The sequence below is a fragment of the Ambystoma mexicanum genome, chromosome 7p (assembly GCF_040938575.1).
Source record: "Ambystoma mexicanum isolate Mex_15411 chromosome 7p, UKY_AmexF1_1, whole genome shotgun sequence".
Taxonomy (NCBI): Eukaryota; Metazoa; Chordata; class Amphibia; order Caudata; family Ambystomatidae; genus Ambystoma; species Ambystoma mexicanum.
Window position 1 is genome coordinate 501,628,147 of NC_090939.1, and position 1,109,276 is coordinate 502,737,422.

The 1,109,276-nt window shown below is 47.2% G+C and overlaps 1 protein-coding gene across 1 annotated transcript; it reads left to right on the forward strand.

Annotated features, from left to right (window-relative positions):
* Positions 1-139,281: 139,281 nt before the first annotated feature.
* C7PHXorf38 (chromosome 7p CXorf38 homolog) lies at positions 139,282-946,365 on the forward strand. The gene is made up of 7 exons (XM_069636539.1): positions 139,282-139,743; positions 322,226-322,360; positions 436,187-436,309; positions 476,036-476,185; positions 603,717-603,881; positions 746,368-746,539; positions 940,716-946,365. The coding sequence occupies exons 1-7, from the start codon at positions 139,537-139,539 to the stop codon at positions 940,745-940,747; spliced, it is 984 nt and encodes a 327-aa protein (XP_069492640.1). The 5' UTR covers positions 139,282-139,536; the 3' UTR covers positions 940,748-946,365.
* Positions 946,366-1,109,276: the final 162,911 nt, after the last annotated feature.

Here is a 1,109,276-nt window from a genome sequence, read left to right on the forward strand (position 1 = left end):
GGTTATGGAGCGGTACGCGGTGCTGTCTGGTATAGCAGTGAACCCCAAAAAATTGTATATTTTCCCCCATGGTAGATATGTGGGGGTACCGAGAGACAAACTGACGGTTTTACAAATAAAATGGGAAACTGAGTCTTTCAGATACTTGGGGATATATGTACACCACGATGTTGAAGCTGAACACAAACACAACACAGTGAGAGCGGTGGCTAAGATTGAAAATAGCATGGGGTTCTGGTCTAAGCTCCCTTTGACTATGATGGGGAGGGGAGCGCTATTAAAGATGGTGGTACTGCCCAGGTTATTACCTTACTTTGTGAACATACCATAGATGATGCCCAAGCGATTTTTTTGCTAAACTCCACAGTATATGTAGGGAGTTCATTTGGCACAACTCCAGAAATAGAATAGCTCTATGGAAACTACAGAACCCGTATGAACAGGGAGGCATCAGGTTGCCCAATTTTGAAAATATACTATTTGGCCGGCCAATTACAATATGTGGCAAGATGGTTATCAGAGGACCCTACATCAGAGACCAGACTGTTGAAGTCTGGGTGTGCTCCGTTCTTTTTGAATGAATGGATATGGCTGCCAACATCAAAGCGGGATGCAAGGACAAGAATGTTAGAGTTGGGTCAGAAAATGTGTTGGAGAGCCTGCCAGGTCATGAAGAACCCCTGCCTGTGTTCCCCACAGATGCCACTGGTCGCACTGAATGGGGTTGACAAGCAGATGAGGAAGGGGATTAGAAGGCATTGGGAAATGATAGGCATAGCAACTTTGGGTGATGTGTGGCAAGACAGGAAGGCGGTGGAGTTGGGTACACTGATGGAAGACACTGGCTTACACTGGGGACAACACATCACGTACACTAGGCTGGTACGGTTGATAAAGGATACGTGGTCGGAAGAGGTGTTGACCCGACAGGTGGATATGGCCACAGAAACATTCAATGATGTGTCCGATGGAGGTCATGAGGTCTCCCGCACCTGATGTCGAGGGTGGGAAAAGGTGATCCAGTTGAGGCGAGATTGGGAGGAGATTGGGAGGAGTTAGCAGGGGAATTCAATGGGTTGTGGCTAAGGGTACAGGGGTACCACAAAGTATCAAGTAACGTGAGGCTGCAGCAGATTATTTGTCAACCATAGAGCATACATGACTCCTCAGAAGATAGCTAAATTTAAAAATGCGGGAACACAAACATGTCCCAAATGTGGGGAGGTGGACGCAGGACCGATACATATGTTCTGGGCATGACCTGAAATAAGGAGATTTTGGGGGGGGTGGGGTGGAGTAGCCCACCGGATGGCAGAGAAAGGGATAAGGCTGGACGTGGAATCACTGTGGGTGGGTATGTTAGGAGGGTTCCGCAGGCCGCGTAAATTGAAACACGTGAGTAAACTGAAGGACCTGGCTTATGTATTAGCTAAGCGCAGGATGGCGATGAGTTGGAAAGCGAGTAGAAGACCAGGAATAGAAGTCTGGTTGCATGATCTTCGTAAATGGGCAGACGCTGAAACTGCGGTGTGGAGTGAAGCAGTAAACAGAGGTGGGGAGGAGGAAGCGGACACGTTGATAGCCTGGAGGCAAATAATAGCTACACTGTCTGGGCCGGACCAGGCAAATCATGAGTATTTGGAGGTAGTGGGGGAGGGACACCTTTGGAGGGAATGGAGGGAGGTGGTGACGTGAGGTAGGCTTGGTAGGGGTGGATGTGGGGTGGGGGGCGTTGGGAACAACAAGAAACTGTACAGGAAAATTAAAAGGCACAATTGTTGATATATTGTAAGTTTCAATTGTTATTAAAACGATACAATCGATTGAAAGAAGACGAGGCTAAGAGAAAGAGTAGACAAAGGCAAGAGCAGCTGTATCAAGATGAACAGCTGAAAAAACAGGAGCAGAGGAAACGTAACAGGTAGAGAGCAATCGAAGAACGAGATAGAATACAAAAGAGGGAAGAAAAACAGAAATTAAGAGATAGAATTCAAAGGCGCAGAGATGAAGAAGTGTGTAGAGCAAACGAGAGAAGAGAGATGAAGGCCGGAAGAGGACAGGGTTAGAGAAGAATTGAGAAAATGAAGAGAAGTCAATGAAGAAATGGAACGAAAGAGAAGGCAAAGGCACATGACCTTGATTGCATAGAAAAGGAATTAATGGAGCCTAATTCAGTAGTAGCACGGGAGGATTTAGATGAATTCTTCCTGACACATGAGCCATTGCCAGGACAGTTTAGGCTAGACCTAGAGGATGACTGACATAGGAGCTATAGGAGAAGAAAATGATAGGGGAAATCATGAAATGAGGGCCAAAGGTGAATTAAAAAATTAGGGGAAAAATGATCAATTTGAAAGTACACAGACTTCAGGCAAAGAGGGGGGTTTATTTAACCTCAAGCACAAAGCCTTGTCTTTTGATGGGCTGAATCTGAATAGAGACGAGAAAGAGGGAAGCCACAGCATTTGGGGACAGGATATGTCAGACGAAGATAGAGAAGCCTTCCTTGGGGAAGAGGGAGTTAGTGCATGTGGGCCAGGGAAGTGTTCTCCGACGGATAGAGAAGTGAGATGGTCGGATCTAGACCTACCCAAACTGAGTATGCCAGAGCCATTGGCGCGGCTAGATTGACCTCAAGGGCGATCCCATAGCATGAGGGGGGACTTGCCACCTTATGTGAGCATGTTAAGGTCATTACCTGGAAGAAGACGGTGTGTAACCATTGTCCCTGCTATGGACAGGCAGACGATGGGGAATGAATGCGATTTTGGGATCTCACAGTTCCCATTGTTAGAGAAAGGAGGGGTCAGACCACAGTATATTCCATGGCCCCAGATGGACAAGGATAATTTAAGGGGTAAACTCCCGAGTCTGACGTGGGGTGCCGGAAAATGGATCTATGAGTTAGAAAAAAATGACAGGAGGTAACACGCGAGCTACAGGGGACATTAAGGGTCTTCTAGAAACTATACTTGGGGAGAGAGCTAATGATATTTGGTCAAGAGCAGGATATGCAGGAGTCACTGCTCAAAGCAATGCATGATGGAGCACAGTTTAATAATTGCAGAGCGGCAGTCTGGAAAGCACTTCGAGTGCAGTAGCCAGACATGTCTGATATGGCAGCTATAATGGCACGAAAGATGTAGGAAGGGGAAGATACGTTGATTTACATTAAACATTTCCAAAAGCAGCAGTCTTTGGAAACGCGTGAGCCGTGGGGTAAAATCTATACCGGTATTCTATCCTATACTATGTCAAGGGTTACCGGATAAGGTACAGAGACTGCTCAAGAAACTGGTGGGTATGGAGGCAAAGCCATGGCCAGAAATACAGCTGACCATAGCGCATCATTGCTGATTGTTGAAAGAGAAAAACCAAAAGAAAGAAGAGGGTAGGAAGCTTGAAGAGGCTAAGTTGGTAGAGAAAAAGCTATCGAAGTATGCTATAGAAGGGGCAATGTTGACTAGCAGAGAAGGGCCAGAATCGCAGCAAGCAACAGGTATGCCACAGGTGAATAACAAACGGCAGTTTGATCAAGGAGGGAATGGATTTAGGTCTCGAGGAAGGGGAAACTTCCACGAAGAGGAGGCTTTCAGAATAATCAGGGAAATTTCCAGAATAACCAGGGTGGGTTTCAGCCTATGCAGAATGATAATCAGGGCATGCAGGGAAGGCAAATTCAGAGACTTCCTCCTGTATGTTGGACATATGGAATGACAGGACACATCGCAAGAACATGCTTAAGTCAAGGGTATGTGCAGAATGGGTAATTCTCGAGGGGGGGCACTTTCTTGCCTGCCTATAGCTCGCCGAATAGAGATGGATTTGCTCAAGATCAGTGTATCAGACACAAGCACCGAGAACGCAACTGGCTTTGCAAGCATCATTGAATCTGCCACAACGGCAGTCACAGCATGCGCCCATGCAAATACAGCAGACCATGAGCATGACAGTTATTGACTCCTAGGGTTGGGGGGTGTCATTTTTGAGGGTGGGAATCATTTCACGGGCACAGGAATAAGTATGTACCCGCAATAGGACAGCTCACAGGGAGACTTGATGTGTTCATTACTATCCTTAACGCCTAATCCTCAAGAGGAACCAGGGGTTGACGTCACGATAGGAGGCAAATCCTTTTCTTTTTTAATAGACACAGGTGCGACTCACTCATGTATACGGGAGGGAACATTTTTAATGTCGGGTAATGCCATGAATGCTCAAGTTTTCACAGGAGCTACAAGTAGAGTTCCTTTTACTGAGAAGTTACCAGTCTCTATAGGAGAATGCAATATGTCTGTTCCATTGTTTGATTCAAAGCAGGCGTCTGTTTATATACTGGGTCGAGATTTAATGACGAAATTGAATGACGATTTCTTTCCCTGATGAAGGCTTAGGGTGTTCTATACCAGGGATACATTGTTTAAATGTGAGCAAATTTATCATGGCATTCACAGAGCAAATAGCCACACGAGGAGTACAGTTGAAACCAGAAGTCTTTCATTATGGGGTGCGCATTCTGTTCACATGGCTGCCTGGTTTAGTAGATAAGACCATGAGAATATCCTATGAGTTTCTCTTTATACCAGAGATTCCTATGGACGGAGAGGGGGGACGATTTTTTCCCTTAGAACTGCAAGCAGCAGTAGTGCAAGGAGTTTTGGCTATGCTTATAGGCTTTGATGACAATGGCAGATCATGGAGCACAGTAATTGCTATTGGGGAAGGTTACAGATTGACTGACGTCACGGATGAGGACCTGTTCAAGGATGACCCAACTGATAACGAGGAAGTATTTGAAATGAGCATTACCTATTGGGTTAAAGCAGAAAGACTAGAGTTTCCACAAAAAATTATGATAGTGCAGCATCGTCCTGCATTTTTTGATGAAGATATGGCAAAAGTGCCAGTTTCTATATGGACGACAGGCCCCTAGGACGTAGGCCTATTGAAGGGGGTTGGAGAAGTTGAGATTAAATTGAAGCCAACAGTAATTTTACCTAGAGTATGACAGTATCTCATGTCTGAAGAGGCATATGAGGGTATTTTTAAGACAATATCCGCCATGATGGATCAAGGCATTTTAGTGACGTCAGAGTCACTGTGCAATAGACAGTGTATCCTGTGAAAAAATCGAAGGGGGGTTTGTGGCGTTTAATCCAGGACATGCGCCCGATTAACCAGATTGTAGAAGCCGAGTTTCCTCTAGTTCCTAATCCAGCGACGATGTTATGTAGTATCCCTGTTGAGACGCAATATTTCACTGTGATTGACTTGGAAAATGCATTTTTCTCAATCCCATTGCATAAAGAGTCCCAAGATCTCACGTCATTTATGTTCTGTCAGAATAACTTAAAAAGCACGAGATTACCCCAGGGGTACTGAGTCTCCATCGATTTTCAATAGAGTCCTGCAGATAGACTTAAGCAATATTCATTTGGTAAGTGTTGTGCTACAATACGTAGATGACATTATGGTCTGCAGCATGTGTAGACGTGATTCAGTTCAGCTGATAATTATTTCAGCTGAGAAAGGATATAAAGTGGACACCGAGAAATTGCAATATTGCCAGAAAGAAGTATCATACATAGGCTTTTTAATTTCGCATGAAGGGAAGAAAGTCACACCTGAAAGGGCTGAGGCAATTTTGAAAACTGAAAAACTGCACATGATAAAGCACAAGCAGCAATTTCTGGGACTGTGCAATTATGTGAGGGCATGGGTTTTTGATTATAGTTCATACACAAGGCCATTGTTGCAAGCCCTGAAAAAGGCGCAACAGAATCAAGAAAAGATTGTATTGACTGAGGAGATGGAGGAAGGGTTTGATGAATTGAAAAAGGCAATTTGCATGGCTCCAGTTCTAGGGATTCCCAATTATTCTGGGGAATTCTTCTTGTTCTCGCACACAATTGGAACAGTAATGACGGCAGTACTCGCACAGAGAACTACGTTGGGGTACACGTCTGTTGCATATTACAGTGGGATTCTAGACTCAGTAATGTGGGGTCACTTCCCCTGCGAACAAACTTTGCCAGCTGCCGCGTTCGCTATTGAAAAGTCTGCCAGCATAGTAATGGGGTGTTCCATGATGATGTTTGTCGAGCATGCATTATTTGCGGTTCTATAGAAAGCTAAAGGTACACTGACATCTCAGAGAGCTTTTGCTTATGAGGTGGTGATATCTAATCCAGTGATCAAAATAGTCAGATGTAAAACAGTGAGCCCTGCCACGTTTATAGCTGAACCAATGGCAGTAGACGAGTATGCACACGATTGCTCAAACTATGAGGAATTCTATGATGAGATTCCGAGGGTAAAAGATAATGCTTTGGCAGCTGGGGAAGATTCTCTTATTGATGGTTCTTCAAAAATCAATCAAACTGATGGACAGAGATATTCAGGTCCCGCTGTGGTAAGGCACATGGCTAATGGGGAATTTGAAGTCATGACCAGTGCACGACTACCGTCTCACTTTTCAGCACAGGCTGCAGAATTAGTGCTGCTGATTGTCGCGCTCGAGAATCATGCAGACCAGGAAGTAATTGTTTACAGTGACTCTGCCTACGTGAAGTCGACGGTACACGCAGGGCTAGCACGTTGGAAAAGGAGGGGCAACCTCAGAGCGGATGGCACCCCAGTGCAGCATGCCACTTTATTGGACAGGCTTATTAAGGCACTACAACTCCCAGTAACCATTGCGATCATTAAGTGTGCAGCGCACACTAAGAGAGCAGACTTTATCTCACGTGGAAACCAAGCAGCAGACGAGGAAGCGAAAAGTATTGCATATTCAGTAGACGAAATGAGCTTTGATACACCTGATGTCAATGAAAGAATGGGGGTGATGATGATTGTAAATGAAAGCTTTAATAATCTGTCAAAGACCCAATTAATGGAAGTTCAGGGTGAAGCACCACAGGATGAGGAAAATCTGTGGACGCACAGGGGGCGTTCTTTATCCCCTTCTGGAGCTTTGTGGTAACAGGAAAGCACTGGTAAGCCGGTGATGCCTGTAGCCTTATTAAGGGTGGCATTGGAACAGCTACACTACCCTGCGCATGTCACTAGGGAAAGCGTTGCTGCAACGATTGCGGAGGAATGGTTTGGACCAAATTTATTAGAACACGTTCCATGTTATGTAGTAAATTGCATTGTATGTCAAAAGTTTATTGCTGGGCACACGCTGCGAAAAGTCAGAGGTGTTATGCCCCAATCTAATGGTCCATTTCAGCATTTAAATATCGATTATGTTGACATGCTGCAGGTCTGTAATGGCTACAGATATATGATAGTGGTTGTGTGCCCTTTCTCAAGGTGGGTCGAAGTTGGCCTGTGCACACATCCAGATGCCAGTTGCACTGTGAAATGTTTTGTTCGAGAAGTATTTCCCAGCTGGGGAATTTGTGATGTATTAAGATAAGACAATGGCCCACATTTTGTGAATGAAGTGTTCGAGCAAATTAGCTTGTTGCTCAGTATAAAGCATACGTTTTCCTCAGCTTATCACCTGCAAGCGAATGGGCTCTGTGAGAGGCTCAATGGCTTGCTTAAAGAAAGGATAGCCAAGCTTAAATTAATGTTGAAAAAAGAATGGCTGCATTGCCTGCCTCTTGCATTATATGCGCAGAGGAATCAACCAGGCTCTGACCACCATCTTACGCCCCAAGAACTAGTAACTGGGAGGCGAATGAGAACGCTTCTCACTCCTCCATCGAGGACTAGATGTGATGCCCAGACAACAGCAGAATTGTTAGGATTTGAGTTACATGCAGACTTAACATGTATGACTACAAGTGTCTCTGTCATTTCAGATGAACTCAAGGGGACGGGGTGCAGGTCTCAGAACACAGATGAAGACCATACAGCAACCAGGTCACAAGAACCTTTATTGCCTAAACTGTTTCCCAGTGATCAAGTATGATCAAGAATTTTGTCCGCAAAGGCATCAGCCAAGGTTTAATGGTCCTTTTGTTGTAGAGGACGTCACTCCATCAGCAGTGAAGGTGCAAAGGAGACACGCTTGAATATTCCTGGGAGACGTGAAAATCTACAACGGCGAGACCAACGCACCCCCACCCCAGTCGGAAGCAAGCAACGCAGGACAAATTCATCATGTGCAGATGACAAGGAAGGAGGACCCCGAGACTGTTCAGTAAATGGATAAAGATTTCATTGGACTGTGGTTCATTCGAGACACTCTTTGTAGCGACTAAACAGAGTAAAAAAGAATATATGCATTAGAGACTTTTGGAATGAAACGAAGAATGCCAAAATTGAACTTCTGTATCAGCAATTGGAAGAGGGAGCAATATCCTGATTCCTTTTACACCAAGTTTCTCTTTGGAGGTGCCCATGGTGGTGCCTAATGGTTCATCGGATCATTTTTGCTGTTTTCCTCCTCATTCTTTGTGCTTATCCTGCACTGGTTGGGAGAACTGTTGATGTACACTTGTTCCGGCAAGATTAAAAAAAATTGTCCAATCATGAGGAGACTGCTCACAGCTGTAATCGAGCACATCTTCCAACTTCCTGAGTACTGTATGGAAAATACAAATGCCCCTATCTGAAGATAACGCTCATATACTAGTTGGAATGGTCTTTTATTTCTTGATTGAAGAACACCTGCATCTTGTTGGAAGACAAAATGATGTTCATTCATTTCTGAGAGATCCAAGGAATCAAGTTGCAATCATTCAATTGCTACGTGACATCATAGAGCAAGTCCGTCTATTCTCTGAGGCAATGCAGTGAGTTTCCTGATGGTGTTGACAGACGAAGACATTCAAAACCTGTTAGCTTTGGTCTTTTATTACCTATTGGAAGTTCATCCACATCTGGTTTGGCGAACAGACTCTTGTGTATTCATCGGGAACCCTGGTGATTGTCCTGCAATCAGCCAGCAGCTTGTGGAACTTGTGGCGCATATCCAGCAACTTCCTGAATAATTTATGAGACTGCCCGAATAAAATTTGTTTTTTCCTTCCTTAAAAAAAGATAGAAAAGGGGCAACATAGACAGCAACAATAATGTGGCAAACAAGGAGAGACCACTGCGATGTGCAAGAGGCTATTGCAGCATCCGTTGGACCTATTGGGATAGCGTATATACCTGCATTATGTTAATTATCATACTACTTTCTCTCACAGTACTAACTGTCTGTTATGTATATCCAAACAAGGCAGTAGTTCCTGTGTATCTTTCTATGCAGCTCGAGGGTACAGAAGTGGCAAGTGTAAGACCACTGAGACCTTATGTAATTGTCCCTACTCGAGTGGTACATGAGAAAGTGTCTAGTGCTGTAACAAACACATCTGAACGTCCCTATGGAGGGAGACCAGGTTTACAAGTATTTCAGGATATTTGGTTACCTTCATATTATACCAAAAGAAATACACATTTTCTGACTGATCCTACACCAGTAGCAAATGTAATGACACCAGTTCCACTGACAAAAGTTCCTATGATTCCCCCAGTGAGAAGTAATTATGCTGACATACTTCATGAGATGAATATAGCAGCTCATGAGGCAAGAAGGAGATTTAAGAGAGGTATAAGAGAAGATGATCATGACTTGAAAGATTATCTAGACAGTACAGCACATTTGGGAAACATGTGGTATCAGCACATGAAAGAGGTAGGCAAACTATCATCAGAGGAGGAATGCCATGTATGTGCACCTTTGCCTTTACAGTATGGGGAAAGCTAAGATATTCATAGCTATTGAAATAGATGTTCAGACAGCACATTGCCTATCTAACATTGCACAAGAGGTCAATTCATGGGTCAAAGAGTCTATCTAGCATGGACAACAGCATGGACAGATCCAGACGAAGATGATTATGTGCAAGACACAAAGACAAGAGCAAGAGCCCACACCAAAAATCATGTGATAAGATACAAACAGCCTGGAGTTAAAGGGGCTGGAATCAGATGGGAAGTAAGCAGAAGACTTGAGATTCCTGGGAAATCTGCAGATGATATTTGAAGATGGAAGAACAGAGGCCAAATGCAGATTTGGGGATCAGTACTTACTCCAGATGGCTGGCAAGGAGGAGTGGTTATTTGCAGAGCATGGGTAGTTATTGGATTCTACAAACCGACTATTGACATTGTACAAAATGGATGCAAGCCTTTATGGCCAAAACTTGCTAAACTACTGACTTAGATTGAAGATGAGGGAGGACCCCTGCAGATAGTGCCTCTCGAAAAAATACAAAACTGTGTTTTTAGGAATAATGGCATGAGAAAACTTGGAGAAAATCAGAATTGTGGTTGAATCTTTGATGTGCCAGGAATGAGCATTGGAACAGCAGTAATAATGGATCACTACTTGGCCTGTGGATCCAGGGCTTAAATGAAGCTGCCCAAATATTGGGGAGGACTATGTTCCATAGTAAACGTCCATGTTCCAGCGTTGGTGATTCCTAAAAGTGACCTGGACATTGGCAAATTTCCCAAAGCAGATGCTCACCTGAGAAAGAAGAGATCTGTTGAGCTCCTGAATTGAAGGAAGAGCGAGAACAACTACTCAGCCAAATCAAGAGAAGCCTTTAATACCAACCCTTATGAACATAGGTTGTTTAGTAAGATTTCATCGATATTCACGATAATCTTCATGCCCAGGATCCAGACAGATGCAAACACTAAGTGGTTGCAAATAACGAGGTGGGAATTGTTGCAGACGATCAACACTACCATAAAGGGATTCAGTGATATCAAGGAAGAGCTGAGAGCCATAAGACCGATGACTCTTCAGAATAGATATGTCCTGGACATGATCACTGCTATGGATGGAGGTTTTTGTGCCAAAATCGCAGAATCATGTTGCACATTCATACCATCTCACGACGTAAATGGTACCTTGACAGAGGCTATAAAAATGCTGACGAAGTTACACGCCCAGATGATAGATGAGGTGGAAGAGATTGCTGATGATAATTGGTTTGGATCACTCTTTTCATGGGTTCCACAATGGATGGCAGATATATTCAAGTTCCTCAGAGCCCTGATAGTGATGCTATTGCTTGGATTCTGTGTGATCAGGATAATAATCTCACATGTTACCCTGCTTAATTGCATATGGGCCTATGGAAGAGAATTCCTGATTTTATACGCATGTATTCACAAAATATGCACCTAACCTGGGTTCTTTCATGTTCTTGGGCAGGGATCTTAATGTCACACTTTCACTGGCACTCCAGAGGCAATCTTTAGCCAATCCGAACCCTGCTGTATCACGGGAAACTAAGACATTCTTAATACACATGGAGGATCTCTGATTGATAGATGTATGGAGGGTACTCCACCTGCTATGGAGCGACTTTACTTTCTACTCCCATCATCATAAAAGTTATTCCAGTTTAGAGTATTGGCTCCTGGTAGAGGTATGCTCTCTATGGTGGGTCACTGTGAAATCCTCCCTATCACGATCTTGGACCAGGCTCCAGTAGTTTTGCAGGTTAATTTCCCAGCTGCTCCTCAGCAGGCTCCTCCCTGGAGATTAAACCTAGCAACATTGCAATACCCAGACATTTAGTGGAGCGCTCAGATTTGTTCTGGGAGGAGAACTTGGGAGGTGACCTTCATTCATTCAAGGCTTTTTTCTGGGGGCTCTGTATCTCGCGGTCGGCGTATAAACTAAAGCAGTGAAAGGCTCAAGAACAACAGTTGCTAGAGGCGCTGCAGCCGGCAGAACAGGCACATAAACAGTCCAAGGAGTTGTCTCATTTTCTAAAGATGAAAAAGCCTGTGTCGATATTAAGGCTGTAACTACTATTAGAGTGCAAAAATACTTTTCCAAATGGGCACAATCCTATTATGAGAAAGGGAACAGTCTTCTTCGCCCTATGGCTTTCTCTTTCAAGGATCGCCAGCGCGCTCACCTTTAACGAATTAGAAATAAGACTGTGAAATGTTGATTGATATCACTGATACAAATGATCTTTTCACCAAATTATTTTCTGAAGCTATATGCCCCTCTGCCCCTATCGCTGATGATCTGATTTATACTTTCCTACAAGAAATTCAAACACTGAAGGCCATGGGTGCCTAGCTGGTGCCATTGAATGTTCCGTTATTAAGGCTGCAGTGGCTGCTGCTATTGCAGGACTCGTGGCTGGGAAGGCGATTGGGCCAGATCATCTCCCTGTTGATCTATACATAAATGCTCGCTGAGAAACTCGCTCCTGGACTGACTTAGGAATTTAATGAAGCACGGGAGGCGGGATACAGTCTGATCTTGATGCTTAATCCCAATATAGTGTTTTTCCCCAAGGTGAGCAGGGATCCCTCAGACTGTAATGCATATCAACCTATTACTCTCATTAATTCAGATGCAAAGATACTAGCTAAGTGTCTGGCGAGACGCTTGAATCGGGTGTTACACCATTTGTTCCATCAGGGCCAGAATGGCTTTATACTCAGCAGACATTGTAACGATAATATGAGACGCCTGTTGAACGTCATCACTGGTCAGGCTGACAGGGGCAACATGGTGTTATCCCTTGATGCCGAAAAAAGCATTCGATAAGGTTCACTGGGACTGCATGTTCTCTATTCTGCAGAAATTCAACATTGAGGGATACTTTACTAATAAGTTCACACTACTATACTCCAAGCCAAAGTCACTGGTGGTAACTAATGGCTACATGTTTGCTCCGTTCTTGTTGTGCATGGGTTTGCGTCAAGAGTGCCTGCTGTCACCATTGTTATATGCTCTGGCCATTAAGCTGCTAGGTGTCCAGATCAGAATGGATGCTGACCTGGGCAGAATCGTAAGGACCGGGGTGCAACACTGTATTTCTTGTTCTGCAGATGATGTTCTGCTTCACATCAGTGACTGGTCTACTAACCTCCCACATATCTGTAATATATTTCAGGAATTTGCCTTACTTGCAGGCTCATCATGATAAGTTAAAGATATTGCCTCTGAGGACTGGCACTCCATGGGATGCGGTGGTGGTTCCCCGTTTAAATTGCACTTGCAGCCGATTAAGTATCTTGGAGTGTGTGAGTGCACAGATCAATAATCTTGTTCAGAATAATTATCCCTCCCAATACTGACCAAAATTAAAACTGATCTCCTCAGATGGAACACTTTACCGTTGTATGTTACGGGAAGGATCAATGTGCCAAAATTGATATGTTTGGCGTAGATGATTCCTATAACTATGCCTGCGAATATGATTCAGGATTTAGATAAGCAGATTTGGAGGTTATTTGGAGGTATAAAAAACGCTTGGCTAAATAAAGTGAGGCGCCGGTAATGGGATGTGGACACAGAGAAGTCATATTTGTGGTTACAGACTTTTATTAAATTATAGGGGGACCAAAAATGCCTCACTGTCCCTACTTCTAAGAGGCGTTTTCCTACCTCAACCAAAACTAAGGGTCTGTCCAATGTCAAGATGTCCAAAGCAAAACTGTCCTGTGTCCGAAATCCTAACCTTGCCCTCATATTCTAAAGTAACTCTAATGTGCAAAGGGGTAATGTCTTTCGTCTTGAAAGGTGCACAAATGTTCAAGTTCAAACGAAATATAAATGCACTCCAACACAAACGTTCCCAATGGATATGGTTCACAGTTCCAGGTGATGCCTCCCTTCCTCAGGCTGCTGTTCAAGATTTCTCAAGACTCCAAAAGACACAAACCTTCCTTGGAGGTTTCTTGGTTAGTAACAAAAGACTTTGTATTCCAGAACAGTTTTAGATATAAGTTCCAAATGTACCAGATACCTGGTGTACTCCACTGCCAGGTTCTTTTCCACTTCAATTTCACTTCATTCACTGTCTTGGGTTTACCTGGCTTATTCCTCTGCCAGGACTTCTTTGGGTGGTCTATTTTCTATGATTGCAAACTTTAGCTTTGGCCTGGAATACTCTCCTGCCAGGGCTTTTAACGGTCTTCACTTTAAACACATTTGCAGACTTGGGTTTGCCAGGTAAACTCTCCTGCCAGGGCTTTCAATGTGGCACACTTTAGACACACTTGTAATTTTGCAAATGTTTACACAGTGAATGGCTCTCTTTCTCTCCCCTTAACCGCTCTCAGGTGTTGCTCCCATTGTGTACGGGTCACATACTCGCTACTGTTATGGTTTTACAAAAGTTCACAAGGTGAGGGGATTTCTTCTCCTCCCTTGACCTCTCTCGGGCTTTGCCTCCCTTGGGTGCAGGACCTAGACTCGCAAATATGGTTCTGCAAATGTTCACCAGGTAAGGGGTTTCCTTGACCTCTGTCATGCTTTACCTCTCAAAATGATTCTCTTTCATTCGATTCACACACTTAAGCATTTTTCGGTATTGTTACCAAAGCGCCCGCTGTCCCTCTCCCTCTCTCTCTCCCTCCAGGACTCACTGGCTTTCTGCAGCGCTCTTTGGTTCCCTCGCGGTAAACGGGTGCGGCGTCTCGGTGCTCCGCCTCCAGTTTGCGGGTCCAACATCCTCACTCACTGGCTTCCACGTCCTTCACAGTTCCCGCCTGGTTGTTAAGCCTCTCTGCATGTTCCTGTGGCTGAGGCGCTGTTCTCTGTTTCCCACAGCCACTGACTAGAATGGGCTTCAGGAGCAGTCCCAGCATGGCACACCAGTTGCTGCAGCCTTCCTCCTTCTACCTTGAGCTGGCTGGCTCCACGGACTCCTCCACAGTGGCTCAGCAGTCCCTCGATCAACCTCGAGCAGATGTGGCTTCACAGGTAGTTCTCACTGTGTTCATTCAGGTTTCGGCTTTTAAATCTCCCGGCACCTGTCAAGCGCCCCTAACTACTAGAGCGTGTTCTGTAGTTCTCAGCATCAAGTATTTGCATTGCTCCCTTCAGTGATCAAACAAGATGCAGGGCTTGCACTCGCCTCCTGGGCTGCTTATTTCTTGGTGGCACATGCGTGCTGGATCAAGAGATGGCTTAATCCGGATGGTGCATCCAGTTGGCGGTCTACGGAATTGGCTATCATGCAGCCCTTTATGCCCCAAGAAACTATTGCCCTCTGTAAGGAAAGCATGGTATCAAACAGTAGGACCGACACATGTGATTGCAGTCAAGGATGTTTATTGAACTTCAATTGGGTCTGAAAAACACCATTCTAAAGATGGGAACAAGCTACGACCAACAAACAATAATAACGCAGTCCTAGTGGTGTCGGTCAAAATAAAAGGGCCTATACTAATAAACCTATTGCCAATCCTTACTTGTAAATACAAATAGTGTGGGAAACAATGTTATGCAAAACAAAAGTGTTCAAGAAATGATATGTCAGGATATTCAAGCCGTTGGCTTCCCTTCCCCATGTTTTCAGCACGGGACAAGGATGCACACTCGACCTTAGCACAGTCTCTGGCTTCTCTGGCACGAGGGTGCAGTTCAAACCTTCAACATCATGGTCTTCCATGCCAAAGTCTCTTTGCCATTCAAAGTCTGGTTTCCAAAGGGCCTAATGCAATATGACAAACAAATGTCCTTTCTGCTTAGGGTTTCACACATACAAATTCTCGGGTGATTTTCTGTTCACCCTGGATTCCCTCAGTCGGGCTCAGGCCCACTTCCACTCAAAACCTTCTTGGGTGATTTCCGCTTCACCCAGATCTCCCTTCATCGGGCTGAGACCTACTTTAACACAAAGCTTTCAATTTATCTCCCTCTGCTGGGCTCGGACCAACTTTATTAACATTACCACAAATGTTCTTTACTAAATAAACATCGAAGACCTTTGATTGTGCACAGGGTTTTGCTTGACCTGTCACAGAACCACTTCGATTCACAAAGCTCTACTTTCACTTTTCAGCTGGATACCTTACAGAGGCCTTCGATTGAGCACCCACATGGTGCCGGACCACACTGTCAAAGGTATCGTATCTTTGTTTCAAAGTTCAATCACTCATCAGCAGTTCAACTTTACTTGCGTGTTTTATAACACGCATTTCAAACAATGTTCTTTCCAACTTTCCTGATACAATATTGCCTCTTCCACCCTTGGTTTCAACACAGACCAGTCTTGTATGGGTCTCTCAAACACACCGGCTGTTTTGATTTCACTGACGCTGCTTTGTTCTTGGAGCCAAAGACAGTACCACGGCAGATAATTCTCCCTGCCTTGATTCTTGACACGGGATGCCTGGGGTATCTCCGACACACAATGCAGGATTCTTCAGCCTGTTTTCCTGGTCTTATGCTTTCCAATCTCGAGGGCTCATGAAAGCAACGGTGCCTTGTCGAAAAGGTCAAGGGAACTTCCTTCCTTGCAATCCCCTTCTGGCTCGCTGCCTTTCTCCTCTTGTTTAACTGCCATATTGGAACTGCTGTTTCCTTGTGTGCTTTGCCTCGCTAAGAGTGTGCTCTCGTGCTCAGCCTTTTAACGGTGTGTGGAGGTTTAATGGAAGTCAGGTGTGGGTGATGGTGAGTAACTGATTGACCTTGACTGAGCATTGTATTTGGACATGTCAGGAGCACGGCTCAGGTGTTAGTCTGTTGTCTGTGTTTAAAAGGGGACAGGGGTTGCAGTTCCTAAATATCCCACTTGGTAGAATGGGGAAAAGGTGTTATAAATAAGGGGATACCACATCTCACCGTTGAGTGTCCCACTCCCCGAAGACCCCTCATCCAGGTAATCCTCCCGCACTGGTCGACCTCCAGAACTGAATCCCAAAGCGATGCCCGTGTCTTGGCCATGTGGATGACAGATCCCCGGGGACTAGTGGGTGAGACACCTTCTGGTTTCTCACACCTTCCTCGAGTTTGACTTCCGAATCATATAAAGGAGCATCCTATCGAGGTGCCGACATTAACCCATTGGTACTGTGGCAAGATGGTGTAAGAAAGCTGACAAGGTGTTATCATTTTGCCTATAGACTTTAATTCAAAATAAACCAAAGAACCTGTGTCTCCCTATTCCTAGAGAGGTTTTCCCTACCTCAACACAGAATAACTTGGGTACTCGTCAGGATGTAAGTCAAAAAACAAAATACTGTCCTCTGTCCAAACCAACTACTCTATCCCTACCACTAAGAAATAAACCACAAAGGATTCAATGAGCTTCTTATCAAAGTCACTAGGAGAATGGCTCTCTTCTCCTGGTGAAACAATCCAGTCTTAGGCTGACTTAACAGCAATCTCTTGCAATAGGGTCTAAGTGATTTATCAAATACACTTAGACCAGGAGGATGACTCCCTTCTCCTGGTCCATCTGGAAGAGTTATGGAGACTATTCCTTGATAGTCCTTTAAAAGTCTCTTTATTTTCTCCCAAGGAATTTCAAATAGCAGAGTCAAGGCTTTATCCATTCTTCTCCTTATTGCTGGCCCTTTATCAGGACTTTTTATATCTTGAATATCGGGGATAGTATTCCCAGACAGTTCTCTGAACCTTTTGGTATCTTTCACATGTGTTGGTTTTACCACTGTAATGAGGGAGTTCACTCCACAGACACTATTGAGATTCCTTTTTTTTTTCGTATCACCACTGTGACGAGGGAGATTACTCACAAGGAAACTTGACTTGTGGCTTTCTGGATATCACTACGGTGATGAGGGAGATTGCTTCAAAGGAATGCTTGACTCTTTTATTCTCTGGATATCTCTACTGTGATGAGAGAAACCACTACAGAGGAATGCTTGACTCTTGATTCCCTAGGTATCACTAGCGTGACGAGGGAGATTACTCCAGAGGAATGCTTGACTCTTCTTTAGATGTCACTACTCTCACGAGGGAGATCACTCCTGAGGAACACTTTACTCTTGATTCTCTGGATGTCACTACAAATGATTCACTCTTGATTCTCTGGATGTCACTACTGTGATGAGGGAGTTCACTCCCGAGGAAAGCTGTACTCTTGAATCTCTGAAAGTTCTTTGGCTCCCTGGACCCCACTCTGCTTTCCTGCAACTCCTGTTATCTGTATCTTCACTGGGGAGCACTAACGGTTCTTCCCGGTGTCTCAGGTTGCTGTTGGTTCTGCACCCATTCAGTGCATATTCCTGCTTTCCTCCTCTTTGATCTAGGCGACTCCACAGAGTTGAAGCTGCAGCGGATTTAGCGGATTTTTTGGACCACATGGTCCACCTCAGAGAGGCCACACCACCACTGGATTTGTCCTGCTTCTGCATTGAGTCTGGTTTATCCAGGCTCTCGTGGTTCCTTTCAGTTTCTCCTTCCGAGACAGACTGTCTCTCGATGCTTGGGCAGCACAAGTTTGAAATTCCCTATGAGGCCCTCCTGCTTTTTACCACCATTAGGAGGACTATTGGATAGCGGCCTCACCTCCCACGCATCATGGGGAAGGGCTCCCCTCTGGGGAGAAGTGACAACCCATAAATCGTTACAGTACCGAATCCTTAACCTTAAAGGGGCTGACGTGAATACCTCCCGCCGTGGCTTAGTCTTCGAGCTCTGCTGAGAACTCATTGAAGTAGACGACTGCAATTTAGCCATGAGGACGAATGGCATAATGTATGCATTATGGATCTTTTTGATGGTCCTACACCCATATCATTTGTGAAGGCCAGGGCAGTTCTGAGCCCGGCGCCAACTGCATTGCTGGTGTAGCAGGTGCTGATTTCCTTGATTAAGTCTTGGATCGCTGAGGCCACACATACTCAAGAACCTTCAGCTTGTCAATCGGAATTGGTCCAGGATCCTTCTATCTTTTCCAAAATTAGGTCCTTTTGTCTCTTATGCATCCCAAATAATCTAGGAAGGGATCAGCATTAGCAGCCAAGTGGGCAAAGGATCTGGGGATCCGATTAGATAGTGCAGATGTATATTCATTTTTTTTTCATTGATTTAATGAAGTGTCATGTAACCTTGATAACAGGGAAATTCAATTTAAGATCATACAGCACCTCTATTATACACCAGTGAAGCTATTTGCAATGAAGCTACTAAAGGTCCCATGGCGCGGGAGGGGTTGTGGGCAGCACAGGACGTTGGGTTGGGACACTTATTTTGGTCTTGCCCTAAGATTCAGCCGTTTTGGAGGATGGTAGTCACCAGGCTTACAAAAGTATAAAAAAACAGCTGAAGACACATCTTCCTCAATTTATAGAGGTTACTTCTCTCAGCAACAAAAGTAGTCTTAGATGTGGGACAAATGAAAGATACCTATTTAATAATGTAAATTGTTGGGGACTGAGTTGTTTTCTAGCTATGTTCACTACAATGTTTTCAGTGAAAGTTATTTCTGATGGATCAGTCGCTTCTCCAAGCAACGAGTTGGTGGTAGATCTCTCTCTTTGGCTGGGGCCTCCATCTGGAACAGCCTCCCTGCCTCACTGAAACTTGAGGAGAACCACCTGCGGTTCCGGAAGCACCTCAAAACCTTTCTCTTTGCTTCTGCTTTTTCTCATCCTCTTCCCCTGCTGAACCCCTGGCTGATAGTGCACTGGTTACCTGGCCACCCTCTGATCTCGGGCCCAGGTCCCCTCCACCGCCAGTCGCACACCAGCACTGCCTTCCTGGCAACCCCTGCATTCGAGACTGTCGCTGTATCCCTACAGTCCCTCTACCAGCACGTGACACTGGATGTCTGAACTTACCAATGCACTAGCCACCAGCTGGCCGTACTTACTTTGTTATTAGTCTATTATCCCATGTACTGCACTCTCCCCTGCACTTTCCCCCTTCTCCCTTCCCATGCACTTGTGCAATCTGATTGACACCTGGCCAAGTAGGATTGCTGTCTGTCTTCCCTCTGTTCCCCCTCCCTTGCCGCGTTGCGCCCCAAAACACTTGCGTATAGGCACGTTATAAATGCCATATCATATCATATCATCATATCATGGGGCTAAGAGAGCTTTTGGCCTCTTTGAGTTTTCTCTTTGGATATAATGAATGTGCGTTCGAAGAGGTTGATGGGGCAATAGATGTAGAAGAAGTGGATAATTGTGTATCTGTTGTGATTGAAGTATTTGACTGAAGTTTTGTAGGTGCAGGGTTCTCCAATGGCGCACTGCCATCTGAGCTACTGTCACTACTGGAGACACTTACGTTATGTGGCTTGTTCTGTCTATTGGGATTCCTCTGGTCTCAACTCCCAGATTTCTGAGTGTAGTATTCTTTCCAGTTGTATACTATATCTTTCATGTAATCTAAAGTGTTCCTACAACATTTTCTAATCTTTCTCTGTCAATGTTTTTCTGATATGAAGCCAATTTATGATTGATATCATCTAAGATATCCTGTAACTCAGTAGCTGATTTGAATTGATTCAACTGAGTTTTTAGTTCTGTTATCTCAGTCTATCGAGCACAACGATTTAGATAATTCCTCTATGGTGAAAATGATCATATTTAATGAACACTTGTTAAGGATCTGACCCCATATTTTAACAAACTCTATCCATTCCTTACAAATTGTTGGACGTAGATATATTTTTAGCCCACAGAGCATTCTCTGAGCTTTATAATATTCTACCAAAGTGGAAGCATGTAGTTTCTGAGAGATCACTCTTCTGATTAATCTCTCTAATTTTGAGATCAACGTCTTCATTAGTATCAGATGTGCGTTCTACTTGTCCAATTAAAGATATTATCCTCCAAGCCTCCTCCGCTGAGACGGCTAATGTAGTGGCATGCTTATCAGTCATTTCATTAATCCTAGAAAAGGACATAATCAAAGGTGGGGTGCTCTGGACAAAAATGTGTCACACTGACAACAGGGAGAAGAAAAGTAGCAATAGGAAGAATCTGTGCACACCCAAAGTAGATAAGCAAGTAAATGTGATAAAGGTAAGAACAACTTGAGTGCAGGGGAGGTAACACAACCTTTACACAAGGATGAAAAATAGGCAATTAAAGAATGGTATCCAAAGTTTGGATACCCATGTCCCCTGCACGCCTTAATGCTGTAGACAGCCAAAATTAGTCTTGACGTATTTTAGAGTTCACACATAAGTTCAAACAATATACAGAAGAAGACGAATTCCAGGTAAAATTCAAGAAACTAATTTCCGGAGGCAATTCAATTGTGGATAAAACGTCTTTTACAATGAAATAACAGCTCACTGCGTCAGACCCCTTTATCAGGAGCAAACTGTCAATACAATATAACATGTTAATTATATAAAAATAGAAATGTGTATTAGCATCAAACTCAAAGTATATAGAATGTAAACGTTTGGATCAATAGAATGTACACATTGGTATAAAAAGTAGTGATATCTAAAAAATCAAAGGATGAATATAAACCTCAAGGAATAATTGAGAATAAATACATCCAAAGATGCTTAAAGAGAAGATACAAAAAGGGCCCACCACTAGGTGTATGTGATAAGAACCTAAAAATACATAGAAAGTGAATAGAAAGTACCCAGCGAATAAAAATAATACCTTGCTCAAACAACCAATGAAGATAAACCAATTGTCACTGAAAAGATAAGATGAAAGGAAACTGATCGGAAATCCTGTTTAAGCTACTCTTACACACAGAGCAAACTTAAGAGTGTCTCAGACCACCACCAAACAGTGCCAAAGCAGAGAAATACCTGGTGGCAATTACAAAGAGCACGTGTAACGTGGTAACAGACACCCAACAGGCTAAAAAAGGAGTAAAGCCCAAGTCTATATTCAAAGCAACCAACTCGACCGAAGAAAAGAGGTTCCCACCTGAAAAAGTAACCATCTGTTTTGAGGAAGCAGATCGAATGGAGAAACACCAAGTCTGTCTTGTAAGGAAGGCATGGTATCAACAGTAAGTGAGACACAAGTGACCACGGTTCAAGGGGGTTTATTGAATTTCAAAAAGGGTTTGAAAAAATGCCTATCCAATCCTAAATCTACAGATTGGAGTAAGCTATAACCATAACATAATAATCACTTAGTCTTCGTAGTGTCTTGTCAAAATAAAAGGGCCTATACTAATAAAACCTTTTGCCAATCCCTACCTCTAAATACAAATAGTGTGGGAAATAATGTTACAGAAAAGAAAAAAGTGTTCACAAAATGATATGTCAGGATGTTCAGGCCGTTGGCCTCCCTTTCCCATGCTTTCAGCACAGGACAAGGCGGTACGCTTGAGCTTAGCAGTCTCTGGCTTCTCTAGCACGAGGATACAGTTCAGGACATAAGCATCAGGGCCTTCCGTGTCCAAGTCTCTTCTCCCTTCAAAGTCTATTCGTTCAGAGGGCCTGATGCGACAAACAAACAAGAAGTTCTTTTCCTTTTTCAGATTACAAGTAGTCAAATTCTTAGGCGATTCGCTTTTCACCTCGGATCTCCCTCAGCCGGACTCAGATCCTTTCACCTCAATATTTGTACATTATTTATGCATCTTAATTCCTCATAGGATATTCTTTTTTGGGTGACTCATGGTTCACCCCGGGTGCCCCTCGGTCGGGCTCAGATCTCAGATCGCCCTCAATCGGGCTCAGAGCTCGGATCCCACTCAGTCGGGCTCAGATTCCTTTAAACACAATGTTCATAACTTTACACAAACTTGCTTTAACCAAAAGCTTTACAGGCTGATCTCCCTCCATCGGGCTCGGACCAACTTTCTATATGCTTTCATTAACTACCGAAGACTTTCGAATGTGCACAGGGCTTTTGCTTGACCTGCTGCAGGACCACTTCCATTTCACAATTCTTCATCACTCTTCACATTTGCCACTTTTCAGCTGGACACCTAACAGAGGCTTTCGAATGAGCAGCCACGTGGTGCCAGACCACTCTGTTTATGGTATCGTATCTTGGCTTCATAGTTCAATCATTCATCCGCTTATTAATTGTGTATGTGTCGCTTGCCACATATGCTTCATACACTGTTCTCTTGTGTTCTCTTTTCATTATACAATGTTGCCGCTTGCAACCTAGGCTTCAACACATACCAGTCTGGTATCAGTCTCCCTAACTCACCGGCTGTGCTGACTTCACTGGCGCTGCTTTGTTGTAGGAGCCAAGGGCAGTACCACAGCGGCACACGATTCTCCCTGCCTTGACTATCGACGCGGGAGAGCCCTGGGTACCTCCAACACATAATGCAGCATTCTTCAGCTTCAATTCCTGGTTTTACGTTTCCTATTCTCGATGGTTCCTGAAAGTAACGGCCTTTCGTTGAAAGGGTCAAGGACACTACCCTCCTTGCTATCCTCTTCAGTTTTGTCGTTTTTCACCTTGTAATAAACTGCCATCTTGGAACCGCTGCTTCCTCGTGTGCTTTGCCTTGCTCAGAGTGTGCTTTCGTGCTTCGCCTTTTATCCGTATGGGGAAGTGTGATGGAAGTCGGTTGTGTGTTATGGTCAGGGATTGCCTGACCGCTGTATTGGTACATGTCAGGTATACGGTTCAGGTGTTAGTCCGTTTTCTCTCACAGTGAGTTGTCCGTGAGAAAGTGTTTGTGTTGGGAAAGGGGGTAAGGGGGTTGAGTTCCTAAGTATCCTACCTGGTAGGATGGGGTAAAAGTGTTACAGGGAAGGTGATATTGCGGCTCGCCATCCGGTGTCCCACTTCCACTCCCAGAGGACCCCCTCACCCAGGTGATGCTCCCGCACTGGTCCACCCCCAGGAACTGGATCCAAAAGCGATGGCCGTGTCTTGGCCACCTGGATGAAAGATACCTGGGTATTAGTAGGTGAGACACTTTCAGGTCTCTCACAGTCTCCAACAAATAAGTATCCAAGATTTCTGCTATCTGACGTGATGACGTGATCACGGATCAAAACATTATGGTAAAGTGTTACAGATAGGGATAAGAGAAGGCAATGCCAGAACAGCAAAAGAAGCACTGTGAACTATTTAGAGGGTAACAATGTATTTATTTTTATTTTATATATTTCATTTATATAGCGCTCAGAGGTATCACGGCGCTTGTACATGTCTGTGCAACACAGTCAAAAGCAGTAGAAAACAGTATACATCAAAGAGGTAAAAGTCAGTTGGGCATATTTGTTAAAAAAGGCAGGGTTTTAGGAGGTTTTTTTTAACACCAGGAGTGAATGTTTGTTTCTGATGTGATCTGGTAGAGTGTTCCAGAGAGTGGGAGCGGTCATGCAGAAGCTGGCGCCCCTGCTCGCTTACATTGAAATTTGGGGGTGAGTACTGAGCAGCTTGATGAAGAACTGAGACATTGATTCACTGGTTTTGCAACAATGTGAGGGGTGAGGTAAGAGGGGGCGTTCAGGTGGAGACATCAGTGGACAAGGACAATGTTTTAAAGTCACTTTGTGCTTTTATTGGAAGCAGTGAAATTCCCTTCTTGCTTCTGAGATGTGGTCGGTGAGTTTAAGATCTAGGGCTGCCCTAAGTGCCTTATTTTGTAGGAATTGAAGTATCCCCAGGTTGTTGGAAAAGAGGCCGGTGAACAGTACATTGCACCAATGAATATTTTAGTAAACCTAATAATAAAATGAGGAAAAGGGATCCACATGGCCCAACCAAATGAAGTAGTGACTATTAAAAGAGGTGGATATTCATGAAAAACTGATTTGTGTTTGTATTTGTATTTTGTTTATTTGTAACGCGCACCGTCAGGCCCAAGGGCATCCGGGCGCAACTTAGGTTAATATACATACAGGTAGTCTACATACATGGTTATATACAAGATATACATACAAGTTTATTATATACAAGTGAATGTGCAAACATGATTATATACAACTAACAGTAGGAGTTAGCAGATAGGCCTAGAGGCAGAGGTGCCTAGTTCTGATCAAAAAGCCAAAGTTTGGTTTTTAGCTTGAAAGTGTTCAGGGTGTTTTCAGATCTGATGGTGACAGGGAGGGTATTCCACAGCTTGGAGGCAAGGACAGGGAAGCTCGAACCCCCCGCTTTTTGCAGTTTGAACCTAGGGATAGAGAGGCTATGGAGCTGAGCAGTTCTTTGCAGTCGGGTGGAGGAGTGGACGGAGAGCCTGTTGCAAAGGTAGGGGGGGCCTTGTTGGCTAGGCATTTGTGCGTGAGGGCAAGTGTTTTCAGTGCTATTCTTTGTTTGACAGGTAGCCAGTGTAGGTTGGATCTAGTTTCGGAGATGTGGTGGTTTCTGGGAATGTTTAAGGCTGCCCTAATGGCATTGTTCTGGGTGACTTGGAGTTTATTTAGATTCCCTTGGCTGGCCCCTAGATATAGAGCGCTACAATAGTCAATCTTAAACATAATGAGCGTTCTAGCTAAGGTGACACTGTTCGGGGTGGTCAGGAATGGTCTGCAAGCTGCAATGAGTTTGCACGTGTATGCCGACGCTGATCTAACAGCATTAGTTTGTCGGGTCAAGGAGAGGGTGGCGTCCAAGTAAAAACCTAATGTTTTAGTGTCTTTGGAGACTTTAATAGTATTACCATCTATGATGAATGCCTGGTAGGAAGGATCTAGCTTACCAAGACGTTGCGGTGAACCCAGGATGACAAGCTCCGTCTTGTCGTCATTGAGACATAATTCATGTTGGGCCATCCAGGCCTGGATGACCAAATAAACGTCATTCAGGGCCTTAGTGTCATCTAGGTAGTCGCCTGTGATGGGAATGAGTATCTGAGTGTCGTCAGCATAGTTAGTATATGAGACACCCAGATAATCAAGCATATCAAAGAGCGGCTTAGTGAAAACATTATAAAGTGTCGGTGACACACAAGATCCTTGTGGAACGCCACAGTGAATAGGAGCAGGGTCAGCGGCTGCAGATGGTGAGTAGACCCTCATGGATCTGTTGCTCAGGAAGGATTTTATCCACGCTGAGGCGGAGTCTGAGAAATGGGCAGCAGAGTGGAGGTGCCGGCATAGGATTTGGTGATTGACCAAATCAAAGGCTGCAGAGAGGTCTAGGAGAAGAAGCATAGCTAGTTTTCCATTATCTTTCAAGATCTCAATTTGGTTTTTTAAATCTATCAAGGCCGTTTCTGTACCATGTCTAGGGCGGAATCCGGAATGCCGTGAGCCAAGGAGATTATTAGATTCCAAGTGGTCTTGGATCTGCAGGTATGCTGCGCGATCCAGAATCTTAAGCAGGAATGGGACTGTGGTTATGGGTCTAAAATTAGTGGGTATGCTAGGGTCTAGAGTTGATTTTTTGAGCAGTGGGATCACCCAAGCGTCTTTGAGGTTGTCAGGGACTGTCCCAGTTTTAAAAGAGGAGTTGATGAAGGCCGTGATGAATGGGGCCAGGTCGTGGGCCGAGTCCTTGACGATAGCAGCAGGGCACGGGTCACCTTGGCAGTTTGAGGGTTTGATTCTCGTGATGATTTCTTCTACCTCAGCGATAGTGAGAGAGGAGAAGGCAAACGGTTTGATATTAGGGGAATCAAGGGGAGGGCACTTGCGTAGGTGGGTGGACGGTTGTCCATCTTCAAACTGTCTTGTTTGTCTTTGATTTTAGATTGCAGAGTGAAGGGCAGACTGAATATTGGCACACCATTTGCTGTCTTTAACGCATGTGTCAGGTGGGGGGGCTGGGGATTCAAGTTCTTTTAAAGTTTTAAAGAGTTCTTTGGTGTTTGAGTCGGCTTGGAGGATACGGTTGTTAAAGGAGTCCTTTTTGGCTGTGATAATGGCATCTTTTTAGATGATGGAGGCGAGGATGAAACCGTCTTTATGCGCGTCAGAAGGGTGACTTTTCCAGCGATTTTCAGCACAGCGTTTAGCTTTACGGAGCACTCTTAACTGTGGTGTAAACCAGGAGTTGAGATGTGCACGTGGTTTGTATTTTCTAAGTTTAATAGGGGCGATGGAATTGATGGCAGAGAGCATAGTGTGATTATAGGTGTCTGCCAGGGACGTGGGGTCAGTGCAAGAGTAAGTGGCGGCATTGAGCGAAGGGAGTAACAGTGGGAGTAGTTTCTCCTTCGTTATGTCTCTTTTATTTCTGGTGGGGAGGGCCGGAGCAAATAAGGTTGGGACGCGCGGGGCTGCTTCAATGTTGAAGGTAATGAGTTGGTGGTCAGACCATAGACAGGGGGTGTTGGAGAGGACATTAATGTTACAATTGGAACTGGCTAACCAGTCAAGAGTTCTCCCTTTGGAGTGGGTAGGTTCTTGGATGTGCAGGGAGAAGCCTAGGTCAGTCAGTACTTTCTCAAGATCGGATGCAGAAGAGTCTTTGGGGTCCCCAAGTCCTAGATTGAGGTCACCTATGATTATAATTTGCGATTTAGTTTTGGTTTTGTCAAAGAGTAGGGTGGACATATCACCCACAAAGGAGGGTGCCGGGCCAGGGGGTCTGTAGATAAGGTGAAGGGTGGTGGTTTGGTTGGGCGTGAGTGGAAGTTTGACTGAAAGTAGTTCGGCTGATTCTAGTTCAGAATTAGTTGACACTCTTAGACCAAGAGAATTTTTGGGAATGAAGGTCACACCACCACCTCTGGTGTGGGCTGTGGTACGATCGCATCTCGTGATGCCGTAGTCTGGCGGTAAGGCCAGGGCTAAGGCAGGTCCAGAGGCGGCATGTAGCCAGGTTTCCGATATGGCAATAAAGTCAAGTTTGTGGGTTGTGATGAGGTCAGCGATGTCTAGGGCGTGAGCAGGAAGGGATCTGGCATTAATGAGGGCGCCCTTGATTTGTGGTGGTTTGGCAGCTGTTGTGTTAGGTTTCGCCGTGCTGGGATGTGAAGGTGAGAGGGGTGGTGTGTGAATAGATTGCTTAGAGATGTACCCATGGGTGGGAGCTAGGCGGAATCTAGAACCAAGTCTCTTATTTCTAATCAGGAGGGAGCAAGGTTGGTTCGGAGTTGGTTTCTTTGAGAAGTGTTCTAGCCAGAGGGCAGGGTTGTTAAGGTATTGATTGGTTCTGTTGCTACTATAGCACTGTGCAAGGGGGTTATCCTCAGGGTAAGCCATGGTGGGGTCCGGGCTAGGGGGCAGCTGGTAGTAGGGGCAGGGATATGTAACGGATGTGTCAGGTAAGGAGAGGAAGGATGGCGAGGGGGCATGTAGTAGGTGTGAGAGTGATATCCCAAGAAGTGGCAGAACAATAAGGGCAGCAGGTACAATCATGCAAAAATAAAGGATAAGGAAAGTCCGGGAAGCATGGTGGTGAGGTTAGACATCAAGGATTGAACAGTGTGTGCTGACCAAAGGCAGATGCGCCAGTGCCTGTGACACAGTATCAAGATTGGTGGAGGTAATGTGCTGGGATGCAGAGTTGATAAGGCAAGCACTGAATTAATATAGGTCAGTTAATGGGTTATTGCCATGGAATGGTGCTGAGCTAAGCAAGCAGATTCATGAATACATCGTTAAAGAAGGCAAGCAACAAAGTCTATACCAGTAAACAAATATACATTTGAAGTGACACTTTGGCTGAGGAGCAAGGCTAAAATGCGACGGGTTAAATCCTAATGCAGGGCTTGTGCACTGTTCTATAATACGTTAAAGGTGCACAATACAGTATTAAAGCAAGGCCACAGACATTCTCAGAGGTACCTAATATAGAGTATTTGCGCTTAGGTAGTGGATACCAGTACAGGTGCACAACGGCACTTTCGAGCTAAGCCTAAGTTATACAGTAAAGACGCAGTTAGATGCAGTTGATAGTTTTGCAACTGATATACATATTTAATTGTACACGAAATCCTGCAATATGTAAAATTAAGAAGGCATAAATAAAAGAATCTGAAGTACAAACAATACATTAACACACATAGCAAAGCATGTTATTACACACATGGTTCAACTTCATCCTGACTAGAAAATATCACATTAAGGTGTAAAAGAACTGATAAAAAATTAGAGTACTAGAAATACAAATTAATTAAACAAAATACCCAATGTTTAATATAAGATGACCAAAAATAAATGTGCATATAACCTACAGTATAATTCTGACACAGTATAAACACACCTTGTGATATTGAAAGATAAGATATACAGGTAAAATCATGTATCTAAGAGGGTAAACCCACTGGCCAAGGTGTGTAAATCCCAAGACCTGATATGATAAAGCACTGTGTTCAGTCTAACCGAGAGATGTAATATTAATACAATTTGTAAAGAGTCAAATCACTGGAGAAAAATCTGACACAAAGCAGTGTAAACTTAAGTCCTCATTCATTCCTTTTGGATAGACAGTGTCTAGATGATTGATCCAACGCATCTCTCTTTGAGTAATCATATTGTGGTGCCTGTCAATAGCTAGCTTGCATTGAGGTACTATATATACATACATATATATATATATATATATATATATATATATATATATATATATATATATATATATTCAAGGAAAAAACTTAAGTTGCAAGGATGTTAAGGTGAGAACTTAACGCAACAAAACCCCTGAAATTCAGCTAAAGCCAACTTAACTTCACACCTGCTGTTACACAGCCTATGACCACAATGATGACATCACAGATCACATCACTGATGACATGTTGTAGGCGAACACTGATAACATCACAAATTGCATCACTGGTGACAACACTAATTGCATTGTATATAACAGATTACATCAATAATAGCATTAGACATTGCATGATTCATAAATTAGCTTATAAAACAATTTAGGCCATGGACCTCGCCATGACGAAGGCTGTGGTCACTGGCCATCACCAAACATCATAGCTAGTGGTCAGTTAGTGTTGCAAAATACCAATGTGCATGGTTAAAAGCCATGCCTAGTAGCCTGTTATAGTTGTAAAATATACAAAGTTGAAAGCTGTAGTCAATGTCCATAGCTAAAGGCCATAAATATGTTAGAATATATAGTCTGCACCGCCACAGGCTGTGGCCATTGGCTAGTATTGTGTTGAAGACTATGGCTAGTGGCTGGTTAGTGTATATAATATACAGTGGGCATCACTGAAGGCTATAGATAAGGTTAGTGTTGAATAATACACAGTGGTGATGTCCGAAGTCCATCGCCTATAGCATGTTAATATTTTAAAATATACTGTGGACATGGCCAGAAGATGTACAAACTGCTCATGGTCAAAGGCAATGGTATGTTGGCTTTTTTATATATTAGAATATATAGTGGGCACAGCCAAAGATTGTGGCTATAGGCCAGTATTGTGCTAGAGCCCATGGCAAGTGGCTGATTAGTGTACATAAAATACAGTAGACACTTGAAAGCCGCAGCCACTGGTGAAAGCCAAAGTCTGTTTGGTGGCCTGTAGTGTTTTAAAAATAGAAAGAGCACACGGGTGAAGCCTGTGGCCAGTGACATGACTGAAGGCCATGTTTAGTGGCCGTTACGTGTTAACATATATTTGGCCATGCACACTGACTATGGCTGAAGCCCATCCTTAATGCCGGTAACTGTTGTAGTGTAGTTAGTGACCCTCACATGGGCATGTTTACAACTGACCTCAACCCCCAACTGTCAATTAGATTTGTGTGGTATAAATCCCTATTGTAAACATAGGTTGAAATGGGCAAAATATGACTGCGATTTTCCAACAGAATGTGGTTGCACAAAATCTGTATCTTGTCCGATCAATTATCCAGCCTAACTCATTGCCAGAAAGGGTTTTGCAGATGTTTACGGACCTGATGGGGTCCTTGACTAATATTCACCAGTTAATTGTAGACCCAAGTGTTATGGGAAGGTAGGTTGGTTTGATGAGTCCTGCAGGAGCACAAAAACAAAACTATTGAAGATATTTTTAAAAAAGACATTTGACACCAAAGGGTGATGTCACGAGGGCAAGGGATGTCTATAAAACAGCTGTAAAAACCAGGAAAGAGCTGTTAGATAACAAGACCTGGGAGGCTCTTTTAATTGCGGTTAGTACCAAAACCACAAAATGTTTTGGGCAATTTGTGGCAAAGGGCTCGGTATATAGGAGTACACAGGCAGATAGGGAGGTTTTGGTGGAGGCCAAGGTGTGGTTGGACCACTTTTTGTCCTTGTATCAGGGAGAAGAGATGTAAGGTGAACGTGGTGGTTTGGGACCGCAAAGGTGTTTATCGCTAGGAGAGGTTAAAGATGCTATTTGCAAACAGACATAAAATAGGGCTCAGGGGCCAGATACTGTTCTGGGTGCCCTTTATAAGGGTGAGGTTGATTTATGGGCACCTGTGTTGACTATCTGCTTTAACTCGTTTCTCTGAACATGGATGTTTCCTCAATCTTGGAAAAGGGCAACTATGTGCCCCGTTTTCAAGAAAGGTGATAATAGGAGCCCTCTGGTATATAGACCAATTTCTTTACTTGACCATTCATTTAAGACTTTTGGTTGTCATACTGAAGTATGTTGAGGAATGAATATCTAATGATGTTATTCTTGCAGATATTCAATATGGCTTTAGGCCAGGTTTGGGGACGCAAGAACAGGCACCTAACCTGTACTTGGCGGGCGTACACTCCATATTTATTAAGGGGGTACCGATTTTCTTGGCATTCATGGAATAAAGCACTGCTTTTGATAAACTTAACAGAGGTAAATTATGGCAGGTGCTTGAGTCCATGAATTGTCCAGTTGACCGGTTAAGAATTTTGTCAAGGCTACATCAGGATAGTAGTGCATGTGTGCGCTTTTGTGAACAGGGGCAATGCACCAAATATTTTAAGGTAATATCAAGTGTCCATCAAATGTGTGTATTGGCCCCATTCTTGTTTACACTATATATCAATGGTCTATGTAAAGCATTGGTTAAGTCTGGTGCTGACTGCCTGCGGATTGGCAATAAACCATTTCCGCTTCTGGCATATGCGGATGGAGTGGTTATCCTTGCTTGTACACCTAATGCTCTCCAGAAACTTATCAAGGTCTATACTGACTTTATGTCAAACTTAGACCTGAAAGTAAACACAAGTAAATCTGCAGTGGTGGTAGCTAGAGCAGGGAGAGCTAACAAAGTGAAGACGCGTAATATCTTCGGCAATGGTTCTGTGATTCTGCATGTTAGAGAATTTGATTATTTGGGCATTCGATTTTCAGAGAACTGGAATGGAATTGCACATAAACACAAGCAACATATTAAAATGAGACAAGCATTAGGGGGTGTAACAAGTTTCTTGGGGATGTGCTAGGGGCAGCAGATTAGAATTATATTGGAAGTGTATCATGCTCAGACCAAAGTGGCAACCAATTAAGGTGCTTCATTGTGGGGGTTTGAAAAAGTACCTTTCCTAGAGTCTGCAGAGAATGGTTTTTAAAGAAACTGTTGGAGCTGCCTGGCTCGTACCCAAATTATGCAGTTCATGTGGAGCTTGGGGTGCCCATATTGGGGATGACTGGTATGGGTGGGGCACCACTGATGCACTGGTTGAGTATCTGGTCGAACCCGAGAGCTTCAGTGACCCAGTTGTTGATTAATAATCTATTGCGTTGTACCCTCTGGAGGAGGATACAGTGGATGAAATGTATATATGATTGTTTGAATCAATTTGGTTTTGCTGACCTCCAGTGCCCCACAAACGTGTTGTCTATAGAGGAGAAGCGGTTGTATAAAAAGGGTGTATTAAATGCCATTAAGGCTGAGCAGTAATCAAATGGGTGGTTGCTGGACTCTAATAGAAACATGCCATTCTATCAGAAAGTGATGTCCTACAGCCTTATTTGACATTTAATAATAATCCAACTGATCAATGGATTATGACAAGAGTCCGTTTTAACCTACTGCTTTTACAAGATACCACAAGGAATTGGCAGGGGTATGCTAAGAATTCGACCTGTCCATGCTGTGAAACTCTAGTAGAGGATCTTTTACATTTTGTTCTATTTTCTCCCGGTTACATTGAGATTAGTAAACTGACAATTTTTCCATTGTTAAAACTAGCACAAATTACCCATTGTCACCCGGCCCTCATTTTTTTTACTTCAGGCGGAATCGGTTTTTGCCATCTGGTGTTTTTTACACCTGAGTAGGGCTTGGTATTTGAGGAATTGTATTATTGATAGAATGGTGTAGTACGTTTTAATTTTTTGAAGATGAGAATTTTAATTTTTGTATGTGTTTTAACCTAAATAGTGAACACATTATTGTAAGATTTTAATATGATTTTATGTGTACTTGCTTTTATGGTGTATTTTACCAAAATAAAGCTGATTTGATGACGATGATGGTAATTTGTGATGTCATCAGTGATGTGATCTGTGATGTCATCATTGTGGTCATAGGCTGCGCAACATGGGGCGCAAAGTTATGGTGGCTTTAGCTGAATTTCAGGGGTTTTGTTGCATTAAGTTGTCACCTTAACGCCCATCCAACTGAAGTTTCTTCCTTGAATTTCAAGGGTTTTGTTATTCCAGACATAATTGACATTAATAATGCAGACGATTGGGCTAATGAAAACAATGTATCATGTGTAGAAAGTAAAATAAGAAGAAATTGTGCAACCACATTCCCCCCAAATAAACCTGTTCTTGATAAACTTGGTTTGCATATTTACTTAACTTTTGAAAGTGTTTACATTTATATGTACTGTTGATTAATAGAAAGTTATTAAAGTGTTACTATAACTGTGTACAAAGACTATACTCAATATACAAGACTACTGCCAATTTATATATATATATATATAAATATGTTTTTTAAAATAGAAAAAGATTTTATAGCCGCGGCTACCAAGGATGCATGAGCGGCTAAATGCGACAATGACACGGGGGGGAGTTACCCACAGCTTCCACAGGGGATAACCGCAGCTATAATAAAATACATAAGAATATGTATTTTATTTTAACACACACTGTATTGAAAGGATCCATTAAAGGTCTTTGATCCATATATATAATATGTGTTCTATTGTCTATTTTTATAACTAAAAAGTTGGTCATGAAAAGGACCGTTTTGGGGGATAATGAAAAAAGAGGTAGGACCTGAGAAGGGAAAAACACTAGAATTCATACATATAACAAAAGGTAAAAAAACGAACATTTTTTTTGTTGCATTTTATAATTTGTACATTTGTTTGTGTTTTTTTTCCCCTAAAGAATGGGGTAAAAAAACAATTGACGCTTAAAAATATACCTAGCGCTGGCCGTATGTTCCGAAAGAGCCATACCCCAATTTTCTCGGGTGCCCCCTCCCACCTCGATCAAGCTGTTAGAGGTTTTGCACATGGAAATAAAGTTAGAAAGATTGGATGCTGGCAGGATGGACTGAGGTTGGGTGTTAGTAGAAAATAGCTGGTAATCGAATTGGAAGTTGTGACGCATATGATAAATACTGCTGTGCGGATCTTGTGCCATGTGCTTTGACCTAATGTTTCACATGAGCCTTCATATATGATTCATCCACTTCATCCCAATGAACAGTGGATGTTAATTTAATGTGGATGTCCCCAAACCTTGCAATGGCTTGCGCGAAGGTCCCCTCCGCAAAACGTTATCACAGAAATTGCACATTACCTCCTCGATCTCTTTTTTGCTGTGTTGGTCGTTTATGCAGAAATATTGCCAGCTATCATCTATGTTTTTTTGTGTACATTGCTTCTTCCGTGTCGGGAAAGCTGAGGCCACCAACAGCACCTCATCATCACTGCTGGTCGTAGTCATTTTGAAATGCAAGACCCTGGAGGAAAAATAAAAACTGTAAAAATACACAACACAAAAAGGACTCTGCCACTTAATATCATAACACTTAAAAAAAAAAAATAACAAACTAAAAAACACAAGAAAAAAGTATAGGAAGAGGAAAGGTAAAAAAGGAATTAAATAAATCAAGGTACTGCCTTTAAAAGTTCCTCAAGGCTTACAAAGAAGTTCACCCACCAAGAGACAAAAAGCAAAGACAGAAAAGAAGGAAAAGAGGTGCCTGGGAGAGGCTAGAACTGTGGTTAAACGCTATAGCCAACCAGAGTGTGTTTCCGTATGCGCGGGCACGTCCAAGCGCAATGACGTGTTCCTGCCTAAAATATTGACCAATCGCTTGAGTGAACATGGAGATGCGCCTGCACTCGGCCGTAGCTGTGTTGAAGGGGAGGCCCAATCACTGTGAAAGCTACATTCAAGTGGCTACGCAGCTTTGTGCCTGTTTTTCTACCACCAATCAGATTAAAGGCTGCACTCCCCCAATTAGCTGCATCAAAAAACAGCACAATCACACATTTTGATGTATTGACCCGGCTACGTCCATGTCGTGTGACGAGATCTGCGCTTATGAAATCACATAATAGGATATCGAGCTTCCTCAACTCAGCTACATATCTTCGCGCTTGATGCACCGTCCAATTATAATGCGCACAGCGGTTATGCATCCGCACATGACCTCTAACCGCATCGACAAACGCACTCATCACGTGCTGTGGTTTGTTCACGCGGTTAAGTCTATGCCGAGTGACAAAATCCATGTGTCTAAAATGGACCAATAGGACATCGAGCTTCATTGATTCATCTTCTCGCCTCGTGCAGCAGCCAATCAGAACGCACGCTGCAGTTACACACCTGTACATGACTCTTATCTGCGTTGATGAATCGACCAATCATACGGTGTGATGTATTGACACACCCAACGCTGTATGCCGAAATCCGCTGTGCGAAAGTGACCAATCATAGCGCGCGGCAATGCGCAGCCACGAATAATCAACCCACCAAGATTTTTTTTTTATATTGATCATTGCAACTAGTGCTTGTAAGTGAAAGGTTTCTCAAGTAACTGCAAGAACTTTTGACACTTTAATCTTTTCATTGTTCCTCCTTTTTATCCACTTTTAACCTAACCCTCTTTTCCCTTGTCTTGTCATATGTACTGTTTGTCTATTTTTTGTTTTACTTTTTTTAAAAAAACATTTTCATTTTTGTGGCATTGACTTTTAAGTGTCATTTTTGTTATTTTACATTTTCCTTCCCAGTTGGACATTTCTATATGTCTAACCATGGCAACAGCAGTAGCAGCGATGACGATATCACCTGCGTCCCCGATCCATCACTACCCAGGAAGAAAGCCACTGGAATAAAAACCCCTACAGACAGTTTGGGATATTTCAAGGTCAAACAACACTGCTCTAAAAACGAGGCAGAGGATGTACAGTGCATATTGTGCATGAAGACTCTAAGGCGTGGACCATCAAATCTGCCGTCGCAAAGCCTTGGAACATCTGTGATGATCAATCATCTGGTGAGAGTGCATTGGGATGATGTGGGCGACACATAGTAAATTGTACGAACACCACAAAACTAAAATGCATGGGGCTCATGCTTTACGTGCATGGAAATCGGCACCACGTCCAGCACCTGATTCCACCAGTGCAATGCCACAGACACTGAGTGAACCCTTGACTTCGGCAGCACTGTCATCTCCAGATGTTCCAATTTTACCGACACCCAATGTCTAAGTTATGAGAGTCTTGTGTGATCTATGCCACAAATGGGTAGCCGTGGGAGGTCCACAACTATGGACTGGGACGAATTAATAGCTCCACACCAGATTGTCATCTGTATTGTGGGGCTTGCATTGCCTTATGCAATGTAAGCCATGGAATGTTAGTTGGTGATGGAACCCTGGGTTCCTTTAAGGTTCCACACAGGACAGTTGGATCATTCAGGATGGGAGATATGATTGGAAGGTTGCCTCTACCTATGCTCTCCCCATGCCTCTAGCATGTTACCCTGAAATCATAATAAAGCTTACGTACCTTGTGTACCTGCTGGCTCCTGTGTTCTCCCTGCGTCCTGTCTACCATTCCTGGGTCCAGACACTACATCATTCTTAGTTTTTTTAAAGCAGCGCCCCCCCGACGTTTTCAGATTTCTGTTTAAAACAATTTAAAAAAAAGAAAACACCCCAACAAATATGTTATGTTACTTTTTATTTTAATTCCCTTTATGTATTCTATCCTTATGTGTTTTCCTTCCCTGTTCCACCCCCTCTTCCTTCTCCCAAATTAAAGTTACACAGGCTGCATAAATATATTACAATATCTATTTATGCAGTTTGAGTGTCTAACCCCGCCCCCCCAATTGTTCTTGGAAACGCAGTTACAATACTACCGGGTGCACCGGTATCCACGGATAGAATCCTCCTAGTAGTTGCTCGCCTTAGCCGCGTGTACACATACCTGCATCTCATTGGCTGGTGTTATAGCCGCAGATATATATATATTCATATTAAAAGAATTGAATATACAAATCTTTGTGTATATGTATGTGGATAGTACATATATATTATAAAAATGTCTTACCTCATACATTATGTATATTGTCATCTATTTTTAAAAATAGTAATTCCGAAATAGAATGGAATGTATTTTAAAATAAAATAAAAAGAATATTGATGTTTTATCCATAATGGTACTAGGTGGATACTAAAGTATTCCTAGTACACAGCCCATAAAGGTTGTGTTCTTTAATCATGCTAAACAGAAAAAAATCTTTCACATCTATAAAATATTTTATATATATATATATTCAATGTAAAACTTAAAGGGACGTTATGGCAAAGTTGCACTAATAGAAACCTATGAAATTCAGTAAAAAACATTGTTAAAAGGACGTTATGGTTCCAAGTAAAATCGAAAACCCACTGAAATTCGCCAGTTATGGTAAGCTAAGCAACCATAACTCGCACCACCACCATGCACTGCTAAGACTAACACCCAGGACATCAAAGATGACATCACAAATATTGATGACATCACTGATGACATCACATGTGCATTTACTTTTCATACAAGGGGTTGTGAAGGTAATGTTGGCAAAAAAGTATCAAGGATTATCGGGAGATGTGTAATAAACTACATACTTCATCACGCAATGTAGCGTTCTAAAGAACATTCCATTGCAGTGTTCTTTCTAGTACAGGAACCTACTCATACAGAAATGTAGGTATTGGCTGCAGCATACACCACAGAGGTGCTATATTTGTAATTTTCCAAAGTTATATAATAAAACGGTGAATGCTTCTGTATCAGACTTTTCCGTACTGTGAAACATGTACTAAGTAGCTAATAATGTATCACACTACATATTTCTACTAATACACACAAAACATAAATAGACTACAATGCATACAATTATGGGGCTTATATATGGAGAGTAAAGTAAGCGAACAAGAGGCAGTACCATTAGCAACTGTGTATAATATACATGATTGTATTCACGCACCAAAATGATAGCTGTGTTTCAGGCCTGCTTTTACCCCTATATATGTACATCATAAGATGCGATTCAATTCTAAAGAAAGTAGTGTAAGAACATGTGAGAATACCAATATCTATAAATGTAATACCTTTAGAAAGTTAAGTTTCTGACTGTTAGTAAATAAACCCACCTTGCCTAGATATGGCAGAGAACAAAAAAGAAGGGGCTAGACATGTGATGTCATCAATGATATTTGTGATGTCATCTTTGATGTCCTGGGTGTTAGTCTTAGCAGTGCACGGTGGTGGCGCGAGTTATGGTTGCTTAGCTTACCATAACTGGCGAATTTCAGGGGTTTTTCGATTTTACTTGTAACCATAATGTCCTTTTAATAATGTTTTTTTACTGAATTTCATAGGTTTCTGTTAGTGCAACTTTACCATAACGTCCCTTTAACAAAGTATTTTTATTGAATTTCATAGGTTTTTATTAGTGCAACTTAACCATAACGTCCCTTTAACAACGTTTTTTCAGTTAATTTCATGGGTATTTACCAGTGCTTGCTATTTTCCTACAACTTAATAATATCATACTTACCAAATATAACAATATTTGGGTTCAATTTACAAAGTGTCACCTTAAAACTCTGCCATTTTCCACCTTCTAGAATCATTTTTAACACGTCTATACACTTTTTGCAACTATTTCAACTAGTTTTGCATCGTAAATATATCTACGAACATCTGACTTCATTGGGACCTTCCGGACAGTGCCACATGACCATACGCTGGCGCGCGGCATGATGACGTGTCGGAGAACCCGTCCGCACTTCACGATAAGATCCGTCTTTCGCAGACAGTTTGGAACTGCATTTTCTACTGATCTAGGAACTTTCAACTTCAAAATTTCCCTTGCACACCTCCTACACCTTTTCGTACTCATTATCCATTACCAATCTAGTACACAGTACATATTTGGAAGAATTTTATCAAAACTGCTATTTATCTTAAAAATGGCATCCGTTATTGCATCCCTCATCCTCAAGATCCACCACCAGCTGGAGGACCTTCATAACAAAAAAAGCACACTACTTTCAAAGACAATGAAGAGGACCAAGAAGATGAGGTAGAGGAAGTGCCTACTTCTAGCACCAAGATCGACTCATGGGTGTACCAGTTCCTTGTTAGGGTTGGGAGTGTTCCAAAGGCTAAAGCTACCAAAGTGAAATTCACTGAGACGAAGACTACCTGGACAGTACTCCTACGGGACCACCTCCATGCGCCGCCACACCAAATCCAATGACCGCAATGCTCTCAGAAAGGTTATTCCTTTCTCAGCAAGTAGTAAGCGGTCTTCATCCACCTCATCTTATTCAACAAATATTGTAACCACACAGCCTGATGTCTGCGGGCATTTGTGCGTTATAAATAAATAAATAAATAAATAAGGGCGGCTACGGACCATTATCATCCATTGCAGCCCCTGAAATGGGGGATAAAGGCCATTAGCACCCCTGGTTCCCAAAACGGGAACCCAGGGTGCTAAAACATAGATTTTTCTTCCTATAGCAGGACGCCTGCAGCGTCCCGCTTTAAGAAGGAAGGATTATTCTTCCTACAGTGGGATGCCGGAAGGAAAATCCTTTTCCAAGACAGCCAACATGGAAAGAGAAGGCGGGGCTCCATACACAGCCCCTCTTCCCTTGCCATGGCAGCCCGCAAAACCCTATGAACATATTACCACAAGCATTTTTTTTCCCTTTCAAACCTATCCTACCTTCAAATATCTTTACCACATAGCCGGTCCCAGGTAGACATAGCCACTTTAACACCATTTTATGTTCATAGCGCTCATGACCAGTAGCCAGATTGTCCGTGTCATAACCTTATGCCATGACCCAGACAATCTGGCTACTGCCCACCGCCACAGGAAATACCTCAGTTGCCAAAGATATATGACTATTTTTGTACCTACATTATTACACTTGTAAAAAAATAAAACACGGGCACATTTACAAAACCATGCTTTAATGTCCTTGCCAATGCTCCTCACAAGTTTGCTTGAAATCCGCCCATGTTTTTTTTTTTAAAAGTGTTAAAATGTATGTACATACAATAGTCGAATAACTTAACCCACACTCGACAAAATCCATTCAGTCTTTACACAAACATTGAGGGTTTGGTCTATAATCTTTCTCAAAACTTTTGTCCACATTCATCAAATAGCAACAAAGTTATAAGCCATCAAAAAATGTTGAGACCCCCCCTCTAATTTCGCCCCCTCTTGAGAAAATTCCACCAAACTTTAGAAAACCATTTACATCTAGATCCAGAATCGTTTTTCCAAATGTTGTGCAGATTTTTCAAATGACACCACATTTATGTGCCTTTACAATAATTTGGGACCCCCCCTCTAATTTTGCCCCCTCTTGACAGAATCCCATAAAAATTTGCAAAACCATTCAGGATTAGTTCTAGAATAGAATTGCAAAATGACATGCAGTTTCATTGAGTGGCGCAAAAGTTATAAGCCATCCAAAAACCGCTTTTCCCCAACTCTGTAATGCAGAAATAGGTAGAGATGTCCTAGGACATCTGAAGTGTCCGCGAACACCACAGGACTGTCCCAGGACATCCAGAATGTTCATGGACCTTTGGGGGGTGAAACAACCCGTTTTTTGGCTTTTTATGGCCATATTCAATCGAATCCTCACCCCCCCACCTCCCCAGAGATTGTTTGTCGAGTTTGACAAGTGAAATGCTGCTTTTTAAAAAAAAGTTTTCACCGTGCTGTTCGCGAACCCCAAAAAAGTCTGCCAATCCAAGATGGTGAACGTTTCAAGAAAACAGACGCATTTCACGTTTTGTCACCATCCAATCAGCGGACGCGTCCCGGTGTCCGCGGACCACGCAAAAGTCAGTGAATTTTTCTGGCCAATCGGGGCCAGTCTGCGGACAGCACAGCCAATCAGACGCCAGTCCGCGGACCGAACAGGGAAGTGAGTCCGCGGACCGGACATAGATATCACAAATTTCTTTGCCTTACGTTTTGGTCATTTAAAAAAAAAACTACTGGACGGATTTACACCAAATAAAAAAAAAAACCATGCTTTTGGGCAGTTACACTTCAGGCTTCCTTGCGGAATACGACTCCTTTACAAGCTCCTCTGTGGACCAGATACAGGTTGCCATGGCGCCTGTACAAACTACGACGGAGTCCATGTCAGCTGACACGTCCTGGACGTGGAAGACTTATGGCAAGACACGCCCCCTTACGACTTTAAAACCACCGTCTTCAAAGGGGCTCGTTGCTGCTAATTAGCGTTACAAGCTACAGCGGTTACGTCCGTTTACTTCTTCGTGTCTTCCCCGCACAAATTCCTAATCTGCTTACCTGGTTTTCTGACCCATGCCTGGCTTCTGGATTGGCTTGCCTCCTCCTTTATTCCTGTCGTGCTCGCCTGGCTTTTGACCCGGAACGTTATTGGATCCTGCTTCCTGTCGTCTCTTGCGGTACTTCATTCCAGCTAGCTGCTACTAGACGCAGAAGCACTTTGCCTTCCTCGCAGGTGACTTGCTATCAACCATCCAGAACTTCTTTACGCCTTACCTGGATGCGTGTGCGCTCAGGTACATACTTATAATTGGCAATTCCATCCCTACTGTTTATTTTCTCCACGGCCTTGTTTGGATCTTCACCTTTTGTTGGATTCTGGGACATTGAGTGACTATATTGTGAACTTATCTTCAAGTGCATATAAACGCTTTGCTGATACTGCACCAACCCGGCACTAGTGCGACCCTCGTGCCGTTCGGGGCTATTTCCCTATACTAACATTCCTGTTTGTTATTTTCTCCTTTCGTTGTCTTCTGTTTCATGGACTACTTTCCATCCTCAAAATATCCATATTTCAGGTTAGTTGTTATTGGTTCGATACTTTAGGAAGTCTTTTTAGAATTATTCCCACTCATTGTGATTATTCATATTTTTGTAGATTCATCCCGGGGAAGCACCACTCCAATACTTACCTAGGTATATTCCTGTTAATACTGCTGTTCTGATTACTTGATTTATTTTCAACACTGTCTAATATCTTTGTTTTCCTTTTGCAGCGGTGTGTGTTCTCCCCGCTCTTTTATTCAATTGACACCTCTGTCTGTCCCAATCGAAACAGCAGAGAGGTACATTGTAGAAAAGAGCCCCTCTTTGAGGAAGCCTGAGTCTTGTACTCAGGGGAGCTGGGATGGAAGGCTGAATATCGATTCTTGTACAACCATCATCTCCAAGGTCACTCATCCTCATCTTGGGCCTATTTCGGAGTGGTGAGTAACAGAGACCAAGCTGCCGCTCCTGCCACAAATTTGGTGAAAATCCGTCCAGCGGTTTGGGCTGTAGGCGTGAGCAAAGTTTTTTCCCATTATGTCTATGGGAAAAAAAGACATTTTGGGACCCCCCCCTATAACTTTGCCCCCCCTGGACCAAACCTCACCAAACTTTGCAAAAAAAATTCAGAGTGGGCCATATACTTTTTATGCAAAGGATGATTGGTGAGGATTCGTCCAGGGGGAGCGAAGTTATAAGCCACCCAAAAAGTGCTCTTCCTATGGAAACAGCAATTTAACCATAACTACACAGCCACTAGCGTGGCTGTGTAATATATATATACAAATTATATACTATCTCATTTTATACAAGTATCTCTATATGACAGGTTTAATAAAACTGTTAATTGTATAAATGAACATTATGTCAAAACAAATCTGTAAAGAATAACAGTTTCAAAGAGAAACAGTAGCTAGAGTGTACTATAGATAAAATAAATGCTGTATGATTATCTCAACTACAATAAGCATTTAGTTAACTACAAAATTGGTTTTGCATCAGCAAATTCTAAATAGAATTGCCCCCAATGTCAATAGTTTGTGCACCTATAAAGTCATTTTACCATAATGAAGCTGCGTTTCAATTATGTACAAAAATGATTAAATATTAAATTACACATTTGCAGATTCATTTATGAAACCTTAACCAGGAAACTAAGATATATAACCTTAATATGTCTGCAGTTTTACAAATAAATGTATGAAGACATGCCAACATTGTAACATTATTTTAAGTATAAATCCTTTAAAAGTCTAGTCATACCAATATTTCAAACAATAGGTCGACAATAAAATAGTTTGCAAGTAAATATATTAACACTTAGCACAAGCTACACTAAGAACCTAACAAATGTAATTTCCACACTTCTTGTGAAATCTGTCTGCATCCTTTGTTTGGCCACATACACACATAAGAAGTTAATAATGACATCTCAAAATCTACACATCTTTGAAATGTTTTTAAAAATTGGAATTGTTTATTTGCACAGATAGTTGTGTGGAATACTATTTTTATTGAAAGCAAAATTCATTTTAAAATATAATTATTTGTACTTTGGCATTTGAATACTTCTTTTCAAATTGGTGTGCATCCTTTTTTTGGCCACCTAGACGCTTAAGAAGCTAATGACAATTTTGTATAAACTACTATAAAAATACATCCACAGTGTAATGACACAACACAGTGCACATCTTTCCATTTTATTATTGAATTGGAATACTGTTTGAAAACGATGTGTGCATCCTTATTCTAGCCACCTACATGCACAACAAATAAGACACAATGGGTCTCATAACAACTTTGCCGGTCCGGAATGAACGGTGCTCGTAGCACCGTACCGGCAGTGTTTACCGGTCCAGTACATCCAGAGCCGCGATGGCAGAAACACTGTCACAGCAAAGTGATCCCCACGGTTCTACCGCACCCGGTAGCACCGTGGCCACAAACAGCGGGATGAATCAGTAGACGTCCCTGATTTACCGGCACGCCGGTATACCGGGTACATTACGAGGAAACATGGAAACACCGCCATAAAAATGGCGTTAGCACCATGACCACCTAGCCTGTATTACCGCCACGGCTGACCAGACATTAAACAGTGCCAGTTGAGGACCGACATGCCCCAGGTGGTCAAAATCAGCCCAGCTGCACACCATAGGTCACTGGGAAGCTATAAATGGACCACACCCAACTCCCCTCCCAACACAACCATGCTGGTAAACCGGTACCAGGTGGTCAAAATTAGCCCAGCTGCACACCATAGACCACTGGGAAGCTACAAATGGACCACACCCACACCCAACCCACCACCCAACTGCATAGGTGCGCTAGATTGCACCCATGTGGAGTTGACTGCCAGAATTGCCATAGAGACGGTGTTTAGAAATCGGAAACAATTCCACTCCCTGAACATGCAGATGGTCTGTCATGCAGAACAACTCATTACCCATTGCTGTGCACGTTTCCTGGGATCGACACACGACTCTATGGTTTTGTGGAACTCCACATTGCCACGGTACAGGGCATGTGTCCGGTTGTTCCACAGGGCATGCAGCCCGCCCACATCGTTGTGTGAGCAGACTGCCGTTGCGGTCTCATTCTCTCCAGTAAGAGGAAGTGACGTTGGGTTAGGGAGGGGGCTACGGGGAGTTGGCAGTTCCTGCCTTGTATCAATAAAGACAAGTTGTGTGTGATCCTGGTTCCCGCGTATTACGTTCTGCCTACTCGGTTCGAGGGTCCTGAGTAAAAACCTCACAATTGGCAACGAAAGGGTACGTGATACCTGCCCGTGCCAGCAGGAGGCCCTCAGTCAAGCGGTTGAAGCGTGTCGGTGCACCTCTGCTCCCGAGGCTGGGGAGGCACGCAGAGGACCGCAGCCGAGCGGCATGGCGCATCGGCGCTCCTCTCAAATACGTGGACTCGCGTACGCAGGGGGACACACTCAGCACCACGAGCATGGCGGAGGAAGGCCGCCCTCGCGTGGGTGTGCTCGGGTAACACGGGGCCAGAGAGCTACGTCCACAACACGGAGCGTGCCCGCCAGGCCCGCAAGTCATCACCCCCCCCCCCTTGCTCCCTCTTCAACCCGCAGGCGGCGGGAGGCCCCGTGGGAGTCGGGAACCTGGGGGCAATCCTGTGTTCGGTGAAGGGGCGTATTACAGCCCATCAACACAACACAGGGCCTGCGCGGCCTCTACAAGCACACGCTCTGGGTTGGCAACCCAGCAACAGCGTAAGACGCCGGAGACACACCAGGCCTCAACCGGAACACACCAGACACGGTGGACATGTCGACCACAATGAGCCCAGCAGCGTCCTCATCCGGCGGATCTGGAGCCATGACAGATGATCCTCAACAGGCGCATGGATCAGGTACCGCTTCCCAAAATCTGCCCATACCAGGCCCATTCGATGTCAGAGACACGTCCAATCTAGGACCCAGATGGGTCATATGGCTCAGGGATTTTAAGTTCTACACTGGCGCAATCAGATTAACCGATGACGAAATGCTGAAAAACACCCTATTCATGACAGTGGGTTCTGCTGTCAGAGACATAGCAGGTGAATTGATGAACGTAGACACTGTCACCTATGGAGAACTTCATGGGAAACTATCAGAATATTTCACACCTCATACAAACACTGACTATGAGCGCCATGTGATCCATACCACGAGACAAGAAAAAGGGGAGTCGCTAGATAATTTTGTGATGCGCTTACGCATCAAGTTGAAATACTGCGAGTTCCACAAATACTCCAATGAAGAGGCACTAAGACCCCAAGTCATAGCTGGCTGCATCTCACAACCGTTTAGAAAGCAACTACTCCAGAAGCAAAGGTCCCTCGAGGAAATCCTCGCCCTCGCCAGAATGGAAGCAACAGTCGAGTCGCAGCTAGACAGCCTGGGCAAGGTCACCATTCAGCCCCCGACACCCAACCTGGACACTATCAACAAGCTATATGCTGCTCCCTCACAAAGCGGGAAACACTCAGACGCCACGTGCTACCAATGCGGGTACGAATATCCACACGTGGGCGACTGCCCGGCAGTCGGACAAAAATGCGCTGCCTGCGGCGGAATGGACCATTACAGAGCGGTCTGCAAAAATGCACCCTGACCTGGGCCCAGCAGACCGAGACAACAGGAGAGGAGGAGAAGCTCGCGACACAGCCCACCCGCTGGGAGAGGAGACGAAGAGCAGATGGGACCCTGGAGAGACGACAGAACACGAAGGAGCTCAAATGCCAGGGATGACCAGAAGCCCAATGACGGCTCCAGGCGATCTCAAAGGAGACAATTTATCCGATACATTGAAATGCGTTCCCCATCAGGCAGTGAATCCCAGTCATCTGAGGATGACCAACGGAAAAAAGGGTACGTGTGGGCACTCAATAAGGCCATGGCCACCCAACACAGTCCAATCCTCACACTGCACGTCAACAACACACCCCTGGAATTCCTCATCGATACAGGGGCAACAGTTAACATAATAAGCAAGCAGGCGTACAACTCACTCTCCAACCCTCCGAAAATCAGAAAGGCAACAGTGGACATATATCCGTACGGAGCCACAACCCCATTACCCTGCAAAGGGACCATGACTGCTTGGTGCGTACACAAATCACATGCGGCAAAAATTCCCCTGCATATTCTCAAGACAGAAGCCAACAGCAGGTGTATCCTGAGCTTTAAGACCGCTGTTGAGATGGGTCTGGTGCACATACTGTACCAGCTCATGGCCCACAAATACTTCGCCAGACCAGACTCAATAGAACAAACCTTTCCAAGTCTATTCAAAGGGCTGGGAAAACTCAAACACAGAAAGGTACAGCTGCACATAAACCCGGACATACCGCCCGTCGCTCAGCACTATCGAGGGATACCTGTCAACATACAACACCAAGTCGAAGAAGAACTAGACAAACTCATCAAACTCAACGTCATAGAACCAGTGTCAGTACCCACCCCATGCGTATCCCCTATTGTCCCCGTCCCCAAAAAGTCACCCGACGGGTCAATACGTCTGTGCATAGACAGGAGAGCCAACGCTGCAATCGAGAGGGAGAGACATCAGGCGCCCAGGATCACGACATGATCCACCTTCTCCATGGGGCGCAAGTCTTCTCCAAATTAGACCTCACGAAAGGTTACCACCAAATTGAGATCGCACCCGAATCTAGATACATCACGCCATTCGTCACCCACTTAGGCCTATTCCAATATAAAAGGCTCAGCTTCGGGATAGCCTCCACAGCCGAAATTTTTCAGGAGGAGATACACCACATCATCAGACATGTGCCGAACTGCCAGAATTATTCCGACGATGTCCTGGTATTTGGTAAGACTAAGGAAGAACACAACACGGCTCTTCACAGAGTGTGCAAAGCATTGCAAGCGGCCGGATTAAACCTGACAAGTCCAAATGTGAATTTGGGAAAGGATCGTTGCGGTTCTTCGGCCACATCTTCTCCAGCAATGGGAGGCGGCCAGACCCGGATAAAGTAGCAGTGCTCAACTATGCCACACCCCCGACAACTACGACGGAGCTTCGATCTTTCCTAGGGCTGGCCAGCTACTGTTCTAGGTACCTAAAAGACTACGCGACAATCAGCAACCCTCTACGCCTACTGACGAGAAAAGACCAACCCTACACGTGGTCCACAGACTGTCAGAAGGCATTTGAGGCGATACGAGACGCCATCGCAAAGGCGGAGGACATGGCCTACTTCGATGCCAAAAGAGACACCGAAGTAATCGTTGACGCCAGCCCTGTCGGCCTAGGCGCCATACTCACGCAAGTTGATCCGCATGAACCCACATATGCCAGCAGGAGCCTAACACCCACAGAACAAGCTGTCCAATTCCTTCCCTTTCTCCTACTCACCAGAATGGTAATCCTCCAATTCGTCTGTATTGAGACGCCGACGTGCGCAGAAATCTCTCCTTGTGGATGAAGCAACTTGCCTACCACGAGAGGAAGCCACAGTGAATGCTTGAAACAAGCAGTCCTGGGACTCCTCTCCCGTAGTAGGCGACAAGGGAAAAAGCCTTCTTGGGACAAAAAACCCTTGTGAGGCAGGAGGTCGAGCAGAAGTCTTCCCAGGGAAGGTACGAGAGTCCAGCAGTCGAAGAAGTGAAGGTGGACGGCCGCTGCGGGCTGTGGAGGCGGAGCAGAGCCGAAGGCGACGGAGACCAGGAAGCGCTCTCACTAAAAGGGAGAAGCGTGAGGGAAGCTCAAGCAAGAGAACTCGAGCGCGGCAGCAGAACCCAGGAGAAAGGGAGAGAGGCTCAAGCTGAGGAGCAGGGGCGAGCCACCAGATATGAAAGAGAAAACCAACCAGGAAGGGAAAGAGAAAGAGAGGGGGGATTAGCGGAAGAAAAGAGGTATCGCAAGGAGCGATAAGGCGAAGAGACAGAGCAGCAAGCCGCAAGACAGAAAACTAGCGTCTCACCCAAAAGGCTGAAGCGGAAGCTACGGGGGTTGCAACGCATTGATAGCTGGGAGAGGGAGACTTATGTACTTACCAGTGACCGCCATGTTGAAGGAAAACTAGACCGTGACTGCACGCAAGGAAACGCAACGTGCTGGAACTACGCTCGGCGCCGGAGCCTCCATCGCGGAAGTAACCGCCAATCGGCTCGGCAGCGCATGACAGTATGCCCCCCTCCAAAACGAAATCCCCCAGGTTTACCTGGAAAACACCGATGGAAACTTCGCAGCAATCGGGGGGCATGTATGTGGGAGACCGGCTCCCAGGAGTCCTCCGACTCCGGGTAACCCTTCCACGAGACTAAGTATTCCAATCGACCTTTGTAGAACCGGGAGTCACGGATAGCCGCAACTTCGTACTCCTTGGCACCCCCAGAACCCTGAATATGAAGATGAGGAAGGAATCTTTGGTGAGGATCTTGAGTGAAGGGCTTGAGAAGAGAGGAGTGAAAAACAGGGTGAATGCGATTGAGAGGAGGAGGCAATTTCAATTTGAAAGAGACAGGATTGATTTTAGATAGAATGGAAAAAGGTCCTAGAAAGCGAGGAGAAAGTTTGGAAGGGTGAACCCATCGGGGTAGGAACTTGGTAGAGCGCCACACCCTATCCCCCGGTTTCCAATCGGGACAACCCTGCCGGTGTATGTCAGCCCGTTCCTTGTTTCGGATTCTGCTCCTTTGTAGACTGAGTTTAGCTGTTTTATGCGCCTCCCCAATGGATTGAAGCACCGATTCTGCAGTGGGAGAATTGGTGGGAACCGGAATCAGGGGAAAAATGGATCGAGGATGCACTCCGTACGTGCAAAAAAAAGGAGTGAGACCTAGTGCGGAATGGGTGGAATTGTTGTACATAAATTCCGCTGTGGGTAATAAAGATACCCAGTTATCCTGCTGTTGGTTGATATAGCATCTCAGATATTGCTTTAGGGTGGCATTCAGTCGTTCCGTCTGGCCGTTCGACTGAGGGTGAAAAGCAGAAGAAAGTGCCCTTTCAATGCCGACCCTAGAACACAAAGCCTTCCAGAAGTTTGAGACGTACTGACTACCTCTGTCGGAAATGATCTTATCTGGTAGGCCATGCAGTCTAAAGACATCTCGTGTAAAGGTCTCTGCCATTTGAGTGGCGGTAGGTAATCCAGGCAGCGGGGAAAAATGCGCCAATTTAGTGAAGGTGTCTATCGTCACCATGATGCAAGTACAGGAATCAGACTCTGGTAGGTCCACAATGAAATCGGTCAATATGAGACCCCATGGGCGTGTTGGCATCTCTGGTTGGGTAAGCAAACCTAAGGGCCTTCCAGAGGGATATTTGGCTCTGGCACATGTCGGACAAGCCTTGACGTAGTCCTTAATCTCTCCTTTTAAATTCGGCCAAAAAAAACCTTCTTGCGATGAGTTCAGTTGTGTTAAGCACTCCTCTATGACCCGCAGTCAGTGAATCATGGCACCACCGAATGATCTTCTTGCGCCAAGGACCTTCTGGAATGTACAGTCGGTTACCAAAAAACACTAAACCTTCCCTCTCGGTGTATGCCTTTCCTTGTGGTCCCAGAGACGTTGACCTTTCCGAAGCTAAAGCGGTCTTAATTTCCTGAAAGAAAACATTGATAAATCCCAGGATCTTATTCCTTTTGAACATGGTCTCCCGAGGATTAGGGGCACCCTCCCCCGGAATCTCCTTCCTAGACAAGGCGTCCGCCACCTTATTAGAGGTGCCAGGTACATAAGTGATATGGAGTCGTATTGGGCAAAGAAATAAGCCCATCTGGCCTGCCTAGAATTCACGCACTCCATGTTTTGTAATGCTTTGAGATTCTTATGGTCAGTCCTGAGGATAAAGGGATGACGTGCTCCCATCAGTAGATGTCGCCACTCCTCACAAGCCAGTTTCATTGCGAGTAGTTCCTTTTCTAGAACCGAATAATTGAGTTGACTGGGGGACAATGTTTTAGAGAGATAGGCGACTTGATGTTCCACAGCATTGTAGGTTTGCAAAAGTACTGCCCCTATAGCCATGGCAGATGCATCTGTTTCAACGATGAACTGTCGGTTTTGATCTGGATGACGAAGAACCAGAGCGGAACAGAACAATTTCTTCAGATCCCTAAAAGCCTGTTCAGCTTCTGGTGACCACAAGAAAGGCCCTGACTCTTTCCTCAAGAGACTAGTGATGGGAAGAACTACCTCAGAGAAGTTTGGTATGAACCTTCTGTAAAAGTTTGAGAGACCAAGAAACCTTTGTACCTCCTTCACATTACCAGGGGAGGACCAACCCAGTATGGCCTCGACCTTGCCTGCATCCATGGAAATACCGTCCCCAGAGAGAACGTATCCGAGATAGTGCACTGAGGAGGCTGCAAACACGCACTTCTCTGGTTTGACCAGATGTTTGTATTGTTGAAGACGCTCTAGTACTTGAGTCACATGAAGGATATGGGAATCCAGATCCGATGAGTAAACCAAAATGTCATCCAGGTAGACGACGACCGTGACCAGAAGTAGATCGGAGAATAATCGGTCCATGAACCGCTGAAATATAGCTGGGGCATTCACCAATCCGAATGGCATCACCTTGTATTCGTATAGACCGAACGGGGTGCGAAATGCCATCTTCCATTCATCACCCTTGGCAATGCGAAGCAAATGGTATGCATTACGTAGGTCCAGTTTGGTGAAAATGCGAGCCCCTTGAACAGCCTCTATGATCTCAGAAATGAGGGGCATGGGATAACGGTCTCTTATGGTAACCTTATTAAGTCCTCTGTAATCGATGCAAGGACGCAAATCGGGGGAGTCCTTCTTTTTTATGAAAAATAAAGAAGCTCCTGCCGGAGGGTTGAATAAGACCGTTTTGCAGATTAGGATCCAAATATCCCTTTAATACTTGTCTCTCAGATTGGGTTAAGGAGAACATCCGGCTAAAATGGACCAAAGCATTTGGTTCTAGTTCCAAAGAGCAATCTTCCGGCCTATGTGGAGGCAGTTTGGCCAGTATTGTTTCCTTGAAGACCTCCTGGTAGGGTAAACAAAAACGTGGCAAAGCGTGGATTCCCACATGACCACTTGTTAATATCGTCGCAGTCTGGTGATTGTTCTGAAATGACCTTGAGAAGCAATGCTGTCTACAAAATAGAGACAAAAAACTCAACTGGTTGCTGGTCCAGTCTACCTGAGGATTGTGCTTGCGAAGCCAAGTTATTCCTAGAATGATCGGAAAATGGGCTGCTCGGATGATATCGAACTTGAGCACCTCTGTATGTTGGAAAATGGTGACTCCTAGTTCCTCCGTGGTATGTGTTATCAGGCCCGAAGAGAGGGGAGAACCGTCCACCCCTTCTACCTTTTGATCCTCTTTACGGGCTACTCTATGAAGGCCCACCTTCTCAGCCCATAGAGAGTCCACAAAGTTTCCGGCAGCCCCACAGTCCAGGAGGGCTAGGGCATCTATGGATCTCCCCTGGGATTCGATACATACCGGAATCACCATTAACCTGGAATCCTCCAAAGTGCTGGGAGTTGAAATAGAGAGAGGTACGTAGGGACGTAGGAAATTGCAAGGTGATCCTCGGAACCAAGTCCCTACTGGCGCCGAGGAGTTTCGTTTCCCTGTGATCTGGTTGGAACCACCGGGCATTCCTGAAGTAGGTGCTGCTCTGACCCGCAATAGGCACACAGTCCCTTCTCCTTTCTCCGTCTTCGCTCCGCAAATGAAAGAGGGCCTCTGGTAGCCCCAATCTGCATTGGTTCTTCGAAGGAGTGGGAGGAAGAGTAAGAAGGGGACGTAGACGGAGTGGAGGCAGGAGAACCCGTTGCGAGGCGATGCTTGTGGCATTTGGCTCAGCGTTCCTGAAGGCGGTACTCAATCTGTAATGTGGAAGATAGCAGATCAGAAAAGGTTGGTGGTCGGGAGGACCTGGCTAGCTCGTCCTTGATCTCTTCTCGAAAGCCCCTTCTGAATATGGCGTACTGAGCTTGTTCCGGCCAACCCGCTTCTGCGGCCAGAGCCTTGATTCGAGATATGTATGTAAGAACATCTCAGGCCTCTTGTCGTACATCCAACAAGTCCTCGCTGGCAGTGAATGTTAGTTCCGGTCGCTCAAATGTCTGTTTCAGTAAACCCTGGAACCTGGTAAAGTCGTGTAGTATGGGGTTGGCACTGGTAACCAACGGTGTGGCCCAAGCAAGGGCATTGCCCGTCATGTTTGAGATCAAAAACCCTACTTTGGATTGATCGGTAGCGAAGGCACGAGGCCTAAAGGTGAAGTACACCACACACGCCTCCAAAAATTCTTTTATCTTCTTTGGTGAACCATCAAACCTCCCTGAGGGGAGCGACATTGGGGGTAGTTCGGCAGGCGGAATATCTCGGGTAGTGGCAAGCTGTCGTAGGACTATGTTTTCAGTCTTGACAGTCTGCAACTCTTGTGATAAGCCCTGAACCGCCTTCCAGAGTTCCTGGATCTGTTCCTCTGCCGACATCTTGGTTTCTAGGCGTTGCAATCTGTCCAATTCCTTCCCTTTCTCCTCCTCACCTGAATGGTAATCCTCCAATTCGTCTGTATTGAGACGCCGACATGCGCAGAAATCTCTCCTTGTGGATGAAGCAACTTGCCTACCACGAGAGGAAGCCACAGTGAATGCTTGAAACGTCGAAGAAGTGAAGGTGGACGGCCCCTGCGGGCTGTGGAGGCGGAGCAGAGCCGAAGGCGACGGAGACCAGGAAGCGCTCTCACTAAAAGGGAGAAGCGTGAGGGAAGCTCAAGCAAGAAAACTCGAGCGGCAGCAGGGCCCAGGAGAAAGGGAGAGAGGCTCAAGCCGAGGAGCAGGGGCGAGCCACCGGAAATGAAAGAGAAAACCAACCAAGAACCAGGAAGGGAAAGAGAAAGAGAGGGGGGATTAGCGGAAGAAAAGAGGTATCGCAAGGAGCGATAAGGTGAAGAGACAGAGCGGCAAGCCGCAAGACAGAAAACTAGCGTCTCACCCAAAAGGCTGAAGCGGAAGCTACGGGGGTTGCAACGCATTGATAGCTGGGAGAGGGAGACTTATGTACTTCCCAGTGACCGCCATGTTGAAGGAAAACTAGACCGTGACTGCACGCAAGGAAACGCAACGTGCTGGAACTACGGTCGGCGCCGGAGCCTCCATCGCGGAAGTAACAGCCAATCGGCTCGGCAGCGCATGACACAAGCGTACTCCCAGGCCGAAAAGGAGAGCCTGGCGGTGGAGTGGGCATGCGAGAACTTCCACCTGTTTCTATACGGCAAGGAGTTCACTATCATAACGGATCACCAGGCTTTGCTTACAATCTACGGAGACCCCAAATCAAGGATGCCGCCAAGGATAGCCCGATGGGGTCTACGTCTGCAGGACCACAAATTCACCACTAAGCACCGCCCGGGAAAAGAAGACAACCCGGCTGACTATCTGTCTCGCCACCCGACTGGCCCTGCCAACCCTCAACCATCCATCGCCAATGAATACCTCAACTATGTTGTCCACCACTTGCAGCCCCTGCCCGTGGGGTGGGCAGACATAATCACACAGTCAGAGCAGGACTCGGCATTGCGAATCATACGTCACTGCATGCAGGAAGACAGAAGAGCGTACATGCTTCAACAAGCGAGACAGGAACCGGAGGAGATTCAAGAAGACAACAAACTCATAGACCAGGTCAGAGACGAACTCTCCATAGTCGACGATCATGTAATACTAAAAGGGTGCAAGGTACTCCTCCCGAAGTCATTACGCACCAGAATGATCCAAGTAGCCCATGAAAGCCAACGGGGAGTGGTCGCCACCAAGAGACTACTACGGCAAAAGGTGTGGTTCCCCAGACTGGACGCGATGGTAGAAGAAATGATAGGCCAATGCACGACGTGCGCGCAAGTAGCACCGCCGCGACACCCAAACCCACTTCACATGTCAACATTACCGGGACATGTGTGGGAGGAACTTGCGGCGGATTTCTTTGGACCCCTAAGAGATGGCACATACGTGCTAGTGCTGATAGACGAGCACTCAAGATTTCCAGAGGCACAAATCGTCGACAGCACCGCAGCCTCCAGCGTCATCCCGGCAATGGACCGCATGCTGTCCACATACGGAATACCCAGGGTCATAAAGTACGACAATGAGCACCATTCATGAGCAAGGACTTCGAAAACTTTGCGAAATACATGGGGTTTCACCATCGGAAAATTACACCGCGATGGCCCCAGGCAAACGGCATGGTCGAGAGATTCATGGCCAACATCAAAAGAACCCTACAAATAGCAGCCATACTTAACAAGCCTTTTGAGCAAGCACTCTATCATTTCCTTAGGGACTATCGACACACGCCCCATAGCACGACGGGCATCTGCCCAGCTGACCTGATGTTCCGAAGACCGATTCAGACGCGGCTGCCGGAAAACACGCACTCGACCGAGGCCACGCCACTCGAACAGGAGGCCAGAGATAAAAATGTCACAGCGAAGGCCAGAATGAAGGAAGTCACGGACCATAAAAGGAAAGCACAGGAGTCCGACATTGAGCCTGAAGACCAAGTGTGGTTGAGACAACCCAAACAAAGAAAGGAGGACGCCACATTCACACAAGAACCACTGACTGTCACACATAGAAAAGGGACAATGATCACGGCCCAGAGAAACGACCAATCCTCTGTCACTCAGAATGTATCGTACTTCAAGCCTCGGAGGAGCCACATGGAGTACGTACAGGATGGAACCGGATACATTGACGATGATCACGATCGGGACACCCCCTACCTGGGAGAGTGTGAGGCCTCGGAAAGCGAGGACAATATGATGTCACGGGGACAAGCTGAAAGGACACCCTGCAACAACGGTCGACCCCAGAGAAGCCGTCTGAAACCTCACAGACTCATAGAGGAGATGGAGTGAGGAGAGTCAAGTGTCTTGACTGTTAAAAAGGAGGTAGATGTCAGGTCGTTCCACAGGGCATGCAGCCCGCCCATATCGTTGTGTGGGCAGACCGCCGTTGCGGTCTCATTCTCTCCAGTAAGAGGAAGTGAGGTTGGGTTAGGGGGGGGCTACGGGGAGTTGGCAGTTCCTGCCTTGTATCAATAAAGACAAGTTGTGTGTGATCCTGGCTCCTGCGTATTACGTTCCGCCTACTCGGTTCGAGGGTCCCGAGTAAAAACCTCACAGCATGTTACCACGGAGAGAGCAACTGGCTGTTGGGTGAGTAGAATGACCAATGCAGGACGTCTGTGTAGTGGGGGGGGGGCAAATAGACACACACCAGAGTGCTCATGGCTGTTGGGTGAATAGAATGGCCAATGCAGGACCTCTGTGTAGTGGGGATGGGGGGGGGGGGCAAATAGACACACACCAGAATGCTCATGGCTGTTGCGTGAGTAGAATGGCCAATGCAGGACGTCTGTGTAGTGGGGGGCAAATAGACACACAACAGAATGCTCATGGCTGTTGGGTGAGTAGAATGACCAATGCAGGACCTCTGTGTAGTGGGGGGGGCAAATAGACAAACACCAGAGTGTTCATGGCTGTTGGGTGAGTAGAATGACCAATAAAGAACCTCTGTCTAGTGGGGGGTGGGCAAATAGACACGCACCAGAGTACACCCAGCTTACCGCTGCAATTGACAAATGACAGTTTGCCATGCCGTGGGAATCCATATACTGGCTAATGGTAACACCCCCGAACCACGGAGTGGCAGACCATGCAATGGTGACATGTTTATGAGAATATCGGCACTGGCGAGAAAATACCAGTTTCTCCAATGTGCACAATGCCTATTTTGCACACTCCGCGCAGCTGTGTCAATACTCCTGTGCGCTGTGGGTGCATGAGGCTGATTTTGACAGCACCTTACAAGACATGAGGCACCTAGTATGTACACAAAGTGCAGTGTGCACATTTTAAGAAATAAGACATGTAGTTGCCTAGAAGGTATCATTAATGCAGACAATGAGCATGCCAAGCAGTCTCAGTAGGAAAGAGTGTGTCAAGTGTGTAATAATGAAGAGTGCATCTAAGACAATTTAGCAGGTTATCAGTAATCTGTGCCATGTGCTATGTTCTGTGCCAACACTATACTTGAGAGTGTGCACATGCCATCATTGACAGCACTTAATTCCCACCATAAACATCAGATCACCTTTCTGTCACTCCCATGTAGGTGAAGCCGGAGACCCCCTCACGCCATGGCTCATGACACCCATCAGACGACCACAGAACAGATATGAAGAGGCCTACAACCGGGCACACATATAGAAACGGAGCATCATAGAGTGGACTTTTGGACTGCTGAAGGCCAGGTTCCGATACCTCAGCAGATCCGGCGGGGCATTGATGTATAGCCCTGTGAAGGTGGGCAAAATTGGGCTGGCATGTGCCATGCTGCACAATATGTGTATGCGTCTGAACATTGCACTGCCCCCGGACATGGACCCAGCAGATGAGGATGGAGAGGATAACGATGATGATGGGATGGGTGTGCAACCAGGGTGGGGTGCCATGGACGGACAACGTGCACGGGAAGCATTGATTCACAATTTCTTTTGAACATTCATCACAAGCATATCAACCATGTGCCACAACAATACACACCCAAACGTACCCACCCATCTCCCAGGCCCCAACTCCATATCCCAACTATGCAACCCCCCTCCACCTCATCAATTGTCAATGGAACAGCACTACTTCTTTCCACATTTGGGAGCATGTATGTCCCTCTGAGATGCCCCAGACAGCCGTGTGGACCTCCTCCTGGGGCTGCCTGCCTGTGAACTGGTTGGTGTGGTACTCGTGGAGGGCATTGTGGGGTTATGCGGTGGCAGGCGTGCCATGATGGCCTATGGGGCCAGCGCCATTGTTTCCGCTATGATAGACTGTACACTGTTTCTCTCACGGTCCCTACGTGACATTTGCATGTTGGAAATGGCACAACGCCCAATGGCACGTGCAACCCGGCGCCCAGTGGCCTGGTTGCTCTCACGTTGCAGCCTATACTCCTTCAGATACTGCTGGACAAGTCCGGCTAGCATGTCCTGCCGTTCCTCAATCTGTTGTAGACGGCTGCCGATCTGCAAAGATGGTGATGGGGATCGCATGGGACTCCGGGGGCCCATGGGACTGAATATGCCCAGTTGGTCCGGGGTGTTGGGGTTCTCCTCACTGTCCATTCTGAAGGCTTGAACAGGCTGTTCCTCTGGACTCCTGTCCATGCTCTAGGACTCGGCCTGGCGGGTGGTGGTGTTGCACGTCCCTCTGGGATTGCAGTGGCAGCAGGGTTGTGGGCCTGGGGTGCCTGCTGTGTCCCAGGGGCAGCAGGGGTGTGGGCCTGGGGTGCCTGCTGTGTCCCAGGGGGTGCAGGGGTGTGGGCCTGGGGTGCCTGCTGTGTCCCAAAGGCAGCAGGGAGCAGGGTTGTGGGCCTGGGGTGCCTGCTGTGTCCCAGGGGCAGCAGGGGTGTTGGTCTCCTGGGCGTGGTGTACCTGGGCCTGCATAACTTCACAGGTGGCCACAGTGCCTCCAGCGGAGGATGACTGATGTTGCATTGGCCGACATGCATGTCCCGTCTCCCTCGATGTCCCTTGTTGTCCCCTTCGGTCTCAGATGATGTTCCTGTAGGTGATTGAAAGGCATGCTGTTAGTGCACTGACAGGATGTGTATTGTACAAATACATGCAACACAGTCATCGACTAACATCACATTGTGGTTACAAGCCTTGATGTGTGAGGCATTGTCATGTGTGTGTGTATGGGTCATACTTGGGTGCAGGCCATCTGACTGGCTTGGGGGGGCCATGGGAGTACTGGGTGTGCTTGGGGTGCAGGTTTAGCTTGATTCACCTTGTTTGCATTTTTGGTACTTACCAGCCTCACCAGGTGTCCCAGCTCCTGCCTCCGCTGCACAGACTCCCTCGAGGTGCAGAACACTGCTACACTTTTCCTCCCATGGGAGCAGCTTTAGTGGTGAGTGTGGTCCACCACCTGTTGCAGTGCACTGACGTCTGTGGGCTGACAGAAGATTGCGCACCCTTATGCAGAGGTCATCCTATCTCTTATGGCAGTCCTTGACGCTACGGGCTGTGACCCCCCCACAGCTGGCACCTTCTGGGCAGCCTCAGACCATATGACCTTGCGCCTCAGCTGCGTGCTGCGCCTCTGGACATCTGAAAATAACTCCCCTGCATTTTCCACTATGTGGTCAACAAGCAGGGTGAGTTCTGCTTCACTGAAGCTGGGCTTCCGCATGCGGTGTTGTAGGATTCTTGATGCTATGTTCCTCTGTATGTTTGCCCGCTCACAGTTGCTGGATGCCTCTGGTACCCGAGGATTGCAGTGGATTGTGATTTTTGTAATGGCTGCCGCCGCTCTCTTTCCGTTTCCGGCAATCACGGTATTGCCGGTTCCTGTGTTTCAGGCTCCGCGTTCGCGGTGCCGCTATGTCCGTCATGCACGTGGCGGAGGCGGATGCACAACCAGGTTTTGTGGCGGTACATCTGTCTCCAACAGCGTTTCCGTGATGGTGGTGGCACTGGTTCCGTGCATTGGTGATGCGCGTGGCCGCCAAGCCGTAAGCCTACCTTGCTTCTGCCACCACGCAGTGGCAGAAACGGTACGACCATCATCACGGTAGCACCGGATATTTACCGCTGGACCCGTAATGAGGGCCAATATATCTAAATCCTTCTCTAAAACTCTTATTAGTAGTTAGATGTCATTTATTTTAGAAACATTGTGCTTTATTTATTTTTTATCTACATCCTACTGTTTACTTTTTTCATATGTATACAGTCATGACCTTCTACACTCCCTAGCACTCAAAATAATGTACATAGAACCACTTATGTAGCCTTGCACATTTAGGGAACATTTGTACGTATTAAAATATACACTGTTTTACACAATAAAACAGAAGTAGAAGATTGCAGAATGCTGTTTTCGCTTCTAATTTATGTAATGTTCAGAATATTATCTCTACATTTATTTCATACTAATTTTAAAATGCATTCTATTAACAATCTATATTCTACTTTACATAAAACATGTATTAGCTTATTCTTCATTTCAAACTTTTATTTTGCATGTTTCTATTCACAAAGAATATAAAACATATATTTTAAAACTTTGGTTCTAACAACATTAAGCATTTTTTAAATCCTTTGGCAATCTAACTTGATGTGTGACTATAGAGTAATTACAGACAAGCCAATCTACTTCTGTACGCACCCATGTTGTGAAATGTCCACAGTGAATGGATGCCCCCTCATGAAAAATAATTGAACATGTATTAAAAGTTTTCTTACTATTAGACACTTGACTATTTACAAAATTCATTATTGACGTGTTAATTTTTCTACCATCTATACTGTATCTTTGAAACATAATGAACACATACTTATTAAAAACTAGATTTTGCAGTGTAGATTGTAAATTACAACCGCAGTCACTGCATTGCATATCATGGAAAGCTTTAGTGAGAAGATCAGAAAAATGCACACTTCTCTGATAAGGGATAGGAATATATAAAAAGAAGTCTTTCTGAAATATCCTGAGTAGTGTAATCTTTCTTACATTGTGGACACATGATTCCATTGTAACTAATTCCTGCATATCTATCTACACTAACAGTTTTATGGAGTAATAAATCGAAGACAGTCATTAAACATTCTTGACTATGTTCCTGTGTATTTTGAGAAAATTGTTGATTTCCACTTGCAACAGCTACTACATTTCAGATTGACATAGCCAAATGTGTACTGTGTGGTTTTTTCATCTACAGATATTTTAAGAAATGAAAGTTCCACACACAGCTGTTTGGTTGCTGTGGAAGCTGTTTCTTCTTGCATCAATGGTGTCATTTGAAACAATATACACAAAGCTGCATTAGAATAGCATTCAACTCTTGTTTCATTACTAAATCTACAATGGGAGTATGTCATAGTTGAATGACTTTGCAACTCTGGTAGATTGTCTTGTTTTTTAGTCTTAAGAGAAATAATGTTACTTGAATGTAGTTTCGCCCATTCCTTATGCTTCCTGGCTAACTGCTTGGCAGGTACAGGTACAAGGTTCAGGTGAGGTGTATACAGTACAGGTAACCTATTTTATTCTTCAATGCAAGGAATGTCAGCTGCCACTTTTTTTTTTTATCAAAGTTTGTTAAAAATAAACCTTCAATATTTTTCATACGTGACAGTGCTACATATGACATTCCTTCTTTAAACACTGTATGACCAATATCAATACATGCTGCTTCTAAAGTAAACTCCTGTGATTTATAAATAGTAATTGCATATGCAGATCTTTTCACAAAGGTATCCTTAAAAAGCATAAAACATGCAGAGGTCAGAAAAATCAAATAACTTCCTTCTACACGATCAAACTTAACTTCAACATGTTCAATATTTGTACTGTGAGGAAAGGTGTGAAATGCAATCACTCTTCCCATCTCTCCTTTGACTAGACCAATTTCTACATTCAAGCTCCTCTTTAACATTACCCATGCATTGATGGTACAGTTTTAAAACTGCTTTTAGCCCTGCTGTTTTATAAATTGAATCCTCTAGTTGAACTAATCAAGCTTTTGCTCTTTTATCCAACTCCAATGGCATAACATGACCATCTAAAACATCACACAATTTTATCTCCATAATGTGTTGCTTCTTTGACAGCAGCATTGTAGAGTTGAACTTGTTACACGTTGCAAGTTTACACATCAACGCAACACAAGAAATCTTTCTTTCCTGAAGAGTCAACATGACATCAGACAAAGTGCAATCTGCATGAAACCTCTTAGAAATCAGTCTTTCCTTTAAGAATGCTTTCACATTCTTCTCAAGAACAGCAATATAAATTGTGTTAAGCATTTCTGCATACTCTAAGTCAGCAGATTGCCTCATATTAATGGTAAGTTCCTGGAATTCAAAACAATACCAAAGTTTAAAATTACCAATACTCCCCATAGTTCTTTGACTATACTTAGATTGCAGCATCTTGAAAACTGGGTGACCTATCATAGGGGTTAATTGGGCCAAGTCTCCAAAAACAAGTAAAGGTTTACCTCCAAACAAAACGTCGTTGTCAGTTTTCAAAACCTCTTGCTTTCGCAAGTGAATGAAAGCTAGCATCAAGTTAGACGCCATGCTTACTTCATCTACAATCAAGGTATTCCATTTTCTTAGAACATTTCCTACTTCTTGTGCTGCACTTGATGCAATTCTGATACTCTAGTTTGTTGTCATGCTCCACTGGTAGCATTAACAGTTGATGTAAAGTAACACCTCCTCCATTGAATGCTGCTAAACCTGTTTGAGCACTTATAATACATGACAAAGAGCAATCCATTACATTTTGGATCATAGCTCTAATTGCATGAATTAAAAAAGATGTACCTGTTCTTGCTTGTCCACTAACAACCATCAATAAAGGTTTGTATTGGACACAAGAACATTCATGCTTGTCATGCAGTAAACCATGTAAGAACCTATCTTTGATTTTATAATCTTCTTGTTGCTCTATATTAAGTTTACTAACTATTTCATCATACTTGGCATCTGAAACTTTAGTTTGTTGCACGGCACTTTCTACTTCTTCCATGGCAAGCTGAACATCAGTTTGAATAATTGGCTCACCAAGCACATTTTGACTTCCTGGTGCAGAATCTTGACTGCCCTCAGGAGTCTCTTTTGACAATTCAGCTGACAAACGTTCTTCTTGGCATAGTTCTTTCTCCAGTAACTCCAAGTACTGCTCAAAATGTGGATATGTAATTAGGCTGTTCTTTGCAAAAAATGATTCGTCAAAAAATTCAATACATCAAAGCAAATCACTCCCTGCACGCCATGGGAAGAACAACTGCAAAAGACAAAAATGAAACCATTCATTTTTCCCTGCAATTTGCCAAGACAGTTTCATGTGGTTGATGAGACTTGCCTTCTCATGTCTCACTAGACGACCAGTACATCCATGTACTTTAAACCATCCTCTGTCACTACGTCAATGTTTCAATATGAATATCGTTCTGTTACTTCATATAAGCAAAGATTCTCCACCTCTGCAGATCGATTTCGATAATATGTATCAATCAAGTTGGTTTTCAGAATCTCTGTACTGTCAGGTACTGTTTCAGCTAATTGCTGAATTTCACTCAAAGGCTTCAGTACCCGATTTCTAGTACTAGCTCGGCCAAGACTTATCCAAAATACATTAATGCTACATCCATTCAGAGGCAAACTAGTTAGCTGATCTGCAGCGTTGTAGCTACCACACTTTCTATGTGAGAGCATTTTCAGACCAAAGCTTAGAAGTTTCTGAGTAAGACTTTTATCTGCTGATAAGTCTGCCCATAATTCAGCTGCACTGCTCTTTTCAGCTTTTGTCATGTATGCTGTAACATAACGAGCAACAGCTGTTATACCATCAGCAATATATCGTACGTCAGTATTTGCATTCCAAAGCTGAGCAATGACAGGGTTGTAATCATTAATGAATTGGCATTCCTTATCTCTTTTTAAATTGTAGGTATTTATCGGTGACTCACCAGTAACATGGTGTCTAAAAGATTACATCAAACTATTCACTCAACCAACTGGTGTCACGGGCCTTGGAAAGCCAAATCTGCACTGAGTGTAGTACTTGTCTTTACTTTTGTATTGTCTCTGACAGTACTTAACAAATTAGTGCTTTTGAAATCTTTCCACCTTGTTCCGTAAATCAGCATTCAGATGCTGAGCAGGAATGGAACAAGTAACATATTTTTCTTTAAACTCCATCACACAACCATCACTTTCTTTACCAAACTGAGAAGCATCTTTAATCCACAACAGTTTATGCATATGTGGAGCCCCACGTGCCTGGTACTCTTTTCTGCAAAAGAAATGTTCCACAGTTTCTAGTGGACAATTTTCTTTATTACATATAAAGTGTAACAGGGCTAAAAATCTGTGAAGAAAGAACCGCAATACACTTACAGGGTCAATGGAGCATAATTCTCCTGGTGTCATGTGTTCTGTGTCCTCTTTCTGTGGATTACTTTCACAAATCCAATCTGCAAGATCATTCCAAACATACTCGGCGCAACTTAGTCACAAACCAAGTTGGAGGGCCTAGGTTTCTGAACATGCAACTAACCTCTGAGTGTCTCCTACACCAATATTCCCATGTTCCTCTCATTGTGGCAAGAATATTGGTAGGTTTACCTTCTAAAACTTCATTTTTTTCTTTCACCTGTTACAGCATCTCACATGCAGAAAGATTTTGAAATCTAGTTCTGGTCTGAAGTGCCTGAGCAACAGCATAACATAATGTTGAAAATTCACTTTCATACAATAAGTGAAACATATATTCATCATTGGTGCGGAATAGGAAATCTTCAGAATACATTCTTGTACAACAATATTCTGAAGAAGAAATTGGAACCTTCTGATCATCCAATCTGCCTCCTGTTCCAGTAGGAAAGAGTATAGGGAAACAACACGCTTCTAACTTCTTTTCCCAGACACTTATTGGTGCACCTTTGGTTGCTTTCATTTGATACAATTCCAAACTGTCACCCATGATTCACAAGAGTGTAGAGGATGAATAGTATAATGTTCATACAAATGATTCCCTTCTGCAACAGATAGACATTGGAACTGACCTTCACTGCGTTTGTTTGTTGACTCAACATCAAGCATGCACATGTCTGGTACATTCAGACTGCCTTTGTATAAATCATTGTGCTCCAATAGAAACACCAATGTATTTTTTCACCTATCCAATATCTTTAAGCTGTGCCAAATGTTCTTATCTGTTGTGGCAACACCATTTACTAAAAACAAACAAAGAATCTGCAATGTCACGCTTCACTCCTAGAGTGTTGACGTTTCTTCCAAATTGAGAGGTAAATACACAACTGTGCCTCTCACACCTTGCACTAATGAATTTGTAGACAGATTTGACATCTTTGTTTGCAATCTAACAATTTGGAAAGGATGAACAGTTTGCAATGCAATCACTTCAAATATGTTACATTTTTGAAGCACAACCGGTATATCAGACAATACGATGTCTTTCAAGAGAAATACTTGTTTGATTATAAAACCCAGCAAAGTGTTTACAAACGTAAAGTGCCTCACTTGTGTCAAATCGTTCTTCTACAAACATATACAGATACATTTCTTTCCAAACATCTTCTAGACTGTTTCATTTTCTCCTCAATGTATATTAGTTGAACTTGAGACTTATAAAAAGTGTGTTGACAAGATACGTGAACAATCTCAGGTCTTTCAGAAGAAGACAAGTGAAACATTGCGATACTTATTTTTACTGTTGAAAAATCAGGTCAATTGAAAGCATAGGACGATCATATCCACTTCCTGTAAGTGTTTCATCTACGTAAACATAGGGCCTCCTTACGAATGTGGCAGTAAGGCAACAACGGCACTGGTAGTGCTACTGGCGCCGTTGTTATCGTACCGCCACATTACGAGTTCTGCTCGCGGGTGCCGCTCTGCATGCCTAGTCAGAGCAGGCGTGCAGTGCTGCACACGCGAGTAGAACTCGTGATTGCACCGGCACCGTTATAAACGGTGCCGGTGCTACCATGCTCCCCACCCCCATTCTGCACTATGGGGCGGAATGGGGATCGGGAGCCCACCCACACCGGCACCCACAAATGGGCAATTACTGGCGCATTCATCTCGTAATGGGCCAGTAATGGCCCATTCGCGGGTGCCAGTGCCGGTAGCGAGTTTGGCGGTAGCCGTGCCCTTAATAAGGCCACGGCTACCACCAAACTCGTAATGACGCCCATAATCTCTTAAATGCATGATATGTATCATTTGCACTGTAGAAACTAAACCCTCTACAATTCCAGTCAGAAGTGTTTTATTTAAAAATGCAAGAGACATACTTGGTGTTTTACACTCATACTGCCTCATCACAAGTTTGGTATTTAAGGGTCCACCAAATCACAGGCTTGGTGGATTTACCCCCAGCTCTGAGCCGGGAGCAAACCTGCCACGATTTTGCTGATTTTCTGCGCTATTACCGCTGGCGGTAATACCGCCAAACATTCCCCATTGGGCCCAATGGGGAACGGGAAATTCCCAAATGGGCCCAATGGGGAATAGGGACTTACCGTTCAGCCAAACCTGTGATCCGGCGCCAATAGCGCCGGGGGGTTTGGCAGTAGGGCTAGTAGCCCTGGCGGTAAGACCACCAGGGCTAGCACCCAACTCGTGATGAGGCCCATAGAGTTTAATTAGAAGGTATTTCATTTTAGTATGATGTGCAGCCAACATCTGTATATGATGAAACTGACCGTTACATCTACTTTTATCAAGACAAGCTAGAGAGATACCCAGAAGTCCTGTTTTTTCACAACCTTCAAAGTCATCTATTCTCTGTAGCATCCTGGTCTGCCTTTGGACATCATTATTTTTGTGCAAAACTTGCAAAAATCTCTACACTCTACAAGAAAACATATCAATATTGCAGAAAAGAATGTATGTCCATACCTCATGTTGCTTTATAGGTTTTATTCTAGACTGAAGTAAAATTTCAATTTCTGTATTATCAGTCCGACATTAGGATTTCTTCTTTTTTTTTAAATCATGCCATTTTCGACTTCATAGCTACGCCCACACTCATCAATAGCAAGGGGCACATTCTTTCTTTGAATGTAACTCTCTTCATTAAAAAAATCTTTCTGTATGAGAAGTGTGTTTCGACTCTCCGCCAAACACGTCAAAAAAGTTGTCATGTGTAAGTACATGCACTGTTTCTATATTTCTATGGAATGGTGTAGTCACCTTAAGTAATTTCTTAAGTTTATTCAATAGGAAAATCAACATTTTTCTTTTAATCTGAAAAGCTTTTTTTTAAATTTTGTTTTTATTAAAGTTTTTAGGTGACATCATTACACATATCAGAAACATAACTTGGGGTATGATATTAACATAAACTTTTCATTCACATCCCTAGCCCCAACAACACCTCCTTGTACACACTACCTTTCCCCCCTCTTCCTTCCCTCCCCCACTCCCCCTTGAACACTGTCTTCTCTCCCATGTACCACCAGCATATGGTCTTTCAGTCGTGGTATGTGGACAGTTTGTGCCTCTGCTATTAGTGAATGGCTAGGCCCGTCGCGTGGGGGCCCTGTCTGGTATACAAATTAAACCTACTTGGGTGCCCCATCTCAAGTGAGGGTGGGCACTCTCCTGGTATAATCATCAGGATAGTGACGTCCGGGACACTTACACAATATACAAAGCATTCTTCTACTGGTTAGCCAAATATTTAGCCCTAATTTCGCCCCACAGCTGTTCACACAGAGCTGCTTTCCCATGGAGTGCTGCAGTTATCCTTTCCATTATGCATATGTTTGTGGCGACATTAATCTATTCTTTCTTTCCAGGTACCTTGGCCCCTTTCCATTGCATCACCAGGCAAGCACGAGCCGCCAGCAAGAGGAGTGTAGCCACCCCCGTGATCCTCCTGAGTTCTCCCTTAGATTCCTCCATCCCAAATAGTATTAAGAAAGGTCAGTTCATACGTTGGATCCCATCCAGTTCCCTGATCCACCCAGGACTTCTTCCCAAAACACCCTAATTCGGGGGTAACCCTACCACATATGCCAATAATCGGCCCTCTCACCACACATACGCCAGCACATGGGACTAGTTGACTGGAGCATTTTCGATAGTCTAAGAGGTCATATTGCCTGCCATCTGTGTAAAAGCTTAATGGCATGCAATTCATACTGACTTGCAATCGAAGTCTGTGATGCCCCTTTACATATTCTCCCCCAAAGGTCAGGATCAATATCTATTCCGAAGTCCCGCTCCCATTTTAGCCTGAGGTTTTCAGTTGACCCTTTACGTGCATCCACCAAAGCTCTATATATGGCAGAGATTAGGCCCTTCGAATCTCTGAGTTTGTCTAAGAGCTCTTCGAAAGGGGTGAGGTCTCTCTGAATCTTTTACCTCCATTTCTCTCTCTCGTGAAGATCCCCTTAAGCTGAAGGAAGGAAAAGACCGGTAAGGGGCCTATGCCCAATGCCCCCTTCAGGTCCATAATTGTAATAAAGGTACCCGCCCTCCAGAGTTGGCCCACCCTCTCCAGACCTGCTTCAAACCAGGATTGAAACCTTTCATGGTTAGGGCTGGCCTTGCAAACCCCAGGTGCCAAGATATGACTCAAGGGGGACGGTCATGAGGTGATCCCACGCATGTCAATCAATTCCCGCCAAATCAAAAACATAGAGGCAGTACACCATTACATGAATGGGAAGAACAACCCAGTTCAACGGATGAAGTACCTTACAAAGAATTTAAAAAGAAAAGCAAATGTATGCCACCAACAAGCACACCCGCAGTGGAAATCTTTGAGAAGCAAGCCTTAAGAGATTTAGAAAAAATAAACTTTAAAAGTACTAAGCACAAGAATCTCAAACCTCATGAATTAGCATTACTGAAAGATCTGTACAGTGATGAATCCATAACAATAAGACCGGCAGACAAAGGTGGTGTGTTGGTAATACTTAACTCTGAGGATTACGACAAAGAATGCAAGAGACAACTTGTGGACACAAGTACATATAAGATGCTGGACAACGATCCGACGATGAGGATTAAAAACCAATTTAGAGGCAATTTTGGATGAAGCAGAAGAGAATGGATGGATCAATCATCACACACAGCATTTCTAATTAGTAAGAATCCTTGAATACCTCATCTCTACATGTTACCAAAGGTACACATAGATATCAGTAACCCACCAGGGAGGCCTATTGTGGCTGGAATAAAATGTATCCTACAACAAATTGGAAAATATATTGATTACTTTTTACAACCTATAATCCAGAAGAAGTCCACTTATATCAAGGACATGACTCACTTTTTACAGCTTTTAGGTTCAACACCACATTCACCATCGCATATCTTATTTACAGTTGATGTCAAGAACCTATACACATCAATCCCACATGATCTAGGGATCGAAGCAATAGAATGAATGGCTTCTGTTTAACACAGGAGACATGGAAGCAAACAAAGAATTCATCATTATTCTACTTCGTTTCATATCAGCAAACCCATACTTCAAATACAAACAGCAATTCTTCATGCAGATCGAAGGGACCTCTAAGGGGGCCACTATGGCACCTGCATATGACAATACATTTATGTATAAATTCGAGATGGACTACATACTAAATAATCAAACATGGAAACCATATTTGGCAATATGGATACGTTACATCGACAATGTTTTTGGGATTTAGACAGGAACGGAAGAACAAATTGTTGAATTCTTTATATACTTGAACACAATCGATATAAGAATCCAATTCACCCATGAACATTCCAACAAGAGCATTAATTTTCTTGATGTGAACATACAATCCATGGAAGATCATTACAAAACCAACGTTTACTCTAAAATAACAGATCGCAACAATTTGCTTCATAGATGAGTTTTCATCAGCCCAGCCTGATAAAAAAAACCTGCCATACAGCCAGATGCTAAGAGTCAAATGTATCATCAGTGACCCAATAGACTACAACATTGAACTTCAAAAGATGAGTGACAAGTTCACAAAAAGAGGGTACAAACAAGAGGAAATTACTGCAGCAAAGCACAAAGTAGAACAGAAAAACAGAGAGGAGTTATTAACAGCACCGAGGAAATCAAAAACAGAACCCCCACTTGTGTTTGTAACAAAATTTTCTACACAAAGCAATCGCAATAAATCCATAATCAAAAAACATTGCCAGGTGCTGTCTTGCGACCATAGAACTAAACATCTATTCAAAGAACATCCAACATTTGCATATCAACGTAGCAGAAATTTCAGAGACTGTCTGGTTCAGACACACCCGGCCATGAAATAATTGGATGTCAAACGCAATGGGACATTCCCGTGCTTAAAGTGCAGCAACTACAGTTATGTACTAAAGGGAAACACAATTAATCACCCCCATACTGGCAAAAAAATAACGTTGAAATCTTTTGCTACATGCAACACACCTAATTTCATTTACGCAATTAAGTGTCCATGTGGACAATACTACATTGGACAGTCACAAAGAAAAGCTAAACTACGCTGGAACGAACACCGATCTTGCATACGAAATAGCAATACAAATTCGGCTGTAGCAAGACACTGGCTAAGAGACACAATTTGGCACGAATCCGCTTTCTCATACTTGAAGTTGATCGTTAACATACATGCCAACATTCTGTGACCAAAAATCTGTAGGAATCTTAAAGTTTCAAAAATAGGCGAGGTGGTAATGATAGGAATTGGGCGCGTCAGCAGCCCATTGTCATTGAATGAGCCCGCCGCCGCGGGTGCACTCAATGACAATGAGGCGCCTGCCACGCCTTCTGCCATCACGCCAGCTCGGGGGAGCCCTTGAAAGACTCGCCGGAGTTGACGTGATAGGGGGCTAATGGCGCCTTTTGTGAAAGGCACTCGTGGCGGAGGGGCGCCCTTAGCCCACCGCCGTGGGCGCCTTTTACATCAAAGGCCTGCATGCTGCACCTTCTCCCGCTACGCCAGCTCGGGGAAGTCCTTGAAAGACTCCCCCGAGCTGGCGTGGTGGGGGGCTAATGGCGCCTTTGGCCAAAGGCACCTGTGGTGGAGGGGCGCTTTTAGCCCACCGCCGTGGGTGCCTTTGACATTAAAAGCCTGCATGCTGAGCCTTCTCCCGCTACGCCAGCTCGGGGAAGTCCTTGAAAGACTCCCCCGAGTTGGCGTGGTGGGGGGCTAATGGCGCCTTTTGCCAAAGGCACCCGCGGCGGAGGGGCGCTTTAGCCCACCGCCGTGGGTGCCTTTGACATTAACAGCCTGCATGCCACACCAGCTCGGGGAAGTCCTTGAAAGACTCCCCCGAGCTGGCGTGGTGGGGGGCTAATGGCGCCTTTTGCCAAAGGCACCCACGGCAGAGGGGCGCTTTAGCCCACCGCCGTGGGTGCCTTTGACATTAAAAGCCTGCATGCCGCGCATTCTCCCGGTACGCCAGCTCGGGGGAGCCCTTGAAAGACTCCCCCGAGCTGGCGTGGAAAAAAAAAAGTACAAAAAATGCTTTTTTTTTCTTTTTTTTTACAAAAAAAATCGGTATTTGGTGTCAAAAAATCGGTAGGCGGTAGGACTGCTTAAAAAGCGGTATCCTACCTCCTAAATCGGTAGGGTTGGCAAGTATGCGTTAAAATGAGCCACATGAGAACATACAGAACAAACTTGACAGAAGAGAATGTTTTTGGATCAAACATTTGGCAAGTCTTGCCCCCAGAGTATTGAATGAAGAGATAAATTGGGCATGTTACCTGTAGCATAATTGAAACAGACAATACAGACATTACGTTTTGCAGACATCATTTGTACCATGATTGAATAATGTTTTCATGAGATTGGTTTTTCATTTTTATCTATATATTTTTAGTTTTTATTTATTTTTCCAGATTTCTATGTACACTTCATGATGTGTAACGTATATTGTACCGTCCATGAGAGCAATACTGTTCAGTGTTCTTTCTTGTGCAATCAAGTTCAGAATAATACAAGTCATTAACATTGCTTTACTCGTTACAATCGTGATTGCACGCCCATACTTTACAATTGGTAAGATACTTAGGTTCACACAGAGATAGATTACCTCCTTAACAACGTTTTACTATTCAGTGGGATCGTGGTCACAATTGTGATTGCACACCCACACTGTATCCCGGGAGGATAGCTCAGCGGCAGCGTGCGCGTTTTGGAAGCAAGACGACACGAAGCAACAACAGGTTCAATCCCCGGGTCCGCGTGAGAAACCTCTGGGTGTTTAAGCGCATTATAAATTCGTAACTACGAAAAAAAAAACACAATTACGCAACTAAGAAAAACAAACAATTCCTGTAACAGCGCCTTGATGCCTGCGGGCTGTGTGAGCGCTTTATAAATGTTAAATAAATACATTTATAATCGGAAAGGGACTCAGGTTCATACCTCTTGAGTACCGTTCAACTATCCAGTGTGACCGTATCACATAAGTGATACACAGTATCACATTAAATCACCTAATGATAATGGACGCATTTTTGATTTTTGATCTACACATCCCTGATCGTAATGAAATCGAAAGTAACCCGAGTCTCCCGTTCCCTGTTTCCAAGGGGACACGGGACGCGAGGCACCGGAACGTCAGCACGTTTGCTGCCGCTCCATGACGCCTCACAGGGTTACCATGGGAACCATTTATAACACTGAACCTCGCATCAGCGTAGCGCGCGTTTAGACGAGAGGCACTGTTCTTGCTATGGACAACAGTGCGCATCGGTAAGAGAAACCCCTATTTTTATGTCACCCATAATAGTTCCTAATCTTTTTCAATGCTAAGTCTAATAGTGCTTCAAACATTTAATTCCTTTCAGTACAGTAACTCGAGGGAGATTCCTCACTGAAGTAAAGGGAACCTAAGGTAAATATGGGGAAATCGTAGCGTTCTAATCCATGATAACTCATAAAGTAACAGAGTATTTACATTAGACTTGCTTTTGCAAATCCTCTATCACTGACCGCACCTTTACCTTTTTCTTTTCAACTTACCTTTGACATTTTAATGGGACACGCAGCAAGGAAACACACTAAAAGAAGGTACATTGTGTTAATGAATGTATTACATACACAATACAGGTTAATATGTGCATTGGCTTTAACTACTTTAAGTTAATTGGAGTTTTTTCTTGTTTTTTAAAACCTCATGAACTTGATTTCACGTTTGCATTTGGTACGTATTTACTTACCTCAAATAACTGTTTTATATGCACATTCACTATCTCTTGCCCAATCGTTGTCCAATGCACTGTGTGAAATGTATTATACACTTGTTACGTTTGTTTGTATACAATTTGAATACTTAGGTGTAGTGAACGCCCTGAAGATGGAGTTTACCTCCGAAATGCATCAGCATTAAAGAACCACTAATCCTACATTTGCTTCTCTAAACAACAATAAACCTTTTTGTTTTTTTTGAATAACTTCGTAAAGACTGGGACCTTCTAATCCACAATTTAACGAAAGCTGAATTTCATTTAAGTAATTGCTCAAGCCCTTTAGACGCATTATACCAAAATAGTTAAACTCATGCAACAACAGTACAGCTCGTTACAGGCTAATTTGTGAGCGCCAGACTTAGCTGGATAGTAATATCCAACTTTTTCTTGTGTATACTGTGAAGTTATTGGATCCAGGTGTCATAGGACCCACAATCAGTCTGGCGGCTCCAACAATTTGACCACTACCCCAACACAAGGAATTAAGAGAAAATACAAGGTGGTGCCCACCTTCTCTTGTTTATTCAGTACACCATTAAATTCCACTTCTGCCACCACGGTCACTTCCTCCCAACCTCATCCCATCTTGTCTACACCGGATCTACAGACTGCCAAGAACATGTGCTCCTCCCATCTCCAGCAATGCCACTTGGATGAGCAAGAGGCCTTCCCAGGATCTTTTCTTTCTGATGCCAATGCATCTGCCGGAAGTCTCCATCCAATTCATCCCAATTTTGTGTAACACATTTTCTTTTGAATTAAATCACAACATTCATTTTGCTGATTTTTGTGAAAATGTTTAAGCATCCTTTCCCTCAATTTGTGTACCTGACAAAGCAAACTATGCCATCTGACAATAGTATAAATATAACTGACACACATTTTGTTAAAACAGCATTAAAGTAAAAGGTAAAACAATAAATGCAAAATAAACTACGAGGTAATCTAAGGCAGCCCAAAATAGTGCCAATATATACCATCTGATACCAGTGGTAATTTAGATGAGACATAATACCCCAAATAAACTTTTAAATATTTAAATCTTTACTGGTACTTACTTTCACAACAGCCACACACTCTGCATATTGTACTGTGGGAGTTCTGCAATAAAAATGAGAATACTGCACAAAAGGGTGGATTTTATTCTTTCCAAAACGAAAATCACAAAAAGAGGATTATATTGAAATAAAACTACTCAAATGGATTACACATTTTCACTACAACCTATCACATACACATAGAACATTAACAACAACCAATAACAAAGAATCAAACTCACAGAAATGTTTTTCATCCCTGCCCAACAACTCTTCAACCCGTGGCTATCCAACGCAGCTATAAATCTTACCTTGAAGCCACGGCTACATATACATTTTTTTGGCAAACTTAAAATCAAACTTAGCCAACCTTCAGAACTTCAAATGAAACAAGGGAACACCTAAGCACATTAAATAACAAACACAAATTAGACACTGTAATGTATCATCCACATAACAATATGATTATTGCATGGAAAATGTATGGCAATATTGTACGTAGCCACTGGTATCACACGTCGGCAAACACACGACGTACCATTTGCCAGCATATACCCGTGGCTGAATGGAGGGGAATTTATGCCTGTGGTTGGCAACGCTGCACTGTAAACGGGTGTAGGGTAAACACGCCAGTCGTTGCTGTAGCTAGGCGCAATCCCAAATACACCAATCACACCCCTTTTTGCTAGCTGCGGTTATAAGATTTTTTTTTTCTTTTTATTCTGAGTACGGAATACGAATGACAAAACAGACAGTAGTGATACAATGATAATTAACAGGTCAATACAATGAATGTCAGCTCATGGAGTTATGTAAGGTAGATTGATGATGAAGAGATCATAGTATACATGTCAGTACACCAAATGAGGATACATTTAATGGGTACAATTACATTAGACATACTAAGACGGGTGAAAATACACAACCTACAATACATTGGATAAGTCAGCTAAAACTAGAGAAGGGTGGCTGAAGCGGCTACCTATTAAATAAAAAAAAATGATAAGTTGTGTAGTATATATGTAAATAAACAGTACTCCTTTTACTTCGTTATATTTTACTTCTAAGAATTTTCATTTTAGTAACCACACTTATTTTTTTTTGTATTGAGTTTTTCTTTTTTGTTTTCATTTTTTTTCTCTACAGTATCCCATGTAAAAAAGTCTGGTAACACGCATCCAAAAAATAAAACTACGAGGTAATCTAAGGCGGCCCAAAATAGTGCCAATATATACCATCTGATACCAGTGGTAATTTAGATGAGACATAATACCCCAAATAAACTTTTAAATATTTAAATCTTTACTGGTACTTACTTTCACAACAGCCACACACTCTGCATATTGTACTGTGGGAGTTCTGCAATGAAAATGAGAATACTGCACAAAAGGGTGGATTTTATTCTTTCCAAAACGAAAATCACAAAAAGAGGATTATATTGAAATAAAACTACTCAAATGGATTACACATTTTCACTACAACCTATCACATACACATAGAACATTAACAACAACCAATAACAAAGAATCAAACTCACAGAAATGTTTTTCATCCCTGCCCAACAACTCTTCAACCCGTGGCTATCCAACGCAGCTATAAATCTTACCTTGAAGCCACGGCTACATATACATTTTTTTTGCAAACTTAAAGTCTTGCCCCCAGAGTATTGAATGAAGAGATAAATTGGGCATGTTACCTGTAGCATAATTGAAACAGACAATACAGACATTACGTTTTGCAGACATCATTTGTACCATGATTGAATAATGTTTTCATGAGATTGGTTTTTCATTTTTATCTATATATTTTTAGTTTTTATTTATTTTTCCAGATTTCTATGTACACTTCATGATGTGTAACGTATATTGTACCGTCCATGAGAGCAATACTGTTCAGTGTTCTTTCTTGTGCAATCAAGTTCAGAATAATACAAGTCATTAACATTGCTTTACTCGTTACAATCGTGATTGCACGCCCATACTTTACAATTGGTAAGATACTTAGGTTCACACAGAGATAGATTACCTCCTTAACAACGTTTTACTATTCAGTGGGATCGTGGTCACAATTGTGATTGCACACCCACACTGTATCCCGGGAGGATAGCTCAGCGGCAGCGTGCGCGTTTTGGAAGCAAGACGACACGAAGCAACAACAGGTTCAATCCCCGGGTCCGCGTGAGAAACCTCTGGGTGTTTAAGCGCATTATAAATTCGTAACTACGAAAAAAAAAACACAATTACGCAACTAAGAAAAACAAACAATTCCTGTAACAGCGCCTTGATGCCTGCGGGCTGTGTGAGCGCTTTATAAATGTTAAATAAATACATTTATAATCGGAAAGGGACTCAGGTTCATACCTCTTGAGTACCGTTCAACTATCCAGTGTGACCGTATCACATAAGTGATACACAGTATCACATTAAATCACCTAATGATAATGGACGCATTTTTGATTTTTGATCTACACATCCCTGATCGTAATGAAATCGAAAGTAACCCGAGTCTCCCGTTCCCTGTTTCCAAGGGGACACGGGACGCGAGGCACCGGAACGTCAGCACGTTTGCTGCCGCTCCATGACGCCTCACAGGGTTACCATGGGAACCATTTATAACACTGAACCTCGCATCAGCGTAGCGCGCGTTTAGACGAGAGGCACTGTTCTTGCTATGGACAACAGTGCGCATCGGTAAGAGAAACCCCTATTTTTATGTCACCGATAATAGTTCCTAATCTTTTTCAATGCTAAGTCTAATAGTGCTTCAAACATTTAATTCCTTTCAGTACAGTAACTCGAGGGAGATTCCTCACTGAAGTAAAGGGAACCTAAGGTAAATATGGGGAAATCGTAGCGTTCTAATCCATGATAACTCATAAAGTAACAGAGTATTTACATTAGACTTGCTTTTGCAAATCCTCTATCACTGACCGCACCTTTACCTTTTTCTTTTCAACTTACCTTTGACATTTTAATGGGACACGCAGCAAGGAAACACACTAAAAGAAGGTACATTGTGTTAATGAATGTATTACATACACAATACAGGTTAATATGTGCATTGGCTTTAACTACTTTAAGTTAATTGGAGTTTTTTCTTGTTTTTTAAAACCTCATGAACTTGATTTCACGTTTGCATTTGGTACGTATTTACTTACCTCAAATAACTGTTTTATATGCACATTCACTATCTCTTGCCCAATCGTTGTCCAATGCACTGTGTGAAATGTATTATACACTTGTTACGTTTGTTTGTATACAATTTGAATACTTAGGTGTAGTGAACGCCCTGAAGATGGAGTTTACCTCCGAAATGCATCAGCATTAAAGAACCACTAATCCTACATTTGCTTCTCTAAACAACAATAAACCTTTTTGTTTTTTTGAATAACTTCGTAAAGACTGGGACCTACTAATCCACAATTTAACGAAAGCTGAATTTCATTTAAGTAATTGCTCAAGCCCTTTAGACGCATTATACCAAAATAGTTAAACTCATGCAACAACAGTACAGCTCGCTACAGGCTAATTTGTGAGCGCCAGACTTAGCTGGATAGTAATATCCAACTTTTTCTTGTGTATACTGTGAAGTTATTGGATCCAGGTGTCATAGGACCCACAATCAGTCTGGCGGCTCCAACAATTTGACCACTACCCCAACACAAGGAATTAAGAGAAAATACAAGGTGGTGCCCACCTTCTCTTGTTTATTCAGTACACCATTAAATTCCACTTCTGCCACCACGGTCACTTCCTCCCAACCTCATCCCATCTTGTCTACACCGGATCTACAGACTGCCAAGAACATGTGCTCCTCCCATCTCCAGCAATGCCACTTGGATGAGCAAGAGGCCTTCCCAGGATCTTTTCTTTCTGATGCCAATGCATCTGCCGGAAGTCTCCATCCAATTCATCCCAATTTTGTGTAACACATTTTCTTTTGAATTAAATCACAACATTCATTTTGCTGATTTTTGTGAAAATGTTTAAGCATCCTTTCCCTCAATTTGTGTACCTGACAAAGCAAACTATGCCATCTGACAATAGTATAAATATAACTGACACACATTTTGTTAAAACAGCATTAAAGTAAAAGGTAAAACAATAAATGCAAAATAAACTACGAGGTAATCTAAGGCGGCCCAAAATAGTGCCAATATATACCATCTGATACCAGTGGTAATTTAGATGAGACATAATACCCCAAATAAACTTTTAAATATTTAAATCTTTACTGGTACTTACTTTCACAACAGCCACACACTCTGCATATTGTACTGTGGGAGTTCTGCAATGAAAATGAGAATACTGCACAAAAGGGTGGATTTTATTCTTTCCAAAACGAAAATCACAAAAAGAGGATTATATTGAAATAAAACTACTCAAATGGATTACACATTTTCACTACAACCTATCACATACACATAGAACATTAACAACAACCAATAACAAAGAATCAAACTCACAGAAATGTTTTTCATCCCTGCCCAACAACTCTTCAACCCGTGGCTATCCAACGCAGCTATAAATCTTACCTTGAAGCCACGGCTACATATACATTTTTTTTGCAAACTTAAAATCAAACTTAGCCAACCTTCAGAACTTCAAATGAAACAAGGGAACACCTAAGCACATTAAATAACAAACACAAATTAGACACTGTAATGTATCATCCACATAACAATATGATTATTGCACGGAAAATGTATGGCAATATTGTACGTAGCCACTGGTATCACACGTCGGCAAACACACGACGTACCATTTGCCAGCATATACCCGTGGCTGAATGGAGGGGAATTTATGCCTGTGGTTGGCAACGCTGCACTGTAAACGGGTGTAGGGTAAACACGCCAGTCGTTGCTGTAGCTAGGCGCAATCCCAAATACACCAATCACACCCCTTTTTGCTAGCTGCGGTTATAAGATTTTTTTTTCTTTTTATTCTGAGTACGGAATACGAATGACAAAACAGACAGTAGTGATACAATGATAATTAACAGGTCAATACAATGAATGTCAGCTCATGGAGTTATGTAAGGTAGATTGATGATGAAGAGATCATAGTATACATGTCAGTACACCAAATGAGGATACATTTAATGGGTACAATTACATTAGACATACTAAGACGGGTGAAAATACACAACCTACAATACATTGGATAAGTCAGCTAAAACTAGAGGAGGGTGGCTGAAGCGGCTACCTATTAAATAAAAAAAAATGATAAGTTGTGTAGTATATATGTAAATAAACAGTACTCCTTTTACTTCGTTATATTTTACTTCTAAGAATTTTCATTTTAGTAACCACACTTATTTTTTTTTGTATTGAGTTTTTCTTTTTTGTTTTCTTTTTTTTTCTCTACAGTATCCCATGTAAAAAAGTCTGGTAACACGCATCCAAAATAAATAAGACTCCCAAATACCTACTGGGTCACTGACCATGGCCAGTGAATTTTCACCCTCAACGTCACTATACCTATAAAAATAACTTTTAAAAAGAAACAAACACCCCAAAATCTACAGCCACGGGCAGGGAACTACTGGTACCGGTGGCTATTTGTGGTCCTTTATAGCCTGGAATATAGCCACGAATATCAAAGTCTGGAAAAAAATGATTTCCTGCCCCCTCCAAGCCCTCACCAAGTGCCCCCATCATCTGTGCCAGCTCCCCCCACTCCCCATATGGCCTCCTCACCTCCCCTGCCATCTGTTTCCCCCACAACAGACTTGGCCCAAATCCGTCCAGCGGTTTGGCTGTGTGCTTTGCCAAAAATGTACCTTGTTTGTCTATGGGAAAATGAATGGGAAGTAGGCTGCAACATTGGAATTCTTCTTAATAACTTTTTTTATTTTTGAACAGATCTTTAGGAAACGTTGCAAGTCTGTGGGAGGTATGGGGGGGGCCCGCAAGTCCATAATCACTTTTGAAATTTCGATCAAATCCATTACTCGAATCAAAAGTTAATAACAACCAAAGTTTAAGGGGTTCCTATGGGAGTCCGACTCACCTTAACTATAGGGTGGCCAACCCTGCTGCCCTATAATATATAGAGAGATATCTTAATTTCCAAGTTAGTTAATGGAACTCCAATAGTACACATACTTCATGAGCTTTTTGTTGGATTCCACATTTTCTTATATTCATTTGCTGTATAGAATATATGAATTAAAAGGATTTTCCTCTCACATCCTTTCTTAGATTAGTTTTGGTGCACACGTTCATCAGTCTCTAACTTTACAGATTTGTTGGTAGTGTTACCTGTCATTAGTGCCATTTGGTTTTTGCTATTTCTTCAACAACTAACCTTTTAAACATAAATATATTTCTCTGTCTCTTTTTATTGAATACCCACTATAAAATGATTTTGTTTTACATCATCTATCTAGTAGAACAACAAATGGATCACTTCATTGCATGTCCACTCACAACTACTTATATAATGAATGAGCTTATTTTACCTCAAGTTCATTATAACGTTTGATGCATAAATTCCCATGTTTTTTACGTTTACTGACTAATTTCGATAAAATACCAGAATATCAGCAATATAATGTAACATTACTTTGTATGATATTATTCTCCAAACATCTGCAGAAAATGAGAAGTAGGGACAATTCACTCTGTCCAAAATATAAAAGGGGTACATGAACCTTTCCTCCTGTGATCTGGGCTTGCCCCAGTTTCCAAGTTTATTAGAGGAACATTTGGGCTGAGACCAAGACGGTTATGGGCTGGGAGCCTGCTTTCCTTCCTAAATTGCGCTTGCTACAGCTACGGGTGAATTTCACTTGCCTTTGCTGCGGCTACAGGGGAATCTCACTTGTCTAAGATATACAAGATATTCATTTTGGCAGAAGTGCCTGCAATACAAGAGTGGCAGACAGGTCTTGACAGATGTATGGCATTGGAAAGAAAAATAGACATAAAAACAAGGGAGCTGTCCCCAAGCACAGAGGAAGATATGTGGAGAATGCCAGGCCTTGGTAGAAGGACTAGTAGTGAGAACAGTCAGTAGGTCCAGATCGATGCGAAGTGACCAAATGGTTCAAGGTCAGTTGTTGATGTTCTTTGAGGTTGATACATAATGTTGTCAGGTGGGTGGAGGAGGTGTGAATGAGTTAGGGGGAGCTTCTGCAGCAGATGTGGTTGTTTTTATTTGTTCATGAAAATCAAAATATAAATGGTTACATAAAAAAGAGCTGCAATAATCCCATACTTGGGGGTCCAGATCCCCACCCATCCAGTAAAAGTGTACCAAACAAACTTTCCCCCCCTCTTCGAAGAAATGGAAAAGGATCTCAACCGCTGGCAGTCGCAAGAGATCTCCCTTTTGGGCCTCATTATAGCATGCAAAATGAACCTCCTCCTACGGTTTCCGTTATAGAGGACCATACATGGATGGACATCTGGTCGAGAACGCGCACAGCCTCCCCCTGCATCACTAATCGGGAATGCGCCCACAAACTGCTTCTGTGTTGGTACTCCCCCCCCCCCGCCTTCATCACTTCCAGCAGGCATTGGACCCACACTGCTGGTGCCTCTGCGGCCTCCCAGGATCCTATCTCCACATGTGGTGGACATGCCCTAAGGTAAGGGAGTTCTGGTCCCAATGCCTCACCGCAATAAAGGATATTACCCAAGTGACAATACTGTTGGAATCGAAATAATATTATGCCTCCTATTGCATTATTTGAATGTGTGTTGGCCTACGCCAAGTTGTCTAAAATATTGTGTAAATAGATTCTGCGGCAAGGTCTTGACCTTAACGAAAACTGTGTAAATCGCCATCTTGGATTTAGCCGCCATTTTAGGTTCTCTTGTAATGTGGAAGTCACCCTGAACATCAAAATGGAGGCCGAATGACATTCCGAGTGAGATTCTGGCCGTTGTGACCTCCGCACACATGAATAAATAATATGCCTGCAGGCCACTTGTTGGGGTCGCAAACTGAGACCTTGTCCTATCCCTGACCTATGTGTAATTGAACAACTTTATCAGCGGAACTGATCAAAATGCATACATTATGGGATTGACCTGGCAAGGAACCCTAGGCCTGGTCCTAAGAATGGTTAACCCGCGAGGGGGTTGGCCAGAGCCGGATAAAGAGTATAAAAGCACGAATATCCCAATGTACGGTCTCTCTCACTAACGCAGTGAACTCTCGTTGAAGTTCGTTATGTTAGTCTGAGAGCCGAATAGCTATCCGTTTGTCAATTGACTTTTTGGTAACTGTTGTAGCTTTTAAATAAAGCACTTTGTATGTTCTTTGTAACCTGTGTTGGTGTGTTTCCTTTGGGCTTCCTGGCCTCATATCAATTTCCTTGTTTTCACAATACCGCTGGCCCCTGGGCACGTCCTCCTGGGGATCCCGATCCCAGACTCATACCCAAGAACGGGAAGGAAGGCAGCACTGATAACCCAACTCCTGCTGGCAGCCAAAATCACTCTGGCACACACCTGGAAGTAAGCGGAAGGCCCCCTGATGACCCTCTGGTGGGTTAAAATTTGGGACATACTAATTGCCGAAAAAAGTCACGGCAGCCAAAGTGGGCCTTCTCCATCGTTTCATGAACATTTGGGCACCACTGTTAGACTATGACCAGAACTATCCGGCCCTACCCGGCCGTGACCTATAAGCCACGCTTAATCGTGAGAGCCCTCCACTTAACCAGCGAACATCCACCGCCTGGCCCGGCCCAGTGAGTTTGGGAGACAAGACCCATCGGGGGATAATGAGGGAGGGACAATGAGGGAGGGACCAGGGAAATGTCAATTCACATGCATTTCGAGGGGTTGCAAGCAAATGTTAATGTATCTGTTCGCCTGTGCGCTGACTTATAAATAAACACATTTTAAAAAAATGACATTACTTTGGGTGGGTCGATGACGGCAGTGACTTATGGGGAGTGGGGAAAATGTTCCCAGGACACTTGATTTACTCTTTCCTAGCTTCGCAGCCCAATTAGCCCAGTTAGTTCAGATTTATCACCATCTGGCCACCTTAAATAGGTCAAATAAGCACGCATTTTACTTTTGTTTACATCCTTCGTTAACACTTCTTCTTATTAAGGCAGAAGTTTTAAAAATATCAGCCATTACACCTCACTTGAAAAAACTTCCCTTGACCCAGACACTTTTCTAGCTATGACTCCATTACTAACGCTCCGTCGTTTTTTGGGCAAGATGCTTGAAAAGATTGCTACTCTCCAAATATAGCACCATCTTGAACCATTTAATCTTCTTGGCGATACCCAATCTGAAACAGCACTGAGACTGTGTTACTCAATATTTGTGAGAACCTCTTGTGGAAGAAATATGTTCATCAATATACCATTCTGATTATGTTTGATCTATCAGCTGCATTTGACACCCTGAACCATCAAAATATTTTACATAGTTTGATCTCTGTGGCTAGGGTGTCAAATAATGCACTCAATTGGTTATATTCAGTCCTCTCTAATATGGTCTCTTAATTTACATTTAATAATGTGTTATTAGTACAAACCCCAATTCACCTCTGTGTATCCCATGGTTGGTCGCTTTCCCTGACTCTGTTTAATGTTTATGTAACCCCTCCATGACCGCCTACTTGCTTTAGATCTCAGCTTTCCACGTTATGCTGATAATGCCCAGGTCTATTTTAATCTCTTCTTGGATATCACTAAAGATATTATTAAAACGTTTTGTTTTATCATTGTAAGTAGAGTGCTAGCACAAAGTCACTCCAGGCACCTCACACAATGATGACAAGAATTAATTGCTGACATTTCAGGAGTGGTTATATTTGCGCTTAAACCACAAAGTAAATATATAGTACAATTAGATCAAAGTGAAGGGGTTAGTAAGCAAAATGAGTACACAAAATAGTGTGTTTAATTGCACATTTAAGAATTTCTGTTTTCTGAAACAACGAGCTTAGATGGCACATATTAAGACTGATTGTCCATGTAAAGCGCGTAATCCCAGCCAACACGTGTTCTGAGCAAACACTCTTCGTCAGGGCTGGAGGTATCTATCATAAGCTATATTACAGTTAATGGCATATCATGGCAAAATAACGCTAACATATCATGACCACAGTTTTCAAAAATATTAAATACATGTTAACAAATTGGAAACAAATTAGGAACAAAAACAAACTTGTCAAACTTTGTTTGGACTCAAATTGCTTGAGCCTAAATACCTACAAAACTGAACTGCACTTCATTGGCACTAATTCCAACCTATAGAAAAGGTTGGAAATCCATGGTGTACTATTGCTAACACATAGGACCATTTTCTAAACAAAATTAAAACCACAGGGGTCTTCTTTGACCCCCTAAATCAATGTGACACCACAGGTTAACTCTGTTGTCAGTTCTACTACATACCATCTATGCCTTCTTAGGGCAATATTTATTTTCCTATCACAGGTGCACCTAAGACACATTGCTGGAGTTTTGGTGAGTCATACATTGGATTATTGCTATTCTATTTTTTTCTGGCTGTCTCAAAAAGCTCATCAATAATTTCCAAACTTTACAAGACCAAGCAGCATGCATCATCTATAATGCTCCTCTGTTCACTCATACTTCCCTATTGTTCAGGAACTCCTTTGGTTACCTGTCTAAGCCCGACTACTATTCAATTGCACTCTTCTTGTTCACAGCTGTTTTCAGAAAGAAAACCGACAGAAATGGCTTACTTTTAGCATCCGGTTTTCACCAGAAAAAGACCATAGAGATTATACCACTGAGCCAATTGCTGAGATATAGGATAATTGTTTCAGAAGAGGATGAATTTGACAAAAAAGCTAACAAACTTGCAAAAAAATTCTCTTGAGAGGATATGACCCAATCAAGATACAGGCAGACACTGCAAAAGTGAAAGGTACAACGAGATTGGATGTATTAAAAGCCAGCATTAAAACAAAAGCTGACGAGTTAGTATATGTTACTACTTACTCACAACAAAGCCCACGGATTAAGAAGATAATTAAGAAGAATTGGGAGACCCTGTCTTTGGACCCCAAGTTAAAAAATATTTTTCCGACTCCACCTCTCTTTGCTTATAACAAAAGCAAATCAGTACGAGATCACTTGATTAAATCAAACTTTGGGTTTACTAAAGTTCAATCAACTACATTCAAGGGTACAGTTCCCTGCAACAACTGTAAATGTTGCCATAACATCATCAAAGGGAACTTCATATACCACCCACATAAAGGTAATAAGATCTCATTACGACACACCTCAACATGTGATATGAAGAATGTTATTTACGGTATTAAATGTCCATGTGGGCTTTACTACGTAGGTCTGATGGGGAGAAAAGCTAAACAGAGATGGGTGGAACACAAATGTAATGTACGGACAGGTTCTGTTAAGTCTCCTGTCGCACAACACTTTAAAGACTTGAAGCACACGGTATCTCAATTACAGTTTGTGATCCTAGAACATGTCACCCTACCGAGACAAGGTGGGAATCTCCCAAGATTATTACAACAAAGAGAGACTTTTTGGATTGAGCAGTTGGACTCCATGTACCCTAGAGGAATGAATCTCGAATGGGATTTATACTGTTACCTGTGATCAACAGAAAATGGTGAACGTTAATGGCATATGTTGAGATTGCATGTTTTATGAATAATGATCGAAATATGTGGCTCCTGAATGATCTTCATAGAACACAAAATAATTGGGAATGATAATTACTATGATGTTTTGCAATATAGATGATATCTCTCTAATCATCTCGAAATTGTACAACTATAATTGTGATTATGAACTTGTTGTACCTCTATGATGACCTCTAATTCAAGTTATGGAACTTGAGACTGCTAATTTGCTATGTATTGCCTAAACTATATGTATGCGGTATATGGGATTCTCCTGAACAGCATGAACTAGTGGTGTTTAAAATCACTACTCCGCAAATAGGAGTTATCTTGAATGGACTTGACTAGCGTAATTAGTAATAATAGCCATTCTGAATACTATTCCCCCTTTTTAAACCGGTTTTTCATTTGCGATGCATATTGACCTACTAATAATTACTGTATTAGATTGGGCAAGTAACCTCTTTGCTGATAATAAATAAATAATAATGGGCCTTTAATAATATACCTTTCAACTAATGCAGTACCACTTGAATTATATTGAGGTAGCCATTCCTTATTCAAAGATGGCTGCCTAACAAAATCAATACATCGTTGAGGTTAAACGCCATCGCTATAACAACATTGAACTCATGAAGTAGCAATTTTTTATTCCAAGATGGCAGTACCTAATATACACTATTGGATTAGTGTTTAGGTTACTAATTCAACTGACCGGGTCGCACCGCAACGTTTGAGCTAGCAGGAAGATCAAAATTGGACCGGCGTTTATTGGGACAAAACCGTACACATAGAAGTAAGCAAATTTGTAATCTTTCCTTTGTTAGTGCAAAAGGGTAATACAGAAATGACTTAGCTACGCAAATCAGTGACAGACACTTCTGGTCTTATTTAATATTTTTAGAAATCGCGCCAACTACTAATATTTTGAATCTGAACAGCCCTGTTACCCTTTATCTGGTCCGCAATTTAAACTTTACGCTATCCAGGTAAGCGACTAACAACATAAATCGTTTAGATAATGAAATATTGACAAGCATTTGACCTTCAACTGGTCGCTTGGGTAAATTCGAGCATGTGTTTGCATTTAATTTACAGGTAATAAATTAAACGAATTTGAATCTAACGTCTGAGGACGTACTGCATAGACCATTTACGAGTCTCTTATTGGAAGAAGATGACGCACTATAAGGTACTAATAGTTACTATACTTAGGAGATACAAATGTAGCATTACAATTGATTAGAGAGTGACCATTACACATTTATCATTGCAGTGAACGCATATAAAGAGAGGCCATCAAGTTGAGGTTCAACACGTTATTCCTATCAAACAGGACTCGCATTTTTGGTGAGTCGAATTCATTAATCATATGCACAGTATTATCTAATTTCCCAGTCCTCACTTTGATCTGTTTACTGAGCGGGACACAGCGCTAATTTAGCGTTTTGTCCCGCCTCAGATCAATTATGAGGTGCTTTTGGGGAATAAAGTAAGATCAAGCTAAATATGCCTTAGATACTTTGTACAGGATGGTTATACCGCCTTACTTCCTAATTGGGCCACTCTGATTTTTAGGAGTTGAGTTATACGTTGGCAGTGATTAATCAAGACTTTCTATTGGTTGAATTTAGCTTACAGGTTAGTGAATAGAACTTTTTTTCATTTAGTCAGTTATGTTAAATCTACACATATCTATTTAATTCGCGAAAATCAACCAGTATTAATTGAAAATTAAAATGTACCTATTTCTGTTGAATTTTCAGAGTGAATATCTACGATATCAATACCTGTTACGTTCACCTGACTCCCACGGAGGCGCAGGCCTGGTTCGCGCTGCTGTGACCTCTTCTAAGGTGATGCGCAGCGTTCGGAAGACGGACTGGACCGGGCCCCCAAATCTGGCTTGTCTGGCTCGCAGAAGTATCCTTCTGTAGGCGAAAATAGGGGATTAACTGTCTGCGGGGTAATGCAATCGGCCTCCCACTTTCCCCTCTCACCCTCCTCGAAACCCTTCTGTGATTTCTCGTAGCGTCTCACCTTAGGGTCTGGAAGGACGAGCTCTCCATCCTGCTTCTGATGCAGGGGCGCGTTGGTATCCAGTTACTTCACTGGATTTTCGGATTGGTGAGAACCAAACTTGCTTGGCTTCCAGGTAAGTTTTTTGATAAGAGGTTCCCCTTGTGTCCATGCATTAATGTACTAATGCTAGTGTCTTTTTCCCCACAGAGGCCGGGGTACGGAATGCCGGGGAACAGGCACCGACCCGAGATGAGAGGTGAAATCCTCGTAGAAATCAGGTAAGTCTTTAATGAGCGTTTTTTGGTAATGTCTTTTCATTCGCTCATTAACGCTGATGTCTCTTTTTCCCCTTAGGGGCCGGGGTCCGGAAATGCCAGGATGCGGCGCGGACCCGAAATGAAGAGGGAATGAATCAACAGGTAAGTCTTAACATGGAGATTTAGCTTTCCTTATTCCCTTTTCTCTCTCACCTTTTGTTCTGGTCTTTTTCTCCCTAGGCGCTGGGGCGTGACTGCGAATCCGGATGATCGCTGCTGAACATGGAGGCGCCCTGTAAAGGTGAGTGGAAAGCGGCGCTGCAGCGATCGACGCGATGAGCTTTTAAATACAAGTCTTCCTTATCAGGATTGTCGGCGAGATGTCTCCGGGATGCGGATTTAGCAGGTAAGGACTTTTCCTTCTTCTGTTCTCTTCTTCTCTTCCTTTGCAGGTGATCCAGGATGCTGGCAGGCGTGGCAGAAGTCAGGATGCAGGAGCAGACACGGTGAGCATCCAGCTGCTAGATGCAGAACAACGCGAAGCACATGTGGCTGTTCGGGTGGGGTTTAAATAGCCTTGGAAGAAGTTCCAGGTATGTATCCTTCCTCCAATCAGGTATGTATCCTTCCCCGACCACGCCCGGATGGTAATTAGTCCCACAGGTAAAGTAGTTCCTTTCAGGCCTCAAGGAGGCCGGGATCCTGCAGCATGGTCTGCATCAGGTAAGTGCACCCAAGCACTCCCATAATGAGCCTGGCGCCTATGGCGCCAGGACTGATGTCTTTTATGAGCCTGGCGCCATAGGCACCAGGACACTGTCCAAAGGGCCCCTATATGGGGTTGCTGGGTCCTTCCTTGGGGACTGGATGTCCGCTTTCGGGGACGCAGGGCTTGAACCGGCTCCCCAGGAGCGGGCATCATGACAGCACTCCCCCCCCCCAAGGCCCCTCCCAAGGTTGTTCCCTCCGGGGGTTTTGGTTTGTCTGGGAAGAGTCGGTGGAATTTCCTGACTAATCGAGGTGCATGCACATGGTCGCTGGGTTCCCACGACCTCTCCTGAGGTACGTACCCCTTCCAATCAATTAGGTAGAACAGTTTTGACCTAAACATTTATGAGTCTAAAATGTTCTTCACTTCGAATTCGGGCTCCCCATCTATTAGAATAGGTTCTGGAGGTTTGAATATTCGGGTTCCGGGTACCACTGGTTTCAGAAGTGACACATGAAAAACAGGGTGAATTCGCATACTAGCTGGTAAATCAAGTTTAACAGCCACTGGGTTAATTATTGCCGTAATAGAATAAGGTCCCAGATATTTTGGGTTAAAAGTTCGAGGCCCTTTGAGTGTTAAATGTCTGGTAGCTAGCCACACTTGATCCCCAATCTGATACAAAGGTGCTTCACTCCGATGTAGATCAGCATTCTCCTTGTATTTTCTCTTGGCTTGTTGTAAATGCGTAGTTGCCTCTTTGAAGGCTGGGGTAATTGTAGAATGCAGATGTTCTACTGCAGGCATTCCGAGGTTCTGAGGTGAGTCAAGGTTTGAGGTTCGAGGGTGATGCCCAAACAAAGTATAAAAAGGACTGTGGCCAGTTCCAGAGTGTACCGAATTATTATATGCGTATTCGGCTATCCAAAGAATGTCTTTCCAGTTGCTTTCAGATTGCTGTAACATACACCGTAAGTACTGCTCAAGGGTCTGATTTGTCCTCTCGGTCTGACCATCGGTCTGAGGGTGGTGACTGGTCGATAATCTTACGTCGATCTGCGCCATTTGACAACATTTGCGCCAGAAGTGGGAAATGAATTAGCTTCCCCGGTCAGAGGTTAGTATAGATGGGAATCCATGTAGCCGAACAATATTTTCGAGGAATTCTTTGGCTAGGACAGAAGCTGAAGGTAAACCTTTCAAAGGAATAAAGTGGACCATTTTGGAAAACAAATCCACAATTACCAGAATAGTATTGTACCCCGAACAAGGAGGCAGGTCCGTAATAAAATCCATTGATAGGGTGTGCTAGGGTGCTGGTGGTATATCTAGAGGTTGAAGGAGACCGGCTCGTCTTTTCTTTTGACTTTTATTTTGGGCGCAAACACCACAGGACATCACAAAAGATTTAACATCTTTTCGCCAAGAGGGCCACCAAAATTGTCGTTTCACCCTTTCCTCGGCTTTGGCAATACCGGGGTGTCCCTCTATTAATGTATCATGATAACCGGAAATAACTAGTTCGTGTAATTCCTTATGTGGCAGGAATAAGCGTCCTTGGAAATAAGGTAAACCATTATCTATGGTAAAGTCTGATCCCTTTTGTATCCATTCCTGTAAGGTTGTAGGGTCCAGGAGTTGTTTCACTCTGGCTTGAATGTCTTCAAGCGTCTGTAACGAAGTCATGCCTAGAATCCTCTGTTCAGGAATTATTGGTACTGGTTCTGAGTTTGTATCAGATTCTCCCATTCCAATTCGGGATAAGGCGTCTGCTTTGCCATTCTTGCAGCCAGGTCGATAGGTAATCACGAAATCAAATTCAGCGAAAAACAAAGCCCATCGGAGCTGCCGTGATGACTGAGCCTTGGCGGTTTTCAAATACTGTAAATTCCGGTGATCAGTGATCACTGTGATGGTATGTCGAGCGCCAAGCAGATAATGCTGCCAGGCTTTAAAAGCGGACTTAATGGCTAACAGTTCTTTGTCCGTGATTGCATAATTAACCTCGGGTGCCCAGAATTTTCTGGACCAAAATGCTACGGGATGCAGTTGGTTGGTTTCGGGATCTCTTTGGGACAGGACAGCTCCCATGGCTAGGCTGGATGCGTCAGTCTCGACGACATAAGGGAGATCTGGACGCGGGTGTTTCAATATAGTTGCGGAGGTAAACTTAGCTTTTAAATCCTGAAAGGCCTGCTCGGCTTCTTCAGACCATTCAAAACGTTTATTTTTCCTCAAGAGTGCAGTAATGGGTTGTACCACGCGTGAAAATTCCAGGATAAACCTGCGATAGAAATTGGCAAAGCCGAGCATGCTTTGAACCTCTTTTACAGAGCTAGGTGATGGCCATTTGAGGATGGCATCCACTTTTCTTGAGTCCATTCGGACTCCTTTGGGTGTCAGGATGAAACCTAGAAACTCGACTTTTGTGGTATGGAAAACACATTTCTCCAATTTAGCAAATAGTTTGTGTTGGCGCAGTTTTTCAAGTACTGCCCTGACATGTTTTCTGTGATCAGATTCCAAAGAGGAGTACACCAGAATGTCATCAATATATACGACAACACAAACATCGATGAGTTCCCGAAGGACATCATTCATGAAGTATTGGAAGGCAGCCGGCGCGTTACACAATCCGAAAGGCATCACCTGGTACTCGAATAATCCGTATTTAGTACGGAAGGCAGTTTTCCATTCGTCGCCTTCTTTAACTTGTACCAGATGATAAGCCCCCCGGAGATCTAACTTGGTGTATATGCAAGCGTCCTTCACCTGGTCAAGGAGTTCAGGGATCAGAGGCAGAGGATAACGGTTTTTAACCGTTATCTGGTTCAATGCGCGGTAATCGATACAAGTTCTAAGGTCGCCTTCTTTTTTGGGCACGAAGAACAAAGCCGAGGATGCCGGGGACTTTGACGGGCGAATAAAACCATTAGCTAGGTATTGATCCAAATATTGTCTCAAATGCAGATTCTCAGGTTCGGTAAGGGCATAAATCCTGCTACAAGGGGGTTGTGCACTGGGCACCAGATCGATTTGGCAATCGTACGATCTGTGAGGAGGTAACGTGTTGGCCTGTTCCTTTTGGAAGACGTCCTGAAAGTCTTGGTATTCCGGAGGTAGTTGCATGGAGGCAGAGGTTACAGATGCTAGATTAATCTTCAGGTTTTCTGGGTAGCAGGTTTGTGTACAATCCGGGAAGGTTATTCTCTTAGCTCGCCAATCAATTCGAGGATTATGTGTCTCTAACCAAGGGATTCCAAGAATAACCTGAAACTGTGGAGCCTTGATTACATCAAACACAACACCCTCCCGATGGCCGTCGGGACCAATAAGAGTCATCTCAGTAGTGGAATGTGTTACCGGTCCAGAGGCAATTTCAGTTCCATCGACTGTGGTGATGACATCTTTGCTGGTTTTAGGACGGAGAGGGAGGTTAATCCTAGAGACCAATTCACGATCCACATAGTTTCCAATAGCCCCACTATCGATGTATGCCTTTATTGCATGCAACCGCTTAGGCTGTTCTGGATCTACGAGAACCATTGGCACAATGAAATGCGAGGTCTGAGAGTTAGTTTTCAAGCTCGGCAAGCGGACCCCTACACTTGTCGGGTGGAGTCGTTTCCCGAAACAGAGTCTTCATGGTTTTTATCAGCGGCTCCTACCGCCTTTCTGGGCGGTTTTGCCGGGCAATCTCGTAGAAAGTGTCCAGAATTCCCACAATAAAGACATAATTTTAACTCCGCCTCCTTTCATGTTCCTTTTGAGTTAAGGGTCCTTTAACCCCTCCAATTTGCATAGGCTCAGAGACATCAACTCCCTTGGGATTAGCACGGGTCTTGACCAACACCCGGGTCTCAAACCTGGACCGATCTGCTTTTCTGTTTTGAAGTCTGTGATCCAATTGGACCACTAAGTCTATATACTCTGTGCATTCTTGGGGCGGATTTACAACTTGGGCCAAGACATCTTTAAGTTCTCCGCGAAGGCCTCGATAAAACAACGTGACTCTTTTATCCTCTGGCCATCCCGTTTCCACAATTAGTCTATTAAAGGTTGCAATATAGGATAGGAGGTCCTGATTGCCCTGTCGCAGGGATAGAAGTTCGTCATCCAGAGCCTGCCCCTGAGAGTGTCGAGCAAATAACCTTTCCATGCTTGCTTGAAACCTTTGAAAATCACATAGAATCGGGTCATCTTGAGTAACCAGTGGAACTGACCAATCGGCAGCGCAGCCGCTGAGATATGACAATACAAAGGCTACCTTGGTCTGATCATTAGGGAAGGCCCCAGGTCTGCATAGGAAGTGCAAACGACACTGATTCATGAATACGGCGAATCGTTTGGGGTCCCCAGCAAAGCGTTCGGGTGGGGCCAGCGGCATGTTTCCAGGTAGATTAATCTGCACAGGGTTACTGGAAACCACAGGAGCAGGGTTCCCTCTGGAACCGGGTAGAGGAGTTTGGAGTTTGCCCAGCTTGACCTTGCAAAAGCTGTCTGGCCAGGTCATCAGTTCTTTCCTTTGATATTATTAATTCACTCCTGAGGGCATTAGTCTCTTGACGAGCGGCATGTACTTCGGCCCGTAATTCCCCCAGTAATTGGGCCAACTTATCAGTCTCAGAACTTTCCATAGCGCCTGGGTGGGAGTTTGTAGGAAGGCTTTGCATTCTGTTACGCTCACCTGACTCCCACGGAGGTGCTGGCCTGGTTCGCGCTGCTGTGACCTCTTCTAAGGTGATGCGCAGGGTTCGGAAGACGGACTGGACCGGGCCCCCAAATCTGGCTTGTCTGGCTCGCAGAAGTATCCTTCTGTAGGTGAAAATAGGGGATTAACTGTCTGCGGGGTAATGCAATCGGCCTCCCACTTTCCCCTCTCACCCTCCTCGAAACCCTTCTGTGATTTCTCGTAGCGTCTCACCTTAGGGTCTGGAAGGACGAGCTCTCCATCCTGCTTCTGATGCAGGGTCGCGTTGGTATCCAGTTACTTCACTGGATTTTCGGATTGGTGAGAACCAAACTTGCTTTGCTTCCAGGTAAGTTTTTTGATAAGAGGTTCCCCTTGTGTCCATGCATTAATGTACTAATGCTAATGTCTTTTTCCCCATAGGGGCCGGGGTACGGAATGCCGGGGAACAGGCCCCGACCCGAGATGAGAGGTGAAATCCTTGTAGAAATCAGGTAAGTCTTTAATGAGCGTTTTTTGGTAATGTCTTTTCATTCGCTCATTAACGCTGATGTGTCTTTTTCCCCTTAAGGGCCGGGGTCCAGTTACTTCACTGGATTTTCGGATTGGTGAGAACCAAACTTGCTTTGCTTCCAGGTAAGTTTTTTGATAAGAGGTTCCCCTTGTGTCCATGCATTAATGTAGTAATGCTAGTGTCTTTTTCCCCATAGGGGCCGGGGTACGGAATGCCGGGGAACAGGCCCCGACCCGAGATGAGAGGTGAAATTCTTGTAGAAATCAGGTAAGTCTTTAATGAGCGTTTTTTGGTAATGTCTTTTCATTCGCTCATTAACGCTGATGTCTCTTTTTCCCCTTAAGGGCCGGGGTCCGGAAATGCCAGGATGCGGCGCGGACCCGAAATGAAGAGGGAATGAATCAACAGGTAAGTCTTAACATGGAGATTTAGCTTTCCTTATTCCCTTCTCTCTCTCACCTTTTGTTCTGGTCTTTTTCTCCCTAGGCGCTGGGGCGTGACTGCGAATCCGGATGATCGCTGCTGAACATGGAGGCGCCCTGTAAAGGTGAGTGGAAAGCGGCGCTGCAGCGATCGACGCGATGAGCTTTTAAATACAAGTCTTCCTTATCAGGATTGTCGGCGAGATGTCTCCGGGATGCGGATTTAGCAGGTAAGGACTTTTCCTTCTTCTGTTCTCTTCTTCTCTCTGCAGGTGATCCAGGATGCTGGCAGGCGTGGCAGAAGTCAGGATGCAGGAGCAGACACGGTGAGCGTCCAGCTGCTAGATGCTGAACAACGCGAAGCACGTGTGGCTGTTCGGGTGGGGTTTAAATAGCCTTGGAAGAAGTTCTAGGTATGTATCCTTCCTCCAATCAGATATGTATCCTTCCCCGACCACGCCCGGATGGTAAATTAGTCCCACAGGTAAAGTAGTTCCTTTCAGGCCTCAAGGAGGCCGGGATCCTGCAGCATGGTCTGCATCAGGTAAGTGCACCCAAGCACTCCCATAATGAGCCTGGCGCCTAAGGCGCCAGGACTGATGTCTTTTATGAGCCTGGCGCCATAGGCGCCAGGACACTGTCCAAAGGGCCCCTATATGGGGTTGCTGGGTCCTTCCTTGGGGACTGGATGTCCGCTTTCGGGGACGCAGGGCTTGAACCGGCTCCCCGGGAGCGGGCATCATGACATACCTGAAGAAGGGCCTTACGCCCGAAACGCGTAGTATTAGACTGGAGGAGTATCCCTAAAATTCATACATACAGTGACTCCCTGTTCTGATATTGTGATAACTCCTTTAAGGAAAATCAGGAACTCATTTTTCTTGTTTAGTTATTATGATAAAATCAGAAGTAATGGACTTGTCTATTTAATGTATGCACAATATATTGTATAGATTACCCTTTGGCTCTTTATATAATTATTTCATTGAAATTGTGAATTATTTGTTTTATGCAACAATTTTCTCAATAGTGGAGTTTTAATTTTGGAAATTCATTTTGCAAATATATTTTGTTGAGACAAATGTGACTCTTTCTCTAATCTTATTTTTCTATAAAAAAAAAATGTGTGTACAACTTTGGGTTGTAGTGGCAGTGCCCCTGTTTGTATCTCAAGGTTTTTTAAGGTATCATCATGTTTTGCATATACTTTCGATCTGATAGCACAGATCTAATAGGGAGCACCCTGAACTCTCAGTTAATTAGTCAATCGCTCTAATTCTTTGTAGTACCATACGTGTGCACCTTTACAACCAATCCATCCCTGTGATACATAACCATAAATGGCTAACCACAAAACAGGTGAGTGGTACTTAGCTCTGACCAATGGTAAAAGTCTCGGCCCAAACCCCATTGCCTCAATAGGGCAAAAAAATAAAACACTCCACCCGATCAAATGCTTTTTCCGTGTCTAATGTTACTACCTCCGCAGATAGTCCTGATTTGTTTACCTTCTCGTTCAGTTGGCACACTGGCCTTGTGTGTTGAATGTTTGCCTTCCCTTAACAAAGCCTGACTGATTTGGGTGGATGAGTTTAGGAATTAGTTTTTCCAATCTCGTTGCTAATATTTTATTAAACAATTTTACATCTATGTTAATAAGAGGTATGGGTCGATATAACCCACATTGTGTTCTATCTTTGTTATGCTTGGGAAATAACACTACCTTTGCCTCCTCCACGGACTGAGTAATACATCCCGAAATAGTAAAGGAATTTAAAAGAGAAGTCATCACTGGGGTTAATAAATCATTACACGTTTTATAAAACAGTGCTGGAAAACCATCCGGTCCTGGGGCCTTATTCATTGGTAAAGACATGATGACTGCTCGTACTTCCTCTGGAGTAATTTCCCCTTCCAACCCCTCCCTTTACCCTGGGTCCATTTTATTTTACTGGCAATGCTTCAAATATGCCACTTGAGATTCTTCATCTGGGGAATCGGTAGTATATAGTGCAGAGTAGTCCTCTGTACATTCCTGTATTATATCTTCCCACGAAGAGCTAAAGGTTCTCGGTCCTGCCGAGGATGGCCCTTGCTTCCTCCTCCTTCCGCACCTGTCGCGCCAACATACAATCCGCTTTATTTGCCTTAATATGATACAGCTGTTTTGGAATAGTAAGGACTTCTCAGCCTGCATAGTCTGTAGCAGATCTAGTTGTCCATTAATATGCCTATATTCCCTCCTTAGAGTCACCCCCTATCTGTTTCCATTCTACTCATCGCCCCCTTCAGTTGCGATTCTAGCTCTCCTTGCATTGAGGTGAGTTGCTTCTCTCGTAGAACCTTTCTTACAATAAACTCACCCCTCATTGTTGCCTTATCGGCTTCCCACACCGTCTGTTCCTGCATTCCTGGAGTGCTTTTCATTTAGAAAGAAACTCCCTGATTTTACCCTGTAGCTCATTGCTTGTGGCAGGGCCCCCTTGGAAATGTCCAGCGCCAAAGCCCGGACCCTCCATGTTCCTGCTGTATATCTATTGATATGGGAGCGTGATCTGATGGATTCATGGGCGACCGGTAAATTTGTTGTACTTGCCCCAATAAATTAGCTGAAACACTTGTGTATAGGTCCGTTATAAATGCCATATCATATCATATATATATAATCGATCTCAGATTGACCGATGGACATGAGAATAGAACGTGTACTCTTTTAGTTCCCCTCTGAGTTTCTTTCCAGGAATCTACAATTGCTAATTGGGTCATACATGTTTGCAGTTTTTGCGTGGGGCCCCTGTTGGTTGAGTTTATTGTTGCGCTCATGTCCACCAACAGATCCCATGCTACATTGAAATCCTCCGTTATTATGATTTGTCCCACCGCAAATGTTTCAAGTTTCAAGTTTGGCCAACACCACCCACAGGAATCCATCTTGCCCTGTATTAGGTGCATATAGGGTGGCTATCGTGTACGTAAACTCCCCTACTGTATACAAGCAAAGAGAGATCTGCCACCCATGTCCACCTCTATCATACTTATTTGCAGGCCTACCAATCCCTTAAAAGCTATAAGGACCCATCCCGTCTTCCCCTATTGTTGGATTGCGCTATATGGGGGTACCCATTGATCCTAATTTGTAGCTATCACTCTTACGTATGTGGGTCTCTTGCAGAGTCACAATGTCCGGTTTTCCCCGCCTTAAGACATCTTCTACCTTACGTCTTTTAACCAGGGAGTTTAAACCCCTAATATTCAGTATCAACAGTTGGGACCCTCGTTTACCCCCATGGACCTTTTGGCGTGTTCATTCTTTCAATAGCCGCTGCCCCCATCCCATCCCAACTCCCTCTCCCTCTCCCTCCCTTCCTTCCCTCCAAACACTCTAGTCGGACTCAAACCTTTCCCCCCCCCACCCATGTAACAAGCCATGGGGGTTGAGTCTCACTAAACACCCGGAGATAACTTTTGTGGGTCTATTAGGACCCATACCCTCCCCTAATTCCAAGCACCAGGATCACCTCCACCCTTCCTTGGCACCACCCTTTCACCGTTCTACCACCCTGTGATTAATTACTCTACCATTGCCTAGGCTATTCCAGGTCATGCCACCGCCCTCAGGACCCATAATATACATATTTGCCCTCACGGACGAGTGGGTTTGTCCGTTGTTTGCCAGGACCACTCAGGGCCCTCTTCTTCAACGGTAGCTTGCATACCTTACTCCATTCCCATTATTTAATCTTTACTGTCGCAGCCTCGAGTCTTGTTGCACACCCCCCATCTTCCTCCATTTTCATGATCCTCAATCCTTCTTCGCAGGAGGTAAAGCAGTGCTGGCGTCCCTCCCAAGAAAACAACAATCCGAATGGGAATGCCCATCTGTGTAGTACTTGAGCCTGCGACAGAGCCTTGACCACCAGCCCCATCATTCTCTGCTTCACCAATGGGGATTGTGCTAGGTCTTGATATAATTGTATTTCAACGCCATTCACTTTGATGGGACTTGCCTGTAGAATCACCTCCTTTTGTCCATATCATTGGAGAGCCTTTACAACATTGTGAGGTCAGGCACCTGGTTCTGCTCTTTTAGGGCTTACCAGGTGAATACGATCCAGGGGCACCTCTTCCCCCACCTCCAGTTCTAGCAGTTCGTCAAAAACCTGTTGCATCGTGTCTTTTAAGTCTCGGTTCGCCACTCCTTCGGGCAGCCCTTTTACCCTAATGTTAGTTCTCCTTGAGCGATTTTCAAGATCCTCGTTCTGAATCTCTAGATGTTTTGTAGCCATTGCAAGTTGATCAGTTAATGCATCTATCTTGCGTGTGCCCTCAGCCAGCTCTAGAATGGCATTTTCCATGTTATCAAGCCTCTCCTAATTCAATAATGTCCCTTTTCCCTCTTGCAAGGATTGAGCTAGCTCTGTTCTAATCAGACTCAACTGTGACTTAAGAGTCTCTGTTATCTGCTCGCTGAACTCTTTAAACCATTGCTGAAACACTTCATTGGATACAGCTTGCCCAGTTGTCCAAATTGGAGACCCTCCCAAGCCCTCCTGCTCGTGGGGTGGGGGTCTGTTCTTCAATTAGCGCCGTTTCCCCTTCTTTACACCAGAACTTCTGTAGCACCCCATCTTGCTGTTTCTTTGTTAATTTGGGAGTAGAGGCCCCTTCCTTGGGTTCTTTAGGCTTGTTCCTAGACATCTGTAAAAGTGGTAGGAGGATATTCTTCTTGTCCCAATTGCTTTCTAGTCCACTGAGGTGCGCCTTATTCCTGTAAATCGACACTCCTGGGAGCTTCCAGTAGGCTGAGGCTACCGCCCCTCACTCGCTCGATTAGGGCCCACCAATAATCCTCCACATGCACCACAGTCGAGCCTTATCCAGAGATCCCCTTCCCTTTCCCTGCTGACAGGGGTGCGTCTCCCCATGGTCCCACTCCACCTTTGCCTTCGGCTTCAGCTTCTTTCAGAATTGCCACCTATTGTTGGGATTGCTGCCATTGACCGTGGGCTCCTGCACTCTTTCTCCCCCTCCGCACCCACCTTAGAATGAATCCGGCTTGCGTCATGCTCCAGTCAGCTCCGGACTTCACTGTTACCAAAGACCTTCAATCCCTAGGTTGCCTCCTCCTTCACTGGCCTCTGCCCAACGTGTCACCGCAGAAAGACAGGCATGGGTGTGCCGACGAGTTCACCCTCTGCTGGAAATAAGGTGCAATGAATTGGGACCAGCACAGCAGTAAAAATCGGAACTCTGCTGATACCTGTGGTGGGGGCGAACAGTCAGCCACTACATAGCCTTCCCGGGACTGGCTTCCAAAATGGTGATCAGCCGCTCTGCTGCAGGGATTTGCTGCTTATCCCTCAATAACCAGGGGACCCTGCTCAACAAATAATTCTCAGTCCTGGAAAATTCCTTGGGCCACACCACGGGTTAATCATCACCCGGGGGAGGGGGGTTGCTCACCAATATCTTTATTGCTCAGGTGGCGCCAGGTGGGAGCCGCCTTCTCACGGTTTTCGCATCCCGGCAGCCATCTTGGAATCGTTTAACTGTTATTGACATACCTATTCCATGTTTTACCACTCTTATACTTACTATCTTCACTTTTGCTCACTAGCGCTGTAATAAGCAAGGGTCCTTTGTGCTACAGAAAAATAATTAACATAACATAATAGGCACTTGAGAAACTTTGTAGGCTGAGAAAACAGAAATGATACCTTTCCTCTCCCCTGTGGACATCCTAAGTAATGCAGTTTCTTCAGGAAGGCTTTTCTAGAGGTATGAACATGTCAACCTTAAGGGCTCAATGGGGCCTTTTGAGGTCTATTGAAGGGCTTCTCTCAAGGGAAGCTATTGGTAACTCCACTCCTTAAGATTTTCTTTCATCTAGGCGTAATGCTCCTTCAGGTGTTCCCCCTTAGGATCTTCCCTTGATTCTGTTGGGAAGGAGACAGGGTGTTCCCACCCCCTAGGCGATACCGAATAAGGCAAAGACGTTAGAAGACACATTTGTGGAGCAGGGGGGAGGAGGGTACACACAAAGGGGGCAAACGATCACTATAATGCATGTATTAGGAGCTATATAAGAAACGCAAATGCAAATGCTGTCTTAGACAAATGGCAGCCATCCTAGAATGTATGCCCAAGCACTGCGAATAGTATTAGGTGCTTGGATATCAGGTCCCTTGCATGAGCACTAACACAACCCCCACCCGGTCAGGTCCCACACAGCCCATGAACTCTTCCATTGTTCCAAAGAATTACAGGCCCTCGCAAACAGGTAAGAATGCACCCTACAAGGTCATGAGGATGGAGCAGCGCGCATCTTAGCAGTACCATCCTGTGAGACAGATAGCAAGGCCCTCTGCCCCAGTGATCCCGGCATAAGAAATGCAGCTTTGTAATGCTTTCATCCCAAGACCCCCGCATGCCACAGCATCACCCAAAGCCAGACCACCAACCATAAAAGGGTTACCCCCCTCGATCAATCACTAAGATTAGAAGGCAAGGTTATCGTGCCTTCAGAAATGGGATTTGTGCAGTGAGGTGCAAAGTAACAACTAAGTTATAGCCCAAATAACTAAGGTGGAGGACCTTAGGAGTTGATGAGCTGCTTGTGAACGAGTGAAGCGTGTGAGTTAGTGTGACCTCAGCTCTTCTACAGTCCATCGATATGTCTGCCAGGTGTTTGCAGCAATGATAAGTTAACATTGCATAACAGAGTAGCCAATTAATTGTTAGACCAACTTCACCATGGATGTCGAGCCCAGCAGCACCCACGTGGACGTTGATGGACAGATGAAGATGGACCAATGCCTGGCATCCCATATGGAGCAGACCCTATATGTGTAGTGCCAATCCAATTGGGAATGTGGAATTGTACTATATAGTATGAGGTCCTGAGTGACGCTGTATGTAGTTATAAGATACTGCACGTGCTCCTAGAGCTCAGAGCATTCTCGTGCAGCAGAGTTCTTTGCTGTTGTTTTTTCTGTTCTGTGGAAATAAACAATTGTTACCCTTGCATGCGCATCTTTGGCCTTCTTCCCTAAGGGGTTGTATTTTTTCTGGTGTAAGCGTACAGGGGCGTGCCTTCATTTGGTGACCCCGATGTGATCCCAGTAGCTCCGTGCATGCAGAGGCTTCCAGGTCGCTTCTCCTGAGGGTCTGCGCCCACCTACACCAACCAGTACCCAAAATGCGTAATATTCAGTGGCTTATAGGAGCCGTCTTTGTAGAATTCCTATCTGCTCCTTGGAGCAGCGTGTGGCCACGGAGAGAGTGCGAGCAGGTGTTGGAACACTGTGACGGAGGAGTTCGGATGAACATGCGTGTGTGAGTATACTCTTGCAAGTGCTAACAAGTGGGGAAAGGGTGTACGGGAAAGTGTGGGAGGTTGTGTGCACGTGGAGTACAAGTCATTGGTGAGGTGTGGTTGTGGTTTGTGTTGTTTTTATTATTATTGATTTTTTTAAAGAACATATTATGGAAAGGAAAACTGACTGTTAGGGAGCCTCCGCGAGTGAGTGGAAAAGGTGTTACCACTTACATTGTCTAACGGAGGGAAAAGGAAAATACATAGGAGCCCTGCATAATTAGTGGGCTCAGGAACAGTAGTGGTTGTTGTTTTAGCTTGTTATTTGCATTTATTGTGTTTGTATTGTGTGGGGTGGAGACCCAAGGAGGGGCGACCTGTAAAAAGTAGTGTGTGTTGAGTTGTTGAGGCAAGAGTGGGTGTGTTTGAAGGTGAGGGGAAGGAAAGTAATATGGGCTGATGGGGAAGAAGTAACGACAATTTGATTTGTTTTTTTTGTGCCTTTTGCAGCATGCGCGGCGTGTGATTAAGGGGTGAATGGGTGCGTTATAGCACATACCGTGCAGCAATGTGGAAACACCTTTACAGTACAGGTACAAAGCCCTGCCCTTGTACTGGGAGAAGATTGAGAATTATCACAAACAATGTGTAACAGAGACATGTGAAGGGATGCCTAACTCCTGGCCAGAGCAGTGCACACACAATATGGGGTTTCTGGCGCATATGACCACGTTCCTAGCTTTGAAATATATGGGTAAACAACTGCTGAAGATAAAAGAAATTCCAGACTTATGGAAAATTATCGAGGACGTAGAAGAGACCAATGAGGGAGGGGCACAGCACGCAGAAGCAGAGGTGACCCGAACTGTAACCAAGGGGATATACCCGTTAGCAGCGCTCCTGGCGACAGGATATAGCAACCTGAAACACAGCAAGGAAACACACTAAAAGAAGGTACATTGTGTTAATGAATGTATTACATACACAATACAGGTTAATATGTGCATTGGCTTTAACTACTTTAAGTTAATTGGAGTTTTTTCTTGTTTTTTAAAACCTCATGAACTTGATTTCACGTTTGCATTTGGTACGTATTTACTTACCTCAAATAACTGTTTTATATGCACATTCACTATCTCTTGCCCAATCATTGTCCAATGCACTGTGTGAAATGTATTATACACTTGTTACGTTTGTTTGTATACAATTTGAATACTTAGGTGTAGTGAACGCCCTGAAGATGGAGTTTACCTCCGAAATGCATCAGCATTAAAGAACCACTAATCCTACATTTGCTTCTCTAAACAACAATAAACCTTTTTGTTTTTTTGAATAACTTCGTAAAGACTGGGACCTTCTAATCCACAATTTAACGAAAGCTGAATTTCATTTAAGTAATTGCTCAAGCCCTTTAGACGCATTATACCAAAATAGTTAAACTCATGCAACAACAGTACAGCTCGTTACAGGCTAATTTGTGAGCGCCAGACTTAGCTGGATAGTAATATCCAACTTTTTCTTGTGTATACTGTGAAGTTATTGGATCCAGGTGTCATAGGACCCACAATCAGTCTGGCGGCTCCAACAATTTGATCACTACCCCAACACAAGGAATTAAGAGAAAATACAAGGTGGTGCCCACCTTCTCTTGTTTATTCAGTACACCATTAAATTCCACTTCTGCCACCACGGTCACTTCCTCCCAACCTCATCCCATCTTGTCTACACCGGATCTACAGACTGCCAAGAACATGTGCTCCTCCCATCTCCAGCAATGCCACTTGGATGAGCAAGAGGCCTTCCCAGGATCTTTTCTTTCTGATGCCAATGCATCTGCCGGAAGTCTCCATCCAATTCATCCCAATTTTGTGTAACACATTTTCTTTTGAATTAAATCACAACATTCATTTTGCTGATTTTTGTGAAAATGTTTAAGCATCCTTTCCCTCAATTTGTGTACCTGACAAAGCAAACTATGCCATCTGACAATAGTATAAATATAACTGACACACATTTTGTTAAAACAGCATTAAAGTAAAAGGTAAAACAATAAATGCAAAATAAACTACGAGGTAATCTAAGGCGGCCCAAAATAGTGCCAATATATACCATCTGATACCAGTGGTAATTTAGATGAGACATAATACCCCAAATAAACTTTTAAATATTTAAATCTTTACTGGTACTTACTTTCACAACAGCCACACACTCTGCATATTGTACTGTGGGAGTTCTGCAATGAAAATGAGAATACTGCACAAAAGGGTGGATTTTATTCTTTCCAAAACGAAAATCACAAAAAGAGGATTATATTGAAATAAAACTACTCAAATGGATTACACATTTTCACTACAACCTATCACATACACATAGAACATTAACAACAACCAATAACAAAGAATCAAACTCACAGAAATGTTTTTCATCCCTGCCCAACAACTCTTCAACCCGTGGCTATCCAACGCAGCTATAAATCTTACCTTGAAGCCACGGCTACATATACATTTTTTTTGCAAACTTAAAATCAAACTTAGCCAACCTTCAGAACTTCAAATGAAACAAGGGAACACCTAAGCACATTAAATAACAAACACAAATTAGACACTGTAATGTATCATCCACATAACAATATGATTATTGCACGGAAAATGTATGGCAATATTGTACGTAGCCACTGGTATCACACGTCGGCAAACACACGACGTACCATTTGCCAGCATATACCCGTGGCTGAATGGAGGGGAATTTATGCCTGTGGTTGGCAACGCTGCACTGTAAACGGGTGTAGGGTAAACACGCCAGTCGTTGCTGTAGCTAGGCGCAATCCCAAATACACCAATCACACCCCTTTTTGCTAGCTGCGGTTATAAGATTTTTTTTTTCTTTTTATTCTGAGTACGGAATACGAATGACAAAACAGACAGTAGTGATACAATGATAATTAACAGGTCAATACAATGAATGTCAGCTCATGGAGTTATGTAAGGTAGATTGATGATGAAGAGATCATAGTATACATGTCAGTACACCAAATGAGGATACATTTAATGGGTACAATTACATTAGACATACTAAGACGGGTGAAAATACACAACCTACAATACATTGGATAAGTCAGCTAAAACTAGAGGAGGGTGGCTGAAGCGGCTACCTATTAAATAAAAAAAAATGATAAGTTGTGTAGTATATATGTAAATAAACAGTACTCCTTTTACTTCGTTATATTTTACTTCTAAGAATTTTCATTTTAGTAACCACACTTATTTTTTTTTGTATTGAGTTTTTCTTTTTTGTTTTCTTTTTTTTTCTCTACAGTATCCCATGTAAAAAAGTCTGGTAACACGCATCCAAAATAAATAAGACTCCCAAATACCTACTGGGTCACTGACCATGGCCAGTGAATTTTCACCCCCAACGTCACTATACCTATAAAAATAACTTTTAAAAAGAAACAAACACCCCAAAATCTACAGCCACGGGCAGGGAACTACTGGTACCGGTGGCTATTTGTGGTCCTTTATAGCCTGGAATATAGCCACGAATATCAAAGTCTGGAAAAAATGATTTCCTGCCCCCTCCAAGCCCTCACCAAGTGCCCCCATCATCTGTGCCAGCTCCCCCCACTCCCCATATGGCCTCCTCACCTCCCCTGCCATCTGTTTCCCCCACAACAGACTTGGCCCAAATCCGTCCAGCGGTTTGGCTGTGTGCTTTGCCAAAAATGTACCTTGTTTGTCTATGGGAAAATGAATGGGAAGTAGGCTGCAACATTGGAATTCTTCTTAATAACTTTTTTTATTTTTGAACAGATCTTTAGGAAACGTTGCAAGTCTGTGGGAGGTATGGGGGGGGGGCCCGCAAGTCCATAATCACTTTTGAAAGTTCGATCAAATCCATTACTCGAATCAAAAGTTAATAACAACCAAAGTTTAAGGGGTTCCTATGGGAGTCCGACTCACCTTAACTATAGGGTGGCCAACCCTGCTGCCCTATAATATATAGAGAGATATCTTAATTTCCAAGTTAGTTAATGGAACTCCAATAGTACACATACTTCATGAGCTTTTTGTTGGATTCCACATTTTCTTATATTCATTTGCTGTATAGAATATATGAATTAAAAGGATTTTCCTCTCACATCCTTTCTTAGATTAGTTTTGGTGCACACGTTCATCAGTCTCTAACTTTACAGATTTGTTGGTAGTGTTACCTGTCATTAGTGCCATTTGGTTTTTGCTATTTCTTCAACAACTAACCTTTTAAACATAAATATATTTCTCGGTCTCTTTTTATTGAATACCCACTATAAAATGATTTTGTTTTACATCATCTATCTAGTAGAACAACAAATGGATCACTTCATTGCATGTCCACTCACAACTACTTATATAATGAATGAGCTTATTTTACCTCAAGTTCATTATAACGTTTGATGCATAAATTCCCATGTTTTTTACGTTTACTGACTAATTTCGATAAAATACCAGAATATCAGCAATATAATGTAACATTACTTTGTATGATATTATTCTCCAAACATCTGCAGAAAATGAGAAGTAGGGACAATTCACTCTGTCCAAAATATAAAAGGGGTACATGAACCTTTCCTCCTGTGATCTGGGCTTGCCCCAGTTTCCAAGTTTATTAGAGGAACATTTGGGCTGAGACCAAGACGGTTATGGGCTGGGAGCCTGCTTTCCTTCCTAAATTGCGCTTGCTACAGCTACGGGTGAATTTCACTTGCCTTTGCTGCGGCTACAGGGGAATCTCACTTGTCTAAGATATACAAGATATTCATTTTGGCAGAAGTGCCTGCAATACAAGAGTGGCAGACAGGTCTTGACAGATGTATGGCATTGGAAAGAAAAATAGACATAAAAACAAGGGAGCTGTCCCCAAGCACAGAGGAAGATATGTGGAGAATGCCAGGCCTTGGTAGAAGGACTAGTAGTGAGAACAGTCAGTAGGTCCAGATCGATGCGAAGTGACCAAATGGTTCAAGGTCAGTTGTTGATGTTCTTTGAGGTTGATACATAATGTTGTCAGGTGGGTGGAGGAGGTGTGAATGAGTTAGGGGGAGCTTCTGCAGCAGATGTGGTTGTTTTTATTTGTTCATGAAAATCAAAATATAAATGGTTACATAAAAAAGAGCTGCAATAATCCCATACTTGGGGGTCCAGATCCCCACCCATCCAGCAAAAGTGTACCAAACAAACTTTCCCCCCCTCTTCGAAGAAATGGAAAAGGATCTCAACCGCTGGCAGTCGCAAGAGATCTCCCTTTTGGGCCTCATTATAGCATGCAAAATGAACCTCCTCCTACGGTTTCCGTTATAGAGGACCATACATGGATGGACATCTGGTCGAGAATGCGCACAGCCTCCCCCTGCATCACTAATCGGGAATGCGCCCACAAACTGCTTCTGTGTTGGTACTTCCCCCCCCCCCGCCTTCATCACTTCCAGCAGGCATTGGACCCACACTGCTGGTGCCTCTGCGGCCTCCCAGGATCCTATCTCCACATGTGGTGGACATGCCCTAAGGTAAGGGAGTTCTGGTCCCAATGCCTCACCGCAATAAAGGATATTACCCAAGTGACAATACTGTTGGAATCGAAATAATATTATGCCTCCTATTGCATTATTTGAATGTGTGTTGGCCTACGCCAAGTTGTCTAAAATATTGTGTAAATAGATTCTGCGGCAAGGTCTTGACCTTAACGAAAACTGTGTAAATCGCCATCTTGGATTTAGCCGCCATTTTAGGTTCTCTTGTAATGTGGAAGTCACCCTGAACATCAAAATGGAGGCCGAATGACATTCCGAGTGAGATTCTGGCCGTTGTGACCTCCGCACACATGAATAAATAATATGCCTGCAGGCCACTTGTTGGGGTCGCAAACTGAGACCTTGTCCTATCCCTGACCTATGTGTAATTGAACAACTTTATCAGCGGAACTGATCAAAATGCATACATTATGGGATTGACCTGGCAAGGAACCCTAGGCCTGGTCCTAAGAATGGTTAACCCGCGAGGGGGTTGGCCAGAGCCGGATAAAGAGTATAAAAGCACGAATATCCCAATGTACGGTCTCTCTCACTAACGCAGTGAACTCTCGTTGAAGTTCGTTATGTTAGTCTGAGAGCCGAATAGCTATCCGTTTGTCAATTGACTTTTTGGTAACTGTTGTAGCTTTTAAATAAAGCACTTTGTATGTTCTTTGTAACCTGTGTTGGTGTGTTTCCTTTGGGCTTCCTGGCCTCATATCAATTTCCTTGTTTTCACAATACCGCTGGCCCCTGGGCACGTCCTCCTGGGGATCCCGATCCCAGACTTATACCCAAGAACGGGAAGGAAGGCAGCACTGATAACCCAACTCCTGCTGGCAGCCAAAATCACTCTGGCACACACCTGGAAGTAAGCGGAAGGCCCCCTGATGACCCTCTGGTGGGTTAAAATTTGGGACATACTAATTGCCGAAAAGAGTCACGGCAGCCAAAGTGGGCCTTCTCCATCGTTTCATGAACATTTGGGCACCACTGTTAGACTATGACCAGAACTATCCGGCCCTACCCGGCCGTGACCTATAAGCCACGCTTAATCGTGAGAGCCCTCCACTTAACCAGCGAACATCCACCGCCTGGCCCGGCCCAGTGAGTTTGGGAGACAAGACCCATCGGGGGATAATGAGGGAGGGACAATGAGGGAGGGACCAGGGAAATGTCAATTCACATGCATTTCGAGGGGTTGCAAGCAAATGTTAATGTATCTGTTCGCCTGTGCGCTGACTTATAAATAAACACATTTTAAAAAAATGACATTACTTTGGGTGGGTCGATGACGGCAGTGACTTATGGGGAGTGGGGAAAATGTTCCCAGGACACTTGATTTACTCTTTCCTAGCTTCGCAGCCCAATTAGCCCAGTTAGTTCAGATTTATCACCATCTGGCCACCTTAAATAGGTCAAATAAGCACGCATTTTACTTTTGTTTACATCCTTCGTTAACACTTCTTCTTATTAAGGCAGAAGTTTTAAAAATATCAGCCATTACACCTCACTTGAAAAAACTTCCCTTGACCCAGACACTTTTCTAGCTATGACTCCATTACTAACGCTCCGTCGTTTTTTGGGCAAGATGCTTGAAAAGATTGCTACTCTCCAAATATAGCACCATCTTGAACCATTTAATCTTCTTGGCGATACCCAATCTGAAACAGCACTGAGACTGTGTTACTCAATATTTGTGAGAACCTCTTGTGGAAGAAAGATGTTCATCAAGATACCATTCTGATTATGTTTGATCTATCAGCTGCATTTGACACCCTGAACCATCAAAATATTTTACATAGTTTGATCTCTGTGGCTAGGGTGTCAAATAATGCACTCAATTGGTTATATTCAGTCCTCTCTAATATGGTCTCTTAATTTACATTTAATAATGTGTTATTAGTACAAACCCCAATTCACCTCTGTGTATCCCATGGTTGGTCGCTTTCCCTGACTCTGTTTAATGTTTATGTAACCCCTCCATGACCGCCTACTTGCTTTAGATCTCAGCTTTCCACGTTATGCTGATAATGCCCAGGTCTATTTTAATCTCTTCTTGGATATCACTAAAGATATTATTAAAACGTTTTGTTTTATCATTGTAAGTAGAGTGCTAGCACAAAGTCACTCCAGGCACCTCACACAATGATGACAAGAATTAATTGCTGACATTTCAGGAGTGGTTATATATGCGCTTAAACCACAAAGTAAATATATAGTACAATTAGATCAAAGTGAAGGGGTTAGTAAGCAAAATGAGTACACAAAATAGTGTGTTTAATTGCACATTTAAGAATTTCTGTTTTCTGAAACAACGAGCTTAGATGGCACATATTAAGACTGATTGTCCATGTAAAGCGCGTAATCCCAGCCAACACGTGTTCTGAGCAAACACTCTTCGTCAGGGCTGGAGGTATCTATCATAAGCTATATTACAGTTAATGGCATATCATGGCAAAATAACGCTAACATATCATGACCACAGTTTTCAAAAATATTAAATACATGTTAACAAATTGGAAACAAATTAGGAACAAAAACAAACTTGTCAAACTTTGTTTGGACTCAAATTGCTTGAGCCTAAATACCTACAAAACTGAACTGCACTTCATTGGCACTAATTCCAACCTATAGAAAAGGTTGGAAATCCATGGTGTACTATTGCTAACACATAGGACCATTTTCTAAACAAAATTAAAACCACAGGGGTCTTCTTTGACCCCCTAAATCAATGTGACACCACAGGTTAACTCTGTTGTCAGTTCTACTACATACCATCTATGCCTTCTTAGGGCAATATTTATTTTCCTATCACAGGTGCACCTAAGACACATTGCTGGAGTTTTGGTGAGTCATACATTGGATTATTGCTATTCTATTTTTTTCTGGCTGTCTCAAAAAGCTCATCAATAATTTCCAATCTTTACAAAACCAAGCAGCATGCATCATCTATAATGCTCCTCTGTTCACTCATACTTCCCTATTGTTCAGGAACTCCTTTGGTTACCTGTCTAAGCCCGACTACTATTCAATTGCACTCTTCTTGTTCACAGCTGTTTTCAGAAAGAAAACCGACAGAAATGGCTTACTTTTAGCATCCGGTTTTCACCAGAAAAAGACCATAGAGATTATACCACTGAGCCAATTGCTGAGATATAGGATAATTGTTTCAGAAGAGGATGAATTTGACAAAAAAGCTAACAAACTTGCAAAAAAAATTCTCTTGAGAGGATATGACCCAATCAAGATACAGGCAGACACTGCAAAAGTGAAAGGTACAACGAGATTGGATGTATTAAAAGCCAGCATTAAAACAAAAGCTGACGAGTTAGTATATGTTACTACTTACTCACAACAAAGCCCACGGATTAAGAAGATAATTAAGAAGAATTGGGAGACCCTGTCTTTGGACCCCAAGTTAAAAAATATTTTTCCGACTCCACCTCTCTTTGCTTATAACAAAAGCAAATCAGTACGAGATCACTTGATTAAATCAAACTTTGGGTTTACTAAAGTTCAATCAACTACATTCAAGGGTACAGTTCCCTGCAACAACTGTAAATGTTGCCATAACATCATCAAAGGGAACTTCATATACCACCCACATAAAGGTAATAAGATCTCATTACGACACACCTCAACATGTGATATGAAGAATGTTATTTACGGTATTAAATGTCCATGTGGGCTTTACTAGGTAGGTCTGATGGGGAGAAAAGCTAAACAGAGATGGGTGGAACACAAATGTAATGTACGGACAGGTTCTGTTAAGTCTCCTGTCGCACAACACTTTAAAGACTTGAAGCACACGGTATCTCAATTACAGTTTGTGATCCTAGAACATGTCACCCTACCGAGACAAGGTGGGAATCTCCCAAGATTATTACAACAAAGAGAGACTTTTTGGATTGAGCAGTTGGACTCCATGTACCCTAGAGGAATGAATCTCGAATGGGATTTATACTGTTACCTGTGATCAACAGAAAATGGTGAACGTTAATGGCATATGTTGAGATTGCATGTTTTATGAATAATGATCGAAATATGTGGCTCCTGAATGATCTTCATAGAACACAAAATAATTGGGAATGATAATTACTATGATGTTTTGCAATATAGATGATATCTCTCTAATCATCTCGAAATTGTACAACTATAATTGTGATTATGAACTTGTTGTACCTCTATGATGACCTCTAATTCAAGTTATGGAACTTGAGACTGCTAATTTGCTATGTATTGCCTAAACTATATGTATGCGGTATATGGGATTCTCCTGAACAGCATGAACTAGTGGTGTTTAAAATCACTACTCCGCAAATAGGAGTTATCTTGAATGGACTTGACTAGCGTAATTAGTAATAATAGCCATTCTGAATACTATTCCCCCTTTTTAAACCGGTTTTTCATTTGCGATGCATATTGACCTACTAATAATTACTGTATTAGATTGGGCAAGTAACCTCTTTGCTGATAATAAATAAATAATAATGGGCCTTTAATAATATACCTTTCAACTAATGCAGTACCACTTGAATTATATTGAGGTAGCCATTCCTTATTCAAAGATGGCTGCCTAACAAAATCAATACATCGTTGAGGTTAAACGCCATCGCTATAACAACATTGAACTCATGAAGTAGCAATTTTTTATTCCAAGATGGCAGTACCTAATATACACTATTGGATTAGTGTTTAGGTTACTAATTCAACTGACCGGGTCGCACCGCAACGTTTGAGCTAGCAGGAAGATCAAAATTGGACCGGCGTTTATTGGGACAAAACCGTACACATAGAAGTAAGCAAATTTGTAATCTTTCCTTTGTTAGTGCAAAAGGGTAATACAGAAATGACTTAGCTACGCAATTCAGTGACAGACACTTCTGGTCTTATTTAATATTTTTAGAAATCGCGCCAACTACTAATATTTTGAAATTGAACAGCCCTGTTACCCTTTATCTGGTCCGCAATTTAAACTTTACGCTATCCAGGTAAGCGGCTAACAACATAAATCGTTTAGATAATGAAATATTGACAAGCATTTGACCTTCAACTGGTCGCTTGGGTAAATTCGAGCATGTGTTTGCATTTAATTTACAGGTAATAAATTAAACGAATTTGAATCTAACGTCTGAGGACGTACTGCATAGACCATTTACGAGTCTCTTATTGGAAGAAGATGACGCACTATAAGGTACTAATAGTTACTATACTTAGGAGATACAAATGTAGCATTACAATTGATTAGAGAGTGACCATTACACATTTATCATTGCAGTGAACGCATATAAAGAGAGGCCATCAAGTTGAGGTTCAACACGTTATTCCTATCAAACAGGACTCGCATTTTTGGTGAGTCGAATTCATTAATCATATGCACAGTATTATCTAATTTCCCAGTCCTCACTTTGATCTGTTTACTGAGCGGGACACAGCGCTAATTTAGCGTTTTGTCCCGCCTCAGATCAATTATGAGGTGCTTTTGGGGAATAAAGTAAGATCAAACTAAATATGCCTTAGATACTTTGTACAGGATGGTTATACCGCCTTACTTCCTAATTGGGCCACTCTGATTTTTAGGAGTTGAGTTATACGTTGGCAGTGATTAATCAAGACTTTCTATTGGTTGAATTTAGCTTACAGGTTAGTGAATAGAACTTTTTTTCATTTAGTCAGTTATGTTAAATCTACACATATCTATTTAATTCGCGAAAATCAACCAGTATTAATTGAAAATGAAAATGTACCTATTTCTGTTGAATTTTCAGAGTGAATATCTACGATATCAATACCTGTTACGTTCACCTGACTCCCACGGAGGCGCAGGCCTGGTTCGCGCTGCTGTGACCTCTTCTAAGGTGATGCGCAGCGTTCGGAAGACGGACTGGACCGGGCCCCCAAATCTGGCTTGTCTGGCTCGCAGAAGTATCCTTCTGTAGGCGAAAATAGGGGATTAACTGTCTGCGGGGTAATGCAATCGGCCTCCCACTTTCCCCTCTCACCCTCCTCGAAACCCTTCTGTGATTTCTCGTAGCGTCTCACCTTAGGGTCTGGAAGGACGAGCTCTCCATCCTGCTTCTGATGCAGGGGCGCGTTGGTATCCAGTTACTTCACTGGATTTTCGGATTGGTGAGAACCAAACTTGCTTGGCTTCCAGGTAAGTTTTTTGATAAGAGGTTCCCCTTGTGTCCATGCATTAATGTACTAATGCTAGTGTCTTTTTCCCCACAGAGGCCGGGGTACGGAATGCCGGGGAACAGGCACCGACCCGAGATGAGAGGTGAAATCCTTGTAGAAATCAGGTAAGTCTTTAATGAGCGTTTTTTGGTAATGTCTTTTCATTCGCTCATTAACGCTGATGTCTCTTTTTCCCCTTAGGGGCCGGGGTCCGGAAATGCCAGGATGCGGCGCGGACCCGAAATGAAGAGGGAATGAATCAACAGGTAAGTCTTAACATGGAGATTTAGCTTTCCTTATTCCCTTTTCTCTCTCACCTTTTGTTCTGGTCTTTTTCTCCCTAGGCGCTGGGGCGTGACTGCGAATCCGGATGATCGCTGCTGAACATGGAGGCGCCCTGTAAAGGTGAGTGGAATGCGGCGCTGCAGCGATCGACGCGATGAGCTTTTAAATACAAGTCTTCCTTTTCAGGATTGTCGGCGAGATGTCTCCGGGATGCGGATTTAGCAGGTAAGGACTTTTCCTTCTTCTGTTCTCTTCTTCTCTTCCTTTGCAGGTGATCCAGGATGCTGGCAGGCGTGGCAGAAGTCAGGATGCAGGAGCAGACACGGTGAGCATCCAGCTGCTAGATGCAGAACAACGCGAAGCACATGTGGCTGTTCGGGTGGGGTTTAAATAGCCTTGGAAGAAGTTCCAGGTATGTATCCTTCCTCCAATCAGGTATGTATCCTTCCCCGACCACGCCCGGATGGTAAATTAGTCCCACAGGTAAAGTAGTTCCTTTCAGGCCTCAAGGAGGCCGGGATCCTGCAGCATGGTCTGCATCAGGTAAGTGCACCCAAGCACTCCCATAATGAGCCTGGCGCCTATGGCGCCAGGACTGATGTCTTTTATGAGCCTGGCGCCATAGGCGCCAGGACACTGTCCAAAGGGCCCCTATATGGGGTTGCTGGGTCCTTCCTTGGGGACTGGATGTCCGCTTTCGGGGACGCAGGGCTTGAACCGGCTCCCCAGGAGCGGGCATCATGACAGCACTCCCCCCCCCAAGGCCCCTCCCAAGGTTGTTCCCTCCGGGGGTTTTGGTTTGTCTGGGAAGAGTCGGTGGAATTTCCTGACTAATCGAGGTGCATGCACATGGTCGCTGGGTTCCCACGACCTCTCCTGAGGTACGTACCCCTTCCAATCAATTAGGTAGAACAGTTTTGACCTAAACATTTATGAGTCTAAAATGTTCTTCACTTCGAATTCGGGCTCCCCATCTATTAGAATAGGTTCTGGAGGTTTGAATATTCGGGTTCCGGGTACCACTGGTTTCAGAAGTGACACATGAAAAACAGGGTGAATTCGCATACTAGCTGGTAAATCAAGTTTAACAGCCACTGGGTTCATTATTGCCGTAATAGAATAAGGTCCCAGATATTTTGGGTTAAAAGTTCGAGGCCCTTTGAGTGTTAAATGTCTGGTAGCTAGCCACACTTGATCCCCAATCTGATACAAAGGTGCTTCACTCCGATGTAGATCAGCATTCTCCTTGTATTTTCTCTTGGCTTGTTGTAAATGCGTAGTTGCCTCTTTGAAGGCTGGGGTAATTGTAGAATGCAGATGTTCTACTGCAGGCATTCCGAGGTTCTGAGGTGAGTCAAGGTTTGAGGTTCGAGGGTGATGCCCAAACAAAGTATAAAAAGGACTGTGGCCAGTTCCAGAGTGTACCGAATTATTATATGCGTATTCGGCTATCCAAAGAATGTCTTTCCAGTTGCTTTCAGATTGCTGTAACATACACCGTAAGTACTGCTCAAGGGTCTGATTTGTCCTCTCGGTCTGACCATCGGTCTGAGGGTGGTGACTGGTCGATAATCTTACGTCGATCTGCGCCATTTGACAACATTTGCGCCAGAAGTGGGAAATGAATTAGCTTCCCCGGTCAGAGGTTAGTATAGATGGGAATCCATGTAGCCGAACAATATTTTCGAGGAATTCTTTGGCTAGGACAGAAGCTGAAGGTAAACCTTTCAAAGGAATAAAGTGGACCATTTTGGAAAACAAATCCACAATTACCAGAATAGTATTGTACCCCGAACAAGGAGGCAGGTCCGTAATAAAATCCATTGATAGGGTGTGCTAGGGTGCTGGTGGTATATCTAGAGGTTGAAGGAGACCGGCTCGTCTTTTCTTTTGACTTTTATTTTGGGCGCAAACACCACAGGACATCACAAAAGATTTAACATCTTTTCGCCAAGAGGGCCACCAAAATTGTCGTTTCACCCTTTCCTCGGTTTTGGCAATACCGGGCTGTCCCTCTATTAATGTATCATGATAACCGGAAATAACTAGTTCGTGTAATTCCTTATGTGGCAGGAATAAGCGTCCTTGGAAATAAGGTAAACCATTATCTATGGTAAAGTCTGATCCCTTTTGTATCCATTCCTGTAAGGTTGTAGGGTCCAGGAGTTGTTTCACTCTGGCTTGAATGTCTTCAAGCGTCTGTAACGAAGTCATGCCTAGAATCCTCTGTTCAGGAATTATTGGTACTGGTTCTGAGTTTGTATCAGATTCTCCCATTCCAATTCGGGATAAGGCGTCTGCTTTGCCATTCTTGCAGCCAGGTCGATAGGTAATCACGAAATCAAATTCAGCGAAAAACAAAGCCCATCGGAGCTGCCATGATGACTGAGCCTTGGCGGTTTTCAAATACTGTAAATTCCGGTGATCAGTGATCACTGTGATGGTATGTCGAGCGCCAAGCAGATAATGCTGCCAGGCTTTAAAAGCGGACTTAATGGCTAACAGTTCTTTGTCCGTGATTGCATAATTAACCTCGGGTGCCGAGAATTTTCTGGACCAAAATGCTACGGGATGCAGTTGGTTGGTTTCGGGATCTCTTTGGGACAGGACAGCTCCCATGGCTAGGCTGGATGCGTCAGTCTCGACGACATAAGGGAGATCTGGACGCGGGTGTTTCAATAAAGTTGCGGAGGTAAACTTAGCTTTTAAATCCTGAAAGGCCTGCTCGGCTTCTTCAGACCATTCAAAACGTTTATTTTTCCTCAAGAGTGCAGTAATGGGTTGTACCACGCGTGAAAATTCCAGGATAAACCTGCGATAGAAATTGGCAAAGCCGAGCATGCTTTGAACCTCTTTTACAGAGCTAGGTGATGGCCATTTGAGGATGGCATCCACTTTTCTTGAGTCCATTCGGACTCCTTTGGGTGTCAGGATGAAACCTAGAAACTCGACTTTTGTGGTATGGAAAACACATTTCTCCAATTTAGCAAATAGTTTGTGTTGGCGCAGTTTTTCAAGTACTGCCCTGACATGTTTTCTGTGATCAGATTCCAAAGAGGAGTACACCAGAATGTCATCAATATATACGACAACACAAACATCGATGAGTTCCCGAAGGACATCATTCATGAAGTATTGGAAGGCAGCCGGCGCGTTACACAATCCGAAAGGCATCACCTGGTACTCGAATAATCCGTATTTAGTACGGAAGGCAGTTTTCCATTCGTCGCCTTCTTTAACTTGTACCAGATGATAAGCCCCCCGGAGATCTAACTTGGTGTATATGCAAGCGTCCTTCACCTGGTCAAGGAGTTCAGGGATCAGAGGCAGAGGATAACGGTTTTTAACCGTTATCTGGTTCAATGCGCGGTAATCGATACAAGTTCTAAGGTCGCCTTCTTTTTTGGGCACGAAGAACAAAGCCGAGGATGCCGGGGACTTTGACGGGCGAATAAAACCATTAGCTAGGTATTGATCCAAATATTGTCTCAAATGCAGATTCTCAGGTTCGGTAAGGGCATAAATCCTGCTACAAGGGGGTTGTGCACCGGGCACCAGATCGATTTGGCAATCGTACGATCTGTGAGGAGGTAACGTGTTGGCCTGTTCCTTTTGGAAGACGTCCTGAAAGTCTTGGTATTCCGGAGGTAGTTGCATGGAGGCAGAGGTTACAGATGCTAGATTAATCTTCAGGTTTTCTGGGTAGCAGGTTTGTGTACAATCCGGGAAGGTTATTCTCTTAGCTCGCCAATCAATTCGAGGATTATGTGTCTCTAACCAAGGGATTCCAAGAATAACCTGAAACTGTGGAGCCTTGATTACATCAAACACAACACCCTCCCGATGGCCGTCGGGACCAATAAGAGTCATCTCAGTAGTGGAATGTGTTACCGGTCCAGAGGCAATTTCAGTTCCATCGACTGTGGTGATGACATCTTTGCTGGTTTTAGGACGGAGAGGGAGGTTAATCCTAGAGACCAATTCACGATCCACATAGTTTCCAATAGCCCCACTATCGATGTATGCCTTTATTGCATGCAACCGCTTAGGCTGTTCTGGATCTACGAGAACCATTGGCACAATGAAATGCGAGGTCTGAGAGTTAGTTTTCAAGCTCGGCAAGCGGACCCCTACACTTGTCGGGTGGAGTCGTTTCCCGAAACAGAGTCTTCATGGTTTTTATCAGCGGCTCCTACCGCCTTTCTGGGCGGTTTTGCCGGGCAATCTCGTAGAAAGTGTCCAGAATTCCCACAATAAAGACATAATTTTAACTCCGCCTCCTTTCATGTTCCTTTTGAGTTAAGGGTCCTTTAACCCCTCCAATTTGCATAGGCTCAGAGACATCAACTCCCTTGGGATTAGCACGGGTCTTGACCAACACCCGGGTCTCAAACCTGGACCGATCTGCTTTTCTGTTTTGAAGTCTGTGATCCAATTGGACCACTAAGTCTATATACTCTGTGCATTCTTGGGGCGGATTTACAACTTGGGCCAAGACATCTTTAAGTTCTCCGCGAAGGCCTCGATAAAACAACGTGACTCTTTTATCCTCTGGCCATCCCGTTTCCACAATTAGTCTATTAAAGGTTGCAATATAGGATAGGAGGTCCTGATTGCCCTGTCGCAGGGATAGAAGTTCGTCATCCAGAGCCTGCCCCTGAGAGTGTCGAGCAAATAACCTTTCCATGCTTGCTTGAAACCTTTGAAAATCACATAGAATCGGGTCATCTTGAGTAACCAGTGGAACTGACCAATCGGCAGCGCAGCCGCTGAGATATGACAATACAAAGGCTACCTTGGTCTGATCATTAGGGAAGGCCCCAGGTCTGCATAGGAAGTGCAAACGACACTGATTCATGAATACGGCGAATCGTTTGGGGTCCCCAGCAAAGCGTTCGGGTGGGGCCAGCGGCATGTTTCCAGGTAGATTAATCTGCACAGGGTTACTGGAAACCACAGGAGCAGGGTTCCCTCTGGAACCGGGTAGAGGAGTTTGCCCAGCTTGACCTTGCAAAAGCTGTCTGGCCAGGTCATCAGTTCTTTCCTTTGATATTATTAATTCACTCCTGAGGGCATTAGTCTCTTGACGAGCGGCATGTACTTCGGCCCGTAATTCCCCCAGTAATTGGGCCAACTTATCAGTCTCAGAACTTTCCATAGCGCCTGGGTGGGAGTTTGTAGGAAGGCTTTGCATTCTGTTACGCTCACCTGACTCCCACGGAGGTGCTGGCCTGGTTCGCGCTGCTGTGACCTCTTCTAAGGTGATGCGCAGGGTTCGGAAGACGGACTGGACCGGGCCCCCAAATCTGGCTTGTCTGGCTCGCAGAAGTATCCTTCTGTAGGTGAAAATAGGGGATTAACTGTCTGCGGGGTAATGCAATCGGCCTCCCACTTTCCCCTCTCACCCTCCTCGAAACCCTTCTGTGATTTCTCGTAGCGTCTCACCTTAGGGTCTGGAAGGACGAGCTCTCCATCCTGCTTCTGATGCAGGGTCGCGTTGGTATCCAGTTACTTCACTGGATTTTCGGATTGGTGAGAACCAAACTTGCTTTGCTTCCAGGTAAATTTTTTGATAAGAGGTTCCCCTTGTGTCCATGCATTAATGTACTAATGCTAATGTCTTTTTCCCCATAGGGGCCGGGGTACGGAATGCCGGGGAACAGGCCCCGACCCGAGATGAGAGGTGAAATCCTTGTAGAAATCAGGTAAGTCTTTAATGAGCGTTTTTTGGTAATGTCTTTTCATTCGCTCATTAACGCTGGGTCCAGTTACTTCACTGGATTTTCGGATTGGTGAGAACCAAACTTGCTTTGCTTCCAGGTAAGTTTTTTGATAAGAGGTTCCCCTTGTGTCCATGCATTAATGTAGTAATGCTAGTGTCTTTTTCCCCATAGGGGCCGGGGTACGGAATGCCGGGGAACAGGCCCCGACCCGAGATGAGAGGTGAAATCCTTGTAGAAATCAGGTAAGTCTTTAATGAGCGTTTTTTGGTAATGTCTTTTCATTCGCTCATTAACGCTGATGTCTCTTTTTCCCCTTAAGGGCCGGGGTCCGGAAATGCCAGGATGCGGCGCGGACCCGAAATGAAGAGGGAATGAATCAACAGGTAAGTCTTAACATGGAGATTTAGCTTTCCTTATTCCCTTCTCTCTCTCACCTTTTGTTCTGGTCTTTTTCTCCCTAGGCGCTGGGGCGTGACTGCGAATCCGGATGATCGCTGCTGAACATGGAGGCGCCCTGTAAAGGTGAGTGGAAAGCGGCGCTGCAGCGATCGACGCGATGAGCTTTTAAATACAAGTCTTCCTTATCAGGATTGTCGGCGAGATGTCTCCGGGATGCGGATTTAGCAGGTAAGGACTTTTCCTTCTTCTGTTCTCTTCTTCTCTCTGCAGGTGATCCAGGATGCTGGCAGGCGTGGCAGAAGTCAGGATGCAGGAGCAGACACGGTGAGCGTCCAGCTGCTAGATGCTGAACAACGCGAAGCACGTGTGGCTGTTCGGGTGGGGTTTAAATAGCCTTGGAAGAAGTTCTAGGTATGTATCCTTCCTCCAATCAGGTATGTATCCTTCCCCGACCACGCCCGGATGGTAAATTAGTCCCACAGGTAAAGTAGTTCCTTTCAGGCCTCAAGGAGGCCGGGATCCTGCAGCATGGTCTGCATCAGGTAAGTGCACCCAAGCACTCCCATAATGAGCCTGGCGCCTAAGGCGCCAGGACTGATGTCTTTTATGAGCCTGGCGCCATAGGCGCCAGGACACTGTCCAAAGGGCCCCTATATGGGGTTGCTGGGTCCTTCCTTGGGGACTGGATGTCCGCTTTCGGGGACGCAGGGCTTGAACCGGCTCCCCGGGAGCGGGCATCATGACATACCTGAAGAAGGGCCTTACGCCCGAAACGTGTAGTATTAGACTGGAGGAGTATCCCTAAAATTCATACATACAGTGACTCCCTGTTCTGATATTGTGATAACTCCTTTAAGGAAAATCAGGAACTCATTTTTCTTGTTTAGTTATTATGATAAAATCAGAAGTAATGAACTTGTCTATTTAATGTATGCACAATATATTGTATAGATTACCCTTTGGCTCTTTATATAATTATTTCATTGAAATTGTGAATTATTTGTTTTATGCAACAATTTTCTCAATAGTGGAGTTTTAATTTTGGAAATTCATTTTGCAAATATATTTTGTTGAGACAAATGTGACTCTTTCTCTAATCTTATTTTTCTATAAAAAAAAAAATGTGTGTACAACTTTGGGTTGTAGTGGCAGTGCCCCTGTTTGTATCTCAAGGTTTTTTAAGGTATCATCATGTTTTGCATATACTTTCGATCTGATAGCACAGATCTAATAGGGAGCACCCTGAACTCTCAGTTAATTAGTCAATCGCTCTAATTCTTTGTAGTACCATACGTGTGCACCTTTACAACCAATCCATCCCTGTGATACATAACCATAAATGGCTAACCACAAAACAGGTGAGTGGTACTTAGCTCTGACCAATGGTAAAAGTCTCGGCCCAAACCCCATTGCCTCAATAGGGCAAAAAAATAAAACACTCCACCCGATCAAATGCTTTTTCCGTGTCTAATGTTACTACCTCCGCAGATAGTCCTGATTTGTTTACCTTCTCGTTCAGTTGGCACACTGGCCTTGTGTGTTGAATGTTTGCCTTCCCTTAACAAAGCCTGACTGATTTGGGTGGATGAGTTTAGGAATTAGTTTTTCCAATCTCGTTGCTAATATTTTATTAAACAATTTTACATCTATGTTAATAAGAGGTATGGGTCGATATAACCCACATTGTGTTCTATCTTTGTTATGCTTGGGAAATAACACTACCTTTGCCTCCTCCACGGACTGAGTAATACATCCCGAAATAGTAAAGGAATTTAAAAGAGAAGTCATCACTGGGGTTAATAAATCATTACACGTTTTATAAAACAGTGCTGGAAAACCATCCGGTCCTGGGGCCTTATTCATTGGTAAAGACATGATGACTGCTCGTACTTCCTCTGGAGTAATTTCCCCTTCCAACCCCTCCCTTTACCCTGGGTCCATTTTATTTTACTGGCAATGCTTCAAATATGCCACTTGAGATTCTTCATCTGGGGAATCGGTAGTATATAGTGCAGAGTAGTCCTCTGTACATTCCTGTATTATATCTTCCCATGAAGAGCTAAAGGTTCTCGGTCCTGCCGAGGATGGCCCTTGCTTCCTCCTCCTTCCGCACCTGTCGCGCCAACATACAATCCGCTTTATTTGCCTTAATATGATACAGCTGTTTTGGAATAGTAAGGACTTCTCAGCCTGCATAGTCTGTAGCAGATCTAGTTGTCCATTAATATGCCTATATTCCCTCCTTAGAGTCACCCCCTATCTGTTTCCATTCTACTCATCGCCCCCTTCAGTTGCGATTCTAGCTCTCCTTGCATTGAGGTGAGTTGCTTCTCTCGTAGAACCTTTCTTACAATAAACTCACCCCTCATTGTTGCCTTATCGGCTTCCCACACCGTCTGTTCCTGCATTCCTGGAGTGCTTTTCATTTAGAAAGAAACTCCCTGATTTTACCCTGTAGCTCATTGCTTGTGGCAGGGCCCCCTTGGAAATGTCCAGCGCCAAAGCCCGGACCCTCCATGTTCCTGCTGTATCTCTATTGATATGGGAGCGTGATCTGATGGATTCATGGGCGACAGGTAAATTTGTTGTACTTGCCCCAATAAATTAGCTGAAACACTTGTGTATAGGTCCGTTATAAATGCCATATCATATCATATATATATAATCGATCTCAGATTGACCGATGGACATGAGAATAGAACGTGTACTCTTTTAGTTCCCCTCTGAGTTTCTTTCCAGGAATCTACAATTGCTAATTGGGTCATACATGTTTGCAGTTTTTGCGTGGGGCCCCTGTTGGTTGAGTTTATTGTTGCGCTCATGTCCACCAACAGATCCCATGCTACATTGAAATCCTCCGTTATTATGATTTGTCCCACCGCAAATGTTTCAAGTTTCAAGTTTGGCCAACACCACCCACAGGAATCCATCTTGCCCTGTATTAGGTGCATATAGGGTGGCTATCGTGTACCGTAAACTCCCCCACTGTATACAAGCAAAGAGAGATCTGCCACCCATGTCCACCTCTATCATACTTATTTGCAGGCCTACCAATCCCTTAAAAGCTATAAGGACCCATCCCGTCTTCCCCTATTGTTGGATTGCGCTATATGGGGGTACCCATTGATCCTAATTTGTAGCTATCACTCTTACGTATGTGGGTCTCTTGCAGAGTCACAATGTCCGGTTTTCCCCGCCTTAAGACATCTTCTACCTTACGTCTTTTAACCAGGGAGTTTAAACCCCTAATATTCAGTATCAACAGTTGGGACCCTCGTTTACCCCCATGGACCTTTTGGCGTGTTCATTCTTTCAATAGCCGCTGCCCCCATCCCATCCCAACTCCCTCTCCCTCTCCCTCCCTTCCTTCCCTCCAAACACTCTAGTCGGACTCAAACCTTTCCCCCCCCACCCATGTAACAAGCCATGGGGGTTGAGTCTCACTAAACACCCGGAGATAACTTTTGTGGGTCTATTAGGACCCATACCCTCCCCTAATTCCAAGCACCAGGATCACCTCCACCCTTCCTTGGCACCACCCTTTCACCGTTCTACCACCCTGTGATTAATTACTCTACCATTGCCTAGGCTATTCCAGGTCATGCCACCGCCCTCAGGACCCATAATATACATATTTGCCCTCATGGACGAGTGGGTTTGTCCGTTGTTTGCCAGGACCACTCAGGGCCCTCTTCTTCAACGGTAGCTTGCATACCTTACTCCATTCCCATTATTTAATCTTTACTGTCGCAGCCTCGAGTCTTGTTGCACACCCCCCATCTTCCTCCATTTTCATGATCCTCAATCCTTCTTCGCAGGAGGTAAAGCAGTGCTGGCGTCCCTCCCAAGAAAACAACAATCCGAATGGGAATGCCCATCTGTGTAGTACTTGAGCCTGCGACAGAGCCTTGACCACCAGCCCCATCATTCTCTGCTTCACCAATGGGGATTGTGCTAGGTCTTGATATAATTGTATTTCAACGCCATTCACTTTGATGGGACTTGCCTGTAGAATCACCTCCTTTTGTCCATATCATTGGAGAGCCTTTACAACATTGTGAGGTCAGGCACCTGGTTCTGCTCTTTTAGGGCTTACCAGGTGAATACGATCCAGGGGCACCTCTTCCCCCACCTCCAGTTCTAGCAGTTCGTCAAAAACCTGTTGCATCGTGTCTTTTAAGTCTCGGTTCGCCACTCCTTCGGGCAGCCCTTTTACCCTAATGTTAGTTCTCCTCGAGCGATTTTCAAGATCCTCGTTCTGAATCTCTAGATGTTTTGTAGCCATTGCAAGTTGATCAGTTAATGCATCTATCTTGCGTGTGCCCTCAGCCAGCTCTAGAATGGCATTTTCCATGTTATCAAGCCTCTCCTAATTCAATAATGTCCCTTTTCCCTCTTGCAAGGATTGAGCTAGCTCTGTTCTAATCAGACTCAACTGTGACTTAAGAGTCTCTGTCATCTGCTCGCTGAACTCTTTAAACCATTGCTGAAACACTTCATTGGATACAGCTTGCCCAGTTGTCCAAATTGGAGACCCTCCCAAGCCCTCCTGCTCGTGGGGTGGGGGTCTGTTCTTCAATTAGCGCTGTTTCCCCTTCTTTACACCAGAACTTCTGTAGCACCCCATCTTGCTGTTTCTTTGTTAATTTGGGAGTAGAGGCCCCTTCCTTGGGTTCTTTAGGCTTGTTCCTAGACATCTGTAAAAGTGGTAGGAGGATATTCTTCTTGTCCCAATTGCTTTCTAGTCCACTGAGGTGCGCCTTATTCCTGTAAATCGACACTCCTGGGAGCTTCCAGTAGGCTGAGGCTACCGCCCCTCACTCGCTCAATTAGGGCCCACCAATAATCCTCCACATGCACCACAGTCGAGCCTTATCCAGAGATCCCCTTCCCTTTCCCTGCTGACAGGGGTGCGTCTCCCCATGGTCCCACTCCACCTTTGCCTTCGGCTTCAGCTTCTTTCAGAATTGCCACCTATTGTTGGGATTGCTGCCATTGACCGTGGGCTCCTGCACTCTTTCTCCCCCTCCGCACCCACCTTAGAATGAATCCGGCTTGCGTCATGCTCCAGTCAGCTCCGGACTTCACTGTTACCAAAGACCTTCAATCCCTAGGTTGCCTCCTCCTTCACTGGCCTCTGCCCAACGTGTCACCGCAGAAAGACAGGCATGGGTGTGCCGACGAGTTCACCCTCTGCTGGAAATAAGGTGCAATGAATTGGGACCAGCACAGCAGTAAAAATCGGAACTCTGCTGATACCTGTGGTGGGGGCGAACAGTCAGCCACTACATAGCCTTCCCGGGACTGGCTTCCAAAATGGTGATCAGCCGCTCTGCTGCAGGGATTTGCTGCTTATCCCTCAATAACCAGGGGACCCTGCTCAACAAATAATTCTCAGTCCTGGAAAATTCCTTGGGCCACACCACGGGTTAATCATCACCCGGGGGAGGGGGGTTGCTCACCAATATCTTTATTGCTCAGGTGGCGCCAGGTGGGAGCCGCCTTCTCACGGTTTTCGCATCCCGGCAGCCATCTTGGAATCGTTTAACTGTTATTGACATACCTATTCCATGTTTTACCACTCTTATACTTACTATCTTCACTTTTGCTCACTAGCGCTGTAATAAGCAAGGGTCCTTTGTGCTACAGAAAAATAATTAACATAACATAATAGGCACTTGAGAAACTTTGTAGGCTGAGAAAACAGAAATGATACCTTTCCTCTCCCCTGTGGACATCCTAAGTAATGCAGTTTCTTCAGGAAGGCTTTTCTAGAGGTATGAACATGTCAACCTTAAGGGCTCAATGGGGCCTTTTGAGGTCTATTGAAGGGCTTCTCTCAAGGGAAGCTATTGGTAACTCCACTCCTTAAGATTTTCTTTCATCTAGGCGTAATGCTCCTTCAGGTGTTCCCCCTTAGGATCTTCCCTTGATTCTGTTGGGAAGGAGACAGGGTGTTCCCACCCCCTAGGCGATACCGAATAAGGCAAAGACGTTAGAAGACACATTTGTGGAGCAGGGGGGAGGAGGGTACACACAAAGGGGGCAAACGATCACTATAATGCATGTATTAGGAGCTATATAAGAAACGCAAATGCAAATGCTGTCTTAGACAAATGGCAGCCATCCTAGAATGTATGCCCAAGCACTGCGAATAGTATTAGGTGCTTGGATATCAGGTCCCTTGCATGAGCACTAACACAACCCCCACCCGGTCAGGTCCCACACAGCCCAGGAACTCTTCCATTGTTCCAAAGAATTACAGGCCCTCGCAAACAGGTAAGAATGCACCCTACAAGGTCATGAGGATGGAGCAGCGCGCATCTTAGCAGTACCATCCTGTGAGACAGATAGCAAGGCCCTCTGCCCCAGTGATCCCGGCATAAGAAATGCAGCTTTGTAATGCTTTCATCCCAAGACCCCCGCATGCCACAGCATCACCCAAAGCCAGACCACCAACCATAAAAGGGTTACCCCCCTCGATCAATCACTAAGATTAGAAGGCAAGGTTATCGTGCCTTCAGAAATGGGATTTGTGCAGTGAGGTGCAAAGTAACAACTAAGTTATAGCCCAAATAACTAAGGTGGAGGACCTTAGGAGTTAATGAGCTGCTTGTGAACGAGTGAAGCGTGTGAGTTAGTGTGACCTCAGCTCTTCTACAGTCCATCGATATGTCTGCCAGGTGTTTGCAGCAATGATAAGTTAACATTGCATAACAGAGTAGCCAATTAATTGTTAGACCAACTTCACCATGGATGTCGAGCCCAGCAGCACCCACGTGGACGTTGATGGACAGATGAAGATGGACCAATGCCTGGCATCCCATATGGAGCAGACCCTATATGTGTAGTGCCAATCCAATTGGGAATGTGGAATTGTACTATATAGTATGAGGTCCTGAGTGACGCTGTATGTAGTTATAAGATACTGCACGTGCTCCTAGAGCTCAGAGCATTCTCGTGCAGCAGAGTTCTTTGCTGTTGTTTTTTCTGTTCTGTGGAAATAAACAATTGTTACCCTTGCATGCGCATCTTTGGCCTTCTTCCCTAAGGGGTTGTATTTTTTCTGGTGTAAGCGTACAGGGGCGTGCCTTCATTTGGTGACCCCGATGTGATCCCAGTAGCTCCGTGCATGCAGAGGCTTCCAGGTCGCTTCTCCTGAGGGTCTGCGCCCACCTACACCAACCAGTACCCAAAATGCGTAATATTCAGTGGCTTATAGGAGCCGTCTCTGTAGAATTCCTATCTGCTCCTTGGAGCAGCGTGTGGCCACGGAGAGAGTGCGAGCAGGTGTTGGAACACTGTGACGGAGGAGTTCGGATGAACATGCGTGTGTGAGTATACTCTTGCAAGTGCTAACAAGTGGGGAAAGGGTGTACGGGAAAGTGTGGGAGGTTGTGTGCACGTGGAGTACAAGTCATTGGTGAGGTGTGGTTGTGGTTTGTGTTGTTTTTATTATTATTGATTTTTTTAAAGAACATATTATGGAAAGGAAAACTGACTGTTAGGGAGCCTCCGCGAGTGAGTGGAAAAGGTGTTACCACTTACATTGTCTAACGGAGGGAAAAGGAAAATACATAGGAGCCCTGCATAATTAGTGGGCTCAGGAACAGTAGTGGTTGTTGTTTTAGCTTGTTATTTGCATTTATTGTGTTTGTATTGTGTGGGGTGGAGACCCAAGGAGGGGCGACCTGTAAAAAGTAGTGTGTGTTGAGTTGTTGAGGCAAGAGTGGGTGTGTTTGAAGGTGAGGGGAAGGAAAGTAATATGGGCTGATGGGGAAGAAGTAACGACAATTTGATTTGTTTTTTTGTGCCTTTTGCAGCATGCGCGGCGTGTGATTAAGGGGTGAATGGGTGCGTTATAGCACATACCGTGCAGCAATGTGGAAACACCTTTACAGTACAGGTACAAAGCCCTGCCCTTGTACTGGGAGAAGATTGAGAATTATCACAAACAATGTGTAACAGAGACATGTGAGGGGATGCCTAACTCCTGGCCAGAGCAGTGCACACACAATATGGGGTTTCTGGCGCATATGACCACGTTCCTAGCTTTGAAATATATGGGTAAACAACTGCTGAAGATAAAAGAAATTCCAGACTTATGGAAAATTATCGAGGACGTAGAAGAGACCAATGAGGGAGGGGCACAGCACGCAGAAGCAGAGGTGACCCGAACTGTAACCAAGGGGATATACCCGTTAGCAGCGCTCCTGGCGACAGGATATAGCAACCTGACATATGTATCTACGTATGCCACTGTCCTGCCACCCTCATACACCCATAGTAATAGCCCCACCCCAGCACAGTGCAGGACAGAAGAACCTAGAGGAGGCGCTACAATCAGCATGGGCATAGTTAGAGTGATGGAGGGTAGTGTAGAGTGAAACGAAGGAGAAGGGGTTAGACGAATGGAGAGCAGAGACTTTTTGTTCAGAGTGGACAGTACGGATCCCAAAAAGGATGTACTTACAGAAAAGAAAAAAGATAGGTGTGCAGCCACCGCTGGGTACAGAACTATAATGTATGGACAAGGGCTAAGTAGGGGGATGGAGGAGGAGAGGTGGAGCACCGTGGATGAATTTGAAGATGACAGAGAGGAGGAAGCATAGCGAGCCCCCAAGATAACACCTCAGGTAGAAAGTTTGTCGGATGAGAGAATATGGAGGCATGGCCGGATTGCGGTAGCAAGGAAAAAGGGAAGTGTCAAAAGAAAGGAAAGGTGTAGGTGTACCATATACATAAAGGTGTGGGTAGAGTGCAGTATGTGCCGTGGGCACGGATGGACAAACACAATTTGATAAAAGCACTCCCGCGGTTGACAGCTGGAGCAGAGAAATGGATATACGCGTTTGAGAAACAGGCAGCAGACGTGCCACTTGCAGTAGGCGACGTGAAAAGTTTGTTAGGATCGATAGTGGGAGAGCAAGCGGGTGATGTGTGGATTAAAGCAGGGTACCCAACGGTGAGGTTACATGACGATGCGCACAATGGCACACCTTTCAACAATATCGGGGCAGAGGCGTGGGGCTCGCTTCGCCGCACCTACCCAGATACACCTGATTTGCAGTCCATAATGCAAAACACTATGGACGAGGACGAAAACCTCACGCAGTACGTTAAGATTCAGGAGATGTGGAGAGCGGAGACAGGGGATCATTGGGAAGGATCAATTCCTCTTTTCTATTTCATCATCAAGTGGGGCTTACTGAAGGAAGTGCAGAAGGCCCTAGACAAAATTATAGACATTTAGGCGAAAGGATGGGCGGAAATACATACAATAATTATACACCACTGTAAGTGAATAAAGAAACACGCAAGGGAAGCGGCCCAGCAGTTGCAGGCAAATGAGATGAAACTAGTGCAGAAAAAGTTGGCTATGGTAGCTGTAGAGGGAGCAATATGATAATGATATGATATGGCATTTAAAGCATGCCTATACACAAGTGTTTCAAGGCGCGACGAGGCAAGGGAGGGGGACAGAGGGAGGACAGAGACAGCGATCTTACAAGGCCAAGTGACATTGAGGTCGCAACAGTGCAGGTGACAGGGGTGAAGAAAAGTGCAAGGGGAGGATAGGGGAGGGGAGAAGTGCTGCACATGGGATCAAACAATAACAAGAAGTGCAGCCAATGGGTGGCAGGTGCAAGGGTATGTGCACACAGCAGGAGTCCAAAGTGCAGGTAGGGGAGCTGTAGGGTTACAGATACAGACCAAAGTGCTAGGGTTGCCGGGAGGCAGTGCAGGTGTGCAGCTGGGTGGGCAGGGACTTAGGCCCGAGATCAGAGGGTAGCCAGGTGACAAGTGCAGTTTCAGACAGTAAATCAGCAAAGGAGAGGAAGAGAGAAGGCAGAAGCAAAGAGGATGGTATTGAGGTGCTCCAGAACCGTGGATGGTTCTCCTCAAGCTTCAGAGAGGCAGGGAGGCTGTTCCAGGGGGAGGCCCCAGCCAAAGAAAGTGATGTACCACCAACTCGTTGCTTGGAGAAGTGACTGACCCTGAGGGAGTTGGAGGTGGAAGAACGAAGAGCTCGAGTAGGAAGGTATATTCGAAGAGAGAGTTGGAGGTATTTAGGCCCCAGGCCCCAGTAGGCCTTGTGGGCAATGCAGAGGATCTTGAACTTAATCCTCGCAGCCACTGGGAGCCAATGCAGAGATTTCAGTGCTGGAGAGATACAATCCCTGGGCTTGAGACCAAGGACAAGTCTCACAGTCCTGTTCTGGATGAGTTGCAGAGGGCAGAGAGTAGAGGCAGGCAGATTTAGAAAGAGGCTGTTGCAGTAGTACAGCCTAGAGAGAACCAGAACTCTGGAGACAGTGAGCTTCCAGGGAAAGGAAGAATACCTCTGCTGAGGTGCAGTTGGTAGTTTGACTTCTTAGATACATCAGAGATGTGAGGAGAAAAGGTGAGTGTGGAGCTGAAGATGATCCCGAGGTTCCCAGACTCACAGGTGGGAGCAAGAAGAGGGCCCAAGGGAGGCCGGACAGAGTGTGACAGGAAAGGAGGGTGCAGGTCTGCCATTGAGGCAAATCTCCCTTTTACTGGCATTAAGGCAGAGATCGTTGGCGGGACACACCACTCCTGGATAGCAGACACAGTCCGAGATGAGAGAAGGAGGAGAGGTGGCAAAGGGGAGCCTGAAAACGGGCTGAGTGTCATCTGCATAGCACTGAAAGTTGGAGCAGAGAGCAGCAATACGGTGGGCAAGAGGTACCAGATATTGGTTAAACAGCCAGGGAGAGAGGTTAGACCCCTGGGGAACACCACAGGTAGAGAGTGAGATAGAGGAAAGGAAGGACCCAAGTTGGACCTGGGCGCGTCGAACAGAGAGGAAAGAGGTCAGTCAGGCCAGGGCCTGATAGGTGATACCCCAGGTTATCACAGAGAAGATTGAGCAGGATGGCATGGATATCCACATTGGCACAAACAGAGGTAACGGGAGGCCCGCAAGGTTCCGCGGAGGTCCGGATGGCAACGATGTGGCCAAAAGGTGGACAAGGGCAGTGGGGAGGAGGACAGCAGTACCCCACCCAGGAGTGGCAACAAGGAGGTCATCATTATGGGATGGCTGGGTGTAGAGGAGATCGAGGGAGCTTTGGAAGAAAGGGGCCAAGAGGACCTGGCATGGGTCCCTCCCATTTGTAATTGTGGAAAGTCGGAACACTTTTCAAGGGAGTGCAGAATTAGACAAGTGGGCGGATATAGCATGCATGGTCCCAATTAAAAGATTCACTGCCTTACATAGGAGTTAAAATACTAGACAAAGAGAAATCAAAAAGGAATGCTGAAGAATATAGATGAACCCTGGGTGAACCTATTTGGGAATACGTTGCTGTAGAAGTAACGAAAGGGGGGAATGTTGGGAAGGCGACATGGTCTTCCCACCCCCCCTAAGCGATACCGAATAAGGCACAGATGTTAGAAGACACATTTGGGGAGCAGGGGGAGGAGAGTACACGCAAAGGGGGGGTGAACAATCACTGTAATGCATCTATTAGGAGCTATAGAAGAAACGCAAATGCGAACGCCATCTTAGACAAATGGCATCCCAAGCACTGCAAATAGTATTAGGTGCTTGGATATCAGGTCCCTTGCATGAGCGCCAACAACACCCCCACCCCGGTCAGGTCCCACACAGCCCATGAACTCATTCATTGTTACAAAGAATTACAGGCCCTCGCATGCACCCTGCAAGGTCATGAGGAGGGAGCAGCGCGCATCTTGTCATTACCATCCTGTGAGACAGATAGCAAGGCTCCCTTCCACCAGTGATCCCGGCATGAGAAATACAGCTTTGCAATGCTTTCATCCCAAGACCCCCGCATACCAGAGCATCACCCAAACCCAGACCACCAACCATAAAATGTTTACACCTCTCAATCGATAGCGAACATCAGAAGGCAAGGCTATCTCTCCTTCAGAAATGGGTCAGGTGATTTGTGCAGTGCGGTGCAGAGTAGCAACTACATTATAGCCCAAAACTAAGGTGGGGGACCTTGGGAGTTGCTGAGCTGCTTAGGAACAAGTGAAGCGTGTGACCTCAGCTCTTCTACAGCCCATCAATATGTCTGGCAGGTGTTTGCAACAATGAAGAGGTAAATTGCAGAAAAGAGTAGCCAATTAATTGTTAGACCAACCTCACCATGAATGACAAACTCAGCAGCTCCCCACGTGGACAGAGATGGACAGATGAAGATGGACCAATGGCCTGGCATCCCATAAGGAGCCGACCCTATATGTGTAGTGCCCATCCAATTGGGATGGTGGAATTGTACTATATAGTATGAGGTCCTGAGTGACACTGTATGCAGTTATAAGATACTGCACGTGCTCCTAGAGCTCAGAGCATTCCCGTGCAGCAGAGTTCTTCGCTGGTGTTTTTCTGTTCTGTGGAAATAAACAATTGTTACCCTTGCATGTGCATCTTTGGCCTTCTTCCCTAGCATGTTGTATTTTTTCTGGTGTGAGCATACAAGGGCGTGCCTCCATTTCCCAAGGTTCTACAATCTCCTCTTTTTGAAGAGCCCATGACTCTTGGCTTTTCAAGACAGTTTCACTAGGGGATATTGCCTTGGACAGGAGATTACAGGAGATAACAGGAGATAGGGGTCTTTTTGGTTAATTAGCCTTTGCTAACAGTATTACCCGAAGCTATAGTGCTAAAATGTGACCCTCTTTTCTTCCTAAGGTTATCTCAAAGTTTCATTGCTCACAGGATATAGTCCTACTGGTCTTATTACCGAAACCAACCTAACCTGAAGAGGAAATGCAGCATCATTGGTACGTCAGGAGGGTGGACGGAGAAAAGTAGAGTGAAAGTCAAACAATCTTTTTATGACTTTGGAGTTGCAGAGGCAGGTAAAAAAGCCTAGCTGGTCTCCATCAGTAAATGTATCTGCTCCACAGTCATATTGGCTAACAAGCATAGCTGGACTGGGAACCAAAAGTGAATCTGGAAATGTTTTTCTATAGTGGCCCCATATTAACATATACTAGAAGCTTTGCAATACATTCTTCACTTCATCCCACTCAAAAGAGGCCCACGTTGCAGAGGCCCACTGTGAAATCTCCAGAGTTCCCTGTTGGTCAGTTCACCACTGCTAACTAGGTGGAGGATGTTCCTGCCAGTATCCAGGGTTGGTCAACAAGGGGAGTAGAAACTTCATGGACAGATGCTCAAGGACTGCCCTTATATAGTTAGGGCAGATACATGGGCACACACTAATACTTTAGTGAAGCACTGCAATCTCAGTGTGGAGGTTCATGCTTCATCTGTGTCATGTCGCAACCTCCACATCGGTATGTGAGAGGTGGGGCTAGGGAGGGGGCATGTGAAGGGAAGGGACGTTGTTGAGGCTGGAAACCTGAATTGCTGATCAAAAGTAGTTGGGACCAAACATACTTGTGTGGGCCTCCGCTATTTCCCTTAAGTGTGCTGCGCATTTAAAGAGGTCCCTGCTGGGGGCTGCCACCTAACATTGGCGATGAAGAGATCTGGTTGCGGCAGGTGTGTGGAGTGTCACACACCTTTCTCGCTCTGCTGCAGGCATGGCCTGCAGCACTGATGGTGCCTGACTGGAGGGACAAGGTGGGCGCATTTCCGGGCCACGGGGGTGCATTGACCCTCCCCATGTGGCCACGTGAGCAGCGGTGCACATGAATATAATTCTGCCCGAGTGTAGGGTTTTCCCGCATTGGTGTCCCTACCCCTCCCTGGAGGCACATGAGTATGCGAGCGACGGGACAGGCCGGGAAGTCCTAAAGAATAAAAAGAAAAAAGAAATCTCACACTCTCCACGGTGCCGCCAGGCCCCACGTGGCAAGAGGCTCCCAACACACATCCAGCAGCAGCAGCTCCCACAACCACAGGATTCTGAGGTGAGGAGGGGACACAGAGGGCTCTCCTACTCCACACGGGTGGCCAGTAACTCTGCCAACATGTCTTCAGACGATATCCTGGCCATAGTATTGGCCCACCCTTCTGAAGTATTCCAGAACATTCAAGTTGACACATCCTCATGGCAGCTACCCCCAGGATTCGACCTCACCGAAACACGTAATCTTGGACCACGGTTGGTCCAATGGATGAAAGACTTTAAAGTATATGTGGGGGCGATGAGCCAAAAGCAACTTTTCAAGAGCTTCAGGAAGCCCTTGACACATATTTTGCTCTATACACCAATGTAGATGTCATGGCCATGGGCCCCAGAACACGAAAACCACACCATCTAGTGACAGGGGCGATGGGTCACTTGACTCACTTATGTCCCTTTGGGACTCATAAACACAGGGGTCCTCGCTGGACTCAGTCCTTGAGCGGCACCAGGCACATATAGAGATGTGAGCAGGAACACTTTATTTCAGTGCAGGAGTGCTTTTATTTTACTTCAGTGCACACTTTATTTCAGTGCAGGAGTGCTTTTATTTTACTTCAGTGCTGGAGTACTTTTATTTTACAAGAACTTTCCAGGTGCTGAAAGCCTTTATTCCAGAGAACATCCCCATGTGCTGACTCATTGGGCGTCGCTCACTAGGCCTGGTCTTCAGGTGCTGACTCATCGGGTGTGGCAGGCTGTGGCAGCAGGCAGGCCAGAGCTACTGGGCGTGGCAGGGAACAAGACTATATAAACCCACCGACCTCTCCAGCAAACGCTTCACGTTACTTTGCACCTCCGTGCAACATGACACTCACCGCCGCCTGGACCAGCTACTTACCTCGTGATCCTGCAACAACAGGATCCTTACCTGGACCCTGGCTTGCATCTCACAGCAATGCTCCATCTTCTTGGCAGATCCTGAATCGACGCCGCAGCACCTGCACTCTCTGTCTCACGAAGCCGAAGTCCTGAAATGAGAAAAGAAGACAAGACAAGGTTCGAACTCCCGAAAACACCCAACCCAGGGTCGCGCCGCATTTAAAACCCAATGCGCACCCTAAGGCACCATTAAAGGCTACTTACCAGCTGTCGGACCATCTCAGCCCCGCTCCTCCGTACCAGCTTCTACCGCAGCTACCGCCGGCATCGCTACACCACCTGCAAGGGGAGAGAGCAGAGAAAAGAGACATTGCATACAAAGGACAGAGAACAAACTTTACAAATAGAATTACAACAGTCAGAAGACAAGCGGGCAAGTGGAAACAAGGCAAACACTTACCTACAAGGGAAGTGGACTAGTCGCAGCTGGCCTGGACTTCCACGACAAGGGACCAGTGAAGGAACTCGGTTCCCTTCAACAAGCGCCCCTGCTAGAAGCAGCAGGACGGAGAGCTCATCATAATCCTTCAGCAGGAACCTCACTGCTCATCACCGCAGTTCCCCACACAGAGACAGAGGGAGGAACAGACAAGAGGAGTTTCATCCCTGGGAGGGCTGCGACCATGCTCCAACGCCTCTGCAGAGACCAGGTGAGCGTAACAGTAAACTATGAAAGACACCTCTTTCACACCACCATACAGGAGAGGAGTGAGACCCTAGATAATTACGTCATGAGACTTTGCATAGGCATCAAACGCTGCGCCTCCCACCTCTATTCGAATGAGGAGGCACTCCACTCCCAGGTAATTGTCGGATGCGAGGTGTCCCCGGAATTCAAAAAGAAACTACTCCAGAAACAAAGGTCCCTTGATGAGATTCTGGCCATGGCATGCACCGACTCAGCGGTATCCCACCAGGCGGTTCACCTGGGTAGGGTGAAGATATCCTTGAATCCCAGCAACCAAGAGACAGCTGACACCAACACCGCCTGACAAAAGCAATTATACCAAAAAGTCATGCTTCAGATGCGGTTATGAGTTCCCACACAAAGGCGTGTGCGCCGCCCTAGGGCAGAAATTTGCGGCTTGTGGTTATGATGACTACTTCAGGGCTGTCTGCAGAAATGCCCCTGCATCAGCCAATCATGACTGCTCCCTGAGGGGCAGCAGGTGACAGCCTAACTAACGTCCAGATGGGAGGCCCAGCCGTGAGTATAGGCGATACTGCCAAGTAGAAGGGGAAGCGGGCAGGCAACCGTCAAGGCGTTCTCACAGGTCTCAAGACAGGAAAGTTACATACAGGCCATGACGAAGTGTACTATACGCACAGGTGCACTCTCCATCAGGCAGTGAGTCGTCATCTTCCCAAGACAATCAAAGGAAAAGAGGCTACATATGGGTGCTGGGAAAAGAGACTGCGAAAGAACACAGCCCCACGCTGACCCTCCAGGTACATAACACACCAACAGAGTTCTTAATTGACACAGGAGCAACGGCCAACGTCATGAGCGAAGAGGTATTCGGCCAACTCCTGCGGCCACCAAAACTGAAACATTGCTAGTGGACATATTCCCTTATGACTCCAACAAGCCCCTACCATGCAAAGGGACTTTGGATGGTCTGCGCTCACATGTAATACATGGCGTATCCAGCTACATGTACTCTCCACCAAAGCCAACAGTGGATGCATCCTGGGCTTCAGGATGGCCATAGACATGCGACTTGTCCATATACTGTACGGCATGATGGCCCACAAATATCTGGTCCCAGACGGGGACGTCACAAAGACTTTTCCAAACCTCTTCAAAGACCTGGGCAAACTGATAAACTGTAAGGTACCACTGCCTATTGACCCGGAGGTCAAGCCCATGGCCTGACACTATAGGGGCATTCCAATTCTTATACAGAAGCAGGTGAAGGAGGAAATTAGACGCCTGATTGACCTCAACATCATTGAGCCAACAGTGGGGCCCACCCCATCAGCGGAAGGAGCCATCCGCATATGCATGGACATGCAACGCCCAAACATGGCCATACAGCGTGAACGTCATTAGTCCCCGAGAATAACGGACATGATCCACCTCCTCAATGGAGCAACTGTATTCTCAAAACTAGACCTTAACAAGGGTTACCACCAGCTGGATCTAGCCCAGGAATCTAGGTACATTACCACCTTTGTGACTCACATGGGGCTCTACTGCTACAGACGACTACATTTCGGCATCTCCTCAGTGGCCGAAATCTTCCAGGAGGAAATCCATCAAGTAATTAAACACGTCCCAAACTCCAAACTGCTTGAATTACTGTGACAATATCCTGGTATTTGTAAAAGCCTTGCAGGAACATTATGACACATTATATAAGGTATGTGCAGCACTGGAAGCAGCCCATGTAACCTTTAACAAGGACGAATGTGAATTTTGCCAAATGACCCTTAAATTCTTTGACCACATATTCTCAGACCAAGGGATGCGCCCTGGTGCCAACATGGTCACAACACCACAAGAAGCCCCGTGCCCGGTGAATGCATCAGACCTCAGGTCATTCTTGGGCCTAGCCAGTTATTGTTCACGCTACCTGGAGAATTTTGCAAAGATAAGCGCTCTGTTACGAGAACAAAAAAAAGACAATCAAGACTTTGTCTAGACGCCTCAATGTGAAGCCAGTTTCAAGGAGTTCTGAGCATGAATTGCACCAGATATGGCCTATTTCAGTTCAACCAAAGACACTGAAGTGACAGTAGATGCCAGCCCAGTGGGATTCAGTGAAATACTAGCATAATATGATCCCCGGTACCTGCACATCAAGAAGGTTGTCTCCTACGCCAGCTGCAGCCTGACGGCCACACAGCACAAATACTCGCAAGCCGAAAAGGAGAGCGTGGCGGTGGTCTGAACCTGAAAACATTTCCACCTGATCCTCTTCAGAAAGGCCTTCTCAATAATAACAGACCACCAAGCGCTTCTCACTATCTACGGAAATCCCCAAGCCCGAATGCATAGTACAATAAAGGGTAGGTGACTAAACGTCTGTCATGATGCCTACGCCCGGGGAACCAGACCAGATCCAGCAACCCCGGAAGCAGGCATCACGTTATTTTGAGCAAGCCCAAAAACCCCTGCTAGCGGCTGTTTGGATGCGGTCCTGGCACCATAGACGCCAGGCTCATAAAGTAGAACTTACCTGATGCAGACCATGCTGCAAAACTTACCTGGTGCAAACCATGCTGCAGAGCTCCAAGCCAAATGAGGCTTGGAAGGGACTATTTTACCTAGGGACTATTTTTTACTTGGGTGGGGCTGGGGAGGAATACTTACCTGGGACTACTTTGGAGGCTATTTAAACCACGCCCGAAGAGCAGCACACGCTTCGCGTTATTCTGCATCCAGCAGTGTAACGCTCACCGTGTCTGCAAGCCTGCATCCAGTCTTTTGCCACGCCCGCCTCGCGTCTGCAGCTCCTAGAAAAAGGGAGGAACAGAAGGAGAAAAGATTAGAATAAGAGCAAACCTTTGACCCTTACCTGAATTCCGGATCCACCTTGCCTTCGAGCTAGAAGAAAGAAGCATTTTACGCACGCCGCCTCGCCTGCTGCAGCGCCGCGCTGAACTCACCGGCCTTCACAGCATCCTCACGATCCACTGCATCCTTCTGCATGTTCCCGCCGCATTCTGGCACCTAAGGGGACACAAGAACAGCCAAGGTGAGCCAAGGAAATAAACAGAGGCAATAGTAACCATCCCCATAGACTTACCTGATTACCGCCGGGGGTACTATTCCTCTTCACGGGTCGGCGCAGTCTCCATTGCATCCTCGCCGTACCCCGGCCCCTATGGGGAAAAAAAGGACAACAAGGTGAGACAACGGGACAAATAAGGGGAACTCTTCTCACCGCAATAGACTTACCTAATTTTACCGCCGGAGGCATAATTTCCCGAACTTCATATTTTCTCTCCTCACCTGAATAAGGAAACAAGCAACAGGTTACATTCTGGCCTTATTTTATTGAACTGTGTAGGATAAGCCTAATCCTTACCTGAACTTCGTCAGCTACCACGAGGAACCCTTCGCTAGGGTCAAGCTGCAAACTGCAAGGAATCGGACAAGAGTGACAGTCAGACATATGAACTCTTACGAACTACATACTTTTCGGAGTCAATATGGTTCTGGAACTCACCAATTCCTTCGAGCCAGTGAAGCAACTGGTTATCAACGCGCCCCTGCGCTCAATGCAGGATGGAGAGCTCATCTTTTCAAACCATCAGGTGAGACTATAAGAGGGGACTTCAAAGGTGATCTGTGGGGAGAACAGCGGGGTGGGAGGATTTACGCTCAATTCCCTTTCTCCATTTGCAGAAGACTATTCCTACGGGCCGAGCTAACGAAGCTAGGTGGGCCAGTCCAGTCCGTCATCTCGGCCCTACGCGTCACATTGGTGGAGACCGCAGCTGTCCAGTTCAGATCGACGCCTCTGTGGGAGCCAGGTGAGCGTAACAGCTTCACAGGAGATACAATAGAATGTGAAGACATCGAAAAATATCATAAATACATCAGAGGGAGGGCATGCCATATCCAGAATATATGAAGTATTGATCGAGTGCAACTCCAGGGCTGAATTGAAGTGCAGGGGAGGATGGGATAAAGAATTGGGGAGATCATTTGAAGACAAAGAGTGGCATAATATAGTCATATACCATTAAAAAAAGTCTCTAAAAATGCTACACTACAGCTACTCCAACTTTACGTTACACAGAGAGCATATCTGACGCCAGCGGCGATAGCAAAGTTTAAAGGAGCAGGTAAGCAGGCTTGTCCCAAATATAAGGAAGAAAACGTTGGCATGATACACATGTTTTAGGAATGTTATAGCATACAGGAATTTTGGAGGCAAGAAGCAAATAGAGTGGCCCCTGAAGGCATTAATTAAAGACCTGATATATGTGCTGGCCAAATGCAGCATAGCTATGCAGTGGAAAGCCACCAATGGCCCAAGCATCAACAGATGGTGGGAAGTGTGACAGAGTCACGTGTGTGCGCGCGTGCGTGACGGCAACGTTCGCCATCGCACATGCGCGGTTAATAAAGGGCAGCCCGTGCGGATCACAGACAGGGCGGTGGGAGGAGTTGTGAGTTTATGTGGGCTATGTGTTGATTGGTGGGTTGGTGCACATCATCCTATTGGACGGGGAAGTGTCTGCGTGGGTCCGCCCACGCATTCAGTAATTAAGAAGAAGAAGAAGCCTCCGGTAAAGCAGACTTGTGTCCATGTGCTTATTAATGTGGGCCTGTTCACGAGGGGACCCAGGGCCATATTAACCCTTTAACAGGAAGACGTGAGGAAATGGTCAACAGCAGAAACAGGGGTGTTGGAGAAGAGACTGGGGGAGCAAAAACAGGAACTCGGAACAGACATAATGCAGTGGATTGCCCTAACAGTAACATTGTTTAACCAGGGTACCATAGAGAATGCCCAAACCACACAGGATGAAGCCGAGCCGAATGTGTCGCAAAATGTGAAATAAATGTGGGAAGATTATACTTAGTTGTGGATGGGGGGGTGGAAGTCAAAAGGTTAAGTTTCATTTTGCATTTGCGAAGTATGTGATCATGTATGCCGAAATATTGCAACTGTTATATGTTTTAAAAAATTAATAAAGACATTCTTTTTAAAATTGATCGAAACGGCAAAATCTGAAGAGCTATTGGTGGCCTTTTTACTTTGTAGCCTTGTAGTGTCATTATCTGGGTTGGGCGTGTTTTCGCTTTACTTTTTTATAGATTGGGGTTTGTAGTTTGTGACCAGCAGCGTACAGCCCCGGAGGCAGGAACAGCCCCGCTGTTTGGCTCGCTAGCAGCAGTTTCGTTTTGTGACTGCAGCTCGTCATTGTGCAGGTGTTGGGCTTGTGCTCGCAGACAGCATTGGGTTCCTTCAGCCAGCCATTGTTAGGTTTGTGTGTTATGAAGTGCGAGATTTGTCAGCAGGAAGTGAACAGCAGTTAGGCTGTACTCTGTGTATTCAAAGAAGAAGCCAGCCTTACCTGGCGTCGCTGGTCATGGTGCTGTCCGAGTTGGCGCTGCGCCTGAACAACGCCGATTACAAAAATTGGGTGAAAGCAGGGCACTGCCTGCTGCTGCTCAAGAGCTCCCTCGAGAGTTTCTTGGGCTCGCAGATGAAACTTTTCCACCAGTGTCTCCTCTCGGAGAGCCCAGGCCTGGGGAGGCGGCGCTGCACGGGGCAGTGCCGGGCTCAGGGCAGGCAGGTGAGTCAGTGGCAGCAGCCCACATAAAAAAGAGCAAACAATGCAACACAATACTGCTTTAATTGCCTAAGCTCAAAAGTATAGTTTCTATCGCATACTTGCTAAATTCCATGTTGTACTGATTACATATTCTGTCTTCCTCAGGCTTCCAAATTAGTCCGTCTGCTTGTGTCAGATATCTAGTCTGTGATCGCTCATATTGGTCAGTTTGATAATTTTCTTTTTTTAGGAGGTATTCTGCAACATTGTATGTATGTATGTATCCTCTCTTCAGTACGCTACAACATTTCATTCCAAGTAATTAGCCGATCTTTCCAGTGGAGTATATATAGTGTTCATTAGACGGGGTTTGTAGAAGTTCGTTTTCTGGGTTTTTGCCTGTTGTGTTTTGTCGAGCAATTGGTTTATTTGTTACACAAATTAATATGCTCGAGCTTCTCTTTCTTTGAGATGTATCCAAAACTATATCGATTGACTCTATGTCTGCTAGCGAGGAGTGTCTCCTCAATTATGCTCTGCATGCAGTGTTGGTTGTTTTTCTGTGGATTGAAAGCATCTTTTGCCAGAATAGTAGGTTCATATTTTCTTTTGGTGTCTTTTCCAACTTGACACAGTCTTCCATATGAATGAACCTACTCATGGACTCAAAATGTGTTAGCCATAGTTTTATGGGTGAGCTGAAGGAGATACTGTGTCTGTAATACTTTTTAATGTAGTGCTTTCATGGCTTGTGAGACATGTCATGAGGCACTAAAGACGATTACATGGTACGTACATGCCATTGTATGTTTGTGTGTTTCTTATTGATATATTGTTTACTGCTGTTTCTAGTTTTTTGTGTGGAAGATCATTACTTTCGTTTTTGCTTTGTTAATTTTTATGGGCATTTGGTTGTACATAATATTAAATAAGGTGTAAGGATGATTCGCTCACCACATCCCGTTGGAGCAGAAATGCATCTTGCCCACTCGCCGACCTTTGCTTAATGTAAAACCGGACTTGCAGTCCCACCAAACGCTATATGGCCGCCTGATGTTGCCACGCCCATTTTTAGAGGCGACTTGTAATGTCAGATCGGTTTGGTTTATTGTATGGTAATATTTGTTTTTATTTACTTGTTATATTTATTCCAAAACAAGTCTTGGATTGTGTATTGAAGTTGTATAGAATATAAAAGTAAAATGATTATCTTTGCCATTATGTATTTATCCCCTAGCAAGCTAGCATTGATTGACAGTGAGCCCATTCTCCCACTCAGTAATGATCCCAGTTCACTTTGCCTCTCACCTCCCCTCTAATCACGTGGGCTATGTAGGTGGGGAGGAGCTGTTACGGGCATAGACATGCAGGAGATATTCCATCCTCTTCCTTCTATGGAAAACAAGGATATTAGTACATAACATAGTCTTTGAGATTATCTATGATTTTTGTTGAACGTGTATTTGTCATTTTCATCATACCACGCATTACATAAACATCACCGTCAAGTACTAGATAAGTACTGTTTGCTGTGTTTGCCCTAACCTTCTACTGAATTACTGCAGAGAAGTTCCTTTCAAAATTCGAGGCTGTTCGAACGCTCGCCGTCCTGTAACTCTGTGGATTGCCTGACTTTACAGGAACAAGGTATTTCCGGTCAGGAAGCTCCGCCTCATGGCTTGGTTAACGCCTCTTCCTGGGTCTTCATAAACACACCTACCCGCGCACCGTCAAGTACTAGATAAGTACTGTTTGCTGTGTTTTCCCCAACCTTCTACTGAATTACTGCGGAGAAGTTCCTTTCAAAATTCGAGGCTGTTCGAACGCTCGCCGCCCGGAGAACGTCTCGAGCTGTAACACCGTGATTGCCTGACTTTACAGGAACAAGGTGCGGGTTAATAACTCTTCGCACAATTACTGGGTGCGCACTAGACCCGGAACCAGGGGTGGACTTCACGTTGTGTGTGCCCATTATTGTCTTAGTGTGTCAATTACGCTGCCATTGTGCCAAATTACTTGTTGACAGCTGTGACATTGTGACACTTGTATTGTGTTGTTACGTGATTAATATCACGCTGGAAACTTAAACACACTTTTTTGTGTTTTGTTTAAGGTATTTCCGGTCAGGAAGCTCCGCCTTGTGGCTTGGCTAACGCCTCTTACTGGGTCTTCATAAACACCCCTACCAGCGCACCGCGCATGCGCACCGTCAAATACTAGATAAGAACTGTTTGCTGTTCGCGCTAGGTGGTGGTTCCGTTCTTGACCCATGGGGATTTAGCGTTTGCTTATTCAATAATTTTGAATGCATATACTTTGTGTACCCATTTAAGCGGATGAAATAAGCTTGTGATAATTGAACTCACTAATAGCAGTGCTACAAGGAACGGCTCGAGTGGCGGGCAAAGGAGACTTGGGGCATTATCTTGCTGAGACTTTGTTTTCTATAAGGTGTGTTATTTAGCAAAAATAGTGATTTAACAAGCATTTATTCTAACAGCAGGACTTATTGATTTATAGCTAGGAAAACACATGAGCTAATCTTATGTGACTTTATTGCTGAATACTTAAAACCTAAAACTTTTGCATCTTGGATAAAATAACATGTCCTCCCGGCTACGCAGTGGTCTTAAGGAGACAATAATCATTCCAAAAAAACGAAACATTGACCTAACAATGGCCAAACTAGACTCAATGTATGGACCCTCTAAGGGTATGGCCAATGATCAGGTAAATACACTGAACTTGACTCAAGTTATGCATGATAAGCCCACTATAACCTCTAACACGAGGAGAAGCTTTCTAAGTGTGCCAGATCCCGAGATTAACCACGACTTAGGTAGCTTTGAAGACATCAATACAGGCCCACCCTCTGATATCTCGATCTTAGCACCTGCAGTACTAATGGAGCCAGAAAAACGTATGATCCTCTCTGATGGCCCATCAACGCCAGTCACAGTACGTCCAATTGGTAAACATAAAGTACACATTCATCGTGATGTTCCACGTATACCAGTACTAGAAACTGACGCACCCTATGTTGACCCAGAAACCTCACCTAACAAACAGGTGACAGTTGACTCATATAATGAAGAGTCGGCCCAAATTAAAGAGGGGGGTAATATGCTCATCTCCTGAATCTCAACATTTCACTCTACCTAGATCTCTGAATGTTGAGACCAATTTGAACTTTCAACAAAAGCCAACCTTCGAGGTTGAGGATCTCCAAATCTTTGAACCATCATATCCCGTAATGTCCAGGATTTTGAATCTCCTTGACAAAGGGCATGATTATACCCATTATGAGCTCCGTGATATAAAAACAGCACTTCTTGATATTTCCTCAAAACTTAATAAACTGGAGGGTTACATATTTGCTGATAACTACAAAAAACAAAAAGGTTGTCACTCTCCAAATATTCCTCTTATGATCATTGTGACAACCGCATCACAAACGGAGAGCGAACCAACCGAGACTCGGGACATTCCAAAAAAGAATGTGAGTAGTCCAATTTATGGATTTCCCTCGACTTGCGCTCAGACTCTCAATGCATCAAGAAACGTAGAATGTATCCAAATCTATACGCATGCACAGTTATGCCAAATGGTAGCTGATCATGAAGAAAAAATAGATTAGATACTTTTCTTTAACCAGCCAAATGATTTGGAATCTTCAATGAAAGATTCGAACAAAGAGCTTGCTGTAACTCCTGACAGTCCATCTGAATTAATTGAAATAATAAACAGAGTACGAAGGCAGGCGCAAACTTGGACCCCCCACAACTAAAGGAGTCCTCTGATCATGGAGGCCAAAAACAATTAATTTCACGCAAACAAAAAAGATTGCACGTATGTGCAATCAATAGATTGAATTTACGTAATGCGAAATCACTGGAAACACAAGAAAAAAATCAAAACCAAAAAAAAAAAACCAAAAACAACAAACTAATGCTGAGCAAAAAGCTAATGGCAAATTGCTACTAACTGAGACAAAAACCAAAATCTCCCCTGCCCAGCTAAACATCGATTTGGGGATTAATGTGGAGGAGCTTTCACTTGAAAGTCAACTAGCTTTACAGCTACAATCAAACTTGGCCGCTGCTAATGAAAAAAGCAGATGTCGGCGATAGAAAAATCAGTTATGGATAAACAAAAAGAATTTTCAGCTTCATTATCCTCTTCACAACAATCTCTGCTCTCAGCATTCTAGAAACCAATTCCTAATAAAAAAAACTACTGAACAAGCAAATCTAGATCAGAAAGTTCCATTGGAGCACGCGAGTCGGGTAGTGAAATTCCAGGAGGAACCTTGTTCAACTCAATTTAGTCGCAGAGTCAGAATGTAAAATTAACACGCTGGACTCTGCTGACCAACGACATGAGCCATTACAAAAATTAGTTTGAGTGTATCCTGAAAACAATTAGATTTTAAAGAGCATGGAGGTTCTTGCTCTTTCCTCAAATGACATGAAACCTCTATCTCAAGGAAATGTGCCTGTTCAAAAATTTGAGGATGAACCCATGATCAAAGAATCCCACATAACGGTGGAAACTATGGATCAATCTATGCATGATCTACCCACATCAAGTATTCTGGTTTGGATTAGTGCAACGGAAATAAATGGAGATCAAGATCTAAATAGATCATTCATGTTGCAGACCTTTAAAAAGATTCCAGCCTTAAGAACTCTGGTATCTAGTGATATTATTTGGATTACGCTTCCATCTATAAGAAATCATAGGATGGTATTTGAACTGCAATCCCCAATAATTGTGGAACTAATATGGAATCATAGAAGAAAGCTAAAAACGTTAGGATTATCTATTACCCAAATCCAAACGATTGAAGAAGCAAAAATCTTCAACGAAACTGCTCTGCCCATTGTATTGAAGACAAATAACCAATTAACACCACCTAATAGTTTCCATTCTTCGGAGGCTGCAGTTCTGACTCAATTGGTTGCAATTTCTGCTGTCTCCAAAGATTGGACTTGGTTATCAGTCTTATTGGGGTCTCAAAAGGACTCAATAAAAAATGAACACTCATAGTAGCAAAGAGCTCCTACGAGTAATGTCATGAAACTCATGCGGAGCAAAAAAATCTAAAAATGTGTGCAGCTATTTATGCCCCTCACGAAATTGTAGACATAGTGTTATGTCAAGAAACAATGGCTGTTAAGCAATTAGAAATTACCGGATTTGTTGCGTATTCCACTCTTGCTACGCGATCTTCAAAAGGCAGACCATCGGGTGGAATCACCATTTTAGTAAACACTGTGCTAGCTTCCACTCTGGTACTGACATGGTCAACGTATTCCTTTATGGCAATTTTAATTGACTTAGGAATATGTAAAACAAACTATGTATTAATAGTTTCATTGTATTACAATCTTCTAGTTACCGCAATATCTAAATTGTTTAATGAGCTTGATATTCTGTTTGACAAGGTCTTTTGTAAATGGCCTAATGTAAAAGTAATCTTGGGGGATGACTTTAATTCTAATTGTCTTCAAGTTCCCCTTACTGAATTGAAAACATTGCTCCAAAATCAATCATTGATGAATAGAAAAAGAGGTATACTCTTTCAGCTCTTCTTCGAGCGTTGGAATATGGTTTTACTTCCCTTTCTCTCAAAAGAGAATCCATATACATGGTCTCGCAATAACAGAAAATCATGCATTGGCTATATTGCAGTATCAGTGGAATTCTCCTCAAGTTGTACGGGAGTAGATACTGCTATGATTCAATTAAGTGATCATTGTATTCTATACTCAGAAATTCAGCTAATTATCACAACCTTGGTACACGATCCACTTAGTACATTTATCTTGGCAGATCGTCCAGGTGCATCATTAAGATGGAATGTGAAAACGTGCAGTAAGCTAAATTCAATTATTAAAATGCTAGCGCTGAACTGCATGAATTGTAGTGGCATAACCACTAAAGGGGCGATAAAAGCACTACAAAATGCAACCATCATTACAACAGCACTTATTTACTTGGTCTTGCTTAAATCAAAAGAACAACCACAGGCTGCTGTTGTTGATTCACTTGCCATGAGAATTAAAATTCTGAAAAAACAAAAAAATGACAATAATAATAATAATAATAATTTGGCATTTATATAGCACTACGAACCCTCAGGTATCTGAGCGCTGCTTACGGTGTGTGGTGCTCATTTATCGACCTCGGAAGGATGAAAGGCTGAGTTTGGCCCTGCCGGGATTCGAACCTGCATTAGCAAGCTCTGCACAGATGTCAAAGCGAGCACTCCACTCGCTGTGCCACTTGACCGGCAATATTGTGCACTTATCCAAAATGAGATTACCTAATTTATGAATACCAAATTATTTATGAATACCAAATTATAAAAAGGAAAGTAATTAACAAATACTACAATAAAATACTACAATAATACAAAAAACGATAGAATTTATCTTCATCACTCTACAAATCAAAAAATGATCGCATCACTGTGTGCTAATGACAGGCAATCTACTTGGGCACTCTTAAGGGGTAATGAAGATTCAAGAAAGGTTGATCTTCTAACATCAGTGCAGAAACATAGACCCAATTCTTAAAGGATAAATTTGCATTACATGAAAGATTTGTGGAAGTATCAGCTAAAGTGAATCATTATTCAGTAAATGAATTTAAGTGTTGGTCTCTAGAGGATATTACATGGGCCTTTGGAAAGCTAAACAAATCAGGAGCACCCGGCCCGGATTGTATTCCTCCGTGTGTAATTAAAGAAAATGCAATTATGGGCCCCGATGCTGAAACTTCAATTTGATGAAATCATTCAATCGCCTTGTATTCCACCTTCATGGTAGCAATCTGTCATAGTTCCCATACATAAGAAAGGTGCCAGAACAAATCCTGGTAATTTTCGTCCCATTGCATTGATTGATGCGAGTGCAAAGACCTTTGCTGTTTTACTACTACAGCAACTAAAAGAGATTGTAAAGCGTCTTGACATTCTTTCACTATTCCAGATTGGCTTTCGGGCCAGAATGGGAACTTCGTTGAATGCAACTGTTTTAGCACACTTAATTGCTCAAACGAAAATCCCAACTACGGGTGCCCTATATATGGCATCCGTTGACTTATCCGCAGCATTTGATTGCGTGATTAGGAACTTACTTTGGGAAAAACTTGATGCAAAGGGGATACCGCATTGCCTAATTGAGATCTTGGCTAAATTACTCCAAGGCACTTCATAGTTGGTGCGTATCAACAAATCTGGCTCAACAACAAAGCCTATTCCAACTGAGGTGGGGGTTAAACCTGAGTTCAACTTGGCGGCTACCCGGTTTAATCTCTACCTTGCTGATATCGAGCAAATTTGGAAAACAGAGATCACCTATCGTGCAAGATTGGGACATTTGCGGATTCAATGGATTGCATTTGCGGATGATGTGCTAATCTTTGATCGTACACCATATGGCTTACAAAAAAAGCTTGCAATATTTGCCGAATACTTGTATAAACATAATTTAACATGTAATGTAGAGAAATCAAGTATCTTCATATTAAAAAACATGAAAAAGAGAATCTCTACAATGAAATGGTCCATAAACTCTATTCCAATGCCTATTAACCTGAACATGAGATACTTGGGATATGATGTGATAGCCAATTTTTTCTTGAAGGAGACTATTAAACCTAGACACAAAAAAAAGCTTTTTTGATGACACAGATGCGTATCGTATTCATGAAATATTGCAAATTTTCAATAGTACCACTCTTGCAATTTTATATGTTGAAAGTAGAAGCCGTTTTATTGTATGGGCTTGATTTATGTTTGTGTAACATTGACACGATCCTTGCCAAATCCAAGGTCAATTATGGAAATCTACACTGAGATTACTGAACTCCCTACCAAATTGTATATTGCGACAGGAGCTATGTATCTCAGCACTATCAGCGAGATTACATTAGCGACAGCTAACGAACTATGGAAAAATGTTGTTCCCACCGCACCAATCCGCTCTACTGGGAATTCTTAATTATGATTAAGAATCAAGCGCCTGACTGCGCATGCGCGCGTGACGCATGCAGACCTAATCATCTCTGCTCCTGGCGGCCGCTACAATTATCCTGCAATAACTTCCCTCATTGTGTAATAATCCCACCCCAGCTGCAGTCTGCGGGCTTTGGATGTAGCGGAGAAGCAGTGCCCGCAACCCTGAGGAAAAACGGAGCAGGAGACACGAGATTCTGCCCGAATCCTGCAGACGGACGAGCCGCGGTCGTTGAGGCACAGCCGCAGCGCCCACCCCCCTCCACAACACGGCGAACATGGGGAATCCTCTTCGAGAAGGCGTGCCGGCATACAGGGCCAACCCGCCTCCAAGACCCAGCGGCGCCCTACAGACACCACCGGAGACCCACTGCGGTCTCCTTCATTGGCCCGGCACTGGAGAGCCTACGGTGGGCGTGACGCAAAGCAGCCGCAATTGGAGCCATTCATTACGGCACCTCTCCTGGCCTCGTCGGCGCTGTGGACGGGCGGAGTTCTGTAACTCAGAGGCCCGCCTGCATATCTGCCCGCGGATCGGGCCCACACTGTCTGCCCTCTTCCCCCCCCCCCCCATCAGCGAGACGGCAGCGCCCGGGGTCGAGCTGCAGCAGGACAAGGAGGACCGTGTGCTGCGCTCCCCGCGGATTGAAAATACGCTGCCGACAGACTCATTTATAATAAGGTACGTGTGCAGGCAGCGTGGGGGTTTAACCCTGTCTCCCCCTCAAGGCCCCCCGATACAGCTCAAACCTGCTGCGTAGACCACGCAACCAACGGACCATAAGGGACAGAGAAAGTGACTGGCCAGCAGCATACCAGTGCATGAAACACCGGCACCCCCAATGAGACCTAGGCGCAGTGGCCCTGAGTGCGAGTGAGGGAGTGAGAGACACTTATCTGCGCATCTGTTTGGACCACCCCCCCGTGCACGGGGGACCCTTGGAATTTCTCCCCCCCACACACCTGCTGAGCAGCGACTGCAATCCAGGGGGAAACGTGCCAGAACAACCCTCGTGGGGACCTGCTACGAGCTCTTCCCAGCGCAGGATTTGCCTTCCACTCCACTCATGCCCAATGGCCCAGGAAAAGAGACCAATACCCACAGAGGCCACGCTCTTCTGTTCTTGGCGCAGCCCTCGCACGGACACACGACGGGCCCCTGCGTTGCTTCTACACGCCCGCCTGGCTCACGCTAGCCCTTTCCCAAACTCTACATTCATCCCTTGGTTGACAACGTGAAGCACCCGGACCCCCATCATACGGGGCTGATCAACCACAGCATGGGAAAAGAAAAGTCTAAGCGGCAAACTCTACAAAGCAAAATGGACCTCTACACTTTGGGGACTCCTCCCGCCGCGAAACTCAGCCCCCAGAAGAAGGGGCCAGCGACGAGCCCCATGACCCCCACCAGTCTCCTTGACGGACCTCATGAGAGCGATTGGGAACATCATTGGAACTCAAAATAGGTGGCCTATCCACTGAGGTGTCCCTTATACGCCAGGACCACCGCAACCTGTCGGCCAGGGTTGGTGAGGCGGAACAAAGAGTTTCGGACACAGAAGACGCTGTGCACCGACTGGAGCAACAACTCACTGTGATTACCCAAAAAGTTGCTCAACTGGAATACCGTGCTGAGGACAGTGAGGGGAGAGCACGGTACAATAACCTCAGGATCCTCGGGATACCGGAGAAGGAGGAAGGCCCCAGCGCTGAACTTTTCCTTGAAGATTGGCTTGCTCATGTCTTTGCCCCCAAAAAATTGTCCAAATTCTTCTCCATAGAAAGAGCACACAGAGTCCCCACCGGCCAACCTACCCCGGGCGCCCTGCCTAGAACGATAATCGCACGCCTGCTGAATTACTGCGACCAAGATGCGATCCTACAAATGGCAAGGGCCTCTGGCCCGATCACATATAACGGCTACAGGGTCGGGTTCTACCCCGATTACACCAAGGAAGTCCAAAAGGCCCGCCAATCATTTGACTCGGTCAAGAGGAAACTCCAGTCGCTCTCTATCAAATATGCCTTAATCTTCCCGGCATCGCTCAAAGTCCACTATGAGGGCACCACTCATCTATTCTACAATCCCAAAGATGCATGGGACTGGCTTGAAACCCAAGTTCTCACGGATTTCAGAGTGAGGCGCACACCACCGGACCGCCCATATAGAGGCCCTGGTCCGGGCGGCCCTCGTCCCCTCGATCTCCGACCAATGCAGACGACGACAAGACAGGGACCCCCACACAATATGGGGACTAATCTGCAACATAATTACATGGGAGCGCTCACCTAGTGGCAGCCGCTCCTAATGCGGCGCAGGCGCTATCACAGTCCGGGTTATCCCGAGGAAGTTTACCGAGTTATAAGTTTAATGTTGGGGGCGGGGGGGGAAGTACAGGATGGGGGGAGTTTTGGGAATCTAAGGAAACAGAATCATGGGACAGGAAAGCTCGAAGCTGACAAATGCTGGCAAGGAAATCAAGCAATGTCTATGGCCAGGACCGTTGACGCAATTATCATCCAGTCAGCAGGCACACCACTACGAGGCGACCCCCGGACGCCTCCCCTGAAAGGAAATCGCTACACGCCTCTGGAAAACGCACAACTGCCACTGATCCTTCCAGATGCCCCAACAAGAGACTCACGCAGATAGAAGGAACTCCAACAAGGTAACCATACTGTCCTGGAATGTTAACGGCCTCGACTCCAGCATAAAGCGAAGATTGGTGCTCCAGTACCTTACCCGGCACTCGCCAGACATTGCCCTCCTAAATGAAACATACTTGATAGGCACGAGCACCAACTTTTTCAAAAGATCCAACTACTCGCATACCTACTATGCCGGATTCATGAAAGGTGCCAGGGGCACCATGATACTCGTCCACAAGTGAGTCCCCCTGCAGGTTAGGAAGGTCAAAGCTGACCTCTGTGGCTGCTATGTACTGATACTTGCTGACATCTGGGGCGAGAAATGGGGCCTGGCAGCAATCTATGCCCCTCCCCCCCACGCTTACGAAAGAACTGCTCTCTGAATTACGGAGTTTGCTCCTGGAAGAAGATGCCGATATATGGGTGATTGGTGGGGACTTCAAGGAAGTGATGGACACCGCAGTCGATAGATCTCATAGGAGATCTGGAAGCCGCCCCGCCTCCACACCACTCGCCATGTTCGCCGAAGCCCTGGGGCTGACGTACACATGGCGCTCACTTCATAACGACAAGGCTGGTTTTTCCTTTTTTTCGGGCGTCCACAAATTGCTCTCCAGGATTGATTATGCCTTTATCCCCCGCAGCATAAATCAGACTTCTCGATGCTGAATTCCTCGCAAGGGGAATCTCGGACCACTCTCTGCTCCTTCTAACTATGAAGAATTCCTGCCGACATCCAGATCGTAACTGCCGCCTGAACACATACCAACTACGTCTTCCTGAAATTGTGGGGGAGCTGGAAAAAAAGACAACAGAATATTTCGAACTCAACGAAGGCTCAGTGGACTACCCAATCTCGATCTGGGAGGCGTACAAGACTGTCCTCCGGGGGGAGCTATCTCGGCAGTTTCCGCCCACCAACAACAAGTCCAAAAGATCAGAGAAGTAGAAGCACAAGTCTTGGAGTGTGAACGGCAAATCCTAGAACACAGCAACCAAGAGGCAAAAGAGGCGCTGTGCACAGCACAAGACACCCTTAGCAACCTGTCTCTAGATAATGCATGAACAGCCCATTAACTAGTCCGGAGCCAAATTTATGAACGGGGTGACAAAGCAAATAAGACCCTGGCCTGGTTAGAGAGACGCGAACAAAGCAGGGGACACGTATGGGCCATTAAATCTCCGGATGAAACACTGCTGACAGATGACTCTGACATTGTTGAAGCATTCGCCGCCTACTACAAAAATCTCTATACCCCACCCACTGGGAGCTTGCCAGTTGAACCCTCACGCTACCTTGACCGGATTGAGATCCCAAAACTCTCACAGCGCCAATCGGATCGCCTGAACACTGAAATCACTGACACCGAGGTGCAAGAGGCGCTTGCACAGCTCCAACCCGGGAAAACTCTGGGTCCCAATGGGTTCCCAACAGAAACATGGAAATACCTCGGTGGCACACTATCTACCCACATGCACCGCATGTTCCTACGTAGCAAAGAACTAGGAGCACTCCCCCCAGACCTCAGGAAGGCATGCATAGTAGTCATACACAAGCCTGGGAAACCCCCGGAGGAATGTGCCTCCTATGGTCCCATATCCCTGATCAACGGCGAAGCCAAGGTCCTCGCCAGAACACTTGCCAACAGACTACTGCAGGTGATAGAGACCCTCGTCCACCCAGACCAATGTGGATTCATGCCCAATAAATCCACTCGCATGAACTTACGCAGAGCCCAATTGGCGCTGAGTAGAGCCAAAGAAATACCAGCCCCACTAGCCCTCCTGGCGGTGGACTTTGAAAAGGCATTCGACTCTGTGGGGTGGGGTGCTCTGTGGGCGATCATGGCTAGGATGAACCTGGGGCAAACATTTATATCATGGGTTAAACTTCTCTTGCATCCCCGGAGGCCACGGTGAGGGTGAACGGCAGGTCCTCTAAATCATTTCCCTTGGGTTGAGGTACGAGGCAGGGATGCCCGCTGTCCGCACTTCTCTTCCTCCTAGCCATTGAACCACTTGCAATTGAGCTTAGAGCTAATACCAACTGGACCGGTTTCGGTTGGCCGGGAGGGGGAGAGGACTGCCTATCGCTCTATGCGGATGACCTCCTCATATACCTCAGTAACCCGAGCACTTCATGCCCGGCTGTCTCCCTTATTCTTAGGGAATATCAGAGCTTTGCAGGCCTAAATGTCAATGAAGCCAAAACCATTTTCTTCCCGATTCAGGGTGGCGAGTCTGCGATCCCAGAGACCTGCCCATACCATGTCTCTTTTAAGGAATTTAAATACTTGGGTATACGGCTTGACCCGACACTCAAAGGGTTCCTCCAACTTAACCTACATCCAGTAATTGAGCGGTTCAACAGAGGCACCCCTCACTGACAATCACTCCCCCTATCGCTAATGGGTAGAGCCGCGCTATTCAAGATGATGACCCTCCCCAGACTGTTGAATGTTCTCCAGAATGCCCCATTCCTTATCCTCCGAGAAACCTTCGCACTCATTGACAAAAACCTGCACACGCTGCTATGGGGTAGGAAACAATCCAGGATCGCCCTTGACACACTCCAGAGATCGGTATGGGAGGGAGGCATCGGTTAACCCTGCATACGCACCTATTACCTTGCGACACAGATAGGGGTAGTAAACAACTGGATACACGCAGACCCCACACTACCACATTGAACTGGAGATCATGCCCCCGCTAACCCCGCTGCAGATCCTGTACGCCACCCACAACCAGCTCCCGACGCTGCCCAAAATGACCCACCATATTCGTCGTGCCTGGCGGGATGCACACAAACTAATCGGCTGGAAAGGAAAACCAACACTATCACAACCCATATGGCACAACGCGCTCCTCCTGGAAATAGTGAAAATGGGCTCTTTTGGTCACTGGCGCGCAAAAGGGATACAAACACTATTGCATGTGATACAAGGGGGTTGCCTCCTGGGTTTTGAGACCATGCAAGAGCAATTCGACCGGACACCCATGGACCGGTTTCGACATGCGCAGCTGGCCCACGCCATCTACACCCAATTCCCTGACACGACAAACATACCCCCTGCTCTCCCATTGAGACCAATATCTTCCTGCAACTCATCTCCTCTAAGGTCACCTCCACTCTCTATCAGGCCCTTAACTCCTTCAGGGCTACACAGCTAGACGGGCTCAAAGCAAAGTGGGAGAGAAATGTAGGTCAACTGGAACCTGAAGACTGGGTTGATGCATTAATGTCCCCCAGAGAAATTGGTATAGAATCTAAACTAATACAATTGAGAATCCTTCACCGCTCATACCACTCACGTACTGCAATGGCCAGATGGGGGGGGGACTAGAAGACGGGACATGTGTTGGATGCAAAACTGAGCCTGCCACCTTCTACCATATGATATGGGACTGTCGGGTGTTACAGGCCTTCTGGGAGAACTGTATTAACACGATCTCTGCTGCCCTAGCGATGGTACTCTTTGGTACCCAAAATGGTACTCTTTGGCATCTGGGGTCAAGTAGACCTGTCAAAATATGAAAAAATGTTTCTGGCGATTGCATTGGGGGCAGGCAAAAGACTTATTGCGGCTAAATGTGGTTGGGGGCAGGCAATAGACTTATTGCGGCTGAATGGGGCTCTGTCGAACCACTGTGCCTGAACCGCTGGAGTAACGAGCAGGACTGGTGCGCAGCTTCAGAGCGCCGGATCTATAACGTACGGGGCTGCCCCCGCAAATTCGAAAAAATATGGGGTAAATGGCTTGATGCTCACTGAAATCCGCTGGTGGGAGTATATCAGTATCACTGTTAGCATTAGTTACCTGCCTTGTCTCATAACTGTCTTACGGTCATGGGCCCTGTGGGGCCCTTCTAGCTGTTAATGCCATGCTGCCTTCATCTTATGTATGCCAAAGAATCAAGCGCCTACTTCGTTGGTCACTTTTTCTACTCTCATGATCAATAAACTTGATGAATGTGGCTTAAATCCAATAGATCTTGAATATCGTTCGGTTTTTGTGAAGAAACGATTATATGTGCATGATTGGCTAATAACACTGAATGATATGCATTCAAAAAAATTGTACTCGGAAGCAGCCAAATTCGCCACGCTTGGAATACCTCGTAGAGCCTATTTGGTAAAATTCCCGGCTAATATGTATCGCAATTTATACTTGAGATTTAAGCTCAACCAACTACATACCTTTTGAAAAAACTATTACTTGGAACAAGCAAACTCCAATGAACCAGATCCCCTGGTGTAGATTTTGCGAGGGAAATATCTGTGTGGAAAATTTAAAACATCTAACCATCTATTGGGCTCACTTTGAAGCTCTGAGATATTATCTCATTGGTCCAAATGCCTTGGGTATGACTCAAGAAGCCAGGCAATGGTGCTGGAAGAAATTTATGTGGGGATATTCATTTAAAACAATTCTTACACTGTGCATATTTCTTGAGAGACTGGTCATGGAATTAGCTAAGAAGAATGTAAATATTATTCTATAATAATGAATTATTCACTTAACAAACATAGCAGCGAAAAAATGAATCTTGTCTTTCAAAAATATTTTAATTTGTATATGGAATTCAAATTATGCACTTTACTGTTTTTTATGCGATATTAATGTATTGCTAATGATTAGGAAAAAAAATCTTTTATGATGTAAAAAGTTTGTTAATCAAACTAATAAACAACTTTAAATTAAAAAAAAAATAAACATCACTTGGTCTTGTTACAACTTGGCCTGTGCAGAACATCATGATATCAATACAATTAATCAGATGTGGGGGACTCGTCCCCACATATACAAGCCCCCAGTAGACTTGTTCCTGGAACCGGCTTTTATAACTTGCATCCCTTTCCCATGTACAGCCCCTGCCCAATCCTCATGAATAGTCACGGCTTCCCTCCCCCGAACCCTTCATCACGGTCTTCTGGGAATCTAAGGTGGATGGAAATCCAATCGTGCTTCCAATCCGTCCCAGACCTCCCCTCCATCCCCTAGTGGACCCTTCAGTGAGGCAACATCCATTTGTGCCCGCACCCACTTGCACATTGCCCTACTCCACTCAGCCACCTTGAGTCCAGGTTTTGCCTTCCAGACCATGGCAATCCCCATTTCTGCAAGTATAAGCCCCAGCGCTACCACTCTTGAAATAGCCCTACCTGGTCTCCCCTTCCCAGAATACACTGCTTCACCGTGAGCTGGATCCGAACATTGACTATGTCAAACATCTCTTCACAGACCCCTTCAGCCGATCACGTCCCCGTCGTTCCTTGACATCTCCAACAAGATGGAGCCACACCTCGTGCCATATTGGCTAACCTAACTGGAATGACATAAGCCTGCCTCACAATCTTGTACTGTATCCATTGGAAGCATGCATTCTTTGAGACCTGCTTCGCAAGCATTAGAGCCCTGCTCCATTTCTCATCCGAGAGTTGTTCCTCTATATCCCTCTCCCACTTAATCCTCCAGCTTGTCGCCTTGACATCTAATTCTGCCCTATCCGCTGTAGATAGCTCAGATGAATTCCTGCCAGTCTCACCAACATCACAATCCTCTCATGAGTATGGGGTCTGTCTGGGAACTCTTCCCATGCCGCTCTCACCCATGCCATAAGAGTTGCAAATTCCAAAAAATTAAGCTGAACCCTCTGGTGGGCCGCCTTGAATTCCAGGAAGGTCATGGCCTTATCCTCCTTTTATAGATGTCCCTGATCAATCCCCCATGTTCCATTCGCTCAATAGTACACCCCCTTCCACTGAAGCACATGTCCCAATCTGCTGCATGTCAGGGGAATATCTACCGTAAACTGACATTTCTGTCCAGGTATCTTGGTAGCTGTCTGCCATGCCCGAACAATAGTACCAATCGGTGTCACTAGCTGCCTTAAATCCCTGTGTCTCCTCCCCCCCCCCCCAAGGTGTTTCATCAGCCTGAAAGGTGCAGACTCAGCCATAATCTAATCTGTGAGCCAATCTTCATGCAGCAGCCTTCCGTTAAAAAAAAAAACGGGGAATGCGGGGGTGTCTCCCGCATTGCTGAGCTCACTATACTTTATAGTATAGTAAGCAGGGGTTGCCGGGGACACCCCACATCCTTCCGTTAAAAAAAAAAAAGAAACAAAAAAGGACCCTGTGGCGCTGGTTCCCGATCACGGAATTGAAAGGGAACTGGCGCCACAGGAACTCGGGGGTGTGTTGTGGGTGGGGTGGGGTGTGTGTGTGGGTGCGAGTATGTATGTCTGTTCTTATGAGAAGGGTGCAAACCTTTGGTAGTTCGCACCTTTCTCATGCAAATGTTCCGGCCACGGCAAATTCAGCTGCGGTCGGATCACTTAGAACCTTTTATTTCATCAGTACAAAAATATATGTGCGATATTTATTTTACGAGATGTGTAATATAAAGTTCTGTTTACACATAAAAGAAGGAAAGTGATTGCTATTCTGCGCGAGTCTTATGTGAATGAATGTTGGAGACTTTGGGTATGAGCCTGATTATTTGTAATATGTTTAGTTTTATGCAAAGGATATGCATTAGTATCCCAATAAATATCGCACATATATTTTTGTACTGATGAAATAAAATGTATATGTAATGTACTGAGTTAGTCGGACTTGTCATCATTTATTCACTGGTCCACCCCCTTATCTCGTTTGCTTATTTGCCTGAGGGACCAGGAATTATAGTGCAGGCATCCCCTTTTGTATAAAATTTGGAGAACAAATCCATCCACTATGTGCTGCAGCACTGATGCCCAGTAATAAGATCTGAGGACCGGCGCCCCAATTCTCCACTTATCAGCTGGCAACTGCAAAGTACTCAGCGCTATCCTCGGGACCCCTCCTTTCCACACTGATCTAGACATTACATGTAGAGCCTGAAAGCAGGCTGTCAGTACAACCATAGGCATCACTTGAAACATGCAGCCGTTTTGGCAGCACAATCATCTTGTGCTACACGCCCCACCAGAGAAATGGGACATTTAACCCAGAAGTCAGCTAACTTGTTAAAGGCCACCATCACTGTATCAACATTCTGTTGGTACATCCAGTCGATGCTTATCATTATACCCAAATATCAGAATCCTCCTTTGGGGATCTCCATCCCAAACTGCGTCAACTCACTGCCCACGTCAGTAGGTAACGTATGAAGACCGGACTTGGATTTATTAATGTCCAACTCGGTCCTAAAGTATTCACCGGGTCTGGTACATAAGCACGTAGTCGGCATATAGGGAGATACAATGTCTCACCCCACCGACTGTAGCCCCACAGTTTCATACCTCTTCCGAACAATCCTTGTCAATGGCTCGATAATCGGTGCGAAGTTCACAAGAGACAACAGACAACTCTGACAAGTGCCTGACCGCACCGGCCATGGACAAGACATCACCCCGTTGACCTGTACTCTTGAAGTGGATTCCCCATATGGGAGTCTTACCCATTCCGTAAATTGGACACACTGCCCCATCTTACTCCTCACCATCCACTGAAAGTCCCAGGCAACCGTGTCAAATGCTTTATATCCAGACTTGCCACCTTCTCCGACGTCGGCCTGTACTTATCCAGGATCAGGAACAGCTGTATCAAATTGTGCGATGTAGACCTTCCTGGTATGAAACTTGTTTAGTCCGGATGTACCAGCCCCTGCATAACCGGTGTCAGGTGACCCTTGCACATGATTTCTTTTTTTTTAAAACCCTTTTTATTTGCGTTTTTCTTAGTAATAAACAGAAAGAACAATAGGTTCAACATTTCCCTCGCCCCTTTATTCTTATTCTTAGTTCAACCAACAAGACCTCCTCCGACTTCTCCTCTACCTCTTAATAATCGGCACTTCATGTCTTCCTTCCCACCAGGAATCCCCCTTAACTTGTCATATGTTCCCTTTCCCATCCCCTACGCTCCGCTCCATACCATTCCCTCAGTTATCGTCTCATGGCAGTTTCAGGTCATTGGACTTTGATAGGTCATTTAACAGTTGACCCCAATATACTGTTACTTCCTCCCCCTCTACTTCAGCTCCTTGTAGTGTCACCAGTTCAGCCATCCCCCATCTGCGGGCGTCTGCCTGCCATATTGTAATTGCCGGACCCTGTGGGTGTTTCCATGTAATAGCCACTCAGCGTTTGGCTATTATCAGTAGGAACCGTATCGGCTTATTCCATACTCTGTGTCTCTTTCCTTCCGGCAGGAATCCCCTAATGCATATTCTCAGGTTACATTCCAATGTTGTCCCCAACAACTCATTCACCCAATCAATTACTTTGCTTCAGTATGCTGCTATGATTCCACAGTCCCATATCATGTGCCAGAACCCCGCTGGGCCTCTGCCGCATCTAGGGCATTCATCCGTCAGCCCATCATTCATCACCCGTAATCTGGTTAGGTGGTATATGTTCTGTGCATAATGTTAAATTGGACCAGTTGAAATCGGGTGTTTGGCAACACCTTCTGGACCAGCTACCAGAGTCCCACCCATTCCTTTTCCGGTACCAGGTACCCCATATCCACCTCCCATTTCTCTTTCACCTTTAATTCCCCTTTTGGTTCCTCTTCCTGTATGGCTTTATAAATGCGTGAGATCTTTGCTTTACCTCCAATAGTACCCATAATAGTGGGCTTGTTTCTGGTTCCTCCGGAAATCCGTTCCACTTTTCCGCCAGTGTACGGACTACTGCTCCGCACGGCAAAAATAATCCCCTTGCAACTCATAATTTTTGCACCATTCTGCAAATGTCAGTAATTTCCCTCCTTGAAATAAATCCCCCCACCACCTCACTTCCTTTATCTTGCAGCCTCTGTAACCCTGCGCTCTCAATTGCCTGCCATAGTTTCTGGTCAAGCCCCCAGGGTAAATAGCCATCATATAATCGTTCGGGTCCTTTCTTCCGGGTATACTTCTTCCATGTTTCCCTAACTGCCTCAAATACAATTGTAGTCCCCATAGGGTTCCATAACAACTCAACCCCCTTCCGATGCAGTGCAGGCTCCCCACCAGTCCCTTCAGAGTCCACCCCCCCACCCCCTGGTTTTCCCCATTCTAGTACAGACTTTAGCTGTGCTGCTATAAAATATTTCTCGTAATCAGGTAGGCCCAGCCCACCTTCCACTCTAGGTCTCCGTTGTATTGTTAAGGATACCCTTCTTCTGCCCATATTCACAATAATTCCCCCGCTTTATTGTCCAGCATTTTAAAGAAGATTTTTTTTGCCACGTATGGTATATTGGCAAAGAAGTAAAGCAATCTCGGTAGGATCACCATTTTAAAGGGTGCCACTCTACCCATCAGGGAAAGTGGTAGTTCTTTCCAAAATTGTATTGATTCCCCTATTCTCGATAATGCCCTCCCCGTGTTTACACATGATTTAAACATCTACGTTTATAATTGACAGAGGCTGGTACAAAGCACAATCTCTTACATCTCTCCCCTCTTTAGGCCCCTCTTTCCGCAGGATCATTAGCAGTGCCTCCTACGTTGATTCTGAGAGCTAGACACGCTCCTTGGCCTCCCGGGAGACTTCCAGGAGCTTATGTACCAACAGTTCCTTATATGCCCTATATATCTCCACTGTAATCCCATCAGTGACTGACGTTTTTCCCAGGCATAATCCTTCGATCGCCCCACTACCTCATGAGCGTCAATATCTTTCCCAGCTGCACCGTCTATTCCTCTGTGACTTCGCGAAGAACCGCCAACTCTTTCGACTGCTCCGCGAGAAGTGTGTCAAAACCGTCCCCCTCGGCATACAGAGAAGTATAGAATTCCTGAAACACTGCCCATATACCCTCTTTGACCGTGACCAGTATCCCATTCAGATCCCATACTCCTTTGCATGCATGCTGAGCACGCTCCTTCCTCACAAACCAGACCAATCATTTAGCAGCCTTGTCCCCATCAGAGTGCTGCTTAGCATCATATTCAGCATATATGTGTGCGTCCAGCCGCTGTCAGGATCCTATCCACCTGCCACCCAGCACTGTACATGCATGCATTCAGAGACTCTGTTTATGGCATAATTGCGCACTTAAAACCTACAAACTGCCTCCATTTACTTGATTTTACTGCTGCGGTTTTGGACTAATCTGACTTCATCTTCCATTCCGAGTTTTGTGTTAAACCAGCAGATGCATTCTGGTACATGTATGCTGTCCAAGAGGCAGAGGGCTGGAGGAGGCATACTAAGTACATTTGTTTGCAGCAAGCTACTAAGAGCTGTAGAGGTGCTGATTGCATGCACCTGTTCCAAGCCACTGCAGGCTTGGCTGCCGAGAGCTAAAGAGACTTTAATTACAATCCACTGCTGCAGGCAACTGAAGCAGGGACTGAGCTTAATTGAGCACAGCTGCCTGAGACTGCAATCAGCTCCACCCTGATGGGCTGTTGTCTGGGAGGACCGTTATACGCTCACTTTGAACAGAAGCAGTTGTTCAGTCAACTGCTTCCAATGGGAGTTCCTGCTTTTGAACCTTTTCTGAATATCCTGATTTTGCCTTTTGACTCCTGTTTCGTGTTGCTGCTTTGTAGCACCTTTCCAGTCTGCTTTTGCAGTCTGCCTGTTTTTGAACCGTTTCCTTGATTTTCAGCGTTTGACTTCTGAAACCTTGCCCTGTTTTTCTCTTAAAGACATTCAGTTATTTGCTGATATCTTTTGTGGTTTTCTGTAATAATTTCTGCTTCAAACCCGTTCTGTTTCTGCCTGGATTTTCTCTTTCTCTCTGCAATCCCAGTCTCTTGAAGTTTTCCTGTTTGTTCCTTGCCTGCAATATTACCAGACTTTAGTCCATAGTTCTAGTGCTGGTTCTTAAGTACTCTGAATTTCCTGAACACCTCTTATTCGCTGTTTTGGCAGTGACCTATCTTGTCTGAGTCCTTTGCCTTGTGTATTCTAATATTCCAGTCTCTGCTTTGTACTTTGTTGCTCTATCCTGTCCTGTACCTGGCTATTTCTTTCAACACTGCTTTACACATGTATTACATTTTGTTCTATTGTTTTTCCTCTGCTCTGTATCCGTTTACAGTGTGACCCCTGTGTTGGTCTCCATTCAGATCAGATAGGAGAAAGACTTTTGTTGGCTTCGCCTAGTCCATTGAAGGCTTACCTGCCTCAGTATATGGAATTCAGTTTTACCCTTACATGGAGTACAACAGTCTCTTTGGCATGCCTAACTCATGACGCTGCTTTATGACGGTTAAGTGTAATCTGCTGGTACTGATCCCAAGGGCTTTCCCTAATCCATGGAGACCCCTTATCATATTCCAGTACACCCTTTATTTTGATAAATACGTGTTGTGAGTATATTTTATTGTCTTTGCTTTCTCTCTGTCTCTTTACTTACAGCCAGCTCCTGCAGTTCCTAGGAATACATGTCTCAAATCAGATCAGTTTGGTATGTACCCTGCTTCTGTTGTATGCTAGCTTTGCTTTAGGAATCCACCCTAATCTACTGTGCATACTGTGAGATCTAGCCTTTTCCCTGTGCTCTCCGGCCAGACTCCGGATAGCCACACCGTGGGGATCACTCTGTACATCAGCCTCAGTTTTTGTTTCCCCCCCCCCCATGCCAATTCCTGTTTCAATGAGGTTACCTTCAGCTCGAGGCCCCTCACTTCTTCCATTAGGACCCTACACACCCGACCCTCGCCGAGATGCAGACTCCCCGGATAAATGCATTCAGTGCTTCCCATTCCGTAAACCTATGTGCTGTGGATCCCCAATTAACCTCCACAATCCTCCTAAACTTGTCCCCAGCGATGTCTGAATGGTGCCATCGAGCGACATCTGATTGTATAATTTTCCTAGCCAGCCCCAACAATAGCGGCGTGTGAACTGGCAGAGTTCTGTCGAGCAACTCTGCCGAAGAAATCGGGCCAAACCCCTCCTCGCCCACAAGAGCATAATTGAGTATGTAAGATTCATGTACCACCGAGAAATAGGAATAACTGCATGCCTCGCCGTGCAACACCCGCCATGTGTCCCGTAGGCACAATTCAGTAACGACCTGTGATAAAGCATTAGTCACAGAGCCCTGTGGTCTAGCAGTGACACTTTCTACATCCCTCGTGCAGTCTAACACACAATTAAAATCCCCAAGCCAGAGAATACACGCCGTTCTGGGTCCCACTATGAGGTCCTGCATCTGCTGAAAGAACTCCACCTGGACCACATTGAGAGTGTATGTCCCTTAAAGGAAAATGGGGTGCCCCGCACAACCCCCTCCATAGCTACATATCTCCTAACCTTATCTACCCACTTGTGAGTAATCTGCAGCCTCGATGTGTCCCTAATCTATACCAATACCCCCCTGCAATAGGATGAGAAGGTGAAGGTTGTATCAGTCACTCTGCCCTTACAGTGTATCCCCAGCTCCCTCGGCTCCTGTGCATCAAATGAGTCTCCTGCAACACTGCCACCTCCACCTTACATCTGATAAGATATGAGATCTTGTCCCTTTTCACCACATTATTTAACATTCTGAGGCTGCCAACAACAAATCACTGCTCTCTTGCACTTTTCCAACTTATTCCCACTAACTCAACCCCCAGCCCCCTCCCTCTTTCAGAGCCGACAGAACGCCAGGGGACCACTCTGGTGGTGACAGTGCGCGGTACAAATGTCCATTAATATTCTGACATTCCAACTGAGTACGATGAGTGCAACCATGGTTCAATTCCTGTTTTCACATCTCCGGTCCTACCGCACATGTAACCTATACCAAGACCCACAAGTATATGACAGACTAACCAAAATCCAACAAACCCCCTGAGCCACCCAAACCCTCCCTGCAAACAACCTCCCCAACACTGTGTGCAACCAAACACCCCCTGCTTCCCACCCCTTCTCAGTGCCCCCGCCAGGCCTTGTAGCCAAATGCAGGAGCAATGAGTAGAGCTGTAGGAGAAGACCCATCGGGCCAGCCCCAAGGGAGCCAACCCACAGCCCCTCCCATAGTGTGTCCTCACTGAGTAGCAAACCCCAATATAACCATTCTGTCCCCTCCTAGCCTACCCCCAGCATCAGCATCCTAAACCCTGCTCTCCACAAATACACCTATGCAAGTACCCCACCCTGATCCCCTGCAAAGTAGCAATGGAGTAGCACAGAAAGAGGCCCGCCACAACTTGGCAAAGGTCAGAAATGACCAGGCCCTGGGGGGGGCCCTGTTGCGCGGCTACTCGAGATAGCTGCTGCCTGAGATGCTCCGGCCGTGGCCTCTATATCCTGATAATATCCTTCACTTTTGGGACCCGTTCTCCCACAGCGGATCGCTGGATAACTGCTCAAATAGTGCGGCACCCGCTGGGTTAAGCTTCTCGGATGCGGGCGGGTCGAGTGGCGCGGACAGGGAGAGGTGCCAGCTGCGGCCTCGCTGGTGGTGCTGGAGCTGTGGGCGGGGGAGGGGTGGCTCCCCTGCGTTCCACCCTGGGCAGCTCCTCGCCGCTCTTTCCTCTCCCTCGCTGCCCGCGGCTGTGGAGCCCGGGCCGCACTGGGCTGCTGGAGCTGCCGACGGACCTGATTGGAACTTTGTAAAGGAGGTTCCAGACATGACCTGCCCCCCCATTTCTAGCTACCAGGAAGGAACTCGCCAAGGCACGTGACGTATGAAGAGCAAACAACCTACAAAGAACTGCACTAGGACTCTGCCCAGTATACATCAGAAGATCCATACCGGTTGAAGCAACCATAATCAGACAACCCTGGGCAGCACGGTACCCTATTAGACAGCCATACCAGCCTCTGATACGAAATGAGGAGTACCTACACACGGTCCACGAAGAGACCCCAAAAGCCTTAATGGAAGGCCAGTGGAAATGACATAAGGGCCTGAACAGATCCGAGAATGAACAAGAGCAGCTATCGAAGAGAACACGCCAGTGCGAGTTACTACGAAATTGAATGGAATGTACGCAGAGAAGAGACTGTTAAAATGTAAGGAAAAGGTGCTATGAGACAAGATGGAAGCAACCGTCCTGTTCAACGTGTGTAAATAGGCTTGAAACACAAAATGCTAAGAAATCGATACTGCCTGCAATGCTTAGTATAAGATAGAGTGGCGAGCACCAACCATATAACTACCTCAATAAGGCACATTATACAAGTGCGACTCCATTTTGTAAAAGCAGAAAGGTACCCAGGCGGCCAGAGGCCTGACAGGCTAAGTTTCGAAACCCAGCCAAAGGCAGGAGAAGGAGCGGGATCGAAACTCAGCAAAGAGCGGCTCATGCTTGGGAAATCGAGGTCAACCAGAGAAGGGGGAGGAGAGCATGAGCTCACGAGACTCCAACTACAGAGCATACCAGCCTGTCTGTGAAGGTCAGGATAAGAGAGGCCTATGCAGGTGGCTAGGCTGACACAGAATTAAATGCACAAAAGGCTAGAAACTGAAGCAGATTCACGGTGAAACAACACGTGACCAGCCAGGCGCGAAGAGGTACCACCGCCTGATGTCATCCAGAACCCGAGGATGCCATAACTTTTCCTGATAAGAGGCTACAGTTCCGAAGCCATACCCAGCCAACTAATTGACACATAGCCCTAAAACACTGATTGATGGAAGGGTGAATCTTGGGGCACTAGGCACCTGGGTGCCTATTCTGCATGCTGCTAATTAAAGTGGAGATTTATGTTTAGGGGTGTAACTTGCCCAATCACAGTGGACCATGTAATCTAGGGTCCTATAGACACTGTAACCAATGAGACGTTGTACGCATAGTGGCGTCAATCACATGTGTTGTAGAGGGATGGGCATAGACGCCCACTCGATAAGAGTTCTATACAGATATGGCACCTATACTTAAGTTACCTTTCCTAACCAATTATATTGCATGATGATTTGTTATAGAAATTAGATGTCAGAGATGACGATGTAAGCCTATAAGAATTGCTGTTCTACCAAAGTTCATGGAAGTCGGAGCGAGACCGGTGATCGCACTATAGCTGATTTCCCATTTGTTTCCCTGTGTGATGTATGTATCATTAAACGGACTTCCCTTTGCCAAACTACTGAGTCCTCGTTATTGAGTCGTGTCGGAGTAAGTGAATCCTGCACCCCCTGTCCTCACATGGTGCAGCTATCTTGTCATACAAGTTCTAGAGGGTGAGTGCTGACCAATGGGCCCGTCAGCGAATTCCTCTCCTCGTGAACACTTGGTAGCAGAGGATGGTTACGGCCATCGATTATAGATTATCGATTGATATAGTGTAAGACACCCTTAGACCGAAGGCACAAAATAACTCTGGGCCTTCGGTAAGATCACGAGTCCTTTCGCCATTCCGGCTGAGTAGACTGAGAAGCTTCCCGTGGACAATGATAGAGTAAAGTTTCAAAAAATCTGCAGTGGGTCTGAAGGAACCCGCCTTTCCAAGCATAACCCTTCTCATTCCCACAGGCAGCGGATCGGACGAAAACCTTAAAGCAGGAAGAGGAAGAGGCGGTGATCACGAAGTTCCAGAGAGGAAACGATGCGATTGGTGAGTAAAGCAATAAAACTTGTTACTTTGGCAAAAGTTGTGTAGGCATTAGAGCCAGTAAGGGAAAGGTGACGGAGGGTGGTGGAGAAACAATAAAATAGTTAGAAGTAGAGAAGACTGTATGTATGTGTATATATATATATATATATATATATATATATATATATATATATATATATATATATATATATATATATATATATATATATATATATATATATATATATATATATATATATATATATATATATATAGTAATGACTCGATCATAAGAAATAAAAACGTAGGATATCAGGGGGGCACCTGAAGTAAAAAACGTAAAGATTCGCCTTGTTCCTGCGCTTTAAAGAGTGGCCAGAAGGAACGTGAACCCAGAGCCCACAGAGGGGGGACATTTGGCTACGATAACGTTTAAAGACGTAATTAAGGGTGTTCGTTAAAATCCCATGGTGGGGGTAGTGATTAGAAGGCAGGTATATGTATGACCAGCTGGCGTCCGTCTAGTCTGTCTAGTCTGTCGTATATGTCCTATGTATGTCAAATGTGAAATTACTGTACTGTTGATTGATTGCAATGTATTTTGCTTTACGCGATTTCATAACTAAGAGGGAATCCCCTTTGAATTGATAAGTTTTGAGTAAATTGTTGATACAAAATTTGGCGGGAAAAGGTTGGATTGGAGCTTGTGTATGTGGTTCTCGCTCATACTGTGTGAATAGTGTTGGTGACAAATTTAGGAATGGAGGAAGTTACCCCACTTGCGCATTTATGTAAGCAGCTGCCCAAGCATGCAGTAAAATTGAAAAAATACAGCCAGGAATGGGTTAAGGGTACCGCCAATTAGATGTTTATGCCTTGGCCCCATAACGGGTCACTGTCTAAGGCTGTTTTACAGCACGTGACAACATTTCTACACACCACATGTACCGGCAAGAAGCTTGAGAATTGCCTTGCCGTTCTCGAACTTTGGAAAATGTTTGAGCAAGCGAAGGAAGAACCAGCCCCCGCAGACTGGATATTAAATGTATGTACGGAGGGGGGTGAGACGCCCCGTCGGAACCAGTCATTGAGGGAAGCAAGTCAGAGGGCCTTTACCCGTTGAGAGAGCTCAAAGCAGCCACAGGGTATAGCAACCCCGCATGAGTCACCTACATGCAGTAGTGACGAGAGGAAAGAGAAGGAACAGGAAATTGATTTGGCCTCCACAGTCCCGAGGGACAAGGAGAGGCCCGGCGATGGAAGAAAGGATCAGGCACAGACTAGTGCACCTCTCGACCGAGAGAGAGGGGGGGAAAAAAGCGTAAAGGAAGTGACGAGTTAGCATTCGCAAAAGACGAATGGATGAAAGGACAGATATTATTGAAATTAGATGGAAAAGGAAGTGATGACGTAAGACCGGGTGAACGGTCTGATGAGGCGCAAAGTAAGGAAAAGGAGAAAGAACAAGACATGAGAGACGAGAGGGTAAGAAAGGAGGATAGGTTGAGGCGAGAACAACTATATCGCGAAGAGCAGGGAATACCGTTCAGTCGCACACAATACGCTGCCTATGAAAAGTATAGACCGAACATGCTAAAGTTGGAGGAAGAAAGGAGAGTGCACGAAAAGAAAATGAAGAAGCGCAAAGGAACGTAGAAACGAATAAATGAGAGAAGTAGATATGGCTAGAGAAGAAGCGAAAAGAAAATAAATGAGGAAGCAGAACGCAAGCATAGACAGAGGGCACGAGATCTTGAGTATTTGGAGCGGGAAGTCATTAAACCCATTCCTGTTGTAGATTGGGAAGAGGTAGAAGAGTTCTTTCCTGCAAGCGATGCGGTACCAGGTACAAGCGGGACAAATATTGACGATGACTTCGACACCAGAAGCATTGGGGAAACGATTGATAAAATCTATGACGAGATGGGGCTGGAACTAATTTCCCAAGGGGGAAGGGAGGATGAGCGCTTAGAGAGCACTCAGCTATATGACACCGAGGATATCACCCGAAGTAGCGGGAGCAGGGGACTGTCCCTAGATAGGCTAGAAATTGGGCAGAACTAAGATGATGCAAGAAGTTGTGTAAACTGGGAGTATTCAGAGTCTGACTCCGGTGGGGAAACTGAGGAAGTGGCACATGATGAAGGGAGACGGTGCGAAAAACGACTCCCAGGGGGCCGAGAGGTACGATGGTCAGATGCTAGTGGGTCCACAAGTAGGATACCGAAGTCCGCTGGACAGTCCAGCCGACATAAAGAAGCACCCCACGGTCAGAGGGGGACGTCAGACCCTGCCTATGCGGACAGGTAGAGGGCATTGCCCGGTAGACGGCAAGGTGGGGACGTCACCCCGGCGAAAGACCGGAGAGGTACGAGGAAGGAGAAGGAGGATTGCGCATTCCAATTCCTACTGCTAGAAAAGAGGGGTGCTAGACCACAATATATCCCATGGCCGCATATAGACCGATAAAACCTGAAAAATAAGCTTCCAATGCCGACATCGGGAGCTGGAAATTGGATACACGAGTTAGAGAAAATGACGGGGGGTGTCACCCTAGCCATAGGGGACATTAAGGGGCTCCTAATTGCTATTCTTGGTGAAAGAGCAGACGACGTGTGGAAAAGGGCGGGATACCCTAGAGTAACCATAACTGACACTTCCCATGATGGAGCACCATTTAATAACTGTAGAGCAGGAGTGTGGAAAGCGATGCGTACGCTATATCCAGACACGTCTGATATGGGAGCTATAATGACTCAAAAATTGAAAGAGTCGGAGGATCCGTTGCTTTATATCCAGAATTTTCAAGACACATGGGTGCTCGAAACGCATGAATCTTGGACGAAATCCATCCCTGTGTTCTACCATATATTGTGCCAAGGGTTACCAGAACCGGTGCAAAAACAGCTCAAGAAATTGGTAGGAATAGAAGCTAAACCATGGGCCGAAATCCAGATGACAATTGCACATTATTTCAGATTGCTACAGGAAAAGAATCGGAAAAAGGTGGCAACGCGTAAGGGTGAGGAGGCAAAGCTGGTGCAAAGGAAGCTCTCGAAGTATGCTCTCAAGGGAGCAATGCTCACCAGCCCGGCCGAACCAAGCATACAGCAAGCGACTAACCTCTCGTAGAATAATCAAGGTAGCACAGGATTTTACCCGAGGGGAAGAGGGTTTGGAAATTGAGGATGGCAGAGTAATCGGGGAGGGTTTCGAGGTAACCAAGGAGGGTTTCAGAATGTTCAAGGTGGCTTCCAGAACACACAGATGGGCAATCCAACTATGCCAGATGGCACGACCACCGCCAGTATGTTGACTGTGTGGAATGACTGGACATGTGGCGCGCATGTGCAGAAGCCAAAGCATATGGCAAAACAGCCAAGGGACGCGGGCAGGCATGGTGAATCAACCTGCTATCCCGCAACAGGGCAATGCACAAAATGATACTGTGCAGCAGCAGGCGGCAGGCTTGCAGCAATGTACACAGCAAGTGGTTCAACCACCGAACATGGGGAGTTTGCCACAGGGACAACCCCAGCAGGCACCGCTGCAACTGGCTCAGGGCACTAATTCCGGTGGGGTAATTAACCCTGGAAATAGGGGAAACCCACAAGTGTACAGTGGACCGAACCTATATATAAAATAGGACAGCTCACGGGAGACTCTGATGTGTTCTATCCTATCAGTGACACCAGATCCTAACAGGGAACCTTGGGTAAATGTCACCATTGGGGGGAATGAATATTCCTTCTTAGTTGACACGGGTGCAACGCGCTCGTGCATACGAAAAGGCAAGTTCTCCTTGTCCGGTGAGGCTATAGACACCCAGAGTTTTACTGGAGCTCATAGTAGAGGTCCCTTTATTGATGCACTCCCAGCCTCTGTAGGAGAGTGTGAAATGAATGTACCTCTATTATATTCACGTCAGTCCCCAATAAATATCATGGGTCGGGACTTGATGACAAAGTTGAATATGATCATCTCGTTTACTGAGGATGGTATAGTGCGCTCTACCCCAGGAATACATTATTCAAACGTGTGCGAAATGATCAGAGCATACTATGGACGTGCAGCCATGAGAGCTATACCGCTGGAGGCAGAAGTTTTCGCATATGACGTACGGGTGCTTATGGCAGGATTGCCAGGCCTCGCAGACAACACTACGAGAACCCCTGATGAGTTTCTATTCAGACCAAAAATACCCATGCACGAAGAGGAGGGACAAGTATTTCCCTTAACGATACAATCTGCAGCAGCACGAGGAAAACTGGTATTGGTTGAAGGATATGACGATGAAGGCAGACAATGGTGTGCTATCATTGCCATTGAAGAAGGGTATCGAGTGACTGACGTCACCGATGATGATCTGTTCGAAGAACACCCTGACCTAGAAGAGACAAGAGTGACAAGAGTGAGTCTCATATTTTGCGTCAATAAGATAAGAAGGGAGGTACCACAGAGGATGATGTTGGCACTAATACGTCCAGAATACTTTGATAATGACATGGCCCAAGTGCCTGCCATAGTATGGACTACAGGGCCCTATGATGTGGGTCTCCTGAAAGGGGCGGGTGAAGTGAAAATCAAATTGAAACCAGGAGCAATTTTACCACGAGGGCGACAATATCCCATGTCCAGAGAGGCAGATGAAGGAATCGCGAAAACAATCTCCGCCATGATGGAGCAGGCCATCCTAGTGATGTCAGAATCACTGTGCAACACAGTGATTTACCCTGTCAAAAAATCAAAGGCAGGGTCTTGGCGTTTAATCCAAGATTTACGGGCACTAAACGATATAGTTGAAGCCAAGTTCCCTCTAGTCCCGAACCCCTCCACAATTCTGTGTAACATACCCACTAAGGCAAAATACTTCACGGTGATCGATTTGAAAAATGCATTTTTCTCAATCCCGTTGCACCGTGACTCTCAAGACCTGACGTCATTTACTTTCAGATAAATGCGCCTGAAAAGTACGGGGTTGCCACAGAGGTACTGTGAGTCTCCATCCATTTTCAACAGAGTTCTGCCCGGACCTAAGCAATGTTGCGGTGGACAGTGTTGTTTGCAGTATGTAGATGACATTCTGATCTGCAGTACCACTGAAGAGCAATGCTGGCGCGATTCCGTCCAACTATTGACTACACTGGTTGAGAAGGGATACAAAGTAGACAAGGATAAGTTGCAGTACTGCCAACAGGAGGTGTTGTAGATAGGCCAACTGATCTCACATGAGGGAAAGAAGGTAACCCCAGAAAGGGCTGAAGCCATCAAGCCGCACACGATAAAACCAATGCAAAGCTTGTTAGGCCTGTGCAATTATGTCCGAGCATGGGTCTTCGACTACAGCTCGTATACCAAGCCCTTGCTACAGGCCCTTAAAAAGGCCCAGGCAACAAGAGAATACATTGAATGGAATGAAGCAATGGAGAAGGGGTTTACAGAACTCAAGGGGGCAATTTGTAAGGCCCCAGTTCTTGGGATTCCTAATTATGCAGAGGAATTCGATCTGTTCTCTCATACTGATGGTAATTTTATGACGGCAGTACTTGCACAACGAACCTCGCTGGGGTACAAACCCCTAGCATATTACAGCGGGAATCTGGACCCGGTCATGAAGGGCCATTTCCCATGCGAACAAAATCTAGCTGCTGCTGCGTTCCCCATCGAGAAGGCAACACCTATTGTGATGGGGTGCTCCATGACCCTGTATGTTGAGCACTCGCTGTTCGCCATACTGGAAAAGCCAAAACGCACACTGACATCTCAGAGAGCATCCTCATATGAGGTGATCATCTCTAATCCATCGATCATAATAATGTGATGTAAAACTGTGAACCCTGCTACGTTCATAGCTGAGCCAGTCACTGAGGGAGAATCTGTGCACGACTGTGCGAACTATGAGGAATTCTATGATGAGATCCCCAGGGTAAAGGAAAATGCCCAGGCAAGTGGAGAGATCGTCTTTATTGACGGGTCTCCAAGAATTGACCAAGAAGACGGACAAAGGTATACAGGCGTGGCCGTGATAAAACACATAGCGAATGGAGAGTTTCAAGTACTCATTAGTGCACGAATACATCTCACTATTCAGCACAAGCTGCAGAACTATTGGCATTGATAATCGCCATTGAGAATCATGCAGACCAGGAAGTAACGGTGTACAGTGACTCCGCCTATGTGACGTCTACAGTCCACGCAGAACTAGCGTGCTGGAAAAGGAGTGGCTACCTCTGAGCAGACGGCACGCCAGTGCAACACGCAGCCTTATTGAACAGGCTGATTAAAGCACTACAGCTCCCAGTGGGCATAGTGGTCATGAAATGCGCCGCTCATACCAAAGGGACAGATTTCGTGTCACGTGGAAACCATGAAGCGGACACGGAAGCCAAGCGCATGGCATCCAAGAATGAAACAATCATGGATGTGGAGGTGGCAAGTACCCATGAAAGAATGATTGTATCACGAGCCACTTCAGAGGCCTATAGCAACATGGGGCGGACTCAGCTAATGGAGCTCCAAGGGGAGGCACCTCAGGAGGAGAAGAACTTGTGGAAGCGTCGAGGGTGTTCTTTAAACCCCTCTACGGACTGTGGAGGCAAGACAGCACTGGTAGACCAGTAATGCATGTCACCCTTCTAAAGGTAGCGTTAGAACAGCTTCACTACCCCATACACATGTCAAAGGAAAATCTTGCTGCAACGCTCGCAGAAGACTGGTTCACACCGAATTTAGCGGAGCATGTTGCATTTTTTATGGTAAACTGCATTATCTGCTAGCAATTCACCTCTGGGCACACATTAAAAGTAGTGAGAGGAATCATCCCTAGACCAAATGGACCTTTCCAGCACCTGCATATCGATTATGTCGATATGATCCAGGTGTGTAATGGGTACAGGTATTTAATTGTGGTGGTGTGTCCCTTTTCAAGATGGGTAGAAGCAGGTCCCTGTACACAACCCGATGCAACCTGTGCCGCAAAGTTCCTGGTGAGGGAAGTGTTCCCTAGATGGGCGGTGTGCGAGGTAATGAGATCAGATAATGGGGCTAATTTTGTAAATTCAGTTTTCGAACAGATTAGCTTGTTGCTTGGTATAAAGCACAAGTTCTTATCAGGTATCATCCTGAGAGGACTGGGATATGTGAACGAATCAGCGGCTTGCTTAAGGAAAGGATAGCCAAGTTGAAGCTCACATTAAGGAAGGGATGGTTGCACTGCCTACCACTGGCATTGTATGCTCTTCGGAACCAGCCAGGCTCCGACCATCATCTCACGCCGCATGAAATAGTTACTGGTAGAAGGATGAGAACCCCTCTTACCCCCCGAGACAGAGCTAGATGTGATGCCCAGCCAACTAGGGAGGTACTGGGAGAAGAGATGAAAGCCTATCTGGACTGTTTGACATCCAGCACCTTTGTCATTTCAGGCCAGCTGCAGCGACAGCGGAAAGGGGACAGAACAGCACAGACCACATCAGATAGTATTGATGCAGGCACAGCTCACAGCCTCTGTGCACTCCTCGTCTTCCCTGGAGACAGCGTCCTCGTAAGAAACTTTACCAGAAAAAGGTGGGACGAGCCAAGGCTTAATGGCCCTTTTATTGTAGAGGACTGCACCCCGTCCATTGTCAAGCTCAAGGGCAGGAGAGCCTGGATCTTCCTAAATGACATTAAACCTTTTGTAGGAGAGAGCCCTCCTGCTGCACCTAACTCTGAAGAATCTACAGACAAAGGAGAAGAACCTCAGCACGTGCAGACAAGATCCATGACGAGGAAGAAGGACGCATGAGCAGCAAAATAAAGGCAAAAGAACGCTGGGTGAATGGTGGCTTTTAAAACCAGACATTTCCTCAAAACCAGAGAAAGAGATAAAGGAAAAAAATGGATACTCTGTGTATCGTAGTTGCAGGGTAAAGAGAAGCACATCCAAAGCCACAACAACAGTGGTAAAATGAACGTTTTAAATCACGTCACGCCCAAGTAGTGCAAGGAATCAAGACTCTGATAGACTGTCAATAAAATATTCTCTGAGAGCGTAACACAGTATACTGAAGCAACCAGTATCAAGACTTTCTCTACATACCTAATGGTACCCCCCCCCCTCCAGCAGAAGCCTCAAGTGGGATGTGCTCACGTACTTTCAATTGGTGGTGCTATCATATCCGTCACTCATAGGAAGAGAAACAAGTGTCACAGAATTCATTCAAGACCCAGTAACAAGAAGATAATATGGCAACTGCTGACTGTCATCACAGAAGCCTTCACTGAGCTGCCTGAATACAGTGAAAAGGGGACAAATGCTCCCACCTCAAGTGATCATCGATGAACTGACCTATACCATATTTTTCCGAATCATAGAGGAGTGCCCAGAACTTGTCGGGAGAACCACAGATACACCAACCTTTATCAGAGATCCAAGAAACAATGAATTTCTCAACTAAGTATGGTACAAATTAAATTACTTGATTGCAACCCACGCAGCAGGAAAGTGTCAAACTTGTTTGCGTCAAAAGAAGGGCTTGTGATCGGGACTCAGCACAACAAGGCAGATGTCTGTCTCCCGCAGATACACAGCTTGCACACAATGTTATGCTCAGACTAGTCACGGACTATCCAGAAATGGTGGGAAGGCCTGCTGATGTTGACGTTGTCACCTTCCTAGGAGATCCAGTCAATTTCCTACATATGAGGACCCTTTCCCATGGTATCATGCTCCAAGTGGAGCTGTCCAATTTCCAGCGAGAATTCCTAAGGAGTTTCCAGTGAGACTGTTTGCCGAGAGACAGATCGAGGAAAGTGCAAGACTGTTCATGCTGCAAGAAAGGCCTGTGATCCAGAGGCTAGAGAATCGGAGCAAATGTCGTTAACACCATAAGACAGCCAATACACATATTGTGTTTTCTTTCACCTCATTGAAAACCTTCCAGAACTAGTGGGCAGACCCAACCACATTGATGTGCCCACTTTTCGGGCTATTGCAGCGCACCTAAAAAGCAACTATGGACATCCACTGCTGAGGAGAGCCTTAGGAGGAGGAAATCCAAAATAACATTTTTGTTATCGTTTCACTGTGGAGCAGATAGAGAAAAGAGACACTGTTTTTCAACTTGTCACCGAGAGACCGCGAGAAAGGAGCAGACCCAAGAACTTCGCCATCCTATTTTCCTTTTTCTTCGTTTTTCTTATTTTTTCCTATTTTTTTCATATGTTCACTTTTATTTTTGTTTTTATTTTTATGACATTTTATTTTTGTGTGATTTTTTTAGTAGTTCCTTCTTTTCAGCCTTTCACAGTGAACAGATTCCTGCATGTCCTCAAGGCCGAGGCAAATTGGAGTTGTGCCCCGAGACAGTGATTACAATAGAAATGCAGGATGAATGTGATGTGCTAAAACGGTAGTCTAACCCTTCTTCATAGTCTAGCACAGGAACTGTACTGCATATCCAGAGACTAATATCTTCACTCGTGAGGAGGGACATTTGAATAGCACGCATCAGTTTAGTAGTTACTGAACCTTACAGCAACGTGACCAGAGCAAAAAAAGGAATAAATAACTGACTATGAACTCATTTGAAATGGGGGCACAGAACAGTAACTTGGTTTACCCACAGCAGAAAGATGCCCCCGCTTTCCTGGGAGAAAATGCTGCCAGATGTCTTACAAATCTATCATGTGTATATGTTTGGTGATCATTGTCTTTCTGTCATTAACAATCAGAACTGCTTTCTTTATTGGTGCATGAAGTGTCCCCCTATCAGTAAACCCACTGGATAACGAACGACAGGGGCCTACAAGAGCACCCAGACCCTATATAGTGATTCCAGTTCCAAGAAAAGCTATTGATGAAGCAAATGACTTAAATTTGAATGTAATTAGTAGCGATACGTATACACATGAGGTGATGAATGGAGAGAAAAGCTGGAGACAGGGTCTGCACGGAATGAATGATAATGTAGCACTGGCCACGGCACACACCCACACACAGCATGCACACAAGCACACAAACAAGGGCAAGTGTCAATGGCTACAAGGCCTCCAACAAAGGCAGCAGAGAAGGAGAAACTGCCTGCCGAACACTCAATTCCAGAGAATAGTGGAGATGACCAAGAAAAGTCAAATGAAATGCCAAAGAAGGAGGAAATGGCAAAATCCCTCGAAAAAACAGAAGCGGCCACGAAAGAATTCACAAAGAAGACACACATGCTAATAGAGTAGTTGTTCCCATTTATAGTCCAAGCAAAGAAACTACACGAGGAGCTGAAAAACAGAACTATAGAAACTATAACTGCAAGCACACCTGCTCCAACACAAGAAGCAAGCCGCAGGCCTACAACACAGCCACAAGTTGGGAGGTTGATGAACCAATGGTGGTTACAGGAAGTTTATGGGAGACTGCAAAAAGGAAGGAAGGGAAGTACAAATCCGTCCCCTACCACAGCGATACAGTCAAGGCAGCCTGCTCCACCGAGATACTCGAAGTGGAAAAGCAGCACCGACGCATTCAGAGATGTAGTAATAGAGAATTACAGGAGAACGCCGAGAATCGAGAGAAGCCCGCATGAAGATAACGATGAACTTAATAACTACCTGGAGTTGGAAGCTGAGGTGGAAGCAGTCTGGTGCAGTCCCCCCTGTGCTAAGCAGTCTGTTGTCCATTGCTATTGAAGGAGGAGTTCACCCTTGAAAAACCACCAAACACCGCGGAGCGGTCGCGGAGTTGGAAGCTGAGGTGGAAGCAGTCTGGTGCAGTCCCCCCTGTGCTAAGCAGTCTGTTGTCCATTGCTATTGAAGGAGGAGTTCACCCTTGAAAAACCACCAAACACCGCGGAGCGGTCGCGGAGTTGGAAGCTGAGGTGGAAGCAGTCTGGTGCAGTCCCCCCTGTGCTAAGCAGTCTGTTGTCCATTGCTATTGAAGGAGGAGTTCACCCTTGAAAAACCACCAAACACCGCGGAGCGGTCGCGGAGTTGGAAGCTGAGGTGGAAGCAGTCTGGTGCAGTCCGGGGCTGCCCGGGGGTGGCCTGCCCGGTTGCCTGTACCCAAATGGAGCATACTGGACGAAGTACGCGGAGCAAACGACCTGGTCGTGAGGACTCCGGTTTGGACAAGAGAAGCCCGCTGAAGCAGTTACTCAGACTGCGCCAACGACGACTAGCCTCGCCGTCAGACCCATCTACAAACATACAGGTGGAGCCAGGTATGCAACAAAACATCTTTCTTTTTCCTAAACCAACGTTCCACAACATAACCTCTCATGCCCCTCCACCACTTGTAGAAACATTTGAAACAATTAAAACATTTCAAAATTTCACAACAGCAAATGAGGAAGAAAAGGAGAACGTGGAATACGCTCATGAGCAAGTTCTTTCCTCCTCTCCTGCCCCCTCCCCTTTCCTCATGGGCGGCAAAAACATAAACACTACCTCAAAACACCCACAAACACTCATTCAATCCTCCCGCCGAACCGTGGAGTCTCCCACACTTGGTGGTGAGTCTGAAGAAGGTGCCGGGGGTGCGGGAGCGGGGGAGATCGACAACCTCCCAGCCGGGGCGGGAGGAAGTCATCCGGTGCTCCCCGGCGTAGACGAACAGTCGTCTCCACCCTTTTTCCAGGAGCCGGCGCGGGAGCAGCGGACATCGTCGGGAGGGGGCTCGGAGGGAGAGAGGAGCCCAGTCCAAACAGTGGGCGAGGCGGAGCCACTTGGCGAGGCGGGGGGAGCAGAGCTCCAGGGCCCGTCGTCGCCGGGAGTCGGGGGGGGGGGGGGGCGTGGCCCAGGAGTCGCTCTTGCCGGGCCGGCCCGCGGAGGGGGCGGGGCAGACCCTGGGCGCGGCGACTCCTAAGAGAATAGCAGGTGTTGACACAGCAATAGTGAACCCAAACAACGTGTCAAACACTACTATTCAGATCCATCATCAAACGCCAGGACCAGACCTAACAAGTCCAAGGGAAGAACTTGGAACAGAAAACCAAATGGCGTCAGGGGCCGTGCATGCACTAAAGCTTATTGATGGAAAGGATACAAGCACAGACAAAGAAGATGGTTTGGGAGATCGTAATGGAGACGAACTTGAACAAACAGAACAAAGCAAAAACTCCCCACTACTAGAGGATAAACCAACGACACCAAACCCTAAAGGAAAACACTTTAAGGAAAACTCTGCAAGAAAAGGCAGTACAAGAAGAACAGCTAAAGCGACGTATATAACGTCCTTCTTTGAATCCTCAAAGTTAAGCAACAGGAGAGCAACTCGCAAAACCATCCCGAGAGGGAGAGCAAAGAATACAGCTTTAAATCTAGCGACAAGACTCCCCCAAAACACGTTAAGGAAAGACCTAACGACGCTGAAAGACCTAACGATGCTGGATGAAATGTCTGACGCGGACTTACTGGATGGGACTAGTATGTCTATAAACGAAACCCCACTAAGGGGGGAGTGTGTATGGCCAGGAACAAAAACGTACCCTTCCAGTCCATTCTTAAAAACAGGAATTAGATATTTCAAAGACCCCGAACTACAACTGGAAGGGAACCAAAAATCTAAATGGGTCACAATCAATGAACCATACGAAGATCTGACGAGGCATCGGACAGATGGTCCGGGGTCAAACAAAAACCACACGACAAACGGAAGTCTTCTGACCCAAAGAGAAAACATTACGGCAAATATAGGCAAGAGCCTTGAATCAACTCCTAGACAAGAAACTCCCCACACAACGCCATTTGACAAAGACCTCCCATTAAGAGAAATAAACTCGAGGCCCAGCCTGAAGGAAACGCCAAGGACTGGCGTGGATCAAAGGAAGCAACCATCGGGAGTCCAATGGAACGTGATCAGTGACGCTGAGAAACACAAAAAAAACACAGAACAGGGGTCGAATACCGTGTATATTACCCAACCAGAAACTCCATCGAGGAAGAGGAGATCTTCAACCCTGGACTCGAACAACGAGAAAGAAGCGTCCACAAAACAAGTTGACATTTTGTCAGTAATGTCGGCAATAACTATTGCCTTGACACCATACTGCAAACTGTATGAATCCATTCATGAGGCATTAAAGGATCAGACAACTCTTGTAGCAATGCTTTACACAAAAATGACATTTATCGAAGGATACATTACAGCATTAGAAACGAGAAATGGGAGAACCACGTCAGTTAATAAATCACAAAGTGACGCCACAAGAAACACGGACAACCCGGCCTTGATAGTGGAGAATGAGACGATACTAGGGCAAAACACGCTGGCTGGACAAACAAAGACACCTACAAATGCAGCCCCAGTTACAATCGTGACAGATGATGTGCAGCTACCGAGGGAACAACAGAACGAAGTAGCAAAACCAAAACCCTTAGAGGAAGTCAAGGAAACCCTGGAAACATTGCAGCCTGTAAAAGCACCCAAAGAACAGAGGCACGCTGCCCCGCTTTTATCCAAAAAGCATCAATCAAATGGTTGTGTAACTACGTTTGCAGAAGTCGATTCACTCACAATAGAGGAGATTGGGGAGAGACCGGAAACAGAGCCACAAAGCAAACCCCACAGACTAAATAATCCCGGACTCAGGGATCAAAAAGAACTCGATAATCGAGGGAAGACCACGAAACTATACCCGCTTTTTTCAAAGGGAAAAAGTTTGCCGAACAAGCGAGTGGAAAATGTAACAACTGAAGACCTCCAACCCTCCAAGGTAGCATCAGAAAAGAACCAAAGAGATATTCAGAAAACAAAAGTTATGGAAAACAAAGAACAAAAAAACAGAGGGGTGGTTTTCCAGGTCATGGAACCACCAAACACAGAAGAAACGTGCTCGACCGACAACCCAACAATGAACTATCAGACCATAGATGAGTCTGTAGAAAGTATCCATTTATTAGATCTGTCGGTATACTCGGTTGTAAACTCGGAACCAGAACCTCTATTAGAGAGACAAGAAACGAACGTCCTGAGAAAGGACCGCAGAATCGAAGCAAACGAAGATGCTCAAAACCTGAGCCCTTTCCTTACTTTGGCAGAAAGACGTGAAAAAGTAGCTAAGGCACACGGCAGAAAACTTTCAAATCAATATCCTCTGGAACTGGCGAACTCAGAGAAAGACCTCAAAAGGAACATCAGGATAGCTGCAACAACAACCTCCCTGAAACCTGCAGCCCCTTATATCAAAGGAGATATCAAACGTAATACAGAGGAGAAGTTGCGACCAGGAACCCAAAGCAACAAGGAGGAAAAGAGGAGATTCATAGTGGACCAAATTAAGGAGTGTAACACAAAGATTGACAGAAATCAAGTTCAAGCCAGAGAACGAGATACCCACACCCCGTACAGTAAAAAGCTTGGCAGCGAAAGAACTTTCAAACTGGAACGGGTAGGAGAGAACAGAGACAACCTGATCCTGAATCGGAAAAACATCATGGCCCTACTTAACTGCATTCCAAAACTAAGGCAGATCAACACTGAAGACATCAAGATCGTGGAGTTCAGTACCACGGGCAAAAAAGACCGTGTCTACTTACATATTCCCTCACCGGTAATTAGACAAATGCTGTCCTCAGAACAAGAGAGCTTTCAAATGCTGGGTTACGACTTATTGGACTGCCGAACAACTGGCGCGAAACTACAACAGTCACAAAATACAAACCTGAGATTAAGCCAAAAAGATCCACTTAACAATCGGGATGAGACTACTTTTGGGTCAACCAAAGAGTGGACACAGAGTAAGGAAGGAACAAAGAGAGAGAAGCAGACATGCACCCAGGACAGATACGATCAAAGAGTAAAATCAAACAGCACGAATGTAGACGCAAGTACTGATCACGATGCTGTGAACAATGACAGTTATCCAAAAGGTCCCCTACGGAGGATAAAAATTACATTTGCCCAAGAAGTTAGCGAAACAGTCAACGACGAACCAGCAGCAAGTATCAATCCTGGAAGTGGACAAGATCGGAACCTTAAGACGGCCACTGCGAAAGCACCAGGAAAAAGAAGCTAGCCATGCAAGGCACGGAAGGATACCAAGGCAGGACCTGGGACTGTCGTCGTGAGGCCTCTGGAAGAGGATAACATCGTCATGGCAAGTTGGAACACTCGGGGATTCAGCCACCTCCTGGCAGAGAGTGACGTCAACTTGGGAGAGTTTGACGTCATCTGTCTGCAGGAAACGTGGCTAACTAAGAAGCCATTTTTGGAGGGCTATGAAACATACCTAGCCCCCGCGGATCGTTCAAACAAAGGGCGCCCTTCCTCGGGCCTATTGACCGCCATTAGATCTGGATCGGGACTTCACCACGTCGAATCGGTTATCTCAAACAGCCATTTCCAGGGATCTGTACTGAACTGGTCGAACCAGCCGTCAGTAAACAGTAAACACACTGCAAAGGACGAAGTTATAATTGTGTTGAACACATACTGGAATCCCGCAGTGATTAAAAACGAGGACTACTTGGAAATGGCGGATAACATCCTAGAAAGAATACACCTGGAATGGACACCGAAATTTGTCATCCTATGCGGAGACCTCAACGCGATCTGCCCAAAGCCCAACTCGAAATACGGGACCTGTAAGAAGATGCCATTGAATATGGTACGTGGGCATCTTTGGATTAAGGCAATGACTGCCTGGGGTCTGCAGAGTGTACAAACATCAGTACACACAGATAACACGAGAATACCGACATGGGAGAGAGATAACTCTGCAGCAAACCTAGATCATATCTTCGCTTCGGATGAGCTACTCAAAACTATAACAGAGTACGAGGTCGTGAGAACGACCAATAGTGATCACAACCTATTAAAGATAAAATGGGCATGTACAAAAAAAACAAAACCAATCATGGAAGCAAAAATCGAGGCTGACAGTAGTGGTACAAAACTAAGACTGTCGGCTAAATCAGTTGTGGAGCTAACAGACTCATACAAAAACACCAGTAAAGTAAACAACCAAGCAACCACGAAAAACAATATTGACTATCGACCTTTGTTAAAAGTATATGAAGTCAAAAGAAAGTTTCGGCAAAATGATAAATCAAAAATCCACCGACACGAATTTAACAAAGGAATTGTGGAAGAAAGGAAAAAAATGAGGAAACTAAAGCAACAAGTCAAGAAATCACCTACTGCTGAACTAGTCAAGGAAATGAAAACAGCAACAAGGGCCTACAAAAATTGGCTGAGACAACACAGAGAAACCATGAACCAAGCCGACGCAGCAGGCATGCTGAAGATAATATGTAGTAGGAGAACCAGAGATTTCTGGAACCTAATCAGGAATACGTCAGATATGCAAAAAGACCTGATAAATAATTATGTGGGAGAAGAAGCATGGTCAACCCACTTCATGAAAGTATTCCGGAAAAAGAGCTACGTCGACCTTTCCAACAATGTACATGGTTTTTTGCGCGACAACCAAGAAACGCCAAACTCAAACTGGGAAAATGTATGGGATCAGGAGGACATAAGAAGAAAACTTGTCAGACTGAACAACTCAAGAGCCCCGGGGCCCGACGGTATCACTAACGCAGACTTGAAGGACCATGCTACAGAATGGTCAAGCTTTATACACGAGGTACTTAAAAAATGCAACGAAACAAGATCGATACCTGCGTCATGGACCACAGCAACAATTGTCCCAATTTACAAGTCGGGGCCAAGAGACCAACCCAAGAACTACCGACCAATTGCACTGCTAGACGTTGTTGGGAAGGTGTTTGGCTCACTGGTGTTAGAAAACTTCCAAAAATGGTCCAGAGAATCAGGGCTTGAGGACCCCCTACAATCAGGGTTTGTGAAAGACGGGGGAACGGCACCAAACATTCTCCTACTAACCACCCTAAAAAGCAAGACACAAGAAAGAGGCCAAAAGATCTACCTTGCTTTTATTGACCTGGTCCAGGCTTTCGACCAGGTAAACCGCGAAAAACTTTGGGGAAAATTAACAGCGAGAAACTGCCCAGAAAACATCTTGGGGCCCATTAAAGCATTGCACCAGAACACCTCTATAAGAGTGCGTTTAAATCAAGAAGGGATGTTAACTGAGTCAATCCCTACGGCGAGAGGTGTAAAGCAAGGATGCCCTCTTGCACCAACACTGTTCAATTCCTATCTCTGGGATATCGAAGAAAGCGGACAGGAGATACGGTCTTTCCCACCTACAGTAGGAAAGGTAAAGATCCCAAGATTACTCTATGCGGATGACCTTATTTTAATGGACTACACACCGATTGGTCTACAGCGTCAACTAAACGCTTTGGCACTATATATAGAGAAGAACAACTTGGAGATCAATAGGGCCAAAACCAAAGTGATGATCATGGAGAAGCAAACTACCCGCACAGAGACTTTTAGCTGGTCCCTGGAAGGGGAGAAAATAGAACAAGTGGTACAATTCAAATACCTGGGGGTAATCCTTAGCAACAGCAAACAAGAACACCCTATGCAATTGCACCTTCTAGAGAAGGCAAAAAAATTGGCACGTCAAGCAAAAATAATCGACAGAAGATTTGGCCGATTTACAGCAATCCCACTGATCCAATTTTACAAAGGGAAGGTGGTCCCGTCCTTGACCTACGGTGCAGACACACTACTGATGATACCTTCAGATTTCTGGAAACGCTTGGAAGGCGTGTTCTGGAAACACACGCTGAACCTACCGCAATCCACACCGGCTAAGACCATACGCCAGGAACTGTGTCTGCAATCACTGGAATCGACGGTTGCGAGAAACTCACTAATGCTATACAGGAAATCCCTGACTAGCACCCGCCCGAATGTAATGTCTTTTATCCACACGGAAATAGAAGCACAGAAAAGTAAAATTCTGATGTGCTGGAAGACAGAACATAAAAAAAAACTGGTGGAAATAAACAGCTCTGAGGAAGAACTCATCCTAAACCCGAATAAAGTAAAACGAAAACTACAGGAACACGACTGGAGGCAGACAACATCCTTGGACCTAAGAAGCAAACTGATAAGCCACTTGCCACCAACAACGAGAGGCTTAAACGACCTACCGAAATACTTTAAAAAATTTCCAAGTAAAACGGTACGTGAAACCTTCCTAAGAGTGCGAATGAATCTCCTGCCTACAAATGAGATCAAAGCGATCAGAAAATTAACATCCGACAACAGTTGCAGATTCTGCAAAACCAAGACGCAACCAGAGACGCTGCGCCACCTACTTTTAGTGTGTAGCGCTTTAATAAGGCTGAGAATGGCACACTTGGGTCACTTATTCAAGGAGTCAAGGACGTGCAATGAGGAGGACTGGTGGAATCGCTTAATAGAGGGAGATAACATCAGCTACGTAATAGCGGTCTCCCATTTTTTCATGAATTTGAAACTCTGAATACAAGGTGGATTCATTTGGGGAAGGTGACCAGAAAAAGGAAAAGACCCGGCAATGTGCTACCTGAAACCACTGATGTTACCAGACAGATGAAGTGATGAGACAACTGGAGTAGAGAATTGTACCATATTCTCTTTTTCTTTTCTTGTAAAAATTTTTTGTAAATTATAACAAGTAAAATAAAAAAAAAAAAATAACTACCTGGACAGCACAGTCCATCTCGGAAACAACATACCAGCACATGAAGGAAGTAGGACGAAGGCAGTCAGAAGGAGAATGCTTCATCTGTGCTCTACTACCATACAGCATGGGAAAATCCAAGATCTTTGTGGCTGTAGAAATTGATGTCCCTACAGCACACTGTATGTCACATGTAGCAATGTGCAACACCAGAGGACAATTTATGGGAAGAGACGCCTCGTTGATATGGGCCAACGAAAAGGATTACCCAGATGAAGATGGCTACGTCCAGGACATTAAAATAAGAAACCGAGTACACACCAGAAATCATGTGATCAGGTACGAGAACCCTGGCGTCAAAGGATCAGGGATAAGATGGGAAGTTAACCCGAGACTGAACATTCAAGGGAAGACTGCAGAAGAGGCTAAAATCTGGAAGAACAGAGGCCAAATGCAGATCTGGGGTGGTCAGTGGTCTCCCCAGATGGATGGCAATACAGAGTAGTAATCTGCCGAGCGTGGATGGTCCTTGGAGCCTGCAAAGAAGCAATGGAGAATTCAGAGGTTATGCAAACCTCTGTGGCCAAAGCTAGTAAAATTACTAACATGGGTCGAAGATAGAGGGGGACCCCTGCAGATAGTGCCACTGGAGACCCCGAAACTATGCTTCAGAAACAATGGCACAAGGAAGATGGGAGAGAATCAAAACTGCGGACAAATCTTTGAAGCTCCGGGAATGACCCAAGGAACCACAGTTATTATGAACCATTACTGGGCGTGTGGATCCATGGCATACATAAGGCTGCCAAAAAACTGGGGAGGCATATGCACACTAGTGAACGTCCACATTCCCGCACCAGTGATCCCTAAAAATGACCTAAAGTTGAACAGTTTCCCAAAAGCAGATACTCCTCTAAGAAGATCTGTGAAACTGGTATCCAGGATGAAGAGGGAAAATTACTTTTCTCCCAAATCAGAAGAGGCATTCCATGCAATCCCGTACGAACATAGGCTGTTCAGCCTCACCTCAACTGTATTCACAACGCTACTCCTGCCCCACATCCAAGTTGGAGTGAATGCTAAATGGTTACAGATAACCAGATGGGAGTTATTGCAGACCATCAATACCACTATAAAAGGATTCAACACGATCAAAGAAGAACTGAGAGCAATCAGACTGATGACCCTCCAAAACAGATAAGTGCTTGACATGATCACTGCGATGGATGGAGGTGTTTGTGCAAAAATCAGAGAATCATGTTGCACATTTGAACCATCACACAATGAAGAAAACGGAACCCTAACAGAGGCCATACGCATGTTGACAACTCTAAAAAACCAGATGACCAATGAAACGGATGAGGTGGACGATGACAGCTGGTTTGGGAACCTATTCTCATGGGTCCCGCAATGGATGGCTGATATATTCTAGTTCCTGTGAGCCCTACGAGCCATGGTAATGCTAGGATTCTGCGTTATCGAGATAATCATCACACAATGCCGGAAAACTGCAAAGAAAGCCATTGGGATGAAAATGCTGGTCGATGTCGAGCCAGGCTGGAAGCCAAGAGACCTGACAGATGAAGAAATCATGGACTTTGTGAAGGCCAGCAAATTTGCACCAGAAGGAACGAAGTTCACATATCCTAAAAAGCGAAGAAGGTATCAAGGAAAGTGGATCTACTGTAGTCCAAACAGATAGTGCCAGCTTATGACCTGGAACAAAGATGAACATGTCAAAACAGCAGGAAGTTTGAAAGGCGTGATAAAAATATGGACTCCAAAGACGCACATGTTCACGCCTTCATGTACCAATCCTGAAGATGATGAACAAAACACTGAAGAAGAAAAAGAAATGGAGGAGAAGAATGAAGCAGAAGTGGTCGATGAACCGACCAGAGGGGGGAGTGTAAAGGAGGTTCCAGACATGACCTGCACCCCTGCCCCCCATTTCGAGCTACCAGGAAGGAACTCGCCAAGGCACGTGACGTATGAAGAGCAAATGAACCTACAAAGAGCTGCACTAGGACTCTGCCCAGTATACATCAGAAGATTCATACCGGTTGAATTTCCCATAATCGGACAACCCTGGGCAGCACAGTACCCTATTAGACAGCCATACCAGCCTCTGATACGAAATGAGGAGTACCTACGCACGGTCCACGAAGAGACCTCAAAAGCCTTCATGGAAGGCCAGTGGAAATGACACAAGGGCCTGAACAGATCCGAGAATGAACAAGAGCAGCTATCGAAGATAACACGCCAGTGCGAGTTACTACAAAATGTAATGGAATGTACGCAGAGAAGAGACCATGTTAAAACGTAAGGAAAAAGTGCTACGAGACCAGATGGAAGCAACCGTCCTGTTCAACATGTGTAAATAGGCTTGAAACGCAAGATGCTAAGAAATCGATACTGCCTGCAATACTTAGTAGAAGATAGAGCGGCGAGCACCAACCATATAACTACCTCAATAAGGCACATTATACAAGTGCGACTCCATTTTGGAAAAGCAGAAAGGTACCCAGGCGGCCAGAGACCTGACGGGCTAAGTTTCAAACCCCAGCCAAAGGCAGGAGAAGGAGCGGAATCGAAACTCAGCAAAGAGTCGCTCATGTTTAGGAAATCGAGGTCAACCAGAGAAGGGGAGGAGAGTAGGAGCTCACGAGACTCCAACTACAGAGCATACCAGCCCGTCCGTGAAGGTCAAGATAAGAGAGGCCCATGCAGGTGGCTAGGCTGACACAGACTTAAATGCACAAAAGGGTAGAAACTGAAGCAGATTCACGGTGAACCAACACGTGACCAGCCAGGCGCGAAGAGGTACCACCGCCTGATGTCATCCAGAACCCAAGGATGCCATAACTTTTCCTGATAAGAGGCTACAGTTCCGAGGCCATACCCAGCCAACTAATTGACACGTAGCCCTAAAACTCTGATTGATGGAAAGGAGGAAGGGTGAATCTTGGGGCACTGGGCACCTGGGTGTCTATTCTACATGCTGCTAATTAAAGTGGAGATTTATGTTTAGGGGCTTGCCCAATCACAATGGACCATGTAATCTAGGGTCCTATAGACACTGTAACCAATGAGACGTCATACTCCTAGTGACGTCATTCACGTGTGTTGTAGAGGGATGGGCGTAGATGCCCATCCGATAAGAGTTGACTATGTTAACCTATAAGAATTGCTGTTCTGCCAAAGTTTGTGGAAGTTGGAGCGAGACCGGTGATCGGACTACAGCTGATTCCCATTTGTTTCCCTGTTTTATGTATGTATCATTAAACAGACTTCCCTTTGCCTAACTACTGAGTCCTCGCTATTGAGTCGTGTCGGAGTAAGTGAATCCAGCACCCCCCGTCCTCACATGGTGCAGCTATCTTGTCATACAAGTTCTAGAGGGTGAGTGCTGACCAATGGGCCCGTCAACGAATTCCTCTCCTCATGAACAACTTCCTCCTGGGATCCTATACCGGATCGGCTGGCGCCACGTTGTAGCTGTCTGGGGCTTCGCTGATTTGGGTTCGTCCCTGGCCCTTTGGACTTGTGGTTAGCTGGCTCCACTTACGCTGCCTGTCCCCTATGGCCCCCGTGGTGATTCGCCACCGGCTTGGTGCTACACCCGGAGCCTGGGAGTCCGTGGGAGGGACTTACCTGCGGGCCGAGGCGGAGAGTGGCATCCGAGGCCCCTGGCGGGTCCTCGGCTCCTCCCTGGATCAGGCACAGTGAGTGTAGCTGACGGCCGCCCGCCATCAACTCTCTGGATCTGCTCAGTGGTGGCCGCTGGCGGTGAGCGTGTGGCTCAACCTGCGCCGGGCCACTGCACAGTCCACTCTTGAGGGCTGGCTGGCACTATCTGGACCTGCATGCTGACTGGAGCTGCCTGGACACCGGAGGATAAGGTGAGGTGCGCTCCAACGTATCCTCTTGGTTGGCGGGGGATTCATTCCCCACTGATTTCCCCCCCCCCTTTTTCTGAGCTCGGGCGCGCTTCTTATCACCTCCCGACTGCCTGGTCCTGCCACTGGGGCGAGGCCCTGCCCCTGGGTGGGCATTCTTTGATCCAGGAAAACATTTGCCCCCCCTGGACACTGATCCGTATACCACCTGGGATTGGGTCCAGCCCCCGGGCCGCTATCGACGTGGGACCACCACACTGCCCCATGGACCGAGAGCTGTGGCACCTGACTTCATTGTGGAGGATCCCTGTCAGTACCATGCTCTGACACCATAACGGCGCAAGGGGGGGGTGGAGGGGGAGGGGGGAGGGGGGAGGGAGGGTGCAAGGGAAGGGAGGGTGCAAGGGGAGGGAGGGAGGAGGAGGAGGAGGAGGAGGAGGAGGAGGAAGAAGAAGAACAGAACAACAGGTATAGAGCAAAGGTATGGAGTAGCACGGCAACAAAGCGAAAGGAAACAAAGTTGCAATGCACAGCTCCCAAAGAAGGGTGTGGCTAAATACGGAAAGGAGAAAGCAAGGGAAAAAGACTAGACCGTCAAACCAGGAAGAGAAAGAAAAACACGGGACATCCTAATGGCGCCGCCAACGCCAAGCCTTCCATAGCCGCCAGCGACCACCAAAAGACAGCGGCATGACAGTATGCCCCCCCAAGGGACACCCCCCCACCCCCGGCTTACCCGGGAACAGGCGGTGAAATCGTTGAACCAATGCCGGAGCATGCACATGAGACACCGGTTCCCAGGAGTCCTCCGGGTGAGGATACCCCCTCCAATAGATCAAATATTCCAAACGACCCCGCCGATAGCGGGAGTCATGAACGGAGGTAACCTCATATTCATCGGGAGGAACCACAGCGGGCACCGGATCCCGTGGCAAAGGGCGATGGTAGGGATCCCCCTTGCATTCCCTCAGGAGAGAGGAATGAAAAACAGGATGGAGACGGTGCATGTGCTTGGGCAACAGCGAGGCAGATCAACCAGACCTTGGTGCCCTTCGGCCACGCCAGTACGGGCAAGCGCTTAAGATTGCAGTAAGATCGATACCGAAAACTGCTTGCCCGCAAACATCCGGCAGCCGACTTGTGGGCCTCCGAGATACTGGTAAGTAGTGCATCCACAGATGGGGTGACAGAAGGAGGAAAGGAGAGAGAAGGAGTAAAGCTGGAATGGAAACCATAGGAACAAAAAAAAGGACTGAGACCAGTGGCACTGTGCTCGGCATTGTTATAGGCAAATTCTGCGGTGGCCAGCAGGCTGACCCAATTATCCTGTTGGGCATTAGTGAAGCACCCAAGATACTGCTCCAGCGTGGCATTGGTCCTTTCTGTCTGCCCGTTAGTCTGCGGGTGGAAGCCTGATGACAAGGCACGTTCAATTCCCAGTCTATCACAAAGCTCCTTCCAGAACCTTGAAGTATACTGAGGACCTCTGTCGGAGATAATCTTGTCCGGAGTTCCATGCATCCGGCCAAGGGAGTGAAATGAGCCATCTTGGTGAAGCAGTCGACGGTAACCATGATGCACGAACAACCTTTCGAGGGCGGCAGATCCACAATAAAATCCGTCGATTTATTCTCCAAGGTCTCTTAGGAAGATCCTGTTGTTGGAGAAATCCAATTGACTTCTGAGTGCAATGTTTGGATCGGCGGCATACTGGACATGACTTGACGTAGGATGAAACCTCTTTGGCCATGCCGGGCCACCAGAACCTGCGACAGAGTAATTCCAGAGTGTTCTTAACACCTCTGTGACCAGCCGTTGGGCCATCATGACACCACTTTAAAGCCGAATGACGGGTGGAAATGGCTGGCAGGAATAACCGCTGTTGTTTAAAACATAAGCTATCTTGAATGGATATGTTCTTTGTGAGAGAACCAGAAAACATGCTGGTAGACTGTGTGGCCTTGCGAAGCTCTTCCAAAAAAAAGACTCCACCGTACAGATTACCTTGACATCAGGAAGCATAAGACTAGGGAATTCCTTGTGGGACATTCCTGGATAAGGCCTTCTTGAAAGGGCATCAGCCAGGATGTTCTTGGACCCTGGCAAGTAGGTCAATGTGAAATCAAATCGGGAGACAAAGTGCGCCCAACGGGCCTGACGGGAGTTGACACATTCCATCTTCTGTAGAATCTTAAGATTCTTATGGTCAGTTCTGATTTCAAAGGGGTGGTTAGCCCGTTGTAGGAGATGTCTCCACTCTTCGCAGGCGGATTTTATGGCCAGGAGTTCCTTTTCTATTACCGAATAGTGGGTCTGGCTGTCGTTCAACGTCTTGGACATGTAGGCAACAGGATATTCCAGACCCTCATGCTCCTGTGGAAGAGCTGCACCAAGAGCAGCAGCGGAGGCATCTGTTTCTACAATTAATTTTAAACCTTGATCTGGTTGATGAAGAACCGGGGCAGAGCAAAAATCCTCCTTCAGTTGTTGGAAAGCCAAGTTTGCCTCAGAAGACCAGACAAAGGGCATTGAAGACTTTTTTAACAGTTTTGTAATGGGAAGGACTCGGTCCGAGAAACCTTGGATGAATTTGCGGTAAAAATTAGCAAGCCCTAGAAACCTTTGAACATCCTTGATGGAATGTGGTGTGGGCCAATGCAGTATGGCGTCTATCTTAGCGGGATCCATCCGAATTCCCTCCGAGGACATGATGAACCCAAGATAGTTTACTTCAGATGCTTGAAAAACGCACTTCTCCGCATTGACCTTAAGTAGGTTGTCTTGCAGTCTTTGGAGGACTTGGTGAAGGTGATTAGAGTGGAGTTGGGCGTCCTTAGAATAATTATAAACCATCAAGGGCACTACAAATGCAGTGAGCAGGGTGAAGCCCTAACAAACTAATATTGTAACACAACAAAGGAGGGCAACACACAACTGTGTATCATTTTAAAAAAGGCAGTGGCGAGACCCATTGAGTAGTTCCCAGTGATTTCACCTGCAGTCTCCTAGCATTTAGTGCGCATGGCAGATTTTGGGAGCTACTAAGGCTTTGTTGTCTTTGTTTTCCCTTAGGTTTCCCCTGGGAACTTTTTCCTGTTCTGGCACTGGAAGTTGGGGTAATGTATAAAGAACAAACCATACTGGCAGAAACATGGTGATTGAACACCATGCACCATTATAGACTCCTTCCCCTTTGTTTTTAGAAGACTGTCCTAAAGAAAGTGGTTACACCTAAAATACACCACTGAAACCGGTAGACAGCGGTTGTGATGTGGCGGAGAACTAAAACATACTCTACCATGACCATGAACAACCTTTTATGTCTTTTAGCATAGCCTTACGTCCCCTTCTACTACAAAAACACTTTACTCGAAGGGATTACGTAGCCTATATGTTTGTCTTCACTTGATCTACACTTGAGAACGGGTACATCCCCAATAGTGGGGACCTGCTGTATTCATAAATATGGGTTTCAGCAGTAGAATGACATTGTCCTAATGCCTGGTTCCAATGTGGAGTCTTTTTATTTGTAGAGTCACCCTGGGAAATCTTTTATTTGTCTATGGGATAGTAAAGTTATATAGTACCCGTAATAGACAGTTCAGATCTGTTACCTTGTACATGTATATTCAGTCCCAGGTGTAAATCTTACTTTTACTTTCACGCTGATACTCTATTGATGGTGACCAAGGACACACAAGAGTTGAACAACCTTGATGTTCTTCCGGTTATTTAAAAATGAATTCTCTTTGACCTCTTTTCCTATCTCCCCCTTTTTTGTAAGCAGCACATCAGCGCTTCCTAGGGAAAGGTCCCCTGAAACCTTCTTGTGTGAGGTTAAGGGCTAAGGGATAGACAGTTTTGTTCCTCTCTGTCCTACTGTCTTTCTAAGGTAACCTTGTGTCTCCTTTGGCCACACTCTGCACAGCGCTTTGGCTCCGTCCTTAGAATAAACCAGGATATCATCAAGGTAGACAATAGCACAATGAAAAAGCAGATCAGAAAAGGTGCGGTTCATGAATCTTTGAAAAACAGATGGAGCGTTGACCAGACCAAAAGGCATGATGCAATACTCGTAGTGTCCGAAAGGAGTGCGAAAAGCAGTCTTCCATTTGTTGCCTGAACGAATCCGCAAAAGGTGGTAGGCCCTTCTTAGATCGATTTTTGAAAAAATCTTAGCTCCTTGAACTGCTACCAGAATGTCTCCAATCAGCGGCATGGGATACCTATCCCTTAGCGTGACTTGGTTGAGGCCCCTGTAGTCTATACCTGGTCGAAGTTCGCTCGAACCTTTCTTCGGAACAAAAAAAAACCGAAGCTCCAGCGGGAGAGAATGATGGTTGGATCAGGCCATGATGTAAATTAGAATCCAGATATTCCTTGAGAGCTTCCTTTTCCTTGAGGGAAAGAGAAAACATTCGCCCAAAAGGAACAACAGCATTGGGCTGGAGAATGATTTGACAATCTTCTGGGCGATGAGGAGGTAGCTCCTGAGGGCTATCGTCCTTGAACACCTCCTGATAGCGGAGATAATCTTTGGGGATGCTATTAACCTTCAAAACATCCGATCTGGAGGCTAGATCGGAAAGAGTGTGGACAGTGGTATGCAGGGTCTGCGTTGAACAGGACTGACGACAAGAGGTTGAAATAAATGACAGCTGATTTTTTTGTCCAATCAATGGTCGGGTTATGCTTCCGAAGCCAAGAGACCCCCAAGATCACTGGAAAATGAGCTGCTCGGATCAGGTCGAATTGAATGGTTTCGCTGTGATGGAGGATCTTCATCTGCATGGGAGTAGTGGTATGGGTAATGAGGCCGAGCTCAGGGGTTTTCCATCAACTCCTTCCACCTTTTGGTCCTCATCTTTCTGCAAACGGCGAATGCCGACCTTGTCAGCCCAAACCAAATCCATAAAGCAACCCGCAGCGCCGCAGTCCAGTAGCGCCAGGACCTCATAGGTCTGCTGAGAGATGAACAACTGGACTCCTACTACCATGAGACGGTTGTCTTCTGTGGTATTCATGGGTGTGACTGATAAAGAAACAAAGGGACCAGGAAATCCCCCTCGGTAACTTGTCCCTACTAGTTCCGAGGAATGGAGTTTCCCGATCGTCGTGGTGGTACATCAGGGCAGTCCCTCAGAATGTGCTGGTTGGATCCACAATACATACACAGGTTGTTCTCCCTGCGTCGTCTTCTTTCTTCCGAGGTAAGTGGCCCTCGAGTAGTCCCAATCTGCATTGTTTCTTCTTTCGACAGACAGGTAGGAGAGGGGGAGGTAATCCCAGGATCGGCCGTAACGGGAAATCCACGCTGCTTCCGACGTTCAGACCGCCGCTCTGATAGGTGGAAATCCAGCTGTACCACCGTAGACCACAAGTCGGTTAACGTAGCGGGTCTGGTTACCCTTGCTAATTCGTCCTTAAGGTCTTCCCTCAGTCCTCGACGAAAAATGGTATACTGGGCGTTTTCTTGCCAGCCTGCGTCTGCAGCCACCCGTTTAAAGCGGGAGATGTAGGACAGAAGATCTGAATTGCCCTGTCAAATATCAAGTAACTGTTCGCTGGCAACTACAGCAGTTTCTTGCCTTTCAAAGGCCAATTTGAACTGGGCGGTAAAACCGGCGTAATCGTGTAGTAACGGGCAGGCACCCGTCACTAGTGGAGTAGCCCAGGAAAGAGCATTGCCCGTAAGATTAGAAACCAGAAAACCTATGCGGGCTGGATCTGAGGCATAATAGGTCTGGGGTCTGAAGGTGAAATAGATTATACAAGCCTCCATGAATTCTTTAAATCTATTAGGTGAACCATCATATTTGCCGCAGGCTAAGGGCATGGGAGGTAGATCACTCCGGGACAGTTCGAAGCGGTCGACTCGCTGTCTCGGCGTAGTGTTTTCGGCCTTCACAGCCTGTAATTCTAATGTCAAATTCTGCATTGCTGTAAGCAGCTCTTAGGCCTGTTCCGGGTAGTCCTTGATATCTCCTTTGGGCGTTGCAAACTGTCACGTTTGATAGGAGCAAGCGGATTATCTACAATATCTGGTAGATCAATGTCCACCTCCCCTTCCTCCTCACCTGTCTCTTCAGAGGAGGGTTCTCGTCTGGAAGTCTAGTTCTTAGGTCTTTTCTCCTTTGTGAAGAGATACGGCCGTCCGCGGGAGGAAGCCACCCTGATTCCCTGATAAACAGGGAAGCAGCCGGCCCCCGTCCCGCAGGAACCAATATGAGAGGAAAAAAGCAGCTGCTTAAAAAAACCTCTCTACGGATGTTGCTGTAGCCGATTCCGTTCAGGACGCGATGACAGATGACGTCCGGACTTGCAGGTAAGACGAGCAGAAGCAGCAGGTAACCTCGGAGATGGAGGTACAAGTTCCACAATGTAGCTGAGGACCGGAGACGTCCGGACTGGCAGCAAAACTGGTAATGAGCAGGAGGCAGTGCAAAGGACCAGAGAAAAAACAGGCACCGCAAAGGGGGAGCACCTTCAGGGACCAGGGAAGCGGTCCGGAAAAACAGAACAGGTACAGAGCAAAGGTATGAAGTAGCACGGCAACAAAGCAAAGGGAAACAAAGTTGCAATGCACAGATCCCAAAGAATGGCGTGGCTAAATTCGGAAAGGAGAAAGCAAGGGAAAAAGACTAGACCATCAAACCAGGAAGAGAAAGAAAAACACAGGACATCCTAATGGCACCGCCAACGCCAAGCCTTCCATAGCCGCCAGCGACCACCAAAAGACGGCTGCATGACAAACACTCCTTACTGAAATTCTGGACCACCCCCCACTTACACCGATGTTCATGGTGGAGCGAGCACACCGCTCTCTTACAGCGAAGCCTTCCCCTGGTGCCCCGAAACGTCCGATCATAGCTGGAATTTTCAACTATCGAGATTGTGATATTTTGCACTCTGCCAGGGAGAAGGGGGAATTGCGATGGGGCCCATCTGTGATTCGATTGTTTCCGGACTTCAGCCCTGCGGTCCAAGATCAGCGCAAAATGTTTCAATCTGTCAAGACCATCCTCAGACGAAAGGGGATCAAGTATGCAATGCTCTACCCAGCTAAGCTTTGTGTTCAACACAATGGGTCTGCTGTCTTCTTCACCTCCCCTGAGGCCGCTGAGCGCTTTACCTCAAGCCTCCCAGACCCTGCGGGTCAGCCAGGATGCTCTCCTTCTCATGCCAACGGTGCCGATTAGATGAGTCATAATGGAGATTGCCGATCCCTGAGGTTGGGTCCTAGAGATATCTCCTAATGACTGAGGCCTTTTGGAGCGTGCCGGCCGCCTACAGCGCTCCACCACCACCAGCAGGCACTGCGGTCTGATTGTTAATTATGGGGTTTACTTGGGATGCGTGTGGGATAGGGTTGCCGGCAGGTTCTAGTTTCTGGTGTGGGAGGGTTTGGGGGGCGGGAGAGCCAGGGTTCTGGCTAGGCTGTACTTTGTTCTTGGTTACCTCAGCGCTCAATGGGCCTTGCGATCACCCACACAGACAAAATGGGTCAGTAATCGTTGCACGTATAATGCCCCACATCACGACATCCCTCCGGCTGATATGTTCGCACATATGATGGGTGGGGGAAGGCAAAAGGCTCTTTCAGTTCTATCCTGGAATATAAGGGGATTTACCAATCCTAAGAAGTCCCGCTTGATTGCAAATTTCTGCAGGAACCATGGGGTTAATGAACTTTGCCTTCAAGAAACCCATCTTCCTAAGGGCCCCCCCCCTTCCTTGGCTTGCCGGGTGGGGCATCCATAGGAACGAATCATCCTACACGTCTCATTCCAGAGGGGTGGCCATTTACATTCACGGTTCCTTACAATTTAGGTTACACGAGCAATTTACGGATGATGAGGGTAGACTTGTGATTTTAGCGGGAGAGCTACATGGTATCAAGATGCTGCTCATTAACGTGTATGCACCGAACACGGACTCCCTGGAGTTCTTCCACCGGTGTGCGGCGCACATCCATAAATTCCCTGGTTACGAGATTGTGTGGTCTGGTGATTTTAATTTAGCCCTCATGCTGGAATTGGATAGATCTGCGACCAGTCAAACTTCCCTCACTCTGGCGGCTAGAGCCTGGGCAGCCATCTTCCTCGTACCCTTTCTGATCACTCTCCTGTCCTGGCATGCATGACTGTCCTCACAGATCCCCTGGGTCACCTCAGGTGGAGATTCAGGGCTTGCGCCTTAGAGGATGTGGCCTTCCAGCCCGAGATAGGGCAAAATATCCAAACGTTCTTTCAATTTAATACAGACTCATTCCCAGATCAGACTACGGTTTGGGAAGCATTTAAAGTCTACCTTCGAGGTTGTTGTATCTCTACGGAGGGTGGGGTGCTTAAGGCCATCAGGTGATCTATGCAAGTCCTCGAAGACAAGATAAGGGAGAAGGAGAACCTGCAGGGCGAAGCTGACACTCCTAAGCTCCGTCGTGAACTGCTGTCCCTCAGGGAGGAATTACTCCAATTGGCCACTAGCGAGGAGAGATACATAGGGGATCCTATCCTAGCAAAAAGATACAGTGAAGGGGATCGCCCGAGTAAGACCCTGGCATGGGCCATTCGGAAGGAACTTCAATCTACCATTGTGCCCGAGGTTGTGGGGCAGAATGGAACCTTGATTAAAGACCTGCAGGAGATTCATGCGGAATTCCGCGAATACTACAGTCATCTATACACGTCGCACCCGCACCTGTGGCCTGACGTGCTGACCCAGTATCTAGACGAGGTGGCACTGGGCTGGTTGGATCCGGAGCAGGGTGCCTTGCTCAATGATCCTATAACGGAAGAGGAAATCCGCAAGGCTATAAATTCTCTTTCTAACAGCAAGGCTCCTGGACCGGACGGAATAACAGCAGAATTTTATAAAGCGGACGTGGACCTAGTGCTTCCCCATTTACTTAGCATGTACGACAGTGCTTTCTCGAGCGGTTCTCTCCCGGAATCCCCAAGATCAGCCCTGGTGACGGTGCTCCTAAAGCCCGGGCGGGACCCCTGACAATTGTCCTCGTATCGACCATTGCTTCTCATAAACACGGACAATAAAATTCTTGCAAAAATACTCACTGACTGCATCCTCCCCCACATGCCAGATTTGGTCCTCCCGGACCAAGCTGGTTTTATCCCCAGCCGTTCCACTCAGTTTAATCTGAGGTGTTCATTCACCTTAATGCATAATGTCAACCCAGAGGTCTCGATAGCATAGCGGCACTCGACGCGGAGAAGGCCTTTGATTCTATTGAGTGGCCCTTCCTTTTCGAAGTACTTCGCCGATCCGGGTTCAGTTTGACGTTCATAGAGTGGGTTAAAATATTATATACCTCCCCTAGTGCAGCAATATGCACTAATGGTATAGTCTCGGAACATATCTACCCTACCCGGGATACCCGCCAGGGGTGCCCCTTTTCGCCCATCCTATTTGCTCTCGCAATGCAGCCATTGGCGTGTCACATCCGGGAACAACATGCGCACAGTGGTGTGGTGGTGCGCACGCACCGACCTGTGATATCCTTGTACGCCGACGACATCCTCTTGTTTCTTAAACGCCCTCGGCAAAATTTAAATCCCTTGACTCAAGAGGTGGTCAGGTTTGGCAAGCTGTCTGGTCTCAGAATCAATTGGACCAAATCAGAGGTTCTCCCCCTGACTCCCTCTGTGCAACAAGCCGATGTGGGGGGAGGTTTTCGTTGGTGCCCACAGGAGATACGTTACTTAGGGGTGAGGGTCTCCACCATGCCAGATGCCCTATACAGGGAAAATTACATACAAACCTTGGAGGAGCTGGAGCAGAGGGTTGAGGCTTGGAGTCTACTCCCTGTGTCTCAGGCGGCCCATATTGCATTGTCCAAGATGGTCATCCTTCCCAAACTATTATATATTTTTAATAACGTCCCACTGTGGCCTCCATTAAGCTTCTGGGCTTGTGTCAGGAAAATGATGACGAAATTAGTCTGGGCCGGTAAACAGCCCTGGGTGGCTTACAAAACTCTTGCCCGGCCGTACGACCAGGGTGGCTTGGAATGCCCAATATGTTTTTTTATTACCTTGCGGCACAGGCACAATACATTGCCGGCTGGAGTTCTCCGAGTCATGAGATCCCACATAACCATCTTGCGTCGGCAATCACCTCTCCTAACGCACTCATGGGGTTATGGGGCAACAGGGATCCTATTCCGAAGGGGGAGATCCAACTGCTAGTAGTGACATGTAAAGCCTGGGATAAGATCTGTATGCTGTTCGAATCCACTTCCCGATATCAGCCCTCTTTCCCAATCTACAATATAGTTGGGGTCCCACTCACACATGAAAAATCCTTTAAGGACCTTTTTCTGAGACTGGGGGTGCAGACTCTTTGTGACCTAGTCCACAATGATCAGATGGTGACCGGAGAGGAACTTAAATCCAGAGGAGTTTAGTGACATAATTCAGTGTCTCGTCTCTACTACTACAGGCTTTGGGGTGCACTTAAGGATATATACTTACGGTTCGGTACTTTTTCCTTTCCTCTTCTCTCTTTACACCTCCCTCATTGTCCCTGTTATCTCCTCGTTTAGCATCTCCCACCACTTCTATGCTGACGACACTCAACTCTTTCTCTCTTTCTCTTCCTTCTCATCTGACCTTCACCAAAAACTCTCTTCCTGCCTTACTGCCGTTAAGAACTGGATGTCGTCCCGCTTTCTCTCTCTTAACACTGACAAAACCGAAGTTGTATTCTTTCCCTCTAACTCTCTTCCCCCTCTCTCTCCTCCCCCATTCATTCACTTTCCTCCCTCCAATCTCCCTATCTCTCTTCAAGCTCGTAATTTAGGCGTTCTCTTGGACTCCTCTCTCTCCTTCTCCCAACATATTTCCCTCACTTCCCGCACCTGTCGCTAACACCTCTTCAATATTCACAAAATCCATCCTTCTCTCACTTTCCACGCTACCAAACTCTTAATCTCCTCCCTCATTTTCTCCCGCCTCTTCTACTGCTCTTCCTTACTCTTTGACTTCCTACTTCTCATCTTGCCCCTCTTAAATCCATCTACCACTCTGCTGTTCGTACCCTCTGTTTCCTTACCTCCCGTGACTCCATCTCTACCTCTCTCTCTTACCTTGGCTGGCTTCCTTTTCACTCCCAACTTAAATTTCAATTTCTCTGCCTTGTCTTCAAATATCTCCATGGTCACGCTCCCCCTCATCTCTCCTCCCTTCTCTCCTTCTACTCCCCCTCCCGATCCCTTTGGTCCGCTGACCATTTCCTTCTCACTGTACCTCCGTTCCCTTGTGCCGCCTCCTGTTTCCGCTCCTTCCAACTCCTAGCACCTCTACACTGGAACTCCCTTCCTCTTGCTATCCGTTCTACCCCCACCTTCACCTCATTCCACACTTCCCTTAAATCTCTCCTCCTCCATTCTCCTCCTTGAAACTCCTTCCCCCTCTCACCCTTCCCCTTCCCTCCTCCTACCCTTCTCCACCACTCCCCCCATCCACTCCCACTCCCCTTTTCTCCCTATCCCCTCCAGTTAATTGCTCTTCTCGCTGTTTTGTTGATTGATTCATAATGTAATTGCTTCAACCGTTATATTGTTTGTTTTATGTATTATGTTGTTCCATTGTACAGTGCTTTGGTGTAAGGCGCTTTATAAATCGATAAATACAAATATATGGCCGGAATTCCCCCGAGCTCCCTCCCCTCATCCGGCCCTGAGCCTTATCATACAACCACAGTCATCTGGTAAGCTTGTGTCTACTATTTACAAATTGATCAGGGCTGGGACTGAATGTGGTCATCGTAGGCACAAGCGCATATGGCAATCCGCCCTTGGAGAGTCTTTGAGTGAGAATCAATGGAGGGCAATTGGCTTGCAAACCCGGTATATATCCTTGAATTGCCGATATAGGGTGATCCAGTTCAAATGTATACACCAGGCCTATTACTCTCCTGCCACCCTTGGCAGGTTCTTCCCTGGGAGGTCTTCTGCATTTAAAAGATGTGGGAATACAGATGCAGACTTCTTCCATGTCGCTTGGTCTTGCCCTCGCATTAGGCTCTACTGGTCCAGCATAGAGGCGGAAATGAATACAATGCTTCCCTCGCCACAAACGTATTCCCCGGAACTCTGGTTGCTGGCCCCGATAGAGGGTGGCACTCGTTCAGAGAAGAAACTATGAAGTATGGCCTCTGTGCTGGCCAGGTATCTTATAGCCAGATATTGGGGGAGATCTAATCCGCCCACCGCTACTAAATGGCTGGATATCATGAACACATAGGAGCGAAGAGAGACTAGGTACGCTTCCACATTGCCGGCCTCCAGCCGCCCTCTTGACTATTGGCATCCTCTGAGACAGTATATGGTGGATAAGCTCTCAACGGTGCAATCCACTACCCCCTCCCTGGACCATGCTTAATAGTGCAAGCCTGTTGCCGGCTGGCCTCCCATCCCGGAGCCCTGGGGGTAATTAGGATGAATATTTCCTTTTCTTGTTGCATAGTGCTGACTACCTGGAACTGTCCGTCTATACTTGGCGGTAATGTTTTGTGTCGGGGATGGGGAGGGTGGGCGGTAGAGTCCGTGGGTTAGAGGTTACCTGTTGTTGTTTGCCTCTTATTTGAAACTCAATAAAGAATTTTTTAAAAAATAAATAAATAAATGACCAGGCCCTGTCTGGCTCACTTTTCAACCATTGCCCACCAGTCCATCAACAATTAGGTCAGTGCGGACATGGGTGTCAGCCGCACTCTCACAGCCAGTTCTACTTGTCTGTGACTCTTTCTCCATAGCCAGCTTACGATCTTCGCTTACCTAACCCGTCCTGCAGACACCTTTGCTGCCGGGCCTCCCATCCATCAAGGAGTACTTCCACCCATTGGTCTGGGACCTTGTCCACTCCCCCGCTTGGGGGCTGCGTTACCCAATGGCATAGTGTCCGATCAGTCCCACACATCACTCAATCAATGAAAGGAAAGAGAGCGACCCTCTGCAAGCACTTTCAACTTTGCAGGGAAGAACAACATGTACTTGTACCCGAGCTCCCTTAGCCTCCTTCTTGCAGCATCGAAGGATTTGCATTGTTTTTGCACCTCCTATGTGAAGTCGGGGAAAATCATGATCTTCATGCCACCCACCTTATAAATCGATGTTCTCCGTGCATCTTGGAGTATTGCGTCTCGGTCTTGGAAATTTAGCAGCTTTGCAACCATGGCCCCGAGGTGGGGCCCCCACTGGGATGCTGTGGGGCGTTCTCCAGGGTAAACCACATCGAAAGACTTACCTTTTAGAGTTTCCACAAATAACTGTTCTAGGTAGAACTCCATACTGGGGCCTTCTTCTCCCTCTGCAATCCAAGCATTCAGACATAGCTCCGTCAAGGACGGCCATCCGCGTCTTCAGCTCTCACTTCCAGCACCCTCCTGGCCATTGTTAGCATGTTGATCAGGGATTGCAGCCTAGACACTGTATCCTCTATATCTACTCTCTGTTCCCCTTCTGTCACTCATTCTCCCATCTTCTGAAAGTCAGCTCTCACCAATGAGAGTTACATGGAAACCGTCTGTACTTTATTCTCCAAGGACGTTCTCGATTCTTGGATCGCCTGCATCAACCTCCCCATCACATTGCCTTATGCATATTCAGGGTCCCTGCCTTCTTCCACCATCGGTGATTTCGGTTTAACCCCCTTATACATTGCTTCAATTTCTGTTGTTGTTGGCCTTTAACTATCGTGCTGGTTGACAAGTTCAACACTCTGTGCTTATCTCTCCCTCACTTCGGGTCAAACCCAGCCGGTAGCAACCACAGCGCAGTCCTTCGATTAAAGCAGCACTGCCTTTCACTCCCTCTACTCTCGTCCCCAGGGCACCAGCTGCTGTCGAAGCACCTCCTGCCACTCAATGTTGCTTTCAGCAGCTTTCCCCCTCTATTCAGTGACGGGGACCTCCTGGCTACCCACCATCCTCCTTCCAAGCGCTTGCTCCAGAGTAGCCTTCACCTGTTGCTAGCTGCCCCACCGTACTCAGCGACACAGGTGATGCACCCTTATTCAACCCTCGGCAGTCCAGCTGATCCTCTGGCTTGCCAAATCTCTCCCACAGCACATAAAGAACTTCAAGCAACTCCCAGCAGCCACAGCAGATCCATCAAGCGTCCCAGCCTCCTCTTCTGCCCAGAAGCTCCACATTCAGCTCCCCACAATCATAACAGAACCGAAGTCTCCCAATCTGCTCCCATGACCACCTCTGTCACTCCTCTACTCGCTCTGTACATCAAGCCTACACAGGCACAGCGTGGCCATCAGGGCGAAAGGCCACAGCTCTGGGGTCCGACAGGCCTGTTTCACAGCAGCCTCCACACGCACAGAGCACGAGCTCTGTCCCAGCACTCCCATCTCACCTTTGTTCACGGGGCGCCAGGCACAGACCCCCGCTGGTTTCAGCCCCTTCAACCTCCTTTCACAAGCCTCCGATGACTCAGAGGCCTGTGTCCCTCAGCCACCCCGGCCAACAGCTTCCCACGCTGCTCTTGCATCGGCGCTCCTGACAGACCCACCCACTGGGCCGCTCCGAGGCTTGGTCTGAAGGCGGTTGTAGAGATATCGCAAGAGCGCGGCTCTCGCGAGATCTCGTCGCGGACCAAAGCTGCGCTTCGCGCGCACTACGGGACGAGCGGAGGACGCGATAAGGTGCGTCCTGCTGAGCCCTCCTCATACGGGGCCCGCTCCTCTTGAATCTTGGACACGGACATAAGGCAGCAGCCTCCCAGCCACATTGGGCCCGTTGGCCTCCGTTATAGAGGCACACATGTTGTGTGCATCCTGCATGAAACCAATGATAGAATAAATACAACGTTACAAGCTCAGAGACTCCTGTCTTCATTGCAAGCATTTTACTACAGCGGTCCTGGATAAGACTGGAAGTGTCATAGTGCGGGGAAGTGACATAATGAGCAGGTAGGTGTAGCGTGAGACCCATCCATCCCACTCCAGACATAACATCAATTGGAATAATCATGCGGGAAAAGATTAGGCCATGAGCTTTATTACACAAAAACCATTACTTATCGCCAATGTACATAACAGAAATGTTTGGGGCACCAGGGATCAGGTGAGGGGGGCCCTGCTCCATTGCAGGGCCAACTCGAAGCTGATCCCTTCCACCCTTTATTAGCTTACAACAAGCCATGCCCAGTGTTCCTGACGTGCTCTTCTCTTTTAACCATGCCCAGCATTCCTGACGTGCTCTTCTCTTTTAACCATGCCCAGCGTTCCTGACGTGCTCTTCTCTTTTAACCTTGCCCAGCGTTCCTGCTGTGCTCTTCTCTTTTATGTTTCTTGCCTCTTTTCTATTAATTTTCCTTTTATGTAGGCCACAATACCATGCCCAGCGTTCCTGCTGTGCTCTGTTAATTTCCCTTTATTGTAGCCCAAACTACCATGCCCAGCGTTTCAGCTGTGTTGTTCACCTTTATGTTAAGCCCCTTTTTTAAATGTATTTTTGGGGGGGAGGGGTGGGTTTCTTCAGCGCATAGTTGAGTGTGTCTTGTGGCACTGTTGCGCCGAGGAGTAGAAGTGGGCGAGCTCACCCTTCCTCCTCCTCTTATGGGGCAAAAACAGCCTGAGGCCATATTAGCGCCTCATTGTTTCTTCCCTGGCGTGCCCAGGCCCCCACATTGTCCGGGGACACCGGCCTTTGGTTTTTTGCCACCCGGAGGCCAGCTCCATTCGCAGGTATGTGACACCTGTCTTGTTCCCTGCCAGGGCACCCGGGAGTCTAGGGACTTGATTGTTGTGCGCCGGCCCTCTCCCTGCACACATTTGTGTGAAGGGGAGATGGGCCTTTTCGCTTCCTGCGGGCCCTCCTCTCCCCCTTTGTTGTGGGGGGGAAAAGGAGGCACTTCATGGCCACCTCTAGGCTTATGTGCCTGGGCCTTCCACCTCGGGGGCCCAGTGTGAGATGCTGTGCACTCACCAACATGTGCACCAAATTATCAGAGGTTCACCACACCCTCCCACGCACCATGACAGTCAAGGATATCTCAGGATTTTAAGGTAGGCACCTCTGGGTAGACGGAGCTCATAGAGAGGCGGCCATGTCGGTCCAGCTCTCTAGCGCCACCATGTGTGTTTCTTCTTTAACACAAACGTTGCTCAATTTTTTTCTGATGTCTTTTCCAATGTAAAGTTCCCCTGTGGTGTTGATGGATGATTTGATGTTTTTTTCTCCTTCAACTCCTCCCCTGTCGTGGAACTTTTGTCGCTCTTATTGTGACATTCTCTCCTCTGTAGTCTAGTCTTTGCATGCCTGTTTCTGGCTTTGGTCACTTGTATTGGGCCACTATGTTTGAACTTGGTGTATCAGTCTTTGTGGGCAGTTTGTTTTTACCGAGTCACCCATTTTGAGCTTGTGGGTAATAGCTAAGTTCTGGGCATTATGTAACTCCTTACATCTGGACGCATGATGATGTCCAATGTGTAGGTCCCAGGGTTGCTAAAGGGATTAGTGTAGTGTAAATAGTTTACTGTGGGATGTGTGTTCCATGCTATATCTCACATGCCTACTTTTAATTGGGAGGCGGTTGACTTGTTGATCTGTGTGAGATGCATTGTTTGGTAGCCTTTCAGGTTTTTTTGTTTTTTCTCTCTCTCTCTCTCTCTCTCTCTCTCTCTCTCTCTCTCTCTCTCTCTCTCTCGCACCCTCTTCCTTCTCTCTCTCTCTCTCTCTCTCTCCCCCTGCACTTTGTCTCTCCCCCCTCCTTCTCTCACCTACACTCACAGGGTTTCGTATGTTGTTTACTGATTGGACATTTCATTCAATTGTACCACTCCATGAGTTACCATGCATTGGTGGCATTAAGCGTGGCGTGAATCGTATGGCTGTCTGGTGACATGTGATGTATGGAAGTGTGGTGTCCCTGGTGATATGGGTGCATGTGGTCTTTCGTGCATGCCTGGGTTTGAGTATGCTTAGTGAGTAGGATGGTTGCATGAGTGTTAGGAAAGTAGGTGGATCTGACGCCAGGGTCCAGGTACATCTGACAACCTGGTAGCACAGAATCATTTTGGGTTCCTCGTTGCAGGGAGTTGTGGATTGTCAGACTTCATGAGTATTTTGCAGGGTACATGGTATGTCCTCTTGTGTCCCCGTTGGGAAAGGTTGCATGACTTTGGTGTTCCTCTAGATCTTAATGGAGTTAATTCCTTGGTCGGCTCCCCATGTATTGCACCCATAGGGTAGGTGCAAAACCACTCTGGGATGCATTGCATCTGATGTCTAAGTCTGTCTATGTCGGCATGCCTGGGATATATATATATATATTTTTTCAAACTTTATTTTCATTTTTACAGAAAAACAAGGTTAAATGTCGTCAAGATATCACATGTTTCATTCTAGGCAGCTATCACAACAACTTAATCAGAACTTTGTGATTGTGTATCAATTCTTAAAATGCAACTTTAATAGCAACACTTACGTTTAACCCCCATCTCCTTCCCGCCCCCGTAACTCAGATGGTTCCGACTTCTACGTCAATGGTTGTTGTTGGCTGTGGCTTGTTTATCCTTTAGGTTACATTGGCCTCATCTGTGGGGTCATTCTCCCCCTTATTTGTCCGAGGAGCTTCAGTTTAGGATTGCTCTCGTTAGCCTTGGTCTGAAATAGTAAGCTTCCCTCTCGTTGACAAGGTCTATGAATGGGTCCCATATTGGCAAGAATTTCTGATGTCCGCCCTCTTTCACGGCTCCCACTTTTTCCATTGCTAGTATGTTCCATATTTTGACCCACCAGCATGCTATCACCGGACCTGCTGGGTTTTTCCAGCCTTGGGCCAGGGTCATCCTTGCCGCCATTAGTAGTTGATTGATGAGGGTGGCATTGTTACCTGTCGCTGCATATATTCCTTCTACTTCAATTCCCAGTAAAATTACTTTTCGGTCATATGGGAGTTGTCTCCCTGTGATTTCTTTTATATGTCCTAAGACATCTTTCCAATACATCACTGCTTTGGGGCAAGCCCACCACATGTGATATAGATCCCCTCTATTACCGCATTGCCTCCAGTAATTGGGCGGTGGGGGGTAAGCAGGGTTCATTTTGTCGAGCCTGTGTCGGGAGTACCACCTGGTGCATATTTTATATGCCGTCTCCGTAATGGCAGTGCACTTAGATGTTTTTTGTGTCCTCCTCCAGATTTGTCCCACTCTTCCTCCGTAATGGGGGCGCCCAAGTTCTTTTCCCAATTGTCTTTGTATGACATTTTGTCCTCAACCTGTGCGTGATTTATTAATTTGTACATTCTTGCTAATGCTTTTGGGGTTAGGCCCTCCTGTAGGGTGAGTTCCAGTCCTATCGGGGCTCTAGTAGCCGCCGCCTTAACCTCCTTCTGAGAGATCCAGGCCTTATTTGTATGTATGTGTAACTTTCCCTTTCCCCATGATTAATTTCTGCTTACAGTCCTCAAATACTAAGGGGGATCCCTCCTGAAAGAAGTCCTTCAAGTAGATCGTCTGTGCTTGTCCCCAGTTCTCCAAGAACCTACTTTGCATACCCGGGCTAAAGTCTTGGTTATGCGCCATTGTGGTAAAGTGTCCTAGGCCCGGCGTAATGTGACATTTCTTGAGTGCTTTATCCCAACCCTTCAGTGATACTCGAGTAGCTTCCAATAAGTGTCCCTCTGCCCCCCTGTCACCCTTCCGTAGCGCATGCAATGTTCCTAAGGAGATATTAGTCACCCCTTGCTCTATCCCCACCCATCCATTTCAGCATTGGTGCTACTTGAGCTGCTAGTATATATCTCTCGATATCGGGGATCCCGAGCCCTCCCAATAATGGTGGTCTGGTCAGTACACTCTTTTGTATTCTGGGTTATTTCCTATGCCACACGAAAGCAATCACTTCTTTTTGTAGGGCCTTGCTCATTTTGGCGGAGGGGGAATCTCCACCGGGAGTGAACATACCACATACAATAGACTGGGTAAAAAGCATCATCTTGAGTGCAGCAATGCACGCAAACCAAGACAATTCTTGGGCGTCCCATTTATGTAGGTCTTCTTTTAGTTGTCTCCAAAGTAGCGTTATATTTGCTCCATATAGGTATTTGTATTCTTTTGTTAGTTGGATGCCTAGGTATTCTATAGCATTTGGTTCCCATATTAGTGGGTATTGTGCCTTTTTTTACTTCCACCACCCCCTCTTCTTCAGTTATATTCAAGGCCTTTGATTTAGAGTAGTTAATGGTGAACCCTGATATCATGGCAAATGCTCGTAACCTCTCTAATGCTTTGGGGAGCGAAGTAGTGGTATCTTTAAGGAACAATAAAATATTGACGGCGTACAATGCAATGGTTTTTAAAAAAATAAATACATTTTTTATGTGCTATCCCCCCCAGCCTTTACCCAATTTACTTCCAGGTCCTGTCTTATAATTTCTGCTACAGGCTCCATTGCCATTGCAAAAATCAAGGGGGATAACGGGCAGCCCTGTCGTGTACCTCTACGTATTTGTATTTTTGTTGTGGATCTTCCATTGACCACGAAGGTCGTCGAGGGGAGTTGGAAGTTCGCCAGAACCATCCTAACAAAGGTGGGGTCGCAATCATATTTTGTCAGGACTAGGCTTAGATATGCCCAGTCCAGGCTATCAAAAGGCTGCCGTGCATCTAGGGCTGCTATAGAAAATGCCTGCCCTGTCCTAGTGCCTAGGTCTAAGATGTCCACTGCTCGCCTAATGTTGTCCTGTGTGTGCATCCCTACGATGAACCCTGCATGGTCCACGTGAATAATTTTGTGTAGTACTTTTGCTAGTCTGGTTGCCAGGACTTTCGCGTAGAGTTTAGCATCGTTGTTGATCAATGATATCGGCCTGTAGCTTGTGCATTCTGTGGGATCTTTCCCTGGTTTAAGAATCAGGACTCTGGTTGAGTTCCATGTCAGGCGTAACTGTTACGCTTTCCCTTATGTAATTGAAAAGTTTTGTTAATGGGTCCAGTAGCTGGTTCCGGAATGTTTTGTAATATCCGCTCCCTAGCCCATCCGGTCCCGGGGTCTTATTGGGGGGCAGGTGTCTTATGGCATCACTTACTCTTGCACCGTTATGGGGGCTTGCAGGGTAATGTTGTCTTCATCTGATATTTGGGGTAGGGCGAATTTTGACATAAAGTGTATTTGTGCTTATGGTGGGAGGTTCTCCCTTTCGAGAAGAACTTGAGGGAACTTCTCCATTATATCTAGCTTCTCCTCCGATGTGTATGTTTCCCCCTTTTGAGTTTTTGAGCTGCACTATGTAGTTACGGGACCTCTGTTAAGTTTGGCTGCTAAGAATCTGTTTGCTTTCCCCCATGCACATAATATGAATGCTTGGTGTGTAACAGTGATTGAGCGATACGGTCTGCCACGTGGGTTTCGAGTTGGGCTCTCACATTATGGAGGGTTCTTAATGTTTTAGGCGTTTGTCTGGCTTTCTGCTGTGCTTCCGCCTTCTGTAGTTCTGCCTTGAGTTTCTGCTTAATGAACCCTCTCTCTCGTGTGTATGCTGTGGCCTGTGATATACATTCTCCCCGAATGACTGCCTTCCCCGCGTCCCAGATTACTCCCCAGTTTGCCTTCCCATTATCTTGGAAATAGTTATTCAGTACTTTCTGCAGGTGTGCTCTGAGGGCGATGTCTCTGAGTATCATTTCATTTAATCTCCAGTTTTTATGGATTCAGGTCTCTTTTATAGGGATTAATTGTACTAGGACTGGGGCGTAATCGGAGAGCTATTGGACTCCTATTTGTACGTTGTTAACCTGTGGGATCAGTGGGGCTGAGACTAGAATCATATCTATTCTTGAATACCCTCTTATGGACCACCAAGTAATGGGTACATTCTTTTTCTTCCTCATAAAAGAACCTCCACGTTTCCAATACTTCTAGGTCTGTGAACAGTTTACCAGCGCCTGCCTATTTCTTCTGTCGGCAAATGTAGGAGGGAGGGTTTTGTCTAGGGCAGGGTCCATTACACAATTGAAGTCTGCCCCAATTATAATTTGTCCTTCGCACCAGCTCCCCAATTTCTGCAATATTTCTCCCAGAAATGAGTCCTGTCTTTCATTTGGGCCAAATATTGCAATTAGAGTGTATGTTTGTTCATATAGCGTCCCCTTGAGAAGCAAGAATCTGCCCTCCTTCTCTCTGTATAGAGCCAGTTTCTTAAATGCTACTCTAGTGCTTAATAAAATCGCCACCCCTTTTAGTTTTCTTCTCTCCTGATGCGAAGTATTGTCTAGGAAACGCTCTGTGGGCAATTCTTTTTTCATCTATCAGGAGTAGATGTGTTTCTTGTAAGTAGATCATTGCTGCTTGGAGCACTAGCAATCGCGTTAAAATGGAGCGTCGCTTCCCCGCAAATTTAGTCCCTGCACATTTAGGGTTATGACATTCAACTCAGTCATATCCCCGGTATCGATTAGTCCTCAGTGAGTCCCATGTCCTCTTCCACAGCGAGTGCTGCATGTACTGTCTTGTCACAAACCATACCCCAACCATTTCCCCACATAACCAAACTTCCAACAGTTAGTAACCTCCCAAGTTGCCCCCCTTTCCACCCACCCCCCTCCCTTCTTTTGGGACCAAGGATTGGTTGAGCTTCTTCCGAGTTCCCCTCGGAGCGTGGATCCCATATTTTCCCCAGCATCCACCTCTCCAGGATATGTCTGTGTCCTGAGTGTAGTTTCCAAGATGTCCCCCCCCCCCGGTCCGGGCTTACTTCATTCTTCTTTCCCTCGTTTCTGTCGTTATCTCCCATGCGCGACCTCAGACCTCTCCTTCAGACCCGGTCTAAGGTTCGAAGTTTCTTTATCATTGTTGGCATGCTTGAATTACTTCCCCTTGGACTTTTTTTTTTGCCTGGGACCCTTTAGACTGGATTCTTTACCTCTTCTTCTACTGTCTGTGGCGTCCACTCTTTCCCCTAGTTCTGTGATATCCTTCTTCACTTCCTGCAAGAAGGATCTCAGTTACTCCCTTATTGTGCTTAGCTGGTTTTGAAGGGATTCCATCATCCTACTTTTCATGCTCTTTAAACATTCTTGCATTTCCTCCTTATTTAGCGCCATATTCGGGGCTTCTTCCGTGTCCCCTTTGGTGCTTGGTTCTTCTGCGTTGCTCGTGTGCTGGCTTCCTTCCCTGTGCTGTCTTCAGCAGTGTTCCAGTTGTCCGCCCCGTGTCTTGGCTGTAGTTTTGGTTCTTGGGGAGATGTTCTTGGCTTTTGTCCCTGGCATCTGTGTCTTAAGCCCGTTCAATGGGTCTCTTAATTTTCTCACTGGGTGCCACTGGGTGCCTTTGGGCCGGCTGTGTGCTTTTGTCCTGTTGTCCCCGGAGAGAGTTAGATTGTAGAGGTTGGGTTAGGCTTCGCCTCTGTTGTGGGGCTGTTGCTTGCCCTGTGCGCCATGTATTTTAGTTGCGCATTTATTTTAGGTCGCTTTTGCCTTCCGGGGGTTGGACCGGGTGCGAGTTCCTTTATGGCTGCATTCCTGTGAGATATATAGGTGTTAGGTGTTATTGTTGTGTGGGGCCATCCGGACGATCCCTTATGAGAGCTTTGTCGTTCGCAGAGCGCTTAAGGATTGTTCATAGACTGGCTGCCCCCAGGCCAGTATGGACCAGCCACTGTTCCAAATGTATGTGTGTTTCAAGTACAGATTGTATATATCTCCCCCTCTATGGGCTAATCATGCCGCCCATTCCTCCCACCAGAAGGGAGCCGCAGACTCAGACCCAGTGGTGCTGTTGAGTATTCCTAGGCATCTAGGTCCGTATGGTGCGGACTGGATTACAGCGTAGGCCGATCCGGGATTTTCAGCAATCTTTCTCCCAGCTTCTGGGGCGGGCCTTCTTGAAGTTCGTTGTGGGGCCTGTCTGCCCCCTCAGCGCTTCTGCTGGGGGGGGGGTTGCTTTGTCCCGCTCCTTATTTATTCTCAGGGGTGGAGAGTGGAGCTTTCCTCCCCCCAACCACCGATGGGTTAGGAAGCTTTCTCTTGTTTGTGGCCCCGTACCTTCAGTTTGGGCACTCCGGGTCCCTCAGTGCAGCCGTGTCGTGATGGCGGCACCATCAGTGCCCCTCCGACTCTTTCCTCCATTGTCGCCTGGAGTGGGTGAGGCAAACTGTATTTCCTCCTTACAAGACACATGCTTTTGGATCCTGGATTCCCACAGCTTGGCAGGCGACTAACGGAACCTTCGGTCCTGGGGTGCAGCTTCCTCCAAACTTCAATTCATGCCCGCAGTGGCGGCTGCGTTCGTGAGCGGAGTCTCCCGCTTCAGTTTGCGCGGTCCTATGCGGCGGTGGAACTCCCCAAGTCAGGTGCTGTTTCAAACACTGCAATGATTTCTTCCCTGGTTGTCCACGTCGCATTAGGGCCACACTCCAGGGTCTACGTAGTTTTGATCTCGCCCTAATTCGGTGTTTCTTCCATGCGAGCTTGGATCCGTGGAGTCTTATAGTTAACCGCTCGTATTTGGAGGTGGACGGGATTCTTAAACGCTTATAAGCTGATTAATTAGCCTTTTGTTGTCTCGCCCGGGCGGAGCGCGGGGCTGCGCGACTTCACCAGGTGGTGGCCATCTTGGAATCCATGCCTGGGATTTTCTGAAGTGTTGTCTCCCTGAAACGCGCTGCTGGCACCCCGAGCAGGCGCTGTGACCTTCTGAGTGGCTATTGAAGTGACTAAGGAGTCCTGTGTGGTGGTTCTGTATCCCTGTTAGGGTGGGATATGTTGTGGTTTACATTTGAAAGGAAAGGATTTGTATCGTGGGTTGTATGTAAATGTGTAGGTAGAACGTTTGTGCATGGGTTTGATTGACAGCTAACAAGAGTGTTACATTCCATGTCAGTGACATCACCACTCATCATTACACACATAGCCCATAATCAGGCCCCAGCACAGATTATGACAGTTTAGTTACTGGATGATATGACAAACCTTGTTTTGTGATGGCGCTGACGGTTGGTTCTTAACCAAAGCTTGTAGCCTTGAATTAATTGAGTTGTTCGATATTTTTAAATAATGGAGAAGGGACTCCTGACTTGTTATCAATAAGGGTTTAATAAAGTAACAGACATAATTCACAGGCCTGGCAAGGCATGCTAGGTGAAGGTGAAACGAGAGCCAACGCGCATTTCGACTGTAGTCTTTATCGAGGCTGTGATGGGTGGTGTATTGATGTGATAGTTGTGAAATGCATATCGACGCAACACTTCGAGGTCATTGAATATATACAGTTTGCATATAGTATTATTGGTCATATATCAAATTAAGGTGACGGTGTGTGAGTTGTGGTGGTAGTGACAAGTTAATTGGCAATTTAGAACCAGCACATGTGTGACTACGAACAGGTACATTTTAACATTTATACATTTGGCAAGTTGACAAATAGGCAGGTTGCATGAGTGTCGAGGTACCAAGGAGAGAAGAACGGGAAGGGGAAGGTGGGAAAGCAAGGAGGGAGACGATTAAAATACAAAGGAGCTGTGTAAACTGGTCGGTGTAGATGGAAAGAGCTGGTGCTTACCAGTTGGATGGTGGTTGATCCTGAAGAGAACCTCCCAGTAAATGTGGGCGGTTGGCTGGTTAGCCAATCCGGGGGAAGATGAGCCCATTTTTGGTCATTTCTGAAGGGAGGGCTCGCGTTTAGCAAGACAAGGATAGATAGATAGAGATGATGTGCGCCTGATCAATAATGGATATGTTCAGTGCACCCAGAATGGGTTTCAGAGAATTGCGTGGCTGTCATTGGCTGGCAAGGATCAGAGATGGGTCATCGCGTGTGCGTGGAGTGGGTGTGGTAGGTGGATAAGGACAAGTTATGGAGTCAGTCAATACTTGCAAAATCGTGGGGGCCTGCAGTATGTCATGCAGGCTGGTGGACACGAGTGCGTGTCGTGGTGAGGCTAGGCTATCGGTGGCTGTGCTGTTAACCATTGGAGCCAGCTAGAATGGGAGTGAAGCTGAAAGAGTTCCAGGGCGGATGTGTGAGGTGAGAAGGAAGGTGGCGAATGCACCGGGTGGCCATGAAGTGACGTGTGCCTAGTGAAGGATGTGGCGAGTGGCCCAGGCTGTGAGGCTAGTCTAAGTAGAGACCCGTGTGGGTCCTGGAGAGTGGGGCCGTGAGGCACGTGTGCTTGGAAGTGCTGCTGCAGCAGCACGGAGAGTTGCCTTGGGAGTGAAGGTAAATGGGCAAGATAACCAGCAAGGTTCGTCCGGTCTAATTAGAGAAGACGCCAATATCAAGGGTTGAGGGAGGGCATTCATTCTGTTGTGCAAGCGTGTGGACACAAAGGCGTGTCATGGTGGGCCTGGACGTTAGGTGGTCGTGCTTGGAATAAGTGAGCCAGCTGACATAGGAGTCAAATGGGAAGCGTCCAGGAGCAGATGCGTGCAGTGAAAGGGAGGGCGAAGCGTCTCCCGTGCAGTGGGCACGGAGAGTGCGGCTAGTCCCATGAGGGACCCGTGTGGTTCTCGTGGTGGAGACCACAGGGAAGGCGTGCCGCTGCTGTTGAAGCACAGTGGTGCATATGAAGTCTTACCTGTAGCAGGACGAGAGACGCTCTGTTGTTCGGTGTTCCGACACGGATGCGTCGCCTAGTCCTGGTTAAAATCTAATTGGTTGATGGCGCCACTGTGCTGGTAGGTCACTGACCAAGTGAAGGGGTGTGCCGATAGGCGGTGTCTCGTACAGTGTTTCACAACCGGATGGCGAGGAGCACCCTGATTGGTGTGTTGTTGCAGGAAAATCCCCCGATAGGCTGTTACCAAGGAGATGGAATAAATAGGTTACTGTGTATAACATCTGACCATGTGAGTCGTGAATTGGAAGGGCGCACATCAAGCATGGTGTACTTGGTGTGGTACGGTTCGGTCTCAGTAAGGTCCAGCAATCCTAACGGAGGAGGGGGGCGGAGGTTGCAGTACCCCAATGCTAGTGAAGCAGGGGAAAGAGGGAATTGGAGAGCGAGTGGCTATCGCTGATAGCGCTGGAGGCCAAATATGTGAGGTGGGGCATGGTCGTATGACAAGGCGCCCAAGTGTAGATTTGTAGAGTAGCCTGTTGTTTCGGTGAAGATAAGCAACACATGTTCAGTGCTCAACTGGGCCTAATATGGGTGTCATGAAGCAAACAAAAACCACCTGGAATTGTGGGCAATGGAGAGCCAGTGGCTGTCACTAGTTGTACTGGGGGTTAATGATACGAGGCTAGGTGATGAAAGCCTGTGTCAAGGTAAACAATTGCATGTGATAGTCGTGCCCAGAGACAGGCAGGGTGGTGGTCTTAAGGGTTGCCTAACACAGATGGAAAAAGTGGCATGGATGTTAGTAAACATGTGCCTGAATGGCGTGGAATGAATACAGTTGGTAGGAAAAGGGGGTTAGAGTGGATATGTCTGAAGGGGGCCAAGGAGTCCCAGGCCAAGTCTGCATAAGGTCCAAAACGGGTTATACAATTGACATGAGGTGGGTGGTGTGTGTGTGAGGTGGGTAGAGCTCACAATAGAGATTGCCTTGGCTACATGATGTAACTGACGGTTATCGGTTCTCACAGAAACGCATTAAATGTGTGATTGCCTTTGAGGTCAAGTGTGACACATCTGTATTTGCAAATCAGTTTCACTTCACGTTATCGTTGGCGAACCTCTGTGTCTCTGCCTCTGACATCGGTTGGTACAGTTTCTAGTCCCACAAAGCTTATGTTGTCTTAGTTGTCATGCTGATGTTGCTCCTGCCCGTGGGTGGCGAGTGGATATCTTGACTCTTGGGAATGCAGTAGTCCTAGGTGTTCACAAATCCTGGTTCCGAGTTCTCTCTTGGTACTGCCAATGTACTTGTGGTCACGTACACAGATTATGGCATATATAACAAACTTTGATTTGCCATTAATATATTGGTTTATCCCACGTTTGTCAGTGTCATTGAAAGTCAGTGATTTGGTGTTTCTTGCATGCCTACACATGTTGGATGACCCACATTTGTAGAAGCCTACTGGTTTGGTACTTGATAGCCAGTCCTCTGCGGTTCTGGGGGTAGGTGCCATGAAGGATGGGCTCAGGATTCTGATTCGTCTCGATCCGACTGAGATGTTGTTGCGCCTCCATCAGTGCCTGTCTGCTCTAGGTGAGTGGATGTGCCGAAATTGGCTGAAGTTGAATGGGAACAAGACACAGGTGTTGGTGGTGGGTGTCCCCCCCCTGGTCCTTCACTCTGGCTGTCTACATTTTGGCCATCTTTTCTGGGTCCTTTACCTGTCCCAGTGACAAAGGTTAAGAATCTCTATCACCCTCTCTGCAATATTATCTATGAATGACCAAGTCTCAGCCGTATGCAAAGTTGGTAATTTCCATCTGAAGATACTGAAGAAGGTTCTTCCACTTCTGCCTGCTTCTCTTCATCCTCCGGTTGTTGCTGCCATGGTGCTCAGTCGACTGGACTACTGTAATTCATTACATCTAGCTCAGCCTAAAGGCTTAATCCAGCAGCTCCAGCGCCTTTAAAATCTGGCTGCATGCACTACGACCGGGTCCCCCTACGGTGCTCATATCACTACGGTTTTACGTGCTCTACACTGGCTCCCGGTTGGTCAGAGAGTTGAGTTTAAGTCTCTCTGCATTGTTCACTGAGCTCTCCATGGAATGCGGGCAGAATATCTCCAGTCCAAGTTTGTACGCTATTTCCCCTCCTGTTTACTACGCTCTTATTCAGCTGATCTATTGGTGGTCCCCACATACCGTCGTGATCGGATTGGTGGCCGGGCTTTTTCTGTGGCCGCGGCTCAATTGTGGAACAACCTGCCACCAAACATTAGGGCTATACCCAAACATTTAGCCTTTAGAAAATCTGTTAAGACCTTGCTCTTCTAACTCATGATTTGGCCTTACTGGTATTCCTCCCTCTCTCCTTCTTAGTGCCAGGATAGCGCTGGTGACGGTGCGCTTTAAATGTTCACAAAACATAAAATAAAAGGATCGTCCTAAGGGTTTTTGTTTGCTCCATGACACTCTTATCAGGCCCACTTGAGCACTGAACATTTGTTGCTTATCTTCACCGGCAACATCGGACTACTCTACAAATCTACACTTGGGCGCCTTGTCATACGACCATGCCCCACCTCACATACTTGACCTCCAGCGCAATCAGCGATAGCCACTGGCTCTCTAATTCCCACTTTCCCCTACTTCACGAGCACTGGAGTACTGTGACCTACACCCCCCCCTCCTCTCACAGGACTGCTGGACTTTACTGAGACAGAACCCTACCACACCAAGCATACCATGCTTGATGTGGGCCCTTCCAATTCATGACTTACATGGTCAGATGTTATACACAGTAACCCCTATTTATTCCATATCATTGGTAACAGCCTATCGGGGCATTTTCCCACAACAACACACCAATCAGGGTGCTCCTCGCCTTCTGGTTTTGAAACACTGTACAAGAAACCACCTATCGGCACAGCGCTTCACTTGCTCAGCGACCTACCAGCATGCTGGTGCCATCAACCAATTAGATGGCTCAGGCTTTTTAACCGGGACTAGGCGATGCATCCGTGTCGGAACACCGAACAACGGAGCGTCTCCTGTCCTGCTACAGGTAAGACTCCATATGCACCGCCTTCCCCGCAGTCTCCACCACAAGAACCACAAGGGTCCCTCATGGGACTAGCCGCACTCTCTGTGCGCACTGCACGGGAGACGCTTCGCCCTCCCTCTCACTGCATGCATCGGCTCCAGGACGCTTTCTATTTGACTCCTATGTCAGCCGGCTCACTTATTGCAAGCATGACCACCTATACATCCAGGCTCACCATGACACGCCTTCGTGTCCACACGCTTGCACGACCGCATGCATGCCCTCCCTCAACCCTTGATATTGGCTTCTTATCTAGTTTGACCGGACGAACCTTGCTGGTTATCTTGCCCATTTACCTTCACTTGAAGGGCACTCTCCGTGCTGCAGCAGCAGCACTCCCCAGCACACGTGCTTCGCAGCCCCACTCTCCAGGACCCACACGGGTCCCTACTTAGACTAGCCTCACAGCCTGGGCCACTCACCACATCTTTCACTAGGGACACATCACTTCATGCCCACCCGGGGCATGCGCCGCCTTCCTTCTCGCCTCACGCATCTGCCCTGGAGCTCTTTCAGCTTTACACCCATTCTAGCTGGCTCCAATGGTTCACAGCACAGCCACTGATGGCCTAGCCTCAGCATGACACACACTCGTGTCCACCAGCTTGCATGACATCCTGCAGGCCCCCCAATTTTGTGAGTATTGACTGACTCCATAACTTGTCCTTACCCACCTGTCCACACCCACTCCACGCACACGCAATGACCACCCGCACAACCATCTCTGATCCTCGCCGGCCAATGCCAGCCATGCAATTCTCTGAAACCCATTCTGGGTGCACTGAACATATCCATTATTGATCAGGCGCACATCACCTCCATCTATCCTTGTCTTGCTAGGTTAACGGGAGCCATCCGTTCACAAATGACCAAACATTGGCTTATCTTCCCCCAGATTGGCTAACCAGCACACCGCCCACATTTAGTGGGAGGTTCTCCCCAGGCGCTCCTATCCTCTTCAGGATCAACCACCATCCAACTGGTAAGCACCAGCTTTTTCCATCTACACCGACCAGCTTACACAGCTCCTCTGTATTTTAATCGTCTCCCTCCTTGCTTTCCCACCTTCCCCTTCCCGTTCTTCTCTCCTTGGTACCTCGACACTCATGCAACCTGCCTATTTGTCAACTTGCCAAATGTATAAATGTTAAAATGTACCTGTTCGTAGTCACACATGTGCTGGTTCTAAATTTCAAATTAACTTGTCATTACCACCACAACTCACACACCGTCACCTTAATTTGATATATGACCAATAATACTATATGCAAACTGTATATATTCAATGACCTCCAAGTGTTGCGTCGATATGCATTTCACAACTATCACGTCAATACACCACCCATCACAGCCTTGATAAAGACTACGGTCGAAATGCTTGTTGGCTCTCGTTTCACCTTCACCTAGCATGCCTTGCCAGGCCTGTGAACTATGTCTGTTACTTTATTAAACCCTTATTGATAACAAGTCATGAGTTCCTTCTCCATTATTTAAAAATATCCAACAACTCAATTAATTCAAGGCTACAACCTTTGGTTAAGAACCAACCGCCAGCGCCATCACAAAACAAGGTTTGTCATATCATCCAGTAACTAAACCATTGCAGAAGGATGTTACCCATTAGGTCAAATCTCATGGACATCCTCTTGTAAATGTTATGTTAAAAGAGCTTTTAGAGCACAGCTTAGACCCATGGTTATCTTGGCTCTATAGATTCCTTAACCTGAAGGGGGAACCATAAAAGAGTAGTGGAGATTCACAAAGAGGTTACCTAGAAAAGGTACCTTTTTATCACTTTCCGAAAAGCAAAATGATCAGCAGGGCCAGGGGAAGTGAGGTCCGTAACACCGGGGCCACAACTGAAAAAGCTTATCCACCGATTGTAGTGCTGAAAAAATGGGAGACACTCAAAAGCAGCTGATTCGTAGTTCGACGATTCCCTGAAGGGGTATGCCTAATGAGCTTTTCACACAAATAAAGTGCTCCAGAGCCATAAAAGGCCCGATGGACCAGACATAGAGCCTTGCATTTAATTCTGTGCTCAACAGGAAACCAGTGAAGATTCAGTAGCACCGGCCATGTGTGGGCAAAAGTTAGAGAGGCCCACAGCCAAACGAGCGGCAGAATTTTGTAGTACTTGAAGCCGTATTAAGAACTTGGGTTGGGAAAGCAGGGGCTGCTTTTCTGCTGGGTGCTGCATTGTGTAGCCCAATTCTTCAAGGTAGACTACAAAGCGGGCATCCCACTGCTGCATGGCATTAATGGTGAAGCTATTACTTGCTCCTCCATGATGTCTGCAGTGTTTGAGTTCCTTCAATGTGTACACTAGATAGAAATTACACCTCGTCGCTATTGTAGTGTAGCTGTATCAAAGAATATAGGGATCAAAGTAAACACATTAACTTTGCCTTTTTGAAACTCCCTACTAGCGAATGTGCAGTAGTGGGCAGATAGCGAGCCCTTTCTCACCTTCGGCACTGAACTCCTTCATGTGGGCTCTTTTCTCTCCCTTACCACACCTCTGTCGGCATGCTGCATGGGAAGGCGCTGTGTAGAGGTATATACGTGAAAGAGATACTACATCCAATGCCCCAGACAATTGTGAATGCTGTCTCTTGCCATTGGAATATAACTTTGTACTTCATAATATCATTGTAGTTAAAACAAAATCAAATTCTTACTTAAATTAATCGAATACTACTCGGGGATTTGGGTGTATAAAGGGATCTCGAACCAAAAAGTCTAAAATGATAGATTCTTTCTTCTACATGTGAATGTAGGTTTACTTCTTTTAAAATCTCAGCTAAGCGTGCTTGGCTAGGTAGAGCTCATTGGGGGACCTGGACTCATATGAGTAGTTGAAGGCTGTGTAGTGTAGGTAACATTTCAATAAGGAGATTCTGGAAAGATAAGTGCGCTCAAGTATTCAACTGACATGAACAAAGAAGAAATTGGCTGGAAATGTGATAGCACTATCTTTATTAAGACATCATCAGTAATACAAATGATGACCATTTCTATAGGGCACGCATCTTTTATTGATTATTTGTTATGCGCAATGTACAGCAGAAATTGTGTTTCAAGGTGCATCAAGAGGGGGGAGGGAATAAAACAACAACGTTCTTAAATGGTCTTGAAACATTCGGAATGTGCAAGTGGTAAAGCATGAGAGCAGGAGAGAGGGAGAGGAAGGGGAGAGCAGGAGAGAGTGGGAGGATGGGGAGTGCAGGAAGGGGGGAAGAGAGGAAGACAAAAACAATAACATTCTTACTAGCTCCTGAGACGCTGTGGAATTTGCAAGTGCTGAACATGAAAAAAGGGGGGAGTGCAAGAGGGGAAGAGGTGAGAGGTACAATACAAAGAATTTGAAAGTGCAGGAACAAGTAGGTAAACTGCATTGAGAAATACCAGACATGCAATTGTGTAAGGTAGGCATGAGTGACTGCAGCCTGAAAAAGCGTCGCCTAATGGAATGAGGGGCTACATCAGGCATACAGACATGAATTAAGGCTAAGCAGGTAAGAGTGACTGCAGCCTGGAAAAACAATGCCTTGTCGAATGAGGGGCTACATCAGGCATACAGACCTGTAATTATGCCATTCGAATTGTGCAAGTGCTGAGCATGCAAGTAGGTTAGAGGGGGAGGAAGGGACGTGCAGAAGGAAGGAAGGCAGGCAAATACAACATTGAGGAGAAATTGAACAATTAGTACAGGTGAAGGGTTTCACTTACAATGCAAGGGTGGGCTTAAGAATGGGTGCACAGTTGGAATATCCTCGACTCGTGGCGGAGGGGGCTACATCAAGTGTGCAGGTAAGGAAGTAATGGAAGTCCTCACCTTGAGGTGCAGGGGGCAACAACAGTTATCGCCTCAAGTAAAATGCAACACAGCACAAGTAAAACCAGATAATGCAGCAGGCAAAGGGCAGAACACAGAAATGTCACACAGTTGATGCAGGCAGGTGAAGACACGCCCTTGCCAGCTCACATAAGAAAAAGTACAGCCTGCTAGTGAAAAAGGCCCAAGACAAGCTTGCAAGGATAACCAGTATTTATTTCTACAAAATAGAAATGCATCAACAAAGAACTCTGCTGTCGCCGAACGGTCTGAGTTCCGTAGGCATGTGCGGTACATTATAAGCACAACAGCGTCACTAATGACGTAATCGTTGGATTGCAGGAGTCCTATACATGGAGGGCCTGCTCCATATGGGATGCCACGCCATTCGTCGATCTTCATCTGTCCATCTCCATTTAAGTGCTGCTGGGCTCGTCATCCGCAGTGATCGGACCTAACAATAATTAGCTACTCTGACAAACAATGTTATTTTATTGTGGTAACAATGCGCCTGGCAGATACATGGATGGGCTGGGGGGAGAGCTGAGGTCACACTAACTCAAGCACACTTCACTCGCTCCCAGACAGATCAGCAAGTCCCAAGGTCCTTCTCCTTAGTTTTAGGCTATAATTCTGATGCCACGCTGCACCTCACTGCACAAATCGCGTGACCCATTTCGGAAGGCGCGATAGGCTTGCCTTCTGATATTAGTGATCAATCGAGGGATGTAAAGTGTTATGGTCGGTGGTCTGGGTTTAGATGGTGCTGTGGCATGCAGGGATCATGGGATGAATGCATGGCAAAGCTGTATTTCTCATATGGGGATCGTTGGGGCACCAGGCCCTTGCTATCTGTTTCGTGGGATGCTACTGCCAAGAGGCGATCTGCTCCTTTCTCATGACTTTGCAGCACGCATTCTTCCCAGGGCGCGAGGGCCTGTAATTTTCTGAACAATGGAGAATGTTGTGGATTTCTGAGACCTGGCCAGGGTGGGGGTGGTGTTCGCGCTCATGCAAAGGGCTTAATGGTAACACCCAAAACACTGTTCGCTGCATTTGGGCCTAACTTCTAAGGTGGCTGCCGCTTTCCAAGATGGCGTTCACATCCTCATCTACCATGTAGCTTGTAATGCATTCACTATGATGATTGCACACCCCCTCTCTATATGCACCCCCCCGCTCCCTGGACGTGCTCTCTTGATGTTTATTTCTCATCCTGTATCGCCTAAGACCCTCTCTCCTTCCCAACATTACCCCCTTTCGTTATTCCTAAATTAACAAACTCCCCTTCATTGTCACTGGCAACTAAATTGCAATATTTGTTCTCCTCCCCCCCTCTTCACCCTATCCAACCTTTCAGCTTCCAAGTATAGTGGTGACCCATCCTTTTGAACCCACGCTCTACAAACATCTTGCACCTTGCTCCAGACTGGGCATATTCATCTGGGGTACATGTCATATAAATGCAACCCCCTTCCCCTGCTAAATCTACCCACTGCTCTGTATAATTTTCAGGGGTCTGGTGGGGGTGTGGTTATGGTGCCACGGGGGTGTAAAGGTCGGTAAATCTCTGTCATGCATGGTTCGTTTGGGTTGTCTGTATGGGTACCGTTCTGTGTGGTACCGCAGGGTGCTTTGGCTGTTCCCCCAATTGAGAATAACATCTTTTGGGCTACTGTGGGCACTGCTTCGGCACAACATCCGAGTCCCATTTGGCATGTAGAGAAAATGACCAGGATGAAGCCGATGATGGGCACTAGCATCTTCACAATCGCCCCCAGCCAGGATATTGCCCAAGAGAAAGTCAGATCGAACCAGCCCTCATTTTGTTTTTCAGCTTCTTTCTTTAATCGCACTCCTAGGTCGTGCATAGCTTCGATTATGTGTGACAGAGAGCCATTCTCATCATCTTCAGGAGGCACGAATGTGCAGTGGGAATCGCCAGTTATTTTGCACACGCGTCCCTCCATAGCATTAAGCATATCTAGGGCATAGCGATTCTGCATTATCAGCCTTAGGGCGCGGAGTTCCACTTTTATGATGTTGAACCCTTGTTCTGTGTCGTTAGCCAGCTGTATCAGTTCTCAGCGGACAATCTACAGCAATTTAGCGTTGGCTGCAGTTTGCACACCGGGCAGTGACAAGGATGCAAAGAAAGTCTTTGCTTTGGTGAAAAGCCGGTATTCGTCTGGTATTTCCTCAAGCAGGTTTGGAGTCCCTGGACAGATAGTTTGCTCTTTTCTTCCTGGAAACGTGTGGAACTCCGGTGCTGGCAACGGGTTTCCTGTTTCTTCTTCGGAGGGTGGAAAGGTGGTAGGGGCAAAAGTCTCTGTTGGCCCCCCCTTGCAAATGTACTTCTGGGATGATGAGCAGGGCTGAGTGCAGCTTGGCCAGCAAACAATAGCCATCCATGATGGTGGGAGTTGCAAGTACGCTTGTTGGCCGCACCCCAGTGTAATCCATCACTGCGGCTGTGCCTTTCTTAAGATCAGAAATGAGCAAAGTCTTATTGCAATATTTGTTGGCCCCTACAGAGACTGTTCTGGCACCGTAAAAGCAAAGTTCATATGATTCTTCTCTGTGCAATTTCACTGGTTTCTCCATTGCCTCAATCAGGTTTGTGATATGTTCAGTCCAGGATGGTGCACATACTGTTTCCACCCGTGCCAGAACCCCTTCTTTGTATCCCATCAGATCCTCTACCATGCATCTTACTTTTGTTTCTTGCCATTTGTTATTGGTGTATTTTAATCCTTGTATCACCAGGTAGGGCCTCTTCATGCATTTACCACCTTTTGGATTTTTGACGCATTGCAGGCTGTCTGGATCAACAAGTACGAGCCTTACATTGTGTGCCTGGAAAGTGCCCCTGAGCCTACATAGCACCAGATGTACTAGGCATTGCACCTCTAGAATTAGTACTTCCTGTGGCACTAGGACATTGGGTACCCCTGACGCATGCGGTATCAACAAATACACATGACAACTGCCATTCACTTTGTTTCTCCCCACTGAGCCCATGTCCATATACCAACTGTTAGACATTTCTGGGTGACGCACATCTTCTATGGTGTCAAGACCAAGCCTGTGGTAGGCGTCGTATTTCACCCTCCGTGTTTGTCTCATTGTACGTTTGGGGACACCTATATATCCATTAATTACATAAGTAATATTATTTACATGTGTAAGATTTGTGTTATAGAAAGCATTGTGAAATTTTGAAAACAGTTTGTACCTAGAAATATATTCTAACAATCCAGTGCAAGAGGGTGGATTCTTATTGTGTTAGGATTGTTGACCCATTGATGCCTAAAGTTGGGCCTTGTGGGCAATACATATTTAGTTTAATTTGAGTGGTGTTCAGTTTTGTTTAAGTGGACACTTGACCTAGTGTTCACAGTGAAATTAAAACCTCCTTCTCTACACCTACCCCCCTCTTTTATATGTCCCTTAAATATAAAAGAAGCCCCCTAATAAATCCCTAAAACAAATACTGAAATAGTAAATATACCTACTATAAAATGCATTGCACTGCACTTATATCAATACGAAAACCTGGGCATAATATAATTACAATTTGTTCTAATATATAACAAGTGATTTGAGAGCGCTGGTTCCATCTTCTTTACAATCTGAAAGGTAAAACATATGCACATAAGGAGAGAGAGAGAGAAGGTGAGAGAGAGCGCCCCCTATGTAAACGTAATATTTATAGCAGCTGTATTTGTGCACATGTTTTGTGTGGGAGTCTCTGAATGCTGCCAGTGTGAAGGGAAATGAAGTAGATGCACACTGCCAGTGTTTTAAAGTGCTAGTGCAGCGTCCGAAGGTGCCTTTCCAGACACCGAATAGGTGGATTCAATAACGGAGACCCTTCACTTTCACTGCAAGAGGAGTGGAAAAAAATGCTTTGAACGATCCATTGAATCTGGGGCTATTCTACCTGCAGACCGCACGCAGATCAGTTCTCCCGGCAGCAGCGGTTGAGTGGGTGGGCTGTCAGCTGTAGAGTCAGCTGTGGCGCTAGGCAAGTCTCCGGATCGAGGTGGTGCAATCTGTCGGGGAAATACATTTGAGTGCTTATGTTAATGTTGTGAAATAGTCTTTGATTTCGTCTCCTAAATAGCTGCTGCCCTATGTGCTTCTGACACTCCCCTAATGCGGGATATTGGAGTGTGAATGCGACACAGTCACCACCTCATGGGATGACAAATGGTGGTCCTTACTGGGCTGTGTTCGCAAACTAAACAGTGCCAAGGGTAAGCATTGCATCCAGTTTTTCTTTAACATGGTGCAAAGTTTGGACAGCTTACTTTTGAGGAGTTCTATTGATCCTCTCCACAACTCCATTGGCCTGGGGGTGATAACATCGTGCACATCCGGTGTTTAATGCCAAGCAGTGTAGTAATCTCCTTGAACAACTCATTGAAAAAGTGTGTGCCATTATCTGACCTTAACACACCACACACTCCCCAATCGGGGAAACACTTCAGACCAAAAATTGAGCTGGCCATTTGGCATATGGATGTGCACCAGGAGCAGCCTCCACCCATCGTGAGAAGGGGCAGTCAACAACAATCAGATATCTGGACCCACTGTATCTCTCGCCCATGTCCGCATAGTCAATATGCAACTCGCGGAACAGCCCAGTAGGGCAGGGCAAAGTATATAGTAGCACTTCCACCACCAGCTACCCTCCTTCCGAACACAAATGCTATGGGATAACTATTCCTCAAGTGAAAATGATTCTCACTCAACTGTGTGCATTACCCTGATTTGGATATCAAAAACAACATATTTGAATAGGTATATAACATAATAAAACATACATTATAAAAGAGAAAATGCATTCAAATGAATAAAAAGGCCTCATATAGACCATATTGTCAACCAGCGTTATTTGAAGAGAACACACAGGAAAATTACTGTGTAAAAAGAACCAGATATGATAAATCAACAAATGACTTTGTACAATCAGGAATATGTGCTGTTAGCAACACAGGTGATTTTTAACAACCATAGATGAGTTTCTGTACATCATGGAACGTATATACAAAGTTAAGAAAAAGATTACCCCGCTCTATACCATTAGGATCAGGTTGGTAATGTTTTTACACTGTTAACATATTGGCATACATATCACGATCAACCAATACATTAGGGAGCCGATTCATGGAATTAATGTGCTCTGAAATTTTCAGCGCAATCGTGCAAAAGCGTGCGAATCGCAGTGCCAGTGCGAAAATCGCAGCGAAACCCACGCACAGCGATTCATGGAAGTCTGTGCGCCAGGAAATTCCAGGATGTGCGCCAAAATTCTGCGTGGCGCACACGTCTCCAAACAGCGTGCGCTAAGTGTACAGCGAAATCGCACATAGCGCGGCGCACACAACAAAAGTAGGAGGAACAGGGGGCGTGACACGCGGAATGGGGAACAACTTGTGAAAATGTGGGCGTCACGGGGGGAAGTACAGGAGGCAAGTGCGCGGAACGCCCACACGCTCGCCTACAACACATATTCATGGAATCGAATAGGGCAAACCAGCGCAAGGGCAAAGACGCGCACAGGCCTAAACACGTCCGCCACACGAAGACAGGCGGTACCGTCCCTGCGCATGAAAAAAATGTGCGCTAACAAAAATCACGTACATACAGCTATGATGAATGTCCCATACTGTGTCCCTCTAGGACAAATGACGTGCAAAGGGGTACGTGACAAACACGGACACCTGCTGTGCGAAAAATAGCGTGTGCGTGTATTTCGGGGGTGCGCGGGAAGTTTCACACACGATAGGCCTTGGGCGAGTGGGATATGTGTATAACTGGGGTTCGCGTGGAGTTTCATACGCGATTGGATCCGGGTACGTGTATGTCTGGGGTGCGCGGGAAGTTTCACACGCGAAAGGGCCTGTGCGAGTGGGGTACGTGTATTTCTGGGGTGCGTGGGAAGTTTCACACGCGAAAGGGCCTGTGCGAGTGGGGTACGTGTATTTCTGGGGTACGCGTGGAGTTACACACGATAGGCCCTGTGCGAGTGGGGTACGTGTATTCCTGGGGTTCGGGGAAGTCTCACATGCGATAGGCCCTGTGCGAGTGGGGTACCTGTATTCCTGGGGCTCGGGGAAGTCTCGCACGCGATTTCAGCAGGGTACGTGTATTTCAGGGGTGCCAGGGAGTCCTACACGTGAATTGGCAGTGTGGGTCCTCCCAGGTGTTCCCTCTACACCCTCCACAGCCCCTGCAGGCAGCCCACACCACAGGGGACTATCCTGCACCCCCTGGTCATGTCCTGCAGGCAGCCCATCCACCATGGGCATGCCCCCCAGCCAAGCCACATGTCACCTTGCGCTACTGATCACCAAGCATGAACCCCTGCACCCCCACGCCCCAGCAGTGCAGGGCACCTGCCAGCAGGCCCCCACTCATGTCCCACTCAAGTCCCCCAGCACCCCCACCCCCCAGCAGTCAGGGGCACCTGCCAGCAGGCCCCCACTCATGTCCCACTCATGTCCCCCAGCACCCCCACCCCCCAGCAGTGCAGGGCACCTGCCAGCAGGCCCCCACTCATGTCCCCCAGCACCCCCAGCAGTCAGGGGCACCTGCCAGCAGGCCCCCACTCATGTCCAACTCATGCCCCCCAGCACCCCCACCCCCCAGCAGTCAGGGGCACCTGCCAGCAGGCCCCCACTCATGTCCCACTCATGTCCCCTAGCACCCCCACCCCCCCAGCAGTCAGGGGCACCTGCCAGCAGGCCCCCACACATGTCCCCCCCGACAGGTCATCACACTCCAGATCCATGCCCCTCATGGCCACCCAAATCCCACCCCAGTCCAAACACCCCACATTGAATTCACAAAGTCATAACAGAAAATACATAACAAGCATGGCCATGAATCAATGTCCCTCAGACCCATGCAATGGTGACACATGACTGTGAAAAGATCAACATTGTGACATGCACAAAACAAATGAGATAAGACCACATCAGTAAAGTATATAATAAATGTTTATTCAATAATTAACCAAATGAATAAAAAAAATCACACAATAATGGAAATAATGAAGAAAAAACTGCATGTCCAAAATATTTAAAAAAAATGTGTGAAACCAGAATCCAAATGGGTCCAAAGAGTCTGTCCGTCCAACCAAATCCAAAGTGTAAAAATAAGACACATCCATTGATCCATGGTAAAAAAGAAACTTAAATGAAGTGAAATCCAGTGTAGAACTATATACAAAGTACAAATCCAGGGTCCATGAGCCCAACCATTGAAAGGAAACCTACAAAAACCCTACCTAATGAACAACTATATACAAAAAGGTGGGGCATTGTCCAAGCGCCCCAAATGAAATGAAAACCAAAAGGAAACCTAACACTAAATAACTATATACAATGGCAGCGGGCTAGTCCGACAGCTCACTTCCCGATTTCCGGGGCCAGGGCATCATCGAACTCCTGCTCGATGTCCCGGAGGCGGTCGTCTTCTAAGGCCCCGAGGGTTCGCAGGGACGATGACATCTGGACCTCCAGGTCCCTGCGAATTGCCGCGAAGCTCTCAGCCCTCCTCAGAGCCCTTTGCATGGAGTTCTCCGCCCTGGCCATCGTGAGCTGTGCCTCTTCCGCCCGCTGCCGCTCCGCATCTATAGCATGGCCTAACCGCTGCCACACGGAAGACACTTCCCTTCCTGGGTCCTCCTGCCCTCCGGCCGATGCCTGCCCCTCCGATGTCGAAGGCCCCGAGCCATCATGGCTCCCACCTTGTTGCTGCTGTGCCTGTGCCTGTGCCCTGGCTCCTGCTGCCTGCACATCCTCCTCTGGCTGGGGTGCAGTTGTTGAGGTGGCCACCCCTGCTGGACGTCCTACTCCCGACTGTGGCAGGGATGTGTCCTCCACCAGTCTGGCCGCACGGTCAGAGGCAGCTACACAGGGTACCCAGGTGATACATGGGTGGGAAGATGGCACGGAGAACGAAAGGCGCATAGGGGGTTCAGGTGAGGAGGGGGTCGCAGCAAGGTTCAGCAAACGGAGGAATCCGGCCTGGGTGACCTGTCCCAGTAGGCTGACGTGGTCAACGAGCCATTCGAGATGATGTGCAGTCTCCCCATGAAAAGACTGAAGGTCACCTCGCATGTTCCGTTGACACGCCACCCCACCCAGGACAGGCTCAACCCGGTCCCGGATAGCCACGTCCGTAGGGAGAGGAAGGCCAGTTGTTGTAAGCGGATCCCCTCCCTGAAAACGGGTCTGGACGTAGGCATCCCTGCTGGTGCGGGATGATGCAGTCACAGGATCGGGGACCGGATTACACACAAGCACCTCCGTGGCGGCCTGTGCTGCCTCCTGTCCCTGCCCCTGCACTGCACCACTGGCACCAGTGGAATCTCTACCTCCAGACCCCGTCTCTGTCCCTTGCGCGGCCTCCTCCTCCACCAAACCCCCCCCACCAACCTGGATGACTCTGTGCCATCTTCCTTCGTCAGACCCTGTGGGGTCTCAGCTGCCCCTTCTGCTGCCGAGGAGTCCAACTCCGACCTCCGCCTCTTGGACCTACCCTCGGCAGCTGCGGCCTGGGACGCGGCACCGGACTCCTCACTCCCTGACGAGATCACAACCTGGGAGGGGAGCCGGGCCTTGTGTCTCCGGCTGGTGGTGTGATCCCCGCCGCTGTGCTCCACAGCACCCTCTCCGCCCTTTATCAGTTGACGCTGCAGACAGGGAGAGATGGAAGACGGGCATCAGGACACTGTACAATGGACTGATACACACATGCCAGTTGCACATGAGTGGCAGTGTTGAACTTCAGACATGGCATCACAATCCCCAACACACATGGCATGTCAACTCACACACCTGAGCAATTCCACAGCCATATGGCAACAGCCAGCACCATCCATACACATACATGCATGAGCAGCCAAAGGTGAGCCAGACATCACATGAAACACAGGGAGTGCACTAGACATGCACACACGCCACCACGCTTACATGCATGTGTACACCTCCACCAGCTGTCGCAGTGATGAGATCGGCATCCATGTCACATCTGGCAATCAGTCTTCTACATATCAGTGTCCCAAGCATCCATGTTGCATCACTGTTGCACCCTTGTGAAATACACACACATGCACATGTACACGGTGCAGATACATGCAGCTAGAACCGACATCCATGTGTGACACTACAACCATGACAACTTACATACACAGTCATTCAAGCATGTGTGCTCACACATCTGCATTTGGCATGCAAGCTTACACACACATGCACCATCCATGTGTCTCACACATGAGAGGACTTGCATGTGTTAGCCTCACGGCCCTGTACATACACATCCATACATGGCCCTACAAAACCACATGTGCAACCTGCACACTACTGGCACACCACCACACGCACAGTTTACAATCAGTATGCATGTACACTTACCGCTCGACTCGGTCTGCCTCTCAAGGACCTGGGCGTGGATCGCTGGGGATATGCGTTCCAGGACCCTCATTTGATTTTCCGACAGGTGGCCCCGGCATCCCTTAGCATCTGCTGCCTTCAAGAGGCAACGGGCCTTGTTGAGGGTCCTGGACCTGAAGTCCTCCCAGCGCTTCTTGACATGTTGGTCCTCTGCTTCTCTGGCTGGTGGTTGCCAGTGGTCTCAGATGGTGGTGTGCCTGACATGGCAACCCCAGAGGCAGGCGTGGGTGGGCAACTGGGTCCTGGGGCTGGGCTTTGGAGCGATGGTATCCCAGTCGGGAGTCTTCAGTTCCAACAGGGGTGGTCACAGCAACTGCACCCCTGCAGATGGCTGATGTGGAGGCAGCAAATAGCAGGGCACGTGGGCAGCAGGCATGCAGGCAGCAGCAGATGGCAGGTGGGATTGTGCACAGGGCTTTTGGGGGCAGGAAAATGGCCTTCAGGGCAGGAGCGTGGTCTTCCGTGTGTTTTCGCGTGGCCAGCTTGATAGAGTGATTTGGCACGTGAAAAAATTGCACGTCAGCGTGTAATTCGAGGAAAGGCCCTTAGCGTGTGAGTGCGTCAGTGCATCTGCAGGGGTCCAGTTGCTGTGTCCATCCCTGCTGGAACAGTCCTGGTGGAGCATGTCCTGGGGCATTATGATGCCCTCTTCGGAACGTCACGCGCCAACAAGGAAGGACGGGAGAGGATCTAGGACGACTTTGTGGTTGCCATCAACGCGGAGGGGGTGGCAACCCGCAACATCAAGCAAGTCAAGAAGCTCTGGGAGGGCTTGAGGTCCAGGGCCCTCAACAATGCCCGGCGCCTCGTGGAGGGGGGCCAGGGCAGCATGAGTACCATCCAGAGGAGGGTCCTGGAACGCGTAGGCCCAGTGCTCCATGCCCAGATCCTTCGGAGGCAGACCCGTTCGGAGTTGAGCGGTAAGTGGCCAAGCATTGCTGTGTGAGACAGGGCATGTTGCAGGGTGCTGGTTGTCTGATACTTGCCTGTATGTGTGACATAGGCCATGTACGTATGTGTGTGTGTGCAGGGACATCATGGTCATGCATGTGAGACCAGTAATGTGTGAACCACATGGTTGGTGCATGTGTTACAATGCAACATGCGGAGCAGCATGGGGAATGCACACATTAATGCATGCCTGTCTCTGTTATTGGACATGGATGGGGTGTGAGAGATGGGTGCTGCTGTCATGGACATGTATGGTGTCCATGTCTGTGTGTCTGACTTGCGTGTCTGTGACTTGGAAATGCCATGGATGCATGACACATGTCTGTGACAATGTTCAGATTCACTGATGCAGCCTACTCATCCTTGTATCCACTGTGTCTGGGGTGTACGAGGCCAGATGGATGAAACTAGGGTGAAGTGTGTGCATGTAATAGGCATGACCCATGATGCATGTGAGTTTCAAACCAGCATTGTATGTTTCAAGAGTCCCTTGGACATGTATGCTAATGTTCATAGTATGCGCCATGCCTGTTACTGCATGTGTTTTGCCTGCACTGACCCATGTGTTGTGGAGGGACATGATGGAAGTGATGTTTGACAGTGCCACTCATCTGCTATTGCTTCCTGTCTAGGGGACCATTGCACAGTACCCTGATGCTTGTGTTCTATGTCTCCCTCTACACAGCGGCAAGTGATGAAGAGGGCGGAGACTGCGGTGTGGTGCAAAGCGGCGGGGATGCCCCCACCGGCCGGCGACGCAAGGCCCAGTCACCCTCCCAGAATTTACCATCGTCCGGGAATGAGGGGACTGGTGCTGCGTCTGCCACTACGGCTGCAGCGGAAGGGGTGGGCGAGCCCCCACACGGGCTTGCAACGGCGGAAGACGGTGTGGAGCCATCCAGGTTGGTGGTTTCCACAGAGGAGGAGGAGGCCGCTACTGAGCCGCACATGGGGCCTGGTGGGGGTGGTACCACTGGTGCAAGTGGTGCATTCCAAGGCCAGGGGCAGGAGGCAGCACAGGTCACCGTGGAGGGGCCTGTCCATGTCACTGTCCCTGACCCTGTGACTGCACCACCATGCACCAGCAGGGATGCCCCATCCCAGGACCGTCCGCAGGTAGGGGGGGGGGGGATGTCCATGTCATCTGACACTCCTCTGCCTGCGGACGAGGGGACCCCTGGCCGTATGGAGAAGGTCCTGATTGGTGTCGCGTTGTGCACGCGTGACATTCGTGATGACGTGCATGCTTCCTGGGGGGAGCACGCACGTCATGAAGAGCAGCGTGCCAACGTGGCCCAGTTGGGAGTGTCCATGGTCAGGGGTTTTGTACATGTGTCGGCCACTCTGGCGTCCCTCTCTTCCTCTGTGGAGACTATGCGCCAGTCGTTCTCCATGCTGTCTTCCGGCCCAGATGCCACCAGGGCCCCCTGTGGACCTGCCCTGACCAACGCAGCCAGCTCAGTGGGGATCCCATCCCTGCCACAGTCGGGAGTCGGAGGTCCAGCAGGGGTGGACACCACAGCAACTGGACCCCAGCAGATGGAGGATGTGCCGGCATCATCGAGCAGGGCACGTGCACAACGGCGTCTGTGGATTCCATCAGCCTGGATGCCGTTGTGCTGGCAGAGGCAGTTGCGTTGGAGGCAGCGGCAGGCTCAACGTGGGAGGCATCATGGCTCGGGGCAATCTACATCAGAGGGGCAGGCATCGGCCGGAGGGCAGGAGGACCCTGGAATGGGAGTGTCTTCCGTGTGGCAGCGGTTGGGCCAGCAGATAGGTGCGGAGCGGCGGCGGGCGGAGGAGGCACGGCTCACGAGGGTCAGGGCAGAGAACTCCATGTGCAGGGCGCTGAGGCGGGCTGAGTGCTTCGAGGGAATTCGCAGGGAGTTGGAGGTGCACATGGCGTTATCCCTGCGAGACCTCGAGGCCAAAGAACAGGCCCGCCTCCAAGACATTGAACAGGAGTTCAATGATGCCCTGGCCCATGACATCAACAAGTGAGCCGTTGGACTTGCCCGCGGCCATTGTATATAGTTCATTAGTGTTAAGTTTCATTTCTTTTTTCTTTCATTTGGGGCGCATTGACTATGCCCCACATTTTTGTATATAGTTAGTAATTAGGTAGGTTTCATTGTAGGTTTCATTTATGTCGACGGGCTCATGGACCCTGGATTTGCTATTTGTACATAGTTTTACAGTGGATTTTTCTCCTTCATCTTTATTTTTCTTCACCATGGAGCAATGGATATTACACTTTTCTTTCCCTTTGGATTTACTTTGTTGGACGGTGACTTTGGACACATTTTCATTTGGATTAATTTGGATTCTCATTTTTTTATTTATCATTTTTTGGGACATGCTGCATTTTCGTTATTATTGGCATTGTGTGTTTTATTTCATTCCCTTCATTTTGACTTGATTACATTTTTGTTTCTTACTTCAATGTGTGATCTTCTCTCATTGGTTTCATGCATGTCACAATGTGGGTTTTCTCAGTCATGTGTTGCCATTGTGTGGGTCGGACAGACTTGTACTCATGCACATACTGCTTATTTGTGATCGATCATGTAATGGGGATTTCAATTTGGAGTGGATGTAAAGCTTGGTTGGGTGTTTGGACTGGGGTGCTGTGGGGTGGGATTTGTGTGGCCATAAGAGCCAGGGATCTGGAATGTGATGACGTGTTGACGGGGGGACATGTGTCAGGGCCCGCTGGCAGGTGCCTGTCAATGATGGGGGGGAAGGTGGGGGTGCAGGGGGACATGTGTGGGGGCCTGCTGGCAGGTACCCCTGACTGCTGGGGCGTGGGGGTGCAGGGGGACATGTGTGGGGGCCTGCTGGCAGGTGCCCCTGACTGCTGGGGGGTGCGGGTGCTGGGGGACATGAATGGGGGCCTGCTGGCAGGTGCCCTGCACTGCTGGGGGGTGGGGGTGCAGGGGGACATGTGTGGGACATGAGCTGGGGCCTGCTGGCAGGTGCCCCTGACTGCTGGGTGGTGGGGATGTAGAGAGACATGTTTGGAGGCCTGCTGGCAGGTGCCCCTGACTGCTTGGGGGTGGGGGTGCAGGGGGACATGTGTGGGACATGTGTGGGAGCCTGCTGGCAGGTGCCCCTGACTGCTGGGGTTGGGGGTGCTGGGGGACGTGTGGGGGCCTGCTGGCAGGTGCCCCTGACTGCTGGGGTGTGGGGGTGCTGGGGGATATGAGTTGGTGATCATATTGCAACGTGACATGTGGCTTGGCTGGGGGGCATGCCCATGGTGGATGGGCTGCCTGCGGGACATGACCAGGGGTGCAGGGTAGTCCCCTGTGGTGTGGGCTGCCTGCAGGGGCCGTGGAGGGGGTAGAGGGAACACCTGGGAGGACCCACACTGCCAATCCACGTGTAGGACTCCCCGCGCACCCCCGAAATATGCGTTCCCCCGCTCCGACAGCAAAATCGCGTGTGAAACTTCATGCGCAGCCTGGTAATACACGTACCCAAGCCAATCGTGTGTGAAACTTCCCGCGCACCCCTGAAATACACATACCCAGCCCAATCGCGTGTGAAACTTCCCGCGCACCCCCGAAATACACGTACCCAGGCGATTCGCGTGTGAAACTTCCCGCGCACCACTGAAATACACGTACCCAGGCCAATCGCGTGTGAAACTTACCGCGAACCCCGTTATACACGTACCCTGCTGAAATCGCATGTGAAACTTCCCGCGCACCCCAGTAATACACGTACCCCACTCGCACAGGCCCTTTCGCGTGTGAAACTTCACGCGTACCTCTGTAATACACGTTCCCCGCTTGGCGTTTGCTGTTTGGCAGCCCTGTAAACTAGTCCAGGGTTAGCGCAGCCCTTTGCGCTGAATTGGGAATTTTGATGGCTTTTCCTTGCGCAAGGGCGTTCTTGGGGGCGTAACTGGCGCTGCTGCAGGGTCGCTGTGCCACTCCGCACCACGGCTGGTTTTGGAGGCTAAAATCCATGAATACGCTGTGCGTGGAAATCTATTTTAGCGCACGCGGCTGGCGCAGACATTTGCACGCGTACACTGTGCGCCAGCCGCGTGCGCCACTTTTGTGCGAAATTCTATGAATTACCCTGAAGATCATTATCGTACCACATATTTTAGAACCACTCTTATGTTTGACTGAAAAACACATTTTATTAAATGAAAAAATACATATTTAGATAAAAACGTATACATAGTATTAATATACGCATTATTAAAACAACATAGTTAGTCACAGGGTTGATTTTAATAAATCAGTAAATCTACAGCGAAGTTGTAGGTATTAAAGTTGTAGGTATTAACACAAGACTCTTGTAGTTCTGTAGTCTTTCATGTTTCGGCCTTTAGATTATATTAGACACTATCATTATCACGGCCTTCTTCAGACACACATTTTTTCAATTCAGTAGTAATACTTTCATGTACCCCTTTACTGTTTTTTGCAATATCTGAAAAAAAGTGATAAAAACACACATTACATATGATAGTGGTTCATAAACTGCCCAAAATGTTTTTTTGAGACTTCCAGAATACAACGTCCTATCATTAGGCTTTCTGATTCAGAGTTAGGCATTATTTGTGCTATCAATTAATTATACAACAGCTGTTCTGGCAAATATACACAATTTATTATAGTGTACATATCAGGAACGAACAAAACAAAACCAATCCTTCACTTACATCCAATACGGGCATGAGCAATTTTTCTGCCCACTTGTGGCCAGTCGAATTTAATAATTTGTAGTAAGTGCTTAAGTTAATCAACAAACACTGTTGTCCTCTTCAGAGTCATCCCAACTTCCTTTGGAATCCTATGGGGGCATAAGAGGATGTATCTGTTTGCCATTCATCTATTTAATTCGAATTGCATCAGGCTATCCATACACTCTTTTGTATTTTGACATGGAACATCTACACGTAATCGTGTTTCTGGGAGAGGAAACAACCAAAAATGCTGACTCTTAATGTTGGTATGTTTTCAGCCCCCGTCTTCAGAACGAGAAGGTTAATACTAGGGTAGATTTGGCTATGTGCTCAGGGCCCTGCGCATCGGCATCTCAACCTAGGAGCAATAAAAGAAACCCATTTAAAACTCTTGTACCCATATGCTATTCATACGGGTTGTTTATATTACAGACATGGGGGGAATAGTTGTTCCACTAACCTGAATCTCGTAATTTTTTTTCAGGTGCGGGAGGAATTCTGTTTCAAATGCTATTAGACCCAAAACTTGCAAATTGATATCCAAATTAGTCCATAGCTGTAAACAAAGAGTAATCATTATGGGTTTTTTTAGAGCACGTATCTCAGTGTGAAATAGCAATACGCATCTATTATTTTCATTTCTATCTGTACTGATAGAAGAATTTACCTTTTTTGGCTAGATGAGAAGTTTATCAGAGCCAACAATGTATTTGTCTTGTTGAATGGACATCTGTTCATCGATTATCACTTCTGGAGTTGAAGCATGTTGAAGGGCACTACATTGCCCACAATCCCTCAGTGTATTATCTATGGTTGGAAACAACAGATTAACATGCCCTATTAGTATACTGTGATGCTTGAAAAACATCAGTATTCACGTATCCTCGTGCCTTCATATCACTTACTTCAAAAGTATAGTGTTCACACACGGGTCTGCGTGTCACGGCTGCCCAATGAAGTCTTACAGCATGCCGTGGCGGGAGAGCGTTGAGTTTTGATAGTATTTCCTTTCCGTTCAACAAAGATCCTGGAAAGGGAGTGCAAAAAGAATCCACGGGTAGCTATTTATGATTGTGTTTGGAATAGCGTGCTCTCAAAATTTTACGGACTAAGTGGTAGCTTACTTGTAAATGCGGGTAACTGCTTCTCATGATAACACCCGTACTCAGTTTGTCGAGCAGGTGCGCTGCTGTTGGACTCTATTAAGAGTGAAGCGCACGCTCGCTGGTCAGGCTTTGGAACTTCCGTATATGCTGTCCAGGCCGCCATCTTGAGTGAGTGAAATTTGACTGTAATGTCAATGTGTTACGCTTCATCTAGCATTGCGCTCACTGGTGTATGATCAAGCCGATCTATTGATCCGTGCCTGCACCCGCGTTCTGCATGTTCAACAATGAATGCGCAGATGTCATACATAAAATCTGAATCCGGAATAAACACGGATGATTATTTAAACGCTGTCATTAATTTTTACTGGTCCTGTGTCGATCTTCTTATCACATTACAGCTAGTGTGAAAGTCCTCAGGGGAGGCCAGGGGAATGTGAGAGATATTATCACTACCATTTGGCTGATAGGTCAGTGGATGAACAAATTCCACTCCACTGAAATATTTAATCCTGTTTTAACAGTATTGAGATCATAAATTAATTTTTGTTCAAGTTTTGTTAAGGCTAGATCTCTGTCTCCGCCCCGTGGGTGAGCTCTCGAGGTTTGAAGTACGAACCAATATTGTCATTGTGGGAGTGCTTGGCTTCCTTTAAAATGAGCTGCCAATGGTTTGTCTGTGGTTTTGTTTCTGATGGCTGAGCGATGTTCACATACGCGTAATTTCACTGGCCTCATGGTTTCCCCAGTATATAGGGGACCACATGGACATTTTATGCCATAAATGACCCATTTGGTGAGGCAATTTGAAAATGTTCTAAATTTCCAATTCCGACCATTCATGTCGATTTTGTTTGATGTTACTTGTGAGATGGCATACAGAACATAGTCCACATTTAGAATGTCCAAACACTGGAGGTAGATGCCATAGCTGATTCTGACTTGATGGCAACATTTTATTAACCGTACAAGTGTGTACTAATTTATCACAGAGATTCGGCAATTCTCTTGAATGCAAACCTTGTGGTATTTGGTTTAAAGTCATCAGATTGGATAATTCTCCAGTTTTTTAATATGATCCTTCTGAGGTCATTACTGATGGGTGAAAAAGACGAAATGCATGTTATTTTTTCTTATCGCTGTTTCTCTTGTTTGGTTAAGCACATTTCCCGATTCGTGTTATGTGCTCGTTTCATAGATCTTTTAATAATCTTGGACGGGTATTGCCGGTTTTGTAGTTTTGTGCTAAGTTCTTTGCTATTTATTTTGAAATCATCAATCTCGCTACAATTGCGTCAAATCCTTAAAAGTTGCCCGAATGGGAGATTTTCTCTAAGGCTCTGAGGGTGAAAGCTGCTATATAGTAGCAAAGTATTTTTGTCCGTGGGCTTCTTGTGTAGTGTAGTGCCCAGAGTGTTGGTTGTTCATTTAAAGAATACTAAATCCAGAAATGCTAGTCTTTGTTTATCGAATGACATGGTGAATTTGATAGTAGAGGCCTGTCTATTCAACCATGTAAGAAAGGTGGCCAGGTCATCCTCATTCCCATTCCATAGCATTAAAAAAGTGCCTCTCGATCTTCTCAATGGCATGCCTGTGCTGAAGCTCTTGTCAAGTGTTCCTGGATGATTGGAATTAACCAGTCTCCGTGTATGTAAGCAGCAATGTGGTTTTTGGAGCTGTGGGGGGGGGGGGGAGTGATGGAGCTGGTCAAATGTTATTATCAACAATTCGTGTGGCATTGCTGCTTTTCCAGTACATTCCTGCCTCCACATTAAATCAGAGGATTGCATGCATCCTCCTTTTATCCACAGCTGTTTTTCTTGGCCCTTCCTTGTAACTCAATAATTTGCGCTATGGTCAGAGCACTGAATGCGACAGGTGGATGGTCAATAGCGGGTGTTTTGACAACATACTTCGCCTTAGTTGGTACTGTGAGATAGACGACTATTTTGGCCGCAGTGTCTGCAGCAGTGTTTCCAAGTGACACTTTGGGCCTAATTCACAGAATTGTTTTATAATGGAAACATCGCATTGGAAAATACTCTGTGAATAAGGACCCCGGTCTGTATTGTTTGCATGGGCGGCACATTTAATGACCGCCACTACAAAAGGCTGGGATAGTGCGAAAATTAACTTGTCTAATAACACTGCATGCTATACTGGGGACCCATCCGCCCTCATAAAGACAATCCTTTTCCACCTCGAAAGACTGGCGTGCACTGTTGTAGTGACATATGCAGAATCAGAATAAATGGTCACATGAGATCCTTGTGATGATTGCAGAGCTTTGATGAGCGCAATGAGCTCTGCTGCCTGCTCTGAATAGTGCATCGGCAGTCCCTTCATAATCAGTGTCTCGTATTCACCATCGACGAGTGTTAGGCAAAAACCTGTGCAGTTCCCTCTGGGACCACTGCAAAAGATTTAGGACTACAGGTGTTTGGCAGTAAACCCACTTGGTAGCAGTCTGTATCACACAGATTCACTTGGTAGCTGTGGCCGAGCAGTCAGACTTCCCTCAAGAAGAGTTAGGCAGTATACAGAGCATTCACAATAGGTCAAGAGAACCCAGTAGAACAAGTAAACACTGACCAGGGCTTGGTGTAAAAGAGATATAATTATTTATTTAAAACCACATCTAGAAAAACACACAGGCACTAATAATAAGCAATTCAAAAACACGGTCACTAAAAGATATACACTCCCTTAAAAGAATATTAGACAAGTCTTAAGTAAAGGCCCACTTATTTTCAGACAGCGGTGAGCACTGAATGTAGATGGCACTCTAATAGTTTGTTTTAAAAAGGGAGAGAAAAGCAGAGAACAAATTGAAACAGATCCCAACACTTTTTCAAGAACACAACAAGGAAGGAAGGCAAAGTAAAACCATGAAGTTAGAGTTCAAGAGGCCGGATCCACTTTCAGAGGATCCAAACGAAATGTGTCCAGGGTCACACGGTTGCAGTGCACAAAAGTCTTGTAAAGGTTCAAAAAGGAGTTGGACCAACAAAAGGGACCAGTTAGAGGGTCAGTCCAGAAGGTTAAGGGGTTATTATTACCTTGTAGCAATCTTTAGAAAGGGAGGCCTGGCGGACACGGTACCTTAAAGTGGTGAGAACGCTCCAGCGGGGGCAGTTGTTCCTGGCAGCGGGTGCAAGTCGGTTCTTCGTCCGGGGGAAGAGAGGATCTCGTCGTGGAGGAAGACCAGAGTCTGTTGCACTGCTAGGGAAGAAACCAGCCGCAGAGTTTCTCAGGTACAAGGAGCGGTCCGGTGATTCGCAGTTCAGTGGTGTGTGGCTATCCGGCCGCCGGGGTGCTTGGCACGGGCAGTTCGACCACAAACCGGGCTGGGGTGCGAAGAAAAAAAGGTAAACTGGTTGTGCCCACCAGTCAGGGGAAGAAGCCTCTCCAGCCAGGAGATCTTCTCTGTCATCGGGAAGTGGTGAGTCGGCTCTGCAGGGCTCCACCGGTGGTGTCGTCGTGGTAGGTCGGCTCAGCTTCTCCCTCGTCGGATTCTCAGGTCCTGTGGCGAAGTTCCAGTCCCCAAAGCCCTGCTTTTATGCAGAAAACCCCCATTCACTCAGCCTAGCTGTCACTCAAACATGCTAAGTGGTGAGCCACCGGCTCACCACTTGGGCCAATCACACAAGAGTGCGACTTGAGTTACCAAGGTAACTCAGTCCAGGGTGCCTAAACCCCCTCCCACACCCACCTGTGGTACCCAGACAGAGTGGCACCACTTTTGGAGGCTTCTGTGGAGAAGCCCGCCAAAAAGTGCAACGAAGGGCTCGACTGAAGGGCGGTGAGGTACTGCGATCCTGGGTGTAACGGTATGGAGAAGAAAGCATTTTTGTGTTCAACCACCGAAAAATGTGTTGCCTCCTTGGGGATGCTACACAAGATCGTGGCCGGCTTGGTAACCACAGGAAATTCTTGCTGCACAACATCATTTAGGGTGCGCAGACCCTGGATCATTCTCTAATTGCCCCTGTTGCCTTTTTTACAGGATATATGGCCGGTACAATTTATCCATTGGTTGTGTAGTGCACTAATGGTGTCCTTAATTCCCTCCTCTGCCTCCATGGAAAGTGGGTATTGTATCACTCTGGGTAGTACTGCTCCTGGCTTCAGCTTTATGTATACTGGTGTCACTCCGTGTAGGAGCACTGCATCATGGGTATTAGTTGTCCAAAGTCTCTCTGGCACCTGCATCAAATCTGCCTCAATTAACTGGGGTGGGGCCGCAAGGGCCATCATGGGACACTGAATTTTCCTGTTCTGCATCATTATTTCACAGGGAATACATTTTGCTAGTGTAATGTATCTGTCATCTGGCCTGTCCTCGAACAATTCTGCATCAGTCACCTCCTCCAGATGTATTGTGGGGTCATAGCAAAGTACTGTGCGCCACTCTTACCCGTCCCAGTCAGTCCCTATCACAACAATCCTCTTTGCTGAAACCACCAATCCTTGTAAATCTAGGGACAGTATTGTACCTGCTGCCAGTTCAGGGGACACAACAGGGCGAAAAATGAAATCTGTGGGCACTCTCCACCACCCTTTGCCAATCTAAGGCACCGCCTCCACAAGCAGTTATTCCATACACAAACATGTCTGGGGTCTATGGGAATACCACTAACCACCACCTCTCCTCCCATTATATGAATTATCAGCATAGCTCTGATGCCGCACATCCCTGGCGTGGCGCAAACTATACCACGGTCTGTGAACAACATTGTCATGTTGAGCTTGCTGAGCAGATCTCTGCCCAGTAGGTTCACTGGGGGACTTTCAGAATATAATAGGGGGGGTCCACACCACCTTTCTCCCTATTTTGACGTCTACCCCTTTAGTGTATGGAACCGTGGAGACAGCCCCAGAGAAGTGGGAAATCTCCCTCATTGATGCATGATTTTGTGTCACTTGTCAAAAAAATGAAGTTTGTTTCCTATCTTTGTGCCCACCAAGGGTTCCTCATGGGGACAGATGGTCATAGATCGAACTGGGCACTCAAGCGCTCTCTGTGGGCTGTCCTAATCAGGGTATGTGTTGGTCCCAGGGAACGTGAAAGGGTTGTTTCCCATCACGCTCAACCGGTACCTTGTTGCATGTGTGCGTGTTGCCATTGCTGTTTTTGGGCATTGTTTGTTGTGCATGCTGCTGTTGTGTTTACTGCTGTTTGTCAGGAATAGGAGGCATGAGAGCACTCTGTGTCTAATAGGTTGTCATACCGGAATAAACCAACAATTAGTTCCCAGATTCAAGGAGCTGCCTGGAAGGGGGCGCATTACACATATATGCCCTCATAACACGCTGGCGAGTGCCCTGGGGGACGCTATGTATCATTTCCGGTTTGTTGCGAAGACAGCAGAGGTAAACTAACTCTCCGCTCACGTGACGTACAGTCACGTGATTTTAAGTTAATAAGCACCACCGCTACCCTGGCTCGGCAGTTGTATTGTCCTCTTTCCTTCATGCCTTGCTTTCCTTGATTCCTTGGTTCCTTGATCACGTCATTCTGTATCCCGGATTTAGCTTATCTTGCCCCTTGTACCACGCCACCCGCTCTGTTGCCAGGGCTTTTTGCGTGCGTCACAGACTTTGCCTGCTTTGCTCTTTGGTACTGCGCCACCCGCTCTGCTACCAGGACCTTTTGCCAGAGACTTCGCCTGATTTGCCCTTTGGTACTGCACCACCGCTCTAACAGAACCCCAATCTGTTCCACAGACTTCACCGGCTTCATTCATTGCTCTACGCCTCCTGCTCAGCTCTGAGGACTTCAACTTGCTGCACAGCTTTGCACCTCAACCCATTTACAGACTCACTGAGAACTCTATTACAACAGCACTTGGACTAGAGACGCTACGCAGTAATAGTGCTGTAGACGTCCGCGTGCCGTTGGGTATAGGGAATTGCTGTATTTGGACTTTGGGCCTTTTGAGGAATCCTCGTGCCGTCGGGATAGGCTGTGCACATCCTGGACTTCCTAAACCTTTCTCCACTGCTCCTTCAAGGGTAAAAGAACTGCCATTTCTGAATCACTCTGGTATCACTTGTTATAATCTGCACTCATAGTGTGGGTTCTTGTTGTTTCAGGGTTGTCCTTTCCGTGCTGAACCATATTGGGGCACTAGTCCTCTCACCCACGCTATCCAGTCTTCCTTCCGGGGTCGAGACTTCTCTTTCAAGAGGTAGGTTAGTTATTTGTGGGTCCTTTTGGGGTTGGCTTACAGATGAAGAGTGAACTAATTGTTTACTTTTCCCCAAACAGGTGTGTCGTGGGTGTATGTGTCCTGCCTTCCAACTGTTTGACCCCTCTGTCTGTTTTTGCCTTAACAGCAGAGGGTTACAACAGTGGGAAGGATCCGTCGGCTACAGTCTCCACATCCTGACTCAGAGCTCGCTCCCCGAAGTAACACTGGAGAGGAGGTGAGCCTGACACTGTTGAGATTGTTGCTGTGGGTACTGCTGATGGGGATGAGCCACCGGGGGGCTGGGGTGGGAGCTGTGTATAGGCTTGGTGTATTTCATAGGGTATGGAGGGTCATTCTTGGTGTTGGCATTTGTTGTGTATTCCTGTAGTGGTGGATGATAATGATTGTACGTGTTGTATCCGAGCCCTGGCCTGCTTCTTCGTCCCTCGAAAAATGGCCCCACTTCCTGCAGTTCCAACACTGTGAGGAACCCATACCTGCCCCTCTCGGTCCCATACTACCAAAGCTCCACCAAATCTGCCCCTCCGGCACTGCTGACCTTGCTGCTTTTCCTGTGTGGGGTACTGCTGTCCGCCTTCTGGCCAAAACGCTGACATCCGTGGTTCCCAGTGCGCTCCCTGTTGCCTCGGTCTGTGCGGGTGTTGACACTGCCCATTCTACAGCTATCTTCGCCAGCTTCCTCTGTACCATGTTCCCTCATTTGCCTGCAACTGCTGTGCCGTTTCTCTCGCACGTTCTTTTATTAATTTGCAGTGGTGTATTATTATACTCTGTATTTCCGCCCACCATTTCGCTTCAATGCCCACAAATGTGTCTAGTGCCTTCTGCACCTCTTTTGGTAAGCACCTTTTGGTAAGCACCTTTTGATAATGAAATAGAAAAGAGGCACTGATTGTTCCTACTAACGCACAAAATGCTGTTAGCCGCGCTTGGGCCTAACTTTTATAAGATGGCTGCTGCTTGCCAAGATGGTGTTCACACCCCATCTACCATGTAGCTTGCCCTCTATGTGCACCGACGGCTCCCTGAACATGCGTTCTTAGCGTTTATTTCTCATTCTGTACCGCCTAGGGATTTGGGTGGCGGGAAGACCCTCTCTCCTCCCCAACACAGGTTAGATGTGGTGCACAGCGTAGGCTGTAAAAAGTCAAGCAAGTTCATGAAGGCAGATAAAATGCAAAAGCTCAGGCTAATAAACATAATTCAACATAACAACCCAGTGTTTACAGCAGAAAGAGGGCAGGAGCCAAGGAAGGTAAAAGGGTGATAGAGCGCAGGGCTGAGAGTGAGCGACAAGCGTGGAGTTGCTGGTTATGAAAAGTGTGAGAGATAAGGTAAGAAGAGAAAGGCAGCAAGCTACTAGGCGATAGAAGGGAGGGAACAGAAAGAAAGGAAAGTGAAGGCAAGCGAGTGATGTCATGACACCATAATAAGGGGATACTATGAGAGAAAAGAGGACAAGGAATGGAAGTTAAGGGTAAGTAGAGGGCGAAGTGTGAGGTGTGACGGTGGGAGCAGCCACAAATGGTGGGCCAAGAGGAGCGTGGAGGAGACGAGTAGAGGAGGATTTGGCCATAGAAGGGAACGCAAGAACCCCACAATACTTCCAGGTAGTGCGGGAGAGGAGGGTAACAGGGGAGGGGGAAGGCGGAGAACAGACCGCCCATGAAGGGCCAGCAGGCCAAGGGTGAGACACAGCAGAAGTGTTAGAGCGTGGAGACAATAGTGGGAGCGAGAGGCTGCAACAGGGGGCAATATGAGACGTGCAGCGGCGCTAGTGGAAAGGAAAGAGGAAGACATTAAGGAAGGGTTAGGAGGAGTGAACAATAGAAAAAGGAGGGGAGCCTCCTTACCTTATTGCCTGATGGAGATCAATACAGCACAGATCGGGATGAAGAACTGGTGAAGAAGTAACATGGAGCAAGTGGAACAGCAGAGGCATGAGAGCTGGCACTGCAGTGCTGACTGTGCCTGGACAGGCCCAGACAGGTCAACTTACTCTTTTCGAAAAACTAAAATGACAGATGTTATGTATATGCAGTAATTCCCAATATGTTTTCTGTGAACTGTTGGATCAGTATTTTGCTTCATGTTAGCAGAGTGCTAGTAATGGTTGCTAGTTCTCCTAGCCTAATTCTATTGAGCCATGCAGACCTCTGTTAGGAGTCTGTCGATTTCACAAATCGATACCACAGTGGACTTCCTTCCGTAGATAATAACCTTTCTCCTGATACCTCAGTGCAGTGAATAAAATATACAGATCCATCAGTTGATCAGACGAAAATAGGACCCCGACGGCAACCTATAGCAACCAGCACCTGAAAAGGAAACACAAAGAATTACACCTAATTGGTTATGGCCCTATTGCCAGTCACCCTGAATGCTACACCTTACCTGGACTCCAGTGTGTGCCCAATCTGGTTCTCCCAGTGATGTAGGTAGTAATGGTCAATAGGCCAAAAAACCAACTGCCAGAGACAGGACATCCAGAGCAACAAGACCCAAGTGTCCGCAAGGATCTAAGCCTGCTGGCTCGAGGACGCCTTTAACGGAATAAGGGAAAATCAAAAGCGACCAGTAGGCTGGGGTGTGCAGTTAGCAAATGCATGAGTGAAGAAGGGTCTTCCAGGTGTGATAGAAAGGGAGTTCCAGAAGACGGATGAGGGAAAGTTTCCAGGAAAAAAAACACAACAAAAAACAAATTCCAAGATAAATCCATGTTACCAAGACAGAATGCAAGCTAAAAAAAAACAATCCAGTAAGAAAGAGCCAGGTAGATGTCAGGAAATCAGTCAGAAAATGCCAAATCTGAGGGTTCTCGCAAGCTTGCAGCTAAGATGGCTGCTTCCCCTTGAGCTCTGGGAGCGCTGTTAAGGTGGAGAACATAGTATGCTCTAGCCCGTTGCGGAGGGTACCGGCTGGTGGACTGTGAGCAAGAGGGGGTCGTGAGTCGGCCGATCGAATCTGGGACTAAATGATTGCAGCCTGCCGTGAATGGGCGGTTCAAACTAGCAGTGAAGAGTTGAGGTTGTTGTGACAACGTCTGCAAATGGGCTGGACCTGTTACTGTTTCAAAACCACCTAGCAGTCGATTGAACGTGCCCGTCTACTGGTGATTATACCTGATAGTATGACCTCCTGCTAAGCTCCTTTAAAATAGACTGTAACTACACGACCAGTATACCATTTATCTGATTGTTTGGAATGTGGACAGCGTGCAGGGTTGGGCCCGCACTGGATGCCGGCCTGGGTCTGTGAAGGACTTGGGGCTGTGTGCTGATGGCCAAAGGCAATAAGGAGCAGGGCCGCCTGCAATTTACACAAATAGAAGGCCTAGCATTGTGTAAATGCGCAATGGCGACCCCAGGGCCGAGTGGTAAAGAAGTGCGGATGCCGCCAGCTTTGCAGGGTTCCATGCCCGTGGAACCAACTGACCCACCATCTGAGCTAAGTCTAGTTCTGGTGGAAATGAAGAGCGGCTTCGCTTCGGTGAACGCCAAGCTGGATGGAATGGAATATAAAATGGACTGCATGCAAGAAAGGATTGAGAAGGAGAGCAGTTGCGTCCATGAAGCTGAACATAGGGATGGAGTCCTGGAGGATACAAGTAGCGAGGTGAACGAGGATTACAGAACAAGGTGAGAGATTAGAGACAAGAACGAAGACCTGGAAGTGAGATCCAGGCGCAACAACATCCGAGTGGTTGGGATCCTGGAGACGGTACCGTCACAGAACATGGAGGTGTTTATGGAAGCCTTTATCAGGTAGGTGCTGCAAGAAACGCCATTATCTCCCCAGTTTCTAGTGGGAAGAGCTCATTGGATTTTGACTCAAAAACCCAGACCGGGGCAGAACCCTCAGCCAGCAATAGCCCGATTGATAAACTATCGTGACCGCAACACCATTGTACACAGAGCTCATGAACTGGGTGTTTTGCTTTTCTGGTCACACACCGGGGCCTTGGACTCCTTCACCCTCTTACATGGACCCAAAGCAAGTTCTTGGACTCAGGGAGGCAATAAATCCCCCGTTGACTACTGGTTAGAAGAAAATAAACGGCTCGTTATAGGCCCTGTATTCACACATAACTAAAACATAACATAAAGATGATTATACATAAAAAAGCTTCACCGTTAGTACTGTTGCAGAAGACATCTTCATCTCGGCCACCACAACACTGCTTAGTCCTAGAGCAGGCAGGCAGAGAGATCACTCGTGCTAATGGGGTTTGGAGCGGAGCATCCTCCCTCTCAGTGAGACTGCATCACCCGGGGTCCAAGTCTCTCTCTGACACTTCCCTGAGGAATACCTCGACTCTTTATGGGGAAATCCCCGCCCCTTCATGGTTAACAGACTGCCCTCGGCCAAAGAGTAGACAGCAAGCATTGGGAGCAAAGAGTGGAAAAATCCTGCCAGAAGTGGAAAAACTCAGCTTCTCTCCCTCGCCTTTGTTCTCAGCACCCCTTATCACTGCACCTGCAAAAGCTCTGACTCCTTTCTTGGCTCGTCTTTCAGCAGACAATACAACAACTATCCTCCACAGTTAGCTCATCTGACATTATGTGACCTTGCAACCTTTGCAGAATTCACGTTTGCTTACTGAGCCCACGAAAACGTAAGCTTTCATTGCGGTAATGGAGGTGAATGTCCAAAATGGCCACGCGTCGGCACCATGTTGTTTAGCTCATTTTCGCACACACACTCCACTCCACCCCTTGGACAATCAACTACCATAACCCAATGGGCGAAAAGAATGTTCCTGGAATTTACGAAACATCCCCCTTAAATTCGGAACACACGAAATACAACAACAAAAAAATCAAAAGAACAAAAACACAAATATAAAAGAATGCAATGCCTCTTGAATCCACGCAAACAGCTGATCCCACCAGCCCCCATCCTGGTCTTGAGTTACTTGAGCGATTAGGTCTTTCAACCCACCAATGCGTTTCTCAATGGAACGGTAACGATCATCTAAGCCCACCGCATAACAACCCATATTATGCTTCAAAAACAATGGCAGCTCTATTTTGCAGAATAGCTTTCCTAAAATGTGTCTATCTAACAACAGCTCTGTCAAAGCTTGAGAAGTTTTATTAAGCCCTTTCACTATTAAGCAGGCTAATTTAATCATAGTTTTATATCCTTCAGCCGCTAAAACCCCAAATCCCTATCAATGAAATAGCCAGGGCCAATACTTCCCCTTTGGATAACAGATGCACATTAGAATCACAATCGGGCGGTACAATGCCTAGACCGCCGAACAGCAGGCTGCAAAGGAACCATCATTAAGCTGAGACACGTTAAAGCACAGGGGCCACCAGAAATGTAAGCAGGAATATATGGATAGGTATTATTCCCACAGGAAAATAACCAACCCGTATGCAGTTTTCCATGATTCAGGTGAATAGCAGTTAAAACCGTATAGTTACAAAACATAATATTGGATACATCAATACACACACTCGCTGGTCAAGCACATAGGCGTTTTCTTTTTTAAAACACATTTTATTTATTTAACAAGTGCATGAAACATACAGTTAAAGTGAGCAATAAGCAATTGAGTGCGTGGTGCATACAGACATAATGTAATCTAGGCTGCGTCGAGGGTAAGCGGGGGGGGGGTGAAGAAAGAGAAGAAGAAAAAAAAAGGAGTGGGGGAGGGGCCAGGGAAGGTGCGCTGGGATGAGTCTCACTGGTTGTCCATCCATTTCCCCCAAACTTTATTTACCTTGCGTGGGCTCCTTGGTCATTGTTGAAATCTAGTTGTTGACATTTACCAATATAGTTTGGATCACAAGTCATTTGATAACGAACATCAGCAGGAGCAATATTGTAAGCAATGATACGTGTCATGTTTCTCCACTTGCGCTCCGTGTCTGCGCAGAACCTACAATACTCATAAACACAAAAAGAACTCCTTACATCGTATTTCTCCAGCAAGGAATTGTCATGCTACACCCCAAACAGATGTTGTAGCACAGGGGCGGGTGTAGGTACAGCCTTGAGGCATGTGGAAATTATATTTGCGGAGTCGTGTACATCTGCTAAGCAAAAATGTGAGATGTTCAACACCCACTGAGTCAGGAAAACCCATATATTCTCAGGTTGCTTGACAATGGCCGAATAGACATGCTGCACAAAAGACAGACACTGCTGAAGGGGGTAAGGTGTCACGCTTACGCCCACGCTGTGGTCGTAAAATACCACAATACGCCGCAAGCAATGCGTCGTTTGGTGCAGTGGTTGTAGCAAACTCGTTGGTCATCATCCAGATCCCTGATTCCATCTGCAGGATGGAGACATTTGTCTCCTCTTTTGGCATGTCCCCGGACCCTCCTGAAAGGAATCCACACTCTCCGCACAGGCAATTGGCACACTCAGGACCTAAAAAAAGTCAGAATTCAAAAAGAGATATCAGCGGAGTGCATTACTCACGCAAATAACATCTGTCAGCTGGAACATGAGTCAATTTCCTCTTCCCGAGTTCCATCACGAGAACTAACTGATCCTCTTCTGCTGCAATTACATCTGCCGGGACAGGCGGACCGTTAGGCTTCTCCACCCACACCTTGGCTCCTGGAACCATTGCATCTGATGAGCCAAAACCCTTATCCCCATGAGTGGTTACAAAAGTGGGTGGCTCTCCTTTCTTCACCATCGACAATTTCACGGGTACAAGAATTAACTGTGCCACCCTATCCACCTTATGGATGGGCAAAATATTCTCTCCACTGTTCATGAGATTCACTTTGATCGCTCCTTGATAATCTGCATCCACAATCCCGCCTAATACCTGAATACCTTTTAAGGCTAATCCAGATCTGGGGGCAATTAATCCCATATGGTCAGACGGAATTTGTACTTCATTCCCTGTATCAATCACAGCAATGCCCTTGGGTTCCAGTCAGATTTCTTCCCTTGCATGCAAATCTACCCCAGCAGACTCAGAGGTGGCTCGATAAGGAGTTAAAGCCCCAGGAGACATTTCCCAGTACAACAAAATTTCCATAGCTCTTTTTGGTTTTATTTGCAAGGCTGGCGTTAACATGCACATCAGAGGAGTCTCCCCATTAGCAATAGGATGGTTGTTAAGGATTTGCACCACATCCAACACACGCTCACGCCACCCTTTCAGGCTGCGCAACTGTTCTTTATATAATCCATACATTCTCTCAACTAACCCCGAAGCCTCAGGGTGATATGGGACATGAAAGATCCACTCAATGCCTTTCTTCTGGCAATAATCTAGAACCAATTTTCGCTTAAAGTGTGACCCATTGTCACTCTGAATCTGTAAGGGTACTCCATAGTATACAGTGACTAGATCCAACAATTTAATCGTATTCAATTGCGTGGCTCTCTTGCATGGCAACATCATCAGGTAACCGGAATACGTGTCCACAATAGTGCACGCATATTGACATCCTCAGCTAATGGGTAGTGGACCGATATAATCAATCGTCCAAATCTGTCCGGACAATTTTCCCAGTTTCAATGTGCCTCGAATTACATGCAGAATAGATCTCTTCTTTTGATGCTGACACATGGGGCGTTGTAAAATCACTATGTTCACAATCTCTAATGGGAGGCTAATTCCCCTGTCTTGTGCCCACCTGATAGCTTTTTCTCATAGATGTTCACTTTTCTGGTGGGCCCATTTAGCAATCACCTCCAAATCATCTTCCTCAGATCTCATGTCCATGACCGAAATCTTGGAATGTTCATCTGCAGCAGAATTGAACCACCGTTCTAATGAATCTGTTGCACAATGGGCGTCTACATGATACACAGTTACTGCGGTATGCGTCAGTATCTCAGCGATATCTTGCTACAGCTCTTTTCCCCATATTTCCTTGGTATGAATCTTCCATCCATTCTTCTGCCATGTAGGCAGCCAAACAGCCAGCCCATTTGCAACTGACCATGAGTCCGTATAAATATAGCAACAACCATGTCTCTCTTGCTTCAAAGCCTGATACACGGCATATAATTATATGGCTACTTTTACCTTTGCCGGAGGTGGTTAACACTTCTTCAGTTTGGGATTATATGCCACTGTTTTCCAGTGTCGCTCAGTTCCCACGTATTTGGCTGACCCATCAGTGAGCCAGTCATGTCCAACTTGCTCTCTTGTTAATTCTCTGTACAGGATTGCCCATTTTACTGGAGACTCACCGATTTCAGACCCTTCCATGGGTTCCAGATCTACTAACAGAACCCCCGCCACTTACTCATGTAAATTCGCAACTCTACCCTTCCCTGTCTTAGCGCGGTCTTGAAAGTAACACTTCCATTTGATAATACTGGCCTCTTGGGCATGCCCTGTGTGATGTATCTTAGTGGAGCTCAACACCCACTGCATGATCAGAATTTCTGGTGGATCAATACATCATGTCCCACCGTCATTTGTTCGGTATCCACGAGTGCCCAATAGCAGGCTAACAGCTGCTTTTCAAAGGGAGTGCATCGGTCACCGGCCTCAGGCTTCCTGTCCTGTTTTTGCAACAAACTCCTGTTGGCATAACTGCCTTGTACTGACACATTCAAACCCACCTCCCCTTCGCTCAAGGGCCATAAATCAAGCATTCTCTGTATTCTATCCTTCGCTAACTGAAACGCTTTCGATCGGTCTTCACCGCATTCAGAATGGAATTTCTTACGGGTCACTCAATAAAGGGGCGCTAAAATCAGCCCCAAATGAGGTATATGCTGTCTCCAAAATCCAAACAGCCGGATAAACTGCTGGACTTGTTTCTTGTTGGTCGGGGTGGAAAACTCCAGAATCTTTTGCTTAGCTTTCGGCACCATTTCGTGATGCCCATTATGCCACTGAATTCCCAGAAAAATCACGGTCTCTGCTGGACCCTGGATTTTGACTTCATTAATTTCCCATCCTTCCTTTCTTAATCCTTCTATGATAAGATCCAGGTGCATTTGCACGCTATGTTCATCTTTTCCCTGTATTAATATGTCATCAATGTAATGCACAATTTGCACATCTGGTTTGCACATAATATTGTCTAAATGTTCTGCCAACAGCTGGTGACAGACGGTTGCACTATGCATATATCCCATTGACAAACATTGGAACGTATACTGCCTCCCATTCTAGGAAATTGCAAACTGCTCCTGGCATTCTTCAGCAATCGGTATGGTGAATAAGGCATTAGCCAAATCGAACAGTGCATACCAAGTTCCCTCAAACCTCTGCACATTCTAGATCAGAGAAATCGCATCAGGGACTGCATGTGTTAACTGAGGGGTGTATTTATTTAACTTGCGATAATCTACAGTCATCCTGTAACTTCCGTCCAGTTTTTTAACCGGCCACACCGGATTGTTCCAAGCTGTGGTTACGGGGCATAATGCACCGGCTTCTACGTATCCTTTGATGGTATCTGAGATTTGTTTGGCCCCCCGGAATCTGATATTGTTTCATGGATACCCGTTTTGTAGCTAACGGAACCTGCAACGGAGGCATCTTCAATTTCCCTACAATGCCGGGGGTAAAAGTCAAAGCACTCACTTTATCTCCCAACCCGAGAGTCAAACCCTCCAAAATGTCAAACCCAATGATATATTCAGGTATTGGAACAACTAACACTTGATTTGTATCTGCCAATTTTCATATCGATTTTGCTCTGCACGGCAGGGGTCTCCCCCGCCCCCACCCTCAACCGGCAATTGTAAAATGCTGTCCGTTAAACCTTGAAGGATTCCTATGTATCAATGAGGCCTCTGCCGATATTTCCTGATTACCAAAATAATTTCACTTTCACATGAGGCCGTCTGTCTACCTTAATTCGGGCAGTTGCCGCCGGAATTAAAACGGTTAGGCAAATCCACCCCGGCCATCACTCCGGGGATCCGAGGTGGAGAACTGACTGAATCCCAGAAGGCTCATGGATTTGTGGACAGACGTCGCCTCCGTGGCAACAGGAAGTTCAGGAAATTGAATCTGGCGTCCCGCCAATTAGCAACGGCCGAGGATGAATTTGTTCTGCTCCTGAGTCAGCGAATTAAACGAAGTTGATTGAGTGATTGGCCGGGGGTCTTTTTTTTGCTTCTTACGACCTTGGCTAATGTTCTTGACGTAGGGCACTGTCCCTAGATGCTGTTTAGCTTTCCTTAGTGGGAGCTCTATTGAGTTTCTTGTTTACGGGGGATGGGATGTCTGTGGTTTTCTTGATCATAGTCAGGCTTTTTCGGGTGGCTCAGAGCTGGTATTTTATTGCATTCAGGCTTGGGTGGTGTGGGACTTGGTGGCTTGTTCTGGTGACAAGACCAATGTTGCAGGTAATCCAGGCACCCGGGGTGGGGGGGGGTTTGTTGTTACTTCACGTTAGATTCAACTTTTGGAAGCTACCAAATCCAGTACAGTCCAGAGGGGAACTTTCAGGTACTCAGGAAGAGGTCAGATACCAAACCTTGGAGGGAGTGTACATTGGGATCCCAAACCCAAAGGGTATAAGAGATTTGTGTGGCCCCCCGATGGATGACACAATGCATACGCTGGCGTTTGGCTCTCTAAACGTGAGAGGTTTGAATGCCCCTCATAAAAGGTCCATAGTCGTATGGCAATTCAACCGGTTGAAACTGCACTTCATGTTCCTACAAGAGACCCACTGGTTGAGGAGAAGTGAACGGCTTGGAGAGCCGGGTCAATAAAGGCGGTATATTGTTCATCTGGCCCAACCAAAAAAAGAGTTGCCCTCCTGGTATTCAGTAGGCTGCACTTTACACCAAAGGCGTAGCGCAAAGACCCAGAGCGCCGATTCGTGATGGTTAAGGGAGAGATTGAGGGCTTTATGATCACAGTGGTTTCCATTTACTGCCCAAAAGAAGCCCAAGACCAGTACTGGGAATCGGTTAGGAGTCCAATATTGGCCTTTGCAGAGGGCTCCTTGATAATCGGAGGGGATTTCAATATGGTTTTACACCCCTAGAGTGATAGAGAGTGGGCTCCTGCTCCAATATCGCAGCACAACAGCGATCTACCACCCTTTTCCATAAGGTTAACACTGAGCTGGGTTTGTCAGACACTCACACGAGGGGACAAGGAGGGGACCCCCCTAATTAGATATTACTCAAAAGTACATAATATGTTCTTGAGGATAGATTACATCTCGGTAGATTCGCCCCTGCTGGAGCGAGTGAGCAAATTTGCGGTTGAGATAATACCATAGTCCGATCATGACTTGGTGAGGGTCCGAATGGGGATGCCCCTGAGGCCCCTAGACAATGCTAGGTGGTCATGTAACAACTTGCCGCTACGAGACAAAGAGTTATCCCAGGCCTTTTCATGGCAGTTAAAGATTTTTTTTAAATTAATGACAATGGGGAGGTGGAGCCGGCGGGGGTCTGGGAGGCATTCAAGGCCATGATTAGGGGGGTCCTAATAGCAATGTGGTCAAGGAGGAAGAAGGTTAGGACCTGTGACGAAAAACATCTTTAGAGAGCGAATTGAGGCTATTCAGTCAGGGGATAAACTGAAATCCCAAATGTTCCTGGGAAAATGGCCCGAACTGCAAGAACATAGAGCTAAACTAAAGGCCTTTTTGGTCAGCCAAAGGGAAAGAAAATTAGCCTTTTTGAAACAAAAATACATGGGAAAGGGGGAGAAGGCTGACAAGATACTGGCAGCTGAGGAATAGCGGGTGGACGCGATTCGTCGGTTGAGGGTGGGAGGCTTCTTGAGGACCCTCAAATAGTGGAGGACTTTCGAGTATTCTACGAGACACTTTACACCTCAGAATATAATGGAGAAGGGTCCGAGGTGGACCGTTTCCTTGACTCTCCTGATGCCCCGTCTCCCTCCAGAAAAGGTAGAACCCCCAGAAGCGCCCATTACTGCCCAGGAAGTGATAGATACAATTAGCGGTATGAAAGGACGGAAGATGGTTTTACAGTGGTGTTCTATAAGAAATTTCGTTCCACCCTGACGCCGTTCATGGCCAAGCTATTCAACTCTGCCCTGGAGGCGGGCACCCTTCCACAGTCCATGCTAGCCGTCCCAATCGTAGTTACAACCAAGGAGTTGAAGGATCATGCCCTGTGTCAATTGTATAGACCCAGCTCCCCGCTGAATACTGACGTTAAAATACTGGCAAAGCTGCTGGCTAATAGCCTGCCGCATCTGATGCCCTCGCTGGTCCATGGGGGATCAGGTGGGATTTATCCTGGGTAGGCAGGGAGCGGATAACATAAGGAAGACCATAAACTTAATGCATGAATCCGGGCGTAGGGGGCTGGTGGTGTACCTGATCTACATGGACTCAGAAAAGGCCTTTGACCACGTCAAGTGGCAGTACATGGGTAAAGTCTTGTGGAAGATGGGGCTCAGAGAGACATTTAGGGGCTGGATAGCAACACTACATAATGGTCCAACGGCAAGAGTGGCGGTCAATGGCAGTGTCTCCACCCCCCTGCAGCTCACTTGAGGGATGAGGCAGGATTGTCCCATCTCCCCCTTGTTGTACGCTCTGGTCATTGAGCCCCTAGCTATTGCCATTAGATCAAACCAGGGGATTGCGGGAATTCGATGCAGGAATTTAGACTTTAAAATGTCCTTATTTGCCGATGATATTCTCTGCTACCAGACACATTTATCAAAATCATTGCCAGAACTCTTAAACCAGATAAAATCTTTTGGCTGGTTCACAGGCCTGAAAATAAATCTCTCCAAATCAAGCGTCATGCCCATGGGGGAAGACGACCGAGAGACCAGAGGTAGAAAGACAGTAGGGGGTATGAGGGTCGAGGACTAGAGATCTGGAACAATTAGTTAAGGTCAATTACACTCCTATACTAGAGAGAATAAAATCAGATCTTCTGCACTGGGGCCCCTCACCCCCTCTTGGTTTGGCCGAATGGTGTCTGTGAAAATGAATATCCTCCCCCGTCTCTTGTACTTATTCACGTCTCTCCCTTCGCCCCTCCCAGAGTCCTTCTTTGTGAAATTACAGGGTATGGTGCGCCAGTTTGTATGGAATGGGAAGAAGCCTAGAATTAAGTGTGTGACTCTGATGCTCTGCAGAGATTTGGGGGGTTTCGGTCTCCCAGACTTTTGACTATATTATCAGGCTGAGCAACTACGGGTGATGTTGGTGCACCTCCTATGGATACATACCAAGGAAATCCCGCCCCACATCAGAACTCGCCCCACCTTGGCAGTGCTCTGGGGCCTGTGGAAATGTAATAAAGCATAATCTTTCCTCCTGAACTTTGCCCCGGAGTTCATTGTGGGGCACCCCGCTGGATCTGGGTAGCAAGGGTTTTCGTAACAAACAGCAGTGGTCAGACATGGGTTTGGATAGAGCTGCCCAGTTGTTCAGAGTGAATGGCTTTATCGAGTACGAGGCACTATCAGAGGCCATGGGAACGGACCCCTTGTCTGTCTGAGTATCTTCGCCTGAAGAGTATATTGACAGACCCCAAGTTGTGCACTGATGTTTCCCAATTCTTCTCCGCCTTTGAGAAAACTGTCAGCGAAGCCACAACAAGGAAAGGAGTGCTGTCAAGGATTTATAGAGTATTGGTTACAGCTGACCTAGAGGGGAGGCAGAATTTTAGACAATGCTGGGAGACAAGGGCTGGGGCAGAATACCAGACGAAACCTGGGAAAAAATATGTAAATTAGTGCTCACTGGCTCCTTGTACACATCGGCGATGGAACACAACTTTAAAATTCTCCACTCTTGGCACCTACCCCTGATAAGGCTATCCAAAATGTTTACGGGATCCTCCCCATTCTGCCCAATGGCTTGTGGTCAAGGAGCAACGTGGTACCATATGTGGTGGGAGTGCCCGTCCATTCAAGTTTACTGGACAGAGTTTTTGAGCTGGATCAAGGGTTTGGTCGGATTTTCTCCTGTGTTAAGCCCCCTTGAGATTTTGCTAGGTGTCCCGTCCCCAGATTCTGAAACTTCCAGGTTCCCGAAAATTGTGGAAGCCATGTTACAGGCAGGAAGGGTAGCATTGGCCCAGAAATGGAAAAGCAAACATGCCCCAACTAACAAGGAATGGCTAACTAAACTGTGGGATATTTTTACATATGAAAAGTTTACAGCGATGGCAAATGTTAGGATGGAAAGTTTTTTTATCCAAGTGGGGCATGATGTTGTTAAAAGAAGGGTGCGAGGGCTTTAAGTTTTAACATGAATGATGGACCCAGATTTTTGCAGAGCCACTGGTCTCCTAGGTCGAAGGAGGCACTCGTAGGTCACAGGCACGATACATGGAACTCCCAATGCCAGATAAAGCTGAAGGTTTGGTCTCAACTACTAGTTTTAAGGTCCCACCGGATAGTTGGTCATGGTACCTGATGTGCAGGGGGGTGGGGGGGTGTTACGGGGAAAGGGGTTGGGGATAAAAGTGTTTGGTCCAGTTGTTGTTTTTGCTTGGAATACATTGTATTGCCTAATGAAAAATGTTCAATAAAAATTAAAGTGAAAAAAATGAAGTTTATTGACCTGCAGCGTAGGTTTGTTATTGTCTGGTAGTTGGCCCTGTGTCTTGGTGACGTTGGTCAACATTGATGGCCCTAATGTGGATCACCCTGGGTTCTTTAAATCCCTCTTGTCCAGGTGTTATAAATACACGCATACTTACATTGTCTGGGCGGGAGATCCTAATGTCACTCTGCAAATGTCACTAGACAGATCGGCGGGGACAGCCTGTTCTTTCCCTCAGGCTGCCACTCTGGTGGGAAACAGTATGTCTGCATTGGGATTGACGGATGTCTAGCGCATGCTCCACCCGGGGTTGAAGTAGTTTTCCTTCTATTCCTCCGTACATGGTATGTCACTGCGACCAGACTACGTGCTTGCTAGCCCGCTTTGATGCGTATGACCCTGGACTATTTGCTTCTTCCAAGAACTCTATCAGATCACCCCCCTGTTCTGTGGTAATTGGATATGGGGCGGGAAGCTGCACCTAGACCCCATTGGAGATTTGAGGCTTCGGCTTTATTGAATATAGTGTTTCGTAGTGAGATGGTCGATGTACGTTCGTACTTTGAAGATAACATGGGCTCTGTAAGCTTGATGGCCTCCATTTGGGAGGCATTGAAGGTGGTTCTTTGCAGGAGATGCATGATTTTGGAGTTTGGTGTGTTGAAAGCGATTAGGAGACAGTTGTCGGACCTAGAAGATCAAGGTTATTGAGGAGACAGCCCTGTCGACTGACAATGATGTGGTGGCCAGGGCTGAGTTGAGGGTAGCTCTGGACAAGTTCGGGGATCTTGCTGATTGCGAGGTTAAATACCCAGCACGCCCTGCGATGCAGCGCCGTTATGGTGGGGAGGGCCGTCAAATGGCAGCTATGCTGAAACAAGGGAGAGGGACATTGCAGCAATATGCACGGTGGATCGGCATGCTCCGCTGCTGAAAAAGCCTGGCCTCGTGTCATAAATCACCAAAGTATCAACTGAAAAGGGTACAGCAACCAAAAAAGGATACAATTAGGTAGGGCTTTTCCGGATCCTATCTTCACACGACTTGATTGAAGGCAGGTCAAATTAGACCTTCCAAATGATACAACTCTCTGACTGAATAAAACAGGCAGAGAGATGGATCACTGGAAAGGGCGTGGGAATTGTACAGGAAGTATGCCTAAAATAGATAAGTATCATAAGACACTGTCCCAAATTAAATACTAAGAAACACAGAATTGGGATTAGTTCAGACACTGACCTTAAGGCTAAACTGAAGAATTCCAGGACAATATCTTGAAGAGTTCCAAGAGTTGAACAAACAACAAAGGAAGGGAAGATTAGTAAGGGAGACTTATCCCGAACGGCACGAGGCTCTCGCTAGATACCGGGTTGGTGCACCACAGGGTAGCGTCCAATGTACTGTGCACATTCACCTTCCAATAGTTCATGAAATACTTCCTTTCCCACAAAGAACAAAATAAGAATCTCACCTGTTGACTGTCACAGGTATCAAAAGTTCGAAGTAGGTCAGAAAAACATGTGCAGGATTGCACGCGACAGCATACACGCAGCCAAGCCAGCCGCGCCTGTAGACAGCGTCCGCGTGGAGATTTGGCACGCGAACAGGATTCACGCAGCTCAGGACAGCCACGCTTGCAGACAGCGTCCGCGTGGAGATTTGGCACGCGAACAGGATTCACGCAGCTCTGGACAGCCGCGCTTGCAGACAGCGTCCGCGTGGAGATTTGGCACGCGAACAGGATTCACGCAGCTCAGGACAGCCACGCTTGCAGACAGCGTCCGCGTGGAGATTTGGCACGCGAACAGGATTCACGCAGCTCAGGACAGCCGCGCTTGCAGACAGCGTCCGCGTGGAGATTTGGCACGCGAACAGGATTCACGCAGCTCAGGATTCACGCAGCTCAGGACAGCCGCGCTTGCAGACAGCGTCTGCGTGGAGATTTGGCACGCGAACAGGATTCACGCAGCTCAGGACAGCCGCGCTTGCAGACAGCGTCCGCGTGGAGATTTGGCACGCGAACAGGATTCACGCAGCTCAGGACAGCCGCGCTTGCAGACAGCGTCCGCGTGGAGATTTGGCACGCGAACAGGATTCACGCAGCTCAGGACAGCCGCGCTTGCAGACAGCGTCCGCGTGGAGATTTGGCACGCGAACAGGATTCACGCAGCTCAGGATTCACGCAGCTCAGGACAGCCGCGCTTGCAGACAGCGTCTGCGTGGAGATTTGGCACGCGAACAGGATTCACGCAGCTCAGGACAGCCGCGCTTGCAGACAGCGTCCGCGTGGAGATTTGACACGCAAACCGGGTTCACGCAGGTCAGGACAGCCGCGCTTGCAGACCGCGTCCGCGTGGAGATTTGGCACGCAAACGGGATACACGCAACCCAGGAATTAGCATGTGGAGGAAAACATGCTCAAATTAGGCCAAAGAAGTTTGCTGAAAGGAATGCGAGAACGCAGGTCCGGAGTTCAGCTACAAACGCCAAAATTGACTTAATCAGAAGCAGCGAATGGAGTTTCTACGCTGCTTATGTACGCACTGCCGTGATACACGTGACGGACCTAAGTCACGTGAAAATTAACGACGTGAAAAATGCAGACGTCGTTTTCCGGGCAATGTATCGAACAACCTCCATTTTGAGTAAAAAGGTCTACTGGTTCTGTGGGCGTAACTCATGTTGTATGGAGAAGTTGTTCCTGGTCCAGGGGTATGTTCGGCAGGCATGACACCTCGATCCGGCGGTGCTGTCTAATTTTCACCCCATTTCCTTATTCCCCATGTGTGATGAAGTTGCTGTAATCTCTGGTGTCTCCACTTCTCGGCACCTTTTTGGAATCCTCAAACTTTTTCGATCGATTTTTCAATCCGGGTTCCGTCCTGGCAGGGGCACGGAGTCGGTCTTGGTTTCCGTTGTGGATGACCTGATATGTCTGGTTGACCATGTTTGGGGTAGGAGCTCTGATTCTGCTCGATTTATCAGCAGCTTTTGATACCATCGACCACCCTACCCTGATCTGCTGGCTTTCCTCCGCTGACCTCTTGGGCCAAGTATTGGCTTGGTTTTCCTTCTTTCTGACCGGACACTCTGTCTGTTTCTCTTCCACCATTCTATTCTCTGATTTCTCTTCTCTGTGGTGTTACTCAGGATTCTCCTCTGTCTGTGACTTTATTTAATAGATATATTCAACCTAGGTTGGTTATAATCCATGCTCTTGGCCTACTATGTTATTCCTACACCGATGATACAAAAATCATTGTGCGGTTGGATCTTACTAAATCTGAATCGGCAGGTCAATAGAAAAACTGCTTGCTAGCCATTAGTGAGTGGATGGCGAGAAATTGGCTTAAGCTCAACGCAGAAAAAACAGAGGTGTTGGTGGTGGGTACAGATACTCCCTCAGACCCCAGAGTTTTGGCCGGAGAGCCTTGGCCCTTTTCCTCAGCCGGTCTCTTCGGTGAAAGATCTAGGCCCCATATTCGTGGCCTCTTTCTATGGCTGACCAGGTCTCTCTTGTGTGCCAAAAAGCTAATTTTAAGTTACAGACTCTCCAGAAAGTACTACCTTGCATTCCCACTAAGTTCCACGTCCCTGTTGTTTCTCCTTAGTCATTAGCAATATTGACTATTGTAATGCCCTCTACTTGGCCCTTCCAAAACATCTTTTGCGGCGCCTCCAGCTGCTGCAAAACATGGCTGCCTGGGCCATTCTTCGCCCTTCCTTGGGTGTTAATATGACCCAGTTGTTGGGACATCTCCACTGGCTCCCTGTTGAGCAACGTATTGGGTTCAAGGCACTGTGCATAGTACACAAGGCCTTCTATGGAATAGGGGCCGAATTCCTTCAGAATACATTTGGTCTGTATATACCTTCCAGGCCTCTTCATTCACAAGATCTGAAGACTATACAGCCCCCGAGGGTCAGGCTTGCTCGTATGGGTGTGCATGCTTTCTCGGTGGCTGCTGCAAAAGCCTGGAATCGGCTTCCTTTCCCTATGCGCCACACTGAATCTCACTCATCGTTCCGTAACACTTAAGACTTTCCTGTTTTAGTTTTTTTACTGTTGATTGGACAGACCTCCCTCAGCTTAGCGCTAAGATGCCTTTGGGCTTATGATGCGCTCTACAATGTTCATTAAGCTAAAGATAAGATGAGATGGGCATGTAGTGGCTGAGTGATGCTATCTTGGGCACTTTTCAACGATACTTTGAAGAAGTGTATGCGTCAAGGGGCTCAGTGGCTGTGGGCGATTTGGTTGAGTACCTAGTGGAGGCGGCATTGCCGAAGTTCCGATTACGGAAGATGATATTCTAGCGGCGTTGCATGCACTTCCTTCGACTAAAGCTCCTGCGTCAAATGGTATAGAGGCACAGTTTTCTAAGGAGCTGGGCCCGGAGGTTGCAAAATATATGGTGGGTGTTTGGGAGGAGTCTATGACTTCGGGGCGGCTGCCCCCTTCAATGGGTGAGGCTGTGATGATTTTGCTTTTAAAGGAAGGAAAGGACCCTTTAGACTGTGCTTCATACCTTCTGATATCTCTTATTAATTTTGATGCCAAAATATTTGCTAAAATTCAGGCGGACAGACTGCTACTGTTTGTTTCAGAATTAATCCACTTGCATCAGTCTGGTTTTATTCCAGGGAGATAGACTTCATTGAACCTAGGTAAGCTCTTCTCTATATTGGCTCAAATATACCGCAAGGTGTAGGTGGTGGCAGCTTTACTTGATATGGAAAAGGTGTTTTACTCTGTTGAATCGGGCTACCTTTTTGAGTTATTGAATGTTGTGGGGCTCCCAGCATACTTTCTCTCAGCAGTGCGACTTCTAAACTGACGTGAGGGCTACGATTGGCCTGTTTGGAAAACATTCTGATGCGTTTGCCTTGGGTTGGGGTACTAGGCAGGGCTGCCCATTGTTCCCATTACTTTTTGCACTCTCTATAGAACCCATAGCGGCTAGGTTGCAGAAGTTCCACCTTGCTCGCGGACTAGTGATGGGAGGGACAAGAGAACTGGTGTCACTTTATGCAGACAATACCATTTTATACTTTAAGCACCCAAGGATTCATTTGCAGTATATGGCGCAAGAGGTTGCGGTTTTTGGTCGGTATTCGGGGGATATGTGTGAATTGGTCCAAATCCATTTTGTTTTTTGCTTAATGAAGCCACAGTGAGGCCGGAGAAGATTTGGGGTTTCAAGTGGGAGCAGTTTTCTGTTAAGTATTTGAGTGTGAAGGCTAACAGGAACTCCCGTTCTCCACTGGCGGATAATCATCTAACATACCTGAAGGCCCTGAGGAATAATGTGGATAGGTGGTGTACGCTACCCCTCTCCTTGCTTGAAAGGGGCCTCTAGGGGACCCTGACGTCTATGGAAACAAGGCGAGTCACCACACACGATAGAGACGCCAGACACGAGGTTGTATTCCCAAAGCTAGGGTTTTATTGCAAAGCAAAAGTCTCAGTTGGCCAACTCGGTCTCACGCCCCGCAACGTGTATCTCTAGACCTCGAGGGACGCAAGAGAGTGAATTACGTACATCAGTTACATATATACAAAATGCATATCAAACAATCAGCTATGACATGTTTAACACCCCTCCCCCCTTTATTGGGTTTCTTTGAACTTGGAGTGATGATGGACATCTCCGACCACTATGACACCTTCAAACATCTATTCTAGTAACAATTTGTGAGTGCAAAGGCATCTTTCGGTTATTGAATAGAACACGGCGCTTCTGTTCTTGGAAGCGAACTACATACGGGGGGGGGTTGCATTCCGGACCTTGCTATCTATCAGGTGCTATTCGCGTCCTGGGAGCCGACATGCTCTAGCGGACTCAGCAAAGGGGGGCCCGTAAGAAAAGCATAATTCAAGCCTTTAGCGGTATTATTCTAACATATTCTACCATATAACGAGACTGGCTGGCAGCTGTGAAATGATTAAATGCCCTGCTGCTCTGCTTCAAGGCTACATTCGGGAGGGAGCCGGGCATTCTTCCTGGCGCTGCCTACGTTTGTGTTTCAGCGAACTCTTATTATCCTCACGGCCCTGCAGCCTTGTCCTTTTCACATACAGACAACAATGTTTCACAGTCGAGCAGTATGAGCGGAAAATATACTGCAAAGCAATAGGAACAGAAAGCAATGAGCAATGGTTAGAAAACAAAATGGCGATTCTTGTTGCATCAAAATGGCTGTTAATTGGCAAACTCGAAAACCTATATTTTGTCATATCGTGCATGAGACAGTTGGCCCACGGCCACCAAAATGCGTTTGCGGTCTCAAAGTAGAGGCATCCGTATTTCTAGACTGACAAACCCTCCTTTGGCCGTATGCAAAACGTCTCATCTATTTATTGAAACCTCCTCTAGTGATGATGAATCTGAAGTACTTATATCTGAGTCTTGCATGCTATTGTGGACATCATTGTCTTCATCAATATCTATTGCCATCAACTCTTTTACTGCTCTCGTCTCATTTGGGTCTGGGCTAGTTCGATCATGAGGTTGTTTTTTCTTTATCATATGCATGCATCCTTCCGTACATCCCTCAGTTACCTCAGCGCAAACTATGGGTAAACAATGTATACAACAACAGCACGTTAGGAATATTCCGAACACCACTACTAATATTGAGATCAACTTCCATCCCCAAGATCGTAGTATTCCCCAAAACCAAGATCCTATTCCCCAGCTCCCTTCTCCAGTAGGGAGTTCAGAGCTTAGAACATGCATTTTCTTTATTGCTTCAAAGATCTTGGGGGAATAATCATCGACATAAACGCAACATGCTGATCCCACTATTTTGCAAATTCCCCCACGATCAACCAGGATCACATCGAGAGCCATTCTATTTTGCAGCGTCATTAACCTGATTCCTCTTTCTTCCAACGTCATGTTAAATAATATATCTGTTGTTGTGTTTATTGTATTCTTTAGGATTCTGGACAGTTGCCTTATATTATAGGAGTTCACTATCTGTCCTAACAATGGAATGAATGATTTCGCTACATCAGTTGCTATTAAAACACCTTTGTCAGTCCTTTTGACTCTAGTTTTGGATAATCTGGCCATGGCTGCTGTTTCTAAGAGGAATACTCCCGGGAACAGTAGCCCTAGGTAACATGTACCTCCCCAGTTTCTGGGCAACCAAGGGTATGCTTTCTCCACATATATAAAATAAACTGGATCACCTACGTATACTGGTTCTATTTCCCATCTTAGTACCACTGTATTCATACAACCAGTATATGTTCCGACTGAAAAAGAGCCTATCTTTTTTAGACAAAAAGGGACAGTTCTTGGGTTATAATTCACCGTGTAAGATGGGGAATTGCATCTTTGTCCCCTTCTGTTCTTACACGAAACGTCATTACAGATGTTTTTTCTGGTGGGGACAATCTATCTCGTCTATTTTGTCGTGTTATCTTTCATGTACTTTTCTTCGTGGGCTCTGGGGCTATTACTTGTGCTTTGTGGAAAATGGAACAACCCATAGGCTTCATTATTATCTCCTCAAACCTATTCATGTTGGTTCTGTCTAATTGACCCTTATTACTCTCATTCCATTTCCCATAGAACATTGCACCTAAAGATGCACTACATGCAGAACTTAATGGTAATGGCTGCACATACCACCCTATTCCTTTCCCGGCATGCTGTGGTAAATGGGCACATACCCAGCAGTTTGTTTTCTTCAGGATTGCATGTGTCATGTTCATTATCAGCAGTAAGGTGTTATTTCCAAAACCTTCCCTGTGTTTTTCTTCCATTGGGGGTAGGGTATAAGTGATCACCTGAACCAGGCTTTCAGTAGTGGATATATTAATTATTGGTAAAAACATTTCTAATGGGTGTATTGTTTCTACCCACCATAATATTAGGACTGTTGATATTGGTGCTACCACGCTCATAAAGCACATTATTATCGTTAGTACCAGCATACAATTTGTTTTACCATGCCGTCCCGGCATGTTTCTTGTTGTCCTTCTTTTTTATCACAGTTCGTTGTGGATATCTTTCTTCGTCGCGCTTGCTCTGATGTTAATAAGTTCAATGGAATTGTCACAGTTCAGTTCTGCCTGTCCTTTTTAGCCTGGATTCGATTATTTGTTTTTAGGCGAGATCACTTGTCCCTTCTTTTACTGCTCAGAGGACTTTTGATCAGTTATCTTATCGCCTTAGTATCATGTACGCCCAGCTTGTCCGCTCTGGTTCAGCACACATGTACTGTTAATCGGTTATCTCAATTGCCATAGTACCATGTGCGCCCAGTTTGTCTGTTCTGGTTCAGGACATGTATTTTTTATGATCGCACCGAGGAGCCGCGAGTCTTGAATTGTCCGACTTGCACAATTCTCACGCTTCTCTCCTCTACACCTCTGGTTCCTTCACCGTCCATGAGCTGAACCAGAGGTTGACATAAGCACCAAAAAGACTGCGGATCACTTTGTCTCCCCTTGCTCCTGGTATCGTATGATCCGTGAACAGTGCCGGTGCACTTTCAGATTCAGGCTTGAAGTCAGCCTGTGGCGCTACGGCAGGTGCTGGTGTGCGCCACGCCAATGATGCAGATCCGTTCTTTGGCGTGCTGGTGGGCGCCAAAGGGGTACACGATTTGGTTTTGCTGGTATCTGCAAGGCAGATTTCGCGTCGGTCAGCAGTGATGTCGATTTTGCTAGGCAACGTTGGGGCACTCTTTGCCCTTCCCCCCTCTTTGGCAGTCGTCTCGGGCTTTGTTTCGAGTTTCACTTCTCGTTTTGGCAGATTAGGTGACTGCTTACTGGCAACAGTTTCTTTTGTTTCTGGGACCACTGTCTCTTTCCGGTCATCAGTGTCTGGCAAGTTTTTCAGTGCAGTTGGAATCTTCTTGGCATGGGTGGCATGGATCCACGACTTCCTTCCATCCACCCGTATTGCCGTCTGCGTCGCCAAAAGTACTTGATGGGGCCCGCGCCACCTGGGTGCTTATGATGACTTTCTTTCAAAGTTTTTTAGCAGCACCCAGTCTCCTGACTCCAGCATGTGCCCCGGACCGGTGTATCTCACTGGTAATGCCTCCTGCACCTGCTGATGAATCAAACACAATTTCTGCATTAAAAGGCCACAATAAGTACTCAGCACAGGATGTTCTATCTCACTAAGTCGTTTTGGCTGAGGTGCGCACCAAACATTTGCCGGCCTCCCCATTACGATTTCATACGGGGAGAGCCCAGTTTTAGCCTGTACAGACGTACGCATGCATAATAGTGCTATTGGTAATGCAGCCACCCAACTCAACTTGCTTCCCACACAAATATTGCTAATCTTTGATTTAAGAATCCCGTTGTGCCTCTCCACAAGACCGGCAGAACTCGGATGCCTTGAACTATGGAATCTCTTATCAATCTGGAGACCTGCACATATCTGTAATACCACTGCACCCACAAAATGCGGTCCATTATCAGACCATAGGACTTGGGGCAAGCCAAATCTGGAAAAGTACTCCTTCAACATTACTTTTGCCATACTCATTGCTGTGCAGTCCTTCAAAGGATATGCCTCCACCCACTTACTGAATGCACAGATCACCACCAAGACGTATTTTAAGTTTTGGCACCTCTCCATCTCTATGAAGTCAAAATGAATTGCCTCAAACGGCATGGACGGCGGGCCAAAACTGCCTGTTGGAGTCACTGTTCCCTTTCCTACATTGTGTTGTAAACACGTGAAACAGTTCTGCACCAACCTCTCTGCATTCTTTTTTATGTTTACATTCTGCCATACTGTAGAAAGGTGCTGTATTATTTTCTTGGCACAGATGTGCATAGGGCTGTGGGCCATTGTGACCATTGCAGTCACATACGAATTTGGCAACATCCAGTTTCTAGTTCCCTTGTCCACCCAACAACCCTCCAGATCCAACTCAGCAGATCCCTCTGCCCATCCCTGTATTTCATCGGCCGTAGCCTCGGCCTGCATTTCTTTGACAGTTGCAACTCCATCTTCTATCATACAGGGTACTTCCTCTGTCTGAACCGTCATCATCTTGGTATTCAAATCAGTGGCAGTTTGTTTCGCAATTCTGCCTGCAAACGCATTTCCCTCTCCTACTTTGCATGTTACTTTTTTATGTGCCTCGCATTTCACTATTGCTAGGCGCTTTGGAAACGTGAGTGCAGACAGCAATCATACAATCAAAGGGCCATGTTGAATTCTGGCACCGTGTGATGTCAGAAACCCTCTCTCAGCCCAGAGTCGACCAAAGTTATGAACCACTCCAAAAGCATACTGACTATCAGTGTACATATATTCACATTCAAATTTTCAGAAATCTCGCAGGCTCTGGTCAATGCTATTATTTCCGCGGCTTGTGCTGAATTATAGGGGATTCTTTTACTTTCTTCAACACTCTCTAGGGTAGTGATAGCGTATGCGGCAGTTGTCGTGCCATCTGGTAATTTAAAACCTGAGCCGTCACAAAATAACTCCATCTGGCTCTTTCTGTGGAATATCACTTAAATCAACTCTTCCCTTGGTTTCTTCCTCAGTGACCACTAAGCAATCGTGGGGGGGTGATTCATTCTTCCCAATTTCTTTTAAGGTCAGTGGCATTAATTCTGCAGGATTCAAAGCGCTACACCTCATAATTTGGACATGGGACGCGAACAAGATAATCTCCTATCTTGTCAATCTAGCAGAGGTGAGGTGTTGCGTCTGTGTCCTATTTAATAGAACGTCTATGGCATGTGGCACCATCAGAATTAAAGTGTGCCCCAATACCATCCCTTCCGTTTGTTTCACTGACGCAGCAGCCACTGCGACAGATCACAAACATTGTGGTAGTGCGCGCGCTACAGGGTCCAGCGCAGAAGAAAAATAGCCACACGGCCTATTTCTTCCACCTTGTTCCTGTGTCAAAACCGCCAATGCACATCCTTCACTTTCACACACGAATAGTCTAAAAATGTTCTCATAGTTTGGCGTACCCAAAACTGGAGCCGAGCATAATGCAGTTCCAATTCATCAAATGCTTTCTGACATTCCTCATCCCACTGCAAAGGTATAACCGCATCCTTTCTAGCTAAATTCACTAATGGTTTCACAATTAACGCAAAATTACCAATCCATTGTTGGCAATATGAAGCCATGCCTATCATGGTTCTGACTCCTTTTTGTGTCTTTGGAATAGGCATACAAGAAATATTTACTATGCGTTCTGGCGTTAGTCTTCCCCCTCCTTTCGAAAGTAGGTAGCCCAAATAAGCCACCTCCTTTCGATTATACTGACATTTCTTCAAACTAGCTTTATGGCCATGTGCCGCTAGGTGTGACAGTAGTAATACAGTGCTTTCTTTACAAATCTCCTCTGTCTGCAGCTAGCAATAGATCGTTTATGTATTGCAAAAGTACACAACCCATGGGTAATTCCAGCATGTCTAGCTGTTCTTTTAATGCTCTACTGTAAATACTTGGACTTTCCGTGTAACCTTGCAGAATCCGCGTAAATGTAAATGATCGTCCTCCTAATGTGAACGCGAACAAATATCTACTGTCCTTGTCCGCTGGAATACTAAAGAATGCATTTTTCAAATCTACTACACTAAAATATTCTGCTGAAACGGGTATCATTGTCAATATTGTAGTGACGTCTGGCACTAGAGGAAATTGCGGATCTACTACCTTATTCAATGCGCGTAGATCAATTATGAAACGGTATGGTACCTCATTACCTCCTTTTTTATAAACCGGAAGAATCGGGCTGTTGCATGTACTGCCTGTGATTTCCTCGATTACCCCTTATTTCACCAAATCAGTAACAATACTCTTCAATCCTTTTTCACCTTCAACCTAAATTTTGTATTGGGGTATTCACGGTAGGGTAACACCTTCTTTCAAAATAATCTTTACTGGCTCTATCTTTAAACATCCCACATGGTTGTCATGCATTGCCCATATACAGGTTGGTACTTTACTTAGTTCCCCTGGTAACGCTTCAGACATGAATTCTGATACAGGGGCATCGTGTGGCCATATCGTTAGAAACACTCCTTATGCCGTGCAATGTATAACAGAACCTAGTATTTTCAACAAATTTAATCCCAACAAATTTTCTCCACAATTTTCTGTTAGAAGGAAAGGACAATGTTCAGTAAATGGTCCTATGGTAACTGGGACTGGTTTGGACACTGGGTTTATGACTGGTGTACCTGCGAACCCTACAGAAATATTCTTTTGCCCTGACAGTGGTATATCCGAAACCAAGTGATGGTCTATTGAACACTTCTGTGCTCCTGTATCTACAAGAAAGTGGTGCTCCTCATTCCCGACTCTCATTTCTACGTAGGGTCCTCTCTGATTCACGGGAATAGACACTGGTTCCGACCCCTGTCCTGGGCTGTCCTATTGGGGAAATAACACATCGTCCGATGTGTAATCATTACTATTACTGTAATACGTGTTTGGCTGTGTATCGAAAACATTTCTACTCTTCCCTCTATTTCCCCCACTCTGATTTCCATATTGTTGATTTTGCTGTCCCTGACTCTGGCTTTGGGCATTTTGGTTTTGGCCTTGGTTTTGATTACCTCCGTTATTATGATGCTGCTGGATACTATTCCTACTTGGTCCATTCACTCCTGGGTGTCCTGTATACTGTCTCCTCTGACCAGACCCATTTCTATTCTGTAGATGCGGGCATTGTGCTCGCCATTGTCCTTCCTCTTTACAATATGCACACTGATTCGGTCCCACTGTTCCCCCATGCATATTCGAATTACTCCTTCCTTGTGCGTTCCCTCGCCCTATATTATGTCCTGTTACTTACTGCAATAGTACCTGTGTTCTAATTAGACATTCTTTCAAGTCTGCCCCCACCTGTTTTAGCAACGATAATTCGTTCACCATCTCCTTCTGCCCCGGCTATGGTAACTGCTGCCGTTTATTATGACCCCTTTTCCCCCTTCCCAGGTCTCCCGATATCCCTACTCCTGTACGCAGGTGCAGTAAACATTTCGGCATCATCATTATCTAATTCATCTTTAAGCTCAAAAAGTCTATATACATGTTCTCTCACTTCTTCATCCCTCTTCCTACAGCGTGCTAATGCATTCAAATCTAACAATCGCTGCGGTGGTAATTTCCCAATTAGCTGTTTCCATTTCTCCACTGTACTTTCTGGCGGCACTGGTGCCTTTGCCTCCTATTGGATGTCTGGATTTCTGGCATACTCGCATGTGCGTATTGAAAAATGCTCAGTGTGTCCCTATGCGATTCAACGAGTTCTGTTGTCAAGGAAGGTTGCTGATAGGTACAAATTCGATCCGGTTGTTTGCACAATGCACGCATGGAACAGGATTCTTAGGAGGTTGATGTAGAATTCCCGTATGACCCAGGGCTCCAACTTTGGAAGATTGAATGCCTTAAACATGCCCATGATAAGGCCCTAATGACCGAATGGAGAGGAGTGGGGGATAGGTACTATGGTGGATCTGTATCCCAATGGGTCGTTTGTCTCGCAGGAATTGTTTATGGCCAACATGGGTGGTGGTTTCCACAGAAGACTTCAATATTTCTGCATGAGGACTGCATTTAAAGCATGGTCCCCTGTGTTTCCAAACTCCATCCCCCACTGCTCCCACTCCTACAGTATCTCCTTAATTCAGCCTCTGCCAAGCAGCTGGTGTCTTCCATTTATGGGTTGGTATGAGAGTCTCCCCTAGTGCTGTTGAAGTGTGGAAAACATAGGGAAAATTATGTTCGGGTTACATTTACGTCCAGGCAGTGGACGACGCTGTGCGTGAGGTCTCATAACTGGGCATTCCATACCTGACTCAATTGATTCAGTTTAAGACACTTCATAGGGTATACCTTGTGCCTTCCCGCCATGTTTTGTTTAATTTGACTAAGAGCGACAAATGTCTGTGTCTGTGCTGTCAAGCGCAGTTTGCTGACTTCCTCCACATGCTGTGGTCGGGCCCTCAGTTACAGGAGTACTGGGAGGGGGTGACTGGTATCCTCTCAGGTATGTTGTGCTGTGACATACCTCATGAACTGCTGTGCTGCATGTTTGGGTGGTCTCTGGGGGCCAGGGTCCTGTTCAGAAGCTCTTGTCTACTAGTATGATAGTGGCCTGGAAAAGTATACTGATGCGGTGGACCAACCATGCCCCCCCCCTACTACCCGGGCATGGCTGGATGATCTGATTAGGCTGAGTGATCTCGATAAGGAATACAGACTCCTATGAGACCCGTGGACAAGGCCTAATAACATATCGGACCCTCTGGTGACTTATCTTCTGGCTCAGTGCCCAGACGCTGCTACTGCGGACTTGGCGTCATCGGACTGAGGATCAATATTGTTGTTGCATACATCTCGCTACAGCCCACACTGTGATATTGTGGTGTCTGATATTGCTATATATAATATTTGACTGTGCCCATCGTCATTAACAGCTGTATCGGTTGTTTTAGTGAGACGTGAATCTACTTTTATTAAAGTTTTTTTTGTTTTAAATAATCAAATAAGTGTGATGCAAGAGAAAAATCCAGATACAAACAGGTATCCAGGAACGTACACAGGGAATAAAACATGGGTTCTATGATGCACTATTCCAAAAAACGGTGAGAAGCAAGGATGCCTTGTCCTTCTGCTTCTTTTAGCCGCCTAACTTCCATGTACTGCAAATCAAGCCCTCCAATTGGGCCTACATCATGACGGCACATGTAGCAGCCTCCAGTTGGTCAAAAAACGACACATGGCATTAAGACCTGACACGCTGCTGGGAACTGGAGTCCTGTAACTGCCACGGAAACCTCACCCGGGCCACGTAAGCATCCTCGGACTCCTCATATATGCAATAAAGGCTTATTCCACTCTGCTGCCAGTGGTCTTTACAAAAACATTAGTGATATCGGCTTCAATTTCCTCTTATTATGGGATTTATTTTGTACGTTTGGTTTTATTTTCCATCATCTTGTTCTTCTCTCCTGGTGCGGAACATGTATAGTCCCTGAGACTGGGAAGTAATCATAGAAACCAATATCTTCTAGCAGAGATTTTGTATATGCTGGAGCAATGAATGATAACCACTAAAGAAATGTATCCTTGAGTAGAATTGGTGTCAGTAGGAATACACACATTTAAACCCCTCTCCCCAGAAGGGGCATGCCTCCAGAAGTCTTGTAATCCAAAATTGTTAAATGCTGTCAGTGTTTCTTTTGGTGATTAATGCCCCAGTAAGAGCCCATTGATATATACCATTTGGGGTTTATTGCCCAATTAAGATCACAAGACAAAGCAATATGGACTTTGGAAAATGAGACCAGTGTCTTCAAGGCAGAGCATAAAAGCCCAGTCTAATCCTCGTTTGGTCCATATATATTAGCTAACGTCACCAATGGGCTGTTAATTTCTCTTGTTAACAAAAACTGAACCATCCATTGTCATCTATTTTGCTACTTAAGAGAGAAAGAGCCTGCAGTATGCCAACCCCTCCTCCTCTTCTTCGCCGCAGCTGAGGCGAGAATTGCATTGGAATACATTTAGAGCCGACCGTGTACCTATCCTCTTGCAAGAGATGAGTCTCTTGGGGTCAGACCACGCCCGTTTGTGCCACCCTCAATGTCTTGTCATGATCTTGAATTGTATGTCATCTGAGGAAATGTTTAGTCGTCCTTCGTTAAGTGGGACAGTACCAATAGCAGAATGGCAAATAAACTAGGCAATGTGTGGTAAATGTAGGTCTTAACCCCAAATGGAGTCATGTCTCTCCCCCCCGACCAAATACATAAACGTCTAACCAAAATAAACCATCCAACAGCATGGGGCAAAACCTTTAAAGGCCTCTATAACCAGATGGGATTGAGACACCACAATTGGCAAATAGACCTAGAAGTGTCCCAAAAGCTAGCTGGCTTAGCCTCACAATGCAACCTCTCCCTGTGAAGTCTTAACAGGGGCTGGAACTGCTTAATTATATTGATGCTACTTTGTGCCAACATTCATGCCCCATTTATATCAACGGAATGTTCCAATCTTTGAGCTCCAGATGGGACAATATCGCAAACTTAAATGATTGTTTCTTCTGTGTAAGTTGCCTCCCTCACAGTACTTGCAAGACCTGAGCTATTGCCATCTGAGTTCTTACACTGCATGTCCAATCAAAGTGATTGCAAGTGGATCTCAAGATTGTTAAACGTGGACGGTGATGAACTCTGCGCATCTTCATTGTTTTTCCTATACCCCTCAGCAGGGATTCTATACCAAGTTCTCTCTGTCAACATGGTTTCATCTCCTGAGTGTATTTGTATGTTCATAAATTGAATTGAATTGATTTTCTATTTAACTCGCGCTCATACACGTGTTTCAGAGCGACAAGGCAAGGGAGGGGAACAAGGGAGAACAAAACAACGATCTTACTAGACCCAGTGACATTGAGAACATGCAAGGGAGAGGCAAAGGGGAGAAGTGCAAGGAAGGGGGAAGCAGTGAAAAGTGCAGAGCAAAGAAAACACAGATAAAATAAATAACAGGAAGTAACAAACAGTGCAAGTGCAGCCAACAGGAGGCAAGTGCTGGTTAAGGCAACAGGCAGGGTGAGTCTGGTAAGTGCCGAAAGAAAAAGAGGGGGTTGGGGGGAGACTGTATGGTTACAGATACAGGCCCCAGTACAAGGGATTGCCAGGAGGCAGTGTGGGTGAGTGGCACAGTGAGCAGGTACCAGGGCCTGGAAATCAGACGGTAGGCCAGGTGCGCGGTGCCAGGAGAGCAGATCAGCAATCACTTCCTTCTAGGGTGATGTGTAATGAATCTGCTTCCCTCCCCAGGTAAACAGCAGGCCAAATGGAAAAGTCAATTTCTATTTTGTATCCTCCTGTCGGAGCTTTTCTATTGTTGGTCTGAAGGATTGTCTTTTTCTGCAAAGTGGAGCTGCACTTTCTGGGAAAATTAGTAGCTAGTACCACTGGTTGGATATAATTCCCAGCTCTCTGGAAGCTTGCAACTCTTTGCTGCTGTGAGCAGGAGTAAGATTTCAAGTTGCAAGCTACTAGACCTGCATGAACAGTCAATTACCCACTCAGATCTCCACATGCACACAGCACACCATTCCTTGATCGCCAATGATCCATTATCATCAGCCAGTGGATACAGGTGAGTGCAAATCTGGAGGCCTGCTCAGCTGTAAGAGTTGAATTTCACACTAATATCACACGCCTGTGACCTAGGATCCTTTCAAATCAGGCCCACTATGTGCATTCTATTTGGTCTAATGCGCTTCTCAAGGTAAATGTCTTGAACACCTTAAGCATCCATCCTTTGCAATCTAATCCCTCAGTTTTTTCAATTAGTTCCACTTTGCTCAGGTTCTGCTGGGCGTGTCTATTTTTAAAATTATTTTTTTTTGGTGTCCCCAGGATCTTTATGCCTTGCTTTGATCCTGTCAGCTCACCTGTATAGATGCATTGCATCATTTTGAAATATATGGACTGCAGTCTCTGTACCTCCCATTTGCGAATCCAAATGTTCTAAAACCCTCAAAAAGGCCAGTCAATGGTTTCTGTACGTCTGCTGTTGCATTTTGTATTTCTTGTTTGATGGACTCCATAATATCATCCCTCATTGATGGCAAAAACATCTGTAGGGACTTGCCTAGTGAGAGATGGGACAGTTAAGAGACGCCCCCGACCCCGCAGTAGTCAAGGTGCACGGTGGATAAATTGCTGCCCCAAGAACCTTCATATCACTAGAGTGGCCTCTGCCCATGGACCAAAAGGTGTTGAGTGCTTTTGTTCATCACGATGCCCTTCATGCAGACATCCAGAAAAAACGATTTTAAGAAGTGCAATTACATTTCCAAGTTCGGGATGGCAGCTGAACATTTTCAACCCATATCAACAGGCTAGTGTGGCTCAAATATTTTATGAGGCTTTCCTAAGTGAAGGAGTCTGCTCCTCAAGCCCATCCATATGTATCTATCAAAGTGTCCGGAGTACTTCTCGCCGAGGGCTAGAAGAGATCTGTATCACAAGATGCTAGGCATTCTGAAAATGGAGTGTTGAGCGCAGCGGAGCTGCTGCCAACCGTACCACCCAGCCTGGTCTCTATCATTCACTGAAATACCCCTTCTCCTTGTGGGTTTCATGGTTTTCATGGTGGGTTTCATGGTAGGGGCATCTCCTCACTTCAGCACAATCGATGTGTCACATTGGCGGGACTTGCTCCAGCCTTCGTGACTGCAAGTCCCTTCCTGTCATGGGAGATCCCCACGGGCCAAGTGGCTCCTCTCACCAGGTACACTTGGTAAGGCACTGAAATCAGAAACACCAGGGTGTTGTCACGATGCCTGCCCCCAGACATCCGGAACAGGTCCATTTGTCCAGGGAACAGGCACCCAAGAAGACACAGGAATTCCCAAAACCCCGCCTAGGGGCTATATGGGTTCAGTCCTGGCGCCATAGGTGCCAGGCTCATATTGCCAACTTTAAACTATGCAGTTCATCCTGCAAAGAACTCATGTACAGGTCATGAAGGAACTATTTTGCGGCTTGGGTGTTGTACTGGAACTTCTTACCTGGGAACTACTTTTTTGATGCTATTTAAGCCACGCCCGAAGAGCAGCACACGCTTCGCGTTATTCTGCATCTTAGCAGCGTAACGCTCACCGTGTCTGCAGTCCAGCATCCAGTCTACAGCCACACCCGTCTTGTGTCCGGAGCCGATCTTAGAGAAAAGGAAAGAAGAAGAGAAGGTTAGAACAAGGAGATTTCCATTTGGTCATCCTCTTTTCCTGGAGCAGCCGCACCTGTGGATAAAGGAAAAAGACATTAAAATAAACCACGTTGCATTGCCAGCTGCAGCGCCGCGCCATACTCGCCTGTCTTTGGAGCTTCTCCACGACCCGGCGCAGCACCCGTTGAATCGCCGCCCGAAACATCAGCATCTGAAAAGACCAGAACAAAACAAAAGGTGAGCGGGGTTCCGCCAAAGACATTCTTTTACTTACCGCAAGATACTCGGAATTTTACCGTTCGAGGCAGCGCTGGTCACCATCCTACGTTAGACATTTTCGGCAAGGCACCGCACCTGCAAAAAAGATAGAGAACTATTGGTTAATTACATTTGTAACAATATTACTTGCTAGACAGTGCTTGGTACAAACTGACTCTAACCTAAGCGCTACCTTCATCCATCGAGGCAAAATCACTCCTTGGATCACGCTGCAAGGGAAAAGGTAGGAAAGGAGCAAGAGTGAATTAACAGACATTTGAACTCTAAAAGAACTATACATCCGGTTTACACACTACTTACCTCAGAGTCCTTGTTGTCTGGAACTCTGCCAGATACCTTCGGATCAGTGAAGTAACTGAACTTCTACGCGCCCCTGCACTCCACGCAGGATGGAGAGTTCATCCTTCCAAACAATAAGGTGAGACTTTATGAAGGGGAATACTGGAAGTTTTCAGGGAAAATAGTGTTAGTGTAACCTCTCTACCACGGGTAGCTAATACTCTTTACTGCTTTTAGGAAAATATTCTTGTGGGCCAGGCAGACGAAACTGAGTGGGCAAGTGCAGCCGATCATCACTTCGCTACGAGTCACACTGGTGGAGACCGCAGCAGTCCAGCTTCGTTCAACGCCCCTGTGGAATCCAGGTGAACGTAACAGGTGTTGGGGGTAAGCACAGGGTTTCCTAAAAACGCTCACTGAGTGAACTGACATGCTCACCTCAGGCCCTCGGGCCTATTAGAAATAGCTCAAAGTGATGGGTCGCCATCTTGAAGCGGACCTCTGCAGAGTCTAAAGCTAACTTAACCACTGTAAGATCACTGCCCCACTGCTACAGGGAGACTCCAGGTGCCTCAAACCCTCCAAGGCACACATGTTGAAATTCCACAGTGTATGCTATTTAATCTAAGGGAAGTAAGGCTGCTATTGTCCTGGGGGTCACAGAGAACTTCCAGAAGTCAGCCATTACAGGCACGGTGGCCTGTACGACGTTGGGCTACCTGAACTGTTTTAAACATTTCTTGAACTCTGTAATCCTATGATATTTAGAAGGGTGGCAATTCCAGGTGTGAGGGGCATGCACAAAAACATACTGTCTTCACTTGCCATTATATCTGGCTTTAGGAAGAACCTGATCTAATAATTCAGGACTGATCTTCATTAGACAACAAGGGTCATATTCATGAGTAGATTTAAATATAAGGCACATCAGTTTGAACATAATTTGTTGTCCTATAGGAAGCCAGTGAAGATCTTGTCAAAATAAGGCCGCTGAGTGTCTTATGGTCAATTGGTGAATCATCAAACTGCTACAATTTGTACTCGTCAAAAGTCTGTTAAGCTGAGTGCCCTAGTGTATTAAGATAGTACAGCTTGGAGTTCACCATCTTAATGTGGGACCTCATTTCTAAACATGCGTCCTCTGACGTAGGCTCTTCACCTTATTAGAGTAGGCAGTAATACCCCCAAACATCATGTTATGGGGAGTATTTTAATTCCTTAAGATATGCTGGGCCCCAGTAACATCATTTCCATTGTAGATGAATTACACGTTGGCCCATTTGACCACATCTAGTTCCTTATTTCATGCAGAGACATGATCCTAGGAAATTCCCCTCTTCCTGCTTATGAATAATTTTGCAAGCATCACTTACAAATATTTTCAAATAACGGTCAAACATAACTATTAAAATGCAGGGACGCAAGAGGTTATCGCTAAGGGACACCACAGTGGACATAAGAAGGGGTAGAAACATAATTGCACAGTTTCACACTTTGTCCTCTGTTATTTAAAAACAAAGAGTGCTTCCTCTGAGCACAACGCAAGACATGCTCCAGAATACAGCCTCAACAAGAGAATTTCATTATTTTCAGTGTTGAATGCTGCCCCTCTGTCTGCCTGGACCAAGTATCATCCCACTAGATATTGAATTAATTGATGAGACTTAAATTGGCCATTAGAGATAAAACTGAGGCCCTGAGATCACTAACAAGATTATGTATAATGAAGAAAAATCAAAGACCCTGCTTAAGTTTTTGTATTAATCTCAATATAGATGACGCCATAACCATAGACTGCCAAACTATCCATACCTCCTCTCATTGCCTGCAGAGCATACCTCACCGCTATACTAGTGTATACATTCGCTCTTGCTGTGTACAGTGCTCAGTTGCTTCCTTGCTGGTGTGACCAAGTCTGTGTCCTGACCCTGTCCCAAAAGCCAAGGCAGACTTTCTGGGACAGGATTGGGATTCTCAGTCAGCTTCCCAGTTCCACTCCCGCCCCCCATTCAATAGAATATGAACATTAAATAATTGGCTCAAATAAGATTTATTTCCCGCCTCTTTCCTAGTCCTGTTCCCTGCTGTTTATGTTGCCAGTAACAGCGCCCTTATATGGTAGATCTATTGCAAAAGCACAGCTAAAGGCAATTATATGACGTCAGAAAGTCAAAGTGGGTTGGTGTCTGTCTGCTGTTTTAGTGAAAGAAAGATACATGTTCAGAGTCAAGCAATCAGCGTTGCTGGTGGCTTCTGAAGAGAGGTCTATGGAATTGGATGACAAGGTAGAGAAGTGGAACGTTGGCGAATGCTGTGTGATGGGAACTCGATCAGAGATGTGCACCATCATCTTGCAGTAAAAACTGGGTACAAAAGGTGTACACAATGAGGCTTCAAGCAGGAGGAGGGGAACTGGCAGGTCATCTCTGCAGCCAGAGATTGAGATTGGCCTTTGCAGGAATACTTGTGATGGGGCCTCAGTATTGCTTTAAATGTGATGAATGACACTCTAGTGGCTGTATTCTGAATGAAGGCATAATTGGGCTGTCATTGCAACGTGGGGTAATGCAGACTGTATCAGTTGACTGAAGACTTGGCACAGTAGTGGAGCATGCCGGTCAGTCTAAGAAGGAAGGAATTGCATTTTTAAAAGCTTGTGATGTATCACTGATGACTTAAATAACTCCCAGACTCTGAAAGATGGTTTAATGGTGTTTCAATTATTAAAATGGTAAAAAGTACTTTTTTAAATTCTGGTCCGGTTGCAGGCAGGGTACTGTAGAGGAGCAGTTGCATGGCTCTGCAGGAAATCCCAGGTGCCTACCTCCTATATGTTGCAAGTCTGAGATTGTGCCGTGTTTGACACCAGCAGTTGTGCCAATACCGCAGCATATATTCGAAAGAAGATACCCATTGAGACTACTCTATCGAATGTATCCCCGAAGAGACGACAATCTGAGGGAGGAACTCCCTGAAGGAATCTGAAAAAGAGAAATGTTACTGACGTCACAAGTGACATGTGTGTTGTCTCGAGATACTGGCTGAAAATAATGTATGGATCGTATAGAAAATAATGACAAAGTAAGGAATCGAGTGAACATTTAGTTTAGTTTATTTATAGAGCGCACCCAACCCTGAGGTATCTGGGTGCTTGCACTTGAGCAAAGGTTACAGACAGTTATTACAGACAAAATAAACAAAATAAGTGCAGATGGCTCGGGTTACATATCCGGTCAACTGGCAAGAAGTAGGCGAGAACAATGCGCCAGAAAGTACCAGACAAGCAAAACAAGGGAAACCGTTCATACAGAAGGCAGAAGTGAGCATGACTCTGGTTCAAATGCCAGGCAGCGTCTCGATATACAAACCATCGAATAACAGGAAGTCAACAAAGTCGTTGCAGATAATCAGACCTGGAGGGGATTTAACAGATTTAGTGTTTCTGAGCGAAGAGCCATTCTTTTACTCCATTTCTGATGGTCCAGAAGGAAGGTTAGGCTCCGAGTACATTAGGGGGCAGGCGGGGGAGTTCCAAAGCTTGGCAGCTAGCACCGGAAAGCTGGACCCACCCGCTTAAGTTTGTACTTGGGAATGTGAAGGCAGTGTGAATAGTTTGTTCTGGTTGTTCTGGAAGATTGGTTCATGATGAATTTGTCGGCAAGGTATTATGGTGCAGTGTTAGAAAGACATTTGTGTGTAATTACTAGTGTTCAAAACCAAGATTCTATCACGAACAGGGAGCCAGTGTATGCCTTGTCCGATTTCAGATACATGCGAAAAAATGCAAAAAGAAGATTACACATGCACAAATTGCTGCCGAGAATCAATCGTTCAATAATTGTACAGATGCTGAAACGCAAGGTAGACTAAGTCATCATAGAAGTTGTAATTGGTAGTGAATGGAATGCAGGCGAAGCCGCCATTGTATAGAAGCTGGACTTCAGTATCATGAATTTAGTAAATCAGGACCCATGAAGAAGGAAGGGAGAATTGTGCCGCAGCAAGAATAAGCTGAAATTGTGGAACTGCATGGCGAGGTTGTCTGGCTCAGTCAAGACTGGAGAAGCCAAGGTCAGTTATCTATTCTTAAAAGGAGTGAATGTACGAAGGATAAATCATCTTTTGTTAAGGTGCAAGGAAAGAACACCAAGAGTGCCTCATTTTATTCATTTAAGACATTTAAAAAGCTGCAAAATGTACTCGATTGTGGTCTCCTGTCACGTGAGCCAAGGATGAAAATAGAGTCGAATTTGGAGTCCTAGAACAACGATAGTGAGTGGCCGCACTCTCATGTATTCCCAGCGACAAGGATACTTTGCAAGGCCAAGTTCAAAGACCATCTTCATGGCAGAAGGCTTGGGTGATGAGAGATGCTCTGCTAATTGGGTGAGGAGATGGTCTGGCCTACCTCCTTGAGTCTAGGCTTGCATGTTGCTAAGTGAGCCGAATGTTCCAGACATGGCACAAGCGTGCCAACCAATTGTAGAGGGCCGTATAACGAAGGACATTTTAGTTTTAAGACCAATTAAAAACCGTGTAATTAATGGTTTTGAAGATGGCATGTTTTGGAGGTAGGCATATATTGTCCACCTGACTGGGCAGCCAATCACAATCCTATGTCCTTTGTAATGTATACTTAGATGTTCCCCTTAAGCCTATAACATTCCCTAGTAGGTTTTCCATTATTTGCCACATAGTATGATGTCACCTCAGACTTATTTTTAGTATAAAGTCTATGTTTTGTGAAAAGATAGCTGAGAGAAATCGAGCAAACATCCGTTGATGATTGTTGTAACTCCCTGTTTTAGATCATTGTTAATAAGACAGTACTTTGCCATCTTCCTGTGTTGTTTCAGTTATTTGGACTCAGTTATTCTGCAAACCCATCCATTGCATGCATGTTCCTAAAGGGCCCTAAGCTCAGTACTCTAATAGCATTCATTTTCTCAACCACCTGTGGGTTCCCTCAACCCTAACCCAGGTGTACCTAACCCCTAGGCTTTCCAGCCAGTGATTGGTAACTATTACTATATAAGACGAGCACTAAGTGAGGGCCCAAAAGCAAAAACTCCTGATCCATCTGCATCCCTCAGGGGATTTCCTAAGTATGCCCTAACCTAACACGCCCCAGGTTTCTCAATATGAAAAGTTTCTAATGTGCCAATGTCCGACACTCTGGTTCAATCTCTCCCTCGTCTGCCTGATCTTACTCCTCACTCTACTATAATTCCTCTTTCTCCTTTTCATGTCCTGTCTCACCCCCTTGGGCAGTCTTCCTTCTCTGTCTTCTGCCCCCCTGATGTGCACACTCTTGCTCTGCTATTCATACCACTCTCCTTTTGTCTCTCTTCACCTTTCTCCTATCTCTACTCTCCTTTCTCCCTTGTCTTGTCTCCTCTCCCCCTACTACTTTCCTCTCTGCTCTACTCCCCTTTTCCATCTCCTCTCTACTCTCAATCACTCCTTTCGCGTTCATAGTAGCTCCTCTGGCTCTCACTAAATTAATCTTCAACCCTATATCCATCTCCTCTCACACGGTCTACCAAAAACTCACTAATTCACTCTCACCAGCGCCACGTCCTTCTTGTGCCTAGTCACTCGCTCTGCCACCAGTCCACCTGACCTCACCTATATCCCCTCACTCTCTCTGGTTCGCACGTGGTTTTTATACCCCTGATTTCCTTTTAAGTTCTTTTCCTCCCACTTCCAATTGTTACCCTGCTTATCTGACTCTTCATACCAATCTGTGCTTACTCGTCCCCCCCTTTTAGTGTGTAGCTGTTAAATTAGTGTCACGAAGCATGGACTTAGTTATTGGGCTGCTATCACTGTAATGAGGTGAATCCTATTTTGTTGTTTGGATGTGCAGTTTGGCCAGTGTTTTTGTTCCCGAATCATGGTGTTATAAACGTATACAAGCTTGCCCACTCTTGTTGGACTGTGCCACGCAAAGTCTGTCAATTCAGCTAATGTGAATATTGTATCTTCCCCACTGTCAGCGGCTGTCCAACACCATGGATCCACCCGATACATGTCATGTAGAGGTTATCCTAATTTCTTCTGTTGCTTTATCCCATGTATCCTTCAGGGATATTGCATATTGTAATGGTCGACCGGTTTCGATGAACTGCTTATTGTCGTCATCTTCTTCAGGACCTTTAGTTCAGCAACGTCTTGTATGGATCGACTGCTCCATCTAGGTCGGGGTGCCACAGCTTCCTAACCTTGAGTCCAAGCACGTAGCGTTCTGGTCTGGACTTCTTAATTGCTGTGTTGCTTGCTGTAAGTCAAAGTGGGCCGTGGGTACATATTTGGTGCCTGTGCGAGTAGGGGGAATCCTATTTCCGCGAGACGAAGCTGCCGCAGTGTGGATTGCTGAGCCGTCGCTGCCGTGCAAACAAATGGTTGCTACTCCTCCTATTTCGGGTGACGGATCACTTCTCGACATATTGTCAGAAATAGAGTACCTTACACACTTGGTCTCTTAACCTGGAGTCATCAACAGGCTTTCTAGTTTTCACTAGTATTTGTTCTGTACAACCTAGTGTACTTTGATGTGCAGTGTGTTGTCTTTTGTGTTGAACCTTACAAAACCATCAGGTCTACACCTCTTGCACACATCCCTGTTGGTGGTGAATAAAGAAAAAATCGAGGGTACTGGTACCTTACATAGATAAAGAAATAGCCCTCCATGGAGTGTACATGGAGGCACAGTAGATTTGGCTCAACCTTTTAAATCACTAATTTTTTGTACTGAAACTGAAAACATTGTAGAAGCAGGGGTAGCACTTCTTCCTGTCCTCTTAGATAGGCGGTGCGCCACCTCCATCCTAGGGACAGTAACGCCACATTAGGGATAGGGTGTTCTTCTGCCTAGGGAGGTTTGCAGCTAACACATTTGATGAGAATATGTAAACCAGTTTCTAAATGCAGTCGAGTATTTTCCTGAAAGGTGTTCATATGTGTTATAACCATTGTTGTACCTAACGCTTTAGGATATTTTATCTCCCACAACCAGCTTCCCTAATTGTTGTTACATTGAGGTTATCCTCATGCCACATTAATGGATCTGGCATTAGAGGGGGGTAAGTTGAACCTTCTGAATAACGGATGTCATTTTGAAAAACAAGATGCTTACCAAGATATTTTGCAAGAGATTCTTCTGTCACATGGGAACATCCATTCAGTGGTTTTCATGAAATTCTTTGTCCTAATGAAGGCGAATGTTTAATGTCAAGAGATAAGAGTCTACTTTGTTATGGCCGAAACACTGTTTGTCGACACTTTTAGAATGAATTATATGTGGTGATGTTTGTTTCCATGGGCCTACAGAAAGAGTGTTTTGTTAAGTGTATGTCTGACTAGGACAAGTGTATTGGTAATAGGTAGTCCGGTATAAGCAATGGGATGTGTTTACTGCTAATGATCACACAATTGTCCCATGTGTGATAAATGTTTTTGTGGAAATATTTTTTAAGAAATACAGAGAAAATGTGTGTGTGTGTGTGTGTATATGTATATTCAATGAAAAAAACGTTGTTAAAGGGACGTTATGGTTAAGTTGCACTAATAAAAACCTGTGAAATTCAATGAAAAAACTTTGTTAAATGGACGTTCTGGTTAAAAGTAAAACCGAAAAACCTCAGAAATTTGAGAGTTATAGTAAGCTAAGCAACCATAACTCGCGCCACCACCGTGCATTGCTAAGACTAACTAACACCCAGGACATCAAAGATGACATCACAAATGTCATTGATGACATCACATGTGAAATTAATTTTGATGAAAAGTCCCTACAAGGGGTTGTGTTTATAATGTTGGTAACAAGATGTCAGGGGTGATCGGGAGACCTATCGTAACCTACTTAATTGATTAAAGAATGTACTCATCTAAAAAACATTGTATTTGAGTGTTGTTAATACAGGAACCTAATCATATAAACATAGGCAATGGCTGCAGCATGCATCATAGAAGTACAATATTTATAATCTTGTAATTTTGTAAAGTACAATAATGAATGCTACCTTATGCGAGCTTTGATTAATGTTTAACATGTAATAACTAGCTAACAATTCAAGACTTGATACACTTTTGCTAGTACAAACAATACATATGAAGAACCACAATGCATACAAATCAAAGGCGCATATAGGGAAACTAAAGTAAGGAAGAAAGAAACCGCATCATCAGAAAATATTAATAACATTAAAGTTTATCTTCATGTATACAAATGAAATGTGTGTTTGAGGCCTGCTTATTTACCCATGTATGTGCACCATCAGCTGAGACTAAACCATATGGACCTTACTTTAGGAACATATGGCAAGGTTAACGTATAGATACAAAACCACCTGGCCTAGATATGTCTGTGAACAAAAACAAGTGGCCCAGATATGTGATGTCATCAGTGATGTCATCAATGACATTTGTGATGTCATCTTTGATGTCCTGGGTGTTAGTCTTAGCAGTGCATGGTGGTGGCACGAGTTATGCTTGCTTAGCTTACCATAACTCGCAAATTTCTAAGGTTTTTTGGTTTTACTTGTAACCATAACGTCCCTTTAACAAAGTTTGTTCATTGAATTTTATAGGTTTTTATTAGTGCCACTTAACCATAACGTCCCTTTTTCACTGATTTTCATGGGTTTTTACCAGTGCATGCTATTTTCCTACAACTTACTAATATTATACTTACCCCACTATAGCAACACTTTTGTCCAATTTATAATGTTTCACCTTAAAACTCTGCCATTTCCCACCTTCTAGCATCATTTTTAATTGTTCTATACACTTTTGCAACTTTCTCCACTGTTTTTGCACCTGTCGACATCTGATATCATCACAGACCTTCCGGACAGTGCCACGTGACCATGCGCTCGCACGCAGCATGATGACGTGTCTGCGAAGGCGTCCGCACTTCGGAATCGGGTCTATGCTTGGAAGACTGTTTGGAACTGCATTTTTTGACTGATCTAGGAACGTTCAAGCTCAAAATGTACCCTTGCACAGCTCCTACACCTATACTTACTCATTATCCATTAACAATCTAGTGCAAAGCACATACTTGGAAGAATATTAGTGAAACTGCTAATTCTCTTAATAATGGCATCCGATATTGTCATTTCTCCTCCCCAAGACCCACCACCACCAGCTGGAGGACTTACCCAAAAGAAAAAGCGCAGTACTTCCAAAGACAATGAAGAGGACCAAGAAGATGAGGTAGAGGACGTGCCTACCTTTAACACCCAGAGAGAATCATGGATGTGGCAGTTCTTTACCACTGTTGGGAGTGTACCAAAGGCTTAAGATACCAAAGTGAAATGCACAAAGCAGGAACCTGGGGTGCTAAAAAAATGTTCTTCCTACAGCGGAACGCCTTGGCCTTCACGCTGTAGGAAGGACAATCCTTTTCCAATATTGCCACCATGGAAAGAGAAGGCGGTGCTCTGTACAGAGCCTCTCTTCCCTTTCTATGGCAGCCTGCAGAACCCTAAGACCATATTAACACAAGCACATTTTATTTCCCCTTCCAAACCTATCCTACTTTCGAATAACTTTACCACATAGCCAGTCCCAGGTGGATGTGGCCACTTGAACACAATTTTTCGTCTGCAACAGGGGATAACAGCCCGGCAGCCCAAGTTATTGGCCCAAGCGAAGTGTGTCTGTGTGCGCCTGATGTCTGCGGGCTTTAGCGTGTTATAAATAAATAAATAACGAGGACTCCGGACCATTATTTTCCATTGCAGCCCCTGCAATGGGGGAAAAAGGCCATTAGCAACCCTGGTTCCCAAAGCGGGAAGCCGGGGTTCTAAAAAATAGATTTCTCTTCCTACGGTAGGAAGGAAGGACAATCCTTTTCCAAGATGGCCACCATGGAAAGAGAAGGCGCCTGCAGAACCCTATGACCATATTACCACGAGCACATTCTTTTTCCCTTTGAAACCTATGCTACTTTCGAATAACTTTACCACACAACCGGTCCCAGGTGGACATGGCCACTTTAACACCATTTTACATCCCTCGCGGTCATGGCCAGAAGCCAGATTGTCGGCATCATGACCTTATGCCATGACCCAGACAATCTGGCTACTGCCCACGGCCACAGGCTATACCTCAGTCACCAAAGGTATATGACTATTTTTTATACCTACATTATGACACTTATCAAAAAATAAAACATGTGCACATTTGCAAAACCATGCTTTAATGTCCTTGCCAATGCTTCTCAAGAGTTTGCTTGAAATCTGCCCATGAGATGTTTACCAGCAGAAGCCCCCACAAAAATGGAATCTGCAATGGAGAAATCCTGAGCCTTGGGCAAACGTGATGGAGCAAAACTGTTGAGGTTGATTAACAAATTAAACCAGATCCCGTCATCATGGAGAAAAGCTGCTCTTATTCCAATCTTCAAACAGCGGGCCCGCGATGAGCCTGCCAAATATCGGTCCATAGCTTTACTTGACCCCATTGGGCAAACTATTCGCCTCGTTTCTCTTGAAGAAATTGAAGGAATGGGCCAGACAAACCAACCATTTGGCAACAAGACAGACGGGCTTTACTGCTAATGTAGGCACTAACATCAATCTCTTGGCCCTAAATTTGATCAAACATGAAGCTTTGTCAACAAAGTCTACCGTATATGCAATTTTGGTCGCTCTCACCATGGCATTCGATTCCATAAATAGACAGAAATTATGGTCCAAACTAATAGCGTGGAAGTGCCCAGCAGAGATAATTGAACCCATCAAACTTTTGTATTCAAATACATCAATCACAGTCCGACTTTCAAAAGATGGTGTAACAACCTCGGCAATCAAAACATGGAATGGCCTGAAACAGGGTTGTCCGTTGGCCGACACTTTGTACAGTTTATTTACAGCGGACTTCAAAGATAACATCAAAGATCCTGCTCGTAATCTTCCCAAAATTAACTCTGTTCCAACACTGGTGCTAATCTATGCAGATGACATTATACTTATGGAAAAAACAAGTTTTGGTCTAAAAGTGAGTCTGCAGAAAATGCAAGAATATATGCCCTTTAATGGCTTAAAAGACAATACAAAAAAACGAAATACAGGACCTTGACAAAGCAGCATCCAAAGAAAAAAAAACAATATCAATTTCTAATTGATGGCAAAATAGTGGAAGAAGTTGCCACTTTAAAATACCTAGGAGTCCTAATTAATCAGTCCAAGAACGAATGGGCAACTGACATAGAAGGAAAGACATAAAAGGAAAAACGCAGTCTTTGGCAAGGCAAGGATTTCTGCTCAAGAGAAAATTTGGAAAATGTTCTATGAAACTATTAATCACCTATTATCGTCAAAACGTGATCCCCATCATCACCTATGGGAGCGAAGCCATGTTGGGTGCAGACAATATTAATTGGCAAAAACTGGAAGCCGCATTCTGGCGGAAAATCCTACGGTTACCAAAGAATTTTCCGATGCCGCGAATAAGGCATGAAATCGCAACGCAATCCTTGGACTCTATAGTCCGGTGGAAACAATTCGATCTTCTGCGAAAAGTGCTCACTGATGAAGAAACACCAGCCATTCAAATACTATGGAGTACGAATGATGTATTGAACAATACCAAATTGAAAATGTGGGTTTAACAAATGAAGGAGAAACTGATAAATGGAGACATTTCCTTGGGAATGTTAATACACCACCCCCAACATTTCAAAGTAAAGCTGCAAAGGAATGACTGGCTGAAGACATGTAAAGACAAATCAAAGTACGCCATGAACGTTCATTGCGATGCTGATTTAAGAGCCATCAATGAGCCACCGTTATATCTACACTTATTTCCACACCCAAAAGTTCGAGATTTATTTTTGAAGATCCGATTGAACATACTTCGAACTCGTGAAAGGTTAACTGAAATTAGGCAATTACCATTCTCAGAAAGTCACTGCCGTTTTTGTATGGTTCTAGATGTCCGTGAAACACTGTTTCATTTAATTATGGTTTGTCCAGCGCTTGCCCATAAGAGAGCCTTGTTTGGTACTTTTTTTGGAATTGCAACGTATCAACTAGAGCCTGCCTCCAGATGGGACCAGTTGTTGAATGATTAAGACAAAAAATAAATGTTTACGCTCACGCAATTCATCTCTAATACATTAGACCTGGACAAGAAACGGTCTAATGAGGCTAACTGACTATGGCCACAGGGAGACCTGGGATGACGATGCTGAGTTTTTTTTTTCTTTTCTGTTGTTAATACTGCTTTGTGATGTATTATTTGGATTTAAGAAAATTGATCTGTATGATGTGTAGGAATGAAAAGTTTATATACTATATTATTTAAATACAATTTTAAAAAAGAGGGCTTTGTAGCCTATTAGGCTGAACTATACAAGGCTCTTAACACTGCCATCGACATGTCTGTGCTAGATGAGATTAACCTTCCCTCACTAAGTCCCGACCAAAGAACCCTGCTAGAGAAGGACATCGCGGAAGAGGAACTGATTCTGGCCATATCACAACTTCAGCCAGGGAAACCTCTGGGACCGAATGGCTTCCCGATTGAGGTGTGGAAGAAGATAGAGATGTCTGAGGTAGCTCCACACCTGCTACGTATGTATACACACTCGAAAGAACAGGGACACCTACCTACAGACCTAAGAAAGGTGACCATGAACATATCACCCAAAGCAGGCAAACCCCCAGATAGCTGTAGCTCATAGAGGCCAATTTCTCTCATAAACAGTGAAACCAAACTACTGGCAAAAGCACTAGCGAACCGCTTGCAGGGGGTCATAATGACATTGATACACCCGGATCAATGCGGCTCTATGCCGTGCAGGTCCACGCGCATGAACATACACAGGCTGCACCAAGTAGTTGAAACAGCTCCCACTCTCGAAGGCTCACTGGCACTAGTGGCCATAGACTTCGAAAAAGCATTTGATTCAGTTTACTGGGAGGTACTAGGGAAATAATGCGCCGAATGGGCTTTGGGGATCAATATATGGGTTGGATACAGCTCCTTTATAGCTTCCCCCAAGGCAGTGACTAGAGTTAACGGTTGGCCATCAAGACCCTTCAAATCAGGGAAGGGAACAAGACAAGGTTGTCCCCTATCTGCAATGCTCTTTGCACTGGCAACAGAGCCCTTCGCTGCACTACTGAGAGAAACACAGACATGGGCCGGCTTTCGGTGGTCTTATGATTGGAAAGACAAAATCTCCCTTTATGCAGGTGACCTGCTAATATACCAAGCGACCCAGTCAACTCTTGCCATATAGTGACACACCTTCTATAGAGATACAGATCTTTTAGCGGGCTGAGGGTGAATTGTTCCAAATCTATATTGTTCCCTATCAAGGGCACTGGAGATGTCATCCCACATGATTATCCCTTCCGGGTGGGGACGAGCCAATTTTGCTATTTAGGGATACAGATCACAAACAACTTGAATGACTATGTGGAGTAAAAATCTCCACCCAATTATGGAGCGGTTCTCGGAAGATGTGCGTCACTGGGTTTCACTGTCACTAGCCCTACTAGGAAGAGCTGCACTGTTAAAAATGATGGCACTGTCACACTTTTTATACGTTCTACAGAATGCCCCACTCCACACCAGGTGTGTTTCATAAAATAGATGGCACACTCAGAAAGCTTCTGTGGAGTGGAGGACGTCCACGAATAGCGCTCTGCACACTTCAACGGTCCATCTGAGAGGGGGGGAATCGGACTGCCTCGCCTGAAGACCTACTACTGGGCGAGTCAAATGGCAGTAGTGAAAGACATGTTACATGGCGATACACCACTACCACACATTAGGGCAGAGGCAACCTCGCTGGAAAGCCTTTACATGACAGTAAGCGCCACCTCCCCCCGGACAATGCTGACCCCCTATGAGGCTGATATGGGCAGAGATGCATAAATATATTGGTTGGAACAAAAAGATCAACCCTGCTCAACCCATATGGGGAAATGGGAACCTCCCGGAGGTCGCCAAACTCCCTAGATGGCCAAGTTGGGTATCAGCAGGGATAACAAAGGTCGGAAATGTTATTGCAGAAGGAAGACTTGTCCTTTGAGAGCCTTGCTGCTCAGTTGAATCTCCCTGTTACTGAACAGTACCGTTATGCACAACTACAGCACGCATTACAAAAACATCTACCGGCCCTCTTCAATATGCCGGAATATACCCCCATGGAGAGGAACATAGCCCTAGATCACATCGACAATAAGATCACCTCGGTAATGTATAGAGCTTTAACATCTTTTGCGACACCAGAATTAACAAGCCTAAAATCTAAGTGGGAAAGGGACGTGGGGGAAATTCTATCGGGAGACTGGATCACGGTCCTAATGTACCCTGGCGAAACGGCCACATCATTCAGACTCCGGCTTGTACAGTTAAAAATACTACACAGAATATACTACCCAAGAGTGGCACTCCATCTTTGGGGCAGAACCACGGACCCAAACTGCCTGAGATGTAAATGCAAAGAGGGCACCTTCTTTCACATCCTATGGGAATGTTCCCTAATTAGACAATACTGGCAGCAATGCTGTGATACGCTTTCAAGAGTCCTGGGACACGTGGTTCCCAGAGACCCCAATCTGCTGCTACTGGGTGTGGAAGATGAAGGGGAAATGACCTGTTATGATCAACCACCACTGCATTGATCAAAAGAAATATAGCAAAACTGTGGGGCTCTGAAGTAACCCTGCAACATGCACAATGGATTAGTGAAGTAGATGTATGTATAGCCATGGAACAGAGGGTGTATAAGGCCAGAGGATGCCCAGGCAAAGCACAGAAAATCTGGCAAAAGTGGGAGGATGCTTAATAACAAGATGCATAAAGATTGTGATGCAGTCTGCAGGAATGTTGTCTCATTGTTGCTAAGGATGTATTGTGAATATGATAAACATTGCTTACGGATCTGGATCAAGGTTGTAAGTTGTAGTTGACTGACTCCTTAAGAGTCTAAAGTTTTGCGTTCTAATATGTAATGTGAAAACCAATAAAATGTGTTATAAAAAAAAAGGAAATTGGTAGTAGAGAGTTGCATAGAAGGCTAGAATCCACCTACGAGGGGAAGCAAGCAAAAATGGATAATTGCGAGTCAATTGCCCAGTCAACAAAACCATTCAGGGCAGTTCATTCACCACTGTCTGTGAGAGGACTCCTTAATCTGGTAGTCACAGAGACAGCAAAAGAGCAGCAAGGTTTTTCTTGAAAACCACTAGAGAGAGTGCCACATACAAAAGTCACCTGTAACTACGGAAAGTGTACAGAATTGTTAATTGTGTACTGCATAATGTTGCAATGCGTGCCATCCTTTAAAGCAACAGATCATGACCTGCACTGGAAAAACATTCAAGCAGTGACTTAGCAAGTTCACCTACCTCTCACGATACAGTCCATTCTTGGACTCGAAACCAAGCCTCGGTGCCACAAACATTAGAAATAAACCACTCCAGAATACATGGAAGATGTATATTTTGGCAACCTCCTACCAAGATACAAAGGATGACATTAAAAGATTGAGTAGAAGGATCTCTCGACTAGAGAGAATGATCAAATATCAAATTCCAACATCCACGTGTCTGGTCTTATACAATGATGGCCCACGGAAATCTCTGATACCACGAAAATGTCTGTTTTCTATCTAAGATTAATGCTGAATTATCATACTACAGAACTCTACTATTGACCTTTAGACAGTGTAGACGCAATAGATGCCTCGTAAAACACTGCATGTAGAATTGCTAAGCAGGAAGAATATTTTGTTTGCATAGTATTGCCATTAAGCCTGAATTCAAGCCAAATTTAGCAGATGATGGACCTAAGTTCCACAGCCAGGGATAATGAACTCCTCAACAGTACAAAAAATGATCAAGCTGGTAATCGAGGCCAGACCTCGTTTTGCACTTTAAACAATCCAGTATGGCTGCATTTTCAGCCTAAGCCATAACACCATGTACAGTGCCTTCTAAAGCCAAGCATTGTACAGCCAATAGTTTATGAACCTGTTAATAAAGTAAAACCTTTTTAAAAAACTGTAATTGACACAGGACATGGTTGTGGGCAGGATCGAAAACTTGCGAAATCGGCACAGACGAGAAAACCTTCATTTGAAAGGTCTGATTAAGTGGACCAAATAAGAAAAAATTAAGGCTTCGATACAACAGCTGTTACACTCACCTGGTATCCACGGGGACGCCACCCAGCCCTGGTTGGATGATTTGCACTCTCGAACCCTCTCCCGGTTGGTAAGGCCTCTGGTTAAAGATGGGTCTGCAATATAGGAGAGCTGGATTCAATACCAGATTGTCTTTGTTTTCCCACCTCCGTTGGCCTTAACTCCTTCCTCCCCCTTGGGCCTTCTCCTCACCTTAATATTGTAAAAGGTGGATTCTCCGTCCTGCTCCTCGTGGCAGGGGCGCGTAGATGTGGGGGGGCGAGCAGCGTCCAAGTTACTTCACTAGTGCAAGCCCCCCTGTGGGAATCCAGGCCTGCTGCGACTCCGTAGGTTTGCTGCTTTACAGTCTTTATATGCAGTTCTTATGTTCCTCTTAGTTCGACTAATAATGTCTTGCTTCTTTTAGGTATGGAAAGGTATTTTGTTGTTGTCATGCAGTTTGAAGATGAGCATGGGCCTGTAGGCGAAAGTGTGGTGTGCACGATGCTGTCTGGTGAGTAATGCACGATATGCAGCGCTGTGTCGCCTTTTATATTGCTAACCTGTGTCTTTTCTCTCCAGGCAGGTCGCGATGTTCCTCGCCGAGCGCCGTAATGTTCCAGCTATGATACTGACCAGGAGATGACTAACCAGGTAAGAATTGTGTGGCTTTCTTCGATCGGGAGGATGCGTGAGTAAACGCTTACTAATGCTGTCTTTCTTTTTCCTCTTTCCAGGTTATGGTATTCCAGGATGCATGCAGTGCCGGATGATGGACTTCGTACCTTCAGGTGAGTGGTACTGAAGTCGGCGATGGATTGAAGACAGGATACTGTTCCAGGTTAGTTTTGTGGTGTTGTTTCTCTCTCTGCAGATCCTTGGTTTCAGGTAAGCTGGCATCAAAGAACTGGACACGGTGAGCGTTACGCTGCCCACAGCAGAATAATGCGAAGCATGTTCTGCTGCTTGGGTGTGGTTTAAATAGTCTCAGGTAAAGTAGTCCAGGTAAAATAGTCCCATGCTTGCCACACCCAAAGTAGTCCAGGTAAAGTAGTCCCAGGCCTGCCACACCCAAAAAACTAGACCGCATAGCTCAGTTCCTTGTAACTGAGCTATGTGTGTGCCTCCATGTTGGCTGAACCCCCCCAAGTTAAATAGTCCCAAGTAAATGGTCCCATTCTAATGTTGGTCTTCATGATGATTATGAGCCTGGCGCCGAAGGCGCCAGGACTGACTGCAAGAGAGTCTTGGATGAGGTTTTAAGGCCTTTGACCTGGCCCTTACTGGTAGGCTGACTTGCCAGTGAGGGCCAGGGGTAAGGGTCATGACTCAGCTTCTAGCACACATTCATCCGGAAACCCACATTACAAGCATTCTTCTTGACAAGGTTGATCAAGCTTGTATCCTCCGATGATGGGATAACACACTTCCAAGAGATCTAGTAATGAAATTCCACATTAAATAGTCAAATAAAATATCTTGAAGGTGGCCAGAGCTTTGAATAGAATTTCCATACAGGATCAGACCATGCATATATATCAAGGTTTAGCATCAGTAACCCTCCAAAGAAGAATGGCCTTCTGCCATATTATAGAAACATTTGGGGTGGATGGAGTGTGATATCGCTGCACTTTTCCATTTCGGACACATTTTCTTCTGCCACAACACAAAAAGGCACAAAAGTAAAAAAAGCAGAGGTGATTTTGGAACTCGCCTCCCCTATGGGAGACCCACCTCAACAACAATCTAGATGGTTTACAGTGGAACATTCAGAGAGGTTCCCTAGGCGATGCCCCCCCCCCCCGAATGTGAAGAGTAGATGTTAATCTACTAATTTGAAACCTGGCTGAATGATCTGATCTACAGTAGAAAGACAGGCCACAGACAAAGTGTAACATTTAATTTGTATGAGGCTTAGAACACATACTTCAAAAATGTACTGCCTAATTTGTAGCTACTGGCTATGAGTCCGTTGATTGTTGCCGGAGACTTATTAATATGCTGATCGATAAGGCGCTTGGTAGATCGGGAGGGAGTGGTTGTGAGGGCAGGCAAGCCTCAAAGGAAATTCCTGGAGCTTTTTGAGAGATGCGTTTGCAGGATATTTGGTGGAAGGATAATCCCACTACTTTAATATTTCTCTTCTCCCATGTGCACAGAAGCTACTCCCCTGTAGATTATGTGATGGTGAATGCGGGGATCAAAATTAGACGGATGCTTTTTTCAGATCATGCCCCAGTATACTGTCACAAAGAGGGGGAGAGGATGCAGAGAGAAAGCGCATGAGCTCGAAATTATTGCTTGTGCTGCTCCCAGAGATTTTTTCCACCAACAGTTTAGAGAACACTAAAAAAGGTACTTGGGGCACTTTCAAGGCATTCATAAAGGGTCACCTCCTTGAAAAAACAATCAAGATGAAAAATACTGTTGCGTTAAACTATCTCTGATATAGAAAAACTACATAAAGGAAAGCAGTCTCTCCAGGTGTACAGCAACTACAACTCACTAGGAAGCAATTGTAGGCTATACAACTCAATTAAACTGTACATTTGCTGCGCAGGGTAAATACAAAATATTCTGCGAACAATGCAAATAAGCTGCCCAATTTTAAATTAAAGGCAAGGATGAAGGCTAATGGAACGTCCATGTTAAAAGATTACTCTGAAGGGTTGATTTCTAGTGACAATTCAAAACTAAGATAAGTAAGGCAGTTATATCTATTTCATCAAAAGTAGATGGAGAACAGTGGGAGGTTAGGACCTTCTTAGACAAGGTACAGCTGTGGGATATATTGACCCACTCAACAGTATTTCACCACATCACCAAGCTGCATTTGCGCAAGAAAACAGCAAATGGCTGCACTGGCTCCTGTGCACAACAGGACCTCAAAACTGCATTTTGCAGCAACACAAAAATGGTTGCACTGTCCCCCAAGCACACTTCAGGCAGTATGGAACAAGGGGACACACTGATGGAGCGTGCCAGTGTGTTCTGAAACATATAAATGGAATAAGGTGAAAAGGCAGCACTGCTTGGCTGCAAAACCCCAAAATTCCCCTTCAAAATGAAACTTTTTTCACCCTTTAAAAATGATGCTTTGACGCTAATTCCATCTGTTCTGTCTTAAACTACTGTGATTAAAAAGGCCATGCCATGCCCAGGATATTTCTTTGTGCCTCAGCAAAACTAGGCATGACTCCTGAATGACAGGCCCTATCAAACCAACTTTGAGAGAAATCAACAAGGAACTCCACTGTTACTCGCACGGGAACATGCGTTTATTGCTTTCCAAAAGTATCCAAAAGCTCAGCAGTTCAAAGAGACTCTAACTCTCTGAGCAAGGTTACAATATATCTGTGCGTCAGACAAAACTCCTGCTTGCAAGAAAATGACTTTGGCTGCACAGCAATATTGGGGAGTCAGATGGCAAAATCGAATTTAAAAGGAAATGCTAACAGTTTTCAACACGTGTAAAGAATTGGCTTTTGCAAAACTAAAGGAGAAAAATGGCCATTTAAAAAGTAAACTGTTGAAGGAAAGCCTACCATTATCTAGCAATGTGAAGGGGTTTGTGGCTGGTGAAAATACTTACAGGGGCTATTTTTATTCCACTTGTTTGTGTTAATTCAGGACCACAATTAGAAAATAGAGATTTTAAAACACATGGGCTGAATTTGCAAACTCCCAAAAACCAGTTATTCCAATTGCCAGCCCTAAAAGCTTCCCCCTAGGAAGGGAGACGCACCATAAACTTCAAGGACACGAAAGTGATAATTGCCAGCTTGAAAAACTTTGAATGGTCCAGGACAAAGAAAGTTCACACACTCGTCAAGACATTCGTTTGTGTTCCAGGCTGTGACAATAGGAGTCCTGGGACACTAACCTGTCAAGTGGAGGGGGCCATAAAACCTTCAAACTGGGAACCCCCACCACACACAGGGCTGAAGGGACAGTTGGTTACAGCTGAAAAAGGAAAGGGTGGTCCAGTGCAGGACAAAGGACTGCCATTTGCTTCTAAAGACCATTTCAGAAATGAACTTTAAAGACTTTTATCTCTGCAGCAAGACTTTGTAAACATGTATAATTTTCGCAGTGTAAAAGTGATTTTGTGGGCTATCTTTTAAGACTTGGTAGAATTCATTGACACCTTGGGGACAGAAAGGGCGAAGTACGGCGGGTTACAAGAAGAGCATCCATGTGGCAAATGAAAATGTTTGTACATACATCCCTTATGATAATCCACACCCATGTATAAAGTTATAGAATTTTGAGTAATGTAAATCCCATTGAAAAGTGCGAACAACTGGTAGAAGGGCGAAACAAGGTCTCACGGACTGGAGGATTGGACTGCAATGTTCTGCACAAAATATGTAAACTGTGTATATAATTTGTTAAGAGATTGTAATTGTATAAATGTATGTTTCTGGCAAAATCGGATTATAGTTAAAGTAACTATGGGAGGTTTTTGGACATTGCAAAACTCGCCTCATAAATCTGACATCATTTTCCTGGAATCCAACCAGCTGAGAGCTAGAGGCGTGTTTAGTTAAGCCTGCCCCAGTCATATACTGTGATGATGTCACTAGGCATTATAAATAAGTAAATAATCTTCCCTGACAAGACTCTAGACAGACTCACTCTTCCTGATTTTCCTGCGCTGGCGTCATGTTCCTGTCCCATCCATCCAGATTCCAGATCCCAACTACAAGGCCACAACATTGCTGACCCTACTCCAGGGCCCACTGCAAAACCCAAGCATTACTGGTCCTGCTCCAGCAAGGCCTCCATTCTGAAAACCCACTAATCTCCCATTAAAAAGGGGGAAGCTGTGGTGTTTTCGGGAAGCATCCTGATATCCCTAACTGCATGCTTGCTGCAAACCTGCCATCCAGCTGATCTTTAGTATTCAGTGACCAGAATTGCCAGTCCAGAGGTGCCATACGGAAACCAGAACCGCCCAGCTGTTTGCCAGGCACCTTGCCGTGTAGTAACCAGAACCCTTGACGGTCCAAAATCCCAAACTAAAGTGGACTTTAAGTATCATCCCTACCCCATAGAAATCCATAGTCTACTTGTCTTGCATTAATCCTTATCCCACTGTCCAAGTCATCCTATCCTTACCCTGCTAACTTGTTCAAACTGTCAGAATCATTCTTGCAACCCTGCCTTTGATCTCTAGTGCTAGCGCCATCTCTTTAGTAATTTTGCCTTGTGTAGTCCTAAGCCATTGGTCCTATTTTGAGTGATTGAACTGGTTTGCCAGGGTTGGGTGCTGGGGTTGAAATTGCAAATCAACCATGACTCTTACTGTGTCCCTCTTTGGTGGCCTAGCCTGAATACTCTAGTGTAAAGTAAAACTGTTCTTGCCACAACTGATTTCTTTTCCTATTTTCGTGCCTTCATTTGACTTGAAGTGCACCTTTCTAGATCTTGCATAACTCGCGCAATTTCCCAACTAGAGACTTAATTTCACCTCCATATTGTACCTGCGATCTATAGCTACCCCCCAACCAAAAAGACTGCACTCCAAATCAGTGTATTTCACCAATTTTTATTAAAAACTGTTTGGGTAATTTCAGGCGGGAATTGCAAAATTGCAACGTTTTCAACGTTTCATTTGCTGCAATCTGTTTTAAACTTGCCACTCATTTTCGAACTGTATGCTTTTGGTAATCCATTCTTTGTGATTGTTAGTGTCTTTGCACTGTTGCTTTAGTGAGGAATTATATTTGCTTCAAGGTTTTTAACACCCATTCATTAATTATATATCCATTTCCGAGTGTCATTTCATCACATTGCAAATCTGTTTTCTCTCTTATTTGGGGGGGAAGGTCAGATTTAGATTCTGTTTCTTGCCTCTCATTCCTGATTACCTGCTGCTTCTGTTTATCCAGAATTGATTATTTGTGGGTTGAGGGAACATTGCAGGGGGAAATTCTAACTTAGGTGCTATCTTTCATAAATCAAAAAGTGCTCTTCTTCTGCTGTGCTGTCTATATGTCCCACTAGCAAGTTCAACCCAGTGCATTGCTCACATCCTCACTGTAATTATCACCCCATTGGCGTTTGCTGCCCCATATTAAAAAAGTGTGATTTCTTTTGAATTTTAAAATAAATATTGTATTTTACCAACCAGCCTGGTTCATGGTCCATTGTGACCCGGGGTGTTTGGAATGGGGGTGTGATATGAGTGGTGTACCATCTCAATATTGAATCTAATATAAAGAGATAAGCATTTCAGTCGTGCGTTGCATACTAGGCCGAGAAATCCTTAACAAGCTCACGTAAATTGTCTACGTCTGATTAACAACAACTGGAAGTCCCGATATATGAAGAGATTATTCTAGCAATTAAAAAGTTGCAACTTAAAATGCCCCTGGCCCAGACGGATTTATTCCAATGCTCTATAGAAAAAAGTGTCAAAGACCTCTTCATGCTCTCCAGTCTTTTTACTGCTGAAAGGTCACGGTGTAATTTCTTTATCGCATTTTCTTTAATGCATTTTTGCCACATAATGCAAGGGAGGAGTTTTGAGTGAGGAAATATTGGAGGGTGAAGGATCGGTGGTGTGAGGTTGGGCGTTCTCTACCCCTCGCCCCCCGCATTCTGCAGCAAGACAATTTGCAAAAACTGTGCAGTGCTAAAATGTGTGGTAACACATGGAATAATTTTCCTGTTCAAATGGTTAGCTTATTTAATTTAGGACCAAGGGGATGTCACCTCATTGATGGAAGAGGGCATGATCAGTTTATTACCAAAACCACGGAAAGATACTCTAATATGTTCCCATTATATACCCATTGCACTTTTGAAGATCAACACAAAACTCTATACAGAGATATTTGCAAGTAGGTTAGAAGCTTTACTTCGACCAACACAAAACTCTATACAGAGATATTTGCAAGTAGGTTAGAAGCTTTACTTTTCTGATGGCGGAGGATCAGTGTGGTTTCTTACGGGGTAGACAGGCTTCCGACAACATTCGTAAAATTGTTGGGCACATTGATGTTTTGCATAGGCATGGCGCGCCCAGAGGACTAATCTCGCTTGACGCTCAGAAAAGCACTAAACCGGGTCAAATGAAGCTTTTTACAGAGGATTATTGGATGGGTATGCATTTGGTTTAGAATTTCAAAAAGCAGTAATGGCCACCTCTAGGAATCCCATAGCCCAAGTAAATGCAAATGGATAAATTTCTGGAGTATCTCCTGTTGCCACTATTATTTGCACTGGCGGCTGAACCCATGGCCCAAGCTATCTGAGATTTTTAGGAGATTTTGGGGAAATATTCTGCGGGAAGAACCTACAAACCTTCACTTTCTTTCAGATGATCACTTGTCCTTTTCGTATCCTGAATCTAATGTACCTTCATTGATGGACTTATTAAGGGATTTAAAAAAAGAAAGCATCAGGCTTTAAAGTTAAACATTATAAACCTTTCAATCTTCCTCTCAGATGGAATCTGTCAAAACTGTTTCCTCATTAAGTTTGCTAGTCACTCTCTAAGATATCATGCTGGTTATATAATAAATACAATGGGCCCCATTACAAGTTTGCCTGTCCGGTAACAACGGTACTGGTAAGCTTGCTGGTACAGTTGTTACCGGACCGGCAAACTACGACTTCTGCTTGGGTTGCCTTTCCGCCCGCCAGGACTCACCTGGCGGGTGGACCGGCACCCGTGAGCAGACCATGTCGGATTCACCGGCACCATTCATGAATAGTGCCGGTGCATCCGGTCTCCCCATTCCCATTGAGCCCTAGGGGGCTTGAATGGGGATTCATTATTACCGGCACCCGGCAATGGGGAAATACAGGGTCCGCCACGGCTATAATGCCCCTGTATTTCCCCATTGCCAGGCGCCGGAATAATTTACAAGTTCTGCAGCAAGTCTACCGCCCAACTTGAAATGAGGCCCAATGTCTAGGTTCTGTAAGGAACTCATGGTGGCAACAGTAAAGACAGACTAAAGTGATCACAGTGAAAGTGTGTTTATTCAACTGTATATGCGGGTTGAAAAAACACCTAATCTAAATCTAAGATGGGAGCAAGTTATGACCATTAAATAATAATAAGGCAGTCCTAGTGGCATCTTGTCAAAGTAAAAGGATCTATAATAAGAAAAACCTATTGCCAGTCCTTACAACTAAATGCAAAAGGGTGTGGGATAGGATTCACAGGAAAGAAAGAAGTGTTCACAAATGTCAGGATGCGGTAGCCGGAGTCTCCCTTCCCCACGTTTTGAGCACGGGACAAGGTGGGACTCCGGAGCACAGCAACACGATCAAGCTTTCCCAGCACAAGACTACAGTTCCGCTCTCAGGTATCCAGACCTCCAGTGGTTAATTCTCTTTTCTACAAAAAGTCTCTTGCCTCTGAGGACCTGATGTGCTCCAAAAATAATAAACAAAAGTTCCTTTCTGTTTGCATGTTAGGGGAAGCCTTTTCAACCCTGGATCCCCCTCTTCCGGGCTCAGAGACGTCTCGAATGTTAGCCTCCCTCCTTTGGGTTCGCTATGGCTTTCCAAATCAATTGCACATATGGCATTCACAAATCTTAATATCTTTTTAAACAGTTCACTGTGGACATCCCTCTGTCGGGTACACCTTTGTTAACACACTGTTCATTGGGACTTTAGGCTTCTCCCCCTTCCATCGGCATCACTCTTGCCAACTTTACATTTCCTTCTACTTTCTTATGATGCTGGATTCACTTCCTTTGGGTTTTCACTGGTTTGTCGGTAAAAGACCTTCGACTGTACAGGGGGATTTCGCTAGACCCCAGTATGACCCCTTTAACCTTTTTCTCGTGGCTTTCCTAGGGCCTTCTGGTATTGGTAGTTTTAACAAACGTGGGATCAACCAGAGTCTCAGGAATGAGCATCCACGTGGTGCTGTATCCCTCTGCAGCTGGTTTTCCTTTAACGTTAACTGTTCTTTGAACTTCACTTTTCTGCCATTTTGTAACTTTCATTCATCACAGTTCGGTTTATCATCGGCTCTTCCCTCGACTCACCGGCTGTGATGAACCGCTTGGCTTTTCTTGTATCTGGAGTCAAGGACTGTACCACGGTGGCAAGCGCCTCTCCCGGTCTTGGTTATCAGTGGAGGAGGGCTCTGTGTACCTGTTAGGCAGAAACTTGTGCAGTTCCCTTAAGGACCACTGCAAAAAGTTTGACTACAGGTGTTAGCAGTAAACCCAATTGGTAGCAGTCTGTACCACCCAGATTTACCTGGTAGCTGTGGCTGAGCAGTCGGACTTCTCTCAAGAAGAGTTAGGCAGTATATAGAGTATACACATTAGATACAAAAAGACAATAGCACAAGCAAACACTGACCAGAGCTTTGGTATAAAAGTATATAATTCTTTATTTAAAAACACACTTGTAAAAATACACTGGCACTAATATATCAAGCAAGTTCAAACACAGTCACTAGAAATATATACACCTCCCTAATTAATTATTTGACAAGTCTAGGTTAGTACACCACTTATTTAGCAAAACAGAGGTGAGCGCATAACCATAGATGGCACTCCAATAATGATTTAAAAAGGGAGGGAAAAGGCAGAAATAGGAAAACACACAATACCAACACTTTTAAAGATCCACAGCAAGTCAAGAAAGGCAGGGTCTACTGTAGAGCAAAAAGTTCATAGGCCAGGCCCACTCTTGGAGAGAGCAAGGCGGAATGTGCCCAAGATCACACAGTTGAAGTACACTTTAAAAGTCTTTGCAGATAGTTCAAAAAGAAGTTAGATCAGTTCAGAAAGGTAATGTTAACGGGGCCGAGGTCACCCCGGGATAGAGAGTCAAGGATTTACAGGACACCTTGGATAGTCTGTTGCAAGGGAGACCAGACGGGACACAGTACCTGAAATGGTGAGGAAGCTCCAGCGGGGGCAGTTGTTCCTGGCAGCGGGTGCAAGTCAGTGCTTCATCCAGGGGAAGAGAAGATCTCGACGTGGAGAAAAGCTGGAGGTCGTTGCTCTGCCAGGGAAGAAACCAGCCGCGGAGTTTACCGGTTAAAAGGTACTACCCTTTTATTCGCGGTAGTGGTGAAGCGTGGCTATCCGGCCGCCGGGGTAATTGGCATGGGCGATTCGACCACGAGACGATCCAGGAAGGCGAAAAAAGGCGAACTGGTTAACCCCACCAGCTCAAAGGAAGAACACTCTCCTGGAAGAAGATCTTCTCTGTCGTTGGGAAGTGGTGAGTTCGGTTCAGCAGGGCTCCACCGGTGGTGTCGTCGTTGTAGGTCGGCTCAGCTTCTCCCTCTTTGGATTCTTTAGGTCCTGTGGCGACTTCTGAAGTTCCAGCCCCCAAAGCCCTGCTTGTATGCAGAAAACCCCCATTCATTAGTCCTAGCCGGGCGGCTCACCACTGGGCCAATCACACAAGAATGCGACTTGAGTTGCTGAGGCAAATCAGTCAGGGTGCCTATTCCCCCCTCCCACACATCCTGTAGACCCAGACAGAGTGGCACCACCTTTGGAGGCTTCTGTGCAGAAGCCCGCCAAAAGTGGAACAAAGGGCTCGACTTGGGTTGGAGTTAAAGAGGCAAACACAAACGCCATTTTAAAACCGAGTCCTGGCAAAAAGACCCAACCGGGGAATAAATATAAAATAAATAACCCGGCGGTATCTTTAACATTGCACCAAAAAAGTGGTGCGTTTAAAATAAATGGGAAAATCCGATAGGAAATATTCCGGTGGAATATTTTGCGTGGTAACCACTGCCACCAGCCAGAAACTCGACAAGGGGGGACTGGACAGTGCCCCCTTCGAAAACAGACCCAGGGGCAATCGAATTACCCCTACCAGTACTTGCACAATATGATGGTTTGTACTGGTTCTGTTCACAATTTAAGACTAGTAAAGTCAATGGTGCATTTACATGCCCTGGGAGACAGTAGTCAGTCCCAGGGTATGGAGTCTATGTTTGGGGGTCACTATGACACCCCTGTGTTACTGCACTGAGGGTGCTGTGTAACACACTTACCAAAAACACATGAAGCCCTATGGAGTAAAAGACCCCATAGCCCATACAACACATTAAAGGTCAAAGGACATTCTCAAATCATGTCTAAGAGTGGGAGAAAAAGTCTCACTCTTAGCAGGAGAAAAAATGTAACCCCAAAAATCCAGCAAAGCTGCTGGGGGGCTCACTAGGTTTGGGAAATTAGCCTTTACAGAGAATTCTCCCTAACAGTACCGTTTGCATCTGCTGCAACACACGTCGGCTATTGTTCGCAGTCTTACGATTCCCTCCACTGACGTTTTGCGGGCCTTGGTTGGAAAGGGCAAGGTTGTTGCTCTCCTTGTTGCCCCTCCGCTCCTCACTGGCTTTGTCCTCCTCTTGAACTGCCGGACGTGGATAGCTCTCTCGTCGTGCAGTCTGCCTTGCTCATAGTGTGCTCTCGTGCTCCACCTTTTATCCCTGTGAGGAAGGGAAAGGGTGGTCAGGTGTGTGTGTGATTCTGGTGAATTGACTGACTTTGCCTGACCCTTGTGTTGGGACATGTCAGGTAAACGGCTCTGGTGTTTGTCTGTGGTCTTTCGTGGTGTGCAAAAGTGTGTGTGTCAGAAAAAAGGGGCGGGGAGTAGAGTGTGAGTATCCTACGTGGTAGGATGGGGAAAAGGTGTTCTAAGAAGGGTGATACCACGTCTCACTCGTCGGTGTCCCACTTCCACTCCCAGAGAACCCCCCCCATTAAGGTGATCCTCCCTCACTGGTCCACCCCCAGGAACTGTATCCAACAGCGATGGCCGTGTCCTGGCCACCTGGATGACAGATCCCTGGGCACTAGTCGGGGAGACACCTTCAGGTTTCTCACAGTTCTAAGAAACAAAGACTAACGGAAGGTAGTTACATAGATCGGGAAGGATTTACACTCCTGGAGATTACTCCTTGCAGTTTGGGTTGATCTTCTCCTTTAAGGCCTCAAGGTTCTTACAGAGAGACATTGTGGAGTTTGTATGGCAGTATTTTTCCCTAGAATAACTAACATTGTCCTTCCCAATTATATTAAATATTATCAGGTGGACAAATTATGCATTAAATGGGGAATGACTGAATCCAGGCTTAACAGAGCTCTACAAAATTCTGTAAGAGGAGGTGACGGGCTGGAGTTTCTGGCATGTATTATGTAGCCCTTCGCAAGAGAGAGGCTGCTGGCATCCTATGAGCTGCTACCAATTAGAATTACGATATAATTTTAGGATATACATCTAAAGATCTTGTCACTGCTTTTGCAACCCAATTTCACCTAATCGTGGCAATCCTCAATTTACCTCAGCTTACTAGGGGAAGTATTACGTGTATTTAATGTAGCAATACACTTGGCAAGCACTGCCAACCTGGTGCCTTCCTGCTTGCCACTCTTTTTCCCTACTTAAGGAGCCATCCAGCCTCTTTTCCTTTCGCAGATGGGGAGCAGGTGCAAGTGGATCTAGGTCACCTGGCCTAAGCCCCGCCCACCTGGTGCCTTCCTGCATGCTGCTCTTTTTCACCACTTAGCAAGCCCCGCCCACCTGGTGCCTTCCTGCTTGCAGCCTCTTTTCCTTTGCAGATGGGGAGCAGGTGCAAGTGGATCTAGGTCACCTGGCCTAAGCACCACCCACCTTTTTAGCCCTGCCTCTTCCTTCCTGCTCTTAACTATTAGATCAAGGGCGTCCAAAGTGAAGGGCAGATGAAGAAAAGGGCAATTCCTGTTAGGACCAGGAGGACCCAGGGCTCAACCCCCTGCTCAGACAGCAGGTAAGCATGCACCAACATGTGTTACTCCCTCTGTCCCCAAAGGCCCTCCCCAACCCCTCTGGTCCCCCCGTGATGTTCCCTTGTGCCCCCACCATTCTTCTACCTTGCTCCCCCCTCACTCCCCTCAAGCCTACCTCTGCAGGAGTCTGTCCTGATAAATTTTGGTTTCACCATCACCGTCTTGTGGCCATTGCTGGATTTGACTTTAATGGACTTCATTCACGGCGCGTCGCCCTTTCTCAACTCTCATGCTGGACTTCCTTTGCATCTTGTACTCATGGTGGCCCTCAATCATGCTGTTCCCATCTTCATCTTCTATCCTGGCTTGCAACATTGTGCTACCACTGACTTCTTCAATTGTATTCACTCTCCAGACTTGCTTCTCCACTCTTTTCACTGCTAACTCTCTGTTCTCTCCTCCTTTCCCTTCTCCCTTTTCCTATCTCCTCCCTTTACTTTCTTCTATGCACTTACTCTATCAGAATTGTCCCTGGACCTAGTATGATAGCAACCTCATCTGTCTCCTCCCCCCTCCCCTTACTGGTTTTTATCTCCCCACACCCCTCCAGCACTATCTGAAATGTCGTCAGGCCTAGTATGATAGTCGCTTGTTTTGTTCCTCCCCTACCTTTCTGCACCCCTCTCCCTCACCTCTTGTTTTTCTCCGGCTCTACCAGAAATGTTATCAGGCCTAGTAAGGTAGTCTACTGTCTGTTTCCATTTCCTTCCCACTCTCCCCCTCCGTTCCTTATCTATGTCTTAGCTCTTGCACTATCTGAAATGTCGTCAGGCCGAGTACGATAATTAATTTCACATCCTTGCTGTTCATGGCCTGTAAGAATGTCATTGTATTTTCCCTTGTTCCCTGCCTTGCCTTGAAGCGCTTTGAAACACACTGTGTATAGGCGCTATATAAATAAACTATCAAATCATATCATCATCATCAATGAAGGGAGGGTGCAAGTTCCTGACTCTTGTTTTCGAATAAGAAAATAAAATCTTTAATTTGTTGTTAGGAGACCCTTGGGCTAGACGAAAGAGAGAAACATCGATATTACCAATTGTGGCACTGGCTGTTTAACCACAAAGTGAATAAAGCGGTGACTAGACCACATTCCTGCTTTGAAAAGCTGATTTATCTTGTTGCTAGGTAATAAGGATCTATTACAAAATTGTATGCTTTGCTGAACTCTTGGATGAAGAGGTGTTTTATACAAGGGGAAGTAGGGGTGTGCTGGGATGGGTGCGTGGGAGCGGGAGTGTTTCTTCCCATATGGTGGCAATGTCCCCAGTTAGAAAGGCTGTGGGCTCAGGCACCATCTGAGATTACCATAATCAATGCCGTAGCATTGCCTAAGGGCCCACAGTTCTATTTACTGGGTACCCCAATAAAGGATATTTAGTCACTGGGTAAAATAAGTGATGTAATCTCCAAGGCAGTATTGGTGGCTCGACTGCTGATGGCTGGGTTGTAGAAGTCTGCACTGGTTTCAGAATTGGATAAATGGTATGGGAAATTGTAGGTGATCATGCTTATCAAGAAGATTGCATAGTAATTTCTGTGTGAATTGACATGTTTTTAAAATATGGGACCCTCTCCTGAAATATGTGAAGGAACACAACAAAGACTTTACTCCTGGCTCGCCTTTTGGGGCTTGATCTTTCACTAAAGGTGCTAATTCAGCGCCAGGCAGGGGGGCGCACCTACAAACTGCAAGAGTAAAGAATGGGGGCAGTGTGGACAGCTACTCGGAAATGACACAGGTATTCTAATCCACAGACGCCCCGTAAAAAGGGTTTTACTGCAAACGGTAGGAGGTAACGATACAACATGGGGTGTACAGACAGTCCAAGAGACTATCCAATTATTAGTCAAAGAAGGGGAAGGACAAACGTAGCACCATCATAAACACACGTAGTGTGAAATCCCTTGGAGCGGGCTGGGCCTGGAAAATCTCGATCTGAAACACATGACCAGTACGATAGGGATCTGGGAAAGGGGAGCAGGGCTCAAGATGCTCATCACGAGAAAGCTAACATAGCTAGAACTTGGTAATGTAATTACAGGGCAGACTGCCAAACTAGCCGCCCTCCGAGGTAGCGTGGAAGTGGCTCTGTGCCAGTGTACCGGTCATATGACTGCTGATGCCCATCGGCAGGCAGCTATGGGAAGGGAACACTGGACGGAGCGGCGTTCATGGGAGAACCGATCAGACAGTAAGTTCCTGAGCTGTGGGGATGTGGGCAGCCTTCAAAATATCTACCACAGAGCTCGCAAAGGTAATCATCCAACAGATATTGTGTGAACGTCCCCTTTCTCACCAGCTGCAGGGTGTCTTGCGTTCCGTTCTCAATGGTGCTATCCAGTGGCAGTGTATTAAATTTCCGGTGGTCAGCAAAAATGTACCTTCATTAATAACAATTTGTTCCGGGGTCGGTTGTGAATAAATGTGGTATCAAATGGGGAGGTAATGTGATTGGAAACTGGTGAACTGTTTGCTTCAATTACGCTTCACTAATCGACGTAAACTTCAAGGAGGTGACCTCAACGAACCAATGAAATCCCTGGGAAACATTGAAAACGTGAACTCCCTAAATTGCAAGTGTTTCGATGGATTTCTGGCCATTGTATTTCTTGGTATAAAACTACTGTTCGTATTTCATTCAGACGCTAGCTTGGTTCGATCAGAACATATACACTGTTCTGTTTGATTTGTGCTTACCCAGCAGTAATAAACAGCGTTGCTTCTTGCCCGGTGTGTGCTCCACTTTTTGATTACATGTTTTCTTAATGATCTGATTTGTGGACCCCTGACTAAAATCTTCTAGAATATTGATACAACTGCTACCGGATATACTTTGGTTCTCCAATGGTTATCAATACACAGGGCTTTTATTCAACCTGAGCAGGAAATGGGTGAAGTCCGGGCGAGTTAACGTTGAGCAAGATATCCACTATTCCCCTTTGCTTTTCTTTATCGGCTGCCAATGAAAAGGCCCTCTGTGAGCTGTTAATCAAGCAGAATGAAAATTTGATATTGACGCAAGTGCTATGGACCTCTACCCTGCCGTCAGTGGAGGTCATGGCAGGGGTATTCAATAATGTTAAGTTGTTCGCTTCAAAATATACATGATCCATCAACGTACACCTGGCGGCCATCTCACGCTAGACCAGATCCCCGGGAAGGTCTTCTTTGTGGTCCCACAGACTCATCAAGGAGTTTCTCAGGGAACTTTTTCGATCTTTCCCACCTGTGAAGGCACCTGCCCCGGCATGGGAACTCAACGCAGTCCTGACAAGACTCCTGGGTGCACCTTTCGAACCTATGCATCAGGCCCCACTGAAGTTTCTCTCATGGAAGACGGCGTACTTGTGGCCCTCACCTCAGCCAGACGAGTGGGTGAGATCCAGGCCCTGTTGTGCAAGCAGCTGTATCTGACTTTCCACGATTCGAGGGTGGTGCTGCGTAGGCACCCCACTTTCATGCCGTAGGTCCTGGCGGAATTCCAGCTCAACAAGCATTTGGTGTTGCCTGACTTCTTCACGAACCCTTCGTCGCCGGCAGAGAGGACCTTGCATGCGTGGGTCGTTGCTCGTGCCTTGAAATTCTACGTGACAGGCACAACATTTTTCGGAAGACTTCTCAATTGTTTGTGAACTTTGGACCTGTGAATAATGGTAAGCCTCGTCCAAGGCTTCCATCTCAAGATGGCTCTCCGGCTGCATCATGCACTGTCATCGGCTGGCTAACCGGCCTCTGCCGGGTCATCCGAAAGCTCACTCCGCAAGAGCGACAGCTGCGACGACAGAATTCCTGTCCGGTGGGCCCCTGCTTAAAATCTGCAGGGCTGCAACGTGGAGGTCCACACATACCTTCACGAAGTTCTACTGTGTCGACAGAGATTCCAGGGAGGAGTCCAGAGTCGGCCAGGCAATGCTACGCAACCTGTTTGCTTGAGGTGAGTCTGTTCCAGGGGTAAGTGTTGATTGCTTCTGTTGAGCTTTGATGCCTTACATGGTTTTGTAATGTGTACTGCTATGTATTCTTTATTCATGAGCATGTGAATCATCCCAGACCCCATGCTGGAGAAGGTTTAAGTTACTTACCTGTAACTATTGTTCTCCAGCATGGGTCTGGCATGGATTAACATGTGGACCCCCCCCTCGGGCCCCTCTGCGGCTCTTCTTGGCCATACTGCCACTTTACGTGCTTACCAAATGTCTAAGGGAAATGACTGTCATTGGATGGGGGCAGTATGACCCAGAGGACAGTGAATGGTTTAGAGGAGAATACAGTTTTAAAATGAAAGTAAAACCGTTTTTTCTTTTACAGAGGATTCCCAGCCTGACAACAGGGAATATTCATGAGCATGTGAAAGCATGTCAGACTCATGCTGGAGAACAATAGTTACAGGTAAGTAACTTAAACCTTTCGTGACACATTAATTACACTCTTTAGAAATTTGGCCCCATTCACAGTCACATCAGCAAGATGTAGAAGAACTCCTTCAACCCGATCCCCAGCGAACGAAACAGAAGCAACAACAGAAAAGCCATCAAGGTCTGTCATGTCCAGAGTGGACTTGACTACAGCTGGGAAACCACCTTGAGTGCAACACCCACATAAGAGACTTTTCTGTAAACAATCAACTATGGAAAAGTACTCCTTCATAAAGGTAGACCATTAAATCTACAGAATGTAAAATTAAATGATATTTTATTTATATCATGCTTGCACACAAGTGTTTCAATGTATGCTACCTCACGGCTCCCTTAGTTTGATTGGCTCGATGATTGGTCTTCTTTGAGGTGAACGGCTATGGACCAGCATTGAAGATCACTTAAGTAGTGAGCACACAAAGAAGCTTCTACGGAACAAATGAGAAATTTGTTTTCGGGGTGACATAAGCAGAAGGACCCCTTTTTGAGCAATAGTATGGATTGATTGATACATTATTGCTTACTTGGAATGTTCAGGGTTTGAATGCGCCTATACAACTGATAGGGCTGTTGTGCTGATTACAGTTTAGGAACAGGAGTAACATTGTTACAAGAAACCCATTTAAGTCCCATGGATGAACATTGCCTGCTGCAGATATTCATTTGATGCAAAGGTAAAAATAGTGCATGGCCATTCTATTTTCCAAAGGAGTTCAATTTTTTAAACAAAGGAATTACTAAAGATGCTAGGGGCAGATTCCTGACCATCAATGGACTATTGTATGGACATATCACTTTGAAATCGATATATGCCCCAACTGAGAAAGGGGAAGAATTTTTTTGTGAATTTATCCCATTTTTGGCATCTTTCACGGAGGAGTATGTTCTAGTCGTAGGCGATTTTATCTTTTTTTTCTTTTTGAATTCCGTAATCGATCCAAATGAAGAACACATTTACCCCCAGTCTTCTACCTACAGACTTTAGGAGGGCTGGAGCAGTGTCTGGGCTGATGAGAGAGCTAGGACTTTCAGAGATGTGGCCTTTTGAGCACTTCAACTAATTGCTGCTCCCGGACTGCCCGCACTAACTAGCCACAATACGTGCAGAAACTCTAGCCGCACGATGCAACGTGCTAAATTATTGGGCAGCAGCGTGCAAAACGAAACTGCTAGAAATCCAGTCCTCAGAGGTCGACCCCGTCCGGCATCCGAAAAAATAAAAAGGAAAATGGGCGAGCTTGACTGGATTAAAGCCCTGGGCAACGCAGCAAAGGTGAAATCAGTCAGTCACCTCCCGCCTTACCAAAACAAATTGAACTCAGTTCCAAATTACCTGAGTAAGTTCCCCAGCAAACCAGCCAGAAACTTGTTCCTGAGAGCGCGCTTAAACCTGCTGGAAACAAATGAGATTCTAAAGCGCAGAGGACAAAGCAACTCCGACTCATGTCATTTCTGTAAGAATGAAGCAGAGGTGGAAACCATTCGCCACTTGCTATTAAACTGTCCAGGAACAAAAGAAATAGGTGAGAAATTTCTTTTACCGCACCTCTCGGCATCATACACGAAGGAAGAGGAACTGTGGTGGGGCCGCTTAATGAGCGGAGAAAGGACAACTTGGACAATTGCCACAACACAAACCCTCAAACTTATCCTGTCGTCGCGGCCCTCAAAGTCGGCCTCTTAATAACAATCTAAGCCATCACAGCAACATTTGAGGAACTTTTCTTCATTTCCTTCCTTCTGTCTTTTCTTCTACCCCTTCTTGGACTGCCGTCGGCTTTAACTCCTATTGAGACCTGCATCAAACTGGAGCCCTGGGTAGACCTGAGTGACAAAACAACGATAACAAAGGTTCTCCAAAGGTTCAAACCATCGAGAAAACCTGGTCCAGATGGAATCACCAACCTTGACCTCAAACAAAACTCAAAAGAATGGTCCACGCTGATTAGCGAAATCTTTAAACGATGCAAACAATCAAGACAAATTCCGTCCTCATGCACCACATCTATCGTGGTGCCCATATTTAAAAAAGGGCGCAAAGAAGAACCAGAAAATGATCGCCCTATAGCACTGCTGGACACTATCGGCAAAGTTTTTGGAGCACCGCTCATACAACACTTCCAGCGATGAGCAAGGCACGCTGTGTGTGCCGACCCGTTTCAGACAGGGTTTACCAAAAACAGTGGCACGGCGACAAACATCATGTTCCTCAGCGCTCTAAAAAGCAAAGTCCTCGGAGGAGCGCCACGAGTCTTCCTGGCGTTCGTAGACCTGGCGCAAGCCTTTGACCAGGTAAACAGAGCGAAATTGTGGGAAAAGTTGAGACTCTGGAACTGTCCTACAGAAATTCTTCAACCGATACAAGCGCTACATCAAGACACAAACGCCGGGTGAGGCTGAATCAAGCAGGTTTATTATCGGCAGGAATCCCAGTGGGAAGAGGAGTGAAACAGGGCTGTCCATTAGCCCCCGCCCTCTTTATTGCATACCTCAGTGATTTCAAGGACTCTGAATTACCCATTCGCTCTTTTCCCCCGTCCATGGGGAATCCGGAAACTACAAGGTTAGTATACGCAGATGACTTGATCTTAATGGACATGACCCCGATTGGCCTCCAGCACCAGCTAGATAACCTGGCCGTCTACACCAGAGCAAACGACCTTACCATCAACGTATCCAAAACCAAGATACTGGTCCTGGAAAAAAGGAAACGGCCACAAGAAAAAACGTCCTGGCATCTGGAGGGGGTCGCTCTAGAAAAAGTCAACAGCTTCAAATACTTGGGAATAACTTTTGACTGTTCAAGCATTAATTCAACCCTACAGAGCTCCTTAATGGACAAAGTAAACAAACTGGCGGCACAAGCCCGCGCTCTGGACAAAAAATTTGGAAGCTTCTCTCTGTTACCTATGATCCGATTTTACCGCGCAAAGGTGGTTCCGTCCCTTACCTACGCAGCGGAAGCTCTGCCGCATACACCAGGACACCTGTGGCTGCAGTTAGAGGGTAACTTTTGGCGTACAGTATTAGACCTTCCAAAGTCAACATCTGTGCCACTAATCAGAAGAGAGCTAGGCCTTCTCTCTCTGGGAGGGACTACGGAGATAAAAACAATGATGCTATACAGGAAGACGCTGCTCCCGGACTGCCCGCACCTACTAGCCACAATACGTGCAGAAACTCTAGCCGCACGGTGCAACATGCTAAATTCTTGGGCAGCAGCGTGCAAAGCGAAACTGCTGGAAATCCAGTCCTCAGAGGTCGACCTCGTCCGGCATCCGAAAAAAAATAAAAAGGAAAATGGGCGAGCTTGACTGGATTAAAACCCTGGACAACGCAGCAAAAGCGAAATCAGTCAGTCAACTCCTTCCTTACCAAAACATATTGAACTCCGTTCCAAATTACCTGAGTAAGTTCCCCAATAACCAGCCAGAAACTTGTTCCTGAGAGCGTGCTTAAACCTGCTGGAAACAAATGAGATTCTAAAGCGCAGAGGGCAAAGCAACTCAGACTCATGTAGTTTCTCTAAGAACGAAGCAGAGGTGGAAACCATACGCCACTTGCTATTAAACTGTCCAGGAACAAAAGAAATAGGTGAGAAATTTATTTTACCGCACCAATCGGCATCATACACGAGGGAAGAGGAACTGTGGTGGGGCCACTTAATGAGCAGAGAAAGGACAACTTGGACAATTGCCACAACACAAACCCTCAAACTTATCCTGTCGTCGCGGCCCTCAAAGTCGGCCTCTTAATAACAATCTAAGCTATCACAGGAACATTTCAGGAACTTTTCTTCGTTTTCTTCCTTCCGTCTTTTCTTCTACCCCTTCTTGGACTGCCTTGGTACATGCTTTTGTTGATCTACAGTTTCTTCTTCTCCTTCTTGTAGAATGTTTTGTAAAAATCATTAAATTGATTAAATCAACTAAATAAATAAAAAATAAAAAAAACTAATTATACTTTTTTCTCCAATGTACATAGGAGCTATTCTTGCATTGATTACCTTCTAATCTTATCAGCCTTATTCCCATGCCTGTCAGAACCAAGCATGTGTACTAGAATCCTATCTAATCATTGCCCTGTGACTATGCGCTTGAACATAGGTAAGATGAGTCGCAGGCCAATCCCTCCCTGGCAAGTGAAAGACGCCACGTTGGATGACCCTATACTCAGGAAGGAAATCTCAGAGGTTATCCCTAAATATTTTCAAGTAAACCTTCAGAAGGTTAATTGTAACACCATATTGGAAGAGGATAAGCCTGTAGTGGGTGTGTGGAATTGATCTGCCGGGTACCCTCCTATGTAAAATTAACAGAAAAACTCAGAAAACTATTGGAGAAAGAGTTCAATTTGAAAGAAAAAGCTCTCAAGACCAAAGGCTCTCTTACAGCATTGTGTGAGTTGTGGATAGCAAAGTCCAAACGTGATGCTTACATGGCGGAAAAGACTGCCAACAGTCTGCTTCAAATCAAATTATATTATTCATCTCAAGGTCACCAATGTGATAATCTCTTGACATACAAACTAAAGAAGCTCCACTCCCAACATTTTATAACTTGCCTGAAAGACAAAAAATGTGTATTACATTATGAGGAAAAGGATAAAACCAAAGTTTTGGTTTTATATTTTAGGCAGTTCATCTTAAGGGGAACTGTTGAATTACAAGGCACAAAGGGTCTGTGTGCCCGGCCGTGGTGGACCTACCCTGTTTGACTGTAGAAGAGAGCTGATTACTAGACTCCCCAATCATGATTAAGGCGGTAGAGAAGGCCTTCAGCACCATTCATCATAGCAATACAACTCCAATCCCGAAGGGGTTCTTCTCAAATTACTATACAATTAACAGAGCACCTAGTTCAACTACTTGATTCCATCAAGAAATCAGGCCAACTACCAACCACAATGACCGACTGACTACCCTGCTTCTAAAACCAGGGAAAGATGGCTATGATTGTGAAGCCTATAGACCGATCTCCATATTAAAAATATATGCTAAAATATATGCTGATGTCTTGGCGACTTGTTTAATGCAGGTTCTACCGTCATTAATGGGGTTTGATCAGTCGGGCTTCTTTGCAAACAGACAAACATGGCAGTGTAAGGCAAAAAATCGACTTGATTGATTGGGGCAAACTGATTGTGAAAAACTTTGGAGTCTTAGCACTGGACGCCAGCAAAGCATTTGATAGCGTTGACTGGAGGCACGTAGAGATGGGGATTGAGGCCTGCGGCTTTGGAGCTAAAGTCTCCTATTGGGCATTAGCGTGATATAAATGCACTCATACAAGAATCAAGTTAAATGGTAACTTTACAAGCACAAGTCCAATTTCAAAAGGTACACGTCTGACCTGCCCGCTTTCACTCCTCATCTTTGCTTTGTCCATGGAACCTCTAGCCGAAAAAGTCGGACTCCACAAAAGCATTCGGGGGATAAAAGTGGGCCAGACTAATCATAAAATCGCCTTATATGCAGAAAATCTCCTTAAGTGTCTGAAAAACATGGCAACAACCCTTACAGCGCTCATCAGAGGGTTGGAGAATTCAAAGGGGTCTCTGGATTTTTCATAAATTATACAAAATCGAGAGAACGCAACCTCTCTGAATCACCCCGGAAGATACGCACAATAGAAAGATGATTCCCCTTTAGTTGGACACACTCGTCCATTTACTGCCTTGGCAACCGCCTCACATTTCAAACCTTTGAACCTTTTAAGGCAAACATCTTATTCTTCAGGGAATTGTCGCAAGACTTGCTAAAGTTGATGAACCAGGGTATCTCATAGCCAGCCAGGAAAGGTGCTATTAAAATGACTAAAGTTCAAAGAGCATTTTATGCTTCCAGGAAATTCCCCTCACAGGCTTCAACAAAACATTTTTTAGATTCATTTGCACCGGCATACCCCCTAGAATCACTAGGAGAATTCTCCTTCACTTCCCTGCTCAGTGTGGACTGGGAGTCTCGGACCTCAAACACTACATGTCGGCTTCCCAGCTTTCTCACACATTGGAGTCGATGAAGCCAAGGGAACTAAAGAGCTGAATGGCACTATAACAACATGCACCGGGGGCCCCACTCACTTCCTTCCCGTTCCTGAACCACAGCTGTAAATTTCAAGGTGGCTCTCCCTTAATAGCGACACAGGTCTCCCAGCTGTTCTATGACAGGGCGATTCGCCTCTGGCAAGTAAAACCGGGGTTGGGTACGTGTTTTCCATAACACAGAATCCAGATTTGTCTCTGATTTGAATGTATTTATATTGTGCTGAACCGAGAAGACTCCACTGCATCTGGGCGCAGATGCTATGTAGCTCTGAATTGTTCAATTCATGCTTTACTCAAACCTTCCTCCAGGGGGCTATCACCTATTCTCATTTAAAGAGGTACGTCTTCAGGGATTTACAGAATTGTATCAACTTCTTCATGTTTCTATGCTCCAAAGGTAAGCTATTCCAGATTCTGGAGCTGTAAACAGAGAATCGTCTGATATACAGCAAGTGGTGGGAATTATCAAGAGAAGTTTGTCATCGGAGTACAACTGTCGTTTATGGTTGATAGCAAGACCATTTTTCAGCAGGTTTGGGGGCCAGGCTGTTTGAACATTTAAAACTAAGCCAAAGAATCTTAAAATAGACTCTCTTTAGCTTGGAGCCACTATAGAGAGTGACGCAGATCTGAGATTGGGGTAGATTTAGAGGTTCTAAAAATGAATCTCACTGCTGTATTTTGGGCTTTCTATAGCCTATTCATGTGTTTCCTCTGGATGCCTGCAAGCATACTATTCCTGTAGTTTAGTTGGAAGTTTATTAATGTCCCAGCTATAGTTGCATGGTCTTCCTGTGGGACAAAGTGAAGAGTGAGAGGCAACAGGTGCTAGGAAAAAAACAGACTGTACTTTGGCTCCCACCCGGCCTTCACATCCGAGATTGACCTGCCAGATGCAGCCCAGGTTTTTTATCCTGGAAGCCAATTCAAGTTTCGAGCCCAAAAAACACAGAGTTGGATGACATTTTAGATAGTTGATCAAAAGAGATTTGCGGCCAAAAAGGGCTACTTCTGTCTTATTTGGGTGTAACTGAAGCCAATTCTGGGACAGCCAGTCTCTCCCGTCTGCCAAACACAGTACTATTTCATGAAAAGACTCCTCAAATTTGCCGATTTCAAAAAGATATGGGTGTCGTCCATGTAGGATTGAAATCCGACGTCAAATTTCCTGAGGGTAGTCATTAGAGGCTGCATGTACAGATTGAACAACAATGGCGAGAGTGATGACCCCTGAGAGACACCACAATTCTGAGGGAGGGAATCCCAAAGGAACCCTCAAACTTTCACATGTTGCCATCGATCAGTTAGAAAAGATCTAAACCCGTTGATGGCCTGTTCTGAAACGTTTCCTACCATCCTCATTCTTGTTAATTAGGGTAGCATGGTCCACAGTATCAAATGCTTCTGATAGATCTAACATTGTTAATCGAGACATCTTGCCAATATCTGCTGCCTTTTAATAGCTTATCTCATACCACAATCAGGGCTGTGTCGGTTTCAAATCCTGCCCGGGACGAGTATTGATCTACATCTTCTTGAAACTGTACCGTAACTACCTTTTCCAGTATTTTTCTCTGGGATGGAAATGGGGGGGTTGCTTCAGAAATTGGGCTAAAGGTGGACTCTTGAAGCTGTCAAACCTTTTCGACCAGAGGGCTCCATTCTCCTTCAAGGAAGAAAAGGCAATATTTCACCTGGGGGGAGTGTGTGAGGTCTCACGACACGCAGCTTAGACACTGGGCATTTTACCCGAAGGTCCAGGCGATTGTGTTAAGGCAGTTAATGCCACTAAAAAGGCAATGTAGTGAAAGAGCTGAGAGGGACTCTGTCGTCTCCTAGAGGGGGACCGCACAGAACAGAGAATGCCATACATGGGAAGCAGACCAAGGTCGATAAATGAGTACCAATTTCGGTTGGGTGATATTGTATGTAAATATGTGCTCTGTAAATCGCTTTGGATTAAGGCGCTATATAAATAACACCTCATTATCATTATAATCGGAATTGGAGACATAGTCCAGAGTATGGGCAAGAGCGCAAAAGTTCTCTAGATGCACAAGCAAGGACAGTGCTTATAAGATTACATTCAGACGGTATCAATACTCCCTTAGAATAAGCTTCTTTCAACCAGATTTTTCTCTCCTATGCTGGACAGGGTCTGGGGAGCAGGGAACACTGGGGTTATGTTGTTGTCATGCTCTCAGGAACAACTTAATTGGAAAGATATCTCGGCCACAATAAGAGATTTGTGGCCTGGATCTTCCGCTAGATAAAGGGTGTAAAACTCCAGGCCTTGAGGGCCATAAACCTGTCAGATTCTCAGAATATGAGATACATTTGCATACAATGCTTCTGCATGTATGCAATTTCTTTCTCATGAATATCAAAGTGGGGTGTCCAGGAAACCCATCAGGATTCTGGCCCTTGAGGCCTAATGTTGGACAACCCTGCTCTAGATCCTAAAAAATGGATTCTTGGCAATATCGGAAACAATGGCAATTGACAAACACCTGGCATTTTAGCCGCCGTGACAGCACACATGTTTACCGCAGAGAGATTCTCCCTAGCACAAAGATGGAAAAACCCTAATCGATCTTGGGTATCAATTTGGTGGAGTAAAGTTTGGGAGGTGTTTGTGATTAAAGCTGTTCATGTTTCCATTGCAGACTCTCTACCTTTGTTCCACAGAACCTGGGCTCCATTTATAGACTATTATTCTAACCGGGAATATGTACTACCCAAGCCCATTCTCCTGAAACATACTCTTCTATGTAAAGAACCATAACTGATCAAAACCATAGGTGCTGGTTCACTGCATGCTGTGGATGTCTTGGACACTCTGGACTTCAGCCGAAGCAAAACTTTGATTTGGTTATGGCACATAAGTAGGAGGTTTATTGATGTTTTGATTTTATTGGTTGCATTTAAACGATAGAATGAAAAAAAAAGTTGTTGACCAGATACTTGCCGCTTTACAGGTTAGGGTACCTTTTTTGACCCCCCACTCAAAAACATTTTCATTATGATATGTCAATCAGATTCTTTTTTCTGTTTTATATTCTATTGCCTCCATGTAGTGAATGTGTGGTGCAAAAAACCTAAGCAGATATACACAAACATTCTAATAAACCTCAGCCTTTTGTGATGAATCGCTGATTCCCCGGCAAAGATCTCCTTCCATGTGGCCATGGGACGACAGCCACTACCTGATCCTGACCCTGGAGGTGGTACTATGGGGAATGATTGAATGAGAGGAGACGGCGGTCTGGGGGAGGTGGTGACCCCATCAACAGATGCAGTATTCTTCCCCTTCTAGAAAAGAGGACCTCATAATTCCTGAGTTCTTGATGGCTTGTCATGATACAAATTCCTCCTGTTGCAAAATGCAGAAACCCCTTCCTGCAAATCCCTCTATGCAAAATGCCATTCATGCCTCATACACACATAACGCACACCTAACATCTCCTGTGCCTAATGTTCTTTTAAGTAAAAGCTCTAAACAATATCACTATAGAAATTCTATGGACTCCAACTCCCATAGAGCCTCAAGTACTGAGACGAGGAAGAGGAAGAAGGAGTTAATGCAGATTGAAAGAAACACGTAGTTGAACATGTAGACTAGATTTTGTGAAGCACGAGTGAGTGGGCCATTTAAAAATGGAGTCTGCCCTCAAGAAGAAAGCGGAGCCGGAGAAGAAGGCAGAGCTGGAGAAGGACGCAGTACGGGAAATGACTATGCTGGAGAAGGCAGGCACTGCCAGACAGCCGCTCACCACTACACACGTTACCTATCGACGTGGCATGAGGCCAGGAGAGACACAGCAGGCACTGTGGGAGGACCATCGGAGCACCACCAGCAGCAGCAGTAGAGCTACTGGAGACAAAGTCAGACCAAGAAGCAGCAGTCTTGCCGGCGGGTGAGCACGTAGCAACTGGGAGTGCTCGAGGAAGGTCGGCAGTGCATGGGAGGATGCCCCAGAGAGGAAGCTTCATCGCAGCAATGTGCCACGGGTCGGGGATGCTGCAAGACACAGGTGAGTCTGCCCAGAGCCATTGAATGCCACAGGGTGTACCGACAGGCATGTGAGCAAATAGAATTATTTTAATAACAACAAAGTAAAGTACAAAGACAGAACTTGAACCCTGTGTATGAGATGTCAATGTGGGGAAAGTTGGAGCTTGTAGTACCTCAAGCCAATGAAGTAGGAGCACGGTGAGGTAATACAACTGTGCTATACTAAAGGACCGTGAAACCGAGAAGACGTCCTGGTGAAGGAAGCACATGAGGCAGTGAACGTTTGGGAGGAAGACACCTGGCAGAGGAGTATACCAGGGGATCTGCAAGACCCTACAAAGAGATTCCTGGCAGGGGAGTATACCAGGCAATCCACTCAAAGTATACAGAACTATAAGGAGTTGTTGAAAGGAAGACCTGGCAAACACCAGGTACTTTGAAGTGAAATTAGAACTTTAAAATTGTGGTAAGATACCTGGCAGGAGAGTGTACCAGGGGATCTAAAGAATCTACTAAAGGATTTCTGGCAGGGTACTATACCAGGAGGTCAACTGAAGCCACAGAAATAAACTAATGTACACTGCAAAACACAGTAGAAAAATATACCAAAGACTCTAGGAGAACGTATGGAAAAGATTTTGGTGATAGATATACCAGGCATTCGAAGTTGTGAAGTTGAACAAGGACCATTTTTATGTTGAGGGTTGTGCCCAGAGACCTGAAGAGCTCACAAGAGGATTCCTGATGGATAAGCACATCAGGTAATCCACCAAGATACCAAAGAGGTTAAGGGGAACCTTATTTGGAACATCTCCTCTGAATAAGATCTTTTTTTGTGAACTCTGTGCAAAGTAATTTAGGAAAGAGACACTTGCCATCCTTAAGAAACTGTTGTTTGAAATAGACACGTTTGCCAATGTACCTAAATATCCAGGGGAAGGGAACTCCCCCCCTATAACCTCCCAATTCTGGAACCAAGGGCTTCTCCTTGGAAAATACTGTTTCTGTTGGATTTATCTACTTGCTTTAATTGTGAACACTTTTTGCCAAACATAAGTTAGAGACATTTCATTGCACCCTTCATTGTTTATTCCTAGTGCGAGCGTCAGATTAGTATGTTTTGGACACAAGGACAGTTATGTTTTGATGGCTAGACACTGACTGATCTTTAGTTTTAGTTTTTTAGGTAGGGAAACTCTCTTTAAGTTAGGGGCAGAGTCCTTTATCCCACCCTTTTATTTTAATAAAAATGTCTGAAAACGAAAACATTACAACTTTGTGGCCGCCTCTCATTTCTGACTCCTCGCACTTTGTATTAATTGACTAACAAGTCTTTTTTCTCAAGTACTTGATTCCTGCCGGCAATGCATTTAACAGTGTCGTTTTCAGGCTACCCGGCTACTTGTTGCATAGTCTTTGCTTTTGCAAAGCCTTGTGGATTATACTCTGAAGAGACTACTTATAAAAGGCCAATCACTCTGCCATTATTTTTCTCCAGCAAGATATTCCATACACGGGTTGACCCCTATCTTTCTCACAAGAGGAAATGTTCTAAAGATGATGTTCTGTATGCTGAGTGGGCCAAAGCATAGTCACTCATTTACAACTCTAAGGGATTCTAGCTTAGCAACAAAACCTAGATCTAATGCTGAATTGAAATGGAAAGGTCTTTGGTGGTGAAATGGTGCCGCCCCTCCCAAGACTTCCTAAATGCATACTGACCAAATCCTAATGTTTGATATTATGGACCCTGGTGTCCATGGCATGTAAAATGATCTTTCCTAGATGTACACCTTTTCAAATGTTATTTTACATTCATGTGTTCTGTAAATATTTGGTTAAAATCAGGTTGTTTAATTTGGTGTAATCATTTCTCTAACATCCCTTTTTAGTTTCAACCTCGTTGTTCAGCGTGTGCAGAGTGGAAAAGGCAGATTTTAAATCATCACAAGAATAGGAATGGAGAAGTAAACTGGGGGAACTGCAAACCTTCCAAGTTTTCCATAAACTACTGGGAGATAGCTAAGGTAACATCGCACTCATACTCGTAATACATTTATATTTTTATGGTGTTTTAATACTGTCCCTAAAAGCCACATTTCTTGCTTTGTCTTGGTATTTCAGTGACCATTCCATAACATTTCATTCTGTATGCTTAACATGAATTTTATGTGATTTAATGCAAATGTTTTTCAGATTCATTCATTTTGTAGTAGAGTAAACTGCTAGGGCCAGATTCTTTTTCTGTGTTTTTTTCCTAATTTATAGTATATTTTCTGTTCAGCAAAAACATCCAGAGCTTTTAACAAGTATATAAATACTTTTTTAATACAAAGTTTACACATTCATCATTAACTTCTATATATCACTTCTGAAAAATATTTAAAGCAGTGACTATTGTTTTTTTTTTCAAAGCTTTATTTGTGTCTTTTAAACATATATCTTCATACAATTGTACATATCCATCTTCATCGGTGCTGTGAGAAACCTGAAGGTGACTCACCCGCTAGTCCCTGGGGATCTGTCATCCAGGTGGCCAGAACACGGCCGTGGATGAGGGGTCTTCGGGGAGTGGAAGTCAGACACCGTACGGCGAGATGCAGTATCCCCTTCCCTGTAACACCTTTTCCCCATCCTACCAGGGTACTTAGGAACTCAACCCCCCCCTCACCATCCTGTCCCCCATGCTCCCTTTTCCGTCACTAACACTTTCTCACGGACAGCTCACAGTGAGAGAAAATGGGCTAACACCTGAAAACCTGAGCCGTATACCTGCCGTGTCCCAATACAATGGTCAGGCAATTATTGAACATTAGACACACCTGGCTTCCATCACACTGCCACACACGGATACAAGGCAGAGCACCAAAGCACACTGTGAGCAAGGCAAAGCACACGAGGATGCAGCAGTTCCAAAATGGCAGTTTAATACAAGAAGAAAGACGGCAAGACAGGAGGTGACCCAGCTAAAACGGGACTGGGAAGAGGAAGCAGGGGTTGTGGGTGAGGGTCCAGAGATACCACAAAAAAGTGTCCAGGAATGCGAGGCTGCAACAGATCTAGCTATATATTACTCACAGAGCGTACATGACCCCCCAGACGATTGCTCGATTCAAGAACGCAGGAATATAAACATGTCCCAAATGTGGGGAAGTGAACGCAGATATGATACATATGTTCTGGGCATGCCCGGAAATTGGGAAATTCTGGGAAGAAGTAGCCATCCGCTTTGCCGAGAAAGGGATCAGACTAGATGTGGAATCTGTGTGGGCATGCATGGTAGGGGGGTTCTCCAGGCCGCGCAAACTGAAACGTGTGAGCAAACTCAAGGACTTGGGCTATATATTAGCCAAGCATAGAATTGCCATGGGGTGGAAGGCAAACCAGTAGACTGAAGGTAGAGGTTTGGTGGCACAACCTCCAGAAATGGGCAGAGGCGGAAACAACGGTATGGGATGAAGCGGCTAATAGAGGGGGGGAGGAGGAAGCGGAAACTCTGATGGCCTGGAGACATTTAGTGGTCACACTGTCCGGGTCCACCCAAGCCTGCCTAAGTGAACATGATTCCTCTGGGACTACAGAGGGGGGGGAACCACCTGAGGAAACAATGGCAGATAGAGGAGTGGAGTAGGCTCGAGTTAGGGGGGAGGGTAATGGGGTGACAATGGACATTTCACGATATTGTATATGAAGCTTGAATTTATATGACATGCACTGTTGGTTTTGTTTGTTGTTGATTGGTTGTTGTAAAAGTTAATAAAAATTGTAAAACAAATAAAAAAATAAAAAAGGCAATACCGAAGAGGGTTGCAAGGAGGGAAGTGCCCTTGACCTTTTCAGAGAAAGACCGTTAGTTTCATGAACCTTCAATAATTAAAAACATAAGACCCTTAATCAAAGCGCATGAAACCTGCATTTTTTTCTCTGAGGTACCCATGGCTGTCCCGCGTCGATAGCCAAGGCGGGGAGGCTCGTTCGCCACCGTGGTACCCTCCTTGGCTCCTACGACAAAGTAGCGCCAGTAAAGTCAGCACAGCCATTGAGTTGGGGAGACTGATACCAGACCGGTCTGTGTTAAAGCCAAGGTTGCAAGCAGCAACATTGTATAGAGAACTGAAGAGAACGGTGTGTGAAGCGTATGTGACAAGCAATGCAAATATAATTAACCCGCAGATGAGTGACTAAACGTTTGAATCCAAGACAGATGCTGTAAACAGAGTGGTCCGGCGCCACGTGGGTGCTCATTCGATGGTCTTTGTTAGGTATCCAACTGAAAGGTGGCAAATGTAAAAAGGAATTGGGAAAATCGAAGTGGTCCTCGAACAGGTCAAGCCAAACCCTGTGCACATTCGAAAGTCTTTGATAGTTGATTCTAACTGAAATTGGTCCGAACCCGGCTGAGGGAGACTAATTGTGTTAAGAAGGGGATCTGAACCCAGCTGAGGGGGATCGGGGGTGAACTGTGAGTCACCCGAGAAAGAATATTCTATGAACATTGTGAAAGAGGATCTGAGCCCGGAAGAGGGGGATCCAAAGTGACGATCGTTGTAAGAAAAGGATCTGAGGTGAATAGTGAATCCCCTGAATTGAGTACTTGTAAGTGGTAAGGAACTTTTCGTTTGTTTTGTCATATCAGCCCCTCTGCATGAAGAGACTTTGATGGGCAAAGAGACTTGGGCACAGAACGCCCAGATGCTAGTAATTGAACGGTATCCTCGTGCGAAAGAAGCCAGAGATTGTCCTACGCTCGAGTGAACTGCCTTGTCCCGTGCTGAAAACGTGGGGAAGGGAGGCTAACGGCCTGAACATCCTGACATATCATTTTTGTGAACACTTCTTTCTTTTTCATAAACCCTACCCTCACACTATTTGTATTTAGAGGTTAGGATTGGCAATAGTTTTTTTGAGTATAGGTGTAACGCTCACCTGATTCCCGTAGAGGCGCCGGTCTTGACTGGGCGTATACCGTATCTTCAAAGGTGATGTGTAACACACGGCTGGCTCTTTGGGCTGGACCTCTGTGCACTGTATGTCTGACTTGAAGGGTAAGATGTCTGCAGATAGAAAATATGGGATTAAGGAACTGGGTTATTGAATGTCTCTCTCTTCTTCCCTTTCTCTTCTCCTGTAGAACCCCAAAGGTTAACGCTCTCACCTTAGGTAAGTGAACGCCGTGCTCTCCATCTGCCTCGGGGCAGGGTGCTGAAACCAGTTTCTTCACTGGATAAGGGGAGCAGGCCTCTTGACTTCAGAGGACTGCTGTCCGTCGTTTACTGCACGAACGGTAAGTTTCGAGTAATTCTAATGTCTTTAAAGTCTTTAGTAATGATGTTTCTTGTTTTGCAGGGTTCCGGCGATGGCGGATGACGGGCTGAAGTGAGTTGAAGATGGAGCCCGTGTGATGAATAGAAGCCCCTGGAAGCACGTAAGTAAGCGCTTGTTGCCTGCTTCACGATGCGCTCTAACTGTCTTTTTATTTTGCAGGTACAAGTTCGGAGCGGCTGCAGGGTGCCGGAATACCCACTGGGTTAGATGTGGAAAGGAGTAATGGCACGTGAGTATTAAAGTTCCCCAATGTCTTTAAACGCACCTTGTTTTGTCTTTCAGATGCGGGATGCAGCGCCGAAGGCCTCCGGAGCGTGCGAAGAGTTGGTAAGCTTTTGTCTTTCAGATGCCGGAATGCAGCGCGAGGCGTTGGTGACAGCCGATGGACCTGGTAAGTGAAGAGCTGTCACTGAAGACCGTAATGCTAACCTGTTCTTTCTTGTCTTTATAGGTGTTGCTGAAGACTGGATTCAGGATGGTAAGCCTTTTTCCTTAGGCCCAGGATCGGATGCAGAAGACACGATGAGCGTTCTGCTGCAGAGGATGCAGAATAACGCAAAGCAAGATTCATCCATCGGGTGTGGTTTAAATAGCCTTCTGTAGTGCTTAGGTGTCTCCTTCCACAGCCACGCCTAGGTAAGAAAAGAGTTCCTGCTTTCCAGAAGAGTTCCAGTGTTCTGAATCTAGGGAGTGGCTCCTGCCCCACCCAGCAGGAAAAGTAGTTCCAAACAGAAGAGGATCAGAGGCTCAACTGGCAGGCAAGTAAGCAGCATGGTCTGCTGCAGGTAAGTCCACCCAAGCATTATGAGCCCGGCGCTTCCAGCGCTGGGTCTGGGCATATTTATGAGCCTGGTGCCACTGGCGCCAGGACTGGGTCCAAAAGGTCCCAATTGGGACTGGTTGGCACTCGGAACCTGGGTTATGGATCTGCTTCCAAGGGAGTTGGGAAAACCCTGACCTTTTGGAAGCAGAGATCGTGACAATAGGCCCTTTTATTTTGACAAGACACCACTAGGTCTGTTATTATTTGATGGTCGTAGTTTGCTCCCATCTCTAGATTTAGGATTAGATAGGCGTTTATCATACCCTTGTTGAAGTTTAATAAACACCCTTGAACTATGGTCACTTGTGTCTGTCTTTTACTGTTGATATCATGCCTTCTTTACAGTGCTCAGACTATTCCTGACAAAAGTAATTTGTTTAACACTTTATTCGCTTGACATACACATCAATTCCTAATTGTTTCAATGACCCAAAATGACGTTACATACAACCGCAATATTTAGCATGCAATTTGTCCCCTCTGTTCTCCCCAATCTTGACCTATATACATTTCTTTTCCCCAAATTATAGTATTCAATTCACGTTCCTTAGTAACAAGTAATTTCCGAAGTCATCCGATATATCTTTTGGCCTAGACGTTTCGAGCAGCAGTGCAACAAACAGTTCTTCACAGTCGTTGGCCCATGCTACTTCCCTCAGACACCCTTCCCGTGATGGTGCTATTTGGCCCCTCAGTTTTCCCAATATACATCTCTTTGCCACAAAACACCCTAAATTTAAACATGGGCCCTCATTACAACCCCGGCGTTAACCAATGGCGCTATTTCCCATTGAGCCCCCATAGGGCTCAATGGGAAAGGGGAAGGCGGTAATTATGGTACCGCAAGGTCCAGACCAGCCGTTAAGGTGGGGAGCCGCAAAGGGACCTCGTAGTAAGGGGTTAACGGCGCTGCAACCTTTTACGGCGCTGTGAACCCCTTAACGCCTGGGTCGTAATTATCCCCATGGTCTTTTTCGCTGTTCTGATATATTCCCCCCCACAAACCAAATAGGCACCCCTTGAGTGTCACTGCTATTGGCTTGGTGACTATATCAAGCAGTTTATCACATACCTGTAACCAAAATCCTGTGAGTCTGGGACAGTCCCATAGCGCATGCATATAGCCTGTGTCATCCACCCTGCAGTGGGGCAGAAGCCACTGTTGTCTGGGTATATTTTATTGAGCTTTGCTGGTGTCTAATGCAATCTATTGAATATTTCAAACTGTATAAGCTTCAATCTAGTGTTCAGCGATACCTGGCACATAAGGGTACACATCTTGCGCATTTCCTCATCTGTAATCTCCATATCAGTATCCCATGTACCCCTAGCTTAAACTGATATGTACGTTCCATAATCATCTTGTATAGGGTTACCACTATTCAAAGGTCCCCATATGAATTAGATATGTATGCCACACATTCATTCTCAGTCGGTTCTAGTGGATAGCATTGCCATGTCTTTGAGCATGCCAACCATACCCTATAGTATTGCAGCATATCTGTAGGTGTGCCTTTGTGTTCCCTCTTCCAGCTCTGCATTTTCCAAAACTGCATCTCCGGATACAGGTGCCCAAGTGTACAGTATCCCAACCTATCATTTCAGGTGGGTGTGAAATGCCCAGAAACTCCCAGAGTGGTAGCCATTTGTAGTAGGGGGTCAGTGCATTCATCTTCAGTAATATGTTATGCCATGACATAAGTGGTCTGTACAGGGTCGAAGTGGCACTAATCTCTATAGGTCCCATCCACCAAAAGCATTTTCAATTCCACCTTACCCTTCGCAGCCCATTCCAGCTTGACAGGAGGCAGTTTGTCGCTTGTCTCAAACCAATAAGAGGCAAATTGAGCCTGGGCTGGTAACCAGTACAGTTGAAATTTCTGCCCCATCCCATAACCCACCACCCATGGTAGGGCTGCACAATATCCTCCCATTTTTTCCTTATCACCCCTGAATGCCAAAAGAACTGGGACAGCATTCTGTGAGCTTTGTTGAAGAATGTCCTTGCAGGCCATATGGGTAGATGTGTGAATAAATGTAGCAATTTGGGCAAAATCGTCATCTTGACCGTGGCCAGTCTAGCTGCTTGCGACAATGGTATATGCTTCCATTTGCTTAGTTTAGCTTCAATCTCTTTATAATTGCAAGTATATAATAGTTCACTGTTCCTGGAGATTCTAACCCCTAAGGATTTGATGTGATCTGATGCCCTTTTCAATTGGTATGCGCATTGTGGTCTTGTGGAGTTACTGGTCAGGGGAATATCTCTGATTTAGAATAGTTGACCATAAACCCAGAGAATTCCCTTAAGGTTTGTGATATCTTCCATGATGGGATCTAAGTTGTCCTGTGGGGTTCTTATGTATTGGAGTATGTCATCCGCCTACAGTGACATACGTTCTGGAGAACTGACTATGCAATTCCCGTGGCGCGTATGTTGTGCTCTAATTATATTAGCCATTGGTTCAATTGCTATTGCAAACAGTGTTGGGAAGAGGGGGCCGCCTAGACGTGTTCCCCTTTCCAATGCAAAGGGTTTGGAAACAGTTCCATTGACTGACACCCTGGCCACATGGTTTGCCTATAACACACTTATATATTCTATGATTTGGCTCCCAAATTCGCACTGCGACAATGTTGAGAACAGAAATTCCTAAGAAACCATGTCGTAGGCTTTTTGAGTGTCTAATGTGACTACCACTGCAGAGACCTCCGGGGAGGTATGGGACATAATTTTGAATAATCGGCAGATATTCAGTATCGTAGGTCTGCCCGTAATAAAGCCAAATTGGTCATGAATTTTAGAATACATTTTGGTGTCTAAATGAATGAGCAAAAGCGTTCTATACGATCCACAGTCCTCGCTGGGCTTCCCTGGCTTGAAGAGTACAATTAAAGTTGCTTCACACAATGTATCGGAGAGTTGCGCCTTCCGGGGGCACTCCTCCCACACTTTCAAAAATTACGAACAAGAGTGGCACCAAATTCCTTATAGAACGCTGCGCTAAAGCTATCCGGGCCAGGGGATTTGTTCTTGGGTAGTTAGGCTGTTCCGTTTAGAATTCCTTAACTGTAAATGGGGTGTTAACTTGGTCTTGTGCTGCTTCCGAAATGTTCAATATTGGCATCTCGTACAATAAGGTATTATGTCTTCTTGTCCTTTTGGAACCTGTGCTCGGTAGAGATTGCCATAAACTCCCTAAAACTGGCATTTATCTCAGTGTCTGTGTGGCGTATTGCCCCCTTCTCATCTCGTACAAACGGAATGTATTCCGGACCCCTTTCAAGCTTCAGCAGACACAACAGTCTCCTCCCCGACCAGTCGCCCTCCGCATATTTCCTAGCCTCCATGGGTTTTGTAAAGTATTTTATTTCCCTATCTGCGTGTACCCTAAATCGATCAAATTTTGTTTTCATATCCACCAGTAGGCTCTGCCTTGGCACCGATACATAGTGAGTTTCTTGCCCTTTAAGCCTAGTTTCACAGGCCGCTATGTCTTTCCGGATAGTCTTAAGAACCCCCATTTCCACTGACATGGAAATGCCCTAATATAGGCTTTGAAGGCCTGCCACACCGTCCTCACCGACATCGTACCATTGTTGAAGTATGTCGTATGTGGACTACAATGCATGCTTTAGGTTCTATGTCCAGTAGTGCTGCCGACTTAAACCTCCACGCCGTTCGTCCTTTAGTCCGCTCCCCCAGTGTCGGCTCAAGTTGTATGGGCGAATGGACAGAGTAGGTGCAGGGGTGGATCTCAATGGTACGTACTGGTCTTATGAGGTGCCGTGTTAATAACATTGTCTATTCTGGCAGCCATGTTATGGACAGTAGTATGTATATTCTTGCACTGTTTGATGCAGTTTTCTCCACGTGTCACATAATTCCAGTTGCCCCATGTTTTTAGTGATGTTATGTGACACCCTGAATAGAGGCCTCAGTGCATTACCGGTACAGTCCACCTGTAAGTCCAGTATATTGTTCATGTCTCCCTCCCCGGGCACCCCTATGGTCGGGGTCGGTGGATATGTTTCAGTTAGGCCAAAGATTGTGTTTTAAAACACTGGGTCATCTACATTGGGTCCATATGTATTTACTAGTAATATTTCAGTAGCCATTATCTTGCAATGTACCACTACATACCCTTCCGTGTCTCTGTTGATCCAGGTGTGTACATTTCAACGATGTATGTATTAAAGTAATTACTCCCCTGGAATGGGTTAAGTAGTTTGTAAAATATCTGTTGCTTCCCCATTTTTTTTGCAAAGTTGTCATTTATTCTACCAGTGGCGTGTGTTTCCTGGAGGAGTAGGACTCTGCCTATTCACATATGTTAGTGTTAATGTTGATGTTAAAGGATATTTGTACTGCGCACTATCGCCACTGGAGTGGTGCCCTGGCGCTCTCATATGACAAAATAAATAAACCCTATGAAATAATGTTATGTAATTTAGATCGGTTCCCCAATCCTCTAATTGTTCAAATTAACATATTAATATCAGTTATTCATTCGTAACATACCTTCAGGGTCCCAGGACAGTCTTATTTCATCTCCAATGGATGGTTTTATGACTAACAAGCTTCTTAATGCAGTGTAATGTGTTTGACAAGCTAACATTGTATAGCTTTTCACCCCTCCTACATCCCAGACAGTTTTAACCAACAAAATCAACTCCGACTTTAACATAACTTGGTGACATGTAGGAACTCCGGAGGCTTCTGCTTTTCTCCCCTCCTAATCAAACCTATTTGCTTATTCCCCGCCCCCATTGAATTCCATCTTCCATTTGCTGGGAAGGTATACATAGGAGATAATATTGAAATGTTTTTCAACAACATATCCTTATAAAAGTGTTGTTCCCTCTCACGCACACATTCATGAAAAGGGAGCCATACTCTGAGAAATGCTTGATAGCTTCCATTGGCCAATGCAGATATTTTCTCCCCCTATTTTAACCCATCATTACGTGAGGACCGGGCCTCCTTTAGTTTTCCAATGTTCGGTGCCTAATCAGATCTGCCTTAGCTCCTCTCAACGCATAGGTCCCTTCTGACACAGTCCCCAGAACCAAGACCTTGCGGTATAATGGCAATTGAATGTCCGTGATATTTTTAATATGTCCCAGCATCTCATTCCAATAAATTTGAGGCTTCGGACATGACCACCACTTATGACCCAAGTTACAAACTTCTGAGTACTCTCTCCAACAAAGTGTTGAGGAGGATGCAGTTATTCTGTTAATTCATAATGGGTTAAGGTACCATTGATGACGTATTTTGTATTCGGTCTGTTTAATGATGGTGCATTCATGTGCCCTCTCCAAAATATATCCCCATGCTTCTTCAGAAATTTTGATATCTAACTATCTTTCCCAACGCTCCAAACAGGGCAACCTGTCTTCAAGAGAAGCCCTATCCAACAGTTTATATTACTTAGAAATGCCCTCCTTCATTGTGATGTCAACTCCCGTAGGTACTCTGGTGCCAGCCATCCTCACCACTCTGTGTGATCAAGTGTCATATTTGGCTGCATCTGAAGCATGCTTATTCCCCTCCTTATTTAGGTCTGCTATTGTTATATCGCACTTCCATTCCCATCTTTCCAGATAATCCTTCCTCATCCCTGGTGTGTACTCTGGGTTATGACTAATGGACGACAGAGGACCCAGTCCCAGAGCCAATCCTCCCTACCCCCATTCTCAATGCTCTATACCAAAATATGATATATGTTATGTTGTTTATAACGTGCTTAACACCCACAGGTTTCTAAGCACGACCCGGGGATCTAACCTGTGGTGCTCTGTGTCGTCTTGCCTCCAAGGCGAGCACGTTGCCCCTGAGCTATCCTCCAGAGATATAGTAGTGAACAATTAGTAGAGCCTAATAGTTGACCACCAGCATGTCTCAATGCGCCTCCAAAAAAGAGAGCTGACCAAGCGGGATGAATGTAGCGTCTTGTTCTATATCTCTCTATCCATTACACTGGGTTTCAATGTCCATTCTAACATGGGCATAATTTGCGCAGCAAACACATAGCACCCCACATCTGGGATACCCAATCTTCCCAACAGGGAGTGAGCAAGGACCTTTTTCACAATTCTGGGTCATTTCCTATTCCAAATAAAGGAAGATATTTCACTTTGCAACCTTTTAGTCATCATTGCAGGAATATTTATAGGGAGTGCACGAAACACATATAGGATACTTAGTAATAAAGTTATTTTTACCACTGCTATTCTAGCAAACCAGCACAGTTCTTGTAGATCCCACCTTTGTAGGTCCTCAACCCTTTTCTTTTCCAAATGGAGGGGTATTAGCACTGTATAGAACGCTGCAATACTTTTAAAAATGTTAGCTTCCTGCAGGACATTATCTCTGTTTGTGTTTTGGTGAATTGTATGAAATGGGAATTTGGTAATGAATTGTATGATTACGTATTTTGGGTTTTATGTATATTCTTATGTAATGTGTTAAAAGTACAATTGTACTGTGGAACACAATAATAAAATAAAAATAAAAATTAGCACTATATAGCTACCCATAGGATGGTGTTAATTTAACCCCTAGATAATCACTTTCCAAGGTGAATAGGAAATTCTCTAACCCAAACACTCACCATATCTGGGTTTTTATTTATACTAAGCCCTCCCTCTGCATACACATCTCAAACTCTAACTAAACACAACCATACCTCTAATGCACAACAAACCGCACACACTACACCACACTGCAACAACAAAATATACTACACATAGCCTCACACAAACGCACGCAACGGCTCTCAACAGAAAAGCACACCTACGCTCAGCAAACGGTGCAAACCAAAATGAAGCTGGCAACAGCACATCACCGCTCTCTTGCCTTTCTCGCGCTCAATCCTACTAACCTTCCTACATAATCCTTAACTCCTACTGTAGGGACGGAAACTGTCGGTGACACATGCAACACAGTTTAGATGTAATACTGTTCTCTTCTGAGCTTGTTGAGTGCAGCAGCTTTGGAAATAAATATTGACCGTATAAATTACTTAAATGTATCCCACCTAATCGTCTCGAGCACCTGTTTTCTAGGATTGTTTCAGGAAGAAATCGTTTTTTGCTTTGCTGCGTACAATGGATCCTTCAATAGGGTCGGATTGAGCTTCCATTGTCTAGACCTCGGTTGCAGGACTGGGTTAGAGGGTCATAAGTACCGGAGCGTGATCTGACAATTCTCTAATACCAATTTCCTTTTTCCCCATGCTTAGGATCAAGGCGCTGTCCACCCAAAAAGAGTCTATTCTCTACTTGCTGCCGCTTCAATTTCTGGAGCACAATGGTATGTTTCTTAGGGGAATTCAAGCCAATCCTATTACAGGTCATGCATTTCAGCACCATATCACCAGCAGGAGAACGTGCTTCAGGCTTATGATTTATGATAGGTTATTTATAATGCGCTTAATACCCAGAGGTTTCTAAGCGCGGACCCGGGGATTGCACCTGTGTTGCTGCGTGTCATCTTGCTTCCAAGGCGAGCACGTTGCCACTAGGCTATCCTCCCATGCTCCGTACTACCCCCCCCAACCCACCACACCACTCGCGCATCCCCAAAATCTCACCTGCACCACCGAGCATGCGCCCATTGGTACCACAGATCTCCAGCCATTCTGCTTACACTGTAAAGAAGGCATGGTTATCAGAAGCACGACAGACACAAGGAGTATAATCCAAGGGTGGTAATTAAACAGTATAAGGGTGAGAGAAACACCTAATCTGAGCCTAAATTTAAGATAGAAGCAAGCTACAACCATCAAAATAAAGAAAACGCTGTCCTAGAGGTGTCGTGGCAAAACAAAATGGCCTATACTAAAGGACATATTACCAAATCCTTACTCTATATTACAAAAGGGTGTGGGACAATGATATGTATAACAAAATAGTGTCTTGCAAACTGAAATGTCCAAAGGGTGTTTTGATACTTCAGGACTGCTGAACTAGTGTACTCCCTTCCCCACGTTACATCATGGGACAAGGCGGAACAGTGGCATGACTGTGAGCACCCCTTGAGCCTATAGGCATCAGGAAGCAGTTTCATCAGAAAAGGAAGGATCCCTCGAATCAATGTCTTTTGCTTGGCATCACAAGACTTTCCCAAGCTCTCCGCATGCAGGATTCCCCTCTTCCCCCCTCGTGATACCCCTTTGTTGGGTTCACCTTAGTCTTCACAACACTGTTCAGTCACTTTAACAAAATGTGCGATTCACTTTCCCTTGCTTTCACTTGGCATTCTTCCGTCGGGTTCATTATAGCCTTCAAATCACAATGCGGGATTCACTCCTCTTAGCTTTCTCTTGGCATCCCTGCATCGAGTTCACACTTGCCTTTGCAACTTCATCACAATGCGTTACTTTACAATTGTTCACTTTGTTTGCCACTTGTCAAAGACTTTCGATTGTACGAGGATTTTGCTTGCACCTTCGTATGACCACTTTGACTTTCTTTCACTTTGGTTGGCCTCTCCTAAGGCCTTCTGGTATTTGCAGACTTTCCAATTATCTTACTTTCAATCTAACAGTTTCACTCGGGGCGCGGAGCCTTTCGAGAAGGTAATACTCCATTACCAAACCACTCTATTATAATCAGCATATGTCAGTCTTTAACACATTAGCAATGTTGCAGGCTTCCCTCGCGGTTTTCCATGACATGCACAGCTTCTGCATTCCTAGTTCTGGTTACACTGTACTTTCACTCGCAGAACCCTGCAAGCAACATCAAACTCTTTGGTATCTTTCACTCGATAACGCCAACCGGTCTCACAGTTCACTCACCGGTAGCGCTCGATGCCATTCGTCCAGTGTTTCCTTGAAGCCAAGGCTATCGACACAGCACAGCTCGCCTCCTCCCAACTCCGTTGTTCACCTGAAGGAGGACCCGTCTTCACCTTGTGCATAAGTGGGGAGATTTCCTTTGAAAAGTCTGTGCGACCTTCACTCTGCAGCTGGCCGGACCACGGCCCTTCTCTCGCCGCTTGGTCCCTTCTGCTCTGCTTCCAGGGCTGCCCCAATTTCACAGGATCTGTTCCTTCTGCTTGGCTGGTTCTGGTCGCCTTGCTCGCCTTTCTTGCCATGCCTCCTAGGTGCTCTCATCCTCCACCTTTTATCCCAATGGGGAAAGGGAACAGGATTCAGGTGCGAGCCATCTGGATTAAGTGCCTGACTCTGCCTGAGCCTGATGTTGGGACATGTCAAATGGACTGGCTGTGTGCAAGTCTGTCTTTCTCTGAAGTGCTTTGTCTGTGCAGCAGAGTGTTTGTAGGAAAGGGGGGGGGGGTGAATAAGGTTCCTAGATAGTATATAGAATGAGGGTGTTCTACAGGGAAATGGGTGTAGGGGATACTGCATCTCTCCGCCGGATGCCCCACTCCCCAGGGACCGCCCATCCAGGTGATCCTCCTGCACTGGTCCACCCCCGGGGTCTGGATCCAATAGCGATAGCTGTGCCCCGGCCACCTGGATAACCGATCCCACGGGACTAGTCAGTGAGACGCCCTTTGGTTTCTCACAACACCCAACAAGCAACTTAAACACATATTTATCAAAACCAACGTTCGGCTGACAGAAGCATAGTATAGCGTCAAGCCTCCCATCCGACCCCACTTTATTTCTCTGCTCGATTAGTCTGTCTGTAGCCTCCTTAAACCCCAACGAAGGCTGTCACAATAAGACTTCCAGGGGTATTCAGCCCAAAAGACCTTGATTGCCTCTCCTCCAGCTTCTTTCATTGTACTCCTCCTGGGACTGACCCAATGTGATGCTAAGGATCTTAGCAGCCTCCTCTGGGGTTGTATCTGATCCTTTTTAAGCATCTCTCTAACTGAGTGGACTGTTTGTCTTTTCCGGACGGTTGTCGCCTCAAGGTCCTTGTATATGTGGAGCTTTTGGTTTCCATATCTTATTTCACTCATTGATTTAGAGGCTCAGAGGATCTTCTCCTTGACTGTGAAGATGTGGAATTTCATTATGTATATCGGTTGGGTTTCTGGTGCTCTTGTGCAAAGGGCCCACCCTATGAACAGTAATGTCTGGAAAAGACTATTCAAAGAATCCGAGGACCCCTGCCCTCAGGTCATAACCCTCGCGTGTTCCTCTAGGCCCCTGATTTCAGGTTCTCCCATCACTGTCGTCGGTGCCTGATTTCAAGGTCCCCAATGGTTTACACAAGGTCGTTCATTCCATGCTTTGCCCCCTCCAGCTCACCCTGGAGGTGAATAATATCCTCCTGTAAGGAGTGTATAGCCTCTTCAGTGTCTCCCACTCTGGTTGAAACTTACTGAAGGTCTCTTGAGCGACGCAACATCTTAATTTCAGTGGCTCCCTCCCTTTTAACTGTTCGAGGGATGTCCTCTTTTAGTAATTGATCTGCCCCGGCCTGGGGTTTTACGGGAGACATATACAGCCAGTGCTCAATCTGCCAACTAAGTGTCTTTTTGGTTTCAGCAGTGACAGTAAGCTTGGCTCTCTTCCACCAGGGATCCCAGATGTTTACAGGATGTCTAGGGGGAGCTGCTTTAGACCCCATCTGTAGAACCCATCAGCTCCCAACTTAGATTGCAGACTGTTAAGTGCTTAAACAGCTGTACCGGACGGCACATTGCTCCATTGTGTTCACCAATTGTGTTCCAACCACATTTGGGTTGGCTTCCAGCCTTCCATTGCATGTACTTCTGCTGGTACCCTTCACGGCTACAGCCTATTGTCCCTGCAGAAGGGCCTGCACACTAGCGCACTTCAGCTGGCCCTTGGAGGAGGGAGGTAGCTTGCTGCAGCAGCCGCATATTGATTCCCTGCGGCACTCTATCACCCAGCGGGCCTTTCATGAGTCTCTCCTTTTCATATGCTACTCTCCAGCGGCCGCCTGGTGCCGCAGAGACAAATATCGCCACATATTGTTGGTGCCGGCCAGCAGTGCCGGGACACCCACCTACAGCGGGAACTTGCAGTGTGCCCCATTGGCTTTAGGCATTCACAGTGGCTCACTATGCAGAGGAACACAGCTGTGGGCCAGCACACTTCCACTCGGCCAGCTCCTCCCCTTGATATCCTTACACCTTACCAGCACAAGCAGAATGTGCTTCTGGCAAGTTGGGCCGGGAGGATAGCTCAGGGGCAATGCGGGCGCCTTGGAAGTAAGACGACATGGAGCAACACAGGTTCGATCCCTGGGTCCGCGCTTAGAAACCTCTGGGTATTAAGCACGTTATAAATACCAAATAAGAAGTGGCAAGATGCTCCATCCCCCAAAGCCGCTGACGGCCCAGCGCTGAATGAGTCATACCTTCATAATCCCTATGTGACAACATCACTACCCACCTAAGAACAAAAATAGAAGCAATACAACAGACCATCGATGCAAGCCACCCTACCGAAAACATCCCCCCAAACCACCAGGCCACCAACCACCACATCACTAAATCATTTTGAACCGATAAGCGAAGAAATTTCAACAAACTGATAAAAGACACCAACCTCGCTGGATCCTCCAGTGACCCATGCCCACCGAGCATCTTCAAAATCATACTTCTGACTACTAATTAACCTATCCCTAAACAAAGGAATAGTACCTATACATTTCAAATCGGTTTACATCAAACACGTTGTAAAAAATAAATCGGGGAAATGTGGAAGACCCTACCAACTACAATCCTATATCGAATCTACCATACCCGGCAAAAATCCTTGAAAACCACATCTACAAACGACTACTCAACCATATGGAAAGCAACGTATACTCAACCACTTCCAAGTCGGCTCCAGACCTATGAGACGAACGGAATCCGCACTTCTATCCATATGGGACGACCCAAATATAAACGCTGACAACCACACCCAATCGGCCCTCATACTACTAGACATATCAGCCCCCTTCGGCACAGTCAGACACACAACACTAATACAGAAACAGGAGGAATGCGGCATTAAGTACTCTGCCTACAATGGCTGAAATCCTTCCTCACCAACCGAACAGAAAGAACACATTTACCGCCATTTACATCTAACACTAAAAACATCACCACAAGGATCAAGCCTTTCCCCACTCTTCTTCAACATCTACATGTCCCTTCTAATAAAACTCATTCAAAACCCATGAACTGACAGTCTACAACTCTGCAGACAATACCCAACTCGCCCAAGACCCAAACAACACTCTCAACAAATGCCTCACAGACATATACACCTGGATGACAAATGACAATCTCAAACTAAATCCAACCAAAACAGAAATAATCTCCCCTACAGAGGACAATGCAACAGATATACCTGAACTGGCCACCGTGCATAGGAATTCAACCAGAGACATCATCAGTGATAAAGAAAAAATTGGGAATCCTCATGGACAACGGAATCTCAGTAGAACCACAAGTCAATACAATAGTAAACAAATGCTTCTACTTTCTGTGACTAATAAGGGGGATACTTCCCTACCTCAACTTCCAACACAGAACCCTTGCAATTATCTCCTTGGTACAATCGAGACTAGACTACTCAAACAGCCTATACCTTGGAATCCCAAAACGCCTCCCAAAAAAACTTCAATGCATCCAAAATACTGCAGCAAGTCTACTCCTGAGACTAGATAGAAATGACCACATTGCACCAGACCAGCGCTGGGAAGTCCACACTGGCTATCAGCAAAAAACACAACTTTAACGCTCTCTGCATCGCCCACACATCATTACATGGACAAGTAACCAAATTCCTCCAAGCAAAAGTCAACCGCTACCAACCAGGAAGAAACCTAAGATTGAGCAACGACGTCCAAATAAAAAACGAAACAGTATGTGAAAAGGAAATTCAGAGGAACCGCATTGTCCTATTTGATAGCCAAACTATGGAACTGGATACTGAAGGAAATAAGAATGACGGAAGATCACTTAGCTTTCAGAAAATGACTGACAACCTGGTTGTTCAACTCGCCAGAACAGGTATAAAAGGGTGCAACCCACAACCCATACTCTGGATCCAAAGCAAACATGGGACAATACGGATGAAAGAATCAACAATAAAACAACCACACAGAGTCAAAAAGAAACCTACTAACCACCCCCTCCTCGTCTCCACACCCGCATACATCCCATGGACTACACACGCCCAAAGGGCCAGCTAAACTACACACAAAAACACACACCCACACCGCTAACCATGCCAGAAGACCAAACAGTTGCAAACAACCCAGACACTGGAAGCTAGCCCTCCGGACACAACTAGACCCAGTGCACACAACAAACACACCCAGAAAGCTGACATGCACAGACGCCAGTTCCTCCTGGTTCTGCAAGCACCAACAGACGAGTACAACTTCTATCCTATCCATCTTTCCTCACTCACCAACCCCACCCACTTTTCTTACAGGGCCACGTGATGAACTGGTGACCATGCAAATGGCAGCGGTGTGCAGGATAAATCATAACAGAACAGTCCCATACCCCAGTCCAAGGCTGTGGGCTATCCTTGCTGCTCCTGCACAATGTACCACCACCACTACAATTTATAAAAAAGCCCCATTAATAGGGCAAAAAAACAGATAATATACACCAAGGTTCACGTGTTTGTGTGCCACAGGTAAGAAATACCGATGGCTAAATCACTGCACTTACAATGGGTACATGTGGGTCGCAGATTAAAGGCCCACAACATTTTTGAGGTGCATAAATGAAGACCAGTTATTACTGAATTAACCCAAGCCCTAAGCATATGGGTAATCACATTGCTACAAATCACTTCATGCATGGCCAATATATATCGCACCACAAGGGTGATACAATTGCTATGGTGCTCTTGCCCTGCTGTGTGTGCCGAGCAGAATGGAGAAATCTGCTTCAGATAAAACACAAGCCAATTAAGAGGTGCCTTGGTCAAAGGCATCTGAGCCCTTAATTGACAACTAATGTGTTTTTCCCTTGAAAGGGTTAAACACGAGTACACATCCATTAAAGTTGTTTCCAACTGATAGGAGGCACCAGCACTGGAGGTTCCCAAAGAAATAACGACGAGGCTTAGAAGCACACTATGTATATCGACTTAGAGCAGAACTGCTGTTTGATGATAAAGAGGAACGTGTGTGGAAGTAACAGAACAACCAAATTTGAGGCAGTGTTAACAAATTGTAGTCTTTGATTTAAAAACGTGTACGACGACCGTGCAGAAGGAGCGTTCTTATTAACTCTGTGTGACACTTCAGATGGTCGCCAGAACCCTTTCCCCGCCAGATTGTACTTTTTGAATTGCTTCTGATAGACAAATTTGTTTAGATTGCAATGGACTGCATCCCTGCCAGTTCTGCATGTTTGGCAGCTGTGCTCTCTACTGTCCAGATCCTGCAGCCAGTGCTTAATTTGTAAGCAAATAAGCGGCAGGCAGTGCTCCAAATAAGATATTAAAGTGGTGGTATTTGACTCCCTATTTTTTTAAGTTGGGAGTAAAATGACATTTTAGGAAGTACAAAAGTAAGTCGCATTCCTAATTTGAGTATTTTTTTATTTTTATTTTGTGTATAATCTTTTTAGATTTTTAAAAAAGTTTTTTTTCGTCATTACGAAGTAGATGGTCGTCTAGACTATGCAGAGAGATCTGGGACGCCGTCTATCTAATGGATACAAATTCGCGTTGGCATCAATGAGGGTTGGTCTTTTTGAGTATTGTATAAGCAAGTAAATAAAATGTAACTAAACAGAAATTATTTTGTAATATTTCTTTGCACCTAGTTATTCATGCACATTACGATATAAATGTTTACCACTTCAGATCAGGCAGTAACAATAGTAGTTTCTTCCGGTAGCCTTACTGGTCCAAACAGAGACATGGAGCTGCGAGTATGAAAGCAGGGTGACAAGCTTCTACGTGTCGGATTCCTATTTTTTGTTGGAAGTATTTTTACTCCCTTTTTTTTTCTTTTTTGAGAGTATTTGCCAATTTTAGTGAGTAAAAGTTGTCGAAATACCCCTTATTTGTAGGGCTGGCGCCAGGGTCCCAATATTTTCTTGAATGGGGATGGGCAGCTCCTCGTCTACAGTTGGACACCACGCACTGTTGCTCCATGCAGTGTCATCCGGCTGCTCCATATGGTGCCAACATATTTGGGGTTGAAGCTCCAACGCCCACTGATTCATTGAAGGTGAAATCAACATAACGCATTAGTTGTGTCTTGAAATAAATAAATGTTTAAGTGTTTCTTTAAAACACATCTTTGTTAATATTTTGCTCTAATCCTGTCGGTGTGAAGTGGAGCATGTTAACCATCTAACCACAGGAAAAAAGAGCAAAAATGCTTTCCTCCTATGGTAAATTGCTGGACAAATGTAGGCAAAATCATTACTGAACTGATGAGATGCCTGCCAAATACTGCAGCAAGCTATCGTCTTGCTTAGGTCGGCACTCATGACTGTGTCTCCGCTTTGATATGGGTCTTTTCACTGACTTTGCCTCTGTCTGTGTGTCGTGACGCCACAATGGTCATTATGGAAATATTGGTGTCTACCTTGTTAATGTGCCAGGACTCTAGACCTGGTTTTTCCTTTCCGGTCTAGTCTTGATCAAAATGGCTTGCATTAAGTCTGCGGTGCACATGGTCGCCTCGCATTGCAATCCTTCCGGATTCAGGGTAAGACTCTGTTCTTTCCTGTGTACCTTCTGTTGAATGCTTTCTCCTTTGTTGTTCCCTTGTCCTTTACTCCCCGCCCCCACTGTTATTACTTGGCCTTGCTGCCATCTCCTTTGTCTCCTCAGATTGTGGTCCTCGGATTCTTTTTTACTAACAGCCACAAACAAGACCCATCAAGGCCTGTGGCTTTTTCCCCTTTTTGGGGTTTGTCCAAACTACTCATACCGGTGGCCATTCCCTGTTTATTCAGCTGACATTGTGGCATGGGAAGGGATAGACCCTTTCTCTTCAGTGATCGGTTAAAAGGAAAGCCTAAAGCCGCAAGGAAGATACAAAGGGATCGATGAAGCGACCAGACCAGCACAGCATGTGAGACTGTGTTGGGGCTGGTGACTGTCCTGTTGTTGTCAACCCACCCTGCTGGTTACTACCCTAGAGAAGGTGCAGCAATGTCATTCAGGTTGAGTGGAGCAATGTCTGGACACGGCCAGCATCAGTACCCAGGATTGTCACCTTGCATCCCATTGTTTTTCATGAAAATTGATAAATAGTCCTGCCTGTCAACCGGGGTCATCAGGTTTGTGAATAACAGTGCGCCAGTCCAGGATGCTGAGACACTGGCCAATGCACACTGTGGTTGTTTGTTATGTTACTATGACTGATTGACAGTTAAAATAATAAAGTTGCCAAAACATTGCAACATGATCAAACTGAGCTTAAAAATAAGTGCCGGGGCTCAGAAAGAAGTGCCTGGGTTCAGCCCTGGCAAGCCTCTCACAAATTAAGCACTGCCTGCAGCCCCTGGAATACCTTCATTTCCCAGCACTTTTATCGAGGTCTGTTGAGGAGGAGAGTGGGGCTATTAAGTAAAGCGTTGCACGCAGTGGGACCTACCAGGCAGGCAATTACACTCTTATCAGTAACACACTGGTCTTTGGTCCAGAGTCAGCTAAAGTAAAATAAATCCTCGAGACTCTGGCACATGCACATGTCTGCTCGAGGCTGAGCTCTCCAAAGTGTTCAAGTGACTACAAGTACTGCGGAGGTTGCCAGGCTGTGACAAACTAGATGCATTTAAAATCCTATTCAGGTCCGTTGCCAAGCACCATAAACCTAGAGCCGCGTAGCTGGAAAACAATGCTCAGTTTATAGCCAGCACTGTTTGTTTATTCTGAAGAGCGACAGTCACAGCCACCCACTTGTCCAGAGGACATGATTTTAAAAGCTTCTTGCCCTTGACGTTAAACAGCGTGCCCTGAGTGTTGGGAGATATTATTTATACAAGCCCGATATTACTCTTTAGTGACATGTACAGGTTCCCTGACAAACCCTGGGCAACTGGTTCCTGTAGGCAATTGAGAGGAGCAGGAGGGGCCAAAATCCAGCTGACTGGTGGGCCAGTCGTGATGTTCGGTGGCAGTGGATCTATTTGAGGAGTGTGTAAGATTTGCTGGAGAGACTCTTGATACAATGAGGTTGAATATTGAACGTGAACAGAGTACTCCTAGACGGACACTGTTGACAAAGCTACTTATTGTGGATGTCTACGATTGCCCCTTGTTACAAAGGGGCAATTGTAGCAAAATGGCTACACCAGCAAGTGGAGACTGTGAACTCTGGGTCTTGGGGTGAGTCACCCGCTCCGTGATAGGACGACTGGAGGTCGTAAATCGAGTGCACATGTGCCTACTGCAGATAGCCGGCAGAGAAACTAAAACTGTGTTAGATCATGAACACCTCACCTACACCTGTACAATTACACCTACATACATACTCCCCCCAAACACTCGCACCCCCTACTCCCACACACATCCTTACATCCACACACACACATATGAACACAACACAAACACACCTACCCACATACACACCCCAGCTTAAAGAGTTCAGGTGTTGATTTATCCTCAGCACTACAAATAATATAGAACATCCACAAAAATTGTAGTTATTGTTTTGCCAAGTCCGAAGGAAAAAGTTGAAATAAGAGTTCCTCTGACTTTAGTGAAAATAATGTTGCCCATTTATATGGACATTTAGTGAATATTAGGGTCATATTAGTTTAAGAAGGCAAAACATTTATTTGGGCATGAGATTGATTATCAAGAAAATAGGATTTACATGTTCCAACCTGAATATGACCCAGCACCACGTGAGAGTTTAATAAATAGTTGACAGAAGGTGCCCCACAAATGATACTGATCCTGAAGCTAAGCTATAGCTGTTGTCATTGAGACTTGATATTTCAACAAATGTTTTGCATGCTACCTTGATACTGAACAACATCCCTTGTGTTGTCGAGTGATGACTTCTGGCTGATTTCTTTTTTTTTCTTCTCTATCATGTGTGCACCTTTCTACTGTCTCCACGGTGTGGCACCTCAAGCGACCGATATACTATACACCACTAAAGGTAACACACAGTATATCATACAGAGTTGTCTCACAAAAAGAAAACGGTATCCTTTTGCATCCACGACAGGAGATGAATTAGGGTTGCAGAAATGTACTGAAGTACACACACTGTACATGAGGATATTGGTCACCGTTTTTTTCATCTGTTCAATGTACAGTATACAATTCATACCACTTTTGATTTTAATTTTAACAATCGCCCACCAAGCTATGGTAGAGTACAAGTGTTATCCCTTGGGATCAAGCTGGACACGAATATCAGCCCAACAATCAAGTTGTTTACTCTTAAGCACCGTTTTTCAAATGTATTTTTCGTCTTTAGAGGATAAAGTGGTGTGGCAGGAAATGTTAACTTCTGCTGTTCGTGTCTCTGTGAAATGGAAATTGTAGCTTGGAGTTTTTTTAATGGAATTTTCCATTGTCGTGGGAGGTACAGAGCTTTCCACAACAGGGGGCGCCTTACAGTCAGGGACGTCTCCGGTTTATTTATTGTGGTAATTGCGCCCTCGGGCAGATTCAAGCATAGGGAGTTAAGATTACCAGTTAATGTGGCATTTAATGGTGGCGCCACGCGTAAATGCCTAATCTTTATACAGCGCTCAATCAAGTAATGATCCCACCACGTCATTAATTCTCACGTACCTGGTTGCCTCTCCTCCATGGCAGGTGACTCCTTTTTAAGACCACCTTGTTGAAACGACTGTAGTTGGTTATTAATTGTGAATTTCATTCGTTTTTCATTGTAACTATGCTCATTATTGCTCTTACTGTACTACCTGGGATGTAGGTTAAAATAACGTAGGATGTAATAGATCGAATTGCAAAATGCCAAGGCTCACTGTGCCGCATTTTGAAATTCGATCTTGCTGTTTTTTTTAAATGTCCCCCGCATTCACTTTTATGTTTGCGGGTGACACCCCCACAGCTGCCAAATACGAAAATACCGAAGTAGGATTGCGGCAGACACCCCCGCAATCCCTGTACACCTACCACAGTTTTCTCGGAATCGTGATTTTATATACATGACAAATGCGGGAAAACCATGAGTATAGTCTTCCGGATAGGACCTTTTGGGTCGATACCCTCTACCTGCAATAGCTAGGCCCACTACTCCAGCGATGAGTAAGATGCAGAAGGGGCTTTATGGTGCTAGGTATACATTTCGGCATATCCACCAATGGCTACTGACTCAGTATTTGTAGAATGCCATCCACAATCTACTACCACATCAGTGGAAACGCCCACCAAGAAAAGAGAATGTTCAAGAATTTGGACTAATAAGTATTGTGGTGCAGTGGGGAGATCTGCAGTTCTGAATACAGTACATTGTACTGGCATTGACTTTCTATGCTCTCCTTTCCTTAAGGCATCTGTGCACCCTTATAGATCAGCTCCTCCAACGAGATGACGAGATACAGTTTGGCAGCTCAAGGCATTCTTATTGTAGGAAGACAGGATAGAGCTAACCAAAGAGATACACTACAGTGCATTCCGTGCTTTGGGGTGGAAAGTGAAAACAGCATGGCAAGACTTCCTGTTAATGTAGAATAAAGTGTAAAATCGAGCAGCAGAAATACTTGTAATGCTCCGCCATTCACCCACTTCTTTGGTAACTTCACTGGCTTCGGGTTTCAGCACAAATGGTATTGAAATGTGCACTCCTTGTACACAAGGATGTTTATTGTTGTATGTTCTTTAATTTTTTAGTTGTCAACCAAAATGTAATTGTTGCTATTCTAAAACTGTTTACACACCGTTTTCCGTTTCAATCGTGTTCTGCTGGAGGCCGACCCTTTTGTCATTTTTATAAAGCAATTAAAGACCTTGCTCTTCTGTCAAATGTAAGTTTCTCATGGCACGTAATGTAATACACCTCGATGTTCTTTTTTTTACTCTCTAGTGCTCTAATACTCACAGGACATTGTCGCTTTTGAACAAACAGAACGTGCTGGGACATGTAGTCTGTGCCCTAAACGTGCCCACAGTGAAGTTTGTGCTCTTAACATCATCCATGCTGGTACATGTAGCCACTTCCCTACTCTCATTCTAACTCTTTTGTATTCATTTTATATAAAGCACACTGTTATTCATCAAAACCTGGCATCACTTGTTCTTAATCCAAAGGATGATCAGTGATGTCAACAAACCGAAGCAGGTTCCCCATTTTAAGCCCTTAATGGATACTGGGAAGACTTCCAGGGTGTCCTTTTTACTGTTACCCTAAAAAAAAAAAGGTTTAACCGAATAGCATTCAGGAAGAAATGCCATTCATTACTCCTGTAAGCTTTGTGCAAAGCACCATGTGAAGATATGTGTAGCACCATGTGAAGATATGTGTTTGGGGAGACATCTCTAACAAGTGGCCAGGGTCAGTGATGTTATTTTAGGGGTTAGTGGACACTGTTCTTTTACAAGAAAACATTGTAATGCAATGCTTCTTGCGATATATGTGCAAAACCATTAGCATTAGAACTCCTGCAAATTAAGTGTGATCCAGGATAACTAGTATAAGTGCTCTGCAGCTGCTGTGTTTATGGTGGAACAAGAACTCAACCTTGCCCGAATCTCTGGATGTAAACCCCATTGAGTTGTTTTAGCACTACTCAAGGGATACCTGAAATATCCATACGCCCACCAATAAGACAGAACTAATTTATGCAATCAGTATGTTTTTTTTCAAAGCACTGACACCTGTCTAGGGGCTGTAGACCACAGCAAGAAGGTCCTCCCCATTGCGCTTGAGTGGAATGGTGGAGTAACAAACATGTAAATGGACTATTGTTTTTGGTTCATGTAGATTCAAATCTGGAGTACTGTGCATGTACATGTCCTGTCACCTATGTAGTGGGGCAATTATTGACTAGAGAGCATGAACAGGCTCTGCCCCCCTGCCTCCCTGAGAAGAAACAAAATTATAAGATAAGAAAGGACACATTTGAAACTGCACTTTAAATTCTCCTGGAAGTGCAGCTGGCACAAAGTATAGTTAGTTTCGCTACACAACTTGGGGACAGATGAGGTATTAGCTTGCACAATTAGTGTGATTTAAAATTGAATAAATTAGGTGACAGGAAGGCGTGTACCCAAGATAGCGGCTCATTACACAAGTAGGGCAGAACAACTGTAGGCAGGATCAGGTTGCGGCTACCCATGGGTAGATCATGTGACAGGCATGCACCAGGACTCGGTAGACAGCAAAATAAATGCAAAATAAATGTGTCCTGCAGAGGAAAACACATGACGAGCAGCTCACGTTTTAAAACCGCACCAAACACAGCAGAGAATTAAACTCTGCTACTTTAAGAAAAGGCCCCAGTTAAAAACGAATTTGAACAAATACATTTAATTCAGGGAAATGCTGTGGTAGCTGGACATAGCTGCTTCCAAGGAATGTGAAAACCCAAGACTTCGTAGGGTAGAGTTACATGGCAGAACAAGATACCATTGTGTGCATCCCTCTGTCAAGGTAAATTAAGTTACAATAACACGGCAGACCATTTCAAGTCTATGGGATGGACTGAACATCCCAGGAAGTTCATATGTAGTTGGCAGATTAATGTCTCTGCGATTGGCTATGCGTGACTGAGAAAGGCATTGCGACTAAAATGACAAGTAATTACTGCCCACATGGTGAAAGCAGAATGATTCATAATAATAGTTATTCATAAATGTTTGAAGACCAGGATTGTTCGGTTGCAAGAACAGGTCCTTGAGACATCATGGTGGGGGGGTTCTAGGTCAAAGGATCGACAGTAAAAGGGTCGAGAGGTCAAAGGATTGACACCAAAGGGTCAACAGGTCGAAGGATCTAATTTTTTTTTCCTCATTTTTTTTTTGTTTTTGGGGGGTTCCCCCCAACCCCCCTTTTTTTGCTAAAAAATCACTTTTTTTCCTAAACGAAAACCCAAAAATATATATATAATTAAAAAAAAAAATTCGATCCTTTGACCTGTCGACCCTTTTGTGTCGATCCTTTGACCTGTCGACCCTTTGGATTCAGTCCTTTGACTAGACACCATGGTGGGGACAATATGGGCTGTTTCATTTAATTAAGCACAAAGGCGATACACTTGTCTTCTCCTCCCATCTACATAAAACATGTCATCATGCAGCCAGTTCATTGATGGTGTGACTGCATGCTAACCAATGAGTACGTCTTTTTTTTTTTTTTTTTACAGCAGAAGTAATTTGGAGCCTACTAATAATATTTAAGGATGATGAGGTAGCACATTTGTATGGGATGGTTTATGGGTGGGATCTTAGATAAGAATTGTTCAATCATTAGTTCTGGACATATATAATTATATATGTAGCTTAGTAGAGGGAGCCAATGACCAGGAGCCAATAGGTTTTCATAACCGTGACATCAAAATGCCTATAAAAATGTTTCCTGTTGAGTGGTGGAGAAATACTTGAGCGAGAGCTCGGCTGTTAATCCTGTTTTTCTCCCAGTTTATATTGAAATTAAAACTGGGTTATCTTGCATTTGGCATACCACAATCACTCTGTGTGGTGTCTTTTTTTTTTTTTTTTTGGCAAATACCAGTTAGAGGGCTATGTGGCTTTTTCATCTGGTAGCAGCGTAGGGTTGGGGTTTGTGGGTGTTTGGGTGCCCTGCCACCCTCCTTTTTGGACAGCGGATAGGTCAGGAGAGCAGATTTTCTTTTTTTGGTTGTGTACAACTTAATAGGAAGGACAGCAGGGGCCGGCTTTGGAGTGGAACTCTGCCTGGTCTCCCACCGCCCGCTGGAAGCATCAGGAGGAGCTTGCATATTGAGGGTACCCCAGGGCCCACAACCCTCAAAGTTACACGGAAAAGTGAGTATGCTATGTGCATGGTAACAATTGGGGGGGGGCATTTATTGTATGATATTTAAGAAACTGAAGTTGATTAAGGATAGCCCTAGGCAAGGTCTTGGAAGAATGTGCAGTAGGGCCCCTGATGGCCCAACCTTCTTTTGAGGGTGGAGTTAAAGAGACAGAGAGATAAGAATACCCCAAGGCAAAAGAATTGTATTGTATTGTATTTTTATTTATTCAATTGTTGATTGCCAGCATTGTGTTGTGAGACAGGTCCTGTAGAGGTGGGTTTTTTCTTTGTGTTGTGAGAGTAGCAGATAGTATTGTTTGGAAGATGTTGATTGGGTAAGTATGAACATTTAGATTGTGAGCAGATTTTGTTGTGATCCAGAGGTTGGATTTGGATATTGGGGCGTGGCCCTAGACAAACGGATTTAATAGATGGTGTACATTTGAAGTGGGGAGGTGTGAGTAAGGGAAAAGTGCGAGAGAATTGCGAAGACTATTTCTGTTCTAATTATTGGTGAGCTGACCACTATTTTGCATTGTTTATTCTGTGTAAGTGCCAAGCTGCATGCTGCTTAAAAGTTGTCACCATGTCAGATACCCCAATAGTTCACCTATGCAAAGCATTCCCTAGATATAGTGCCAAAATTATTAAGTATCATGCTGAGTGGGTGAAAGGGACTGCTGGGAAGATGTACCTGTCGTGGCCACAAGAGGGCCCTCACTGTAAAAATGTACTCCAACACATGTGCACATACTTGCACAGCACACACAAGGGCAGGAAGCTCAAGGACAGGCTAGGTGTAGTAGAACTCTGGAATGCATTCAAGGATGAGACAGAGGGGCCTAAGAAGGAATGGATGCTTAAAGGAATGGTGCAGTCAGAAATATTATTGTCCCTACGGTTTGGCCATGTGTATTTAACCATAAGTCGATCAATCGTACAAACATTTCCTATGCACCCTACTAGAGTTTTCGTCTCTTGAACACAAGTGAAATCAGGCTGGAGGGTGCGGCCATGTTGTGATAATCTTATCACTTGCTGCATCGCCCTGGGTGACCTGCCTTTGCGGCACTAAATCATATCCCCCGCCCCTGAGCCTGATATCACTAGACGCGTACCACCCATTTCACAACGCCAAAGCACGTCTCGTGTCAACATTCTCTGCGCTTCAGCTAATGACGTGTTGCCATGGAAATGGCAGGACGCCTTTTTCCTCAATAAGTATAAAAAGACTGTTTCACAACACACAACAGATTTTCTATTCCATTCCTCTCACTGTATTTTTTTGAGTATTCTTTGACTCGTTTCTGTGCTCTGGTCAGCTTCCTTCGTTGCTTGTAGCCCGTGTGAACAGATACCCGTACCATCGCTATAAATTATTTTCGTTTGTTTACCACACAATGGCAACAATAATGCCCTACCAGTACGAGCCTGAGTATTCCGAGGAGGAATTACTGGAAAGAGAAAGATGCAGAAATGATGGGGCTTCTGTCATGATCTCTGCTTCCAAAAGGTCAGGGTTTTCCCAACTCCCTTGGAAGCAGATCCATAACCCAGGTTCCGAGTGCCAACCAGTCCCAATTGGGACCTTTTGGACCCAGTCCTGGTGCCAGTGGCACCAGGCTCATAAATATGCCCAGTCCCAGCGCTGGAAGCGCCGGGCTCATAATGCTTGGGTGGACTTACCTGCAGCAGACCATGCTGCTTACTTGCCTGCCAGTTGAGCCTCTGATCCTCTTCTGTTTGGAACTACTTTTCCTGTTGGGTGGGGCAGGAGCCACTCCCTAGATTCAGAACACTGGAACTCTTCTGGAAAGCAGGAACTCTTTTCTTACCTAGGCGTGGCTGTGGAAGGAGACACCCAAGCACTACAGGAGGCTATTTAAACCACACCCGATGGATGAATCTTGCTTTGCGTTATTCTGCATCCTCTGCAGCAGAACGCTCATCGTGTCTTCTGCATCTGATCCTGGGCCTAAGGAAAAAGGATTACCATCCTGAATCCAGTCTTCAGCAACACCTATAAAGACAAGAAAGAACAGGTTAGCATTACGGTCTTCAGTGACAGCTCTTCACTTACCTGGTCCATCGGCTGTCACCAACGCCTCGCGGTGCATTCCGGCATCTGAAAGACAAAGGCTTACCTACTCTTCGTGCGCTCCGGAGGTCTTCACACTGCATTCCGGCATCTGAAAGACAAAAGCTTACCAACTCTTCGCACGCTCCGGAGGCCTTCGGCGCTGCATCCCGCATCTGAAAGACAAAACAAGGTGCGTTTAAAGACATTGGGGAACTTTAATACTCACGTGCCATTACTCCTTTCCACATCTAACCCAGTGGGTATTCCGGCACCCTGCAGCCGCTCCGAACTTGTACCTGCAAAATAAAAAGACAGTTAGAGCGCATCGTGAAGCAGGCAACAAGCGCTTACTTACATGCTTCCAGGCGCTTCTATTCATCACACGGGCTCCATCTTCAACTCACTTCAGCCCGTCATCCGCCATCGCCGGAACCCTGCAAAACAAGAAACATCATTACTAAAGACTTTAAAGACATTAGAGTTACTCGAAACTTACCGTTCGTGCAGTAAACGACGGACAGCAGTCCTCTGAAGTCAAGAGGCCTGCTCCCCTTATCCAGTGAAGAAACTGGTTACAGCACCCTGCCCCGAGGCAGACGGAGAGCACGGCGTTCACTTACCTAAGGTGAGAGCGTTAACCTTTGGGGTTCTACAGGAGAAGAGAAAGGGAAGAAGAGAGAGACATTCAATAACCCAGTTCCTTAATCCCATATTTTCTATCTGCAGACATCTTACCCTTCAAGTCAGACATACAGTGCACAGAGGTCCAGCCCAAAGAGCCAGCCGTGTGTTGCACATCACCTTTGAAGATACGGTATACGCCCAGTCAAGACCGGCGCCTCTACGGGAATCAGGTGAGCGTTACAGCTTCGGACGACAGTTGGGAGGACGATTCAACAGATGAAGAGCCTGGGCCTAGTCGCATGGACGGTGTTTCCACCTGGTGTACCTGCAATCGGTGTGCACTAATGCCAACCGAGGAGGAGAACTGCTGCTGCCGAGAAAACACTGGATGCTTGTCCTACATATCGCAAGGCGAGCCACTGCCGCGATGCGTTACCGAGCTGCCAGGCTTCAGGGCAGCCTGCCTCACACGGTCAGTGTTGAGGATTTTGATGGTGCTTATGCACGAACTTCGCACAACAGTTCGCCCCCGTAATCCAAGTAACGAGTAAATATACTCTGGTTGTGGTGTCAGTTAGGCCACTACTATTTCATGGCTGTCTCCTATATTCTCGTAACTTCAATATATAATTGTCATATCAATTTAATCTTGCAATTCTCTAGTAATAGTTGTATAAAAGTCATGCAATATTGTGCAGTGTCTAGTTAGCACTTGTTCTGGCAAAAATGCCATTGGATACAAGAATTGTAATTGACAACTAAGGTTTAATACACTTATCTTGGTCATTTAAAAACAGTTTGTATCTTTCTCTTTCACAGGTGCTACCGGCTGGTGGCCTATCGTTCTTTTACATGGTGGCTTCGTGGGAGGCTTGGACACTGCATTCGACGAGTAATACCCGCCTTTGTCGTTGGTGCCATTAGAGAAACTTTCCCCAGTGACAGCGGTCAGTACAGGGGATTTTCCCTCTCTGTGCTGCAAACAGACCTTTACAATGTGTAGTAGTTTTGTGCCATCAAAATAAGAAACAAAATAAAACACAACATATTTTTTATCAATGGTTGTTTCAGTTTTTAACTGAATCAAGTGTGTCTCCATTCAGCAGTGTTCCGGTGCCTTGTCTGCACGCCCCAGGCCCATCCATCCCCCCTCCATTATCAAAGGCAGTTGGCACCAGTGGATGTGCGCTGCCAAGGGGTGCTGTCAGGGGCGCGAACGGCCAAGGTGCCAAAAACCATGTACACTTCAAAGCTATCTTTCGCATAGGGGTCATTGTTCACATGGCCTCCTCAGACCCTGTGTCTCCAGGCAGGCTCCCCTTGAAGCAGGTCGTGCCCCTGCAATCCACATAAGTGTATCTCCATTCAGCAGTGTTCCAGTGCCTTGTCTGCACGCCCCAGGCCCCTCCATCCCCCCTCCATTATCAAAGGCAGTTGGCACCAGTGAATGTGCGCTGCCAAGGGGTGCTGTCATGGGCGCGAACGGCCAAGGTGCCAAAGACCATGTACACTACAAAGCTATCTTTCACGCAGGGGTCATTGTTTACATGGCCTCCTCGGACCCGGTGTCTCCAGGCAGGCTCCCCTGAAGCAGACCATTGCCCAGCAATCTACATAAGTGTGTTTCTCCCTTCAGCGCTGTTCCGGGCTTTGTCTGCACGCCTCATGCCCATCTATTCCCCCACCATTATTAACGGCAGTTCGCACTAGTGGATATGAGCTGCCAAAGGGGGCTGGCAGGGGTGGGAACGGCCAAGGTGCCATAGACCATGTACCCTTCAAAGCTATCTTATGTGCAGAGGTCATTGTTCACATGCCCTCCTCAGACCCCGTGTCTCCAGGCAGGCTCCCCATGAAGCAGACCGCGCCCCTGCAATACACTCACAAACACAACCCTTTTTGTAATTCCTTATAAACCACTTGATATTTATCATGAGAACATCTTCGAGCACTGCAAGTCAACTCATGGACGTGCTACCTGAGAACCCTGGTGACCAATGCTAATCTACTCGTCGTTGTGCTATCTGTGAACTTCTGCGACCGCTTCAAGTCAACTCGTCAGTGTGCTACCTGTGAACATCTCCCTGTTCTCCTGCCACGAACTACTCTGCTTGCTGAATCTAACAGTTCTAAGATAAGGGCATGTATCCTAATTATATCTCCTTCATCTGTAAATTAATATCTATTTCGAAGTAACATACTCAGTAGTGCTATGTTCTTTTGTCTCATAGCTATTGACTTTTCATTAGTTATGTTATCGATATATCAATTTTCATCAGTGTCAATTGGCATCGAATTGCATCCTTCATGGACCATGTCTATAATATAAGCATGTTTCCTTTTCATGCACAATAGTACATTCAAGGGACGAGTAACATGTTCTGATTTTCGTCACATCAATGAATTGTTTGTGAAAGTTATCCTATAATACAGCCGCCCACGCTGCACTGGTTTTGCTGTGGTGCCCAAAACAAAGCTTGCATTGAACAATGTATGGTCTAATTCCTTCTTTCTCCCATTTTTATGCAAAATAAATTTCGAATAATGTTGACCTTTATTTTTCAGAATTTACAACAATGCCTGCATGTTCGATTTTCAGTTGCCCTTCGAAGACCCATGACAAATCTGAAGGCACTAGAATGCATGTATTCCCTCAGACTGTAGATCGAATAAGAGAATGGGTCAGATATTGCGGATATCCACCGGCAGAGCTTGAAAGTAGAGTCAAAAAAGTCTTGAAGACAAGAGGGGTGATCAATACTGCATCTGCAGCCTGCACTTTACCCCGAATATGTACGACACATCCTTGTACACAAAGAAGAATGAACTGAGAACGACTCGAAAATTGCTCCCAAACGCTATTCCGACTTTATTCATTCACATGCCGCCACAGGTGAGTCACGCTTCCGGATTTAGCTTTAGGCCTTGTGGTGGTGTGCAGGTAACCAAATGGATTGATTGGTATTTTAGGTGTAAATGCCACTTATAATACTTTTCATATTTATATGATTGGATAGCTTTTTAAATAATGACCATTTTGCTAAACATCAGTCCTTGTTTTTAGAACCCTCATTGAAAATTGATTTATGGACACAGATAACTATGCTATATTAGGCATTTACATAAGCATCATTTTATCGTATTCAGTCTCCTTACATACCAATTTTTAATATTAGCATTTCTAAATCAAATAATACTTTCCCTTTACAACTCCATGACTATGCACCGAATATGAATCAACATCCATGTCTTGCCTGGAGTCATCAACCACTTCGAGCGCGTATCAGGTAATCTTACTTAGCTATTCTGTTCTAGACTTGTTTTATGCATGGAATTTGAGATAATGTAATCATATTTACGTACCGTGTAATTCTTTTATCGAATGTTTCATTTGTGGTTTGCCATTAATATGTACCTTTGTCGTCTTTCAAAAGTGTGTGTTTAATTTCCAATATTTTCATCCTTATTAATGCAAGTATTGTGTTTCAGAGGGATGCTGAAGCGTCCACTACAATTGCATCATCCCTTGTAGTCGATCCGTAGCCAGACGTTGTAATCGATCCGGAGCCAGAGGTATGCATACTAACATTACCCTCTAATGAAAGAAAGTCGGTCTAATTTTATGTGTAATGCAAATTACTTATTTTAAATGGATACTCTTTTCTAGGGATGTATACAAGATCTGTATGCATGCTGATGGTGATGTTAGAGTAAAGAAGGTTTCAAAGAAAAGAAAGAAAAAGGTTAGTTATAAACAGTTTATATTTTTATCAATTGTTTTGTGCTGAGGCCTTCATTATATGCTTTTTTTAATGTAAATTGTATGATACTGTATGTTGGATTGACACTGAACATCCTTTTTCCTATCTGTCCTGTAATTGCCCGATGGAGTACGGACTATGCAGACACAGATAGCGACACAAATGAGAGATGCGGCTTGCCAAACTGTTTTCACCAAGGAGGAACTTTTAATTGAGGCGCGGCGTGTTCAGACTCGAGATGCCTTTGTCCAGTGGCCAGAAAATGAATTTAATGTAACCGGAAAATCCAGCAAAGTGTTTTTGGACTATTGCTACAATGCAACTGCTCTGTGACTGCTCTGCCAGATGAAGAAGAAACTGAATGTATAGAAGATAGTTTTACATTGCTCGCAGAGCACTTGACACAATCGACGCCCGCCAAAAAAATGCCACCCAAAAAGCAGTCGGCATCGATGTTTTCTCTTATCCGTGGTCAAGTAACAGCTGTTGAAATGACAGAGACTGAAGCATCAACACTATTGACCGACGAACTAGACAAAGATATCAACTATAGTATGTCCAGTTTGGCTGATATGTCCACAACGGTTCAGTCCGAAACAACAGTGATGCAGGATGACAGTCTAATAAAAGAGGATAGTATTCGACAGCAGCTTGATGGAGATTATAAAGATGCTGAAATGTGTGCATTCAGTTAGTGGGGAAGTATGTGGGAAGCCATTGGTGAATGTGACTCGTCTAACACAAGGCAGTAACCTCAAAATACATGCCACCTGTCAAATGTTACATAAAACATTTTCATGGTCTGCTCAACCGATGCTGGGGAAACTTCCAGCTGGCAATCTACTGTGTGCAGGAGCTCTACTTTTCAGTGGCTCTAGTTTCAGGAAGTTACCCAGTTTCTTTCAGTTTGTGGGACACCCTTTCATTTCTAAAACGCAGTACTACAAATACCAACGTGATTATCTATTCCCTACCATTAGTGAAGCTTGGAACATTGAACAATTGTCTATTCAAAGTACATTCTCTGATAAACGGTTCAGGCTAGCCGGCGATGGACAGTGTGACGGGCCCGGATTTTCTGCTAAGTACCGCACATACCACTTTCAGGACATGGAAAGTAAGAAAATTGTGAGCTCGGTGGTCGTGCAGGTGTCTGAATGTAATTCCTCAGGGGCCATGGAGAAACTGGGTTTAATAAAATCACTGGAATATCTACAATCGAGGGGAATGCAAATCGACCTCATAGCCAGGGACAGGCACGTTTAAATAGCCAAGACAATGAGAGAGCAGTTTCCAAATATTAAACATCAATTTGATGTATGGCATGTTGCCAAATCAATCAATAAAAAAATCTCGGCTGCAGTGGAAAAAAAAAGGTTTGGAAAATATTTCACAGTGGTCCCAGTTTTTCAGCAACCATCTTTGGTGGAGCTCCAAAACATGTGATGGGTCTGTGGAAATTCTACTTGAAAAATGGCGGTCACTAATGCACCACTGTTCCAACGGCAACGTTCACCACTGGACAGAAAACCAACATTTCCATCAATGTGAACATGGCCCTTTGTCCCCCGAGCAGGCACGGAAGAAGAAGTGGTTGATTCCACCTTCACCTCCACACAAAGCCCTTGCGAAGATTGTGTTTATTAAAACTCTATCAAGAGATCTGAAGGGACTCACAGAATTCTGTCACACAGGAGATTTGGAGGTGTTCCACAATATGTGCCTAAAGTACAGGCCAAACAGATTGCATTTCGGCATCGGAGGCATGAAATATAGGACATTATTAGCAGTATTAGCGCATAACGAGAATGTAGGCCGTGAACAAACTAGGACTGCAGGGAACTTAGGGATGCTTCGCTACACTATGGCCTTTACGAAAAGAAGTAAAACATGGGTGGTCAAATATGAGGAAATGGAATTCGATTTTGTTAAATATCTTATTAATGTCGTAGAGATGCATACTCATGGAATGGCGCGCAAATCTGTTCAGAGCACACATACATTGCCACAAAACATTGCCAACGTGCCATGTCCACCCAAAGCAGAGCTCTTTGAACAGTTCAAATCCTGGTACAAATGATTACCATCTGTTTTTATTTTTGCCAACATTTTTTTTATAAAGTGTCCAAATAAACTATGCAATTTTTCTTTTGAAATCTATCCTCTTAGTCCTTTTTTTTTAAATAGTACAATTATTACAATTGACATACAATGTAACGCTGCCTTCACATTTCACAGTTTAGTCGAGCTACTGTGGGACCTTCATTTATCGTGTTACTGCCCGATGGATAACAGTTTGTAAGTATCTTTGGGTTTTGGCAGTTGCCTTGCCATACAGTTCCCCAAACAGCTGAATATCTGCTCGTCACACAAAAGGGATGAGACCTAGGCCACATAAGATACTAGGCACGCAAGAAGTACTGACTGTGAAAACGTGCCATGGGGTAGGAGGATGTGAGATGAGCAGAGGTGGGTCTATTACTTGACAAACCTTGACTCAGTTTTTGTGTTTCATCGACTACAATTTTGGAGTAGGGCGCATTCTGTCATTGGGAAGTTTCCCCTACCCCTCAGCAGCGCCACAAACGGCGAGCAGTGACAGCCCCCAATTTGTTCCTCCAGGGCCTGTGCTTCAAAATTCAAGTTCTCATGGATGCGTTGACACAGGATGTTGCAAACTAAGAATGTATGTTCATTGTGAGTGAAGGTCATCAGCTTTGAATTTTTGCTTGAGAGCTGGGGAGGCCCACACGTCGCACACACAGTATAAGGTTCTATTGTTTTTGACCTTGAGAGACAGGGACCATTCCGAAAGGGATTGAATTGAAGGAGGGGTGTAATAACGTAAGATATGATAAGGTTGTCCATTCCGAAACTGGACCTAGTTACATGTAAGTTCAGTTTATGAAAAATCGTTGACACGAACAGAGTCTGCATTACGGTCTGCATTACGCCAAGATAATGGAAATGCTGAATATAATGCAAGTTTCTCTTTAGACAATTTTATACCAGAACTAGTCTAAATACGAATAGCTGACCGTTATTGCTAGGTTACATTGTACTCGTTTGTTCTGTGTGGCATATTGCAATGAAGTGCAAGTACAAACTTTGTGTGCTGGTCTTTCTACCGGGCACATGGGCAGTGCCGCATCGACACGAATGTAGACCACCACTCGTTTCCCCCTGGTTCAACGCTAATAGATCATTACATTGTGTGTGGACCTTGAATTGTTGCCTCAGTTTACGCATTACGTTTAGAGCTGAACATACTCCATTGCACTATCCTCGGAAGCAAATAGCAGAGTACTATAATATTCCATGTTGTGTTCTCTCGGTTCACATTGTGTCACCTCTGTGCTAATAAATAAAATGATCAATTGTAATAGAGATTGGCTACTGAGACACATTTCTATTTTTATGTTCTGCAAACAGGTACATCCTGCCATTCTGCGATTGTCATCTATTCCAGACCCCAACCAACGGTTTCTTCAATCGCCAGCTGCAGCTACATGTCAATCACTGGATTTATTTGACTCTTTTTTGGGATGATCGACAAGGGCTAATATGCCCTTACGCTGTACCAGTGATTAGGAGCAACAGAACAACCTTTACGGTGGTCTAGTGCCAAGTTGATGCACCAGCCTTGCAATTCACTGTGCGACCAAAGTGCTTCATTTACCCAAAACGAACACCCTGTGTACCAAAAAAGAACAGCGTGTGACTCACGATAAACATTTGCTGATTTGCGGATCGAGAGCAAAGAAAAAAAGTTCCATTTTGATTGAATATGTCAAACGCTGAATGTTCTAGAAACATTTAATGTGAAATAAATGTACTTTACCAATTGTAGTCTTGCTGTTTTCTTTTAAAGTGCAGTTTCATGTTCCGAATTGTGAAGCGCTGTGTTTTGAGACGATGTGTGTTGTTTTCCGGGTTCTGCGTCAAGTCGCGTAGGTGACGACTGGGCACGTTTGGCTACGCTGCCCAGTAACGTCACGGAGAGATTCGGAGAATATCAATGATTTGGTGATGTTGGGCTCAGGGGCGGGTGATATGATTTAGTGCCGCAAAGGCAATTCACCCAGGGCGATGCGGCAAGTGATAAGATTATCACAAGATGGCTGCGCCCTACAGCCTGATTTCGCCTGTGTTCAAGATACAAAAACTCTGGTAAGGTTCATAGGAAATGTTTGTACGATCGATTGACTTATAGTTAAAAACACATGGCCGAACCATAGGGACAATAATATTTCTGACTGCACCATTCCTTTAATATGTGTCGGGGGGGGGGGGGGAGCGTGAGCTGCCCACAGTGCCGCCGCCTCCTCCCTCTGAGGAAATGTTTGCACACAGCCAACAGCCCTGCCATCACCAGCTGAGGCAGGCATCCACACACAATTCACAGTACTGCCTCTGTATGAGGAGAGCACACCAGCCTTGACCATCCCAGGAATATACCCGGTACAAGCAGCAGCTGGAGGGTTTAGTAATCCCAGGTATGAATCTCCTGATGAGGAAAGTGATGCTAGTAGGAGAAGTGTGAAATTGGTAAAAAGAGAGGCTCCATTAGTGCAAATGAAGCATGGCGCAGCGCAGAGACACAGTTAAGGGCTGGTGAAGAGTATAGAAGGCAACACAGCTTTGAAAAGCAACTAGGAGCAGCTAAGGAAGCGGTCTGAAGTGTGAGAGGCATGCATATAGATGGTCACGGGGAGAAACATACCAATAGGTAATGAAGATAGTGGAGAGACTATGATGGAACCGGAGAAATGGGTAGGAGGACAAATATTGTTGAAACTCGATGGGAAAGGCACAGAAAATAATTATGTGAAGCTAGTGGAGTATGACGAAATGAAGGAAGCAGCCAGAGAGGAAGTCAGGAGGGAGACCTAAGAAGAGAGAGAGCAAAATGCACAAATGGAGAAAGAGAGGGAATGAAAGGAAGCAGCAGAGAAGATGCAGAGAGAGGAACAGGAAAGACAAAGTATGAAGAGGAAGGTAGGAGAAGGGGATGACTAGGTATAGAGGCTAAATGAGAAGAACAGGAGAATGGCAAGAGAAAAGGAAGAAATTGAAAAATTAGGATGGAGAGGAGCCAAAAGATTAGCAGAAATATGATACCAAAGATGTGGGGAGAAGGGAGTGGGACAATGACCCCAGAGACCAGGGGCAGAGATGTGTTGTCAGAGATAATAAGTGGAACATATGTAAGGGAGCCTGTTAAGGGAGTGAGTTTTGATCTCATACTTGAGAATGCCAACAGTGGAGAAAGTGACAGAGAGACAGATTGGGGTAGACATTTGTGATGAAGAGGGGGGAGAAGAGGCAGAGCAGGCCCTACAAATGGATACCTCCGGACCAGGCATAGGAGAGGGAGCAGATTTACTGGGGCCAAACTTAAGCCTGTATCCACCCGTCACATCAGTACTGCCCATAAATGAAGACCATAAATCACTATATTTCTTAAGAAACTTGCTAGAATGCCAGCAACATTGTGTAGCTAAGACATTGAAAAGGAGAACTCGTGCAGCATCACCTTTGCGCAAGAAAGAGTTAACGCAATTCCCACTGTTCCACAAGGGATTAGAGCAACCCCACCATACTCCATGGAGTCAGACAGACAAAAATAACTTGATGGATAAGCTGCCATCACTGACAGCATGGGCGGGCTGGTGGATCTACAAGCTAGAGCGAGAGACAGCTGGGATAGCATTAGCTATAGGTGACATGAAAAGCCTATTTGTATTCATATTGGGTGACCAGACAGAGGACGTGTGGAAGCGAACAGGCTATTTTGCAGTTACAGAACATAACCCCACTAATTATGGCGGGTCACCATTTAATAATTGTAGAGCTAATGTATGGAAGGCACTGAGGGTGCTATTTCCAGATCAATCTGACATGGACACCATAATGACTAGGAAGATGGGGCCTACTGAGGACCCTGCTGCCTATATTCAAGACATTGAAGAATGTTGGCGTTTGGAAACTAAAGACAATTGAGATAAAAATAAACCAGTGTTTTATCGGATGCTATGTCAGAGTTTACCAGAAGAAGTACAGAGACAGTTAAAAAAGATTGTGGGGATTCAAAAGAGACCATGGCCAGAGATAAAATTAACTATTGTACATCACTGTAGGTTAAAGCAGAAGAAGGATCAAAGGAAAATAGAGGAAAGGCAAAAAGAGGAGGCAAAATTGGTGCAGAAGTAAATATCCAAAATGGCGGTAGAAAGAGCAGTATTGATAAATAAAGGAGACGGGAATAATGGACAGGGAGCAGTCAAGCCACAGCAGGGCATGGGTGGATATTTTGCAGGAAGAGGCAAGAGTAGTTTTTACCCCAGAGGAGAAAGAGGATTTGTTCACAGAGGGAGAGGATTTGGGTTTGGTGGGGGACAACCCTGCTTCGGAGGACATGAGGGCACTTGAGCAGTATGTTGGACATGTGGGAAAGTAGGACACATTTCATGAGTGTGTAGATGTAGAGGAGTAATGCAGGAAGGGGCAATGCAGTATGGGCCAAGAGGGTGGATGGCATATCCAGCACCATATGGTGCACCACAGCAAAACTATGAGTACTATGACTACACACAATATTCACCAGATCAGACACGAGCACAGCAGGTACAGCAACCCCAAGGGCTACAGATACAGCCACAGATAGCACCACAACAATCACAGCAGACATTAAAACAGAAACCACAGAGTGCAGTGCAATCAAAACAAGCAGTGACACGATGGGATACCAATATTCTGCCACAGACACCACAGATAGGAGGAGTGACAGCAGTTGGGGGGAACCCTTTTACAGAGACAGGACTGAACATGTATCCCCAATAGGACAGCCCACAGAATAGCCTGATGGTCCCTATCCTATCATTAGCCACAGAACCTGAACAGGAACCCAGGGCGGAGGTATCTATACGGGACCAGACTCTTTCCTTCTTAGTTGACACTGGGGCAACAAAGTCCTGTGTCAGAGGGCAGATTTCTGATGTCAGGAATATTCATGGACACTCTAGGCTTGTCTGGGGCTACAAATATGGTTTCTTTCACTGACAGTTTGCCTGTGACAGTAGATCAGACGGTAGCCATTGCATTCCTTTATTCCAGGAAGACACCTGTTAACATATTGGGAAGAGATCTTATGGCCAAACTCAATATGTCAATATCTTTCACAGAGGACACCATAATATGCTCTACACCAGGCATATATTTCCAGACAGCAAAAGAATACATACAAGCCTTTCATGGGCAGAACGTACAGAGGGGAGTACCAGTGGATCCTGAAGTATTTTTCTATGCAGTGCAAGTGATGTTAGCATGGCTTCCCCGCATTGAGGGACAGTTATTGAAACTACCCACAGACTTATTATTCAGAACACAGATACCTACAGATGTAACTGAAGGGGAGCTGGTTACAATTGAGCTAGGGATAGCTGTAGTGAGGGAGGATAGAGTGATTTTACACAGCACTGATGAGGAAGGGGTGATTTGGCACACAATAATGGCACTTGTCGCATCACACAGACTGACCCAGTTGACAGATAAGGAGTTGTTTGACTACAGTGACTCTGATGATGAAGTATTGTTTGTGATAAATATACCATGTCAATTGAGAGTAGAGTATACAGAGGTGCCACAACAAATAATGCTAGCTAAAAAAGTACCATTATTTATGGAAGATTTGGCAAGGGTACCCAGCACACTATGGACACCAGTCCATATGATGTGGGGTTGTTAAAAGGGATCGGTGCAGTAAAAATAAAATTAAAGAAAGGGGCAATTTCACGTCGAGTAAAACGGCATCCTATGTCCAAAGAAGCAGATGAGGGTATTTATGAAACAATACATGCGCTCATGAAACAGGGAGTGATAGTGCCATCAGAGTCACCTTGCATCCCTGCTGTATACCCAGTGAAAAGATCTCAGGGAGGGTGCATACAAGATTTGCACCCCTTGAATAACATTGTTGTGTCTGAATTTCCAGCGGTACCTAATCCTGCCACAGTATTTTATAATATACCTCCCACGGGCACACATTTCACAGTGCTTGATCTGGAGAAAAAAAAATTCAGTATACCCTGCATGAAGATTTGTGGTATTTAACCGCATTCACCTATAGGGGAGTAAGACTGGAACATTGTTGTCTCCCACAGGGGTACTGTGAATCCCCCAGTGTGTTTAACAGGGTGTTGCAGATGGATTTGGGAAACATACAAACTCCCACTGCCATTATACGATATGTAGATGACTTGCTTGTATGCAGTGACTGTCAGGAACAGTGCAGAAATGACTCAGTGCAGCTACTGACAATGCTAGCTAAGAAAGGGTACAAAGTTGACAAACAGAAAATGCAATATTGTCAGGAAGAAGTACTTTATTTGGGCAAGTAATCTCCAAAGAAGGGAGAAGGGTGACAACTGAAAGAGCAGAGGCAATACGTAATACACCTTATCCAAACACAATGAAGGAGTTGCAACAGTTCTTGGGATTATGCAATTATTGCAGGGTATGGGTATTTGACTACAGCTTTGACCACTGTTAGAAGGGTTAAAGGGAGCACAGAAAAACAAGGATCCCATACAATGGACGAGAGAAATGAGCAGCGCATTTGATGAACTAAAAAAGGCCATAACTACAGCACCTGTGTTAGAAATCCCATATTACAAAGCAGAATTTTTTATGCAGTTGGAGTAGTAATGACGGCTGTCCTCATACAGAAGACGTCAATGGGACATAAACCTTTGGCATATTACAGGAGGTTGTTAGACCCATTAATGAAAGGATATTACCCATGTGAACAAGCTTTGGCTGCAGCAGCATTCAAAGTTGTGAAATCGTCCACTGTGACGATGGGCTGCTCGGTAACATTATACGTGGAACATGCTCTTTTTGTAATACTTGAGCAGCCTAAAAGCACATTGACTAGGGGGTGCTGTTGCGCGCACGTAAGATGGCTGCCTAGACTTGAGAGCTCTGACCTGAGACTGATCCTAAGCTAAAATTAATCCTTTTTGGAGCCACCTAACTACCAACCACGTCGTGATACTGATGAATAAGGGTCCCGTGAACATTCTGTGAAAATATGGCGTGAAACCGGCGTTGGACTGCTGAAAAATCCCAAGCAACAGGTTGAGCGGTGGCGCTGTGGCGAGCGGGCCGTCTACAAGAACCAGGCTGCAATCACTGGAATCTGCAGGCGAAATCCAATGAACACCGCATGGGGAGGAGCAAGCTGAGTGGACTTGTGTAGTGAGACCTACTGTTGAAGCCTCACTGCGGCCGTAATGCGGGGAGGTTGCTGAGCTGGGGAACCTCACATAAACACGGTGAGCAGGGAAACGTATGCCCGAAGATGGGTAGCATATCCGGAGTAGGGGAGCTGACACGTACATGCCTTGTGCGGCACTCTTGGGTGTCGGGCGCGGGAGCAGATAACACAAGGCTCTGATTAAGCTGGGAACGGGAGGGGGACTTGGAACGGTCTGATCTCCCTAATCGCCGGCAATGGGCGAGTCTGTTGGCGGGTGGGAGGCCCAGGCAGTACGGCCCGAAACGCTACACGGGCAAACAGCTCTGTCTTCTTGGCTGGGGGTGCTTGAGCCTGGAACACCACGCACCTCCCCGGCTGGAGCGCAGATGTGAGGGTGTGTGTGTGTGTGTGTGGCTCTCCCTGCATTGTAACGGATACGGCTGCTGCCCTGGGTTCGCCAGCTACACGGCTGCCCGAGACTCGGACTCTCTGCAAATACAAAAATGTGGTGCCGAGCTACGACACACGGTGCGTGGAGGCAGCGAGCCAGCAAGACAACACAGATTGACATATACCTACTGTGGTGCAACAACCGAAATTCCCTAAGCACTGCAGATTGGATGCAACACTTCTTGGCTCCAATAATAACATTAATTAAAGAAAATACAGGCAAGACATAACCAGGTAAAACTATATGTGCAGTCTGAACTTATTGAATAAATATATTGGCATACCGTTGCTAAGCTTGCTGGAAACAACGTCAGTGTGTGATGAACGTGATACACATATTGCATTGAACACGGGGAACGGAGGAGGATAAAACATACTTAACGGTGCATACACGTCCTTGGGTGGGTCTGGCACACTGGACAGAGGCCCTCGCTACGAAGGAGGACGCAACCCATCCTACCATCCACACAGAAATACAAAATGAGTTAAGAATGGACGATACATTGTGACATTTTTGGAAAACGCAGTGGGGCGTTACATGTGGTACTCCTCCAGCCACGCAAGAATATTGCAAATTAAGATGATGTCCAAGTAAAGAATACAAGAAGACAATCCGGCGGCAAGGGAAAAGTGGGGGGAAAAATTGCTGCGCCCTGCTACAGATACCAAATACCGGCTTAGCCCTGCAACTAAACATATTAACGTGCAATGTTCGAGATCACTTGGAATAACAAACATACAGCGCAGACAGTGTATGTGCCACACTGAAAAGGAAGACCTCCACTGTGTTGTATACGACTAGTTGAGTGTGTATGCCCCCGCACGGACTAGCCTCACATAGTAACAGCTGAAAATACGTGGGGGGACACAACCCATTCTGTTAACAGCAATGCAGGGGTGAAACTTCTCAGAAACACACTACCGCGCAAACATCCTGAAGTCATATAACTCCCTATACCCTGTGTGCAAGCTACAGAGTGGCCTTAGACTAGAGGTGCAGTACTGGTTCGCAAGATACTCCGGCTTTAGGATACTGTAACCTCTCTTGTCACAGACAACTGTGGTTACACATCATTGAATCGCCCACTGGTCACCTATCCTGTAGTGGGAAGTTAACGAGAGTGCCATTAAAAAAAACAAAATTAATAAATATTGACGAAGGGAGGTGGTGCGAAAAAGAAGGGACCAATGGACTCGTTCACAAGTACCCAGGCACAAGGCCCCGTGGCGGAAACATCAAGTCTTGTAAACAACCAAAATGAAAATGGGGAAAACGACAGAGAAGACCGCCTAACAACTATTGTACAGAACGGGTTCCTAGCTATCAACGTCAAATTGGATGACATAGTTGCAACCATTGGCTCCCTCAAGGCACGGGTGTACAAGGAAAGCTCGCGCATTAGGGAGGCAGAAAGCAGAATCAGCACAAATGAAGATTTGATTATCCAACATGGCCGAGACAGTGCTCAACTAAAAGGAGATCTTTCTAAGATGCAAAACAAGTGTGAGGATCTCGAATCTAGATCCAGAAGGAACAATATCCGAATAGTAGGCGTGTTGGAGCAATTTGGCAAGGGTGCAATGGAAACACGAGTGTAATCACTGATTTAAATCTCTTTGTTGTGAAATCCTTTTCAGAACATTTCTTGGTCGAACGTACCCTGGCCCCTGTGCCCAGGCCAGAAGCACCGCCTGCGCAATAATTGCTTGCCTCCTCAATTACAGAGACAGAAACACGATACTCAGAATGGCGAGGGAACAAGGCACACTACTCTACGAGGAAAACCGAATACATATATATCCGGACTTCGCCGCAGGCATACAAGCTAACAGAAGATCTTATGAACCAGTCAAGAAACTACTTTGAATACGCCAGGTTCCCCATGCCCTAATCTTTACTGATAAAATGAGGATTCAACACGGGGGACGGGCGCACTTCTTTGAGACCCCATCGGCAGCCATAGCCTACATCAAGGCCTCTATACCCCTTCCCCCCGGAGAGCAGAGACCAGATCAGAACAGGAATCCTCGACCAGAAGAGGAATGACGAAGCCTGACAGAATGTTTGATACAAATGACGATATCCTTTTTACATTTGCTGAATTGCTTTCTTTATTGGGTGGCTCTATATGTAACCCATAGAATTGGGTCCGGGGCCCTGGTCGGGGCTGCCATGTAGCAGCAACATGACAACCTCCGGAAAATTCCACAAGTTTGAGAGGGATCATCGTCCAGTTGGGGTAGATGATGTGGGAGATGGATGGGGGAAAATAAGAGTCGGGTGTTGTATGCTTTCAAATAGGGGAACAAAGGAGATGTGCAGCTTAGCTCAAGGTTTGGGAGTTAAATGTTTTAAACTATATGGTCTGGCTGGTACGGATGGCGCCTCCTTCAAGAAATTGTTTTGTGTTACAGAAATACATGATGAATACAAAAACACACATGTCTTTACCAGGCGATGGCCTCAAAGTTAATTTACTGTCTTGGAATGTATGTGGGCTTAACCCTTTAAGTGCCATGGGTATTTCCCCCAGTGCCAGGGCCTTTTTTGGTGATTTTGGTATGTGGCCATTCAATGCCTTGTTTTTTTTTTTTTACATGAGATATCTCTCCCAAATTTGGCTCCTTTTTCCCCCACATGTAGGCGGTCGTAACACCACCCAGGAATCCTAGGTTGCTGTAGGGGGGTGAGAGAAAATAAGCAAAAAGGGCGAAAATGTTGGGTTTTTTCAAAAAATGCCAATAAAATGATGTACAAAGAACCCTGTGGTTTTTTCCTTGTAAGAGCTAGGAACAAATGGTTTGCTGTGCTGAATTCCCCAATTTCCTGGCTTTCAGGAACAGGTTGAGTGGAAACGAATAGAAATTATTTTGATGTGGTTATCAACTGTTTTGTGAGAGGTAGGCGATTCTGGTTCTTTTTGCCAATTGGACATGCATGGACGGAATGGAAGAAAAGGGTAGCCGAATTGGAGGACAGAAAGGCATATATTTCTGAAAAGTAGCCAAAATTCCAAGTTTAGGAAGGGGTGATTTGTGTAGGTCAGGCAACAACTAGGTAGGGGAAAATGCCATAGATTGGGGGAAAAGCGGGAAAATGACAGAAAAAAAAGTTATATGTTGGACATGGTTGGCTTGGTACGGCAATGGCTTCTATGAATTTTGAGAAAAAGCAATGCTCTGCTACATTCCCCCGACTCTTGCAGTTGGGAAAGCACACATTTTTTGTAGTGTTTTACAAAACAAGCAATACCACAAGCCAAACACTGAGCCATGGTACACAGGAGTTTTATGCTCACGGCCTGAACAGATGCACTTAGCATGTATAAATCGGGAAAACCAATGTGGTGAGGAACGGCAAGCATACATTTTTTTGAAAGAGCACAGGCAGACCTTTTCAAGGGTAGGTGACTTGTGCAGGTTACAAAAGTGTATGGTGCCTAAAGCAGCGACTAAATGTAGGTCACATTTGGGAAATGAAAGGGTTGTGTGACAAAGGGCACCAGCGAATGGGTCAAAATGTTATGAAAACCACACAAACACAACAAATATTATACCTTCCTGCGTTCCCACAGGTGTCCCGATGAAAATGGTACCTCATATGTGTGGGTGCACCTACCTGGGCGCCAAGGGGAAAGCGTAAAACACAAGTAACCCCAAGTCTGTTTTCAAACCAGAATTTCACACTCTCACATCATACAGATATGAGCCTCGGGTGTCCAAGCCACCAAGGAAAACAGGGAACCCCATGCATTTCCGAAAAGAGGACACCCGTGGGAATTCGCATAGGTATGATTTGCGCAAATCGGCCCAGAATTTATTACCCAGACACCCCTGCAAAGTCCCAAATGTGGGGGGAAAAAACGCATTTTCTGCACATTTCACTAGGCTCACCCATCGAAACACGCCGCCAACAACACATGGCCTACTTTCCCACGTCCCCACACGTGTCCCGATGAAAACGGTACCTCACATGTGTGGGTGCACCTACCGGGGGCGCAAAAGGAAAAGGGTAACCCACTGGTAACCCCAAGCATTTCGCCACTAGCCATTTTGTTCATGTGGGCAACCTAAAGATTTGGGCCTAGGGTGTCGAAGCCAGCAAGGGAAACAGGGAACACCATGCATTTCCCAAAAGAGGACACCCGTGGCAATCCACAGAGGTCTGACTTAGGCAAATTGGCCCAGAATATATTACCCAGAACCCCCAGTAAAAAGACCCACATGGGAGAAGGGTGCCTAAGGCCAGGGATATTACCGCCGACTTTGCTGGAGCCCTGGCTGCCCTGCGTTACAGCTTCTCCCCACCAAGGAGTCTCGGCAGTGTGCCAATACCACCCCGAAGGGAAAAGCTGTAATGCAGCCCAGCCGCAACTGCAGGACAGTTGGAGGTGATCTGCCCAGACGGGCCATTCCCACCCACACCACCAACAATCCAGTGCCAGTCTCACCCACCCCACTGACAGTGGGCCCTAACCATAGAATAATAAAAAACAGTACTCACATAACGTTGCAGCTGCTCGGGTAGAAAAAGCTGTAAACAAAACAAAAAACATGTGTTACCTACAGTCACACCAGCAAAATGTAGCCCTCCGCAGGAGCATATAAGTGGGGGAGCTGTCCTGCACTCCTCCCTGGGCTCACGCGTCCATTCCTAGGAGCAGATATCTGGTCCCAGGGAGGGCTGCATGACATGGCACCCACTCCATTGGGGGAGGGGGTCAACGCCCCATCCCATTAGAAAATTCCCTGACCCTTTGGGGTGCCCCACAGCCCCCCTTAAAAAACATTCCACCACTTTCACTTTTTTCCTTTCGTAACCCAACTCCCCTTGGTGCAGAGAGGCACATTGATGTGCCAATCTGGCCCCGGGGTGCCCAATCCTTACTGCCCCACCCACTGGGGGGCCTGTCCCACCATTTTTGGGGGCCCTCTCCCCCTCACCCCAAATGGGTTGCAGGGGCGCCTCATGCAGGCCTCCCTGGGCCTCCTACAAACGGCTGCGTGAGGTAAACCCCCCCTCCATTTGGGGTGGGAGGGGAGAGGGCCCCCAAAAATGGTGGGACAGGCCCGCCAGTGGGTGGGGCAGTAAGGTTTGGGTACCCCGACACCAGATTGGCACACCAATGTGCCCCTCTGCGCCAAGGCAGGTATAGTAAACAAAGAAAATAATTCAAAATGGCAGGCTGCCCTTTAGTGGGGGCAGAGGGGCCCCCTACACGGCTGTGGAATTTTCTGATGTGAAGGGGGGTGCACCTCTCCACCCCCACCCCAATTGGAGGGGCAGTCCATCTCATGTAGCCCTCCGCAGGGGCAGATAAGGGGGGGGCTGCTGTACTGCACTCCGCCCTGGGCTCAGGTGTCCGTTCCTAGGAGCGGATATCTGGTCCCAGGGAGGGCTGCATGACATGGCACCCACTCCATTGCTGGTGGGGGGGAATGGGTCAACGCCCCATCCCATTAGAAAATTCCCCGACCTTTTGGGGTGCCCCACAGCCTCACCTAAAAAGCGTGGCACCATTTTCACTTTTTTCCTTTGGTAACCCAACTCCCCTTGGTGCAGAGAGCCACATTGATCTGCCAATCTGGCCTCGGGGTGCCCAAACCGTACTGCCCCACCCACTGGTGGGCCTGTCCCACCATTTTTGGGGGGGGCCCTCTCCCCCCTCACCCCAAATGGGTGGCAGGGGCACCTCATGCAGGCCTCACTGGGCCTCCTACAAATGGCTGCGTGAGGTATACCCCCCTCCATTTGGGGTGGGGGGCCCCCAAAAATGGTGGGACAGGCACCCCAGTGGCAGGGGCAGTAAGGTTTGGGCACCCCAGCGTCAGATTGGCACACCAATGTGCCCCTCTGTGCCAAGGCAAGGTTCGTAAACAAAGAAACCTTGTAAAAGGTACACTACACTTTAGGGCGGGCTGAGGTGACCCTCTACCCCCCCACACCAAATGCAGGGGGGGCATCTCATTCAGCCCTCCCTGGGGGCAGGTAAGCGGGGGGCATCTCATGCAGCCCTCCCTGGGGACAGATGCCCCTTCCTAGGAGCAGATATCTGCCCCCAGAGAGGGCTACAAGGGGTGCCCCCATTTCCCCTTGGGGTCAGGTGGAGAGGGCCATCCCCATTTCTGTAAAATATATCCCTTTTGGCTAGTGGCCCCCCCACTCACACCCATAATTCCCTTTTGTTATTTTAATGTTTTTTTTTTGCCCCCTTCCCTGGGGGCAGATGATCAGCCATCTGCCCCCAGGAGGGGGCCTAACCTGCAGGCCCCATCCTTTGGGGGGCTGCACACTAATTCCTGGTAGCCCTCCCCTCCACCCCCCAATTGGATGGGGGGCCACCTCATGTACTCCTGCCTGGGGCCATAAATCTGCCCCCAGGGAGGGCTACAAGGGGTGGCCCCCCCTTCCACTTGGTGTGGGGGGGCACCACCATTTCATGGGGGCAAAAAAATCGCATGCCCCACAGCCCCCATCCCAGTTGTATTTTTTTTTTGCCCCCTTCCCTGGGGGAAGATGATCAGCCATCTGCCTCCAGGGTTGTGCACATATGCGCCCCCATGCTTTGGAGGCCAGGGGGGGAGAGGGCTGCTTACTGTAAGCAGCCCACCTGCCCCCACATCACAAAAACGTATCCCTGGTGGTCCAGTGGGTTGCTGGTTACGGATCGAGCACTCTGCGCCGATCCGTGACCAGCAATGCCTCATATATATGGTGTCGTTGGAAAGGGGAGTATCTCCCCTTTCCAACGACACCACATTCGCCAATATCCCTGGTGCTAGTGGGCCCCAGCGCCCCAAACCCCCTCCCAACTCCCCCCTTACCTCGACTTTTTTATATATATTTTTTTTCTTTTTCACCCCTGGGGGCAGTGATCTGCCCCCAGGGGTCTCCAGCGCTGTGACCCCATGCTTTGGGGCTACGGGGGAAGGGGGCCGCTTACCTAGTAAGCAGCCCCTCCTCCCTCCGCGTCACAAACGGATCTCTATTGATCCAGTGACATTGCTGCCTACGGATTACGCGCCCTACGCCCGATCCGTGAGCAGCAATGCCACACAATGGGTATCGTTGGAAAGGGGAGAATCTCCCCTTTTCAATGATACCTGCCTCGATCTCTGGCTTGAAATACAGCCGGAGATCGAGGCGGACAAAGGGCTCTTACCTTCTCTCTTCACCGCAGCTGCTGAAAATGGCTGCTGCAGTGAATTTACTTTCAGTTTCACGCCGACATGCTTTACGCACGCCGACATGAAACTGAAGTTAATCCAGCTCCCTGGCAGTGAGGGGGGACCTCCCCCTCACATAGCCCGGGGGTTGGATTACAGTTTTCAGCGATCCCTGCTTTGCAGGGATCGCTCAAAACAAGGTGCCAAAAAGGACGAGGTATCTCGCCCTTGGCCTGAAGGGGTTAATAATCCAACAAAAGCCAGGAAAATAGGTTCTTATATCGGTAGACACCTCCCACATATATTAATGTTGCAGGAAACCCATGCACAGGGGAAAATCATTACTGATATTCTTGTAAACTGGGGTAAACAGCGATACCACACAGAGTATTCCACTCAAGCAAGGGGGGTGCTTACGTTGATACACCCATCATTGGGATTCCAATACACGGGTAGTAAAATTGATCCCCAGGGGTGGTAAGTGGTGGTCTGGGAGGAAATAGTGGGACAACCTATCACACTGGTCAACACCTATGGCCCCAATATTGATGGCCTGAACTTCTACCTGACAATACTAGATATGCTCAATACACGGGATGACTCCTGGATAATATGGGTAGGTAATTTTAACACAGTGTTGGATACTACATGGGACAGATCCTCTAGTACCACTAGAGCATCCACTAAAGCATCCGGTACTCTGCACCAGATACAGACGCAATTATCACTAATTGATGCGTGGAGAACACTACACCCCCATGAAAGGCAATACACGTACTATTCCTCTATGCATGACTCAGAGTCACGCATCGATTATTGGCTTCTCTCCTCATCCATTCTGGAAACACTGGTGAAATGTGATATCTATCCTTGCACACTCTCAGACCATTGCCCGACATCCTTGGTGTTGGAAATGTGCGAAGTCCGAAAGCCTGCTAGTAGATGGAGGATGCCAGCGACTATCCTAACAGACCCTAATGTAGCGGAATCCCTTCATACTGAAATTGCAGAATTCTTTACTAATAACGAGGGGTCAGTCGCCCGATATGCCACACTCAGGGAGACATTCAAGGTTCTGTCTAAAACCACAGGCCTCCTGAAACATGCGAGACAAGAGCTGGCGGAGGTCGAATCGAAACTGCACAACCTAGAGATTGCATACAGTCAGACACATGATAAAGGCACGCCTGCAGACATCAATAAACAACTGCGAGTTTTCGATAAACTTGCTTCCAGAGAAATACAATACATTGCGGCCCCCATTTGGGCACGTAGATATGGGGAAGGCAATAAAGCGGGGAGATCACTGGCCAACTTAATAAAAGCTGAAAGACAACAGAACTCGATCATAGGCATCCTTACAGCGGATGGCAATAGACTACAAAGGAGGGAGAAATAAACCAGGAATTTATGAAATGCTATCCAAAACTATACTCCAACCAGGATAATAAAACTGTTAGGGAAATACATGAATACCTGGGTGGGGTGGAACTCCCGAAACTGCCCTTCGAAGCCAAACCAGTGCTTGAGCAACCGATTACTGGGGAGGGAATAATAGAAGCAATTAAGGCCCTATCATCGGGAAAAACCCTGGGCTCGGACGGTCTGGGTGCTGAACTCTACAAAGAGTTCCAGGCTCAACCAGCCCCGGTATTGCTAAAGGTGTGGGAGGAAGCAATAGAGTGTAATATATTACCTGAATCTATGAGGGAAGTTGTAATCGCTGTATTGTTAAAACCTAGACGTCCAGCTCAGGACATGTCCTCTTCTAGACCACTATCCCTAATCAAGTCTGATGCCAAAATCGTTGCGAGATACTACCTAGCATACCAAGCCTAGTGCACCCAGATCAATGTGGGTTTGTTCCAACTCGATCCACTGCCTTGAATCTATGTAGACTGTTTGGGGTCATGGCACAAATAAACCCTAGCGCAAGTGCTGCTGCAATATTCCTAGACGCCGAAAAGGCCTTCGACTCTGTGTCATGGGAATACCTATTTGCTGTACTCAAGGCATTTGGAATGGGCCCTTACTTTATTAAATGTGTTCAACTACTATACACGGCACCGAGCGCAAGAGTTTTTACAAACCGAACATTACCTAAACACAGAACAACACATCAGAACCAGGATTGCTAAGCGATCGGAACAGATGAGTTTTTAATGCTTTCCGAAAGACTAGATGATTTGACATCGATTTCATAGATAGTGGGACAGTATTCCACATTTGTGCTGCTGCAATCGAAAAGGCACGCCCCCCCACGCAAGTGTGGCGAAAAGAAGGCACACGCAGCATGCCAGCCGCAGCTGCCGCAGGGGGCGGTTCGGAACATAGCGCTCAAACTTGGCGCACAGATACTCTGCTCACTGATCATGTAGACCACGATGAACAATACATAGAGCTTTAAATTTAATGCACTGGGAGCCAATTAAGGGAATGCAATACTGGGGAAATATGGGCCCCATAGGGTTTACCCGTTGCCACTCTGGCTGCCGGATTCTGGAGTCGTCGTAGTCGGCCTACCAACCCCTTGGGCTGCGCCAGGTAAAGAGGATTGCAGTAGTCCAGCCTACTCAGAATCATAGCAGCCACCACTGGGGGACGTAGCATTGTTGGAATCAGATGGAGCATCTTTCTTAAGATTTTCAACTGAAAATTCCCATTCTGGCATAACGCAGATACCTGGGCAGCTATGGACAGATTGGCAGACCTAATTACCCCAAGATTTTTGACCTTGATCGAAGGTACATGGAGCAAGCCCAAAGAATAAGGCCAGAATGAGGAAATCCAAACTGAGTGATCCGGAGGAGAACCCACCACCAACATCTCAGTTTTGTCCCCATTCAATTTCAACCAGTTGTGTCCCATACACTCCCGCACAGCCGTCAGGCACTTATGCAGGCACGCTGACACCTCAGACTGATCAAGATCGAGACGGATCAGCAGCTGGGTATCATCGGCGTACGAATAGCACCTGACGCCGAAGGAGCGGAGAAGGCGCAACAACAGAAAGATATTAATGTTGAAAAGAATGGGGGACCGAGCAGACCCCTGGGGAAAACCACAACTAAGGTGACAGGACTTAGATGTGAATGGAGGAAGAGAGAGAGTCTGGGATCTATCAGCCAAGAAAAAAAAAACGAAACAAGCCAGTACCTGCCCCGAGGCACCAATCTGGCCCAGGCGAGAGGGCAGGGTGGCATGATCCACTGTATCGAACGCAGCAGAAAGATCTAAAAGAATAAGGGCGCCCCCCCCCCCCTCTTGCCAACCAGCCTGGCCATATTGTCTTGTACTGAGACAAGGACACTCCATGCCCTTGCCTGTACAAAAACCAGACTGGGCCAGGTCAAGTAACCTGGAAGATTCCAGAAAAGAGGACAGAATAGGGGAGACCAGTGATTCCAAAAGTTTCATCAGAAAATGAAGAAGAGAGAAAGGCTGTAAATTGGAAGGAATTGAAGGGCCCAAAGAGGGTTTCTTCAAAAGGGGAATAACCAAGGCAGCTTTAAGCTTGGAGGGGATAAACCCTGCTTGCAGGAGGTATTCACAACATTCACTCAATGGGAAGCATAACCATGAATCCAATAAGGATGTAGTACTGCATAGACAATACCCCAGAAACAAAGAATAATTTCAAAGGAGTGTTGTGATAGGGAAAGTAAGGGAAAGGGTTAATATGATTGGTAGGACCTGACCCCAGGCGGCACGAGGATGGTCTAGGGGGCAATCAGTCCGAGCAGTAATAGCACAGCATAGTGTCCAAAAGTCCTACTGCTCCAGCAAATAATCCATGAAGGGTTCAGGGGAAATAAGGAAGGGAACCAAGCATCTCATTAGCAGATAAGGGAAATCCAACCACAAGTCCTTAACAGCACAATCCAAAAGTCTGCAAGCAGGGAAACCCACATGTAGCAGTACCAGAAGGCAAATCCGCACGGTAGTCTGTTTCAGGAAAGCAGGGTCAGAAAACGAGGAAACCAAATTTCAGAACAAGCGAAGTAACGAAGACCAAAACTTACTTCAATAAGAAGCACTATTGCCACGGCAGGGGAAGGCTTTTTTTCTTCCCAGAATGTCATTGTTGTATGCACTGTCGTGCTAACGTTGAGCGTGCCTCCATAGCAGTGCGGAATGCACAGTGTTCAGAGCGAGGCTTGGATGCAACTCTGCCTATAGATGTGGAGCATTGTACTAATCTCCATGGCAACAATCACTGGCGTCGTGCAGCGGACCCGGGGAGCGGCTGTGCCCGTGGTTTCAACACAGTGCGGACGCAATCACTGAAAAAGGGGACATGTCTTTGGCCTTGAGTGGTGTATAAATGTTCAAAAAGGAAATGCGCAACTCCAACACAAAAAGTTCCAGAAGGATAGAGTTCTTTGTTCCAGAGATAGCAGTTCCTTAGGTTTCTCTTGCTCAAGAGCACAATTGGTATACAAAACTACTTGACTATTAGTCTGTATCTTTGTAGGATACCTGTTGTACTCTCCTGACAGCTTTTTCTCTCCTTTTGGGTATATTTTAACTCGGCCTTTTTCCAGTCCTGCTGTAGCCTTACCAGGACGTATGTATTTTACACACTGTTCAACTTGACTTTGCCTGGTATGCTTCCTTACCAGGACTTTCTTATATGAGCACTTGTGTAGCCTGCATTTGCCTGGCTTTTCTCGATGAACACACTTGCAACTTGCATCTCCCTGGTATATTCTCCTGTCAGGGCTTTCCTCATATGTACACCACGCACACTTGTTATCTCTTGATGCTCCCTAGTATATTATACAGCCAGGTGTGAGGGGTCAGAAATGTGAGGCAGACAACTTTGTAGAGATTTATCAGGTTTTGCTATTTTTGTAAATAAAACTGGTTGACCAAGCACCTCACTATCCCTACCCTGATGAGGATTTACCTACTACTAACAGAAACACTCTAACCAAGGGATATCTAACCCTCTCTTGTCTTATACAACAATCAAAGCAAAATGGAAATATATGGCAATTCAACTCAACAATATTATATAACATACAACCTGAATCACAGTTGTTAGGGGTGGAGCCCCAGGTCCGGCCGAGCTACTGTGGGGGCCCGCTGGATGAGTCAGTGGAAGGACTAACTCCTTCCCTCAGTCCTAATCAAGAACGCCAGTTCCACACATGAGGCAAGGAATACTGCGGTTTATTATGACAAACACGCCACAGGGATCACATACACGGAAGAACATCCACGGAACTCTTGACGGACCCTGACTCGCAGGCCAGTTTTGTTAGCATCTGACATTACAATTGGGGTCATCTTCGGGAACCATCTCAAAAGCTTGGGATAGGCTGTTGAGTAGTAGGTCCCATAAGGCGACGTATAGAGGTGCTGTGTTATTGGCCTGTATAGTGTCAGGTGGCAAGTTTAGCCATTCCCCAAATGTTGTTACAGCAAAGTTGCTACAGTGAGTAAGCCCTGTGATTGGTTGGTGACCCCCACTGTCCACTCCAAGGGTCCTTGGCTATGATTGAATGAGCTGGGACCCCAGAGCCTGGGGCGAACTCTGTTCCCAGCCAGGGAACACCTGTCAACAGTGCCTTGTATAATTATGTATCAGTAAGATGCAACTATGTGTCAGCATCATGGAGGTGTGTTACACATAGCCGTGGTGAGCGCGCTCCAATTCCCAACGCAGTATGGTAGCATGACTGTAGCAATATTGTTGCGGCTATTGTCTAGACGGCGGAACAGGTTGCTCTTCTCAGGCCGTACTCTTTGGCAGCCCCTGAACTTGGCCTGGTAACGTGCATGGAGACCATAGTTGTGAGCCCAGGAGCTCTGAATTATTCTGTATTTTGTTGGAGCTCTCGCTTCTCCTATAGCCGTTGTTACTTAAGTTCAGAGTGAAGAATGTCAATTGCAACCTTGGTGGTGGCTTCGCTGCTGCCACAGTAGTCCTGCTATGCATGATTCCGTGAGGCTTGGGGTCCCGTTTCTAGGCCGATCACGGCCTGCTAGATTTATTGAGCCATGGTCCGGCTTCTACTACATACGTCATCTAAATAGTCTATAAGTTAGTGTGTTATGGCTGTCAGGTCCCTTGGGTGCTCCTGTCACACCATGGGGTTATTTGCAAATGAGCATCTGCAAGCATGTACACAAACTCTTCTTGCTTCTTACGTTACTGCGGTGCTGTAGCAGGCCTAATGGCAAAATAATAAACGTGCAATCGCTATTTATATGTCACTGTCCTCTAGCTGTAGAGCTGTATACCAGTATTCTTCATGTAGTTGTGTGTGTGTGTGTGTGTGTGTCCGTCCGTCCGTCCGTCCATCCGTCCAAAGTGTGCGGATGGTACGTGTGCTTCATGTTTCATGTCTGACGTGGCTGAGTAGTCATGGCCTTCTCGAACGACAGGTGGCTTGGTGTCTTGTTGTTCAGTCGAGTCTTTCCATTTAACTGTTTCCAGCTCCGTCTTGTCTCTCTTCGTTTACTCTGGGCAGAATTCGTACTACTGCTGGATTATAAGGTCTGCTGGGCGGGTTCCCTCTCATGATAATTGTCCTTCATGGGAGCAGTTGGAATGGGTGCAAGTTCGTATGTACGACAGCCATATTTCTGCAGATTCTTCTTCCAGTTGAAGGGTCTTCCGGAACAGAGGGCATGTTCTGGTTCTCCCTCTTCAGCCCCCCACCCATTCACATTGTTCCTTTCATCGTCAATCGGGCACCATACTTTAGTTATTCCTGCTAGGTGTCCATAGTAGTTGACATCAATGTTCCCTCTAATAATTTGTATCTATGTGCGGAACTGGATGGCTGTTGTGCACACATTATTTTCCATGTGCGCAACTGTCTAATGAGGTAAGCCACTTTGTGAGCATGTGTATTTAGTGAACTACCATTGCAGAAGAGAGTTTGAAAAGATATTTCCTCTTCCCAGCCACTGCAATTCTTGACAAATCTTACAACACTTTTTCCAAACACGTAGTCTAAAGTAAAATATGGCATATGTGATTATACAGAAAACTCATCAACCAGTCCAAGACTTCAACATCTGCCACAGTACCTTGCAAACGTTTTATGCCACTGGAAAATCACTCATATATGTACTACAAATCTCTTGTCATAACTGATTGTGGCTGTCAAGAAATGCAGACAGAATACAACATTTGCTGATGGATTGATGGCAATTAAAAGAAATGTGTCAAACATGCTGATAGGAGTTCAACTACCACTTTAATGAAGTAATTCAAGGGCCAGGAGAATATGCTTCTAATGTGTGTAATGATAAGTGCATCAGAATAACTGCTCCTCAGAATATAATGATCAAACATTACTGTGCCTCTGCTTACTATCCACATAACGTTCTCCTGTGGGTAGTTCTAACACCAGCCTACAGCTAAGAGACACATGCACCATCAATTTTTACTCCCTAAAAAATGAAAATGTGCCTAACAAAAACGAGAAACAATTAAAATATCGTTGTTTCAACTCCACTGATATATTTTTGAATTAGTGACCAAAGCATAGCACTGGCATAGTAAGGAACTCTAATATTAATGCCCGATCTCAAGAGGAATTTTAAGGGGAAGAACATCTTTTAATAAACAGAAAGCTAATTACTTTTTTACTCCATGAAAAATCATTTGACTCCAAGTAGGGAGCAAAATCTGATTAGACCCCTCACATAGGAAGTGAAATGACAGGGCACATAATAAAGTCTATAGTTTTGCCCACCCTTCCGCACCACAGCCTAGACAAAATTAAACAAGAGCCTTACTGAGGTTTGTTATGGAGCCCTGCTGAAGAAAATAACAAATATACGCCTTTTCAGTTAATAGCATCAATTCATCAGAGATACAACTGATTGAGTGCCTTCTTCAGTAACAATGGATCCCTCTTCTGTAATTCTTTGTTATTAGTTAAATAAGATGGAGGGGGATGCTAGAGATGATACACATAGAACACATGGTTATACTGAAAAGCCCTCAGCAGCTGAGCATAGCAAGAAAAAGGTATCTAGACGGGTGCTAGACTTTCCGATCCTTTAGCAAACAAGCAACATATCTCCTTCAGTGTACTGCCGAAACGTATGACTTGATTTTTTTAATGTGCTGCCACAAGGAGTGATGACCTGTGCGCTTCCACCCATACCCTTCTCCGGCCCCTGTGCTATCCCCCAATACTAGTTGACGGAGCACTGTAAAAGGTTAGGGATTGTAGCAGTAAAAACTCTCTGGGATATTTGCAGACCCACAATACTTTGTAAGCAAGGCATATTTAATGCCTCAACATATTATGTGCATTTTAAGAATGTCATGACTCTGTATGTACACAATTATTTTGCAGCGCATACAAGATTGTTTGCAGCATAACCCACCCTTATATCATTGTGTAGGATTACGCAGTGCTCAGTGAAACCATTTTTGTATAGCAGCAAGTTACCAAATAATGTGTGATGGTCTATGCCCAAAGGAACTCTGAACACTTGGGAACAATGCAGATTGTGTGAAAAGCATTCTCCTGTCTGAATATCTGGTGCCATGATACTATGGACGAGTAATCCCAGGCATACTCCATACCGATTATCCATTGTAGGAAAAGTAAATGATATTGCAATGTTGCTCTCCACTTATAGGGTAATGTTAGTGATGCTAAAGTAGGAGATGCTGAGCATCACATTTGTCTTCTCAAAATCCTTAGAGGGCAAATTAATATTTGAGTTTTATAATGTGTTAACTTGCAAGGGGGCCACTTCAAAGCACTTGCGTGACATATGTACAAAGAAGAGGAAGTATGGTTTAACGTTACACATCCAAGTAGCCTGCTTACTTACAGTCATTATCCGATATTTGAGCTAGTAGTTTGATTGTATAGTGTGGGTGACGCTTTTGGTAAGGCACAATGAGTAACAGAAATGATGGCGCGTGAAGGTTATTCATATTACAAAAAACCTAAACAAGTGGATGTAGGTACACGTCTGCTAACCTTTCGCAGAGCCAAGCGAGGAAGACTCAAGGTTGTCCGGTATTATCTTAATGTTTTCTGGGACAGAAGTTGGAGTCATAAGGTAAAAGTGTGGTAGAGTCATGTTTAGGAGTCATGGGTGGCGAGGGAACATTATTTGGTTAATGTGGGCAGGCATATCTTGGTTAGATTCTTCTGTTCTTGGAGCCAGTTTTTCATATTAGTTTTTAACATCTTGTGTGTGTATTTTGCTGTTAGGGATTGTAGGTGTTTACAGTCACCCTTGCAAAGTATTATAATGCAAATGAGCAGTATATCAAGACTAGTTGCTTATTTTAAGAGAAAGAACATTTCAGGTAATTACTGTGGCTTGTGCCTTATTAAATCTTTTTGAATAGGTGAGAATTGTCTGTGTGCGCTGTTAAAAATCTTCTGAGCAGCACCAAGAAGGAAGCTGGTCAAGCGCACATGCGCACAGCTTAGAGGGAACATTGGTTGACATGATCTTCGAATGACCAGTACATATAGACGCAGCCCCTTCAGGCTTACAGTATACCCATCTTCCAACGTACTTCTTCGGGTTCCGGGGATTATCAACCTCCATTCCAGATGGAAACATGTCAGATGTTGCTATCTGTTGCCTCAGCCTCTCTCTTTCCTTGATGATGATGTCATCCATCTGCACTCCTTTCTGTAGTTCCATCAGCAGTTGTATCCCTACTACTACTTCAGCTGTTTTCTGACATCTTGCAATGCAGTTTTATTCCAAACAGAGATGCTGTTCCCAATATTAGTTCTCCAACCAATACCTTTAGGCTATCTCCCAGCCAGGAAGGCATCCATGACCACAGATATGAAAACCAGCTCTTGTCTTTTCCAGTTCCCTTTGCTTTAGCTTCCATTTTTGCATGCATGTGGACCAACTGGGCCACTGCCTCTGATAGTGTCCCGTTATCTTCATTGTTGGCAGGGGTGAACGTGCAGCAGGAACTTCCTATTTTTGCGCATACGCCTCCTTCCATGGTTGTGAGGAGATCTAGGGCATATCTCTTCAGGAGTGCCACCAACCTTATCGCTCGGAGCTCGTCTTTTATTGCATTGAAGCCTTTCACTGTTGAATTGATGGTGACCATAAGCTCCCACCTTGTGATTTGCAACCATTTAGCATTGGCATACGCCTGCACTACTGGAAATAGAGATGCAAAGAACATTGTGTTCTACTGAACAGCCTGCGGGAAGCTGGGACTTCATCTAGTGCCGTTTTAGAATGCCTAAAGTAGTTTCCTTCTCTTTCCACCCTGGTAAGCTTTCTTTTGGCCTCAGCTTTTTTCCGGTTGTTGGATGTGGGGGGCAGTGATCTTCTTCTCCTGCTGTTACATTGCATACTGGGGAACTCATCCAACTGTAGGTCCTTCCGCAGGACTACGAGGGAGGGCATATTCACATGCGCCAGGGAACATATTCCCCACCAGTTCTGAGGCAATTTGTCGTAGGCTTTCGCTCCACAGGCCCAATAATGATCCATTAGGACAACCGTCCATATTCCCATCTCTGGCATTGCTTCAATTCTTTTGCACCCAAAGTTTTCTCCCACCTCTTCTTCACCATTGTTCTGGAAGCAGAGTGCCAGTGTCGTCAATTGGATTATTGGCACGGGTCCTGCTTCGTTATCGACCCACGTCACCAGTCTTGCACTTTTGTCCCACTCCTTGAGGTATTTGTCATTTTCTTCTTGTACTTTATTCACTGCTTCTTTTGCGAGTGTTACCACTTTGCTTCCTACTACTCTGTCCCCCCAGCCTTCAGTTGTGTATACTTGTCCATAGACCAGGATTTGTGGTCTTTCCCAGCATCCTGGGTCACCTCCTTTCTCTCTTGCTCACTACTTGCATGGTAAGTAGTTCAATGTTACTGTTTTTGTCTCTCCCTTTTCTGGTCCTTCTGTAATGTATTGCAGACTTTCAGCAAGTAGCCAGTAGTTATTCATCATGGGCAGCGTTTTGATGTAACTGTCTTCGTATGGAAAGGTGGCCTTGGACATCCATCTCAATGTTGCTGTTTCCCTTGGAATCTTCCCTGTGTTTGGAACATGGCTAGGTACATGAGGCATGGTGCTGTTGGGGCAGGTATTTCTGTTGCTACGAAGGTCCTGGAGACACTCGTGGCATAGGGGATCAATTCTCATCAGTTGTGTCCCTCCCAAATTTGTACATGTGCTTGTACCAAATGTTGTTTGTTATATGTGCGGCGTCCTTGAGGTATGTCTCTTCCCCCTGTATATCTGTGGCAACACTGCGCTACCTCTCCTTACCTTTTCAGCAGTATCACCTGTACCACTTGACACTGTAGTCTGTGCAGCTTGAGTCGGGGAGTTAGTATGGGGTAGAGCAGAGACATGCAAAGCAAGAAAGAGCTGGCAGAAGGCAGTTGCTAATAGTCCAGTAGAAAGTAGTAACCACACCATGAACAATGCTGTTTTTATTATTGTCATCATTGTCCTTTATACTTGCACTGCAGCTGTAGTTGATGCAATGATAAAGTTGCCCACCTGAAAATCGCGTAAAAAGGCGTTATTGTTAGTACTTGTAAGTGAAATCAAGCTCTGCATACTAAATAGTCATTGAGTGCCCATGCAAACGTTTCTTCCCATATTTTCCTTATGGAACAATGTTGGAGTGTGGGTAGGACAGGGTATGTACCCTGCTCGAGTTATGGCTATGTTTGCGCTAGGTACTCAAGAAATGCGTAGTAGTAGATTCGTGGTGATTGGGGTCTAAAGTGTGTTGGTCTCCTTATAGCATAGATGAATTGATGAGAGGGTGCTCCAGGGTGTTCAATAGGGGGAAGCATCTAAACTTTTCCCCAATACCTGCACCTATCAATACTTATACATTGACAATAAACAGTCTCAGAACCCTGCGTGTGCGATAGAAGAGAAATGTTAAGACAGTGTTACTTGTAGTCGGTTGCATGAACTGACGGTGCGTGCAGTATGGCAGGTTAAAGCATAATGCTACCTATTATTTCTTTGTGGCTCCCAAGGCTGGGGGGTCTTAGGGTATGTGGTATGGGGATACAGGTGGTTAGGCAGTGTTAATAACTGGCCAACCTGCACCAATATGACTGTGGGGGCGCTCAGTTACTTGGGAAGGTCTGAGCATGGCATGCCCAGGGTCATCAGGGCTTTGGGTGTTTGGGTTATCTTGTTGCTGATTGGATGCTGCAAGGTTGTGCTTGTCTGCTTCTGTGGCCGTACGTTGGAGTGAAGTCGATGGGTTATAAATGTTCACATCGGGGAGGTGATTCCATGCTGACCTACCCGTTACAGCGCCAGACAAAGTTCCTTAGCAAAACTCTATCCCCCACTTGAATAGGAACTTCTTTCTGTGTCTCTGTGTTGTCGGTGCCTTCTCGAGTGCCGTCATCTTTTTTCTCTGTTCGTTGAATCTGGTGAGAAATGAAAGAAATGCTAGAAGCAAGTGAAGTCCCGTAATCATATATTGCCAGTCCCAACACTTCAGCAGTATTATGGCAATCTCTCAGGGCCCTTGTAGGTGGTGCTAATGGGAGATGCATTCTGCGTCCTGTCACCACCTCGTGGGGTGTTAAATGGTGCTCGGACCCCGGCTTATTTCGTAGTTCGAATAGGGCAAGGGGTAAGCAATAGAACCAGTTCCTTTTTGTGGTTTGTTGAGTTTTTGCAGTACATTCTTTCAGGACACCATTGAGGCGTTCGCACACACCATTGGCTTGCAGGTGGTACGCACAAGCAACTTTATGTTTTATTCCCAGCAGGGTGGTAATATGTTGCAACAGTTTGTTGGCAAAGTGAGGACTGTTCTGTCATGATGCATACCCCCGGGCATCCAGACCACTTCCATCAGCCCCGGGAGCAGGCATCATGTTGCCTTGTGAAAACCCAGCAACCCCTGCTAGGGGCTGTCTGGGTTCAGTCCTGGCACCTATGGCGCCAGGCTCATATGGGACATCAGTCCTGGCGCCTATGGCGCCAGGCTCATAGGTGCACACTTACCTGATGCAGACCATGCTGCAAGAAGATCCAAGCCCATGTGAGGCCTGGAAGGGACTACTTTACCTTAGGGACTATTTTGTTACTCGGTTGTGGTCAGGGAGGGATACCTACATGGGACTACTTTTGAGGCTATTTAAACCACGCCCGAAGAGCAGCACACGCTTCGCGTTATTCTGCATCCAGCAGCGTAACGTTCACCGTGCCAGCAGCAGCATCCAGCCTTCTGCCACGCCCGCCTCAAACCTGGAGCACCTAGAAAGAAGGAAAGAAGCAAAGGTTAGAACAAGAGTATTACCTGATTTCTTACCTGATTCCGGATTCATCGCATCTTCAAACCAGAGGAAAGACTTTGTTTTAAACGCGTTGCATCGCCAGCAGCAGCGCCGCGCCATACTCACCGTTCCACGCAGCATCTCTTTGATCCGGTGCTGTCTCCATCTTTATATCGCCGAATCCCGGCACCTAAGGGGAACAAGAAACAACAAGGTGAGCAGAGGCAGAGAGAACAGGCAGAGACAATCTCTTTAGCCGCCATATGCTCACCTGATTTTACCACCGGATTTATTATTCATCAGCACGCCACATCTTCTTATGCCGCACGTGTAAGAAAAGGAGAAAGCAGCAAGTTTAACCCTTGGCATTATTTACCGGACAGTGTTGGGTAACAGACTTTTAATGGAGCGCTTTCAGCTGTCAATCTTCTTATTGGGTCAAAGCTGCAAGATAAAAAGAGGAATTGGACAGGAGTGAATTCCAGACATTTTGAACTCTTACGAACTATATACTTACGGCTCTTCACCAGGACCTTTTGGGAGTCAGGATTCGTCTACAACTCTTCCAATATCTTCAGGCCAGTGAAGTAACTGGTCATCAATGCGCCCCTGCGTGCTTCGCAGGATGGAGTGCTCATCCTTCAAGAATATAAGGTGAGATTGCTGAGAGGGCACTTCAGAGGTGATTAGTGGGGAGGACAGTGGGGGTGCCATCACTTGAATCCACAAGTGGCTAAATCCATCTCTCCACTTGTAGGAGAATATTTCTACGGGTCAAGCAGACAAGATTAGGAGGGCAGATCCAGTCAGTCATCGCTGCACTACGCATCACGTGGTTGGAGGCCGCAGCAGTCCGGGTCCGACCGACACCCCTGTGGGAGCCAGGTGAGCGTAACATGTTGTCAGATCGTAGGACCTCGCACACACCCCTTCTTCGGAACACTTCTCTAAGAATTTTGCTGCTCTAAGGGCGTTGGCATGGGAACATTGCCCAGCCTCTATCCACCTAGAGAAGAGACAAAGCACTATGATCATGTAACGATACCCTTGACATACCTGGATCATGTCCACGTAGTCAATGTGAAGATTTAAGAATGGCCCTAGAGGTCTGGGTATTGTTCCTGTTATCACTCTGTGTGTGACCAGCGCTAAATTGTTGGCATGTCAAGCAATTGCTGATAGTTTGCTACGTGGCTAGTTAGGTCGGGCAGAACCATGATTCTCCAATGTGAGCTGCAATGACTTCTCTTCCAGTGTGTGCAGGATAGTGCAACTGTTGTAATGCTGTTTGTAGAAGTGTTGTTTTGTCGCCATAGGGCATCAGTAGGAGACATTGAGCATCCCCTTTTTACCCTGAGTTCTTTCTCATCTCTTGATGCTGCTGCCTGCAGCCCCATTAGCTGTGTTTCTGGTGAGTCTATCCATCCTTCAATAACATCTGTCTAACCCCTCCCCTTTGTTTTTGCTCCGCCTTCAAGTCCCACAATTGTCAGAAATATGATGCATGTTTTGCTTGGTAATCTGCTGCCTCAGTACCTCTTGATATTTGGTCTTCGCCATTTGTGTGTGCCTGGCATTTTACTAGTGCTACTTTGTCAGGATTTGTTATAACGTTTATTAGTTCCCCTAGGAGTAAGGCATGTTGCACTGGTGTACCGTCTGCCATCTCGCCAGCCCACAATGTACTGTGCAGGTGACCTAGGCACTATCTAAATATATTGTCATTTTTTTTGCCTACGCTATTTTGTAATGCCAGTATCAATGCCACTCATTTTGCTGCTTGTGCTGAATAATGGGGGGTAACCGGACACTGTACACTACCTTACTTGTCCAATCTTCTTTGAGCTTTATTAATGCTGCACCAGTTCTCCTCATTCTGTCTGGTCAATTGTTGAGAACCCATCAATGTACAGTACTTCTCCCCCCCTCAAGGGCATCCTCGTCTACCTTGTGTGTCTCAGTGAAAAACTAAATATTTTGTGTGCAGTCATGAACCCACTCATCTGGTTGTTGGACATCGGCTATGAATTGTGCAGGATTAAAATGTTTACATCTCACTGTTTTCAATTCTGGTCTTGATAACATGATTTCATACCCTGTTGCTCTCTGGGTTGTTGGTGTGCTTTTTGGTTTATGCAGTATTGCAAAGAGGGCATGCTCCACATAAATTGTTGTTGTGCAATCCCATTGTTATTGATGAAGCTTTTTCTATAGCAAATGCTGCAGCAGCCAAATGTTGTTCACACGGAAAGTGTCCCTTCATTACTGGGTCCAACTGTGCACTGTAATATGCAATTGGCTTGTGGCCCATGCTGGTCTTTTCGGTCAGTGCCGCTTTCATAACCATGCCATCGGTGTGGGAAAACAAATTATTTTTTGTAATCTGTGGTCGCTAGCACTGGTGCCGTGCTTATGGCCTCTTTCAATTCATTATAAGAATCAGTCATTTTTCTTGTCCAGCCTAGTGGTTTTGCATCTCTCTGTGCTTCTTTGAGGGCTGTTAAGAGTGGGCATGTATAGGGGCTGTAGTCAAAAACCCATGCTCGACAACAGTCACATAATCCGAGGAACTGCTGCAGCTCCCTTACTGTTTTGGGCTGGGGAGTGTTTTGGATTATCTGTGCTCTTTTCGGGGATGTGTGTCTCCCGTCTTTGGATATTATCTGCCCAATGTAAAATACTTCCTTTTTTTAGTGCTGAAGTTTAGCTTTGTCTATCTTGTACCCTTTGTCTGCCAATGTCGTAAGTACATGTACTGAGTCCTCCCTACACTCTCTTTCTGTTTCACTACAAATCAGGATATTGTCTACATACTGTAGGACTGTGCTGGCTGATTGGACATTGGCCAATCAACCTTACAAAAGGCAAAATACCCCTTTGGAATACTCCCTCTCTCACACGGTCAGAGGTTGACCACAAATATTTATATATAAAGGAGACAGTTTGAAAAAGGTTTTAAATTTACTGACCTATACACATAGTCTGGTGGACAGACCTCCCTATACCTACAGTCCTGACATTTTTTTAAATAAAGTTTGCAAAAAGATTTAAAAAACTTAAAATTTTCAACATGAACATGACCCAACATAAAAACACACGGTAGATATAAAATACCACTAGATCACTAAACCTACATATAACCACATTTAACAATTGTAGAAAAAGACATGCAAATGGTTTTAACACATCATAAACTTTCTGAGTTTTCTAACTCGGACAAACAATCGATCCTGACATGTTTCAGTTCTTTTTAGCGATTATTGCATGAACTTTCTTCAGGGAAAACCAGGATTTTCTTAGTTACCACCATGCAATCCAGGGCCACATAAAAGATTCCAATTTCAAAACAGAAGATTACTCCTCTTAATGTACAGTTTGCAGTGCTGGTGTCTCAATACACCCTTCAATAGCTTCAGACTTCATATATCAAGTCCATTATAAATGTCTTCACTGCTATTAAATAGCTGACGGTCCTCCTATTCTGTTGCCAAAGCCCACTGGACTCATCCACCGTAGTCCTGCCCGTCTAATTTGCGGTCTCACATCAAATAGGGCGCCTGCACTACAGGTTCCCTCTTGTAGAGATTGCAGTCGTCAGATTGGCCAAGTACATCTGTATTACTATGTTGAAAATTGATGGTGACTCACAGTAGCCTTGTGGCAATCTGGTGTGTTTCCACTTCCGGTTACGGTACATGAAACTGGTCAAATCTTGTGAGTCTGGGTGGAATGGGATTGAGAAAAACACACTTTTGAGATTGATGACAGTGAACTATGTGGCTTCTGCTGGAATTCCGCACAGAATCGTTGCAGTTTGCTGCCACAGGATATTCTGCTTCTACAATGTGGTTAAGCGGGCAGAGATCTTGGACAAAACACCATGACTCACCATTCGCCTTGCGCACGGGGTACACTGCTGTGTTGCATGGAGACTCTGAGGGTACTAGAATACCTCTTTCAATGAGTGCGTTGATTTTTTCGTATATACCTTCATCTGCTTCCTTTGTTAAGGGGTACTGTTTTGCTCTGGGCAATATTGCACCGGGTTTGTTTTATTTTCACTCCCCCTATGCTTCGGATGTATCCCACATCATAGTAGTCCATAAGTCGCTTGGTCCCTTGGCCAAGTCCTTTTCCATGAACGGGGATTGAGCTTCCAGCGCCATTGCCATTTTCTGGGGTTTGTCCCGGTATGTGGTGTGTAGCCAAAAGTGAATACTCATTTCCAGTACTGTTTCTGTCTCACTTTTATCTTCTATAAAAAGCTCCTCATCTGTTACCTGGGTTAACCTGCATCCCTCTGCCGCTGGAATTATTGCCCTCCATGCTCACCCTTGGTCATCGACTACATGCACCGTGATCCAATCCTGTCGTGCTACAATCCCTTCAATGTCTACCGCCACTGCCATTCCTACTTCTTCATCTGATGGTGTTTCTGGTCTTCTCCACACCTTCCTTGCAATCCCTGGTAACCATGCGAGGGCCATGTCTGTGCCGTATTGGAATAGTTTGGGGTCGGCTGGCTCCCCCTCTTTAACTTTTCCCCACAATATGCTTGGACAAGTTGCCTTACTGTGAGCATGTGTATCCCTGGGGTTGAGCATATTCTGCCTTTATCTGTAAATGAGATGGTCATGTTGAGTGTGCTCATTATGTCTCGACCTAAAATATTGACAGGTGCGTGTTTGGAGTAGAGTAAGGGTAGTGACAGATCGTGTTCCCCAGTGGATAAGGAGATGTTATCAGTAAATTGAACCACCTCTCGAGCCCCAGAGAATCCTTGTGTGTTCACGGCATCGCCTGACATTGCAAAAGTCCCTTCCTGTATGCATGATCTGGTTGCCCCAGTGTCAACAAGAAAGGAACGTGTTATGTCACTTATCGTCACCCTCATGCGAGGTTCCTCCGCAGTGTTAGGTGTGACCGACAGGATGGGACACAGTACGTTCATCTGTGGGCTGTCCTATTGGGGAAATTTAGATCAGTCTGTTCCCTGTATAGGGGTTGTTTCCTACTATAGTGACCCCTCCCATCTTCTGAATTGGTACTGTTGCTGCCGTGTCCATGGGCTCCGGGGAATGAGCATGTACTTGTGTTAACTGCTGTGTTGCTGTCGTTCCTTGTGGCACCATCATCTGAAGTGGTTGTTAAGCTCACCTGGTATCCACGGGGACGCCACCCAGCCCTGGTTGGATGATTTGCACTCTCGAACCCTCGCCCGATCCCTTGGTAAGGCCTCTGCTTAAAGATGGGTCTGCAATATAGGAGAGCCAGATTCAATACCAGATTGCCTTTGTTTTCCCACCTCCCTTGGCCTCAACTCCTTCCTCCCCCTTGGGTCCTCCCCTCACCTTAATATTGTAAAAGGTGGATTCTCCGTCCTGCTCCTCGTGGCAGGGGCGCTTAGATGTGGGGGGCGAGCAGCGACCAAGTTATTTCACTGGTGCAAGCCCCCTGTGGGAATCCAGGCCTTCTGCGACTCTGTAGGTTTGCTGCTTTACAGTCTTTATATGCAGTTCTTATGTTCCTCTTAGTTCGAATAATAATGTCTTGCTTCTTTCCTTTTAGGTATGGAAAGGTATTTTGGTGTTGTCATGCAGTTTGAAGATGAGCATGGGCCGGTAGGCAAAAGCGCGGAGTGCGCGATGCTGTCCGGTGAGTAATGCGCGATGTGCAGTGCTGTTTCGCCTTTTATTTTGCTAACCTGTATCTTTTCTCTCCTGGCAGGTTGCGATGTTCCTCGCCGAGCGCCGTAATGTTCCAGCGATGATACTGACCAGGAGATAACTACCCAGGTAAGAATTGTGTGGCTTTCTTCATTCGGTAGGAGACGTGAGTAAACGCTTACTAATGCTGTCTTTCTTTCTCCTCTTTCCAGATTATAGTATACCAGGATGCATGCGGTGCCGGATGATGGAGTTCGTACCTTCAGGTGAGTGGAACTGAAGTCGGTGATGGATTGAAGGCAGGATACTGTTCCAGGTAAGTTTCGTAGTGTTCTTTCTCTCTCTGCAGGTCCTTGGTTTCAGGTAAGCTGGCATCAAAGAACTGGACACGGTGAGCATTACACTGCCCAAAGCAGAATAACGCAAAGCACGTTCTGCTGTTTGGGTGCAGTTTAAATAGTCTCAGGTAAAGTAGTCCAGGTAAAATAGTCCCAGGCCTGCCACACCCAAAACACTAGACCGCATAGCTCAGTTCCTTGTAACTGAGCTACGTGTGTGCCTCCATGTTGGCTGAACCCCCCCCCCAAGTTAAATAATCCCAAGTAAATAGTCCCATTCTAATGTTGGTCTTCATGATGGTTATGAGCCTGGCGCCAAAGGTGCCAGGACTGACTCCAAGAGAGTCTTGGATGAGGTTTTAAGGCCTTTGACCTGGCCCTAACTGGAAGGCTGACTTGCCAGTGAGGGCCAGGGGCAAGGGTCATGACAGCACTCTTCCCTCCCTCCCCCCAAGGCCCCTCTCACGGTGGCACTTCTGACTGGTCCTGGTTTGGCTGGGTAATTCTGATGGAGCTTTTTTAATTAAGCGAGGTGCATGGATGTATTCACTAGGTTCCCATGATCTGTCTTGAGGGCCGTGTCCCTTCCAAGCAACTAAGTAGTATAGTTTGGATCTGGTGTATTTTGAGTCTAGGATATCCTTTACTTCAAACTCTGGTTCTCCGTCAACTAATACTGGTTTTGGTGGTGGTCTAACCCGAGTACCGGATTGTACCGGTTTCAGGAGTGATACATAAAACACAGGATGAATCTGCATAGTGGGTGGTAGGGCTAATTTAACTGCCACTGGATTTATTACGGATTCAATAGAATAAGGTCACAGATATCGGGGACGAAAGGTCCGAGTCCCTTTTATGGGCATATATTTTGATGCTAACCAGACCTTGTCTCCAATTTGATAGGCGGGGGCTTTACTATGATGTTGGTCAGCAAATTTCTTTTGTCTGTTCTTGGCTTGGAGTAAATGTTCTGCTGCTTCTTTGAAGGCCTGGGAAATAGTCGTATGTAGGGTTTTAACCGCTGGCATTTCCAAAGGGGTTGGGGGATCCAATTCTGAAGTACGTGGATATCTACCATATATAGTGTAGAAAGGGGTTTGTCCAGTGCTGGTATGTAATGAATTATTATAGGCATATTCAGCTATCCATAACAAGTCCTTCCACTTGATGTAACATGTAACATAAGTATTGCTCGAGGGTTTGGTTTGTTCTTTCTGTTTGGCCATCTGTTTGAGGATGGTGACTTGTGGATAGTCGAATGTCAATTTGGGCTACTAAACAGCATTTCCTCCAGAAGTTGGATACGAACTGACTACTTCGATCTGAGATCAAGACCGATGGAAAGCCATGTAGCCGTACGATTTCCTCCAGGAATACCTTTGCTAAATTGGATGCATTTGGAAGACCCTTAAAAGGAATATAGTGTGCCATTTTAGAGAACAAGTCTACAACTACTAAGATGGTGTTGAATCCTTGACTGGGAGGTAGATCTGTAATGAAATCAAGGGACAGTGTGTGCCATGGTGCAGGAGAAATTTTCAATAGTTGGAGAAGACCAGCTGGTTTCTGCTTTTGGGACTTGTTTTGTGCACACACACCGCAAGATTGGATAAATTGTATGATGTCTTTATGCCATGTGCGCCACCAATAGTTTGGTTTTACTTTAGCTAGAGTTTAGGCAATTCCAGGATGACCTTCAATCAGGGAGTCATGATGACCCGAAATAACCTGCTCTTGTAAATCTTTACTTGGCAAGTATAGACGGTTCCTAAAATATGGTGACTGGTCTTTAATGGTGTAATGTTCTCCTTGAGTACCCCACTCTTGTGAGAAAGTGTGTTCTATTAAGAGTTGGATCTTGTTTTGGAGTTCACCCTGTGTCAATGTTGTCGTAAGACCCAGGAGTTTGTCTTCTGGAATAATGGCTACTGGATCTGAGTTATGTATACCTATTCATCAACACGCATGCGGGACAAGGCGCCAGCCTTTCTGTTTCGGAATCCTGGCCGGTAGGTGATCACATAGTCATATTCAGCGAAGAAAAGAGCCCACCGCAGCTGATGGGATGATTGAGCCTTTGCTGTTTTTAGGTATTGCAGGTTTCGATGATCAGTTATGACCGTGACAGTATGTCTAGCACCAAGGAGATAGTGTCACCATGCCTTGGAAGCTGATTTTATAGCCAAGGGTTCTTTGTCTGTGATAGCATAGTTGAGTTCGGGAGGTGAGAATGTTTATGACCAGAAGGCCACAGGGTGTAACTGGCCAGTTCCTGGGTCCCTATGTGAGAGAACAGCTCCCATAGCCATGCCAGAGGCATCTGTTTCAACTATATAAGGGAGGTCTGGGCGCGGATGCCGTAGAACTGTAGCAGAAGTGAATTTTTTCTTAAGTTCTTGAAAGGCCTTCTCTGCTTCTTCAGTCCAATTGAACTTTTTATTGTTTTTTCTCAATAGTGATGTAATTGGATGCACTATTTGGGAAAAATCTGGGATGAATCAGCGGTAAAAGTTTGCAAAGCCCAACATACTCTGGATTCCTTTAAATGAAGTTGGTGACAGCCAGTTAAGAATGGCATCTACCTTGTGCCTACCAATTCTGATACCTTTTGCTGTGAGGATAAAACCGAGGAACTCCACTTCGGTGACATGAAAAGAGCATTTTTCAAGTTTAGCATACAGTTTATGTTGGCAGAGTTTAGTAAGGACGGAGCGGACATGCCTGGCATGGTCTTCTTTTGTAGCAGAATATACTAAGATGCCATCAATGTAAACCAGAGCGCAAACGTCGATGAACTCCCGCAAAACATAATTCATAAAGTACTGGAATGCAGCAGGAGTGTTGCAAAGTCCAAAAGGCATTACCTGGTATTCATACAAGCCGTATCTGGTACGAAAGGCGGTTTTCCATTTGTCTCCTTTCTCCACTCGAACAAGATGGTATGCCCCCGTAAGGTCCAGTTTGGTATAGATTTGGGCGTCTTTGACTTGATCCAATAATTCAGGAATAAGGGGCAGTGGATAACGTTTTTTTACTGTGAGCTGGTTTAATGCGCGATAGTCGATGCAAGTCCTCAAATCTCCTTCCTTCTTTGGTACGAAGAATAAGGGACTGGCTGCCGGTGATTTAGATGGGCGGATCAATATATTTGCCAGGTACTGATCAAGATAAGATTTCAAATGGAAGTTTTCTGGTTCAGTAAGTGCATAGATTTGAGCACAAGGAATTTGCGCACCAGGTATGAGGTTGATCTGACAATCGTCGGGCCTGTGCAGGTGGTAGAGTATTGGCTTGTTCTTTCTGGAGCACGTCTTGAAAATCTTGGTATTCATTTGGTAGAGTAGTAGTCGCACCTAGTACAATCGCCGCCGTACTGGGAGTAGCAGATGTACATAAGTCTGTTTTCCCCTTTTCTTGGTAATAACAGGTGCAAGCACAATCATCGAAAAAGGCCAACTTCTTGGCACGCCAATCTATTAGAGGGTTGTGAGCTGCCAACCATGGCATCCCTAGGATTAGTCGAAACTGAGGAGCTTTGATGAGATTGAATGCAATAGATTCTCGGTGTCCATCCTGGCACAGTAGGGTTAGTGCTGCTGTGCATTGGGTTACTGGTCCGGAAGCTATTTCTGTCCCATCAACAGTAGTAACTTTTTCAGTAGTCGACTTAGAGCATAAGGGAAGCCCCATCTCTGCTGCCAGATCTTGGTCTACATAATTCCCAACTGCTCCGCTGTCTATGTATGCTTCGACAGCATGCATCCGAGATGGTTGTTGGTAATTGATCAAAATTGCTCGTAATGCAAAGTGTGAGGTCTGTGGCTCATCCTTCTCGTTCGACAAGCAGACCTCTACGCTTGACAGGCTTGGTAGGTTTCCGACTCCTTGTTGTTATCTTCCTTCTCTGTGGCTCCAACAGTTCTCCTTGGTGGTTTCACTGGACATTCATTGAGGAAGTGGCCTGATTTTCTGCAATATAAGCATAATCGCTGTTGCCTTCTCTTGTCTCTTTCAGTTTTAGTTAAAGGGGGCTGTACACCTCCGATTTGCATGGGTTCTACCGTGTTTTCCAATGTACGTGGAACATTATCCTTTGACCGGACATACACAGCTCGAGTGTCTAACCTTATCCGGTCCGCTTTTCGGTCTTGTAATCTTTGATCTAATTGCACCACAAGGTTGATGAATTCTCCAGTCTTTAGGTGGGTTAACCACTTGAGCAAGGACATCCTTTAGTTCCCCTCATAGACCCCGATGAAATAGTGTGGTCCTTTTTTCCTCAGGCCACCCAGCTTCAACGACTAGTCTGTTAAATGTTGCTATATATGTAAGCAAGTCTTGACTTCCTTGACGGAGTGACAAAGTTCGTTGTCTAATGCTTGGCCTTGGGTATGACGAGCAAAGAGTTTTTCCATTTCCATCTGGAAACCCCCAAAGTCAAGTAACAACGGGTCATCCTGACTTACCAACGGTACCGACCAATCCGCAGCACTGCCACTCAGATATGACAAGACAAAAGCAACCCACGCCTGGTCGTTGGGAAAAGCCCCAGGTCTGCAAAGGAAATGAAAATGACACTGGTTTATGAAAGTTGGGCACTTCTTGGGGTCCCCTGTAAATCATACAGGTGGAGCAAAAGGAACTGCCCCAGGAAGGGTTCTTTGTACTGGATTGGTGGAAGAAGTTGGTACAGGTGCTGGCGGAATGTTGCCAGGCAATGGGGTCTGTCCTGTCTGTGATTGGAGCAATTGTCTACTTATTTCGTTGGTACGATCCTTAGTAACAATCAAATCCCTCCTAAGAGCGTTGGTTTCTTGCCTGGCTGAATGTACTTCAGTGTGTAATTGTCCCAACAACTGAAGTCTCCATGACGCCCAGGTGGGTAATCTTATTGAGGCTTTGCGTTCTGTTAGCCTCACCTGGTATCCACGGGGACGCCACCCAGCCCTGGTTGGATGATTTGCACTCTCAAACCCTCTCCCGATCCCTTCGTAAGGCCTCTGGTTAAAGATGGTTCTGCAATATAGGAGAGCTGGATTCAATACCAGATTGTCTGTTTTCCCACCTCCCTTGACCTCAACTTCTTCCTCCCGCTTGGGCCCTCTCCTCACCTTAATATTGTAAAAGGTGGATTCTCCGTCCTGCTCCTCGTGGCAGGGGCGCTTAGATGTGGGAGGCGAGCAGCGACAAGTTACTTCACTGGTGCAAGCCCCCCTGTGGGAATCCAGGCCTGCTGCGACTCCGTAGGTTTGCTGCTTTACAGTCTTTATATGCAGTTCTTATGTTCCTCTTAGTTCAAATAATAATGTCTTGCTTCTTTCCTTTTAGGTATGAAAAGGTATTTTGGTGTTGTCATGCAGTTTGAAGATGAGCATGGGCCGGCAGGCGAAAGCGCGGTGTGTGTGATGCTGTCCGGTGAGTAATGCGCGGTGCTTGGCGCTGTTTCGCCTTTCATATTGCTAACCTGTGTCTTTTCTCTCCATGCTTGTTGCAATGTTCCTCGCCGAGCGCCATAATGTTCCAGCGATGATACTGACCAGGAGATGACTATCCAGGTAAGAATTGTGTGGCTTTCTTCATTCGGGAGGAAACATGAGTAAACGCTTACTAATGCTGTCTTTCTTTCTCCTCTTTCCAGGTTATGGCATTCCAGGATGCATGCGGTGCCGGATGATGGAGTTCGTACTTTCAGGTGAGTGGAACTGAAGTCAGCGATGGGTTGAAGACAGGATACTGTTCCAGGTAAGTTTCGTCGTGTTCTTTCTCTCTCTGCAGGTCCTTGGTTTCAGGAAAACTGGCATCCAAGAACTGGACACTGTGAGCGTTACGTTGCCCACAGCAGAATAACGCAAAGCATGTTCTGCTGTTTGGGTGCGGTTTAAATAGTCTCAGGTAAAGTAGTCCAGGTAAAATAGTCCCAGGCCTGCCACACCCAAAGTAGTCCAGGTAAAGTAATCCCAGGCCTGCCACACCCAAAAGACTAGACCGCATAGCTCAGTTCCTTGTAACTGAGCTATGTGTGTGCCTCCATGTTGGCTGAACCCCCCCAAGTTAAATAATCCCAAGTAAATAGTCCCATTCTAATGTTGGTCTTCATGATGGTTATGAGCCTGGCGCCAAAGGCGCCAGGACTGACTCCAAGAGAGTCTTGGATGAGTTTTTAAGGCCTTTGACCTGGCCCTAACTGGAAGGCTGACTTGCCAGTGAGGGCCAGGGGCAAGGGTCATGACAGTGGTGGCCCTGTTCTTGGAGGTGCTTGTTGAGGTTGTGTCTGTGGGATTAGTTGTGTCTGCTGCTGCATGTTTTGCATCGGTCCATGTTGCTGTTGTACGTCTGGGTTGTAGTAGCCATTCTGTCCTCCTGGATACCCTGGCTCTCCCCATCCTTGCTAGATCCCCCCTGTTCCTGCATGCTCGGGAAATGTGTCTTAGTTGTCCACAGGCCCAGCACTGCGGTGGCTCTCTTGCCTGCCATGGGAATCCACCCCTTCTCTTCCCCCTAACCCTTGTTGCCTTTGCTGTGTGTAGCTCTGAAACCCTCCTACATACTGGTGTGATTGGGGTCCGAACCCTCGTCCTCTTTGGAAGCCCCCCCCTGAAGCTTTGTGGGTAACCGCCTCTCCCTATGTACCCTCCTCCCATGGGGGATGCATACTTTGGCTGTGGTTCAAGTTGCGTGTGTGGTTGAGTGGTCGCTGTTTGTGTCTGTGTGCTGGGGCTTGTGATGAGTGCTCCTTTTAATGTGTACTTGGACAATTTCTTCTGCACGAACTTAGCTTCATCTGCCGTTCTCTCTTCTGCCTTCTGTTTAATGTTTTGTTACCACAATCTGCAATGGTGAGTTGTATTTCCGGCCATGCCTTCGCCTCCATCCCCACCAATTTTATGTTTTTCTGAACTGGTTCTGGTAATCCTTGTACTAAGATGTGGTAGAATATAGCCATCGTTTTGTCCCACGGCTCTTGAGTTTCGAGGCGCCAAAGCTGTTGCATCCTGAATATAATTAACAGGAACCTCGTTGTCACGCATCTTGCGTGACATAATGGACCCTATGTCTGATGTGTCTGGCAATTGTGTCCGTAATGCCTGCCTTAATCTAGTCCTACAGTTTGCGAATGGTAGCCATCATGTGCTGTATTGTGAATAGTCACCCCTGGGAACCTTAACCTCTTCCAGGTGTCATCAGCAGCGTCGCCCAGTATGGATACTAGTAGTCCCTTGACATCGCCTACTGCTAACCGGTGGCCTGCCATTAACTTTTCCATTTCATAAATCCATTTCCCTGCTCCCTCACTTAGCGAGGGTAATCTGAATGTAATGTTTTTCTTGTCCTGTGTTTCCATGGCACATAATGTGGTCGCGTCCCTCCCCTCTCCAGCAACAGCATTAGAGAGTATGTGGCCCTCTCTTCCGGTGTACGCCTATACTGCCTTATTGGAATAGATCCCCTCTCGTCTTCTATCTCTGCACCTATGTCTATGGGTTCTATTGTGTGTTCTTGTGATGTATGGGGCTCTACCAGTGGAGCAGGAATGTCCCCTTGATTGTGTGATTGTCGCCCCGTCTCTCATATGCCCAGGGAAGTCTCTAAGTCTACTGCTGTACGGTGTCTGCGGGACTCCCTTCTCTGGTGTATCTTTTGTCAGCCCATCATGTGATCTACTCCTCTGTTCGTGTGTTCTGAACTCCCAAGAAGTCCCTCCATTAGTCCTTGTGAGGTAAATCTTATTGGGCCCCTCCTGTTCCTCGTCACTGTGGTCGTCTGTATCGCCCTCGCCATTTATATGGCTACAGATACTAGTTGAGAGGTTCAATTTTCCCGTTACTAGGGTAGGGTCATGAGGTACATTAAGGTCTATGTCTACTAGCTATGTCTAGTAGACATAGACCTTAATGTACCTCATGATATGTCCTCTTCGTCCCGCACTCCCAAGAATGCTGCACCGTGTCTACTTGGCCCTCCAGAGTACTCATCTGTATTTTCACCTTCTCGTTGCCTCTCTCCTTCCTGCCTTTCTCTGGCTAATTCCAGTTTTATCTGATCACTTATCTTTTCCAACATCCACGCTTCGTCCTTTCTAGTTTGTTCCCTCACCCACCGTGCCATCTTCAGTTGTTTCAATCGTTTCTCCTCATACTTAAGTGATTCCTGCAATAATATTTTCTTCCTCCACAATGCTATCTCCTTCTCTTTCTCTAGAACCCTTTCTAGTTCCTCCCTCTTGCTTACCACTTCTTCTCTCCGCCCTCCTTCCATCTCTTCTTTTCCTAATATTGTTTGTCGTCCCTTCTGTGGTGAGTTCAGATATTCTCTCCTGCTATGCCCTTGCGACTCGGGTTCATTTACTGAACCCTGTTTCCGTACCCTGTCTTCCCCTTGTACTCTCAAGTTTTTGATATCTTGAGGTTGCTTTTCTTCTCTCCCCTTTATCCTATTTGGGCTTCTGTGAGATCTGTGCCCTAGCTCCAAGCTTTCTATTGCCTTTGTTGAATTCTCTGCCTCCCCCATTGTGACCCCTGTTAATTTGAGTAGTGTTTGGGCAGCTATTCATTATTCTGGTCCTATACCTGCAAGCTCATTTTTTGCGCACCATAGCCCTTCCTTGTTGCGGTCTGCATCATCGGGCGCTTGCCCTGTCCCTTGTGATAGTTCGGTTTGGGCATATGGGGCTGGTTTATATGTTGGCTTTGAGTAACTTTCTGCTGCTTGGAATTCTCTTAATGGTTATAGGCCCTGTTCTTCGTCTGCATCATCGGATATTACACTCAGCAATGCGGGAGGCAGAGCGGATGTATCAGATCCTTCCTCTTTCACCTCCTGTAAGCTCATCATCCAAGGCCTATGCTCTTGAAACATACGCCACAGTTCAAATATTTCCATGCGTTTAGCTAACTTTTTCCCTTTGTATGTACTCTGCAGATGCGTCAAAAGTGATTGCAGTACATCTTTGGGGAAACTGCCGTTGGGTGGCCACTGTCTTGCTAATTTGCCTTCCGTGCTTTTAGACTATTGTATGCTGTACTTGACGATTTTATCTTTATGTGGGTGTAGGGTTTTACAAAGGTGCTGAATGGGAGTTATCGCCCCACTACACATAACCCCCGTTCCCCCATAAGAATACATTAGAACTGTTAACCTGACCTCTAGGCAAGGCTTTTGATATCCGCTGTCAAGGAGGGAAAAGGTTACAGTACACTTTTTCTCAATTGTTTTCTCTACGAGCCTCTGTGCTCTGTATATTCCACGGCGGGCTTCATACTAAGCCCTGCCTTCATCAGCACTGCCGCGGTCCAGCACACCACCTCAATCGTGCACATGCGCCTTCCGCGCACTGCCGCTGGCTCACCTGTCCTTCAATTTCACTTCATAAAACCAACTCCTCACCTCTCTACACAGTGTCCTATGGAACAACCTAAGGGTGACGTCACCAACTAATGATTAAGCTATTGAAGAGACCATTGTGTGCACACGAATGCTGTTATCCCCATTCCCCGCAATACACCCCAAAACCAAAATAACCCCACAGCTGTCTTCCCAGCAGTGGAGTATTCTCTTGTATTTGCTGCAACCCACACGTCGCCTGACGGTTGAAACGCCTCTCTCCGGGAGACCTACGCAGACAAATACCTTCTGCAATCTAGGATAGCTCGAGCTAACCCTCATGGGGATCCGTCATCTATGCTCCGTACTAAAACGTCCAACACTTAGGAATACCTCACATATACAAGTTGTCACAGTCCAAGCCTACTGAATCCACAATCCTTACTCCTCACCAGAGCCCTTCATTGCAATGCTCGAACAACCACAAAAGGGAATTCTACCTACGCTCAGGTCCCTACCACCAGGCACATGTCAAACAATTTCAATGCAAACAATAATTGCAAGTTATATCTCCCTCCTCCCACCTATATTAAACTCACTGACTCAATATGTTGCCTGTTATGTGGACCACACTTACATTCTCTTGGGTCTGTCGAAACTGCTCGGCTGTTGGCTCCCCGTTAACCGCTCGTCTCGACCATCTGGACTGCGTGGACACCTCGCCGACTGTGGGCAAGATCAATTTCTCAAGGCGGCTCCCGATGGCCTATCTCCGATTGCGCCGTCCGGTTAGCTCGCAATTCACGCGAGGGACCTGCGGCCTTCTGGGTCCGATGGCTAAGGAGGCAGCATCAGGCCGGGCTGGCACCACACCTGATCTCGGTGGGACCTACAACTTGTTAGGGGTGGACCCCCAGGTCTGACCGAGCCACTTGGGGGGGCCCGCTGGAGCGAGTCTGTGGAAGGCCTAACTCCTTCGCTCAGTCCTAATCAAGACCGCCAGGTCCACACAAGAGGCAAGGAATACTGCGGTTTATTATGACAAATACGCCACAGGGATCGCAGCCCCGTGATTGGTTGGTGACCCTCGCTGTACACCCGAAGGGTCCTTGGCTATGATTGGATGAGTCAAAACCCCCGAGCCTGGGACTAACTCTGTTCCCAGCCACGGAACATCTTTGAACAGTGCCTTGTATAATTATGCATCAGTAAGATGCAACTATGTGTCAGTGTCATGGTGGTGTGTAGCCCATAGCCGTGATGAGCGTGCTCCAATTCCCAACGCAGAATGGTAGCGTAACTGTAGCAATATTGTTGCGGCTATTGTCGAGACGGTGGAACAGGTTGCTCTTCTCAGGCCGTACTCTTTAGCAGCCCCTCAACTCGGCCTGGTCACGTGCATGGAGACCATAGTTGTGAGCCCAGGAGCTCTGAATTATTCTGTATTTTATTGGAGCACTCGCTTCTCCTGTAGCCAGTGTTACTTAAGTTCAGAGTGAAGAATGTCAGTTGCAACATTGCGACCTTGGTGGTGGCTTTGCTGCTGCTTACAGTAGTCCTGCTATGCATGATTCCTTGAGGCTTGGGGTCCCGTTTCTAGGCTGATCACAGCCTGCTAGATTTATTGAGCCTTGGTCTGGCTTCTACTACATACGTCTTCTAAATAGTCTATAAGTTAGTGCGTTATGGCTGTCAGGTCCCTTGGGTGCTCCTGTCACACCCTGAGGTTATTTGCATATGAGCATCTGCAAGCATGTACACAAACTCATCTTGCTTCTTGAGTTACCGCGGTGCTGTAGCAGGCCTAATGGCAAAATAATAAATGTGCAATCGCTATGTATATATCACTGTCCTCTAGCTATAGAGCTGTATACAAGTATTCTTCGTGTAGTTGAATGTGTGTGTGTGTCCAAAGTGTGCGGAGGGCACGTGTGCTTCATATGGTGGTCAGTCAAAAGACCGAAAAAAAAATCTCGAATTACAATAATCTCGAAAAAAAAATATCGAAAAAAAAGTCAAATTTTTTATTTATTTAATTATATGCTTTTTTGGGGTCAGGTAAGTAAACAAAAGGGGTAAAATGATAAAAATGAAAAAAGTGGGGTTGTGGGGGGGGAACCCCCCCATTTCGAACAAAAAACGTCATAAAAAAAAATGCGACTTTTTTTTTTTCGACCTTTTAATTTCGAGATTTTTTTTTCGGGATTTGTTTTTTCGGTTTTATGACCATAAACCGCTTCATATCTGATGTGGCTAAGTCATCGTGGCATCGCTAACGACAAGTGACTTGGTGTCTTGCTGGTCAGTCGAGCCTGTCCATGTAACTGTTTCCAGCTCCGTCTTGTGTCTCTTCGTTTACTCTGGGCAGAATTCATACTACTGCTGGATTATAAGGTCTGCTGGGCGGGTACCTCTCATGATAATTGTCCATTGTGGGAGCAGTTGGAATGGGTGCAAGTTCGTATGGGTGACGGCCATATTGCTGCAGATTCTTCTTCCGGTTGAAGAGTCTTCTTGGACGGAGGGCATGTTCTGGTTCACCCTCTTCACAGTATGATCAGTGGGCCTCATCAAAAGTTTGGTGGTATCCCAGTGGTAAATCCGTCGGGATACCACCAACGCAAATAGCGTTACTGCAACTCGGTCCGGTGCTATTAGCGCCGGATCACGAGCTGTGGTAAGGCTGTTACTCCCCATTTTGGTAGAGCCCTTAGGACTCTGTGGGGAAGTATTGGCGCTATTACCGATGGCGCAAATAGCGTTGGGGTAATATCGCCGCAAATAAGCAGAAAGTGGAGAGTTTTTCCTTCAAAGAAATTCTGGAGGTAAACCTCCAACTTTCTGCCCAAACTCTAATCGGGCGGAGCAGTAGGGCGGAGTGGTAATGACGCAGTAATAGCATTGCTGCCACATTTTTAATGTTCCGGCCAACTTCCGATGAGGCCCAATGTCTCTTTTTGTGGTCTTGGCAAACATCCCTTCCCCAGATCCAAACAAGGGTTTTCTGCCAACAAAAGGAAACGCAAGGAAATCTGATTCAACACAAAGTTCCAGTATAGTTCTTAAGTTCTTCTACCCAAGTTCACAAAGTTCCGTTGCTTCAATAAAATACCTTGAAAAAGTCAGGTTCTCACTCCTCCTGGAATAAGAACTGTTCCACATTTGTAGTGGCAGCAAATCATTTTATCAGGTTGGTTTATCACAATTCTTGAGAGTCTTACATTCTCATTCCTCCTGGAGTAAGAACTGTTTCACCTTTACAGTAACAAGTAATTTGGCCAGGATGGTTTACCACAATTTTAACTGCACAAAGAGCTGTAATATTTCTTCTGCCAGCTTTCACAACTCTTCTGTAACAGTCACAACTCAATATGTTGTTCTCTATTAGTACCACACATCAGCACTTGCACCTTCTACTACCCGACTTACCCTTTCACCAGGTTTCTTCTGGGCAATCACTTCTTGCCCTGCGGGTATGCTGCCTTGCTCATCTACCTCTTCCACAACAATAGAGAAAAGAGCTTAAATGGTAACTTTCAATTTTAGAATAACACCTTCAATCGTTTTTTCTTGGTAAATTCTTCTTGCTATCAAAATGCATCTTTCAGGGAATAGAACATTCACTCTACAAACTATGCTCATCTCCTGCTGGATAACTTTTTCCAGAAGGGCAGCTTGTTTGCCATCTTTCTCTCCCTTCTGCACCAATGGTTAAACAGAAGCTAGTATTCAGTCTTTCCTTGTCAACCTTAGTTTTGGCAATGTGAGTTTAGATTAAGCACATTCTTCTCAATATAGGAGTAGCTCTTCCTACAACCCTCTGGGTTCTTATTACTCTCCTCTGGCTTTTGGCAATGCTTGGTGTTTTTACTTGGCCCAGGTTTAGCTCTCTTTTGGCTTTGGCATTGCTTTGTATTGTCAATTCTTAATACTGGTTTCTCACTGAGTTGTCGGGATCTCCAAAAACTCACAAAAGATACATCACGGGTACTTTGTTTAATTGCCCGCCACCTTTGTGGTTTTCTAATAGTTCAGTATTCAATGGAAGCACCTCTGTCATAAACACGGAAGCAGAGCGGCTGACCTGGCATACCTGAGCAGCACTAGAGTGCTCCAGTACCACTTGCAAGTGGGGAACTCACCGTCTAAGTCACTCTTGCTCGGTACTCGCTGGACTTGGCTTCTGCGGTTCTCCTGGACCTGGTCAATAGTTTGTGGTAGGCCGCTCTTGTCGCCGCCACACCCACTCGAGCTTCCCAAGCTCCTGCAAATCTCCTGTGCAACCCAGTCACCAGAGATCTCTCAGCGTCTTCCACCATGCCGGCTTTCTGCTGCACAACCTATGCAAGGGGGCTAAGGAGAGGCACCGACCCTCTCAAGCCCTGGCGTCTTCTTGCTCTATTAATCCTGCCTCCACCTGCGGACATAGCCGGCACAGCATAAACTGCTTCCTCAGCTTCTGCTTCTCTGACTTCTTCAGTTTCCCTCTAGCCCGCACCTGAGGGGGCTATTTAAGCCTCCCATTCTCCCTCAGGTATGGGTCATTTAGGTTAATTAGCTGACCACTACAACTTGGTTCCTCTGCACCACTCTTCCTCATCCCAGTACTGAGGGAATTATTTATTTATTTATTTATTTATTTTTGATGCTGCAGTTTATTTGAAAACTTTTTCATCATTTACTTGATTTTTGAGGGAATTATGGGACTTGGAGTCCTGAATAACATTTGTTTTCTTAACTGGTTTCTTTCTTAAACTTTGATCTCTTATCCCCACAACCCCACAACCCTAAGGGAATATTATATGAATCTGTCATCAGACAGGTTGGTAAAGAGGAATATACGTTTTTAGATGAAGGGGGTTGTTCATTCTTTAGTCTCCATAAGAGAATGCATATTCCCTTCTCTACCCACTTAATTCACCAGGCTGCCTCACCCATATACAATGGAGAATACACCTTTTACATTTTGCCCATCCTGCAACCGTAAATCCCCTTGGAAAGACTTGCTCTAGGTGTGCAATCTTTGTCTCCCACGGGATCATAAAGAGGGCCACTGCAAATCTTGCAAGCTCTTCAAGCCCAATACACTTAAGGACCGCAAAACAAAGCGCTGGGCCCACCACGCCATGCAGGCCGAGGCCGCCATGGACCCTGAGGGAACCTCCAGTGACGGCAGCATCAACATCTATAGTGATGTCAAGGGTGAACATTATCGGTCGGAGGCCCGCGTGCAAGCCCCTGACCCCATCATGCTGGCCAGCGGCTCAGCTATGGGAATGAGACCCGGCGGCACTAGTACAAACAACACCACACAAAACACACATCCTACGGCCAAAAGTCGACCTCAACGCCTAACGGAAGGCTACACACGACGTCAAAGGGGAGGTCCGACAGTTCCCTGTCCTCTGGGCCATTGCGTTCGTGTAACGCTCACCTGACTCCCACGGAGGCGCTGGCCTGGTTCGCGCTGCTGTGACCTCTTCTAAGGTGATGCGCAGGGTTCGGAAGACGGACTGGACCGGGCCCCCAAATCTGGCTTGTCTGGCTCACAGAAGTATCCTTCTGTAGGCGAAAATAGGGGATTAACTGTCTGCGGGGTAATGCAATCAGCCTCCCACTTTCCCCTCTCACCCTCCTCGAAACCCTTCTGTGATTCTTCGTAACGTCTCACCTTAGGGTCTGGAAGGACGAGCTCTCCATCCTGCTTCTAATGCAGGGGCGAGTTGGTATCCAGTTACTTCACTGGATTTTCGGATTGGTGAGAACCAAACTTGCTTGGCTTCCAGGTAAGTTTTTTGATAAGAGGTTCCCCTTGTGTTCATGCATTAATATACTAATGCTGGTGTCTTTTTCCCCATAGGGGCCGGGGTACGGAATGCCGGGGAACAGACACCGACCCGAGATGAGAGGTGAAATCATTGTAGAAATCAGGTAAGTCTTTAATGAGCGTTTTTTGGTAATGTCTTTTCATTCGCTCATTAACGCTGATGTCTTTTTTTCCCCTTAGGGGCCGGGGTCCGGAAATGCCAGGATGCGGCGCGGACCCGAAATGAAGAGGGAATGAATCAACAGGTAAGTCTTAACATGGAGATTTAGCTTTCCTTATTCCCTTCTCTCTCTCACCTTTTGTTCTTGTCTTTTTCTCCCTAGGCGCTGGGGCGTGACTGCGAATCCGGATGATCGCTGCTGAACATGGAGGCGCCCTGTAAAGGTGAGTGGAATGCGGCGCTGCAGCGATCGACGCGATGAGCTTTTAAATAAAAGTTTTCCTTTTCAGGATTGTCGGCGAGATGTCTCCGGGATGCGGATTTAGCAGGTAAGGACTTTTCCTTCTTCTGCTCTCTTCTTCTCTTCCTTTGCAGGTGATCCAGGATGCTGGCAGGCGTGGCAGAAGTCAGGATGCAGGAGCTGACACGGTGAGCGTCCAGCTGCTAGATGCAGAACAACGCGAAGCACATGTGGCTGTTCGGGTGGGGTTTAAATAGCCTTGGAAGAAGTTCCAGCTATGTATCCTTCCTACAATCAGGTATGTATCCTTCCCCGACCACACCCAGATGGTAAAGTAGTCCCACAGGTAAAGTAGTTCCTTTCAGGCCTCAAGGAGGCCGGGATCCTGCAGCATGGTCTGCATCAGGTAAGTGCACCCAAGCACTTCCATAATGAGCCTGGCGCCTATGGTGCCAGGACTGATGTCTTTTATGAGCCTGGTGCCATAGGCGCCAGGACACTGTCCAAAGGGCCCCTATATGGGGTTGCTGGGTCCTTCCTTGGGGACTGGATGTCCGCTTTCGGGGACGCAGGGCTTGAACCGGCTCCCCAGGAGGGGGCATCATGACAGTTCGCCTCACGACAGGCCCCCAAAACCGACAAGTAGGTCCGGTTCTGACACTGTGTCCAAAATTTCAAAGTCCACACACGCTGATGACTGAGCTTTGAAAGATACGTCGATGGCCCACACGCATGCCGAAAAGCGACCATCGAAAGAAGCGTCGAAGTCCCCAACATGTAACGCTCACCTGATATCCACAGGGACGCCACTCAGTCTGGTTGGACCACTTCTGATCTCGAACCCCTCCCTTGGACTCATGTTCGGCCGAGGATCGGGCCTGAAACACAGGAATTCGGGTTTAATCTTATTGCCTCTTCTTGCTTGGAGCCCACCTCCCTTGTGAACCCAACTTCCCCCTTAATTTTTTATCTTGCTTAATTGTATGGTGCGCTCTCCGTCCTGCGTCTCAGTGCAGGGGTGCGTTGTTGGTATGGGCGCATCGCAACCTAGTTGCTTCACTGGTGCGGGCCCTCACAGTCCAGACCTGCTGTGACTCCAGTTCTTCCAGGTGAGTCTGCTGGTTTTTGCAGTTTGTCCTTTTCTTTGCAATTGCCCCCGTTAATGTCTCTCCTTTTTCCTTAGGTGCAGGAAGAGCTCTAGTGGTGCCGTGCTGCTTGGGGCTAAGCACGAGATGGTAAGTGAAAGCGCGATGCACTGCGCTATGTGCCTTTTCTTGTCCTGACCTGTCTTTCGCTCTTTCTTGCAGGCCGCTGCAATGTCTCAGAATGGATGCTTCGAAGGGATTGTGTCCTCCGACGTATTCCTCATCTTAGATATATCCTTCCAGCTCTGCTGGCCTCGGAAAATTTTTTCTAGAGGGCGCTGCGCGTCGACGTCCCTCGAGTCGATGCCCTTCGACAGCCGCCGTATCGACGCTCGACGTCATCCTGCCTATAAAGGCCACGCGCAGCGTCCGTTGCTCAGTTCCGTTTTTCTGCGCTACTCGGTGCCTCGGAATACCGTTGCTCAGTTCTTAGTCAGATAATCCTATTTACCTCGAGTTATTCGATCCGTACTCGATGGCTTCCTCGTCGGAACCGACAACTCCTCGATCCGGCTTCAAAAAATGTCGAGATTGTGGGAACAAGATGTCGTTGACCGATCCTCACAGAAATTGTCTGTGGTGCTTGGGAGCCGAACACCATTGTTCGGAGTGCGAGGACTGTATGTCCATGACAGCTAAGGCCCTGAAGGAGCGTAGGGGGAAGCTGGAGAAAGGTAAGACTTTTAAAGCTTCTTCTTCGTCGACGAAGTCGAGACATTCGTCTCCTCGTCACCATTCGCGCTCCAGGTCTGGGAGTGGGTCTCATCACTCCTCGAGATCGAAGCACTCGAAGAGGAGATGTCGAAGATCCCCTTCTCCGTCTTCCTCTTCCTCTGTTTCGCCAAAAAGAATCCCTTGCCCCACGAAACATAGTTCCCGGGCTGAATGGGAGGAATTCAGAAAAAATATGATGAGCGTCTTCGAGAAAGCGGCCTCGACCCCCTCGAAGACTGCCGAGAGCGATGCTCTGGTCGAAAGACCCGAAGGTCAAAAACGCCGCGAGTCGCAGTACCCGGTGAAAGAAACCTCTCGAGCGCGTCTCGAACCCTCGAGTAGGACTATGACCTCCAAACCTTCCTCGAAGGTTCCGTCGACGCCGTCGACGAAGGTTCCGTCGAGGTCGATGTCTTCGACGCCGTTGTCGAAGGGACCTTCGACTCACGGGTCTGTCGACTCGACGCCGGCCTCGACACCGGCGTCGACGCTGAGAAAAGTCACGGTGACCACACATCCAGTGACGATCCCCAGGCCCTCGACGTCGATGGCGTCGATATTGTCGAGTAGAATTCCAATTCTGTCGAGGTCCTCGAGGCCTCCACCTCTGTTTTCGACGCCACGCTCGAAGCCTTCGGCGTCGACGTTTTCGAGGCCAATAATGATAAGTTCGGCACCCTCTGCCTTGGAAATGGGATTTACTCCCTTTATGAGTTCAGAACAATTGAGAACTATATCCTCAATTTTAGAAGAGGGTGATTTGTCTGAACAAGACACATTTGAGTTACAGGGACCTGTAACCCCAGTTAGAGAGGAATTTTCCTCTGAAGAGCGCAGATTAAAGGATCTTCATGATTCTTTACATGAGGCAAGTGGGTTAGACACTTCCCCTGAGGTGGATTTTGCTAAGCCAGACCCGGGGGAGCATGCTGAAACCCCCTACAGAGCCTTAATGGCCAGGATTACAGCGTTCATGGGGTGGTCTACACCTTCACAATCTTTCCAGCAAGATGACCTTACGGATATTCTTGACAAAGGCCCACAAGAGGATCCAGTGGTGCCCTTTCATAAAGCTCTTCAGAGAAAGATCATGACAAACTGGGAAACCCCAGATGTAATACCAGCAGTAAATAAAAAACTGTCTGCAAAGTACAGGGTATCTTCCACAGACCCAGAGTTCTTGTCTAAACATCCATCCCCAGAAAGTCTGGTGGTACAAGCAGCATCCTCTACCGATGTCAAGACGGCTTATCCTACAGTCCCACAGGACAGGGACGATAAAAAATATGATGCTATGGCAAAGAAAGTCTTTTCAGCATGTAGCATGGCGTTAAAGTCTGTTAATGCTACTTGCACCCTTGCTAGGTTCAGCCATACACTTTGGGAGTGTGCTTCTACAGCGGCTGACTGCATCCCGGAGGGAGAAGAAAGGGATGCGTTCCTGAATATTATACAGGACGGTAAAGACGCTATGTGCGAATCCCTCCAGACGGGCATTCATTCGGCTGACAGTATCAGCAGAGCAATGGCGGCAAGTACATCAACCAGGAGGTTCGCTTGGTTGAGAAAGTCGGGTTTTGCCCCAGATGTGCAAGCCAGGCTCTTGAACATGCCATTTGATGGTTCTTCTTTGTTCGGGAAAAAGGCGGATGACAGTTTAGAGAAACTGCAAACTTCAAAAGCAGCAGCAAAATCCCTAGGAGCTGCAATCCGTCAGACTCCTTTTCGTCTCACAGGAACCTCTGCGAGGGGCAAGTCCTTTCGCTTCTACTCCGCATTCGGAAGAGGTAGAGGACGACCGGCTCAAAGGGGTCAAAGAAGAACTACCCGAGGTGGACGGGGTAGATATTCTAAAGCCGCAGCAACAGCAGGTGCCTCTTTACCATCGGCATCTGCATCAGCCGCCACAAAACCACTCTGAGGACTCCCCTCACAGGACACCTGTAGGAGGCAGGTTGACTCAACATCTGACGGTATGGCAGGCTATCACGTCAGATGCTTGGGCATTGGAAACAGTCGCCCAAGGTTACTGCCTGCCTTTCCTACGTATACCTCAGAGTCATCCACCGGGGATCAGCTCTCAGAAAGCTCCAGATCCGCTCCTCGTGCAGGAAATTTTGGACCTGCTAGAGAAAGGTGCCATAGAACCAGTATCTGTAGCGGAGAGGAACAAGGGCTGGTACTCCCCTTACTTTCTCATTCCGAAGAAAGACGGAGGACTGAGACCCATCTTGGACTTGCGAGAATTGAACAAATTCCTCAGGAAAGACAAATTCAAGATGGTCACTCTTTCTCAGATCCTCCAGGCCCTTCAGTTTCAGGACTGGTTGGTATCTCTGGACCTTCAGGACGCTTATTTCCATGTGTCTATCCATCTCAAACACAGGAAATACCTGAGGTTCGCAATTGGCAACTCTCACTATCAATTTCGAGTACTGCCATTTGGGCTGACCTCCGCCCCGAGGGTCTTCACCAAGTTAATGTCGGTAGTGGCTGCAAGTCTAAGGAGGGAAGGGATTCACGTCTGCCCCTACCTGGACGATTGGCTGATCAGGGCTGTTTCTCCGGAACAAGCTCAGATCCAGCTAAATCACGTGTGCTACTCCCATCACAAACTGGGCTTCTCCCTCATTTTAAAGAAGTCTCAAATGATACCATCGCAGAGACTCCAGTTCATAGGAGCGATCCTGGATACTTCCCTGGGAAAAGCCTCGCCACCAGAGGTGAGGGCTCAAGATATTCTACAGATGGTTACCAAGTTCCAACATGCCCAACGTCTCCCAGCCTTCGACTTTTTGAGGTTGCTAGGCCTCATGGCATCCTGCATTTTCCTTGTGCCAGAGGCTCGCCTGAGAATGAGATCCCTCCAGTGGGCACTGAGGACTCAGTGGTCACAATTCTCAGGGAGAATGACAGATCTTCTTCAGGTTCCCGGCAGGGTGGCTCGAGACCTTCAGTGGTGGGCCTGTCGGGAGAACATTCTGAAAGGAGAACAGTTTTGGCAACCCTGGCCGGAGATAACAGTAGTCACGGATGCCTCACTCACGGGGTGGGGAGCCCACGCCAACGACTTGACCATCAGCGGTCGTTGGTCTCCATCGGAGTCCAGACTACACATAAACCTGTTAGAACTGAGAGCCATCAGACTTGCGTTGAAGGCTTTTCTGCCAGCTGTACAAGGGAAGAACGTCCTGATAATGACGGACAACACGGTGGCCATGCATTACCTCAACAAAAGAGGAGGCGTAGGATCACTACCCCTGTGCAGAGAGGCGATGCAGCTCTGGTTTTGGGCAATCCAAGAAGGAATCTCTCTATCGGCAGTTCACCTAGCCGGAGAGAAGAACTTGACAGCGGACGCTCTGAGCAGGCAGAACACAGTCTCCCACGAGTGGGAGCTAGCTCAGGAAGTCCTTCAAGAGATCTTCGCCCTTTGGGGAACCCCTCAGGTAGATCTGTTCGCCACCAGCCTAAACAGGAAATGCGACCTGTTCTGCTCAAGGGAATTTCCTCCGAGAGGAGCTCTGGGAGACGCGTTCATAGTGGACTGGGAGTTTCCGCTTCTGTACGCGTTCCCACCGGTCCCTGTCATTCCTCAAATGATCAGGAGGTTGAGAAGATTCCGGCGAACCATGATCCTAATTGCCCCGGATTGGGCCAGGAGAACGTGGTACCCGGACCTTCTAGACTTGTCCATCTGCCCTCCAATTCGACTTCCTCTCAGAGAGAACCTACTCTCACAGAAGGGAGGTCAGGTTCTCCATCCAGACATCAAAACCCTCAACCTTCACGCTTGGCTTCTGAACGGCTGAGGTACAAGGATTGGGACCTCCCTGATGATGTTATGGAGGTGTTGCTTTCGGCAAGGAGGCCAGCAACAAAGTCTTTATACCGCTGCCGTTGGAACAGATTTTGCAGCTGGTGTAGAGAACAGAATATCGACCCATTTTCATGTGGTACACCAATGGTTTTGTCCTTCCTACTATATTTGGCAAATTCAGGCCTTCAAGTTGGCACCATTAAGGGCTATCTCGCAGCGCTATCTATCTTTAAGCGTACTGCGGAGGAACCATCCTATTTCAAATTACCCTTGGTAATACAGTTTCTAAAGGGGTTAACCAATGTTTATCCCCCAAGACCATTCCAAGTTCCCCTATGGGATTTAAACTTAGTACTAACTTTCCTGATGGGTACACCTTTCGAACCTCTCCATTCTTGTTCGTTAAGATTCCTTACCCTTAAGACTGTTTTATTAATAGCACTTACATCTGCTAGAAGGGTGAGTGAATTACAAGCTCTTTCTTGTAAACCCCCTCATACAATCTTTCACAAAGACAAAGTTTTCCTTCAAGTGAAGCCTAATTTCCTCCCAAAGGTAGTTTCTGAATTCCATATCTCTCAGAAGATTACCCTACGATCTTTCTATCCTCCTCCTCACCCGGGGAAAGAGGAAGAGAGGTTACACAGACTAGACCCTAGGAGGGTTTTAAGTTTTTACATTAGTAGACTAGCCAGGATAAGACAGGCAGACCAGCTGTTTGTAGGTTACGCAGGTCACAAGCTGGGGTTACCAATAACTAAGCAGACCATTTCCAGATGGATCATTCTAGCCATTCTGGAATGTTATAAACTGGCAGGGAAAGAGCCCCCTCAAAACCTTAGGGCTCATTCGACCAGAGGTATTGCAGCTTCATCGGCCCTCAAAAGAGGCGTGCCGATTAAAGACATATGTGCGGCCGCTACATGGTCGTCTATCCATACCTTTACACGTTTTTACAATCTGGATTCCTCCTCTAGTCAAGAGACTAGGTTTGGAAGGGCTGTACTGCATTCTATTCATCAATAGAAGACAGCGTGAAGTCAGTACTCCCTCCTCCGAATATAGAATACTGCTATGGGAGCCTATCTAAGATGAGGAATACGTCGGAGGACACAATCCCTTCGAAGAACAAGTTACTTCTTACCTTATAACGTTCTTTCGACGGGATGTTCCTCCGACGTATTCCTCATCGACCCTCCCATCCATCCCCGCAGTTCTACTTCCCTTGTTGTTGCAGCTTACGCTCCTTCAGGGTGATTAGTCTAGTCCAGACAGTTATACTGTGGGCTACAAAACGGAACTGAGCAACGGACGCTGCGCGCGGCCTTTATAGGCAGGATGACGTCGAGCGTCGATACGGCGGCTGTCGAAGGACATCGACTCGAGGGACGTCGACGCGCAGCGCCCTCTAGAAAAAATGTTCCGAGGCCAGCAGAGCTGGAAGGATATATCTAAGATGAGGAATACGTCGGAGGAACATCCCGTCGAAAGAACGTTACAAGGTAAGAAGTAACTTGTTCTTCTGAGAAGATGGAGAGCGGTGAGTAACACGTAGCACGCGGCGCCTTCTTGACCTTTTGTGTGCTAATCTGTGTTTTTTCTCTCTCGCAGGTCGTTATTATGGCCCGGAGTGGTCGTGGACCAAGAGCAATTCGAACCCAGGTAAGCGTGCAATTGATTAGTTATTTTCGGAATTGGAGTATAAACGCTTACTAATGCTGTTTCGTTCTTTTCTTCTCAGGTTGCAGATTTTTCAAGATCGAGGGGACGTCGCCGAGATGCTGCGTTCTCTGGACCCAAGAGCGGTGGACAGGAGCAGGATTCACTCACAGGTAAGTGTTATACTGATGGTGTTCTTGTTCTTTCAGTTATTCGGCTCCGGAATTCGGGTGAAGATCCGAGCAGAACGTGGTGAGCGTCAAGCTGCAGAGCGCAGAGTAACGTGAAGCATGTTTCTCAGCCTGGGCATGGCTTATATAGCCCTAGGTATCCCAGGTATCCCTAGGCCTGACCACACCTAAAAAACTAGACTGCATAGCTCGGTTCATTGTACTGAGCTATACAGGGGTTTCCATGTTGTGAAAACGTCCGTTGCCAAGCCCAGTTCTCAAGTATTCCTCACTTTACATATGAGCCTGGCGCCAAAGGTGCCAGGACTGACTCCAGGAGAGTCTTGGGTGAGATGGCAAGGCCTTTAAGGCCATGATGGAGGGTTGTAACGTAGCCCAAATGGCTTGCCTATTAGGGCCAGGGGTCATGACACTACGAAGACCACACAGAGCTAGAAAATGAGCAAGCGCATAAAAAAACGCATCCCTTACATGCTATTGAAAGGTCGGATGTTGAAAAATCACAAGTCCTCAAAAACACAGAAAGAGGGCTCTAGTTTAGAGACTATGACCCCTCAGTAGGGCACCATTTCAGGGGCTATGAGGCAAAAAAAAGAACCTGAATCCAACAACCACCTCTCCGGCCCTCCCACTCATCCCAGGTTTAGCTCAATGATCTGCAGAGGAAATTGATAAAGTCATGAGACGTATGTCTTCTGTAGCCAATTACTTTGATAACCACTGCAAGGTCTTAGTGAACCTTCAGGGCACTCCACACAGCGGACCAGCTAGTGGGGCCGCAGTTGCACAGCCCCCCACCAAGAGAGCCCGCACAGACACCACACATACACCCACCTTACAGCAGGACTTAGGGCAGCTTGCTTCTTGCGATTCCAGGCAAGACTTCCAGGACACTGGAACCTACACTGACACGGAGGACCAAGGTGTCATTCAGTCACCGGATCACTCAACCCACCAGTGGCAGACTCACCAGTCGACAATCCAATTCACTGCAATGATCTGCTCCTAAAAGCAGCAGAACATTTTAAGATAGATACACAGTAGACACAGGTAGACACAGACTTTGTTGAAAACCTACTGGGAGATAAAAAGTCTGAACCCAGTTCATTCCTATACTTCAATCAGTACAGAGGCCAATTCAACCCTCTCTACTTACTCAGAATTTAACACAGGCTGTTAACCCGCACATTGAGAGTCTTCAGGTCTGCTCCCTCAGACCCCCTTTACATCAGGGGACAATTAAAACCAGACTCCTTATTGGTTACAACCACTAGAAAGAGAGCAGGAACACCTCCAGCCTCTTCAGAAACACCCCTGGATAAGGAAAGAAAGAAGATTTATACTTTTGGTAGGAAAGTAGCCTCTTCTGCAGCTTACCAGGCGAGAATTGCAAATAACACCACCTTACTAGCTAGCTACAACTGTCATAAGTGGGATGAGTTGGCCGAGCAGATTAGAACCACACAACTGTCACTCTCCATTGCAGAAGGTAAAGCTGTTGCAAAAGATATCATTAAGAACAACCTAGATGCAGCAGGCAATGCAAGGAGAATAATAGCTGAGGGCATGTTAATCAAACGCCATGTGTGGCTACGCCAGTCTGGGTTTGTGCTCGAGACTCAGGCTACCCTTCTTAATATGCCCATAGAGCCAAACGTGTTGTTCGGCAAGGCGGTGGAAGATGCCCTAAAGAGCGCCAAGGAAGAATATGATACCATAAAGTCATTAGGGCAACTTACTAATAAACCCTCCGGATAAAGAGGGGGCTACAATTTGCCCTGCTTTAGAGGGCAAAACTCACAACGGGGTCAGGTTACAACCAGGGTCAAAGCTCCTCCTGGGGCTCATCACAGGGGCAGTCCTCGCAAAGCTTTCAAAGAGGCCAGAAAACGTCTTGCAGCAGCAGTAGGTCCTCCTCTTCCAGAGGCGGCTCAACACCCCCAAACAATGACCACCCGCTACAGGTTCCCTCCCATGCCATTCCAGTAGAAGGCCGCATTGCTTACTTTACCCACGTATGCGAGGGTACCACCTCAGACAAGTGGGTACTTTCAACTGTGGCGGGCGGTATAGAACTGCTACAGCAACCCACCAACCATCCACCAAGACAAAGTAACACCTCCAAGGAAGAACAGCGCATCCTATTGGAAGAGGTGACAGCGCTGCTCTTAAAGGACACGTAGAAGTAATCTCGCCGAACCACGTAAACAAGGGTATATATTCAATGTACTTCCTTGTGCCATAAAAAGACCTCGCGATGCGCCCTGTATTAGATTTGCGCCCTGCAAACACCTATGTCAAGTCACAAATATTTTGCATGATAACGCTACAGGAAGTAATCCCACTGCTAAAGTTGGGGGACTACATGGCAACCTTGGATGTGAAAGATGCAATCTTTCATATTTCAATGTTCCCAGCGCGCAGAAGATTCTTGCGTTTCAAGATAGCAAGCGAGCACTACCAATTCAAGGTGCTACCATTCGGCATAGCATCCGCTCAAAGAGTATTCACCAAGGTACTAGCGATGGTGGTGGCGCACCTATGCAGGGAGTCAATCCCAGTGGACCCTTACCTGGACGACTGGCTGATCACAGTGGAGAATCCCCATATTTGCAAGCAAAATACTCAAAGAACCAACAATCTACTTTTTCAATTGGGTATCTCAATCAATGAGAAAAAGTCAACCCTTGTACCAAACAAGACCAAACAGTTCGTAGGAGCTGTCATAAAAACAGAAGAGGGTCTAGTTTTTCCATCAAAGGAAAGAATACACCACGTACTGCTGCAAATATCTCAGTATCTAGCCGGTCGCCAGATAACCGTATGCAAAGCAATGCGCTTGCTCGAGATGATGGCATCGTTCATTTACCTGGTCTCACACGCACAATTGCGCATGCACTCAATGCAAGAGTGGTTGGCGGAACAGTGGTCTCGGGCAAGAGGTCAGTGGGACGATCTTGTGGTCGTTTCGCCAACCCTAGTACAAGCTCTACGCTGATGGTCAAAGGAAAACATATTGAAGGGAAAACCTTTCTACGACCCGGCAGTGCAAGCGGTTGTCACAACAGACGCATCGCTCACCGGGTGAGGGGCCCATTACCTTCATCTCACAGCGCATGGTGTATGGACTCAAATCACAGAACCACATTAACCTTCTGGAACTTCTAGCACTGCTGAAAGCGTTACAAGCCTTCCAAGTACACCTGACAAATCAAACAGTACGAATTCTCACAGACAGCACCACTACAATGTTTTATATAAACAAGCAGGGGAGCACACAATCTCCAAATCTGTCCAAGCTAGCACAAAAAATATGGAATTGGGCACTCAAGTGGGGCATGTTCCTAACATCACAACATGTTCCAGGGGAACTCAATACTCTAGCGGACGAACTAAGCAGATATCCTCTACCAGAAGAGCACGAGTGGCAACTCGACAAAGATATCGTAGACTACATTTTCACACAATGGGACAACCCCCCGTTAGACTTGTTTGCAACACAAGAAAAAAAACAATGCCCAGACTTCGCATCCAGGTTTCCCCAACACAACTCCAAGGGGAACGCTCTGTGGATGAACTGGTCAGGGTAATTTGCCTACGCTTTTCCCCAAACTCCCCTAATGACCAAAGTGGTGAACAAGATTCACAAAGAACAAGTGACATTAATCCTAGTTGCTCCTATTTGGGCGAGACAACATTGGTATCCACATCTGCGCAAACTGGTGACGTGAGACCCAATCAAACTCCTGTGCCCATTCAACATGCTCACACAGCATGGGGCATGACAATACACCGTCAACTACAATTTATGAATTTGGCAGATTTGCTTCTGAAGTCATAGAGTTTGGCTATTTAAATCTACCTCAAAGGTATATGGAAATCCTCAAGGAGGCACGTAAACTAAACACTAGACACTGTTACTTTAACAAGTGGAAGAGGTTTGTAATTTGGTGCCAGTCAAAACAAGCAAACCCAACAGAATGTACACCATCACACATTCTTCATTACATGCTTCACTTACAAGACTAAGCACTAGTATTTAACTCAAAGTTCACTGAGCAGCTCTATCCGCGTACACCGCTTCTCAGAGTAAGGTGTCCTGGTGGAAAATCCCAGTCATTAAGGCCTTCATGGAGAGAGTAAAAAGACTCCACCCTCCTATTTCAAACCCGCCGCCAGCTTGGGACCTCAATGTAGTACTTGCAACGCTATGGGACCCCCCCCTATGAACCTACGCATAAGTCCAGCCTTTTAAACACCTCATGTATAAGACGGCTTTCCTGGTGGCTATCACCTCCATAAGGAGAGTCATTGAACTGCAAGCTTTGTCAGTGCAAAACCCTTTCTTTATTATCCACAAAAACAAATTGGTATTAAGAACACACCCTAGGTTTTCACCTAAGTTAATTTCAAAGTTCCATGTCAATCAGGCCATCGCACTACCAGCTTTTTTTCTAAATTCATCAAGCTCAGCTGAGAAAAAACTCCACACACTAGATGTAAGGAGGGTGGTCATTCACTATGTAAACAAGACCAGACCGCTAAGGAAAACAAACCAACTGTTTGGCTCCGGATCTCCAGGCAGGGAAGGAGACCGCATTTCCAAAAACGCCATCTCCAGATACACCTCTGCTACTCTCTATCCAGCAAAATACTGCCTTTCACACCAAGAGCTGACTCCACTAGGGATACAGGAGCTGCCTTAGCTTTTATCGCAAACGTCCCGCTGGACGCCATTTGCAAAGCAGCTACATGCAGCTCTGTCCACACTTTTACTCAACACTACTGCATTGGCACTCACTCTAAAGCAGTTTCTCGGGTGGAACAAGTGGTACTAAAACTTCTATTTGCCGCAGTACCTTCTCACAACCCATCACCTTCTCCAAACACTGCTCACTAATCTATGCGTAGCATGTGATCTAAGCAGATTCCACAAGCCTCAAAAGGGATACGTTACTTACCGTAATCGTATTTCTGATGCGTGTATCTGCTTAGATTCACATGCACCCACTCTTCTTCCCCTGGAGTAGAAGGTGCATGGATGTTTTCTGGTCTTTATCTGATACATAATCTGTTTTACTACACCTGTACTCGCGCTACACTTCATGCAACCTCATGTCAGAAACAATCTGAAGGACCTCGATGCGTGAAGCACCATGGGTACAGTAGACGTCACACTAGGGATGGTATTACTGGCACGACCTGTCGACGTCCCTTTTTCAAGTTTCGCAAAACAACAACTGTAATACTCTGCAGCTTCCACTAGATGTCGGCCTATGTATAGCATGTGAATCTAAGCAGATACAAGCATCAGAAATACGATTACGATAAGTAATGTATACCATACACGCTTAATATATATGGCTTTTTGGTGCAAGTTTATGAGGCTTTGCTTCCAGTTCTTGCTGCCTACTCTGAATCCAATTCCACCTATTCACACATCGATTTTTACATTTCAGTGGAGAGTGTGGCCCCGTTCATCATTAGGAGGGGGCGTAATATATCTTCAGCCAATCGTAAGATCTATCGTGAGTGTAGAGCAGCAAGGGATGTTTTGGTAAAAAGCACTTAAGAGCAGGGAGCCTAGAGTGACTAGGAAGGTAGTGAGTTTGAGACACGATTAAACTCCTATTGGGTAAGAAGAGAGTTTTGTATGGGCTTTTGGACAGCTTCGATGATGCAGTAGGGTCCAATAACAGTATGGATTTTTTGCGCTTGGTAAAAGAAAACATCAACCTATACTGTGAACCAGCATTAAATAATATGTCTGCAGATGAATGGCATGAATATTTTATATTAATGTTTTCACAGGGCCAGCCATTAGTGAGGAATATCAAGGTGAGGGGACCAGTGGCGAGGTTACTGGACTATATCCAGTGGCCCTCTGAGGAAATGGATGACCCTATCACGCAGCTGGATGTAAAGTGGGCTATCCTTGAGCAGCATTGTGGTATGGCCCCTTGCTTAGATTGTGTCCCTTGTGAAGTGAACTGGCAATCTGGATTTCTTTTTTCACAAAAATCTTTAATGCTATTTTTACTACTAATTTTCCGCCTCATAGCTGGAGAGAGGGAGTCATTATCCCTGTCTACAAGAAAGGTTACAGAGACCAACCTTCGAATTGTAGGCCCATCTCTCTGATAGTTTTCCTGGCAAAAATCTACTTGAGGGTGATTCTCCATCATATGGAGGATTGGGTGGATGAATTGGGTAGCGCATCGCATGTTCAGATGTGCTTTAGGCCAGGGGTTTCAACAATCGATCAGGTGATGAGGTGTGACCTTATTCTCCAATATTGTGTATCTGAGCTCTCAGTGTCTGTATGTGGCTTTTGTGGCTCTCCAAACCACATTTGACACTGTGCCAAGGGGGCTTTTCTGGTCTGTGCTGGAGGAATTGGGAATCCCCCCTAGTCTTAGTTATGCTATTAAGTTGTTATATTCTGGCAATAGTGCACAAATTTGTTGGGGGCCACAAAGAGAGAACAACGACCCAGTGCCCATAGGCATTGGTGTTAGGCAATGATGTGTTCTAGCCCCACTTTTGACAGCATGGTTCCAGAGCTGCATGTTGTAGCAAAAGACGCCCCTTTTTTGGGAAGTGACGAAGGGAGTCTTTTTCTGTTTGCAGACGATACCCTTTTGTTGTTCAAAACACTGGTAGCTCTACAGAACCAGCTGGACGTTTTTGAAAAGTTGTGTTCTGCGAAGGGTCTGCACATAAATTATTCCAAAACGGTAACTATGTGGGGCGCCAAGGTTGGTTGCGTGGCCCGATTGGGGGCAACATTTTATCTAGACAGCAGGTTGATAGAGACGGTGGAGTCGTCAGTTACTTCGGGCTGATTCATTCTAATAAATTACAATGGCGTAATCTGATCGAAAAGAGCACATTAAATCTTCTGCAGTAGTATGGGTTAATTTCAAGTCTCGCACATGTTTGGAGGGTGATGCTTTTTCGATACCACTTCTATCTACAGGGCCCAAACTATCCCAGCGGTTATATGCAGATCTGAGCTATGGGAATATGTCGATTGCACTTCTATTCAGATAGCAGAGAATAGATTTTTGAAAAATCTTCTTCGCCTACCCCAAAGTGCACCCTCAATGCCGGTGGAGTGTGGGTGCACCCAAGAACAGGTCAATGGACTGTGTTTGTGCCGGTATGGGTCTCCCAGACCTTCTTTTGCATATATTTAATTACTGTTTTAAATAATATTGTGGGCCATAGCTAGCAAGTGCAATTAACTATTGTGGGTTTGAATTTTAAAGATGTGTTTAGCATCCTTGTATGTACTTTATGATTTTTGTTTTATAACTGCTTTCTGTAAAACTCTTTTATGGCGTTTTTGCCAAAATAAAGAAATAAGTAAATATAAGCTTAATCCTTGTTGGCGCAGCTACAACACATTACACTTGTCTCGTCTCATGCCCATACACCCATATGTCTGGATATAAAGAAGGCCATGTGGCCCCTTTCACACTAGTTCTTAGGCGGAAGAGGAAGAACCCACCCTAGGCAATACGCTCACAACCTGTAAAAGGTCACTGAGATACAACGGGCTTGATGTTCCATTTTGCCACGTATCTGAATTAAAGTGATCTCCCTCTCACCCGCACTATTAAACAAAGCATGCAAGTAGGTAGTCTGTAGGTGGTTTGTGTGGGGGGCGGGGGGCATATGAGCGGAAGGCATTTATCCAGCGGAAAGTTTATTTCCTTAACCCAAATCAAGGCCAGGGTCAGTAATTAAGTAAGAACTGTCATGGCTATCCTGCAATATGGACAGCTATGTGCTATAGTCAGAGTGCATTGGTCTGGCTTCCCCTAGATCACTAAAGTAATGGGTCTACTGCAATTTCTCCAAATGGCATTGGGGTAGCTGCATCTGCTTACTGCCATCTAAAGAGAGATCATGCAGGTGAGGGCGTATGCACCCGAGGAGAAGTTGAAATTAAGCTCAACACCTATTTTGGGGGAGCAGTGGCTGGTGTGAGAAACCAGAAGGTGTCTCACCCACTAGTGCCTGGGTATCTGTAATCCAGGTGACCAGGACACGGCCATCGCTTTTGGATCAAGTTCCTGGGGGTGGACCAGTAAAGGAGGGTCAGCTGGGTGAGGGGTCTTTGGGGAGTGGGAGTAGGACACTGGATGGTGAGATGCGGTATCCCCTTCCCATTAACACCTTTACCCCATCCTACCAAGGATATCTAGCAACTCTAACCCCCCCCCTTTACAATACCAACACTTTCTCACGGACAGCTCGCTATGAGAGAAAACAGACCGATACCTGACATGTCCCAATAAAATGATCAGGCAACTGACCATCAAACACACCTGACTTCCATTAAGCTTCCCCACATGGATAAAAGGCGGAGCACGAGAGCACACTCGGAACGAGGCAAAACACACGAGGAAACAGCAGTTCTAAGATGGCGGTTTGAGGGAAGAAAGATGGCAAAACAGAAGGGGATCGCAAGGAAGGAAGTTCCTTTGACCCTTTCGACAAGGAATCGTTGCTTTCATGAACCCTCTAGATTGAAAAGAATACGACCAGGCAAAACAAGCTGAAGAATCATGCATTGTGTCGGAGATGCCGGGGGCCCTGCCATGTCCATAATCAAGGAAGGGAGGATCACCAGCCGCTGTGGTGTACTGTCCTTGGTTCTAGGAACAAAGCAGTGTTAGTGAAACCAACACAGCCGGTGAGTTAGGGAGACCAATGCAAGACTGGTCTGTGTTGAAGCCCATGTTGCAAGCAGCAACATTGTATGTCGAGCGCTGGAACGAACATTGTTTGAAATGCGTATGATAAAAGACGCAAGTAAAGTTGAACTGCTGATAGGGGGCGTGTCCAGCAGCCATGCAGTGAGACACCAGACTCGAGTGCTCCAGCTAGATCTTCCAACTAGATCTTATTTAGCTGGTGGCAAAGTGATTTCACAGCCAAAACACCACCATGTACCTGGGCTTGTGATCGCAGAGTCTGAGCGCATGGAGAGACCACATGTTCGCTTCATTCCGAACGAATTAACTCAGATGGCAGCAAAGAACCGTGCCAGCCCGAGGATAAGTTCCTGATCTGCGCTGTTGTGAGGAGTGTTCAAAGAGGAAGTGGATCGAGCTCAGAGCCAAGAAGACAGATGGGGTGGCAGGTGAGACGAAGGACGCCACTGGGAGTTGGTAGTGCCGGAAGCGAGGTGCCCTCAGACCACGACCGAGGCATGCTCCCCTCGGAGGCTGCATGGCCTGAACCGAGCGGCCGCGCTGACCCGATTATAGCCCCTGTCCTGAATGCGACAGCAACTGTGCATGAGATCCTGTAGAGTGCCAAAATTGTGCCGCACTGCTGCGCAAGGTGCAGTTGAATGATGCTGTAGCTACACATCACTAATTATGGTGGCCCGCTTGCACCGTACACCAACTGACCACGTGTGTGCTGTGGGGAAGAGCAAGAACCGGCAGTGCCCCTTCGACTATGGCGGCCAGTGGCCATGGTGGTGCTCATGTAAAGTGGGTCCTCAGTGCTGCGCACCCCGCGCAGTCCTGAGCTGCACCAGAATAGGGCACTGACACACAGCACCACCACAAACTTTGAAGCTGTGTGCCAATTGTAAAAGACCCCAGAGCCTCAAGAAACCGAGGTAGCATGGACCTCGCTGAATGAACTGAGCAGTGGTGGCAGAGGCGCATTGCTACCACCTGGAACACGACAGAAGTGTCTAATCCGACTTCCCCGTGGAGAGAATTGTGTCAAACACGCTGGAAGACACTCTGGCACCGGGGGAAGGAGGCGGGACACGACCACAAGGAATCGCGCAACAGCTTGTGAATACCCTTAGGGGCACTGAAGTTCCCGCCTCTGAGGGGACAAGAACACCATAAATCAGCCACGCAACCCTCGCCTCACCTGCCCCAATAACAGCGGAAACACACAGAGTTGCACTGGAATTATAAAACGACCTATGCAGCCTGTATAACACGCACTGCTGCGCGGTGGGCTGGCTCTGGTGATTCTGAGCACAAACCGCTGCTACCCCAATTAAAATAGTCATAGGCAACATCACTGCGCAGGCCAGCACGGAAGCTGGTCGAAATGCCATATAAACAGCGTAGCAGTAAAAGCAAATAGACCATCATGGAAGCCTATGCTCGTAATGGTGAAAGTGGTCCGAACGCCCGCATAGACCCCAACACAGTGCACACCCAAACCGCAGGTGCAACAGCAAGAAGATAGCCCTATCCTGGCAGTGATAACAGCACTAATATCCACGCTGGAACACAAAATGGACGCAGTGATAGAGGATGTGGACCTGCTGCATCAAAATTTGCGGGCACTAGTGGACATGATGGGAACTGTAGAGCAACAGGTACAAGACAACGTCACTAACATCACCAGTGGCGAAACCCAAATCATGAATATGCTGGGGAGAATACAAACCTTTAAACACAGTGCTGAGGATGCGGAGGGCAGAGCGCGAAGAAACAACATCCACATAATGTGCCTACAGGAGGGAGAGGAGGGCAGAGACCCCACGAGCTACATCGAAAACCTGTTATTACAAGAAATTGGCTCAGGCTCACTGTCACAGGGATTTACGGTAGAAAGAGCCCACAGATCCTTGGCTAAAAGACCGCCGCCTGGTGCCCCCCCTCACTGCCCCTGAGACCGGTGATAGCTAAAATCATGCACTTCAAAGACAGAGAAAATATCCTCACTTTTTTGAGAGAAGGGAGCACAATCACAAGGAACACCTCGAGGTTGACAATCTACCCCGATTTACACGGTACTGGTGCAGAAGTGCGGGGCAATGCTTGGTCCAACAAAAAGAGCGTCTCAGGAAGGCGAATCTGCGATACATGTTACTATACCGTGCTAAACTGAAAGTGTTGCACAACGGCAGAACCTACTTTTTTGAGGCTACCATGGAAGCCCACTCCTGGATGGACGAGCAGGGACTGCCTCAATTAGCGACTAGACATAACGACAACGCACCTGGATGGAAGGTGACAATGTTTGCCACAGTGCCCTGGGCCACAGAGTGGACCCTCGCTCTCGATATGGAAATGGGAGAACGACATGTGCAAATTTGTGGGTAGCCAAAAAAAAAGAAACCTCTAGTATAAAGAACTGACTGCCTGGCTGTTGCTACAGTGGACATCGCTCACAGACCTTCAAGTAAAGTTCAGATGCCAGTTGAACGGCATCGAGCTGCTGCACGCTACTCCATAAGAAGTGGGAGTTTGCAGGAAAGGCAGCTAAGTCTGAGCATGGGAAGAGTGGCTGGGCGTTCATTTATAGGTGAAGTTTGTTGGTTGAAAGTTGAGACGGGCGGATACATGCTTAATGGTGGGCGGTCAAGGGAGGGTATGTTGGTCATGAGTATACAAAGGAAGGTCAATGTTTATTTTAATGCAAACCTGGGATTGACTTATCGAGAATGTTGCCATCCAATCGTGTGGGCTACTAGAGCAAACTCAGTGTTCAGTGTTGCTGGGTGGGGTGGACACACACGATGACCTACAGGAGACGGAAGATTGGCTCCATAGAAGTTAAACAAATGGGCCGATGGGAAAACGCAGGCCCTCGTGTGAATTGGTGTGATACGACTTGAGGGCACGAACATAGTCACATGGGGCGTAAGGGGGCTCAATAATTATGTCAAAAGATCCAGAGTGTATGCATGGTTTAATTGAATGAAGGTGAATGTTGCGCTATTACAGGAAACACACTTGAAAAGTGACAAAAGGACCATGATTGCAAGAAAATTGGGGGGGCAAAGTATATGGGTACAACCTATTCTACCAGAGTGAGTTGACATGGGTGGCTCCCAGCGTTCCCTTCCAGCTTTTTAGAGGTCAACAAGGATGAAGAAGGCAGGTTGGTGATAGCACATGGCCTGTTGGAAAACATAGAGGTGTGTTTTTTAAATGCATGTGCTCCAAACTAAGATGCCACAGGTTTCTTTCAGTTACTAGGTCCCCAAATATCACCATATAGAAGAGCTGCATATATCTGCGGGGTGACTTTAATTGTACACTTAACCCACTATTAGGTCAGATGTCAAATTTAAAAGACCCGCCCACCAGCAAAAGCCCTAAGCGCCCTCCTAGGCCACCTTGATCTGTTGGACGTTTCGAGGGAGAGGCATGGAGTGACCCGTGGCTATTCCCTATAGTCGGCCCAACACAGTACACATACACAAATAGATGTCTTCACTGGAGCAGAGACCTTGGCCGAATTTGCAGGAATTGAGTATAAGGCAAGAACCCTCTCGGACCATGCCCCACTGATGGCGACATGGGTGCACAAGGCCGAGAGACCCCCGATACCAACATGGCGACTGCACGCAGAAGCCCTGTTAGATGAGGATTTTCACAGTCATTTGTACACTATGGGACGCCTTTAAAGTGGTAGTGCGAGGCGCAGGGATCGGAAAGATGGGGGGGCCTTAGAAAAGACATGCTGAGAGAACTATCAGATATAGAATAGAACATCGCTCGAGCAGAAAGGGAGGCAGGATGGACCAGGGTGGAACCGGAGGAGCTGGCGTCACTGCGACCAAAATTCATAACAAGATGGCAGAGGCTCTGGAAATTGGACTACACAAAATATACACAGGCGTTGCATGCTGAGGGCGAAATGCCTAGCAGACTGATGGCCTGGTTAACAAAACGAGACATGCATAGAGACGCAATTAGCACAGTATGAAATCAGGTTGGAGAGACCATCAGAACCCAGCAGGGCATCAGTGAGGTCTTTTCCGAATTTTACAAAGGATTACATTCATCTGTCCAGAGTCTAGAAGGGAGAGATGAGGCCGAGGCCTTAACACAAATTGAATTGCTAAAACTGGCTGTGGAGCAAGCGGAGATGCTTGACGCCCAACTGATGATAGACGAGTTTGAAGCAGTAATCGTTGATCTCCCGACAGTCAAAACCCTGGGTCTAGACGGACTCCCGGGGCAATTCTGTAAAAAATATAGTGGGACAGTGACCCCCAAACTCCTGGAAGTCTACGAAGAAACATATTAAATTAAGAATGCTACCCGACACCTTGTGAGAATCACTCATTATACCAATTTCTGAAGCCTGGAATGCAGCTACTCGATTGTAGGTCGTACAGACCTTTTTCTATGATAAACCAAGATAGCAAGATTCTGACGGCAGCCCTTGCAAACAGACTTAAAATGGTGATAGGGACTCTAGTGCCCCCAGATGAGACAGTGTATGTCCTGGGTCGCAACACAACGTGGAACCTGAGGAGACTCCACCATGTCCTCTACCAAACTAATCATACGTTGTGAGAAATCGCAGTTGCTTCCTTGGAAGCGTTGAAGGCTTTCGGAATGGACCCACGAATTTAGCACACTTTGAAATGGGCCTACAGTTTTTGCAATGGATAGTTGATTTGCAAAGCACCCAAAGCCAGGGTCAAAACAGGCAGACGGATTTCGATGGAATAGGAGATTCACAGAGGCACGAAGCAGGGCTGCTGCTTATCGCCAATGTTAAATATATGTCACAATGCCTGCCCCCAGACATCTGGAACAGGTCCATCTGTCCAGGGAACAGGCACCCAAGAAGACACAGGAATTCCCAAAACCCCGCCTAGGGGCTATATGGGTCCAGTCGGCGCCAGGCTCATATTGCCAACTTTAAACTATGCAGGCCATCCTGCAAAGAACTTATGTACAGGCCATGAAGGGACTACTTTCCTTTAGGAACTATTTTGCTGCTTGGGTGTGGTACTGGAACTTCTTACCTGGGAACTACTTTTCTGATGCTATTTAAACCACGCCCGAAGAGCAGCACACGCTTCGCGTTATTCTGCATCTTCGCAGCTTAACGCTCACCGTGTCTGCAGTCCAGCATCCAGTCTACAGCCACACCCGTCTTGTGTCTGGAGCCGATCCTAGAGAAAAGGAAAGAAGAAGAGAAGGTTAGAACAAGGAGATTTCCATTTGGTCATCATCTTTTCCTGGAGCAGCTGCACCTGTGGATAAAGGAAAGGCACATTAAAATAAACTGCGTCGCATTGCCAACTGCAGCGCCGCGCCATACTCGCCTGTCTTCGGAGCATCTCCACGACCCAGCGCAGCACCCGTTGAATCGCCGCCCGAAACATCAGCATCTGAAAAGACAAGAACAATCAAAAGGTGAGCGGGGTTCCGCCAAAGACATTCTTTTACTTACTGCAAGATACTTACTCGGAATTTTACCGCTCGAGGCAGCGCTGGTCACCATCCTACATTAGACATTTTCGGCAAGGCGCCGCACCTGCAAAGAAGATAGAGAACTATTGGTTAATTACATTTGGAACAATATTACTTGCTAGACAGTGCTTGGTACAAACTGACTCTTAACTAAGCGCTACCTTCATCCATCGAGGCAAACCCACTCCTTGGATCACGCTGCAAGGGAAAAGGTATGAAAGGAGCAAGAATGAATTAACAGACATCTGAACTCAAAAAGAACTATACATTCGGTTTACACACTACTTACCTCAGAGTCATTGTTGTCTGGAACTCTGCCAAATACCTTCGGATCAGTGAAGTAACTGAACTTCTACGTGTCCCTGCACTCCACGCAGGATGGAGAGTTCATCCTTCCAAACAATAAGGAAAATATTCTTGCGGGCCAGGCAGACGAAACTGAGTGGGCAAGTGCAGTCGATCATCACTTCGCTACGAGTCACACTGGTGGAGACCGCAGCAGTCCAGCTTCGTTCGACGCCCCTGTGGAATCCAGGTGAGCGTAACAATATACTAGTCCTCGAGTCCTTGGTGATCTTCCTTAGGAAAGAGCATATTGATGCAGGAATAAGAAATAGATGATGCAATTCACCTCATCTCTCTGTAAGCAGATGACATGCTGCTGTATGTTAACCAGCCGGAAGAGAATTTGCCACACCTCCCTAGATGTCATAGGAGAGTTTGCGATCCTATCGGCCATGCGAGTTAATAGAGCTAAGTCCTGCTTGTTCCCTCTGGCAGCTCTCAGGAAGTGGGAAATGGAGCAACTACCTGCATTGGGCCCCGAATAGACATGAGATACCTTTCGCTACCTGAGAATGAATGTGCATCATGACCCAGCAGCATCGCACAAAAGTAACACCCTGGCAGTGCTCAGGAAAGTTACTACTTCCATGACCTTTTGGAAGAAGTTGCCTCTCGGGATACCTGGTTGATCAGCATTACTGAAATTGATAGTGCTCCCCATCTTATTTTACCATTTCACTAACATACCTTATAATATGCCTAGAACATTCTTCCGACAACTAAACACGACCATCCGAGAATTCCTGTGGGGAGGAAGTAGAAACAAAGTTGTGTTAGACACACTGCAGAGATACTATGACCAGAGTGGGATTAAACTACTGCACTTTGAGTTATACTACCTGGCGCACCAATTAGTTTGTCGTGAACTAGCTAGGAGACAAGCTCTCCCAGGACACACTACTCTTAAAACCAACACTGTGCCACTGTTACCTAAAATAGGTGCTGTTAAAGGGCGAGACCCTGCACCAGAGATCCCCCCCTCTTTCTCCTTACATTGTGTATTGCCTCGTGGCGCAGAGCGTGGAAGATCCTTAGAACCCCGGATCCCTGTTCATTGTGCGTCCACTTGGTGGGACTCATTTGTAGTCAACAGGGAGCAAAAAGAACATTCCAGACGCACTAGGAAGCTAAAGGAATTGCCCAAGTGGGCCACTTATTGCATGAAGGACAATAGTGGATAGAGTTCTAGAACTTAATAGAAGATGATGGTATACACAAAGGCCAATTTATATTGTATGTAATCATGATAGGGAAGATTAATAAGAGGTGGCCAGGACTTAAAACGGGAGAGGAAATGAACAAGGTACTTGACACTTGGTTTGATATGGCAGAAAGCAGACACACCTTGCCCAGACTGTATGAATTGATGCTGCGCAATCACAACATTGCAGAATAGCCGGCACGTAGTAAATGGGAGGACGAAATGGGGAAAGCACTCACCGATTAGGAATGGAGGAGAGCCCTACTGTATATTAAAGGGGTTTCAAGAAATGCCAGAGTTCAATTAACACAACTGTATGTGACACACCGAGCATACCTAACCCCATATAGATTATCCAAAATGGGTAGTAGAGCAGACATGTCTGAGGTGTGCCTCTGTAAATGCAAACATGTTACAGATGTTTTGGGCATGTCCGTGATTGGCAAACTCTGGGTGGAATCCAAATGCCTGCTTGGCCGCTGGAATTCTGCCTATTGGGTCTATTTCCGAGGGGTAACATGCATTCGGTACACCAAGTAAAAAATGAAAGATTTAATGTATATCCTGGCAAAGCGCAGAATTGCAATGGCCTGGAAACCGTCCACCAGCTCGAGGATAGAGGCATGGTGAGCTGACCTGAGACATTGGTTGTTTGCTTAATCAACTGTGTGGCATAGAGCATTGCAAATAGGGATGCATGAAAGAAGTGTGAGGATTGAAGCTTGGAACACCCATGTACAAAAAATATTCACCTAGGGAGTGACCTGACTCATTGAGTCCCTACGGGTGGTGGTAGCATCACCAACATTCTTGGACATGGCACACAAGTGAAATGTCTATTCTATCCCATTAATAGTAAATGAAGTAATATGATGGAGCCCGCCCTCCAGCCCCCGGAGCATATTGATGTATCCCCGCACGATAATGTAGATGTGTACGTGGAAAAGACCACAAATGTGCTTTGATATGCTATTTAATGCTGAGTGATTCACCCGTTTGTAGTATGTATGGTTGTTTTGTTTGGTTAACAGGTTGTAAACAAGGAACTTAATTTAAAAAAAAAAAAATCTGTTCCTAAAAATAAAAAAAATATGAATCTGCAAAGCGCTTTGTTGTGTGCAACTTGGCTTGGGGGCTGGGGGAGGATGAAGGACCTCCCCGAGTTGAGAGTGACCGCCCAATAAATCGTGACAAGTAGAAAAAAGAAAAAAAAAAGAATAAAGTTGAACTGTTGATGAGTGATTGAACTTTGCAACCAAGATACACTACCCTTGACAGAGTGGTCCGGCGAAGCATAGGTGCTCAGTCGAAAGTCTCAGTAAGGTATCCAGCTGAGAATTGGTAAAGTGAGAAAGAGAGCATATCAGGAAGAGAGTGCGCAATTGTGAATTGAAGTGGTCATGCGGCGGGTGGAGCAAAATCCTGTGCCCATTCGAAAGTCTTCAATTTTTTAAGTAAAGAAAGTTTGTGTTCAAAGTAGATAAAGCTGGTCCGAGCCTGGCAGAGGGAGATCAATTGAAACTTTGGTGTTAAAGTGGGTCTGAGTCTGGCAGTCAGGGACCCAGGGTGAAGCGAAAATGACCCCAGAAGGTTTTGTGTGTTAAAGTGGGTCTGAGCCTGGCAGAGGGGGACCCAGGGTGAATCGAAAATCACCCAAGATGTTTTACACGAGAAGTCTGAAGAGAAAGGAACTTCTGAATGTTTTTTTGTTGCATCAGACCCTCTGAAGTAAGAGACTTTGAATGGCAAAGAGTCTTTGGCACAGAAAGCCCCGATACTGAGATTTGAACTGCATCCGCGTGCTAGAGAAGACGGAGACTGTGCTAAGCTCGGGTGTGCCGCCTTGTCCCGTGCTGAAAACGTAGGGAAAGGACGCCAACGGCTTGAATATCCTAACATATCATTTCTTGAACACTTTTCTTTTGCATAACATTGTTTCCCCACACTATCTGTATTTAGAAGTAAGGATTGGCAATAGGTTTTTAGCTTGCTCCCATTTTTAGATTTAGGATTAGATAGGCGTTTCCCAAACCCGATTGAAGTTCAATAAACACCCTTGAACTGTGATCACTCATGTCTGTCTTACTGTTGATACCATGCCTTCCTTACACTGGCAGCACATAACCAAATTAGGATAGTTTAACTGAATTCTACAAATGGAAACACTGTAATATCCTTACAAGATTCTATAAAAGGCAGTCCTTGGGTGAATTCCGGGCACATTTTATAAGCATAGCTGGTCACACATCCAAATAAAGCTCTGAAGATTAACATGGGAATGTTGTAACATGCTCAGTATGGGTGTTGCAGAGGGACTCCAGCAATATCTTTCGTGGCAATATTAAGGGTGTTTGTTTTCTTGTTGTAATGGCCCTATCTTGGAATGTACGTGCTTCAGTTAGTTTGAAGATGTCATAATGTTATTGTCAATTGTGCATGACATGTATAAATAGTAATGTTCTGCTGAATTAGTCATAAAGGTTTAAAAAAAAGAACAAGCGGAAACATTGTAAGCATTATCAGGGACTGCAGCCTTTGAGCAAGAAAATGCCAAAGAAACCCTTAATCTGTAATGTATAGGCCAGTGGTGAGATCTTGTAGAACAGACAACTCATAATGATCTTTATCTGTTACTCTCAATACAGCATGCTCATGCCAGATGATGATCATCATGGACTTGACACTATATCTGGGCAAACACCTGATGCAAAGAGATCCATGTCATTACTTCAGCCCTAAAGCCATAGATGGAAAGGTATTGGGGATACAGGAATGCCATGTTTGTTGTTGGTATAAAAAAGAGGGGGCCGCGGTGGGGCGTAATCCCTGTACTTCTCATTTTCTCTTGTTATGCCCTTAACCTTTTTTTCAATTTAAATTCATTATTCCATGAAGAAAAAAGATGACGTTCCAGCACTGATGCCTTTACACTAATACTAAGACATACCAATGCATGAGCAAGGATGCCTGATTCAAAGCCATTTAGAAGATCCTGCATACAAAAGCTAGCTTTACAAATAACCACGAAGAAGGAACTGCGGATGGGCTGTTTTTTTAATGGATAAACTGGAGGAAACATTAATAGGCAATCAGAAGGTGGAAGGGAGCACAAAAAGAATAGCAATGAAGGTGAAGAGTGTAAGGAAGGCATGGTATCAAACAGTGAAGACCGACACAAGTGATCACAGTTCAGTGGTGTTTATTGAACTTCAATGGGTTGGTTGAACGCCTATCTAAACCTAAATCTAAGGATGGGAGCAAGCTATGACCATCAAATAATAACAGTCCTAGTGGAGTCTTTGTCAAAATAAAAGGGCCTATACTAATAAACATATTGCCAATCCTTTCTTCTGAATACAAAATGGTGTGGGACAATAGTGTATGCAAAAAGAAAAATGTTAAAGAAATAATATGTCAGGATAGTTGAGCAGTTGGCTTCCCTTCCCCACGTTTTCAGAATGGGGTAAGGGGACACATTCAAACCTGCCACAAGGATACAGTTCAAAGCATAGGTATCAGGGCCTTCTGCCAAAGCCTCTTTTTCAATAACAGTCTCTTACTGTAGAGGATATGTCATAACAAACCAGCACCAAAGTTCCTTTCTTATCAGAATTTTCACATGCACAAATTCTCGCTTCCAATGTTCATCATAGGTCTCCCTCCTTCAGGCTTGGACCGCTTTTTACCACAATGTTTACAATTGGTCTCCCTCGTTTGGGCTCGGACAATGGATCTCCCTCCTTCAGGCTCGGATCCCTTTTGCACAATATTCACATTTGGTCTCCCTCGTTCGGGGTCGGACCATGTAATGTCACGTTCTACGTTTTCCTCTTGATATCAAAAATGGAAGACTTTCGAAGGTGTACAATGGGTTTTGCTTAAACGGTCGTAGGACCACTTCGATTTACTCCACACAATGTTCTTATCAATCTTCTACTTTCATTTCTGCCACTTCTTGGCTGGATGCCTTACAGAGACATTCAATTGAGCACCCACGTGGTGCCGGACCACTCTGTCACTGGTATTGTATCTTTCGCCGTAAATGCTCAAACATCCATCAGCAATTAAGCTTTCCTTGCGTCTTTCATCACACGCGTTATCAATCTTCGTACTTGCATTCTTTATACTATGTTGCCGTTTGCAACCTTCACTTCAACACAGACCGGTCTTGCATCGGTCTCCCCAACTCGCCGGCTGTTTTGATCTCTCTGGCGCTGCTTTGATCTTGGAGCCAAGAACGGTACCACCGTGGCTGCTGTTCCTCCCCGACTCGGTCAGCCGTGCAGGTGGGCCCTGGGTATCTCCGACACACAATACAGGATTCTTCAGTCTGGCCTTATGCTTTTTAATCTGAAGGGTTCTGGAAAGCCACAGTTTCTCGCTGGAAAGGGCAAGGATAATCTCCCTCCTTGTGCACCCTTCTTGGTTTGCCATCTTTCTTCCCTCATTCAGCTGCCATCGGGAAAACACTGTTCCTTTGTGTGCTTTGCCTTGCTGAGAGTGTGCTCTTGTGCTCCGCCATTTATTTGTGTGGGGAGGTTTAATGGAAGTCAGGTGTGAGTGATTACCAGTAATTGCCTGACCACAGTAATGAGACATGTCCAGTACAATGCTCCGGTGTGAGTCTGTTTTCTCCCAGAGTGGGATGTCCATGTGAAAGTGTTCATGAAGGAAAGGGTGGGGGCAGAGTTTCTAAATATCCTACCGAGTAGAATGGGCTAAAGGTGTTACAGGGAGGGGGATACCGCGTCTTGCCATCAGAGGTCCCACTCCCCGAAGACCCATCACCAGGTGATCCTCCCGCACTGGTCTACCCCCAGGAACTGAATCCAAAAGCGGTGGCCGTGTCATGGCCACCTGAATGACAGATCCCAGAGGACTTGACACCTTCTGGTTTCTCACAAAAGGTTAACTCAGAACATGGGTTAGAGAAAGGAGGAAGCTGTGGAAGGAAGGTTCAAAGACAGAGTGTTGAAGAACAACAGGAAACAGAAAGAGGATAAGAGGAAAAATTGGAAGGGGTTTTAAGAAAGGCTGCTTTTTAGATTTAAGTTTAAAAGGGCGAGTTATCCACCACGTTAGTGGTTAAGTTACAAGGCTGTTCTAATATGCCAAATCACCACCGTAGTGGTCTTGGAATACCTAGGCTTGTCTGGTGGTTGGCATATTGTTCCCCCACCCTAGATATTCAAATCCTAGTCAGAGTGGTGTGCTGTTTTTAAATGTTCTAGACTTCACTTTTGGAGACTGTCCTACCATTTAATTTGTTGGGTGTTGTGAAAAGGACAGTTGACACCATAGAGCACTGAATGTGATTAGCTAATGGAAATCTGCATTGTAGTTTAGATAAGTAAACAATTATTTTTGAAAATCATTAATTGAAAGTATGTTTTTGTAATCTTATTGCATACAGGCCTACATGCCTCGTGGACAATCAGACAAACAAGGACCTGACAAGTGCGATGCTGCTGCCCTCCTCAATCTCATCAATCTATGCACTCACTTCAACTATGTGGATCAAATGAAAGTCCAAGAGGTAAAATCAAACCAAGTTGATGAATTACTTGAGATATTTCCATGTGTTTAGAAGATGTTACCCTAGACATTTCATTTAACAAATCTACCATCTTCTCAATTTAACCTTTTCTCGGATATACACTGGGGCTACAGAAAAGTTTGCTTTTATAGGTTTTCATTATCTAGAATATTCTCTTCTCACCTTTCCCTCACTTGATGGAAGCACTCGATGAGTGAGTAAATGAGTGGGAGTCAAACCAATCGGAAACCTTAGCTAGTGTACATCAATCAGGAACAAATTGCATTCACACAGACACAAACGGATTACTGTTGTTAGAACAAAAGTATTTGGTACGTACTGAGGCTCATTCACACAGCTAAAAATAAACAAACGTATGCGCCAATATTTCACACAGTCATAGATGCCCAAATCATATGCCTAAAGGAGATTAGTTCCCATCAATTTCCTATGAATTACTGTAGATCTTGCCTTTCTGGTGAACATCCATAAATGAATTATTGGTGTGCACAATTAATCATGTTGCATTTCTGTAAAACATCTGTGGCTAAATGATGTGTCATTCATGGGTAAACATTATCATACCCGTAAACAAGTCACGATAAACGGGTACTGCAAAATAAAATCCACAAAATGTACAATTGTAAATAATATTAAAGTGACTTCCCTCTAATATATTCATGCATTCTTAAATAAATGTTTTCAATTCTATAAGTGGGAAACAAAACCACTTTATATGGGGAGTGCAACTGGGATGGGCTGCAGAAGGTGGCCGTTGAGTGGGGGATACTGGCCTGGGCTGGGTTTAGAGGAGGTGTTCCAAGCTGTTTTAGCGTTTGTTCATTCTCACTATGAAATTTGTAACATTGTTAAACAGTATTGATTATGTGTAAAGAGCTTTGTTATCTTGCCATACTGTTAGCAGGAAGAAATAGATTGCCATGCATTCCGCCACGGCGCCCTCACAACATGTGCCCTTGCTACAAAACACCAAAAGAAGTACATTAACAAGAACCCTGTCCCGCATCTGGTAAGACCTACTATATAACAATAAGAGTTCACAAGTCAGACACTATGGTTGGCTCTGATAATCTTGGTTGTGCCCCCACCCAATACTGACCCTCGCACACTTGGTACTATTGAAAGAAGCTTTGGCTTTGGTGCCGATAGGTCTTTGAAACTGTTCAGCTATTGTGTGCCAAAGGAGTGTTGCGAGCAAGCAGGTCAGTTTACACATTAAAGATCCATAGAGCCAACAGTCATGGCAACAACTTCTTTCATTGAAGAGTAGGTAATTGTGGCCCCAGTGTTTTTCCCACATTTACAGTTGGAGCTGTTCATACTGGTACCAGCACATAACAGTGCAACATGTGTCACTTTCCTCCGACGTATGATTAGAGTCAGTGAAATCCATTAGAGGGATTACTATCTGAACAGCTCCCAAGCTACCCACTGGTTGGTCTAGCTTTTTTTCAAATTAAGTTTTTATTAAGGCTTTTCATATGCATAGACAGTTCTTGGAGGCTAGAGGTCATTACTGCAGCTATATAGGTTGTCATTATCTTTAAAATTCAACACATTGCACGGGGCTCCGTTTTGAAGGACAGCTTTGTGCTACATTAAACTTATACCACTACCAAAATGTACCATTTGTGTGAGAAACAAACCTTTATCAGCATAGTTGTGAATTAATACATAATTTCACTTCAGTCTTTCTACCCAGTTCCTATGTGCTATGTTGCGGTCATTATGAAACTTTAGCAGCATCACTACACCCTCTGTATATCACTCCTCAAACCACAGTTTTATTTTTTAATAGAATTTGTTTTAAAGATAACACAAGGAAGCAATAAAAGAACAGCTACAGCACAATCTATTCGTGCAAAATATACTTGACTTCATCGTAGCAATCATATTTACGAAAGGAAAGAAGAAGAAAGCAAGCAACTAAAAAAGGGTCTAATAATTTGTGTGATATCGATGTTCACAGCACGGTTTATGTAAAGTATTTCCGCTTGATTCAGAATACTTCTCTGGCACAGTGGACCATTCCTCTTAAATATTTTGGTTGGAATCATTTATCATGACTTGATCTACAGCATCAGTGAGACGCCCTGTTTCTTTCCCGCATCACTCGCGAAAGATGGGAAAAACAAACCTGCCACATTGCTCCTCCCGCCCTTAATCAAACACATTCAGTTTCACCTTAGAGCATCTGCATCCCCCACCAGTACCGTTTTACAAATTCTTCTTTGTGACCTACCACACTCAAATTTCCCTTTGTCTTTAGCTAAAAGAAAATACTGTACCTCGATTTAATGGATCATTAGTCTTTGTTCTGTTAATACTACAGAGCAGTCCCATTTTCAGTATCAAGTCATGCTATTTTGGGGGATGGTGTGTTAATCTTTCTGTATTTCCATGAGCCAAACACCATATTCTGAATCCAGTAATGTGAGTGTGTCCGCTGAGGTTTCTCCTGTGACGCTTGCTGTTCCAGTATGCCCCATCTTCCTTTGTGATTCTCTTAATAAATTAGGGTTTTCTTCTCTATCCACAATTTTGAACTGATCTCAATTGGATTCAAAGAGAAGGGATAATCCCATTAAAATGAATTGCCTCCTCCATATGTTTACCCCATCAAGGGTTTGCACATCCTACGCCGGTCAAACTTAGCAGATGAAAGATCCTGAAACATCTTTGCTCTGCCAAATTCAATGGTGTTGTTATTTCTGCACTTTTGAATGTATGTCTATCTCCTCCCTCTAATTTTGGCATTGAACTGCCACTGTTTTGGGGCCATTTGAAGGGCGTCCCCTTCTGTACAATCAGTCAAAGACAATCTCCCTGTCACCCTCTTCCTTAAACAACATGCTCAGTATTCCTTTTATTTTCCTCTCCAATTCACCCAGAGATTCCCCATTTTACGTTGGGACCTCTCCAGTTGCATATGTTTGTGTTCTCTGTTTTCCACATAATAAACTTTCAATCTGAGTTCCCTCTGACTTTTTTCTTGTGATCGAGACCAGTTTCATTTCCAGGACATCTGAGGACAATGTGTTGCTTTCCAAGTCATTGTCGTTCCTCAACCTTGTCAACCTATCCCTTATCTCTGCCATAGATGCCTGAAAGTTTGCCCTCTGAACTTTTATTTCATTGTGAATATATTTTATATATATTATTTGTATTAGTCACATTCACGCTATTGCACCCAAAGCCTGGCTTCTTCTGTCTTCTCTGCTATGGTGGAGGGGGAAGCCTGACTTTGGGGTCCCTGCAAAAATATAGGATTTGGGTTGTTTGACCAAAGTGTAATAACTTGCGGCGAAATTGACCATAGTTAATTTCGCCATTAATCGCTTTGCACTTCTGACAAACAAACCCAAATGTGCCTTACACCCCCCCCGGCCCGCTCCCCTACTTACCCGATCCCCGCTTCCCCTTCGGCATCAGATCTGTTCCTCTAATGCGGGTTGGATCAGACACTGCTGGGACCATTTTTCTTTGTTCCTTTTTTTTCTGTACTCTGCCTCCAATGTTGTGGGAGCGTGGGACACCCCCGCAAACACCACAAGGCACAGAAATACTGAACATGGGGAGCGGGGACACCCCCTCTCCACATGTTTGGTATTTTTAAACATTGATCAAATGATACTGGCCGAAATCTGTCAATTGTACCAATCGATAGACTTTTAACGATCAAAAGGGTTAATTCCAAAACATCAATTTGTATTCATGCAGACATTGCAGTCCCGGCCAACACAACCTATGCACCATCAGCCACACATTCCTGAGGTACTTTGGGAGTATCCTGTGGATAGAGAAAGGCTATCTCCACCTCAATTAGCCTCCACCTGGCCTTCATATCTTTGAGCAGCTCCCTGATCGTCCCAGACATTTCACAATCATCCACGCTGCCCCTGGCGCGCACTCAGTGAAATCGGCAGTATTCACTCCCCATAGGCGATCCACACCCATTCTCCCTCTTCCTGAGGGAGCAGCGCTGGAACCAAGGCAGGGTCCCCATGTGTGTTGCAGTGATCTGATGGTCCCTACCACATCTGCACATAGACAATACAAACCTCAGTGCACACATTCCTGTTGGTGGGGAGTGTTCTTCCACCCCCTGTGCCACTCCATGCAGGGTCCTCAGCTGCCTCCTCTTCACTGCACCCCCAACACAGCATGGAGTTCTCCTTTATCACAGGACTTAATCTAATTCCTGGTATTCATCAAAGGCCCCCGGATCCCCTCCTAACCTCAATCCTCAAGGCGGGGTGAGTCTTCTTGATGTGGGACAGAGTCCTCTTCAGGTGCTCTCCTGTTTGAGTTTATCTCTCTTTGTGTTGTAGCCCTTTTCTCCAGCTCTTTGCTGAACTCAGCCATGGTGGATCTCTCACTCACTTGCTACTTAGCTAGGCCACTACAGGCCGCAACTTGTGTCCTCTAGTCCTAGACCCTCCTAGACCAGGGACAGGATTATTTTGTGGTTTAAAGCATATTGTGAGTGTGTCTCCTCTTTGTTTGGGGTGATTTGAAGGAGCAACACGGTTTAGCAGACATTTTATCTGTGCCCCCTCCCTCTAGCTTTTGCTGTAGACAGAATGGCCTTGCTAATGGAGGGGCTGTGTTCTTCTTATGGGTTTTATTTGGAGGGCGTTCCTTTAGCCTTGATGGGTTACCATTACCCTTTCCTATAAGCAAAAAGTAGCACAGCTCCCCGACACATGTAGATGCAAGCAATGCAGAAACGCTTACTCAGAAGTAGCTTTATGTAGACTGACGTAAAAAGCTGTAGAAGTGGTGATGACACCTCTTTTTTTAAGAAAACAAGGATGTGTCTCTGTTTGGAGCTAAAAGTAAAACAAAAGAATACTTCAAAATGTTTTACACAACTATGATGTTGCCTTACAGATTCCTTATACTGCTAACTGAATGCAAGTCTTGTGCTTTTGGTTCGATCTCGTAAAGGGTGCCTGTGTTTGTGTGGCAATAGCTGGATTGATCCAACCAGTGGGGCTCGGTGGAGAGCTGGCAGTTGCCACCATCAGGAGATGCCGTGGAGAGTTCCTGGGCATCAAGGCATCAGCGCCACAATGAGGGATTGACATCGGGACGCCACATAGGGGAGAGAAGACGCTAGGCCGCGTCGGCCGTCCTGGCACAGGAACGTCTTGTGGGATGCAACGGGATGCATCAAGTGCCACAACACCTGTACAGCACTCTGCAACTGTACTCCCCTTCAGCAGACCGTGTCTGCTGCCTGCTGGACCCAGTGAAGGAGGGACTAACCACTAACCCACTAAATATGATTAGTTTGAAGAGGCCCTTAAACAGGGCTCCTTGCTCAAATTCCACTAAACCGCCTGGGGGATGGTTAATATATACAAGCCCCCAAGAAGGCCCCACTAGCCCACCTGAGAATTGCAAAAGGGAAAAAAAGCCTGTTCCCAAGCCTAGATGAATGGGAACAAAAGTTTATTTTAGGCCACTACACGGCCGTTGTGATAAATGCAGCAGGAGAGGGGAGCTGGACTTGCAAGCTCTTATGTAGCTTCTCAGCCCCTCCGCATGGCCTTCCCCTGTCATGCCCCCGGAAGTCAAGTAAGTGTATTGGACAGGCTAAGTGACCAATCCGGGGAAGGAGCAGGGTATTTAAGTAAGTGTGTGTGCCTGGTTTAGTGTGGGTTATTTGGTTGAGGACAGAAGTTGGTGGAGGACATCCGAGAGCTCACAGTGAGAGAGAGCGACCGGAGTACGGAATTATTGGAGAGAAAGAGTTGGTGGAGTAATTGTGTGTGAGAGTGGAGAGTGTGAGGAGTAGCAGGGTGGTGGCAGTAGCAGAGGTGATAGTAGTTGTGGGGATAGAGTGGTAAAGGGAGTAGCAAGTAGTGGATGTTAATGAGTCTTACGGGTGATAGTTGCAGTAGAGAGGGATTAGTGGTGGCAAGAGACAGTAGTAAGAGAGCAGTGATCTTAGCGATAGGGAGTGGGAGAACAGGAGTCCTAGTAGCAGAGGAAGACAGGAGTTATCATAGGAGGGAGGGAAGGAAGAATAACCGCTGAGTTATCAGTGGAGTGGTAGTTGGAGATCAGATTGATAGTAAGGAAGAAGGAGTAAGAAGAGAAGTAAGATCAAAGGCTAGAGGTGGAAAGGCAGAGTGAGACCGGAGGCACAGTAGTGTGGGGGAGGAGAACATTGTAAGGCCAGTGTAGTGAAGGATCAGGTAAGATTGTGTGTGTGCACCATCCCTAACTCCCTAGAAGCCTAAGCGGGCTAGGTCATGTAAAGAGTATAAGGCCCTTAGGGAGTCAGTTACCCATCATTTTAGGGAAACCACAAGTAGTACAAGGAAGAGAGAGGTGTTCCCTTTTGGTAGTACTAACATCCCATTAAGGACTCTGGGGCTAGAGAAGGGGGTAAATCGGCAGGAATTAGAGTGAGGGACGGACCTAGCACCAAACATCCTAAAGCCCTATGATCACTAACAGGAACTCTATAGCCAATCCATCTGTTAAATCTTCAATAAAGACCCTTGGATGATGTGAGTCAGGGTGGTTATTTGTGGCGGCCATCCCATCACAACACTTAGAGGATTTATACATGAGTGTGTATGCTGTTGCCTGCATGGTGTATCGGTTAACATAGATACATAAGGTGTTGAATCTATTCTGGGTGTCAATACTAAATGGTTGAACACCATTCAGGGAAAGCTCCTGAGGTCAATTGTGGGGGTTCCTAAATCAGTGTCATTAGAAGCATTGAGGATGGAAGTTGGGGTTGACCTCGATTGCTACCCTCTGGAAGATAGGTGCACCCGACTTTATATGAAGATCTTGGAAGGAGAGTCTGGAGCAACCATCAATCCTTTTTTTGCAGATGATGGGGGCGCATGGCAAGTTTAGACCGGGAAACTCAGCTAATCGTAGTCTGACGAATACTGTCTTGAACCACTTAAGAGATATTGGCCTCCAAGTAGAGGATAGGTCTTAACCTGGGGTATTTCTGTTTGAACTGAGGAAGTGATTGTTACTGTCGGACAGGGTGGTGACCATTGATTCATTGACATCACGCAAACGATACTCTGAGATTGTCGAGCAGAGTTTTCTATGGTGTAAGCCCTGCAGTTATTTCACTAAATATTGCAGTATATCCATATGGTGCTTTGCTCTCTATTTAAGGTTAAACATATTACCAGTTTGTGAGGTGTCAGGGTCCTGGATTAAGGAACCTAGAGAACTGAGAATGTGCCGAATCAAAGGGGCAGAGGTTGAGTCTAGTAGGCACATCTTGACTACCTGTGACTGATTTGCAAAGGGTGGGGTACATAAATCTGATCAGTTTTTGTCCATGCTTTACTCTGCAGAACCGCTGATGGCGGTGGCCGTGGCTTTTCATATTTGGACAGTAGTTAAAACGATGTTGATTTAAGTATGCATATGGTTAGGGGTCTGAATGATTGCATTTTAGTAACTATGAAAGTTATGTTTTATCTGAATGAATTATTTGCCTAGCACACAATTTTAATCTGTATGTTAAGGTTGTTTTAATTGGTATAATTTTGTATCGCAATTTTAGTGTTTTGTAATGAGAGGCTTCAATTAGCCACAAGCATAATAAAAAAAAAATTATAAAAAAAGATCCATTAATATAGTGAAAGAAAGAAGCCTATCATTTGTAGCGACTTATTGTTGCATATGTTAGTTCTCTATGCTAATTGCCCCTATTATTAAACGTATAGAAGATCTGTTTAAAACCATACATCCAATAAAGTACCTGCTTCTGATAGGTATATCATCTTGAATAGAGTGAAAGCCAAAAATCATTACAGAATGTCCTAAGACCTTTATTATGTCCACACTAGTGAATTGCTCCTTTTTCCCCAAAACGTAAAAACCTCTGATTTTAAACATCTCATCTTTGATATGTTTAATATGAATACAGGTATGTTTAATATGAATACAGAGGATCTATGTGCCATCCTAAATGACCCTCATTGTTGAACCCACCAGCCAATCCTTACCCACCCAATTCCACCTGTCGATCCTCTCCCTTCCGTGCCCCTTCACTGATTTAGAGAATCTGTTTGGCTGTTTTCTTTGCTGGCAGCTCATTTTTATTTTTGCCGGCTTCTCCTTAAATCCACTGGCCTCTGCCGCCCTGTTAGGAAGAATTCTCATTCTTTGGCTAATTTCCCTCACCTAGTGAGTCCCCCACCAGCTTTGCTGGATTTGTGGAGTTTATTTCTTTTACTTGGTAAGAGTCTGAGCCTTTTCCCCACTCTTCAATGTGTTTTGCCATGTGTATTTTTACTGTTTGTGTGATCTTGGGCTCTGGAGCACACCACTCCACGAGACCCACTTTTATGTGTGCTACACAGCACCTTCATTGCAGTGACACAGGGTTGTCTTTTAGACTTCCCTCTAGCTCCATTTTTCTGGGGCTGACTACTGTCCCCCAGAAACAGGTAAAGTTGCCATTTACTTTATGTAGTCATTTAAAACTACAGACCCAGTACACCCCATTTTACATGGAGTACTGGAAAGGGAAAGGCGGAGTGGACGACGAGTGGCAGTCATGCAGTGCTGTCGGAGAGTCTGTCCCTCATTTCCATTGTGCTGACCTGTGTGGGAGGACCTGCATAAAAACTCCATCCACCCGCGGAGCGGACGTGGAGTGGACGACGAGTGGCAGTCCTGCAGTGCTGTCGGAGAGTGTGTCCCTCATTTCCATTGTGCTGACCTGTGTGGGAGGACCTGCATAAAAACTCCATCCACCCGCAGAGCGGACGTGGAGTGGACGACGAGTGGCAGTCCTGCAGTGCTGTCGGAGTCTGTCCCTCATTTCCATTGTGCTGATCTGTTTGGGAGGACCTGCATAAAAACTCCATCCACCCGCGGAGCGGACGACGAGTGGCAGTCCTGCAGTGCTGTCGGAGAGTCTGTCCCTCATTTCCATTGTGCTGACCTGTGTGGGAGGACCTGCATAAAAACTTCATCCACCTGCGGAGCGGACGCGGAGTGGACGACGAGTGGCAGTCCGGCAGTCATGACTGTCAGGGCTGCCAGAGCGAACAGAGTTATTGACTTAAATGACTCCTCTAGAGAAGAAGAGGAAGGTCGGCGCCTAAGAAGCGCGAAATCAACCCAGAAACCCAGCCAAAAACACCAGATAAACATCTTAAAGGAACAGACGCTGATCACCCCATGTAGCACAAATGAGCGTACAAGCCTGGAGCCCTGGAGTGCCAACGAAATGGTTCAAACAGAGGGGGCCGGTCAACAGACTTTGTACAAGGACCTGGCTGTTTCAATGGAAGCAGTAAAACACAAAAATCATCCGACCCCCCTCTCCATTGGAGGACATCCTGAAGGAGAGGCCACAACATCTTTACCAACCACAAACTGTACCTGTTGCCGTGTCCACCTCGGTGTGTGTCCTGGCCCCGGCCTCTCCCTGCGCGACGGACGCAGATGTTCCAGACCCCATGCCGGCAGCTCTCGGAAAAGGGCGTTCGTCCGTGTGGGAAAGCGGGGAGGAGCCCGTGAGGCGGGGCGGAGAAGGCGAGGAGGATGTGGAGGGTGAGAAACCCGAGCGGCACGTCCCAGCTGCTGATTCCATCTCGGTATCCCCCTGCGCGTGGTGCACGTAGGTGTTCTGTGCCTCATGCCGGCGGCTCTCGGAGGAGGGCCCCCATTCGTCCGGGTTAGAGGGAGGCCCGGGGGGACGACGAAAGCAAGAGGATCGGGGAAAGAGCAGAAACTATGGAAGAAGAAAAAAGCCTGCCACTAAGTGAGAGCCGGCTGTGGAGGCTTTTAGAGACACGGACACGCCCCAGCCGCCGCCTCCGCCTGACCCTCTAGTGCGGGTTCAGGTGAAGGCTTTGTTCCACGCAGAGGCGGAGGGGAGTCTGGCAATCAAAGATTTTCAGGTGCCTATCAAAAAAAACTGGTTGTCAGTAAAACGACTAACCTGAAGAAAAGACTGAACACCGGCCATGATCATAATAGAACATAAAAACGGTACTATCCAGAATAGTAAAAAGGGACGCAAAATGAATAAGTTGCTGCAAAAGCCCAAACACACACAACAAACAACTTTGGACAAAGTCAAAGATAAACAGACCAAACGAAGGGAGGGAGGGTCAGTCAAAAATTCTGTAAGAAATTATTTCACGGCCAAAGGAAGTCAAAGACCATTGAATGGACACTACTCCATGGAGCTTTCGGACTTGGAAATTCTGGAAGCCCTAAATGAATGTTTGCCTTCTTCCAAACTACGAAGATTGGAATACAATGCTAGTGAAAAGTTGACCTCTAAAAAATGCGCTGTCACAGATGAGAGTAAGGGGACATTAAATCAACCAAACCAAGGAGAGAGGGTAGACAGGGAGCAATCCAAACTGGCATCTCCGCCAATAAAGCCACAAGAATTGGCAGAACCAAATGTCAACCTGATCCCGCAAAGTGATTCAAACATGAGTGAAGAAAGGGTGGCTTCTGACAAAGTGTCTCCTACGGGGAGCTCTCTACCAGTTACTCAAATCGAAAACGAAAACCCTCAGGGAAAGATATACATCACTGACGAAATGGACGGTTCCAGCAGTCTAATAACAGAAACAAATGAGGGATTCTCCCAACCAACATCAGACAAACCAACATCGACGGGAGAAACGGCTCTGTCCCTACAGAAAGAAAAAAAAGGAATCCCAGAAGGAGCACACACAACACCCGAAAAACTAGTTCAGCAGTCTGAGTCAATGCCAACTGAGCGGGCAACACCTACACGGCAGTCGAGTAGGACGGCGGAGAAGTTAATCCCTAAAGATCTACAATTCCTGCCTGATATGACTGAAATAAGCCAAGGCCCAGCCACAAAACCACGGCATAATTTAAATCAAAACACGTTGGGGAGTGAAAATTACAACCCCCTCATAGACAAAAACAGAAATCTAAGAGGCTCATTAGAAACTACAAGTGTCATAAATCACCAAGGTATCTTATGAAAAGGATACTGTAACCAAAAAGGATACAATTGGTAGGGCTCTTCCGGATCCTTATTCACACGACTTGATAGTAGTGAAGTCAAATTAGACCTTCCAAATGATACCACTCTCTGATTGGTGAAACAGTCAGAGAGAGGGATCACTGGAAAGGGCGGGGGAGCTTTATAGGAAGTCAGCCTAGGATAAATAAAGTATCATGAGAAACTGTCCCAAATCAACTATAGAACAGCAATAGCACTAATTAACAACACTGACCGGTAGGCTTAGAACTGAAGTCTCCACCAGTCTCTGAAGAAATCCAGGAGTTGTAACAACAAAAAGGAGGGGAAAGGTTAGTAAGGGAGACTTATCCCGAATGGCACGAGGCTCACGCTAGATACCGGGTTGGTGCACCACAGGATAGCGACCAAAGTACTGTGCACAATCACCTTCAAAAAGAAATACTTCCTTTTCCACGTAGAACAGAAATATGATGAAATGAGTCCACCTGTTATCTCATCACAGGTGCCAGGGATTCACTCCAAAGCAAAGAATTGTATGCGTGTAGAATTACACGTTTCAACAGAGTTCAAAAGGCCGCGTGCAGGTTTACACACGATAGAGTTCACGCAGCCGGGACAGCTGCTCTTGCAAGCGTGAGGATTCACACGCAACACAAGGACATGCAACTAGGAACACAGCGTGTAAAGAGTAGAGTAGACCGTGTGCGATACGCAAACAGAAGTGCACGCAGTCAGAGCAGCCGTACCTGAAGAGTTCCAGAGTCCGCGTGTGTATTACCCGCGAACCAAGTACACGCAGCTGGGACAGCCATGCTAGCGTCCGCGTGAGATTTAACACACGACCAAAGTACACGCAGCCCAGGACAGCCGCGCTTGGAAACAGCATCCGCGTGGGATTTACACGCGACCAAACTTAACGTAGTCAGGAAAGCAGCATGCGAAGAAATCAGGAACCCGCGTGTCAGAATACACGCGACTGAAGAGCACACAGACAGTGCGGTCAACCTGTGACTTCCGGGCAGCAGCTCCAGGAATTCGCGTGTGGAAGAAAACACGCCGAAGAAGCCAAGGAAGTAACTGAAGATAATGCGAGGACGCAGATCAAGGGTTTCAGCTACCAAACACCATATTGGTTCAATCAGAAGCAGCGAGCGACGTATCCACGCTGCTTATGAACGTACTGCCATAACACACGTGACTAACCTGAATCACGTGAATTTAACGACGTGAATAATGCAGACGTCATTTTCCCGGTAGTGCATCAAACAATCTCCATTTAGAATAGAACGGTCTAGCAGTTCTATGAGCATAACTTGTTCTGCGTGAAGATGTTGTTCCAGGTCCAGAGGTAATATGTCCAGCATGCATGACAACAAGGCCGGTACAAAGCCAATGGCCAAACACGGTAACAACTTCAAATGACTCACCAACTAGAAGACTTTCCACGCAACAACAATCGGCAAGCCCCACGAACCCTCCCAACAAAAAGATGGACCTACTTTCCATCATCTCATCAGTAAATATAGCGCTATCACCATTCATGAAGCTATATGAAGCTATCGCAGACTCGCTGAAAGACCACACAAGCGTACAAGCGATGATGTACAGCAAAGTTATCTTCTTAGAAGCCTACATCATGGCCCTAGAAGCAATAAAAACAAATAAATTGGAAGCCAATGAGGATGCAGTGCCTACATGCCAACAAGAGAAGTGGCAAGACAAAGAACAGACAGTGGTGGGAAAAACAATAGGGACTCAAACCATTACCACGATTGATTCAACATCAAATAAAATACCAAAGGAGGCTATAAACAAAAGGGTGAATACTAAGTCACAACCAGGTCAAATTGCCACTACAATGAAATCAAAAAGGACAACCTCACCAAGACTGAATAAATCTGGAAATCAAACGGCAGAAGGCATCTTCCAATTTTTCTCGCGCCCAGTAACTCAAAAAGAATCATTACGAACGGGAGAGCGTGACGTAAATGTACAACAAACGAAAAAGCAAGAAAGGGTGGAAAAAGAAAAAGGAAAAAAAGGCAGCCTATCTCCAACGATGACAAATGATTTTCTTGAAAATGACGAATTGATGAATCTGAGTCAACACCTATCAGAACACGTTCCGATGTCCTCAAACTCTGACAGAACTAGCAAAACACCAAACCCCCAAATTAGCAGGAAAAGCAGCAAAACGGAGTCCTCACCGAGGAAGAAGGTAAAGAGTAGTGAGAACTTTGTGAACCAAACTATGGTCAAGGCGAAAAGCCAAAACAAAAAAGACATTCGGCCTTCAGAAACCTCAAGGCAGACAATTTTAAAACAGATGATGAAAGAAACAAAAAAAGAAAGAGAAAGGGCCAGATCAAGAACCCCGGATAAGCGGACTTCCAGACACTCAGGGAAAGTGCAAAAGCGTTCCCACTCACAGCAGAAGGTCCATGAAAATGAACAACCAGACAGGAGACAGCGAGACGAATCTCAGCATCATCGGGAGGATTGAGGGAGAAACAGAAAAAGCCCAAGGCAAATGCGAACACGGCCCGCACTAAATCTAAGAATGATAGATCTAGAAACAATGAGAAGAACCGCCTTCGTTCACCAAGGGACTCAGGGGTAATGGGCTTTTATTACAGATCTAAGACGCAAATGTACAATCAAAAACCAAGAAAAGTGGACCAAGCAAAATGGCGAATCAAGTTGACACAAGTGGAAGAAAATAGAGACGAGATAACATTGAATAGAAACTTGGTGTTAAAACTCTTCAAGTATATTCGAAACCTGAAATACATCAAATCAGAAGCGCTGTTGGTGGTAGAGCCAAGCCATGAAGATGCCAAAGCTAGAACCATGCTGCATATAGCATCAACAACGCTAAAAAATACCATCACTAACAGCAAAACAGAATTAGAAGATATGGGATACGAGTTAAAAGTGTACTCGGCAACCGGTACTGAAAAAAAAACCCACCAGAAAGCAAAGAAGATAAGATGCGCCAGGAAAAACAAGACACAAAGCCTGGTAAACAGCAAACACCTAAACTCAAATGAAGACTACTCATATAAGCCCCATGACAAGAGTCAATGAACGAGAACCTGAAAGGAGACCGGGGGCGAAGTTGCCTACCTTCAAAGAAAATAGCAACTACGATAGACCAATGGAGACAAAAGACACAAGAAAGACCAACGGAGACAGGGGAATTAGTCCACAAGAGGACCGAAACCAAAAAATAACTGAGTGCGAACCCACAAAAAGATGTGAGCCAATGAAAGGGATCTGGTCTTGGTTGCCAAAAGCCTTGACGGAAAAAAGCAAAGATGGCAATGCATTGGAGACGAGCACATTAATCGGGAAAGACCTCGCTTGATCCACCAAAATCGGTTGATAAAGATGTGCTTGTGGCACACATGAGGTCACACTCACCTACTATCGACGAGCGACATGGAATTGATTGAACCACCCTCAATGAGGGGTTTTGAACTTATCCTGGCACCGGCCAAACAAGGGCGCCAAGGAAGACCTTCATCAGGGCTATTAATCGCCTGCATAAATGGCTGTGGGATCAAACTGGAAGAAACATTGATTAGTAACTTAATGATACTGATGGTTAAGGCTTCATGGACTCGCCAGGTAAACAACAAGGCAGGGTTTGAAAAATCTACATTAATAATAGCCAACATCTACTGGAATCCAGCTGCTATGGAAACAACTGTTTTTCTAGAAAAAATAGAGGCAGCAATAGACGAGGCACTGGCAGATCACCTGGTAAAATACTTCCTGATTTGTGGCGACCTGAATGCCACCTGTGTAGGGGCTTCAGAATCCAGAAAAAAGCAAGTAAACAACTCGACAGGCGAACAGCGGGGCATATTATGGTCCCGACTGATGGACTCGAGAAACCTACACAACCTCCATGAAGCTTTTCCGGACTCAAAGCGTCCACCTTCGTGGGAAAGAAATGAATCCAAGGCAACAATAGACTACATTTTTGTTACTGAACCGATCCTGGCTGTAACTAAATCCTTTGAAATAACACGTGTATGAGCCAGTGACCATAACCCTCTTTCGACCACTTGGGAGTCTTTAGGTCCTCTGAATGACCATATCGAATTCAACATAACCATTAACGCCCAGGGAAATCGATTAAAACTGTCTAGAGAGTCTATTGCAGACATAGAAAATAGATTTAGCTCTATGTTGGATACAAACGGCGCAAACAAAACTGACTATATTCCTCTCTTGACGAAGTACAAAAAGACGTCACTTTCAAAGAAGATAGGCGGAAATCCTCCAAGACACGTGTTCGATAAAACTTTGGTCAAGAAACACTGCGAGCTTCGAAGAATCCAGCGCAGAGCAAAATTTATCGCAACATCAGCGGCAGTAACAGAAGCGGAAGTTGCAACAAAACACTACAAGTCATGGGTAAAAGGACATAGACTGACCCTCTTCCAACAAGATTCAGAAAACATCCTAAAAATCATAAGTGTCAGAAATACAATGGAATTTTTGAGCAGCCTGAGAGCTACTGTCGAGGTACAAAAAAAATCCATAATAAGTGAAATTGGGGAATCAACATGGATAAAACATTTTGCAAACATGTACCAGGCTCCAACAACTTCAACAATGTTACCAACAGGGCACAAAATTGACCCATGGGTAAGAGTGGATGACCCAGAGGAGATCCGATTAAGGATTGTTGGTTTGAAAAACTCAAGAGCGCCAGGTCCCGACGGGATCACAAATGTGGACTTAAAAACAAACCCAAAGGAGTGGGCCAGCCTCTTCAGTAAAATCTTCGGAAGATGTGCGGATTTAAAAACTATACCGCCCTCATGGAAATCAGCTACAGTGGTACTAATTTTCAAGAAAGGAGATAAAAAGGACCCAGCGAATAAAAGACCAATCGCGTTGCTCGATGTAATGGGGAAAGTGTTTGGTTCGATGCTTCTTGGCCGCTTCAAGATCTGGGCCTCAAATGCTCCCTGCGACAATCCTTTCCAAGCAGGATTTAAGAAAAACATGGGCACGGCTACCAATATATTGATATTGAACGTGCTGAAAAACAAAGTATTGGAAGGGGGTGCAAGAATCTTTGTTGCTTTTATCGACCTCACTCAGGCCTTTGACCGTATAGACAGGTCGAGTCTCTGGTCAAAACTGGAAGCCTGGGATTGTCCAGCTGCCCTATTGAACCCAATCAAGGCGCTGTATACCGACACTAATATGCGCATCCGTCTGGATCAAAATGGACTTTTGTCATCTCCAATTGCAACAGCACGAGGTGTGAAACAGGGGTGCCCTTTGGCGCCGGCTCTCTTCCTGGCATTTATTGGTGACATTAAGAAAGAAGACACAGAAATACGATCATTTCCACCAAAACTCTGCAGAACTTCAATAACGAGACTATGCGGACGACCTTGTCCTACTGGACTACACGCCAATAGCACTACAACAAATAAACTGGAAATCAATGTAAAAAAAAAACAAATTCCTGACATTCAAGGCTTCTTCGAGGAAAAAAAGAAAAACCACGATTACACTTGGAAGGAACGCCGATCGAAAGAGTTTTTGACTTCAAATATCTAGGAGTCACATTAGACTCCTCAAAACAGGATAAAGTGATGCAAGCAGCTTTAACGATGAAAGTCAACAAAATGGAAGCCCAAGCCAGGGCCATAGACAAAAAATTCGGTAGATATTCACTAATTCCAGTATGAGAATTCTACAAGAAAAAGGTGATGCCAACACTAACGTATGGAGGAGATGCAATGATTAACCTACCTACTAGCATCTGGTCAAAACTGGAGGCAAAGTTTTGGAGGAAAGTGCTGACGTTACCGAATTCCACTTCGGGGGCTTCGATCCGCCTAGAGCTTAGTTTACCGTCTCTCAAAAGTACAGTGGTACAATCAACACTAATGCTATACAGGAAATGTCGGATGTCGGAGCCTCTGTCAATTTACAATCTTGTAAATCAGGAAATAGAACGAAACAGCAGCAAACGGCTCATAAACTGGAAAGAAGAGAACATCCGAGTGTTGGAGCAGATACAGGCCGACGAACAAACATTAATCAATAATCCGAAAAAAATACTCACAAAAATAAGAGCTTAACTGTATATCGACCCTGGAAACAGCAGGAAAGAACAAACTAACCACACACCTGCCTCCAAACACCAAAAAGGTCAACGAGCTCCAAGAATACATCAAGAAATGTCCATCTAGGAAGGGGAGAGACATGTTGCTACATGCCCGCCTCAACGTGTTGCCGACGAATGAGATCTTGGCCATTAGAGGCAAGACTGAAACACATTTTTGCCGCTTCTGCAAGACACAAGAAAAAGAATCAATTTGTCACTTACTCCTAAAATGTGCTGCAAACCAACATATAAAAGAACGATACTTAAGCCCCATCTTCTCGGATTTTATTATGTCAGACGAACAAATATGTTGGTCTCGTTTGATTGGAGGAGACAAAACGAAATGGCAAATAGCTACATACAAGATACTGGAAGCAGTACATTTGCAGAGGATATAGCCGAAAACGAGGGCACATTTTAAGAGAGACAAGATCTTTTATGAAAAGTCCACGACAAAATGTACACTTTGTAAAAATCTTTTTTTGGATTAAATACAAATTAAAAAAAATTAAAAAATGAAAGGGTTAATTCCTATCCCTTTTTGTCTGTGCCTCTCTGAGCTTTGTTTTGCTCTTTTAACATTTGGACTTGGCTGGTGGCAGTGGTATCTACCCTAACTTTTTGACCGCGATTATATTATATAAACGTGGTATTGTTCCAGGCTATTATAGTAGCCTTGACCATAAACCCGCTTGACCAAATACTCTTTCTTTTGGCTCCGGTCGAGTTTATTCGCCATTTCTTTTTGTTAAAGTCCTTCTTGTGTTTTACTTTGCGTGGCAAACCAGGTTTGCCTTCTTTGTTCACTGTCTTTTGGCGGGCTTCTGCCAAGAAGCTCTCCTCTTCGTGCCTGGGTGTCTAGGTGGGCTGAATGTGAGGGAGGGGTGTAGTCATCCCCTGCACAGGGTATCCTAGGAAACCCAAGTAGCGCTTTGCCATGATTGGCTGAGGAGGTTGTCCGGGCCGGACAACCCCTCTGCTGTGTGATTGACAACCAGGCTGTGTGAATGGGGGATTTTCGCATAAAAGGGAGGACTCTTGTGCTGGAAGTCGGAGTTGCCTCTGGAATTACAAGGAACCAAAGAGAAGTGGAGAAGAAGACGGCTGGTGCAACTACCGAGTCCCGGTGAAGCCCTGCTGCAGTCCTGAGCTATCTACCCTTCAACAACCAGAGAAGATCCAGTCCGGAGTCTTCTTCCCTTGAGCCTGGTGGGGTCAACCAGCTCATCTTCCACAGACAGATGATCCTCTTCGTGGTCCGGATGGCCTTCTGAAGAGCCTCTCCTGTTTTAAAGGAGCGCACCTTTTATTCACTGTCGCTGCTGCTGGCCTCATCCCTGGGTAGTGCAGCTCACTCCAGACATCCTCTTTCTTGTCCCCACGACTGAAGCTCCAGGAACTGTGAGTCTGCAGGAAACTACCAGGAACAACTGCCGTGGCACCAGCTTCTTCAAAGAATAAGGTACTGTGTCCAGCTTTGAGGAACTAGGGTGAAACCATTTCTCCTCATCCAAGGCTTGCCCTTGTCTTCCTTCCCTCTTATAACTTTTACTTCCTATGTTGACAATATCCAAGTACTCCTGGCAACTTTGAATCTTGAACTGTCTGACTGTGTGATCCTCGACAACAGGAGCCCGGTTCCACTTGACACTGGCGCAGGCCTATTGACTTTTATCTTCCTATCAGCAAGTGTTCTCTGATACTGTCTGCCTTGACAAAAGTATTGCCTATGATTTTTGCCCCCAACTCTCTTTTGTTAACTCAGGTGCTAAGTGTGTTTTTACTCCGGTAACATTTCTTTCCGCGGATACGCATATCTTTAGTAAGACCGAACTGTCATTACTGTCAAAAAGTGATTGCATATGTATTCCCGGTAACGTCTTTTGTTTCACAACACCGGTCCGTCAAATCATAAGGTACTTACCTTGAGTTGTTCTGCACAAAGAGAATTGGTTGTGTGTAGTGTATTTTACGTGTGGTTTTAATTTAATACAAGTGAAGTGTTTTGCAAACAGATGGTCCAGAAATAAATGTACTTTTACTTTTCAACCAAAAACCTTGAGTCAGTGTTTGCTTGAGTCTTAGTAATTGTGGTCCTGTGTGTAATTTCTACTACTGCTCATTTGCTCTTGAGATAAGTCTGGCTGCTCCGCTACTGCTAACACTTTAACAGTGTAGTACAGGCTTGTACCAAAGGTGAACTTGTATTACCACTTGTAGTCTTAATTGTGTGTAGTGGTCCCTAAGGGCACTGCACAGGATTCTGCCTAACGTTCCCCTCGCTACCACTCCCCTCTCCAGCCCACCCTTGCATGTCCACATTACTTTTGCAAGGCTGCCTGATTCCTACACCCCGTCTATAATCCCTTCTGTGCTGGGATATTTACATAGATAATCGACCATGGTGGCCCTCTGTTTGTACAGCCCCTCTTTGGCAATCTGCTGGTGCGATTCAGCGCACTTCAGTTCAGCGAGAATGTCTTTGATTGTGCTGGGTATACCCACTTCCTGCTGCCTTAAAAATGGGTATCTATATCAACCAATTCAGCGATTCATTCAAATCCCATGAATCAAAGGTTTATTATACTTGACTTAAAAGTATTCTTTCCAAAGAATCTCCATCTTCTTGTAATTATGAGTAAATACAAGGGCAATACAGTTAAAATACTATAGGAATAATCAAACTGATATGATTACCCCTAAACATTCTCTAGAGGGGGCAGTGCTAACTGTGAGGGGTCAGAAATGTGAGGCGGACAACTTAGTGAAGGTTTTCCAAAAGATGCCATTTTATTAAACGCAAAAGGCTTTGATAAACGCCTCACTATCCCTAACCTAACGAGGATTTCCCTACCTATAAAACAAGCTAAAGGAAATACTTTTAACAAATGTATTCTGTCCCTCACACTGGTTCATACAATAAACGCAACAAGGTAATGCATAGCTGTTTAAACTTGACAAAAATGAAAAGTGATCTATTAGGCCTGGTAATAGCCCTTTTAGTAATCTGGGTGAATTCCTCTTCCCCAGATTTAATCAGGATCTCAGTCAATGGTTCAAAAAGAATAAGGAAATTTGGTAGTATAACAGTTCAAACAAAGTTCCTTTTCCATGATAAGTCTTCCACTTGTGATTAACCAACAGTTCTAAATTGTTTCTCATGTCTATCGCTCCACTGATAGTAGAGAGTTCCACACAACTGCTTCTTGGAAACAAACCGGTATAATTCCATAGATATAAATGTCATTAAAAAAGACTTCTGTCAGGATGATGCCGCAATAGTTCACAATGCCCTTCTCATCAGCAATTGCTTCTTTGCAACAAAATGTTGTACTTCCATAGTGCATATAACAGAAATGCCACTGAATACAGCTACCCGCCTCTACACATGCTGGGTGTACCTGGTTGCGCTAAGTGTTGACAGTCATATTGGTCAAAATGATCCAAATAGGACAAAGAAGAAAGTAGAGATCAACATATTTTAATTAATCCGTAGAAAAAACTAACATGTTAAAAAAACGTAATGCATTCTGTTTACAAAACATAAAAACAATTAGTGAAAAACACCATTATTCTAGTCGGAAAAAACAACAACAACTACAACCGTCATCATTTTTTAAAACAGTTGAGTGAGGTTAGTATAGGTGTAATATTGACATTGCATATATCCTCAGTTTATATTTTTATTGGTCCTTGGCTCTGTCGACACAGAGAAATGTGTTTCTGGGTGTCAGCTGATGTAATTTGAAAAAGGAACATTCTCTGGATGGCTTAGTCTGTCATGAGACATGTGCTGAACCCGTCTTCAGGACAATAAGTTTTTAGGGACACAGATGCATAATGATGCAGCTAAAAACCAAAAACACAAAGACAACGTGTTAATGGCACCTTTAAAAACTAAAAGGATCTCTATAGATGTGCACGTACAACCATTGGTACTAACCTGGCAATTACTTTGTGGCAGTGTAAGGCGTCGAAGATGGTGACTGTGTAGACCAAATTCGATAACATCAACTGTGCAAGCTTACAGTTTGAAAAAGGGCTAAAAGTAAAAACACATTTTTGTTTTTACTGTTGATATTTTCCGAACCACTTATATCAGTGTTAAATTGTGATTGCGCAAGCGAAACTATGCGCTTGGTGACTTTAAACATTACATTTGTAATAATAAAAGTATGCCAAAATTTGACAAACAAACAATGATTATTACCTTTAAACCCATTCGAACACGAGCCCTGTACGTGAACGATGATCAACACGGAATGCAGTAAAGTGAGACGGTGTTCGTCTTGTCGATATTACTGGTGGGAAGCCAAAGTTCGCTGTCCGAGGAACCCAGACTGGAGGGGGTGCCTTTCATTTAATTGACCAAGTTCTCAGATGGAACGTCGTGTGACTATTTTCCAAAAAGAGAAAAGCACATAGAGTGCTAGTGAGTGACTGAACCCACAGGGGTCGTGGTTGATTGACCGAAGGCAGCGTAGCTTTTGTATCTGCTTACCTGTTCTTGACCCGGCGTGTACTGCCAGCAAGGTATAGACTGTTACAATGCCGCGCGCTGAATGAAAACGCTGAAGGCTGCGGATCGAGTGGGTCTGTATTTGAAAACCGACTAGTAGACCACGCGCGTGCTTGTTGAGTGCGAAAAATCGGACGCCATCTTGGATGAAGAAATGGCCGATCTCAGTAATGAGATTCGTAATAAAAGTAAAGAGAAAGAGCAGGTTTTTTGGAAACAAATTGGCCCAATCACTGCAATCCGCCACATCATTCTTCTGTGGTACTATTGATGTTCATTAATAGATAGCATTGAATAGTCTTTACAAATTACCGTAACGAAGGGACCAAATAGGGCACTTTTACAGGGAGAGCTCGAACAGTCTAAATGTAGAAAGAGGGGATTTGTTAACTTACACATAGCCACATTTACAGAAGTGGGCTGTGTGGTGAAATGAACTCAATGATGTAATATCTCAAACTGATGTGTGTTGGAAAACAGCTGATATAAAGGCAAAGTGGTGAATCATTTTCGAAGAAACAGACTCCATTCTATTCCGATGTTAAGGCCGGATTGGACTGTATTTAGATTATAAATCCACTCCACTTTTGTTCGAGCTGTCTTAATTTTCGGTCTCTGTCACCGCCATGTGGATGTGGTGGTACTTTTTGCAGTATAACCCACTGAATGTCTTTCACCGTATGTTTAGCTTTCACAAAATGGGCCACTAATGGTTTTTCGGGCACTGGGTTTTTTACGCATGAACGATGCTCGCATATTCTTTGTTTTATAGGTCTCTTTGTTTTGCCGATGTAGATAAGGCCGCAAGGGCAAGTGATGGTATAGATAGCCCAAGGGGTTTTACAATTTGTGAATTTTTTGAGATACCAAGTGAAGCCATTGAGGTTGACGCTTTTGAGGTTGTCTGTTAGTTCACATACTGAACAATTGCCGCCTTTAAAGTGCCCAGTTATTGGCGATGAATGCCACAATGTGGTTTGTGACAAAGTCTGAGTTGTCTTTGGGCTCTTGTATGTATGGACAAGTTTGTCACGTAAATTGGGCATACGTTTAAAGGCAAAACGTGGTTTCTGTACAAAGAAATCTTCAGTTTGAATAAGAGACCAGTTTTTTAGAATGCAACGGCGCAAGTCGTTGCTGATAGGCGAGAAAGTTGAGACGCAAGTGATTTTGTCTTCTTGTGTCTTTTCTTGTTTTTCCAGACATCGAGATCTGTCTGTGTTTCGTGCCCTTTTCATAGATCGTCTAATGATGTGTGAGGGGTATCCCCGTTCTTTTAGTCTAAGGGATAGATTGTGGCTATGACTATCAAAGTCTTCTTTAGTCGAGCAATTACGCCTTATTCGTAAAAATTGGCCGAAAGGGAGATTTTCCCGCAATGATTGTGGGTGAAAGCTTTTAAAGGAAAGCAAAGTGTTTTTATCAGTGAGCTTTTTGTAAAGCGTAGTGTTCAAGGTGCCCAACGTTGTTTTGTAAATTTCAAGATCCAAAAATGCTATTTTTTGATGATCATAATTCATGGTGAAATTTATGCATGGGTCTTGTTTGTTTAACCATTCTAAAAAAGTGGTCAGAGTTGTTACATCTCCATGCCAAAGTAAGAACACATCGTCTATGTAACAATGCCACGTGATGATTTCCATTGTAAAAGGATTGTTGTCATGATAGACCGATTTCTGTTCCAAATCATCCATGAATAAATTGGCCAAGTCAGGTGCAAATGTCTCATGACAGACTAAGCCAGTCAGAGAATGTTCCTTTTTCAAATTACATCAGCTGACACACAGAAACACATTTCTCTGTGTCGACAGAGCCAAGGAACAATAAAAATATAAACTGAGGATATATGCAATGTCAATATTACACCTATACTAACCTCACTCAACTGTTTTAAAAAATGATGACGGTTGTTGTTGTTGTTGTTGTTTTTTTCAACTAGAATAATGGTGTTTTTAACTAATTGTTTTTATGTTTTGTAAACAGAATGCATTACGTTTTTTTAACATGTTAGTTTTTTCTACGGATTAATTAAAATATGTTGATCTCTACTTTCTTCTTTGTCCTATTTGGATCAATTTGACCAATATGACTGTCAACACTTAGTGCAACCAGGTACATCCAGCATGTGTAGAGGCGGGTAGCTGTATTCAGTGGCATTTCTGTTATATACCCTTACATTTGGTCCTCAACCACACAGCCCCCTAAAAAAGAGGACTCTCCTAGCTCAATGCGCTTGTTTTACTCTTCCATAGTGCATCCATGTCAACGAAAATACTTCTGTCAGAATGATGATCCAATAATTCACAATGCACTTTCATAAAAGTTGTTAATAAGCTTATTTTTATCAGGATGATTCTGCAACAGTTCATGCTGCACTATCAGCGTTGTTGATTAGCCAAGATAATTTCACAACAATTAACCATGAGCTTCATCATTCTTGCCACTTCTTCAACACTTTTAGTAGACCACAGTACTTCAAAAAGTTCCACCTGGTCTACTCACCTGCTAGGCCTACACTACAAAAGTATTTTGCCCTTGTGTACTCTCGTGCCAGGACAATGTAAAAATATTACTACAAATGCTTCTGTGGTACAGTTCTGCTTTGTACAACTTATAAAGTTTTGACTTTCCATAACTTCAGTGTTTACTACTTCTAGGAAAACATGAGACACATTGGTGTTGTTTATTCCACACTTTTGATTGCCACGTGCAATGCAGGTTATGCTCTTCTCCTCCTGAACCTCTTCTGTCAGAAGGGTAGCCTTCCTGCCATTCTTGTTCTCCCACTCTGGTTTTAGCCAAGTGCTGAAACTGGGCTTCTTCCACTCCTGCTCTTATTTGGCTTAGGATATGCTTGTTCAGGTCAGTTCTTTCTATTCTTCAGCATGGGGTCTGACATGGATTCACATGCTCATGAATATTCCCCTTCGTCAGGCTGGGAATCCTTGGTAGAAGAAAAAAGTTTCACTTTCATTTAAAAACTGTATTTCTAAACCAATCACTGTCCTCTGGGTCATACTGCCCCCATCCAATGACAGTTCTCTCCCTAAACCCCTCCTCTGGCAGCCATCTTCAGATTTTTACTGCACATTTCAGTGTCAGCAGTCCTCAAGTTTGCTCTCCGAGCTATTTGTATGTTTTTTTCATGTTGTTGACTGAAATAGTTCAATTTTTGTTTCAAAGAAGCCTGTGTGCTCTCTGCTTCATCTGCCGACAGCGGGGACCCGTTGTTGGTGAAGTTCCGCGCCCCTCAAGGGCGAAGATTGCCGAAGATTCTAGAAGGCCCTTGGGCCTACTTCGCACCCTCCGGCCATGACGGAGGAGAAGGAGGGATGGTCCCTCTTCAGGCCCTGCACCAAATGTGGGCTACGGAATGTGTTTGTGGAGGACAAACACCTACAATGCCTCCACTGCCTGCACCCGAACCATAAGGAGGTGGAGTGGGAGATATGCCTCGGTTTCTCCAAGAAGACGATGAAGGACAGGCATAGTAGATTGGCAGCCTGGCTTTTTTTTTTTTTAAAACAATTTTATTATTTTCCAAATAAACAAACACACACCAACCAAACATGCAGTGCAAACAACAATACAATTTCACATTATTACCACTCAATATTAACCACTGCTCCCATTGTCCCGCCCTCCCCTACGATTCCTATTGTTCTTCCCATTCTGTATCCGCACCGCGTGGTGGGGTCTCCTTTCCGGTGGGTTCTGTCCACTCTTGTGTTGTTCCAAGCAGTTCCGCTATCAACAATTTCCATGCCATCAGGGTTCCCACTTCTTCCCCTCCCCCTATATTGCTTGCTTCCTGCCATATCATGGTCTCTGCCTCCGCCCATTTCTGCAATTCTTTCCACCACATCTCCACCCGTGGCCTGTGACAAGCCTTCCATCCAATTCTCCTTTTTGCGAGCACATATGCTAGATCCTTCAATTTGTTAACATGCTTAAGCTTCTGCGATCTGGGAAACCCTCCAAGTAAACAAGCCCAAACTGAGTCTATGACAATAATAACCCCCTTTGCCGCTAGTTTCCCCGCTACCTCACTCCAAAAGCGCTCAATCACCGGGCAGGACCAGAACATATGTACCATATCAGCCTTTTCCTCATCGCATTTGGGGCATGTCTGTCTGCTAGCGTTTCCAAACCTTGATATCCTCAGGGGTGTCATATATGCCCTATGCATGATGTACAGTTGTATTTGCTTTAATCTAGCGTTTCTCGACACCTTTTTGTGGTATCCCAGAGCACGTTCCCACATCTTATCCTCCATCTGGGCTCCCACCTCCGTTTCCCAATCTGATCTTAATTGCTGGTCACCAGCATTTCATACAATCTGGAAATCTCGTGCCCTCCTTCCGTTATATCATATATCGTGTCTATGGTATCATCAGGTTCTCCTATCAGTACTGTCTGGGGCCAAGTATTTCTAATTGTCACACCGCTTCCTACTCAGCCGAAGACACGCCTCTCCGCTTCTACCGCTATCAGCGCTTCCCGGCACACACGCTCAGATTCCTGCACAGCATTTCCCACTCACGTTCCACACGGCAGGGCACGGCGTGGCATGTTTGGCGGTACAGGCATTTATCGCCCTTCACTGCGGTGGCAAACCAAGTGGAGACTCTTGCAATCCAGGAACTCGTATCTTCCACGGAGATCAATGCTGCCCGGCGCGTCACGGACTATGTGACCCTGGTTTCCTAGCAACGCGGCAACGCTTTCGGTTTGCTTCCACGTGACGTTGTCACGTGTGTCCTTTCCAGGGATAAAAAGAGTTCGGAAACCGAGGGCGTTGCTTCACAGCTGTTTCAATCAGGATCACGTGACGCACTCTCTTCGTTCTACAGACCTGTTTTCATTGTCGACCTACGCCTGCTCCACGGATTGTCTCTGCTTAGCCCTTCTCTGACTCTGGAACTTTGGAACTTTGGATTGCCTATTATCGACCTACGCCTGCTCCACGGATCATCTTTGCTTAGCCCTTCTCTGACTCTGGAACTTTGGAACATTGGATTGCCTGTTGCCGACCTACGCTTAGTACACGGATTGTTTTTGCTTCACCCTTCACTGACGCTGGAACATTTGATCATCAAGTTTCTGACCTCGGATTTCCACGTGTTTCCAGTTGGACCTCAGTCCTACAATAGGTGGTTGCCTGCTATACCATACAGCCTTGTCCCGCCACAGTCTGGAGGTTCACACCTCTTTCAAGTCCTCCCAGGTATTTTAGTATCTGCTATTTTTACATACAAGTAATTGTGTATTGCTTTCATACTTACATAACCATTGTACCTTGCCTTACAGCGCTCAAGGGATTCTTCCGGCTGTCCCGCGTCCTGGTTTGGGGACTTCCACCTGTGGCCTTAATAATCACGCTGACAGTATTTTTGGTGTTGTCAGGGTGTTTCTTGGGGACAGAGGGGTAGTTCATACTCTACACGACCAACGAACTTCGTAACACTAATTTCCTGCACCATTTTATAATATGTAATATATTGACCCACATGGAACCCCACTTCCTCTTTTAGCTCTTCAAAATTCATAATGGCCCCTTCACGCCAGACATCTCCCAGAGTCACCAACCCCACCGATTCCCAGTGGCGCCTAATTGTCCTTCGTAGCTGCTCATCTTCCTTAGTCATCGCCACTAGCGGTATCTGCGGGGAGCATGGGGCCTGGTTTTCCATCATCTGGCACGCTCGGCGCCAGATCCGCCACCCAAGCATCAACAATATAGGACGCGCTTTCATTTCTGTTTTAGGCAGCCAGATCATTTCTTTTAAATAGTATTGGGCACAGTCTGTTTTAAATAGTCTAGACTCAGGTGTCACTTCGTCCGAAAGCCATTTGGCGACATATTGCAACTGGCTAGCTACATAATAGACCTCATAGTTAGGTAGTTTTATTCCCCCTCGTTCATAAAAGTTCTGCAACTTCCATAGCGCCACCCTTCTTCTGGTACCCTGCCACAAGAAGTCTCTGCATAGGCCATTTAATCGAATAAAGAACTTCTTGGGTATTAGATACGGAATATTTCCAAAATAATGTAGGAGCCTGGGCAAAACTACCATTTTGAGCATTGTGCTACGTCCCATCATAGCTAAAGGAAGCTTTACCCAAAATGTCATGCTTTTTTCAATTTTTCTTATGGCTACCTCAGTGTTATGCCTATGCTCCGCCTCTGCTGTATGGTAAACATCTATCCCAAGGTACCTTAAAGTGTCAACAGCCCACGGAGCCTGCAGCTCCGGCAATCGCTCAATAGTGAGCCCCTTATAGCTGCCCAATGGAAAAATAATAGATTTCTGTGGGTTCACTGCTATGCCAGACAGCCTTGCATACCTATCCATGACCTCCAAGACATACTGAAGATTCTCTTCTGGGTATCTCAGGTACAGCAGCAGATCATCCGCATACAGGGAGATCAAATGTTGCTCCCCACCAACTTCAATACCTATCATATTGTACTGTTGTCTAAGGTATATCGCCAAAGGCTCTAAAGCTAGTATGTACAGCATAGGGGACCATGGGCACCCTTGTCTGGTGCCCCTGCCTAGTTGCCATCTTTCAGAAATCACCGCTCCTGTTTTGACCCTGGCCAACGGCTCGCTATATAACATCTTTGCCCACCTTGTATATCCAGGCCCCATACCATAACCCGCCAAGGCTGCCAGCAACCATGGCCATTTGACAGAATCAAAGGCCTTCACCGCGTCTAGGGACACTATCACCATTTCACCATCATTCCTGCACCCCCATTCAACAACCCGATGGAGTCGCCTATGGTTATGAGTTATGTTCCTGTTTGGGACATAACCTGTCTGGTCTGGGTGTATTAGTTTGCCAATGACCCTTTGCAATCTGCTCGCCAGGACAGCTGTCAGTATCTTGCTGTCCTGATTCAGCATTGAGAGTGGCCTATAAGAACCACAGCTGTGTCCAGGCTTATTAGGTTTGGGAAGTGGTATTATTATCGCTTCTCTAAGTGACTCTGGCAGCCGTCCTATCTCAAATGCTTCATTTAACATGTCCAACATCGGGGGGAGCACTTCAGCCCTATACACCTTATAAAACTCACTTGGGAACCCATCTGCCCCCGGGGTCTTGCTAGTAGGCAGCTGCCTCACTACTTCCTCCAGTTCCTCCATGGTAATTGGTGCATCTAATTCCTCTCTCTCTTCAGTGCTTATTGTTGGTAGACCTATGTTGTCAAGTGTCTCTCTTATTTCTCCACAACTGCTTCCCTCCACATCCCCGTATAGGTCCCTGTAATAATTTACAAACTCTAGATTAACTTCCTCCTGAGTGTCAGCTACACTGCCATCCTCTCTCGTTATTGTCCTGATAGTGGGCCTGGGGACCTCGCTCTTGTACAACCATGCCAAGAGCCTTCCTGTTTTATCACCTCCCGCATGCTGTCTTTCAACATATTTCTTATAGTTAAGGTTAGATAGTCTGTCCCACAGCTCCGCACATGTATGTTGCCATTTAAGTATCAACTCCACGTCCATCCCTGTATCAGCTTTTCCCTTCAGGGCCTCTTCCAGTTCCCTTTCTGCATTATTTAGATCAGCCTGGATTCCCCCTTGCAGGCCTTTAGATTTCGCTATGGCTATGCCACGCAACACCACCTTAAGCGCTTCCCATAGCGTGCTCGCTGAGTCCACGCTGCCCGTATTCACCTCAAAGTAATTTATAATTTCCTCCCTTATATCTTCTCTAAAAAGGGGGTCTTTGAGTGCCTCCGCCCGGAGGCGCCACGTGGGTATCCTCACCCTTGGAGGGCGGTATTGCCAGCCAGCTACCAGGGGTGAGTGGTCCGACAGGACCCGCGCCTTATATTCTGCTTGCACTACCTCCACCACGGTTTCAGACGTGACAAAGACGTAGTCTAGCCTCGTATGCAACTGCTGTGGGGCTGAATAGTGTGAGTACTGCCTTTCATGGGGATGTTTTACTCTACATACGTCCACCAGGCCAAAGTCGTCTAGGAGTGCCTGTAACGCTTTTGCTGCTGGAGCCGGTCTGTCAAATCTGTGGTCTGATCTATCTATCATAGGGCTTAATACACAGTTGAAATCGCCTCCCCAGATCTCTGTGCTTCCCATACACTTGCTAAGATTAGTACTCGGGGCTCTAAAATATGTCGCCGTGTTCTGATTGGGGTATAAGTATTCACAATGCATACCTCCTTGTTTTCTACTAGTCCCCTCAACATAACCATCCTCCCGTCTGCTTCCGCAGTGTCTTGCAACTTATAAAATGGGACCTGCGGTGCCACCCATATAAGCACACCTCTGGCATATGCAGAGTATGTCGAGCCCACTACGACCCCTTTCCATTTCTTCACAACTGTTTCCAGCTTTTCCCGCGTCAAGTGAGTCTCCTGTAGCAGCGCAATATCTATCCTTTGTCTACGCAAGTATAACATCCCTTTATTCCCTTTTAAATAACTGTTGAGGCCTCTGACATTCCATGTGAGTACTTTAAGGTCCCCCATGGCACGTTTGAATTCCTGTTCTCCTCCCGCCAGTGCAGACCAGGTTCTCTTTCAATTTCTGACTATATAGGCTCATTTCCCAACACCAACTACCCATAACTACAAACACCCCACACAGCCCTCCCTCCCTCCCTTCCCCAACTTCCCAAACTCCCTTCTATCATCCCCACCCTCCCCCAACATCACCCCACTCAACTCTTGCCCAGCTCCATCCCTGGATCTCAGGCTCCCCAGCATCTAGCTCTTTCTGGCTCGCGCCTATACTCGAAGCACCGCAGGGTGAGGTCGTCCTAATGACTAACCTACTACAACTACAATTATTGCTCGGGGGGGGGGGGGGGGGGATAGGGTGCTTGTGTCCTGGCGCTCCTGTATGCAACAGTTTAATTACACATTGCTACACAATTTGCGCATATATGCGAACTACTATATTCCAGTCTCTTAAATGAACAATGTCAAGGGTATCCCAGCAGAGTATAAGCTTGCTCAGTCGCCTCCCTTAATTTAACACTAACAATGTCTCCGCTGGGATACTTGCTCTACATCCCCACAGTATATTTGCAATGTCCCCATCACTTATCGTGTTCCGCTCGTGCTGGTTCCGCATCTTGTTCCGGGCAGCCTTGTAAGTCCAGCCATGTCGTTGCTTCTTCTGGGGTGTCAAAAGTGCATCCTGCCCTTGTGCTGCACTTTTAATTTTGCAGGGTACAGAAGCATATATTTTATTCTGGCTATGCGTAATCTCCTCTTAACTGCAACATAGTTGTACCGCTGCCTCTGGACTAGCATTGTATAGTCAGGGTACGCTGTAATATTGCATGAAGCCCTTTCAATCGTTCCTCCTTTGCGGAAGTACTCTAATATCTTCTTGCGATCTTTATAATTCAATATTTTCGCAATTATCGCCCTGGGAGGTGCCCCAGGTTTCGGTCTCCTCATAAGGGCTCTGTGCGCACGCTCCACTGCGAATCCTTGCGAATGTTTTTCAGCCCCTATCTCTTGCAACAGTAGGTTTTCTACATAATCTGTAGGGTCTTGGCCTTACTTCCCCTCCGGAAGGCCAACCACGCGGATGTCATTTCTCCTTGCTCTCCCTTCCGCCTCCTCTGCCCGATTCTCCAGGTTAGCTACCTGTTGCTTCAGTGCGTGAACCTCCTTTGCATTGCTGCTACTAGTGTCCGTGTTGATTTTCACTTCACTCTCCAAGCTGCTCGTTCTCTCTGCCAACGCCCTAACATCCTGTCTCAGCAGGGCGACATCGATGCCCACTGTATCTATCTTGGCCTCCAGGGAAATGCGCAAGTCTGGCATCGTTCGCCCCCATGAATCTTTTAGTTCCGTGATAGCCGCCAATATCTGGTGATTTTCAGTCATCGTGGTGCTCTCCGTCGCGCCCTTGGGTGCTATGGTCGCAGGAGACAACTGCGTCTTGGCAAATGCTTCCATGGTAGATTGTCTATTCTTACCCTTGGTCGTGACCCTTCTTCCCATCATCTTGGAGCCTCAGCTATGTGTCTGAGGCTTCTTGGTATCTGACGTGTTGACTCCGCACTTCTGTTTCAATGCAAACCCAGTACTGCGCCACAGGTCTGAAAAAGCTGTCCAAGAGGGCTTCCGTGTGGGCCTGTATTGCCGGGCTATTTCTGGAGTGGGTTGTGCTCTCCCACGTATTGGCTCATTTCATTGGTCGCAGAGATCATTTTCCTTTTACTGCAGGCGCAGACTTTTGGGCTCTCTGCACAGTGTGTTGGGTATGTCTTCAGCAATCTTCTCCACATACTGTCATATACCGTACTTTTCTGCAGTGCCCGTTGCTTCTGGGCTCTGTCTTCTCTGGGGTGACCTGCTGATCATTCAGCTTTCCAGCGACCCCACAGCTTCCAGGATTGTACACCCCGTAGCCCCTATGTGTATACAGCCATCTCCATTAATATCAGCCCAGCGACATGTGGAGTGTCAATCAATGGCTGTTATTATGGGGCGCTCAGTTCCATCACCCGGCTGCTCAAACTGCCGGTGGGAGGCTTCCCTTTTCATCAGCTGCCCCTTCTGCCAAGATGTCGTGTGTTAACATCCAGCTCAGTTCGCTCCCATTATTGTTCGTTCAGCATGCTCTTGTTACATTGTATCCCATTCGTGTGAGTAGCTCTCATTTCCGTTCGGGGAAGCATCTGAGTGGCTTCCCGAACATCAGGGATTCTCGATCGCAACAAAGTATCCCTTACAATCTATTAGAGATAACGCGCGCCGTTGCTCTGCATGAGCGGATGTTGCTGCGAACTCACTGTTTGTCCCTCCCATTGTCGTACCGCTCTATACCCTTCGCTCGAGCCCATAAAGTTTCTGCACGACTCGAGCCAGCGGCGCAGATGTCAGGGTGTTCGGTCCGATCCGACTACTTCACCGTTGTTCACCGGGAGTCCACTATGCAAATACTCCCCACGCCCCGCAGCTTAACATAAGCTTGTGCTACGGGGGCCAAATGTTCCTCTGTGCGCTTCGTTCAGAGAGCACTCTGCAGTCACCATTGGCAGTGCAAGGATTCCGTTTGTCCGAGGTCTCTTTGTCTTTGTTGTTCCGCCATTTTGGGAAGCTTCTATTTATCTAGGGCAAACACAAAGAAGCTCCCATCTCCGCCGCCTTTTGCTCGATGCACTCGCCCGTTGCTGCCGTAATAGAAGACACGTTCCGACGCCTCTGCTTCTAGTTTCAGTCACTTTTAAGACCATTTAAGTGCTTTTAGCACGGATCATCGTTGGATTCGCAGGAGCAGCACATCAGAGCACGTCCTACTCCATGGCAAACTGGCCACGACCCATTGGCAGCCTGGCTTAATGCCAAGGCTTCTGACCTGTGCTCCGAGCAGGGTCATGCCTCAGCCAGGACCGACCGGGCCGTGGAGCGGTCTTCTAAGTCCTTTGAGTGTGCTTCATCGGGGGGGGGCCTAAGATAAGGCCAATGCCGCAAGTCCGAGTCCATCGGGTTTGCCGCGGAACCGGGTACCAAGGTGGATAGGGCACAATGGAAATCACCTTCTGCCACCATTGCCAGCTGGCAATCGAGCTCCTCTTCGAAGAGGAAGTTATCTACCCCAGCTAAACTACTTGAGAAATCCGAGAAGCCGTGGACGGAGGAGAGGAAGGCCAAACAGCCCAAGCAGGCCTAACCGGTACAGGCTAAGACTTCGTAGACGACTGCTACTGCCACGAAAGCTAATGGCGCTGATCCTGTGAGGGTAGCCCCCATGGCTCAGCAGGTTTCCCTAACCCCTATGCGCGACACCGCCACAGTGACTTTGGCAAAGCCTGCAGGCATGCCAGAAGGGGTGAAAGCGGCCCAGGCCCCCGTTCAAGACCCTCAGGGGAGGAAAAGGGCAGGGGGGCAAAAGAGCCCTCCCAGGCTGTTGCCCAAGCCATGGAGATCTCATCCACGGACATCGAATACCAGGAGTCCTTACACATGGTCCACAAGGACGTTCAAGAGGAGGACGAGGGCGACGATGGCTCAGCGACTAGTTTTCCTGTTCTGCCATCTCAACGAGGGACATTTCCTTGGATAGTCTGTCGACTCTAGACACTTTGGTGTCAGAGTTCCAGATGAGGATGCCTCCGGCTCCGGTACGTGTGGTGCGCCAGGACCCTGATCAGCAGCCAGCGAAGATGAGCAAGCGTCATCCAATGCCCCCATTTCAACCTCTGCCACCACGTTGAGTCCCTTATCCCCCAGCAGACCCTGACACAGGTACAGGGACGGATACGGCCATGACAGATGACAAGGATATCGTCACAGTGGATGGTGAATCTCCACATTTGGATGCTCCACAAAGGGTGTCCCCACCAGATGAGGTGGAATGGTTCCACTCCATGATCTCCAGAGCCTCTGAGCTATTCCAGCTGGTGCCTGACGAAACCACAAAGGAGGGCTTCTTGTACCAGATCCGTGAGGCCAAGAGGAAGACTATCATGGCTGTGCCCCTTTTGGACGATGTTTAGGATGAGGGCCTGGACCTCATGAAGAACCCTGCACAGCTCCAGCCAAATGGTATAGGCTGGACAAGAAATATAGGGTGCCGTACTCCTCACCCAAGTGCCTGAGGTCGCAGCCATTACCAGATTGGGTGGTTTTAGCGTCTGCAAGGAAACAGTCGGCCAACATGTCCTCGTCGGTTTCGGTCCCTCCGGACAGCGAAGGGAAAAGAATGGACACCATGGGAAAGAAGGTTATTTACACTGCAGCGACCACTATCAAGGCGGTCAATGCACTGGTGATCCTGGCTAGGTACAACAGGGAGTTGTGGTACAACCTGGGGCCGATTCTGGAGTTCTAGATTGCTCTCTTCCAGGAAGGGGAAGTGGCGTCTAATAACGGCATCACTGTGGCATTGGACGTCGCCGGGACAGGGTTCCGACAAATGGGGAACGATGTCTGCCTTCATCACGAAGGTTGGATGAAAGCCACAAATTTCAGTAAGGAGGTCCAGGCGTGCTGGACATGCCCTTCGATGGAGAGAATCTGTTTAGGAAGGTCATTGACAAGTCCCTCGAGGCCATCAAAGCGGATATGGAGATGGCCTGTTCCATGGGAACTCTCCAGCAGCATCGCTCTTACTTTCGCTCCTCCTGGGGAAAGTCGAGCAAGTCTTCCAAAGGTTTTTCAAAATCGTACCGACAGCCTTCCAGATGAACAACCCAAGAAGCCTACAGAGGCCGTTCCCAGGCCTATGGTAGCGGAGGACAGCATCATGGTCACCCGTAGGGCAGGACGCCGCTCTGATGCAAGCCTGAACTGGCCAGGACGTCAGGCTCCCACTCTTTTGCACCCTGTTGGGAGGCTGGCTAACCAGGTTCATCAGCGAGTGGAGAAAGATCACCACCGACAGATGGGTGCTGGATACTCTCACCCAAGGACACACCCTGGAGTTTCAACGCAGGTGTCTGCGGATCCCTCCAGTTCCTTGTATAGAGTAGCACATCTCTTGAGCCGTCCTGAAAGAGGTACGGGCCATGCTGCGAAAATGAATGAAAAGTTCAGGTTGGTCACGTTGCAACACGTGCTCCGCTAACTGGAAAGAGAAAGGGGAGACTTCTTGACGTTGTTGAACCTGGATGACGCCTAATTCCACGTCCCCTTCACAAGAAACATCGAAAGTTTCTACTTTTTGTGGTGCAGGGACAGCACTATCAGTTCAAGGCCCTACATTTCGGCTTGAAGTCAACCCCCAGAGTGTTCACGAAATGCCTGGCACCAGTGGCGGCCTATCTACGTCTACAGGGCATACGCGTATACCTGTACCTGGACATCTGGCTCATTCGTGCCCGCTCACAGGAGCTGGCCGACAGACACACAGAGACGACCGTCCAGCTACTGACGGATCTGGGGTTCTCCATCAACTTTCCAAGTCCTGCTTGACACCATCACAGAACGTGCTGTTCCTAGGTGCCAGACTCAATATGGTGTCTTGCCTGGCATCACCCGCAGGGGTGAGGGTAGCAGCCATTCAAGGAAAGGTGCAATGACTGTCGTCAACAAAGACAGCTACGGTGCAGGCCATCAAGTTATTGCTGGGCATGATGTCGTCCTGCATCTAGCTCATCCGGGTTTGCCGGTTGCATATGTGATCCCTTCAGGAATTCCTGGATGTCTGCTGGATACAGGTGTCTGGAAGCTTCACGGACAAGATCTCTCTCAGCAACAAGTTCTATCGGGCACTAGGATGGTGGGGCGCAACATCGCGCAAGGCACAGGATTTCAGAACCCCCCCCCCCCATACCAGGAGACGATCACCACAGATGCCTCCCTGGAAGGATGGGGAGCGCACACCAGATGTCTGCACGCCAGAGGCCTGTGGCTGCCGGAGGAGAAGGAACTTCATCTCAACATCCTGGGGCTGCCGGAGGAGAAGGATCTTCATCTCAACATCCTGGAGCTAGGGGCAGTGTTCAGGGCTCTCAAGTCGTTCCTACCGTCTCTGAAAGGCAAGGTGGTGAGGATCTTCACGGACAACACCACCACCATGTTCTAATCAGGAAGCAGTGGGCACTCGATGTCATGATGCATGCCCCCAGTTTTAGGGGCCAGACCAGACTTTCCCAGTTGCAGGCTCCCATTGGCACTTTTAAGGCCACAACACGTTTTCAGAGGGCTTCCTGGAGCCAGTCCTGGCCCTTTGGCGCCAGGCTCATATTATTTGACCATGTGGAATGGGATTCAGTGAAAATGGAGGTACACATAGCCCAGTCCTGGGGAACTGAGCTATGCAGTCCAGGGAGTGGCAGGGCTTGGGACTACTTTACCTGGGACTACTTGGCCTGGGCTATATAAACCACATCCATGGAACAGAACACACTTTGTGTTATTCTGCACTTCTGCAGCGTAACTCTCACCGTGCCTGCTCAGCTCCTGCTTACCTGGACTTCAGCCACGCCCTGATAGCCTCATCGGGAACCATGGACCATCAACACCTGTCGGGGAAAAAGGAAGAAGGACAAGAAGAAAAGCAGCGGTTAAGTTCTTACCTGAGAGAAGCAGTCTTCCAACTCCATCTGAACGGCCTTCTCTTCCGCCGCTCCTGAGAATCACCGCACCTACAGAAACAACACAAGAAGGGAAGAACGAATACTTACCCGGAGGCATCAGTCATCTCCGGATTCCATCAAGGCGGTCCACGCGGTCGCAGCTCCGGAGCATCACCGCACCTGCAGAGAAAGGGAAAAGAGACACCAGGTCAGCCGCGCAATAGAAATAACTATTTTAAAATACATCTCGACGCCGCGCTCTCGCGCTAACATTCACCTGCACAAATACTGCTCAGCGTCGCAGTGAGGAGTCTTTTCCTACATCTGGCATCTCCAAAACCGCTTCTGCAAAAGAATAAGGACAATAGTGAAACATTGGCAACAAAAGAACACATTAAGCAAAAACAGTTACCAAGAACCAATTGGTACTAAGACTTACTTACGGGATCACAGCTGGTTTGGATTCCTCTCCAGGCCACAGGATCAGTGACAGAACTAGATCCAGTGAAAGTGCCTAAGAACATTAAAGCACCCCTGCATTCAGACGCAGGACGGAGATCCCATCGTTAAAACACCCATGGTGAGACATAAGCACAGAGGGGAGCGGTTGGAGGTCTGAGGGAGGTGGGATTCTTGCCCACCCACACAGCAAGTTAACGTCTCCGTTCATCATTCTAGGGAAACGCACAAGCGAGAGAGAGATTGTGAGACAGGAAGAGATGTGCGCAGACGTTCATCGCTCCGCTTCGTGCAACACCCCCGTGGAGACCAGGTGAGCGTAACACTCGATCCCTGGCGCTCTCCAAATAAGCGCAGGACTTGTGGCGCTGGGTCGTCAGACAGGAGATGTTCCTCGTCTCTCTCCCTGTGACGGGAGTCAATAACACCAGTGCAGACTCCCTCAGCAGGGAACTGCGCTCCTGCCACGAGTGGGAGCTTTGTCAGGATCAGGTGGACAGCTTAATCGTGAAATGGCACAGGACCCAGATAGATCTGTTTGCAACGGCGGCAAAATCCAAGTGCCAGAGGTTTTCCATTAGATTCCACAAGCTGTTTCTGTACGCGTTTCCTCCATTCCCTTTCCTGCTACAAGTCATCAACACACTCAGTGTCTATGCAAGATGATACTCATTGCCCCGGCATGGCCGAGGTAGATTTGGTATCCGGACCTTCTCAGCCTGTCAGTGTCGCCTCTGGTCAAGCTGCCAGTGGTTCCGGATCTTCTAACCAGGGAAGGATTTGCAATCCTTCATCAACGCCTTGATCAAGGTACATCTCCATCTACACCAGGTCTCCAGTAAGATCATCAATTTGGTCCCACCAACTCGTCAAGGAATTACTCAAAGGACTTTTTCGATCGCTCCCGACGGTGAAGGCTCCTGCCCCAGCGTGGGAACACAACGTGGTTCTGACGAGGCTAATGGGGGGGCCCCCCTTTGAGCCTATGCATCAGGCCCCTCTAGTTCCTCTTGTGGAAAACGGCTTTCCTTGTGGCCATCACCTCTGCCAGAGGGGTAGATGAGATCCAGGCCCTATCCTGCAAGCAACCTTACATAACTTTCCACGAATCGAGGGTGGTGCTGCATCCGCACCCCTCTTTCATGTCGAAGGTTCTGTCGGAATTCCACCTCAACAAGCCTTTGGTGTTACCTGTTTTTTTCCCAAAACATTTGTCGCCGGGGGAAAGGGCTTTGCACTCACTGGACGTTGCTCATGCCCTGAAGTTGTACGTGACACGCACAAAGAGTTTTCGGAAGACCTCAACTGTATGTGAAATTTGGTCCTGTGAACCATGGAAAGGCCTTGTTCAAGGCTTCCATTTCAAGGTGGCTCTGCGGCTGCATCATGCACTGACATCGGTTGGCGAACCGACCACTGCCCAGCCGTTTGAGAGCCCACTCCACCTTATTGATCGCTGCAATGACAGCGTTCCTGTCTGGTGTGCCTCTGCTGGACATCTGCAGGGCTGCTACATGGAGGTCCACGCACACCTTCACGAAGTTCTACTGTGTCCACAGGGATTCCAGGGAGGAGTCCAGAGTCGGCCAAGCAGTGCTACGCAACCTGTTCACTTGAAGGTGAGCCTGTTCCAGAGGTAAGAATGAATTGCTTCTGATGAGCCTTGCCACCTCTCTTGGTTTTGTAATGTTGTACTGCTATGTATTATTTATTCATGAGCATGTGAATCCATGCCAGACCTCATGCTGGAGAAGGTTTGTTACATACCTGTAACTATTGTTCTCCAGCATGTGTCTGGCATGGATTCACATGCAAACCCTCCCTCCGTCCCCTCATGGTCATACTGCCATTTTACGCGCTTACCAAATCTGAAGATGGCTGCCAGAGGAGGGGCTTAGGGAGAGGACTGTCATCGGATGGGGGCAGTATGACCCAGAGGACAGTGTGTGGTTTAGAGGAGAAATACTGTTTTGTAAGTGAAAGTGTTTTTTTCTTTTACCGAGGATTCCCAGTCTGACGACAGGGAATATTCATGAGCATGTGAATCCAGACCCCATGCTGGGGAAGGTTAATCTCTGGGCTGTATTGGTCTTCTAGCCTGGAAATTATATGTATAGCTCAGAGATTAGGGTGATCACTATCTTGGACTTCTGGGTCATTATGGGGCATTAAAGCCCACTGGGGAGGTGTATCAAACTAAAATAAAAGTAAAATAAAAAAAAGAATTGCTGCACTTTCCTCCACATTACCAGGTCACATCATGAAATATTACAAATGTCTGTTCTATGGTGCACTTAAGACCGTGTAAAGGAAACCAAATTTAGCAAGGCACCTTTTATGCAAACCACTGTGCTTTTCTATGGTATGTCCAAAGATTATTGTGAATGCATCCACTATTTATTAACCTGCTATAATCCACTTAACTTCAAAGAACCGTTTTAAACTGTGCCATTCTGATACAAGCTCTTCAGATTTCAACATAGCCTGGATACATCATGTGTTTTCCCCCCAAGCTTCGGATTGGCTGTCATCTAGAATTCTAAATAAAAGTCAACCTTTGCATTTTTGTTCCCTTAGGTAATAAAGGGTCGTAATGAGTTGATGCACTCTTCAGAAATGAAGGTTTCTTCTCAGTGGCTGGAAGATTTTGGAAATCGAATGCAAAATCTTATCCGAGAATTCCACCATGTTCCAGATATCAAGGCAATAGGTACAAGGATAGAAAAGGTACACATTGTTTCTTTGTGTGTACAGAGATGATGTTCGATAATTTTTTATGTTTTTACCCAGGTATGTTATGGGCCTAATTTGCTTATTAATATAATGCATAACTTCATAATGTCTTAGCAGTCATATGGGAATGGATATTGATTTTTTAAATCATTCATCATGAGGTAATGTCGGTGTAATGTCATGAGGTAAGGTAAGGTCATGAGTGTCCCGACGGAGCCGGACTGGCCATGGGGAAAATGCCTAAAACAGCTGGAAATTGTGACAGAGATGGTGTTCTGAACATGCTGACAGCTGCAGGGACACTGACACCGGCGTTGATCCAACTGACCCGGATTTTGTGATCTGAGCCTACCGGCAGGCGCGGAGGTGGGCAGGGCAGTTTCTGACACAGACGTTACTTCAGTCAAGTATCCCTCAATGAGGTCGAAGGAGAGGATACAACGCCAGACAAACCGTAGTGCGGCACTACAAACGCCAATCATACACCTACGTCCTGTCCCCTTACCACCATCCTGTATGGGTGTCACTCGCGAAGCATGGGAACAGAAACTTTTTTCCACCAGGAAAAAAAAAACATTTCCCCTATTTACTGGCGCGCAGGGCTCCCTTAATGTTATTTTCCAAAGCACCTCGCAAAGGTGACTGCTTCCCGGGGAAGCGCTCTGGCAGGCGGGTCAGTCTGGCCCTCGCCCCGGCTCAGGGAGCACTGAAGCTCACAAAGCTACCGGCCTCGCGGCTGAGGTATCCAAGGGCCCTACCGGTCCCGCAGCCGAGGGGCCTGTCAGCTCTACTACCACCAGCACCCGTCCTTGATACCAGGGCCAGTACTACCGGCCGGGATGCCGAGTGCACATAGCCTAGTGGGTGTATTACCTGAGGTGCAGGGCGTTGCAGAGCCGGTACAGTTGGGCACGCAGGCCGAGACCAGCAACCGCCGGCTACAGGTCCACGTGCTCAAAGCACGGACAAAATGGCAGTGGCTCGAGACAAAAAGGCCACCACTCCCAATCGGCAAAGGTGGAAAGCCTCTCAGGCAGGCACGGAGGCCCGTCAGCCCATCAGCACAGCGATCAACAAAGGAGAAGTTTTGCTCCTATTTTAAGTTATGTTGAAGTCACTTGTATAGCGCATGGCTGCCCAAGGGCATCATGGCGCTGGAGAGGCAAGTAACTAGAAACAAGACAAAACAAGCAGGCCATAATCGCTTCAGAGTCAGAATAGATGGGTTTTTAAGGCTTTCCTAAAAGCCAAGTGATTAGACATCATTTTCATTGGCAATAGGAGGCCATTTCATAGCAGAGATGCAGCAATGGAGAACGGATGACTGCCCACCCGAGCAAGACTAAAAGAAGGCACACAACAGCAGCTGCAGCTGAACGCAAGGAACGAGTGGGGATATAACGTACAAACTTAGCTCAGAGATACTCTGCTCCCTGGTCATGCAGAGCCCAGTGAACATTACACAGCGCCAAGAATTGTATACGCTGAGATAAAGGGAGCTAGTGAAGGGAGCGCAAAACAGGGGAATTATGAGCCCCATAAGGTGTCCCAATAGCCACCCGGGCTGCCAGACTTTGAAGACGTTGAAGTCAACAGACCAGGCCCTTGGGCTGAGCAAGGTAAAGAGAATTACAGTAGTCCAGCTGACTTAGTATCATAGCAGCCACCACCGGAGGACACAGAGATACTGGTATAGGATGGAGTACCTTTCTTAAGATTTTCAGCGGGAAATGGCCAGTCTGACACACAGCCGATACTTGGGCGGCCATGGACAGATTGGCCGACATGATTACCCCAAGATTTTTCACCTTGGCCGCAGGCACCTGGAGCAACCCCAAAAAAGGCCCAAATGAGGCGATCCAGAGTGAAGGGTCAGGGGTAGAACCCACCACCAAAACCTCTGTTTTGTCCCCATTCAGTTTCAACCAATTGTGGCCCATCCACTCCGCCACGGCCGTCAGGCACTTATGCAGGCACGCCGACACCTCAGACTGACCAAGATCATGACGAATCAGAATCTGGGTGTCGTCGGCATAAGAATAGCAACTGACGCTGAAGAAGTGGATGAGACGCAACAGCAAAAAGATGTAAATGTTGAAAAGAATGGGGACAAAGCGGAACCTGTGGGACACCCCAACTGAGGTGACAAGAATTAGATGTGAACGGGGGAAGAGAAAGAGATTGAGATCTATCAGACAAGAAAAAGGAGAACCAAGCCAACACTTGACCCGCGATACCAATCTGGCCCAGGCGGGTAAGCAGGGTAGCCTGTCCTAGGACAGACTGTGTACCACTGACACCCGTCACCTGGTCCACGTCGTACCCCAACATCTCAGGTTCCAGGTACAGCAACCCCATGAACGGACAAGGGCTGGGAAGGCAGCTGGCATATTGGCCCCCACATGAGGACAGTTTTTTGATAAATTCATGACCCTCATGCAGTCCACACAAATGGGCTCAATTCTCAGGGGCATTATTACGGACATGTTTCCCCTGGCTTCACTGGTGCAATCCACGACGACACAGCCCATGGCCCCTCCTCCAGCTCCACTTCTGCAGCAGCCCATTCCCGAGGCTCCAGCAGCCCCGATGCAGGTGTAAACCCCCACCACGGATGAGCCAGCAGGACACAGATGAAGAGGAGCAGGACACTCTCTCCTCAACAAAAGCCTTCCATGACAGGATTGCCAGCCTGTCAGAATACCTGGGCATCCCCCAGTCCCAGAAGCAGGAGCTTCCCGAAGCAAGAGTTCTGACGAAGGCCCTGAGCATCAGGGCGGATGCAAGTTCTGACATCCCCCTACAGAAGGATGTGGAGGCTTTGGCCAAAAAAGGGCTGGCTCAAGCCCCACTCCACGCAACACATCAATGAAAAGCTGGATGCTAGGTTCAGACAAGCAGAGGGCTCTCTACGCACCCGCAGCCTCTATCATCCGTTATCGCTGCAGCATCCATGTATGCCAAGCCCCAGGCTTCCTCATCTAGTACTGCCACAGCAGCCCTCATGAACAAGGAAGAAAAGGCTCTCAAATCACATTGCAAGCAGGTCTACTCAAATGCAGGTCTAATGCAGATGCCATCCACGCTGCGGCTAAGCAACGCCTGTGGAGGGAAATCTAAGACTTTCTGCGTGACATCCCTAAGGACAAGCAAGCCCTCATTTAAAGCGGGCCTAGCTGAGGCAAAACCTGTGGCTCGGGACATTATGGAAGCTTCGATAGGCCACATCGACACGGCTAACAGAGCAATCTGTCTGGCAACAGACATGAAGTGCACGCCCTGGCTGAAAGCTACCAGGTTCAACCTGGATGTGCAGGATAGAATCCTTGACCTTCTGTTTGAGGGGGGGTGATCTCTTCCACTCCTCTACTGATGAGGAGCTTGATAAGAAGAAGAGCAGCTCTGGCATGGATTGCAGCCATGGAGTAGGTTGGCTCCATTGTCTGCTCCCGCTGGATCCTTAATCATCCGTTAATATAGCATGTTAATAGGTGGCACCAATGCCTAAAAAGCTAAGATCCAGCAGCGGAACACAGCGGCAACACACATATGATCGAGAGAGAGCCGAGCCTGGGCGGTTCGTGTGGCGCGGGGCTCAAAGGGGAGAACTCGCTAATAGAGACCCGAACGAAGATGGCGGCTGTGGAGTGACTGGGGTGGCTGCGAGCCGACTGAGACTTGGTGTCCAGAAGAGGTCTGGAGTTGCACTGAGGGTCAGAGACGATGAGACAGCTGTGTGGAGACCGGGTGAAAGGAGAGAGCGCCAAAGATGCAAGGCACCACGAGACCCCTGCTGCGGAGTGAGAGGACAGCAGGAGAAGCCTGGCCATGCAAGCAAATCTAAGGCAAGTGCAGCGCTCAGCCCCATCCCCCCCGAACTATCTTAACTATATTGACCGCGCTGGGAGAGTGGGGACACACAGGGAGGAGCCAGGGATGGTGGCGAAATTCATCTGCGACTCGCTCCGTGCCTCGCAGGCCACAGAGGAGTTGGGGACAGGGCTCCGCCTAGCCCCTGTGCCCTTGAGCACCAGGTGCCATATCAGCAATACATTCTGAAGGACCCGGAAGAGTGGGGGCACACACTCGCGAGCCCGGGCGGGCAGTGACTCTTGCACATAGCTCTCTCCGGGTCCCACGGCACACGGAGGAGCAGCCAGAAGGCTGGGAGGCACCCCCCCCCCCTCAACACATCAGGCACCCGGCAGGAGGGCAGGAAACCAGCGGGCTGCAAGTAACGAATCTGGGCTGAGCAGTGAATTTAGTGAAGAGCCTCGGGGCCCTCGTGCTCCCATAGGAGCTGGATTAAAGCATCGACAGGCTGTCCACGGCTAGCCCCTGCAATTGAGAAGCACTGGGGGAGAGGCTTTGGCAAGGAGTACCAGAATTTGAGCACCCCCGAAATTGATTCAGCCTCAGGAGACAGAGGAGCATAGGGGTTTACCTTACCCTGGACAGTTTGTGCCCATCAGTCCCAGTTGCTGCAACCTATAGGCTGGGATGCATGGGGGCCAACTGGGGGTGAGTCTAAGGTATAAGGAGCAGGAGACCACTGGACACATAGGGGACAACGGAACAGGAGAGGAGAGTGGGCAAGTGCAACAGCCCCCCTTCCTCCTCTGGTCTTGGATTGCGGCACTGGTGTTAGGATCCCACTGTGAAGCTGGCGCGAGCTGAGTGCTTCAGCAGTGGCTGTTGCGGGTCTGCATCTGTAGCCTTGAAGGGAGCCCTGGGCTAACAATAGTTGCGGCCTGCCACTGGAGACGCCGGCAGTCCGGATGCTTCCCAAATTGGCCAAAACTAAAGCAGGCCAGTCGACATTAGACAATTACGCCAGGGCCGCTCAGCAGCCTCCTGGGGGCAACATGGACCAGACTCAAGCAAATGTGGGTGAGTCCTTGGAACTACATAACCAGCTGTTGCAAACCATAGCAGATATGAAGGCCACACTTGGAACACAGATTGCGGCAGTACAGATAGACGTTGAGTTGCTGCGCCAGGATGTGCGTAGCCTGTCGGAGCGTACCACTATGGTGGAAACACAAGTAAAGGTGCATACGGGGGAGATCCGGGAGATGCATGATAACATCCATGTCTTGCAGCAGAATATTGGCTTACTGGAAAGCAGGGTCGAGGAGGTGGAAGGACAGGCATGAAGGAACAACATCCGCATAGTAGGACTGCCGGAAGGGGAGGAGGGCATGGACCCTACAACTTAAGTTGAGAACATGCTACTTCAGGAAATCGGGCCCAGGATTCTTACGCAGGGCTTCACGATCGAAAGGGCCCACAGAGCACTGACCAGACGCCCTCCCCATGCGGCACCGCACCAGGCCAATAATAGCAAACATCCTGAACTATAAAGACCGGGAACGAATATTAGCCTTTTCCAGACAATGTGGGGTACTGAAGAGAGCATTGGCAGACCTGGCAATCTATCCTAACTACACCTTCCAGGTGCAAAAGAACAGAGCACAATTCTTTGCAGCTAAGGCTAGACTCTGGGCAGCGGGTCTGAAATATATGCTGATCTACCCTGCCCATCTAAAAATTATATACAAGAACAGGGCACTGTTCTTTGACCTCCCGGAGGAGCCGCAGGCTTTGATGGACAGAGCAAACATAGGCCCGGAGAAGAGGATGGAGTGGAAGATCGGGAGAAGCACAAGGGAGGCTCGAAGTAGCAGAGGTTTGGACTGGGCAGGGGACCGACCGGAGGGACTAGGGGCTCTGCTTGTTGGCATTGTATCTTCTAAAGACTGATGGGCACCACGTGAAATGGGGCCCTTGTGGAGGCGAGGGTCCCTATTTAGAGGAGGCACATAGAACTTGTGCTTTACTAAGAAAGGATACTACAACCAAATAGCGGGAATCCAATGACCAACGCTTTACATCGCAGGAGCGAGACCAGACCTATGGCAGAGATAGCCAAGCCTTCCGGGTTCCTTTTATTTGGGGCACTTGTTTTTGTGCCCACCCGCTGTGCACTAGCCTCAGGTAGGCCTACAGGGGGCAAGTGGGAGAAGCAGTTAAGCCCGAGCATGGACATGGTTGCTGGGCTGTTAATGTTGATTGTGGTGGGTCGGGGAGGGGAGGTTAGAGGGGATAGGGTTTTGCCTTTAGGTAGCACATTGGGGAACAGTCGGACTGTAATTTTGTCTGGATCTCCGCAAAATGAGAACAAGGACACATGCTTATGGCTTTGAATATAAATATGCTTAACTGGAATGTACGGGGTCTAAATGCTTTTGTTAAAAGAAATAGGGTTTTTGCATACCTAAGGAGATGTATTGTGGATATTGCCCTGTTGCAGGAAACTCATCTCACAGCTGAAAAGCAGACATTGTTGGCGAATAAATGAAGGGGCGTGTTTTTGCTTCCCCGTATTCAGCATACGCCAGAGGGGTCCTGATTTGGATAGCGCCTTCGGTGCCCTTTGAGGCCACCCAGGTTAAAACTGATAGCGAGGGCAGGATGGTGATGGTGCAGGGCCTCCTTGAACAGGTGGATGTTTGCTTGGTTAACACGTATGCCCCCAATCACAATACCGCTACATTCTTCTGTACATTGTACCACCGGCTTGGCTCATATAGGGACAGAAACATTGTATGGGGGGGATTTCGATTGTACGCTGTATCCGTCTTTAGATAGATCTGACTCCAAATACTTTATTCCGGCCCCGCCAGCCAGAACATTACAGACACTCTTAGATTCATTTGCTCTAGTGGATGCTTGGAGAGTACTCCACCGGACACTAAACACTATTCGCATTATTCTGCGCCGCACACAGTGCATACACAAAATTACTTTCTTTGTGGGACGGGAGCTGGCACACCACATTATGAGTGCACAATACAAAGGAAGGGTCCTTTCTGATCACGCCCCACTTAGCTTACAGTGGCTATATGTGCCCCCAAGAGCACCAATACCGACGTGGAGACTCAGAAGTGAGTCCCTGAAGGATCTCCCATACAGAGATTGTTTAAAAGACAGCATTGCAGAGGAGGAGGGGGTGGGGTGGGCTGTGGCACGCCGACGAACATGGCTGCCTAACTGTGTAGCTGCGCCGTATACCAAAATCCTTCTGATCCCATCCTGCGGAATGAGACCTGCTGTCAGCAAATTATACCCAGATTTGGGTAGAGGACACTTTCGTGCATCTGGGACTGTTGCTGTGTCCCCCACTGAGCCTAAAACATCTGAAATATATAGCATTCACTGACCGGCCCTGCACGCCGGGTGGCGCAAACACAGGCTGCAGATTCCATCCCCCACCAGAGGCACTGCAAAACCTGGGCTCTGTGCTGGCTGATCGTCCCCGCCTGCCCACACACTCTGACCGTAGAAGCGGTGAGCTGGAGAGAAGCTGCAAGGAATTGGTGTGCGAGAGGCGGCAGGCAACAGAGATCCGGCATACTCCACTGGCCGCTGTGAACATGCAGGCCCCCCTCCCCGGCACCTGCTGTGTGCGCTGTGTGCGATCGGCACGGGCGGCCAGGTCGAGGGGCACCCCGCGAATGAGGCAATCGCCTCACTACAAGGTATGTGTGACGGGGCCCACCCCTGGCCCGAGCGTAGGGCAGGAGACAGACACGGCAGACTAGCTTGCGCGCAGCACGGGGGCGGCTGGTTGCTGGGTCAGTGGTGGCGAACGAAAGCTGCTGAAACGGAGAGGGGAGCAAGCTCGGCTAGGATGGATGAGGACCCTCTGCATAACCAACATTACCTCTGGCACCCGGCCGCCACAGCGTACTGAGCCACACCTGACTGCTGCCTGCATCTAATATAGCCATCCAATTTAATTACTAAATACGGACTTCATCATACAGTCCTGAATATGCTCCCTGACATAGATTGAAGGTGTCTACGCACAGGGCGGCAATTTGTGCCCTGAATAACTGGGCTCAGGTGGGGAAATGCCACCTAAGCTCTGTCACTGAAAGCTACTGCTGCCACGCAGAGTGCAAACACAAGACCCAAGACGACTGAGCCATCATTCTGCTACTCCCTTGACATACCCACCGTGAGAGCCCAGTGAGGGAACCGGCGCATTAGTGTGTGGGGAGGATATGTCCCCTGGGATCCCAGGGACGACCAAATAAACTTAAACCAAAGCGGACTCCACCCAGAGTTCCCCCAGGTGCCCCACACTTTGTGTCTCCTGCTGGATTTGTAACTTGATCTGATCCGACCGGCAGAACAGTGAAGTACGAAGCCAACTGTGCCCAACTCCACTACCAACTCAGGGATGAGAAGGGCACATCAGATACTTTGCCTTGTCCACAGAGAAATACCCAGGGGCAATAAGAGCGGCAGAAAGGGCCCCATGGATGCCTTCACAAATGCAAATATGGAGTCACGGGTGGACGAAACACCTCAACTGACGACCACCAATGATCAACCTCCCAATCAGAACATCTCGGATCCCTACATGACGGCCCTCCAAGCCGGATTTGCAGCAGTTAATAGGAGACTAGAAGACATAGGCAGCACCATATCCTCTATTAAATCTGATCTACAGCAGGTAAACACCAGGGTACTGGAGGCAGAAACCAGGATAGGGGAACTAGAAGACATCTCCGCTCAGCATGGCAAAGACAAAGAAGACATCAGGAAGAATCTGAAGACGGTCCAGATGAAATGCGAGGACTTAGAATACAGATCATGCCGAAATAACATCACGGTGGTCGGTCTGGCAGAGAAACCCCTTAATGTCCCGATGGAAGTTTTTCTGGAAGAAGTAATCCGTACCATCCTCCCTAATGCACAATTCTCTCAGCAATTCCTGATTGACAGAGCCCACAGGTCCCTTGCCCCCCCCACAAACCAGGGGCTCCACCTCAAACTGTAATAGCTAGCTTCCTCAATTGCAGAGACCTGATTCTGAGGATGTCTATAGAGAAAGGGACCCTATCTTATGACTCCGCCAGGATACTTATATACCCTGATTTTTTTCAGTGGAGTGCAACTAGCCCGTCGATCATTCGCCCAGGTAAAGAGGGCGCTTAGAGCCCGTGCCATACCATATGCCATGTTATTCCCGGCCAGACTCCGCCTGCAGCTTGCTGGCAAGTCACAATTTTTTGACACTCCTGAAGAGGCTATGGGCTACATTGAACGAAATATCCCACTGCCACCAGATAAAAACAAGCAACCCACCGGCTCCATCACTTGAAGGAAGATGAGAACCCGAAGAGATACCAAAGTTAAATGTAGGCTCTGTTCTACCATAAAAAGGTGCAGCTCCCCCTGGGGCGGTTTGTCTGTCTGTCATAGGAAAGTGACGCGCTCACAGGGCCACCCGCCACTACACTGTCCAGTTGGGAGGATGGTGAGGGAGGGAGATGGGAAGGTGCGGGTAAGGAGGGAGTAAGGGCCTGTTGCCCCGTTGTGAACCGAAGAAGCATAAACAACGGACTCTACAGAAGACATCCGAACCAATGACCTAACTACAGGCACAGTCTGAGAAAGGGAAAGTTGTTAAAAAAGAAGAAAAAACGGACAGATGCAAGGAATACACCAAACCATGCCAGGGGAAGGCCACCAGAACCTAAGAGACAACTCACTACCAATGTCCTCTGTAACAAAGAAACAGGGGATTAAACTCTTAACAGAGGACTGGCACATCCGATCAAAGGGAGAAAACTCATAAGCTATGCCAATAGGCACAAAGTAATCATTCTGCTCCTGCAAGAGACTCACGCCACCAGGAAAACCACGGACACATTTGCCCAGACCTGGGGCCCCATGAAAGTTGCCACTAACTACTCGACCCAAGCAAGGGACGCGCTTACTGTGATACACAAGCGCATACATTTCCAGATAGCCAAAACCGAAATAGACGAGGAATGTCGCTACGTGACCATATGGGCTACACTATACAATGTGGAAACAATCATAATAAACACCCATGCTCCTAACATCGACACCCCGAGTTTCTACCTGAAAATCCTGGAGCTGATATCGCTGGTTGGCCAGGCCAACGTGATATGATGCGGCAATCCGTGACCCGAGACTGGACCAAACTTCAGGTGGCAGCAGAAATCAATCCAAAGCTGCTGTGACCATACTCCAAGCCATGACCACGCTCCCCTTAGCAGACGTATGGAGAGAACTACACCCACAGGAGAGGGAATACACCTTCTACTCAAGCGTACATGGTTCATGTTCACGCATAGACTATTGACTGTGTTCACTGAATCTTATCACAGATGCTAATGATTGCAAGATTCTCCCGTGGACAATGTCCAACCACTCCCTGGTCCTTCTCGAACTGATCCTGCATAATTCAGAATCCACTCCCCGTACTTGGAGAATGCTTCCAGCTCTGCTTAAAGACGACACTATGATAGAAACGCTCAGGACAGATATAGTAGACTTCTTCAAGTGGAATGCCGGCTCTGTTAGATCTAACACAACGATCTGGGAAACCTTCAAAGTATGGCTGCAGGGTCTGTTGATGTCACGGACATATGGAACATTGAAAGAAATAAGAGAAGAACTAGATAACACTGAACACACGTTGAAGGAACTAGAAGCAGCACAAGTACTGAGCAACAGAGAAATCCATCTTCAAAAAATATCTGAGCAACTTACAAACTTCAGGACGCTAGCCGAACGCGGACTATTTTATGTGACGCAACCTGTGAGAGCAAGGAAATACGGTGAAGGGAACAAAGGTAGCCGGACTAAGGCCAACCTTGTTAAAGCGGAACAAGAGATGAGACACATAACCAGAATAATTGGTACAGACTGGGCAGTACGAACTAAGCCGGAGGATATAAACGACATATTCCGGAACCTCTACAATAAACTCTATGCCAACACAGACACAGAATCCCCAGAGTAACTACATGAATACATGCACTCATTCCCCCCTGCCTATATTGGACAAAACAGATAAAGCTGACCTCGATCTCCCCTTTTCCACCGAAGAGATGGAGAAAGCCATCAAGGACCTACAAGCAGGCAAGACCCCAGGTTCCGACAGTATCCCAATAGATCTGTACAAAACTTTCAAAACAGCTCGTCCCGAAGTTACTGGAAGTATGGGAAGAGGCACCGACAAAAGGGTCCTTGCCAAACACTATGAGAGAAGCGATAATCACTGTCCTTCTTAGCCGCATAAACTACCTCAAGATTCCGCGTCCTACCGACCGCTATCATTAATCAACTCGGACGCTAAAGTATACGCTAAGTTAAGTGCTAACCGCCTAATAAAATACATGAATAAATGAGTCCACCCCGACCAATCAGGATTCATTCCCACCCAATCTACCGCACTGAACCTCAGGAGGTTGTTCTTCTCAATTGCCTCACAAATGGACCCGAGAGCCCAGACCGTAGTGGTCACGTTGGTTGCTGAAAAAGCATTTGACTGTGTCTTGGAGGTACATGTATGCGGTTCTGAGTAAAATGGGGTTTGGCCCGGTACTCACCAGATAAATTAGAGTCCTATACACCGATCCAAGGGCAGGTGTCAGGACAAACAACTCCCTATCGGCAAGCTTTATGCTTGAAAGAGGCACTAGGCAGGGATGCCCGCTATCCCCCCTCATTTTTTGCACTCACCATAGAGGGCATGGCAGCTAAATTAAGACATGAACACGCATGGAAGGGAATTCGTATTAGGAGACCCCCCCCCCCCCAATTAGTTTCACTGTATGCAGATGACACTGTTATACCTCAGAAACCCCGGAAATTAACCTTCCACCAGTGATGCGGGAAATTCAGACTTTCGCCAAGTACTCAGGGTATCGGATAAACCAAGCAAAATCCGAGATTATCCCTCTTACACCCTCCACAGTGCAATCCCCGGCCACTACACAACTCAAATGGTCACCCACCTTAGCCCGATACTTGGGAATCATACTATCCACAGACAAACTGACCTTAATGGCAAATAACTCTGACCCCTACCTGGAACTCCTCGAACACAAATTCAGGATATGGGACAAACTCCTGATATCACTATACGGCGTATAGCGCTGCTGAAAATGGTGATCATACCAAAATTACTGTATTTATTTTGCAATATCCCGATATGGCCTGGCAAATCGTTCTTTAAAAAATTGCAGAGAATGGCAACAAATTTTGTATGGGGCTGGATAACAGCACAAATCCAATGGCCCAAGATGTGTGAAAGGTATGAAACGGGTGGGCTAGCTGCGCCAGATTTTCTAATGTACTATCAGACAGCCCAAGCACACTTTGCAGCAAAGTACTGGGCAGCAATGGCAGAACCATGCGCACACATACTAGCTGAGAGGTTTTTCGACTGCCCCACTAAACCTCAGGGAAATGCCATTTGCCAAAGCTACAAGAGACAGGGGAGAACTGGATCCGGTAGGCTCCACTGTACAAGCCTGGTCCTGAATATTTGACAAGGTAGGATGCCAGAACCCATTCTGGTCCCATGCCCCGTTATGGCATTACCCAGATCAAGAGCCTACCTTAGACACAGCCCTAAAGAAGAGGTGGGATCCCAGGAAAAAAATGCGAGTGGGAGACCTACACCCGGAAGGGAAGTTTGCATCCCTGGAAATAGTTCAAGCAAAAGTAGGAGCTGGGCTAACAACATCAATACAATACCACAGGTTTAAGGCAGCATGTAAAAAAAAGTAGCCCTCCTTCCCGGAAATCCCTCCACTAACACCCATTCCTAACTGAAATTATGACACCAGAAGGCTTCAAAGGAGGCATCTCCACCCTATACAAAGCCGCCGAACGACGCACCCCTTATTAAAACATGATGAAAGCCAAATGGGAAAAAGACCTGGGTGCCCCCATAGAAGAAGCCCAATGTGCAAGATACTGCCAATACACTAAATCTGTTTCAATATGCGCAAACTTTAGACTGATTCAATTTAAGATACTGAATCACTTACATATTACACAAAATAGATAAAATTGACCCCTCAACGAATCCAGAATGTCCCAAATGTCGGACTCTAGCAGCAGACTCGTTTCACATGTACTGGGACTGCCCTCCGATCAAACTGTTTTGGACCGAGGTGGCCGAAACCGTGAGTGATATCGACCTACATATCCCAGCCACCCCTCTGAAGTACCTATTGGGAGACATAGGGAAGGTCCCAATCAAAACACAGCAGCTTTTTGCGGTGGCGGGAATGGTCGCCAAGAGGAATATCCTAAGAGCCTGGAAATCTAGAATACGCCCCACTCGACGAGCTTGGCTGAAGGACCTTGTATACGTACAGGAGATGGAGGAGACATATGTCAGAAACATCACGGCCGCCTGCCGACCAAAGGACATATTGGCCCCCCTGCAGGAATACTTGAGACCAACTCCAGACTCATCTGACAATGAATTATCCAATTCGGAGTCAGAACCGATTAGAACATTCCCGTGATAAACAATGCAACCAACTCTGAAAAAGAAGAAATAGCCCATCCCTGCTCCAAAACCCAAACTGATACTCACTAGACGAGCTGCCCCCCCCCCCGGACTTAAAAATAATGTGTATTCTACATCATGTGTAATGTACATGTATTGCGTATGTCAGTAATAAATAAAGTTGTTAAAAAAATAAAGACAGCATTGAAGACTATGTCACTCACAATGTAGGGCGTGTGTCTACCGCGGGAACCTTTTGGGAGGCGTTAAAGGTGGCGATCAGGGGAGCAGCAGTGGCGGGGGTCATGCAGTGTCCAGGCATCCATCAGGAAGGAACTGGCTGCTACGGAAGAAAGGCTGAGGAGGTTGGAGCAGTCCCAGGGGAGGCTTCCGGGCTATACCGGGGGGTTACGGAGCTAAAACAGAAATGCATGGAGTGTTGGGAAAGACTGGGCAAACACAACTATGCAAAATATAGAGAGGAAGCATAAAGAAGGGGACAAACTATGCCGACTGCTAGCATGGCTGTATAAAAGGGAGGAGAAACAGGGTCCTATCCACTTGATACGCACAAGACTAGGGGTAGTGTGCCACACCCAACCAGCCGAATGAGGCTTTCCAGGAGTTCTACAAAAATCTCTATCAGGAAGGGCCCACGATTTCGGGGGCACACCTGGAAGAGGTGCTAGGAGAGACAGCACTCCCCAGGCTGAGCAAGGAAGCAAGAGATGGGCTCCAGGAGCCTATTACCCTGGAAGACATACAAAGCACGATTACAGCCTTGCCAACAGGGAAGACCCCTTGATCGGACGGACTGCCTAGTGAAATCTATAAGGCATATGCAACAGAGCTTGCCCCACACCTGCTCAGCACTTTCATAGATTCTTAGGAGGTAGGCATCCTCCCCCTGAGTATGAAGGAATCCATTATTATACCTCTTCTCAAACCTCATAAATCCCCAACGGAATGTAGCTCATATAGGCCCCTCTTAATGCTCAGGATAACAAGATATTGACGGCCATGCTAGCAAATAAGTTGAAGCGGGTGATAAACGCCCTAATGCACCCGGATCAAACGGGGTATGTCCAAGGCCAAAGCATGGCCTGGAATCTGCTGAGGTTACATCACGTGATAGACGGCACAGCATCCTGGGAGACCCCGGGTGCCATAGCCACGCTAGACACGGTGAAGGCGTTCAACTCAATATGATGGGACTGGCTTTTTGCAACCCTCTGTAGGTTTGAGTTTGGGCAAACATATATTAAGTGGGTTCAACTAGTATACACGAGACCAAAGGCACTGGTGAAAACGGGTAGGAGCATTTTTGCTGCATGCGAAAAGGTACAAGACAAGGCTGTCCACTGTCCCCGCTGCATTACATCCTCGCCATGGAACCTATAGCACAGTATCTCAGGGAGGAATACATGGAGGCTAGTATGGAGAAAAATGGGCCTAGGCATTTGATATCATTCTATGCGGACGATACGTTGTTATACATCCAGAACCCCAAAGACAACCTAGAGCTGTTATTGGAGGCATTGTCGCTGTATGCGAACCTGTTGGGAGAGAACTGAAGGTGCCGCATGTTCTAGCCCTATGGTGGGAAACGTCTAAATTTAGATACCTGGGGGTCAGCGTATACCACGAGCCAGCGAAAGAGCACATACACAACACGCTGAAAGCCCTATGGGGTTATTAGAAGCTCAATGTAGTTCTGGGCTAAGCAGACACTGTCAATGATGGGAAGGGCGGCCCTGTTGAAAATGGTGGTACTCCCTAGATTCCTACACTTCTTTGTTAATGTCCCGTTCTACATACCAAAACCATTTTTGAAGACCTTGGACAGCATTTGTAGAGAGTTTCTGTTGCTAAACGGGAGGAATAGGATAGTGCTGTCAACACTGCATAGGACATTTGAGGCAGGCAGCATTGGGGTTCCAAACATTGGACTATATTACATAGCTGGGCAGCTGCAATTTGTGCTGGATTGGTTATCAGATGACCCTACATCGGGCACACGTATGTTGCAACCCATCGGGGCACGCTAGTACTTAAAGGAATTAATATGGATAGGGAAACACTGTGGAGGGCACTAGTTGCACTTAGTGTCCTTGGGGGTGAAAATGTGGGAGAGGGCACTCGCAGTGATAGGGCTCACAGACCCAACCTTGGTACAGATCCCCCTGGTCGCGGTGGCAGCACCCACGGCACAAATTAGGCTGGGTATACGAGCGCACTGGGAACCACGCAGGGTGGCCACAATAGGGGATTTACTGCAAGATACATCCTTTATACCTTTTGCAGTGCTGACGGATCAGACAGGATTACATATATTTACTACACAGAGTAATGAAAAGGAAGGTTATACGTAGGTGGTCTGCGTACAGCAAACTACCGGAGATGCAGTCCATAGTGGACACCCTGTATGACATATCGGAGGGAGGGCATGCAATATCACGGATATACGAGTTTCTGTTGACTAATTGGCCCCCATCCATCTTGGCAATAAAGGGCAAATAGGAGGGAGACTTGGGAGGACCCTTCACTGACATATAATGGGCGGCGGTACTGAGATACCACAAGAAAGTGTCCAGGAACTTGAGTCTGCAGCTAATACCACTGTTGAAGATGCATAGGGCATACATTATGCCACAGACAGTCTCTAGGTTTCCAGGTGCGGGGGAGAAGGTGTGCCCCAGGTGCAAGGCGGTAGACGCAGGGATGTTGCACATATTTTGGGCATGCCCAGTAGTGGAGCAATATTGGCAGGAGGCGGCGGGCAGATTTGAAATAGGAGGGGTGCGACTAGATGTTTGTTCCTCAGGAGCATGCTTACTGGGACGCTTTCTGAGGCCCAAGAGGGCCAAGCATATTAGCAAATTGAAGGATCTGGCTTAAATCCTAGCTAAACGCAGGATTGCCATGGCATGGAAGTCCCCTAAAGGTCCAGTTGTGGAGGTGTGGTGGAGGGACTTGAGGAAGTGGGCGCTCGCAGAAACAGTGGCATGGAAGGGGGCGGTAAGGGGTAGTGGGGGCGGGGGCCTACAACGGGAGTCACGGAATGGGAAGCTCTATTGCGAAACTTGTTTGAGGTGGGAGATGGGAAGAAGGCGATGGGAAATGACCCACACGGACGGGACCCGGTGGTCTAGTCATGTAAGTGAGTGGGCGGTGAGAGTACATTAGTTCTGCAGGCAAAAGAGGCGTGGGGGAGTTGGGTGGGAGGAGAGGGGGTTGGTAGTAAGTAGCTTGATCCGTTATGTGGTGACAATTGTGGACACTTCATGTTGGCAGTGCTGTGAAAGTTTGGTGTGTATTAAAAAAACAATAAAAATAAGTTAAAACATTTCAAAAAAAGAAAAGAAGACTAGCTCTCAGACAGCAAAGTCGCTGGCCATTCTTACAAAACTGGCAGCTAAACCTTTCCCACATACAGTCCCGCTCAGACAAGGGGCATTCATTTGGTGGCTTCCGTGAGTTCCATGACCACAAAGACAGACAGCCAGACAGGTCTCCCAGCCAGCACCGGAGAAAACACCACAAAGCATCAAATCAGGGGTTCTTCCAGCCCTCCTCCTCTTCATCAGCCTCTCATCAGAAGAAACAATGACGTTTAATTTCAGGTCCATAGCACCCCAGTCGGGGGCAGGCTGGCCCTGCACAATCAGGCTTTGCAGGCGAAGTTCGTGGGCTCATAAGTCATCTCAGTGATATCCTCGGGCTTTCAGCTACCTCTTCCTTCTCCCCCTCCGAGTTCACCTCCCACGGATCGGCCCACCATCACTCCTAGCGGAGATTCACTGCTTTGTAGAGAGCAAAGCGATAGAGCAGGTCTCCCCTCCCAGCAGGGTCAGGGCTGTTACTCCTGCATCTTTGCTATCCAGAAGAAGAACCAGGCGGGCCTGCAAGTGATGTTGGATCTGTCTTCACGGAATCTTTACCTATCCCTGCAGAAGTTCAAGATGGTGACGCCAGTGCTCATTGCCGAGACACTGTGTGGGGGAGACTGGCCGTGGTCCCTGGACATGAAGGACGCGTATCTCCACGTTCCCATTGTGCAGCCTCACTGGGCCTTCCTCAGGTTCCAGGTCATGGGCCTTCATTTCCAGTACAAGGTTCTGACTTTTGAGTTCAACTCGGCTGCGAGAGTCTTCACGAGGCTCATGAATGCAGTGGTGGCTCTCCTCAGATCGGAGGGGCTGCACGTCTACCCGTTTCTCGATGACTGGCTAGTCAGGGGTACTTCTCCGGAGCAGGTCTGAGACTCAGCGGACATGCTCATCTTGAAACACTTGTGTATAGGCGCGTTATAAATGCCAAATCATATCATCTCTAGCCCTATTCGAACTGGGATTTTTTATTAACTACCAAAAGTCTTAGCTCACTCCTACACAGGCGTTTGTGTTTCTGGGCCTGTTGTGGGACATAAAGCATCAGAGGGTTTTCCCCACGGGGGACAAGGTGACATCAATTCGATCGGCAGTCTCCCATTTCCGCAGCAGGTCAGTCACCACAGCCTGGTCGTATCAACACCTTCTCTGCTTACTAGTAGCATGTCTCCTGGCGATCCCGTACACCAGTCTCTGCATGAGGAGGCTACAGTTGCATTTCGTGGATTCTTGGGATCAGGAATTGGGCCATCAGATGGCCTCTGTCTCCATCCCACAACATCTGGACCACGGCCTTAATGGTGGCAGTCGGAAGAGAACATTTTGGTTCCGTCCATCCCCCCATAGAGTACACCATTGCCACAGATTCTTTGCTTCATGGGTCAGGAGCCACCCTGGGCACGCACTTGGTTCATAATCTCTGGACCCAGGCCGACCGGCAGAATCACATCAACTGGCTGGAGCTTATGGCTATACAGTTGGCACTCAGGTCCTTCCTACCAACCATCAAAGGCAGGTTGGTGTGCATCCAGGCAGACAACACAGCTTGCATGTTCTATATCAACAAACAGGGGGGCGCCAGATCCCTGCAACTATGCTTGTTGACCCTGGTGATGGGCTATCAACCAGGAAGTGTGGCTCTCGATGGTCCACCTTCCGGGAGAGTCCAACCTGGAAGCAGACTGGCTCAGTCGCCTTGCCATGGTAATTACGAGTGGCAGCTGAATGGGAGAGTCCTCCAGGAAGGGTTCAGCAGATGGGGCCACCCAAAAACAGACCTGTTTGCGACAGTACACAATTGGACGTGTTAGCAATTTGCGTCCTGGGGAGGAAGGGGATGCAACTCTCTAAGGGACGTGCTCCAGATACCCTGGGATGGGATGTTGGCGTATGCATTCCCACCCACACCGCTCGTGCACAAGGTAGTGAGCAAGATCAAGAACTCCAGGAACCTCAGGATCATCCTCGTGGTACCTCGCTGGCCGGCTCAGCTCTGGTTCTCAGACCTGCGACAGATGACACTTCAGCCGGAGATGATACTCCCCTCGGGAAGGGCCCTCTACTAGCGCAGCAGGGAGATCCAGTGCTACATTCTTCTCTGGAGAGGCTAGCCCTATCAGCCTGGTTCCTGAGCAATTGACGCTCCAGCGCCTTCAGTTGTCGAGTGACAATCTTAAGATCATTCAATGTGCCAGGAGTCAGGCTACGTGCAAGCAGTACAAAAGTAAATGGACAAGATTCTTCTTTTGGGCTAAAGAACATGGGGTGAACCCACTGACATGCACTCTCGACCAAGTCTGATCTTTCTCGGCCTATCTCGCCAGGCCCGGCGTCCTGGTTGATACCTGCAGAACGTACCTGGCCGCTATCGGTGCATACAGGAACTCTAACTCTCTAATCCTGTCTCCGGCCAATCCCGTAGTAAAGAAACACCTGCCTGGGTTAACCAGGCTTTACCCCCCCGGTCAAACGCCTGCATCACTTTTTGGGACCGAAATGTAGTACTAAGTGAGATAATACACAAACCATTTGAACCCATGGCCACAGCAGAAATTAAGTTGATCACCCTTAAGACAGTCCTTCTGGTTGGTCTTGCGTCAGTAGTGAGATCCAGGCGTTAGTCACCTCAGACACATACACTAGATTTCACAAAGACAAGGTTGTGCTCCGCATGCACCCCAAGTTTCTTCCTAAGGTGGTATCATCATTCCATATCAACGAGGAGCTCCGCCCATTCTTCCCAGACCCCAAGGAAGATTCAGAGAAAAGGCTCCACTCCCTGGATGTCAGTCGGGCAATGAAATTCTATCTGGACAGAACGGAGGGCATCTGCAAGATGGGACGCACTGTTTTTAACATTTGGAGGTTGAAGGCCTGGGCAGCAAGCCTCCAAGGCATCCATAGCTCGATGGATGATGGTGGCGATCCAGGAGGCATACAAGGTGCAACGTAAGGATCCGCTGCAGGGCATACATGCACATGTGGTAAGAGCTAAGGCGACTGCAGTCGCGTTCCAGCGCCACATTCCCTGGCAGGTGATCAGCAGGGCGGCAACAGGGACCATTCCTTCAGCTTTTTGCAAGCACTACTGCTTGGTTACCAGTGCCAAGGCTGATTCAGCATTCGGCCAAGTTGTGCTACATAATCTATTTGCCCAGAGGGCCAGGCTCTCCTACCCAGGGTGTTGTCAGTTGTATTTGCCCATACAGGAAGGAGGAAAGGGGACGGGACCTAGGTGTAATGAAGTGTTACTCACCAGAGTGACTAACGTACTCCTAGTCCATAGACCCCTTTCCTCCATACATCCCACCATCCATCCCCCTATAATAAGACCATTAGAGTTGTTAAAGCATAATAGAGCCGATGTGTAAAAAGGACACTGAGGTGTGGTGCTGGTGGGTGGGATTAATGGAGCCTGCACTCCCGGGGCAGCGCCCCGCGCACCTGTAAATTCAAAGGGGAAGTGTCTTTTTCTGGTGGAAGAAAGGTTCTGTTCCCGTCTTCCCGTCCCTCGCGAGGGACGCCTGTACAGGATGGAGGAAAGGGGAATATGAACTAGGAGTACGTTAGTCACTCCGGTGAGTAACACTTAATTGCCTATAGACATTGAATGCCTGTCTCTTACGTGCCGAATACTGTGAGGCTCACCGCCATGGAAACACATAGGAGCACTGCGGCAAGGCGAGATTGAAAAAGTGTTGTGGCATGGAACAGCGAGGGCTATGGCGGCCGTGGATAAAAGGACCAAACCAGGAGGGCGGGGTTAGCATCATAAGAAAACATAACACCGGATTGTTACCTGAAAGGGGTTGGATGCTGTTGCCAGCGCGCAGTATAATGTGAAACGAACTGGATACTAAGTGCGCTTCTGTTTCTGCCTTTCGCAGGAGCCGGATGTGGAGACGAGCGACAGAGAATTTCGTTGGGCAGATTAAAGTTTTATCAGAACGCACCGTGAGGAAACGAGGGCAACCTTATTAGAATCACTCCAGCTGTTTTTTTCAAAAGCTAAACGGAGCGTGAACATTTATTTTCTTTTTCTTTTATTTGTGATTGAGGCAAACTGAGCTCCTGTAAATATCCTCGTCATCCAAAACGCTGCCTCTGGCTCTGATTCCCACAGGTAACTTGGCATTAAAGGAAGTACGGTGGGCCGCTGCTTGCACCATTTTATTCAGCACATGGCAAAAGGAAAGGTGGCAAAAGGAAAGGTGATTAACTATATGCTGTAAATATGCTGAGTAAAGCATTGTGTAGGTGTCGGGGCGGCAGCATCAGAAAGGCACAATCTCATTCATTTCTGCTGAATTAGCGGGGTGATCATTAGGCCAAGGTGAGTTGGTGCACTCATCTGCCACTATAGGCCTGGCGGCATAGCATAGGGCTTTGAGCCGTGTGCAATCATTTGTTTCCAGAAACGACACTTCTGAAGAGTATCTGAGTGAGGGAATTTTTTTAAACATACATTTTTGCAAGATTAACTTAGTATGGCCGAAGTCTAAAAGTAAGAACAATATACCGATTTACAATTATATACAAGAATCAAAACATTTGATCATTTAAGGCTAAATTGCAGGGTGCCCTGCTCTTCACAAAGAAAAGAGAATTCTCCCCAAGGCTCCCATCGGTTTCTCCAGGATCATTTGCGTTATTGCACTGGATGCGGCGAGGGCACCTGTCCCTGCCACTTCTGGTTTGGGAATCTTAACCCAACTCCCTTTCAATTGGCTGAGGGCAATGAAGGCAATCACCAATCCCTTCCGTACGGCGCTGCCAATCGCTTAGGACTGACTGACCCATGTTCAACTGCTGCTCACATGGACCCCTTCTCCACTTCGTCCTCCCTTCAAAGTTCTTGTTTGAATATTTGCTTATACCACCAATATCTGCACCTGTGGCGGCTCCACCCGGGCCCTCCGCGAGCTTCCATGTGCGCTGCTGAAACCCTCCGACTTATTGTGGCTTAGCCACCGTGGCTGTCAGTGCTGGCGAGAGCCACGTATGGGCCTGACACCCAAGCATCATCCATTTTCAGGGCTAGTATATTAGCTGGGTGACTTGTTGCACACTCCTTTGCGAATTCAGACTTCCATGGCTGCTGTGCTGCTGTCTATATCAACAAACATCTGTTCTGGGGTCTAATGAGCGTTGGCTTCGATTCATCCCGCAGCGTCAGTTCTGCTTACCTAAAATGTCCCACTGGGCACTTGCATTCGATACCCGCTCCACGTCAGCGAGCCAGGCTAATTACCCATTTAAAGTTTGAGAATAGGTTGAGATCATTTTGGTCCCAAGACCTCTAATCATTCGCTTTACCTGATGAAACTGGGGTTTCCGAGCGCCAGCTATTAATCCATGTGTCCTGCAATTCGCACTAATTCTCGCAGCTTTCTTCATCGACGCACAAGCCGAGTTATCCATCGCCGAGAGTCACAGGCAACTTTCAGACATTGGTCTGTCCTGCCGGTGCAGTGGAAAGGGTTCCAGGTACTCCGCCCAGGAAGCCCCCGCCATCTGAGACAGCACAAGAGGTTTCGCAAGGCAAGAGAGGCAGGCCACCCCACTGCTGGCACAACAAGACACACAACAACCACTTATCCTCCTCTGCCCCTTTGAGGTACCGAAACGAAGGAACGATGGAGGCAGCAAGAGGTCTGGTGGGACCACTAGAATCATCAAACCACAGCCTAAACACTCAGGCCGAGGTATAGGTACCTAAGGACAAGGGAGGTTCAAAAGCTGCACCAGCAGACCTGGCCATCGCTCAACCACAGTGGTGGGCAGTCAGACTGAGATGCCTACCCCTCGAGTAGGCCCAGTTGCACCATGGCACAGAGTTCACCCGGCATGCCGTGCCCGATCCTCATTGGGAAACGTTCTTGAGTGTGGGCGCCCGCGAGCCTGAGCCAAGATGGCCACTCTATAACATTGCGCTGTATCACGGCCAATAAATCCTGTCTCGATTGCCTAATGCGGATGGCTTCAACTTCAGTTCCCTGTGCACCAGAGAAGGGGATGCGGACGCCCTTGTGGTTTGTCCCTGAAAAAACGATATCGGACGTGGGCCGTGGACACCAGGCAGAGCGGACACAGAAGTGAGCATGGTGGATGCGAGGGAAGGCCCAGTGCCCGCCGGCGCCACAGCAGCGAGTTGTCGGATCTTGACCAGGAAAATGTTTGTGGAAGCTGACGGCAGCGTCGAGGTGGTAGAGGAGCGACACGAGGGAAAGGGGGTTCTTGGGCTCACATGGGGTCTCAGGCCCCATAGGCCCAATAGAATAACTCGGAAGAGCCCGAGCAGAAACCAGGTGATCCAGTGAAGTTGGACCCAAATGACGGAGTCCTGGTGGGAATGGTGGGCCTGGATTTGACGGCGGGTGTGCACTAGGAACAGAATCGGCTGACTGGAGGCCTGTAGCACACTCCGGTTGGGACGAATGCATGTGCCCCCCTGGATGAAGGCGCTGATGATCCAGGACACGCTGAAGGGTCAATTGGAGGCATATATTTGTGGGGCAGTCCATTATTGTTTTGCTCTTTTTGTCGGCCCCGCACGTAGAGCACTGACAGGGACTTGACAGCAACATGGTGAAGGGACTTGACAGCAACATGGTGAAAGGCGATGAACACCAGCAGAAACTCTCCTTTGAGAGTGGTGCAGTGATGAAGAGGCCCGAGACTCCTGTTGAGGTATGCCAGGCGCCGGAGCATGTTCAAGAAGTTATGGAAAATAACACTGAAGCTGGAGAAAGTATTAAAGAAATCCTGCTGTAGCTCAGGCGACATTTGTAAATTAGATAACAAGATGGATACCCTAACAGGAAATTGCTATCTACTACGGTTACGGTTGGATAAGCATGTTGCCAGGCTGGATGAGGCTGAAACGTGCGTTTTGGATCTGGAAGACACTTCAGGGACCACCTCATCTAGACTCAGATTGGTGGCGGAGACCTTCAAGTCAGAATAACATACATCTGGGAGGGGTGAGTGAATTGCAGCAGATGGGTAAGATGGAAGAATTTGTGGAGAAGCTGTGTACGTCCCTGTTTGATTGGACTGAATTGTCATCCGTGTTTATTGTGAAATGTGCACACAGGATCCTGGCCTCTAGACCGATCCCTGGGACCCCACAGTGGCCCATTATTGCAGAGATCCTTAATTACAGGGGCCGGGACAGTAACCTACCAATATCCAGGCTGAAGGGTAAACTATCATATGGCGGGTATCAGATTTAAATATTTACAGATTTTTTCTTGTATTTTTTTTATTTTATTTTTTAGCATTTGGTTTTAAAAGTAAAAACCTTTTAAAAGGAAGACGTGAGAAAATTAAGATAACAGAGCCCAACATCGAGAAGTGGTCATTGGGTCCAGCATTAAATGTTATATCTCCTCATGTCTCCAGGGGTTTTGTCAGTACAAGGTTACCCCATATCGTAGAACAAATGACCACTTCCAAGTGCCATCAGTTCCTTTAGATTCCTCCTTCCAGTCCTTTCACTTATCAATCAACATGAACACTTCTTTCAAGAAAGCCAATAGGGCCAACGTTACAGATACTTGTCCACCCAACATTAGCTTTGCCCACCATTCTTTCGCCAAAACAATTAAGGCTTGGTCAACGTATTTTCCAAGCCATTTTGTCCTTAAATCTCTTAGCCCAGGGCATAACAGCGTCCGGTGATAGAGGGATTCCCTCTTGAAATTGCACAGTCTACATTGATAGTTCTGCTGCTCTTTCGCCTATCATACTTCTGTAAGCTCTTTAGTTCGGAACAGATTTAATCTAAAGCGTAAGAATTGTCCCCGCCTGGGAGCGGTAGGTCTGTACCGATCCCCTGGCTCTTATGTCCGGGAAGTTATTACCATATAACCAAGGAGCTGTTCCAATCCAAGTCATACAACTTCCTCTTTACCTTCCCGGATTTGACCACAAGCTTGATTCAGACTCATTTAGTTCAATCAGGATCGCCAAGCAAGCCAGTACATCTGTGTTGCCGGACATTGTTTTTCCTATGGCCTCCAATTCTCTTTCTCTGGTTTTTTTGCCACATTTTTGGAAGAATGACAAGGTTTTCATACTGTGATGGCGTACAGTGAAGTTAATTCCAATTCAGCCCTTATGATCTGAATGGGCACACAATTGGGCAGGATAAAACTCTTTGCCAAAAGATCCCTTCTAATTTGGACCAGACTTCGGCCGACAATGTGAATGAGGTTTCTGCCCCATATGTCAGAATAAATGTGACTTTTAGGCGATAGAAATCAATTATTGGAACCAAGGAGAATTTACAGTATCTCTTCCAGATCACCCGTGCCTGTGCAGCTAGATTCTTGGCTTTGCTTCGCAACAGGACTTCCCTCTGTGCATCTACTGCACTGTCATTCCAACACATGCCCAAGTAGGTTAGGATTCCACCTCTAAGATCTATTCCCCCTTGTTGTACCAAGCTTTTGATTTAAGCTTCTTTATCCCTTTTTTACGGCCAAAGATGAGGATTCAGGATTTTTGGACATTAATTCTTGGGCCATTGGCATCCACATATTTTTCTAAGGCATCCAATGTCTCTGAAGCCCTACCTGGGTTTGATGCAGAAGTATCAAGTCGCCCGCATGCAATAGACGACTTATTGCCACATCTGCCAGGCGGGGAGGAAGCTTCTAATTGACTCGAGAGCTTTATTGACATCTGAGATGAACAGATTGAAGATAGCTGGCCCCAAGGGACAGCCTTGTTTTAGCCCATTGAATGTTTGAATTGGGTCACCCAAATTTCCCTTTCAGTCGAGCCTCACTTTACGGATTTTTTGGCAGCAGAGCAGGCGTCTTGGCATACTTTCACGGGTGTGAAGCGGGCATTCAGGGATAAGAATATTAAATACTCTGTGCTGTTCTCCACTAAATTTCGGGTTCAACACAATGGCAATATTATATTTTTCACTTTTCCCGAAGCAGCAATGGCCTTTGTCAAGAAGATCCGGTGTACATCACCCTATGAGGGCCCGAAGCAGGGCTCGAGAGACACCACCTGAAAATGGTGGGACAGTGAGCGGCTGGTTTTGTTCTGTAATTCCGCTGACCTTGGGCTCTGGGCATGGCACTGATGTTGTGTTAAAGTTTAGAAATGAATAACATGGATGTGGCCTGATTCTTGGACGTGCCGAGTACCCCCATGTGTGATCCAATTGAGTTTGCTGTTATTGGGAGACTTTGGGCTGGGCAAATTGGGGTTGCCTATACTCGAGGGGAATGCAGGGAAGGGGTGAGGAAAAGGGAAAGGATTTTTCTTTTTTTGTTTGGTTATTATAGTAGTGGCATAGAATGAGCACAGACATGTTGAGACATCATACTGTGCTCTAGCACCCTGAAGCATCTCTTGTGCTAGATGGAATTACCAATAAAAATCACACACCAAATAACCGGACATTCAAAGAGTATGGCAAAAAAAAAGCAGGGCCAGCTGACAGACATCGGACTGATGCTTGCACACTCACAAACAAACTTGACTATACAAGGTTTTTATACCCCAATATGCGTCATCTATGACGTCATCCTATGTGGCAAATTGTAAAACCTATTGAGGCGAGGCATTGGTTAGGGGAACATCTCTACTTATAGAACATATACGGGTGAGTACTTCATTGGCTGCCCCTTGTCTGTAGGGCATGCCTTGAAATACCTCTAAATATGTAAATTACTGATTATTGCGGACAAAATGGCAGCAGATTGGTCTACGCAACATTGTACATTAGGTTGCCCAATAGACCCACTGATTGGTTGGTATTCCCACCCAACCTTGGACTTTTGGCTTGTTAGGAGCACGTAAGCAAAACAAAACCAGGTGCTTGAATCACATCAGATTAATCCCTGCTTTCCCAGTTAACCCATCATCTGTCCTGCCTTAAGCCAAGGTTTCTCGTCGGTAGTTGACCTTGTAGCTTGGTCACTGTCTGGAACATTTGAGGGAGTGTGAGCACACCACTATATCCGTCCAAAGCTTAATGAATACCCCTTGTTTTCAACTTTTGGACCACAAATGTGTCCATTTCGACCTTCTATTTACTGCAATTCAATTCAATTAGGTTGTGTGCTGTTGCTCCTCTTGGCCTCTAGAGACTTGCTCACTCTTATCTTGTAGACTCTTCATACACTTTTAATTGTCCAATAATTGGCTCTTGAAGATGTTTTATACTTCTTTAATCTAAGAGAAATATGTCTCACATTCAGGGCTTATACGTCTGCCTCCCCTTGTGCCCTCAATTATTCCTTAAAATGGTATCCTTGATCCCAGGTCAATATGGACCCTCTTTATTTTGCACACAAAGCTGTTTTCCAGCGTCTCCTGATTCTGCAGTCTTGTTCTGTCCCTGAGATAGCTTAAGTTGAACTTGGCATGAGCCGACGTCCATTTTCCTATCATGGTGTTAGGGAGAATTCTCCTTCTATGGCTAATTTCCCTTACCTAGTGAGTCCCCCAGCAGCTTTGCTCGTTTTCTGGAGTTTATTTTTTCCACTTGGTAGGAGTGTGAGCTTTTCCCCCACTCTTACATGTGTTTTGCCATGTGTATTTCATCTGTTTTTGTGATTGTGGACTCTGTAGTACACCACTTCAGTAGCCCTTCTCTTTTGTGTGTTACACAGCACCTTCAGTGCAGTGACACAGGGTTGTCTTTCAGACTTCCCACCGACTCCATTTCTGGGGCTGACTACTGTCCCCCAGAAAAGGGTAAAGTTGCCATTAACTTTACATAGTCGTTTAACCACAGATCCAGTATACGCTATCTTACATGGAGTATAGGAAAGGGTTAATTCTTTGCCTTTTTTATCTGTACCTCCTGGAGCATTGTTTCGCTCCCTTAACATTAAGATTTAGCTGGTGGCAGTGGTATCTACCCTAATTTTCCTACCGCGATTATATTACATAACGTGGTATTGTTTTAGGCTATTTTAGTAGCCTCGAACTTTAAACCCGCTAGCCCAAATACTTTTTATTTTGGCTCCGGTTGGGTTTAATCGCCATTTCTTTTTGTTAACATCCTTCTTGGGTCTTTCTTTGTGCGGCAAACCAGGTTTGCCTCCTTTGTTCGCCGACCTTTGGCGGGCTTCTGACCAGAAGCCTTCCTTTGGCGTCTGGGTGTCTAGGTGGGCTGAATGTGAGGGTGGGGTATAGTCACCCCCTGCACAGGGTCTCCTTGGAGACCCAAGTCACACTTTGTGTTGATTGGCTGAGGTGGTTGTCCGGGCTGGACACCCCCCTGCTGAGTGATTGACAGCCAGGCTGTGTGAATGGGGGATGTTGGCATAAAAGACAAGACTCTTGAGCTAGAAGGCAGAGTCTCCTCTGGAACTACAAGGAACCAAAGAGAAGCAGAGAAGGAGATGGCTGCTGCAACCTCGAGTCCCGGTGAAGCCCTGCTGCAGTCCTGAACTATCTACCCCTTCAACGACTAAGAGAAGATCCAATCCGGAGTCTTCTTCCCTTGAGCCTGGTGGGATCAACCAGCTCGTCTTTTCTTGAGTAAGAGAATCCTCTACTGGGTCGAAATCACTGCTGTGCTGTAGTGGTCCGGATAGCCATCAGAAGAGCCCTCTCCTGATTTAAAGGAGTGCACCTTTTATTCATTGTTGTCTTTTTGGCTGCTGCTGGCATCAACCCTGGGTAGTGCAGATCGCTCCAGACGTCCTCCTTCTTGTCCCCATGACTGAAGCCGCAGGAACCGTGAGTCTGCAGGAACTACCAGGAACAACTGCCGTGTCACCAGCTTTTCTACAACGGAATAAGGTACTCTGCACACTTGGTCATTCTCTCCGTCTTACCAGCCGGAATCGTGTTGAACCCTTTTCCTCCACGAAGGTTTGTTCTTTCTTCCCTCCCTCTTATAACTTTTCCTTCCTTTGGACAATCTTTACGAACTCTTGGCATCTCGAATCTCAAACTGTTCAAATGGCCGTCCTAGCCACATTATATTTACCTCGATAGCAATCTTCTACATGTCTATTCTACCTTGTGTTACTGCATATTTACATTTATTGGTCATTAAGTTACTTTATCTTCTTTGTATTCATGATTACTTTATCTTTAGGTACAAGTTTCTCTTGGTGCTTCATTGTATTTTCATATCGTTTCAGTGTAGTTTTGTAAATCTTCTTCGAGACTCTGACCTTGTCATATTTCACTTGGTGCTCCATGATGTCCAATGGTGCGTGCTGACATCTTTTCCCCCGATATCCTTCCACTTGGTCAGTGTGAGGGCACATTATGTGTGGTTGTCTGAGTGCATAACGTCTCAAATAAACTCAATGCGGTATAGGGACAACAGTGGGGTCCCATTCATAGCTCTTCTCTTGCTATTGCAATATGACAGCAGTGAGGGGGCGGGGACTCGTGAGAAAGCATCGACCTGCTCCTCTTCATTCCCCCCTCTGGTCGAATCTTTGACCATATTCTCTTCCTCACTCACCTTCATCTTCTCTTCATACTGTTGTTTCTTTGGGATCCTTATCTTCGCCACCACCTCAGGTGACCTGCGTTCTTTATATGTTTATCCACACTCCAAATAATGTGGCAGCAATCTCCAGATGGTGAACAGAATATCCAATGTCCTACATATTCTTTATGATCCTTGGGATAATAGATTTTGTTCCTGGAGGTTCCAGGGGACCTTTCTTTACATTTTCACTGGTACTTTCCTCATTTTGCATTTGTTCTCCAGTTCCAGCATCTATATCAATCATTATCTTCATCCCAATAGCTTTCTTAGCTGTTTTCTGGCATTGTCCTAAGATGATCCTTCTAAGACAAAATCCTAGCAACACAAACACAAGTATTTCTCCAAGTAGCTTGAGGGCATTTGCCAACCAGGTTGGAATCCATGAAAACAGGTGAAAACCAATGGTCCTCTTTGGTCTCGTCTACTTCATCCATCATCTTCGTGCTCAGGGTTGACAACATCGTTTTTGCTTCTGTCAGGGTTCCATTTTCTTCGTCATGGGCAGGTATGAATTTACAGCAAGAAGGCCAGATCTTGGTGCACACACCTCCTTCCATTGCTGTAATTAAGTCCAAGATTTACCTGTTATGGATGCCCATGAGCCTGATTGCCCTCAATTCTTCTCTGATCGCGTTAAATCCTTTTATTGTCGTATTGATCGTCTGCAGCAGCTCCCATCTGGTAATCTGTAGCCACTTGGTGTTGACTGCAGTCTGCATTCCTGGCAGGAACATAGTTGTGAATATATCTGCTGAACAACTTGTGCTCATCCGGAATATCACAATAGGCTTCTACTGATTTTGCTGAGAAATTTTTTAGCTCTCCTTTGTCGGCTTCGATAGAGCGATCTTTTCTTCCTCAGGTGTGTGACATTTTCAGGAAGTCTGTGATCTGTAGATCACTTTGTGGTACCACTAAGGTTGGTATGCTTATCAGTAGCAACTAACAAACTCTTCCCCATTCTGGTGGCAACTTCATATATGCCCTTGATCCGCAGGCCTATTAGTGGTCCTTCAGGACTGCTGTCCTTTCTCCATGCCTGGTACATCGAAAACTCGACTACACTTTAGGTTTCTCCAACTTTTATTGTGCCATTATTTCTGGACCATTAAGACACTTTCACCTGAACAATCTCGCAATCTTAGGCCATTGGTTTTGTATTCTCTTTCTGAATTTACCACAACTTATTTCCATTGTCCTGTAAATGCCATTGCTTTGCACACAACCAGTCCATCAGCACTGTTCCTTTAATTCATAGTTGACCTCTTTCCCAGCATTCTCGTATTTCCTTCCCGTTCTTATCCTTACATGGTAAAATCTTATTTTCTCTGATTTTGATTCCTGCTCCATTTATTCCAGGCTGTTTGTATTTTATTATTCAATGCATTGTTTCTTGATTTTCTCTTGACTTTTTCTTGTACATAATTGTCTTCTCTTTGGGTTGTCGCTTTATCCACCCACACTAAGGATGCTGTCCTGCCTTGGAATTGTCCTTTGGTTAGGCAAAGTGCAAGGTGTGTCAGGCAATGTGCCATTTTCACTGATACTTCTGTTGCTAAGAATAGTTTAGATGTTCCCAATGCATAGGTTATGAAGGAACACACATAGCAGCTTTCGTCTGACACTCTTCTCCCCACCTTTTTCATGTGCTGATACCACAGGTTATTTTTAAATGAGCCAAATTATCGAGATATGTATTTATATCTTCGTGGTTTCCCTTAGCATCCCTTTTAAATCGAAATAGGTGTCTAGTCATATTAAGAACATGCTGTCTGTACCTCTAGTGGGAACAATAGTAAATGTTTGACACCCTCCATATTTGTATTCTTTATAACATGTTCAAATACCATAATAATAAGGAAGAAAACACAGATCATAACACAGAATGATATCACAATAAGTATTCCATGAAAACTCATTGACTTTCTTGATGGCAATGCACTTCTTATATTCTGAAAACTCATTTTGTATTCACTTTAATGTGCAACTCTGTTATTCTTTATAGATCACACTTTTATATCAGAAACTGCCACAATATGTGTGTCGTCTTATTAGAGCTGGATAAGACTGTAATATATAGGAAAAAACGGCATACAAGAGTGTGTGTATCGTTTTTGTAATAGGTAACATAAAAGATTAAGTGTGCTTCTTTTCTTCTGGCTCTTTTAACCGATTGGGCCTCATTATGAGACATGCGGTAGCCAAGCCAGTAAAACCAGCACGGCTGCCGCCGGTATCAGTTTCTTTCCGCCAGACCCGGTAATTGTCCATTCCCGGGCGCCGTAAAAAATTACTCCCCGTTCCCATTTGAGTCCCATTGGACTCAATGGGAATGGGGAGGCTGGATGCACCGGCACCATTTGTGAATGATGCCGGTGCATCCGACATGGTCTGCTCGCGGGTGCTGGCCCGCCCGCCAGGTCTAACCTGGCGGGCGGAAAGGCACCCGCGAGCAGACCTCGTAGTTTGCCGGTACGGTAACAACAGTATTGGCAAGCTTACTGGTACCGTTGTTACTGTACCGGCAAACTCATAATGAGGCCCATTGTCTCATTGACCTATCTAAAAAGGTTCCAGGATAACTGCCAGTCTATTTATTCTTTATCATATTTGGAAGATATTGATCCTTTATTTAAAGTGCTCTTGCTCTTTGGCCATTGAATGAGTCGGCATGCGCGGAACTTCTTCTCTTGCTTCACTGTGGGCAGCTGCAGTTGGGGTCAGTATTTCTCCTTTATGTGGCTTGATGTTGTGCAAGTGCAGCCATGCTCTTGTTCCTTTCAATTTTACTGCTGTGGGGCTAGTTTCTTCCACCTCATATGGACCTTCAAAATGGGGCATCCTCCAAGTGCGTACAAACCTTCGTACCAGCACCTGGTCCCCTGGGTATAGACAGGGTGGATTTAATAAATCCTCTGAATCAATGGGTTGATTGTCTTTGTCGCTTCTCTTTGACCTCTCCCTTCGGTTCTTGACCTGTTGAGACATGAAAGAAAAACTTGTAGTCATTGTTGTTAGGTAATCCTGCATCTTGTCACCTAATGCCTCCGCTACACTATGGGCATCAGTTTTTACCCTAGTTGGAGGAGCAAGGGGGGTTCTCATGCAGCGTCCAGTCACCAACTCATGAGGAGTTAGATGGTGATCTGAGCCAGGCTGATTTGTTACGGCATATAGGGCAAGGGGAAGGCAATGTAGCCATCACTCTAGGGTCATCTTGATCTTTGCTATTCTTTCTTTTTAATAATTTATTTAATCTCTCAGACTGCATTCGCCTGACAGTGATAAGCGGAGGAAAACTTGTGCTTAATGCCTAATAGAACATTAATGCCTTATGGTAGTTTTGTAACAGGACCAATATAACTGTTTCTTTGATGCTGTATTCTTGTTATTTCCCATGTTCCCCCTACCATCGTTGTCTTGTGGTGCCTGGAAACACCAGTGCATAGGCGCCATGCAAATGTCCAATAAATGAAGAAATAAATTATAATAAATAGAAGAACTATTTGTTCAAGCATCTCATTTACAAAATAAGCCCATTGTCAGACCGCAAGAACTCGTACACATCCCATCTTGGGTACACCTCGCACACAAGGAACTTGGCGGCACACATGGCATCAGGATACGTGCATGTACCTGCCTCGATCCATCTAAGAAAAGGTCATACCACGACCAGCATATATCAGTAGCCGTTGCATGTCTGCAGCATATCCACATAATCTATATGTAGAAATGGGCCGTTGGGTCTAGGAATTGCTCCTCTCACTGTTTGCAAAGTGTGCCCTGCAGTACATTTGTGGCACACAGTGCAATTTACAATAAACTGCACCACGTGTTCTAACAAAATGGGCGATTGTAGCAGCAAGACTCTCTTGAGTCGTATGTGCTGGATAGTGAAGCTGCTTCAGTGCTACCTTCAATAATGCTAGAGGCATAACTGGCATTCCAGTGCCATCCTGTCTTCAAATTGCCTCAGTGAGGGATAAAGAACACCCCCGCTTTCTCCATCGAATCTGCTGTTCTTGTGAGCTCCACCTTGTATCTCAATTAATTGGACAATAGACAGCATGTTAAAGTCCTCCTTTACTAACATGCATCGTACTGTCATCTGTTCAACATCTTCCATTTCAAAATTAGACATGGTTCGATAATAGGCTATCTTTTTGGCCTATAAGTCTACGGCTTTGTTTCCGTGGGAGATTACGTCTGTTCTTTTTGAATGCGCTGTGCATTTTTCGATTGCTAGAGTCAATGGGAGACTTAATGCTTCAGTAAGCCTATCCAATAGGGCTGCATGTTGCACTGGAGTGCTGTCTACGCGGAGCAAGCCACTCCTTTTCCAGCGTGATAGACCTGCGTGTACAGTTGACGTCACATAGGTGGAGTCAGAGTACACCGTCACTTCCTCCTCTTCAAATTTCTGCAGCGCTGTGACAAGCGCCACTAATTCTGCAGGCTCTGCTGAGTAATTCGAGGACAATCTCGCACTTACTTGTCACTACCTCAAATTCACCCCCTTGGTTCAGCTTCACTACCGCTGATCCAGTATGCCTTTCGCAATTTATTTGGTCAATTCTTGAGGAACCATCAATAAAGACAACTTCCCCCCTCCTGAGAGCATTTTCTCTATCTTGAGGAATAACATTATAGCATTCAGTATATGTTGTGCAATCATGTACATAATCATGCTCTCCTACCAGTTCTGCTATGAACATTGCTGGGTTCACTGTTTTACATCTAACAATTTTAATCACAGGGTTTGAAATAATCACCTCATACCCTGATGCTCTTTGCATGGTTAATGTACTTTTGGGTTTTTCTAAAATCACAAAAAATGCATGCTCGATGAGTAGTTTTACTGAACACCCCATTGTTATTGTTAAAGATTGCTCACAAGGGCAGTGTCCTTTCTTAAATGGATCTAAAATCCCACTATAGTAAGCCAGTGGCTCATGTCCATGTCCTATTGTCGTTTTCTGAGTAAGGACTGCTGTCATAACTTCTCCATTTGAATGAGAGAATAGGTACAATACTTCATTATAATCTGGTATTCCTAATACCCAGGCTGTACTGATTGCCTTTTTTAATTCTTCAAATCCTTTAGTCATCTCATCTGTCCATGTTATTTTACTCTTGTCCACCTGTGCTTCTTTAGGTCCTTTTGAAAGGGGTTGACTATATGTACTGTAATCAAAAACCCATGCCCTACAATAATTACATAGGCCTAGAAATTGCTGCATTTCCCTCACTGTTTGTTTCTGCTCTCTCAGGTGTCACTTTTCTCCCTTTCTGAGAAATCAACTGTCCTATATACAAGACCTTTTCCTGACAGTATTGTAGCTTCTCTTTGTCTACTTTATACTCTTTCTCTGAGAGTATGGTCATGAGTTTAACTGAATCGTCTCTGCATCTTTCTTCTGTCTCACTGCACACCAAAATATCATCCACATACTGGATTATTGCGCTTTTGAGTTGGACATTACTCAGGTCCTTCTGAAGGACTCTGTTAAAGATCAAAGGGGACTCCCAGTACCCTTGGGGCAAACAAGAATGTTTCAGGCGGGTATTTCTATATGGAAATTACGTCAGATGTTGTGTGTTTTCATGGAGGGGAATTAAAAACATACATTTTTTAAATCTAGAACTGAATTATTTGGCCTTAGATGGGATGTTACACAATATTGTCGCAGGATTTCTAACTAAAGGGAACTCTGCTTTGACGATATTGTTTAGGGGCGAAGGTCCTGTATGAATCGACATGTCCCCATTTGATTTCTTCACTGGGTACACAGCTGTGTTAGATGGAGAGTCAGATGGCACCAATATTCCTTGCTTCATTAAAGTGGAAATGGTCTCAAATATGCCGTCATCCGCTTCTCTGGACATGGGGTATTGCTTTGCTTGTTGCAAAAGGGCTCCTGGTTTGTTTGCTTTTAATCGCTCTGATCCCTTTTAATAAACCCGCATCATATGGGCTTGAGGTCCATAAAATATTTGGCACTTTCTCTAAGTCTTCCTGGAAAAATTACGGTTTCTTTTTTATGAGCGTCATTCTCGGCAGTATTTCTATATTCTCTACTTTAATCCAATAAGTGAAAACCACTCTTTCATCGTCTGAGTAATCATCTCTTAACTGCTCTTCGTCTGTCAAATCAGTCTCTATCCTTCAATGAGGGCTATCGTTGTTCTCCATTCTCTTTCCCATGAAGCACCACCCTTTCCTCTCTGACCACTGCTGCTTCTAACTCTAAAGGGATAATCTGCCCTTCATCATCCATGGGGATCTCTGGTCTAAACAAAAATTAATCAGATATTCTCAATATTTTACCTACCAATCTGGGTAACCATGATAATAAAACCGTCACTCCATACAGAAATACCTTTGGATCTCTTCGTAATGCCTTCTGGCCTGTGAAACCTATTATAAACTCTCACAATTATGTAATTTATCCTTGGAGTAGAACACACTATACCTTCATCGGTAAAAGATATCGTCATGTTTAGTTTCATCATCAAGTCACGCCCTAATATGTTAACTGGCAGTTGCCAGTTAACATATCAGGGCGTGACTTGATATAATAATGGCATTGCCATATCTTGTTCTCCTATAGAGATTGGTAATTTGTCTGTAAAAGTAACTACACTTATCACCCCAGAGAATCCCTGTGCATTCATGGCAATACCTGACATTGGGTATTTATCTCAAAGACACAGGAAAGTTGCTCCAGTATCTACAAAAAATGAAAATGTCTTTGCTCCTATCGTCACCTTGACCTTTGGTTCGTCTTGGGGGGTGGGGCCTGGTGTCACGGATAGTACTGAACACACAGGTCACTCTGTGGGCTGTCCTATTGTGGATATAAATTCATCCCAGCACCTTTGAAAGGATTTCCTCCTACCACAGTCGCACTCCCTAATTTGGGTGCAGGTGCTTGCTGGGCTCCTGGGGTCACATTCCATTGTGGTACCATATCCTGTTGTGTCTGTGCTTGCTGAGTTTGTAGCTGCTGTGTTTGCATGGGCACGTGTGAGGTTACCGCTGTGGTGCTTGTGTATGGACTGGCACTTGCTGTGTCTGCTGCACAGATGTCTGAGACTGCGTGTGATCTTGGGCATAGTATTACTGTGGTTCTGTATTATATTGTGGAGCATAGCCCATGCCCCCCTCTTGGAGCTTGCCAATTCTGCTGAAATGCCTCCTCTGCTTCTACATGTTCTGGCTATGTGTCCTATTCTTTTGCAATCTCAACACTGTTGCGGCGGTCTGCCATTAAAAACTCCTCTTCCCTGAGAGTTCTGAAATCCACCTCGTCCTCCTCTAGACCCATTCCCTCTTGGCCAAAAATGGTACCCACCCTGATCCAAGGAGTATGCTGTGCTGTTTTGCAGCTTTGGTTGCATTTCCTGTGTCACCACACATTTGTTACTCGTCAGTACCTCCCCCTCTATGGCGAGTTTTAATAACTTTTTCTGAACTAATTTTGCCTTATCCTGCTTTCAGCTTTTTCCTATTATTCTCCTGCAGCAATTGTCTGTGATGCACAATCGTCAATTGTATTTCTGGCCATGGCTTTGCTTCCATCCCCACCTGTTTTTTCATTTGCCATTGCATTGGCTCGGCAGTCCCTGACACAAAATGTTGTAAAATAATGCTACTGTTTTATCCCACAGTTCACGTGTCGCAAGACGCCATCTCTCTTGAATATCTTGAATAAGAGTGACAGAGTCTTCATCCTCTTTCATGTTCCTAGTCATAATCGCACCCATATCTGGTGTATTTGGATATTGTGCTCTGAGCGCCCGCCATACATCTGCTCTACAATTATAAAATGGCGCTCCATCATGTCATGTTTAGTGTGGTCACACCTTTGTTTCCTGCTCTCTTCCAAATGTTATTGGCTCTCTCCCATTGAATGACTGCTAGCAGGCCTTTATGTCACCTATGGCTAACGTCATTCTTGATGTCATTCTCTCTAACTCAAAAATCCACTTTCCCACACCGGAGGTTAAACTCAGTAATTTACATTTTAAATTGTCTTTATCCATCTATGGCCATTGAATATACTGTGGTCGTCCACCCCCATTCACTAATTGTGGGAATTGTGACAATCATGGTCCGTAATCATACCTGCCTACACTTCTTGTTTTCCAGGAGGGGCTAGTCTTGCCCCATTTGTCTCTGTCCTGATAGGGCCCTTTATCTGCTTACATAAGGCGGGGGATACATCCCCTGCACGATCGTGCTTGTGTTCGCTCAGTGTATGATGTTGATTCTGGTGTTCTCTCTTTGAGGTCTTCTAAATCTGACCATTTTAGCCCTTTTTCTACCACTGAAAATCTACATGTGCCCTCCCTTCGTGCTCTCTCGTTCCTTCCTTTTCTTTGTCCGACATCAATATGACCCAGCTTGTATGACTGTTATCCTTTTCTGTGTCATCAAGATCTAATTTACTTAAAGACAGCGTTCTGTGATCGTCTGTACTGACGTCATCCAACCTTCCTCCCATTTCCCTGGATAAGCATCCTTCTATTCTCTTGGGTTTTATACCCTTCTTTATCCCTCATTTATCTATATAAATCCCCAAGTCTTTTCCCTGCGTCTTCTGTATCTCGCTCATCAGCCCATGTTGATAATCTCGGCATTCCTTGCAGCTCCTACGGGGCTGTTGTGATCCGCTCTCATCCTCAAATCGTTCTTATGCTTCAGTCAGCAACATGCTCCTATGACATTGATATTCTATCTTGTCATCTTTTAATCCCCTACTTCTGTTAATTTCTTCTTCTCTTTTCTTCATCTCCCTCATTTCATCTCGCTCCTCGCCTTCTTTGTAACCTACGTACTTTCATTCTTTGTTCTTCTACCTCCTCCTGTTTCTTCTCTTCGTCTCTCCTATTCTTTCCTTGCCTCGTACCTTCTTTGTTCTTCCCTTTGCTTGCTTTCCCTGTCCATCTTTTCCTTGCATGCTCTTCTTCCTTATTTCTTTTCTCGCTCTTTTTTCATCTTTCTCGAACCCCATCAATGCTTTTATCCAATTGAAACACCATTTGTCCTCCTATCTATTCATTCTGTACTAGTGCTATTCCCTTAGCTTTATCTTTTATTTCTGCTACCTCTATCTCCATCTGTCTATCTTGCCTGTCCTTTCTGTCATTGTTAGGCAGAAACCTGTGCAGTTCCCTTAGGGACCAATGCAAAAGATTTAGGACTACAGGTGTTGGCAGTAAACCCACTTGGTAGCAGTCCGCACCACCCAGATTTACCTGGTAGCTGTGGCTGAGCAGTCAGACTTCCCTCAAGAAGAGTTAGGCAGTATGCAAAGTATACACAATAGGCCCTCAGATACAACAATACAAGCAAACACTGACCAGAGCTTTGGTATCAAAGTATATAATTATTTATTTAAAACACACTGTTGAAAACACTCAGCACTCTTATTGTAAAATATTCTAAACACAGTTACTATTATAATATATACACCCCTTTTTCCTTATCAGATAAGTCACTGTAAAACACCACTTATTTTCATACAGAGATGAGCGCTTAACTAGATGGCACTCCAATAAGTTTGTGAGAAAGGGAGGGAAAAAGACAGAATATGGAAAGGTACACCACTCTAAGATTCAGGAACACTGTTAGCAAGGCAGAAGAGCAAAAGTCACTGGTGAGCCAAAGTCCAAAGGCTGGGCCCACTCTTAGAGAGAGCAGAGCACAAATGCGCCCAAGATCACACAGTTACACTAGGCTTAGAAAGTCTTGCAGAGGGTTCAAAAAGAGTTTAGAGAGGCTTAGGAAAGTTTAGCCAGGGTGTCCCAGGCTAACCTAGGTTCGAAAGCCGGGGGCTAAATCTACCCCGTACAGTCGGTAGCAAGGGAAGCCAGGCGGGACACGGTACCTTAAGTGGGAAGGATCCTCCAGCGGTGGCAGTCATTCCTGGTAGTGGGTGCAAGTTGCGTCGTCGTCCAGGGGAAGAGAAGATCTCGACTTGGAGGAAAGATGAAGGTCGTTGCACTACCAGGGCAGAAACCAGCCGCAGATTTTTCCGGTTAAAGGTGGTACCTTTGTTTCGCGGTCGTGGTAAAACGTGGTATCCTGGTTGCCGGGGTGCTTGGCACAGGCAAGGCGGCCACGAGGTACGTCGGGAAGGCGAAAAGACGGTGAAACTGGTTATCCCCACCAGTTAAAGGAAGAAGACTCTCCGGCGGGAGATCTCCTCTGTCGTTGGGAAAAAGTGGTGAGACGGTCCAGCAGGGCTCCACCGGTAGTGGTCTCGTGGCAGGTCGGCTCAGCTTCTCCCTCGTCGGATTCTTAGGTCCTGTGGTGACTTCTGAAGTTCCAGTCCCCAAAGCCCTGCTTTTATGCAGCAAACCCCCATTCACTCAGCCTAGCTGTCACTCAAACATGCTAAGTGGTGAGCCGGCCGGCTCACCACTTGGGCCAATCAGGATGGAGAGCGACTTGAGTTGCCTAGGCAACTCAGTCCAGGGTGCCTAAATTCCCCTCCACCCCTCCTAAGTACCCCAGACAGAGTGGCACCACTTTGGAGGGCTTCTGTGGAGAAGCCCGCCAAAAAGTGGAACAAAGGGCTTGACTTGGGTTGGAGTCACAGAAGAGAACACAAACGCCATTTTAGAATCAAGTTTTGGCAAAAAATACCAACCGGAGAATTAATATTAATTAAATAAACCAGCGGTATGTTCGAGGCTACCGTAAATAATTAAATAAAGATAGTAGCCTAAAACAATGAGAAATCCCATAGGAAAATATTCGCGGTTGAATATAAAAAGTAGTATCCACTGCCACGAGCCAAAACTCGAACAGGGGGGACGGAGACGTGCCACCTCGACTAACAGACCCTGGGGCAATCGAATTGCCCCAGCCAGTACGTCCACAATATGATGGTTTGTACTGGTTCTGTTCAGAATTTAAGACTAGTAAAGTCAATGGTGACTTTACATGCCCTGGGAGACAGTAGTCAGTCCCAGGGTATGGAGTCTATACTGGGGGGTCACTATGACACCCCTGTGTTACTGCACTGAGGGTGCTGTGTAACACATATCACAAAAACACATGAAGCCCTATGGAGTAAAAGACCCCATAGCCCATTAAACACTTTTAGATTCAAAGCAACACACTCAAATCATGTCCAAGAGTGAGGGTAAAAGAGTCTCACTCTTGGCAGGAGAAAAAAATAAACCCCAAAAATCCAGCAAAGCTGCTGGGGGACTCACTAGGTTAGGAAATTCAGCCTAAACAGAGAATTCTCCCTAACACTCATCACGCTGTTCTTTCTCTGCGTGTCGATATATTTGCGTTCTCTGCTTTTACTCTTCTGCATTGTCCTCACTGTTATCAACAGGGGCGCATATATTGGATTAACATACCCAGCCGCTGTTTTCAATTCCTTTAAAGGATAACATCCTTTCTCCTCTGTATCTACGCTCTTGTTTTCAGTAGGGAAAGGGGAGCCAAAGGCATTACATCCTCCCCTTTATGCTGATTAAGCATCCACTCCTTCTCGGCTGGATCTTCTTTCTCACTCTGATACATTTTCTAGCCTTTTCTGTAACATTTGTACCTTATATGTGGCATGCAAATATGTCATATGTGGGGGTGATATTGTGTGCGAAACAAGATGGCCGCATAGCTTTCAAGCTCCCACGATCCTGTGCCTGCGGCAGTGATAACTGAGCTGCTGCTCAATACCAGAAGAGCTAGCAAGTCAAGATTGTGCATCACAGTGGATTGTGGAATGGCTTTCCACCCTCATGCTCTCTTGAATTATTGCTGCCCTAAACTGAGCCCTTGCCAACGGCCGCAGAGTCTGCAACGAAGACGGCGGCTGTGGCGTGCATGGCCCTGTGAGAGGGTTCCCCAGGCCCTGGTGGTATTCATGGAGGCTGAAGGTGTGCCTCATGAGTCCCTGCTGACTGCTGCTACCTTGCGGGGATGCCCGGGGGCTTATCAGGTTCCTCCCGCTCGTCGCACCAAACAGGCAGGTACCGAACTACATTACGCTGAGAGGAACCGGCGCTGAGGAGAGCCGGGCTGCCGGCTAGCTGACACACCTGTAAGCCCGTGTGCAAGGCACGTACCACACATTCCTGTAAAGGGGACTTGCTTCCTCATGGCGTGGAGAAAAAGCCCCATGATAATACTTGGATTGTTGGTGGATGGTTACTAGACTAGCAGGCTTCCATCCTTGATTAGCCACGATACGTAAGGGCCACATTTGATGCAGATGGCCACCTGAATTGCTGAAACCATACTGCAGTAGTTTAAGGGTCATGTATACCACGCTCCACTGCAGTCTTTCCTGCTTGACTGGACTTAATACTGTCTTTCTCCAGATGTGGGCAGAATTGTTGGGAGTCTGCGGTCGTGTGAACTTTTATTGCACTTGGTCCGCTGCTCTGTACCACCGTGGATGAGCTCCAAGGGAATGTGAAACCCCCAGATTAATATACAGATTATTTCTGCAGGATACTGCAGCTGCCTGACTTCTGGCTGCTCTGAAGTGGAGGAGCAGCGGCTCTACCTCCTGACACAAGGAATTACTAGTGACTGTCAAATTACATGCATATGTGAGGCACCCACCCATTCTGCTATTGGAACCCTACCCTTTGTTGCTGGTCGCTGGTGGTGGACACCGCATTTTTGCCTACATGGCTCGTTGATCCTGGCTTTGCTGAGGATGGAACATTGCGCCTTATCATTGCGACGTTCAGGGGCTGACATGACCAAAGGGGCTGGGAGAAAGCAGAGCTCCTTAAACATGTTTGCCAAGGCTACGCCTAAGGCATTAGTCTCCTTGAGTGACGCTGTGCCTACGGAGCATTCTGTAGGGCCTAGTGAACCTACTGATCTGCAACGAATGATGACCTGTATGCAAGAAGGTTTTACAGCAGTCCACAGCAAACTTGACGACATTACTGGCACAATCAGATCCATCAAAGAAATGCTGGAAAAGACAAATGTATGGCTCACTGAGGCTGGAAACAGGGTAGGGATGTTGGAAGATGACGTCACTCGGCTGAAGACTGATGTAGCTGCCTAGAGTAGACCAGTTCAAACTGTCACTAAGAAGAACGACAAATTTGAATCCAGGTCACGGTGCAACAACATTGGCATTATTGGTGTCCCCGAGAATAATCTAGATGGCACTATGGAAGGCTTTGTGGAGCTTTCGATGCTGGAAAAATCAAAGTGGTCGCCGCAATTTGTGATCGAGTGCGCCCACCGATCTCTAGCGCCCAAGCCTAAACCCAGAGCACCGCCTCGCCCGATCATTACTCGCCTATTAAACTATCGTGACAGAGACACAATCCTTTGGGCCGCCCGTGAGAAAAGAGTTGCTCTTGGGCTCTTTCAGGCTGCATATCTACTCAAAACTTTCTGTGGCTATACAGGGGAGGGAAACATTCTTAACAGCGAAGAAAAGTCTGAGAGACCTGGCCATGAAATACACCATGTTATACCCTGCTAAACTTCGTATAGAATGCAGCAGCAAAACATACTTTTTCAAGATCCCCGAGGAAGCCTTGACATTCTTGGATGGGTGATCTTTTTGTTCTGGCTAGTTTTTTTCATAATACTAGTACCTCTGAATTTTTCGAACTGAGGGCCACTGGCTCTTGAGAGCCCCTACTAGATAAATATCACCATGCTCTGTGAATGAGGGGGTGGTAATACTCCACTCCTTTTTGTTGTTGACTGATACAAGAGAAATCTATTTTGATTATCAATATGTTCTTCAATAGCTGTTGCTGGACCCAGGTAGTTAACTATGCGCCAACTCCCCCATGCAATGTTGCAATGTTTTTTGGGTGTGGATGATGATGATGGTGGTTGGTGGGAATGCCATATTAGGGACACAAATGGCACTTGGCAATGGCAGCACAGCTTTATTACACTACGGGCCGTGCAAGCCTCCAAAGGGCTGATTAAGATATCATGAAAATATTTGAGATACTGGGAGATGGCGGGTGATCTCATGTGTATGAACTGGAATGTGCGGTGTCTTGGGAACCCAATCAAATGGCAGAAGCTCATGCTCTATGTGGAGTGTCACAAAGTTAAATTGTTACTATTACAAGAGACTCACGCTCTGGCGGCAGGCTGTAGGGATTTGCTAGAAACTGGTGCAAGAACCGGTATTACACCACATATTCTACACAATCCAGGGGGTAATAATCCTGCTTCATAATTTGCTGCCTTTTACACATAAGCGGGTTCACTCTGATCCTCTGGGGCGGTATGTGCTGGTCTATGGGTCGTTAGCGGGAAGGGAGGTGTTACTATTGAATGTATACAGTCCTAATGTTGACAACCCATTGTTCTATGTAGAGCTTGCCGATATGTTATCTCTTTATCCCTTGGTGCCCATTTTGTGGGGGGGGCGGCATTTTAATACTATTTTGGATGTAACCCAGGACACATCCGTTCGATCCCTCCGGACGCTATCTAAGTCCGCACAGGAAATACGAACAAGAATGAGATAGTTGGGCTTGGTGGATGTCTGGAGGGTTCTTAACTTACGAGATGGGACTTACTCGTACTACTCTACTGTGCACAACTCATTCTCCCGCATAGACCTCTGGTTCATCTCTGATGCATTGCTGGGTGGGGTTGTGACAGCAAATATATTGCCTAGAACATATTCCTATCATTCCCCTGTTCTGGTCACCCTTCGTCTGAATGAACTCCCTGGGGTCTGAGTTAATTGGCGATTCAAATCCCAAGCGCTGATGTACGTGGCCTTTGAGGCCTACCTCGCTGAACTTGTCAAGCTTTACTTTCAGACCAACGTAGGATCAGTCTCCTGGGCAAGCATCTTGTGGGGGGCTTTTAAAGCTTATATTAGGAGTATAGCACCGGCAACGGAGTGTGTTGTCCTAAGATCTATTCAGCGTGACATTCGAAATAGTGTAGAAAATCTCTGTCTTTTGGAGAGGCTGCAGTCAGACAGCTCCCCCGTACGCCCGGTCCGCTACACTTTTGCAGGTTAAGGAAGCACTAGATGACTTTGTAAATAATTCACCCAGAGAGCTGAGGTTTATGAATACACTGCTGGCAGCGAGGCGGTATGGGGAGGGTGAGAGGCCAGGGAAGCTGCTTGCTCAGTTAGTCAGGCAGGCGAATGGGGGCTATGGCATACCGTTGATCGGGATTGATTCATTCTGGTGCCTTCATTCATACGCTGTCGGAGGTCAATAAAGTGTTCACAACTTTCTACTTACTATTGTATGCGAACAAAGACACGTGCTCTGATGTTGCAGTTGACCGTTTGTAGAGGTGCTCCCACTGACAAACATATCAGCTGAGGTTAGTGCCCAGTTGGATCTTCCCATATCCCAGGAGGAGATTGCACGAGCCATTGATGTCCTACCTGCTTGCAAGGCCCCTGGCCCTGATGGCCTCACAGGCAAATTTTATGCACATTTCAAGTCTGTCCTGGTGCCATACCTTCACAATGTGTAGGTGGAGGCTCTTGAGACCTGTTTACTCCCCAAAACCATGAGAGAGCCAGTAATTACAGTGCTATTAGAACCCGATAAACCAGATGACCTCTGCGGCTCGTACCAACCCCTTTCTTTGATAAATTCAGACGTTAAAATCTTCAGCAACATTTTCGCTTCCCGGCTATCACCCTATATGCCCCATATTATACATCCTGATCAATCAGGCTTTATACCGGAGCATTCAACTGCACTTAACCTGTGCCGACTCTTTAATATCCTAGCTCAAATAGACCCACGCACTCAGGCTGTGGCAGCCACACTTGATATACAGAAGACTTTTGATTCAGTTTCATGGCGCTTCATGCACACGGTCTTGGAGAAATGCAGTTTTGGTCCTGGTTTAATTTCGTATTTCTAACTACTTTACACCTCTCCAGTTGCCCGTGTTAGTACTAATGGGGCACATATGGGGCATAGCTAGAGGTACTCGGCAAGGGGTGCCCTCTGTCACCTCTTTTATTTGCTGTAGTCATAGAACCATTGGCAGACCTTATTACCTTATTAGACATAGGCACAGGCATAGGGGCATCTGATTAACTTGGGAGCCTGAAATTATATCTTTTTATGCAGCGGATGCTATAGTATGTGAGAGACCCTCAGACCTATTTACACCCCATTATGCGTGATATCATCACTTTCGGGGAGCTTTCTGGGCTCCATGTGAACTGTAGTAAGTCAGCGCTTTTCCCTCTTACCAAGGCTATGACTGAGCCATGAGATCTACTGGGTTTCACGTGGGCACAGACGGTGGTGCAGTATTTAGGGGTCACTGTAGCTAGACATCATGCTACACTATATGATAGTAAATATGCCAATTACTTAGTGAGCCTCCCGCAGAGACTTATGACCGGGGTACGGCTGCCATTGACCTTCGCAGGTTAGATTGCCTTGCTCAAAATGATGATTCTCCCCAAGATCCTTTATTTCTTTCAAAACATACCACTATGGCCTGGTACGGCATTCTTTAGAAAACTGGCATCTGTTGTCAGTGCCTTTGTGTGGCACCGGAGCGCAGTGCGCCTTAAATGGCGTACCTTTGCCATGTTTTATGCACAAGGGGGATTTACTGCCACCGATTTTCAAGTATACTGGCTGGCAGCGCAGGCACAATAGGCAGCTTTGGGTTTCAGGGGAGACAGTCACACCGCATGTCTGAATCGACAGGCGGTCTTCATGTGGGTGGGATATTAAGTCTCTAGTAGTGCCCCCAGTGTTCACAGATCCTTGCCCTTATGATCCTGCGAGTGTCACTTCTCTGGCCTGGTGTAAAATATGGAAGTTACTGGGAAATGCACACCCCTACCATGGCAACTTTCCACTGTGGAACTGTGACCTGGCATTCCCCAAGGTAGATGTGGTTCTCCAGCATGGGGTCTGGAATGGATTCGCATGCTCATGAATATTCCCCGTCGTCAGGCCGGGAATCCTCGGTATAGAAAAAAATCAGTATCGGTTTCGTTTCTGATCTGTCTTTCTTAGTAGTAACCAATCACTGGTCTCTGGGTCATACTGCCCCCAGCCAATGACTGCCCTCTCCCTAAGCCCGCCTCTGGCAGCCATCCTCAGATTTTTACCGCACGTTCAAGTGTTGGGAGTCCTCGTGCTGTAGCTCTCGAGCTTTTGCTGCGTTTTGGCGTTTTTCAGGAGATTTTGTCTCATTTTTCGGTTAAATAGAGCCTCAAGCTCCACCGTTTCTACATCCGATCAACGGGGATCCGTTTCGGAGCTTTCTACGCCCCTCAAGGGTGAAGATTTCGTCGGGTTACGCTTTTGGAGATTCCAGAAGTTCCGAGGCCTACCCCGGACATGGCCCAGTAGAAAGGAAGCTCGACGCCCGGGAAGCTGTTCAGGACCTGCCCTGGATGCCAGCTTCAGAATGTTTTCAAGGAGGACGAGCATTCGTTATGCCTCTACTGTCTCCATGAGGACAAGACGCACACGGAGAAGGGCTGTGCGTTTTGTGGGAACATGTCGGAGCGGACCATGAAGGATCGCCACCTCCGTCTCGCCAACTGGCTGGAAGGGAAGAGCCCGTCAGGCGAGAAGAAGAAAAAGAAGTCCGAGCGGTCTTCTAAATCCTGTGAGGGTGCCCCGGTGACGGGGGCCCAACAAAAGGCCAAGCACCGCGAGTCTGCGGGCACCGGGAGCGCCGAACGGTTGGGCTCCTTGGCTGCCAGGCAGGGCGCATCCTCCCCGGCACCATCAACCACGAGCCAACGCTCTGGCTCGGATAAGAGGAAGTCCGAGAACCCCGCGAAGCTTCTGGAGAGGCCCTGGTCGATCTCGAAGATTCCGGCAGAGGGGGAGCGAGGCTCGGACCCTCCCCCGCAAGGTGAAGGCCCCAGGCGTACAGAAGGTGACGATGGTCTTAATTCACCCTGCTAAGACCTCGATTGAGGATGTCGCAGCGGCCCTGGCTCAGCTTGTGGAGGCTACGCCAGTGGAGGCGACCTCAGGACCCAGAGTCTCCCTGCCACCGTGGAGGGAGTCATCTTTCAGGCCCATTGAGAAGACCCCCACAAAGTCCTTGTTGGAAAAGGTGGGGGAGGGGCAGGTGGCCATCGTGGATACGGACACGACCTCTGAAGAAGAGCTCATCGAAGTCGTGGAAGCGGCCCAGCACGTCGGGAGGGATCCCGACGAGGGCGACGACGAGAGCGACGGTGTCGGCGACGAGGTTCCTCAAGAGCCCTCTCGCGCCCGTCGTTTCCGGCGCCGCAGGACACTTCGGTGGCCATTTTGTCAGCGATTCAGTCCTTATGCTCGGAGATAAGGACAAGGTTGCCCCTCCCCCCGACGGAGGTACCTGAGCCAGACCCGACGGGGTAACCGGAGCCAGGACCTTCGGAAAGTCCACCGCATAAGAGGAGGAGGACACATCGTACGCCACCTCTCCCACCTCCTGCGGCCTGCTCTGCCTTCCCCCCGGTCTACTACCCACGGGGATGATACAGGCACGGACACAGCTAAGACAGGTACAGATGACGACGGAGGCGACGACGGGACGTGTCCCCCGTCACCCCCTGCCCGGGCGTCCCCGCCCGACGAGATTGGATCCTTTCATGCCATGATTTCCAGGGCATCCGAGCTCTTCCAGCTCTGCCCAGAAGAGAAGAAGGAAGGGTTCCTTGACCAACAGCGCGAGGCTAAAAGAAAGACGGTCCTCGCCGTACCACTTCTTGATGACATCTGGGATGAGGGGCTCGCCCACCTCAAGAACCCTGCCACGGCACCGGCAAAGAGGGACCGGTACGAGAAGTAGTACCGGGTCCCCGATACTGCCCCCTTGTGCCTTTGGGCGCAACTTACCCCGGATTCGGTCGTTTCAGTGGTGGCAAAGAAGAAAGCTGGGGGGGCATCGGTCTCGACGTCAACTTCCCCGCCGGACGGCGAGGGCAGGAAGCCGGACACGATGGGACAACGGGTCATCTCATCCGCAGCGACGACTATCAAGGCGGCCAACGCCCTGGCTATCGTAGCCCGCTACGAGAGGGAGTTGTGGTTCAAAATCGCCCCGCTGTTGGACTTCCTTCCGGATGCCAAAATGGCTGAAGCCCTTGAAATCCTACAGGAAGGTGAGATTGCTTCTGACCACGCCATCACGGTGGCAACGGACATCACCGACACCGGTTTCCGTCAGTTGGGCAACGGCGTTTACCTGAGACGACGAGGATGGCTCAAGGCGACGGATTTCCGCCAGGACGTACAAACCAAGGTTTTGGACATGCCCTTCGACGGGAGCAACCTGTCTGGGAAGGTGGTTGATGAGTCCCTTCAGGCCATCAAGACAGAAACGGAGACTGCCCGGGCACTGGGAGTGCTCCAACGACGACGGCCGTCCTTTCGGAGCTCCGGAGGCAGACAAGGTGCCTCCAAGGGATCCAGCAGTGGCTCCTCCACGTACCGCCAAGCAGCAAGATCTTCGTCCCAGGAAGCCTACAGGGGACGCGGCAAGTCAGGTGGTGCCTGTCGTCGTCGACAGGGAGGTCAAGGAGGCAAGGCGGTCTCCAAACAAGATTGAACCGACCGTGGGGTCGGGCCCCCGCCGAAGCACCCCGGTGGGAGGCCGGCTGGCGAGGTTCGTCAGCGTGTGCGAGTCCATCTCCACCGACCCTTGGGTGCTGGACGCCCTGGCCCAAGGGCACGCCCCTGAGTTTCAGAAGAAGTGCCCTCGCGTTCCACCCGTGGCCAGGAAGGAAAATTACGTTCCTCAACTACTGTAGGAAGTAAGGGCGATGCTCAAGAAGGGTGCCATCGAGCTCGTCCCAAAGAGGCTTCGGGGCTCCGGAGTTTACTCAAGGTACTTCCTCGTAAAAAAGAAGACAGGAGGATGGCGCCCCATCCTGGACCTGCGACGACTGAACAAGTACATCAAGGCACAGAAGTTCCGGATGGTCACCCTCCAGCACGTGCTGGGACAGCTGGAGGAGGGCGATTTCCTGTCATCGTTGGACTTGGAGGATGCGTACTTCCACATCCCCATTCTAAAAAGACACCGAAAGTTCCTCAGGTGCGTGGTCCAAGGGCGGCACTACCAGTTCAAGGCCCTCCCGTTTGGATTGAAGTCGGCACCCAGGGTGTTCACCAAGTGCCTCGCACCGGTGGCGGCACGGCTGCGCCTATAGGGGATCCACGTCTACCCCTACCTGGACGACTGGCTCATCCGGGCAAGGACAAGGGAGCTCGCCGTGGAGCACACTGCGAAGACCGTCCAGCTGCTCACGGACCTGGGATTCTCCATCAACTTTCCAAAATCCCACCTGGTTCTGTCGCAAGTCGCCCTGTTTCTGGGAGCCAAGCTCGACACAGTGGCGCGTCTGGCCTCGCCATCGGAGGAAAGGACCAGGACCATTCTGGGCAAGGTGCATGGCCAGGGTAAGATCTATCAAGTCTTTCCTCGGAATGATGTCCTCCTGCATTTATCTTGTGTGCCTTTGCAGGCTTCGGATGCGCCCCTTACAAGAGTTCCTCGACGCCCGCTGGGTCCAGTCGAGGGGCAGCTTCGAGGACAGGATCCCTCTCACCGAGACGTTCCGTCAGGTGATCCGGTGGTTGGGTACCCGCTCTCATCTGTCGGCGGGCACGGACTTTCAGACCCCAGCTCACCAGGTGACGGTGACGACGGACGCCTCCCATGAAGGTTGGGGAGCGCACTCCGGAGATCTTCACGCGAGAGGCCTTTGGCTCCCGGAGGAGAAGTCACTCCACATCAACATCTTGGAGCTCCGTGCAGTGTTCTGGGCCCTCAGGTCTTTTCTTCCATCCCTCAAGGGCAAGGTGGTGAGGATCTTCACCGACAACACCACCACGATGTTCTACATCCGGAAGCAGGGCGGAACCAGAAACCCTGCCCTATCCACGGAAGCCCAAGATCTGTGGCATTGGGCCGTCGCCCAAGGGATGTTTCTGGTGCCTCTTCATCTGGCAGGAATAAAAACACGATCGCCGACTCACTCAGCAGAGAGCTGCGCTCGAACCACGAGTGGGAACTACGCCAGGATCAAGTGGATCGACTCTTCCGACGATGGGGCGAACCCCAAATCGATCTCTTCGTGACGGCGACGAATTCCAAGTGCCGGAGGTTCGCCAGCAGGTTCCCCCAGCCGAGGAGCATGGGCGATGCTTTCTCGTTCCCCTGGGACGGCCTATTTGTTTATGCGCTCCCTCCGCTGCCGCTCCGGCTCATCAACCAGCTCAAGAGGTCCCGGTGCAGGATGATCCTCGTTGCACCAGCGTGGCCGAGACAGATCTGGTTCCGGACCTTCTGGACTTGTCAACGTCCACACCAGTCAAGCTGCCGACAGACGCAGATCTTCTCTCCAGAGAAGGAGGCGCCATTCTTCACCACAACCCAGAGTCGCTGAACTTGCAGGCCTGGCTCCTGCAGCACTAGAGTTTGGAGGGTACGACATCCCGGCCGACTGCATAGAGGTTCTTGCAAAGGCCAGGGCGTCCTCAACTCTCAAGTGCTACGGACATAAATGGAAGAGGTTCTCTGTCTGGTGCCGTGCACAGAAGATTAACCCTCTGCGCATTACGGCCCCTCAAGTATTGCCGTACCTACTGTCATTGGCCAAGGCTGGACTAGCTCACGCTTCCATCAAGATACATCTGGCCGCCATCTCACGATACACCAGAACTACGGGACGGGCGTCCTTGTGGTCTCATCGACTGGTGAAGGAATTTATGAAAGGATTGTTCCGATCATTCCCGCCGGTGAAGGCCCCTGCCCCGGCGTGGGAGCTCAACGTGGTGCTGACCAGGCTCATGGGGCCCCCATTTGAGCCTATGCATTCAGCAACGTTGAAGTTTCTGTCGTGGAAGACAGCGTTTTTCGTGGCCATCACCTCCGCACGACGAGTGGGAGAGATCCAGGCCCTATCTTGCAAGCCGCCATACTTGACGTTTCATGACACGAGGGTGGTGCTGAGGACGCACCCCTCCTTTATGCCCAAGGTGCCGTCGGACTTCCACCTCAACGAATCCTTGGTGTTGCCAGTTTTCTTCCCGTCTCCTTCGTCGCCTGCTGAAAGGACTCTGCACTCGCTGGACGTAGCTAGAGCGCTGAAGTTCTACATGGACCGCACAAAGAGTTTTCGGAAGACATCACAGCTGTTTGGGAACTTTGGGACTGTGAATCAAGGAAAGTCTCTCTCGAAGACTTCCATTTCGAGATGGCTCTCCGGCTGCATCATGCACTGTCACCGGTTGGCAAACCGACCGCTGCCCGGCCGTCCGAGAGCCCATTCGACCAGAGCGATCGCTGCTACCACGGCGTTCCTGTCTGGTGTGCCCCTGCTGGACATCTGCAGGGCTGCGACGTGGAGGTCGGCGCACACCTTCACAAGATTCTACTGCGTCGATCGGGACTCTAGGGAGGAGTCCAGGGTCGGCCAAGCAGTGCTGCGCAACCTGTTCGCTTAAGGTGAGCCTGGTGAGGAGGTAAGAGATGCTTAATGTTGAGTTGTTGTATTGCTTAATGTTGAGCCTGTTGCCACTTCCCGTGGTTGTGTATGTGTGTACTGCTATGTATTCTCTTATTCATGAGCATGTGAATCCATGCCAGACCCCATGCTGGAGAAGGAACAAGTTACTTACCTGTAACTGTTGTTCTCCGGCATGGGTCTGGCATGGATTCACATGCGAACCCTCCCGCCTACCCCTCTGCGGCTCTTCACTTGGTCATACTGCCACTTTACGTGCTACCAAATCTGAGGATGGCTGCCAGAGGCGGGGCTTAGGGAGAGGGCAGTCATTGGCTGGGGGCAGTATGACCCAGAGACCAGTGATTGGTTACTACTAAGAAAGACAGATCAGAAACAAAACTGATACTGATTATTTTCTATACCGAGGATTCCCGGCCTGACGACGGGGAATATTCATGAGCATGTGAATCCATGCCAGACCCATGCTGGAGAACAACAGTTACAGGTAAGTAACTTGTTCCTTACTGAGCGGCGTTGGACTCAAAATGGATTTAGTATGCTAGGGAACATGTTTTTGAGTAGGAACTTTGTCTCTGCTGCTGATATCTCTGCATTTACGTAATATAAATCCTTGCAATGGCTTCACTATATTGGTGTTCGCAGGGTTTTTAGGGGCAGATGGGAGGGTTTCCCAGTGGAACCTGAAAATGACTCCCTGCTTGGAAATATCTTGGGGCACGGTTTCTTCACTATACAGGCTAATACAAGATTGTACACTGACACCCCTGCCACAGCTGAGATCTAAATGGGCTGCAGATATGGATCAAATTAAAGATGACACCTGGGGGGAAATGTGTGCACAAACCCGGGAGGTATCCTTTAACTCCCAATTTCACTTGATACAATTTTAAGTCCTACACAGATACCATTATACGCTGGTGAGGCTGAAATTATTTTCCCAAGCGACTACGGGTTGTTGTCCCAGATGTGGGGGGGGGGGGGAGAGCTGGATACTTTCGCATGGTGTGGAGTTTCCCTAAATTGGATGATTACTGGTGGGAGGTTTGCACTATCCTTACTGATCTGATAGATGTCAACCTGGATGCTATTCCCATGCAATGTCAATTTAATATCCTTGAAGACCGGGGAGGATGGGATCGTAAGTTAGTGAATGTATGCTTGTTTCTTGCTATGAGATGTCTATGGCTGCACTGGTCGAAATCCACTGTGCCTTCAACTGACCAATGGCTGAGGACGATTGCTTGGGCCAGTGACACCGAGGAACAGTGGGTTATCATGTTGCCCATTGGGAACCGCCCAAAAGACATAAGGTTGCCCTTTAAGACTTAACTGATGCACACAGATGACGACCTTCCTGCAGATTGATAGTGACACCAGGGATCCTTCTCTTTGGCTATCATTGCGCACCTCACTGAGCACCTCCACCGGCTACTGCATACCAAAGTTGTCAATATGCTGTGTCGTTTCCTTACTTGCTTTGCCTGTGGAGACTTGCTTCTGCTTCCGCACTACAAGTTTGTATGCTCTATAATTGCAAGAGAATTATGTAATGCTCTGAACCAAGTGCTTTAATAAGGTAAGTTTATCACAAATGTGTCGTCATATGGCGCAATACTGTTTTTGACAGCAACCCTCTTGAGGCCACGGCATGAGTGTCTTTTTGGTTGTGCCTCGGACCCACTCCAAATGATACTTCCTTATCTTCGCTGTGTATCTCGACAATGTCCTGCATAGGTGTAGAAGAGGAGTGTCTCCCATGGTGACAAGTCGATCTTGACTGTACTTACCCAACCTTTTATTCGGTTCTTTATTTTATCAAATAAACCACACTGATCAATTTGAGCAGGCACCATCAATTGCTGCTTATAATCCGAAAATCAAAATATCGTAACCGTGTTTAAAAATCTATGTAACTATGTTCTTTTTGTTGCTTTGTTTACACATTTTAAAATCAATTTCTGTTATCTCGTTGTTTATTTTTGGTATTTTAAGAATCTCTCCTTTATTTATTAGTTTGCTTTGATTTTTACTCTCTTGATGGACGTCAATCTCTTGATTAAAACTTTTACCAATCACTTTAATTTTTTACTATCATTTTATATTTTAGTCTAGACACAACAAACACTTTATATTGACAGATTATAACACCATACACATTTGCACTTTTATTAATTTTCTGCATACGCCTTCCTTAACTATCTTTAGTAGATGTATCTCATCTAATGTTTTACTCCACCTTGCACTCTTCTTATTGACTTAGTCTCAGGAATCCTTAACACCCCTATTTAGCGCTTACTCTTCCTCCCCTCTTGGAACCAGGAATCGAGGTATCTACTCCTCTTCTTTATAATCCCCCAGAAAATCTATTACTTTTATTAATATTATTTACAACAGTGTCCCTCCCCCCTATTTTTGCTTCTCTCAATGTTTCTACTTACATCCGTGGCTAAGCTCAAGTCCCTCTGCATCGACTCTCCCTCAACCGAACAGTTTGCCTTCCATCCATGGTACACCTGCGGGGACCGGACCGGAAATTCCGTCAAAGTGGGAACTGTTAATTGTATCTTCTAACACGTCTTTTTCTGCACCTTTCTCTACAGGAAGCTCGGCAGTCTTCTGGCTAATGGCGGGAGCATTTGAGCGTCCGGGAGTCTGGATCTGGACCAATGTCGATTAGACCTGAACCATCAGCACTGCTACCAAATTGTGATCTAGCACCTTGACGCCTCTCTTGTGCTCGATGGAATTACCAATAAAGATCACAGACCAAATAACGGGTCAGACTCCAAGAATATGGCAAAACACTACTTTATTCTTAGGTTAATAAAGCAGGTCAAACTAACAGACATTGGACTGATGCTTGCACACTCCCAAACAAACTTAATTATACACAGGTTTTATACTCCATTATGTGACATCTGTGACATCATCCTATGTGGCAAATTGTAAAACCTATTGAGGGGAGGGATTGGTTAGGGGAACATGTCTACTTCTAGAACATACAAGGGTTTGTACTTCATTGGCTGCCCTTTGTCTGTAGGGCACGCCTTGAACTACCTCTAAATACGTATAATACTGATTATAGCAGACAAAATGGCAGAAGATTGGCCTATGCAACATTGTATATTAGGTTGCCCATTAGACCCACGGATTGGTTGGCATTCCCACCCAACCTTGGACTTTCGGCTCGTCAGCAGCACGAAAAAGTAACCAGGTGCTTTAATCACCTCAGATTACTCCCCGCTTTCCCAATTCATCCATCATCTCTCGTCGGTCTAGCCCTAAGCCAAAGTTTCTAACTGTAGTTGATCTTGTAGCTTGCACACTGTTCTGGAACATTTGATGGAGTGTGAGCACACCACTATCTTTGTCCAAAGATTAATGAATAGCCCTTGTTTTCGCCTTATGGATCACGTGTTAAGAGACCACAAATGTGTCCATTTCGACCTCCTATTTACTGCTATTTAATTCAATTATGCTGGGTGCTGTTGATTCTCTTGGCCTCTAGAGACTTGCTCACTCCATCTTGTATAAACTTCATACACTTTTAATTGTCCAATGATTGGCTCTTGCAGATGTTTTGTTCTTTAAAGAAGAACTTCTAAGAGAAATATGTCTCACATTCAGGGCTTATCTGTCTGCCTCCCTGTGTGCCATGCAATTATTCCTTAAAATAGTATCCTTAATCCCAGACCAACATCGACTCCTCTTTATTTTGTACACAAAGCTGTTTTCCAGAATCTCCTGATTTTGCAGCCTTGGTCCATCTCTGAGGTAGCTTAGGTTGAATTTGACATGAGCCAACGTCCGTTTTCTATCATGGCCATCCTATCCACATTATATTTATCTCTATAGCAAGCTTTTATATGTCTCTTGTACCTTGTGTTACTGCGTATTTACAGTTATTGGTGAGTAAGTTACTTTATCTTCTTTGTATTCATGATTACTTTATCTTTAGGTACATGTTTCTCTTGGTACTTCGGTTACATCGTTACTCAAGTATTTTCATATCATTTCATTATAGTTTTGTATATCTTCTTCGTGACATCACTCTGCCCTCGTCAGAATTCACTTAGCGCTCCATGATGTCCAATGGTGCGTGCTGACATCCTTCCACACGATATCCTTCCACTTGTATAGTGTAAGGGTACATTCAGTATGGTTGTCTGCGTGCATAAACTCTCTCGTACACTCAATGTGGTATAGGGACAACACAGGCACTGTGCTTCAGTTATATCGTTACTCAAGTATTTTCATATCATTTCAGTATAGTTTTGTATATCTTCTTTGTGACATCACTCTGCCCTTGTCAGATTTCACTTGGTGCTCCATGATGTCCACTGGTGCGTGCTGACATCCTTCCACTTGTTTAGTGCGAGGGTACATTCTGTATGGTTGTCTGAGTGTATAACATCTCTCTTACATTCGATGCAGTGTAGGGACAACACAGGGGCTTTGATTCATAGCTCTTCTCCTCCTGTTCCAATATGACAGGGGTGAGGGGGCGGGAACCAGCAAGAAAGCATCCACCTGCTCGTCTACAATGCCATTACTGTTGGGTCCTGGATAAGGGGCCTTGCGGATAGGATTAAAGGGACACCCTTCAGCAATAGCCCTCGTGAGTACTGGGACGGTTCGGTTCAATGGGCAGGAAAAGTTAAGTTTTCCCCCTGGTGGCAATTAAGGAGGCCACCTGGAATATAAGAAGAGGCAATCGTCCAGGCAAAACTAGGAAACTTATTCTGTATTTAAAATGCCAGAACATAACTATAGCGTTTCTTCAGGAGACACATCTTAAACACACTTCAGAGGGTATATGGGCTTTGCTGTGGGGCTGCCACAGATACTATTTGTCGTTCTCCTCCTATGCCAAAGGGATTGCTATACTGATACACAGGTCCCTCAGGTTTCGGCTCCTGGGGGTGCTGAAAGATGGGGACGGTAGAGCATTGGTAGTGAGGGGACATGTTGATGGGATTCCAGTGACCCTGGTTAATAGCTATGCTCCCAATCGAGATAGTCTGGGATTCTCTAATTGGGTTCTGGATGGTCTGGCAGAGCCAGGTGAATCAGCAGTAATCCTGGGGGATGGGGGATGGGGGACAGGGTGATTTCAACGCTGCCCTGAGCTGGATAGATCTGGCGTAGGGACCAAAACAAGTTCCAAAACAGGAAAAAAGATTGAGGAAGTCTAGAATTTACAATCTGGTGGACATTTGGAGTTTGAGGCACCAGGTGCAGAAACTTTACCCGTTTTACTCATGGGTGCATAACAGAGCTTCATGAATAGACTGGTTTCTAGATCCAATGTTCTACAATTTGGTGAGTGTGAAATACTTCAGTGCAAATATCTGACCATACACCGATAACACTAGAGTGGTGAGCTCCTGAATTGAGGCATAGAAGGGCCATATGGAGATTTAAGACGGAAGCTCTTCGGGACGAGATCTTTCAGAGGGAACTAAAAGAAGAAATTTGCTCCTTCTTCAGCATTAATGAAGGTTCATTAAGAGAGTATGGAACACTCTGGGCAGCATCACTGGACCATCCAATCGGTAGTAGCGATGGGCTGTGTGTGCATAGACCAGGTACTTTATCAATGCAAGCTTTTTACCTGAATTTACTGGAAATTACTTCACTATTACATGGGAAATAATTGCAATCCCCAATCCCTATCACGAACGGGGTTCATCAGATTAACTGCACCTGTTGGCAAAGGGTAGACACGCGCTGATCAATTCAGTATAGCGTACGTGCAGTCACAGACATCTAAGGGCTTCACAGACCTGTTATTGCTTTATCTCGTGTGGCTGAACGCCACTTGTCCCTCTAAGAAGTTGAAAGCTGACTGCTGGGGGGTCACGTAACTAGTTAGCATGGAAGAGTCCTATTCGTTATCAGAATTAAAAAGACAAATCCCTCCAAAAGACAAATTGCTCCATCAATTACGGCGGGCAGGGGTCCTGCGGATTATTAGGGGAGACCTTGAAGCTAACAAAGGTACATTGCAGACTCTAGAGGATGGTTTCCACACAACTGTTGACTTATAGAAGCTGGCTGACATCTGTCGAGAGCTAGATACATTCAGAGACAATGCTAGGTGGGAGGTGGCCTACCTGAACAAGGCCCACCAGGTATGACAGTATGGGGATGGTCATAAACCAAGGTGAACTTCTCGCAAGGATGCTCTAAATGGATAGGGAGGATACTCTCAGTGGATAGGGAACCGTGCCACATTGACACAGTCAAGGATCAATATGGTTCAATAAATGTGAGACTACAGAGAATGCAGAGACATTCAGGGAGTTCTACAGTGATTTGTACATGGCTAAAACTAGGGCATCTGCGGTCTCGGACCATGCAAAACCTGGACGCTGTTGAGCTATACTTGCTGACGCATGAACAGAGGGAAATGCTCCATAAGGATGTGATGGTTGCTGAAATAGTTATTAAGGATTTACCAGGATTGAAATCTCCTGGTCCGGCTGGGATATCAGTTGAATTGTATACGCATCCATCTTAGCCCCCTATCTGTATATAGGCTTTCTGGAGGCACTCAACTGAGGTATCTGCCTGTGCCATTGAGGGAAGCAACTATTACCCTACTTCATAAGGCAGGGAAAGCACCTGATGAGTGGGCGTTGTATCGTCCCATTTCCATCATAAATGTTGATAATAAAATATACGCTACGGTGTTAGTGAATCGGCTGCTTCCTTATATGCAAGCCCTGGTGATTTCAGATCAATCAGGGTCAATCCTGGAACGGAACACCACATTTGGTTTGCGCTGGTTCTTTGGGCTCCTTGATATCGTAGACCTGGAGGTTCCTGTTGTAGCTGGGCTCCTTGATGCCGAGAAGGCATTCAACTCGCTTAAATGGCAATATATGCTTACAGTGATGGGAACGCTGGGACTAGAGAATAGGTTTATGTCTCCTATATAACTCTCCAAAGGCCAGGATCACAGTAAACAGAGTTTGGTCGGGTAGCCTAGTGATGGCAACGGGGACAAGACACGGTTGCTCCCTTTCGCCACTGTTTGCCCTGGTCATGGAGGCTTTGGCGGCCCAACTGCGGGAACAACACATACAGAGTGGCATCCAGCTATACTCCCACAAAATGGTCATATTGTTGTATGCTGATGATATCATGCTATTTATAAAGAAACCACAAACAAATTTGACGCCAGTGATGGATCAGGTAAACTTATTTGGAGAACACTCTGGTCTGAATCAACCATAGTAAATCTGTGACCTTTTCCCTAAAGACAGTCTTTCAAGATGACTTCGGGTTCAGATGGGAACTGGAAAACACAAAATATTTCGGTGTGGAGATTGCAATGGACTCAGGAGTGCTCTTCTTCGAAATCTATGGTGGAGCAATCAATAAGCTGAAAGATCAGGTTCAGAGATGGAGCTGCCTTCCTTTATCCCTAATGGGAAGGATAGCCTCAATCAAAATGGTAGTCCTGCCAAGGTTCCTTGACCTCTTCCTAAATATTTTCTTTTCTCTGACGGCGTAATTTTTTACTGCCCTTAGGGGGATGCTATTTGAGCTTCTCTGTGCAGGAAAGAGGCCAAGACTTGGATGGGACAAATTGGTTCAACTGTTTGCAGGTGGTGGCCTTGTACTCCCAGACTTTGAGGGATGCTACTTGGCCTTTGCAAGCGCATTTCATATCCTTCTGGTACCTAGCGAACCCCACCAGACCACATGTACAGATGGAGAGGGCATTGGCTTCACCAGGACTGTTGATTCAATGATTTTGAGTGGGGCTAACTGCAGGGGTGAGATTGTGGATGTGGTTTCCTGTACATGCTGTGCATGGGGAAAGATAGCTGTTAAACTTGGAGTTGACACCATGTACTTTACCCTGATACTGGCTAGATAAGTGGCTGGAATGGGAATAAGACCTGAATGGATATACATTGAGCTTTTAACACAAATTGGCCTGGTTAATTTTGGGGACTACTATCCGTAAGGGACCTTTATGACTCTGGAGCCTATCAGGGACGGGGGTGGGAGGGCACCACTCTGCTGGATGTATTAATGTATTTCCGTATTGGGATTGTATTCAGAACATGTTTCCTGTCCGTTCCTGAGCAAACACCCACTTTCACTTTACTAATTCATATCATTAAGACCCAAGGTGACGGGGTGGTTAGCCTTAGTGGTTTCTGGACGGCTTATAGGTCGGGGTCATCAAAGGGGTTAACTCCTCCAAAGAGAGATGGGAGTCTGCCTAGGCAAGGAAATTACAGAAGCAGTCTGGGTTTACATAATGAATCAAACCAAGTGGGCTTCATTGAATGCCTGTTATAAATTAATTTCAACTTCAAGCATCAAACATATTACACCCCGGTTAAACTTCATAAATATTTTACCGAAACAACACATGAATGCGGACGATGTAGAGTAAGCCATGCTCACTTGGCATTGATGTGCCCCGAGACAATGGCATTTTGGAGTGAGGTTTTCAAAGTTGGTGGAGCATCCAGTAATGGCATGACTCACTCTATTGATATTGATATGTTATTTGTATCGCGCTCAGACACGTGTTTCAGAGCATGAATATTGAAACTCTAGGCATAGTGAAACACGCACACAGATTGGTTGGGCTTCTATTGGTTCTGGCTGACAGAGGGTGGCAATGGCATGGTGGAAGGGTACGGGACCGAAGGTGGAGGCATGGCTAGAAGATGCTGCTGTCATGGCCCTCACCCGTAGGCCCCACCCCACTTTTCCCTTCTGTGGCAGGCCTGTTGGCGTCTTCAGGAACGGCCGTGCCGACATCTGTGGCTTGCCATCGTCCTCCACTGAGGACTGCCGTCAGCTTTCCACGCGTGCGCGTTGTTCATTGCGACAGACAATAGGTATACAAGCGTTTGTCCACCAATTATGCATAAAAGCAGTGCGAGCACAAGTCTCTGTGCTTCGCAACCTCTTTTGCTTAAGGTATCACACAGCTGAGCTCTGCTATGAACTCTTCTTGCCTTGAATTCCTAGGAGCCTGCTTCCTTGCTTGCCCCCTTGCCTTCTCCTCCTGTCTGGCCAGCCTGGAGCTTGTACCTCAGTGTTGTTTCCAACTTCCTCCACCTAGATGTGAGGTACTTTTTCTGTCTACTTTTACTTTCTTCTCTGGAAAACTTCCAAACAGGGTCTCTACTCCTCCACATTCAGTGCTTGCACTGCCTGGCATCACGTTAAACATGGTGATCTTTTTATTTGGTCCCTGGCTGGTTTTCACCATCTGGCTTTGTTAAGGAGGTGGACCCCCACACCACACCATCAACAGGACCGGACGGACACGGCTTCCCAATACTTATGCTGGATCCTCAACCACGCCAGAAACCAGGTAAACTGGAATCACGGGGGACTCACCTTGACAGTTGCGTATTGATACAATTTGGTGTGAGAAACCTGAAGGTGTCTCACCCGCTAGTCCCTGGGGATCTGTCATCCAGGTGGCCACGACACGGCCATCGCTTTTGGATCCAGTTCCTGGGGGTGGACCAGTGCGGGAGGATCACCTGGATGAGAGGTCTTCTGGGAGTGGGACACCTGATGGTGAGTCACGGTATCCCCTTCCCTGTTGCACCTTTTGCCCATCGTACCAGGTAGGATACTTAGGAACTCAACCCCCCCCCCCTTCCCCAGACACAAACACTTTCTCACAGACTGCTCACCGTGAGCGAAAATGGACTAACACCAGAGCTGTATACCTGACATGTTCCAATGCAATGGTCAGGCAAGGTCAGGCAATTGTTGAAGCCTTTCCCTCCAGGGAGAGATGGGGACCACGCTGGGGCGCATGTGGACCTCTGCTGGGCAGAAAGGCAGCCAACCCGCATGGGAGGCAGGTGCCCAAGGGCGGTGGTAGCCCCCCCCGGCCATCCTGGAGCTCTGGCCGTAGCATGATAGAGCTTTTCTCTCCAGGGAGGGACGGGACCCCGCCGGGGCGCCTTGGGACTTCCAATGGGCAGGGTCATACATAGCCACCAAATTTCCCAATTCCATGTGGTCTCTTCAAGCCAGTCCTTTTTTTCACACTGTATGCGGGAACCTGTAGGCCACCCTTGCAATGGGGAAATCCCTTTCCTGTCTAGCAGTAGTGGCAGAGACATGTACAGTGATCCCCACCAATTAAAACCAGGGTTTGCTTGACTGTTGCTCATTCTGTGCTTGTTTTAACTTCTGAGGAGGGCACATTTCTTCATGCCTCATGCCCCAATTAAGCGCTTGTAATCCAAGGGTTGACGACAATAAAATATTTCCCACAGTGTGATGTTGGCCACAAACTAGAATCCCTAGATTGATGTTTGTGCACAGCCAGATTTCGATTTTGAGAAGGCAATCAATGAAACTGTTTGCTGATTCAAAAACGACTGGTCAAAGTTTAAAGAGTGGTTGGGTGTAGAGAGGCCTGGCTAGCCTGTGCACGGAGCCAAGGTAAAGCCTTGAAACTCTGCCCCACCATCGTAGTAATCCTGAAAGAAAACTGCACTGATGACATGAATTGGGGCATGAACAACCCCTAAGGCACTTTAGGAGCTGTTGAGTGCTTGGCTAGAGAGGTGACATTTGGAGGGCCAAAGAAAATGAAGAACGGAGCATCAATGGTGAAGCAGAGGCACAGCTCTTCAAGGTAAGTTCCCCAAAAGTTCTTTTTCCTTGCAAAGTGAAGTGGACCATGATAATTGCATGTATCATGTGCAGTTTTGTTTGAGCCATGGACAGCGTATAATTGCAAGAACTGGAGGTGGGGGCTGTGGGTGCTCTGGGTGTTTCAGGGGTCAGCTGCTCAGCAGTGAAGGATGCTGGTTGCCTGAGTTAGTGGGAGGTTGTTGCTGTGGTGGGCCTTTCTGGTGTCTCTCAGTGAACGGGTCTGGAATTCATAGGGTGCAAGTAGCCATACTGCTTGAAAATGGCACCTGATAGACCACCAAGGGGGCACGCGGATGTCAGCAGACTGAGCGGGAAGCTACCCATTCACCGGGGCTAAAGTGGATCAGAGCTCCCCTGAAATACCCCCCAGAACGAATACACTGGAGCGGCATCTGTGGAAGCAACAAGGCACACTCCCAAGAGATTTAGAGAGATACGGCATGAATTTGACAGGCCAGGTCAGTGAGGAGGAGGTCCCAGGCTGCGGCACACAGGGACGCCGGGCTGCAGCACCACTTAAGCCCGGGGGCACTGGGCCCATCTGAAGCAGAGGTGCGCACCCCACTGGGCCCCCCTCCCTGGCGTAGGGTCCCGACAGTGGGAGAAGGAGTGCCGGTGATCCGAGGAGGCGTGGCCTCGAGGGAGATGCAGAAGAGGATACCTGCCGGAAGGAGGACCCCCAGACCCGAGCAGAGCGGACGAAGCGACCCAGCCCCCTCCAGGGGCTGAGGGGCCCGAGAGCTCTTGTGGGGCCCGCACCTGGGGCAGCCCAATCCTGACTGCTGTGAAGCAATGGGGGTGGGGGTGCTAGGAATCGGCAGAGCAGAGTAAAAAGTCCCCAGTGGAGTGGGGACCACGTGGTGACACTAGAGAAGATCAGGGAAAGGTGTGGGTCCCCAGCTCTGGGGCATGTGCCCGCCTCCTGGATACCTCTCTCCCCACCACCACAGAATGGACAGAGGCACTCGAGCTCCCCCCCCCCAGGGAGTGCAGGGATCCAGGGGCTCTTGAGGGGCTTGCACGTGAAGAGGCCCAGACTCGCACCCCCAGGAAACAGCGGGGGAATGTCATGGGCACCGGTGGAGCACAAAGGAAGAGATTCCAGGGGACCTGGGGCCACGTGGTGAAGCTAGAGGAGATCAACTGGAGGGGAGGGCCCCCTATCCAGGGGCGTGTGCCTGCCTCCCAGACACCCCACTACATATGCCCGGCACACTAGGATCGGTACCCCAGGAAGGGCGTAACAGCTGAGCACCAGAAGGAGGGCCACAGACAACGTGCTGGTGAGCTCTGCCCCAACCCCCCGGAGGGACCTGGCGCAGCCAGTTGGGGAGAGTGAGGAGTCAAGCGAGGAAGAGAGGGATCGGCTGTCAGTGAGCATTGGTTCCCACGACAAGTCACGCGAAAGAGACTCACTGACTGGCCTACCCATAGATCTTAAGGGGCCTCTTGTGGAATATACTTGGAAGGAGGTCAGCCCATCGCAGTGGGCCCCCCCCAGAAAAGGGATAACACGCCCGGCAGTGAAGGAAATCACATGGACGTGAGAGCTAAGCTAGCTGGCTTTGAGGACACACAGAAGGAGAACCAGGGAGAGAGAGTGCACTGCACCGCCATGGTGACGGGGGGAGGAATCAATGGCGACAAAAAAAGGCTTTGCAGCATTGATGGAGGATATCCGGAACATGTGAGCCGACATCTGGGGAAGGGTCGACAGAATAACTCGGAGGATCGACAAGATAGAAGATGGACTCGAAGAAGTGGAGCACAACCAATCCTCTCGGGATGCCATGGAGATTCAAATGGACATTAGAATAGAGAGAGGCAATATGACCTGAGGCTATTTGGGATCACGGATAAGGAGGGGAGACACAGATGGACTTGAGAAGAATCCTCCACAAAGTCACTAAGCTCATTTTCGAGGATGACACCATCGATGAAGCCAAAATCGAAAGGATCCACAGGGCCAGAGGACCAGCAGGGCGTCCCAGATCGGAGCTTGCCCGATTTCATAATTACCCTGTTATGCGCAACATCCTTGAGAAGGCAACGCGCCTTGAAACACTTGTGTATAGGCGCGTTACAAATGCCATATCATATCAAAGAAAAAGGGCCCAGTGATGTATGGTAATGCCAGAGTAACGATTTTCCAAGACCTGTCCTCGCTAACGATTGCAAGTAGCCGTCTGTGTTCACCCCTAACGAAGTGTATGAATGAGAAGGGAATCTGATATTGGTGGAGTTTCCTGTTTTCCATAGCCTTTGAAGTAGATGGAACTAAATACAAACTGTCCAAAGAGGAGGAGATATGGAGGGCTACGGGGCGTTAGTAGGTGACACTGGAGGCCCACATGAGGCCAAGGATCCGGAGGTCGGGGCGAACCAATGGCATATCAAGGGACCCAAAAGAAAAAGAATGCCAGGATCTCAGAAGTTGAGGAAGTTGAACACATCCCCGGCAGAAGACACCTGATGGCATTAGACATTTTTGTTTTCTTAGTGAAGGACATCCGGTGGGGCTACCTTTGGGGGGATGGGCAGAGAAGTATTTGTCTGGTGCGAAACACCTCGAAACTACCCTTCAGGTATTAGAGTAGCCATTGCATCCGGGGAAGTTGAGGGGCAGAGGTTAGTGGGTGTTGAACGAAGGAGGGGGGAGGGAGGTGAAGGGGCTCTGAGAAAAAGGGGTCTGACGAGCCGGGGCCCATGTGAAGGGGTCCAATTGGTGGTTCGGTTTCACTCTAGTGATGGTAACTGGGGCAAGCCGGGTGCCGCTCGGGGTGGGAGTAGGGGAGGGAGGAGGAGGGAAAAGAGAGGGGGGGGGGACTGGTACCAGGGACCTCACTTAGTTTTTTTATTTTTTTTTGGCTACCTAGTTCAAGTTGCCAGGTTAAGGCTAACCAGACGGCAAGGACGAGGGATTCTTAGTGGTATAACATGATGGCGACCGCAAGAGAAGGCGCTCAAAGGAGCCGACTGAGGATTGGGACTCTCGCCGTCAAGGGCCTGAACTCCCCTACTAAAAGGTCACCTATTAAAACATAACATCCAACTAAAAGTTGGATGTTATGTTTCTCCGGGAGACCAAATTCTGTAAGGGGGAGGAAAGGAGAATATCCAGTGGTTTGGTGGGCCAGATTTACTGGGGGTCAGGTCCGGTAAGGAGGGTGGGGGTAGGTTTCCTATTTAAAAGAGCTCTTAAGATGGAGGTGTCCAAGGTGTGGTCGGATGTGGATGGGAGGGCCGTGTTGGTCTCAGGCACCATTAAAAAGATGCGTTTTATGTTCGGCATGATTTATGCACCCAACCAGGGACAACTGAGATTCTTGAAGAATATCCTCCCTAAAATAATGGTGGAGAGTTCGGGACACATAATTGTTGGAGGTGACTTCAATATATGGGCGGATGTGAACTGGGACTGGCAGGGGATGCAGGACGGGGCACAGGAAGTGGTGAGACCCGGCCATGAGGAGATCCAGGAGACTCTTGAATTAAATGGGCTGTGGGACATGTGGCGCTACTTTCGCCGACAAAAGAGGGGATACACATTTTACTCACAACCCCAGAGAACATTTACTAGGATAAACTATTGTAAGGAACTCATGGTGGCAACAGTAAAGACAGACACAAGTAATCACAGTTCAAGTGTGTTTATTAAACTGTAAATGCAGGGTGGAAAAACGCCTAACCTAAATCTAAGATGGGAGTAAACTTAGACCATCAAATGAAAAATAAGGCAGTCCTTGTGGGGTCTTGTCAAAGTAAAAGGCCTATAATGAAAAAAAAACTATTGCTAAATCCTTACAACTAATTACAGAAAGAGTTTGGGATAGGGTTTTCAATAAAGAAAAAAGTGTTCACAAATAATAAGTCAGAATGTGATTGCCAGGGGTCTTCCTTCCCCACGTTTTGAGCATGGGACAAGGTAGATCTCCTGAACCCAGCACACACTGGAGCTTTCCAAACACGAGCCAACAGTTCAGTTCCAGCCATCAGGTTCTTGGATGGTTAAGTCTCTTTTCAATAAAAGTCTCTTGCCTTTGAAGGCCTGATGTATTCAACAAAACAGACAAACCAAAGGTTCCTTTCCAAATGAACGTTGGGGTGAGGACTTTACACCCCCTGAATCTCCCTCTCCCGGACCCCTATGCTTCCCTCGATCGGGCTCAGGCCTTTCTTCCGGGATCTCCTTCTGCCGTGCTCGGATCACATTGCCAAGGGGGACAATCCACTTCCCCTGGTCCTACAATACTTTTTGCATTCACAAATCTTAATGTCTTTTTAAACAGTTCTTCAGGCTTTGCTGCTTTTTGTTGGCCTCCCTGTGCCATGTTCACTCTTGCCAACTTTTGCAAAACAGTTCACTGTGGGCATTCCTGAGTCGGCCGGGTTCACTCTTGTCAACATACTGTATTTCGGGACATTAGAGTTTGCCCCCTTTTATCGGCATCGCTCCTTCGGGTTCACTTTTGCCAATCCTGTCATTCCTATCTTTCTCATTCATCTCTTGTCATGCAGGACTCGCTTCCCTTAACTTCACAATCATCTATTGGCCAAAGACTTTCGACTGTACAGAGGATTTTACAAGACCCCTGTATGACTACTTTGACCCTCTTTCGCCTTTTCCCAAGGCCTTCTGGTTACGGTAGTTTCTACCGTCGGGTAATCGCCCTGAGTTTCCTGCGTGAGCACCCACTTGGTGCCGGACTCCCCTGTTGCTTGTTTTCCCCCTTTTTCATCATTAGCTCTTTAAGCCTTTCACAGTTCGAATTAGCTGTTTGCTACTTTTCGTTCAACACAGTTTTCTTATCGACTTTCCCTCAATTCACAGGCTGTGATGAATCACTTGGCTTTCTTTCTCTTTGGAGTCAAGGTTGGTACCACAGAGACAAGCCTCTCTCCCTGGCTTGGTAATCAGCGGAGGAGGGTCTTGTGTACTGTTAACATCTGCTGCAACACACGCTGGCTATTGTTTGCGGTCTTACGATTCCTTCTGCAGAGGTTTCACAGGCCTTGATCGGAAAGGGCAAGGTCGCTTCTCTCCTTATCACCCTCTCGGTATGCGCCGTCTTTCTCCTCCTCTTGAGCTGCTGTGCGGAGTTAGCTCTCTTAGCTCTCACATTGTGCGGTCTGACTTGCTCGTTCTGTGCTCTTGTGCTCCACCTTCTATCCCTGTGGGGAAGGGAAAGGGCCGTCAGGTGTGTGTGATTCTGGTGAATTGCCTGACTTTGCCTGACCCTTGTTTTGGGACATGTCAGGTAAACGGCTCTGGTGTTGAAATAAGGGGGATACTGCATGTCACCCGTCGGTGTCCCACTCCCACTTCACAAGGACCCCCCTCCAGGTGATACTCTTTCACTGGTCCACTCCCATGAACTGGATCCAATAGGGATGGCTGTGTTCTGGCCACCTGGACAGCAGATCCCCAGGGGAAAGACAGGCACTTTTAATATCCTCCACCAGTTCTCTACACAGTCTAGGTGGAGGGAAGGTCTTCAATATATCCCGCACTACCCATTTTGCCTTTATTGCGCACTATTGCTCTACAATATAACTTACAGTATCCTAATGTCAATTTCAATTTATACACTTTTGCCTTTCTTATAGAACAAGTGTGGCTTTATGCAACGCAATTCTGTGGACTGGGTCCAGCCACACATTTACGTAGCAAGCAACTAATAATGCAGACTGACTGATCCGGCCTGTCCAGGGAGCCTGCCCCACAGCGAGATCCATTACAAGGTTCCAGTGGTGATTTAGGCATGCTTTTCCACCACCGCTCACAAATCATAGTGGCATTAATTTCCACTCCTGTTTTTTGTTCCATTTGTGACCATGCAATTAATTAAGTTTTTTTGATAAAACCGTTAACTCGGCATCCTTCACACAATAAATTTGTGGGTACTAATTAACCTAGTTCTGTCCAGAAAGAATTAAGGGTCAGACGAACAAGAATTTCTCACTTACTATTTTTTCTTGTTTTTTCTCTTGTTTTAATTTTCTTGCTATAGGGGCCACCTACTAGCTCTTGTAAAGAAATACTTATCCCTCTGAGGCATTCCCAAGTTGGATAATTTCTCAGCCGAAACGTGCATTATGTGCAAGGGGGGTGTACAAACCAACAAACTCCTTTGGGGTCCTTCGATCACTTATTGTTAGGCCAGTACCCTACACCGAAACCTGGCCACGTTCCCCCTGTCACGTTGGCACCTGCAAGATGAGATGCTCTTTTGAATATGAGCTACTCTAGGACCTAGATGGTTACAGGTCCATAAGTGCGCCAATCTTTCGACGCCTATGATTTCTACATGGGTCACACATGGGTTATGTTTTACACTTGAAGTCATTTGTGTATCTTTCCCTTAGGGGTTATGTTTATGTACTTTCAATTTAACAAGCACTGAGGAGCCTGTATGGGTTATGTTTTGTACTTCCAATTTATTTATGTACTTAAAGGGATTTTGATTATTAATTTTTGATTTTACTAGCTTGTTTTGTCTAGATTATGGAATTCCACCATATGTATGTTATTTATAAATGTTTTTGATGTGTTTTGAAATCAATACAAACTATGTATATCCACAGCCGATGTGTGTGAATTTTCTTCTTTTGCCCTTTTCTCTTTCTGGACAATTTCATTGGTTATGAATTTAGGGATTTAATCATTTAGTACCAAGATACCAGGCTCCCCAATTCCAATCACACTGTTTGTTTCATTTATTGACAAAAATTGGGTACGAACCTGGGTAGTAGCAGTTCTACCTCCCCTTTTGGTTTTGGATCCCCAGGGACTAGACAGGGAGACACCTTCAGGTTTCTCACACTATGTGTACGTTTCAAGGGGTCAGTGGGAGGAGGCGCTGAACACAGATATTCACCAGACTAATTGGTCGGACAACGATATGATGACAGTGGAACTGGGTTGCGCAGGCATGAACCCAGGGGTGTGCAAATGGAGATGCAACAAGTCTCTGTGGAAGGACTCAGTGTCTCGACAGGAGATGACTAGGGAAATCGAGTTCTTCATTAATAACCATACTGGGGAGGTGGACATAAGGACAGTGCGGGAAGCGGGGAAAGCAACCTGGAAGGGGAGGGGGGTTTGATTAGGGCATGGGTACGGAAGAAAAGGGAACGGGGCTCATGGAGAAAAGGCTACGGGAAGAGATAAAACACCTGGATAAATTAGCGTAGGCACAAGGAGAGGGGAGGGAGCAGAGTATTAAGGAGGCTAAGGGGAAAAAGGAAGAACTTTGGCTCCTTGAGGAAGGGAAGATAATACGTGACCTGCAATTCCTATAATAAAAATTCTACGAGAAAGAGGGTAAGGCGGACACGCTCCTGACAGCCAGATTAAGAGGGCAGAGGGATGGGTGCTAGAAATAGGGGGGGGGTGAGGTAAAGGAGACATCCACAGAGGGGTTCCAGGAGGCATTTGCCTCCTTCTACGAGAACCTATATAAATCGGACCATACCCCAGGAGCTGGAGGGATTACAGAGGATTTGGCGAATACTCACCTGTCCAGATTGAAGGGAGATGAAGCAGCCACGCTGGAAGCCCCCATAACAGCAGAATAAAATTTGGAAGGTGGTGGGGGGACTGCCATTGGGGAAAGCCCCGAGGGACAATGGGTTTACCAAGGGATTTTACAAAACCTTTCTCAATGGCTTATTACCATTTATTCTTTTTTAAACTTTCTTTTTCACTTTTCAACATTAGTACATTCCAACTGGATCCTTGCCCCCTCCCCCTCTTTCCCACTTTCCCCCCTTGATCCGAGTAGAGTTCCTTTTGCATGGCGTCTCTTGTTTGGTTGCAGGATTGCGGGTACCGAGCAACTCTTCAGCATCAGTCCTTAGAAAACATTGTCGGGACAAGACCTACATCTTCACCCTTCCCATTGGTGGTCTACTTATCCCCAGGATGCCCATGCTTCTGGGCCACCACACTGACCGAGCACCATCCCTTAGATATCTTAGTAGGCAGGACTAATCAGAGCTGAACATTTTGTAAACCCCTTGGACGGAGTAGGTGAGCCACTCCATGGCAACAATGTTCCATATCTTTGCAATCCATTCATGGTCCAGAGGAGGCTCCCTGGACTTCCATTTGGGTGCCAGGACTAAAGCCACCTCCATCATCATTATTGCATAGAGCTTGCGGGCAGGTTTTGATTTGAGTTGCTCTAAGTTGCTGTGTAGGCCTATAATTGCGAGGCCCCTGTTCCCCTTAATTTTTACCTTTTAAGACCTGCTCGATAGCTTTGTGTATGCCCGCCCAAAACTGATCAGTCTTGGGGCATTCCCACCAGATGTGGCTCCATGTTCTCTCCTCCCCATGTTCCCTGCAGCACTGCGGGGAGGTCCCCAGATCCATCCTCTGAAGTCTAGTTTGCATCAATTGCCACTGAAACATTAGCCATATTTCACGAATCTGGAGGGATTTTGTCAATTTAGGAATGAGTTCCCACAGTTTAGCCCAGTCCGTTTCCTCTATTGCGTACCCAGTGGATGTATCCCATCTTTTTATGTATGTTCTCGGCGGGGGGGTCTTCGTCTAGTTTTATGTGTATGTATATGTTTGCAACCACTCTGCTATCCCCTGGGTTCCTATTTAGGTATTTTTCAAATGGGGTCAATTTACGAACCCCTGCTTGCTTCATGGATGGATGGAGTAGCCAGTGCCTCAGTTGGACATAGGTGAACCTTTCCTTCTCCCCTAGGGTGAAGTCGGATTTGCATTGGTCGAACTGTTTAATGTGGTCCCCGTCGAACATATGTCTAACCTTGAGGCAACCCCCCTTTTGACAGTCCCCAAATGCATGTGTTTTATGGCCCGGAGTAAATTGAGGATTGTCTCGGTGTGTACGGTGAAGGGAACGTAGTGATGGACGCCCTCTTGACCGCTTTGTCCCATGTGTCTCCCATTACTGTTGTGATGGAACTGCTATACATTTGTGGAGGTCTGTCTGTCTTAAATTTCTATAGTATTCCCTCCAGATCCCTCTTGGTGACTGCTCTGTCCATGGGTCTCCAGATCTTTTCCCTGTTGTCCTTTTGACAATCCCCGACTACCCTCATCTGGGCGGCTAAGTAGTAGGCCCTGAAGTCCGGTTCCCCCATGCTTCCCCGGGAAGACAGGGCTTGCATTAATTTTGCGGCCAGACGCGGAGGTTTGTATCTCCAAACAAATTTAATTGTTATTCTGCGGAGGGCTCTGAATTAGCCCCGTGAATCAGGAGGGCTGTAAAGTTATACAGTAGTTGTGGCAGCATGACCATTTTTAATGCATTTATGCGCCCATCCATGTAATTGCTAGCGGGCCCCAGTCTACCATTTTAGATTTAAGCTTCTCCCAGGAGGGGTGGGTAGTTTGCTTGATATAGCCTCCTTCGTGATTTGGTCAGTTTTACCCCCAAGTATGTTATAGAGTGTTCCACCCATCTATAAGAGGAGGACATTTTGAGGTCACGCTCGACTGAGCTAGTGAGGGTAAGGTTGAGAATTTCGGATTTGGCTGAGTTTATTTTTAAACCAGCGACCTCCCTAAATCGATTGAGTTCATTCTCTATGGCAATGCGGGAAGTCTCTGGTTGGGACACCGTGAACAGCCTATCATCAGGGAACAATGCAGTTTTGTGTGTGTCGCATCCGAAAGGTATTCCCTTTATCCCCTCATTTGGGCACATCGCTGCTAGGAAGGGTTCGAGATGTAAGGTGTACAGCATGAGGGACATCGGGCACCCCTGCTTCGTCCCTCGGGTCACTGCTACAGCATCCGATATCAGGCCATTGATGGAGAGCCGAAGCACCGGCTGCCTATAGTTGGCTCTTACTCTGTTCAGGAATCTGGGTCCGAAGCCCATCTTGCTCATGGTTGCAAAGCGAAACCTCCACTCCACCCAATCAAATGCTTTTTCAGCATCGATCGCCAGTAGGAGGGCTGGGATTCCTCTCTTGTGTGACTTTTCAATCAGGTGGGCTATTCTCCTTACGTTGTCTCCAGTCTGGCGCCCACTAATGAAGCCTGACTGGTCGGGCCTGATTAATTTGGGGAGTATCTGATCAATTCTGGTCACCAGGAGTTTAGTGTGGATCTTTGCGTCGACATTTATGAGGGTGATGGGGCGGTAGGATCCGCATTCTGTGTGGTCCTTACCTTTTTTCGGGATGAGTATAACTTTCGCCTCGTCCATGGAATTCGAAATAGCCATGTCCTTGCTAATCTGGTTGAAAAGGTCTGTGAAATAAGCAGTGAGTAGTTTATCCGCTTTATAGAATTCGGCTTCAAAGCCGTCTGGGCCAGGGGACTTATGGATGGGCAGGGATTTGATTGCTGCACGGACTTCATCTCTAGATACCTCATCTTCCAGGTATTCCTTCTCTTCTTCCGTTAGTCTCGGTAAGTCTATTTTATTTAGGTATGATACCTGGGCCGCTGGTGATGGATTCTCTGAGCAATACAGATTAGTATAGAACCGTACAAACTGTCTCTTTGTCTTTATTGCATGTGCTCGTTTTCCCACCCTCAACCATTATTTTCAAGATAGTTTTGTCTGTTTCCTCCCTCCTCCGTTGTCTGGCCAGGAGACGGTCTGCCTTGTTCGCTTGGATATAATATAAGACATAGTAAGTTGCATTCCGCTGCCCTTGTCTGTGTAAGGTCTAACTGACCTCATATAGTCCTGTATTCCCTTTTGGTCCTTGGGGTCTCTGCTGGTCCCATCTTCGTAATAATTTCCTTTAGTTTGTCTTCTAGCCTGACCTCCTCCAGCTTCCATTCCCTGTCCCTTCTGGCCTTGATCGCTATAATTCTGCCTCTAATCATTGCTTTGAACGTGTCCCATCTGACCTGCGGAGTCATGTCGCTGGCCTTGTTCGTCTTAAAGAAAGCCTCGATTTCTTCAGCCACTTCCCAAATTAGCGTTTCATCTTTAAAGCAGGAAGTCGGGTATCGCCATCTGCACAGGCCAGGTGGCGACCGGTTCCTTTTCAGTGTAAGGGTTATTGGAGCATGGTGGTGTGAGATTGCGATGGCGCCCAGGTCAATTGTCGTGACCCTTCCCAGCAGAGATCTGGAGACCCAGCTGTAATCAATTCTTGAATGTGACCGGTGCGTGTGTGAGTAAAAGGTATAGCCCTCCTTGTCTCCTTCCCGTTCCCTTCACACGTCTACTAAGGCCAGATCGTGCACCTTTGCCCTGAGGCCCTCTGATGGGCACCCCTGTGTTCCTGGGGAGATGTTACTTCTGTCTTTGTTGAGATCCCAGGTCATGTTAAGGTCCCCGGATAGTATGATGGGTGTTTTCGCAAAATGTTCGAGGGTGGTCAGTGCTTTTTGGATGTAGGTGTCTTGACCGGTTTAGGGAGCGTATCATATTGCCAGTGTATCTCTCTCCTCTCCCCTGCAGAGCCACCGCTAGGTATTTCCCCTGGTTGTCTGCTTCCGATCCCGTCACGGTTAGATCTAGTATGTCTCTCAGAGCAATGAGAACCCCCCCCCCCCCCTTTCTTGACGGCTTGCGTAGCATGTAGGATTCTTGTGTATCCCCAAAATGTTATTCTGCGTCTGTCCTGGGTCTGAATGTTTTTCTGTAGTTACTAGGTCTGGATGTTCCCTTCTAACGAACCTCTCTATCTTTTTTCTTTCGGTAGGTGAATTTAGGTCGTTAACATTTAGGGATGTAATCTTCAGCTTGTCGTTGCTAGCCATAACCCAACTGGTTGGATTCAACTGGTGCGCAGCCTCCCTCGGATTTTGGTTACGAGAGTTGAACCCTAACATGTTCCCAGAAGTGCCCCACCCGAGATCACCAAATCTCATTCCCAGATTCCTTCTCCCCCCCCCCTCCCTGTGGGGCCTCGCTTGGCCAGTAGCTGGTTTGAAACTGCTAGCAGTAAACTTGGCACAGGTCTAATTAACTTTAACTAAACTTGAACTCACATAACTTAACTTACGCCCTCCCCAGGTGAGTTGTCCAGTCGCTGGTGATCTTGAGCTGAAAGTTTTCAGGTCGGGGACTTGGGGGCGGTTTCCATCAAGTCCCAGTTGTGTCCGGGTGGGTGGGACCTTCGGCTTGGTTGGGCTTCCCCCTTCTTTGGTCTTTGATTTTTGACGGTGGTCCATTCCCATAGCCTACGGGTGTTGTGTGCGTTGGTGGAGGGATTAGCTTGATGTTGGGAGTCGTCATCGATGCCCAGCAGTGAGAGACCTTGCTCACAGTTCGTGATCTTCTGATGCTTCCCTTACCACTCGAAGGTCAGGCCAAAAGGGTGGGCCCACCTGTATCGAATTTCTCTGGATCTTACGATTGTCAACACATGGGCCATCTTCCTCTGTTGGATGAACGTAGCCTGGGCTAGGTCTTGGTAGAGAAATATTTCAGTTCTGTTGAAGGTGATCCGGTCTGCTTTTCTGGCCTTGGCCATGACTTGTTCTTTGACGGTGTAGTTGTGGAAGACCGCCTGTATATCCCTTGGTCTCGCTCCTGGCTCCTGACGTCGCGGCCCCTCCCTGTGGACTCAGTCGACTTGGATCTCCGTGGGCCTCCTAGTCCCAAAGGCGCTGAGGGGCGCCACGGCCCGGGAATCCCCAAGCGCTTCTGGTCTGGTGGAATCTGAGCGGTGTGGATGTAGTGAAGGGACCGGAGGACCGGTGGGAGACCCGGTATGCAGATAGTGGCCGCCCCCTATGCGGGGGCCACGTGGCTGTTCAGCGGCGTTGGCGGGGGTACGACGTGTGGCATCCTACTGGTGGTTGTGTGATCTGTTCTAGTTGTGGTACTTCTCCTGGGGGCCTTGTATGGTGGAGGTTAGGGCACCGGGAAGCGCAGATGTTCAATTTTCCCTGACAGTCCGAGGGGCTAGTGGGGAGCGTTAGGAGCCCTCGGATCCTGATGGTGGCCGAACGTCAGAGTGCGGGGAGGGACTCTCGGCTCCGGCTGGGTCGGGAGATGAGGGAGCCGCATGGACTCTGCACTGGTTGGGTCGAGAGGAGAGGAAACGCAGCAATGTGTAAAAGTACAAACTAGGGGTCCAGACAGTGGAGCAGGCGGGGACCCGCCGTACTTTTCCGGCTGCTAGCTTTGTCTGTGTTCTGGGGAACCTTGTCTATTGTTGCGGGGGACCTTGTCACCTGGGACGTCGATGTGGCAGGCCCCCTGCAGCCAGGGGGAAGGCAGTCAGTCACACGGGGGTGCTCTCTGCCAGCTTCTTCTGGGTGGCCCCCGTTGATCAAGCCGAGGCCAGCCTCTCCTCCGATGGCAGTGCAGCTTAAATTTGAGCGGGAGGGCCAGCACTCGTGTGGTCGCCTGCCGGGGTGCAGTTGGCCGACTAGTCCATACACTTTCTTGCGTCCGGTTATGTTTCAAACGCAAAGCCTCATTAGCATCGTTCCATCGACCTCTGGGTCCTCCAGTGTTCATGGCTTAAAGGTAGTTTCTAAGTTACAGTGAGCACTCGATTCATTACATGTCCTGCATACATCCCACCCAAGCCTGTCACCTGTGAAACCCCTCTCCCCTCTCTCCCTGAGACTCGTTTATGGCGCGCCTTCCCTGTCAGTTGATGTATTTTGTTTCCAGTCGTAGTAGTATTGCTGGAAGGGGGGCCAGTAATTGATTGGTCAGCCACTGGTTGGGAGTGACTGTGCATATCTGGTTTCTCTTTGTTCACATATGTTCATGAACTCCAGCCATCTCACAAACCCAGGAGCATTATGCTTCCCCCATGTTCTGGCTATCATAAATCTAGCCGTCACCGTGGCCATCCCCAGTGGCTTTTTCTCACCCTGGGTCCCTTTCCCAATTAGTGCTAAGAGCCACAATTCAAGTGTATAATTCCATTTTGACAGTAACATCACGGTCATGGCTTCCTCAATCCTCCCCCAGAAAGGCCTCACCCATGCACATTGCCTTGCCACGTGATAAGAATCAGCTGCCCCTTTGTTGCATCTCATACAAAAGGAGGACCTCTCGGGGTAGATTCTATTTAACTTAGCCGGGAAGTGAGCACAACAGACTCCCTCGACCCCGGTACAAAGCGCTGTGGCGGCCTCCGCGGACGGTGCCACAGAAGGAGATAACTACCAGGTCCTGGCAGCCATTACAGAACTGAGCGCAAAATGGGGTACAGCAATGGCGGATCTACGGACGGCACTGGAAAACAAAATAGATGCTGTAGGAATAGAAGTCACCCTGCTGAGACAAGATGTCAGGGCGCTGGCGGAGAGAACAAGTGGCCTGGAAAGCGCGGTGAAGACCAACACGGATGTCAGCGCAAAAATGCAAAGGAGGTCCATGTGTTAAAACAACAGGTTGCCAACCTCGAAAATCGAATGGAAGAAGCGGAAGAAAGGGCGAGGAGGAATAACATACGGGTGGTCGGCCTGCCGGAGGGAGAAGAGGGCCAAGACTCCACGAACTATGTGGAGAACATGATCCTGCAGGAGATAGGGGCAGACAGGCTTTCGCAGGGGTTCACAGTTGAGCGCGCACATCGGGCCCTGATGAGAAAACCACGGCCTGGGGCCCCGCCGCGCCCGATAATTGCAAAGATCCTGAATTATAAAGACAGAGAGAAGATCTTGGAGTACTTTCGTAAGGGCGGAACCATAGAGAGAGCATCCACCAACATCACGGCATACCCTGACTACACGACGCTGGTGCAGAGGCAGAGGTACAGCTACTTGGCAGTCAAGAGGAGGCTACGCACAGCTGGTATCAAGTATATGCTTCTGTACCCTGCAAAGCTAAAGGTCTTGCACAAAGGTAGAGCGCTTTTCTTCGACACCCCAGAGGAAGCGGCATCATGGTTGGACTTGCAGGGCTGTCTAGGACACTTGATCCGCTGCGTTTAGGTTCCCACTAGACATCAGGTTTTTGTGGAAGTGGACCATTGTTTCTAATTTCTCATTATCTCCCGTTTGTAATACCCCCCTACTGTTTCTTAACCGGGTAATGTGGTTGCGCGCTTTCTGTTTGCGTAATTTGGCTGCCAAGAATTTGCTTGCTTTCTCCCTGTGTATGTACTAAGACTGCTTAGTATTTAAAAGCAATTGCGCTGTTCTGTCCGCCATGTGGTTTTCGAGTTTGGATCTAGCTTTTTTGAGGTCTCGCCAGGCTCTAGGCGTCTGATGGGTCTTATGGAGCTTTTCAGCATTTCTTACCTCCTCTTCTAATTTCTGTGTTATAAGGGCTTTCTCCCTGTGGTATTGCGTTGCTTGAGCTATGAATTCACCCCTAACAACTGCTTTCCCCGCGTCCCATACAACCCGCCAATCCACCTCTCCATTGTCATTTTCCAGGAAGTAATTACTTATGACTTCCTCCATATGTGCCCTAAGCGCTACGTCTCGCAGGATTGTTTCATTCAGCCTCCATTGTGGGCGGGGCCTGTACGATGTTTTCTGCAGTTCTATCCGGGCTACCACTGGGGCGTGATCTGAAAGGTATTGGACCCCAATTTCTATTTCCTTAACATGGGGGATCAGGGTGGAAGACACCAGGATCATGTCAATTCTAGAATATCCTCTGTGTGCTGCCGAGTAATGTGTATATTCCCTGTTTTCTGGGTGGAAGAACCGCCACGTCTCTATCACCTCCAAGTCTCTGAAGAGTTTACCCAGGGCCTGCCTATTTCGCTGGTCTGCGGCTGTCGGGGGGAGTGTTTTATCCCTTTTTGGGTCCATAACGCAGTTAAAATCTCTACCTATTATCACTCTGCCCTCGCACCAGCTCCCTATCTTCTGGAGTAATTTGAGGAGATACTGGTCCTGTTTTTCATTGGGGACATATACTGCTATAATTGTGTACATTTGGTCATGGATGGTACCCTTCACCCCCAAGTATCTGCCTTCCCGATCCCCCATGACCTGTTGTTTGTGGAAGTCTAGTTCCCTGCTACAAAGGATCGCCACCCCTTTCGTTTTAGACTGGCTTGAGGCAAAAAATTGGAGAGGGAATGATCTACTACGCATCCTTCTTTCATCTTGCTGGAGCAGGTGTATCTCCTGCAGGATTGCTATTTTCGTTTGCATGGTTTCCAGCCTACTCCGAATCGAACGTCTTTTAGTAGGGGAATTCAGAACCTGGACGTTAAGCGAGATTATGTTCACTTCTGACATTGCACTCTAGGAGATGGGGTTCGCCTTATTGGGTCTTGTGTCTTGCTACAGAATTTACCCTCTATCTGAAGACTTTCTGTTAAACCCAGATGTGGAGGTGGCTTATCTTTGCTCCTTGTTTTTGGTTCCTTGCATTTCCCATCTTTGACCACTCCCCCCCCTTCCCATCCCTCCCATCCTGGGGGAATATGAGGCCTGGGCCCTTCATGGGGTCCTCCGCTGAACCAACGGATGTAAGGCCTCTAGGGTCCCCCCAGTTCACAATGGTCAGGAGTAGATCTACTCTGACCCGGTTCCAAGAAGATTGATCTCCTACGTCCGTGAAGGTGCTTCGGAGACAATTTGCGGTCTTCTCACTTGTAGGTGGGGCTTCACTCATTGTCTGGCTGCCTTCGGATCTGGTGGGATTTTGGGTTCACAAACCTGAACCGGTTGGGTGTTACCAATTCTACCCATTCTTCCTCGTCTTTGCCTTCTGCCCGTTGACCATTCCCATGGTTTGCTAGACTGGCCAGATGCGTTTGGCAGAGGGCGCTCGGGTGCCTCCTGCTGATCGTCCTCCAAGTGTAGGAGGGCTAGACCCTCTGCACAGTTTCCAATGCTCCTCTGTTTGTCTTCCCATGTAAATGAAAGGGCGTATGGGTGCAACCATCTATATCTGATTTGGTGTGTCCGAAGGGCTTTCGTGACTGGTTGCATTAGCTGCCTTTTATGAAGGGTGATTCGGGCAAGGTCTTGGTATAGCTGTATGCAGGACCCGTTGATCGTGAGATCCCCGTTCATCCTTGCCGCGTGTAGCACCTCTTCCTTCAAACCATACGATGTCATTGCTATTAAGACATCTCTGGGTCGTGACCTCGGTTCATTGCGTATCGGGCCTACTCGATGAATCCTGTCGAAGCCTATCGTTTCGGGTTGGACATCGGTTAGTAGGCTGCTAAAGCAAAGTTGCATAGTGTCTCTTAGGTCCTTGTCCAATACTGATTCCGCCAGGCCCTTAATCCTGATATTGAATCTTCTCGACCGGTTTTCTAGATCCTCTGCCTGGAGTTCCAAATTGTTCGTTGCGGTTGCCAACTGGTCTAGAAGCAGGCTATTTTGATTAGTCTCCTCTGTGATGTTCGAGAGACCTTTTTCCACTATGTCTACTCTTTCACCCATCTCTGCCATTTCCTTATTAACCTCATGGAGGGACGATTTCAGGTCCTCCCTAAGTTGTTCCATTTGAGTGTGGATGGCTTTTGTCATTCTGGCCTCCATACCTTTCAAGCAATTTAACAGTTCGTCTTTGTCGGTTGCCATATTGCTAGTTGGGAGGGCCAGTGCTTCAGTGAGTGGCGCTGGGGGGGGAGGGCTTCTTTGTCGCCAGCACTTCTCAAGCTGTCCCTCCTGGGACCTGGCCGGGGTCCGAGCTCTTGATGGGCCTGTTCTGGATTTGGTACCTGGCATCTGAGTCGGGCAGCTGTTATCGACGGTTTGTATGTCTGAGGAAGAGTAAGTTACGGTGTTGCAGTCGTTGCTTTTCCCTATTTTAGGTGTCCCTTGCGGGGTTGTGGGTCATGGGCAAGTCCAGCCCAGCGTGGTGTTTACAATGCAGGGCTCTTCCTTGGCTTCTGTGTTCTAGCCCTATATCAGTCCATGAGCATCCACCAACACGAAGCGTTATGTGCAGCCGGCTTCCCGCAGACCCTTCAGTGCTACCCCCGAGGCAGCCACCTCATAGAGAACGTTGCGGACTGCAGGGGCCAGGCGATCGAGCCCCGCGCTCAATTCGGGACTTCTTCCCTGCTTGTGTGCCCTCCCGAGCGTTCGGGAGGCTCTTCTGTTTTCCAGTATCCCCCTTCGGTGCGGGCAGTCGCTCACAGCTGTCTGCCGGTGCAGCGTTGAGCCAGGCACCACTCTCGTCCCGTCCCAGTCATCGATCAGCTCCCGGCCGCGGCTCCCGTTCGGCCCCTCGCTGCGTGCACGCCGGGGGCTGCGTTTACGGGCAGCCCAGTGCCCAGCAGGCACAGCTGGTGTTCCGGAGCGCCCCTTCTTTTGTCGGCCGCTCCCCGTCAGTTTCGTGGGCTTCCCCCGTTGTGATGTGCAGTGCCTTTTTGCAGACTTCTCTCTTATTCCTAGTGGGGTATGTAATAGCTGCAATCCTCAGTGCTCACTGGAGTGTTTCCCTTTTCCTTTCTTGCGGTGTGCTGAGGTGGTGTGCGCTGTTTTGCGAGGTACCTGTAGGGGGGGGGGGCTATCGGCAACCAGTCTTCGCTTGCTGCGTAGGATTGGCCCAGATCACTATGGGGGACTGATTGTGGGCACCTGTGTGCGTTCACTCTGCGTTGTTCTGTTAGAGAGGGGGGAGATTGATCTCAACCTCTTTCCTTCTATATCTTGAGATGAAGGAGGGTGGTCTAGTGCGCACCGTGGAAGATCTGTAGACCACAATGTTGCTCCTTGTGTTTGGGGTTGTCAAAAAGTAGTATGTCCAGAAGGGGCAAGCGTGACTTGTTTGCTAGTTCCCCCCCCTTCTTTGTGAGTATTGCAGCGTTGCAGGCGCCGTTCACCCGCTTACTGCGGCTCCTGCTGCTTTCAGTAGCGTACGCGCAACACGGCACGATTCACTTCCTCTCCTTCCTGGGTGGTTGTATACGCTGTTCTGCTGGGTTCCTGGGGGGCTCCCAGAGACTCCTGGACACCCACCCAGTGTCTCGCTAGGACCTCTCTCCCCTCCCAAGCCCGGAGGAGGGCTTCTTGATTTAGGACCGGGAATATGCTGGGAGAGCCTGACTAATATTGAGGGAAGTCGTGTCTGGGTGGAATCTCTCCCTCTGTGGTCTCCAGTGTTCGTATGAGCGTTTGGTGCCCTAACTTCCCGGCTTTCCTGTTCTGCGTGTGGTAGGGGAGGGGAGCCGTGGACTTTTCTCTGCAGATACACTGCCAATCTTCCCCTTTCTGCAAACGTTCACCGCAGATATGCACTCAGTGCACCTTCACACACCCTTCACCATCTTCTTTGTTTGCTTTGGAGTGGATATAACGGTCTCATTCATCTCTATCTCCGTCGCTGGATCGGGAGCCTCAGAACAGGCTGAGTCCCTTTGGGGTTGGTGGCAGGGTGTGCTGCTTGTAATTCAGGATTGGCCTTGTGGCCTGCAGTTCCCAGCAGGGCTCAGAGCCGTGGAGCAAGGATCTATGCAGGAGGCGCAGTACTTGAAGAGGAGATACCGGGGATTGGGGGGGTGAGGGAGTCTCTTAGTTGTGCCTGCTGCAGGTGTGGATGGCCCAGCTTTGCGTTGTCTTGTGCTGCTGCTGTACCCTGTGAAGGGTGAGTTGAGGCGTGGGAGGTGACTCCGGGGAGGAAGGTTGCAGGGGTGTAACAGGGTTTATGCAGGGGCGCGGGGCATACAGTGCCCATACAGTGCAAAAGGCGCGCTGTACCTATGTGTCTCGTTGTTGCAGGGGTATCCGCTGCCTGGCTCCTCTGGCCTTCTGACGGCGGCCACTCGATGTTGGCCTGGGGAGGGGGGCCTCCGCACCCTTCCGCGCACCTCCTCCCTCACATGCGCGACGGGCGGGAAGCGCCGCTGACAGTAGGGATAGCAGGCAGGGGGAAGCGTAGCGAGGGGGGAGGCCCTGGGTAGGAGCGCACCAATGCGACTAGACTCCTGCCTCCCTCCGCTGTTGTTGTTGGCGGGGGTCCGCTTCTCACAGATGTGGGGGTTGCCGTCCACACGGATCTGGGCTGCTAGCAGCAGTGTTCTTACTCTGGGGCCCCAGTCAGGTTATGGTTGCAGAACCCTAGGGGGCCTCTTAAGTGCAGCGTTTCATCTCACAGGATATCTCCCCTGTTCATGCGGCCCCCTTGCTGTCCTCATGTAGCTGATGTTTTCCTTCAGGGTTTGTACGTGGGGTCCACCATAGGTTGCTCAATTTGACCCAGTTTCCTCCTGGCGTTTGCCCACGCAAGGGGCGGGGTGGTGTGCCCTTCGTGGTGTGGCAGTGCCCCGGTTCTGATCGTTCAGTGGTGTTAAAGGGTCCCTCGCTTACCAGCGTCCCGTTTTAGGCCGCCATCGGGGGGGTGCAGCCTCTCCTCCCTCAGTCTGCTCTCTCCTTGCAGTCCGCAGAGGACTCCGTTGGCTCCGCGCCTCCCCCGCCGCGTCTTTCAGGCAGTCGAACCCCACGGCTCCGACACGTCTGTAATCGCGTTCGCCCAGAGCTCCCCAGGTGCGTTTCCTTGCCGCCTGTCTTGCTGCTTGCTCTTGCTTTTAAGTTCTTGCCAGTTGACCATGTACATATTTGTAAGTGGAGGGTCCTCTAGGATCTCAACCAACAATTTTTCAACTAATGTCTCCATATTATCAATCTGCGTTGATTCAGGCACTGCCAGAATCTGAATGTTATTCCACCTGGAACGCCCCTCCAGGTCGTCGTTCTTTGCCATTACTTTTTTTACTGATTGTTGTAGGTCAGCCATCTCTCATTGTAATACGGCCACTTTATCTTCTCCCTCTCCAGTTCTCTGTTCCACCTCCATCATGCGTCCACATAGCTTGTCAATTTGTACTGCAGAAATGTCGACTTTGCATGTGAGTGCATCGATCTTTTCCCCAAGTTGTCGGTACTGCTCTTCAGAGCCAACAGGGTCTGATTCAGGGCCGTCACCTCCACGTGGGTTGTTGTTTGATTCTGCTGAGCGGGCAGGGCTGGCTGTGATTGCTCTGCTCGTGCTACTGGTCCATCTTTGCCTGTTTTTTTGGGTTGACCATTATATTGCCGTGCCCACTCCTCACTCCTTACGTAGATTAATATGTTGGCCTTATGATGTACTGATGTCGGGATTATGCCAGGCTCTTGTGGTGACCACAAGGGTTGTAGGCATCTGCGGCAGTGGACTCTTAGTTATGGTAGGCTATCTCAATTCCTGCTGCAGCTTTGGGTGCGGAGGGCGCGGGGATCTCGACCTCTCCTGTCGCCTCAGTGCAGGCAGTGCGTTTAGCAGGATGTTCTTCTGGCAGGCCATGGTGTGTCTGATGCTGTGCAGTTATTTCCGTCTGCTATGTTGGCCTGCGTCTGTCTACTTGATTCAGAGTGGGCACTGCTACTGTGCTAGGTTTTCCACTTCATGATATCTGTTCAGCGAGTGAAGCATGGGGCCACGGGTTCGGTCCACTGTGTGGTCTTCTGTGAGGTTCCTTCCACCTTCCAGACTGATCCGGAGACAACCACTACCAGTCACTCCCGCCTCCCCGTCCGGTCCCTCTGTGACGTTCCAGTATTTCAGCGCAGACACCAGTTGTTCAGATCCCTAGTATGGGCCTAGCTATGTGTGGTTTCACAGCGGGCCAGCTGCGGGGGATGTGGGAAGGACTCGTCTCCGTCTGCGTCACCCACTCACCGCTATTGTGGCTCTACTTCCGTCCCAGGGGTCCGAAAGTTGTATGTTTGATCCTTCGTGGTCCTGCTGTGGCCCACTCCCATCAGGGGCCCCAGGTTGGCAGGGGATCTGCCCTCAGTGGGGGACCTGCGTTCTATATCAGGGGATCCAACCGGTTAATTAAATAGGTCAGTGCTGGTGGCTCTTCTAAGTGCAATTTTATTAAGGTCAATCTCCTCGTTGTTAATCAGTTAAGAGTTGCTGTGCCCTCTTTTTCTCTTTTCCCCCCTCCCCTTTTTGGGTGGGAGGAAGCTGCCCAGCTTGGTTCATTCACCCCACTGGTCTGGGTGTGGGAAGCTGCCCACGGCTTTTGGGCAGGTCGGCTGTGCTGAAGCACACCCCTCCCCCCAGCTGTAGAGGATGTTGTCCCTTGTGGGCTTATGTTAATATACAGCCTTAGGGGGGTCTCACCTCCATGTCAAGGATTCCGGCCTCAGTTGTGTATCCTGCAGTCCACAGCGCGCCTTCAGCTGCCAGCGCTTGTGCAGGTGGATCTGACCACAGGAGGAGGGGCCGCCCACCAGGCAGCCTTCGGCATGCACCCCCGGTGCTGAGTTCGTTGTTCCTTCGTCTGTATAGCCAGGGTCGCCTACCCTCTCCAATACTGCTTGTGCCTCCAGCGGTCCTGTAGTTGATTTTTCTGAGCCTCAGCAGTCTCGGGTCGGTCCGGCCGCTCCCCCCTTCATGCGGCCAATGCCAGGGATTGCTCGTTTTTTTTGCTCTTAGTGGCTCGCAGGAGGCTCACCTCGAGTTGTCACCGTCTCAGGATTTTCCTCACATATTCATGGTTCACCCGTGCCAGCTCCCGGGGGTGGTCCGGTGCGCTGGGTGCAGGATTTTGTGGAGGATTTCTATGCCGTCGCAAGAGGAGGTGGCCATCTTTGACAGCCGCGCAACAGCACCCCCATCTTATTACCATTTATGACAGAACTCGAGGGCATTAATCTCGGTGATACTAAAGGAGGGGAGGGACCCCAAGAAATATGGTGCATATCCTAAATATAGATGCCAAAATACCTGGGTGCTGGCGGCGAGACTTGAGGGCTACTTACCACATTTAATCCATTCAGATCAGGTGGGCTTTATCAGGGGCAGACAGGAAGCGGACACAGTGAGGAAGACTTTGCACCTGATGCACGAAGCTGGCGGTGGGGTTGGGGATCCCTCTCTTTTCTCGGTCGATGCTGAAAAAGCCTTTGATTGGGTGAAATGGGAATTTCTCTAAGTGGTGCTCCTCAAATATGGTATAGGGTGCAGCTTTATCCGTGGGATAATGGCATTGTACACCTCCCCAAGAGCCTGTGTAACGGTGAATGGGGGATACTCCCGATGGTTTGACCTTGGTAGGGAGACTAAGCAGGGTTGTCCTCTCTCCCCATCTTTGTATGCACTCTTTTTGGAACCCCTTACACAGAGAATTAGGGAGGACAACAGAGTGGAGGGAATCCGTGTAGGAGGGGAGGAATATAAACTTGCTCTATACGCATACCACATGCGGCTGCACATAGTGAACCCCCGACATCCATTCCGACGGCGGTTCAACAGATAGAACCATACGGCGCACTTGCCGGACTAAAGATCAATAAGTCCAAATCGAGCCTCTACCCACTGGACAGGGATAGAGAGGGTGGCACAGGAAAATTTGCACCTCTGGTTATGCATGTTAGTTGGTGGATGTTAAGATACCTCGGAATCAATTTTACCAGAGACATGGGGGAACTCTACGAGGCCAATTTCACCCTACTGAAGTCCACAATTGAACTGGACCTGACGAAGTGGAGTATGCTTACAGTATCATGGTTGGGATGACATAACGTGTTAAAAATGGTTGTCCTCCCAAGACTTTTGTATCCATTTCAGATGCTCCCTATCTGCATCCCAGCTTCCTTCTTCCAGGAGATGAAGTGTTCCCTATCAAGATTCTTGTGGCAGGGGAAGAAGGCCAGAATAGCATGGGAGGTACTCGTGCTTCCCAAGGGAAAAGGTGGGGTGGATCTACCAGATGTGAAACAGTATTACAAGGCAGCCCAATTTAGGGTTCTGATACCACATCTTGTGGCCCAGGGGGACCTCCAATGGATCGCATTGGACAACTGTCACCTGCAACTAGCTACGGTAGGGAAATGGTTATAGGTATCAAGATACAGAATCCCCTGTAGAAACCGGGAACACCCTATATTGGGGACCATATGGGACATTTGGAGGAAAGGGCAGAAATGAGGGGAGTCACAATGTGGCTTTCCCCGCTGGGACATCTATGGGTCCCGTGAGACAGACGCGATCCCGAACCCGGAAAGATTCCAGAGATGGTTTGAAGCTGGACTCGAAAGGATAAGCCAGCTATGGAGAGGGAATGTACTTGATTTGGAGGAGGCCCTGAGCATAGGGAAACTCTGTCTTCCTGTACTTACAACTAAAGGGGGTCCTTACTGATAGGACCTGGAGCGAAAAATACAGCGGGACCTGACTCCCTTTGAAAGACTCCTGGATACTAGGACAGAGATGAAGGGACTGATCTCGGCAATGTGCGGGCCCTTGTAGAATCCAGTGGGGGGTCAACAGAGAAAATGGTGGAGAGGTGGGAACAAGATCTGGATGAGAGAATAGACCCCGCACTGTGGGGATGTCTCTGTAAGGGTGCCTACCAGACCTCGATTTTAAGTCAGGGTAAACATGGCATCAAGTTCCTACATAGGTGGCAACTCGATCCAGTCAGTCTTGCAAAAATGTACCAAGACACCAGCCCACTTTGTTGGCGGCAGTGTGGAATTAAGGCTGTCTACTGGCACATGTGGTGGGGCTGCCCAAGGGTGCAGTTTTACTGGGATGAAGTCTTGGGGTGGATTAAGGAGGTTGAGGGGATTAGCCGGAACAAATCTCCCTTGTTAGTCTTGTTTGGAGTAGAGGAGCAGGAAGGGGAATACTGCAGGCTACCTGGGATGGCCTCAGGCATACTACTAGCAGCAAGAACATGTCTTGCCGTGAAATAGAAAAGCCCCACACTCCGGATAAAACGGACAAATGTGGCAAAGAATCTATATGTGATGGAACGGATAACAGCGGGATTGCATGTCCAGGCAGGCCCTCTGGAGATGGAGTGGGGAGGTTTTGCCTATAAATACCCGAGGGCGGAGGAGAGGCAGGGTGAGGGGGGAGATGAGAGAATGAAAACAGGGGCACAGAATTCTACATACCAAGATGCAGTGAGAGGGGCCGGCAGTACTAAGGAAACAGGAGAGTAAGAGATGCCAGAGCAGAGATCTAGCACCAATGGTTAGAGCCTTAAGTAGTCTCAGGGGAATCGCTGTTTAAATAAGTTTTTTTTATAGAGGTTGATGGTACCAGGGGGCAGTGGGGAGGTTGGAGGGAGTGGGATGGGAGGGAGGGGGGCTGTTCATTGTTGACTCCTAGGAGAAGGAGGCAGAAGACATGTGCTGTCCTTCTTGTCAGATTTGACTAAATGTATGCCTCGTAAAGTTGTGTTGACATTTGTACCAATACTTTCAATAAATACAAATTTGAAAAAAAAAGAAAATGGCACCTGGAAGGGTGCGAGTGCCTAAGGCTCCAGAGAGGGAGGGGGAACATCTTGAGGATCAAACTTGACAGAGTGGCTCAGATTGTCTGGGACTGCAGTGGCATCAGTACTGTGCTCTGGCACTTTGAAGCGTCCTCTATGCGCTAGATGGAATTAGCAGTAAATATCTTAGACCAAATAACCAGACCCGACCCAAAGAAGATGGTAAAATACTGCTTTAATCTCAATGAAAGAAAGCAGGGACTTGTACAGCTGTCAAAATAGATGCATGCATAATCACACCTCCTTGTTTGTGCAGAGTTTATATACTTTATCATGCGTCATTTATGACGTCATCCTACGTGGCATTTTACAAAACCTACTGGAAGGGATTGGATTAGGGGAACACATCTACTTATAGAATCATGTGTTAATATCTCATTGGCTGCCCCTTGTCTGTAGAACACGCTCTAATCTACTTCATCATACGTAGTATACTGATTGTAGCAGAGACTATGGCAGCGGGTTGGAAACTGCAACGTTGTATGTAATAGTGTGTGGCAGGCTTTTTGATTGGTTGGCGACAGCATCCAACCTCGGACTTTTGGCTTGTTTAGCAGCACATGAATGAAAACGAAACATAGGTGCTCGAGTTGCATCAATTCATTCCTTGTTTTCCCAATTAGTCCATCGTATGTCATCGACCTGATCCTTAGCCAAGGCCTTCTGTTTGTAGTTGACCTCACAGTCTGCTCACTATTCTGGAACATTGAGGCAGTATGAGCAGAACACTATCGCCATCTGGGTTTTTAATTAATAGCTCTTGTTTTCGAGTTCTGAGTCACGTGTTAGGAGACCACGATTTTGTCCATTTCAGTCTCTTATTTAGGAATACTTGATTTTATTAAACACGGTGTCATTACCCTTTCTGGCCTTTAGAAACTTGCTCACTCCACCGTACATAGTTTTTTGCCCTCCTGATTGTTCAACACTTGGCACTTGCAAATGTCCTTGTTTCTCCTAATCTTAGCAGAAATGTGTCTTATGCACATGGTCCGTTCCTTCGACTCCCTTTGTGCCTTGCACCCATCTCTCGAAATAGCCTTCTTGATCCCAGGATAAGGTGCTCACTTATTCTGTGCACAAAAACGACTTCACCAGTTCTTCAATTTTGCAATCCTAGGCTCGTCTTTTGAGGTAACATGGTTGATTCTTAACACAGGCCGTATTCCATTTTCTTCCAATGGCCATCTTAAACGTTGTATATTTACCTCTTTTTAGCAAACTTCCTTTTTCTACCTTGCATTACAGAGTATTTACAGTTATTGGTCAGCATGTTTTTCATCTTCTTATATTCATGATTCTCCAACATGGGGTCTGGCATGGTTTCACATGCTCATGAATATTCCCTGTCGTCTGGTTGGGCATCCTCGGTAAAAGAAAAAACTGTTTCACTTTTGTTTATAAACTGTCTTTCTCCCCTAAACCAACCATTGAGCTCTGGGCCATACTGCCCCCAGCCAATAACTGCACTCTCCCTAAGCCCCTCCTCAGGCAGCCATCTTCAGATTTGAACCGCACGTTTAAGTGTTGGGAGTCCTCGTGGTTCGCTCTTCGGGCTTTCTGCGTTTTTTGAGGTTTTTTTGATAGAAAAACCCTATTTTTGTTGAATCGAGCCCGTGTGCGCCATAGTCTTCTCATCCAATTAACGGGGAGCCGTTTTTCGGCATCTTTCATCGCTCCATAAAGGCAAAATCGTGGAGTGTTTTCTTCTTGAAAGCTTCCAGAAGACCATCAGGCCTACACCGTACCAGACCATGTCTGAGGAGAAGTAGGACAGCTCTTCCCTCTTTAAGCTCTACTCCAGCTATGGTTTGCAGAATGTTTTCACAGACGACAAGCATGCCCAGTGCCTGTATTGCCTGTATTGCTTCTCCAAGCACACGTTAAAGGATCGACAAGTCCGGCTGGCGACGTGGCTCAAGGCCAGGGCTTCTACCCCAGATGGTTAACTGGGGAATGCCTCATCCGGATCCTGCTAGCCAGAGCAGGCTTCTAAGTCCTTTGAGGGTGCTCCATCTGTGGGGGATCAAGACAAGGCAAAGCACTGCCAGGCTGCTTCAGTCAGGGTCAACATGCAAGTGGTTCCCACGGCGGTCAGGGCGCGTTCATCGTCTCAGTCTGCCTCCACTCCAGCTCTTCGTCCAAGAGAAGGTCAGCTACCCCAGGGAAGCTGCAGGAAAAACCGGAGAAAGCCAGGCAGGACAAGGTGTCCGACCTGCCCGTGAAGGGCCAGGTGATCCAGGCCAAATCGTCCTCCTCAATCGAGTTGGTGGTGGTGTCACTTTCGAAGGCAAAAAGCGTGACCCAGTCCAGGATGCCCCGGTGGCAGCCAGAGTAACTCTTCCTCCCAGCCGGTAGGCTTTTCCAAGCCAGTAGAAAAGACTCAGGAGAAGAGGATGCCGGACCTTAGCCCGAGACAGACGCCTCAGGACCCGAAGAAGGGGTTTGGGGGTGCAAAAGAACTCCAAGGCACAGACATTTTTTCTTCCAATGAGGAGGAGATAGTTTCCGTCCACACCATCCCAGAGGAGGGTGGTGATGACGACTATGAGAATGTCGAGGAGATGCCCGCCGGAGGCGGCGATGACTATGACGTTGTCAACTGGGATGACGACATGGGCGCTGGGCCCAGTGACCCTGTTCCCCAGGTACCTTCTAGAGACCTGTCGCAGGATATTCTCTTGAGCCTCCACACGCTGGTGTCGGAGATTCGGAAGAGGATGCAGACCGCACCACCAGCAGCACCACCGGCGGTGACCCGGGTACAAACACCGTTGAAGAAAAGGAGGAGACACCCTATGCCGCCATTCCAACTGTCGCTGCCCCCCCCCCCCCGGGGAGGGACACAGTGACGACGGACACAGACGACGGCAGGATGTCCCCGCCACCAAGGGCTTCTCTGCCGGAGGAAGTGGGATCCTTCCACTCCATGATCGTCCGTGCGTCTAATGCTTCCAGCTCGTCGAACTCATTGTGTTCATCTGCTCCCCGGACAACGAGGTGAAGAAATTGGATTCCATGGGTAGAATGGTCATCTACTCTGTGTTACACTCACCTGGTATCCACAGGGACGCCACCCAGCCGGGTTACTCGCTTGTATGCTTCTCAGCTTTGCCCTGATGTGGTCTGCGGAGAAGGTTCTGCCTGAAAATACAGGAGGACTGTGTTCAAGACTGACCAACTGGGGTAAGTATCCTCCCTCCACCCCCGTATGATTTCAGTCCGTCTGGCGCCCTCTCCTCACCTTGTGGTAGAATTAGGCGTGCTCTCCGTCCTGCCTTCTTTGCAGGGGCGCGTTGTCTTTCATGGGCGAGTGCGGTCCAGTTACTTCACTGACGCTGGCCCGTTTGATATTGTTCAGGTAGGTCTTATTGCTGTTCTTTAGTTTTGTTGCTATCCTGCATGCCTTTCTTTGTTTAAAATGTCTCTTTTTTTCTCCCTTAGGTATGCAGAGCTTCAGCGCGGCGAACTGGCTTGGTTGAGCCCCGCTGGTAAATGATGGCGCATTAAGAGCGTTATGATGCTGTAAGTAAGCGCTATGTGCAGCGCTGCAAAGTCTTGCCTTTGCTAACCTGTATTTTCCTTCCTTGTAGGTCGCAGTGTTCTTCAGCGCGAGTGGAATGTCCGGAGTGGTGCCAGCTGAGAGGCGACCAGCCATATAAGCCTTTTGAACAGTTCGTAATTTGTAAATGTCTACTGCTTTCTTTAATGTTGCCTCCATCTTCCTCTTTCAGGTCGTTCTGTCAGGGAGGCGTGCAGATTCGAGGAAGCTGTTCTCAGTAGCTGCGAGTGTTTAAAGATAAGTATGCAGGTAAGATGCTGCTGCTAATGATGTTCCTTTTGTCTCCTTGCAGATTCTGCTTCTCCGAAGTTCGAGGAAATAGCTGGACATGGTGAGCGTCACGTTGCAAGCTGCAAGTAATGCGAAGCATGTTGTCTTGCTCGGGTGTGGTTTAAATAGCCCCAACAAAATAGTCCAGGTAAAGTAGTCCCTAGGCTATCACACCCAAAACACTAGACCGCATAGCTTGGTTCTTAAGAACCAAGCTATGTGGATGCCTCCATGTTGGCTGACAATACAATAAAGAAGTTCCCAAGCACATTGTTTTTCATGGTGTATGAGCCTGGCGCCATAGGTGCCAGGACTGGCCCCATGAAGGCTTTTGAACAGGATGCCAGGCTCTAGAGGCCAGAGTCCTGACTCAACCTGGCCAATGGTTTGCCAGAGGGGGTTTTGGGCGAGGGTTGTGACACTGTGCAGCAACGGTGGTCAAGGTGGCTAACGCCTTAGCGATCGTGGCCAGATACGACTGAGAGCTTTGGTACAAGATGGCTCCACTCCTGGATTTCCTCCCCAATGACAAACGGGTCGAGGCTTTGGAGATCCTTGAGGAAGGTGAGGTGACATCGGACCACGCCATCACTGTGGCCCTGGACATTGTGGACACGGGTTTCTGCCAGATGGGAAACAGGGTTTGCCTTCATCGCCGCGGCTGGCTCTAGGCCACCAACTTTAGACAGGAGGTCCAGATGAGGGTCCTGGACATGCCGTTCAACAGCGACAACCTTTTCGGGAAGGCCGTCAATGAATCCCTCCAAGCCATCAAGATCGACACAGAGATGGCCCATGCCTTGGGCACACTGCAACAGCACTGTCTGTCCTTTCGTTCCTCAGGAGGGAAGTCTAGCAGGTTTTCGAAGTGTTTCGGCAGGGTCTCATCCTCTTACCGCCAACCCTCCCGTTTCGGTGGGCTGGCGAATTTCATCAGCGTGTGGGAGCGTGTGGGAGACCATCTCCACCGATCGATGGGTGCTGGACACTCTCGCGTGCGGACAAACTTTGGAATTTCAACGGACATGTCCACGAATACCACTGGTGGCCCGACAGGAACAACACATCCCTCAGCTGCTGCTGGAAGTTCGGCCATGTTAAAAAAAGGGGCGATAGAGCTGGTTCCAAAGCAACTCCAGGGCTCCGGAGTTTACTCAAGATACTGTCTCGTAAGAAAGAAGACTGGGGGCTGGAGGTCCATTCTCGATGTACGACGACTCAACAAGTACATAAAGTCCCAGAAGTTCAGGATGGTCACGTTCCTGCGCTTAGTCGTACAAGGGAAGCATTATCAGTTCAAGGCTCTCCCCTTCGGACTGAAGTCAGCGCCCAGAGTCTTCACCAAGTGCCTGGCTTTGGTGGTGGACCTTATACGACTACAGGGGATTCTTGTTTATCCTTACCTCAACAACTGGCTCATCCAGGCCAAGTCAAGGGACATCGCCATCAATCACACTCCAAGGACCGTCCGGCTGCTGACGGACCTGGAGTTCTCGGTGAATTATGCAAAATCCTGCTTGACTCCATCGCAGGGCACGTTGTTCCTGGGATCCAGGCTCGACAGTGTCCTGCCTGCAGTCTCCGTTGCAGGAGAGGATAGCGGCCATCTTGGGCAAGGTGCAACGGCTGTTAGCACTGAAGGTCGCCACAGTGAGGACCATCAAGTCGCTACTCAGCATGATGTCATCCTCTATATACCTGATCCGGCTCTGCAGATTGCGGATGCGCCGGCTGCAGTAATTCCTCAACGTCCGTTGGATCCAGGTGTCCGGAGGCTTGTAGGCCAAAATCGCGCTCGGCCAGGAGTTACCTTGGGCGATAAGGTGGTGGGGCGTGTGCTCCAACATCGCTGGAGGCGAAGACTTCCAGAGTCCCCCGTACAAGGAGATGGTCATGACGGATGCTTCCCTGGAAGGATGGGGAGCCCACACCGGACATCTTCAAGCCAGAGGCCTGTGGCTGCCAGAGGAGAAGACGCTACACATCAACATACTGGAACTACGGGCAGTGTTTTGGTCCCTCAAGTCATTTCTGCCATCTCTCAAGGGCAAAGTTTGAGGGTCTTCACAGACAATACCACCATGATGTTTTACATCCGGAAGCAGGGGGGCACCAGATCCCCAGCACTGTCCAAAAAGGTGCATGACTTGTGGCACTGGGCCGTTGTACAGGGGACGTTCCTCTTTCCGTTTCACCTCGCAGGAGTAAAGAACACTGTCGCCGATTCTCTCAGCAAGGAGCTGCGCTCTTGTCATGAGTGGGAGCTTCGGCAGGATCAAGTGGCCAAACTTTTTCTCCAGTGGGGCAGTCCCCAGATCGATCTGTTTGCGACAGCGACTAACACCAAGTGCTGGAGGTTCGCCAACAAGTTTCCCCAGCCGGGGAGCATGGGAGACACATTCTCCTTTCCTTGGGAAGGTCTGTTTCCATAAGTGTTCCCTCCGTTGCCACTACTGTTAGGCAGAAACCTGTGCAGTTCCCTTAGGGACCACTGCAAGCAATTTAAGACTACAGGTGTTTGGCAGTAAACCCACTTGGTAGCAGTCTGCACCACCCAGATTTATCTGGTAGCTGTGGCTGAGCAGTCAGACTTCTCTCAAGAAGAGTTAGGCAGTATATAGAGTATACACATTAGGTACAAATATACAGTAGTACAAGCAAACACTGACCAGAGCTTTGGTATGAAAGTATATCATTATTTATTTAAAAACACACTTGAAAAAAATACACTGGCACTAATATGTCAAGCCAGTTCAAACACAGTTACTAGAAATATATACACCTCCCTAATTAATTATTTGACAAGTCTAGGTTAGTACACCACTTATTTATTTATTTATTTATTAGATATACATCTAGCCAATAGGCTTTGTATAACACATAAACAAACAACATAAATACACAAAATCTAAAAACATATAACATTTCCAATATATCCTATACAATACATTTTAAAATTGCCACAATCTTCAGATAAAAAACAACAATAAAATATATCAGATTAATATAATTTCCTCTCATAAAAAGCATCCATTGGTCGGATATAGCAGTCAACACAATGCCATTATTATAGGATTTAAAACACGTGGTTCGTAGTTCATTTAAGCTTTCACAACACATAATAAGATGGTGAAGGGACTCAACAACATTTACTCCACATAGACGACAATACTTTGACGTGAATGGAGACCCCATTTTGACACAATTAGTCTCTAGTGCAACAGTCGAGTTGAATTTCATCATAAGGTAAGTGCGAAAAGTACCTGTATTGGGATAGGCTATAATGTATTGAGGAGACGAAACTCTACTCGAATACTCATCTAAAAACCAGCCACTGAACCTTTTAGATGCTAAATTTACTGTATTAAGTTCATGGCAGTAATCATGGACTTATTTCTTAAGTCTCATTTTGAAGGCTAGTAGAGACATAGTTCCTGGGACAGACCCATTAGACCATGTGCGATGGAGCCTTTGGATAGTACCAATTGTACCAATCAGCACATTACCTTCAAGACTTATTTAGCAAAACAGAGGTGAGCGTGTAACCATAGATGGCACTCCAATAATGATTTAAAAAGGGAGAGAAAAAGCAGAAATAGGAAAACACACAATATCAAGGGCCTCATTACACGGATGGCGGTAAGGATTTACCGGTACCAGTATTTTACTGGTACCGGTAAATCCTTACCGCCTTACTACAAGGTCCCTTTGCGGGTTGGGGGATTTAAATTTTCTTTATTGGTTTTAACAGTATAACAAACATAGTCAGCATCACTTGTAATATTTGACGCTAATCAACAGAATTACGCATCCCCCTCCACCCCCAACTCAAGACCACAGTCACCATTATCGTCCATTCTTGTTGGGCTGGATTGATGTCTAGGACAGTCCGAACCGTCCGAGGTATCGTCGGTATTGTTAGGATGAAGTAGTGGCACTGTTAAAGCCACCCAGCGATGCAGTTCTCCACTGGAGTCCAGCCTCTGTTCGAGGATTGCCGTTTCCCACGCGCCAGTCTCAGCCGTTATCCATTTCGTCAGGTCCCCCCACCAAAGTGCCTCGAACGGGGCCCTTGGGCTCTTCCATCCCATGGCTATGCGTCTCTTCACAGTTATGTATATCAGATCTTTGAGTTTGTTTAGAGGCTTATTTTTGTGGTTACGTTTGCATCTGCCCAAGATGCAGGCTGCGGGATTGTTCACTTCTAGCTCAATATCTGCATCCGCCACCCTCTCCTGTACCTGTGTCCAGAAATTGCGTATCTCTGGGCAGCCCCAGAACATATGCGTCATTCCCGCTCTGGGCTCCTTACATTTGGGGCATACTTGGGCCTCAGCCCCCTTGAAGTTAGATATGGCCTCAGGTGTTAGGTAGGCCCTGTTGGTGATGTATAATTGAATGAGCTGCAAACGGGCATTCCTAGAAACTTTCTTGTGGTAGTGAGTTATTTTCTCCCATTCTTCGTCTGCAAAGTCTTGGCCTAGTTCGGTTTCCCACTTTACTTTGCTTTTGAGCTCGTTGTTTGTCGTGCCCTGGAGCAGGGTTTCGTACAGTTGTGAGGTTTCATGGCCACCTTCGGCTGTGTTTATGTTTCTATGACCTCGTTTTCCATCTTTGGGGTAGTAGCCTCTGGCCATCTAACCATTATGGCTTGTATCACTGCCCTATGGAGCAAAAATTTCCCAGCGGGTAATCCCGTAGTCTCAGTGAGATCGGGGAAGGTTATGATCTCTTGGTCTCGTGTTAGGTCTCCTAGGGTAGCCACTCCGTAGGGTTCCCACTGGGTGCGCGATTCAAGAGAGCCCCATGGCTGGTAGGCCATAATTGCTGCGATGGGGATTTGTGGGGAGTAGGGATCAGCTGACCCCACTGTTCTGCATGCTCTGTTCCAGAGCTTTATTCCAAGTTTGATTAGGTATGGGAAGGGCTGTGGGAATCTGTTCCGGACCCAGAGTAGATCCCTTAGGAGGAGATTGGGCAATGCAGGTTGGAGGAGCCTAGTGTCCGTGGAGGTCTCGTCGGCCATCCATCGCATCACATGCCTTAGTTGGCTTGCCAGGTAGTACAGTTCGAAGTTGGGGACTTTGATTCCACCCCTCTCGTAGGGTCTTTGGAGTGTGTCCAGCGCCACCCTATGTCTGCCTCCCTGCCAGAGGAACCGTCTACATAGTATATTAATGTTTCTGAAGAAGGAGGGGGGGATGTTGTAGGGAACATTTGTAAAATTGTATAGTAAGCGGGGGAGTGCAACCATTTTGAGGAGACCTGCCCTTCCGGCCATCGAGAGCGGGAGCTTGCCCCAGAATTCCATAGATTTTTCAAGAGTGTCTTTAGCTCTCACCGTGTTGAGTATATGTTCCGTGTATGGGTCCCGGTGTATAGTGATTCCCAGGTATCTAAAGGAGGTCACTTGCCATTTTAGGTCAAGGGGGGGAAGGGATCTTGGGTCTTCCTTATACAGTGCGGCTAGAGGGTAGAGGCAGGACTTGTCCTTGTTAATTTGGATTCCCGTGTATTTGCTAAATCCGTCCAGGGTCTCTAGAATGTAGGGCAGGAGGTGTTCGGGGTTGTGTAGGTACAATAGCGTATCGTCCGCGTACATAGAGACGAGGTGGGTCACTCCGTCTATTACGATGCCCCCATCTCCGTATTCTTGTCTGAGGTATGCGGCTACGGGTTCGGTGGCAATGATGTATAACATCGGGGAGAGTGGGCAGCCCTGATGGGTGCCCCTGTGTAGGGACCATTTGTCTGAGAAAGTCCTGTTTGTGCGCACCCTAGCGGTGGGGTTGGTGTAGACTAGCTGGGTCCATTTCAGGAAGGCGGGTCCGATTCCCATTCTAGTCATAGTGGCATATAGCCATTCCCAACGCACTGAATCGAAGGCCTTGGTGGCGTCAAGTGACGCAACCGCGTATCTCTGAGGCCTCCGTTCCGTGCTGTACATGATGTGATGCAACCTGTGCAGGTTCTCTGTTATGGAGCGTCCGGGCACATAACCCGTTTGGTCCTGATGGATCAGGTGGGGGATTACCCTTCGCAGTCTATTAGCTAGCAGGGAGGGAGAGGGGCCTGTAGGAGCTGCAGTGCGATCCGTCTTTACAGGGTTTCAGGAGGGGGATAATTACCGTTTCCCTCATGGAGTCAGGGAGGGCACCACGCTCGTAGGCTTCGTTAAACACCTGTGCCAGCAGTGGGGCCAGGGTCTCCTCATACAATTTATAAAATTCCCCGGGGAGGCCATCAGTGCCTGGGGATTTACCAGCCGGGAGCGATCTAATGATTACCATGACCTCATCTGGGGTGATGGGTTCATCTAGGATGTCCGTCATTTGAGGATCGAGCCCGGGAATGTCTATGTCGTCCAGGACATCCGCAATGCCGGAGTCGGCCATGGGCGGGGGTTTGGCGTATAATTTGCCGTAAAAGTCGGAGAACACCGAATTAATTTCTGTCTGGGTGTGCACTAAGGAGCTGTCTGGTTTGAGAACTTGGCAAATGGGTGTTCTGGGGGTCTCGCTCTTGTATAGCCAAGCCAGGAGTTTACCGGGTTTGTCACCTAGGGCATGGGTTCGTTCAACGTGTTTGGCGTAGCTCAGCCTACCCAGGGACTCCCAGTGCGTAAGGCAGGTTTGTTTTAGGTCAATTACTTTCTGTAAGTGTTCTGGGGATGGGTCTAGTCTACCTTCCAGTTCTCCCAGCTCCCTCTCTGAGTGTTCTAGGGAGGAAGTAACAGACCTTAGTGCTCCACCCATGGCTGCAATCATCTCACCTCTCATGACCACTTTGTATGCCTCCCAGGCGGTGCCTATGTATTTGGCACTGTTGAGGTTTCTTTCCCAATAGTCCTCTGTCCTGTCCGCAATGTGTTCGCGGAGGGCTGTATCATGGAGGGCCTCAGCCCTAAGTCTCCAGGTGGGCACAGGGGGTCTAGGCGGGTAGACCTCCCAGGCGGCCATTAGTGGGGAATGATCGGACAGCACTCTGGGCAGGTACTGAGCCCCGCCAAACATTGCCTGTTGTTCTAGGCTTACGAAAAGATAGTCTAGCCTAGTGTGGACCGTGTGTGGAGGGGAGTAAAAGGAGAACTCTCGCAGGTCTGGGTGTTGTTCTCTCCATAAGTCTCGGAGTTGTAACTGCTGTAACAGCCTGGACAGTATTTTGGCCGGCGGAGAAGGGCGTGTATGCTTATCATCTGACCTGTCTTTCTGGGGGTCTAGGGTGCAGTTGTGGTCGCCTCCCCATATCATGGTTTGGTCCCTGTAAGGGCTGAGACGTGAATATAGGGAATGAAAGAAGGCTGTTGCGTCGTGGTTGGGTGCATAGGTGCTAACTAGGCATATCTCCCTGCCTTCAATTGTTCCGCATGCTAGTGCCATCCTGCCCTCGTCGTCTACTTTGGAGCTTACTAATCTGAAGGGGATAGAGGGGTCTATCCAAATTAGGACACCTCTGGCATAAGAGGAGTAGGAGGATCCTATCAGAGTTCCGCGCCATGCTTTGGCCAGTGCCTTCAGTTTGTCCGACGTTAGGTGCGTTTCTTGAAGTAGGGCTATTTTGGTTTTACTTCTTTTGATGTAGGCGAGTATGCGCCGTTGCTTCACGAAGCTATTCATGCCTCTGACGTTCCACGTCATGATTTTTATCGAGTCAGCCATGGGAATCAGGGGTTCTAGTATCTATTTCAGGCTCACCAGGATGCACTGCATGTGGCGGGAGGTGCGTGGGGCTCGTTTGAGGTCTAGGTGGTTCGTGCATGTGGGTCCCAGCGGGGGTGCCTGCGTCTTTTAACTTCTGCTCCGGTAACTGCAATCCCATCCAGCGTAGGGAAAGTGCTTCATCCGTGCTGTCTACAATGGTTGTTGGTGGTCTTGGTTTTCCCCGATTCTGGCACCTAACATCTGTGCCAACTCCCCTTTTCCCTCCCCCCCATAACTTTGAACGTCCCAAACATAAACCAGGTCGAGCGAGGTCTCCCTCACTATGACAGACCCGTTTCCGCTCCTTTAGACCGAGCATCGGTCGGATGGTGCCCTACGGGCGGGTATCTAAGTACCCTTAACAAGAAAGAGCTTCCGGGGGTAGGAGAGTGTTCGTCTGGGCGTCTCGTTTCGAGGAATCAAGTCAGCTGCAGTGTGTGTAGTCGTTCCTAGGTGGGGCCCCCGAGAGGCATTGGGGCAAGGTATAGCCATTGAGGGACGAGGCACAGCGAGGTTGTCGCTTCCTGACTTCAATGTCTGGGATCTGCTCACTGTCCATCCAGTCCCGAGCCACGGGAGGGGTATCGAAGAGGTAGGATTTGTTGTTGCGTATCACCTTCAATCTGGAGGGGTAGAGGAGCATGTAGCGTAGACCGGCAGACTTCAGTCTAGCTTTGGTGTGTATAAACAGTGCCCTCTTCATTTGGACCTGAAAAGTATAGTCTGGGTAGATGGATATTTTGGCAGAGCCCCTGCGGATCTGGCCGCCTGATCGCGAGAAGGCGAGAATGGTTTCACGGTCTCTGTAATTAAGTACCCTTGCGATCACTGGTCTGGGTGGGTTGCCAGGGGGGGGTTTCGAGGTGAGGGATCGATGAGCCCTTTCGATTGTGAAACCCTGGGAGAGTTTCTCTGCACCTATCTCCTGTAATAGGAGGTTTTCGACGAAGTTCGTGGGGTCCGATCCCTCGATGCCCTCAGGGAGGCCCAGGAGGCGAATGTTGTTACGGCGTGCGCGCCCTTCTGCCTCCTCGGCCCTGTCTTCCAGGTTTTTCACTTTTTGTTGGAGTACATCAACATCTTTGAGGAGCACAGTTTTGGCTTCGATGTTTTCACGGACCTGGGCTTCCAGCGTATCTGTCCTGCTGGCCAAGGAGCGGACGTCTTGGCGTAGGAGGCTCAGGTCTATGGCAACTGCGTCAATTTTATGTTCCACGGCCGTTTGAGATTGTTTGATGGCTTCGAGGATCTGTGTGTTGCTTGGTTCAGATGTTGGCCCCGAGGGGTCAAGTAGATCTGCGGCGTGTGTCCCGTTCATGATCTCAGGCGCTGTGGGCCCCGCCGCAGTGAAGGTATCAATGGTGGTCTGGCGTTGCTTGGCCCTTGCCCCTTTGGTGGACATATCAACTGGGCCACAGGCGCTTCACTGGTTTAGGGGTGGCCAAGGTGTGATGAGGCGGAGAGGCAGTAAGTACCCAGTGCCCGCTCCAGTGGTTGAGCCGTTGTGCAGGCCAGCAGTGGTCATCAGTGTGCGCCGGGGACGTTCCTCTGGGTTTCCGGAATAGGGCCCGGCTGGCGAGACACAACTACGTTTGCTGGGCGCTTCGTGGAGGGGGACACCGTGCCTATGTAGGGTGGAAGAGGGAGGGGGGGGCCGCCCGCGAGGGCCGGCGGTGACAGCTGGTATATAGCAGTTGGATTTGTCCCCCTCGCTCACCTCGAGGATTCTCCGACGCCCAGGCTCACGGTTCCGCGGTGGGTAGCGCACTTGTCCGGCTCGTATCAGGCTGGGCTCTGCGTCCTGGTTACGCCTCCTCTCGTTCGCGCACCCGGCCTCTCGAGTGCTTCGCAGGTCCCCCTCGTCGGTCTGGCCAGGCGCTCATGTACGACAGAGGGGTCTTCTCCCCTCCGGCAGCTTGGGCGTTGCGACGCGGATGCAGCCTTAGAGTGCGAGCCGCTGCGCCGTGCTGGGTGAGGGAGCCGCCATTTTGGCTCTGATCCGCTGGATTGTGTTGCGCGGTCTATAAGGCGAAGCCGGTCGCTCAGAGCCACGGGAGTTGGCCCGCAGGTGCAGCAGGGTATCAGCCCTCGGTGAGGCGGTTTGTGGGCTTCAGGACCCCCAAAAAGTGTAGTTAAAGGCAGCTTATGATGGTCGCATCAGGCGGAGCGCGCGGAGCGAACGTCCTCTTCACATGGCGGTTAGCCACGCCCCCCCCGGGTTGGGGGATTTAACGCCTGCTTTTTGCAGGCGTTAAAAACCAACCCGCAAAGGGACCCAGGGAGCTAATTACGGTACCGCAATTTGCGGTACAGTAATTATCGCCTTCCCCATTCCCATTGAGCCCTATGGGGCAAAAATGGGAATGGGGAAGGGCAATGGTGGAAGGGGGAATTACCGCCCCGCCAACCTTGGAATGGGGCGGTAATTCCCCTTTCCGCCAAAGCGGTGGCGGTATTTTACCGCCATGGTTCTCCGCCATCCGTGTAATGAGGCCCCAACACTTTTAAAGAACCACAGCAAGTCAAGAAAGGCAGGGCCTACTGTAGAGCAAAAAGTTCATAGGCCAGGCCCACTCTTGGAGAGAGCAAGGCGGAATGTGCCCAAGATCACACAGTTGAAGTACACTTTAAAAGTCTTTGCAGATAGTTCAAAAAGGAGTTAGATCAGTTCAGAAAGGTAATGTTAACGGGTCCGAAGTCACCCCAGGATAGAGAGTCAAGGATTTACGGGACACCATGGACAGTCTGTTGCAAGGGAGACCAGGCGGGACACAGTACCTGAAATGGTGAGGAAGCTCCAGCGGGCGCAGTTGTTCCTGGCAGCGGGTGCAAGTTGGTGCTTCGTCCAGGGGAAGAGAAGATCTCGACGTGGAGGAAAGCTGGAGGTCGTTGCACTGCCAGGGAAGAAACCAGCCGCGGAGTTTCCCGGTTAAAAGGTACTACCCTTTGATTCGCGGTAGTGGTGAAGCATGGCTATCCGGCCGCCGGGGTGCTTGGCACGGACGATTCGACCACGAGACGATCCAGAAAGGCGAATAAAGGCGAACTGGTTAACCCCACCAGCTCAAAGGAAGAAGACTCTCCTGGAAGAAGATCTTCTCTGTCGTTGGGAAGTGGTGAGTTCGGTTCAGCAGGGCTCCACCGGTGGTGTCGTTGTTGCAGGTCGGCTCAGCTTCTCCCTCTTCAGATTCTTTAGGTCCTGTGGCGACTTCTGAAGTTCCAATCCCCAAAGCCCTGCTTTTATGCAGAAAACCCCCATTCATCAGTCCTAGCTGTCACTCAAACATGCTAGGTGGTGAGCCGGGCGGCTCACCACTGGGCCAATCACACAAGAGTGTGACTTGAGTTGTCAAGGCAGCTCAGTTCAGGGTGCCTAAACCCCCCTCCCACACATCCTGTAGACCCAGACAGAGTGGCACCACTTTTGGAGGCTTCTGTGCAGAAGCCCTCCAAAAAGTGGAACAAAGGGCTCGACTTGGGTTGGAGTTACAGAGGCAAACACAAACGCCATTTTAAAACCGAGTCCTGGCAAAAAGACCTAACCGGGGAATAAATATTAAATAAATAACCCGGCGGTATTTTTAACATTCCACCAAAAATGTGGTGCATTTAAAATGAATGGGTAAATCTCATAGGAAATATTCTGGTGGAATATTTCGCGCGGTAACCACTGCCACCAGCCAGAAACTCGACGAGGGGGGACTGCACAGTGCCACCTCGAAAAACAGACCCAGGGGCAATCTGTTCACAATTTAAGACTAGTAAAGTCAATGGTGACTTTACATGCCCTGGGACACAGTAGTCAGTCCCAGGGTATGGAGTCTATGTTTGGGGGTCACTATGACACCCCTGTGTTACTGCACTGAGGGTGCTGTGCAACACACTTACCAAAAACATATGAAACCCTATGGAGTAAAAGACCCCATAGCCCATAAAACACATTACAAAGTCAAAGGACATTCTCAAATCGGTTCTACGTGATTTCGCCGACCTATTTTTGGTTGTGGTACTTTTCATCGCCGGATTTTACATCGCCAGAAACCCTGTTTTTGTTTTTTTTTATTAAGGGGGGGTTCCCCCCCAGCCCCCCCTTACTATTATAATAATACCCCAACAAAACACCCCCCAAAATAAAAAAATTAAAAAACAGGATTTCTGGCGATGTAAAATCCGGCGATGAAAAGTACCACGACCAAAAATAGGTTGGTGAAATGCATGTATACCCTCCAATCATGCCTAAGAGTGGTAGAAAAAGAGTCTCACTCTTAGCAGGAGAAAAAAATAAACCCCAAAAATCCAGCAAAGCTGCTGGGCGACTCACTAGGTTTGGGAAATTAGCCTATACAGAGAATTCTCCCTAACAAGGGGCTTAAGGAGAGGGCAGTCATTGGCTGGGGGCAGTATGACCCAGAGCTCAGTGATTGGTTTAGAGGAGAAAGATAGTTTATAAACGAAAGTGAAACAGTTTTTTCTTTTACTGAGGATTCCCAGCCTGACGACAGGGAATATTCATGAGCATATGAATCCATGCCAGACCCATGCTGGAGAACAACAGTTACAAGGAAGTAACTTGTTCCTTACTTCGTCTTTAGGCACATACTTCTTAGTGCTTCAGTTACCTTATCTGTTTTAAGTATTTTCGTATCGTTTTGGCAAAGGTTCATGCATCTCCTTTATGACATTCTTTCATCATCAGGCTTTACTTGGAGTACATCCAGATTACTCATAACCGCATTTTGGCATCTTGGTAGTGGGCACCCTTCCTGGTAGCATCCTTCTTCTGTTTCTACATGAGGTATAATCTGAATGGCTACCCGAGTGCATATTGTCTTTCATAAACTCGATGCAGTATAGGAAAGTTGCATGGATTCATGCATGGGTTCCCAATTGTAGCTCTTTGCCTGCCACTCCAGTCGGACAGTGGTGAGGGGCGGGGATCAGAGGAGAGGCATCCACCTGCTCCTCTACATTCCCCACTTTGATTGAATCTTCAACCATACTCTGCTTTTCCTCTTCCTCCACAATTCCTGCTTCATCTTCTTCTATCATCTCATCAAATTTTCTTTTCTTTGAGACCCATATTTTCATCACCCCCGTCAGGTGGTCAGCATTTTGTATATGTTCATTCACAATCCAAATCGTATATCAACAGTACCCTGCTGGTGAACAGAATATCCATCATCCCACATACCTAGTCCAAATTTGGGGACAGTAAAACATTGTTCCTGGAGGTGCAAGAGCACTCTTCTTGATGTTTTCTCGAGTACTTTCTTCTGTCTGCATCTTTTCTCCAGTGCTGCTGTTAATGTCAATCATTATCTTCATTCAAATAGCATTCTTGGCTGTCTTCTTGCATTGTCCCAAGACGATCCTTATGAGACAGAATCCTAGCAGCACCAAAACTAGTATGGCTCAAAGTAATTTGAAAGCATTCGCCAACCGAGATGGAATCCATGAAAACCGCGATCAGAAACAATTGTCTCTTGCTGTCTCATCAGCTTCCGCTTGCATCTTTGAATGCAGGGTTGTTAACATCGCTATTGCTTCTTTCAGGTTTCCATTTTCTCTGTCATGAGATTCTATAAACTTACAGCAAGACGCCACGATCTTGGCACAAGCGCAGCCCTCTGTTGCTGTTATTAGATCCAGAAAATATCTGTTTTGGAGGGACATCAGCCTGATAGCTCTCAATTCTTCTTTGATTGCATTGAATCCTTTTATTGTTCCATTGATCGTCCGCAGCAATTCCCTCCTAGTGATTTGTAACCGCTTGGCATTCACTGTTGCTTGGAGTCCTGGTGTGAATATGGATGTCATTACCATGGCAGTCTTACTGAATAATTTGATTTCATCAGGAATATCTTCATAAGACTTTTATTGATTTTGATGAGAAATAGTTCTCTTTTTTTTTTAGTCGAGGATGAAGTGATCTCGTCTTACTTAGGTACTCATTTATTTTTGGAAACTCCACAATATAAAGGTCACTTTGGGGAACCACTAACCATGGGATGTGTACCATTACAATGGAGCACACTCCTCCCCAGTCTTTAGGCAGTTGCATGTAAGCTCTGGATCCCCAAGCCCAATATTGATCCATTAGCACTGTAGTTCCTCCATTCATTCAGTGCACTTTTATTATTTCTCCAGACCTGTATTCTTTCCAACATAGACCGTGCCATCATTTTTGAAGCAGGTTGTCATATTCTTCATTTGCAATATATACACTGGCCCTGCTTCGTTCTCAACCCAGGTTAGTAGTTTTGTATGCTTGGCCAATGATTCTAGGCATTCATCATTCACCATTTGCACTTTGCGGATTGCTTCTTTTTTCAGTAGGCGTGCAGGGCATGATATTGGGCCATCTTCCCATCCAGAACTGGTTGCTACACGCCCATACACCAACAGCTGTGTTCTTTCCCAGCATCCTGGCTCTCCTGATTATTATTTTTTTGGTCATGTCTGAGCAGTTCATTCTGTACATTTCAACAGTGTTTATTGGTTCTACATACTGGGATGGATACATTCTTTTTTTGCTTATCCACCCCAATCCAGCCTAGATTCCCTTTGTTTTTACATATGTGTCTTTGTATGGAAAAGTCTGGGCCTCATTACAAGTTTGGCGGTAGCCGTGCCGGAAAAACCGGCAGGCTGCCGCTGGACCCGAAATACCATTTTGCCTCCGTGATTGCTGGAATCACCGGGGCATTACAACCCTGATGACCCGGTAATTCCGGAGGCAGAATTCTATAAATCCCCATTCCCATGGAGTCCCTAAGGACTCCATGGGGATGGGGACAATGGAAACACTGGTTCCGTCTATGACGGAGCCAGTGTTTCCATTTCCACCTGCAGGCATGTGGCGTTACTCCCGCCAGGTCAGACCTGGCGGGAGTGACACCTCCCGCCTGCAGAACTCGAAATCAGCCAATCCGGAAACAACAGTGGGGGCGGATTTACCGCCACCGTTGTTTCCGGACCGGCGGACTCATAATGAGGCCCTCTGTCTTGATCGCCTTCTTAGAGTAGCCAAATTTGCTTTGAATTGACCTCTGGTGGTGCACGCTGCCAGGTGGCTGAGGCATTTTGCATCATGCGAAGGCATTTCTCTTGCAATAAATGTTCTTGCCATATTCATGGCATACAGTATTAAGGAACAGACATAACAACTTTCTTCTGACATTCTTTCTCCCACTTCTTTCATGTCCCGGTATCATAGGTTGTTAGCTAGATGAGCTGATTTATCCAAATACGTTTTTATACTTTCATTGTCTTATTCAGTACCTCTTTTATTGTGAAAAATGTCTTTTAATATCAGAAATCAGTGGGGTTTTTGGACTCTTCATTTAATTTCTTTTCATCACTACCCATAATATGTTTGAATGCCAAAAAGGATAGCAGTTCAAATCAAAATACGGTATGGTATTTTTTTATTTGTAAAGCGCCTATACACAAAGCAAAGTGTTTAAAAGCGCTCAAGGAGGGAGGGAACAAGGGGATAAAGCAACAGTCATTCAGAGCCCTTGAGTTTCTGAACCATACAAGTCTGCACTACGCAGAGTAAGTGCATGGAACAAGTGATAAATGCAATTTACAGTGTAGATAACAGCAAATGGGTCTGATAACGATTCTGCAGTTTTTCCAAGTGCATTGAGGCGCCACCATGCAAGGAGGGGAGACCAGGGAAAAACAGACTATCTTCAAGACATGGTACATTCCCATCGTGCAAGTGTGCAGACAGGTGCAGAAGATGGGAGAGGGGGAGAAGTGCAGGCGGGGGCACAGGACCAAGTGCGCTCAGTCAGTCAGAAGCTGGGGTAAGTGCTGAGAGATGCCAATCTCATTGGTCATTGACCAAGTGCAGTAATGATGAGGCAAGTGCAAGGCCCGGAGGCAAGTGCGAGTGGACTGGCGAGGGTGCCAGGGACCTATGAGATTGAAGTACACGAGGCGGCCAGTCAGCAGGCTTTGTGGAAAAGGAGGGGGATAGATTGGTGAGTGAGGTTAGCAGGGTAGAGGGAGAGAGAAGGAAGATGAGAAGAGGGAGGTCTTGAGTAGTTTCCGGAACTTAAGGAGATCCGGCTCAAAATGTAGGGTGGCAGGGAGGCTGTTCCAGAGGGAGGCTCCTGAGGAGGATAGAGATCTGACTCCAAATGTCTACTTGGAGAATTGGCTCACTCGCAGAAGGTTGGAGGTAGATGAGCGGAGGGCTCGGGAAGGACAGTATTTGGGTAGGCATTGTCACAGATAGGTAGGTCCCCGGCCCCAGAAAGCCTTGTGGACAATACAGAGGGTCTTGAGCTTGATCCTTGCAGCCAGGGGGAGCCATTGGAGGGATTTCAGTGCCAGAGAGATGCAGTCTCTGGGCTTGAGGCCAAGGATAAGTCTTGTGGTTCTGTTCTGGATGAGTTGTAGAGGACAGAGAGTAGAAGTAGGATGGTTGAGAAAGTGGCTGTTGCAGTAGTCTAGCCTAGAGAGAACCAGGGCTCTCGCGGTAGTGAGCCTCTGGGGGGGTAAGTGAGAAAAGGTAGAATACCTTTGAGGAGGTGCAGTTGGTAGAGGGATGTTTTGGAGATGTACAAGATGTGCGAAGAGAAGGAGAGAGTGAAGTCAAAGATGACAAGATTTTGTGCGTCATTGGTAGGTGAGGGCGCAGGGCCAAGGGAGGCCGGCCAGTGTGAAAGTGGGAAAGTGGGAGCAGGGATCCCAATGAGGACAATCTGTCTTACTCGCGTTCAGGCAGAGATCATTAGCAGCACTCCAGAACTGAATTGCAGATACAGTCAAGGATGAGTGAGGAGGCTGAGGGTAGCCTAAAAGAGCTGTGTGTCATCTGCATAACACTGAAAGTTGGAGGTAAAAGTAGAGATCCTGTGGGCCAGGGGGGCCATGTAGATATTGAAGAACCAGGGGGACAAGTTTGATCCCTTGGGGACACCACAAGTAGAGAGAGTGATAGAGGAGAGAAAGGGCCCAAGTTCCACCTAGGAGGGCCGTTCAGAGAGAAAGGAGGCGGGTCAACTTCTCCTACTCCTTTCAATAGACCCACCTCATATGGACTTGTAGCCCATAAGATTCTTAGTACCTTTTCCTAATCTTCCTGAAAAAATGGCGGCTTCTTTTTTACCAATGCCATTCTCTGCTGTATTTCTACGTTCTCTACTTGGATACAATAAGTGAGATTTATGAAAAATACTAACTCATCATTTGAATAGTCATCCCTAAATAGCTCCTTGTCTATCAGCCTATATATTTCATTAAGGGCTATTACCGTTGTACATCCCCTTCCCTCATCGTCTATCCCATGAAGCATCACCCTTTATTCTCTAACTATTGCTGCTTCTAGTTCTAGAATAATTTGCCATTTCTTGTCGTCCATAGGGATCTCTGGCCTGGACAAAAACCTATCCGGTATTCTCATTAACTTAATGATCAATTTAGTCAACCCTGATATTAAGACAGTCACTTCATACACAAACACTTCCTCGTCTATGGGTACTCCTCGTAAAGCTTTCTTTCCTGTAAACGCTAATATGAGTGCTCTCACATTTACATAATGTATCCCTGGCATTGAACACACTATTGAAGAGGAGGGTGGAAGGTGCACACACTAAATTTCTAGAAATACTGATTCATATGGCAGTTTGTCAATAGTTAAGGATTTTTGGGGTGCAGGGGAGGAAACTAAAGGTACAAAAAGGAGAGAAAAGAGGATCCAAAATTGGAACCCTCCCGTCCCTTGCACACCTTAAGTTTGCGCCAATAAGACGCCTTGAGATTGACTTTTGTCACAATAAATTAGATATATATTCCAGTGAATTTCAAAAGATAATACAATTTTTTAAAAAAGAGTGTAGTAATGACATCCAATGTAAAAGAAGATTCTTTATTCCAAACGCGTGAAACAGGAAGGATTCAATTCATTTGATTGTGGCTGACGCGTTTCGAGAAGTTCATTCTCTTCATCAAGAGCCCAGAATAATGAATTAAACACTGAAAATAAAGAAATATGTACAATCAGCTATTTGTGAACTCTCCACATCACTGCTACATGTATTTAGCGTTCTGCGTTAAACATATACGTGTTACAAGGAACCAGTAAATTAAACCAGACAACAGTAAAGGCTTTGTCATACATTGTTTAGGGAAGCAAGGGTAGAATACAAAGAATGGGTCAACATGACCAGCACCTGTAAATAGAATCCAGAGCCACAAGCTATCGGGACAAAATAATGGCCAATTTGCTAATGGTAGATTGGAAATGCATTGTAAGTTACTTAGGAATAGGGCAACTTCCGAATAGATGTGGATTAATGGCTTACCAATTTTCTCTTTACACCTGTAATTCAGTGCATATGGAAACCGCTCGATATGGGTGGGAAAGAAATTATAAATTGAGTTCCAACACAGTTCACCCAGCAGAGAACAGCGGAGGATTGTGCAAAAAAAGAAAAATAGTGCATGTAACTATAGGTGTAAAATGCAAAAGGCAACAGTATCGGTAGATCAAACAATGAAAGGGCAACTATTCACCACTGAGGGGTGCCCAATGTGTTCTGGATAGGACCAGTTATTACATCAGTGCGGTACTTGTGTAGCACGCAGTCTAAGGGTTCTCAAATAGTCCACATGGGGCTCGCTGGGTCTATAAAGAAAAACAGCTGCCCCTTTAGTGTCAAAGTGACATCTATATATGTGAGACTGAAGAGGCACAGCGAAAAGCGCCTCGTGTAGCTTAAAACTTACTTGAATTTGTGATAATTGTAGCATCGGCTGATGGAACGTGAGCTTCGGAATCGACGGAGCTTGTTTAAGCCCATCCAGCAGGGAGGATGTCCCCAGAGACTGTTGCTATGCACGGGACGCTAGTGCAGCTCCACAAGCCCCTCGCTGCGGCATAGGTCCGTGAAACGAGGTGGGCATGCGTAGTAATAAAAAAAGGACTATAGGAATAAATTCAAATGAGGGTATTGGGCACACGCTCGAGAGCGGCGGCCATCTTAGAAGGTGAAGAAATGAATAGATTCAAATAGAGTGTGCGAGCTGCTTGCAAAAGTTTGCATACAGAAAAGACTGTAATTGAGCAAAAAAGTAATTGGCCATCTAAGTTACGATATGGTGGCTCTGGATTTACATTGTGTGAAAAACAGACAATAGTGCTTAAGGTGGCACAAAAGTTCACTAATAGTAGCAGTTTTAAATTGGAGAGAGGTCAAAAAATGGCCCAAGAGGATATGGTCATATAATGATATATGAGAAAACATCTTTCTAAGGGTGACAATTATGTTATAAAAACACAATATACAGACATCTGTTGAGTACAGGCAGAGCTAGCGTATAGAGAGAGATAACAAACAAATGACCGAAAATCTAGTTGTGAATCTGTCCTGTAAAAACCTCACCAGTGGACAATTGGACATGCTTAACCGAGGACTATCGTTTGTGCCTACTAGCAACACTACACTCTTTGAAGAAAAAGTATGCTTTCATAGGTTATTGCGTAAATTGAGGCTCAAATTGTTTTTTAACTCTGACATGGATGAGGATACACCGCCACCGGATAACAACACCCTTGAATTCCGTCCTAAGAGTTACTTTGACCCGTCCACACAAAATTCTATGCTTAATCTATTTGAAAAAACGGTTTTGAAGGATCTTGAAAGAATTAACTACCAAAAGAATACACCCAGCAATGCGAAACGGTGTCAACTGGAACATATTGAAACACTGGCCAAGGACGAAGAACTTACTATCAAACCCGCCGATAAAGGTGGTGCAATTGTCATAATGGACACCAAAGATTACACGACTAAATGCCTCACACTGCTAGATGATACTAACACCTACTCCAAGCTGGATGGTGACCCTATCAACACAATTAAGATTCTCATCAAAAAGATCATTGAAGAAGCATTATATCAAGACATGATCAATGTTAAGACAAGTGCATTTTTACTTAATGTACATCCAATCACTCCCGTATTCTACAGCCTTCCTAAAATTCATAAGAACCCTACCAACCCTCCACTGCGACCGATAGTAGCTGGCACTGACAGCATTTTTGAACCTCGAGCTATCTATGTGAACAAATCCCTTCAGAAATTGGTACAGGAGACCCCTACCTACCTTAGAGACACAACAGACTTCCTGAATTGTATCAACGACATTACAGCTCTAAGCATAGAGTGCATTATCTTCAGTATGGATGTATGTAGTTTATATACCTCCATCCCCCACACCGAAGGCCTCGAAGCAGTTCAATGGCTCATCTCTAATGGCAACAACAGCATGTCCAATAACACTCTGGTTCTGAAATTCCTTGAAACCATACTCTTTAACAGTTATTTCAGATTTAAAGGGAAATACTACCTTCAGACTACTGGTACCTCCATGGGCTCATCCATGGCCCCAGTCTACGCAAACACATTTATGTACAGGTTTGAACATCAGCATTTACTGGACCACCCAGAATGGTCCTACAAGATACTAATGTGGAAACGTTATATAGACGACATATTTGGCATCTGGTGTGGTACACGTGAAGAACTGGACGCTTTCCTCACCTACATGAACTCCATTCACAACACCATAAAATTCACCATGGAAATCGGTGAACCTCGTCTACACTTTTTGGATGTAGACATGGAAATAAAAGAACATCGGATTTGGACCACGGCCTACCATAAACCCACTGATGCGAATAACTTATTACACTTTATCATCCCAAATCCATGCTTAAGACTCTACCATACAGCCAAGTCTTGAGATTAAAACGGATAATTTCGGACCCAGCAGGTCTGGACACAGAGAGCAACACCCTATTGGAAAAATTTTCAGCCAGAGGCTATCCTAACACCATCCTAGAAGAAGCCAAAGAAAGATCTGTACTCATCGACAAAGAACAACTACTGGTACCCAAAAACAAATCAAAGGATACTTCACATCAGCAAGTACTCAAGACAGAGCTTCCAGATAAGTAAATCCATTAGGAAACACTGGAGCATGCTCCACAACGACCACAACGACCAGACACTGAAAGAACTCTTTCCTAAAGCACCTATGATGGCCTTCAGACGGGGTAGGAATCTGAGGGACACTCTGGTCAGAGCAGAAATACCACCTAAAGACAAACAGATGTTCCTACAAACTAGAAAAATTGGCACTTTCCCGTGTCTCTGTTGTACTCACTGTAACAACGTCATAAAAGGTGACAAAATTGTTCACCCATACACTGGGAAGAACATTAAACTACGTCACTATGCCACCTGCATGTCATCCGGGGTTATTTATGCGATCAAATGCCCTTGTGGCAAACTGTATGTGGGTCAAACCACAAGACCGGTCAAAGAACGTCTGACGGAGCACAAATCCAATATTAGATGCAGAAACATCAAATTCCCCCTCTCCAGACATTTAATGGAGAATAATCACACAATCGCACAATTAAAATTTCAAATCCTTGAAGTTGTCAAAAAACCCTATAGGGGAGGTGATTATGCATCGATGCTCTCACGTAGAGAAACATATTGGATACATACACTGAACACACTACTACCGAAGGGGCATAATGATGAATTTTCTTTAAAATGTTTTATCTGACTTGTTGCCCTAATATCTCTCTCTATACGCTAGCTCTGCATGTACTCAACAGATGTCTGTATATTGTGTTTTTATAACATAATTGTCACCCTTAGAAAGATGTTTTCTCATATATCATTATATGACCATATCCTCTTGGGCCATTTTTTGACCTCTCTCCAATTTAAAACTGCTACTATTAGTGAACTTTTGTGCCACCTTAAGAACTATTGTCTGTTTTTCACACAATGTAAATCCAGAGCCACCATATCGTAACTTAGATGGCCAATTACTTTTTTGCTTAATTACAGTCTTTTCTGTATGCAAACTTTTGCAAGCAGCTCGCACACTCTATTTGAATCTATTCATTTCTTCACCTTCTAAGATGGCTGCCGCTCTCGAGCGTGTGCCCAATACCCTCATTTGAATTTATTCCTATAGTCCTTTGTTTATTACTACGCATGCCCACCTCGCTTCACGGACCTATGCCGCAGCGAGGGGCTTGTGGAGCTGCACTAGCGTCCCGTGCATAGCAACAGTCTCTGGGGACATCCTCCCCGCTGGATGGGCTTAAACGAGCTCCGTCGATTCCGAAGCTCACATTCCATCAGCCGATGCTACAATTATCACAAATTCAAGTAAGTTTTAAGCTACACGAGGCGCTTTTCGCTGTGCCTCTTCAGTCTCACATATATAGATGTCACTTTGACACTAAAGGGGCAGCTGTTTTTCTTTATAGACCCAGCGAGTCCCGTGTGGACTATTTGAGAACCCTTAGACTGCGTGCTACACAAGTACCGCACTGATGTAATAACTGGTCCTATCCAGAACACATTGGGCACCCCTCAGTGGTGAGTAGTTGCCCTTTCATTGTTTGATCTACCGATACTGTTGCCTTTTGCATTTTACACCTATAGTTACACGCACTATTTTTCTTTTTTTGCACAATCCTCTGCTGTTCTCTGCTGGGTGAACTGTGTTGGAACTCAATTTATAATTTCTTTCCCACCCATATCGAGCGGTTTCCATATGCACTGAAATACAGGTGTAAAGAGAAAATTGGTAAGCCGTTCATCCACATCTATTCGGAAGTTGCCCTATTCCTAAGTAACTTACAATGCATTTCCAATCTATCATTAGCAAATTGGCCATTATTTTGTCCCGATAGCTTGTGGCTCTGGATTCTATTTACAGGTGCTGGTCATGTTGACCCATTCTTTGTATTCTACCCTTGCTTCCCTAAACAATGTATGACAAAGCCTTTACTGTTGTCTGGTTTAATTTACTGGTTCCTTGTAACACGTTATATGTTTAACGCAGAACGCTAAATACATGTAGCAGTGATGTGGAGAGTTCACAAATAGCTGATGGTACATATTTCTTTATTTTCAGTGTTTAATTCATTATTCTGGGCTCTTGATGAAGAGAATGAAATTCTCGAAACGCGTCAGCCACAATCAAATGAATTGAATCCTTCCTGTTTCACGCGTTTGGAATAAAGAATCTTCTTTTACATTGGATGTCATTACTACACTCTTTTTTAAAAAATTGTATTATCTTTTGAAATTCACTGGAATATATATCTAATTTATTGTGACAAAAGTCAATCTCAAGGCGTCTTATTGGCGCAAACTTAAGGTGTGTAAGGGACGGGAGGGTTCCAATTTTGGATCCTCTTTTCTCTCCTTATTGAACACACTATTGCCTCATCAGTAAAAGATATCGTCATGTTAAGTTTCGTCATCAAGTCATGTCCAAGTATGTTTACCTGCGTTTGTCTAGGATATAATAATGGCATGGACATGTCATGTTCACCTATAGAAATTAGTAATTCGTCTCTGAAAGGAACTAGGCTCATCACCCCAGAGATTCCCTGCGCATTCATGGCAATACCTGAGATTGGATACTTTGCCTCACAGACACAGGAACGAGTTTCTCCAGTGTCCACAAGAAATGAAAACGTCTTGCCGCCTATCGTCCCTTTGATCCTTGGTTCTTTTTGGAGGTCTGATGTCAGATAGTACTGAACACATCAGGTTGCTCTGTGAACTGTCCTATTGTGGATATAAATCCACCCAGTACCTGTAAAAGTATTCCCACCTACCACAGTCACACTCCCCGATTTAGGTGTGGCTACTTACATGGCTCCCGTATCCATGTGCCATTGTGATGCACCTGCCTGTTGCATTGGAATATATTGTATTTCTTGCATCGGTGACTGCTGCTGTTGTCCCTGGGGCGATTGAATCTGCATTGGTACTTCTTGGATTTGCTGTGATTACGGTGCATATGTCTGAGGTTGCGTGTTATCTAGGGCGTAATGTCCTTGTGAATCTGTATTCTACTGTGGAGCATATCCCATCCCCCATCCTGGAGATTACCAATTTCTGTTGTTGCATGCCTCCCCTGCTTCTGCATACTCTAGCTAATTGTCCTCATTTACTGCATCTCCATAATTGTGGGGTCTGTAAACCCTTAAATCCTCCCCTTCCTTGATGGTTTTGAAATCCACTCGTCGTCCTCATCGAGTTCCAATCCCTCTGTCTGTCGGCATAAACTTATACCCGTTCTGATTCATAACGTATTCCGCATTATTCTGCTACGGCAAGTGCACTATTTGTGCCGTCACTCCCTCATTACTTATCAATGCTGCTCCTTCTCTGGCGTCATTTTATACTTTTTTCTTTACCAACTTCCCTTCTTCCTTTTTCCTATTCTTATCTTTCTTTTTATCTTTCTCCCTTAATATTCTATAGTAATGCACAATTGCAAATTGTATCTCTGGCCATGTTTTTTTTTCCTTTCCCACCTGTTTCTTTAGCTGACTTTGCGCCGGCTCTGGCAGCCCTCGATATAAAATATGATAAAATAATACTACCGTCTTCATGCGTCTCCAAATTCCATCTATCCTGAATCTCCTGAATAAAGGCAATGGGGTTTTCAGTCTCTCCCATTTTCCTAGTCATTATTGCCCCAACATCCGATGGATCAGGATATTGTACTCTGAGTGATTGCCATGCATCAGCTCTACAATTATTAAATGGTGCTCCCATCCAGGCGGATGTGCCGGCGGCCCTACGAAGGCCATACAAAGGCCTGTTGAGAGCCTGTTCGGAGCCACAGGAGCCAGGGGCCACGAACTCTGCCCTCACCGTTCCAGCCGCAGCAGCACACCACGAAGGAGGGCGAGGAGCATCTCCAGATACACACGGTTCGGCCCGGCCGTGCTTCAGATCACCCTGCCTCATCGAATTCCCTCAAGGGCGAGGGTTGCCTTCATATCACAGTCAGGTATGCCCACCGTGCACATTTATTGTCTTCCAGTTGTACGTCGAGTTCTGAGGCGCAACGCTTCTTGAGAATCGACTGACTTCGTCGGTTTCTTCCGCCTGGCCCAGCAATGGCGGGCGCATCGCGGCACCAGAGTGAGGCTCTGGCCGCACGAATCAGCTGTTGACCTCCCCATTCATGATTATCCCCTCCGCCGGCAGGCGGGAACGCCGGCCTCTCAACAAAGGCCCGCACTAAGGCCCCTGTTTGCCCCCTGTTCGCCTCCGGAGCCTCGGAGCCAGTGTCTACTCTGACCTTTAATCCATTGCGAGTAGAGGGGATACCCTCAGTCTACACTATTGTGCTTTCTGGTATGTCTTCTGCTACTCTGCAATCATAAACATTTGAACTCGGTTTCTTTCACCTTCGATAACTGTTTGCTACATACGCTTATGCCTCCAACTCCGCCGCCTCTATGCGTTACTGCTGCCACCTCTTATTAGTACAGTCATTTTCAGCCCCCAGTGCTTTATGCCTCATGACTGCTATTTGGCTGTGCCTTATGGTCGCTTACGGACCACTGCAATTGTGTTGTGCCTTATGGTCGCTACTGACCACTGCAATTGTGTTGTGCCGTTTGGTCGCTAACTGACCACTGCAATTGTGTTGTGCCTTATGGTCGCTAACCGACCACTGCAATTGTGTTGTGCCTTATGGTCGCCAACGGACCACTGCAATTGTGCTGTGCCTTATGGTCACTAACTGACCACTGCAATTGTGTTGTGCCTTATGGTCGCTTACGGACCACTGCTATTGTGTTGTGCCTTATGGTCGCTACTGACCACTGCAATTGTGTTGTGCCGTATGGTCGCTAACTGACCACTGCAATTGTGTTGTGCCTTATGGTCGCTAACCGACCACTGCAATTGTGTTGTGCCTTATGGTCGCCAACGGACCACTGCAATTGTGTTGTGCCTTATGGTCGCTACTGACCACTGCAATTGTGTTGTGCCTTATGGTCGCTAACTGACCACTGCAATTGTGTTGTGCCTTATGGTCGCCAACGGACCACTGCAATTGTGTTGTGCCTTATGGTCGCTTACGGACCACTGCTATTGTGTTGTGCCTTATCGTCGCTAACCGACCACTGCAATTGTGTTGTGCCTTATGGTCGCTAACCGACCACTGCAATTGTGTTTTGCCTTATGGTCGCTAACTGACCACTGCAATTGTGTTGTGCCTTATGGTCGCTAACTGACCACTGCAATTGTGTTGTGCCTTATGGTCGCTAACGGACCACTGCAACTGTGCAAGTGTCATATGGTCGCCCTCACGTTCCGTACCAGACCACGTGCGCTTAGACTCTACTAGGTCAACATGCCCCCCTCCAACAGTCTAACTACTGCATACTCTCCTCTGTACTCTTTCAGTATCCTACTTACCAGACTGCTGCCCTCCCTTCTCCTCCTTATACTGCACTTTGGCTGCACTGCACTACACTTTACCACCACCTCTATCTACCACTCTTACTTGCATCACACCTCTACTATGCCATCCCACGCTCACCACACCAACCCCTATCTCAACAACCCAGCCCTCTGGATCCAGCACTTTGCCACCAGACCTTCACCTAACTTACCCTGCTCTATCTCCTTGAGAAATGCTAGACTTGGCTCGCGTTTTACCCACGCTTCCCATCATTTAGCTCACCGCATCAAACTGCCTCTCCCTTTGTCACCACCCATACTTTCACCTAATCTACCACCATCCTCCAACTCCCCTAACCCAAACAATATCAAAGGCGCGCTAATCAACGCCAGATCACTCCCGGCTCACGCCCTAGAAGTAGCTGACTTGATCATCAACCTTGACCTCGACTTTATAGCAATCACTGAAACCTGGCTCCACCCAGCTTCAGGTCCTCTTCTCTCCCTCGCTATCCCTCCAGGCTACAACATTATCAGACATGACCGTAATTCCATCCAATCTAAAGGAGGTGGCATCGCCATCATCCACAAAAACGCTCTGAACTTCCACCTCTCAGCCACACATCACGCCTCCACTCTGGAAGCACTGACAGCTAAACTAGCTGTCACACCTAACCATTCTATCACCTTCCATCTACTCTACCGGCCACCTGGCCCACTATCCACCTTCGCGGAGGACCTCTCTAACATCTTCTCACACAACACCAAAGCTATCTCCCAGGTCTTGATACTGGGGGATTTTAACTTAGGCCTCCACGACCCCAAGGACACTGCTGCTTCGTCTATTGACAACATCCTCACTAATGCTGGATTCACTCAGTTCCTAAACCAACCCACCCACAACAAGGGCAGAACCCTTGACTGGCTAGCCGCCCTCAACTGTCCCATCAACATCACCTCTAACCAACAGTGTGCCTGGACAGACCACAACTTAATTACATTCAATATTGAGTCCAAACCTATCAGCCTCCCTCACAACATTGCCCCGGCTATGGCCACTCGCAACAAACGCAACATTACCTGCGATAGACTCCTCCCCCTCCTCCTTCCAGCTCTCAATGACCGGGATCCCTCATGCTCTGACCCTACGGCCTTGGTCGACACATTCAACCAGGCCATGCTTATAGCCTTAGACACCATCGCACCCTCGAAACTGAGAAAACCTAAATCTCGAGCCCACCTAAACTCTTGGTTTACACCCCATCTCAGAGCCCTGCGCAAAGAAAAACGAATTGCAGAATCCCACTGGAGAAGCAATCACTCACCAGCTAATAAATCACGCGTACTCCTGGCCACCCTCAACTACAAGGAAGCTATATTCCAGGCAAAAAAAGACACATACAACAAACGTATCGAACAAGCCAAATCTAACACCAAAGAATTGTTTAAAATCTTAAAAGAACTTGAAACTCCTGCTACTCCACCTGACACTTGTACCAAAGATAGCACCTGGTGCTCCAAAATCCAAGAAGCTCTCCTAGGTAAGATTGCCACTCTCCAAATTAAAATCAACAACAAACAATCTAGCCTTCAATCCTACCCTCTACAGATCCCTATACCTACCACAAACCTCTCTAGCACAGACTCTCTGACTCCTTTTAGCTTCTCTCCACTCTCCATTCTCGAAGTGGAAAAGATCATCACTAGCCTTAAACCTTCCAATTGTCAGGGTGACCTTTGTCCTGCACCTATTATTAAGGAAGCAGCTCACGACCTAGCACCATTCATCACTACGCTCATCAACTCCTCCTTCAGCTCTGGGATTGTACCGGACAATCTTAAGGATGCGTGGGTCATCCCGCTTCTGAAAAAACCTACCCTGGATCCCAGCATACCCACTAACTACAGACCAATTACCACTGTACCTTTTTTACTAAAAATCCTTGACCGCGCGGCCTACCTACAAATTCAGGAATACCTTGAATCTAATAAACTTCTGGGACTCAGGCAATCAGGGTTCCGGCCTCGCCATGGCACTGAGACCGCCCTTATCGATTTAAAAACGCAGATCGAAGAGCTCAAAGACAAAGGCAAACTGGCGTTATTACTTCTCCTGGACCTCTCTGCTGCTTTTGATCTTGTCAATCACAAAATTCTCTGCCATCACCTCAAATCAGCCGCACATTTCTCAGAAAATGCCTCTACTTGGATCAGATCCTTCCTGGATAATAGATCTATGCGCGTGTTTTCCCCACTTGCGGCCGCACCACCCGCTCCGGTCTCTTGTGGTGTGCCTCAAGGGTCTTGTGTCTCGCCCACGTTATATAACGTGTTTACCAAACCCCTTTTCGATATTCTGGACCATTTGGGCGTCACGTATACCAATTACGCTGACGACACACAGATACTAATCCCCATCACAGGAGACTACACAACTGACTCCCGTGCCATCAACGCCATCTACCAGGTCATCCAAGCGTGGATGGCCCAACACGGTCTCTGCCTAAACGATGAAAAGACAGAGCTCCTCATTCTTGGTTCACCACAAAAACTCACTAAACTCGACCCTGCTTTCAAGTCTTTCACCATTGATGGGAACACCATCCCTATTGCCAAGGACACGAAAACCTTAGGGATTTACATCGACTCAACCCTGTCCTTGACTAGACAGTCCAACGCAGTCTCATCTGCAGCAGCGTATACTTGCAAGCTCATCACCGCCTGTCGCCCGTTCCTAACCACTGCCAACTGCGTAACCTTGGCCAGGACCCTCGTACTATCCAAGGTCGACTACTGTAATGCCCTCTACCTAGGTACTAATCTCCGCAACTTAAACAAGCTACAAATTGTCCAAAACAATGCGATCAGAGCGGCCCTTAACATTCCTAGGCGCCAGCATATATCTGACACCAGGCGCAACCTGCACTGGCTCTCTATCCCACATCGCATCTCCTTGAAGTCCCTGGCTCTCACACACAAATGCCTCCACAACCAAGCCCCTCGTTACCTGGCAAACAGATTCTCTTTCCACAATTCCACCAGACCTCGCAGAGCGGCCCAAGCCAACTGCCTTGTCATCCCGCGTTTTAATCTCCAAAGATCAGGTGGAACCAGCTTCCCCATCCTGGCAGCCAAACTTTGGAACTCACTCCCCAATGACCTTAGAGCAGAACCTTCCTTCCTGAAATTCAAACACCTTACCAAAGCTTGGCTATCCTCCCAAGACAGCTAATACCAGCTTACTGCCCTACTTGCACTTTGACCTACTTTGCATCCATTATTAACTATCCTGTATATCACTGCCTTATCTATATGCGCTTGAATGTATACTTTGTAAATTTTTGTAAAACTTCTTGTAATACTCCTGTAATACTCTGTCACATGCCTTGTCTTGCCTTCATCTTGTTGTAACTAAGTTAAGCGCCCGGTTGCCCCTGGGCCTGGTGCGCTATAGAAATAAATAAAATACTAAATACTAAATACTCCCTCGTCACTGTGTTTTGCACTGTGACTTTTGAATGTATCCTGATCTTTTCCAAATGTCGTCAGCTCTCTCCCCTAGAATAGCTGATAATAGGCCTTCAATGTCGCCTATGGCTAAAGTCGCTCCTGACGTTCTTTTCTCTAATTCAGAAATCCACTTTCCTGAATTAGACGTTAAACTTGGCAGTGTGCACTTTAAATTCTACTTATCCATTTGGGGCCATCGAATATATTGTGGTCGACCCCCCGCCCCCTTCTCTAATAGTGGAAATTGTGACAGTCCTGATTCATAATCATACCCGCCCACCCTCCTTGTCTTCCACACAGCGTTGTCCTCGCCTCTTTGTTTCCGTCCTGGCAATGCCCTTAATCTGCCTACAGAAGGCAGTGATATATTTCCTGTACTGCGCAATCGTACTTGCGGTCGTTCAGTATAAGGTGTTGGTTCTGGTGTTTTTTCTATGGGGTCCTCTAAATCTGATCAGTTTACCTCTTTATCTACGCTCGATTCTCTTGAAAATCCATATGCACCTTTTCATTGTGCTTTCTCATCTTCCTTACTTTCTTGATCTGACATTATTATGCCCCAACTCGTATGACTATTATCTTCTTCTATATCATCAAGATCTAACCTGGTTAAAGGCATTGTTCTATGATCATCTGTCATGATGTCCCCTGATCTACCTTCAGTTCCCTTTAACTGTGAACTCTTAGTATTCTCTTGAGTTCCATACCTTCTTCTATCCCTCATTTGCCTATATAAATTCCCAAGCCTCTGTTCTGTGTCTTCTATATCCGGCCCACCAGCCCATGCTGATTGCTGCATTGCTTGCAGTTCCCTTTGGGACTGTTGTGATCTTCTTTCTTCTTTGATCTAAAGGAAAATATTTTTAAAACTCTTTTACCACTGTTCTTCTCGCTTCTTCGTTTACACTTTCTATTATTTTTATATAATTCTTTGTTTTTTAGTATCTTAAGTTTCTCTTCTGTATTTGCATATTAATTTCATCTAATTTTAAACGTCTGATTGACGTCTATATGTATAGCATATTTATATAGCATGGTGCTCGCTTATCCGTATTCTGCCTCTGTCGCTCCTTCCCCAGCTGCTGGTGACCAACAGCAGACCTTTATGCATCGTTTATTTAACCGCTCGTGTTCGTTGCCGTCTGTGTCATGGCAACCTGGGCATAGAGAAGGTTCTATGTGTCTCAGCTCCAGGCAAGCACTGCACCCTTGCTAAAAAATGCATGCAGCCATCTTGCATAGATGTATCTCAGTGTGAGTTTGTAAGGGCTAATGATGGCACTCGATTCATTTTGCTCCCTACTTAGTCAATTGAGAGTACATTCTTAAATTCACCCATCCCAAAGAGCTTACATGTTTCGCATAATTAATCAGACTTAGATTATGTTCTACACTTAGGTTCTGTGTCGCATCTCTATTAGTCACAATCTGTAGCTTTTCCATTAATTTTGTTTGATTTCTTACAATTTAGTCACAATACTGCCCTAACTAGTTCAATTCTACTTCTATATTTTGGATCCACCTATAGAATAGGTGTCAACTAGCAGGCCCATGGTGACTATTTGCCAACCAACGGGTTTTCTGAGCCACCCAGAACGATCTGTCAATCCTAGGGACACTATAAGAGACCAGGGATGTGGCATGTGACCACTCCGTAAAAAAAGTATTAATTCTGCTTTCATGAGTTAACAAGTCTTTAATGTTCGTTGGTTCATGAGGATTCTATTCAGAGACCTTTGACAACGTGTCTTTCAATTCATCCATAACAAAGTACCTTAATGCGCAGCATCAAACACTTGCATACCGGGTTTCTGTCTATCTTGAAACTCACTGGTTGCTTTGATGCATGTTCCTGCAGCGCAGATCCTCCGGCCTTCTCTTCTTTGTTTTAGGGCTCCGTCTCCTGCCCATAAGGCAATCCTGGGTCGGCTTCTGGCCCCAGGAGAACAAGCACCTTGAACAATAGAAAAATGGCTAGCCTTCCAGCGCGGCTCCCCTTTCAAGCTTCTGTCGGTTCTACAGAGCCCCTGCTCCCGGGCCACTCTTCCCTGAACCATAAGCGTGTTGCACATGAACAGCACCTCACTGGACTTCTTGGCCTCTCTGCTGCTGCACATTCACTGCCACTGCTCCTGCCACCATTCCTTCTCTCACACTCATTGGGTGGGGCTTTTTGTACACCTGCAGCCCTAACAGGCTGCAGGTGTGAGTTCACAATTAGCCGTGCCTGACCATCATAAAAGGGACATGCCTGACCTTTACTGCTCTCAGCAGGCCTCTTCTTCGTCCAGTACCTAAGTGGTGAAAGCAACCAGGCTTCACTGCTCTTGTTGCTTTTTCCTCGTCTCAGTACTTTTTGTAGTCATGTGTGAATAATTCAGGGAAGTTGTTTAGCAATACCCCATTAAGACAGGGTATGGGTTGGTTTTGTCTTTATTAGGGAAATGGATATCGTGTCTCTCCAAAGGGCACCCCATTCCCAGTTCCCACATACCCTACACCCAGGTGATGCTCACTTGTTCACCTCCATGGTCGTAATCCAAGAGCAATGGCCTTTCCCTGGTCACCTGCACAGAGGATCGATGGGAAATAGGAGTGAGAACACCCTTGGGTTTCTCACAGGACCCTGATTGGCCCACTGCTGGCGTGCATGAGTTGGGCAGATCTCATTGGTCGGCTTAGTGCGAGCACTGACTGGACTGGTCAATATGAGGAGGGGTCCTGGATGCAGACCCGCACATTAGCAACAGGTCCGAATCGACCTGTAGATGGAGCCAAGTATCCAGAGGGGCCGAGCAGATCCAAGGACTATGTGGAACCAAGCATAAGAAGGTTGGCACCCTGAGCCTGCTGTTGTCCCATTTGTCCCATTTAAGCCCTGCTTTGCACTCGATCACAGAAGACCTGCAAAGACCTGCAAAGGTGCTTCCAACCTTTGGAGTGGTGAGAATAATCACTCTCGACGCCTCCTGGTTGCCCTGCAAAAAAAGCTCATTTGGAAATGTGTTCCTAGGCCAATCATTGGACTGTCCAGCTTGAACCTTGGCACCCATACAGGAGCGGCATCACATCGAGTTTTGCCTTGAAATGTTAGGGGAATCCTAGCTTGCACTGCAAAGCACCTTTCAATTGAATTACGTCATTCCACCTGCTTTGGGCCTTGAGAGAAAAGGTTGATTCAGATCACGAGAGCTGGGTGCCCCAGCGTCACAGTGACTGTCACTGAAGGCGGTTTTACCGCATTCTTTCCTGTGTCCTGAGACCAGTTGCATCAGTGTTTTCTTTGTTCTTCAACCAAGACAAGAGATACAGCTCCTGGTCCACACCGGACCCGCATCTGCACCTGTGCACTTTGAAGCCTAACTGAGTGCAGGAAATCGAACTGCTGACAGCCCCCTCCAGACATGCCAAGTTTGGACCAAAACCGAGCTAAGGGTGGTGAGTACTGAAACCATTTACCGGTGGCCCCTTGTTCATCCACTCAATTTTACGCACAGAGGCTCCCTTGTGGTCCTCCCCTTGGCTTGGTTAGCCTCCGCTATCTAAAGCCCTCCGAAAGTTGCGAATAGCTTTGTTCAAAGCAGCAGATCCACCCGACTCTTGGAACCCATTTTTACCCTTCAGAATCCTGTCCCTAACTTTGCCTGCTCCTTAGAAAGGTACTTAGTGACTTACGCATGCATCGCACATTGAGCACAAAGCTCCAATCATCGCAGGGTTGGACTTATAAAGTGAGGGTTTTCCATTTCTGAAGATTGTCTTTGTTATAAAGATTGTCTGACCTTTTCCCTTACAGGTATTGATGGAGTTTAGAAATTGAGCGCATTGACATTGACTGTATATATTTAACATTGTGTGTTGCTTAAGTGGTGTTTTTACTGTTGCTTTTCATTATTCACTTGTGTTTATTCTTGGGCCTAATAAATTGTATATTTTCCTATACTACTGTCTCAGGGTAATTCTTGGTATCTCACTGTGTGTGCTAATCAAAGACCTCTGATCACCCCCACTACTCCTGAGACTTAGCCTGGACTGCTCTACAAGCTACTGTGAATTGGTCTGGATATCTTCCTAGAAGTGTCCCCTGTTTCATTAACAAGGGTGGCCTCCTAAACCTCTGTTCACCAGAGCAGAGTTTAGAAATCCACTCTAACACTATGGAGTAGTATCAAAGCTTAGTATTGATTGTTCTCCGACTTGGCGTGAATCTAACGTTCCTCTGAGACTTATTTGGCTCAGACTTGTGTGGGCTGCATAACATGGGGAGGGTCATCGGCAACGAGGTGGGAATGACGTCTGCGGGAATGGAGGGCAGCTGCAAGAGTTATTGTTAGCGCAATAAATTATTGCGTGAATAAAAAGAGGGAGGGAAAATAGGGCTAGAATTAATAGCCTGTTGACCACTGAGACTTGGTGAGAGTATTTTAAACCTGCACAGAGGTGGGATCCATATTACTGGGTAGGGGGCGTGGTTCTTTTTAAATAATTGGTGCAAAATGTATAGTGGATCCTCAGGCTGCCAGCTAAGTCTCTCTGTGTTTTGTTATATTTGGCAGAACATGGACAGTGGAGATGGCTGAAACCACTGGCCAAAGCCGAAGGGCAGTGAACCCTGATGCTGCTGGCCATAGCCTTAGGCTATGGCTAGTGGGATCTGGTTGGGTACTAAGGAGGTGGAGTATGGACCTCAACCGAAGGGTATGGCTAGTGGATTTCCCCTTTAAAATCATTGGTGGAACATGTGCTGTGGCCACTGGACATGGCTAAAAGCCCCGAAAAAGGTATAGTATAACAGAACCCTTATAATTCTGTGAAAAAAGGTTAATAAGAGTAATGTATCGCAACACAACCCTTGAAATTCAGTAGTTGTGGATGGTGATGAGCATCTTAACTCAGGGTCTCACCGTTGCAAAGCCCATGAGCACATACATCATATCACAGAAGGGATTCAAAATAAGATACAAAATGACATCATTGGTGATCTCAACTGGGGAGATGCAGAGTTAAGAGGCTCATCACTCCCCACATCTGCTGAATTTCAACGGGTGTGTTGCCATGAATCAGATTACCGTAAATCTATTAACTAAAGTTTTTTCACAGATATCCAAGGGTTTTGTTATATGGCAGCATATGACAGGCTATCTACATTTGGCACAGTTAAAGGGTTTAACACGTTTGCTTAATCTTGGATCTACATACAGAATGCTCCTGCTATTGTAATTTTAAAACCAATGCATTATTAATATACAGCAAATATTCTTTTCAAACCATCTGAGTATTTGGTGGCTTTGCCTCTACTTGATGTAAAATCACATTCAGAAAGCAGTCTTTGTGTTACGATATGGTTTGGGACCTGAATGGGTTTCATTTTTAGTTTTGGCTATTCAGTGGTGCTTAATCATCACCCATAAACCAAAACTATTGCAGTAGATACAGCTAGGAGTAAGATAACATGTGAGGAGGGACACAAATTTTGTTTGGTTTGATTAGTTATTTATCCACCTGTTCACTACGCATGGCCATGAGCATCTCTTAGAGCTATCTCTATCTAGCAGTAACTACACACTTTGGCCTGCCAGTGCTATTTTTAAGCAGTTTGCTGAGAGTTAATAGGCCTCATTATAAGTATGCCGGTCCGGTAACAATGGTGCCGGTAAGCTACTGGCACTTTTGTTACTGAACGGGCACACTCCGAGTTTTGTGGGTGGATGCCGTCCCTCCCGCCAGGTCTGACCTGGCGGGCGGAACGGCACCCGCTCGCAGACTTTGACGGAAGCACCGGGACCGTTATCAACAGTGCTGGTGCTTCCATCCTCCCCATTCACATTGAGTCCTATGGGACTCGAATGGGAATGGGGAGGCATTTTTTCCGGCTCCTGGCTATGGGGAATTACCGGGACCACCAGGGCTGTAATGCCCCGGTAATTCCCCACTGCCAGGCGCTGGCAAAAAACGACTCTGGGTCGTAATGAGGCCCAACCGCAGATGTACATGCGCTACTGGTGTAGTAAACATTTCTTAACCAAGTGGAACTTCAGCCGTTTGATTTATAGCGCTTCATTGCACTCAAGTCCTATTTTTAAAAAAAGGCACAGACAAAGCCAACAGTTTTGTCTTGTGTAGAGATATTATGCATTTGCCAGGCACTCTCATATGCACTATTTTCCAGTTGCTTTCTTATGGCCATTATGTACCATTATGGCAGTGCGTGGCAAATACCTTTCCCATGCCTAGACATAAATGACAACTATTGGCTCTGCCAATGTTTGGTTAGCTTATTGGCAGTTGTGTGCATGGACACTAAAGCAAAATCATAGATGCAAGTAGTAGAAGGCGTACATGTATTTCTATGTACTTTTCATGCTTATGTAATTGTATGTTTCTATCTGCACACTGTTTGTTTTGCCTGTATGAACAATTGGTGTGTAGTAATCTTGGAGAATAAGCAGAGCTTTTGCGCTCAATTAAGGGCATTTTTACAATGGAAGCTTGTCTCCCAACAAACCCACTGTAGAAAAATTGCCTGTCTTGCAATGTTAAACATTGTTGTGAATTTGCAGTAGCTGAGTTTCTTAAAACTGGTGGCCTGCCATCTGTTGTGCAGGGAAAAGAGAGAGAACATACTGAAACATGATTTACCTTGCTTGCTTCTAGTCTATATATATATATATATGTAGTTGATATTTAGGTGTGTTGTCTTTGTTCATACTCCCAAACAGGTTTTGTCATCTGACTGGGCAGTGCAGGTCCCTGGTGAAGACCACCTGGATGGGTTGCATGGTGTCGGTGAAATCTCATTGGAGGAAGTAGAAATTGAATTATTAAAGGAGAAGCTTCAGGAAATGTATAATCAAGCGGAAGAACAAGACATGCTGTCCGAACAGGTACATTGAGGTTGTACCTATGTATACTTTCAAATCTTTTGATAATGTAAAACCTATGGATCTGGTGGGACAATATCGCTCTCTTTCTCTTTCGCTCTTTCTTTCTCTTTCTCTTTCTCTCTATCTTTCTCTCTTTCTCTTTCTTTCTCTCTTTCTCTCTTTCTCTTTCTCTCTTTCTCTCTCTCTCTCTCTTTCTCTCTCTCTCTCTTTCTCTCTTTTTCTCTTTCTCTTTCTCTCTCACTGCTTTTGAGGTGGCGTGCCACCTCGGGAGGAGTTGCCCCGACCACGACCACAGGATCTGCGCGCACCTCTAGGGTAATTCTGGGAGGACTGACCCTGATTGTTTCCCCAGGCAGTACTTTGGCTCTGGTTATAGGTGGAACCCCTCTGTGAATTTTGGCCTCGTGAACCACAACAATTCCTGTTTCTCCTCTGGCCAGTAGGTTTATTGGTCAGTTGGCTCAATGACTTTAGAGTATCGTATTCTTCTTTGGCCGTCTTTAAGGCGTGTTCAACATCCTTGCCAAAGAGCACATTGGGCTCAATGGGCATGTTAATAAGAGTAGTTTGCGTCTCTGGTTTAAAACCCGATTCTCGCAATCAAGCATGACGCTTGATAAGTGTCCCTTCTGCTATTATTCTGCCTGCGTTGTCCGTGGCTAATAAGCAGCTTGACACTGCCCTGCTTTCAGCGGCCACCTGGGCAAGCTGAGACGTAAGTGGTACCGGGGCCAAATATAGTAAGGCCGAGAGCTTATCCCATTTGGGGCAGTTGTAGCTGGCCAACAGGGTAGAATTGTTAGCAATCCTGGTTTGGAATGCCGCGGAGGAGGCCACCTTTCTGCCCATTGTGTAAAGTCTCTTGCTTTCCTTGTCAGGCAGAGCCTAGAGTACCAACCCTCTCCCTTGTTGTAGTAACAACTAATGAATCGGGCTACAGTTGCCCTCTGATATACAGCGGGTCAGAAGGGGCTGGTCGAAACAGTTTCTGATTAACAGGAGAGTCCATGACATACATATTGGTCTCTGGGTCAACCTCAGGGTCCTTATCCCCGTAATAAGGGTCTGCTGCATCATCCCCGTAATAAGGGTCTGCTGCCTCTTGAATAGAGAGGTCCTCATGGTCTGAGTCTGGCCTCTAGAGGTCAATGACTATGCCTTGCACTGGATTCTCAGGGTGAGACCTCCTAGCAGGGGGTTGAGCAGGAATCTGCGACCCAGTGGGTGCTGTAGTGGGGGGGACAGGGGGTGGAGTGGAAGCTCTTGAAATAGTCAGGGTCCTTTTCATAGAAGTTGGCCATAAAGGACATCCTCCTCATGACCCTGTCTATATCCTCAGCCGACCATTGGGCAGAACCAAGGATGACCAATGGTTGAGAAGGGAGCCCTAAATCTTCATTTGTGGGAAGAAGTAAGGTAGAAGGAGGAACCTTCTTTTTCATGTTGGAAGACAGAGAATCATGAGATGCGGGTTCTTTGCTCTTCTGAGTGGGCCTAACCTCCTGAGTTTTTCCCTATGAGGGGTTTTAGTGGACCTTTTCTTGGACTCTGTCTCTTTACCGTGGCCCCCTGAAGCGTGTTTCTTGCCTAAGTGGGTCAATCCCGACTGTATGGGGTCTCGTACCTGAATCGACGCAGAACGTCGAATTTTGGTTTGGGCTGAACCGGAGCCTCAGACAATCTGCCCCCGGTGGGAGGTTTTTGCGTGACGTCTGTACCGTCCTTCGTCGGCCAAGGCCTGTCATGTGGCGATTTCGATCGAGAGTGCCCAGAGGACAGAGATTCAACGGGCCTCTCCCTAGACGTCGTGCACTGCCGTCTGCTCGACACGTGTGTTGTGTCACGGCTGTGGGTTCTGTGTTTAGTGGAGGATGAAGTGATGGCGCTTACACTGCCGGGTGTTGTCCCCATAACAAGGCTGCCGGCCTGTCTTCCGGGGTCAGGGTCCTGTGCTTGCGTAACCCTGTCGCCTTCGCTATCTGATACCGCAATGTTGTTGCCGTCGCTGAAAGCACCCTCTACTTCCATATCCTTGAGCTGCCTGGCATAGTGGGCCCAGCGTTTAGTAGATCGGTCCTTCAAGTCTTGGGCTTGAAGAGCCTGCATGCTCGACAAGAACCCTCAACGTGGTCTCGTGGGAGACGCAAGTTACACACAAGGTGTTTATCGACCCAGGGAAATTTCCTATTGCACTTGAGGCAAAATGTATACGGGGTCTTGTCAATAACGGAATGACACGGCAGCTAGGCAAATGTAGTGTACGAAAAGGGGCATATACATTCTAAAATGACCCCCCCTCTCCCTACTGTGTGGGCCGAAGCCCACAGCAGCATTAGAGGGGTCGAAACGGATCTGTGGCGGGAGTCTTTCGACTGTTGGTTTTCTTGTTCTTCACTGGCGTCTGGTGTTTCGATAGTCGGTGATATAAAGGATAGTAAGAAGAAACTATTGGTAATTTGATAATAGTAAATGGCTATAAGCCGAAAGAGTACACCATAACGGAATGCACCAACAAGAGAAGTGACGTCTGCCTTTAACAATCTTACTGTACTTCTACTGTACATGGGAACAAAGAACGAATGGCCAGAGTACGGACTGGAAAGTACAAAGACCAGAATGTTACTACAATGTGGGGGCGCTCGTGAGCCCAGCCAAAAAGGCAGCGAGCCCGTGAGCTCTCAGCTACACCGGAAAATCCGGAAAGAATTCGGCGCTTTCCCGGAGGCGTTCTGTCTCCATACACGGGACAAGTTTCAGCGGAGTCCCGGCCTCGGGCTGGCAGGGCTACAGTGGCGCAGCGCACTGGTGGAGCTGTCCCTGGAGGTTCGGCCCTTGCCTGGGGGTGACGCTCCAGTGGGAGCCCTCGGTGCGAGCGTGGCAGGGTGCGCCGGTACTGGAGGGACGGCCCCACCGACGCGGCTCGGCTGGAGGTCTGGTTGAGGGAGAAGACGACGTTGGAGACCTGGAGGCCCTTCGGGGCTGCCTGGCGGAGGACATACGGTCGGCCGGGCAGCGAGGAGGAGACGGCTCCTGACGTGAGACGAGGACGTGCTGCAGGCCGGGCCCGGGAGGCTGGGAGTGGAGGGGCGCTCCTCCCTGGGGCTGTGCGCGTCTCTGCGCCCAGGGCGCGCCTGTGGAGATCGGCGCCGTAGTGGGCGTCTGCCCGAGTGGACTTTGGGGTTGTGGGGGGCCCCTGCCTGGCTCCCCGGGTTGGAGACTGCATTGAAATCTGCAAGGTCTCTTCTGCTGGAGAAGGTGGAAGCTGGGGACACAGAGCTGTGGAAGGGCAGGTTTGGAGTACGGCGAACCGGGTGGGGGATGGACGCGGCCTGGGGCGGAGTGCCTGGGCTCCGGGCATATCCTGCTGATTAACTGTGACTGGCGCTGGCAGTGATCCCCGGTGGGGAGGGGCCCGGGTGCGCTGTTGGACACTGCAGTGCAAGGAGGAGCCTGGTGGTGGAACATTGGCTGTGTGAGGATGTGCGAGGCTGAAGGTAGCCCATATAGTGTGCTGCGGTGTCTTACATCATGGATACCCTATAAGCTGTGGGCCCTCTCCGTTGCAGGGGGCTCTCTGCGGCTGGGGGTGGCTGGAGGTGCACCTGTGGCTACATACACCATCTGAGGGGACTCGGGCATGGTTGACATCTCTGTCTGGTACCCTGGGGGGGAGGCCTTGTGGGGGGGTTGGTCAGAGTGCTACCCCCTCCTGGGAGCGGGGGGGGTCTAAATCTGGTAAATGAGGCAGACAGCGGCAGTCCAAGCTGCAGTTTGGCGCCCAGGCTTCGGCTGGGATCGCAGATTCCATGGAGCAAGCTCGGGAGACACAGTCCCCGCCGATGGTCGACCCTCTGGGGGCCTTCCAGGATATTAAAGCAATGTTTAACCAACTGCAGACCAGCATTCAGGCCCTGGATGGGAAAATGGACACACTCACCTGCAAGGTAGACCATATGCAGGTGAGACTAGACAAGTACAGTGATCGACTGGATGAAGTGGAGGGTAGGGTGTCGACGGTGGAGGATGAGTCCAGCTCCCTTGTTAGAGACATGACAGCGGTGAAGAGGGCATTGAAAGAGCTGGTGGATAAACAGGGTGATTTGGAGTCGCGCTCTCGGAGGAATAACCTGCGGATTGTCGGTGTGCCGGAATCGATGGACCAGAGAAATATGGAGCAGCAGGTGGAAGTCATGCTTAAGGAGGCCCTGGGTTCGGAGGGTTTCTCCGACATGTACATTGTGGAAAGAGCGCACCGCGTGCCGTCAGGAAGGAAACCGGTCCCTGGGGCACCCCCGTGTCCGATCATAGCAAGGATGCTGAATTACCGGGATCGGGATGCCGCTCTCCGCAAGGCAAGGGAGAAGGGACAGGTGTCTTACAGAGGAGACAACATTAGACTCTTCCCTGACTTCTCGGACAAAGTTCAGGCATCCAGGAAATCATTTTTTGGAAGTGAAGAAGCATTTGAGGGATCGAGGGATTCGGTATGCTATGCTGTTTCCGGCAAAGCTTCGGGTGGAACACGATGGCAAAGCAAAGTTCTTTCACACACCGGAGGAGGCCTCAAGCTTCTTGGAGCGGCTGCCGAGGCAGTCCCGGCAAAGGGGGACTAATGAACAATAGGGTCTCTATGCCACTATAGCCTCTGCAGTGGCCACTGACTCATGTAGATTTGGCTGACGGGGAGCATTGTTCTTTGGAAGTGGGTGGGGTTGGCTGGGCTCAGAGCGGTTCCTCAGGCGGAAGCTCTAACAAGGTTTGATGTTTGAGTCCCAAGTTTGGTGTTGGGGTGTTCAAAAGGGAGGGGGGTGGGATAATTGTTCACTGGCAAGTTGGGGTTGCTGGTGGGGGAGGGAATTGACACATTTGTTTGATGGGGTTTTTGACGTCCTGCTGCGGTGGGCTACAGTGGGGGGGCAATCTGGAGGCTATATAGCTACTTGTTGGGAGTATGGGGTCAATTAAATTCTGTACATGGAATGTTAGAGGATTGAAATGCCCCATAAAACGTTGCAAGGTACTGTTGTACATGCAGAGACATAAGGTCACAATAGCATTTCCCCAAGAGACACGCTTAACGAGGGATAATGAATCCACCTTTGGGAAATCATGGGGCTGTCATAGATATTTTTTGTCATATTCTACATATGCAAGAGGGGTCTGCATATTGATTCATCATGGGGTCGGGTTCCATTTGGTTTCAGTGGTGAAAGAGGAGGGGGGAGAGGCCTTATAGTACGGGGCACCATACAAGGACAGTTGTATACGTTTGTTAACTACTATGGGCCTTGTAATGATACGGTAGAGACTCTTGATTGGAAAGATAAACAGCTGGGAGCCTCGGCGGCTGGGATGGTGATATGGGCCGGGGATTTTAACACTGTGATGGAGCCTGAATTGGACAGATCCTGGGGAGTGCAATGTGGAGGGAATAGAGGGATGCATCGTCTTCGGGAGGTGTCACTTTTGTGGGAAGTTGCGGATGTGTGGAGAGTGCGGCACCCAGGGTCACGGCAATATACATGTCACTCCGATACTTATGGGTCGGCCTCGAGGCTTGACCTTTTTCTTCTTTCGCAATCGGGGTTGGGCAGGGTCAAGGGGGTCGAGATTCTTGCCCGCACTCTCTCGGATCATGCGCCTGTGCTTTTAGATTTGGGCATAGAAGGACGGGCGTGGGGTGGATTTGCGTGGCGATTCAATAGCGAAGGGTTGTCTGATGCGGTATTTAGGGATGGCTTGCAGGCGCGATTGACACCTTTCTTAAATTGAACGTCGGCTCAGTACAGTTCCCGGGTGTGCTTTGGGAGAGTCTGAAATGTGTGATACGGGGGGAATGTATATCTAGAGAGGCAGAATGTCACTACAATGTAGTAAGCACACTACAGTTTGTCTAATAATTGCACAGGTGCTGCAGTATACAATAGTAGGGAAGCATAACGTTTCTTTTGTTACGCAGCAATGGCAAGTACCTTAGAGTGGGTGGAAGAAAATTTCCCTCATGACGCTATGACTTACGATACTAACCCCATTGGTACTCACAGTAGTGTGAAGCGTAAATTAAGTAATATTTATGGAAAAATGTACACCAACCACATTTGCTTTTCTGTAAGAGAACATATTGGAAAGGAAAGCAAGGCAGCATAAGCAGCAACCCTTCCACAACAGCATACGGCCATAGGAAAGGAAAGAAACTCTGTGCATAGCAAATTGGACAGCCTGGAAGCCAAAGTTGAAAAATTGGTGAACAATTGTGCCGCCTTAAAGTTTGTGTACAAGGGTATATTATGGACAAAATAAAACGGCACTGGCAGACCTGCATGTGTACCCTTTCCCCATGGCAGAGCCTGCCATCCACTCAAAATCGGTATGATGGGAGATGTTACGGTGATACCTCAATCTCTTCCTCCCCTCACAACAAACTTGGTGCAAATCCCCAATTCCCCACAATAAGTATTCACTTCTGCTACCCCTTCCCTTTCCTAATGATGTGTATGAATGTGTATAAGCAAACGTTAATAATTCAAATATTTCTGAGTGTATATGTGGTATTGTTTTTTTGTTGAAATGCCGTTCTGACTCAGCAGCACACAGTCCTCATTAAAATGACTGCAATTAAGGAAAAGGTAAGTGTCCTACCGACACTGCAGCTGCTTGACCTATCCACAATGACAATGGAGGCATCCGTACGACGCCAGCACGCTCTGCATGTTGTCCACCACCTACGATTACGCATGGGAGCGGACGTTTGTTTGTTGTGCAAGTACACGCATGTGTATCTGTTCCTCTGTGTCCTGGTAACATTCCCACTGTGCAGCATATACGAACTAACGTTAATTAGGAAAGAGGTGCCCACCCACGTCCTAGAAGGTATACCGTTCTTTTGCCGCGGGATTTTTCGTCGCGGGACTATTCCGTTTTTTTTTGGGGGGGGGTTAAAAATTAAATAAATATGTGTGGGTGAAAGGGAATAATTAAAAGAAAAAGGTGGGGTTTATGAGGGTAACCCCCCCCCAAAAAAAAACGATTCGTTTTTTTCGATAAAAAAACGGCAATGAAAAGTCCGGCGACAAAAAATCCTGCGGCAAAATAACATAGAACAGTCCTAGAGGTAGCTATACAGTTAAACATCCCACCTGCTATACCCTATAAACGGCCAGCGTCTCCCAAAATGGTCGGCGCACGTGTGACGCACTATTATTCAGTAGAGAAGTGGCAACTGTGTGCATAGGACACCTATGCACATGCGCACAACGTATTCCGCCAAAAACACGTCCTGCGGACAGCCGTCCCAAAGGAGAACAGTGGTGACGTCACCATGCGACCGCACCCACGCTACATGTGGGCCTTTATTTCAGGGACATGATCCGGATCCTCGGACAGCAGCAAAGTACAGTGTTGAGCAATGTACGGAGTGTTTTTCGGAAATACATGCTTACGAACACACCACAATGTGCCGTTGTACATGTATGTATGTTTTTCAACAATGTAGACCTGTTTTCCGGGTGCAAGTTCTCCACAGCAGCCCTACAAAAGGCCACACCCCAGAGATGCTCTGCAATCTGTTTGCAGCTTTTCAGAACAGAGTAGCAGGCCACATAGGTTTGCCGTGTAAGTGATGTTAGACCAAATCTGATGTGCTACATTGCGTTTGCAACTAATAGCAACCATGTCAGTCCGGTTCGGTGCGCACAGTAATGGAGAAAATTATGAACGGCCCTTCCTGTGACCCACACCCGCAGGTGCGATAGTCCCCACTGTCCCAAATCTTTTGGGTAGCATGCTGAAAACGGGAGTATGTGCATGTGTGTTTCCCTCAAGGACGGCGAGGGCTGTGCCCCAATAAAGCAGAAACATTCCTTCTTCCCTTTGCACTTTCTTCTTTCCAGCACGCTGTCATTGCATATTGTTAAAAAGTTCCACACGCATCCACCAATGACATTGAAGAGCTCTCCGTGTAACAGTATCAGTTCTGTACAACAGTCCTCTGCTTACACACCACGCCCAGAAACGTTATTGCGCAATCCGTCTGCCTCCACAGTGCCATTTTCATGACCGCCATCCTGAAAATGCCTGGATGTGGCTTTTGTGCTGCGTGCGGGCATGGGGGAATAAATTGCAATCAGGGTAGGTGGAGTTCATTGTAAGGGGCGGCTCTGAAAAGAAACGTTTTTTTTGCATTTTTTGTCGATGCTTCTAGAGAAGCACTTTTTTCTGTTTTTTTTGTGTTTTCTTGTGCTCACATTGTTACAGTAAACTCTTCACCACATCCTGTAGACGGGCAAACAAAACAGCATTACCAATGGGCGACAACTAAATGCCATTTGCGTGGAAAAACTCTGCATTTCCACAACCAATGAGGTCATTGTTTCAGAAGAACATCCCACCAGCGGACAACAAAGTATACGTGTTTCTGTTGATGAGACACCTTGCTGCCTCTGGCTTGGAACAACATCCATGATCTTAGTCCCATACTCTTTGTGGTGTTATAGATGAGAAAAACTGGTTGCCTCTGCAAGCAACCAGTTGGTGGTAGATTTTTTTTCCGGCTGTGGCCTCCCTCTGCAACAGCCTCTCTGTCTCCCTGAAACGTGAGGAGAACCATTGCGGGTACCGCAAGCACCTCAAAGCCTTTCTCTTTGCGTCTGCTTTTTCTCCTCCTGTCCCCAGCTGACTGCCTGGTGTAAACTGATTCTGCACTGGTTACCTGGCGACTCTGTGATGTCGGGCCCATGCCGCCTCCCATGCCAGGCGAACCCCTGCACTGCCTTTCTAGCAAACCCAGCACTTGAGGACTGTTTTCTGTATCCCTAACAGTCCCTTCACCACCTGATGAGTGCACTTATTCTTGCACTTGGCACAATCGGCCTGTATTTTTACTTATCCTCATTTGTTCTTCCCATGTACAGTACCTTCCCCTGCCCCCACCCATGCACTTGGGCGATTAAGTCACACCTGGCCCAGTAGGTTTGTTGCCTCCGTCTCCCCTCTGTTCCACCTCCCTTGCCTTCATTGCGCTTTGGTACACGTGTATATAGGCGCATTACAAATGCCATAGCATACAATTGCACATCATATGATATCATACACACAATGCATTCATAACAGTAGGATGCCTACTTACCTTGTACACTGCACAGGTTTTTATTTTCCCACAGGACCCTACTTACTGCACACTTTTAAAAAATGATCGCTCAAAAACAGCACTGCATGCATGTTATGAATTTTAAACAAGTACATACAGTTCATGCATACACCCAGGATGCCTGCCCATTACCTTGCACACTTCCACCATAGCCTTCTGCACTTCTTTGTACAAAGAGACCTTCTCCCACAGTTTTTGCGTACACACCACTGACGCAAACCTTTTTGAGCAGTGTCTTTCGCTCCACAGTCCCATTTCCATGGCTCCCATCCTGAAAATGGCTGGATGTGGCAGGTGTAATCCTGAAACGACAGCATAATCCGCTGAGTTTTGATGCTAGGAATGAGTGGCGGTGGGGGGGGGGCAAGTGGGAAACAGGGTAGGCGATTGTGTCTTTAGTGGTCCCTCTGAAAAAGTAACTTTTTTCCTTTGGTTTTTGTTTACGTTTTTTTTACATGCTTGCAAACCAACTTTTTAGATTGTTCTCTTTGTATGATTTTATGTTTGCTTCTCCTCCTTCAATTTTTACCGAATTATGGGCAACGCTTCCTGCACAGTGTACAAGAAAATGGTATTGCCAAGGGCGTTTAAAGAAATGCCATTTGCATGGAAACAGTATATATTTTGGAAATTCATGCTCTCATAGTCGGTGGAGATCATCCCATCAGTGCACATAAATGCAGGCATGCCTCTGTTCATAAGACACCTTCCGAGCTGTGGCTGGGGACAAATTACACCGGCATGGTCCCATACTGCTCTTGGGGGAATGGGTGAGAAAACGACCTTGGCAGTGGGGAAAATCTGCATCACTGCATTCATCAACTTCTTCAGATGACGGGGCAAACGTCCACACGACATATAACCCATAATGCACCAGGACAACTTCACCAGTTACGATAGAGGCCACATATCTGCAAAGGCGAACCATCCCGCCAAAACTGCATACATCGAGACTGGCCCACAAAGCGTCCACTCCTTCGAACCCGAAATTAGCAGGAACGACTCTTTGCACGGCATACCTGTGCAGATGTTGCACAAATATATCACCCACAAGCAGCACTGTGCGTCTCTCCATGTCCACCAACCTCATTACACAGAGAATATTGGGAGAAAGTAGTACCGCCCCTTCCTGTGGACCACATGACACCTGATTTCATAATGCCCACAGTTCCCATACTCTTACGTCCCGTCCCCTTTCTTCCAAGGGACGGGAGACGGAACCTTTTTCACCAGAAAAAACCTTCTTCTCCTTCAAATTTAGAGGCGTGCCTGGGTGCGGCCTGGCAAGCATGCGCTGCCCTCACCCTGCCCTCCGGCGCCACACCTCAGTCCCCTTTTCCGCATTGACGGGAACATGCTGAATTCACCAGTGCTTCTGGGTTTGGCTTCGGCCATGTAATTCCACACGCCGATACTTCTTCTCTTTGTCTTCTTTTTTTGTCTCTTTATCATTCAGGTACTCGGGCGTCGCGCTCCTCCTCGGCACATGTCGACTTCTACAGGGTTCAGCGGGTGTCCATCCTGCAACAGGCTCTTCCCAACTTCAGACCCCCACGCCCTCTGCCTACATTGCCTTGGCCCAGCCCACCGTTGGCAAGCTTGTTCAGCATGTGACTCGCTGTCCTCGAAAGCGCTGAAGAACAGACTAGCCAGGTGGAGGGAGCTCTTCCAGAAGTTGCCTTCAGAGGATCTCAAGAACTTCGAGAAGCATCGAACCAGGCCCAAGGTAGGGCTGATATTCTCCATCGCACCCTCAAGGGAGACTCCTTCCCAGGGACTTTTACCAGCATGTGCACCGAGGCTGCTGCAGCTACCGGCCTTCGGGTCCCGGTTGCAGTTTTGAGGGACCGGAAAGGTTCTTTTACCAGGTATTCACCTGAGGGGCTCTGCCCTTGTACCGGCACCATGGCCGAGGAGCTACACCCTAATACTGGCAATACGTCAGAGGGGGCGCCTAAACGCAGCTCTACCGACCCCCGGATCAAGGGTGTCAGACCTACCGGGCCTAGGCCTGAGGAGCAGGATAGGCCTTGTGATCCACATGCAAGAGTCTTGGAGGAGGCCAGGCCCAGCAGGCCGAGCAACACGTTGCAGGCACAAAAATGGCAGCTGCGCCAGTAAGGGGCACCTGTCTGACGCCATTCCAGGAATTCGGCGAAGAGCGAGTGTCGAGGTGGGACTGGCCTCAACCAGGTACGTGGCCTACAGTCTACCCCTCATTTGTGCAGGGCAGTTTTCCTTTGCGTCCATATGGACAGGATACGCAGTGGCACCAGCAGCTCCCGGCTACCCCGTCAGCACCCCCTGCCACCTCTTTGGCCAGTGAGGAAGGGCTCTTCGAGAAGTTCCTCGGCCTCATGAAGTCACCTCAGATGGGAGTTATAATCAAAGACGCCATCAGGGAAGTCCTTCCCGCAATGCTAGCGGCACCAAGGATGCCTCCGCCGATGCCCCAGGCCACGGCGCAGCCACCTCCTCTGGCTCCCCAGCCGACTCCTCAGGCGGCTCTGTACCAGCCTCTGCCGCTTCCTCAGCCTCCGGCCGCGGTCCCAGTACCCCAGTCTCTGGCGCCAACTACTCCTTCTCCACAGGATCCCCCAGACCCACAGGATACTGATGAGGAGGAGGATCCTTACACGCCATCCTCAGCCAGGGCCTTCCACGAACATCTTGCTGGGGTGCCAGAATATCTGGGCCTGCCCCAGCCCGAAGTCGAGCAGCCAGCAGAGGGAGTCCTGCTTGAAGTCCTCACGCGACGCCCCTCTGCCAAGACGGGGATTCCAATGCAAACCAATGTAGTCTCCCTGGCCAAAAAGGGCTGGCTCAAACCCCACTCGGCCCAGCCAGTCAATCGACGCCTGAACGCCAAGTACAGGCAGATGGAGGGGGGATACACTCTTGCTCTCGGCCCATCCTCAGCCGCACTCTTCGGTTATCGCTGCAGCATCACTGTACTCCAAGCCTCAGCCGTCCTCAGCCACCTCCTCTGCGGCGCTGCTAGTCAAGGAGGAGAAGATCTTGGAGGCATACGGCAAGAAACTCTATTCCAACGCTTCCTTGCATCTTCGTCAGGCCAACGCAGACGCCATGCTGGCGGCTGCCAACCAAAGGTTATGGTGGGTAATTGCAGACTTCCTTCCGGAACTCCCTGCCCAAAGCCAATCACGCTTTAATGCGGGGCTAGCAGAGGCTAAGATGGTGGCGCATGATCTCATGGATTCCACAGTGGCCCATATTGACACCTCTGGCTGTGCCATCTGCATTGCCACAGACATGAGAAGGACAGCCTGGCTCCGGGCAACAAAATTCAACCCGGATGTCCAGCAACGCATCCTAGATCTACTATTCGAGGGGGGGACCTGTTCCACTCCTCCACGGATGAAGAGCTGGACAAAAAGAAGAACAGCTCACAAACGCCAAATCTTTGTCCATCCTTACAAAGACCACGCCCAAATCGTACACCCAATCTCAGCAACGCCCCGAGGCTTCCAGGAATGTAGATCCCGGCAGCCGGACCGCTTGCTGTCTCAGAACCGGCACAAGCAACAAAAAGGGGGGGCGGAGTAAGGGCTTTTTCCAGTCCCCCTCCTCCGCGACAGCCTCTGAGGGAAAGAAGGCATGACACACACCTGCGGGTCCACATGTCTCTGGTGGGGGGCAGGCTTGCTCTCCATGCACATTTCTGGCACCAGAATTTCACGGACCCCTGGATCCTCTCCATAGTATCCATGAGGTACCACCTCCCGATCACAGCCTCTCCTCCCTCCACTCCCACAGGTTGGGACAGCAACTCTTTTGGCGGAGATCAGGTCACTCGTAGAGAGCCATGCAGTGGAGGAAGTCCCAGCCTCCCAGCTAGGCTTTGGCTTTTACTCCAGGATTTTCGCCGTTCAGAAGAAGAACCAGGTGGGCCTGAGAGTTGTGCTGGACCTTTCCACCCTCAACCTCTCCTTACCCCTGCATAAATTCAAGATGGTTATGCCAGCTTTTATAGCGGAGACATTGGACAAGGGAGACTGGATGTGCTCCCTGGATCTGAAGGTCCAGAGACTGCAACCTACGGAGGGGCAAGCCCTTCCGGCCGCCCACTCCGCAGGCCACAATCACCACAGATTCCTCGCTCGAGGGATGGGGAGCCACCCTGGACGATCTCTCGGTCCATGGCACCTGGACTCGACAGGAGCAGGAATACCACATCAATTGGCTAGAGCTGAACGCCATCTGGCTGGCGCTCATGGCATTCCTACCACGTCTCAGGGGCAAGGTTGTCCTCATCCAGATGGACAACTCGACCAGCATGTACTACGTCAACAAGCAGGGAGGCACCAGATCCCCTCCTCTGTGCAGACTGGCAATCAGCATGTGGGAGTGGGCCCTGGAAAAATGACATTTACCTCACAGCAGTCCACCTCCCGGGGGAATCCAACCTGGAAGCGGACAGGCTCAGCAGGCTGGGAGCAGACAATTACGAGTGGCAGGTAAATTACCTCGTTATTCAGGAGATTTTCAACAGGCTGGGTCACCCCCAGGTGGATCTATTTGCCACCTGGCACAACAAGAAGTGACCCCAGTTCGCATCCTGGCAAGGTCAGGGCCCCGGCTCTCTGGGCGACGCATTTCATCTCCAGTGGACCGGAATGAAGGCCTACGCCTTTCCTCCCACTCCCCTGATCCACAGGGTATTTGCAAAATCAAGTAGTCTCGCCAACTCCTCATCATTCTAATAGCTCCATTGTGGCCGGCCAGGCCATGGTTTTCGGAGCTTCTCAGTCTCTCGGAAGTGCCGCCGATTCACCTCCCGACGGGCCCAGCATATCTTCTGGCACAGCAGGGGGGCAGAGTCATCCACCCTGCGCCAGGGAAACTAGCCCTCACAGCATGGTACCTGAGCAGGTAACTCTTCGGCACCTCAGCCTCTCGCAGGCCTATCTGGAGATCATACAGTGCGCCACGAGCAAGGCTACCAGGGCCCAGTACAAAAGCAAATGGACCAGATTCTGCCACTGGGCAGACTCCAAGGGATTCGACCCCCTGGCGTGCACCTTGGAGGACATTGTGCTCTCCTTTATGGCGCGCCTCGCCCACTCAGGCGTGCAGGTGGACACCTGCCACACATACCTCGCAGCCATTGGGGCTTACATGAACTCGGAGGAAGGCATTTTCTCCTCCTCCAACCCGATCATCAAGAAACATCTGATAGGACTTGCAAGGATCTACCCGCCCGTCAAGAGACCGCACCCGGTGTGGGACCTTAACATAGTCTTGGGCGTCCTGGATTTGTGTGGATCGCTTTTAGGACTTTTAGGACTTTTTTCTTGCATACAATGTACTTTCAACAGCTTATTGCCTGTATGGAGTTGTTTCATGCCATTGATATCCATATAATACACTGAGAAAGATTGGCCTCTGCTCTTCATACGTTAGCTCTGGAGTGACGGATATGTTTCATATTCCCCCCTCTATACAATAGGGAGTGGGCACTTGAGCAGTAATATCTGGCTCAGGGCCACTACACCTAGCACCCACAGAGACTATAGCGGTCTCCATACAAATGTATAGGTATCCTTTCCAGTACTTGGCACAAACATAACCGGGAAGGGGCACCCGGCCGACTTGGTTCAGATCGATGCCACTCCCCCTGTTAGTCCCGATCCCACAGACCCCTGGATGACTGTCCCCAGTGGGACGACTTTGCCATTGTCAGTGAGCCGTTTGACTCTGGCAGCAAACGTAGCAAGTCGCCTCTAGCGTGGGACGTCGCCATGACGAGGGTACCACACCAAGATGGCAAACCTCGGCACCTCTGTGCATGCGCGTGAGTTACCAATCAACCAGACCAAATACCCGGCATCATCCGACAGAGCGCCGTCACAGCGTATCTCAGTCGCCTGCAGCCACTGTGTACGGAGGTAAGATGTGTTTCCCTAACCTCTACTAAGGCCTGCCACCTTCATGATGCTCTTCACATCCCCAGAGATATTTACCCTTCCTGCCGTATTTTTTGTGTTATGGTTTAGGTAGCTTACATTCCCTGCATGCGGGACTGTTCTCACTATCTTACTATCCTGCCATAACTTATACGTAGACTATGTAAACACGTTACTCCCCACCTAGACTGGGGAATGCGACACGTGAGCTATTCCGTGGGGCTATTGTCTCAGTATGTCTTCAGATATTAGATCCTCAGCACGCCAGCTATTGTGCTGACATACTCTCTCTACTTTGTCTCCTACAGATCACTTCCTCCTTACAGCAGGGGGTAGGGACATACACGGATTTCTGACGAACGAACAGCATAACTATCAAGTCGGTACTTTCCTTACCGGACTTCTGACAGTCTGAAAATATTGTGCAACCCTGAGAAACGTATCCAACCACTTTTGTGGCCCTGAGGTTAGTTAATTTAATATCTCTCTCTTCACAATCATCATTTAATTATGATTCACATTGTTACATTAAAACTGCAGGTCTGTCTCCCGACACTAAGCTTTCTATATATTACCCCTAGGACCTTTCCTCGGACCACGCCATGGAAACCTGAATCATTATAGCTTATGAAATAATCAGCATCCAAGCCCTGAAGACGGAATCTTGTAAATCCGAAACGTGTCTGCAAAACATTTTTATCCCCCAAGGAGCCTATTACATGTGTATGAAGTCATGTTTTTGACACAACAATTCTGTACATTTTGTTTTGCATATGAGAAGGACTGTGGAGTGTGAAATGTTAACACAACCATTGTCATTGTTTCTATTTACATTAATTTGTGTAATCACACTTGCGAATATCCATGTACATATGTGAAACTGTGTACCAGTTTTTTGTTGATTAAAATTGAATATTCTTTTACGAATTTACTTGTATCAAGTACAACTTTATGAACCAGAAGAGTAATATGGTATCAGATGAGCCTTAATTGGTTCACAAAGCAAAGTTTGAATTGTACTTATTGAATGTTTATGTACTAGGAGTTCACGATCCTGTATCTAATATTCACACTTGTGACAAAATTGTATTGGGGTACTTTCCCCACAGGAGTGCATCATTGGGTCACCTGTTAGTGTCTAACGGGTTTAGTTTGCCTTCTGCACAAACCGTTCGAGCCAATGGCGTCCGTGGACATCAGGTTGGTCACCGTTAAGACAGCCTTACTAGTCGGCCTCACCTCAGCTCGTAGAGTCAGCGAAATCCAGGCGCTGGTTGCCTCGGAACCATAAACTACCTTTCACAAGAGCAAAGTAGTCCAGCAGACATACCCAGCATTTCTGCCCAAGGTTCTGTCTGCTTTCCACTTGAACGAGGAAATAGTCCTTCCTACATTTATCCCCGATCCCAAGGACGAAGCACAGAGAGTGCTGCACTGCCTGGATGTGAGGCGTGCCCTGAAATTCTACTAGGACAGGACCAAGGGCTTCCGCAAATCGTACGCCCTGTTCGTCACTTTCGGAGGATCAAGACCAGGCTATCAGGCCTCTAAGGCTTCCATATCCCGCTAGATGGTCTCTGCTATCAAGGAAGCGTATGAGGGCCAGCAGACTCATGCAGTCAGGGCCAAGGCAACGGCCATTGCTTTCCAGCACCATTTGTCCCTTGGCAAGTCATCATCAGGGCAGCCACTTGGGCCTCTTCCTCGGCTTTCTGCAAGCATTACTGTTTGGATGCCGGCTCTAGATCTCATGCGGCTTTTGGACAGGCGGTTCTCAGGAACCATTTGCTTAAGGAGGATCTCCTCTCCACCCTGGGGCTACAATTCGTTGTAATCGCCCATACAGTATGGAGTAAAGGGGACGGGACGTAAGAATAATGATAAGTTACTCACTGTAGTGACTAACGTACTCTTAGTCCATAGTCCCCTTTCCTCCATATGTCCCACCAACCTCCCCCCTAATAATACTGGTGTCATTAGGCAATGTTAAATCTATTGTCGACGTGTCAATGGGGATTGAGGTGTGGCGTTGCAGGGCGGAGTCAGGCCAGCGCATGCTCCCTGGGCCGCACCCAGAGAGCAACAGCTTCCCAGTAAAAGCGGCCCAGCATTGGAATGCACTACCAGTTGAGCTCAGAAGGGATCAGTCCTACTACGGCTTCAGACGTAACACCCTCACCTGGTTACGCCTTAACGACTATTAAGACTAATGATCGCAATTGTATGTTTACGTGTATGTACTTTTCCTACCTGTACCTCTCGACATTTGTAACTAAGCCTTTCTGTACCCCTCTATGCCTGTAACTACGCTTTAAGTATTCTTGCTATGCTGTGCGCCCAGTTACCTAAGGGTTTGGTGCGCCCTACAAATGAATAAACAAACAAACAAACAAGCAAACCTTCTGTACAAAGGAGTGGGGAAATAAAAACACGATTTCAGCATCCAAAATCGTCCAGAGCTGCACCCATCACACCTTTGACCATGCACACAAGAGTCTACTGCTTGCCGACACCCATCACAACATAATGGAGCCATGCATGAGAACATGTGGCCATAAACCACAATCCACAAACGTAACAAAGCCAGCGGCACTTCTACCCAACCCCAGCACCATGACACAGCAATGCATGGACACATGTAACAGCAGATTCCACAAACATGCCACTGCCTCCGCCATCTATACCCACTTACATTCACAAAGTATTATGTCACTGGCAACCAAACCGCACAATCTTCACAACATTGGGCCTACTCCCAGGAAGCTACACAAACCAGGATGTTCAAGCACATACAAGATTCACTTCAACCCTACCCTCTTCTATACTGACAGTGTTCCAACACTGCATCCAGTGGGCACACTGCAAGACTTTTCACTGCACAATCTGCAGCTATACACTGAAAACCGTAGGATTTTCTAAAAATGACCGCACCCATAGAACCAACAATGTATGCATGTCCACGCACTTCTGGTGCTCTAGGAAGAGTAAAATGTGCTCCACAACCATTCTGTGAAGGTGTACGCCCTCTGAGAGATGCAGTCAAACTTCATTGCTGCGATGGGTGTGGTGAAAGCCTTGGTTTTCAAGTGCATGGCCTACGGCCTTTGCCACACCCACCGCAACGTAATCCAGCCATGCATGGCAACATGTCACCAAGTACCACAATCCACACACATACCACAGCCACCCGCACTCCTATCCAAGCTCTGCACCGTTATACAGCTATGCATAGAAAGATTCACCTTCTACCAGAATCTACAAACTTAAAACAGCCTCCGGCACCCTTACCCACTTTCATTCACATACAATGGTGTTACTGCCAACCAAACCAACCAACAGTATATGCATGTCAGCTGACTTCTAGTGCTCTATCAAGTCTATGATGCGCTCCACAACCATTCTGTAAAAATGAGGAGTCTCTGACAGATGCAGTCTAAACTGCATTGCTGCGGTGGGTGTGGGCAAGGCCTACACTATTGGGTGCACGGCCTACCCTACGGCCTTTGGCCATGCACCCAGTAGTCTAGGCCCTACCCACACCCACTCCAACGTAATGCAGCCATGCATGGCATCATGTGCTCACGTACCACTCTGCACACATGTACCACAGCCACCACCACTACTACCCAACCTCCACACTGTAATACAGCTATGCATGGAAACATAACACAGCCTCCGGCACCCATACCCACTTTATTCACATAGTACTTATCCCTGCACTCTATTCAGTACACAAAAGCAATACGTCATACTGCAGTACAGTAGTCACCACTCTGCGCAATGGACACTACGCAATCCTATGCGATATGCAGTTTAGCCTGTATCCACTTCTATGCACACACTATTGAAGAATTGCGCCCACTTCACACACTGCAGTATCCATGCACATAGAAGGTGCACTTCAACCCAACCCTCTTTGATACTGTCAGTATTACAACACTGCACTCAGCAGCACTGCACCCATGGAATCAACCATCTATGCAATGCTGACCAACCACACACAGAAGGGAACAATGTGAAACCTAATTTCAACCACGGCACATACTTGTCGCTCCAAGGCCTCCATCCATACAACACATTTAGGAGTACATGCTATCTTACAAAGTGCATTTCATGTGCAATGCACTCCCCTTCTGCAATTGAACTCCCACCAGTCACCACGGAAAGAGGTCTCTGCACCAGCTATCGTGCCGTAACAAAGCCTGCCTGCATGCAGCACACATGGTAGTCGACTGTGCACAGACCCGTGAATTGGCAACATCTTCGTCCACCTATTGACATATCTCAGATGATTCACTTCTCACTCCCCTACCCTTTCCATCCTCTCTTCCCACCACCACATGCCGTACATTGTTTCGGCGCCGCACTGTCCTCCGATACACCATGGCAGCGTTTCCTAAAAACTTTGACACACAGCACGCTTCCCTCCAGCCAACCACCAGCCGCCTCCGAGGTTCACCGACAGCACCGCGTACTGCAAGCCAATGAGCCTTCTGTCCACGGAGCGAACAGGGAAATGGGTCAGCAGAGAGGAGCCAGATAACACTAATTTTTTGAGACGTACATTTCTGTTCTTTGCAACAAAAGTACTGGACAGATTTCCACCAAGGACACAAAAGCATGCTCTCTGCCCCAAACCCCGCTCCTGCCGCAAATATGGTGCAAATCCATCCAGCCGTTCGGCATGTAGCCGTGCGCAAAGTTTTTCCCCATTGAGTCTATGGAAGAAAAAGGGGACCCCTCCTACAACTTTCCCCCCCTGCACGAAACCTTACCAAACTTGCCGAAAAAATTCGGAGCGGGCCATAGACTTTTTTTTGCAAAGTTTGGTGAGGATTCTTCCAGGGGGAGCGAAGTTATAAGCCGCTGAAAAAGTGGTCTTCCTATGGGTTTAGCAATTTAACCATAACTACACGACTGCTACCGCGGGCCGTGTAAAATATATATATATATATATATATATATATATATATATATATATATATATATATATATATTCTGAGGCTTGTGGAATCTGCTTAGATCACATGCTGTGCATAGGCCGACATCTAGTGGAAGCTGCAGAGTATTACAGTTTGTTTTTCGAAACTCGAAAATGGGCGTTGACACAGGGCGTGCCAGTAATACTATCCCTAGTGTGACGTCCACTGTACCCAAGATCCCTCACGCGTCTAGGATCCTCAGATTGTTTTTTTCCGCCATACTGGTCGGAAGCATTTTGCGGAGTCCCCTGGCCTTAGCCATACTTTTGCTAAAATATTTAAAGATTAATCTATTCACATCCTTCCCCACCCCAACGTCGAACTTCGACAACTCGACGCCGGCTGGAGAAGAAATCGACCGTCGCTGCATGACGGATTTGGGCCTCGGAAGGCCGCTGGCCTCGGCCCGGGCCTTGGAAGGCCTCTGGCCTCGGCCCTGCAAGTAGGGAGAGTGGGGGGTGGTACATACTCTACACTCTTGGTATAAAGGTACATCATATACATTTCCTACACTTAACTGCCCGCTGTCTCAAGGTGCGTATGGAGGGTACCCCTTTTCAATTCTGCTCCAAGTGCAATCGCAAATACCCTTGCGTCGACAGGCACGCCACGTGCAATGTCTGCTTGCCGAGGGACCACCCCGAAGCGAACTGCAGAGCGTGTAGTAGGTTTAAACCTAAGACACTTAAGGACCGTTCGACGAAGCGTTGGGCCCACCACGCCAGGCAGGCGGCCATGGCAGCGGAGGGCGCCTTCAGCGATGGCAGCGACGCCGTACTTTCGGACGGCAAGGGCATTACGGCGTCGAAAGACAGCCGAGCGCAGGTCCCCGACCTCGGAAGGTCGTCCGGCAGGGCGGCTATGGGGAAGACCCCCGGCGACACAAGCGCTTCACATACTACACACACTAAACACACGACGACGTCGAGTTCTCGGAAAGAGGCACAAACAGAACGGTCCGATTCGGTGTCCTCTGGGCGCTCTCGATCAAGATCGCCGCATGACTCCAGGCAATCCTCCACTCTTGCCAAGAGTGCCTCGCTCCCTAGGCTAACAGAAGTTCGATCGTCGGAAGACGAAGACGACTTCCACCCCCAAGCCGCACTCCAGGAGTCAGAGCCCGCAGTTAAAGCCAGCGAGGCCCCACGCTCGAAGGACAGGGACACCTCTCCCGATCCTCGACCCCAGGCGTCGAAAAACTCCGGAGCCACTAAGGGACAGGGAAAACATTTTTCAATGCACGGGGAGGGGGGAAAACAGCAGAAGAAACTACCTGTGCATTCTTCCACACCTGTGAAACACTCCACTCCCCCTAAACAGGCAGACAAAACCAGGTCTGCTGATAGGTCTACAACCAGCAAATCCCATACACTTGCTGAGAGAGTCATTCCCAGTTCCAAAAAATGGTCCAGTGAAGACATAGATAGGGTCATGTCAAGAATGTCTTCTTTGGCTGATTTTTATGATAAAAATCCTGAACATTTCCTCTTGTATGATCCACAAGGGGCCACACCCTCAGGCTCTACTGATCCTATCCCCCCGAGTAAGAAGCCCCGGTTTGAAACTCCGATGAGGTCAGAACCCTTCGAGGTACAACCTTACGCAAGACCATACTCGCGGTATCAGGGAGAGGCTTCCTTTGGTGAGGACCAAGAATTTGGTATGATAGAAGAGCAAACCGGGACGGGCTGCTATGGGGATGATGAGGACCAGGAAGAAGAAGAGGATGACCCGGAAACATACAGAGTAGATTCCCCGGTAGAGAACGAAGCCCCGGTTACCGACTCCCCGGTCGATAACCAACCCCTCCTAAATGAGGTTCTCGCTCGCGCAGCAGAACATTTCCACATTGACACCCACGGTGTCCAGGAGGAAAGGGACTTCGCAGAAGAGTTAGTGGGAGAAAGGAGGCCTGTTGCCCAGACTATCCCTATCCTTAAGTCCATTCAGCAGAGAATAGATCCGTCCCTGGTGAACCCGAACCTCACCAGAGCAGTCAATCCCAGGGTTGAAAAACTTTTCAGGGCGGCCCAGTCTGACCCTCTCTATATAAGAGGACATCTGAAGCCAGACTCCCTAGTTGTCACCAACACTCGTAAGAGGGCTGGGACACCCTTGTCATCGTCAGAAGCTCCTCCCGACAGGGAGAGCAAAAAACTATACGGTTTCGGCAGGAAAGTAGCCTCAACGTCCGCATATCAAGCAAGGATTGCTAACTCCACCACCCTGTTGGCCAGCTACAACTGCCATCAGTGGGAAGAAGTCGCGGCACTCATAGCCTCTGCTCCTGAACCTTTAAAGGAGAGTTCCGGGACTTTTTTTTTATTGTCCCTACGGTTCGGCCATGTGTTTTTAAGCATAACTCGGTAGATCGTAGAAAACTTTCCTATGGACCTTGCCCGACTTTTCGTCCATTAACGCACTCGAAATCAGCCGCCATTTTATGATAATCCTATCACTTGCCGCATCGCCCTGGCTCACCTGCTTTTGCGGCACTAAATCAAATCCCCCGCCCCTGAAACAGACTTTATCAAAACATTCATATTCCCCGCCTCTATCCGTGACGTGACTGTGCTGCGTAGGCAAACGCGCCCAGGCGTCTTCTACGCGACTCCACACAGAACCCGGAAACCAACACAGATCAGCTCACACAACACAGCGCGCCACAATTCGCAATATGAAACTGTACTTTTAAATCAAACCGCAAGATTGTAAATTTGGTAAAGTACATTTATTTGACATCAAATGTTTAGAGAATATTCAGCGATTTTCTTTTTTATTTGCTCTCGATCCAAAATAGTTCGTTTTGAGGCACGCGATGTTCCTTTGCTGTACACAGGGTCTTAGATCATCTCACAATACAGCGCCACAATTCGGAATATCAAACTGTGGTTTAAAAGCAAACTGCAAGATTGTACATTTGGCAAAGTACATTTATTGGACATCAAATGTTTATAGAATATTCAGCGATTTTCATTTTTATTTGCTCTCGATCCAAAATAGTTCGTCTTGAGGCAAGCGATGTTCGTGTGCAGTAAACAGGGTGTTGGTTTACGATAAAATAAGCTCTTCGGTCGCACTGATAATCGCATGGCTGTTCCAACAACGAGGCACTAGGCCACCACAACGGTCTGTATGTTGCATCTAGCCGTTAGTACCGCGTAAGGGCATACTTGTACTTGGCGATCGTCCCATAAAATGGTCAGGGTGGTAACGTTGTTCACGCGGAGAAGCAACTGGCGGTTAAAGAAGCCGTCCGCTGGTGTCTGGTACTCGTGACACATGCAGTAATGCATGATGTACCTGTTTGAAAAACATAAACAATGAAATTAGTCTCACCATCAGATCTTTATTAAAATTATTCATTTTATATATTCGGTCGGTAAATTATTTCATAGCTAGGACAGTGCAACTGGGTTTTAAACGTCAAGGGGGGGCGGTAGGATACTGAGACAGTCCCTCAGTGCAGGGGTTGACAGGGAGTGCAGGTGGAGAGTGGAAGGGCCCAGGACCGAGATCGCAGACAGTGGACCAGTTGTTGCAGGGGAGAGGGAGAGAGAAAGCAGAAGCAAAGGTTTTGAGGTGCTTCCGTAAAAGTAGACGGTTCTCCCCAAGATAGTGCGCGGTACAAAACAACATGCCACATAGAACGAACAAGTACAACTTAACCCGTCTTTAAAGCAACTCTATAGTAATTAAATTGCGGTATAAACTCATCTAAAGAGTTACTTACATTATATTTGCATTTTCCATTGCGTCTGTGCGTAGGGCAGCCCCGAAATACCACTCCTTCTATGCCGACGTTATTTCTTCTAATGAAAGAACATGAAATGGCTTTCGTTTCTGAAATTATATTCATTATCGTTTCTTACGTGGTCCCGGCCTGTCAAGGTCAAAATACAATAGAACCTTATACTGAGTCGTGTGCCATTCTGGCACCCGAGAAAAAATCAAAGCAGCTGACCTTCACTTTGAACGAGCACACATTCCTAGTTAGCTACATTGAGTGTAAGGCATTCTCACAGGACTTGAAATTTACACTCCATCTTTGCATTTTGTCTGCGTGCTTTGCAGCCACACAGAACCATAAATACGGAGACATTCTATATTTTTTGAAAAATGATTTATATTACGGTTTGGTTTAATTTAATGCGCAAATGAACAAGGTTGGATAGATACACATATTCAATGGGCCTGCGACATGAGGAGACTTGAGAGAACAGACAATGAAATTACAATCATTTAAACCGTGATGTGTATTTCTCAATGAGTTCTTCTTTAGGTGGACATGGAACAGATGCAATGTTGGGTGGCAATGCAGTTGTCCCCTGCACAGGTTCGTTCACAACTCCATTTATGTGCCTATCTAGGACGTCAACAATAAGTTTCTCAATAAACTCATATTGCATATCCTCAAACACTGGTTTGATCACCCATTGTTTACTTCTTTTAGTGAAGGCCTTATTGTAGCGAAGCGTCCCTAAAGTTCCGGTCGTCCTACTTTGTTGACGGCCAACATTATGGTTATGTGCCAAGACCGCTAAAAGAGTCTGATTTATCATGCCCTCCATGCCAAAATGCAATCGTTTTGGCCTGTACTTGAGGCACATATTGTGGAACACCTCCAAATCTCCTGTGTGGCAGAATTCCGTGAGTCCCCTCAAAGCTTTTGTTATAGTTTTATCAAATACAATCTTTTCAATGGCTTTGTGAGTGGGTGATGAAGGAATCAACCACTTCTTCTTCCGTGCCTCCTCTGTGGACAAATGGCCATGTTCACAATTGTGGAAATGTTGGTTCGTGTTCCATCGGTGAACGTTTGTACAGTGTGGCATTACTGACCGCCATTTTTCCAGTAGAATTTCCAACGACCCTCCACATGTTTTTGAGCTCCACCAAAGATGGTTGCTGATTGACTTGGACCACTGTGAAATACCTTGCAATTCTTTTTTTTTACCTGCAGCCGACAATTTTTTATTGATTGATTTTGCAAGATGCCAAACGTCAAATTGGTGATTTATATTTTTGTACTGTTCTCTCATTGTCTTGGCAATTGAAACGTGTCTGTCCGTGGCTATCAGGTCGATCACCATTCCCCGCGATTGTAGTTCTTGCAATGATGCTACAAAGCCAACTTTCTCCATGGCCACTGAGGATGTACTTTGTGACACCTGCACGACCACCGAACTCACAATTTTCTTACTTTCCATGTCCTGAAAGTGGTAGGTGCAGTACTTGGCTGAAAATCCTGGGCTGTCGCACTGTCCATCACCGGCTAGCCTGAACCGTTTGCCCGCGAATGTACTATCAATAGACATTTTTTCCATTCTCCAAGCTTCGCTAATGGCTGGAAATAGATAATCGGTTTGGTATTTGTAGAACTGAGTTTTCGCAATGAAATGGATTCCCACAAACTGAAAGAAAGACTCTAATTTTTTAAAACTTGAACCACTAAAAAGTGCAGCCGCTGCACAAAGTAGATTGCCTGCTGGCAGTTGTCCCAGCATAGGTTGTGCAGACCATGTGAAAGGATGATATTTTGTACAGGTGGCATGTATTTTAAGGTTAGTGCCTCGAATTGCACGAGTCACATTAATCAATGGCTCCCCACATACTTCCCCACCAACCAAATGCCCACATTTAATCCGAATAATAATATCAATCAAACAACTATCGAATACAATGAATTTGGCCTCTTTCCTTATACTGTCACTCTGCATCCCAGCTGGTTCGGCCTGTAACGTTGAGGACATGTCACTCACATGAAAGGTAGAATCTCTGATATCGTCTTCCGCTATGTTCAGTGATATTGATGGTGTTTCATTGTCGCCTACTTCATTCTCTTCCATTGCAACATCTGTTCCTTCTCCGGCGATGGGTGAATAAAACAATTTCTTCAACTTTCTCGCGGTCTTAGTTTTTGCGGGTGTGGATTCTGTGAATTGATCTCCGACTGCATCCGAACTACCAGGAGGACATTCACTATCAATGGCTGGTGGTGGTATAGCTCCGTTGTCAATCACTTCATATTCTTCCCATTGGCACGATGCTTCTCCAGTCTCAAGTCCCTGCCAAAAGGTTTGACAAGCAACATCTCTCGTTCGCTTCACTGTCTGTGTAGATCTAGTTCGTACACCCACTCGCAACTAGAGGAAAGATTGGAAAAGGGGTGTTCAGTTTAAACACAACTTAGAGTATTGAACTATTAACAGTGAAAAACAACATAATATAGTGACCAGGACACTAACCTTCTTTTGCTTTCTTTTCTTTGAAACTTTCTTGCCTCGAACTTCAACATCAGGACGCTGTTGCTCCGACTCGTGTGTATATGTCTCCACTTCCTCTTGCGCTGCAACGACTATGTTTTCCTGATAAGCACATCCATCACGCACTGACGCTCCATCGACTCCCTGAAACATAGAACTTTCATTAGTATGTATAATAATATCGAAAACACAAAATGTACTTGGGGACCAATACCCACGTACATCTCAATAGCAAAACACGAATGAACGCTTTGTGTAGAACATTCAAACGACAATTATTCACGCATTGTTGATCTAGTTAGATGGAACTGTCAAGATCCATACCTCGGGCTCCTCATAGACTTCCATTGATGATATTATTGAAGATGATGCTTCAGTGACTCCCTGAAACACAGTAATTGCATTAGTATGGTTTTCTATTTTGATAAAAAGAACATAAAGTTTGTGCAGGCATCAACGGCTCATCTAAATAGACCTGCACAAATGATCAGTTGTCTAAAATAAATAATGGATATCTAAATATGATTCGATTTGCTCGATCGTTGGAAGTGTCACCACCCAGAAATCTGCATCAACTACTAGGGGTGATGTTCTTGTAGAAGAAGCTCCGTCATCTGCCTGAAACATAGTACTTGCGTTAATAAAGAAGGAAGTATAGCGGATGTAATCACGTCATATGATCTCGCTTGATCGAGCTGTCAGTATCCATACCTCGAAATGCATAAGAACATCAAGGGACGATGTAACTGCGGTGCACACTTCTGCAAGCTGTTGCGCCGACCCGTAACTGCACGCTCCCCCTTCTTCTTGGACTAATGCTCCATCGACTCCCTGAAACATAGGACTTTCATTAGTAATGAACACAATATTGAAAAAAGAAGACACATACGAGGGCGACGACAGAAGGACATATCAATGGCTAAAAACGAAAGAAACATTGTGTGTAACAATCACGCTACAAGAATGCAAGATCTGATGATCTCCATCGATGGAACTGTCCTGAAACGTACCTCGAGCATCTGAGTGACATCAACGGTAGTCGTCAATACGTTGGACTCCTCAGCATCTCCCTGAAAGACAGTACTTGAATTATTTTGGATAACAATAATTATAACTCAAAACAAAGACTAGAGGACGAGTACAAGGGTGTACCATTAGGTAAAATAATTACACGATAAATTAAAACTGTTGATTTACATGCCTAAAACAAGTCAATGGCAGAATAGCTAAGTAAGATTACCCGATAGGCGCTTGAAGTGGCTGATGACTGCAATAACGACACGGATGGAGAATCTTCCGCCTTCATATTGAGTGGATACATAAATGGGGAAATTATTGTTAGCTAATGCTACACACTACCGCAAGGCCGAGAGATAAATACGTAAACTTGACTCACCAGTGGAGGGATGTGGACGAATAGAGTGGGAATAGCGGTGGAGAGCAATTTTCGCCTCGCTCGCGGTGTGTTCTTCTTTATTAGCAATGATGTGGAGTACATGTCAGAGGTAAAGTGCCTGCTGCAGATGCGGTATCGATCACCCCTCTTGTCCGCAAAGACTTCTAGGACTCTACTTTCAAGCTCAGAGGGTGGATATCCGCAATATCGGACCCATTCTCTTATCTGATCTATTGTCTTAGGGAAAACATGCATTATAGTACCTTCAGATTTATTATGGGTCTTCGAAGGGCAACCGCCAATGGAACAGGCAGGCATTGTGGAAAGTTCTGAAAAGTAAAGATCAACAATTCTCTATGAATATCAATGTGTTAAAAAATTAAATGACACATAAAAGGTTCAATGCAAGGTATGTTTTGGTTCTTGGAACTATACACGTTATTCACATGCGGATAAGTATTTGAATAACTTTAAAAAAATAGAAAAATAATTTGACTAAACTCAGAACATGTGACTAGTTCCTTGCATGTACTGTCTTGAACGAAAAGAAATTGGACGCAAAATGAGTATGGTACATGGCCTTACCTTGACGAGCAAACAGTTAGATGCAGGGATCAGAGTAGTTTCTTGTCGTAGAACAGGGAGCAGTTCACAGGTTGCAAACTGACGAGTTTCCTCGAAGTGGTCACGGAAGTTCACAGAGACGAAGAGCAGATAACCAGCACCTTCACGGGTTGACTAGCAAAGCGCAAAGAAGTTCTCATTAGAAATATGAAGTGGGTTATAAAGAATTCGAAACAGGGGTGTGTTTGTGAATGAATGACGTGTATATGCCGTGGCATTATGTGGATTGCAGGGGGCCGTCCAGCGTGAGGGGGGATGCTTGGCAGGAGACACAGGGTCTGGCGGTAGACATGGGAACAACAACCCATGCTCTATAGACCACTTTGAAGTGTACATGGTCTTTGGCACCTCTTGGCCTTTATCGCTCCCTGACAGCTCCACTTGCCAGCACAACTACCCCGGTGCGAACTGCCTTTGATAGGGCGGGGGGTGGATTGGGGCGGTGGTCGTGCAGACAAGACACAGGAAGACTCGTGAATGGAGATACACTTATGTGGATTGCAGGGGGCCGTCCAGCGTGAGGGGGATGCTTGGCAGGAGACACGGGGTCTGGAGGTAGACATGGGAACAACAACCCATGCGCTATAGACAACTTTGAAGTGTACATGGTCTTTGGCACCTCTTGGCCTTTATCGCTCCCTGACAGCTCCACTTGCCAGCACAACTACCCCGGTGCGAACTGCCTTTGATAGGGCGGGGGGTGGATTGGGGCGGTGGTCGTGCAGACAAGACACAGGAAGACTCGTGAATGGAGACACACTTATGTGGATTGCAGGGGGCCGTCCAGCGTGAGGGGGATGCTTGGCAGGAGACACGGGGTCTGGAGGTAGACATGGGAACAACAACCCATGCGCTATAGACCACTTTGAAGTGTACATGGTCTTTGGCACCTCTTGGCCTTTATCGCTCCCTGACAGCTCCACTTGCCAGCACAACTACCCCGGTGCGAACTGCCTTTGATAGTACATGGAAGGCAGGGGGGTGAGTTTATAAATATCTCACCGTCCCAGGAGAATATATGGGTGCAGTTCACCCTGGAGACCCTGGATGCCTAGGCTTGATGCCAACCCGCAAAATAACATATGTATGTCTGCTGCATATGGGTTCAACGGTTATGTGGATTGAAGGTGGGCGGCCAGCGTGAGGGAGGATGCTGGCCGGAGACATGTGGTGTGACAAGACAAGGCACAGGAAGACTATTCAATGGAGACACACTAGATTCATTTAAAAAATCAAAACAACCATTGTTAAAATATATGTTGTGTTTTATTTTAGATCTTAATTTCAATTGAACATAAATAATAAACATTACACATTGTAAAGTTGCGGTTGCAGCACATCCCGGGAAAATCCGCGGTATTGTCCACTGTCGCTGGGGAAATGTTGTCTAATGGCAAGTACCGCACAGGCAGGTATTACTCTCCGAACGCGGTGTCCGAGCCTCCCGTGAAGCCACCAAGTGAAGCAACGATAGGCCACCAGCCTGTACCACCTGTGAAAATGAAAGATGCAAACTGTATTAAAATGACAACTTTCTTATCACTGTCGATTCAGGTAAAAAATGTCATTCTGCTTTGAAAAAAATTCTATCTAGAAAATGCACAACATGGAACCAATTTACATGCATTCGAATGATATGTAGATGTAGTTTTATATGTGGGAGATGACCATGAAATAGTAGTGGCATCACTGACATCACAACCAGAGTATACTTACTCGTTACTCGGATTACGCGGACGAACAGTGCCGCAAAGTTCGTGCATAAGCACCATCATCATCCTCAACACGGTCCGTGAGAGGCAGGCTTCCCTGAACTCTGGCAGCTCGGTGATGCATTGCGGACTTGGCTCGCCTTCCGAAATGTAGGCCAAGCACCCGGAATTTTCACGGCAGCAGCAGTTCTCCTCCTCAGTTGGCATTAGCTCGCACCGATTGCACGTGCACCAGGTGGAGACGCCGTCCATGCGACATGGTCCAGGCTCTTCATCCGTTGACTGGTCCTCCCAACTGCCGTCCGAATCCCCATCGTTTTCGCGTGCTTGCCTTTCCAGTAGTTGTTCCTCGGTGTACTCGGGCTCGTACATATACGGCATTATTGTAGCCATTGTGTGGTAAAGAAAGTAAAATAATTTACAGAGATGGTACAGGTGTTCACAAGGCCTAGAAGCGGCGAAGGTAGCTGACCAGAGCACAGAAACGAGTCACAGAATACTCAAAGTAACACAGAGAGAGGAATGGATTCGAAAATCTGCTGCTGTGTGTTGTGAAACGGTGTGTTTATACTTATTGAGGAAAGAGGCGTCCTGCCATTTCCATGGCGACACTTCATTAGCTGAGGCGCAGCGATTGTTGACACGAAACGTGCTTTGGCGTTGGGAAATGGGCGGTACGCGTCTGCTGATGTCAGGCTCAGGGGCGGGGGATTTGATTTAGTGCCGCAAAAGCAGGTGAGCCTGGGCGATGCGGCAAGTGATAGATTATCATAAAATGGCGGCTGATTTTGAGTGCGTTAATGGACGAAAAGTCGGGTAAGGTCCATAGGAAAGTTTTCTACGATCTACCGAGTTATGCTTAAAAACACATGGCCGAACCGTAGGGACAATAAAAAAAAAGTCCCGGAACTCTCCTTTAAAGGGCCAGTTAGCTCGGATTTCCGCAGAGGGTAGAGCCGTGTCTGGTTGCATTTTGAAAGCAACCTTCGACGCCGCGGACAACGCAGGCAGATTGATAGCGGAGGGCACTGTTATCAAAAGACATGCGTGGTTACGGCAGTCTGGTTTTAAGGCAGAAACCCAGGCATCATTGTTGGACAAACCGGTGGAAACCGATCTTCTGTTTGGTAAGGCGGTCGAAGACGCACTGAAAAATGCCAAGGACGAATACGAGACACTCAAGTCCCTTGGCCAGTTAACCAATAAACCCCCTAACCAGAGAGGGAATAGTAATTTTCGTCGCCCACGCGGCCAAAATTCCCAGAGAGGATTAAACTATTCCCAGGGGCAGGGTACACAGTGGAACAACAACCAACAGTCTACCCAGGGTTACGGCAGGGGTAATAGGGAGAGGTCGTGGTAAAGGCAGAGGAAGCCCCAGCAAGGGAGGCGGCACGCCTCCACCAAAGCAGTGACGCTCAGTTCAGGGTCCCTTCTCACGCAACCCCAGCAGGGGGACGCATTTCCAACTTCACCCAGGCTTGGGAAGGGATCACATCAGACAGGTGGGTGCTGTCAACAGTATCCACAGGATATTGTATAGAGCTACTGCAGCGTCCCCGGAACCATCCTCCACGACAAAGAGTACACTCCTTAGAACATCAGAAGATTCTCCTCGAGGAGATCGCCATTCTGCTACAAAAGGACGCGATAGAACTCGGCCCGGGACACCAGCTAAACAATGGTATTTATTCAACTTACTTCCTTGTGCCAAAGAAAGACTTGACAATGCGCCCAGTATTGGACTTACGGCCTGCCAACAAGTATGTCAAGCCCCAAAAATTTCGTATGACCACGCTACAAGAGGTAATCCCCCTCCTAAAAAAGGGGGATTACATGGCAACTTTTGATATGAAAGATGCTTATTTTCATATTTCCATGTTCCCAGCGCACAGAAAGTACTTGCGCTTCAAGGTGGACAGTCGACACTACCAATTCAAGGTACTGCCCTTCGGGATAGCTTCAGCACCAAGGGTATTCACCAAGGTACTGGCGGTGGCGGCTGCACACCTACGCAGGGAGGCAATCCCGCTGTACCCTTATCTGGACGACTGGCTCATAACTGGGGAAACCCCAGGAATTTGCAGGACAAACATTAAAAGGACTATCGACCTCCTCCACGAGTTAGGCCTCTCAATCAACGAGAAGAAGTCAAGCCTGGTGCCAAGCACCTCAAAACAATTCCTAGGAGCAATCCTGGATACCCAAGAGGGGTTGACCTTTCCTTCAGAAGAAAGAATTTGGAATATACTACTGCAAATTCCGCATTATCAGTCCGGTCAACAAATAACGGTACGCAAAGCAATGCGTTTACTGGGCATGATGGCGTCATGTATTTACCTGGTCCCCCACGCGCGCCTGCGCATGCGCCCCATGCAGGAATGGTTGGCGAAACAGTGGTCTCAGGCAAGTGGTCAGTGGGACGATCTAGTGGTCGTTTCGCCAACACTGGTACAAAGCCTTCACTGGTGGACAAGAGAGAATCTCGCACAGGGGAAACCCTTTTACGATCCTGAAGTACAGGCAGTAGTCACTACAGATGCATGTCTGACGGGGTGGGGAGCTCACCATCTCCACCACACAGCTCAGGGTCTCTGGTCTCACTCAGTGGCCAAGAACCACATCAACCTGCTAGAGCTTCTGGCAGTATTCAGAGCGCTTCAGGCGTTCGAGCCCCACCTACTAAACCTGTCAGTGCAAATCCGGACGGACAGCACAACAGCCATGTTCTACCTGAACAGCAAGGAGGGACTCGCTCGCCAAATCTGTCCAAGCTTGCCCAGAAAATCTGGATATGGGCACTCAGACGGAACATCTTCCTGTCATCACAACATGTTCCAGGGGAGCTCAATTCCCTAGCGGATGCTCTGAGCAGAGACTCCCTCCCAGAGGAACACGAATGGGTTCTACACAGAGAGGTCGTAGAAGATATCTTCTCTCAGTGGGGTTTCCCCACTATAGACCTATTCGCCACAAGCGAAAACAGACAATGCCCAGGATTTGCATCCAGGTTCCCCCAACTAGACTCCCAGGGGAACGCCCTGTGGATGAACTGGTCAGGGATGTTTGCGTACGCTTTTCCACCAACTCCTCTCATCAGGAAAGTGGTGAACAAGATGAACAGAGAATCGATGACGCTCGTCCTAGTTGCTCCCATGTGGGCAAGACAACCGTGGTTCCCACACCTACGCAGGATGGCGGTGTGCGAGCCCATCAAACTTCCAGCCTGGTACAACCTACTGTCCCAGCACCAAGGTCAAACAGTGCACCAGCATCCCAACTCAATGAACCTGGCAGCATGGCTCCTGAGGTCATAGAGTTTGGACATCTCAATTTACCACAGAGGTGTATGGACATCCTAAAGGAATCTAGGAAACCAAACACAAGGCACTGTTACTTTGACAAGTGGAAGAGGTTTGTTATCTGGTGCCAGAGTAGACAAATCAACCCAGTTAATTGCACTCCTTCCACTATTGTTACATACATGCTCCACCTGCTAGATGCAGGATTGGTTTTTAACTCACTGAAAGTACACCTGGCAGCCCTGTCGGCTTACACCACTTCCCATAGCAAGGTTTCGTGGTGGAAAGTACCAGTAGTTAAAGCCTTCATGGACGGAGTAAAGAGACGTCACCCGCCTATTTCAAACCCACCACCAGGGTGGGACCTCAATGTGGTGCTAGCCAAGCTCATGGGCCCCCCTTTCGAACCCATGCATAAAAGCAGTCTCAAACACCTGACTTATAAAACGGCCTTCTTAGTAGCTATTACTTCTATAAGAAGGGTCAGTGAAATTCAGGCTCTGTCAGTGCAGGATCCCTTCTTTACTGTCCATAAAGACAAACTGGTTTTACGCACACACCCTAGGTTCTCACCTAAATTTATATCAAAATTCCATGTAAACCAGTCCATCGAGCTTCCGGCTTTCTTCCAGGACCCGCAAAGCTCGGCTGAGGTGAAACTACACACCCTAGATGTGCGTAGGGCGGTCCTCTACTATGTAAATAAAACCAGGCCGCTAAGAAAAACAGATCAACTGTTTGTCTCCGTAGCTACAGGCAGAGAGGGGGATCGCGTCTCTAAAGGTGCCATCTCGAAGTGGATTATTAACTGTATCCAGCTGTGTTACTCACTCTCTGAAAGAACTCTGCCTTTCATGCCAAGAGCCCACTCTACTAGAGGCATTGGGGCCACTCTGGCTTTCATTGCAAATGTACCCCTTGACACCATTTGCAAAGCAGCTACTTGGAGCTCTATTCACACTTTTACTTAGCATTACTGCATTGACACCCATTCCAAGGCAGATACACAAGTGGGACAAGCGGTTCTAAGACACTTATTTGCTCATGACCCTTTTCACATCCCACCTCCTTCTTCAGGTACTGCTTGCTAATCTATGCACAGCATGTGATCTAAGCAGATTCCACAAGCCTCAGAAGGGATACATTACTCACCGTAATCGTATTTCTGATGCTTGTATCTGCTTAGATTCACATGCGACCCACCCTTCCTCCCCTCTGAGAGAAGGCGCATGATTGCTTGTAGTCTTACCTTTCTGTCTATCTGCTTGGATTATCTGTACTCGCGCTACTCCTCATGCTACCTCATGTCAGAAAAAATACAATCTGAGGATCCTAGACGCGTGAGGGATCTTGGGTACAGTGGACGTCACACTAGGGATAGTATTACTGGCACGCCCTGTGTCGACGCCCATTTTCGAATTTCGAAAAACAAACTGTAATACTCCGCAGCTTCCACTAGATGTCGGCCTATGCACAGCATGTGAATCTAAGCAGATACAAGCATCAGAAATACGATTACGGTGAGTAATGTATCCCATATATATATATATATTTGCCTCGTACCGCAGTATAAGGCTTTCGGAGTGCACTCCAGAAAACGAACCCACGTGGTGATTCCACACTGGACCCAGAGTTACAAAAGACCAGCAGTCCTTCAAACGTCCAAAATATTCTTTTAATGAAATGCCATGGACAAAAGAGGAAGTGCGTGGACAACGACGCGTTTCGCGGCAAAGCTAACCGCTTGATCACGTTAAGCGTGCTGAAACAAAAGAAGTACATTTAAACCTGTGTATACTCTATGGTGTGCATGGATAGAGCGCCCTGCACAATGATAGCCATTTGCTTGCATGAAATCCACCATGTTACAGTGTGTTTTAAACCCCAGTGGGTTACGTGAAAAACATTAAATTGCATAGAATACATTTGTTAGGCATATCAAATTGGCTGGCAATGTGTCACTTTTCTCAACATGTAAACCACATATATTAAACTTTAAAATGTCCTCCAATTGCACATATTACACTTTTTTGTAATTCTGCGTGAAACATGTTTGTTTATAGATCGGAAATACGTATGTTTCCGATGTCAAGAATAGGCAGACAGGGGGCCAGTATGTTTCAAGGTGTTGGCTTGTCGCAGTCCCGCTTACTTAGCAATTAATATTCCTGCAATTCGAAAACGAATTACCGAAAGCTATGTTTCAATATAACTTGTGTCATTTGTTGAAATTTCCATACATAAGATTATTTGTAGTCTGGGCTTTCTAGTTAAAGTGCAAGTGCCTTTAGGCTGCTTCTGCAATAAAACTTAATCCAACCTATCAATAATAAAGTGCTAGTGCATCACGGGCTACTTTTTACATATACCACATGTAAAGATGTATAAAGTGCAAGTGCCTATGTGCAAAATCGCAATAGTTAACCCCAATGGGTAACGTGCAAATAGCAATATAGCAGCATAAGAATCCTATACAAAGGTATATAAAGTGCATAGTGCATTCATAGCCTTAGTGTTGGATCAACAAATTATATCCACACTACCATGTGGATAATGATACAATAAGATACAAGACTGCGACAATGGATAAAACCCAAATTGGAAAAACATATATATATATATATTTCTGATGTTTGTGAAATCTGCTTAGATCGCGTGCTCTGCATAGGCCAACATCTAGTGGAAGCTGCAGAGTATTCGTTTGTTATTCGAAACTTGAAAAGGGACGTCGAACAGGATGTGTCAGTAATACTATCCCTAGTGTGACGTCCCCTGTACCCATGATCCCTCACGCGTGTAGGACCCTCAGATTGTTTTTTTCTGCCATACTAGTCAGATGCCGTTTTGTACTTTAATTAACGTTAATACTCCCCCCCGCCCACCACCCTTCCACCGAAAAGGCCTCGGCCCTATACAGTAGGGAGAGTGGGGGGTGGTCATAAAGGTTCTCTATTCCCCCCCTTTTTCATATACATATTTGCCCCACTGCCATATTGTACCATATGTAGAGTACTCCATTCAAGTTCTGCCCTAAATGCAATAGGAAGTTTCCCTGGGTGGATAAGCACCTTACATGCAATCTGTGTCTCCCACGAGACCACCCGGAGGCTACCTGTCGAGATTGCAAGCTCTTCAAGCCGAAGAACCTTAAGGACCGCTCAACTAAGCGCTGGGCCCACTACCCCAGGCAACTAGAGGCCATGGACGTGGAAGGGACATTCAGCGATGGCAGCAACGCTGCTGAATCCGACTGGTCGGCGGCCACGTTGTGGGGACAACACACAGCGGCAAAAGAGCCACACATTCAACCACCACTAAGCACATCAGCCCCGCCCAGCGGTCCAATGAATCTTTGTCCTCTGAGCGTTCCCATTCACCTCATGGCAAGGCCCAACCGTCTTCGGTTGAGAAAGGTGTCGCCCGATCAACAGTCCCTGAGGCCCGATCGTAGAATGACGATACCGCCCGGCACCCTCAAGAGGCTAGACGCGATGCGTCTGACCGTACACCCGAGATTTGACGTCGTCCTTCGAAGCCCGCCGCCGAAACTCGACGCGAGGCGTCGGTCCCCTGGGAGGCCCCTAAAAACTCTGGGAAACACTCCTCTAGCTATGGGGGAGGGGATAAACAACAGACATCTTCAGGTCCCCATGTTCATAAGGAGAAGCATAAGGCCCCAAAGGTAACCGGGAAATCCAAAGTTTCGGAACCTACCCCAAAAACAAAACTCATTCCTCCCACTGCTGAGGATATAGGCACTGATGAGGACCACAACCAGTTATTATTCCTAGCTCTAATGAGTGGAGCTCAGCAGACATTGACGGGGTCATGAAAAAGTTAACATTCATGGCAAACTTTTATGAAAAGGATTTACAAAGGTAGCGGGCGCCCCTCTCTCGCAAGAACAGACATGATAACCTGTTCAGTGGTTATTTAACCACTTGAGAGTTCGCAGCCACTGCTTTTACTCACTGTGCCTTTCACAGATGGGAAATATCTATTTGCATATCAGTCTTTGTCCTGCCCAGGGGCAGTCCAGCACCGAAATACAATGGCAATTCCAATCTGAACGAGAGTACCACCAGCAACCCCATACACGTGTTTCACCCTTGTTGGGGATCATCAGTGAGGTGAAGCTGATGCCTCTCTAAGCACAGTGAGAGGGAGACCACGTCTGGTTGCCCCCAGGAGACCTAGGGTTACCAATCCCAGGTTCCTTAACAAATAGTTTTACAAAGGTAGCGGGCGCCCCTCTCTCGCAAGAACAGACATGATAACCTGTTCAGTGGTTATTTAACCACTTGAGAGTTCGCAGCCACTGCTTTTACTCACTGTGCCTTTCACAGATGGGAAATATCTATTTGCATATCAGTCTTTGTCCTGCCCAGGGGCAGTCCAGCACCGAAATACAATGGCAATTCCAATCTGAACGAGAGTACCACCAGCAACCCCATACACGTGTTTCACCCTTGTTGGGGATCATCAGTGAGGTGAAGCTGATGCCTCTCTAAGCACAATGAGAGGGAGACCACGTCTGGTTGCCCCCAGGAGACCTAGGGTTACCAATCCCAGGTTCCTTAACAAATAGTTTTACAAAGGTAGCGGGCGCCCCTCTCTCGCAAGAACAGACATGATAACCTGTTCAGTGGTTATTTAACCACTTGAGAGTTCGCAGCCACTGCTTTTACTCACTGTGCCTTTCACAGATGGGAAATATCTATTTGCATATCAGTCTTTGTCCTGCCCAGGGGCAGTCCAGCACCGAAATACAATGGCAATTCCAATCTGAACGAGAGTACCACCAGCAACCCCATACACGTGTTTCACCCTTGTTGGGGATCATCAGTGAGGTGAAGCTGATGCCTCTCTAAGCACAGTGAGAGGGAGACCACGTCTGGTTGCCCCCAGGAGACCTAGGGTTACCAATCCCAGGTTCCTTAACAAATAGTTTTACAAAGGTAGCGGGCGCCCCTCTCTCGCAAGAACAGACATGATAACCTGTTCAGTGGTTATTTAACCACTTGAGAGTTCGCAGCCACTGCTTTTACTCACTGTGCCTTTCACAGATGGGAAATATCTATTTGCATATCAGTCTTTGTCCTGCCCAGGGGCAGTCCAGCACCGAAATACAATGGCAATTCCAATCTGAACGAGAGTACCACCAGCAACCCCATACACGTGTTTCACCCTTGTTGGGGATCATCAGTGAGGTGAAGCTGATGCCTCTCTAAGCACAGTGAGAGGGAGACCACGTCTGGTTGCCCCCAGGAGACCTAGGGTTACCAATCCCAGGTTCCTTAACAAATAGTTTTACAAAGGTAGCGGGCGCCCCTCTCTCGCAAGAACAGACATGATAACCTGTTCAGTGGTTATTTAACCACTTGAGAGTTCGCAGCCACTGCTTTTACTCACTGTGCCTTTCACAGATGGGAAATATCTATTTGCATATCAGTCTTTGTCCTGCCCAGGGGCAGTCCAGCACCGAAATACAATGGCAATTCCAATCTGAACGAGAGTACCACCAGCAACCCCATACACGTGTTTCACCCTTGTTGGGGATCATCAGTGAGGTGAAGCTGATGCCTCTCTAAGCACAGTGAGAGGGAGACCACGTCTGGTTGCCCCCAGGAGACCTAGGGTTACCAATCCCAGGTTCCTTAACAAATAGTTTTACAAAGGTAGCGGGCGCCCCTCTCTCGCAAGAACAGACATGATAACCTGTTCAGTGGTTATTTAACCACTTGAGAGTTCGCAGCCACTGCTTTTACTCACTGTGCCTTTCACAGATGGGAAATATCTATTTGCATATCAGTCTTTGTCCTGCCCAGGGGCAGTCCAGCACCGAAATACAATGGCAATTCCTGCTGGACTGCCCCTGGGCAGGACAAAGACTGATGTGCAAATGGATATTTCCCATCTGTGAAAGGCACAGTGAGTAAAAGCAGTGGCTGCGAACTCTCAAGTGGTTAATAACCACTGAACAGGTTATCATGTCTGTTCTTGCGAGAGAGGGGCGCCCGCTACCTTTGTATAACTATTTGTTAAGGAACCTGGGATTGGTAACCCTAGGTCTCCTGGGGGCAACCAGACGTGGTCTCCCTCTCACTGTGCTTAGAGAGGCATCAGCTTCACCTCACTGATGATCCCCAACAAGGGTGAAACACGTGTATGGGGTTGCTGGTGGTACTCTCGTTCAGATTGGAATTGCCATTGTATTTCGGTGCTGGACTGCCCCTGGGCAGGACAAAGACTGATGTGCAAATGGATATTTCCCATCTGTGAAAGGCACAGTGAGTAAAAGCAGTGGCTGCGAACTCTCAAGTGGTTAATAACCACTGAACAGGTTATCATGTCTGTTCTTGCGAGAGAGGGGCGCCCGCTACCTTTGTATAACTATTTGTTAAGGAACCTGGGATTGGTAACCCTAGGTCTCCTGGGGGCAACCAGACGTGGTCTCCCTCTCACTGTGCTTAGAGAGGCATCAGCTTCACCTCACTGATGATCCCCAACAAGGGTGAAACACGTGTATGGGGTTGCTGGTGGTACTCTCGTTCAGATTGGAATTGCCATTGTATTTCGGTGCTGGACTGCCCCTGGGCAGGACAAAGACTGATGTGCAAATGGATATTTCCCATCTGTGAAAGGCACAGTGAGTAAAAGCAGTGGCTGCGAACTCTCAAGTGGTTAATAACCACTGAACAGGTTATCATGTCTGTTCTTGCGAGAGAGGGGCGCCCGCTACCTTTGTATAACTATTTGTTAAGGAACCTGGGATTGGTAACCCTAGGTCTCCTGGGGGCAACCAGACGTGGTCTCCCTCTCACTGTGCTTAGAGAGGCATCAGCTTCACCTCACTGATGATCCCCAACAAGGGTGAAACACGTGTATGGGGTTGCTGGTGGTACTCTCGTTCAGATTGGAATTGCCATTGTATTTCGGTGCTGGACTGCCCCTGGGCAGGACAAAGACTGATGTGCAAATGGATATTTCCCATCTGTGAAAGGCACAGTGAGTAAAAGCAGTGGCTGCGAACTCTCAAGTGGTTAATAACCACTGAACAGGTTATCATGTCTGTTCTTGCGAGAGAGGGGCGCCCGCTACCTTTGTATAACTATTTGTTAAGGAACCTGGGATTGGTAACCCTAGGTCTCCTGGGGGCAACCAGACGTGGTCTCCCTCTCACTGTGCTTAGAGAGGCATCAGCTTCACCTCACTGATGATCCCCAACAAGGGTGAAACACGTGTATGGGGTTGCTGGTGGTACTCTCGTTCAGATTGGAATTGCCATTGTATTTCGGTGCTGGACTGCCCCTGGGCAGGACAAAGACTGATGTGCAAATGGATATTTCCCATCTGTGAAAGGCACAGTGAGTAAAAGCAGTGGCTGCGAACTCTCAAGTGGTTAATAACCACTGAACAGGTTATCATGTCTGTTCTTGCGAGAGAGGGGCGCCCGCTACCTTTGTATAACTATTTGTTAAGGAACCTGGGATTGGTAACCCTAGGTCTCCTGGGGGCAACCAGACGTGGTCTCCCTCTCACTGTGCTTAGAGAGGCATCAGCTTCACCTCACTGATGATCCCCAACAAGGGTGAAACACGTGTATGGGGTTGCTGGTGGTACTCTCGTTCAGATTGGAATTGCCATTGTATTTCGGTGCTGGACTGCCCCTGGGCAGGACAAAGACTGATGTGCAAATGGATATTTCCCATCTGTGAAAGGCACAGTGAGTAAAAGCAGTGGCTGCGAACTCTCAAGTGGTTAATAACCACTGAACAGGTTATCATGTCTGTTCTTGCGAGAGAGGGGCGCCCGCTACCTTTGTATAACTTTTATGAAAAGGACCCCGACTACTTTCGTAGTTACTCTAGCATCCCTCCTACCTCTGCCCCTTCTGGGTCCATGGTAACACCTGGGTCCTCTCAACCCCCTACTAAAAGACTCCGCTCAGACACCCCTTTCCAGGGCTTGGTCACAGACCCCTTCGTGGTGGAGCCTTACCACCCTGATTCATATCGCGACGAAACAGAGCCTCAATATGTTGTTGACCAGGCGGGTGACCCTTATTATGGGGATGACGAAGACCAGGAGGAGGAGGAGGAGGAGGATGATGAAGCTGAAGCTTACAATATTGATTCCCCGGTTGCTAAAGACCCCCCGGTGCATGACTGGCCTGTAGACAACCAACCCCTCCTTAATGAGGTACTGGCTAAGGCGGCTGCCCACTTTAGTATTGACACACAGGGTGTTCAGGAAGACAGGGATTTCGCTGAAGAAATCCTACGGGATAAGAAAGTCATTACTCAGGCTATCCCATTTCTAAAATCCATCCAGCGCAGAATTTATCCCTTGCTGCAAACCCCAAATCTCACTCGAGCTGTTAATCCGCGGGTCGAGAAATTGTTCCATGCTGCACCCTCCGATCCCCTGTACATTAGGGGTCAATTCAAATCTGATTCCCGGTTGTAACAACCACCAGGAAGAGGGCAGGCACCCCACTTGCTTCCTCAGAAGCACCTCCTGATAAGGAGAGCAAACGTTTATATGGCCTGGGAAGAAAGGTTGCCTCCACTGCAGCCTATCGGGCAAGAATTGTCAACAGTGCCACCCTTTTGGCAAGCTACAATTGCCATCAGTGGGATGAAGTGTCTGCTTTGGTTTCCTCCGCACCCGACCCCTTAAAGAGCCAGTTGGCTCGGGTGGCAGCAGATGGCAGAACTGTGTCGGGCTGCATGTTAAAGACTAACTTTGATGCAGCGAATAATGCTGGGAGGTTAATTGCTGAGGGCACTGTTATCAAGGTTATGCTTGGCTTAGACAGTCCGGGTTCAAACCTGAAACCCAGGGAACCCTAATAGATATGCCTGTAGAGCCGAATGTACTATTCGGCAAGGCAGTTGAGGAAGCCTTAAAAACGGCAAATGATGAGTACGAGACCCTGAAATCTCTTGGCCAACTCACCAACCAACCCTCTGGATAGAGGGGTAACAACAATTTTTGACACTTTCAGGGCCAAAATTCCCAAAGGGGTTCCAATTATTACCAAAACCAGGGAACTTCATGGGGTAACAACCAATCCCATTCCTCACAGGGCAACCCCAGAGGGCAACGTAGGGGTCGCACTCGGGGTAGAGGCAGCCCCGCAGAGATGGTACGCCACCCAACAAGCAGTGACGTTCCGCTTTGGGTTGCCTCCCATGCATCCCCAGTAGGGGGGCGCATTTCCACCTTCACCCATGCATGGGAGGGGATCACTTCGGACAGATGGGTGCTGTCCAGTGTCCGGAGGATACTGCATAGAGTTGCTAGAGCGCACCCACGACCATCGTCCGCGACAGAGTACACTCGCTGGAACATCAGAAGATCCTCCTTGAGGAGATCGCCGTCTGCTAGCAAAGGACGCCATAGAAGTCGTCCCGCTCAACCAGGTAAACAGAGGTATTTATTCAACCTACTTCCTTGTGCCAAAAAAGATCTGACAATGCGCCCAGTGTTAGATTTGCGCCCTGCAGACAAGTATGTCAAGCTACAAAAATTCCAGATGACTACACTACAAGAGGTAATCCCTCTACTAAAAAAGGGGGATTACATGGCAACATTGGATATGAAAGATGCCTATTTTCATATTTCAATGTTCCCAGCGCACAGAAGATTCTTACGTTTCTAGATAGACAACCAGCACTACCAATTCAAGGTGCTGCCCTTCGGAATAGCCTCGCCTCCAAGGGTATTCACCAAGGTACTGGCAGTGGTGGCGGCGCACCTACGCCAGGAAGCAATCCCAGTGTACCCATACCTGGACTACTGGCTCATTCCAGGGGAGTTCCCCCTAATTTGCAGACTAAACATCCAAAGAACAATCAACCTCCTCTTCCAATTCGGCTTCTCAATCAACGAGAAAAAGTCAAGCCTGGTGCCAAGCACCTCAAAACAGTTCCTAGGAGCTGTCCTAAATACCCAAGAGGGGTTGGCCTTTCCATCAGAGGAAAGAATCCAAAATGTTTTGCTACAAATTCCTCACTATCAGGCCGGTCATCAAATAAGGGTGCGCAAAGCTATGCGTTTGCTAGGCATGATGGCATTTTGCATTTACCTGGTTCCCCACGCGTGCCTGCGTATGCGACCCATGCAGGAATGGTTGGCGAAACAGTGGTCTCAGGCAAGTGGTCAGTGGGATGATCTAGTGGTCGTTTTGCCAACACTAGTACAGATTCTTCACTGGTGGACAAGAGAGAATCTTACGAAGGGGAAATCCTTCTACGATCCAGAGATACAGGCCGTTGTCACAACAGATGCCTCCCTGGCAGGATAGGGCGCTCACTACCTTCACCACACAGCTCAGGGTCACTGGTCTCACACGGTGGCTCAGAACCACATCAATCTGCTAGAACTTCTGTCAGTCTTCAGAGCGATTTGGGCATTCGGACCCCTCCTATCCAACCAGTCAGTGCAGATCCTAACAGACAGCCCGACTGCAATGTTTTACCAAAACAAACAGAGGGGCACTCGTTCTCAAAATCTGTTCAAGCTTGCCCAGAAAATTTGGAAATGGGCACTCAAACGGAAGATTTACCTGTCATCCCAACATGTTCCGGGGGAACTCAAGTCGCTAGCAGATGCTCTGAGCAGAGATCCCTTCCCGGAGGAACACGAGTGGCGACTACACGAAGAGGTCGTAGGAGACCTCTTCCCTCAGTGGGGTTTCCCCACTATAGACCTATTCGCCACAAGCGAGAACAGGCAATGCCCAAACTTCGCATCCAGGTTCCCCCAGCCAGGTTCCAAGGGGAACGCTCTATGGATGAATTGGTCAGCGATATTTGTCTATGCTTTTCCACCAACCCCTCTGATGAGGAAAGTTGTGAACAAGATCCACATGGAACCGATGACGCTCATCCTAGTTGCTCCTATGTGGGCGAGACAACCATAGTATCCACACCTGCGCAAACTGGTGGTGTGCGACCCCATCAAACTACCGTGCCGGTACAACCTACTCTCCTAGCACGAGGGGCTAACAGTGCATCCTCAGCCCAACTCGATGTTGGCAGCATGGCTCCTGAAGTCATAGAGTTCAGACATCTCAATTTACCACAGAGATGTATGGATATCTTGAAAGAGTCAAGAAAACCGAACAGGACACACTGTTACTATGATAAATGGAAACGATTCGTAATTTGGTTCCAGAATAAGCAAATCAGCCCTGTTGATTATACTCCTTCTAATGTTCTAACCTATATGCTCCACTTACTGCATGCAGGGTTAGTGTTTAACTCGCTAAAGGTACACCTGGCAGTTTTGACAGCCTACACCACTTCCCTTAACAAGGTGTCATGGTAGAAGGTACCAGTCGTCAAAGCATTTATGGAAGGGGTAAAGAGACTCCACCCTCCAATTTCTAACCCACCGCCAGGTTGGGACCTTAATGTAGTACTCGCTTAGCTCATTGGACCACCCTTTGAGCCCATGCACAAGTCTAGTCTCAAACACCTGACTTATGAAACTGCCTTCTTAGTAGCCATCACCTCCATAAGAAGGGTCCGAAAAATCCAAGCTCTGTCAGTGCAGGATCCTTTCTTTACTATACATAAGGACAAACTGGTTTTACACACTCACCCTAGGTTCTCACCTAAGTTCATTTCCAAATTCCATGTTAACCAGTCTATTGAGCTACTGGCTTTCTTCCAGGAACCCAAAAGCTCTGCTGAGGTAAATCTCCACACACTAGATGTGAGGAGGGTGGTCCTCTACTACGTAGACAAGACCAGACCGCTAAGAAAGACAGATCAACTGTTTGTCTCCATAGCGCCAGTCAGAGGAGATCACATCTCTAAAAATGCCATCTCTAGGTGGATAGTCGGATGAATCCAACTGTGCTATTCCCTTTCAGATAAAACACTGCCTTTTACGCCAAGGGGCCATTCTACAAGAGGTACTGGAGCCACTCTGGCTTTCATTGCGAATGTCCCCTTAGACTGTATTTGCAACACAGCTTCATGGAGCTCTGTTCACACCTTTACTCAGCATTACTGCATTGACACTCATTCTAAGACAGATACACAAGTGGGTAAGCGGTTCGAAGAAATTTGTTCGCTCATGACCCTTCTCACATCCCACCTCCTTCTTCCAACACTGCTCGCTAATCTATGCACAGCATGTGATCTAAGCAGATTTCACATACATCAGAAGGGATACATTACTCACCATAATCGTATTTCTGATGCTTGTATCTGTTTAGATTCACATGCGCCCGCCCTTCCTCCCCTCTGATAGAAGGCGCATGGATGCTTGTAGTATTATCTATCTTATCTGCTTGGATACTCTGTACTCACGCTACTCCTCATGCTACCTCATGTCAGAAAAAATACAATCTGAGGGTTCTACATGCGTGAGGGATCATGGGTACAGGGGACGTCACACTAGGGATGGTATTACTGGCATGCCCTGTTCGACGTCCCTTTTCGAGTTTCAAAAAACAAACTGTAATACTCCACAGCTTCCACTAGATGGCCTATGCAGAGCATGTGAATCTAAGCAGATACACGCATCAGAAATACGATTACGGTGAGTAATGTATCCCATATAAAAGCGACATTTGAGAATATGTGTGTGTCTGTTCGAAATGTTCAGCATACTTCACAACATGCTACAAACCTGCAATTTGGCATGTGGGTAGGTTCCATGGTGTAGACAATGTAAAATATATAAAATATAAATATACCTTTGTCTAATTTCTTTTTTTGGTCGCAATTACCATGCGAAGCACAGGGTACAACTGCTAGTATTCTATAAAGGACTTGCAACAGAAAGAGCCAGGTACATTGATCAATTAAAAATGTTGATTGCCCACTGTTATGGTCCTTACATTGTTCACTACTGGGTAATGTCGTACCGGTTGAAAATGACCTTGCAGCTGCTAGCCTACTAATAGAACAAAAGCCCTTTTATTTAAGCGCTTTTATTTTCAGGCCCTTACTTGCACGTGCAGGTCTTGTAGAGGGAGCCACTATACAGACTGGGCATGTGTCTACTCCTGGCAGTGGCTTACAGATCAAATGGGAAGCTGGGGGTAGATCAAAGAGGAAATGGCCCACATTCCTGCTGAATTCTGAGTGGGTAAAAATAATAATTACATGCGAAGTATGGAGGCAGCAAGATGAGCCAGGTTGTTAACTAGTTCTGGAAAGTGATCGGGAAGACATGGTCATTTTTAGTTTTGGCTTTTAGATGGAGCTCCATGTGTAAACCCAAAACTGTTGGCATATGATTACAAATGGCAGGGAGATGAGATGTTTGGAGGAACTACATGCTTGTTTGGTTTGTTACTCACTCATAGGCCGCCCGTGGATATGGTAATCCCTAAATCCATCCCTACCTACAACATCGCCTCCCCGCCCAAAACAACCACCTCTTCATGCTTTTATGGGACTACCATTGTTCTTTCTAAACGGCCTTCTGAAAGGTAATGGCTTAATCAAAGTTGTAAAGCAGTTCATAGTGTGATAAAAATGTCTTCAACAAGTGTCTCTTAAGCTACTTGATTTTTAAGCAATATGTATGTCATTGTATTTGTTCCTTATATTCAATTCCTGTTGAAATAAGCATTGGCAAGGCCAACAGTTTTGGCACTTTTATAGTGTTTAGATAGGCATTTGAAAGGCACTGCCCTCATATGTCTCGGCACTCTCACTATTTGCCAACTGTTGCCAGGTCGTACTATTATGGCAGTGCCTGGCAAATGCATATCCCATGTCTACACAAAAGCTAAAACTGTTTGCTTTGCCATTGCTTGTTATGTTTTTGCTTGTGCACCGTGTCAGATTCCTCACACCTAAAGCAGCTGACGCATAGGCTCTGATTACACCACCCCTTCTGACAGATACATCCTCATTATGAGTTGTGCTACATCCATTAACCTATGTGATCATTGATCATGGCACATTTATTCACATTTTTCTACATTTCCCCGTCCCTCTATTTTAGGGTCTTGGGAAACATATTGGTTACATAGTTAAGATCATGTTTCACTGCACACAGCAAAATCCATGAAATCGTAATCCTAGATTTGATTTGCAGCATTGCAGACTCTCATTGAAAATTGGACGTTTTGGATTCTGTGTTGGAAGGAAATGTCCTGGTTGAGAGCACGTTTCAATGTAGAGTTTTTTTGAGGGGTGGTCATAGATAGATTGTACTTTTACCCTCCCACGTCCTTTTTGCTCTACTAATGGTTATGTTCTCCTGTTCAGGAGAGAGAACCAAGCATAGGTTCTCTCTCCTTGGAAAATATGATGCGAAGCACACGCATGTGCTTGCCCTTGCCCAACGCGTGTCCCTCAAGCATTGGGCAAGGCCTCCAGCACCCCAGTTCTTTCTCTCTTCCTTAGGGAACAGGACGTGCACATGTGTTTTTATGCATAATTGTTTGATGTGTTTAATAGCTGGAAATGTGTTTCCTTGGCTTTCTATTTTTTTCGTGGAGCTCCTGATTATGCGGACTAATATTTATTGTGCATGGTGTTCTGTTCCCTTTGTTTACTACAAGCATCAGCTTTTGGACTTTCTCGGGGTCCATTCTCTGCTAAAGGTCTTGAACTGTGATTCCAGGAAACAAAAGATAAGTATGCCTGTTTTTACACAGGCTTCTGACTGTGCCTACAGATTGGTTCAATCTGGAGCAGGAAAGCACTCTGCAGGTTTGCTGCATTTGGTCTAACGTGCTGGTCTTGTCGTAAACAGGGACTTATTCCAAGTTTTTTAAGTAACCTTTACCAGGGCATCTGTGATGTGTAGAGGGATTGGTCTTGTTTGGATGATTTTTACCTTTCTTCAAAATATTGCACATGTGGTCTTAAGCAGCATGAGCCATATGGTGCCTATTGGGCCTGTGACAACGTCCCCTGCCTGATGTTGGGAATCGACAGTGGAGAGATCAAAGGGATTGGGGGCTGCCATGAGCTAGTGGGTGCTGGATGCGGAGAAGGTATACAGAGGACCCGCAGACCTCACCTACTTTATCCCCACACTAAGATAGGCACAGGCGCACATCAACGAACACCAGCGACAAAACCCCTGGGGGGAAGCCTTAACCATAGTGTTACTACTCCTGGCAAACTGTTTCAACCCACTATTGAGACCCAAAAGATTCACATCGAAAATTGCACACTTCCCTTTAAGGTAAATGCATTGCTGCTCCCCAGCATTAATCATGAGTGAAAACACATTGGCCCTCATTAGGGCCTTGGCGGAGGACCATGGCGCTATTAGCACCATGGTCCATGGCGCTAAGCTGCCAACTCCGCCATGGGGGTTGGCGGACTTACCGCCCCATTCCGAGGTTGGCGGGGCGGTAAGTCCCCAATCCCCATTTACCCATCCCCATTCCCATTTCTGGCCCCATAGGGCATAATGGGAGTGGGGAAGCCGTTAATTACGCCACCGTAAATTACGGTGGCGTAATTAACAACAAGGTCCCTTAGCGCCATGGATTTTAACGCCTGCTAAAAGCAGGCGTTAAAATCACCATGGCGCTAAGGGAACTCGTACTCAGGCGGTAAGGGGCGCCATGGTTTACGCCGGCGTAAACCCCGTACCGCCTGGGTCCTAATGAGTCCCATTGTCCTGTATGTTTCATTGTTCACAAAAATTACTTTGAGAGTAAACACAAGCGCAAAGAATACAGAAGGTGAACAACACATTGTTGTTGACTGACCTCAGAACATTGAAGCGACATAGAGAAAAACTGTGACCCCCATGGTTTGCCACTAGCAAGAACAAATGCTACTGAGATAGTTACCATTTCCCAACTTTGAAAGGGGTTTCTCCTCTATGCCAAGTTCTGTAGGCTTACTAAATTCTTCCCCACGACAGTTGAACAGAACAGAAGTTGCAGAGTTCCCATCTGCCCAACCCAAGCTCTTTATAAGAGAGATTTTTTCTTTGCCCACAATTTACCATTGACGAATTCAACTTCAATTTTTGCCTTGCAAATCGTTTTTTCTTGAGAACTGCATCCTTGTGTCAGTCTCTTTGTGCTTCCCACTTGTGCTCGCCTTAACCTAGCTTACATTAGGGATCGCTTGGTATTGGGATGCACCCTGAGGTCCATTCAGAGCTTTACTGTTCCTCCAGCCACAAAAACATAAGCCAAGTGATCAATATGTATGAAGTTACAAGGAAGGAGTCACCAGTACTCAAATTGGAGTGTGTTCCCTTCGATGTAAACACCTCCTTTAAGAAATAAAAGCAAAGAAAACGTTAATTAATGTTGATGATAGCAATCTCCCTGAGCCTCCTAAAGGAACCAATGCTTTTGTCTCTGAGCACTGACTACGTTTTCTTTGTGAAACGTTTATGCTGAGCTCCATAATGGATGTACTGCTACGTCCCGTCCCGTTTCCTCCATGCTGTATGGGCGTCCCTCGCGAGGGACAGGAACGGAACATGTTCTCCAGAAAGAAATGCATTTTCCTTTAAACGTAGACATGCACGGGGCATGGCCCCAGGAGCATGCACTCCCCGGACCCTGCCGCCACACCTCAGTCCTCTTTTCCATGTCTGTGGGAGCAGACCAACTTTTCCAGTGCTCGTGCCTGAGGCAGTTACACCCGGTCCCTAAAGAATTGGATGGCGCAGTGAAGGGAGCTGTGTGCCAGGTCTCCACTAGACCACATTGAGGATGATGTCAGAATGAAGACCGAAAAGGTGAGTATTTTATTCTCCAAAGCACTCCCCAAGGGCGACGCCTTCCCAGGAAGAGCAGCCTGCGGGAGGGGCCTAACGGCTGAGGGGTCCAAGGACTCTTCCGGTCCCGGTGACAGGGAGCCAAGCGGCTTGATTACCAGGACACGTCCTGAGGGGCATTGCTCTACCACCAGGTCTACACCAGAGGGGTCGGATTTACGGAAGCACAGACCGCACTACTAGCAACATGGCCGAGGGTCAGTAATCTACCAGGCACACGCCCTAGGTGCAGGGAGGGGTCGAACCTACACGTACCAGCAAACAGGTCGAACCCAGGCCCGGGTCAGCCACGGAAGCACGTGCAATAGGGGCAGACAAAATGGCGGCGCATCCAGACAGTATGGCGACCGGGCCAGAAACGCACCAGGCCAGCTAGAGCCCTATAGGCAGGAACCAGCTCTCAGAGCAGATTGTTCACCAGCGTCTATGTCACAGGCCACGTGACCGTCCGCCTGCCCGACCAGAACGGGGCAGATGCTCTACACGTCGGCCTCATTTACGCACGACAGGCACAGACAACATGGCTACATGGCCCTGCCTATGCAGGGACCGGTACAGGAACGCGCTCAGTCAGCCTGTGAAGAGCACCACTTTGAAGTTCTTAACGCACATGCGGTCCCCGCAGAGGGGTAACATCTTGAAGGGCATCATCCAGGATATGCTACCTCCCATGCTCCCAGAGCAGCCAGTGCCAGCACAGGTGTCAGTACAGCCGCAGATACCCAGTGGAAGTACCCAACTCCCTCAGCCTTCTTCACCCATCACTCTGGTTGGCACAACCGTGCCCCCGCCACTGGCCACCCCGCTGCCCATGCCAAGGGACGCACAGCCAGTGGTCCCCACAGACCCTCCAGACATGGGAGATCAACAAGAAACCGATGAAGAGGAACAGGGTACTGCTTCTTCGGCAAGAGCATTTCATGACAGGATTGCTGGCCTCGCGGAACACCTGGGCATTTCCCAGCCGCAGAAGGCACAGCCAGAAGCAGGTATCGTGGCGGCGTCCTCGCCATTCGTGCAGACTCCAGATCCGGCATACCTCTGCTGAAGGATGTGGAGGGCCTGGCTAAAAATGGATGGGTTAAGCCACACACCACACTCCACACAGCCAGTTAGCAAAAACATGGATGCTAAGTTTAGGCAGGTGGGGGGCGATATGCTTCTCTTGTCCGTTCACCCTCAGCCCCTATCATCAGTAATCGTGGCCGCGTCCATATATTCCAAACCACAGGGTACATCGGCCGCCATATCCACCTCAGCGCTGTGGGGCAAGGATGAAAATGTCCTGGATGCGTATGGCAAGAAGGTTTATTCATATGGGGGGCTTCACCTCAGGCAGGCAAATGCTGATGTTATTTTGGCCGCCGCGAATCAAAATCTGTGGCGTGAAATCGACGACTTCCTCCCGGATATCCCGACCCACAAGCAAGCCTCATTCAAGGCCGGCTTGGCGGAGGCCAAGATAGTGGCACAAGAACTCATGGAATCAACAGTGGCTCACACCAATACGGCAAGTAGAGCATATGTGTAGCAACGGACATGAGAAGGACGGTCTGGCTTAGGGCCACTAGATTCAATCTGGATGTCCAGGAAAGAATTCTGGATATCCCCTTCGATGGGGGTGACTTGTTTCACTCTACCACAGACGAGAAGCTCGACAAAAAGAAGAGCAACTCCCAGACAGCCAAATCAATGGCCATGCTCGCAAAGCCAGCAGCCAAGAGTTTTGGGCAAGGGCACACTTGAACTGATGGATAGCAAACATTTGGCGGTTTTCGGGGTGTCCAAGACTGCCGAGCCTGGAAGTCAGACCGATCCCCAGTCAGCATCGGCACAAGCAGCATAAGCCATCGCACAGGGGGTTCTTCCTGTCCCCCTCCCAGCCCTCAGCCTCAGAAGAAAAGAAACAATAACGAGATGCATCAGATCCACAGCACCTTAGTGGGGGGAAACGGACAGTCCTGGCGGACACTGTTTTCGGACCCTTCGGTGGTTTTGGTAGTCTCTCAGGGCTTCCGGCTTTCCATTCTGTCCCTTCCTCCCTCCTCCCCCAGGTCGTGACACCATCACTCCTAGCGGAGATACACTTGCTGGTCACAAGCGAAACGATAGAGGAGGTCCCAATCCCTCAGCATGGGTTGGGCTTTTACTCCTGCATTTTCGCAATCCAAAAGAAGAACCAGGCAGGCCTGCGAGTGGTCGTAGATCTATCCTTCTTAAACATGTACCTTCCCCTGCAGAAGTTCAAAATGGTTATGCCAGCTCTGATAGCAGAATCTCTGGGTGGGGGAGACTGGACGTGCTCCCTGGATCTGAAAGACGCTTACTTACATGTCCCAATTTGGCAGCTTCATAGATCAATCCTCAGGTATCGGGTCATGGGCTTGTACTTCCAGTGCAAGGTGCTGCTGTTTGGCCTGAACTTAGCACCAAGGGTCTTCACGAGGCTCATGAACACGGTGGCAGGGCAGCTCAGGTCGGAGGGCCTTCATGTATATCCATACTCTGACGACTAGTTGGTCAGAGTGGAAATGCCAGGTACACAGCCAACAGGCTCATGAGCACACTATATGACCTGGGGTTCTCCATCAACTTCTAGAAATCGCAGCTCCAGCCTACACAAACCCTGGTGTTCTTGGGTCTCCTGTGGGATACACAAAGACAAATGATATTCCCCATGAAAGAAAAGGTGGCAGTCGGGCACTTCCTCAGCAAAACAGTGACTAACGGCCTGATGGTATCAGCAATAGTTGGGCTGAATGGCCGCATGTCTCTTGGCGGTTCCTCACAGAAGGCTCAAAATGAAGAAGCTACAGCTGCATTTTTCAGCCTCTTGGAGCCAGGAGACTGGGGCACAGTCAGCATCGGTTTCCACACTGCCTCGCTTGCACCAGGGCCTTCAATGGTGGAGGCAGGCAACCAACCTCATGGCAGCCAGGCCATTCAGACAACCTAAGCCGGACAATACGGTTACATCAGACTACCCCCCCCCCCCCCTCCTACCTCCCCTCCCCTTGCGGTTGGGGATCCGCCCTTGGCAGCCTTGCTGTGCATGGGCTATGGTCGACGGAGGAGCAACAGATCCATATCAACTGGCTGGAAATGATGGCCATCTGGCTCGTGCTCAGGGCGTTTCTTCCAATCGTCAAGGGCAGTGCGGTGCGCATTCAGACGGACAACTCCACCTGCATGTACTACAACAACAAACAAGGGGGGCACCAGGTCCCGCCTCTTGTGCAGGCTTGCGATCAGCATTTGGGAGTGGGCCATCACTCAGAGTATGGATCTCAGCAGTCCATCTCCCAGGGAACTGCAACCAGGAGGTGGAAAGACTCAGCAGGCTGGGTTCTGACAATTACCAGTGGCAGCTCAACAAGCAGGTCCTTCAAGGCATTTTCAGTAGGTGAGGACACCCTCACATAGACCTGTTTGCGACCGAGAACAACCGGACATGCAAGCAGTTCACGTCCTGGGGCGGCCTGGGCCAAGGCTCCATGGGGAACGCATTGCTAATGTAGTGGGATGGAATGTGGGCCTAGGTGTTCCCTCCGAACCTCTTGCTGCACAGGGTCATTCACAAAATCAGAGAATCTCTGCATCTGCAGCTAATCCTAATAGCTCCACAGTGGCCGGCCCAGCCCTGGTTCTCAGACCTTCTACAAATGGCGCATCACCGCCCCCGGTTCCCTTTCCCTTGGGGCCGGACCCTCTCTAGACTCAGCAGGAGGGAGCAGTGACTCACCCTTCTCAAGAGAGGTTAGCCATAGCAACCTGGTCCCTGAGCAGATAACTCTCGAGCACTTCTATCTGTCTCAGGATAACCTTGAGCCAGGCTACATGCAAGCAATACAAGAGCAAATGGACCAGGTTCTGCTTCTGGGCCAGAGACGCAGGAGTGGACCCACTAACATGCTGTCTGGATCAGGTACTTTCATTCTTAGCATATGTAGCTAGATCAGGGGTCCAGGTAGGACCTTGCCGGACATACCTGGTGGCCCTAGGTCCCTATAGAAACTCGGACACAAATTCTTTCTATTTCGTCCAACCCTGTGGTGAAAAGACATCTGGTGGGGTTGACAAAGCTGTTCCTGCTGGTCAGGCACCCGCACCCAGTCTGGAACCTCAATGATGTAGTCCTCGGCACGCTTGTGCATTAACAATTCGAGCCCATGGGGCTGTAGACATCAGGTTGGTTACCATCAAAACAGTACTCCTTGTGGGACTCACGTCAGCATGCAGAATCAGCGAAATTCAGGCTCTGGTGGTGACGGAACCATACACTTCGAGACAAGGTGGTGCTCCACACTCATCCTGCATTTCTCCCCAAGGTAGTCGCCTCATTCCACGTCAATGAGGAAATTGTACTTCCGACATTCTTTCCGAGTCCTACGACAAGGCGAAGAAGGTGCTTCACTGTATAGATGTCAGACGAGCATTGAAATTCTACCTCTATAGGACCATGGATTTCCGCAAGTCAGACGCTCTCTTTGTCGCATTTGGCAGATCTAGGCCAGGCGGGCAAGCGTCCAAGGCTTCTATAGCCAGATGTGTGGTCTCGGCCATTCAGGAAGCATACAGCATGCAGCGTAAAAGGTTTCCTAAGAACATGCACGCTCATGCGGTCAGGGCCAAGGCAGCAGCGGTCACTTTCCAAAGCAAACATTCAGCAGGTCGGCCACATGGGCTACCCCTTCAGCCTTCTGAAAACATTACTGCTTGGATGCCAGTGAGTTGTCGAACGCGGCCTTTAGGCCAAGTGGTGCTGCGAAATCTATTTGCCTGAGAATAGCAATGGCACTCCTCCCCATGGCTTCTATTCAGTGGTAATTGCCCATACAGGATGGAGGGAAGGGGATGGGAGGTATGAGTAATTACTTGTGACTCACTGGAGTGACTAACGTACCCCTAGTCCATAATGCCCTTTCCTCCATACCTCCTGCCATCCTTCCCCCTAGAATATAGCAGCATCCATAGGCGAAATAAAGCATCCGGCGCATAAAAGGGGACTGAGGTCTGGCGCCGGTGGGCGGTATCAGGGGAGCACAAGCGCTCTGGGCCACCCCCCGCACGTGTCTAAATTTAAAGTGAAAGACAATTTTTTTCTGGAGAAAAGGTTCCGTTACCGTCCCTTGCGAGGGGCGCCCATAAAGGATGGAGGAAGGGAACTATTGACTAATAGTACGTTAGTACATGTAATTGTTTGTCAAGGAACTGATGTGTGATCTAGCACTTCCTTCAGGTTCACCTCTAATCTTCCTCACCAGTGCTGCCTTCGCTGGCTCCTCAGCCTCAAGGTGATTGTTCAAAGCCTTCATCAGAGTTCATCGGGCGAGTGCTGTTCCTGCATCCTGCCATATCGCTGAGCCCAGCACCACTTTGCCTGCTTGGTACTTGTATCGCTTTTGGACCAAGTTTAATCCATGGTTCCAGTGTATATTTGAACGTGTGCACAAGCCATGCCCACTTCTTCCAGTGTGCCTACAAATCCATGGGCACGCACGCATCGTCAAAGTGCATTGGCCGACTGCTGCTCCGCTCTTCAGCAGCACCTGGTGCTCCTCTCCCTAATTCCCCAATCTTGTTATTCAGTGTTATCCCTCATTGCTTACACCGATCTTTTATTTTTCTTTAATCACTACACCCTACCACTCTACTTATGGGTGCCTACACCTTAAAGTCTGCAATGCGTACGCATTCGGCCTTCTGTCTTGCACAACATAACTTGTGCATTGGCCCTTCCATCATCCAGTCTTGTAATACCGTTGCTCCTCACGCAGTCCCGGAAACTGAACGCCCTAAAGGCAAAAGCAATGACATCAGGACCTTCTACCAAGCAGTAAAACCTGGCGTTACTCCATCCACATCTGCAGTTTCTTTAGCCTCGCAACTCATTCTTCCTATGCAAGCTGTCGCCACTTTGTTGCCTACCACCTTGCAAACAAGTGTGTCGCCACGGTTGAAGAAGTCAAACTATCAGACTTAGAAATCCTTGCTTGTTTGACACCTGCAGCCGCAAATGTTGTCCAAGAGACCACTATATTGCCGAATGTAACGACCTTTGATCCCCCAGTAGAACAACACGCAGTAAGGATCCATACTTCTGAACACCCTCAACGTCTGCTTTTATACTCTCAAGTGGTACAAGCAGCCACACAAGAGGGAGTGGCGTATAAGTCCTTCTGTTTGGCCCCCATTTCACCTTCCTCCACTCTAAATACCAGGCTTCCTCATCATCAACATAGTCAGCCTTTACATTTTCCCATGAACACTGTTTTTGAGATGCAGCTGAGTGACACCAATATGAAACCGCCCTCGAACCTATCTAATTCGCCCATTCTCTATCCAAATGTAGAGAATGCAGATGGGGTAAACTCCTCCTTTTCATCAAATACTTCTGGTGTCGTCTTTTGCTAGACCGACACCGAGGCCCTCTTTCGGAGTAACTTATCCTCCAATGCTGATGCTGGAAACTACGTTAACCGCTATTAATATGACCATGTATAGCCTCAACAAAACTCATGAGTCTACAGAAAAAATCAACCTGCTCTTAAAAAAGCCAAACGTAGATCCAAACAATGCATCCACGGCCTGACGACTCCATCCAGATATATTACATTAAAACCACAAGCAGGCATTTTACCTGGTGATACTTCAGACTCTACTCCCACTAGTGAGCGTGTAGCTAGTTGTAACCCTGCTCACTGGGCAGTAACACCCGTGGGCCAGGTTCCTACATATATTGTTAAACCAGACTCACAAATTGATTTTGCCAATGCTCCCTCTCGTGATGGAGATCCTGAGGCAAATGACGATGACCTTATGAATCTATCTACGTATTCGGTTTCATCCCTTCCACAAACAGACTTAATCCATGAGAGCTTTCATTACCACGCAGATAACCATAGCCGCAAAGTAATAACTACAATTTTGGAAGAGGAATTTCCAAATTTCCGAACCCTAGAACAGAAGAGATTCCAAATCCGTAATAATAGTGACTCCCTCTCTGTCTAATCGCACAAACATTCTAGTGGCAATAACAGCCACCTGCATGTATACAACACATTTCAGCCCTATACAAGGCAGCAAAACCCTCGTCCCTGTCTGGACTCCAGGTCTGAAAATGGCTATCCTGTCCCTCTGGACAGATTCCTACTGATAGTGTTATATAGACAGGGGTCTGACCCTTTTCCCTACAGGACCACAATTTGTACAGTTCTTCCCACTATTCTGCAGTTGAAAAACGTACAATCAGATGACCTAAAAGCAGTTAGCTTTACATATAGCCCTCAGCTCGATACAGTAGAACTGCACATACCCTCACACATAGTTAGAGATCTGTGGTGGCAAAGGAAAGATGATCTGCTACACTGTAGCCATCCTTTGCAAGTAAAGGCCAATGTGGCCACGAAAATTGATCCCAATATTACCACTAGAAACGTCCATCGTCCCGCCCATCATAGTAAAGATGGAAATTCTGGCGATAGCTGCCCGAGTCACATGCAAACCATCTCTGTCAGCGAGGCCCATGATACCTATGTGCCTCTCTTTATCAATTGTTGCTCTGCTAGAGGTCTACTGCAGCAAGAAGTCTGATTGAGAGTTAATACTCCTAACTCGACTAAGTCAAAATGGTCTTGGCTCACCAAAGCCATCCATGATACTAATTGTATCGCAACCCATTAACGCCAAGCAACTATCCCATCTCACCCTCTTAGCATTGCTCTGTGCAACACCAGAGGGTTTACTCATTTAATTATATCCAAAGCGAATCATTTACCACATATATCATATCATAGCTCTACAAGAGACATGGCTCACTATAAAACCGATATGGCCAGGGTTTAACATTGCTTGGATACCGGCCATAAAACAAACAAAAGGTCTGCGGGGCTGCTTGTTGCTGGTATACTTGAAGCTTTGATCCATCTAGAACCATGTGCTTCTCCTACACGGGGCATCCAATTAGTCAAACTAATGACATCTAATTCTCAGCATCCATTAAGTCCACATGCCTTGCTAAACATCTACTGGAACCTGGCCGCCATTGAGGAGAATGCATCCCTTAAGCACATTGAAAAAATGTTAGACCTAATTGCTAATGTTGGCCAAACATTTGCAACTTTTATAGTGGGAGATCTTAACATCAACTGTGTCGCCATTAAATCTAGTTCTCTTACAGGGCGAGCTAGTAAATGGATAGTGCTCATGAAAGAGCGTAACTTCACACTTCTGAATGGGACAGTGTCTGGAGACTGTCCCCCAGCTCCTACCTGGTCAAGAGGATCGTCCCAGGCCATTCTAGATTATGTCTGTCTTCTCGTGCGATTAATCGAATTGCATTGTTTTAGTCATTCCAACAAATTCTAGTGATCATAATATCCTAGAGACTAAATGAACTGTTGTGGCCAACAATATGCACAACCTTAATAATGGTCGAAACCGAATAAAGTGGTCAGTACCCAAACTTTAAATCTTTAATCGTCACCTTATCTCCTCTCTTGATCAAGCTTCTCCATAGAGTGACCTTGAGTATTCAGATACTCTTCTGCTATTCACATAAACTGCTAGTCAGAATAGGCGCCCGCTTTTCAAACATAATCACTTTTATGACCCCTCCATGCAGTCACTGAAGATTAAATTGTCCAAGGCCCTAAAAAAAAGCAACCTACTTGTCCCAAAAATAAGCGAAATTAAGAGCTCACACACGCTGTAGAAGTGCAGTTAAGCAATGGAAATCTAACCAACGTCAAAAAGACGGGGAAGACATGCTAACCGCCATTTCTACCAAATCAACTGCTCAGATTTACATTACATTACATTTGTTATGTGCACTATTGGCCTTCAGGCATAAAGGCGTGGACTCGAAAGAGAGACAACACAAACAGAAAGAGGAAGAAAAAACAAAGAGCAAAAGACCCACAAGAAGTGTTTACTGGGTCCCCAGCCAAAAGGGATGCAGAGGATGGCATTAAAAAACTGACTGGCCAGAGCTCAGAATGGTGTGATAAGCTGAGGAGAATAGGAGAGTTTTCAGTTCTTTCTTGAAGGCTTGGAGAGAATTGTGACTCCTAAATCTTGCAGGCTATTTATTCCAAAGGGAAGGTGCCTTCACATTGAAGGCTCCATTTTCAGCCTTCGAGGTCTTGCATCTTGGCTGTATTATCAAATTTTGATTTCCTGATCTAAGATTTCTTTGATTGAACTTCTCTTTTATATGGCTTTGTCGATATGCAGGAATTATTTGTAGCCTGCATTTGAATGCAATGACTAGCACTCTAAAATTGATCCGGGATTCAATAGGAAGCCAATGAAGAGAACGCCTGGCCTCTGTTACCTGACTATGCCAAGGAAGTCTGAGAACTACTCTGACCGCCCAGTTCTGAGCAACCTGCAGCCTGCACAATTCTCACTGACTGATACCCAGCAGTAGGCTGCAGCAATAATCCAGTTTATCACCGATTATTGCCCTGGCAATTGTCTCTGCACTTTGTTGGGAAATCATGGGCCTCAAATGAGCCAACAATTTGACGTAATAACTACCCCTGCCACCACTGTTGAAACATGTGCCTTCATACTCAGTGTGGGGTCTAATGTCACTCTTAGAATTTTTGTTTTGGGTAAAGGAGAGATAATATGGTCTCCCAGTTTCAAGGAACTATTGGCTTGATTTCAGTTATTTAATGCCTTTGGGCTACCTACAATCAACAGCTCTGTCTTACTTCGATTCAGAGCTAGGAAGTTATCCAACATCCACCTTTCAATCAGTAAGAAGATTCTGTTAACCTCCAACTCATCTTTCTCATGATGTTCAGTTAATGAGATGACACATTGCGTGTCATCTGCATAGTTTGAAAACACAAACACCTCCTCTTCTAACATGAAGAAGAAAGGGGCCATGAACAGATTATAAAGACACAGCAACATACTTGCCCCTTGTGGTACCCCATACAGAACAGATAGTGGAGTAGCTTCTGCTGAAGCTGAGCAGACTCTGATAGTTCTATGCTCCAAAAATGAGGCCATCCACAGTGCTACCGAATCAGAGAGGTTTGCAACGTCCTGTAATCTGGGTATAAGGATGTTGTGTTCAGTTAAATCAAATGCTGCTGATTGATCTAATGAAATAATCTGCGTCAGACCGCTTCTGTCCATTTCTCCCAGAAGTTTAGTTTTCAGCTCCAGAAGAGAGGTTTCCATCCCATATTCTTTTCTGAGTCCTGACTGGTTAGGATGGAGAATGGGGTAAAGATCCAGATGCGCTGCTAACTGACCATAGGCCACTCTATCCAAAATTTTAAGTAGAAAGGGCGTGTTGGAAATAGGTCGAAAATTAAAGTGAGTTGTCCCTTGCCAGTCCCGGTTTCTTAAGAATGGGTTTTGGGCCCTTTTTAACAAAACCCTTACTTGTGAAGTCTCATCTTTAGTGTTGAATACGGTAACTGAAGAGGCGTGGACTTCTCATTGCTATTCGCTATATCCGTTGCCAAATCATCAACATGTCACATTCTTTTTTTTTTAAACGTGTTTATTTTTGGTCGACACACAGGAGAACATACATTATAGCCAGTAATACTTAAACATTCATTAAGCCCAAGAGTTTCTTTTCTTTCAGTCATCCCTCCACCCTCCTCTCGCAAGCTTTCAGTCTTTACCCATTTCTTGCTCCTCGTCTCTTAGAACCAGGTTCAGGCGCTCAGCTGCCAGGGCGTTTGCTATCGCCCGCGGCTTGAATGTTAGAGCCGGGTAGCTCTCACCATAGTCCACTAGTGGTGACCAAATGTTCATGAAGCGGTGAAGTAGGCCTCTTTCCTTGCTGTGATTTTCTCTGTAATAAAGATATCCCATAGTTTCAGCCACCACAGGATTATCAGTGGGCCATCTGGAGATTTCCATGTTTGTGCTACCGTGATCTTGGCAGCTAATAATAGCTGAGTTAGGAGAGCTGCAGTCCTACCAGATCTTCTGTATATGCCTGGGATCGGGGCTCCCAGTAGGATTTATTCTGGAGCTAGAGGCAACGTGATATTTGTTATGTCCGCGATCACCAGAATGCATTGGGACCAGAATTTTGCCACCACTGGGCACGACCACCACATATGAATGAAAGAGCCCAGGAGGCCACAGTGGTGCCAACATTGGGGGTCTAAGGATTGATTAATGGGGTGTAGTCGGAGTGGTGGATAGTACCATTTTAGGAGTAGTTTATGGGCACACACTCGATTGGTGATGCAGAATGAAGAAGAGCGAGACCAAATGTCTATCCATGTTCGATCCTCTATCGGATGACCTAGGTCTGTTTCCCATTGTGTCATGTAGGACGGTCTGGTAATAAGAGAGTTAGACTGCAATAGTTTGTTTATCGTCGAGATTTGCCCTCGATGTGGGGGATCTGCGAGTGTCAGCTCCATGGGGTCTAACTCTCAGGTAGCTGACTGGCGATTTGATGGATGGGAGCACCAGTGTCGTAGCTGAGCATATGAGAATCTGTCCGTTTCCCTTAGGTTGAAGGCGCTCTTACATTGTTCAAAGTTGAGGGGACGATTCCCTTCAAAAAGCTGGCCTAGGGAGCTGAGGCCGCCCGAGATCCAATTGTTGAAGTTCGCGGGGTGGGCTCCTGGTGAGAACGCCGGATTATGGAAGACCGGGGCAGATGGGCCCAGGTCCCTTGGGATACCCCTATGTTTACGCGTCCATTCCCAGGCTTTCAGGGTCATCCTGGTGGACGATAGAGTGGCTGGCCATGCTCTCCTCGAGGCAGGAGGTAGGCGCAAGAGGAAGCGGAGGGGTAGAGGTAGGCGGGATTGTTCCATCTCTGTCCATCTTGGTCGATTTGAGCTAATGATCCAAGCTCGAGTGTGAGCTAACTGCGCCGCTATCTGATATTTCTGGAGATCCGGGACTGCCAGGCCTCCTTGATTCAGATTGGTCAACATCGTTTTCAGTGGAATCCTCGGCTTCTTGCCCTTCCAGATGAAATGTAGCATTTTTCTTTGGAGACGTTGCAATGGGGGTCTAGGGATCAGAATAGGAAGGGCAGAGGAAGCATAAAGGAGACGCGGTAGAAGGTTCCTCTTACACCCCGCTATGCGGGCCAGAAGTGAGATTTCCTGTGAGCGCCATCGTTCGAGGTCTTCTTCCAAGGACTTAAATAACTGCTGAAAGTTTGCCCGATAGGTGTCTTCCGGGCAAGCTTTTATTTGGACCCCCAGGTAAGATATCGCCTTTTCTGATAGGAGGATCGAGCAGCGGGCTTCAAAAGATCTTCTATCTTCTGAGTTTAGTCTCACCCCTAGGACGGCGGATTTCGTGAAGTTTATGGCGAAACCTGATGCCTTGCTGAAGGAGTGGATTTCTGCTAGGGAGGACCTTAGTGATTGGGCGGTGTCTGTTATAGTCAGCATCACATCATCAGCATACAGCGCTATTTTATGTTGGGTGGGACCTACCTGGAGGCCTTTAATTCTGGGGTTCAAGCAGATTCATTGGGCGAGGGGTTCCATAAATAAGGCAAAGAGCAGGGGGGACAGAGGACATCCCTGTCTGGTCCCGCAAGATAGAGGGATCGGACCAGATAGGTGGCCGTTGACTCGTAGCATAGTTTTCGGGATTGGTAATTCGCCAGGATGTATTTCTGAAATGTAGGGCCAAAATGAAAGGACTCCAAAGTGAGTCGGAGGAAAGACCAGTCTACCTTATCGAAGGCCTTAGTCGCGTCCAGAGCCAGCAGTGCTAGTTTTCGTGAGTCCCGCTGTGTTATCTCAACCATGTTTAGAACTCTGCGTATATTGTCTGGGGCAGATCTGTTCATTATAAAGCCGGTTTGGTCCGGATCGATAATGTCAGGGAGTACTTTCGCCAATCGGTTAGCCAGGGCTTTTGAGTATATGTTGGCGTCTAGATTTAATAGGGAAATCGGTCTATATGCCGTGATGTCTCTCGGGTCTTTTCCTGGTTTTAGCGCCAGGACTGTGATCGACTCCTGCATCGATGGGGTAATTGCTCCCGTGACTGCGAAGGAATTGAACAGAGTCGTCAAGGGGGTTACTAGCTGGGGGCGGAAGATTTTATAGAAACGGGTCATGAACCCGTCCGGGCCTGGGGCTCTCGGTTTAAGACTCTTAATGGCCGTGTCCACCTCCTCACATGAGATCGGGGATTCTAGGCTGTCTCTGGTCGCTTGGGGGATCCAGGGAAGAGCTGCGTCTCTGAGGTAAGCCTGTTGGCTTTGCGAGGATCTAGGGGACGTCGTCATCGTATCCGTGAGATGGGCCACTGCAATCTGCTGCTTGTCTTTCTCTGCACATTGGATTCTTCCTTGCGAGTCTCGGAGGCCTACGATTGTGTTTCTCTTCCGTATCCTTGCCAGTTTTTCCACTAGAAACTTGTTCGCTTTGTTTCCTTTGGCGTAGTAGCTTTGTTTAGTTCTGGCTAGCATCTGGGCTGTGCCTTCCACGTAGTGAGCTTCCAGCTTCTTTCGGGCTATCTGGAGGGCTCGGTGGGTCTTTGGAGTCCAGTTCTTTGCTTTGCATATTGCTTCAGCTTTCTCTACTTCAACTTGCAGCGATTGGCGAATTTGACGTTTCTTCCTGTGGTAGGCTGCCCCTTGTGAGATCAGGACCCCTCTAACCACCGCCTTCATCGCATCCCATGTATTGGCCTGAGAGGTGTCCTCATTCTTATTTTCGTTAAAGAAGTCTTTGATAGCTTTCGCTGTCACGACCCTTAGTGCCATATCGCCCAGGATCGGGTCGTAGAGTGACCATTTGCGCTTTGGCGGAGGATCCAGGTCATGGGCTCTCATCGTTAGTATGATGGGGGCATGGTCTGATAAGACTCTGGGGCCAATGATTACATCATCCGTGTAGGCTAATGTTTAGGGAGAGGCTAGCAGGAGATCAATGCGTGAGTAGGTTCTGTGCACACCGGAATAAAATGAGTAGTCACAGGACTCTGGGTGTAGAACTCTCCACGTATCCACCACGTCAAGGGTTCAGAAGCATTTGAGCAAGGCCGTCGCAATGCTGAAGTCTTTATGAGCCGCAGGGTGAGATTTATCTCTAATTGGATCAGGGACCCCGTTGAAATCTCTGCCGAGTATTATCTGGCCCTCTATAAATTGCGATAAGGCTTCTTCTAGGGTAGAGTAGAACTCTTCTTGCTTTTCATTCGGGGCATAGGCTGAGACCAGTGAGTACAATTGGCCAAATAGCCAGCATTTGATCGCCACAAACCAGCCTTCCGGGCACAGCAAGGAGTCCAAGATCTGGGGTCGGAGGTCCTTGGCGAAAAGTATTGCCGTTCCCCCTTTCTTAGTGCCATTCGATGCCAGAAACTGCGACGGGAATTGCCTGCTTCGGAGCCTGGAAAAGTCTGCGGGGATCAGGTGGGTTTCCTGAAGGAACCCCACCGAGGCCTCCTCGTTCTGGATACGTTGTAGGATAGATTTTCTTTTTTGCGGCGCGTTCAGGCGTCTGACGTTGATCGACAGGAATCGTAGTTTCCGATGTGGCTGAGGAGAGTCCTGCTCTTCGCCGAGTGGGTGGGGCGGGTTTATAGTCATAATCTCGAATACAAATATGTCGAAAGTCATAATGTCGAAAAAATAAAGTCGAAAACAAAAATGTTGAATTTCTTTTTTTTGTTGATTTTTATTCGAAATGGGGGGGTTCCCCCCCCAACCCCTCTTTTTTAATTTTTTTTTTATGTTTTACCCCTTTTTTTTACCACCGGAACCCCAAAAAAACATGTAAATTAAAAAAAAAACAATTCGACATTTTTGTTTTCGACATTATTGTTTCGACATTATTGTAATTCGACATTTTGTTTTCGAGATAATGACTGGACACCGGTGGGGCGCTATCGAGGGAGAAGAATGGAGGGGGTCAGGCATCATCAATGGGCTTGATATTGATGTCGCTCTCCGGTGATCGAGTTTTATGTTCCCTCCAACGGGAGGCCAAACTTAACTTTTTAGGTGGGGCCGGGATATTCTTTCCGGCGGGTCCCCTGACCAGCAGGGCCAACTTTGTCCCAGGAGCCAACAGGGCTAGGGGCATCATCCAACACTGGGTTTGTCTCCAAGGGTGAAACGATGTAATACACCTCGGAGTGGGGGTATGGACCGTGAGGGTCCCGTGGCAAACTCATCAACTTTCATATGGTAGCGGGTAGGAGCCTCAGAACCGGGATCTTGTGGAGTTGTCATTTTCTGTGTCTCTGTGTCTTTGAACAGGCTTGATAAGCTTGTTTCCGGGGAGGCTGCGTCGAGTCCTCTGGAGTGGAGGTCGGACTGCGGGAAGGCGAAGCTCTCGGAGAAGCCGGGTGGAGGATAGATTCAGCGTCTTCCAGGTGACTGATCGAGCGCTGGGTCCCTTGGTAGGTGAAGTGGAGGGCCGTCGGAAACAGCCATCTGTATCGGTTTTTCTGGCTCTGCAGGAATTGGGTCAGGGGTTTCAGCGCTCTTCTTTTTTGTAGGGGTATCAGGGAGAGATCCTGGTAGATCTGCAGCGGGGTGCTCATGAAGGATAATTTGTCTTTGGTGCGACTAATTGCTGCCAGAGCTTCCTTGGTAGAGTAAAAATGGACCCTTGTTATCACATCGGGTGGGGGATCCGTGAGTACTCCCCGTCTTGGGCATAGTCTATGGGTCCGGTCAAGGATCAATTGGGTTTGGTCCAAATATGGCAGGAGGAATTGAAAGAAATTTCCTATGTATTCTGAGAGATCTTGATCTGGGATAGAGGAGGGCACCCCGCGGATGCGCAGATTATTTCTTCGGGCCCTGTTTTCCAGGTCCTCCTGCTTAAATTCCAATACCTCGCTTTTGCTCTGGAGGGTCCGAATCGCTTGTTGCATCTCTATTATGGATGCATCATGGCTCTGAGTCATATCTTCGACCTCATTCCATCTCTGCTCAGCCTCTTTGAGTCATTGGTCCGTGTGTTCAAGTTTCGCGGTAAATTTGGCGATGCAAGACCTAAATTCTTCTTTAATAACCAGCATAAAGGCCTGGATATCTCCTTTTGTTTCCAACTTTCCCAGTTCCTACGAGGACTTCTGTGGGGTGAGTTTCGGGGGGTCCGATTTCTTGGTCTTGTCAGCGGCAAGGAGCATCGTAGATATGTCTGAGTTTTTGGTACCCTTCCCAGCCTTCGTCATTGCAAGGCGCTTAGAGTTCTGATCTAGGAGACCGGACAGGGTTAGCGGGTTGGGCTAGGCTGAAGCAGTGGGGCCAATGGTCTCTGGGACTTCTCAGGAAAGAAAGTTCCAAGGGACCTTCCGTAGCGATTTGCAGGAACTTAGGCTACACAAGCTGTCCAGTGCAGGGGGAGCTCAACAGCGGCTCGGGATGGAGCGCCACAGGGCAGCACACCCCCACCAACAGGGGCGGGGAGCTGCAGCAGGAGCGGGCTGTATTACGCCGCAGGGGCGCCTACCTGGTCAATGGCACTTTGTGTGGTCCTGCTTTAGCGGGTTCCGGGCCGCTGGGCTTTTTGCCGGACTCATGCGGCAAGTGGGGACGTCAGTTCCCAGTCCGTCTCCAATGCGGGATGAGCAGCACTTCTTCGGGATCCGTTGGCCCGGCTCACATGTCCCGCAGGTCCGCTAGTAGCGGGTGGAGCCCACCTTCTGGGACGCTGCTACGGCGAGTCTCGCTGTCCGGGGTGGGGGATGGAAGGCACCGATCATCATCACCCTCCTCTAGTCTCCTCCCGGCCCCTCGCGGGTCATCTAGTCGGCTCACCTCTTGCTCCGTCCACAATCCAACAGCTTCGGAACAGCTCAGAAGCTCTGCTAGTCATTCACCTCGCCGGGCTGAGATTGTAGGACCCGGCGGCCATCTTGGATGCAGGGCCTCAGGCCTAGGGGGAGATGCTGGACGGGCTGCAACAGAGTCCCCCAGGGTTCCAGCCGACGGAAAAGGCTCGCCAAGAGTGCCCCAAAGTCTTACGAGTTCGGAGAGCCGAAAATCATTGTTGGATGCCCGCTACAAGGGCTGCTTTCTGCTAGATGCCGCGGGACTCAGACAAAGGCCATTAAGGGAGCAGCCACATCGCTGGTGCTCCAGGCCACGCCCCCCAACACTTCACATTCTTAATCCAGGCCCCCCCACTCTTGTATTTGACCAATTAGATATTTGTGTGCTCATTAATAATCTTAGCTCCTCCAGAGCTCCGGGGCCGGATGGCCTGTCAAATTCAGTACTGAAAGCCCATGCAAATGAATGGGCGGCGATACTGGAAACCATTTTCAAATCCATTTTTAAAACGGGGGCCATTCCAAAATCATGGAAAGAATCTATTATAATTCCAATCTTCAAAAAAGGCAATCGTAATGTTCCTGAAAACTATAGACCCATTGCCTTACTAGATATCCCAGGAAAGATTTTTGCCAGACTCCTCTTAAGAGACCCCACGCATTGGATGAAGACTGCAAACCTATTTGATAAACATCAATCAGGATTTGTTAAGGGAATAGGAACGTCCTTAATTTATTTTTACTTTCAGCTGTTAAAAAGCAAGCAATTAATACAAATCAACCAGTTTTGTTGGCTTTTATAGATTTTAGGCAAACTTTCGATTTGGTTTCCTGTGAGCTATTATGGTCAAAATTGCCCTTCTTACATTTTTTACTTAATTGGTCCATTTTATACTGACACGTCTGTAAAGGTAAAACTAACTAACAATTGACTTCTCACAAAAGCCATTCCTACTCATTCTGGTCGAAACAAGGTTGCATTTTAGCCTCCATCTTTTTTAACTTTTATACCAAAGATATTAATCACTTTTTAGACCTCCGCCGCTCCTTTCCCCCCCAGACTTGGTGGCAGCAACATTTCTTGGCTTTTATATGCTGACGACCTTGTTTCAATTGACCAAACACCATAGGTCTCCAAAGAAAGTTGAATGCCCTAATCAATATGCACGAACCAATGGCTTAACCATAAATGTTCAAAAATTAAATTCCATAATTCTCCATTCTACCGCTAACAAAAGTAAAACTAAATTTACTTGGACTCTCGCCAATTCTCTGCTCTCTATTGTGAATGAATACAGATATCTTGGTCCGAGCGTAAGTGATAACAATTCTGACTTCCCGTATAAAAATGAATTAAAAGCAAAAAATGGTAACCCTTGCAACTCAGGGCAAACTAATTCAAAGAAAATATGGCACGTTTTCGTATATTCCATCCATCAAGTTTTATACACAGAAAGTCGTTCCAATCATCATCTACGGTGTTCAAGCAAAGCACCCAGAAAACCACCCTAACTGGGATATCCTTTAGGGTATCTATTGGAAGAAAATTCTCTCCCTCCCGCAAGGTATCCCAATCGCAGTATTGCGTTACAAGTTAGGCCTCATATTACTATCTACAATGGTTACTTGGCAGGCATAATTACTGTACAAAAAATGTTCTACTCCCTTGTTCTATTCATCGACTCTAATCCCATTATTATCTGTAGTTTTAAATGGTTAGAAATCTAGCCCATTATCCACATGGACATCTTATTGTAACCAGCTCCTGGTGAAAGCAGATATCATTTTCCAATTACTCCTGGAACACCCCAATAAAGCAAAGATTAAATTGTGGTCCTGGGACTGGCGTACCACATGGGAAAGGTGCAATAAATGCAGTTTTTTGTTCGGGAGACTTTACATTAAAACCCCTTCATCAAGTGCCTCCCTATCTGTTAAAATGTCCTGATTGCAAGTATGCCCAACTGTATTGAGAATTCGCTTGAATCTTGGGTCCACAAAAGTTCAGCTTGCACTTCATGCCAAACTTTTAAATGCAGCTGGAGATTTTGTAACAACCTTGCTCAACGTAAGACCCTTCAACATTTAATTGTAGAATGTCCCCAGTTAGCACAACGCAGACAAGAGTTATTTTTTAAGCATCTTAGCCAATTCAGAATTCCTACGAAATAAATAATGTGGTCAAAAATGTTCAATGCAACTCACATCTCAGTAAATATAGCCACTGTTCACTTTCTTTTGGCCCTAAATCTCCATGATGATGTCTCTTTTCCCTAGGTAATTGCAAGTGCTTGCCATTTCTGGCCCTTAACCTCTAGGAGGCTCCCCAGGTACTTAGGTGACAGACTTGCATGTATGATGTCACAAATTTCACAATATGCAGTCTAATTTGTCCATATAACTAATCTGTCCTCTGGTTCATGGTCATATTCTGAAACAGCCCTGGATGGAATGCATGTAAGTTTTATTTGTCACTCTTTATTGCTTGGATGTGAATTATTGATCATACTGCTTGACTGGAAGAATTTTAAATCACTTGTGTTTTTATAAGATTTCAATGTTCCCGATAATTTTATGAATGCACTTTAATCTTTTTAGTAATCTAGCCATCCTTCTAATCAATGTAGTGATCAGATTTATGATTTAATAGTTAAATTGTTTGGAATGCATCCTGTTCATTTTGTAATTTGAAAAAGTTGTAATTTACAACTAAAACAAATCAAGAATAAAAGAAAAACGGCATTCTATTCACTGGCCCATCAAAGACTCCAGGTTACCACCATTGTCTCATCAATCCCATTACTGCCCAACTTCAGATCGATGTTCTTAGGAGGGGGTTGAAGAGGGTTACCTAAACAAATAAGATATGTCCATGCCCTCATGAGTACCACTATAATTTGCTTTGGTCTCAAGTTTATGACTTCTAAGTGCTATAATTCAAACAAAGTAGAGTATCTGAGACAGAGTTTCAAAATTGCAAGGTAAGATTTATTGTGCGCATATCATACACTCGAGCAGACTTCATGTTTATCCATGGCCAGTATTTCATGGAGAGGGGAGAAGTGAAGTGCCTGAATGGTACACAGTGTCACATTTTGTACAGAAATGAAGCATGCATCAACATAGGTAATTTGTTATTCATTTGCAAAAGATAATAACACAAATATGTTCAGACTACATACACAATGTTACACCTAATCCCCAGAAGGCAGATCAAATTGCATATATCAACAGATGTTATTGTTATGTCAAGAGTCTCCACTTTGCTTATAGCTTTAATTACAAGCTTTTTCCGCCAGTTCACGGACGGTGACTTATGTTTGAGGGCTTAAACACAGAATCCACTTGCCCTCCGTTCCAACAGTGGTCACCCTGTTTGCGCAACCTTTAAAAGATACCTTTCGTGCGTTCGACAAAGTGGAAGGGCTGAACACTTTGACTCAATGTGTAATTAACCTCTGCTTAGTGCAGGCCATCTTTACATAGCAATTAGTTAAGAGAATGGAACAATATTATAACAGCCTTTCTTACTTTGCAGAATAGGAGGTCCTGTCCTTAATGTTGTTTTACCTAAGTTAAGGACAGGCAACTAAAACATGCCCTCTAGATGGACCCAGTATTTTCTTGTAATGACTGACCGAGGAAGCCATGAACACATTTCCATTTAGTTTTTACTCAGTGACTGACAAATGTGACCCCATTTTGAACATTACTAAAAGAAAGGTATTTTGATCGCAAAAAGCGATTAGAGTAGGGCTAAGAAAGATGCATATTATTATTACATTCTAACACACTAACCAAGAAAGCAATCCTAGATCTGATATCTGGAGCTTCTCTATTCCTCTTGAACAGGAAATTATCAAGATTGCTGCTGGCTCTTTGGAAAAATCCTGCTGACACTTGTAAAGGGAGATCTTTTATCTGAAATTTAAGAATTCCCCACGTATGTTGTGGATTCTCCTCTCGACAAGACTAGCAAGAGAGATCTACCAGCATACCTTATGGTTGTTTAAAATAGCTTCATGTATTTCTATCTCCCCAGTCTTGGAGATCAGAAACTCTTGTTCACCAGTGTGTGGGACTGTCTTGCAATATATGCATGCTTAGACGCCTTTTATTCTGTCAATTATCAGACAAGGTTTCTGACTCTATCTCCCCAGTCTCTTATTTCCCCTTCTTCCACCTTCACTTATTGATTCCGGAACTCTACTGAAAGATTGCAAGTTGCTGGATCAGGTATCGTGTGGTTTTAAGAGACTGGTTAGGGTTGCTATTTCTACTTCTTTGTGGTGAAGATAATGATTAAAGGGCTATGTATCATCTTAAAATATCATTAATGCACACAAAGATTTTTTTTAAATGGCACCAAGTGCAAATTCTAGCAGGTAATCAGATGGGACATTCGCTTTTCTCTGCTGTCCCTAAGTGGGCCTACTAATGTGTATTCATTTGGCAGTCTCACATAACATTCATCAGATTTGTAGGAGGCATGGTCCAGTTTTCCTCCACTTAATTAGAGATCCCATCTACCCTTATTTAGATAACATATTGGTCAGAGATTCTTCACCATAGGCTTCTTGTTAGTCTCTGTCTACTGACCACTGTACACAATCAAAGTCCTTCTGTAAAAATCTGTGTATTCCCTTCATAGAGAGAGTCTAACAGGGGGAACGTGATTAATGATTTCACCTTGTCAGCCACCAAAATGATAGTGGCAAGTACACCCATGTCTATCTGCGTAAAGTGCAAGGTAAGTACACACATGCCCATGTGCATGAATGTCAAGTGACCCCTTTTCATATGTGACGTTTATTGCTATTTCAGTGGGTGATCATGCAGCCCGACAACACCTTGGGGCTGCAGCGAGAGACCCGACCACCACGAGGGGCGGACAGGAACTGAACCAGGCAACACGCACAAGGACCACGCACTGGCTGCTGCAGGGGACGCCGGGGACAAGATACAGCAGGCAGAGAGGACAACAGAGTGCTTGCGGTCCCAGTGGGGGGGAATTACGATGCACCCAGTGAGGGCGCGAGGGACGCTCGTGTGAGGAATCGCCTGCAGCTCTGAACGGCAGGGCAGACCCACCAAGAGTCGAGAGGGAGAGCTGAGCCGAGGCATCGGAGGAGGCATCCTTGGTTCATCCTGTGCGGACCTGGGAGGAATCGCCCCGTCACACACAGGTACGAGGGAGGCTAGGACAACATGCTGCAGAGGCAGCAGGCAACGGCCCGGGAGTTCCGCTAGCGCACTAACAAAGCCGGCAGCTACTGTGGGACCGGGGGCCGTGCCCGAATTGAGGGAAGCTGAATACAAAGGAGGACACAGTCCACTGCCTCGGACAGGGGTATCTTGAAGCAGGGTGAGCCCTGAATGGGCCCGCACCTGACCCCCGAGGACAGGGAGGGTAGCCCGTGGGAGCACCACCACGCTGCCATAACATGGCGAGCTTTCCACTAGCTGCTGCCAAGGCACAGTGGGGACTGCAGGATCAGGGGGTGCCGGATCACCCGGAAAGGAGGCCTAAATTAAAGGGAGTGGCACCAGCAGACCCACACCAGAAGGATTGTTATCAGCAGGGCCAGCCAGCCAGCCGGTAAGCCCGGGACAGACATAGGGCAAGAAGTGGCAGCAGACAAGCTAAGGTGGAGAGGCTCACCCCCACACCAAAGGGCATTACGGTGTAGCGCGCCTGCCAATTGGCGGTGCATGATAAACCTGCAAGCAAAGGACAACTGGTACGTGGGAGGGCACAGCCCACTCACCCTCAAGGAACAAGCCCACCTTGGGGAAGGCACCGGAAGCCAGAAGTGGCAGATGGAACAGGGTAGCCGTGAACTACGCAGAACAAGGCTACAGCCTGGGTACGCTCAGTAACACCATTGACATTGGCACCAGCAGAGAGACAGCACACAGGGGTGAGCCGATAGAATCCTAAACCAGGAAACAACAAGTGGGCCCCCCAGAGGTGATACGAGAGCATTTTGCTCCGCCACAGCAAATCAGTCCCCAATCGCTACGACGGGCGAGAGGGACAGGGAAGCCGCACCGGCGAAGTGAGTGCAAGGGCGAAACCGGAGAGGTGTGACACGGCACAGAGAGCACGTAATGAGGGTGCGCGTGTAACCGAGAGGGAAGACCACCGGAGGGAGCATCAGGTGGATGCAGTTATCAGACTTGGGTGACGACACTAACTGGAACCACTGAATCCCTCGCCTGACCTGCTGAGGCAACCCGGGGACAACCCTGAGGCGGGCCGCCCTGGGATACGCTGAAAAAAGCCACATAGCAACTGTTGCGGACACAAAGGTAGTATAGTGAATGGGCAGGAGAGGGACAAGACTCTGACTCTAAGTAATAGGGCTAGGTGATGAGAAGCTGGGGCCCTGACACAGGCGTACCCATGGCAGGCGTACCCATGCCACTAGTACTGGAATGCCGGACAAACACAGGCAGCAAAGGAAGGCAAACTAACCTGGAGGCGTTTGCCAGGAAGAATGGGGAGCCTCAGGCCAAGGCATCGGAGGGTGGTGCGAGCACCTCTAATCCCAAACAGATCGGAAAAGGACCGGAGGAAAGCCCAATACTCGAAGCCATAGCAGCCCTTAAAACATCACTGGAGTACAAAATGGATGCAGTGATTGTAGATGTGGGACTCGTCAGGTAAGATGGGAAGAACCTGACGGAAAGGGGACCATAGCGGAACAGGTGCAGAGCAACACTGCGAACATCACAACCTCCCAATCCCAAATGGCGGAAATGGTGGATCGCATCCGCACCCTGGAACGAAGGGCGGAAGATGCGGAAGGGAGTGCCCGGTGCAACAACTTGCGCATAGTGGGGCTGCTGGAGGGGGAGGAACCCACAAACTATGTAGAAAAGCTACTGCTCCAGGAAGTGGGAGCAGGGAACGTATCCCAGTGCATTGCTGTAGAGAGGGCACACAGAGCTCTAACCCAGAGACCCCATCCAGTGGCACCCCCGAGACCCATGATAGCAAAAATCATGAACTTTAAGGACCGGGAGAAGATCTTGGCATTCTCGAGAGAGGGAGGAGTGATAACGAGGAATGCTGCCAGAGTAACCATCTACCCGGATTACACAACATTGGTCCAGAAACAGCGGGTCTAATTCTGGCAGATTAAGGACTGCTTTAGGGCCGCAGGAGAGCGATTTCATGCTACTATACCCGGCAAAACTGAAGGTGCTACACAACGGAAGGTCACACATCTTTGAGACCACTGCTGACGCTCACAAGTGGATGGACCAGCAAGGGATTCCGAAACAGAGAGCGGGGAAATGTCAAGAATGAGAGAAATGCGCCTTAACGGATCAAAGCGAGACATAGAAGAGTGGGACAAGTTAAAGAGGCCAGCACCAGCAGTTCAATAGGTGGTAGCCTGAACCTCCCGCGATGGACCGCCAGATTCCACAAGAAACCCCACGGAAGGACAGAATTTGTGATGCCAGTTTTGAGGCATTCCGCTGCAGCGAGTGCCCCCACGGATAGGAGGGTAGCACGAGGAAAGCGATGAAGCCCGAGCAGGGGGAGGGTGGCTGGATGTGTGTTAATAGTTATACTTAGTGTGTGGGTAGGTTGGAGGAGTGAAGGCATGAACGTTGGAGGAAGCACAAAGCAACACGAACATGGACGAAGCGCAAGAGGCTGGCCTCTTGGAACAGACCCCAGGGAGAGCTGTCACCGCATGGCAACGAGAGGATGGACCCGCAAAGGCTTCGCGTCGACAAGAACAATCTGGGAGGAGGAAGGTTGATACCACCCCTGCAAAGAGGGGGGGGGTGCAAATAGAAGGAGTTACGAGAAGATCGATTGCAAGGCACAAGACGGCATATGGGCCCATGGGAACAGACTGGCCACAAGAAACAGTAATCAAACGGGAAGAAGCGGTAGTAGTCGCCTGGAATGTCAGAGGATTGAATGCTTATGTCAAGAGGCTGAGGGTCTACACCTGGCTGAATAGGGCCAGAGCCCAAATCGCAATGCTGCAAGAAATGCACCTGACAGCCGAAAAGCAGGCAAAGATCGCAAAGAAATGGGGTGGGCAAATGTACAGCTGAACATTCTCGAATTATGCTAAGGGAGATGTGACATGGATTGCCCCGTGAGTAGCTTTCCAGCTCATAAGACAAGAAAGTGACCTTGGGGGCAGGATAATAATAGTGCACAGAATGCTGGAAAACAAAGAGGTGTGCCTGATAAACACGTACCCTCCCAATCATGATGCAACAGAGATCTTCAGGTCGATGGCAACCCGACTGGCCAAATAGAGGGGAGCGTCGCTTATTTTGGCAGGCGATTTCAACTGTACGTTGAACCCACAAATGGACAGATCGGATGCCAAATGGAAGAGACCAGCACCACCGGCCAGAGCCCTGCAGAAGATACTCGACCAGCTAGAACTGGAAGAAGTCTGGAGGAAGGTACATTCCGGCACAAGGGAATACACACACTATAGCGCTCCACACGCCATATACACCTGAATAGATTATCTATTCGCGGGCAGGGAGATCGCGGAGGAGTTCACGGGCATACATATTAAGGCACGAACATTATCAGACCATGTCCCACTGACAGCAATATGGGCGCACATGTATAGAGGGGCTCCCATACCCATGTGGCTACTGAGGGCGGATGCATTGACGGATGGGGACTTTCAAGTGCACATTAAAGAAATAATCAATGATTATTTTGACTGCACTGTGGGGACCATGGACAGCACAGGAACGGTCTGGGAAGCTTTTAAAGTAGTCGTCAGGGGGCAGCGAAAGGGAGGATGGGCGGTCTCAGAGGGGGTATACTGGGAGAGCTGAGGGAGATAGAGCGAATGGAGACATAAGCGGGCATGAATGGGGAAGAACCGGGGGCACTCGCTATGCTGAGGCTGAAGTGTAGCGCCATTAGGGACAAACTGGGGAGACTGGATTACAGGAAGTTTATACAGAAGTTGCATGTGGAAGGGGACAATCACAGCAGATTCCTGTCCTGGCTAACCAGACAGGAGAGCAGACATGACCCCATAAACATAATTGAGGATGAGCAGGGGGGGGGGGGGGAGTGAGAACTCGGGAGGGGGATTAATTAAGTCTTCTCTCGATTTCATGAAAGGTTGTACTCCTGGCACCAAGAGGCCAGGGAGGAGGACATAGTCGACGCCCTCAGGGAGATAGACCTCCCCAAGCTAACGAAAGAGCAAGCACAGATACTGGAGGTTCCCCTCACAGTAGGCGAGCTGACGGCGGTGGTAGCCGATCTTCCAACAGGCAAGTCCCCACGGCCCGGACGGAATACCCAGGGAATTTTACAAGAAGTATAAAGATACCCTGGCACCGCGATTACAGGAGATATACGAGGAGGAGCATGAGACGGGGTGGCTACCACGGAGTCTGTCGGACTCCGTCATAATACCTTTACTGAAACCAGGGAAGCCACCCCTTAAGTGTGGCTCCTACAGACCGATCTCCCTGAAAACCCAGGATTCTAAAATCCTGACCGCAGCCCTGGCGAACCGGCTTAAACGCGTAATTCCTGCGCTCGTGCACACTGATCAGACGGGATATGTACCGGGGAGGAATACAACATGGAATCTGCGCAGACTCCACCATGTAATAGACAGCACAAAACAGAGGCAAGGGGAATGCGCGGTGGCGTTGCTCGGCGCCATAAAAGCATTTGATTCCGTTAATTGCAACTGGCTCTTAAGTGTGCTTGCCTATTTTGGGATGGGGAGGGATACCTCCGGTGGATAAGACTCCTTTACAGGGACCCGAGGGCAAGGGTGAAAACAGGTAGACATATTTCGGAGGATTGGCCAATAGGCAGGGGCACAAAGCAAGGATGCCCACTCTCCCCGATGCTGTACATACTGGCCCTGGAACCATTTGCATTTTTTCTTAGGAAGGAGTACAGAGAAGGCGGAATAGAGATAGATGGGGTGGTTCACCAGCTCTCGATACATGCATACAACATGCTCCTCTATATTGAGAACGCAAGGGTACATATGCCAGACCTGTTGGAAGCCCTAGCGGCCTTTACCAGACTGTCGGGCATCACCATTAACAAAGAGAAATCATTGCTGTTCCCTCTGGCAGACTTGAGGAGGGTTCCCCCCGACCAACTGTCTGAATTGGGGCTCTTGTGGACGTCAGTAACCTTCTGCTACTTAAGAGTGGACGTATATCATGACACCACAGTGACACACACAGCTAACACACAGGCGGCCCTATACAAAATACAGAAGACGATTAAGTTCTGGAAGACGTTCCCACTGGGGATGATAGGGAGGGTGTCCCTACTAAAGATGACTGTACTGCCCCGCTTGTTATATTACTTCACAAATATTCCACACAACATACCTGGGTCCTTCTGTAAACGTCCCCACACATTGGCGAGGGAGTTCCTGTGGGGTGGGGGACGAAACAGGATAGCACTGACCACTTTACAGAGGAACTATGAAGCGGTTGGGGACCAGGCTGCCAGACTTTGAATGTTATTACTTGGCGGGGCATCTCCAATTCGTGGTACGTTGGCTGGGGGATGACACATCCATAGACACACTGCTGTTTCAACCGGCAATACGACAATATTACCCGAGGGAACTTTTATGGCTGGATGACGCCACAACCAAATCGCTCCCCAAGATAGTTAAATTGGGCCTGACCTTATGGAAGAGGGCGTGGAAAGTCCAGGGGACTCGGGACACCTGCTCCAGGCAGATCGCCCTCATGGGACTAGTGGACACCCACACTGAGTCCCTGCTAGCATATCGTGCACAATGGGAGGACAAGTGAGTGGCTCAGATTGGGGACCTATGGAGAGTTGGACAATGGGTGGACTTCCAGACCCTAACGGACAAGCAGAATATACATAAAGGACAATTTCTATCATACAACAGCATGGTCCGGATGTTCACCAGGAGGTGGAAGAAGTTGCGCAAAGGGGAGGAGAATGAAGAGGAATTGGACGCATGGTATGATATGTCAGAAGGAGGGCACATGCCATCCAGACTATATGACCAGCTGCTACACAGTAACAATAGGAGGGAACTGCGAGCGAGAGGTAGATTTGGAAGAAGAACTCCAAAAAATATTCACAGACGAGGAGTGGAGGAAGGTACTCCAGTACACAAAAAAGGTATCTTGGAACAGTAGATTTAAGCAACTGCAGCTCTACCTCACACACAGAGCATACCTCACTGTATTGCAAAGGAAGTTGCATTTTTCGCGGGTGCATTAGCCTGCTGAGCTTACCATATTACATATTAAGGTCCTTTGATGCTGCATTAACAGCTAAGACTAACAGCTTATTCGAAGTGTGGGCTAAATGCTGAAACAGACCTTTATAGATGGATTAGTAATGTTTAGTAGCGCCTACATATTCAGCATAGTGAGCTACATTGAACGTGCAGGGATTAAAGGGGTGGAAGGTTACATTCATCGCTTGCCAAGGCGGGGGAGAGGCCAAGTTTAGTAGCTACTACAGACCTGTATTTGAGTGCTTGCTTAAAGCATTATAGAGTTTAGATAGCCAGTCTTGTAGCTTTATAGACACTAGCTAGCAGAGTGCAGGCCCGGTAAAGCTTGCTCACTAGGGGTTAATGCAAGTATACTGCTTCAGTTTCCACTGGCATATTCTTTCTGTGCAACCGTGGCTCTGCCATGCTTGGTAAACAAATCCTCTTTCGCATGAGAAATTGCTCCCTCGACCTGGCCATTACTGATAAGCGACATTCCTGCACTTTCGCAGATGGGCTGTGAGGGAGGGGAGGAAGGAGCGCCTTAGAGAGATAGCTAGCTGAGGTTTCTTTCCATCAGTAAACATTTGTTGCACTGAGAAGATTCTAGAATATTGCGTCAAGCTGACTGACGGCACAAAGGTACAAGAATGCATGCACACATGACCCGGGAGGGATTCTTCTGTGGTCTGGCAGCGAGCAAGTGCCCTCAGCTTGATGTACCTTTGCGGCTCCTGGTGGCGCTCTCTCTCTTAAGAACTGGAGCCTGGGTCCCCAGCGCTAAAAGATACAAGGAACGTAAGGCTGTGTCCTATTTATTTGTGATTTCTCTAACTTGCATTTTCATTATTTCCAATTGCTGCTAAAATTACTGTTTCTCTTTATATGTTGCTTTCTGTCTAATAAATGCTAAGTTTATGCTGAAGGTGTCACCTCTCCAGTAGTGTGTTCATGGCTGTCGTGCAGAATCGAACCTGTTAGTGGGAGGTGTGCTATAGTGTGTGGGCTGGTCCCAAAATGGTGCTTGCACCCCTTTTCACTACTTTTGGCGTAGTCTTATCGGATTGTGCAAAGCCATGCCATGCTAGATAAATGACAACTGTGTATGAGAACACAGCGCAGATTTAGGGGTATGCTGTCACATTTCATGTTGCCTCATTGCAGCTCTGAGTCAACAAATGTCAGTACTTGTGTGTCGGTTTTGTCACTACAGATAGCTTGTGGAGTTGAGATTTCTCAGATTGCTCAGTGACTTCAATCCCATCCTTAGCTTTGTATCTCAGGTATCTTTTAATGCCGCATAATCACACCATGGTCAGTTTGTCAGGAATCTCATAATGCTCCAAGACCCCCATTGCGGCCCAGACAAAGAAACCTGCAGAATTCGTAGTATGCTGCTCACTGGTTTAATATCACAGGGCTTTGAGAGGTGCGTGTTGTCATTAACGAGTGTCAGTTGGCAGCAAGGAACAGATATTTGAGCACAGATCTTGAGACACGCTGCAAGCCTAGCCCACACCCAACTGAGCGAGTTTGTTGTCATTCAAATCAAACAAGGGTCCATGCCAAATGTTAGGGGTATTTTTCAGAACCATCACTGCTGTGGGGTTTTGAAAGACTAGCCTTAGAGGACCTGCAGGGTTTCCACCAATTAGACCAAGCTTCTCACTGGCACTGTGACTGAGCAGTGAGTGTTAGACTGAATAGGGGGGAGGAGACAGTTATAAAGTACAGATCACAAGTACATTGGTTATCGGATAATAGATTGTCCACACAGGAAAGTATTAAAAAAATACTTATTTATTATAACAACACGGGTGCAATTAAGCTAAGTAAACTGCATTGCAAGTAACTTATTGATACAAAACACAGCCGAACATTGTGTCAAAAAAGGGACACCTACTGTGAGAAACCTGAGGGTATTCTCACTCCTTAATCCCTTGGATCCTCTGCACCAGTGGCCAGGGACAGGCCATCGCTCTTGGATCCTGATACTGGAGGTGGAGAAGCAAGGGATTATCATCTGTGTGGAGGGGTCTTGGGGACTGGAAGTGGGGAGCCCTTGGAAGAGACATGGTATCCCCCTTTCCCTTGTAATGACCAACCAATGATTCTCCGGTAGCTTCCCGATATTCCTGATTCCCCGGTGCCGCTTGTGAAGGTAACGGTTGCAGGGTTCGGCTCTCGCATGGGTACTGCTTTTCGCTCTTCTCACTGCTCGGATTCCCATTCTCTCTCTGATCCTCGCTGGGTGCTTGCCTTCTGCAAGCGCTGGTGATCGGAAGTTGTGTAGGCTTCCTGCCTCTGTAGTCTTGGCGCTGTTCCTTGGGCGTCCTACTTACCACTCTGCAAGCATGTCACACCACTACCAGGAATTGCTTCCCTCTTTTTCCTTCTTGTACTTCTCACTTTGCAGTTGCATACACCAGGGCTCCGGCGTCTCCCACTGTTTCTCTGCCTCTTTCAAAGTCGTGGGCTCCACGACCTGCTTTGCCTCCACTTTCACAGCATGATGATGTCAGGGGGCTTCCCCTGTGCCTAGCACTCTACTTCTGCTTGGACTTGTCGAAGTAAAATATACATCTCTGGTTTAAGTGGGATCTATGTGATCGCTGCGACCGTCATAATTACGACGGCCGAAAATGCAGACTTGTTTTTGTTTCTTTTTTTTTTAACCCCCTTTACACCACATATATATATGCAGGGTGAGACCCCCCGCAACCCCCCCATATTAATATTAATATTATATCATATACCCCACCCCCACATATATATGTGGTGTAAGGGGGGGGTCTAAAAAAACAACAAAGTTGGCATTTTTTGTTTTGGCCATCGTAATTGTGAGGGTGACATTTTGGGCCATTACTGTTTAAGAGACATCTTCTTCTTTTCTTTTTCCACATATGTTTCTTTTCACATTGTCTTCAGCCAAACATAAAGTTTCCACACTACTCCGCATAGAAGATAGTCCCATATATGCAGATGTAGTAGTTGACTTAGGCAGTTCTTCACAGAAATGGGAGTCCTTGTCCCCAAAGGGGGAGTCTCTCCCAGTAAGGTCCGACTTGCCTCGACCCTAGGGAGGGTCTTGCGGAGCAGACTTGCCTCCCTAGCCTCACATGCGGCCTCTCCCCCCTTGGGGAGAAGGGACGAATACCTGTGATTCGTCACAGTAACCAGATGGCAACATTTTCACAACATTCATGAGGTTTTCTGACTAGTTGACAAAGTTAATAGTATGTTCTCTGAGCTCCCTTGTTCTTTTAAAAAAATATATCTTTCTTTATTTTATGCATTATACATTGAAATAGAAACCGTAACACCTACCACCTTCCCCCAACAGCCCTACCATACACAACAAGCAGTACATGCACATCGGCAACCAATATGGATTCACATGTGTTCTGTAAAATTCTACATAAACACCTACCTTTCAGACCAGGTAGCCTCCCAACTCTTGCCCCTGATGCAAGTCAGTACCACCATCCTCCCTATAACTACCCCCCTACCCTCAGCAATCACTGAGTCTTCGTTCACAACACACCATACATTGGGGAAAGCACACTTAACAATCCTCAGACACAACCAAGGCAGGTGCGAAGGCTGCCTCCAAACCCCCAGTATATATATTTAACTAATATAAATCCTGAGAGGGCCCCAATAGTCCAGCGGTCTGAATCTCTCCTGTAGGGATACTGTATATTGTGTCTTTCTCCTCTTACATAAGTTCAGGAGGTTCAGCCACGCCCGGAAGCACGGTGCTCTGCGTTTTCCCTATGTTTTGGCAATCAATGATCGGGCCACAACTGATGCCATCTCCAGTAGCCTCTTCTCAGCCTGAGATCCCCCCTCAACCAGCGACAGCAACCATAGTTCTGCAGAGTACGGTATGCGTGTATAAACCATCTGGGCCATGGCTCCCTCTGTCTGATCCCAGAAACGGCGGATTCGGGCACACCCCCATACAACTTGTAGAAAATCTGCCGGATCAACCCCTGAAACACAGAAGGACCTATCCAGTCTGACAGCACCCTTCATAAAACGGCCTCCCATCTACCTATGAAACCAGTGCCATCTTTTAGCAGGTCTCCGAGGGTATGAACGCCCAATTTTCCAAAGTGGATCTGAACAATCTTTTCAAATGTGATAGACACCCCTCATACATTATAAATAGAAAAGGCAGGTGAATACAGCATCTCTTCTCCAACCACCCGCTTCAGACGGTTCCAGGCCCTGCAAATGGTCTCCACCAGCTGACTCTCCAACTTTGCTACAGCCTCTGCCCCCACCCCCACAGCATGCCCCTTAAATCGGATGCCTGGTTGCTTTCTCTAGCCGAACATGTGGAAGTTCCGAGGAGTGCGACCACCACCACGAAGCATTTTGCATTTGTGCAGCAAGGTAGTATACATACATGTCTGGGTATTCCAGGTCCCCCTTCTCCTATGTCGTAAGAAATCCTAGCCTGTTTACCCGCCCAAACCAGTTGTATCGTTGACTTCTTCAGCCTAGTCCAGAAATTAGCAGGGGGCTCGATAGGCACATTATTAAAAATGTATAAGAGTTCCGGGAGTATCACCATCTTGGCAAATGATATCCGGACGGCGTGTGATATGGGCAGCAGTATCCACATCTCCACCCTACTCTCCAGGTGTTCAAGCACCACCACTTCGGCAGCTGTGGCATTCTCTACAACTTGCTACTCTTCCAGACTGGACACGAGTGGTTTTCGAGTTCCACTCGTCTCTGCATTCTCTTGCGCTTCTGTTCTCTCGCTGGGAGCTGAAGACTCACTCCTCCCTCAGTTCCTGGTTTCGGCGTCAGTTCACAGGCACCGGGCCCGCCACGTCCTCTGTGTGGTCACGCCTCCATGTAGGCTTTGCTTTGGGCAGCCCTGACTTCAGTGCCCGCACACCTCTTTAACGGAATGGCCGCCTTTCTCTTCGCCATTGGCCTTTCTCTCCGCCACAGCAAGCTTCACTGTTCAACACAGCTCCGCCTCTCTGTGACATACTCACGTCAGAGGTTCGCCTCTGCGTATCGTTTCTCCTCCATTCAGGGGTGATCGTGCATTCAATCTCGCTCTGTGACCAAAAAGGGGTGTGTTTTTTATGTTTGATTTGATTGGTTTATTTGCGCTTTTATAGCGCTTTGCACCAAAGCGCTTAACAATGATAAAAATACAGCTGTTCAGCCAGTGCTCCAGATAAGAATTTGAGGTGCGAGTATTTTACTCCCTATTTTTAAAATTTGAGAGTAAATGCAATTTCTTTTTTTTTAAACTTTGTTTTATTAGCATTTTTTATAATACAACAAACGGGCTCAAGGCAAATTCAAAAGGATATACAAATAACTGGCCCAACAACCCTCCCCCCTCCCCAAACAGACCCCCCCCCTGAAACTTTGACCCAGATGGGTCTCCTTGTTTGGGGAGACGCTGCGGAAATTTTATTTGTCCGGAGCACGAGAAACCCCGGGCCGTGGGCGCCCGAACCCTCCTTCTTTCCTCCTCGTGGGTCAATGAATGTCCCATCCCCAGGTCTGCTGTACCCCGAACCAGTTCGCTTGGAATGTGCCCAACTTGTTATTCATCATTGCCGTCAATTTGTCCATCAGAAACATGTTCTTGACCTTTTTCAACCAGACCTCCTTCGATGGGGTCTCCGGGCTCTTCCATTTTTGTGCCAGGGCCACCCTCCCCGCCCTCAACATGGTTTCCCACATCCTTGGGTATCTGGATATGTCTGTGTCCTCTGGGGGGAGGCCCAGCAACATTGTTAGGGGGTTCTGGGGGAGCAGTTCCTCAGTGATTTCAGCGATCCAGCCCCGTACCTCTGCCCAATATGTCTGGACTGTCGGGCAGTGCCACCACATGTGACCTCTTGTGCCAACCTGATCACACCCCCTTGGACATGCGGGGGACACTCCCGTGAACATTTTCGCTAACTTCGCAGGATCCCTGTGCCATCCCTGCAGGATCTTGAAATTATGTTCCATGTCCGCTGTGAATAAATACCCATGGAACGCTATCTTAAATATCCTTGCCCAGGCGTCCTCAGAGATCTCCTCCCCCGCCAAATCGTTCCAGAAGGTGCGGAACCTCCTCCTCTCCCCTAGGTTGACAGTGTTCAATATTCTATACATCCCTGATACCGCCCCCTTCCTGGAGGTCGCTGTGTCCACGAGTTTTTCGAAGGGGGTCAACTGTCTTTTCAAGTTCGGTCCCCAGGATTGGTCGCACAAGATCCCCTTCAGGCGGAGATATTCGAAAATGGAGAGGGTCCCCTGCCCCAGGGCTTCACTCATTTCCTCATAGGGGCGGAATTCCCCCTCCTTGAACATTTGCCCCGCCCATTCCATCCCCGAGTCGGACCAGGATTGAGCGTTGCGAAACCCCCCGCTTCCCAGTCTAAGGGGGTGACCCCAGAGCGATGACATCGGTGACGGCCATGACGTTAGATGCGCTGTCTGGGGGCTTTCCCGCCAGATCGCCCAGAGGACTCCCAACGTTGGGTGTGATTTTAGTCTATTCGGAATGAATTTGCTTGGGGCCCACAGGAGGTCTCTGACTTTGAGTGGGTGGGCGTCCATGTCCTCCAAGTACGTCCAGTATGTACCCATCCCCTCCTTCATGTGTTCGAGAAGTACGCGCAACTGGGCAGCGCGAAAGTAGAGTTGGAAGTCCGGTAGCCCGAACCCTCCCTCCTCCCTCGGAAGGGTCAGGATTGCTCTTGCTGTCCTCGGGGTCCTACCCTGCCATATGAACTCACGCACCGCATTCTGAAGGACCCTGAAAGTTTGGTCGGGAACACTGGTTGGGAGGGCAGTGAAGAGATATAGTAAGCGCGGAAGTATGTTCATCTTCACAGCCGTCATACGGCCGTACCAGGACAGGATCATTGACCCCCATCTCCTCAGATCCGCAGTGACCCTTGCCATTACGGGGTCATAGTTAGCTGGGGCAAGGCTAGAGAGGTCCCGGGTGAGGAGGACGCCCAGGTATCGGATGGAAGACCTACCCACTTTTATCCCTCCCAGGCTGGACAGGGGGTCCAGGGTCAGGTCCTTTGTTCTCATGGGGAGCAGGACTGATTTAGAGGCATTGATCTTGAGCCCCGAGAGGCGACCATATGCAGCCATCAGGGACATGAGGGGGGGGGAGCGAGGATCCCGGGTCCACCAGGTAGGCCAGGATGTCATCGGCGAACAGGGAGAGTTTAAATTCTACTTCGCCTCTCTGGATCCCCCTGGTGTCTGGTTAGGACATAGATGAGGGGGGAGAGCGGGCAACCCTGCCTCGTTCCCCGCGAGAGGGGGAAAGGCTCTGACAGCCTGCCATTCACCTGAACCCTGGCCTTTGGAGCCCTATATAGCGCCGCCACCCAACCCATGATGTGTGCCCGGAAGCCCATTTTCTGGAGGGTGAGTTCCATGAATCTCCACTCCACCCTGTCGAATGCCTTTTCTGAGTCGAGTGATAAGACGCACGCGTCAAGGTCCGACACCTGGGCGTAGTGGAACAGGTCTATAGTTTTTCGGATATTGTCAGAGCCCTGTCTCCCCCTAATGAACCCCACCTGGTCTCCGTGGACCAGCTTCGGAAGGACCCCCTCCATACGCCCCCGATCACCTTAGCCAGGATCTTTACATCGGTGTTCAGCAAGGAAATTGGGCGGTAGGAGGAGCACTCCGAGGGGTCCCTGCCGTCCTTGGGGAGCACCACTATTGTCGCCTCCATCATGGAGTCCGGGAGGGTCCCCCTTCCAGCACTGCATTGAATACCCTAACCAAGTAGGGGGATAGGGTTGAGCAGAACCTTTTGTAAAAATAGACCGAGTAGCCGTCCTCGCCGGGGGAAGTACCCCCTTTCATCCCTCTGATCACGCGCTCCACCTCCTCCTCCGTCACCGGGCCCTCCAACCCCTCCGCCGTCTCCCTTGATAGGGCCGGGATCTGTATTGAGCTCAAAAACCCCTCAATCTCCGCCTCCCTCCCGTTAAATTCGGATGAGTATAATTTCTCGTAGTATTGGCGGAAGGCCTCCCCAATGTGGGTTGTGTCGTAACCTATCTCCCCCCCCTTGCTCCTGACTGCTTTCACTAATCTGCCTCTCTGTACCTCCCTCAGCTTCCAAGCTAATATCCTGTCCGCCTTGTCCCCTTTTTCATAATACTTTTGTTTGACCAATTGGAGGTTTCTCTCTGTCTGATGGAGGAGGAGGTCCCTCAGCTGGAGTCTACAGTCCTCCAGGGCGGTCACCTGGCCTCGGTCCAAGGGGACCGTGGGGAGCCCCCCCGGTTGAAGTTGGGCTATTTTCTCCCTCAGTAGTCTTTCCTGGGCCTCCCTTTCCCTCTTTTTCTGGGGACCCATTTTGATCAGGACTCCTCGTAGAGTGGCCTTAAAGGCATCCCATAGGGTATGTACTCCTACCTCCCCATTATCGTTAAGGTCAAAGAAATCCGTGATGGCCTCGAGAACATCCTGGGCTAGTACCTCGTCCTTTAACAGGGAGTCGTTGCACTTCCACCTCCCCCTGCGTTCGCTTAAACCTCCCCTTGCTATCGTGATTCGGACCAGATTGTGGTCGGACCAGGGAATGGGGTCAACCCTATGACCTGAGTTGAATGGGTGCAGGATCTCGTCCACCAAGATATAATCTATCCTGGAGAACGATGCGTGGGTGGCTGAGTAGTATGTGAAGGGGGGGTGTTCGTTCTGGGGATCGGGATCGTGTCCATCAGTCCCAAGTCTTGATTAACCCCTTGGAAGTTACGCGCCATGGTCTCGTCTGATGCCCTGGAGGGCTGCGGGCCTGTGCGTTTTCTATCCAGGGTAGGGTCCAGGACCATATTGAAGTCCCCCCCACCACCACCGAACCATGGACAAAGTGCTTGAGTTTGTCCCCTACCTTTTCCCAAAATAGGGTCTGGCCTTCGTTTGGGGCATAGATTACAGCTAGAGTGAGTGGGGCCCCCTGAAGGGACCCCCGTAACATCAGGTAGCGGCCCTCTGGGTCTTTCAACGTGGCCTCGTTCTCGAAGCCTGTATTCCTCGATACTAAGATGGCAACCCCTCTCTTTTTGCCTTTATGGGAGGCACTGAAGACCTCCCCTATTCCTCCACCCCGCATTTTGGGCTCGTTGCCCCGCGGCCAATGAGTCTCTTGCACAAAGAGAAAGTCGAGGTTGGCCCTTCTAAATTCCCTGCAGACCAGGGACCTCTTCGTGGGGGTATTTAAGCCCCGTACATTTAGGGAGCCCACACCCAGGGGGGCAGACTGTCAGCCATAATCTAAGACTTCCTCTCTCTCGGTCAAAGTACTCGACATGCTCTTCATGACGTGCTCCCTTGGTTCGACTTTTCGTCCCCCGACTGCCCCCTCCCCTTCCCTCCGGGTGGGCCAAGAACAAAACCCCAACTGCCCCCCTTCCCTGAACCGTAACTGAACAACCCCAACTTTGTGTCCCCCCTCCCCCTTCCCCGGCGTCCGGCCAAATAGTTCTGCCATCCCTGGCTACTGGCCGAACCACCAGCTTACCCGCTGCAGCCGGGCATTCTGTGGAAAGCGTGTTTCTGTGAGCCCCCCCTCCCTCCTAGCCGTGCCGTCCCCCTCATGGCTCCCCCATACTTGCTGTTCGTAGGGATGCTGTTAATGGTGAATCCGCTGGCTTTTCTTAGTATCCCACATGACTCGGTGGGTTTCCCCAGGTCTCAATCCTCGGGATCGTTCCGCTCCCTCTCCTTGACTGGCGATGGGGTATTCATTTTCCTATATTTCCATGCTCCAGTTTTACATCTCCTGTCCTTCGACGAGCCCGGGGTCCCCGGGGTTTCCCTCCCCGGCCCCGACGGGGCCCTCCTGGGATCCGAATCCACAACGTAGTCCTGGATGGCCATTCGTATGTCATCCTCCGTGGTCAGGGTTGACCGCTGGCCCATGTACTCAAAGGTCAGAGAGAAGGGGTAGCCCCAGCGGTAGCGGACCCCCTTTTCTTTCAGCAGGAGTGTTAGTGGGCGACACATCCTGCGTTTGGCCAGGGTGTAGGCGGAGAGATCTTGGTAGATTGAAATCTGAGCGTTGTTGTAAGTGATCTCCCGAGCCTTCCTGTCTTCCTCCAACACCTTTGTTTTTTCGGAGTAGTAGTGGAACCGGACCAGGATAGAACGAGGGCCCCCTGCTCTCCCCCCAGCCCTGTGCACTCTATCGAACGTGGGTTCCTGTAACGCTCACCTGATTCTCGCAGAGGCGCCGGTCTTGACTGGGCGACTACCGTATCTTCAAAGGTGATGTGTAGCACCCGGTTGGCTCTTTGGGCTGGACCTCTGTGCACTGTATGCCTGGCGTGTAGAGTAAGATGTCTGCAGATAGAAAATATGGGGTTAATGAACTGGGGTTATTGGGGTGTCCCTATCTCTTTCCTCTTCTCCTCTCCTGTAGACCCCCAAAGGTTAACGCTCTCACCTTAGGTAAGTGAATGCCAAGCTCTCCATCTGCCTCGGGGCAGGGTGCTGTAGCCAGTTTCTGCACTGGATAGGTAGCGCAGGCCTCTTGACTTCAGAGGACTGCTGTCCGTCGTTTACTGCACGAACGGTAAGTTTCGAGTCATTCAAATGTCTTTTTAAAGTCTTTAGTAATGATGTCTCTTGTTTTGCAGGGTTCCGGCGATGGCGGATGACGGGCTGAAGTGAGTTGAAGATGGAGCCCGTGTGATGAATAGAAGCGCCTGGAAGCACGTGAGTAAGCGCTTGTTGCCTGCTTCACGATGCGCTCTAACTGTCTTTTTATTTTGCAGGTACGAGTCCGGAGCGGCTGCAGGGTGCCGGAATACCCACTGGATTAGATGTGGAAAGGAGTAATGGCACGTGAGTATTAAAGTTCCCCAATGTCTTTAAACGCACCTTGTTTTGTCTTTCAGATGCGGATGCAGCGCCGAAGGCCTCCGGAGCGTGCGAAGAGTTGGTAGGCTTTTGTCTTTCAGATGCCGGAATGCAGTATGAAGACCTCCGGTGCGCACGAAGAGTAGGTAAGCCTTTGCCTTTCAGATGCCGGAATGCTAACCTGTTCTTTCTTGTCTTTATAGGTGTTGCTGAAGACTGGATTCAGGATGGTAAGCCTTTTTCCTTAGGCCCAGGACTGGATGCAGAAGACACGATGAGCGTCCTGCTGCAGAGGGTGCAGAATAACGCAAAGCAAGATTCATCCACCGGGTGTGGTTTAAATAGCCTCCTGTAGTGCTTAGGTGTCTCCTTCCACAGCCACGCCTAAGTAAGAAAAGAGTTCCTGGTAAGAAAAGAGTTCCTGCCTTCCAGAAGAGTTCCAGTGTTCTAATTCTAGGGAGTGGCTCCAGCCCCACCCAACAGGAAAAGTAGTTCCAAACAGAAGAGGATCAGAGGCTCAACTGGCAGGCAAGTAAGCAGCATGGTCTGCTGCAGTTAAGTCCACCCAAGCATTATGAGCCCGGCGCTTCCAGCGCTGGGACTGGGCATATTTATGAGCCTGGTGCCACTGGCGCCAGGACTGGGTCCAAAAGGTCCCAATTGGGACTGGTTGGCACTCGGAACCTGGGTTATGGATCTGCTTCCAAGGGAGTTGGGAAAACCCTGACCTTTTGGAAGCAGAGATCATGACAGTACCCCCCCCTCAAGGCCCCTCCCAAACCGGGCTTCTCCGGGGGTTTTGGCTTGTCAGGAAATGTTCGGTGAAATCTTTTGATTAGGCGAGGAGCGTGGACATATTCAGCAGGTTCCCAGGATCTCTCTTGGGGGCCGTAGCCTTTCCAGTCAATTAGGTAGAATAGTTTAGATTTGGAGATCTTGGAGTCCAGAATGCTTTTGACTTCAAACTTGAGTTCTCCATCCACTAGGATAGGTTTTGGAGATTTGGTTAGTCGGGTTTGAGGTTGCACGGGGTTTAATAGGGAGACGTGGAAGACCGGATGTATCTTCATGTGCGGGGGCAAGTCCAACTTGACTGCTACTGGGTTTACTATGGTAGTGGTGGAATAGGGACCAAGGTATCTTGGGTTGAATGTGCGTGGCCCTTTTAGAGATAGATATTTGGTGGATAACCAGACTTGATCCCCTACTTGATAGTGAGGGGCTTCCTTCCGATGTTGATCTGCTCCTTTCTTGTATTGTTCTTTAGCCCTTTGAAGGTGAGAAACAGCTTCCTTAAAGGCTTGGGTGATTGTAGAATGCAGGTAGTCTACTGCTGGTGTTTCAAGATCTTGGAGGGGATCCAACTCCGAGGTTCGAGGGTGACTGCCGTACAAAAGAAAAAACAGGGTTTTCCCAGTTCCCGAATGGACAGAGTTATTGTAGGCATACTCGGCTATCCAAAGGATATCTTTCCAAGTTTTTTCAGTTTGTTGCAGCATGCAGCGTAAATACTGTTCCAGAGTTTGATTGGTCCTCTCGGTTTGTCCGTCGGTCTGAGGGTGGTGTCTGGTCGATAGTCTCACATCAATTTGAGCCGACCGACAGCAACTTCGCCAAAAATGAGAAATAAATTGACTACCTCGATCCGAAATTAGAACCGAAGGAAAACCGTGCAGTCGGACGATGTTTTCGAGAAATTCTCGGGCCAGAGTTGCTGCTGTTGGCAAGCCTTTGAGTGGAATGAAATGCGCCATCTTGGAGAATAAGTCCACGATTACTAGAATCGTATTGTATCCGGAGCATGGAGGTAGATCGGTGATGAAGTCCATAGAAAGCGTATGCCAAGGGCGAGGTGGGATGTCAATAGGGCGTAAGAGGCCTGCTGGTCTTTCCTTTTGACTCTTGTTTTGGGCGCATACTCCACAGGACATTATAAAGTCTCTGATATCTTTTTTCCAAGACGGCCACCAGAAGTAGCGCTTGATCTTTTCTGAGGTCTTGGCTATACCGGGATGACCTTCCATTAAAGAGTCGTGATAACAAGAGATTACTTTTTTCTGTAAATCTGTGCTGGGTAGGTATAATCGTTCTTGGAAATACAATAAGTTGTCCTTTGCTGCAAAGTCCTTTCCCTGCAGATGCAATTCTGTATATCTGCTGGAGTTACAAGTTGCCTGGCTTTATCCTTAACTTCCTCTATGGATTCTGTGGCGATTACACCCAGAATTCTTTGTTCGGGAATGATTGGTACAGGTTTAGGGTTGATCAAGTGTTCTTCCACTCCCATCCGAGAAAGGGCATCGGCTTTACCGTTCTTTGTACCAGGTCGATAGGTAATTATGAAGTCAAACTCGGCAAAGAATAATGCCCAACGGAGTTGTCTAGAGGATTGGGCTTTTGCGGTTTTCAAATATTGCAGGTTTCGGTGATCCGTAATCACAGTAACGGTGTGTCGGGCCCCCAGCAGATAATGCCGCCAAGCCTTAAAGGCAGACTTGATAGCCAGAAGTTCCTTGTCAGTAATCGTGTAATTGACTTCAGGAGGCGAGAATTTGCGGGACCAAAATGCCACGGGATGCAACTGATTGGTTACCGGGTCCTTTTGTGATAGAACTGCTCCCATGGCAAGGCTTGAAGCATCAGTTTCCACGATGTAGGGGAGTTCGGGGCGAGGGTGTTTTAAGATTGGTGCAGAGATAAATTTAGTCTTCAAATCCTGGAAAGCTTGTTCCGCCTCGGTAGACCATTCAAAACGTTTGTTTTTCTTTAACAAGGCAGTGATGGGCTGGACTATTCGAGAGAACTCGGGGATAAACCTGTGGTAAAAGTTAGCGAAGCCTAACATGCTTTGCACACCTTTTACGGAGGATGGTGATGGCCATTTGAGAACTGCATCGACTTTCTTTGAATCCATACGCACTCCGCCAGGTGATAATATGAATCCCAAGAATTCAACTTCAGTCACGTTGAAAACACATTTTTCCAACTTAGCGAAAAGTTTGTGTTGACGCAATCTTTCGAGGACCATTTTCACGTGTTTCCGATGTTCAGATTCCGATGAAGAATAAACGAGGATGTCGTCAATGTAAACAACAACACATACATCTATGAGCTCTCTGAGGACATCGTTCATAAAATATTGAAAGGCGGCTGGGGCATTGCAAAGTCCGAAGGGCATGACCTGATATTCAAATAGCCCATACTTGGTGCGGAAGGCCGTCTTCCATTCATCGCCCTCTTTTACTCGTACCAAGTGGTAAGCTCCTCTAAGATCCAGCTTTGTATATATGCATGCTTTTCTGACTTGGTCCAGGAGTTCAGGGATCAAAGGTAACGGATATCTATTCTTAACGGTGATCTGGTTCAGGGAGCGATAATCGATACAAGTTCTAAGGTCTCCTTCCTTTTTTGGAACGAAGAACAAAGCTGAAGAAGCAGGGGACTTGGAAGGACGAATAAACCCATTTGCCAGGTATTGATCCAGGTATTGTCGAAGGTGAAGGTTCTCAGGCTCGGTGAGGGCATAAATTCTACTACAAGGAGGAGTAGATACAGGTATCAGGTCTATCTGGCAGTCATAAGACCTATGAGGAGGTAGAGAGTTAGCCTGATCCTTCCGGAAAACATCTTGGTATTCTAGGTATTCGGGAGGTAACTGGGGAGTCTCTGAAGAAATTGCGGCCAGTGCAACACCAGGTGGAGGGTGACAAGTAGAGACACATTCTGGAAACTGGACCGTTCTTGCTCGCCAATCGATCAGAGGATTGTGTTTCTCTAACCAAGGTATTCCTAGAATAATCTGAAACTGAGGGGCCTTGATCACATCGAACACGATCTTCTCATGGTGTCCATCTTGACCTACTAGCGTCACTTCTTGAGTGGTATGCGTTACTGGCCCGGAGGCTATCTCCGTACCATCCACCGTAGTAATGACGTCCTTTACAGCCTTGGGACAAAGAGTTAGATTCATCCTCAAAACCATTTCATGATCCACATAATTGCCGATGGCACCGCTGTCGACGTAAGCTTCAATTGCATGTAATCGATCCGGATTATCAGGGCTAATGAGGACCATAGGTATCACGAAATGCGAGGTCACGGAACTGGTTTTTACGCTCGGCAAGAGGACCTCTATTCTTGTCGGGCGAGGTCGTTTCCCTGCTCAGAGTTTGTAACTTTGGTAACTGCAGCTCCTACTGCCTTCTTGGCAGGTTTCACCGGACAGTCTCGAAGAAAGTGCCCTGAGTTTCCGCAATATAGGCATAATTGCAACTGTTTCCTCCTTTCCCGCTCCCGTTGTGTTAGAGGACCTTTCAGACCCCCTATTTGCATGGGTTCCCCGGAGTCTACTCCTTTGGAAGGAGTTGGCGGTTTGGAAGATACTCTAGCATCAAACTTGGAACGATCGGCCTTCCTGTTCTGCAGCCTGTGATCTATTTGAACGACCAAGTCTATGTAATCCGAACAGTCTTGTGGGGGATTCACTACTTGGGCTAAAACGTCTTTGAGCTCTCCACGTAGACCTCTATAAAACAGCGTAATCCTTTTGTCCTCAGGCCATTGAGTTTCCACTATTAGTCTATTGAAAGATGCAATATAAGCCAAAAGGTCTTGATTACCCTGTCGCAACGAAAGAAGCTCATTGTCCAAGGCCTGCCCCTGTGAATGTCTTGCGAACAGTTTTTCCATACTAAGCTGAAAGGCTTGAAAATCATGGAGAACCGGATCATCTTGATGAACTAGAGGGATCGACCAGTCTGCCGCATTGCCACTAAGGTACGAAAGTACAAAAGCTACTTTAGCTTGATCAGTTGGAAAGGCTGCTGGCCGGCATAAGAAGTGCAACCGGCACTGATTGATAAATACTGCAAACCTCTTTGGGTCACCAGAAAATCGCTCGGGCGGAGCCAGAGGTACATTCCCAGGTAGGTTGATCTGCACTGGATTCATAGAGGATGTTGAAGGAAGATTTGCCCCTGATGCCGGTAACGGGGTCTGTCCGGCTTGTGACTGTAGCACTTGTCTAGCAAGATTGTCTGTTCTCTCCTTGGAAATAATTAGTTCCCTTCTTAGAGCATTCGTTTCCTGACGAGTTGCATGCACTTCTGCCCTTAGTTCCCCAAGTAACCGGGCTAGGGGGTCAGTATCCGAGGTTTCCATAGCGCCTGGGCGAGAGTTTTGCGGTAGGCTTTGCGTTCTGTAACGCTCACCTGATTCTCGCAGAGGCGCCGGTCTTGACTGGGCGACTACCGTATCTTCAAAGGTGATGTGTAGCACCCGGTTGGCTCTTTGGGCTGGACCTCTGTGCACTGTATGCCTGGCGTGTAGAGTAAGATGTCTGCAGATAGAAAATATGGGGTTAATGAACTGGGGTTATTGGGGTGTCCCTATCTCTTTCCTCTTCTCCTCTCCTGTAGACCCCCAAAGGTTAACGCTCTCACCTTAGGTAAGTGAATGCCGAGCTCTCCATCTGCCTCGGGGCAGGGTGCTGTAGCCAGTTTCTGCACTGGATAGGTAGCGCAGGCCTCTTGACTTCAGAGGACTGCTGTCCGTCGTTTACTGCACGAACGGTAAGTTTCGAGTCATTCAAATGTCTTTTTAAAGTCTTTAGTAATGATGTCTCTTGTTTTGCAGGGTTCCGGCGATGGCGGATGACGGGCTGAAGTGAGTTGAAGATGGAGCCCGTGTGATGAATAGAAGCGCCTGGAAGCACGTGAGTAAGCGCTTGTTGCCTGCTTCACGATGCGCTCTAACTGTCTTTTTATTTTGCAGGTACGAGTCCGGAGCGGCTGCAGGGTGCCGGAATACCCACTGGATTAGATGTGGAAAGGAGTAATGGCACGTGAGTATTAAAGTTCCCCAATGTCTTTAAACGCACCTTGTTTTGTCTTTCAGATGCGGATGCAGCGCCGAAGGCCTCCGGAGCGTGCGAAGAGTTGGTAGGCTTTTGTCTTTCAGATGCCGGAATGCAGTATGAAGACCTCCGGTGCGCACGAAGAGTAGGTAAGCCTTTGCCTTTCAGATGCCGGAATGCTAACCTGTTCTTTCTTGTCTTTATAGGTGTTGCTGAAGACTGGATTCAGGATGGTAAGCCTTTTTCCTTAGGCCCAGGACTGGATGCAGAAGACACGATGAGCGTCCTGCTGCAGAGGGTGCAGAATAACGCAAAGCAAGATTCATCCACCGGGTGTGGTTTAAATAGCCTCCTGTAGTGCTTAGGTGTCTCCTTCCACAGCCACGCCTAAGTAAGAAAAGAGTTCCTGGTAAGAAAAGAGTTCCTGCCTTCCAGAAGAGTTCCAGTGTTCTAATTCTAGGGAGTGGCTCCAGCCCCACCCAACAGGAAAAGTAGTTCCAAACAGAAGAGGATCAGAGGCTCAACTGGCAGGCAAGTAAGCAGCATGGTCTGCTGCAGGTAAGTCCACCCAAGCATTATGAGCCCGGCGCTTCCAGCGCTGGGACTGGGCATATTTATGAGCCTGGTGCCACTGGCGCCAGGACTGGGTCCAAAAGGTCCCAATTGGGACTGGTTGGCACTCGGAACCTGGGTTATGGATCTGCTTCCAAGGGAGTTGGGAAAGCCCTGACCTTTTGGAAGCAGAGATCATGACAGTTCCGTGGTCATCTCTTCGGCAAAGAGGAGGGTGATGATGTCTCTCACCGCGCGGGTAATGTCTCTCTCTGTTTCCCCGTCCTGTTCCGGTACCCCGAAAATTCTGAGATTGTTCCTCCTCTCCCTATTTTCGAAGTCGTCCATCTGCCTGGACCTTTCCTGCTCTCTTTTCTCCAGGGCCGCTATCCTCAGTCCTAGGTCCATCTCTAGGGACGTCGATGATGTCTGGTTGGCCTCAACCTGCAACAGTCTGTCTTCGACCTTGTCCACTCTTTGATCTATTTTTTCGAATTTCTGGGCAATGTCAGATCGCATGTCCCTGATCTCCTGTAATATGGAGGCAAAGCCTCTTTCCATGGCGGACGTGGGGGGACCTGGGGTCTCTGACTGCAAGTCCCTTGGGGGGGCTTGGGCTTCTCTTGCTGGACGCCATCTCCTGAAAGCGGAATTCCTGTAGGGTTTGCCGCCAGTCCATCGGGCTTCCCCCCCTGGGTTAGCCAGTGGTTCCTCTCCTGGGGCTCTCAGATCGGGGGCGTGATGGTGGGAGGGGAGGGAGCCCCCGGGCGAGGCGCGCCCTTCCCTTACCGTCGCGTGCTGCTGCAAGGAGTCTACGCCGGGCGGGCACACGCCCCACCGTCCCCAGGCAGGGGCCACACACCCGGGCCGAAGGGGCCGCAGTCCGCTTAGGCTGCCGCTGGTCTTTATGGGCCAGGATACATGGGCTGCCCCCCTCAAATCACCACACCTCCGTCCCCAAGTGTGGGGGGGAAACGCTGTCGTCCCCGGGCGGGCACACGCCCCACCAAGGTCTGGCGGGGGCCTCGCTCCCGGGGACCGTGCGTCGCTGCCAAGACTCTCCTCGTGGGGCGGCGGGGCCCCGGGTTCAACACGGGCGGAGCACCACACTTGCCCGACCCCGGAGGATCTTCCCGCTCCGGGCCTTGCTTCTTCACGGCGTGCGGCCGCCCAGTGGAATCTCGTCTGGGCTCTTCACGTTGTGGCGTGGGGCCGGCTGTCCTGCTGGGGGTGGCCCCCCCGGTGTTCTGGGGTTCCCGCTCCTCTCCAGGGGGGTCACCAGCACGGGTCTTCCCAGCGCTGATTTCTGACCATCGACGGGGGTGAAGGGGGCTGGGGTGGGGAGGGGCGCGGGTCCGTGGTGCTGATCGCTCTGACCCCCACGATCCGCCCCGGACCAGGTGCTCGATCGGGTTGAGGGATCCGTCGAGGAAGGCAGGAGAGGAGGGCGCCCCCTCCGCGTGCGCGCGGCTTCCCTGGAGCTCCTCCACGCTTCTTTGGCGCCGCGGTCGCCGAGGCTTGGAGCGGCCTCGTCCCCGCCCGACACCGCGGGTCTCGTTCTCGCTGGTCCCGGGGGCCCCGAGCGTCACTCCTTTGCTCGTTGGGTGCCTGGGGGGTTCCTCGCGCCCCTCCGTCCTACTTCGTCCACCTAGGTGGGTTCGGGGGGGCTCAATCCCCTGCTACAGCCCAGCTACGGCGGGAGCGGCACAATCAGGCAGCCATTGCCTGCGCGCCCCCTGGTGGCCTCGTAAATGCAATTTCAAAGGAGTAAAAATTTGTTTTGTCCTCCACAAAAGAGTAAAAAGCAAGTGACAATCCAGCTGACGCATCCAAAAAGTTAAAACCGTTTGGAAATCATTATGCAGCAGCAGTCTACATCGTAGAACAAACACCCTCTCACAAATGGAGCACGAACACTAGGCTTCTCCTGCGTGCAATGAATAGGTACAACAGAAGCTTACACCTATTAATGCTTTGCTTACACAGAACAGGTCATCTTGAGTAGGAGCTGATCAGGCTTCCCTCACACAAACAGAAAAGGTGAATCAGGGCAACAGCAATGCATGCTGTCAACATGTTCAAGAGGTGGAGTGGATCCGTGCAAGTTAAATAAGGTTAGAAGATACCTACAAAGAGAACAAATAAGGAATGGATCTATAGAACAGGTGCAACATAGGCTTCAGGAGTGCACAATCCACTCGTACCATTGAAAAGGTATGCCACGGACCTCAGAATAGTATTCTTTCCTCACATGCACCAGGAACATATTGGGTCTCAACAGTATAAGATTTCCACAGAGAAGTCAGTCACAGCAGTAGAGGTTCCACTCACATAGTGAAGAAACTGCATGGTATGGAGTGGCACATGCACTAACACACTTTATTTTTAATAATAATTTTTTATTATTTTGTAAACATACCAAACTTTACCAACATTTCGGACTTACACTTAAATGCTACACGTCCTTATATACACATGTTATGAATCACAGTCCTCCCCTCCCGCTCCCTTAACTCGAGCCACTACTTCGCTACCACAGATTTCGATCCTCAGGGTTTGTCGCTCTCATTGTTCCTAAGCGTGTCATCTTCACTGAGTTTGGCTTGGGAGGGTCCCACCATCGTGGCCACCAGTTGTCTCCACGCTATAAGGGGTCCCACTTCCTCCTCCCCTTCCCTACTGATTGCTTCGTGCCAGTCTGCCGTCTCCCCTTCTGCCCACTTCAATAAGTCGGCCCACCACATCTCTACTCTGGGTCTTTGGGCTGCTTTCCAGCCCATTGCAATTCTCCGTTTGGCCAAGATGTAGGCCAGGTCTTTTATCTTACTAATGTGCTTCAGGTTGCGTGGTCTGGCAAACCCCCCCAGCATGCATGCCCATATTGACTCCACCCCCATCCGGATCCCTTTTTGGGACATACGTAGTTTAACCTCCGACCAGAATCTGCCCACCTCCGGACATGCCCAGAACATGTGTATCATCCCAGCGTCGTCCTCCCCACACCTGGGGCATTTCTGTATCTCTGGGCCTCCAAACCTGGCAATTCTGCTAGGGCTCATGTAAGCCCTGTTGGGTAACATATAGCTGGATCTGCTATAGCTTCGCATTACGTGACACCTTCTTATGATACCTTTTGAGCCCTGTCCCATTGTCCATCTTGCATAAATTCTCCCACCTCCTCCTCCCAGTCCTGCCTCAGTTGGAGAACCTCCTTGCCCACCCTAGACATCAATAGTTCATAAATGCGGGATATTTTGTGCCCCCCCTCCGAGATATCGTACATCGTCTCAATGACCGTATCGGGTTTTTGCGCTAACTCTGCATCAGGCCACCTTTCACGCACTCGTTTGATGATTCTTGTATATATGATATATTGACCACTATGTACCCTGGTGTCCTCCATTATCTTTTGGAATTCTAGTACTTCCCCCTCTTGCCAAACATCTCTGAGGGTCGCGAGGCCCATCGGCTCCCAGTATTTGCGGATCCCTTTTATCATTTGCGTTTTCTCACCGCATAGCGCCGCTAGCGGCACCTGCGGGGAGCATGGGGTCGGGTTTCCCACTTTTTGGCATGCCCTACTCCATATTTTCCAGCCCAGTTCCAACAATCCCGCACTTCTTGCATCTCCGATTTGGGTAACCACACCATCTCCCTTAGAAAAGAAAGGGCCATATCCTTTCTCAGTAGCCTGGCTTCCGCCGTTTCTTCCTCGTACAACCATCTGGCCACATACTGGAGCGTAGTACACCTTGAAGTTCGGCAGGTGTATGCCCCCCTTGTCACTCGAGTTTTGCAACTTCCAAAGGGCTACCCTGTTCCAGGAGTTATGCCATATGAAGCCCCTGCACAAGCTGTGGAGCTTCATGAAAAAGCATTTGGGGAGCAGGTATGGGATGTTTGTGAAGAAATGTAGCAGCTTGGGGAGGACCACCATCTTAATCAAAGCCGCCCTTCCCACCATAGCCAGGGGGACAGTGGCGTAACACAAAATGTGGGGGCCCCCCTGCGAGCATGCTGAGGCCCCCTGCCCCCCCAACTCGGCAACAAATCATGGGTCGTGCCACACTCTGGGCCGGCCCGGATTATCACACTTGCACAATACGCACGAACGTGCTGCTGAAGGGGTAAGCCACGCATTGTACTAAGAGAAAGATATAAATATGTGTTTTAATGCAATATACAGCACACTTTCTGAGAGCCAGTGTGTTTGCAATTGTTTTGTAGGGTAACACCAATCTAATACATGCAAGTAACCAACACTGCACAGGAACATTAATGCTTTGCTATTAAAAATGCCATGCCACGTTGAAAACATGTCCCACTGGTTGCACAATGTCACTGTAGACTTGCAATAACATTACAGTAAAGCATGCCAGGTCACATTTAGACATACCTAGACTGGTTGCACCAAAATGCCAGTCGAAGCAATAAAATTCATCAAGAAGAGAGCACATATTCAAGCCCGGGTTTCTGCAGCCTCTAACAAAACGACCAAACTCTTTAAAATCTGCAATGAACTGGTCAATAATGTTGCAGTCTCTACCTCTCCTGTACCCTCCCAGACCCCCTGTATGGCTCTGGCCACTCACTTCTCTGCTAAAACTCAGGACACCCTGTCCTCCATCTCCTCTTCCTCTCCCTCTTCCTCTCTCGGCCCCCCTTTGGCCATGTCTACCGCTCCTCTTCCTTTCTCTCTGACAACACCTGACGAGGTTTCTAGACAAGTCCGATCTATGAAAGTGTCGTCCAAACAGGTGCTTACCTGCTCCTCCAGAACCATCAAGGACCATATTGACACCCTCGCTCCAGCCTTGGCCAATTCCTGTAATCACTCTTTCACCATTGGAATGTTCCCCTCTCCCCTTAAGCACTCCCTTGTGCATCCACTCTGCAAGAAGCTGTCTGCCGATCCTACCTGCCTGGAAAACTATCGCCCAATCTCCATTACCCCTTTCCTGGGCAAACTCTTATAAAAGCTAGCCTTCTCCCAGCTTAATCTCCACACTGAATCGGTTCTCTACATTACCATCATTCTGGCTCCATAGCTGCCAGAGGCACTGAAACTGCTCTACTGAACACCCGTGAAGATCTACTCTCTAACCTTGATTCCAGCATTCCTTCTGTCCTAATCCTCCTTGATCTTTCCTCTACTTTTGACAGTCAACCACACCATCCTGATCACTCGACTACGTAAGAACCTGAGCATCATGGATCAGGCTGTGGAGTGGCTGACCTCTTTCCTCTCGGACTGCCCCTGCCAGGTCCAACTTGGTCCCTTTCTCTCCACCACCTCTCTCTCTACCTGTGGCGTTCCGCAGGGCTCTATCCTCTCACCCTGGTTTTTCCACCTCTACTTGGCCCCTTTGGCCCACCTGATCTCTACCATCTCCTCTACCTGTCAGTGTTATGCGGATGACACTCAGCCTTCCTTCAGGCTCCTCTCCTCTCTCGCTCATTACTGACTGTCTATCCACAATTCAGAATTGGTGCACCTCCAACAATCTATGCCTTAATGCCAGTAAGACAGAGATCCTTCTCATTGGCACCCCTGCCCCTGCTTTCCCTCTCACTCTGGCTGCCCACCTTGGGCACTCTTCCTTCGTCTTCCTGCGAGGCTAAAAACCTTGGTCATCTTCAACTCCACTCTCTCTTTCTCTCCTCACATCTCGGATGTTGCCAAGAAGTCCCAATACCAGCTGCTCCTACTCAAAGGGACTTTTCCCTTTCTCACTTTGCCCCAGAAGCACACTGTCTGCAGAGCCCTGTTTCTCTCTAGGCTGGACTACTGCAACAGCCTCTTTCTCAATCTGCCTTCCTCTACTTTCTGCCCTCTGCAACTAATACAGAACATGACTGCAAGACTTATCTGTAATCTTGGTACCTGAAGTAACACCCGGACTAGCAGGTAAGATATTGGTAGGTTTATTAGTCAACAAGTTGCCAGGATGAAACATCGGCACATCCCTCCTTGCCAGCTAGATCTCAACTGTAAAGTATGGAGCTCGCATTCATAGCACAACAAGTGAACACTCCACACATACTGACATCATCAAGTTCCACACATACTGACATCATCAAGTTCCACACATACTGATGTCAGCATTTCAGATGCACATTACAACACCTCTCCCTTCCTTCATTTCTTGAAAAAGGAGGAATTACACTAAAACCATCACTGACACAAACCCCTACATACACGTGTGGCCAGCACTTAATGCACCAACTAACCCTGCTCCACTGATGACAAGAAAGCTGCCACCTGGAGCTAATCATCACCCTCAACAAATCCAGTTTTATGACACTAGGGAAATGTGCTTAACCAGAAACCATGGGACTAACAAAACCTACATGGCACCCCAAGAATACACTCTCTAACTGGGCCACCAACCAATTGGACACACAAAACCAACAAGTGTCTACAGAGACACCCCAACTCCAACTCCAGAACAATCCAAATCCAACCCCCCTCCACCCTCTTAAAAACACAACAATGAGGAACTCAACGCAGTCTAATAAGGGCTAACTCCTCCCCTAAAACAGAACTAGAAAACCACTGAGAAACAAAAAGAATAAACTAAGCACTACCACTTGTTCCAAGCTGCCCCTTGGAACCTAAGGCCTGCCACGCCTCAGCGTTCCCCAAAAGTACACTACCTAACACACAAAACCAACCGTGCATGAACAACCTACCACCCTAGTCTGCACCCTAGGACACCAGGGCTGCCACGATCGCAGCCCACCAAGATCAACAACAAGCACACCATCCCAACATCAGTTCACAACAGCACCCGTACAGCGCACACCTAACACAACCAAAAACACCTAAGAAATGCAGTCCAAAGAAAACTGCGCAATACACACTCCTTGGACCCCCATTGACAGTACACCCACACCACTTAGGACCCCTAGTCTAGCTAAACTGCAACCCTGCAGCACACCAACAACACAACCCAGGACCCCTAGTCCTTGCCAAACTGAACTAACGGAGCACACCAACACTACACTGCAGGACCCCTAGTCCAGCCAAACTGCAACACCGAAGCACACCAACACTACAGCGCACCATAACAACAACACAATACACTTCAATGGGACCACCTTAGCCCATGAGCTGCCCTCAGAGGAAGCGTGAGTGGAACACACCACCCTAACCACAACAGTATCCAAACTGCAACTAAAAACACTATATATCACCTTTAGGCCCCAAGCCACCGCCAGAATGCGCAGCCGCATACTAAGGGTAACCTAATACATAAGCAAACACCACTCATGCAACGCAGGAGACCGATGACAATAATAACAAGAAATGTAGGCATTGATATGCAAACACTGCCATTTGAAAATAGCGAAAGCTGCGAACGCACTGGACAACGATCGCTTCAGTACTGTAATGAACCCAGCAAACCCACCAGTCCAAACCCACCCGCGAGTCCAAAAGTCCGACCATTAGGCCCCTCCGGTAAAAGAAAACTTTAATTACATGTTTGAAATCACTCGGTGCACAGTACTGGAACCCGCAAACCACAAGTCCAGGTACACACACTCAATACACCTGCAAAAAAAAACGTTACGCAAGAGAAATTAATTTAGCAACTGATAACATGTCATCAGGAAACATTACTGCAAAATACCACTGGGCCACAACATAAACAAACACATACTCATGCAAACCGGCCCGCAGGACTGACATGAGAAAAACAGGCCACAACATAAACACTAGACAACATAAAAACCGGCCTGAACACGACTGCTGCTTCCTAATGTTCCATGCAGCAACGAGTAGTCCTCCTCACGCTGCACAGCTGATGGAAAGCAAAACACGAGTCTTCCAAAGTTCCACAAAGGATACAGCAGCATCAAAAGTTATCCAATCTTAAATGTATGTCCGCCAATTTAATGAAACAGCACCACGTCCTCCCATCCGACGCCCTACTTGAGTCTGCAACTTCTTCTCTGTCCCAGCCGCCCATGCTGGAACGCACACTCCCTTCCGCGTTCCAGCTCATGAACATCAATTGTATGGGGCTTGAAATCAACAGCTGGGACAGGGCGTCTGCAACTTCTTCTCTGTCCAAGCCACCCATGCTGGAACGCACACTCCCTTCTGCGTTCCAGCTCATAACGCTGGGCAGGGCTTCCACAACTTCTTCTGTGTTCCAGCCGCCCATGCTAGAACGCGCAACCTCTTCCGCGTTCCAGCTCATAACGCCGGAACGCCACGTGACAAACCCCCAACAACATCATTTCGCCAGGGACATTGGAGGGAAAGTATCTCCGCTCGTTCGCCATGTCCTCTCTGTGGTTCACTGCGCCACTCCTGTCCGTGGTCAAAGCTCCTGGGACTCCACGTCCCCTATCCCAGCACAGGGAGTCTCACTCCAGGCATGCTCCGCCCACGCTGCCACACAAACTCTGCCCCGCTGAAACACGACGAAGGGCAGACCTCCGAACCACAGACCACCTCCAGGCAGCAATGTGTCTGACCTGGCTACGCGCTGCCTGCGGAAAGCGAACTGCTCCTTTCACCGCCGCCCGCTGTACACCTCCAGCAGCCTCCAGCACTGCCCGGCTTGCTTGGGCACATCCAGCTGGAGAGCGGCACCCCGCTGGGTCACTCTCAGAAAGGGCACCACCAACTACCTGCACACCGAACTGTGTGCCGATTTCAGGCCTGGGGCCACCTCCGGCCCACCAAACTCTCTGCCAACCTGTGGCTCCTGCGCTCCGATCCAGCGCAAAACAAGGTCTGCCTCTTCCAGCACCACCCGGCCTGCTGGAGCGTGGCACCCAGATCCTTGTCACTGGGGCCAAGGCTGCTGGATGCAACCTTAGGATGTGAGTATTGGAGGGCGATGCTCCTGGACTTCAACAGCTGTCCCCTCCACGACAGGATCCCATCCTCGTCGCCAGTGTAATATCTTGGTACCTGAAGTAACACCCGGACCAGCAGGTAAGATATTGCTAGGTTTATTAGTCAACAAGTTGCCAGGATAAAACATCGGCATGTCCCTCCTTGCCAGCTAGATCTCAACTGTAAAGTATGGAACTTGCATTCACAGCACAACAAGTGAACACTCCACACATACTGACATCACCACATCACCTTAGTGATGTCAGCATATTGGAGCGCAGGACCCCAGAAGGAAACAACGTCATCATTCCAGCTGCTGCCTCCGAGCCATCCACAACACCGCCTGCTCCCGCAGAGCGACCCGCAGTGCAATGACCCATCAAGTCACCATCCAAGGTCGGACGGCCCCCAGGGGGGGACCGCGGAACCCACAACTGCCGGCCCTCTCTGACTCGACAACGCACACTCCTCCGCTCAATGGCTGGACCCAACTGCAAGCAGACTCACTGCTGGCCGCTTCAAGTCCAGAGCACGCAACTGTCACGTCTGGACTTACTTTCCACGTCGGTCTCCATCCCTCGTTGTTTTCCGGCCGCTCACTGGACCACTCGAGTCATAGGAACACAACAATCCTGTTCAACACCCCTCCAAACTGCACTGCACTCTTCCGACAACACGTGTGCTCCCAATCTGCTGGGAACCGCTGCTCACCCAAACTCCAGGTACGATACACGCTGCAGCCGGGCTTATAAACAGGGGAGGTCTTATCGCCAATTCGGGTCCACTATTTCAGGCACAGACCATCAGATGCTAATACGACGAAACCCCTTTCCCCCACCCGAGGAAAACAACATAACATTGTCCAATGATCACATGACCCAACAAATCTGGAAGACCATGGCCTCCCCCAATCCGTAGGCAGTCCAAGTCCACTGTGAAGAAACTAAACGCATTGCAGGGAATGCACACAGTTCCAAAAATCCATAAATCTCAAATATCATAAGACCCCCCTCCCCCTTGAAAGGGAAAACAGGAAAAACATTGTTGTTAGCTTGCAAAGAAAAATGCACACTTGACAGGGCCACAACACATACATACAGTCACTCACGCCATACAGACCCATACAAGAACAAATACAACAGAGGCCACAACATCACTATCACGCACTCATACTGGCCTCACCCTAGACAAATTATATTAATGCTCAAATAACGTGAGACCAATTGATCCCCACATAGAAATCATGTAAATCAGGATCAAACGCCTTCAAAATGGAGAGGAAGGAAACACATATATCACAGCATCCTTCGTCGTAACACCCCTCCGATCCACACGAAAAACATGTACGATCACACTTCCTTTTGGATGTTCAAAGTACTTGCCGCAGCTATCCACCTCCGGACCCCTCTTCCGTGCCGTATGATCGAACTCAACAGCGTCTACTAGGCATTGAGCATCACACCCACTCTGGTGAATTGGCCGCTCCATGCTGCCGATCGGCCGCTCCATACTGCTGTCCATACATTGCCCTTCCATTAACAACGTTGAAGATGAAAGTCCCTGGGATGCGCCTCATAGAACATGATCAATAACGTTACTGTGCTCCCCACACAAGGACCCATCCTGGGATTCAGCGTCCATATCAGACAAAAGAGAAGTCCCTCCACTACTTCTGCTGGAATTCACGAAAAGCTTGAAATGTGCGTTGTTGGCGCGCAGAGCAGCGCCACCCACTACACACTATCGGTGCTCAGGAAGCCTGCACCAACGCCAATGGCGGACTCCGGCTGAAGCAAAACTGCTGGACCCCAGCTACACCGTAACGCCCAACTGTGTTCCCCGCACTCTTCCTTTGTCTTCCTGTGAGGCTAAAAACCTTGGAGTCATCTTCGACTCCACTCTCTTTCTCTCCTCACATCTCGGATGTTGCCAAGAAGTCCCACTATCAGCTGCTCCTCCTCAAAGGGACTTTTCCCTTTCTCACTTTCCCCCCAGAAGCTCACTGTCTCCAGAGCCCTGTTTCTCTCTAGGCTGGGCTACTGCAACAGCCTCTTTCTCAATCTGCTTTCCTCTACTCTCTGCCCTCTGCAACTAATACAGAACATGACTGCAAGACTTATCCTTGGTCTCAAGCCCAGGGATCGTATCTCTCTAGCCCTGAAATCTCTCCACTGGCTCCCGGTGGCTGCAAGGATCAAGTTCAAGACCCTTTGCATTGTCTATAAGGCTTTCTGGGGTTGGGCCCCACACTACATCCAACGCTTTCTTCCAAAATACCTTCCTTCTCGAGGCCTTACTGCAGCTACCTCCAACTCTCTAAGGGTTAGACACTTCGCCAGGCAGAGAGTGGGGGGGGGGTAGATCTCTCTCCTCTCCAGGTGCCTCTCTCTGGAATGGCCTCCCTGCCCTTCTCAAACTTGAGTGGACCACCTGAAGTTTCAGAAGCAGCTCAAAACTTTTCTCTTCTCCTCTGCTTTCTCTCTCTCCCTCCCCTGCTGACCTACCTGTCTTCTGTACCAACTGGTTGCTTGGCTACCTTCAGAATCTCACTGAGTCCAGGCTCTTTCTTGATCAGTCACCCTCGCACTGCCTCCGGGCCTACCATGTACTTAGGGGCTGTAACTGTAACCCTACAGTCCCTTGTTCTCCGTGTACTACCCAGAGCCGCGCTGACCTGGCTGCACTTACTCGGAGCATTACTGCCCTGTTTTTCCCTCCCCTCTTCCTTGCACTTCCCCTTCCCCTTGCATTTCTCGTTCTTGCACGTACACGATCTGAATGACACAAGGTGTAGTAAGATCGTTTGTCTTGTCCTCCCCTATATCTTCCCTACCTTGTCTTGTCGCGCCTAGAAACACTTGTGTCCAGGCATTTCATAAATGACTTATATCATTTTATCACAGATGCCCAGAAAAATATACAATGCAGCAGTAAGAAATGGCTAGACTGGCAGCACCCAAGTGCCAGTCAAGCCAGGTAATTACACTTAGCAGGACTGCTTTATCAGTAATGCGCAGTTATAAAAAGTCATACTAAACTGAGGAATGACTAGACTGGCTGCACCAAAAGGCCTCTCTAGCCACTAATACCACATATCATGCCTGCTTAGCCTGGACAAGGACAACCATTATGGTTATCGCACAATCCCGCCCCCCACAGATCCCCTCTCCCTCCTACCACCTACCCCAAACTCCAAAATCAGCTCATTAGCCCAGAATTACCTTCACGTCCCTCTTCCTTGTCCCAGAGATTACGTGTGATATGATATGATAGGTTATTTATAACGCTCTTCATACCCGGAGGTAAGCACAGACCCGGGGATTGAACCTATGTTGCTCTGTGTCATCTTGCTTCCAAGGTGAGCACATTGCCCCCTGAGCTATCCTCCCGATTCTCCTACACGGCTACATGACAAGAAGTAACCAACCCCTTACTTTACAGTACCTTTGGTTAGAAGAAAGTGGTTCCAGCTGGCTTCTGTTCCTGTGTAGGTCTGCAGAACCTGGTGTTCCTGGGCCTCAGTCATGGAGACAAGAGGGAGGACGTCTGGGGGCTCCTGCACTATGAATGGAAGGTCAGCGGCAGCAATGGGAAAACCTCAGATCAGTGGCACTTTGCGGTTTCAGCTCCTCGCTTCTCTCGCAAATAGCACCACTGCGGTTCTCGCATACCACTCTGGACTTTCCTCGCATCTGGGGTCCAGCACTCCGTTGAATTTCTGCTTCCTGAGAGTCCGGAGGATCTTCCTGGAGCTAGTGTCCAACTTAAAGACACTCACTCGATTCCAATGTTCCTCTCCCTGGCACTCGGTTCCTGCAGCAGCAATGGAAGTTTAGCCAGCTCCGAGAGGATGTCCAGATGAGCTTGTATTGGGGTTGATTGGTCCCACCAACCCAAGGGGAGGAGTCATCCTTTGCAGGTCTTCTCTAGTGGAGGCGAATTCGGAGCTTCAGCACAACAGCAGGGCTTCACCGGGCAAACCAACGGTCCAGGAGGCTCCTTGCCGCATAGGTAAGTACTGGGATGAGGACGAGTGGGACAAGGAGTAATGAAGATTACAGGTAGCTAAGTCAGGCATTACCTCCGTGTACCTCTACTTCATCCCAGTACTTGTGTATGAGGCAGAGTGCCTCATACACAAGGGCTGCCTCATACACAAATACAGGTACGAGGAGGAATAGGGCTAGGAGTAATGCCGATTACCATTAAGTAATCAAGGTATTAAACACAAGTAGTGGCATAACACCATTCAGTTGACTGGGCTTTAGCAGTCCCCCACCACCAAAATTTTGAGCTATGTTGACTCAACCTGGCTGACCTTCAGAGTAGTTGCCGGACAGAACAGGACACAGATGTTAAACGGCACCTGGGTTTCGCTCATCTCACAGCAGTCCATAAGTGGGTGCTTCCCGGCTTAAAGGAGAGAGTTAACTTCTTGTAACATTGAAGCTGCACTAGAATAGTCTCATTAAAATGCGTAAAGAAGTTAGATGCCCCCACACAAATCAGTTTGCCCCTCCCCCATCGCCCATGAAATGAGCGCCTCTCCCAACATTTGAAGGATTAGCCTTCCGAAATGCAGGTTTTGTCGCGCCCCTGAACACAAGCGCACATACCATTCACCATATACACACATGCCCACCCAGCCATCCATACATTTAAGTGTGCACCCTTTCACCATAGAAGCATATACACCCAGGCACCCACCCATACATTAAAGTGTGCACCCTTTCACCGTACATGCACACACGCAGACCCAGCCACCCATAGATTTGTGTGCACCCTTTCCCCATAAACTCACACAGGCAGCCACCTACACATTTAAGTGTACACCTTTCCACAATACACTCACTCATGCACACGTCATGAGGTTGAGGGGAGCCCCATTTACTTCAAAAAGAAATTAGGCCTCATTCCGAGTGCGACCGACTAGTTGCCGCCTGACTCGGAATGATTTACCGGCGCCTGACTTCCCGGGTGCCCCAGCGTCCCGGAAAGTCCGGTGCCAGTAAATTGTAGTTCCCCATTCCCAAAGAATTTCATAGGACTCTATGGGAATGGGGAACACGGAAGCACTGGCACCATTGTTAATGGTGCAGGTGCTTCTGTGACGATCTGCCTACCGTGGCTGCTGTTCCCGGCAGGGTCCGTCCTGTTGGGCACAACGGCTCCGGCAGGCAGACATGTAGTATGCCGGTCCAGAAACAACAGTGCCTGTAAACTTACTTATGCCGGACCGGCATACTTATAATGAAGCCCATTGTTTCTTTTTGAAGTCACTCTGACTTCATAAAGAAATTATTTCCGTTAAGGACCGAACCATAACGGAAATAATTTCTTTATGAAGGCACAGTGACTTCAAAAATCAAAAATAAATAGTTTATTTTTGAAGTCACTGTGCCTTCATAAAGAAATGATTTCTGTTACAGAAATAATGTCTGTTTATGAAAATGTGCTTTAAAAGTGACCTTTTTTGTGTGCAATGTGGGCCCCCCTCCAGGGCATGTGCTAGCGGGTCCCTCCGTTAAGCCAGTGCAAGAGGAGCTTGGACCAGAACCCCATACTATTCTTGATGCCTTCCACTGCCCTTTCCGTGTTGTGTTTGTGTTCGTCCTCAGCCGTGTGGTATATATTAATCCCTAAGTAACTAAATGTCCTGTTCTGCCAGGGGCACTAGCACACATAACAGGTAAATGAAGGGCATCAAAAATGCAAGCTACACTCGCATAGAACGGGAACAGCATATGCCTTAGCAGTCCGAATTCCCCTCACAAAGAACTTGACCAGCAGGGGATAAGTGATCCAAGCTCTCCTGTGGGATACATCTACCACCCAGCAGAACTCCCTACATCACCAAACCAAATCCCAGCAGTCACCAGCAGAATGGCAGCGCTGGAGCTGTTAAGCACTATCGCCTTACCTTAAAAACTGCGTTTTGCAGTCACCAAAATAAGGGCTGCGCTGTCTGAACAGCCACACCTGAGGCGAGATGAAACACCAAATACCCCGAGAATCGCTGCCTTTTTTTTCTTCAGTGGCACCAGAGAAAAGTTAATTTGCACCAAAAAGAAAAGGATTCAAAGGCAGCGCTGCTAGGCTGCCAGCCTAAAACTTCACTGAAAAATACATTATTTTGCCATTGAAAATGACTGCGCTCTGATGCTCTTTTTCATCTGTTCAACAGTACGCAGTTCTGATCCAGTGAGACCCAACTATGTCCATTCATAAGCAGGTGGTGCTTCAGCAAAAGGGGGCATTTCTCACTGAATGACAGGCTGTGTCAGACAAGATCTATGAAATAACAAAGAACTCCACTCCAAGCCGTACGAAGAAAAAAACACTTTACTTTGCAACAAAATATCACAACTAAATTCTTTATAAACAGCTCTCTCTCTCTCTCTCTCTCTCTCTCTCTCTCTCTCCGTCTCTCTCTCTCTCTCTCTCTCTCTCTCTCTCTCTGTCTCTCTTAGCGTATCAGATTCAAAGGAGCGTTGTGTGCAACAGATTGCTGTGTAGTAGAAATTAACTATGGCCATGGAAATGCTCAGAATAAAGATACCAGGAAAAGCCGCATTTGGAAGTGACTCCCAGCAGAATTAACCCACGTTTAAAATGTGCTTTTGACAAACAAGAAAATGCTGTTTAAAAGTGAAATGTTGAATTAAGGCTCTGTCCTTGCCTAGAAATGTGAGGGAGGTTGTGTTTGTAAACATATACGGGATATTTAATTCATTCCAACAGATTTGCTTTCTGGTTCAGGAAAGAAAACATAAATAAATAAATGTGCTGAAGCCACAGAACAGGTTTTTTCCTGGCCGGGATTCAAAGGACATTTGCTTTCTGGGAACAGGATCTGCTGTCCCCCCAAGGGGACCAGCATCTGGAAACTATGAATGGGCCAAGGGGAAGACCTTGCACGCCCATCAGACTTTGTGGCTTGGCTCCAGCCTGGTACAATGGATTTCTGGGACACATAGGTGTGACTTTTTTAGCAGCACCTCCCCTCCACTCCAACTGGAGAGCTTCAAAGACAAACTCCATGGCAACACTGGGCTGAACTGACATTTGGCTGTGGCCTGGAAAGAAATGACCATATTTGGAAGACAAAAGCCAGCCCCCCCTTGCTCAAAAGACTATTTTATTAAATAAACGTTACGACTTTTATTTCTGCAACCGGACCATGCAAGAATGTGAAAGTTTTAACGGTTTAAATGTCATTTTTGTGTCATTAAAACAAGACATAGTATTTGTCCCTAGTATGTAGGGAACGCAAATGGCAGGAAAATGTAAATCATGGGAAACGTACACATGGTGGAATGTTAAAAATGAATGCAAACATACTCTGTGATAATAGGTACACACATATAAAATTATAGAATTTTGGGTGAAATATTTCCCACTGAAAATCACGAAAGATTATTAGGAGGGCTAAATGACACCGTACAAACCAGGGAGTTGGACTGCCATGCTCTGTATGAAATATGTCATTTGTCTATGGGATTTGCAAAAGGGCCACAACTGTAAAAATGTGCAATTTATGTCATAACTGATTGTTAGCAAAAATAACTGTGGGGGGGCATGGGCGTTTAAGCACACAACATAAAACTGATGTTATGTCCTTGAAGTCCAACCGGTTGACAGGAAGGCGGTAACAGTAGACCCTGACCAATCCAGTTGTTAGAGGCATGTCAAGCCAAAGGTCTGCCCCCATGGTAAATCCTGTGATGTCACCCACCTTATAAAAGGCAGAGGCTCACAGAGACACAATGACACACTCTTCTGAATTTTCCAGCTCCTGCGCATCCAGATATTCCATCTTCACTCTGCAAGATTCCAGATTCCACTGCCAGGCCAGAGCATAGCTGACCCTGTCCAGGCAGGATTATTCATCCAAAAGAAAAATCACAAAAAAATCCCAATAACTCAGGGAGTTGGGATTATCCAGTGCTGCCCGCTTGCCCTGCTAACCTGATCTATCCAGCTGAGGTGCCGCTGTGCAGTGACCAGACCATTGCTCAGCTTTTTTCTTCTGGGAGAGCTTGCCGCTGTGACCAGTGACCACATATTGCCTTGCTGTCCAGAAACCTGGTGCACTGTCCAAAAGACCCCATTCAAGTGCTTGTTGTGAGTATATCCCTTCCCCAGCACCCACAAACTGCTTCCCTTGCTCTGTACCTTGTATTAGGTTCCACCCCAAAGAAATCCCATAACTGCCTTAGCAGAAATCCTTAAAACTGTCAGAGTTCTCTGTGCATCCTGTCTTTGATCTCCAAGTGTTGGCGCCATTCTTCCACTCATTTCTGTCTTGTGTAAGTCCTTAGTACTATTTTGGTTAAACTAATTAATCAATGAAGTGGCTTGGAAGTGGCTATTCGGCTGATAACACGGCATTAACATTTCTTGGATAAGCCATGGCCCTTTTTGGAACATCATAAAATTGAGCCCCGGCGCTCTCCTGAAGTGGCTTGGAAGTGGCTGGTTGGCTGGGAACACTGGGACCACTGCATTAACACTTCTTGGTACGAGTCTTCAGCAAATGGATTGTGGAGTTTTCCTTTGGCCTATATTGGACCTAATTGTCCTTACAGACTCTGCTATACTCTCACTTGATATTGCTGCAGAATATCTATCCTAAATACACTACATTTTGTATTTTTTAGGATAAGCCAGGCCCCTTTTCGGAACATCATAAAATTGAGCCCTGGTGCGCTCCTGCGTGCATGCTCCTGAAGTGGCTTGGAAATGGCTGTTTGGCTGTTCACTGCTCGCAAAGCAGCAAGCTGCGGCTCTGTGCCGTTTTAGTCACTTTCATTCACTTTCATTCTATAACGGTGAAAGTCCCAGTATCTGTTTGCTCGAGGTTCTAAACTTGCACGGTTTACACACACCTGTTTCAAGTCTCTGATCCAGGGCTGACTTCATTATGGGTAAGCGAGTTGGCCAATTTGAAATGTACTAACATTCTGACCAATTAAGTTTGCATATGGTGTACCACGCATTGCTCGCAGCTAAAGTGGCAGTATTTATTCTCTTACTTCTCCACTACGTGGTGGGTTGACATCATTCGGAATGCACCTGATATTAGAAGCATACTTGAAACATCTGGCTGTTGGGCTGCTTGCGTGTGTGAGTGGGGGTGCGGCTAATTTAGAGCGTACTGATTCACATTTTATTTTTATTTGTCTTGGCATATGGTTGTAAACGTGTTCAGCAAGCATTTATAGAACTATACTCCCTCACGCCCTCACCATTGCTTAATATAAACAATTTCCAAGAAAAGGGTGCCAGGCACACAATGTCAGCGTGGCTGCACAGTGGGCATATTGAAATTAAACCTCCCCAAAAAAATTGTAAAAGAGACATCAAGAGAAATAAAGATTGTATTACTTCTTTTTATAACATGTCTCAGCAAACAAATCACAAAGACAATGCACTGCCATCAGGAACAATATCTAGGAACCTTTCCTCCATTCGGGCACAAGAGGTTGATTTAATCTGCCATGAAGTGGCATTTGTTTATGCCAAAACGCAACATGACTCATTTTCCAATTTGGAAAACAAACTTGGCTTGAATATGGACAAGCCAGAAAATGCTCACCAACATACTCCAAGGAAAGGTTTTTTTGAGTATGCGTGATGTAGAAGAAAGTAACTTCGTAGAAAACACTTTAGGTGTGCCCTTTAGGCCTCTCTCTGTCATATCAATAAGGGCTCTGGCAGTACTCTTTGAACTGGAAAAAAGGGTGGAACTTTCAGTTGGGCCTTCTACTCCGGTTATGGTCCCCTCTGGTCGTATTGCTCAAGTACACTTACACTGTACCGACCAATTATCACCCATTTTTTAAACACATAAATCTATGGAGGAACTTCATCCTCAATCCCTTGAAGAACTACAAACAAAGGGGTTTGAGGAGGAATTACCTCAAAGTGCTACTGAGCAGGATTGCTCATCTCCTGATGAAGAGAACTATGAACACCCAAAACCTGTATATGGAGATAACAAACCTGATGCGGAAGCTAAGCTTCCAACGCTAGTGGAAGATCTGCAAATATTTGAAACTAACTACCTAGTGATATCTAGAATCCTTAATCTTCTAGATCGAGGGCACAACTATACACACTAAGAGCTCCATGAAATAAAGGCGGCATTAGCACTTAGTTTTTCGAAATTAAATAAACTTGAGGGCTTCATTTTTGCAGAAAATTACAAACAGGAGGGCGGTTATATTTCTCCACAGTTTTAAAAAAAGCTGCAATATTCTATAGCCACACAAACGGAGAGTCTATCTGAAAAACTACCAACTAGCAATGCCTATGCACGGGAACCCCCAATCTTTGCAATTTCGCAGTCATTTGAACAAATTGCAAATGACACCAAATCTAGAGAAACTATTCAAGTCTACACGCATACTCAACTTTGTCAGATGGTGACTGCACATGCTGAAAAAATAGACCAATTATTCTTCTTCAATCAGTCTAATGAAGGGAGCACTGGGGACGAGCTAACCCAGGGGGACCTCGCACAGCAAGAGGAGGCTGTTGCACACCCAGATAGTCCCTCTTCTCTACTAGCTATCATTGACAAGGAGAATATTAGCAAAAATATTGCTAATACTGATGAGTCATTTTCTGGGGTCTTGGAGGAAATGCTGCAACAAAAGCAATTTACCTCAAGAAAGGAAAAGAGGTTATATTTGCGGGCAATAAAAGAGACTCAACATGCGGAAACATGCTCAAGTTGATGTGAAAAAAATAAAAAACACTCAACAAACGAAAAAGTTACAAAAAAAACAAAGATATCCCCAATGTGATGGGTGTCTTAGACAAAGAGTCTCCCGCCCCGGATTGCGCTCTCAAACAGGAAACACTGGAATTAGGCATGAACGTAGAGGAACTGTCACTGGAAAGCAGGCTTGCTCTACAGCATAGGGCGGCGGGTACCTCAAAACCATCTCAGATGGAACAATTAAAACAAGGTATGCACAGAAAACCATCTTTGAGAGATTATACCAACTCTACCCTTAACAAACAGGTTGAGTTTGCTTCCTCTCTCATACTGCCTCAACAAACTCTTATTTCTACCTATTATAAACCGATTTACATTTAAAAAAACTATGATAGGAAAAGAAGACTTGGCACCGAAGGAAAAACTTGTGTCGGATGGGGGTGGCCCTGGATCGCAGATCCCTTCTATCAAGATTCAGCACCATAAAGACAAGTAGGCACTGCTCCCAGGTGATGGGCATGGAAGGGTTGCCCCGTTGGTGTCTTCCCCAGCGCAGCAAATGTTGATACCCATCGCTGCAGCTAGTGCCTCTTTCAACTCTAAGTTGTCGAGTGTTTTGGTGAATTCGGAGGCAACACAAGGCTCACACGGTAGGTGGTATAGCAATTTTTCTTAGTAATTGCACTCTCGATTACAGCTTCTAAGATCTATAAAACCCGGCTCTACCTGGCAATTGTTATAGAAATGGGAGAAAGCAGTAAGGATTGTTATCTGCTTATCTCCCTATATTATAACCCTCTTCAAATGCTATTAGAATTTTCACTTCAAAAACTTACAGCCTTGTTTGACGATTTTTTTTTGAATGGCCAAATTGCAAATTGATTCTGGGTGGTGATCTTAATTTGTGTTGCATTCTTTATTTACATTCTGAGGTGCACTTTGACCATTCATCCAAATCCTCTCTTTCGTTTAAGATAGGAGCACAATGGTATTCTTACTTTTCACAATGGGATACTTGCCTTATCCCCTTTCAAAAGGGAGGGCATGTAAACACCTGGCACTGAAACATGAAATCATGTATTGACTATCTTGTAGTGACAAGAGACCTACTATCAGTATGCAACGGAATTGAGCTCATTACATCGGAAAATAGCGATCACAGTATATTAAATGCATTCTTTGACCTCACGATACCCTGTATGAGCAAAGATCCCCTTCAGGTGCTTTTAGTACCTGATCGTGTTGGATCTTCTCTCAGGTGGAATTCCTACATTTGCGATAAAATCAGCTTATTGAATACTCATGAGATAGAGGCTCTCGTGGAGAATGACTCGGACTACGAATCAACAGTTAAATACACAACTAATTACTGACATAATCAAGGATGCAATTTTATCATTCATCAAAACATCCTAGTGAAAACAGAAAACAGTCACAAGTTTTCAGTTATGACTTATTGAAAAAACATAGATATAGGCAGCTTAGATGGCTCAAGACTCTACCCTTGGAAGAGTTGGAGTTTCAAGCACTAAAGAAGAAAATATGCAATAGATATCGCAACAAATGCAAAAACTATAAAGCTCATCTTCACCATACTACAAATCAGGCTATGATAACTAATCTATTCAGGAACGACAGACTATCTACCTGGGCTACATTGTGGGGGGACACTGCGAATAAAAATCATGCACAAACCTCTAATATTTCAGAAGAGGCTTGGACCACCTTATTAAGGACGAAATTCCAACTCCCTGAGAGATTCATGAATAGGCCGTCTAAATTTGCTCTCTGTAAGATAGTGCACCCTCTAGGATGGTCCACTGACGATATTATATGGGCTATCGGCAAACTGAACAACTCCAAAGCCCCTGGCCCAGATTGCATTCCTCCATGTGTTCTAAAAAGGAATCCCATATTATGGGCTAAGATTTTGGGAATTCAGTTTGAAGAAATTAGAACAACTTCCCTAATTCCGAAATCTTTGGTAAAATCTATCGTAGTACCAATTCACAAAAAGGGTAGCAAAACCGTCCCTGAAAATTTTCGGCCAATTGCCTTAATTGACACACGAGCCAAGGTTTTTGCTATTCTTTTGTTGCCTGAGCTTCACTCCCATGTACGCCAGCACAAGGTACTATCGCGATTCCAGAATGGCTTTGTGCCCAAATGGGCACTACTTTGAATGCAACAATTGTGGCTCATCTTTTAACTAAAACCAAAATGCTTGACTCCAGGGCGCTATACATGCCGTCAGTCGATCTTTCTGCAGCATTCGTCTGCGTAATATGCACTGTTCTATGGGAAAAAGTAGAACAGAAAGGAGTGCCTGCCCGCTTGATAGTGCTAATTGCAAAATTACATCATGATACTTCTTATTTGGTAAAGATTGATAGTTCAGATGCCTCTACGCAGCCGATATCTATGGAGGTGAGGGTTTAAGCAGGGATGCAACTTAGCGGCGACCCTGTTTAATCTCTACCTCTGCGATATTGATGAAATATGGTTAAGTGAAATGGCCAAGGCTTGGCCATCTTTAAATCCAATGGCTTGCCTTTGCGGACGATATTTTAATATTTGATCGAATGCCTTATGGGCTACAGAATAAGCTTGCCATATTTGCAGACTATTTATACAAACATAATTTGAAATGCAATGTAAACAAATCAAGAATACTCATCTTTAAGAACCTGAAAGAAAAGTACATACGACTATATGGAACTTGGATGGTGTGCCAATTTTGGTGGATACATCTCTTAAATATCTTGGCTACTATGTAAGTGACTCAAATTCTAGGAAAATGTGGAAAGAGTATTGATGCCAAAGCAGATGCACTAGGCACTCAGATGAGGATGGCATATTCGAAATTCTGCCAATTTTCCATGACTCCTTTGTTTGAATTCTATACACTCAAGGTAAAATCAATTTTACTATATGGGTTAGATTTATATTTATTAAACATTGATACCATTCTTAATCAGATGCAAGCCAAATTGGGGAGGCATACCTTGCTTATGGCTAATTCGCGTCCTTACTGTGTGCTCCGTCAGTAACTCGGTTTAACTGCATTATCTGCTAGATTTCACTGGTGTCAACTTGCAAATCTAGCCAAAATTCTCTTTCCTCCTGACGAGTCACTTTGAGGAATTTTGCATTATGATCAAAGCAAGAAATCCACTTTCTGTGGCATACTTTTACAATTCCATGTCGAAACTGCTTGACGAGCTAGGCTTGCATCTGTGCGACTTGGAATTTCGTCTTCCCTACTTTTTGAGTATGATTGGACTATGACGCTTACGGAGATGCATACTAAGAAACTGGATTATGAAGCATCACTGTATGCAGCAAAATGGATGCCTCGCAGAATGTATCTTATGAAATGTCCATGTTGTGTCTTGAGACATTTATACATGAGATTCAAGTGTAGCCAAATTCACACTGGTGAGAAAATAGCAAAATGGGATAAAGCATGGATAACTGAGGAGATCGAAGTATGTCGGTTTTGTAACCTAATTGGGCAAAGAGAAACACTGAAACACCTGACAATTTTTTGTTTGTTTGTTTGTTTGTTTATTTGATAATGCGCACAAAACCCAGGGGTAGCCGGGCGCAGCAGATACAAGGTTACTTAAGCTTGGGTTACATACAGAGTATAAAAGATATAGCAAAACAATACATACATATCAATACCGGAGTTTGGAATGAGAAACTCACAAGTTACAAAAATGAGAGTGTGAACATTGGTAAGAGGGGTGGGAACAGAAACGTCTTAGACTAGGATGCAGAAGTATCATGGCCGTTAGGTTCCATGACAATTATTTGTCGTTGGACCAGAGCCAGTTTTTTACCTGGCTTCTGAAGTTAGAGTAGGGTAAGTTAGCTCTCAACGCAATGGGCAATACGTTCCAGGCCTGGGCAGCTCTGACAGGGAAACTTGCACCACCCGCTTTGGAGCGTCCGAATCTGGGATTTTCGAGCAAAAAGTGGTTGGTGGCCCTGGTGTGGTGGCTAGATGATTTTCTGGTCAGTCTGGCCGAGATGTAGGGGGGGGCTGTGTTGTTGAGCCCTTTGTGAGTGAGCGATAGTGTCTTGAGCAGGACCCTGTCGCTGATTTTAAGCCAATGATGATCTTTCCTGATGTTAGAGATATGTGCTCTGCGGGGTATGTCAAGGGCTGCTCTAAGAGCGTTATTTTGAAGGATTTGCATTTTATTTATGATAGTTTTGTTGGCTCCTGCATAGAGGGCATTGCAGTAGTCCAATTTGGACATTACTAATGCGTTAGCTAGCATGATGCAGTTGGTTTTGGAAAGGTAGGGTCGACAGGTCCTGATTAATTTACATGTATACGCTGTGGAGGATGCCAGGGTATTAACTTGTTTTTTAAGAGAGAGAGTGCAATCGAGGTAAAAGCCTAGAGTTTTTACCTCAGTAGCCACCTTGATTGTGTTGCCATCGATGTTGAAATTCCGATAGTTGGGACTCAGTTTTTTTAGGTTGGAGTCGGAACCCAAGATCAGTATCTCAGTTTTGTCGTCATTTAGACAGAAGCCGTGGGAGGCCATCCACGCCTGAATGAGGAGGTAAATTTTGTTTACTAGCGCTGTGTCTTCGACAAAGTTGCCTGAGAGTGGTATGAGAATCTGCGTATCGTCCGCATAATTAGTATAGGTTACCCCTAGCCTGTCAAGTTTGTCGAAGAGAGGCTTAGTAAAAATATTGTACATTGTCGGGGAGACACATGAGCCTTGTGGGACACCACAAGTGATCTGGATTGGGTCCGCTGGCGCTACGGGGGAGAACACTCTCATCGTACGGTTAGCTAGGAAGGATTGTACCCATGCTATAGCTTCACTTGAGAAATGGGCGGCAGACGCTAAGTGATTGCATAATACTGCATGATCCACCAGGTCAAAGGCCGCTGATAGGTCAAGGAGGAGGAGCATAGCTGTACTACCTTTATCCTTCAACTCGTCGATTTGTGTCTTGAGGTCGATAAGGGCTGTTTCAGTACCGTGCAGTGGTCTGAAGCCCGATTGCCGTGAGCCTAATAGTTGGTGTGACTCCAGATATTTTTGGATTTGGAGGTAGGCTACTCTATCGATGATTTTAAGGAGAAATGGGACCGTAGTGATGGGTCTGTAGTTAGTGGGGATTGCTCAGTCAAGTGTCTGTTTTCTAAGTAGGGGCAGTACCCAGGATTCTTTGAGGTTTGTGGGTACCGTACTTGTGTTGAAGGAGGTGTTGATGAGTTTTGAGATGAAAGGTGCTAAATCTCTGGCTGCATCCTTAATGATTTGCGCAGGGCAGCTGTCGCCTTGGCAGTTTGATGGTTTAAGGGATAGGATGACCTTTTCTGTTTCCCATATGGAAATATTAGTAAACCTGAAGGGTTTAAAGTTGCTCTGGGTGGATGTGCTGGGTATCCCTTTCAAGGGGGTGGTGTGAGTACCGCTAGGGCTCAAAGAGGCTTTTTTCTTGGCAATTTTAGATTGAAGGGTTGTGATTTTATTTGCTAGGGCATTTTGGATGCTGGTGCACCAAGATTTGTCCTTGGGGACATTGTCTGTAGGGGCAATTGGGTTTTCCAATTCGCGGAGAATGGTGAAGAGCTCTTTGGAATTCGAGTTAGCTTTACTGATTCTATCATTGAATGAGTCTTTTTTGGTTTGAATTATTTCCTTCTTATATTTGTTGGCGAAGTTGGCAAGTATGGTTTTGTTCTCAGCAGAGGGAGTATGCCTCCAGATGGCTTGGAGTTTGCGTTTTTGGATACGCATCTCTTTGAGATGGGGGGTAAACCAGGAATTAAGATGAGTTTCACGTTTACTTTTATGGAGTTTGATAGGGGCAATCAAGTCTAGTGTTTTGGCCATAGGGTTGTTGAGACGCAACTAGCTCGCTAGGGTTAGATTCATTGAAGCTAGCTGTGAGAGCTGGTAGGAGAAGTGGGAGTAGTTTATCGGCTGTGATTTCTTTTTTGCTTCTAGTTGGCATGGGGGGTGCTATTTTATTTTTGTTGGGTTTGGGAGGTTCAATGCTGGCTGTGAAGCAGATAAGATAGTGGTCTGTCCATATTTGAGGGAAAATGCTAGAGATGGTGATGTCGCAGTTGTGGTTGGCTATCCAGTCTAATGTGCGTCCTTTTGTGTGAGTAGGAGCTAGGACATTTTGGGTGAGGTTATGGTTAACTAGAATGGATTGGATCGATTGGGCTTGTTTATCATCAGCATCATTGAAGCCCAGGTTAAAATCACCTATTAAAAGGAGCTGGGTGGAGTCTTTAATGCTGTTAGTGAGGAGGCTGGATAGGTCTTCCTCAAAGTTGCCTAGTGGGCCTGGTGGTCTGTACACTAAAAGTATTGTTAGTGTGCTATTGTTTGAGATCGGTATTTTAGCTGTTAGAAGTTCGCACGATGTGATTTCAGGGTGTGGGGTGAGTCTAGCAGCTAGCTGCGTTTTGGTTATGATGGCCAGACCGCCGCCTCTAGTGGTAGGTCGGTCGACTCTTAGGATGTTGTAATTGTCCGGTATGGCAGTCATGAGGGCAGGGCCGGCTGCATCATGGAGCCAGGTTTCAGAGACAGCAAGGATATCTAAGTTGTCCATAGCCAGTATATCAGCTATTTCCGTGTTGTGTGCTATAAGGGACCTAGCATTGATAAGGGCTCCTAGTAAAGTAGGAGTTGTTGTGGTATCTATAGCAGATCTGGGGTTAGAGTGGTTGGGTCTCCTTTGTTTGTGATGTGGGTCACCATGTAGTTCAGTGTGATTTATCGTCGCTGAGTCTAGGAGGTTGGGATAAGTGGTAATGGAGGTATGTGTAGGTACCGGAGGGCTGGTTCTTTTATTTTTGATGTCATAGAATCGTGGCAGCCTGGCTCTAAGTCGCAGGTTTCTGTCTTGTAAGTTGCAGGGTGTGGAGTTGGAGAGGGCCATTGTTATGGTGATAGTTAGAGTCCAGACGATGGACCCGAGTGTGAGAGAGGAACAGGTCTTAGTAGCCCGCATATTGTGAGAGTGGCTAGGTGGCAGGGTGGCGCCTGGATTAGGCAGGTCTGGTAGGGACTGGGGAGCAGATGTACTATTGCGGAGGCTGCTAGATTGTATAATCCTGTTGGTGTCTATAGTACAGACATGCTACAACTGGGCATCTGGCTAGGAGAATCCTAGTTGTGGCTACCATGTATACATGCTGTGGCAGGGCGCCTAAATTTAAGAGTCCTAATCATGGCTAAGAATGCATACATACTACAGCATGGCACTTAGGATTGAGAGTCCTGAACGTGGCTAAAGTGCATGCAAGGTTGGGTACCGTACAATTGTGGTGGCATCTAGCATAGAAATATTGCAGTTGGGTGGTAGGTCAGCAATTCTACAGGCAATTACTGCGCAGGGGAGGCATGCTTGTGAGTTGCAAGAGTGCAAAATGCATGTGCAGACAGGGTTCACCTAGGTACCGATTTAGCACTAGGGCTAAGGATGCAGGAACAGACTAGGAGCACCTAGATATCCACAGTAGAATAACAGCAAGCTAAAAGCAATTGTCTAGATAACCACAGTAGAGTAACAGCAAGCAATTGTCTAGATATCCTCAGTAGAGTAACAGTAAGCTAAAAGCAATTGTCTAGATATACACAGTAGAGTAACAGCAAGCTAAAAGCAATTGTCTAGATATACACAGTAGAGTAACAGCAAGCTAAAAGCAATTGTCTAAGTACGGGTATCCATTGTAGAGTAGCAGCAAGTTTTGGGCAATTGTCCTAGGGGGGATGCAATTTGAGCTAAATGCAGTTATTCACAATAGAGTAACAATGATCTAAGGGCGATTAACCTAGGAGTAACGTAGTTGGGTTAGGTGCATCGTCATACAACATACTACAGTTGGCTAGATGCAATGGACCTGTATAGAAAAAGGCATAAACACTTGCATAACGGCTAGTCTCTGGGGTGGCTAATGCAGGGGCACTTCATATCAAGAACAAAATGCAATTGAAACATGTTTAGACACTTCATCTGCATCCCACTGTTGTATTTTGGCATTCTACGATATGTTGCACGGACATGTGCTCCAGCAGTGGGGGGGAGCTCTGGCTGGTAAGTGGTTAGGGCTCAGTTACCGTTTTGTGGTTGGAGTAAAATACGGTAGAATGGATAGGCAAACAATACATTATTAGAATAGGATGTACGTTGCAAGCCGAGCTGGCTGGTGAGACAGGCTCGACCAGAGGGACACATCAATTGCGGCTGCGAATGCTAACTGTGATAGTGGTAATCGTGCGAGCTGCAATGCAAACAATATGTGGAGCGAATCTTAGGCGGGCACATGTCATTAAGGTTCGAGTGCGCATGCAAAAGTTCGGGATAGTGGATTTTCTGATTTTGATAACAGCAGGTTGTTATGCGGGCTGGGGCAGGGTGAAGTATAGGCAGGTGGCTGATTAGCAGAAGCGTCAAGTGATTTAATGCACAGTAGGTTCGTGCTCTTACATTTTAGCCGGGGTCACGTTTGCGTCGTCGGTGCAACTGCAGGATGTCACTGACTCGGTGCGCTGCAGTCCAGGCGAGGTGGGGGGCGGCTGCAGAGGCAGGGGTCATGGCTCTGGGCTCAACTGGCTCCAGACAGGCTCACGACAGGGTGCACTGCCTTGAGTAGTGGTATCCATTTTGAAACTTGTCGCATAGCCACCTTGGGATGTGCATTGTTGGGTTCAACACAAAATGCTCGAGAATGGTGCTGGATGAGGTTGATGTGGGGCAATTCATGTAAATCTGTGCTGGTACTCACCAACCTTCTCAAAATCATTATTGGGGAATTGTCCAACAAAAACGGATTTTAGAGAGACTAATACATTTTTCGTTTCTTGTTTGTTTTTATTTAAAATTGTTTATGAATACCTTGTATATATGATGAACCAACCATCCATGTACATGTCTTAATGTTTTGTACAGTACTTCTGTATGTTGTAAAAGTTTGTTAATCAAACTACAAACAACTTTTTAATTTAAAAAAATAATAAAAATAATTCCCACGTAAAGAGCCACACGGCGCGAAGGGGTTACACTTGAAAGTGACCTGTGTCGCAGGCGGCGTCTCTCTTTTCTAGCCACTAAAATATAGTTTCTGTAAGACTTATCTTTTCCTTTTTGAACCGATTTTCTGTCAACTGCTTTTATTTTTAAAACCGAATTTCCTTTCTTGTTAAATATCTCATCCAGTCATTCATCCAGAGTTCCCTTTTCACTTTCATATTATCCCTGTGATGTGCATCTGCCATTCAGCATAAAAACTGCATTCCGATTCTATTTCACCCGCTTTTCAAACTGTTTTGACGTTTAAACCTGCGTAAATTAGCAAATGCAATTTCTATGCGTGTGATTTGGCTGCACTGTGTTCTCACTTCAAAGTTGAATTTTGAACTGTATGCCCGTTGTTGGTACCTTGCCTTGTAGTTACTAGTGTTCTTACCTGCCTGATACTGTTATAACTCGTATTTACGCCATTCATTTAACTGCATATTTAAATTAAATATTTAGTAATTCCGAGTGCTATTTTATGCAATTGCAAAGGTTTTAAAATCCGATTTTACATCCCATTTTGTGGGGGAAGGTCAGATTTTAATTCCGTTTGCTGCATAGTATACCTGACTCCCTCCTGCTCCTTCCTATGCACTAAAAATACGATTCATATGGGGTTTGAGGGAGCATTGAAGGGGAAATCTTAACTCAGGTGCTATCTACCCGAAAAGTAAAATTGTTCCCATTCATTTGTGCTTTGGATATGTTATAGTAGAAGGTCAAACTAAGTGTATTTCATCAATGTACCTTGTAATTATCACCCCATTGGTGATTGCTGCCCAATATTACATTTGTGTGATTTTCTTTGAATTTAAATTAAATAAATATAGTATTACCACCCACTGGCCTGGTTCATGGTCCATTGTGACCCGGGGTATCTGTAAAAGTGGGTGTGAGACGGTTTGGGTGCCAGCTCAGTCTGAATTCTAGGAAATTAAGTGAAAGTGTTTTAATTGTGCGCTGCATCCTAGGCTAGTGGCAAGGGTCCTGGTCTGGTGTGTGACGCCCAATTAGAATCCTTAACAGTCCTCACATAGAAGAGGAATAGCATAACAGCAGTGGCAGCACCATCTACGTAAAACAGGAACAGTTAATGGCCTCTGCAGTGCAAGCTCCTCATGGATAAAACTAATATAGCATTGATAGCGACTAGTCAGAGTGGAAGACTAACTCTTCTTTTACAATCATAAAAACTCTGTGTAGTAGGAATTTGGAAAGACGTAATTAGTAGGAATTCAACCTTAGATCAACGAAGGATTTGTGCACTATTCCCTGACGCCTATACAGCTGGTGCCCTACCTAAAGCATGTTGCAGAAGGGGATGTTAATATTACAGGAGGATAATTTGCTAAAAATGCAATTTTTCCTCTACAAAGGTCTGTACATTTGATGTCTTCTGTATATATTAAAATGTGTAAGAAACATGACTTGCATTATGATTTTTGAGGTTTGATGGCAGAATTGTTTGCCTGTTGATGATTAATGAAAGCTATGATTTACTGGAACTAGTAGTGCTTAATGGTATGCTAGTGCTGTGATACCATAGCACAAAGAGGCAAGTGCTCAATGCTGAAATCTACATATTGTCTCATGGTCAAATGTTGGCTAGCCCAAGTTAGCCTTGCATCCTTCAGAAGTAAATAAACTGACTATCGACTGATCTAATAATAATCATAGTGCTTAGAATTTGGAGGAATCGTGCATGAAGTGCTACATAAAAATGTAAATACCTATCTTGATTACCACTAGAGGGAGAGGTTTTGCTGGGTTTTCATTTCATTTGTAAATGCAACCATTTCATTGTTGTCTTGTAACAGCACTTGCAATGGAATCAGAGTCAGATATTGAATGTTTTAAGTGTAATCTTGAAGATTTGAAAGAGGCTGTGACCCCTGTTATTGGTGTAATGAGTCACCCTTGAGCAAGGGCCCTGCTGACGTTCACCATTTGTAGTACCATTGACCACATTGACTGCAATTTAAGGTTTAATGGACATTTAAATTAAACATTGAATACTAACCCATGCCCCAGATAAAGTTTTAAGGTGGGGTGTATTTTACACACTGTTTTAACTAAATTAAATTGTAAGGGTACAGGTAATTTGCCTCAGCAAGAGTGTAAGTAGTATAACACAAGCAACCAGAACATTACTTAAGTTACAAATGAATAGAACACAACAAAACCGCTGTATAGCGAAGAGGTCTGGCTTCAAACAAATTATTACATTTGTGGAGAATGTTCTCCTACACATTAATGTGTTTAACACATCACATAGATTCAACTTTACAATAAATGCACACAACACAGGAACTCCGAAAAATACTTTTGTGCAATGCAAGCAAGCATTCACTGAAAAAGCATCCTTTTTAAAAATTATACTTTCCAATTGTAACTAAGTTGTCCATCTTATTACTGCAACAATCCTAAAATGCTTTGAAAATCAATATGCATACAAAATACTCCTCTATAGGCACAGAAAACAGCAGCATTTGAAGAGAATAAAACAATTGTTCATCTCACTGTGTGCTCTGACAAGCTCAGAGCACACAGCTAAGAGAAGAAGGACTGAACCGCTCCTTCATAGCCTGCAATTTCATCCAGACAGATGGGAATCCCTTTGCAGTTACTTTTTCTCTCAACTGGTGTGTAAATGGTACGCAAAGAAAGATAAAAGGTGTCATATTTGTATGATTTTAATGCATAAAAAGGCTTTACAACACTTATCTGGAGGCCTGTGTTTAGCTGTCAAACCCACAGAAAGACCAGCATTGTCTTGAGCCAAACATCCAAAGGCCCTTTCAATATTATCAGTCCCACAGTTGAATATACCATCAGTTTCTTGAATTCCTGCATATGCCGCTAATGCTTTAGTTATAGGGAGTTCCCCGTGGGAATGGGAGTCCTTGTCCCCTTGAAGTGAGTCACTCCCAGTGAGATCCCTGCGATCCTAAACCCCTACAGAGGGTTTTGCTTAGCAGGCTCGCCTCTCTAGCCTAAAAGGGGGTGACTCCCTGCAGGAAAAAAGGGACAAAGCCTTCAGATTCATCACACTCCCCAATGCATCCACCCCAAGCCATTGGCCCATTTGTGTTGTGAATCAGTTTGAACCTCATTAATCGAGTCCTGAATCATCAGTTTATCCATTAGCTGTGACAGTAGTCCTAACCATCGCCCGTTCAGTTTTCTGGCCCAATGTGTTTCTTTGCCTGCTTCCGTACATAGCTGGAGTCCTCTTTAGATCCACTGAGGCAGCCCGAGTCATTCCATGGAATGTGATCTGCTGCAGCTTTTGTTGCTTTCTAGAGTTGATTTGATGTCTGCCTGGAATGTTGCCTCATATACCTGTTTCCCACCTAAACCAAAAGGATACTGGTTCAAAGCCCCAGGAGTATTTATGTTTTGGTCAGTGAGTTTTTCACTTTGGAGTACTTGTGCCCTTGCTCCAGCACTGACAGACAAGTCTTGGCAGAACCAGATTTTAGAAGTGTTCCATTGAATTGAGCTCTTCCCTCTTACAACTTACATGACTTTCTCTTTTACTTTGAACATGAGGAAACTTACACTAATATGTTGCAGCTGTTTTTCTGTGTCCAGAAAGAGCCCCAGAGATCTGTCTGCTTGGTCTATCGCAGTATTGTCACTGATGTCCATCTGGAAGGTGTCTGACAATGGGCATATAATGGAGTTTAAGGCCATAGCCTTCAGCCCCCTCCTGAATTCCATCCCTTATATGTTGTTTTTTCATTCTCCGGAATGGTAATCATCCAGGCAGTATTCCATCTTTGTGAGTTGTTTCTGTAGTATTTGGAATATGTTGGTGAGATCCTCAATTCAGACTGAACCAGATGTCGTGATGCCCCTCCCCCTGCTCTAAGTGCAGCTCTTTCATGTCAGATTTGAGGACTGAATCAGCTGATATGGCTTACCTGTCATCATCTGATGTTTTGTTCATGCTCTTCCTTTTGGCCTTTGCTTTCCTCAGTGATTGGGCCATATCGTGGGAGTCATTCTCAGGGAGTGCAACAAATTAAGTCTCTCCACTTTATTTACTGCAGTTTTAAAGGTGACAGCTGCAGACACTGTTGTGTCCTAGTGCCTAAAATTGAACAGATCCATCTCTTTTGTAATTGATGAGTATTGTAAATTGCCTTACTTTATGCAGTGCTTGAGGTCAATGCATTGAAGTGGCTGATGAGCATCATGTCTTTACTGGGATGGCTGCATTTACCTTCTAGGGTGGCTTCAAAGGACACCCTTGGCTCTGGACTGATAGTGCTAGAGAAGGTCTTTTATGTTTTACTATCAGGTTTGCCTTTGTCTTCATTTATGATCCCAGCAACTCAAGAATGGCAGTAATGCAGTGGTAACAGAGTTCCCACTGCATTACAGCACCACAGAACTGTGGGTTTGGAGGTAGGGGGTCCCGTCAAGTAATTCCGCCACCTTATGCCTAAAAACAGCAATTTCAGCCGGAAAAAAAACACCAGCAGTAATTCCTCCAAAATCCCCATGGAGTCCTGTGGACTCCATAAATGGTGACTAGCACTGCCATACCGCCACTTGTAATTTGGCGTTAATTCCGCTGAACCAAGTGTAGGTAACTGTAAATCAATTTGATGGTGTCTTGGCAGATTTACTGCTGAGATATCACCAAACTTGTAATGAGGCCTTTCTCTCTTAGATACTTTAGCATCACCTCTGACAGTATGTCTATGCCAGAAACTACCTCGGTGAGCTTACTGGTGCCTGATAGAGATTGAGGATATTATAAAATTGGCTAGGGCATATTCGGGTATTGCCTATGGGGGCCATTCCTATACTGGCTGGTTGTGCGCAATCCTATACTGCCTAATTAGGAGAGGACAATTAATATACTGGCTGGTAGAGAGGCGAGGCTATACTGTTGTAGATGGGTTTATACCTATACTGTGCGATGGGACTTGAGTTTCATACCTAAATTACAAATTATTGATATACCCATATGCAAATGCCAAAACTGTTGATTAGGAGTAAGGGGTTTGGTTTTCTTGTTTGATTAGGAGTAAGGATTCAATAAATGTCGAAGTGTATGTGATGCAAGTTTATACAAAACAATAATGTATACAGGAGAATTTGCATCCGAATTGTGCTTAATCAATTCCAGTAATGTGTTGATCGATCCCTCTTTCACTTGTGCTGTCCTTTTATAGAGGTAGAATACCCCTTTCCTTCTTATGGATTTCACATTTGTGTGCTTCAGTCACGGATACTTCATTGCTCTGGTGTGCTGTTGTGATTTTTATTTTGCTCTATATCATCTATAACAACAGCTATTCAATTTCATGAAATATGCATAGAAGTGTAATGTTGATGTATGCATGCACAGGTATGTTACCCATTGTGACAAATCTACAAGCAAAACCAAAAGAAAAACATCAGGTGATGAGTATTTTCACCCTCTCTGTGAACAGGTGACTGACTGATGCACTATGGCCTAGGAGATGGACTGAGAGATGGGGGAGGGGGAGTGAGTCGGAGTCCAAAGGGCAAGTCCTGATGTTGCTGGAGTGCAGGAGATGCTGGAAAAGTGGTGGTGGGTCCTTATTGACCAGCTGTGCTGTGAAGGACCAGTGAATGACAGACATGAAAACCTAAATTCAAGTGAGGATGAGACAGGCATCGCCAGGATACAGCAGGAGAACGGGATGCCGTATGAAGGGAAGATGGAGTATTCCAGATGCTGTTCACTACACAAAGCCACTAGACTAGAGTGACTGCGTGCTGTATGCAAGTGAGTCCACAGGAAGATGCACAGGCTGTGGCCTGCGAAACCCAGGCTGGAGTGAGGTTTGCAGACAGCTATCAGGTTGGGATCCAATGAATGGGGTCACAGGACAGAGAGGAGGCCGCTCAGGTGAAGCCTAATAAAGGCATTGGAGAACTTGAATGAAAATAGAAAGGCTGCTGGTTTGAACCTGGAGGTAAAATCCCTGTAGCCCATTAAGGGACAGATTCCAAGGAGAAATATTGCAGGCTAAAACACGAACTCTACGTTCCTGGAGCAAAATTAGAAATTGAATTAATGTAAAAAGGCTGCTTTCTGTGACCTGGAGGGAAGATTCCTGTGTAACACAGAAAAAGAGTGAAAGGGTAAAAGCTGCCTGCTGAAACTTAGTTAAATCTCCTAGAGCCATTTGGAAAGTTAATTAGAGGAGAAACATTACAGGTTGGAACCTGAAGGCCAAGGTCCCAGGGCCTCAGAGAAAATGACTGAACAAATTTCCTTAGTATAATTTAGAGTGTGATTGACTGGGGAAACAGAGCATGCTGGAGCTTGAAGGTAAAGTGATGTGTCAAAGTTCCATGCATGTCCCTGGCGTTGCATATCCGTGAGGTTGTTGATGGTATGTGTGGCGAGTCAGAATGAGGATGCAGATACTCTGAGGAAATTTCAAACATATATTTATTAAAGTATAAGAGCAAGGCTTAACTTTTGTAGGGAACGGCAGGTCGATGGGACCCCCCTCTAGCCTACATCTCCTACCCAGGTGAAGACTCATGACTCGTCAGCAGCCCCCGCGCCCCAGGGCCCGGGAGACGAGGTGGCTGCGGATCGACACGCGAGGCTGCACGACCACATATATGGCACAACACAGGCACCATTTTGTACTAGATAACTCCATTTTGTCAAAGGCGCTAAAACCTGACACAGGCAGAACAACTTGCGCACATAGAAAGCTACAGCCTGACCCCTGCTTGACCGCGTTCACAGAGGCCTGCACTCCCCCCCTCCCCCCCTCCCCTGGTCTCCACCTCATGGTAGATCCGCTGAGAGCTTGTTCTCACGAGCAACCAGACACGAACAAACAACAAAATGAACACTGTATCGTTTTACCTTCTGCAGTACATCATTGTCCCAGTCGTGACCAAGCTCATTAGGAAGCAACCGAAACCAGCCCAATCCTGCATGCCCTGACCCTGTACCAAGCCCTCTAAATTGGACTGTGTGGCGCCCCTCACCCCCGCCCACCCCCGAGGCACCTTGTATTGTGTGGTAACCATTTTTGTGATATTTGTCGCGTTGACTAACGTTTGCTGCTATTGTGTAAAAGAGTAGCCATATGATATGTGATAGCTTTTTGACAGCCCCTGTACATAGTGTAATAATGAACCGCTGAAATGTATGTAGGCCCACCAAGGGAGTGGAGCCAGACTTATTGTATAATATGTGTTGCCCTCTTTTGCTCACCAACCAATCTAACACTACCTCATTTTCGTAAGTCAACTGTTATGAAATTGTGCCAAATGACAGTCACCCAGCTTATATTCTCACTAATGTAAATATATGTGCACAACCCAGAAGCCCCCAAGTGTTGCCACCTGCCCCTTGCCAATGGTGCGATACACTGCCCCGTGCAGGGAGACCGGCTCAGAGCTGCAAGGTAGTCTCTCCCCTCCTCCCTCCCAGGCTCGCCGGGGATAGCTGGTGTTCAAACAGCACAGCCTCGCCTCCCCTCCCAATCTTGCTGGACCCGCTTCAAGCATCCACCTCCCCCATGTCAAGAGACCGCCACAGCCTGACTCTATGAATTCCGAGCTACCTGCTCCTAAATCCCATCATCTCCCAGGCACCGGTTACATGCCCCCCACAGCCCATTGGTATCCCCGTTCAACCCAAGTTAATGGCCTTCGAAGTGGGGCGCCCACCCCTGTACCAACAGATCATAATACCATCCCTCACCGACAGGACGATCAAGTAACCCCTCCTGTGCCCCTGACCCCACACATGGACTCATGAGATTAACATGTTTGAACCTAAGGTGTCCTTACAACAGATGTATTGGGGCACTTCTTATTATATATCAATGTCCCTGTCTCATTCTCGATCTAAGGTCAATGTATTGCAAGAGTTACAAGACAACTGAAATTGTATAGCATGATGAATGAATGTGAATGTTTGGCCACAAAGGCAAAGTATCAGAATCGGCACTTATCACTACAAGTCATGTCCGGCCCAGCACTCCACCCCGATGAGCCCAGCTGACCCATTCACCTCGCGTGGCACCGCACGGACGTCCGCCAATCCTGGAGAAGCAACTGTACACAATGTATACCACCTAGCCATCATCACCCAATCCCTAAGACTATGTGCCCCCTATAGCTTGTGTCACGCGTGACGTAGTTCTGTAATAAGTAGGACTGTTTTTGCTATTGTCAGACAAAGCGCTCTTGGAATCTGCAGAGTCCTTTGCATGCCCTATATTGGTTTAGATAAAAACCCTTTTGATCTATCCCGCACTTGGTCTGGTCTCATTCACTCCTGGGGTGTGTCCGTCATTGCCTCTCACTAAGGGGGGTGCGTTTTTGGGGGACGCTTACATTCACTTTCCCTATCGCTGTGCGGTATTCCCTACCTAAGGTGCTCTTCACTCCACAGTAAGTGTTCAAAGGAATATGTCTGCTGTCCAAAACAAATGCTAACTGACCCTACCACTATTATAACAAACTAAGGTCAGTAGACTGACTCCCTTCTCCTGATGGATACTTCTCGCGCTTTTTTCTTTACTCTTTAGAGTTTCTTGTTAATAGTAAATTTTCATGTACTCCCTTGTTACTTTCTGTACCAGTTTCTGTAGTGCTCTTTGCAGACCTTTAGCTTTGCTTTCTTCTTTAATGATTACTTTCTTTGATTTTTGTTGAATCCTTTGATCTGTGTTAATATATTCTGGGTAACCATGGAAAGTGTCTTTTCCTATGTGTTGGTTACAGTTAGGCTTCAATCTTCCTTGGCGCAGTCTCTTGTATATAATTTATTCCTGGGGCTTCTCTGCTCTTCACTTGATCATATTCTTTCTCTGTTACTTTCCCCTCAATGTTCCTTGAGTAACTGGGTGTTTCCCCCTCTTCGTAGTATATTGTGACCCATTTTCCATTGATCCCTTTCTCAAGATCATTTATGAAGCTCCTTCTTATATTGTCCCTGTTCAATTTCATCAAATTTAGTTGTAAGACTTTGTCAATTATACTGATACGAGTCTCTGTGCTTGCATAATGAGTCATCCTTGGCCTCCCGTTTTCCCAGTTACCTTTAGTCTATCGGGGGAACATCACAGGGGCCTGTTCTGGCATGCAACCTTCTCCTGGCTCGGTTTCTCTGTCCGCTCTCTGCTGCCAGTGCCTTCTCCTTGCGGTTCCCTCGCTCTTTCTTGGCTTCTGGGTAGCCCGATGGAAGACCAGAGTGTGCCAATTCCTGCTCGGTACAGTGTCAGCACTGTTAGACGGGCAGCCTGCCCACCATGATGTCCTAGTGGTCCCACCACCGTCCCGATTTGGGCTTCAATTGCCTCTACTTCTCGCTTTCGGTACACGCTGGGATTTAGAGTTTGTTTCCTGTGTTAGGAGCACTTCTGAACGTCGTAGGCTCCGTGGCTCTCTGCAACTCCGCCTCCTCCAGCTCTTACGCTCCCAGGGGGCATCCCCTGCCTGCATATGCATTTCTCTCTCACTGCCTCATTCGGCTTGCACTCTCCCTTCATGCTCCTTGTCCCAGTTGATTGGAGATTTTCATTTAAAGAGACATTTTTGTTTGGCAATGGCAATGGCATACTCGTGGCAGTCTTCGGAGGATAGCTCAGGGGCATTGTGCTCGCCTTGGAAGCAAGACAACACGGAGCACCACATATTTGATCCCCGGGTCGCGCTTAGAAACCTCTGGGTATTAAGCACGTTATAAATAACCTATCATATCATACATTAGCTTTCTCTTCAGCCAAGTCTCAGGACTTGACACTACTTTGGATATTAGGGATGGCATAAATTAGCTTTCTATTCAGCCAAGTCTCAGGACTTGACACTACTTTGGATATTAGATAGTCCCATGTATGCCATCATGTGACATTGTTTAGGGAGTTTCTCACAGGAACAGGAGTACTTGTCCCATAAGGGGGAGTCTCTCCTGGTGAGGTCCAACTTGCCTCTACCCCTACGGAGGGTATTGCAGAGCAGGCTCACATCCCAAGCCTCACCGGGGGGCCTCCGACTTGGAGCAAAGTGACAAATTCCCTCGATTGGTCACAGGTGGTCACGGTGGCCTAGTGCTGCCACCTACACTGTGATGCTGATTCTGGCAGAGGTACATGGGGGAAGTATAGGACGAGTTGAAGGATATAGGTGGTTATGGTGTAGGTAAAGAGGATTAGTCTGAAAGAAAGAACAAAGGATGGGAGGTAAGAAGAGACTAAGATCTGGGGCTGGAGAAAGTCTGAATAAGAAGGAAGCAGGTGGGAGAATAGGCTAAAGGAGGAAGCAAGACCCTTCAAGAAAAGTAAGGAGAATTAAACCAGACGGCCATCAGCAGCAGTAATAGGAAGAAGGTGGGAGTGGAGAAATGGAAAGGAAATTGGAGGAGAGATTGACACAAGAGAGGAGTCGGAAGCAAATGTCAGAAGGAGCTCGAAGGAGAGATTGGAATGAGCAAGGAGGTGGAAGGAAGATACCAGTGTTAGGATGGAGGAGAATGGACAGTGATCAAGGAAGTTGGAAGGAAGAGGTTGAAGGAAACATTGGAGCGCGCAAGGATGGTGGAAGTAGGACCTCTGAAGGAGAGTGGGCAGCAGATAAGTAGAGGGCCTGCCTAGTTCTTATGGGCCAAGCCCAAGAAGTGTGGAGGTATGAACATGTGGTGGAGGATTGAGGAGATGGTTGAAGAGGGACCGACTGAAGAGGGATGAATAAGAAAATCCAGAGAAGTTCCCCTAGCTACAAGACCACAGCGATCCATCGAGAATGGATTGGGCGTTTAGCGGACAGTGCCCAGACTCTGAGACAAGGAAGTCATGATCGAATAGAAGGCCATTCAGACGACCAGCCTCTTGGTGGAAGTTCTAAGGTTTTGTTCAATATGGCCGTAACACAGCTTCTGCCCAGTAGCATGTGAAGCCCAGAGAACCCCAGAAGAGGGGATGGCCAAGATAGAGGACGAGAAACAAAATACCAGAGGCAGTGAACCAAGGAGATAAGAAAGTACTTGTGGCGGTCACCTACACTCCCTAGAACTGTGAGTGACTGTGAACTGATTGTCTACAGTGAAAAAACACATCCTGTACTGAGATTTGAAACCTAAAAGACTTGAACTCTTGTTGGCACCGATAATCCATGCTGCTTTTGTCATTCAGGTGTTACATTGCATTTTGCTTGATTTGACCCAACCTAGTAATTAGCTTTAGCAGATCCTTCCTGAAGTATCCTTTCTTGTGTCTGCCTCATGTTAATTCTTCTTCGCTTCGTGACAGTGTCTAGAGCCATTAAGAAACGGACTCTGGGTGGCGAAAGCCGCCCCCCCCCGGGTCAGGAAGGAGCAGAGGGTGCGCATTTCAGTGCTGCTACGCCCCAGTGGCAACAGACTCTTACAGACAGGAAGAGGATTGAGCCCCACGCATAATATTGGACCCAGAGAGGCAGCAACTGGGACGTTAGCCCACTTCCCAGACGGACGCATTGGGAGCAGGCCATGAAGAGCCAACTAGATATCCTTTCTCTCCCCCCAGGCACTCCCTCTCAGCCACCCAGAGGCACTCCATGACTAATGCCACCAGCCCTCTGGGAGTAAGCCCTACCATATCAGGAGCAGCCTCACCCTCCGAGCCCGCTGCAACACATAAACCGCTTATGCACACTGCACCAACGTGCATTGAGACATAGGCAAGAGCCCTGCGACAACAACAGCGGCAATAACTATGCCCACAAGGCGGTAACACCTATGATAGAGGAGCCACCACTACGTAAGACTGTGTTAAACTAACCTCTGCTTACGGTTACCAAAAGGAAAAGAGACTAATACAAGTGCCCGGCCTAACCTTGACACTGTGACCCCTGTGGAGACACCCTGGAACCCATAGGATTTATCAGTGGATGACTGGCCCACGTGCCACACTGCAATCATTGGCACAACCCTCTAGAACATTAATAGTGCCTCCCTATCACTTCTCACTGACATACGGTCACCGGCCAGGCAGAAGGGAAAGACCAGCGCCATCTTCCTACAGTTCCTCACAGCACGGTGAGAAGGGATACCGGCTCCGACTACCAGCCTAACAAGACTACAGGCATCCACTGGGGTTAGCACGATTCAACACCCACCCTCTGACACGGCAAGCTATTACAAACCGCCCTGTGCACGACCAGTCAAGAAGATACAGCTAGGTTGGGGTGAGAGACCGGCCCTGGTACCAACCTGGGAGACAAACTCACAGACGCTCGGCTCGGTGCTGCCCCCCCCTACATTGGGCCTGCAGAGCCTGGACGCACGTGCAGCCAGTGACATACTGGACTCACCAGGGGAGTGTAACAGGCACCCGCACCCGGAGCCCCTCCTGGACTACGCAAACCAGTTTATTGGTCAAGGACAAGACTAAGATGTACCTCTTCACGGTTGGAGTTCCCCCCTAGGAGCACAACAACGCAAACTCAGTGAATAACCAGGTGAAAGAACCCAAGACTCTGCCATCTCGCTCACAGACGTCATGAGGGCGATTGGTGATTTGAGGACAACTCTAGAACTGAAGATAGGGGGCCTGTCTGCAGAGGTTTCCTTCCTGCTCCAGGACCTCCACAACTTGGCTTCTAGAGTCGGGGAGTCTGAGCAAAGAATATCGAAAACGGAGGATACGGTCCGTCAAATGGAAAAGCAACTGGCCGCAATTTCAAAGGTCGACCAACTTGAATACTGCGCGGAAGACAGTGAGGGAAGGGCACGATGGAACAATCTGAGGATCCTCGGGATCCCGGAAAAAGAAGAAGGCCCCAGTGTCGAACTCTTTCTTGAGGACTGACTTGCCCATCTCTTTGCCCCCCAAAATCTCTCTAAGTTCTTTTCAATTGAATAGGCACACAGAGTCCCCACTTGACGCCCCGTCCCTGGAGCCCCACCACGGACGATCATTGCACGTCTCCTAAACTTTCGGGATAGGGACGCTATCCTCCAGAAAGCCCGCGCCACCGGCCCCATCACCTATAACGGATACCGCATTGGGTTCTACCCAGACTAGCCTAAGGAGGTGCAGAAGGCCCGCCAATCCGTTGACAATGTCAAGAAAAAACTGCAGTTGCTGTTGATCAAATACACGCTCTTCTTCCCGGTGCTACTGAAAGTCCATCATGAAGGGGCCACTCACCTGTTCTATACACCCAAAGAAGCATGGGAATGTTTGGAGACTTAAATCCTCAACGAAACTGGGTCCCGTCGGTCACCACAGGGACCAACCGGACGGAAGCCACGGTCGGAACAGACTTCACCCCGTTTAACCCCCTCGGACCCAGAACCCGGGGCGGCACCACATTCTGGAGAGGAAACTACGGAGAATGGGTGAATACTGCCATGACATGACCTGCGTGCTGCGATAGCAACACCAAGGGGATTGATACAGGCGGCCGCTGCCTTCACAAGGTGCACTTCACCACTACAGTTGGGGTTACTGCCCCATAATGGTTCATGTTTCTGTTAGGCGCCAAGTTGGCGCACGGTTCGGGCTACAGGTGCTTCTGGTTGGGGGCGGGGGGGCAGTACATGGTGGTGGGTATGGGGCAGATGTTCTTCCGGAAGTTGTCAAAGCGATCGCTCTTGCCACTCAAGAATAGGTACGGGTCTGGACTATTGGTAGTCATCTCTGGCTATAGCAAGGAATGAGAATGGGTTTTTGGGCTACTGGGGTCTCAGTCGGGTCCAGAGGAGGAATCCCACCCCTCGGCAAACGCAACCACCACACACACAAACCTATGGCGCATGACAGCCAATTAACATTACTTACCTGGAACGTAAATGGGCTGGGTTCTGGGGTGAAGAGGCGGCTAGTCCTCCAACAACTAAATAGACATTCGCCGGACATAGCTCTCTTGACTTAGATGCATCTTATGGGCACAGAATGCAAATTCTTCAGGAAATCCAACTATGCAACCAACTTCCATGCCGGGTTCTCCAGTGGCTCTCGGGGTACCATGATTCTTCTGCTCAAACGGGTCCTATTCCAACTGCAAGGGCTCCACGCAAACCGGAGGGGGCGTTTTATGGTGGTCACTGGTGATATCGGGAAGGTCTCCTGGGGTATTGTCAGCCTATGCCCCCCCAAACCCCCACTAACACACAAATTCCTCAACGACCTCCACAAGGTAATCATGGGGAAACAGGCAAATAATTGGGTACTCGGGGGCAACTTCAATGAGGGGATGGATGTGCGTAAGGACAGAACACACGTTGGTAGTAGGAACCCCGGAACACAAACCAAGCTCCACTCCTTCGCATCGGCACTGGGGTGGGTGGATGACTGGCGTACTCTTCACCCCACAGACCCAGGATATTCCTTCTTCTCCAACGCCCATAATTCCATGTCCCGCAGAGACTATTTCTTTGTCCCCCAAGATATGTCACACACGCTGAAAACCACCACCTACCTGGCCTGGGGCATTTTGGACCACTCCCCCCTTCTGCTCACTAAAAAACAGACTCCAGCTAAGCCCCAACCCTCCTGGAGACTAAACACATACTATCTGGGAGTCCCTGAGGTCTGTCAGGGCCTTGTGCAAAAGACAACCAAATATTTTTCTCTCAATGAAGGCTCAGTAACCAGCGCCATAACACTCTGGGAGGGATGCAAGGTGGTTCTCTGGGGGAGGCCCTCTCGCTGTTTACAGCACACCGCCAGCAACAAATCCTAGAAATCACTAAAAAGGAGGAGGCCGCAGCAAGGGCTGAGGAACACTTCCTCACCTCCAGCACACCAGAGTCCAAGAGGCGATGATTACGGCCCAAGAAATATTCAACAACCTGGCGCAAGACAATTCCAGGACTGCTCACTCGACCATGTGTAGTCAGATCTATGCCACTGGGGACAAGGCGGGCAGGACCTTGGCCTGGCTGGAGCAGAGGGCAAGTTGCCGCGGACATGTCAGTGCCATCCAAGGGGTTGGGGGGGACCTGCTGCATGAGGATGTAGACATAGCAAACACCTTTGCTGCCTTCTATGAAGACCTCTATGCCTCCAGGGAAACCACACCCAAAGGGACGGCCCTGCACTACCTTGACTCCATCGAGCTCCCCATGCTCTCCGGCGCCAAGACTGAAAAGATGGAAGCGGTGGTCATGGAAGAGGATGTGGTCGCGGCCTTGGGCCAGCTTCAGCCCGGCAAAAGCCTGGGTCTAAATGGCTTCCAAGTGGAAACCTGGCAGCGAATGGGCGACTCAGTGGTGGGGCATATGCACTGCATGCTGCTGCCTGCTCGCACGGATGAAATGCTCCCACATGACCTTAGGCAGGCCACCATCATTGTAATACATGAACCTGTGAAGCCCCCAGACCTCTGTGCTTCATACAGACCCATCTCGCTCATCAACGGGGAGGCCAAAATCCTAGCCTGGGTCCTGGCCAACAGAATGCTGGGGATCATTCGCTCTTTAGTCCACCCAGACCAATGTGGGGTTTTTACCGGCTAAGTCCACTAGGATGAATCTGTGGAGGGTCCACTTTGCAATTAGCCAAGCCTCCATCATCAAGGAGCCCCTTGCTCTACTCGCGATAGACTTCGAAAAAGCTTTCGATTCTGTTGGGTGGATTGCCCTGTGGAATATCATGGACCGTATGGGGTTTGGGCCCAACTTCATGTCATGGGTTAAGATACTATACACTGCCCCGGAAGCGGTGGTGTGGTTGAACGGGGATCTCCTCTAGGCAGGGTAACCAGGCAGGGATGCCCCTTCTCCCCCCTCGTAATCATACTGGCCATAGAGCCCCTGGCAATCTGGCTCAGGACGTCTCCCGGGTGGTCTGGGTTTGCATGGCCATGGGGAGGGGAGGATCGGGTCTCATTATATGCGGACGACCTGCTCATCTACATGTGTAACCCTAGAGTCTCGTGCCCCGAGATTACTGGAATCCTCTCTGAATATCAGGAGTTTTGTGTGCTTAAAGTTAACAAGCATAAGACTATCTTTTTCCTGCTCCAGGGTGGGGCCGATGCAATCCCATGGCACTGTATCCATCCAGAGTTTTATCTACCTCGGCATCCGGGTGACGCCCAACCCTGATGATTTTCTCTGCTTTAGTCTTCAACCAGTGGTGAATAGGCTCGAAACAGATGTCACCCACTGGCAATCCCTCCCCTTGGGCTTGCTGGGGAGGGCTGCTCTTTTCAAAATGCTCTCCATCCCGAGATTTCTCTACGTCCTGCACAACGCTCCTATTCATGTTTCCCGCACAACCTTTTCCACCATAGACCCTACCCTTCGGAAACTCCTATGGGGCGGGAAGCAACCCTGCATCGCCCTGACCACGCTGCAGCAATCAGCCTGGGGGGGGTGGGGGTCTGGGCATAACCTGTCATAGGACTTACTACTGGGCATCACAGCTGACCGTCCTGAATGACTGGCTCCATGCAGACCCCGCTCTCCCACATATCGGGAACGAGATCAGATGCATTGGTGAGAGAACGCCCCTCCGGGTCCTATACGGAACAGACACTGCTGTGGCTGACCTCCCAGGGATGATACGGCAAATACAGTTGGTGTGGATCGAGGCGCTCCAACATATTGGGTGGGAGAAGCGGCTGACGACGGGCCAACCTATGTGGGACAATGGGTATATCCCGGAGGTCATGACAATGGGTCATTTTCCTAGCTGGGAGGACCGGGGGATACTGACTTTAACAAGGTCCTACAGGACGGACATCTGAAGCCATTGGAGACATTAAGAGAGGAGTTTGGTCTTCCTCTGGGAGACACCTACAGATACATACAACTGACACATACCCTACACGCCCAATTCCCTGTGCTCTCAGACATCCCCAAAAGCTCTCCCCTTGAGGTGAATGTCCTTCACGCAAGGATTCTGGTAAAGCCCACATCAACACTGTATTAAGTGTTCACTGCATTTGGGGCCCGGGACTTGGTGGGAGAGACTGGTAGGCCCCTTGGAGTCGGAGGAGTGGGTGGAGGAACTAATGTTCCCTCGCGAAATAGGCATAGACACCAAACTTGGGCTCATACAATATAAGATACTTCACCAGGTCTAACATTTCCGAGCTGCAATGTCCAAATGGGGACTAGTGGAAGAGGCTGACTGTCTAAAATGCCATAGGGTGCCAGGCACGTTTTATCATATGCTGTGGGAATGCAAGGTCATAAACGAATTCTGGCGTAAATGTATTCGCAAAATTAATGTGGTCCTGAGCACTCCGGTTCAGATGGAACCCAAGCTCGCACTGCTGGGTATTTGGGGGGGATGGAGACCATACAAGAGCGGAAAAAACATTTGTTGCCGTTGCAATGGGCCTAACTGAAAGACTCGTAGCCACCATGTGGGGGGCGCCTGAAGCACCTGCACTAAGTAAATGGACCAATGAGATGGACAGATGTGCGTCCCTGGAGAAACATATATACTCTGCCAGGGGCTGCCCTAGTACATTTCTGAAGGTGTGGGGTAAATGGACTGGCACAGCATGACCTGTGAACCCTGGGCAACCACTTGGTCACAGGCTGCCCTCCCGGGACCCTCCCGTATACCACCCCGCCTCTTAGTGGCGCCCCTGCCTCTCCCTATCATGAACTATACATCCACATGAACTGAACTTATGTCCCGCATTGTGACCCAGCCCACTTGTGTGGTGTTTGTTCGCGTCTATTCTGCGCTATGCTTCTTGTCTAGACCGATCTACTGAACTTCATTTGACTGGTTGTATGTTTGGAGAGATGGGTATGCCCGTCCTTTGTTAGTTGTAAACCAATAAAAAGAATGTATTCAAAAAAAGAAACTGCCTGAATGGACTCACACTACTTGCTAGAACTCAAATCACTGAGAAAGGCAAGTTCCTTAAGCCAATTGAGAATATGACTGAATGCAGAAACCTGCATGTTGCAAGCTTGTAGTTAAAGTAGCTAAAGGACGTTTTAAAGCAGGTGGCGTAGACATCTGTGGCTACAAAGAAGACAGGAGTTTCAGACCACTTGAACAATCCATCTTTCCAACTCATAAAGGGTTTAGCACTATTTCTGTCTCATCCTCTTAATTCACACAGCTGTCAAACTATGTAGCACATCTGATTTCACCTTTGATCAAATTGTTTAAAGTTTTGTATCTGATAATTGTTTGTTCATGTAAAAATACAAGTTGCAAGTTATCAGCCAGGTATGAAAAGTCACTAGCCCCCTTAGATCACCATATGCACACAGTATACCGATTCTTAATCGCCAATGGATAGCTGTGAGTGAATATTTTGAGGCCTATGTTTACCATATGTGTGTCAGTAAGATGTACGTAGGTTGGATATTGTGTGCACTATATACTATATATGAAAACATGATTAAGTCCATTCTATGCATATTCTTCTCGAATGATTACATAAAATTATAGTGAGACAGAGTCCAGAATTATTGGCCCCATTGATTTATTTGAGTTTGCACTATAATTCCATCGTAGGACCTCGTCCGACTACAACAAGTGAAAAACTTTGTTAAAGAAAGTAAGGACCTTGAATCCAGTTTAATAGCTGATGTGCAAAGGTTGGAAAGCCTGGAGAAAGAAAAACAGAATACAAGCAGTTGTCTAAAGGAACAGCAGATAGAACAACTTGGGCAGCAAGAAGACGCAGGCAAGTGCTGTAATTATGTTTTTATTTATTTACTAATAGCTTTATCAAAACAATGCAAACTTAAATCTCGTAATTTAAAATTCATCACTGCACAACAGCTGCCTTTACTTACATTCCAGCTACAATATGGGTGACCGATTTATCTCAATTATAGACCTCATTTGGCTGCAGTCTGTCCACCTTTAGTTACAAGTCACTAAACCATTTTAATAGAGTACCCTTTCAACTGTAAGGACCCACCAAGGGAAGCCCACCACCCAAGGTCCCACCTTGGGCCTTTCAGACCATCCTTTGTTGCCCTATTTCTGTAATAACTTTGGCATAAAGACATATGAGCCTTTTTCTAGTATATAGTCAATAAAATGTACCCAGATATTTAAATATTAGTTATATTGATTAGTTAGCATTGCCATGACTTTCTCCATGACAGAATATTGTTATTGTTGTTGTTATTGTTATTTTGCATTTATATAGTGCCTTATATACCATTGGTATGGTCTGAAGGCGCTGGTAGGTTGAACGCCCTTGGGAACCGAAGTTCATATCAGTAGAGAGAGTAGAGAGAGTCAAAAAACAAAGGGTGCGTGTGAGCATCGGGTATGTGTGCAGCTCGTGCGGTATACATGTGATAGATGCTTCCTAGGGGTAGGTGTGCCGGTTGAGAGGTCAGGAGTATGTGTTCGTTCTGGCAGTATTTATCCAGATCGGATGTGGCTGCGTTAGGCCTGAGGAGAACGCCTGGCTGGGGGTGTGTAACCAGCAGTGATTGCTTAGAATGATGTGGAGTGAGCGGCGAGTGTTGGTATGAGAACCGTTATACCGAATGGTGTCATAGTATCTCTGTGTTCTAGTTGAGTGATGATGTAAGGAGAGAGTAAGCGTGGTGGTGGGATAAGATGGGTTATATGCCCTTTCAGACATTCACTGCATTCAAATCATAGTATATTCATCACGTCCTCCTCTACGCACTCTCCCCTTCTAAGCATTCACCAGTTTTACGTCCTCACCCCCTCGACGCACTCGTCCCCTCGACGCACTCGTCCCCTCGACGCACTCGTCCCCTCGACGCACTCGTCCCCTCGACGCACTCGTCCCCTCGACGCACTCGTCCCCTCGACGCACTCGTCCCCTCGACGCACTCGTCCCCTCGACGCACTCGTCCCCTCGACGCACTCATCCTCTGTACGCACTCATCTGATCCCTGCACTCTTCTGCTCCCCGCACTCTTCAGCTCCACGTACTCATATGCTTTAAGCACTCGTGCCTTTTCACGCATTCAACAGCACTGTCCTGTCCTATATATTCCCTCTACACTCATCTGTTCTATATCTTCGTCCGTTCTGTACACTCATTCACTCTGTATCTTTATCCATTCATATGCTCTGTCAACTCCTCCGCTTTATCCACTCTATCCGCCCTGTCCACTCATCCGCCCTATCTACTCATCTGCCCTATCTACTCATCCTCTCGTCCGCCATATCCACTCATCCATACTATCCATTCATCCGGTCTATCTACTCAACCAGTCTATCCACTCATCCGCCCTATCCACCCATCCTCTCAACCGTTCCATCTCCTCATCCACTCTATCCACTGGTCCACTCTATCTACTCATCCACTCCATCCACTCATCTATACTATCCATACATCAGGTCTATCCACCCATCCACTCATCCACTCATCTGGCCTATCCGCTCCGGTGCACTCCTCCGCTCCGGTACACTCCTCCGCTTTGTACGTTTGTTAGGTCTGCACACTCTCTGCACTTCCATATTCATGCTTTATTCATATTGATGTGCTCTACATACTCATCAGGTTCACATACTCGTTTTTTCTACATACCTATCCCGTTTACGCTCATCCATTCTGGACATTCATCTGTTTTACGTGCTTCTGCGTTCTACTCGTTTCCTGTATTACGCGCTCATCCGCTCTACACCCTTGTCAGTTCTACACATCCAGCCGCTCTACACACTCGTCCACTCAACATGTTCATCCATTCCGTATACTCATTGGTCTACATATTCATTCGATTCCCACATTCATTCAGACTATATATTTATTTGTTCTAAGTAATTAATCCACGCCATTCACTTTGTTCGCTCCGCATGTATTCTGTCCATTTTGGGAATTTAAATCTCTTTCATGTTCCCGTGTGATTTATTCTTATTATTTTCACAAAATGTTTTCATTTTTATTTTTAATTCGCCCTCTAGAGAGGTACTTGGGATTACTTTAACAAAGGCTGCTTCATAGATGAAAAAAATTGTAATTTTATTTGATTTCTCTATCCACAGGGTATAAAAAGGAGGTACAGATAGACATGTTTCTATTGAATCTCCCGTGTTCCTCTTCTGTTCTGATCTTTCTCATGATTAGTTTTCAGAATCCAAGTTAGAGGTTATTAAATGATTCCCATCTTTTTTATGGGGAGTCCTGAATCAGGAGGCCCAGGTGAGTTTTAAATTCGTTATTTGCTCGTCTGAGGCTCTTCCTGATATTTGAAGCCTACCGGTTTCAGTGGCACAGGGGCCACATTCATCAGGGCTGGACAGACACTAAAAGGTTACTGTGTCGATGTCTAAGTGGCTGGTTGGATCGTGCCGGGGGATCCCACCTACAGAAGAGGCGGAAACCAGAGGGAGCGGGGACAAAAGAGGAGAGTGAGTGGCACCATGATGGTATTTGAACAGTGTCACAATCGTTTGTCGGTGCTCTCATGTTAAGAATTCAACCTAGGTCTTACCTAGTTATAGGGGTCCCCACGAGTATCTGTGTGGTTTGGAAGAGAACATTTTTATACTTCCCACAAAAAACATGAAGCTATTGTCATGCTCTGGAATCTGGAAAACAAAAAAGGAGTAATGTTTTAACCAAAGAGGGCAGACAGTAGTGTAATTTATTACAAGTAGTTAAAAATTAGTGCTTATTAAAAGGGTAATATTTAAAATAACCTACGACAAGTTTTCATTCAAGGAGCTCCTGAGGCTATGTGCTATATCTCAGAGAAGTTTAGCATATTTGTGTTAGACAATTGTCAATAGCGTATATAGTTTATCATGTAGTGCCACAATCCCCTGGGGTAAATAAACCGACGGGGAGTACTGGCAAATGGGAAGAGAGACTGTAAGGAGGAAGGGCCCACTAGTCGACCTATTATGCTCCAGAGCCCATAAAGAACACATGAGCTGAGACAGGAGTCTGTGCCTGCACAGTCAATTTCACTTTTCCTCGTGTCATACCCAAGATGGGCTTACCTTCGCCGCTTGAAAAATTTCAGGTCGGGAAGGGACGGCTCACCGCGGATGATTCCGGTCCGCGCGCAGATATGTTCGTGGCTATGCTTGAATGCTGCCGCGTCTAACTGATGTATTAACTAAGCGTCCACGGTGCCAGGGCAGCGGCCAGGGACACAAAAGAGGGACTGGTTCCTAGTATACGCCATCTTGTATGAGTGTACAGGAACGTCTAAGTCAATCAATAAGGCGTAAAGGGTCCACACCTTGCTGGACCTGGCCTAGTATAATCATAAATTGTATGGTATAGTCTTAGAGGTTGTAACAGAGGATGTGAATCAACATCCTCTTTGCAAGGTAAGTGTTGGTGCCGTTTTTCGGGCACCACAGTAGGCTCAACATGGTAAAGACATCATGCTACGTGGAACAAAACCCAGAGTGCGGCGAGTTTTAAAAGAGAGCAAGGAGTCAATAATTCTTGAAAAGACCCATATACATGCAAGTGGACTGCACGGTTGGGATGTACAGTCGTCATAACATGTATAACTCTGCAGATCCTGACATCTAGGGGGCAAAACGTGTGAGGCTTATAGATCAGAAGGCTAGAGGGCGCTAAGAGATTACAGCTCAAATAATTGTCGTGGCCCAGTACATTTGTTGGTATCACATAACTAGTATCACATTGTTTACAGACCATTCTATATATAATCAAATACAGTTGAAAATGGTTTTTTTCATAGAGTGGCCAGAGTCTGCCAGCTCGTTGGTTCATTCAAGCCGGACTTGTCTGTTTGTAGACGAAAGATCCACAATTGTTCTCTTTTGAAGAGTAAGTCATGAATGTTTCCCCCTCGTTTAGGGACATTGGGCCTCATTACACGGAAGGCGGTAAGCCATGGCGCTATTAGCGCCATGGCTGCCGCCGGTACCTTACCGGGTCCGCCTTGGTGGATGGCGGAATTAGCGCCATATTCCAAGGTGTGTGGGGGCGCTAATTCCGCCATCCACCATTGCCCCTTCACCATTGCCAGTCAGCCCCATAGGGCTCCATGTTAATGGTGAAGGTGCTAATTACGGTACCGCAAAGTGCGGTACCGTAATTAGCACCAAGGTCCCTTTGCGGGTCCCGTACTTAACGCCTGTAAAAACCAGGCGTTAAGGGAGGACCCGCAAAGGGACCTCGTAGTAAGGCGGTAAGGATTTACTGGTACCGGTGCCCTTACCGGTACCGGTAAACCCTTACCGCCTTCAGTGTAATGAGGCCCATTGACTTTTTCAATGACTGTCCATTTGACATCCGTTGCTTCATGCTGGTGTTGAACAAAGTGAGTTACCATGGGAGCAGTTAGTTTTTTAGTGCGGATACATGACCGATGTTCAGCAAGTCTAGTTTTTATAGATCGGGTGGTCATACCCACGTATCGCTTATTGCAGGGGCAGGTGATTAAATAGATAACGTTCTTACTGTTACAGTTTGTGAAGTTTTTTTACAGCCATGGGTAGCGCCAACCAATGTCAATAGATGTAGTTCTGGTAGTTCCTGCACATGCACTGCAGGTACCACATGGCGCATGTCCCGTGGGTTTGGCCTGGTTCCATAAGGTGGCAATGATGGGTTCCCTTGGTTCTTTATAAGTGTGGATAAGCGAGTCTCTGAGGTTGTTCCCTCGCTTAATTGCAAATCTAGGTTTTTCAAGATTTGATTTTCCCACATTCAAGAGTGGCCATAGTTTAATCACTTCTTTTTTAATTTTGTTGGTTAAAGGTGAGAAGCTGAAGATCGCAGTAATTTTCTCTTCTTGATCTATCTTTCTGGTATGCTGTTCCAGAGTAGTCTCTCTAGGAATATTTCTTGCTCTTTTTTTAGCTCTCTTTATCGTGCGTCTCGGATAGCCGCGATCCCGTAACTTGCAGTAAAGTTGGTTTGATTGTTGTTCATATGCCTGCATTGTTGAGCAGTTCCTGCTGTATCTCAGGAATTGTCCAAAGGGTAAATTATTTCTCAAGGAGGATGGATGGTAACTCGGGTTCTGTTCGTTAAGCCAGGTCATAAAGATGATGAGTTCTTGTTCATTGCCATGGAAAATCATCAGAACGTCTTCGATATATCTTTTCCACAGTTTTATATATGTGCCCCAGGAGTTGGTGATACGATAGATCGTTTTCTCTTCGAAATCCGCTACATGCAGATTTGCTAGGCTCAGCGCAAAGGTGGCGCCCATCGCTGTACCAGATGTTTGTTCGTAGAAAGAGGTTTCATACATGAAGTAATTCTTAGTCAAGGCAATCTCGGCTAGTTGCATAATGAGATTAACTGGCGTCTCAAGGGGTGGGGTTGTGTCTCTCAGGATTTTTTCGATCACTTGTAGGGTTGCCATCTGCGGGATCTTTGTGTATAGCTGTTCAATATCCAGTGTCACAAGTAATTGACCTTCTATGTCAAAGGGTAAGTCTTTGAGTAGCCGAAGGATGGCAGTAATATCCTTCAAATGTGATCTCATCTGGTTCACTTTCGGTTTTAGGAAGTAGTCGACAAACTCTGACAGTGGTTCCAAGACCGAGCCTATGCCTGACACTATAGGTCTTCCGGGGATGGGGGTAATTCCCTTGTGAACTTTAGGTAGAGCATAAAATGCTGGTCTCCTCAGAGTTTTCTGGTTCAAATAGTCGTACTCTTTTGTACTGATGTGGCCCTCTACTAAGGCTTCTTCCAGGATCGGTGCTATCAGTTGTTTGATGTCTTCCCTTGGGTCTTTTCCCAATTGTCTATAGCTTGTTCGTTCCTCTAGTAAAGTTTGTACCATTTGTTTGTAGTCCTGTATGTCTAGGAGCACTGTGGCTCCACCTTTATCCGCTGGTTTAATAATTATTTGTTTGTTATCTGTCAGAGCTCGTAAATCCAGTCTTTCTTTCTTCGAGATGTTGTTAAATGTTTCAGGGTGTTCTTTCTCCATTTCTTCAATCTTCCTGAGCAGCGCTTTTTCAAAAGTTATAGATTCTGGAGTGATTCCGTGTGGAGGTGGGTAAAAGGTGGATTTTCCCCTCAAATTGGTCGCACTTTTTTCTAGTTCTGTATAGGTAATATTCTCGAAGTATTGCTTCAGTCTGATTTTACGGACTAATTGTGCTACTTCTATACGAGTTTGGAAAGGTTCATGTGTGGTGGTGGGAACAAAAGAAAGTCATTTTTCCAGGAGGTCCTGTTGGTCTTTAGTCAGTCTATGACTGGAGAAGTTCATCACTAAGGATTTCTCTCTTGGTTGTTCTGGAGGTCCTGGATTATTGAAACTCACATCGATATCTATCTGTGGTACATTCGTACTGGCTCTCTGTGGCATTCCTTGTCTTTCATGTGTATGATTCATGTCCTCATCATGCCATGTGACTGACTTTTTCTTCAGGGTACTTCTTAAGGGGGCATTGATGTCTGTCCTCGTCCCTTTCTGCGTGTTACCCGTGGTGATTGATTTTGCCAGGGTGCTTGCCACTGTCCTCTTCCTCTGTTTCTGGTTTTTCCTTGCCTCCGATGAAAAAATTGGGGTGCTGTGGAGGAATTGCGATTGGATTGATTGTTGGCAGTGCTGTTAGTACTTGCTGTGCTGCCACTGCTTCCGTTTGAGCTCCCACTGGAAAAGGTCCAGTTTTGTGGTCTAGGACGATTATTTTGTATCCTTTTCCTATTGAATTGATTAAAAAGTTGGCCTGGCATAGAGGGAGTCTGGCTCTGATCTTCATAATGGGCATCCGTAATAAAAGGATGTATTCTTTCTTGAGTATAGGAGGCTAAATCTTTCTTCAGTGTTACTACTTTTTTGTTCAGATTTAATTCCTTAAATTCCTTCATAGAGGCCTCCAGTTCTTCAATACTTTTTTTTATAAGATTCGAGGATATGGGCTGTTTTCAGAGCATCTTGTTTTTCCTCAATCTCCTTCATTAATTTTTCAGATACTGTCTTAGCTGTGCTGATAATTAGTACCAGCCAATCCCGTGTGCACTTGTTTGAGATGTACGACCCTCTCGAGCCCAAAAACTACCGCCCCCATCTCAAACACCAGATTCCTTGCCAAACTCATTGACCAAACTGCCTACTCCCAACTAAATGCCTTTGTCGAAGACAACAATCTCCTAGACCCCGCTCAATCTGGTTTCAGAGCCCTTCACAGAACTGAAACCACTCTAACCTCAATTTGGGATGACCTTAAAATGACTGCAGACTCCGCGGGATGCGCGGCACTAATCCTTCTTGACCTATCCGCTGCCTTCGACACAATCAATCACTCAATCCTCCTAGACCGCCTCCACTCCCTAGGAATTCGTGGAACCACTCTTAAGTGGATAGCTTCATTCCTCAAAGATCGGTACCAAATAACGATACTCTCCAACTATACCTCCCAAGCCCGACCAGTCGACACAGGAGTCCCAGAAGGAGCGTGCCTTTCCACCCTCCTGTTCAATCTCTACTTAATCACCCTCCCACCAATAATTTGTTCGCACAACATCCTGTGCTACAACTACGCCGACGACACACAACTAATTTTAAAACTCCTGAACTCAAAACCCAACTGCAGACCTGACCTGGCCTCCTGCCTCCTTGACATAGAACTCTGGATGACCCAAAGCCACCTCCTGTTAAACCCCTCCAAAATCGAAATCATGGTATGTGGCAACCTGGAACTTCTCCCACAACAACTACCCTGGCCTTCCGCCATGGGCAAGTCTCCGACCCCCTCCAACTCAGTGAAAAATCTTGGATGCACCCTTGACTCTGACCTAACACTCTCGCGCCAAGTCAACAACGTCTCAAAGTCCTGCCACTACCACCTTAAAACCCTTAGACGCATCTTTCCATATCTCTCCTTTCCCAACAGACTCTCCGCGGTCCAATCAATCGTTATATCAAGACTGGACTACGCAAACCCCCTATACCTCGGAGTCCACGCGTACCAACTGAAGAAACTCCAAAGGGCACAACACGCGGCAGCCAAATTGCTTCTTGCACTTGGGCCAAGAGACCACATCTCCCCAGCCCTTAACACGCTGAACTGGCTTCCAGTAGCCCGCAGGGTGACCTTCAAAACCTTGTGCATCTCCCATCGAGCGCTGCATAAAACCGGACCTCAATATCTTCCAGACAAGCTAAAACCATACAAACCCCCCCCCCCCCCCCGCACCTTAAGATCAAGCTCAGCCGGCCTCCTAGTCATTCTGAAGACAAACTCAATTAAGTTGGGCGGATCATTATTCTCAGCCTTGGCCCCCACGCTATGGAACTCACTCCCACCCCACATCCGCCAGACCGAGTATTTAATGGCTTTCCGCAAACTGCTGAAAACCTGGCTCTTCCCCTAAAACCAACCTATACCAAACTAACCCAAACAGACCAACAGCAACTCAAGGACACCAATCCATCAAACCACCTGATGCGAGAAACTGACAGCTAACGACCCCCAATGTAATCTAGAAGGGCAAACAGAACTAAATGAATAAAGTAGATCAAAGCAGTGAAATGGTTAATAAGAGTAAATCATACGGGAACAGGAAAGAGATTTAAACTCCCGAAATGGATAGAATGCATGCGAAGTGAACAAAGTGAATGGCGTAGATGTATTACTTAGAACAGATAACTATATAGTTTGAATGAATCTGGGAATCGAATGAATATGTAGACCGGATGAGTGTATGGAATGGATGAACATGTTGAGTGGATGAGTGTGTAGAGCGGCTGGATGTGTAGAATGGACAAGCATGTAGAGCGGATGAGCGCGTAATACAGGAAAGCGAGTAGAACACAGAAGTGCGTAAAACAGATGAATGTCCAGAACGGATGAGCATATACGGGATAAGTGTGTAGAAATGACGGGTATGTGACCCTGATGAGTATGTAGAGCGCATGAATATGGAAGTGTGTAGACCTAGCGAATGTACAGAGCGGAGGAGTGTACAGAGCGGAGGAGTGTACAGAGCGGAGGAGTGTACAGAGCGGAGGAGTGTACAGAGCGGAGGAGTGTACAGAGCGGAGGAGTGTACAGAGCGGAGGAGTGTACAGAGCGGAGGAGTGTACAGAGTGGAGGAGTGCCCAGAGCGGAAGAGAGGATTGAACGGATGAGAGAATGAGTGGATAGGGCGGATGGATGGATCGAGCGGATGAGTGAATAGAATGGATGAGAGGATAGAATGGACAAGTGGATAGAACAGATGAGAGAATGAATGGATATGCGGATGAATGGATAGGGCAGATGAGTGAATAGAGGGGATGAGTGGATAACGCAGAGGAGTGTTAGAACCTATGAGTGGATAAGTGTACAGACTGGATGAGTGGATAAAGCGGATGAGTAGATAGAGCGTATGCGTGGATAAGTGTACAGAGTGACTGATTGTACAGAACGGATGAAAGTATAGAATGGATGAGGGTAGAGATGAACATATAAGACAGAATATCGCTGCTGAATGTGTGAAAGGCACAAGCCCTTAAAGCAGATGACTACGAGGAGCAGATGAGTGCGGGGAGCAAATGAACACAGGGATCAGATAATTGTGTAGAAGGGATGAATGCGCAGAGGGATGAGCGCGTAGTGGGGATGAGTGTATAAAGGGGGTTGAATCGCGTAGAGGGATGAGTGCGTAGAGAGGAAGAATGCTTAGAGAATGAGTGCGTAGAAGGGATGAGTGCGTAGAAGGGATGAGTGCGTAGAAGGGATGAGTGCGTAGAGGGGATGAGTGCGTAGAGGGGATGAGTGCGTAGAGGGGATGAGTGCGTAGAGGGGGTGAGTGCGTAGAGGGGGTGAGTGCATAAAGGGGAGTGGGTGCGCAGAGGTGAGTGCGTCGTGGGGGGTATGCATCGGGTGGGTGAGTAGATCGTGGGGGTGAGTGCGTCGTAGGGGTGAGTGCGTCGAGGGGGTGTATGCATCGGGTGGGTGAGTAGATCGTGGGGGTGAGTGCGTCGTAGGGGTGAGTGCGTCGTAGGGGTGAGTGGGTCGAGGGGGTGAGTGCGTCGAGGGGGTGAGTGCGTCGAGGGGGTGAATGCGCAGAGGGGTGAGTGCGTCGAGGGGGTGAATGCGCAGAGTGGGTGAGTGGATAGAGCGGATGAGAGGCTAGAACGGACAAGTGGATAGAACGGATGAGAGAATGAGTGGATAGGGCAGACGAATGGATAGGGCGGATAAGTGAATAGAGTGGATGAGAGGATAGAACGGACAAGTGGATAGAACGGATGAGAGAATGAGTGGATTGAGCGGATGAGTGGATGGGGCAGATGAGTGAATAGAGTGGATGAGAAGATAAAGCGGGTGAGGATTAGAGCGTATGAGTGGATACGTGTACAGAGTGGATAAGTGTACAGAGTGAATGAGTGTACATAATGGACGAAGGTATAGAACAGATGAGTGTAGAGATGAATAAATGGGACAGAATACTGATGTTGAATGCGTGAAAGACACGAGTGCTTAAAACAGACGAGTGCGGGGATCAGTTAAGTGCGCAGAAGGGATGATTGCGTAGAGGGATGAGTGCGTAAAGGGAGTTGAATTGCGTAGAGGGATCGAGCGTGTAGAGAGGAAGAATGCGTAGAGAAGATGAGTGCGTAGAGGGGGTGAGTGCATAGAAGGGGTGAGTGCGTAGAGGGGGTGAGCGCGTCGAGGATTTGTGTGCCCGCTACATTAAGAGCATCCTTCTTTCACTTTCCAGGTGTCAACATTTTAGAATTAGTCCAGACACAGGACATAAAAAAAATTCTTCCATGGCATCCAATAACACCCCACACAGATTAAAGTGAGAAGAACACTTGTGGCAGCTTTAATTTCCGAAAGCACTTCCTTTAAAAAATACTGAGATATTGTGCGCCAGCAAAACTCACAAAAACAGACGGGAAGCCAAATTCACCTGAAGGGGGTTAAGCAATGGTCCAAATCTACAACATAAACCAAAAGAACCCCTATCCGTCAGTGTACAGTAAAAAATAGAGCAGATCAATATCTGTCAGTTCCTGTTAAATAAGTCCAAAGAAAACAATTTCTTTTAAAATGAGACTTTATCTAACAATGATTTGATGTCCGAGAGCAACAATGAATCAACAACACTGTAAACCCACTGCACAATTTATCATAACATTGAAAGAAATGACAAGAAAAAGGTCAAAGAAAACCTACATAATACGTAACACATAGATCACAAATAGATATAAAAGGCCATGACTGACATGTTTCAATCCCTAATAGTAATATGTGATCTTCCTCAGGGGTCGAAAAGCACTGTATTAATATATATTAGCACCCTGGCAGGGGGAGCCAGCTAATCAGGTGGCTAGGAATACGTGCTTGCATCGGCAATGAAAGCCAGTGTTCCATGTCACCTGACGGCCGGCTCCTCCCGCCACCTTCTTCCCCCCACCTCTGTCTCTTTTTTCCCCCTTCCCCTTCCAACCTTCACTTACCTTAGTTGTGTAGCGGCAGCAGTCGCTGCCGCAGCTGCTCCTTTCTCACTGCTCCTGCAGGCTGCCATAGAAAGAGAAGTGGGGCTCTGTATGGAGCCCTGCCTTCCCTTTGATTGGTGGCCATCTTGGCAAAGTATTTTCCTTTGTTCAACAGGACATGCACCGTGTCCCGTTGAACTAAGGTAGTTACTTTTTTTCTGTAGCCCCCCGGGTAACCACTTTTGCCGCCCAGGGTGCTAATAGCCTTAAAACCCCATTGCAAAGGCTGGAAAAAGGGTAACAGTCTGTAGCCCTCGTTATGCGCCCTCGCTTCACTCGGCCCAATAACTTGGGCTGCCGGGCTGTTACACCCTGTCCAGCCCTTGGAACGGGGGATTAACGCCATGAAGATACACTGTGCTCCCTTATCCAATACTCAAGCTAATGGATATTGCAAAACAAATAGCAACATTTAAGAAGTTCCATATTGTCTCAAGCAATTGTGCGCAGGCACCACAAATCATGTTTCCCTAAATCCCTCGACACCTCCGGCATAGAGATGACACGTTTTGGAATATTTTACTGAGATGATGGGGGCAAATACATCTGTATCGCAAATTGTATATCCTTATCTATGGTGCATCGTGATGACTTGCGAGTTCTCTGCAAAATGTTACATTGATTCATCCAAAATGTCCCTACCTTTATATAGTCTAATAATCGCTTCTCTGTTGTTTTGTTCTTCAGATAGCTGCTCCAGCGGGCAGAGTTTTATATTAGGTAGCCAGTGCCACAATTGCATATAGTGAATTTGCACTTGTTCATTGATTTAATGTTTTCCTTTATTTTGCTCAAAATGAATTGTCTGTTTATGTATAATTTATATAGTTTCTCAAGTCCTTTACTTTTCCAATTGATAAAGTAAGCTTCCATTAGACCCTTGGAGAACATTTTATTACCACGTTTTTGTTAACACACTTTATTAGCATTTAATAGACAAAAGCATTAAACTACATATCTCAAATAAGAAACCCAGTTACATTCAAATGGGGGCTGATCAGCTTTCACATAAAATGGCACTTCTGTAACAATTTCCCTCCCCCCTGCACTCTTGCCAGCTTCCTCCCCACCAAGTCCCCCAACATGTTTTTAGTCCCTATTAGCTACCGGCCATTGTCTGTCACCAGCATACAGGACTCCAATCATATTTTGAATGCCGGTGCTGGCCGCCCTCAAAGACACCTCTCTAATTCTTGGGCCAGGAATTACATATGTTGTATTCTGATAGTCCAATGTGTCCAACAATCTCAATCAATTTCTCCCCTGGGCAGTCTGTTTTCTCAACACTCCATCCCCATTCCCTGCCCACTGTCAGTTCAAACTTCTGCCATCATGTACAATTTCAGCCGTGGGTTCATGGGGGAAGTGCATCCGATGGGGAGAATATCGCCTGTACCAATGTGTCCCAAGCATTCACATCAGGACTCCCTTCCCTTGACCCACACTGTGCTGCCCTGCTCCAGGCAGCAGATTCAGCTAAGGCTCATTTTCTTGGGTCAACCCGCCATGCTTCAATTCTGGGTCCATCAGGTGCCTTCCAAGCCATTACTATCCTTCACTTAGCTAGTATACAAATGAGGTCCTTCATATGTTTTGCATGCCTTCCACTCCTAGAGTACAGGCCTAACAAGAATGCTTCAGAGGGCCAAGTCTGCATCATTATCCCTCCCGCTAGCAGCACTGGTCGCCACCTCCTGCCAAAACCTGCTAAAACTGGACAGGAGCAAAACATATGGAAAAAATCAGCAGTCTCATGTTCGTATCTGTGGCAATTTAAGACTCCCGTTTTCTTAAATTTCGAAATCCTTTGAAGGGACAGGTAGGCTCTGTGCAATACATACAACTGAATAAGCTTAATCCTGGAGTTTCTCGACAATTGTTTAGTATTACAGTGCACGCAGCCACTCAGCTTCAGTTAACTCACGCACTTTTTGTCCCAATGTCTCACATGTAGACAGCAGTACTTCATATAATCTGGAGACTGTGTGTCCGCCCTTGGCTACGTCAAACAGTGTGCCTAACACTTGGTCTTCTTCTATACCTTCCTTGAAGTCTAACCATGTCCTCTGTATGTTCTGGTTAACAAGGGGGGTCCTGGGAGTCCCTCTGCCAGACATTAGTCCTGGTTGCGAGAGACTTACCCAGAGTCTTTAGCTCACTATCTTTCACAGAGAAGAAATATCCTAAACATATCAGTCTTTGTCCCCCTTGTTAATCTCTGTATGTTCTGGACCAGGGTCTGGTGTATCAAAAACTGTCCCCTGTGTATGCCCGTGCTTTCCATTAATGCTCCAAAGTCCGCTAATTTCACTTCAACCTGTAAGTCCCCTATGGTGGCTATACTGTGTTTCTCCCAATACTGTCTTATTTTCAGCATAGGGTCTCGCCCCTTCCCCACATAAACTATCAACTAAATGTTCCGAGATTATGGGTTCACAACCCCTTAAGTTTCCATACCCTGCCCCATATTATCATAGCCAATTGCATGAGCCAGGGCTTCGCCGTGGCATCTAAGTCTGTCGACCAACAGGACCTCTTTCAAGAAATATTGTCCTGTTGACTGCTGCATGAGTCCTGAGCACAGCATGGTCTCATCTGCCAGCCAGCTAGTCACAAACTGTAGTTGTCCCGCCAGGTAATACAGCTCGAAATTAGGTAGCCATATTCTGCTTTGAGCATAGTCTGAAGAGTGTTTAGTGCGATCCTACATCTGCCTCTGCCCCATAGAAATGTTTGTGCTTTCAAATCCAGGTCTACAAAAAACATTTTGGGGATGTTGTATGGCATATTAATGACGTGGTATAGTAGGCGGGATAACGTGACCATCTTAAGCACGGCAGCCCTGCCCATCACTAATAGGGTCAATCTCTGCCAGAAGGACATTGACCTGGAGACACCCTCTATGTGTTGTGTTTGTGGGCTGCGCCCATGTCATGCCTGACATTAATCCCCAGGTACCGGAAAGACTCTTCTTGCCACTGCAGCCCCAAATCAGGTAAGTTGTCCTGGCTCAACCGAACAAGCTCTGCAAAAGTGAACAGGCAAGACTCCTCCCTACTTACGTGGATGCCAGAGAGCTCTCCAAACTGGGCTATTACATCTAGTATACGCTGTAAGTTTTCAGCAGGCGAGTGCACATAGACCAGCATGTCGTCCGCTTACATCGAGATTAAGTGTCGGACTCCACCCACCATTATCCCAGCCTCTTTGTAGTTTTTATTCAGGAAGACTGCCAGTGGCTCCAGGGCTAGTATAAAAAGCATCAGAGGCAGCGGGCAACCCTGTTTGGTACCTCTGTGCAGCTCCCATTCCTCAGATATCTGTTTCCCTGTCCTCACTCTAGCTTGGGGTCAAGTGTACAGCAGCCCCACTGAGCTACGCAACCTTTCCCCTATCCCAAATTGCTTTAGCGTTGCCTGCAGCCAATTCCATCTAACACAATTAAATGCTTTGATTGCGTCCAAGGAGGCTACTGCACAGTCTATCCCCAGTCGTCTGGTGCCATTCATCACATGGTGTAGTCGCCCTCAAGTTCCATGCAGTGCTTCTGTTTGGCAAGTACCCCGTCTGGTCAGTATGTATCAAATGGCTGATCACCTCCTTTAATCTATTAGCTGAAAGGGCAGTGAGTATTCATAATCGTGGTTAATCATGGACCGCAGCCTATAAGAGCCACAATCCTGGGGGGGGCTTGCCCGGTTTAAGTATTGGTACAATCACAGACTCTCGCATACCCCTAGGAAGCCAGCCTTTTTTCCATACCTCCTCATATAATTCCAGTAGTTTTGGTGCAAGTGATGCGGCATAAGTCTTATAAAATTCTCCTGGCAGGCAGTTCGGGCCAGGGTTTTTGTCTGTTGGCAGAGACTGTATGACCGCCTGAATCTCCTCCACCGTGAGGGGGACGTCCAGACTGTTCACTCCTGCCTCATCCAACCAGGGCAGCCCTATCTCAGCTAAAGCTTCTGTGATTTCCCAATCATGGCCCGCCCGTTTTACAGAATACAATGTCTCCTAGTACATGGAGAATCTTTCATTTATGGCAATCTGTGTGGTCACAAGGTTCCCTCCCTCATCCTGTATGGCACATATCATTTCCCTGGGTTCTTCACTAATGCAGTGCTATGCCAGTAGTCTGCCCGGTTTATCCCCTTCTTCATGCATTCTTTGGGTCTATCTCATGTAATCGAATTTTTCCAAGTCGTTACCATTCTTTGGTGCATTTTTGTTGCATGACTAATAGGTTTGCCTCCGAGTCACCCTCCGTTTCCCAGTTCCTCTCGAACAGCTCGATCTCCATTTCAACTCCCTCCAGGGCCTTTAGTATCTCTTTCCTAACCCTCCCATCTTCCCAATAGCTGCTCCTCTTATAAGCATCATAAATGCATCCCACAGGATGTAGTTCTCTGTGACACTTCCTGTGTTTATTCCAAAGTATTCCTCTATTCTCTCCCCAATGTAATCTCTGAATATGCTATCTGTTAGGGAGAATTCTCATTTATGGCTAATTTCCCTCACCTAGTGAGTCCCCCAGCAGCTTTGCTGGACTTCTGGAGTTTATTTTTTTCCACTTGGTAAGAGTGTGAGCTTTTCCCCACTCTCACCTGTGTTTTGCCATGTGTATTTTTCTGTTTTGTGATTGTGGACTCTGAAGTACACCACTTCAGTAGCCCCCTTCTTTTGTGTGTCACACAGCACCTTCAGTGCCGTGGCACAGGGTTGTCTTTGAGACTTCCCCCCCGACTCCATTTCTGAAGCTGACTACAGTCCTCCAGAAAAAGGTAAAGTTGCCATTACCTTTACTTAGTCAATCTACCACAGATTCAGTATACCCCATCTTCCATGGAGTACTGGAAAGGGTTAATTTGTATCCCTTTTTATCTGTACCTCCTAGAGCATTGTTTCGCTCTTTTAACATTTAGACTTGGCTGGTGGCAGTGGTATCTACCCTAACTTTTCTACCGCGATTATATTAGATAAACGTGATATTGTTCTTGGCTATTATATTGGCCTCGAACATAAACCCGCTCGACCAAATTGTCTTTATTTTGGCTCCGGTTGGGTTTATTCGCCATTTCCTTTTGTTAAAGTCCTTCTTGTGTTTTACTTTGCGCGGCAAACTAGGTTCGCCTTCTTTGTTCAACGTCTTTTGGCAGGCTTCTGCTCAGAAGCCCTCCACCAGGCGCCTGGGTGTCTAGGTGGGCTGAATGTGAGGGAGGGGTGTAGTCACCCCCTGCACAGGGTATCCTAGGAAAATAAAGTCGCACTTTGCCATGATTGGCTGAGGTGGTTGCCCAGGCTGGACAACTCCCCTGCTGGGTGATTGACAGCCAGGCTGTGTGAATGGGTGTTTTGCGCATTAAAAGGCAGGTCTCTTGTTCTAGAAGTCAGAGAGTCACCACTGGAACTACAAGGAACCAAAGAGAAGCAGAGAGAATGACGACTGCTGCAACTACCCCATCCTGGTGAAGCCCTGCTGCAGTCCTGAGCTATCTACCCTTCAACGACTAAGAGAAGATCCAGTCCGGAGTCTTCTTCCCTTGAGCCTGGTGGGGACAACCAGCTCATCTTCCACAGCCAGAGGATCCTCTTCCTTGTTCGAAATTGCTGCACACTGCTGTAGTGGTCCGGATAGCCATTTGAAGAGCCTCTCCTGTTTTTAAGGAGCGTACCTTTTATTCCTTGTCGCTGCTGCCGGCTTCATCCCTGTGTGATGCTGACCCCCTTCACACGTCCACCTTCACAACGAAGCTCCAGGAATCGTGGGTCTGTGGGAAACCAACAGGAACAACTGCCAGGGCACCAGCTGCACCACTGGAACAAGGTACTGTGTTCTGCTTGAGGAAACTGGGTGAACCCCTTTTCTTCATCTCCAAGGCTTGCCTTTGTCTTCCCTCTTTCTTATAACTTTTGCTTCCGAACATTGACAATATCGAAGTACTCTTGGCTACATTGAATCGTGAACTGTCTGACTGTGTGATTTTCGGCAACAGGCCCCCGGTGTCACTTGACCCTGGCTCCGGCCCTTTGACTCTTGAACTCCTGTCTCTGAGTGTTTCTCGATTCTGTCTGCCTAACCAAAATATTGCCTGTGATTTTTGCCTCCAACTCCCTCTGGGTATCTCAGGTGCCAAGTGTGTTTTTGCCCCGGTAGCATTTCATGTCACGGATACGCGTTTAATTGTCAAAAACTGTCAAAAAGTGATCGCAATCGTATTCGCGGTAACGTGTTTTGTTCATAACAACGGTCCATAGAAACACAGGGTACTTAGGTTGAGACATACTGTACAAAGTGAATTGGTTAGTTGTAGTATATTTGACGTGTGGTTTATGTTTAAGTTTAATAGAAGTGTTGTGTTTATAACAAATGGTTTAAAAATAAATGTACTTAGATTTTTCTACCTGAAACCTTGAGTCAATGTTTGCTTGAGTCACAGTAATTGTGGTCCCTTTATGTAATCTCTGCTACTGCTCATATACTCTTGAAATAAGCCTGGCTGCTCCGCCACTGCCACCACTCTGACATAGTAGTACAGGCTTGTACTAAAGGTAAAACTTGTATTGCCATCTGTATTCCTAATTATGTGTAGTGGTCCCTAAGGGTACTGCACATGATTCTGCCTAACACTATCCTGTAGGACTTTTATACAGAGATGCCAGGTCGGGATCGGCGGCCTGGGAAAGGAACGCCACCAGGTGGCGATCAGTGGAGCATGGTCAGAAAGGACCCTAGCTTTGTACTCTGCCTCCATGAACTCCCCGGCAGTGTCCTGTCCTGTGAACAAGTAATCCGGGCAAGTGTAAACCCCTGAAGGTGCTGCATAATGTGAGTACATAGCTCTCAACTCACACGCTTTTGGCGGGTGTCACCCGCCTTGTAAACAGCTGTCTCACCCGCCAAGCCTCATGCACGCCCATTCGTTTCAATGGACCTCTCACCCGCCAAAAATAAAATCGGGTGTTTTCACCCGCCTTTGCGACATAAATGGTTGAGAGCTATGTGAGTATCACCTTCTCCTTGAATTCCCCTCCATATATCTACCACGCTGATGTTCCTCAATATATCGCCCAAGGCTGTCGCGGGGGGGAGGTTTGCTGGTATTTATCATCTGACCTACCAACTAAGGGATCACCGATCAGGACCTGGCCTGCCTGACCTCTTTCCTCGACCCTCCCCAAGTCCAACTTGGGTCCTTCCTTTCCTCTATCTCAATCTCTAGCTGTGGTGTTCCCCAGGGGTCTAACTTCTCTCCCTGGCTGTTCAACCAATACCTGGCACCTCCTGCCCATTGCATTGCAGCTCTCTGCTCCAACTTTTAGTGCTAGGCGGGTGACACTCAGCTCGTTTTCAGGCTCCCCTCTGTCACCTCTTCTCCTTCTCTCATATCAGACTGTCTGCTATCCAGGAATGGTGTGCCACCAACAATCTCTGCCTTAATGCCAGTAAGACAGAGATTCTCCTCATCGGCACACCTGCAACCCCTCCTTTCCTGTCACTCTCTGGCCGGCATCCCTTGGCCCTCTTCGTGCTCCCACCTGTGAGGCTAAGAACCTCTGGGTCATCTTCGACTCCACACTCTCCTTTTCTCCTCACATCTCTGACGTCTCTAAGAAGTCACACTACCAACTGCACCTCCTCCGAGGTATTCTTCATTTCCTCTCCTTCCCCCAGAAGCTCACTGTCTCTAGAGCTCTGCTTCTCTCTAGGCTGGACTACTGCAACAGCCTCTTTCTAAATCTGCCTGCTTCTACTCTACGCCCTCTGCAACTCATCCAGAACATGACTGCAAGACTTGTCCTTGGCCTCAGGCCCAGGGATTGTATCTCTCCAGCAATGAAATCTCTGCATTGGCTCCCAGTAGCTGCAAGGATTAAGTTCAAGACCCCTGCATTTTCCACAAGGCCTTCTGGCGCGTGTCTCCTCAATACCTCCAACTCTCTCTTCGTAGATACCTTCCTACTCAAGCTCTTCGCTCCTCCACCTCCCTCAGGGTCAGTCGCTTCTCCAAGCAACGAGTTGATGGTAGATCTCTTTCTTCGGCTGGGGCCTCCCTCTGGAACAGCCTTCCTGCCTCTCTGAAACTCGAGGAGAACCATCTCCGGTTCCGGAAGCACCTCAAGACCTTCCTCTTTGCTTCTGCCTTCTCTCTTCCTCTCACCTGCTGATTTCCTGTCTTGATACTGCACTGGTCACCTGGCTCCCCTCTGATTTCAGGCCCATGTCCCTAACCGCCCAGTTGCACACCCGCACTTCCTCCCGGCAACCCTTGCACTTGGGTCTGTATCTGTAACCCTACAGTCCCCCCCACCTGCACTTTTGGACACCTGCTGTCTGCATTTACCCTTGCACCTGCCACCTGCTGGCCACACCACTTGTTATTATTTTGATCCCATGTACATCACTGCCCCCTCCCGTTTTCCCCTGGGACTTTTCTCCTCCCCCCTGCCCTGCACTTGCGCAATCGCAATGTCACTTGGCCTAGTAAGATTGTTGTCTCTGTCCTTGTTAGGCAGAAACTTGTGCAGTTCCCTTTGGGAACACTGCAAAAGATTTAGGACTACAGGTGTTAGCAGTAAACCCACTTGGTAGCAGTCTGTACCACCCAGATTTACCTGGTAGCTGTGGCTGAGCAGTCAGACTTCCCTCAAGAAGAGTTAGGCAGTATGCAAAGTATACACAACAGGCACTCAGATACAATAATACAAGCAAACACTGACCAGAGCTTTGGTATCAAGTATATAATTATTTATTTAAAAACACACTGTTTGAAACACTCCAGCACTCTTATTGTAAAACACTCTAAACACAGTTACTATTACAATATATACAACCCTTATTCCTTATCAGATAAGTTTTAGTTAACACCACTTATTTCCAGACAGAGGTGAGCGCTTGACTATAGATGGCACTCCAATAAGTTCATAAAGAAGGGAGGGAAAAAGACAGAATATGGAAAGATAGACCACTCTAAGATTTAGGAACACTTTTAGCAAGGCAGAAGAGCAAAAGTCACTTGTGAGCCAAAGTCCATAGGCTGGGCCCACTCTTAGAGAGAGCAGAGCACAAATGCCCCCAAGATCACACAGTTACACAAGGCTTTGAAAGTCTTGCAGAGAGTTCGAAAAGAGTTTAGAGAGGCTCAGAAAAGTTTAGCCAGGATGTCCCAGGCTAACCCAGGTTCGAAAGCCGGGGGCTAAATCTACCCCTGCAGTCGGTGGCAAGGGAAGCCAGGCGGAACTCGGTACCTTAAGTGGGAAGGATCCTCCAGCGGTGGCAGTTGTTCCTGGCAGCGGTTGCAAGTCTCGGCGTCGTCCAGGGGAAGAGAAGATCTCGACTTGGAGGAAAGCTGAAGGTCGTTGCACTGCCAGGGAAGAAACCAGCCGCAGAGTTTTCCCGTTAAAGGTATTACCCTTTATTTCGCGGTCGCGGTAAAACGTGGTATTCCGGTTGCCGGGGTGCTTGGCACAGGCAAGGCGGCCACGAGATGCGTCGGGAAGGCGAAAAGACGGTGAACTGGTTATCCCCACCAGTAAAAGGAAGAAGACTCTCCGGCGGGAGATCTCCTCTGTCGTTGGGAAAAGTGGTGAGACGTTCCAGCAGGGCTCCACTGGTGGTGTCATTGTGGCACGTCGGCTCAGCTTCTCCCTCGTCGGATTCTTAGGTCCTGTGGCGACTTCTGAAGTTCCAGTCCCCAAAGCCCTGCTTTTATGCAGAAAACCCCCATTCACTGAGCCTAGCTGTCACTCAAACATGCTAAGTGGTGAGCCGGCCGGCTCACCACTTGGGCCAATCAGGACGGAGTGCGACTTGAGTTGCCTAGGCAACTCAGTCCAGGGTGCCTAAATCCCCCTCCACCCCTCCTAAGTACCCCAGACAGAGTGGCATCACTTTGGAGGGCTTCTGTGGAGAAGCCCGCCAAAAAGTGGAACAAAGGGCTCGACTTGGGTTGGGGTCACAGAAGAGAACACAAACGCCATTTTAGAACCGAGTTTTGGCAAAAAATACCAACCGGAGAATTAATAATAATTAAATAAACTGGCGGTATGTTCGAGGCTATCGTAATTAAATAAATAAAGATAGTAGCCTCGAACAATGGGAAAATCCCATAGAGAAATATTCGCGGTTGAATATAAAAAGTAGTATCCACTGCCACCAGCCAAAACTCGATCGGGGGGACGGAGACGTCGACTAACAGACCCCGGGGCAATCGAATTGCCCCAGCCAGTACGTCCACAATATGATGGTTTGTACTGCTTCTGTTCAGAATTTAAGACTAGTAAAGTCAATGGTGACTTTACATGCCCTGGGAGACAGTAGTCAGTCCCAGGGTATGGAGTCTATACTGGGGGGGTCACTATGACACCCCTGTGTTACTGCACTGAGGGTGCTGTGTAACACACATCACAAAAACACATGCAGCCCTATGGAGTAAAAGACCCCATAGCCCATTAAACACATCTAGAGTCAAAGGAACACACTCAAATCATGTCCAAGAGTGAGGGTAAAATAGTCTCACTCTTGGCAGGAGAAAAAATTAAACCCCAAAAATCCAGCAAAGCTGCTTGGGGACTCACTAGGTTAGGAAATTCAGCCTAAACAGAGAATTCTCCCTAACAGTCCTCCCTCTGTTCCACCTTCCTTGCATCGTTGCACCTTGAAACACTTGTGTATAGGTGTCAGGATCCATCCTTGGAAGCTATGGCAGAAGTGGAAGTTTTCGCCGCGGAGAACCTTCACTTAGCGGTCCAGTCCTCATCCAACATGGCTGCCTTTGTTATTTAAGCAAGCCCCGCCCACCTCCCGGCGCGTTGTATCTGTGTTGTTACTCCTTGTGATACCAGCGCTCAGCTAAATACTCTGTTTAGCTCCTTCAGTGCCCCCCGTAGTGCTTACTCCTACCCGCTTGCCTTACCTCTGTTTTTCTCAGCCTTTCCCTACTCCCTTTGTCCTTTCACGGCACTTGTCCGTCATGCCTTTTCAGACTTTCCCTTTGCTTTCGGCATCTTGCCACTCGTACTAGCGGTCCGCCGCCATTCTCGCGTATCTTCGTGTTCCTCTCTGTGCTTTTCGTGGATCCAACCGTTTCTGGTAAGTAGGGACTTTAACTGCTTCTCCCTCTTTTCCTACCTTTCCCTCTCTGCTCGGTCCGTGTCCCTGTTCCGGGTTCTTTCCCTCTTCTCTTTCCTCCCTCATTGCTTCTCGTTGCTGCTACCTTGTATCCGGCCAAGTCTCCACGGATCGGATCCTGCCTTCTTTTCCTCAAGCCATCTTCATTTTGGTGGACAGAACAAACTCGCTTGATCCACTTGTTTCTTGGGTTCACTCCGGATCACTCGCTACCACATCCACTATTGGAGAGTCTCATATTCAATACCATCTCAGGAAGACTACACAGGGTTTTTTACCGTCCATCGGTCTTTTCCCTGTCGTGGGGCTTTGGCTCCTCGGGGGCCCCCCAAGACAGGTCCCACCTCCTGTCGAGGTGGCCTCCGAGGGAGCCAGACCCTACTTGCATGACAGGAGGTCCAAAGACAAGTCTACAAAGGAAGATACCAGAACTCCCCTAAGATCCTCCAAACACTGCAAGGACAAGCAAGAGGAAGTCTCAGGTGAGGAGAAGGGTGGTGAGGGTGAACAGTCTGACAGAATACAACGCCAAGACAGAATCATGGCTTCCCTTGAACAGTATCAGGAGCTGGTGGCAGCATTGCAGGGACTAACCCTAGAAGTCCAATCCCTGAAAACCGAAAATGCTGCCCTACGCCAACAAGTAGTCCTACATAGGGACGACCAAGGAGACCTACCACCCATGCCTTTATCCATCGGAAAATATGATGGCTATCCAGGCGGTCTAAAGGAGTACTTAGACGCCTGCCACGTATATTTTGCCTTTCGTCCCCACGCCTTTGAAACAGCCAGAGCGAAAGTGGGGTTCCTCATAGCTAATCTCACCGGAAATGCCTTGGCTTGGGCCACCCCGTTGGTAACAATAAATGATCCTGCACTGGCTAATTATGACTCATTTGTGGACCTTTTCAAGGCCAGATTCGATCGTCCTGAGGTTTTGTACACCTCTTTTGAAGCAATACTAGATGTAGAACAAGGAAACACGGATGTACAGACCTACATATCTCGCTTCCTGAGACTGGTGGCGAAAACAGATTGGCCAGAATCTGCCAAACAGACGATCTTTCGGAGGGGACTTAAGGATGAGTTGAAGGATGAGTTAGCCCGAGTAGCTCGACCTCCGTCCTTTCAAGATCTCATGTCACTCACACTCCAATTAGAGTATCGTCTCAACGAACGCTGCCAGAAAAAAAGAAGACCTCGCCTTAGCCAGCCTTCATCCAGCCCAACTCCTCACCCTTCGAGGGAACCGTCCACCCGAGAGGAACCCATGCAGATAGGGGCAACCCGAGGCCCTCTCACGCCTGCAGAACGCAAAAGACGCAGGGATTCAGGCCTCTGTATGTATTGCGGCTCTTCAAAACACCTCCTCAGAGATTGCCCAGAAGTTCCTCCAAGAAGGAAGGAAAACTTCCACCCTCGGTCCTTTGCAAGGGAGGTCTCGGGGGGACAAGAGACAGTCCTTGCAACCTTACCAGACCAACAGAATTAAGTGAGGATAAAAGCCTGATGGTATTTCGAGTCAAACTCTGGACAACCAAGACTTCATGTGTGGAGGTCTTAGCCATGCTGGACTGCGGTACCGCAGGGAACTTTATGGATGAAGGATGGGCTCGAGAACAACAGATCCCCTTTAAGCAGAAGGATAGGCCCATTCCAGTAGAAGGAGTGGATGGTACCCCCCTGTCCTCGGGCCCAATCCGAGACGATACCTTTACGTCTGGATTTGGGAGAGCATCAGGAACTGCTGGTATTCGATCTCATTAGAGCAGCCCACTTTCCCTTGGTGATAGGAAAACCCTGGCTAAGAAGACACAATCCGCAAATAAACTGGACTACCAACTGTGTGCGTTTTGATTCTACCTACTGTGAACAGCATTGTCAATCTGCCCTTCGTGTCAAAGGAAAGGACAAGGACAAGGGATCCCCTCTACTCAAGGTGGTCTCATCGGTTCCCCGTCAGTACCAAGAATATGCTGAGGTCTTCGAAGACACTACACCCAAACTCTTACCTCCTCATCGGCCAGAGGATTGTGCCATAGAACTCACCCCGGAGTCTGTTGTCCCATTTGGCAGGATGTTTCCCCTATCTCTTTCCGAAAGACAGGCCTTAAGAAAATATCTGGATGACAACCTGCAGAACAGTCTAGTACAGGAATCAAGGTCATCAGGGGGGGCTTCGCTGTTTTTCATTCCTAAAAAAGACACCACTGAACTACGTCCCTGCATAGACTACAGAGGGTTAAATCGGATCACAATCCGTGATCGCTACCCTATGCCACTCATAAGGGACATCCTAGAAGCTGTGAGAGGGGCCTCTTACTTCACCAAATTGGATCTTAGAGGAGCCTACCATCTCCTCAGAGTGAGGAGAGGTGACGAGTGGAAGACCGCATTTCGGACCCCATTCGGATTGTATGAATACAGGGTTATGCCCTTCGGCCTGGTAAATGCCCCTGCGGTCTTTCAGAGGTTTATCGACAAGATTTTCTCCGACATGTTGTTTGTCTCGGTGGTCGTTTATCTAGACGACATATTGATATATTCTCAAGATCTACTGGACCATCGTGAACAAGTCAAAAGAGTGTTACATCGACTCCGAGCAAATCACTTCTTGGTCAAACCAGAAAAGTGCCAGTTTGAAGTAACTTCCGTCTCTTATCTAGGTTATGTCCTCTCAAAGGAAGGGATCAAGATGGAACCCGGAAAGATAAAGGCGATCCTGGACTGGAAGGAGCCAAGAAGTGCCAAAGAGATCCAGTCTTTCCTAGGTTTGGCAAATTTCTATCGCCAATTTATCCCCAACTTTTCTAACTTGATGTTACCCATTACAGGTCTCCTTAAAAAAGGGGTTCAGTACGCCTTTGGACCAGAACAGAAAAGAGCCTTCTTACAGCTCAAGGAGCTGTTTACCTCTGCTCCCATACTAGTGCAACCAGATCAAACAAGACCTTTTATAATGGAAACTGATGCCTCGGGGGGAGCAGTGGGAGCCATTCTGTTGCAAGAGGCAGAAGACGGTCTCACACATCCAGTAGCGTATTATTCCAAGACCCTGACCAAAAGCGAACAAAATTACTCTGTTTTAGAAAGAGAACTACTGGCCATCAAACTGGCATGCCAAGAGTGGAGGCACCTGTTACAAGGAGCAGCACACCCATTTCAAGTACGAACTGATCATCGTAACCTCAGAGTGTTACAGCAGATGGAGTGTACCAACGCCCAACATGCTAGATGGGCATATTTCTTCTCTCAATATGACTTTAACATCACCTATTTACCAGGATCAGAGAACAAGATGGCAGATGCCCTCTCCAGATGTCCAGGAGAAGAAACTGACCATAATCAAGATCACAATCTCTTATTTCCCAACCTTAAGATCACGGCAGGTGACTCTCTCTTTTTGCAAGAACTTACCTCCCAATACGGTTCGCTATCAACCATACCAACCACTGTCAATCTGGCCGATGATGGTTTGTACTACCACGGTACTGGGTTGTTTCTCCCGTCTAAAGGACTTCAGGAACAGATCCTCTCCTGGTGTCATGATACCCCCCTCGCTGGACACCCCGGTATCAAGAAGACCCAGGATCTCATAAGTCGAAGGTTTTGGTGGCCAGAACTCCACAAGGATGTAGAGAGATACGTTTCGACCTGTCCGATTTGTGCTACCAACAAATACCAAACAGGCAAACCTTTGGGCAAACTGCAACAACCTACCCTACCCACCCAGCCTTGGGAACACGTGTCTACGGATTTTATTGTCGATCTACCAAAATCAGAAGGAATGACCGCAATCATGGTAACTATTGATTCATACAGTAAGCTGGCCCACTTCTCAGCATTGGAAGGTCTTCCGTCAGCCCCCAAGACTGCTTCAGTCTTCCTCCGGGATATAGTACGCTTGCATGGCCTGCCTGGAACCATAGTCTCGGATAGAGGTACCCAATTTACCTCCAGATTCTGGACTTCGTTGTGTCAACAGTTGGGGATTCACAGAGCACTGTCGTCAGGCTTTCACCCACAGAGCAACGGTCAGACAGAGAGACTTAATGCCGGACTTGAGCAGTACTTAAGATGTTTTTGCAGCAACAGACAGGAGGACTGGTCTTCCTACCTCGCGCAGGCCTAGTTCGCCTATAACAACAACTACCACACCTCGACTAGAATGAGTCCTTTCTATTGCACTTATGGTTACCATCCTCAGCAGATGCCTTGGTCCGGAATGCAACCCACCAAATCTCCTGCCATAGATGACCGGTTATCAGAGCTAAAGAAGGTACATAAGTTGGCAAGCGAAGCATTAGAGGACAGCCAACTAGCACAAAAGAAGTGGGCCGACAGAAGCAGAAGACCTAACCCAGATTGTAAGTCCGGACAAAGGGTCTGGTTATTCACAAGATATCTACCCAAGTGGATACACACCGGCAAATTTGCTCCATGAGAACCGGGTCCTTATCCTATAGTGAAACAAATAATCCCAGTGGCATACGAAATCCGCCTGCCTAAGAACCTCCAGAGAGTACACCCTGTTTTCCACACATCACTGCTTAAAGAATATAAGGTGGATCCTTTCTCACGAAAGTTTCGGAAAACCAAGACTCCGTCCACAGTAGAACCACAAGAATATGAAGTGGAATACCTAGTGGATTCTCGGTATTATCAAGGCAGTCTCCAATATCTTGTACATTGGAAGGGTTTCTCCACTGAAGAAAGAACCTGGGAACCCAGACACCACCTGCATGCTCCAAGATTACTGAGAGAGTTTCATCAAAGATACCCGGGAAAACCAGGGGGCTTTCGGAGGGAGAAGGGTTATACTGTCAGGATCCATCCTTGGAAGCTATGGCAGAAGTGGAAGTTTTCGCCGCGGAGAACCTTCACTTAGCGGTCCAGTCCTCATCCAACATGGCTGCCTTTGTTATTTAAGCAAGCCCTGCCCACCTCCCGGCACGTTGTATCTGTGTTGTTACTCCTTGTGATACCAGCGCTCAGCTAAATACTCCGTTTAGCTCCTTCAGTGCCCCCCGTAGTGCTTACTCCTACCCGCTTGCCTTACCTCTGTTTTTCTCAGCCTTTCCCTACTCCCTTTGTCCTTTCACGGCACTTGTCCGTCACGCCTTTTCAGACTTTCCCTTTGCTTTCGGCATCTTGCCACTCGTACTAGCGGTCCGCCGCCATTCTCGCGTATCTTCGTGTTCCTCTCTGTGCTTTTCGTGGATCCAACCGTTTCTGGTAAGTAGGGACTTTAACTGCTTCTCCCTCTTTTCCTACCTTTCCCTCTCTGCTTGGTCCGTGTCCCCGTTCCGGGTTCTTTCCCTCTTCTCTTTCCTCCCTCATTGCTTCTCGTTGCTGCTACCTTGTATCTGGCCAAGTCTCCACGGATCGGATCCTGCCTTCTTTTCCTCAAGCCATCTTCATTTTGGTGGACAGAACGAACTCGCTTGATCCACTTGTTTCTTGGGTTCACTCCGGATCACTCGCTACCACATCCACTATTCGAGAGTCTCATATTCAATACCATCTCAGGAAGATTACACAGGGTTTTTTACCGTCCATCAGTCTTTTCCCTGTTGCGGGGCTTTGGCTCCTCGGGGCCCCGCAAGACAGGTCCCACCTCCTGTCGAGGTGGCCTCTGAGGGAGCCAGACCCTACTTGCATGACAGGAGGTCCAGAGACAAGTCTACAAAGGAAGATACCAAAACTCCCCAAAGATCCTCCAAACACTGCAAGGACAAGCAAGAGGAAGTCTCAGGTGAGGAGAAGGGTGGTGAGGGTGAACAGTCTGACAATAGGTGTGATGCTGGAAATGCATCGGAGGGACAGGGCCGCCGTATCCTTGTCCTTTACTGCTTTTTATCGTGCGTTCTGTCGTATTTTCCGCGCAGGAGTTCATGTGGGACTCCTGGCGGTGCAGCTCTCTTTCTTTTGGTTTGGTGAACGGACCCGTGGGATAACCTTATGGCACCCATGGGTGGGGGTACAACCCTGTGCCCCTAGTGTATGTTTTTGGGCACCTGTGGGTGGCCCACAGAGCAGGGTATGGGCTGGTGGCAGCTCCATGCTGAATTTGTCAGGTGCGCGGAGTATCCTCCATTTTGGGATACCTCGGCCCTGCCATTGGGATCAGTTGATTCCTGGTGGAAAACAAGATGGCCCCGGTGGCCTCTTGCTTTCTATTACCCATTACCTTGTTTTCCCAAAGTCCTGGGAAGCCCTGACTCTGTCCCTTCCCCCTGACTGGCTGTTGGATGGAAGTGCCATATATGGTGGTGTTGTGAAGGCCCAGTCAGACTAGCTGGAGCCTTCCCGGTGATGTATGTTGTGGGTACCTCCTGTGGGTGGGACCTGGGTGAATAGAGTGTGTGACGAATATGCATTCTGTGTTGTGGGTGTCTAGTATCTGGTGGTTGACACAATGACCGAGACAACCCTGCCCGAAACCGGTATGAATGCAGCTTGGAGTGTTGAATGGCTCGGTACTTGTCCCAATACACATAACTTGTTGTGAGTGTCTGGAGAGAAGTGAATGGCCTGAATACCTTGTGTGCCTGATTGGCTGCCTGCCTCCATGAATGCCCGTAGTCGTGATTGGATGCTTGAGTGTGACCCAGCGGAATGAATGGGAGATCAACAGTATATCTGGGGACCTCTCACTGCTAGGAATCGTGTTCAGAAGCTGAAGTCCACTACGACGAGTAACTGTATTAACTGACGCTTGACCTTGAAGCCCTGCTGGACAAGAAGAATTCTGTTGCTCTCCTTCACAATCTGAAAGCTGTTGTGCCTCCAAGGACTGACCCAGAGAGGACCTGGTAAGGCGCCCTCTTCCCGAGCTACGAGGGACCACCGTGCACAGCTGATCTTTGCCAACGCTCACTGGTAGACAGACCTTCGACAGGCTGCCGACCCGATACGGGGACTGCTGCGGAACTCCAAGGAGAAGCACTCGGACTGTTGTCCGCCACTGTCGACCACCGCCGTCGCCGACCGGAGCCACCGTGCTCCCGTTTGCCTAAGAACTTCCATTGATCATCGGACGCTCTCGTCTGCATCGTCATCCGCTTGTCTCCCGCTGGAGAAGGCCCGACCGTCGACGTGCCGAGGAGTATCCACCGGTGGGTTTCCCGCCACCTACAGACCGCAGAGACACCTACGACTCGATGCACTTGGTGGGCCACAGTTCTTCATCATCTCTTTGCGGTTCAGAACTATTGTCATCGAGGTGCCCCGCACGCCTCTTCCTTGCAGGACGCCAACGCTCTGTCGTCGACGAGCACCGCTAGGAACGAAGCGCCCACTTCCCTGCCATAGTTCACCCTGTTCACCGTCGGACGTTCGATGACCCGTGACTCCTGCCTTAAAGGGAGGGCACTCAAGAAGGGCCGTCGATTCCCCGACACCGAATGCCACGTTCCCCGACACCTCTCAACGATCCGTGGCTCCCGCCTGAAAGGGAGGCACTCAAGAAGGATCGGTCGGTGCATCGTCGGCGAACTCTACTCCACCAGGTACATTGGGGGGGTAAAACCTTAATAGGAAGAAGTAAGACTATTGGACAATATATGGACTGGGCTTGTGCTATATATCTTTATTTACAGGTTGCCCAGGTGGGGGGGATCTCCACACAGAACTGTGCCTAGTGGTAGGGGTCAGCATTCTGCCTATTGTTTCCACCTTCTTACGTTCCTTCCTATCTCTATTGCTGGTTTACTCGTTATTGATCTGTGTGACATTTTAACCGTACAGTTGATGCACTTTAATGAGTTTTGATAACATTAGTGGTACCACTCCAGACGTGTATATATTTATCATTATTGACTTCCAAGTACAAAGTGCGTTATTGTGATCGTGTACATACCTTTGAATATTAATTATATAAAGACTGTGTTTTCAGTAATACAGTGTGTGGACTTTCCTTTCTGGGGGTTCGGGGACTACACTGTACTTAAGAACCAGCCCGCATCACCTCTTGAGAAGCTAGGCCTTGATTGCTCGTCCATTGCTACCGTAATAGAGAATCTTGGCTGGGGTCTGCTGTGCCTCTCCTCTACCATATAGAGAGCGGAAGTACAGACACCCCCTACCGGTCTTTACAATAGGCACATTATAAATGCCATATCATATCGTATCATATCATTAATCAAGCAGTTGAAATCCCCCCACACCCACATGGCTCCCCGGAACTCGGCTACCCTTGCGTAAACTTATTTGAAGAATATTGTGGCATCACTATTAGGTGTGTATATGTTTGTAATACATATCTCCCTATTCTCAACGAACCCATGTATCCATGCCATTCTGTCTTCATCATCCCGTTTAAAATCGAACAATCGGAAGGGGACAGTCGGCGTGATCCATATTAGCACACCTCTCGCATACCTTGAAAAACTGGAACCATACATCTTCCCTCCTCATTTTTTACTTATTACATTCTGTCGGTCTACAGCTAAGTGAGTTTCTTGCAACAATGCGACATGTATCTTCTTCCTTTTCAGATGGGCCTGTACTCTGGGCCTTTTAACAAAACTATTGAGACCTCTGACATTCCATGTGGCTATGTTTAGATCATTAGCAATCACATTTTATTCTCCCCGGTCTCTGCAGTTCCCACTGACCACCGATCAAATCTACCTTGATCTCCCAACCCCCTTTACCGCCTGTATTCCCTTCCTCCGCAGTTCCAGTCTGCCCACGTCTCATTCCCACTGCATGCCTACCACTGGTTAAGCAGCCAGATTCTCCCATACTTAGTATAACCGTGTGCTCGGTCCTTTCATGCCATTTAAACCTTTTCTTAACCTGTAAACTACTAAAACTTGAACAACTCTGTTTCAAAGGGTGATAGAACCAAACACCCCAACCAAAACACAACAACCCGCACTGTAACCTGTGCTTGGGCTCCACTGCTTTCTCGGCAACCCCCTCCTCCCCGTCTGGGAGACCTGTAGCAGCCTGATGCCTGAAAACGGCCATCCAGAACTGTGTGTTCACCATAGTGTTTCAGTAGCCTACTCGGGCCACCACCCGCTCTCTCAATAAAGGTCTCTCCTTCTTCAAGTGTCAATCCTGCGTGTAGCTTACCATTTACTGCCCAAGTCTCCCTGGGACTCACAATTCACCACTCCTTTTCCCCGATCACTCACAGGGCTCTGTTCCTCTTCTCTGGGAGTTGTGCAATCCCCTAAGCGTCCATCGTCCATCCATGCGAACGCTGCCTCTGTGTCCTCAAAAAAGTGGTACTTTCCATTATGGATCACTTTAAGTTTTACGGGATATATTAGCATGTATCTTGCATGCGCTCTCCTCAGGCGTTCCTTCATGGGGCCAAACATAGCCCTCAGTTTTTGTACCAGCATCGTATAGTCTGGGTAAATGGCAAGTTTTGCTGACACCCGTACTTTGCTTCCCCCAGCTCGAGAAAGCCAAGATCTGCTCTGTCTTCATAATTCATGATCCTTGCTCTAACCGGCCTTTGTGGAGCACCTAGGGGTGGTTTCCGGGCTAGCAATCTATGCGCCCTTTCCACCGTGAAGCCCTGTTAGCATCCCCGGGCCCACCTCATGTAGAAATAGGTTTTCGACATAGGCAGTTGTGCCTCCGCCCTCCGGCAGCGCAAGGATCTTTGTTATTTCTCCTGGCTCTTCCCTCTGAATCTTCCACTCGGTGCTCCAGCATGCGCACTCTGGCGTCCAGTTCAGACACCTGTGCTCGGGTGGCGGCCACGTTGGACGTGTTTTCCCTTACCTGTGTCTCCACCGTACCGATCTGATCTGACAGGGTCTGTACGTCTTGCCTCAATAGCCCCATGTCTGCGATAACAGCGTCCACTTTCTGCTCCAGGCATGCTGTTAGTGGGACGATAACCACAAGGATATGGTTCTCCTCTTGTGTACCCCCCTGCAAGGTTGTCGCGCTCCCTTCAGTGGCCACGGGCGGCTCAGTCCCCTTCCATGCGTCCCTCTTGACAAACGCTTCCATATTGGTTTGTTTTGCCTTGCGCCAGTGGTTTGTCCGGGATGTGAGCGATTTTGTCATCCCCAGCCAGTCTTTCAGTGCCTCGCTGTGACAGTCCTCTCTAGGCGCAGCCCCGCTGTGGATTCCAGGCAGGCCTCTCCAAGTGTCTGCGCTGTTACTTTGCTGGCTCCGAGTTGCCCTGCACTCCCGTTCCCAACCAGGAGCAGGTCTCTTTGCCAGTGACACAGTTATAAGTATTCTGTACCTTATACCTCCCAGAGAGATTGTGCACTGTATCTCAGATCTGGTTATTTTCAGGCCCCTGTCCAAACAGCAGGATCAGGAGCTCGCCCCTAGGGGGGTCTGACAGTCCACAGCACTCATCCTGACAAATATCAGCGCATCTCAGAGCTGCATCGTCAGGGCGTTGTTTATAAGTTCTGCAAATATTGTCACGTGACGTGTGCGTCTCAAACCACCTCAGTTCTCTACAAGTCATTTGGGCCGGCACTTGCTTCTGCTGTGGCTCCCCCAGGTCCCACCAAGACGCAGTCCCATCCATCCTCCAGTCGCATGTTCTGATGCCGCAGCAGTCCCAATTCCCGCTGACTGCGCCGCTTCCCATTTGGAGGTCGTCAGCCCCTCATTCCTTGTAATGGTTATTCCTGTCTGGTGCTCAAGTGGCAGGGCCAGATGCCTGTTTCCGACGGGCCAAGTGGTTCCCAGCATTTACTACTGCAAATTCAGCGCACCCCGGAGCACCTATTGAGGTGCAATTTTCAACTATGCAACTGCTGGTGGGGATGCCAGATCAGCCCCAATACTGGGCTCCGTGCCGAGCTCTGTTCACACTGCATCAGCGGCCCTCTCCAACACCGACCTAAGTCTGACCTCCACCCGGTTATGTGCTCCAGCTCAGGCTGCCAGTCTGTCCTCACACTGCTGATCAGGTCTCACGACAGCATCGGCTCTCTCATACAGAGGCCACCTCGCTCGCCAGCGTTGCTTCCAGGTCCCCACCGGGCCTTTCACACGTTACCCGCTGCTGTCTACTGGAGGAGAGGGGATGTTGGGAGTTCCTGAGTCACCAAGCCTCCACCCGCTCTGCCTCCAGGAAGCGGGCGGACCCGAGGGAGCACCCTCGCGTATCCGGATCACTGGACGCTTCCTTCCTGTGGTGCCCTGGACTCCGGGGCATCGGAGCCGCACACCATTTGGATTCGGTTCACCAGATTGGCCCCACATGGCTGGGGGCACCCGGCTCACAGCAGCCCCTGCTCTCCGGGAGAGGCCAGCTGATCCCGGTGCTCCTGCGGGACTTGCGCTTGTGATTGGGGCCGCCTCAGCTGTTCGGCGGCCCCCTTGGCACCACACTTATATTATGGGCACCATGAGCTACACGGGCCCTGGGCCACCCGCAGAGCAGCCGACGCTGCCTTCGCACACGCGGTCTCCCAGCCCGCAAGCTCCAGCCTTTTTTGGGAGTGTCTGAGTCACCAGGCCTCCAGGCAGCAGGCAGACCAGAGGGAGCACCCTCGTGTATCCGGATCACTGGACGCTTCCTTACACGACAGGCGGACCGCAGGGGGCACCCCCTGGACTCCGGGGCACCGGAGCCCCACACCATCTGGATCCGGATCAGCCCTATGTGGCTGTTGGCACCCGGCTCACAGCAGCCCTGGCTCTGGTGGCTCCCAGACTGTGGTTGCAACCTCAACCATGGTCACATGGCTGCACCGTTTAAGGGAGGCTGGCATTGCTTAGCAGGGGCGCCAACCTCATGCAGGGCCCCGTCCCTGGGCCAACTGCATGCAGTCTTGCACCAGCAAGGTGCACACAAGGACGACACCGGAGTCAGGTTGTAGATCAACTGACGAGCCAGAAGCGGCTTGTTCTTTTTATTAACTTGGTCACATGGTTCCCCCCCATGTGACCAAGACAACAACACTGGGAGATACCATGTCTCCCAACAGGGGTGACATGCAACAGGGGAGGCCCCTGGTCTGCGCTCCGTGCACAGCGGCTCCCGCTTGGAACCCTGCTGTTTCCTGCGCACTTGCCTCCAGTTTCCCCCAGGATCTCTCTCGTCCCTGTTTGCCACTGGGGTCCGGATGCAAGCTTTCTCCTTCAATCGCTATCCACCCTTCTATCAGCCGCCAGTGTTCCCGACCCAGCGCAGCTTATGTAGTGGACTTGGTGCCCGTGGCTGCTATTTTGGGTGCTCCGACCTCTGTCTTTTGACCCTCCGTTCTCCACCGCTCCACCGCTTCGCCACTGTCAAGCTCCCGGTGTTCTCTGATCAGTCGTGTTTTGCAGGGCGATGTGCGCAGTTAGAGCTCCGTTATAGCTATCGTTTTCAGGATCATGCGGGAGTACCCAGAGAGAGCAGCCTCACTGCTGGCCACTGACATGCATGCCTGGATGAATGCAGAAAGCAAATCTAGAATGGCAGGCAGGGGTTTTTGAGCCATGTTTTGGCCACCTCTGACACAGTATACATATTCCTCAGACAAACATGGTTCAGTTAAATGAATCATGGTAAACCAATTCGCTGAACCACAATTCATAAGACAACATGATGAAAATATTTAGACACAATCTCCAACAGAAGGAGGGAGCCACACAATATATAAAGACTGCCCTGAGCCATAGAAGCATGGGTGTTTGGAGGAAGAGATTGCAGCAAGAGTTTGGGTCATGGTGGCAGTGCAGAAAGTACGTTGAGAGTGCAGGAGCTTGGAGGCAAGCAGAGGAGAAGATGCACCAGGAGGAGCTGAGAGATTATTACCAGGATGAGCAGGTTAAGGGACATCAGGAGGAGGTTGGAGTTGGGTTTTGGGAGGTGGTTAAGGCACATCAGGTGGAGTTCAGAGTTTGTTGTCAGGAAGAGGTTGGAGAACATACGTAGAAGGTCGGAGTATAATGGTAGGAGAAGCTCAGTCATCTGGAGGAGATTGGAGTCGAACACCAGGACAAGATACAGGCGGCTAGACATATGGTAGCCAGCACAATAGCAGGCAAGTTTGAGCGAGCACGTCCAGCACAAGGAATGTGTGAGAGAATAGTCTGAAGCGTTTGAGCCAACAGTGGGAGGAGAGAAACAAGCACGTTGCACAGTGTTGAGGAGTAACAGGAGAAGAACATTTGTAAAGAGACTTGAAAGGGAAGGGAAGCCAAGACTCTAATATAGGTGGTGGTAGAACACTCAGGAACCTGCCAATATCAGCTCAGAGAAGTAAACCTGGTTAGCACTATTGTGAATACCTGAAAAATGCCAGTGTTTCATGCACTTGCTAAAGGAGGTGCAACGCTCCTTGAGTTACCTGCATCTGCATGGGTGGCGGCTGTTCCCTGCTTGAGGAGCACCAACCATATGAGAGGATAGACAAGACAATTGGCATCAAGACTTTTGAGTAATCAAAGAGGGGAATTCTCTGGAACGTAAGAATCATGAGGGCTGTCATGATTCCTGCCCCTCATGTCCCCAGCCCTCCAAGATGTCAGGCTGGCGCCAGGCCACGATCACCTACATGGCCCTCAAGGAAACATCTAGAGGCGCCGCATACCGCTCTTAACCACTGCATTTTTTCTTCATGACCGGCATCCACGCTGAAAACATTGCGGCACCTAAAAGACACAGAAAAAGAACTCAGTTCAATAGAAATATGAAAGGGGTGCATCGCGCATCGCGCTCTCACTCACCTTCAGCGCTACTCATCTCAGCAGCACGCCGCCATCCCCTGACTCCGGCCATCATCTAAGGAAGGAAAGGAACAAAGTTAGAGAACTGTTCAAAAGACTCATTATACTTACCTGTCGGACTCTTGCCAGTGAAGTAACTAGGCAGCAACGAGCCCGCATCAATCAACGCGCCCCTGCGCTGAAAGCAGGACGGAGAGCACACTATCCAAGAAAACAAGGTGAGCTGTGGATCAAAGGGAAGGGTTGGGCCCCGGGGAAGAAGGGGTTCAAGCACACAGAGACAATAGGGAGTTAAACTCTACCAATCCTGTGTTTCAGGCCCAGTCTCCAGCCGAATAGCCTCCAGGGAAGGGTTCGAGGTCGTAAGAGGTCAGAACAGGCTGAGTGACGTCCCCGTGGATACCAGGTGAGCGTTACAGGAGAAGGACATTTTGTGTTTGTTGTGAAGAGACCCTCTATTTCGTTTTAGGGCATGTTTGTTACATTCCAATGCAGTACGAATGGAGACATTGGGGCTCATTACAACCCCGGCGGTAGCCGTGCTCGTAAAAACGGCACGTGTGCCGCCGGAGTTGTTTTTTTCTGGCGCCTGTCAATGGGGAATCACCGGGGCATTACAGCCCCGGCTGTTCCTGAAGCGCTGGAAAAAGTAATCACCATTCCCATTCGAGTCCCATAGGACTCAATGGGAATGGGGAGGACGGTAGCACTGGCACCATTCATAATGATGCCGGTGCAACTGTCCAAGTCTGCGAGCGGGGGCCTTTCCGCCCGCCAGGTCAGACCTGGACGGAAAGGCACACAGCCCGCAAACTTGTACTCTGCCGGTCCGGTAACAATGGTGCCGGTAAGCCTACCGGCACCGTTGTTACCGGACCGGCAGGGTTGTAATGAGGCCCATTGTCCTGATCATTCCAAGAAGGAAACTGTTTTTCAGGAATGTCCCAGGGAATGGGCAGAAGACACTAGACCTTACCCGCCCGATTTATGATGGTACATTTTTTTGAACCCCTCTGTATGCATTTACCATTCTGTAAACCTTCCCGGGCGAGGAAGAATAGAGTAGATTGCCCAGGGGAACTAGCTGGGAAGGACCAATGGTAATAGGAGTGGGAGGAGAAAGGTGGGAACAGGAAACATGAAGCTGTGAGATGTTCGGGTGAGGTCAGAGAAAGAGGAGGTGGCAGACCAAGTGACCAGAAGGAGGAAGGACAGTGGAAAGGAGTGTAGAGGCGACTTGTAGAAAAGGCATGCTATTGGTTGGTGAAAGTGAGTGTGAAGTGCTGTGATTGTGCAAGGAAGGTGTGTGAGTGAATGTGGTAGTGAAAGAGTAGGGAGTGAGTGAGGGGTGATCTAGGAAATGAGAGCAGGATGACTGAGAAGCTGTGAAGGAGTAGTAGTAATAGTAGCAGGGTTTAAAATTGAAGGGAGCTAGGAGCTATTAAGCTCCTGCTTGTAACATAGTGCATGGTTAGCTTGAAACCAACAGCTACCAGGATCTACTGATGCCAAACAAACATATGAATGTTACATTAACTCTGTGCATTTGGGAAGATCTATAAACAAGCATTGGGACACACCTATACGACAAAGCATAAGGGGTCATACAGAATGGGCAACATATTGAGTTGTCCAAACGTATGAACTAGCTCCTGGTTCACCAGCAGTAATGCCTAGTTAATGCCAAATTCCCAGGATCTGCTTTTAGCTCCTGCTTATCCAGTCATTTTTTCTTTTTTTTTTTTATTATTGTGTGTTTGTTTACAGCAAACCTTACACAAATATAAAAAATAAATATATTCACATCAATTGATCCAATATCATAGTTTAAAAATGATACACATTCTCCCCCACATCAGTCTAGACCAAAACAAATTAATCGAATAGTCAGTGCCCAATTGAATAGAGTCTTTAAAAAATTTGACGTCTAGAAGAGTCAAAATACGGGCAAACAGTAACTCAATGCCCACACGGAAGTACGCGAAAGTACGCTGTTGGCTGGTGTGAACGTTTGACTTGGACCTGCCTGCTCGTCCGCCGCTTCACCCTTGCAAGGTTATTCCTTGCCGTGCAGTGGGTCTACTCCGAAGCGGACGTCATTTTCAAGAACACGGAAGTTGCCTGACCCTCTATCCTTTGAACTTTTTACTCATTGGGCTAGTTCCATCAAGCCCGCCTTTCTCCACGCCCACAACCTCTTCAAATACTGTGTGTACAGCGCACATGCGCGCGCACACGGAAGTACGCGAAAGTACGCTGTTGGCTGGTGTGAACGTTTGACTTGGACCTGCCTGCTCGTCCGCCGCTTCACCCTTGCAAGGTTATTCCTTGCCGTGCAGTGGGTCTACTCCGAAGCGGACGTCATTTTCAAGAACACGGAAGTTGCCTGACCCTCTATCCTTTGAAGTAAACAACCATTATTAACTTTATTGACTTTACTGGCGTAGCGTGAGCAATCACGTTCAGCGTTATACTTCCCTCTGTTGCCTGCACTAACGCCCTCCCCTCCCTTTATTTGCAGCTTTTTACTCATTGGGCTAGTTCCATCAAGCCCGCCTTTCTCCACGCCCACAACCTCTTCAAATACTGTGTGTACAGCGCACATGCGCGCGCACACGGAAGTACGCGAAAGTACGCTGTTGGCTGTTAGCTGGCTAGCTGGTTGTGGGTTGTCTTCATAACTCTACCCATAAAGTGTGAATCTAGGGCAAGTATATATTTTTATGTGATCATCTACTGCTTTTTCTTTTCCTCTAGCTTTCATGTTTTTACGTGTCATCTTAAACACGTTTAGCTTAACGGTATCTAAGCTCTACTAACCTTGTGCATGAGCCTCACGGTTCTTACGGTTCTGTAAACAAAAAAAAAAACACATGGCTGCGGGATTGAGGAGCGCGAAGGGAAACCTGACACCCGCGCTTCCACTGTCTGCAATGACCATTGATTCTTTGATCTGCAATGGCAACCCCTCATATACTGAGTCAGGCGCCAATGCACCGCTTGCGGTGGGTTTTCTAGAAGAAGAAACGCATATGCCTCGATTAGGTTCCCATGCTGCACAAATTCATAAGCAAGGATACTCTGAGGTCTATAATTGTACACCTCCGCTAACATCGACTGTAACTACTGAAATTACTAACACTATCAGCCCCGAAGTCCGCAAAACCATCGAGGATCTCAGAAGCTGCTCTGAATCCCCGCTGTCTTCGGAAAGCAGCAAAAGGCAATTTGATTTAACTATGGAAAAAATGGACGCATTGGACCAAGCTGTATGTCGTTCCATTGGTACCCTTACTCCTGTGGTTTTCAATTCTGTCAAAAAGCGGATGTCATTTCATCCACACCTGTCCAGACATTCCCAAAATGTGTTGGACACGAGTATTGACATTGCTGACGATATAACTAAAGAAGTGCCTCCATCCCAGTTCACTTATTCTCCTGAAACTGACGAAGTGCAGGATGAAGCATCCCCCATTAAGACTACAGCAGTATTGAATGTAACTTCGAATGGAATTGAAGATGTTGCGCCCCATTCTCCAAACACGTTTCCGGTCATTATTCGTATTTTAGATCTCCTTGACAAGGGCCACGATTTAACCCATTTGGAACTAAAGGAGACCAAAGTAATGCTTTCGTTAATGACTTCTAAAATGGATCGCATTGAGGGGTTCATCATGGCCGCAGAGACACTAAAAAATCTGAGTGGGGAGCCAAGCTCTAAATTAAACCCTATAATTCATCCGAGTGTAAGAGACAAAATTATCCAATGCAGCCTTGATCAAACTCCAACACCCGGATTAATATCGCAAGAGCTGCCTACGTCTCCAACTACCTGTAACTGCCAGAAGGAGGTGAAAGAACTCAAAGCAACGATCGAAGCAATGAACAACATGATCATGTTCCACTTTCCACAACCGATTCAATCAAATAATTGTCCTGACAGCCCAACTGAATTGCTCAAACTGCTGGAACATATAAAAACTGAACCTAGCGATGAGCCTCCACCAGAAGAAAATGTTTGCTTCATGTCCAGGAGAGCAAAAAAACTACATCTCAGAGCAGTAAAGAGATACACGAAACGACGCAAGGACAGACTTTTAAAGGGTTCTACATCACATGCCTCACTAGGCACCTTTTCGACAGCCCCGTCCCTTGATACAACTGCGGATGACGATCACATTGATCTCCAACAACTTTCTAAAGAAAGTCAAGAAGCTTTAATTCCAGTTAAAAAATCCTTGCCCCAAAACCCTCAAAAAATAACCAAAAAGAAAAAAAATGCCAACTCAACCAATGTGGCAAACACGGGCAATGTCAATCAATCTGACAATTCTAACACCAACAATATAGAAATGATCGCATCCCAAGTTGCTGAAATGCCTACAACAACAAATGCAGAAAGCCAAATAATCCCGATGTCAGGAAGCATTTTGACCATGTCCTCAAAGCCACTGAAAACTGATTCACTCATTCAACTGACGGGAATGAAAACCAATTTGACAAGTTATTTTCCAGCATGCGGTAGAAGTCGGACTACTCGACTCGACGAAGCATCTTCGCAGGAACCAGCAATTTGTTTAAAGAAGAAAACCTATAGCGAAGCTTGCACCAACGCATTAAATGGCTCGCCTATCCGGACACAACCCCAGATCCTCAGACAGCAATACATCCGAGGATAGTGGTGAATGGCCAAGGGAAAGAACTAACCATAATGTCACATCCTTCTCCCATAGATACAGCCCCACAACCGAAGAGCCAAGTGCCCAATATTTTTAATATTCCATCCCCTTCAACTAATAATCGGATTTCGGTACATGGTCTCGCGCTGTCTAAATCTATTCCAGCAGACCGGAATGCATCTGTAACAAATTATCATGAGATACTAGACCTACTGCGGAAAGAACTCCACGAAGGTCTTTTGAAAGTTGAAGGAGTTAACAACCGAACGACCCCAACCCTGACATAGTTTGAAAATCAAACTCAGCCCAAATCAACAACGGATGAATATTCTACCAATGTCACAGATCAATCTTCTGACATAACACAATAAAATAAAACTGATAAATTTCACTTACTAGGATTTGAAGGCAACTATGAATTCCTTGGACAGAACAGAATTAATCGAGCTTTTCTCCTAGAATTATTCACACGTATTCCTCAATTACGAATGTTTAAAACAGAAGACCTTCTTAGAGTTTCACTATCTACAGAAAATAATTATCGCGCAGTGTGCTACATGAACTCGGAAGCTGCCAAGAAATTTCTATGGTTCAACAGAGATGGAATCAAAGATGAAGGTCTCACTTTAAGCTCTATTACAAATGAGTTGGAAGCAAAGAATTTCATCCAATATAAATGCCCACATGCTGTCACTTTACCGCTGCGATTATCCTCGGCAAACAACTCTCATATTGATGAAAACAGTGCTATCAACGAGCTATTGACCAAAATGGGCAATTCCAAGAATCTACCTTGGCTAGCTCCAATGCTTAATGCCATCCTAAAAACGAACGAATCTGGACCTAGCACGTAGCCACCCACAAAAACGCACCTAACTCTCTTATCATGGAATTCGTGTGGTCACTCTAATCTCATGAAATGGCATTCACTTTTACAAAATCACAATCAGCCATCTATCTTGATGATTCAAGAAACTATGGAAACCACAACATTTACGTTGCCCAACTACATCACACATTCGACTCCGGCCTCTCGAGCCGCTCTTGGACGTCCATCTGGAGGACTGATGATAGCAATAGATAATGCCTTGATGTTGGATTCAAGAATCATTTGGAAGGCCGACAACCTACTAGGGACATTAGTGAATACCAACACTAAGAAACATCGTCATCTTATTATAATAACGATTTATTGGAATCCAGTGCATATTCTAATAGAAGACATGATTAATGCAGTCAACAACTTTCTCGAATTCATAACTCATGAATACCAAAATACTGATATAATTGTTGGAGGAGATTTCAACTGTGATTGCAGGAAAAACGATGAATTAAGAGGCTCAAAAAGAAATGCCCTATCTAAGCATAGAGGAACGATATGGAGGAATTTCTTCCATGACTGGGATTTGGATATCATCACAGCTGACCAATCCTCCCAATGGTCCACTTGGTCAAGGGACACAAAGTCTTCTACGATAGACTTTATATTTGCCACACACAATCTGCTCTTAATCTCAGCCCCGTTAATAATTAACCAGATGCCGTACGGGGACCATGCACAAATGGTTTGTAAGATGAGTCTCCTTTGCTCTCATTTGCCGGTCGATCAATCTACCGCATTGGTAGAACTAGACCGCCCGCAGACCTCGCTTAGATGGAGTCAAGGCTTATGCAAGCAATTTGTGAAATATGTAGCCCGAAGCACTGCTAAGTGTACTACTTATAAGGAAATCTCGACAGATGAAAGGGAGAAAATGTACTCTGACCTCATCCACACAGCGTTAATATTTTTCAGCAAACAAAGCGTGAACTCGACTCATTTACATCCTTTTGACCCTCTATGTAAAGAACTGAAACGTGCAAAAAATAAAGCATTAAGGCAGTTGCGGACAATTGGCCTATCGCATGAGATGCACCGCACTCAGCAGAATCGCATTATGGCTTCATACAAACAAAGTATGAAACACGCTAGAATATCAAGATATAATGAAGCCAACTGCAAACTCATCAGAGCCATAGTGCGACATGACACCCGTACCATATGGCGCACCATCAAAAACAATCAAAAACAAATACTTTCATCGACACCAAATTCTATACCAGAAGCTGTGTGGACCACTTATATCACAGAGAAATACAAGCTTCCTCTTAAATTTCTGGACCTTTTTCCGATCTCTCTGTCATATAATGAAATTCCTCGTTTAAAATGGACAGAATCAGACATCAAGTGGGCCATCTCCAAACTTCATTCTTCAAAATCAGCTGGGCCTGACGGATTTCCTCCTTGCCTGTATAAAGCAGACCCTGATTTTTGGGCCATGATACTACAAACCAAATTTCAAGCTATCATCAACCAAGGTGCCGTCCCAATGGCCTGGCTATCTGCTAATATTATTCCAATATACAAAAAGGGCGATCCATCTCTCCCGCAGAATTACCGACCCATTGCCCTAATAGATACAGAGGCTAAACTCTTTGCGAAACTTCTGCTCTACGATCTAGAAAAGCATATTGAAAGACATGCTTTATATTCCAAATATCAAACAGGGTTCCGCAAGGGGATTAGCACTACCGTGAATGCTACAATGATGGCATTTGTCATTGCAGGATCTAAAAAAACATCTGCTAATCCTGTTTATATCGCACTTATCGATATGTCATCAGCCTTTGACAATGTCGTCCGCAACCTACTGTGGATTAAACTCATGGATATGGGAATTCCAAAAACCTTAATCTACTGGTTCATAGCATTACACTCTAACACCTCCTACAAAATCAAACTTACAACCGAGGGCAGTACGACAAAACCGATTAGTACCAACTTGGGTTTGAAACAAGGTTGTAACCTTGCAGCAACCTTCTTTAACTTGTACCTTGCAGACCTCGATAAGAACTGGCATGAAAAAAACTTGTTCTCTGTCAAAATTGGTACCATTCAACTTAAATGGATCGCCTTTGCCGACGATATTATCATATTCGACCCTACGCCGGCAGGTCTTCAAACAAAACTAAGGCTATTTGAAGAATTTGCACTAAGCCACAACTTAACACCCAATCCTACTAAAACGGCAGTTATGAAATTTGGAGTTAAAAAAAGTACTGGCAAATTCCAATGGCAAATCATGGGAACCTCAATTCCTTGCATTGAGGATACCATCTATTTAGGCTATTATTTAACAGGGAATTACTCTATAAAAACATGGACGGAGCTACTGAAAGATAAAATTAGACCACTTCTATCTCAATCAAAAATCATCCATGCTAAATATTGCAAATTCTCTCTAACTCCTGTCATCGAGTTCCTAACTTTGAAAATTGAAAGTGTGTTATTATATTCGCTGGATATATGTCTTTGTGAAATGGGACCGACTTTAGACCAACTTCAAGGCTTTGTCTTGAAAAGCGTAATGTGCTTCCCAATGTCCCTCCCGAATGCTCTGTTAAGACATGAACTAGGTCTAATAGCATCATCCACTCGTTGAAAATGGAGGCTTCTTACTAATTATGTAAAAATAATTTATCCGCTGCCCAACTCATTACTAATGGATATGAGGACAAGCATTGAAGTAATGCCCTCACCACCCTTTAATCAATATTGAGCCAAATTAGAGGCTATTTTAATTGACGCCAACATTTCGGTGGATGATGTACACATTAGACCAGTTTATGCAAAAAAGAAGCTATTTGAAATGGATTGGTGTAAGACCATTGAACAAATAGGTCATTATAAATTGCACAAAGAATACTATCTGTATACCAAGAAGCGTTTGCCCAGATATGACCATATAACGCTATTTCCCTGCAATCATACACGGAAGGCCTACTTATGGTTTAAACTAAATCTCTATTATACAAGAGAAAGGACATCGCACTGGGTTGTGAGATCCAATGGAATAGCCAATAAGAATTGTAGATTCCCTTCGTGCACAGAATCTACTGAAACTCTGAAGCATCTTGTTCTATATTGTCCACACTTTAAGCACCTGAGATCTACACTTCTTATGGAATTTGTAAATATCAATTATGGCGATTGTCTAATATTCCTATGGGCCAGAATGATGCAAGGCACCCACAAACCCTTAATTTACGCAGTAGTGAGACTATGTAAATTAATAGCTAAAGAACTTGCATTGTATTCTAAATAACTGAAATGTCAAATGAGATATATCATTGTCATGCTTACCTAATTTCGAATTTGCATTGCTTGTTACACTTCCAAAAAACCTTAAAGATTTTTCAAGTTGTAAATACTAAAGAATATGTTTAAACAAATTCAAGGAGCTATGTGCAACACTGATACTTTTATCTATTTACGTTCTTAATCACGATGATAAGCAATTGTATAATTTTGTATAATTTTGGCATAACATCGTATGTGATCTAAGAACTTTTATTAAGTTTTACCGAAACAATGTTCTTATTTTTCTAAGTTGATATTAGTGTTGCACTTTTAGGAATATCAATGCTTTCTTATACTTTGTAAAGGTTCTGTTATGTCATAACTGAACCAAGAACAAATAAATAAATAAAAAAAAAATGCCTTAAGGTTTCCCGAGAATTGTCCATAGTACAAAATCTGCAAGTCAAAGTGCGAAGTGCCCGTTGAGACTTCCAATGTTTAGTCCTTTTCAGGGTATGTAGCAGGTTCATCCTAAAACGCATATAGAGCGCTTGCATCTTATTACATGGAAACCATTTCAAATACATAAGGAGAGAGTCCCTTCTATGAGGGAAATGTGAATATTCAACATAGGTAGAATAATTGCTTATCGTATCCATAGTAACTGACCAATCATACGTAAAACGTTTTTTCTTGCACTCACAGGATTCTGCAATCGAACTTCTTCTGAAGCTCCAATTGCCTTCAGAAGATCCACAATATTAGCTTTAAAGCACTTCATTGACTCCAATGAGGCATCCCTCATGATTATATTTCGATCACAATATACAGAATTAACCGTTGGTTAGATGATCTTGGCATAGTTTGTCAACTGTCTTCATGAAAAGCGAGCCTTTAAGGATATCAAACAAAACTCATGACGAATAATGGCATTTGGAATACTCTGTGAAACACCCAGAACCCCCTTTCAAAGTTTACCCTGGAAAATATTCAAAATATGTCCTAGATCTATCAAACACATATCTATGCCATAAAACAATACCGGCTCAATATTCATCTTGTAGAATCTTAATATAGATAAAAAAGAAAATGTACATGCTCGAGAAAAAGGGCATTTCATCTGTGAAGAAAGGGTGCAAAGTTTTGCATGCATAAATAGACCTCCACATCTCCACAGAAGTTGTATTGGAAAGATTATACTATTAGAGAGGAATCCCAGAAGTGATTGGTCCACCTCGAGTGTGGAACCAAATGACTGCTCTGTCTATACCCGGGAGGGGAAAACACATCAATATATTAAGGAGACAGGGCTCAAAGACAGGTTACACTCCTCAATTAGGTTCCTACAAAACCATATATAAACTTTAATTCAGTACACAAAAAGAGGTTATTATTAACACATCTAATAAAAAACATAAAAATTCCTGTAATCACTGTTAACCCTTTTAGTGCCATGGGTATTTCTCCCCAGTGCCAGGGCCTTTTTTGGTGATTTTGGTATGTGGCCATTCAATGGCTTGTAACATTTTTGTTATATGAGATATCTCGGCCAAATTTGGCTCCTTTTTTTCCCACATGTAGGCGGTCGTAACACCACCCAGGAATCCCAGGTTGCTGTAGGGGGGTGAGAGAAAATAAGCAAAAAGGGCAAACATTTTGGGTTTTTTCAAAAAATGCCAATAAAATGATGTACAAAGAAGCCTGTGGTTTTTTCCTTGTAAGAGCTAGGAACAAATGGTTTGCTTTGCTGAGTTCCCCAATTTCCTGGCTTTCAAGAACAGGTTGAGTGGAAATGGAAAAAAATTATTTTGATGTGGTTATCAACCGTTTTGTGAGAGGTAGGCGATTTTGGCAATTTTTGCCAATTGGACATGCATGGACGGAATGGAAGAAAAGGGCAGGAAAGCCAAATTGGAGGACAGAAAGGCATATATTTCTGAAAAGTAGACAAAATTCCAAGTTTAGGAAGGGGTGATTTGCATAGGTCAGGCAACAACTAGGTAGGGGAAACTGCCATTGATTGGGGGAAAAGCGGGAAAATGACCGAAAAAAAAGGTATGTGTTGGACATGGTTGGCTTGGTACGGCAATGGCTTCTATAAATTTTGAGAAAAGCAATGCTCCACTACATTCCCCCGACTCTTGCAGTTAGGAGAGCATACATTTTTTGTAGTGTTTTACAAAACAAGCAATACCACAATCCAAACACTGAGCCATGGTACACAGAAGTTTTACGCTCACGGCCTGACCAGACGCACTTAGCATGTGTAAATCGGGAAAACCAATGTAGTGAGGAACGGCAAGCATACATTTTTTGAAAGAGCACAGGCAGACCTTTTCAAGGGTAGGTGACTTGTGCAGGTTACAAAATTGTTTGGTGGCTAAAGCAGCGACTAAATGTAGGTCACATTTGGGAAATGAAAGGGTTGTGAGACAAAGGGCACCAGCAAATGGGTCAAAACGTTATGAAAACAACACAAACACAACACATGGTCTACCGTCCCGCGTTCCCACAGGTGTCCCGATGAAAACGGTATCTCACATGTGTGGGTGCACCTACCTGGCCGCCAAGGGGAAAGCCTAAAACACAAGTAACCCCAAGTCTGTTTTCAGAGCGAAATCTCAGACATTCTGCCGACCGGCACAACATACAGATATGGGCCTCGGGTGTCCAAGCCACCGAGGAAAGCAGGGAACCCCATGAATTTCCGAAAAGAGGACACCCGTGGGAATCCGCAGAGGTATGATTTGCGCACATCGCCCCAGAATTTATTACCCAGACAGCCCTGCAAAGTCCGAAATGTGTGGAAAAAAACGCTTTTTCCGCACATTTCGGCCGGCACACCCATCGAAACACGCCCCCAACAAAACATGGGCTACCGTCACGCAGTCCCACAGATGTCCCGATGAGAGCCAGACCTCTTGTGTGCAGGTGTTGTACCTGAGTGACAATGGGGTACATCTTTTGTATAGTAACTTCTCTGTAGTGCGCTTAGGAAACAGTAAAGTACTGGTAGTAAGCCATTTCACATGCACCTTTCCTCACACTTCCTATACATACCAGTCACAATGCAGTTAGACACGCAAGGTGGGCTTTAGCACAAGGAGAAACCTCCTTGTGTAGCACAAGAAGGATCGTCCTTGTGAGCAGTGATGCCACGACAAGGCACCCACCGGATCACTGGCCATTCATATCCCTTTCGTGTCTGCAGTCAGTTGGCATCCATTTCAGCAGTTGCACTTCTACCAAATCACTAGCACCAGAGCAAGTGTATCTACACATGAGCATATCTACACACTTATACCACATGGACATGTGCTTACAATGCAACTGTGTCTCTAGCAATATATTAACTATCATTTGGCAGCAATTTTATAGCAACTGTGTCTGCATTCAAACTTTGTGCCTGCAATCGTATGTGGACACTGATAGCAAGTGCATACTGGCTCACTTGGCTACCCTGCCCTACAGGCGCTATCTTCCACACCAACTTTGAGTATGCCCATAGCAACTCTGGGCAAACATTCATATGTTCAACCGTACCCACACAAAACACCCACCCTGCAACATGACAATCATTTCTGCAGTGCTGGAAAAGTGCATTCACAGAAATTGTATGTGCATGTTATTTGTATCTTTACCTAATGCACACACCAATCATATCCAATTCATTCCTACAGAAGACGTGTCACTTACACCACACATGACATTACTCGCAATAAAACAATAAACAAGGCAGGATGTTACGAGGTACGCAAGACACCGCTGCCATGTAGTTGGTGTCCAAGTACCACTTTCATGACACTTAGACCTCAAGGGAGGGAGCCAAAGTGGCGTGTATTATTTTGAAAAGACACCCCTTGAGTGGAGGGAACCTGAATGCTGTTCTGGTCTTCCACAACGCATCCCTTGAGTAGAGGGAGCGGGACTGGCGTTTCTTTGCATGCCAAACCTTAGGTGGAAGAAGCCAGAATCGGGTTCCTTTCCAAAGTACGCCGGAAGCGGATGGGGCTTTCCAGAGGGTTTTTTCAACGGCAATCCCGAACAGGAGCAAGCTGCACAAGCGTGCCTTGCCAAGACACCCCAAAGGGGAGTAAACCAGAGTGCTGTCCCCATCTACTCCAGGGCACACCTCAAGTGGAGGGAGCTGGAGTGGCATTCCTTTCCAAGGTGCGCCTGCTTTGGAAGGAGCATGCATTGCGTTACTTTGCAAGGCACACCATGCGCAAAGGGAGCTAGACTGCCTTGTCCTTATGAGGCAGACCTGAAGTGAAAGGTACCGGGGGTGATGTCTCCTCCACAGGCAGGCCTCAAATGGAGGGGGCAGGACTAGCATTGCTTGCCAAAGCACGCCAAAGGGGAGTAAACCAGAGTGCTGTCCCCATCTACTCCAAGGCACACCTCAAGTGGAGGGAGCTGGAGTGGCATTCCTTTCCAAGGTGCGCCTGCTTTGGAAGGAACATGCATTCCATCACTTTGCAAGGCACACCACACGCAGAGGGAGCTAGGCTGCCTTTTCCTTATGAGGCAGACCTGAAGTGAAAGGTACCTGGGGTGATGTCTCTTTCACAGGCAGGCCTCAAGTGGAGGGGGCAAGACTAGCATTGCTTGCCAAAGCACGCCAAAGGGGAATGACCCGCTTGGCACAACTGGAGTACAGGGATCCGTAATGATTACTATTTCGCTGGCACGCCTCCAATGGAAGGATCCTGAATAGTGTTCCTTTGCAAGTCACGCCTTGAGCCGAGGGATCTAGACTGATGTACATTTCGTAGGCAGGCCTCAAGGGAAAGCTACGGCTGTGGCTGCCTTTCCAAGGCAGGCCTCAAGTGGAGGGAGCAGGACTAGCAGTGCTTGTGAAGGCACGCTAAATCAAGTGAAGTGAGTTGACATCCTGTTGCATTTTCATTGAAGGTACACCTCCAGCACAGGGTGCAAGAGTGCCATTCCTTTATAAGACATGCACGATTTCAGTGGCTAAGGGTTCCTTTCAAGGAATGATGGGCATTTTCGGAAATCAGTCGATCTCCCAATATTTTTCCTTTGTATGATACGAAAGGAAACAAGGCTGAAAGCAGAGGGCAGGCTGGGAAGGGCATTGGGGACAGTACACCCGAGTATCCTTCCTCTTTCCTTGTTTTGTACACACCTTACATTTTCGGTAAGGTTGTGCCTTCGTGGCGGTGGGAGGAACATAATCACCAAAGTGTCGTTCTTGCAATCTGGCCACATCTTCGACCTCTGGAAAGGAGGGAATTGGTACATGAACATTAGCCAGAGATTGAACAATGGCTAATTCAAAGTTCAAAAAGGAGAGGTTGTTTTCTGGAGTAGCTGCACGGTACACCACATAAGCATTGTACGTTGCCATATGCACAATGTGTGTGGCTAACTTTTTGTACCAGAAACGCGACTTGCATTCAGCACGGTATGACTCAAGCACTTGGTCATTTTTGTCTACTCCACCCATGTACTTGTTGTAGTCCAGAATGCAGTTGGGCTTCCAGACTTGCTGAGTGTGCCCGCGCAGAGTGACTGCTGAAGTACTTTCATCATGAATAGTACTTAGCATGTACGCGTCCCTTTTGTCGCAGAATTTCACTGCCAACACTTCATCCCGCCGCAATGCCATACATTGTCCCTTGGCCAACTTCTTACACACAAGTTGTCTGGGGAAGCCTTTGCGGTTACAGCGGATTGTACCGCATGCCAGTGTGCCCACATTGAACAATTCCTTGAACAGTGGAATTCCTGTGTAGAAATTGTCTACATACAAATGGTGTCCCTTGTTGAGCCATGGTGTGAGAAGATCCCAAACTATCTTCTCACTTGTCCCTAAATGGGCTGGGCAGCCCGGAGGGTTTAGGGTAGAGTCTTTACCAGTGTAGACTCTCATGCTGGAGACATACCCAGTGGTACTTTCACACAACATGTACATTTTAATCCCATATCGTGATCTCTTGCTTGGAATGTATTGCCTGAACAGTAGCCGACCTTTATACAACACCAACGATTCATCGATGGATATGTTCTGGCTAGGAACATACACCTCTGCAAATCGGTGAGTGAAGTGGTCCAGAAATGGCTTGAGCTTGAAGAGCCTATCAAAGTTTAGGTCCGTTCTGGGTAATGCTGCCGAGTTGTCATTGAAGTGCAACATACGGCGCAGTGCTTGAAAGCGATTTCTGCTCATTGCAGCTGGAAAAAACGGGCAATAAACTGGTGCTACAGTAGACCAGTATATTGCGACAGATGGCTTGTGATCTATTCCCATGAGCAGAGTGAGAGCCCAAAACTTTCTCATTTCAACATCGGTTGTGGGAACCCATGCTTGTGCTCTGGACTGGGGTTTCAGAGTGGGACCCCTTGACCTCATGAACTGTGCAGCGTATAAATTGGTTTGTTGAACCACATCTGCAATTAACCCATCATCAACAAAAAGGTTGAAAAAATCAATAGGCTGAAACCCATCTGTATTCACTGTACACCCTGATATACCAGTGAAAGGGGGCACAACAGGCTGAGCCATTGCTGGAGGCACCCAGTGCGACTCTTCAGCCATGTCAGGAACTGCCACATTGCGTGGCCATCTTGCACGCCCCCTCCCCCTTAGAGGTCTCCTGGGTGTGGGAAGTGTGCGAAAAGGTGGATGCACTCTTCCTTGCTCTTCGTCATCAGATGATGACGAAGATGATCTTGAGGAGGGACCTTCATCAATGGACATCTCACTTCCCCAATCACTTCCCTCCTGACCCTCAGAAGCACTATCTGTTTCAGATTGTATGTCCACCTCTGTGCCTTGCTCTGAGCATGACTCCATCACTGCAGCTAATGCCTCTGCACCAGACATTGATCGCCGAGAAGCCATGAGTACCTTCGCTGTGGAACTCTTCACTGCCCAAAGACCAGATGAAGACTGAAACAATAAGTATGTGTGCTTCTCAAAGTATGGAACGTAGCACACAAAGTGGTATTCAGTGGCACAAACGTACTCCACACAAGTATACCAAAAGGTCCAGACTTTGCTCACAAACTGTAGCAGCCCTCTGCAATATGAGGTACTCCCTGCACGCTACAATAAACGGAGTACCACTTTGCAAACACTCGCGTGAAATGCTAAGGACCAGCTGACTGCTTTCCTACAAGTGGGTAGACAGTTACAACACACCTGCACCTAAAAGAAAGACAACAAAAAAGCTAAGTACAATGTCCTCTTCCACTAAACTTTACACAAATACAAGCGTCGGGACGAGGATTGCAGCCACACTACATATTCATAAACAGCCAACATGCTTTGCACCATGCCCTCCTCCATGGGATGCTGGTGGATGGGAAAGGGAGGTGAGAAGCAACCATGCAATATATTAGTGATTGGGTGAGTTGAAAAGCCATAGGCAATGAAGACGCAGACAGGGAAGATAACAAAAGTACACGGCAGGCCCTTCCAGGCAACTGCTGGCACACTTTTGACAAAAACACCTGCTCATTCACATAGGGGTGTCTGTTGTAAGGGGAAAGGTCACAAGGACAAAATTAATGCAAGGTCAAGCAAATTGATGTAGGCTGAAGCAAGTGGTGATGGGTAGCTAAGAAATAAGCAGCACAAACATACTGAATGCTTTGACATGCCATGAATGCAAACAATTGCTAGGAAGTGGAAGTCGCACTGCCAACATACTTACTACCATTTTTATTCACTTTTCACATCTTCCAGTGCGTCCATCAGTCACTGGGCAAACCCCCCCTAAAATAGCGTCTGGGCAAAATCCATTATGTCTCCAATGAACAGCTCCATGCCTGTTTTGGAAAGGTGCACCCCATCTCTGTGAAACGTCACAGCACCTTTGATATTGCCATGGTGAATGGTCCGTATTCTGGTGTTGCCCTCTGTCAGTCTAGTGAACTCGCCATTCAGTTTCCACACCGAGCGGTTGATGGCCCTTCTATTCCCTTGGGTTCTCCAATCCATCCTGGGAATCATCTGGGACCAGGCCACCACAGTGTTTGGAAACCTCTGTGCAATCCATTGAAGGTCTGCCATGAGCTGCTCCCGTACCCCCTTCGTCCCACAGATGCAAAATCATTTCCTCCCAGGTGTACCACTATAAGGTCAAGGGGGGGGGGGCTCTCCTTTTGCTTGGGCATCGATGATGGCTCCTCGGAGCTAGTGAAGGCGCATCCCCCCGACCCCAAACCAATGCACTGCAAGGCCATCCCTTCCAGACCCAGATGTAGGTGGCCCTCGGAAAAGTCGTGCAGCCCTTTGAATATAAGAGTGGCCGAAAATCCACACAACCCTCATCCTCACTAGGAAATGGAAACAGGAAAACCCCCATGATTATGGCTACACATACATTTTACCAAATTACACAACGATTGCGTCAATACATGACTCTTGTAACAATCCCAGACACACACTTCACCCATTTGGAACGCACCTCTCATTTGAGATAACAGTAGGTCGACACATAATTACCACATTATTTTCAGGGGAAAGAGGTGAAGAAGATAGTATGTCACCTTGTGCCAATAACACAGTTGTGCTGGCGCAATTGGAATCAGTAAAGGTTGTCTGCTCCTGTGGCCCACCGCCTGCACAGCACGGTGGTAAGGTGACTTGCACATGCTACATTGACAGAATGTGCCACATTTACCACAAATGGATGCACCTTCAGTCACTTTCATTGTGAGTGTTTCGGCCACATCACCAGGACCACTGGGGGCACTCGACTACCAAGGAAGGGAGGTGGCCAAGGTCACACCCATCAACCACCACCACCCTACATCGCTTCCTGGTCAGCGCTACAGCTTTCCCCTCCAGGAAGGGATTGGACCCTGCCAGGGCACCCTGCAAAATATCCACCTGGGGGACGGACGCCCAAGGCCAATGACATTCCCCCCCCCCCAGCTACCCTGCGTTACAGTTTTTCCCCCTGCAAAAGGATGGGGACCCTAACAGGGCACACTGGGACCACTGCTGGAATTGGACCACAGAAATGGTGAATTTTGCAGTAAAAGGAATGAGCTCTGTAACAAGTGTGCATAGCATGCTCAGAAAAAATGACCATCTACATAACTACTGGAAAAGAAATTGCAAATTTGCTGCTACTTATGTCGGCCAAACCTTTCCTTCTGCAAAGCAGCCGCCTTCCTCAATGCAAGGCACACCAATCACTGGCCCTGACCCTCCCCACTACCCTTTCCCACTGACAATGCAGCCACAATTCCTTCCACCGCAGTAACCCTCCACCCCCACATTACCAAGTAATAATGTTGTACTTGCATAAGTCAGCAATAGCCTTTCAGTAGCCGCAACTGCAGAGGAAACATAAAAGAATTACATTCAATGCTTTGCCTACCAATAACACATCCAAACTGTCTGGCAACTATCTGTACATTTTTCACTTCCTTCCACCAGTTCCATGACACTTCTCAGTCATCTACCACTACGGAAGGCTAGACTGCACATGGATTGGAAATGGAAATAAGACAAGTGGGCATATGGCATCCTGCAGAACAAAAAAAAAAAAAACCTCGGAAATCTGGCACCAAACCATCAGTGTTTGGAAACATCTGTGCTATCCATTCCAGTTCCTCCATGAGCAGCTCATGTATCCCTTCCCCTCCCACAGACGCTAATTCATTTCCTCCCAGGTGCACTACTGTAGGGTGGGGGGGTTGCATCTCCTTTTGCATGGACATCGCTGATGGCTTCTCTGAGCTGGTGAAAGCGCTTCCCCCTAACCCCAAACCAATGCACCAGGAGGGCATCCCTTTGAGAGCCAGATGTGGTTGACCCTCGGAAAATCGTGCAGCCCTTTGGGTAAAAGAGTAGCCAATTATCTACACAACCCTCATCGTCACTAGGAAATGGAAACAAGTAAACCCCCATGAATATGGCTATACATACAGTTTACCAACTAGCTGAATGATTGCGTGAACACATGGCTCTTGTAACAATCCCAGACACACACTTCACCCATTCGGACATGCACCTCTCATGTGAATTTACAGTAGGTCATTACGTAATTGGCACTTGTGTTTCAGGGGAAGGAGGTGGGAAAGAGGTGAAGAAGACAGTATGTCACCTTGTGCCAATAACACAGTTGTGCTGGGGCATTTGTAATCAGTAAAGGTTGTCTGCTCCTGTGGCCCATCGCCTGCACTGCACAGTGGTAAGGTGACTTGCACATGCTACACCGTTACACTTTGGCAGGGTGACTAGTCTGACAGAGGATATGACCTGTGCAGCAAGGGTGCTTTGTAACCTCTCTGAATATAGTTACTCTGACAGAATGTGCGCCATTCATCACACATGGATGCAATTTTGGACACTTTGATTGTGAGAATTTGGTTCGCAGCTCCTGAACTACTGGTGAACTTGGGCCACTCGACTACCAAGGCAGAGAGGCAGCCAAGGTCACACACATCAACCACCACCACCCTACATCTCTGCCTGGCCAGCACTGCAGCTTTCCCCTCTAGGATGGGATGGGGACCCTGCCGGGGCACCCTGCACCCACTGCTGCTTTTGAGGGACAAAATATCCATCTGGGAGATGGACGCCCAGGCCAATGACTTCACCCCCCACCCCTCCTGCCCCTTTAGCTACCCTGCATTACAGCTTTTCCCCCTGCAAAAGGATGGGGACCCTGGCGGGGCTCACTGGGACGACTGCTGGAAAAGGACCACAGAAATGGGGATAGTTGCAGTAAAAGTAGTGTTCTCTGTATCAAGTGTGCGTAGCATGCTCAGAAAAAAATGACCATCTGCATTACTACTGGCAACATTTTTGAAAAGGAGCTGCTACTTATGTCGGCCAATTTTTCCTTCTGCAAAGCAGCCACCTTCCTCAATGCAAGGCACTCCCATCACTGGCCCCCGAACCTCCCCACTACCCTTTCTCATTCATATCACTAACACTGCAGCCACAGTTTCTCCCACCACAGTAACCCTCCACCCGCACATTACCAAGTAATATATGTAGTACTTACATAAATCAGCAAAAGCTTTTCAATAGCCGCAACTGCAACGGAAACATAAAAGAATTACATTCAGTGCTTTGCCTTCCAATAACACATCCAAACTGTCTGGCCTATATCTGTAAATTTTTCAGCTCCTTCCACCACATACATGAAACTTCTCAGTCATCTACCTCCACAGAAGGCTGGACTGCACAGTGATAGCAAACTGGCATAAGACCAATGGGTGTATGGCAACCCCCAGCAAACAAAAAAAACATTGCACAGATGGCTAAGTGGCAAACTTCCCTCCCAGGGAAACAGCACTGTTCAGCTGCACTGGGGGGCGTTTTGTGCGCTACCCCGGCAAGTGTGTTCCTGGCCACCCCAATACCTCCCCAGAGCACCCACTTCCCTTCACAACACCAACACTACAGGCCTTGTTCACCCCCATCCCAATAGCAATGTGCCCTCCACCCACTATAAAATGTTGGAATAACCAAAATTTCATACGCACATAACAAGGGAGAAGCTTGAACTGCTCAAGACCTGTAAAGGGAAAAACAAAACATATATTATCTGTGTCAGCCCACCCAAATACCAGACTACCCATATTGGCTCCCCCTGTTTCATTGGCCAGTACGTTTTGGGCACCCCGGTGCCAGACTGGCACACCAATGTTCCCCTCTGCGCCAAGGCAGGTATAGTAAACAAAGAACACAATTCAAAATGGCAGGCTGCCCTTTAGCGGGGGCGGAGGGGCCCCCTACACCGCTGTGGAATTTTCTAACATGAAGGGGGGTGCACCTCTCCACCCCCACCCCAATTGGAGGGGCGGCCCATCTCATGTAGCCTTCCCCATGGGCAGATAAGGGGGGAGGCTGTCCTGCACTCCTCCCTGGGCTCAGGCGTCCGTTCCTAGGAGCAGATATCTGCTCCCAGGGGGGGCTGCATGACATGGCACCCACTCCATTGTGGGCGGGGGGGGAGGTCAATGCCCCATCCCATTAGAACATTTCCCGAACCTTTGGGGTGCTCCACCGCCCCCCCTAAAAAGCGTTCCACCATTTTCACTTTTTTCCTTTGGTAACCCAACTCCCCTTGGTGCAGAGGGGCACATTGGTGTGCCAATCTGGCGCCGGGGTGCCCAAACCTTACTGCCCCATCTATTGGGAGGCCTGTCCCACCATTTTTGGGGGCCCTCTCCCCCCCACCCCAAATGGGTGGCGGGGGCACCTCATGCAGGCCTCCCTGAGCCTCCTACAAACGGCTGCGTGAGGTACACCCTACCTCCATTTGGGGTGGGGGGGAGAGGGCCACCACAAAAGGTGGGGCAGGAACCCCGGTAGATGGGGCAGTAGGGTTTGGGCACCCTGGAGGCAGATTGCCACACTAATTTGGCCATCTGCACCAAGCGAAGTTAGTTAAACAAAATAAATAAATAATACAAATTCACAGGCTGCTTTTTAGGGGGGGCTGAGGGGCACCCTAAATTGGCAGCGAATGGTGTACTGCAACGGGGGTGGCCCTCAACCCCCCCCACCCCAAATGGAGGGCCCCACCTCATGCAACCCTCCCTGGGGGCAAATAGGGGGGGGGGCCACAGCTCCAGGACCACTGGTGACCTTGGGGACACTCGACTACCAAGGAAGGGAGGTGGCCAAGGTCACACACATCAACCACCACCACCACCCTACAACGCTTCCTGGTCAGCACTACAGCTTTCCCCTCCAGGAAGGGATTGGACCCTGCCAGGGCACCCTGCACCCACTGCTGAATTTGGGGGACAAAATATCCACCTGGGTGACGGACGCCCAAGGCCAATGACATCCCCCCCCCTCTAGCTACCCTGCGTTACAGTTTTTCCCCCTGCAAAAGGATGGGGACCCTGACAGGGCACACTGGGACCACTGCTGGAATTGGACCACAGAAATGGTGAATTTTGCAGTAAAAGGAATGAGCTCTGTAACAAGTGTGCATAGCATGCTCAGAAAAAATGACCATCTGCATAACTACTGGAAAAAAAATTGAAAATTTGCTGCTACTAATGTCGGCCAAACCTTTCCTTCTGCAAAGCAGCCGCCTTCCTCAATGCAAGGCACACCCATCACTGGCCCCCGACCCTCCCCACTACCCTTTCCCACCCTTATCACTGACAATGCAGCCACAATTCCTTCCACCGCAGTAACCCTCCACCCCCACATTACCAAGCAATAAATGTTGTACTTACATAAGTCAGCAATAGCTTTTCAGTAGCCGCAACTGCAAAGGAAACATAAAAGAATTACATTCAATGCTTTGCCTACCAATAACACATCCAAACTGTCTGGCAACTATCTGTACATTTTTAACTTCCTTCCACCAGTTCCATGACACTTCTCAGTCATCTACCACTACGGAAGGCTAGACTGCACACGGATTGGAAATGGAAATAAGACAAGTGGGCATATGGCATCCGCAGAACAAAAAAAATAAAAAAACCTCGTAAATCTGGCACCAAACCATCAGTGTTTGCAAACCTCTGTGCTATCCATTCCAGTTCCTCCATGAGCAGCTCATGTATCCCTTCCCCTCCCACAGACGCTAAATCATTTCCTCCCAGGTGCACCACTGTAGGGTGCGGGGGTTGCATCTCCTTTTGCATGGACATCGCTGATGGCTCCTCTGAGCTGGTGAAAGCGCTTCCCCCTAACCCCAAACCAATGCACCAGGAGGGCATCCCTTTGAGAGCCAGATGTGGTTGGCCCTCAGAAAATCATGCAGCCCTTTGGGTAAAAGAGTAGCCAATTATCTACACAACCCTCATCGTCACTAGGAAATGGAAACAAGTAAACCCCCATGAATATGGCTATACATACAGTTTACCAACTAGCTGAATGATTGCGTGAACACATGGCTCTTGTAACAATCCCAGACACACACTTCACCCATTCGGACATGCACCTCTCATGTGAATTTACAGTAGGTCATTACGTAATTGGCACTTGTGTTTCAGGGGAAGGAGGTGGGAAAGAGGTGAAGAAGACAGTATGTCACCTTGTGCCAATAACACAGTTGTGCTGGGGCAATTGCAATCAGTAAAGGTTGTCTGCTCCTGTGGCCCACCGCCTGCACTGCACAGTGGTAAGGTGACTTGCACATGCTACACCGTTACACTTTGGCAGGGTGACTAGTCCGACAGAGGATATGACCTGTGCAGCAAGGGTGCTTTGTAACCTCTCTGAATATAGTTACTCTGACAGAATGTGCGCCATTCGTCACACATGGATGCAATTTTGGACACTGTGAGAAATTGGGGCGCAGCTCCTGAACTACTGGTGAACTTGGGGCCACTCGACTACCAAGGCAGAGAGGCAGCCAAGGTCACACACATCAACCACCACCACCCTACATCTCTGCCTGGCCAGCACTGCAGCTTTCCCCTTTAGGACGGGATGGGGACCCTGCCGGGGCACCCTGCACCCACTGCTGCTTTTGAGGGACAAAATATCCATCTGGGAGATGGACGCCCAAGGCCAATGACTTCACCCCCCACCCCTCCTGCCCCTCTAGCTACCCTGCGTTACAGCTTTTCCCCCTGCAAAAGGATGGGGACCCTGGCGGGGCTCACTGGGACGACTGCTGGAAAAGGACCACAGAAATGGAGATCGTTGCAGTAAAAGTAGTGTTCTCTGTATCAAGTGTGCGTAGCATGCTCAGAAAAAAATGACCATCTGCATTACTACCGGCAACATTTTTGAAAAGGAGCTGCTACTTATGTCGGCCAATTTTTCCTTCTGCAAATCAGCCACCTTCTTCAATCCAAGGCACTTCAATCACTGGCCCCCGAACCTCCCCACTACCCTTTCTCACCCATACCACTGACACTGCAGCCACAGTTTCTCCCACCACAGTAACCCTCCACCCGGACATTACCAAGTAATATATGTAGTACTTACATAAGTCAGCAAAAGCTTTTTAGTAGCCGCAACTGCAAAGGAAACATAAAAGAATTACATTCAGTGCTTTGCCTTCCAATAACACATCCAAACTGTCTGGCATATATCTATACATTTTTCAGCTCCTTCCACCACATACATGAAACGTCTCAGTCATCTACCTCCACAGAAGGCTGGACTGCACAGTGATATCAAACTGGCATAAGACCAATGGGTGTATGGCAACCCCAAGCACACAAAAAAACATATGGCTAAGTGGCAAACTTCCCTCCCAGGGAAACAGCACTGTTCAGCTGCACTGGGGGGCGTTTTGTGCGCTACCCCGGCAAGTGTGTTCCTGGCCACCCCAATACCTCCCCAGAGCACCCACTTCCCTCCACAACACCAACACTACAGGCCCTGTTCACCCCCATCCCAATAGCAATGTGCCCTTCACCCACTATAAAATGTTGGAATAACCAAAATTTCATACGTACATAACAAGGGAGAAGCTTGAACTGCTCAAGACCTGTAAAGGGAAAAACAAAACATATATTATCTGTGTCAGCCCACCCAAATACCAGACCACCCATATTGGCCCCCCCTGTTGCATTGGCCAGTATGTTTTGGGCACCCCGGCGCCAGACTGGCACACCAATGTGCCCCTCTGCGCCAAGGCAGGTATAGTAAACAAAGAACACAATTCAAAATGGCAGGCTGCCCTTTAGCGGGGGCGGAGGGGCCACCTACACCGCTGTGGAATTTTCTAACGTGAAGGGGGGTGCACCTCTCCACCACCACCCCAATTAGAGGGGCGGCCCATCTCATATAGCCCTCCCCAGGGGCCGATAAGGGGGGAGGCTGTCCTGCACTCCTCCCTGGGCTCAGGCGTCCGTTCCTAGGAGCAGATATCTGGTCCCAGGGAGGGCTGCATGACATGGCACCCACTCCATTGTGGGCGGGGGGGGGTTCAACGCCCCATCCCATTCAAAAATTTCCTGACCCTTTGGGGTGCCCCACCGCCCCCCCTAAAAAACGTTCCACCATTTTCACTTTTTTCCTTTGGTAACCCAACTCCCCTTGGTGCAGAGGGGCACATTGGTGTGCCAATCTGGCGCCGGGGTGCCCAAACCTTACTGCCCCATCTATTGGGGGGCCTGTCCCACCATTTTTGGGGGCCCTCTCCCCCCCCACCCCAAATGGGTGGCGAGGGCACCTCATGCAGGCCTCCCTGAGCCTCCTACAAACGGCTGCGTGAGGTACACCCTACCTCCATTTGGGGTGGGGGGGAGAGGGCCACCACAAAAGGTGGGGCAGGACCCCCAATAGATGGGGCAGTAGGGTTTGGGCACCCTGGAGGCAGATTGCCACACTAATGTGGCCATCTGCACCAAGCGAAGTTGGGTAAACAAAAAAAATAATACAAATTCACAGGCTGCTTTTTAGGGGGGGGCTGAGGGGCACCCTAAATTGGCAGCAAATGATGTACTGCAACGGGGGGTGGCCCTCAACCCCCCACCCCAAATGGAGGGCCCCACCTCATGCTTCCCTCCCTGGGGGCAGATAGGGGGGGGGCACCTCATGCATCCCTCCCTGGGGTCAGATGCCCCTTCCTAGGAGCAGATATCAGCCCCCAGGGAGGGTTGCATGAGGTGGGGCCCTCCATTTGGGGTTGGGGGGGTGTTGAGGGCCACCCCCGTTGCAGTACATCATTCGCTGCCAATTTAGGGTGCCCCTCAGCCCCCCCTAAAAAGCAGCCTGTGAATTTGTATTTTTTTTGTTTTTGTTTACCCAACTTTGCTTGGTGCAGATGGCCACATTAGTGTGGCAATCTGCCTCCAGGGTGCCCAAACCCTATTGCCCCATCTATTGGGGGTCCTGCCCCACCTTTTGTGGTGGCCATCCCCCGCCTCCACCCCCAATGGCTGGGGGACACACCTCATGCAGGCCTCCCTGGGCCTCCTACAAACGGCTGCGTGAGGTACACCCCACCTCCATTTGGGGTGAGGGGGGAGAGGGCCACCACAAAAGGTGGGGCAGGACCCCCAATAGATGGGGCAGTAGGGTTTGGGCACCCTGGGGGCAGATTGCCACACTAATGTGGCCATCTGCACCAAGTGAAGTTGGGTAAACAAAAAAAAATACAAATTCACAGGCTGCTTTTTAGGGGGGCTGAGGGCCACCCTAAATTAGCAGCCAATGATGTACTGCAACGGGGGGGGTGGTCCTCAAACCCCCCCCCCACCCCAAATAGAGGGCCCCACCTCATGCAACCCTCCCTGGGGGCAGATAGGGGGGGGCCCCACCTCATGCATCCCTCCCTGGGGTCAGATGCCCCTTCCTAGGAGCAGATATCAGCCCCCAGGGAGGGTTGCATGAAGTGGGGCCCTCCATTTGGGGTGGGGGGGTTGAGGGCCATCCCCCGTTGCAGTACATCATTCGCTGCCAATTTAGGGTGCCCCTCAGCCCCCCCTAAAAAGCAGCCTGTGAATTTGTATTTTTTTGTTTTGTTTACCCAACTTCGCTTGGTGCAGATGGCCACATTAGTGTGGCAATCTGCCTCCAGGGTGCCCAAACCCTACTGCCCCATCTATTGGGGGTCCTGCCCCACCTTTTGTGGTGGCCCTCCCCCCCACCCCCAATGGCTGGGGGACACACCTCATGCAGGCCTCCCTGGGCCTCCTACAAACGGCTGCGTGAGGTACACCCCACCTCCATTTGGGGTGAGGGGGGAGAGGGCCACCACAAAAGAGCCCTGCTTCAAGCCCTGCTTCCCCGAAAGCGGACATCCAGTCCCCAAGGAAGGACCCAGCAACCCCATATAGGGGCCCTTTGGCCAGTGTCCTGGCACCTATGGCGCCAGGCTCATAAAAGACATCAGTCCTGGCGCCATAGGCGCCAGACTCATTATCGGAGTGCTTGGGTGCACTTACCTGATGCAGACCATGCAGCAGGATCCAGGCCTCCTTGAGGCCTGAAAGGAACTACTTTACCTGTGGGACTAATTTACCATCCGGGCGTGGTCGAGGAAGGATACATACCTGATTGGAGGAAGGATACATACCTGGAACTTCTTCCAAGGCTATTTAAACCCCACCCGAACAGCCACACGTGCTTCGCGTTGTTCTGCATCTAGCAGCTGGACGCTCACCGTGTCTGCTCCTGCATCCTGACTTCTGCCACGCCTGCCAGCATCCTGGATCACCTGCAAAGGAAGAGAAGAAGAGAACAGAAGAAGGAAAAGTCCTTACCTGCTAAATCCGCATCCCGGAGACATCTCGCCGACAATCCTGAAAAGGAAGACTTTAATTTAAAAGCTCATCGCGTCGATCGCTGCAGCGCCGCATTCCACTCACATTTACAGGGCGCCTCCATGTTCAGCAGCGATCATCCGGATTTGCAGTCACGCCGCAGCGCCTAGGGAGAAAAAGACCAGAACAAAAGGTGAGAGAGAGAAGGGAATAAGGAAAGCTAAATCTCCATGTTAAGACTTACCTGTTGATTCATTCCCTCTCCATTTCGGGTCCGCGCCGCATCCTGGCATTTCCGGACCCCGGCCCCTAAGGGGAAAAAAGACATCAGCGTTAATGAGCGAATGAAAAGACATTACCAAAAAACGCTTATTAAAGACTTACCTGATTTCTACAAGGATTTCACCTCTCATCTCGGGTCGGTGCCTGTTCCCCGGCATTCCGTACCCCGGCCCCTATGGGGAAAAAGACACTAGCATTAGTACATTAATGCATGGACACAAGGGGAACCTCTTATCAAAAAACTTACCTGGAAGCCAAGCAAGTTTGGTTCTCACCAACCCGAAAATCCAGTGAAGTAACTGGATACCAACGCGCCCCTGCATCAGAAGCAGGATGGAGAGCTCGTCCTTCCAGACCCTAAGAAGGATACTTCTGCGAGCCAGACAAGCCAGATTTGGGGGCCCGGTCCAGTCCGTCTTCCGAACCCTGCGCATCACCTTAGAAGAGGTCACAGCAGCGCGAACCAGGCCAGCGCCTCCGTGGGAGTCAGGTGAGCGTAACAACGGATCCATGGTGATCTAGTGGGTTGCTGGTCACGGATCGAGCGCTCTGCGCCGATCAGTGACCAGCAATGCCTCATATATGTGGTGTCCTTGGAAAGGGGGGAACCCCCCCCTTTCCAAGGACACCACTTTTTGCAAAATCCCTGGTGGTCTAGTGGGCCCCAGGGCCCCAAACCCCCTCCCACCTCCCCCTTCCCTCTATTTATTTATTTTTTTTCACCCCGTTTTCACCCCTGGTCATCTGCCCCCAGGGGTCTCTGCCACTGTGGCCCCATACCTTGGGGCCACGGGGAGGGGGGCCGCTTACCTAGTAAGCAGCCCCCCCTCCCCCTGTGTCACAAACGGATCTGTATTGATCCGGTTGCATTGCTGCCCGCGGATCGCGCGCCCTGCGCCCGATCGGCGGGCAGCAATGCCACACAATGGGTATCGTTGTAAAGGGGAGAATCTCCCCTTTCCAACGATAGCCGCCTCGATCTCCGGGTTGAAATACAGCCAGAGATCGAGGCGGACAAAGAAGGTCTCTTACCTTCTCTCTTCCCCGCAGCTGCCGAAAATGGCTGCTGCGGGGAATTTACTTTCAGTTTCACGCCGACGTGCGTTACGCACGCCGACGTGAAACTGAAGGTAATCCAGCCCTCTGGCAGTGAGGGGGGGACCTCCCCCTCACACAGCCCGGGGGTTGGATTACAGTTTTGAGCGATCGCTGCTTTGCCGGGATCGCTCAAAACAAGCTGCCGAAAAGGACGAGCTATCTCGTCCTTGGCACTGCGTGTGCACTGTCAAGGACGAGATACCTTGCCCTTGGCACTTAAACGGTTAAAAACAACATAAAAACACAAGGATTTCGTCAATTCCAAACAAATGGTAAGGTAACAAAAAAGAATGAAGTACGTTCAGCAAATAAATCATTATTATTCGATAACATCAGTTATTGTAATCCTGTATACATCCAGGAAATTGTCTCGACATGTTTCAGTTCAGGGGATATACTCATAGAACTTTCATCAGGAGAGTTTGTCGAAATCACGAGAATCCAAATTAAAATCGTGAACTGTTTTACAAGTAAGACAGCATCGTGTACACGTGTAATCTGTAGATTAAAAGAAAAGGGGACAGATGAGAAGCTAGTAAATAGCTATGATACACCTGTCAATAGCCCCAAAAAGGGGAACAAATGAGCAAAACGATGGGTTATTGTTACCTTTTGTGGTGCTCGTGTGGGCTCACAACATAAGAGAATCAAGTTGTAGTCAGCTATGAGATAGCTGCAGATCTGTAATGAATACATGAAAAACCTTGATCAGTGTTTTTCACAAGAGCTTAAAAACAGGTGTTCAACATAAGAGAATCAAGTTGTAGTCAGCTATGAGATAGCTGCAGATCTGTAATGAATACATGAAAAACCTTGATCAGTGTTTTTCACAAGAGCTTAAAAACGGGTGTTCGAGATATTCAGTAGTTTCATTTAGTAATGAAACAGAGGTAGTACATCAAGGATGGGCTCACCTGACAGATGCTAAAACGGTGTGTAGATCATGGCTGAAAAAAGGGGGAAGAAGCACCCTTTATAAGGCTCTTACTCGGAAAGCAATGCTGTCACTCTCATGAGTAGAAAGGTCTTGATTCAGGTGGCCGCTGAAGTCCCTACAACAAAGAGCAGCTCATGAGTGAGGCGTCATCTAAGCCAAGTACAATGACATTGAAAACAACTAAGGAGCGGGACGGGAGTCCCGTCACCACTAGCGGTTCCGGTGGGGAAGGCATGCAGCATAGTGAACTACGGTGGGTTGTCATAAACTCGTAAATTCACCCAAAGTGTGGCAAAAAGAAAACGCGTCTCTATTGGGACAAATTTACAAATGCCATCAGTAGCTAGTAGATTAAAGTGAAACCACCATCCCGTGGAGACCCCATAGGGTGTAGAGTAGCATTATATGACCGTCACCATATTCCAGAGCGCTAGTAGGGTTGGATATGATCCATTACGTGCAACCCCGAGAATGTAGATGGGGAGGCCGAGTGTAGCCCATTGAAACAAAGGGGTACTAGCTTACCATAAGAACGACTGGTAGTTTAGCTCATATGCTAATACTGCTGTGAAGCTTCCCAAAGTGGAAACGTATCCACGTCAGACTCAGGCTCGCGTCAGTATCTGTACGGCTGTAGGTGAAAAATAAAATAACTCTGAAATTCACGGCTCAGCAAACATCGTTCGTTTTAGATGTAAACGTGCTAACCACTAAAGAACAAGTGTAACAAGTACCTCGTCGACGTCCATTCGATATGTGGATTAAGTGGCAGGCTGAAACTCAACTGTAAATGCTCTCAGACAGCGTCTCTAATATGGGCGCAATGCTAAAGCGCTTCTGTATATTGGTTGCCATGAGAACCCTGCGTGTGTGCGTCACCATTAGGGACGTAAATCACCGTAATGGAGATGGAGGTCGGCCATCTTAGAAATTGTTCGAAATCAACGTCCAATGTAGTTATTAGTGTGGTTTGATCTGATCCTCTATGTGATCATGCAGTAATAGTGTCCATATCATAGGAAAACGGGCGCATCTACACTGCAAACTACTGTGCTGCTAAATGACCAATGGAATGCACTTACCATACCCGGGAACTCGGGATAAGTGTAATAGATATATATAAATATAAAAATGATGTCCCCTAACTAGCAGCGTGACAAAACCCTTGTGTATACTTGGGTATGGGAACGCTTAAGAGCACAAGCATGCACAGCTGTCAGTGTGTTCAATAACCAGGACAGATGGTTATACCTGGCTCACAGGAGTGGACAAACACATTGCTTTACCCTCCAGATTGGTAATAAAGGCGTACTGTATTCTCAAAAAGTGGGGAGGGTTGGCTTGCGGACTAGAAATGTGCATGCCAATCAATGCGTTAATAACAGAAGTGGGTAGCTATTATTCACGGAGCTCATAGCAAATGGACAGACACAGGCTTATCTTAAGCATTACAAACAAGGCAGTCAAAAGTACTGAATCTAGAGATTAAAGTTGAACTCCTATCTGCCATCCATGCAGCAGGAAGTACTTCTAGGTATGCATTTAGATTTTAAACTGCTAGAAGGCTCGTGCATATTTACTGGCAGATTTTATGCCATTCTACAGAGTCATTCATACCCTTTGTGTCGCTCTGTAATCTAAAAATCATTTCTTGTTCTTTCCTCAAGAGTCTATTTTCTAGTGTCTGTGGGTTGCCACCTTTGAGTGTCAGAAGTACGGTCCAGGTGAAGACCTCATATTCCTGTTTTGCCTGGATAAAGTGCTTAACCATCGGGGCATTTTCAGTTTTATTTTTGAGGCAGCTCCGGTGTTCCATAATCCGTACCTTGATTTTGCGTATAGATTTCCCCACATATATCAAGCCGCAACTGCATTTTATTAGGTATACCACATAGTTGGTATTGCAAGGGTAGTGGCCACTTGCGGGGGGAAGACCCCAGAGGGTGGTTACATTCGTGGTGTTCTGTATTTGTGGTTTAAGTCTGCTTCCACTTATTCTATTACCAATTGTGGTGCTTCTTATATAGGCAAACATTGGTATAGGTAAAGGTGTCTTCGCGGTCTTGAAAAATTTCCACTTTTTGGTAATTACGTTTTTGATTTTAAGACTTAGATCCTTGAATGTGTTAACACATACAATTCCCTCATCCTTGGGTTTCATGGGTTTCTCTTCTAGCAAGCCATCTCTGTTATTGTTGAAAGCTCGCTTGGCAGCATGTTTAATCACTTTTTTAGGGTACCCCCTGTATTTTAGCTTCTTGCTAAGTACTTTAGCTTCAGCTTCGTAAGTGCTGTTGTTGGAACTGTTCCTTTTAAGTCGCAAAAATTGACCAAATGGTAGATTATCACGTAGGTGTTTAATGTGATGGCTGGTATATTGAAGTAGAGAGTTTTTATCGGTGGGTTTATGGTAGGGTTTAAGTTGTAAAATCCCATTCGAGTGGAAGATGGTCAAATCGAGGAAATCAATAGTTTCCCTCCCAATGGTCATTGTGAATTGAAGATGGGGATTCAAATTATTCATCCATGTTAAGAAATTAGTTGCCATCTCACTTGTCCCCTCCCATATCACCAGAATGTCAGCTATATAGCGGTTCCATTTTTTGATGTTCAATTTGAATGGATTTTGACTGCTATATATATGGATCTTTTCAAAAGTTTCTACATATAGGTTGGCGACACTCAGAGCCATGGTGGCCCCCATCCTCGTGGCTTCCACTTGTTGGTAGTACATCCCGTTGAACTCGAAATAGTTTCTTTTTAAGGCGATTTCCAACCACCATAGTATAAACGAGGTAGGAACTCGATCTTGATCTAGTCTGTTCAATAGGATTTCTTCCACTGCATCTAAAGTCGCACTAAAGTCCGAACGGACGGCGACGAGGTACTTGTTACTTGTTTTTATATGTTCTTAACAGTGATTATGTATAGGAATTTTGATGTTTTTTATTAGATGTGTTAATAATAACCTCTTTTGTGTACTGAATTAAAGTTTATATATGGTTTTTTAGGAACCTAATTGAGGAGTGTAACCTGTCTTTGAGCCCTGTCTCCTTAATATATTGGAAAGATTATACCCCAGATATTTGAGAGGTAACTCATTCCAATCGCTCAGAGCCCAATATCCAACCCATAGTCTTAGGCCTGGAAGAGCTTGAGAAGATAACACTAGATTTGGCTCCTTTTGGATACAGATTGTTAGCAAGTGCGTACTGACCAAAAATATCTAATTTAGATTGTAAACCCCATGCAATTCTGCAAACGGAAAGAAAATCATCAGCAAATGCAAGCCAGTGTATTCTTAAGTGCCCCAGCCTAGCTGCAAATATGTTGGAAACATGCCACAAAGACTCAATGTCACTAACATAGAGATTAAACCTGGTCGGAGCCAGTGTACAGCTCTGATTTAGGCCGATACTGGTTATGATCTTTCTGTAAAGTGACCCCTTCTCAGTTAGGCGTATCTGTACAGAAGTGTTATTATGCAACAAAGCAACTAACTGTACCACCTTCAACGGGACATTCAACTTTAACAATTTAGTCTATAGGATTGATCTAACACAATCAAACGCACTCATCATGTCCAATGAGGCCATATATGTGGGACCTTCTTTTTTATACTTTGTTCCATACAGTAGATGGCCAAGGAGAGTCACATAAAGAGTTGTCTCTGTGCATTTCCTAAACTCAACCTGAAATCTAGAGAGAGCATTCAAGCAATTAATACAGGAATTCAGATCCCCCAGAAGAAGAAGTACAAACACCTTGCTTGTAGCATCTGTCAACACAATGGGTCTATAGTTTTTAGGGTTCCAGGGATCAACCTTCTTAAAAATTGGTATCAAAAATCGATTGCTTCCTAGTACTAGGAATTACATGCGTCTTAAAAATGTAATCAAACAATAGTTTTAGTAACCATGCCCACAAAGGAGCATCATTCTTCAGAAAAAGGAGGAATCCCGTCAGGGCTAGCAGCCAGAGATGGTTTCCGTTTCTTAATGGCCCACTCTATATCCTCCTCAAGCCAAAGACACTCCCCCTCACTGACCGTCCAGTAGAAGGATCATTCAAATCACAAAAGGGAGCCACAAGATAATACTTAGCCACATAGAACTCTACCCAGACTGACTCCAAAATAGGCTGATCCCTCATACTATCTCCATTCCCCAAAGTATGATTTAAAGTATCCCAACATTTTCCCTTCTTGCCACTACAGAGATTATTCAACATGGTTTGGTTGTCCCTCATATACACATCAGCTTTGAGAGACTTAACAAAATTCCTATGCATTTGACGCACCTTTTTTTAGCATCCTTATACTCGGTTAGTAGAAGACCCTCCCTCTTCAGTAATGCTATTTTCCCCCACTTAATCCTCTTCGAGTCCTTTATTCTACCATCAAAGATATAAGGAAATTTAGAATCGTGAGCGAGATTGCCGTGGGTAATAGATTTAAGACAGTGCATTACATTATTATAGGCATCAGTTGAACCTTCACCAGAGGTCCATTCTGGACTTCATAGCAAGCCTATCTTCTCTAATCTAGCCTATATAAATTGGGTAAACCTTTGTCCCATTCCATTTAATTGTCAATCCCCACCCCTAGCCACAGTGATGCAAAAAAGAGAGGGTTTCAATTCCAGTGAGCGGAATGGAAGATTCAGAACACAACAGAACATATAGTGATCACCCAAACCGGGATCATGAACTAGGAGGTTATCCTCCGGTTCCCAGATAAATAGAGATAGTCAATCCTAGTACAAAGTCTACCCCTATGCCACGTATACATAGTAACATTGCTCTGATGTTCATCGTCTAGCAGAAACATTTCTCAATCCCTCAGAAAAAGACATCCCTCAAATAATCCCTCTATGGGTAGAGAGGGCGGTGGCATTACAGATATTCCATTTAGCCCCCTCCGCACAATTGGAATGAAAGTGCCCTCCAACAATAAGAAAATTGTCATTTCCCCCCTGGAAACCAGTCCTCGAAGAGACTGGCCAAATTTGATTGTATAACCTCCAATTTAACTTTAGCAGGATTCCAGTACATGTTTACCAAGAGGATCGATGTAGTAGATGCACACTTTACTGCCAAAAGCCCTTCCGAGAGATGGACCACCTCACAGCTCACATTGAGGTTAGAATCGAGAGTTACAGCCAAGCCCCTGCTCGGTCAACCCGAGTTAGCTCTAGTTGATGGTCTAGTAAAAGTACAATACCGCTCCAATTCAAAATGCGAGGTAGACAGTCTCCTGAAACACACAAATGTTCGGACCACCAAAAACGACTGATCTCTTAAAGACAAGTTTCAAATTAGCCAAACCACAAGCATTCCTTGTAATAACATTCACATTGGTAATGTTAGGGATGAACTAAACCATGTGTGATGATGTCAAAGATTTTTAGGGCAGACTCTACCCACAACCAATCTTGGCCTACTAGTAGAAAGTTTGAAATTAAAGCAACAGTAGACTCAAATGAAGTTTATTTGTGGTAGAAGAAACCACATCCCTTGGCTTAAGTGCCAGAGGCTGATGGGACAAAAATTGAGTTTTTTTTGTTTTTTTTTATTGTGCTCTTAGTTAATACAAACCTTAGGCACAGTTTAACATTAAAAATCAAATTAAAAACATGAAAATCAAGGAAAAAAGCACAAAGCTAAAATAACACAATATTATACAATCAAACAATTTCCAACATATCATAAGTAAAACAAACAAAAGGGCAGTCAATTTCCTTAACAGTGACTCAATCCACAATGTACTTCCACTCCTATGAATCTGATTAAAATATAGTGATATCTCTTAATTATACCATCAACAGGTGTTAAAATAAATTCCGCCCATTTAAGCCTGAAGGGACTCCATCATCCTTTTTTCCAATGAAATCAAGGAAGTTAACAGCATTTTTACAGCCTTGTTCCGAACATGCAACCCTGCACCCGTGATGACCAGTGAGGTTGCACCATACAGAGTGCTCCAGAACTGGTCACCCTGGACATTCTGAATTTCCCCCACAAACACAGAATAGGCTTTTTGATATTGGACGTTCATCATTGGGCATTGTGTTAAAATATGTTGACTTGATTCAAAATCTCCAGAGCATAGCCTGCAGACTCTATCATGTAAAGGCACACCATTCCAACTCCCAGTATATTCGTATATTGGCAAAATATTAAAGCGAAGATAAGTTAGAATTCCCTCATCTTCCCAACACATACTTTTAATAAATATGTACAAAGGCTGTTGTTAGGAAAACTGATAACTATATTCAGAGTAACGCCCCAGGTATCGCAAGAATTCTAACCATAGGAAAGTCAATGTTCTTACAATGGCTATGTACTGTGTTCTCGAGTGCCAACAAAAAATTGTTCGTAAACTCACTAACCAACTTCATGGCCATTAATCCCAATAACGTGTCAACACAAGGCTTTCTCAATCCATTTAGAAATATAATTTATAGCGTTTAGATAACCACCATGCCTGCAATGAGGTAACACCCAGCTTACAGCGCAGTGCCTCTACTGGAGATGTTCTGGGTACATTTAGTATGGTCCTTAGAATTTGGCCTTCCAGATGGCCCAGCCAATCAACATGTAATTCAGATAATAATTCAAGGCCATATGTAAGGGCCAGAATTATATTTGATTGATATATTTTAAATAAAGCTTCTATATTATTACCATCAGAAGTGGTAGAAAAGCACTTTATCATATATCATTTCTTTAGTATGCGAAGTAATATGAAATTGCTTTAACAGCGTTGGCTGGGATGTGAGCAGAGCAAAAAACTCAAGTACACATAACAATCAACCACATCTAATGTACCTCCATTTAATCTCCAAACAAAGGAGCAACATTGCCTAGATGTATTACTAAGAATCATTATCTTAGTCTTTGAAATGTTTATACTCAATTTGTAGGCACTAGCATATGAGGAGAGCGCATCTATAGAACGCTTTAGTCCAATCGGTGTACGGTCCCAAAGGACCGTATCATCGGCATACATTAGCCATGGTACTTCTTCTGTTCCAATACGAGGCGGAAAATGAGTTGCCTTATCTGAATTAGAGCTAATATCTGATACATAAATATTATAGAGCAGGGGGTGCCAATACACATCCCTGCATCAATATCCTATTAGTGTTCATTTTTTTGTGTTAAACATCCTTCTCCAGCATGGGGTCTGGCATGGATTCACATGCTCATGAATATTCCCCGTCGTCAGGCTGGGAATCCTCGGTAAAGAAAAAATCAGTATCAGTTTCGTTTCTGATCTGTCTTTCGTAGTAGTAACCAATCACTGATCTCTGCGTCATACTGACCACAGCCAATGACTGCCCTCTACCTAAGCCCCGCCTCTGGCAGCCATCTTCAGATTTTTACCGCACGTTCAAGTGTTGGGATCCTCGTGCTATTGCTCTCGAGCGTTAGTGCTATTTTTTCACGTTTTTTCTCAAAAACTTCGATTTTTTCGGTCAAAAAGAGCCTCAAGCTCCACCGATTCTTCATCCGATCAACGGGGACCCGTGTCGGATTCGTCTACGCCCCTCAAGGGTGAAGATTTCGTCGAGCTACGCTTTTGGAGGACTCCAGAAGTTTCTCAGGCCCATCTCGGACATGGCCCAGGAGAAGGGAAGCTCGACGCCCGGAAAGCTGTTCAGGGTCTGCCCTGGATGCCAGCTTCAGAATGTCTTTAAGGAGGACGAACACTTCTTTTGTCTTTACTGCCTACATGAGGACAAGACGCACGTGGAGAAGGACTGTGCGTTTTGCGGCAATATGTCGGAGCAGACCATGAAGGACCGCCATCAACGTCTCGCCAACTGGCTGGAAGGGAAGAGCCCGTCAGGCGAGAAGAAGAGGAAGAAATCCGAGCGGTCTTCTAAGACCTTTGAGGACGCCCCGGCGACGGGGGTCCAACACAAGGCCAAGCACCGCGAGTCCGCTGGCACCGGGAGCGCCGAACGGTCGGGCTCTACGGGCGCCAGGCAGGGCGCATCCTCCCCGGCACCATCAACCACGAGCCAACGCTCTGGTTCGGGTAAGAGGAAGGCCAAGCACCCGGCGAAGCTCCTGGAGAGGCCCCCGGTCAAGCTCGAAGGCCCCATCGGAGGGAGAGCGAGGCAGTGTCCCCCCCCCAAGGAGAAGGCGGTGAGCGCACCTAAGGTGGTGAAAGCCTTAATCCATCTGGCCAAGGCCTCTATCGAGACAGTCGCGGCGGCCCTGGCTCAGCCTGTGGAGGCTACACCAGTGGTGGCGACCTCGGGGCTCAGAGTCTCCCTGCCACCGCAGAGGGAGTCCTCTTTTATGCCCATCGACAGGACCCCCGTGAAACCTCCGACGGAGAAGGAAAAGGGGGGCAGGAGGTCGTCGTGGATTCGGCCTCAACCTCTGAGGAAGAGCTGATCGAGGTCTTAAGCCACGGCGTTGGCGTGGAAGAAGACCAGCCCGTCGGGAGGGATCCCGACGTAAGAGACGACGATATCGTCCAGGGTGCCGACGAGGCCCCTGACCGCCCGTCGGACTCCCCTCAACCAGCGCCGCAAGACAACTCGGCGGCCATTTTGTTGGTTATACAGTCCTTATGCTCGGAGATAAGGACGAGACTGCCGTTACCACCAGCGGAGGAACCGCTCCCGACGGGGGACCCGGAGCCAGGCCCTTCTGGGAGCCCTCCCCCTAAGAGAAGAAGGATTCACCCTCCACCTCCTTTTCAGCCATCGCGCCCTGTTCAGCCCTCCTCCCCGTCCACGACTCGTGGGGATGATACGGGGACTGACACGGCCGCGACGGGTACGGACGACGAGGATCTGCCGTCGTCACCTCCCACCCGGGCTTCCCCGCCCGACGAGATTGGATCGTTTCACTCCATGATCGCCAGGGCATCCCTACTCTTCCAGCTCTGCCCAGAGGAGAAGAAGAAGGAAGGTTTCCTTTATCAATGGCGCGAGGCCAAGAGGAAGACGGTCCTCTCTGTGCCTCTACTGGACGATATTTGGGATGAGGGCCTCGCCCTCCTCAAGAACCCATCCACGACGCCGGCTAGGAGGGATCGGTACGAGAAGAAGTACCGGGTCCCGGATGCGGCCCCCTTGTGCCTCCGGGCACAGCTGACCCCGGACTCCGCCGTCTCCGCGGCCGCCAGGAAGAAAGCGGGGGGGTGCGGCCTCCACGTCGACTTCCCCGCCGGACGGCGAGGGAAAGAAATGGGATACGATGGGACGCAGGGTCATCTCGTCTGCAGCGACGACGATTAAGGCGGCCAACGCCTTGGCTATCGTAGCCCGCTACGACAGGGAGCTGTGGTACAAACTGGCCCCCCTGCTGGACTTCCTACCGGACGACAAGAGGGCGGATGCCCTAGAGATCTTGCAGGAAGGTGAGGTGGCGTCGGACCACGCCATTACGATTGCGACGGACATCGCCGACACTGGATTTCGCCAGTTGGGCAACGGCGTGTGCCTTAGGCGGCGTGGATGGCTCAAGGCTACTGACTTCCGTCAAGACGTGCAGACCAGAGTCTTGGACAAGCCGTTCGATGGAAACAACCTGTTTGGGAAAACAGTGGACGATTCCCTTCAAGCCATCAAAGCAGACACGGAGACGGCCCGGGCTCTTGGGGTTCTCCAGCAACGGCGGCCGTGTTTCGGAGCGGCGGAGGCAAGGGTGCCTCCAAAGGTTCCGGCGGCGGATTTTCCACCTACCGTCAAGCGGCCCGTTCGTCATCGCAGGAAGCTTACAGGGGACGAGGCAAGTCAGGCGGACCCCGCCGTCGTCGCCAAGGAGGTCAAGGCGGCAAAGCCTTGTCGAAGCAGGACTGAACCGGCCGTGGGGTCGGGCCCCCACCGAAGCACCCCGGTGGGAGGCCGGCTGGCGAGCTCCGTCAGCGTGTGGGAGTCCATCTCCACCGACCGTTGGGTGCTGGACGCCCTAGCCCAGGGTCACGCGCTCGAGTTTCAAAGAAGGTGCCCGCGCGTCCCCCCTGTGGCCAGGAAAGAACTTCACGTCCCTCAACTTCTCTTGGAGGTAAAGGCGATGCTCAGGAAGGGCGCCATCGAGCTCGTCCCAAAGAGGCTTCGGGGCTCCGGAGTTTACTCAAGATACTTCCTCGTGAAGAAGAAGACGGGAGGATGGCGTCCCATCCTGGACCTACGACGACTGAACAAATTCATCAAGGCACAGAAGTTCCGGATGGTCACCCTCCAACACATCCTGGGTCAGCTGGAGGAGGGCGATTTCCTGTCGTCGTTGGATTTGGAGGATGCCTACTTCCATATTCCCATCCTAAAGGGACACCGAAAGTTTCTCAGGTTCATGGTCCAAGGGCGTCACTATCAGTTCAGAGCCCTTCCCTTCGGACTAAGGTCGGCACCCAGGGTGTTAACCAAGTGCCTCGCACCGGTGGCGGCGCAGCTGCGCCGAGAGGGGATCCACGTCTACCCCTACCTGGACGACTGGCTCATCCGAGCCAAGACGAGGGAGCTCGCCGTGGAGCACACGGCAAGCACCGTCCAACTTCTCACGGACCTGGGATTCTCCGTGAACTACGCCAAGTCCCACCTGGTGCCCGCGCAAGACGCACTGTTTCTGGGAGCGAAGCTCGACACAGTGTCGCTTCTGGCCTCCCCGTCGGAGGAAAGGACGAGTGCCATTCTGGGCAAGGTGCAGCGGATGCTGGTTGCGGACGCGGCCAGAGTGAGGTCCATCAAGTCCCTCCTCGGAATGATGTCGTCTTGCATTTACCTCATCCCCCTGTGCAGGCTCCGGATGCGCCCGTTGCAGGAGTTCCTGGACGCGCGCTGGATCCAGACGACAGGCAGCTTCGAGGAGAGGATCACACTCGACGAGAGTTTCCGATGAGCGATCCTGTGGTGGGGCACCCGCGCACATCTGACGGCGGGCATGGACTTCCAGACCCCCGGCCACCAGGAGACAGTGACCACGGATGCCTCCCTGGAAGGGTGGGGAGCGCACACCGAGAATCTGCACGCGAGAGGCCTTTGGCTCCCGACGGAGAAGGCCCTCCATATCAACGTCCTGGAGCTCCGTGCAGTGTTTTGGGCCCTCAGGTCCTTCCTTCCGTCCCTCAAGGGCAAGGTGGTGAGGATCTTCACCGACAACACCACCACCATGTTCTACATCTGGAAACAGGGCGCAACCAGGTCCCCAGCCCTGTCCAGGGAGGCGCAGGATCTGTGGCATTGGGCCATCGCCCAAAGGATGTTTCTGGTGCCGTTTCATCTGGCAGGGATAAAAAACACCATCGCCGACTCACTCAGCAGGGAGCTGCGCTCGTGCCACGAGTGGGAACTACGACAGGATCTAGTGGACCGCCTCTTCCGACGGTGGGGCACTCCCCAGATCGATCTGTTCGCGACGGCGACGAACTCCAAGTGCCAGAGGTTCGCCAGCAGGTTTCCCCAGCCGAGGAGCATGGGCGATGCTTTCTCGTTCCCCTGGGAGGGCATGTTCCTATACGCGTTCCCTCCATTGCCATTGCTGATCCGGCTCATCAACCAGCTCAAGAGGTCCCGGTGCAGGATGATCCTCGTCGCACCTGCGTGGCCGAGGCAGATATGGTTCCCGGACCTTCTGGATTTGTCAGCGTCCCCGTCAATCAAGCTGCCAGTGGACGCGGATCTGCTCTCCAGGGAAGGAGGCGCCATCCTCCATCATGACCCGAAGTCGCTGAACTTGCAGGCCTGGCTCCTGCAGCGCTAGAGTTTGGAGGATACGACATACCGGCCGACTGCAGAGAGGTTCTTGCAAAGGCCAGGGCGTCCTCATCTCTTAAATGCTACGGACACAAATGGAAGAGGTTCTCTGTCTGGTGCCACGCACAGAAGATTGACCCTCTGCGGATTACGGCTCCCCAAGTACTGCCGTACCTACTGACGCTGGCCAAAGCTGGACTGGCGCATGCGTCCATCAAGATTCATCTTGCTGCGATCTCCCGATACACCAGAACCACGGGGCGGACGTCTTTGTGGTCTCATCGTCTGGTGAAAGAGTTCATGAAGGGACTGTTCAGATCGTTCCCGCCGGTGAAGGCTCCGGCCCCGGCGTGGGAGCTCAACGTGGTGCTGACCAAGCTCATGGGACCTCCGTTCGAGCCTCTGCACTCGGCTCCATTGAAGTTCTTGTCGTGGAAAACAGCGTTTCTTGTGGCCATCACCTCCGCACGACGGGTGGGAGAGATCCAGGCCCTTTCCTGCAAGGCCCGGTACTTGACTTTTCACGACACAAGGGTAGTGCTCAGGACGCACCCCTCCTTCATGCCCAAGGTGCCGTCGGACTTCCACCTCAACGAACCCTTGGTATTGCCTGGTGAGGAGGTAAGAATTGCTTAATGTTGAGTTTGATGTAATGCTTAATGTTGAGCCTTTGCCACCTCCCGTGGTTGTGCATGTGTGTACTGCTATGTATTCTTTATTCATGAGCATGTGAATCCATGCCAGACCCCATGCTGGAGAAGGAACAAGTTACTTACCTGTAACTGTTGTTCTCCAGCATGGGTCTGGCATGGATTCACATGCGAACCCTCCTGCCTACCCCTCTGCGGCTCTTCTCTTCACTGTCATACTGCCACTTCACGTGCTACCAGAATCTGAAGATGGCTGCCAGAGGCGGGGCTTAGGTAGAGGGCAGTCATTGGCTGTGGTCAGTATGACGCAGAGATCAGTGATTGGTTACTACTACGAAAGACAGATCAGAAACGAAACTGATACTGATTTTTTCTTTACCGAGGATTCCCAGCCTGACGACGGGGAATATTCATGAGCATGTGAATCCATGCCAGACCCATGCTGGAGAACAACAGTTACAGGTAAGTGACTTGTTCCTTCTTGTGTCATACGCAGTGAAACAGCAGTATCGCTATACAAAGCATTAATGTAATAAAGAACATCGGGATCAAGTCCCCATTTCGATAACTTACTCCAAAGTGTTGCACGACACACTGTATCAAACGTCTTGGAATAATCCACGAAGCACAAATACAGTTTACACTTACAAGATATACTGTCAGCTGCCAAAAATTGTAGTGTACAATTGTTATGAATTGTACGATGCGCTCCCTGCGAAAACCCGTTTGGAATTTGCTTAATCACCCCCGTATTCTCTGCCCATTTATTCACCTTAAACAAGAGCAGTGTAGCAAAAATCATTGCACTTGAATCCATCATTGCTAACAATCTGTAATTGGAGGGAACCGAAGCCCCATCCTTTTTATAGATGGGATCCAAAGCGTAGTCCCTCCAACTGTCAGGTATCTATCTGTCCCATCATAAGAATCAGTTTGAATCAAGCCGCTAATATTCCCGCCCAAAGAGGAGGATTAAACAGGAAACTATATTGGGAATGGTATCCGGACCAGAGGCCCTTGAGCTCTTTGACCTCTTGATCACCATTTCTATATTTTCAGCTTCAAAACCTTCTAGTATTCTTAGCTTGTTCATGTTTACAGGGGTCGTTCCTGTAACTAATCTCAGGTTTAAAATGGCGCTGATCTATATAACGGATCCAGGCTACCTCTGAGATAGGATTCAACTCCTGCATAGTACTGCCTGCCGGCCAGATAAGACCTAAGAAAAGACCAAAATCGTCTTTAGTCTGAAGTAGGTCCAGCATATGTTTCCACCTCCCACTATTTAAGGAATTGCTATGTTGCCTCACCCAATTTTTGTATTTTGTGGCCAAAGAAGTGAATAATGCAGTGCGTGCTAATTGCGATAAATCGTGGGCTCTTGTAAGCGTTGCCCTTTCCCGTTGATAGCTTTTCTTTCTTTCCCGTATGACCACATCGAAGAAATTTCGTGGCGAGATGCTTTTGCCGATGACGTTATTACACAAAGTTCATATCCCAATAGCTGAAGATTATCTTTCTGTTCCCACGCCATGTTAGACACTATCTCAGACTAAACGTGTGAGGCCATACAATTAGTCTTTATTCTGGGTAGAGTTATTCTATCAATATCTTCTGATATCGATGGTCTAAGTCATGGGATCTTTGGAAAGATTTCCAACAACTTTGACCTATTAAGAACACTCTGCCCACTAGATTGATTACTAAAACTTCATCGTATGATTTTAGAGAAGCAGCGACTAACATTAGAGAGCATAATCTTAGAATCCGTCACATATCCACCCTCACCAGCCAAAAGGACCGCCGCCTCAGAGAGATTGGTGAATCCGCTTCCCACCCTAACCCCCATCCTACCATTGGTCACAGCAGAGCCCGAGACCACATCAACATTAACAGTATTTTTAGCAGAATTTTCCAGAGCCTCCCTGCAAGGGGTTTTTCTAGTACCCAAACTTGCAATGTTATTTTTTATTGAATCGTGGCAGGGAAACCGGCACCCACCACCTTGGTCCCTGAAGGCATAACTGTATTTGGTTTTAATGGGAAATTAGAAACCGGTTTCTCTGTCTCTTCCATCAGGCAATCAAGACAGGGGTCAGTCCCCATGTTCCGCCTGCCTGAGGACCTCTGGATGGAATTTGACAACACCAGGTCAATAGATGTATGTTTCAATTGTACCTGCCCTGATTTCGCCTTCTTGATATGCAAATCCTCTGGTTGCACATCCCCCAAAGACCCCTGGTCACCGACCAAGACCCCTTGATGTTTACCCTCTGGATTAAGATCTATAATTTTGTTCGTTTCTGCAAACCGTCCCTTTAATCATATAGTTATGCCTCTTTACCTTAGGTTCAGGCATATTTTTAGATGTTTTCCTATTATTAGCTTAGCCTCTAGATTTCTTACCCCTAGAGATTGTACCCTTAGAATTCAAAACCCTAGACACTTCACAAATGTCACTAGCCGCCTGCGGTTCTACCACTAGTCGGGAGGTGTTATCCTGTCCTTCCCAGATCTTAAATCTGGCAGCCATTTCTACACGGGCTGAAGGACTGTCCAGTGATAATGACAAGTCATTCTGAATCCCAATATTGAGTATGATCCCAATAACCCAGTATTGAGCACACCCTGAAGTGCATTCAAGCACGTTACCTCAATGGCCAATTCAACCATTTTTCCACAGCCCCAGGCACACCGTTCTTCTCAAGACACACATGTCTATTAAGGTCAGTCTCAAGATCACCAACTTTTTTCATTAACCGATTTCAAATTAGCGACATATTCTCCTCTAAATGACAGATTTAATGGCTATTAACAGGAATATTTTCCCTACTGCATCCACAATCGTTATTCGTATTGTGAACTCCCTTCACATAACCTTTTTTAAAATAGAATTCGATCATTAAGAATGTTAAAAGCAGATTGTTGACCAATTAGCACCCCTCTCCCCAAAATGTTCGTGTACATCTGCAATTGTTTTTAAGTCCAAATTCAGACTAATATGCAAATTGGTAATCAACGGTAGAATAGAATCCAAAACAGGGGTCAACAGCAAAGCACTGCCATATAGTCAAGGATGATGGTTTAGTTGAGGGAGCTCCCTCTTTTGTAGTTGAAGCCAGGGAATTAAAGCATTTGTTCGTTGTAAGTGGACTGGAAGCTTCCACAAAACTAGCCTCAGTAATAACTTCCTCATCAGCACCTCGAATGTCATTTAAAAGACCCATCTTCTGAAAACAGTCCTTATACAGACCTCCTGGGCATAAGATTAACGGCTGGATTTCTTGCACAGACATGTTGGGAAGGAAATACCCTCTGCTCCACATTAAACTGAGAGGGGACAGCCATTTGTGCATCGTAGTTAAACCCCCCCACTCCCTCAAGCCGAGCCACTTGGGACAGTGAACATCCCCGGGATCTCTGTTTTTTATCAAACAATGAGCCTGACCTGATTCCACCTTTACCCTGCTCCAAGGTGGATATCGGAGACTCATGCATAGATAACATTTTCAAGTTTGTAAGGTCCCGTAATATGCCTTTGTTTGCAGACAGCAACACATGGAAAGAATCTTCAAGCATCTCCTGATCTTTTGAGATTGTGCCCCCACCCTCCTTTAGAGATCACAGGAGATTGGGTCTGCGATTAACATACTGAGATGCTTTTGTCCACATGTTCCCTCAGCTGTTTATTTGTAGAGTTCCCAAAAATGAAAAGCGGATGTTTCATAACAGACTGTATAATTATATTATAATCTGAAGAACCTGGATTTTACAAATTTGTTATTAATTAGGTTTTGTTTGATCCGAGGTACAGAGGTACAGTTGGAAACCTGATTTGGGGTGGAGGCATGGAATCTTACAACTTTCTTCATTAACATGACAGGCGGTGCTGACAAACATGCCTGCGTGAGTCTGCAACCACTGAGGTATTCACCACCACATGATGTGGGGGACTCTGTATATCCGTATTGAGGTTATCAGATGAACCCCCCATTAATCAACATTGGTACTGAGGGAGCAGTCACCCAGCCCGTCCTCCCTGAGGTATATATGTGCTCAGACAAACCTCCTATTTCTACCTTAATGGGAGGACCTCCTCTTCCGTTAGCAGTGCCGCTCCTCAGATCATACGCAGTGGAAGGCATAGTCTCTCTACTACGAGCAGTTACACAGAGGAAACAGACTGTCAAATAGTAGAATGAAAAAATAAAATGTCTCTGGGATCAACCTGCTTCAGATGAATTGTAACTCCTCAGGTACTGCTAAATCCCCCAGGTGCAGTAAACTTTCTGTCAGCCACCAAACACTCTGTCCACACTCCACACACGCTCTGCTGTGAATGCTGCTCAAGTTCAATAGGTGCCGTCTCCAAAAGAGTAGAGAATGAAAAAAGATTGTTGCAGGTTTGTCCTCAGTTGCCCTCCGCACCAAACTCTGTCCACAATCCGCACACGTTCCGCTGTGAATGCTGCTTAAGTGCAATAGGTGCCCCATCCAAAAGAGTAGGGAATGAAAAAAGACTGCTGCAGGTTTGTCCTCCTTTGCCCTGCACACCAAACACTCTGTCCACAATCCACCAATCTTAATTCCGATTCCTGAGTAGTAGTGGTGTGGACGAGAAGAGTAATAGTGGTGTGAAGGGAGAGTAATAGTGGTGTGGAGGGAGAGTGTAGTAGTGGTTTGGTGGTGGAGGAAGTAGTAGTGTGGAGAAGGGAGATCAGTAGTGGTGTTGAGAGGGGATAGTAGTAGAGGAGTAGGATGAGAAGTGGTTTTGCAGAGGGAAAGAGAGAGACTAGCATTGAGTAAGATGGGAGGGGTGAAGTGGGTAGTAGAGAGAGGAATATCAGAGGGATAGAAAGGGAAGTCTAAGGGAGAGAGAGAGGAGAGACACTGGGTGGAGTAGTAGAGGAAAAGAGGAGGAGGAGAAAGGGAGAGCATCAGGGACACATAGGGAAAGGAACATCTGGGTGTGGAAGGAGAAGACTGACTGGGGTTTTGAGTGTCTGGAAGGTACCACCCTGATATCTAGAACTAACCAGAAGAGTAGAGTAGGTCACACCTAGGACGTCCCCCAGGGGACTTACATAGATAAGGCATTTGCCTTTCATGCCATCACCTCCAGATCAGGCAGAGTTTAGACAGCAGGGGTCAGTATTCTGTAGAAACTAACTTGGGAAGTAGGGACACCAGGGTTAGGGAGGGACTTTCTGTCTCTAGACGAATTAGAGACGGATGGCCCTTAGAGCCAGTTTGCAACCCTTTAACTGCCCTTCGGAGTTGATGCATCATTGAGGCCATCTGTGGCATTAAACACTGTTGGTCTTATAACACGGGGTAACTCAAATATACACAAACAGATTTTCTCAGCCCAGAGAATTTTTTGCAGCAAAACAAAATAGAAAATGCCCTCCAGGTTCTTATAATGGGTCCCAAAGCAACGCACCATGAATGATCTGGTCAGGGATATTTTCATATGGATTTCCCCCACTATTTCACGTAATTCACAAACTGCTTCAGGAACAATTAACCATGATCCTCATTGTACCAACATGGGACAGACAGTTGTGGCAAACCCAATTTCTTCTCTTGTCAGCGTGCCTACCAATGAAGCTATGACCAGTTCACAACCTTCTAACACAACATCTGCAGAGAAGGCATTCAAATCCACAAGCTAACAGCTGCACAGAGAAACACATTAATACTATTTACTTTTCACCTGGAGACATTGTTACCTAACTATTTTATCTTTTGGACTATGGCTTAGTTTACAACTCACCGTCACTTGGCTACACCAGCAGCTCACACCACCTGACAACAGAGTCTTGGTGGATGGTGCAATTGGTCAAAGAATGTACAGAAGGAGTACGGTAAATGTTCCCACCAATCACACAACCTTAAATCCTACAAACATTAATGGGGCTTCCTCTTGAGAGAATGGATAAAAGCACCCTTGAATGAGCTTACTTACAAAGTAGCCTTCCACATTGCAAGAACTTACATCAGAAGGGTAAGCAAACTGCAGGCTCTCTCAGTAAGTGACATTTGTCACTATTTACAAACGTATGGGTTTTTAGAACATATCCACTGTTCTCTCACAAAAACATTTCACAAAGTCATATTAATCAGTCTCTATAATTGCTATTCTTCTACTCATTCCCACAAAGTAGGGGGGCGAAAGCTCTGCACACACTCGATTTCTGCAGAGCATGTTCTACCTCATCAGAATCAAGGGCCTGTGTGAGACGAATCAGTTCTTTGTGGGTTTTGCTACAGGAAGAGAGGGTGACCCAGTAACTAAATCTACTGCTGCATGGTGGATTGTTTGCTGTATATATACACCACTGTTACACACTGGCTCATAAACCTCTTCCTTCCACTGCTACAGCTCATTCCCCATGCGGTACTGGAGCAACACTACCCTTCCTTGCAAATGTGCAATTAGATGCTATTTGCACAGTGGCAGCATGGAGTTCAGTTCACACATTCACACAACATTTGGGCCAAGCAATGCTAAAACATAGGTTGTCTACTGTTCCTTCAGCTCACGCACCATCTTTCACTGATATTGCTGGCTAGTCTATTCAAAGCATGTGAATCTAGGTATATTCACAAGCCTCAGAAGGAGAACATTATTTACACAGCAAACGTCTTTCTGTGGCTTGTATCTGCTTAGTCACGTGTACCATCCAGCCACCCCACGTGTTAGCTGTATCACAGTACAAAACCCACAACTTGTCAGGAATATGGTTCCTGACACCAGACTAGCCGCTCACAGGGCGCCAGGGCATTTGTGGCAACCATGTTGGACCAGGAGATATGGTCCAGGTTAATCTGAGTGGTTCCATATATACACCATTCCAAGGTGGTAGTACCACAACATGAACATTACCCTTCTCTTCATGGCCGCCACAAGAGGCTGTTGACCTTCCTTGCCTATCCAGGTGGCATTGCGTACAATTGTGTATTCTCCAAAATGACACTATTGAAAGCCGCATCGGCAGGGACTGTGCATCTTGCAAACTGGAAAACCAAGCGACACGTTGCATTTGTCCCAGCCTGCCAGGAAGAACATCTGTTCCAAGATTCAAGTCATATTCGTAATCTGTGTTACTTTGTAAAGACTTGTTGTAATTTTGACCAGGTTATCATGTACTCTACCTTCTATTTTTGATTATCGTTTCGGTAACCGTTCGCACCCCGCTTTGCAAAAGCTTTGTTATCCAGGGGGTAGTAGCTTCAACACCCCTCTGAGAATCATTGAGCACAGTGAACGACAACCGTATTCAGGTGAATCCTCTCACATGGGGCACTGCTCGCTAGGGGAAGGTGTATTTCATATATTAATACGTTTCCCTCTCTCATTCCTCTTGTGCACATCTTTGCGATATGAAGACATGCTTGCCTTTATCCTGTTTGCAATGTGCAGGATATCTCGGGCGAGGTCTTGTGGGAGACGGGTTCTGGTGTGTGTTCATTACCGGATCCTTCTTCCATTCTACTTCGCTTGAGTGTGCTTGCTTCATGGTTCCTGAGAGCTAGACGAGTCGCCATTTGTGACACTACTCTTATGCAACATGGCAAATGTCATGCCAGAAAAATAAAGCATCTAGGGACATCAGTGTGTAAGGGATCATGGGCGCCTGCAAATGTAGGGTCGGTATAGTGTGAATGGAACACCCCTGCCAATGGCATTTTTCGATTCCGAGGTGTAATACTCGAAACGAACCACTAGCTGCCGGCCTATTCAAACAATGTGTTTAAGAAGATACAAGCCACAGAAAGATGACTACTGGGTAAGTAATGTTCTCCATATAATATATATGTGGAATCGGTCTTGTTCACAAGAAGCACACCACAAAGCTATCTCTCTGCCTTGCCTTCTGGCTGTTAGTTGTCATGGAGATGAGTAGAATCGGTACAAGTACAGATATATTAGGGGTCATTTCATGGAATGGGCCAACTAAGAAATATGTAACACAATAACAGGATGGCTTCTCCTTGAGTCTTCATGCTCGTGAGGATTCCTTCCTGTTATAGATTCACTTCTCACGCATTCACTGTTTAGGGGTTTGAGTGTCCCCATACTTCGTTCTTGGCTCTACGTTCTGCAGATTCAGCTCCTCTGCTTCTCGCCCTTTTCAGGTTTTCTTGGACCCATAAAGAGCACTACAGTGCAGGAACCAGTTTTCCTAATCAGTAGAGCTGATGGGGGTTACATCTCTAGATAACAACCCCTGGTTTAAATTTATACAAAATTCACTTTGGTTCTCCTTGGATGCAGCATAATAGCATTGACTGGAGTTTGCAAAGCTTCAGCTTGCACTGTCTTTTTTTGGAATTTTTATAAGCCTGGACTTTGCACTTTGGGCCTTTTTCACATCATTTTGTATTTGAAGCTAGACAGCTTTCATTTCTGATCATTTCTTCCCTGGTGCTTTGGGACATTACTGTTACTTGTTCTCTTCAGCAACAATGAAGGGACATCTTGAAATCCACTTGATGTTTCTAACTTGGGATAGAGGTTCCCAAATAGGCAAGGTAGACCTTTATCACTGTCTCCCTGAAAAAGGTATACTGCGAGCTGTGGCCGAGGAGACATCTGACTGCGGTACCAGAGGATGCTCAGGGAGTAGAGATTTTGAAGCTCTGCCATACAAGAAAGGCCACAGGACACAGTACCTACTGGAGCGGTAAAAGATGCTGCAAAGCCGGAGATGGGGTGGGGGGGGGGGTGTGCTCTTCTCATGTGCAGGGTCGGTGGGCGCACAGACCTGCAGGAGGCTGAATCTCATAGTCTGCTGTTATGGACAAGAAGGATTCAAAGCAGTTAAGTTGAAGGAAAGTTTGCTGCAAAGTGCTTAGACCAGACCTCTTCAGCCCAAGGCAAGTCCAACTGAACAGAACTCTAATACATTCTTATATCACTTATCAGGTACAATTCTGCAATCCACATTGAACAGGGAAAGGAAGGGAAGTGGGTTGATGTGGGGAAGGGCAAGTTATAACACATATAATTGGCCCAGTCCTCTCATTGTGGCCTTCGTAGGTGACTTCCAGTGTCTCTGTACTTTTTTTATTTCCACACATCAGCCTCCTCAATCATGAGTAGTGCTATTAACCGGAAAAAACAAACTTGAATCCTGAGTAGAGCTGAGAATCCTGAAGTCAGGCTGTAGTCGTGAGAAATGCATCTCCTCATAAATAGGGAAAACCACATGGAGTATAGGGATAAAACCCAACTGTTTTGCGACTTGTGGAATCCAGAAACGGCATGTTAATAGTTTAGTTCTGGGATGGAAAGAAAATCTAGAAATACCTTGCGGAACGAACAGTCTCAGGCACAGACTCTAGAGTCAAAGAACAACCGCTTTATTGAAAGGCCCAGGAAAAGAAGAAACCCTCAATTCTTTTATTGTCAACTCGGGGAGAAGAAAAAAGAGAGATGAGAAGTCGTTTTAGAGACTTTGAACTTGACAACAATTCCATGAAAGAATGAAGATTTAAATTCTGGAAAAACTCAGAAAGACTTAAGCATTCACTGTATTCATAAAAGGTAAATATCTAAAATATTTAGTTTAATTCATTGTTTGATGCCTGTGTGCCACAGGAAGAGGCAAGTCCATTGAATGGATTCAAAAGTCAATCATTACAAGTTTGGCGGTACCCTTGCCGGTAAAATCGACAGGCTGCCGCCAAACTTGCAGTTTTTTCCGGCACCCACGAATGGGCAATTACCGGGTCATTACGGCCCCGCCGGACCCGGTAATTGCCCATTCACGGGCGCCGGAAAAAAATGCTCCCCATTCCCATTGAGCCCTATAGGGCTCAATGGGAATGGGGAGGTCGGATGCACCAGCACCATTCGTGAGAGGTGCCGGTGCATCCGACATGCTCTGCTCGCGGATGCCTATACGCCCGCCAGGTCAGACCTGACAGGCGGGAAGGCACCCGCGAGCAGAACTCGTAGTTTGCTGGTCCGGTAACAAAGATATCACTAATTTTTAATCTGAAATTTCTCTTTGCCTTCGCACATGTTTGGTAAGGCAAACAATGCTTCAAAGAGCAGAAAGTCAATTAAATGTCAAACAGTTTGTGAGATTGTGTTAGAGGCCCAAGCTTTGCTAAAAGAGCCCTGATAATAAGTGAAATAGGAGGGGCGTTACTTTATGAGCTTTTAAGCGTTACTTAATCGTATAACAAATAGTCCATCACAAGGCAAATTTCCTAAAATGGCACTGATAATTTAGGAACCATTTAAATGTATATCCTTTCATAAAAAGCAAAGGCCACTACTTCACTGGTCGCCTGAGTAATCTTTATAATAAATGCATTGAGGAGAAAGGTGCCGATTTATAGGGAGGCAGCATCACAATTCCAGTTCATAGCAAGCATTGTCGACCTATTGGCTTTTCCAGTGGTGTGTGCCGGATGTATTTTGCTTTCGGTTTCAATGCAGCAAGTGCTGTGTTGAAGGGAATATACACCGAACTCCAGCGTCCTGTGATGTTGCACAAGGAAGGCAGAAGTAGGACTCCATCGCCATGAGGAACTACTGATGGGCACTTAGCTGTGAAACGGTGGTGCTCATGAAGATTAGAAAAGAGATTATAGAAGAATGGGATGGGTGCCTGAAAGGCGTCCGGCAAAGACAAAGCAACAAATGTGACGACGTTAGCAGCGAGAAGGGCTGTGCTGAGAGGGTGCCCTGTAGGCGACGAAAGGCGGGAATCAGAGTTGACAAATGAAAGAATAGGGGCCATGGGGTTAAAGGTTGGAAATGAAACACCGATGCTTAATATTATACAAAGAGAGATGCAGGCTTGGCGATGATCATAGTTCCAGGTGCTTACGGCTGCAGAAAACAGTGCCACATGAAGCCCCTTAATGATGCCATGCTAAATTAAGCTGCCGGCAGCCAGTGCGTGAGAGACACACTGCAAAAGCAGGAACATCTTTTCCTGACTATTTTAGGGGTCAGGCCTTCTGGCCGGTAGAAGACCTGTCATTGAGCGCAGGGACCCATTTCCACATGATCCCCCCCCTCCCCTACCCACACCTCCTTACACCAATAGAATTTAAAAACAAAACGGTCTAAGGCTGCTGTGGGGTTGTGTACATTATTATGGCTACAAAGAAATACAGCTAGTGGGTTAATAGCTGCAGATTATCACGGGACGTGCTGCCAGCGAGGAGCTGAAAAGCTATAAAACAAGCTATAAAACAGTGTCAGAAAGGGGCTAATGTAAACGAAACTGGAATACAAATGCTGAAAGGTGATCAGAGTGTTGCAGGATACCACAGGTATTTGAGGGAGGTGGTGGGGCTCTGGGCTAGCTAGCCCCCGAGATTCTATCTGGGGCTACAACCAAAAGACCCGGGGCTACAGTCCCCTCAGCCCCCCCCCCCCCCCCAGCAACGCCTGTGCAGGTATTCCAAAGAGTAAAGTGCCCAGTTAATGGTAAACTGTAAAATGGAGAGCTGAACAATGCTGGGCTCTTGCTTTGGTTTTCATTAACCTTGCTCCGTTCAGGGCTAGATGAACAGTCAAGTAACCCCTTCTGTCACATAACTCTAACTCCTGTGTCATAGGAGATCATACAGTGAAGTGTATATCGGACCTGCTACAGCATTCCTTTGTCCCTGCATTGTTAACGGTGTTCCTTCCCCCAGACCAATGCGTTTCCCACACATTTTTCCCCTTTCCTTCTGAAACGTAAATGGTCACTTTTAATAGCCTAGCTACCGACTTCGACAGATGAGCAGACCTGTTCCATTCTCTTAAGGTATATTTTGAAGTGTTAGGTTACGGCAATTGAGCAATTCGCCTACATATTTAGTGTCAAGCCGCAAACCATAATCTGAGTTCAAATTGACCAACTCTTTGAATCTTATACTTACAAAGTGCCACTAACTCGATGTACTGCAGCTGGACAATTCTAGGTAAATTCTTAAGGGGCCTTGACTGTGTATGTATAATTAAGTAATCAGTTAGTTTAGTTTGTTAATTCGTAAACCAACCAAGGCAATAAACATAAAATGTCCCAATATATTAAAAAAATAAATTAACATTTGATAAAACGGGTTTCATACTCTATAACCAAATAACAATCACCTGGTGTCTGCAAAATTCACTATTTGTCTTTGTCTTACATGCAAGGCTGCAGTCGTGTAATGTTTTAGACACCACCAAGCTGATTATTCATTGTCGTGACACTTTTGGATATGTGATGCAAGCCAATGTTTTAAGTGAAATTTGCATACAAAAGGTATTAGTTAATGGGCCTCATTATAAGTATGTCGGTCCGGTAACAACGGTGCTGGTAAACTACCAGCACTGTTGTTACCGGACTGGCACACTCAGAGTTCTGCGAGCGAGTGCCTTTCAGCCCACCAGGTCTGACCTGGCGGCCGGGAACGGCACCCGCTTGCAGACCTTGTTATGTTATGTTATGTTACTTTGCATTTATATAGCGCCTTATGTACCATTGGTATGGTCTGAAGGCACTGGTAGGTTGAACGCCCTCGGGAACCGAAGTTCAAGTCAGTGGAGAGAGTAGAGAGAGTCAAAGGTGCTTGTGAGCACCGAATATGTGTGCAGCTGGTGTGGCATTCGTGTAATAGCTGCTTCATAGCGGTAGGTGTGGTGGTTGAGAGATCATGAGTATGTGTTAGTTCTGGCAGGTTTTATCCAGACCGGTTCTGGCTGCGTTAGGCCTGAGGAGAACGCCTGGCTGGGAGGTGTGAAACCAGCAGTGATTAGTTAGAGTGATGTGGAGTATGAGGCAGATGTTGGTATGAGAACAGCTATAACGAATGGTGTCATAGTATCTCTGTGTTCTAGTTGAATGGTGATGTAAAGAGGAGAGTAAGCATGGTGATGTGATAAGATGGTTTACATGCTCTTTCAAACGTTAGATGCATTCCAAATCATTCATGTATGTCTCGCCCTTTCAAAGCGCTCTGATCCGTTCCCTGCATTGCAGTCGGCTCCCTGCATTCTGGTGTACTCCGAACCGTTCCACGCACTCCGAACCGTTCATGTAACCGATCATTTCCGTGGATTCTAGGTTGTTTTATGCATCCGGTCCACAATTTTTCATGAGTGCCTTCCACATATTTCCAGGCCGATTCATGGAATTAATGTGCGCCGAAAAAACGGCGCACGCGTGCGAAAACGTGCGATTCGCAGTGAAATAGCGAAAATCGCAGTGCAAGTGCGATTATCGCACAGAAAACATCGCACATCAATTCATGGAAGTCCTTGCACGCGCAAAATGTGGGATGTGCGCTGAAAAAGTGCGCGGCGCACGCTGGCGCACAGGTCATCGAACGCCGTGCTATAAGGCCACAGCGAATTCACACATAGCGCGGCGCACATAACAAAAGTAGGCGTAACACGGGGCGTCACATGCAGAATGGGGAACAACTCGTGAAAATGTGGGCGTCACGGGGGAAGTACAGGAGGCAAGTGCGCAGAACGCCCACACGCTCGCCTGCAACACGTATTCATGGAATCGAATAGGGAAAAACAGCGCACAGCCAAAGACGCGCACAGGCCCATACATGTCCGCCACACGAAAGCAGGCGGTAGCGTCCCTGCGCAGGATAAAAAAATGTGCGCCAGAGAAGGCCCACACGCGATCGGGCCTGGGGGAGCGTGTGCGTGTATTCCAGAGGTGCGCAAGAAGTTTCACACGCGATCGGGCCTGGGGGAGCGTGTGCGTGTATTTCAGAGGTGCGCGAGAGGTTTCACATGCGATCGGGCCTGGGGGAGCGTGTGCGTGTATTCCAGAGGTGCGCGAGAAGTTTCTCTCACGCGATTGGCCTGGGGGCGTGTATTTCAGGGGTGCGCGAGAAGTTTCACACGCGATTGGCCTGGGCGCGTGTATTTCAGAGGTGCGCGAGAAGTTTCACACGCGAATGGCCTGGGCGCGTGTATTTCAGAGGTGCGCGAGAAGTTCCACACGCGATTGGCCTGGGCGCGTGTATTTCAGGGGTGCGCGAGAAGTTTCACACGCGATTGGCCTGGGCGCGTGTTTTTCAGGGGTGCGCGAGAAGTTTCACACGCGATTGGCCTGGGCGCGTGTATTTCAGGGATGCGCAAGAAGTTTCACACGCGATTGGCCTGGGCGCGTGTATTTCAGAGGTGCGCGAGAAGTTTCACACGCGAATGGCCTGGGCGCGTGTATTTCAGAGGTGCGCGAGAAGTTCCACACGCGATTGGCCTGGGCGCGTGTATTTCAGGGGTGCGCGAGAAGTTTCACACGCGATTGGCCTGGGCGCGTGTATTTCAGAGGTGCGTGAGAAGTTTCACACGCGAATGGCCTGGGCGCGTGTATTTCAGAGGTGCGCGAGAAGTTCCACACGCGATTGGCCTGGGCGCGTGTATTTCAGGGGTGCGCGAGAAGTTTCACACGCGATTGGCCTGGGCGCGTGTATTTCAGAGGTACGCAAGAAGTTTCACACGCGAATGGCCTGGGCGCGTGTATTTCAGGGGCTCGCTGGTGTTTTCACATGCGATCGGGCCTGGGGGAGCGTGTGCGTTTATCTCAGAGGTGCGTGAGAAGTTTCACACGCGATCGGGCCTGGGGGAGCGGGGTACGTGTATTTCAGGGGCTCGCAGGTGTTTTTACACACGATCGGGCCTGGGGGAGCAGGGTACCACTCACCGTCTGCCTTGCGTGTAGAAGAACGCTTAGCCAACACCCACCCTCTGTGAAGTAATAGCGTGTGAACCCCAACGCCTGCAAAACACACGCACAGCACCCCACGAAAAGCAACGCCCGTGCGCGATACGTCACAGACACGCATACGCGCTAAGGGCCTTTGGTCCAATGGAATCGCGTATGCGTGCTGATGCGCTTACGCGCTAAGGGCCTTTCCTCGATTCACACGCTGACGTGCAGAATTTTCACGTGCCAAATCACTCCGTATCAAGCTGGCCACGCGTAAGCACACGGAAGACCACGCTCCTGCACAAAAGGCCGAATTACTGCCCCCCAGAGCCCCGAGCAGCCTCCCACGAGCCATCTGCTGCTGCCTGCCTGCTGCCACCGTGCCCTGCCATTTGGTGCCTGCACATCAGCCATCTGCAGGGGTCCAGTTGCTGTGTCCACCCCTGCTGGAACAGAACACTCCCGACTGGGATACCATCGCTCCACAGCCCAGCCCCAGGATCCAGTTGCCCACCCACGCCTGCCTCGGGGGTCGCCATGTCGGGGCAAACACCATCCGAGACCACTGGCGACCCCCAGCTAGAGGGGCAGAGGGCCACCAGCTTCAGTCAGAAGGAAGTTTGTGTCCTGGTGGAGCTTGTCCTGGGGCATTATGATGCCCTCTTCGGATCACCACGCGCCGACAAGGAAGGACGGGACAGGATCTGGGACGACTTTGTGGTTGCCATCAACGCGGAGGGGGTGGCAACCCGCAACATCAAGCAAGTCAAGAAGCGCTGGGAGGACTTCAGGTCCAGGACCCTCATAAAGGCCCGGCGCCTCATGGAGGGGGGCCGGGGCAGCATGAGTACATCCAGCTGAGGGTCCTGGAACGCGTACGCCCAGCGCTCCATGCCCAGATCCTTGAGAGGCAGACCCGTCTGGAGTCGAGCGGTAAGTGGCCAAGCATTGCTGTGTGAGACAGGGCATGTTGCAGCATGCTGGTTGTCTGATACTTGCCTGTATGTGTGACATAGGCCATGTACGCGTGTGTGTGTGCAGGGACATCATGGTCATGCATGTGAGACCAGTAATGTGTGAAGCACACGGTTGGTGTATGTGTTTAAATGTAACATGGGGAGCCCTATGCGGAATGGACACATGAGAGTGCCAGTCTCTGTTCCTGGACATGGGTGTGGGTGAGGGATGGGTGCTGATGCCATGTACATGTATGGTGTCCATGTCTGTGTTTCTGACCTGCGTGTCTGTGACTTGTGGATGCCATGGATGCATGACACATGTCTGTGACAATGTTCAGATTCACTGATGCAGCCTAGTTATCCTTGCATCCACTGTGTCTGGGGTGTACGAGTCCAGATGGATGAAAGTATGTTGAAGTGTGTGCATGTGATAGGCATGACCCATGATGCATGTGAGTCCAAAAACAACATTGTATGCTTCAAGAGTCCCTTGGACATGTTTGCTTATGTCCATAGCATGCGCCATGCCTGTTACTGCATGTGTTTTGCCTGCACTGACCCATGTGTTGTGGAGGGACATGATGGAAGTGATCTTTGACAGTGCCACTCATCTGCTATTGCTTCCTGTCTAGGGGACCATTGTACAGTACCCTGATGCTTGTGTTCTATGTCTCCCTCTACACAGTGCAAAGTGAAGAAGAGGGCGGAGACGGCGCTGTGGAGCTAAGCGGCGGGGATGCCCCCACGGCTGCAGCGGAAGGGGTGGGTGAGCCCCCACAGGGGCTTGCAACGGCGGAAGACGGTGTGGAGCCATCCAGGTTGGTGGTTTCCACAGAGGAGGAGGAGGCCGCTACTGAGCCGCACATGGGGCCTGGTGGGGGCATCCCTGCTGGTGCAAGTGGTGCAGTCCAGGGGCAGGGGCAGGAGGCAGCACAGGTCGCCGTGGAGGTGCCTGTGCATGTCACTGTCCCTGACACTGTGACTGCACCACCATGCACCAGCAGGGATGCCCCATCCCAGGCCCGTCCGCAGGTAGGGGGGATGTCCTTGTCATCTGACTCCCCTCCACCTGCGGACGAGGGGACCCCTGGCCGTATGGAGAAGGCCCTGAGTGGTGTCGCGTTGCGCACGGCTGTCATTCGTGATGAGGTGCTTGCTTCCCGGGGGGAGCACGCACGTCATCACGAAGAGCACCGTGCCAACGTGGCCCAGTTGGGAGCGGTCATGGTCGGGGGTCTCGTACATGTGTCGGGCACTCTGGCGACCCTCTCCTCCTCTGTGGAGGCTATGCGCCAGTCGTACTCCATGCCGTCTTCTGGCCCAGATGCCACCAGGGCCCCCTGTGGACCTGCCCCGACCAATGCAGCCACCTCGGTGGGGATCCCATCCCTGCCACAGTCGGGAGTCGGAGGTCCAGCAGGGGTGGACACACCAGCAACTGGACCCCAGCAGATGGAGGATGTGACGGCATCATCCGGCAGGGCACATGCACGACGGCGTCGGTGGTTTCCATCAGCCTGGATGCCGTCGTGCTGGCACAGGCAGTTGCGTCGGAGGCAGCGGCAGGCTCGACGTGGGAGGCATCATGGCTCGGGGCCATCAACATCAGGGGTGCAGGCATCGGCCGGAGGGCAGGAGAACCATGGAATGGGAGTGGCTTCCGTGTGGGAGCGGTTGGGCCAGCAGATAGGTGCGGAGCGGCAGCGGGCAGAGGAGGAACGGCTCACAATGGTCAGGGCGGAGAACTCCATGCGGAGGGCGCTGAGGCGGGCTGAGTGCCTCGAGGGTCTTCGCAGGGAGTTGGAGCTGGACACTGCATTATCCCTGCGGGACCTCAGGGCCAGGGAACATGCCCGCCTCCAAGCCATTGAACAGGAGTTCGATGATGACCTGGCCCATGACAACAACCAGTGAGCCGTCGGACTAGCCCGCTGCCCTTGTAAATAGTTATGTAGTTAGTGTTAGGTTTCCTTTGCTTTTTTATTTATTTTGGACCTTTTGGACAATGGGCCACATTTTTGTATATAGTTTTATTTTATTAGGTAGTATTTTTATGTAGGTTTCATTTCTTCAGTTGGGATCATGGACCCTGGTTTATATAGTTGACTGTGGGATTTTTTAATTTTTTTTTTGATTTACCCATGGAGCAATGGTTTTCGGTTTTGTTTTTACCTTGGATTTACTTTCTTGAACTGTGACTTTGGACACCTTTCCTTTGGATTATGATTTGTCGGTTTTCATTATTTTACGGACATGCTGCTTTTGGTTTTTGATTCCCATTGTCATTTGTTTATTTTTAATTCCATTTATGCTGTTTTTAATACATTTTTTTCATCAAACTTCAATGTGTAGTATCATCTCATTGGTATCATGCATATCATGATATGGGTTTGGAGATTCACTGACACCCATTGGGTGTATGTGAGGGCCATGTGTTCATTTCCAAACTTGCTATTGGGGTTCTATCATGTCATTGCCATTTCTAAGTGGGTGGATGAAATACTCAAGTGGGTGTTTTGCATTTGGAGGCTGACCATAAGGGCCAGGGATCTAGATTGTGATGACATGTTGGCTGGGGGACATGAGTGGGGGCCTGCTGGCAGGTGCCCCGCAATGCTGGGGGGTGGGGGTGCAGGGGGACATGAGTGGGACATGAGTGGGGGCCTGCTGGCAGGTGCCCCGCAATGCTGGGGGTGGGGGTGCAAGGGGACATGAGTTGGTGATCAGTAGTGCAAGGAGACATTTGCCTTTGCTGGGGGGCATGCCCATGTTGGGTGGGCTGCCTGCGGGACATGACCAGGGATGCAGGGTAGTCCCCTGTGGTGTGGGCTGCCTGCAGGGGCTGTGGAGGGTGTACAGGGGACACCTGGGAGGACCCACACTGCCAAATCACATGTAGGACTCCCCGGCACCCCTGAAATACACGTACCCTGCTGAAATCGCGTGTGGAACTTCTCGCGCACCTCTGAAATACACGCGCCCAGGCCAATCCGTGTGGAACTTCTCGCGCACCTCTGAAATACACGCGCCCAGGCCAATCGCGTGTGAAACTTCTCGCGCACCTCTGGAATACACGCGCCCAGGCCAATCGCGTGTGGAACTTCTCGCGCACCTCTGAAATACACGCGCCCAGGCCAATCGCGTGTTGAACTTCTCGCGCACCTCTGAAATACACGCGCACAGGCCAATCGCGTGTGAAACTTCTCGCGCACCTCTGAAATACACGCACCCAGGCCAATCGCGTGTGGAACTTCTCGCGCACCTCTGAAATACACGCGCCCAGGCCAATCGCGTGTGGAACTTCTCGCGCACCTCTGAAATACACGCGCACAGGCCAATCGCGTGTGAAACTTCTCGCGCACCTCTGGAATACACGCGCCCAGGCCAATCGCGTGTGGAACTTCTCGCTCACCCCTGAAATACACGCACACGCTCCCCCAGGCCCGATCGCGTGTGGAACTTCTCGCGCACCTCTGAAATACACGCGCCCAGGCCAATCGCGTGTGGAACTTCTCGCGCACCCCTGAAATACACATACACGCTCCCCCAGGCCCGATCGCGTGTGGAACTTCTCGCGCACCTCTGAAATACACGCGCCCAGGCCAGTCGCGTGTGGAACTTCTCGCGCACCCCTGAAATACACGCACACGCTCCCCCAGGCCCGATCGCGCGTGGAACTTCTCGCGCACCTCTGGAATACACACGCCCAGGCCAATCGCGTGTGGAACTTCTCACGCACCCCTGAAATACACGCACCCAGCCCGTTCGCGTGTGAAACTTCTCGCGCATCTCTGAAATACACGCACATGCTCCCCCAGGCCAGATCGCGTGTAAGACTTCTCGCGCACGCGTGTTCCCGAAACCCGTAATACAAGTTCCCCACTTTGCGTTTGCTGTTTGCCAGTCCGGTAAACTGGTACAGGGTTGGCGCAGCCCTTTGCAATGGTTTTGCGATCTTGATGGCTTTTCCTTGCGCGAGGGCGTTCTTGGGGGCGTATCTGGCGCTGCTGCAGGGTCGCTGCGCCACTCTGCGCCACGTCTGCTTTTGGAGGCGAGAATCCATGAATTCGCTGTGCGCGGGAATTGATTTTATCGCACGCGGCTGGCGCAGACATTCGCACGGGCATGCTGTGCGCCAGCTGCGTGCGACACTTTTGTGAGGAATTCCATGAATCGGCCTGTTCATCCGTACCTTTCATATGTTACATCGGTACCTTCTACTTACTTCATCCATTCAATTCATATACGTCTACATTCCATTCACCCACGTCCCCATTCCATCCACATACGTCCCCATTCCATCCACATACGTCCCCAATCCATCCACATACCTCGCCTGCTCCATCCGTTCTACGCGCTCATCCATTCTGTGCACTCGTCCATCCACATACGTCACCCTGTTCCATCTACATGCGTCACCCGTTCTATTCACATTCATCACTCTTTCTATCCATATACGTCGCCCGTTCCATCCACATACTTCGCCCATTCCGTCCGCTTTACGCACTCAGCGGCTCAACGTACTCATCCGTTCTTCATGCACTCGACATTTATCTGCTCTACGCAACTCATCCGGTCTACACAGTCATACGCACTGTGTATTCATGCGCCCTACGCACTCGTCTCCTCTATTGACTCGTGTGCTCTAGGCATTCGTCCGTTCTAGGCACTCGTCCGTTTGAATGGTGCCGGTGCTACCGTCCTTCCCATTCCCATTTAGTCCAATGGGAATGGGGAGTAATTTTTTCTGCCGCCCGGCAATGGGGAATTACCGGGACCGCCTGGGCTGTAATGCCCCGGTAAGTCCCCATTAGAAAAAAATGGCTCCGGCGTCAGCCGTGCCATTTTTACCGGCATGGCTACTGCCAGAGTCATTATGAGGCCCAATGTCTCCTGCCAGATTTATACCATTCACAAAATAATTCAAAAGGCATGCTAGTCTCATTGGATATAAAATCGCATTTACAAGTTGGGCAAGAATTCTTGTACTGTAAAGGACAATGGGCCTCATTATGAGTTTGGTGGTAATTCGGCATTAAATCCAAGTAATTGCTGCCAAAATCGTTAACCGGTACTGCCACTTGGTTCTGTGGGCTTACTATGGATTACGAGTGGTGGAAAGACTGTGTAAATCCTCATTTTTGGACTCCATGCCACTCCATGGGGATTTTGGCATTTTTTCCACAAGCAGTAATTATTTGGCTGTAATTCTACCGATTTTTGGAGGCAAAGTTGAGGATTCACCTCTAGTATTTTGCTGGAGGTGGAGCTGCCACTTATCGCCACTCTCAAAACGTAGTGGTGCAGTAAAAGTGGCAGTAATTCTATTTCTGCAAAAGAAAATGAACGTAATGGAATTACTGACACTTTTTTACCGCACCGCCAAACTCGTAATGAGGCGCACCTCGAAGTGTAAATTCTGCAAAAAGAACCATAACATCAGCAATGATTAGCTTGCTTAAGTGGGCTTTATCATTAGACCATACTGTAGCCCTTAACAATGTCCGAGCTAGTTCCAATTTGTAAGTTAAAGGTTTCCTTTTAGTTTCTAGCAGTTACGCCGAGAAGAGATTTTAAAAATGTTTTCTTCATTCTAGCAATTGGCTCTGATCCGGACAAGGCCCATATGCCTGCAGCATGCCTGACCAAGTCACGTACTTTAGCTTCATAAACATTTAGAGCTAGAATCGCAACACCTTCACCCTTTTTGGGAGAAAAAATGCAGGATACCGGAATTGCTTTGGTTCCTTTTAACCAAAACACTCTCAATGTGTTTGTTACAATGGTTATTACTTGAAAATGTAATGCCCAAACAGTCAAACTCCTTGACTGCTGAAAAGTATACATTAGCATTAGAACATGTGACTTTTTCTTACCCCAATGAAACACGTTGCCTGAGATGTTTACCTATTGACAGACATTTTACACTCCATCATAAGACTCATAACCATATAGAAGTTGGTGCCTGCGTTCCACCCAACAAAACAACCTTGTCTGCAGAAGCCAAGCATGAACTGGACCTTCTTGCCACAATTGGTGGATGTGCTTTAATACAGCTCATCAGTTCGTCCTCCCTTTCTACCATAAGTAACAAACTCTGTTGTACCTGTATATATTTGGATAACTAAACTCAGAACCTGCACATCAGCTCCTGAGTCTGTGAGAACTTTCCAAAGAAGACATCTATTCACTTGTTCAAAAGTGGATAACAAGTCCGTGAAGCCCAGAATGATAGCCCCTTGTTTGATCTCATAATACTTGTCAATCAGCAGATCAAGATTGAAGCCTTATTCAACGGTCCCTAAATCTGAACGAAACCCCAGTTGGGTTACAGATACAACAGTGTTGTAATTAACCAAATTTAAAAGATTCTCACACACGAAAACACACCCAAAGTTTTTTTTAAGCCATTTATTTGATTCAGTTGCAAACATGGGATTTTAACTTTCTTGCAGAAGTTAGCATAGGTAGGTTCGTCTTGGAGGTGCTGTGGGAAAGCGTTCCAGATTATGGGAGCAATGGTGGTGAAGCAGGAGCCCCCAGCTCTCTTTCTGGCATATCTAGGTATGTCCAAGGCAGAGGTGGTGGAAGAGCGGAGGTTGCGCATGTTGGGTTTTCTGGTGATATGATCAGTGTTGTGGGGTGGCTGTGTTGTGTAGGCAATGGTAAGTGATGGCAAGGAGTTTAAAGTCGATGTGGGCTTTGATGGGAAGCCAATGTGCCTCCCATTTGATGTGAGCGATGTGGTCAGAGCGCTTTAGGCTCCAGACAGCTCTGATGGCGTTATTTTTGAGCAGTTGAATTTATTGATGTTTTTGGTGGAGATCCCTGCTAGGATAGCATTGCAATAATCAAGTCTGCTACCTATGATGGCTCTCGCTAGGGTGAGACGGTTGCTGGAGGTGAGGAATTTCCTTGAGAGGTTAATGAGTTTGGTAGAGTAGGCTGGCGAGGATGCGATAGCTTTGACATGTTTTAACATGAGTAGACACAGGAATGGTTTTACCAACTATGCAAAAGGAAGAGAAGGCGGGGCTGAGGAGTTTGAGGCAGTTTGGGGGAGCCTACAATGAGGAGCTCAGTTTTACCATCGTTCAGACAGAGATGATGGCTAGCCATCCAGGCCTCTATGATGCTGAAGACATGATTTATGTTGGTGGAGTCGAAGTCATGGTTGCCAGTAATTTTGAGGAGGACTTGTGTATCATCAGCAAAGTTGGTATATGGGATGTTGATACTGTCAAGGTGGTCAAAGAGGGGTTTGGCATACATGCTGTAGAGAGTGGGGGAGAGGCAGGAGCCCTGAGGGACACCATAGGCGACAGCTTTGAGGTCAGCAAATTTGTGGCCAGCAAAGACCCTTGCGGATTCGCCAGATAAAAAGGATTGGATCCAGAGGGTAGCTTCCGGGGCGAGGTGGAAGGTGGTGGTGAGGTGTTTGCACAGGATTCCGTGGTCTACGAGGTCAAAAGCTGTAGACAGGTGGTCTAGAAGTAGGAGGATAGCGAGTTCGCCATTATCTCTGATGAGGTCCAGCTGAATCTTAAGATCAAGGAGGGCAGATTCAGTGCTATGCCTGGATCTAAAGACTGATTGGTGGGTACCTAGGAGGTTTTGGCTTTCCAGATGTAATTGCAGTTGTGAGTAGGCCGTGTGCTCCAGGATTTTAAGGTGATATGGAACAGTGGTAATGGGGCGCTAGTTTGTGGGGATGATGGGGTCTTTAGAGGGTTTCTTTAGGAGGGGCGTGACACATGCTTCTTTGATGGCAGTGGGAATAGAGTTGGACTTGAAGGACGCGCTGATATGCAGGGCGATAGGATAACATGTAATCTTGCAGCAATCTGTACAGTTTAGATGAATTCACTGTGGTCGGATCTCCCTGCAGGGTAAGTTCGATGGGGCTAAGGTCTCGTGTTGCTCTTTATCTCACTTGGGGGTGGGTGTACCGGTGGCAGAGTTGGATGTAGGAGAATATGTCCATCTTGGTCAGTTGAAAGGTTACTTTGCAGCTCTCAAACGTGCATGGTTGCCCATTTTCAAACAATTGTGTTAGGGTTTGTAGGCGCCCCTCACCCAATTACTGAAGTTTATGGGGTGAATTCCAGGGGTGAAGGTTGGGTTGTGAAAGATAGGACTATTTGGGCCCAAGCCATTCGGGATGCCTTTGGATTTCATTGCCCAATCCCATATTTTTAGTGTGCATTTTGCGGAGGAGAGAATACCTGGCCCGAACTTTCGGGAGGAAACCGAAGTATAGTGGTAACCTAGATTGTTCGATGTCTACCCACTTTGGTAGGTCAGGTGGGGAGAGCCATGCCGGGAATCATACCTGCTGTGAGACTGCATAATTTTTGCGTAGGTTCGGGACCCCCAGTTCTCCCAAGCAAGCATTGGCATCATAACCTTTTCAGGAATCCTGGCCCTTTTACCTTTCCATATAAATTGGAGCATTTTACATTGCAAGTTAAGAAGAGGGGGCAGTGGGATTGAGACGGGCAGAGTAGAGCAGAAGTATAGGAATCGCTGGAGCAGATTTCATTTTGCAGGCCGTAATATCCTCTGAGAGGCCCACCTCACCATATCTTTTTCCAATTCCTTAAAAAGAGGGGGAAAGTTCATCTGATATACTTCCCTTGGTATGGGTGGAATATGTACCCTGAGGTAGTCTATGGATTTCCTGTTCCATTGGATGGGGCAGAGAGGTCTGAGAATATCTATCTCCTCCGTGTTTAGGCCCACCCCCAGTGCTGCGGATTTCCTGTAGTTAATAGTAAAACCCTGCAACCCTCCCGCACCCAAACCTATCTAGGGATATAGATTGGTAAATAACATGCAGATTTTTTTTTACCTTCTTTACATAGGGGTTTGAGAAATGATAAATGCCAGGTTAGTCTTGACTACCTAGTTATGAGTATTGTACTGAATACATTTGTAATTAAAGGGGTCCATAATTGGGACAATCCTTCTAAAAAAAACTCCAGGAACTCCGTCAGGCCTTTCAGCTTTCTAGCGTTTAAGCTCATTTAGATATTTCACAATTTTATTAACTCCAAATTCCTCTACTCCAAGCATATTATTAAAATCCAACACAGTATTCTGGCCAGTTGAATCTTCACACAAAATACTAAAGTGCATAAACCAAGTGTCCCTATAGATATTACCCAGGATTTTAACTATCATCATTGTATCCTTTATTTATATATTGCCAGAACCTTTTAGTTATGAGAGCCACAAAATGTTAGGAATTGTTGCCATAAATCATTTGCATATGTTTGCTTTAGCTCTGTTGCTATTAGCCATGTAATAAACTTGACAATCTACCTTAATGTACTGTTGCTGCAGAGTCTTTTTAAATATGTAACCGAATATAATTCGCAATCCCATAGTTCTTGTCAAATTAAGGAGCTTTAAAAATATATATATATATTATTTTAGGGTGTGATCATACCTTTTCTGTTAATTAAATATTTGCGATAATTCCATTGAGAGGAACCAATGCAAGTAAAATAGTGGATCAATTACAATTATTTGTTAGACCAATATACGCTGCATTGCTATCTCTTACAAAATCAGATTTAGTACTCAAAAGGAGGAAGTTACAAGTTAAATTCATATAGAGATGAGAAATACTTCGGATTCTATTCAAGCATTAAAATCATCTCTTATAAAGATGATCGATTGTAAAGAAGGGTCAGAATCATCCTTCCAACAATCTGATTCATCAAGGAATGGAAAAGTAAGAGTTAGAACCACCACACCCATTATAATAAATGTGTAATCAACCCATTCTCACCCATGAAAGCTACAATTTCAATACTTCAATGTGAATCCAGCTGGACCAAATTAAAGTTCCCAGAAAGTTTGCTTGATAATAATGTCAATGGCCCTCCTTTTTGGAAACGGATGGGCTGGAGTAAAATAAGACACAATCCTTGTGTACAAACAGGAGACATAGTGCTTCATCACAAGTTGGGTGATATCCCGACACTAATTGCCCCGGGATACCGCCCAGCTCTATTAGCATTACTGCAACTCGGTCTGGTGCAATTTGCACCAGAGAGGTAAATCCCCATTCCCATTTGATCCATTGGACCCAATGGGGGTTTCTTGGCGCTATTAGTGCTGGCGCAATTAGCGCTGCGCTAATAGTGCCGAAAATGGGCAGAAAGGGGAGATTTTTACCACCAGCAATAAACCGGAGGTAAAACTCCCCCTTTCCACCCAATTTGAGATTGGGCGGAGCGGTAAATGCAGCGGTAATAGTGTTACCAGCGCATTTTACCGCTCCGCCCAACTCATGAGGCCCATAATCCTGTTCTCCTGAAAAATGATAATCTCATAAAATGTCAAAAATGAAAACCATTCTGGATCCTTTAATTTAGAAGAGAAGCAGCTATGTTACAGGACCAAAATAACCAGTGTGCACTGTTTATCGTAGATTTGCAGTTCACAACATGCTGTCCTCACATGATGTCTGTCGTTGTAGTCTTAGGCCCAAGCGTAGACTTCACAAGTAAAGATGATCTACTTCTTTATCACAGTTTTTAAAATATTCCGGGGAACCAATTTCACCCCTCTTTAGTTGACAACAGGTAAGGGGGGTGGAGGATGTCATTCTAAGACAATGACATCTTTTTCTGGATCACTTTCTGTTAACTCTTGTACATGAACATTCAAAACCTCTAAAGGGGCTATCAGAGTGATAGATGCTTTAGATGTAATAGGAGACATGTGTGTTTTATTAGGTACTCCCAATTCTCCTTGTTTAATATTGTCAATGAATCGGTCTGACTAAGGGACTTCAAAGGCCCAGCTTTCACTCTAGGATTCTTAGATTTCAGAGGAAATTGTCTCAAACAAGTGAGCCAGCTGGAGGCAACATCGATACTCAATTAACATTAGGACTTGGGACTCCACACATATACATTGGCCTTTCACTCAGTCCTGGAAATTGAAGGATTTATCGTAGGTGTTAATACAGTGCCCATTATGATTTTTCCTGACAGTACTATTTACAGACATCCGTTTATTAGCCGGGAAAAGATGGACCGAAGGTCTCTTGGCATTAACCTGTTTCTTAATAACAGACAATAGATGTGCCATGTATCCATCATATGTATTTGCAACAGTTTTTGAAGAAATAGTCTTGTAATTGGGAACAATAAACTATAGGCCGATTTAAAATGAGATAAAATATATCATAAGTTATGATAGCCATTATAAAAGGGCAGTAGGTCTAATAAAAGGGATACGTTTCTACATCCACAATACGCTGGAACCATTGTCATAATGAGTCTTGGGGTACTTTATCATCTTACTGTAAATATTCATAAATTTAAAAATGAGATTTGAAACATTGTACCGACACTAATGACATTGGAGAGCGAGATAGTGGATTAGAGTGGTCTGTGAACCCGTCCTACCCTTTTTGGTTAAATGATGTACCCTGTCTCATCAGAAAGGAGGACACAGAGCCAGTATATGCAATCTCTATGCACGCTGCGCCACTTAAATGCCTGATTGCAGGTCAGCATCTACAGGCTGAACAGCAGCTGAAGAAAAACAAACGATTGTAGTGCAAAATTCGTCATATTACATCCGTTCCAACATTGTAATCGTTGTTGGGTTGGGGTGACAGTGCAGTTAATGGGCTGAGTCATTCTGTCTTTTCGGCGTCTCCAGGGTTACCTAGGAGATGGGAGCGAGATCGGAAGCTGGTATTTTCCATTTCCTGTGCTCCTGCTGTCACCCAGGTGGGCAGCCTCTGTCACATTCTCTTCAGTCAGTGGTGCTCTCATGGATTCCATGTGTCATTCCAGAGGGGCATAGGGGAGTCTGGAGCAGGATCAGTGAGTTCTTCAGTTATATTTCTGCTTCCAAGATCAGTTCCCATGTACTGGAACGGCATGGTGTAGTAAAATGCTTGTAATGAAGACAGGAGTCTCCGAGCTTGTAAACGTTGTATTTATTCTATCATTGGTTTCATGCAGGATGCACACAACATGTGTGCCTCAATAACAGAGGCCAACGGGCCTAATGTGGCTGAGAGGCAGCTGCCTTATGTCGGTGTCCAAGATTCAAAAGGAGCGGGCCCCGTATGAGGAGGGCTCAGCAGGACGCGCCTTATCGCGTCCTCCGCTCGTCCCGTAGTGCGCGCGAAGCGCGCGGGGGCGGAGCTTTGGTCCGCGACGAGATCTCGCGAGAGCGCGCGCTCTCGCGATATCTCTACACATCTCCCTTTTTCAATGCACAGCGGAATCACTGTAAAACATAGTCATTATATCTCACCGGTCTTCTGTGTTCTCTTCTGGGCCGATCATCAGTTCTGGTGCAATTCTCCTGTTGCTCCTGATCGGGATCTGTACCCAGTGCTTCCAGTTCGACCTCAGTTTCCACCCTCTCTCTGTCGTCTCCTTCTGGTTCTCGTTCTTCACCTGCTCCGTAGTCTCTTTAGGTTTCCGTTCGTGATCTCTCTGGGGTCTTCGCTCTTCCCCGAGTCTTCTGGTATAGTGCCACTCTTTCAAGATTCCACGCTCGCCCGTCTTCCGTACGAACATGATTTGTTCCTTTGTGAATCACTTTGATGGGTCGGCTAAACCGAGACCCTGTGACCTGATCTTTCTTCGGCAACTGGATTTTTACCAAGTCTCCTTTTCCTATGTCGGACGCTTGCTTGGTTCTTCTTCTCCTATCACTCCATAATTTCATGCGTGACTTGTTGCTTTCGATTCTCCAGACTACTTCTGCCATGTCCACCACTTCATCTTCTCGTATTTTCGACAACCATGGTGGAATCAGCGTGGATGCCGCACTCCTCCCTCTCAACATTTTGAACAGGGATATTTGGGTGATCCCATTTGGAGTGAGTCTGTGGGCCGCTATGGCCTCCTTGGTGGTTTTGAGCGGGTCCATGCCCGAAGCCGTTGCTAATTGGATGGCGCCTTTTATGAACCTGTTGGCCCTCTCTACAAGCCCATTGGCTTGGGGGTGATATAGGGCTGCTTTCCTTTGTTTTATGTGATTTCTTTTTAAGAATTCCTCCATGTCTTTTGAGACTAGTTGCACCCCGTTGTCTGTAACCACTTCCTTGGGGAGGCCTTCCCTCTGAAAAATTTCTGTGAGTACTTCTATAACGGTTGCCGTGGTTATGTTCGGGATGAACGCGGCCTCCACCCACTTGGATAGATAATCAACCAGTACTATGCCATACCGGTGTTCAGGTGCCATTGCTTCCAAAGGCCCTATGAAGTCAATGCCAAGCTTTGACCACACGGCTTCTGGAATTTCCGTGGGTATTAGGGGTGCTTGGCGAACCTTAAGTCTCTTGTCGCTGTTGAGACATTCATGGCAACGTTCTATCATGGATCGAATCTCCTGGTCCATGGATGGCCACCAGTAAGCCTCTCTCACTCTGCAACGGGTCATGGTGTTTCCCAAGTGGCCTGCGTGGGCTCTACATAGGATGATCCTTCCCATTCCTGTGGGAGGAATAATCTGATCTGATTTCATAATTATCCCCTCCATTTCAGACAGTTCGTCCGACACCTTCCAGTAGGGTCTCATGCCCTTGGGCAACGCCTTTTCAGTTGGCCACCCTTCCTTGGTCCATTTGCGAATCATGGCCATGGTGGGGTCTTTCCCATCTTCCTCTTCCCAGTGTCTCTCACTGAGTTCCAGGTAATCTGGCACTCTCATGTCCATGATGGATGCAACTATGCATTCTCCATGAAGGAACGTGGTGGCTTTATCCTTACCCTCCGGCAGTCTCGACATGCAGTCAGCTTGTGAATTTTTCCAACCTGAGATATGCTGGATCTCAAACGTGTACTCTTGCAGCTTGGCTGTAATGCGTGCCAATCTGGGTGTGGATACTTTTGTGCCACCCGGGCTGAGCATATGGATGAGGGGCTTATGATCAGTTACTAACTTGAATTTGGTGCCCCATACATACGTCCTGAAGTGTTCCACCGCCCATGCGCAGGCCAACATTTCTTTTTCAATGGTGGAATAGTTCTGTTCCGCTTCCGATAATGCCTTCGATGCAAAGGCCACCACATGTTCAGTGTCACCTTTCTTTTGTGTTAGCACTGCTCCCAGTCCATAAGCACTGGCGTCGGTGGTTACGACTGTTACCCACGCCGGATTAAACGGTTGAAGGTACGGGGAATCTATGATGTGCTGTTTTATATTCACCATCGCCGTCCTTGGGGTTCTTGCCATACAAATTCCGAGCCCTTTTTGAGTACGTCGCGAAGGGGTGCCGTGGTCTCGGAAAACTTCGGTATGAACTTCGCATAGTATTCAGCCAGCCCCAGAAATGACCTTACTTCCTCTTTGCTGTTTGGTTCCGGTGCTTTAATGATTGCTTGCATGAGATTCTGTTTGGGACTGATACCTTTTTCTGAAATCTTGTACCCTAAGTATTCAACTTCTTTCACTCTGAACAAGCATTTTTCATACCGTAACCGCACCGCTGCTTCTTGTAGCTTGTTTAGGACAATTCTTAACGTGGCGTCGTGCGTCTGCTCATCCTCCGCATACACGAGGATGTCATCCTGGAAGTACACCACGTTTTTAACTTTCCTTAGCAAGACATCCATCATGCGTTGGAAAGCCGATGCTGCTGATGACAACCCGAATGGCATCTTGGTGAATTGGTAGGTGCCAAATGGAGTGATGAATGCCGTGAGGGGTTTCGACTCTTCATGTAGCTGTATTTGGTGGTATGCATTCCTCATGTCCAGTTTTGAAAATATTCTGGCTTCTTTCATTAACAGAATGAGTTCATTTATGCTTGGAAGAGGGTAGTTATCTGTGATGACTTCCAAGTTTAAACTGCGTAGATCTATGCATACTCTGAGTTCCTGTGATTGGGGTTTCTTTATAAGGATGACAGGGCTCAGCCATTCAGATGCTTCGATTTCTTCGATGACACCCTCCATCTTCATCTTTTCCAACTGACTTCTGAGGATGTCCCTTGCCGTGGCTGGTACTGGCCTCACTCGGTGCTTTACAGGGACCGCATTCCTTTTGAGCACTATTTTGTGCAGAAAACCCTTAATGTGCCCCGGCTCCTCCGAGAAAAGTGTTGGGTAGTCGCTTTTGACGACAGGTCCGCTCGTCACCCTGACCGACAGGACCTGATCTTCGGTGCTGGGATCCAGTCTGATTTTTAGCTTGTCTTGGTCGTCCCACCCTAGCACTGCTGGGCCTTCGTGACTGAAGTAGACCCTGGTTGTGGTTTCCCTTCCTTTGAATTCTACTTTGGCTTTGATGTATCCTAACAGTTCGACTGACGCCCCTCCAAAAACCGTGGGTTTGTGCCTCGTCATAAGCACTTGCACCTTTTCTTTTCCCACCATGTCCTTATACGTGCGAAGGGGAATGATCGTTAGATCCGAACCTGAATCTGCCATGACCCTTGTTTCCATGCCATCAATCTTGATCATGCAGTGAGGTTTCTCTCTCCTTGCTCTTGTGCTGTTCACCATGATGACTGTGGGTCTTCCTTCATCTTCTGAAGATGATTCTTTCTCTGTATTGCGATCTGCATTAAGGCTGGAGACTTTCTTGTTCCTCCACCGACACACAATGGAGAAATGGCCAATGCGTTTACAAATGGAGCACTCCTTGTCTCTGGCTGGGCACTCCCTGTCAAACGCCAGGTGTTTCGTGCTGGTGCACCTGTGACACTTTAGGGGTTCTTTCCTGTTCCCTCTCCCTTCTCTCGTGTCGGTTGTCGGCCTTTCTCTTCTTGCATGGAAACCCACAGCTTGTATTTCTGCGGAACTCTGGGCCCCAGTAAGCTCCTTTCGTCTTCCCGCCGTTTCCTCGACTGCTCTGGCGATCTCAATCGCTTTCTCCAACTGCAGTTCCTTTTCCACAATAAACTTATCTTGGACCTTCCGACTGTTAGTGTGGACGACCAACATGTCACATATGAGGCTCTCCGCATTGTTGCCAAAATTACACAGCGCTGCTAATTCCCTCAGCTTGGTGACGTAATCGTCAACTGGTTCAGACATTTCTTGCCTTCGCGTGTAAAACCGTATCCTGTGGAGCACTGTGTTCTCTTTACTGGCAAACCTTTTTATGATTCTCCTGACTGCCTCCTTGAAAACATCGTCATTGTCGCCAGCCACCGGTATCGGGGTGAGACTCTCGAATATTCTTTGACCTTCCACTCCCAGGGCATTTAGTAACATGGCCCTGCGCCTCGCCGCTGAGAACCCTGCCCCACCTAGGGCCTCCACATATGTCGTGAATAGGGGCTGCCATTGTGGCCATGGGATGGCAGGCCTACCTGGAGTTTGGAGAAAGGGTGGCGGTGGCGTTGCTCCTGGCATGCTCTTCCGTGAGTTCTGGTGGTGATCCTCGTCGCCAATTTATGTAGTAAAATGCTTGTAATGAAGACAGGAGTCTCCGAGCTTGTAAACCTTGTATTTATTCTATCATTGGTTTCATGCAGGATGCACACAACATGTGTGCCTCAATAACAGAGGCCAACGGGCCTAATGTGGCTGGGAGGCAGCTGCCTTATGTCGGTGTTCAAGATTCAAAAGGAGCGGGCCCCGTATGAGGAGGGCTCAGCAGGACGCGCCTTATCGCGTCCTCCGCTCGTCCCGTAGTGCGCGCGAAGCGCGCGGGGGCGGAGCTTTGGTCCGCGACGAGATCTCGCGAGAGCGCGCGCTCTCGCGATATCTCTACACATGGGCTTTGCACCCACGATGGGTATTCTCTAATTTCATTTGGAATGAGCAGTTTTATGTCGCCGACTCGAGAGTTTTCAGCGGTGATCATGATTGCTTTCGTGCAAATGACTTTCGTCGCATGGTTTCAAAAAGCGTGCTGGATTTTCCGTGGGTATGACAATTCCAGAGTAGACCTGGCCTCCGGGGTAGAAGTCTGTCCTTGTTCCTGTTACTAAAATACTGGGTTGAGAGTTAATATGCCACCTATTGTTTTCCACTTTGTCTACAGAGGGACATGTTGCGGCTCAGAGTTGTTTTTTTTTATTTTATCTTTTTATTGTTTTATAAACGCAGTCCATTAGGTGCCCAGCAGCAACAGTGAACATTACATTAAGTTGTGCAATCCCAAAAATGCTAGCTCCGAATAGCATCTCACCCAGTGATCGCCCCCCCCTCACCTTAACAACTACCCCCTCCCCCTCTCCTTTCCCTTGCGTGACACAACACTGAGTGCATAAGCAGATGGGCAGGGAGGGACAAAACCACCCAAAATATAACAGAACACACACTCTCAATCCAGGAAAGGTACCTCAGATACTTGTGCATGGTATCATATGGCCAGTGTCAAACTTATTCTATGCCCATAATATTGAGCAGGCCTTAAATAAACAAATCCTGCTAGGTCCCAGAATGTGTCAGCCCGGTCGGGGAGTGCATTTCTGCAGAAGCAGTTTCGTTGAACAGCACCTATTTTGCTCAAAAGCATCTGCCATCGAGGGTGGGTCTGTTTTTTTCCACTCTATTAGCACGGCCTTGCGGGCAGTGAAGAGCACAGTATGAACCAGCCTCTGAGTCAAAACATCAGTGTGCCAGTTTTAAATGCCCTGCCTGAATAGCATTGCGGCTGGGTTAGTCTCCAACGCAATACCTGGGAGACCCCAGAGTATCTGGGCCACCCTTGACAAAAATGTGGATAGCCTCGGACAACGCCAGAACATATGACCTATAGTGGCAATTCTTCCAGAGACTCGCCAGCATTCAGCCGTCGTGGCGATGCCCATATTGTACATTTTGGCCGGGGTGAAGTAGGCACTCTGTAGGATCTTGAATTGAATCTCTTTGTTGCAGACTGGAGGACACTTGTGCAATTATGGAGAAAGTCATAAACGTCCCCCACTGTAATTCCCACCCCAGGTCCTCACCCCATACGTCCGCAAGTGCCACATTTCTTGTGTAATTATTGTGCCTGCTGAGGGCATAGATCATTTTGGTCTGTGGGGTCCCTCATCTCCCTCTCACATAAGCAGGGCTCAGCCAACCTAGTATCCCTGTTGGTATTGTGGAAATAACAGAGTGCAGGGCACGAAATTGCAGTCAGTCAATGTTCCTCATCCCTGCCCTAGCCTCGGAGAAGGGCATGGGAGTGTCGTTGTCGAATAGGTCCATCAACTGTTGCTGTATGTGTATTTGGTGTGAGCTGGTGTATGAGAGTAGCACGCAAAGGGTGATCCATCGGGGGGCCATACAAACATGGGTGCCGGTAGTCTTGCACATCATGCGCCACCGTACCGATGTGGTGCTTATAATGGGGTGCTGTGTGAGTGTTTTCAGTGTGTTGTGTGAGGGTATAGCCAGAACCTCGCGTGGCGTGAGCGGAAGTAAAGCCTGCAGTTCGATAGCGCGCCAGCTGATGGTGTCCTCCCTATTGAGCTACCTCTTCACCCACCCTACTTGCGCTGCCGGGTGCTAGTCCCCCGTCTGGTTTAGTGGCCTGGGGGATGTGCCTGTTTAGTCTGGCCCTTTTCCCCTCCATTTCAATTTTGATTTCTCCCGATCAAACTTACCGAATTGCTCTTTGGAGCGGGGCATTGGTAGCATGAATGCCAGGTAAACCAACTTAGGCATGGAGTTCATTTTAATAGCGTTAATTCTCCCGGTGAGGGATAGTGGGCTAGAGATCCATGCAGTCATGTCTTGCTGGATTCTGTCTAATCATTGGCGTGTAATTCAGGTCAGCTAACGTCTGAAATGACAGCTCACCCATACCCCCAGGTATTTGATGTCATGCGTACACCTCCCGGATCCCAAGGAATATCTGATGGTAGTGGCATGATCTCTGACTTGTCCCAGTTGATACTATAGCCGGCAACAAGTCCGTAGTCTAGCAATAGTTCTGAGATGCGGGACAAGGAGCTAGTACAGTGAATGACATAAAGCAGAATATCTGTGTTTAGCGACACTCTATCTTCCTCCCATCCCTTACTATGTCGGCCCATCAATCGTCACCCCTTAGTTTAGCCGCTAGCAGCTCAATCGCCAGAGCATAGAGTAAAGGTGAGAGCGGGCAGCCCTGTTGGGTCCCCGTATGTAGGGGGAAAGGGTCAGATGTCACACCGTTTGTGACCACTGAGGTGCATGGGGCTCTGTAGAGAAGCTGCACCATTTATAGAAACCCCAAAAAAACAAAATTTGTGCAGCACCCCGAACATGTAGTCCCAGCGCATTTGTCGAATGCTTTTTCGGCGTCAAGTGATAGGACCACAGCGTCGGGTTGGGCCTCCCATTCCAAGATATGCAACATGTGCCGAAGGTTATAGGAGGAGTGCCTGTGTCGAATAAAACCTTTTTGATCTTGATGAACGAGTCTGGGGAGCACTCTATCTAGACTGCCTGCCAGGCATTTCGCTAACACCGTGGCATCAGAATGTATAACGGATATGGGGCGATAGGAGCCGCATAGTGTAGGATCACGCTCCTTCTTATTGAAAATGACTATGCTGGCCTGCAGGAGAGAGATGCAGGTAGTTGGTGTGATGCTAGTGCCCTGAAACCATTGGACCCATCAACGGGGCAAGTTCCACCAACATTAACCCATACACATCAATGGAAAGATGTCCGGCCCAGCAGCTTAACCCGAGGCCAACGCCTGAATGGCTTTATGACCTCTTTATCCTCTAGTGGAGCATTCAAAAGGTCAAGCTCGGCGGTTGTGGGTGTGGGAAGGGGGACGCCACTGATCAATTCTTTAATTTGTTCTAAGTCTCTCTGCGGCGGAAGCAGGATAGAGGACTTGGTGGAATTCGACAAACCTGTCGTTGATAGCCTGATCCCCCATGAGAAGCCCGCCATCAGCCCCTTCGATGGAGGCGATAAGTTGGCCCCGCTTTTTCCCTTTGAAGTCCAGAGCGAGCATACAGAGAGGTTTATCCCCCGCCGTGTAAAGATCTGGCACTCACTCCGAGAGGGCTTTATGGGCCCTCGCCGTAGTAATATGCGTAATCTCTGATTGAAGTTTGAATAGTTTGGCATAGGTCTGAGTGTCCTTGTTCGCCTTGTGTGTGCGTTCAGCTTCAATGTTAGTTGAGATTGCCTTTTCGCCCATGATTTCTTCTTGTGCGCTGTACGCAAAATAAATTGTCCCCTAACAAAAACATTAAAGGAGTCCCAGCACCGTAATGTGTTGAATTCTCCCACAAGGTTATCCTGTCAGAATGTGCCCAATTCCTGTTTTGATTTGATTTTATTTTATTTATAAAGCGCAAAAAACCAGGCCCAGGGGCAACCGGGCGCATACTCTTAAACATGTTACAAAAAGCAGTAGTTACAGAAGTTACAAAAATATACAGCATATATACATGTACATACTCTTAAACATGTTACAAAGAGCAGTAGTTACAGTGAGTTACAAAAATATACAGCATATATACCTGTACCGAAGTGTACCATTAACAGCGTATAATACAGGGACAGAACAGAGAGAAAAAGTATATTCAGTTCTGTACCCCACATGGAGTCTGGACTGTGTCAAGGTCTCATGAGTCTTGGGAGAGCAGCCATGTTTTAGCATTGTTCTTGAAGGAGTGGAATGATGGTTCAATTCTGATAGGTGTGGGCAAGGTGTTCCAGAGTTTGGAGGCCAGGACGGGGAAGCTCACCCCACCAGCTTTTTGGAGTTTGCATCTAGGCACGATGAGACTGTGAGTTTGGGCTGCTCTGGTAGGTCGAGTGGAGGTGTGGCGTGAGAAGCGAGTGGACAGGTAAGGTGGGGCGTTGTTGTTCAGACATTTGTGAGTCAAAGCTAGGGTTTTCAGGGCAATTCTCTGTTTTACCGGGAGCCAGCGTAAATCCAATCTGACGGAGGAGATATGAGAGCGTCTCGGGATATTTAAGGCTGCCCTTAAGGCATTATTTTGTACAGTTTGCAATTTATTAAGGTTAGACTGACTGGTCCCTAGGTAGAGAGCACTACAGTAGTCGATTTTGGCAATAACAAGAGTTCTGGCGAGTGTGATACAGTTGGTAGAGTTTAGGAAGGGTCTACAGGCAGTGATAAGTTTGCAGGTATAGGCCGAAGCTGACCTAACTGCATTTATTTGCCTGTTCAGAGAAAGCGAGGAGTCAAGATAGACCCCTAGCGCCTTAGTATCTTTGGAGACTTTAATGTCATTGCCGTCAATAATGAAGGACTTGTAGGTTTGGTCTAGTTTGTTGAGCCGATGATTTGATCCTAAAAGTAAGAGCTCAGTCTTATCATCGTTAAGGCAAAGTTCGTGCTGTGCCATCCAGGCCTGGATGACCGAGTAAACATTGTTAAGGGCTTGGTGTCAGCTGTGTAGTCTCCTGTGATAGGGATGAGTATCTGGGTGTCGTCCGCGTAGTTAGTGTAGGAGACACCCAGATAGTCAAGCACATCGAAGAGGGGCTTGGTGAATACGTTATACAATGTAGGGGATACACACGAGCCTTGAGGAACGCCACAGTGAATGGGGGAGGGATCCGCTGATGCCAGCGGTGAGAAGACCCTCATGGATCTATTGCTCAGGAATGAGTGGATCCAGGCATTGGCAGAGTCGGAGAAGTGGGCTATCGAGGAGAAGGAGAAGAGCTAGCTTCCCATTGTCCTTCAGTGACTCCATCTGAGTTTTCAAGTCGATCAGAGCTGACTCCGTGCCATGTTTAGGGCGGAACCCTGATTGTCTTAAGCCCAGGAGATTGTTTAGTTCGAGGTAATCCTGAATCTGCAGGTAGGCTGCGCGGTCCAGGATCTTGAGCAGGAATGGGACTGTAGTGATAGGTCTGAAGTTAGTTGAGATATTAGGGTCAAGGGAGGGTTTTTTGAGGAGTGGGATAACGCATGCATCCTTTAGGTTGTCGGGGACAATACCCGTCTTGAAAGAAGCATTTATGAATGCTGTAATGAACGGGGCTAGCTCATGAGATGCTTCCTTGATAATAGGAGCTGGGCAGGGGTCGCCTTGGCAATTGGAAGGTTTTAAATTGTTTATGATGTTTTCTACTTCGAGAGTAGTGAGTGGGGAGAAGGAGAAAGGTTTATGTGGATAGGTTAAATGTGTATTAAGTGTAGGTGTGGTCGGTGGTTGGTCAAGCTGTAGGGATTTCTGTTTGTCCCTGATTTTAGATTGGAGGGTAGCAATTTTACCCAGGAGTGCTGACTGAATATTGGTGCACCAAGTGTTGTCTTTGGAGCAAGAGTCAGGGGTGGCTGCAGGTGTCTCGAGTTCCTTAAGGATATTAAAGAGTTCCTTAGTATTGGACTGGGCTGACATAATGCGGTTATTATAAGAATCTTTTTTTGCCTGGAGTACAGCTTCTTTATAGTTAAGGGTGGCTATCAGAAGACTGTCCTTGTGGGCGTCGGAGTGGTGACTTCTCCAGCGTGACTCTGCTGAGCGTTTCTCTTTGCGTAACACTCTAAGCTGGGGAGTAAACCATGAGTTAAGGTGTGCGCGTTGTTTGGGTTTCCTCAGTTTGAGCGGGGCGATAGAGTTGATGGCTGCAAGCAGGGACTGGTTATACATGTCGGCTAGGTTGGTGGGGTCTGAGCAAGTGTCAGGAGCGTTATTTAGTGTGGGAAGGATAAGGGGGAGTATTTTTTCTGTCGTAATGTTCTTTTTATTTCTAGTGAGGGTGGCTGGGGCGACCAAAGGCCTGGGTGGTGGGGCTGCTTCAATGCTGAAAGTGATGACATGGTGGTCAGACCACAAGCAAGGGGCGTTGGAGATTACGCTAATATTGCAATTGGTGTCACTAAGCCAGTCAAAGGATCGCCCTTTAATTTGGGTGGGTTCCTGTATGTGGTGAGTGAAACCTAAATCTGTTAAGGTATTAGCTAGGTCGAGGGCCGCAGGATCATTAGGGTCTTGGTGTCCTAGATTGAGGTCGCCAAGAATGATGGTTTGGGAGTTGGATTTAGCATTGTTGAGTACTAAGGTAGAGATATTATCCACAAAGGATGTGGGTGGACCAGGGGTAGCCGTTTGGTTAGCTGAGAGTCCAAGCTTGACAGAGAGTAACTCTGCAGTTTCCACCTTTGTGCTTGGGATGGTTCTAAGTCCTAATGAGTTTCTAGTGATGAAAGCAATTCCTCCACCTCTCGAGGTGCGATCACATCTGATGATGGAGTAATCAGTGGGGATGGCCAATGAGAGTGCCGGGCCGGAAGCTGCGTGCAGCCAGGTCTCGGTGATGGCGATGAAGTCGAGTTCCTGAGTTTTGATAAGATCAGCAATGTCCAGAGCGTGCGCAGCTAGGGATCTTGCGTTAATCAGGGCAGCTTTAATTAAACCAACGTTGCTTGATGAAGCTGTGATGGTTTGAGTGTGATGGGGCGTGGGTGAGGTGGCCGTTTGTGGAGGCGGGCTGTGCGTCTGAGTATTGAGGTGTGGGCTCAGGTACATGGGGTGTCCTTTCTTACCCATAAGTCTAGATCCTAATCTTAGGTTTCTAAGAGTGATAGGACATGGTTGGTTAGGTGAAGGTTTTTTGGCGAAATGGTCGAGCCATAGGGTCGGATCGTTGAGGTAGATGTTGTGGTATTGAGGTGCAGTACTTTGGTAGGTATCAGGAGATCTGTGAGAGGTGGCCATGGATGAGGTTTGCAAGGAGCTAGGTGCAGCTAAATCGTTAGGTGGTAGGTGTGATGACCTGGTAATTGACCACACTGAGAGTAGTACTTGTAATGAGGAGAGCAGTGACCTTAGGGAGGACCAGCGTGGTAGCATGTTACCGAGATTAGAGAGGGCCGCTGAGTCTGTGAGGCAGTTATAGGTAAACATTACAGGCACTATTTGGCTAGGCAGTGCATGCTCTGTACGAGCAATGCAGGCTAATGAGTTTAAGACAGGTTAAGTCTACTTATTCAGAGTCAAGCAATGGGGGTGCATCAGATCAGGGAACACAGGCAAAGCAAATACCAAGCTTGCATATACATTAGCATGTTAGGCAGGGAACAATGCGAATGCAAGAGGCGTGATCTAATTGTAACGGTGCAACAATTCGGGCAGAGAAGACATTCTAGTGTTGGCAGCAAGTATTGGCAGATCAGGTAAATGTCAAGGTGAAAGGCACGGCAGAGTAAGGCAGGTACCCTGGAATTAGCTTAGATCATGTGGACATGTCTTATGCGGTGCAACATATGCAGGCATAGATCAAGGTGTGGCGCAGCAAAATTGGGAATACACAATGAGCGTATCAGGCAGGCAGAGTAGCATATATCATGGAGCTAACAAGTGGGTCCAAGTTGCGGTTCTGAGCAAGAGCTCAATCATTTCAAAAGCGAGCATGGGGTTGACAGCATAGTAGTTTCAAGGCAAGCACAGGCGAACAGAGGCGCAAATGAAAGCGGTGCCGTGGTCATGCAATGGGAAGGTATGGGCTGGGCGGCAATGAGAACAGACATAGGCAATGCAAGCAAATAAGGCGCTGAAATGGTGCGATCACTTGGTGGTAAGCAACCACGAATAGGTAGCGACTAGGGCTCAAATATGTAGTCGGCTCAGTTGATTAAAGTCAGGACGCTCGTAATAGGTGTGCAGACTTAGTACAGAGGTGTGCATGGAGCAGGTTGCTACGTTGCTACAGCTTGTCAAGTGGCGTATGTGATTATATTAGCATAGTAAAGGCATTACCAACATCAGGATAGATAGTATGTCAGCAAGTTCAACAGGCAAGATAAATGCTTGTAGGGCAGTAGGCACAGAGTGAACAGCTTATATAGCTATACTAGGTATCAAGCTTGTGGGAATAAGCATAGCATTCTGAAGCGCTGGAATAGTTGATAGATAACGTTACCAGTCTTACTTTCAGGATGAGGAGAGCGCTAGTCCATAGGTTCATGAGGAGGAGAGTCAGCTGTGTAACCGCAAGCAGGGATTAGTGCGAGGTGAAAAAGGGCATAGTGTCCAGGCGAACAGCGAGTAAGGCTGGGACAGGACAGGCCAGGACAGGAGTCAGCCTTGTTTCACTGGGCCTTGGTGAGAGTGGGCCGGCTTCGCCTGCCGGCTCCCGATAGGTAGCTGAAGAAGGGTCACCAGCCAATCGGGACTCAGCAGCGTCTGCTGGGTGGATTAGGCAGTGGATGCCTCAAATGGGTGGCGGGCGGCCATCTTTGAGTGTGCTGGGCTCCACATGGTGAGCAATGGTGGAAGCATGCACACGGTCGCAATTTCGGCCGAAAACACAGCGCCAAAGCAGATTTCAGTTGCAGGGACAGCAAGGGAATCTGGGCATCGTAGCTGGGATATAGTGATGCGGAGAATCCGTTTTGCACAATTTGGAGGTGCGCTTACCGGAAAAGGTTGTAAAATTCGGGGTGCCTTCCCTTTGGTAGACCACTGCTCCTGCAGGGTCACGGGAGCTCCTGCTCCACAGAAGAGGAAGGGGGGAATGGTGTAGCGGCTGGGACAGGCTGTGTTAGCAAGTCGATCAGGTCAGGGTAGCACAGTGCCATTAGGTTCAGTCTCCAATTGTGGGCCTTAGTTGGTGTGTCTGGGAGGTCAAGTCGCATAAGAACGCCAGCATGATCTGAGAGAGTCATATGGAGGATCAAGGAGGACTCTACCATATGAGTCATCGTGTCCGGGAGTAGCCAATAATCCATCCTAGAGTAGCTCTGATGATGGCTGGAGTAGTATGTATAATCCCTAATGTGTGCATGTAGGTGTCTCCACACATCTACCAGGTATAGTTCTGCCAACAAGGTCTGAAGCATTCACTCCTTTTTCGAGGTGTGCCCTCTGAGTGGTTGTGAGGGGTTGTCAGTCAAAATCTGGCTGTAGCGTTATGTTTAGGTCGCCCTCCATCAATGTGTGGCAGCCCATGAGTGGGGCACTAGTAGCGCATATCTGCGTACAAAAATCCTGGTGTGTCCGTCGTGGGGCATATGTGTTTGAGGGTGAAAATCTGGCTACAGAGCAAACACTGCAGGATAACAAACCTTCCCTCTTTGTCCGCTTCCGTGGCAAGTATCTTGATGGGGACCTGTTGATGAACTAAGATCCTGTGCGAGGGGGAATGAACCCCCACCCAACCCTTGCACAATTTAGCTGATTCAGCGGCATCTAGGTGGGTTTCCTGGAGGAATATAACATCCTCATTTAAGTCTTGCAGTAATTTGAGCAGGCAGCGCCACTTAATGGAATGCCCAAGCTCCTGCCCATTCAGGGCGAAGCATTTGATTACAACCATGGCATAATGATTGTTTGGGCATGTCTGAGACCCCTATGAGGAGTCGGCCATTTTGATGTTCCTGGTCTTCCCTCGAGGGTGTGTGTGGGCTCGTTTGTTATGGGCCTTGTATGCGTCTAATCATATGTTACCTTCCTGATAATCAAAAAACCCTACCCTAACCAAGTAAATAGTAAAATATTGGAATCCAGCAACTTGATTCCAATACAACTATTAGAGATGAATAGAGCCAATACGGGGTAGTATGCAGGTGCGGCCCCATAGCCACCGCCTGCATCCCCGCATATCTGCACTCCCCTGTAGGGAATGTTACCCATTTTATCTAAGCCGGACAGGAGCACAGATGCAAGTAGGTAGGGCCAGAGATATCCCCTGCGTGACAGGCCTAATATGGCGACCCGTCCCAGCGGACCAGCTTTTAGGGTTTATTATTTATTATACATTTGTAAGGCGCTTATACATCAAGAAATTGAGTTTCAAAGCGCCCACAGGGCAAAGGGGAGGGGACAAAACAAGAACATGGAATAAAACAACAATGATGAAGGCAGAGGTGGTCCTACTAGGCCTTGTGAACATTCGGATTGTGTAAGTGCAGAGCGCGAGAGAGAGAGAGAGGGAGGGAGAGAGAGAAGAGACAGGGGAGGTGGGTAAGTGCTTTTATAACATCTTTACTGTCCACTTCTTCTCCATGTTGGTGCAAAAAAACATCTGGTTTACCAACTTTGCTGATGATACGCAATGTATCATCCCTCTGACCGGAAACCACACACGAGACGAAGAGCGTATAAATAATGCCTACACGTGTATCGAAAATTGGATGGTGCAAAATGGTCTAGCACTAAACAGCTAAAACTGAGCTCATGATTGTGGGTACTCCTAGCCGGATCTCTAAGTTGGATCCCAGGTAAAGCAACTTCCGGCTTGGTGAAGTCAAAATGGACACCCTCAAGAAAGTCAAGTCTTTGGGGTGATCATTGACCAACACCTTTCTATGAAAGCTCATGTGGGATGTGTGGTATCGGGTGCGGCTTACTATTTAAAACTTTTCGCACACCTTCGACCATGATCCACCAGGCAAATGCAGAAACTCTGGCTAGAGCCATAGTGGGAGCCAAAATGGTTAACTGTTGCAGTCTGTTTACTGGCAGTAGTAAAACTGAAATAAATAGACTGCAAGTTATCCAGAATGGAGCAGTGAGAGTGGTTGCAGGTCTGACCAGACGTGACCATGTCGCACCAGCCAGAAGAGCCTTACATTGGCTCCACGTAGAGGCCAGAATCCAAAATCACCTCCTAATCATTACCTTTTAGAGTCTTTTGGGTATTATGCCCCGATACTTGAATGAATTTATCACGCTTAAGAGCACCACACGATCTCTTAGATCGCAGGAGACCAAAATGCTAATGATCCTGAGAAGCAAATCCAGGAAAGCCGAAAAAGGAGTGTTAGGAAGAATTCTCTGTTTAGGCTGAATTTCCTAACCTAGTGAGTCCCCCAGCAGCTTTGCTGGATTTTGTGGGGTTTATTTTTTTCTCCTGCCAAGAGTGAGACTCTTTTATCCTCACTCTTGGACATGACTTGAGAGTGTTCTCTGTGACTTGCTATGTGCTTATGGGCTAGGGGGTAATTTTCCCCATAGGCCATCATTGGTTTTTGAATGTGTGTTACACAGCACCCTGAGTGCAGTAGCACAGGGGTGTCTTAGAGACCCCAAACATAGACTCCACACCCTGGGACTGACTACTGTCTCCCTGGGTCTGTAAAGTTACCATTGACTTTACTAGTCTTAATTTAGGAACTTAACCAGTACAGACCATCTTACTGTGGAAGTACTGGTAGGGGCAATTAGATTGCCCCTGGGTCTGTTGTCGAGGGGGTACTGTCCCGTCCCCCCTCGCCGAGTTCTGGCTGGTGGCAGTGGATACCACGGAAATATTCCACCGGAATATTTCCCAATGGGATTTCCCATTGGTTTTTGATGCACCACTTTTTGGTGCAATGTTAAAGATACCGCCGGTTTATTTATTTAATATAAATTCACCGGTTGGGATTTTTTGCCGGAACTCGCTGCCAAAATGGCGTCTAGGTTCACTTCAGTAACCCTGAACCCGAGTCGAGCCTTTGTTCCACTTTTGGCGGGCTTCTGCACAGAAGCCCTCCAAAGTGGTGCCATTCTGTCTGGGTACCACAGGGGGTGTAGGAGGGGGTTTAGGCACCCTGGACCGAGTTGCCTTGCCAACTCAGGTCGCACTCGAGTGTGATTGGCCCAAGTGGTGAGCCACCCCGCTCACCACTTAGCATGTTTGAGTGACAGCTAGGCTGTATGAATGGGGGTTTGCTGCATAAAAGCAGGGTTTTTGGGACTGGTTCTTCAGAAGTCGCCACAGGACCTAAGAAGCCGAAGAGGGAGAAGCCGAGCCGACCTGCCAAGACGACACCACCGGTGAAGCCCTGCAGAATCGTCTCACCACTTTTCCCGACGACAGAGGAGATCTCCCGCCGGAGAGTCTTCTTCCCTTAACTGGTGGGGACAACCAGTTGCTGCCTTCTTTTCGCCGTCCCGAAGCATCTCGTGGCCGCCTTGCCTGTGCCAAGCACCCCGGCAACCGGGATACCACTTTTTACCTCAACCGCGAAAGAGGGGTAAAAATCCTTTGTGACCGGAGAACTCCACGGCTGGCCTCATCCCTGGTAGTGCAACGACCCGCAGCCTTCCTCCCCGTCGAGATCACCTCTTCCTCGGGACGACGCCGCGACTTGCACCCACTACCAGGAACGACTACCACCGCTGGAGGAATCTTTCCACTTTTAAAGGTACTGTGTTCCGCCCGGCCTCCCTTGCCACCGATTGTACGGGGTAGATTTAGCCCTCGGCTCTCGAACCTGGGTAGGTCTGGGACACCATAACTAAACTTTTCAGAACCATAGTAAAACCGTTTTCTACTCACCTGCAAAGACTTGTGACATTGTGTGATCTTGGGCACATTTTCGCCTGGCTCCCTCTAATGCGGGCCCCGAACTAATTCTCCTTGTTCCACTATTGACTGTCTTTGCTAACCTTATGTGAAAAGTGTTTTACCTTACTGCTCTCTTTATTTCTGCCTTTTCCCTCCCTTTTAGTAATACTTGTTGGAGTACCATCTAACGTTAAGCGCTCACCTCTGGTTGGAAATAAGTGGTGTTAACTTAGAATTGTCCAACAAACGATTAGGGATGTACATATGAGTAATAGTAACTGTGTTTGACTTTCTTATCTTTTCTAATGTGCTAGTGTAATTTATGAGTGTACCTTTAATAAATAAGTTTATACTTTTACACCTAGCTCTGGTCAGTGTTTGCTTGTGCTATTGTACCTCTGTACCTATTATGTATCCTCTGTATACTGCCTAACTCTTCTTGAGGGAAGTCTGACTGCTCAGCCACAGCTACCACAGTGAATCTGTGCGGTGCAGACTGCTACTAAGTGGGTTTACTGCCAACACCTGTATTCTTAAATCTTTTGCAGTGGTCCCAGAGGGAACTGCACAGGTTTCTGCCTAACAAGGAGCCTTTGCCATTGCAGCTCCGAAAGCCTGGAATTGTTTGCCATTAGACCTCAGGCTGGAAACCAAACTTGAGCTTTTCAAAAGAAAGCTTAAAACCTGGCTGTTTAAGGTCCTCTCCCGCTCTAGGCTATGACTTCCCCGGACTGTCTTCTTCTTCTTGTTTTTTGTCGTGTTATGTCTTGTCCGCGCCATCATGCCTACGGGTTCATTGCTGCGCATTATAAATCTATTAAAGTAAAGTAAACTAGAGGTTCCGCAGAGGGGGAAGTGCCAGAGAGCCAGTTGCAGGGAAACTGGTAAGTGCTAGACAGTGACCACTTGGTAGGAGAATGGTCACCTGCAAGTACAATAAATGCGGGACTGTGAGACAACACAGGACAGCGGGTGCCCAAAGGCATGTGCAGGGGAAAGGTGGAGGCTTCAGGTGATTGGACAGAAGGACAAGGCTCAGGAGGACACATATGGACCCAGGCCACCAATCTCAGCGAATGGGGGTGAGTACGGAAAGGAGAGGGGGCAGCAGGAGGAGAAGAGGAAAGTCTTAAGGAGCTTTTGGAATTTGAGGAGATCCGGCTCTCGACAGAGAGGAAGGGGGAGGCTGTTCCAGAGGAGGGAGTCAGCCGAGGAAAGAGATCGGCCTCCCGCTCGCTGCTTACAGTAGCGCTTGACAAGCAGAGAGTTGGAGCCGGAAGATCGGAGAGATCTGGAGAGAGAGTATTTAATGAGAGCCAATTGTAGATAGCGTGGTCCCAGGCCCCAGACAGCCTTATTGATGATGCAGAGGGATTTGAATTTGATCCTTGCATCAACCAAGAGTCAGTGGAGAGATTTTAGGGCTGGTTTTGGGGCTGGAGAGATGTGGTCCCTGGGCTTGAGGCCAAGTATAAATGTTGCAGCCCTATTCTGGATTAGCTGGAGGGGCGGAGAGAGGAAGAGGGGTAGATTAAGGAAGATGCTATTGCAATAGATCAGCCTAGAGAGTAACCGAGCTCTAGGGACATTGAGTTTCTGGGGAAAAGTGAGGAAAGGGAGGGTACCTCTGAGGAGGTGGAGGTGAAATGGGCCTTCTAAACAAGGTCCAGGATGTGAGGAAGGAAGGAGAGAGAGGAGTCGAAGATGACTAGTATGTATAATCCCTAATGTGTTCTGACTTCTGAGGAAGGAGAGCCCATAGAGGGTGGCCCGAGTGAAGGGAGTGAAGAAGGAACAGGAGTCTTGCTGGCATTGATACAGAGATCATTAGAGGTACGCTAAGACTGGATAGCAGACACACATTCAGGAATGGTATAGGAAGTGGGAAGAGGTTCAGAGGGAAGTTTGAAAAAGAGTTGGGTGTCCTCTGTGTAACACTGGAAATGTGGGGAGAAAGTGGAGGTAAGGTGAGCAAGTGGGCAAGATAGATGTTAAAGAACCAGTGCGAGAGGATAGAGAACTGGGGAACTCCACAAGTGGAGATAGAGGTGGGGGAGGAGAAAGAACCTAAGATAACCTGGAGGGGACTGTCAGTGAGGAAGAAGGTCAGCCAGTCTAGTGCCTGCTCTGAGATACCCTGGGTGTCATGGAGCCGCTTTATGAGGATAGAGTGGTTGACTATATTGAAAGCAGAGGAGAGATTGAGTAGAATGAGAACAGCGGTTGAGTTAGAGATGCAAGCAGTTCTTCACGGATGTTCAGTAGAGCAGTTTGTGCCTCTGGATGCTCAGAATCTAGATTGATGCTCGTGAAGGCAACCAACGAGCTCAGTATGCTGGGTTCGTTCGGGGAAGACCAACTTCTCCAGAAGTTTCCCAAGGAAGAAAGTAATAGAGATGGGGCGGTAGTTAGCTGGACACGGAGGGTCGGCGGAAGGCTTTTTCAGGAGGGGCTGCACAAGGGAGTGCTTGAGGGAAGAGGGGAAAGACCTGGTAGTAAGAGAATGATTACAGAAATCAGCAAGAGCAGGGACAAAGGAGCTGATGTTGTCCTTAATAGTTCTGGAAGAACAGGGGAGACCTGTTTGAAGGAGACTCTCGTAGAGCAGACATTAGTGCCCTCTTCCGTTCCGATGTGATAGGAGGAGGAGGAGAGAGGGGATGAGGGGATGAGGGAGGATGAGAGGCCAAGGGTGGCCGGGAGATGGAAGGGGGAGGGAGAAAGGGAGGAAGAAAGAGTACTCAGGATGTCCTGAGTTTTTGCAGTGAAATGGGTAACCAGTGCAGTGCTGTGGGCTTGGGATGGAAGAAGCGATGTGGAGACTGCAGAAGTATTGGCTAGTTCCTTGCAGATTTTGAAGAGTTCATCCATGTTGTTGGATGCTCAGAGATGCGAGCCTGGATGTAGGCCCTCTTTTTGGAATGAATGGAGAGACGATATTCCATTTGAGAAGGTGACAGGCCAGTTTGTCAGAGGATGAGTTCAAGGTCTGCCACTTCCAATCAGCAGCTCTGCACTTGCGTTTCAGTGCTGCTAGATCGGAGTCTTACCAAGTGTCACGCTTGTTGGCAGGTTTCAGGCAAATTCTCATGATGGGGCAAGAATGTCGAGGGTGTTGGTGATGGCGAGATGGAGGTTGTTGAGAGCCGAGTCAGAAGTACAGTCAGCAGTGGGGGGTGGGGTGGGTGAAGGTGGAGGAAAAGGCAGCAACTGACACTCGTTTCATCAGACGTATGTCTGTGAATGAGGCTGGCAGAGCTGGGGGAGCTGCGGTCAGAGGGCTGAGAGGACCCAGGTGGGAGTAGAGGAGGGAGTGGTTTGACCAGGAGAGCGGGTTCGAGAGTGGAGCAGAGGGCAAAATATTAGTATGGATGGGGATTAGGATAATGATGTAAGCAGTTCAATGCAGTTTGTTTCGGCCTCTAGCTGCCTGGTGGTGAAGGTGCCTCCATCACATGCGCCGTTCCCGCCATGATGTTCGTGTGATTTTTGGGAGCATCTTGTTCGTATTTAGGAGGCACGCTGTTTTCCCCCTTGGAGGAGTCCATGTTGTTATCTGTCCATGTAGTGACCTCACTTCGCCGATACGTCTTGACGCCATCCCAGTCCTCATGGCTTGCTGCCCGCTTTCTTCCAGCCCTCACAAGATCTCGTCTGCCATTGCATGCAGGGCTGTGATGGTCCCCCTCTGGTTGTTCTGGCTGTTCCGGCACAGGGGTATATTCTGTGGTGACCATGTCGTGAAGTTTTAAGATGTTCTGGCTGTTCCGGCACAGGGGTATATTCTGTGGTGACCATGTCGTGAAGTTTTAAGAAGCGCCATGCTTCCTCTGGATCCTCGAATGAGTGCCATTGTCGATTAACTGGATAGCACACACTGCAGGGAATTTCAAATAATGCTTATACTTACACCCCTTCAGCGCCTCGAAGAGTGGGTTTTGACACCTTGATGGAGAAATCATTGAAAAGGCCTATTGTATGGTTCTCCCAGCAGACAGTCTTAGCTTCCCAGGATGCTTTGAATATGGTCAGTTTGTGTTGGAAATTCAACAGCCCCATAGTGATGGTCTGTGGGTGATCGCCTGGCGCAGGCCTGGGAATGGCATCTCTGTGGACTCTTGAAAATGTCGAGGTGCGATTTGTCCTGCAGTAGGCCATATAAGAAGCCCTCCAAATCACTCCGCTCAGCATTTTCAGGGAGACCGACCAGGCGTAGATTTTTGCATCTGGACCTGTTCTCCTGGTCCTCCAGCTTGGCCCCAAGATGTTGTACCTCCCTGATGAGCCCATCCAAATCTGTATTGGCCGTGTCGTAGTTGTTTCAAGAGTGCTAATACATTGCTCATTGTCCGTGATTGTCATCTTGCGCCTTCATTCGTGTGTTGACATCTTTTTTTTTTTTTACTTTTATTTATTGGCAGTAAGTTGTGACAGGTTCAGCATGTGTTTCAAAGATACAGAAAGGAACTACAGTATCACATTGTCCATAAACATTTACAATATTTCGAGCATTATACCATGGGGGTGGAGGGGGATGAGCCTACGGCATGATAAAACGTGCAGAGTTCAGGATTTAGGGGGCTCCAAGCAGGCTTGGTGAGGGGGTGGATCTCCACTCGACACTGTCTCTATTGTTCAAGTAGGTACAAAACTCAGTCCACACATTTCTCAGTCGAGATGCCATGAGGAGGGAGCCAATGTATTCCTCTTCGCACATTTGTGTCCAAGTGAGGGAATTCAACCACATTTCAAATGTAGGGGGCGAACAGCGCTTCCAACATTTCAATATACATTTTTTGGCCACTATGGCGCTTATGTTCAAGAATTTAGACATTTTTTTAACATCGTCCTCGGACCATATTCCAAACAGCAAGGCAAGTGGATCTAGGTCCACTGAGGTCCCAATTATCTCTGATAGAGCTTTCGTCACTTCCGACCAGAACGCACGGAGTGCATCGCAGGAGCAGACATGTGGATGTGGTCTGTCCCTTCGGATCTGCATTTCGGGTAGGTGTGGGTCGGGGGCATATGCATTTCGCTACTTTATGTTGTGTGTAATATAATCTGTTGAGGAGCTTGTATTGTATGCACCTGAATTTAGCATTGAGAGAAACATTACGCGTGTGTGCGCACATTGTGTTCCACATACCTTCAGTAATTTCCAATCCCAGCTCCCCCGCCATTTCTTCCTGTGGTTTGAGGGATACACCTCCAGATTTCTCCAACAACATTTTATACAGAGAAGATGTTATGCCTCTGGTGCCCGCCTAGTTGGCTATGTATTGGATCTCAGGTGACTCCAGGGGCTGGTCTGGATAAGTCATTTCTCGGATAGCCACTCTTAGTCTGAAGTATTGTAGCAGTTCTAGTGCAGAGCCAGAGTGCTCGAGGCGCCATGTCTGAGGGGTGATACATTTCCCATCTGGGTATAGATCTGTTAGTGCTCGATAGCCCAAGTCCACCCAGTGTCGTAGGAGGTATCTATCATGTGTGCGGGAGAGTCCCGGGAGTTGCCAGATGGGAAGCCACTTATAGTATGGCCGATGCTCCGGTCTTGATTGCAATAGTCTGTTCCATGCCCTGATCGTGGTAGCCACAGGGTCAGCTGGGGCGTCAGTTTGATATGTGTGATGCAGTATCAGGGACATGATGGCATTTCCTTCTCCTGCCAGTTTCTCTAGTTTCACATGTGGCGGCGGATGCAAGTGAGCGTACCAGTGTGTGGCATGTTGGGCCTGTGCCGAGATCCAGTACAGTGTTAAGTCTGGGGCCGCAAAGCCCCCTTTTTCATAGGGACGGGTCATATGCTGCCACTTTTTGCGGACCGCACCGGAGTGCCAGAGGAATTGGGCGCACGCCGAGTGGAACTTCTTGAAATATTGCTTCCCCGGCCATATCGGTACATTGGCAAAGATGTAGAGGAGCTTGGGGACCGCTATCATTTTTATTAGAGATAAGTCTACCCGCGAGGGACAGTGGGAGGTTGCACCATCGTTCCATTTTTGATTCTATGAGCTGCGCCGTGGTCTCGTAGTTATCTGCCAGCAGGGAGGATTTGGATAGTGATACTTGCACCCCCAGATACTTAATGCCACCCGGGGACCAGCGTAGGGGGAATTCACATGATAGCTGCTGGGTTGCCGCTGTGAGCGGGAATATTTCCGATTTGGAATAGTTAATGGTGAAGCCCGAGTATGTGCCTATTTTGGTTATGTCGCGGATGATCGGGTCCATATGTATGGATGGGTTTCTGACATATAAGAGTACATCGTCAGCGTATAGTGAGATGATTTCTGGCGTGTCTTGTAGGCGTATACCCTTGCGAGTGTGCCGCTCCCTAACACTGTCCGCCATGGGCTCAATGGCAAGCGCGAATAGAACAGGGGAGAACGGACAGCCTTGGCGGGTGCCCCTATATAGCTCAAAGAAGGAAGATGTCAGGGAATTTACCAGGACCACGGCCATTGGTCCAGTATACAGCAGTTTTATATAGGAGATCATCCGTGGTCCCACCCCCATTTTCTCAAGCACTGCCCACATGTATTTCCAGGAGACCATATCAAATGCCTTCTGGGCGTCCAATGTGACCACTACTGTGTCAGCCAACGGGTCAATTCTGGACATCACATTGAAGAGGCAACGAATATTGAGGGCAGTTGAGCGGCCGGGGACAAATCCGCTTTGGTCCGGATGGACCAAGTGCGGCATAATTGGGAGGAACCTGTTCGCTATTAGCTTAGCAAAAATGTTCATATCCGTATTTATGAGCGATAAGGGCCTGTAGGAGCCGCATTCATCTAGGTGTTTCCCTGGCTTGGGAAGGACAGTTATCAGGGCTTCTCTTAAGGATCTAGGGAGGGCGGCTAAGCTGAGTGACTCGGCCCAGACCTCGTGCAGTATGGGTGCCAGGATAGCAACGTGTTCTTGGTAGAACTCCGATGTGAGCCTGTCAGGGCCCGTGACCTTGCCCTTTGGAAGGTCTGAGACAACCTGGACTATCTCTTCCAAGGTGAATGGGGCATCAAGTTGTTCTTTGGTGCTTTGGGAGATAAAGGTCATTGGGATACTTTCAAGTAGGTCATCCAGGTCATGGGCTGTGTGTTCTTGCTGGGGGCCGTATAGGTTAGTGTAGAAATCTGCGAAGGTATCAATAATGCCCTGATCAGACCAGTGCCTTGTGCCTTGAGCGTCTATAATGCTATCTATGCGGGTCTTGCCTCCCTTTGCGCGTACCAGCCTGGCCAGGGTTCTACCTGGTCTATCTCCCTCGCCATATCTCCGCGCCGCCTGGGACCGGGCATAGTACTGCACCTCACTGAGGGTGTGAGATTTAAAGAGTTCAAGCTCGGCTCTGATCTTCGCCAAGGCTGCGGGGGTAGGTGTCGAAGCATGTTCTCGTTCTAGTGTTTTGAGCTTAGTTTCGGAAGCGTGAAGGGCTTGTCTAATGGCTTTTAGTACCCCAGCCTCCCTAGAGATGCACATCCCTCTAATGTATACTTTAAAAACTGTGTCGCGCAGGGCCTTGGATTTGAAACGCCAGGCAGGGTGGGCAGGTGGGCCAGGCCCTAGTTGGATCTGCATCACCACCGGGGAGTGATCAGAAAGTGCGTGTGCTAGTATTTTGACGTCTGCTATCCTACCCACCCGACACCAGAAACATGTCTATTCTTGAAGAGCTGTTGTGTACTGTTGAATAGAAAGTATAATCTCTCACTTGGGGGTGAAGTGTTCTCCACACGTCGTGCAGATTCAAGGACATCATATGTGTGTGGAGTCGTTTTGCAGCTCGGGACATGGCTCTGGGGGCACTGCCTGTTCTATCAAGGACATTATCTAGTATAAGGTTCATGCCCCCCCCCTCATATGATGGGGACTTCCACGTACCTCATGAGGATAGTGGCCACTTCGTCGATAAGTTCTGAGGAGTCGATATTTGAACCATACAAGTATTTTTTTTTTTTTAACAATTTTTATTATTTTAACCAAACAACACTCCCAACATTACAACCATTTCGGACGTGCATGATTTTTTAAAAAAATTTCTTTTATTGATTTTATGCAAACAAAACAACACAAACCAAACAAGCAGCATAATCATAATAATTCCATTACACATCAATTTATCTTAATCACTTCTCCCAAAACCCCTCTCTCCCACCATGAGCCTATTTGTCAATCTCATTCAATGTCTGGCACATGCGGCCGGGTTTCGTTTTCTTCGGAGTCTGTTGGATCCAATATTACTCCAAACAATTCTGCTATTAGCGATTTCCAAGCCAACAGGGTGCCAGCCTCCCCTTCTCCAGCCAGGCTACTCGCTTCTTGCCATGCCACCGTTTCAGCCTCCGCCCATTTCTGCAAGTCCTTCCACCATACATCCACCTTAGGCTTGTGGCATTTCTTCCACCCCATGGCAATCCTACGTTTTGCAAGCACATATGCCAGATTTCTCAGTTTCTCAATATGCTTGAGTTTCCGTGGCCTGGAGAACCCGCCCAGTAAGCAGGCCCAGGCCGTGTCTATAACAAGAGTAACCCCCTTATCAGCCAGTTTCTGCGCCACTTCTCCCCAAAAACACCCAATGATCGGGCACGACCAAAACATATGTGTCATGTCAGCGTTTTCTAAGTTACATTTGGGACACGCTTGTTTTCCAGTGTTTCGGAACTTGGATATCCTCAAGGGGGTCATGTATGCCCTATGCGTAACATACAGCTGTATTTGTTTTAATCTGGCATTTCTAGACACTTTTTTGTGATAGCCCAGGGCACGCTCCCACACCCCTTCCTCCATTGGGGCCCCCACTTTGCCTCCCAGTCCAGTCTGAGATGTGTTAATTCTTTCCCAACCTTAGCCATCACCATCTCATACAATCTCGAGATCTCATGCCCTCCTTCGGATATATCATATATTGCTCCCAAAGCTGCATCTGGTTCTTCTATCAAAACTGTCTCTGGCCAGGTGTTCCTAATCATCCGCACAAATCTAATGTACGTGACATATTGGCCCGTGTGTAGCCCCACCTCTTTGCTGAGTTCTACAAACTCCTTAATGGACCCCTCTTGCCAAACATCGCCTAGCGTTACCATCCCCACCGATTCCCAGTAGGTCCTAATAATCGCCCTCAACTGATTATCCCCTCCTGTCAAAGCAACCAGCGGCATCTGTGGGAGGCACGGGCATGGGACTTCCATCAAACGACATGCCCTACGCCAGATTTTCCACCCAAACCTCAACATCGCAGGACGCCCCCTCATTTCAGTTTCAGGCAGCCAGATCATTTCTTTCAAGTAAAACGGGGCGCAGTCCTGTCCAAGCACCCTGTGCTCAGGGGTCACTTCATCGGAGAGCCACTTAGCCACATACTGTAGCTGTCCCGCCAAATAGTAAACCTCAAAATGAGGCAGTCTGATACCTCAGTTTTCATAAAAGTTCTGCAATTTCCAAAACGCCACTCTATTTCGGGTACCATGCCACAGGAACTCCCTGCACATGCTGTTCAATTTACTGAAAAACCTCTTGGGTATCATGTATGGGATATTACTAAAGTAATGCAGGAGCCGGGCAGGACTACCATCTTGAGCATTGCCCCTCGCCCCATCATCGCCAGGGGCAGTTTTGCCCAGAACTGCATGCTGTTCCTAATTTTCTCGACAGCTACTTCTGTATTATGTCTATGTTCTTCTTCCACCGTGTGGTATACATCTACGCCCAGGTAACAAAAAGAGCTAGTTGCCCATGGTACTTGTAGCACCGGTAGTCTATCCACAGGGGTCCCCTTATAGTTACCCAGCGGGAATATGACAGACTTTTGGGGGTTCACCGATGTGCCCAACAACTCTGCATATCTTTCCATCACTTCAAGTATGTATAGGAGATTTTCTTCTGGGTATTGCAGGTACAATAATAAATCATCTGCGCACAAGGATATCAAGTGTCGTTCCCCTCCTACCTCAATGCCTATCGCATCATACTGTGCCCTAAGGCATATTGCCAGAGGCTCCGGGGCTAAAATGTAAAGCATCAGGGACTAGGGGCACCCCTGTCTGGTGCCTCTACCAAGTTGCCATCTCTCGGATATCACCGCTCCAGTTCGGACCCTGGCAAGCGGTTCACTATACAACATCTTAGCCCACCTTATATAGGCCGGCCCCATTCCATACTCTTCCAAGGCAGCCAATAGCCATGACCACTTGACCGAATCAAAAGCTTTAACTGCATCTAGAGACACTATCGCCATCTCACCTTCATTCCTGATACCCCATTCGACCACCCGGTGAAGACGTCTATGGTTGTGTGTTATATTCCTATTCGGGACATAACCCGTTTGATCAGGATGTATCAGTCTACCAATCACCTTCTGCAATCGATTTGCCAGGACAGCCGTTAGAATCTTGCTGTCCTGATTTAGCATCGACAAAGGTCTGTAGGAACCACATCTATGCTCCGGTTTGTTGGGCTTGGGCAGCGGTATTATGATCGCCTCTCTGAGCGACTCAGGCAACCGTCCTATCTCAAACGCCTCATTAAGCATGTCCAGCATTGGGGGGAGGATTTCCTCTCTGTATACTTTATAGAATTCGCTGGGGAACCCATCTGCTCCCAGGGTCTTACAGGTAGGCAACGGCTTAACAACCGCCTCTAACTCCTCTAACGTGATTGGCTCATCTAGCTCCTCTCTCTCCTCTTCACTGATCTTGGGCAGCCCTATGTTTTCTAACGTTTCAATTATCTTACGTTGGTCACTCATCTCATCATCCCTGTACAGCGCTCTGTAATAATCCGAAAATTCTTTGTTAACCCCTTCTTGCGTGGCCACTTCAGCCCCGTCCTCCCTAATAATGGTCCTAATCGGAGGCCTAGTATTCTCGCTTTTGTATAGCCAGGCCAAAAGGCGGCCTGTCTTATCTCCCACGCGTGCTGCCTCTCAACATATTTCCTATAATTTAGATTGCAGAGTCTTTCCCAATGCCCTGCACATTGTTGCTGTAGTTGGAGTACCAGCTCCGTGTCTACGTCACTATTCTTCAATGCTGTTTCTAGCTCAGTTTCCGTCCTCTGTAGGTCAGCCAAGTCCCCACCCTGTAACCCTCTTGACTTAGCAATGGCCGCCCCCCGCATCACCACCTTAAAGGCTTCCCATAATGTGCCCGCGGAATCAACACTCCCAGTATTCTCCTCAAAGAAGTTGGTAATCTCTTCCCTTTTATCTTCCCTAAAGACTGGATCTTTAAGCGCCTCTGCTCGGAGGCGCCATGTAGGGATCCTCGCCCTCGGGGGGGCAATATTGCCATCCGAGGATCAGGGGCGAGTGATCTGAGAGGACCCTGGCCTTCTATTCGACTTGAGTAATCTCAGGCATCACATCTGCTGTAGCAAAAACATAATCAAGCCTAGCGTGCAGTTGATGCGGGGCTGAATAGTGCGAGTATTGCCTCTCAGTGGGATGTTTCATCCTCCACGCATCTGTAAAGCCAAAATCAATTAGCAGCGTCTGCAACGCTCTCGCCGCCGGGCTAGGCTTACCCACCCCGCCATCAGATCTGTCCACCACAGGATTCAGCACACAATTAAAATCCCCCCCCCAGATCACCGCGCTCCCTATACATATACTAAGGTTGGTACACAGGGCTCTGAAATATGCTGCTGTGTTTTGGTTGGGGGCATACGTGTTTACTATGCATACCTCCCTGCTCTCCACCAGCCCTCGCAATATAGCCATCCTTCCATCCGTTTCAACTACCTCTTGTATCGATTGGAACGGGACATGCGGTGCCACCCAGATTAACACACCCCGGGCATACGCAGAATATGGCGAGCCCACCACAGTCCCTCTCCACTTTCTCTTGACCATGTCCAACTTCTCTCGCGTCAAGTACGTCTCCTGTAGTAGTGCAATATCTATTTTCTGCCTTTTCAGATACATCATGATTTTATTTCTTTTCAGATAACTGTTAAGGCCCCTGACGTTCCACGTTATTATCCTGAGGTCTCCCATAAGTCGTTGGTAAGCACCCCCTCGATCTTCCGGCGATCCCGCCCCCTCATGCGCCGCAAGTGCAACATTCTGATTCCTCCAAATAGGCTTGAAACAAAACTTAAACTTCCCATTACCACACACACACTCAACTTCCCATCCCCCCACCTTCTTCCCCCCATCCCTTCCCCAACCACACCCCCCCAACTGTTGCCCAGCTCCATTCCTGGATCTCAGGCACCCCCACAACTAGCCCTGCCTAGCACAAGCTTCTACTCAGGGCTCAGTAGGGTAAGCCACCCTAATGGCCGCTGAAACTAATAATCTATCGGGGTAGGTCGTCCACGTTCATTTGCTCCTTTTAAGAAATATTACGCGTACAGATGCTAGACAGTTACCAATTGAAGTTACACTCACTATATTCTAGTCCATGTCGAGCACCAGGCTGGGATTGTGCTCAAAGTTCAGCCAGTTACAATTTCTCTGTACAATCAGGATCCTCCTCCCACTCACCCTCACAATGTCCGTATTACAAAATCTTCATTCGGTATGCTCCTGCCGGTCACGATCCGCTTCATGTTCCAGGCAACCCTGCAGGTCCAGCCATGCGACAACATCCTCCGGGGTATCAAAAAATAGCGCTTTGTTCTTATGTAGCACCTTCAATCGTGCCGGATACAGCAGCATATATTTGACTCCCGCCGCCCTCAGCCTTCTTTTGACGGCGACGTAACTATACCTCTGCCTTTGCACCAGTATCGTATAGTCCGGGTATGCTGTGATGTTGCTGGATGCTCTCTCTATCGTACCGCCCTTACGAAAAATTCAAGGATCTTTTCTCTATCCCTGTAGTTCAGGATCCTCGCGATGGCGGGGCCCCCGGCCGGGGTTTCCTCATTAGGGCGCGATGCGCCCGCTCCACCGTGAATCCTTGCGAAAGATTCCCTGCTCCGATCCCTTGTATGATCATGTTTTCAACATAGTTTGTGGGGTCTTGGCCTTCTTCCCCCTCCGGCAGACCAACCACATGGATGTTGTTCCTCCTCGCCCTTCCTTCCGCCTCTTCCACACGATTTTCCAGGTTGGCAACCTGTTGTTTTAAGACATGAATCTCCTTCACATTGTTCGTGCTAACGTCGGTATTGATCTTCACCCCACTTTCCAGACCACTGGTTCTTTCTGCAAGTGCCCTGACATCTTGACGTAACAGGGTGAGTTCTGTGCCCACAGCATCAATCTTATTCTCCAGGGCTGTGCGTAGGTCCGCCATTGCCAAGTCCCATTTAGCACTCAGTCCCGTTATAGCCTCCAGGATCTGGTGCTTATCCCCTTCGGGGGCGTCTTCCACGGGAGTCACGACCATGCTCTGCACCGATGTCGAGGGGGTCCGCTGCGTTTTCGTAAAAACCTCCATCGTGGGTTGCTTGGACTTGACTCTCAACCCTTTCGCCGACATGGCGCTGCCCTCCACTCCTGTACGGCTCCATCTTGGTGCAGCTGCTGCACTGTCCTTAGTCCGACAATAGTGTGGCTCCCAGGTCTCCTAACTCACATTCAAGATGGCACTCCGAATTGTCTTACGGGTGGGCTATGGCCTCGCACTCCTCATTCAACTTCCGTCGGCCTTGTCGCCCAAGTGTCCAATGCTATCTCCTCCTGCAGTCAGATCGCCAAGGCTTCATTAGCGTACACCAGGCCGGGCACTCTCACGGTGCCATCTCAAACACTTTTCCATATTTCCTGTTGTACTCGTCCTCCAGGCAATCGTCCGCAGCCTTGTCCCGCAGTCCCGGGGAATCAGTTTCGTTTCTCCTCGGAGGTCTCTCGTTTGTTAGCCGCCATCTTGGCACCGAAGTGGCCACACAGCCGAACCAACAAAAACATATATATCTCAAGATTCCTCGGGACCATGAACTTCTCCCACAAACTCCACTCAGCGTGCAGCTTCCGACGCCTAATCCCCAAAGTTCTAGGCGCTCGTTACAGTTTCAGCGGGTAACTTTAGCAAAAGTAAAGTCGGATCATCAGGAGCACCTGACGAAGCACGTCCTATTCCATGGCCAGATAGCCACGCCCACCTTCGGACGTACATGATGTTAGGGAGAATTCTCTTATAGGGCTAATTTCCCAAACCTAGTGAGTCCCCCAGCAGCTTTGCTGGATTTTTGGGGTTTGATTTTTATCCTGCTAAGAGTGAGACTCTTTTCCTCCCACTCTTAGGCATGATTTGAGGTATGTCTTTGACTCTTTGTGTGCTTATGGGCTATGGTGTCTTTTACTCCATAGGGTATTATCTATTTTTTATGTGTGTTACACAGCACCCTCAGTGCAGTAACACAGGGGTGTCATAGTGACCCCCAAACATAGACTCCATACCCTGGGACTGACTACTGTCTCCCAGGGCATGTAAAGTCACAATTGACTTTACTAGTCCAAAATTGTGAACAGAACCAGTACAAACCATCATAGTGTGGAAGAACTGGAAGGGGGTAATTAGATTGCCCCTGGGTCTGTTTTCAAGGGGGCACTGTGCAGTCCCCCCTTGTCGAGTTTCTGGATGGTGGCAGTGGTTACCACGCAAAATATTCCACCGGAATATTTCCTATGGGATTTTCCCATTGATTTTAAACGCACCACTTTTTGGTGCAATGTTAAAGATACCGCCGGTTTATTTATTTAATATTAATTCAACGGTTGGGTCTTCTTGCCAGAACTCTTTTCTAAAATGGCGTTTGTGTCCGTTTCTGTAACCCTACCCAAGGTTGAGTCCTTTGTTCCACTTTTTGGCGGGCTTCTCCAGAGAAGCCCACCAAATGGTGCCACTCTGTCTGGGTTCCACAGGATGTGGGGGGAGGGGAATTGGCACCCTGGACTGCATTGCCTTAGCAACCCAAGTCGCACTCTATTCTGATTGGCCCAGTGGTGAGCCTTCCGGCTCACCACTTAGCATGTTTGAGTGACAGCTAGGCTGTTGAATGGGGGTTTTTCTGCATAAAAGCAGGGCCTTTGGGACTGGAACTTCAGAAGTCACCACAGGACCTAGGAATCCGAAGAGGGAAGAAGCTGAGCTATCTGCAACGACACCACCGGTGGAGCCCTGCTGCAACAAACTCGCCAGTTTCCCAACGACAAGAGAAGATCTTCTGCTGGACGAGTCTTCTTCCTTTGAGCTGGTGGGATCAACTAGTTCACCCCTTTCGCCTTCCAAAGATGTCTCTTGGTTGAATCGCCCGTGCCAAGCACCCGGCGGCCGGATAGCCAAGCTTCACCACTTTGACCGCGAATAAAAGGAACGCACCTTTTAACCGACGAACTCCGCGGCTGGTTTCATCCCTGTGCAGTGCATCGACTCCAAGTTTCCTCCTCAACAAGATCCTCTCTTCCCCTGGTCGAAACAACGAACTGCAACCACTGCCAGGAACAACTGCCACCGCTGGAGCTTCCTCTCTCTTTAAGGTACTGTTTTCTGCCTGGCCTCCCTTTCCACGGATTGCTAAAGGTGACCCTTAAATCCTTGGCTTTCTAACTGGGTTGGCCCCAGACCTTCTAACCTCACTTTTTGAATGACCCCAACCTCTTTTGAACATTCTGCAAAGACGTTTGGTGCATTTTAAACTGTGTGATCTTGGGCACATTTCGCTTTGCTCCATTTAAAGTGAGCCTGGCCTATGAACTTTGGCTCTACAGGGTATAGTGCCTTGACTCGCTTGCTTTGAACTTCTAAAAGTGTTGGGAACTGTTTTATTTTTATACCCTGCCTTTTTCTCTCCCTTTAACTTAACTATTGGAGTGCCATCTAGGTTACGAGCTCACATCTGTTTTAACAAATAGTGGTGTTTTAACTCTGACTTGTCTAATAGTTATCAAGGGAGGTGTGTATACTTTACCTGACTGTGTTTTAACTTGCTTTTGATTTGGAGTGCTAATGGATTTCCTAAAGTGTGTTTTAAATAAATAATTATATACTTTTGATACAAAGCTCTGGTCAGTGTTTGTTTGCTCTACTGTGTTTTTAGCCCTATTGTGTATACTTTATATACTGCCCTACTCTTCTTGAGAGAAGTCTGACTGCTCAGCCACAGCTACCAGGTAAATCTGGGTGGTACAGACTGTTACCAATTGGGTTTACTGCTTACTCCTGTAGTCTTAATCTTTTTGCAGTTTTCCCTAAGGGAACTGCACAGGATTCTGCCTAGCACATAATCAATGTTAATGTTACGCTCACCTGGCTCCCACAGAGGCGTCGATCTGAACTGGACAGCTGCGGTCTCCACCAATGTTACGCGTAAGGCCGAGATGACGGACTGGACTGGCCCACCTAGCTTCGTTTGCTTGGCCCATAGGAATATTCTTCTGCAAATGGAGAAAGGGAATTAACCACCCGTGGAGTTGAGTGTAAATCCCCCTACCCCCGCTGTTCTCCCCACGGATCACCTTTGATGTCCCCTCTTATAGTCTCACCTGATGTTTTGAAAAGATGAGCTCTCCATCCTGCATTGAGCGCAGGGGCGCGTTGATAACCAGTTGCTTCACTGGCTCGAAGGAATTGGTGAGTTCCAAAACAATATTGACTCCGAAAAGTATGTAGTTCGTAAGAGTTCAAATGCCTGACTTTCACTCTTGACCGATTCCTTGCAGATTGCAGCTTGACCCTAGTGAAGAGTTCCTCGTGGCAACCGGTAATATTCTGGTACAGATTTGTATTTCCAACACAGTTCGATAAATAATGTCAATATGTAACCTGTTGCTTTCTCCCTTATTCAGGCGCTGAGAGAAAGTATGAAGCCTCAGGGAATAATACCTCCGGCGGTAAAATCAGGTAAGTCTATTGTGGTGAGGAGGGTTCCCCTTGATAGTCCCTTTGTTTCACCTTGCTGTGCTTTTGTTTCCCCTTAGGAGCCGGGGTTCGGCGAAGATGCAGTGGAAGCTGTGCTGACCCGTGAAGAGGAATAGTACCCCCGGTGGTAAAATCAGCTAAGTCTATGGGGGCGGTAACTAATATTCCTCTGTGTATTCCCTTGGCTCACCTTGCTGTTTTTGTCTACTCCTTAGGTGCCAGAATGCGGCGGGAACATGCAGGAGGATGCAGTGGAATGTGAAGATGCTGCGAAGGCCGGTGAGTTCAGCGCGGCGCTGCAGCAGGTGAGGCGAAGCGCATAAAATAACTTCTTTCTTCCAGCTCGAAGGCACGATGGATGGGGAATTCAGGTAAGGATCAAAGGTATTTCTCTTGTTCTAACCTTTTCTCCTTCTTTCTCCCTTTTTCTAGGAGCTCCAAACTCGAGGCGGGCGTGGCAGAAGACTGGATGCAGACTTGCAGGCACGGTGAGCGTTAGGCTGCTGGATGCAGAATAACGCGAAACGTGTGCTGCTCTTCGGTCGTGGTTTAAATAGCCTCCAAAGTAGTCCCAGGTAAGTATTCCTCCCCAGCCCGGCCCGAGTAAAAAATAGTCCCTAGGTAATAGCCTCATTTGGCTTGGAGCTCTTGCAGCATGGTCTGCATCAGGTAAGTTCTACCTATGGCGCCAGGACTGACTCTCCATATGAGCCTGGCGCCTAAACAGCCCCTAGCAGGGGTTTTTGGGCTTGCTCAAAATAATTTGATGCCTGCTTCCGGGGTTGCTGGACCTGGTCTGGGTCCCCGGGGGTAGGCATCATGACAGTTAAGTCATTACATTATTTAATGCTCTCTTCCATCCTCCCTCCCCAAAACCTTGAGCCGTCGTTTCCATGCCATCTACCTGAGCATCTTCAGGTAACTCAATTATCATTATCTCATCCTGGTCTTCCATATCATGATTGACCTGGTGGGGGTTTGCCATCGAGGTCACCAGTTGCCTCCAGGCTATCAGGGGGCCTACCTCCTCCTCCCCTCCTCTAGTGACTGCTTCATACCAGACCGCTGTTTCTGCTTCTGCCCATTTTAGGAGGTCTGCCCACCACATCTCCACTCTAGGCCTGTGGGCCGCTTTCCAACACATTGCTATTATGCGCTTGGCCAAGATATAGGCCAGGTCTTTCATTTTCCTAATATGTTTTAGGGTACGTGGCCTAGGGAAGCTCCCAAGCATACATGACTAGGTGACCCCACGTCAAGCACCACCCCCCCAGGCTGGCCATTCTCGTCTTCAGTTCTACCCAGAAGCTTTTCACCTCTGGGCAAGCCCAGAACATATGCAACAGCCCAGCCTCCTCCTCTCCGCACCTGGGGCATTTCTGTATAGCCAAGCCACCAAACCTGGGTATTCTACCGGGGGTCAAGTACGCTCTGTGGGTGATATATAGCTGGATCTTCTGGAGTCTCGCATTCCGGGACACCTTCTTATGGTACCTTTGGGCTCTGTCCCATTGTCCCTCTGTCATGGGTTCACCCACCTCCCCCTCCCAGTCAAACCTCAATTCGAGCAACTCCCTCCCCGCCTTCGTACTCAAGAGCTCATATATCCGAGATATTTCGTGTCCGCCCTCCGAGACATCATACATCATTTCTAGGGTGGAATCGGGTTCTTCTGCAAGTACTGTTTCAGGCCACCTTTCTCTCACCCGTTTCATAATCCTGGCGTAAGTGATATATTGGCCCCTATTCACCCCTCTCTCCTCAAACAATCTCTGGAATTCCACTGCCTCCCCTCCTGCCATATGTCTCCAAGGGTGGCCAGGCCCACCGGTTCCCAGTATCTGCGAACCCCTTTGATCAGTTGGGAGTCTTGCCCACATAGCGCCACCAGCAGGACCTGCTGAGAGAGCGTGTCCGGGTCCCCCACAGTTCTCCATGCCCTACGCCAGACCTCCCAGCCCAACCTCAACAGTCGCCCCATCTTCGCCACTTTTGTCTTATGCAGCCACACTGTCTCTTTTAGAAAGTATGGGGAAGAGTCGCCCCGCAAGAGCCTGGCTTCCGCGGAGTCCTCTGCGGACAACCATCTGGATACATATAATAGCTGTCCCGCCAAGTAATATAATTCGAAATTCGGTAGGTTTATGCCTCCCTTATCACACGAGTTTTGTAGTTTCCACAGGGCCACCCTGTTCCTAGAATTATGCCAAATGAAGCCCCTACACTGGCTATGAAGTCTAGCAAAGAAGCGTCTGGGGAGCAAGAACGGGACATTTACAAATAAATGCAGCAGTTAGCGTAAAACAATCATTTTAGCAATGCTGCTCTTCCCATCATGGCAAGGGGTAGTCTGGACCAGAACACCATGCTATTTTTTTTGCCTTCAACAGCTTTCTCTGTGTTGTGTTTGTGCTCTGCCTCTATCTTGTGGTATATGTTTTGGTCTAAATATCTAAACGTCTCGGTCTGCCAGGGTATCTGCAAAATGGGCAGTTTTTCCAGTGGAATACCTTTGTACCTCCCTAAGGGGAATACGCTGGATTTCGCAGGGTTTTTTCGAAATGCCAGAGAGGACGGCATAGCGGTCCATCACTTCCAGCACCTATTGCATATTCTCTTCTGGGAAGCGCAGATAGAGGAGTATGTCATCTGCGTAGAATGATATCAACTGCGTATTTCCTGTCGTTTGTATCCCCACCTCTCCGTATTGTTGCCTTAGGCAAACTGTCAATGGCTCCAACGCAAGAATATATAACATGGGCGACCAGGGGCATCCCTGCCTAGTCCCCCTGCTGAGTTGTCACTTGTCTGAAATTATAGTACCCGTTTTGACCCTTGCAATCAGGGAGCTGTATAACATTTTGACCCATCTAATATACCCCGGTCCAATCCCGTACCCTTTCAGGGTCGCCATCAACCATGGCCACCTCAATGAGTGGAAAGCTTTGATCGCGTCCAACGACACAATGGCCAGTTCGCCCGGGTCTTTTTCAGTATGATCGAAAATATGGTGAAGCCTCCCATGGTTATCCGTAATATTTCTACCAGGGACGTATCCCGTTTGGTCCGGGTGTATCAATTTGCCAATTACTCGCTTAAGCCTATTGGCAAGCACCGCCATGAGTATTTTGTTATCTTGATTAAGCATCGATAAGGGCCTATAGGACCCACAGTCCACGTTCGGCTTGCCCGGTTTCAGGAGCGGGATGATCACTGCTTCACGGAGGGATTCCGGCAGCTTCCCTTGTTCGTAGGCCTCATTAAACATGGCCAGCAGTGGCTGGAGTAGCTCCTGCTTATATGCTTTATAGAATTCGCTGGGCAACCCAACCGACCCCGGCGCTTTACACGTGGGCAGGTGTTGGATCACTGTTTCCAGTTCGTCTGAGGTGATTGGGGCCTCCAGATCCGCGCGCTCCAAGTTGTCTAAGGTGGGAAGCTCTATATCTTCTATCGTATCCTGAATTTCTTGACCCACATCTCCGCCTGCGTCCTCATACAAGCGTTTATAATATTTTAGGAACTCCTCGTTTACTCCTTCCTGGGTGTTACAGATCTGGCCTTCCGCATTCCTGACTTCTCTGATCACCGGTCGGGGTGTCTCATTTTTGCATAACCAGGCCAGTAGTCTGCCCGGCTTGTCTCCCCCCGCATGTTGCCTCTCTGTGTATTTCTTATAATTTAGTTTACATAGTCTGTCCCAAAGTTCGCTGCTAGCTCTTTGTAAATCTCTTATTTTAGCACTGTTCTCTCGGGAGGTCTCTCCCCTTAGCATCAAGTCCTCTTACTCTCTCTCAGTTTCCTGCAAATCTCGCTCTATGCCCCTCTGGAGCTTCTTGATATGGCCACCCCGCGCACCACCACCTTAAATGCTTCCCATACTGTTCCCATGGATCGTACACTGCCAGTATTAATGTCAAAATATTCCTCAATGGCCTCCCTCAGGTCCTCTCAGAATCCCGGGTCTGGTAGGGCTTCAGCTCTGAGCCTCCATGTCGGGATTCGCGCCCTGTGGGGGCGGTATCGCCACTCCACGACCAAGGGCGAGTGATCCGAAAGCACTCTGGCTTTGTATTCTGCGCTCACCATTTCTTCCGCTCTCTCGGCAGCAGCGAACCCATAATCTATCCTGGTATGCAGGTCATGTGGCGCTGCGTAATGCGAGTATTGCCTGTCCGTTGGGTGCAACCATCTCCACACGTCCTCCAGTTTGAGGTCCGTCAACAGTGTCCCCAACACTCTAGCTGCTGGTGCAGGCTTTGTTAGCTTGCTATCTGACCTGTCTATTTCAGGGTTCAGGGTGCAATTGAAATCTCCCCACAATATCGCGCCACCCAACAGGGGACTAATTTTACCATACAATGGGCCTGATCAGGACTTTGGCGGTAACCCTTAAATCCGGCGGTAGCGCTAATACTGCCGGATTTAAGGGTCAGCCAAATCAGGACTTCGGCAGATTTCGCCCCAGCTGGTGGTAAGAGCGCAAATTTTCCCCATTGAGCCCAATGGGGAATGGGGCATTCCCGAATGGGCTCAATGGGGAATTACTTTACCGCCGAACTCGTGATTCGGCGCTATTAGCACCGGGGAGTTCGGCGGTAGGGCTATTACCGCTATAATACTGCCGGAGGTAACGCCCAAGTCGTGATCAGGCCCAATGACCTAAAATAGGTTGCGGTGTCGTGGTTAGGGGCATATAAGTTTATGATGTTCACTTTTTTGTTTTCCAGGAGTCCCACCACCACCATTCTACCTTGCGGGTCTATCTTCGATGTGAGCAACTGTAACGGCACATGTAGTGCCACCCATATGACCACTCCTCTTGCATATGCCGAATATGTGGCCCCCGTGACGCTACCCTTCCATTTTCTCCTTACCACCTCTAATTTCTCTTTGGTGAGGTGGGTTTCCTGTAGCAGAGCTATATCAATCCTCATCCTCTTTAGGTACATCATTATTTTATTCCGTTTTAGGTAACTATTGAGGCCCCGCACATTCCATGTCACGATTCTGAGATTACCCGGTTCCATTGGCTTGATGTTCTCCTACTCCCCACCACTTCCTATGTCTTCCCCCATGGCTTGTTTCCTGGCTCAATCCCCCCCTCCCCCAACTTCCCCAACTTCCCCTCCCCCTTCCTCCCCTACACCCCACTGCACACAATCCTTCCCCACCCCCCTCCCTACCCAACCCCAACAAATGCCCAGCTCCATCCCTGGATCTCAGGCCCACTCGCGTCTGGTCTTATCTCGTGGTACCGAGGGCTAGGACCCCGCGGGGCGTCACCAAACTAATAGTGACCTAACTAAGCATAATGCTATGGGGTTTCAAGGTTTGACCCCCGGGAGCTCCCTCTTGTATAATTAGAATAATTCAGTTCAAACGGATCCTGCAAACCAGCACATACCCAACAGCACATTCCTTGAGAGACTTATTTAATGCTATATTCTAGTCCCAGTGTCTTGCGCTATGTCACCATGGGTGCCACAACCGCATGTTACTTATCTTCACCGGCTCCTGTCTGGATCCCCGATTCTTGGGGGTGGCTCTGCATATCCAGCCATCCCATAGCGTCCTCCGGCGTATCAAAAAACAAAGTTTTGTTCTTGTGGAACACCTTCAGTTTGGCTGGATACAGCAACATATATCTATGACCTGCTTCTCTCAATCTTCTTTTAACTGCCCCAAAGTTCATTTCGACCATACAAGTTTACGAGCAGGTATTCCTCATTAGCCAGTGTACAGTGGAGGATCACGTATCTGCCCCCCCGTGTCTATGTGGGACGTGTGGAGTGTACATTTTACTGATTTGTGGATCAGGGTCAACACTCCACTGGATTAGTGGAGTATTGTGTATAAAACCTATTAGGGCCCCAGGTCTGTGCCAAGTTTGATGCAAGGTGCTTCAGAGCTTGCGTCTCTTGGAGCAGGAGTATCTTGATTCCATGCCTCTGCGCATAAGCAATGATCCTACGAGCCTTTGTGAAATTAGTTAGACCCCAAACATTCCACGACATAATTTTAATGGGCATGGAAAAAGACTATGGGACATCCCAGTTGAAGGATCTTTCTCGGCCTTCCGCACCATGCACTGCTGCGGCGTGAACACGCCTCAATTCAAAACCAGTCACCACCTTCCTGCCAGTTTTTATGTACCATTCCCCAACATCTCCACCTGGTTCCAACTAGCAGTGTAGTATTTCCCACCCCTGGAGCAAACATTCGCATGCCATCCCCAACTCGGCAGCGCTCGACCAATAGCCCAACAGGGGCTTAAACTCAAAGGCTCCGTGACTGTGAACATCGCAGCTGCAGAGGGGGCCGCTGCCGCTGTGTGTCCAACTTTTTGTAATACTATTATGAGTCCTCATTTATCTTTGAACGGCTGATGACACATTTAGTTACGAAACAAACTTATTGAGATTCAAGATCTGACCAGGTGAGGCCCAAGAATGGTGTGTACAGGTGAAGCCAGTATGCCGGGGTTCTACCCCAGCCTATAAAGCTGTAGTAAAGCAAAGAGGCCATCGTAAAAGTTGAGAAGGGAGTTTGCCTTAGTCATTGACCATTTATTCCTCCTCCGGTTCCGTTAGCGGGAGTTGTGCCTCAATAAACTTGGCTGCCTCATCAGGGACCGTGAAGAAGTAGAGTTTGTTGCGGTGAGTGAATTTCAAGCAGGCAGGGAAGAGCATTGCGTATTCAATTTTTCTCTCTCTTAGCATTTTTTTCACTCCCCCGAATTGCCGGCGCTCCATCTGCACCCCCACAGAGAAGTCCGGGAAGATCCTAATGATTTGTGAGTCCAGCCTTATTTCGCCTTTTTCTCTGGCCAGGCAGAGTATATGGTCTCTGTCTTTGTAGCTTAAGAGCTTCGCTATTATCGGTCTGGGAAAGTCGCCCAGCTTTGGGCGTGGTGCCACTGTGCGGTGGGCTCGCTCGACAGTGAAAAACGGTGACAGCACAGGATTGTCCAGGAGATCTTTGAGTTTTTGTTCGACTGCGAGTTCCATGTGTCCCTTAAGCGCCGATTCGCAAACACCCACTATGCGAATGTTCCTTCGTGACCTAGATTCCAGGTCATCGCACTTAGCTTTGACCTGTTTCATGTCACGCACGAGCTCTGTAACCATATTCTGTAGAGCGTGGACTCCATCCTCTGGTGCCAATTCTGTTTTCTGCCTCTGTTATTCTGGCCACGCGTTGGTCTAATTTGGATTTTAGTGAGACCACGTTCGCGTTGATATCGTCAAGTTTCTCATGAAAGGCTGCAAAGTTTTTTGCCATGGACTCCATCATTGTTGTTAGGTCAGGCTGAGGCTCTGACGGCACGTCCATCTCTTCGTGTCCTGCGCCGGAGGGGCCCTGCTCTGGCCTGGGCGCCGTCTTGGCATATTTGTCCATCGCACCAACCTTGTTGGCCCTCCCCGATCTGTTTGACATTGCAGTGGTGGAGAGGGTGATGCCTCACTGGGCAGATTAGCTGTTAACCATATGTCGGGAGATCCCTCTGTGAGCCAGGCAGAGGGCACTGACCACGACGCCCAAGTCGTCCCGGTCTGGAATATGGGTGACTGCCTCTGCCGTGGGGGGTGAGAGCAGTGTGGGCCCAGTGGGTGGGCTAGTGGGCCATATTTTGAGGAGTCCAGCAGATGGAGTGTGGTGGCGCCGGAAACAGTGGTTGTGGCGGGCCAAGGGGCGCCAGGCAATCTACAATATGAACAGTATGTTCCTTTATGTCGCTTTGTGGTCCTGCAGAGGTGAATAGTATTGACAGGGTGGTACTGGGGGGAGCTCCTTGGAGTTTTGGCGGAAATGTCCCACCGCTCACTGTGTGAACGACTGTGCAGAGCCTGACCCCTTTTCCTTTGTCCCACCTTGCCAGAGTAGATCTCCAAGAGGGCTATCAGCACTCCAGTGTACTGTTATTGCGGGCGAGGAGGAGCCCTGCAGGCTAATGTTTGAAGGTATGAGTCTTCAAGCCCTCTGGATGGGCTAGCGTGCCTTTGGGGTAGGGATGGCAGGCAATAATGTCAGTGGTTTGAAGTGTACTGCACCCCAGCAGTGCCTCATAGGTGCTGGGCCCGCCGTTCCGGGGGGGGGCGGAGGGGAGGCGCATGCAGGCCTCAACCTGATGGTGTTCCCGGCTCGCTCAGCCCGAGATGAAGGGGACTGGGAGGGACCGAGAGCGCCGCAGAGCCCCAGCAGGTGAGCGCGATGAAGAAAGGGGAGGGGGGAGGAGGCAGGAGATGCTGCGGTTCCCCTCACGGCCGTCAGGCCTTGCAGAGGCCGGTCCCGCTGAGCAGTCGGCCGTAACAGGAGCACACCTCCTATTCCCCCTTGTGGGGGACCTACCGTTGCCACCTGCAGACGGCCACGGCGGCTAGGCTGAAGGGGTGGGGCGGCTAGCTCTCCCTCAGTGCGCGGCCTCATCCTCAAGCCTGTAGCTGCCCGCGGCACCTCCTCTCACTCGTGTAGATCCAGGCGGGTCTCAACAGCGCACCCCGCCACAACAGGTCAGCGCGGGCCGGGGCCGTAGCAGGCACTCTGATCACAGTGCCCCCAGGAGGCAGGCCCAGCACAGCCACGTGCAGGGGACCGCGCAGTTGGTCGTAGCTCGGGGCCGCCTGGCCGTTCTCGGTTTTAGGGCCGTTGCCTGCGGATTGCAGTCGGTGGGACACGGAGCTCTTGGGCTAGGCAGCCATTTTGTCGGCTGCTCAACAGCACCCCCATGTGTTGACATCTTGAATTTCCCTTCTGATATCCTGGACTGCAGCATTAGTCTCCTGCGTTCTCTGGCCAATGATCTTCAACTCTCCCAGAATTGCCTGCAGCTTCGTTTGGATATCCATTTTCAGAGGATGTCTGCCATATCTGCGGAGCGGAGAATTGATGGGACAGCTATCTGCCACGCTATCGCAAGTCAGGGTTCCCCGATGCGTGTTGCATGCCCCGTGTCCTTTGTGCTGGAGGTAAGTTAGAGCCCATGTTCGAGGCCAGCTGGGCAAGTGGGAGCAAATGCTGACCAGCATAGGGAGCTGTGTCCTATGCGCACACCACCTTGTACCTTCTATGTCCCTGCGCCAGCGGGTCTAAGCATTATAGCTGCCCCCCTTTGAGCTGAGGATTCTTCAAGGGTTTGTTTCACTGTGGCTAGGCAATCTCGCCCATTCCAGACCTTCAGCTATGTTTGGCCGCTGTGTTGAACGTGAGAACCCTGGTGATATCAAGTGGGTAGGCCGCTTTGATGTGGGGCTATCCGCCTAAGCCTGATGTGGCATAAATTAGCTGTTGGCAGTGTCTCATGAGCTGTGCAGCGGGCACCACTCACTCACAATCCAATATAGTGGCAGCCCTGCAACTGGGTGCTCGGAATTCAAGTAGCGATGCCCGAAACATAGATTCCTGCGGGACAGGAGTGCTCGTGCTGTGGCTTAGCCCGCTCTTTCTGACATTTTCAGGTAACCAGCAACATTAACAAGTGCACCCCATGTGTGCCCAGCGGGTGTCTGGTACCGCCGACAGAATGGCAGGCATGCGTTACAGCATTATATAATAGGCCCCAGGGGAGCGCTAGAAAGATTATACGACGGAGCGTCCTCTGTGTGGAACTGGTCACGCTGTGTATCGTGGCTCCTCCTGCCCCCCAGGCCCGCAATGTAGTAGAGGAATGCCAATTCCTCAAGGCCTTATGATTCAATGGTTGTGCAGATACAGTGAGGGTGCAGTAATCTCACAGACCATGGGCAGCGTCCCTCATCCCGGGGCCGCCGGATCTGTACTGCTGTTTCATCCAGGGCACAGCGTGCATGGAGGGAGCAAGGGTGTTGCGTGCCCTCCACTGGCCAGCTCCCATGCTCCTTACCTTGCTCCCCACCACGCATTGCCAGCGCCCTCCAGCCTCTGTGTCCACAATGCCCCCAGCTGGGCCAGGTCAGCTAGCGTCCGGTTTCACCAGGTAACAAGGCCACTGATCTGTCTCGGGGCGCTTGGCACTGTCCGATGATCACTGCAGGCTGGCCTCACTGCACGCTCTTTCTTCCCTGCGTTCTGGGTATTACGTGGGGAATCATAGACTTATTGGAGAGTGGGCCATCTTTTGCCTCGATCCGTATGTGAGCAGGTCCTTTCTCGGAGCGCTCTGCGCGTTGTCCACCTTCATATATATTGTAGGCACTCTTCATGGCTGTGCACGGGAAGCCCCCTGACTTTCGCGCTCAGAGTGACAGCCACACCGTCAACGGGTCGGCGATCTCCGGCATACGGTGAGCTGCTGCTTTCAATTATTCACCATCGTTGCAGCTAAATGCCCTGTAGCTTTGGGGTAATTAATTTCTACACTTGCGACCGCTGTGTGGGACAACTTTAAAAATATTACTTGTCCCGTGAAGAGCTTGTTCACCTGGTGGCCATCTTGCTCTGGCTCTCGAACGTCCCCACTGCGGTTCAGCATTTGTGAGCAGGAATTGTTCTGTTTAATGATCTTATCAGGGCAGCTATAGGTTCACACCCAGTTGATTAGTGAGGAGTTATGTTATGTTATTTGGCATTTATATACCGCTCTATATATTATTGGTATGACCCCAAATCGCTGGTAGGTTGAATGCCATCGGGGATCGTAGTCCAGGTCATTTGAGAGAGTAAGGTGTCATGGGGTGCTTGGGTGCACCAGTTATTTGTGCAGCTGATGCAATTGCCTGATGGTAGCTGAATCCTAGCATTAGGTGTGGTGATATTGTCAGTTGAATGTGGGTGGGTGGACACCAAGACTGGGTTCTGGCTGCGTTAGGCCTCAGTAGTACGCTTATGTGTGCAGCTAGGCCGGTTTTTCATGGGATGTAGATCATTTTATTAGAATGATGAGGCGTTCATGGGGTAATGTTTGTATGTGAGCAGCTAGGTCGAAATTGATCGAGGGGTGTAGCTGCACTCTAATTGTGTGCTGGTGAAAAGTAGAGAGTAAGCATAGTGAAATGTGAGGTGAGTGTTTTGGTGGATTTATGATCTAAGGAGTTTGCTATTCCGGATATCAAGCGTGTGTTTGCTTAATAGTGACTTAAGCGTATTTAGTGGCGTCATTGCTCGGGATCTCTTTGAGCATTTGTCGTCGGGTTGCAAGGGCTCAGCCGCCTTCGATGGTTGTGGTCGCCATTACAGAATGAGCCACATTTTCAGAGCTTTGCGGAAGGTCATATAGTCTTGGGTGTGCCGAATATGTGGGCTGTTAGATAATTTCAGAGGATTCAGACTAGCTCATAATCCAAGTTTAGTTCTTCCTTGTTCACAATTCTGATCACCTTCTTTAGTGTTCTAATGAAGCACTCTGCTTCACAGATGGCTGGTTATCATCACTGAGATTTGGAAGTGCTTGATGTTAAATCTACAACAATATTTTTGAAATTCGCAGCTTTGCAATGGTGGTCTGTTGTCGGTCTTCATTACTCTTAAGATGCAGTGATTGTGTATTCGTTTCTTGAATTTAGGAACGAAATTCCGTGGTGGTCGTGGTCTTGACAGTTTCCACTGGCAGATATCTGGAATGATTGTCAACTACCAGGAGGAGATATGATCCACCAAAGGGTGAGGCAAGAAATATTTGAAGTGAGAGACATTTCTCATGATTGTCCATCCTTTCCCCGTTTCCAGCAGGGACCATGGTGCTGTTTGTCTGGGTAACCATCAGAACATCTGGAGCAAACATGGACTTTTCCTTCTGTGTACCCTACCTTAGAGAGCCTGGTGGGTCATGCATCTAGAATTTGATGTAATCCTAATATATTCCCAAACCTGCATCTGGACAAGGAATCCAAACAGCTGGACTCCTCTAGGAGGAAGGTGTTTTGTCGTGAAAGTGGGTTTACTGGTGGATAATGTTTCTTGTACCATAACTGTTCCTCTAATTATTTGTGAGAGATGGTCTTTGAGACAACTCAGTACATTTCTGATGAATATTAAGAACCTCTCTAGGCTAATGCATTATATAAGAATATGCTCACTTTTCATGTATGACCAAAAACCAATGAAACACAAAAAAAAAAAAAGAAAAAAGAAACTCTCTTGGCGGTGGTGTCTTTTTGAAGGCAAGGACTCTGCCAAACAGATCCTCCAGTCTGGGTCAGAGGGCTGTGCCTTGGGTGCTGGTGGGGAAAGCAGGATTCGCTCTAGGGCGTGCTTGTCTGAATTTTCTCAGAACATGAAGAAAAAACAGATAGACGTGTCCTTTGACAGGGAACATCTTTTCAGTTCTTTTGCTGATGACCTATTGTAGAGGTTAAGAATTCCACTGGTAAGTATTTGGGTTTGTGCACTGTTGCACCTCAAAGTTCTACCCCTTCATATTCCATTGTCCTACCCTCAGTAGCCTTTTCCGCATGCTAGACACTGGCAGTGGCCTCAGCAACAGCAGCATTTCCATGGTGGTAGGGGCAGTTAGCAGTCACTCCTATGTAGAAGTATGCTTGCTTTCAAATCCATCCATCAAACTAAAGTGGGAAATAGGATTGAAAGATTCCTGCTTCACTTTAAACTGATTACCTTGGAGCGTGGGTCCTGAAGCTACTCCTATCTAGGAATGCTGACTCCCTTAATCAGTTTCATCCTTGCATATTTTTTCTCCTCATTATCATACTCTGGTCCCTTCAGAGGTGCCATAAAAAAAGTTCCTGCTCAAGGACTCAGAAAGGGCTTGTACTTGAGGTACTTCCTGCTTTCAAAGAAAGGGTAGCAGTCTGTTTTCCAGCACCTTTTGGAAGGGTATTTCTTTGTGTCCCTGAAGTTCCAGGATGCCTATTTCTTTATATCCATCCATTTCTACCACACGATTCTTTGTAGGGACGGGGGTCACTACCAGTTTCTTCACTGCATTTTGGCCTAAGTAAGGACTGCTTACTTTATAGAGGTTCTCATGGTGATGCTGGTGGTACACCCAATAAGGGAGAGCATTCATGTTTTCTGTACCTGGATGGTTAACTTATGGAGATTAAGTCGACAGCATTGATTTCTTTCCATCTCAAGTAGGTATGTAAACTTGTGTATCAGGGCCAGGATCTGTACATTGAGTTGTAACAGAAGATACGGTTTAGCAGCCATCCTGGCCCCAAAGAGGGTGAATGCAGTGTTAGGAAAGATTTCTATTTACTGCACCTTTCCTCTCATTTTGTGGACCCCCAAACTTGTTGCTTTTATTTTTTTACCATAGCCTGACTTTTTTCCAGTGTAGTACAGCCTTCAGCTGCGCTACCCTGGGCTTTCGGTCATCTGTCATTATTGGGAAATTATGTTTTCCTTAGTCTTTCACTATGTTGCCATTTGTTGGTAACTTTTTATCTATGTGCCAAGTACCTTACAGTACCGCGCATAGGGGTCCTTTTGTTTTATGGCCCTAGACACCCTCTAAGGATTTTTTGGTGTTTGTATAAGTATGCCTAGGACGAACTGGTGGCAGCAGTTTACTTGTATAGTATTTTTACTCCTTTTTAATGAACCATATCACATTTACCGCATTTGGCTCAAGACTGTGGCCAGTGGCAAGTATGGGCGTGCCACAATGTCTTTTGTTCAGTCCTTTGGCCATTTTGTCTTTTTGCCTGCCCCCAGGTCGAGTAGACCCGGGAATTCCTTATTTAGGCATGCAGCGTCCCACGAAAACCGCAACTTTCGCGGGCTCCTGCATGTCACGTGTGCTAGTGCCCAGGAAGAGGACTGGAACTGTCTGGTCCCAATCCACACTACTGGTGCCAGTATGTATGGTGTAATGGTATGCCTGAATGACTGGGACCACCGTGGACCGTGATTGGTCCATGTCTGGCGTGCATGCAAGAGAGCAGGTCTTCGATTGGTTATCCCAGATTTGAGCGCAAAACTAATCTTGGATAAGAAAGCGGGCTCTGCATCCATTCAAGGTCTATCACCTGAAGCTCACACTGAACTACAGAAGGAGCCAAGTATCCTGGAATGCTAAAACAGACCTGTGGAACCGCCAGAGACATGCTGGAAGGGTTGTCCCCCCCCATAAACCCCCCAAGCTTGCTGTTGTCCTGTCAGACCCCTGTTTTTGCATCAATCACTGAAGGCCTACAAGGATGCTTTGACCCTTTGGAGCAGTGGGAACAACTACTCTTATCACCTCCGGATTACCCTTCCAAAGAGCCTCATCGGAAGTACTCCTCTGCCATTCAGCAAACTGACCAGATCAAACCCGGGGTATGGCATAGGAGCGCTACCATCCTGAGTTGACACTCAAGACTTAAGGAATCACCAGCTTGTGGTCCTGGGCCCTCTCCCACCAAATTAGTAGTCCTAGCTCCTCTGGCTCGTGATTTAAGAGTGCTCCGCGCCACAAGCATTTGCGGTCCCTGTCTCGTCCTGCAGTGTTGATGGTTGTTGTAGGAGCCTTGCCTGCCTACCCCCCCTTTGCCCTGGGACGTGCTACACTGGACCTGTCCTCTTTTCTTCACCGAGAGCTGAGAAAAGGGTACTGTCCTGCCACAGACGATCGTCCTGCAGTTGCTGAGAGCCGAAGCGACGTGCAACTGCAGGGGTTAAACCTACAAGCGACCTGGCCTAGACTGGCAAAGTTTGTCCCGAACTGTGTCGTGGGTTGGTGAGTACTTGCATCACTTATCGGTGACCCCCTGGCACAGCCATTGTTCTTTACACACGAGAATCCCTAAAAAGATACTCACCTTAACTGGGCTAGTCTGTGCTCCCTAGCTATTCCCGAAACTCGAACGTTGCTCTGTCTGCAAGGGTAGACCCTCCTCGAACAGCTGGACAATGTTCTTCATTACCTCAAGCCCCTTCCTGAACTGCTACAGCTCCCTGAAGAGGACACGCTTTCTCTCATCACACACGACTGCCTGTTTTCAACGCACCACTGTACTTTTGTGAATAAGGCTCACCACTTCGTAGGGCTGGACTGCTTAAGTTAGGGATCGATTCTGAATATAGCCTAATGCTATATTTGTGTTAATCGACCCTTCTGCAGGTCGTGGCTGGGTTTTCCCCTTTACCACATTAGGCAAACAGAACTGTATATATGTAAAATAGTGAAAGGCATGTATGGTAACAGTTTTATATTACTGAGGTTTATATGTGTTTCATTATTAAGGCCTATAACAAATGTATATTTATTTTTGTATACACTTCTCTAAGCGTATTCTGTGGAGTTTTACTGTGTGTGCTCATTGTGGGCTTCCTATCACTCTCACCCCTCCTGAGATTTAGTCTTCACTGCCTGCCAAGCTACTGTGACTGGTCTGGCTTGTCCAGCAGCTTCCCCTGTTCCACTAAACTAGGGTGGCCTCCTAAATGTCTGACCAGCAGGCCAAAGTTTAGAAATCCATCTTAACATGCAGCAAGGAGGGCACATGTTCTGTGCCTTTTCCTTGTGCCTGCACATTTTACAGCAGTACACATTGGTCTCATGCCCTATCTTGCTTCCAAAATGCTCGCCAGTGTTTTCTTTCGTTTGCAGAGATCGCCAAGATGGAAAAGAAATTGAGCGGAGAAGATGAACCCCAAACACTACGATCAGCTGCTTACCAGATGTAGCAGCACCACAGTGGTGGCCACTGCGCCATATTTCCATGGGCACAGCTGAGTCAATACTGTGCCGCCTGGCAAATGAGAGAGAGATCTGCAACCCTAAGCGGCGTACAGGGAGGCAGTGCGGGTCTTCCCAGAAGCGTCCGCACACAAAAGCTGAACACCTAGACCACCAAGAAATGTAGGAACAGACCCAGGCCACCCTAGGAGAACTTGCCTTACTAGGGGAACTCCAAAATACAGACCTGAACATTACCCATACCGTATATTATTGCATTTGTTACAAGGGTGAGCCTGCATAGAGAAAGTGGGTGGGGTTTAGCCCCGTTTTTAATGCCGTTTCCAAATGTAGCACCTTCAGGACCTGGAAAGAGTTGAGAGAGGGGCTAGGGAAAGTGAACAAACCACCAGAGGAGGTGGTTAATAAGAGCCCACAAGAAGCAGTAAGTGTTGTTTTTTTATATGAGGTCAGCAGCGTTGGCTGAAGTGGTAGACCAATAAACCTGCAGGAGTAAGGATAGAGCGGCAAAATGTGGAGGTGTTTGCTGGAGAAAGATGAGGGGGGGGGGGGTTCACTATTTTCCTACGGGGCAGCCCCCTTAAGGACAACAACCAAATACATATGCTCTGGCATAGCTGTTTGTCCTGCTACTGTTACGCTCACCTGGTATCCACGGGGACGCCACCCAGCCCTGGTAGGATGATTTGCACTCTCGGACCCTCTCCCGGTCCCTTGGTAAGGCCTCTGGTTAAAGATGGGTCTGCAATATAGGAGAGCTGGATTCAATACCAGATTGTCTTTATGTTTTCCCACCTCCCTTGGCCTCAACTCCTTCCTCCCCCTTGGGCCTTCTCCTCACCTTAATATTGTAAGAGGTGGATTCTCTGTCCTGCTTCTCGTGGCAGGGGCGCGTAGATGTGGGGGGCGAGCAGCGACCAAGTTACTTCACTGGTGCAAGCCCCCTGTGGGAATCCAGGCCTGCTGCGACTCCGTAGGTTTGTTGCTTTACAGTCTTTATATGCAGTTCTTATGTTCCTCCTAGTTCGAATAATAATGTCTTACTTCTTTCCTTTTAGGTTTGGAAAGGTATTTTGGAGTTGTCATGCAGTTTGAAGATGAGCATGGGCCGGTAGGCAAAAGCGCGGTGTGCGCGATGCTGTCTGGTGAGTAATGCGCAATGCGCGGCGCTGTTTAGCCTTTTATATTGCTAACTTGTGTCTTTTCTCTCCTTGCAGGCTGCGATGTTCCTCGCCGAGCGCCGTAATGTTCCAGCAATGATACTGACCAGGAGATGACTACCCAGGTAAGAATTGTGTGGCTTTCTTCATTCGGGAGGAAATGTGAGTAAACACTTACTAATGCTGTCTTTCTTTCTTTCTCCTCTTTCCAGGTTATGGTATTCCAGGATGCATGCGGTGCCGGATGATGGAGTTCGTACCTTCAGGTGAGTGGAACTGAAGTCAGCGGTGGATTGAAGACAGGATACTGTTCCAGGTAAGTTTAGTAGTGTTCTTTCTCTCTCTGCAGGTCCTTGGTTTCAGGTAAACTGGCATCAAAGAACTGGACACGGTGAGCGTTACGCTGCCCACAGCGGAATAACGCAAAGCATGTTCTGCAGTTTGGGTGTGGTTTAAATAGTCTCAGGTAAAGTAGTCCAGGTAAGATAGTCGTCCCAGGCCTGGCACACCCAAAGTAGTCCAGGTAAGATAGTCCCAGGCCTGCCACACCCAAAAGACTAGACGCATAGCTCAGTTCCTTGTAACTAAGCTATGTGTGTGCCTCCATGTTGGCTGAGCCCCCCCCCCCGCCAAGTTAAATAGTCCCAAGTAAATAGTCCCATCCTAATGTTGGTCTTCATGATGGTTATGAGCCTGGCGCCAAAGGTGCCAGGACTGACTCCAAGAGTGTCTTGGATGAGGTTTTAAGGCCTTTGACTTGGCCCTAACTGGAAGGCTGACTTGTCAGTGAGGGCCAGGGGCAAGGGTCATGACAGCTACTATCTATCTACCTCTGCCTTCCTTTACACGCCGTCCTGTTCTTCCAGAGTGTCTTTGTTGGCCCTAAACACTGAGGTCTGTGGTCCATAGTGGAATAGAATGGCCAAAACCCCTAAAAGTGCACAGTCCTCGGATATCGCCGTTTTACTCCTGAAGTCGCAGCCATTACTCATACCGAGGGTCCTGGTGGAATGCTCCAACTAGTGACAAAATCTGACCTGCAAGAAAGCGTTTCCCAACAGTATGGCTGACTTGAGTGTGTGCTTTCCGCCCTACACAAGAGACTGGATGAATCTGAACGGTGCCTAGAAGAGGTGGAAACCAGTCTGTGAACAAGATTATGAAGTGGGGGAATGGTTGCAATGCATTGAGATGCTTGAGAAACAATGTGGGGACCTAGAGTCGGCCCAAGAGATAAAATCATTAAAATATGGTCAGCGGCTGCTGTCCTCAGCCTCTCCCAGGAATTATTCCTCCACAGAGGAGGAGGGAGTGAGGCTGAATGATCCCATGCAAGGCACTGGCTGGACCAAATCAGGAAAGTCCCATAGTCCCTGAGACCTTGGCGTGAAGAAATTAACAGGGAGGCTCCGGGATCCGCAGGCTCACTTCCCTGGATGAGGTTGATTCTCCTGTCCCTGACCTATTTGGGATCATTGACTTTACCTTCCGGGAGTCCCCGCTGCTGCAGAGTTGTCCCACAGCTCGATTAGTTATTGGATTGGAGCATCATGTCTTTTTTTCTTTATTGTTAGGGCAGCGGAAAAGGGTTAAACAAGTCCTATTATTTGTACAATCGGATTGTCCCAGGATCTGGACTAACAACACTATTGTCCAAACACTTATACCGCCATTACTCCTCAAACCACAGTGCCCGTCCCTAGCAGCAGAGGCCTGAATTTGCTCCAAGTCGGCACATGGAATGTCTCTCCCATGAAGAGGAAGGGTAAACTGCTGCATCTTCAAGACCTGAATGCCTCCTTAGGGTTTTTACAAGAGATGCAGTTGCTTTCACAAAATACTCATAGACTCCACTCTAGGCGTTATCCTCAACAATATAATTCTGCTGCTAGGGTTAAAGGAACTAAAGGGGTAGCTATCCTGATATCAAAGTGTGTTCCTTTTATTAAAACTGCTGAACTGTATGATTCCCCCAAGGGAAGTATATCTGCTGGAAGGGTCATCTTCGCAGGGGCGGTAGGGAGGTGGGGGGGGCAGAAAATGACATTGATCTCTCTTTCGATGCCCAATCAGAAACCAGCTGCATATATAACCTCAATAATTCCACACCTAGTTATGTTCATAGACGGGAGTGTCGTCATAGGGGGAGACTTTAACCTAGTCCCTAACCCTGATCTGGATAAGACATTCCTGCCTTCCAGATCAGATGTAAAAATATGCCACTGCATATATAGGGCTGCTGAATGATCTGGGAGCAGTTGATACTTGGAGGGTGTTGAATGATGATCCAGGGAACACTCACTTCTCACACATACACCAGGGCCATGCTAGGATCGATTTACTGCTGACCTCGGGCCCTCTAATTGCATGCATTCCTGAAGCCCATATCTGGTCCAGGGTACTCTCTGACCACTCCCCAGTCCTGCTCACCTTTACTCTGACTCGGGTGCCCACAGTCCTCTGGTCGCCTCCCTGTAGATTTAACAATTAGATACTATCTGACTTAACAGTACGTCAAGAGATAGGGGACACTATCACTACTTATTTCCAAGTAAATCTCCAAGGTGAACGACCACAATTGATCATTTGGAATGCCATGAAAGCAGCGGTCTGGGGTGAATTTATTTGTCAAACCGCCACTCACTTGAAAACTCAGGCCCGCCCTAAGGAAGAATTGGAGCATGAGGTGCACTCTCAGGAAGGCACATTTAGGAGCAGAGGGACTCAGAGGGCATAGAGGACCCTGAAAGCGGCCAAGGCTAGCAAGAAGGCGCATATGTTGGGCAGAACGTCCCGAGCGATCTTAAAAACCAGGCACTAGGCTAACCAGATACTAGCATATACATTGGTGTAGTTGAGAACTCTAAACACCATCCCCAAGCTTAGAGATGAAGTAGGGAGAACTGTATATGAGCAAGAGGGTAAGATTGATATTATCCAGAAATATTTTGTCTCCCTAATGGCAGAGGAGCCATAAGACCTGGACGTGCAAAAGCTCTAAATAGAAACATCAAGCATCCCAAAGGTCCCTTATGCGATTAGATTAGTTAGAAGCCCAACAACATCTTTTGAAGTACAAGCAGCCATTAAAATGCTAAAAGATAAGACTCCAGGCCCAGATGGTTTCACAGAGCTATTTAATAAACCTTACGAAGCCCAGCTGACAATTCTTTCTATTTTTTTTAAACGTTCTTATTGATTTTTTAAACAACAATATAACTTGCTGACTTTACTTACATTGCATAGCATTGGCCATTCAATTTCGTCTACCTTCAACCCCCCCAACTCGCCCCCACTCATATCCCAGCCTATTCCACTACTATCGTGCCAACATCATACATCGACATTGGGTATATTGGTCCGCGGGACAGCTCTCACTCTTCAGGTAGTACCATGAGATAAGGCCCCCAACTCCTGCACCATACGTTTCCAGGAGACAAAGTGCTTTCCACCCCATTGCTATTCTTCGTTTCGTCAAGTTATATATTATATATTTTGTTTTTACAGCATTTGTATAGCGCACTGTGAACCGTGGGGCATATCGGCGCAGACTGTTGATACGAACAGATTACACAACATGTATAGTCTCACCAATGAGACTCAAAGACAGGGATTGGTGACTGAGACATGCTTGAATTAAGCAAACAGGTGCGTTTTTAAGTCTTTCTTAAAAACCTGCAGGGAGCTTTGAAGTCTTAATGTAGGCGGAAGCTGATTCCAGAGTTTAGGGGCCGCCAAATGGAAAGCCCCCTTTTCGGCCATCGAAGTTCTGCACCTAGGAATTTGCAGCAAGTTCTGACGAGAGGACCTCCGCTCTCTTCCGTTGAATTTTTCATTAATTGCATCCTGCAGATAAGATGGCATAATACCTTGTCTGCATTTTAATGTAATAGTTAAACGCCTGTGCTTGACGCGTGCTTCAACAGGAAGCCAGTGAAGTGATTGCCTTGCTTCTGTTACATGATCTCTCCGGGTCAGCCCCGGCACAACTCTGACAGCCCTATTCTGCATGAGCTGCAGTCTGAGCGTCCCTCTTGCTAAGACCTGCCAGTAGACTGTCACATTAATCCATCTTGGCCCCAATAATGGCTCTAGCAATTGTTTCTGCACTCGCCTGCGTGATAAGCGGCCTGAGATGGTAAAGCAATTTAACATAATATGCTGAGGCAGATACAATGCTAGTGACATGATGACTCATTGAAAGTGACTGATCCAGGGTCACCCCTAGGATTTTGAGTTTGGGGGACACGAATAATATGGTCAGACCCTAGCCTGAAGGAGCGAAATTTGCTGTCCAACTTACTGGTGAACTTCCCACAATCATTAGTTCGGTTTTGCTTTTATTTAGAGCTAAATTGTTGTTAAGCATCCAAGTCTCAATAATGTCAAAAACCCTGTTTAGCTCAAATTCGTCCTGGGAAGGACAGCCTGAAAACGGAATGACACATTGTGTGTCGTCCGCGTAATTCGAGAACATAATCCCCTCTGCCTCTAGGTTCGAAAAGAACGTTGCCATAAATAAATTGTACAAGCACGGGGATGTGCTATCGCCCTGTGGAACCCCAAAGAGAACTGAGATGGGCGAGGCCTCTGCTAGTTCCGAGCATACTCTACTGTGTCGGTTCTCCAAGAAAGATATGATCCACGAAATAGCCAGGGGTGAAAAATTAGCTACCACAGACATTCTAGACTTCAGTATAGAGTGGTCGGCCAAGTGAAACGCTGCAGACTGGTCAAGTGAAACTAACAAGGATAGAGACCCTTTGTCCAGGCGATCTAGCAGTTTTGACTTTAAATCGAGGAGGGAGGCCTCGGTGCCAAAGCTCTGCCTAAATCCCGATTGGTGTGTGTTCAAAATAGGATACTTATTTAGGTGTTCTGATATCTGGCTATATGCCACCTTATCCCGAAAATGTAGAAAAAAAGGGGTGTTGTATATAGGGCGATAGTTCAGAGGATTATCACTTGCCAGTCCAACTTTTTGTATGGTCGTGACCATTTTGTTTCAAGTCATCTGGAACCTTTCCTTCACTCAAAGAGGTATTGACAAATGTGCAAATTGCTTTTATGAGAGAAGGGGGGCAGGTTTTTATTATCAGGGAAGAGCAGAAATCCCCTTCAAAACTGGATGGTTTTAAATTTTCGATGACTTTTTGTAGTGACTCCTCTGTAATTGGGTGAAAATTGAATTGGGCCACTGTAGACTCGATCCCAGGGGTCATCAGCTGGACACATGGAGCCTTTAGATGTAACTGCTTCTTTCTCCAGCATCCCTGTATGCGCTGGTACCAAGTAGAATTCCTTATCTCAATCCCTTATCGCATCTGGAGTGGGGACTACTTCCTGTTCTTTAAGAATTTTAAAGATTTCTTTGACATCCGATGTGGCATTGGCAATTCTCAGATTATGGAAGTTCTGCTTTGCTTTCAGAACAGCTTATTTATATTCCTTTACTAGAGTCTTAAATGACTGAGGACGGGCTGGGGTTAATGCGGATTTCCAATTTTAAAAAGCCTTAAGCGTTAAAACTTTAAGCTTTCTCAACTCTGACTTAGACCAAGGTTAGCTTTTGAATTCTGAATTCTTATGTTTCTTATGTTTCTTAGGTTTTAGTAGTGCTAAGATGTTTGAGATGTTAGTCATGTTGCGAGCCTAGCTGGAGGACATAGTTTTAAGCAGAGTTTCTGAAGAAAAAACAATATTATTGTCCAATAGTGGCGTGATATCGTTCAGGGTGAGGCGTTTTAAATTGCATGACAATGAATAACCCTTAGAAAGATTCCTTGGTTTCAAAGGAAATGGAACCAATATTGAATTTTTTGATTTTAATTGTTTGATTTGAACTATATAAATGATCATCAGCCTGTTTGATGTATTAAAGCGTGATCTGACCAGGGGCACAGAGTAGTAGAGACATCCAGATAGAGGGTATTAAGGGTTGTTACCCAGTCTAGCATGTGTCCAAGTACATGGTTGGGTAAAATCACTTGCTGGATAAAACCTAAATCAAGGAGTGACTGTTCTAACTCAGTAGCATGAGTATCTTTGATATCACCTAACTAGCGATTAATATATTAATTTCTGAGGCTTGTGGAATCTGCTTAGATCACATGCTGTGCATAGGCCGACATCTAGTGGAAGCTGCGGAGTATTACAGTTTGTTTTTCGAAACTCGAAAATGGACGTCGACACAGGGTGTGCCAGTAATACTATCCCTAGTGTGACGTCCACTGTGCCCAAGATCCCTCACGCGTCTAGGATCCTCAGATTGTTTTTTTCCGCCATACTGGACGGAAGCATTTTGCGGAGTCCCCTGGCCTTAGCCATACTTTTGCTAAAATATCGATTAATTTACATAGTTTCCCCATCCCAACGTCGAACTTTCGACACTCGACGCCGGCTTGGAGAAGAATTCGACCGTCGGTCGCTGCACAACGGATTTGGGCCTCGGCCCGGGCCTTGGAAGGCCTCTGGCTTCAGCCCTGCAAGTAGGGAGAGTGGGGGGTTGGACATACTCTACACTCTTGGTATATAGGTACACCTTATACATTTCCTACACTTACCAGCCCGCTGCCTCAAGGTGCGTATGGAGGTTACCCCTTTTCAATTCTGCCCCAAGTGCAATCGCAAATACCCTTGGGTCGACAGGCACGCCATGTGCAATCTCTGCTTGCCGAGGGACCACCCCGAGGCGAACTGCAGAGAGTGTAGTAGGTTTAAACCAAAGACACTTAAGGACCGTTCAACGAAGCGTCGGGCCCACCACGCCAGCCAGGCGGCCATGGCAGCGGAGGGCGCCTTCAGCGATGGCAGCAACGCCGTGCTTTCGGACGGCGAGGGCATTACGGCATCGAAAGACAGCCGAGCGCAGGTCCCCGACCTCCGAAGGTCGTCCGACAGGGCGGCTATGGGGAAGACCCCCGGCGACACAAGCGCTTCACACACCACTCACACAAAACACACAAAGTCCAACCGAGACTCGACGACGTCGAGTTCTCGGAAAGAGGCACATAGAGAAAGGTCCGAATCGGTGTCCTCTGGGCGTTCTCGATCGAGATCGCCGCATGACTCCAGGCAATCATCCACTCTTGTCAAGAGTGCCTCGCTCCCTAAACTAACAGAAGTTCGATCGTCGGAGAACGAAGACGACTTCCACCCCCAGGCCACTCTCAGGAGTCGGAGCCCGCAGACAAGATCAGCGCGGCCCCACGTTCGAAGGACAGGGACTCTACCCCCGATCCTCGACGCCAGGCGTCGAAAACCTCCGGAGCCACAAAGGGACAGGGAAAACACTTTTCCACTCATGGGGAGGGGGAAAAACAGCAGAAGAAGCAGCCACTGTACTCTTCCACACCTGTGAAACACTCCACTCCTCCTAAACAGACAGACAAGCCCAAGTCTGCTGCTATTTCTAAAACCAGCAAATCTACTCAGGATAAGTCTCCTAGACTTTCTAAGAGAGTCATTCCCGGTTCCAAAGAATGGTCGAGTGATGACATAGATAGGGTCATGTCAAGGATGTCTTCTTTGGCAGACTTTTATGATAAAAATCCAGACCACTTCCTTTCATATAATCCACAAGGGGCTACACCCTCAGGCTCTAATGATCCTATCCCCCCGAGTAAGAAGCCCTGGTTTGAGACACATATGAGGTCTGCGGACCCCTTCGATGTACAACCATACTCACGGCCATACTCACAGTATCAAGGAGAGATTTCCTTTGGTGAGGACCAAGAATTTGGCATGGTAGAAGAGCAAACCGGGACGGGCTACTATGGGGATGATGAGGACCAAGAAGAGGAAGAGGAAGACCCTGAAACCTACAGAGTAGATTCCCCGGTAGAGAAGGAAGCCCCGGTTACCCCCGGTACCGACTCCCCTGTCGATAACCAACCCCTCCTGAACGAGGTTCTCGCACGAGCAGCAGAACATTTCCATATTGACACCCATGGTGTCCAGGAAGAGAGGGACTTTGCCGAGGAGTTAGTGGGAGAAAGGAGGCCTGTTGCCCAGACCATCCCTACCCTTAAGTCTATTCAGCGAAGAATAGACCCGCCCCTGGTGAACCCGAACCGCACCAGAGCAGTCAATCCCAGAGTTGAAAAACTTTTCAGGGCAGCCCAGTCTGACCCTCTCTATATAAGAGGACATCTGAAGCCAGACTCCCTGGTTGTCACTAACACTCGTAAGAGGGCTGGAACACCCTTGTCATCGTCCGAAGCTCCTCCAGACAAGGAGAGCAAAAAACTATATGGTTTCGGCAGGAAAGTAGCCTCAACGTCCGCCTATCAGGCAAGGATTGCAAACTCCACCACCCTGTTGGCCAGCTACAACTGCCATCAGTGGGAAGAAGTTGCGGCACTCATAGCCTCTGCACCAGAACCCTTAAAGAGCCAGTTAGCACGAATTTCCGCAGAGGGTAGGGCCGTGTCTGGTTGCATTTTAAAAGCAACTTTTGACGCCGCGGACAACGCAGGCAGATTGATAGCAGAAGGTACTGTTATCAAGAGACATGCGTGGTTACGGCAGTCTGGTTTTAAGGCAGAAACCCAGGCATCATTGTTGGACAAACCGGTGGAAGCCGATCTGTTGTTTGGTAAGGCGGTCGAGGACGCGCTGAAGAATGCCAAGGACAAATATGAGACACTCAAGTCCCTTGGCCAGTTAACCAATAAACCCCCTAACCAGAGAGGGAATGGAAATTTTCGTCACCCACGCGGCCAAAATTCCCAGAGAGGATCAAACTATTCCCAGGGGCAGGGTACACAGTGGAACAACAACAGCCAACAGTCTACCCAGGGTTACGGCAGGGGTAATAGGAGAGGACGTGGTAAAGGCAGAGGCAGCCCGAGTAGAGGAGGCGGCACGCCTCCACCAAAGCAGTGACGCTCAGTTCAGGGTCCCTTCTCACGCAACCCCAGTAGGGGGGACGCATTTCCAACTTCACCCAGGCTTGGGAAGGGATCACATCACACAGATGGGTGTTGTCAACAGTATCCGCAGGGTACTGTATAGAACTACTGCAGCGTCCCCGGAACCATCCTCCACGACAAAGAGTACACTCTTTAGAACATCAGAAGATTCTCCTCGAGGAGATCGCCAATCTGCTAGCAAAGGATGCGATAGAACTCGTCCCGGGACACCAGGTAAACAAGGGTATTTATTCAACTTACTTCCTTGTGCCAAAAAAAGATTTGACAATGCGCCCAGTATTGGACTTACGGCCTGCCAACAAGTATGTCAAGCCCCAAAAGTTTCGAATGACTACGCTACAAGAGGTAATCCCCCTCCTAAAAAAGGGGGATTACATGGCAACCTTGGATATGAAAGATGCCTATTTTCATATTTCCATGTTCCCAGCGCACAGAAGGTACTTGCGCTTCATGGTGGACAGTCGGCACTACCAGTTTAAGGTACTGCCCTTCGGGATAGCTTCAGCACCAAGGGTATTCACCAAGGTACTGGCGGTGGCGGCTGCACACCTACACAGGGAGGCAATCCCGGTGTACCCTTATCTGGACGACTGGCTCATAACGGGGGAAACCCCAGTAATTTGCAGAAAAAACGTTCAAAGGACTATCGACCTCCTCCACGAATTAGGCTTCTCAATCAACGAGAAAAAGTCAAGCCTGGTGCCAAGCACGTCCAAACAGTTCCTAGGAGCAATCCTAGATACTCAAGAGGGGTTGACATTTTCTTCAGAGGAAAGAATTCGGAATATACTACTGCAAATTCCGCCGCAATATCAGTCCGGTCACCAAATAACGGTACGCAAAGCAATGCGTTTGCTGGGCATGATGGCATCATGTATTTACCTGGTCACCCATGCGCGCCTGCGCATGCGTCCCATGCAGGAATGGTTGGTGAAACAGTGGTCTCAGGCAAGTGGTCAGTGGGACGATCTAGTGGTCGTTTCACCAACACTAGTACAAAGCCTTCACTGGTGGACAAGAGAGAATCTTGCACAGGGGAAACCCTTTTACGATCCCGAAGTACAGGCAGTAGTCACTACCGATGCATGTCTGACGGGGTGGGGAGCTCACCATCTCCACCACACAGCTCAGGGTCTCTGGTCTCCCTCAGAGGCCAAGAACCACATCAACCTGCTAGAGCTTCTGGCAGTATTCAGAGCGCTTCAAGCGTTCGAGCCCTACCTACTAAACCTGTCAGTGCAAATCCGGACGGACAGCACGACAGCCATGTTCTACCTGAACAAGCAAGGAGGGACTTGTTCGCCAAATCTGTCCAAGCTTGCCCAGAAAATCTGGATATGGGCACTCAGACCGAACATCTTCCTGTCATCACAACATGTTCCATGGGAGCTCAATTCCTTAGCGGATGCTCTGAGCAGAGACTCCCTCCCAGAGGAACACGAATGGGTTCTACACAGAGAGGTCGTAGAAGATATCTTCTCTCAGTGGGCTTTCCCCACTATAGACTTATTTGCCACAAGCGAAAACAGACAATGCCCAGGATTTGCATCCAGGTTCCCCCAACCAGACTCCCAGGGGAACGCCCTGTGGATGAACTGGTCAGGGATGTTTGCGTACGCTTTTCCACCAACTCCTCTCATCAGGAAGGTGGTCAACAAGATGAACAGAGAGTCGATGATGCTCGTCCTAGTTGCTCCCATGTGGGCAAGACAACCGTGGTTCCCACACCTACGCAGGATGGCGGTGTGCGAGCCCATCAAACTTCTGGCCTGGTACAACCTACTGTCTCAGCACCAAGGTCAAACAGTGCATCAGCAACCCAACTCAATGAACCTGGCAGCATGGCTCCTGAGGTCATAGAGTTTGGACATCTCAATTTACCACAGAGGTGTATGGACATCCTAAAGGAATCTAGGAAACCAAACACAAGGCACTGCTACTTTGACAAGTGGAAGAGATTTGTTATCTGGTGCCAGAGTAGACAAATCAACCCAGCTGATTGCACTCCTTCCACTATTGTTACATACATGCTCCACCTGCTAGATGCAGGATTGGTTTTTAACTCACTGAAAGTACACCTGGCAGCCCTGTCGGCATACACCACTTCCCATAACAAGGTCTTGTGGTGGAAAGTACCAGTAGTTAAAGCCTTCATGGAAGGAGTAAAGAGACTTCACCCTCCTATTTCAAACTCACCACCAGGGTGGGACCTTAATGTGGTGCTATCTAAGCTCATGGCCCCCCCTTTCGAGCCCATGCATAAAAGCAGTCTCAAACACCTGACTTATAAAACGGCCTTCTTAGTAGCTATTACTTCTATAAGAAGGGTCAGTGAAATTCAGGCTCTGTCAGTGCAGGATCCCTTCTTTACTGTCCATAAAGACAAACTGGTTTTACGCACACACCCTAGGTTCTCACCTAAGTTTATATCTAAATTCCACGTAAACCAGTCCATCGAGCTTCTGGCTTTCTTCCAGGACCCTCAAAGCTCGGCTGAGGTGAAACTACACACCCTAGATGTGCGTAGGGCAGTCCTCTACTATGTAAATAAAACCAGACCGCTAAGGAAAACGGATCAACTGTTTGTCTCCGTAGCTACAGGCAGAGAGGGGGATCGCGTCTCTAAAGGTGCCATCTCGAAGTGGATTATTAACTGTATCCAGCTGTGTTACTCACTCTCTGAAAGAACTCTGCCTTTCACGCCAAGAGCCCACTCTACTAGAGGCATTGGGGCCACTCTGGCTTTCATTGCAAATGTACCCCTTGACACCATTTGCAAAGCAGCTACTTGGAGCTCTATTCACACTTTTACTCAGCATTACTGCATTGACACCCATTCCAAGGCAGATACACAAGTGGGACAAGCGGTGCTAAGACACTTATTTGCTCATGACCCTTCTCACATCCCACCTCCTTCTTCAGGTACTGCTTGCTAATCTATGCACAGCATGTGATCTAAGCAGATTCCACAAGCCTCAGAAGGGATACATTACTCACCGTAATCGTATTGCTGATGCTTGTATCTGCTTAGATTCACATGCGACCCACCCTTCCTCCCCTCTGAGAGAAGGCGCATGGTTGCTTGTAGTCTTACCTTTCTATCTATCTGCTTGGATTATCTGTACTCACGCTACTCCTCATGCTACCTCATGTCAGAAAAAATACAATCTGAGGATCCTAGACGCGTGAGGGATCTTGGGTACAGTGTACGTCACACTAGGGATAGCATTACTGGCATGCCCTGTGTCGACGCCCATTTTCGAGTTTCGAAAAACAAACTGTAATACTCTGCAGCTTCCACTAGATGTCGGCCTATGCACAGCATGTGAATCTAAGCAGATACAAGCATCAGAAATAAGATTACGGTGAGTAATGTATCCCATATGCTAAACCCTTCAGCTTACTAACATGTTTTGCCTGTTTCGGTCGCACAAAAATACCTAGCATACAAGCTACCGGGGTGCCCGTGTCCAGAGTTATACCTGCCCTGGACAAAGCCTGTGCTATTTCTTCCTACTATCGTCGGATCTCTGGGCAGGCCCAGAACATGTTCACCAGGGCCACATTGATTAATCCACATTTCGGGCAAGTTTGTTCTGTTGCCTTACTAAAGCTAGCTATCCTCTTCGGGGTTAGATATGCCCCATGAGTTATATACAGTTGTTTTATTTGGAGCTTCGCGTTTCTGGACACCTTTTTATGATAGGCCAGTGCGCTGCCCCAGACTGTATCCGTTAGCTGCTCTTGCAAATCTGCTTCCCAGCTGCACCTAGTTTTCCTCAGCATATCCCCACTGCGTGACATTAATAACTAATACAACCTAGACACTGCATGTCCACCCTCTGAAACATCATAAAGCATTTCAGTAGTGCTATCTTCTTGCCACACCCCGTCCGTACCCGGCCACTTCTGCTTTAACCTATTGAGGAGTGAAGCATGGGTCATATATTGTCCTGCATGTATGCCTACTTCTGAGGTTATTACACTGAAGTCCATTTGTTTGCCTTCCTGTAATATGTCTCCGACTGTCGCCACTGCCATGGGTTCCCAATACTTTCTCACATTTAGTCTGAGTTATGAATATTCTGCCTTTAGTGTCACCAGTGGGAGCTGGGGGGGAATAAGGTGACTGTTTATCTAAAAAGCGACAGGCCCTAGGCCAAATCAGCCCACCTGCTTCAACAGCAGCGGGGCCTTCAGAGTCCCCGGTGTTACCAACCATACAGCCTCCTTCAATTCTGACAATTCTAAGGGGCTGAACGTCTCGTTGCCACCTGGAGTCGTCCAACAATTGCATCCAATTTCCTAGATTTGGTGGGTGGATGGACAATAGACTACCTTGGGATTAAAAGACTGGCTAAACTTGAAGACCTGTGTCAGGTGAATTTTAACTCTTGGATTACCCAGTTAGCTGCTGATATGGATTGGTAGAATCACTGCATGAAAAAAGAATCTTGTTCCTAGATTCCTATATCACTGTATGCCCCCTCTGGTAAAGATCCCAGAGGCCACCCTGCAAAGTATACACAATAAAATGTTCTCCTTCATGTGTGTGTGTGTAAGGGGGGGGAGGAAGACTAGAATATCGAGGAAAGTCCTTCTGCGCAGTTCAAAGCTTGGAGGTATGGGGCTTCACCCGATCTATATAGATATTACACTAGCAATGGGGAACCTCGGACATTCTGATAAGTGGGCTAAAATAGAACAGGCTTCCTCCATTCTGCCTCTCCCTCGCCTCCTGCCCATTCATCCTGCAAGTTCAGGGCTTTGCCTTCAGTATTACTTTCTACCCTCTGCACAGGGCTGTAATGGAATAAGGCAACTAAACGTTTGGGCATGCCTCTAGGCATTGGCCCGCTTTCCCTGATTTTCCACAACCCAGAGTTTCAACCTGGTATAGTGAAGGATAGAATTTCAAGCTCGGAAGCGTGAGGATTCAGCTCTATAAGGTGGGCGTACTGAGGTTTTTCTTGGATTCCAAAACAAAATGTAATTTAACTGACAGGGATAGGTTCCAATATATAATTTCTGAGGCTTGTGGAATCTGCTTAGATCACATGCTATGCATAGGCCGACATCTAGTGGAAGCTGCAGAGTATTACAGTTGTTTTCGGAATTCGAAAAGGGATATCGACAGGGCGTACCCGTAATACTATCCCTAGTGTGACGTCCACTGTACCCATGGTCCTTCACATGTCGAGGTCCCTCAGATTGTTTTTTTCCGCCATCGTGAGTGGATGCTTCTTGCAGAGTTCAAATTTCAGCTGACGCCATTTGCTTATGATAAGTTAATATAGTTATTCTTTCTGTCCTTTTCCTTCCGACATTGAGAAATTCATCGACGCAGTAGAAAAGACAAGAAAGCGCCGTCGGACAAAGTCAAGATTCATCTGACCCTTTTGGCCTTGGAAGGCCCACCGGGCCTAGGCCCTTACAGTAGGGAGAGTGGGGGCAGTCATTGTACAATGCATTTTCCCTCCCCTTTATCACCTGACTGCCTTTCCCAGACATGGATAAAACACCCTTTAAATTCTGCCCCACATGTAATAAAAAATGTCAGTGGATCGACAAACACGTAATTTGCAACCTGTGTTTGAACCGCGACCATGACGAAGGGCACTGTCGAGCTTGCAAGCTCTTTAAACCTAAGACCCTTAAAGATCACAGAACCAAGTGCTGGGCCCATCACGCCATACAGGTTGAGGCTGCCATGGACATGGAGGGAGCTTCCAGTGACGTCAGCGTTGCCGTCTTTTCAGACGGGGAGGGCGGCGGGGAACAGCCAAGTTCCCAAGTGCAAGCCCCAGACCCTAGTAGACAGGCCGGCGGCTCTATTACGGGGACGACACCCGGCGGCAAGAACACTTCCACTTCACACGCCCACCAAACACCCAGACACGGCATCTAGGGGGAGATCTGTAGATTCCCTGTCCCAGGGGCACTCGAGGTCCCGATCGCCCCACGACAGACCCTGTAAACTGAAAGACACCGCCCATAAAACTACATCGACCGAACGCTGAACGTCGGCAGACGAGGCAGAGGTCCTTTCCAATTCCGAAAGTCGACACATCTCGTTGAAATCGGCTGTAAGGTCTAAAACACTGGGTTGTCGCACCTGGTAAAAAAACATGTCCCAGAAGGCCTGTTAAAGGCTACTCATTCCAATAAATCTTCCTCCAAGAGTTTTAATCACAAGGACAAGTCCCATAAGGACAAAGACAAGTCTCATAAGGACAAGTTCACCCGTTCTAAGGAAACTTTACCTGTCCCACAAGAAGAGGGGTCTTTGGCTGAGGCCTTATAGAATAAGGGCCTACCCACTCCTACACCTTCAGCACAGGTCCCTGCCATACCTTACCCTGGGGTCATCCCCAGTTCAGCCCTATGGACGGCGGAGGACATAGATAGGGTGAGGTCGAGAATGACATCTTTTGCAAAGTCAAGCCTTGTACCAAACACAACAAAACAGTTCCTACGAGCTGTATTAGATAAAAGAACAGGCTTAGCCTTTCCATCCATGGAAAGAGTGAATAACATGCTTTGGCAAATACCCCAGTATCAAGCCGGTCTCCAGATAAGCGTGCGCAAAGCAATGCGTTTGCTAGGCATGATGGCATCGTGAATATATCTAGTCCCACACGCACGTCTGCGCATGCGACCTATGCAGGAGTGGTTGGCGAAACAGTGGCCTCAGGCAAGCGGTCAGTGGGACGATCTAATCGTTGTTTCACCAACATTAGTTTAGACCCTATGCTGGTGGTCAAGAGAAAACCTGTTAAAGGGGGAAACCCTTCCACGATCCGGATTACGGATCATTACAACAGAAGCATCACTCTCCGGGTGGGGGGGGGGCTCATTACCTTCACCACACAGCACATGGTCTGTGGACTCGCATCATGCCACAGAACCATATCAACCTGCTGGAACAACTGGCAGTATTTAAAGCACTTCAAGCATTCGAAGTGCAACTGACGAACCAGTCCATTCAAATTCTAACAAAGAGCACCACTGCAATGTTTTATGTCAACAAACAGGGGAGCACACACTCTCCAAGTCTGTCCAAGTTGGTGCAGAAAATATGGAAATGGGCACTCAGACTGGGGATATCCCTATCCTCTCAACATGTTCCAGGGGTACTCAACACTCTAGCAGACTCTCTGAGCAGAGATCCCCTACCTGTGGAACACGAGTGGCAACTAGACTCAAGTGTCGAAGACCACATCTTCTCTCAGTGGGGTTACCCTACACTAGACTTGTTTGCTACAGGTTGAAAACGAGCAATGCCCAGACTTTGCGTCCAGGTTCCCCCAGCCAGACTCCAAGGGGAATGCCCTATGGATAAACTGGTCAGGGACATTTGCTTACGCTTTTCCCCCGACTCCATTAATGAGCCGGATAGTGAACAAGATGCACAGAGAACAGATGACGCTCATTCTAGTTGCGCACATGTGGGTGAGACAGCCGTGGTATCCACATCTGCGCAAGCTGGCGATGTGTGATCCCATCAAACTCCCGTGTCAAACCAACCAGTTACCTCAACACGGGGGGACAACAGTGTACCCTCAACCACACTCAATGAACTTGGCAGCATGGCTCCTGAAGTCATAGAGTTTGGACACCTTAATCTACAACAGCTGTGTATGGATATCCTCAAAGAGGCATGAAAACCAAACACTAGACACTGTTATTTTGACAAGTGGAGGAGATTTATAATTTGGTGCCAGTGTAAACAAATAAACCCCATAGAATCTACTCCTTCACACATTCTAAATTATATGCTCCACTTGTTAGATTCAGGGTTAGTATTCAACTCCATAAAGGTCCACCTGGCGGCTTTAACAGCATATACCACCTCTCAAAGTAAGGTATCATGGTGGAAAATTCCAGTCATTAAGGCATTCATGGAGGGAGTAAAAAGACTCCACCCTCCAATTAGGAACCCATCGCCAGGATGGGATCTCAATGTACTACTCGCAAAGCTCATGGGGCCCCCATTCGAGCCTTTGCATAAGTCAAGTCTTAAACACCTGACATACAAGACTGCCTTCTTAGTGGCTATTACTTCCATAAGAAGAGTTAGTGAGTTGCAAGCATTGTCAGTGCAGGACTCTTAATTTATCATCCATAAAGATGAATTGGTTTTATGTACTCATCCTACGTTCTCGCCTAAATTCATTTCCAAATTCCACGTGAACCAATCCATTTAGCTTCCGGCTTTCTTTCAGAATCCGATTAGCTCGGCTGAGGTAAAACTCCACACACTGGATGTGAGGAGGGTGGTCTTTTACTACGTAAACAAGACCAGGCCGCTTAGGCAAACAGACCAACTGTTTGTCTCCATAGCACCAGGCAGAGAAGGAGACCTCATTTCCAAGAATGCCATCTCCAGATGGATAGTCAGATGCTATTATGCTAGTCATTATCAAACAAGACACTGGCCCTCATTACAAGCTGGGCGCAAAGGGATACCGGTCACCGGGTATGACACCTGTGCCGGTAATCCCTTTGTGCCCTATTCCGAGGTCCCTTTGGGGGTCCTTCCTTAACGCCTGCTTTTAGCAGGCGTTAAGGATGGGACCCGCAAAGGGATGCCGGGGTCAATAACGGCACCGTAATTTACGGTACCGTTATTGCCGCCTTCCCCTTTCCCATTGAGCCCTATGGGGGCTCGAATGGGAATGGGGAATGGCTTTTCAAATGGGGACTTACCGGTCCCGCAATGATCGGAATAGACCGGTAACATACCACCAAGTCGGTGGCGGTACCGGTATTGGTGCTAGTCATGGCGCTAATAGCGCCATGACTAGCACCAACCTCGGAATGAGGGCCACTGCCTTTTACACCAAGAGCTCACTCCACACAGAGCACAGGAGCTACTCTGGCTTTTATCGCAAATGTCCCCTTACACACCATTTGCAAAGCAGCTACGTGGAGCTCAGTACACACTTTCACTCAGCACTACTGCATTGACACCCATTCCAAGCAATTACACAGGTGGGACAAGAGGTTCTAAAACATATGTTTGCTGCTGCTCCTTCTCACGACCCACCACCTTCTCCTAACACTGCTCGCTAATCTATGCATAGCATGTGATCCAAGCAAATTCCACAAGCCTCAGAAGGGATACATTACTCACCGTAATCGTATTTCTGATGCTTGTATCTGCTTAGATTCACATGTGGCCACCTATCTTCCCCTGAGAGAAGCTGCATAGATGTTATATGAGCTTTTCTGTCATCTATCTGCCTGGATACACCTGTACTCATGCTACACTTCATGCAACCTCATGTCGGAATACAACAATCTGAGGGACCTCGACGCGTGAAGGACCATGGGTACAGTGGACATCACACTAGGGATAGTATTACTGGCACGCCCTTTCCACGTCCCTTTTCGAGTTTCGAAAACAACAACTGTAATAGTCCACAGCTTACACTAGATGTCGGCCTATGCATAGCATGTGAATCTAAGCAGATACAAGCATCAGAAATACGATTACGGTGAGTAATGTATCCCATATATATATAATATAGCTTGTGCATTGGGTGACAAATCCACAAACCGAGGCTAGAGGTACCTGACACTGAATTCTCTTGAACTTGCCTGGCAAGTGGGGCAAATGAAAGCTCTACAAGCTGTTAGAGCGTGCCGACCACTCAGGAAAACTGCTGTATGTGTGGCCAGGTGGGAGAAACACTTGGGTTATTCCCTGGATGAAGAAACCCGGGGCCGGATCTGGACCCGTCTGACTAAACCTTGAGTAGATTACATAAAATGAAACCCACTCTTTCCTCTACCTGTTGGAGAGGATACTCTGACTCGGGTGGAATGCTCCATATGTGGTGGTCCTTCCCCAAATCGACCTTGTTTTGGAAAGAAGCACTATCCCACAACAAGGCCATTACTGGAGCGTAACTACCCCTTGACCCACGGGTAGTGCTTCTCGGGGACAGAGACAAGTAGAGTTACACAGGATCGGGACATTGTGCAGCTCTGATTATCCACCTACTGATTGCAGCTAGGATCACATTAGCCTAGAATTGGAAAGGTGTGGATGGTCCACTGCATGTACAGACACGTTATAAATGCCACATCATATCATATTATTACTGATGCTTGTTAATCTGCTTAGAATCACATGTCATGTATATAGTCCAACATCTAGTGGTAATCACGGAGTATTGCATCTTCCTTTCGAGGATCGAAAGGGGACGTCGACATTGGCGTGCCTGTAACACTATCCCTAACGTGACGTGTAGTGTATCCAAAATCCCTCACGTGTCGAGGTCCCTCAAATTGTTTTTTCCCACCCAAGTAGTTGGTCGCCTTATGTGGCGCTCGAAACAGTATTGCAAATTCATATTTTCTCTGACCCACGACCGCTGGTCGTCTAGTCTTTAACTTTCATCATTGATGGCTGCTTCGTGGACCTCTTTGCCGACGACGTCTGACTTTCGGCGACTGGTGCATCGGTCGATGCTGTCGACCGATGCATGGCCACGTGGCCTCGGCCCTCCGTTCAGGCCTATACAGTAGTAAGAGAGGGGCACCGGGGTTTGATTCTCTGATAATGCATTTCCTTTTCCCCCTCTTTCCCTTTCTGGTCTGGCTGCCGCCCCTTACCTCTGCTATGGAGAGGACTCCTTTTAAATGTTGTCCGTCTTGTAACGGAAAAAACCCTTGGAAAGACACCCATCGCAAGTACTTAACTCGCGATCATGATGAGAAGGCCTGTAAGTCTTGCAAACTTTTCCTTCCAAAGACACGAAAGGATAGTTGGACGAACCAGTGGGCGGCTGTCATGATTCCTGCCCCTCATGTCCCCAGCCCTCCAAGATGTCAGGCTGGAGCCAGGCCACGATCACCTACATGGCCCTCAAGGGCCTCTCCATCCCTCCAAAGACCCACTTGGAGTCAGACTTGGTGTTTGTGGCACCAGGCTCACTCACTCCCATAGGATAACATTGGGGATTGGACTTGTAGTGCATTGATGGGGACAAGATGGATGCCCCCACATATTTCGGTTCCCAGAACTGCATGTGTGGTCTAGTCTTTTGGGTTTGGCTCAGCCCAGAGACACCTGGGATACCCAGAGACTATTTAAGCCACACCCAGGCTGAGAAACATGCTTTGCATTTTCTGCACCTGCAGCGTGACACTCACCGTGTTCGGATCGGTCTCCAGTAGGCCTGCATCTTTCTTCTGCGCTCAGCTCCTGCAAGAACACCGTTAGGAACAGCCTTACCTTGCGGCGCTTCTGCCCATCATTCATCGCTCCTTCTGTTCTGCGGGCATCTTTGGTGGTGTCATTCACATCCCGGCACGCTGCTTCCTAAGGAAAAGGGAAAAGAACAGAAAAACGGCATTAGTAAGCATTCTGCAAATGTTTGCTTATTTTTAAATACTGTACGAGCTTCAAATGCTTACCTTATCCCAGCCGCTCTGGAGGAACTCTGTCTCCAGAACTTCTCATCCATCTGCAAGAGGGAAAAGACACTCCAGGTTAGCGTGGAAACATCTAGAGGCGCGGCATACCGCGCTTACCCACCGCATTTGTTCTTCATAACCAGCATCCACGCTGAAAACGTTGCGGCACCTAAAAGACACAGAAAAAGAACTCAGTTCAATGCAAATACGAAAGGGGTGCATCGCGCATTGCGCTCTCACTCACCTTCAGCGCTACTCATCTCAGCAGCACACCGCCATCCCCGGACGCCGGCCATCAACTAAGGAAGGAAAGGAACGAAGTTGGAGAACTGTTCAAAAGACTCATTATACTTACCTGTCAGACTCTTGCCAGGGAAGTAACTAGGCAGCAACAAGCCTGCATCAATCAACGGACCCCTGCGCTGAAAGCAGGATGGATAGCACACTATCCAAGAAAACAAGGTGAGCTGTGGATCAAAGGGAAGGGTTGGACCCCGGGGAAGAAGGGGTTCAAGCACACAGAGACAATAGGGAGTTAAACTCTACCAATCCTGTGTTTCAGGCCCAGTCTCCAGTCGAATAGCTTCCAGGAAGGGTTTGAGGTCGTAAGAGGTCAGAACAGGCTGAGTGACGTCCCCTTGGATACCAGGTGAGCGTTTCAGCGGCCTATGTGATGCAGGCCGAGTGTGGTTCCCCTGTAGGCGCCTTTGCCGATAGCGAGCTCTCTAGCGGCAGCCATGGCTCCTATGGGGAGATCACACCCCGCCGACAGGGGCACACCCACACCATCGAAGGCTAAGCATTCAAACCCACGGGCTCCCTCGACGGATACGCTGAGGAAGAATCAGACGCCAACAGGCCCGTCAAATGTTTTGACGGCGCCTACCGATCCTCACGATCGTCCGCCCTCTCCGCATTCGCTGTCGTAGCATGCGTCCGGGCAGTCCAGCCATAAGGGTGTCTCTTCAGAAAAACACACGCGTGCCGACACGCCGCCTAAGAGGGCGTCAGACCCAAAGGTTTCGGCAGAGCTGAAAACCATGACAACATTTGTAGGCAGGTCGAAATGTCCCTCTCACCCACCAGAGCTATGCAAGAGTCTCAAAACTATTGTTTCGGCGGTGAATAGGCCAAAAAGCACACCTTCTTAACGAGAGGATTATTCAGAAGGGTCCCAGCACCTCTCTAAGACTCAGATGTAAGGGACTTGTCAGACAAAGTTCCTCCTGGTGAGCCTTTCCCCCTTCCTGACCCCTCTGGTTCATCTCTGTGGACCAGAGTGAGGTTTGAGAGCTCTATGGGCAAACTTTCACAGTTTGCGGACTTCACAGAAAGCTTTATAACCCCTAAGAGACCTAGGGAGGAAGATACCTGCCCTAGTTTACCAAAGGTGCAGAAGCTTTCAAGTCATACTCCAGAGGAATAAGTATTTGAACTCTGAACCTAAAGAGGTCTACAAGGATCCCTATGGCCAGGATGACAATCCTTTTGGCCAGGACACACCTGACCAGTGCCCAGATTCGGGTCAAGATCAGCCTGTAGAGGAAGCACCTTGACTTTCCCCTATTCATACTCCTGACCCAGACACCATTTGTCTGGACGCTCCCTCCTCGCCTCCACAGAGACAAGCATCGCCTATTGATGATCAGATGGCTTTTAATGCAATCCTGAAATGGGCTGCAGAACATTTCCAAATTGCCACACAGGAAGCTTTACAAGACACTGAATTTGTTGAGGACATTCTGAAGGAGAAACCCCTCGCAAGTCAGGCTATCCCCTTGTTAAATTCCATCAAAAAATGCCTTGCACCATCCTTGCTGTCCCCTTCCCTTACAAGGGCTGTGAACCCTTGAGTGGAAAAATTGTTTCACCCCCCTCTCCTTCTGACCCGTTGTGCATCCGAGGGCATGCCACTCCAGACTCCCTGGTTGTCACTACCACCAGGAAGAGGGCTGGGGTCCACTATCTACTGCAGAAGCACCACCCGACAAAGACTGCAAAAAGTTGTACGTCCTTGGCGAACGCATCAGCACTTCGGCAGCATATTTAACAAGAATTGCTAATAATTCAACCCTTCTTGCAAGTTATAGTGATGTGCAGTGAAACCGGCTTCAGGAAGGCCTCCAAGAAGTCCCTGAACCGGTGCGATCATGCCTACTGGCGATTGTCATCCTAAAAAATACATTGGATGCAGCAGAGACGGCAGGGCGGACTCTGGCCCAAGGCACTCTAGCCAGCATGCCTTTTGAGAAAAGAACTCAGTGTTTAAGCCAGAGATGCAGGCCTCCTTAATAAAATAACCATTGGAAGACACATATTTGTTTGGCTAGGCTGTGGATGATGCCTTGGAGACGGCGAAGAAAGAGCACAAGACTCTTAAGTCTCTTAATCCGATCACTGCTATCTGCAACAGGGAGGAAACTCCTGCCGTTCCTTTCGGGGCCAGTCTTTTTCTCGATCTCCACACAACCTGTATGGCACAGGAGTTATCTCATGGTCCTCTGCACAAGGCGCAGCTGGCACTAGCCAACATCAGCAAAGGGGACAACGAGGAGGCAAAGGCAGGGGCAGAAATTCCACCGCAAGAAGCCCCCCGGCCCCTGCTCCCAAATGACTTGCCAGTCCAGGTCCCTTCACATGCCTCCCCGGTCGGGGGACGCTTAACATCTTTTCTTCACACATATGAGGGGTTCACTTCAGACCAGTGGGTGCTGAAGACCGTCACCCACGGTTATTGTATCGAGTTCCACCGGCCACTTCGGTACCATCCACCAAGACACAGACGCATATCGCCAGCACACCTGCAGATTCTGCTGGAAGAGGTGCAGATCCTTCAAGAAAAGGGTGCAATAGAAGTCGTGCCCATTCATCAGGTAAACAAGGGTATTTATTGAGTTTACTTCCTTGTACCCAAAAAGGATCTCACCATGCGGCCTGTGTTAGACTTGCGGCCTGTGTTAGACTTGTGCCCAGCGAACAAATTTGTCAAACCACAAAAGTTCTGAATGACAAAATTGCAGGAAGTAATCCCTCGCTTAACGCAGTGGGATTACACGGCAACACTGGATATGAAAGATGCATACTTTCATATTTAAATGTTGCCAGCGCACAGAAAGTACCTAAGGTTCTTGATCGAGAACAAGCACTATTAGTTCAAGGTTCTCCCCTTCGACATTGCATCAGCCCCAAGGGTGTTTACGGAGGTACTGGCGGTAGTAGCAGCTCACCTCCGTAGGCAGTCCATTCCAGTCTATCCTTACCCCGATGACTGGCTAATAACAGAAGGTTTGTACGGAACATGCCTATCAAATACCCAGAAGACAGTAGATGTCCTCTTCAGTCTGGGATTCTCGATCAATGATCCATATCTGGGGGATCCAATTCGGACCAAAGACGGGCTTGTCTTCCCTTCCAACAAGAGGGTTCAAAACATGTTGTTCCAGATCCCTCACTATGTAGCCAATCATAAAGCCATGCGGCTGTTGGGGATGATGGCCTCCTGCATCTACCTAGTTCCTCGCACACGTCTGCGCATGCGCCCAGTGCAAGAGTGGCTCTCGAGCCAATGGTGTCAGGCCAGCGGACCATGGGAGGATCTAGTGGTTGTCTCGGCAGCCCTCGTTCCGTCTCTGCAGTGGTGGTCAAGGGAAAACCTCTTGCAGGGGAAGACCTTCACCACCCCCGCAGTAGAGGCCACTCTCACCACAGACGCATCTCTGACGGGGTAGGGGGCTCACCTCCTTCATCAGACGGTGCACGACGGGTGGTCCGCAGCGGTAACAACCAACCACATAAACCCGTTGGAACTGCTAGCAGTGTTCAAAGCCCTGAAGGCATTCCAAACAGACCTCCAAAGGAAGACGGTCCTAGTCCTCATGGACAGTACCACGGCCAAGTATTACCTGAACAAGCAAGGGGGCACGCACTCTCCAGGGCTATCCAAACTGTCACAGAACATATGGAAATGGGCTCGTAAATACAATATGTTCCTCCTCTCACAACACATTCCAGGGGGACTCAATCTTCTGGCGGATGTGCTCAGTAGAGACTTCCCACTACCCGTAGAGTACAAATGGCAGTTACACAAAGACCTTGTTCTCAACGTCTTCGCTGACTGAGGCTTTCCAGAGATCGACTTGTTTGCAACTCTGGAGAACGCACAATGCCCAGATTATACCTCCAGGTACCTGCAGAACCGCTCCAAGGAGGACAGTCTCTGGATAACACAGGGAAATTTGTCTACGCTTTTCCCCCACGACACCCCTACTCAACAAGATGCACCAGGAACCAGTCACTATAATTCTGGTGGACCTGATGTGGGCCCGCCAACCCTGGTTCTCTCACCTGATGGCAATGTCAGTCGCACCTGCGAGGAAGCTGCCATGCCTGTACAACATGCTGTGACAAGACAGGGGGGGAAACACTTAATTCATGCCCGCAAACTCTCAATTTAGCAGCCTGGCTCCTGAGGTCATAGAGTTTGGACACCTCCAACTTCCTCAAAGATGCATGGACATACTTAGAGGAGCATGAAAACCTAACACCAGACATTGCTACTCCAATAAATGGAAACGCTTAGTCACCTAGTGCAATACCAAGGGCATCAATCCTGTTGACTGCTCACCAATACATATTGTCCTGTACCTGATTCACCTACTAGATTCAGGCCTGGTTTTCAATTTCGTAAAGGTCCACTTAGCTGCACATTCAGCTTACACCACGTAACAGAAGCTTTCTTGGTGGAAAATTCCAGTGATCAAGGCTTTTATGCAGGGGCTTAAAAGACTTCATCCCCCTATCTCCAACCCAGCTCGCGGATGGGATCTGAATGTTGTACTGGCTAGACTGATGGGACCTCCCTTTGAACCTATGCGTAAGGCTAGCCTTAAAGGAACAAGACTGCCTTCCTGGTGGCAGTTAAATCAATAAGGAGAGTTGGTGAACTGCAGGCCCTTTCAGTTCATAACCCATTTGTCATCATCCACAAGGATAATGTGGTCCTGCGCACTCACCCACGGTTTGCGCCTACATTTATCTCAAAGTTCCATGTAAACCAATCAATTGAACTACCCACCTTTTTCCAGAGCCCTACTAATGTGGCAGAAAGAAGCCTCCAAACACTTGATCTGAGGAGAGCATTGATATATTGCAGAAAACAAAAACACTGAGAAAGACAAACCAGTTTTTCGTTTCAGTGGCAGCTGGTAGAGAAGAGGAGACCCTGGGCCTCATTACGAGTATGGAGGCAGCCATGCCCTATGGCTGCCTCCATACCGGGTCCCAGTACCCGGTTCCTTCAATGAGGAATAACCGGGTCATTCCAACCTTGGAGGACCCGGTAATTCCTCATTGAAAAAACACATCCCCATTCCCATTTGTGCCCCCATAGGGCTCAATGGGAATGGGGAGGGAGCTAATAACGGACCCGTTATTAGCTCCCTGGTCCCCCTGCAGGACCCGCTAAGGACGCCTGGTTTTATCAGGCGTCCTTACCGGGTCCCGCAAGGGAACCTCGTAATAGGGTGTCCCGTAATGAATGGTGCCGGTCCCGTACCGGCACCCTTCATTACGGGAGCACCTAGTTATAATGAGGCCCCCTGTCTCATCAATTTCAAAGTGGATCGTAAACTGCATCACACTGTGATACACTCTTGCCAAGAGAGATCTGCCCTTCAAGCCTAGAGCACACTCTACTCGGGTCACTGGGGCTTCCATAGCATTCATTGCAAACGTTCCTCTTGAGTCCATTTGCAAAGCAGCAACCTGGAGTTTTGTACACACCTTTACACAACACTACTGCCTAGAAACTCACTCTAGGTCTGACTCTCAGGTGGGACAAGCAGTGCTAAGACATCTCTTTGCTACTGTTCCTTCACACATCCCACCACCATTGATGGGTACTGCTCACTGGTCTACGCACAGCATGTGATTCTAAGCAGATTAACAAGCATCAGAAGACATGTATTACTTACCGTTATAGCATTTCTGATGATTGTATCTGCTTAGAGTCACATGTGCCCACCCTTCCTCCCCTCTTGGAGTAGCAGGAACATAGACATCTTATACCTCTCTCTCTGTACTCACTCACGGTAGTTATAAGGCTCCCCCATGGCAGAAATAAACACAATTGGCGGGACCTTGGTGGATGAGGGATTTTGGGTACGCTACATGTCACGTTAGGGATAGTTTTACAGGCATGCCCATGTCGACGTCCCCTTTCGATCCTCGAAAGAAAGATGCAATACTCTGCAATTACCACTAGATGTCGGACTATATGCACAGCATGTGAATCTTAGTAGATACAATCAGAAATGCTATTACTGTAAGTAATGCAAGTCATCTACAGATGTGGTAGATTATGATATGGGACACACTGGCGGCTGAGAAAAGTACGGCAATGATCTCAAATCGTATACAAGCTACGTCGATGACTGGCTCCCTTTTACTGAAAATGCTCAGGCATGCCCTTTAATTGTAAACAAGCCGAAGCTCATGACACAATTTGAGTTGCTGCGAGTCTGCCCCCTGTCAGCCCCACACTCTGCTCTCCCCTTCCTCCCTCCCTCCTTCTTCCTGCTACTCCTTCCTTGCTCCTTTTCTAGGGGGTGCCTGAATGGGGACTATAGGGTGAACGGGGATGTGGGGATGAGATATGTTGTCCGGGTGATTAATTAACATGTTATTGTCAAGGTCCCACATTATAATGCTGACCCAGATCTTGCACTGGCGCATGAGCGAAATCTGTATCACGCTTGTTAATGGCATTCCAATTCCTGTAACCTCCTATTGCACTGATGAGTTGGTTGATACTATAAATAAAGTTAAACAATAAATAAAAAAAGAAAGGGTAGTGTAAGGCGTGCATATGGTACAGAGAGAAAGGAGCATGAATGAGTAGTGCAGGAGGAGTAGCAGTAGAGTGGGGGAAGGAGTAGTCTGGGAGGAATAGTAGTACGGTGGGGGCAGTAGTATTGTTAGAGGAGCAGTAGTAGCACAGGAGATGGAGTAGAAGGAGTAGTAGTGTGGGACGAGGGGTAGTAGGAGCGTGGGACATGGAGTAGGAGTAGTGCGGGACATGGAGTAGTAGAAGCGCAGGACAAGGAGGAGTAGTAGCGTGGAAGGAGGATTAGCAGTAGAGTGGAAGGAGGAGTTAGTAGGTAGAGTAGAAGAGCAAAGTAACGGTGGATGTGAGTGGAACCAGATAAATCTGACAGAGCAATTGCCAAGCACAGCCCCGTTAGAACACGAACCTGTGGCCAGTATAGGGAAATTTAGGAAGTACCTCAGGGACTCGGTGAGACTGATTCTAGGGAGACATCATTAGTCTAAGCCAGAATTCAGGCAGCAGGGGTCAACAAGTGACCTCACAAACCGGGGTCAATGACGCCTTGGCTAGGGAAGCGGTTTGTGGGTAGACAAGGGAGAGAGGGACGGCCCTGGCGCCAACCCCCAAAACTCCTCTAGCCGGTGCCTTCAATCAAACTACTGACTTGTCTCTTTCCTGAACACTTGAATCATTGTTCAAAGAACCCTCCATATACCTTGTGCAGCTAGAATTTAAAAAACTGTGCAGCCTTAAAGACTCTTGAGTATTTTCTGTGCCATCTGTCACACTTTTTTGTTCCTTTGGGGGTCTTTTAAGGTCAAGAGGTCCAATCTCTGACCTGTAATCAGGATTCACATCATTGGAATGGCACTGGATGTTCAGATTGGGAAGTCCTTCCAATACCCATAGAGAGGTCAGTATATCTGTCACAAGAAGCTGGGCTCTTCTTTGCAGGTCTCATGGTCACATGCTTTTGTCTGGTACTAGTAGCAAAGCTGCTATTACAGCTCCTACTATAGGCTATGAGGACCTAGTGGTCCAGGTTATGTGGAGACATTGAGGATCTGCTTTGGTGGGCCTCCTCGTGCAGTCAACTCCGCACGGAGCCATTTCAGCAAATATGGACGCATCTGACCTTAATGATGGAAGTCTCCCTGTTGGGGTGACCATTTATCGGATTTGTTGGTTAATCCAAATAAAGGTCGCCAGATACACTGTTTGGCACAGAGGGCAGTCGAGCTCACTCTCATTGCCTTTCTCATGTCAGTACAAGGAAGATTTTTGTAAAGGACAACACCAATGCATTACCTCAACAAGAGGAGGTGGGCGGTATTTCACTCTGTGCAGAGATGCCATGTTGACCTGGTCTCCATCTATGTGGCTCATATGATGGGAGCAGTGAACATTCTTTTTTTAATGTTTTTATTTTTTTAATTTTTTTTCAAAATTTTCAAATAATCAAACTATGCATCACCAAAAGTTCAACAGAGTATAAAACATAACACTCTGCATTACATAGATAAGTAAATAAAAGCAATCCGAAGTATGCATAAATATCGAAACATCACAGATGGCTTAAAACACATTTTTAACCTTTCCCAATATATAATACCTAATCACAGCCTTACATATTGAACATTTCAATACAGAACAACACAAAAACCTAAAGACATCTCACAGACTGCACAAAACAGAACAAAAACAAGACTGGGGGAATCCTCAATTAATGCACATATACATTATCAGGTAGTCGGACCCAATAGGAGCAACTAATCCGCATATACAGATAGAGTCACCATATAAATCAGTAAACGGCTTCCAAAGAGCTTGATACTTATCATTCTTTCCTTGCCTCACAAACATCACCCGCTCAAAATTCGATAATACCAAAAATCATTAATCCAATTCTCTACTTTAGACTTTTTTCTCGTCTTCCACACCATCAGTACTTGCTTCACTGCAACTACAAGTGCTTTATCCACCCATTGTCCAAATCGACGAGCAACCGCACAACGCCCCTTACCTGATAAAAGCAACACCTGCACAGGCATCCTGGAAAAACGTATAGACAAGATCGCATCCAGTCTATCTAATAGTCCCACCCAAAATTCTAACACCCAAGAACAATACCATAACATATGGATCAACGTTCCCTTCTCCTTTCCACATCCCCAACACAAATCATCACCAGCCCTAATTTGTACATACGTAATGGAGTCCAATACAGATGCCCTAACACTTTCAAATGAATCAATCTCAACCTGAGATCCAACCTACATTCTGATGGATTCCCTGCCATGTGTAGGATGTCGCGACATTCTCCTACCAGCAGAGCTGCAAGATGATGTGGTAGATAGCGTTGTTACAATGGTATTACCCAAACTGACCTTTTACAATTTACCTTTTGTCCTGATTGACCTAATTATAGTGGTCACAATTGACCTTCTGCACAATTGACCTTTATATTATTTTGGTTATTTTATATATGTATTGGGTTGGGTTTGGATTATAAATAATATAAGGGTATTGGGTGGGAGGTTGCCAGGGGTTTTTGGATTGGGTGGAGGTTGCGGGGGGTCTCCCCCCGCATATATGTCCTAATTGACCTTTCAAATTAGGTCAATTCTCCCGAAGGTCAATTCTCCTGAGGTCAATTGTGAAAAGGTCAATTAGTATACAACCATTACAACTTGGGGTAAACCTATGATCAATTTGTTTGACTACTGCTGTAATCCTCCAGTTTGTTTCCTCTCAGACGTTCTCTTTGGAATGTGTTTGTTGTGGTTTAGCATTTCCATCTCGTTTACGTCTTCTGTCATGTGCTGTTTATTATTCTTGTACTGTGGTGGCTGAGAAGAAGGTACAGGCCAATCATGATCATTGTAACTCCAAACCAGGCGAGAGGGGAATGTTCTGCTGAGCTCCAAGACTTGTTAGTTTGTCCTCTGTGTAGACTACTTCTAAAGATCAACATTCTGTAGCAGGCAGATGGTTAAATTCTTCATCTGAACCTGGCTAGTATGAACTGTCATACCTGGCTATTAAACGTTTTCAATACCCAAATTGGGACATATTTTAAGTGTCAGATGTGATGTTATCGACCCTTAGGTCTTGCACTGTGGAGACACTATGACTGCAGATGTATTAGGTTATCAGGTTGTCACAGTGCTAAATATGATGGCCCCTAGCTTTAACATACATCTGTTGTTTTGGAGGTTTTATTTTGTTTAATCAAGTGTGGCCTTAATGTAGTATCTAATTGGGTCCTATGCTTGTATTCAAGGGAACCACTGAGCAGGGTTCGGCCTTTGTGGTGCCTTTTGGTGAAATCTTTATTTACAAAGCTCTTTGTTGTCCTATCGTGGGACTTGAACTTTGTTTTGATGTTTCTGATGAAGGTTCCTTTTCAGGTTGTGTGCTCTTGTTTTCTGAAACTCCTTGGTATGAAGCATGAGGACCATTTTTATTACGGCTGTAAGGTCTGAGTGCTATGTTAGTGCTCAATAGGTACTTTATATGGACTCTTCTTTCTTGATGTTCTCTGTGGAAAATGTTTGATAGTGAGACCTTATTTCCTTTAGAAGGTGGACTCTGAGTGAGTTTGAATACTCTCTGTACTAATAAACTTCCCAGTGTTCTTCCGTCTTCAGCATCCTTCTGAGATCCTAAGTAGGCAGTTGGCTTTTATATCTTGGTTCAAGGAGTTACTAGATTGACAACCAGCTGTTTGTCGGGTCCTTACAAGAGCAGAGCCACTATTAGACACACTATCTCTAAGTGAATTGTCATGAATACCAAGAGCCCTACAGGGTTTGCAAAATCTACTAGCCCACTGCATTAGTGAAGAGATTTTTATGAGTACCATTTGCATGGTACTCAACTTTGTTGGCGAGTATAGGGATGTTTTAAACTTTTCTTTGACATTTACGGCAAACAAACATTATTTCCAGTAAATTACAATTACAAGCTAAACTGTGCATGGCAGCATTGCACCAAATATGAAGTGCGCTTTTGGTGACCTACACCATTTTACAGAAAGCACTTGTAAAAGGTTTTCCCCCCCGTCACCAAGAGGCAAATTAATTTCTCATAGAGTATGTAAAGTAAGGAGCTCACCCTGCAGGTCTAGTGGTATTCTTAAGAATTTGCAAGGCTCACCCTATGAGTTGGAAATCACAGTGGTTCTTGAAGGTAGCAGGGACCTTCAACCAGGTATCAAGCTTTCATTCCTGCCTTCCAGAGGAGTGGCTCCTTGCTGCACACCGTTCAGGCGTCCATTTCATTTCTCTGCATACTTTAGCAAAGATTACTACGTGAAAGCTTTGCCTTGGCAGAACGTCACCTTTCACAGATCAATCTTTCAGGAATTTCCCATTTAGGGTATCCATTCCTTGTGATCTGTTGCCTAGCATCTAAAATTATGGAATTGCTTTGGCAACCTTTCAAATGATGGTGACCCTAAAGACTTAGCTTTGGTAATGTTCATTCTGATGGTAATTGGCATCCTACCACAGATTCCTTCTTGACTGACCTCTAACCTACTCTTTAATTGATGGTTATACTGTGACTACTTAGAACCTTTGATTTGTTCTTATGGCTGATCTACAATTCATTTTGTCATCCGTAGTGTGTGTGCAGTTGGCTAAACAAAGGAACAGGTGTATCTAAGACTCCACATGTATAGGCATGCTATGTCACTTCGGCCATTCTGAAACCACACCAGCACCCACTGATTGCTATTTATAGATTTCCAATACCAGGCTGTCCCTGGAACTGTATCAAAATATGCAGAATCTCTGTCAGAAAGCACATATTCATCAGACATAGACAGTACTAAAGGTAATAATCTGATTGAATTAAAAACTCATCCTACAAAACATGGGTACCCCCAGCCTCCCCCATGCCACTGTTAGTATTTGCGCCCCCCAAACCACCCCATGCCCCTATTAGTGTTTGTGCCCCCACCCTCCCTGATGCCCCCATTAGGGTTTGTGCCCCCACCTACCCAATGCCCCTGTTAGTGTTTGTACCCCCCAGCCTCCCCATGCCCCTGTTACAGTGTTTGTGCCCCCCACTCATCCCCATGCACCCCGTTAGTGTTTGTGACCCCCACCCACCCCATGCCCCTGTTACAGTGTGCCCCCATTCCCCTGTAACAGTGTTTGTGCCCCTAACCTCCCCCACCCCATGTCCCTGTTAGTGTTTGTGGGCCCCACCCTCCCCCATTCCCCCGTTAGTCTTTGTGCCCCCTCAACCACCCCCATGACCTCTGTTACAGTGTTTGTGCCCACCACCCCCAATGCCCCCTGTGACTTTGCTTGCGCCGCCCCACCCCCATGCCCCCTGTTACAGTGTTTATGCCACCTACCCTCTTGGCCCCATCTTGGACTGTGTTTGTACCCCCCACCCACCCCCATGTCCCCCGTGACTGTCTTTCCGCCTTTCCCCATGCGACTGAGCCCCCACCCACCCCCATACCCCATTTGACTGCATTTGTTCCCCCCACCACCTTCCCCCCTGTGAGTGTTTTAGGTTGCCCCCTCACCCCTGACCTTCCCTCCTCCAGTTAATTCCAGGCACTACCCCAATTGCCATCTGGCATAGTAATCGTAGCCGCCTGTCTTTCAAAGCCCCTGCCCTCTCCCCCCCCCCCCGACCCTCCTCCTCTTTCTTGTTGAATTTCTTGCGTTACCTCAATTACCACCAGACATAGTAATCGTAGCCGCCTGTCTTTCGCAGCCACCTTCCCTCTCCTCCCCCCCTCTCCTTTTCTTGTTAAAGTCTGGCTTACCCAGATTGCCGTCAGGCATAGTAATCGTAGCCACCTGTCTTTCTCATCCACCTGCCCTCTCCTCCTCTTATCCCTTCTCCTGTTTGTTAAAGTCTGGCACTACCCCAATTGCCGCCAGGCATAGTAATCGTAGCCACCTGTCTTCGCAGACACCTTCCCCTCTCCCAGACACCGTCCCTTCTCCCCCCTCTCCTTTCTCCTCTCCGCCTGCCGTTGCAGCCTCCTTTCCTCTCTCCTCCCCCTGTTATTTTGTCCATTAGCACTTACTTTTATCATTTGTCCTGAGACCTCTGATAGCAGCTTGTCTGTCTCCCCCTTCCCTCCTTATCTTCTCCTCCCACTCCTCCCCAGCACTTTTCTGAATCGTCGTCTGACCTATTTTGATAGTTGCTTGTTTTGTTCCTCTCCTCCTCCCCCTCTCAACACCCTCTTCTCCCCTTCCACCTCCTCTTGTTACTTATGCACTACATCAATTGTCGTCAGGCATAGTAATGTTACTGGTTTTGTCTCACTCTTCCCTTCCCCTCTTCTCCTAAATTGTTCCTTGCACGATCTGAAATGTCGCCAGGCTGATTATGATAGTTATTTGTCAAATTCTGAATTGTTTCAAGGACTTGTAAAGAATGTAATTGTATTCTCCCATGTTTCCCCCTCCTTGAAGCGCTTTGAAACACATTGTGTATATGCGCTATACAAATAAACAATTCAATTCAACCAAGCACTGAATTGAGGCCACTTTAAAGCTTTTTAGGAGAATGATGGCCCTCACTTTGCCTCTGTCCCAACCATTCTCCACAGCTGGCATTGCACTACCAGATTCAAACGTATGATGAAGAGCCTTACGGGTGGTTAAAGAGTACCTAACTGCCCCTCCATCCTTCCCAGTTTGAAGGCCGACTTTAGCCCTCTTCCTACCATCCGCATTGGGTAATTCTTCACACCTCCCAACCAGACATGTGTGCCCGGGCTTAGATGGTCTACCCCGGCTAGATCCATCCTAGGCTATGAGTATTTATCAGCAAGACATAGGGCCTCATTACGAGTCTGGCGGTAACCGAGGCGGTAAACCGCCTGGTTACCGCCGGACTAGTATTACCATTCCGCCTCCGTGATTCCCGGAATTACCGGGGTATTACAACCCCGGTTTTCTGGGAATCACAGAGGAGGAATGGTGTAAATCCCCATTCCCATTGGGTCCTAAGGGACTCAATGGGAATGGGGATCATGGAAACACCGGCAGCATCTCGTAATGCTGCCGGTGTTTCCTCGTCCGCCTGCAGGCAGGCGGTGTTAAACCCGCCAGGTCAAACCTGGCGGGAACATCACCTCCCGCCTGCAGTAGTCGGGATCAGATGGTCCGGAAACAACGGTGGCGGCGGGTTTACCGCCCCGTTCTTTCCGGACCGCCTGATTTGTAATGAGGCCCTATAGTCCCTTTTGGCGTGCTGGCCAGGAGACTGGGCAAGTGTTTAAAAAGGGCCCTTATGATCACAAATTAAGAATGAACAGTAAAACAGACAGTATTTTCAAATACTACATGTTTTCACTGCCTGTTGAATTCCTAGGCAATACACCATGTGGTAACCCGATTATGAGTTACAATACCTCAAACACCTTGCCAGAAGTTTAAAAACTTTTTTTCATGCAGCTTAAGTGCTTCCTTGCACTGAAAAAAAATGTCCTACTTGGGGGCTACCCCTTTTGTGCATTTAAATTTACAATATGGTGTGGTGCTGTGTGCAATCCATTGACATCCTGTAAATGAGGGTGCAAGTGAATCCTTAAAAAATAGAAAAATAGTGCATAAAGACTCCCAGAAATAAAACATCTGTTATTTCAGTCACTGCCATCCTTGCAGATTTTTCAAAACTAGGGGATTTTCAGAACTCCCACTCGCAGTTGTGGTAATTACTGCATACAGTATTTCCATTTGGAAATCTGCCAAACTCGTAATGAGGCCATTGATGTCTGCTGGTGATAATGAATTGTCTGTGGCTGGTTGCTGATAAGATAATTGTTGTCCTTTTTTCTTCCCAAACTATTTTTGTATGGTCGCTATTGTGGTGGGAATCGGATCCCAAACCAAGAACAACATTTCAGGAACTAAGCCTTTATTGAGCAAGCTAATACACTAATACACGATGTGCCAAAAACAATGAAACTGGTTAGGATTGTGGATTGCCAGTTCAAGACATTGGGTTCTCACACTGTCTGAAGTGTCCTGGAAATTGGGCTCAGAGGCAATCCTGGTACTCTATTATCCTCCCTCTATAAGCCCTTGCTTGACTTGCAGTGAGATTGAGGATACATGCACCCTTCCTCTTTCTCCCAGTCTTGAATTTAAGGGTTTGCACTCCTGGTACGACGTTGTTACAACGCCAGCCTTTTTTTGTGGAGTTTTCTGCTGAAAATATTTGGCCAAAAAATGAATTGAAACATATGGGAGGGGGGGTGGTAAGGGGATATAACGACTAGGGGAGGTGTGGGGCATAGGTTCTAGATAATTGCTAAGAGGAGCTTGGGGGGCTAACCCCCCCCCCCCAAAGCTTTTTATTTTTTAATTCAATTAGTTTTTTCAGCCAAAAATATTTGGCAAAACCCTCAGCGGAAATAAAACTGGCAATGTAAGAACATAGAACCGCACACCCTTAGTCTCTTTCTGTCTCTGGCTGAGGTGTTCCTGCACCCTTCTACTCTCTCCCAGTCTCTTGGGCTTATGGGTTTTCCCACACCCTTCTTCTCTCTGCCAAACATGGGCATAAGGGTTTCCTCCATACATCTTTCTCTGCATCTCATCCCTTAGATCTTGGTTCGGTCTTTGGCTTTTAAGTATTCATGTAGGCAATGGGTGTTACCTTCAGACTCTGTGTAATCTGGAGGGGCTTCCCAAGGAGTGGTAGGTAGAGCTAAGGCTCTTGGACTAGCATCACCTTTACAAATGACCTATGAAAGGTTCTTTGCTTTCCAAGACTTTGAGGGTCTCGCCTCAGGGATGCCTCTCTATTCTGCTCCTGCGCCCTCCTTGACGCTCCGCTCTGCTTACATTTCTCTTCCTGCTGTAGGTCCAACTAATTCAGTTTGGGGTTTCCTCCTACTTCCTTGCTTAGGCCTAAATGTCTCTTCAAACATTCCTGGGCTAACTGTTCACCTCCCCCTTGGTTCCTGCTACCACCTCCTTTTGATGTCCTCCAAGAACCCCCTTCTCTATTTATAGCACTTACTTAGGGTGTTGTCCACCCTCTTCCTTACCAATTCATCCCACTTCTTTCTGGTGTTCACTAACCTCCTTCTTTTATTTGGCCACCTCATCCATATCGTCAACCACCTCCTCCTCATTTCCTTCAGGCACCTCTATCTGATGATCACAAATCTCATCCTACATGTATGCTTCCAACTCCTCCTGATGTTTACCAACCTCCTTAGCGGCTTCTACCTCTTCCTGATGTTTGCCAATCTCGTATTTATTCTCTTCTCCACCAATCTCTGCCTTTTGTCCTTCCTTCACCTCCTGTTTACCAACTTTCTTCTTTTCCCTTTTTTCTACCTTGTCATGATGTTACCAACTACCTCCACATACCCCTCTGATACCTCCCCTCTCTAATCTCCATCCTCCTCTCAAAACACCTCCTTTGCCCACCCTCTTGCTACTCTCCAACCCCCTCCTCCGCTCCAGGCTCCTCTTTCATTCCAGACTCCTCCTCTCCAATCATCTACAAACTCTCCCCAGCAGCTCGATCTCCAAACACCCACACAGTCTAAATGAGAGTCTGGGCTTATGTTGCCCTATTACTCCTCCCCCTGGACGGTTTCTCTGTCAAGGTTTGCACCTGTGATTGCAAATGGGAGGGAGAATAGGATTGGCTGGGGTCACTAATTGCCTGGAAACATGAACCAAGTATTTTAAATGGTTAGTGTGCCATCTTGGACTTCATATACATTTGTGCACTAGTTTGCAGGGAATGGTGGGAGCTGTGGTATGCTGCTTTACTGAGGACAGTCGCCAGAATTACACGTGAGTATGAGCTAATTGGTTACACATTTCCTTCTTCCCCTGTGTTCGCTCCACTTGCAGAGAGTGTAGTGTTTTGGCCTTGTTACAGCTAATTTGCGGTTGTACGAAAACTTGATGCACATGAGTTTTCGGAGTTCTTCTGGTACCTGTGCAAAAGTCACAGAGGAATTTGTAAAGGGTACTTGATGGTCTGCGCTGGTTCCAGCGCAGGACATATATTCCTCATGCGTTGTGTTCTGTTTTTCTGGGACGACGCAGTGTCCTGATAACTTAAAGGAAAAGGATCTCTAGTATCTTACTTCATGAAATTGATGAAGCTCTTGGATCTAGTGTCCCTAGCCTGGCACTTTAGGAGCCACAGTGCTTTTGAAAGTGGTTTAAAAGGCCAACGTTGTTTTTACTCTCACTGTGACTGTCCCTTGCATATGAAGAGAACTAAGTGGCGGCTACCAGATCTTCCCCAGCCTCATTCCCTGGCCCAGCATCCTTTGACTAGGGCAGGTACCCGCCCCATTGGCCACCCCCATAATGAGTTAGGGGGCTTTGTCACAGTACTTAATTCAAACATGTTTGTATCCAAGCTTGAATTATTTGATAAATAATTCATAATAAGTGGTTTGTAAATATATTAGGCCAATGTACCAGATACATTTTGGCAATAGTTTGTACATTGTATCCAATGTCCCTTTTTCGATTAATAATATGATAATACATGACCCAAGATCATTGAATATACTAATGGTGTTTTAACGGAATGTTGTTTATTTTTTACTTAGGTTGCTTGCCATGTAAGCGGAAGTGTGATTGACGAAGAGTGGCGTTTGGGACCATGGCAAGATGGCAGACTGTCAACAAGTCCTCAATGTGAATCAAGAAACAAATACTATTTCATATTTGTGAAAAATCGCATGTGTGCTCATTTTGTTGCACTTTTTACTATGGAGGACTGGATGAATTATTCAGATTTAATATCGTCTATCATATGCTTCATTGGGGCTGTTCAAATTGATGTTCCTTTTTAAATGTATATTATTTGTTTTGGTAAATCTGTTTGCTGCAGGGACAATAGTGCATATTAAATTTGTTTTTGTAAGTATCTCCAATTCTCCCATTTGTGGGAAAATGGGTGTTCATTCTGAACAATGCAGCATTCAAAATACATCACCCTTAATCTTGACCTGCATTATCAAGGGGTCCTCCTGGATCACATATAAAACATGTTAGAAGCCATCATTGTAAAATAGTGAAATGGGAACACTGTTTGGTCTTAAAATTCAATTTTAATATGTATTTTATTTTACTGGGCTATAGTAATCTGTTGGCATGCAGCAAGTGGTTTCTGCAGTTATAGAAGGTACAATTAGGACACAAGCATAGAAACATAGGTGTAAGATGTGTTGATTTCTCTATGATAGAATGTATACAATTATTTGATGGGAATTTAAAATTTGTTTGTAAGTATACTATATGTTTGTTTCCATTCTCTCAATATAAGCATTTATTTCAAGCATGTTTCCTTCCCCTTTGAACAGAGAAGTGTTGTATGCACTTCAGTTGAGCTAGTTGGATTTTTGTCTTAAAGGTGAACACCACATTACAATTGTAAGCCCTGATGGGTTACTGTAACGATTCACGGGATCTCATCACTTTCTCATCACAGAGGGGGCCCTTTCCTGTTAGGCTACGGAGGGGAGTCCGCTAGGGACCATTCCTGCTAGGGGTGGCGGTAAGTGGGACCTCACAGGGAGAGACTTCCCTCTTGGGGACAAAGACTCCACTTCCGTCATGGAACTCCCTAAACCCTTCTATGAAGAATCACTAAGACCATCAGAAGTTAAGACCATGAGAACCTTCCTAAACAAGTCAGTGTTTGATGATTGCCTCTTTTCCTTTGCCACGCTTTACTTCTCTTGTGGTATCAACTCCTTTCCCCAAGCACATTACTCCATAAAGAATGCTTGAGTTCCAAGAGGATTGCCTTGCCCCTTGGCACGCTTTGCTTATCTTCCTTTATGCACTGTAAATCCCAAGAAATGTCTTTTCTCAAAGGCTCTCCGTTTCATTATAGAACAGTACAACAGTTAATTTATTCCTTGGCATGGCCCTCCTTGCCATTCATTACAACAGGCATATAGTCTTCACCTGCGACACTCTCCCACCAGGTCTTTTCACACGAATACCTCACTTTAACTTCACCTAGTGTATCATCCCACCAGGACTTTTATTATACACATCAACTTTTACCTAGTGTACTGTCCTGAGAGGGTTTCATTATATACACTTGGTTAGCTTCACCTGGTACACTATCCTGCCAGGACTTTGTTTCAAAACTACTAAACTTCACCTGGTATATTTCTCAGCCAGGACTTTGTGTCAAAACTCACACATAATGTATTATGCAGATTCTCAACTTCACCATGTATATGTCTCAACCAGGACTTTGGCCCTCATTACAAGGTTGCCAGTAGGCTGCGAGTAGTATCGGCAGCCTACTGTCAACCTCGGCTTACTGTTTCGACCCACCCGATATCCCGGTAATACCAGGATATTACGGGCGGCGCAGAATGGTAAATTCCCATTCCCGTGGAGTCCCATAGGACTCCACGAGAATGGTAACACTGAAGCACCGGCACCTTTGTTAACCGTGCCAGTGCTTTAGTGATTTATCTGCTTGTAGGGGTCTGAACTGCCGGAAGGGTAGACCTGCCAGTAGTTCCCAGCCCCTTCCGGCATATTTTGAGTGAGCTGGTCCAGAAAAGGTGCCGATAACCTTATTACCGGCACCTTTTTTCCAGACTGGCTCACATGTAATAAGGGCCTTTATCACAGAATTCACATATACTTTGCTATGCAGATGCTTGGCTTCACCTGCCATACTGCTTTACCAGGTCTTTATTATGGGAGTTATTCTTTCTTTCAAACACTTGGGGTTTAATAACCCATGTATAACTTGCTTTACAAAGGTTCTGACTTCTTTAGCAATTGGCGCTTTTTTGATTGCGCTGCGCTACTGAGAAGTTATTCACTTTATCTTGCCACCTGGGATCCCAGTTACTTGCTTTAAGTTCATCGGCTGCTTCTATGGCCTCCTTGGATGGATATATGCTTTTTGGCAACCCAGTAACCCTTATTCCTTCCCAGGGTTTACTGCTTGTCTCCAGCATCTCTCCGATCTCTCTCTGGCTTCAGCGTACTGGCTTTGTGTGCACCCCATCAGGTGCTGCACTCCCAGTGTGTCAGCTTTCACTGTGCATGGCACCCACTGCCTTCTCTTGCTGCAGCGGTCTGTTTGCACCCTGGATTCCCCAACCTTGTGTCGGCATGAGCCCCTCGGTCACTTGTCACAGCCTTCCTGCCTACACCGTAGTGCTCAGCGGTTCCACAGGCTGCGGGGCAGCTTGGCCTGCGCAGCTCTCCTCTCTCCTTCTCCATCTGTTGATTAGCTACAGCTGAGTCGCTTTTGAACTGCCCGGCCTGTCTACTCTACTCACTTGTCGACAACTAGACCGTCTCTGTAATTCTCATTACTCTGTTGCTCTTTCTCGTGTCAGTTACTTTAGAATTACTTTGTGAATGGCTTAACAAATATGAATGCTCATCCTCCTGGGAAGTGATCCTCACTGCTCCCTGCCTCTTCCTCGTCCCGGTTACTAACATATTCTCCTTAATGGGAGTTTGGGTATTAATCCTAATCTATCAGGCGGTGGGGCATGATTACAATAATATGCCATTAAGGCATGGGGGATAGAGGAAACATTGTGTAAAGAAAAAGGGGGTGCATTCTTTCCTCCAACAATGTCCTCTCGCCTCCCAAGCTATACTTCCTCACAAATGGTCCTCCCTCATACAGATGCCACCAGGGTCAGGTAACGCCTGCCATCCCCTGGCCATATGGGAGGGGGTCATTTCACGTAAAGAAGTGAGGACATTGTAAGATTCTTCAGAGAAGGTAATTGGAGCTGCGGGAGACCCGTGAGGGGAACACAGCAGGAGGAGCCAAACGGGACCCATACGCATCACAGTGGTTGCGAGTGCCTTAACTAAATTGAAGAGTGCCACCGGAATCCTCATACTCGTCCCAGTAGTTGTGAATACCTTAAAGAAAGCGAAGAGTACCCTGACATTCATCATACTAAACCCAGTGGTTGTGAATACCTTAAAGAAAGTAAAGAGTACAAAGGGACTCCTGATACTCATCCCAGCGGTTGAGAATACTTTAAGGAAAGTGAAGAAAACTTTAAAATACAGTGAATTCAGCCCCAGAAGTAGTTGAAACCTAAACCAAGGGTTGAAAGTAAGAAAGAGGCACTGCAAGAATCAGACAGGAATACGGATCTTGATAAACTAAGAAACTGTAATTAGAGAATGACAGGGAAGACTCAAAAGATCCCAGGGAAGACTAAAAAAAAAACTAAAAAAACTAAAGGAACTGATTCACTTAATCTCAAAGAACTATTTGAAGATTGAATATGGAGGCTAGAAAAAAACCTGTCCAGGCAGGAGAATGGAGTCATTCTCCTGGACATCTTTTTCTTTTGATATTTCATTAGTGGTATGGTCAGCAGAGGATAGCTTTTTGGCCAGAGGACAGATCATTGGTTTTGGACTACACTACTGGCGATCAGTATCCTAGTTAGTTTTGTGTTTGGTAGGGAAAACCTTTTTAATAGGAATCGACAGGCCTTTTCTGTTTCATTTAAATAAAACGAATTTATAAGAATGCCTCCATTTGGACCGGCTCCTCCTTCTGACCTACCACACTACTGAGACTGCAAGAAATAGCAAAAACATTAACCTTTTCGTTTTGATGTCCACAACTGGCCAAAGAAGAAAAGGCATATGCCCATACTTTAAACCTGATAATCTAAATGTACCTGCTTCCTTTTTGCCATTTCATTTCTTGTGCACTCTCATAAACTCCCCAAATTGTGACAGGTGACAATTACCCTTCCACGTTCGTAAACCTTTTCATTGCCATTAGGGATCTTAACCAATGTTGATGCACTTTGTAGCCAAAAAGAAGCTTCTTTCTTTTGACCTTCTGTCTCATCTCCTTTCATTTATAGCTTATGTAACACGTTTCTTTATTTCTGCACAGAAAAGAGATGAATCGTATTGGACTAGTGAATTTGGCTGCCGTTGATAAAGCACTGGTTAGTTGTATGTGCACATCACAATAGTAATTATTTATCTATGTTCTGTTTTCAGAAGTTACATCATTGAATTTAGATGCACTTATCAATGAATCTATTAATTATTCAGATTACTTGCCATTAGTTTATATTTACAAACTGTTTTCAAAGTCCTTCACCGTCCCTCCTAAGCAATATCATAATATGTCATAGTGATAAAAGTGGAAAACTTGTCAGTCCAAGTGTGCCTGGTCAATTTTTATCACAATCCTAATAATTACCCTTTTACCCTTAGGCCTACCTGTGTTTAATGTTCAACAAAGTCTCTGTAATCACTCTGAAAAACACATTTGGGGATTCATCTTTGAGAGAAGGTCCAGCAAAACGTTCCATACACCCCAGACTAGAATTGCTGCAAAGGTCTCCAGTTCCACAGAATCAAGAGTTATTTAATGACCACTTGACATAACTATCCAGTGCAATAAGGCTGTCCTCATCGCCTGACTGGGACACAAATCTGTTTTGTAGATCCCTGAATCCCACATGTCCTGCAAGTGCCTAGTGATTTCATTACACATTCCAGTCATTTTCTTCCATTTGGTCAATGCACTGTAAGGTGACTGGAGGTACCTCCGGAATCTCTAGTGTGATTGCCCGTATCAGGCATACTTCTTTTAATGTACTCTTGATCCTCACTCAATCTCCTTTCACTTGAAAACTCTGATGATCTAACTCTGAGTCTCTATTAGCAGTCTGAGGCCATCGTCCATAGAGTTACAATTCGCCCATACCTTTCCTCTTGCTGCACCCTCAGGTTTGTTTTTCCTGGTCTCACCAAGTTGTCTGCCTCGAAGCACACATCTCTTCATCTTCCCTTCACAGGGACAGTTGCCCCCCCCACCCCAATCCCTCAGTGAAGGGCCCTTCACTCCTGTCGTACAAGTGGAGGTTGCAACCTGGAAACCACCACTTTTGTTGTGCAATCAGCAGTTGTGTGCCAGTCAGGACCCAGTTTTTGCTATGCTGTACAGCAGTTGCTCCCCCTCATGTCTTAGATCAGCTGCAGAGGTCCTTCCCATCTAAGGAGCTACGATATATGAAATATTGTTTTCTCTAATGAGAAATATGTATTGGAAATGATGAATTATGTCTCTAATGCCTTATTTAGGATGCACATTTTCTCTTTATCAGACAAAAATACTGCTCTTGAATGAAATTATGAGTTGTGTTGTAGCCTTGTATGCTTTCTTTTTCAACCTGATCACATTTTATATTAAAAGGTTTTATATAACAACATTGTTGGTTTTTTCTTCACATTGCCCTTTTTATCATAATTCCTGATAGTTGTGCCACCTTTTCATTCCCCTATGTCAGAGACAATAATTTCCTCCTGCTTTCAAGCTTCCTCCAGTGGTAACCAAGCTCCTATTTCAAGCTGAGGTCCAGACGGAGAGGCTTAGTGATAGAAGTGAAAATATATTGCTAAATGTAGACCTGTTGTTCATTAGCTTATAGTGTAGTATGTCTTGAAAAGAGCAGCTTTCTAGAGTTTGCCTCATGTATGCTCATGAAGCATTAAGATTAACTGGTGCCACATTTTTGGGTTCTTTTCACAGGCCTCTGCAAAGAGCACTGACTCTGCAACACTTATTTGTGAAGAGGCCTCAGCCCTCACCTGTGAGTATGAGACTGCTGCAGCTTTGGACAATGAGGGCGATAAACCAGACAAAGGGAGGTGCCAGTTTGAGCTGGTTTTATGTTATATCCTGGAAACCTAAATCATTTGCAGTTCTGCTAGAACTTGCTATTCCTCCTCCTGTGCTCCCACTCCCACCACTGCTGAGCAACATTACTACAGTTTCACAAAGGCACCTACCGGAAGCCTATGTGTGGCTCATGAGAAACCCATCTGTTGCCTCAAATTGAAGGGAAGGGGAGCCTCTGCACTGAGGAGTGTTGCACATCTCGGATTATTAGTGAGGAACCTGTTATGGCGGGATTGACCTTTCAATGGACCTCAGCACCCTGTTGGTGCACTTTTGATTGTCTGATCACGGTCGCACGGGAACGTAACAACAGAGTGCTTGGTTCCTCAACTCTGTTTTTGATGAACTAAATGTTTTTGGAGATTACATAGACATATTCCCATGCGCCCACACTTTACCAAGCAATGAAGACAAATGACTCCCTTCTTGGTGTTCAAACTAAACTTTTGATGTTTTTATTAGTATAATTGTGGTGCCCTCTGATTACACGTGTTTCGACGACTTACTCGTCTTTTTCAAATCAGGTCTAATCAAATGTTGTTTCCCATTCCCCAATAGTGCGGGTTTGAGAAAGTATAATTTCTGTTTTTGGACTAAGTTCAAGGGTTAAATCCCAGGACATCTTCCGACTGCAGATTAGGAGGAATCCGGGCATCGGTCTCCCGCAGATGAAGGGAGACAGAGCATGAGCAGAGGGTGTTGCACATCTCCCTTTTGAGAAGGGCGGATGGACCCCTTATCATCTGTGCACTCCTGTCAACTGACAATCTATACCTCCGGTTGGTTTTGATAGAAGGTTCTGGTGTTGCTATGGTGTCATGACCAGTGCCTCTTATGATATTTGTTTTTTCAATCACAGACTACAGGCTCAACGTCACATCTACTCATATGTTAATGAACATGATATGAGGAATATGATGGGAAAAGGCTATCCAGGTGGACCAATCCGGCACCGGACGAGCAAAGAGTATGCACTAGGGGATGTCTGAGAAAATTTGTGAATGAATGGGCATTGAAGGCTAGCGATCTTTGAGGCATCCCACGTTCAGATACCTGTGATCTTGGAAAATATGTTAATACAACTTTGTTTACCAGAGTAGCTTGGATCACTGGTATCTACTTTCAGATTGGTGAGTGCCCCAATGCAGGTGACCAGTCAGTGGCCTGACCCATCCCCACAAGATCCCAAGCCTGGAGCAGGTGGGCCCAGTTCAATTGTCGCCCCGCACTGACGTGGTGTCCGACGTGGGGTGCTGCTTTCTGGGTTGAGAGTGACACAGCCAGTGCTAGCAGAAGCTTAGTATCTCGAAACTAGGCTGTTTCTTCCTTGAGAGAAGCCTGGCCTGGATAGTTATCAACAGCGAAGAACAGCCAGTGTCCGGTAGCATCCCATTATGTCAGAGCAGGTGGTTCCGTCATTCGAGAGAAGCCTGGCCTGGAGTGCTTGGGGCCATGTGGCGTGGGGAGCAGCCAAGTAGATGGAAGCAGGTGGTCCCGCTCCCGATACAAGCCATGCCTAGGGCTCTGTGGCTAATAGAAGATCCCTTACAGCAGGGTCTGCCCATCTCCAACGGGCAGCCCTGCTGTAAGGGACAGAAGAACACGTGAATGGACAGGTAGCTTACTTTACCTGGTGGACCCCAGGAAAGTAGCTCAGGACTTCATTTTGAACGCCTCTAATGAAGGCACCAGCCGCCAGGCTGCACGCAGGTGGAGTGCTGCAGAAATGGCAGATTCCACCACTACGTCACCCATGAGTGAAAAAGAGCGAAAGGTTGACAATATCATTAAATTGATCATTAAGATGGTTGGTGCCTGGCCTCCTGGGGGGACACAGAAATTGTTCCTGGAACATATAGAGGACTCTTAGCTGAGAATGTACACACCCAGACTCCAAAATGCAATAAAAAGCACCACGTGCGACTCAAAATAATATCCATATTATAGATCAAGAGGTTTGAAGTTATGGCCGCAGGAGACACGAATGTGAACGATTGCGCCCATGTTTTGGCAGACATTGATGATGTGAAGAAACAGAGGGGGAAGTGCAGATTAAACTGCATGAAACTCACCAATGCTTTGATGAATTTAAACCAGGAATGTGTGGAAGCACATGAATAGATCATGTGCATAAGAGTAAAGCTTAAGGAGCCTGGCATCTCTTTAATAGTTATCGCTGCAGACACCCTAATAGGGAATACTTGGTATAACTTGAATGTGACAAGGTCCCCTGCTTGGCATTGTCTGCCGGCATTGCCATGGCCCTAGGTGCCGGGGATTCCCCTATGCTTCAGAGTGGCAGACCCACAGGAGGTATATGGGAGATCCCCTAGTGCACTTCACTGAATCCTACTTTCTTAGCAGGGGACTATCACAAGGAAACTGTCTGTCCCAAAGACCCTCTGTTTCTCAAACACCCTACCTAAACCTCCACTATACTATACAGCCTATGCTTCTGCATCCAGAGCCCCTTTGAAGACCTGACTGGAGGACATGGGACGCAATACACTCCCCACCATGAAATGACTGCAGGTCCCTTTAAATCCAGAAAAGCACTCTATGTACTTAGAAATGCAGCAAAATTACAAGTCTTTTCCAATGGCTTCTGCAGATGTTTTGAAATTACACTGCATATTATTTCCTGGTTCGTGGACCTTTCGACAGGAAAAATTGATACATTTCAAGCACAGCAGGGTCTGTAGATCTGGCACTGGGTGCACAGATCCCGAAAATGCCAAAAGTAGTAGAGGATGTGGAGGAAGCCATCCCTGTTCCCACAAGACCCCCAGGGAGAGGTTTCATAGTTCCAAATGTACGTATTTACAAACAATTCAACATAAAGCTGTGAGCCGCATACAACAAGCAGACAGATGAAAACAATCCAGGCCAGTGGAATCCAAGATGGCTGTCCCACCTCTGTCTAACTCGGCACACCCCAGGAGCCGTCACTAAGAGTGGCCTTTTACAGCCCAGTCCTCCCTACAGAGTCCAGTTGCAAGCAATCCGCCAGGGATCCAGCCCCGGGTAGAACCAGGGTACTCTGAAGACACACATAGCTCCAGTTAGTTAGTGAGTGAGTTGTTGGAGCAGGAGGAGGACAAAGTGCAGAGATTGAAAGAGAATATTGGCAGAGCAGAGGTACTGGTGGATGAGGAAGGGTGAGGTGCTAGAGAGGGAGAAGGCATTGGAGGAGGTTGGAAAAGATGAGAATAAGGAGGATGGAGATTTTTTGGAGGAGGTTGTAGTGCTATTGGAGGAGGTGGGGAGATCTCGGAAGGAGGAAGCAGAGAAAGATCAGGACGAAGAGGTTGGAGATTTTTTAGAGGCGATTGGATCATTATTGGAGACGGTTGGGGAAAATCAACGAGACGGAGGCAGGTTTGGAAAAGAGGTGAAGTTAATGATAGCAGAGGTGGTACAGAGAGAGTGAAGGAGGAACCTGAGAAGGGTGGTTGTGGGTTAGGGGTGAGACTACGATGTGGAGGGGAGAAAGCCCAAGGGGTGGTGGTGGAACGATCATGTAGCATAGCAGTGCGGACAGTAGGCGTGATCCAGACCGAGATGAAGACTGGTTAAAACTTTCCCAGATTGGGGGATTCCAAACCCAACCTTCCCACCTGAAGGGCTCTCAGAGCTCTACCTGCAGGTGTTCAATATCTTTAAGTACATGGTGGGGTCACTGGTTTCAAAGCTGTACACACAGTACTAAGTCACATCTTAGGAGGGCCACACCCAGGACGTGAGTTCTGAAAGAACCTAAAGGCTGAGATCCAGTTTGCAAAAGATTTCCTGTTACTTTGAAGAAGAGTGAACTTTTGTTTGTTTAAAATAAACATCAGTCAGGAACATCCATTGGTGTCTGTACCTTTTGAGGGTCCCACCTGGTTTTCACTTGACAAGTGGCGTCAGACTTGGGATCCACAAGGGGTGCAACGGATGCCTGCCTATTCCGTTGAGAGACAGGCCCAGATGGTAAGACATCGTACCGGCATTCACGTATACAGAACTGAAGACATCAATGTGCCTCCCCAGGGGAGGGCCCTCATCTTCACTCAGTTGGTGATCAACTTAGCTGGAAGGCTACCATAATTACCCTCAGGTACGCCCGGCATTGTGGTAGAGTTCAGCATTGATGTGGGGGGCATAAGTTATAGACCCAGATTACTGAAGTGTGAGGAAGCACCTTTGTCTATAGGAGGTGGATCCCATTTCTCTGCTGATCTCTGAAAGCTATGTGGCAGCGATGGCTGAAGACATATCCAGTTCAATAGAAGAAAATGAGTGGCTTTGGCTCGTTTTAGCTGCCCCATCCTTCAGAACCTATAGAGGAACTAGTAGACAGTTGCATCTGAGCCCATGTCCCTGAAAGTTGCTCAAGCCCAGATGGTGCACCCCTCCCTGTGTCCAACCTTTGAGAAGACACTATATATTGAAGAGTGTCAGCAGACCCAGGGGCAGTATTTTATTGAAAAATGTGGGCTCCTTTACAGAGCTCAGAACAACCCCCGAAGGACATGAACAAACCCTTTAGCAACTATTGGTACCCCCGTACCCTCAGTACCTGCCAGCAATCCAACTGGCTCACTCTGACAGCTTCACAGCTGGAAGCCTAGGGGTGACAAAGACTCTGACTAATATCCTTGCTAGGTTGTTTTAGTTAGGCCTTCATGAGCACCTGAACCAGTATTGTATTGAATGCCCCACCTGCCAGGAATTACTTTGCGGAAGCCCCTTTACAGTACCTCCTATAGGTCATAGTAGCCCCCATAGTGGCCTCCTAGAGATCATCGAAGCCCCCTACAGATCATAGAAACCCTTTTCAAGAGAATAGGAATGGATGTGATGGGACCTGTGATGAATCGTCCCTTCTCCCCAAGGGGTTGCCCTTCCCCCCCAGGAGGCTAGGGAGGTGAGCCCGCTCTGCAATAACTCCCTTTGGGGGTAGATAGATGCAAGTGGGACCTCACCGGATGAGACTACCATTCTGATGGGGAACTCCCTAAAAATTGTATTCATAATATCTCCAAAAACATCTTTTGTGGAACCATACATGAAAAAGAAACCTGTATCTGTTGTCATACAGAAACCCAAAATTTCTTTATAATAGACCTTAATACACAAAAAGAAGTGCATGGAAATCATTAGGAGACTAATTTTGTCTCACCAAAGATAAAGAATCACATATTATAAAACTTCAAGAAGTGAACAAGCGTCAATACTATAATATTTAGTCTTGAGTGAATAAAGCTCAAGAGAGAGGAGTGGAAAGAGAGACTGATAAATATTGGAACTGTTTATCTCGGGTAGAGAGATATGTACATTTCTTTAAAAAAGGATCAAGAGAAGCTAGATAGAACCAAAAAGGATAACCATCTCAGAAACGCCAAGTCAAGTCAAATATGAACTCTATGAACTAATCAAAACCATAACCAGAGGTTACTTAAAGATTAATTATTCAAGTCTTAATTTGCATAAAGCAAACCACATACCACATTTCCTGTTCTTAGTTGTTGTTATAGTAATAGGGTCAGTAAGGTTCATTTTGGACGGTGGGCAGTTTCTGTTAAGACATTCACTGACGACTGACGAGCACCTTAGTTGCGTTAGGTAGGGACACCTTTTAGTATAGGAAGAGTTGGGCATTTTCCTTTTTTTTAAATAATGCTGAATACAAAAATAGTCTGTCAGAATCCGCCTCCTTCTTCTGACCTGCCACAGACCCATAAATCCCTCCATGGCTGATTTTAGTAATCATGAACTATGTCACTTATCTGGAAACATTCATAATGTGACCTAACACTACCAAGCACATTCTCCACCACTTAAACCCTCTTCAAGGTATGAGATCCCCAAAGAAATCTTAACGGATCTAGGCACCTCATTTATGTCCACACTCATGACTGAGTTAAAACCACTACTCCACATCCGCAATTCTATTTCACAATCACAGTTCGGAAAACATGTACAACAATTCTACCAGACTCTGGACAACTTTCTCTGGAAGTTGGTTGAAGAAGATGCAAAGGACCGAGATGAGTTGATCTCTTGGGCACTGTTAGCTGCCAGCAATATTCTGCAAGCATCCAGTAGATTTTCCCTGTTCGAATTGGTGTATGACCAGTTGCCCTGGGACTTTCTGGACATCCTGCATGAGTTTTGGGAAAGTGACAACATCCTTTGATATGATCCCCAAAAGGAGCAAGCCCAGCAGAACCCGACGCATGCACAAGCAGGGCAGAAAATAATGGTATAAATGGGAAGCAAAGTTACATTGATCTGCAAGTTGTTGAGCAGGTCTTGATAAGCTCCTTGCTAAGTGTTTTTTTCTAGGTGGCATACCAAGTGCTGGAAGCTATTAGTGACATGAATTACAGAGCCCAGCACAATGACAGCTGGTAGACTACACAAGTATGTCATGTGAACTGCTTAAAGGCCTGGTGGAATGCCAAAGACCACACCCTGATGGCCCACTTAGTAGGCCAGGAGGAAAAGATGAGTTTAAGATCCCCCGGATCTACCTCCAGACCAAAAATGAATCAAGAACATGTTTGTTGGTATCCATTCCTTTTCTGGGTCCCACCCGCCCTTCACCTCACAGCCCTTAATGCATTGTTGACGAATGCCCACAGGTTTATACCCTTACCAGGAACGCTACCCCGTGGAGGAGGGTGTACCCTGTATAGGCAGAGAATTCCAGTCAAACAGAGTGGCTTGTATGAGCAGGAGACCCATGTTTCGGGAAGACTGGGGAGTGGTGGGGGGGAAAAAAGCAGAGGCTGGTGAAGAGGCGAGTGTAGTAGTGGAGAGCAAGAAGAGGTGGTGAAAGCTAAGAGGGTCAACAAAGAGATGGTAACATTATAGTCTGAGAGTGAAGTGAAGGAGGTAGTGGAAGTTAAGCAGTTGATGGAAGAGGTGTTAACATTGGACTGAGAGCCTGGCCAGAAGTAGGCAATGGGAAGTAAGGTTAAAGAGGAAGTGGTAACATTCAAGATGGAGCGCAGTCAGGAGAAGATGGCAGCCAAAGAGCGAGTTATAACATTGGAGGGAGAAATGGAGACGGAAGAGGTGGTTAGAACTAAGGGAGCGGAGGAGGTGGTAACATCAGGAGAAGGACAGTGACCGGAGGAGGAAGTAGCATCAGGCCAAGAGAGTGGAAGCCCAGAGGCGGTGGTAGGTGTCCCAGTGCAAGAGGAGGGAGTGATACCCAAATGGAAGGAGATGTAGACATCACTATCTAGTAAGAACACAGAGGTGGTAGCATCATGGCTAGAGGCAGAATAGCAGAGAACGAGTAGTAGAGGAGGTTCCAGGAGCATTCAAAGAGGTCTATTGGAGAGTGGAGAAGTAACATTAAGAGGAGAGATCCAAGATAGGTATAGCATATGGCCAGGAAAGGGATAAGAATGAGAGCGAGAACCTAGTTGAGAACAGGCTGGTTCGGGTGGGCCCACTTGCACAAAGCCAGGACTAGACAGTGAAAGTAGGTACAAGTTGAAGTCTGGGAGTTTACTGTAATTTTAGAGAGGCAGGGAGGGCAAGACCAGAGGAAAGTCCACCCAGACCCTAGAGATTGCTCTCTCGCTTTGCCAGCTATAGCCACTGACCCATCTGCTGACAAGAGTCTAGATAGATTAAACCATGGGTAAAGGGACAGTTGAAAGCCAGCTTCTAGGCTAGACCGAGAAGTGTTCAGGACACCCTAGATCCCCACAACGTTGGAGAGAATGAGACAACCTTTTCTGGACTGTTTGAACTGGCCTTTTGTTTCAAAGACACAGAGGTCCTGATTAAAAGGGTGTCAACCATTTTAAAGAGAAAAACATCCTGACATCTGTTTTGTTTGGGGACCCCATTTCATAAGAACTGCCGAACTTGTAAACAAACCCTTTAATAAATAGATAGACATCACTGGCCCCTGGTCATGGAGTGCTTCCTGATCACAGCTGCAGTTCTATGGAACAAACTGTACATAGCTTAAACTGTCAAAGACATTAACGGTGTTCACCAATTTGCCATCCCATGATGGAGAGCAGAGAGAGCCCAGTAAGTCTGGCAAACAGGAGACGGTGGTCAGTAATGAATGCATGTTCACTTGCAATGAAAAAGTAATCACTTTCTCACACTTGTGCAATTATGGCCCATAAACGTTGGCTGACAGTGTGGTGCCAGCAGTATACTGGCTTTACATTACCAAGCTGGCTGACCACAAGTGGGTGCATGTGGCTCGGACTCAACTGGTTCAGAGTAGAAATAGAAAGGTTATGGCATCCAAGTGGGCAAGAAGTATGATACCTTAATGAGCAAGAAGAAGAGAGGGAACAACAAAGGAGAACCAGCCAAGGTTTAGATTGACATTCTTCCATCCCAACAAAAGAAAAAGAAAAGGTGATAAGTATGGCTTTATAAAGGATGTGCAAAAGGTATGGGGATACAATATTTTTTATCATAAACTAAGGAGTTAGGCCAGCACCAGTTCTGGTGGGTTTAAAAGAGACATCTGAGCCGGCAACTCATACTTATGATGAGGTCTTGGCCCTGACCTTTGATTATGAAACTGCTGCAGTTTAGTGTAAACTTCTTTTTATTGAATTATTGAACAACCAGATAGTATTGTGCCAACATTTACATTTTCACAATTATATTTATACTGAGTTAGTTATACAAACTGTGATTACCAGCCAGCAACTGTTAAGTGCCATCTAGGTTTCAGTGTGGCCGAGATGAGTGATTCTGTGTTTGTTGTAATCACTGAAAGCATTTCTATTGCATTTTGTGTCAAGCTCCTGTCTGCTTATAAATGTTCTTAGCTTGTAGATTTCTTATCAATTTGATTTGTTTCATTCTTGCACGCACGTGGGGACTTATTAGGTTTGCTATTGCCTTCTGCTTTGTTGCATTCGGAAACTACACCCCCCATCACTTCTGTAGTTCCTGAGAGTATTTCGCTAACCAGCGGCGCGTCAACAAGGCTCCACTGGTTAGTGCTGGTTTGTGTGGTGAGTGTCATATTTACGTGTGGCGATTTATTTTGTATGTTGAGATCTCATTTTACGTCGCCATTCATTATAAAAGTATTCTGTGTGTGTGTGTAAGTGGATATTTTTTTTTTGTAGGTTGCCTTATTTTGCTTCTAGTTTCCTCTCTTAGCATTTGAATGATATTTGCGTTTTTTGCCGTGTTTAGTTTTTATTTCTTGCTGGTTTATATTGATATATGATCTTTGCTGCTCTCATTTCTGCATTTTCGTAGGCTATGCTTCTTTATTTTTAACGATGCAAGCGACTGCGGTGTGCAAGGTAGAGACCAGCTCATTGAGAATGACTCGTTCCAAAAGTACGGATATCTTAGCACGCTATATGGCGATGGACTTTAATCTCCCTAATATGACTTGTCCATTTGCAGAAGCCATCCATAGCTAAGCCTGTACCTGCAGCTGATGATGTTAGGGTTTCTCCTTTCTCCAAACCTTTCGTATCTGCTTGTCAAGTCGTGTCCAATACAGACATTCTTTCCACTATGGGCATGGATTCTGGTAAATAGCCCTAAGGAGGAAATGATGGCCTTAATTTGCTCTCCTCTTTTTTTAATTAAATGTTTGGAGCATAGTACAGCAACACAGTATTATGAAATCCCGCCTCCACCCCTTCCCACACAGGTCCTTCCCGCCAGTGCTTTCCCTTTCCTGTGGTTCTCGTCCCTTCCCATCTTGACCCATATACAGCCGAGCCAGGCGAGGTTTAAAGGTTAGAGCTGGATATTTGTCGTCCTACTCGAGAAGCTGTGAGCAAACTGTGTGAAATTGGTGAAGTTTCCTTTCTCCTGCCGCGGTTACTTTCTCTGACACCAACACATCCCATATCTTTCCCTGCCGTAGAAAAATGTCCATGCCCTCCGGGGATTTCCTGGTGATGCGTGCTGCCAGTAGCAACTGTGTTAGTAGCTAAGCCTGCACCTGCGATTTGGGGTAGACCCCATCCACGGGACACGCCAGCAACATAGTTTTGGGTCTCTTCGGGAGTTTGCTCCCTGTTATGCCTTCTATTATCCCTGCAATAGACTCCCAGAACAACTGTACCCGGGGGCAACTCCACCACGTATGGAAATAGGTCCCATGTGCCCCACAGTCCCGCCTGCAGGTGGGGGGAATAGATGCCTGAAAATGGTGAATCTGGGTCGGGGGATAATACCATCGGAATATCAACTTTAGGGCACATTCATTGTTTGTGACTCATCTAGAGGATAAATGGGCTATGGCCCAGATGTCCATCCATTCTGTGTCGTACAGCTGAAGCCGTAAATCTGCTTCCCATCGGAGCATGAAGTCCGGTCTGTGGGGGGTCAGCAGGTCAGCTCTCAGAAGTTTATATAGTCTCGAAATAACTCCCTTGCTCGCGCCCTCCCAAATCGTTAGTTCAAGCGGTCTTAGAGTGCGCGTCACCTTATGTCTAATCTCAGGGTGTGTAATCCAGTGCCGCAGCCGGAGGTAGGGGAACCTGTCCGATTCCAATAGGTGGAATTCTCCCTTGCATTCCTCAAATGTGCGGGGTAGACCCCCCACATACAATTGGGCGAGAGTTTGTAGTCCCCACTTTTTCCAATTTTGAAATGCTCCTAGGGGCATGCCCGGAGTAAAGGAAGGGTTGCCGAAGATTGGGGAGAGTGCGCCTGTGCCTCTTGGCATTTTCTTCCCTTTTGGTGCTTCGTCCCAGACCTTCAGAGTGACCTTAGTTGCAGTAAGAAGTGGCCATTGTTTTCGTAGTGTGTGCGAGATGAATGGTAAGAAGTGAAGACGGAGCAAGCATTGTGATTGCTCAATCTCCACCCATTTCTGAGGTGGCGCTTCGGATGTCCACATCATTAGGTGTGTGAGTTGAGCTGCCTCACTAAATTTCCGTAAATTTGGGATCCCCAGACTTCCCATGCGGGCGCCACCCATCACAACTTTCTTTAGTATTCTAGCTTTTTCTCCCCGCCAAATGAATCCCAGGACCATCCGTTGAAGGTGGTCTATTGCCGTTTTGGGAATCACCACTGGGAGGGAGGCGCAAGAGTACAGCAGGCGAGGGAGCAGGTTCATTTTTACAGCTGTGATTCGGCCCATTAAGGATATCTCTTGTTTTGCCCATCCGTCTAAGTCTTTCTCGAATTGCCAGAAGAGAGGGGGAAGTTGGCTGCATATAGATCCGCTGGCGAGACCATGAGCCGAACCCCTAAGTATTCAATGGAGCTAGGGACCCAGTGAATCGAGCATAAGGGTTGGAGGACAGAGATGTCTTGCGGGGTCAACCCCAGGGCTACTGACTTCCCATAATTTATCTCAAAGCCTGTCGCAGTGACGAAGGCCTTGAGTCCCTAGAGTGCCGCTTTGAGGGATGGCTGGACGTCAGAGATGGTGAGAAGCACGCCATCAGCATAGAGGGAATCTTTGTGTGTGGAGTCACGGATCTGTACCCCTCTAATCAAGTTGTTACGCCAAACATGTTGGGTTAGTGATTCCATAACCAGGGCAAACAGGAGAGGGGAGAGGGGGCAGCCCTGTCGTGTGCTTCCACATGTCAAAGGGATTGGGGCTGAGCGCATCTGGTTAATTTGTAAGAGAGTGCTTGGGGAGGAGTAATTGGCCGTGATCATACTTCTAAATTGGGGGCCAAAGTTAAACGTTTCTAGCGTCAGGCGTAGGAAGGACCAGTCTATTTTATCAAAAGCGTTTCAGCGCCAGTAGGGCCATTTTCGCCTTTCCCTGTGTGGTGGATTCAATAAGGTTCAGGGCCCTTCTAATATTGTCCCCGGTCTTTCTCCTCATGATAAAACCTGTCTGGTCGGCATCAATTAGTGAAGGAAGCAGGGGAGCTAGGCGATTTTCCAGAACCTTTGAGTAGATGTTGGTGTCAATATTTAAAAGTGATATCGGATAACATGGTGGGGGCGGATGACGGTGATCAAGATGACCATCCTTCCCAAACTTACGTATCTGTTTCAAGCCCTACCAATAAGGCCCACCCCGAAATTCTTCAAATCCCTAACGAAAGCGGTCATGGAATACATATGGCAGGGGAAAACACCGAGAGCATCTAACACAGTTCTCACAGCGGCTAGAAAAGATGGGGGTTGTGCACTACCGCACTTTAAAAAATATTATGAGGCGGCCCAACTCTGGATATTGAAAGAATGGATACCGGAAAACTCCCAGAGGCTTTGGGCAGCCTAAGATAGGGCAGTAGCAACCACACCCACGAGACACCTGCTATGGGTGGGGAGGAAACATAGGCACCCCAATACACGTATAAGTGAAATTATGCAGACGGCACTAGAAATTTGGGACAGAGCCACTAAGATGGGCACACTAACAAAAAACCCAGTACCCTTCATGCCCCTATTCAAAAACCCCGAATTCCCCCCCGGACTCGAGAAGAATGCATACCTAAAATGGGAGGAAGCAGGTTGCAAAATGGTGGGGGATATGTTCCAGGGAGGACAGATAAGAACATTTGAAGACTGTACCACTCTATTGAAGCTCAACGCCACAGATAAATACAGATACGACCAACTATATCACTGGCTAGACTCACCCAAAATAAGAGAAGCTGCCGCGAGAGAATTAACCCCATTTGAAAAATACATTATGACAAACGATGGTTCTAGGAAGCTGGTCTCAAACATATACAGATTTATAAATTCACTTGGGGAGGAAGTACAATGGCCATACATTAAGAGGTGGGAAAAGACTTTGAGGAAAATGATACCAAGGGAACCGTGGGAATACACATGGGAGCTGATACCCAAATTAACGAAAGCAATACACTCAAAAGAAATGTGGATGAAAATTCTCCTCCAATGGCACTACACGCCAGAAAGATTACACACCATGTTCAGGGGAGTTTCCAATGCATGTTGGAGGGACTGTGGGGCAGAAGGCAACTGGCGGCATATATGGTGGGACTGCCCTAACCTACAACAATATTGGAGTGACGTTAAGGCGCACATGAAGTTAATGTTCCCAGACATGGGGGATCCAGGGGAGGAGGTGTGGCTATGTGGGATTTGGGACCCGAAAGTTAGAACCCTCACCAAAATCCAGAAAAGAAACTTTATGGGCCTACTAATCGGAGTTTGGCTGGAAATAGCCCAAAAATGGAAGCAGAAACACCCACCAATGGCACTAGACTGGATAAGAAGAGTATGGTCCCATATAACGATGGAACATATAACTTACAATCTTCAAGGGAACCATCAGAAATTCAGGGAGGATTGGGCAGTGACCTTGGAATACTTGCAAAGTGACTATATGGAGCAGTGGTGCCCACACAAAATAAAGATACTGGACATGTTTAGTTAAATTGAACTAGAGACTCTCGGAGTGCAGAGCGGCGATAAGAAAGTTCCTGGTGGGGGAGGGGGGGGAGGTTTAGTGGGACACAGTTTGAATGTTTCTTGTTGTAAAATCAATAAAAATATCTTTTAAAAAAAACAAAAAGAAAAAGTGATATCAGCCTGTAGGAGGCACACTCCTTGGGGTTTTTACCTGGTTTGAGGATCCAAATCATGGCTGAAGTCTGCATCGATGGAGTCACCATGCTCATTACCCCAAATTTGTTAAAGAGAGCTGTTAGGGGGGAGCCAGCTGGGCACCAACATTTTTATAGAATTTCGGGAAGAATCCGTCTATGCCTGGGGCTCTGGGTGTTAAGGCCTTAATAACATTCTCCACTTCCTCCTGTCAGATTGGTGCTTCTAGTGCTTCTATATCTCCTTTGATTAGGTGCGGTAGGGCTGCCGCAGAGATGTATTCTTTCTGTGTTGCGGACAACCTTCCCGGGTTCCTCATAGCTTCTAAGAAGTGTTCTTGTGCCAGGCGCGGTTTGTCCTGTTCCCCATAGTGGGGGACTCGATGTTGATCTTTGAGGCTTACGATAAAGTTTTGCTTTTACACCTGTGCCAGCTTTCTGGCTAGGAGGCAGCCGGCCTTGTTGCCTTTTGCATAGTAGCACTGCTTCACCGCTGTTAGGGAGTATGCTGTCTCTTCGGCATAGAGGGCCTCCAGTTTGTTCCGGGCAATACGGAGGGCAGCATGGGGGACCAGCCCAGTTTGTATTTGCTTTCAATCTCCAAGATCTCCTGTTCCAAGCGATCTCTCATCTGTTTCTTTTGTCTATGGTAGGCCGCTGTGTGTGAGATCAATACCCCCTAATAACAGCTTTCATGGCATCTCAGGTGGTTGCTGGGGAGGTGAGTTCCAGGGGTCTCTTGAAAGTATTGTTTGATAGCTTTGTCTACCTCATCCCGTAAGGCCAAGTCATTCAAGATTGGGTCGTATAGACGCCACTGTGATCTGGGTTTCCGGGCTGGGTTCCAAGCCCTAGTCTTTAAGCACAGCAGAGCATGGTCTGAGAGAACCTTTGGAGCAATGATCACTACATTTGTAAAGGACAGCAATTGTGGGGAAGCCAAATTCAAGTCAATTCGGGATGTGGAGAGGTAGACATGAGAGATAAAGTGAAGTCCCTATCGTCTGGGTGCAGCACCCTCCAGTTGTCAGTCACCCCTAGCGTTCTGAAGAGGTGTAGAATACTCAACGCCAACCTGAAATCTTTAGGGGACGGAGTAGAAGTCCTATCCTTGTCAGGGTCAGGGACCCCGTTGAAATCCCCTCCAATAATGGTTAGACCTTCCAGAAAGGGAAGAAGAGAGGCCTCAAGGCCCTCAAAGAAGTGCTCCTGGCCTGCATTTGGCGCATAAACGGATATTGGGGAGTAAAGTTGACCATAGAGTAGACCCTTCATTCCAATAAAATGGCCCTTCAGATCCATGATCGTATCCAGCTCCTCGAAGGGTACACCTCTTGCCTTTAGAATTGCTGAGCCTCCTTTCTTAGTGCCTCCTGAGGCAAAGAACTGTTTTGGGAACTGCCTACTGCAAAGCCGGGAGAAGTCTTCCGGGAGGAGGTGGGTCTCCTGTATTAATACGACCGATCCCTCCAAGTCTTTCAGATGCTTCAGGATAGATTTCCGTTTCATCAGGGAATTTAGGCGCCTAAGATTTAACAAGACAAAATTTTGCGGCTGTTGGGGAGTTGCTGCATTTTCTGCGGTCTCCAGCAGAGGGGGGGGGAGGGCCGAGTCAAGGGAGCTGTAGTTGCCATTTCCAGGTTGCAAAGAGATGCGGGTCAGCTCCAACCGAGGTTTTAACTTTATAATTCAACTTCAAACTGTGAGGACCGAGTCCCAACCCTGGACTCGAGACCATCCAACTGTTATGAACTGTCCAAATAATGCCCCAGGGGATCCTGGACATTATCCGCCCTGGGGTTAGGCTTGGGCCACATGAAGCCCACCTTGCCTTCATGCAATTAGTTCTTTATGATTCTCTAACATGTTTCCTGTCTTGACGCCTTGATGTCGAGTTCCGAGCACCCTTGACGTCAGCACTTCAGGGGTGTGCGGGAGGCTTGTTGAGATTTTGTCCCCTCTGGACCTTAGACCAGGCTGGCCATCTTGCCTTCGGTGGAGGGTCTTCCAGGCTAGTGGGAGCATCCCGCGGAGAACCAGTCCCCTCCTCCTCCGACGGAGAAGATTTGAGTATCTCCTCCGCATCTTCCAAGCATGCAATCTATCGGGTGCCTCCTTTATATGAGAATTGCACGGCTGTTGGGAATAGCCAGCGGTACCTGATCTTCCAGTCCCGGAGAAAGAGTGTCAGGGGGTGAAGGGACCTCTGCTTTTGCATCGTGGCCGTCACCAAGTTTTGGAAGATCTTCAAGGGGGAGCCCTGAAATGTTAGTTCATCTTGAGATCGACCCACCGAGAGGAGTTCCTGCTTTGTGGTGTAAAAATGGATTCTGGTAATGATGTCCGGCAGGTTTTCGGAGTCAAGACCATTTCGGGCGCAGTATGTGGGTGCGGTCAAGTTGTAGCTGCGATTTCTCCAGATGTGTGAGAAGGGAATGGAATAACTCCCCCACATATTCGGGCAGGTCACGGTCTCGGACTGATAATGGGACCCCTCTGATCCGCAGGTTATTTCTCCTAGCCCTATTTTCCAGGTCTTCCTGCTTGAACTCCAGGATCTCATTCTGGTTAGCCAGGGTCGGATCTTCTGGTGAACTTCCGAAAGCGAGGCTGCCTGCTCCAGGGATTGAGCTTCTAGGTCCCCAAGCCTTTGCTCTAGCTCTGTAACTCTCTGATCTGTGTGTTCAATTTTGGTTGTTAACTCGGTCATGCAACTGCGGAATTCAGTTTTGAGATCCCGCATGAATGCCAGGATGTTGTCTTTGGTGGCAAGTTGTGCGGAGGGACTTGGCGACGATTGAGGAGGGGATTTTCCTGTGTCCTGTCTCTTTCCCTTCTCGGTGGGGAGCAGCATTGTGGTGATGTCCCTGCTTTTCTGTGCCTGTAGGTGTTTTGACATGTTAGTCACACTAGTTGGGGGTGTCCCGGAAGGTGTAGACCACGTGTCAAATACTGCTGAGTACTTTGCTGAAGGGATTCAAGGTGGGGGGAGATATGCGTTCCAGGGTCCCTCCGTTCCTTCCACCACTACACTGTCGCCCGGGCTCTCACCTGTATGGAGGCGCACAGTCCTGCAACTGTCTCCACCTCTTTGTTGGCCCCAGAGTAAGCAAGCTGAAAAGCTGGGTTCCTGGCGCGAGCTGCTTCAGTTGCACTCCGCTTTGTGCCGTAGGCACCGTGTGCGAGGGGCCCCTGGTTGCTATTCTGCCCCACTAGTGGAAGAGTCCTTAAGCATGGGGCAAACTATCCCCCACTGCTCCCCTCCGCTTCTAGACGCTATAATGCTGCTCAGGTCTTTGTCATGATGCCTACCCCCGGGCATCAGGACCAAGGCCCTCAGCTCCAGGAGCAGGCATCCAGACATTTGTTTAAACCTCAGCAGCCCCGGCAAGGAGCTGTCTGGGTTCAATCCTGGCGCCTTAGGCGCCAGGCTCATCATAGAAATCAGTCCTGGCGCCACAGGCGCCAGGCTCATAGACTTTACTTACCTGATGCAGACCATGCTGAAAAAGAGTCCAAGCCTACATGAGGCCTGGATGGGACTATTTTGTTACAGGGACTATTTTTTACTCGGGCGTGGCTCTAGGGAACTTCTTACCTGGAACTACTTTGGAGGCTATTTAAACCACATCCGAACAGCAGCACATGCTTCGCGTTATTCTGCATCCAGCAGCGTGACGCTCACGGTGCCTGCAGCCAGCATCCAGTCTTCTGCCACGCCCGCGTGCCTGCAGCCAGCATCCAGTCTTCTGCCACGCCCGCCTCGATTCCAGAGCTCCTAGAATAAAGAAGAAGAAAAGGACAAGGTTAGAAAACAAACTTATTTCAAATTCCTCACCTAATTCCGGAACCATTTCATCTCCGGACCTGGAAAGTACATCAGTCCTACACGCGTCGCTTCGCCAGCTCCAGCACGGCGCCATACTCACCATTTCTCACAGCATCTTTCTATCCGGCACTGTCTCCATCATTTCTTCGCCGTAATCCGGCACCTAGGGGACACAAGAAAAAACAAGGTGAGCCAAGGGAATCAACAAATACAACCTCTTACCACCATAGACTTACCACCAGCGGTATTATTCCCTAACTCTCCACATTTTCATATGCCGCATCTGTAAAGAGAGAGAAAACCAACACGTTAACGCATGCAATAGTTACCGGACAGCATTGGGTAACACAGACTCTTACCTGAACGCCAGCAGCAGCTACGAGACCTTCTTCTCACGAACTCAGTTGCAACTTAAGGAAGGAAGGGGACAAGAGTGAACATCAAGCACACTGAACTCTTTGAACTTGATACTTACCAATCCCGCCAGGGACTTCAGAGTCAATACTTACCGGAACTCTCCCAACGCCTTCAAACCAGTGAAGTAACTGGTATCTATGCGCCCCTGCAAGACAAGCAGGATGGAGAGCTCATCTTTTACGAACATAAGGTGAGGTTACTAAGGGGATATCGGAGGTGATTAGTGGGGGAGAGCGAGAACAGTTGGGAGGCCATCACTAAAACCCACAGGTGGTTAATCCCTGTCTCCACTTGCAGGAAAATACTTCTTCGGGTCCCGCAGACAAGACTAGGCGGGCCAGTCCAGACAGTCATCTCTGCACTACGCATCACGTTGAAGGAGACCGCAGCTGTCCGGGTCCGATCGACACCCCTGTGGGGTCCAGGTGAGCGTAACAGAACGCGAAGCCTCTCTACAAATACCCACCCGGGTGTTATGGAAACCTCGGAAACCGACCAACTGGCCCAATTATTGGGGGAACTTAGGGTGGAAGTACATGCCGCTCGCCAAGAGACTAATGCCCTCAGGAGAGAACTGATTGTCTCAAAGGAGCGCACGGATAATCTGGCTAGGCAACTACTGCAAAACCAAGCTGGGCAAACGCCCCTACCTGGATATGGGGGAAACCCAACCCCCGTTTCATCAAGCAATCCAGTGCAAGTGGATTTCCCAGGAAATATTCCGTTACCTCCACCCGAACGCTTTGCTGGGGACCCAAAAGGTTTGCCGTGTTTATGAACCAATGCTGCTTGCACTTTTTATGCAGACCGGGAGCCTTTCCAAATGACCAAGCCAAAGTAGCCTTTGTATTGTCATATCTTAGTGGCAGCGCAGTGGATTGGTCCATTCCATTAGTCAACCAGGATGATCCTCTTCTCCGGGATTTTCAGGGTTTTCAAAGGAGCATGGAAAAACTATTCGCCAGACACTCACAGGGTCAAGCCCTGGACAACTAACTTTTATCCTTATGACAAGGTAACCAGGATATGCTAACCTACATTGCAACCTTCAATAGGTTGGTGGTGGAAACCGGGTGGCCGGAGGAAAACCGAATTACATTGTTTCATCGTGGACTTCGGGGAGAACTCAAAGATGTCTTGGCTCAAGTTGTGAACCCACCTCAGGATTGCACAGAATTGATAGACTTAGTGGTCCAGCTAGACCACCGACTTCAGAACCGAAAGACTGATCGAGCTAAGTTCGAGAACCGGGTATTGGTTAAACCCAACGTTGCCCCCAAAGGAACAGATGCATCTGAACCTATGCAGATCGGGGGGGTTAAAGGACCCTTAACTCAAAAGGAAAGAGAAAGAAGACGACAGATGCAGTTGTGTCTGTACTGTGGAACCTCAGGACATTTTCTACGGGATTGCCCTACAAAACCACCCAAGAAGGTGGTAGGAGTTGCTGATAAAAGCCACATAGAGCCTGATTCGGGAAATGACCACGCCCGACAAGCGTGGGACACTCAGACCTCGCATCTGATCATCCCAATGGTCCTACTTGATCCCAGGCAGCCATCACGTATGCACGCAGTAAGGGCATACATAGATAGCGGGGCCGTAGGAAACTATATGGACCACGAATTGGTGTCAAGGATGAATCTACCTCTTTGCAAAAAGACCACTTCGGATGTCATCACCACAGTTGATGGAACTGATTGCATCGGGGCCTGTAACTCATTCCACTACAGAGATGACACTGTTGAGTCAAGATGGGCATCGAGAGACTATTGTGTTTGATCTAATCAAAGCCCCACAGTTCCAGATAATAATGGGGATGCCATGGTTGGAAACACATAATCCTTGTATGGCGAGAGAAGAGAATAACCTTCCCGGATTGTGCACACACCTGTTACCCGGAGAAAACTTTGAACAAAGGCCTGGCTACAGTCGTTAACCCAATCGTGCAGTTACCTCAGGAATACCAAGAATTTCAGGATGTTTTTCAAAAAGAACAGGCAATACATTACCTCCTCACAGATCATACGATTGTCAAATCGACCTCCTACCCGGTGCACAACCCCCATGCAGTAGAATCTACGCCCTCACGGAACCTGAAAATCGTCACCTACGGCAATACTTGGACCAATACCTTGCTAATGGCTTTATTCGTCCTTCCAAGTCTCCTGCATCCTCAGCTTTATTCTTCGTGCCAAAAAAGGAAGGTTACCTTAGAACGTGCATAGATTACCGCGCATTAAATCAGATTACGGTAAAAAACCGATACCCATTGCCTCTGATCCCCGAATTACTAGACCAAGTAAAGGATGCTTGTATCTACACTAAGTTAGATCTCCGAGGAGCATATCATCTGGTACGTGTCAAGAAAGGCGACGAATGGAAGACTGCCTTTCGCACCAAGTACGGATTATTCGAATATCAGGTGATGCCCTTCGGGTTGTGCAATGCACCAGCAGCCTTCCAGTATTTTATGAACAATGTCCTTCGGGAACTCATTGACGTCTGTGTTGTCGTATACATAGATGATATTCTAGTGTACTCCTCCTCAGAATCAGACCATGTTAAGCACGTGCGTGCAGTCCTTGAGAAACTACGCCAGCACAAGTTATATGCAAAATTGGAAAAATGTGTTTTTCATGATACGGAAGTTGAATTTCTTGGATTTATCCTGACTCCAAAAGGAGCCTGAATGGACTCTCGAAAGGTGGACGCAATTCTCAAGTGGCCATCACCCAGTTCCGTCAAAGGGGTACAAAGCATGCTCGGATTTGCTAATTTCTACCGCAGATTCATTCCGGACTTCTCCCATGTTGTACACCCCATCACAGCACTTTTGCGAAAAAACAAACGCTTCTTGTGGACCGAAGAGACTGAAAAGGCCTTCCAAGAGCTAAAAGCGAAATTCACATCAGCACCTGTATTAAAGCATCCACGCCCTGAGCTTCCATACATAGTAGAAACTGATGCATCCAGTTTAGCCATGGGAGCTGTCCTGTCCCAGAAGGATCCTGAAACCGGTCAACTTTACCCAGTAGCGTTTTGGTCCATAAAGTTCTCAGCACCTGAGTTAAACTATGCGGTTACCGATAAAGAGCTATTAGCCATCAAATCCGCCTTTAATGCTTGGCGGCACTATCTTCTTGGTGCCAGGCATACTATTACCGTAATCACCGATCACCGGAACCTGCAGTATTTAAAAACAGCCAAAGCCCAATCATCGCGACAACTTCGATGGGCATTGTTCTTTGCCAAATTCGATTTTCGTGATCACTTATCGACCAGGCTGCAAAAATGGCAAAGCAGATGCCTTATCCCGAATAGGGATGGGAGAAGCATATGCAAACCCGGAACCGGTGCCAATAATTCCCGAGCAAAGAATTCTTGGCATAACTACTCTACAGACACTAGAAGATATTCATTCAAAAATCCAACAACTCTTCGATCCAGCAACCCTGCAGGACTGGGTAAAGAAAGGCCCGGACTACTCAGTCGTCAATGACCTAAGTTACTATCAAGGACGACTATTTCTACCACACAAGGAAATACAAGAACTAGTCATCTCCAATTACCATGACACCCTGATGGAAGGGCACCCAGGTATCGCAAAAACTGAAGCGAAAATTAAGAGACAGTTCTGGTGGCCCACTTGGCGAAAAGATGAAAAGTCATTTGTGATGTCTTGTGGCATTTGCGCCCAAAACAAAAGCCAGAAGAAAAAACCTGCTGGCCTTTTACAACCTTTGTATATTCCACCTACACCATGGCACACCTTGTCTTTAGACTTTATTACAGATCTACCTCTATGTAATGGATTTAACACCATCCTAGTTAGTGTGGATCTTTTTTCCAAGATGGCCCACTTTATTCCTTTAAAGGGGTTACCTTCTGCTTCAATTCTGGGCAAGGAGTTCCTCGAAAACATTGTTCGATTACACAGATTCCCTTCCGTATTGGTTTCTGACCGAGGTAGTCAATTTATCTCACATTTTTGGAAGAAATGTTGTCAACTGGCACAAATCGATGTGAGGCTATCAACAAGTCACCATCCCCAGACCGATGGTCAGACGGAAAGGACCAACCAGACCCTTGAACAGTACCTACGTTGCATGCTACACCAGACCGAAAGCAATTGGAAAGATATTTTATGGATTTCTGAGTATGCATACAATAACTCTGTACATTCAGGAACCGGACAAAGCCCTTTTTATACCATATATGGACATCACCCTCGAACCTCAGAACTCGATTCGCCTCAGCACTTAGAAATGCCCGCAGTTAGTCATTTGCACTCTACTATTACACAAGCCTTTAAGGAAGCCACAGAACATTTGAAAAAAGCAAAAGAGAAATACTAGAAAAATGCTGATCAACATAGAAGTGAAACTCCACAATACCAGATTGGGGATCAAGTTTGGCTGGCTACAAAACATATACCTCTGAAGGGAACTCAGGCTTTTAATCCTAGATATTTGGGACCTTACACCATTAAGGCCATTATCAACCCGGTGGCCGTCAAATTGGAATTACCCGCTAATATGCGAATTCATCCTGTCTTTCATGTTTCACTTCTAAAACCAGTTCAACCAGGGACAAGATTAACCAAACCACCTGACCCCATCTTGATAGATGGAGAACCTGAATTCGAGGTAAAAAATATCCTGGACTCCAAGATGATTAAATCAAAACTTTTTTATTTGATCGATTGGAAGGGCTACGGACCACAAGAAAGATCATGGGACCCTAGCGACCACGTTCATGCACCTTGGTTGGTGAAAAGATACCATCGGAACTTCCCAGACAAACCGGGGCCAGGGGGAAGAACAACTTTAGGAGGTGCCTTGTGGGGGAGTGCTTTCATGATGCCTACCCCCGGGCATCAGGACCAAGGCCCTCTGCTCCGGGAGCAGGCATCCAGACATTTGTTTAAACCTCAGCAGCCCCGGCTAGGGGCTGTCTGGGTTCAGTCCTGGCGCCTTAGGCGCCAGGCTCATCATAGAAATCAGTCCTGGCGCCATAGGTGCCAGGCTCATAACCTTTACTTACCTGATGCAGACCATGCTGCAAAAGAGTCCAAGCCTTCATGAGGCCTGGATGGGACTATTTTGTTACAGGGACTATTTTTTACTTGTGCGTGGCTCTAGGGAACTTCTTACCTGGAACTACTTTGGAGGCTATTTAAACCACATCCGAACAGCAGCACACGCTTCACGTTATTCTGCATCCAGGAGCGTGACGCTCACCGTGACTGCAGCCAGCATCCAGTCTTCTGCCACGCCCGTGTGCCTGCAGCCAGCATCCAGTCTTCTGCCACGCCTGCCTCGAATCCGGAGCTCCTAGAATAAAGAAGAAGAAAAGGACAAGGTTAGAAAACAAACTTATTTCAAATTCCTCACCTAATTCCGGAACCATTTCATCTCCAGACCTGGAAAGTACATCAGTCCTGCACACGTCACTTCGCCAGCTCCAGCACAGCGCCATACTCACCAGTTCTCACAGCATCTTTCTATCCGGCACAGTCTCCATCATTTCTTCGCCGTAATCCGGCACCTAGGGGACACATGAAAAAACAAGGTGAGCCAAGGGAATCAACAAATACAACCTCTTACCACCATAGACTTACCACCGGCGGTATTATTCCATAACTCTCCACATTTCCATATGCCGCATCTGTAAAGAGGGAGAAAAACAACACGTTAACGCATGCAATAGTTACCGGACAGCGTTGGGTAACACATACTCTTACCTGAACGCCAGCAGCAGCTACGAGACCTTCTTCTCACGAACTCAGTTGCAACCTAAGGAAGGAAGGGGACAAGAGAGAACATTGGGCATATTGAACTCTTTGAACTTGATACTTACTAATCCTGCCAGGGACTTCAGAGTCAATACTTACCGGAACTCTCCCAATGCCTTCAAACCAGTGAAGTAACTGGTATCTATGCGCACCTGCAAGACAGGCAGGATGGAGAGCTCATCTTTTACGAACATAAGGTGAGGTTACTAAGGGGATATCGGAGGTGATTAGTGGGGGCGAGTGAGAACAGTTGGGAGGCCATCACTAAAACCCACAGGTGGTTAATCCCTGTATCCACTTCCAGGAAAATACTTCTTCGGGTCCAGCAGACAAGACTAGGCGGGCCAGTCCAGACAGTCATCTCTGCACTACGCATCACGTTGAAGGAGACCGCAGCTGTCCTGGTCCGATCGACACCCCTGTGGGGTCCAGATGAGCGTAACAGTCTTACTCTCTGTATCCAGCTCTAAAGCTGTGTCCAAGGAGTGTGACTACCTATGTTACCTCTTACCCGGTGCTGCAAGGTTCAGGTGTCGTAGATGTGGAAGGGCATCCAGAGTGTCCCTTTAGAGCCGCGCCAGATGAATCGGGAGCTAAGGGCCCACCTGTCAATCAGGGGCCAGCTTGGGAGACCAGCTGTTGAGGTGAGGCCGAAGCAGAGCTCTTCCTCTGCACCGGTGTGCTGCGAGAGCAGGCTGAGGGGGCGTGACTCCGGCAGCCCGATGGCCTCTGCGATGAGTCGGATGGTCTGGGAGCTGGTGGCCCACCCGACAACTGGAAGAAGGCTCTGGTGTCAAGGTGGAGCTAAACCCCCACAAGAAGCTGGGGTTTAGCTCCACCTAAACCCCAGTAGCAAGTAGCTCCTTTCCTGCAGTAGGGCCACATACTCAGATGCCGGGACAAGGCTGTCAGCAGCAACATAGCCTCAAGAGCCCTTTGCCTTTTTTGGTGCTGCGGATGCCACAGCAGGTCCGGGAGGGGCTATGCCCGCGCTCTGCCCCATGGAGGGGCTTGTTGTCTGCCGCCCACTGGATTCCTTGCAGTCAACATCTCCGGGTGTCTCCGCCGGCACCAGGTGGGTTAGGTGGGTCCAGGGGGGGGGGGGTACTTTCCCTCTTGACACTAGAACCCACAAGGGAGGGAACTGCCTGGGTGAACACAGCTTCTTGCGAGGGTAGGGTCTACGGAGCCAGCTCTCTGCTGGCACCCTCCGCCATCTTGGGGGATGCTGCGTCCTGTTTGCCTCTCCTTCCATCGCTGATCACGGGCAGATTGCGGGCTGCCACTTATTCAAAATGTGCGCATTCTGTGCCCCTCAACTTGCGATCCCTCTGTTATCATGGAGGAGCATCAGCACTGCTGGAGAAACAAATAATTTGCTATTCTTAGATGGGCTTCATGTGGAACCCATTAGCTGTCATGATGCCTACCCCCAGAGCACCAGGCCAGGCCCAGCACCCCGGGGAGCAGGCATCACGCCCCCGGGTAAAAGCCCAGCGGCCCTTTATAGGGGCTCTTTGGACCCTGTCCTGGCGCCGTTGGCGCCAGGCTCATGTTGGACATCAGTCCTGGCGCCATAGGCGCCAGGCTCATAAGGGGAAGTGTTTGGTGCACTTACCTGAAGCAGACCATGCTGCATGAAGAACCAAGCCAAATGAGGCTTAGGAGGGACTATTTTTCTGAAGGAACTATTTTGTTACTTGGGTGGGGCTGTGGAAGAATGCTCACCTGGAACTTCTTCCAAGGCTATTTAAGCCACGCCCGGACAGCCACACATGCTTCGCGTTGTTCTGCATCCCAGCAGCTGAACGCTCACCGTGTCTGCTCCTGCACCTGGACTCCAGCCACGCCCGCCTCGAACCTGGAACACCTGTAAGGAAAGAAGAGAAGAGAAAGGTGAAAACCAAGAACTTATTCAACCTTCGTACCTGCATCTGGAATCTTCACGCCAGCATTCCTGAAGGAAGACTTCCATTTAAAAGCTCCGCGTTGCTCGCTGCAGCGCCGAGCTTCACTCACCTGTTCCCGAGACGCCGCCCGGCTCCATCGCGGCTCTCAGCACCGGTCGCCACATCTCTGCACCTAGGGGAGAGAAGAAGAGACAAAAGGTGAGCAAGGGAACACAAGAGGAAAGTCGAATTTTCAGCCATATTACTTACCGGCTTTTCTTGGTGAACCATTCCACATCTCGGGTCGGCGCCGCATCTTTGGCAGGTACCGCACCCCGACCCCTATGGGGAAAGGACAAAAGACATTACTGGGGAATTACAAAGACATTTAGAGGGGTCGCCCTCATCACTAACTCACCTGATGTTACCACCGGCAATTTAACCCCTCAACGCATCGCCTTTGTTCTGCACCTGAAATAAAGGACAGATCACAGGTTAGGAAAAACAACATAAAAGGAGGCTCACACTTGAACTTTTGCATCTTCATACTTACGGCGTATCGCTCAAAAAAGTCAAGTGGATTTGCCAGCGCCATTCTGAAAACCAGTGAAGTAACTGGACGAACGCGCGCCCCTGCACCAGAAGCAGGATGGAGAGTTCATCCTTCCAAACCATAAGGTGAGTTTAAACCGGGGGTTTTGGAGGAAATCAGAGAAGAACGAAAGGGGAAAGGGGGGAGCAAGCACACTATTCAGCAGACAGTTAATCCCCTTTCTCATCTGCAGAAGGATATTCCTACGGGCCAGACAAGCAAGATTTGGGGGTCCTGTTCAATCGGTGGCCAGACCAGACCAGCGCCTCTGTGGGAGCCAGGTGAGCGTTACAGAACGCGAAGCCTTCCTACAAATTCCCACCCAGGCACTATGGAAACTTCTGAGACTGACCAGTTGGCCCAACTACTGGGGGAATTACGGGCCGAAGTACACGCCGCTCGTCAAGAGACTAATGCTCTCAGGAGGGAAGTGATTGTAACAAAGGAAAGAGCTGATGACCTGGCTAGACAGCTTTTGCAAGGTCAAGCTGGACAAACTCCTTTACCCGGTTCCGGAGGGAACCCCGCTCCTGTGCTTTCCAGTAACCCGGTGCAGATTAATCTACCTGGAAACATGCCGCTGGCCCCACCCGAACGCTTTGCTGGGGACCCCAAACGATTCGCCGTATTCATGAATCAGTGCCGTTTGCATTTCCTGTGCAGACCTGGGGCCTTCCCTAATGACCAGACCAAGGTAGCCTTTGTATTGTCATATCTCAGCGGCAGTACTGCCGATTGGTCAGTTCCACTGGTAACTCAAGATGACCCGATTCTTCGTGATTTTCAAGTATTTCAAGCAAGCATGGAAAGGTTATTTGCTCGTCACTCCCAGGGGCAGGCTCTAGATGACAAACTTCTATCTCTGCGACAGGGCAATCAAGACCTCCTTTCCTACATTGCAACCTTTAATAGACTAATTGTGGAAACTGGGTGGCAAGAGGATAAAAGAATCACGTTATTTTATCGGGGTCTACGGGGAGAACTTAAAGATGTCCTGGCCCAAGTTGTAAATCCGCCCCAAGAATGCTCAGAATATATAGACTTAGTGGTCCAATTGGATCACAGACTGCAAAACAGAAAAGCAGATCGGTCCAAGTTTGAGACCCGGGTGTTAGTCAAGACCCACGCTAACCTCAAGGGGGCTGAAGCCTCTGAGCCAATGCAAATCAGAGGAGTTAAAGGACCTTTAACTCAAAAGGAACGTGAAAGAAGACGGCAGATGCACTTATGTCTTTATTGTGGTTCCTCTGGACACTTTCTACGAGATTGCCCGGCAAGGCCGCCCAGGAAGGTGGTAGGAGCCGCTGGTAAAATCCATGAAAACTCTGTATCGGGAAACGACCACGCCCGACAAGCGTAGGGGTCCGCTTGCCGAGCTTGAAAACAAACTCTCAGACCTCGCATTTCATTGTGCCAATGGTCCTCGTAGATCCGGAACAGCCTAAGCGGTTGCATGCAATAAAGGCATACATCGATAGTGGGGCTATAGGAAACTACGTGGATCGTGAATTGGTCTCCAGGATTAACCTCCCTCTGCGTCCTAAAACCAGCAAAGATGTCATCACCACAGTTGATGGAACCGAAATTGCCTCGGGACCGGTAACACATTCCACAGCTGAGGTGACACTTGTAGGTCCGGACGGCCATCGGGATGCAGTTGTGTTTGATGTAATCAAGGCTCCACAGTTTCAGGTTATTCTCGGAATCCCTTGGTTAGAGACACATAATCCTCGAATTGATTGGCGAGCGAAGAGAATAACCTTTCCAGAGTGTGCACGAACCTGCTACCCAGAAAATCTGAAGATCAGTCTAGCATCGGTAACCTCTGTCTCCATGCAACTACCTCCGGAATACCAAGACTTCCAGGACGTCTTCCAAAAGGAACAGGCCAACACGTTACCTCCTCACAGATCGTATGATTGCCAAATCGATCTGGTGCCCGGTACACAACCCCCTTGTAGCAGGATGTATGCCCTTACTGAGCCGGAGAATCTGCATTTGAGACAATATTTAGATCAATACCTAGCCAATGGTTTCATTCGCCAGTCAAAGTCTCCGGCATCCTCGGCTTTGTTCTTCGTGCCAAAAAAAGAAGGCGACCTTAGAACTTGTATCGATTACCGCGCATTGAACCAGATAACGGTTAAAAACCGTTATCCTCTGCCTCTGATCCCTGAATTCCTTGTCCAGGTGAAAGACGCTTGCATATACACCAAGTTAGATCTCCGGGGGGCTTATCATCTGGTACGAGTTAAAGAAGGCAACGAATGGAAAACTCCCTTCCGTACTAAATACGGATTATTCGAGTACCAGGTGATGCCTTTCGGATTGTGTAACGCGCCGGCTGCCTTCCAATACTTCATGAATGATGTCCTTCGGGAACTCATCGATGTTTGTGTTGTCGTATATATCGATGACATTCTGGTGTACTCCTCTTCGGAATCTGATCACAGAAAACACGTCAGGGCAGTACTTGAAAAACTGCGCCAACACAAACTATTTGCTAAATTGGAAAAATGTGTTTTCCATACCACAGAAGTCGAGTTTCTAGGTTTCATCCTGACACCCAAAGGAGTCCGAATGGACTCAAGAAAAGTGGATGCCATCCTCAAATGGCCATCACCTAGCTCTGTAAAAGGGGTTCAAAGCATGCTCGGCTTTGCCAATTTCTATCGCAGGTTTATCCCGGAATTTTCACGCGTGGTACAACCCATTACTGCACTCTTGAGGAAAAATAAACGTTTTGAATGGTCTGAAGAAGCCGAGCAGGCCTTTCAGGATTTAAAAGCTAAGTTTACCTCTGCACCTATATTGAAACACCCGCGTCCAGATCTCCCTTATGTCGTCGAGACTGACGCATCCAGCCTAGCCATGGGAGCTGTCCTGTCCCAAAGAGATCCCGAAACCAACCAACTGCATCCCGTAGCATTTTGGTCCAGAAAATTCTCGGCACCCGAGGTTAATTATGCAATCACGGACAAAGAACTGTTAGCCATTAAGTCCGCTTTTAAAGCCTGGCGGCATTATCTGCTTGGCGCTCGACATACCATCACAGTGATCACTGATCACCGGAATTTACAGTATTTGAAAACCGCCAAGGCTCAGTCATCACGGCAGCTCCGATGGGCTTTGTTTTTCGCTGAATTTGATTTCGTGATTACCTATCGAACTGGCTGCAAGAATGGCAAAGCAGATGCCTTATCCCGAATTGGAATGGGAGAATCTGATACAAACTCAGAACCAGTACCAATAATTCCCGAACAGAGGATTCTAGGCATGACTTCGTTACAGACGCTTGAAGACATTCAAGCCAGAGTGAAACAACTCCTGGACCCTACAACCTTACAGGAATGGATACAAAAGGGATCAGACTTTACCATAGATAATGGTTTACCTTATTTCCAAGGACGCTTATTCCTGCCACATAAGGAATTACACGAACTAGTTATTTCCGGTTATCATGACACATTAATAGAGGGACACCCCGGTATTGCCAAGACAGAGGAAAAGGTGAAACGACAATTTTGGTGGCCCTCTTGGCGAAAAGATGTTAAATCTTTTGTGATGTCCTGTGTTGTTTGCGCCCAAAATAAAAGTCAAAAGAAAAGACCAGCCGGTCTCCTTCAACCTCTAGACATACCACCAGCACCCTGGCACACCCTATCAATGGATTTTATTACGGACCTGCCTCCTTGTTCGGGGTACAATACTATTCTGGTAATTGTGGATTTGTTTTCCAAAATGGCCCACTTTATTCCTTTGAAAGGTTTACCTTCAGCTTCTGTCCTAGCCAAAGAATTCCTCGAAAATATTGTTCGGCTACATGGATTCCCATCTATACTAATCTCTGACCGGGGAAGCCAATTCATTTCCCACTTCTGGCGCAAATGTTGTCAAATGGCGCAGATCGACGTAAGATTATCGACCAGTCACCACCCTCAGACCGATGGTCAGACCGAGAGGACAAATCAGACCCTTGAACAGTACTTACGGTGTATGTTACAGCAATCTGAAAGCAACTGAAAAGACATTCTTTGGATAGCCGAATACGCATATAATAATTCGGTACACTCTGGAACTGGCCACAGTCCTTTTTATACTTTGTTTGGGCATCACCCTCGAACCTCAAACCTTGACTCACTGTAACGCTCACCTGATTCCCACGGAGGCGCAGGTCTGGCTTCGAGTGCTGATGCTTCTTCAATGGTGAAGCGCAGGACTCTGAAGATGGACAGGAAGGGCCCTCTACTCTGGCTTCTCCGGCTCGCAGGAATATTCCCCTGTGCGTGAAAAGGGAGTATTACCTACTGACTGAGTTATGCTCAAGCCTCCCACTCTCTTTCAACCCTCCACGATACCCTTCCACGATTCCCCGTGAAGTCTCACCTTAGGGTCAGGAAGGATGAGCTCTCCATCCTGCTTCAGATGCAGGGGCGCGTTGAAACCCAGTTACTTCACTGAATTGAGGATTGATGGGAGTTCAGGTAAGCTTGACTATTCAGGTAAGGCTCTGTAAAAGTTCTGTTGCAAGTTCAAAAGTCCAAGCTCAATAATAATGTTCATTGTCTTATTGCAGCAAGCGCTAATGCTTAAGTCTTTTTTCCCCTTAGGGGCCGGGGGTCGGAATGCCGGAGATATGGCGCCGACCCGAAGTGAAACGTGCAGTTACAGTTCCAGTAAATGGCAGGTTAGTTCTGGATGAGCGCTCGGGAACTGTCTTTGCATACGCTCATTCAATGTCTTTGTCTTTTTTCCCCATAGGGGCCGGGGTCCGGAAAATGCCTGGAAGCGGCAAGACCCGAAATGAAATGGGAATGACCCAACAGGTAAGTCTTATTCCCTTCCTTCTCTCACCTCTTATTCTTGTCTTTTTCTCTAGGCTCTGGGAAGTGGCTGTGTATCCGGATGATCGCTGCTGAAGATGGAGGCACCCAGGAAAGGTGAGTGAAATGCAGCGCTGCAGCGATCGTAACGAAATGCTTTTAAAAATGATGTCTTCCTTTCCAGGATCGTCGGTGTGATGTCTCCGTGGTGCAGATTTAGCTGGTAAGGTCTCTTGTCTCCCTTTGCAGGTGACCCAGGATGCTGACAGGCGTGGCTGAAGTCCAGATGCAGGAGCTGACACGGTGAGCGTCCAGCTGCGAGGAGCAGAACAACGCAAAGCGTGAGTTGCTGATCGGGTGTGGTTTTAAATAGCTTTGAAAGAAGTTCCAAGTGTGTATCCTTCCTCCGATCAGGTATGTATCCTTCCCCGACCACACCCGGGTGGAAAGTAGTCCCACAGGTAAAGTAGTTCCATTCAGGCCTCAAGAGGGCCTGGATGTGGCAGCATGGTCTGCATCAGGTAAGTGCACATGAAAACACTTGAACACATGTCTAGCTTTATGAGCCTGGCGCCTAAGGCGCCAGGACAGAGGTCCAACATGAGCCTGGCGCCTAAGGCGCCAGGACTGCGTCCAAAGGGCCCCAGCTTGGGCCAGCTGGCACTCCCCTGGGGAAAATGATGCCTGCCTCTGGGGTTGCTGGGTCGGACCTGGCTCCTTGGAGGTAGGCATCATGACACTCACCTCAGAACCTCGGAATGCCTGCAGTAGAACATCTGCATTCTACAATTACCCAAGGCTTCAAAGAGGCAACTACGCATTTACAACAAGCCAAGAGAAAATACAAGGAGAATGCTGATCTACATCGGAGTGAAGCACCTCCGTATCAGATTGGGGATCAAGTGTGGTTAGCTACCAGACATTTACCACTCAAAGGGCCTCGAACTTTTGACCCAAAATATCTGGGACCTTATTCTATTACGGCAATAATGAACCCAGTGGCTGTTAAACTTGATTTACCAGCTAGTATGCGAATTCACCCTGTTTTTCATGTGTCACTTCTGAAACCAGTGGTACCCGGAACCCGACTACTCAAACCTCCAGAACCTATTCTAATAGATGGGGAGCCCGTATTCGAAGTGAAGAACATTTTAGACTCAAAAATGTTTAGGTCAAAACTGTTCTACCTAATTGATTGGAAGGGGTACGGACCTCAGGAGAGGTCGTGGGAACCCAGCGACCATGTGCATGCACCTCGATTAGTCAGGAAATTCCACCGACTCTTCCCAGACAAACCAAAACCCCCGGAGGGAACAACCTTGGGAGGGGCCTTGGGGGGGAGTGCTGTCATGATGCCCGCTCCCGGGGATCCGGTTCAAGCCCTGCGTCCCCGAAAGCGGACATCCAGTCCCCAAGGAAGGACCCAGCAACCCCATATAGGGGCCCTTTGGACAGTGTCCTGGCGCCTATGGCGCCAGGCTCATAAAAGACATCAGTCCTGGCGCCATAGGCGCCAGGCTCATTATGAGAGTGCTTGGGTGCACTTACCTGATGCAGACCATGCTGCAGGATCCCGGCCTCCTTGAGGCCTGAAAGGATCTACTTTACCTGTGGGACTAATTTACCATCCGGGCGTGGTCGGGGAAGGATACATACCTGATTGGAGGAAGGATACATACCTGGAACTTCTTCCAAGGCTATTTAAACCCCACCCGAACAGCCACACGTGCTTCGCGTTGTTCTGCATCTAGCAGCTGGACACTCACCGTGTCTGCTCCTGCATCCTGACTTCTGCCACGCCTGCCAGCATCCTGGATCACCTGCAAAGGAAGAGAAGAAGAGAACAGAAGAAGGAAAAGTCCTTACCTGCTAAATCCGCATCCCGGAGACATCTCGCCGACAATCCTGAAAAGGAAGACTTTAATTTAAAAGCTCATTGCGTCGATCACTGCAGCGCCGCATTCCACTCACCTTTACAGGGCGCCTCCATGTTCAGCAGCGATCATCCGGATTCGCAGTCACGCCCCAGCGCCTAGGGAGAAAAAGACCAGAACAAAAGGTGAGAGAGAGAAGGGAATAAGGAAAGCTAAATCTCCATGTTAAGACTTACCTGTTGATTCATTCCCTCTTCATTTCGGGTCTGCGCCGCATCCTGGCATTTCCGGACCCCGGCCCCTAAGGGGAAAAAGAGACATCAGCGTTAATGAGCGAATGAAAAGACATTACCAAAAAACGCTCATTAAAGACTTACCTGATTTCTACAAGGATTTCACCTCTCATCTCGGGTCGGTGCCTGTTCCCCGGCATTCCGTACCCCGGCCCCTATGGGGAAAAAGACACTAGCATTAGTACATTAATGCATGGACACAAGGGGAACCTCTTATCAAAAAACTTACCTTACGAAACTTACGAAGCAACGAAGCAAAACTTACGAAGCAACGAGCTGGGGGTAGATCTCTCTCCGCGGCAGGGGCCTCCCTCTGGAACAGCCTTCCTGCCTCCCTGAAACTTGAGGTGAACCATCTCCGGTTCCGGAAGCACCTCAAAACCTTCCTCTTTGCTTCTGCTTTCCCTCGCCCTCTCCCCTGCTGAGCGGCTAATTAATTTTCACTGAAGCTGCACTGATCCTGCAATTGGACCACTCTAAACGGCCTCGGTCCTGGGCCCTGCCACTCTCCACTTGCACTGATGCCCTGGAACCCCTTTGCACTGCGGGGCTGTCTCTGTATCCCTACAGCCCCCCCTCCCCCAGCACTTGTTCTGCACTTATCTCACACTTGCCACCAGCTGGCCCTATTTATTTATTTATTACGTACGCCTCTTACCTTGTACTGCACTTCCCCCCTCCCCTTCCCCTTGCACTTTTCCCCTCCCCTACCCCTGCACTTGCGCGATCTGAATGACACCTGGCCTAGTAGGATCGTTTTCTGTCTCCCCTTGTACCCCCCTCCCTGCCTCGTCGCGCCTTGAAACACTTGTGTATAGGCGCGTTACAAATACCATATCATATCATATCATATCATATCGAAACCAAGTTTGGTTCTCACCAATCCGAAAATCCAGTGAAGTAACTGGATACCAACGCGCCCCTGCATCAGAAGCAGGATGGAGAGCTCGTCCTTCCAGACCCTAAGGTGAGACGCTACGAGAAATCACAGAAGGGTTTCGAGGAGGGTGAGAGGGGAAAGTGGGAGGCCGATTGCATTACCCCGCAGACAGTTAATCCCCTATTTTCGCCTACAGAAGGATACTTCTGCGAGCCAGACAAGCCAGATTTGGGGGCCCGGTTTAGTCCGTCTTCCGAACCCTGCGCATCACCTTAGAAGAGGTCACAGCAGCGCGAACCAGGCCAGCGCCTCCGTGGGAGTCAGGTGAGCTTAACATTTGACTACTCCTAATGACTACTCCTAATGTGGTGGCTCATGCTAACATGGTGGAATTGAAGGTCGCCTTGCTCAACACTCGCTCACTTGTGCAGCACGCGGTTGTGCACGCTGATCTTTTGGTTGATTCTGCTATTGATCTCATTCCCATAACGGAGACATGGCTGCTTGAAACTGGTCTTACTCTTGCAACAGCAAATGGCTATAGATCTGATTGAACGTCCTCTAGAGGGGGAAGGGTGGCACTTATTTATAAAGACTCAATACAAATTCACTCCACTGTGATAAATTCACTTGATAACTGCGACTCGTTAATAAATCATATTACCACCATTAGTCTTTCGGTTATTTATCGCCCACCTCAAAATATACCTCACTTTGAGGAGCAATTTCTTGCCCTCTACAATGAAACTCTGAGAACTACTTCACATTATTTGATTTTGGGAGACTTCAACCAATGGGCTGGCAATCCGTTGGATGATGACGCACTTTCAATTATTAGTGCTTTTAAGGCTCTCGGTATTAGGCAGGAAGTGCATACTACAACTCATCAAGAGGGCAACATCCTTCATTTGGTCTTGTCCCATAATATTGAACTTGTGTTCATTAAAATGTCACCATGCCATGGTCTGACCACCATCTTATTTCTTTCAACTGGACTCAGGCGGACAATACCATTAGGACAAAGCCGTCACCTAAATTCATGAAAATGGCAAGTCATTTTAGGAGTGTTACTCCTCAGGCTCTGGCAGCTCTTATTCCTCCTCCATGTAGTCTGTCTTCATCTTCATCAACGGATGGCTTAATCTTCCAATATCAGAAGACCATTTTAGATGCCATTGATACTTTGGCACCAGTCTGACTAACGAACACTAAAAGGAATTCCAAAATAAACTCCTGGTTTAATGATGATCTGATTGCATTGAGGAAAGTTAAAAGGGCTAAAGAATGTGCCTGGCGTAAGAATCCATGCCCTGTCTCCCTTCCTGTCTATAAGAAGACGGTGGCCACTTATAAGCAGGCTATTCTTCCCATTATGAGAACTAACTATAATAATAGAATTTTGGAGGCCAAATCTAGTGCTTGTGTACTTGTCGTCATTCTCCACGAACTTGAGGGAAGGAACAAAAGACTAGAGATATAAAACAGTGATGCTGGTGTCAGTCCATCCAGGACGTGTTTGTAAGAAAAATATCAGTCCATCAACAGAACATATGTTCCTGTCAACCATACCTTAATCTCTCCCCCCTCCAGCCTGTGACCTCAATGTTGCATCACAAAGTCCAGTCCTTTAAAACGGCTGATTCATTGATGTCTTCATAATTATCAGCTTCTGAAGATCAGTCCTTATTTGTGTTCCATGCTGTGGCTGAGGAGGATCTTAACTCAATCTTGAGGGGAATTAAATCTACCGCCTTCCTTGAGACGTGTGTCCTGCAAACATCATTAAGAATTTTGATTTATTTATTCCACGGATCACCAGGATTATTAATTCTTGTTTTGATTAATCTTTGCTTCCTTTTCCCATCAAGGAAGCTTGGAACACACCACTCCTAAAACAGGACAACCTTGATCCTGAGATAGCAGGAAACTACCCCCCTATTACTAACGTCCCTTTTCTTCTGAAAATTCTTGATAAAGTTGCCCATATCCAGCTATAAGCCTTTATCGAAGATAACCATCTGATGGGGATGCAGCAGTCTGGCTTTTGAGACGGTTTTGATACCAAAACAGCTCTTCTCAACCTGAAATCAAACATCGCTGGCATTATTGATTGAGGTTATATGGCATTGCTTCTTGGCCACTCAGCAGTGTTTGATTTAGTGGACCATTCTTTGCTCATCAGGAGATTTATTGATTTAGGCAGTTGCTCTGGGTCAGCTGCAGACTGGTTGCAATCGTTTTTGGGACATTGTAGTGCCAGACTGGCAGCTGGAGATTCTCAAGCATCTCCAATCCAATTTACCTGTGGTGTCCCCCAAGGCTCTTGCCTTTCCACCATGCTGTTTAATATTTACATTCAACAACTCTTTGATCTGTTGGACAGCATAGGGGCTTACTGCACAAACTATGCAGATGACACTGAGATACTTATAGGAGTGTCAGGTGACTATGGGTGTGGTACTATTGCTGTTAAAAACATTTAAGCTGCCATCCAATAGTGGATGGCCCAGAACTCCCTTACTCTTAATGAGAAAAACCAGAGCTTCTGATTCTTGGTTCAGCCCCATGGTTGAAAAAGTTGAGTCATGATATTGCCATTTACTATTGCCGGGTGCTCGATCGAAGTATGTCCCTACATGAAGTCACTGGGAGGTCATTTCAATTCCAAGTTATCGTTTGACAAACATGTGCCCCAGTTGAGATTATCATGTGCCTACTTAAACAAACTGCTCTGGAAAATATGGCAATATCTGGCCCTGAAAAATAGAGTTGTTATTGCTTCAGCTCTAATGAAATTCAAGATAGACTATTGCAATAGTCTGCTTGATGGTACATCTGTTGCTAACATGAACAAATTACAGGTCATCCAGAACGGAGCGGATCACAGTCTTAAAAAACAACAGCATGTGACTACAGCCAGGAGGAATCTAGATTGGCTGCTGTTAAAACACAGGATTCGCCATAAAGTATGGACTCTTACTTGCATGAATTCATGGACTGGCACCTAGCTACCTTTCGGAACATCTCAGGGCTGCTCCTGTTAGGAGGACATTATGGTCCAATGAACAGCAACTGTTCTCGGTGCCACAATGTAAACTGAAGAAATATGGTGGGATTACCTTTGACTTCTTATCTCCACATACGTGGAATGAACTTCCTCTCACTCTTAAATTGATCCCTTGCTTAGCTCTTCTTTTGGAAGGCAGTAAAAACTCTCCTCTTTAATAGAGCGGTTGACTAGCTCCTTCTTTTCTACTCTTTTAGGCCTGTCCTCATAGTCAGTAATTGTGTATTTTGTCTGTCTGTCCTAATTGTGCACCCTGAGGCCCTCTGGTGTGTTGGCGTGGTATAAATGGTCAAACAAAGTGTGTCTAACAATCTCAACAAGCGTATACATCAGATGGTGCTTCTGGCGATTCTTTTTGCAAGGTAAGTGTGACATTTCGAGCGAGCAGCCGGGGCTACTGTGGACCTAATTACACATTTGTGGTCAGTGCACCACAAAAGGCTTTTTAACCAGGTATTGACTGTTGGCAGCATGCCCTTCTTCCATGGTTATGTGATCTCTGATTGCGCTATTAAACATGCAAAACCAACACACATGGTGTCTCTTCTGTTTAGACCAGTGATAAAGCCTTATAAGCATATCTCATGGTTTTTATTCTTATGGTATTTATTGAGTGTGAACCTAGCTTCGAGAAGCAACATAGCACTTTACGGAGGTATACAACAGTACAGATGCATAATGGAGTGCTTTTCAGAGGTAACAAAATGATTTACAGCAGGGGTAGGATACGAAGGGGCACAGAGGAGGGGTACAGCTTTATGGGGTGGCTGGGAGAAGAGAGGCGGATGGTGTCTGTCGAGTCTGGTGGAGGGGGGGGGCTAGGTGATGGCCTAGGTGTTGAGGAGTAGAGACTCCTTGTAGAGCTGCGTCTTGAGTTCTCTTCTGAATTGTACGAGTGTGGTGGCAAGTCTAATGTTGACATGGAGGAGATTCCATAGTCTTGGGGCGTAGGCAGAGAAGGCTTGTTTTCTGGTCCTTTCCCTTTTGCAGCAGCTGAATGTCTAAATCAGTTATTTCCATGAATTTTGTCCAGACCGCAGTCCAAATTTCCTCAAAGGAGGGACATGAATAGGACAAATGCAAGATGTCGGCATTGTGCACTCGCATCTTTGGCAGTCTCCATTTTCTTGTGATCTGTATTTCGCCATTTGTCGTGATGTGCGATAGTTTGCACATAGTTCTATTCCACTTCTCTCCCCTTCCCGCCATCTAATTGCTCTACATACTGTTTTGTTGACTGATTCAAGTTAGTAATGCTTCTATTGTTACTGTTATTATTATGTTCATTGTATCCTGTTGTTGTTATATGTGCAGCGCTTTGGTCTAAAGCGCTATATAAGCCTAATAAATACAATACAATAACGATAGTATTGGTGAAGACATTTTAACTGTATACGTTTATGGGAGTATGGATACCTTACAAACCTGATTCAGAGCATGTCTCCAGTGTGCGTCAAATAAATGTGCCCCAAGTGCGTTCTCCCTACTCCTCCGATCCGCCAATGGTTGCTTCCTGGTGGAAAGTATGAGACTGCTGCAGCTTTGGACAAATGTGGCAATACAACAGACACAGGGGGTGGAGATGCCAGTGTGAGTTGGTTTTATTGTATCTCCTGGGTGCCAAGGTCTTTTGCTATCCTGCTGGCACTTCCGATTCCTTCTCTTGTCACTCCCCTGTCATACTTGTGTTGAACAACTTTACTTTTGCTCCACTGGTGCTCCTCCCAGAGGCTTATGTTGTGGAAAAGAGCCCAGGAGAAACACCTCCTCCTTATGCTTGACTTGAAGCGGAGGAGACTCTGAACTGCACTGAGGGGTGATGCACACCTAACATTGGAGAGGTGTGTATGTTCAGGCCAATCATCTGTCCATTCCTCTTGTTTGGTTATTTTCACATCCAGTTAGTTTTGATAGAAGGTTCAGGTGTTAACAAGGTACCATATTCCCTATTACTTAGATTGGGATGTTGTCTGTTTCCACCTATCTTGGGCTGATGGGGCAGGCCTTACTTGGATGCTTAGGTCAATGGATATGGGGACAGGGAATCCAGGGTGACCAATCATGGACAGGATGAGCAAGGGTGTGAATTAGGGGGGTGGCTGGTACTATTAGTGAGTTAAGAGGCAAAGAAGGACAGAGATCTCTGATGCAGCCCAAATTTAGACACCTGTGATCTTGGAATATTTTTAACAAAACCTTGCTTGCTGCAGTAGCGTGTCACTGTGGTGTCTCCTTTCAGATGGCTGAGTGAGCAAGACACAAGCAGCGAGTGAACCAGATCAGAAGTGCCAGTGGCCCAGCCCGCCCTAGCCCAAATCCTATGACTGGACAGGTGGGCACAGTCCAACAGAAGGCCTGCTCTAGCACTTAGTTTAGGCCTGACATGCCACATATCTTAGTTTGGGTTTAGCCAATTGTACCTTTCTTTAAACCGCATATAATTCGTGTGACAAATCTGGGCAATTTGTCCCTTCGTCCAAGGGCCTCCAAAAGGGGTATGAGAAAGTGGGACCTAACTGGGGGTAACTTCCCTCTAGGGGATAATGATTCCCATTCCTACTAGGAACTCCCTACAAAGAACACTGTGTCTGCCTATATGGGAATAGAAAGGACAGATATTATTGCTGTGGATTGGCATACCCAACATACTAACATTACTCGCAGATATTTGGATGAAGGCAACGCTGGGATCCTTGTGAAGTCAACAACTGATGAAGAGCAACACGCCCCTTAGAAATATATGGCAGCAAGAATAAAGGGACAACGAAACTGAAACAGAGAGAGAAGACCCCTATGCAGAGGCGCGCCGCTGACGTGAGAACGTCCTGTAAGGGCGGAACCATGCTACACTGTGTCGAGAGAGAGCAGAATGAGAACGAAACGCTGAAAGGCCAGCATTGTGAAGGGCGACAACGACGGAAACAGAGACAGAAACAGGGACGAGAGAGAGAGAGCATCTCACTTTGTGGCACTACCACACAGATTGCTGAACACCGGCAGACGACCAAGGGAGACCCTGCTGAGGTGAGCAAATCGGAGGACCAGAAGTCTTTGGAGGGCCCTAGAAAAATAAGTAAGATTCTTCAACACTTTGAAAACAGGGAACATGGGGTTTTCCATTTCTGAATCCTAAATCAATAACAATTTGAAAGACAATATGCAAGTTGGTGAAATTGCACTAGGAGAATAATAACTCCTTTAAGGAACTGGAACCATTGAACTTGTGTAAGACTTAAAGCTTCTTAGAAGGAATATGAAGAGAGGACTGAAAACCGTACTTTGAAAAACTATTGGAAACCCACGTTGGATTGATGAACAAAACTTGGGAGCAACCAGAGTAGGTGTGGGCTTTTGGCAGAAGCCCAAGTAGAAAGGCTGTTGCTCTGGCTAATTTTTAAGTTTTCTCTAAAAGTGGTAGTGCCAGATAGAGGTTAGGGTTTGGACTGAGACTATTTTTATTTGGACGATTGACAAGCACCCTTAGTTTAGATTTTAGGCAGGGCAAATCCCTCATAGTAGTAGGGACAGGTAGGCCCTTTTTCTTTATTTATAATAAACACCCTTGGAACTGTTAATCTCTAGCCGGACTCCTTCTGGTTCGCCACGTTAGACGTTTTATTTATATCTCATTTATACAGTGCTAACCGCCAAAAAAAGTGCATGAAAGAGCCGAGACAAAATGAAGTATTCTTTTGTTAGAATAACAATGTCTTTGCTTTTTACGAAAACTGACTTCCTCAGTTAAAGCATCCTAGAACATATACATTTGAAGCAAGGATCTGCCATAAGATGTTTGTCAGGAGTGCGCAGATTTTGTTATTTAGATAGGAAGGCAGGACCATATAATATCCTTATTGAAAAAGATTAAAAGTAACCCAAGCCTCCAGTGACAGCCAATGCAGCCTCCTCAGAATGTGGGAGACATGAGCTTGCCTAGGATTATTACTTACAATTCTGGCTGCTGTGTTTTGTAAGACTTGACGATGGCAGAAAAGGTTCTTATTGGCACCCAAAAATAGAATGTTGCAGTAACCTATTTTTGTTCCTATAACCATACAAGCAGTGCAGGCGCATTTGGATTCACACAGAAAAAGATGAATCCGGCACAAGAACATTGAATGATGAGCAGATTGCTGCATTAGCTTGGGGATGGGGGTGGATAACACCTACGGATTTTACTTTATCCAGATGTCAATACTTGACTGTGACCAAGGAATACAGGGGTTTAACCTTTGCTTTAACATGGTCTGACACCATAACGGGAAGCTATTTTTGTATGGTTTAGAGCAATCCATTTCTCTTTCGTACAGGGCGCAATAGTATCATAGAGAGACTGGGTGCAATTTAAATTGCCTGAGGGGTTTCCCCTCGAGGCTCAACAAAATCTGTGTGTTGTTTGCATAATTGTACACAAATACCCTCTCTCTGATCAACAAGTCATGAAGAAGTTTCATACAGACATTTTCAGAGAGGTGGGGACAGACAGATGCCCTATGGGATGCAAGATTCCAGAAAAACTGAATAAGATTCATGGTGGTCTGGTTCCGCGATAGATGGCCCACCGTGAAGAAAAGTGAAATGCCAGTTTTTAGCCAGTGCATGGAGTTTAACCTCTGAAACCAATCTATCTAATAAGACCCGATAGTCTGTTGTGTCCAAGGCAGTCCAGCAGCATGAAAAGGCCAGATCCACCTATTTCCACAATATGGGGCATATTTTCATGCACTTCCAGGAGAGCAGTCTCTGTTCTATGGTTAGTCCTAAACCCAGATTGCTGGTCATCAAAAAGTGCAGATTTTAATATGTGTCCTTGCAATTGTTAAGAAGCTGCCTTGCCTAAGATTTTTAACAGGAAGGGCACGTTGGAAAAAGGTCTGTGATTGGCACATATACTAGTCTCTGGCAAGGATTTTTCTTTTAAAGGTGTAACCGAGTCCTCTTAAGGGTGTTTGGAAAAGCACCTTCCTCAAAGGATTTATTTACAATTGATGCAATGAGTGAAGCTCAGACTTGGGGGCAATCCTTAAAACAAAAGACCGGCAAAGATCTCTTGGCCCACTGGCAGTTTTCAGCATACTTCTTACTCAGCACATATTGTCCAAATAAACTGGGTGGAAGGCAAACGTTTGCACAATGCAAGAAGAAAATTGGCTGCTGACAAATTCCTGTGAGGGTCCGACTTTAGCCTGTGGGGTGTCGGAGTCTGCATAATGATGGAACTGCGAGTTGTGGCTATTTTACACAAAAAAAATAACTACAGATCATCGCACCATGGCTTAAAAGCATCAGAAACCTAGTGTTATAAGAGCATGCTGAGCCAGTTGAAACAGATCGTTAGTGTTTGTTGCATTCACCAGGGTAATCTGAGTTGTATTGTAGAGTTTCTTTGTGGAGATTTATGCTCTTTGAGGATACTTTATGTATATAAAATCAATGGTATTTCCTCCATCTCCTTTCAGCTCTGCAAATTTAGATATAAGGTGGCACAGAGTATTATAGAATCACTTATTATTTTTGGAAGAGATTATCTCAATTTTGGATTTTAGTGCCGTGAAAGAATTGATAAGTCATCAGAAGCAGTCAATTAGGTCAGAGAGGCTAGAATTCATATTGACAGATTTTATGGCATTACTTCGAGCTGACGAGAGCTTTTTTGCACATATGTTCTTTCTGTACCAAATGTGGATTGATTTTCTAGCCACTGACAATGATTTTACAATATTTGGCTCTTCTAGCTCAAAGAAAAAGATGCACAAATGATCAGTCCACCATTACCAGACTGTGCAGTTCTTTGACTGAGGTTCTAAATGGCATAACCCAGTCAAGAATACAACTTTTATTGTGGATATGAAGCCACCCAGATTGCTGAAAGCAATGCTCAGTCAAGATAGCCCAAACCTCCAATGCCAGATTGTCCAGTGGATCATTAAAACTACAATAAAGTCACCTAGGATTAGTAATCGACTTCTAACCTCATTAGCGAGACAATAAGATAAGAAATCAATGGCTATGTCTAGTAGATGATGGAGAATAAACAGATGAATAGATGGATTGCCCTGAATAAATTATTAACACAGCGATTATCACATCTATCAACAAGAGGGCAAGAACAGGTTTTTAATGTTAAGGATGACTTGAAAAACAGAGCTTGCACTGCATCTGCTGCCAAATGGGCTTGTTTATGTTAAGCAAGGACAATAGTAGGCCTGAATGTGGTTGAACCAAAGTTTCCACAATGGCAAATAATGATAAATCATTGTTAAAGAGGTGACCGGGAAGTGAATGAGCGTTAATAAGATTGCAGTGCATCGATTTATCAGCTTTATCACGGGGAGGAACAGGAAAATGCTTTCCAATGTTATCAAAGTTGCTAGGCTATAGATAATAGGTCAGGAGTGGATGTTGGTAAGGATATGAATTCCAGGAGCTGGCAGATTACTGGCAAACTTTAACACTCTGACTTTAGGGAGTCGGTCCAGGTGGCTAACGGTGGCAGTGGATAATTCCAATTATTAGATTAGTACTCTATTTATGTTCTGTCTCTGCTGGTGTTTGTTTGTGATTGTACTCCATTGGTTGAAACTAAAACTCGCCATATGATGTATGTTCATCATGAATTTCTGGGGGCGAAAAGGGGGGCTCCTCCGATGTAATTTTGAGATATATTATTTTCCATCTTTACTCAGTAGACTGACAACAGGTTTATTCTGAACGCTTCCCACAGAGTATGCAATGGCTGAATGACCATGCCGGAGCTTAAAACACATTCTTGATACCATACTGTTGTAAGATTGGGGGAAAAAGGAGGAAGAGGAGAAGCGGACGAAGGGACAGGGTCATTTGATGGAAAGGAGAGTAAAAAAGGTGGAAACTCTCTTGGCTGCATGTGATTGTAGAGAAGAGAACAAGTGTGAGTAAAGCTAGAAGCCGCATTACATTCAGGATAAAACACATACTACACATCACTGTAAGATCTTACGGTTACCAGTCAAATGGTCGAAAACATTTGGTCGACAGACAATTTGGTCGACACCATTTGGTCGAATGCCAAATGGTCGAATTTTTTTTTTTTTTTTTTTTACCCATTTTTTGGTTTTTTTTGGGGGGGTCCCCCCCCAACCCCCTTTTTTTTCTTTTTTATTTTTTTTCCCCACACGAAAACCCACAAAACACATATACATAAAAAAAAAAAAAAATTCGACCATTTGGCATTCGACCAAATTCAGTCGACCAATTGTCTGTCGACCAAATCACTGTCGACCATTTGACTGGACACCAGATCTTACACTGAGTACGTTAGCAGATGAACAGCTTATCATCCCACGTGGCAAAATAAACCTACCAGAGTTAATGTCCCTGTAACATCCCCTGTGCTGCAAAGGGACAGAACGACATGTACGCTGATTTGGGAATTCAGAGCCTTTAGCTGCTTGCAACCATGTTTCAAATTCTATCAAGTGGACAAGCTGTATATCTTTTCCTGGCCTGGTAGTCTGCAGGCATTCCTCAAAGAGGTTAAGAAAGCCATTGCATAATCTCTGTGCCCTGGAACATTATGTTAAATGTGAGTCATAAGTGTTTTTATTAGAGGGTATATGGTGATGCCTGAAAACGTCTTTAGAAATGTATTGGAGGTTTGGAATAGGTCGTTTGAAATTTCTATGTTCTTGGACAAATATACAAATTGTGGATAGGTCCTACATCGTTACCCATTTCCCTCTAAACCCTCGATCCACAGCTTACATTATTGGAGGGACCATAGTGTGGAATAAGTGGCCTTGAAAGAAGTATGATAATGGTTTTATTGTGTGGGGGGGGTTGCTCCAAAGGATTCACTGGAACCTCAAATTTCAAAGATCAATTAAATTGTCTGGTTTGGGTAATTGTCTCACAGAATCTTCTTCCAGCGTTGGGACACTTCCCAGTATCTCATTTTATTCACGTCCCTGCCTAAGTCACTCTTTGGAAATCTACTGTCATTCAGTGGACAGCATCAACTTTCTTTCAATGAAAATCTCTTTGAGAGGCTTTGATATTTTTACTGAGTTTCCTTGAATGCAGTGTTTCCTTTTCTTAGTTTGGGATTACACTTCTTTTCACTGTATTCCTTTTTCTTCTCTTGCTTCTGGCTATTTTGTAGGAGTGAATGCTGTTATACAGATTGCACTCCTTCACTTTCTTTTTTTTTTAAACTGGTTTTATTGGTTTTACAACATATAACTTATAACAATCCCTTCCCCCTCCCCTTTACCCATGCCCCCTCCTTCCCCCGGGGTCTTCCATGCGTCATCCATGCTGTCCGAGGTTTTCCTTCAACTTGTCAGTTAAGCATGTCCAAAATCCTTATTTTATGTGGGCACCCCTGCTCCATATAGTCGCTCTGGAGGTAATCAAGGGTTGCTCCCCAGTCGTCCTTACATTTTTGGTGGGCTCCTTGTATGTTGTATGTTATTCGCTCCATGGTTATATGTGCCCATACCCTCCTTATCCAGTCGTGGGCTATGGGTGGGTTCTTTTGTTTCCATTTCTGGGCTATTTCTAGCAAAGCTCCTATCAGTAGGCCCATAAAGTTTTGTTTCTGTGTTCTGGTTAGTTGTTTGTCTCTGGGGTCCCATAGCCCGTATAGCCATACTTCCTCCTCTATTGTACGCAATGTTGGGAACATATGTTTCATATGTGATCGGACATCCCCCCATTATTTCTGTAGATTCAGGCATTCCCACCAGACGTGTCGCCAGTCCCCTTCCCCTCCACATTCCCTCCAGTATTTGTTCTCGGGAGTTCCGAAAGATTTGATGGAGTCTCTCGGGTGTATAGTGCCATTGTACAAGGATTTTCATCCACATTTCTTTTGTCTGTATTGCCTTAGTTAATTTTGGTATCATCCCCCATAGGTGTTCCCATGGTCTTCTGGGGATCGTTTTATGTAGGGTCTTCTCCCATCGTGTGATATATGTCCATTTTATTTCTTTCCCCAATGTATTTATATATTTGTAGGTGTTTGACACAAACTTTTTCGTTCCGTTATGTGTCATTATGTATTGTTCAAACTGAATTAGCTCCCTTGTTGCAGCTTCTTTGATTCTGGGCATGCTTAGCCAATGGGTCAGTTGGTCGTATTTGTATCTGTCGTTGATGTTCAGATTCAGCAGCTTCGTGCTTTCCTCAAACAACCTTATCTTTAGATCCTGGTACATAACCCCAACCATTTTACATCCAGCCTCTTCCCACTTCTGAAATGCATTTTTTTCCATTCCCGGTGGGAATTTGGGATTTTTGAATAGGGGCATGAAGGGGGCCAGGTCTTTAGTTAGTGTTCCTTTCTTTGTCGCTTGATCTCAGATCTCTAGCGTTGTTTTCATTATTTCACTGATTTGTGTATTTGGATGTCTATATTTCTTCCCTAGCCAGAGCAGATGTCTGGTGGGCGTTGTCGCCACTGCTCTGTCTTGTGCCGCCCATTTTTTCTGGGAGTTGTCCGGTATCCATTCCATCAATACCCATAACTGAGCTGGTTCGTAGTATTTCTTGAAATGTGGGAGCGCACAGCCTCCTTCGTTCGTTGGGGCCGTGGGCACCGCTGATGATACCCTCTGGTTTTCCCTTGCCACACATAGGCCATTTTAATTTTCGTTAGAGTTTTGAAGAATGCTGGTGGAATCCTCATCGGTATTGCTTGGAAAAGGTATAATAATTTTGAAAGGATGGTAATTTTGATAGCCGTTATCCTCCCCCACCATGATATCTTCAGGGGGTTCCATCTGGTCAGGTCTCGTTTTATATGTTGGAGTAGTTTGGGGTAATTTTGTGCATATAGGTCTTGTATTTTACCTGTTAGGGTGATTCCCAGATATTTAACCCCTGTTTTTGCTACCTTCAGGTGCAGGTCTGTTGCTGTCTTATGTATTTGCGTTGTGTCTCCCGCCAATATTAGGACTTCAGATTTCTGCTTATTAATTTTTAATCCTGACACTGAGCCAAATGTTTCAATCTCTTGCATGAGGATTGGGAGGGATATCTCTGGATCCCCTAGTGATACCAGAATGTCATCTGCATAGGCTGTTATTTTATGAGTATGTCCTGCCATTTCTATGCCCCTTATTCCTTGATTGTCCCTTATTCGCGCGAGTAACGGTTCCAAAAATATTGCATATAGTAAGGGCGAAGGCGGGCACCCTTGTTTCGTTCCCCTCCCAATTGTGATTTTGTTGGTTAGGGTCCCATTCACGGCCACTCTAATATTGGGGGTGTCATAATTTGCCTTTACCATCTTTATGAAGTTGTCTCCTACTCCCATTTTCCTCAGAGTACAGAAGAAGAACGACCATTCTACTCGGTCAAACGCTTTTTCTGTGTCCAAGGCCAAAACTATCGCTGGGGTATGTGTTATACCTGTTTTCTCTACCAGGTGGATGACCCTCCTAATGCCAACCAGAGCCCCACCTGTGTACCTGCACACATCCTCTGCGACGATCCGCCATTTTGTCTGAATCTTGCGGCCTGACCTCAAAATGGCGGGCGCAGCGCGGCCCGAAAACGAGGCTGCCTTTGGTTGCTAAGCAACCTGACTTCTCTTCAGCCAATCCCCTACACCGGTAGGCGGAAGCCGGCATCGGGAGAAGGCCCAAGGGAAAAGGCCCTGTTCCTCCCCTGTTCGCCCCGGGACGCTACGGACCTGCGGCCACATATGTTCGACCAGCTTCCACTAGCCACAACTATTTGCTCGGACACTGACTACTCCCACCCTTAATGCTCTGCACTGCTACGCCAGACCGTTACGCACCGGGGTCAGAGCAGAAGCTCCCCCACAGAAACCCGCACTGCAGGAGCAACACTGAGACACCCTGTCCTTTGACCTTTGTCCTATAAGGTAAGCCTGCGGGCTTTATCTACCCCTTGCACTATCCCCAGACATGCATGTTACTTTCATATGTGCCGCCCAAAATGCCATAGTCATACTATTAGCTACGCACTCAATGCATATGTACCTTTGCTAGCCATTCCTTGTTCTGCCCAGTCTATGCCACTAAAAAATTGTATGCCTACCCCATCTCAAAAAAATCAGCCTTCATTCCATAGTGTGCCCATACAAATTCGAATCTAGCCATTTGTTGTGTTACCCTGCCATTCAAATCTAGCCATTTTGATGTGATACTCTGCCATTCGAATCTAGCCATCTTGATGTGACACTCTGCCATTCGATTCTAGCCTGCCCCTAGCGGCCCTGCCCTAGCGGCCCTGTACTGCCTGCCCCTAGCGGCCCTGCTCAATTGTGTTATTGCCTGCCCCTAGCGGCCTTGATCTACTGCGTTAACTGCCTGCCCTAGCGGCCCTGCCCTAGCGGCCCTGTACTGCCTGCCCCTAGCGGCCCTGCTCAATTGTATTAACTGCCCACCCCGACCAACAGTGTTATTGCCCACCTACCTGTACATCTCTTGTCTACAAATGCAGCCCCTTGGCACACACCCCAAAGCGCCTACACACCTCCCTTCCTCTTTATCCATCTTCTTCACATCCCTCTCCCTTCTGGCCATCTGCAGCATGCCGATTGCGCACCCAGACCTGGATACCCACCCTTGTCTTACCCCACCATCTGACCTCATACACACCACAGCGCCGTCTGCACTCCATTCCACACTCAACTACCACACCAATCCGATCGGACATCACCCACTCCACCTCAGGCTCTGTAGACTAAGAACACGCACCAAACACCTCCTAACTCTCCGCAGCACTCCACACTCCTTAGGAACAACAGACTCAGCTCTCGCACCCATACATCAGCCGCCAGACTTACCTCTCTGACCACACTCACTACCCTAGCACCCATCATGCTGCATCTATCACGCCCCAGCCTCACACACCCAAATACGCATCGCCCACCCCCAACACCACCAACGCCAACACACACACTCTACGACCAGACTTAAGATGCGCTCTCATCAATGCGCGCTCTGTCCATGCCCATGCCATTGAAATCAATGACCTTATCACCACCCACAATCTTGACCTACTTGCCATATCCGAAACCTGGCTCCATGAAGCTTCCAGTCCATCCATCCACCTCGCTCTCCCTCAAAACTATACCATTCTCAGACAGGACCGTAAAAACTCCAAAGGTGGTGGCGGCGTCGCCCTCATATTTAAAGACACCCTCTCCATAAGAATGTGTAATCAACAATGGGACAACAACGCTGATCTCCTCACTGCTAAACTAGCCCTCTCACCTAACTGCACCATAAACTTCTTTATCACCTACAGACCACCAGGATCACCCTTTGACTACCAAAAGCAACTCCTCCAAAACATAGGCAACAACCTCAAAAGCACCACCAAAAGCATCCTTCTAGGGGACATTAACCTTGGTTTAGCTGACCCAAAGGACAAAGCAGCCGCAAATTTAGCCAAAGAACTATCAAACATGGGGTTCGAACACAAAATTTCCGCCCCCACTCATAACAAAGGCAGATCCATTGACTGGCTAGCTGATCACAACTGCTCATCTGCAATTACCTCCATCTCGGCCCTCCCATGGACGGACCATTACCTCATTCAATTCTCCATTCCTACCACGCCCACTCATAAAACCTTAACTCATGCCCCACCCGCTAAAGTAAGAAGCTCCAAAAAACTCACTGCTTCCAACCTCGCCCCTCTCCTCGATATCCCTGAACTCAAGCCTCCTTTCATCCATGACCCTACCTCTCTAGCCAACATCTACTCCAGCACACTCACCCAAGCCATCGATCTCATTGCCCCTCTAGAAGAAAAAAAAGGGAAAAAATCAATGCACTGCAACTCTTGGTTCACTGAAGAACTATCTGACCTTCGCACCAAGAAACGCAAAGCCCTATCCAGATGGCAAGCAGCGCCTAATCAATCCTCGCTTAAAGATTTTAAAGAAATCTCTTTGACCTACAAAAAAGCCATATTCCACGCTAAATCCGAATCCTACAATCAGAGAATTACTAATGCCAGCTCCAAATCAAGAGAAATATTCTCCATATTCAAAGATCTCACCACACCTGCCGCCGGCCCAGATGAAATCATCAAGGATTAAGCCTGGTGCACAGGCATCCAGGCTGCCCTCCTCAACAAAGTTAAAACTCTCCAAGACAAAATAGCCTCACAACGCAAAGCTCTCAACACCCCCACCTGCTCGCCCACACCTTCCACCAACAACTCTCTCTCACAAACACCCCTTTTTGCTTTTAGAGAAGTCTCAGAGACGGAAGTCAAGGACCTCCTCAAAAAAATCAAACCTTCCACCTGCAAAGGGGATATCTGCCCACCCTCATTAATCAAAGAGTGCTCAGAATCCCTCTCCCCCATCATTACAGCTTTCATCAATGCCTCCTTCGCATCTGGAACTGTACCACAATGCCTAAAAGAAGCCTGGGTCCGCCCGCTCCTGAAAAAACCCTCTCTCGATCCTTCCTCCCCTAACAACTATCGCCCCATCACCACCGTCCCCTTTCTCCACAAAATCCTAGACAAAGCCGCACACAATCAAATCCAACACTACCTGGAAACCAACACCATCCTAGGCAAAAGACAATCAGGCTTCCGCAAAGGCCATGGGACTGAAACTGCCCTTCTAGATTTAAAAAATCAAATTACCAAAATAATGGACACAGGCAAACCTGCTCTCCTCCTTCTGCTCGACCTCTCTGCAGCATTTGACCTGGTCGACCACAGCATTCTCACATCTCACCTCTTCAATGCTGCACACTTCTCTCACAAGGCTACCACTTGGATCACATCCTTCCTTGAAGGTAGGGCCATGAAAGTGTACTCTGACCAGGACAGCGCCCCACCCCACCACTATAAATTGTGGAGTCCCACAAGGGTCCTGCACTGCACCGACCCTTTACAACCTATTCACCAAACCCCTCTTTGACTTACTGGACTCCCTCAACATAGCGTACACAAACTACGCAGATGACACGCAAGTTCTCCTCCCCCTCTCCGGAGACTACGACCTAGACTCAGAAGCCCTCCTCAAAATCTACTTGACTATCCAAACCTGGATGGCTATCAATGGTCTCTGCCTAAATGGAGACAAAACCGAAATCATCATCCTAGCCCCCAACGAAACACTAACCAAACTCAGCCCCAACTATTCTCACATGATCATCGACAGTATTAGCATACCTGTCTCCTCTGCCGTCAAGACCTTAGGAGTCTACATTGACGCCACACTCTCAATGACTAGACAAACCAGCGCCATCGCCTCAGCTTCTGCTCTGACCACCAAACTCATTTACGCCATAAAACCCTACCTCACCACGCCTAACTGCCTCTCCATAGCCAGAGCTACTATAGGAGCCAGATTGGACTACTGCAACGCCCTCCTGGCAGGCACATCGTCAAAAAACCTAAGAAGGCTCCAAATAGTGCAAAACAATGCCCTCCGTGCTGCACTACACATCCCCAAAACTGACCATATTTCACAGGCCAGAAGACTTGTCCACTGGCTCCCAGTCAAGGAAAGAATCAACTTTAAAATCCTCACTCTCACACACAAGTGCATCAATCACACAGCACCCCCCTACCTATCTGAAACTATAACTAAGAACTCTTCCATCCGTCCCAGAAGAAGCCATCACGCCAACCAACTCCGAGTACCCACTGTAAAAAGAGCCAAAGCCGGCGGCATTGGCTTCCCACACATAGCTCCTAAGCTCTGGAATGCCCTCCCTAACTCACTCAGAGCAGAACCTTCTCTGTATTCCTTTCGCAAATCTCTCAAAACCACTCTATTCAACTAACTCCATCCTTCCTTCACCCACACCAGCTTGCATACGTCTGTTACGAAATGTGTCTGATACGAAATGTGCCTTGTAATGAAAACTGCTTTGTAACCATCTTCCTTCCACGGTAACCAGATTATGTATGTCCTCATGTAACAGCGCCACGATGCCCCCGGGCTGACGTGTGCTTTAAATAAATCCAAATAAATAAATAAATAAATAAAAATAAATAAATCGTGTGTTTGTCTCTCTGGGACAGATCCGGATTGATCTTGATGGATCAACTTGGGGAGTACTTGCTTTAGCCTAGAGGCCAATATTTTAATGTACAGTTTTGCATCTTGGTTTATGAGGGCTATCGGTCTGTATTTGTTTGTTTATTTATTTGTTAATGCGCGCCAAACCCATAGGTAGCCGGGCGCAACAGTTTACATGAAGACTTAAGCTTGTTACATTGTTTGGCCTGAGTATGTATAACACAGTGGGAAAAAGAGAGCAAATATATGTGAGACTATATACAATCATATGCATGTAAAACACAGCGGTAAAAAGCAGATATATACAAGAATATATACAAGCATGTACCCAGAAGCAGGGCATGTCTTGGGGTGTCCAGGCAAAGGGTAGGTCGTGGCTAGGTAGGAGGCTAGCTGAAAGTTATGTGTCATTGGCACACAGCCAATTGATTATCTTGTGCCTGCATTTTGGGTATGGTTGTTCCGTTCTGAGTTCAAGTGGTAGTTTGTTCCAGCAGTGAGCAGCTTTGACAGGAAAGCTGGATCCTCCCGCGGTGGGGCATTTAAACCTTGGAATCTCTAGTTTGGAGGTGTTAGCAGATCTCGTGGGTCGCGTGGATATTTTTCTGTTGATTTTTTCCATAAGATACGGGGGGCTAGGTTGTTTAGGCATTTAGATGTGAGGGATGCTGTTTTAAGTAGGATTCTGTCCGTTATTTTTAACCAGTTAACCTCTTTCCTGGAATTAGTGATGTGCTCTCTGTAAGGGATATTTAATGCTGCTCTTAGGGCATTGTTCTGTAGTCTTTGAAGTTTATCGGTGATATATTTGTTGGTTCCAGAATACAGGGCATTACAGTAGTCTAACCTAGACATGATAAGGGCTTTGGCTAAAATAATGCAGCTGGCACTAGAGAGGTAAGGTCTAGCTGCAAGGATGAGTTTACAGTTGTAGGTAGTGGAGGAGGCGAGGGAGTTGACCTGCTTCTTGAGAGTAAGGGAGGAGTCCAGATAGAATCCAAGGGTTTTAACCACAGACATCATCTTGATAAGGTTGTTATCAATGCTGAAGGATGTGTAGTTTGGGCATAGTTTTTGGATGTTGACTTTACAGCCTAATATTAGTAGTTCTGTTTTATAGTCATTCAGGCAGAGGCCGTGTGCGGCCATCCATGCCTGAATGATAGTGTATATCTTGTTCACCAAGGCTGAGTCTGTCTCGTAGTCGCCCGAAAAGGGGTATAAGGATCTGGGTGTCATCTGCGTAGTTCGTGTAGATGACACCCAAACCGTCCAACTTGTCAAACAAAGGCTTGGTGAAGATATTGTAGATGGTGGGGGAGACACAGGATCCTTGTGGGACACCGCAGGTTATTTTGATAGGGTCAGCTGAGTTGGTAGTGGAGAAGACTTGCATGGTGCGATTTGCTAGGAAGGATTGGACCCAGGCTATAGCATCTCCGGTGAAGTTGGCGGCAGATTCAAGGTGGTTGAATAAGACTGCATGGTCCACCAGGTCAAACGCAGCCGACAAGTCCAGTAGGAGGAGCAAGGCTGTTTTCCCGTTAACCTTAAGTTCCTCAATTTGTGTCTTGAGGTCTAACAAAGCTGTTTCCGTGCCGTGGAGTGGGCGGAAGCCAGATTGCCGTGAGCCAAGCAGGTGGTTGACCTCCAGGTTATCCTGGATTTGTATGTAGGCAGCTCTGTCTAGGATTTATAGTAGAAAAGGCACTGTGGTGATTGGTCTGTAGGTGGTGGGGATGGTGGGGTCCAGAGCCCGTTTTTTCAATAATGGGAGGACCCATGATTCTTTGAGGTTGGTGGGTACCGTTTTGGATTTAAAGGAAGAGTTTATAAGCTTGGAAATGAAGGGAGCTAGATCCCTAGCTGCGTCCTTTATGAACTGGAGGCTTGTGGGTCTTTCCCTTGTTTGTGGATTACCAACATCTTTGCCTCATTCATGGATTGGGTGATGTTCCCATTCTCCCTGAAAGAGTTGAATAGTGTTGTTAGGACCGGAACTAGTATATCCTTGCATGTCTTATAGAATTGTGCGGTGAAACCGTCTGGGCCTGGGGCCTTGTTCCTAGGGAGTTGTTTGATTGCTGTTTGGACTTCCTCCTGTGTCTTTCGGGTTCCGACAAGGCCGGGAGATTTACCCCTTCTACATAGTCTTTCTGTAGAGTCTCGTCAGGTTGATCTGAAGAGTAAAGGTGTCGGTAGAATTGCTCAAATATGTTTCCAATCTCTGCAGTTTGTGTTTTCCTATGCCCGTTTTCATCCACCAGTGCCTTCACTGTCCGGTCCTGCGTGTTTCCTTTGAGTTGTCTGGCCAGTAATGTGTCCGCTTTATTCGCCTTTATGTAGTACCAGTGTTTTGTCCTTAACAGATGTCGTTCAGCTTTTTTAGTGCAAAGGGAGTCTAGTTGGCCTTGGACATGTCTCAATGCTCTTTGCAACTTAATCGTGGATTTCTGCATTATTTTGGCCTGGATTTTGGTTATATTAGCCTCCAGTTCTTTTTCCCATTGTATATTCTGTTTCTCCCTTTGGGTTTTAAGAGCAATTAGGTGCCCTCTCGTCACCGCTTTCAGGGCCTCCCAATGTGTTCCCGTGGATATCTCGGGTGAGTTATTAAGTGCTAAATATTCTTCGATGTGTTCCCTAAGGGTGTTCCCTAGCACTGGGTCCCTGATTATTTCCTCTGGGATTCGCCAGTTCCATAACCCCGGGGCATTTGGGATCAATGCAATCTCTGCCCACAAGGGGGCGTGATCAGATAATGAGATGGTGCTTGTTTCTACCTTACAGACTTTCCCCAGAATACCTGTCGAGGCCCATAGGTAGTTTATCATGGACATAGTACCGTATACGTATGAAAAATATGTGAAGCCTTGTTGGTTGGTATTTGTATGCCGTTTTCCAGCGCAAGGTTGGAAATGTTTTGTTTTAGTGCTTTCGATGGAGTACCCTGTCCCTGTTGTCTGGGTCCTGACCTATCTCGCTTGGGGCCCCATGCAATATTCAGGGCCCCTCCCAATATAATATCCCCCTTGGCGAATCTTTCTATTTTATCCAGGGTATCTTTGAGGAAGCTCTCCTAGCCCGTATTTGGAGCGTATAAGGCCGCCAGTGTAATGGGGTACCCTTCTATTTTCGCATTGCTGAGTAGGTATCTCCCCTGTTTATCCGCCTCTGTGTGTGTTATGTGCATGTTGAGGGAGTCTCGAGCTGCAATCATGACCCCTGATTTTTTTTCAGAGTTGTTAGCCTGTATTATCGTGTTGTACCCTTTCAGCCTGACCCTATTCTTGTCCTGCCCTCTAATATGTGTTCCCTGGAGAATGATTATGTCATATTGTCCTTGTTTTAGAAACTGCTCCACTTTTTTTCTTTTTACTGGGGAGTTTAACCCGCGGATATTATATGTCAGTATTTTTATCCCCATAGTGTCTTAGGGATTTGAGTATCTGAGAGTCTACCTCGTTGTGCTCCCCGGTGTTCATGGTTCTTCACGGTCCCCTTCCCATTCCCCAACAATGTGTCCCCCAACTTATGGGCTCTGGTCCCTATGACGGCTCCGTCGTTGCGCCGTCCGCGCCATGCCCACAGTAACTCAGGGATAACTTGTAGAGTATCCTAAAGCCCTCTAGATTCCAAGTGGTGTTCCACCCGCCCCTCCCTTGCACCTGTGGCAGCGACACTGTGGCCTCTTTCTCTTCCTTTGCTGACGTTTGAGCAGGGTGGAGAGACTCCCGATCTCGGATTCGGTATATTTCTTGCATGTATGAATTCTTCCTCGATTTTTTTCAGTCCTTCATCTGTGGCCCTTTCACTTATCGATTATTTCTTTTCCATTCCCATTCTGTTCTGTTTTGGGCGGGCCTTTCTCTTCTTCCTTGTGCGGGTCCTTCTTGTTCTTGTATTCCCAGTATCTGTTTCCCTTCTTTGCAGGACGTGACCCTCCTTTGTTTCCCTTCACACCTGAATAGGAGCCCAAATGGGAATGTCCATTTATATCTGACCTGCTTTGACGATAGCTCTTTTATTACTGGGCCCATTTCCCAGTGTTTCTGCAGTGTGGATTGCGCCAGGTCTTGGTATAGTTGGATTTCTTTGCCATTCATTCTGATATGATCCATTGTCCGGGCTCTCCGCAGGATCTGTTCCGTTTGGGGGTACGATGTGAGGGCAACAAGGACATCTTGGGGTCTCGCTCCTGGTTCTCCTGTCCTTTTAGGGCCCACCCGATGCACCCTGTCTATTGCCACTTCCACCTCGTCTTTTGCATCAAGAATGTCCTTGAATACTTGTTGGACTGCGTCTTTCAGATCTCTGTCCTCCACCATATTCTTAATTCTGATATTCGATCTTCTAGATCTGTTCTCCAAATCCTTGCATTGTAGTTCGAGGTTGTGGGTCTGTGTCTGCAACTGTTCCAGGGCCTCTGTTTATTGTTGTGCTTCTTCGTCGAGGTTTTGCGTAATTTATTTTTTCCAGGGTGTCTGTCCTTTCCCCCAGACTAGATATCTCAGGATTTCTTCCACTACTGCTCTCATGTCCATTTTAATTGTCTCAAATTGGGATTGCATTGTTGCCATAAACTGGGATTGGAACTCCCCAAACCAGGTTTTCATATCTTCCCTTGCTGCCATGTCGTCGGACTCAATTCCCGCTCCCTCTTTGGCTGTATGTGCCTCTTGACTCTTCTTCCTCGTGGAGGCTGAGGGGGTCGCTGCTTCCGCACCCCACAGTTGTGGCAGACACTGGTCCAGCTTTTTCTGAGGTATTTGTGGGGTGGCTTGTGCGAGTTTCCCCCCTAGATTTGGACATATATGCAGGTAAGTTTATTTCCACGTGGCCCTGCGCCTCGATGTGTCCACCCCTGGGAGAAGCTCTGAGTCTGTGTACCCCCGTTGCATTTATGGGATTCTTTGCCTCCCCCTCACTCTGACCCGACCCCCATGGGTGGCAGGTTCTTCCTGTGTTATGGGGCTCTGTGAATATTGACTGCGTATGAATTGGATTTAGCTGGTGCTTCTGTTTCTTCTTTTCCCTGTGCTTATGGCTAGAGTTGTGGTGTGTGTTGTGTGCGCTGTTGGGGCGTTTAGCTTCCCTCTTGGACAGTTTGACTCTCCTCCTTTCTGGCGGAATCCAAGGGCCCCAGAGTGTGTCAGCACCTTTGGATTGTTGGGGCCAGCCGATTCTGCTTCCCTTTATGGATCCCGACCCCGTTCAGAGCAGTTCCTCGTCCTGCTGCCTCCTTAGTGCCGGGTTTCCCCCCTGGATCTCTGGTCTGCTGAGTTCCAGGGATTCTTTATTCCGGTCGATCTCCCTCCTGTCCGTGGGGGTGGGGTGGGGTGGGGTGGGTTGCAGCGATGGAGAAAACGCTGTCCCACTAAACCCAGCCCCTCGCTTCGTATGTTTTAGAGGGGGGGAGATTGAGACTGCTGGGCTCCTCCTGAGCCTGTTCGTGGGTTATGGACTGCTTCTGTCTTCCACCCCCTCAATCCGGGCCTCTGCAGTATTTATTGTACCTCGTTCCTCCGAGCAAGCCTGTCTGCAGGGCCTCTCTGGTTGCTTCCTGCGCCCTCCCCTGGTGTTGGCTGGTTCCGGATCGGGTTGGGGCCCTCTCCGCTCCGGCTCTCAGTCCCTGCTCTGTGTTCGCTCCACTATCCTGGAGGGTGTCGGGCTCCTCGCAGGCGCACTCCGATGGTGTCTTGTGACGGAGCTGCGGCTCGCGGCTGATTTCGTTGTGTGACTCTCCGCGTCCTAGATTGCCCACTGTCTGGTGTTGGCTGCTTCTGGGTATTCCCCCCCAGCACTTTCTTCAGGACCTTAGTGGTCCCTGTATCTGGTTTCTGCCTTTTCGCGGTTGCCGCCCTCTGATGCTGGCAGCAATGGGAGGCAATGGGCGCTTCTCCCCGCCTCTCTCCCCGGAGCCTTCTTGGGCCCTGTATCGGCTTCTTCTTATCAGCCCGTGCACTGGTAACGGCCGCGACGGGGGGGTCTTCTCCCCAGCATGTTTTCCGGCGCCTTGCTGAATATTTTCTCCGCTGCTCCAAGGCTTACAAATGGTGCCGCTTTCCTCCACTCTACTGTGCTGTCTGTGCGCCACAGTGTTGGCTTACTGAGGTGCTCTATTGTTGCGGCCTGAAGGGAAGAGGACGGAGCAAGCTCAGGCACGTCCTCCCCTCTTCGCTGCCATCTTGTAATCCCCTCCTTCACTTTCTTTTGACCTGGATTTTTGTATGTGTTCTACCCCAGATTGTGGGTATGTGTATGTGTATCCTTTCCCCAGAATGCATCCTTTCATGTCGTTTCTTTCTTTTGATTTGCTTATGCTTTAGGATTTCACTGTTTACAAGAATTCAATCTTTCAATTAGTTTCCTTCCCTTGCTTTTTTTTTTCTTTTTTACACTTTGGGATCTCACAGAAGGCAATAGTACAATTGATTTCCTTTTCTATGTATTGCTATTGGACTTGGTAATCCAGAATGCAGAGTTTCCAACATTTTCTTGATCATTTACTTAGTATACTTAGGAATTTTACAGTGGTTCCCAGAAAACAGCATTTCTTTTTTTACAACACATCTTGTTAGCGTTTTGAAAGTGAATTACAATCATAGGAAAGGAACTTCACTTCTTTTCTGCAATAAATCAGGTCTACCCCTTACCCATGACCCCACTCAAAAGCAATATTAGACGTAAGTTCTTTCTGGCATAGTGGAGGAACAAAGCCAATATTGCAGCGCAGCTGGGAGGTTTATCTCTAATTGTATCCACCAATTTTTCCATGGCCATTAGGGACCAAACCGTATTAAACCTAATATGTTTTAGAGGAGTCTCTGATTATTTCTAAAGTGAGAGAACCCACACACTATTCTGGCCCCAGCTACAGCAATCTTAATAGTTTGCTAGTGTTTCCTCCTAGAATACTTCTTCCTTTGTGTAACCACAAGTAGCACATTTATAGGAACAGCTGCCCCTGGAAAACCAACTGTTTTGTCAACTGCTGATCATACCTCAAGCCAAAAACCTCTTAACTGAGGGCATACCCACCATATGTGCACTACTGTCCCTTCCAGGCCACACATTACTGCCCTATCTATTCCTGTCCTGGATACAAACTAAACTGATCTGGATTCACTTGGAAAGCAAGATTGATCAGGGCAATCAGACTTTAAAATTCACAATAAGATACATCTTTCACTGGTTTTGGGATATGCACGGCTGTTCTATGGTGTTGGCCACACAATCTTTATTGCTGAATAAATTAAAAAGGTCCACCAAGTGAAGGTATATGGTTGAAGCAAAACGTTTATAAAAGGGGGATGTGAAGCCACGTGGTAACAGAGTTTTTAAGGGCTTCTGTTGCTTAATTGCTTCTAATGCTTCTTCAAATGGTATGGGTTGATATAAGGTCAATAGGTGTGGGGGAGCGAGTGTAGGAAGACCTGCCTTAATCAGATATTAATCCTGGGCAGCTGCAAATGCCATGTTGAGTGTGTATAGATGAGCAAATAACTGTTTAAATGTCAGTTGCTTGCTATAGTTATCCTCAGCACAACCCCTCACTCTGATCTAATTGATTCGTTAAAGGATCTGTTCTGCCTGTGCTTCAATCGCCTTGATAGACCAGCCCCAAACATGCTTTCCAGTCCATAAAATCTCTTTTTATTGCACCAAGGTTAATTCTCCAACTTGTTGGCCAGCACTGTGTTTAGTAAGACTCTTACATTTGCACATCTCCTAAAGGCCAGGCTTATGTTCCCCAGCATTCTCTCAAGTGTTTTATACGTTATATCTCTATGGTAAGCCCTCTTTTTCCCCCATTTGGCAGGATAGTTCTATGAATGTACCCTACATGCCAGCTTTCATTCCATGCCATACTGTATTCTGATCCATCCCCAATGCCCTATATTCTTTATTACAGCTGGATAATATGTCTAAAAGAATTCTATTCTCATAGGAGATAATCTTCTAGCCTCCACACTCTTCTCTCTTGCAAACAGCTTTAAAATGTAATATTGCCATAGCAGAGACATGAGTGGAAATGACAATAAGCCCCATTTACAACAAATCTACTCCCCTCGTAAGATCAGGGGGCACAAGAATATGATCTGATATAGAATCGCATGTATGTATGTGCATGTGAGTAGAGTCATTTTTTCTTTATTACAGGAGAATATTGTGTCTAAAATAATTCCATTATTGACAGTGTCTCATATAAGATAATCTTCTAGACGCCACACACTTTCTCTCTTAAACAAAGTGGATGGGTGAGTGGAAATGGCAATAACCCTGATTTACAACAAATCTACTTCCTGCATAAAATCAGGGATATAAGAATATGATCTTATCTAGAATAGCATATATGTGCATACAAGTAGAACAAGGAATCTCGGTCCAGGGTGTAGCTCTCTCCAGGCATCTCTGTTAGGCTCACTTTGGTCAGGACAGCTCTCCCTGAGGTAGAATTGTTAGGATGGTTTTTATCCAAACATTGTTCCATAACTTGTTAGGTCCCATATACAAATTACCATCCCCTCGTTACAACCTCCCGTAAAGTGTTTCAGAAAGGCTTCCTGGCCCTGGTTCAGTGCATAGACTAACACCACAATCAAACAGTGGTGGTAGAGCTGTCCCTTAACCATCAAGAATCTTCTCCCTTTGTCACCTTGCACATTATTAGTTGTGAAGAGTAGTATTCAGTGTATTATGATTGCCACCCTAGCCTTCTTATCCTGTGTCCCTGCAGGAAACCTGGTGGCATTCCTTGTTTCTCAGCAGGTGTTCATCTCACTCTCTTAGGTACCTCTCTGACACACAGACTAGACCTGGGGATGTTCTGCTCAGTTCCTTGAAGACCTTTGACTGCTTAACAGGAGAATTAAATACCCTCACATTCCATTCCAGCAACCTCGTCCGTCGCTCCCCGTCCTCTTACTGTTCCCTCACCCCCTCCCTCCAGCACTATCTGAAACATTGTCAGGCCTAGTACGATAGTCGCTTGTTTTGTTCCTCCCCTCCCTTTCTGCACCCCTCTCCCTCACCTTTTGTTTTCTTCGGCTCTACCAGAAATGTCGTCAGGCCTAGTACGGTAGTCGCTTGTCTGTTTCCATTTCATTCCCACTCTACGCCTCCCTTCCTTATCTATGTCTTAGCTCTTGCACTATCTGAAATGTCGTCAGGCCGAGTACGATAGTTAATTTCACATCCTTACTGTTCATGGCCTGTAAGAATGTCATTGTATTTTCCCTTGTTCCCTCCCTGGCCTTGAAGCGCTTTGAAACACATTGTGTATAGGTGTTATATAAATGTCATGATGCCTACCTCCAAGGAGCCAGGTCCGACCAAGCGACCTCAGAGGCAGGCATCATTTCCCCCAGGGGAGTGCCAGCGGGCCCAAGCTGGGGCCCTTTGGACGCAGTCCTGGTGCCTTAGGCGCCAGGCTCATGTTGGACCTCTGTCCTGGCGCCTCAGGCGCCAGGCTCATAAAGCTAGACATGTGTTCAAGTGTTTTCATGTGCACTTACCTGATGCAGACCATGCTGCCACATCCAGGCCCTCTTGAGGCCTGAATGGAACTACTTTACCTGTGGGACTACTTTCCACCCGGGTGTGGTCGGGGAAGGATACATACCTGATCGGAGGAAGGATACACACTTGGGACTTCTTCCAAAGCTATTTAAACCACACCCGATCAGCAACTCACGCTTCGCGTTGTTCTGCTCCTCGCAGCTGGACGCTCACCGTGTCAGCTCCTGCATCTGGACTTCAGCCACGCCTGTCAGCATCCTGGGTCACCTGCAAAGGGAGACAAGAGACCTTACCAGCTAAATCTGCACCACGGAGACATCACTGATGATCCTGAAAGGGAAGACATTATTTTTAAAAGCATTTCGTTACGATCGCTGCAGCGCTGCATTTCACTCACCTTTCCTGGGTTCCTCCATCTTCAGCAGTGATCATCAGGATACACAGCCACTTCCCAGAGCATAGAGAAAAAGACAAGAATAAGAGGTGAGAGAAGGAAGGGAATAAGACTTACCTCATTTCATTTCGGGTCTTGCCGCTTCCAGGCATTTTCCGGACCCCGGCCCCTATGGGGAAAAAAGACAAAGGGCCTCATTACACGGTAGGCGGTGAGCCATGGCGCTATCAGCGCCATGGCTCATGCCGGTAAAATACCGGCACCGCCTTGGCGGAAAGGGGATTTACCACCCCATTCCAAGGTTGGAGGGGCGGTAAATCCCCCTTCCGCCATTGCCCTTCCCCATTCCCATTTCTGCCCCATAGGGCTCTATGGGAATGGGGAAGGCGCTAATTACGGCACCGCAATTTTGCGGTGCCGTAATTAGCTCCGAGGTCACTTAGCGGGTTGGATTTTAACGCCTGCAAAAAGCAGGCGTTAAATCCCCCAACCCGCAAAGGGACCTCGTAGTAAGGCGGTAGGGATTTACCAGTACCGGTATTTTACCGGTACCGGTAAATCCCTACCGCCATCCGTGTAATGAGGCCCAAAGACATTGAATGAGCGTATGAAAAGTCAGTTCCCGAGCGCTCATCCAGAACTAACCTGCCATTTACTGGAACTGGAACTGCACGTTTCATTTCGGGTCGGTGCCATATCTCCGGCATTCCGAACCCCGGCCCCTAAGGGGAAAAAAGACATAAACATTAGCGCTTGCTGCAAAAAGACAATGAACATTATTATTAAGCTTGGACTTTTGAACTTGCAACAGAACTTTTACAGAGCCTTACCTGAATAGTCAAGCTTACCTGAACTCCCATCAATCCTCAATCCAGTGAAGTAACTGGGTTTCAACGCGCCCCTGCATCAGAAGCAGGATGGAGAGCTCATCCTTCCTGACCCTAAGGTGAGACTTCACGGGGAATCGTGGAAGGGTATCGTGGAGGGTTGGAAGAGAGTGGGAGGCTTGATCATAACTCAGTCAGTAGGTAATACTCCCTTTTCACGCACAGGGGAATATTCCTGCGAGCCGGAGAAGCCAGAGTAGAGGGCCCTTCCTGTCCATCTTCAGAGTCCTGCGCTTCACCATTGAAGAAGCATCAGCACTCGAAGCCAGACCTGCGCCTCCGTGGGAATCAGGTGAGCGTTACAGAACGCGAAGCCTACCCACAATTTCCCACCCGGGCGCTATGGAGACTTCCGAGACTGACCAGCTGGCCCAGCTTTTGGGGGAATTACGGGCTGAGGTGCACTCAGCCCGCCAGGAGACTAACGCTCTCAAAAGAGAACTGATCTTATCCAAGGAAAGAACTGATGACCTAGCCAAAAGGTTATTACAGGCCCAGGCAGAGCACACTCCTTTACCTAATTCCGGAGACATTTCCACATCAATGGGTTTGAGTAACCCGGTACAAATTAATCTACCTGGACACATGCCTTTGGCCCCGCCTGAACGTTTTGCGGGGGATCCCAAGAAATATGCCGTCTTTATGAACCAATGTCGTTTACACTTTCTATGCAGACCCGGAGCCTTCCCTAACGACCAGACCAAGGTAGCCTTTATACTATCTTACCTCAGTGGCAGTGCTGCCGATTGGTCTATTCCATTGGTAAATCAGGATGATCCCATTCTCCAGAATTTTCAGGGCTTCCAGGCCAGCATGGAAAGGTTGTTCGCTCGACACTCTCAAGGACAGGCCCTTGATAACGAACTGCTATCCTTACGACAAGGTAATCAGGATCTTCTGTTCTACATAGCCACCTTTAACAGACTGGTTGTGGAAACTGGATGGCCAGAAAGCAAAAGGATCACATTGTTTCATCGAGGTCTGCGTGGCGAGCTTAAGGATGTTCTAGCTCAGATAGTAAACCCACCCCAGGTCTGCGCAAACTACATTGACTTGGTGGTTCAACTTGATCACAGACTTCAAAATAGAAAAGCAGATCGGTTCAAGTATGAAAACCGAGCACCGATCAAAACCCACGCTAACTCCAAGAGTACCGACGTATCTGAACCTATGCAAATCGGTGGGGTTAAAGGACCATTAACGCAGAAAGAACGAGAGAGAAGGCGGCAAATGCAACTTTGTCTGTATTGCGGGACTTCCGGTCACTTTCTTCGAAATTGTCCAGTTAAACCACTTAAGAAGGTGGTTGGAGCTACTGATAACGAATAAGTGACACCTGATTCGGGAAACGACCTAGCCCGGCAAGCGTAGGGGTCCGCTTGCCGAGCTTGAAAACTAACTCTTTGACCTCGCATTTTGTCATGCCAATGGTGCTCGTGGACCCAAAACAGCCTCAGCAGTTGCATGCTATAAAAGCATACATCGACAGTGGAGCTATTGGAAATTACATAGACCGTGAATTGGCTTTCAGGATTAAGCTTCCTCTCCGCCCGAAAGTAACCCAAGATGTCATTACTACAGTAGATGGAACCGAAATAGCCTCAGGGCCTGTAACGCATTCCACTGTTGAAGTGACACTGATGGGTCAGGATGGACATCGGGAAGCAATCGTGTTTGATGTGATCAAGGCCCCACAATTTCAAGTAATTCTTGGAATTCCTTGGTTAGAAACACATAATCCCAGAATTGACTGGCGAGCAAAGAAGATAAGTTTTCCTGATTGTGAACCAACTTGTTATCTAAGAAATCCAGCTATGGGTCTAGCCTCAGCAACTTCCACCCCTGTACAGCTACCGTCAGAATACCAAGAATTCCAAGACGTTTTTCAGAAAGAACAGGCTAACACGTTACCTCCCCATCGGTCTTATGATTGCCAAATCGATCTGGTACCCAATGCTCAACTACCTTGTAGTAGGATTTATGCTCTTACGGAACCTGAGAACCTGCATTGGCGTCAGTATTTAGATCAGTACCTAGCCAATGGTTTTATTCGCCCGTCCAAGTCTCCTGTCTCTTCAGCTCTGTTCTTCGTGCCGAAAAAAGAAGGCGACTTTAGAACGTGTATAGACTATCGCGCCCTAAATCAAATAACGATTAAGAATCGTTATCCTCTGCCCTGGATCCCTGAGCTTATCGACCAGGTGAAAGACGCTTGTGTGTACACCAAGTTAGATCTCCGAGGAGCTTATCACCTGGTGCGCATAAAAGAAGGCGACGAATGGAAGACTGCATTCTGCACCAAGTTTGGGCTCTTCGAATATCAGGTGATGCCCTTCGGTTTGTGCAATGCACCTGCTGCCTTTCAGTACTTTATGAATGATGTTCTTCGGGAACTTATCGATGTCTGTGTCATTGTTTACATTGACGACATCCTGGTGTACTCTTCTTCAGAATCTGATCACAGAAAACATGTTAGGGCAGTTCTTGAGAAACTGCGCCAGCACAGATTATTTGCAAAACTCGAAAAATGCATTTTTCATACCACAGAAGTTGAGTTTCTCTGATTCATCCTGACACCTCAAGGAGTCCGAATGGACTCGCGAAAGGTGACGCCATCCTCAAATGGCCATCTCCAAGCTCGGTGAAGGGAGTTCAGAGCATGCTCGGCTTTGCCAATTTCTATCGAAGATTCATCCTGGAATTTTCCCGAACAGTCCAACCCATCACCGCTCTCCTAAAGAAAAACAAACGCTTCGAATGGACTCTTGAGGCCGAACAAGCCTTCCAGGAACTGAAAACCAAATTCACCTCTGCACCTGTATTGAAGCACCCGCACCCAGATCTCCCGTACATAGTGGAAACCGATGCATCCAGTTCAGCCATGGGAGCTGTCCTGTCGCAAAGAGACCCAAAAACTAACCAACTACACCCAGTGGCCTTTTGGTCCAGAAAATGTTCTCCTCCTGAAATCAACTACGCAATCACCGATAAAGAGTTATTGGCCATCAAATCTGCTTTCAAGGCTTGGCGTCACTACCTTCTCGGGGCAAGACACACCATCACCGTAATTACGGACCACAGAAACTTACAGTATTTTAAAACGGCCAAAGCTCAATCTTCACGACAACTCCGATGGGCTCTATTCTTTGCGGAATTTGATTTTGTAATTACCTATCGCCCTGGCTGCAAGAATGGAAAAGCGGACGCCTTATCCCGGATTGGCATGGAAGAACCTAATTCGATCTTAGAACCTGTGCCCATCATACTTGAGCAAAGAATCTTAGGCTTAACTTCATTGCAAACTATTGAGGATATCCAAACGCAAGTAAAACAACTTCTAGACTCTTCAACCTTACTGGAATGGAGTCATAAGGGTCCTCATTACACCGTTAACGATGACTTACCCTACTTCCAGGAGCGGTTGTTTCTGCCAAGTAAAGAATTGCAAGAACTTGTTATTGCCCATCATCATGAATCTTTAATGGAAGGACACCCTGGTATCGCTAAAATGGAGGAAAAAATCAAACGCCACTTCTGGTGGCCTTCTTGGAGAAAAGACATAAAGTCTTTTGTACTGTCTTGTGGAATTTGCGCCCAAAACAAGGCTCAAAAGAAAAGGCCAGCCGGCCTACTTCAACCCTTGGATATTCCACCGGCGCCATGGCACACCCTGTCAATGAACTTTATAACAGATCTGCCTCCTTGTGCTGGTTACAACACAATCCTTGTAATTGTGGACCTATTCTCCAAAATGGCCCACTTTATCCCTTTAAAGGGTTTGCCTTCAGCTTCCACCTTGGCCAAGGAATTCCTGGAGAATATAGTTTGCATACATGGTTTCCCTTCCATATTAGTCTCAGATCGTGGAAGTCAATTTATCTCACATTTTTGGTAGAAGTGTTGCCAACTAGCACAAATAGATGTGCGGTTATCCACCAGCCACCACCCCCAGACCGACGGACAAACCGAGAGAACCAATCAGACTCTCGAGCAATATCTTCGGTGCATGTTACACCAATCCGAGTTAAATTGGAAAGACATCCTTTGGATCGCAGAATATGCATACAACAATTCAGTGCATTCTGGAACCGGACAAACCCCCTTTTATACTTTGTATGGTCACCATCCTCGGACCTCTGACCTAGATCCACCTCTGACCCTGGAAATGCCCGCAGTAAATCATCTGCATTCCACAATAACCCGAGCCTTCAAAGAAGCTGCAACTCATTTACAGCAAGCCAAGAAAAAGTATATAGAAAACGCTGATTTGCACCGAAGTAAAACTCCTCCTTACCAAGTAGGAGACCAGGTATGGCTAGCAACTAAACATTTACCCCTCAAGGGCCCGCGAACCTTCAATCCCAGATTCATAGGACCTTATCCCATCAAAGCTATAATCAACCCAGTGGCCTTTAAACTGGACCTACCGTCCAACATGCGTATTCATCCAGTTTTTCATGCATCACTTTTGAAGCCAGTACAACCAGGAACCCGATTGTCCAAGCCTCCAGATCCAGTTCAAATTGAAGGGGAATTAGAATTCGAAGTTAAAGACATTTTAGACTCCAAGGTGGTAAAGTCGAAACTCTTCTATCTTGTAGACTGGAAGGGATATGGTCCTCAAGAGAGATCGTGGGAATCTAGTAACCATGTCCACGCACCTCGATTAGTACAAAGATTTCACCGGAGATTTCCGAACAAGCCCGAACCCCCGGAGGGAAGAACCTTGGGAGGGGCCTTGAGGGGGGGTACTGTCATGATGCCTACCTCCAAGGAGCCAGGTCCGACCCAGTGACCCCAGAGGCAGGCATCATTTCCCCCAGGGGAGTGCCAGCGGGCCCAAGCTGGGGCCCTTTGGACGCAGTCCTGGCGCCTTAGGCGCCAGGCTCATGTTGGACCTCTGTCCTGGCGCCTTAGGCGCCAGGCTCATAAAGCTAGACATGTGTTCAAGTGTTTTCATGTGCACTTACCTGATGCAGACCATGCTGCCACATCCAGGCCCTCTTGAGGCCTGAATGGAACTACTTTACCTGTGGGACTACTTTCCACCCGGGTGTGGTCGGGGAAGGATACATACCTGATCGGAGGAAGGATACACATTGGGACTTCTTCCAAAGCTATTTAAACCACACCCGATCAGCAACTCACGCTTCGCGTTGTTCTGCTCCTCGCAGCTGGACGCTCACCGTGTCAGCTCCTGCATCTGGACTTCGGCCACGCCTGTCAGCATCCTGGGTCACCTGCAAAGGGAGACAAGAGACCTTACCAGCTAAATCTGCACCACGGAGACATCACCGATGATCCTGAAAGGGAAGACATTATTTTTAAAAGCATTTCGTTACGATCGCTGCAGCGCTGCATTTCACTCACCTTTCCTGGGTTCCTCCATCTTCAGCAGCGATCATCCGGATACACTGCCACTTCCCAGAGCCTAGAGAAAAAGACAAGAATAAGAGGTGCGAGAAGGAAGGGAATAAGACTTACCTCATTTCATTTCGGGTCTTGCCGCTTCCAGGCATTTTCCGGACCCCGGCCCCTATGGGGAAAAAAGACAAAGACATTGAATGAGCGTATGCAAAGTCAGTTCCCGAGCGCTCATCCAGAACTAACCTGCCATTTACTGGAACTGGAACTGCACGTTTCATTTCGGGTCGGTGCCATATCTCCGGCATTCCGAACCCCGGCCCCTAAGGGGAAAAAAGACATAAACATTAGCGCTTGCTGCAAAAAGACAATGAACATTATTATTAAGCTTGGACTTTTGAACTTGCAATAGAACTTTTACAGAGCCTTACCTGAATAGTCAAGCTTACCTGAACTCCCATCAATCCTCAATTCAGTGAAGTAACTGGGTTTCAACGCGCCCCTGCATCAGAAGCAGGATGGAGAGCTCATCCTTCCTGACCCTAAGGTGAGACTTCACGGGGAATCGTGGAAGGGTATCGTGGAGGGTTGGAAGAGAGTGGGAGGCTTGATCATAACTCAGTCAGTAGGTAATACTCCCTTTTCACGCACAGGGGAATATTCCTGCGAGCCGGAGAAGCCAGAGTAGAGGGCCCTTCCTGTCCATCTTCAGAGTCCTGCGCTTCACCATTGAAGAAGCATCAGCACTCGAAGCCAGACCTGCGCCTCCGTGGGAATCAGGTGAGCGTTACAATAAATAAAATATCATATCATATACATATCTGAAGATGTATTTTGAATCCTGCAACCAGATTTAAATCATCCAGTACTGTGCCCAACACAGGGCAGAAGGGCTCCATACATAATGTGGCAGCTATTTTGGAACAATACACCCAGGGGGACATCATATTGACTGTGGACTTTAAACTTGCATGGGTCCCTCAAGCAGATAGGAGCTTGGGGGCGCGCCAGGGAATACCGGACCCTTCATGCTCTCTACGGACAAGCTTTGAAAATATGGCTCTGCATGATGTGTGGTGGATCAAAAGGAGGTAGGATAGAGGGTATACATGCTTTTCCCATGTTCACTCACTGTCCAGGATCAACTATGTGTGGGTATCGGCCAGGCTGATGGGGGAGGTGGCAGTGGGACCAATTTCACTCGGTATCATGCCCCTATTTTAGTCAACTTTCACGCCTCAAGGAACAAGGACGACTGTGGAGTTGGAGGTTTCCAATAGATCAGTATTTTGATGCCAATGATACTCAGAAAGTTAGCATAGAAGGGGTAGGGACGCATTCAAAGCAGCATTACGGGGCAAGGGCACAGAGAGAGAAGCAATGGGGGGAAATTAGAAAAGGATCTAGAGACTCAATTATGTAAGGTTATGCTGTCTAAACCGACAAGCAGATGAGGGCTCTGCAAAAGACACTAAAGCATATTCGAGGTCAACTAGATTTAATACATAAGCGTAGAGCAGAAATGTGTCTACTGCATGCTAAACAGAGATATTACATTAGAGCCAATAAGGCCGACCGTCTACTAGTAAGACAGCTGAAAGCACCTAATGCTCTGCAAACCATTCTTAAAATCGCCAACTAAGATGGGTCGATGGTGACCGATACCACATCTATCGTCGATACATTTGCAGATTTCTATGAAACCCTTTATGCCCCCTCCAGTCCTGAACGTAAAGCGGTATCAGCATACTTCGAATCGATCCCCCTACCGAAGTTGACCCCCATAGAAAGCGAAAAATTTGAAGCAGATATAGGGGAAGAAGAAGTGGCTGCAGCAATTACGTCCCTGCAGTTGTAAAAAGCTCCAGGTCCCAATGGCTTTCTGGCCATGTTCTACAAGACATATAGAAGGAAGTTTGTCCCTAGGCTCACAAAATTATTTAATTCCATATCAGCTACGATTACGCAGTCAATGTCGGAAGCTAAGGTGGTGGTATTCCGGAAGCCGAACAAAGACCAGATGAGTTGTGAGTCATATTGACCTATCGCAGTAATGAATATAGATGTGAAAATGTACACAGGTATCCTTGCCAAATGGCGGTTTGCGTTGCTCCCAACACTGATTGATCCAATCAATCTGGGTTTAGAACCAGAAGACAGACCATTGACAACACTGGGCAGATATGTCATTTAATTGAAAAAGCATCAATAAAATGAACACCTGCTATAATGATTTCATTAGACGCCAAAAAGGCTTTTTGACTGTGTCTTTTCTACACCGTAGAATATATGGGAGTCGGTGCCAAATTCATACAGATGATAAAAGCAAATTATAAGAACCCCACGATATGGCTAACAATTAAGCTATCCAAATCCATCCCTATCCTTAGGGGAATGAAGCAGCGATGTCCTCTGTCCCTGCTACTCTATGCCCTGTACCTGGAGCCTTTACTCACCGGAATCAAGCAAAAGCCGGGTATAAAAGGTATTCCGTTTGGGGGGCGGAGGGGACATAAAATTGCTGCGTTTGTAGATGAAAAGTTAGTGACCCTACCAGAACTGGGAAGCTCCATAACAGCCCTGTAAACAGAGCTTCGCCACGCTGCATAAGTAGTGGGGCTTAAAATTAACGTGCAAAAATCAGAGCTACTAGATTTGTCTTTTACCCCAAAAAAGACTAACGATTTGAAGCAACACTCCCTCTTCAGTATTGCGGATGGAGGTATATGGTATCTGCTGGTAAACATTGCTAAAACCCTATCTCTGATATATGATAGTAATTACCTGAGAGTCCTAGAAACGGTTAAAACGGATCTTGAAAGGTGGAATCCCCTGTCAATATCATGGCTAGGGTGGACAGCTACAATCAAAATAGTCATGCTCCCGAGATTACTATATTACTTTCAGGCCCTACCTAGACATTAAAGTCCCGAAAGCCTTCTTTATCTTGTTAAATAAAATGTTTGCCTTTATACGACAGAATAAGCGTCCCAGGATTGCGATGCAGACACTGATGGCCACCAGGTATGGGGGAGGCCTCGGGCTTCCAGACTTTCTCAAATACTATGAGGCAGCACAACTGAGGGTGGTTCTCAGGAGATAAATCTAAACCATGGGTGAGGATGGATACAGCAGTGGCGGGAAGGCCCCTCCAGGGGATATTATAGCTGCATAGACATGACAGCCCCCTGTACACACAAGTAAGTCATATCATAGCAATGGTTTGTGACATATGGTCCTAACTATTATACCGGGGGGCTGTCTCTTCAAATCCCTCCCCCTTCACACCACTATTTGAGAACCTGCAGTTTTCACCTAGGACGGCACAGGGAGCGTTCATACAATGACAAAAGGCGGGTTGTGTGAAAATAGGGGACCTGTTGTATGGGACAAAATATCCTTTGCAGCATGCAAACTGTGTAGGGCTCACAGAGAGGGATTGGATGGGATACTACCAGATGAGACACAGGCTGTTGGCCACTATTATTAAACAAGCTGCATGCAGGGAACTGACTATGTTTGGAAAATATATCAACCCACACACATGCTACAGGAGTCTGGTCTCCATGCTATATAAGATCCTACTGGAGTCTGTGACAAACCAACAGTAGCCATATCTGAAAAAGTGGGCACACTTGCTAGGAGCTGACATTCCCCTAGATCACTGGGAAAATATATGCAGGAATATTCAATTCAATTCTTTATTGTGTGACCTAGCTTCAACAAGTGAAACTTTACACACATCAAACCGAGAAGTAAAAAAAAGAAAAGAAACACACAATGTATACATATATAAAAGAGAGTAAAAGGTCTTTAAATAAAATCACATATACAAATTCCTATTAATTTCATTACATTAAAATAAACTCGTTGAGTCAATTACTATACTTTTTATAACATTCATCATAGTTCTAACCAATTGACCAGTTGTCTCTAAAAGAGAATTCTACCACAACATTAGTTTTAAAATATAGATCAACCATTTAATTCTGCTGTTTAACGAGTGGTGGACATTCAATAGTTATATGCTTTATGGTTTCTTTCCATTTCCTATATAGACGGCACGCCCGTTGATCCTTTGGCAGTCTGTTCCATGCGCCCAAGACATCATTAGTTAATAGCAAGTTTCATTTTACATGTAGCCAAAACTCCCTTGATTGTTTAGACGGATATCTTCCCATACATTTCTGTATATGATTATATGGTTTGATATTCAAGGAGAAATGGGTAAAGATTTTGTAAGCCTCAAGGCATCGTCTATTTGGAATCCAGGCATTTTCAAGTAATTTCTTCTTAACCCTGGCCGATCTATACTCCAGATACTCCAGCAGTATACCATTTACTTCAAGGATAGGTAACGCACCTTTCATTCAAACATTCAAGGGGGCACAATTGCCCTGTTTAAAGAGAGCATTAAGCTGCACAAAGAGGGAAAAAGCTGGAAGGAATAAGATACTTCTCACTAATAAAATTCTATGCCAATTAACAAGTAATTCCTGTGGAACAAGTCCCAAAATGTGTCATAGGGCTGCAATTGGAGTACCCATGGGGCATGCCAGCACTCGCTTCCAGATGAATGACTCAAGCCTAGGCCAGGATAGACCCTCTACTCGCACCTCCCCCTGATAGATTAACCTTGGAACTAAAATTTGGTTATACGGTTTTACAACAGGTGGAAGGGAGAGGTGCCCGTATTTCCTATCCAATACTCATAATTGGGTCTCTGCCGCAATTGCTTAAAGTTTAAGAGCCTGATTTGCCTGTCCCAAAGACCTTTTTGTACAGAACACCAAGATATTTAAATTCAGAAACCTCCTCCATTCTGGATCCATTTATGAACCACACAAAATCAGACCTACCCGAAAGAATCCTACATCAATTCATAACGAGGATCTTTAACTTGGGCACATGTGTGTCCAAGCCCAAATCCCCAAAGTAATCAGCCACAGTATTTAGCGACCTTTGGAGGCCAATTGTGGTATAATCCATAAGGACAAGGTTGTCTGCATATAAAAGATATTGCAGCTTTAAAGGGCCCCGTCTTGGTGGGTTAACCACAATACATACTAGCGCTGCCCCTATGCCGGGAATATAAACATTAAATAAAAAAGGGGCGAACACACATCCATGCTGTAAACTCCGTTCGACAAGGATCCAGCCTGAAAACATCTCCCCTTGATCCAGCTTGACTTTAAGTCTAATGTCTGTATGTAGGTGTTCCAAAATATTTACCAAAAGGTTCTGGGCAGCCCCACTCCCTCATCTCCCACAGCCTAGAATAATATACACAATTAAAAGCCTTTGTAATGTCCAGGAAGGCCAAGTATAAAGTATGTTTGGTCTGTACGGCTTGGTTTGACAAAAGCATTATCAACAAGCAATCCAAAGGAGTGCCTGTACCCTTGCGGAAGCCTGACTGGTTTGGATAAAATCTACCAGACTCTTCAAGGGCCCGCAATATAAAACGTGAGAAGATTTTGTAGGAGGCATCAAGGACAGAGATTGAGCAGTAGTTTGCAGGTTCCGACTCATCTCCCTTCTTGAAGATCACGACTATTGCCTCCTTCGATGTCTGGGGAAACAGATGAGTAGCAAGGATTTTCTGGAATAGCAAAAAATGAACCTCTGGCCACAGTTGAGGTGCATATTTTAAGGTTACATTTGAGAGGCCATCCAGCCCCGGTGCATTAGAGGACTTTGCCCTTTTAATGGCTAGCAAAATGCCCTTGATATCTATTTCCAGCATCTTTCAAGATTGTATCCTGTCAAGTGTAGCACTGCTCTCCACCGAGCTGGTAGCCGCCAGGAATACTTCAAAGCTGACACACTCAATACAACTAGGGGAAACATGGTACAAGGTTATGATGCAGTGGCATTATACCCTGGCATCATTACATAACATTTACTGTAGAGCTTTGCAGGACTGCTGGAGAGGCTGCCAGGGAAACCGAGATTGGGCCCACATATAATGGGAATGCCCAGTGATAACATCATTTCGGGTGAATATTACATCTCAGATACAGACTATGATTACTTTTGACATGACCCTGAGTGCCCGGGAATGGATGTGTGGACTGTTCCATCCCACAGTAAGCTTATCCACCACAACCCAGAAGAAAGCGTTCATGATGTAGATGATATCGGCCTGGCTAGTACTTGTGAAGCAATGGAAGCATAAACAGCCACCGACTGAGTTTGACTGGCTTCAGAAAATTTGGAAAATGCTAGCAATATAATGGGTCCACTATAGAATACAAGGGGAGAGTGTGCGCTTTAAGCAAGACGGGGGGGTGGTCTTGGCCTACGTGCAAAGCGATTACATGAAACAATGGTGTCCAAACAACTTGCGAATATTAGATATTCTGTAAATGAGGGAGGGATATGTGGACAGGGAACGGGAAGCGGGAATAAAACATACTGTGCTGCCGAGGAGCTTACAGGGTTGCAATTTTTTCAACAATAGACATCTTTATTAAAGAATAGGGGTTGAATAAAGGCCTTTCTGCCCCTATCATAAGGAGAGGTTCCCTTCCTAGGAAACTAAAAATCAGTCTCTGTCTTGTCGTTAAAACTATGCAAACTGTTGTATCCAAAACGTATCTGTTCCTCGCACTAAAACAATCAATCAAAGATGTAATGTAAGTGTCTCTGTTTTGATTTAGCATAAAGTGTAAAAAGCCAAATGTGATAATTCAACAAACAATCCTTGAATCCAGGAGGTGATTCCCTTCCCTGAATTGTTTCAGGTAAAATGGCAAAAGTGTTCTTTTCAACCAATGATTCTTAAGAGTAGCGTAAATGTCTATTTCACACAACACTTTCTTCAGGATGGCAACCTGTCTTTTTGAAGAATAAATGTCTTCTTCATACAACACTTTCTTATAACTGGCAAAAAGTGATAGCAGAAAGTGTCCCTTTTACACAACAACTTTCAAGGATGGCAAGAATGGGTGTCTTTTCAAATAATGACTCCTGAAAATTAGCAGAAATGTTTCTTTCAGCCAGTACTTTCTTGAGGATGCTTTCCTGGTATACTTCCCAGGCAGGACTCCTTCTAGGTTTTACAGATCCTCTGGTATACTCTCTTGCCAGGTATCTTTTCCCCAAAGGCTCACTGCCTGATGTGCTTCTTTCACTAGGACTTCTTACGAAGCTCTTTTTAACATATTCAAAGTGGATTATCTGGTATACTCCACTGCCAGGAATCCTCCTGTGGGTGTTGTAGATCCCATCTTCCACCAGGACTTTCTACAATTATCTCTTTCAATATAATACAGATGTACTCCTTCACTGCTTATACTGTTGTGATTTTGGGCACTACGTGTTTCAACCATACAATATTGGCAGAGTGTGTGTGAGTGTGTTTCCAGTGTTCCCCGGTTGTCCGGACGATGAGGTGCTGAAGCCTGGTTACAATCCTCACTGGAACTTCCGGGGTAAGATCCTATCAGATTTCTTTAACTAATCTACTAAACAGCATAGCACCATGTGACGCTGGGTAATAACATCTTCGTGAGTCAAAAAGAAAGGTTGGGGTTCGCAGAGACCTAAGGTTCACATCTCTGGTTCCCCTCCATGCACAAGACAACAAGCGCAACATCAAGTGAAAGAACAGAGATTAAACACTGACAAAAAGCGGGTGATGCCGATGGTAAGCCCTTCCGTCTGAACATCAGGCAGAATTGTGCTGGAAAGACATAAAGCTCCAAGAATCGTTAGAATTAGAAGGAACAGACAAAAAGAATATATTGGGGCTATCATTGGAGATTTTTAAAGGGAATAAGAGAATCCCTACGTAAAAGACCTAGACATAAAGAGTTTACCTGGTGAACTTGACTTAAGGTGTAAAATGGACATGACTGGACCCAAGAACTTGTCTATAAATAAACAGAGTGAGGTGGTGGATTTGATGCTACAACCATCTTTGACAAGACAAAAAGAAGTTCAAAGGCCTCCAAATAGCAAGACTTTACAACAAAGTGAGGCCCTTAATATCATCGAGTCTGGATTAAACGGAGTGAAGACCCTTGAAATTGTGCCACAGAAGAAGGAAATGAGAAGGATAGGAGGCTCCTCGCAGACATCCCTAATACTATCGGAGTGTCTGCGGTCACTCCTTTTCCTATATCTCAAAAATGAAAGAAAATGAAATTGACTAATAAAAGGCATGAAGGATACAGTGCAAATGAAAACATTGAAACACATCAAACAGTACACAAATAGGCAATCACACGAAGCTAAAACCTTCTTGCGTAACTTGACTATACTTCTGAAATCCCTGAAGCAGGTTTTCTTTAAACGTCAAAACGATACGCCTCTAGGTCTTGATCTCAAGATAAATCATACCAACAAGAGCAATAAAGGTGCCCCTGCCATGGACATCGAGAGGGTGGCAGACCAACCTGATCTACTGGATCTCTTGAACTTCTCTCCATACATGGTCGAGGAAGACATAGAGAATGACACTGTCTGTTCGTCAGAATATGAGGATTCAGAGATCGACGATCTTGAAGCAAAAGGGTATGGATCTCTGACTTCTCCTCCAGAGGCAAGTGCCTCTTTTCGCACTTTGGCAGAGAAGCGCTTAGCGAATGATATAAAATGTAAGACGCTCCATAGAGATCAGGGCAATGAATTTGCTATTTTGTCCCCTACCTGCTGTGAAAAACCGTGAGTAAAACTCAAAGTGAACCGTTACATACTAACTATTTATAATCATTTGTGGGGACCTGAATATTCCTTGTACAGATAAAAAGGGGACAGTCACTAATGAGGTTGATGGTGTGAATAACAAGAGACATGAAATACGAGAAATATGGTGGAATGCAATGAATGCTAGAGATTTTCACATGCTTAATGGCCAAACGGATGGAGAGATCCCAAGCAAGCTCACTTGGTCAAACGGGGATTACTCAAGAGTTTTGGATTACTTTCTTGTTTCCAGAAATGTGATAAATATAGTAGAAACCTTTGGGGTATTGCCCAGTGCCCGAAGTGATCATGCATTATTGGAAATGACTTGGGCCTGGGGCTTGAACCAAAAAAAAAACGCAACTTGTTGGCCAAATGTGAATATCTCTCAGGGAAGGAATTGCCTACTCATGAAAGCTTGATGAGCTCCAGACAAACTTTTTTAGGCAACTGCAAATAAATCCAAGGGAGGTAAACTACACTTCATTCCTGTGTGATTTTATGGTAAAGGAGAAACTAGGGAACAGATTGAACTTCATACCAATGCATTGTTATGATAAACTGATAATTCTGGAAAAAAAGAAGTTGCAAAAAGATTTACGGATAATCAAACTGGGAGAGAGTAGTGAAAGATTTCAGTGGCTTAAGAAAAGGAAGCAAAAGTATAAGAAATGGATGCTACTTCATAAGGCAAAATGCTGCATGCTGATTCAGAGATGATGTTAAATGCCATTAGGGACAAAGGCACGTGACAAACATGGCAATTGATTAACAACCAGATCTCTAGTCAGGCAGCCATTTTAGTAAATTTACTAACAGTGGAAGATTGGGTTTCCTTTTATGGAAAATGATATGCCCCTTTCTAAAACACCTCATGTGCCTGCCTCATCGGGACCAGGGACTTCTTGGTCTTTCCAATTCAACACTTCCGACTTGGAACTTTTGATCAGAAAAGCGAACACTTCGAGGGCCCCTGGCCCGGATGGGCTTACCAACGATATGATCAAGAAAGCCTCGGAAGTCTGGATCCCTTTTATTGGTAAACATTTTTCCCAGATAATACAAATGGGATTCGTACCCGAGTCCTGGAGACTAGCAATAACAGTCCCGATATTTAAGAGGGGCAGTAGGGCTGACCCTGCCAACTACTGCCCTATTGCCCTTCTGGATAAACTGTTTGTGGCACTACTTTTAACCAGTCTTCAGAAATGGGCAGAGGGTGTAAAAAGAATTGACCCGAGACAAACAGGATTTACGAGAGGCATGGGGGCTGACTTGAACTTGTTCCTTTTCAATGTCCTAAAAAATGGTTCAAAAATATATCTGGCCTTTGTTGATCTAAGAAAGGCATTTGACAGTGTTGATAGAGAACTCCTTTGGCCCAAACTAGTGGAATGGGAATGTCAGTCAGACTTATTATCAGCCATAAAATCCTTATATTCCACCACAAAGGTCCAGATTAGATTGAACATCAAATCAAGGGCTTTTAACTAAGGAGGTACACACATATAGCGGGTTAAAACAGGGATGCCTTTTGGCTCCAACCCTCTTTAACTTGTTTTTGTCTGTCCTTTCGGACACCTTAAACTGTGTTAGAGCTTTTTCCCCTAGGATGGGTAACCATGATTTGGCCTGGATACTTTATGCAGATGACTAGGTTTTAATCGATCAGACCCCTATAGGCCTCCAACGCAGGCTGGCTTGTGTGCAGGAATACATGACTAAAAACTGTCTTGAGATAAACACGCCTAGAACCAACATTTTGGTGTTGGGACAGAAATAGGTCAGACAAAGAAAACCAAGGTTTTAGGTGTGGTCTGGGTGAATCAATTCTTCCCGAGGTTACTTCTGTCTTTTATCTGGGCTCATGTATGGGCTATAGTATAAATGACGCCCCCACTTTGCAGAGAACTAAAAGACAAGATAAAGAGCTTGATCCATAGGAAATATGGTACATTTTCGATTTTGCCGGTATTGTCCTTCTATAAAATGAAAGTCATGTCTGTACTAACATATGGTGCAGAGGCGTTTTTATCTACTCCGTGAAAAATATGGGCATTGTTAGAAAGCTCCTTTTCGAGGAAAATCCTGAGATTATCCAGTTCCAATATCGTTAATACGATATGAATTAGGATTGACATCAATGTATGCAAGAGTCATATGGAAGACTCTTGACCTGTTTCGAAAGTGCATCATGGTCTCCATCGCACTTCCCTATCAAATTTTATTTTTGGAAAAGATGCGAGGGGGAGCAAGTCTAATCAACACCTGGAATCTACAATGCTCATACCTTCCTACATCAAAACATATAGATCAATTCAGGGGGAATTGAAGATACAACAAAGCAGGGCGACCCTGGCTATACGTAGCTTGCTTAAGGATGGGAATACAACATCTTCATCTAACTTCATCTTTCCACTGTCCATGTATTACAAATCTAGGTGGTGTTGCATTTGCTACTGTGTCCCCATTTTAGGTGTTGTTGCATGTACTACTTTAGCTGGGTCTGTGGCTCAGTGGACTAATGCATCCACTACAGGGACCTGTGTTTGACCTCATGGTCACAGGTTCGAATCCTGGGAGGTCCACTCAGCCCTTCATCCTTCCAAGGTCGATAAAATGAGTACCATTAAGTTGGGAAACAATAAACATCTGTTATTAGCGCCAAGATGCACCTTCGGGGTGAACGTGCGCTTTACAAATATGCCTGTTATGTTATGTTACTCTGCCCCCATCTTAGGTGTTTTTCTCACTGTCCAGGTGCCCCAAGTCTGGGTGTTGCTGCACCTGCTACTATGCCCCCATTTTGGGTGTTTTCTCGATATCCATGTATGACAACCGTCGGTGCTCTTTGAGTTTGCTGTTGTGTCCCAATTCTAGGCATCACAAATACAGTATTGTTCCATTCACTACTGTCCCCCAGCATAGGTATCTCAAGTATAGGTACTGTTGCACTCTACCGCACCCTCACCCACGCTCCACCAAAATACCCTTGACCACGCCGCTCCCTTCCTCCAGCAACTCACCAACACCCAAACCCCCGCCAACCACAATACTTCCCACAAGACCACAACCAAAAATTCCAACCCGACAAAAACCACGTCTCGGCGCCCTCAATTCTAACCCAGCAACCACGCAGTCACTCAGAACAGCAACCTCACACACACACTTCCCAACCAACAAACAAATGAAACACACAGGCAAACAAATCAACACTGTTCCCGACCCATCGCTGCCATCCTAGCACATTAATTCTAAAACTCCAACCACCCATGGCCACTCCTCTCTGGCTCCTCCACCATAATCATCCCGCACTCTGACACCCTACTTCCTTCATGCTCTCACCTCACCGCCACCATGCCTCAGACCAGAAGAGCCATCTGGCCCACCACTAACTATCCCCGTCCTACCCTTCCACTCACACTTCCCAAACAACAAATGAAAGAAACACACTGGCAAACATATAAACACTGTACCTCCAAAACCATCCTAGCACCATCATTCTCTAACTCCAATCACCCACCGCCACTCCTCTCTACCCCTTGCCCCAGTACCACCCCATACTCTGACGCCCTAGTTTCTTCGCACCCTAAACACACTGCCCGACCCCTCAGACCAGAAGAACCCACCTCTGGCACACCACTAACCATCGCCACCCCACCTAGCCCTCACTCATCCCCGCTCTGATATAACAACACCACCCGCCATATGCAGAAATGCCTGCCCACCCCACCCGACCATGCTACCTCGAACTCCCAAGCCAGAGGAACACTCTGGCGCTCCATTCACAACCCCCAAAGCGCCATGACAACACCTGCACCTCCCCCCCATAAAACCCACGCCCAACACCTCAGCCCTCGCAGATCCTCTGCCACCGTCCCTGTCCGCATCGGCAAGAACCGCACACCGCCCTACATCCAACTCCCAAGCTACCACCGTTTCATCTGCTCCCCCGCTTAGAATGTCACCCCGCAGATCATTACCTATGGCCACATCCCACCAAACCTCAGCCAGAACCCTACAGGCCCCCCTCGCCTCAAACCACACCAATCGCTTACACCCTCTGACTCCAAGCTACCCCGTCTCACCATTTCCACACCTCCCACCACTACCTGGCGTGCCCTCAGCACGCCTTCCCCACTCACACCACCCAGCCCCTCATTCTCCCCTCAGCCAAACCATCTTCGCTCGCCACCAGCTATGACCATCCCCCCGCACATACACACACCGCCCCAGCATCCACTTGCCCACCATCTTAAGACATTCCCCTTCAACCCCTTTCCCTTCTCTCAGCATGGCACGGCTTGCTCTCTCCAGAACCATTGCCTCTTTCCCTTTCCCCTTCGACCCCCCCTACACTCTCTCACACACCCCCAGTGCCAAAATGCTCTAAATTCATGAAAAATGACCGGCCCACACCCTGAACTCTTTTTACTTCTCCTCGCCTACATCAGTCCGCCTTTCCAACCACCCATAGCCCCGGCTACCAGGAACTCCCTGCTAGAAACTCCCAGATTGGCCCTCTTCGCACCCGACTTCTATCCTACCACCTCTATACCTACACTTCCATCCAGACCTGCAGTCCATCCACCAACCTGCCATTACCCACACACCAAACCAACACCATCCAAATGTCACCCCGCAGATCATTACCTATGGCCACATCCCACCAAACCTCAGCCCACCCCCTCCATCCTTCCACCTACCTCCATCACATGCAAACTCACCACTGCACGCTCCCTCTTCTTGCTCCAACCAAACCTCACCCCTCCCCCTCTCTCACACACTTTCCTTCTCATCTACAGGCCACCATGATATGACATAAAAATGTCCAACAGTATCTGCGACTCACTAGCCACCATTCTGATCAACCATCCTTCACTCAGCCTACTGGGAGACTTCCATATCTGGTTCGATATATCCAACAACCCCATGACCCAACCTTTGGTTGACAGCCTAGAGGCGCTCAACCTCTCCAAGCATACCACATGCCCCACCCACACCAGAGGCCAAACCCTTGACGCAATCTTCAGCTCCTCTGACCTTGTCTCAGTGTCTAGCCCTAAATCGCTCATGTGGACAGATCAATAAGCCCTAACGTTTTATATCCACACTCCCACCCCACCACCCACAGTCCTCCGGCCTCCCCTCACAACCACAAATGCTGAAACAGGGAGAAAGTACTACCTAACTTGGCTGAAGCCTTGCTACGCTCACTACCAACCTCAGACAGACCTCTACCTATCGAATCCTTTGACTCCTGGCTCAACAATTCACTCCTCCCCCTCACCCTCCCGCTCGCACCCAGAAAGGACCAATCCCCAAAGAGTTCACGGCCCACCGGAAGACAGTCAAAACCCATAACCACTCCCTCAAGTGCATATGGCGAACATTAAAAAAAAAAAAACGTAGCAAATCCATGCTAGCCGACTATCACCGTAACTACAAATGCGAGATCCGAAAAGCCAAAAAAACTACTATAATAAAAGAATACTGAACTGCTGCAACAGTAGTAAAGAGTTCTACAGGATCATCTCGGAATTCGTGAACCCGAGTTTCACCACTGCCTCCACCACCGCCACGCAAGCACTGTGCAACTCCTTCTCCCATCACTTCTACAGAACAGCACTACACACAGCGGCTGCCCTTAATTTCAAACTCTTCATCCTCACCCCCCCGCCAAACCCCAAGCACTCAAGATCATAACCCCCCCCCCCCACAGCACCAACCTTCAACACTTTCAGCGCCTTCAAGCTGATCTTGTGCGACGAATTCCATAAACTACTGTCCAGCAGTAGACCCACCGGGTCCCCCCTTGACCTGTCTCCCTCCTCAAATAAATCTTCTCCACCTGCGCAGGAGAACAAGCTAGATCTATACTCAATCACTCCTTCCCCTCTGGCTCCTTCCCAGACCCCTTCAAAGTAGCACACGTCAAACCCCTTCTGAAAAAAGCAGGCCTCGACCCCCTCCAACCATCCAATTACAGGCCCATCTCCAACACCAGATTCCTTGCGAAACTCATCACCCGCTCTGCCTACTCGACTCAACCTTTTTGTTGAATCCAACAACTTACTAGAACCCGCAGAGTCGGGCTTCCGGCCTCGCCATGGAACTGAAACCACACTGATCGCGATCTGGGACGACCCTAAGGTCACGGCAGACTCTGAAGGCTGCATCGCTCTGGTTCTCCTTGATCTCACAGCTGCCTTTAACACCATCAACCACTCAATCCTCCTCGACCAGCTCCACTCACTTGGAATCTGAGACTTGGCACTCAACTGGATTGCCTCATTCCTTAACAACAGGAAACAAATCACTATCCTCCCCCTTTTAACTCTTCAGCTCGACCAGTGAACACCAGAGTACCCCAAGGCACTTGCATCTCTTTGCTTCTTTTGAACCTCTACATGAGCCCGCTACCAGCAATCATGCGATCACACAACCTCACCTGCTACAATTATGCTGACGACACACAAATCATCCTGAAAATCCCCAAGACAAGCTCTGATCACCCCCGACCTATCAGCTTGCCTCAATGATATAGACCTATGGATGTCTAGAAACCACCTCCTTCTCAACCCAGGGAAAACTGAGATCATGGTATGTGGCAACACCGCTCTACTCCCACAACCACTCCCATGGCCTACCTCCCTCGGCACCCACCGCCACCTCCAACACAGTCAAAAACCTTTGCTGCATATTGGACTCAGACCTAACCCTGTCTCACCAGGTCAACAATGTATCCAAATCCTGTCATTACCACCTCAGATTTATAAGACGTATCTTCCCTTATCTCTCCTTCCCCAACATCTATTATGTCAATCGTCATGTCCAGATTAGACTATCCAAACTCCATGTACCTGGGTGCTCCGGCATACCAAATTAACAAACTCCTAAATGCAGCTGCTAAACTCCTCCTTGCACCCAACGAAGACACCACATCTCGCCTGCTTTCCGCACCCTCCACTGGCTACCTATTGGACAAAGGGCCACCTTCAAAATCCTGTGCATCACCCACCGAGCAATGCACAAGGGCGGCCCATCATACCTCCAAGAGAAGACTATGCGCTACCGCCCAACACTCAGTCTAAGGTCAAGCATGGTCCTCCTACTCATTATCCCAGCCTCCAATTCTGCCAGACTTGGAGGGTCAGCCTACTCTACCCTTGCACCAACTCTATGGAATTTGCGACCCCCTCCTATTCGGCACAACCAGGACTACATGGCCTCCCGTAAAGCAGTAAAAACATAGCTTTCCTCAAACCCTTGAAAAGGTCCGCTCATGGCCATATAACCATCCCCTCATGGTCATTGTCCTGTGAGAACAAAACATTGTCATAGAATATCCCAATAATCACCCAACAACCCAACCCAAAATCCCTACAGCGACCCAGAAAATGGGTCCACCAAGTACAATAACAAAGCGTCTCGAGAAGGACCGCCCATGGCCATATACCCATCCCCTTATGGCCATTGGCCTATGAGAATCAGAACTAACCTGATACAAAACATCACTGCAGAATATCCCAAGAAGCATCCAACAACCCAACTCAAAATCCATACAAGGACCCCGAAAATGGGCCCTACAAGTACAACCACAGAGCGTCTCGAAAAGGACTGCCCATGCAAAATAAATGATCATACCCTCACCGGCCAGGAGCCACTCACTGATAACCACAGACAGTCATTCATACCACTATGCTCACTCTCCTCTTTACATCAACAAACAATAGAACGCAGGTACACCCCTGGACCAATTCGGCCTAGCTGCACACATACCTACATCGCTCATAAAACACCTCAACAGCCTGGTAGAACGCAGCTATAACCCACGAAAGAAATCGGTCTAGCGGCACACATATTCTTACAGACATGCCTCACGGCAGCAGGAATGCAGACCCGGAAACCACCCTCCTTGCTGCGCCCATTACACTGACCTCTCACATCTACCACACCACTCTTAACATTCGACTGCAGCCAACCCGCGAAATCCACTCAGGCTGCTCACATACCAAGTGCACCCAAGCATTATATGCTACACTACTCTTTCAACTGATATGGACCGCGGTCCGAGGGGTTTTCAACCTACAACGCTTTGAGATCATACCAATGGTACATAAAGCGCTACACAAATGCACTATAACATAACATAAATACAGTATAAAAAGGGAAACAACAAAGAATAGAATTCCAGAAGTCTTCTTCCTGGCCTACACGCATATACTAAGCCTCGCCCTTTTGGGTGCCAGACCAGTTAGCTACAACCGCCCTGGATGGAAGGTCGTTCATTGTAAATCTGGGCGGTAAGAAATGTTCGTACACGTTTTTATCCCAAAGCAAATACGGTTCCACCCCGGGCACCGTCTTAAGCAAAGTATAGTAATGTACAGTAGGTTTGGTTATCTCAAGAAGTTCTCTACAAATTGGGCTACAATTCTTTACTTCCCTGTCCTTTGTAGTTTATTGTCCAGTAATTCAGGATTATTAAAATAAGGCATCAAACCCTGCTTGGCCAATTGTTTTTAACAAACATAATCCTATTTATCTTATTTTTTACATTGCTGTGTAATAATTTAATATGATATTCCAGTTGAGAGTAGCAGAGGGGTAAGACCAAAGTGAGCACCGAAGAAGTAAAAGCTTAATTTTTTATACCCTTCTATGTAGCTGCGGCCCAGCCCCTCGTGCAGTAGAAATGCAGGAAAGGACTTCGGAAGTCTTAGAAGCTTCCCTTGGTAACAGTCTCTATTACCAACAATGGCTGGGTGTCTACACAATCTAAAATATTTACAGCAGGCTGCACATCCAAGGTTGTATCAGTGTTAGATAATGTACCAATTGCTGAATAAATTTTGTTTTATACCTCATCATGTTGGAGTGACATGTTCTTATAATTGATGTATATATTTATCACAAATGTTGTCTATAATCACCTTTTTTAATATAATTGGAAGTGACTATTTCTCCTGAATTGCTAGAAGTGTCTACAACTGGTATTATCCAGTGATACATTGTGCAGAGGACAGTGGTCACTATAGTTTGAGATCCTTCTTCTACATATGGATGTCTACATAAACCCTATATCCTACTGACTACACAGTCTTTGAGTGGTAGTCCATGTGCATATGATTGATTTGGGACTCCCATTACACTTTGCCAGACGAACAAGTGCAAATCTTGATTTCTTAATCATGGACTGCTGCCTGTACACAGGATCATTCCAACTGTGAACAATGCTAAACATGACACATAGTCATACATCTGTAACCAGTCCATTCTCTGTCCCTTACAAGTCAAATGATAGGGTTTAGCACTACTATGGCCAGTGGCATTAATTTAGACTTGCCTATGTTAACTTTGAGGCCTCAAAGTCCATGAATTGATCATACCGGTCAATCGGTGTCTGAAAACCTTTTGGACTAAGGGAAAGTAACACTGCATCATCAGTGTATAGCAGTTCATGTCCACCAACTCTTGGGATGAAACCACATTAGCGAAGTGCTCGTTGAGACTGTTGATGTATATGTAAAAAAAAAAAAAAGTGGGACTAAAACAAAACCCTGGCAAAATCCATGCTGCGATGGAAAAGGTGAAGATAGTTTGCCGTTTAAACCATATCTTACTGTAGCTTCTAATTCCGAGTGGAGTCCTTTCAGACTATTCTGGATTGGTATAGGTATACTTTTAGTAGCAAGAATTTCCCACAGGAGTGTGCAATTGGACAGTCAAGGCATTGTAAAGGCCAAAAAGATAAAGGACATATTTGCTGATAATTAAACATAAATTCAGTATATCACTTTTTATGACACCGTTACACTCAGCACTAAGTAATCCATTTGTGAAATAATTGAGGGCCTCTGGCCACTTCTATTCTGTTGCTAGCTGCTAACCAGTACCCTGATATCTTGACCGACATCCAGAAATGTGTACACCACCACTCTGGACTCCCATATTCACTGCTAGACTGCTTCTTGTGTGCCAGGTGTCCATGTGGCAATGGCAGCTTACCTGGATACATTTTAGAATCTTTAGTAATGCTGATTCGCAATGCAGTCATGATCAATTGCTGCACTTACGTATATCTATGATCAACAGATAAAAAAATATTCTTGAAAAAATAACTTAGCTTGCAGACTGCATCAAGTGATGTTATCACTTTTGAATCATTGCCAAATGGCCTTAGTGTGTGGGCTGTAGGTGGTGGGAGGGAGGCACTGTTAACATCTGCAGGGCTGAAATAGCAACACCAGAAAGCTGAAGATGGTTGGAGGTGATGGTAACGTCTAGAGGAAAGGAGGAGGTAGCAACATTAAGAGGTGATGGTGGTGCAGAAGGAGAGGGTGATAACAGGAGTGAGAGGGAGATTTAGGAGAAGGAGGGGAACAGTCCCACAGTCAGACAGAACCAAATAATTCTGGTGACTTAAACGAGCCTTAGGTTGGACCAGAAGGTTGGAGGAGGGAAGAGATTAGGCCAAGGAGAATGTGAAAGGATCAGAGAAGCAAGAGGATTAGAAGCAGAAGGGGCCTCTGGACAGGACAGCCTTAGTAGGCACTGCTTCATCTCTCCCAGCACCACTCTGAGAAGGCTAACCCCACTGTCTGCTGGCAGGTCTACATGCTAGAGTTAGTGTTGGGGGGTGGCACACCAGAAAGTCCAGAAACAGCCAGTCATCTGAAAAACGGCTTGGGAAGCCCAAGAGCCTGCAATGCCCACGGAACTGGGTGGGGTAAGGAACCCCCATGCCGAATGTAAAGAACAATGAGAAGCAGGTGAGTGTGGGCAGACTTGCGCGACCCCTTCCGTTGTGCCTTGCTAGGACCCTTTGGGCCTGTTTATTTTGTCGTGTGCAGACGCTTCTTGGAGTGCCCCTAGCCCGCTCTCACCCCGTGCATACCCTCCCTCCCCCCAGACCGTCTCCCTTCCGTGTTTTCTTCCTCCTCCTGCCTCCCTCCACCCCTGATTGGCTGGCCTGCCTCCTGCATGGCCTTGATTGGCCCTGACGAGAAGCTCCCCCTTTCATTGCTGGTCCAAGGATCCGTGGCAAAGGACGGCTCCTACATCAATGGCTCCAGAACGTATCTGCAGGTATCCGCAGGAGAAGCAAGAAGCCAACAATAAGTAAGTGTGGCAAGGGTGGGGACTGAAGCAAATACTTCACGCCATACTACCCTACCACTTCACCCATAGAAAATACTTTGCCCACCTGTAGTGTAGTCTATACTTAGAATGTTCCCCTAATAACATATCTGTGGTATAGTCCGCCTAGTAGCATATCTATGGTTAGAAAATCCGCCCGACTTTAGAAGTGTGCCTAACAGCCTCTCTGTGAAAAGTTGAATTTGTTAGTGTGCCTAACAGCCTCTATTTGAAAAGTTGAATCTAGAAGTGTGCCTAACAGCCTCTCTGTGCAAAGTTGAATTTAGAAGTGTGCCTAACAGCCTCTCTGTGAAAAGTTGAATTTGGAAGTGTGCCTAACAGCCTCTCTGTGAAAAGTTGAATTTAAAAGTGTGCCTAACAGCCTCTCTGTGAAAAGTTGATTCTAGAAGTGTGCCTAATAGCCTCTCTGTGCAAAATTGTATTTGGTTGCCTAAATATCCTCTCTGTGCAAAGGTGCATTTAGAAGCGTCCCTAATGTCCTCTCTGTGCAAAGTTGAATTTAGAAGTGTGCCTAATAGCGTGCCTTGCTTGAACATAGAAGTGCACCTAATATCTTCTCTGTGCAAAGCTGAATTTAGAAGTATAAAATTGTATTTGGTTGCCTAAATATCCTATCTGTGCAAAGTTGAATTTAGAAGTGTACCTAACAGCCTCTCTGTGCAAAGCTGAATTTAGAAGTGTGCCTAATACCCTCTCTGTGCAAAGTTGCATTTAGAAGTGTCCCTAATATCCTCTCTATGCAAAGTTGAATTTAGAAGTGTGCCTAATACCGTGCCTTGCCTGAACATAGAAGTGTGCCACACATCCTCTCTGTGGAAAGTTGAATCTAGAAGTGTGCCTAATAGCGTGCCTTGCCTGAACATAGAAGTGTGCCTCAAATCCTCTCTGTGCAAAGTTGAATCTAGAAGTGTGCCTAATAGCGTGCCCTGGTTAAATTTAGAAGTGTGCCTAACAGCCTCTCTGTGCAAAGCTGAATTTAGAAGTGTGCCTAATACCCTCTCTGTGCAAAATTGCATTTAGAAGCGTCCCTAATATCCTCTCTGTGCAAAGTTGAATCTAGAAGTGTGCCTAATAGCGTGCCTTGCCTGAACATAGAAGAGTGCCTCACATCCTCTCTGTGGAAAGTTGAATTTAGAAGTGTGCCTAATAGCGTGCCCTGGTTGAAATTAGAAGTGTGCCTAATAACCGCTCTGAGCAAAGTTGTATTTAGAAGTGTGCCTAATAGCGAGCCCTGGTTGAATTTAGAAGTGTGCCTAATAGCGTGCCCTGGTTGAATTTAGAAGTGTTTCTAACAGCCTCTCTGTGGAAAGTTGAATTTAGAAGTCTGCCTAATAACGTGCCGTGGTTGAATTTAGAAGTGTGCCTAACAGCCTCGCTGTGCAAAGTTACATTTAGAAGTGTGCCTAATATCCTCTCTGTACAAAATTTTATTTGGTTGCCTGAATATCCTCTCTGTGCAAAGCTGAATTTAGAAGTGTGCCTAATACCCTCTCTGTGCAAAGTTGGATTTAGAAGTGTCCCTAATATCCTCTCTATGCAAAGTTGCATTTAGAAGTTGCAACATTTAGAAGTGTGCCTAATATCCGCTCTGTGCAAAATTGTATTTGGTTGCCTAAATATCCTCACAGTGCAAAGTTGAATTTAGAAGTGTGCCTAATAGCGTGTCTTGCTTGAATTTATAAGTGTGCCTAATAGCATGCCCTGGTTGAATTTAGAAGTGTGCCTAACAGCCATTCTGTGCAAAGTTGAATCTTTCTGCGGAAGGAACGGGTGAAGTATGTCGATGAAACCGATGAACGGGTGTAGAATGGCTGCAGTGGGTGGAACTGGTGAAATGGTAGAACGGATGAAGTAGGTGGACGAACGGGGAATGTGTTTGGAACCGGTGAAGTGGGTGGAACCGGTGAAGTGGGTAGAACGGGTGATGTGGGTGGAACCAGTGAAGTGGATGGAACGTGTGAAGATGACGTATGTAGATGGATGATGCATGGAGAAAGGATAACGTGGGTAAAACGAATGAAAGGGGCATTGCATAAAATGGTTGGAGTGCATAAAATGGTTGGAGTGCATAAAACGGCTAAAAGTACATGGAAGGGATTGGAGTACATGGAACGGATTGGAGTGCATGGAACAGATTGGAGTGCATGGAACGGATTGGAGTGCATGGAATGGATTGGAGTGCCTGGGAGGGATTGGAGTGCATGGAACGGATTGGAGTTCATGGAACGGATTGGAGTGCATGGAACGGATTGGAGTGCACAGGATGGCGTGACTTACATGGAATGGTTTGGAGTGTATGGAATGTTTGAAACAGCATGAAAAATAACAGTTTTGAGTGCTTGAAACGGTCGTAATGCATGGAACAGTCAGAGTACATTGAACTGATGGAGTACATGGAACTATTGGAGTGAGCCCGATCTCTTACACCTAAGGTAAACAACCATATCACATCTCCACGCTTACTCTCTTCTTTACACCCCCACTCAAATAGAACACAGCGATACTATGACACCATTCAGTATAGCTGTTCTCATACCATCACTGCTGGTTGCACACCCTCCAGTTTAGGCGTTCTCCTCAGGCCTGACGCAGCCAGAATCGGTCTGGATAAAAACCAGAACGAACACATACTCTTGATCTCCCAACCACCACATCTACCGCTAAGAAGCAGCTATCACACGAATGCCACACCAGCTGCACACATATCCGGTGTGCACACGCACCTTTGACTCCATCGATTCTCTCTACTGACTTGAACTTCGGTTCCCGAGGGCGTTCAACCTACCAGCACCTTGAGACCATACCAATGGCACATAAGGCGCTATATAAATGTAACATAAGATAACATTATTCTAGACAGGAGGGAGTTCGAGAAGGCCAGGGAACCTTGTGGTAACCAGGGAGGACATTATGGGACCCTTCAGGGATGTAGAGGTCCTAATAAGGCAGAGCAGGAGAACCATCCTGATGCATTTTGGTTTTGGGGATATCCCATTTTGCTTTAATTCGGCCCAATTTGTAAATAATTCCCAAAATAAATAAAAGTTTGAACGGGAACACATGATATTGGCATGCCTCTTGGTTACAGACAGCCCTTTGACATAATCTACATTTCTATTTCAAAACCAGAAGCCTTGACTATTCGGGGGTGAGGGGTATTTCTCCAATAGCATCAGTATACCGTAGAAGCTTCTTCAAATGATCTATATACATGATGTGCAACAAAAGATTGCTGCTGTATAGCAGTTCTCCCATCTACCTGTAGTTCACATAAAAATAGGACGTGTTTGTTTGCATCTATGTATTAAATGGATTAGTTTTAGAAACAGAAAATGTAAGAAGGTATTGATGTGCTAAAGTGATAACAATTCTAGTTCAAATATATCTGTTAGGGACATTTGCCCTCATTATAAGTTTGCTGGTCTGGAAAAAAAAGTGCCTGTAACAACGGTTACGTCACCTTTTTCGGACTGACAAACTACAAGTCTGCCGGTAGGGACAGTGAACTACCATCAGGCCAGATTTTTCACTGAAGCACTGACCCATTACTAACGGTGCCGGTGCTTCAGTGATCCCATTCCCACCACAGAAATGGGAACTTAACGTTCTTCTGCTGCCCAAAATATCCTGGTATTACCGGGATGCCAGGTGGCAGAAACGGTAAACAGAAGTTGCCGCCTACAGGCAACCTCATAATGAGGTTAGCCGGATTGGTGTGTAAAGGATTTCCTTACAAAAATTGTCTATGGATGTCAAAGCAGTAAGGCTTGTTCTGTACACACCACAACACCTCATCATTCATTTCTAAGATCAGAGGTTTCATGCCATTAGCATAATGAGTGGTTTCAACCAACCAAGCATTGCAATCATTTATATACATACAAATTAAGAATTTAGAAAGCCAAGGATCAGCCTGGTCTTCGTGCCTGTATTGATGGGAAATCCATGGGCTACAAAAGTAAAATAAGGTTTTTCATGATGTTGCATACAAGACATTTTAATGAAGCCTGTACCTTCGTTTCTTCTTCCGCTGCTAGTGCCGTCTACATACAAGGATCTTTTCCTGGACTGCAGATGAACTACAATCACTGCCTTTCTCCTGGGACGGACTTCCATTTCTGCGGTTCGTGGACACTCTGTTTTGATTAGTAGTTATTAAGGCTTACAGGCCATTTACCAACTGAACAGCAACAGTGAGCGGACGACGCTGCCATATACTGTTCAGCCATGCATTTCTGCATAATATGTTCTCATGTTCTCGTGGGTGTCCCACATAAGGTCTTCAGCGCCAATTCCTTTGACTACATTTGTGATGTTGCAGCAGCTTCTGGCTTGACCGCCAAATCGTTTTTTCAAATAAGTCCTGGCATGGAACAACTGAAAGCTCATGAGCTAGTGGAGTAATGAGCAATAGGTACAAGCATTGCCCAATATGATGGGAAACACATTGACAACACAGCAAGTCAAACTGAGTCAACAGACCCGGGTACCATGTGTTAGCTAATGATGTCATAGTTCCACTCTGGAATGGGGTAGAGCCCAGGTTATTGTTCGTGTGTAATGTAGTCTCCATTCATATGGCAATTATGTGACGCAATCTTTGTTGCGGTGTTGTTTCATACATGTGTAGGAATGACATTAAGGGCCTGATAATGGGGGTAATTCATAGAATTAAGCGCACAAGTGGCGCACGCGGCTGGCGCACAGTGTGCGCGTGCGATAATCTGTGCCAGCCGCATGCGCCAAAATCCATTTCGGCGCACAGCGTATTCATGGATTTTAGCCACCAAAAGCAGCCGCGGCGCAGAGTGGCGCAGCGACCCTGCAGCAGCGCCAGTAACACCCCCAAGAACACCCCTCGCGCAAGGAAAAGCCATCAAAATCCTCAATCCAGCGCAAAGGGCTGCGCTAACCCTGGACCAGTATTACAGGGCCGCCACACAGCACACAGCAAGCGGGGAACGTGTATTCCTGGGGTTCGCGGGAAGTTTCACCCGCAATTTCTGCAGGGTACGTGTATTCCTGGGGTGCGGGGAAGTCTAACACGCGATTTCTGCAGGGTACGTGTATTCCTGGGGTGCAGGGAAGTCTAACACGCGATTTCAGCAGGGTACGTGTATTTCTGGGGTGTGGGTAAGTTTAACACGCGATTTCAGCAGGGTACGTGTATTTCTGGGGTGCGCGGGAAGTTCCACACGCGACTGCAGCAGGGTACGTGTATTCTGGGGTGTGGACAAGTTTAACACGCGATTTCAGCAGGGTACGTGTATTCCTGGGGTGCGGAGAAGTCTAACACGCGATTTCAGCAGAATACGTGTATTTCTGGGGTGCGGGGAAGTTTAACACGCGATTTCAGCAGGGTACGTGTATTTCTGGGGTGCACGGGAAGTTCCACACGCGATTGCAGCAGCCTACGTGTATTTCTGGGGTGCGGGAAAGTCTAACACGCGATTTCAGCAGGGTACGTGTATTCCTGGGGTGCGGGGAAGTCTAACACACAATTTCAGCAGGGTACGTGTATTTCTGGGGTGCGGGGAAGTTTAACACGCGATTTCAGCAGGGTACGTGTATTTCTGTGGTGCGCGGGAAGTTCCACACGCGATTGCAGCAGGGTACGTGTATTTCTGGGGTGCGGGCAAGTTTAACACGCAATTTCAGCAGGGTATGTGTATTTCTGGGGTGCGGGGAAGTTTAACACGCGATTTCAGCAGGGTACGTGTATTTCTGGGGTGCGCGGGAAGTTGCACACGCGATTGCAGCAGGGTACGTGTATTTCTGGGGTGCGCGGGAAGTTCCACACGCGATTGCAGCAGGGTACGTGTATTTCTGGGGTGTGGGAAAGTCTAACACGTGATTTCAGCAGGGTACGTGTATTCCTGGGGTGCAGGGAAGTTTAACACGCAATTTCAGCAGGGTACGTGTATTCCTGGGGTGCGGGGAAGTCTAATACGTGATTTCAACATGGTACGTGTATTTCTGGGGTGCGGGGAAGTTTAATACGCGATTTCAGCAGGGTACGTGTATTTCTGGGGTGCACGGGAAGTTCCACAAGCGATTTCAGTAGGGTACGTGTATTTCTGGGGTGCGGGCAAGTTTAACACGCGATTTCAGCAGGGTACGTGTATTCCTGGGGTGCGGGGAAGTCTAACACGCGATTTCAGCAGGCTACGTGTATTTCTGGGGTGCAGGTAAGTTTAACACGCGATTTCAGCAGGGTACGTGTATTTCTGGGGTGCGCGGGAAGTTCCACACGCGACTGCAGCAGGGTACGTGTATTTCTGGGGTGGGGCAAGTTTAACACGCGATTTCAGCAGGGTACGTGTATTCCTGGGGTGCGGGGAAGTCGAACACGCGATTTCAGCAGGGTACGTGTATTTCTGGGGTGCGAGTAAGTTTAACACGCGATTTCAGCAGGGTACGTGTATTTCTGGGGTGCGCGGGAAGTTCCACACGCGATTGCAGCAGGGTACGTGTATTTCTGGGGTGCGGGAAAGTCTAACACGCGATTTCAGCAGGGTACGTGTATTCCTGGGGTGCGGGGAAGTTTAACACGCAATTTCAGCAAGGTACGTGTATTCCTGGGGTGCGGGGAAGTCTAATATGTGATTTCAGCAGGGTACGCGTATTTCTGGGGTGCGGGGAAGTTTAAAACGCGATTTCAGCAGGGTACGTGTATTTCTGGGGTGCACGGTAAGTTCCACACGCAATTTCAGTAGGGTACGTGTATTTCTGGGGTGCGGGGAAGTCTAACACGCGATTTCAGCAGGGTACGTGTATTTCTGGGGTGCACGGGAAGTTCCACACGCGATTTCAGTAGGGTACGTGTATTTCTGGGGTGCGGGCAAGTTTAACACGCGATTTCAGCAGGGTACGTGTATTCCTGGGGTGCGGGGAAGTCTAACACGCGATTTCAGCAGGGTACGTGTATTTCTGGGGTGCGGGTAAGTTTAACACGCAATTTCAGCAGGGTACGTGTATTTCTGGGGTGCGCGGGAAGTTCCACACGCGACTGCAGCAGGGTACATGTATTTCTGGGGTGTGGGCAAGTTTAACATGCGATTTCAGAAGGGTACGTGTATTCCTGGGGTGCGGGGAAGTCTAACACGTGATTTCAGCAGGGTACGTGTATTTCTGGGGTGCGGGTAAGTTTAACATGCGATTTCAGCAGGGTACGTGTATTTCTGGGGTGCGCAGGAAGTTCCACACGCAATTGCAGCAGGGTACGTGTATTTCTGGGGTGCGGGCAAGTTTAACACGCGATTTCAGCAGGGTACGTGTATTCCTGGAGTGCGGGGAAGTCTAACACGCGATTTCAGCACGGTACGTGTATTTCTGGGGTGCGCGGGAAGTTCCACACGCGATTGCAGCAGGGTACGTGTATTTCTGGGGTGCCGGCAAGTTTAACACGTGATTTCAGCAGGGTACTTGTATTCCTGGGGTGCGGGGAAGTCTAACACGCGATTTCAGCAGGGTACGTGTATTTCTGGGGTGCGGGTAAGTTTAACACGCGATTTCAGCAGGGTACGTGTATTTCTGGGGTGCGCGGGAAGTTCCACAAGCGACTGCAGCATGGTACGTGTATTTCTGGGGTGTGGGCAAGTTTAACACGCGATTTCAGCAGGGTACGTGTATTCGTGGGGTGCGGGTAAGTCTAACACGCGATTTCAGCAGGGTACGTGTATTTCTGGGGTGCGGGTAAGTTTAACACGCAATTTCAGCAGGGTACATGTATTTCTGGGGTGCAGGGAAGTTTAAAACGCGATTTCAGCAGGGTACGTGTATTTCTGGGGTGCACGGGAAGTTCCACACGTGATTTCAGTAGGGTACGTGTATTTCTGGGGTGCGGGCAAGTTTAACACGCGATTTCAGCAGGGTACGTGTATTTCTGGGGTGCGCGGGAAGTTCCACACGCGATTGCAGCAGGGTACGTGTATTTCTGGGGTGCGGGCAAGTTTAACACGCGATTTCAGCAGGGTACGTGTATTTCTGGGGTGCGGGGAAGTTCCACACGCGATAGGCCCTGTGCGAGTGGGGTACGTGTATTTCCGGGGTGCATGGGATTCCTACACGTGAATTGGCAGTGTGGGTCCTCCCAGGTGTTCCCTCCACGGCCCCTGCAGGCAGACCACACCACAGGGGACTACCCTGTACCCTTGGGCATGTCCCGCAGGCAGCCCATCCACCCTGGGCATGCCCTCCCAGCCAAGCCACATGTCACCTTGCACTAGTGATCACCAACGCATTACCCCCTTGCACCCCCACCCCCCAGCTGTGCAGGGCACCTGCCTGCAGGCCCCCACTCATGTCCCCTTGCAGCCCCAGCACTGAGGGGCACCTGCCAGCAGGCCCCCACTCATGTCCCCTTGCACCCCCACCCCCCAGCACTGAGGGGCACCTGCCAGCAGGCCCCCACTCATGTCCCCTTGCACACCCACCCCCCAGCAGTGCAGGGCACCTGCCAGCAGGCCCCCACTCATGTCCCACTAATGTCCCCTTGAACCCCCACCCCCCAGCAGTGTGGCGCACCTGCCAACAGGCCCCAACACATGTCCCCTGCACCCCCACCCCCGAGCAGTGCGGGGCACCTGCCAGCAGGCCCTGACACATGTCCCCCAGCCAACACGTCATCACAATCTCGATCCCTGGCCCTTATGGCCATGCCAAAGACCCACCCAAGTATTGCATCCACCCACATAGAAATGCCAATTACATGACACAATCCCAATGGCAAGTATGTAAATGAAGACATGTCCCTCACACACACACAATGGGTGCAAGTGAATGTCAAAACCCATATCATGACATGCATGAAACCAATGAGATAATACCACACATCGAAGTTTGAAGAAAAAAATGTATTAAAAGCAACATGAATGGAATTAAAATCAAACAAACGACAATGGAAATTAAAAAAGAAAAGCTGCATGTCTGTAAAATAATGAAAAACAACAAATCATAATCCAAAGGAAAGGTGTCCAAAGTCACAGTTCCAAAAATGAAATCCAAGGGAAAAACAAAAGTGAAAACCATTGCTCCATGGGGAAATCCAAATAAAAAAGTAGAATTCAACAGTTAACTATATACAGATGAACAATCCAGGGTCCATGATCCCAACTGAAGAAATGAAACCTATCAAAAACTCCTACCTAATAAAAAAAACTATATACAAAAATGTGGTCCATTGTCCAAAAGGTCCAAAATAAAGAAAAACCAAAGGAAACCTAAAACTAACCAAACAACTATTTACAAGAGCAGCGGGCAAGTCCAACGGCTCACATGTTGATGTTCCGGGCCAGGGCATCATCAAACTCCTGCTCGATGTCCCGGAGGCGGTCCTCCTCCATGTCCCAGAGGGTTCGCAGGGACGATGACATCTGGAACTCCAGGTCCCTGCGAATGGCCTCAAGGCACTCGGCCCGCCTCAGGGTCCTACGCATGGAGTTCTCCGCCCTGACCATCGTGAGCCGTGCCTCTTCCGCCCGCTGCCGCTCCGCATCTATCGCATGGCCCAACCGCTGCCACACGGAAGACACTTCCTGTCCAGGGTCCTCCTGCCCTCTGGCCGATGCCTGCCCCTCCGTGTTGATGGCCCCGAGCCATCATTGCTCCTACCTGCAGCCTGCTCCTGCTGCTGCTGTCCATGTGCCCTGTCCGATGGTGCATGCACATCCTCCATCTGCTGGTCTCCAGTTGTGGTGTCCACCCCTGCTGGACCGCCAACTCCCGACTGTGGCAGGGATGGGATCTCCACCAAGCTGGCTGTTTGGTCAGGTCAGGTCCACAGGGGGCCCTGGTGGAATCTGGGCCGGAAGACGATGTGGAGAACGACCGGCGCATAGCCCCCACAGAGGAGGAGAGGTCCGCCAGAGTGCGCGTCACATGTAGGAACCCTCCGACCAGGGCCCCTCCCAGCAGTGCCACGTCACGACGCTGCTCTTCGTGATGGCGTGCGTTCTCCGCCCAGGAAGAACGCACGTCATCACGAATGACACACGTGCGCAACGCGACACCCACCAGGACGGATCCCATACGGTTGCTGGACCCCTCATCCGCAGGTAGTGGAGAGGCAGGTGATATGGCACTCTCCCCTACCTGCGGACAGGCCTGGGACGGGGCCTCCCTGCTGGTGCATGATGGTGCAGTCACAGGATCAAGGACAGCGACATGCACAGGCCCCTCCGCGGTGACCTGTGCTGCCTCCTGACCCTGGCCCTGGACTGCACCACTTGCACCAGTGGTACTACAACCACCAGGACCCATGTGCGGCTCAGTAGCGGGCTCCTCCTCCTCTGTGGAGACCACCAACCTGGATGTCTCCACACCGTCTTCCGCCATTGGAAGCCCCTGTGGGGGCTCACCCGGCCCTTCCGCCACAGCCGTTGAGGCAGACACAGCGCCAGCCCCCTCGCTCCCGGATGATGGTAATTCCTGGGAGGGTGGCTGGGCCTTGCGTCGCCGCCCAGTGGAGGCATCCCCGCCGCTTGGCTCCACAGCGCCGTCTCCGCCCTCTTCTTCACTTGACGCTGCGTAGAGGGACACATAGAACACAAGCATCAGGGCACAGTACAAAATACCCTAGACAGGAAGCAATAACACATGAGTGGCACTGTCAAATGTCACTTCCATCCTGTCATTCCACAACACATGGGTGAATGCACACAACACACATGCAGAAACAGTCCGGGCGCCTGCAATCAACATCAACATCCATGTAGAAGGGCCCCTGTAAACCAAGATGTTGCCTTCAAAGTCACATGCATCCATGGTGTTTCAAAGTCACACACACACTTCTCAGACACACACACACACACACACACACATGTGCAACATACATGTACATGACAGCACCCATTCCTCACCCCCCCCCTCCATGTCCAGGAACAGAGACAGCTATGCATTCATGTGTGCATTCCACATAGAGCTCCCCATGTTGCTTTAAAAAACATGCACCAACCATGTGGCTCACACATAACTGGTCTCACATGCATGACCATGATGTCCATGCACACACACATCCATACATGGACTATGTCACACATACAGGCAAGCATCAGACTACCAGCACACTGCAACCTGCCCTGTCTTACACAGCAATGCTTGGCCACTCACCGATCAACTCCAGACGGGTCTGCCTCCGAAGGATCTGGGCGTGGAGCGCTGGGCCTATGCGTTCCAGGACCCTTATTTGGATGGCACTCAGGCGTGCCCGGCCCCCCTCCGCCAGGCGCCGGGCCTTGTGGAGGTTCCTGGACCTGAAGTCCTCCCAGCACTTCTTGACGTGCTTGATGTCGCGGGTTGCCACCCCCTGCGCGTTGATGGCAACCACTACGTCGTCCCAGATCCTCTCCCGTCCTTCCTTGTTGGCGCGTGATGTTCCGAAGAGGGCATCATAATGCCCCAGGACATGCTCCACCAGGACACCAACTTCGGTGGCAGTGAAGCTGGTGGCTCTCTGCCTCTCTGGCTGGGGGTTGCCAGTGGTGCCAGATGGTGTAGTACCCGACATGGCAACCCCAGAGGCAGGAGTGGGTGGGCAACTGGGTACTGGGGCTGGGCTGTGGAGCGATGGAATCCCAGTCGGGAGTCTTCTGTTCCAGCAGGGGTGGACACAGCAACTGGACCCCTGCAGATGGCTGACGTGCAGGCACCAAATAGCAGGGCACGTGGGCAGCAGGCAGACAGGCAGCAGCAGATGGCTGGTGGGAGCGTGCTCGGGGCTCAGGGGGGCAGGAAAATGGCCTTCTGGGCAGGAGCGTGGTCTTCTGTGTGTGTACGTGTGGCCAGCTTGATACGGAGTGATTTGGCATGTGAAAATCTTGCACGTCAGCGTGTAATTCGAGGAAAGGCCCTTAGCGCGTAAGCGCGTCACCACACGTACGCGATATCATTGGACCAAAGGCCCTAAGCGCGTAAGCGCATCAGCACACGTACGCGATATCATTGGACCAAAGGCCCTTAGCGCGTAAGCGCGTCTGTGACTTATTGTGCATGGGCGTTGCCCTTTCGCGTGTAAAACTTGCCGTGCACCCCTGAAAATCACGTACTCCCTCGACCAGGGCCCTTTCGCGTGTGAAACTTCACGCGAACCCTGTAATACACGTACCTTGCTGAAATCGTGGGTGAAACTTCACGCGAACCCCAGGAATACACGTACCCTGCTGAAATCGCGGGTGAAACTTCACTCAAACCCCGTAATACACGTACCCTGCTGAAAACAAGGCTGAAACTTCACTCGAACCCCGTAATACACGTACCCTGCTGAAAACGAGGGTGAAACTGCACGCGAACCCCAGGAATACACATACTCCGCTCACCAGGGCCCTTTCACGTGTAAAACTTCACACTGTACCCCAGAACTACACGTACCCCGCTCGCTAGCACAGGGCCAACATTCCTGGGGTTCGCGTGAAGTTTCACCCGCGATAGGCCCTGTGCGAGTGGGGTACATGTATTTAAGGGGTTCGCGGGAAGTTTCACACGCGATTTAGCTGTCAGAGCGGGGTACGTGAATTTCGGGGGTGCGCGGGGAGTCTTACACGAGAATTGGCAGTGTGGGTCCTCCCAGGTGTTCCCACTACACCCTCCACGGACCCTGCAGGCAGACCACACCACAGGGGACTACCCCGTACCCCTGGTCATGTCCCGCAGGCAGCCCATCCACCATGGCCATGCACCACAGACAAGCCACCTGTCCGCTTGCACCACTGATCACCAACTCATGTCCCCCTACACCCCCACCCCCCAGCAGGGCAGGGTACATGCCAGCAGGCCCCCACTCATGTCCCCTTGCACACCCACCCCCCAAGCAGTGCAGGGCACCTGCCAGCAGGCCCCCACTCATGTCCCCTTGCACCCCCACCTCCCAGCAGTGCAGGGTACCTGCCAGCAGGCCCCCCTCATGTCCCCTTGCACCCCCACCCCCCAGCAGTGCAGGGTACCTGCCAGGAGGCCCCCACTCATGTCCCACTCATGTCCCCTTGCACTCCCACCCCCCAGCAGTGCAGGGTACCTGCCAGCAGGCCCCCACTCATGTCCCCTTGCACCTCCACCCCCCAGCAGTGCAGGGTACCTGCCAGCAGGCCTCCACTCATGTCCCACTCATGTCCCCTTGCACCCCCACCCCCCAGCAGCGCAGGGTACCTGCCAGCAGGCCCCCACTCATGTCCCCTTGCACCCCCACCCCCCAAGCAGTGCAGGGCACCTGCCAGCAGGCCCTGACTCATGTCCCCCAGCCAACACGTCATCACAATCTCGATCCCTGGCCCTTATGGGCAGCCTCCACATGCCAAACACCCACCCAAGTATTGCATCCACCCACATAGAAATGCCAATTACATGATACAACCCCAATGGCAAGTAGCTAAATGAACACATGTCCGTCACACACACACAATGGGTGCAAGTGAATGTCAAAACCCATATCATGACATGCATGAAACCAATGAGATAATACCACACATCGAAGTTTGAAGAAAAAAATGTATTAAAAGCAACATGAATGGAATTAAAATCAAACAAACGACAATGGAAATTAAAAAAGAAAAGCTGCATGTCTGTAAAATAATTGAAAACAACAAATCATAATCCAAAGGAAAGGTGTCCAAAGTCACAGTTCCAAAAATGAAATCCAAGGGAAAAACAAAAGTGAAAACCATTGCTCCATGGGGAAATCCAAACAAAAAACTAGAATCCAACAGTTAACTATATACAGATGAACAATCCAGGGTCCATGATCCCAACTGAAGAAATTAAACCTATCAAAAACTCCTACCTAATAAAAAAACTATATACAAAAATGTGGTCCATTGTCCAAAAGGTCCAAAATAAAGAAAAAAACAAAGGAAACCTAATACTAACCAAATAACTATTTACAAGGGCAGCGGGCAAGTCCAACGGCTCACATGTTGATGTTCCGGGCCAGGGCATCATCGAACTCCTGCTCGATGTCCCGGAGGCGGTCCTCTTCCATGTCCCCGAGGGTTCGCAGGGACGATGACATCTGGAACTCCAGGTCCCTGCGAATGGCCTCGAGGCACTCGGCCCGCCTCAGGGACCTACGCATGGAGTTCTCCGCCCTGACCATCGTGAGCCGTGCCTCTTCCGCCCGCTGCCGCTCCGCATCTATCGCATGGTCCAACCGCTGCCACACGAAAGCCACTTCCCGTCCAGGGTCCTCCTGCCCTCCGGCCGATGCCTGCCCCTCCGATGATGAAGGCCCCGAGCCATCATGTCTCCAACCTTGTTGCTGCTGCTGCTGTGCTGCTGCTGTGCCTTGGCTCCTGCTGCCTGCACATCCTCCTCCAGCTGGGATGCAGTTGTTGAGGTGGCCACCCCTGCTGGACGTCCGACTCCCGACTGTGGCAGGGATCTGTTGTCCACCAGCCTGGCCGCAGTGTCAGAGGCAGCTCCACAGGGCACCCAGGTGATACATGGGTGGGAAGATGGCATGGAGGACGACTGGGGCATAGGGGGTTCAGTTGAGGAGGGGGTCGGAACAAGGTCCAGGAAACAGAGGAATCCGGCCTTGGTGAGCTGTCTCAGTGGATCACCGCGGTCAATGAGCCATGCGAGAAGACGTGCAGTCTCCTCATGAAAAGACTGCAGGTCACCTCGCATGGCACATTGACGCAACGCCACCCCACCCAGGAGAGGCTCAACCCGGTGCCGGATAGCCACATCCGCAGGGAGAGGAAGGCCAGTTGGTGTAAGCCAACCCCCTCCCTGAGAACGGGTCTGGACGTAGGCATCCCTGCTGGTGCAAGATGATGCAGTGACAGGATCAGGGACAGGATTGCACACAGGCACCTCCGCGGCGGCCTGTGCTGCATCCTGTCCCTAGTCCTGCACTGCACCACTAGCCCCAGTGGAATCCCCACCTCCAGACCCCGTCTCTGTCCCTTGCACGGCCTCCTCCTCCACCAAACCCCCCAACAACCTGGATGACTCCATGCCATCTTCCTCCATTGGGCCCTGGGGGGTCTCAGCTGCCCCTTCTGCTGCCGAGGAGTCCAACTCCGACCTCCGCCTCTTGGACCTCCCCTCAGCAGCTGCGGCCTGGGACGCGCCACCGGACTCCTCACTCCCCGACGAGATGACAACCTGGGAGGGGAGCCGGGCCTTGCGTCTCTGGCTGGCGGTGCGATCCCTGCCGCTGTGCTCCACAGCACCTTCTCCGCCCTCTTCATCAGTTGACACTGCAGACAGGGAGAAATAAAACACAGGCATCAGGGCACTGTATAATGGACTCATACACACATGACAGTTGTACATGAGTGGCATTGTCAAACTTCAGACATGGCATCACAATCCCCAACACACATGTCATTTCGACTCACACACATGAGCTATTCCACAGCCATATTACAACAGCCAGCACCATCCATACACATACAACAGCATGAGCAGCCAAAGGTGAGCCAGACATCACATGAAACACAGGGAGTGCACTACACATGCACACACGCCACCACACTTACATGCATTTGTACACCTCCGCCAACTATCGCAGTGTTGAGATCGGCATCCATGTCACATCTGCCAATCAGTCTTCCACATATCAGTGTCACATGCATCCATGTTGCATCACTGTTGCACCCTTGTCAAATAGACACACATGCACATGTACGAGGTGCAGATACATGCAGCTGGAACCAACATCCATGTGTGACACCACAACCATGCCAACTGACATACACAGTAATCCAAGCATGTGTGCTCACACATCTGCATTTGGCTTGCATGCTTACCCACACATACACCATCCATGTGTCTCACACATGAAAGGACTTGCATGTGTCAGCCTCACAGCCCTGTACATGCACATCCATACATGGCCCTAGAAAACCACATGTACAACCTGCACACTACTGGCACACCACCACACGCACAGCTTCCAATCAGTATGCATGTACACTTACCGCTCAACTCCAGACGGGTCTGCCTCTCAAGGACCTGGACGTGGAGCGCTGGGCATATGCGTTCCAGAACCCTCATCTGATGTTCCGACAGGTGGCCCCGGCGCCACTTAGCATCCGCTGCCTTCAAGAGGCGCCAGGCCTTGTTGAGGGTCCTGGACCTGAAGTCCTCCCAGCGCTTCTTGACATGTTGGAAGTCGCGGACTGCCACCCCCTCCGTATTGATGGCAGTCACGATGCCCGTCCAGATCCGAGTCCGTCCTTCATTGTTGGCGCGTCTTGTTCCGAAGAGGGCATCATACTGCCCCAGGACTTGCTCCACCAGGATACCAACTTCGGTGGCAGTGAAGCTGGTGCCCCTCTGCCTCTCTGGCTGGGGGTTGCCAGTGGTGCCAGATGGTGTAGTGCCCGACATGGCAACCCCAGAGGCAGGTGTGGGTGGGCAACTGGGTCCTGGGGCTGGGCTGTGGAGTGATGGCATCCCAGTCGGGAGTCTTCATTTCCAGCAGGGGTGGTCACAGCAACTGCACCCCTGGCTGATGTGCAGGCAGCAAATAGCAGGGCACGTGTCAGCAGGCAGTCAGGCAGCAGCAGATGGCAGGTGGGAGCGTGCTCGGGGCTCTGTGGGGCAGTGATTCGGTCTTTTGGGCAGGAGCGTGGTCTTCCGTGTGTTTTCGCGTGGCCAGCTTGATACGGAGTGATTTGGCACGTGAAAAATGTGCACGTCAGCGTGTGATTCGAGGAAAGGCCCCTAGCGCGTAAGCGCGTCAGCACTCGTATGCGCTTTCACTGGACCAAAGGCCCTTCAAGCGTAAGCGCCTCTGTGACATGAAGCACGCGGGCGTTTCCCTCGTGACGTTAGCATAGTGGTTCAGCGCGCGTGAAAAAGCTGCACGTCCGCATGTGAATGCGTGTAATCCGAGGAAAGGGCCCATGCGCGTAAGTGACGTGACGCGCGCAGGTGTTTCCCTCAGCACGGGTTAAAGGTGAGCGGGGGCAGCAGTTCGCTGTACGTGCCTTTCGTGGAGACCGACGTGTGTTGCTGCTTCCTGTTGTTTCGCGCGCCATCACAACTTCACAGCTATGAAGGACGTATCTCTTCTTTTGGCGGGGGCAATGGCTACACGTGTTTTTCTGCATCGCGCTAGTCAGACGGTGAGTCGCACATGCTATTTTTCCCACTGCGGGTGCCCCTGTGTATCGCACTCATTTTCGAGGTCATAGTAGTCTGCGTATCCCACGCGTACGCGTTATTCGTGTTACTGGGTGCCACTGCGTACTGCGGGAGGTTGATTCCACGCATGTAGGCTGCAGGGTTGCGTACACGGTTTTACTGCAGTTTTGGGGTGCCTGAGCGTTGCGTGACCCGTCACTACATCACCGGGGTCACATACAGCCTTGCAGGTGCAGGGGGGCTGTTAACATCTTGCTTCCCACCCCCTTCACCCCAATTGCCCAGGTCAATTGTGCTGTACACCTCCCACTGGCACTACTCCATCTGTGCCGGCACTACTACATCTGTGCCATGGTTGGGAGGCCAGCAAAGGTGAGGGGCGCCTCAGCTGGGCGTACTCCTCGTGGCGGGCGTGGTCGGGGACGTGGCCGTGGTGACCAGGGAGTAGGGGGACTCCAGGAAGTCCAGGGCGGCCTCAGAGGGGGAAGAGGCAGGGGTGCGCCACTTGAGCACAATGTTGTGCCATGTGTCGGTGCAGTCATGCCACCCCCCCCTGTGGTTCCGGGAGATGCAGCTTCTGCATCTGGCACTGGCGCCTGTGTGACCCGGCAGTCCGTTCCATCGACTGCCATGGGCCCAAGGGTAGTGGTAGCTGCAGGTGCAGCTGTGGACACCGCCACCCAGGCTCAGGGTCTGCCAGCGCAGGCTGCGTTGGCACTTGAGGAGTCCTTGGAAGATTTCCAACAGGCCAGGAGGGAAACCGTAGGGGCATGCAGGGCTGCTCTGACCAAGACACGTGTCCCTGGGGCAGTTATGTCATCTGCTGCCCCGAACAGCCGGGTGTTGGCAAGTGCAGGGGCAGATGCACCCAACAACACCCCGGTTGTGAGTCTGCCAACCAGGACCGTTACAGTCAATGACCCTGCCACAGCGGATGTTGCTGCGCAGGGTCCATTAGAGGGCACCCAGCTGCCAATGACACAAGTCAGGCCTTTTGTCATCCCTCCACCTGCCACTCCCCTGGCTCAATCCACCGAACCCACTGGCCATACTGGTCAGGGCGGCATTAGCCAGCCAGGGTCTGCGCCACAGTCCAAGAGGAGGAAGGTTGCACCTGCAGCACAGGCTGGGACCCCACACACAGCCACGACCTCCTGTACGTCGAGGAAGAAGCCTTTCTGCAAGCAGGAACTGGGCTTCCTCGTGGACTACGTGCGGGGCCACAGCCGTGACATGCTAGTGGGTGCCAATAGTCAGACTACGGCTGCCCACCGTGACACCCACTGGAAGCAAGTTGCGGAACATGTCAGTTGATCGGCCATGAGGTGCGCACGGCGCAAGAGTGCAAAAAGCGTTGGAATGACCTCAAACGCAGCGCTAAGGCTAAGCGTGCCTCAAATTACAACTTGACTCTGGTGACTGGCGGTGGGCCTGCACCAGAGGAGGAAGAGCTCACTCCGCATGAGTTACTCGTTGCGGAGTTCATACCACCTGAATCGGTCGAAGGAGTGGGAGAGATGCTGGACTTTGATGCCCAGTCCAGTGAGTGTTGATGCGTGTTTGTTGAGGACGTGTGCGTTTTACTTGTGGGATGTGTTGTGCATGATTGCCACTACGTGTGACATGTACATGGTTCTGATGTGCAAGTAATGCAATGCTTCCGTGATGCATGTCTGCTCTGCTGGATGGTGGACATGTGGAGCAGACGGGGACTGTCTGCATCACCACTATTGCACCCTACTCACATGCTGGTTACCAGTATACCCCTCCGGTCCATGTTTCAGCTCACTGGCCCTTCTGCATGTGGCGGGGGGTGACCTTCCTCTCAGCCCAGGCACAATGCCATAGCATGACTGACGTGCATGTGTCCTCTGCCTGCATGTGGGTACTCCATGTAGGCATGCTCCCTTGCCCCTCCTCTGCCACTCTGCACCCCAGTTCCACCTTTGCACTGGTCTGCTTCAATCTTGTCATTGGGTACTTTCCTGTTCATGCGTCCTGTGTACATGCTAACTTCCAGCTGACAATCTGCCAGACATATGCTGTGTGGTACAGCCTTAGTACTTGATGCAGGGTATCTCACGTGTACTGTGCATAGGTCAGATGTCCCGCAGGGACATGAGTGCCCATTCATGCTCCATGTGCATTGCACGCATGCCCCTATGTGTCCTTGACTGGACGATCACTGTAATACAACTCCTGGGTGACATACATTGCATGGCATCTCATCAGCCTTCCCATGTCAATTGTGACTCAGTACTGCGTTGCACACATGTTTAGGGCCTGACAATCTGTGTGGGTCACAGGCCTCAGCATGTTTAATGGCCAATGACTATGTCCGACTGTTGTAGTGTCTTCTTCACACGTGGGCGGCCTCCAGAGTTTTCATCATGTGTCCTGCTTACTGTCCCATCATCATTTGCAGTGTTGTCACTTGAATCACATTAAGCTGTTGATGCCAGTCAACACTGCCTGTCAATACACAGGTCTATGGTCAGCCTTTTGATACCATGCTAGGCATCCCTGCTTTTGCACTTGGGTGGAGGGGTGCTTTGCTTGTAGATATGCTACCCATTGAATGCACATTGCACATGATGCCTGAATTTGACCTTGCACTGCCTTCACGTTTCCTGACACACACCATGAAGTCCTTGTACATGTAGGTAGCGAGTGACATACACATTTGCTGCACTGCATAGACCCACTTCTATGCAAACTACCACCTTTCAACAGGTCTGATCACAGAAGCAATTCAAAGTTGACCCAGCATGCATGCCAGGTTCTATTTTGTGTGTCACATGTCTGCCTGATGTGTTTGTTGTCGGTGTGTGTGTGTGTTGTGTGCTTCTGACATGTGTAGTGACCTTTTTTCTCTATATTTTTCAGATGATGACGCAATGGAGCCGGAGGATGATGTTGTCATGCCAGACACAGGGTTGTTACCACTACATCAACCCGGCACAAGTGGAGGTCGTGGGGTGGTAGGCCACGAAAACCCCCAAGTGCTACAGTCCATCTTGTCTCTGGCTGCCTATGAGTCCAGCCCTGATGACGGCTCTGACGTCCATGTCGAGTTGGATGAGCATCAAGTCCATGTGTCAGGGGGAGTGATTCTGATGTGGACACTCCTCTGTCCGCGACACCTGCACTGAGGGGTCAGACAGGCTTGGTACCTCCGCCCGGAGTGGATCGGGACGCAGGGTCACCCTCCACACCAATCACTGATGTGCCTGGGACATCACGTCGACGGGGGCATGTAGTCGTGCAGCCGCGGGCGGTGCCAACACAGCGAGGACACCCGGTCCTTGGGTCCCGCAGGGGTCAAGCCCCGCAACGCGGTCGCCGCGCACAACTGCAGTATACTGAGTGGGAGCAAGACATGACTGCCAATTCAGAACGGCAGGGGGCAGCAATGGAGAACATCGCTGAGAGCATGGAGCGTGTGGCCCGATCTGTGCTCCCCCCTGCTAGGCAGGTGCTTCTCCAGCAGCAGGTGGCATGGTCCACAGCCCGCTCGCTCAGGCTGGGCATGGCGGCCTCAGACAGGGCACGCCAGGCTGAAATGTCGTCTCTGCGTCAAGCAATTGCTGCTCACGCAGAGGCGCACATGGATGCCCTGAGGGAGGAGTATGCTTCCCTCAAATCCACTCTGGGTGTCCTTCTGATGTCCCAGACGCAGCGGGCAGAGGAGAGGTTTGCACAGCTTGAGCGTACCATCTTGGCTGAGCTACAGGCTTGCCGGGAGGTGCAGCGGTTGTCCAGCCAGGCCTTGCAGGAGGAACTCCGTGTTACACGTGCTACCTTGCAAGAGGAAGCACGTGTATCACGTGAGGTTCTGCATGCAGACCTACGTCACATCGCCACACAGAACCAGGCTCACCCGTCCGGCAGACTTGCTGCCGTCGAGGGACAAGCTGCGGCTAAGCGTGGCCAGGGTACTGTGCCACGTCCTCCTTTCCAGGATGAGCCAGACTCCGACGACCATCTATCTCCCACATAGGTCGGGCTGTGCAGGCGTTGAGCCCATGGAGGTTTTTTTTTTTGGCTCAGCATCATCGCATGTGGGTGTTGAGCAGCACCCTGTACCTCCCCCCTCCTGGGTGCCTCACCTCCCCCCCCCCGGGTCGTATGTGGCCATTTTTGATTTTTCTTTTAGTTTAGTTAGTTAAGTTTCTGTTTGATAGTTAGTTTAATTAGGTAATGTAGGTTTTTCATAGTTAGTGTAATTAGTTAATATAGTTTAAAATTGCTTGTCTATTGTGCTTTCATGTGACAGTGCGGTGCTTTGTGGCTTTTGAAAGCATCCGCTGTCTGTTCCAGCTGGGCCCTTCAGGCTTGTCTTGTGTATGTGTTTGCTGCTTGGGGTCCTTGACTCACATTTGCCACTCCTGCTTCCCTTATCCATGGGCTTGCAAGGATGGTTTGGTGTAATAGCCTATTACACAAGGGCTTTGGACTGTCATATCTGTGGCATGTCTGGTGCTGTGTAACTTGTGTTAACACCCCTAGTGGGGATGATTGCGGTGTTATTGACCACTGTTCTGCTTTTGCTAGATGGGGTGTTTCATGATTAATGTGTACATTCATTGCTATGCATTGTGTAGTATGTTTCTTATCTTTACTGTACACGTGCTTGTTGCAATTCATGCCGTAGATAGTGTGTTCCAGACTTTGGATGTGAAAGACGGACTGATGGTGTGATTTCTGATGTACGTCTATGACATGGTCCAGTAATGAGATGCCTGAAGAGACACACACAGATGACTCTAAAGCATTAATCATGTGTTTCATGCCCTTTCTGCAGGGCGATGAGCCTCCAGACCACCTTTGCCAGCAGACATGGCCCATTGGACGTCTGGATTCTGGACACGTTTGTTGGTGCCCACATGCACATGTGTGCGCAAGCAGAGGCACAGGGATTGCAGACATACATCCTAGAACTGCTGACATGTTTCAAGGAACTCCAGGCAAGGTGAGCAGCACAGGGGGGCCACAACACAGCAAAGCTTCCACCAGGCCAGTTGCACATGCAGGCTTAGTAGCAGCACTGACGGTGAGCTTGAACGAATATTGGTGTTGAAGGGCACAATACAGCTCAGATGTGTTGGTGGACTGATGGCTAGTTGATTGTAAGGTTGTCTGGGGCACCTGCAGGGGCAGTGGCACATACCCTCCGGTCCACCATGGGCCATTGAGGCACTTGTATCACCCATGTAGCCTTCCGAGACATGGAAAGGAGCAGCTCACAGGGATATACAGCAAGGGACAGACTTGGGTGCAGTGCATTTCATTTCCATGTACATTTTGAAACATGCACTGCCTATTTTTTTATGGTCATGGTGGGACACGACTTTTTCTGAAGTCATAACTTGCTATATGCGTCTGTCTGCTTACCCAGGGAACATTGCATGTTGTGTGAATCGTGACACATTGATGTTCCATTTGCCACGCACCCACCGGCGCCTGACTTACTGCATTGACTGTGTATGAACCATCACAGGGGGAATGTTACGTATGGGTACGAAGCATCGACACCAGATTGTCTGTTTGTAGAGTAGTTTGTTGCTATCGGGAATATTTGGTGGTGTGTTTGTGTGTTATGGGCACGCACAGATTATTAACAGTGGCTCTCTTTGCAGCATTGAAGTGCTCCTGTAACCGGACCTGAGAGTGCGCAGGCAGGAGGCCAGCACTCAAAACCAGAGCTGAGTGTCTTGTTGTTTTTCTTTCAAACTGCTCTACATAGGCTTGCTGGGGGGTGCACTGATGCATGGATGAATGTGTAATTCAATTTGGTATGTTTTTTTTCCATAATCACCCGAGTCCTATCCAATTCTAAACCCTGTACTCTCTACCCGGTGTTCCTGCTTCCCGTACCAATCCAACCAACGTTCCCTAACCCTCTTTCCCCGCTGGGTTGCGGATGCCTGTGTAACCCCCAAGCTTGCAGGCACCAAAACCCTAGAGGGGGTGGTTGGTTCGTGCCACTCCTGCGCCTGGACTCCGGAAGGCCCTGACAATGATGTACAAGTTTGTTATGATTGTGTATGTGTTAATGCAAGTACTCCATTTTAGTGCATTCCCTACTTTCACATGTCATTCCTACTCCCCTCTTCTGCGCGTCATTCCAGTTATCCAGTATGCCAACGGCTGTCCCGACTGCATATCACTGACCCTCCTTCCCCAACAGGTCTCAGAGGCCTGTGTGAGTTTGACCTTGCAGGCACCCATGCCACGGTGGGGGTGGTTGGTTCGTGCCACTCCTGCGCCTGTACACGGGAGCTGTGACAGTACACATCCGTTCGTGGTGCATCATTCTATGTTATGTACCACACATGGTTCACATCCTGTTGTGACATTGTTTTACTGTGCTACCTTGGTTGTTACATCATTGTGGTAGTACTTGCACTTTGTGAGGTACTGCTGGTTTGTTTTTCTGCCTTGGATTCTGTGTCTTTGCAAATGAAGGTGGACTCTGAGGGTGCAGGCAACTTTTAACACACAAGGTGGGAGATGGTGACGAAGGGGAAGGGTGATCCTGTGGCCAGGTGAAATTGAGGGTTGAAGGCTCCATGACCCAGGTGCAGTTGTTCAGTGGGTCATGGTCATTTGTGAGGGAGGGGGGGGGTGTTTTGTTGTTGATAGTTGCCTTGACCTGCAGTGTGATCGGAACCCTGACATTGTAATTGTGGTATCCTATGTACATGATGTGTTCTGCTGATCAATGCATGTTCATGTGTTGTGTTTACCTTTCAGGTGTGAGGGGATAGTTGTGGTTTGACATGCTGGGGTGTACACATGGTGAATGTTCACATGTGATGTGTAGAGGACACTGATGGTCACTTGATTGCACATGCATATGTTGAGTGCATGTCCTTGCTGACCCGCACACTCGCACTATGATGCACTACATGTACAACCACCCTTCGATATCCACATGTACACTCTGTTTGCCTTCTGCTGCCCACTGTGTCCCTGCAGCACATGTTCTGTGACCAATTATGGATCCTGTACATGCCTATTTTGCTTTTTGATGTGGTTTGTCGCTTAGATGTGATGCTCAGGGTGTGCATCACACACAATGGCTGTTCACTGTACTGTGCGCTGAGCAGTGTGTTGCAGGAGTTGGACACAGCACACAGAAGCTGCAGTGTTGATTTTGCAATGCACAATGTGCATGTAGACAGGAATTCATTGTTATGTTGCAGCTACTACTTTTGTGATGCATTTGGGAATTACTTATTTTGGGTGGGAGGTTGTTGGTCAGTCATTTCATCTGATTCCATGTCAGGCATCATTGTCTGATGCCAGTTTACATTTTTCACATGGCAATGTGTACCTTATTGGTACTGTGTTGGTGTATGGCTATTGCTTGCCATGTCATGTTGTGGTTTGGGAGGGTTTGAGTGACATTACAGTGATGGTCATGGCCTGTTTTGCAGGTGTGTGTGATTCACACCTTGCATGTCAGGGTCAGCCGCTTCTCGAAGCAACGAGCTGGGGGTAGATCTCTCTCCGCGACAGTGGCCTCCCTCTGGAACAGCCTTCCTGCCTCCCTGAAACTTGAGGAGAACCATCTCCGGTTCAGGAAGCACCTCAACACCTTCCTCTTTGCTTCTGCTTTCTCTCTCCCTCTCCCTTGCTAATTTCTTCACTGAAACTGCACTGAATCTGCAACTGGACCACTCTCACCGACCTCGGTCCGTCCCTGGCCCAGCCACTCTCCACTTGCACTGCCTCCCTGGCAACCCCTGCACTGCGGGACTGTCTCTGTATCCCTACAGCCACCCCTTCCCAGCACTTGTCTGCACTTGCCACCAGCTGGCCTATTTATTTATTTTTTATTCTACTTACCCTGTACTCCCCTTCCCCTTCCCCTTGCACTTTTCCCTTCCACCTACCCCTGCACTTGCGCGATCTAAATGACACCTGGCCTAGTAGGATCGTTGTCCGTCTTCCCTTGTTCCCCCCTCCCTGCCTCGTCGCGCCTTGCAACACTTGTGTATAGGCGCGTTACAAATGCCATATCATATCATATATCATATGTGTGCCTTTTGGTCACACAGGATAGCTTGTGTTTAAGTAGCTAGGGATGCACACAATGTGGCACTTCCATGGCAACAATCTCAGGGTGGTAAGGTTGTGACAGTTGACTGTCTCTTTGTCATCATAGATTGTCACCTGGTATGTGCCAGGCCTGTGTGCACTCCGCAGGGATGGGAGTTTAGGTGAAAAATGTGGCCACAAGCTGGGTCCAGGCTTCCTCGCCACGTGCCCTATCCCCGCCCATGGGCAGCGCCTGTGCCTGTGGTTGGAGATGTGGGGGCACCACCATGTCCACCGGTACGCCCTGCCGTGTTGCAACATTGTGCAGGACACATGCTGCCACAATGATCCTGCACACTACTGGGGGTGCATAGAGTAGCTGCCCGCCAGAGCGGTCAAGGGAGCGGAACCGTGACTTGAGCACTCCGAATGTTTGGGTATTTGTCTGTGTGTGACTTGCATGCATGTGCACAGGCATTTGTACTCACCTAGGAGCCATGTGTCACCATGCTGCCCAGCTTCTAGGGCCCGGCTCAGGGCGGACATTGTGTATATGAAACTGTCATGGGTGGAGCCAGAGGTGATGATTCCCTTTGCATCGCATACCACCTGTACGTTGATGGAATGCCAGTGCTTGCGGTTTCGGTAGATGTGCTCAGTGGCCCTAGGTGGACGTAGGGCCACATGGGTGCAATCTATGGCACCGAGCACTTTGGGGAAGTGTGCCACCCTGTAAAAATCCAGGACAACGGCCTGCCTTTCTGCGGGTGTTCTGGGCATGTATATGTGCCTGCGGACTGAGGGGCGCGCTGTCATGATTGCCAAGACCTGGTGTAGGCAGCGTGACTGCGTGGCCTGTGAGACCCCCTCTCCCCCTCTATGGCAGTGGTCCGCTGAAATGACCCAGTGGGCAAAAAATGCAGGACATTGAGCACCTTCTCCAAGGGGCTCAATGCTTGGGAGCAAAGGGTGGGGGATGTAAGGTCATCTTCCCACTCCCTGACCAGGTCTAGGATGATATGGGGTGGAAACCTATACCTGCCGTAGACCTGGTCGTCAGGCATCCCAAAAAGGCTTGTCCGTGGTGAGAAAATGTGTGCCCTGGCTATTCTCCTCCTCCTTCGGTGTCCCACGATCAGTGCTGCGACAAATGGGGCATTCATTGTAGCTGTATATATGTGTTTGTTGTTTGCACGCAATTTTATACTGTGCACGGGGACGCTTCCGCCTCCCTTCGTGTGGCGGACGCGTTGATGCCTGTGCGCGTCTTTTGCCGTGCGCGGGTTTCCCATATTCGAATCCATGAATACGGGTTGTTCGCATGCGTGTGGGCGTTCCGTGTAGTTCCCTGCAGTACTTCCCCAGTTACGCCTTCTTTTTCACACGTTGTTCCCCATTCCGCGTGTTACGCCCACTGTTCCGCCCACTTTTGTTGTGTGCGCCGCGCTATGTGCGCTTTTGCTGTGTGCGTAGCGCACACCGTTTGATGACGTGTGTGCCCGTGTGCGACATGCATGGATTTGGTGCACGACCAGCGGGAAACTAGCGCAGCGCCTTCCTTGTATCGCACGCGTGCACGTGCGCTTGATTTCTCATGCTTGCGCCACCTTGCGCCTGCTTGCGCTGGGATTTTCGGCGCACGTTTGTTCCATGAATCGACCCCTAAGTGTTTTATAATGGCTCAATCCCATTGGGAAATGTTCTGTGAATAAGGCCCTAACGTGCAACACTCTGAGCGTGAACTGGCTTCTCGCTGTACCTGGCTACAAATTTGAATATTTCCGACCACTCGGCTCTTCAAGCCCTAGCCTGGATGTTCATAACATTGTGCCTGGTTTTCTGACGTGCAGTGTTTTAGAAGGTGCTCCTAATTTAAATAACACCTCACATTTGGATTCAACAATTCCACTTGCACTGTAATATGATTTGACTCGGAAAAACACAATGTCTACACTTGCATGCCATACCCAGATACATCCTGTGAGAGCCTGGTCCCTACCATATCATTCTCATGTTTTGTTTTACAATGTTAATTATGAATCTTGTTGCCAAGTCAACATGCCAGATCTTCAGATTCAGCTGGGCTTTTAGCAGAGACTGCTAGCATTCCGGATACATGAACGATGCTCATTCCACCTCGTTTTGGCCATTCTTGTGGATTGTCCCACATAGAATTTTCCACACGGGCATTTAATGCCGTAGATTATATTGGTGCTATCGCAGGTGCCATAGTTCTTAAAATCTCAGATTTTATTAACCATCCCAGAACAGGGAAAAAGATTCCGCTCAAGAACTATGGCACCTGCGATAGCACCAATATAATCTACGGCATTAAATGCCTGTGTGGAAAATTCTATGTGGGACAATCCACAAAAATGGCCAAAACAAGGTGGAATGAGCATCGTTCATGTATCCGGAATGCTAACACCAACTCAGCCGTAGCCCGTCACTGGATGGAGAACGGACATAATTTGACCCAAATCAGATTTGTGATTTTGGAGGTACTTACTAAAAACAGTCCTCACGAAGACCTGAACCAGCGGTTGAATCGAAGGGAGACATTTTGGATTGACAAACTTGGGTGTTTGGTTCCCAATGGAATGAACGAGGAGATTAATTATCACTGTTTTTTATAATCTTGCATTCTCTTTGATCCTAAGGACATGTTTCTAGCTACTATATACTGCGGAATTCCGCGTAAGTGATCTATTTGAGGGCACCCCGCTACGTCTCCTGGACATGTGTCTGGGACCCAAGGTGACGTCGTTGACGCCACCATAGCAGTGGGGAGGCATATAATAACTCTATGAATAACACATGTGCCATTATTGTTACTTTCTTTGGTGCCGTCACTGTACGACACTGCACAATGAATGTTGATTGTAATTCCATAACCGATTGTAATTCCATAACCATGTGTTACAATAATCATGTGTCAACTGTACATCTTAAGCAGCCCGGCCTTGTATTGGGCCCTCCATTATTTGCTATCTCACTTTCATAACCTTTTGCCATCGTTTTTCTTTACTCCTTTTTTACCCCTGTCATACTTTAAATTGTAGTATTTCTTCTGTTTCCATGTTTGCTACTAATTTCATTTTCTGAATTTTTAGTCACCATTATTCCGTATTTACTTCTTGGAAGGCTGACAATTAGCTTTTTACTCTGAACTCCCATCCGGAGACCCGTACACAGTTTGTTATTCCTGGCCGCGTGCCCCTCGGGGCCGCGGTCACGTGGAATATTAAAGGAGCGTTGTCTTGGCAACGCGCCGATGCGTGCATCGCAGTTACAAGCCAGCTAGCGAGAGGAACAGATCCACTCCTCGCTGGTCTACCGGTAAGCTTTTTTTAAAGATATGTTTACACGGATCCCACCTGTTTGCTTCTACAGCTTATATTACTTTCATTACATTTCAGCCTATACTGAAGGCTGCGCCACAGCGCTGACATTTTCCTGGGCAGTTTTCTGCCGTTCTCATGGTTTTCGTACACCAAGCCACCACCTATGCAAGCATTCTACCATTTGCTCAGGTAAATGCTATCCGCACTTCTTGTTACCACCAACTTTACATGTAACAGCCTTCTTACTGCTGTTTTCTTTTTCTGTTTCATATTCTTTGCATCTATCAATTTTGACCTCTTCCACCACAACAATGATTGGTATGTCATTTATTTTACTTATATGAATGCATATTGTTGACACACCATATTTTGGAATATTATGGAATGACACATGTACAATTACAGACTTGCCCTGATGAAGGATATGTAAATCCGAAATGCATTGGCAAATGTTCTAGTCTGATATAAGATGCTAGTAGCTTTTTCTTCCTCGCTAAGAAGATATTAGCAACGCCTCACATCACGAGACGTATTATTATTCTTTCACAAAACTACTTGTTGATAAAAATCTTTTTTGAAGAATCAATGGATTTTCATGGTTGCTTTCTGAACCTCCCTGGTGAAGTCTGGGGAAAAAGGCGATTCTGGAGCCATTGAATGTTATGGAGCCTTTAGTTCTGGCCATCTGCAGTATGGCGTCCCGATCTCTATAGTTCAGGAGATTTGCTATTACCGTGCGCGGGGGAGCTCCGGGTATTTGCCCGTTGGTGAGCACGTTCAACTGAGAAGAATTTTGATAGGGTCTTGGGACCGAATAGATCTGCAAGCCATTGCTCTAGGAATAGCTCCATGTTCGGGCCTTTGGAGTTTTCAGGCAATCCAAGGATCCAGATGTTGTTCCATCTTGCTCTGCCCTCACCCTCTTCCACTCATTCTTCCAGTGCCTTGAGGTGTGCCAATGCTCCGGTCATTTGGTGATTTACAGTGCTCAGACTGTCCTCTGTTTCCGACATGCGGCCCTCTGCTCCCCCGGTACGAGCCGTGAATATTTGCAGGTCATGGCGCAATAGCGACACCTCAGTACTTATGCCATCCATCTTTTTTTCCATGGAGGTCCTTGAGTTTGGGATAGCATTCATGATGTCTTTAAGGGATATATTGTCATCCTTCGGTCCCAATGCATTGCCAGAGTTGACCCGCTCCTGCGGGGGAACTTGGGTAGCGATTGTATACTGCTCCATTTTGCTCTGCACTGTCGCGTTCTTTGCCCTGGTGGTCAAGCCAGTGTTGATTTGCACCCCTTCCCTCTCAGCCAATGTTTGTGCAGCTGTTTAGGTCAGTGGGGTGCTCGCTTCGGGTGCAATGATTCAGCAAGGCACCATCCAGTTTTTGCTGTTGGTTCAGAATCTTGTGGATACTGGTCAAGTGGTTCACCAGAGACACTTGTTCCGCCTTCGCAGGTGCACTGTGCAGCGTTTATTACCAAATGGTGCTGTCCTTGACCACCCGGCTGCGGTATTCCAAGATGGCAGAGCCACAAGCCTTGGCTTCTATCTCGCTAGGGAGGTGCTGTTGTAATCTCTAACACCTCTTCCCTCCTTTTGGTTTGTCTTACGGTTTATATGCACTGTCCACTTCGTGGTTTTCTTCCCAGAAGTCTGCTGTGTTATCACCTATGCCCTCTCCCTCCTTTGTTTTGTTGGCCTGAGGATTGGCTTGGTCGGCACCCTATCTTACGGGAAGCAGGTGTTTCTATTAGTCTCAGTTCAAACGTGTGTCTTAGACTCGTACAGTGCAGGATTAGGGGCCCTGTTGCCGCTTCACGCCATGGACAAGCAGGCCAGTACTCCAGTTGCCTCCTTTCCTGGGAGACTTGCTTGATTCAGTTGTCCTCAGTAGTAGTCTTTGATCGGGGCCAGTGATATCAGAATGTTGTTTTGCTCTCTCAAATCCCTGCAGCTTCTGAAGTGCGTGCTGCCACTCAGGTCGGCGCACCAGTTGTGTACAAGCTCGCCTCCCAGCAGGTGGTCGCTTTTGATAACTGTCTGGGCTCACAAGCGATTTTAAGTGTGTAAACCTCGTTTATTGCTGCGTGTTATGGCGGCTAGGTGATGTATTCACAGGATATTAGTCTTATTGGGTTCACCTTGGACACTCAGCGCTCAGCCAAATCACTACTTTATTGGGAGCTCGGAGCATTGTAGATTTAGTGCGCAGTTCTCATTCACCTTATAACAGCCATGCCCTCAGCATAGGCAGCTTACCTTCCATTCTCGGTTGCTTTGTGGAACGTGTGTTGCAATCCACGTGTCGCGTTCCACTTTCACTGTGAGCGGTTGGGGTCCAGGCATAATTCTGCTGCGTATCGTTGTTGGTAGGCTGTTTAGCTTCTTTGCACCGTCTCTGGGTAGGAGACGTGTTTGATTTGGTTGCCCCCGCTCACTCCTTGTCGCAGGCGCTGCTCGCTTTGCTGTCGGCCTGGCTCTCCTGCAACTGGAGCGCCTTCAGGCAGCCTTCCTCGGTTCGCCTGCTAGCTCGGGTCGCGTCGTTCACAGGGGCCCACAAGAGCTTCTCGGAGCCTCAGATGGGACCGCCCCATCGACCGCCGGTGCAGCAGGTGGGAGCCTAGCCTCGCTGGCACTTGGAGATCCCATCAGGGGGGAGGACCCATAGCGTGGCTCACCTTGTTGCTACAGTGATCAGGATCGTAACGTCGGCTGGTCCTCTCTGTCGTCCTCAAGCAGGGTTGCTCCACCTCGTATCGGAGAAGGGGATGCCAGTGTCCGCCTGCTTTCATGGGCACGCTCGTCGCATACTCGCAGTGTTTTTTGGGGTCGGGATCAGTGTTTAGTCTTCCTGATTTCGGCCTCAGCAATGTGATGGTAGTTGCTGTCGCGGGGCGCTTGGCTCAGTGGAGCCTTTAACGTAATGCACACCTTCCTCTTAGCTCGCAGTCCCGGCGGCCATTTTATCTGGCATACGCAGTCAGCCGCTTCTGGATTGCACAGCGCGTATCTCCGGAACCACACGTCGGTTCAGGTCCATAGTGCAGCGACCCGTTGCAGAAGGGTTCCACTGCTTTTGGGAGCTATTGTCATGAGTTTAACAACATGAATTCTTAGGATAAAGGCAGGATCTAGCTGGTGGACTGGGAGCAGCGAGGAATCACGTCCTCATTGCCCGCTTGCTGGCCACACCCCCCTCCAACCATGGTGATTATTGAAGGTAAGGTTACCCGGTATATTGGGTGCTTTGCGTCAGTTTACTGTGCGCAGCCCCTATTCGATGAGCCATAAACACATTTGGAGACCCTTTGCACACACCCGTCCATATTTCATTTTTTGGCAAGGGGATGTTCAGTGACCAGTCCTCCAACGGATCTAACAGATCCTTTGGCAGACCTACACCCATTTTAAGGTTAAAATCTCCTCCCCATATGCATTGCTCATTACGATTCCTCCTGTTTAGAAATAACTCATCAATAAATGCCTTGACTTTGGCTAACCTGTCTGCCTCAGCCTTATAGGGGCTGTTACAGAGGTTCAAAATGATTAACGGGTCCCCCCCTAGAGGGTAAAATACGGAGCACCTCTAGGTAGTCCATGTTAGTCTCCACTACCCTAAACCTACAGGTTAGGGAGGCTTTAATCAAAATCGCCAGACCCCCATAACATCTTACTTTAGCATTTTGTTGAGATCCCCTACGACGTGTAGCCATCTAACAGTGTGGTCTCCTAGGCCCAGGTCTCTTGTAGGAGAATGACATTGTGTTTTTTTAAATTTTATTTATTTTTATTGGTTTTATGAAACAACAGAGAACCTTCGGAGCAAACATGAAAGGGACTTGTGTCCTTATAAACCTTATACAAAAAGAAATTAGATAATTTCCTGGCGTATACACCCTTCCCTCCCACCCCCTTTCAAGGCACAGTCTCTGATCGCTGCTTTCACTTATACTGTTCAATCCGTTGTCAGCAGTCCCGACCGGGCACTAGATCGTCGGAAATGGGCCGATTCCTCTGAATTAAAGTCTGTGTTTTCCAAGTTAACTATTTGGTGGGGCCGAGTCACTGTTCTCCGGGAATTTCAACCAGTACTTTCCATGTTACTAAAAGCACTAAAGACACCCGCGCCATTCAGTCTCTATCAGAACACTGGATCCCTGTATAGCTTCTGTGATCTTTTCCATAAGATAAATATCCCTGGCCACTGCCACCCATTCTTTCTTCATGGGGAGGCAGGTCCTTTTCCAAGTTCTAGCTCGACAGGCTCTGGCCGCTAAAAGTAAACAATGTGACAGGTGTGGAAGCTTGTCCAACCGCTAATCCCTTCTTTCAAGTCTAAATAATACTAAGATTGGGTCTAGTGGGAGGGATCCTCCATCCGCCTCTTTGATCCAGCTCAACACTTCTGTCCAATATGTGCGCACTTTGTGACATGTCCACCACATATGCCAATAATTGGCTTATTCCCCGCATCCATGCCAGCAACGGGGAATCACTGCTGGAAACATCTTGGAGAGTACTACCCGGTCATATTTCCACCTGTGAAGCAGTTTTATGGCGTGCATCTTATATTGACACGAAATTGAGGTCTTAAATGCCCTACTACAGAGTCGCACCCATAAACCGTCCCCAATTTCACAGCCCAAGTCCCTCTCCCATCTCGTTCTTAGACCCCTGATTGCTCCTTCACGGCGGGACAAAAGCGCTGTATACAGGAGGGAGATGAGACCTTTTATATCTACATGCGTGTCCAAGACCTTCTCTACTGGGGTGAGTGGCCTCTGTATATGCTGCTTCCATTTCCCTGCCATGAATACCCACTTCAATCTTAGATAGAGGAGTGGGGACAACCTGCCAATGCCCAATGCTTCCTCCAGTTCCTGGATGCTTATGAATGTATTTTCCTTCACCAACTGACCCACCCTGCAAAGCCCCGCTTCAAACCAGGACTGATAATGTTCGTGGCCAGGGATCGCGCCCCTCACCGGTGGGGACCAAATGTGCCCACATTCACCTTCAATCCCGAAAAATGCCCGAACTCCTCTATCACCCGCAAGGCGGCTGGGACAGATTGGGCTGGCTGCCTCACGTGGAGCATTATATCATCTGCATAGAGACCAAGTTTAAAGGTTCTGTCTCCCACATCTATACCCATCACATAAGGGGACCCCCTCAGATATTCCGCCAAAATCTCCATGGTCATTGCAAACAATAGGGGCGAGAGGGGTCAGCCCTGTCGGGTCCCTCGCTGAAGATTAAATCTACGCGATAGCCGCCTATTTACCGTAACTCTGGCTGACGGTTCTGCGTACAGAGCCTTGATCGCTCATCGGGCACCCTCACCGAAACCAAATTTCTCTAGTACCCCATGTAGAAACTCCCAGTTGACTCGGTCAAAGGCCTTTTCGGCATCTATGGCCACCAAGACTGGGTTGCCCCCCCCCTGGGTGCTGCCTCCCTCATAAAATGGAGTCTTCCCAAGGGTGTCTGCTCCCTACCTCCCCTGTATGAATCCCACCTGATCAGAATGGATGAGCCTCAGAAGGAGGCCCTCTAGTCTTGTTAATTATTCTGGTGAACAACTTTGGATCCACGCTCAGGAGGGAGATTGGTCTATAAGATTGGCAGTCTGCCGGGTCTTTTCCTTCTTTGGGGATGACCATGATTAATGCTTTCCCAAACGATGGAGGGGCCCTCCCTGTGGATATAATATTCGTGAACAGATCCGCCAGGAACCCGCCAGTTGGCCTGCAAATGCATTATAGAAGCCTGCCGTGAACCAGTCCTCTCCCGGGGCCTTCCCCAGCTTCAAACCTGATATTGCCCGGAGGACTTCCTCATCTGTTATTGGGGCCTCTAGGGTGGAGACTTCTCCAGGTCTAAGGGTCGGGGGGGTCACTCCCGGTAAATAGGATTCTAATGTATCCCCTCCTATAACTCCTTCCTTCTCGTACAATATCTCATAGAAACTGGCGAATGCTCCCGCTATCACCTCTGGGTCCAATCTTTCACATTCTTGATCTTTGCCACTCATCTATCTGGCCGCTGGGCATGGAGCTTTGCCACCAGCCTGGCATCCGCCTTATCCCCTTTTTCGTAATATTTCTGTCTCCGGTGTTGGAGGCCTGCTACTATTTTACCCATCTCCATTTCCTGTCTCTTGGTTTTGGTGATCCCCAGGTCTCTCTTCTTCTCTTCCTCTTCCTTCTCCTCGACTCTCTCCAATAGGCAACATCTCAGATCTTAGTTTGTGGCCAAGAGCATTCTAGTTCTCTTCTTGGCCGCCCCTTCACTAATCAATCAACCCCGCCATGTAGCTTTAGCCGCCTCCCATACTGTCTCCAAGTGAACCTCGCCAGTGTTGTTTAACTCAAAGTACTCTCTAATGGCTGAAAACTTCATCTCCTCTCTAAAAACCGCATCCCTCAATAGGAGGTTGTTGCACCTCCACAATGATTTCCTCGGTTTTAAACCTGATATAATAATGTCTGCTCAAGCCAGGTCATGATCTGACCAGCTAACCCGGTGATGGTTACAAGCATCAGTTCTGCTCATAGGCTGGTGTTCCAGAAATATAATCAATCCTGGTTCTGGAGTCATGGAATGCGGAGTAAAATGTATAGCCTTTCATAATTGCGTGAGTCTCCCTCCAAAGATCTACCAACCTGTGGTTCCACATTAAGTCCAAGAACCCTCTGTATGGCTGCCCCCCTACTACCTGTGGGGATCGGCTTCCCACTATGATCCAATCCCCGGTCCGCCCACATGTTAAAATCGCCTCTCAAGAGGATGAGCCCCTCTGCCCTATACAATACCTCCCTCAGTACCTCCTTGATGAATTACATCTGACCCATATTTGGGCCATAAATGGCTGCTATGGTAATTCTGGAGTTTTCCAGGTTTCCCGAGACCACCACCGCTCTTCCATCTGCTCTGCCCCAAACTGACGACTCTGTGAGCCTAAGGTTTCTGCAGAGTGGATCCCAACACCTCCCTTTTTGGTGGGGCCCGATGCCCAGAATATCTGGCCCACATGTAAACCTTGAATGCACCTTTCTTCCCCTTTCACTGGCCCTCATTAGGACCTTGGCGGAAAGGGGTTTACGCCGGCGTAAAGCATGGCGTACCTTTCCGCCTGACTACGAGTTCCCGTAGCGCCATGGTGATTTTTACGCCTGCTTTTTGCAGGCGGAAAAATCCATGGCGCTACGGGACTTGTTGTTAATTACGCCACCGTAATTTACGGTGGCGTAATTAACGCCTTCCCCACTCCCATTATACCCTATGGGGCAAAATGGGAATGGGGAAGGGTAAATGGGGATTGGGGACTTACCGCCCCGCCAAGGTCGGAATGGGGCGGTAAGTCCGCCAACCACCATGGCGGAGTTGGCAGTTTAGCGCCATGGACCATGGTGCAAATTGCACCATGGTCCTCCGCCAGGGTCGTAATGAGGGCCACTGTTCTAGTTTCTTGTACTAGGAGTACACCCAGACCTGCATTCTTCATTTCCCTCCCCAGGAATGAACGCTTTGTTGGTGAGTTAAGGCCCTTTACATTAAGCGATCCTAGCCTTAAAGTTTCGACCCGGCCCCTTTTCTCATTGTCTGTCATCGAATGACATTTTTGGATTCACACCTCTTCCGGCCATATGGAAGCCGCTCAGCTCACTTTTAGAGTCCGATCTATGTTGTGGCCGACCCCATACATTTCCAACCCTTTCCCTCCCCTCGACCCCCTCCCATCCTTGTCTGCGACGCTTTCCAGTTGGCAAGCCACTCGGGGAAGAGGTCCGTCCATCCCTCCCTGTCCTTATCTCCTCACCACCCCTGGCTGGGGTCCTTTAACTTTTCCCGGCTCCTGCACCTCTGATGCAGCCCTGATCTTTTAATCTTCCTCTAGATCATGCGTCAGGGTGTTTTTTATTTTTTATTTTCTCTTGCCCTTCATCATCTTCTTTTTGGCCCATTGGCCCTGTGGTTCTCGTCTATGCTCCTGGGGCGCCAGGGTCCCTTCGTAAAGCCTCCTTCCCCCCGTGACTCAATAATCCACTCCATCCCATTCAAATGCGAGGGCAAATGGGTAGGACCATCTATACCGTATATCCTGTTAGTGAGCCATCGTGTGAGGGGACGGCATTCCCTTCTGCAGGTAAGTGTGAGGGCAGAGAGATCTTGATAAATCCAGATTGTGTCCCCCTCAAAGGAGAAGCTCCCTAGTCTCTTTGACTTTTCTAGGACCTCCATCTTTTCTCTGTAGCGGAGGAAACGCACCACGATGGATCTTGGGCCTTTCCCTCTGCCTCCACCACCCCTATGAGCGCTTTCCAGCTGGACTTCCTTGCCCAACTCCAGGGTGAAGAGTTGCTTTATTAAGCCTAGGACTATCCTCCCAACGTCCGCCGCTGTCTCCCCCTTTTGTTGGGTCACACCATGAATACGCAGGTTATATCGAAGTTCCCTATTTTCAAGGTCGTCCATCTTCAACAGCATGTCCTCTTCGCTCATTTCCAGGTTTGTCAGCCTCACTTCATATTTCATGTCCAGCAGATCAGTCTGGAGGTGGTTATTCTCCATACCTTACATTTTCTCTTCAAGAGTTTCAACTCTCCCTTTAAGAGCCACTATCAAGGCCTGTGTATCTGTCCTTATGGCCTTGATTTCCTGCAGAATGTATTTAAGATCATCCCTGGTAAGTGGTGCGGGGCACTTCCTGTGGCCATATTGTAGTGCGTGTCGCCAGGCACAGCTCCTAGTGTTGGTTGAGGCCTACGGAAACGCTGGAGGGATAGGATTGCGTGGGTACGTGCTTGTTGCTCAGGGGTGCCCATCAATGTTTGCTCCAGGATTCCGGTCCCCTGGGTTCCAATAGTTTGGTGCAGACTTCCAGGCTTCCCTGTCTGTACCCCTGGGACCTCGTTCCTGACTCCTTTGTTTTGTATGTCTTGAGCCTAGATATGGTTTTGCCCTGGAGGGGCCCCACTGCAAGCCCAGAGTTCTTTAGAGATTCCTCAGATGAGGTCTGGGGCCCAGTTTCTGGTGGGGCCTCCCGTGTTGAGCCTTCTGCTTCGGGCCTTAGGCTCCCTCCGTGTTCTCTGTCTCTCCCTGGCGTGGGTGGGCTGGGTTGCGTGGCTCGGAGCTCCACCGAGGACTGGGATGGCGGGGCACCTGCTGCCTGCTTATTTTCTACACCTGCTTCAGTCTCCAGAGGGGTTCCCAGGCTCTGCGCTGGAACGGGACGGGGTCCCGTTTGTTGGCACCCCAGGGTTTGATGTGGAAGCCCCTGAGGGCCGCTGTTTTATCCCTCTCCATGCCCCCGGAGTCCACGAGCCGCCCTCCCTTCCAACGTTGGGGCCTGTGCACACCGGAAAAGAGGGTCTGGGAGATTTCTCGGGCCCCCGCTCCCGCCCCCGCCCGCGTGTCTCGTAGCGTTTATATATGCCAGGTGTGGGGGGGGTGCCTGGCTCATGATTTGGCTTCCTCTGGGCCTCCTCATCCCCCCGCGGCCTCCTCACCTCTTCTTCTGGATCCTTCTGAGGCGAGGCGGCATTGGGCCATGTACTGCAAGGCCCCCGTGTGCTTTGAGGCCCCCCGGCCACCGCCCGTCGTCTGTCTCCCCACTCCGCGACAAGCTGGTTCCAAGCCCTCTCTCTGCCCCACGGCTCCAAGGGGTCCCCCGGGAAGGCCTCTCTCACCAACGAAGCATGGGGGGCACCTTCGCCTCTGTTCAGGGGGAACTCTCTTTCTCCTGTGGTCGGGTTTCGCTCTTGTGAATTACTTCTACTCCAGGCACCGGGCTACGTCCGCCTCCGAGGGTCAGCGGAAGGCCTCTGGGCCACGATGGAGCCCACGGGGTACCCTGTTCCACTCTTGGGTCTTCTCTCCACAGTGGCTTCCCCTTTGAATTTTCCACTGGCCTGGCTATATTCCAGGATAACAAGCTAGCTAGCAAAGGTGCTGCTTTAGATAACATGTGTACACCCTCAATCTCAGGACCCGCCCCCCCTCACAAAGCTCCCAGTCGACTGGGCTGGCCGGTCAGCCGTACGTCAGTCCAGATCTTCAAAGGAGGATAGGGCCTCATACCGATTAGCTAGCTCAACCCCAATAGTATGCGCCTCTCCCTTCTGTGGGGTCAATCTTTCTAAATTAGTGTTGGACCTCCAACCCAAGGGTAATCTGTGGCCAAGAGGTGGATACAAAGGCCCCTGTGCGTGGGGTAACTCTGTGCTTCCCTCCTCCTAACAAATTTGCTCAAGCAGTTCCCTGAATCAGCCACCCTCCCTGTACAACCGTAAAACAAATTCTGAGAGATCAGCCTACTATGGAGACTGTAGCTGTTTGGTTTAAGGCCTCTGGATTAATTAGAGTTGACCAAATAACAAACCATTGTTGCATCCGAGAAGGAAAACACTATGCAGTCCCCCTTCATACATTTGGGTTTTTGGCCTACCCTTCTTGCCCTTAATATAAGGCTTGGGTTAATGCTCGGTCCAATCAGGTTGGTGTTGATCCAATGGGTCGTTTTATTCATCAGTGAAATAGTTGGTTCAAATCCACACTTAGGGAGCCCCGGTACACCCATAATAATCCCCATAAGAGGGGCTGCTGCAGGCATTAAATTCAAAATGCTCTTCTCCAGCCCTCCTATATGCATGTTAGCCCCAGTGACCCCCTATGAAAGTCCTAAAGCTTAAGTCAGACCTCCCAGTACCCGTAAAATTTGAAACAGTTACTGAGCTTAACTGTGTGGTTACTGCCTTATCCTTTGCCGGCATCACCAGCCCGCCAACCTCAGTGACCAGGCCAGGACGCTCACCACTCAACACCCACCCCCTCCCCCCCTGATAGTATCTTACCATTTGGCTTTGCCCCAGCCCCAACCCCAACCATACTTTTTTCTGCCACTCTTTTTGTTAGAACTCTGAGGATGGCCAGTGTGTTCATTACCCCAGACTTAAACATCTGCAATGACCCTAGGATGGTCTAAAGGGGCTTGAGCTTTACATCTAGAAGTGATTCCAGCCAGAGCTTATCCTCCTCCCCCCTGGAGGAGGAATTTAGATCCTGTCTCAGTTCCCTCTCTGGGCTCCCACCCATATGGCTATTCACCAATTGATCCGTTACTACACCCCCTCACTGTTAAGACACATAAAATGGGTCCACACTGCGCAAAGATATAATTAACTCTTTATTGAGTTAGTAACAGCAACGACCCCCAGCCAGGGGAAACTTATCAACTGACCTAGTGGAATGTGGAGTCCCTCAGATGCTGAGACTCCACATTCCAGGAGGCGATGTCAGTGAACATATTATGACAACAGTAACCAAGTTATGAATGAGATGTAATGCACACACAAGCCCATCAATACATAGACATTTAAATATAATAACTTCTAATATGATAAACTGTAACCTCTAACACTCACCATCCGGTCCCCCATCCCTAGTCTCACCACCTCCCCTTCCACTTCTAAAGATTTCACCAGATTCTTCCTCCTCATGGACAGTACCTTCCCCACTCTCTACTGTTTTTATCGCAGACCTTGACAACGCATCTGCAACCACATTATTTTCTCCTTGCACATGTATCATAACAAATTGTAAACCTTGTAAACTGCTCACCCACTTGATGATGCGTCTGGACACACCTTCCAGACCACCCTTAGAAAATGTACTAACCAATGGTTTGTGGTCAGTGCAAATAGTAAACTCTCATCCCCATAGTTTCTTTTAAATTTCTCCTCACCTCAGACAGACGCCAACACCTCTTTCTCAACAACAGAGTACCTACGTTTAACTTCCTGAAGAGTTCTCGAGGCAAACGCCACAGTATAAAGCTCCAAGCCATACTCCTGCATGAGAACACCACCCAAGCTATAGTTGCTTGCATTCACAAATAAAGTGTTCCTTGACTCTACAAAACTGCTCAACACGGGAGCATTCACCACAGCCTGTTTAATGTCTGTGAACTCCTTCATACACTTCTCATCCCAATTAAACACACCTTTTCTAGTATGATTCCTCATGAGTAACAGCAACGACCCCCAGCCAGGGGAAATCTTCGCAACTGACCTAGTGGAATGTGGAGTCCCCCAGATGCTGAGACTCCACATTTCAGGAGGTGATGTCAGTGAACATATTATGACAACAGTAACCAAGTTATGGATGAGATCTATTGCACACACAAGCCCATCAATACATAGACATTTAAATATAATAATTTCTAATATAATAAACTGTAACCTCTAACACTCACCATCCGGTCCCCCATTCCTAGTCTCACCCTCTCCCCTTCCACTTCTACTTCCTTATCTGCCTCCATACCAGGGTGCAGAGGATCCTGAGGCATACACACCCCAAGCAACTGCTCCTGTAGAGTCATTGCCTGAACCACTGTGCCCCCTAAGGCCCCCATCCCCTCAATACAACTATTTTTTTCAGTGGTGCTACCTTTGGGATTCCCTCCTGAACCTGAAATAGCATCCCATGTTGCTTTTCCAGTAACAGTAATGCGATTCACTATTTTGCTGGCCATGTCTTCCAAATACGAATCAAGGGAGTGTTGCAAAAGATGGGGCTTAACCTTGGCAAGCTCCTGGGCTGTTTTAATTTGTTTGTTTTTTTGCCCTTTCTGTCAGCGCCCCCGGTCTTCGATCATCCCTTGCTTTTCTTTTCACCATGGTGGAAATGCACCTAACAACAGTAAAATTGAGCCATTATAAAATTGGTTAAAAAGAGTAAATGGACCGCTAAAACGTCAATGTCTAAATGGTGACTATGCAGTGGGACCTTCCGGCATGCGCCAGAGCATAAGAAATAAATAGTAATGGGTTGTTGGCCACAGAGGACCACAACCATCTGCGGGACAAATACAGCCACCCTGGATTGATAGCTTAGTAAGGACTGTTCGGCTCCAAAGGCAGCCACAACACCCACGGTCACAGATGGCCACTCGCAGCCAGTCCTCAGGAAAAACCTCCAGATACGCAGAGAGGGGGGACAGGGAAAGCCCGATGGCTCAAAGAGCAGCCTTAGTCTGTCTGTCTCCCCCTAACCCCACTCTCATAAACACAAAACTTGAAACAGTCAGAGGCATTGGAGAGCGATAGATTTCAGCGGCAAATCAATAGTCAACCAGTAGCACGACTCACGGGAGGGATTCTAGCTTGGCACACTCCTCCTTATCCAATTGCCGGAATAAGTAAATAGCCACTCAGTTGGCTGGACTTAGAGTAGCAGGCAAAAGTGGAGGGCAGTGCAAATATATTCACGTACAGTTTTTCAACAGTCCAGCTTTCACTTTCCCGCTTTCGGGTTACAGGTTTTCCGCACTCCACTATCATGCGGAAGTATCAAAGTGCAGAGGGGTGAGGAAACCCGGGTTACAAACGGAGGTCGGCCAATGACTTACTTGCAGACCTTGGTGACTGGAGTAACCCCCTCCATGCCGCTCCACCACGAACCACCAATAACCACTTGTGCCTCCACTTCACCTCTGTGCTGCACGCCGCGCTTTTGTTAGGGTTAAATGCTCCTCCTCCTCCACCTGACATGAGCATAGGCAGCAAAAACAGACTGGAAAGGGTGTGAGTCCCCCACCAATAATCACTTGTGCCTTGACTTCACTTCCCTTCCGCGCCACGCTCCGCGCTTGTGTTAGGGTTAAATGCTCCTCCTCCTCACGTGAGCATAGGCAGCAAAAACAGCAGTAAATGTGCTAATCATCTTCATACCCAGTTTATAAAGGCTGGAGATTTCAACACCATTTTAAGCACCTCCCTAGGTAGATCCAGCAGAGTTGCTAGAGCTCTTTCATTGTCTGCACAGGAAATTCACAAGGGCATGTATGATTTTGAGCTTTTAGACCTGTGGAGGACACTCCATCCAAGTGATAGGGAATATTCATATTACTCTTCAGTCCATGAAATACAGTCACGGATTGAATGTATCTTAATCGGGACGGGACTGTTACATAGGTCTCGGGAGTGTATTCTGCTCCTCAGGACTATCAGAACACCCCCGCTTATTGTGGACATTTCTTCTTGAGGAGAATGTGACTGAGCAACTGCTCTGGCATTTTAAATTGCATGCACTGTCGGATGTAGCATTTAAAAGTGACATCAATGTGGTCATTAACACCTTTTTTTATACTAATATCAGCTTGGTCCCCCTGAATATTTACCATCTGGGACACAGTCAAGGTTTATCTTCATGCTGCATAGGCATAGAGAATGGCGTCCATAAAACCATAAGGAGAATTTTGCGGACCTCTAGGTAGAGATCAGACAACTTGAGATTGAAATGGATCAGGTCCAGCAATAACATCCTGCTTCCATCCATAAAAGTTCAACTGGACCAATTCCGCTCACTGGCAGATCAGGAGGTGAAATTAGTTTCTGCCCAGACAGACCCGAAATATGGAGAGGACAGAAGACCTGCCGCTTACTAGCCTTACTGTTGTGTTCTGAAAGAGCCATCACCTCTTTTGTTTTGCTGTAGTTACCCAGAGTGGGACGGGTATGACACGATGCCCGCTCCCGGGGAGCCGGCTCAGGCCCTGCATCCCCGAAAGCGGACATCAAGTCCCCGGGGAAGGTCCCAGCAACCCCTTATAGGGGCCCTTTGGACAGCGTCCTGGCGCCTATGGCGCCAGGCTCATTATGAAAGTGTTTGGGTGCACTTACCTGATGCAGACCATGCTGCAGAACCCCGGCCTCCTTGAGGCCTGAAAGGAACTACTTTACCTGTGGGACTTATTTACCACCCGGGCGTGGTCGGGGAAGGATACATACTTGATTGGAGGAAGGACACATTCTAGGAACTTCTTCCAAGACTATTTAAACCACACCCGATCAGCCACACGTGCTTCGCGTTGTTCTGCATCTAGCAGCTGGACGCTCACCGTGTCTGCTCCTGCATCCTGACTTCTGCCACGCCTGCCAGCATCCTGAATCACCTGCAAAGGAAGGGAACAAGAGAACAGAAGAAGGAAAAGGCCTTACCTGCTAAATCTGCATCCCGGAGACATTTCGCCGACGATCCTGAAAAGGAAGACATTTATTTTTAAAAGCACATCGCATCGATCGCTGCAGCGCCTCATTCTACTCACCTTACAGGGCGCTTCCATGTTCTGCAGCGACCATCCGGATCCGCAGTCGCGCCCCAGCACCTAGGAGAAAAAGACAATAACGAAGGTGAGAAAAAGAAGGGAAAAGGGAAGCTAAATCTCCATGTTAAGACTTACCTGCTGGGTCATTCCCTTTTCATTTCGGGTCCGCGCCGCATCCAGGCATTTTCGGACCCCGGCCCCTAAGGGGAAAAAGACATCAGCGTTAATGAGCGAATGAAAAGACATTACCAAGACGCTCATTAAAGACTTACCCGATTTCCACAAGGATTTCACCTCTCATCTCGGGTCGGTGCCTGTTCCCCGGCATTCCGTACCCCGGCCCCTATGGGGAAAAAGACACTAGCATTAGAACATTAATGCATGGACACAAGGGGAACCACTTATCAAAAACTTACCTGGAAGCCAAGCAAGTTTGGTTCTCACCAATCCGAAAATCCAGTGAAGTAACTGGATACCAATGCGCCTCCGCATCAGAAACCACCAATCCGAAAATCCAGTGAAGTAACTGGATACCAACGCGCCCCTGCATCAGAAGCAGGATGGAGAGCTCGTCCTTCCAGACCCTAAGGTGAGACGCTACGGGGAAGCACAGAAGGGTTTTGAGGAGGGTGAGAGGAGTACGTGGGAGGCCGATTGCATTACCCGCAGACAGTTAACCCGCTATTTTCACCTACAGAAGGATACTTCTGCGAGTCAGACAAGCCAGATTTGGGGCCCGGTCCAGTCCGTCTTCCGACCCCTGCGCATCACCTTAGACGAGGTCACAACAGCGCGAACCAGGCCAGCGCCTCCGTGGGAGTCAGGTGAGCGTTACAGGTATGCCCAGATATGGGTCCCGTGACTGCTGGGCCGAGAGACCCAAGCTACTCCTCACTGATGAGGCCTAACAAGACCAAAACATGTTTGTGGATGATTGTGGTCTCATGCAGAAGGGATGTGACCTAGTAGTTCAGGCTAGACTGCCCCTTTTGGGGTGGGACCAAGAATGATTTGCATATGGTCTTTCCCCTTTTGTAATGGCTTGGCAGGCAAAGAACAATGGCCTGGAGGGTTGCCCAGAGCAATGCCAGTAGTTAAGATTAATTCTAAACCTACCAGCCATCACCTCTTTTGTTTTGCATTCTGAACGGGGGCCTACCAAAATAGCGACCATATTGAACGATGAAGGGACACTTATGTCAGATCTGAGTGACTTAGTGTATATGTTTCATACTTCTAGCAAGACACTCTATGCTAGGAAGAATACACAATTCCCTATGGAACTCAAAGCAAACCTATGCGATATGCCAATGCGCAAGTTAAATCAGAGCACCCTATACTCTTAAATGCCCCAATCACAGAAAAGGATAGAATGAATGCCATTGCAGCGCTACCCACCTCAAAAGTCCTGGTATCGGATGGTTTAACGGCTGTATTTATTTAACAAATTTAGTCCTAAAGTGTCCATGCACTTGTTGAAAGTCTGGCAAGAAGCTTTCCAGCAAGGCTCCCTTCCTCCTTCTATGGTGAAGCCATGATTACGCTAATCCTGAAGCCCAGGAAAGACCCCACTAATTGTGCCTCCTATAGACCTATAGCACTACGTGTGGTGGCATATATCTAGTTGGCAGATATGAACTCTTGTCAGGAAGTTCTGTGGATGAGGGGGCAGATAGAAAAAGGGGGAGGGCGGTGTAAGGAACTCATGGTGGCAACAGTAAAGACGGACACAAGTGATCACAGTTTAAGGATGTTTATTAAACTGTATGCCAGTTGGAAAAACGCCTAATCTAAACCTAAATCTAAGATAGGAGCAAGTGTCGACCATCAAACGAAAATAAGGCAGTCCTAATGGCATTGTGTCAAATGAAAAAGGGCCTATACTAAGAAACCTATTGCCAAGCCTTCCAATTAAAAGAAAAAGGGTGTGGGGTAGTTTTCAAAAAAAGAAAAGTGTTCACAAATATTATATGTCAGGATATGGTAGCCTGGGTCTTCCTTGCCCACGTTTTGAGCACGGGGTAAGGTGGGATCTTGGAGCACAGCACAGTCTCGAGCTCTCCCAGCATGAGACGACAGTTCTGTTTTAGCTTATCAGGAGCCTCGATGGCCAAGTCTCTTATCTTCAAAAAGTCTCTTGCCTTCTAGGGTGAGTAAAATAACAAACACAAAGTTCCTTTTCAGGTACCAATCGCTTTCCACAAATCATATATACAGTCCCCTTTCAGTGGGCCTTGGGTGATGACTTCCACCCCGGGAACCCCCTCTTCTGGGCTTGGATCCTAAAACAGTTTCTATCGATATGAAGGCCTCAGTGGTTGAGTCTCCTGTTTTCGAGGGCCTGATAGGTTTACAAAAATGACTAACAAACGCAAAGTTGTGTTCTACATATTCCTCAGGGGATGGCTTCACCCCTGGGTCCCCCTCTTCCGGGAACAGACCCCTTGTTGCTTTCAGTCTCCCTCCACTGAGTTCACTATGGCTTATTTTTCAGGTGATGGCTTCACCCCTGGGTCCCGCTCTTCCGGGCGCAGACCCCTCTTTGCTTTCAGGCTCCCTCCATCGGGTTCACTATGGTTTTCTCTTGGTTCCCAAATCTTAATGTCTTTTCTAACAGTTCATAGTGGACATCCCTCTACCAGGTTCACGTTTGTCAAAGCACTGTTTTTTGGGACTTTAGACTTTGTCCCTTCTTAGTCAGCATCACTCTTCCAGGTTCACTCTGGCCAACTTCAAATTCACATTTACTTTCAATGTTTGCAGGATTTCTCCAGCATGGGGTCTGGCATGGATTCACATGCTCATGAATATTCCCCGTCGTCAGGCTGGGAATCTTCGGTAAAGAAAAAATCACTTTCAGTTTCGTTTCTGAACTGTCTTTCTACTAGTAACCAATCACTGGTCTCTGGGTCATACTGCCCCCAACCAATGACTGCCCTTTACCTAAGCCCCTCCTATGGCAGCCATCTTCAGATTTTTACTGCACGTTCAAGAGTCCTTGTGCTATAGCTCTGGAGCTTTTACTGCTTTTTGTGATTTTTCAAAAAGTTTACTCTTATTTTTTCGGATATCAAGCCTCAAGCTCCACCAATTATACTTCTGATCAACGGGGACCCGTTTTGGAATTTTCTACACCCCTCAAAGGAGAATTTTCATTAAGTTTTCACTTCTTAGAGGATTCCGGAAGACCTTTGAGGCCTACACGGCGTGGTCATGGCCCAGGACAAGGGAAACACGACTCCAGGACCCAAGCTGTTCAGAAGCTGCCCTGGATGCAGACTACAGAATGTCTTCAAGGAAGATGAGCACTCCCGGTGCCTCTACTGCCTTCACAACGACAAATCACACGTGGAGAAGGACATGTCAGAACGGACAATGAGGGATCGTCGTACCCGACTTGCCAACTGGCTGGAGGAGAAAGCCCGGTCGATCCCGACGGCGACAGCCGAGGGGGAGCGAGGCAGCGAACCTCCCCACAAGGTGAAGGCCTCAAGCGCACCCCAAGTCGCGAAGACCCTGATTCACCCGGCTAAGGCCTCGATCGAAGGAGTCGTGACGGCCCTGGCAAAGCCTGTGGAGGCTAACTCAGTAGAGACGACATCCGGGCCTAGAGTTTCCCTGCCACCCCGTAGGGAATCCTCTTTTCAGCCTATCAATAAGACCCCCATGAAACCCCGGGTGGAGAAAGGGGGGGCACGGTAGCCATAACGGACACAGATACCACCTCTGAAGATGAGCTGGCTGGTGTTGCAAAGATCCTGGACAAGAGGTTCGAGGAAGTCCGGTCCTACGGGAGGGATCCCGACAAGGTGGACGTAGAAAGCGACGGTGGAGCCGACAAGGAGCCGCGGAGGAGACAGAGGACCCTACTCCCCAGCCGTCGCTCCCGTCGCAACTGGTGCCTATGCCACAGGACAACTCAGGAGCAATCTTGATGGCTATCCAGGCCCTGTGTACGGAGATAAGGACAAGATTGCCCTTAACCCCAGCGGATGATCCAGCAGCACCTGGACCGTCGGGAAGCCCACCGAACAAGCGGAGGTGAATCCATCCTCCCCCTTCTTCCCCTCCACCGAGGGATGAGATGGGAATGGAGACAGCGACGACGGGGACGGACGACTACGGTGGTGACGACAGGACGGATCTCCCATCACCTCCTGCCCGGGCCTCCCCTCCCGACGAAATTGGCTCTTTCCACGCCATGATCGCCAGGGCTTCAGAGCTCTTCCAACTTTGTACCGAAGAACAGAAGAAGGAGGGCTTCCTCTACCAGCGACGGGAGGCCAAGAGGAAGACCGTGCTCTCCATACCGTTACTAGACGACATCTGGGAAAAAGGACTGTCGCTACTCAAGAACCCGTCCACGGCTCCTGCGAAGAGGGACCGTTATGAGACGAAGTACCGGGTCCCAGATTCCGCCCTATGTGCCTCAGAGCTCAGCCGTCCCCGGATTCGGTGGTCTGCGCAGCGGCCAAGAAGAAATTGGCTGGGGCGACGGGATCAGCTTCCACTTCCCCACCGGACGGCGAGGGGAAGAAGCTGGACGCCATGGGGCGACGAGTCATCTCGTCGGCGGCGGCGACGACCATCAAAGCGGCCAACGCCCTTGCGATCGTGGCATGCTACGACAGAGAGCTGTGGTTCAAGATCGCTCCCCTCCTGGACTTCCTCCCAGACGACAAGAGGGCAGAAGCCCTTGAAATCCTGCAGAAAGGTGAGGTGGCTTCGGACCACGCCATCACGGTGGCCACAGACATTGCCGACACCGGCTTTCGCCAGATGGGCAACAGCGTTTGCCTTCGTCGGCATGGTTGGCTTAAGGCCACCGATTTCCGTCAGGACGTGCAGACCAGAGTACTGGACATGCCTTTCGACGGGAACAACCTGTTCGGCAAGGCAGTGGACGAGTCACTGCAGGCCATCAAGGCAGACATCGAGACGGCCCGGGCCTTGGGTTCTCTCCAACAACGACGGCCGTCCTTTCGGACCTCCGGAGGCAAGTCTCAAGGTGCCTCCAAAGGATTTGGTGGCGGTTCCTCGTTGTACCGCCAAGCGGTCCATTCATCGTCACAGGAGGCCTACAGAGGCCACGGCAAGGCCGGAGGATGTTGCCGTCGCCAGGGAGGCCAAGGCGCCAAGGCCTCGCGAAACAGGATTGAACCGGCCGCGGCACCGGGCTCCCACCGAAGCACTCCGGTGGGAGGCCAGCTGGTGAAATTCATCAGCGTGTGGGAGTCCATCTCCACCGACCGTTGGGTGCTGGACACGCTGAGCCACGGGCACACTCTGGAATTCCAAAGAAAGTGTCCCCATCTACCACCTGTGGCCAGGAAGGAAAACCACATCCCACAGCTACTTCTGGAGGTACGAACGATGCTGAAAAAGGGCGCGATAGAACACGTCCCGAAGAGGCTCCGGGCCTCCGGAGTGTACTCGCGGTACTTCCTCGTCCGAAAGAAGACCAGCGGTTGGCGACCCATCCTGGACCTTTGTCGTCTAAACAAATACATCAAGTCCCAGAAATTCCGGATGGTCACCCTCCAGCACGTGCTGGGACAGCTGGAGGAAGGCGACTTCCTATCGTCACTGGACTTGGAGGATGCCTACTTCCACATCCCCATTCTCAAAGGACATTGAAAGTTCCTACGATTCGTGGTCCAAGGACGACACTATCAGTTCAAGGCCCTTCCCTTCGGATTGAAGTCAGCGCCCAGGGTCTTCAAGTGCCTGGCACCGGTGGTGGCGCGGCTGCACCTGCAGGGGATCCACGTATACCCCTAGCTGGACGATTGGCTCATCTGAAGCAAAGTCAAGGAAACTCGCCGTCGATCACACAACGAAGACCGTCCAACTGCTCACGGATCTGGGATTCTCGCTCAACTTCGCAAAACCCCACTTGGTACCGTCGCAAGATGCCCTGTTCCTGGGAGCCAGACTCGACACAGTGGCGCGATTGGCTTTGCGGTCGGAGGAAAGGACGAAGGCCATCTTGGGCAAGGTACAACGGCTGTTGACCATGGACGTGGCTAGGGTGAGGTCCATCAAGTCCCTACTCGGCATGATGTCATCGTGCATCTACCGCGTGCGCCTATGCAGGTTGCGGATGCGACCACTGCAGGAGTTTCTCAACGCCTGTTGGATGCAAGGGGCGGGCAGCTTCAAAGACAGGATCTCACTCAGCGAGACTTTCCGCCAAGCGATCCGGTGGTGGGGCACCCGCGCGCATCTAGTGGCGGGCATGGACTTCCAGACCCCGGCACATCAGGAAACGGTGAAGACGGACGCCTCCCTGCAAGGATGCGGAGCGCACACCGGAGATCTCCACGCAAGAGGCCTTTGGTTCCCAGAGCAGAGGTCACTACAAACGTCCTGGAGCTCCGAGCCGTGTTCTGGGCCCTCAGGTCATTCCTTCCGTCCCTCAAGGGCAAGGTGGTAAGGGTCTTCACCGACAACACCACCACAATGTTCTAAATCAGGAAGCAGGATCTGTGGCACTGGGCCGTTGCCCAAGGGATGTTCCTGGTACCTTTCCATCTGGCAGGAATAAAGAAAACCATCGCCGACTAACTCAGCAGGGAGCTGCGCTCGTGCCACGAGTGGGAGCTTCGACAGGATCAAGTGGATATCTGATTCCAATGATGGGGCCATCGCCAGATCGACCTATTCGTGACGGTTGACGAATGCCAAGTTCCGGAGGTTCGCCAGCAGGGTTCCCCAGCTGGGGAGCATGGGCGATGCCTTCTCATTACCCTGGGACGGCCTGTTCCTGTATGCGTTCCCTCCGTTGCCGCTGCTGCTGCGACTCAGTCAACTCAGATGGTCCCAGTGCAGGATGATCCTTGTCGCACCGACGTGGCCGAGGCAGATCTGGTTCCCAGATCTTCTGGACATGTCAGCATCCCACCGGTCAAACTACCGACGGACGCAGATCTTCTCGCCAGGTAAGGAGGCGCCATCCTCCATCACGACCCAGGATCACTGAACCTGCAGGCCTGGCTCCTGCAGCACTAGAGTTCGGAGGGTACAATAACCCAGTGGACTGCAAGGAGGTGCTTGCAAAGGCCAGGGCGTCCTCGACTCTCAAGTGCTATGGACACAAATGGAAGAGGTTCTCTGTCTGGTGCCGTGCACAGAAGATTAACCCTCTGCGGATTACGCCCCCTCAAGTGCTGACGTACTTGCGATCGCTGCCCAAAGCGGGGCTGGCACATGCCTCCATCAAGATCCATCCGGCGGCTATCTCCCGCTACCCCAGAACTCCGGGGCGGTCATCTCTGTGGTCTCATCGCCTGGTGAAGGGGTTAATGAAATGACTGTTCCGGTCGTTCCTGCCCGTGAAGGCCCCAGCACCGGCGTGGGAGCTCAGCGTGGTGCTGACCAGGCTCATGTGGCCTCCATTCGAGCCTCTGCATTCGGCACCGTTGAAGTTTGTGTCGTGGAAGACAGCGTTTCTTGTGGCCACCACCACTGCACGACGAGTGGGAGAGATCCAGGCCCTCTCCTGTAAACCTCCATACCTGACATTCCACGAGATGAGGGTAGTGCTGAGGATGCACCTCTCCTTCATGCCCAAGGTGCCGTTGGACTTCTATCTCAACGAGCCTTTGGTGTTACCTGTTTTCTTCCCGTCGCCTTCGTCGCCGGCTGAGAGGACTTTGCACTCGCTGGATGTGGCTAGAGTGCTGAAGTTCTACGTGGACCGCACGAAGAGTCTTCGGAAGACATCACAGCTGTTTGTGAACTTTGGACCTGTGAACCAAGAGAAGGCTCTCTCGAAGGCTTCCATTTCCAGATGGCTCTCCGGCTGCATCATGCACTGTCACCGGTTGGCAAACCAACCGTTGCCCGGCCGTCCGAGAGTCCATTCAACCAGAGCGATTGCTGCTACCATGGCGTTCCTGTCTGGTGTGCCCCTGCTGGACATCTGCAGGGCTGCTACGTGGAGGTCGACGCACACCTTCAGGAGATTCTACTGTGTCGACCGGGATTCCAGGGAGGAGTCCAGAGTCGGCCAGGCAGTGCTGCACAACCGGTTTGCCTGAAGGTGAGCCTGGTGAGGAGGTAAGAGATGCTTAATGTTGAGTTGTTGAAATGCTTAATGTTGAGCCTTGCCACCTCCCGTGGTTGTGCATGTGTGTACTGCTATGTATTCTTGTATTCATGAGCATGTGAATCCATGTCAGAACCCATGATGGAGAAGGAACAAGTTACTAACCTGTAACTGTTCTCCAGCATGGGTCTGGCATGGATTCACATGTGAACCCTCCCTCCAACCCCTCTGCGGCTCTCTTGGTCCTACTGCCACTTTACTTTCTACCAAATCTGAAGATGGCTGCCAGAGGAGGGGCTTAGGTAGAGGGCAGTCATTGGTTGGGGGCAGTATGACCCGGAGACCAGTGATCGGTTACTAGTAGAAAGACAGTTCAGAAACAAAACTAAAACTGATTTTTTTCTTTACCGAGGATTTCCAGCCCGACGACGGGGAATATTCATGAGCATGTGAATCCATCCCAGACCCATGCTGGAGAACAACAGTTACAGGTAACTAACTTGTTCCTTGCTTTCTTATAGTTCTTAGGTCAAAGGCTTTCGACTGTACAGGGATTTTGCTTGACCTCCTGTATGACCACTTTGAGCAGTCTCGACGGCTCTCCTACGGCCTTCTGGTATCTGTAGTTTCACTCAGGGATCAGAGTCGCCCAGAGTTTCTCGAAGCAGCACCCACGTGGTGCTGGTCCTCTTCTGCAACTGGTCTCCCCTTTACAATTTTTCTTTGTACTTCTTTTACTTTGCCACTTTGCAACTTTCATTCCTCACAGCCCGGTTTTTATCAGTTTTCCCTTCGACTCACTGGCTGTGATGAACCACTTGGTTTTCTTCGCAACTGGAGTCAAGGCTGGTACCATGGTAGCAGGAGTCTCCCTCGATCCAGCTTATCAGCGTCAATACGCTCGGTGTACCTTTGACATCTGCTGCAGGACACTTGGGCTATTGTCCTCGGTTTTACGATTCCTTTTGCAGAGGTTTCGCTGGGTTTTGTCAAGAAGGGCAAGGTCGTGTCTCTCCTTGTCTGCCTCTCGATGTTTGCCACCTTTCTCCTCCTCTTGAACTGCCTGGTCTTGATAGCTGCCTCATTGTGCGGTCTGCCTCGCTCATACTGTGCTCTCTATGCTCTCTTGCTCCCCTTTTTATCCCTCTGGGGAAGGGAAAGGGCCGTCAGGTGTGTGATTCTGATAAATTGCTTGACTTTTGCCTGATCCTGGTATTGGGACAAGTCAGGTAAACGGCCCTGGTGTTAGTCCATTGTCTCATGTTGTGCGAAAGTGTTCGTGTCGGAAAAGGGGGGGCAGTGTTTTTGAATGTCCTACGGAAGAGGATGGGGAAAAGGTGTTGAAGGAAGGGGGATACCATGTCTCACCCGTCAGTGTCCCACTCACCGAGGACACCCCATCCAGGTGATCCTCCCTCACTAGTCCACCCGCAGGATCCAATAGCGATGGCCATGTCCTGGCCACCTGGGCGACAGATCTCTGGGAGATTTAGCCAGGGTGACACCTTCAGGTTTCTCACAGCGGTTAAACAGGCATTGGGTGCAAGCTTTAATCGGCCACTGAGTGACTACTGTATGTTTTTTATGTTGAAGGGAAAGTGTGAAAGGGAATTGTATCTGGGCAATCACAAACAATGGAGGCTCTGCCAAAACTAGGGTGAGTTGGCAGTTAGTTGACAAGTTGTCCCACTGAGCTTGATCATAACCTTGGAGAGTGGCTTCCTCTGAGGGTTTGACAACTGAGAACTAGGCCTGCCTCCCATCACAGTCTTCAGCTACAACCAAACAGACTTGTTTTTGGGACACTGAGAATGCTAGGATCCCTCGCTGATTGTTTCAATGTGTCCCTCCTCAGCACACGAGGGAAGCGGCTACATCCCCCATGCACAGCCCCTACCCACTCACACAAATACTAGAGCAGCGTCTTCTGATTCTAGAATAGGTCTCTGTAGTACAGGCAAGTGCCAGTTCGGTCCAGAACCTCGCTACGACCCACCTTAGCAAGCTCTACCCCATGAGGCAGACGGGCAGCTGTAAGCCCGGTCTGCCGCAGGGCGTCCTTCTGTATCTGGCTGGTGATAGGGCACCGCTGCCACACTAGCTCAGGGAAGCCTTTCAGAAGCTACCCTTTACTGGTGTAGCAGCAACGTCCTATTTAAATGAAAAGCTCCAAGCTGCTGTGTACGAGCGTAGAGCTTATCACTTAAATAGTGCGCCGCTGCCACAACAGCATGGGTAGTCTTTCAAAGGCTGTCCCATTCTGGTGTAGCAGCAGTGCCCTATTTAAATGAAAAAAGTCCTGCTCCCGTGCTGGAGCACCCAGAAGAAGGGACATTTGTTTTTATGAGGAGCAAATCGTAATATATTTTTCCGTTTTTCAGGGGTGGGCTGCAGGGGCCACAGCTCTTCCATTGTTTAGAATGGTAGGTATGTGCAGTGCATATAACAGACAAATCAGATATTAACCCTTTGTGCAATCTAACTGGGAATGGGAAATTCGGACCTGTAGGATACAAGTATATCTCTGTAACAGAGACATTAACACCCCTGGCTATATTACAGGGACTCAAACTTACTTTTATCTCTTATTTGATTCATTTTTTATTTGACTTTTTATTTTAGTCGAATTATTTGAGTACTGATTACATTTGAATTTTTAAGTTTTGGCTCCATGAGGTGGTGGTTTAGTTCCCCTCTGCATGTTAGCCAAAATGAATGCCCTAAATGATGACTAGGAGATAAGGCGTCAGGTTCAGTCCTTACCTCTTTGCTTCTGGACTCCTTTGCTGGGAAGAGGTAAGGCCTGTCCTTTCAGGTAGCCACCATGCAACCCGATTACAGGATAAAAGGTAAGCACTACGGCTACCCTGGGAGCCAGGTCCCAGGGGGAAAAACATGGTGCTGAGAAGACATTCCAGGTAAATTTGTTATTCTGGGAATTTGTCTTTACAGGAACCAGGAACAAGTAGAAAACACGAGGTTGCAAGGCAAACTAGTGTTCTGCGATACAAAACAATTGCAATGCGAGAAGCCTTCTGAATTACCTCTATTTATTTCCGGGTATCTGATGTTGCTGAGCACGTGAACGCGATGATGTCACCGCGTGGCAAAAGCATCTCGGCGCCATCTTGGATCGGGATGCAATTTGAAAGAGTTTCTAAAATGAAACCTGATCAGATAAGCGTCAAGTAGGCAAAAGCATGACATATAAGGGTTGGCAGAGGCAGATATAGAGTCTGGCTTTTGTTTGGCTGAACTGTCTTGTTTTTTGGTTATCTGCAGTTAAAAGGTTTTGCATTTTGCATTATTCATATTACCAAAAGTTTTTTAGGATCAGACAACAGGCGACCATTGCCAAACACAGTTGGCCATTGCTGACTTTCGCCAGCGTCCAAACCAACCACAGTTGCCTATCCCCAAGACAATCATTGCCAACCATGGCCCACCATCCCCAATCATAGCGAACCATTGCCAAGCATCGCCTGTCATGGTCAAGTCTTGCCGATCATGGACAGCGATTGTGGACCATGGCAGACTATAGCCATCTGTTGAGCCAGTAAGGTTGTTCTGTGGGTTGAGTCCCCACCACAGAGATCTGAGGAACACCTCTAGACTGCACCTTTTATACTTTCAGGGTCTATCAAAGACCTTGAAATTATATGAGGTTAATGGTCAAGGCGTATTATTGAAGTGGCAAGAGTGCATTTAGTTTATGGAGGGTGTTTTGTCAAAGATTGTGTGAGAGAGACCGGTAGAGAGAGATAAAGACAAACACTTACCATTCCAGCACCCAATATGGCATCCAGAAAATAATCATGGAAGGGATAAACACATGTTATAAATATAATTCCCCACCTGCAGAACACCACCAATCACTGGGGCACCCTTGAACGGCATTAATAAGCATGCCAATTAATCTGTTTTTACATACTGCCTGCGCCTGCTGTATGCATCTCCTTCTTAACAAATGTATGATATACACAGCCTATAAGATAGCTGGCTGGTAATATTGCTGTGGAGAGGATTAATACACTTGGTACCGTGATCTCCATGTGAGCAGGAGTAGGTACAATTTTTATTTTATTTATTTCAAATATTTTCATGGTGAAACATATTCTAATGAGGCCTCACAGCGTTGACAACATCGGTATGGAAGACTTTGCTAAACCAGGGGATTACACCAAGAACTGCACTAGAAGCAGCGAACATGCTTTAACAAGCTTGTGGCAGTGGGGTTTGAAAGGGAAGGCTGTATCAATCCTACTCACTGACAAATAATCCGGCAGGGCTTCTGTATTGATCTGCACAAAAGAGGAATACATCAGTACAGTACTCCACTCATGCACATCTTCTGAACTAAGGATGTGAGACCAAAGGACATACAAGAGAGAAGAGGTGGCACTTTGCAGCAGCACAACATCTCACTTATCTCCTGACTCAGGGTCTGAGCCCAGGCCATTGTAAAAGGGAGGCAACATAATGCGTGCCTGCTGCACCCATGCACCAAAGCAGTATCCCACTTGTGTTCGGAATTGAGGGCTTCTTACCTGCAGATGCTGTAAGGGGTGAGAGGCACAACATGTATGCCTACTGTGTTGATGTTTCTGCACAGCATTCTGTGTTGCCCACATCGCTCTGCCCAATGCCACAAGGGCATGCCGTTTGTGGTCGAGAAGGTGTGTGAGGGTCTCGCAGGGCGCTGCACAGAAAAGCACAGAGCGGCAGGCAGAGAGGTTGCTCCCATGGGGCTCTTCTGCTTGTGGAGTGAACTACACTATGCACACCAGCCGGGTGTGATAGCAGCTGTTACCAGGCCAGCACAGTCGTAAGTCAACTTCATGTGTAGAAATGCTCATTTCTACACATATCTCTCAGGCATATTACCTCCATGTTACTCTTCCTTGTCCCAGTACCTACTTTTAAGGTATCAGCCTCTTTGACGGAAACCCTTCAGGTGTCAGCATATGAGGAGGGTCACACAGCTTGCAGACTTAATTGCTCTGTAAACACGCTACTGATGTAATAAAAATGCTGAAGCCAGGTCTGCATTCAGCCACTTAATTTATAAGCACTCTGTGTTTATTTCATTGAAGTGCTGTTCAGCACAAGCATTGGCAAAGCCAACAGTTTTGGCTTGTGTATAATATTAGGAACTTGTCGGGCACTGCTTAGAGGCCCAGGTAATGCCACCCTTTTGCACCTGCAACTACCAATGGGCAGTTAATACCAATATGACTGTGCCTGACAAATGCCTTTGCCATGCCTACAAAAAAGCCCAAACTGTTCGTATTGCTAATGCTTGTTGTATCAGTGTGCTCCGTCTTGTAGATGTTCATGTTGCTGTCTGTCACAAACACACCTTGTACCCACCGACTTTCCTTATGTATTGCTGTTTGTGGTTGTTTTTATTAGTGCCTCTTTGATGGAAAATTGTATTTGAAAGGTTGCATTTCTTGATTTATGTAAGGAATCTGTGGCGGTATATGATGAGGATGTATCACTTTGTTGAAATTACTGTTCACGCTCTTTCTTGAATATAACATTTTGACAAAAAAAATGTAGAACCTAATGGAGGAAGTCTTATGTGGTGTGTTAAAGCCCTTCAATCAGGAGGATGGGTGAAATGCACAAGGGTGGTTCATGAACTCATAGATGTGGCACCAGGGACTGTAAAGCTTCATACCTTGATCGGCTGGAGAACACCTGGACACAGTGGCATACCGAGCAGGGGCTGGGGGGGCACACTGCCACCCCACAGGCTCTTTTGAGAGCCTGACCAGGCCGTCAGTGGGCCACCTCTCCTGTTCGGCACCTCAATGAAGGTGCCAAAACGGGAAAGGTGTCCCCCTGGCAGGACAATGCATGCTGAGTGATTCCTGCTCAGCACAGTAATTGTCCTGGCAGCAGGACACCTTACCCTTTCCGAAACCTCTGCCAGGACAATGTCCCAAGGAGTTCAGGGCAGCAGCAGAGGGGCTCGCAAGTTAATCTGTGTCAACAGAGCATTTCAATGTGAACCATTAGGCACTGATGGGAGGGAGGGTGGATTATTAGCAGGGACTTTTGTCCCTTTAGAAATGTGCATGGGAGGGAGTGATCAGGTGTGAGACGGTTGCATAATGCTGCAGACTTTATGAAATAATGAGTATGGCTTTACCCAAGGGGGGGTTTGTTAGGCTCACATTAATCTGCATGATGCTATTGTGACTTTGCATGCATCCTGCAGGATGGGGACAATAGAACTAAATCCATCCTCTTATTGTTCAACCTATTTCTATAATGATGTATAGTTAAAGTTAATAATGAAAGGGTAGTTTCTTATGTAATGTGCTTTGCTGCCAAGGCATTGCTATAAAGTATTATTTAAGCACATGAAATGCAAAGGGAAACATTAATAAATATCTATATAAACTAAAACTGTGAAGATGTGCTCAGTTGCTTAAATTGTCCACATCCCAGTTTCACCATTTAACCAAAGTGTGCGATCCTGAGCAGACCTTGTAATCAGACTGTGTCTTATCTGCAGCTCTGTAAGTGATTCACTTCAAAGCTTTAATATATCATGCTGTTATTTAAAAAATAAAAAAAAGCCAAAAAAAAAAGCCTGACTTGCTCCATATATAACAGTGCAATTTAGGTATTTTGCACCACAAAATTATTTGCCACTTGGCTTACTTATGACAACTTATTCTAAAGTCAGTTGCATTCTGCCTCCAAGTATCAAAGACTGATGATGCTCCTTGCGATTTGCTTTCTGTGAAGTAATTTCTGTTGGTGCAATCCATATGCAAATTAGTTGATGTGCATGTATTTTGCCCCAGAGCGCCTGGACAGAGCTCTAATAGATGAGTTCCCTGCATCTGTAATGATTCTGCCGTTTTTTTGTTGTTGTGTTAAAATGCAAAATGCCACTAGTAATGTTACCAAAAAAATAGATTGGGGCAGGGGTGGGCGGTTTGTGTGCGCGAATGAGACAACCTGGAATTGCGTGCACTGCATTTGAGGGGAAAGTAGCAGGAGTTTCACCGTGGCTGTCCCCCTCACCACATCTTGCAATGCTGAATACTCCACTTACAGGATAATATAGGGAGGCTTTTCATAAGATGTAACTGTCTTGTTATTACCACAAAGCGCAGCTCGACATTTCATAAACTGTAAGGAGTCATTAATGGCTTCAGTTGAAGCCTCGTATTTTAATGACAAGTCAAAGTTTATGCAATGCCGAGCTTCTTTCCGTTGTGGGTATAGATTAATCACACTTTATTATTCTGAGAGAAAGCTTTACATCAGCGGCTTCCTCAAAGACAGCCTTGCGTTTTAATGCAAAGCTTTGTCTCGGGATGAGCAGTGTTTTATCTATTACAGCAACGTGCTTTGCTGCTTATGTCTGTGACAGCTGAGGGGCCGCTGCTCAGGCTTAATGCAGCCAATCAACAATCAGCCGAAGACAGCCGAAGACCAGGGGATACCGGATCGGTATGGGATACCAAATATTACAGAACACCCTCCCTTACTTTTGTCTGTGGCCCTCTCTGTGCCCCTCCTAAACTTGATTCCTGGCGACGCCACTGCTGAAGAGCAACGGTGTACCTACCGTTGGCACATTGAGATCTTATTAATGATTGGTTGAGAAGGACGGGGGACAAAGCAAGGCATTGTGCATGACAGCCTTGGAACGCGGACTTGTGAAAGGGGCACACTCGCGCCTGCTATGCAGCACTCTGCCGCTTGTGAAAGAGGTGGACTCTAGCGTCGGACATCTGGGAAATGTAGTTTGGGGCAGGTCCTGGGGAGCAGAGTGGGATATGACGTAGTGGGGCATTCAGTAATTCAGTGCGAGGGTGGAAAGCATATCTGAGTCCGCTTCTTGCATACTGCACCACAGTGTGGGTTTGGTGCCTCGTGGGTAGTCTCCACGAGTTAGGAGCCTACATTAGCGACAAGCGGCCAGCCTACGCTGCCGAAAACATTGATTGCTACAGTCAAGTTATTCCTTCTCAAGTCTCTAATAATATGTACACATAGACTGGTACTCTTATATTAATCTATTATGGGACAGCCGACACACGTTTCGACCAAGCTGGTCGTCTTCAAGGCCCAATTACTTAGCTTGGTCATAAAGGGAGCAACAATTTGGAACTGTCATAGGTAGAGGAGTTGCGCATCAGAGCATATAAGGGACAAGTGCCTCAAATTGGATAAAGTACCAAAATGGAAAGTCACATCCAATGTTGGCATGAAGTAGTCAGGTGGTAAAAAGATGAGAAATAAGGGATGAATCCCTTGCAGGGTAAACAATTCACTGTAGTGTGGCAACAATCAGAAAGTCATGCCTCAGTGGCTGCTTTCATTTTCACTCCTGGTTGTGGTGGTGCCCATGAGGCAGCCACCATGTTTGGAGGATAGACCGGCATCCGGAACGCTGAGGTGAGCGTACACACGGGCAAGTGTGTGAAAGTCTATTTGTTGGATCAGCTGTATTGACACCCACCGATCCCAAGCACAAAAAGCACCCAGTTATCAACATCACTTTGGATTCCCAGTCCTGTGACCCCCCCCAATAGGGATCAGTCTTTTCACCCAACATGTCGGATCAGGACACAAGTGCAGCAGAGTCCAAGAATCCATGGCTGTGCAGTAGCCTGGGGGTGTTTGATGTCACAGACACCAGCAATATGGAGCTCAAGTGGATTAGGGATTTTGAGCTCTACGTGGGTGCTATGGGGCCCATGGAAGACAACAGATAGCGTGGCTTTTGAAGTAAGTGGCAGGCCCAGCCGCCAGGGAAATCATTGACAAACTGCCTGCTGACTCCATAGACACTATTGAGGGCTTAGAAACTGCTCTACCTACCTACTTCATGCCACATACGAATGTGGATTACAAGATTTTCATCCTAAGAAAACAACTAAAAGGTGAAACTCTGGACATGTTTTTGATGAGGCTGCGAATCAAGTTAAAACATTGTGACTTTAATAATTATTCCAACACGGAGGCCTTACAGCCTCAGATAATTGCAGGATACCAGTCACAAAACTTCAGAAGGAAACTGTTAGACATTCCGAATACTTTAGGAGATATTGATGCTGGCGAGAGCGGAACTTGCGGTGGAGTCACTGATGGATGGCAACCGGAAGAGCTTGCACATGCACCCGGAGATGATACAGAAACTGATGGGGGCACAAAGGACTCAAGGAGAGCCGTTTCATTACCGATGTGGATACGAGTTTCCCCATAATGGCACGTATCTGGCAATAGGACAGAGGTGCTCAGTGTGTGGAGGGGAAAACCACTTCAAATCAGTGTGCCAGATGTCTAGAGGTTTGGGAAAAGGAGACTGAAGGTAGCAACAAGACCAGGCCCAGAGAGAAGGCACCTACCACGGTCTCAGAGGCATCCCATATTACAGCCCAGATGCATGGGAGGCACAGAGAAGGGGGGGTTCGACGAGAGCCTGATTCAGGAGACAACAAACCAGTAAAGGATCAGAGGGAGGACAAGCAAGTGAAGGATTGGAGGAGATACTGAGTCACTTCTTCACGACCAGAGAGGCAATCGAGATTCCATGTGCAATACTTAGTTGAACAGTCACCATCTGAAATGGAACTATGCTCCTCACAAGGGGAATAATGGCAGAAAGGATACCTATAAAATCTGGGCAACAAGCAAGCCACAAAACACAGCCCGTCATGCTCATGCACCTAAATGAGTGGCAAACAGAGTTCTTGATAGACACTGGTGCTACGGTGAAGGTTATTAGTGAGCACATTTACAGGAACCTTCCTCAAGCACCCAGACTCCACTCATCTGAAGTGGACATCTACCCATATGGGTCTAAATATCAGCTGAAGTGCCTAGGTCAATTTGAGGAATGATGCAAGAAAGAAAGATTCTGGTACATGTGATCTCCACGTCGACAGAGTGTGGATGCAGCTTAAGCTTTAAGACCGCCATTGACATGGGTCTAATTCATGTGCTGTACAGGCTGATGGTCAACAAATACATTGATACCGTGGACAAGATTGACCAGTTGTTCATGACACTTTTCAAGGGCATAAGCAAATTACGCAACAGACAAATCAAACTTCACATTGATGAGGACATCCAGCCGGTGGCGCAACACTATAGAGGCATTCTTGTCAACATATGTCAGGTGCCAGTTTGTGGAGGAAGAACTCCACAAACTGCTGGAGCAAGACATCATACAGCCAGCTGTGGGCCCCACACCATGGGTGTCGCCTATCGTGCCCATTCCAAAAAAAGGCTCTGAAGCCATCCAGCTGTGCGTAGACACGAGACTGCCTAATCAGGCCATCAAGAGAGAATAACACCTGGCCCCTTACATCACCAACATGGTACACCTTCTGAATGGTGCCAAGGTATTCTCCAAGCTGGACCTGAATAGGGGCTATTGCCAGCTGGTCTTAAGCCCAGAGAGCTGGTACATCATCACTGTTGTCACCCATCTTGGCTTATATAGATACAAGAGACCAAGCTTGGGAGTCTCGTCATTGGTGAAAATATTCCAAGTAGTATTAAGAATGTGTTTTATTACATTGTGTCTCTACACAATGTAATAAAACACATTCTGAATTGCATCAACTACAGCGATGACATTTTGGCGTTTGGAACGAGTGTGGAGAAACAGGATGACACCCTCTGCAGAGTATACATGACATTAGAAGCAGTCAACCTCACATTAAATTGAGATAAGTGCGAATTCCGGAAAGGCACCCTGTGTTTCTTAGGGCACATTTTCTCAGAGAAAGGAATGACTCCAGACCACGAGAAGGTTTCTGCACTTAACAAGATGCTTCCCCCATCCAGTGCCTCAGAGCTTCAATCTTTTCTGGGGCTGACAAGGTAGTGCATGCGATACATTAAGGACTTTGCCACTATCAGTGAACCGCTAAGGGCTCTCTCAAAGCAGCAAGTACCATTCCTGTGGTCTCCAGCGTGCCAAGAGGCGTTTAAAACAATCTGAGACCACATAGCAGAGGCTGAGAACATGGCATACTTTGATGCAGAGAGAGAAGAGACTGAGCTGACCGTAGATGCAAGCCCTGTAGGGCTGGGTGCCATTATGTCCCAAAAGGCGCCAGAGAACTCCCAACAGAGGCATATTGTTTTGTACGCCAGTAAGAGCCTGTCAAAAACGGAACACGCCTATTCTCAGGCTCAAAAGGAAAGCGTGGCTGTTGTCTGGGCCTCTGAACATTTTCACTTGTTTCTGTATGGGAAGCCGTTTACAATTATCACAGATCACCAGGCCATACTCTTTCTGTATGGAAACCCCCAGGCGAAGAGGTCTCCTTGCATCGCTTGGTGGGCCTGAGGCTGCAGGACTATGCGTTTAACACAATTTAGTGCAGAGGGAAGGAGGATAATCCAGACGATTTTCTGTCCTGTCATCCAAGGACAGCAGGCGTGCCCGAACCGTCAGTGGCTGTAGGTCTATCAGGTACTTGGTACAACAAATTATACCCAGATATGATTTTATCCATAGGCATGTTATTTTAAATTTCAATTTGATTGTACCTAATGGTTATTAGACTTATTGTCGCGATCCTGCCTTCTTTCAGGTTTTAACTGTTTTAATCATTTTCCATCCTTACTGGCAATTTCCACACCATTCCATCATGGCGGACGCACAACAACAGAGGACGCGTAGTCTCCGTGGTCTTTGTTTACCATCGAGACGTCCGACGCTGTGCACGCACAGACGTAATCTGACTGGCTCTAACCTTCCATTTATGGTGCTTCTCCCCTAATCGCCCAGCACGTCGTTTGGGAGCGGTCCTGCCCGATTCTCTATTACCCGCCGCGTCCCTCCAGAGCATAAGCCGGTGGTAAGCACTTGACACCTGGCCCCTGCTACTTAGGTGCCTATGTAATTTCACGCGCAGCCGCCTTCTACTAACGCTTGCAGAGCACACGACCGCAAATCACGCCATTGTCATGCCTCTGTAGCTATCCCCACTAGGCGCACGTATCACCCTGTTGGGATACTTGATCCAAAACTACTTTAATCTAGTACGGTGCTATGTGGCTTTTGCTATCTTTACTTTATTTTGCTTTCACTATTTACCTGAAAACCCAGACTAGTTGTTAGCCCTACCACACTTGATACTGGTATTATTTGATTCTAGTCACTGACGCCGTGCATACCCTCAACTTTATATTGCATGTTACAGTCACTCGTGCCTTTCTACCACTCGCGGTTCTCTAACTTCCAATACCACAACACTTTCAGTAATTACTAAGACGCGCTCCACGACACGATGAGATGCATTCTTAACTCACTCATGTGTTTTGAACCCTGCTCCATTTTGGACCAGTATATTACATGGCCACTGTAGTGGCCATGTAGTTATGGCTAAGTTGCTGTTTCCATAGGAAGAGCACTTTTTGGGCGGCTTATAACTCGGCTCCCCCTAGATGAATCCTTACCAAAGTTTGCAAAGAAAAGTATATGGGCCACTCTGAATTTTTCCCCAAAGTTTGGTAAGGATTCGTCCAGGGGGGTCAAAGTTATAGGGAGGGTCCCAAAACTTCTTTTTTTCCCATAGACTGAATGGGGCAAAAACTTTGCGCATGGCTACAGGGCAAACCACTGGACAGATTGTCATCAATTTTGCAGCAGGGGCTTGTTCCCCAAAGTGTGCTTTTGTAAATTCTTTGAGAAATCATAATCAAAAAGTAGCAGTCTAAGAATTAGTGATACCTATGTCCGCTCCGCGGTCCCACTTCCCTGTTCGCTCAGTGGAGAAGATTTCTATTGGCTAATCTATTGCATGCTGTACATCAAGATGTAGCGCTTTCACCGATTGGTTCTGCCGCAGCGTCAAGTGCGTAGCATTCTTTTGATACGTCCGCCATGGTCATTTACTTTTTTGGTTGAACGCCGAAATTCCCACAAACATAACTTCATGAAACACTGTGTGGAAAGGTAAGCATTAGTTATACGTGGTAGTACAAAGTGAAACCGTGCTTTATTCTTGTTACCAATATCGTCCTGTACAGTGAAACTTGGTAGGCAACGTACAAAATTCCTAACTGCATCTATGTAAGAAGCCACCATCAAAAGTAGTGCGGTTAGACTGGCATCTATGTTTTGGAATCTGAGGCAGCCATCTGCACGGATTCATCAACACAGCGCGTCTGCACGTGGTCGGGAGTAACGGTTCTCATTATTGACTGCTGATATGTTGTTGCAAAATTTGCGTTCGGAGTGAAGTTCATTTCATTTCATTTTTTCAGTAGGCGCTCAGTATGGGCGCACATGTAGCAAACCTCATAAGGGTCAATTGTTTTTCGACCTTGACGTACACGGAACAGAGACAGAAAGAATGTAGGGAGTCACAGTTTGTGAAACATTCCCTTTGATAAGTTATGCTTCAAAAAAGGTTTGTGACGCTCATGAAATATCAGTTCCCGAGGACGTCTTACTGCAAACAACTATTGTGTGACTGCGGAGGCTGAAATGGAGCCGGTGCACATAATGTAAGCTTATTTCTCAGGCCTGTACACCAAACTGCCATTATTTACTTAGTGTGAAAAAAAAAGAAAATGTATTACTAGTAATGCATTTGGAAGTTTATGTGCCGTTGAAATTTCAGATTGCACATTACCGCCGTCTGTACGATGTCACTACAATTTCCACTATTACCTACAAAATGTATGTGACACTGATACTTTTTTACCTAGTATGTCTATTGCACATTGTCACCGTTTGTAGGGAGTCAGTACATTTCCCCATATAACATTATTTATAGAGATGCTATGTAATACACCTTACATTTTCGCAAAGGCTTCATATAGATAGATATTTTTTGTCATTTTCCCCTCAGCTACTTCCTTCCGTATTGCGAGTGTCATGGATTGCAGCGTCCGAGTGACAGGTTTTTTTAATCGTCAATTGCAGCTATTCGTCACCGGTTGTATGTGCGTCATCATTGAATGGGATGACCGCATCGGACCTCTATGTCCCTACGCAGTTGTAGCAGTAAGAAGCAACATACCCTCCTTTCTGGTGTCATAGTTCGCAGGCATTCACGTCGCCTTGTAAATCACTGTGACAGGAATACGCCTACCGTGTCAACAACGCATAATTTATGTGTGGTTAAACAACAACGTCACCATTGCCACGAACATACTTTCTGATGGACTACATCACAGCGATTTGACAGCATCTTGCCAATGAATGTGAGAGGAAACCGACTACTGTGTCGCCACTGCACACTGTGTGCGTGATAAAAACTGTGGCGCCAACGCATGGTGACTGTGTGGGAAAACATCAACGTGACCGTCAAAATTAACATTTTCATTGTGCGGCGGAGACACAAACTTCAAATTTCTTTGAACTGACAAAAGGGCGATGATTTAGCGCTGTGCATTGTGAAACAAAAGTACATTACTACTTTTTACATGTCAGTGTGTTTTTTAATCATTTCATGTTCCCCTTCACAATCTGCCATGCTACGTTGCAGGTTGTAGTATGTTCTTTATTAGGTGCCGTATCACTGTGCGTAAGCCTTTAAGAAAGCATTTGTTTACTCTGCCAAGGAACGTTATCCAGAACGCTATTGCACACCACTTGCTTTGGCAACGTAAGGCTCAGGGCTATCTATTATGCTTTCGTGCCTTTAGTGTACTTTGTTACCCAGCTGCCCCAATTACAAAGATTAGTTCTGCATGAAGACGCTATGTTGTCAGATTTGGTATCTTTCTAAAAGTGGAAAAATGAGATCAGGTGCACTGAAAGTGTTTGCTGTAAAGAAACGTTTCAAAAGCAATGCTTCCTTATACCTTCTCACTAGACATTTCTTCACCCTTTTCACCTTCTCACTAGACATTTCTTCACCCTTTTCACCTTGTGGCACTTATACAAAAATGTGTGCACAGGTCAGTGATAAGGCTGTTGCTTGCCATATTTCTGCCATTCGTGCACTTCACAGGGGTTGTTGTGATTTTGTCCACATATTAGAGGATTACTTTTTTGCGTTCTGCACGCTCATTTTTGCCAAACATATTCCCTGTATGCTCCACACATTTATGTAAAGGTCATTGCGCAGAAACAAGCACCTTTGTATTTTACATGTCAGTGTTTTCATACTTCACAAGTGTCGTCATGTACATAAGCAATCAACGGTACACCTTACATCTCTGAAGGGTACGCTGTAGGTATGCTTACTGACCACAGTGTCGGAGAGGTAAATACTTCCATTTACAGGTTGGGACAAAACATTGCAGTCGACATGTCCACCAGACACTGGCTTTCTGTTAAAGGTGTAGCTGATAACCACACATTTTCGAACAAATACAAATCTTCTTCGCCCACTATGGTCACACGTTGTCCTTTTTTACTTTCTGGCAGCTGTAATGGAAAGTGGAAAAAGACTTTCTATGCAACGGCCGCTTTCCCTTTCCATGGTGGCCATCTTGGAAAAGGATTTGTTTTCTTCAAAATGGGAACGCCGGAGGCGTTCCGGTTAAAGATAAAAAAAATCCTTTTTTTTGGTGGAATGGGTTAGTGCCGTAAAATCTGTATTGGTAATGGCATTCAGCCCCCACTTTTGTAAGGGTGGAATGGGGTTTACTGAATCAAAGACCTCAGTATGCACTCTTGCTTCTATTGTGGTGCAAACTTGCCCTGTTGAGTTGTGAACGGGAAGTGTTGCAGTTACAAATTCGTACAACAATACACAATGTCCTTCCACACCATCAACGACTCACCCATATTATTGTGCAGTGTTTATGCATTCTGCACCATGTGGCCATGCTGTGCAACAGCATATGGTACTGTGCAATTTGTAGAAAGATGGCCAGTGAAGTCACATGTTGCTTTACGGTATGTTTATGTGTTACTATTGGAATCCTTCTAAATGCTCAATAAAAATTTCAGTCCACTTATGGTACTGTCAACCTAAGCAAATCATTCAAAAAACGTTTCTCAAGGGACATTATGGTTACGTTGCCCTACTAAAAAAGTCCAAAATTCACTACAAAAAAAAACTTTGTTAAAGGGACGTTATGGTTAAGTTACCCTATTAAAAACCTATGCCATTCTGTACAAAAACTTTGTAAAAAGGACGTTATGATTACAAGTACAATCTAAAAACCCCCTGAAATTCGGGAGTTATGGTAGGCTAAGCACCCATTTTTTCCCCATCAGCACTCTCCACTGCTACCACTACCACCCCGACCATAAAAGATGCCACCACACGTCATTGATGCCATCACTGACGCCATCCCATCTTTATCCCCTTTCTTTTATGTCAGCTAAGCAACCATAACTCGCGCCACCACCGTGCACTGCTAAGACTAACACCCAGGATATCAAAGATGACATGACAAATGTCAGGATGTCTTTGTATTCGTGTGTCTCTCTATATCACTGTTACCATGCAGCATGTTCATGCATCAATTTGTTTTGATCTATGCTTACCGCTTACATTTGTTTGAATTGTGGTCTGTTATATGGGCGGAATGACAGTTACTTAATAAAAGCTGTTCCTCCCCTCGTAAACAAGCTAGCACATGTGGATTATTATTCTCCTTCATGTACACCTACCCTAGGATATGCATAAATAGTGCCACCGAAGGGTAGTGAATACTCTACAACGTTGACTTGCAATAAATACGTTGTAATTAGCTCTGACTCATACAGCTAGGACAAAAAACCCTCTTTTTGTACACATTTATTTATAGCCCTTAGTCCTGGGTCTGTGTTGGGCTCTCCCTCCTGTGTATACTGTTCTCGATATAGCCAGTGTGCTATAATAGGGTTCCTTTCACATTATCTTTTGCTACACTAATTTAGTTATTATCTAATAGGACCCTCTCTAGTTTTCTTTCACTATTGTTGGCCATCCTGTCTTGCCTTCACCTATTCTATCATTCCTCATTATGGATCAGACTCTTAGCTTCACGGAAGAGCAGATCCTACAAATCATTCAAGGTGCCACGCTATTTAATATAGAGGGAGCAGAACAAAACTAAACTTAGCATCTACAGCGTCAGGAGATGACTTACTCAACCTTAAAAAACGATGCTGTAGAACCGAATTACACAGTCACTTCCTAAGGGAATACCTTAGGGTGAACCTAGTGCCGGTCGGTTTGGTAGTTCGTAATGAACCAGCTTTATTCCTGGAGGACAAAGACTATATGCTTGGTTTTAGCAAAATTGCTACTAAATGTAGTAGGGACCTTATGGTTCTCACTATTACCACCGCCAGAGGATCCATCAAGACATTTCTAAAGAACTCAAAGACCAAGAGAACAAATTTCTTAATGATGAAAGCTTGGAAAACACGCGAGACAAACTGAAATAAATAAATAAAAAGATGGACACATTTATGAGCAGCACGCTGGAAAAAAAGCATTAAAAACTAGCAAAAGACATTAAAAATTTCCAACTTGAACTAGTATATCCATACCCATCAGCTGAATACAAGGACAAAAAGGAAAAAGAAAGATTAATGAACCAACCAGGACCTTCAAGAAATAGACGTAGACCAGTATTGTTTTGGAATACATCGAGCTCAGGATCATCTGATGACGACCAAACTAACACCAGTGGAAGACCAACTAACCATGGTAACCAACCACAGCCACAGATGTTGACTTTTTTTTAGGCCAAGGGGGGCCCAGGGGAGGCTACTGGGGCCCTCCAGTGTCCGCCAATGCCTCCTTTCAACTACCCACGGTGGCGGGCACCGAACCACAACAGGAGACGGAGGCGGTATTAGAAATAATACCTATCTTTAACCTTTCAGGGACTGCACTCACCAAAGAGGCGAAGTCTCTACTATCCAAAGGACAGTCATTTATCCCGACGAACCATACGGATTGGTTCCGGCTTGACCAAGAACTCACTAACTTTTATAGGACTATCAGAAGAAAGATCTTCTTTCATGATAAAGAAAGCCATTTGGAACCTGAAGATTCAGGGCTGAGGAAAAAATCCGACTTCTTCCCGAACGACAATGAGATGCTGGCATCTGTTCTTGCTTTTGAGAAATACATTAAACAAGAAATGAAAAAAGTACGGCATGCTACGTCACATAAAAGACACAATCTCAATCATGGTGAACAGAAAGCATTGAAACCGCTGTCTGAGAACACTTCCATTGTCATTAAAGCAGCAGACAAGGGAGGTGGAGTTGTAGTGCAGAGCAGAGATCAATATAAGCAAATGGTGCTGTTACTCTTAAATGATGAGGACAACTATAAACAACTGTGCAAAGATCCTACTGCAGAAATAAAAATAAGAATTAAAGGGACAACAGAATTCGCTATGGTCAATAACTGGATCTCTGACAAAGAGGAAATCTTTTTGAACAACTCAGTGGGCGGACCCCTGCATTTTACGCTCTACCGAAACTCCATAAGAACCAGACAACGGCACGAGGACGACCCATAGTGTCGGGATGTGGTTCAATACTGGAACCTATCGGGAAGTTAATTGATTACTTCGTAAAGCCTCTGAGTCAGAAAACACTGACATACCTGCGAGACACCATGTCGACCATCAACAAATTTGAACATCAACCCTTTAATCCATCTGAAGACATACTAGTCACTATGGATATTAACAGCCTCTACACAAGTATCCCCCAAGATTCAGCGGTGGAATGTATCAGGCACCATCTTACGCATCATATGATACAAACAAGAGGCCTGACCAACTTTATAGTTGAGTTGTTGGAACTAGCGCTTACAAACAACTTTTCCAATTTGAGGAGACCTTCGATTTACAAATCCGTGAGACAGCATTTGCCCAGAGTATGGCCATCATCTTCATGGCAGAATATGAATATAACAATGTACTGAACACACGCAATCCATTTCTTGACAACATAGTGCTTTGGCACAAATACATTGATGATATTATCAATATCTGGAAAGGGGAGAACAATACCCTCATGGACTTCTTCGACTGGATCAATAATTGTACGGAAGAGATAAAATTCACCATCAATAGCAGCAATACCAGTATCAACTTCTTGGATTTGACTATTAGACCCAAAAACAATCAATTGGAATGTACCATGTTTAAGAAGGAGACCGACCGCAATACAGTACTTCACTACAAAAGCAACCATCCGTGCAATCTGAGAAATAACCTCCCGTGTGGCCAGTTTTTATGAGTCCGTAGAAACTGCACAGACATCTCAGAATTTAAAAAGAATGCGTCAGCCCTGGAAGACAAGTTGAAAGCTAGAGGCTACCCTAAAAAACTGCTTAGAGACACACAGAAGAGGGCTAGATTTACGCCTAGAGAAGCTCTACTCTTACCTAAAGCCCATGACACCCAGGAAGATAACATCATGGCTTGCGTCACCACATTTCGACCTAGTACTACTAAACTTAAAGGACTAATAAACTTCTGGCCACTTATTCAGCTCAGCTTACCTGATGAACCTATGCCAAGAATGGCATTGAAGAGATCTAAAAATTTGAAGGACATGCTCACCCATGCCAGGATGAGCAAAAAGACTACCCGATCCTCTTTGTGGAACCTGAGAGAAATCAATGGGCACCATCCCTGTGGAAATTGCACAACATGCAAACAGACTAAAAAAATGACGACCTTCCACATAGGCAGTAAGGAGTGGAAATTAAGGCACTTTTCAAATGGCAAATCAAGCAACGTGATCTACATCATTGAACGCCCCTGTGGTTTACGATATGTGGGGCAAACATCGAGCCCAGTACATTAAAGAATTGGGGAACACTGGTCCCGTATTCGGTGTAAAACCATCACGGCACCACTGGTACCACACTTCCTTGAACTTCAGCATGGCCCAGACAATTTCATATGGTGGGTTGCAGACAAAGTACACAACACCAGTAACATCACCAATTCCCTTAACTTCAAAGAGTCATGGTGGATGTACAAACTCCAGGCTACAACTATGAGTCTTAACAAGGCACAACCCCAGAAACACTCTTAATGGCCCCTCTCATACTGCCTCGCCGAGCCTGTAATGCCAGGCCACACACCGTGTACCCTGCCCTGTAGCGCCTTCCTCACAGTGTAACAAGTACCTCCCAGCAGCGCCCAAAGCAGGACTTTTCCTCTGCTGTAGCTCACGCCGGCATGAGATTAGTTCCTTTCCCCCCGTGTTATTCGCCTTTGGTTGCCATGACTTTGCTTCCATCTCGCATGCGCGGAGGTGCAGCATTCCCTTTACTGCACCTGCGCACTAACATCCTGTGGAACACAGCTACATTCTGGGATCCAGCTAGGTCCCGAATCAACGCATTTACAGTGGCTCCTGAACGGCAGGTACAGAACTCCCTTTTTCGTCAGCCTGCCAGTGCTAGGCTAACTACCTTTAACACCCTGCTATTACTGTGTGCGCACGCGGACCAATCATTCTGTATTTCTTTTTCGATCTCACAGACTCGTGCAGCACCGCTCCTTCACCGCGCGCTAGGCCCCTCCAGCACGCATTTCCAGTACGTTTATCATCCAGAAATTACAGATGCCCATGCTGGATTTTTGTTTCACAACCTCAAGGTACCTTCCGCCTTGCTCTCATTTTCTATGTAATCACATGTGATCAGTTCATGTCCTCTTGTATTGGTGAAACACAGGGGTCAATCACTCATCATAGCCCTTCTCCGTTTTCCGTCCATCCAGCTCTTCGCTGCAGTTTAATGCACCACATCCCAGATGAGGAATTCATCAGATTCTAAACATCCATAGCCTCTGGCTCCCACTTAGGACTCAGTCCGGTGAAAGGTCAGTACTTGACCACCAATAGAAGTAAACTAGTGTTTTTATCTATTTGGGTCCTGTACCTTTGACAATGACATGTTAATGTACATGGCTTTTAACCACTATGCTTTTACATTATTCTTTATACATCATATGTAGTAACCTTAGTTCCCCTTTATTTTCTGCAGGGGACTCCTTTCCTTGGCTCCATGAAGAAGGCTGTGACACACTGAAAGCCGAAACTTCCTGGGACACTTTCACCCTCTTCTGGTGTTGTTAGGTCCCCTTAAAACCTTAGTTTAGATTCATTTCAGTGATGTCGATCCATTATTTTGGTCACCCTTTAGCCTGGCTATGTTAGACCCTTCAAAGATCTTCATTTTAGAGGAACAATAGGTTATGTTAGTTCCACTTTGGTTAGGTGAACTTGTTTAAAACATGGTCTACAATGAGAAGAACAGAATGTATTAGAACCAATAAGATGTCTTTTTATTCGTGTCTCTATCTATCACTGTTACCATGCAGCGTGTTCATGCATCAATTTGTTTTGGGCTTTGATCTAAGCTTACTGCTTATATTTGTTTGAATTGTGGTCTGTTATATGGGCGAAGGACAGTTACTTAATAAAAGCTGTTCCTCCCCTCGTAAAGAAGCTAGCACATGTGGATTATTATTCTCCTTCATGTACACCTACCCTAGGATATGCATAAATAGTGCCACCGAAGGGTAGTGAATACTCTACAACGTTGACTTGAAATAAATAAGTTGTAATTAGCTCCGACTCCTACAGCCAGGACAAAACCCCTCTTTGTACACATTTATTTATAGCCCTTAGTCCTGGGTCTGTGTTGGGCTCTCCCTCCTGTGTATACTCCCCTTAGCTTGTGGAGGCTGCCTCAAAAAAAAACCTTAGCGGGAATTTCGATACAGCCTATGCACTTGTGAAGAAAAATCTTGCAAGAATAGATCCTTTTTGTCTAAAGGGAGCTCTAGCTTCTTTGGGGTGTCAGTGACACAATGATCAGCTCAGGATAATCCAGTCAAGCCTCCAAGTCTGAATCCATTGCCTCTGTGGTCTGCACTAGTTTCAGCAATTCCCCAGGGTGCTACTACCTACAGGACGAGCCTGACTTTATGATACTTTTATAAGCTTACAAGTTCTAAGCCATACTCAGATACAGTTGTATGTGGAAAAAAGGGATCTATGTGATCACTGTGCCAACGAAAATCCAAAGAAAATGCAGATTGGAAAAACAGCAAGGTACAGTGATCACATATCACGTTTTCCCGCATCCCCATACCCACTTCCCCTTTATATATCCAATTACCTTTCGGCGGCACACTTCTATGTGTGCCGCAGACTCCCCTCTATACCTGCGGCTTCAGTTCCCTTCCAAATGTATTGTCCCCCGCTATCCATGCAATGGAAGCGGGGGACACCCCTGCAATCCTCGAACACATTCCAACTAACAAGGTGGGCAGGGGGGACACCCCTGTAACCCTTGAACTCATTGTTCAGTGTAATGGGATTCAGAATTTTGTTTGCCGCCGAATGTGCAGTAAACACACATTCAGCATTATTTAATCAACATTTCGGACCGATACCAGGGGAAGAGAGCAGAGCATGTTGCTACAGTGAGAAATTTGCAGTTTCATGAGGAACTTCCATCGACTAAAAGATGGCAGACAAAGGCCCCCATTTTCGGAAAGTAAATCCAGATAACTTAAAAAAAAAAAAAAACTATGCTTGCTCAGGGGGAAGAGTTTGGGATAAATAATAAGGCGAGTGCATTTTCATTCTTATTCATCATAGAAAGAGATTATTCATTGTCCTTCAGAAGCAGCATCAACTGTAACCCACATTATACTCGTAGGACGGACAGGAAGAGGAAAATAACTAGAGCCTTTTTTTACACACACTGGCTGGATTTCCAACAGCATGCCACAAATCCTTTTGGGTGACTCAAGCCCCAAACGAAGATCCAGTTTACCATGACAACTACAAAAGACCGATTCTGAACTCATTTAATATCGCAACAAAAAAGGGACCCCAAATCCCCATTTGTATGC

Bases quoted from the DNA above. Each gene is read 5' to 3' on its own strand.
- C7PHXorf38 (XM_069636539.1), top strand. From the start codon at position 139,537: ATGGTGCTGTCCGAGTTGGCGCTGCGCCTGAACAACGCCGATTACAAA. The intron at 603,882-746,367 runs GTACATTGAGGT...ATTCCATCGTAG, and splicing joins AAGACATGCTGTCCGAACAG to GACCTCGTCCGACTACAACA. The intron at 746,540-940,715 runs GCAAGTGCTGTA...TTTTTTACTTAG, and splicing joins TGGGCAGCAAGAAGACGCAG to GTTGCTTGCCATGTAAGCGG.